At 44.1% G+C, this 1,153,433-nt stretch overlaps 7 protein-coding genes across 25 annotated transcripts in view; 2 read left to right on the forward strand and 5 right to left on the reverse strand.

Moving 5' to 3' along the window:
* Positions 1-25,273: 25,273 nt before the first annotated feature.
* On the reverse strand, positions 25,274-199,302 carry PTN (pleiotrophin). Its single transcript, XM_077469219.1, has 5 exons — positions 199,024-199,302; positions 122,788-122,885; positions 115,744-115,917; positions 113,469-113,633; positions 25,274-26,565 (listed from the first exon to the last, which is right to left on the reverse strand). Exons 2-5 carry the CDS (start codon positions 122,882-122,884, stop codon positions 26,513-26,515), a joined length of 489 nt encoding a protein of 162 aa, XP_077325345.1. The 5' UTR covers position 122,885; positions 199,024-199,302; the 3' UTR covers positions 25,274-26,512.
* Positions 199,303-224,156: 24,854 nt separating this feature from the next.
* DGKI (diacylglycerol kinase iota) lies at positions 224,157-766,806 on the reverse strand. Of its 14 annotated transcripts, XM_077469234.1 has the most exons (35): positions 630,014-630,208; positions 625,758-625,817; positions 536,057-536,165; positions 530,863-530,958; positions 517,911-517,985; positions 514,681-514,737; positions 508,101-508,199; positions 478,014-478,085; positions 474,207-474,323; positions 459,029-459,103; positions 455,406-455,501; positions 455,196-455,278; positions 454,067-454,127; positions 453,008-453,121; positions 451,286-451,423; positions 438,203-438,281; positions 432,382-432,437; positions 431,485-431,547; positions 428,565-428,638; positions 428,247-428,358; positions 408,320-408,519; positions 399,790-399,852; positions 396,553-396,653; positions 378,918-378,997; positions 377,033-377,071; positions 375,240-375,306; positions 365,842-365,882; positions 364,025-364,152; positions 361,902-362,030; positions 332,011-332,036; positions 315,398-315,435; positions 252,252-252,372; positions 232,142-232,178; positions 228,967-229,066; positions 224,157-224,923 (listed from the first exon to the last, which is right to left on the reverse strand). In XM_077469234.1, exons 1-35 carry the CDS (start codon positions 630,112-630,114, stop codon positions 224,807-224,809), a joined length of 3,024 nt encoding a protein of 1,007 aa, XP_077325360.1. In that variant the 5' UTR covers positions 630,115-630,208; the 3' UTR covers positions 224,157-224,806. The 14 variants fall into 14 exon arrangements, with proteins under 14 accessions (XP_077325360.1, XP_077325359.1, XP_077325362.1 ...); XM_077469233.1 differs by lacking the exons at positions 625,758-625,817; positions 630,014-630,208 and adding an exon at positions 766,541-766,806; XM_077469236.1 differs by lacking the exons at positions 625,758-625,817; positions 630,014-630,208 and adding an exon at positions 694,071-694,190.
* On the forward strand, positions 271,010-294,370 carry LOC143960534 (uncharacterized). Of its 2 annotated transcripts, XM_077469222.1 has the most exons (4): positions 271,041-271,113; positions 272,998-273,145; positions 277,028-277,976; positions 294,100-294,370. In XM_077469222.1, exon 3 carries the CDS (start codon positions 277,060-277,062, stop codon positions 277,963-277,965), a length of 906 nt encoding a protein of 301 aa, XP_077325348.1. In that variant the 5' UTR covers positions 271,041-271,113; positions 272,998-273,145; positions 277,028-277,059; the 3' UTR covers positions 277,966-277,976; positions 294,100-294,370. The 2 variants fall into 2 exon arrangements, with proteins under 2 accessions (XP_077325347.1, XP_077325348.1); XM_077469221.1 differs by lacking the exon at positions 272,998-273,145 and having other exon boundaries at positions 271,010-271,113.
* A 126,212-nt stretch (positions 766,807-893,018) lies between the features above and the next one.
* Positions 893,019-993,536, reverse strand: CREB3L2 (cAMP responsive element binding protein 3 like 2). Of its 2 annotated transcripts, none has more exons than XM_077469239.1 (12): positions 993,112-993,536; positions 933,687-933,903; positions 924,418-924,593; positions 923,447-923,534; positions 920,439-920,623; positions 916,476-916,622; positions 907,159-907,217; positions 905,910-905,978; positions 904,124-904,223; positions 896,991-897,120; positions 896,171-896,381; positions 893,019-895,488 (listed from the first exon to the last, which is right to left on the reverse strand). In XM_077469239.1, exons 1-12 carry the CDS (start codon positions 993,205-993,207, stop codon positions 895,416-895,418), a joined length of 1,551 nt encoding a protein of 516 aa, XP_077325365.1. In that variant the 5' UTR covers positions 993,208-993,536; the 3' UTR covers positions 893,019-895,415. The 2 variants fall into 2 exon arrangements, with proteins under 2 accessions (XP_077325365.1, XP_077325364.1); XM_077469238.1 differs by having other exon boundaries at positions 920,439-920,626.
* A 45,573-nt stretch (positions 993,537-1,039,109) lies between these two features.
* LOC143960537 (single-stranded DNA-binding protein 1-A, mitochondrial-like) lies at positions 1,039,110-1,086,369 on the reverse strand. Of its 2 annotated transcripts, none has more exons than XM_077469240.1 (7): positions 1,086,224-1,086,369; positions 1,072,294-1,072,359; positions 1,071,898-1,071,952; positions 1,069,047-1,069,187; positions 1,068,283-1,068,376; positions 1,067,277-1,067,365; positions 1,039,110-1,039,269 (listed from the first exon to the last, which is right to left on the reverse strand). In XM_077469240.1, exons 2-7 carry the CDS (start codon positions 1,072,315-1,072,317, stop codon positions 1,039,229-1,039,231), a joined length of 444 nt encoding a protein of 147 aa, XP_077325366.1. In that variant the 5' UTR covers positions 1,072,318-1,072,359; positions 1,086,224-1,086,369; the 3' UTR covers positions 1,039,110-1,039,228. The 2 variants fall into 2 exon arrangements, with proteins under 2 accessions (XP_077325366.1, XP_077325367.1); XM_077469241.1 differs by having other exon boundaries at positions 1,086,214-1,086,280.
* A 9,356-nt stretch (positions 1,086,370-1,095,725) lies between these two features.
* LOC143960539 (wee1-like protein kinase 2) lies at positions 1,095,726-1,121,041 on the reverse strand. Of its 3 annotated transcripts, none has more exons than XM_077469244.1 (12): positions 1,120,979-1,121,041; positions 1,119,586-1,119,929; positions 1,118,963-1,119,150; positions 1,113,837-1,113,894; positions 1,113,571-1,113,743; positions 1,112,130-1,112,251; positions 1,110,789-1,110,935; positions 1,110,181-1,110,276; positions 1,109,821-1,109,906; positions 1,097,878-1,098,048; positions 1,096,765-1,096,907; positions 1,095,726-1,096,270 (listed from the first exon to the last, which is right to left on the reverse strand). In XM_077469244.1, the coding sequence occupies exons 2-12, from the start codon at positions 1,119,922-1,119,924 to the stop codon at positions 1,096,120-1,096,122; spliced, it is 1,674 nt and encodes a 557-aa protein (XP_077325370.1). In that variant the 5' UTR covers positions 1,119,925-1,119,929; positions 1,120,979-1,121,041; the 3' UTR covers positions 1,095,726-1,096,119. The 3 variants fall into 3 exon arrangements, with proteins under 3 accessions (XP_077325370.1, XP_077325369.1, XP_077325368.1); XM_077469243.1 differs by lacking the exon at positions 1,120,979-1,121,041 and adding an exon at positions 1,120,809-1,120,942 and having other exon boundaries at positions 1,119,586-1,119,926; XM_077469242.1 differs by lacking the exon at positions 1,120,979-1,121,041 and adding an exon at positions 1,120,809-1,120,942.
* A 16,720-nt stretch (positions 1,121,042-1,137,761) lies between these two features.
* The window catches only part of LOC143963409 (DENN domain-containing protein 11-like), a 21,346-nt gene continuing 5,674 nt past the window's right edge, over positions 1,137,762-1,153,433 (forward strand). Inside the window, exon 1 of the mRNA XM_077473038.1 lies at positions 1,137,762-1,138,056. Within this exon, the coding sequence (XP_077329164.1) occupies positions 1,137,846-1,138,056 (211 nt within the window). The 5' untranslated portion in view covers positions 1,137,762-1,137,845. The remainder of the gene's footprint in view (positions 1,138,057-1,153,433) is intronic.

The raw sequence follows: 1,153,433 nt of genomic DNA on the forward strand, positions 1-1,153,433 counted from the left end.
GATTGAAAGCAGCTGAGCATATCTTGAATTCCTGGATCTCTGAACGATCTGCCCATAGAAGATGAGAATTCGACAAACTTGGCCCATCATTACCCTATTTATGTAAGCCGAGGTATTTTATTATTTTTGCCCATTATATTAGTTTGTATAACGCTATTTAGGGTAGTATATGCTCCTTGACCTATTATAGCGCTTTTTGCTCGGGCCACTCCTCCCCCCTTAGTGTTTTATTGTTAGGATCCCCATTCATCTATAGCTTGATGAAGGAGCGTGGCTGCCACGTCATTGCAGCCCGTACGCTCGTGAAATGCGTCGCTTGCCAGCGACATAATCTCTCCTCGCCGATCTCCATCACGCTCCAGGCCTCATTTTGAGATTCTCTCCACCGGCGTTACCATCCAGCGGTGTCCATAATACATGGCCAAGCACTCAACGAACAGGAAGGACGGCTTGATGGACCTGATTACCCTTATGATGGATGTTTTTATATTACATGCCCTTTGACGACCGCTATTAAATGTGAGTTGCCTGTATACGTTATGTACAAATAAACTGTTTGTTATGTCTACACCCAAAGGCACCCCTCTCTTTGTGTTTTTCTTAGAATCTCTTTGGAACCTGGTTTCAGTTCCCTCCTTGAGGCAGCCCTGTTTGTGGACCCCTGTTTATCGCTCCCCATCCCTGTTTTTAACTTCGGACTTCATAGATTTATCATTATGGACCCTATCTTGGCTTTTTACATATTTTTTATGTATACATATTGTTTTCTCTAGGTGGTTTTTCTAATATATTCTCCAGATTTTTGCTCCTTTACTTGTATACCACTTAAGGGCCCCCTTAATTAGTGGAGAAACAAGGGCGAAGTTAAAACCTTCGACAAATTCCTCTCCTTCCAACTCGCTGTCTGAAGACCCAGGAGAAGCATCATAAGGCTGGATTGTGCCTGGATCCTCCTGTTCCTCATCAGCCAGGTAGCCAGATAGAGTGGTGGACTGACTCTGCATTTGGGTTGTACCCCATTCCTTGAGGGATTGCTGCACCGCAGGTTTGACTAATGACTCCATCTACTGGCTTTCAGCCTCCATTTCCCCAACCGCATTGGCAAGGGTCACATAAGGACTTGCCCTCCGGGACTTGTGTCCCACATCCCCAGCAGGCTCTACGATCAGAGCAGCTGTCATGACGGTGGGTGCAGTATCTAGAGGAGGAATGGGAACATCTCCTCTGGTGATGGGTCCTAGACAGAGAGTCACTTCTGGACCTGGATGAGGAAGGTTGACGTTGCAGCCTGACAAGGTCCCTGTCATCTTGGATGGTAAACTGTAGATCCGACCTGGATGTGCTAAAAAGGAGAAGGGTGGAAAGCATGACATTAGAGCATATGTCCATTCAAAAGTGGACCTGCCCCCCCTCACACCCCACATACCTAGAGCGTGAGGGCTGGCCACACGGAGGCGGTGACCTGTTCATGGCACCCTGGCAGACGAATAGGTGATGATCCTGCAGCCTTGTAGAAACACCCATATGTCCTAGGAGAAAAAAAGGGGAGTACAAATTGCAGTTCAGCTTCCCCTTTAAAAGCCATCTCCACCCCCTACACTATAGCCCCAGGCCAGAGCGTACCTTGACCTGACAGCCTGGTGGAGCTGCCGCAAACTGCCCACCGTAATCCCCAATGTGACAGGGACTCACAGGGATTTAAATATCCCCGCTGTAATGATGTTACCGCTGTGTCCACTCTGCACCTGCACAGTGGTGACCCGCCGTAGAGCACCTGCACAGCCGCTAGGTCCCCGACCACACCAAGCATGCGCGAAACCAAGCCACGGATTGTGCATGAGCGGAAGCACACCGAGGAGCAGGAGCGTTCCAGGCACCATGAAGGAACAAAAAACAAAAAAGGGAACAAGGCGCATGAAGGGAAAACAGGAAGAGGAACAAATACACAAACTGCTGCCATGGAGGAGTCTTCAGACCTTGCCAGCCGATCTTCCGCGCCTGGACATACAAAGGCTGTCCCCACCACTGGACACAGAGGCCCGGAGCCATGCACCAGCCCCGGCTGGGCCCTTGAAACCGCTAAGAACGTATGCGCGGCACCAACCTTAATTGATTGGACATCTGTTAATGTAAGTGCATTGCTTGTAGGTCAAAGGAGGAGGACTCTAGCGAAAAGCAGTCTCTAGCGATGAGCTCAAATTTAGTGGAGTGGGGTCCTATAGCATTGGAGAGGAGGCAGGGTTAACCCAGAAGTAGATTGCCATAGAGTCTGTCAGGAAATAACTGTTTTCTAAAAAAGGGTTTTTAGGGAGAAATACTGGGGGAGGAGACTTGATGAGTTTGGAATCTACCTTTAAGATAACTTTAAAGTGCATGTAAACCCTCACATATACCCAGTGAAGTGAACAGCCTCAGATGATACACCGAGACTAAACAAATCTCCCTACATAAGTTCTACATGTATATCTACTGTTTTCAGCTTTATATATTCTTTAGAAAGTGCACATCATGTTAGAGATTTTCTCTTCCTGTTCAGCAGTGGGAGGGGATTCTTTGCATACAGCCAAGTCAGCTGATTGGAGGAAAGGCACACACTCCCACTCCACATAGGCAGAGACTTGCACAGCTATGCTGTGACAAGTCAAGCTTTCCGCTAATCTATTTATAGCACCCACCCCGGACACAAATTTCAGGTTGGTTTTATCTTGACAGAGAACTTGTCAGAAGTTATCATGCTGATAACATACTGTAGCAAGGAAACAGCAAAAATTTGGAAATAGATAAGAAAACACTACAGGTATATGTGCTTAGGTCAGATTTCATGATTCAGGTTTACATCCACTTTAATTGAAATTCAGTTATATTGGTAAATTATGGATTTGCACAAATTCAACTTTATGTAATGATGATCCAAGTACAGTGAGGGGAAAAAAGTATTACATCCCCTGCTGATTTTGCCCACTGACAAATGATCAGTCAATAATTTTAATGGTAGGTTTATTTTAACAGTGAGAGACAGAATAACAACAAAAATATCCAGAAAAACACATTTCAAAAAAGTTATAAATTGTTTTGCATTTTATTGAGGGAAATAAGTATTTGACCCCTTATTTGACCCAATACAGTGCACCCATAGTTGTTATTGCACTTCTGGTGGTGTACACAATACCCTGCACCCAGGTTAAGGAAGGGAGTAACATGAGCCTAGAGGGGGTGCCAAAGAAGGATATGAAACTGGCCTTTTTTGACACTCTTGAAGCAAATTGCCCCATTGCTGTTTGCAACATATGTCTGAAGCATATCAAGCAGGGCCAAAACAGCAGCTGCTTGGGCACCACATACTTAAACAGACATACGACGACCTCCCATGCAGTCCGTTGTCAACAGCACTTAAAAGACCCACATCAAAGAACAAGGCGGACCTCTCCTTGCTCCTCATCAGCTGGGATCTCCAACCCCACTATACCTCCAGTCCTCTCAGAAATCTGCACTGAGAGGAATGAAGGTATAGAAATAGGTGTCCCAAGTACTTGGGGCCAATCTGCTAGCGGTACACTAACATCCGATTTTAGCAGGCAAATTTCCCTACCCCAGTTGCTAAACCACCAAAAGAAATTCAGTCCCAGCCATCCACGTGCTCAGCTTCTGAATGCTAGCTTGGCCAAATTGCTAGCACTGCAACTTCTTCTTTTTCAGGTGGTTGACTCCACCCTTTTTGTGGAATGTGCGGTACCTCAGTGGCAGGTTCCCAAACGCTATTTCTTTTCTCGGAAGGCCATTCTGGCACCCTACCATCATGTGGAAGGCAATGTCTTGGCCTTGTTGGACAGGGAGGTCAGCAGTAAGGTGCATATTACCGCTGACTCATGGTCCAGAAGGCATGGACAGGGTCGTTACCTTTCTTTCACGGCGCACTGGGTAATTTCAGTATCGTTGAAGCTTGTTCTACCACCACACCTTTAAAATGCTAGTGGTGATTCTGCCACAGCTCTCTCCTCCACCCCCTCTTCTTCTTCCTCTATGGTCTCTTCCTCTGTAGATTTGTCCTCTTAACCATTGGTGCTCCGTAGGTGTTCAAGGGGCTAGGTAAGCACTCAGGTAAAAAGATGCCATGCGGTGCTTGAGTTGAGCTACACTGGGGCAGATATTCTGTCAGCTTTGCAGGGGCAGGCTGAGAGGTGGTTGACGCCATGCCAGCTTAAGCCAGGAATGGTGGTTTGGGACAATGGCACCAACCTCCTCTCTGCCCTCCGACAGGGACAACTGGCCCATGTGCCCAGTGTGGCTCACGTCCTTAACTTGGTGGTGCAGTGGTTCTTGGGCAGGTACCCGGGCTTACAGGATGTCCTGAGGCAGGCCAGAAAAGTCTGTGTGCATTTCCGTCGGTCATATAATGCTAGTGCTCGGATGGCTGAGCAAAAGGAATTGAACCTGCCCAAGAACAGCCTAATCTGTGACATTCCCACCAGGTGGAACTCAACATTGGCCATGCTGCAGCGGCTGCACACGAAGCAGAGGGCCATCAATGAGTACCTGTGCGACTACGGCACCATGCCAGTGGGCCATGATCAGGGATGCATGCACTGTCCTGTCACCATTTGAGGAGGCCACGAGGATGGTAAGCAGTGACAGTGCATGCATCAGTGACACTGTACCTCTTGTCCACCTGTTGGATCACACGTTACGTGGAATAATGAACAGGGCACTTGAGGCAGAACAGAGGCAGGAAGGGGAGGACTTCCTTGCCTCTCAAGGCCCCCTTTATCCAAGTCGAGGAGGAGGATTGTGTCTGCGTGGAGGTGGAGCGTGGCACTCAGCATCAGCAGCAGTCTTTTAAGGATGATGTACAGTCCCAAGAAACCTGTGGACTTGTACGTGACTGGGAGGAGGTGGCTGTGGATCATGTTGTCCTTAGTGACCCAGAGGACTCCGGAACTAATGCCTCAGCTAACCTATGCTGCATGGGCTCCCTGATCCTGCAAAGCCTGCGGAAGGATCCTTGTATTCAGCGGATCAAGAAGAGGGATCATTACTGCTGGCAACTCTCCTTGATCCACAGTACAAGGGTAAGCTTGCGGACCTTATCTTGCCATCGCAGAGGGAGCAGAGGATAAGACATCTTCAGGAGGCCTTGCAGAAAGGTCTGTGCAACGCATTCCCAGAGACTGAGAGGTTACAAACTCCTGGTCCTGGACAACGTGTCGCTGAGGCTTCGGTCAGTCACAGAAGGAGCGGTGGAGAAGGTGGCCATCTGACCGAAGCGTTCAGACAATTTTTTAGTCTGCAGCCCCAAGGTATGATCGGGTCCAGCAACCATCGCCAGCGTCTGATTTACATGGTGCAGGAATACCTAGGGGCAAGGTCAAACTTGGACACCTTTCCCACCGAAAATCCTCTGGGTTACTGGGTCTTGAGGATGGATCACTAGCCAGAGCTTTCACAGTATGCAATTGAGTTACTGGCCTGTCCTGCATCCAGCGTTCTTTTGGAACGCACATTCAGTGCTGCTGGAGGCTTTGTAACCGATCACAGGGTGCACCTGTCCACCGACTCGGTTGATCGACAGACCTTAATAAAGACGAATCCGTCTTGGATCACCACTAGCTACCAGCACTTGAAGCTGATGTAACCAAATTTTTTTTTGAAATGTCACATCCCTTCAAGACTGCCTATGCTGATGCTGAGTGACTATCCTGTTATGTTGACTGACTATCCTCTTCCTCCTCAATGATCCTGCTGATAGCTTGGAAGAACATTTTTGGTTCTGTGCACCGCCACCAGTGGCTAAGGCCCAATTTTTCTGCCCCTGTTTAACAGGAGCATGTAATTACAATAGATGCAATGCTTTGCAGCAGGGCTCATTGCTGCACTCCAACTAGAGTATCTGGGAGAGGTTGCAGTGTCGTGGCACCAGCACCAGTGCCTAAGGCCCAATTTTTCAGCTCCTGTTTAACAGGGACGTGTAATTACAATTTTTGATGCAATACTTCGCAGCAGGGCTCATTCATGCTCTCCAACTAGAGTTTCTGTGAGGTGTTGCAGTGTTGTGGCACCAGTGCCTAAGGCCCAATTTTTCAGCCCCTGTTTAACAGGTGCATGTAGTTACAATTCTTGATATAATATTTCACAGCAGGGCCCGTTGCAGCGCACACCGAGAGTAACTGTGAGGACTTACAGTGTTGTGGCACCAGCACCACCACCACCACAACCACCAAAGGCCCAATTTTTCTACCACTTTTCAACAATGGCATGTAATTACAATTCTTGATATAATAGTTCACAGCAGGGCACTCCAGCGCCCACCAAGAGTCACTTTGAGGGCTTACAGTTTTAACTTGTGGTAACACCAACACCTTAGGGCCAAATTTTGGCAGAGCATGTAGGACAGGCCCCTACTTTCAAACATCCAACTTACAAACGTCTCCTACATGCAAACGTAAGGAGACAACAGGAAGTGAGATGAAAAAAACAACGGATGGCAAAAAAATAATTATACAGGGGTGATAACCCTTCCCTATGTTTTCCAAAAAGCTTAAAAATTTATTTTTTGACTGGAGTTACACTTTAAAAATGTACCACTTCAAAATTGCAAACAGATTCTACTTAACACAACAAACCTACATAGTCCGTGTCTTGTTTGCACTGCCTGTATACTGCTGTTCTGAGTATATAGGGCCTGGGGGCTCCACGCCTTTCCTTTTTTTATTTGGGTATGGGGTTCCCCTTAATATCCGTACAAGACCCAAAGGGGCTGGTAATGGGCAGGGGGCCTACCCATGCCATTTTTCTCACTGATTTTCATCCATATTGCCAGAACCAGACATTACATTAAAACCGCAAGCAGTTTTAAATTACTTTTTTTCTGTTTAATGTCATTTTGTGCAGGGACTGTTCTAAACACGGGAAACACATGCCAGTCCACAGGCATACTATAGACACACCCCAGGCATGATATTTAAAGGAATATTTCACATTTTTTTCACTTTAAGCGTCATTAAAATCAGAGTTCCCAAAAACAACGGCAGTTTAAAAAAAAAAAATATTGCATTGATACATGTCCCCTGAGGCAGTAGCCGGGTCCCAAACCCTTTTTAGGACAATAACTTGCATTTTAGCCTTTAAAATTAGCACTTTTGATTTCGAACGTTCGAGTCCCATAGACTTTAATGGGATTCTAAAGTTCGTACGAATTTTCGGTCCGTTCGAAGGTTCTGGTGCGAACCGAACAAGGGGGTGTTCGGCTCATCCCTAATCCTGACACCACAACAACCATGATTGAAGCGCTAACACCAGGTGTTTGGAGTATCTTTATCTGCTGATTTGCTAAACTCTGGAATACACATTTCTATTGTGGTGTAGGATCTGGGCCTGCTGTTCCTCCCTCCCTTTCCTTCCTTCTCTCTCCTTCCCTCCTTCTTACCTTCTTTCTCTCTCCCTCCCTCTTTTCCCCCTTATTTATCCATCTCTCATTCATCTCAGACTCTAACCACACCCCCATCTGAACCAAGCCCACATATGCCACGCCCGCCATTTCACGTAAACCACGCCCATTTTTCGTCGAGACGCACCACATTTTTATTTTTTGCTATGTCACACCTAGAAACACATGCCCCACCCTAATTATAAGACTCCTCCTACAGCCAAAAAAGTGTCCCTATAATTTTATTTACAATGTTGGCAACTATGCATATTTGACAAGTAAAGAATCACAGTATATATAAAATAATATGCAAAGTGGTTGGAGGCAAGCTTCAGAATGGCAAAGATGTTTTTATTACAAATTATATGAGCAGACTGCAGTTCCTCTTTAAGGGGGTAAATCCTTCTGGTCTTTAAGTGGTTAGACTCACCTCTAAAATCAGCAGTGTCAGCAAGACTCTTATTCAGTGGCGGCCCATCCAAACAAATGAAAAAAAAAAAAAATATTGAAAAAAAAGGTTTTTAAAACTTCCCCTTTAAGAAAAAAAAAGTCCTTTAACTAAGTACACTGTGTTCGAACGCCAGACACAGTGCACTATGGGAAGTGCCACGTCAATGCAATCACGAGATTGCAGACGTGGAGCTTCATTTGCGGGAGTTTAGCCTGCCTTGGGGCGCTTTCTGAAGCCTGAGTGGCGACGAGCCCAGCGCTTGTAGTATGTATTTCTACGGCCAGGCGGTTTGATTGACAGGAGAGGAGAGGACAACAACACAACACAGTCATCAAGGTAAGTGCCGCTGCTGTGCTCCCACAGAGAAGGGGGGGGGGGAGTATCTCTGTAACATTTTTTAAACCTCCTGGATTTTTGGTGGTTTTCTTTCTCTCTGAGCGATTGAGCCCGCCCCTGCCTGTGTTGCAAAACATCAGGAAAGAACACATAGAGAGCTCTGCTGTTCTGATCTGCAGCTTTCTTGAGCAGCTGCAACTTTGCTCTCCCTCCGGCACTAACTTTGGGCATAACAGCAAGTAGAAGAGCTGTGCCAGTGAGTACATTTGATATCACATGGCTCCAGCCTGTCCCTGACAAAACTCTAGCCCTGCAGCCGCAAAACAGATGCCTCTGATCCTTCCCTTGCGCTCCCCCCTCCTCTCCCTGTGCTTGATAATGGAGGTGAAGTCCTCTCCAGCTATGTCATTTCAACTACTGCACGGTGCCTCTCGATCCTCCCCCGTGCTCTCCCCCTCCTCTACTTGGGCTTGATAACAGAGGTCACTGCTTTCTCTGCATGCCTGGTTGCTGTGAATCTGCCTGAGATCCCTCAAACACCACAGTAGAAGAGGGGCACATTTAGGGCCAGTTCACACTGCTGCAATGTCAGACATTATTATTATTTATTATTATTACCGTATATACTCGAGTATAGGCCGACCCGAATATAAGCCGAGGCCCCCAATTTACCCCCAAAAAAACTGGCAAACTTATTGACTCGTGTATAAGCCGAGGGTAAGACATGCCTGTCCATCCCTGTGTGTGTGTCCGTCCATCCCTGTGTGTCCGTCCATCCCTGTGTGTCCGTCCATCCCTGTGTGTCCGTCCATCCATCCCTGTGTGTGTGTGTGTGTCCATCCATCCATCCATCCCTGTGTGTGTGTGTCTCCATCCATCCATCCATCCATCCCTGTGTGTGTGTGTCTCCATCCATCCATCCATCCCTGTGTGTGTGTGTATCCATCCGTGTGTGTGTGTGTGTGTGTGTGTGTGTGTGTGTGTGTGTGTGTGTGTGTGTGTGTGTGTGTGTCCAGCCTACCTGTGTCCTGAGCCTTTGTCCCGAGCCTCCGTCCCGTGCCGAGCCTCCTTGCCTCCGTGCCTCGCCGCCGTGCCTTGCCTCCGTCCCGTCCCGTCCCGTCCCGTGCCGTGCCGTGCCTTGCCTTGCCTCCGTCCCGTGCCCTCTTCGTTCGTCGGCGCCTCGGCGGCCATTGTAAAATTCAAAAGCTGCGCCGCCGCCTTCGCCTGTGATAGGCGGAACACTGAATTTCCCAGCAGCCTGTGTTCCGCCTATCACGTACATCGTATCATCCTCGTCCGTAGTACGAGGATGATACGAAGTCCGTGATAGGCGGAACACAGGCTGCTGGGAAATTCAGTGTTCCGCCTATCACAGGCAAAGGCGGAGCCGGAGGCGCGGCTTTTGAACTATAGAATGGCCGCTGTCTGTCTGCTCGACACGCTGATCGAGCGGGCAGACAGCGATGACTCGAGTATAAGCCGAGGGGGGCACTTTCAGCCTCAAAAAAGAGGCTGAAAATCTCGGCTTATACTCGAGTATATACGGTATACAGGATTTATATAGCGCCGACAGTTTACGCAGCGCTTTACAACATTGGGGTAGACATTACAATACAATACAAGACAGGGGGAATCAAAGAGCCCTGCTCGTTAGAGCTTACAATCTAGGAGGGAGGGTCAAGTTATACAAAAGGGTAATAGCTGTGGGGGATGAGCTAATGGAGACAATAGTGCAGTTGTTAGATGGAGGCAGGATAGGCTTCTCTGAAGAGGAAAGTTTTCAGGGATCTCCTAAAAGTGGATAAATTTGGAGACAGTCTGACAGATTGGGGTAATGGGTTCCAGAGGATGGACGAGGCTCGGGAGAAGTCCTGTAGGTGGATATGGGAGGAGATGATGAGGGAGCTAGAGAGCAGGAGGTCTTGGGAGGAACGAAGTGGGCGATTAGGTTGGTATTTTGAGACTAGGCTAGTGATGTAGCTGGGGGCAGAGTTGTGGATGGCTTTGTAAGTAAGTGTTAGTATTTTGAATTTAATTTGTTGGGCAAGTGCCAGCCAATGGAGGGATTGGAAGAGAGGGGTAGCAGACACTGTGCGGTTTGTAAGGTGTATGAGTCTGGCAGCAGCATTCATGATGGACTGAAGGGGGGATAGTCTATTTAAAGGTGAACCAATGAGGAGGGAGTTGCAGTAGTCAAGGCGAGAGATAACCAGGTAGTGAATCAGGAGCTTTGTGGTTTCATTGGTTAGAAAGGGACGTAGTTTAGAGATGTTGCGGAGGTTGAGATGGCAAGCTTTGGAAAGTGATTGGATGTGGGGCTGAAGGGAGAGTTCAGAGTCCAGGATAACACCTAGCACCCTGACCCTGTGGGGATGAGTGGATGGCTGTGCCATTACTCTTGACAGAGAAGTCAGGGGAAGAGGCGCGTGGGGGAGGAAATATTATAAGTTCGGTTTTGGACAAGTTGGGTTTAAGGAAGTGTTGTGACATCCATACAGATATGTCTGTTAGTAAGTTAGTGATGCATGAGGAGACTGATTGAGTGAGTTGAGGGGTGGAGAGATAGATTTGTGTGTCGTCAGCGTAGAAATGATATTGAAAGCCATTAGAGGCTATCAGCTGACCCAGGGAAGAGGTGTAGATTGAAAATAAAAGTGGTCCAAGAACAGAACCTTGGGGGACTCCGACAGAGAAGGGAAGAGGAGTGGAGGAAGCAGAATTGTGACACTGAAGGTGCGTTGGGATAGATAGGATGAGAGCCACTGAAGAGCACAGTCACGGAGACCAAGGGAGTAAAGTTTTTTGAGGAGGAGAGGGTGGTCAACCATGTCAAAGGCAGCTGAAAGGTCCAGAAGTAGGAGTACAGAATAGTGTCCACTGGTTTTTGCAGTTAGTAGGTCATTTGTGAGTTTTAAAAGAGCAGTTTCTGTTGAGTGTTGAGGGCGAAATCCAGATTAAAGGGGATCAAGAAGGTTGTTTTTAATGAGGTAGTCACTCAGTTGGTTGTAAACCAGGCGCTCAAGGAGTTTAGAGGAAAATGGGAGCAAGGTGCGTAGGTTGTTAGGATTGGTAGGGTCCAAGGATGGCTTTTTAAGTATGGGGGTGACCAGTGCATGTTTTAGAGCATTGGGGAAAATGCCAGAGGTGAGGGAGAGATTGAAGATGTGGGTTATGCCCCGTACACACGAGAGGGATTAAGTCTGACAGACCTCCAAAGGAGTTCCGCCGGAGTTCCGACGGAGTTCTGGCGGACTTTTCGACCGAACGGACTTGACCACACACCATCACACCAAACTCCGACGGAGTCGAACGTGATGACGTACGACTGGATTCGACGTAGGAAGTTCATAGACAGTAGCCAATAGCTGCCCTAGCGTCGGTTTTAGTCCATCGGAGTAGCACACACACGAGCGAATTATTCGAAGGGGACCGGGTCCGGCGGAGTTCCGTCGGGAAAATTTGAAGCATGCTTCATTTCTAAAGTCCGTCAGACTTTAGCGAAGCTAAAGTCCGTTGCAGCCCACACACGATCGGATAGTCTGACGGACTCAGTCCGTCGGAGTTTGGATGTCGAAAAGTCCGCTCGTGTGTACGGGGCATTAGAGAGTGTAGTATAGAGTCAGATGGCACCGTAGTGTTTGAGAGGGAATAGGAGATCCAAGGGGCAGGTGGTTAGGTGGGTGTTAGAAAGGAGTTTAGCAACTTCGTCTGTAGTAGCAGTTTTGAATAAGGGGAGTGTTGAGAGTACTTGTTGTAGTGGGGTCTTAACTGGGGGAGATACCTGTAGAGTGGAGATTTCATCACGGATTGTATCAATCTTGTTTTTGAAGTGATTAGCAATCTCCTGGGCAGTGAGTGAGTCAGTGGGTGGAGGCGGTGGAGGACGGAGTAGAGAGTTGAAGGTAGAGAAAAGATTATGGGGACTGGAGTTCACATTGCTGCAATGTCAGAAATCACATGTGATTTGCACCGCACTGCTGTGCAAATCTCATGTGATGTCTGTGTGATGCAAATGGCTGAAATTGCATTCAGACCAAACTCACACAGGACCCATTTTTTGGTCTGCACCAGAATCGGATCACATGAGTGTTCACACCCATGTGATCCGATTCCTGTCCGAATTCACAGTTCGCACTGCGATATGCAAACTTTACTGAAGGTGTCATTAACATTGTATTGACACCAGGGGCGAACTGACCATTGGGCCACTCGGGCACTGCCCGAGGGCCCCATGCCACTAGGGGGCCCCATCAGGGTTGCCAGCCTCAGTAAAACCAGGGACAGTATGTAAAAATCTGTGTCTTTTTTACATCCGTCTCTGAAATGTCCCTTACCGACATCCTTTTGGTCTAAAAATCCAGAGATTATAGCTACCCCACCTCTCCAGTTCTTTCTCAGCCAATAGAAACATGTCTGTGTATACTGTGTGATTGTATACTGTGTGTGTGTGTTTGTGTATACTGTGTGGCCCCATAATGTCTGATTGCCTGGAGGCCCCATAATCTCCTCTTGCGTGGGGGCCCCATGAGTTGTCAGTCCGCCCCTGATTGACACCCCCAGCATTTCGCAAAGGGCAGTGTGAACTGCCTGCAAGTTGTATGCGATGCAGGAACCCATACTGGATTTGCAGGGTTTCACATCGCTGCAGTGTGAACCGAGCCTAAGAGTACCTCTCTTGCTGACAGTAGCCTGGCCTGTCATCACAAATTCTGGCCCTGCTACCAGAACTACCTGCAATTTCTGCGGGGAAGGAAACAGCGAGTACTTCTGGCTCCCTTGCCAGCCTAGCCAACCACAACTCACAAATGGCTGTCAGTAAAACACTTTGGGAAAAAAATGTCTGTGATTCTGAACTGCGCATGCGCAGTTTGAAGCCAGCCGTTTAGAGAACTGCTGGGCTCAGACTGGATGGATCCCTGGAGTCCTGGGGAGAGACGCACAGTGGAAACTAGATCTTTGCAGTGATCCTATGGGGAGGGTTATCTGCCATTTTAACCCCTAATTTGGTTTGAGGCTAGTTCTGGCAGTGGTGGCTGCACAGCAGTGAACCTGGAGTTGAATCTTATTGCACTAGTCCATCTAATAAGTTATTAACTTTCTGGGACTCTAGGAGTTTATTTATATTTAATGGCACAGGAGCACTTTCTTGGAATCTGTTCATTACACTTTAGTGTGGATTTCTCACAGTATCTGTTCAATTTATGTTTTATGAAGCCAGTTGGAATATATTTATTTATTTGGAATACACAAGAGTACTTTATTTTTTTGTTTAATAGTGTTTTAATGTGAAACAATTTGCACTGTAGCACTTTGATAATTTGATCATTTATATATGAATTTTGAAGTTATTGCACTAGAGCACTTTTATTGAGTGCAGTATGCAGCTTTTTGGTGTATAATTCAGCCTTGTGTCCAACAGCATTTGCCTGTAATAGAAGACATATTTGTAGCAACTTTCAAGCAATGAAATGTCTATTAATATCTCAAAGGTAGGGATGAGCTTCGTGTTCGAGTCGAACGTACGTTCGACTCGAACATTGGGCGTTCGGCGAATTCCGAACGTTTTGGCCGTTCGCGTCAAAATTCGAGTGACGCGCGCGCGGACCACAATGCACTGCGTTGGCGCAGTGCATTGCTGCCCGATGATTGGCCAAGCATGCACTGTGACCCCGCATGCTTGGCCAATCGCAGCGCCGGCAGCGAGGAGAGCCATGATTGGCCACAGGCATCCTGCCTGTGGCCAATCATAGCTCAGGCTGTGTAGTGCACGCCCCACACTATATAAGGCCGCCTTTAAGGCGGCCTCCTGTAGTGTGTTACTTTGCATCTGAAGCAGTGGGTGTTCTGTGTACCTTCAACACAGTACACACCAATCGTTTTTGGCTGATTTCCTATCTTGCTGCTGTGTAGTGGTTGTTGTCTGTGCCCTGACTGCAGTATACACCACTATATTCACCTCACCTATATAGCTAGTGATCTAGCTTTAACCACTTAACAACTGCCCATTGCCGATTAACGGCTTCAGGGCGGTTGTTTAACTCAGAGAGGCCGTTAATTAACGGCCTCCCAGAATTCTGCTCTCGCGTGCCCCGAGGTGTGCGCACTCGAGAGCATCCGTGACCGCCGGGTCCATAGGACCCGGCGCATCACGGTAAACGGCCGCTCATAGCGGCCGTTTACCACGTGATTGCTCCGTCAAATGACGGAGTGATCACTTGGAAACAAACCGGCGTCATGTTATGACGCCTGTTCCTCCCTCCCCTTTCTGTACCGATCGGTACAGCGGAGGGGAAAGAAATCGGTGTCAGCAGCGATGTGGGCTGCATCTGCAGTGCCCACATCGCTGCTCACCGAATTTAACCCCTCAATTCCCTGCCAATACTCTGCAATACCAGTGCATACTCTGCAGTACCCTGCCATTACTCTGCAGTACCCCGCCATTACTCTGCAGTACCCCGCCATTACTCTGCAGTGCAGTACCCCGCCATTACTCTGCAGTGCAGTACCCTGCCATTACTCTGCAGTGCAGTACCCTGCCATTACTCTGTAGTACCCCGCCATTACTCTGCAGTGCAGTACCCCGCCATTACTCTGCAGTGCAGTACCCCGCCATTACTCTGCAGTGCAGTACCCTGCCATTACTCTGCAGTGCAGTACCCCGCCATTACTCTGCAGTGCCCCGCCATTACTCTGCAGTGCAGTACCCCGCCATTACTCTGCAGTGCAGTACCCCGCCATTACTCTGCAGTGCAGTACCCTGCCATTACTCTGCAGTGCAGTACCCCGCCATTACTCTGCAGTGCAGTACCCCGCCATTACTCTGCAGTGCAGTACCCTGCCATTACTCTGCAGTGCAGTACCCCGCCATTACTCTGCAGTGCAGTACCCTGCCATTACTCTGCAGTGCAGTACCCCGCCATTACTCTGCAGTACCCCGCCATTACTCTGCAGTGCAGTACCCCGCCATTACTCTGCAGTGCAGTACCCCGCCATTACTCTGCAGTGCAGTACCCTGCCATTACTCTGCAGTGCAGTACCCCGCCATTATTCTGCAGTACCCCGCCATTACTCTGTAGTGCAGTACCCTGCCATTACTCTGCAGTGCAGTACCCCGCCATTACTCTGCAGTGCAGTACCCTGCCATTACTCTGCAGTGCAGTACCCTGCTATTACTCTGTAGTACCCCGCCAATACTCTGTAATACCCTGCCATAAATTGCCATACCCAGCCATACTCAGAGATACCCAGCCATACTCGATGATACCCTGAAATACCCAGCCATAGACGCCCCCCACCCCTCACCGCCCTCCGGTGCTTCTACCAACTCGCCAGTACGATCAAAGCCAGAATCTTTTTTTTATTTTTTATTTCAGGCTTCCCAGCCTAGAGGTGAGATGTGGGGTCATATTGACCCCCCAGATTTCACTGTAAAGAGGACCTGTCACCCCATATTCCTATTACAAGGGATGTTTACATTTCTTGTAATAGGAATAAAAGTGATCAAAAATATATTTTTGGGAAAAAAAATGTCAAACTAAAATAAATAAAGTAAAATGAACAATAAAAAAATAAAATAAAAATTAAAGCGCCCATGTCCCCATGTGCTCGCATGTGCCACACATGTGAGGTATCGCCGAGAATGTTAGAGCGAGAGCAATAATTCTAGTCCTAGACCTCCTCTGCAACTCAAAACATGTAACCAGTAAAAAAATATTTAAAGCGTCGCCTATGGGGATTTTTTAAGTAGCGACGTTTGGCGCCATTCAACGGGCATGTGCAATTTTGAAGAGTGACATGTTTGATATCTATTTACTCAGCATAACTTCATCTTTCACTTTATGCAAACATTGGGCTAACAAGTGGTTAATAATAGAGCTTGCAGTCAGTAGTGTTAGGAGATAGTGCGTGCTGTCTGCGTGCTCTGTACCCAGTACATACCGCTATAATATAGGGCAGGCCCCTACTTTCAAACATCCAACTTACAAACATCTCCTACTTGCAAACGCAAGGAGACAGCAGCAAGTGAGATGAAAAAAGATGGACGACAAAACAAATTATACAGGGGTGATAACCCTTCCCTATGTTTTCCAAAAAGCTTAAAGATAGTTTTTTTGACTGGAGCTACACTTTAAAAATGTACCGGTTGAAAATGACAAACAGATTCAACTTAACACAACAAACCTACACAGTCCCTGTCTTGTTTGCACCGCCTGTATACTGCTGTTCTGAGTATATAGGGCCTGGGGGCCACACGCATTTCCTTTTTTTAATATGGGTATGGGGTTCCCCTTAATATGCGTACAAGACCAAAATAGGCTGGTAATGGGCAGGGAGGGCTACCCATGCCATGTTTCTCAATGATTTTCAACCATATTGCAGGAACCAGATATAACATTAAAACCGCAAGCAGTTTTAAATGGTGTTATTTCCGTTTAATGTCATTTTGTGCAGGGACTGTTCTAAACACGGGAAACACGTGGCACTTCACAGGCATACTACAGACACCCCGCAGGCACCATATTTAAAGGAATATTTCACTTTTTTTTTTCCACTTTAATCGTCATTAAAATCAGTGCTCCCGCCAAAACGGTAGTTTTTAAAACTTTTTTTTGCAGTGACCCATGTCCCCTGAGGCAGGAGGCAGGTCGCCAAACCCTTTTTAGGACACTATCTTGCATATTAGCCGTTAAAATGAGCACTTTCCAATTCGAACGTTCGAGTCCCATAGACTTCAATGGGGTTCTAACGTTCGTACCGAACGCGGGGGTCGTTCGCAAGTTCTGGTGCGAACCGAACCGGGGGGTGTTCGGCTCATCCCTACTCAAAGGTAAAGCTGCACTATTATAACAGTTTAGTTATTGAGGTTTGGATTACTACAGATGCCCTTTGGTGACAATGACAGGTTTAATTAATAACCACTTGGTAGGTTGTATTGCATGTAGCTATATCTAGAACTCTGTATTTTCCTTATCTATGGTTCTGTTGTAATTTTATTTCTATCTTGTTCAATAAAATTTCTATTGAAAAAATAAATAAATAAATAACCACTTGGAAAAACTTGGTAAAATTGATGGTGTAATTGACAATGTAATAATAGAAATAATGCGCTTCAATCATCCTGACACCACAACAACCATGGTGCCGGGATGATTGAAGTGCTAACACTAGGTGTTTGTAGTATCTTTATCTGCTCATTGTTAAACTTTCTAGAATACACATTTCTATTGTTGTGTAGGATCTGGGCCTGCTGTCCCTCCCTCTCTCCCTCCCTCTGAGACGCTAACCACACCACCTTAGAGCCACACCCACTATTTTGTTGAAACCACACCCATTTTCACCAAGAGGGAGGAATCAAAAAGGAAGGACGGGGTCTAGCGCCCCCCCCCCCACCCTAAAACTTCACCAGCCGCCACTGCTCTTATTGTATACTCTTGTTTATCTGTGTAACATTGAAAATAATTTTCTACAAACTGAATCACCATCTCAGACAACCAGCCTGTTAACACACAGCTACTTAGCTGCAGATTGCAAGCCCCAAAACAAGCAAGTGTCTATGTATATTAATTGATAGGTGTGTGGAGAGCTCCCCCTTGTGTGAGAGAAGTCAAATTACCTCACTGACTAATGAGCCACATCTTTTGTTACTAATGAGCTTAAAGAGGAAGTAAACTCTCCCACTCTGATGCTTCTTTTCATTTAGTCCATTATAATAAGTCATTATCAGACTATAGCCACTGTAATCCAGTCCAAATCGCATATTACTAACTGTTTAAAGAAACTTTAAAAAACTTGTTTCCAGGGGTTAGGCAGCTCCATCTTAAGTTTTCTGAGTCCACAGTGGAGTGTATTTGCGCCCTTACATTGAGCACTTCCTGTACTGTTAACCAAGCCTCCTTCTCAATCCAACGTTTCTATGGCAACCCTGCTTCCCTGTTCATAGCTTACTTGTTTATTTCATAGTATGTACTTTTGCCGATGTCTAATGTTTCCCTTTGTCAGACTTATCAGCTTCAGCTGATAAGACTGCAGTAATGGCCACGTTTAGACTGTATGTGAGGTCACATGGTGTGTAGAAGGAAGCTCTGAGTGATTAGCAGAGTTCAGTGTTGTGCCGTAGGAAGTCCTGATAAGACAAAGAGAGTGTGCCTTAAATCAGGGGAGATCTGGGCATGCTCAGTGACTTCATTCTACAGAACAACAAGGATTACAACAATACTAAGCAAGTAAGGAGATATCTACAAGCAGTGTTCATTAGGGTGTTTTATGCTGATTTACATGGGACAACATTGTGGGGGGGGGGGGGTTTATAACCACTTTAAGTGCCAGTTCATCCAGGGGCGACCTGTCAGGCGACTCTGCCGTCTGACATGGTGCACTCCATGTTTTGCTAGGGAACTGTTCTAATAGGAGCGACTCAAGTCGTTCCAACTTAGAAAAAGGTTCCTGCATAGCTCCCAACTGTCCCTCATTTCGAGGGACTGTCCCTGATCTGGAACAAAGTCCCTCTGTCCCTCTTTCCTCCTCCTTTGTCCCTAATTTTGATCTGATCTATACAGTTGTATATAAAATTCACATTTTATCTTTCAAAACGCGTTTCCAAGAGCTAAAACTTTCATCCAATTTCTAAATGGCTGCATTTGTAAATTTTGAAAGCTAATACAAAGGAAATGTAGTGGTAAAGTGGGTATAACAATTTTTTTTTGTATAATTCTCCTTTAAGGGGGCGTGGCAAGGGGTGTGCCCTATGTCTTCATAGTTTTGCTAATAGGTGTCCCTCGTTCCCATCTCAAAAATTTGGGAGGTATGTTCCTGTACTACTTTGGGGTCACTTCGGAGCAGCTTGCATTGACTTCTATACAGAAGTTGTTTTGCAAGCCGAGCTGAGGTCACGATGTATGGGACAACTTTGAAGCTGCCCCTGTGTGAACCGGCACTAAGGCAAAGACTGCAGTTTTAAGGCCATACTTTGAAAATAGTAGTAAATACAGTGCCATTGATCCCAGGGATCTTTGTGCATTTACTACTTTGCTCTGCAGAGCATTGCATTCACTATCAGCGTGTCATAGGTGCAATGCACATGCTCTTGCATTGAATTCCCCTAGCCTCTGGTATATACAGAGGTAAGGACCTGAATGGAGAAACTGTGGCTTGAGAAGGAAGAATGATATGGAGCACACCCTGCATAGTCCTTCTGCAGCTTACACAATCCTGGGCCTAGGTGACGTGGCTGTACAAGTGGAGCCATGCATGAAAGAAGTCCCCTGAAGACTTGCAGTTTGGGGATATTAGATGCAACCATGTGTCATGTTACATTCTTAATATGGGGGTAAATTGAAACATGGGGGTTGATTTACTAAAGGCAAATCCACTCTGCACTGAAAGTGCACTTGTAATTGCAGTTGCTGTAAATCTGAAGGAAAGATCTGAAATGAGGGGAAGCTCTGCTGATTTTATCATCCAATCACGTAGAAGCAAAAATGTATGTGTAGTGATGACACTTTGGACAAAGTGTCTGTTATGTCGTTTTTGCCTCAGAACAGTAAAGGGGTTCTGAGGGTTAATTGTGTAGGTTTAACTTTGACATCAGTTTGGCTGGGCTGTGTTAGAGTTCTGCCTGGTCATGTGTACAGTTAGGTGCATATGACAGGCTCAGAACCAGGCCTGGTTGGACGTTTTGGGTATCAGCTTCCCCGGAGCCAATCAGTGGGTGCGCCGGCCCCGCTGCGGAGTCTGGGGAAGGGTACTTAAGATGTCGAAGTCACGTGTTAGAGGTTTGTTCGTGAGGCCTTAGCGGTCTGTTTCTGATTCTGGCCCGGGGTAGCCCTGCGAGGGGTTCAGGTCACAGGAGCGTTCGTCGCTCCGCAACGTGCTTCGGTTGGCTAACCCCAATAGACCCACCTGGTCTGGGGTAGGGATCCGTCTGTTCCCGAGTCTCGGAACTGGCTGGTCCGAGGCGCAGTAACTGAGGGAGGATTCAAGGCGAGAGGTGTGCTCTCGGTTTGGAGGGGCACCGCAGCTCGTGTAAGTGACTGGGGGAGGACTCTTCGGAGGAGGGCCAACAAGCTGGCATCCTGAGAAGTGCCTGGTTGCTGAGTTGTGAAGGACACTGACAAATTCACGCTTTTTCCAGTACTGTCAGGGAGACAGAACGTTCCAGGTACTGAGGAAAAAGGTTCCTGTTCACTTCTTTTATCAGTTACTCAAGGTCAAAGATTTCACCAGTTCTGGATCAAAGTGCTGACTGCCATAATCTCTGGCTAGAGATTTGTTCAGCCTTGAAGTGCCCAGCTGCGAGTGGCTGCTCTCTGGGTGATATTAGAGACTTTTCGATATTAGCAGTTCAAGGTGCCTGAGCTTCTTCACCCTTGCCCTCTGTTCCCATACGAGACTGTGTTGTTGGATGTTACTCCTGCAAATAAAAACCTTTTCTAAAGGACTTTTATGGTGTCAGCGTCCAAAGTTGTTGGGCACTAACTCTGGGAACCCCTAGACGTGGAAGAACCAGTCAAGCGAGGGTAACCGGTAAGCCCAAAAGTCAAGGCCGCCCTGCCAAGGGTTATGGCTGCTACATATGTTTTTTATTTTCCTTGCATGTCCCCCTCAGATCTACAGCAACTGAATTTCCAAGTGCACTTGCAGTGCAAAGTGGATATGCCTTTAGTAAATAAACCCCATGGTCTAAAATTTGTAACTAAATTGTAAAAAAAAAAAAAAAAAAATCTGCACATAAAAGCAGGCATCATGCATACATTTTAATATGCCTCTTGAATTTGCTTGGTAAGCAGTGACTTCATCATTGTAAAGAGCTCCAAACTTTTGGGAATCAAATTTCTCTGTCCTTCTATCCTATATTTGTCAATTTTTTCATCAGATATATGAACCTTTAGAAATAAATGTGCTATTGGCTGTCCCAGTGGTGTCAGCGGGGGGGGGGGGTTCACCGTGGCTGAACCCCCGAGTGGGTTCCCAAAAAGCCTTGTGTCTCGAGTGGGCACCGCTCTATCAATAGCCCCGAGCACCGCCGAGCGGGGACCGATCTTACCCCGAGTGCCGCCGAGTCACATAGCAGGTCCCGCCTTCTGGAGCCTGCAGCGCTGATGGATGTCCCACTGGTCCAATGGTGGGACTGTGCTTGGCTCTCCTCCGGCTGCCTGCTGTGATGATGGGCACGCACCGCACACCACGACTGAGCTGCTTGCCTTGGACAGAAGCCCCTGATCTTTTTGCCACCTAGCAACTCCCCTGGCAAGGAACAATATTCTACAGGGCCTTAAAGTGGATCTAAACCCAAGAACAAATATGTGATATATTTCAGTTTACCAGCCCTTAGATGTGGTGGCTGCATTTGTATTTGTTTGTTTTTTTCATAGCTTTCTTTTGCCCTTTATGTTCACCTAGTGCTTCCTGTAAAACACTTTAGTTTCTAGAATGGCAATGCTCAACAAAATCTGTGGAGGAGCAGGGCTGTAACCTTAGAACAGAAAGTGTGTGAAGACTATACAAAACATCACCCTCTCTTCCTCTCCTCTTTAGTCCATATAGGTGACGTGGGCAGTGCTGATAACAATACTTGAAGTGGAACTAATCTGTATCTGAGCTTCACAAACCAAAAATGCTATTTAATTCATTTTCACCCATCTATCCATGTCTCCATGTTTTATTTTGTTAAGAAATCACCCTCCCCCCCCCCACCCATTATTTCTAGCCATAGTCATCTTGTGCCAGGGCAAATTAATTATGCAGCATTTGCTTCCTAGAGTCCATCTGCCCCTAGCTCAGGCATGCAGACCGGAGGGTGTGCTTAGCTGAGAAAGCCCCTCTGCCAGATGAAGAAGAAAAATGCCATGAAGATTCCTGGGATATATGACATCATTTTTGCCTAGGCCAAATACCGGGAAGCAACTGAAGAAATGTAAAAAAAAAGTTTAAACTGTGTAAATATAATAAATCTTCCTATCGATTAACTAATGCTAGCATAAGGATTAAAAATTGTTAATAGTAATTGGGAGAGTTTAGTTCCACTTTAAGATTGCAGTGTTACAGAGGCAGAGTACAAGAAGTTAGGAGCTTGGTGGATTTGTGGTAGGATCAGTCAGTATTGTTTGTACTTATCGAACAGATATAACAAAACACTTTTACTGGTATATTAACAGACCAAACGTTAACAGACCAAACACTGATGGGAGACACCAGATGTAAGGGTGCCCTCTGATGAAGAAACCCGATATAAGAGGGCACTCTGACCGCAATACCTGATGTAAGGGGGCACTCTGACGGGAATACCTGATGTAAGGGGGCACTTTGACGGGAATACCTGATGTAAGGGGGCACTCTGACGGGAATACCTCATGTAAGGGGCACTCTGATGGGGACACCTGATATAAGAGAGTACTCTGACAGTGGCAACTGATTTATGGGTTTAGTATGATGGGGGCACCCAATGTAATGAATTACTATGGTAGGGGTGCCTGATGTAGGTGGGAACACTATTGGGGACATTTACATTTACAGAGTATTAGTAGAGTGTGTGGAGGAAGCAGTAAGAAAAGTGCCAGAGAGCATGGCTTGCACAAAAAAAGGAAAGTAGACACTTACAATCTTTCATGGCACAGAGTTGTGATTCGGACCTTGGACAAATTTTTTTTTGAGTTACGGGACCTCCTTGAATTTTAATTCACTACCCCTGCTCTAGGATGTTTAAATGCAGAGATAGGCGTTGAACTTTACTTGTTACATTTGTGATATGTGGCGTTACATAATGTTCCTTGTTTTTCTTCTTTTAATTTTAGATTTCAGGTTGTATCTCCTTGTGTTATATTTTTACACCCAGTTTACTTTTAAAATCACCTTTTAGCAAAAGATTGCAATTAAATAAAATATCAGACTCACTGGTGGAAAGGTCTGTGTTGCCCCATCAACCTCAAGGAGTGTCCCATTATCAGCCCTAAAAACAAGAATACACCAAAATCTGGATTTTAAGGACCGCACCGGCCATGTTTTTCAGTTACAAAGTGTTATATGAGCTGTGTTGCATAGCTTCGGGTGTAACCTAATAAATTGTATATAAGATGTATATAAGATTTAAAGAGACCCAATCAGTCAGCTTTTTCAGGGCAAATTGACAGGATCTGTTTAAAGCCCAATCCGCAACCACCTTATACTCACATTAACAGAGCTTGTCCCAATGCTTATTCTTCCATGGCTGCTATTGCCAAATACACTGTGATTTCAGGTATGTGGGGATTATGTGATCTCCCATCTGATGCGTTTGGGCCTAGCCATTGTCCATAACTTGACGGTGATGAAGAGGGTGACATCAACACTTTCTCCAAACCAGCTGACACTGGGCATTTTGTAATGGTAGCCACAGAAGGAGCAGACCAATAACCCTGGGAAGGTTAAAATAATGTGGCTGGGATGGGCTTTAAAGGTCACTTTGTGTAAAGTGCGCAAAGTGACAGGTCCTCTTTAAAGCCTAACGCCAACCAAAATGTTTTGGATAGACTTGGGAAGGGTAAATGTTTCTCCTATCCTTGAGAGAGCAGGGCAACATGAGAGGGAGCTGTTGCCACAGGGATAAGGAGAGGCAGAAAGTCTTATAACCTACCTGAGGTTCTAACCTATCCAGAGGCTGCTATCCCTTCCCATAACTGGCAATGGGAAATAGCTAGATGAGGATTTTCAAAACATGAACCCCTGCTCCCAAACAGATTGGCTTTCTTTGTGCTCATACTAGTGAATTGGACCTTAGTAATCATAAGGGTTGCTTTGGCCTGGTTCACACCTATGAATTTTTTAGTGCGTTTTCAGTTTTGCAGAAACACACTATAGCCCATTTAAAAAATGTTGTGGGTCATGTTCACATCTGTGCATTTTATGGAAAGGACTGGGGACTTTTTCTGGTTTGTGGTTCCATAGACTTCAATGGATCAAAAATGTGTATTGAAAAACGCGAAATGCACCTGGAATAGGCAAACTGCATAGATGTGAATTGTACAGCGCAACAATCTGTGTGAGCCAATAGAACTAATATAAAAGAAATGCTACCGTAACAATCAGGACAAGTCATTTCCTCCAGCAGAGACGTGATACTGTGTAAATGCTTCTACAGTCAATAGAAAAAATGTTTTCTTTTAGTATTAGGCTAAGTGGGTGTTATAGCAGCCAATTCATTATAAGTCGGTTGCCAATGCACCACACCACAATGGCTTAAAAAAGATTTATGACCGTTTCCAAAGAACATCGGCTGTGCTCTACTTCATAATGCATTGGGAAACTGTGCACAATGAATAGTACCACCAACACACTGCACATAAAGCAGATGCATTGCCATGAATTGTGACAATGCCAATGGGCCTTCCGAGAACTGGTGCTTTGCTGATCTCATGAAGAGAATCATCCTAGCCCCTGAGTGTGTTCAAAAGTATCAAGCAGCATTGTCCTAGCTCACATCCCTCATAACTACTGTACTGTATGGTTTCCATTACTTGTTGCTGTTTGCACCCTTAGAAGCTGGCAGACAGCATGTCAGGTCAGACAGGGCAGTAATCTACATTCAACTGGGCTTGTTCTGTAATGATGAAGATTTTTTCTTATTGCTAAGCCAAGCAACTTTATCAGTGACAAGAGTGCTGTATTACTTACTCCCATAGGCGTGCGCACATGCGGTGCAGATTCCCCCTGCTGACACCAGCTTGCTCTACTGACACCATCCATGTTTTAATACATTTAAAAAAAAATGTTATTTATTCATACAAAATATTATCTATAAGAGTGTGCGTGCCTGTGTGCATATCTATATAAACATACACACACGCATGTGTGTTTGAGAATTGGGGTGCACACTGTAATGCAACTGACTGTACACACCTATGCTTACCCCATATATTCCCATGAACAATCTTCCAATAGGCAGGAAGGAGCTGGGTCTATAGTGAATTCCATATGGCTACAAGAATGGCCTATAAAGTGGAGAATGGCAGGGACTGGCTGATGATACCCTCACCAGGGTCAGGGGAAGCAATACTTAAGAGCTCTGAAAATCTACCATAAAGTCAAGAAAAATATTTTGTGTGGAGTTACACTTTAATCCCATTATCTTCCATGCAGTACAGCAAAGACCTTAGTAGCAGAGTATCATGCTAATCATCAAGAGAAACATAAAAATGCAAAGTTAATACAATTAGTGAGCAAACAGAATATATAATCTTTTCATAGGAGCCCAACCAGTCTTTCTTTAGATTTGGATAGACTTGAGGAAAGTTTGAGATCCCTGCTGGGTCATTGGGTCATTTTCTGTCCCAATGACCCAACAGGAAGTGATAACATCTTGTTAATGGAGACCCAGTTAGCAGCAAAAAACAGCAGTACTATCACTGTCTATGTCCCCAGTGGAAAGATTATTCTAACTTCCTGTCACAGTGACAGGACAGGAAATGAGGGGAAAACATACTAAAGAGACAGAAATAACAAAGGCCCTTTGTAGACAGGCTTTTGTTCACTTCAAATGGGTTTTGCATCCCTGTACAAGTCTATGGAAATTCAAAACCCACTTGGAGCAGATCATCGCAGGCCCGAAGGAATTCAACTGCAGGTCAAATGCATCTGTCAATAAATTCTGAATAATCTCAGAAGCATCTTAAATAAAACTGACAAAGGTTCTAGACCTTCTCTGCTCTATTTAGGGCTAAAAGCAACTCCTGAACTCTACTTTTTCCTCTAAACATTTTTAAATGAATTATTTTCTATTGGTTACACCTATACAAGTCAGGTAAATGCACAATCAACTGTCATTTTATTTTCTATTTTGGCTTTTTTGCTTTTATTACTCAGTATTAAATAATCATTTTATTAGATGACGCAATGGTTAAATCCTTGTAGAATATCCCAAGAGAGGCAACTTGTGGCTGTCTAGCTGCTGAGAATATACAAATCCCAATATGGTCTATAGATATGCTGGGATGTGTAGTTCCATAGCCACTAGAAGGTCCCTGCTTGCTTGTCTGGGATGTAGTATTAATAGAAATAATACGGTATAATATATACCCCAAACCCACCTACAAAACAAGAAAAAAAATTCTAAGCCCCTTTCCTCTATATACACACATCTAATAACATCCCCTAACAATGTGTTATGGTTTAAAATAAAAATTCTCCCACCACCGAGTAATAGCCTAAATTGTACAGAGTATGTTCCCCTCTTCCCTTCCTCTACTATAGGTAGACAGTTTGTTAAGCCACTTTGCAGTGGGCTCAGGTGCGCCCCTCAGAGGTCGTGTGTCCTTTTCTGGGCTTCTTCTTGGTGATCAGTCTACCATCTTGTCTTGTTTCTTCCCCTCCTTTTTCTTCTTTTTCGATTCTATGAACAAGAAATAAGAAAATTTAAAGAATTTAAGAAACTTTAAGTTTAAATGCCGTAATGCCACAGATGCCACTAATCTATTTGCTTCTAAATGTTTTATGTGCTTTTAAAATTTAACATTGTGCCCTGTAATCCAACCCAGTGGACTGGGCAGCAAAGTAGCTTAGTGGCTTTGTTTCAGCAATGAGTTCCTTGGTTTGATTCCTGGCCAGAACACTATCTACATGGAGTTTGTACATCATTCCTGTGCATGTGTCGGTTTCTTCCCCCACTCCAAACAAATACTAGAAGGTTAGTTGTCTCCTGTCTAAACTGGCCTTAGGCCCCTTTCACAGGCCCCTTTTCTCCTGTCAGTTTTTCATGTGGACCTGATTGGACCCTCCAGCCTCTTCTATGGAGCGGGCGCATGTCTGCTGACATCCGCCACTATCTGATCCAATCCTGTCTGCCAAAACAGATGGATGGTGGTCCTGTTCCCCATCCATTATATCAGATTGCATCGGATGAAAACGGACAGGCAGTCTGTTTCCATCCGATTGCCCCATAGAGGAGAGCAGGACTGTGTCTGTTATGCATAGTGGAGCAGACACAGACCTTTCATCCCCCTGCTCAGTGGGCATCATCGGACAGATCCACCACTGGGCAAGCAGATTCCCGCTTAGCAGAGGCACCCGTGTGAAAGGGGCCTAGGTTTTGGTCCTAGTATGTGTGCATAAATTGGCTATGCACATGTGTTGTCACATTCTGCATGCCGTACCTACAACCTTGTAAATAAAAATAAAAAAAACCAAGAACAGTCCAGGGAAAAAAAACTCTCAAGACTATTGGTCATGATGCCCAGAGAGCTGGCCCAAAAAAACACCAAGAGTTGGGTACAAATATATACTGTATATGAGAATAAATTTGCAACGCGAAAGCAAATTTTGTAGGCACCATAACTACAAATTTAAAAATATACTGTAGCACCCTAGATTCTAGAAGAATGGGATGGAGGTTAGGAGCTGCCTGCAGTATTCATGAGGGCCTTGACCAATCCCTAACAGATGGGTTGGCAGGGGGCAGGCCCCCTCAAATACTCAGGGTCAGCCCAGATGGGGCAGCAGAGTTCTGATATAAGATGGAGATAGAGTGTTAGGAGTCTGTCGGAGAACCTTGGGGGTAGCCCCCTATTCCGGTGTGATCAAAGGTCTGGGAGCTCTTCATATTCTGGATGCACCCTCTGCAAACTGGTACACCCTTCCAAACAAACTATGCAATGAAAAAACAGGGATATTTAGTTTGCATATATTGCAATACATGTTTAAGCTGACCAACTGTGTCAACGTAATCCCTCTTCTGGCCACTCCTGCACTGTCTTGCCACTGAAAATGCTAAGGTGGACACCATGCCAACATGGGGCATAAAGACCCAAGGTAGGGGGAGCTACTAGTTTCCGATCTGGTCACTGCCTGCATTACAACAGAGAAAAGATGCTCAAATCCCAATAGCTTGTACATGTGTAGCGCTGACATTCTTGTTTATTGATGTAATTATACATTCTTTAATGTGAGGTATATGGACATTACTGTGATTTCGTACTAGCGCCATCTAGTGACCAAATATGGGTAACGCACCCGTTTATCATTACCTCAGAACAACCTAAAGACTTGTATAGGAAGTGACTGTTTGTTTGGATTCAGAATGTTGACCTTGTTACCCAGGAGTCCGTGTGACTCTCTTACGCAGTGCATGCTGGGTAAGGAATAAAAGGGACAGGAGCAGCCATTTTAGGTCTCTTGGGACCACATTACCTGCCTGTGCGGATCTATGGAGGGGTGTCCCGAGAGACAGCTATCGCAGAGCGCCAGCCTGTTTGTTCTTGTGAGGTGACCTGACGGAGCCTGAAAGACGGTGGCCAGATTGAGAAGGTCCAAAGACACTCAGCGGAGAATCAGAGAACTGGATCGATTCAGCGGAGCGGTACAGAGCATCTGGCCCAGCTGACAGAAAGACAAGTTACAGTCACCATACCAAAGTGATCACGCTGAACTCTGATTCTGTTGGTGAGTGGGTTACGGCCCACCGTTTGTTAATTTTTGCATGCAGTTAGACTCACTTACAGGCCTCACTGGAATCTGCAGTTCCATGGAGGCGTAGCAGAGCCACTGACACTGAGCAGGCTTAAGGCCTAGTTAATTGGCGCCTCAGCGCATGTAAATAAGTTACTGGAATTGCACCAGGAGCATTTCAGCTTAATCCTCCACATTACTTTGGATTACAAATACAAAGAAGTGACTTTAGCTAGTGAAGAAAAGAAAACCCCAGATTAAAGTACTTTAAGTGAGGCCTCATGTATAGCCTTTAAAGCAGTGGGAGCTCCCAGGTTCATATAAATATATTTTCATACATATGTTATATTCTGTTATATTGAAATATATTGTGCTGTCATCCTATGTTGGGATGACAGCACAATTACTGTAACCACCTGTCTAAATCTTTTACAGTAAACTATATTTCTGGTTAAGTATCCAGTTGTGTGGCGTATGGTTTTTCCCCACCAGGTGGAGCCAGCGGATCCTGAGAGTACAATTGCACCACAGCTGTGCCAAGGGGATTGAGTCAAGTTAGTGGGGTTTCTAGGTAGAGTACAGGCCCAATCAAAATCGGCAGCTCCTTCGGGGGTAAGTGCTACACATCTATTTGAACTATCAGGTGCTAAAGGGGTGTGACCATATTTTAACACTACAAATTCTGGATGGACGCTCTGCACACTGCATGACACACAGTGGTGTCCTGACCAGTGGCACGGGAGCAGGTGTGAGGACAGCAGAAGGAGAACACTGCCAGGCAAATCTCCAGGGAAGAAGACAGCCAGGTGGGCTGGTGAGTAGCCAGTAGTCAGTGTTTTTCCAGTGTAGCACCCTCTACCTTAGGAAGGTAGGTGCTATTGTTAGTTTTTTTTTGTTTTAGCCAGTGCAGGTAAATATAGGCAGGCCTAGCCGAAAGCTAGGAATGTTTGTTTTTAATTTGTGGGGCTGGGAGTGGTTTAGAGCAGCAGCAGGTGACTGACATGTGGCTTTATCTCTCCGGCGCCTCCCTCTGGTTTCTGGAAAAGAGGTGGGGAGAGAGGATTGGAGTGGTATGAAGTGCATCTGGGAGCCCTGACCAATCCCCAACTAGGACTGCTAGAGGAGGAGTTGGTGGGTGGAAGAACTGAGTGATGGAGTGTTAGGCTGTCAGGGCCTTTGAGGGAGCCTCCTTTCTGGGCGGGGGGGTGACCTTGGGCTGGGGCTTGGCAGCTGCATGGGAACCCCTCATACAAACCACATCAGGGGTGTCCTGAACAGGAGGAGGAAAGGACAGCGGGGAACACTGCCAGGCAAATCGTCATGAGGCATCCATCTGTGGTTCGGTGAGTGAAAGGCACAGTCAGAAGATCTGGATCATGCCAGGAATGGATGTAGAGCCAGAGGGAGAGACTGTGATGTTACTGGCAGGGAAGTCGGGCTGCTGCAGGAGGGTTGGCAGAATTCGCACAGGACTGACCGGGACCAGGAGTCGACCAAAGTACAGCACACACAAAAGATTTTTTTCAATGCTATTGGTTGCTACACCAAAGGGGTCTGCAGGCCCTTGCCAGAAAATAGCTAATCCTGAACCATTAAGCCTTATTCAGGGTGGGGCCTAACCATGTGCTAGCTGTGCCAGGAACTGAGCATCGCACAGTAGAGGAAGTAACAGGTCATTAACCGGTTCCCGACCAGCGCACGCCGATGTACGTTGGCAGAATGGCACGGGCAGGCATATTGGCGTACAGGTACGTCCAATCTTCAATGCCATCGCGTGCTGGTCCCCGTGAGTCCGGTCGCGGGTCCCGCGGACTCGATCGCCGCGGCATACCCACGATCGTCTCGCGGGACGGCTGAATGGAGAAATGCCGTTTTAAACAGCATTTCTCCATTCTGCCTAGCAACTAGTGACGCTGATCTCTGCTCCATGTGATTGGAGCAGAGATCAGTGTTCACTAAATGAAAGCCCAACCCCCCACAGTTAGTAACACACCCCTAGGAACACTTAACCCCTACACTGCCACCCACTGGTTAACCCCTTCACTGCCAGTGTCATTTACACAGGAATCACTGCATTTATATAGCAGTGATTGCTGTATAACTGACAATGGTCCCAAAAATGTGTCAAAAATATCCGATGTGTCCTCCATAATGTCACAGTCACAATAAAAATCGCTGATCGCCGTCATTACTAGTAAAAAAAAAATAATAAAAAATTATAAATAAAAATGCCATAAAACTACCCCTCTTTTGTAAACGCTATAACTTTTGGGCAAACCAATTAATAATCACTTATTGCGATTTTTTTTACCAAAAATATGTAGAAGAATACGTATCAGCCTAAATTGAGGGAAAAAAAAAATTTATATATATTTTTGGGGGATATTTATTATGATAAAAAGTTTGTTTATAGCGAAAAAAATAAAAACCGCAGGGGTGATCAAATACCACCAAAAGAAAGCTCTATTTGTGGGAAAAAAAGGACGTCAATTTTGTTTGGTAACTACGTCGCACGACCGCGCAATTGTCATTTAAAACGACGCAGTGCTGAGAAGTGTTGTCCTGGAGAAGTCTGAGGCTTTAGAGACTGTGGATCCAACCAATTCATTATCTATTTTTGCTATTAATCCCATCTCATGTTCCCCTTTTCCCATTCCCCTTTTCCCATCCAAGTTAAATCCCTCCAGTAAAACAACAAAAATAAGCTGATGGACTGTTCATTGTTCAGTGAGGAGTAACTGCCAGTGAATTCCGGGCTGCGCAGGGTGACAGGTGGAACTACAACATTTAGCGACCCCACGGGGGCACTGCTACACCTGCCTAGGTGTTTACTCAGACCTGATCAGAGTGCAACCATAAGGAGTATGTTCTTTGAATGTGGCTCTCCATCATGGGACATATTAATCCATAGCTCCCAACTGTCCCTGATTTGGAGGGACTGTCCCTGATTTGAAGCAATGTCCCTCTGTCTCTCTTCCCTCCATATCTGTCCTTCATTTTGATCTGATCTATATAGTTGTATATAAAATGCACTTTCTGTCTTTCAAAAAGTGTTTCCCAGTGCTAAACCATTCATCTAAAATCTAAATTGCTGCATTTGTAAATTTCAAAAGCCAATATAAAGGAATAGTAGTGGAAAAAAAAATCCCTTTTCGGTTTAACTAATCTTTTTTTTAGGTTAATTCTCCTTTAAGGGGGCATGGTATGGGGTGTGTCCTAAGCCTACATGCTTTTTCTAGTAGGTGACCCTCATTCCCATCTCAAAAAGTTGGGAGGTATGTTAATCTATAGCAGTTGGATCAGTGGGAGATGACTTATCTCATATAGGCAACTGCACATTGCTCCCCATCCCTAACAAACTCCATGCATGGTGCATTACAGAACAGCATGTCTGAAATCATGGGAAAATGGAAGGATGGGCAAACTTAGCTAAACTCATGCAGGGGCTGCCTGTTTCTAGCAATTTGCAAACTCTTCTGAACACATGAGTGCAGTGCGGCCTCAAAGCATCCTTTCTGGCTCTAAGCAGAGAAGACACTAAATTAAAGCAGCAGATGTCCTGTGTTCAGTCCTTGTCTGCAGTCAGGTAAAGACTTAGAAAAGCAGACTATAAAGTGAGAATATTTACAATGTTTTGGCCCAGGGATAACTCTCAAAGCACAGGGAAAGAAAATGTAGGGATATAGCAGTTTTATATGCAAAGCTATGTGCTATCCCAAGGTAACAAGTGTCTAAGAAAAGCATTATTTCTTAAATTTAAACCAGTGTTATTTTTTTTTCTTCCGAACACTGCATACGAACACAAAAGAAATTCTGGGTAAACAGCATATCGCTTTATACATTTATGAATGATTTTTCTCCCTGCCTGCGGTTCTGCATTAAAGGCCAGCTCCGCTCTCTACAAAATTCAACATTTTACAGCTGAGCAGAATCCCTTCTGCAGCCACATAGCTCATATAAAGCTCTCAAGGGCGCGGGCAGCGGCCTAAACCGAGAAGAAAGAAAGCCAATAAAATAAATATGTATTATCTCGCCTTGCTATATTGCCCGCATAGCATTAGATGACAGGTAGGCACTGGAGGGGACTCCATTAATTCTGTCTGGTTTCAGCAATTCACAGACTGTGACGGAGAGAAGTGTACGAGGGCCCAGGGAGAGTGGGGGAGTTACGCCACAGAACAATCGGCGGACTTCAACAACACGGAGCCACTTTGAATTCAGGACGTTGTGTCAGTCATCATTGCCATGCTATGCAAGGAAGGGGAACAGCAGGCGGCCACTGGAGAAAACAGGTCACGGCTCAGAAAAGAGGCACGGTTTTGTTCAGACTTTGGTTTTGTCTTTCGGCGTTCCCTTCTGTTTGCTGATGTTCTGTTTTTTGGCTGCTTAATGTTTTGCTCTCTCAGATCCCAATCATCCTTTGATGTAGGTAGGAGGAATAAAGAATTGGTCTTCCCGAAACTAATATCGCCCAGCAAGTCAGGGATGCCAGCTTTAAGATGCCTCATAGACATATATCACCATTGTACAGCAGACCAATTTACACCCAATGACAAGGCGCCGGAGCAACTGGTGGATGGCGCCACAGCAATCAGAAAAAAAAAATGCTGCCAGCACACCTTAATCTTCTGTGAAAGGAACCATCTTTATTAACACCATAGATGCTGGAACCTGAATGGACAGGTTTTCTTAATGTGACAATAAACCATACTCTTATTCTCCAAAAATAACTCATACACTTCCACTACTTAATGACCCTGTTATATATTTATCAAGTGTTTGTTACCCCAACAATTCATGTTCCTGCTATGTGCCTGCTGTACCATGTACTTGTATGAGAAAGTATCCTGTTCTCTTTGTATTGCTTCCTTTATGTGAAATTCCCGGTGTTCCTGTCAGTTCCCCTTGCTTTCCTATTAAAAACTGACCACACTAAGCAGGAGATCACAATGTGGTCAGTTCCCTAGCTATGCTGGAAACTCAGTGTGCTCTCCTCCAATGATTAGACTTATCCTGACACGCCCCAGCTGCACAGCTATTTACTGCGAAGCTCAGTGTACTGCTGCCTCTTCTCCCCCCAGCTCCTATGCAGCTGAGAACAAAGGGAAAGTGATGACTTATGTAGCACTGACTCCTGAAGGAGGAGCTGGTTTTAATGGGCTTACCGTTACCTTCCTTCGCTCGCTCCTCGTGTCTAGGGCTTTCCCATGGTAGATGGCCCAGAAACTTTAGAGACTGACGACAGATCCGCTTAAAGGGATTTTTATTTGCTAAAACGTAGTTAACAACAGTCTCCAGTATAGGATCAGAGGGTTAGGTGAAAAGTCCAGGTACTCTTAGTTTCAAAGTCAATAATAAAGTACTTTCTTATTTTGAATAAATCCAGAGAATAGCCATTCACAGCTGGATGTTCACTCTAGTTGGATAGTGCCTCTCTCACAAGGCCTAGCAGCCAACAGGGTGTTTGAGTCAAGAACAAGTCCCTGCTACGGACGTTGCTGTAGAACATGAACAAGGAAACTAGAAAACTTTTAGAACACTCGCATGGTACCAGTATCTTGCAGTCGGTCCGGCGATACTGCACGAGATTGGATTCACTTAGGTTCTTCAGCTTTACCAGGTTCTTGCTAAGAAGCCAACCCTTACGTGGCCTTTTTATGACGAGTCCTCCCCTGGATAACTACGAAGTTGCTGGGCCTCTCCACAACTTGAGATGGCACCGGACCACTTCCAAGTCCCTTCCTTAGTTTTCTCGCCTCAGGCTAGCCAGGCCCAAGACGTAAAGTCGGGTGGATCTGCACCCCAGGCCATAGACCTCCTGGGGGCTGGTCAGGAGAACCAGGACCATGGAGTCAGAACATACTTCTGAACCGGAAACCCCGAACCACGTGACATCCGCATCTTAAGTACCCTCTCCCAGAAAGCACAGCAAGAGTGACACTCCCACTGGGCTGGCTCCGAGAGAAAGTAACCTTAAAGCACCCAACCAGACTGTTTCCATGCCTGCCAGAAGAGACAGTGCCCCCTATGGCCAGGCCGAACACCCTATAGTCCAGTCAGACTGATGCTGAGGTCAAAATTTAGGAGCCGGCACTACACTTATAAAACAGGGAAGAAACATATTTATGATTTTTTTTTTTATATCTATACAAAAATGTTTTGCATTCCATTTCTATTTTTAAACTGAATGGGTTGTTTTACAAGGTGATTGTTTACAATTACTTTAAATCATATCTTACTGTGTTTTTTTGCCTCCTTGTAATGTCCTCCATGAGCTCCCAAATCTCTTATTTTCCCCTCACTTACATTTGTTTGGAAAAAGCAGCACATATTAGTTTGTGGTCTGCACTATGCAGACCACAAATCCCATACAGGCAGTCCCCGGGTTACGAGCGGGTTAGGGACTGTTCTTAAGTCAAAAATATTCGTAAGTGAGTCGCACATACACAGAATGGCAGAGATGTCGTTTTTGAAGTTCTGTCAAGTAGCCGCGCATGTGCAGACGTCGTTTTCCGATGTCGAAAAGTGGCCGCGCAGAACGGCAGAGACGTCCCGATCGCAAGTTGGACGTTTGTAACTCGGGGACTGCCTGTAGTTCCTAGTCCATATGGGGAAGGAGGGAGAGGGTGGCTATGTCTCTACATACAGTGGGGACCATGGAGAAAGAACATCGCCACCTTTTAACAGGAAGTCAGATCAGCAGCAGCAAAAAAAATTAAAAATAAATTGGAGATTTGGGGGAAGCTGAAAAATATAAAAGGTACTTTTTGGGGTTAAAGTGTTACTAAACATAGGACCCTGCATTCACTATATCTGGTCTCCCACAGTACATAGAACATGAAAATGCAATTATTTTAATACAAGGGGTCCCTACTTACAAACATCCGACTTACAAACGACTCCTACTTAAAAATGGAGGGAGATAACAGGAATGAGAGGAAATCTACCTCTAGGAAGGGAAATTCTCTCCTGTAAGCCCTTGTACACACGGTCGGACATTCCGACGGAAAATGTCCGATCGGACCGTGTTGTCGGATAATCCGACTGTGTGTGGGCTCCATCGGACTGTTTCCATCGGAATACCCGACAGACAAAGTTTTAGAGCTGGGCTATTAAACTTTCCGAAAACATGATCCGATCGGACTTAGTCCGATTGTGTGTAGAGAATTCCGATCGGACAAAGTGCCACAAATGCTCAGATCAAATTCCTAGACCAAAGCTATTGACTACTAGCCTGAACGTAGTCCCGTCGTAACGAAATAACATCATCACATTACGTACAATCGGATTTTCCGACAACTTTGTCCGACCGTGTGTATGCAAGACCAGTTTCGGACAAAATCCGACGGATTTTGTTGTCGGAATGTCCGACCGTGTGTACAAGGGCTAGGAGTTATTATGGGAAAAAGGTGTCTCCATTGATGCTTTATCACCAATCCTTGTTTCCCTAAGGCCGCGTACACACGCGCGGACTGTTTGCCCAACCTTGTTCGTCAAACAGTTTGGGCAAACAGTCCGCTCAAAATTTGCATGAGCGGACTTGCCCACACACGAGCGGACTGTTTGACGAACAAGGTTGGGCAAACAGTTCGCTCAACTTTTGAAATGAACGGACTCGCCCACGTAAGGCGGAGGCAAGCCCGCCCATTTCGAGCGCGTGTACAGGTAGGCGGGGCCCGCGAAGGAGACGTCGCGGGCTCCGCCGCCTGGAATGGGCTTAAAGGGGAACCCCAACGCCGAAAAAAATCGGCGTGGGGGTTCCCCCCAAGTCCACACCAGACCCTTGTCCGAGCACGCTACCCGGCCGGCCAGGAAAGGGGGGCGAGCGAGCGCGCCCCCCTCCTGAGCCGTACCAGGCCGCGTGCCCTCAACATGGGGGGTGCCTTGGGGAAGGGGGGGCCGCGCGGCCCCCCCCACCCCAAAGCACCTTGTCCCCATGTTGATGAGGACAAGGGCCTCTTCCCGACAACCCTGGCCGTTGGTTGTCGGGGTCTGCGGGCGGGGGGCTTATCGGAATCCGGGAGCCCCCTTTAAGAAGGGGGCCCCCGGATACCGGCCCCCCCACCCTATGTGAATGAGTATGGGGTACAATGTACCCCTACCCATTCACCTGTGAAATAAAGTACAAATAAAAACACAACACAGGGGGAAAAAATATTTTATTGCACAGCCGGGGGTCTTCCGTCTTCGGGGGTCTTCTCGCCGGACTCCTCCGCTATGTGTGTGTAGCTCTTTTGCCAGCGGAGGAGTCCGGCTTTCTTCCTCCCCGCCGCCGGCCTCTTCTCCCGACTTCGGGGGTCTTGTCCCCCTCTTCGATTCTTCTGCCGGGCCACCGCGCCTGGTCCGGTGGCCCGGTCTTCTGTCGCCGTCTTCCGTTCTTCGGTCGCCGCCTTCGGTTCTTCTGCCGGGCCACCGCGCCTTCTTGTAGCTCTTTTACAGGCGGTGGCCCGGTCTTCTGTCGCCGTCGCCGCCTTCCGTTCGTGTTCTTCTTCTTGTTCTTCTTGTTCTTCTCCAGGCGATGTTGACACGTCGCTCCCTCCGGCCGGAATGCCAGAGCCGCCCTGTGCTGTGACTTATATAGTGACAATGGGGCGGGGTCACATGGTATATGTCACATGGGTTGGTCACATGGTGACCCCGCCCCCTTACGATGTCATAGTCCCCATGTGACATCAACCCATGTGACCAACCCATGTGACATATACCATGTGACCCCGCCCCATTGTCACTATATAAGTCACAGCACAGGGCGGCTCTGGCATTCCGGCCGGAGGGAGCGACGTGTCAACATCGCCTGGAGAAGAACAAGAAGAACAAGAAGAAGAACACGAACGGAAGGCGGCGACGGCGACAGAAGACCGGGCCACCGCCTGTAAAAGAGCTACAAGAAGGCGCGGTGGCCCGGCAGAAGAACCGAAGGCGGCGACCGAAGAACGGAAGACGGCGACAGAAGACCGGGCCACCGGACCAGGCGCGGTGGCCCGGCAGAAGAATCGAAGAGGGGGACAAGACCCCCGAAGTCGGGAGAAGAGGCCGGCGGCGGGGAGGAAGAAAGCCGGACTCCTCCGCTGGCAAAAGAGCTACACACACATAGCGGAGGAGTCCGGCGAGAAGACCCCCGAAGACGGAAGACCCCCGGCTGTGCAATAAAATATTTTTTCCCCCTGTGTTGTGTTTTTATTTGTACTTTATTTCACAGGTGAATGGGTAGGGGTACATTGTACCCCATACTCATTCACATAGGGTGGGGGGCCGGTATCCGGGGGCCCCCTTCTTAAAGGGGGCTCCCGGATTCCGATAAGCCCCCCGCCCGCAGACCCCGACAACCAACGGCCAGGGTTGTCGGGAAGAGGCCCTTGTCCTCATCAACATGGGGACAAGGTGCTTTGGGGTGGGGGGGGCCGCGCGGCCCCCCCCTTCCCCAAGGCACCCCCCATGTTGAGGGCACGCGGCCTGGTACGGCTCAGGAGGGGGGGCGCGCTCGCTCGCCCCCCTTTCCTGGCCGGCCGGGTAGCGTGCTCGGACAAGGGTCTGGTGTGGACTTGGGGGGAACCCCCACGCCGATTTTTTTCGGCGTTGGGGTTCCCCTTTAAGCCCATTCCAGGCGGCGGAGCCCGCGACGTCTCCTTCGCGGGCCCCGCCTACCTGTACACGCGCTCGAAATGGGCGGGCTTTCCGAGCGGGAACAGTCCGCTCATTTCGAAAGTACAGCGGACAGGCCCACACACGGGCGGACTGTTCGCTCAAACACAGTTTCAGCGGACAGTTTTTCGGAATTTCCGAAAGACCTTGTCCGTCCAACTGTCCGCTGAAACTGTCCGCTGAAAGCCCACACACGAGCGGACTGTCCGCCCAAACACTGTTCAGCGGACAAGGTTGGGCGAACAGTCCGCCCGTGTGTACGCGGCCTAACAGACAAAAATTTTCTAAATCCAAGTATCATTGGGACAGAAAGTGAGGTGAAATCTTCTGTACAGGGGCACAGACAGCTAAACAAATGTTACAGGGCTGATAACCCTTCTCTATGTTATCCAAAAAGCTTAAAAATAGATTTTTTTGGCTGGAGCTACACTTAAAAAATTTACCTGTTCCGACTTACAAACAGATTCAACTTAAGAACAAACCTACAGTCCCTATCTTGTTTGTAACCGGGGACCCCCTGTAAATATAAACTGCTAAATACCTTTTCTCATGAGTAGTATATAGCAGTGTTTTGATGTCTATCAGTGTCTGGTTAAAGCTTGTAGGTGGAGTTTTCATTCTCCTCTGAGTGTGCATGACCCCTGACCCTCTGTCTGGACAGTGCTGATTGGCCTGTGCTGATCACATGGACTCTCCCAAAAAGAAAAAGAAATCTAGCAATTCACACCAAACTGAGCATATGCAGAGTGCTTCCAAGGCTCTGTACTATCAGCAGATGGATTAGGGATAGTAGAAGAAGGGGAAGATCAGAGAAGACAGGATAAGCCTTTTTACACAATGCAGAGGATTAACCCCTTAGGTTCCACGGTGAGTATAACAAGCATGCTTTACTGCATATACAGACGGATTATACTGTTGTGGGTTTAATAATACATACTTGATTTTTTTATTTTATTTTTCAAACCAGGTTTAGTGTCTCATTTTAACAACAATTAAAAAAAAAAAAAAAAAACATAGCAAGCTGATTTCAATGAGCAAAACCATCTTTAATTTTCCCATATATATATATATATATACACACACACACACACACACACACACACACACACACACACACACACACACACACACACACACACACACACACACACACACACACATACATACACACACACATACACACACACACAGTATCTCACAAAAGTGAGTACACCCCTCACATTTTTGTAAATATTTTATTATATCTTTTCATGTGACAACACTGAAGAAATTACACTGCTACATTGTAAAGTAGTGAGTGTGCAGCTTGTACAACAGTCTAAATTTGCCGCCCCCTCAAAATAACTCAACACACAGACATTAATGTCTAAACTGCTGGCAACAAAGGCGAGTTCACCCCTAAGTGAAAATTTCCAAATTGGCCTCAATTAGCCATTTTCCCTCCCCAGTGTCATGTGACTCGTTAGTGTTACATTCGCGCAAATCAATTAATTTACACCCTTTTTATCAATGACATGTAGTAGAAAACACGTTGTCCAAAATGTATGAAGAAATTTGATTTTTGTTTTTGAATATGTTTTATAGCAGTAAGTAAAAAATATTGTTTTTAAAATCTTAGGTTTTTTCGTTTATATAATAATAAATAAAAAAAACAGTGGTGATCAAATACCACCAAAAGAAAGCTCTATTTGTATGAAAAAAATGATCTAAATTTCATTTGGGTACAGTGTTGCATGACTGTGCAATTGCCAGTTAAATTAGAGCAGTGCATAATAGCAAAAAATGCCCTGGTCATGAAGGGGGTAAAACCTTTTGGAGTTTAAAGTGGTAGTAAACTCAGTTTTACCACTTGTACCTACAGGTAAGCCTACCTGTAGGTACTGTGAATATCTCCTAAACTTGCACTGTTAGGAGATATTCACCCTGCATGCAATCGGTGACGTCACCGCTACAGGTACCAGACCTTCAGAGCCTGTGCCATAAACGGTGGATCCTGCACGCTTGTGCGGGACAGACATCATCACAGCTCTGGCCACTCATGTAGCCAGAGGCCGCAAACCCAGAAGGAAGACTGGATGAATATGGAAGCTCTGTCAGTGATGACAGCACATCGCTGGAGGGCTTCGTTTTAAAGGAAGTCTCTCATAATATGCTAGTATGTGATGCATACTAGCACATTATGACATTGCCTTGCAGGGGACATTTTTTTAGCTGCGGTTTAATACCGCTATACATACATAGATAGATAGTTGACACATGTATAGATCGATTATTTTTTTTACTTAGAAGTACAGCCTTACTGTTTTGTCTTACAATCAATTTCCTAAAATGTTATACTTAAAGTATGCATGAAATGCTCAGCTGCCGTTGTCAGGTACATGAGTGTAAAGCAGGGTTTTCTCCCAGCTGTAAAGCAGCAAAGAGCAGCTGCCAAACTCGATTCACTGACTTCTCCATCTTCTATTTGATAGGCCGTACAATGAAGCATTGTTTTATCCCCAGAGAGATTACAGGACATCAACACAAACCTAATTTTCTCTCTCCTCGAAGTACCATGGCACGGATAAAGCAAGTCATTTCTCTCTTACATTAAGGCTACTTTAACACTGAATGTATTTTTCAGGCGTTTTAGCTCTAAAAATATCGACTGTAAAGCACCTCCCATGCTACCCCAGTGCTTTCACACTGGGGCGGTGCACTTGCGAGCAGCAGCATCTTTAGGGCAGTTTGGGAGCGCTGTATACAGCGCTCCTAAACTACCCCTGCCCATTGGAATGCATGGGCAGCGCTTTGGAAGCTCCGCAACACGGGAGGTTTTAACCATTTCTTCGGCCGCTACTGAGGGTTAAAAGCGCCCCGCTGGCAGCCGAAAAGCTCCGCTAAAACTACAGTAGAGCAGCGCTAAAACGAACGCCGCTTTACCGCTGACACGGCACAGCCCAAGTGTGAAAGTAGCCTAAAATGCACCAGTGGAGGGTCCACAGCGCCTTGGATCTCCCCGCTTTAGCCAATAGCAAAACACCAAACTGCTCTTGGGTCAATGAAATTATATAACAGGCGGGGCAAGAGGGCGAGTATGGCACAAATACAATTTAGAACAAACTATATCAATAAAAGGATTTACAAACTAAAGTGTATCTAGTCCCAAACAAAAAAATATAGTACTAGTCCATTGATGTGATGGCTGCATCATTTTTTTTTTTCTTTATTTTCACCATGTCATCTTTTGCAAGTGACACACTTCTTGTGCCAGTGTCCCTAAGTGGCTATGTTTACTCCCTAACTATATCTATGGAGGAAGCCATGGTTTCACCCACGGCTGGTCTTCAAACATGTCTGCATTTGAAGACCTGCTGAGGAGATTAGCATAAGGAAGATAACATTGTTTTATGCTTCCAGGTCCACTCACAGGAAGTGACAAGGCCATTGCATTTCTGACAAGGTCAATGGGTATTTTCTGAAAAACAATTTTTGTACCCACTGTAAAATCCTTTTCTCTGAAGTTCATTGACGGATACAGCTCCTTTAATTCTTGACCTTAGGGTTATGCCACCTTCAGGAGAGGACTAGGCAGAACATGTAAAAACAGCAAGACTGCACAACATCGCCCAGGGGGTGGTCCCTCTGGCTATAAGCCCTCACCCTGCAACTCAATTTGTCAAAAAGCAGTACAAACATAAATAGGAGGGGTGGGTGCAGTGTCCATCAATGAACTTCAGAGAAAAGGATTTTACGGTGAGTACAAAAATCCCATTTTCTCTTTTGTTCATTGACGGACACAGCTCCTTTAATTGTTGACCTTAAGGACATCCCCAAGCAGTGTCAAAAAACAAGGGGCGGAAACAGCAAAACATAACTTCACCCACAACAGAAGGAACACCTCAACAGAGGAGTTGCCATCTTAAAAGGACCACGTTCAGGGAATGTAAGGCAACCTCTTTCAGGTGTGTTGGCTTAGGACATAGGGATGGTAACACGATGTCCTCATTTAGATGGAATGCCGAAACCACCTTTGGAAGTAAAGAGGGCTGCGGACGTAGCACCGCCTTATCTTTTTGGATGACGAAGTAGAGAGACTTGCATAACAAGGGCGCCAACTCAGAAACCCTCCTGGCAGATGTAATAGCCGCTAGAAAGACTACTTTCTGAGAAAGAGTTAACAAGGGAATCTCCCTAATGTTTTCAAACAACGGTTTCTGTAGTGCCAATAGCACCAGATTCAGATCCCACAGAGGTAGTGGTGGTCGAACCAGAGGGACTACGTGTCGAACCCCTCGCACAAAAGTACCCACCAATGAGTGAATCACCAAGGGACATTGGAAAAAGACAGCTAAAGCTGATATCTGCCCCTTGATGGTGCGTAAGGCAATTTTCTGATCCACTCCTCGCTGCAAAAACAGCCACCCCATCTCCTCACACATGAAGATATAAGCCTTCCACATACGATGGTAAATCTTTCAAGATGACGACTTCCATGCCCTCAGCATAGTGGAAATTACAGAGTCTGACAGACCTCGGTCTCTTAGTACCTGGTTTTCAACAGCCATGCCATTAAAACCAGCGACGGTAAAGCAGGATGAAGTATCGGTCCCTGCGATAGAAGGTCCTCTCAGATCGGCAATCGCCAAGGAATCCCCTCTGCCTCCACTATGTGCAGTAGACGTGGTAGAAGTTTGAGGGGGAGGGCATAAATCAGCCAATAATGCCCCCATGGAGCCACCATGCGTCTGGCGTGTCCGCCTATGGGTCTCCTGTCCTGGACACAAACCTCTGCACCTTCCGATTGAGCAGAGAGGCCAGGAGGTCCACATCTGGCGTGCCCCACCTTAGGCAAAGGAGCCGGAATACATACTGATGCAACGACCATTCCCCTGGGTCCAGCATCTGACAACATAGGTAGTCTGCCTGCCAGTTTTCTATGCCCGGAATGTATATGGCCGGCAGGGCCGGCACGTGCCATTCTCTGCCCGCTGGAGGATGTGAGCGACCTCCTGTACCGCAGCCGAGCTCCTTGTTTCCACTTGATGGTTGACATATGCAACCGCCATGGCATTGTCTGACTGGATCCTGACTGGGTGCCGCTGTAGCCTCCTGGGCCATGTGGAGAGGCACCGTCTGATCACCCGAAGCTCGAGCACATTGATCGTCAGTTGGGATTCTTCCTGCAACCAGAGGCCCTGGGCTGACTGTATGCCCAAAACTCCCCCCCCCAACCGGTCAGGCTGGCGTCCGTTGTGATCACCATCCAATGGAGAGGAAGAAACGATCTCCCGGACTGAAGGGTCGGAGACCTCAGCCAGCAGAGAAGGGAATCCCTGACTAACTGGCTCACCCGAATTTGACAATCCAGGGATAATGGAGATTTGTTCCATTTTGACAAAATCTCCTTTTGCGGGACTCGAGTGTGAAATTGAGCGTACGGTACCGTTTCAAAAGTGGCTACCATGAGGCCCAGAACTTGCATGCAGTAGTGCAGCGACAACCACCTGTCATCGCAGATTGAAGAGTCTGCAGCTTGTCTGAAGGGAGAAAAACTCTTGCTTCTGAGGAGTCCAACAGTAAGCCCAGGTACTCCAGGCATTGGGTCGGCACTAACACCGACTTCTTTAGGTTCAGCACCCAACCAAACTCCCGGAGAGTCTGCATGGTGATCGCTACATCCTCCCTTAATTCTGGGGTGGAAGCTGCTCTCAGAAAGAGGTCGTCTAGGTAACCCACGATTGCAATCCCATGTTGCCTTAACAGCGCCAGAATTGGAGCTAACACTTTGGTAAAGACTTGGGGTGCTAACGCCAGGCCAAAAGGGAGAACCCCAAACTGGTAGTGATCTTCCCTGACTGCAAATCGCAGAAACTTCTGATGCCTGAGGCATATGGGTACATGCAAGTATGCGTCCTGGATATCCAAGGACGCCAGGAAGTCCCCCTGATGGAGTGCAGCGAACTGACTCCATCCTGAACCTTTGTACTTTCACAAAGCTGTTGAGGGCCTACAAGTCCAGGATTGGAAGTATCCCTTCCTTTTTGGGGACTGCAAACAGATTGGAGTAGAATCCCTGAAACCTTTCCAGCTTCCGTACAGGTACTATCACCCTGCGCAGCAGCAGGTCCTGTAATGTCCCGAACTGGGCTTCCCGACGAGCCAGAAGTAGAGGTAGCTTGGAGGGAAAAAAATCAGTTTGGTGGACAAGAAATAAACTATCTTGTATCCCGATGAAACCAGTAGGGAGCTCCACCGAGCTGCAAACTTCCAAAGGTGACCCCCCACCCGAGAGCTGGGCGGGGGCAAACCTTCACGCGGTAACATTTTTGCTTGCAGACTTGTTTGGCTTGCGAAACCAGGGACGCTTTTGTCCTTCAGCAGGTGCCTTGTTGGACTGGGAACGCTTACCTGCCGACCCAGGCGGGTGAAAAAGCCGCTATTGAACGGAAAAAAGAGGGTCCTTGCCTACGGAGTGGCTCCTTACCCTTCCTGGACTGTGGGAGCAACGTGCTCTTCCCACCGGTAACATTTTTAATAATGTCATCCAGTGAAGCTCCAAATAGCCTCTCACCTTGGAAGTGATTCTGGGACTGTGACATCATAAGGGGTGGGGTCACCATGTGACATCACCCGGTGACCCAGCCCCTTATGCCTATATAAGTCACCGTGCAATGTGTCCCTGTCATTACTGTCGGAGAGATCAGCGTGTCAACATCGGAAGAAGAGAAGAAGGGAAGAAGAGAAGAAGAAGAAGAAGGTGGCGACAGCGACAAGACCAGGCCAACGCTAGTAAAAGAGCTGGAAGAAGATAGCGGAGGCCCGGCAGAAGAAATGAAGAGCGGGACAAGACCCCCGAAGTCGGAAGAAGACCCCCGGATGGCAGCGACGACGAAGGAGAAAGCCGGGCTTTTCCGCTAGTAAAAGAGCGGTAAAAGAGCAGAAGATAGCGGAGGAGCCTGGCGAGAAGACCCCCGAAGTCGGAAGAAGACCCCCCGGAGCTGACTAATAAACTACTTTAAAAACCTGTGTTGTGTGTTTTTTATGTACATTTTTTTCCCCCAGGTGAATGGGTAGGGGTACATCGTACCCCATACTCATTCACATAGGGTAGGGGGCCGGAATCTGGGGGCCCCCTTATTAAAGGGGGCTCCTGGATTCTGATAAGCACCACGCCCGCAGACCCTGACAACCAACGGCCAGGTTTTTTGGGAAGAGGCCCTTGTTCTCATCAACATGGGGACAGGGTGCTTTGGGGTGGGGGGGCTGGAGGGCAAAGTACCCCCCCCATGTTGAGGACACGCGGCCTGGTACGGTTCAGGAGGGGGGGGCGCTCGCTCGTCCCCACCCCCTTTCCTGACCGGCCGGGCTGTGTGCTCAGATAAGAGTCTGGTATGGACTTTGGGGGGACCCCCACGCGTTTTTTTCTGCGTAGGGGTTCCCCTTTAAATCCATACCAGGCGGCTGGACTCGCGAGGTGTCAATCTCGCCAAAGGAGGCGGCAACATTGACTTCCTTCGCTAGTCCTGTCTACCTGGAGTCACGTTCAAAATGAATGGACTTTACTCTGTGTGGGCAAGTTTGTTCATTTGAAAAGTCCGGTGGACTAGCACACAACCGGGCGGATTGTCCACCGGATTGCTGTGCGACAACTTTGCCCATTCAGTAAACGTCTGTGACACCATGGACTGGGCCACTGCCTCAGCCCCCCTGTCGGCAGGGTCCTTGAAGGCAGGAGTCCCTACTGGAATTTGTGCCCACACTGTGGACCGACATGGGTTACACACTACTGAAGAAAAGTTTAAAGCCCTTACCCATACCCCTACTCCCCAGAATGTCACACAGCTCGGGTCCTACCTTGGCCTCCTAAATTACTACCACCGTTTCTTGCCCAGCCTAGCACACCAGCTGTACCCGTTACAATGCTTACTGGATGCAAGAGCTAAATGGATATGGACAGACAAATGTAAAGAAGCTTTTCAGCTTTCTAAAGAGCTCATTCTGTCCTCTCAGGTTCTGGTCCACTACGATTTAAAGAAACACGTCACCTTGGCTTGGGACGCCTCACCTTATGGACTGGGTGCCGTGCTTTCCCATGTCATGCCAGATGGCACAGAGCGCCCCATTTCTTTTTCCTCCAGGTCTTTAACCTCAGCAGAACAAAACTACTCCCAGATAGACAAGGAAGCTTTGCCCATTGTATGGGCCACAAAAACATTTAACACGTACATCCATGGACGGAAGTTCACACTTATCACTAACCACTAGGGATGAGCTTCGTGTTCGAGTCGAACATACGTTCGACTCGAACATCGGCTGTTCGCCCGTTCGGCGAATTCCGAACGTTATGGGCCGTTCGCACCAAATTCGTGTGGCGCTCACGGCCCACAATGCACTGTGATGGCGCAGTGCATTGCTGGCTCATGATTGGCCAAGCATGCACTGTGACCCCACATGCTTGGCCAATCACAGCGCCGGCAGCGAGGAGAGCCATGATTGGCAACAGGCAGGATGCCTGTGGCCAATCATAGCTCAGGCTGTGTAGTACACGCCCCACACTATATAAGGCCGCCAGCGCGGCGGCCTTGTGTAGTGTATTGGCATCTGTAGCAGTTAGTGGGTGTTCTGTGTACCTTCAACACAGTATACACCGATCGTTATCGGACGATTTTTCGTTCTTGCTCTTCTGTAGTGGTTGTTGTCTGCGTGCCCTGACCGCAGTATACACCGCTATATTCACCTATATATCTAGCGATATATCTATCTTTTATAATAGAGCTGTCAGTCAGTGTTAGGAGATTGTGCGTGCTGTCTGCGTGCTCTGAACGCAGTATACACCGCTATATCCACCTATATAGCTAAATATCTTGCTCGTTTTAAATAGAGCTTTCATTCAGTGTTAGGAGATTGTGCGTGCTGTCTGCGTGCTCTGAAAGCAGTATACACCGCTATATCCACCTATATAGCTAAATATCTTGCTCGTTTTAAATAGAGCTTTCAGTCAGTGTTAGGAGATTGTGCATGCTGTCTGCGTGCTCTGAACGCAGTATACACCGCTATATCCACTTATATAGCTAAATATCTTGCTCGTTTTAAATAGAGCTTGCAGTCAGCGGTAGGAGATTGTGCGTGCTGTCTGCATGCTCTGAAAAAGACAGACGGAAAAACAAATTATACAGGGGTGATAACCCTTCCCTATGTTTTCCAAAAAGCTTAAAAAAAATTTTTTTGACTGGAGCTACACTTTAAAAATGTACCGGTTGAAAATTACAAACAGATTCAACTTAACACAACAAACCTACACAGTCCCTGTCTTGTTTGCACCGCCTGTATACTGCTGTTCTGAGTATATAGGCCCTGGGGGCCACACGTATTTCCTTTTTTTAATATGGGTACGGGGTTCCCCTTAATATGCGTACAAGACCCAAAGGGGCTGGTAATGGGCAGGGAGGGCTACCCATGCCATTTTTCTCAATGATTTTCAACCATATTGCAGGAACCAGATATAACATTAAAACCGCAAGCAGCTTTAAATGACGTTATTTCCGTTAAATGTCATTTTGTGCAGGGACTGTTCTAAACACGGGAAGCACGTGGCACTTCACAGGCATACTACAGACACCCCCCAGGCACGATATTTAAAGGAATATTTCACTTTTTTTTTTTCACTTTAATCGTCATTAAAATCAGTGCTCCCGCCAAAACGGCCGTTTTTAAAAGTTTTTTTTGCATTGACCCATGTCCCCTGGGGCAGGAGCCAGGTCCCCAAACCCATTTTAGGACAGTATCTTGCATATTAGCCGTTAAAATGAACACTTTTAATTTCGAACGTTCGAGTCCCATAGACTTCAATGGGGTTCTAACGTTCGTACGAATTTGGGGTCCGTTCGAAAGTTCTGGTGCGAACCGAACTGGGGGGTGTTCGGCTCATCCCTACTAACCACAAACCTCGGTTGTCCATACTGAATCCTCAGAAAGGAGTTTCTACAACAACCACATCTCGCTTACAAAGGTACGCTTTATTCTTGGGAGCTTATACTTATTCTATCAGATACTGCTTCCACGAGGCCCATGGCAATGCAGATGCATTTTCCAGACTACCAATTGGAGACCACCCACCTAGAGACATACATGTAGTGGAAGTACACAGGCCATGGACCTGCATGTCCACCTCCGTAATTGCCAGACATACAGCCACAGATCCCTTCCTGTCTCAGATATTCTTGTATGTTCAGGCTGGATGGCCAGAGAAAGTCCCAGGTGAATTTCGTCCGTACTTTACCAGAAAATGTGAGCTTGTGACTAATGCTGGTTGCCTACAGTGGGGCAATACAGTGATTATACCTCAGTATTTGCAACCAACCTTGCTAAGGATACTGCATCAGGGCCATCCTGGCATGGTGCGCATGAAGCAGCAAGCCCAGAGCTATGTTTGGTGGCCACAAATGGATAAAGCAATTGAAGATTATGTGGCTCAATGTCCTGGGTGCTGTCAAGCTCAGCGACCCCAAAAGAAAGGAACCCTTGGCCGTGGTCAAGACTCCATCTTGATTTTGCTGGCCCAATCCCGGGTAAAATGTATTTGATCGTGGTAGATGCACTTTCAAAATGGACGGAGGTATTTCAAATGCCTTCTACTACCTCAGCTGCTACTATTCTAGTCTTAAGGAAGCTCTTTTCTCAGTATGGCTTGCCAACAGCCATAGTCTCGGACAATGGAACTCAATTTACATCACATGAATTTCAATCCTTCCTCAGTGGCTTGAGCATCCACCACTAAAAAACAGCTCCTTATCACCCAGCCTCGAATGGGCTGGCAGAACGGTTTGTGCAGACGTTTAAGAAGCATTTACTGTCCACTCTGGACCAGATGGGACTGTCAGAGGAGAAGCTGCTGGACTTCTTGACCATGTACCGAAACACCAAATTGGATTTAGTCCGTCCACAGGAATAGTCACCAACACCTGCTCCACCAGGCTGTCCTGGATTCCGTGCCGGTGATCTTGTATGGTTTTGGAATTACAGAGTTTTGCCTCATTGGCTTCCTGGCAAAATAGATGGACCTCTTGGAAGAAGAATGAACCTTGTTCGCCTGGAGAATGGTGTTTATGTTCGACGACACCTTTCGCAATTGAGGAAGCACATTTGCCGACCACTAGAGACAAACCTGACCCCTCTTTCTAACCAGTCTACTCAGGGCTCTACTGGTGACATATGCCATGGTGTCTGGCATGATCCCACAAAGTTTACAACCAACCCCTGAAGAGGTTGGTGACCATATTCCTGAGGAGTCTGGACATGTGCCTGGAGTCGCAGAGACTGATTGGTCTGTTGGACACCCACTGACATCTCAAGAACCCTTGACTGACTCTATCCCTTCCAGTGCTGGGCTACTTCGTAAGTCTGCCCGCCAAAGACATCAAACTCCTCTTTGGCAAAGCACTGAAATCTTACGGGACAGGAAATGGAGAAAAAGGGCTCCTGAAGTGCTGTGGGAGCCACAGAACTGAGTTGGAGATACTACTTTCTGAACTAATCCTGTTTGCCTTATTCTTTATGTGTTGAGTATTTTATGTGTTGTGTATTTGTTCTCTTGTTTTATATATATATATATATATATTTTTTTTTTTGTTTTGTTTTATTTTTTCTTCGAGAAAAAGAGGAGGCGTATTGTTTATACAGAATCACTGTGACCCTTAACCCCTTTCTCCTGATGCATGCTGGGGGAGGAACTGTACCCGGAAATCAGTCACAGCGTGTGTGGGACTGGAAGCAGCAGCATGATACTTAGGGGGAGATCTCTTGTATATGACTCCTCCATGTAAGAATGTACATCGCTTTCTGAGTGAGTAATAAACCCTTCCCTGGTTAAGAAGTGCATCCAGCCTGTGTGTAACTTGCTGAACAAACACTGGCAGCATTGCTAGCAACACACTGAGACACATTCCACCACAGACCCATCACCCGAGCAGTACGGGGTTGCTGTTGGCCATGGCACACTGTGACATGGACAGCAGTAGCCCGGTCATATGAGTGCCCCAGAGCATATAGCTCACTGGCTGCCCCAGGAGCAGAAAGGTGCATGTCATGGCCAATCCAGTGTGTAGTTAGGGTCTGCTCACGCTTGATGGCCAGGCTGGGGAGACTACAAGGATCTACATTATCCAGCCTGTTTTGTTTTATTTTTTCTTTGAGAAAAAGAGGAGGTGTATTGTTTATGCAGAATCACTGTGACCCTTAACCCCTTTCTCCTGATGCATGCTGGGGGAGGAACTGTACCAGGAAATCAGTCACAGCGTGTGTGGGACTGGAAGCAGCAGCATGATACTTAGGGGGAGATCTCTTGTATATGACTCCTCCATGTAAGAATGTGCATCGCTTTCTGAGTGAGTAATAAACCCTTCCCTGGTTAAGAAGTGCATCCAGCCTGTGTGTAACTTGCTGAACAAACGCTGGCAGCATTGCTAGCAACACACTGAGACACATTCCACCACAGACCCATCACCCGAGCAGTACGGGGTTGCTGTTGGCCACGGCACACTGTGACACGGACAGCAGTAGCCCGGTCATATGAGTGCCCCAGAGCATATAGCTCACCGGCTGCCCCAGGAGCAGAAAGGTGCATGTCATGGCCAATCCAGTGTGTAGTTAGGGTCTGCTCACGCTTGATGGCCAGGCTGGGGAGACTACAAGGATCTACATTATCCAGCCTGTTTTGTTTTATTTTTTCTTCGAGAAAAAGAGGAGGTGTATTGTTTATGCAGAATCACTGTGACCCTTAACCCCTTTCTCCTGATGCATGCTGGGGGAGGAACTGTACCAGGAAATCAGTCACAGCGTGTGTGGGACTGGAAGCAGCAGCATGATACTTAGGGGGAGATCTCTTGTATATGACTCCTCCATGTAAGAATGTACATCGCTTTCTGAGTGAGTAATAAACCCTTCCCTGGTTAAGAAGTGCATCCAGCCTGTGTGTAACTTGCTGAACAAACACTGGCAGCATTGCTAGCAACACACTGAGACACATTCCACCACAGACCCATCACCCGAGCAGTACGGGGTTGCTGTTGGCCACGGCACACTGTGACACGGACAGCAGTAGCCCGGTCATATGAGTGCCCCAGAGCATATAGCTCACCGGCTGCCCCAGGAGCAGAAAGGTGCATGTCATGGCCAATCCAGTGTGTAGTTAGGGTCTGCTCACGCTTGATGGCCAGGCTGGGGAGACTACAAGGATCTACATTATCCAGCCTGTCACCCAGCCCGGCTGTTGATTGTAGATCACAGGATCAAAATTGCAGAAAAAAGGAAAAAATTACCAGGACCAATGGTCCCCTCAGAGAGCCAGGTCCTTCTCCTACACAAACAGAAAAAAACGAAGCTTCAGGAAGCAGGGTGAGGGGTTATAGCCATAGGGACAGCCCCCTGGGCGGTGCTGTGCATTCTTGCTGTTTTTACGTGTTTTACATGTTCTGCCAAGTCCTCTCCTGAAGGTGGCCTGATAACCCTAAGGTCAAGAATTAAAGGAGCTGTGTCCATCAATGAACGAAAGAGAAATGTATTTAGCTTGAAAAATAAACAAATGCAGTCAGCTGTCACCATATCTAAGGACTGGTAAACTACAATAACTATCTATATATATATATTATATATTTTGTTCTTGGGGTTACTCATCCTTTAAAGAGGTTGTAAACCTAAGAAAAAAATCGTCCACTGGAGCTACTTCTGGGTTCATTGCTACGGCTGTAATTGGCTGGAGCCGCAATGAAATCACTCCCACGCATGCACGCGAGCCTCCGGTCATGACACAACACCTGAAGAATCGGCACAGCAGCCCGTTTCTTCAGTGTGCATGCGCCGATGACGTCGGCAGCAGCACATATACTGAATATCTCCTAAACTGTACAAAACCAAATATATAATTTGATATAATTTCAACACTATCAGTATGATACAATTGTTACAGAAAGGTTAGCAATAAATTGCCTGGTCCCTGCCAGCATAATGTCCAGGCATCATACAGGATGAGGGCATGTAGGTGTACCAGTGTATAAGGCTAAATTTGATACAAAGTAAATTATGATATAGAAGAAAAGCCTACAAAAACAGATGGTTTGGTTAGATTACAGATGTGTTAACCACAATTATGCTAAAATCCACTTGGAAAACATCTGCTTAATGGTATCTTTCTCAGTTTTAAAGGAATCCGCAAACAACAGAACATAATGAGATAATGGAAAGGAGCCAAGAAACTTCCCTTAAACACCAGACTAGTGATGGAAGCCCCACCTGGTATCAGGACACGAAAGCTGTCTTTCTGCATGGAAATTTTAACGATGTGGCCTCTGGCCAAAAATCAGGTCATGCACCATTTATAGAGGGCTTCATATCCGACTCATATTAGTGAAAATGTCTGAGACATCAAGGCAACAAGCCTTTTAAACTGGTTGTAAACCCTTACAACCAACTTTGACATACAGGTAAGCCTAGATTAAGGCTTACCTGTGGGTCCAAGAAATATCTCCTAAACCTATACGGTTTAGGAGATATTTACCCGAAGACAGCCCCCGCTGTATACGGCGCAGGCGCACCGGGAAGGCCGCAGATCGCGGCGATATGCCGCGAGTGACGGCTCCCGTGCGCATGCGCAGGAGTGACGTCATCGCGGCTCCGGCGAATCATAGCGCCGGAGCAGTGAGACCCGGAAGTCCCTCTGGCATACATGGCACCAGCGAAGAGGAAGACGGAGGACCACTTCGGGGGCTTCATTCTCAGGTAAGTTATTCATAATGAGCTAGTATGCTATGCATACTAGCTCATTATGCCTTTGCCTTACAGGGTGTGTTATTTTCTAATTTATTTTTTTTGCCTTTACTTCCTCTTTAAGAAGCAGGTCAGTAATGGTGGCCTCCATGTTTCTCACAATACAGGTCATACCGAAGAAGACAGGATAACTTGTAAAGGTTTATAGTTCTAACATACCATTTTTAGTTTTCACGTTTACTTCCTTCTTCATCGGTTGTAGCTTTTCTTTTTGACTAAAATTATATTTGGGTATGTTCGTTAAGTTATATAATCTTTCCATGTATGAATATTGGGTCTCAAAATTCTTTCATCTGGCCTGACAGACCATGTTTGGGGAATAAAGAAAGCCACGGTGGCTGATATCTAAAACATTATGGAAATGCTGTGTACTTGGCTCCCTTGGGCCTACATGTACAGCCATTATGTAGATCAAGACGGAGAAGAGACAGGACAGTCCCCATAGAAAAGGTTCCATTTTATCTCCTCTCCCATTCAAAGTTTGCTTCCTGGCCATTCAATGATGAAGCTTTGAGACCTGAAGATACAGACACAACTTCCTTTCCAGAACACGGGGAACTTTTGCATAGTTTTAATGTAAACATGACCATATCGCTCATAAGCTATCAGGGTTTTTTAAAGTGTATCTATAGGCAAAAATGTAAATCCTCTGACATGACTAGGGTAGCCAGATAACTTACTTCCCCAACAATACATGTAAACTTTAACTGTTACCTTAAAATAAATACCCGGACACCTGCTTGGATGAAAATGGCCTCAACGGCCTTTATTTAAATAACAATAAAAACTAAACTTTATTTTAAATATTTTAATAATACAAAACTTGTAACAACTTCCAGTTACCCAAAAGACCCTAAGTGCTTTTTTGGCTGGTCCCTGACGACCCCTTATTATTTTTGAGCCTGTGATCCCCTCTTCGTCAGCATCTGTCCCCAGCCGCCAAACTTGCCTCGAGGACTCACTAACTGATCACAGACCCCCAACATATGTTAGCCATTAATCTGGACTGACACCAGCCCAAACACAATGACTCCATCTCTGGCATGGGTCCCAACCTTTTTCAAATGACCCATGCATTTCTACATATATATTTTCATATATATATATAGCAATCGCCAAGGACCCAACGCCACCCCCATAACGACAACCCTACTAACCCCAACCACTATCCATTATTAGGGCGGGCGGGCGGGAACGTCTCTCCTCGCTTGCTGACCCCCAACTGCTGACTTGCTCCACCCTGGCACATGGACGAGGGACCCACACTCCTCCCCCCCTTGTGACCATCCACCAATGGGGTAAGTACGCCTGCATCCTAAACCACCCCCACGCTGCTCTTTCTTTAGCCCAGTAATTCCCTTGCACCCTGTCATGTATGTCCTGCGCTTCCTTTTTAATACAGCTCCGTACATGTCTTGACTAGGGTAGCCAGATAACTTACTTCCCCAACAATACATGTAAACTTTAACTGTTACCTTAAAATAAATACCCGGACACCTGCTTGGATGAAAATGGCCTCAACGGCCTTTATTTAAATAACAATAAAAACTAAACTTTATTTTAAATATTTTAATAATACAAAACTTGTAACAACTTCCAGTTACCCAAAAGACCCTAAGTGCTTTTTTGGCTGGTCCCTGACGACCCCTTATTATTTTTGAGCCTGTGATCCCCTCTTCGTCAGCATCTGTCCCCAGCCACCAAACTTGCCTCGAGGACTCACTAACTGACCACAGACCCCCAACATATGTTAGCCATTAATCTGGACTGACACCAGCCCAAACACAATGACTCCATCTCTGGCATGGGTCCCAACCTTTTTCAAATGACCCATGCATTTCTACATATATATTTGCATATATATATATATAGCAATCGCCAAGGACCCAACGCCACCGCGGAACAAGTGTGAAACCTTACACTTGTGACCGCCGCCACGCCAACAAAGCCCGGTGTACTCCATCTTCCAGCCCTAAGGCCCACAGATCAATGCCCACAGGGTTCAAATGAACCCCGTTGCCCCTCAAATACCTCCAGGTGTCCACCTCCAGCTCCCAATGACGAATGACCACCCCTCCATTCCGGGCCACAAACCTTCCCACCTCCTTGTTGACCTTAATCCTGGTTTTGTTCAGTTTTTCCCAGGATCGAGCCCCTCTCCACGACATGCGGGCCACTATATCCGACCACACCACCGTCATGTCCGGGAAAGCGGTACGGAGCCTCAAGAAATCCCACTGGATATCTTTGATCACTTGTCGCATAGGTCGGACCCCCAGATCATTGCCCCCAACATGGAGCACCAAAATATCCGGGGACCGATCCAAAGCAGCAAAACGATGTACCTCGGGGACCACTTTATGCCACATCATCCCCGGGATCCCAATCCACCTGACCGTGCCTTCCTCCCCGGCCACCCTGAGTTGTCTACCTTCAGGCCTGACATCCGCCCTCCTGGCCCCCCAAAAAACAAAAGAATGTCCCATTATCCAAACGAGACATCTTGGGGGATCTGAAAAGAAAGGAAAACATTCAAACCCATCAACAACAGTAATATACAAAATCAACAAAAAACAAATCAGCACAACAGTTGCAGCCTAACATATAACCGGTACCTATCCGATTCCCATCGACCAATCCTCTTAATGACTTCCGACGGAAGTCCCCATCTAGCTGCTTCAGTAGCCGCCCCATCCTAAACGAGTGGGAAGCATACTCACCCGAAGGAAGACCAGCCGCCTCCAGACACTTCCGAAAAACCGCAGAAAATTGGAACCTGGACAGGCAGGATCCATCCTGATGTACCAGCAATGCTCCCTCCCCCAGCGGGCGGAGTGCCAAAAACCGCTGCAGAGCCATAACTGGACAAAGCTGTTCCTCCACCCCTGGAAACAACTCCACCCAGGCCCCCCTGCCTTCCTGATCCATCTTCAACTTCCTAATCCAGATCCTCACCTTGCCTCCCGAGCATTGGACATCACTCCATCGCAGTCCACCGGCCACCCTCCTGGACAGCGAGACTAGCTCCCCAATCCGAAAAGCCCCAAAGAACGCCAGCACAAACGCCGCCCTAAACAGCACTACCTCGTAACCCGTGGAACATACCTCCCCCAACACTGACAGAACTGACCCCAGCACCGCAAAAGAAACAGGGCGCCTGGAGTCGCGTTTGTGGGAACCCCTTCTGTAACCCCGCAGAGCCCTGCGGACCAAAAATGTCTTTGTGACATCCACCCTACCTTCCATCTGAAACCAGAAGGCCAACGCAGCCATCTTCCGTCCGATGGCTGCCCCGGACACACCCCTGGCGTGATTAGCACATACAAAGATCAACACCAGCATCTCCATCCCTTCCGGGCCCCCCATATCTCCTACCTCATTCACCAGGACCAACCATTCCTGCCAAACTGTCTGATAAGCCTTCCACGTTCCCGCGCTGAGAGACTGTCTGATCAATCCTGCGGCGACTCCAATGCAACCGTCCACAGCTCCTGCGGGCACAGTTCCCCTTCCTGATGTGCCTCCGGTGCCAATTTGCGAAACGTGTCCCACTGGAAACGAGACAAAGCATCCGCTAAACCATTGTCGACCCCAGGGATATGCACAGCATATATAAACGCATTTATGCGCAAACAGCAAAGCACCAAGCGTCGCAACAACCTTATCACCGGGGGAGAAGAGGCCGAGATGTTATTAATGGCCATAACCACCCCCATGTTGTCGCAATTGAATCGCACCTTCCTGTTCTCAAAGACCTCCCCCCACAACTCCACAGCTAAAATGATGGGGAACAACTCCAGCAAGACTAAGTTTTTGAGAAAACCCGCTTCCCTCCAACTCTCCGGCCACGGGCCCGCACTCCATCTACCCTGACAGTAAGCGCCATAGCCCCCCGAACCGGCCGCGTCCGTGAACAGGACCAGATCAGCATTGCCGACCGGTCCAACCTGCCAAATTGCCCGCCCATTGAATTCTGCCAGAAAGGAATCCCAAATCTTCAAGTCCTCCTGTAACTCCCTCGTCAACCGCACAAAATGATTCGGCATGCGCACCCCCGCAGTAGCAGCCGCCAATCCTCTACAGAAAATACGCCCCATAGGGATAATCCTGCAAGCAAAATTCAATTTGCCAAGCAAGGACTGCACTTCCTTCAAGCGAAGCTTACGCTTGCCGCTGGCCCCACACACCTCCTGCCGCAACGCCACCAATTTGTCCTCTGGCAATCTACACTCCATGGCCATCGAATCAATCGTGATGCCCAGGAAAACCAAGTCCGATTTCGGGCCCTCGGTCTTATCCGCCGCCAGGGGTATCCCAAATCTGTTCGCTAAATGTTGAACCGTCCCGAGTAAAATGCCGCAACAACGAGAATCCGGGGGGCCTATGCATAAAAAATCATCCAAATAGTGGATAATCGAACTCACCCCCGCAACCTCCCTAACTGCCCATTCAAAAAATGAGCTGAACTGTTCAAAATATGCGCAAGATATGGAACACCCCATCGGGAGACACCTGTCCACGAAGTACTCCCCCTGCCAGCAACAACCCAACAAACCCATGCTCTCGGGGTGTACCGGCAACAACCGAAAAGCCGATTCCACATCGGTTTTCACCATAAGAGATCCCTTACCATATCTTCTAACCCACGCTACTGCCACATCAAATGATGTATAGGTAACCGCACATGCCTGCGGGTCAATACCATCATTAACCGAGCCGCCCTTAGGGTAGGACAGATGATGAATCATCCTGTACTGACCCGATTCCTTTTTTGGAACAACACCCAATGGGGAAACAACTAAACCTGGCAGCGGAGGATCCACGAACGGGCCCGCCATCCTCCCCAACGCCACCTCCTTGGCCAATTTGGCCGACACCACCTCCTGATGGAGACGGGCCGACCTCAAGTTATCCGAGATCGGTGGCACTTCCCGCACCCTACTCGGAATCCTAAACCCCTCCCTAAAGCCAACCTCCAAAAACTGCGCCGCCGCCCTGTCCGGATACCTACTTAGAAAAGGAAGCATCCTTACCAGACTCACCGGCGTCATCCCTTTTTCCAGCGTTGTCCCCTGGCCGACCCTTGCCCTGCTTAAAGCAACGCAGGAAGGGGTGGCTCCCGATGCAGCCTGAGCACTCGTGCTTGTATCTGCACTCTGAGCCGAAACGGCAAGTTCCTTCATTGAACTGCCAGCAGACCCCTTTCTTTTTAGGGGCCGGCGATCCCGCGGAGGAAGCGCCGCCGGCCCCCCCTGGAAAAAACTGCCCCGACCCCCTCGAAGATGTCATCAGCTTCATCCAAAGACTAATGTCTTTGTGATCCCATCTGATGGAGGGGCGAACAGCCTTCCGCTGACGAAACTGTTCGTCATACCGAAGCCATGCCAAACCCCCATAAACCCTATGAGCCTCACTGATCGCCTCCAGATAGCAAAACAGTGCGGAGCAATTTTCCGGGGCCTTTTCCCCGATCACACTTGCAAAAATCGCAAGCGCCTGCAACCAGTTTGCAAATGTGGGCGGGATTAACCTATACCTCCTCTTCTCCTCTTCATCCTTTTTACTCTCATCCGGCTTCACCCGATCTAAATTAAATTTTTCCAAGGGGAGCAGGGAAAAAATCTCCACAAACTCGTCCTTCCAAATCTTTTCCCGCACCTGCTTCTTCAAGTGGGCCCCTAACGGGCCCTCAAAACACACGTATACCTCACAGCGCGCTGCATCCGCTAAACGCACCTTGTCCAAATCCTTGTCCCCCGCCTCTGATCCAGGCTTAGTACCCCCGGCGTCCTTGTCCGTCTGCGTCTCCGTCGTCACCGACACCTTCTGCGCTGCCCCCCCCCACCACCGCAGGCGGAATAACCCACGGCGTCACCGGAGTCGGGGGCCTCACCTCCCCCCCATCCAATCGCCGTAGCAGCTCCCTGAGGGACTCCCACAACCCCTGCGACCCCTCCCCCACCCCCTGCCCGGCCTGAGCACTGCCCTCCCCCATCCCCCTCCCCCCACAACTGCCACGCTCCCCCCCCTGAGGCCCCCCGCCCCCCAACCCGCCCCCACTCCCCCCCGACAACCCTCCCCCACCCCACAAGACAATGCAGAGTGTGAGCACTCACCAGGCTGTCCCAGGCGATTAGAACCTCCAGCCGCCCCACCGGATACTCCTGCAGCCTCCTGGGGATCTTCAGACAGCTCTCCCTCCTCACTGCTGCTGCCAGCCCGGTCCACCGATAGCTGATACTGCTGATGTCCTTCAGGTCCTCCTCCTCCCCTGGGCACTGCAGCGCTGGGCAGAGGAGAAAAACTGGAATTCCTCAGAGTGCTCTGTTCAGGATTTAAATTTGGCGCCGAACCGGTGACGTCATCAAGCCGCGCCGCACTCCCGTCCACCGCACAGGCATTCCCCTGGCCAGCCCTCCCAGGACCCACACTGAGCCTGGAGGCGGGGCCTCCCGACCGACGTGAGGCACTGGCGCGATCCTGCACACTGCCAGCAGCCAAGATGGAGACTCCACGAGGTAAGCCCCCAGCTGCCTCAACTCCCGCACTGGTGCCCGCTCGTCTGTGTCTCCCACGGCGGACTGCCCCCCTGACCGGAACATCGCCGGAGGCAGCAGCCGAACGAATCCGAGCCACGGAGGTGGCAGGAGGGGGTGGGGGCCCGCCGGCCCCCCGAACTTCCCCCCCCTGGGACTTTGCCGTGGACGGGGATTCCTTCCAGGCCCCCCGCTGGCTGGCCGGAGTGTCCGCTCGGCGGGGGGGGCCTGAAGGGTCCCAGCTGGGGCTCCCATAACGGCGTCGAGTCCTGGGGGTGTTGTCTGGGCTCAGGCGCTCCGGGGGTCTAGACCTCCGAGCACGCAGCTGGACAGGCTCGGCTGTGGAAGGACCCTGTCCTACCCCCTGCAGCGTGGCAGCAATCTGGCCCTGAAGCCACTCCGTGCCATGCACCTCCGCTGCTTCCCTAAGCTGCGCCCAAAGCTCTTGCAACCCACTCATCCTAACTAACCTCTCTCTATCTGCTTGCAGGACACAACGTCTCTCCTCGCTTGCTGACCCCCAACTGCTGACTTGCACCACCCTGGCACATGGACGAGGGACCCACACTCCTCCCCCCCTTGTGACCATCCACCAATGGGGTAAGTACGCCTGCATCCTAAACCACCCCCACGCTGCTCTTTCTTTAGCCCAGTAATTCCCTTGCACCCTGTCATGTATGTCCTGCGCTTCCTTTTTAATACAGCTCCGTACATGTCTCTCTGGGTTCTGACATAATTCAAAGAGAGAGTGCAAATGCAAAAGACACCAAAGAAATAATAGAGATTGCAAATGGGTATTTTACTAGATATTCTTGAGTTAACAAGAGAAAGAAGAATGTAAAATGCTGGTATTCCCCAAACTGCAAACTTTAGCATTAAACAGAATTACAGAGATATACATTGAAAGGGCAGAAACAGTGATCCTGGCAGTAAAGACCAACAGGCCTTAAGAAAACTTATGACCCCAGGTACAGGCTCCCTCTAAACCCTGATGCGACAGGTGAAAATTGATAACAAAACACAATATGTGAAACCTGAGTGAGAATTCCCCCTTAAGTTAAACAGGTGCTGTAAGCTGATTCCTTTGGGTGGAGACGTCCCTGAAGTAAGGTGTCCATGATCTTCAGCTAGCTATGAAGGGGCCCAATATGTTGCTGTGCAATGGCAACCAGCAAAAGCGCATAGAATAAGCAAGGTGTCACCCAGCAAAAGACCTCTGAAGTAAGAAGAGGAGGGGGGGTAAAGGTGTCGGCATGCAGTATAGGGCTGCAACTAACGATTATTTTCAAAATCGATTAGTTGGCCGATTATGGTTTCTATTAATCAGATAATAACCCCAACAAAAGTGTGGCGTATAATTTAGTTAATGTGTAAAGTTTAAAATAAAGGGCATTTTTTTCTTAAATATCTCTATGCAGTGGTAAAAATAAATAAGCAACTACAGGTATACGATTAGGGAGAAAAATCTATAATCCACGCTGAGAATAAGACAGAAGAGATATACTGTATATAGTATTAGAAGTTGAATCTGGTAAATATCATCAGAGGTCACGTTTTTTATTTAAAGAAAAAAAAAAATGAAAGACTCTTTTGCAGATTTTCAGAACGAACTGTAATATATTATGTAAGACAGTCTCCCTTGTCATAGGCAGGTGGCTTGATAAAAGCTTCCTGCGGCTCCTGTCACTTATGCTGGCCATACAAAAACCATGTCTTCCTTCAAAAAAAAAGTAATTTCAAGTACGTTCGTTCGATTTTCTAATCGTTAGTTGGGTCAAATCGACGTTCGTTTTCGACCACGGTGACGGGAAAATTCAAAGGAGCAGAATAGAAAATTTCTTGCTCAAAGGAATTTTCAGACAGTGTATGTAGTTTTTACATTGATTACATTTATTTTAAAACTGAATGCGATATGTCCACAGTCTCTGACCATCTTTTGCAGTATGTAAGTAATCTCCAACAGTCTTCTGTAGCATTACATACTCATAATATTTTGTGCAGCCCTTTGTTGCAGATGTCAGAGACTTCCTGTATTTGGTAAGTGTGCCTCTACTGCTTTAACACCACAAGTTGGTATGTTATGGTGCTTTGAGGCCTACAGTGGCAATGAGCGTGATGTTGGATTATAAAGTTATTATCTTGTAGTCTGTTCCTGCTGAATGTTATTATTGTACATAACAGCACTGTATTACCTTGGAGATTGTTTTCTTAATGAATTTTGCTCAATCAATAGACTTGCAATAGGCCGCTACATGAGGATGAAAATGTATGAACTTTTCAGCTTACAATATTTTTTCACTGCTGATAGACTCCGTATCTTAAAGCATATCTATTGCTATTATTAGTTTTGGAGCATTTTCTTTTTATTGCTAGAAGAGTAACCATTTTTATATATATTATCATTGGTGTGCACCCCCAAAGCTCATACACATATGTGCGTGTATATATTTATATATATACACACACACACACACACACAGTAAATTGTAAGAACTAGCATCAAAATGTGGAGCTTTAATTTACCCCCTTCCTGACCAGAGCACTTTTTGCGATTCGGCACTGCGTCACTTTAACTGACAGCTGCGCGGTCATGCACATGGCTACCAAACAAAATCGATGTCCTTTTTTTTCCACAAATAGAGCTTTCTTTTGGTGGTATTTGATCACCCCTGCGGTTTTTATTTTTTGCACTATAAACAAAAAAAAGAATGAAAATTTTGAAAAAAAAAACACATTATTTTTTACATTTTGCTATAATAAATATCCCCCAAAAATATATAAAAAACACTGTCACTAGTCAGAACTTCCTTTCCACTCAGTGAGACGATCGTGGGTATCCCCGCGGCCTGTGACCCGACTCACAGGGCTTGCCGTGGGCATCTGCACAACACTTAAAAGGCAACGTACAGGTACGTTAGTTTGCCTGTACGAGCCCTTCTGCCGATGCATATCAGCGTGAGGCGGCGGCAAGTGGTTAAAAGTCAAAACTCACCTGTCCCACAATCCAGTGACGTGGCCACCCAAATCCTCCATTCTCTCCCCTGCCTGTCCACGGTGCTGGCAATACTACTGTGGGCATCAGGCTGTGATAGCTTGCAGCTTCACAGCCGGGTGCGCATGTCTCACTGCGCTGTCCTGCACATCCGGGCAATCTTCTGGGACCTGTGATGTGTCCCAGATGATTGCAGGGAGGAAGGGCCACCTAGGAGGCTCAAGCGGAGGTGGGAGCGCGTCAGTAATCATGATTCATCACAGAGCCTAATCTAATCGAATCGTTGACCAGATAATTGTAATCGAATCGTGAGACCAGTGAAGATGCGTGCCTTTAAACTCCAGCTCCATGGGAGGCTCCCGCTGACTGCATTCTCTTCGCAATGACAGCTGTTATATAGCTGAGGGTGGAGTCACCGGTTTATGTCACAGTGTGGCCCTCTCCTCAGCTATATAACAGCTGTCATCGCAAAGAGGATTCAGTTGGCAGGAGCCTTTCATGGAGGTGGAGTCGACCGTCGTCAGACGCAGTTTTTTTTCTTAATAAAGGACTTGTCCCAAATTGTTTACTGTCTACATTTTTACCATTTTGACACTTTTTTGGTGAACGTGTAGGGTACAATGTACCCGATACCCATTCACATAGGAGGGGGGCTGGGATCAGGGGGTCCCCTTGTTAAAGGGGGCTTCCAGATTCCGATATGCCCCCTCACACGGCGACCCCTACAACCACCGGACAAGGGTTGTGGGGATGAGGCTTGGTACGGTTCAGAAGGGGGAAGGACAATTTCTTGCCAGGTTGCATGCTTACATGAGGCTCTAGTACGGATTTTGGGGGGGACCCCTACGCCATTTTTTACATTTTGGTGCAGGGTTCCCCTTAAAATCCAAACCAGACCTGAAGGGCCTGGTAATGGACTGGGGGGGAGCCCATGCCATTTTTTTCTGTGATTTTTATCACAAAAGTGAGTACACTCCCTTACATCTTTGTAAATATTTTATTATACCTTTTCATGTGACAACACTGAAGAAATTATACTTTGCTACAATGCAAAATAGTGAATATTCCAGACTGTATTACAGTGTAAACTTGCTGTTCCCTCAAAATAACTCAACACAGCTATAAATGTGTGGCAACAAAAGTGAGTACACCCCAAGTGAAAATGTCCAAATTGGGCCCAAAGTGTCAATATTTTGTGTGGCCACCATTATTTTCCAGCATTTTCTTGGGCATGGAGTTCACCAGAGCTGTCACTGGAGTCCTCTTCCACTTCTCTATGATGACACCACAGAGCTGGGGGATGTTAGAGATCTTGCGCTCCTCCACCTCCTGTTTGAGGATGCAGTTTTAAATTACTTTTTTTTCTTTAGAAAAGTCATTTTGCTGTGCTACTTTACAGGCATACTAAGGTTGTTTATCTCTGCTTTAAAGTCTTTGCTGTAATACTTGAGAATGAGTTGGTTCACAGTGCAGCTAGAGAGATCAGAGGTGACTTGTTAAAGCCCTTTTACTGCTTTTTGAGAACATGTGAATACAGTGATACCTCGGTTTGCGATTAACACGGTATACGAGCGTTTCGCAAGATGAGCTATGTGTTTTTTTAAATCCTGGCGTGATTTGCAAGCGCTGTCTCGCAAGACAAGCAGGACTCAAGCCACTGGTGTATATATTACCGTATGTGGCCAGGAGGTTCGGGGATGCTGGTGGCCGGCGCTTCCTGGAGAACTCGGAGACACTTCCAGCTGGGTGGGGCAGGCGTAACGTGCCTCGGAGCACCCAAAAGTGTCAACAGTTCCCAAGTGTCTCAGAGTGTCTCCGAGCATCACCAGCACCCCCGCACGTCTGGCCACATACAGTACTGCACACACCAGCGCCCCACTGCTCTGGCCACATACAGTACTGCATAAACCAGCAGTGGTTATGGAACGAATCATCTGAGTTTCCATTGTTTCTTATAGGGAAACTCACTTTGATATACGAGTGCTTTGGATTACAAGCATGCTTCTGGAACCAATTATGCTTGTAATCCAAGGTATTACTGTACTTTATTATATATAGCAATGTAGCCTGGGCACAGGTGCACTTTAAAACTGACCCCTTCGGGTTGGCGCACATTCCACGTTATGGGTAGGATAGGGACAGATCTCCTACAGGCTATACAGGCCACTAGGGACAGTAAAATTTGCATATGGTCAGGTTCCAGTGGAGGAGGGACAGAGTAGGGACTGTTGCTGTGTATCAAGCAGTAGCCTTCCTGTTTAATCACTTCAATTACCTCCTTCCTGCCCAGGCCAATTTTCTGCCTTCAGTACTGTAATGCCCCGTACACACGAGAGGGATTAAGTCTGACAGACCTCCAAAGGAGTTCCGACGGAGTTCTGGCGGACTTTTCGACCGAACTGACTTGACCACACACCATCACACCAAACTCCGACGGAGTCGAACGTGATGACGTACGACTGGATTCGACGTAGGAAGTTCATAGACAGTAGCCAATAGCTGCCCTAGCGTCGGTTTTAGTCCGTCGGAGTAGCACACACACGAGCGAATTTTTCGAAGGGGACCGGGTCCGGCGGAGTTCCGTCGGGAAAATTTGAAGCATGCTTCATTTCTAAAGTCCGTCAGACTTTAGCGAAGCTAAAGTCCGTTGCAGCCCACACACGATCGGATAGTCTGACGGACTCAGTCCGTCGGAGTTTGGATGTCAAAAAGTCCGCTCGTGTGTACGGGGCATTACACTTTTAATTACAATTGCGCGGTCATGCAATACTGTACCCATATGAAATTTGTATCATTTTTTTAACACAAATAGAGCTTTCTTTTGGTGGTATTTAATCACCACTGTTTGTTTTATTTTTTGCAAAACAAATGAAAAAAGACCGAAAATTTGGGAAAAAAAAATTTCTTTGTTTCTGTCATAACATTTTGCAAACAAATAATCTTTCTTCATAAATTTAGGCCAAAATGTATACTTATACATTTCTTTGTTGAAAATAACCAAATCCGTGTATAATATTTAGTTTGTAGGAAAGTTATAGAGGTCACAAACTATGGTACATGTAGCAGCGGGCTCCTGAAGAGCACGCGGTATGTGTTTTTCAAAATTAAACTTTACCTAAACTGCAGTTAGGTTTGGGTATTATTTGTCTAAATTTGACTTCTGTATCAGTCTAACTGGACTGTGAGATGTTCAGCCTGGCCACAGGGGGCACTGTCTCGGGTGGCAGGCGTGGAACTATGGTCTGGTCAGGCGCTTAAGTTACTCTCTTTCGGAGCCAGGTCAGTGGGAGTGGCCCTCTCGCTGTGCCCTCTGGGAGAGGGTATTTAAGATGCAGACGTCACGTGGTTCGGGTCGTTCCGGTCCAGTCTGATGTGCTGATTACACCAGCTCCTGACCAGCCCCCAGGAAGGCTATGGCCTGGGGTATGGATCCACCTGACTTTGATGCCTCTGGGCTTGCTAGCCCAGGGCCAGGAAATTAAAGGAGGATTCTGAGGTGGTTGGGTGCCGTCTCTGGTTCAGGAGAGACCCATTGTACTTTGAGCATTCCATGGGAGGACTCTAGAAGAACACCACGCACGGGTTGGTTTTCTTAACAAGAGCCTGGAAGGGCTGAAGTTACCGAAAAATCTGGTCTTGTGGATATCGCCAAGCAGGCTGAAAGATCCAGGTATCCTACAAGTGTTCTACAGCTTAGTTTCCCTACATGTTCTGCAACAATGTCTGTGACAAAGACTGTTACTGAGTAACCACCTTGTTGGCTGCTAGGTCTTGTGAGAGAGGGACTGTCCAACCTGAGTGTTCATCCAACTGCGAATGGCTATTCTGTGGATGCAGTCAAAGTAAGCAAGTTCTTTAACGTTTTTGGACTTTGACATTGAGAGTACCTTTTGCAACCCTCTGATCCCAAGTTGAAAGACTGTTCAATGGTTTGAGTTTTTGCAAATAAAATTCATTCAAGTGGATCTATTGTCAGTCTCAAGTTACTGGGTCATCTACCACGGGACATCCCCTAGACGTGTCACAAGGAGAACGGAAGGTAATGGTAAGCCCATAAATAACCAGTAGCTCCTTCGGGGGATAGTGCTACATACATATATCTGAAAATTGATCAATCCTGATGTACTGACAGCCTAACTAATTTCTTGAGGCACGAAAATGCAATAACAGTAAAAATATTCCCCAAATTACTTTTTGGAAAAAGGCAGTCCACGGTATTTAGTAAGAGGCATGGCAAGTTTTTCTAAAGTTGTCAAAATTTTTTGGGAAGATGAAGAAATTAAAAACAAATGATTTCTTAAAATTGGTATTTAAACATAAAATTTTAAAAAGTAATAATTAATTTTCAGTTTTTTCAATATTTTTATTACCTTTTTTCTTCTTTTTTTTTTTTTACATAATAACACTGTACTACTCTGGGAAAGAGATCAGTTTTAAAAAAAAATTCTCTCGCACTATGGTTACTTATAACTGAATTTTACAGTCAGGCTGGGTTCACGCATGTCTGTCATTCAAGTGCAAATTTTTGCCTCAATTTGCACCTGAACTGGGCCCAAAAACGCGTAGGACACTTTTTAAAACCAAACCTGGACATGTGTGAACTGGCTCCATTGAGAGCCGGTCCCATTCACATTTTATGTGAATTGGATGCAGTTACAAATGCATCCAATTTGCATATACAGTATGTAAACCTAGCCTTATAAGCAACCATTTTCTGAATGAAAACTACTCTTTAAGTGTTTACTATTGTGATTAGCTGTGATTGGCCACATTTACTATCTGTAACCATGTAATGACTGTGACAAATCACAGAGCTAAAGGCATTTATCAAAATCAATGTCATGTGATCTGCTGTGACTATAGCCACATGGTAGCGGCAGTGGGCTGGCACAGTGATCTGTCATCGGCCATGTCCAGTGGGTGACAGATTGTGCTTGAGTGTGGCCCGTGGCACGCACAAGGCACGATCCTGGGAGGATGACATCGTTCTAGAACAACTGTGCTCCCGTACGGCCGATTGTACAATTACGACCGGGCGGAGACACTGGTGTTAAGGGCCCAGTTGCCGGTCAACCCCCACCCCTGCCAGATGCTGTCAGGTGTGTACAGTGTGCACTGTCACTCCTTGCCTGGTTCCTTCTAAGTGTTCCTGTCCAGTGAGCAGTGTCGGGACAAGGTCACATAGAGCCCAGAACTAACATGCCAAACTGTGCCCCCCCCCCCCAACATGTATGCACATTATGCGTCAGCAAAAATCCTCCCCATCTAAAACAAAATTGGCCACTAATCTGCATTACAACCTAATCATGAATTCCCCCTCCTCCCAGTATAAATCTACCCCCTGCTGAAATCTCCCCTCCCAGCACAAGTCCCACCCCCCCAAAAAACCGACCACTCCTAGCACAAATCCTCCACCCCTCAAATTTCCCCTCCAAGTACACATTGCCACTCCAAATCCCCCTCCTAATACAAATACCCTCCACCACCATCCCCCCTTAACAAAGACATCCCCCGGTCACATTTCTACTAGCACAAATCTACACCCCCAAAAAAATTCTCCTCCTGGCACAAATCGCCTCACATGATACTACAGTGCCCAGGGCAGCCTCCCCTCCTGACCACCCCTTATCCCGGCCCTGCCCCTGTGGCTGCGGTTGCAGAGTTACTCTATTCTCTCAACATTACTAAATGAATACACTTTGCTGCATCAACCATTCTTTGTGCAAGTTCTCTTCCCCCTGCGAGTAGTAAGCAGGACCACACCTACAAGCTTAAAGCAGCATCATGCATGATGTGATGGTTCAGGGAGCTTTACTCCTCACTGCACATTAGGCATCACACCACTGAGCCAATATCATTTATTGTGTGGCTGGAACTGTATTGTAATACGGTGTATTCATGCGCTGTCTCACAGTACAGTGTGGAATGTAATCTGATTAAGTATTTGTTTATTATGTATTTTAATATGCATAAAGTATATTTTTTCAAGAAAAAAAAGAAAAGGCCTTTGGCAGGAATGCACAAAAAAAATACAGACTTTCTTTAACAGTATTTACAGAACTGCAAATTTTACAGATCGGTGGAATTTATGTCAGATTCCATTTATTATGGGACATTGCGCCAAGCCCCGATTCAGGTCATAGTACAAAAACACAGAGACGTCCTCACTAAACTCCACAATAAGCCTCCTGAGGCCCCTCACCACTGCAGATAACAATTCAGCAACTCACACTGCTTTAGGAGAGATGTTGATCTTTAGCAGTGGGTGAATCACCACAAACTGCAGAACTAGCTACTGTATATGTACTCCCAAATCACAAGTCAAATTCGGGAATGACATAAAAGGTCAGGCTGACACAAGTTTTTCTAAAACCCAACGTAAGAGATAAGTAGCCGAGTTGGCAGGTCAAGGCAACCAAACATTATTCAGTACTTTGTTCCCGAGGACTCGTCCTTTGGTTTTAAATTCCTAGATAGAAACACCAGTTATGTTGGAGTGATTGGGTCACTGGGTAATCCAAGTAATTAGGAACGTGTGACCTGGTTATGAAGAGTTTACTAAAAGTGAACTCCTTCTAAAATGTATTTGTCCAAGTTCTTGTAGAGTCAGGAAGGCTCCATCTTCTGCTAGGTCCTTGCAGCTGTCTAGAAGGAGGTCTACCTTGAGGGATCGCAATGCTCCAAGCGTACCTTCTGAGGCTAAGAGATTAAAGCAGTATTAAACCCAAAACCAAAAATTGTACACAGAACACAGAATCCAAGTTGCATGACGTCTAGTGTGAACTTTCCACAGTCAGTGATGACTTGGGGAGCCATCATCTGCTAGTGTTGGCCACTGTGTTTTATCAAGTCGAACGTCTGAGCAGCCCTCTACCAGGAAATTATAGAGCACTTCATGCTTCCCTCTGTTGACAAGCTTTATGGAGATGCTGATTACATTTTCCAGCAGCACTTGGCACCTGCTCACACTGCCAAAACTATCAATACCTGGTAGAATGATCATGGTATAACTGCGCTTGATTGGCCAGCAAATTCTCCTGACATAAACCTCATAGAGAATCTATGGGGCATTGTCAAGAGGAAAATGAGACACCAGACTCAACAATGCAGACAAGCTGAAGACTGCTATCAAAGCAACCTGGGCTTCCATAACACCTCAGCAGTGCCACAGGCTGATCTCCTCCATGCCACACCGCATCAATGCAGTAATTCATGCAAAAGGAGCCCCAACCAAGTATTGGGTGCATACTATACTGTACATGGACACCATTTTCAGTAAGCCAACATTTCTATTTTAATATTTTTTTATTAGTCTTATGTAATATTAACATTTTCTGAGACACTGAATATTGGGTTTTCATTATCTGTAAGCCATAATCATCAAAATTAAAAGAAAGAAATGCTTGAAATATATCACTCTGTGTGTAATGAATCTATATAATATAGGAGTTTCACTTTTTTAACTGAATTACTGAAATAAATAAACTTTTTGATGATATTGCAATTTTTTTTAGATGCACCTGTAAATGGCAGTTTACCAATCATTAAATGTCATGGCTGAATTTGTTTTCCTTTTTAGACTTTCGTTCTTTTCTTTTTACCTTGTGATCTGGCCAGTACATCTGTTTAGCTGCAATATAATAAATCTTTGCTTTTGAGTTTAATACCACTTTAACCACTTACGGACCGCCCACTGCATATATACTGCCGCAGGGCGGCTCTATTGTGTGAGACATCGTACCTGTACGTTGTTTCATGCAATAGATCAGGGATCCTCAAACTATGGCCCTCCAGCTGTTGCAAAACTACACATCCCATGAGGCATTGTGCAGCTCTGACATTCACAGACATGACTAGGCATGATGGGAATTGTAGTTCCTGAACAACTGGAGGGCCGTAGTTTGAAGACCCATGCAATAGATAGTGTGGACACAAGGAGACGATGCACGTGTCTGGCGAACCTGCAATCACTTCACGGAGAGGCAGAACGGGGATCTTCCTATGTAAACAAGGCAGTAATCATCTGTTCCTAGTAATTATGTCCCCGCTAAAAAGCACTGTTCGCCACCAGTAAAAACAATAAAAAAAATGTAAAAGTCCTTAAATCTATCCCGTAGATTATAGATGCTATAACTTTTGCGGAAACCAATCAACATTAGCTTATTGGGATTTTTTTTACCAAAAACATGTAGCAAAATACATATTGGCCTAAATTGATGAAGACATTTGTTTTTTTGGATAAGTATTATAGCAGCAAGTAAAAATTGTTTTTTATTTTATTTTTTCAAAATTGATGCTCTTCTTTTGTTTATAGTGCAAAAAATAAAAACTGCAGATGTGATCAAATACCACCAAAAGAAAGTTCTATTTGTGGGGAAAAAAGGACATCAATTTTATTTGGGTACAGCGTCACACGACCGCGCAATTGTCAGTTAAATTACTGCAGTGCTGTATCACAAAAAATGGCCTGGTCATCAAGAGGGTAAATCCTTCCGGGGCAGAAGTAGTTAATGCCTGTATCATCAGCTCCATCTAGTGGCCAGAATGCGATATAGTTTTCTTATTTAGGGAATTTTAGAAAATTATACTGCATTTTGGCCACTAGGTAGAGCTCACGATACAGGCATTCATCACGATTACGGTGACATTTCGATCGGTTTGCACAAATGCTTCAGACATTCATGTAATTTATGCTTTATAAATAGGCCCATAGGAGTTTTTACATCACTGAAATTTTGGCAAAAAAACATTTCATTAGGGAAGGAAAACTTAAAGAGGAACAAATATATAAGTCAGCAGCTACAAATACTGTAGCTGCTGACTTTTAAGTAACAGACATTTACCAGTACAGGACTCCAGCGCCATCTTCACCTGGGCCGGTCTTTGGATCCCCAGCACTCCCATCTTGGCTAAGGGAACCGGCTGTGGCTTCTTGCTGTTTCACAGCCAGTTCCCCACTGCACATGCACAGATCACACTGCACTGTCAGATTAACCCCGCAGCTTCCTGGGACGTGTGACATGACCCAGGAGGTTGCAGGTGGGCGTAGGTGGTCAGAAAAAACATTCTTCCCTATGGAAGAGGTGGGAGAGGTGGATATGCAGTACTTTCACTTTTAAGTGGCCCTTAAGGTGGTCTTTAAGAGTGTAATGGCCTTTAAGGTATTACTTATCTCCAGTGCCCCAGTTTAAAAAAAAAAAAAACACGGCACTAACACACTCCTCCACCACCACCCGCTGTCCTTACCATGGATGCGGGAGGTGAGAAAAGGGGCGGGCTCAGGGAAAGCTGCTACGATGTCCTCTCCTGAAGCAGCTTCTGCTCTGTCTCCTCTCTTCTCCTCCTGGTTCTAGGCACCCAATAGGATCGCCAGACATTTTGGCCAATCAGGTTTCATACCTGCTTCCCAATTGGCCAGGAGGAGGATCAATGTGGCAACAGCAAATTTTCATTCGCTGTTGCAATACACCTTGGTGGGCTCCAATGCTTTGCGTCCCGAGTCAACCCTATTTTGAAGCCTATTAGAGTTCTGGCTCTAATCAATGCTTCAAAAAAAAAAAACCCGCCCACTGTAATTCATATGCCCGGTGACCCGAAAGGGGCCGGATACATGAATAGGCGGCGGCTGCAGATAGACCATTAATATCTAAACCGCTGGCAACAAAAGTGAGTACACCCCTAAGTGAAAATGTCCATATTGGGCACAATGTGTCAATATTTTGTGTGGCCACAATTATTTTCCAGCACTGCCTTAACCCTCTTGGGCATGAAGTTCACCAGAGCTTCACAGGTTGCCACTATAGTCCTCTTCAACTCCTCCATGATGACATGGAGCTGGTGAATGTCATGCCGTGTACACACGGTCGAACTGTTTGACGTACTTAGTCCGTTGAAACACATTTCAGCGGACAATCCGCTCGTGTGTGGACTTCAGCGGACTTTTTCAGCGTGCAGTCCGGAGTACTAAGAATTTCGGTTTTTCCAAAAATCTGTCCGTCGTACTTTGGTTTCAGCGGACAATACGGTCGTCAGTATGCTAGTTCGACGGACTAAGAATGGCGCATGCCCAGAAAGGATTTACACGGCGGAAGGGTGCTTTGCTGTGTCTTGGACTTCCTATTTCTAGTCCCGTCGTACGTGCTGTACACGTCATCGCGCAAGCTTTCGACGGACTGTTTGTGTATCCGTGTGTGGTCATGTCCGTTCAGTGGAAACTACGACGGATTGTCCGTCGGATTGTATGACAGACTAAGTACGCCATACAATCCGCTCGTGTGTACGCGGCATTAGAGACCTTGCACTCCTCCACCTTCCATTTGAGGATGCCCCACAGATGCTCAATAGGGTTTAGGTCTGGAGACATGCTTGACCAGTTCATCACCTTTACCCTCAGCTTCTTTAGGAAGGCAGTGGTCGTCTTGGAGCTGTGTTTGGGGTCGTTATGTTGGAATACTGCTCTGTGGCCCAGTCTCCGAAGGGGGGATTATGCCCTGCTTCAGTATGTCACAGTACATGTTGGCATTCATGGTTCCCTTAATGAACTGTAGCTCCCCAGTGCTGGTGTTGTAAAAAAAACACCTTGACTCATGCAGAAACTTGTCCGCATCACTTCCAGTGAGGCTACGTCACAAAACAGCAGATCGCGGAGCTCCACTGCTCAATGCGTGGCTTCACGGCAGCTATACCGCGCATGCGCAGATGATCATTTCAGTTGAGGAAAATTATAGACTAGAGCGGGTGGGTGGAGGCGGTGCGAGTTGCTTAATTACATCATCGGCAGCACCGCTTCCAGCCCTGCCCCTAGCATGCCCGTAGCCTGCTCTGGAGAAGGGGGTGTGCCCCCTAGCAACACAGCACTGTGTATATCAATGGGACCGAGGTTGAGAGAAAATATAGAGCTGCACCACCTCCAGCCCCGTTCCCGCCCCTAGACTGCTCTGCTGAAGGGGGGCGGGCCCCGTGCATAGCACTGTGTATATCAATGGCAGGTCCAGGAAAAATATAGAGCTCATAGTTGCCAACTGTCCCGAATTTCCAGGGACATTCCCGGGATTAGGACATTTGTCCCAAATTAATTTTGTCCCTGGAAATGTCCCGGGAAATTCGGTTTGTCCCTTGAAATTCAAATTTCCCGTTTTTCACCGCCGGCCGCTAGAGGTCCGCGGCCGGCGGAGACATCCGCCATTCTTAAGAAGACTAGAAGCTGGTCTTCAATAGAGATCATTGCTGTGGCGCCGCCCACCCACGCTGCCAGTGTGTGTGTGAAGTGCAGGGGGCGTAGCCACAGTTGGTTCAAAGTCTCCGTGCGGGATGACAAGGGATGACGAGGGCCAGTGAGTCTGTGGATCATGTCGGGGGCCAGTCTGTTAGCCAGGGGCCAGTCTGTTTGCCGGGGGCCAGTCTGTTAGCCGTGGGCCAGTCTGTTAGCCGGGGGCCAGTCTGTTAGCCGGGGCCAGTCTGTGGATGTCGGGGGCCAGGCTGTGGATGTCGTGGGGCCAGGCTGTGGATGTCAGGGGGCCAGGCTGTGGATGTCGGGGGCCAGTCTGTGGATGTCAGAGGGGCGCAGTCAGAGTCTGGATGTCAGAGGGGCGCAGTCAGAGTCTGGATGTCAGAGAGGCGCAGTCAGAGTCTGGATGTCAGAGGGGCGCAGTCAGAGTCTGGATGTCAGAGGGGCGCAGTCAGAGTCTGGATGTCAGAGGGGCGCAGTCAGAGTCTGGATGTCAGAGAGGCGCAGTCAGACTCTGGATGTCAGAGGGGCGCAGTCAGAGTCTGGATGTCAGAGGGGCGCAGTCAGAGTCTGGATGTCAGAGGGGCGTAGTCAGAGTCTGGATGTCAGAGGGGCACTAGATGTGAGGAAGGCTGCTCTGATGGACACCAGATGTGAGGAAGGCTGCTCTTATGGGGCACCAGATGTGAGGAGGGACTCTGCTGGGAGCACCTGATGGCATCTGGTGGCAGGCAACATGGCTAGTGATGCGCTCATGGCTCCCACTGATTCTGCATTATGGTGAGTTGAATGATTTAATTTCATATTACAATGTAATAATAGAAATAATGCTCTTCAATCATCCTAACACCATAACAATCATGGCGCCGGGATGATCGAAGCGCTAACACCAGGTATTTGGAGTATCTTTATCTGCTGATTGTCAAACTCTGGAAAACACATTGCTATTGTGGTGTAGGATCGGGGGCTGCTTTCCCTCCATCCCTCCACCCTCTCCCATCCCCCCTTTCCCTCTCCATCCCGCATTCATCTCAGACGATAACCACACCCATTTGAGCCACGCCCAATGTAAGCCACGCCCGCTATTTTACATAAACCACACCCGTATTTTGCCACATTTTCTCCTTTTCCTAGGCCACACCTATAACCGCATGCCCCGCCCCCTAATTATAACACAACTCTGCCTACTGCCAAAAAAGTGTCCCAAATTTTTTTTTTTACAATGTTGGCAACTATGAGAGCTGTGCCTGTTGGAGGGGCTAAGCCTTTGCATAGAAGACATTCCTCATCAATATGAGCATTCACACTGCCTGATGTACATAATGTGAAGGGCTGTGCAATCTGTTCCGGAACGAAAACAGCATCCTGACACACGGAGCCAAATCTGTCTGTGCCCAGCCCTGGAAAATACATATACGGGAGGTCAAGGAAAATTATACAGCAGTGTCTGTGACAGTGGCTGCTGGTGCTCAAAAATTTTGGGGGGGGGTGCAAACAAACGAAAAAATACTAAAACTACACCATTCCACCCCAAATTAATTGCAGCCTCACTGTCCCCATCAAATGCAGCCATTTGTGCACACCATATGCAGCCACTGTGCCCATCATATGCAGCCACTTGTGCCCGTCATATGCAGCCACTTACCAAGTGATGGGGCTTCCTCCTCCTCTTCTGTAGCGGCGGCTGTGGCTCCTGTGTCCGTTCAGCTCCTCAAGCTTCCTCTGCCATGTCTCCTCTTCCGTCAAAGTGTTAGGCATCCAATAGGATCACCTAATTCTTTGGGTAATCAGGGGACAGGTCTCACTGACCTGCCTGCTGATTGGCAGGGAGAAATGTTAGTGTGAAAATAGCAAAAATTAATTTGCTATGCCACACAACAGGGTGGGATCGGGACACAGTGCTTCAGAATCTCCCCCCCCCCGCCATAGTAATTCATGTGTCCGGCATCCTGAAAGGGGCCGAGAACATGAATAGGGAGGGTGGCAGAGATGACGGGGCGGAGCCCGTGCGCACACAATGCATGGGCAGCCACTGGTCTTTGATCCCTGTCAAGTGCTGGGGGCTGGATTACCTCCGCTGGTTTTCCTCCAATCAGGGGCCAAAGAAGCTGAGTGTGAGTTTACCTGTAGTCCTCACACTGAAGACTTGGCGTCCCAGGATGGTGGGTACTGGGTCCCCCCAAGGGCAGAGCGCATGTGTGACCCACTTTGGGGTCACTGGTGGCTTAGGGGGAAGGAGAGGGCCCCTGGGTAGACGTGGGAGAAGGAGATTGCTCCTGGGTGGACATGGGAGAAGGAGAGGGCTCCTGGGTGGACATGGGAGAAGGAGAGAGCTCCAGGGTGGAAGTGGGAGAAGGAGAGGGCTCCTGGATGGACGTGGGAGAAGGAGAGAGCTTCTGGGTGACCGGTGGAGAAGGAGAGGGCCCCTGGGTGGTCAGTGGAGAAGGAGAGAGCACCTGGGTGTTGGGAGGAGGAGAGGGCCCCTGGGTGGCCATTTAGTCAACAAGAGGGCCCCTGAGTGGCCGTGGGAGAAGGAGCGGGCACCTGGGTTTTTGGAGGCGGAGAGGGCCCCTGGGTGGCCATGGGAGAAGGAGAGGGCACCTGGGTGTTTGGAGATGGAGAAGGCCCCTGGGTGGCCATTTAGTGAAGAAGAGGGCTCCTGGGTGGCCGGGGGAGAAGGAGAGGGCTCCTGGGTGGCCGGGGGAGAAGGAGAGGGCTCCTGGGTGGACATGGGTGAAGGAGAGGGCTCCTGGATGGACAAGGGAGAAGGAGAGGGCTCCTGGATGGATAAGGGAGAAGGAGAGGGCTCCTGGGTGGCCGGGGGAGAAGGAGAGAGCCCCTGAGTGGCCGGTGGAGAAGGAGAGAGCCCCTGGGTGGCCGGTGGAGAAGGAGACGGCCCCAGGGTGGCCAGTGGAGAAGGAGAGAGCACCTGGGTATTTGGAGGAGGAGAGGGCAGACACCGGACCCTGCCGGAAAGAAATCTCCCGCGCGCATGTGTGGGAGTGACGAGATCGCTGCTCCGGCCACTCACAGCACTGCGATATCCAGAAGACACACAGAGGGAACATGTCAGCTCCCTCAGCGTGTATCAGGTGAGATGTCGGGGCCTCGTTCTAAGGTAAGTATTTCATAATGCCCTAGTATGCGGTGCATACTAGCTCGTTATGCCTTTTCATTTACAGGTCTGAAAGAAAATGTCAGCGGGTTTGCTCCCGCTTTAAGGAGTCCCACTTCCTACAGGTACACGGGGTAGCAATGGCCACTTGCTGTGCACCTGCCTATGCCAACCTGTACCATGGGGGGTGGGAACAAGCTCTTTTTTCTGACGATTCCCTGTCATCCCTTACCACCCTGGCGTTATGCTGGTTGCGTTATATCTATGACGCGTTTGTTATCTGGATGGGTACTCCTGCTCTATTGGCCACTTTCATTGATGCTTTAAACTAGAACCAGTTTAATTTGAAATTTACAGTTGCTAGCGATCCTCAGCAAATTACTTTTCTAGATCTCACTATCTTTAAAGACCAAGATAATTGCCTAGCCTCTACACTCTTTAGAAAAGACACAGCGGCAATACATTGTTACACGCTGATAGTGCCCATCCTATGGCACTTATTCATAGCATCCCTTATGCCCAGTAGTCTGGCCTTACACTCCAGGTCCTTGTCTGTCTCCTACATACTGTTCACTGACCAACTTGGTACACAGCTAGAAGCCTCTTGCTGCACTGGTTCCCATGTGGAGCCCTCCAGACTCCTGGACCAGACCTCCTGTCTGCCGGGGTGGAGCCATCTTGACTCCTGGGCCAGACCTCCTGTCTGCCAAGGCAGAGCTCAGAACCATGGTCAGGCTATTACTAAAAGCCCAGCACACACCTGACCAATCAGTACACTGGCCATTCTGAATACCTGGATCTGGGATTGGATATTTCATCCCACCCAGACCACTCTGAAATCTACAGGCTTGAGGTCCCAAAACGAACTTAAGAAATTACTGAGAAAACAGAAAACCCTGTTTCTTCTTAATGTCACAAGCTCCCTGGAGCCCCTCAACCCAAATTGAGTATTTTGAGTCACAACATCTTTCTAGACCCTGGCAGGGCAACGCTCTGCCACAATATTTACAATTACAATATTACAATTACAATTACAATACTTACACACGTATAGACACATATACACACACTCACACACTCTTAAAAATAGATGTAAACAAACATTTTAAAATGTATAAAAACAGATGCTGTCAGGAGAGCAGTGGACACTGTCAGTAAAGCAGAGATTGGTGTCAGTAGGGAAGTAGACAGTGTCAGTAGAGCAGTGGACGGTGTAAGTAGGGCAGAGATTGGCTTCAGTAGGGTAGTAGACAGTGTCAGGAGAGCATTGGACAGTGTCATTAGGGCAGCAGACAGTGTCTTTAGGACAAGGACTGGTGTCAGTAAAGCAATGGATGGGATCAGTAGGGCAGAGATTGGCATTGCTAAGGTAGTAGAAGATGTCAGTAGAGCAGTACACGTTGTAGGTAGGGCAGAGTTTGGCGTCAGTAGGGTAGTAGACGGTGTCAGTAGAGCATTGGACAGTGTCATTAGGGCAGCAGGCGGTGTCTTTAGGACAGAGACTGGTGTCAGTAGAGCAGTGGACAGGGTCAGTAGGGCAGAGATTGGCATCGGTAGGGTAGTAGAAGATGTCAGTAGAGCAGTGGACATTGTAAGTAGGGTAGAGATTGGTGTCAGTAAGGTAGTAGACGGTTTCAGTAGAGCAGTGGACAGTGTCATTAGGGCAGTAGACGGCGTCATCAGGACAGAGACTGGTGTCAGTAGGGCAGTTGACAGTGTCAGTAATTTTTTTTCTTAATAATTTTTTTAATTGCTTCTAAAGAGACCCCTGATGCCTCACTTTGAGACAGATAAAGGCACTGAGGACAGAGATTCCCCAGTCCCTTTCTCTGCAGACTTGCCTGCACTGGACAGTAAATTAATGGGAAGTGCTCTGTGCTGAGTGGCTTACTGCTCATTCACATACCGAATCATAGTAACAGTTTACCATGCTTCAATTGGGCAGCAGGGGGAATCTGCACTGCACAAGGTGATTAGGGTGTGCCCAGACACACCCATCAGACCCTGTGTGCATACCTATGTGAATTATTAACATGATTGTAAAGCTTTAGTTTTATGTTTTAATAAAAATGTCATACATGCCTATTCTGTGCAATGGTTTTGCACAGAGCAGCCCCAATCCAACTGTTCTGGAGTCCCACACTGGCGTTGGTATAAGTCAGTGTAAGCTGTGTTGATGGTGTGCAAGATGCCATGTCACATGGCAACCAGATTGCTGTTTACTGCGCTCGCGTCAACCACTTTTCTCAGTCCTTGGTCCAAAAAAAGCATGTGTTCAGTGAAGTCAGGGTTAGTGATTAGGGATGAGTCGAAAAAACACCACGCGGTTTGGTTCGCACCAGAACCTGCAAACGGACCAAAAGTTTGCACAAACTTTAGAACCAGTGGCAGCTGGTGAAGTTTTAGGGTGGGGGAGGGCGCCAGACCCCGCCCTTCCTTTTTGACCCCTTCCACTTAGTGAAAATGGGTGTGGTTTCAGCGAAATAGTGGGTGTGTCTCTAAGGTGGTGTGGTTAGCGTCTCAGAGGGAGGGACAGCAGGCCCAGATCCTACACAACAATAGAAATGTGTGTATTCTAGAAAGTTTAACAAATCAGCAGATAAAGATACTCCAAACACCTAGTGTTAGCACTTCAATCATCCCGGCACCATGGTTGTTGTGGTGTCAGGATGATTGAAGCGCATTATTTCTATTATTACATTGTCAATTACACCATCAATTTTACCAAGTGGTTATTAATTAAACCTGTCATTGTCACCAAAGGGCATCCGTAGTAATCCAAACCTCAATACCTAAATTGTTATAATAGTGCAGCTTTACCTTTGAGATATTAATAGACATTTCATTGCTTGAAAGTTGCTACAAATATGTCTTCTATTACAGGCAAATGCTGTTGGACACAAGGCTGAATTATACACCAAAAAGCTGCATACTGCACTCAATAAAAGTGCTCTAGTGCAATAACTTCAAAATTCATATATAAATGATCAAATTATCAAAGTGCTACAGTGCAAATTTTTTCACATTAAAACACTATTAAACAAAAAAATAAAGTACTCTTGTGTATTCCAAATAAATAAATATATTCCAACTGGCTTCATGAAACATAAATTGAACAGATACTGTGAGAAATCCACACTAAAGTGTAATAAACAGATTCCAAGAAAGTGCTCCTGTGCCATTAAATATAAATAAACTGAGTCCCAGAAAGTGAATAACTTATTAGATGAACAAGTGCAATAAGAATCAACTCCAGGTTCACTGCTGTGCAGCCACCACTGCCAGAACTAGCCTCTAAACAAATTAGGGGTTAAAATGACAGATAACCCTCCCCATAGGATCACTGCAAAGATCTAGTTTCCACTGTGCGTCTCTCTCCAGGACTCCAGGGATCCATCTAGTCTGATTTTAATTTTTTTATTTTTTTTTACAATTTAATTTTTTTTTTATATTTAATGTTCAATTCATTTTAACATTATGCGCAGTCTGGAGCCAGCCGATTAGTAACTGCTGGGCTCGGTCTCTACTTGTGTGGTGGGGTGTGTGAATTTAAACCACTTCCCACTGCCTAATCTGAGGCTGCGCCCAGCAGTTCTCTGGCTGGCTTCAGACTGCACATGCACAGTTCAGAATCACAGACATTTTTTTTTCCCAAAGTGTTTTACTGACAGCTATTTGTGAGTTGTAGTTGGCTAGCCTGGCAAGGGAGCCAGAAGCATTCGCTGTTTGCTTCCCCGCAGAAATTGCAGGTAGTGTGGGTAGCAGGGCCAGAATTTGTGATGACAGAATTTGGGATGACAGGCCAGGCTACTGCTGAGCAAGAGAGGTACTCTTAGGCTCGGTTCACACTGCAGCGATGCTGAACCCTGGAAATCCAGTATGGGTTCCTGCATCGTATACAACTCGCAGACAGTTCACACTGCCCTTTGCGAACTGCTGGGGGTGTCAATACAATGTTAATGACACCTCCAGTAAAGTTTGCATATCGCAGTGCGAACTGTGAATTCGGACAGGAATCGGATCGCATGGGTGTGAACATTTATGTGATCCGATTCTGGTGCAGACCAAAAAATGGGTCCTGTGTGAGTTTGGTCCGAATGCAATTTCAGCCATTTGCATCACACAGACATCACATGAGATTTGCACAACAGTTGGTTGATGTAGCTGCTGGCTCGGTAAAGGCTTGATTTACGGATTGAATGTGTAGGCGATAGTGTGTCACAATAAAGTGACTCAACCTCTATGCATTTTGGCCTATCAGATCCTTCCGTAACGCATGTGAACTGTACTTCGCCCTGCAACCTCAAACTTTCTCCCTTGAAGCCAGCAAAGTAGGATTCATCATATCACTGCTACAGGGGAGCCCCAGTCCTGGGCTCATCGGATGTTGGAGAAGAATGAGGTCTTGTTACAGTCCATGTCCGCCTTTTTCAGCACGATGGCCGAATTATACGACGACCTGCAACGAACCACCACAGCAGAGGCTGCCCTTTATGCACTCCAGCAAGGCCGCAGAACGGCCGAAGATTATGTCACAGACTTTAGATGCTGGAGTGCAGACACACAGTGGAATGACGCAGCCCTGCGACACGAGTTCCAATTGGGGTTATCAGAAGGTCTGAAAGACGAATTGGCACGTGACGGAGTCCCAAATACCCTGGAGGCCCTTATCACACTGACCATTCAAATTGACTTTCGGCTCCGTGAGTGACGATCCGAAAGATCAGCCCAGCAGCCACGTCCGGTCTGGATGATGCCCCGGATCCCAGCTCCTACTCACTCTGCACCTGTTAGTTTCACTCCCGTTCAGCCAGCCCCTGTTACGTTACTATTGCCACCGAAGCACCGGAGCCTATGCAAGTTGGCCTAATACGCCCCTCTCTGTCTCCGGAGGAACGCCTGCACCGACGACAGAACACCCTCACCCGAAGGCATCAAGATGGACTCTGAAAAAGTCTCTGCTATCTTAGACTGGCCTGCACCTACCAACAAGAAGGGTGTGCAGCGCTTCGTAGGATTTGCCAACTTTTACAGGAGGTTCATTAGGGGCTTCTCCGCTATCATAACCCCTATCACACAGCTGACTAAACAGAACCTCCGCTTCCATTGGACACCCGAGGCACAAGCCGTATTTGATACCTTGAAGGGACTGTTTACTTCAGCACCTGTTCTTGGTCACCCAGACCCATCTCTGTCGTATACACTAGAAGTAGATGCATCTGAAGTCACTATTGGAGCAGTCATCTCCCAACGCCAAGGCCCTAAGGATCTGATGCATCCAGTAGCCTTTTTCTCCTGCAGGCTGTCTCCAGCAGAGAGACCGAGAATAACTGGCCATAAAGGTGGCTTTAGAAGAGTGGAGGTACCTCCTGGAGGGAGCAGCGCATCCCATATTGATCTATACTGACCACAAAAATCTTGAGTACCTGAGGATTGCTAAACGCCTAAAGCCACGTCAAGCACGTGGGCCCAGTTCTTTTCCCAATTTGTTTTCCACATTACCTACCGGCCGGGTTCGAAAAATGTCAAACCAGATGCACCGTCTCGTATGTTTGATGACCCCAAGGAACCACCAGTGGCAGATACCATCTTGTCCGAAAATAACTTCTTACTTTTACAGGGCAACCTTCTCAACCGAATGAAGCAGGCTTTGACAGATTTTCCTAGCCCTCCAGGGGTCACGCTGATACTCCAGGAAGGATTGCTGTTTAACGGAAGCAAGGTATTTGTGCCTGAATGCCTATGTATAACCATTTGGGTCTGTGTCATGATCATCCCCTAGCAGGTCATTTCAGGGTTCACAAGACGCTTTATCTCCTAAAATGCACATTCTGGTGGCCAGACCTGGAAGAAACCTGTAAGAGATACCTGAATTCCTGTGCAATCTGCAACCGGAGCAAGGGTACAAAGAACTGAGCCTGGGGTCTACTTCGGCCACTGCCAGTTCCCGACAGACCATGGAGAATGATAGCCATGGATTTCATTATGGAACTTCCCCCATCGGAAGGATGCACAGCCATCTTCGTGGTAGTGGACCGATTGTCCAAAATGGCCCATTTCTTGCCTCTGCAAAGTACTCCCTCGGCCATGGAGACAGCTAAAGTGTTTATCAGAGAGATTGTTAGGCTTCATGGAGTCCCTATGAACATTGTCTCTGATAGGGGCGTTCAGTTCACTCCCCGATTCTGAAAAACTCTGTTTGAAGCCCTTAAAATTGAAAGATCCTTGTCCTCCGCCTACCATCCCAAAACCAATGGACAGACAGAGAGGACCAATCAGACGTTGGAGCAGTATATCCGATGCTTCACCACTTTGTCCAAGATGACTGGGTATTGCTGCTACCACTGGCGGAGTTCGCCTACAATAATGCCACTCACTCAGCCATAGGTCAGTCACCCTTATTTGCAAATTATGTTTTTCACCCATCCTTCTTGCCTGACTTTATTCAGAGACCACAGTTCCTGCTGTCCAAGACACAGTGGATTTCCTCAACCGCAACAATAAGTTGCTTCAAGAAGTGGTTACCAAGGCACAAGCAGCAAGCAAGATGGCTTTTGACAAGAAAAGAAGGGGTGAACTGATTCTCCACCTGGGAGACCAAGTACGGCTGTCTACTATGAATCTCAGGTTGGCATGTCCCTCAAAGAAACTGGCACCTAAATTTGTGGGACCATTCCCAGTCAAGAAGAAACTTAACGAGGTTGCTTATGAATTATCTTTACCTGATTCACTTAAGATACAACCTGTCTTCCATGTTTCTCTCTTGAAACCCGCAGTCCCTGACTCTTTTCCAGATAGAGTATCCAGGCCACCAGAACCTGTGACCATCAATAGCGAAGAGGAGTACGAGGTAGATGCCACCATAGACTGTAGGAAAAGAAGGAATCAGGTACAGTAACTAGTTAAGTGGAAAGGTTATGACCCAGAGGATAACTCTTGAGAGGCTGAACAGGATGTGCACGCCAGAAACTTGGTTAATGCCTTTTTTCGCAGTCATCCACAGAAGAGAGACCTGTTGGGCACCCGGAGGTTAGAAGAGGGGGGCAATGTCATGGATCTGCCACCTAGGGGTTAAAATAGTGCAGACTAATTTCAGTGATTGGCAACAGGCTGCCTTATTTAAACACCTCAGCAGCACTGTGTCTTTGCTGACTGATCTGCAGCTCATACCTGTTCCCGTGACTTCCTGTTCCTGTGATCCGATCTGTTTCCTGCGTTTGACCCGGCTTGTTTGACTACGATTGATCTCTGTTATCCTGACCCTGGCCTGCCTTGTAACCATACTCAGCTCTACACTGCTTGATATCCTGTTGCCAAACTTTGCCTGTATCCTGACCATTCTCTTCCTGTCGTCTATATCTACATCTGATCATCTGTGACTCATATTCAGTGTCTCCCCAGCTTACCAGTCTGCTTCTTGTTTCCTGCTGCACCAGCTGAACTGACAAGACCAAAGACGAACCAGGCACCCATACGCCGCCAGGCTCTTGCGGCCACTGTTGCAACCCCGTTGGCCCTTGAGCCGGGGGTTGTACGAGACAGCCTTCCCACTGCACATCAGGCTCATCTGGCAGGTACGTAACACAGCAGCACTGAATGTGCGTTCCGAAAGAACGCTGGATGCAGGACAGGCCACTAGCTCAATTGCATACTGTGCAAGCTCTGGCCAGTGATCCATCCTCAAGACCCAGTAACCCAGAGGATTTTCAGTGGGAAAGGTGTCCAAGTCTGATCTTGCCCCTAGGTATTTCTGTACCATGGCAATGGTTGCTGGAAGCAATCATACCTTGGGGCTGCGGACTAAAAATTTGTCTGAACGCATCGGTCAGATGGCCACCTTCTCCACCGCTCCTTCTTTGACAGACCGAAGCCTCAGCAACACGTTGTCCAGGAACAGGGATTTGTAACCTCCCAGTCTCTGGGAACGTGTTGCACAGACCTTTCTGCAAGACCTCCCAGACTTGTCTCATCCTCTGCTCCCTCTGCGACGGCAAGATAAGGTCCACAACCTTACCTTTGTAACGTGGATCAAGGACTTACCAGCCAGTAATGATCCCTCTCCTGGCTTAAGCTGGTGTGATGTCAACCACCTCTCCGCCTGCCCCTGCAGAGCTGACAGAATCTCTGCCACAGTGTGGCTCCTGTCCCCCATGCACACCAGCTCAAGCACCGCATGCCATCTTTTTGCCTGTGTACTTGCATAGCCCCTTGAACGCCTATGGAGCACCGCTGGTTCCGAGGACAAAGCACAGGAAGAGGCCATGGAGGAGGAAGAAGAGGAGGGGATGGAGGAGAGAGAGGAGAGAGGTGTGTCATAATCACCAGTAGTAGCATTTTGGAGTCGTAGTGGCGAAACAACCTTCAACACTACTACACCTTGTCCTGCATCCTTCCCAGCTGCCAGCAGAGTCACCCAATGTGCCGTGAAAGATAGGTAAAGTCCCTGTCCATGCCCTCTGGACCATGAGTCAGCGGTAATATGCACATTACCACTGACCGCCCTGTCCAGTGAGGCCAAGACATTGCCTTCCACATGCCGATAGAGAGCCAGAATCGCCTTCCATGAGAAAAAGTGGCGTTTGGGAACCTGCCACTGAGGAACCGCACATTCCACAAACTCACGAAAGGGGCAGAGTCTACCAACTGAAAAGGCAGCAGTTGAAGAGCTAGCAATTTAGCCAAGCTAGCATTCAACCGCTGGGCATGTGGATGGCTGAGAGCGAACTTCTTTCGGCGGTGCAGCAGCTGGGGCAGGGAAATTTGCCTGGTACAATCTGACGTCCGTGTACCGATAGCAGATTGCCAACAAGTACTTGGCTGTGACACGTCTAATTCTACACCTTCATTCCTCTCAGTGCAGGTTTCAGAGAGGACTGAAGGTATAGTGGGGTTGGAGATCCCAGCTGGTGAGGAGCAAGGAGAGGTCAGCTTTGTTCTTTGGTGTGGGTCTTTTAGGTACGCTTGCTAACGAACTGTATGGCAGGTCGATATATGTCTGGTCAAGCATGTGGTGCCCAAGCAAGTGATGTTTTGGCCACGCGAGATACGATTAAGACATATGTTGCAAATAGCAGAGGTGCGATCCGATGCACTTGTCTCTAGAAAGTCCCACACCAAATAACTTTTGGATTAACGCGCAGAGACAGCAGCGGCCTGCACATGCGGAGCTCTCTGGTGTGATGCAGTCGTGTGCTGCCCTTAAGTTGGCCCCTGGAGGGCATCCTGCCTTGTTGGAGATGTGCCTCCTCCTCCTCCTCTCTCCTATCAGCCACCCACGTTGAGTCAGTGAGCTCATCATCCCCTCCCTCCTCATCACTGGAGCAAACCTGGCAGTATGCTGCAGCTGGGGGAACACGACTGCCAGATTGCTATCCTTCTTGGGCACCCCTCTCTCTGGGCTCACATTACTGCCTTCCTCTAGCTGGGTACCATCATCAGAGCCTTCAAAACGCTGTGCATCCTCCTCCTGATCCATCCCCCCAACACTGTGGTCAAACAGTTCGGGGGACTCCTCAGGAGGACATGGTGGGGCTAGGGAAGGAGTGACTGATGCCATTGAGCTGAGTGAAGAGGCATTGGCAGCTGCTTTGCCCGACCCTGGGTAAGAGAAGGTGAGGACAGCTTGGTCATCCACTCTACCAAGTCTTCAGGATGTTGCGGCTCAATGCGGCCAGCTGCCAAAAAAAAAGAACAAGCGTGTCCCACAGCTACGCGCTGATGAGGATGCACCGTGTCCACGACCAACACTGTTGCCTCTAGACACAGAGCCTGCTTGCCCTCTTTTATTGGCTCGTGACTGTCTGCCTCTCCTTGTTATCCTTCCAAACATACTAATACACTTTCTTTGTGAAATGGTAGGGGTACTTTTGTAACCCCTTACCATTTTAAACGGGGGGGCCGGATCTAGGGGTCCCCTTGTTAAAGAATTCTGATAAGCCCCCCACCTGCAGACCCCCACAACCACTGGCCAGAGTTGTGGGGATGAGGCCCTTGTCCCCATCAACATGGGGACATGGTGCTTTGAGGGGGTCACAATGTTGAGGGCATGTGGCCTGGTACGGTTCAGGAGGGGGGGCGCTCTTGTCCCCCCTCTTTTCCTGCGGCCTGCCAGGTTGCGTGCTTGGATAAAGGGTCTGGTATGGATCTTTGGGGGGAACTCCACGTCATTTTTTTAAAGATTTGATGCGGGGTTCCCCTTAATATCCATACCAAACCTGAAGGGCCTGGTAATTGAATTTGGGGGGAACCCCACGCTTTTTTTTTTTTATCAATGACTGTTCTCTGTATTACGGGGAGCCGACAATTCATTAAAGCCGCGAGTGCTTTTAAATGACTTTTTTTTCCTGCAGAAATGACACTTTGTTCTAAGCACAGGAAACATGCGCCCCATTTACAGGCATACTATACACACCCCCCCAGGTACGAAATCGAAAGGAATATTACACTTTTATTGTTTCACTTTAAGCATTATTAAAATCACTGCTCCTGAAAAAACTGACATTTTTAAAACTTTTTTCTGCATTGATACATATCCCCTGGGGCAGGACCCAGGTCCCCAAACGCTTTTTAGGACAATAACTTGCATATAAGCCTTTAAAATTAGCACTTTTGATTTTGAACGTTCGCGTCCCATAGACTTTAATAGGGTTCTAAAGTTCACACGAAGTTTAGGTCTGTTCGCAGGTTCTGGTGAAAACCGAACCGGAGAGTGTCCTTATTGGCCAAAGCCACCCTGGCTTTTGCCAATAATCGCTCTCTGTTGTATCCGCGCTGTGATCGGCCAAAGCATGCGGGTCATAGTGCATGCTTAGCCAATCATCAGCCAGCAATGCACTGCAATGCCGCAGTGAATTATGGGCCATGACGCGCCACTGGAATTTGGAGCGAACGCCCCATAATGTTCGAAATTCGGCGAATGGCCGAACAGACGATGTTCGAGTCGAACATGGGCTCGTCTCGAACTCGAAGTTCATCCCTATTAGTGATACAGCAGTCATACTTTTACCCCTCAGGATCCCTCCAATTATACCAGTCCAGTATACCTTCCTTAAAAAATATGTTACCCCAACATTTCATATTCCTGATATGTGCCTGCTGTACCATGTACTTGTATGAGAAAGGATCTTGTTCTCTTTGTATTGCTTACTTTGTGAGAAATTCCCTGGTGTTCCTGCCAGTCCCTCTGCTTTCCTATTAAAGACTGAGCACACTAGGCAGGAGAATACACCATGGTCAGTTCTCTAGCTGTGCTCCTCCAATAATCATATTTGTGCTGACATGCCTCCCCCCCCCCCTTTCCCTGCACAGCCATTCACTCGAAAGATTAGTCTACTGATATTTCTCCCCCTCTCTCTGAGCTCATTATGCAGCTGAGTATGTTATCACTTATAAAAAAAGGGGGGAAAAGTTATTTATAAAGTTTATATATAATAAAAATATATATATATATATATATATATATATATATATATATATATATATATATATATATATATATATATATATATATACACACCATATTTTTTGGACCATAAGACGCACTGTTTCCCCCAAAAATATGGGAGAAAATTTCTCTGCATCCTATAGTTCGAATATACAACAGGCACCTCCCCCCACCGGCACCGCCACTGTCACCGCCCCGTCGCAATGCTAGTCCTGGAAGACATCCCAGGCACCCACGAGTGCCGGGCGATCTCCCAGCCCATTTATGGCAATAGTCAGGCTGCATTTATGGCAATAGTCAAGCTGCATTAATGGAAATGGTAAGGCTGCTTTAATGGCAATGGTCAGGCTGCATTAATGGCAATGGTCAGGCTGCATTTCTTTGACACAGGTCAGGCTGCATTTCATGGGCACTGGTAAATATTTTAGTACAATATTTGGTTCAGAATATTTTTTTTCAGAATATATATATATATATATATATATATATATATATATATATATATACATATACATACACACACACACACACAATTGTTTTGCCTTTTATTTTAACCACTTGCCTATTGGCTATTTTCAGCTTTCAGTGCTGTCAGATTTTGAATGACAATTGCGTGGTCATGCTACATTTGACCCATATGAAATTTGTATAATTTTTTTTGCACAAATAGAGCTTTCTTTTGGTGGTATTTAATCAACATTGGGTTGGCACTGGTGGGCAGACATTGGCAACACTGGTGGGCACTGTTGGCACTGCACTGATAATCAGTGCCCTGATTATCAGTGTAGATGTCCCTTTCACACAAGCCAGTTATCGGCTCTCCTCACCTCACGGTGTCAGCGTGAGGAAAAGAATGCCGAAAACCAGCTTGTATTTACATCATGATCAGCTGTGATTGGACACAGCTGATCACATGGTAAAGAGGATGGCAGTGGAGGGGGCAGGGGGACAAAGGAGGCTTAGAGGAATTATTATTATTACAGGATGGGCAGTCCTTTTGAGATGTACTTCTGTTGGCTATCGTTGAGGCCCTTTAAAAGCGTCAGTGCACTTAAAAGCAGTTACAGTTAACCTGCATGAAGCATAGGTACAGTATAGTCTTGGCACAGGTGCAAGGTGGATGTGGTTCAGATGCTGTAAAGGTTTGGTATAAGGCGGTATGAGGTTGGTACAGGTGCAGTCTAGGTTTGGAATAAGTGCAGTACATAGTGCAGTATGGATTGGGTATACTGTCCTGCTGTTAGTGGCTCGCTCCCTGCTAGCAGTATCATCAATTGGCGAATAGCCCTTTCACCAGTTTCCTGCATACTGTGATGACCTCTCACTGTGGGGGGGGGGGGGTGCTCTCGGTCTTCCCACGAAAGCCTCCAGTAATCACAATGGGAAGCAGAGGGGGAGTGGTTCTGTGATGTGGGTAGTGCTACGCTGCCCCTGGGTGTCCTCACTCCCAGTCTCAGGCTCGGATCTCCGCTGGTATAGTCTCCTGCTGGCAGGTCAGTGCCTAGAGGAAGAACTTTCCGGCGCAGTTTAACAAAAAGCCTCTCTCCACTCCTCCTACTGCACAGTGAATATTGGGATCATTATAGTATAGTCATTACATGGCTGCCATCTCAAACCACAACTCCCAGGACTCGCAGTGCTCTACATAGATGTCTATAGGCTTGCTTGGCTTTAGCTCTCCCCCTGATGGCTGGAGAAGGTTGGTGCAGCATAACATCTGAATCTTAGTGGAAGTAGAAGACAGCAGCACAAGGCACATATGGCATCGATCGTAAGCAATGTCCCTTGAGCTGACTTTTTTTTTTTTTTTAGCAAACTTACCTCTAAACTAATGTCCTGTAAAGGTTTTTAAAGCATTGCCTATAGACAATTTTGGGTATTATAATTTTGGCTATTACACAGGTGCACACAATTTTAAGGCTTGATATGTTTGCCATTAATTTATCAATTTATTTAGGACGTGTATTAATGGCAAGATTAGCAGGTTAAAATATAAGTGTGAAAAAACAATGCAACCACCACATCCAAGGACAGATAAGCTATATTAATTTATATTTTTTGGTTTAGAAACACTTTATAATTAATATTTCCTAAACATGTACCGTTTAGAAGATATTCTACCTGCATACAGCCAGTGACATCACTAGCGCATGTGCTCTGAAGGTCCGGCATACCTTGCCAGAACTTCAGAGCTTCGTGCCAGAACCAAGGGCTCCCACGCACATGTCCAGCCATCTACAGCGCCGGAGCTCGCAAACCTGGAATAAAGATGAGGAACATGTCAGCCGCCTCAGCGGTCACTTTACAGCTCTGGAAGGCTTTGTTCCAAGGTGAGCATTTCATAATGTGCTAGTATGCGAAGCAACTTGTACTTACTACTGACCTCTATGCTTAGCATTACTTCCTACTGACCTCTGAACTCTGTTACTTACTACCGACCCTAACTGACCACTGACTACACTAAGCATTACTTACTACTGACCTGTGTTACTTACTGCTTACCCCTGCACTCTGCATTCTGACCTCTGAACCCTACTTTACTTCCTACTGAACTCTACATTATTTACCACTGCCCCCTGCACTCTGTGTTGCTTTCTCCTGACCTCTGAACTATGTGTTACTTACTACTGACCTCTACACTTAGCATTACTTACTAATGACCCTTGCACTCTGCATTACATATTATTGGCCTCTGAACTCTGTGTTACTCCTCACCCCGAACACTTAAAACCCTCCTTCCTGATAATATTTAATCCCTTCTGTGTTGTTTGGGTAGATCTCTGCCTCTCTAGGGTTGCCTACCTCTTCTTTAGTAGGGCGCCAACAAGGCCAGCCTGAGATCGGCATTAGTGGCTCCAGTGCTCTGGTTATCTCAAGATCTCAAGAGACTGGCAGTAATGAGATGCTAACATGGCTGAAGAAACTATAAACAGTATATATACAGTGCCTTGCGAAAGTATTCGGCCCCCTTGAACTTTTCAACCTTTTGCCACATTTCAGGCTTCAAACATAAAGATATAAAATTTTAATTTTTTGTGAAGAATCACCAACAAGTGGGACACAATTGTGAAGTGGAATGAAATCTATTGGATAATTTAAACTTTTTTAGCAAATAAAAAACTGAAAAGTGGTGCATGCAAAATTATTCGGCCCCTTTACTTTCAGTGCAGCAAACTCACTCCAGAAGTTCAGCGAGGATCTCTGAATGATCCAATGTTGTCCTAAATGACTGATGGTGATAAATAGAATCCACCTGTGTGTAATCAAGTCTCTGTATAAATGCACCTGCTCTGTGATAGTCTCAGGGTTGTGTTGAAAGCTCAGAGAGCATCATGAAGACCAAGGAACACACCAGGCAGGTCCGTAATACTGTTGTGGAGAAGTTTAAAGCCGGATTTGGATACAAAAAGATTTCCCAAGCTTTAAACATCCCAAGGAGCACTGTGCAAGTGATCATTTTGAAATGGAAGGAGTATCAGACCACTGCAAATCTACCAAGACCTGGCCGTCCCTCTAAACTTTCAGCTCAGACAAGGAGAAGACTGATCAGAGATGCAGCCAAGAGGCCCATGATCACTCTGGATGAACTGCAGAGAACTACAGCTGAGGTGGGAGAGTCTGTCCATAGGACAACAATCAGTCGTACACTGCACAAATCGGGCCTTTATGGAAGAGTGGCAAGAAGAAAGCCATTTCTCAAAGATATCCATAAAAAGTCTCTTCTAAAGTTTGCCACAAGCCACCTGGGAGGCACACCAAACATGTGGAAGAAGGTACTCTGGTCAGATGAAACCAAAATCGAACTTTTTGCCCACAATGCAAAACGATATGTTTGGCGTAAAAGCAACACAGCTCATCACCCTCAACACACCATCCCCACTGTCAAACATGGTGGTGGCAGCATCATGGTTTGTGCCTGCTTTTCTTCAGCAGGGACAGGGAAGATGGTTAAAATTGAGGGGAAGATGGATGCAGCCAAATACAGGACCATTTTGGATGAAAACCTGTTGGAGTCTGCAAAAGACCTGAAACTGGGACAGAGATTTATCTTCCAACAAGACAATGATCCCAAACATACAGCAAAATCTACAAAGGAATGGTTCACAAATAAACTTATCCAGGTGTTAGAATGGCCAAGTCAAAGTCCAGACCTGAATCCAATCGAGAATCTGTGGAAAGAGCTGAAAACTGCTGTTCACAAACGCTCTCCATCCAACCTCACTGAGCTCGAGCTGTTTTGCAAGGAAGAATGGGCAAGAATTTCAGTCTCTCGATGTGCAAAACTGATAGAGACATACCCCAAGCGACTTGCAGCTGTAATCGCAGCAAAAGGTGGCTCTACAAAGTATTAATGCAAGGGGGCCGAATAATTTTGCACGCCCCACTTTTCATTTTTTTATTAGTTAAAAAAGTTTCAAAAATCCAATAGATTTCGTTCCACTTCACAATTGTGCCCCACTTGTTGGTGATTCTTCACAAAAAAGAAAAATTTTATATCTTTATGTTTGAAGCCTGAAATGTGGCAAAAGGTTGAAAAGTTCAAGGGGGCCGAATACTTTCGCAAGGCACTGTATATATATATATATATATATATATATATATATATTTTTTTTTTTTTTTTTTAAAGGCAATTGTTAATGATATACAGTTATTTAACCAAATTACACATCCAGTTAGGGTTTCGATCTAATCTAACTCTTTCTGCTATACAGCGCTGAGGTCTTTTCTCTCATGAATAGTTTGCTTTCAGATTGTTTTTATGTGTGAAGTTTCCCAACTTCTTTAAGCTGTGAGGCTGATGACCCACCAAAGCAGTCCATTATTCTCAAGCAGGGATGTAGTTGACCCTAGTGCCGAGCAAGAGATTTGGTAAACGTGCTTCATATAGCATGAGTGAACGGTTAACACCGCGCTTCCCCCCTCCTTTCAGCTCTGTATCAAAGATAAGCCTGTCCAGGCCTGTGGGACGCACTCGGCAGAAGCTCGGAGGAGTTCATTACACATTGAAGTCAGATCGATGGCAAAGAAAATGAGTTTGTCTGCTCGGTGACGTGGGGAGCCGAGAGGGGTCACAGGACCACAGTCAGGCCTGTCGGGTGTTCGGCAGAGCGTGCCGAGAAGACCACCACCTCCGCTAAGATCATAACAACATCCATACGGGTGTATAAATATGAATTCTGCAATATTCCGTGGCTCCCATGTTTTACAATTCACATACCATCATAAAAATTTAAAGGGAAAATCCATGCAACAAGTAAAATCAATCCATAAAGGGGTAATGCTATAAAAAGACAGACGTCACTTCGTTTAATGTGATCTTAGCTTTATATAATAAAGTACAACCAGATATCGCAGGATTTTCGCAATGTCTCTGCAGGTTCTAATCACGAGAATCAGGGCAGCCTTCCTCCAGAGGATGGTTCTTAGAATATGGTCACTTCTCAACATCACCCAGCACAGAGGCCAATCTGTCACTGATAGCTCCTGGTCTGGGATTAAAGTGGAGTTCCACCCAAAAGTGGAACTTCTGCTTTAAGGACGCCTAACCCCCTGACTTAGGCGACTCCTACTCTCCCCCTCCCTCCCTGCAATCTTCTGGGACACGTCACAGGTCCCAGAAGGTTGCTTGTCCGCAGAGCGCATCTCAAATTGCGGCTTCATAGCCCAGTGCCCACACTAGTGGTGTCAGCGCCAGGGAGAGATGGGGGACAGAACCGAGGCTTTGGGCAGCTGCATCGCTGGACCATGGGACAGGTGAGTGTGTGTTTATTAAAAAAGTCAACAGCCACACTTTTTTGTAGCTGCTGACTTTTAATAAACAGAAAAACGAGTAGAACTCTGCCTTAACGATTGGGAGTAGGAAGGACTGGCTCCCAGTCACACGATCACTGTGATAGCATGTGATTGGCTACCACAGTTATCACTAACTTTTGAACCCTCCGCATCTCTTTTACCTCTGACTCTGTGAGAAGAAATAGATATATTGTTTTTTTTTCTTTTCCGTTGATGAAAAGTTTAAAAAAAGAGAATAAATAAAGATAAAATAACTCACTGTCTATTGTCAGTGCATTTTAGGTAGATAAAAAAAAAGAAGCATACTATTGTTTCTGGGCCCTACTACGGGTACTGACAACATACAACTAACTATATGGTATCTCCATGCATGTCATGAGTAGGAGAGTTTATTTTCATTTCTTTTTTGTGTGTGGTGAATCATGATAATGGCAAGAAATATACAACTATTTTTTTTTTTTTTAGTACTATTTTTGGGCCAGTTTTCAGTAATAAAAAAGGAAATACTCATTATCATTAACCACAAAAGACCCAGTTTGAAAAAAAGGTATCATTTAGCTGAATATGCTATTAGTTGCAAAGATATGCACAGTTTGATCACCACTGGGTTATTTATCATCAGGGATGAGCTTTATGTTAGAGTCAAACTCATGTTTGACTCGAACATTGGCTGTTCGCCAGTTTGCCGAACAGCAAACAATTGTGGGTGTACGCGTCAAATTCAAAAGCCGCGGAACACCCTTTAAAAGTCTATGGGAGAAATCAAAAGTGCTAATTTTAAAGGCTTATATGCATCGCATTGTCATAAAAAGTGTTTGGGAACCTGGGTCCTGCCCCAGGGATCATGTATCAATGCAAAAAAAAGTTTTAAAAACAGAAGTTTTTTTCAGGAGCAGTGATTTCAATAATGCTTAAAGTGAAACAATAAAATTGTAATATTCCTTTAAATTTCGTACCTGGGGGGTGTCTATAGTATGCCTGTAAATGGGCGCATGTTTCCCGTGTTTGGAACAGTCTGACATCAAAATTACATTTCTAAAGGAAAAAAAAGAAATTTCAAACTACTCGAGGCTACAACCAATTGTCGGTCCGCAATACACATAAAAGTTCATTGATAAAAACGGCATTGGGGATTTCCCCACAGGGGAACCCCGAACCAAAATTAAAAAAAAAATGTGTGAGGGTCTCCCTAAATTCCTTTCCAGGCCCTTGAGGTCTGGTATAGATATTAAGGGAAACCCTGTGTCAAAATTTTAAACAAAAATGATGTGGGGGTCCCCCTCAAAATCCATACTAGACCCTTCAGGTCTGGTATGGATTTTAATGGGAACCCCGCACCAAATTTTTTTTTAAAAATGGCGTGGGGTCTTAAAAATCCATACCAGACCCTTATCCGAGCATGCAACCTGGCAGGCCGCAGGAAAAGAGGGGGGGACGAGAGAGCGCCCCCCTCCTGAACCATATCAGGCCACATGCCCTCAACATTGGGAGGGTGCTTTGGGGTAGCCTCATCCCCACAACCCTTGCCCGGTGGTTTTGGAGGTCTGCGGGCGGGGGGGCTTATCGGATTCTGGTAGCCCCCTTTAACAAGGTGACCCCCAGATCCCAGCTGCCCCATGTGAATTGGTATTGGGGTACAAATGTACCCCTACCATTTCACAAAAAAAGTGACAAAAAGGTTAAAAAAAACACAAGAGACGGTTTTTGACAAGCCCTTTATTAATTTCTTCTTCTTTCCGCTTCTTTCATCTTCTTTCTTCTGGTCTTCCTTCGGTGTTCTTCTTGTTCCTCCAACTTCTTCTTCTCCATCTTCTTCTTCATCTTCTTCTTCCTCCGCTCTTCTCGTCCCGCATCTTGCTCTGGCTTCTTCTCCGCTCCGTCTGCACGATCCGCCTCAGTGGGAGCCTGCGTGACGCTTCGATTCTTCTGACACTTCTTAAACGTCACACTTCATGAACGTCACAAGGCCGACTGAACAGAATTACAAATCTCTTGGCAAACATAACAATGAATAAAAAAATTTATGAACAGTTTATTTAGCTATTTGCCTGAAACTCACATATTAAAAAAAAAAATAATAAAAGTCTACTTTATCAGTGCAGGTTATCATCTTCAAAATGACAGGTTCTCTTTATAAAGTGATTTACAATGCTGATTCCCCTGGCTGATTTGGATCAAATCAAGAAACAAGTCTGACTCTGAGAACCCTTGGCGGCAGGAAGTGCGCCTTAGCGTGCTTTAATACGACTCCGATTACACCTTCGGTGCTCGGTTTTTCCTCCATGACTGATTAATCAAGATCATAGTTGGAGCAATATGACTAAGTGGATAATTATTTCCCTTAACGTAATTACAGATTCGATGATGCATCACCTGGCAGGAGTCGCTTTGTTGTCACACAGGTACAAAAAGATGTCACGTCAATTCGTTCTGCCGCACTGACGAAAAATTGCTTGTTAGGGATATTTTGAGTCATTTGCCCAGTGATGACTAATGAACTCTAACCAGGATCATGTGATGCAGCAAAGAGCAATGTGCAGTCACCGAACAAAATTAATTCTGATTGGTTGTTGAATTATATTTTAAAGTGGACTTTTTTATGATTTGTCTGCATATAGATTAATGTCCCAATATACAGAAAAAGTTAATTTTTTTAGAAAAGTTCCACCTTGTTTTATTAAAAAGCCATCCTTCAGCATAAAGGGGAGCTCCACCGAAAAGGGGAAGCTCCGCTTGTCTGCCTTCAACCCCCCTCCACTGCCACATTTAGTACCTTTTTGGGAGGAGTGGGTACCTGGTTTTGACAGGTATTTGCTCCCACTTCTGGCTCAGTTCGACATGAGGAAGTGAGCCTGGAGTTCGGCCCCCTCCTTCCCCCTGCAGCTGGCCCATTCACAGAGAACAGCAAGATTTAAGCATGTGCAGTAGGAAACCGGCTGTGAAGTTGCAAGGTTTCACTGCCAGTTTCCCTTAGCCGAGATGGCGGTGCCAGCACCCAAGAGCCGATTTAAGAATCAGCTCGGGTGAGGACACAATTGGATGCCTGGACAGGTAAGTATCTAATAGTAAAAGTCAGCAGCTACAGTATTTGCAGCTGCTGACTTTTAATTTTTGGAAGGGGGTGGGACTCCTATTTAAGTCCAAGGACTTTGCTTAGGCTGAGATGATGTCTTTAGTCTGCTGCAGGCAGAATTTCCTGCTTTTTCTCCCCCAGTAATTAGACTACAGATATGTACCCTGGTTTTTACCCTGCATTCTACGAGATGAGTTAGCATGGGGGCAACCACATAACCAGTGATGAGGATTGGCTTCAGGAGACTGATTGTTCAGCACAGGAGGGAGTCTAAGGGACCATGGAGTAATGTAAATACTGCACTCTGTTTTATACTAAACAAGCAGTAGGTGAGGGTAAAGGGAATACCAATATATATATATTTTTTACCCTCACTTTAAATATGTGAATGTGACCAGTTTAACCAGGTTATTACCACAGTAGGTGTTTAAATGGTGAAGTGGTGGACACTTTCTTCTACAGTGCTGTTTATAAATGGCATGGCAGAAATCACCCTTGGGTGGGCAATGTGCCCCTTAATGGTTGTGATGTGAGCTATCCCTGGATGGCTCAATTCAGACACATTGTACAGAGCCAATCCAAAAGCCAATCGCAGTGATCATAGATGTAAAAAGTGTAGTGTTTACATTTGAACAGCCTGAACCTTCCTCCTTCAAAAGGAGAAAGGAGGAACTAACGAATGAATTATTCATTCATTCATTAGTTCCAGATCACAGGCAACAGCAGATATTTTAGCTGAACCTGAGCATATAGATTTCAAGCGGAACGTTACGTGATTTTGCTGCAATTTTGTACAGGTCAAAGGGTCACCAATGTAAAAATGCCTGTAATCTGCCCAAAAAGAAGTTTGTGTATGTAGCGCTGGCTCCTAAAGAGCATGTGCTATGTGTTTTTTTCTATTTAAAACTCCTAAAGCCAAAGTTGGGTTTTAGGGTCAATTATACCAAATTATGGTTTCAGTACCAGTCTAGCGGGATTGCACTAGGTTCTGCTTGGCCGCAGGTGTCGCTGTCACCACTGGCAAGTGTAAGAATGGAACCAGCCCAGTGGGAGTGTCATCTTGCTGTGCATTCTGTGAGAGGGTACTTAAGGTACTGACATCACGTGCTTCTGGGTTGCGGTCCAGAAGATCTTTCTGTCTGCTTGGTCCTGGTCCTCCTGACCAGCCCCCATGGCCCTCATGGCCTGGGGTGCGTATCCATACAATTCCAAGTCTCGGGGCTGGCCAGCCCGAGGCAAAGTAACTGGGAGGAGGATTCAAAGGTGGTCCGGTGCCGTCTCATCTGTGGAGAGGCCCAGCAACTGGAGAAGCAACCAGGGGAGGACTCTTCGGGAGAAGGCCACGCATAAGGCTGGCATCTCAGAAGGAGCCTGGAGGCTTAGTTGAAAGAAAACCAAGTGAATCTACACTCAAAGCCCTTGTACACACTGTCAGAGATTCCGACGGAATGTGTCCTTTCGGACCATTTTGTCGGATATTCCGACTGTGTGTGGTATGCATCGGACTGTTTCCGTCGGAATATGCGACGGACCAAGTTTTCCAACTTGCCGGTAAAATTTTCCGACAAAATGCTCCTATCGGACATACTCCAATCATGTGTAGCCTACTCCGACGGACAAAGTGCCACGCATGCTCAGATCAAATTCCTAGACCAAAGCTATTGGCTACTAGCCTGAACGTAGGCCCGTCGTAACGAAATAACGTCTTCACGTTATGTACAATCGGATTTTCCGACAATTTAGTCCGACCGTGTGTATGCAACATCACTTCCGGACCTCTTCCGGAATTAATCCATCGGAATTACTCTGACGGATTTGGTTGTCGGAATCTCCGACCGTGTGTACAAGGGCATACAGTATCGCCGGACCAGCTGCGAGATACCTGGTACCGTATGTTAACTCTCTAAATTTACCTACGCCACTCAGTTACATTCAAGTCTGTGGCAGAGACTTTGTTCAAGTGTTCTACATTCAAGTCTGTGGCAGAGACTTTGCTTTATTTAAACACTCAGGCCTAGTGAGAGGAGGTCTATCCGGTAGCTGTGAGAATCCAGTTGTGAGTGCTAATTCTCTGGATTTCTATAGTGAGAGACTTCCTATCTTTTGCAGTTCCAAGAGTACCTGAACTTCCTACCCAACCCTCTACCCTGCATTGAGAGACTGTTTTGTCTACTTGTTGTCAAATAAATATCCCAAAAGTGGATCCAGTGTCAGTTTCTGCAGTTCTTTGGGCCATCTACCTCGGGAAACCACTAGACGTACACCAGGTTAAGAAGGTAACGGTAAGTCCAATTAAACCAGCCGCTCCTTCGGGGGTCAGGTCTACACATACTTTTTTTGAGCTTCAGGGATTTTGCTTCAGGCAACAGAATGCTCAGATGTGAACCAGGGCCATTTAAATTAATGGTATTTTGCTTGCTGGGCATTTTTAACTTTTGAGATGAGTGTTTTATGAGCTGATAATACTCAGTTGTGAATGCAGTCTTAATGTATGTAGTCTACAGATCCGTGATGGGCCCCACTGTACCAAGTTCTAGTCATGTGTGGGTGCAAAGAGCCAAGCATACAGTAACCTCCCAGTCTCTCTACATAAAAAACAGGCAGAAAGTGTGTTTTTAGATTTATCGCATGAAGAAATTGGGTAAGGGTGAGACTTAGAATACTCCAAATTTAGTGCAGAATGTAATGCAGGGCACTCTCTGACTATCAGGGTGCAACACCTCTTGTTGCTGGTGATGAACTACAGCTCAGGGGACTTCAATGCAAGAGCAAACCTGAGCCAGCAAATCTGGAGCATTCTCGCCAAGAGTTAACCAGGACAGTGCCAAGGATCTCTTTCAGGCTTGTACTCATGGTGCCCTGAGTACTTGAATGCTATCCTGCAGTTCCAGACCGATTCTGTAAGGTGAGTCTCCAGGCCAGATCCTCTGTGGACTTCAAACTGCTCCCCATGACTTTAGACATGGATCCCTCAGCTTTCCCAAGGCTGGGACCCTAATGGCCATCTTCAAACTTCAGCTAAGTGACTCAGAGGGCCACAGTCATCAGTCTGGGTCTTGTCCACCAGGACAAGAGCCCTGCTATTCTATGCCCCAATCTATTTATTTACACCCCAGCCCTCTATTGGTCAGTCTTCCTACTAGGGATTGGCTGAGGCTTTATAAATATGCAAGTTGAGGGTCTGCCTCTTTTAACCCACTAAATTCTGGAACTTATCAGAAACCAGAGGGAAGCAGCCAATCCTGCAACCAGCAGAACCCAGAACAGACAAAATCAATCAAACTTCCCTCCACTGACTAGAGAGGAGCCAAAAACGAAATTTGCCTCCAAACTATTAGAAACCTGACTAGAAGGGTGCTACATGTATATATTGATTTTGGGGTTGGTTTTTCACCCCCCTGTATATTTAATCTCCATGTTGTCTCTATATTATCCCCTTTACCTAATTTATCCTGCACATTTACATGCACTGTAAGGGGTGGTGAGCTGGCAGCCACTATTGCACATGATGAGCAGAATCACCTCTAGAGTTGGTGGCACAGGAAGGAGTCAGGCAGCAATCTGCCGATCACTTTCTCCTGCATTAGCTACCAGAAGTAAACATGGTAATCACAAGAATGCTGCCTACTTCTGGCGCTGTGGGAATTGGACTCCTGGTGGCCATCTTGGGAGAGCCTGTGGCTCATTAAACACAGAATGAATTCTTCTAAAATTTAGGCAGCAATATTGGACCCAGAGAAGCTATATATAGCCCCTGTTGGGTAATTTTGGTATGCCCTGCAGTATGAGGAGTGAAAAGGTGTCCGTTGCCAGCCAGCATCGCTTCCTCTGACAAACTGGCTGCTTTTCCTTCTTCTTATTCTCTCCTCCATAACCTCAAGGCTTAACTCTCTTGTACATTCATTACTGTATTGCCAGCAGAGTTAATCCTGGCTGTTACTCACTATTCCCCAGTTCTTTGGATATTCTATGAATACGCTTATTGTTAACACACTTGATTCCCCTTTTCAAGTAATTGAGACCAGGCAACTTCTTCTTTAACAAGAACTGTTTTTACTTGATAAAAATAATAGTTACATGCTAAGGTAATATAGTTAGATGACAAAGTATTTTCAAATACACACATAGTGCAACATATTACAACATGGCTGTGCTGTGCAGTGGGCTGTGCTATCTAGCTGTCTAGTGTCGTCCGTACCTGATATTAGGAAAAGTCTTTCTCTGGCAATTACGCTCAAAGTCCATCCTTGCAGGAGCCTTCGACCAGGCCCATTAAAGGGTGACACTACTGCCAAACAGATCTATTAATGCAGTTGGTGCTTACGATACTACTCCCATACCCGGACTGCACCACAAAGACAAATTTAAAGTGGTTGTAAACCCTTACAATCCACATTTTACTACAAGTAAGCCTATAATAAGGCTTACCTGTAGCTAACCTGGATATCTCCTTAACCTGCAGGGTTTACCAGATATCCCCTGTATGAGCATGTGCTGGCATCACCAAAACATGCGTACTAAAGTAACGGCACGGCTTCAGTTGACGTGCCGTTACTGGCAGCTCCCGAATGCATCGCAGCTCTGGCAAATCAGTGTCGGACTCCGTGATACCCATAAATGACACAGGGAGCAATGTCAATGGCCGGAGCAGTGTGCAGGAACCACAGTGGGGGCTTCGATGTAAGGTGAGTATTTAATAATGAGCTAGTATGCTATGCCTTTGTCTTGCAGGTTTTTTAAAATGTATTTATAGAACTTTATGTAGGCTCCTGTTTGCACATACAGTATATGGGGGCACCCGGCTTTAAGGCAAACTACCCTGCTGGCTCATATGTGCATTATGCAGGAGGGTGGAAGTTAGATTTTTCATTTGTAATCCTATACCTACTGTATGTGAATTACAAGAGCAGTATTTTCTAATCACATTTAATAATTTTTATTTTTTGGTTGAACAGGTTAGACTTGTGTCGTTTTTCAACCAGAAGTTACTATGTAACTGTAGCATCCTCTATCTTAGGTAGGTGCTAGAGTTTGATTTTTGGCCAGTGCAGATAAATTTAGGCAGGCTGGTAGGCCTCTTTGTTTTTGATCTGTGGGGGTGGGAGTGGTTTAGAGTAGGCTGGTGACTCAGACAGTGTCACTTCTTGGTTACCTCCCTCTGGCTCTCAGAAGAGTCTGGAAGCAGAGGAGGGGAAGAGAGGTGGAGCTGTCTGGGGTGTGGTAAGGAGCCCTGACCAATTCCCAACCAGGATTGGCAGGGGGAAAGCCTCCTTAAATACTTTGGGTCAGCTCAGCTGGGGAGGAGTTGTTTGGGTGGAACAACTGAGAGATGGAGCGTTAGGCTGTCGGGGCCTTGGAGGGAACCCCCTTGTCTGGAGGTGACCTTTGGCCAGGGGCTTGGAGCTGTGAAGGAACCCCACACAACCCAAGGGGTGTCTTGAACAGGAGCATGAGAGGGCAATGGGGAACACTGCCAGGCAAGTCTTCAGGAGGGTTCCACCAGAAGTCGGTGAGTGACAGGCACAGTCGAGAGAGCTGCGAGAGGCATGCCAGGAGTGCATGTAGAGCCAACGGGAGAGACCGTGATATTACTGGCATGAAAGTCAGGCTGCTGCAGCCGGGATGGCTGGCAAAGTCTGTACAGGACTTATTGGGACCAGTAGTCCACCTTGATACAGCTAGCACTAAAGACTTTGTTTTCTACTGCTATCGGTTGCTACACCAAAGGGGCCCGCAGTCCCTGCCAGCAAATGGCAAATCCCTGAAGTTGGGCTTAATTCAGAGTTGAGCCTAGCCATGTGCTAGCTGTGCTAGAAACCAAGTATTGCACAGGAGAGAAAGTAACAGTCTACAAATAAGCATTGTGCTGGAGAAGTCTGGAGCTTTAGAGGATGTGAATAGAGGTTCCGATCAATCATCTCATCGGTTAATACTATTGATTCTGGATATCCCATAATCCCTTTACTTTACCCATCCAAGTTTAATCCCTCAATAAAACAACAAAGACAAAGCTGATGTTCGTTGTCTGGAGAGTGACTGGAAGTGAATGTCAGGCTGGGCAGGGTGACAGACCCCATGGGGTACTGCTACATAACTATGCAAGTTTTGCTTCCTACTCAGTAGTGCTGCCCAATGACTGTGCCTCAGTGCTCCCCTCTAGCAAGTTCCAAACGGACTGAAAACACAGTACTCTCTGCACACCTTAGTCAGCTTATCTCAAAAGTCAAGCAGATAAATATAGAGTCACATGAATTTTTTTGTTCAAAGGAATAGTACAATAACGACTCAGGAGGATGCATACTCTATATTTTCCCAGTAAGGTTGTGCAGGGTGTAGCTCTACTGTTTCTATTGCTTTCCATGTGTGGTCACCACATGAGGTCTACTGGGACAATTCTCACACATTTGCCTCTGACATATTATATTCTCACAATGGCCCCTTTCTCGACTGATGAATTCCACACTTTGCTAAATGGCGAGAAACACAATCTCTCTGTTTGGAATCTTGGGGCATCTAAGATCCTTCTGCATTTCTGCACAGGAGACCAATCATAAACTTTTTTAAAAGAAGCAATAACTGTTTTTATTTTATTTTTGTAGTTTTTAAACTGTTTTATATCTATTTTTCACAATATAGAAAGGTAATTTGATAACAGTAAACATTAAGAGTAAAATAATATGCAATCTCTCTTTTTTACATAAACATTTTACTATATAGCACACGATCCCTAGCACACCATAGGGAATCTACAGAAACAGAAACAGCACAGCAGTAGTTGTCTCCTTTCAGGCACTCTGTCTGTGATTGAAAAATTGGATACAGCAGTAAGGAGCAAGGGGTACGAATTACTGTTCTGACTGATTCACTTTTGTGTGTAAATTTGAGCTTGAGCTATTGGGCTCTTTTCTTCAACAGATAAGAGCAGGGGTGGACTGACCATTCATGAGAGGCTCCTGGTAGCATTCACAGGTGTGCACACAATGTGTGCCAGATGTGCCAGGGCACACTCTAATCACCCCGTGTGCATTAGTATTATCAGCAATAATCTAGGCAGACAAGGGGGAACCCTGGAGGAGGCTGACCAGGAACCCAGGATAAGGGAGGAGACTAGAGAGGAGGAGCTGGTGAAGTTGTAATCTTCTCTCTCTCACCCCCCTCTCTTTCACCCCCTCTCTCTCATACCCCCCTCTTTCTCTCTCTCTCTTTCTCTAGGAAATTTTCAGTTTTTGTTCTTGGGTTTAGATTGTTTTAACGCTCCTGGGTACATAAGACGATGAGCCGTTATTACAGCAACATGCCTCCAGATCAGTGGTTTCCAAACTGTGGCCCAGGGGCCAGATGCTTGCTTTTATCTTGCATCAAATGATGGGTAATTGTAGGTACTTAAAGGAGATGTATGGAATATATAAAAAACAAACCTTCAGCCTTACGTCCATGCTGCAGGATGAGTGTTGAGGTGCAACTGACCCATGTTGGCTCTAAGATATGACCGCTGATTGCCCGGTTCTCAATCTGCTCTGAACAGAGTAGTGACTATCACCGCTGTTCTGCTCCTCCAGCGCTCGCTGGAGCAGCGTGCTGTGGAGGGGGTGGCAGCAGCTGGCTCCAGCTGTCAGCTGACCATTGAAAGGTGAAGCTAGCTATCAATCAGGCACCAGAGTGGATCCTGATAATATTGTGAATATCCTTCCAGAACCTGGCGTGGCTGTGCCCCCTCAGCTGATAGCCCACAATCAGCTGACTCTAAGTCTTATGCCGCGTACACACGACCGGACTTTCCGGCAAACTACGTCCGAGGGTCAGTCCGTCGGACAATCCAATCGTGTGTGGGCTAGTCCGACTGTTATTTATAAAAAAAAATCTGACTGACCTAGAAATAGAACCTGTTTCAAATCTATCTGACGGACTCAAGTCCGACAGACTAAAAATCTGGAAAACCGTTCATCTGTGTGCTAGTCCGACGAACCAAATACGACGCTAGGGCAGCTATTGGCTACTGGCTATTGAACTTCCTTGTTTAGTCCCCTTTATGTGATCACATTCAAAACGAATGGACTTAGTCCGCTTGTGTGTGGCCAAGTCCGTTCTTTCAAAAAGTCCGTTGGACTTCCACCGAAAGTCCGTCGGGAAGACCGTCGGACTTAGTCTGTCGAAAAAGTCCGGTCGTGTGTACACGGCATTAGGGGAACAAAAGCTTTGTCCATACTTCTCTTTTAAACTGCTTGCATTAAAAAAAAAATACTTTCTAGGCTTGTTCCCAGCACACGTTATTGCACACATAACAAAAGTGCACTGTTGTGCAGTAAAAACGTGCTGTAGTTTATTATTCAATTGCACTACGGTGTTTTCTTTTTTTTCCAATATCTATGTAATTCTATTCACTGAAGCACATTGTAATGCATGATAGTGCACTGGAACTTGCTGCACAAAAAAGCAATATGTACCCTGTTACAGGGGAATGTCCAAAGGGTGGTGAGAAACAGTTTATGTTCTGAATGGTCCGGAGTTGTGAGTGGGGTGCCCCAGGGCTCTTTCCTGGGACAATTCTATTTAACTTGTTCATAAACGATATACAGGTTGGTATAAATAGTTTCATCTCAGTATTTGCTGATGGTACAAAGCTAAGCAGGGTAATAACTGCACATGAAATTAAAACTTTACAAGAAGACCTAAAAAAAATTAGACGGGTGGGCAACTACATGGCACATGAGGTTTAATATTGCTAAATGTAAAGTATTGCACTTGGGGGCTAAAAATATGAATGCAAACTACACACTAGGGGAAGAACCCCTGGGAACATCAGGTTTGGAAAAGGATCTGGTGGTCCTAGTGGATGATCAGCAGATAATTAGTATGCATTAAAAAAGGGGATTTACTCAATAAAATTATAACCCACTTTACAAAATTCTGATCCAGCCGCATCTTGAGTATGCGGTCCAGTTCTGGTCACCAGTTCACAGGAAGGATGTGCTCAAGAGTCAAGGGAAGGGCAACAAAGCTAATAAGGGAGCTGGAGGACCCCAGTTATGAGGAAAGGCTAGACACAATTAAGTTTATTTTCCCTGGAGAAAAGACACTTAAAAGGCAATATGATAGCACTATACAGTATAAATATCTAAATAGTGATTCTAGCATAGGGAAAAAACTCTTCAGTCTCAAGTCGCTCAAGAGGACAAGTGGCCACTCAAAGAAGTTGGACAAGAAGTGGTTTAACTTTAACCACTTGCTGACCACCTCATGCAGATATACTGCGGCAGAATGGCAAGGGCAGAGTAACGTATATGGGCATGTTACTCCCCTCCCACGGGTGCCCGAGGCGGTCGGCATTGTCGCAGGAGCTATCCGTCCTCCTGAGGGGAAGGCCAATGATTCATGGCCTCTCCCTCACGATCACTCCTGACGAAAGGGAAGCTTCCTCTGCTTCTGAAATGTAAACAGAAGCAGAGGAAGTGATGTCATCTCTCCTTGTGGAGCCTGTTCGTTCCGGATTCGGAGGAGAGAAAACATCAATGTGAGTTTGCACCAACACTACACTAACACCAGTACACATAGGCACACAAATCACCCCCGATCAGCCCCCGCGCCCCCTGTCACAGTGACACCAATAGCAGATTTTATTTTTTTACTGATCACTGCATTGGTGTCATTTTGTGACTGTTATAACTATTAGGTTAATTAGTGGTAGGCCCCTTTAGGTCTAGGGTACCCCCCTAACCCCCCTAATAAAGGTTTAACCCCTTGATCGCCCCCAGTTAACCCTTTCACCCCCTGTCGCCAGTGTCATTAATCAATCATTTTTCTGATTACCGTATTGGTATCACGGGTGACGCAAGTTAGCTTGTAAGTTATTTAGGTTCACCGTCAGCTTTTTATAGGGTCAAGTACCTCCATATACTACCTAATAACCCCCCCCGATTGCCCCCTAGTTAACCCTTTCACCAGTGATCACATATAAATACTACGGGTGACGCTGGTTAGTTTGTTTTTTATACCCGCCATTTATTACCCAATAAAAATTGAACCCCCTGATCGCCCGGCGGGTGATATCAGTTAGGTTTTAGGGTCAGTTAGGTCAGCATCAGATTAGTGCCAGTACCGCTAACACCCATGCATGCAGCATACACCTCCCTTAGTGGTATAGTGTCTGAATGGATTGATATCTGATTAGATCTATACTAGTGTCCCAAAAATGCAGTGTTAGCGGGATCAGCCCAGATACCTGCTAGCACCTGTGTTTTGCCCCTCCAAACAGCCCAGCCCACCCAAGTGCATGCCGCTGCTAACGGCGATATGGCGTTAGTGGCAGCTCCCGTGCACCGGAGTGACCCCATCGCTGCTCCGGTGCTGTGAGTGGCCAGAGCAGTGATACCCGGAAGAAGATGGACGCTCCGGACTACAGGGGACAGCGGTGACATCGCTGGCTCCTATGTCAGGTAAATGACACATAATGGGCTACTATGCAATGCATAATAGTCCATTATGCTTTACCTTTGCAGGGAAACAAAGAAGAAGTAAACCCATCAGGGTTTACTTCCTCTTTAATGGTATGCTAAATACCAATGTTAATTAGGGTCATGTTTATGTTTATACTTTTATTTTTATTTTATTTATTTTTTTATTTCTATATACTCCAGCCTGGTGCCAATTTCCCACTCACATGGGGGTGGGTCAGGAATGGACACTAATATATTTTTTCATGTAAACAAAAAGTGTCAGAAAGGGCTTTGTCTTCAAGTGGTTAGAAGAGTGGGTGATGTGTGACATAAGCTTCTAAATGTTGCACATAAAATGCCAGGACAGTTCAAAACCCCCCCCAAATGACCCCATTTTGGAAAGTAGATACCCCAAGCTATTTGCTGAGAGGCATGTCGAGTCCATGGAATATTTTATGTTTTGACACAAGTTTTTTTTTTTTTTGCACAAAGGTGTCACTTAATGATATATTGCTTAAACATGGCATGGACATATGTGAAATGACACCCCAAAATACATTCTGTTGCTTCTTCTGGGTAGGGGGATACCACATGTGTGACACTTTTTGGGAGCCTAGCCGCGTACGGGACCCCGAAATCCAAACACCTCCTTCAGGCTGTCTAAGGGTATACATTTTTGATTTCACTCCTCACTGCCCATCACAGTTTCAGAGGCCTTGGAATGCCCAGATGGCACAAACCCCCCCAAATGACCCCGTTTTGGAAAGTATAGGCCCCAAGCTATTTGCTATTAAATGGGCTCAACCTGACTCTCAGCAATTTCCTTGGGGTGTCTACTTTCCAGGTCATACCCCTGCTAAAGAAAGCTAATGTGGAGTGCACCGTGTTGAGCAACAATCACCCTATTTTTTTGGGCAAAGATCATGGAGCGAGCTGTGCTATGGCAATTTCAACCTCACCTGGAGTCTTAATAACATTTTTGATGACTTCCAGTCAGGATTCCGACCTGAGAGATGGCTCAGTAACAGCCCTGGTAAAAGTGCAGAACGATCTACTCGGATTAGAATGAAGCTTCAGCCGTGGTACTTTGGATTTGTCGGCAGCTTTTGACACCATCTACCACTCTATACTTGTGGATAGGTTGAAGATGGTGGTGGGAATGGATGGCATAGCTCTGGCATGGGTTGCCTCGTTGCTGCGAGACAGGGTTCAGAGGGTAAACCCGGGACCATTTTATTCCTCTGATAGTTCCCTGTCTTGCGGGGTTCCACAAGGATCGGCTTTCTCTCCTATCCTTTTTAACATCCATATGAGGCTGCTGCTGTACATCATTCGCCGTCACAACCTCCCGTTCCATGTCTATGCTGATGACACCCAGATCTACTTCAAATTATTCAAGAAAGGGGAGGATCAGGTCATGCTGGCCTCCTACTTGAAAGGAAATCCAATCCTGGATGGGTGCTAATTATCTAAAACTAAATGGCACCAAATTTGAATGCATCATCTTCAGTAACCAGGTGTATTGCAACTTGTTTCCAATAAGCCTAGGCTTATGACATCATGCATAGGTCTCTCTCTCACTTTTGTGAGAGTTTGCCAGGAAGGGAGGGGGGGGATGAGCCATAAGAGGGCCAATGGAAGCTGCAGAGCTGGAGGTGTACCTCTGTGTAAATCCAAGAAGTGAATGGGCAGCAGCTTCAGCTGCCCACAGTTAAAATGGCTGCAGCCAGACTCAGTGGAGGGAGATTTCTGCAGCATATTTAGCAAGTACAAAATCGCAGTATATATAAAATAATATTCAAAGTGGTTGGAGGGAAGCTTCAGAATGGCAAAGATGTTTTTATTATAAAATTATGTGCGCAGACTGCAGTTCCTCTTTAAGCACAGGAGTGTGAAATGCGTTTGCTGAACTATTGTGTATTGTATGGTCATGCTGCATTTATTATGGGCATAAAATAAAGAAGTTGTTTTTATCGCTGGAAGTGCCGCCCCTCTTTTCCTCTTTACATGAAACGCAACCTTCATATCTGCTTGTTTCCTTCTGAAATACCTAAGGCCCTTTCTCTATTTTTTAGTGGATGAGGATTGGTATGTCAATGGATTTTGGACTGGCTAAAAACGAAATGAAAGGAAGAACTTAGTATTCTGAACAGTTCTTTTGAGTATTATATTATTTTGTATATTCTCTGTTGGACAGGTCATCTGTTTCTAGGGTTCTATAAACACTAAGCTCTGGAGAAGAACATAAGGTTGTTTGCTTTGGATATGTGGACTGAATGTTATTTTAAGTTACTCGTCCAGTTACATTATTGATTTACAACACCAGCAAGATCTATAAAATACATCTGAGGGAAAAAAAGCAAAAAGGAATGGATAGCACAGAAAATGTACGAAACTATATAACTACTAGAAGTCAGTCTTAAAGTGTTACTAAACCCACAACAGTAAAACCAGTCTGGGGAGTGGAGGAGGAAAGCTGAATATATATATATATATATATTTTTTTTTTTTGGGGGGGGGGGGGGGATTCCGACAGATGTGCTGCCAGTCGCTGTCAAAGCACCTGACCAAGGCTGGCAGCTGGTAAATGGAAAACCGGATTAAGCACTAACCAACAACTGAGACAGTTATCATTTCATATTCCTGATATGTACCTGCTGCACCATTTACTTGTATGAGAAACTATCTTGTTCTCTTTGTATTGCTTCCTTTGTGTGAAATCCCTGGTGATCTTGCCAGCCCCTCTGCTTTCCTGACACTTGTCCTGACATGCCCCCCCTGCACAGCCATTCACTGGGAAGATCAGTATGCTGCTGTTTCTCCTCCCTGAGCTCCTTATGCAACTGAAAACATAGATTATGTGGTGATCAATTATAAAAAAAGGTGGGGGGAAAGGTATTTATAATTTTTATATAGATAGATTTTATTTATATATATATATATATATATATATATATATATATATATATATATATATATATTTATAAAATCTATCTCTAGATAGATAGATAGATATCTCTATCTACATATAGATAGAGATATAGATCTATATCTATATCTATATCTACAGTGGTGTGAAAAAGTGTTTGCCCCCTTCCTCATTTCCTGTTCCTTTGCATGTTTGTCACACTTAAGTGTTTCGGAACATCAAACCAATTTAAACAATAGTCAAGGACAACACAAGTAAACACAAAATGCAATTTGTAAATGAAGGTGTTTATTATTAAAGGTGAAAAAAAATCCAAACCATCATGGCCCTGTGTGAAAAAGTGATTGCCCCCTAAACCTAATAACTGGTTGGGCCATCCTTAGCAGCAACAACTGCAACCAAGCGTTTGCGATAACGTGCAATGAGGCTTTTACAGCGTCCTGGAGGAATTTTGGCCCACTCATCTTTGCAGAATTGTCCTAATTCAGTTACATTAGAAGGTTTTCGAGCATGAACGGCCTTTTTAAGGTCATACCACAACATCTCAATAGGATTCAGGTCAGGACTTTGGCTAGGCCACTCCAAAGTCTTCATTTTGTTTTTCTTCAGCCATTCGGTGGTGGACTTGCTGGTGTGTTTAGGATCATTGTCCTGCTGCAGAACCCAAGTTCGTTTCAGCTTGAGTACACGAACAGATGGTCGGACATTCTCCTTCAGGATCTCTTGGTAGACAGCAGAATTCATAGTTACTTTTATCACGGCAAGTCTTCCAGGTCCTGAAGCAGCAAAACAGCCCCAGACCATCACACTACCACCACCATATTTTACTGTTGGTATAATGTTCTTTTTATGAAATGCAGTGTTCCTTCTACGCCAGATATACTTGGACACACACCTTCCAAAGAGTTCCACTTTTGTCTCATCGGTCCACAGAATGTTGTCCCAAAAGTCTTGGGGATCATCAAGATGTGTTGTAGAGAAATTTAGACGAGCTTTGATGTTCTTTTTGCTCAGCAGTGGTTTTCTCCTTGGAACTCTGCCATGCAGGCCATTTTTGCCCAGTCTTTTCCTGATGGTGGAGGCATGAACGCTGACCTTAACTGAGGCAAGTGAGGCCTGCAGTTCCTTGGACGTTGTTGTGGGGTCTTTTGTGACCTCTTGGATGAGTCGTCGCTGCGCTCTTGGGGTAATTTTGGGCGGCCTGCCACTCCTGGGAAGGTTCACCACTGTTCCATGTCTTCGCCATTTGTGGATAATGGCTCTCACTGTGGTTCGCTGGATTCCCAAAGCTTTGGAAATGGCTTTATAACCCTTACCAGACTGATAGATCTCAATTACTTTCTTTCTCAATTGTTCCTGAATTTCTTTGGGTCTCGGCATGATGTGTAGCTTTTAAGGATCTTCTGGTGGACCTTACTGTGTCAAGCAGCTCCTATTTAAGTGATGCCTTGATTGTGAACAGGTGTGGCAATAATCAGGCCTGGGTGTGGCTAGAGAAATTTAACTCAGGTGTGGACAACCACAGTTATAGTATGTTTTAACAAGGGGGCAATCACTTTTTCACACAGGGCCATGATGGTTTGGATTTTTTTTCACCTTTAATAATAAACACCTTCATTTACAAATTGCATTTTGTGTTTTCTTGTGTTGTCCTTGACTATTGTTTAAATTGGTTTGATGTTCCGAAACACTTAAGTGTGACAAACATGCAAAGGAACAGGAAATGAGGAAGGGGGCAAACACTTTTTCACACCACTGTATATCTATATATATATATATATATATATATATATATTATATAGAGAGAGAGAGAGAGAGAGAGAGAGAGAGAGAGAGAGAGAGAGAGAGAGAGAGAGAGAGAGAGAGAGAGAGAGAGAGATCTATATATATATATATATATATATATATACCTCATTTATCGGCGTATAACACGCACCCCAAGTTTAGGAGGGAATTTTAAGGAAAAAACTTTTAGGAGAGAAGTTTAAGGAAAAAAACTTACATTTAAATGCCCATCAATGCAGCCTTATCAGTGTCCATCTGAAGCCTTGTCAGTGTCATTTGCAGCCTTGTCATGCAGCATGTCCATCATTGCAGCCTGTCTATCATTGCAGCTTTGTAATGTAGCCTTGTAATGTAGCCTTGTAATGCAGCCTTGTCCATCGTTGTCCCCTTGTCAGTGTTATTTTCAGGTTCTATTTTTAAAAATGGCGCCGCCGAGTTGTCCTGTGTATCTCGGGGGCGCCCGGTAGTTCTCGGCCGCCTTCGGGCCTTCTCGGCGGCTTTCAGCTGCTCTCGGCGGTTTTCGGCCACATACAGTATATACACAACTGTTTGGCCAACAGTTTCCGCCTGCCTCCTTCAATTTCCCTCTGTTCTTAGTTGCGTAAGAGCTGGTGGTAAGAGAAGCAGCAGCATACTGAGCTTCCCAGTGAATGGCTGTGCAGGGTGGGCATGTCAGGTCATGTCTTATCATTGTAGAAGAGCACGCTGAGTTCCCAGCATAGCTAAAGAAGTGACCATGATGTGTTCTCCTGCTTAGTGTGGTCAGTTTTTAATAAGCAAGCAGAGGGTCTGACAGGAACACTGGGGATTTCACACAAAGGAAGCAATACAAAGAGAAGAGGATACTTTCTCATGCCTGTACATGGTATAGTAGGCACATATCAGGAATATGAAGTGATGGGGTAACAAACTCAGAAATTATAAGACACAGTTGAGCCAGGTTTATCAGTACACAGTTATCAAAAATCACCATAACTGGCAAAGATCCAGGAGGATAAGGACAGAGACGGAACCATTTAGTCCTGCTTTCTGTTTTATGACTTTTCAGTTTTTCGTGTCAGACATTCATTGAGTTTCCTTACCTTGAGATTTTGGTGGTTTGGTGATCTTTCCACATGGCTTGGAGAAGGTGACATTTTGCTGGCAGTCCGCATTGTGAACGACTCTCTTCAGACTTCCGTTCCGTGTCTTTATCCCAGTCTCTGTGTTACACTCTCCCCACTTCTGGAACTGGTACTTACACTCCGCTACAGGATGAAAAAGGAAACAAAAACAGTAAGTATGCTTAGCTTCTATTGTAGGTACAATTTAGTAGCTTTGGCAAAATTTACAATTTGTCGTAACTTCTGATGACTTTGTACACAGATTTTTAAAGTGGAATTTTCAGCAAATATACAAGTCTGCATGGATACATTTCTGACAGGTCATAATATAAAGCCACAATATAATTTTTTAAGAAAAGTTCTGCATTTTTTTATTGGAAAAAAAGCAGTCCGGGCTGACATTATAACATCAGTCTGCTGCAGGCAGAGAGGAGCATTTCCTCAGTCTCCTCTCCACCGCCCCCCCCCCCCCCCCCGGTGATCAGACTGCAACATTATAATCTTGTAGCAATCACAAGGTGACACGACTGTAACAGTGGCTAAACTGTGGAGTAGTTGAGCAAAGACCTAAGCAGTGATTGTTTTTTTTTTTTTGTTTTTTTTTTATTTCTTAAAGCAGAGCTCCACCCAAAGGAGAAGTTCTGCTTTAAAGCCTCCTCCCCTGCTCCTGGTGAAGAAATGGCACTTTGGGGGAGCGGGTACCTGCGTTTGCCATTGCCTAGGCGATTGGAAGCATACATTCTCCTCCCTCTTCCCTTCCCACAGTTTTCTGGGACCATTCACAAAGCGCAGCACCGCTCGCGCATGCGCAGTGAAGCCGCAAGCTGTCACAGCTGGGTACTCACAGTTAACGTGCTGGTGTCGGGTACAAGAGGAGAGAACGGTTGGGGTGAGACCGTCACTGGATCCTGGGACAGGTGAGTGGCAGTTTTTATAGCTGCTGACTTTTACATTTTACATGGGAGACTGGAGCGCCTCTTCAAGGAAGCCTGTGGGTGAGACGTCTCCATGTGAGTGGACTCCAGTCACCCTTATCTCGGGGGAGCATGGCACCACTGACCAGGGCCATTGGAAATTACGGGGGCCCCATACAACCTACCTAACATAGGGGCTGTGGCCTGTACAGTGTGAATCAATATATATTTTTTTATATATAAATATGGCTATTGCTGTGTGCAGCCAGCCTATGGTACACTATGGGAATTCAGCAGCTGTATGGCCCCAAACACAGACAGTGCGTTTTAGGGCCATTCACCCACACCTGTACACTTATCAAATAATAACCTGCGGCTGTGTTCATACAGCCACTACAGCCTCATAGAATAACAGCTGGCTCCAGGCGCACACAAACAAACCACTCATTCATGCTGTATGGGTCAGAGAACCCGTGTGAATGAGCCTTCATTTTTTTTTTTTTTGAAATTTGTAGAAATTTATTTTCTACATTTTTTAATTACTTTTTAATTTTTTTTACAATGCTGTTGGAGGAAGGGGGGTTTGGGTCAGATATCAGGGGTCTAAACAGACCCCTGACATCTCTCCTTTGAGGAAACAGATTCTTCAATTGTTTTCTCTGTAGCTGAGGCTACACTGAATAAACAGGAGACAGTAATCTCAGTTTGCTCTGCTTAAGTTTTGAATGAACACAGTGAGTTATCGGTACTAATCGCTCACTGTGTCCAATTCAAAAATGGAAGGGGCTGTTAAATTATATATTTTCCATCCCCTTCCCCCACTCTCCATCTCCTGTGTATGATCAGCAGCTGACTGGAGAGGGAAGCCGGCAGCGCTGCTGAGGGGATGAAAGGAGCACACGGGGGGGAATCAGATGTGGCAGCACACGGAGGGGGATTGATGCGGTGGGACGAGAGGACAATTACAGAATGATGCACTGTGTCTGTGTCTCTTCCTCCAGCAGCTGAAAGCCGGTGGCAGGCAGAAGGGGAGACACTGGCTTTCAGCTGCTGGAGGGAGAGACACAGACACAGTGCATTGTTCTGTACTTGTCCTCCTGCCCTGCCCATCGATGGCCCTGCCCCTGATCATGGACCTCATTGGCAGCCTAGAGTTTGTTCCCACAACAAGGGAAGACAATCTAGTCCTCTGTGTGGAGTAAGAAGGCTAAAGAAAAAATGATCCTGTTGCCACGCCTATTGATGTCACGCTGTTGTCTAAATGATAAACTTAAAGTGCCAGCTGTCTGTACTGTTGACCTGTCCACGACCACCATGATTTATATATCCTATCAGTTCACCTCCAAATTGCTTCTTCCAGTTGCACGGGATTTTACACTTCTGGGTTTTCGTGTTTTGTTTACATTCTTTTCCTGACCGCGTGCCCTCCCGCATCCCGACACCGCAGTCACTGCTGGAGGGGACACAGACACTCCACTGCCAATCTCCGCAGTCCGACTTCTTGCCCTTCTTCTCTGTAAAATGGAAAATGTTTTAATTCCAATTAATAAAATATGTTTAATTAAGCAATTAAATAAAAAAAATGATAATTCTCTAATCCACTCTGGTAGGAGGACAGCTAAAGTGTGGTTGTTATGAAAAAGGATTTGACTTTCCTTTGCATATAAAAATAAAAAATTTAACATTGAATAAAATGTTTTCTAGGATTAAAATTCAACTCCAGGCAGGTATTAAGAATCAACAATCAATGCAGTTATGTGTTTATTTAGGTAATTTAATGCAGCTATTGTAGGTAGCAGAATTTCACTTGGTATTAGACATGTGCATTCGTTTTCGTCCGAATGCATTTTCGTCCGAATTTCAGCTATTTTCGTTTTCGTTTTGACAAACGATAAGGAAAGCACAAAATCCGAAAAACGAAAGATCCGACATAAATAAATGCTTTATTTTCGTTTTCATTGTTACAACAGTTCGATATAGAATAGGAGATTCGACATGACTCTGACAACAATCTGTGTCTATAGAACCTGTGGTCGAATGTGCTTAACCTTACCTCTATTAGTCAAAGATTATATAGAGAAAATATTCGACAGAGAAAAAAGATTTGACAGAGAGAAAAGATTCTGCAAGTTACTGTCCTAAAAAGTGTTTGGGGACCCGGGTCCTGCCCCAGGGGACATGTATCAATGCAAAAAAAAGTTTTAAAAACGGCCGTTTTTTCGGGAGCAGTTATTTTAATAATGATTAAAGTGAAACAATAAAAGTGTAATATTCCTTTAAATTTCGTAGGGGGGGGTTGTCTATAGTATGCCTGTGAAGGGGCGCATGTTTCCCATGCTTAGAATTGTCCCTGCACAAAGTGTCATTTATGCAGGAAAAAAAGTCCTTTAAAATCACTCGCAGCTATTATGAATTGTCGGCTCCCGTAATACAGAGAACACTCATTGAAAGTCATTGATAAAAAAAAAAATAAATAAATAAATAAAAAAGCGTGGGGGTCCCCCAAATTCAATTACTAGGCCCTTCAGGTCTGGTATGGATATTAAGGGGAACCCTGCCTCAAATTTAAGAAAAAATTTGACGTGGGGTTCCCCCTAAATATCCATAACCAGACCCTTCAGGTCTGGTATGGATATTAAGGGGAACCCCGCATCAAATTTAAAAAAAATTTGACGTGGGGTTCCCCCTAAAAATCCATACCAGACCCTTTATCCGAGCACGCAACCTGGCAGGCCGCAGGAAAAGAGGGGGGGACGAGAGAGCGGCCCCCCCTCCCTCCTGAACCGTACCAGGCCACATGCCCTCAACATTGGGAGGATGCTTTGGGGGTCCGTGACCCCTCAAAGCACCTTGTCCCCATGTTGATGAGGACAAGGGCCTCATCCCCACAACCCTGGCCGGTGGTTGTGGAGGTCTGCGGGCGGGGGGCTTATCAGAATCTGGAAGCCCCCTTTAACAAGGGGACCCCCAGATCCCGGCCCCCCCCCTGTTTGAAATGGTAAGGGGGTACAAAAGTACCCCTACCATTTCACAAAGAAAGTGTAAAAAATGGTTAAATAAAACAAACACACTTTTGAAAAATTCCTTTATTAAAAATAAAAAAATAAAAAAAAGATTCCAGCGGCGGTAATCCACTCTTGCTATCCAGCGACGGACGATCATCTCTCCAGCGATGTCTCATGTCATCCAGCGCAGCGAATCCTCCGTCCTTCTGTCTCCGTGGAGGAGACACTGCAAGGATTCCGGCGGATGACGTTTCTTATATACGGAGGGCGGGGCCACCCGTCACCTGACCCCGCCCCCCTCTGACGCAAGGGGAAACCCAGGGTTCCCTGTGACGTAGGGGTGACCCGCACCCCTCTGATGTAACACAGGCAGGTTTCCGTTACATCAGAGGGGGGCGGGGTCACCCATACGTCACGGGGAACCCCGGGTTTCACCTTGCGTCAGAGGGGGCGGGGTCAGGTGACGGGTGGCCCCGCCCTCCGTATATAAGAAACGTCATCCGCCGGAATGCCTGCAGTGTCTCCGTGGAGGAGACAGAAGAAGGATGCTGCGCTGCGCTGGATGACATTAGACATCGCTGGAGAGATGACCGTCCGTCGCTGGATAGCAAGAGTGGATTACCGCCGCTGGAATCTTTTTTTTATTTTTAATAAAGGAATTTTTAAAAAGTGTGTTTGTTTTATTTAAACATTTTTTACACTTTCTTTGTGAAATGGTAGGGGTACTTTTGTACCCCCTTACCATTTCAAACAGGGGGGGGGGCGGGATCTGGGGGTCCCCTTGTTAAAGGGGGCTTCCAGATTCTGATAAGCCCCCCGCCCGCAGACCTCCACAACCACCGGCCAGGGTTGCGGGGATGAGGCCCTTGTCCTCATCAACATGGGGACAAGGTGCTTTGAGGGGTCACGGACCCCCAAAGCATCCTCCCAATGTTGAGGGCATGTGGCCTGGTACGGTTCAGGAGGGAGGGAGGGCCGCTCTCTCGTCCCCCCCTCTTTTCCTGCGGCCTGCCAGGTTGCGTGCTCGGATAAAGGGTCTGGTATGGATTTTTAGGGGGAACCCCACGTCAATTTTTTTTTAAATTTGACGCGGGGTTCCCCTTAATATCCATACCAGACCTGAAGGGTCTGGTTATGGATATTTAGGGGGAACCCCACGTCAAATTTTTTATTAAATTTGAGGCAGGGTTCTCCTTAATATCCATACCAGACCTGAAGGGCCTGGTAATTGAATTTGGGGGACCCCCACGCTTTTTTATTTATTTATTTATTTATTTATCAATGACTTTCAATGAGTGTTCTCTGTATTACGGGAGCCGACAATTCATTATAGCTGCGAGTGATTTTAAAGGACTTTTTTTCCTGCATAAATGACACTTTGTGCCGGGACAATTCTAAGCACGGGAAACATGCGCCGCTTCACAGGCATACTATAGACAACCCCCCCCCCCTACGAAATTTAAAGGAATATTACACTTTTATTGTTTCACTTTAATCATTATTAAAATCACTGCTCCCGAAAAAACGGCCGTTTTTAAAACTTTTTTTTGCATTGATACATGTCCCCTGGGGCAGGACCCGGGTCCCCAAACACTTTTTAGGACAGTAACTTGCAAATTAGCCTTTAAAATTAGCACTTTAGATTTTGAACGTTGGAGTCCCATAGACTTTAATAGAGTTCTAAAGTATGCTATATACTAGCTCCGTCGAATCTTCTTTATACATTCGACAGACACCATAAGCCTTCCAAGACAGATTCGACCGTAATTCATGTGGATTTTCGGACGAATGCAATTTTTGAACGAAAAACGAAATAAATAAAAACGAATTTCGGGAGTAACTAAATAAATTAAGTTTTCAGACGAAAACGAAATTCCGAAACAAAATATTTTACTCTGCACATGTCTACTTGGTATCAGCCTATTATCACACAGCAGCACTCAGACTGAAAGAGGGAGGGGCAGAAAAGGGGACTGGTTAGGCTCTATTAAACACACAATGAACATGCTTACATTATGAGAGGGCAGACTGATGCGTCAAGGATGATGTTTGGGTTTGCCACTACTATGGATTTTGCGTCAAATTCCCAAGTTTAGCAAAGTTTGTAAATTGCCAATTTTTGTCCAAAAACTTTGCAGGTTCACCACCAGAAATAAGGAACAACTTATAAGGCAGTGAATAGCCTTTGCCCCTGAGTCACAATAGCCAATAATTTGAAGTAATGGTTATTTCCACCCACTTTGTACACTACGGTGAGCCATATTGTCATTGTGTGCTGGGGCTATTAGGGTGACACCTCTGTGTAGAGAGAAATACTGTTTTTTGTTTTTTTTTGTGTGTTTTCTTTTGTGGCCTTGGTACATGTCCCCATGGCAATGCCCAGCTTCTCATACCTTTTGACTCCTACAAGTTGCTTATTAACCCTAGAGATGACCAAAAGTTTCACACCCCCAACCTACCTCCATAGAATTCATAGTGTCACCATGAAGTGCATGAACTTTGATTAAGATTTGCAAACACTGCTTGTGTACCAAAGCCAGGGCAGATAAGCTCAACTCCTAGTCATCAGTTTGCTGTTTCCTTTTCACTGTCCAATCCCAGGCTGGGGGCAGGGAGGCGATCAATCAATAGTTGAGAAAAGTCAGGTCACTAATGTGGCTGTGCTCTGTAAAGCTGGCCATACAGTGATCAAAATTGGCCTGCTTTTAGGAAGGCGCAGGTTGACCTCCCTACATGGGTGGCGCTGTTGCATCTGTCTTGCAGGTAGAGTGGCGGACAGGAGGAATGTGTATTCCTCTTAGAGTGATGCACAGTCATCAGGTGGGCTGCTGTAAAATTAGATGCTGCCACCAGGGTGACCCTGCAGCCATCTTTGGTAAAGGCCGAGCTTACAAAAAGCCCTGGCCCACTGCAGCTGGCACACATTCTGCATGTGGTGAGGTTAGGGACAGAAACCTGCTTTACAGGGAGAGTGAACCTAGTGCAGGGATAGGTTCTAAAAAAGGAGGGACCGTATAGGGATTGGCACAGACTACTTGAGAAACCTTTCTGCTATTGAGTTTACTGCATATGCCAGACTGCCGCCTCTGTGTCAGTTGGCACCGCCTTGGTCTTCCACTCTCCTGCTGTGAGTTCTGTCTCCTGTGTAAGTGCTGCTGCTCAGTTATAACTGTTGAATAGACTCAATTGTTGTGACTGGAACTGTTAACAATATATTCAGCATTCTCACCCACCCCTTTGGGTGTCTACCCTCTGGGTCTTTCCCAAGCTTCTCCCCCCCTTCCCATCCATACCAAGCCCTTCGGGTCTGGTATAGATTTTAAGGGGAACTCGGTGTCAAAATGTATAAAAGAAACATTGTGGGCCCCCCTCCCCAAATCCATACGAGACCCTTATCCAAGCATGCAGCCAGGAAAGGGGGTGGGAATAAGCAAGCGCACTCTCCCCTCCTGAACCATACCAGGGCACATGCCCTCAACTTGTGAGGGGACCCCAAAGCACTTTGTCGCCATGTTGATGAGGACAAGGGCCTCTTGCCAAAAACCTTGGGCTGTGGTTGTGGGTGGGGGAGCTTATCAGAATCTAGAAGCACCCTTTAATAAGGGGCCCCCAAATCTTGCCCCCCCCATGAGTACCCCTATCCATTCACCAACAAAATGTGTCAAAAATAAATAAAAACACAGACAGTTTTTGACAATTCCTTTTTTTTTTAAATAAAAAAAAAATGTCCCCCGATGTAGATCCAACATCAATCATGATGACAATGCCACCACTGACTCAAAAAACAAAACAAGAAAAATGCTCCACCATCAACAAAACTGCCTCCTCCGCTGTTTGACAGTTCTTATATAATGTAGGTAAGGGATGGAGCCACCTGGCGACATCACCTGGAGGTACCGCCTTCTTGTGGCATCACTGACTGGTGCATGCTGGGTCGGTGACGTCGCCAGGTGGCCCCACCCTTACCTATATAAGAACTGTCAAATGGCAAGCCAGGCATTCAGCAGGTCGCCTTAGTAGACAGCATAGCATTTTTTTTTTTTTTTCAGGTCCGGCGGTGGCAGAGTTGTGAGTGACAATGGATTTACATTGGGGGACACTGCTTTTTTATTTTTAACAAAGGATTTGTCAAAAACTGCCTCCTGTTTTTATTTATTTTTTGGGTGAATGGGTAGGGGTATATTTAAAGGAATTTTTCATTTTTATTGTTTCACTTTACGCATCATTAAAATCACTGCTCCTGAAAAAACGATCTTTTGTAAAAAAAAACATTTTTGCATTAATATATGACCCCCAGGGCAGTACCCGGACCCCCATACACTTTTTTTGGCCAATCACTTCTGGCCAATATTTCTGAAAAGGAAGAAACTTCAAGTACCATCACTGCGGCAGATGGACTTATAGTTTCAATGATCTTTGGGGGGGCACTAATGAGGGCTCTCGTAGTCCACTGACATGTCCTCTGGCTTTCAAAGAGAACTTGTCTGCAGGAGCCCACTTTGCACCTGTGATCTACTGATCGCGGGTGTACTGCTTTGCAGCAAGAAAAAATAATAAGTACACTTTTTTTTCTGCAAGAATATGTGCATTCATTTTTATTTATTTTTTTCTGTAAAGGTGAACTTATCCTTTAGACCCCTTTCAAACTGGGGCATTTTGCAGGCACTATAGTGTTAAAAATAGCCCCTGCAAACCGCCCTAAAACAGCTACTCCATTCACTGCAGTGTGAAAGCCCGAGGGCTTTCACACTGGAGCATTGCGCTGGCAGGGCGTCAGAAAAAGTCCTGCCAGCAGCTTCTTTCACCGCTCCTTCCCATTGAAATCAATGGGGGCAGCGCTGTCATACCGCCGGCAAAACACCGCCGCGGCTGCATTTTGTGGGCGGATTTAACCCCGGCCACTAGCGGGGGTTAAACCCGTTCCGCTAGTAGCCGAATAGCGCCGCTAAAACGACGGTAAATGGGCGCTAAAAATATCGCCGCTTTACCGCTGACGCAGGTGGCGGCACTGCGTGAAAGGTGTCTTAAGGAAAGCAGAAACTTTTGCCATTCCAGGTGCAAATTAAATTTAAGTTATTTAATTTAAGTTATGTATGCAGCCTTATGGGCCCTTTTGTATCTTACATACTCAATGAGATCTTACTGCCATAATGGCCAGCATTGTATCTATCCATCTAGGAGATTTTGGATATTTCCACCCACATTTGTTTGTTCCAGCTCCTCCTGTTACATTCACCATATTACAAAATATATAATCTAACAGGGTTATATATATATAATCTAACAGAGTAAACAATTTCAGTACAGGACAGGAGCCCGTACAATCATGCAAGATTGATTGGTAGGCTGGAGTTCAGCTTCAAGACAAAATTAGTTTACCTTGTTTGTCTTTCTTTACGGTTTCTGTTCCCAGGACTGTGAGCACCAATAGGAAGGCCAGGAGGGCGAGCATGAATATTCCGTGGTGGTGATGCATTCTGCAAGGCAGAGAAGGTAATACATGTAAGCTTGTAAAATACCATTAACACATTCTACCTATACAGACCAAAAACAACCCCATACTTCCCAACGTTTTGGGATGGGAATGAGGGACACCTACTAACAAACATATGTAGGCATAGGACACGCTCCCTGTCATACCCCCTTAAAGAAGAATTAAATCCACAAGGACTTTTTTTTTACCACTACAATTCCTTTATATTGGCTTTTAACATTTACAAATGCACCAATTTAGAAATTGAATGAAAAGTTTAGCACTGGGAAACACTTTTTGAAAGATAAAAGTTCATTGGATCAGACCAAAATGAGGGACAAATGAGGGGGAAAGAGGGACAAAGGGACATTGCTCCAAATCAGGGACAGTCCCTCGAAATCAAGGACAGTCCCTCGAAATCAGGGACAGTTGGGCGTTATGCAACCCCCCCTGACATGCTCAGCCTAATTATGTATCTCATATGGCAGTAAAAAAAAAATTGGGCATGAATCAGATGCAGCATGCACTATTGGTAAAAATGAAAAACAGGTACATTTTCAAGGACCAACGAAAATTCCAGAGCTTATGCTGTAAAACCTACAATGGTCATGAAAATTTAGGTCCATTTCACATGGGCTTTCCGATCAGGTTCACCTGTCAGTTTTTCAGGAGGACCTGATCGGACACTCTATTCACTCCTATGGAGTGGCAGATGTCAGCGGTGATGTCACCCGCTGCTAGCCGATCCAATCCTGTCCGTGAAATCCAGATGGATGGTGATCCTATTTTCCATCCGTCTGGCGGATGGGATGGGGTGGGATCAGATTAAAACGGACAGGCGATCCGTTTTCATCTCATCTCTCCATAGAGGAGATTGGGACTTTGACAGGATCTGTCATCCACCTGTTAGGGGCACCTCTGTAATCAATAATAAATAATTTAAATGTATTGTTTTAAATGCAATCAGTCTAAGTACCTGAATGTGACCTGGTAACCGCCAGTTGTGGCCTGTACAGTAGGGCTAGAGTGTAAAGGGAACAAGGAGCCACTGTGCTGCTTTTCCTTTCACTGTGCACTCACAGGCTCAGAGGAAGTGGGTTAAATTATGCTGGCCAGCAAATTGAGGACATCTAGTGGCAGAAACAAAGTACTGTGGGGGAAATCTCTAGAGTAGACTAAAGATGAATTTTGCAGCAAAAGCTGATTTTGTTATTTTATCTTTGGGCATTTATATCTTATTTTTGGCTGGAGTCCTGCTTTAACAAAAGCTGCTGATTTAAGGCTGAATTCCAGGTATGCATATGTAGCAGCCATAACCCGTTGCAGGGCAGCCTTGACTGAATGGGCTTACCGGTTACCTTCTCCTGGCCTGCTCCTCCGTGTCTATGGGTTCCCAGGGTTGGTACCCAATGACTTGTACACTGACACAGATAAAGTCCTTTTTCAAAGGTTTATTTTGCAGTAGAACTTTCACAAAACACAGTCTCTTCGGGTACAGAGGGCACGGGTAAAGAACTCAGGTACTTCCACCCAGAGAGTAGCCACTCGCAGCTGGGTACTTCAAGGCTGAACAGATCTCTAGCCAGAGATCATGGCAGTCAGCACGTTGACTCAAACTTGAACAATCAACTGAAGATGAACAGGAACCTTTTTCCAACCATACCTGGAACGTTTTCCGCTTCCTTTGTGGTACTGGAAAAGTGTGAACTCGTCAATGTCCTTCCCAACTCAGTAACCAGGCACTTCTCAGGATGCCACTTGTTGGCCCTCCTCCGAAGAGTCCTCCCCTGGTCACTTCCACGAGCTGTGGTGTCCCTCCATGCCGAGAGCACACCCGGACACTTTGAATCCCTCAGTTACAGCGCCTCGGACCAGCAAGTTCTGAGACTCAGGAAAGGACGGATCCCTACCCCAGACCAGACAGGTCTATCAGGGGCCACTGACAGGAACATGCTGCGGGATGTTCGACACCCCGTGACTGGGACCCCTCACGGGGCTACCCGGTCCTGGAACCAGAACAGACCACACGGGTCTCACGAACAACTCCGGAACCCCGAACACGTGACCTACACCTGCTTAAGTACCCTCTCCCAGACTCCTCAGCAGACCCAGCACTCCCGCTGATTGGCCTCGAGAGGGCCATACCCAAACATCCAACTAGGCCTGGTTCTAGCCTGTCATGTGCACCTCACCGCTCACATGACCAGGCAGAACATCAAACATGGCCTGGCCAGACTGGTGTCAAGGCTTACCTAAACAATTAACCCTCAGTACCGTAGGGTCCTGAGGCAAAAACTAAATTTACAATGCGTGTGACATTTGATCCCAAATGTCATCCCCTACACATATAAGCATAGTTATATACAGTTTGTCACACCTGGTCAATCCCTGTGGAAGAGGCCACTCGCTTGACACTATTGATATTGATAGTCAGAGAACACTTTTTTTTCCACTGAATGCAAAATGATCTCTGACAATATATCATAGACAATGTGGAAAGACGGGGTGGTGATGTCACAATCTCCAACTCGTCCAATTGGAAAACATTTTGCATTCATTGAGGACATGCAAAGTGTTCTCTGAATGGCCTGTTCACACTACAGTGCTGTGTTGACCTGCATTGTGTTGCATTAAGATGGAACATGTATGCTTTTTAACACAGCACAGGTTAATGCAGCACTGTAGTGTGAACAGGACACAAAAAACAATGCATGTGTTTATGCATTGACCTGCATTTTACTACTGCGCTTACATGCAGATCAATGCAAGTCAATGCTTGTTAAAACACGCATAAAATGGATGCCTTCCCTGCATTTTACTGTAAATCAATGTGAATTTAACCTCAAAGCACCCTTCATCTCTCGTTTGGAAATAAGAAAGGAGTTTTTGGGACTTTGAGTGAGGCACAAGACACGTGGTAGGAGATATTATAAAATAGTTTAACCACTTAACCCCCGAATCATTTTGCAGCTAAAGGACCAAGCCCCTTTTTGCAATTCGGCACTGTGTCACTTTAACTGACGATTGCGTTGACACGCATTGTGGCTCCCAAAAAAAATTGTCATTCTTTTTTTTCCCCACAAATAGAGCTTTCTTTTGGTGATATTTGATCACCTCTGCGATTTTTATTTTTTGTGCTATAAACAAAAATAGAGCGACAATTTTGAAAAAAATGCAATATTATTTACTTTTTGCTATAATAAATATCCCCAAAAAATATATAAAAAACATTTTTTTCCACAGTTTAGGCCGATACGTATTCTTCTACATATTTTTGGTAAAAAAAATTGCAATAAGCATTTATTGATTGGTTTGCACAAAAAGTATAGTGTCTACAAAATAGGGGATAGTTTTATGGCATTTTTATTAATTTTTTTTTTTTTTATTAGCAGTGGCGGTGATCAGCGATTTTTATTGTGACTGCGACATCATGGTGGACACAACGGACAATTTTGACACATTTTCGGGACCATTGGCATTAATACAACGATCAGTGCGATTAAAAATGAATTGATTACTGTACAAATGTCACTGGCAGTGAAGGGGTTAACACAAGGCGCACTGAAGGGGTTAGGTGTGACCTAATGTGTGTTTCTTACTGTATGGGGTGTGGCTTAGTGTGTGACGTCACTGTTCCTCATTCCCTATGATAGGGTACAGACGATCAGTGACAGGCTCACTAGGAAGCATGGGGAGAGGTTTGTTTACACTTACCTTCCCCCTGTTCTTCAGCTCTGTGACCAGATCGTGGGACACAGACAGCGATCAGGTCCGCCGGCCCCGCGGGCGTGGTCACAGAGCTCAGGACCGGGTCGTGTGCAACCCATGGCTGGGCTATTAAAGGGCAACATACCTGTACATGCTTGTGCCCAGCCATGCCATTCTGCTGATGTATATTGGCGTGAGGCGGTCCTTAAGTGGTTAGTTGGCATATCATCAAAGCATTGAACATGAATATTTATATCTATATACACAAGACAATGGCATACAAAAAAGAATAATTCATGTATGTACATGCACGCATCTGAAATCGCATAGTGTCCCATGGAAGTAACTAGTACAAAAAGCCAGTGCTTATTGACTAATGGATACAAATGGGTTATAGGATGCAAATAAATCACAGTTGATGTCAAACTATGTGTTGGGAAAATGATGATATTGATAGGCTCGTCAGGATCTGCAAAGCGAGTCTATCCCGGGAACTGAGGGAATGAACCCAAGGAGGAAGCGAGCGCACCGACACACCCCAGGAGCACCTTCCAAACCTAATAGGCAAAGGTGAAAAAAATCAGATATGTCTGCAGAGTATGCTGTGTTTCACACCGTGGGGGGGAGCAGGTTTCCTGATGTGCATCGGGGCCACGCCCCGCGCTGTGTGTCCTGGCAGACGTCATGACGCCAGTGCGTTAATCATCTAGCTGGTATGCGAGGGGACTGGTTGGCACCATCAGCGGATAGTGTTGCCGCTGTGGCGAGGCCATCTCTCCTCGATCTTCCATGCTTAGCGTGATGCTGGGAGGAGCTTGGTGAGTGTCAGGCATTACTTATATATCACCTTGGGAGTCTTGTTCACACGCTGGCTTTTCTCCTCACACATGCACATGGTGTCTCAGAGCATGTCTCTGTGCAATGTCTTGTAAAAAATATACTGCGCTATCTGTAAAGGTAACTAGCTGCGGCTCAAAACAAACAAGAATAAAAAAAAGGAGCTGCTCTAAATAACTGACGACACTAATCAAACCAAAAATGGTAAAGTGCTGCTAAAAAAATATGATAATAGGTAGAATATCAATAAATTAAATAAGTGTATATAGAGACTTCCGCGCTCTATGGGAAAAAGTAGGAGAGGGCGAGAATAGCAAATGAAAAAAAAAGCAGCAATCACTAAATGAGTTGTCTCTCACTGGTAAAGGTAATTGAATAAAGATGTGATGCGCTAATTACAAAACATTCAAATAGCCACAACAAAACTAAAATTGTGCAATTATAGAGCTATATAAAGTGCAACCATGCATAAATCAATCAGAGAATATCCATATACATATATATCAATGAATTAAAAAACCATGCCGGTGATTAACTGGTGCAAAAAATTCTAAAAAACATAAATTTTAACGTATAAAATAAGATATATGCACGTGTTCAACGTGTAAAAAATGAAACTAAAAATATATATGTGCAAAGAAAAATAGATGAATATTAAATCCAAATAACAATAGTGATTTGTGTACAATGTCCCATACACAATCAAATCAAAACCGTGCAATTCGGTAAGCACACTCAATTAAACGTGCAATGTGCTGAGTAATATGGACTTATTACTCAGCACATTGCACGTTTAATTGAGTGTGCTTACCGAATTGCACGGTTTTGATTTGATTGTGTATGGGACATTCTACACAAATCACTATTGTTATTTGGATTTAATATTCATCTATTTTTCTTTGCACATATATATTTTTAGTTTCATTTTTTACACGTTGAACACGTGCATATATCTTATTTTATACGTTAAAATTTATGTTTTTTTGAATTTTTTGCACCAGTTAATCACCGGCATGGTTTTTTAATTCATTGATATATATGTATATGGATATTCTCTGATTGATTTATGCATGGTTGCACTTTATATAGCTCTATAATTGCACAATTTTAGTTTTGTTGTGGCTATTTGAATGTTTTGTAATTAGCGCATCACATCTTTATTCAATAAATTAAATAACTTATCAATACTAAGTAGACATGTACAATTCGTTTAGTTCCGAATTCGTTTTTTAACGAATTTTGACAAATTTGTTAATTCTGAACTTCCGAATTTTTCTATTTCTGAAATTTCCGAATTTCAAAATTTGCGGAATTATGAATTTCTGAAATTTCGAATTTCAAAATTTCCTATTTACGAATTTCTGAATTTTGGATTTTTGGAATTCCGAATTTTTGGAAATTCGGAAATTTCGGAAATTCCTAATTTTGCAAATTTTGACATTTTGAAAATGTAATAGTTATTAATTAAACTGATTTTCTTTCTTTTTTTCAGATATTCAAATTTTTGGACTTTTAAATCTTTGAATTCCCGAATTCCGAAAATCAGAAAATTCTGAAATTCAGAGTTCCGAAAATTCGTAATTCCGAAAATTCGTAATTCCAAAAATCGGAAATTCGGAAATCTGGAAATTTGTTAATCCAAAAATTTGAAATTTGGAAATCCGAAAATCCGAAATGTGAAAATTCCCGTAATTTGGGGAAATCTCCCGCGTGCTTGACATTACGGGTTTAACCCTTTGGAGCTGAGAAATTCTATTGATACCAGTCAGTGATAAATCGTGGTGTTTCAACTGTGGATTATTCTATTGAGTTGAAGAATCTTTTTGGGTGCCATAACCATCCCTGGCTTAGGCTATAGCCATTCACGCAGTGTGACCCCCTGTAATAAGGGACCACCTAGTTCCGGCAAGCGGCAGTGTGTTTATACGTGGTAGAGGTGTTTCACAAGTTTTCCTTTAACCATTAATGTTAAAGAATCACTGAACTTTATAAGGATTATCCATTATCAATTTATCACATCAATTGACCAGATTATTTTTATATGCGGATTCTTTTTGTTGTTGTCACGTGTTTACATTTACATTTAGTTTATGCTATGTACTTTTAGCACGACACTTTTCGGTATCACTATGACGTGTGGATTTTTTTCAATCATGTGTTCACATCAATTTTAATTATTTATCACTATATTTTTTTTTTACTTAGTATTGATAAGTTATTTAATTTATTGATATTCTACCTATTATCATATTTTTTTAGCAGTACTTTACCATTTTTGGTTTGATTAGAGTGTCGTCACTTATTTAGCGCAGCTCCTTTTTTTTTTGTTTGTTTATTCTCTGTGCAATGTCACCAATGTCACCAGATAATTATCCCTGTGATTTCCTCTCCATCACCCAGACTGCACACCTCTTTGTTTTTCAACCTTTCCCCTTTGGAGTACTGCATGATTTTCATGCGATTTTTCACTATTTCTTTTCTTTTCCTTTTTTTCTTTTTCTTTTATATATGATTCCCTTCACTTTGTATCTACTACGCTCTTCATATTTTCAGGCAATTATGGGTGTTAGTCTATAGTTCATGAATACTATATGTATATACTGATACTATTCACACATATTGGACTAATATCATCTACTCTACAGACATATCAGAATTTTTTCACCTTTACCTATTGCATTTGGAGGGTGCTCCTGGGGGTGTGTCGGTGCGCTCACTTCCTCCTTGGGTTCATTCCATCAGCCCTCAGATAGACTCGCTTCGCAGATCCTGACTTGCAACACTGCTTATTTAGCTCTATTTATATGTAAGTATTCCAGGGAGATACACATCTTGTTTCCTCTTGCCCCTACCTTCTTTCTCACTATCTGGGCAAAACATTAGACCCTATATGGTACATTTTTTCAGATACGCTATGCTCCTAATGAGTGGCAGCTGGCCACGAAACACGTCAAGCCTATCAATGTCATCATGTTCCCAACACATAGCTTGACCTCAGCTGTGATTTATTTGCATCCTATAATCCATTTGTATCCATTAGTCAATAAGCTCTGGCTTTTTATACTAGTTACTTCCATGGGACACTATGCGATTTCAGATGGGTGCATGTACATAAATGAATTATTCTTTTTTTGCCATCTTCTTGTGTATATAGATATAAATACTTATGTTCAACGCTTTGTTGATATGCCAATTAAAACATTTTAGAATTTCTCCTACCACATCATGGTACTCATTACAGCTTCTGGAGGTACTAAAGAGCATACAGGGAGTAGGAGTAGCATCCAACAACCATGTCGGCCTACGACATCACATCCTATTTTGAGAGATAAAACAAAAACGAAGAGAAAAAGAAGAAGAACGGGGAAAAGAAATAAGGGAGAGAGAGAGAACTGATTGAGGGAGAGGGAAGGGGGGAAAGAGGGAGGCACCGTGGGGGGGCGGGGGTGTGTGAGGAGGGGGTGGGATCACCACCAGCTACCCTCCTCAGTAAACCCCCAGTGTTTTGAGAGGTATAGCAATCTTTAAAGTGCCTTTCAAGGGTTATTCCGGGATAAATCCAGAAAGCACTGCGAGTTTCGGTATTCAAGCCATGTTGCAGAGAATTAAGCTATTCTGTCTTGGGCAGTGCAAATGGAGAGGTGAAGGAGGTACTGTGCTGGTGCGAACACCAATATGGCTGGATCAGTGGGCATGTCCACCAAATATGGGGGAGTGTGCCTAGACCCCATTCACACCTCCAGCACTGGTCTGACACCGCCGGGAAGAATTTGTGGATTATTTGTGGTGTTCTATACCACCTCGTTTTGATTTTGTACCCATTCTCCTGAGTATGAGCATTCAAGGAGCCCTTGTGCATATACAGATGAACTTGATCCCAGGCGTTGTCATCGATCACTGTACCCAGCTCAGTCTCCCAGTAGGCATGTTCGGATCTCAAGGAGGCATAGGGCTCCCCAAACATTGTGGCATAAAGCTCTGAGATCAGGTGATTCTGGGGAGAGGGGCCTGAGCACAGCGATTCCAAGACCATAGGAGTTTTCGTAAAGCGTTCTCTATTCGATGGACTGTCCAGGAAATGTTTCAGTTGAATGTAGGCCCAGAAAGGGAAAGAATTTGTATTTGACAATGACGCAAGCTTACTTTGTCGGAGAAATTGTTGCGCTGTAATGTTTTGTTTTGTGCCTCACTCAAAGTCCCAAAAAACACTTTCTTATTTCTGATTTAGGGATGGATGTGCATGGTATCATTTCATCATTTACAGTCCCACAACCCCTTGTTTTATTGTTTGGAAATGTTATACACAGATCCTAATAGGAGTCCTTAAGGCTGGGTTCACACTATTGCAAATTGGATGTGGGTTTCCCCGCATCCAATTCACATGTCAGGAGATTGTGACTGTCTCTCAATGGAGCCAGTTCACACATCTCCAGGGCGGCTGCGGAGCGACTTGCACAGGAGTCCTGTGCATCTTCTGCTCTATCTCAGGTCTGAATTCAGCCAAAAATTGGACTGAAATCGGACCTGAAACAATGATTAGGGACACACCGGTCCCCTGCTGTGAGCCGCTCTGTGTGGCAGTGTGAACCCAGCCTTAAACAAGTAATGCCGCGTACATATGACTGGACTTTTTGACCGGACTAGGTCCGACGGTCTTCCAGACAGACTTTTGTGGAGTTCTGACGGACTTTCCGAATGAACGGACTTGTCTACACACACTCACACCAAAGTCCAATGGATTCGACCATGATGATGTACGAGCGGACTAGAATAAGGAAGTTCATAGCCAGTAGCCAATAGCTGCCCTAGCGTCAGTTTTTGTCCATCGGACTAGCATACACGCGAGCTGATTTCTCGATAGGAACTTAAAAAGCTTGCCGTTCCTAAATAAGCTGAAGCCTGTCTGAATCTAGCCAAAGATAGAAGGAAATCCGAGCACACTGGATAGTGTAGATAAAACACATTTTAATCAATAAAATAAAAGATAAATAGCAAATCTCTTCTTTTTTGGTGGTACTTTTGCCCAGGTTGCAATCTTGGTTCCCATTCAGTGTGTATCATTCTGAATGTTTCACCCCTGATTTGCTCATTGTTCTTTGCATCCTTTTCCACCACTGCATGCTTTTCTTTGCTTTTTCTGGCTTTCCAGAAGTCATAGTCTTTGCATCCCTACTGTGACCTGACATCCCATTGGAGTTAATCTACTCGGTTATATCCTGTGATCAAGTGGCTACTTTGTAAGTGCAATTGATCTTTATTTTATTGACTAAAGGGTGTTTTATCTGCAAAATCCGCTGCGTTCTGTTTTGTTTCACTTTCATTCCTCGTTTCGATTTCCTTTTGGATATGCATGGAGGAGCCTCCACAGATGAGCAGAAATTTTAGACACTAGAGGGGTGTTGCATCTGAAGATTATCTTAAAACTTTCAATCTGGCTCTGGTCATATAAAAGTCACTGACGCTCGGAGTTTGACCCACAGCCACTTCCATCCTCCATCTTGCACATATAGTTTGTAATAATTACTCAAGAGTGGCTAATGGTCCTCCCAGCCCTGAGATAACCATAAATCCAATAGTTCTTGATGTGGCTATTGATCAGGTAAATTAAATAGCGGGCAACGCAAGCGGAATGTACAATTAGGAAAAGTGTTTGAGATGGATTTTTAGAAAGAAATAAGGCTCTCTTTTGCCTTGATTGTAATCAGTACAATGAGGATTAACACAGATGTGGATGCGGTAATCCATTCTCGATAATAGTCAAATCGATTTATTTGAAGGGGTCTATATTAGGCAGCACAGTTAGCTAGGAATTGGTTCCACTGATGGAGGCAACAGCACAGTAGTTTTAGTAGTAGAGGATGGACAAAGTGCAGATAAAGGTTTTACACTTTGGTTAAAGAGGACCTGTCATGAACGGAGATATGATTTTAAAAAAGTTTCTATAATAGCATATTTAAAGCCAAAACATTTTTCTTTGTTTTGGATGGGGTAGGTGATGGTTAAAATTCCATCAGGTTTTTTTTTTCTTCTGTGTTTGTGTCCCTTCGGGGATCCCTTCCTTCACATTCTGTCTTGAAACACAAGACCTGAATAAAATAATGGGGTGGGCAACTACATGGCAAATAAGGTTTAATATTGAAAAATTTAAAGTAATGCATTTGGGGGCTAAAAACATTAATGCAAATTACTCACTAGGGGAAGAACCTCTGGGGGAATCCAGGATGAAGAAAGACCTGGGGGTCCTAGTAGAAGACAGACTAAGCAATAGCAGGCAAAGTCAAGCCGCAGCAAGCAAAGAAAGCTGACTATTAACATGCATTAAAAAAGGAATTTACTCCAGAGATAAAACTATAATCCTGTCACTTTATAAAATTCTGGTTCGGCCACATATGGAGTATTCAGTCAAGTTTTGGTCACCAATCCTCAGGAAGGATGTGCTGGAACTGGAGAGAGTCCAGAGAAGGGTAACAAAATTATTAAGGGGACTGGAGAAGCTCAAATATGAGGAACAACTACAAGCGCTAAACTACAAGAGACACTTGAGAGGAGATGTGATGTACAAATATCTCAACGGTGATCCCATCGTAGGAAGAAAACTTTTCAGTCTCAAGGAGTGTAAGAGGACATAATGAGTTTGGAGAAGGGATTTAATTTGAAGCAGTGTAGGGGTTTTTCATTGTCAGGACGATAAAGATGTGGAACTGTCTTCCACAATCAGTGGTGTCAACAGGAAGTATTGATAGTTTTAAAAGACCCTTGGACATGCATTTTAGTGAACACAATATACAGAGGTATGGGAAAAGATTATCGACATGAACACACATATTAAGCTGGATGGACTAGTGTCTTTATTTGACCTTACTAACTATGAAACTATAATGTAAATGACAGTTGTCATTGGAACAGATGCCCCCATTTAAAGATTTTCCAACGTTTCCTGATTCACTACAAAATTTTGCATTTTTCTTCACTTTCAGTATTGTAATAGTGGTCATCTGGAAAAACAGAGAGCATAACTTACACCAGCAGAGATGTAGACAGCAAAAAAACCCTGACAGGAGTTCTAACCCATCTCTATAATAAATAATGCCTTTAGATACACTTTAAATAAATACATGAAAATAGCACACTCTGTCAAGAAATCTGTAAAAAATAAGAGGTTGTAAATCAAATCCAGTTTTCATCTTTGATTGGTCCCTTAGTGTATAATAATGAATAATACACCCTTTCATGACTTTTTCTACCACTAGATGTCCTCAGTCTGATGGCCAGGATCATTTACCTTTTTAGCAAAACCCAGGTCATCCTGGACTAGGATTGCCACTTGAATTTTCATGTTACTTACTCCTGATCCCTGCTTATTTTCATTAGTTATTTCTGACCTCTGCACTTGGGGTGTTATGCACGCCTGACCCTTGCAATCTGTGTCTTCTCCTGGCCTCTGCTCTTTGTGTGTTTTGCACTCATGAACCCTGCACTTTGTGCATAACTTACCCCTGACCGCTGCACACTTACTCTTGACCAGTGAATTTTATGCATTACTTACGCCTGACCCATGAAATGTGTGTGTAATGCACTCCTGACCCTTGCATTACATGTGTTATGTATTCATAAGCCCTGTACATTGTGCATTACTCCTGTTTTCTGCACTCTGTGCTTTACTTACCCCTAACCCCTGAACTTTGTGCATAACTTACTCCTGACTCTTGCACACTAACTCTTTGCTCCCGAACTTTGTGCATTACTTACTCCTGACTCCTGTAATTTGTGTGTTAAGCACACCTGACCCTTACACTATGTGTATTATGTATCCACAACCCCTGCACTTTGTGCATTACTTACCCCTGAGCCCTGCACACTGCACATTACTTACTCCTGACCCCTGCACTTTGTTAGATATGTAAAGAGAAGTTTGGGAATCTACAAAAAAAACAGTCAGGCTCACCTAGATGGTTGCAGCACCAGTCCCAGCTGCAGCTGTTCCCCACTGCCTTTAGACCGAGAACTGAGCGATTAAAGACACCTGATCGCGCTGTTCTCAGTCTTCACTGAGCAGAGAGCCATTGACTGTCAATCACTGAGTCTCTGCTCTGACCCTTCAGTACTCACTGGAGCACCAGGCTGTGGAGGGAAGTGGTTTCCCAGCGGCTCACTGAGAGGCTGAGCCAGCTGTCAATCCAGGCATCTGGGAGATTACTGAAAATACTGTTATGTATATACTTTACCTGTGGAATCCCTCTAGAAGCTGAAAATTACAGAAATAGACACTGCTACTACAGTAATCTCCACTTATTTCCAGGTCTCATGCCAAGTGGCAGCCCTGATGCATTCTGAACACAGGGGGTTGGCAGCTGGGTAAAGGCACCATTCACACAATGTCTTGCAAAGCACTTTCTAAATGGATGAGGACAGGCAGGAGCTAACATCACACTCTCCACCTCATCAAATCAGAGAATGCTTTGCATTCATTAGTTAACTGCAAAGCATTCTCTGAATGACGCCTGGGCCCAGCAGCTGACCTCCTGTGTTCACAATGCATCAGATCAGGCATTCGGCACAGGATCTGTGAAGTAAATATAGTGCCGGCTCCTGAAGAGCACGCGCTATGTGTTTTTCTCATTTAACATTCCTGAAACCGCAGTTTGGTTTTGGGTTCAATTATACCAAATTGTCGTCTCAGTACCAGTCTAGCTGGATTGCACTGTGTTCTGCTTGGCTATAGGTGTCGCTGTCATCTATGGCAGGTGTGAGAACGCAGTTCAGCTGGGTGCATTGAGTACTATCTTTCTCGGAATCAACTCAGTGGGCGGGTCGTCCTGCTGTGCATTCTGGGAGGGGGTAATTAAGGTACTGACATCCCTTGCTTCGGGGTTCCGGCCCAGAAGTGCTTTCTGTCTGTCTGGTCCTGGTCTTCCTGACCAGCCCTCAGGGCTCTCATGGCCTGGGGTGCGGATCCATCCAATTCTGAGTCTCGGGGTTGGCTAGCCTGAGGCAAAGTAACTGGAAGGAGGGATTCGGAGGTGGTCCAGTGCCATCTCATCTGTGGAGAGGCCCAGCAATTGAAAGAGCAACCAGGGGAGGACTCTTCAGGAGGTCACGCGGAAGGCTGGCTTCTCAGAAAGAGCCTGGAGGCTTCGTTGAAAGACCCCAAGTGAATCTACACTCGTATGGTATCGCCGGACCAGCTGCAAGATACTGGTACCATATGAGGGTTCTCTAAGTTGTCTACATCCTTCAATTATTTAAGTGTTCTACAAAAAATCTGTGGCAGAGACTTTGCTTTATCTGAGCGCTCTATCAGCTGCTAGGCCTAGTGAGAGGAGGTCTATCTGATACGGGTGAGGATCCAGTTGTGAATGGCTATTCTCTGGATTTCTAAAACCCTCTAGCCCTCATTGAGAGATTGTGTTTTGTCTACTCCTTTTTGCAAATAAAAATTCCTTAAGCGGATCTGGCATCAGTCTCTACAGTTCTTGTGCCATCAACCTCGGGAAACCCCTAGACATACACAAGGTTTAAGAGGATAACGGTAAGCCCAAATCAAATCAGCAGCTCCTTCGGGGGTCAGTGCTACATAAAGATCATTGAAGTAGCAGGGGTCCATGGACTCCTAAGTGGTCCATGGATCGGTTTCACATTACGGCCCCACCTCCTTGTCCCAAACAATGATTTTCCATTGAAAGAAATTAAAGAACATGCATCCTGCTGCCACTGTTTATAGCCAGGACCACTAAGCGTCTCTTGACTCCTTGTTGGCCCAAGTTTATGATTTACATTTGCATCTTTGTTTTCTGCACAACCACCAAGTGCTAATTCTCATTTTATAGTAGTAGATGATTTGAACAGAATTAATTGATTGCAAGATGATTGTATTTCATTTTTGTAATGAGTTGCCATTACGTTTTGCATAAAAAGGAGTAATTTTTTTTTTGTGTTAAAGTGTAACTAAAGGCAAGTGTAGTACCCCCTAGCGTTGCTAGAGTTAGGATATTTTTTGTGCTTGAGTAGGTAAATTGTCAGGCTTGGCTGGCAGCCAAACCTGTGTGTTTTTCTGGGTCAGGGTTGGGTCACCCAGGGAGGTTGGGTGACTTAGCAGCAGCATCTCTGGTGACTCCACCTGCTTGCTGGAAACTAACAGGAGATTCCAGAAGCAGTTGGGAGGAGTCTAGGAGGATGAGCAGTCTGGAGTATTCTGAGTGCCCTGATCAATGCCCAACAGATGGTTTGGCAAGGGGCAGGTCCCCTCAAATACTCAGGGTCAGCCCAGCTGGGGGCAGTGGAGTTTGAGTGGAAGATGGAGATGAAGTGTTAGGCTGTCAGGCCTTTGAGAGTAGCCCCCTAGCCTGGTGTGTGAACTCAGGCCTGTGATCAGGTGCAGAACGGACCCCTTCTCATGACATATGGAGGGATCCTGACCAGGAGGCACAGGAGCAAGAAGAGGACAACAGGAGAACACTGCCAGGCAAATCTCCAGGGAGGAAGACAGCCAAGAGGGCTGGTGAGTGTTGCAGTCAGAGGACTGAGAGGCATGCCTGAAGGGACTGGGTGCAAGCAGTCTGGATGGATGCAGAGTCAGTCTGGGAGGACTGTGAAGAAGTAGCCAGGAGAGCCAGTGAAAGAACAGCCAGGTGGGTTAGCAGTGCCTGAAGAGGTGGTATTGAGATCAGTAGCCACATGAATAGGACAGCTAAGCACTAAAGACCTCTTTTTCTGCTACACTACCAAAGGAGTCCGTGGTCCCAGCCTGCAAAGTGCATTTGCTCTGAATCTCACTGAATCTGTGTTGGATTAACTTGTCAGTGCTAGCTTATCCTGGGAGATGTAGTTCTACCAGAAAGTTTGTGCAGGAGTTAGAAGAAGACAAATGTGTATATATACTGGATGTATATACAGTAGTTGTGTCCCTAAAGAGTTCTCTGCTGATCAAGTGGGCATGCCATAATAACCCTTACCCCATCCAAGTTCAATTGCCCTAAAAAAATAAAAAAAATATTCACCAGCAGCTCCGATGGGGGTAGCGCTACACACAATTTGTTTTTTAGTTTTGGATAGAGTGGAGAGGGATTAGATCATCTGTCAGATTTTATTGCTGTCTGTGCCGCTGTTAGGCCGACCATACACGGTTCGAATCTCATCTGGTTCAGCAGGAACCAGCCAAGATTCGAACCTTTAAAGGGCAAGCTGAATGTACCAAATTAATCAATCGAACCTGATAAATTATTTTGTGCCTATCGCTATTATCGCTGCTAACAATAATCACTGTCTTCTCCCACCCTGCCCCTGCCAGGAGAAGACCATTTCTGATTGCCCTGTCAACACTGCCAACCCGTGGTTGCAGCAAAGAAATCTGCACCGTGTATGGCCTGCATTAGGGAGATTCACCCTCTTTATTTGTCCTGTTTACTGTTATTAGCAAAAGAAAAAGTAAAAAAAAATCCAAAATTTGGAGTTGTCAACAGAACAGTAATAGAGGAGAAATCTTACAATGGGGACACTAATTCTGGTGACCCTCACTTTGGAGAGATGTCCTCCTACTGGTTATGGGAAGGAAGTGGAAGGAAATCTCCCCAATGGGACATACATGGCATAAAACTGACAAGGGTTATAAAACTCCCTTAAGCTACACTTTCAGATTGATAACATTATTCAATTTTGTGTATGTCTTATACAGTATTTACTGTATGAGGCAATCAAATTTCAATAAAAAAATGTAAAAACATATAAAAAAAAAAACATATTCACTACATGCAAATTTGTGTTTTTGTGAATGTTTCTGGGGAAAGGTCTGTTAAGAACCACTGATCTAGAGGGATCCCGCAGGTATAGTAAATTTATAGTTGCATTGGTCTAAGCTGGACTAATGTAACAATGTAGAAACATCCATTCTTTAAATTCAAAGTGCCATAGAAAAAGTAAATGGTATAAAAAGCTATACCTTCTGAATATGTCCTATATTTAGAGAAAAGAGAGAAGGAATAAGATTGAGGAATAATCATCCTGCCCTATGTAGACCATTCCTCCTAGAACCCTCTACACTGCCACTGTCTGACATCCAGAAAACGAAAATAGTGATATCTGGCCATCTGGCCGCAGATGTATTACCCCTCATGCTGGACATTTATTCAAGTTCTGTTAAGACAAACGCCCATTCCTCCGTGGGCAAGCAGCAGAACAGAAACAGAAAGAGAGTGTGGGAGTGTGAGCTTGGAGAGAGATAAAGTGGCCGTTTCTGCATCTGACAAGTCGAATTAAATCAATGGAGTGTTTCATTTCATTATTGATTGAGCTTGGTGAAGGAGAAAACGTTTAGGAATAAATGCAGCAATTGTATATGTCAATGGAGCGTGTCCACACATGGGTCAAAGACTAGGCGGCTTTGCGGGCCTCTGTATGACCCTTAGATATTCTCTGTGATTACCTGCTTAATGGAAGAATGATCACCTTACGGTATATCGTCTACGTCCTGGCAAATGGCTAACCATAGCAGTGACCTTTTATAACTTTGTAACTTGTTTTCATCAACTATGAATGAGAGGAGGGGCTGTTCAGTAATTTACACCCTTCAGCTCATGAACGTATTTGTGAAAAAGCCAACAGTTGTCTGAAGTGCTTATCCAAAACTGGTACTGCCAAAGGCACTGATTCCGTTTGTATGTATGGCAGCTCATCCTCCTAAAAAAAATTTGCAGGGCTCCCTGCAGGTTGATGTCATAACCTACATATACTAGCACAGTGGTCTCCAAACCGAAGCTCGTACCTTTATCCTGCCTTCAGGACACCATTCCTTCCACTGACACCAACAGTGGGGAATCATTTCTCTTATGCCGCGTACACACGAGCGGACTTTTCAACATCCAAAGTCTGACGGAATGATTCCGGCAGACTATTCGATCGTGTGTGGGCTGCAACGGACTTTTGATTCGCAAAAGTCTGACAGAACTCTGCCGGACCCAGTTCCTACCGAAAAATTTGCTCGTGTGTATGCTATTCCGACGGACTAAAACCGACGCTAGGGCAGCTATTGGCTACTGGCTATGAACTTCCTTATTCGAGTCCAGTCGTACGTCATCACGTTCGAATCCGTCGGAGTTTGGTGTGATTGTGTGTGGCCAAGTCCGCTCATTCGGAAAGTCCATCAGAACTCTGTCAGAACTCCGGCAGAACTCCTTCGAAAGTCTGTCGGACATAAGTCTGGTCGTGTGTACGCGGCATTACTTACATCAAGGATGGGGCATTTTTCCTTCCACTGACAGCAAGGATGTTACACTATTTTTTCTACAGACACCAAGGATGGGACACTATTCCTCCCACTGACACCAAGGATGGGACACTATTCCTCCCACTGACACCAAGGATGGGGCACTATTCCTCCCACTGGCTCCAAGGATGGGACACTATTCCTCCCATTGGCTCCAAGGATGGGACACTATTCCTCCCACTGGCTCCAAGGATGGGACACTATTCCTCCAACTGGCTCCAAGGATGTGACACTATTTCTCCTACTGACACCAAGGATGGGACACTATTCCTCACACTGACACCAAGGATGGGACACTATTCCTCCCACTGACACCAAGGATGGGACACTATTCCTCCCGCTGGCTCCAAGGGTCAGATGCTATTCCACCCATTGACACCAAGGATGGGACACTATTCCTTACACTGACACCAAGGATGGGACACTATTCCTCCCGCCGGCTCCAAGGATGGGACACTATTCCTCCCACTGACACCAAGGATGGGACACCATTCCTCCCACTGGCACCAAGGATGGGACACCATTCCTCCCACTGGCACCAAGGATGGGACACCATTCCTCCCACTGGCACCAAGGATGGGACACCATTCCTCCCACTGGCACCAAGGATGGGACACCATTCCTCCCACTGGCACCAAGGATGGGACACCATTCCTCCCAATGGCAGCAAGGATTGGACATTATTCCTCCCACTGGCACCAAGGATGGGACACTATTCCTTCCACCGACACCAGCAAGGGGGCATAATTCTTCCCACTGATATAAAATATTAGGCAGTATTCCTCCCTCTAATACTAATGATGGGGCACTACTTCTCCTTCTACTGACTACAGGCGCTATGTAATTTTTTACTCCCACTAACACTTGGGCATTTTTCTACTTCCACTGGCCAGTCCGGCCCCCCTAAAGTCTGAAGGACAGTAAACCGGCCCTTTGTTTAGAAAGATTGGAGACCCCTGTACTAGCACATAATGACAGACTTACCTGTGAAATGGAGCCCTCCATTGTCCCTGCTGCAGGAGCTATCTTCTCACGGCCTTTCTTCCAGGTCTGCGCTCTCTGGCTGTTTGAATTGCCAAGCCACAATGACATGACTCACATGGGAGTCTTGATCGCAGCATGTCGCTCTCTATCGACAATACACTCAATATGCCTTGAATGCAAGGCGCACTGCGTATGTAAACTGCTTGAGCCAATATGAATATCCTATAAATGGTGCATGTTTAAGAGATATTCACTGTACCTACAGGTAAGACTTATCGTAAGCTACTACTGCTTTGAGCTAGCCGTACACTGTATAAATTTTGGTAAGTTCTTGATGAACAGTTGGTGGTGCTGTCAGACCTTCCTGCTTGACATCCTTCGAAACTGAAGGTGCCAGACAGAAAATTGTCAGCCAAACAGCAGCTGCATCCAGTCAGATTCAGCCACTGTTCAGGTATTCTGCAGAAGGAGTTTTGTGTATTAATACTGTACAGCATGGATGGAGGAATCTGTTACATTTTTTTTGTTCAGCCTGGAGAGTGAACAGAAAAAATCTATATGTCTATGGCTAGCTTTACTAGCAGCCTGTAAAAGCAGAGCTTCTTTCAGATAATGGTTTAACCACTTGCTGACCAATCACAGCTGATCACAGCGTGAACCAAGAAGTGCCGGTAAACGGCTTTCCTTGGTTCACGCTGACAGGGAGAGCCGGTCGGCGACTCTCCCCGTCAGGGGGGGGGTCTGTGCTGATAATTAAGAACATTGATTTCCAGCACAGCCCCCATCAAAAGGTGCCAATCAATGCCCAATACTTGCCAGCCTGTCCCCATAATAAATGTCTGTCAGTGATCACAAAAGTGCTGATCAGTGCCCACAACAGTGCCAATCAGTGCCCTATCAGTAATGACTGTCAGTGCCCCATCAAAGTGCCAATCAGTGCCACTCAGTAATGCCTGTCAGTAGCTCCTCATCAGTGCTGCCTATTCAGTGCCGCCTATCAGTGCCCATCGTTTTTTTTTTTGTTTTTTTTTACGGTCTTTTTTAGTTTTTAGTGCAAAAATTAAAAACCGCAGAGGTGATTAAATACCACCAAACGAAAGCTCTATTTGTGGGAAGAAAATGATAAAAATTTTGCTTGGGTACAGTGTTGCATGACTGCGCAATTGTCATTCAAAGTGCAACAGCACTGAAAGCTAAAAATTGTCCTGGGCAGGAAGTGGGGAAAGTGCCTGGTATGGAGGTAATTAAGCATCACAGAGCACTTGGTACCTTCCCTATAAGTTAATGGGCTGATGCCCATAGATCATTAGGCATTTTAGTAACTGGAATGTGATTAACTCTTTCCTGGAGAACTTGAATTGGGAAACCTTCCAGGACTGCAAGGAGCGAGACATTATCATTCATCAGACGGTTAATTATAAGAATTCTCAGATCGCAATTAGCAGGTATTTCAGTGAAAGATCGCCGTGCGCCAGTCGTCTTTGACGTGACAACCCTCTGAAGTGAGGAATTACACGAACACGCGAGGAGAAAATTTGGTATAAACCTATTAACAGAGACAGGCACGATGTGAGGCTGATGTGCAGAGATTCAATTTAGCCCCATTCCGCTCGTTTCTACGCCATTATAATTGCTCATTAGGTGTCATTAAATTCTGAAGATATATTCAGCTCTGTGCTTTTGTCTATTGGAATTAAGTGTACAGTATGTTGTTTAAACTACTTTTTTTTTTTTTTACTTTTCATCTTTGTTTACTTGGTATATTACTGTACAAAATATTTTAACAAATTGTGCCAGGGAATACAAACTTCATGGCAAACAACAGTCATTTATGAAATTTGAATCTGAACTCCAGCTAAATACACCTTTTTTTTTATCCACCAAAGGATGCGTATTTTTGTCCATCCAGTCCTGAGATTTAAACAGCTCTTTCACACAGCATGCAGTCCTGTCTGGAAGGGCAGGAGACCTGATTTTTCTCTGCTGCAGTCCAATAACACTTAAAGTAGTATTAAAGACTTGGCTTTTAAAATAAATTATATTTACCTGCTCTGTGTAGTGGTTTTGCACAGAGCAGCCCTGATCCTCCTCTTCTCAGGTCCCCCACCGGCGCTCCTGGCTCCTCCCCCTTGACCAATGCCCTGCCCTATGTGTCCATAATACACATAGAGCTGTGGCTCAGCCCCGCCCCAACTCTCACCTCATTGGCCTACTCGCTGTGATTGACAGCAGGACCAATGAGGAGAGGGAGTCCCGGGACAGCCGAGGCTCTCATGCACATCACTGGATCAAGATGCTGCTCAGGTAGGTATTGGGGGGGGGGGGGGCTGTGGCAGGTAGTAGTAAGAAGAAGCAGCAGACTGATAAGCTCATCTCTCTGTCACTCTGCTCTCTTCCTATCGGCATGTTTCTTGTTAACTGCTTCTCCTAGTCTGTGCTCTGCTGCACAAGAGCAAATTCAGATACTTACATAAAACAATTATAATAATAATATATTAATACATTAAGAACTGTGTGCCTTTTAGAACTGCCTGGAGTTCAGCTTTCTTTATAACTGAACTAAGTCACCAGAACCTGCGCTTTGGATGCACTGCTCAATACAAAGGAACTGCCCCATATCAGATTTCTTCGTATGACATCCCACAGTGCTGATCATGTGCATGTCACTTCATTTTTGTGTGCAGTCTCACATGCACTTATGGACTTGTATCTGTGTTCTGTTTATTGATGTACATTTTTACCAGCATTAATGTATTTTTGCATTACAGTTAACCCTTTCCCGCCGAGCGTACGCAAATCTGCGTACTCGGCTTCCGGGGGGTATACCGGGATGATGCCCGCACCTGCAGGCATCATCCCGGTACCGTTTTCTTCAGCAGGCGATTGGCTTTCCAGCCATAACAACCAATGCGGCTAAAAGCCGCTCGGCTGTTATGCCGGAGGAGCGGGAGGGGACGTCCCCCCCTCCCGCCGCCTCCCGCCGCTGTTACCGGTGCTCCCGTTCGATCGGGAGCACCGATTCAAGTTGCACTGCCTCCGGCCACTGGGGAAGAACTGGAACGAAGCCGTAATCGGCTTCGTTCCAGTCTCCTCATAGTAAACACGGAAGCGACGTCATGACGTCACTTCCCGTTTACTCGGCTGCCAATGGCGCCGGTTTTAAAAAAATATACGGTATTCAGAATCGCCGTTTTCGGCAATCTGAATACATTGAAGTGTAAAGGAGGGGTGGGGGGTCCCTCCATAAAGAGTACCTGTCACCACCTATTACTGTCACAAGGGATGTTTACATTCCTTGTGACAGCAATAAAAGTGATCAAAAATTTTTATTTTTTTAAAAAAATAATTTAGTCATTTTAAAATAAATAAAATAAATAAAAAAATAAAAATTATTTTTTTAAAGCGCCCGCCGTCCCCGCGAGCTCGCGAAGTAAAGAAAACGCATATGGAAGTTGCGCCCGCGTATGTAAACAGTGTTCAAATCACACGCGATCGTCAGAGTGAGAGCAATAATTCTAGCACTAGACCTCCTCTGTAACGCTAACCTGGTAACCGTAAACATTTTTTCAAGCGTCGCCTATTGAGATTTTTAGGTACCGTACTTTGTCGTCAATCCACAAGTGTGTGCGATTATAAAGTGTGACATGTTTGGTATCTATTTACTCGGCGTAACATTATCTTTCACATTATGCAAAAAAAATTGGGCTAATTTTACTGTTTTTTTTTTGTTTTTTTAATTCATGAGTGTCCTTTTTCCCAAAAAGTTGCGTTTAAATCACCGCTGCGCAAATACCGTGTGACATAAAATATTGCAACAATCGCCGTTTTATTCTCTAGAGTCTCTGCTAAAAAAATATATATAATGTTTGGGGGTTCCAAGTAATTTTCTAGCAAAAAATATGGATTTTAACTTGTAAACACCAAATGCCGAAAATAGGCTTAGTCATGAAAGGGTTAAAGGATATGTATGACCACTCACTAAAATCCCAGCAGAGAAATTGGCATGACCTGAATTAAAAGATTTTTGGTTTTAAATAAATTTAATATTGGTAAAATAAAGGATATAGACCTATTTTTGAAAATCTGTAAGAATTAAAAATAAAATAAAATTGACCCAAAAAAAAAAATTAAAAAGATCCAAAATCAGTAAATAAAATCCCATATAAACTCTAATGTAATCTTAAAAGTGATATTACTCAATGGGCAGGATTTAAGAGTGTGCAAAATCTGGTGGATGCATCGTAACCAATGAGCTTCTGGGTTTTACTGTCAAAGCTTAATTGAACAAGCTGCAGTTAGAAGCTGATTGGCCACCATGCAGAGCTGCACCAGATGCTGAGTGCACCAGTTTTAGTAAATCTTCCTCAATGTTTCACCCCAACCTAGGTAGGGTGTGGGACACAAATGGGACTTCTTATGTATATGCAGTAAGAACTGGATCCTGAGGAAGTGAATTATTTTCGAAACGCTATGATCCCTGATGCCTTCTATGGGACAGTAGATTGAGTTATAAAGAGGGATGATGTCCACAGAGTAATGTGAATGTTTAAGACAACCCCACTTTCTGGTTTTCTTGGTATTTAACCACTTCAGCCCCAGAAGGTTTTACCCACTTTCTGACCAGGCCCTTTTTTGCGATATGGGGCTGTGTTGCTTTAACTGATAATTGCACGGTCGTGCTGCGATTAACCCGAATAAAATGTATGTCCTTTTTTTCCCACAAATAGAGCTTTCCTTTGGTGGTATTTGATCACCTCTGTGGATTTTATTTTTTGTGTTATAAACAAAAAAAGACTGACAATTTTCAAAAATAAAAAAACATTTTTTTTTACTTTCTGCTATAATACATATCCCAAAAAAATATAAAGAAAATAAAAATCTTCAATTTAGGCCAATATGTATTCTGCTATATATTTTTGATCAAAAAAATCCCAATAAGCGTATATTGATTGGTCTGCGCAAAAGTTATAGCGTCTACGAAAACAGGATAGAGTTATGGACTTTATTTTACTATTATTTTTTACCTGTAATGGCAGCGATCTGTGATTTTTAGCGGGACTGCAACATTGCGGCGGACAATGCTGACCCTAAGTGACACTTTTTGGGGACCAGTGACACCAATACAGTGATCAAAAAAAAATGCACTTATCCCTGTTCGAATGACACTGGCAGGGAATGGGTTAATACTAGGGGGTGATCAAGGGGTTAAATGTGTTCCCTGGGAGGTGTTTCTAACTGTAGGGGGAAGTGTTATACTGAAGGAAAAGAGAGATCTTGATTTAGCTTAGCTGAAACAGGATCTCTCTCTTTTTCTCCCTGACAGAGCAGCGAGAGAAAAAAGATGGGACACAGGACTATTTTTGCCACCGAAAGCAGCTTCTGGCTCCAAGAATGGCTCCAAGAATATGGCTGCCGCCCCGAGATCTCTTTCTCCATGTGTCCAGTAGAGAGGGGAGAGGCCTCCGATCCGTGAAGCCAATTCAGTGTACAAGTAGACAGTTTTGTTGTACGCTGAAGCCCGTTAGCTGCATGGATCAGAGGCCTCTCCCTTCTCCACTGAACACAGGGGGGGAAAGAGACCTTCAAATGGAGCTGCTGCCAACCCCCCCCCCCCCCCCCGCCCCGTGGCTTGCTACCGACAAGAGGCAGAGCCAAGGGACGCTACTGTGGACACCTAAAGTAAGGAGGGACTCCACTGCCTGGATTCCACTGCCTGGGGTCACCCGATTTAAGGAGGGATTCCGCTGCCACTGGGTACACCTGATGTAAGGAGGGACTCCACTGCCTGGGGACACCCGATTTAAGAAGGGATTCTGCTGCCTGGGGACACCTGATGTAAGGAGGGACTCCCCTGCCTGGGGAACATCTAATGTAAGGAGGGACTCCGCTGGGGACACTTGATGTAAGGAGGGACTCCACTGCCTGGGGACAGCTGATGTGAGGTGGGACTCCACTGGGGTACCTGATGTAAGGAGGGAATCCGCTGGGGGCATATAATGTAAGAAGGGACTCTGCTGGGGGTACCTGATGTAATGAGGGACTCTGCTGGGGGCACCTGATGTAAGGAGAGACTCTGCTGGGAATGCTTGGTGTAAGGAGGGACTCGGCCAGGGGCACCTGGTGGCATCTGGTGGCAGGCGACGGTGGCAAGAGACATACTCAGGGCTTCCACTGATTCTACATTATGTGAGTTGAACCATTTCATTTTATATTACAATGTGATAATAGAAATAATGTGCTTCAATAATCCCAACACCATAACACTTTTATTTTTACAATGTTGGCAACTATGCAGGTGTCACCTGAAGCTAATACTTCACTTGGGTTGAATAGAAGAGGAGTGCAGGCAGTGAAGCCAGGACTTCAGAAGAAGTAGGATATGGAAGCATACATATTATCTTCAATAAAAGTTTCCTAAGGCTGGCAGCACATTTTAATGCATTGCAGGCACCACCACTACTCTTATATAGTGTGTACTGTGATCCAGCAGGGTGCACAACGAGGTACATAGACTGTAACCTAATACACCAATAGAGGCCACTAAATCCAGTATCTCACAAAAGGGAGTACACCCCTCACATCAGTGGTGGCACAGGGGCCGCCACTGATGTGATGGGACACGGGCTGCATTTTATGTGACACAGGCTGCATTTAAATGGGACACAGGCTGCATTTTATGTGACACTGGCTGCATTTTATTTGACATAGGCTGCGTTTGAGGTGACACAGGCTGCATTTGATGGGACACAGGCTGCATGTAAGGGGGCTCCGCTGGGGGCACCTGATCTAAGGACGGACTCTGCTGGGGACACCTGATGGCATCTGATGGCAGGCGACGTGGCTAGTGACACGCTCAGGGCTCCCACTGATTTGGCATTATGGTGAGTTGAATGAGTTGAATGATTTCCTTTTATATTACAATTTAATAATAGAAATAATGCACTTCAATCATCCTGACACCATAACAACCATGGTGACAGGATGATTGAAGTGCTAACAGCAGGTGTTCGGAGTATCTTTATCTGCTGATTGTTAAACTTTATAGAATACACATATTTCTATTGTTGTGTAGGATCTGGACCTACTGTCCATCCATCCCTCTCCCTCCATCCCTCATTCATCTCAGACGCCAACCACACCACCTTAGAGCCATGCACACTATTGTTCTGAATCCGCGCCCATTTAACCAAGTGGGAGGGGTCAAAAAGGAAGGGCAGGGTCTGGTGCCCCCCACCCTACAAATTCACCAGCCGCGACTGCCTCACATTTTTGTAAATATTTTATTATATCTTTTCATTTGACAACACTGAAGAAATGACACTTTGCTACAATGTAAAGTAGTGAATGTACAGCTTGTATAACAGTGTAGATTTGCTGCCCCCCCCCAAAATAACTCAACACGCAGCCTTTAATGTCTAAACCACTGGCTGTGATGTGGTGTGATCATGTGTACGCTAGACACCTTCAGGCCGCGTACACACGGGCGGACTGTTCGCCCAACCTTGTCCGCTGAACAGTGTTTGGGCGGACAGTCCGCTCGTGTGTGGGCTTTCAGCGGACAGTTTCAGCGGACAGTTGGACGGACAAAGTCTTTCGGAAATTCCGAAAAACTGTCCGCTGAAACTGTGTTTGAGCGAACAGTCCGCCCGTGTGTGGGCCTGTCCGCTGTACTTTCGAAATGAGCGGACTGTTCCCGCTCGGAAAGTCCGCCCATTTCGAGCGCGTGTACAGGTAGGCGGGGCCCGCGAAGGAGACGTCGCGGGCTCCGCCGCCTGGAATGGGCTTAAAGGGGAACCCCAACGCCGGAAAAAATCGGCGTGGGGGTTCCCCCAAAGTCCACACCAGACCCTTGTCCGAGCACGCTACCCGGCCGGCCAGGAAAGGGGGGCGAGCGAGCGCGCCCTCCCCTCCTGAGCCGTACCAGGCCGCGTGCCCTCAACATGGGGGGGTGCCTTGGGGAAGGGGGGGCCGCGCGGCCCCCCCACCCCAAAGCACCTTGTCCCCATGTTGATGAGGACAAGGGCCTCTTCCCGACAACCCTGGCCGTTGGTTGTCGGGGTCTGCGGGCGGGGGGCTTATCGGAATCCGGGAGCCCCCTTTAAGAAGGGGGCACCCGGATACCGGCCCCCCACCCTATGTGAATGAGTATGGGGTACAATGTACCCCTACCCATTCACCTGTGAAATAAAGTACAAAAAAAAACACAACACAGGGAAAAAATATTTTATTGCACAGCTCCGGGGGTCTTCCGTCTTCGGGGGTCTTCTCGCCGGACTCCTCCGCTATCTGTGTGTAGCTCTTTTACTAGCGGAGGAGTCCGGCTTTCTTCCTCCCCGCCGCCGGCCTCTTCTCCCGACTTCGGGGGTCTTGTCCCCCTCTTCGGTTCTTCTGCCGGGCCACCGCGCCTTCTTGTAGCTCTTTTGCAGGCGGTGGCCCGGTCTTCTGTCGCCGCTGCCTTCCGTTCTTCTGTCGCCGCCTTCGGTTCTTCTGCCGGGCCACCGCGCCTTCTTGTAGCTCTTTTACAGGCGGTGGCCCGGTCTTCTGTCGCCGCTGTCGTCGCCGCCTTCCGTTCTTGTTCTTCTTCTTGTTCTTCTTCTTCTCCTGGAGATGTTGACTCGACGAGCTCTCCGGCCGGAATGCCAAAGCCGCGCTGTGCGGTCACTTATATAGTGACAATGGGGCGGTGTCACATGGTATATGTCACATGGGTTGGTCACATGGGTTGATGTCACATGGGGACTATGACATCGTAAGGGGCGGGGTCACCATGTGACCAACCCATGTGACATATACCATGTGACACCGCCCCATTGTCACTATATAAGTGACCGCACAGCGCGGCTCTGGCATTCCGGCCGGAGAGCTCGTCGAGTCAACATCTCCAGGAGAAGAAGAAGAAGAACAAGAAGAAGAACAAGAACGGAAGGCGGCGACGACAGCGGCGACAGAAGACCGGGCCACCGCCTGTAAAAGAGCTACAAGAAGGCGCGGTGGCCCGGCAGAAGAACCGAAGGCGGCGACAGAAGAACGGAAGGCAGCGGCGACAGAAGACCGGGCCACCGCCTGCAAAAGAGCTACAAGAAGGCGCGGTGGCCCGGCAGAAGAACCGAAGAGGGGGACAAGACCCCCGAAGTCGGGAGAAGAGGCCGGCGGCGGGGAGGAAGAAAGCCGGACTCCTCCGCTAGTAAAAGAGCTACACACAGATAGCGGAGGAGTCCGGCGAGAAGACCCCCGAAGACGGAAGACCCCCGGAGCTGTGCAATAAAATATTTTTTCCCTGTGTTGTGTTTTTTTTTGTACTTTATTTCACAGGTGAATGGGTAGGGGTACATTGTACCCCATACTCATTCACATAGGGTGGGGGGCCGGTATCCGGGGGCCCCCTTCTTAAAGGGGGCTCCCGGATTCCGATAAGCCCCCCGCCCGCAGACCCCGACAACCAACGGCCAGGGTTGTCGGGAAGAGGCCCTTGTCCTCATCAACATGGGGACAAGGTGCTTTGGGGTGGGGGGGCCGCGCGGCCCCCCCTTCCCCAAGGCACCCCCCCATGTTGAGGGCACGCGGCCTGGTACGGCTCAGGAGGGGGGGGCGCGCTCGCTCGCCCCCCTTTCCTGGGCCGGCCGGGTAGCGTGCTCGGACAAGGGTCTGGTGTGGACTTTGGGGGTTCCCCTTTAAGCCCATTCCAGGCGGCGGAGCCCGCGACGTCTCCTTCGCGGGCCCCGCCTACCTGTACACGCGCTCGAAATGGGCGGATTTGCCTCCTCCTTACGTGGGCGAGTCCGTTCATTTCAAAAGTTGAGCGAACTGTTTGGCAAACAGTTTGCTGAAACAGTCCGCTCGTGTGTGGGCAAGTCCGCTCATGCAAATTTTGAGCGGACTGTTTGCCGAAACTGTTTGACGAACAAGGTTGGGCAAACAGTCCGCGCGTGTGTACGCGGCCTCAGAGTTTATTCCGATGGGAAAACTGGTCGTATGTACGTGGCATAAGACCTCTATTACCAGTTGATTCTGTCAGTAGGTTCAATATTTTTCTACTATCGGTAACAGGAAAACAGCGCTGTTCCTTCTGTGATCAATTTGTACAGTAGCGTTATCAGTCTCTAGACAGTATAATCTTAGATAGACATGTAGTTAAAAATAGCCTTTAAGGCTAAAAATAAGCTAAAAATTAATAGCCCATTAAAAGATAAAATAACCAAAACCAGATTTTGGTGTTATGTCTATAATTCTAGAGGGTTTCCTTGCAGTACTTTCTATGCGTCACTAGATGTCCTCATTCTGATGGCAAGTATCATTCAACTTACTCCTTCTGAAATAGGGACATCCTGGGGTGGGCCCCCCAGCCTTCAGTTGGACAGTGAAATGAGCAGCTGAGCTAGCTTTTTAAACAGCTACAGCAATATCTATATTTTGGAAAGAAAAAAATGTAAACTATATGAAAAAGCTGGCCATTGTAAGCTGTGGTGTTATACTTGTAACTGTCACTTTTGCTGGACAATTTGATCTGGTTAAATAATAGGTCTAAAGAGTCCTACACCTACACAAGAAGGACAATGCACTAAAAAACAAATAGTGCTATCAATTATGTTAAAAGGGTTAGATTAAAGATTAAAGGCCTGTGTATCTTGTCTTGAGAGTGGCTCGTTATAAATTAGCCTGGAAATAGCGAGAGTTAATAACCACGCTCTTAATTCACCATAAAGTTGAGTTTGCTACTTAAATCAAATAAATAAATAAAAACGAATGAAAAATAATAAAAATGATTATATAAAAATATGTGCTACTAAACATAAGCTCTTGCACCAAATATTGTGACTGTGCCAATTCTATCACCCGGGACAAGTCACTTTCGCCATCTGTAATGGTGGAGCGCAAATCGGAGTTTCCACTCTGATTTTAATGCTGAAACTGCTCTACCTTGGTGTAAGTGCATTTTTACTTTGTTCTCAATAAATGTTATACATACTACACTATGGGAGGTCCCTCTTCTCTCCTCCTCTTTATGTGAGCGACAGTATATGTTGAGTGTGTAAAGGCAGAGGAGCGCCGTATTGCTGGTTTGGTTCCGGATGCCCTCCTGTACATCTGAATTTCTGTCCGGATCCGAGTGGATAGAATTTGAGTGTTCTGAATCTAGAACTTGCCAACTAGAGATTACCAAATACTGTTTTTTGATTACCTGTAATTGGGATCAAGAGGTTCTGGTGACTGAGCTGTCGGTGTACTGTAGAGGAAGCACAATCATTCACTTTGGTGTTGAAGTATCATGTCTTTGTCTGGATTCACTTTGGACTTTTCTTGTTGAAAATAGTGGACGTTATTTAGTATTCATGTTGGATGGTGATAGAATTGGCACAGTCACATTATCTGGTGCAAGTACATCTTATATGTTTAGTGGCACATATTTTTATATAATCATTTTTATTATTTTTCATACTTTTTTATGTTATTTATTTGATTTGAGTAACAAACGCAACTTTATGGTGAATTGAGACCGCAATTATTAACTGTCTTCATCTTGCTAGCTTGATCTGGTGCAGGAAATAGAAGTAGAAGTGGATAAATAACAGCTCTATCAGCAGGATCAACAGGTGCTAAAACTATGTTACAGGGGGAACTCCAAAAAACATATACTGCTGTGTTAATGTTAGTGACAGGCTGCGTACGTGTAACTTTGATTCTGTCTATAATTTCAATTTAACTGTGAAACGCATCTTCTCGTCATCATCAAACAGCACTAAGCTAACGACGTGTGCAGCATCCTTCTAATGAGCATAGCTATGACGGCAGAGTCCTCAGGCAGACCCTGCTGAGGATGGCAGGGGGTAGCATCAGTGCTTTTCCTTGGCCTTCTTCCTACACTACCCCTGAGGCCCATTCTGTGCCAGGCTCGCGTGGTAGTTCCAGTTCCCCCAGGATACGCATCTCTTTAGCTCTGTGGAAACACGGGCGCCTATTTTTAGACTCCTTTAATGAGCCCGCCAGCACCTCCTCTCCGCCCGGGGTCACATCTGCTTGTTAATGAGCCCCAAACAAATTAACGATTCAACAACAAGTCCTAGATAAAGACAAACGCGCACCCAGAGGGATCCAGAAAGGAGGGCAGGCTTACCCTGAGAGATGGCAGACTGAAATCTCAATGTTCTAATAACTCGGCTCTTCCCACCACAGAGTGTAAGAATTCATATGGACTAATTGTGCCGCTGTGCTTTGTTTCAGAGTAATCTCGTCAATGAAAACTGGAGGGAGGCAAAGCTCTGGTATTACCTGTGGAAACTAATCAAAGACTCCTTGCTGAGGTCCGACTCAGGAGCAATGACTGGGGCTACCTTACAATAGTGGAGTCTAAACTTATACTCTCCTTATAAAGCATGACTGCAATTGTTGAGATCTCCTGAACATGCTAGTTTAGAATGGTTGTCATGCTGACCCTCTAATAAAAAAAAAATTATGATTTTGGCGAGAGCTCCACTTTAAGTAGCCAACCTAGCATATATGAGTATGTAACCTATTAAAAGATGATAGAACAAAACCAGCTTCAAGCTTCATATGCTTCCAAAACAATAATTTTCAAATAAATTTATTACCCTTTACTAAAACCACAGCACATCTCCAGCAATACCGGATATAGCAGCCAATCATACTCTTCCTTTCATTTTGTTCCCTGTCCAGGAGGAATATCAATATGAATCTGATTGGTTGTTCTGGACGACTTTTTTGTATGATGTCAGGCGTTTTCCCATCACCCATCCAATAAAGCCTGGGTCACACCTATGCAGGTTGCAGTTTGCATTTTTCATTACACATTTTTGATCCATTGAAGTCTATGGAACTAAAAACTAGAAAGAAAATCCCTGGCCCTTTCCATAAAATGCACAGATGTGAACATGGTCCATAGGAAACCGTGTTAAATGGACTGTAGTGTGGTTCTGCAAAACAGAAAATGCATAGGTGTGAACCAGGCCTAAAAGTCCAATGTTTTCCCACCATCTTGCTTTCGAAATACACCATACAGAAGTTGCCAGGTCTTCCCATGTCAACCAATGTTATTCTTCAATATCAGCAAGCTGCACAGTACTTCTTTTAAACATTAGTAGACCCCAGGCTTGGGGCTTTCTGCCTCTCGACGTCCCATGTCTCCTTAATGAAGAGGACCTGTCAGGAAACGTCTGACAGATAAAGGGACTCTTGATGAACATACTCCATTGTGCCACTTCCTTCTCCAAATACACATTGTGGGGAGAGCAAACAGCCGGCTGCTCCAGGGCCTTTGCAAAGGATGACAAATCTGATTTTCATTTCAAGCGATACAAAGGAAGAGGATTCTGGAAAAGCTTTTTTTTTTGATACAAGAAAAGTTCTAAACTAATGTTTTTTTTTGTGTTTTTTTTATCATTCCTAATGGCTGAGCGGTTTAGATCTCCAGAGATAACATGTTAACTATATTATCTTAAGGGCTGTAGCAGGGAAAGCCGCTAATATAGTAATATGATAATTAGCCCATCTCCTAATGCATGCACCTGGAACTGTTTACAGTTTCTACCTAATATGCTTTAAGGGAACTGGCAAAGATAGAATCATGCGGTCTGCCATTGCTGATTTGCTTTTAAAAGTACAGGTTCCATGGCTGTTTTCTTGAATATGCATTTAAATCAGTGACCCAGAACAAGTGACTGTATATGCTTGCATAAAATTGGTGAGTCAGTAACAAAGCATAGCTTAAGGTGACACCCCTGGAAACTGCACCACACGAAACAAGTCGACAGTGATTTCTTTCAAAGTGAAACTGTTTTTACCAAAGTCTTAGTAAATTGATGTACATCAGTGGTGGTCAACTTGGTTAATATAAAAGGCCTCAAGTGTAGCCCCCAACATATCCAGAGGACCAAATAATAGCCACGTGTTCCATTTCGGGCCATTCACCCCAAAACACAGTTCCACTCATATGGTTTTGTCCAGTGATGTGAATTTAAGCATGGTACATTTGGTAGGCCATTCAAACTAAATGAGCAGTAACATAGCTCAACACACAAAAATAGGTGCAGTCTGATTTTTTTTTTTAACAAACAGTAAATGTGCACTGTGCTGTATTCTGGTGCATTGCAAAGTACATCATACTTCCCAACTTTCTGAGATGGGAAAGAGCGACACCTATTAACAAATGTGTGTACTGTAGGTATAGGACACACCCCTGCCACTCCTCCTGTACAAAAAATAATAATTGGTTAAACCCACAAGTGCTTTTTGATCACTACTACTCCTTTATATTGGCTGTTGGAATTTACAAATTCAGCAGTGCAAAACACTTTTTAATAGATAAGTAGTGCACTTTATACACAATTATATAGATCAGACCAAAATGAGGGACAGATGAGGTGGAAAGAGGGACAGAGGGACTTTGTTCCAAATCGGAGACAGTGGGAGCTTTGGCGTACATGCATTTTGGGGGTGCACTGGTGTTACATTCGCAATAAATGGCAACACAGCACATTAATTCATATAATGTGCATTAAGATCATCATATTACAACGTCATGGGCCCTTCTTGTGGTGGAGCTTGTTAGGTGGCCCGTTTAAAACAAACGGGCTGTGACGCACCTCAGTGCCCAGAAATCCTGCTGCATTTATTTTAGAAGCCCACTGAAATGAACATTGTACATTGCGCATTGCTGTGGGGTGCCATTCAAAATGTGTTGCGGTAATGCATGGTTATCGCACTATACTGCAATTCTAGTTGTGCAAATGGGCTAGGTTCACACTATTGTGAATTGGATGTGGATTTTCTCCACATCCAATTTGCATTACAGGAGATTGTGACCGGCTCTCTATGGAGCCAGTTCACACATCTTCGAGGCGGTGCCAGAGTGGCTTTCACAGGAGTCCTGTGTGTCTTTGGCTCCGTTTCAGGGCCAAATTCAGGCAAAAATTAGGCCCTGATTCATCCCTGAAACGGAGAACAGGGGCACACCGGACCCCTGCTGAGAGCCACATCTGGCATGAGTGTGCACCCAGCCTGATTGTTTTCTTTTTGTCTTCAGCATTCCCTCTGCAGGAATAGGGAAACACTCTTTGCAAAGAAATAGGCTCCCAATGCACTGGTTATATCTCTGGGCCAGCTGATTCTGGTACAGAAAGATCACAGCAGCATCTAATGTGCACATCACTGTGCTGGAGAAGTTATGGCAAAGAAATGTGGTGCAACATCAGAAACTTCTGTGATGTTTTTGTAACTAACTTGGTGATATAACCGACAGCAGCCTTTCCCTAGTGTCAGCCATCTTCACACTGTGAGACAGTGGGCCACATGTGGCCCGAGGGCTGTATGTTGAGCACAAAGGTTATACACTATATGGCCAAAGGTGTATAGACACCCTTCCAAAAAACTGAGTTCAGGTATCACCAGTGAAGGGTACTGTTAATAGTACAGCATACAAAAACATCTTACAGTATCTCACAAAAATGAGTACACCCCTCACATTTTTGTAAATATTTTATTATATCTTTTACTGAAGAAATTATAGCTTGCTACAATGTAAAGTAGTGAATGTACAGCTTGTATAACAATGCAAATTTGCTGTCCCCTCCAAATAACTCAACACACAGCTATTAATGCCTAAAGTGAGTACACCCCTAAGTGAAAATGTTAAAATTGGGCCCAAAGTGTCAATATTTTGTGTGGCCACCATTATTCTCCAGCACTACCTTAACCCTCTTGGAGTTCACCAGAGCTTCACAGGTTGCCACTGGAGTCCTTTTCCACTCCTCCATGAGGATATCACAAAGCTGGTAGATGTTAGAGACCTTGCATTACTCCACCTTCTGTTTGAGGGTGGCCCACAGATGCTCAATAGGGTTTAGGTTTGGAGACATGCTTGGCCGGTCCATCACCTTTACCCTTTGCTTCTTTAGCAAGGCAGTGGCCATCTTGGAGGTGTGTTTGGGGTCATTATCATGTTGGAATACTGCCCTGCGGCTAAGTCTCCAAAGGGAGGGGATCATGCTCTGCTTCAGTATGTCACAGTACATGTTGGCATTCATGGTTCCCTCAATGAACTGTAGCTCCCCAGTGCTGGCAGCACTCATGCAGCCCCAGACCTTGACACTCCCACCACCATGCTTGACTGTAGGAAAGACACATTTGTCTTTGTACTCCTCACCTGGTTGCCGCCATACATGCCTGACACCATCTGTACCAAATAAATGTATCTTGGTCTCATCAGACCGCAGGACATGGTTTCCAGTAGTCCATGTCCTTAGTCTGCAGCAAACTGTTTGCAGGCATTCTTGTGCATCATCTTTATTAGAGGCTTCCCTCTGGGACAACAGCCATGCAGATCAATTTGATGCAGTGTGCGGCGTATGGTCTTAGCACTGACAGGCTTACCCCCTACCCTTTCAACCACTGCAGCAATGCTGGCAGCACTCATAGACCTATTTTCCAAAGACAACCTCTGGATATGATGCTGATTACATGCACTCAAATTTCTTGGTCGACCATGGCGAGGCCTGTTCTGAATGCGCCGATTTGTTTTCTCTTATATTCTTGTTTACACAATTTTTCTTAAATCTAGCAGCAATAATGGAAGTTTTTCAGTATATAGAAAAATGGGAAATTAAAATTAGTGAGTTTTTTTCCCAGGAATTCATCCAATGAACCCATTAATGATATGTCTTTCAAAGAATTGGGTCATATTTTTGATAAAAAGATAAAAACTTGGTGAGACATAACGTCTTTCGAGCAATATCTATCAGCTAAACTAAGACATCTAAGATGGGATTTACCACCCAATGACGGTCTTTTGGATGAGGACTCCATGATCGAATGGAGCGTTTTTTTTTCATTAAGAAAGGTTTTGAGTATACATAACGTCAGTTATTTATATATAACTTCTTTCGAGCAATATCTATCAGCTAAACCAAGACGTCTAAGATGGGATTTACCTCCCAATGATGGTCTTTTGGGTGGGGACTCCATGAATGGAGCGATTTTTTTTTCATTAAGAAAGGTTTTGAGTTACTTGAATTTCTTTTAATACGCAAACAAAGGAAAATGGAGACTCTTGACTCTCAAATTAGGGATAATACAAATGGTTTGGAGTCCCTTAAAGATAGTGAAGAGTGTCTGAAATTATCAGGTGAACTGAAGAATAAGCTCACCAAATGGGATTTAGAGATCCAGAATAAGAATAAGAAAAAATTCTTTAGAGATCTGGGTGACTTTGGCGGAGGGAATATATTCAAATGGCAAAATATCCCTAATTTTACTAATAATGTTAGCATCAAGGTTCCTCCCAATAGAACTGTTAATTATATACCAATAAAAACACCTAGAAGGGGTCCAGTTCATGAATATGATCTTCCTCAACAAGTAAGATATTTTTCTCCTCAGAGAGATAACCTCCACAGAGGGAATAATAAAAGGGGAAAGAATAAAAGGGGAAGAGGTGAGAATCATCTACAACCTACCTTTGGAGATGGTTATCAATCCTCTTCTCTTTATTACCAGAATTTGTCCTATAATTGGAGAGATAACGGACAATATGGGGACAGTGGGGATCACTTTAACAGAGGGAGACCCCCCTTTCCCCATGATAGACCCATTCCCACTCATAATAGGTTTGCGACCCTATCAGATCTAACCTCCTATGGTGGAGGGGATTTTTTAGGGTCGCACAGGGGACAGGGGCAAGGTCCACCATTATACAAACCCAACCCAGGAGAGTGGTGGAGGCAGCCACCACAACATATACCACCCAGTGTCGGCCCCCTAAGAAAATGAAAAGAAAGAGAGGAAGCAGAGGGGGTAGGCGATTACAAAAGGTCCAAACCCCAATAGGAATGGGAATATATAATCTAAGCAGTGTTTCACTTAATGATGATGAAATCAGAGTGCTGGATAGAGGCCTAAAGTTTGCTCTTACCAAAAACTTAAATAAGTTTCAAACATATGTGAGCGTACAGAAGTACATCAGAACTCTTAATATGAGAAAAAAAATTTTTATCCAACCCATGTAAAAGTTTAGCATCCACAAGAGGCGATCATTTGACTTTACGGAATAAGTCGATTTTCAATCCTCTTAATGTGGAAAATAAATGTATGGAGGTGTTTAAATATATGGTCTTGAAAGATCTGGAGGAACTTAAAGTTAGGAAAATACTAGATCCCCAATATATCAAGCGGGGTATGGAATCTCTTGAAAAGCGTAAAGAGATTGTCAGCTGATAAAAGGGGGAAATTTGGTTGTTTTGAGTAAAGAATGTTACCAATCGGAAATGAGCCGCTTATTGATCGATGGTGAAACCTATAATATTTTGAATACAGACCCTATGCTACCATTTAAGGACAAATTACATTCAATCATAGAGGATGGAAAGGATCAAGGAATTTTAACAAAGCAGGAGGCAGCGTATCTAGATCCCCTTTTTTGCAGAACACCTATTATATATTTTCTCCCGAAAATTCATAAAGACAGTGTCAACCCTCCCGGGGAGGCCAGTTGTCAACGGGATTGATTCAGTTTCTGCTAGATTAGGTCAATATATAGATTCTTTTCTCCAGCCATTGGTGTTCAAAACGCCAGCCTTTTTAAAAGACACAAAACATATTATACAGATATTGGAAACACTTGGATGCCCCTCATCTGGTGTATTAGTCACGGCGGACGTGAGTTCGCTATATACTATTATAGGACACCATGACGCCATGACTTCAGTTGAATGGGCTCTTTCTTCATCTACTTTGTCGGGTAGACATCAGGAATTTCTATTGAGTAGCCTTAATTTTTGTCTATCTAAGAATTATTTTTGGTACAATAAGGAATATTACCTGCAGACCAAATTTACACTGTTATACAAGCTGTACACTCACTACTTTACATTGTAGCAAAGTGTCATTTCTTCAATGTTGTCACATTAAAGGATGGAATAAAATATTTACAAAAATGTGAGGGGTGTACTCACTTTTGTGAGATACTGTACATAATTGTGTTATTCTAACCTAGTGGTAACAATTTGGGGAAGGCTCTTCTCTGTTCCAGCATGGCTGTGCCCCTGTGTAAAAAGCCAGTTTCACAGGAGGAACTTGAGTGGCCTGTACAGAACCCTGACCTCAACCCAACTGAACACGTTTGGAATAAATTGAACTGCCAGTTGTGAGCCAGGTCTTCTGATCCAACACCAGTATCTGACCTCACAAAAGGACACAAATTCCCCACAGACACTCTCTTGTGGAGAGTGGAGGCTTTTAAAATGTAAAGACAGGTTCAATTCCATATAAGTGTCCATGGTTTTGGAATGTGATGTCCAAAAACCTCCTACAGATGTGATGGTCAGCTGTCTACAAACTATTGGCCATATAGTGGATATCTTAATAGGATTTTCTCCTGGGTGGACCACAAGAACACTCAAACACAGCTATGCTCTGGATGCAAACAGAACCTTGAGCCTGCTCTGGACTTCAGACCATCCTGACACTGAGGCCGCGTACACACGCGGGGACTGTTCGCTCAACTTTGTCCGCTGAACAGTGTTTCAGCGGACAGTCCGCTCGTGTGTGGGCTTCAGCGGACAGTTTCAGCGGACAGTTTGACGAACAAAGTTTTTCGGAAATCCCGAAAAACTGTCCGCTGAAACTTGGTTTGAGCGGACAGTCCACTCGTGTGTAGGCTTGTTCGTCAAACTAAGTTCCGCGCATGCTCAGAAAGAATTTATACGCCGAAGGTTGCATTGCAGTGTATAGGACGTCGTTTTCTAGTCCCGTCGTACGTGCCGTTCACGTCATCGCGCACGGTTTCAGCGGACTGTTCGTTCGTCGTGTGTGGCCAAGTCCGTCCATGCTAATTTTGAGCGGACTGTCCGCTGAAACTGTTTGACGAACAAAGTTGAGCGAACAGTCCCCGCGTGTGTACGCGGCCTGACAGTGCTCGTTTTACCGAGTTTCAGGTGTTTATGGCTTTTTGCTGCCCATAGTAAAATACATATTTTGTGATTGGCCTAATGATGAGTGACAGATGGTTGGGGAATCTATTCCCATAATGCACCAGGGCTTCTATCATAAGAAAAGAAAAAACACACCAGTTGTATGTAGCGCCCACCACCTTTAGGTGGGTGCTAGTAGGTAAAGATAGGTTAAATTAACAGTGCCTTACTGTTCTTTCTGTACAGGCCTGGAGCTTTGGTTTGGGTTAGGGCGGAGTTGTAGGTTAAAGGGGGTGTGACCACCTGTTCATCACCCTGGAAAACTCTCCCTTGCTTCTCCAAAGGAATGTTCTGGAAAGGAGGCGGGTGCAGGGATTGAAGGACAGGCAGTATGTATGGCCCTCGTCCAATCATTAATTTGTTTGGGCAGGGGCGGGTTCATACATATACATTGGGGTCACATGTTCCCTGGGGGATATGGGACAAGATTCAATCCAGAAAGGCTGCAAGATGTGACCCACAGAAGCAGGGCCGGAAGGCCTGGGGGTGCCTAGACCCCAGTGTTGGAAAGCCACTGAACTTTGCCGGAAAGCCTGGAGGTTCAGAGACTCCAGAGCTGGAAGGTTCACCATTCAAGAAGCAAGAAGTATCTACTAACAGGACTGAGTAGACCAGGGTTGCCTTGACTTTCCTGAGCTGGCCTGGGAAGAAATGTCAGGAGGTGAGAAGGCAGGTGCGGCCTGGGACTCCAGCATTTCAGCAGTATCACATGTCATTCAGGGGAACATGAGCCAGTTCATTAAAGGAAAGGGTTCTTTCTACATGTATTATCTACTACTATCTTTATAGAGATAAAGAAATACAGAGCCCAGATCACATCACATCCTTTTTTATTATAGAAATGTGCTACATTGGTGACCTGATAAGGAGTCCAAAGAACATTCTGACTTACCTGTCTGGGGAATTTATAAGTAACATATGCCTATTTGGGGCACGGTGACAAATCAGCTTAAAAACATTTTCCATCCACCTGTTGATACCTTCAACATGCTCCATTATTCATCTCTGGGAGCCATTGGAAATACCCAGCATTTCAAGTATAGGCAAGTATCTGACCGTCACCCTTCCTCCCAGGATACTGTGTTCAGGTCTTAGTAGCCAATCACTGGACCTGAACACTGTCAAATGGGGAAGAGAAGGAAGTCAATAACTACTGCATGAGCTCTACCACTGACCAATTTAGAATTTTTATAGGAAATAGACTCAGGACTGCAGCAAACAGGGGTAAGGGGTAGGTGGGTGGTACCTCCTCAATGTGGCTCTCCTAGTTTGGGTGCGCAGTTTGGGTCACATAGGAGACCTACCCCAGGGTGGGTTCTTTGGGCTACGCCAGGCGATAAATGGGGTCATTTATCCTAACATCTTGCCTGAAGGCATCACCAATGTCCGGGAATCACCAATGCCCGGGACCAAGCAGAATCTGCGGACATGTGAAAAATCAAATATTAAGGCAAGCCCTCAACTCAGTTATGAGGCACTTGTGTGTAGTGTTGTATGTGGAGTTCCTCCAGAGGATGTTGTCCCTTGTCGTACACACTTGTACAGGTGTATGTGTTGCATTAGGAGGTACATGCAGAGCCTATGCCCAGACCATCAGTCAGCGTACTTCTGTTACATTACTCCCAGAAATGGAACGGGGTGCTGCCGAGCACACAACACAGACCTCATGCATGCTCTTGCTGAACTCTTGCCTTCCCGTAACAAGTGATCAGGCCATAGATCTTCGGAGCGCTAATCTGCTCCCAGTGACTGGTGGAGACGGACAACTAGGGAGGGAGCCAGACTCTGAACTCCCTCACTACTGGAAGACCTGTCACCTAACCAAGAACCATGCCAACAATGGTTGCTGTCCTTTCTTTCCGGTTACCCATAGTAACTTCTCTTCAGATCAGGCCTTGAGCAGTAGAAACAACTTTACTGATCTTTTGGCAGAACATGCGTTAACGTCCTTTCCCTAGCTAAACCTAACTGCGGCTGCTCCAGGTTACCTTCACAGGTAAAGTCTTTTAGAGTATAGTCCAAACTTGGCAGTGCTCTAACAGAGACGTCCATATCAAGGTTTCTTCCAGCAAAACGGCATTTCCGAGCAGACCATAGGTCCCAGGAAGTCTTCAGCAAAGGTTCCCCATTGTGCTTTTATAGTACACAGGAAGGAGGCTGGATGCCAGCAAGCACGCTGGCAACTGACTGGCTGCCACACCACCAGGGTCTGGCATTTAACATGCCACAGATTCGAATGGTGAATGGTGAATATTTTATGATGTAACACTAATAAACAAAACTATTTTTATTATTGCCAAGTGCTAACTGCATGCACACAATAGGCAAGTATCATTGTGTGAGGATGGCCTATCAAGAGAACCTCTCATTTTACCCTAAATAGGCAAAGTGACAGATTTACTTTAGGGAAAAAACTGTCATCTCCTTGGCTGTGCTTTGCAGGGGGTCCAGCTATAGCAAAATTCCTTAAAATCATACAATATTCACCACTTGAATCTGTGGCATATTAAAAACAATATTTTTTTTACAGACAGTGACAGAGGGTCTGCCTTACAAGGGTATAGTTGACAGATAGTGGTACGACCAGTTATCCGCTAACTGTGATGTCACCTCCACGGTGTGCTTCAACTGGAACTATCCAACGCTTTTCAAACACAAATTTAAATGTTTAAATGTTCTTCATCAGAGCAGTACCACACTACTAAGTAATGATAATATAATTAATTTGGTATTCAACTGTTATCAATAATTTTAATAAATACACATACTGTACTGGCTTACATCATATTTGACTATTAAGCCACTTATGATCCTCAGAGGCATCCGGCAGAAGAATGTGATAAGGAGGAAAAGAGACAAGTCCACATGTAGCGAAGCCAGGTAGAGACACAGGTGGCATCAAATCTAAAGGGAGCACGTATTGCCTTGTTCTAAACCAAGAAGGGTCTATCATAAATGATAACTGTATGGTAAATTTGTGGGATTAACTTGCTTAGCCACTAGGGTAGATTGCTCAGGGTCCCTATCCTTACTGTACTTCTAATCACCATTTTAACCCACATAATACCATAACCATTTGTCTCCTTGCTCTTCCCATTTCTACACAGTTACCCACATCCAAATTTGGCCAACCTCAAAAGAAATACTGTTTTTTAATATGCCACAGATTCAAGTGGTGAATATTTTTATGATGTAACATGTAATATAGAAAACGATTTTTGCACTTTTTAAGGAAGTGTTTATATTTCTATATCCATGGTTGCAGACAAAATCCCAATATTGCCAGGTGCTAACTGAATACACACAATAGGCAACCTGCCCACAAGTATCATTGGGTGAGGATGGCCTATCAAGACAACCTCTCATTTTACCCTTAATATGCAAACTGACAGATTTACTTTAGGGAGAAAAAATGTCATCCCCTTGGCTGTAGCAAAATTCCTTTATTTTTTGGGGGTTTTTTGTTTTCGTTTGCATTAAAAATGAAAAGAAGGCATCGTTTTTTTTCCACGTCACTCTTCCTGACTTTGCACTTTGTAGAAAATTCGCTACAATGCCTTTAATATTGCGGTTTTACAAATAATGCTATAAACTGCAATGAAAGTACATTTGCCTGATTTTTCATGATCTTTATGAACCAGTCCCCAAGCAGTATGCGGGTCTGCAGGTCTGAGATGATATTTGAGAAGAGGACCTGTACATGTCACAGGTCCATCTGTGAAGAATGTAAAATGGATTGGAAATGGTGAGCCAGGCTAGACTGTTGGTCTAGTGAGTGAAGTATAACATAACAATGCTGTAGATTCATTTGTGTCTCTATATCCAGAACAGCTGTCACCTCCTGTATAGGAGGTGCACCTCCCAGTTCGGTTCGCAGCAGAACATGCGACCAGGCAAAAAATTTGTTTGAACAAGTGAACACCGTTAAAGTCTAGGGGACACAAACATGAATAATCAAAAGTTGTAATTTGAATGGCTTATATGCAAGTTATTGTCATAAAAAGGGTTTGGGGACCTGGGTTCTGTCCCAGGGGACATGTATCAATGCAAAAAAAAAAAGTTTTAAAAATTGCCTTTTTTTCAGGAGCAGTGATTTTAATAATGCTTAAAGTGAAACAATAAAAGTGAAATATTCGATGGCATTTCTAAAGGAAAAAAAGTATTTTAAAAGTACTTGCGATGGGGACAAGGGCCTCATCCCCACAACCCTTGCCCGGTGGTTGTGGGTGTCTGCGGGCGGGGGGCTTATCGGAATCTGGAAGCCCCCTTTAACACGAGGACCCCCAGATCCCAGCCTCCCCCCTGTGTGAAATGGTAACGGGGTACAAATGTACCCCTACCATTTTACAAGTAAATGGTAGAAATGACATGACACGGCTTGGGACAAGTCCTTTATTAAAAAATAAAAATGTTCCACAAAATCTTCTTCTTCTCTTGCTCCACCAACGGACCAAAAAATAAATAAATAAACGCGACCGACCCGCCTCCATGGGAGGCACCCACCATATCACGCATCTTCACTTTGACAGTTCATTTATAACTGAGGGCGGGACCACGCCGTGACGTTCCCGGGTGACCCCGCCCCCTCTGACGCATGGGGACTTCCCTATGACTTCCCCGTAGTAAGAGGGGGGCCATTTTTTTTGGACGCACTGTATACACCACTCCTCCAACGCCCCAAAGATGCTGCTTGCAGGACTTTTTCTAATGTTCCAACTTTTTCTAATGCCCTGAAAGCGCACCGTCCCAGTGTGAAAGCACTCGGGCTTTCACATTCGGGCAGTATGAGAGGCAGTTTTCAGGCGCTTTACATGCGCTAATTCTAGAGCTAAAATGCCTGAAAACTGCCTCAGATGTGAAAGTGGTCTTATGGTAAAATGTGTCAGAAATATTGGTGACTTCAGAATTCATACATTCCCCTCAGTTTCACAGGTATATCCAGCTATCAGCCTTGTGCACTCCTGGTCTGGACTCTGGCTCCCAAGACGTGCGGTTCGTTTTGTTCCAAATTGAAATTTGGACAAATTTTTCATTATTTGGATGCATCCAAATCTCAATTACAATAGTAACAAATTTAAACAAATCTGAACGGATCAACATTTCAGACGAAATTCGATTATAAAAAGTTTACGAATCGAAACAGAATAGTTTTTTAATTGAATTTGAATAGTTTTCGAGACAAATTCAAATTTCTGAAGAGAATAAAATAGAAAATAAAGGAATAGAATAAAATAGCTAAAACATAACAAAATAAAAGAACAGAACAAAACAGAGTAGAAAATAAAAGAACAGAATAAAATAGAATAGAAAATAAAGGAATAGAATAAAGAATAGAATAGAAGAAAATAGAATATAAAAATCTTCTGAAATTAAAATTTCAAATAGAAAAAATCCAAATTTGAATATAATAGAATATAAAATAAAATAATAGAATAGAATAACCAATAGAAAATAATAGAATAGAATAGACAGAATATAACCAATTTCCGAATTTCGAATAAAATAAATTTGAATAGAACAGAAAAGAACAGAATAGAATAGAAAAAACAATAGAATAGAATGGAATAGAAAGAATATAACCATCTTCCAAAATTAGACTTTTGAAAACAGGATAAACTCGATTTCGAACGGAATTCGATTTGAATGCAATTCGAATGGAATTCCAATCAAATTTGAATCGATTTGAATTCAAATAAACAAAACTAATTCCGAAAACAAATATAACTAAACAAATTAATGCAAATAACAAATCAAAACAAAACCTTATTTTTTTTCCATTCTGCACATGTATATTGCTCCCTGCTGCACTGAGATCTTCACCATCATCATAGAGCCAACTTTGTTCATGAGCATACTTTTAACTAACTGTCCACATGTGAGTCGCCAATTGTCTTTTTATTCCACAATCAAAGTGGTTCTAAACCAATTACAACCACTTTAACCTACAGGTAAGCCTAGATTAAGGATTACCTGTAGGTGCAAGAAATATCTCCCAAACCTAAGAGGTTTAGGAGATATTTGCAGAAATAGCAGCACCAATGCGGCGTAGACATTGGGCGCAGGCGCACTGTGCGTGCCATTTCTAACGACAATCATGCCATTAGTGGCGGCACCAGCGCGCATGCGTGGGAGTGACATCATCGCTGCTCCGGCCAGTCACAGCGCCGGAGCAGCGATACCCGGAAGACACGCCGAGTCAACATGTCATCGACGGAGGAGGTGAACGAGGGTTCGCTTCGGGGGCTTCGATCTCAGGTAAGTAATTCATAATGAGCTAGTATGCCGTGCATACTAGCTCATTATATCTTTGTCCTGCAGAATGTTTTTTTTTTTTAAATAGAGGGTTTATTTCCTCTTTAAAGTGTAAATGAACTACACTCCGATTGTGCCTTCTTCTGTCCCTTTCAGCCATTGCTGTGCCCTCTCACCCTGTGACTTGCTACAACTCACTGGGGGAGAGGAGAGTGAGGAAATGCTTCCTCTTCACTGGCAGCAGACTGCATCCACTGTTGGCAGATTCACTGGTCTGGGATTTGATAGCTTTTTAATGATAAAAGGTGAGGTTTTTCAGAAAAATTATACTTTTGCTGTGTATGTGGGGGATTTAATTCATGCAGACTTGTAAAGCTACTGAAAGCTCCACTTTAAGGAATTAATACCAGAGTCTACAATATGCAGAATTGTTAATTTTGTATTATCACAAGGTAACGCTGTGGAAATTTCAGATAAAAATAGCTGCACATTGTCAGCGTCCCCGTGGGGACTTTGTAGCCTCCCACAAGCTTAGGATCCCCCCCTCACACAATGGCAATCCAGCCTCATTATCTGGGATTTGTATCACCTCTTAGCGGTGTCTGTTACAGGCCCAGGCTGAAGCGCCGGCTTTCCAGAGCTCGCCATCTGTTCCCGCAGACTCTCCTGGCTTATGATTCTCTTTATACCTCCGATAACCTGCTCCGTCTGTCCTGTTATCTGCCTGCCAGCTTCCACCAGTACACTGCACACAATGCCGAGACCCTGCATTACCTGCACAATGGGGGGCTTGTCACCGGCTGCTGGGAACACGGACGCACTGTCTCCCGTAGAATTCCCACCACCGCTTAGCGAAATGGATACTGGCTGAACATGGAAGGGCTGCAAACTACACAGAAACCAGACAAAAAAACTTTTTTACAGTCCCTAATGGCAGAGCTGTCTAGGTCATTAAATATGAACCATTAAACGTTCCCTCTCTCAGTTTCCAAAACTTGAGAGCACTGCTGAAATGTAAACAAGATAATCTCCTAAACCAGACACCCAGAATGGTTTGTTGTCTGTGTTTTGCCCTACAGTAAGGTGTATCTATGAGCAAAACTGTATTTTTCAACCATTAGATAGAGAAGAGAAGGCTTAGAACCCCTGTCAGCTTTTTATTGCTCAACCGTATAATAAGCAGTCAGGGAGCTGCATCAATGGTCAGAGAGTCCAAGAATAGCTATGTGTAAGGCAATCGTTAGAACAAGAAATTCAACGTGTTTCAGTGGTTCAAAAACTCCCCCTTCATCAGGACTTATGCATTATGTTACATCATATCTGGCTGGACTCAACAGGATAATGATGTAGCGCCGGCTCCTGTAGAGCACGCGCTATGCTTTTTGAAAGTTAAGGTTACACCTGAACTGCAGTTTGGTTTGGGTTCAATTGTTCTAAATTTGGACCTCAGCATCAGTCTGACTGGACTATAGGATGTTCAGCCTGGCCACAAGGGGCACTGTCTCTTCTGGCAGGCATAGAACCACAGTCTAGTTGGGTGCTTTAAGTTTACTCTCTCTCGGAGCCCGCCCAGTGGGAGTGTCACTCTTGCTGTGCTTTCTGGGAGAGGGTACTTAAGATGCGAATGCCACGTGGTTCGGGTTCCGGTCCAGAAGGATGTTCTGACTCCATGGTCCTGGACCTCCTGACCAGCCCCCAGGAATGGCCTGGGGTGCGGATCCACCCGACTTATTGTCTCGGGGCTGGCTAGCCTGAGGCAAGGAAACTAAAGCAGGATTCCGAGGTGGTCGGGTGCCGTCTCCGGTAGTTGGAGCGGCCCAGTAACTTCATAGCTATCCAGGGGAGGACTCTTCAGAAGAAGGCCACGTACGGGTTGGTTTCTTACCAAGAGCCTGGAGGGGCTGAAGTACCTAAGTGAATCCTGTCTCGTGGGTATCGCCAAGCTGGCTGAAAGATCCAGGTATCACACGAGTGTTCCATAAGTGTTAGTTTCCTGAAGTCTACAACACCGTCTGTGGCAGAGACGTATTCCTGTATGTTCTACAACAACGTTTGTGGCAGAGACTTGTTCCTGAGTAAGCACCTTGTTGGCTGCTAGGCCTTGTGAGAGGGACTATCCAACTTGAGTGATCATCCAGTTGCGAATGGCTATTCTCTGGATTTAGTCAAAGTAAGCAAGTTCTTCATTATGGACTTTGACACTAAGAGTACCTGAACTTCCTTCCTAACCCTCTGATCCTATTTTAAGAGACTGTTCGTTGTCTATGTTTTGCAAATAAAAATCCCTTTATGAGGTTCTGTCGTCAGTCTCTGAGTTTACTGGGCCATCTACCATGGGAACCCCTAGACACAGATCGAGGAGGAGAAGGTAATGGTAAGCCCAATCAAATCAGCAGCTCCTTCAGGGGTCAGTGCTACAATGATAATAGTTATAAATCAACAGTACTATACAAAAATTTTAGGTAGATGTGAAAGAATGCTGCGATGTAAGAATGCTTTCAAAGATATATCAAGATGTGCTGTTCAAGCTCTTTTGAAAAAGCACAAAGAAATGGGCAACGTAGAGGCAATGGCCAGCCAAGGAAACTTAATGCAGCAGATGAAAGACCCATCATGCTTACTTCCCTTCCACATCGGAAGATGTCTAGCAGTGCCATCAGTACAGAACTGGCAGGAACCAGTGGGACCCAGGAACACCCATCTACTGTCTGGAGAAGTCTGGCCAGAGGTGGTCTTTATGGAAGAATTGCGACCAAAAAGCCATACCTCCGACGTGGAAACATGGCTAAGCAACTCAACTATGCATGAAAACGTAGCAACTGAGGTGCAGAAAAATGGCAGAAGGTACTCTGGACTGATGAATCAAAATGTGAAATATTGGCCAGTTTTGAACCCCCCTGGCAGTACTGAAGACGAAAGGTTCTTTAGATTATACGATGTATTTATTTTACTCTTTCTGTATGTATTTGTTTATGTGTATATATATGTATGTATATGTATATGTATATGTATATATATATATATATATATTTTTTTTTTCTTCTCTATTTTCCTTTTCCCCTTCCCCCGCAAACATGGATTGGTCTCATTGACGGTTTCCTGGAAGGCCTTATTTACGTGCTGTCAATCCATTTATATGTAACATAGACATGTTTTTGTTCAGGCATATACGAAGCATACTGTTGGTGTATCTTGTTACTGCTTGTGTTGTTTACCTTCTCTTTCTCACCCTTTTTTCTGAATAAAATAAGATTGAATTAAAATGTGAAATATTTGGCTGTAGCAGGAGGAAGTTTGTTCACAAAGGACAGAAGAGCAATTCAATAATTAGTGTCTGCAGGCAACAGTGAAGCATGGTGGAGGTTTCTTGCAAGTTTGAGACTGCATTTATGCAAAAGAGTTGAAGACTTAGTCAGGATCAATGCTAAGAAATACAGGCAGATACTTATCAATTATGCCATACCATCAGGGAGGCATGTGATTGGCCCTAATGTATTCTGTAGCAGGACAACGACCTCAAACATATAGCCAATGCCATTAAGAACTATCTTCAGGGTAAAGAAGAATAAGAAGTCCTGGAAGGGATGGTTTGGCCCCCACAGAGACCTGCTCTCAACATCATGGAATCTGTCTGGGATTACATGAAGAGACAGAAAGATTTGAGGCAGGCAGTCTACATCAACAGAAGATCTGAGGTTAGTTCTCCAAAAATTTTGGAACAACTTAGCTGTCGAGTTCATAAAAATGTTTTTTTTTTTTTAAAACTGCGTGCAAGTGTACCTAGAAGAATTGATGCTGTTTTGAAGGCAAAGGGTAGTCACACCAAACACTGATTTGATTTCTCTTCTGTTCATTTAATTCCCATTTTGTTCATTGATAAAAAAAATTAACTATTAACACTTCTATTTCTCAAAGCATTTGTTCACCCTCCTATTTTCAGATGCTAGGATATAAATAGTTAGACTAGTGTAATTTGCTCTTCCGCCTAACGGTGGGGCTAGAGACAAATCTATCTTTAGCAGATCTGCTTAACAGAATTTTGCAATTTATTATTTAGGGCTGCTCCTGTGTTCTGGTGCTGGTGAGTTTGCTTGGGCTCCTCCCACCTTCTAGAAACTAGTAGAGCTTTCTAGAACATGGATGGGTTGTTAGGCAAATAGGCAGCATGAGTATGTAGCAGTTCCAGCCAATTACAGGGGAGGTGCCCTTGAGCATGCTGGGATTGACCTATATATTCAGAAAGCATGTCCTTCCCTGCTCAGATGGTGGAGTGCACTACCTAGGGGTGAGGCAGGCTTGACACCCCTGGCACCTGCTGCCATGCGGCCTCAGGTGGTTGACCTGAGGGCATGAAGCTAAAGTAAAGGGGTGACCAGGCATGTACTGGCCATCGGGACTACCGGGAGATTCCCGGTGGGCCAATGGCTCAGTGGGCCAGTCTGGTGCAGTCCTGGAGCCGCTCCTCTCTGACTGTGAGCGATCGCGATTCCCTGCCTGTCAGGAGGAGAAGCTTCCGTCATATGCTGGAGAGAGCATTAGGCGTTATGCTCCCTTCAGCCTGCAGGGGGAGATAGACAGCCGACCGACTTTCTTTCCTCTCTCCCCTATCACTTGTTATCACATGACTGGAGAGAGGAAGATGAGAAGCTGCCTTCAGAACTGTAAGTACATGTGGGGGGAGGACACTGATGTAAGGGGGCTGCTGATGGGACACTCTGATGTAAGGGGACTGTTGATGGGACACTCTGATGTAAGGGGGATGCTGATGGGACAATCTGTTGTAATGGGGCTGCTGATGGGACACTCTGGTGTAAGGGGGTGCTGATGGGACACTCTGATGTAAGGGGGCTGCTGATGGGACACTCTGATGTAAGGGGGCTGCTGATGGGACACTCTGATGTAAGGGGGCTGCTGATGGGACACTCTGATGTAAGGGGGCTGCTGATGGGACACTCTGGTGTAAGGGGGCTGCTGATGGGACACTCTGGTGTAAGGGGGCTGCTGATGGGACAATCTGTTGTAAGGGGGCTGCTGATGGGACACTCTGGTGTAAGGGGGCTGCTGATGGGACACTGATGTAAGGGGACTGGTGGTGGGACACTCTGATGTAAGGGGGATGCTGATGGGACAATCTGTTGTAAGGGGGCTGGCGGTGGGACACTCTGATGTAAGGGGGCTGCTGATGGGTCATTCTGATGTAAGGGGGATGCTGATGGGACACTCTGGTGTAAGGGGGCTGCTGATGGGACACTCTGGTGTAAGGGGGCTGCTGATGGGACACTCTGGTGTAAGGGGGCTGCTGATGGGACACTCTGGTGTAAGGGGGCTGCTGATGGGACACTCTGATGTAAGGGGGCTGCTGATGGGACACTCTGATGTAAGGGGGCTGCTGATGGGACACTCTGATGTAAGGGGGCTGCTGATGGGACACTCTGATGTAAGGGGCCTTCTGATGGGACACTCTGATGTAAGGGGGCTGCTGATGGGACACTCTGATGTAAGGGGGCTGCTGATGGGACACTCTGGTGTAAGGGGGCTGCTGATGGGACACTCTGGTGTAAGGGGGCTGCTGATGGGACACTCTGGTGTAAGGGGGCTGCTGATGGGACACTCTGGTGTAAGGGGGCTGCTGATGGGACACGCTGATGTAAGGGGGCTGCTGATGGGACACGCTGATGTAAGGGGGCTGCTGATGGGACACTCTGATGTAAGGGGGCTGCTGATGGGACACTCTGATGTAAGGGGGGGCGGTCTGGATGAAGTCCAGGGCCACATTTCTGTCCCAGTCCAGCCCTGGGGGTGACCCTGGTGCTTCTGAAGAGCTGACTGAAAGGGAGCCACACCTGTGAGTACAGACCAATGATCTTGGGACCTGTTCTTTTTGGCTACCCCTCTGGTTAGTGCACTCAGTCCAGGGTTCCACAAAAAGGGATCACTGGCTAGTGATCTGAAGAGCTTGCCCAATTGTGATTACTGCATGGGGCTTTGCTCAGTTTTACTACTCTTGGCCTGAAGAGCTCTGCCTGCCTGTCCTGCTTTACAAGAGACTTTGGGCATGTTAATGATTTCTTCATTGCTACACAGAAGTCTTTCATCCGCTTCCAGCAAGGGACGTCACCCACTACTCAATTCTAGATCAGCTAGAGTCCTCAAGTTTATATAGTTTTATTCCGGAGTATCCTACTATAAATCCCCTACCTTGTCCAAGTTCTCCAAATAAAACTACAAAAGCAACATCCCCCTAGACTGGTCATTGGCTACATCAAGTCTACGTGTATGTGTGCCTGGCTATAGAAAATACCTTGCACCTGGCTGCCAGTGAAGACTGTTAGTGTAATACTCAAGCGCCTCCTACAGGGGAGTGCTACAAATTCTTAATTTACAGCATTTTTCACACCTTACGAAAACTTTTGCACAGTAGTTATACTAACAGCAGGTTGTGAAATGCTTTGTATTATCTTTACACATATTAAAGCAGTATTAAACCCAAAAATGTATTATACTCAAACTTACCAATCATTAGATGGGGTGGCTGCATCCGTTTTCTTTTCTTTTTCCCCTTCTGGTGATCTGGCCAGTAACACACCTCCTGTATTAGCGAGACAACACTCTGGAGGGCTGAGATTAGGGGCACAGCAGGCATTGTCCGTTTGGGGGGAGGGTAGTGACAAGGCGCTGCATTTATGGAAAAATAAACAAGTATTTTCTGTAATTTCTTCAAATGTTCTTAAATCGATATCTGCTAGTGTACAGGGATATGCAATTAGTGGACCTCCAGCTTTTGCAGAACTACATGTCCCATGAGCCACAGCAAGACTCTGACAGCCACAAGCATGACACCCAGAGGGAGAAGCGTGATGGGACTTTTTGTTTAGCAACAGCTGGAGGTCCACTAATTGCATATACCTGTGCTAGTCCATCTAACGCCACACTCTCCACAAGCTGACAATGCTTCTGTCTAAGGGTAGCTACACTGCTCCTCCATAGATACAGTGGAGGAGTGAGCATAGCAACCTTAAGACAGAGAATGTGTTACTGGCCGATCACCATGTGAAAATATGAGGGTAAAAAAAAAAGAAAAAACCTTAGTGCAGTTGCCATCATTATTTTTTTTTTTTTTGGAGGGGGGTTTTATATAAGTCAGGGACATGCGGTAAGATCAGTGGCTGGTGAGGCACTGGTTAGTATCAGAGCCAGATACCCACAGGTTATCTATTCACAAGTAACGTATTTCATTCTCATTATGTACGCGATTGCAGTTCTGCTAGGTATGCTCGTTTAACAAAAATATTTACAAACTCTGTCCCTTTAAGATATTTTTCAGTCGCCCCACAAGTGTGCGCAATTATAAAGCATGAAATGTTAGGTTTCTATTTACTCCGCATAACATCATCTTTTACATTATACAAAAAAAAATTGGGCTAACTTTAGTTTTTTTTTTAATTCAGGAAACTGTTTTTTTCCAAAATTGCTGCACAAATACTATGTGATTATGTCATAAAAAAGTTGCAACGGCCACCATTTTATTCCCTAGAAAAAAAAAAAAAAAAAAAAAAAAAAAAAAAATAATAATAATAATAATAATAATAATAATAATAATAATAATAATAATAATAATAATAATAATAATATATATATATATATATATATATATATATATATATATATATATATAATGTGTGGGGGTTCTGAGTAATGTTCTAGCAAAAAAATTATGATTACATGTAGGAGAGAAGTGTCAGAATTGGCCTGGGTGACAAGGGGTTAATTACCATAAATAAGTAATATACAAATAATTATTATTTATTGTTTTTAAGGTAATTTATTATATTTTCAAAAACTGTACTCAAGCAGGTGGCTTAAAATTACTGAAGTTTGAAATTATAACTTCCAACCAGTAATTTCACAGTAAATAGATAAATAATAAATTATTATGTTATTACATATAGCATAATAATATATGATTTAGCTTGATTAAAAAAATACCATTCAGCAGCAGCAGACTCCCCCTCTTAACTGTGTGAGAAAAACATGGGAATATGGGTAAACCTTATACTCATAAACTTATGTTTTTTCCTTCTAGTTATTAGGGTTGGGCTGGAAGGGAGCATTTGTCTTTTAGACACATGCCCCCTTCTATGACACTGCAGTGAGAGGCATGCCTCCACTGCAACATTTTTTTGGACAGCTTGGACCAATGGGGCTTTACCATTGATCCAAGACTCCAAGCTGTCCATTTAGCTCATTGCCTCTGACAAGAAGTGAGGAAAAGCACTCTGAGCTCATCCTTTCAGTCTGCTGCAAACAGCATGTGCCTGCTTGTATTTAAACTGGCTGCTCTGTATGCAGCTTCTGACAGGTTGCACAAGAAGGCCCATAGGTATAAGGAGCTCCAAATTTTGACCAGTGGTGGGGTATGACTTTGGCTACCTTAACCCCCCCAAATCTGAAGTCTTTGTGACCTCAGGTCGCCGAGCTACAACTCTCGAAGCTTGATTTTTTTTATGTTTTTTTTATGTTCATGGCAGGTGAGGCTCTGCCTGGTTTTGGTGACAACCTAAAATTTGTGATTTTTCTTTCACTCTTGGTGATAACAGTAAACAATAGAAATAGAGAGAGTGCATCTCCTTAACAGAGACACAGAAAGCAATAAAACCTGACAGGTGTTGTAATCCCTCTCTACTCTTTTCAGATATAAAAAAATGCTTTGTCTTACGTTGGACTTGAATAACTGATAATGAGATCTGCCAGCACTGTGCAGACATGGCTTCCCATCTCCCTTCTTAACATTACATGAAAGGGGAAAGCTAAGTAGGTAGTATTTTAAAGCAAATAAAATGTAAGCAGCATTATTTTACATTACGCTATGTGAATGGGATCACGTAACAAACTTAAAATAGGTGTTATCCAAATCTGGCTGAAAAAGTGGAAATACACTTTAATGGTTGCATTGTATGGAGTCACCCTTTAATGCTTTGTTCCAGTTTTATCTTCAAGGCCATAGAGCAACAACATGAAAACTAATTTTGCTTCCTTCCCTCTTGTCTCCATGGACACATGCTGCAAAGCCTTAAAAATGGGGGCAGGCTAAGTGGGAAGCTCTTGGCTGGCCCCCAGCTGAGGCACTGAATGAGCCTCATTCATCACTGAGTGAGAAGAAAAGAGCCTGCAACGACCCAACATTCAGGACTCCGCCACATACAGCGAGGCGGCTGCTTTACTGATACCGGACTGGGGATCTATATGTCTCACGGCAAACACAACGTCCTGAAATCTGAGCAATGTGATTGTCAAGAAACAGAAGAAAAAGAAGAATACAATTCTTTCATTTACACAGCCTAAAGACTTTCAGGCATTAAAGGGGAAGTCTGGTCTAAACACAAGTTGTGGTCTGATTATATTGCCCATTTAGATCCATGCATGGGTCTAGAGGTCCATTTTTGTAGTGTAAAGGCCCGTACACACGGTCGGACTTTTTGACAACAAACATGCAAATTAGCTGTTTTGGAGCAACATCCGACTGTGTGTACGCTCCATCGGACAAACTTTTTCTGTTTTCATCGGACTTTTGTTGGCTGTGCGAACGGACAAACTTTCTGGCAACAAAAGTCCGATGGAGCAAAGTCCGACCGTGTGTACGCAAAAGCATCGGACTTTTGTACAAGGTACAAACACGCATGCTCAGAACCAATGCAAAAGATCAGACTACAATACAGAAGTTCACCAAAGGTGGCGCTGGAGTTATTGAACGTCCTCTTTTGAAGCGGCGTCAGTACGTTGTGACGTCATTACGTTCGTGTTTGTTGTCAAAAAGTCTGACCGTGTGTATGCAATACAAACTTGTGGACCACGCCCTTTGTACAAAAGTCCACGGAAAAGTTTGTACAAAGTCCGACCGTGTGTATGAGGCTTTAGGCAGGTGGGCTGTCATGTGTTAGTATGTACTTTCTTAGTGCATTGACATGAGTTTTGACTATTTTCAATGCATTTTCTATTTTAAAATAAAGACCAGGTTAACAGCCATTGACCAAGAATTGTCAATACCTGTTGTCAATGCAGCTAAACGCATCAAAATACACATTATATGCATTTTGATGTGTTGCCATTGACTTCTATGAGCCTCTCAGTACACTAAAACACAGAAAACATGGACATAGGAATGCTTTCGATAGAACTCATGATGTGTTTTTAATTCCAAGCTACACTATATTACCAAAAGTATTGGGACTCCTGACTTTACATGCACATGAACTTTAATGGTATCTTGGTCTTAGTCCGTAGGGTTCAATATTGAGTTGGCCCACCCTTTGCAACTTCAACTCTTCTGAGAAGGCTGTCCACAAGGTTTAGGAGTGGGTCTATGGGAATGTTTGACCATTCTTCCAGAAGCGTCTTTATGAGGTCAGGCACTGATTTTGGACGAGAAGGCCTGGCTCACAGTCTCCACTCTACTTCATCCCAAAGGCATTCTATCAGGTTGAGGTCAGGATTCTGTAGGCCAGTCAATTTTCTCCACCCCAAACTCATTCATCCATGTCTTTATGGACCTTGCTTTGTGCACTGGTGCTCAGTCATGTTGGAACAGGAAGGGGCCACCCTAAAACTTTTCCCACAATGTTAGGAGCATGAAAGTGTCCAAAAGGTCTTGGTATGCTGGTACCTTAGGAGTTCCCTTCACTGGAACTAAGGAGCCAAGCCCAACCCCTGAAAAACAATCCCACACCATAATCCCCCCTCCACCAAATGATTTGGATCAGTGCACAAAGCAAGGTCCATAAAGAAATGGATAAGCAAGTTTGGGGTGGAGGAACTTGACTGGCCTGCACAGAGTCCTGACCTCAACCCGAAAGAACACCTTTGGGATGAATTAGAGCGGAGACTGCAAACCAGGCCTTCTCGCTCCACATCAGTGCCTGACCTCAGAAATGCACTTCTGAAAGAATGGTCATTGGTCAAACATTCCCATAGACACTCTCCTAAACCTTGTGGACAGCCTTCCCAGAAGAGTTGAAGCTGTTATAGCTGCAAAGGGAATATTATACTCTACAATATTGAACCCTACAGACTAAGACTGGGATTCCATTAAAGATCATGTGCATGTAAAGGCAGAGGTCCCAATACTTATAGTGTAATAAAAGTAGTTTGGGGTCTATTTATAAGGGTCCATGTAGATCTATCTGCTTAGAAGTTCTTTTTTGTCGAGTTATACAGGTGTGTTGTCATGCGTCAACATGTGTTTCCTTGCATTGACATGCATTTTTCTTTTCCTTCTTTTCCACACCTATACAACATTGTATGGGATGCACATTGTTGAGTAGATAAAATTACATACACTTAGCAAAAACACAGTGGATGTAGGTGTAATAATATTTCTTCATCACCAACCAATGGCCCGTACTCAACTAGACAGAATGTTCATGGGTTTGCATCCTAATCCAAAAATTCCTCAAAGGATAAGAAGGAAAGGACGAAGGTAGGGGGTAGGTGGGGTTATGCGGGGAGAGGGGAGGGGGAATTCCCAGAGGATCTGGTATAGAAGAAATAAAAGCCCAGCACATAGAAAAACATATCGGTTACATTGTGGTTAAAGGAGTGTAGAGTCAAATCCTGGGGGAAAGGAAATGTGAATTACATTTTAAATGCTTTTTTGAATTTAGAATTTGGAGTGAATGGGATTAACAGCCAATGACCAAGGCTTGTTAATACCTGCTGCCAACAAATGCCAATGTAATATGCATTATGGTGCATTGCCAATGACTTGTTTGAACCTCCCAACACACTACAGTTCTGAAAAAACAGACATGTAATATTGTTCCTGCAGTGCTGACATGGAAACAGACACTATTATTATTATGACAAACTATGACAAGTGTTTTAGCACATCAGAATGTGTATTGATAGGCACTAAATCTTTTCACTCAAGATTCACACATTACTCAAATTGGATTGAATTCAATTGTGTGCCGAAGGCCCATAGAAGTCAATGGCAGCAGATGAAATGGCAACGTGCTTTCAAGCCTTGTTGACAATTATGAACAAACCTTGGTCAATAACTGAGAACACAATCTACTACAAATTTTAAATTCAAAAACCCAAGGAAACTGCACATCAATGTGTGTCAAAACACATGTCAATGCACAAAGGAAAAGCACCACCTAAGCCCCTGTACACACAGACGGAGATTTCGACAACCAAATCCGTCGGATTTTGTCCGTCGGATCTTGTCCGAAACTGTTGCATACACACAGTCGGAATAAGTTGTCGAAAAATCCGATCATTTAGAACATGATGACGTAATTTCGTTACGATGGGACTACGTTCAGGCTAGTAGCCAATAGCTTTGATGTAGGAATTTGATCTGAGCATGCGTGGCACTTGGTCCGATCAAAATTCTCTACACACGATCGGAGTATGTCCGATCGAACCAGTTGGTCGGAAAATATTTCCAACAAGTTGGAAAATTGGGTCCGACGGATATTCCGACGGAATCAGTCCGATGCATACCACACACAGTCGGATTATCCGACAACACGGTCCGATAGGACACATTCCGACGGATTCTCCGACTGTGTGTACAAGGGCTTACGCTACAAGGAACGCACCTCTACGCACACGTTTAGATCTAAATGGACCCTTACAGCTTCGTATTGAGGACCCATTGATTGATATGGCCTACTTTAATTCCTGAAATTAACAACGCTGCTAAACCAGGCACCCAAACCATCATCTTTGTCCCAGTCCCTGGAAGACTGTCACTGTTATCCTTGGTCCCATTTCCTGGGTGGTTCCCAATAAAAGGAGGAGCCACACAGAGCTACTATTTTTTGTCGTACAACATTCTGTCCCTGTCTCCCAATTGTGCTCCCGTGTTGCCACACTGTCATGCGAGCACCCAAAGGAGACTACAAGTGGCTGTTTTAACATGCATTATGCAGGCATGACCCGTTGTTGTCCCCATTAGAAAAACTGCACTGAGAAAGAACATGTGGCCATCACAGGCAGTTCATGTAGACAGGGAGTTTCTGCAAAGAGGCTTCAAGAGATCAGCAGCACAAAAGATGAAAACAGAGTGAAAAGTGTGTTTTTCAAAACTTAAGCCCCATACACGCTATCAGATTTTCTGCTGATTTTTTCCTTCAGATTTACCAAAACCATATAATATGAGGTCAAACCTTAGGAGTTTTAATTCATATGCAATCAGGCAGGCCCTTGCACTACATGGTTTTGGTAAATCTGAAGACAAAAATCAGCAGAAACTCTGATAGTGTGTATGGGGCTTAAATGTAGTTCAGATTAAGCTTACGTCTACTTTTCAGTGTAATGATTGGTTAAGCCATAGACCGGTGATGGCGAACCTTGGCACCCCAGATGTTTTGGAACTACATTTCCCATGATGCTCATGGATGCTGCAGTATAGTTCAGCATCATGGGTAATGTAGTTCTAAAACATTGGGGTGCCAAGGTTCACCATCACTGCCATAGACCATTTGCTTGAGAATATATAACAGTTGAGTCCCACTCCCACATATGGGAGTTGTATTGCTCATAGGCATCCCCATTTATAATCTAAACCTGATACAGACAGTGCTCCAAAATTATTGCATTTCCATAGAATTGGCCACATGGGCTGGTAAAGCAAAATTAAACTTATATGGGCTCCCAAGAGTTTTTGCTATATTAGTCATTCACATATTTCATATTCTTCCCTTGTAAATTGCCCCTTCCAGCGCTGCAAGTCCACCATCTCCTTCCTTGCTCTATTACTTCCGTAGCTTCCACTTCCTCCCTGGCTTCTTCCAGCATCAGGAGCCACCTTGATTGGGGGGTCAGGATAACGTAACTTTTGCACATGTGCATGGGGTTCACCCATCTCAGCACCTAGTATTTACAGATGATGTGACTACACTGTGCTATGCATGGGCAACTGTCACTATACAAATAGTTAAAAACTGCTACCAAGCAGGGAAAAGAGTTTATGGCAGAATAGATATACATTGTACAATTCATAGGGGTTTATTTACTAAAGCTGGAGAGTGCAAAATCAGGCTCACTTCTGCATAGAAACCAATCAGCTTCCAGGTTTTATTGCCAAACCCTAAAGCCCCATACACACTATCAGATTGTCTGCTGATTTTTTCATTCAGGTTTACCAAAACCATGTAATACAAGGGCCTGCCTGATTGCATACACATTGAAACCCCTAAGGTTTGACCTCATATTATATGGTTTTGGTAAATCTGATGGAAAAAATCAGCAGACAATCTGATAGTGTGTATGGGGCTTAAGAGTTCCTTCATACAGAGGCAACACAACTTCCAGCGCAACTTTTGGAGGCAACTTGGACACGACTTGAGTATGAATAACAGCGCGACTTGGAGCAACTTCAACACAACTTGGGGAGACTTACAACATGACTTTAAGTCGCCCCAGGCCAGGCGACTTTGGCCGTGGCCAATCAGAGAATAATCAGCTCTCGAGGGGGAACTCCACGCCAAATTTTAAATAAAAAACCGGCATGGCTTCACGGTGTTGGGGTCCCCCCAAAATACATACCAGACCCTTATCCGAGCACGCAGCCCGGCCAGTCAGGAAACCATACCAGGCTGCATTCCCTCAACATGGGGGGTGGGTGCTTTGGGGAAGGGGGGGCGCCCTGCGGCCCCCCCCACCCCAAAGCACCTTGTCCCCATGTTGATGAGGACAAGGGCCTCTTCTCGACAACCCTGGCCATTGGTTGTCGGGGTCTGTGGCGGGGGACTTATCGGAATCCAGGAGCACCCTTTAATAAGGGGGCCCCCAGATCCCGGCCCCCCTCCCTTTAACCTGGGGAAAAAAGTGTCAATAAAAAAAACACACTACAGGTTTTTAAAGTAATTTATTAATCAGCTCTGGGGGTCTTCTTTCGACTTCTCCGCTATGTTCGGCCTCTTCTCCCGGTGTCCGGCCTCCTCTCTTGCTCTCCGGCATCGTCTCCCGCTCTCCGGTTCTTCGGCGGGCTCCTCCGCTATCTTCTTCCAGCTCTTTTACTAGCGGAGGAGCCCGGTCTTTCTTCTCCTTCTCTCTTCCCTCTTCCGATGTTGACACAATGCTCTCTTCCGCTGTAATAGCTTGTGCAACATCTTATATAGATATGGGGCGTGGTCACCGGGTGATATCACTGAACCAGCTGAGGTTAGAAGCTGATTGGCTACCATGCACAGCTGGACCAGATTCTGAGTGCTCTGGCTTTAATAAATCTACCCCTTTGATATACATTAGAACTCTTTCTCGTGGTAGTGTAACAAAGAGTCGAAAAACAGACAGATTCATGTACAGTATATATTGGTAAAGAGTATATGAACCTGTTGCAAGCATCTTTCTGTGAAGCGGCGGGGTTTTACAGGCAGAGAAGTTTTTTTTTTTACCATCTTTGTCCTATTGGGGAAATTTCCTTTCACTTCCTGTCCCATAGCCAGATCTGGTGCTACCGCTAGGTGAACTGGTCAATATTCCTATTGCACACTTTCCTGGAAAATCTGGCTCATAAAATAGTGGGTGTTGCAACGATTACCAGTTGGGTCCTGGAAACATCAAGTAAGTGTTCATATTCGCCAGCACACCATGGATCGTCGACTTCCATCCAAAGATTTTTAATGAAAGAGATCACATCACAGGGATAAGTGCAATGTTTTGGAGCATCACATGCCTGTTGAAGGGGCCCTGCGCAGGCCAACTAGACAGCCCCCTAGGGTGCACTGCTGTCTAGGGAGCAGCCATGGATGCTGGTTTCCCCAACATCTTTTATCATTTTCCGCTGAGCCACGACAACTGGGTGAGGGGTTTTGGCTTTAGTTATACTTTAAAGAAAAATTTATTGCAGAATTGTCCAAAAGATGTGAAACAATCAACAATTTACTCCAACACGGAGGAGGTCCGATTTACCTCCACTCACCTTATTAGAGATATAAGTGTATTTCTTTATGAATTTGTTGTAACAATAGCATCACGCAGTAAAAGTGTCACAAAAAAGAACTACTTGAATTTGCTGAACACATCTGTACTAACAATGAAAATATTGCAGGATTTTCATGAATTGGATGCAGAGACTGGAAGTTTATTGTTAAAGCTGAACTCCAGGTACAATCATTTTCATTTCATTTAATTCTTCATTAGACACAAAGATATTAAAGTGGTTGTAAAGGCAGAAGGTCCATTACCTTACTGCATGCTGCGCAGTAAGGTAAACAATCTTATGCATGCAGCTCCCCCCAGGACCCCCCTACATACATACCTGAGACCAATCTCCATCCAGTGATGTGCACAAGAGCCGGTTCTTTCCCTTCTCATTGGCTACTGCTGCTGTTAATCACAGTCAGTGAGGAGGAGGGGGGAGGCCAAAGCCATGCTCTGTGTGTCTTATGGACATACAGAGTGGGGCTCGGTTGGGAGCACACACAAGTGCCCCTATAGCAAGGGGGAGGAGCCATGATCCCCGGTGGGAAAGTCTAGAAGAGAAGGATTGGGACTGCTCTGTGCAAAAACATTACACAGGGCAGGTAAGTATAACATGTTTGTTATTAATCAGAGGTAGAAAATTAAAGCCAAATGTACCATAGTACTTTATCTTTCTCAAAGGTATCATTATCTAACGCCAACATTTCCTCCATACGCATAATATCGTTCACTGTAGAGTAAGGGTAAGCCCCATTTCTGAGAAACTACTGATCCCGGGAGCATGGAAAGAAGCGCTATCTCTGGAAATGGGGTCAAGGACTCATAATAAATCTTGTTGTAAACCGCAAAAACTTGAGACCAAAAGGGCCGGATCTTACCATATTTCCACCACCAGATATGTATATAGTTAACCTTCCACCAAGCCACACCTCCAAGAGTAACAGGAATAGATGGGAACATTTTATGTAATGAGACCGGGTCCCTGTACCACCACAACGGGAACGTAAAGTTATTTTCTTGCGCATAATAAGAGATTGTGGATTTGTGGGTAAAATTGAAAGAAGTCTGCCAATCAGCAGTCAAAAGTTCCTTCCCCACATCCGTAGACCACTTCCTTGTGTAAGGTGGGAGATCATCATGCAATAGTGCCTGAAGCAGCTTATAAAGCGAAGAGAGTAGATTCCTGGGGTTCTCATGGAGAGAGCATAACCGTTCATACTTGGTTAGTGATCGATGGATGTGTGCAGAGGCATATAATTGCCTACAGAAAGAGGATAAATGTAGGGAGGTAAGCCAATCCCTGGGCCATCCAGAAAGGACAGGTGCTCCAGACTGGGAGTGAAAAAGGGAATGTGCCACTGACCAATTGGCACGGGAGGTATACGTTTGTACAACACTTCTGCCAGAGATGGTAAGTGTTCATCTAGACTGGCATTTCCGTGTGTTCAACTCCATTAGCTGCTGATAGCCATCATAAGGATAATGATCACCATGACAAACAGAGGTTGAATCTTCGTAAAAGGGACACAGATAGCAATAAAAACCTGGAAAAATTTGGAAGATAAAAAGGAACCACTGGTTCCGAATTGGCTTTGTTTGTTTTCAGTGAGATGATCCAACACATTTCAGGGGCTACAGGGATCCCCTTCATCAGGGCTGGAGTAATAGAGGAGTACATTTTGGATTGGATGAGGGTTCAGTGAAACAAATATTTTCTAAGGAGGATTATATACATCATCTGTTAGGGCTGCCGGACTCAAGCTGGAACAACTGATCTATACTCACTAGCCACTTTATTAGGTACACCTGTTCAATTGCTTGGTAACACAAATTTCTAATCAACCAATCACATGGCAGCAACTCAATGCCTTTAGGCATCTAGATGTGGTAAAGACAACTTGCTGAAGTTCAAACCGAGCATCAGAATGGGGAAGAAAGGGAATTTATGTGACTTTAAACGTGGCATGGTTGTTGGTGCCAGACGAGCTGGTCTGATTATTTAAAAAACAGTTGATCTACTGGGGTTTTCATGCAGAACGATCTTTAGAGAATGGTCCTGAAAAAGAAAATATCCAGTGATCGGCAGTTGTTTGGGCGAAAATGCCTTGTTGATGTCAGAGGCTAGAGGAGAATGGGCAGACTGGTTCAAGATAATAGAAAGGCAACAGTAACTCAAATAACTGCTTGTTATAACCAGGTTATGCAGAATACCATCTCTGAATGCACAACACATCAAACCTTGAAGCAGAACACCACACCGGGTGCCACCACTGTCAGCTAAGAACCGGAAACTGAGGCTAAAATTTGCATAGGCTCACCAAACTTGGACAATAGAAGATTGGAAAAACATTGCCTGGTCTGGTGAGTCTCAGCTGCGACATTCAGATGGTAGGGTCAGCATTTGGCCTAAACAGCATGAAAGCATGGATCCATCTTGCCTTGTATCAATGGTTCAGGCTGGTGGTGGTGTAATGGTGTGGGGGATATTTTCTTGGCACAGTTTGGGCCCCTTAGTACTAATTGAGCATTGTTTAAATGTCACAGCCTACCTGAGTATTGTTGCTGACCATGTCCATCCTTTTATGACTACAGTGTACCCATGTTCTGATGCCAACTTCCAGAAGGATAATGCACCATGTTCCAAAGATCAAATCATCTCACCACTGGTTTCTTGAACATGACAATGAGGTCCCTGTACTCCAATGGTCTCCACAGTCACCAGATCTCAATCCAAAATCTCTGAGAAATGTTTCCAACACTTTGTTGAATCTATGCCAAGAAGAATGAAGGCAGTTCTGAAGGCTAAAGGGGGTCCAACCCAGGACTAGCAAGGTGTACCTAATAAAGTGACCACAGTTCTTAGCAGCTATTGATTTTAATGATCCCCCAGGCCAAGCCTCTTTTTTTCCAGCCTTGATGAAGGGGGGTCCCTATAGCCCCAAAACATGTTGGAACCTTTTGCTGAATGCAAATAAAGTCCTAATGACTGTTAATTGAAGGCTCTTTCCCTGCTGTCGCGTAGCCCTATGCAGCCCTTCCCATTCAATATGAGCATGACATGGAGTTGCCATAGCACAGGATCATGTAACAGGAGGCTGCACACTCACCAGAAACACTGAAAAGCTTGCTGCATCTGGATTACATAAAACTCTCATTAAACCAAGCAGACATTGTGACTTTGGCATCATTGCAGCATTTTCTGTATTGTATTTACAGTCCCCTGGCTGAGTTTACTTGTTGTCCATGATAAGTCAGTCAGCAGGGAGATCTGTGGAGCCGTGGGGAAGTGAGATTGTCATAGGCCATTGTGTGCACACCATGGTTCAGTGAAAAGAAGGAGATGGGAAACATCTGCTCTGGAGCTTGCGCCACATGGCCGCACTGCGGTGGGGGTCATTGGCTCTAAGCCCGCACGCCCAGCTGGTGTGAGGAACACAGGTAAAAGCCCATCTATTAATATCAGCACAATCCTATTAGAGTGTACACTGGCTGACCGCTGTGCTCGCTTTGCGGCTTTCCTTATCATCACAAGCCCAAGAAATACCCTGCTAACTGGCTAAGCTCCTTCCGACTCTGCAATTGTTCAGGGACGGTTTGTGCTTGTGTGTTCCCTCATCTCGTCTGAGGAATAAGAACACCTTATTAACAGTATACTGGGAAAAGTAAAGGGAAAAGTCACATTCTTAACATCTCTTAATTCTACAATGTATATACTGTATATACCATGCCTTACTCTTTTAGCCCTTGAGCATCCTACATGTACATATGTCAACACCCCTCCATTAAAGAAGTACCCCAGTCAAAAGTAACACAATAAAGCCCATTAAAAGATACAGCTAAAAAGCAGCTTTGGTTGCAATATTTATTCACAGTCCAAAGCTCTCCCTTGCAGTACTGCTTTTCCAACACAAGATGTCCTCAGTCTGATGGCCAGCATCATTCAACTCACTTCCTCAGACTATGACCGGACAGAAAGGCTCTGTTTCCACTGCTGCAAGTTGCTAAGTGACTTGACACATGTGAAGTTGCATGACAAGTCAAAATCCATGTATTTCAATGGTCCCCGTTCTAATTGGTGAGACTCAAGTTGCAGCGAATCCAAAAAAGGTTTTTGTACTACTTTGTTCTGACTTCGGTGCAACTTGTTCCTCCATGGTTCTCACCAGTCGCATCAAAATTCACATTACAAAGTTGCACTGTAAATCGCGTGTTAGGTGTGACCCAAAGAGAGCCACGTTATATGGTTTATATAGTTGGACCCAATCGTACAACCCTTCGTATTCAGTGAGAGACACGGAGACAGCCTCAGTATTTCTGCTCTGATGGGCTGTGCAGCAGCTCAAAAAAGCTCTTTATTTAAGGGATATTTATACAGGGAGTTTGGGTGGCTTAAAACAGTTTGGGGTTAATTGTAACAGTACACAGTTATGCATAGTCATCTTTAGCTGTCCATATTTGGTGACGTGGTTTAGGCGTTGTTCAGCAGATAAGGATGACCCACCAGCAGATAAGGATGACCCACTGGGTGTACGTGACTTCTCCCATGATTAGCATCTTTGCACGACATGTTCTGCAGAAGCATACAACAAAAACAAATTTAAGCATAACTCTAACTCAGGATATTATACAAAAATGGCTACTGACACGAGTGCCTTCATTCTACACCTCTCACGCGCAACTATGGGCTCACAATAGAGGAAAACTAGCCTAAAAGAAGAAGCAGCACAGTGATGAGCCTGTTGCGCTCTACTCCAATCAGTATGATCCGATTGGTTCCTCCTGCTGCTTCTTCCCCTCATACTGCTGAAAATGGACTGTAAGAGGCTGATACCAGGTCAAATTCTGGTACGTACTGTACATTGCTTTCATTTAGAAAAGTACAATTAATGATGCGTTATCTCAGTTATATCTGCCTAGAATCCAGCAATCCATATGAACAAAATATATCCCTCTACAGTGTGTACTCATCTTAATTAAGAGCACTAAGTGTAATTTCTGTCTGCTGCCTCGTTTCCCTGCTATCTGCATGAGTCGTGTCTGACAAGTTTTCCTGACACCAAGAGAAAAAGGTGACAGGGGAAGGAACTCCAGCTGATTGACACACTCAGCTCTGTTTTTGTGTGCTGTGTGAAGGGGTGTGTGTCCTTTTGCTCCAATCAGCTCTCCACACTGAGCTCTGCTGTGTGTCATTTCAGCTCTCTGCCCATTTTTTTCTGACACTCAGACAAGCTTTATAAACTCTGGACATTGAATGAATGTAGAGAAGAGATGGCTGCAGATAAACAGGTACAGCTTATGTAGGAGGATTTGTTTTGTCTCTGTGTATCACAGGCCAGTCACTTTGCTGGGTATATGTGAAGTTTTACAACTACTTTAAGGTAAAAATGTATTGTCTTTAGAGCCACTTTATTGGTACTGGCTCATTTGATGGGTGATGGCTGCTGATTTTCTGCCTCTTTAGTCACCTGTTCTCCTACCAGCCTGTTGGTTGGACAATGAAGAAGCTATAGTACACTGATAAAGTCATCCCTCTGCTGTCCCCTCCTGTAAGCATTTTTACATTGTTAGACTGACAGCAATCAGCCTGATTGTTTAGAGTGTTACCGCTTCCCATTCTTAGTTTGGCTTTGATTGTACAGAAGAAGCTAATCTAAAGATAGGTTCTGTCATTGATGCCTGCAACCTAAATCTTAAATCGTATCTAAAACTTTCCACCCCCTCTTTTTTTTCCCCTGTTTACCTTGTGGTGTGTTCTCCACAGTTTGGATACTCACTTACCCAGCAGATCCAGCGGAGCCCTGCCCAAAATCCTCTTTTCAGCAACCACTGCTCAGGACTGGTGCTACCATGTTTGTTTGTGACATTTGTGACAGCGGAAATCCCGCCGGTTCTTCCAGGTTCAGCTGGCGGACCTCCTGATGACAGGCCTCTAGACCCACCCTCTTCACCTCTGTGAATGAAACATGAAGGCCTACTGGAAAATGTGATGTACATATCCCAGGAGGTACAGCAGACACAGTACATGTCATTTTCCTTGGAGGCGGGATCAAACCCTTTCTTTGAAGAAAAAAAGCAAAAAAAAAAAACGCTTTCCAGGTGGTGGAGTGGAGAAGGGGTGGACAGAAGGGACTTTCAATTCATGGGTGAAGATACATTTTAACATAGGTTCTCCTGTTGTTAATGCCATTAATGCAGCGTACACACGATCGGACTTCGCAGCGGAGGTCCGCCAGACTTTCCGAACAAGCGGACCTGCCCACACACGACCGGACTTTTCCGGCTGACTCTGTAAAACAGACAAACCACCGGACTATGGCGGGAGTCCGCCAGACTTTTGCATTCCACTGGTGTGTGGGCTCTGGCTGACTTTTTCTTTCAAAAAGTCTGGCGGACTTAGAAAGAAGTTTTGACTCAAAATTGTCTGCCGGACTCGGCAGTACCAGGTGCCATTCAGTACATATCCAAGAGTCATCCCTTTTCAATGGACAGAGAGGTAGGAGCGAAGGACCAGAACAAGGCCCATGTACTCTATACTTCCATCACAGATCTGCATCCTCAAAGGAAAATGCAATCTGCTGTACATCCATCAGAACCAATTCTCACTTTTACCAGTCCAGTGCTAGTAGAAAAACACACCAGCCCTAATGAATGGGATCAATGTAGACATTGAAAAGCATTGGTATATCTTGTTGAACAAAGCCTCTTCTGGGCTTATACCAGTGGTTGGAGACCTTTATCTTTCAATTCCTCAGCCCATATCCACAAGAACTGCTTTAAATGGTCATTGGGACTAAACAAGCTGTCTGCCTACCAGTCATCATGTAACACTCCTCACATTTTCCATTATAGAACAAATTAAGATCTGATTGGGGTTCTACCTCTTTTACTCTCCATCCAAAGCTAAAAAGAAAACTTTTGGCTATAACTTTACTTTAAAGCATTAGCCCTTAATAGGTAGGATTTTTCAAATATTTTATATCTTTTGCTGGAGTCAGTAAAGTGAAACCTGGTCCCAGGGAGCTATTGACTGAAAACATGGGAGTGAATTCAGATATTCCATGTTACTGTGCATCAAATATATAAGTTAACAGAGACTAGAACTAAAGTACCATAATCATCAGTGATACTTGTGCCGTTTAATGCATATTTAAATCCAATCTATAAAAAAACTATATTTACATATTTATAAACATGTTAAAGTAATATTAAAGTAAACTTTTCATATTTTTAAATGGGCAGCTTCCATTAAAATAATTGTAGATGATTCCGCCATATAGACAATTCCTGTTATGGGGTGACAACACTCTGTCCCTGCATTCCAATTGTTCTCCTGGGTTGTCACCCTATCACACAGACTTCCAATGTTATTTCAAAACACATTACGCAGGCATGGTGCACTGTCACCAACCGGAAAGCTGCCCTGAGAAAAGCCACGCAGCCATAATTGAAGTGCATGTAGATAGTACGTGGCTGCATAGAGGCTGCAAAAGATCAATAGCACTGAGATGCAGCAAACAACAAAAAAGGTAAAAAGAAGTATTTAAAATGGTAATTGTGTATTATAAACAGTGCCTAAGCAAACTAAATGACATCTAGTTAGGATTTAGATCTACTTTAACCACTTGCTGACCCACCACAGTAATTATACTACGGCGGGGCGAGACACGCAGGCATGTACGTGACTGTGCCTGTACCGGGTTAGGAGCACCCAGTGCTCCCTTCCTGACATGGACACAGCTGATTACAGTTACCAGTAATCGGGTACTGAGTCATCATGTGATCGCTATGATTGGTCATAGCTAGGGTTGCACCAATATCACTTTTTTTTAGGATCGAGTATAAGTACCGATACTTTTTTTCAAGCACTCGCCGATACAGATTACCGATACAGTTTTTTAATGTCATGTGACAATGGCACATGTGTCAGTCGTTTTTTTATTTTTATTTTATTTATGCTTTACATTTTTTTTTTTGCCATTTTTCTTTATTATTTTTATAAATTTTATATATTTTTTTCTAATGCTTTCTTTGGGGGGCTGGGGGGGTTTAGCATTAAAATATTTATTACAATTTTTTTTTTTTACCCCTGACATCTCCCCTTTGAGATGGGGAAAGGGACTGAGGATAGAGATTCCTCAGTCCCTTTCCCTGCAGCTGCACTGAAGATGAATGGAGAGCAGACAGAGGCTCCTGTTCATTCATAAACTGAAGCATCATAAACACAGGTTACGATGTTTCAGTTACGAATGGACAAGGACGGTGATCACTGACTATGTGCATTCAGAAAAGGAAGGAGCCGGTAAATGACAGATTTACCGACTCCTTCCTCTGATCTCCATCCTGAAAGCTCCAGGACAGGGGGGACCGGAGGAAGACACAGAAAGCCAGGGAAGATACAGGGGCACAGGGAGGAGGACACAGAGGGGGACAGCCAGGGGTAATTGGTGCAGCGGCGGGGCGGGTTGTTACACGCACCGATTTCCCTGGGAGCGAGAGGAGGAGAAGCGGCTGTCAGAAAAGCTCTACAGGGAGATCAGTGCTTGTAATTCCCCCACACCACCGCAACAATCATCTCTTAGGTTGTCCAAGTATCGAGTCAAACATCAGAGTATTTGCACGAGTACAAGTACTGAAAATGCAAATGCCCGGTATCGGCACCGATACTAGTATCTGTGCAACCCTAGTCATAGCAATCACATGATAACAATGTAAGCAACCTGAATGAGGCTATTGCCCTTTCCCTCAATGACTGAGGTAGTCATATTTATATTGGTATATTTTACTATTCAATTATATAATTCTCTGATCTTTATATAGTATCTTCTCCACATCAGTGCTTTATCTCATAATGTTTTTAATACCTGGCTTTAATTTTTCTGACACATTGTCCTTATCCATTCTTGTAGCCCTGATTTACCCCCGTCTATGCCTTCCTTGTTGCTGGCAGCCATTGGTGATGTCAGGGTGATGCACCTTTTTTACATCTATTGATCGGTTTCCAGCATGTGGGTGCTCAGACAGTAGATGCTAAGCGCCATTATGATAGATCTCACACTTGCAGGGCCTTTTCTATTATTGTTTTTTCTTTTTTTCATTTGCTAATTAGCCATTAATAATTGAAATTGTTTATATACAATAACGCATGTAATTTCTGTTTTTCTGTATATTAATTATTATTAATTTGTTGCTAGTTGGCACTTCCCCTGATGAAGCTAACGCGAAACATGTTGGGATAAAGTGCCGTCTACCTTTCTACTTCCACCTCTGGGATCCCTCTTAATTAGTAAACGTTTGTGCAGAGTTCTCTGTGTTATTGCATATTATGTATGCTGTTTTAATTGTATCAATAAATTTATATAATTTTTTATCCATTTTCTTGGTACTTCCTGGCATATAAGCACCGTAAAAAAATCCCCCTTTTTCTTTTCCTGTTTATTTCATAACTTTTAGGGTGCCTATTTTCTGGGTGTCAATGGGTAGACTGGACCAGACCCTTATTTATAATGTAAGCAACCTGTCATGAATGGCTTCCCATTCATGAACAGCTTGCTTATTGTTGTGATCTGGGATTGGCCCAAAGCAATCACATGGTGCCTGGCTAACTGTACCATGTGATTAGCTTAGTCAATCACAGATCACAACAATAAACAACCCATTCATGACAGCTAAAACTATTGCTTATACAGTGATCATCACTGTATAAGCAATATCAGTGTAAAAAAAATCTCTAAACCCCCTCTCAAAGCAGTAGTTTCACTATGGTGACACTGAGCTACTCTGGTGATAGGATGTAAAACAAACTTTAAAAAAAAGAAAAGAAATGTTAATTTTTTTTTTATAAAAAATGATTTTAAACAATTGTATTTTTATTTTATTTTTTTACATACAGTACTGTCACCAGTCAGTATACCTGATCACACCAGACATATAATGACGATATACTACACTGGTGACAGTATGTAAAAAAAAAAAATAGTGAAAAACAAAAAACGAATTGTATTTAATTTCTTTATTTTCCCCCCAAAAATACAACTTCTTAAAACGTGCAATGTCTCTTAATAAATGCCTCAGGCTGTCAACTTTCCAAAAAGGGGTCATTTGGGGGGTATTTTTACTGTCCTGGCATTTTGTGGCTTCAAGAATTGAGATAGGCCGTCGATACACCAGAATTGATCAATATTCAAATATATATACCATAGTAGACTCTATAACTCACAAAAAACACTTCCTGGGTTTTTTTTAAAATAAACTAGTAGCTCAAATAGAAAGAATAACTTGACACAAATTTGCGGCAGTGTTGCATTGTAAGCTTGTTAACTTGCTGCTAATTCACTGGCAAGTTGCACACTTGCAGAGAGCACTTGAAGCACAAGTTCTAGTTGACACTTTTCCAATTTTTAGCATTCGCATAAGTCTCAAGCAAGAGCAAAGTTGCATTGGTGAGTCTACAGCAAGAGCTCTGCAAGTCTACAGCTTGAAAATTTAGCCACAGTGACCCCTGTGGTGGGATGAATATTGCACAACATAACTGACCCAGAACTTGCAGCAGACTTGCATGATCTTTGCAAAGAAACTTGATCTGGAGTCATGCAATGCGGACTATTGTGCAACAAAAATTGTGAAGCCTGGCAAGTCTAGCAAGAGCTTAGCAAGTCATTTTCAAACCTGCAGCATAATTGCTTGCTACCTGGGGGGAATACATTTTGGCCTAAATGTTTTAACAATGTAAGGTTTTTTTTATTAAAATCTGCAGGATATACCAGATTTTGGCCTAAATTTATGAAGAAATGTGTTTTCAACAGAGAGTAGAAAATGTTTGTTTTTGACATTTGTAGCATTTTAATGAAATAAAAAAAAAAAACAGGAGTGATCAAATGCCACCAAAAGAAAGCTCTATGTGTGTGAAAAAAATTATATAACTTTCTTTTGGGTACAGTGTGGCCTTAACAGTTAAAGTAGCACAGTGTTGAATAGCAAAGAAAAGGTGGTCATGAAAGGGGTCAAATCTTCCAGAGCTCAAGTGGTTCATTTGTTGCAAGCTATTTTTCATTTCCGTGCAATCACTTTAAATTAAATAGGGTTATTGGTTTCATAAATACATATGTCTGGATGTAGAGTATATGAACACTGCATCATAAAGACATCCAGGACAGGGGAGAGGAGCAGCTGTTATGTAGGTTAATCCGCTTCCACAACACACAAAGCCTTAAAGACAAACTCCCAGGGCACAGCGTGTCATCAGTCAATTCAACTGTCATCAGTGCAAGTGAATTTTAGCGCTTTACAGCAACTTTTGGGATCATATTAACGATTGTACGTCACCGCGGATTACAGCTGATCTTGAACAGAAAGCTGTTAATTCGCAGTACAGCCGCATTGATCATTGCCTTAAAACTTTGCCGAAGTTTATAGTCTCAGCGGCACCTCCATGGATCAATTGAGTTTTTTTTATTATGTGCAAAGATTCACTCTTATCCTGAGTGTTTTTAGGCTTTTCAAGAGTTTTTTTTCCAGGCTTTTTTTTTACATTTTTTTTTTTTTTTTAGCAGTATTGCAAATATTATTAGTGTTTTTTCAGGCCTTTTTGATTTAGGTGTTTTTGCTGTGGCCAATAGAAACCTGTGTAAGGTGTGGAGTGATGCTAGAAAGGGAAGGGGAGCTGCTGTTTGAGTTGAAAACATCTAAAATAATTATTGAAAAAAAAATGCAAATTTCTCACTGTTCAGGTGCTTTCCATTGAAGTCTATGGGTTAAAAAAAAAAAAAAACTAAAATCTGTCTGAAACTAGCTCATTTACTCTTTGAGCGACAGGCATTTTGCTACAGGCCACCAAATGCTCAAATGTGAACAGGGGTCACTGAAATGAATAGGATTTTGCTTGTTGAATGTTTCTGAGCGTTGAGCTGCGAGCTGAAAAACACTCAAGTGTGAACGAGGTCTAAATGTGAATTCACTTTTTCAGACAGTTTCGCTTCGTTAGGACACTTGATAAACGTTGTTTTAAAAATTCTGTCTTTCCATCTCTTACTTATAGCGTATTATTATTGACACGCAGACCTATTTTAAAAAATATGTTTACTTTAAGAAGAAGAATTTCCTTCCATTAAACTTTGAAAGGAAATTACAGAACTCAGATGCAGACATGGGACTCTTCAAGAGTGGGGAAGACGTTATGTCTGCATACAGCCATACTGACGTGGTGAGCCGAGCCAAAGAATATCATGGGCACCATCTCAATCCTAACCTAGGTGCATATGCCTGGAGTTATTATTATTCTCTATGGTCCGACCTGGTGGAGTGGCTTAGTAACTGGCCCTGGGAAGTCCAACCTTTCAGCATCCTACAATGTTGTGCCCATTATGTGGGGTTCCCACCATCCCTGCCCTTAATTGCCAGGTCTGTACACCTTTTGTTCCCATTATGAGGGGCCTCCATATATCCTCCCAATACTATCTTTCAGTGACTCTATTATAGAGATAGAGTTTCCTGCACTGAGTTCCCATGTCTGCACATGGGCTGTGCCCATCATATGAGGTTCTTACCAGTCCTGTCCTGAGTTGCCAGATCTGTACACCTGCTTTTCCCATTATTAGTGCTACCACCATCGCTGTGCCATGTTCCTTGGTCTGTGTTCATTATGAGGGACCCCCACTATCAATGAGTTGAATTCTGGGGTCTGCACACCTTCTGTGCCCATTATAAGGGATTCCTACTATCCCTGCACCAAGTTCCCAAGCCTGCACACATGCTGTGCCCATTATGAGGGAATTCCCACCTTTCCTGTGAGGAGTTCCCAGGTTCTGCACATCTGCTGTTTTGATTATAAGGGCTTCCCACCTTTCCTATGAGGAGTTCTCAGGTCTGCACACCTGCTGGATCCATTATGAGGGGTTCCCACCTTCCCTCCAAAGTTCCTGGGTCTGCACACCTTCTGTTTCCATTATGAAGGGTTCTCACTATCACTGTATTGAGTTGCTGGGTCTGCACACCTGCTGTGCCCATTATGAGGGGCTCCCACCATCCCCGCTAGAGTTTATTATTTTATATTTTGCAGAATGCAACAGGAGAAGCTGGGAACAGACAAAGGGGATGGGAACACACAAAACTCCTAGAAGTGAGTCAGGAATTGTGGTGGAGAGATCTCACTGCTGGAATATCCAAAACAAATAAAAAGCCAGGGCTGACCTACTGATTACGATTACTTTTCAGTGGACTGATCCTTTGAAGAAAATGACCCAATGTGACATGCTCATAGCGCAGCAATCAGTTGGCAGATTTTTTAAAGGTTTTTACTTCTCTGAAATGATGAAAGTGGAAATATGATTGGAGACTTATGCAAAATTGTTATGATTGTTACCCTTTCTTTTTATTGAAAGAGGTACGTGACAATGACGGTTATCAAATGTGCTCAACATGAGCGAATAAAACAATTCGGTACATCATACAGTACACAGCATTTCTCAGCATATTGATCCCAATATCTTTACCCTTTCTCATTTAAGAAGCCATGCTACCATCAGCATTATTACTAGGACACATGGTTTTCTTCTTTAGTCATGTTTTCGAAAGTTTGCACTTCAAAATATTGTTGGTTGGTTAATAAACAGTATTGACTACATACCGTATTTACTTTTCAATGGCTAGCCTTTCTTTACCAAAGTTCCTTGGAGCCCTTGGGCTCCTCCAGAGGTTATTAGGCGTTCCCAAAGAAATAAGTACTTTCTGAATGTCAGATAAGTAATCCCTGACTCCAGTGGTCTTTTTAGCAATCTTTAAAAAGGGGGATTGTTCCCATTGACCACCAATGTAAAAGACATACTTCCCACTGTCTAATAAAGTAAAGAGTATTTATGCCACTAACCACCATTGAAGAAACATTCTTCCTACTGACCAGTGTGACCAATAATGTAAGATAAATTCTTCCTACTGGCCACGAATGTGAGCGGCATCCTTTTCACTGACCACCAATGTAAATAATTTTCTTCCTACTGACCACCAATGTAAAGAGTTTTCTTCCCACTGACCACCAAGGTAAAGAGTGTTCTTCCCACTGACCACCAAAGTAAGAGACATTCTTCCCACTGACCACCTATGTAAAAGACATTCTTCCCGCTGACCACCAATGTAAGAGACACCACTTACCACCAATGGAAATAGTGTTCTTCCTACTGACCACCAATGTAAAGAGTGTTCTTCCCACTGACCACCAAGGTAGAGAGTGCTCTTCCGACTGACCACCAATGTAAGAGACATTCTTCCCACTGACCACCAATGTAAGAGACATTCTTCCCACTGACCACCAATGTAAGAGACCTTCCCACTGACCACCAATGTAAGAAGCATTCTTCCATTCAGCCACCAAAGTAAGAAACATTCTTCCCACTGGTCACCAATGTAAAGCACATTCATACCACTGACTTCCAGCATAGCAGGGCCCTTCTTCTTTGACCAGCAATATAATGTGGCACTACATAGTTACATAGTAGGTGAGGTCAAAAAAAGACACAAGTCCATCAAGTCAAGTGCAACCTATGTGTTAGTCCATCAAGTCCAACCTAGGTGTGATTTAACTTAAAGTCCAACCTAGGTGTGTTTGGACTGCAAGTCCAACCTATGTGTGTTTGGACTGCAAGTCCAACCTATGTGTGGTTGGACTTGTGGTCACTACATTGATAACTAATTAAAAGGACCACTTCACTGACCATCATAGTAAGTGAATATTTCTCCAGTGACCACCAATGTTAGTAAACACAGTTTTCACTCTCTGTATTTATTTTCTGGTGATTATTTGTATTATTTGATTCATGTTATTATTTGTACTGTAAATTATTTTGTTGTATAGCACAGCCCTGTGTGTCAAATACGTAAAGCATATCACATTCCTTATTCTTTAACATTTTGGTAATATTTATTTTTTATAAACTCAGTGTTCACACTAATATAATATAAGTAGTAGATATAGTAATTATTAGCAGGGGTTTCCTGAGACCTGAAAGTAATTTCAAGGGTTCATCCATGTTAAAAGGGCTGAGAAAGGCTGTCTATTCACCACTAACATAGCACAACCCTTTACTGTAGTGCAGCCAGAACAATACTAATAAGAGCACCGGTAATGATGAGAATGATGGGTGTGATTGGTGACTGAGCCTTGTCTTTGGTGCTGAAGAAGTTAATGACAATCGCGTCTCACTTACTTTAATGCCTCGGTCACCCCGGCACCGATCCTACGGGCTTTCTCTCTTCTCTCTCCCGGTTTCCTATAAATCCCAAGTTTGGGTGGGAGTCCTCCACACAGTCCCAGTGCCTGCCCGGTGCTCTTCTGTTCAGTAGGACTCTAGTGGTCCACTGTGAGGATGGATGAGAGATGTGTGCTCCTCTCTCCGATGCTAACTTCTTCTTCTTGTGTGATGGAGCCTCTGTCTCCGTCTCTCTCTCCCTGCTGGTGTGTGTGTGTGTTTACTGGTGTGTGCACACAGCGGACTCTATAGAACAAGCAAAGACAGGGGACGAGTGTGACATGCAGACTGCATGATGAGCAATACAACTCAATGTCCTTTACAAAGCTGCCAGCATTTAAAATCATATACGAATTTAAAAAAAATTGACTTTAAACCTGCATTAAAAAAATAGCAACATTTTTATCGTACAAAAGTTCAAAAAGTAAAAAAAAAATAAAAAAAAAAGTAAAGAAGCTGTGTGTTTTATATTTGACACGCCAACCATCAACCTTCATTTTTAATTAGTTCTGATTGTATTCCAAATGGATGTAAAAGCTGAAGTTTAATCTGCTTATATTTTGCCTTCCCTGGTTCCTTCCTCATCGATTTGCTAATGACGTTTTTTCAATAAAATCTTTAGTCTAACATACCTGATGTTAGACCCAGTAATGTTATCCCTAGGGCTCTGTGCTTGTCTAAGCAATGCAGGCAGATCACGGCTGGTGGGAGGGGCTGATAGGGTGCCGTAGATAAGTTCCTAAAAACATCAGATCATCCTGCCTCAGTACTTCTCTTAAGAGCCCTCAGCCCTGACGCCAGCAGTGGGCTGGCTCTTGATGCATAGCTCCCAACTGTCCCTGATTTCGAGGGACTGTCCCTGATTTGGAGCAATGTCCCTCTGTCCTTCTTTCCTCCTCATTTGTCCCTAATTTTGGTCTGATCCATATAGTTGTATATAAAATGCACTTTTATCCTTCAAAAAGTGTTTCCCAGCACTAAACCTTTCATCCAATTTATAAATTGGTGCATTTGTACATTTTAAAAGCTAATATAAAGGAATAGTAGTGGTAAAAAAAGGACTTGTGGATTTAAATAACCTTTTTTTTGGTTAATTCTCCTTTAAGGGGTGTGACAGGGGGCGTGTCCTATGCCTACATACATTTGCTAGTAGGTATCCCTCATTCCCATCTTTAAATGTTGGGAGGTATGTATGATGGATCTATGTCTCTATTTTCATGACTTAATGAATGAAAGGGGCAGGCCAAGGGCAATCAGGCTGGGCAAGAAAGATGTAGATGATGCTGGATGTACTCCAGACAGGAGATGAGCTGGGCTCTATCTGACTTGCTGCAGCTTCTACTCAGGGCTGGTGCAAGGATTTTTGACACCCTAGGCGAAACCTAATTTTGCCGCAACCTGGCTCCACCCTTGGCTCCACCCCCTTTTCCCTGCCCACGTAAATCCCACTTTTTTAAGGAAGCGCCTATCAAATGCAACCTCATCAGCGCCCATCAAATGCAGCCTCACCAGCACCTATCAATGCAGCCTCACCAGTGCCCATCAAATGCAGCCTCACCAGTACCCTTCAAATTCAGCCTCACCAGTGCCCATCAATGAATGTTTGCTTGCTTCCATTCATTCGGGAGTATGGACACAGTCCTCTGCCGCCGCTGAGCCTCTGACACTATGTGTGAAAGGAACGACAGCTGCCTGCTGATGCTGATACTTAGTTTCTTGCTGCAGAGAGAAGAGAGTAGGAACACCGGTGGCTGGGTACCCTAGGCGGCTGCCTAGTTTGCCTAGTGGTAGCAATGGCCCTGCTTATACTGCACATTGTGAGAAGCTCACAGTGTGTAGTGAAATCAGAGTAAGCAATTTCAGTACAGGAGAGGAGTCTGTACAACTGTGCAAGACTAAAGTCCATTTATTCACTGACAGTGCATTGGACATTGATTTATAGATACCAATATAATTGCTAGAGTCGCTGGCGATTTGTTACTAACGTGATTTGTTGCTGCTACAATCTAAACTATTGCTTGATTGAGTTGTGTTTTTACCACTCCTCTTAAGCTGCAAAGGCAGTGGATACGGTGTACACGTGCCATGGCACCCCCTGAGTGAGGCTACATTGCAACTACCCCAGATGATGCAGGCTTTTAGTGGTTAAAACAGGCAGTGAGAGGCGACATAGCACCTCCTCACTGCCTTTCAGAACCAGACACGCCCCCAATTTGATCAGAGGGCAATGAAGGAGCAGCAGCACACTGATGAGACATCCGCCTGCTCATTCTGCTCTCCCCTCCTATCAGCATGCTCCAGATCAGCACTGCAGCAGAACCCGATTAGCTTCTATGACTGCTCTTCTAGTCTGTGTGCTAATTTATAGTGGACAGTGGGTGTGTGACATCAAGAAAATATCATGAGCTTACAGGGTCATATATCTTTTTTTGAACTTTGTATAGTAAATATGACCCAAGTCTCCAAAGTTTAAAACTTAAATCCGCTTTTTGTGCACCAATTATCTTTTCAAATATTACTTTGTGAATCCAGTGAGAAGCCACGAGGATGGTGGCGTAACACGTAGAGCTAGAGCCTGGCGGTGATATACGTGAGATTAGAGACTTGTTGGAATCTTAAATGCTAAATGTGAGTTTGATGCTTGACGCTGGGGTGGTGAGGTTTATTCCACTTAACACTTGGTACTGCACTATTGGAAGCACTTTATATTTTCTTGTCAGATTGGAGTTGCTGGTGAACTGCACAGAGGCATTCTTAAAGGAGAAGTAAACAGAGTATATGGAGTGTGTTTGACCCCTGCAGGGTCTTTATAGGAGCCATTGGAGATCGATGTGGAGCCATCTGCTGATGTGATTAATTTTGAGCTTTGAGCGTGTTTTAACCCTATCAGGGTCAATAAAGGAGATGAGCGTCCATTGCATCTGGTGAAGGGAGAACTTATCACATCCATGTCATTTGATTTATGAAGCACGTTTCTTCACAGTGAAGCTTGAACTGCACTTTCTTTGTATAAGAAGACTTTTTATATTTTATTTATTTTTTTATATATATTTTTATATTTATTTTTATTTTAATTATTACACTTATCACACTTTATATACCATACCTATTGCAGTTTTTTGAGAACTTTCAGGTGATAGCAGCATCTTTATTAATTTCATTCACACATTGTGTTTTTATTCACATACCACTAGGTGGCAGCGCACAACAATCACATTATAACATCACTGTTGTATAGATATAGCCTGTGCAGAGAGCAGAGCTGTGGGAGGGGCCCATCAGGCTCCACCCACCACAGTCTGCCTGCAGAAAACTGCAGGAGGGGGCGGAGACAAGACCAGTCACCCTGCATAAGGAGAGAGAGCAGCAGTGACCGGTCTTTATTACAGGAAGCTCCCGCACAGAAGTAACATCTCACGCAGAATTACTGCACAGATCTGAAAGAAATACACAAAACACACCAATATTCAAGGAGGAATACACATGCTTCTTGTAGTTAGATAGTATTTGCTTATTCTGGAGTTTATTCTGCTTAAAATCTGTTTTGCCTACATTAGTAATCTGTGTTCATCGGGATGATTTTCTGCACTGGGAGACTACAACAAATTATCGTTGTTCTGCCTAGAATAGAGGAGGATCAGAAACTCTGTCAGGTTTTTACTGCTGTCTGTCATCCCATTGAGGAGATTTCCTCTCCTTCCAGAAAGCCTGTCACATCCTGACAGCCTGACACTGTGACAGGGAGTAGGTTTTGTCTAGAGTTAGACTTTATTCTGTAATGAGATACTTCCACCGAGTGCAGTCCTCTCCTGGGATGCCGGGGGTTCAATATTTCCTACAGTTTAATGGCTTGTCTAAAAGCCTGCAATTATACCCTCGGATTTCTCAGAGCATCATGGGAATAAATCAGATATGTCTGCCAATTTGGCTGGCACAGGTTTGAAAGTGTAGTCAATATGCAGCCTGGGAAAAGGTTCTGGGAGCAGCGTGCCACGGCGCGGCGGAAGGAAATGCCTCCTCCACTTTATATACAAAATAAATTCTCTTATTCAGCTGCTTTCTACCAAATTGTCCTATTTCTGTCATAGGGGACCTCATTGCGCTCTGTAGCTCTATACTGTATTCTATTGTTATCACAAAATATGCTCATAAAGAGCTCATTTACTCTATTACCTTACAGTCAAGTGCGCAACGTGCAACAACATACAATTCTATCTATTCTGAATGGCACCCCAGTGCACCTTGCCGACAGTTGTGCGTCATATTGCAACACAAAGTTGTGCTGATAAAAATGTTAATAACACCTTTTTTGGTGCGTTAATTAGAGACTTTTTAAATGAATGGGCTGCATTAAAGCGGATCTTCAGCCTTCCATAGCACTCTCTTCTTCTCTATTTCCCCACCCCATCCGCAGCACAGACATCAGTCTTTTTTTTTTTAAGGTCTCAGCCCACCCTCTATCCTCCAACATTTGCCTAGACAAATGACACTGGTGCCTCCGGGGACACATGACATGCATATCCCAGGAGGCATCGGGGGTACTATACTAGATTCATTCAGTAAAGGAGGAGAGCGGCTGGCTGCCTGCACCTAGAACTACTGACAGCTGTCAGAATGCAACATGGTGGTGAGGGACCTGTGCAGTGGCTACAGAGAGGAGGATCCCAGCAGGACAATGCTGGATCTGCAGGCTAGGTGAGTATCCTTACCAGTGGAAACTGGCGAGTCCTTATTTTGGGGGGGGGTCAGCAAACAAACATCACCTCCCCAGCAGCATGGCACTGAAACAGCATCCCCAAACCCACCCGCCACCCGCTCATGTTCTTTCTGCCACTTACCCATCGTGTGGTGGGGCTGTGGTGTCCTTTCCTGCTCTCCTGGAATGCGGGAAGCAGCAGCAACAGCTCCTGTGTCCACTCCTCCAGCTTCCTCCGCCGTGTCTCCTCTTCCGCCAAAGCACTAGGCATCCAATAGGATTGCCTGACGTTTTGGCCAAACAGGAAACAGGTCACAGACCTGCCTCCTGATTGGCAGAGAGGAACTTTAGTGTGATAATAATGAAAATTTATTTTCCATGGTCACACTACTGGGTGGCCTTGGAGCACAATGCTCTGCGATTCGAGCTCACCCTTTTTTGAAGCCTAGTAGAGCCTCTGGCTCTAATCAGGTGCTTCAGAAAACACCCCGCCGCATTGGAATCCATGGTCCGGCACCACTGATATATGTAGATCAGAAGGCTGGACGCATGGATAGGGGAGGCAGGGTGTGTCCTCTATGGATGGGTGGCCACTGATCCTTACAGAACAGGCAAGAAGAGAAAAATATATATTAGGCGGGAAAGGAACGGCTAAAGTTCCGTCTATGATCAGTGTGTTCTAAATCTCCCCGCTGTCAAAACACAGCTTAGCAGGAATGATTCCCCCATCCACCTTGAAAGACCTCTGATGTCTCAGTAAGAATAGCTGCCCAATCACTTCCACCTTGAATGTGTGGATGGGGGAATCGGGTCAGTTCTTTTTTTTCCAACGTGCTTATTCTCGTATAAACTCAAAAAACAACTGTGTGCACAATCACACCTCTAATCCTGTTTCACACTTACTAGTACATACAAATCTGAAAAAAAGTGTGGCGATATAGTAAGAACTGTGTATATGTGCAATCCTTAATATAAAAAAAAATTGATAAAGTGAATTATCAATATATCCTGTGTAAAATCATGTGAAAAGGGGTATGCATTTAAGGTGCATGTAAGACATAAATCAACAACAACAAAAAAAACAGTATTAAAGTGGTGTTCCACACAAAAAAAATTATTTTTTTTAAATTTGGATTTTTTTTTACTTACCTCTAAATGCCTGTTGCTAGGGGGTCCCTCGTAGTCTGCCTCCTTCAGTGCCTGGGCTGGTGACATCACTTCCCCTTGGCGCAGGAAGGGCTCAGCTCTGGCCCCTCCCTCCTGTCAGTCATCTAGGACTGCGCAGCCAATCACGGCACGCAGCACCTCTCGCACATGCGCAGTGGGTGCCCGGCTGTGAAGCCACAGCTGGGTGCCCACCGTTGCAATGCCGGCGCCAAGCGGAGGGGTAGACGAGCGGGGCTTCGATCCCCAGCATTGCTGGACCCTGGGACAGGTAAGTGTCCGATTATTAAAAGTCAGCAGCTGCAGTATTTGTAGCTGCTGACTTTTTTTTTTTTTTTCAAATGGAAAATCTTTAATATATACAACATATCTTATTTAAAAACAAATATTCTATAGGATCTAATGAATGTCCAAGATGTGCAAAATAAACTATGTGCACCAACAGTGAAAAAAAAATTATTGCAATCAGAAAGTCCACCAAGTGATCTTTTTCACAGCAAATCCATTGCCACCTCAAGGTGTCTCCTCCACCTTGCGCAAGACAAAATGCTCACCTTGGAATTAGACCTCAAGACTATAGGGTTCAACCTTTTCAACACAGAGGAACCCTTGAAATAACTTTATGGTCTCAAGGAACCTCTGCTACAATTACTATATCCACAAGTCATGATGCATTAGTGTTATGGTCAGTGGGAAGAATGCTCCTTACGCTTGTGGTCATTGGGAAGAATTACCCCCTTACAGAAAGCTAAAAAGATCAATGGTTTCAGTGGTAACATATCTGAGAGGCAAAAATTGCTCAAGGAACCCCTAGAAAACTCTGGAGGAATCCAAGGGTTCCATTGAATCCTGGTTGAAAAACACTGCTATAGGAAGTCCAGAAGGGCCTTATATATGAAAGGGTTAACAATCTTCTACAGCAGGATTCAGAAGTATATAAAATACGATGGCAGCAAAATGTGAAAAAAAGGAGACCACAAACCATAGTGCTCACCACTATAATATTTAAAGCGTTAGTAAACATAGCTTAGTGACTTGTATTCATCAGTAAGCTTATAATAAGGCTTACCTGTAGGTACAATGAATATCTGCTAAACATGCACTGTTTAAGAGATATTCACTATTTTGCAGCCAGTGACATCTCAGCATTATGCTCTTAACTTGCAGGGAGAATGATTTTTTTCTTTCAACTTTACTACCACTTTAATATATTATTATACCGCCATAAAGTCCACATATTAATATTGACAAACTGCAGTTTATAATCCAGGTACAGCATCCACCGAAGTAAAAGATCAATGCAATACTCAACCAGCCTCTATGTAAAAAATTCACTGCACTCTGAGATCACCAAGAAAGCGTACCAGCAAGCGTGAAGATGTCAGCAGACTCCGCCTTTACACATTATGCCCATCAGGGTTTCTCCAGAAGGTACTTCTCAAATGGGAAGGGGGGAGTAGTAAGATGACACACGCACATACATACATTCATACATATACATGCACACACGCACACACACACACGCACACACCTCCACCCCTTTCTGAACCATATCCAGCTGCTGAAGAAGCTAATGGAGCACAATCTCTGCTTTATTAGGTTCCATGGAGCACAAGGAAAACATTGGGGGTCTAATAGACCTCTGATGTCTCAGTAAGAAGAACAGCTGCCCAATCACTTCCACAACCCCCAGAAGAGGCACCCCCTGCATGACCCCCTTCCCTGCCATGTCATGTTGCCAACTGCAAAAGCCTGGGACTGACATGATGGGCAGAGTGGGTGGAGACTAGCGAACATCTTTTTGCTGATCTGCCCTAGTTAGTAAGTACCCAGCAGTGACGAGGATTTCTTTACGTCCAGTTTCAGCCATCAATTTCCCTGGCTGCTGTGGCCCGAGAAGAAGCTTATGGGGCTTGATCTGTGTTCCACTATATTTGGTAGATTGCAGGGGCAACGTCAGGGGTCTCTCTCATTGAAGAAAACCTGTTGCAGCAAAATGCCATAACATCCTTATGCTGCAAGCATTAGGAAATAGATAGAAATGTCTATCATATTTACTTATTTTAAACTTTATTTTTTTACATTTCTTCCTGGTTTCCAGCCTAAGCAAATGATGTAATACATCCCAGGAGTCTTCAGGGAGGAAGGAGGGGCTTTGACAGCTAAGCACACCCTCCTGCCTGCGTCCCTGTTTCCCTGAGCTAAGGGCAGATGGCTTCCAGGAAGTCAAAGCTACATGCTTTAATTGTTAAAAATGAACTAACCACTTACCGTCCTGCCAATTGTCAGTTGATAGCTGGGTGGAACATTCGTCATTCCTGTTGGATGTCATATGGCATCCACCTGGACCATTGTATAGGCCCGTTGCTTGTTCCATGTGATCACTGTAACCAGTCACGGCAGATCACATGACAATTGTACACAATGGATGGATTCCTTTCATGCCATCCATTGTATACAATTATGCTGCTAGCTGTGATTGGTCACAGTGATCACATGGTACAGACAGGGCCAGTCACAGCCCATATGTACCATGCGTGGCCAATCACAGATAATCACAACAAAACACACTGAATGAATCAGTTTCATTCACTAAAGTGGTTGCTTATACATATGAAATTCACTGGTATAAGCAATCATAATGTGTAAAAAAAAAAATCCTGATCACTTCCCCAGAGTAGTACAATGTTACTGTGTTGAAAAAAAAACAGAAAAAAGTAATACACAAAGAAAGAAAAAATTGAAAAAAATTAAATTTTTTTTCTTTTTTACACACTGTCACCAGTCAGTGTCCCTAAACTCCTCCACATCTGTGAATATGATAATACTGTACTGCACTGGTGACAGTATTTAACCGGTTCCCGACCAGCGCACGCCAATGTACTTCGGCAGAATGGCATGGCTGGGCAAATGGGCGTACCTGTTCGTCCCTTTAAATTTGCCACCGTTCCATCGCGTGCACGCCACCGCTGGCCTGCGCGCATGCCGGCCGGGACCTTCGTGAGTCGGGTCGCGGGTCCCGCCAACTCGATCGCCGCGGGGATACCCGCAATCGTCTCACAAAAGGACGTCAATTTTGTTTGGGAGCTACGTCGCACGGCCACGCAGTTATCAGTTAAAACTACCCAAATGACCCCAATCAAAAGTTTACATACCCTGGTGATTTTGGCCTAATAACATGTACACAAGATGACACAAAGGGGTTTGAATGGCTATTAAAGTTAACCATACTCACCTGTGATCTGTTTGTTCGTAATTAGTGTGTATGTATAAAAGGTCAGTGAGTTTCTGGACTCCTGACAGACCCTTGCATCTTTCATCCAGTGCTGCACTGACATTTCAGGATTCTGAGTCATGGGTAAGGAAAAATAATTGTCAAAGGATCTGCAGGAAAAGGTAGTTGAACTGTATAAAACAGGGAAGGGATATAAAAAGATATCCAAGGAATTGAGAATGCCAATCAGCCGTGTTCAAACTCTAATCAAGAAGTGGAAAATGAGGGGTTCTGTTGAAACCAAACCACGGTCAGGTAGACCAATTAAAATTTCAGCCACAACTGCCAGGAAAATTGTTCGAGATGCAAAGAAAAACCCACAAATAACTTCAGGTGAAATACAGGACTCTCTGAAAACAAGTGGTGTGGCTGTTTCAAGATGCACAATTAGAAAGATGGGCTGCATGGTCGAGTTGCCAGAAGAAAGCCATTACTATGCAAATGCCACAAAGTATTCCGCTTACAATACGCCAAACAGCACAGAGACAAGCCTCAAACCTTCTGGCACAAAGACATTTGGAGTGATGAGACCAAAATTGAGCTTTTTGGCCACAACCATAAACACTACATTTGGAGAGGAGTCAACAAGGCCTATGATGAAAGGCTATGCAACTCTACGCTACGCTATGCTGTGCTATTCCTACTGTGAAACACGGAAGTGGATCGCTGATGGTTTGGAGATGTGTGAGCTACAAAGGCACAGGAAATTTGGTCAAAATTGATGGCAAGATGAATGCAATATGTTATCAAAAAATACTGGAGGAACATTTTCATTCATCAGACAGGAAGCTGCGCATGGGACGTTCCAACATGACAATGATCCAAAACACAAGGCCAAGTCGACCTGTTATTGGCTGCAGCAGAATAAAGTGAAGGTTCTGGAGTGGCCATCTCAGTCTCCTGACCTCAATATCATTGAGCCACTCTGTGGAGATCTCAATTGTGCAGTTCTTGCAAGACAGCCCAAGAATTTACAGGAACTGGAGGCTTTTTGCCAAGAGGAATGGGCAGCTTTACCATCTGAGAAGATAAAGAGCCTCATCCACAAATACCACAAAAGACTTCAAGTTGTCATTGATGGTAAAGGGGGCAATACATGGTATTAAGAACTTGGGTATGTAAACTTTTGATCAGGGTAATTTGGATAGTTTCTGTTGTGATTATGATTTAAAAAGAGTAAACACAGTTTTTGATAATAAATTACTTCAGCTAAACACTAACCATGAGCAAAAGAAAAGTTTTTATGTTATCATTCATATTCTTTGAAAAATGGCCAATAAATCATAACTTCTGCCAGGGTATGTAAACTTATGAGCACAACTGTATACCATAGTTTGTGGACTCTATAACTTTCCTACAGTCTAAATAATATACACTGATTTGGGTTATTTTCAACAAAGAAATGTAGCAGAAAACATTTTTGGCCTAAATGTATGAAGAAAGATTATTTATTTGCAAAATTTCATAACAGAAACAAAGAAAGTGCATTTTCTTTCAAAGTTTTCGGTCTTTTTTCATTTATTTAGCAAAAAAATCAAAACCCAGGGATCCCTAGACTAAGTCGTGATGACGAAACACGTCGGAACCTGGCTGTACAGCAACCGGAAATGACGCAGCACGAGAAACCGGAAGTGACATTCTGAGACACTGGTACTTGGTATTGTGTCCATCGTGACCGCAAATGCGATGTGGATATGTTTTTACTGATACATGCCTGTTTTAACATGTATCATCCACAGGACAACTATTAGTCGTGCACTCCACAAATCTAGCCTTTATGGAAGAGTGGCAAGAAGAAAGCCATTGTTGAAAGAAAGCCATTAGAAGTCCCGTTTGCAGTTTGCGAGAAGCCATGTGGGGACACAGCATGTGTGGAAGAAGGTCTTCTGGTCAGATAACACCAAAATTTGACTTTTTGACCTAAACGCAAAATGCTATGTGTGGTGGAAAACTAACACTGCACATCACTCTGAACACACCATTCCCACTGTGAAACATGGTGGAGACAGCTTATGTTGTGAGGATGCTTTTCTTCAGCAGAGACAGGGAAGCTGGTCAGAGTTGATGGGAAGATGAATGGAGCCAAATACAGGGCAATCTTAGAAGAAAACCTGTAAAGCCCTGTACACACGATCGGAAATTCCGACGATGTGTATGCTCCATTGGACTTTTGCTGGCAGAATTTCTTCCAGAAAAAGATTGAGAGAATGTTCTCTATTTTTCTGACGGAAAAAGTTCTGAAATTCCGATCATCTGTAGCAATTCCGATGCGCAAAATTCCTATGCCTGCTCGGAAACAATTCACTGCATGCGCGGAAGCATTGAATTTCACTTTCTCGACTCGTCGTAGTGTAGTACGTCACCGCGTTCTTGACGGTTGAAAGTTCAGAGAACTTTTGTGTGACCCTGTGTATACAAGCCAAGCTTGAGTGGAATTCCGTCGGAAAAACCATCCAAGTTTTTCCGAAGGAAAATCCGATCGCACGCACGCAGCATTAGAGTCTGCAAAAGACTTGAGACTGGGGCGGAGGTTCACCTTCCAGCATGACCCAGTCAAATTCCAGACCTAAATCCAATTGAGAATCTGTGGCAAGACTTGAAAATTGTTGTTCACAGACGCTCTCCATCCAATCTAACCAAGCTTGAGCTATTTTGCAAAGAAGAATGGGCAAAAATGTCACTCTCTAGATGTGCAAAGCTGGTAGAGACATTCCCAAAAAAGACTTGCAGCTGTAATTGCAGTGAAAGGTGGTTCTACAAAGTATTGACTCGGGGGGTGAATATGAATGCATTCCAGACTTTTCACATATTTGTAAAAAAAAAAAATGGAAAACCATTTATCATTTTCCTTCCAATTATGTGCCACTTTATGTTGGTGTATCACATAAAATCCCAATTAAAGCGGGAGTCTACCGTTTTTTTTTTTTAAAAGCCAGCAGCTACAAATACTGCAGCTGCTGACTTTTAAAATAGTGACACTTACCCGCCCAGCGCGCCCGCGATGTCGGCACCCGAAGCCGATCTCTCGATCGTCTCTCGGGTGCTGCCGCCGCCATCTTGGGTATGGGAATCAGGAAGTGGAGCCTTTCGGCTTCATTTCCCGGTTCCCTACTGCACATGCGCGAGTCGCGCTGCGCAATAAGGATGGTCCCCGCTGCCTCTGGGATCCGTGTGTTTCCCAGCAGGCAGCGGGGGACTTTCAGAAAGGGGCGTAGATTCTGCGGAAAGGGGCGTACCTTCTGCAGAATCTACGCCGGAAGTGGGTGCAGATACCTGTACTGTACAGGTACCTGCACCCCCCTCCCCCCTGAAAGGTGCCAATTGTGGCGCCAGAGGGGGGGAGGGTTCCAATGAGCGAAAGGTCCACTTTAGGGTGGACCTCCGCTTTAAATACATTTACATTTTTGGTTGTAACATGAGAGAATGTGGAAAATTTCAATACTTTTCAAGGCACCATATATACTACTGATAAGAAAAGGTATTTAGCAGTTTATATTTACTAAAATAATTGCATTTCCATGATATGTGTACAGCGGGAGACCAGATATAGTGAATGCAGAGTCCTGGTTTAAGTGACACTTTAAGTCATGAAGGTTCAGCATCACATGTTGGCATTATTTAGTGTGGTCTGCATGCAAATACAGCCAGCCTAGGAATGCCCACTCCTCCAGACACAGCCAGCCTAGGAATGCCCACTCTTCCAGACACAGCCAGCCTAGGAATGGCCACTCCTCCAGACACTGGCTGCACCAAGGGGAGCATGTACAGCATCTTGCCAGTCCCACCCACCAGCCATTATCTGCCTGCATTGTATAGAGAAGGACAGAGTAATTTCCTGGATGGAGGACGTCTAGCATAATCTTTCCCTTTCCTTCCCAGCCTGACTGTCCGTAGATCGACACTTTCATTCATTGGATTACAGTTCTCTCAATCATGTAGACCCTGCCTGCATTGCATAGAGAAGTACAGAGACCCATTGCTGATATCATTGGTTCTAAAATAAGGTTTGTAATGAAAAATATATTTTAATAAAAAAAAAAAAAAGTCATTAACATGTTGATGAGGGGGTAGGGGGGTGCCAAAGAAGGAAAAATATAAGCAGAATAAACTTTATAAAAAGTATCAGGGCTGCAGAAACAAGTAGAATAACTAAATATTATGCTGCACTTTACACCTACAGTAGTACATTCCTCACAGCCGCAGCCCGCACCTCCTCCTTCTCTTGCCTCTTTCCTAATCTTATTGCATCCCCAGATGTCACCGCATGTCCTGCCCATGTTCTGCTTTGTCCCCTTTGTTTGGGAGGAATGGGAGCTCTGAGGGGAGCTCAGGGAGGTCCCCTAAGGTAGATCATGTCACCCCTGGCTGTTCTGTCAGCTGGACCGACAACTGTCTGTGACATCTAATCCATTCCCGGCCATGCATTATACATCAGCTGGAGACTTATCGCCATTCTCCAGCACTCTGCTGCATGAAATATAAAAGGCTCCTCCGGGACCAGCCTGCTGCAATCCTAGACTGAATATTTCCATGTTGCATGTCAGGCCCAGTGCAGGGGAACACAAGACTCCCCGGAGCCCTTGGGTCACATGATTATTTATTCTTACAGCGTGGAGCAACCTGGCAACCTGGCGATGAAATAACCCTTTCCTGACACAAGCGCGGGCAGAGAGGGATTAAGAGAGAGACAAAGCAACACTCAAGGAAAATGCTATATATATTTACAGTATATATGTAGGTGAACCTGATTTAAAGTAGATGTAAACCCTACCTACCTCAATGACATTTAGTTTGCTAATGCACTATGGGGTCAATTCACTAAAGATTACCACATGCAATAACGCGGTCACGTGACTGATTTGCATAAATTATCACATGTGGTTAAAAAAATGGCCAATTCACTAAATGAAAATAACATGTATGCAGTATTTAAATGAAAAATGTGTCAGTAAATATTGCAAAAAAAAAAAACACGTTTTAAGCATCCAATTAACAAATGGAACAGAAAGTAAAAAAAGATTTGATACTTATCACCAGAATTTTTCTGGTGGTATCACATGTGGAATTGCTCAAATGCAAGATGCTTCCCCAATAGCTGGTTGTTAAGGAGCAGACTGGGAGGCCAACCGACACGTCCTTAGCCACTAGCTGACCAGCCGCAGTTACACTGCAGCAGGTTGGCACGTCACTCCTTTAAGATGCCACACCAGGTGTGCGCGTGTGCCCGTCTCGTGTCCCCGGAGCCAATGCACGTGCCAGACAGATGCGATGACAGCCGGGCCCCCGCGATCGCTCGCGAGAGAGCAAGAACAGGGATCTGTGTGTGTAAACACGCAAATCCCGGTTCTACTAAGTATGAACACTGATCTCTCTCCTCCCCTAGTCAGTCCTATCCCCCCTACAGTTAGAACACACACTAGGAAACACAGTTAACCCCTTGATCACTCCCTAGTGTTAACCCCTTCCCTTCCAGTGACATTTATACAGTAATCAATGGCTATTTTTAGCTCTAATCGCTGTATACATGTCAATGGTCCCAAAATAGTGTCAAAGTGTCCGATCTGTCCGCTGCAATGTCACAGTCCTGATAAAAATCGCAGATCGCCACCATTACTAGTAAAAATAAATAAGTAATAAAAATGACATAAATCTATCCCCTATTTTGTAGAAACTATAACTTTTGCGCAAACCAATCAATATACGCTTATTGAATTTTTTTTACCAAAAATATGTAGAAGAATACATATGTATACATATATACATATATATATATATATATATATATATATATATATATGTATATATATGTATATATATGTATATATATACATATATGTATATATATATGTATATATATATATATATATATATATATATATATATATATATATATATATATATATATATATATATATATATATATGTATATATATATATATATATATATATATGTATATGTATATATATATATATATATATATATATATATATATATATATATATATATATATACACACATATGAATACATATATAAGAATATATATCGGCCTAAACTGAGGAAATTGTTTTTTTTTTTTTTTTTGGGATAATTAATATAGCGAAAACTACAAAATGTTGATTTTTTTTCAAAATTGTCGCTCTTTTTTTGTTTATAGCGCAAAAAATAAAAACCGTGATCAAATACCACCAAAAGAAAGCTCTTTGTGGGAAAAAAAGGATATAAATTTAGTTTGGGTACAATGTTGCGCGACCGTACAATTGTCAGTTAAAGCAACGATGTGCCATATCGCAAAAAATGGCTTGGCCAGGAAGCGGGCAAATCCTTCCGGGGCTGAACTGGTTAAAGCAGAGTTATGGCTGAAATATGACTTTTAAGATAAAAATACCCCTAGAATACTCATACCTCGTGCAATGTAACAAAGGTATGCTGTAAACCATGCCTTGTTTTCTATCTGTGCAGCATTGTTTTCTTACTTTGTGACGTTTCTGCACAGCGTGGCCATCTCCAGTGTGAGCATCTGAAGCCACAGTGTCCTTCTTCCTGGATTCTGTGCATGCTGGCTACCCATGATACCTGCCGATCTTGCGCATGTGCAGTGCCGTGCAATTTTGGTCATGCCAAGCTGGCCAAGAATTTCCATAGACGTCAAAGGTAAATGTTACTGGAGCTGTGCAATGCCAAGCTGGCCAAGAATTTGCATAGACGCCAATGTTAAATGTTACTGGAGCTGTGCGTTGCCAAGCTGGCCAAGAATTTCCATAGATGCCAATGTTCAATGTTATTGTAACCGTGCAATGCCAAGCTGGCCAAGAATTTCCATAGACGCCAAGCTGACCAAGATCTCCCAGGAGCCAATGCAAAACCGGAAATGATGCCCGGCGCCATGGCCCCTTAGAGGAGGAAGTAAAAGTAGATATAGGCATTAATCAGGTAAGTGAACAGATAAAAAAAAGCCAATTCATTTTATGGATGCACATTAGTGCTGCATAGGGAGGAGTGAAAAATGTGGGTGGAACTCCTCTTTAACAACGTATGACTCAGTTTCAGGTTTGCTAAGGATTTTAAGGGGAATCCCACACCAAAACGTTTAAAAAACAACGTGGGGTCCCCCACCCAAATCCATACCACACCATTATCTGAGTATGCAGCCTGGCAGGCCAGGAAAGGGGAGGGGATGAGCGAGTGCCCCCCCTTCTCAACCATACCAGGCCACATGCCATCAACATAGGGGGTGCTTTATTGATGGGGACAAGGGCTTCTTCCCCACAAGGCTGGCCGGTGGTTGTGGGGGTCTGCGGGCAGGGGGCTTATAGGAATCTGAAAGCCACCTTTAACAACGGGGCCACCAGATCCTAGCCTACCCTCCTTCAAGTGAATGAATATACTTATTCACCAAAAAAGTGTGGAAAATAAATAAAAACACAACACAAGTTTTAGACAATTATTTTATAAAAAATATATATATATATATATATAGATCCAGACGACCACAACCGGCGACCCGAAAAAAAGATTTAAAAATAAAATTCAGTCTTAACAAAGGCTCCTGCTGTCTGACAACTCTTAAATAAGAGGCCCTTGTCCCCATCAACATAGGGGCAAGGTGCTTTGGGGGGCCCCTACCCCGAAGCACCCCCTATGTTGAAGGCATGAGGCCTAGTATGGTTCACAAGTGGGGGGCACTTGCTCATCCCCCCATTTCCTGGCCTGCCAGCCTGCATGCTCAGATAAGGGTCTGGTATGGATTTTGCCCCCCCCCCCCCCCGACATTTTGTTTTTACATTTTGGTGTGATATTCTCCTTAAAATCCATACCAGACCTGGAGGGCCTAGTATGGATCAAGGGGGGCCCCCACACTGTTTTTTTTAATAATTTTTGATTGCTTTTGTTTACATTCAGCTGTCAGCGGTAAACACACTGAGAACTGATGAGTTGAGTCATCGGTTGTTAAAGGGGTTGTAAAGGTTTGTTTTTTATTTTCTAAATAGGTTCCTAGTGCATTGTTGGTTCACTTAATTTTCCTTCTTCCTTCGATTTCCCTTCAAAATGTTTTTTTTTCTTTGTTTTCTTTGTCTGAATTTCTCACTTCCCGTTCCTCCTCAGTAAGATGTTCAGTAAGCTGTTCTGGCTGACTAAACACCGCTTGGATGATGGTGTGAAGTTTACAGAGGAGAAACAGGAAGTGAGAAATTCAGACAAAGAAAAAAAAACATTTAGAAGGGAAATTGAAGGAAAAGGTAAGTGAACCAACAATGCACTAGCTTAAAAGAACTTATTTAGAAAATAAAAAATGAAGCTTTACAACCCCTTTAAGGATGTGGCAGCCGGTTTCCTGGCCCGTTCCTTAACAACCAGCTACCGTGCGATGAATTACTGCATGAAATTAATGTATTCCCATTATTTCACTGCATGAGCTATTTACCACCTATTTTCTTTGTGGCCCCTTCCTGTCTACATGCACTGCAGCTGCATGGCATTTTTCTGATTTTCAAATTGGGGACAACAGAGGGCCATGCCTGTGTAATGTGTGTTAGCACAGCCATTTGTAGTCTTATTTGGAAGCCTGGGTGACATGTTGACAAGGAAGAATGATATTTAGCTTGCTAAAGCGCGATATATCATCATATCATTGTCCTGGGCTGGCTTCCTGGTGGTGACAATGGTGGACCATGCCTGAGCAATGTGTGTCAGCAAGACCCCTTGTAGTCTCCATCAGGGGCACATGTGGCAGGGTGACAACGCTGGAACATTATTAGGAGACAGTTTTCACCCTTTAACAGGAAGTGTCTGATCAGGGGCTGTTGTGGCAGAATCACCATATTCTATTAGTGATAATGATATTAACATAGTGCTAATATAAGATTTTAATGATTGGGTACCTGATTTCAATGTGTATGGAAGTATAGTACATGTATATACATAAAACATGACTATAATTATTTTTATTATAGCTTGTATAGATGCCTAAATCTGCCTGTATATTAGCTTCTGTAATCCTTTTACAGCCTGGCTCAATGAGGGGGAGGGAGGGCCAGCAGTTTGACAATCAAATACTGGGAGCTTACTGACAGGAGGAGAGAGCACATTAAGTAGAAAACTGGCCAATGTTGTGATTCTTCTGAATTGTGAATATTCATATATTCATCAATATTATTGTGAAATATTATTGTGGGATAGAATGGCTTCCCCTGTGTTCATCCACGTTGTGTGTTTGCTGCAGGTGAATCTGCAATCTTGAACATGCTCCCATGTTGTGTTTGCATAGCACCCAACTGTCCCTGATTTTTATATATATATATATATATATATATATATACCGGTATATATATATATATATATATATATATATATATATATATATATATATATTATTATATATTATTATATATATTATTATATATATTATAATTTATGATTTTGTATTTCAAATTTTATCATACCCGGGATGTTTATTAGACTCCTGTTTGGATGGATTTAAGTGAATTATATCTCAGCCCTTGTACACACGGTCAGAGAATCCGTCGGAATGTGTCCTATCGGACCGTGTTGTCGGATAATCCGACTGTGTGTGGTCTGCATCGGACTGTTTCCGTCGGAATATCCGTCGGACCAAATTTTCCAACTTGCTGAAAATATTTTCCGACAAACTGGTCCGATAGGACATACTCCGATCATGTGTAGAGAATTCCGATCGGACAAAGTGCCACGCATGCTCAGATCAAATTCCTACATAAAAGCTATTGGCTACTAGCCTGAACGTAGTCCCGTCGTAACGAAATAACGTCATCACGTTCTGAAAGATCGGATTTTTCGACAACTTTGTCCGACCGTGTGTATGCAACAGTTTCGGACAAGATCCGACGGACAAAATTTGGTTGTCGAAATGTCCGACCGTGTGTACAAGGGCTAAGAATTACAGGCCTACAATATAAAATGTCAAATTTCCATGCAAAATAATGGTACCGCTTTCAGCAACTAAAATCTGAAATAATCATACCGCCAGGGGAGGTTAAATACAATGGATACTTTAGGCCCTATTCACACTTTGTAATTTGGAATCACGGGCAGAATCTGAATTCTAATCTGAAATCTTTGCCTTAAATACAATGGATACTTTAGGTCCTGGTCACACTTTGTGATTTGGAATCGTGGACAGAATGTGAATACTGAGAATTGCTCTTTAAAAATCGCTAAGTGCAGTGTGAATGAGGCCTCCTGGATAATTAAAGCATATCTAACAAAGAAATTCTCTTATTTGCCCACTTTTGCTCTGGTAAGTATGCTGCCATTGAAAGTGTTTCGTTTTTACCCAGAGCTGTTGTAAGGCTTTTTGTCTACTTAGGCAAAAGTGCTTTTTGCCCCCCTCCCTCCATCCAATACCCACTTCCCACACCATCCTCCCACCACACCCACTGTTGTGACAAGAGGGCAGTGTGACAGGAGAAGGGTATCTGGGCAGTGTGAAAGGAGGGGGACAGTGGGACAATAAGGGGGCTATGTGACAGGAGGGGGGCTGTGGGACAAGAGGGGGCAGTGGGACATGAGGGGCAGTAGGGCAGGAGGGGGGCAGTGTCACAGAAAGGAGGCAGCAGGACAGGAAGGGGGCAGTGGGGCAGGTGGGAGTCAGCGAGACAGAAAAGGGGCACCAGTCCTCCCAGATCTCACCTGTCCTGCAGTGGCTCCTCCAGATTTTGTCAGTGCATGCAGAAGATCTCTGGCAGCGCCTGACCCCTCCGCACAGCCAGGTGCACTCCGCCATTCCTCATTGGAGCCTGCATGACAGCAGGCCCCAACTGCCCCACCCGCCTCAAGACTGCCCGCCTGCCTACTTCTCTTTTCTCGCTCTGCCAGCAGCTACCAGGCGCAACATGGAAAATTTTGTTTGCCTGCTGCTGGGCACAGAAGGCAGCGACACCCCCAACTGATATGCACTCTAGGCTGATGTGTTGCCCATAGGTAGCACCAGCCCTGTTTTACCTGTTTGTAAATAGCAAACAATACCTGTTGATTTTGCAAAAACTCTTGTGAGATAATATCTTGCTTTGCACTCACTTGTGCTGTACACATTTTGGTTACATTTTTCTCGGAAGACTACAGAACCCCTCCCATCCATGTTATAGGGGATAGGGGAGGGGCTCCATTGTCCCATCTTATTCTTGTTGACTTGATTTAGAAAAGCAAATGAGCATTGTCATCCTAGAACAGGAAGTGTTAATGCCAGAATCTCCCAGTGAAAATATGCACATTAGTTACATTGGTGAACACTGCTCTATGCACACTACACATCCCATAGTCCAGGGGTACTCAACATGAGAGCCCTCAAGGAAGTGCATGACCATGTTTTGGGATGGCGAGTTGGCAAGCCCAGATTGCGATGAACAGGTTGCTGACCCGCCATGTCAGAGTCTCACAGACCCCTACATCAACATAAGTGGTCTTGATGCAGGGATCTCCCCCACTTTTCTATTGACCGTTCGACAGACATGGTTGTTAGACCAGATTCTGTTGAACAGACAGCACTACACACATACCAAAATTCCTGCTGAACCGGACAATTTTTTGGTGCATATATATCCCAGCTTTAGTCTGTGATGGTGAAAAGTGACTAACATCCTGGTTTCTAATATTTCTCTGATGACAAGCTGAACTCAGGAATAAACAAATATTGTCTAAATACAAGGGTCACGTGTATTCTTACTTAACCACTTACGGACCGCCCCGTCGCAGTTTTATGGCGGCTGTTTGAAGGAGGATATCCTTGTTATGGCAGCAGCTAACTGCCATAACAAAATAACCAAAATCTCAAAACGAGGCTGGTCCTTAAGTAGTTAAATGTGTGCACTGTGTATTTCTTCCAGATTCCTTCTTCTCTGTGCGGGAACTTCCTGTAATAAAGACCGGTCACTGCTGCGCTCTCTCTTAGTGCTGGGTGACTGGTCTTGTCTCCGCCCTCTGCTTTCAGAACAGGCACAGTGGACAACACAGTGATGATGTCACTGCAACATTTACATGATAATATCTAGGCTTTCAATTTCATTGGGTGCACAGGAAGTGGATTTATATCCTTTGTAGCTATTGAAGAAAATATAGCAATGAAAGTTTTTGTGCCAGGAGTTTGGCTTTCACTGGTGCAGCTACAATGTCAGTATTCATATTTGATAAATGTAAGGATTTACTAATGAAAGGTATATATAAAATGAAGGGGAAAATATACATTGCTCATCAATGAATATATCCCATATACTTTATTTAGTATTACTTAAAGCGGAGGTCCACCCTAAAATGGACCTCCGCTCATCGGAATCCCCCCCCCCTCCGGCGCCACAATCGGCACCTTTCAGGGGGGAGGGGGGTGCAGTTACCTGGATAATCCAGGTAACTGCACCCACTTCCGGGCTAGCTCTCTGCGGAACGGGGCGTACGTTACGCCCCTTTCCGCAAGCGCCCGCCCCCTTCAGCAAGTGCCCCGCTGCCTGCTGGGAAACACACAGCTCCCAGAGGCAGCGGGGACCGTCCGGATTGCGCCGCGCGGCTCGCGCATGCGCAGTAGGGAACCGGGAAATGAAGCCGAAAGGCTCCATTTCCTGATTCCCATACCCAAGATGGCGGCGGGACCCGGCAGCCGAGCGAGCGATCGGCTTCGGGTGCCGACATCGCGGGCGCGCTGGACAGATAAGTGTCACTATTTAAAAGTCAGCAGCTGCAGTATTTGTAGCTGCTGGCTTTTAAAAAAAAAAAAAAAAACGCGGAGTCCCGGTGGACTCCCGCTTTAAAGAAAAGGTAAAGCCCAACTGGATAACATTTAGTTTGGAAGTTTTCACCTCTTGTTTCCATTTCCTGTCTGCATGCACTGGCTCCAATGATCACTGTAAGGCATCGCTCATGGTGGGCTTCCTGATGGTGACAAGTACAGACCATGCCACTGTGTTGAAATGTCCCTTGTGACAGGGTAGACAACCCTGTAGAGCAATTGTGAGCCAGGAACAGAGTGTTGTCACCCCATATCCAAAGACATGTTGGTAGGTTAATTGTCTTCTGTCTAAATTGGTCCCTGTATATGAATGTGAATTAGGGGACCATAGATTGTAAGCTCCTTGAGGGTAGGGACTGATGTAAATGTACAATGTATATGTAAAGCCCTGCGTAAATTGACAGGATCACCAGATATTATGCTAACGAAAGCTACAAATTGAAACAGATTTGAAATGTCATTAGCACACCAAGGGCCAGTGCACACCATAGAAACGCAGTCCAGATGCTTTTCTGCATGTGTGTTTTTAAAGCGTTTTTTGATGCATTCCTGTGCATCCCCCCCCCCCCCCCCTCTTTTTTTCTTCACCTTTAATAAGGACATGTGTAGTACAGTGCTTTTTTTATGCATTTTACCGCAATACAGTACAGTTTAGTGCAGAAAAAATGCAGGATGTTCTACTTTTCTATCTGGAACTGGAACGCACTGGAACTGACCACACTAGAGTGAATGATGCCATTGAAAACCATATAACCTACCATACACGTGTTTTTGATGCAGAAAACAACGCGATGGACTGCATGTGGTGTGAAGTGGCTGTAAAGCTTATAGGAAATTGTGAAATTGGGTCTTCTTTTTTTTTTTAAATGAATGAGGGTAACACTGCAGCTAAGAGCTGACAGACCCACCCAAGGTCTGACAATTGTGACCCTTGATAGCAGCCTGACCTCATGCTAACACAAGCTGTTACACAGCTCTTGATTGTGCATAACAGTATCACTTAACAGAGACATGTTTTTAAAGTAAGGGTAGGTAAAAAGGACCACTCAGTATCCAATCAGAAGTAAAATGAAGGTGAATAGTCGTTTTTATTGGAAATATTAGAGCATGATAAAAACCAACGTGTTTCGGGGGAAAACACCGACTCCCCCTTCTTTTGGGCTGCTGCTCTGTGCTATGATGGATGGGAATGTGCCCAAGATGGTGTGTCTGTGACACTGGGATTGGGACAGTTGCTCTATTCTCCGGCGGTAGTAGCTTGGAACATGCTGCCAGTGCCGGAGAATACCGCAACCATCCCAATCCCAGTGTCACAGACACACCATCTTGGGCACATTCCCATCCATTATAGCATGTAGCAGAAGCCCTGAAGAAGGGGGAGTCTGTGTTCCCCGAAATGCGTTGGTTTTGTCACGCTTTACCATTTCCAGTAAAAACCACTATTCACCTTTATTTTACTTCTGTTTGGATTACCTACCTTCACAAGTTTATGTGGAAACTACGTTGAGGCCGTACCCAGAGGTAGCAGCCCAAGCCCCTAAAAGGGGCCCACTGCCACCTTTCTGCTAAGTTGGGCCGTATTCACTCGGAGTGAACTTTCCCAGCAAGTCCCCACCACCACTCACTCACAGACCCTCAACTGAGCAAGTCAGGTGTTCTTTAAGGTGATTTCTCAACAAAATAAAGCACAGAGACATGGATGGATGGGTGAGTTTGAATTGAATATTTAAAATGAATTAAAATGCATTTTCAATGTTTGATGCTCAGATACAGTTTACTTTAAAGCTAAACTGCAGCCAGATAAAAAAAAAAAAACACAGATTATTGCAGAACAGTAATCATTACTGCATCACTAAATGTATTTTTTAAATGCAGGCAATGTAAGTACTTGATTTTGACCTGGTATAAGTCTTTGTGGTACTTACTGTTTACAGCAGGGCTGAAATGTAAAAGTAAGAGGCAACACAAGTAGCCAATAAGTTCATGTGCTGATACGACACATATTGATAGAGGAAGAGAGCAGAGTGACTGGGTCCAGGACAATCTAGGCTCAGAGGAATGCCCCTTACACACGATCAGATTTTCCGACAACAAATGTTGGATGTGAGCTTGTTGGCTGAAAGTCCGACCGTGTGTATGCTTCATCGAACAATTGTTGTGGGACTTTCCGCCAACAAATATTGGCTAGCAGGTTCTCAAATTTTCCACCAACAAAACTTTGTTGTCGGAATTTCCGATAGTGTGTAGACCATTCCGACGCACAAAAGTTCACGCATGCTTGGAATCAAGCAGAAGGAGCCGCACTGGCTATTGAACTTCCTTTTTCTCGGCACGTCGTACGTCTTGTACGTCACCACGTTCTCATGTTCGGAATTGTTGGCCAACATTTGTGTGACTGTGTGTATGCAAGACAGGTTGGAGCCAACACCCTTCGATCGAGTGTATGGGGCATTAGTGTGGGTGTAATAATGCTGGCCATCTGACTGAGCACATCTAGTGGCAGAAAAAAATACTTTGGGGGAAATCTGTAACTAAACATGAATTTTGCAGCAAAAGCTGGTTCTGATATTTTATCTTTTAATGGGCCATTAATATTCATCTTGTTATTTTTGGCTGGAGCTCTGCTTTAAAAGCAATGCAAAGATCCACAGTGTTCTGTTATTTAGATACTGCTATGCACATTCAGCCACTAGGAGACAGTATAAAGTCAGGCAGTTGACAGAGCAGCAAAGGTCAAGTCTAGGGGTGGCCTTTCAGTTGCCCGATTATTGTCAGATGTAACGCTAAATATAAGAACATAAATATATATTTTTTCATGAGTAAACTCTGCATATTTAAATAATCCGTCTCTCTCAAACTCAGTGCAATAAATATATGGTGCCCATGATGCAGTGGCGGCCCATCCATTAGGGGCACAGGGGCGCCGCCTCCCCATCAATTTGACTGGCACCCTAATCTACACATAGGATGCCAGATGTATTGATTACAATGGGGTTTTTTTTTTTGAAGCACGTGATTAGAACCAGAGGCTCTAATAGGCTTCAAAAAAGGGTGGGCTGAGTACAGGGAGGTTGGGGGGTCCGTGGTCAGGCCACCATCCCCCGCGACCAATGGAGCACCAGCCGCCACTGCCATGATGTCTGTTGTGGAAGAGTAATAATTTAGATTAATCTCAACAAGAAAAGAAAAACTAAAAGACACATGAGACGTCACAGGTTATGTCATGTTGATGGTACATTTACATACACAATTGTGAATGTTACAGCGGGTCTCCTCATATTCGATATTGAAATTTTAGATTTGGTGGTCCTTGGAGGAAAAAAAAAAAAAAAAAAAAAAAGCTTTTTTCACACGATGTTATGTGAACAACAAAGAAAATTGTCTTCCCCCAAATTTTAAGCTTGCAGATTCAAAGTAGAATTCAGTCTCTCTTTTTTAATGAATCGGCACTGCAGATACTAAAAACATATGTGAGGTTTATAACACTGTGCAGGCCTCCGACTGGGCTGGGTGGGTTCGGACCGACGTGAGGAGAAAGACAATGGACAGGGTCATGCGTCTTGTTGAAGAACAGAAACAGGGGATCCACACGGGGCGAGGGGGGTCAGCCCCAACCTCTGTCGTCCTTCACCCCCCACCTCCGCCTCCCTTCAGCTCGTCGTTTTGGGCAGCAGTTCCGTGGCAAGTCCTGTTAGCCCTTAGAAACTGGACAGTACACCTTCTGCCGCTTATCTCGCTTCAAGAAGGGGTGACTCTTCCATCAAGTTTCCTTCTCCCGGGGTGGACCTTCTCCAGGAACTTTCCCATTCACGTTTCTGCTCTTTCCGAGTTGTTTCTGCCACCTGCTGCGGACTTCAGACTGCTGTCTCCAGGTCATCGTTGGGCAGGAGTTGCTTATCTTGACAAGACTCCAAGTGGGATGCCAGATCTGCATCCCCTGCCTCCTGGGCCTTGTCAGAAGGAGTAAATCCCTGTGGAAATTGGAAAGGAGAGCTAATGAAAGATACATTTCACTGAATGTGTCCAAAGACTAAAGGCAGAGCAGAGTATTAGTAAAACATACAGGGTAAAGCATATTCTATTCCTTTTGTATCAAACGGAACAATATGAAATCGTGCCCATTTGTAAGGCCAAGCTTAAAGCTCACATACAGGATAAGCAACTTCTGTCTAAATACAAGATGTATGTGTATTCTCATGCCGCGTACACACGATCAGACTATCCGGTGGACTTGGTCCGACAATCCGCCCGTGTGTGGGCTCCGGCGGACTTTTTCTTTACAAAAGCCCAGCGGACTTAGAAAGAAGTTTTGACTCAAAATTGGACAATGCAGCCATCTGTGTGCTAGTCCACCAGACTTTGTAAATGAACGGACTTGTCCACACGGAGAAAAGTCAGTTCGTTCTTCCAGCTCTAGTCCGCCAGAAAAGTCCGGTCGTGTGTGGGCAGGTCCGCTCGTTTGGAAAGTCCGGCGGACCTCCGCTGTAAAGTCCGGCGGTTTGTCCGCCGGACTAAATCCACCGGATAGTCTGATCGCGTGTACGCGTCATCACTGGAATCTTGGTTTGCTTTTTTTACTCCTAAAGATCTGTGCAGTAATCCAGTGTGAAATTTTCCCTGCGCAGGAGCTTCCTGTTATAAAGACCGTTCATTGCTGCTCTCTCCTTGTGCAGGGTGACTGGTCTTGTAGTTTTCTGCAGGCCGCCTGTAGTGGGTGGAGCTGCTGGGCCCCTCCCACAGCTCAGCTCTCAGAACAGTCTATGTACTGCACAGTGATGATGTTACTGCTACATTTACAAGGTAATATTTGAGTTTGCAAATGCATTTGCTGCACACAGAGTAGATTTATATTCTTTGTTGTTATTGAGGAATATTTTTCAATGAAAGTTTTTGTGCCCGTTGTTCAAGTTTAAGCAAAATTATATTCAGTAACATGTAGATACTGGTGGACCAATCTCTTCAAGGATAAGTTCACTTTAAAACAAAAAAAATAAGCAAATTTGTTTGCATGTAAAAAAATTTGCATTTAGAATTTTCTTTTCTTGGAGCCTGTAAAACATTGCACCAGAGATCAGCAGATCCCCTAAAGAGTGCTGAAAGCTAATGTGTTTTGCAAAGAGTTGTACAGGGTTAGAACCTTCGCGAGTTGTTTACTGATGTCTGTGTTTCCACTAGGGAGATTTACCCTGTTTATTTGTCATTAGTACGTTAGTACTAGAAATCTGCTATTGGTCAGATAGGTCACTTGTGTGTCTGAGATAGCGCCAGAATCGGATGCAAGCACGGTGTTAGGGAAGAAATGTCACTCTGCCTGAGCATTTGCCATGATTACCCTCACTGACAGCAATGGCAGAAACCAGGTATATACTCCTGCGGGGATATTCATGGAGTAGGGTTCAGAAAAGGGATAAGCATATTCGTAAAAGAATACACATCGACCCAGGTTTCAACCTTCCTGTAAAAAGTCCTTGTGACAACAGAGTGGTGGGAAGTGCCTGAATACCTAAGAGCTCTGGGTGGAAATTGGTGGTAATGGTGGTGTGATATAACACCTGGTCATCCCCCTGAGACTAAAGCCTAGTATACAGGGGCCGAATCTCAGGCGACATAGGCTAGTTCAATAAAGAACGTCCGACATTCGGCCCTTGTGTATGGTAGTCGGTTCAGACGACCAGCTCCTGATCAGCCATTGGCTGAGAGCGCAGACCGCAGTGTTATGGCGGGGGGGGGGGGTGTCCTGTCAGAACACCACAGCTCTAGCAGGGGAGATCGATGTACTAACATCGGATTGTTGAGCAAAAAAAAAATTCAATGTGTGCACTAGGCTTAAGCTCTGAATGGTGGAACTTTTACTGCCATGTTTAAAAGTTGAAACACTCAAGAAGAGAATAAGTCAAACACAAATTCCTGGTTTCCTGTGAATTTAATAGTTTAACAAATATTATCTACACAACTTTCAGTAAACCAATTAGTGTCTCTGGAATAGTAAGTCTTAAACTTGCTATAAGGCAACAGTAAAAGTCCAAAAAAAGGATAAACCTGTCTTACCCTTCCACATTGCTGTCAGTGTCTGGGAACCATAGGACCAGACCATGACCCTGTACCTGTATAGCATCCTGCAGCTAACTACACGCATTGCACTAAGTGCCATGGTTGGTGTCCAAACAAGATCCAGGGCCCAAAGCAACATTATACAGCGTGGGTCTCGGTATGAGTCCCAAGGTTTTACCAAGGTTGCACCAATCTGGATGCACTATTGTTGTACTAGAAGGCAGTGAAGAGGTTGGTTTAAGACAGGGGTCTCCAAACTGTGGGTCGAGGGCCACATATGGCCCTTTAATAGCCTTTATCCAGCTCTTGGGGCACTGCTTCTCCCACTGACATCACCAAGGGGGCACTATTTATTCCACTGATACCAATGATATAATGCTATTCCTCCTTCTAATAGGGGCACTAATCCTCCTCCTACTGACCACCGACCTTGAGGCAATATTTATTCTCACTAATGCTGGGCCCAGGACATTTTCTGCCCTTGCTGGCCACAATACAGCCCTCCTTAAGTCTTAAGGATAATAAACTGGTCCTTTGTTTGAAAAGTTTGGAGACCCCTGGCTTAAGAGTTGAATAAAGAATTTGAAGTAAATAAGAACTAGTTAGGCATTGAAACTTCTCCACAAGTGACAAAAAGGTCCATCACCTAAAGGACACTAGCAAAAATATAGGTCTCACAAAGTGGGGTCGGGTTACAGGGGAGTCCAAAAGCTTTGCCAATATCCCTTCACCCTTCGCCTTTAACTTGGGGTTTATGGATATTCAGCCTGTGTCCTATACTCTACAATTAAGATATATTTTTTTAAATAGCAAAAGGGAAACTACTTGTCAGCAATGAAATGTGCCCTGCAGTGGTGATCTTCTGTGACAAAGGACTGAGTACTTCTAATGTATATGGCAGCCACCAGCACACAGGTCTCAATTCATTGCTGTAGCTGTTGTGGAAAATTTAATGAAGATGTATTAGATGTATTTTAATGTATTGCCATAAGTCTCCCTGTGTTTGTTCTCCCTCAGCCCGCTGTAAAGAGCTGACTGGGGCAGACTGATGCTGGTTGAGACCTGCTAGGTAGTGGTAAACTTCCTGCTGTTTGGAGAGAGGTGTTTGCAGAGTGGGGGTATGTCCGCCAGTGAAGGGCCCCTGTGCATTGCACAGACGATCGTCTGAGGGGATATGCTTTCCCTGCAATGATCGGTTGTGGGTGGTTGTACGCTCATTGTCTCTGCTGTGTCTGATCAGCACATGTCGGGATTCGCAGCCTGCATCTGCAGATAACCTTCCATCCACAAGGAAGTGTAGAATAATCCAGGTATACATTGTTCTCTAGAACAATGTATATTAAGGATTTCTATCAGCGGAATTGTAGTCATCATTCATTTGTTATTGTATAAATTATTTTATTCTGTGTCATGTCTTTATTTGGCCATGTCCTTATATGGTCATTCACATCCTGTGTTCATTTTCCTGTGAGGTCACAAACTGTGTAGGAGGGGTTTAGCTGTTGGAGGCAAACCCTCCAGGGTGTGGCTTCCTGTTGATATGTAAATAAAAGCAGATGCATGGGTCAGAGAACTCAGACATGCTGACCAATTTGAGAACGTAAGAATGCTGGTGATGTCTCATCTCAGCCTGGCTGCTTCTCAGACAGACCAGAGGGGCCTGGCTGAGAAGCAGCCAGGCTGAGATGAGGATGTAGAAATGCTGGTGATATCTGAATACTTGGATGAGTGGGTTGATAGCTAAGGTAAAGTATTATATCATTTAGACTAAATGTTATTATTATGAGAAACAGGAAATTTGACTGTGTGCATATCATACATCCAAGTCTCCATGACATAGCATCCCTAGTTTTGTTTTTAAAAAAATCACTAAACTCCAGTTTTAACCCTTTTCCAATCTATCCAACATTAAAATGGTATCTTTAGATATATCACTGATAAGTAATGTATTAAAATATATCACCTTGGCATCTTTCTTTATTAAACAGGCTCCGGCATCCACAAGAATCTGGCAAACCTGTCGGTGTCTATGGAATGCAGCTTTGTGCAGTGCTGTCTCCCCTCTAGAAGACACAAAACAACAAATAGGTGTGTGGGAAGAGGAAGCAAGTTAAACATATGAAAAAGCTAAACTCCAGGCAAATAGAAAAATACACATATTGGAGCTATTTTACCTGTCAAATTATTTGTTTTACTGTCCATCCAGTCCAGAGGTTTACAAAACTCTAACACACAGTACAACCAGGTTGGTGCCCTTGTTTTCTTAATTGCAGTATGCAATACAGGAAGATCACCTCCCAGCCTGCATTATGTGAATGGGCAGTTAAGCAGCAGCAGCAGCAGAAGACTAATGAGCTCATTCCTCATCAGTCCAGCAACAGGACTGTAATGGTGAAAGGGGGTGCGGAATTGCTGATAGGAGTCACAAAGCCCTTATTAGGTCAGTAAAATCGAAACTGAAACTGGCAGTAAAGCCTCTTTACATGCAGATTAATGTCATAATGTGCTAGTATGCATTGCATATTGGCATATTATGATAGACTTATCTGTAAAGCGGATCCCTCCAGTGGCACTCTGTCACCACTGACAGGGATTCTATCTTCACCCGGTCTTCCTTCCAGGTTTAAACGCTCTGACCATTTGAATGGCTGAGCTGCAATTACGTCACTCCCATGCATGCACTCAGGAGTCACAATCGTGGCACATCGCTTTCAATAGATGGTACACTCAAGAGTGCCACCCGCTCAGAGCACAGTGCACATGTGCTGGGGGCATCACTGGTCACTACAAATGTGAACGTTTAGGTGATATTCACTGTTACCTACAGGTAAGCATGATTATAGGATTCCCTGTAGGTACAAGTGAAAAAGGGGACTTTACTACCACTTTAAAGCAGTATTAAACCCATGACCAAACATGCAATATATTACAGCTTACCAATCATTAGATGTAGTGGTTATATTTGTTAGTTTTTTGGCTTGTTTGCCATCTGTTCTCATCTGGGGATCTGGCCAGTAACGCACCTCCTGTATTATACAGACACCACTCTCATAGCTCCCAACTGTCCCAGAATGGACGGGACCTTCCTGAGATCCGTGAGGTGCCGGAACCAGTTCTGGTACTAGGCTCCACTAAACCCCACTAAGCTCCATTAAACCCCCCTTCTTCGATCTGGCCCTGATGTCCCTGCAGTGCAGCCAGCTGCACAGGGCAACTGGTTCCAGATGTGCCATCCCTCCCCCTTCCTGGTTCCCATCCCCACTTTACTTCCTGACCCCCCCACAGCTCTGATCCCCCTGTGTCCCCCTGTGCCCCCCCCCCACCTCCCCGCAGTGCTGTTGGCACTCCTTTTTCTCCTCTCACAGGCTGCAACTGGTGCGGGGCACAGGACAATCGGGTTCAGGATGGGGAGTATGTCATATTTACCGGCTCTCTTGCTTTCCTGAATGAACGCAGTGAGTGATTACCAATTGCTCATGTGTTTATTCATAACGAAAGCACAGTAAACTTTATTTACTATGCTTCAGATTGTGAATGAACAGGAACCCACTCTGTACAGAGCACTTCCTGTTCATTTACTGTCCAGTGCAGGGACTGAGGAATATGTGTCCTCAGTCTCTTTCTCAGAATTGAGACATCAGGGGGAGCCCTCGATATTTCACCAACACCAACACCCCCACCTCCCCCTCCAACAGAACTGTTAAAAATGTAAAATAAATAAATAAAATTCTAAAAACTGTAAAAAAAAAAAGTAAAAATAATTTTAAAAATAATTAGGGTTTGTTTACGCATGCTTTGGTCTCTGAGGAGCGATCGGCATTTGGAGCACTCCTCAAAGAGCAATGGACAGGAGATAAAGAGGTATCGCCATTATATGGCCTGCTCGCTGCCTGCTTTAATTTTTTTTAACCCCATATTAGAATGCCACAACTGTGTGTATTGCACGCAGTTGCAGGGCACTTGAAGAGCAGCACCATTCACTTGAATGGGTCTCGTTTGACAAGGGGTACAATTCATGCCCCAAGCAAGTTACATGCTGCCTAACCACACCCACTTTTTGCTGTGGCGCAAGTAGTGCAGCTGCAAGTCACTGTTACCCTTAAGTGTCCCTCATTCGCAACTTCAAAAATTAGGAAGTATGCACTCTTGAAGAATGAGCACAAGGGGCAGATTTGGACAGCAGCACTGCAGCACTGTCAGTCTGGGGGGAGCGGAGCGTAAGAAGTACTAGCAGATTTAAATAATTAACAAATCAAAGCTGAATTCCAGCAAATATCAGTTACAGCAAATAGTTTTTTCTTTTTGGGATAAAGGTTTTACATAAATAAATAAAAGCTGATCTGCCAGCATTAAATGGTCTGTCTCATCCCTGTAACTGCAACAGAGCTTTTCAGTAAAAAAAAACAAAAAAACTTACTAAAGCAAGTCTAAAAAAAAAAATAGTAAAGCCATCACATCTAAGAATAGGTAAGCTGCAATATGATAAATGTTTGCTTTTGGGTTTAATACTGCTTTATTTACATATCACATAATAAAGTCTTGAAACTGCATGTTATTAAAGTGGTTCTAAAGGGTTCAGCTCCCCCCAGCCCTCCCCTTATACTTACCTGAGGCCCATCTCGATCCAGGGATGTGCATGAGAGCAGCGGCTCTCCCGAATATTTCTCTCCTCATTGGCTCACACAGCAGCTGGAGCCATTGGACCCTGCTACTGTCAATCACAGACAGTGAGCCAATGAGGAGAGAGCAGGGGCCTGGCCTGAGAGAGCAGGAGGCTGGCAAGAGGCATGCTCTGTGTGTGAATGGACAATGCCCATTCATCTATTCACAGGAGTGCGACTCAGGAGCAAGCCTGCTCAACTGGCCCCATAGCAAGAGGTTTGTTATTGGGGGGCAGTTGGCAGGGGGGAGCCAGGATAGCAAGCGGGGGACCCGAAAAGGATAGTGGCTGCTCTGTGCAAAACCATTGCACAGAGCAGGTAAATATAACATGTTTGTTATTTAAAAAATAATAATTCAGAACCTTTGCCTGTGGAAAGTACTGCTGAGGCTGTGAAGTGAAGGGAACCTGGCCTAGGCAGTACAGTCATATACAACACTCTCTGTAGTGTCTTAATCAGGTCAATGAGAGCACTTACGTAATTCTGTCGGCCATTTCCAGTAGATCTTCCGGTCCTGCCAAAACAAAGAACAAATTTAGCTTTGCAACCCTTCTTAGCATATTTAAAGAAAGCACAGGTTTACTGTTTAATATTTACATTTTTATTATAAAAGGAACCTTTAATGAGAGGAGACAGGAAGTGAAGGAAAATCTAATCAAAAGGAACATGAATATCAATACAAACTTTACAGAATCTGTAGCCCATTCCCTCTCTATCCATTATAACAAAATAGTACGTTTTTGCTTGTATAGAGCTGTGGATGACTTACCACATTATACTAGGAAACAAAAAATAATAACTGCTGGCAGGTAGGCTACGTGCCATGAGTGCACCCCAGGGCTTCTTTTTCAAATCTTATACTTTAAGACTACTTAAAAAAATTTGAAGCAGAAGTTCTTGGAGAAACGCTGCAAGACAGACTTAGTGAGGGGGTAATGAAGGGCCTCTAGACTTATTATGATCTGTGCGACATAAATAAATAATGGTTGGAATTCTAGAAGAAGCGAGTCGTGTTGTTCTTTTATGATGTAAATTGGAAGAAAAAATGCACAACAAAGGAACCCCTCAGTTCCTGGTGAGGTGCCCTCTGTAATTGCTGACATTGATCTACCCCGGGGAATGCCACCAAGTTTTAAGGCATTGAAAATTGCACAGAGGCGACAGCGAGAACCCAGCGTGGCCGGTAGTGACTTTGCAGGAGGGGGGCTTCAGCTCGGTTCTTTGTGAATGACTTTTCCTACCAAGAGAGCAGGCCTTCTTGTCTTCTAACTCTGCAGTGCAATGGAGTTATCAAACCACACTTTTATCTGCTGGAGTCTAAAAGATATAATTTAAATATTGATGTCAAACCTGGAAAGTTATTCTCGAAATAAAGTATTCTGCGGAGAAAAGGGGGCTGGTTATCTTGAGTTTGGTTTCCTTTGGTGGTTGGAAAGTGCTCTATCTTAATACATGTCAAAATAAACCATGACAACATCTCTGCACTAAGCCTTTCATCTAGTGCATTAGGGTTTCTGCCAGGTTTGATCAGGATAATAGGAGGCAAACATCTGTTTGGAGATCACCTCCACTGCACCTTGTAGGAATCTTCTGAGGTTGTGTATATTAAATGCATATTTAAGGAAAAAGGTACCATAAAATGCTGAACGCTACTTATGTTGACTTATGTGTTGTGGTTGTGGTGTTTGCTGACACATTACGCAGGTTTCTCGGGAAAGACTCCATTTACCGAGAACCTGCGTGTTCCATATCCTAGGATTCTATCCAGTTCTGAGAGTGCCACTGCCCCAAATGTTCCATTTCAAGGACATAGTGCACATGGATTTGCCTGCCATGTTGGTGGGTGAAATTTGTTACCTTATGAGTTTTATGAGTCTTATGCCGCATACACATGACCAGACTTTCCGGGAGAAAAGGTCAGACGGAATCATTTCATCAGATATTCCGATCGTGTGTGGGCTTCATCTGACTTTTTTTCTCAAAAATTCTGACGGACCTAGACATAGAACATGTATTAAATCTTTCCGACAGAATCAATTCCTATCAGGAAACTGTTCGTCTATATGCTATTCCGACGGACCAAAAATGACACAAGGGCAGCTATTGGCTACTGGCTATTGAACTTCCTTTATCTAGTCCCATCGTGCGTCATCACGTTCTAAACAAACAGACTTTGGTGTGATCGCGTATAGGCAAATCCGTTTCAGCGGAACTCCATTGGAAAGACCGTCAGAGTTTATTCGGATGGAAAAACCAGTCACGTGTACTCGGCATTAGAAAAAAATAGGCGTATAAGCTTCATCAAAATTGTATCAAGTTGTCAATGGACTGAGCCCCGTAGATGCAAGCTGCGTGCGGGTGATGATAATCAACTTAGTAGGGGCACAGAATGTGTTTCACACAGAGAACAACAGTTTGCTATCTTGTTTGGATCCTCTTTGAATTTTTCTGTTTTTACAACTTTTTGCAAAAACATAATAGCGATAGGTGACAATACAGGGCCTAAAGCCCCAATCATTTCAACCCGTGTTTCTGTAAACCTTAAAATGTGCCATTAGAGGGCAATCAGGACCTTAGCCAGGAAACGTAACATGATGTCATCTCTATACAGGAATGAACCCAAGTCATTCATTTCCCTTCAGATTTCCTCTATGTGAATAGAAAAGCATTCTAATAATTTGGCTCTGGACCAAGTACAGAGCCGTTACCCACATCGTAGGCCCCGTCGCCCGGGCATCAGCACTCATCCGTCCCAAATCTCCATCCACAGCAAACACAAAAAAATGAAGAAGCTTTAGAGGAGATGCCATTACCAGACTGTCACTCAGTGCCCAGCGGGTGCCCGGAGAAGCGAGGAGAGATGTGGGGGAAGAGAAGAGGGAGAAAAGGAGACAAATAAAACAGCCAGGAATGAATGGAAGAATGAGGGGGAGGAAGCAGCAGGGTGGCGCGGGATACAAAGGCATTGCGCAGAGAGACGGCAGGGAAAATCTAGACCAGAAAAGGAGAGACTGTTGTGAAGTCTGTGAAAAGATGGCAGCGCTGGGACAGTGATCTGAGGTCATGTCCAGGCTTCAGTTTAACCAAATCATTGCCATGAACAGAGAATTCACAAGTCAATAACAAATATTTCCACCAGATTTGCATTTTTATTTTTTTTTGTTCATTTTTTTAGGGACAATTATATTTAGTCCAATGACTGCTACATAATAAAGAAATATATATATATATATATATATATATATATATATATATATTAGTGCAAGTGAGAGAGATAGATAAAGAGAGAGAGAGAGAATTAAAATTTTTAGAGTTGACCCATCATTGCTTCAGCTGAATTAGCAGGATACATATCAGAAGTAGCAAGTCACTGATTTTGAGTTAAAGTAAGATCGGGACTCAAGGTGTTCTGAAAAAGGATTGGCTGGGACTTATTATTGCCAGTCCTCTAATCACTGGTTTGTAAAGAATTTTTCTAATGGACATTCAAAGTCAACATTTTTCAGATTACCTTCAATCCTAATTTTGCTTTCACACACAGCTGTAGAACTCTGATGAAGCTTGGCCTCCAAAACCTGTTGGGTCATTGTAACCAAAATCAGTGGATCACGGATGCAATGCACAGGATCCTGCAATAAGTGTCAATGGACTACGAGTCCTTTAAAGTGGATGTAAACCCTCTCCTATACCCAGTGAAGTGAACAGTCTCAGGTGATACGGAGAGATGAAACAAATCTCCCTACATACATTTTAAATGTATATCTGCTGTCTTCATCTTTCTAGACTCTTTAGAAAAGTGAACATCGTGTTAGAAATATTTCTTCCTCATTCAGCAGTGGGAGGGGAGTCTGAGCATACACTGTGTGTGAGCTGATTGGAGGAAAGGCACACAACCCCCCCTCCAAATAGGCAGAGGAATGAAGAAACTTGCAGAGCTGTACTGTAAATAGACAAGCTATCTGTTTATCTGTCTCTAAGTTACCTCCCCGACACAAATTTCCAGCTTCTTTTAGCTCCTGTGTCAGAGAGCTTGTCAGTTACCATGCTGATAACAGCGGAATGGAGCAGCAGAAGGGCAGTTCAGATTTCATGAATGGGGTTTACATCCACTTTAATCAACACAGTTGTGTTCCATTAATTAGTATGTCTGGGGGATATTTTCACTGAAATATTTTTGATGTCAATGTGTGTTGTTTGTAGGTTGTTAGTTTCCCTTTGATTTAATTGTCTGTGCTGCATTATTTTGCAAAATCTTCCTCAAGATGTTGTGACTAAAATGTTTAAATCCTTAAGAGACTATCCGTTTGTGGGTGCGGTCCTTTTAACTCCTCTTCATTTCCCCTGCAAAATGGTCAGACCTCAAAACCAATTTCTGTTAGTGTCTCAAATGAACATACATGTGTCTTTTTGCTTTTCTTGCTCTTTTCCAAGTCCTGTTTTGTTGAGCAATAATATTTGTAGCAAATTTTTATGTTTTATGTGTTTTTTTAATAATTTGTTTTGCAGATGCATGCTCAGTCCAAGTAATGCATCCTCCCCCCCCCCCCCAAACATTTTTCATGCAACAGATTTCCCTGCTGCAGCTTAACTAGGCTGGCAAAACAAAAAAAGGTGTTATTTGTCTAAAAGCTACTTTCCTAGTGCCTTCATGGTAGCATATGCATGGATTGTGTGTATGCTGCCATGGATAGGCACCAGGAAAAGAAAATTACAGAGAGGTAAGTATTACATTTTAGCGCAGTGGTTCTTAGCCTCAGTCCTCAAGTATCCCCGACAGGACATGTTTTGGGAATTTAGCTTAGCTAAAATAGCTGCCCAAAATATCAAGCCATTGACTGTGATCTAAAGTACCTGTGCAAGATGAAGGAAAATCTGCAGACATGGCCTGTTGGGGGTACTTGAGGACAGAGCTGAGAACCACTGATTTAGAGCACTGAGCTAAAATCTAGCTCAAGACATTCCTATTCTAATTGTGGGAATTTGAGGGAAACCAAGTGTCATGGTTATGCAGTGATCTTCCTCTAGTTGCTTACCTCCCCTCATGTGTTCTGACTAAGAGGCCAGCCACTTCCACCTGGTGGTTTTTATAACCTCTCCTCTAAGCATGGCTCCACCCCAGGTCCTATTAGGGAACCCTATATTAACCTGTGCACTGCAAGCCAACAGTGCTGATCAACCATTGTGTATTCATTGTGTGTTTGGCTTCCTAGTTCCTGCTTGCCTTGTGCTCTATGTTTGACTCTGTTACCGACCTTGGCGTGTTCTCACCGATTCCTGTCTGCTTGTGACCTTTTGCATGTCCCTGACCATCCCTGTCTGCCTGTGACCCTAAACCTTTGGCGTGTACTCTGTTGTTCCTGTCTGCTAGTTACCCTGACCTCTACCCTATCCCCTTATTATCCTTGCCGTTCTAGCCTGCTGCTTCCTTCTCCGGTAGTCTACTCTGAGCGTGAGCTGTGAGACCCTAGGGGCTGCGACCTGGAGCCAGACTGCAGCGAAGTCCATCCTCACCACTGGAGGCTCTGGCGAACACCCGTTGGCTCTTAGACTCCGCGCCCTGGGGAATCTATGTTCCAGCTCCCATTGGGATCTGTGTTAGTGATCCTGTAGACCTGTGTCCTGAATCTCCCTGGGTATAATCCGCAGCAGTCAGTCCTAAGGTCCACTACCTAGCGGTGCACTTCCGACTCCTACGGAGTGCATCTGTCACCTGGTCTCAGGTGACCTGACACCAAGTGAGTGTTAGAACCCCTGCTTGTCTTTTGCAGGTTGGGCTTTGTGTCCCTTTTTTGAAAATTGATTTCTTCCCATCACATAGCCAAACGGGAAGTAAGGGTAAAACCCGGCCAATGTCTTTCCTTGGGGACACACAGGTCAATCTACCTAGCGTTCCCATTAGGCAAATTGCACTCTAGCACTTTGTTGTGTACACCCCAAATTATTAGGTATTTTGGGGTTTATTAAAGGCAAATCCACTCTGCAATACAAGTGTACTCGCTGTAAATCTGAGGGGAAGCACTGGTAATTTTATCATCCAATCATGTAGAAGCAAAGATGCTGTTTTTTATTTTCCTTGCATGTCCCCCTCGGATCTCCAGCAACTGCACTTGTAATGCAAAGTAGATTTGCCTTTAGAAAATAAACCCCAAAGTCCAAGATACCTAATAATTTGGGTGTACAGAGCAAAACACTAGAGTGCAATTTAACTAATGGGGAAACTATTTAGATTGACCTGTGTGTCCCCAAGGAAAGACACTGGTAGGGTTTTACCCTAAATTCCTGCTTGGCTATGTGACAGGAAGTGAATAAATTTGAAGGAGAAACTGGCAAAATGTGGCAGGTGTCTTCACCCTACAGGGGTCTAGACATGCCCAAAAACCAGACTTCTAATCCCTCTGCACTCTATCCCCAAGCAAAAATAAGAAAGGATTTCATTTAGCTTAAATTTGCAAAGACACATTCCTAAGTTCAACTGTGATGCATGTCAATGGCCCATTTAGACCTTGTTTAACCGCTTCCTGACCGCTGCACAATGATATAAGTCAGCAGAATGGCATGGTTGGGCAAAAGGGTAACAACAGGTACTTTCCCTTTAAGAAGCGGCACTGCAGGCCCGTCACGCTAACCGTGACCACGGGTCCCGCGGACTCGATGTCCACCAGGTGCCCGCTATCGTATCATGGAGAGGTACAACAGGGAGATGCCTTTGTAAACAAAGCATTTCCCCGTTCTGTCTAGTGTCATGACAAAGATCACTGTGCCATGTCATTGGGAGCAGTGATCACTGTCATGTCCGTTGAAGCCCCCCCCCCCCCCCCACAGTTAGAATCACTCCCTAGGGAACACACTTAACCCCTTCATCGCCCCCTAGTGGTTAACTCCTTCACTGCCAGTGTCATTTACACAGTAATTAGTGCATTTTTATAGCACTGATCACTGTATAAATAAATGACAATGGTCCCAAAATAGTGTCAAAAGTGTCCGACGTAATGTCGCAGTCGCGATAAAAATCACAGATCGCCGCCATTACTAATAAGAAAAAAAAATTATAATAAAAATGCCATAAGACTATCCCCTATTTTGTAGACGCTATCAATTTTGCGCAAACCAATCAATACATGCTTATTGCCATTTTTTTACCAAAAATATGTAGAAGAATACATATCAGCCAAAACTGAGGAAAAAAATAGTTTTTTATGTTTTTGTGAAATATTTATTATAGCAAAAAGTAATAAATATATTGCACTTTTTAAAAAAATTGGCGCTTTTTTGTTTATAGCGCAAAAAATAAAAACCGCAGAGGCGATCAAATACCACCAAAAGAAAGCTCTTTTGGGAAAAAAAGGACGTCAAAACACACACCTACTTCCGGTGTACAGATTCACTTTCAGGCCAATGTATATTGCTTCCTGCTTCAGTGTGTGTGTGTGTGTGTGTGTATATATAGATATAGATATATGTGAACGTCAGAGTTTTACAATGCCTTAATGGGATGTGTAGTTCTGCAATGGCTGGAGATCCATAGTTTGAAGATTCCTGATCACTCTAGCATGTCTTGAAAAAAGGTGTTTTTTTATGTGCCTTGTATAATGCCCAATAAATATCGTTAGGAAAATACAAATGGGTCATGGCACATCTACATTCCAAATTTGGCACTTAAGATGGTCATGCACTATGCGATTTGATTGGCCAATCTCTGTACAACTCAATATTTAGGCAAAATAGGTAATGGGAAGACGCACTTGAACAATTAAAGCGGTTCTTCACCCTAAAGGGGAAGTTCCGCTAATCTGATCCCTCTGCCCCTCCGGTGCCACAATCGGCACCTTTCAGGGGGGAGGGGGGTGCAGTTACCTGGATAATCCAGGTAACTGCACACACTTCCGGCCAGACCGCCGCAGACCCCCGCAGATGCCCCGCCCCCCGTTGTGTTCTGGGAAACACGCAGTTCCCAGAGATACAGCGGGGGACCATAAGAGACGCGCAGCGCGACTCGCGCATGCGCAGTAGGGAACCGGGCAGTGAAGCCGTCATGCTTTACTTCCTGATTCCCTGACAGAGGATGGCACCTGGGACAGGTAAGTGTGATTTTATTAAAAGTCAGCAGCTGCAATATTAGTAGCTGCTGGCTTTTAATATTTTTTTTTAGGTGCAGCTCCTCTTTAATTAAAATCAAACAGGCTCTTGCACTAAATCAAGATCTAACTGATTGCAGTGTATGGTCACCTTTAAAGATCAAGATCGGAAAAAAATAAATTTATTGGGTTTAGAAACATTTCTCTGTTCTTTGTAATGTATTGAAAGGTTTGGGTAAAAAAAAAAAGAAAAAAACACATTTCAAAGATATATTAGAATTGATAGGAATGAGATTAGCATCAAAAGGGTTAATTAACTGAGAACACCAACTAACTGCCTAACAAGCAGAGGCGTACTAAGTAGGGGGCGGGGGGTGCGGGCCGCCCCGGGTGCCGCACACTTGGGGGGTGTCAGGCCGGCACCCCCCTCCGCCATTATAGGGGTGGCAGCGCTACGGGCATGGCCGCTGATCGCCCATCCAGGCACAGTGCGTGCGGTCACGGCCAGCCAGTCACAGTGCGTGCGTCCTCTGTAGTGCCGCCCCCCCGGCGCCGCGGAGTGATTCCTTCCTGTCTCTCCGCGTGTAGGAGCAGTAAGGCGGCGATTCAATTTCAGTCACTCAGCTACTCAGGCTCACTGACTCAGCATCGGCAGCATCTGGTATCTCCTGCACAGTGCACACAGTGAGTAAGTTGAGGGACTGCAATACTAAACACATGATCCAGAAATGTTCTTTACACTGTAAAATGGCTGTAAAGTACAGGCTAATTTTTAATTATTTAATCAGCCATTTCCATATGCTCAAACTGTTTGTCCCTAAAGACCAATACTGGCAATGGCTGCTCAGTATTCACAGTAGGGAGAATTTTATGAGAAAAGTGTCTTTGGAGGGACAGTCCCTCCAAAGACACTTTTCTCATAAAATTCTCCCTGCTGTGAATACTGAGCAGCCATTGCCAGTCTAGTCTTAAAGTCAAATTGCACTAGGCTGGCTCGAATGAAAATATAAATCACGCACAATGCATTGCTAAAAATATGTTTTATTGCAAGAGGTATACGTATAACGTACACGTATAAGTGTCATCTGTCATCAGTGCCCCGTATTAGTGTCACGTGTCATCAGTGCCCTGTATTAGTGCCATCTGTCATCAGTGCCCTGTATTAGTGCCATCTGTCATCAGTGTCACGTGTCATCAGTGCCACATATTAGTGCCATCTTTCATCAGTGCCACGTATCAGTGTCACGTGCCATCTGTTATCAGTGCCACGTGTCATCAATGCCACGTATCAGTGCCATCTGTCATTAGTGTCACGTGTCATCGGTACCACATATTAGTGCCATCTGTCATCAGTGGCGCGTATTAGTGACATCTGTCATCAGTGCCATATCAGTGTCACGTGTCATCAGTGCCCCATATTAGTGCCGTCTGTCATCAGTGCCATATCAGCGTCACGTGTCATCAGTGCCACGTATCAGTGCCATTTGTCATCAATGCCACCTGTCAGTGTCACGTGCCATCTGTTATCAGTGCCACGTGTCATCAATGCCACGTATCAGTGCCATCTGTCATCAGTGTCACGTGTCATCGGTACCACATATTAGTGCCATCTGTCATCAGTGCCACGTATTAGTGACATCTGTCATCAGTGCCATATCAGTGTCACGTGTCATCAGTGCCCCATATTAGTGCCATCGGTCATCAGTTCCATATCAGTGTCACATGTCATCAGTGCCACGTATCAGTGCCATTTGTCATCAATGCCACCTGTCAGTGTCAAGTGCCATCTGTTATCAGTGTCACGTATCATCAATGCCACGTATCAGTGCCATCTGTCATCAGTGTCACGTGTCATCAGTGCCACGTATTAATGCCATCTGTCATCGGTGCCACGTATTAGTGCCACGTGTCATCAGTGCCAAGTATAAGTGCCATCTGTCATCAGTGCCCCATATTAGTGGCATCTGTCATCAGTGCCACGTATCAGTGCCACATCGTTGTCCCGTGTCATTGTCCTGGTGCTCCAGGGCTTTCAAAAGTGTAATAGTTAGTCAACAATTTAGATGTGTAATTTATGCTCCTAGAACTCGTGACAGTGCTCCCTGCATGTTGGGCCTCTCTATGTGGCCAGGCTGTGAAAAAGTCCCACACATGTGGTATTGTAATTCTCAGGAGGTGTAGCAGAATTTATTTTGGGGTGTCATTTGTAGTATACACATGCCATGTGAGAGTAATGACCAATTACAATGACAATTTTGTGGGGAAAAAATCTTTATCCGGCTCTTGGGACACTATTCCTCTCACTGACGCCAACGAGTCACCATTCCTTCCTTTGACACCAACAATAGGGCATGATTCCTCCCATTGACAAATTTGTGCAATAAATATTCTCGAGAAAATGAAAAAAAGTTGTGGGTGTTTTTTCATTTAAAAGTTGGGGGGGGTGCCAGGTGTAGGATCCGCCCCGGGTGCCAAACGCTCTAGGTACGCCCCTGCTAACAAGACACATCAAATGAAATGGACCAATTGTATTGGGTGTGCGCTATTATCAGTGAGAAAACAGCAGTTACCCTAGTGACATTTGCAGTTTACATATGCGGGTATTTGTTATCATTATTTGCACTTTAATATGCTCTGGTTCCCACGTTCAATTAATGACTTTTCTGGAACTGGTGCAGTGCCTTCTTCTTAGTTAATCACCCGCCATGTCTTTAGAGAGTTGGCTTTGTACAGGGGCACAACCATGCGGAAACAGAAAAGGGTCTTCCTCAAAGTGTTACTACAACATTGGAAGAGCATAATTTTCTAAAATGTCCCTTCAAACCCTTCATTGCAAACAGCAGAGAGCAATCATTTTTAAAGGGTCCACATATTATTGGCCATATAACGTAGTTCAGATAGAGATCTTTGTCATGATGGCTTAGTGTTTTTCAAAGCTCCACAGATACTATGTGGGCTCCAGGGCTCGAGTCCTGCGGGAACGCGTGGGAACGGCGTCCCCGCACTTTTTTCACAGCAGGAACGCCGTTCCCTTTGCAGGACCAGAGCCGCCCGAGGCTCTAGCACAGTGTGCTAGCTGTGTTGTCTTCACAGAGCTGACATCGGAAGAGCAGCACAGTGATGCACGGAGGGCAGGGGCTGGCTCAGTTAACTGATTGGTTAATAGAACTGCTCTGCATTCTATCAACCAATCAGTTAACTGGGGCAGGTCCCGCCCTCTGTCCATCCCTTTGCTGCACTTCCGATGTCATTTGCTGTGTCCTGTGTAAGGTAAGACAGGGAAGAGGGGGCTGTTATGAAGGAGGGAGGGGGAAAGTATCAGAAACTGAAAGGAATGAGGAGAGGTGATATAAAAGGGAGGCAGGGCAGGAATGTGAAGGGGGGTTCTACAAAGGGGGTGAGGACAGGAATGTAAAGGAGGTGCCATAAAGGGGCTGAGGACAGGTTTAAATTTTAAAACTAGCTACTTGGTCATCTTCCGTACTATGTCGCATTCGCAGTCTGATCATCTCCTGTAGTATGTCGCATTCACAGTCTGGTCATCTCCTGTAGTATGTCGCATTCGCAGTCTGATCATCTCCTGTAGTCGCATTCGCAGTCTGATCATCTCCTGTAGTCGCATTCGCAGTCTGATCATCTCCTGTAGTATGTCGCATTCGCAGTCGGATCATCTCCTGTAGTATGTCGCATTCACAGTCTGGTCATCTCCTGTAGTCGCATTCGCAGTCTGGTCATCTCCTGTAGTCGCATTCGCAGTCTGGTCATCTCCTGTAGTCGCATTCGCAGTCTGATCATCTCCTGTAGTCGCATTCGCAGTCTGATCATCTCCTGTAGTCGCATTCGCAGTCTGGTCATCTCCTGTAGTCGCATTCGCAGTCTGATCATCTCCTGTAGTCGCATTCGCAGTCTGGTCATCTCTTGTAGTCTCATTCCCGGTCTGGTCATCTCCTGTACTATGTCGCATTCACAGTCTGGTCATCTCCTGTAGTCGCATTCGCAGTCTGGTCATCTCTTGTAGTCTCATTCCCGGTCTGGTCATCTCCTGTACTATGTCGCATTCACAGTCTGGTTGTAGGGGTCAGCCCCTAGGATTACTGAACTATATTGCACTGTGTTCCATCTATAATATATACAGCCTGCTATTTCCAGTTTAGCCACAAGATGTCACTGTTGCTGCCGACCCTTCAGAGGAGAGGAAACAGGAAGTGGCAGTGAGAGAGAACTGTGAGGAGTGTGTGGGCAGCTGAGGAATTCCTGTGCGGAGCTGAGGAAAAGTCAAGTCTGCCCTGAGGAGAGGGAGACTTTGTGTGGATAAAGAGTCGCAGTATCCAGCTAAAGATCGGGCACCTCGGGCAGAGAGAGAGAGCTGTGGTGATTTTGGGCCGCATCTGTGTTCATCCATCCGTCCCAGACGGGCAAGCTGCAGCACTAGGAACTGGACTTCACCTGCCTCATGAAGGAGGCCAAGACAAGGGACCCTCCAGCTGTCTAACAAACTGTGAGTGAGCACCGGTGCTGGATTGTGATAGGGAATAGTACAGTCCCTACTGAGATAGTACGTTGTAGAAACGTGTCCCGATAAGCGGGAATCAGGCAGGACATATTAGAAGAGGGTAGCCTGTATCACTGTGCATGTGTTGGCGGGAAAGCCATTTTGTGTACCACATTCCAGTTAGCCTTACTGTAAACTACTGTGAATTGTTAATACTGTTATCCTCCTCCTCCGGCCATTATATCTTACTGTTTAATAAAGCTGGTTTTTGTTTCAGCCTCCTTGTCTGCTGTCCCGTACTTGAAACCTGCATTGCGGTCTCCTATACCTCTGACCGCTACAAGTGGCGTAGTCGGCAGGATCTGAACCTGCGCGGGGAAACCGGAGATTACCGGAGATTGAATGCGTGCACAGTGCGGGACTCATATCCTCTGCCTCGCATCGAAGAGTCCCTAACAGCCCTAGGGCGGGCTAAATACTTCTCCACCTTGGATTTAGCAAGTGGATACTGGCAGGTACCGGTGGCTGAACAAGACAAGGAAAAGACAGCATTCATACTTCCCATGGGTCAACCTGCGCGGGGACTCTTCGATGCGAGGCAGAGGATATGAGTCCCGCACTGTGCACGCATTCAATCTCCGGTAATCCACACAAAATCGAATGGTGCCATCCTTCTTCTTGACAAGCACCACTGGGGCTGCCCAGGGACTTTGACTACCCCGAACCACTCCTGAATCGATCATCTGTTTCAGCAATGTCTTCACCTCTTGATACAACTTGGGTGGAATCTGTCGATATCTCTCTCGGCTTGGGGGAGTGTCCCCCGTCGGTATCTCATGTGTGATAGCATCTGTGCAACCAAAGTCATTGGCATTGCGGGCAAACGCAGCTTGATTCTCCCACAGCATGGTTTCAACTGCTCGTAAATGATCCGGACTTAGAGCTTTCACATCTATCTCCATTTGTTCCAAGATGACTGTCCCATTCCATTCTGGGGTCGGTGCCTCTGCAGGCTTTGCAGTAACTGCCAAGGTCCAAGCAGAATTGCCTATCGGAGCTAGAGTCACTTCTCCCTGACTCAGCACTTCTCCCCGATGTAGGTACACGCGAGCCAGTTCCACTCCTGGCACCAGAGAGACTTCCCGTTGTCCAACGTTTACAGCTCTTATGGGTACTCGTCCATTTTGGACTACTGCCAGTGTCCGGGCCACTAGGACATCCTGACCTAACTCTCCCAGGCCTGCAGGCTCAATGATCACCTCCATACCTTCAAGGTTGCGGGAGGTTCCCACGGGCAAAGTCAGTATAGTCTCCCGATCAGGAGGGAGGGTAAGGGTAGCCCTTCCCGGCACTCGAATATTTCCTACAGACTGATGTACTGGGACACTCTTCTGTGTCCCACAAAACCGGATTAACCGTTGAAATGCCTTTTGCGTTGGTTTGTGTGGAGTGGCATTCTTCCAATAGCCCGGCCCCCTTTTAGTGAACATAATTTGATCCAACTCTCGCAGGATATTCATGCCCATTATCACCGGTACATCTTCTTTGAAGGTTTCAGGGACCAGCAGGATACCTTTTTTTCCAACTTCCTGTCCACACAGACGTACATTCATCCATACGACACCTGTGACAGGGATTTGTTGCTGGTTAGCTGCTGTGACCCGGATCAATGTCCCCTGTTCTGGCTTGGCCAGTGCTTGAAAGTAACGGTTGAAATATGACTCAGGCATGGTCGTTACCTGTGATCCGGTGTCCACTAAACAGTTGACTGGAATGCCTTCAAACTCGGCTCTTATGGTGGGACATCCTGCAACCAGGTGTTCGGAGCTGTGCTGAGTGGCCTGACACTCTACTTCCCCCGCAGTGTGCCTCATTACTGCGGGGGCCTGAAGTTTAACGCCGGCTCTGGGCGTCTAGGCAGGTCCCTCCGGCATTCTCTAGCGAAGTGTCCTTTTTCTCCACACCGCCAGCACTGAGCAGAGGGCACCCATACAGCCCATACAGACCAAGGAACCGCTGGAGGTATTGCTGATAGATTATCTCCTCGTGGGACAGTCAGCCAGAGGCCCACAATACTGCCTGGTCATGATTGACCACTTCTCCAAGTTTGCAGTGGTCACTCCAACTCGGGACCAGACGGCTGAGTCTGCAGCTCGGGCCATCTGTCAAGATTTCATCCGGGTCTATGGATGCCCGAAACGGATTCACTCAGATCAAGGAGCATGCTTTCAAGGGAAAGTGATGGAGGAGTTACACCGACTGTATGGCATTGGAAAATCCAGGACAACTCCATATCATCCCCAAGGGAATGGGGCCTGTGAGCGCTTTAATCGGACTCTGCTTCAGATGCTGAGGACCTTAGAGGAGGACAAAAAGACACACTGGCCAGACTATCTGCCTGAATTAGTCTGGGCCTACAATAATCGTGTCCACACTACCACCGGCTATACCCCATACATGCTACTGTTCGGTAGAGCCGGACGAGAAATTGTCGAATTGAATTTGGAACAGCCAGAAGATGTGATAGAGCGATCAACCACCTCATGGGTGAAAGAACACCGCAAGCGACTCCAGACCATCTGCCGGTTAGTAGGCCAGAGATTGCAAGAAAAGACTTATACTGACCGTCCTCCCATCCAAGAGATTCCGTTGCAACCTGGAGACCGGGTGCTGGTTCGAGAGAAACGGCCCAGAGGCAAGTTGAGTGAGCGTTGGGAGGTACAGCCGTACAAAGTGATCAAGAGAGTGTATCCCAATGGTCCAGTTTACGAAGTTCGTGTTGAGAATGGGGAGTCGGCTTCAAGGGTTCTACATAGGAATATGCTACGGCCATGTCGGTCAGAAGATCGGATACCTGCACAGAGGACACCACTCCCTGCCCCTTCCTCAGAATTTGTCATTTCCGATGGGAATAATATTGAAGACTGGTGGATTGTTCCTGACTCTGCACGTGATGAAGCCCCTGTTATAGAACCAGTACCAGCTCCAAGGGAGGAAGGACAAGTCCTAACAGAAAGACAAGACCTTCGGAGATCTAGTAGGTCTACTGCAGGGGTTCCACCAAACAGGTACAATGCTGATCAGTTTATTTGGTCTAACTGTATGTATTATGAACAATGTTGTGCTGCCGTTAAAGATTGATTTAACCCTTTTCTTCCCCATGGACTATATAGCAAGGCCGAGGACGGCCACCTTTAAGCGGGGAGGCATGTAGGGGTCAGCCCCTAGGATTACTGAACTATATTGCACTGTGTTCCATCTATAATATATACAGCCTGCTATTTCCAGTTTAGCCACAAGATGTCACTGTTGCTGCCGACCCTTCAGAGGAGAGGAAACAGGAAGTGGCAGTGAGAGAGAACTGTGAGGAGTGTGTGGGCAGCTGAGGAATTCCTGTGCGGAGCTGAGGAAAAGTCAAGTCTGCCCTGAGGAGAGGGAGACTTTGTGTGGATAAAGAGTCGCAGTATCCAGCTAAAGATCGGGCACCTCGGGCAGAGAGAGAGAGCTGTGGTGATTTTGGGCCGCATCTGTGTTCATCCATCCGTCCCAGACGGGCAAGCTGCAGCACTAGGAACTGGACTTCACCTGCCTCATGAAGGAGGCCAAGACAAGGGACCCTCCAGCTGTCTAACAAACTGTGAGTGAGCACCGGTGCTGGATTGTGATAGGGAATAGTACAGTCCCTACTGAGATAGTACGTTGTAGAAACGTGTCCCGATAAGCGGGAATCAGGCAGGACATATTAGAAGAGGGTAGCCTGTATCACTGTGCATGTGTTGGCGGGAAAGCCATTTTGTGTACCACATTCCAGTTAGCCTTACTGTAAACTACTGTGAATTGTTAATACTGTTATCCTCCTCCTCCGGCCATTATATCTTACTGTTTAATAAAGCTGGTTTTTGTTTCAGCCTCCTTGTCTGCTGTCCCGTACTTGAAACCTGCATTGCGGTCTCCTATACCTCTGACCGCTACATGGTCATCTCCTGTAGTCGCATTCGCAGTCTGGTCATCTCCTGTAGTCGCATTCGCAGTCTGGTCATCTCCTGTAGTCTCATTCCCGGTCTGGTCATCTCCTGTAGTCGCATTCGCAGTCTGATCATCTCCTGTAGTCGCATTCGCAGTCTGGTCATCTCCTGTAGTCTCATTCCCGGTCTGGTCATCTCCTGTACTATGTCGCATTCACAGTCTGGTCATCTCCTGTAGTCGCATTCGCAGTCTGATCATCTCCTGTAGTCTCATTCCCGGTCTGGTCATCTCCTGTAGTCGCATTCGCAGTCTGATCATCTCCTGTAGTCGCATTCGCAGTCTGATCATCTCCTGTAGTCGCATTCGCAGTCTGGTCATCTCCTGTAGTCGCATTCGCAGTCTGATCATCTCCTGTAGTCGCATTCGCAGTCTGATCATCTCCTGTAGTCGCATTCGCAGTCTGGTCATCTCCTGTAGTCGCATTCGCAGTCTGGTCATCTCCTGTAGTCGCATTCGCAGTCTGGTCATCTCCTGTAGTCGCATTCGCAGTCTGGTCATCTCCTGTAGTCGCATTCGCACTCTGGTCATCTCCTGTAGTCGCATTCGCAGTCTGATCATCTCCTGTAGTCGCATTCGCAGTCTGATCATCTCCTGTAGTCGCATTCGCAGTCTGGTCATCTCCTGTAGTCGCATTCGCAGTCTGATCATCTCCTGTAGTCGCATTCGCAGTCTGATCATCTCCTGTAGTCGCATTCGCAGTCTGGTCATCTCCTGTAGTCGCATTCGCAGTCTGGTCATCTCCTGTAGTCGCATTCGCAGTCTGGTCATCTCCTGTAGTCGCATTCGCAGTCTGGTCATCTCCTGTAGTCGCATTCGCACTCTGGTCATCTCCTGTAGTCGCATTCGCAGTCTGATCATCTCCTGTAGTCGCATTCGCGGTCTGGTCATCTCCTGTAGTCTCATTCCCGGTCTGGTCATCTCCTGTACTATGTCGCATTCGCAGTCTGGTCATCTCCTGTAGTCTCATTCCCGGTCTGGTCATCTCCTGTAGTCGCATTCACAGTCTGGTCATCTCCTGTAGTCACATTCGCAGTCTGGTCATCTCCTGTAGTCTCATTCCCGGTCTGGTCATCTCCTGTAGTCGCATTCGCAGTCTGGTCATCTCCTGTAGTCGCATTCGCAGTCTGGTCATCTCCTGTAGTCGCATTCGCAGTCTGATCATCTCCTGTAGTCGCATTCGCAGTCTGGTCATCTCCTGTAGTCGCATTCGCAGTCTGGTCATCTCCTATAGTCTCATTCCCGGTCTGGTCATCTCCTGTAGTCGCATTCGCAGTCTGGTCATCTCTTGTAGCATGTCGCATTTGCAGTCACTGTATTTTATGTGAAATATATATATATATATGCATATGAGCGTATCTTTTTTTTTGGTGGGGGAGTGGATCTTGGGTGGGAGTTCCCACACTTTTTTCCCCAGGACTTGACCCCTGGTGGGCTCTAAAGTGTTTTACTAAAAACAAGGTTCAGTTCTTTCAGCAGCTGAGGTCTGTCTATTTTTATAACCTGTGGTTTGGAAACATATCATTTAAACTGAAAGTTGAAACCAGATGATTGCAATAAAAATAATCAGCAGATTTGCTTGCAAACACTGACTGTAAGGCCAAAATGCCACTGTAAAGCTATGGGTACATCGAAAAACAGAACTGAGGGGGAGGGTGCAGGGTTAGTAAAGAGGAGTCACAGGACTTTCTGTGGCTCAGATGGCAGACCGGTTCTAGTTATTCGGCAAGATCCTGACTTGCGAATGGCACTAAAAACAGACCGACAAACTATCTTTGTAGGAAAGAGACTATTTGATTCCAAATTACCATTTTGTATGTATGTTACTGTTTTATATGTGTATGTATTAAAGTGGTTTTAAAGGCAAATCATTTTTTACCTTAATGCTTTTTATGCATTAAGGTAAAAAATGTGCCATTACTTGTATCCCTTATCCCATACTTACCTGAGCCCTCTCTGGATTCAGCACTGTGCCCAAATGCAGCAGCCCTGCTCTCTCTTCCTGGTCTCACAGGAAAGATTGGGAGCAGCCGGAGTCATTACAGAAGGCATATAGAAGGCATAGTTGGCTCTGCTCATGGAACTTACAATCTAAAGGGAGGGGAACATGGCGCAAAGGTAATAACTGCAGGGGATGATCTGGTGGAGGTGACACAAGTATGGGTTTTTAGCTGGAGGTGGGGTAGGCTTCCCTGAATAAATGCAATTTCAAGGATCGCCTAAAGGCGGACAGAGTAGGAGCAGACATATTGGGGTAGGGAGTTCCAGAGAATGGGAGAGGTTCTGGAAAAGTTCTGGAAGCAGGTAACAAGGGAGCTAGAGAGCAAGATGTGGTTGGGGATATAGTTGGGGGCGATGTTGTACTTTGTACGTTGTGGTTAGAATTTAGAATTTTATACCTTGAACTAGTGGTAGGCAGTAAGGGCTTGGCAGACAGGGCAGCAGTCACGGATCTGTTAGTAAGGTGTATTAGTCAGGCAGCAGCGTTCATAATAGACTGAGGGGCGGGGGGGAGATAACCTGTGTATAGGCAGGTCAGTGAGGAGGGAGTTGTAGGGAGTTGTAGTAGTCAAGGCGGGATATAACCTAGGAGTGAATAAGTTGTTTTGTGGTGCCATTATTCATGAAAGGGCGAATTCTGGAAGTGTTGCAGAAGTTGAGGCAGCAAGATTTAGACAGTGATTGGATGTGGGGGCTGAAGGTGGGGAGGGGATCAGGTAGGAGGAAATATTACAAGCTCTGTTTTAGAAAGACTGAGTTTGAGGAAGTGGTGTGACATCCATACTGATATGTCACTCAGTAAATTTGTGATGTATGAGGAGAATGATTGTGTGAGCTGGGGAGTAGAGAGATAGGTCTGGGTGTCATCGGCATAGAGGTGGTATTGGAAGTCATAGGAGGTTATCAACTGGCCCATGGAAGAGGTGTAGAGAGAGAATAGGTGGAGGAGGAGATGGTGTTGTATGTGACACTGAAAGTGCACTGAGATAGGCAACAAAGGAGTGGCTCAATAAGAAACACATTAAGGTCCTTGAGCAGCCTAGCCTGTCTCCAGACCTTAATCCCATAGAAAATGTGTGGAAAAATGTGTGGAAGGATCTGAAGGTTCGAGTTACCAAACGTCAGCCTCAAAACCTTAATGACCTGGTCAGGATCTGCAAAGAGGAGTGGGACAAAATCCCTCTTGAGATGTGTGCCAACCTGGTGGCCCACTACAAGAAACGTCTGACCTCTGATTTTATTTATTATTTATATTTTATTTATATTTATTTCACTCATTAAAAGCAAATCAATTAATAACTTTTTTGAAATGCGTTTTTCTGGATATTTTTGTTTTTATTCTGTCTCTCACTGTTAAAATAAACCTACCATTAAAATTATAGACTGATCATTTCTTTGTCAGTGGGCAAATGCACAAAATCAGCAGGGGATCAAATACCTTTTTCCCTCACTATAGGTACTGTAAATATCTCCTATTATATCTCCTAATATTTACTATATATGTAGCGATGATGTCATTAGCATATGCATGAGAGTGACATCTTTGCGGCTCCAGCCACTGCCATAGCCGGAGTACGCAGAACCCGAATGAAGATAGAAAGCGAGGTCCAGGTGATGACAGGGCATTGCTGAAATGTTTCATTTTCAGGCAAGTTCCACATAATGTTCTAGCATGCAATGCACATTTGCACATTATGGCTTTACCTTGCAGGTAAAAAAAAAAAAAAAGGCACCCAGCGGTTTACAACCGATTTAAATAAAGATCTTACGAGTGGTGTTCGTTCCAATGTGCACACACCACCACTGATAATTGGAAAGTAACTCACCCTCCCGCCTTGCCTTCTTAATATAAGAAAGGCACACAGTGCTTTAGATTCAGTGTGATTGCACATTGGGACACTTCTGGAATGTGTAACCTTTACTTGTATTCAAGCTCCAGCACTTAGACATACAAGCCCTGCTTATGGCCTCTCCAGTGTGATCCAATAATACTCACCATTATCCAGGATATATGTGACTATCTCAGTATGTCCGTCTCTTGCAGCCAGGTGGAGTAGAGAGCACTGCTCTGGGCCCTGTATTCTTAGGCTTGCTCCGTTCTTGCAGAATTCAGTCACCTGAAGACAGAAAAGAAAGGGCATTTTAAACTTCAACTTCAAATCCAACTGAAACTTTTTCTTTTTAATTTTGGGTAGTATGGGGTAAAGTTATAATTTCGGTCAATTTGGAGGGGATAGGGGTCAGAGACAGGATGTCCCAGACAACAATAACAATTTTGCAGAGGTTTTACAGAATATTTGTTGCTATTTTTGTGCTTTTTGGGAAGATTTTTCATTACTTTCTGTCCCTCCAACCTCTGATCACCAAAACTGGAGGTGAAGGGAAATCGTATGAGACACGGCGGTAAAAACCCAACAGATGTTCTATCCAGAACCCACTAATGTTCTTTAAGCTAAACCCAGCTTTACCTTAAGTTGTACTCAGTTATACAGATTCCTCTTCTGTACTGAAATGTCTTACTCTATTTCAATACACACTGTGAGCTTTTCACAGTGTGCATTAGAAGCTGCAGCAAGTCAGATCCTGCTTCATTTCATGGCTGAAGGACTTCCATCATTATATAGCCAAGGCATAACGCTTTCTTTTATTGGATGTCAGTTCTCCAAAGACTCAGCCCTCTGCCTGCAACACAGGGTGCTGTGATGTTTTGGGATAGTTATGTACAGACCCTCCCACCAGCCATAATGACATCCTGGGTCCAAAATAAGGTATACATTGAAAATGGAAAGGTGTATTTTATTTTAAAATGTCAGTATTATGTTGAGGGGGAAGGGGCAGGGATGGCAACATAAGCAGATTCAACTTTAAAGCATTAAAGTATAACTAAAGGCAAAACTTTTTTGGAGGATCTGGAGAGAGTGCAGATGGACCTGCCAGTTTCACCCTCTCTATTTTTCCTGTGTACCATTATCATTTAAAGTGAAAGAAAAAAAATCCCAAATTTTGGGTAGTCCCCAGGAAAGTAATAGAGGGGAAATCTTCCAATGGGGACACTAGCTTTGCTAACCGGGTGGGGGCCCCAAGAGGTTCATTTCCTTTGCAGCGATTTCCTCTCACTTCTTGTTTTGGCTATGGGACAGGACGCAAAGGTAAATCTCCCGAATGGGACAAAGATGGCAAAATTAAACCATAACGGGGGTTATAACCCTCCCTTACTCTATCCAAAATGGATTAAAAGAAGTTTGCCTATAGATCTACTTTAAGAGTGACTTAAAAATGGACTGCAGCACTAAATAGGTAACACAGTTTTACTTCAACTTTGCTGTAACAAAGTCTTTTTTATTTATGAATGTACCTGAACACAAGCATTCTCTTAAATGAAAAGAATGACTTTAGTTCTAGTACATTGCCATTACAGCTGTCCTCAGGGCTGGACTTACCATTGGGCTTGACTGGGCTCAAGCCCATGGGCCCTGCCCAATAGGGGGCCCCGCCGAGATACATAGCCGAGTGTACTCGCTCGGCTCAGCTCACAGTCACACCCAGTCCCGCCCTATGATGGACATAACACAGGAACTGGGCGTGACTGTGAGCCGAGCCAAGTGACTCGGCTACTCTCGGCTCCGCTCGGGACTGTGAGAGGACCCGAGAGGTGCTGAGAGGACCTGAGAGCCGCCAAGATACACAGGACTCTATATCTCGGCGGCGCCATTTTTAAACTTCAAGACTTCAATGACAAGGCTGCAAATGACAAGGCTACACTGACAGGGCTGCAAATGACACTGACAAGGCTGCAATGACAATGGACAAGGCTGCTGATGGATGGGTAAGGCTGCACATGGACACTGATAAGGCTGCATTGATGGGCATTTAAATGTAGGTTTTTCCCTTAAAATTCCCTCCTAAACTTGGGGTGTGTGTCATACGCCGGTGCGTGTTATACGCCGATAAATACGGTAATGTATAGAAGGTAGGGCCCGAAAGTGACTCAAGCCCAGGGGCCCCCTCCGCCCTAAGTCCTGCCCTGGCTGTCCTTATAGTAAACCTCCCAGCCCACCTGGTAAAATACTTACCTTTTTCCCTACTTTCACAATTTTCACTGTGTGGTCATGTCCAGTGCTGCACAGCAATTGCAGGGGCAAGATTGTGGCCAGCTTCTATTGCCTCTATGCATGTGGCCTCAATTATTGCTATAGGAGAGCCATACACATGCAATCCTCCAGGAACCCAGCGGAGTATGACCCACCCATAGGAATGAATAGGGCTGAGGTAGAGTGCAATGTGTTGCACAACTAGGAGCTAGCCAGAATGCAAAGGAAGGAAGCTGCACTCTCAGCCTTGTCCTCTGTCAGTAACAATTATTATAAACATAAGCCAGTACTCTAGTCAAAATGATCCTTGGTATCCGTTATTATATCAAATCGCTACAAAACAGCTCGACGGGTATGCTGACACATTTCAGCTACTCCAGACTTTACGCCCGAGTAGGGCAACGCGTCAGCCTGAAATGCGTCAATGTACCTGTCGAGCCAATTTGTAGCCATTTAATGTAATAAAGGATGAAAGAATCTTTATTGGAGTGCTTGCTTGTTATTATAATAGGAGCTGGCCAGAACCTAGAGAGAAATTTGTAGGCTGCCATTGCAAATTTTTTGAAAACACTAGTTACCTGGCTAACTTTTGGTCTGTACTATCTTAGTCATGCAACCAGTTATAGTGAAGTTCCAGGTCAGTGATTTACAAAGTATTGAAGCTATTGGACAGCTAAGTAACTAGCATTTTCAAAAGGAGAAGTCAGCCATGGCAATTTCTACACTTATATCTGCTTGTGTTCATTTTTAGAGATAATCGGGAATAACCTTCATTGAATAGCTTAAAAAATGTATCTGTTGCTGATTAGATGACATTTTAGCAGTCAAGGCCGCTTAGTTGCAGAAAAACTGTGCACGTACACCTGTGCTATTATAGGCCAAGTACGGCGCTTGCTCTGGTTTGTAACAGAGGAATCTGACAGCAGACAGACAGAAGGCCCATTGTACGCTCTTTGACAAGTCCCTGAGCTGTAAGCTCTGAATGGATAATGATCCGGCGTACAGGAAGGACTAAGAGGCAAAGAATTGATGTTCATCAATCAGGGAATATTAAGAAAGAGGAGCAGACAAGTACAAAGGATGTGGAAGCCTCAAACGGACGTGATAATAGTTGGAATTACAATGGTGATAATGGTTAAGTATGAAATTGACAGAGCCGTCTGAATGGAAGTCGCAATTATAGAAGCCAGATCCTGTCTGTAAAGAAACGCCATTTAGCAAAATGCATAGCTAGAAAAATGGGTATACAGTTCAACAGGTTTCCAATTAAAGGGGTTTTCTACTGTAAATGCCAGACAGTCAAATCACCTTACAATGACCCATAGATTTATTCAGCTTATTCTCCTTAAAAGTTGGCCTACCCAAAGAAGAAAGGTTATAAAGCTTACCTCCCTACTTTCTGAGATGAGAAAATGGGACACCATTAAGGCAACAGGTATGCAAGCAAATCACACACCTCTACAGTTAACCCAAAATGAAACCTGAATACTGTATGCTAAAATGGTTGGTTACATCAAGTGTTTTTTTGCTTTTTTGACCATATTTTTTTCCATTTTTTTTTTCATGGAGCAACAAATGCAATTATGATGGATGTTGGATGAATGGTTTAGGTTGATTTTACACTGGTGATCCTGATTTATGAAAATAGTCAAACTTTTATAGATGGGACCCTGGGAAACATTGAAGCGTCAGCAATTATCATGTGACACTTTGTTTTCACAATAAGGGCTTTTAGCACATGGGTGTAATAAAATACACAGGTTTGCATGTATAGTCCCTAAAGTATTTCAGTTTATGCACACTAAAGTGGGGTACACACTATGAGAAAATCGGAATAAAAATTCTGTACGAGGAATGATCATTCGATTTTTGGATAGTGTGTACACAACTTTCGACAACTGATTCAGGCAGAGGGAGATTAGGGAAGTAAACATGCGGCTGAGGAGCTATTGTAGAGAACTGGGGCTACTTCTCAGTCGGTTACCAGCTCTATAGAGGGGATGTGCTGCACCTAAACTGGGGAAGGAGCAGATCTGCTGGGAGTGAAGATGGACGAAAAGTTAGAGGGGCTTTTACACTAGGTGATGGGGCGGAGGGTCCAGAGGTAGAGATAGTCAGCACGGAACATATTCCAGAGGGTAGTATTGGGGGCATTAGTGGTAGGTTAACTAAAGCACCTAAACCCGAGGTAAGTATATTAACAAGTCCTATTTGCAACCCCAGAGCACCCAATAAGGAGATAGTATGCAACCGGTCTAAACTATGTGGCATGTTCACCAATGCCAGAAGTCTGGCAGACAAGATGGTAGAACTAGAGCTACTGTTGTAAGAGGAGGATTTAGATTTTGTAGGTATTACAGAGACTTGGTTCAACAGTTCTCATGATTGGCTGGCAACCATTCAAGGGTATTCCCTATATCGCAGGGATAGAGATGGTAAAAAAGGGGGAGGGGTGTATCTGGATTTGGCAAAAGCATTTAATACATTTCCCCATAAAGGTTTACTGTATAAAGTAAGGTCCATTGGATTGAAAACTGGCTACAGGGGTGAGTTCAGAGGGTAGTGATAAATGTGGAGTACTCAGAATGGTCCGGGGTGGAAAGTGGGGTGCCCCAGGGTTCTGCCCTCAGACCAATCCTATTTAATGTATTCATAAACAATCTGGAGCATGGGATAAACAACTCAATCTCTGTATTTGCAGACGATACTGAGCTAAGCAGGGCAATAACCGCTGGATGTGGAAACCTTGCAAGAAGATCTGAACAATTTAATGGGGTGGGCAACTACATGGCAAATGAGGCTTAATGTAGAAAAATGTAAAATAATGCATTTGGGTGGCAAAAATATAAATGCAATCTACTCACTAGGGGGAGAACCTCTGATGAGGCCGCATCTGGAGTATCTTGTCCAGTTCTAGGCACCAGTCCTCAGGAAGGATGTGCTGGAACTGGAGAGAGTCCAGAGAAGGGCAACAAAACTAATAAAGGGACTGGAGGACATTAGTTATGAGGAAAGGTTACAAGCACTGAACTTGACGCTAGAGAGGGGATATGATTTCAATGTACAAATACTGTACTGGTGACCCCACAATAGGGATAAAACTGTTCAGTGAAAGGGAATTTTATAAGACACGGGGCCATTCACTAAAATTAGAAGAAAAGAGGTTTAACCTTAAAGGGCTTAGAGGGTTCATTACTGTAAGAGCGGTTAGGATGTGGAAATCTTTTCCACAGGCAGTGGTTTCAGCGAGGAGCATCGATAATTTCAAAAAACTACTATTAGGCACCTGAAAGACCACAACATACAGGGATATACAATGTAATACTGACATAAAATCACACACATAGGTTGGACTTGATGGACTTGTCTTTTTTCAACCTCATCTACTATGTGACTATGATTCAGACTTTCCAAACAAAAATTTCCAAAGGGACAAATTACCAAGTTTTTTCTGGTATGCAAACAGAACTATTAAACGTGTACTGTTTTTGTTCAGTTTTCATTAAAAAAGATAAAAAAAATAAAAGATATAAAAGACTGCGCATGATTTGAAACAATAAACAAAAAAAACCTTTGTTGTAAGAGAATTTTCGTACATTAGTTCCATTCTTGGTTTCGAATTGCTGTGAAACATCCAGTGAAACTGGACGATCGTTCGCCCAATTTTCTTATAGTGTGTACCTACCTTTAGATGTTTAAATATCCATAACATGTTCACATCCATAAAATGTATGTTCCATTCATCTAGCTCAGTTTTCAATGCCAGCATGTACACTATGTGTTTACATGCTTAAAGTACACAAATACTGACCACAAAAGCTGAATTTTCTACTTTGATTTTATGCAGCTGAATGTAGTGCAAGGTTACTGAGCACAACACTACTATGTGTATGGAGTCACCATACTGTACACATTACTACTGTGGACAGATGCATACAAAATTATACTCTGTATGGATCTAATAGCATTTTGTACACCAGTGTGTGCATGAACTAAGAGTGAAACAAAGGTTTTGGGGTGCTGTTAACTGTTTGTATCTTCCTACATTGAATCAAGGGCACCATCTGTTTAGTCATTAGAATTAGAAGCACCCACAACTTTGACAGGCCCCATGCCCTCCAGAGTGCAGCTTTCACATAGACTAAAACCTGGTACACACAGACCGAAAATTTGGCCAACATTCAGTCTGTATGTACTGCTGTCTGCTTAAAAGATGCCAGTCTAATAACCAGTTCAGGGCTGCTGTTAGAAATCATGGGGCCTGTACAGCCTTCCTGACGGGTCCCACCAACACCCCCTTCCCCAGAGGTGCAGCGGAACAGCGCCCCTGACTTGCCCTGAAAATAAAGAAAAAAGTCCCTCCTCTGCTCCCACCCCCTGGCCTCTTTGTTGACGTGCTGCGACCAGGGGAAATGTAACTTAAGCACTGGTAAATAAGTAGGAGTGGAGTGTGTTCTAGTAAAATCAACTTATTCCCCATGTTTAGCCTGGGCCCTGTACAATAGGACTAGTTGTACTGCCTTATCAAGGGCCTGCCACTCAGCGAGATCCCTGCATCAATATTGCTTGTGCTGATGATTTGTAACTGTGTGTGTGTGTGTGTGTGTGTGTGTGTGTACCCAGCTTTAGTTACACAAGCAGTCATGTCACTAATGTCAACCTTCAGAATTCAGGACCTTCAAGGAAGTGAAGAAAACATCTTCTGTAGGATTCTGCTACTGATGATGGTAAAGTTTCACCAGCAGTAGAATTGCCTGAATAATGTGACCCTGGAGGCTCATTCACACATGGGCATTGCCACGATGCATGCCAATGCACCTGCCCTGTGTGGTGCATTGCAGTGACTTTTCTTTGTGAATGTCACCTTAACTTACAGTAGATTGCAACGCACATGCCTGTATTTTGAAAAAAAGGTCTTGCATTTTTTTTTGTCCATTGTGTTGCAATGGCAACCCATGCATAATGAATAGGCTTCTTTAACAAAGAGCAGCAATTGGTGTGTGTAAAAATGTGCATCAACCACTTGCTGACCAGTCGCCGTCATTATACGGTGGCAGGTCGGCTCCTTCTCGCGAATCGCCGTAGCTATACATCGGCTCCTTTAAGAGCCATAGCAATCCCGCTGCACTGCGAGGGACCCAATGAGCATTGCCGGCGGCTGCGATGTCCGCCGGCCTCCCGCGAAGAAGGGATCTGTCAATTTAAACAGACAGATCCCCATTCTGACAAAGGTGGAGAGACAGATCTGCTGTTCCTAGTAATTAGGAACAGCAATCTTCCTCCAGTCAGTCCCATTCCGCCACAGTTAGAAACACCTCCCAGGGAACACATTTAACCCCTTGATCGCCCCCTAGTGTTAACCCCTTCCCTGCCAGTGACATTTACGCAGTAATCAGTGCATTTTTATAGCACTGATCACTGTATAAATGTCAATGGTCCCAAAAAAGTGTCAAAAGTGTCCGATCTGTCCGCTGAAATGTTGCAATCTCGCTAAAAATCGTAGATTGCGCCATTACTAAAAAAAAATCTATCCCTTATTTTGTAGACGCTATAACGTTTGTGCAAGCCAATCTATAGACGCTCATTGTGATTTTTTTTTACCAAAAATATCTAGAAGAATACATATTGGCCTAAACTCATGAAGAAATTCCTTTTTTTACATTTTTTGGAGGATATTTATTATAGCAAAAAGTAAAAAATATTGTTTTTCTTTCTTCAAAATCGTCGCTCTTTTTTTGTTTATAGCACAAAAAATTAAAACCGCAGAGATCAAATACCCCCAAAATAAAGCTCTATTTGTGGGGAAAAAAAGGACATCAATTTTGTTTAGGTACAGCTTCGCACGACTGCGCAATTGTCATTTAAAGTGATGCAGTGCGATATCACAAAAAATGGCCTGGTCATTAATGTGGAAGATATTCCGGTCTGTAAGTGGTTAATGTACATGCATTGGCATATTGCAACAATCGCTTTAGTGTAATGCAGTGGGCCCTAAAACTTTTGGTAGCTAGATAGGTGGGACTTACCACCTTTTGGTGGATAAATAGCAGCAAAATATATTTAGACGCCTGAGGAAAATGGTTGTTGTATATGTTTATACACAATTTCTTTACATGAATTAGCATTGGTATGTATATTGGACATGTTTGAATGTAGTGATGCTGGTTCCGCCTTGAAAAATGTTCCTGTTTAAAATGTCTTTAACTTTTTTTCAGACTATACATTTTCTCCTAAGCCACACCTCTGAAGAAAGGAAGTTTTCCTGAAACATGTCAGGCTAATTTGTATAACCATGTATTCATATTTGAATCTGTAAAGAATGTATTATGCATCTTTGTATTGATGCTTTGTATAGATCATTATCATGTTTTTATACATGTCTTTTTAAAGATTTTTCAAATAAATAATATTTTTATGATATAGAATTTGTCTGTTCGCCTTATAAGTCCCTAAGTCCCACTGTACCGGGGGGGTACTGTTATCCCTTTTCTAGGGATTTTTTTCTATAACCAATTTTGGGATGTTGGTAACATTTTTTGAGAACTCAATGTTTCTTATTTGTGGATCACCATTATATAGGAAATGAAGAGATTTTCTCTTTCTTCCTGCTCTGTCTGATGAAGAAACTAGAACTTGTGGAAAATCCCCCAAAACAGGAACACAGTCAGCACAGTCACAATAAAAGTGCTGACTGGGGTTGAAACCTTTCCCCACTCAATCCAAAGCTAAATAATGTAATATGTTAATAGTGTCTAAATACTAGAGACATAAGTATTTTTATTAAGTAATTTTGGCCTTGTGTATTTCATCCAGATCTATACAGTTGCCCAGTGTGAAACTTTCCCTCTGTGCAGGAGCTTCCTGTAATAAAGACCGCTCACTGCTGCTTTCTCTCCTTGTGCAGGGTGACTGGTCTTGTCTCCGCCCCTCCTGTAGTTTTCTGCAGGCAGCCTGTAGTTAGTGCCGGGCCCCTCCCACAGAACAGTAATGATGTTCCCCCTAATTTTACAAGGTAGTGTCTAGGTTTGCAAAGGCATTTGGTGCACACAAAGTGAATTTATACCCTTTGTGAATATTGAGGAATATATTTAAACAAATGGATTTGTATAGTGTCAGCTAAGGATATGGGGAGTAAGGCACCATGCCCCTATGAAATGGAAACTACATAGGAAGAGTTAAACAAATGTTTGTGTGCCCGGTGCCAGCTTTAACTGTTAAGCTTCCACAAGATGTCTATCATTCAAAAGAAGTAGCCGTTACCAGTGCAGATGAAATACTGCTTTAGAGGACAAATCAGCGATAAGAAACAAAGGCTTTTAATGGTTAAATAACGGTTATTGTGTGGGGGGGGGGGGGGGGGGGAGAGAAAAACAATGTCACCAAACCACTGCAATAATTATATTTGAGAGTTGTGTGTTGTACTGCTAGGATGTGCCTGCAGCTGCAGAGAACCAGCGTGGTGTAACGTTGTAATACCACTGGAACGTTTTCTCAGAAAACTCTGTACAAATTAAATTACACTTGTTTTGATACTTTTTATTGCCTTGAATATCTTTTTTTTTCTGTGTGCAAAACATTCACATAACAGACCTCCCATGTCTGCAGTGACCCTCAGATCCCCCATCTGCAGCCTCCCTGGTGCTCATCCGCTCCCCCCATCCATGGCCTTGAATTCCAAACTCTGCGGGCCCCAGACAAGTCACCAGCAGACACAATATCGGGAAGTTATGTGAAAACAGATTGGATTAACTCTTTCATTGGCATGGAAGACCACACTCTATTTTGGATGCCAACTAAAGCAGAACTTTACCCATAACTAGATAAAAAAGAATGTTCTTTAGCAAGGAACAAACATTCCACATTAATAATTATACTACCAAAATTAGTGTGTGTTGTAAATTGCCTCCAGCATTGCTCCTGTTTCTTCTTGCTGTAGGCTGCCATTTTGTTGAAGCCCAAAATCCTTGAACAGCAGTAAATCATAAAGTGCGACTAAACCCATTGATTTCAAAAAACTGTTTTATTCCTGGAATGACGGGATTGCTAACTGTCACATTTGCTCGTGTCCTCAACCAAACTGTCAAGTCATCAAATGGCTGGTGTGATAACTGATTACATTTGTAGCACCATGGCAGTTGTGGATTAAAAAGAAGCCGCTTCCTTGGCTGTAAACGACAGGAGGGGTTAACCACTTGCCCTCCTGGAAGATTTACCCCCCTTCAGGACCAGGCCATTTTTTGCGATACAACACTGTGCTATTTTAACTGACCATTGTGCAGTCGTGTGATGATGTACCCAAATACGTGGCTATAAACAAAAAAAGGCACAATTTTGGAGAAAAAAAACTATATTTTTTACTTTCTGCTATAAAAACACATCCAATAAAAAAAAATTTGCTTATGCGGTACCCGCCACTGGGCTGGTCGCCGGCAGTCAGATTATGTACTAGGTATGTGATCTGCCACAGAACGGTCGCCCTGCCACAGTACATGTACAGTGGACCGGCCGCAAGTGGTTAATTCCGCTTTAAGGCTCCATTCACACCTATACTATGCGTTTTATAATGCTTTTTGCAGAAACGCACTAAAGTCCATTTAACATGGTTTCTTATGGGAAATGAGCACATCTATGCTTTTTTCAGCCGCTGCATATTTGGATAGGGTCAGGGAATTTTTTAAAAGAAAAACGGTGCATTTTTGGTTCAATAGACTTCAATAAAGAAGCTACAGAAAAGCATGTAGTGTGATTTGCACTTTTTAATCCACCCAACAACAAATTGGCCAAAAATTTTTAAAAATCATAAAAAATGCATCAATAACGGAAAATGCACTGCAAAAGCATCACAGAAATGCATAAAAAGCAAGCTGCAAAAGAGGGCCTGCATGTGGACCTAGGATTATAGATGTATTTTTTAAAGAGGAAGTCATCTCTCCCACTCTGTCTGATGCTTCTTTTTATTTAGTCCATTATAATAGGTAATTATCAAAGTATAGCCACTGTAATCCAGCCCAAATCGCATATTACTTACTGTTTAAAGAAACTTTAAAAAACGTGTTTCCAGGGGTAAGGCAGTGCCATCTTAAGTATTTTTTTCTGAGTCCACAGTGGAGTGTATTTCCGCCCTTACATTGAGCACTTCCTGTACTGTTAACCAAGCCTCCTTCTCAATCCAACGATTCTATAGCAACCCTGCTTCCCTGCTCATAGCTGACTTGTTTTATTTCATAGTATTTACTTGTGCCGATTATCTATTGTTTGACTTTGTCAGTCTTATCAGCTTCAGCTGATAAGACTGCAGTAATGCTGTCCATGCCCTGGTTTACACTGCATGTGATGTCACATGGTGTGTAGGAGGAAGCTCTGACTGATTCTGCAGTCTCCTGGGATTTCAGTGTTGGTTGCCGTGGGAAGTCCTGATAATAGACAGACAAGTACACAGAGTGTGCCATAAATCAGGGGAGATTTGGGCATTTTCAGTGACATCATTCTAAAGAACAAAAAGGATTACAACAGTACTAAGCAAGTAAGGAGATATCTACAAGCAGTGTTCATTAGGGTTTTTTTATGCTGATTTACATGGGACAAAGTTGTGGGGAAGAGTTTACAACCACTTTAAGGTTAAGTGATGTGTTAGTATAAGACCCCTTTCACACTGGGGCGTTTTGCAGGCGCTATAGTGCTAAAAATAGCACCGCTTTACCGCTGACGCCAGTGGTGACAATGCCCTTTATCTGATTTTTTTTTTTTCAGATACGGTGTTGCAGGTTAATCAACTGTTCCTGTCATTTAGAGAACTGGCCATCTTGAATTTTTGACAAGCAGCCCAACTTGAGAAAGGACTTGAGAAAGCTGGCAACTGCCCCTACCCATCTCCTACCCTTTTGGTAGTCACACACTATTGTCTATTACTATCTCATAGTAATACCTAAAATAAAATTGTGGGTAGAAAACCACTTTAAAAAACCTGATTGAGTCCTTAGATTTAATTTCTGAATTTGTTTCTTCCCATCAATTGCAATATATTATTAAAAAAAAGGATGTTATCAACTGCAACAGCATATGGAACAGTCCACAACTTGTTTCTGTATGGGCTAAAAATTATGTGCTTATTCATGCCAGGCTTGGTGCGCAAACACACACAAAATCAAGCGTTTTCACGCATTACATAAAAATGTGCTTCCTCTTGCACAAGTGCGCGGGTGCCATTAAGAGGAATGGAAACCCCACACATCTAGCAAACATCATGCCCACCAAAACACGTGGTGTTGTAGTATTTTAAAAATCTAGTTGGCCCCTTTTTGCACTTTTCAAATGCATAGGGCAACCTGAAAATAATGAAACACTCACAAACCTGCAAAAAAACATGTGTGTGCACTTTATGGTTTGAATGAGCCATAAAGCTGAACTCCAGGACAAGAGATATATAAACAGATGAACCATGGGATATGGGATCTATTTTACCTCCCAAAGGATCTGTAATTCAGTCCTGATATGTACATGTAGCAACCCCTTGTGTGAGTTGGTCAGTGTAGGCAAATTTAGTTGAGCTTCGCTATAGACTGTGGGGTCAATGTAAAGTTAACTGGCGGGCTCGGAGGGCTGGGTCTCAGCCACCTCCCCCTGGCTTCTGGAAGTTTCTAGGAAATTCCAGAACTTAGTGAGTGGAGGGAAGAAGACAGCAGCCTGAATATGCATGGGGACTCAATCCCTGGGGGAAGAAATGCCCAATAGGTGGAGAGTGGCCCATAAGTATTAAGGAGCCTGGCCATGTGGAGAGCAGAATCCAGGATCTAGAGGCCTGGTGGGGATCTCTGTACTGGGGGCTCTGCCCCCAGGCAAAAGTGTGCTGCTGAGAGGGAGAAGAGAAAAAGACAGAGACTTCCTCACCCCCTGCAATCTCAGTCAGGTTTGGCTGTGACTCCCTGCTAGCAAGAAGGACCTGTACAGCAAAAGGCCGGAGCAGGAGTCACCATCTTTGCCCCAGAAATCATCAGGGAGTGAGTGATCCCTATTTTGTTCATTCTCCCGTCCCCAAACCTACAAGGGAGAAAGCAGCCAGCTGCAAGACCTAGCTTGTTTTCAAGAGGGACAGTGCTTAGCCTACATTCATCCCTGCTGGACACATTTCATGTACTGAGCTGCCTGCATTATATTTCTTCTTGTGGAAAAGATCAGGATCCCTACAGTCAGTCTGAAGTTGCATTCCTCTAATAAAATTATCAAAACTAAGCTCATGGACTGGATTGACTGTGGAGTGTTTGCTGAAAATGCGTGTTGCCTGGTTGTGCAGGTGAAGGTGGATACAAAATCCAGCGACCCTTTAGGGGGCAGCGCTACATACATACCTCTGCCTCAGCAGGCACAGAAGAGGCATGATTTTTCCCTGCTGCAGTCAAATAAAACATACAGGCTTTATTACTCCCCCAGCCAGTGATTGGACAATGGATGGAGAAGCAGTAGACTGATGAGCTCATCTCTCTGTCACTCCTCCTATTAGCATGTTCTTCTCAGCAAATGAGCAGTCAAACACATCTGACCAACACCTTGTGCCACTTCTTCCCTCCCCAATTTCCCTCAGCCCTCCCCTATGTTTATCTGAGCTTGATGACGATCCAGTGCTGTGCCCCAGAGCTGTTTCATAATGCACATGTATATATTTTATTTGATTTTGCTTTCCTTTTGTTCCTTTTGATCCCCACTCATTTTATGTCATAAGTTTTACAGTGTGAGAGGCACCAACACAAGAAGGACAGTGGCAGTTATACATTTTTAGCAGATCCCACAGATATTTTTGCAAATGTTATTGTGTATCGCTGTTTATTCATTTATATGTGTGGGCACCAACCCGCACAGTACATTCGTGGTTTTTCCTGTACAGTTCCCACTGATAAGCAGTGGGGTTGCTGGACAACAATGATGACACTACTGAATTCTGGATTTACTTAACCCCCCTGCATGGCATTTTGGGGTTTGAAGATACCCTTTTCACTTGTTTGGTTGTGTTAAGATGAATTGAGGTATTAACATGTAGCAAGATGGAGTCACAAGGAAGCTATATTGAAGTGAATGAAATGTGAACTACAAGTAAACTATGTTCTACATCTTGTTTTCTGAGTTCTTTCTTCTTATTTTAGTTCTGTCTAGAGTAGACAATGTAGGAATGAAAGTATTGAGTGTTGAGAATGTCTGTAAATGTAGGCTCATGAGTGTAACTATTGTTCTAGATGTGTGGGATAGTGGTTGGACATAGATGAATAGGAAAGGACATTCGACCTTGTACCTTTCGGTTATGCTTTTTTCTTTTATATTATAGATTTTCTTTCATGTTATTTTTAATGGCCTTTTGGCTGATATACGAGACTTTAACCACTTGCCACCCAGGTCAGTCCTGACATTTGTCTGCTACATGTAAAAATATTTTTTTCTTTTTTGATAGAAAATTACTTAGTACAGCCAAACAATATATAGCTTTCTTTTTTTTATTTATTTTTTGCCAAAGGCCCTAGAGCAGTGATGGCGAACCTTGGCACCCAAGATGTTTTGGAACTACATTTCCTATGATGCTCATGCATTGTAAAAAAGTACAGTTACACGCAAGTGCAGAAAAACCCTCCCCAAAAAATGTAGCCCCCCCCCCCCCCCCATCCCCACATATACACACGTTCAAATGTAAACGCACGTGACACCTTAAAACATCAATTGCGATACACGTTACATATCGCCATGCAAACCGGAATGAGAGCAATAATTCTAGCAGCAGACCCGCTTCGTAAGGCCGCGTACACACGGGCGGATTGTCTGCCCAACTTAGTCCGCTGAACCGTGTTTCAGCGGACAATCCGCTCGTGTGTGGGCTTCAGCGGACTTTTTCAGCGGACAGTCTGACGGACTTAGTCTTTCAGAATTTCCGTAATTTTGTCCGTCCAAACTTGGTTTTGTCCGTCCAAACTTGGTTTCAGCGGACAGTCCGCTCGTGTGTAGGCAAGTTGGACGGACTAAGTATGGCGCATGCTCAGAAAGGATTTACACGGCCGAAGGTTGCATTGCAGTGTATTGGACGTCGTTTTTCTAGTCCCGTCGTACGTGCTGTACACGTCATCGCGCAAGTTTTCAGCGGACTGTCTGCTCATCGTGTGTGGTCAAGTCCGTTCATTCAAAAGTTGGACGGACTGTCTGTCGGATTGTCTGACGAACTTAGTTGGGCAGACAATCCGCCCGTGTGTACGCGGCCTAAGGATAAACGAATAACCTATATAATAGATAAAATATAGGGTACTGATGTTTTTCGCCATTTTATGGGTACACGCAAATTTAGGGTTTGACATGTTGGGTATCTATTTACTTGGTGCAACCTCGGCTTTTACATTTTACCAAAAAAAATAAAAAATGAAATGAAATTTGAGTTTTCTAAACCTTTTGCGGTAATATTGTGTGACATAAAAAATTGGAAATACCACTATTTTATTCTCTAGGGTGTCTGCTTTCAGAAAATATATAATGATTTTTTAAACACGCAAAAAAATGCAAAAACGGCTCACCTTTGGGAACAAATGACATGGTCCACCCGTAAGCTTTGTTAGTTAAAAAAAAACATGGGCTCCTGACTTTTTTAGCTGGCTGCTAGATTCAAAGCAAATTTGTCAAGCCCTCTTTACAGATTACTAGTTTAGAGTTACAAAGGAGGTATGCCACTAAAATGATTGCTCTCACACTGACATTCGCAGCGATACCACACATATGTGGTGCGATCACCGTTTACATATGCATTTTTACTTTTATGCTTTATTGTTATCACAAGTTGTTGTTTATACAATATCCCCTGTGATAGCATGGGCCCTGACAGGTCCACTCTATGGAGAGATCGGAGGTCTATTAAACCCCAGATCTCTCCTCTGACCTCCAAAGCATCTCAGTTTGATGAAATGCTTTCACAAGCCGGTAACGGCTTGTTTATATTAGACAGAAAATGGAAGTTATGAAATCCTCATTGAGTCTGGTTTCTGATCTAACAGAGAGTTAGTAAAAAATGTCAGTTTCTCTCTCTCTGTTCAGTGCACCAGATCTTGCCGGTCAGAGTAATCCCAGGCCACCTGATGAGACAGAAGAGCCCAGGAAAAGTGGTGCCAGTGGCAGGAGGGGGGGAACTGGTATAGCCACTTGTATCATAGGTGTGCGCAGCCTATTACATTTGGGTGTGCACCCCAAAGCTCAAACACACATGCCTTTCTCTGCAGCCTCAGCTGCACGGGGGAGTGAATGAATGGGTGAAGTGCTCTGTGCTGGACGGCTCCCTTATCATTCACAAACTGAAGCATAGTAAACACGGTTTACTATGCTTCAGTTATGAATGAACACAGTAAGTGTGTTCACTGTGTTCATTTAGAAAAGGAAGGGGCTGGTAAAAGACATATTTACTAGCCCCTGCCACTGATCTCCATTCTGAAACATCACCCGCAGCAGCCGGGCGGAGAGGTGAAAAGGGAAGCCAGCAGCACTGTGGGGGGATGCGCAACACGGGAGGGGGGGGGCCTGGCTGGGAGGGGGAATCAGCGCTGCACATAGTGATTAGGGTGTGCCCAGGCACACCTGGCACACCCCCTGCACCTATACTTACAATGTTATCTCAGATAATCAGAGCTTCCCCCTTCCCACTGGATATGTGCCTGAGATATAGAATAGTGTAATGTAATAGATACCACATTATTCGTGGAACCTGTCACTCTGCCATTGATGCTTTGTGATCCACAATACACTGCTTTTGCTCACTAAACCATACACAGACTGAAGACACTGTATACCTAAGTGGATTTCTTCATTGATGGGCTAATTGTTACATTTGTTTAGATGCATTATTTCTCTGTATATCATTTCTTTTTTTGACTGTAGCATTGTATCGTTTTTTCATGTGGGCCGTGTTATGTCACTATGACATCCCTCAGGGTGGGTATTTGTTTCTGCATGTTGACTTATTTATATGTACATGTTTTATTGTATGTGAGTTATCACTATATTGTTGAGGAAGGGACCTTGTGCAGCCCGAAACATTTGATTATTTGACTAAACTGACATTGTACTAATACATGAGTGCATATGGTGCTGGTGTTGTTTCATCGTTTACAGCAGGGGTCTCTTTTCAAACAAAGGGCCACTTTATTGTCCTTCGGTCTTAAGAAGGGCCAGATTGTGGCCAGCAGAGGCAGAAAATGTGAGAGTAAATATGGCCTTGGGGTTGGTGGTCAATAGGAGGAGGAGTATCCCCTCTATTGGTAGGAAAAATAGTATCCTATCATTGGTATTGGAGGAAGATATTGTGCCTAATATCAGTGGGAGGAAAGGGCCAGATAAAGGCTAGCAAAGGTTCACATTTGACCCTTGGGTCGCAATTTGGAGACCTCTGGTTTACAGAAATTCAGAGCCGTCCTGTGTCCAGTGCTCACTTCCTGTGTTATCTCATGGAGAGTAAAGCTGACCAAGCATTATACAGTCTTATTGTGCAAGTTCCTTTGGATTTACCGAAAAATAATATAATATGAGGTCTAACCTAAACAACACTTTTCATTTGTATCCAGTCAGGCAAGCCCTTGCTCTGAATAGTTGTGGGTAAACTTAAAGGAGTTTGTTCAGAGCCCGCTCAGTCCTTATCTTGGGACATCAGAATTATTATGCCCTGTACACACGGTCGGACTTTCCGACGGAAAATGTGCGATAAGATTGTGTTGTTGGAAAATCCGATCGTGTGTGGGCTCCATCTGACTTTTTCCGTCACAATTTCCGACACACAATGTTTGAGAGCCGATCTAAAATTTTTCGACAACAAAATCCGATTGTTTAGATTCCGAACGTGTGTATACAATTCCGACGGACAAAGTGCCACGTATGCTCAGATTAAATTACGAGATGAAAGCTACTGGCTACTGCCCTCTTTATAGTCCTGTAGTACTTGGTTTACGTCACCTCGTTCTGAAGGATTTTCCGACAACTTTGTGCGACTTTGTGTTGGCAAGACAAGTTTGGGCCAAAATCCGTCGGAAAAAATCTGACGGATTTTGACGTCGGAATGTCTGACCGTGTGTACAGGGCATAAGTCTTTATGTAGTGAACATGGGAAAGTGTGTGTGTCTGAGTAGTTTAGCAAGAAAAAACTGGACAGGGCTCAGGGCCATGCTGTCCACAAGGCCAATTGAGGCAGCACTCATGGAGGCTCTGAGGTTGGGGTGTCTATATAGGATACTCCGTCCACAATGTATATTCAGCTCTTTGTATGTTCAGCCCCCTGACCATACAGAGTCATCGGTTGTTATGGTGCAAGCAGCAGCCCGGGCACAAAAACAGCTAACATAGGCAGCATCCGCCCGAACACGATACTGTCGGGGCTGACGGCACACAGTCTGCAAACATGCTGTGTGTTGTCAGCCCACAGAAAGTAATTTTTTTTTTACTTGCAGGGTCTCTAAAAGGTAAAAACATGAAGAAATATGTGTTTTTGCAGCAATGTACTGCAATCTTTTTGCCCTGACATACACTTTAAATGTAAAATGTTTTTATTTAATTCAGTTACACAGGTAATGCTTAGAGCTTACAAAGATAAGGCTTCCTGCACAGGCTTTAGTTTTTAGACCTGAACTTGTGGGAGGGCTGCACAAAAACTGTGAAAAGGGGAGGTATAAAGAAGATAAATTTATATCTCTTTGTATGTGCCCGGAGAAATCCACTTCCTGTCGTGTGCAGAGGTGCACAGAAAGCAAGCTCTGAGTCACTAGTTTGGAGGTAAGAACTGTTTTCTATCGTATTCAGGTTTACTTTTTGTTTCTTTTCCACCAAAATAAAAGGAAATAAGAAGAAATACATTAACGGTGTAAAAAAGGATAACCGCTGTTACAAAACTTCAGCCTAAAATTTGTACTTTGTAAAATGACTGTTCAAAGAGGGAAATTCCCCCATATGGGGTTTTCTAGGCAGCAAATAATTAAAAAAAAAATGAAGAAAAAAAAACGCTACGAAGGAATAAGAATAAACTTCAATTTTATTAGACAAAATATTTAAAAAATTTGTTTTTTAAATAGTGAATGTGGGAGGATAATTGGTTAAAATAAGAGCTGTGGTACAGGAGATATAAACATTAAAGCACCAGGTTAAAGTGACTGTTCAGCTCAATTCACTTAATTGGCAACAGTGTACGACTCCCTATTTGCACTGTATGGTTAGGATTAAATTCTTTTTTTTAATTTTCTTTTTTTATTTCCCTTGTACATGAGTAGATACTCAAACTAAACACAACTTTATTGAATAGGATGAGTGAACAATCTCTATGACTTTAGTAAATCAACCCTGATAGCGTTATCAAACAACAAGATGTCAAATGATTTGACGGTATTTTTGGTGTGTAAAGTCTTGTACACATGATAAGATTATCGGACGAATGATCGTCCATTTTTTTTTTTTTTGCATGCTAGTCTCCATATGGAAAGCGAATAGTTTAAACACTAAAGTACGAAAATTCTTGTAGGACAGAATAAAACTTCATAACTTATGTAATGTATTTGTATTGTATTTTCAGACAAAAACTGTACTGATTAACCACTTTAGCTCCAGAAGGTTTACCCCCTTTATGACCAGGTTATTTTTTTGGGATACAGCACTGCGTTACCTTATTATAATTGTGCGGTCGTGCGACACTGTACCCACATAAAATGTTTGTCCTTTATTTTCCCACAAATAGAGCTTTATTTTGGTGGTATTAATTTTGAAAAAAAAATAAAAACAATATTTTTTAATTTCTGAGATATCCATTAAAAAAAATCTAATTTCTTCATGAATTTAGGCCAATATGTATTCTGCTACATATTTTTGGTAAAAAAAAAAAAATCCCATTAAAACGTATATTAACTAGTTCCCGACCAGCGCACGACGATGTACGTCGACAGAATGGCACGGGCAGGCATATTGGCGTACAGGTACGTCCAATCTTCAATGCCGCCCTGCCATCGGGAGCGCGCCGCCGGCACCAAACTTGAGTACCGAAGTTTGGCGCCATCCCACGAGTATGACATGTTGGGTATCTATTTACTCGCCATAACATCATCTTTCACATGAAAAAAAATACAATTGGGTTAACTTTAGTGTTTGTTTTTTTGAAATTCATGAATCAGTTTTTTCCCCCCAAAAAAAACACGTTTGAAAAATTGCTGCGCAAATACAACCTCCATTTTATTCCCTAGAGACTCTGCTATAAAAAAAAAAAAAAATATATATATATATATATATATATATATATATATATATATATATATATATATATATATATAAAATGTTTGGGGGTTCTGAGTAATTTCCTACCAAAAAAAATCATGATTTTTACATGTATGAGCGAAGTGCCAAAGTAAGCCCAGATGGGAAGTGGTTAAAAGGTGAACTTAGCCTTTAATGCAGCCAAACAAATGGTTAGGGTGATAGGTGGCACAGCCCAAGGGCCTGGGGCCAGCAGGGGGCCCCATGAGCTGGAACAGTCACACTCTCTAGGAAGGTGTCCCACACTACAGCTCAATCCCGGGGTTTGTCAGCAGCAGTGCCACTGCTTCTAAATACATATAGTGCCCAGTGGTGTGTTTATGTATTTAAAAGCTCTGAGTCTTCTTTGTGTCTCCCCCTCAGTGGTCTCCTGCACTCTGTTCCCCTCAGTCAGATCCCCCCTTCATTGGTGTGTGATGGGAGAACCCGGAAGAGGAGACTAGCTACTTCCGGTTACTGCACACTACACATGCAGGGAGAGGTGAGCCGAATGAGCAAAGTTTTCTTGGAGGTAAGCTGCACACAATCCCTGGCAAAGTTTCATGTCGGGACTGAAAAACGTTTTTTGTGGGAACATGTGAGGAGTTAGTGAAGGTGACAAGCAGGGTTGAAATAGCCAGTAGTGTGTGTTGGCATCTCTCTACATAAACATCCCCCATCTCTCTGTGTCCCAGATAATGGGAAGTTCATTTCTGACCTTTCCTTTTAACCCTGTGTTATGCACCATGAAATGTGTTCTCACCACATCATAAGCTATACATACACTCTATATACAAAACAACATTCCTCATTAAACATATCATAGCACAATGTTCATGGCTATTTGCACAACTGTATGAACACTGATCATTTAGAGAATCATTTATGTTTATGAAGGATTTTTTTTTTTTTTTATGTGCTAAGTTAGGCTTGGTTCACACCTGCAGGTGCAACCAAACATGGGCATGTTTTTCACATATCACATGCCCATTCATTTCAATGGGCTGCCCTACACGCATGCAACATGGGAAAATTCATGTAAAAATCCAGTTTGGTGCGCACATTTGCATGGGGTGCCATTAACAATTAATAAAACTGTTGTGCATCTGCAGTTCATTTCTGTGCATGTTGGGAAAGCATACACTTTTGCATGTATTCCCCACATGCGAAGATGTGAACTTGTTGTATCTGCCTGAGCCATTTGGGGTCAGGAGCGAGCTGTAACTGCTTTGGGGAGTGCACCTAATGCCCCGTACACACGAGCGGAATTCCAAAAAATCTTGGATGGTTTTTCCGACGGAATTCCGCTCAAGCTTGGCTTGCATGCACACGGTCACACAAAAGTTCTCGGAACGTTTGACCATCAAGAACGTGGTGATGTACAACACTACGACAAGCCGAGAAAATTAAGTTCAATGCTTCCGAGCATGTGCCAAATTGTTTCCGAGCATGCGTGATTTTTTTGCGTGTCCGAATTGCATACAGATGATACACACGTTTTCACATAGAAACTTATCCCGACCAAAAAATAGAGAACCTGCTCTCAATTTTTCGCTGGCTGGAATTCCACCAGCAAAAGACCGATGGAGCATCCGCACGTGTTTGCGGCATTAGAGCACTTTTGATCCTTTGTGAGATCAGTGGTTCTGGTAGGCAGCTTGTCTGTACATATGAGCACAAAGGTGGAAGTGCAGTGAATAGCGATGGGCTCGCACGTGTTCAGATCGAGCCTGCCAGGAAGCCGTGATTGCACACCGTCAATCATAGGCAGTGAGGCATTTCCCAATTGACAGCTGCATATACACACTGCCTATAATTGGCTGTGTGCCATTCCGGCTTCCTGGCAGGCTCGATCTGAACATCCCCGGGCCCGTCGCTACCTCTTTCAACAGTCACTACCATGTTCAGCACAGAGCCCTTTTTTCTTTTTTTACACTTACCTGTCCAGGGAGCCCGTGATGTCGGCACCCAAAGCTGACCTGTCCCTCGGCTCTGGGTGCAGGCGCCGGCATCCTTACTGAGGGAAACATTGCATGCACGAGTTGTGCTGCACTTGCTGAATGGTCCCTGCTGTCTTCTGGGACCTGTGTGTCTCCCAGAAGGCAGGAGGAGGGGCCATACATTCCATAGTTCGCCGCACAGATTGCGGCGATCTTTGCCGAAAGTGGGAGCAGATACCTGGATTTGTCGCCCCCCCCCCCCCCCCCGAAAGGTGCCAAATGTGACACTGGAGGGGGGGGGGGAGGAATCCTATCTGCGGAAGTTCCATTTCTGGGTGGAACTCCACTTTAATAACATAAATCATATTATTGATATTGTAGTAGATGAATGATTATTGATTGTTATGTTTTGCATGAATTCTGTATATCATAGGGTAATCTATTATGGGACAGTGCACTTATTTTCTATATGGTACTGGTTTAGTAGCGAATTCACTACTTTAGGTGCAGCAGTCTATATATTATCAGCTAAGCCCGAACCCACCTTCCCAAATTCATAGATGCGAACTTAGCTATAGAGTGTTTAGTTTATGTGTTGAGTTTAGACTTTTGATTTGTAAAGAGTTTGGATAACACAGGGTTAACTGGAATAGTCATAAAATAAGATCACATTATCTGGACATATATAGAGTGATTGGTTGTTCTCTTTGCTGGCTTCTCTCCTTTCCTCTCCCACCAGTTGCAGGCATACAGGGGAATCTGTCAGGATGGAGAGTGGGGAACGGCCGGGAAATATGTAATTTACTGGCACCTTCCTTTTCTAAGTGAACACAGTGAGTGATACTGATCACTCACTGTATTCATTCATTACTGAGCATAGTAAACTGTTTACTATGATTCAGTTTATGAATGGGCAGGAGCCTCTATCTCCTGTTCATTCATCTTTAGTGCTACCTAGGTTACATGCAAACTGGCTTAAAAATTGCTGCTTCTACAGGAGTTTTGTGTTCTGCCAGTAGAAGTAGCTCAATGTTATCCTATATGTCCATACACATTAGAATGATTACAGGCATATTTAGAGTCAGAAAAAAAAAACTTCTGGTTTGCGTTTCTGATTGGTGATTACTAGCAGAAAAAAATGTAAAATTCTCCTAAACTCATCTAAACTTTGTACAAAAAATGCTCTATATTAGCATTTTTCACTGCCAAGAGAAGAGACGTTTGTTTTTAAGCCCAGTGTGCATGGAGCTTGAGGTTGCAGAGAAAAGGACTGTGGAATCTCTGTCGTCAGTCCCTGTGTCAAAAGTGAGACTTCAGGGGATCTGTTTAGACCCCTGACATCTCACCAAACACCCCCCCCCCCCCCCCCACAACAAAGTTGTGAAAAAAGTGTAAAAACAATATTAAATAAAAAATTTTAATAAAAAAAAACAAACAGACTTAAGTTTCTAATCAGACTAAAAAGCCACGCCCAATATGTGGCATTATTTAGCCACACCCACCTTCTCCCTGGTAGGGGCCCTAGTGCATTACTTAGCCCAGGGGCCCATGATGCTGTTGAGGTGGCACTGCCTACGAGAGGATCCTGATACCTTTACTGGGTCGCCGGCTTTACGTCACTTGTCACTCTGAATGTTGCCAAGCTAGGTGCCCCTCCATGAGGCCCTGCCGCATTAATGTTGCATCAGAAAGATGGCTTCCATGTGGTGGCCATCTTTAAACCTGGGGGCCCCATGAGTTGTCAGTCTACCCCTGGTCTGATGCATCTAATAACAGACATATGGAAAGGTCTCATGAAAACTATACATGGGGGGGAAACAATGATCGGTTTGTTCTCAATACAGTAAGTCACCTACATACAAATGCTTAAACTGCAAACTTTCAAAGATGCAAACATGTTTGCATGTTTTTTTTTTTTTCGTTCAACCCAGCGGGCTCAATGGGGGAAAAAAACAGATTGATGCACCAACATTGCTTGTGTTGGTACAACAATCTCCCCTCCTGTGCTATTGTGTTCTTACAGGGGGACTCCTTCTGCCAGAATCAGTGCTCACAGCTTTTGTCGGCAAGCACTGACCTTTGTTGGACTTATAAATGAGCTGGATTGGAACACGTTCATAAGTAGGGAACATACTGTAGCCTTTCTCTCTGAAGAGCGATCTGCATTTAGATTTGCTCTCTGAAGAGTGCATTTGACAGGCAGTAAGGAGGTGTTATATTACCTCCTCATTGCCTGCTGTAACCCCTTGAACCCTGCACTGGAGTGCCACAGACCTGTGCTTTGCACGCTGTTGAGGGGCACTTTCAGCATGGCCCTATTAATGAATCCCCACCAAAACAGGTATACAGAGTATAATTTCTGCCATGGCATGTGTACACCCCCTGCTACTGCCTCTGCAGAAAAAGAGGGAGCAGTTGGGAGGGTGCTAAAAATGCAACTCAACTGTGTTAACTAGTTCTGTTTCCTCTTCTAGAACAGCAATCCATCTGCAGTTTGCTTAAAAATATGGAGTCACTAAGACGCTTGATATATGGAAAGAAGGATAACCCTTGGAAAACAGTAAATGACAACTGGGATGAATTGTTACAAACTTCTTATATTTCAACTTCAGCAGTCAACAAAGACTGGAACCCTTGGAAAGCATGGTGTAGATCCTGGAAAATGTATGAGCAATCCTATTCAAAAACACCCAAGTCAGGCAAGGAGAGGGCAGCTGTGTGGCGAGAGCTATACTACCTTGCAAAATTCACTGAAGATAGGTTAGATGAGGCAACAGCCATGCGCCAACAATTGGCAAAGCAAACGGTTGAATTCACAAACCTTCAAAATGAGAACTTGCTTTTGAAAACAACATGCGAGTCACTTCAAAAACAGTTTGATTACGAGGCAACCGCCATGCGCCAACAATTGGCAAAGCAAACGGTTGACTTCACAAACCTTCAAAAGGAAAACTTGCTTTTGAAAACAAAATGCAAGTCACTTCAAGAACAGTTGCATAACGAACAGTGTAAAAATGGTGTGGATGACCACCGCCTTAGAAAAGAACTAGAGGATGAAGTGTATCAAAGACAGCTGGCTCAAAATGAAAACAAGGCAATTTTAAGACAACGTGATGAACTGGAAAGGCAATTGGTGCAAGTAAAGGAAGTTATAAAAGTCTACAACTATAACCAATATCTCAAGAATGTTACTATTGTGAATTGCCAAACCTCCTTAGAAGGAGAAGAAAGCTGGCATGAGCAGGCAAAGAGAGCAGGAGTGGGGTGCCCATCACGTTCCAAGATATTGGCGAGGCTAGAACGGTATGAAGATCTTAGTTGGGCAACCCTCAACGCTACTTATTGGCAACTTGTAATCCGCCTTAGTAGACGTGAAGATCTTGGAAAAAAGAGAAGCCATATGAGCTTCTAAGGTATCTCAAGGTAAAAAAAAAATACTATTGCACATTTTTATATATATATACACACACACTTTTTTTTTTTTACAATTTTGGGGTATTTGGTTTGCTTGGCGATATTTCACCATGTATGGGGGTCAAAGAATACATCATTGCAAAAACCATTCAGTTCATCTGTACTGTATATGCACATTTTCCCCATGTTTTCTTTTTAAATATGTTACAAGTTCAGAAAAAAACAGTTAGCTACTTACTGTGAGAACACATTGCCTCATATGTTCGGGAAACTCTAAGCAGTCCTGTCAGCCCTGCCTAAGTTCTACCCTGATAGGCTATAGGACACCTCCCCCTTTCCTTGTCTAAATAATATAAGGAGAAGGTGTTTTGTAGTACAGCAGGGAAGAACACAGGCAGAGCTGACAAGACAGTTTGCAATTTTAGTACAGAAAAGGCACTGCGTTGCCTGTTTGAGCAGGAAGTTAGGAGCTCATTGGATTCTGGCAGAAGGAAAGGTATTTTCTGTACTTACAGAATTTTTAAGCAATAAAACAAAGAGAAATGTGTATGTATCGCAGAGATGTACTGAATGTGTTTTTTTTTTTTTTTTTTTCTTTTGCCATGTGATTGACTGATTAGCAATTTGTGTTATCAAGCAACTGAACTAATAAAGTGGTCGGTATGTATGTATGTATGTATGTATATGTGTGTGTGTGTATATATGTACATATATTATAATGTGTATGTGAAACATACATACAATATATTTATACACTGCATATTTCTTTTGTTGACATTTATTGCCTGGATTTCTTATTGGTTATTTCATTTTTGTGTCCACCTGATTTGGGATCTAACTCAATAATCATGCTAATTTACATGTTTTATAATCTCATGCATTTGCTGTAACTGGCTCAGAATTACCGTACCCTTTTTAACAAAGTTGTTGCATCTGGTGAATGTAGAAGGTTCAGCAGTTCAACCATGTCACTGTTTAAAGAGGGATTCCACCAAAAAAAAAAAAATATTAAAAGCCAGCAGCTATAAATACTACAGCTGCTGACTTTTAAAAAATGGATACTCCCCTGTCCCGGGTTCCAGCGATGCCGAGATCGCTCGGCTCTCGGCTGCTGCCGTCACCATTCTAGGTGAGGGAATCAGGAAGTGAAGCGAATCGGCTTCACTTCCCGGTTCCCTACTGCGCATGCGCGAGTCGCGCAGCGCAATAGGAATTGTCTGCGCGGTCACTGGGACCCGTGTGTGTCCCAGCAGACAGCGCGGCAGGACAGGAAATGACATAGACTCCCATGGGAGTCTATGCCCGGAAGTGGGTGTAAATACCTGTCTTTGACAGGTATCTCCACCCCCCCTCCCCCCTGTAAGGTGCCAATTGTGACACCGGAGGGGGGGAGGGTTCCGATCAGTGAAAGTTCCACTTTAGGGTGGAACCCCGCTTTAATTATTAGTGCATAGGGCAACATGAAAGAACACATGGACGCACCATTTGTATTGACCGGTTTCACCTCATTTTCCAATAAAAAAAAAATGTTCTGTGAACTCAAAACACATGGCAAAATATGTCCATTAATTAAAGCTTAAATCCACCACATATAAGAAACACCATTAAACCATAAGTACAGCAGACCTCAGACTAGGCCTGTGAGTCTCGTGCTGAACAAACTTACAAAAGGAGAGCAGAGGGATGACCTCCATCAGGGTGCTAATATACTTTCTTTATGCCCATTCACAGGCCTCGGGAGTTGTGTCCTAAAGTAGGCTGTATTGTGTAGCCTGCAAAAAGGTCCAGGACCCTGAAGAGCTCTATGGTAATTCTTGTTCATCATGTTCAATGCAATTGATCTGTGTGTTTGCAAGGACTGTGATGACAGAATTATACCAGAGGGACGTGGATCATTTGAGATAAACAATGTTACCTTTTAGATAATCAGGAATTCCCCTGATCTTTGGATATGTGCCCAAGCCAGGGGTTGACAAATTTGCTTGGAATCTAGGAGCCAGCTTAAAAAGTTAGGAGCCAGGTCCGTGACGACGATCCGGACCTGTCCCTGGCCTGACATGGAGACGAGTGAGGGGAAGATAGCAGCGCCGTCGCAAACCCCCCCCCCCCCCCCCCCCCCCCGTCATTGCCCATAGCTCTTAGAGGGACATTTTATTTATTTTTTTTCAAATGACAATTTTTTTTTCAATTGCATTTTAGTGTAAATATGAGATCCGAGGTCTCTCTGACCCCAGATCTCATATTTAAGAGGACCTGTCATGCTTTTTCTATTACAAGGGATTTTTACATTCCTTGTAATAAGAATAAAAGTGACACAACATTTTTTTTAAAAGAACAGTGGAAAAAAAAAAAGTTAAAATAAAGCACAAAAAATAATAATTTTTAAACGCGCCCTGTCCTGCCCGCATATAAAATCGGTGTTCGAACCACACATAGGAGGTAGCGCCGTGATCGGTAGAGCGAGAGCAATAATTCTACCCCAGACCTCCTCTGTAACTCAAAACGTGCAACCTGTAGAATTTTTTTAAACGTCGCCTATGCAGATTTTAAAGGGTAAAAGTTTGTTGCCATTCCATGAGCGGGTGCAATTTTGAAGCGTGACATGTTGGGTATCAATTTACTCGGCGTAACATTATCTTTCACAATATAAAAAATAATTGGGCTAACTTTACTGTTGTCTTATTTTTTTATTAACTAAATTATTTTTCCCAACAAAAGTGCGCTTGTAAGTCCGCTGCACAAATACAGTGTGACAGACAGTATTGCAACAACCACCATTTTATTCTCTAGGGTGTTAGAATAAAAAATATATATAATGTTTAGGGGTTCTAAATAAAGGCAAGAAGAGGCAGGTAATATAATACAGGCAGAGGAATCTTCATTAACATTGCTGGTTTGTCATACCAACGGCGACCACAAGAGGGCGCCAGATTCCATAAGGAATCATAGGACCGCAGAAGGCCTCAAAGCCGCGGCCTAAATTTTCGGCCGCCGGCGGAACGGCCCGACGCGATCACGCTGGGGGGGTCCACAGACACAGGATACCCCCAGCTGTGCTGCCCCAGGCGCGAGGTCGCTATTTCTAGTCGCCAATGCGACCTGGCGACCGGGTTTTGTCGAGCCCTGGCCCAAGCAATGATTCATAGCCAAGGATTTCTGTTACTAAATGTAATTGCTTATTGTCCTAATCTGATATACAACGTACTCTGTTGTGAACAAAGGCTTTGATATATTCTCAGTAAATCATACAGTATATAGACAACTTCTGCCAAGGGTGCTTGGATCACAAGACTAACTGAACAGTTTTTCCTGGTTTGTCTGACATTCAGCTTTAAGTTGAATCTGTGCTCTACCAAGCAGAGACAATGTGATGCTGCGTACACACGAGCGGAATTTCTGACAGTCCGACTGTGTGTATGCCCCATCTGACTTTTTTTGTCGAAAATTCAGACAGACTTTAGATAAGAGGACATGTTGTATATTTTTCTGACGGAACAAATTACTAGCGGAAAGAACGCTTGTTTTATATGCTGTTCCGGCGCACCAAAAACACATGCTCTGAAGCAAGTACGAGATGGAAGCTATTGGCTACTGGCTATTGAACTTCCCTTTTCTAGTCCCGTCATATGTGTTGTGCGTTCAGGATGGTCAGAATTTGGTGTGACCATGTGTATGCAAGACAGCTTGAGCGGAATTCCATCGGAACAACCTTCAGAGTTTATTCCGTCTGCAAAACTGCTAATTTGTACAGGGCATAACTGGTTTATTTTAACCCACCCATCCCCAGAAGCCTTTCCTTCACTACCCTGAACAGAAGCTGACCTATGTTGGCTACAGACCACTTTTGTAGCGTACAGAGCGCTATGGATTCCACTCATGTGATAGTTCTGGTGCATGGTAATTGGCCCATCCCTGTCACATGGATCAAATCACATGCTCCTTTATACCCAAGTACTGGGTATTTTCTTTTCTTCCAGAAGCTAAAAAGTCATGGGGTTGTGGAGCTTATGGAGGTTTGTGCTGGTAAGGGGGTTCATGAGGGTTAAAGTGAAGTCTCTAGTCTACAGGGTTGGATAATAGTCAATGTCATTCAACTAGGGCTGAAACGATTAATCAATATTATCGATAATAATCGATAATGAAAATTGTTGACAACGATTTTCATTATCGATTAGTTGGTCCGCGCCATGTGATCCGCGGAGCGGGCCGTGGCCTTAGGAAAGACCGCGGCTTCGGCCTAGCTTCGGAGCTGGCGGCCATCTTGGTACACCCGGCGGCGGCGACGAGCTGCGCGCTGACGTCACCCCCAGCGCGGCGTTCAGCCTGTGTCAGCCCAAGTGAATGAATTCTGGAGGAGTCACGGAGTTCTTCTGTCCCCGCACATCCCCCGTGGTGGGACTACCAGTCGGTTCTCCCTGCTGTCTGTCAGTGTTATTGTACGGTGCAGGATGAGTTCCTCAGTCCTCACATTGCTGGGGTCTGTGTATGAGGGGAGGGGGATTACTCTAACATTAACCCTTTCCATACAGCCTGCCTTGTCAAGTAGCAGATTGAATGAAGTTCAGCCCTCAGACACTTCACATCTTCCCTCCAACTTTCCTAAAAAGTCCTGACTTCTTCTGTCCTCGCACATCCCCCGTCCTCTTCTTCTGTCCCCGCACATCCCCCGTCCCCTTCCTCTGTCCCCGCACATCCCCCGTCCCCTTCCTCTGTCCTCGCACATCCCCCGTCCCCTTCCTCTGTCCTCGCACATCCCCCGTCCCCTTCCTCTGTCCTCGCACATCCCCCGTCCTCTTCCTCTGTCCCCGCACATCCCCCGTCCTCTTCCTCTGTCCCCGCACATCCCCCGTCCTCTTCTTCTTTCCCCGCACATCCCCCGCTTTCCAGCGCTGCCGTGATTGGAGGTTGTGCTCTGCACATGCGTGCATCCATCTCCCGGCTTCGGGGTGCCCTTCGCTCCATTTGGAGGAGTCGGCTGAGTCGCGTGTGGTGGGTCCGGACTGAGACTCCGCCCCACACCACCCCAGCACACAGAGGAGGAGCCGCTGTCACCATGAAGGGGTGAGAAAACCCGAGACACCGGAGGGGGGGGAGGGGAGCACTGAGAGGAGGTGGGGCAGTGACACCATGTGAGAGGGGAGGAATGTGTCATCTATACTGGGGGGGACGTGTGTGTGCATATATATATATAATTTCTCCCCCCCCCCCCTTTTTTTTATTTTTATTCGATTAATCGAAAAAATAATCGGCCGATTAATTGATTATGAAAATAATCGTTAGTTGCAGCCCTACATTCAACCCCCTTACTCTGAGCCCAGGTTGTCATGGTCACACCACTTTGCTGTACTACTACACTGATTATGTTAGCACCAATCAGGAGTAAGAGCCACCTGTGAAAGAATCTTTGTTGATTTTCTGTAGCTGAGGAGTAATTCAATCTACTTATTACTGAAATATTAGTTTGAGTGGAACAACCATCCCCCAGCTTTTGACATGTTGGTCACAAGTTGTCAGCAAGAATGCACAGGCATAAAGGCAATTATAAACCGGCACACAGGTACTTGTAGAAATATTATTTAGATATATTTTAATTCTAACGATACATTGAACTTTATAGCACCGAACAAAAGAGCATGCTTTAACCACTTGCCGACCGCCGCACGACGATATACGTCGGCAGAATGGCACGGGCAGGCATATGGGCGTATATATAAGTCCCTGCCTGCCCGCGGGTGGGGGGCCCGATCGGGCCCCCCCCCGGTGCCTGCGGCGGTCGGCATTCCTTCGAGAGCGATCCGGGATGAGGGGGCGGCCATTCATTCATGGCCACCCCCTCGCGATCGCTCTCGACGAATGGAAATCCCCGGTGACATCACTTCCTCTCCTGTAATGTAAACACAGGAGAGGAAGTGATGTATTCTCTCCTCCGTGTCGGTATTTTTCGTTCCGACACGGAGGAGAGCGGATCGGTGAGTTGCACCAACACTCTACACACACAGTAGAACATGCCAGGCACACTCACACCCCCCCTTTACCCCCCGATCACCCCCCCAATTACCCCTGCCCCCCAGTCACAGTGACACCAATGTCATTTTTTTTTTTTTTTTTTTTTTTTTTTTTTTTGCATTGGTGTCATTTGTGACTGTAATAACTGTTAGGGCAGTTAGAGTTAGCCCCCTTTAGTTCTAATGTGCCCCCCTAACCCCCCCCAATAAAGGTTTAACCCCGTGATCACCCCCCGTCGCCAGTGTCACTAAGGCTGGGTTCACATTGCAGCGGTTTATGAGAACGAATGTGATTCGCACCGCACTGCAGTGCAAATCACATCCGATCTCTGTGCGATTCGAGTTCAGCCATTCGCCGCACCCGCCGCACCCGCCACACCCGCCGCAAATTCGCACGGGACCCTTTTTTTGGTCCGCAGCAGAATCGGATCGCATGGGTGTTCACACCATGCGATCCGAGTTTGCAGATCGCACTGCGATATGCGAACTGATCTGGGGGTGTCAGTAACATTTCACTGACACTCCCAGCAGTTCGCATAGGGCAGTGTGAACTGCCGCCGGGAGGCATGCGATGCGGGAACCCGCCGCGGATTCGCAGCGTTTCCGCATCGCTCCAGTGTGAACCCAGCCTAATAAGCGATCATTTTTCTGATCGCCGTATTAGTGTCACAGGTGACGCTAGTTAGGCAGGTAGGTATTTAGGTTCGCCGCAGCTTTTTATAGCGCCAGGGACCCCCATATACTACCGCATAAAGCCCCCTGATTGCCCCCTAGTTAACCCTTTCACCTGTGATCACCATATAACTGTTACAGGTGACGCTGGTTGGTTAGTTATTTTTTTATAGTTTCAGGGCACCCGCCATTTATTACCTAATAAAGGTTTAACCCCCTGATCACCCGGCGGGTGTCATTTGTGACTAATAACTGTTAGGGCAGTTAGGGTTAGCCCCCTTTAGTTCTAAGGTACCCCCCTAACCCCCCCAATAAAGGTTTAACCCCGTGATCACCCCCCGTCGCCAGTGTCACTAAGGCTGGGTTCACATTGCAGCGGTTTGAGAACGGATGTGATTCGCACCGCACTGCAGTGCAAATCACATCCGATCTCTGTGCGATTCGAGTTCAGCCATTCGCCGCACCCGCCGCAAATTCGCACGGGACCCTTTTTTTGGCCCGCAGCAGAATCGGATCGCATGGGTGTTCACACCATGCGATCCGAGTTTGCAGATCGCACTGCGATATGCGAACTGATCTGGGGGTGTCAGTAACCTGACACTCCCAGCAGTTCGCATAGGGCAGTGTGAACTGCCGCCGGGAGGCATGCGATGCGGGAACCCGCCGCGCATTCGTGGCGTTCCCGCATCGCTCCAGTGTGAACCCAGCCTAATAAGCAATCGTTTTTCTGATCGCTGTATTAGTGTCACAGGTGACGCTAGTTAGGCAGGTAGGTATTTAGGTTCGCCGCAGCTTTTTATAGCGCCAGGGACCCCCATATACTACCGCATAAAGCCCCCTGATTGCCCCCTAGTTAACCCTTTCACCAGTGATCACCATATAACTGTTACAGGTGACACTGGTTGGTTAGTTATTTTTTTATAGTTTCAGGGCACCCGCCATTTATTACCTAGTCTCACTAGTGTACCCCTAAATTTAGGGGTGTCTACTTTCCAAAATGGGGTCATTTGGGGGGGGTTTGTGCCATCTTGGCATTTTATGGCCTTCAAAACTGTAACGCCCTTAGAAAGCCTGAAGGCGGTGCTTGGTTTTCGGGGCCCCGTACGCGGCTAGGCTCCCAAAAAGTCCCACATATGTGGTATCCCCGTACTCAGGAGAAGCAGCAGAATTTATTTTGGGGTGTCATTTCACATATGCCCATGGCATGCGTGAGCAATATATCATTTAGTGACAACTTTGTGAAAAAAAAAAAGTTTGTAATTTTCCCGCAACTTGTGGCAAAATATAAAATATTCCATGGACTCAACATGCCTCTCAGCAAATAGCTTGGGGTGTCTACTTTCTAAAATGGGGTCATTTGTGGGTGTTTTGTGCCATCTTGGCATTTTATGGCCTTCAAAACTGTAATAGGTAGTGAGAAGTGAACTCAAAAATTTACGCCCTTAGAAAGCCTGAAGGCGGTGCTTGGTTTTCGGGGCCCCGTACGCGGCTAGGCTCCCAAAAAGTCCCACATATGTGGTATCCCCGTACTCAGGAGAAGCAGCAGAATTTATTTTGGGGTGTCATTTCACATATGCCCATGGCATGCGTGAGCAATATATCATTTAGTGACAACTTTGTGAAAAAAAAAAAGTTTGTAATTTTCCCGCAACTTGTGGCAAAATATAAAATATTCCATGGACTCAACATGCCTCTCAGCAAATAGCTTGGGGTGTCTACTTTCTAAAATGGGGTCATTTGTGGGTGTTTTGTGCCATCTTGGCATTTTATGGCCTTCAAAACTGTAATAGGTAGTGAGAAGTGAACTCAAAAATTTACGCCCTTAGAAAGCCTGAAGGCGGTGCTTGGTTTTCGGGGCCCCGTACGCGGCTAGGCTCCCAAAAAGTCCCACATATGTGGTATCCCCGTACTCAGGAGAAGCAGCAGAATTTATTTTGGGGTGTCATTTCACATATGCCCATGGCATGCGTGAGCAATATATCATTTAGTGACAACTTTGTGAAAAAAAAAAAGTTTGTAATTTTCCCGCAACTTGTGGCAAAATATAAAATATTCCATGGACTCAACATGCCTCTCAGCAAATAGCTTGGGGTGTCTACTTTCTAAAATGGGGTCATTTGTGGGTGTTTTGTGCCATCTTGGCATTTTATGGCCTTCAAAACTGTAATAGGTAGTGAGAAGTGAACTCAAAAATTTACGCCCTTAGAAAGCCTGAAGGCGGTGCTTGGTTTTCGGGGCCCCGTACGCGGCTAGGCTCCCAAAAAGTCCCACATATGTGGTATCCCCGTACTCAGGAGAAGCAGCAGAATTTATTTTGGGGTGTCATTTCACATACGCCCATGGCATGTGTGAGCAATATATCATTTAGTGACAACTTTGTGTAAAAAAAAAAAAAAAAATTTTTTTTTGTCATTATTCAATCGCTTGAGGCAAAAAAATAAAATATTCAATGGGCTCAACATGCCTCTTATCAATTTCCTTAGGGGGTCTACTTTCCAAAATGGGGTCATTTGGGGGGGTTTTGTACTGCCCTGCCATTTTAGCACCTCAAGAAATGAGATAGGCAGTCGTAAACTAAAAGCTGCGTAAATTCCAGAAAACGTACCTTAGTTTGTAGATGTGACAACTTTTGCGCAAACCAATAAATATACAATTATTGACTTTTTTTTTACCAAAGACATGTGGCTGAATACATTTTGGCCTAAATGTATGACTAAAATTGAGTTTATTGGATTTTTCTAATAACAAAAAGTAGAAAATATCTTTTTTTTTCAAAATTTGCGGTCTTTTTACGTTTATATCGCAAAAAATAAAAATCGCAGAGGCAATCAAATACCATCAAAAGAAAGCTCTATTTGTGGGAAGAAAAGGACGCAAATTTTGTTTGGGTACAACATTGCATGACCGCGCAATTACCAGTTAAAGCAGCGCAGTGCCAAATTGTAAAAAGACCTCTGGTCATTTACCAGCAAAATGGTCCGGTCTGAAAGTGGTTAAAGTGGGGTACCCCCTAAAAAAAAAAAATTAAAAGTCAGCAGCTACAAATACTGCAGCTGCTGGCTTTTAATAATCGGACACTTACCTGTCCCGGGTTCCAGCGATGCGGGGGAACGAAGCCCCCCCCTCGCTCCCCGCTCCGCTCGCGGCGCCGTCATGCATACTGTGGGCACCCGGCTGTGGCTTCACAGCCGGGCACCCACTGCGCATGCGCGAGCGGCGCAGGGCGCCGTGATACGCCGTACAGTCACCTGGGACACGTGACAGGTCCCAGGTGAATGTGCGGCGCGAGGGGAAGTGATGTCACCAGCCCGGGCAATGAAGAAGGCAGACTACGAGGGACCCCCTAGCAACCGGTATTTAGAGGTGAGTAAAAATTTTTTTTTTTGCCAATTATTTTTTTTTGATTTTTTTTAAGATTTTTAAGTAGTTTTATTTTTTGGGGGGCAACTCCACTTTAAAGTGGTTGTAAACCCTTACAGACCACTTTGACCTACAGGTAAGCCTAGATTAAGGCTATTATAGTGTTCCATACACCAGAATTAAAAAAATAAAAGTTTTATATACAGCATTTCACAAAAGTGAGTACACCCCTTACATTTTTGTAAATGTTATATCTTTTCATGTGACAACACTGAAGAAATTACACTTTGCTACAATGTAGTGATTGTACAGCTTGTATAACAGTGTAAATTTGCTGTCCTCTTAAAATGACTCGCACAGTCATTAATGTCTAAACCACTGGCAACAAAAGCGAGTACACCCCCCCTAAGTGAAAATGTCCAAATTGGGTCCAATTAGCCGTTTTTCCCCTCCCTGGTGTCATGTGACTCATTAGTGTTACAAAGTCTCAGGTGTGTTAAACTCTCTCTCTCTCTCTCTCTCTCTCTCTCTCTTTCTCTCTCTCTCTCTCTCTCTCTCTCTCTCTCTCTCTCTCTCTCTCTCTCTCTCTCTCTTTCTCTCTTTCTCTCTTTCTCTCTTTCTCTCTTTCTCTCTTTCTCTCTTTCTCTCTTTCTCTCTCTCTCTCTCTCTCTCTCTCTCTCTCTCTCTCTCTCTTTCTCTTTCTCTCTTTTTCTCTTTTTCTCTTTCTCTCTCTTTCTCTCTCTTTCTCTTTCTCTCTCTCTCTCTCTCTCGTCACTGGATGTTCAACATGTCACCTCATGGCAAAGGACTCTGAGGATCTAAAAGAAGTGTTGCTCTACATAAAGATAGCCTAGGCTATAAGAAGATTGCCAAGACCCTGAAACTGAGCTGCAGCACGGTGGCCAAGACCATACAGCAGTTTAACAGGACAGGTTCCACTCAGAACAGTCCTTGCCATGGCCGACCAAAGAAGTTGAATACACGTGCTCAGCGTCTTATCCAGAGGTTGTCTTTGGGAAATAGACGTATGAGTGCTGCCGGCATTACTGCAGAGGTTGAAGGTGTGGGGGATTAGCCTGTCAGTGGTCAGACCATATGCCTCACCAAACTGGTCTGCATGGCTGTCGTCCCAGAAGGAAGCCTCTTCTAAAGATGATGCACAAGAAAGCCCGCAACCAGTTTGCTGAAGACAAGCAGACTAAGGACATGGATTACTGGAACCATGTCCTGTGGTTTGATGAGACCAAGATAAACTTATTTGGTTCAGATGGTGTCAAGCGTGTGTGGTGGCAACCAGGTGAGGAGTACAAAGACAAGTGTGTCTTGCCTCCAGTCAAGCATGGTGGTGGGAGAGTCGTGGGCTGGGGCTGCATGAGTGCTGCCGGCACTGGGGAGCTACAGTTCATTGAGGGAACCATGAATGCCAACATGTGCTGTGACATACTGAAGAAAACCATGATCCCCCTCCCTTTGAAGACTGGGCCACAGGGCAGTATTCCAACATAATGACCTCAAACACACCTCCAAGATGACCACTGCCTTGCTAAAGAAGCTGAGGGTAAAGGCGATGGACTGGCCAAGCATGTCTCCAGACCTAAACCCTATTGAGCATCTGTGGGGCGTTCTCTAACGGAAGTTGGAGCGCGAGGTCTCTAACATTCACCAGCTCCGTGATATCATCATGGAGTGGAAGAGGACTCCAGTGGCAACCTGTGAAGCTCTGGTGAACTCCATGCCCAAGAGGGTTCAGCCAGTGCTGGAAAATGGTGGCCACGCAAAATATTGACACTTTGGGCCCAATTTGGACATTTTCACTTAGGGGTGTACTCACGTTTGTTGCCAGCGGTTTAGACATTAATGGCTGTGTGAGTCATTTTAAGAGGACAGCAAATTTACACTGTTATACAAGCTGTACAATCACTACTTTACATTGTAGCAAAGTAATTTCTTCAGTGTTATCACATGAAAAGATATAACATATTTACAAAAATGTGAGGGGTGTACTCACTTTTGTGAGATACTGTGTGTGTCAAATTTTGGAGACCTTATTGGTGACTGGATGCTCATTACTCCCGTCTGAACACTCATGAAGAGGAGTTTTTCAAACTTTCACGAACTTTATATCTGAGAACTGTATCACTATATCAGTATATTAATTAGTTTATCTGCACTTGGATTCTGCTTTACATGGGTGTCATATAATTGATTACATAGCATGTTGTTATCGCAACATGATTTATATTACATTTGTTTTGATGTTTTTGATATACACACTTCTGTAGCGCAGCTCTTTTTTGACATTAGTTCTGGTCTGTGAAAAAAAATATCTCACAGCAGAGCCGCTTTTTTCCGTTATTTTTTTTTTTGCACTATTTTCTATCAAAGTGATTTGTAGTTATTTCCAAGTTCAGTTTTTGAGTATATATAGATTAGAACCCTCTAGCCCAAGTCTAGTCTGTTCAAAGCACAATCGCTTTAGCTCTGCTCAATGCAATTCATCACGTGTGATATCACCAGGGGCTTCCTCTTTCTTTGCTTGCACATATGCTGCTTCAGTTTTTTTAATACAGTTATGTCCAAGCTTTTTTTTTTTTTTTTTTTTTTTTTTTTTTTTTATGTTTACGTTTACATACATTGGCAACTGACCCTCAAAGGTAAGTTACAAATACAGTGAGCTTAGAGAGCACAACTGTACCTGGTCACATGAATTTAGAGGGCCCATGCAAAACTGCCCCCTTGTGATATAGAGTAATACAGCTAATGTGTATGTAAAGGCAACATTTTAGAGTAGATAAGAGTTAGACCCTTTGTTAGGGTTTTTATTGCAGTCTGTATCCCGGTTCACTGGATTCAATGGGTCAAGGGAAATCTTCTGGACACGTTATAATGACAACTGTCTAAAGCTGACCATGCATGGCTCCGTTTTTTTTTTTTTTTTTTTTTTTTTTTTTCGTTCAGCCAGGTGGCTGAACAAAAAAAACTGAACTGATTCCCCCCTTCACACATTCAAGGTGAATGCATGAATCCTCCCTGCTATGTCATTGTATTCGGACAGCCAACTCCCCCGTCGTGCAAATACACTGATTAGTGCTGCAGCCAATTGGTTGCAAGCGCTGAATGAATGGAAAAGTTTTCCAGCAGGACCGTTCATGAGAAGTCAGTCGACAGATCAACTTCTCGTAAACAGGAACAGCCATAGATGGATCGAAATTTGTCCGGAACCTGCTGAACCGGCTAATTTCGATCCATGTATGGCCTACTTAGTCTCACTAAATCCACATCATAAAAAGCTATCAAATGGTGTATCACATGCTGTTCATACCCACTCAGTTACTATGAGATTCGTTTTCTGTATTCTGCAAAAACAATGTAGCTAGGGACTTTGCACCTGTAGTAGCAACTCTGCACATGCTCAGTTTTGAGTGAGTCTCTATGCAGAGAATTTCCTCCCTATCACATCTGACCAGCCCATGTGAATATAGAGTCACACGTGAGCGTATACACAGTGGTAAATGACAGTCCACTCCCTCCCTCCTTCCCTCCTCCTCCATGCTCACTAACCAGCTAAACACAATAGGGGTGGGATATGTAGATTAATGGAGGCCTCACCTCTGTCTTATTCTAAGACACAGGCTGGAGGGGCCTGACAGCCTGTGACTGGCAAAAATCTACCTACAACATGTTATTGCCAAAAAATATAGATTTAATTTAACCACTTAAGGACCGCCTCCTGCACATATACGTTGGCAAAATGGCACGGCTGGGCACAATCACGTACCTGTATGTGGTTCTTTAAGTTTCCGACCCGGTCCTGAGTTCTGTGGCCACGGGACAGAGCTGAAGAACGAGGAGAGGTCTCTGTATACAAACCTCTCCCCGTGCTACCTACTGTGGCTGTCACCGATCGTTCCCTGATATAGGGAAAGACGATCACTGATGTCACATGCCAGGCCACACCCCCTGCAATAAAAAAAACACATAACGTCATACATAACCCCTACGCTGCCCCCTAGTGGTTAACTCCTTCACTGCCAGTGTCATTTACACAGGAATCGGTGCATTTAAATAGCACTGATTGCTGTATAAATGACAATAGTCCCAAAAATATCCGATGTGTCTGCCATAATGTCGCAGTCACAATAAAAATCGCCGATCGCCGCCATTACTAGTAAAAATATTAATAAAATTGCTATAAAATGATCCCCTATTTTGTAAACGCTATAACTTTTGCGCAAACCAGTCAATAATCGCTAATTGCGATTTATTTTTATTTTTTTATTTATTTTTTTTTAACCAAAAATATGTAGAAGAATACGTATAGGCCTAAACTGGTAAAAACGTTTTTTTTTTTTTTTTTATATATTTTTTGGGGATATTTATTATAGCAAAAAGTAAAAAATATTGCATTTTTTTTCGAAATTGTCGCTCTATTTTTGTTTATAGCGTAAAAAATAAAAACCGCAGAGGTGATAAAATACCACCAAAAGAAAGCTCTATTTATGGGGAAAAAAGGACGCCAATTTTGTTAGGGAGCCATGTTGCACGACCACGCAATTGTCAGTTAAAGCGACGCGGTGCCGAATCGCAAAAAGGGGCTTGGTCCTTTGGCTGCAAATTGGTCCGGGGCTTAAGTGGTTAAAAAAAATTTCTGAAATGCATTTTATTGGATATTTTTTTTGTTCTGTCTCTCACTGTTAAAATAAACCTACCATTAAAATTATAGACTGATCATTTCTTTGCCAGTAGGCAAACGTACAAAATTAGCAGGGATGCAAATACTTTTTTCCATCAATGTGAGACACTACGATTTTCATTGTCTCCTTTTATTCTCTGGTCATTATTAATACTTAAAACATGTAAACAGTGCTGCTCAAAAAATATATTAAATGTCCATAATCTATGGGAGACAATCCAAAAAGTTGCAAGTGAATAGTTGTAGATCAATAGGTCTGGTATTCAGTGATCCCTTCACCACATAAAAGGATGGCCTCTCACCTCCAAACTTCGACCTAAAAGGTCACTATGCAGCAAATGATCGGTAGGACCCACAAATCTTGCAACCGTCTGTCTATTGCCAGTCACTATACAGTGAAGCCAACAGGTCCTCGTATCATAGTAATATCGGGATCCGAAGTTTCAAAAGGCCATGTGTAAAAAAGAGAACATATGATCTAATGCTCTCTATTGCATCTTTAATAGTATAAAACGAACGAAATTGCACTTACAAAATGTCGCACTCAAAGCTAAGTGCTAGGCATCCAGATTACAATGTGTATCGATCTGATGTGATGGCTGCGGGTAACGTCGTGCGTGACACCTGACCCCTCATACGCGTTACGTCCGTAGGCGGGACTTCCTCAGCGCAGGGTGACACCTGGCCTTTTGAAACTTCGGATCCCGATATTACTATGATACGAGGACCTGTTGGCTTCACCGTTTGTTCACTGTATAGTGATTGGCAATAGACAGATGGTTGCAAGATTTGTGGGTCCTACCGATTTTTGCATAGTGACCTTTTAGGTCGAAGGTTGGAGGTGAGAGGCCAGACCTATTGATCTACATCTATCCACTTGCACCTTTTTGGATTGTCTCCCATAGATTATGAACATTTAAAATATTTTTTGCGCAGCACTGTTTACATTTTTTTTTTTTTTTTTTTAGCTATTTGAGGGATTGATTGAATTTACCTTGAGTGTCTGCCTGCATTAGCCTTTAGTGTGTATATGTATATATATATATATATATTTACACACACACACACACACACACACACACACACACACGTGTGTGTATAGGCGCTGAATATTTTATTTATATTTTCATTATTAATACTTGTTTCATGTATTACTTTACCATATAAAGGATGCTGATATTAAAAGATTTTCTGTTTTAGGTTGTCAAAAACTCGAGATGCCATATTTTTTGTTTTCTTATCCCTACAACATATTGATTTTACTAATAAACTGTAAGCTGTAGATTAATTCGTTTTTACCAGTGGTCCTCTGAGACCTGATTGTCAGGGCTGGGCACAGCCCTTCCTTCTCAGAGCTGGCCACTCATCTGTTAGCTAAATGCCATCTCCTATCTCTCCACAGTTACTCAGCTGTTGATGATATACTGCACGTCTGTCCAGCCTACTTAAGCCGTCCAGCCCAAAGGAGCTCTGCCTTGGTCAACGTCACAGAGCCTAGCTCCTGCATTCCTGTTTAAAGGCTTGCTTTGCTGACATCCCTTATGGCTCCAGATCCTGCTTGCTGTTCCACTACATTTTATCCTTGACTTCTGGCTTGGCTGACTATCCGTTCCGGTTACTGAACTTTGGCTATGTTTGTTCTTTTATTATTAAACAAGTGTGATTTAACTGTACTTCTGTCTCGGTCTTATTTCATGGTTTCTGACACTATTATTTCATGGGTTTCTCTTGGGTAAAAAGGTTTAGAAAGGCTGGTCTAAGGCTACATGTACACTAGCCTACCTTGACTGCAGCACTACAGGTGAAAAACGCAACCCGTGTTTCTACCGCGATTTACGTTTTCCCGTGGCTGGCGGTCAAAAAGTTCCTATCCTGAATGTGATTGTTCCGTATTCAGGAGAGGAAAGTTTAACCTTGCCTAAATGCAGCATCTCCTGTACGCTGCTTAAAACCTATGTGTACAAACTGTCTCTTGTCATTTTTAACACTTGTCACTTTTTTGGTGAAATGGTAGGGGTAAAGTAGCCCCTTACCATTTCACACAGGGGGGAGGCCGGGAATGGGGCTCTCCTTGTTAAAGGGGGCTTCCAGATTACGATAAGCCCCCCCACCCGCAGACCCCCACAACCACCGGCCAGAGTTGTGGGGATGAGGTACCCCAAAGCACCCTTCCAATGTTGAGGGCATGTGGCTTGGTATGGTTCAGGAGGGGGGGCTGCTCTCGTCCCCCCCCCCTCTTTTCCTGCGGCCTGCCAGATTGCATTCTTGGATAAGGGTCTGATATGGATTTTGAGGGGGGCCCCCAAGCCATTTTTTTTTGCCACGGGGTTCCCCTTAAAATCCATGCTAGGCCTGAAGGGCCTGGTATGGATTTTGAGGGGGACCCCACGCCATTTTTTTTTTTGGCGCGGGGTTCCCCTTAATATCCATACCAGACCTGAAGGGCCTGGTATGAAATTTCGGGGGACCCCATGCTTTTTTTTTTTTTTTTCTTAAATTATTTTTTTTTTTTTCTTAATGCTGACATGACCTGTGTACAAATAGCCTTAAAAAAACCCCCATAAAAGTGAACCAGCGCAAAAAAAAGTCAATTTGAGAGGTGCGCCTGTTCAAATTATGCAAATGCATCAACGTGGCTTGACATTTACTAAGATTTTGCCGGCGCAGTGAAGCAAGGAACTTGAATGCAAATGCCGCTTGCGCATGCGCAGCTCATAAATTGACCTCACGCAGTTCCAAGTGTATTTGCAGGCGCAGCAAGCTTGCTCAGAGAAAGTGATATATGACACAAAAAAAAAGTTTACAAAAAGTTGTCACTAAATGATATATTTCTCACACATGCCATAGTTATATGTGGAATTGCACCCCAAAATATATTCTGCTGCTTCTCCTGAGTACGGGGATACCACATATGTGGAGTCTAGCCGTGTACGGCACCCCGAAAACCAATCACTGCCTTCAGGATTTCTAAGGGTACAAATTTTTGTTTTCACTCCTCACTACCTATCACAGTTTCGAAGGCCATAAAATGCCAAAATAGCACAAAAGCCCCCAAAATGACCCCATTTTGGAAAGTAGACACCCCAAGCTATTTACTGAGAGGCATGTTGAGTCCATGAAATATTTTATATTTTGCCACAAGTTGCAGGAATATTACAATTTTTTTTTTTTTTTTTTTTTTGCACAAAGTTGTCACTAAATGATATATTGCTCACACATGCTATGGGCATAAGTGAAATTACACCCCGAAATAAATTCTGTTGCTTCTCCCGAGTACGAGGATACCACATGTGGGGGACTTTTTGGGAGCCTAGCCACGTACAGGACCCCGAAAACCAAGCACTGCCTTCAGGATTTAAATATAAAACGCTACCAAAAAAAACTGTTAGCGATCGCAGGGATCAGGCCTGACTCTGCGAACGCTGCAGTTTTGTGTTTAGTGTTTTGTAAGTGACAGTGATCGATCGATACTTCACTTGGGTGGGCTGGGCGGAGGGGCAAAACGCAGGTGCTAGCAGGTATCTGGGCTGATCCCGCTAACAATGCGTTTTTTTTGGAACCCTAAACTGCTGGGGACGCTAGTATAGATCTGATCAGATATTGATCTGTTCAGATACTATACCACTACGGGAGGTGTATGCTTTGCGCGTGGGTGTTAGCGGTACTGGCACTAACCTAGCACTGCCTGGGGAGATGCAGACCCTGACCCTAAAACCTAATTGATATCACCCGCCGGGTGATCAGGGGGTTAAACCTTTATTGGGTAATAAATGGTAATAAATGGTGGGTGTCCTGATGCTATAAAAAGCAAACTAACCAGAGTCACCCGTAACACTTATACGGTGATCACTGGTGAAAGGGTTAACTAGGGGCAATCGGGGGGTTTAAATCTTTATTAGGTAGTATATGGGGGGTCCCTGACGCTATATAAAAACCTGACGGGGAACCTAAATAACTAACTGGCTAACCAGCGTCACCAGTGACACTTATACGGTGATCGCTGGTGAAAGGGTTAACTCTAAGGGCAATCAGGGGGTTAAAATCTTTATTGGGTAGTATATGGGGGTGCCTAACCCTATAAAAACCTGGCGGTGAACATAAAAAATAACTAGCTACCTAGCGGCACCAGTGACACTAATGCAGCGATCAGAAAAACGATCGCTTAGCGACACTGGCAAAAGGGGGTGAAAGGGTTACCTGGGGGCAATCAGGGGGTTAAAACCTTTATTAGGTAATATATGGGGGTCCCGGGCGCTATATAAAAACCTGACGGGGAATCTAAATAACTAACTGGCTATCCAGCGTCACCAGTGTCACTTATACGGTGATCGCTGGTGAAAGGGTTAACTCTAGGGGCAATCAGGGGGTTAAAACCTTTATTGGGTAATATATGGGGGTACCTAGCGCTATTAAAAACCTGGCGGTGAACCTAAAAAAAAATAACTTGCTACCTAACGGCACCAGTGACACTAATGTAGCGATCAGAAAAACTATTGCTTAGTGACACTGGCAAAAGGGGGTGAAAGGGTTAACTCTAGGGGCAATCAAGGGGTTAAACCTTTATTGGGGGGGTAGGGGGCTACCCTGGACCTAACACTAAATGTCCTGACAGTTTTTACTGTCACAACTGACACTAAATGCAGTGATCAGTAAATAAATGATCACTGCAATCGTGACACTGTGACTGGGAGGGGCGGGGGGGGGGGATCGGGGGGTAATTTGTGTGCCTATGTGTACCTACATGTCAGTGTAGTGTTGGTGCACTTACTATTGTGTTCTTGCAGTCCGGTCAAAAAGACCGCCCCGAGGAGAATGACATCACTTCCTCCCTGCCTATGTTTACACTACACAGGCGGGGGAAGCTTCTCATTCGCCAGGAGCGTTCGAGAGGGGATGGCCAGAAACCAACGGCCATCCCCTCATCCCGGATCGCTCCTGAAGCGAAACGGATCGTCGCACCCAGCGGGAGGTGGTCCGATCGGACCCCCCACCCACTGGAAGGCAAGCACGTACATGTACGTGCTTGTGCCTGTCGGTGCCATTGTGCCGACGTACATATCCATGCGGCGGTCCTTAAGTGGTTAAATCGTTCAGGAGAGGTGTTAAAAACGTCCCGTGTACATTAATCTAAGCAGTGTAGAAGGAATTTTTATCAAGCATCTCTCACAGAAGTGGTGGCTGAAAATAGGCTCTTTGCTTTAGCAGGGTTTAGGTGTGCATGGAGAAAATAGACAGAATCAGAATTTATAAGTCCAGATTCAAAATTATTCAGACTCCTATGTTATATAGTGTAATTTGTTTCAGGGGTTCAAGGGGCCCCCCTTCATCAGGGCTTGGTACTGAAATAGATATTTTATACATAGGCAACTCCTATCCTCATATTGATTAGTGGTTCCAAATTAATAACTACTGCAGTAGGGAACAGACAAAAGATATGCTCAGCATCTTCCCAAATGACTGTTCTCCTTTATTATGACACATTTGAAGGTTTTTATACACATGATTACGTAGGTATCACATTAATATTACAACTGTACATTTATGGTAACAAAGGGAGTTACATAGGCAGGCTAATTCTAATCAGGACTCGAAAGAATGCAAAATATGTACTGAAAACGTTATTAGTGCCATGTGCACAGTGAGGGCATTGTGCAATAAATATAAAATAGAATACAATTATATACAGAATTACAAATTTCCATTACAGTGCTATAGAACAAAGTGTATACCTAACTGATAAAATTGGAGGGATCTGTCAGGGAAGGCCTGTCCATAGGGCAGATTGAGTTTCTCTGCGTATTCATATGTGCATGCGCAGACTGGCAACTGTCCAGACAAATGTGCATAGTTGTGGGCATAGGCCCTCACCTGTCACTAATGCTGGGGCCAAACTGACTATTTAAAAAGGCTTCAGTGTAGGCGCATTGCTAATTGGTCTGCAGCTTCTATGTGTTGTTCACTGATTCCTGTGTTTGATTGCTGATCCTGACCCGGCTTACTTTTGACCTGCATTTGTCTGCTACTTTCCCCAACCTCAACTTGTCTCTGGATTCTGCTTCTGCCCCCTGTTTCTGCTTAATCTACCTCCCATTGCAGACTTGGCTTGTGACCTGACTATTCTGCTGTCTGCCGTCTATGCCTGATCTGATCGTTACTGATCTGGCTCGTCTGACCTTGCATCTTGCTCATCCAGCTTGCTACAGCTCTTGCTTCAGCCCAGCAAGCTCTCATCTGGCTCCTTCTTACAGCTGCCTACCATAGTCTGCTGCCAGTCAAGCTCCGTGCCAGCTCATATGCCACCAGCCTGTTCTGCTGCCACATCTACCTGCTGCCAGGCAGACTACTGGACTGATCATAGGCACTCATACCTCGCCGTGCTCCTGTGGCTGCTGTCTCACTACCAGTAGCCCACTAGCCCGAGCTGTACGAGAGGCCTTCAGCTGCACGTTAGGCTCACTGACCAGGTACATGACAGGATCCTCAGGGGTAAATTATAGTATGATTGCTCCTCACGCTTAACTGACATCTGGAGTAATCATACTAATTACCCCTCAGGATCCCTCCAAATGTATCAGTTCAGTATATGCCTTGTTCGATAGTACCAAGCTCAGATGAAGGGGGACCCTTTAAACCACCAAAATGCATTGGCTTCTTTTTTCTACAATGAAGTCTGAATAAAAATTGAATCTAGATCTTATGTGTTCTGCTTTTTGTGCTCTTTTCCTTGCACACACGGTCTTTTGAGAATTTCCGCATTGAAGAGACTCGGGGGGGGGGGGGGGGTCTTAGCAGGTGTTAGACACGCCCACTGCTGGATGCCACATTTCAACACCCTTTTTTTCAGGCCCTTATTAAACATAACAGCTCTGCAGAAAACATATATTCTGAATCAAAAATCTCTTTATAGACTCCAGTAGGTTCTATTACTGTCAGTTTTACTTATGGCATCGGGAACATATATTGTCCAGACAGATTTCCTTTAAACATGACAAAGTTGGGCCTACAAATGGCACGCCCTTGTACCGAGCAATTTATGGCATTTGTCCGTGATAATGACAGACCCTGGGAACATGAAAAGAGGCAGATAAAGAGATAAATGAATATATTACTCCAAAACCATCAGGCACTTTGTCCTTCTGATCCTCCCTGTGTAATCTTTTCTTCTTCGCAATAATTGTTACAAGGATTCCTGCTTCTCTAATAAATCTTACAAAATCTTATCATCTTTCTTCACATTCCTGGCTGGGCTCCCAGAATCAATCTGTTCCCGGCTGTCTGCTCGCCGGCCGTACAATAAGCTTTTTATTTTGCTCTTTTAGCTAAAATTTTCTTCATACCGCCACATCCGTCTCTGCAGAGTAGAATGAAGGACGTGGAAGGCTTACATTCAAAGACCTATTTTTCTTGTAATAGCTGGGATGATCCTTGTGTTTTAGGACATATTACAAAAAGAATTAGTTTTATAGCTGAAAGCAATAAGGTTTTATTTGCCCGCTTTGTTCCGGTGAGCTGCACACTGTTAGGAAGACTTACTATGGGGGGGCATTTTAGGTTCTATGCACACAGGAGGGAGCCATTTTGTAATAAACAAGTTGCATACATTTTATGGATTGACCTGGCAGATCTACACATAGGCTGGAGGTAGATGTTTTATGACAAACACAATACAAACTCATTTTGGTGTGCTTATATATAGTGGAGGAAGCCAACTGATGTAAACCCCAACTGGAATATTTTTTGTTCTAAGGCCCCATTCACACATGTTCAACTTTGGACCCCAAAGTCGCATGACAAGTCGCACCCTATGTTTCCTAATGAGCACCTTTTATATCTGTGCGGCTTAAAGTTGCAGCAACTTTAAAGTAGTTCCTGCACTACTTTGGTTCAACTTTCACATAAACCCTTGCATGAAAGTTGCACCTGCATGATATAAATGCGAATTGTGTGCAACTTTTAGACATGTGCAATTCCTTTTGGTTTCATTTGCTTTATTCGTTTACTAATGAATTCCAAATTTTCAGAATGATTGGAATTCGAATCAGTCCAAAATGTATTAACCGATACAGAATTCTCTGAGATGAATAGCTGGTTAAGGAGCGGGCCAGGAAGCTGGCCGACACGGCTTTGACTACCGATGATTCATCAGTAGGGATGAGCTTGGTGTTCGAGTCAAACGCATGTTCAACTTGAACACCAGCTGTTCGCCCGTTTGGCGAATCCAGAACTTTGTGGGCCATTCGTGCTATTTTCGTCTGGCGCTCATGGCCCACAATGCACTGCGCCATCGCATTGCTGGCTGATGATTGGCCAAGCATGCACCGTGACCCGCATGCTTGGCCAATCACAGCGCTGGCAGCGAGGACAGCCTGCCTGTGGCCAATTAAAGCTCAGGGGGTTTAGTACACGCCCCACACTATATAAGGCCGCCAGCGTGGCGGCCTTGTGTAGTGTGTTGCAGCGTTCAGGGAGAGAGCAAGATAGGCAGGGACAGTGTCTTCTTTTCTTGTAAACCAAGCGCAGTTACAGTGGGTGTATTGTGCGTCCTGCACAGTATACACCTAAAGCTACCCCTAATTGGTGGTGTTGTTCTGTTTCTATACCACAGGCAGCTGCAGCAATTACAGTGGGTGTATTTTGTCTCCTGCACAGTATACACCTGAAGCTACCCCCAATTGCTGGCATTGTTCTGTTTCTATACCACAGGCATCTACAGCAGTTATAGTTGGTGTATTGTGCCTCCTGCACAGTATACACCTGAAGCTACCTCCAGTTGCTAGTGTTGTTCTGTTCCTATACCACAGGCAGCTGCAGCAGTTACAGTGGGTGTATTGGGCCTCCTGCACCGTATACACCTGAAGCTACCCCCAATTGCTGGTGTTGTTCTGTTCCTATACCACAGGCAGACAGCTGCAGTAATTACAGTCCGTGTACTATGTCATCTGCTCAGTGTGCACCTAAAGCAATTGCTGGTTGTCTCATCTCCCTGCAGGCCATTAGTATGTCTGGAAGGCCAACATAGAGAGGCAGACAGTCACGAGCCAATAAAAAGGGGCAAGCAGGCTCTGTGTCTAGAGGCAACAGTGCTGGTCGTGAACTGTGCAGGGCGCTGCCTCTGTGCATTATTCCAAAAGTTCTTTTGTGTGGGCCTTTTTTGAGATGAGTGCATCAGATCGCACCGCTGCTATTTGCAACATATGTCTCAAGCGTATCTCGTGTGGCCAAAACATCAGCCACTTGGGCACCACATGCTTGACCAGACATATGTTGACCTGCCATGCAGCTCGTTTGCAAGCATACCTTAAAGACCCACACCAAAGAACAAAGGGGACTTCTCCTTGCTCCTCATCAGCTGGGATCTCCAACCTTCAGTCCTCTCTGAAACTTGCACTGAGAGGAATGAAGGTGTAGAATTAGGTGTGTCACAGCCAAGCACTTGCAGGCACTCTGCTCGCAGTACACCAACGTCCGATTGTACCAGGGAAATTACCCTGCCCCAGCTGCTGGACCGTTGAAGGAAGTTCACTCCCAGCTATCCACATGCCCAGCGGTTGAATGCTAGCTTGGCTAAATTGCTAGCACTTCAACTGCTGCCTTTTCAGTTGGTAGACTCGGCCCCCTTCCGTGAGTTTGTGCAATGTGCGGTTCCTCAGTGGCAGGTTCCCAAACGCCACTTTTTCTCACGGAAGGCGAATTCCAGCTCACTACCGGGATGTGGAAGGCAATGTCCATGCCTCGCTGGACAGGGCGGTCAACGGTAAGGTGCATATTAACGCTGACTCGTGGTCCAGCAGGCATGGACAGGGACGTTGCCTATCTTTCACGGCACATTGGGTCACTCTTCTGGCAGCTGGGAAGGATGCAGGAAAAAGTGCAGTAGTGTTGGAGGTTGTTCCGCCACCACGCCTCCAAAAAGCTACAACTGGTTGTGACACACCTCTCTCCTCCACCCCCTCCTCTTCTTCTTCCTCCATGGCCTCTTCCTGTGCTTTGTCCTCGGAACTAGTGGTGCTCCATAGGTGTTCAAGGGGCTACGCAAGTACGCAGGCAAAAAGATGCCATGCCGTGCTTGTGCTGGTGTGTTTGGGGGACAGGAGCCACACTGGGGCAGATATTTTGTCAGCTCTGCAGGGGCAGGCCGAGAGGTGGTTGACGCCACACCAGCTTAAGCCAGGAATCGTGGTTTGCGACAATGGCACCAACCTCCTCTCCGCCCTCCGACAGGGACAACTGACCCATGTGCCCTGTGTGGCTCACATCCATAACCTGGTGGTGCAGCGGTTCTTGGGCAGGTACCCGGGCTTACAGGATGTCCTGAGGCAGGCCAGGAAAGTCTGTGTGCATTTCAGCCGATCATATAATGCCAGTGCTCAGCTGGCTGAGCTCCAAAAGGAGTTGAACCTGCCCAAGAACTGCCAACTCAACGTTGGCCATGCTGCAGCGGCTGCACATGCAGCAGAGGGCCATCAATGAGTACCTGTGCGACTATGGCACCAGGACAGGATCAGGGGAGCTCAGGTTTTTTTCACCACGCCAGTGGGGCATGATCAGGGATGCATGCACTGTCCTGTCACCATTTGAGGAGGCCATGAGGATGGTGAGCAGTGACAGTGCATGCATCAGTGACACTGTACCTCTTGTCCACCTGTTGGAGCACATACTGCAAGGAATAACGGACAGGGCACTTGAGGCAGAACAGAGGCACGAAGAGGAGGAACATTGTGTCAGCATGGAGGTGGAGCCTGGCACTCGGCATCAGCAGCAGTCTTTTAGGGATGATTTACAGTCCCAAGAAACCCGTGGACTTGTACGTGGCTGGGAGGAGGTGGCTGCGGATCATGTCGTCCTTAGTCACCCAGAGGACTCCGGACCGAATGCCTCAGCTAACCTACGCTGCATGGCCTCCCTGATCCTGCAAAGCCTGCGGAAGTATCCTCGTATGCTTCGGATCAAGAAGAGGGATCATTACTGGCTGGCAACTCTCCTTGATCCATGGTACAAGGGTAAGGTTGCGGACCTTATCTTGCCGGAACAGAGGATGAGACATCTCCGGGAGGCATTGCAGAAAGGTCTGGTTGAGCTTCTGGCCTGTCCTGCATCCAGCGTTCTTTCGGAAGGCACATTCAGTGCTGCTGGAGGCTTTGTAACCGATCACAGGGTGCGCCTGTCCATCGACTCGGTTGATCGATTGACCTTCATAAAGATGAATCAGTCTTGGATCACCACCAGCTACCAAGCACCTGAAGCTGATGTAACCGAATAATTTTTTTTGAAATGTCACATCCCTTCAAGACTGCCTATGCCGATGCTGAGTGACTATCCTGTTATGTTTACTGACTATCCTCTTCCTTCTCACTGATCCTGCTGATAGCTTGGAAGAACACTTTTGGTTCTGGGCGCCGCCACCAGTGCCTAAGGCCCAATTTTTTAGCCCCTGTTTAATGGGCATGTAATTACAATTTTTGATGCAATGCTTTGCAGCAGGGCTCATTCCTGCACTCCAACTAGAGTATTTGGGAGAGGTTTCAGTGTCGTGGCACCAGTGCCTAAGGACCAATTTTTCAGTCCTTGTTTATCAGGGGCATGTAATTACAATTTTTGATGCAATGCTTTGCAGCAGGGCTCATTCCTGTTCTCCAGCTAGCGTTTCTGTGAGGTGTTGCAGTGTTGTGGCACCAGTGCCTAAGGCCCAATTTTTCAGTCCCTGGTTTAACAGGTGCATGTAATTACAATTCTTGATATAATATTTCACAGCAGGGCCCTTTCCTGTGCCCACCGAGAGTAACTGTGAGGACTTAGTGTTGTGGCACCACCACAACCACCAAAGGCCCAGTTTTTCTACCACTATTCAACAATGGCATGTAATTACAATTCTTGATATAATAGTTCACAGCAGGGTGCTCCAGTGCCTACCAAGAGTCACTTTGAGGGCTTACAGTAACACCAACACCTTGTTCTGCCATTTCTGCAGAGCATATAGGGCAGGCCCCTACTTTCAAACATCCAACTTACAAACGTCTCCTACTTGCAAATGGAAGGAGACAACAGGAAGTGAGATGAAAAAAGACGGACGGCCAAAAAAATTATACAGGGGTGATAACCCTTCCCTATGTTTTCCAAAAAGTTTAAAAGATTTTTTGACTGGAGCTAAACTTTAAAAATGTACCACTTCAAAATTACAAACAGATTCTACTTAACACAACAAACCTACACAGTCCCTGTCTTGTTTGTACCGCTTGTATACTGCTGTTCGGAGCATATAGGGCCTGGGGGCCCCACGCCTTTCCTTTTTTTAATTTCGGTACGGGGTTCCCTTTAATATCCGTACAAGACCCAAGGGGGCTGGTAATGGGCAGGGGGGCTACCCATGTCATTTTTTCTTAGATTTTCATCCATATTGCCGGAACCAGACATTACATTAAAACTGCAAGCAGTTTTAAATGACTATTTTTCCGTTAAATGTTATTTTGTGCAGGGACTGTTCTAACTACAGGAAACACGTGCCACTTCACAAGCATACTATAGACATCCCCCCCAAGCACGATATTCAAAGGAATATTTCACTTTTTTTTTTCACTTTAAGTGTCATTAAAATCAGTGCTCCTGAAAAAACAGACGTTTAAAAAAAAAAAAAAAAATTGCATTGATCCATGTCCCCTGGGGCAGGAGCCGGGTCCCCAAACCCTTTTTAGGACAATAACTTGCATATTAGCCTTTAAAATTAGCACTTTTCAAACGTTGGAGTCCCATAGACTTTAATGGGGTTCTAAAGTTTGTACGAATTTTCGGTCTGTTCAAAGGTTCTGGTGCAAATCGAACCGGGGGGTGTTCAGCTCATCCCTACTCATCAGCTGTCAGCCGGTTTTCCCACTAACATCTGAATGAAACAAAAGATTGACGGTAATGAAAAATAAAGGAAAAACCTGTATGGGGGTCCCCCCATCCATACCAGGCCCTAAGGAGAACCCCATGCCAAAATAAAAAAAATAGCACGGAGTCGCCCCCAAAATCTATACCAGACCCTTATCCAAGCATGCAGCCCGGAAGGTCAGGAAAGGGGGGGCGAGCACCCCTCCATGTTTAGGGCATATTAACTGGTACAGTTCAGTAGGGGGGGTGCTCACTCGCCCCCCCCCTTTCCCAGACCTGCCAGGCTGCATGCTTGGATAAGGGTCTGGTATGGATATTGGGGGGGGGGGGGCGACGCCATTTCTTTCTCTGCCTCCCAAAACGATTTGTCCCCATGTTGTTGGGGACAAGGGCCTTTTCCCCACAACCCTGGCTGGTGGTTGTGCGGGGTCTGCGGGCGAGGGGCACGGAATCTGGAACCTCCAGATCCCACCCCCCCATGTGAATGAGTAGGGGGAGCATAGTACATTCTCAAAAAAAAAAGTGTAGTGTAAAAAATGACAGTAGGCAATTTTGGACAATTCCTTATATACATATATATATATATATATATATATATGTCCCCCCGGTGTAGATCCATCATCAGTCACGACGTCTGCCACCACAGCCCACCTGAAAAAAGAAAAAACGCTCTGGGCCTGACAAAGGCTACTGCTGCCTGACAGCTAAATAAGTTAGGGGCCGCCCGGTAAAGTCACTGGATGGCCCCACCCCCTTGTGATGTCACCAACCCAGCATACCCTCTGTCGATGATGTCACAAGCCCCGCCCTTTTGTGATGTTGTGATTGATGATGGATCCTTATTGGAACTTTTTTTTTTTTTTTAATAAAAGACTTGTCAAAAACTTGTGTTGTGTTTTTATTTAATCCTTATGCTTTTTTGGTGAATGAGTAGGGGTAATATGTACCCGATATGCATTCACATTCGGGGGTAGGGATCTGGAGGCCCCCCATGTTAAAAGGGCTTCCAGATTCCAATAAGCCTGGACCCCCACAAGTTGCACTGTAAAGTCGCAAGTTCCATGATTATTAAGCTGCACAATTGTGAATGGAGCCTAAAGCACTTTTAATATAAACAATTGCCATTTTTAAATAAAATACAGTTTGCTTCCTTAATTCTTCCTTTGTTAAATCCCAGTGCTGCTGATCTCCTGCAGCCTCAGTGCAGCTACTTCTTGTTTACACTTCATGGTTGCATGTCATTGCTCAGGGCTGGCTTTCCGATGATAACAGCTACTTGTAATCTCCTCTGGAAGTGCATGTTACATGGTAAAAATGCAATAGCACAGTTGGAAGACAGGGGCAGAGTGCTGTCACCCAATATAAGAAAGTGTCTGAACACGGACCTCTAAACAGGAACTACTACTTTTTTAAAGGAGATGTATGGACAAAGCTTTACTTCTCCTGTGGATCACAGAAGTGCAGTTAGTTCTGCACTCTTGTGCCCCATTTTCACCCGACAGCCCGCTGTAGCCTGTTGTCGGCTGACGTCACAGACCCGGTCCAGGCTCTGAAAAGATCCCAACCATATAGTCGGAATCTGCCCAAAAGCCTGGACCGGTAGCTGGCTCAGCCTCTCAGCGAGCCACTAAGAGCCTGAGCCAGCTGCTCTAGTCCCCTCCACAGCTCAGTAGTCCAGTGAGTGCTGGAGGGGCAGAGCAGAAACCTGGAGACTGACAGTCACTGGCTGTCTGCAGGCTGAAGACCGAGAGCTGAGCGATCAGCGGTGTTTGATCGCTCAGTTCCCGGTCTTAGTGATGGTGTGGACAGCTGCACCTGGGACCAGTGCTCCAGCAATCTGGGTTAATAAAGAAATTAATCTGATTAAAAAATAAACCATAACGTAGGCCTGGATTCACTCATGAACTCTTCAAGAGGTGGCTAAAACAGGAAACTTGGAAAGTTTTATGATTTGACCATATGGCAACATATATTATATATATATATACAGTATATATATATATTCTGTACCTTGTTTGTTGCTTATAGTGTGACATACCATACTTGGCAATCTACAGGCGGTCCTCTACTTACAAACATCCGACTTACAAACGACACCTACTTACAAGCGGAGGGAGACAACAAGAAGTGAGAGGAAATCTACCACCAGGAAGGGAAATTCACTCCTGTAAGAGTTAATATGGGAAAAAGGTGTCTCCACTGATGATTTATCTCCAGTCCATGTTTACCTAACAACCCAAAGTATTCAAAATCCAATTGTCATTGTGACAACAAGTGAAGTGAAATCTTCTGTACAGGGGCACAGACAGCAAAACAAATGTTACAGGGGTGATAACCCTTCTCTATGTTATCCAAAAAGCTTAAAAATTGATTTTTGGGCTGAAGCTACACTTAAAAAATTTACCGTACCTGTTCTGACTTACAAACAGATTCAACTTAAGAACAAACCTACAGACCCTGCCTTGTTTGTAACCCAGGGACTGCCTGTAGCCTAAATCCCAAATGCTGACAAGACTGCAAATATCTGTAAACAATGTTGAACCATGTATGTGCCTTCTACACAGTATAAATGCCCCTGTAAAAGAGCAACTCAGGGCCAGTTCTCTGGAGAACTGGTCCATGCACAAACTTCTATTTGTTCATCGTAAGAATGAGTGGTCTGACTGAATTCCACAACAAGGTAAGTATGATTTTTTTTTTTTTTAAATGAAAGCTGCAGATTTACAAAGATATACTTTTTGAACTTATAGGGGATCCCCTAGTTACAAACATCTGACTTACAAATGACTCCTACTTACAAACAGAGGGAGACAACAGGAAGTGAGAGGAAAGCTACCCCCAGGAAGGTAAATTCACTCTTGTAATGCCGCGTATACACGACGGGACTTTCCAGCAGACTAGGTCTGATGGAATCAGTCCGTCGGACAATCCGATTGTGTGTGGGCTAATCCGATAATTTTTCATTTAAAAAATCTGATGGACCTAGAAATAGAACAGGTTTCAAATCTGTCCGATGGATTCAATTCCTATCAGGAAAACCGTTCGTCTGTATGCTGGTCCGACGGACCAAATACAACGCAAGGGAAGCTATTGGCTACTGGCTATTGAACTACATTTTTTAGTCTCGTCTTATGTCATCACGTTCAAATCGAACAGACTTTCGAACGGACTTAGTCCGTTAGTTTGGAAATCCGTTGGAAATCCGCTGAAAAGGGAAGACCGTCGGACCTAGTCTGCCAGAAAGTCCGGTCATGTGTACGCGGCATAAGTGTTATTATGGGAAAAAGGTGTCTCCAGTGATGCTTTATCACCAAGGCTTGTTTCCACAACAACCCAAAATTCTTAAAATCCAATTGTCATGGGGACAGAAAGTTAGGTGAAATCTTCTCAACAGGGGCACAGATAGTAAAACAAACATTACAGTGGTGTTAACCCTTCCCTATGCTAGCCAAAAAGCTTAACAATCATTTTTTTGGCTGGAGCCACACTTAACCTCCCTGGCAGGATGATTATTTAAGATTTTTGGTGCTGAAAGCGGTACAATTATTTTGCATGGAAATTTGGCGTTTTATATCGTAGGCCTGTAATTCTAAGGCCGCGTACACACGCGGGGACTGTTCGCTCAACTTTGTCCGCTGAACAGTGTTTCAGCGGACAGTCCGCTCGTGTGTGGGCTTCAGCGGACAGTTTCAGCGGACAGTCTGACTAACAAAGTTTTTCAGAAATTCCGTAAAACTGTCCGCTGAAACTTGGTTTGAGCGGACAGTCCGCCCGTGTGTAGGCTTGTTCGTCAAACTAAGTTCCGCGCATGCTCAGAAAGGATTTACACGGCGAAGTTTGCATTGCAGTGTATAGGACGTCGTATTTCTAGTCCCGTCGTACGTGCCGTTCACGTCATCGCGCAAGTTTCAGCGGACTGTTCGTTCGTCGTGTGTGGCCAAGTCCGTCCATGCTAATTTTGAGCGGACTGTCCGCTCAAACTGTTTGACGAACAAAGTTGGGCGAACAGTCCCCGCGTGTGTACGCAGCCTTAGGAATAACTCACTTAAATCTGTCTAAACCAGAGTCTAGTAGACATCCCGGGTATGATAACGTTTGAAAAATGAATCATAAATTATAATATAATAAATAATTATAAATAATTATAACAAATAATAATATAATAATAATAAAAATTATTCAATAATGTCATCAAATCAAAAACACCGATATTTGCTCAGTTGCAGAATTGTCGCTGTCATTAGATTTAGTGTTTGATGACAAATTTCCCCACAAATCATTATCGCTCTATTCTGCAAGTGATTATAATTTATTATCGCTGTTTTCTAGCTGGTCTAAAACCACTTTTGACATAAAGGGACACTTTTTGGTTGCTATGGACAATCTCCAAATTCCAGTCAGAAAAAAAATAATTTATAATATAAAAGTGCATGCAGCGCACTGGACAGACCACTAGGGACAAAGGGTATGTGCAACTTTTTTTATACAGTGTACTGTATATGTACTGTGTTTTTACTTTTTTGAATTTGGTGCCGTTCTCCGTCACCGTGAGCATTGCAACGCTCGCAGGGAATGGAGCCTGGCGGAACTCGGCACTGTGTGAATCGAGCACACACAGCGGGGAGACATCGCAGGATCCAGGGGACAAGGTAAGTAACTTTCCCTGTATCCTGCAATGCAGCCTGAGTCTGGCTCGGGGTTACCGCTAATGTTACTGGAATTCCACCCCGAGCCAGACTCGGGAATACCGCCAGGGAGGTTAAAAAATGTACCTGTTCTGACTTACAAGTAGATTCAACTTAAGAAAAAACCTACAGACCCTGCCTTGTTTGTAACCCTGGGACCACCTGTATAATTACATGTTTAAGATTAAATAAGACTTTAGTGATTGGATATAAATATACCTTAACCCCTTCCCGCCGAGCGTACGCAGATGTGCGTACTTGGCTTTCGGGGGGTATACCGGGATGATGCCCGCACCTGCAGGCATCATCATTGGCTATCCAGGCATAACAACCGATGCGGCTAAAAGCCGCTCGGCTGTTATGCCGGAGGAGCAGGAGGGGACGCCCCCCCTCCTGCCGCCTCCCGCCGCTGTTACCGGTGCTTCCGCTCGATCGGGAGCACCGATTCACGTTCTGCTGCCTCCGGCTGCTGGGGAGGAACTGGAACGAAGCCGTAATCGGCTTCCTTCCAGTCTCCTCATCGTAAACACGGAAGCGACGTCATGACGTCACTTCCCGTTTACTCGGCTGCCAATGGCGCCGGTTTTAAAAAGATATACGGTATTCAGAATCGCCGTTTTCAGCGATCTGAATAAATTGAAGTGTAAAGGAGGGGTGGGGGGTCTTTTAGACCCCCGGTCCCTCCATAAAGGGTACCTGTCACCACCTATTACTGTCACAAGGGATGTTTACATTCCTTGTGACAGCAATAAAAGTGATAAAAAAAAAAAAAAATTTCTAAAAACAATTTAGTAATTTTTAAATAAATAAAAAAATAAAAAAAAAATTTTTTAAAGCGCCCGCCGTCCCCGCGGGCTTGCGAAGCAAAGAAAACGCATACGGAAGTCGCGCCCGCGTATGTAAACGGTGTTCAAATCACATGTGTGAGGTATCGCCGCGATCGTCAGAGCGAGAGCAATAATTCTAGCACTAGACCTCCTCTGTAACACTAACCTGGTAACCGTAAAAAAAAATTAAAGCGTCGCCTATTGAGATTTTTAGGTACCGTACTTTGTCGTCAATCCACAAGTGCGTGCAATTATAAAGTGTGACATGTTTGGTATTTATTTACTCGGCGTAACATTGTCTTTCACATTATGCAAAATAATTGGGCTAATTTTACTGTTTTTTTTTTTTTTTATTCATGAAAGTGTCCCTTTTCCCAAAAAGTTGCGTTTAAAACACCGCTGCGCAAATACCGTGTGACATAAAATATTGCAACAATCGCCGTTTTATTCTCTAGAGTCTCTGCTAAAAAAATATATATAATGTTTGGGAGTTCCAAGTAATTTTCTAGCAAAAAATATGGATTTTAACCTGTAAACACCAAATGCCAAAAATAGGCTTAGTCATGAAAGGGTTAAAGAGGAGCTCCAGGCTCCTGCAGAAAGAAAATACTGTAGCTACTGACTTTTAATATTAGGACACTTACCTGTCCAGGAATCCAATAGTGTCCTCAATCGGCTCTCGGATGCTGCCGCCACCATCTCCACTAGGGGAAACCGGCAGTGACGCCACTAGGCTTCACAGCCGGCTCCCTACTGCGCATTTGTGAAGCATGACGCACTCTGTAATTGGGCCGGCTGTGGGGGAAGGGGGGCTGAACTTCCACTGTGAACTCAACCGGAAGTGGGAGCAGGTACCTGTCAAAACCAGGTACCCCCCCCCCCCAAAGGGTGCCAAATGTGGCAGCGGAGGGGAGGAGGGGACAGTTAGGTGGAGCTTCCCCTTTTGGATGGAGCTCCACTTTAAGGAGTGCACAAAGAATATGTAAACATTTTTTTGCTTACCTCAAAGTGGATGTAAACCCTCACATATACCCAGTGAAGTGAACAGCCTCAGATGATACACAGGGATGAAACAAATCCTCCTACATAAGTTTTACATGTATATCTGCTGTCTTCCCCTCTCTATACACTTTTCAAAAGTGCAGATCATGTTAAAAATCTTTCTATATCTGACCGCAGCACAGAGCAGGAGGCGAGGAGACTACAGTTACAGTGTGTGAGAGCTGATTGGAGAAAAGGCACACACCCCCCTTCACACAGTAGAAAAACTGTTCTGAATAGACAAGCACTGTTCTGAGCTCTTCCTCCACCCCACAAATTCATCTCATGTATCAAACTTTTCTGATAACAGAGGAACGAAGCACCAGAAAGAAACAACAGTTAGAGCTTTGGAGAGAGATAAATCAACATTACGGATATATGTGCTTTGCTCGAATTCCATGACTAAGGTTTACAACCATTTTAAGGCTAGGTTCACACATGTCCGGCTGCGGTTTGCAGTCTTGAACGGTTTTGTTCACCGTTCCAGGTGTGAATTTTTAATTGAATTCGCACCTGAACTGGACCCAAGATTGCACAGCACTCTTCAAAAAGGGACCACGGCTGCCCCGGACCTGTGTGAACCGAGTCCATTGAAAGCCGGTCAGATTCACATGTTATGAGAATACGGGGTAAAAACAAATCCGATTTGCATATATGTGAATTGAGCCTTAAAGTAGAACTAAAGGCAACATTTTTTATTTCATTTTGGATAGAGTAAGGGAGGGTTATAACCCCTGTCAGATTTTCTTTTTTTTTTTTTTGCTATCTGTATCCCATTGCAGAGATTTCCCTTCAATTCCAGTCCCACACTCAAACAGGAAGTGAGAAAATATTCCTGCAAATTAAAGGAATCTATCCAAAACTAAGAAAAAAGGTATTGCCTTTAGTAATACTTTAACCTCCGTGGTGGTATTACCAAGTGTGGCTCGGGGTGAATTTTTATTACCAAAAGTGGTAACCCCGAGCCACACTCAGATTTCATGGCAGGATCCAGGCAAAGTTACTTACCTTGTCACCACTCCCCAGGATCCTGCAATGTCTCCATGCTGTGTGTGCAAGCTGTCTCCTCCGGTTGATCTATCACAGTGCTGGGCTCTGTTCTCTGCAAGTGCTGCGACGCACGGGGACAGAGTCCGATGCCAAATTCAAAAAGTGAAAAAAGCATAATACATACAGTACACTGTAATCTTACAGATTACATTACTGTATCAAATTATTTCACATCCCTTTTGTCCCCAATGCTTTGTCCAATGTCCTGCATGCAGTTTTATATTATGTATACTGTTCTTTCTGCCTGGAAACATGAGAATGTCCATAGCAACCAAAAAATGTCCCTATACATCAAGAGCAGTTTTAGACCAGCTAGAAAACAGCGATAGTAAAGTAGAATACTTGCAGATTTGAGCGATAGTGATTTGTGGGGAAATTTGTCATCAAACACTGAAAGTAATGATAGCTATAATTCTGCAACTGAGCAAATTTTAGTGATTTTAATTTGATTACATTATTGAATACATTTTATTATTATTTCTTATAGTTATTTCTTATATTATAATTTATGATTTCGTGTTTCAAACGTTATCATACCCGGGATGTCTACTAGACTTTTGTTTGGAGAGATTTAAGTGAGTTATTCCTAAGAAATACAGACCTACAATATAAAACGCCAATTTTCTATGCAAAACAATGTACCGCTTTCAGCATCAAAAATCTGACATAATCATACCGCCAGGTAGGTTAAGTAACTATTTGAGTTCTGTGTGTACCAGGCAGGTAGTAAAACCACAAAGCTTATATACTGTATGTGAACCGTTTTACCTACAAAGGGATTGGTAATTTGGAGCTGTACAGCTGGGTGAAAAAAAATAAAAAATCATCAGCCTGCTGATTGGGCAGAGAAGGAGCAGCAACATACTGTGAGACCTTAGGCTGGATTCACACCTATGCAGTTTTAGGCTTGATTCACACTAACAAATTTTTTGATGCATTTTGCAGAAATGCAAGGAAATTTTTTTAACATGGGTTCCTATGGAACATGTTCACATCAATGCATTTTGTGCCTTTGTGTTTTTGGAAAAGATCTGGGACTTTTTTTCATGCAAAATGCAACGTTTTGCATGGAATAGAAGTCAATGGACCTGCATCTGTGTTCTTTACCGCGGTTTTGCCGCGATTTGCATTTTGCGTATTTTTTTTCCCATTTTTTTCACTGTATATAGCTGGTTGCTAAGCAACCACAGTGTAAAAAATACCCAGCAAAACGCGGCAAAATCGCGTGTCCAAAAATGCGACAAGCACAGCAAAAACGCTCAAAAGCGACATGCATAGATGTGAATCGAGCCTTAGGGCCAGTTCACACCAGATGCAGTTCCATGCAGTTCAGTTTTTTCTGCACAAATACAGTCAGTTCTGGTCAGTTTCTGGTGCAGAAACTGACCAGAAACTGACTGCATGGTGTGAACTAGAGCCATTGGAATACATGAAAAATACTGTGCATGCATTTTTAGTGCAGAAAAAAGAGCACAGACTGAACGGAACTGCGTCTGGTGTGAACTACCACTTACAGTGTATTTCTAAACACACATAAATGCGTATAACGTTTTTTTTTTTTTTATCTCAAAAGAAAAAGTTCATTAAGATCATACAACAAAATACAAACAAATGTCTGTTCCATAGATGTTACAATTCGCATGGCTATGCCACAAACCGATATTCAGTATTTGTCACATCATCACAAAAGTTGTTTTGTTTTCGATTTATTTTTCCAGAAATACTTCTATCAATCAGAACACCAGTTATCTCACAAAAGTCTGTCCAGGATTAAATCTACTTGTGATAGGCGTGGCGCGTCCAACCAAGGAGGCCAAACCGCCTGGTACTTTCCCGGGCAGCCTCAATGTTGGTAAATATATTTTTCCAGATGTAATGTCGATGGACCCTCCCTCCTGGACACAGTGGGTTACCCATTTGGGCTACCCACTCTGTCCAGGAGGGAGGGTCTACCGGCTTCCAGTGTCTAAGAATCAGAATACGGGCCTGAAATAAAGCCCTTTCGTAACTTCCTCTACTTGAAGATCATCCACTATGCCCAACAGACAAAGTTTGGGATGAGTATGAAGCAGGAAATTACAAGAGGCTAATATAAAAAAAAGTCAGATACTTATACTAGGTGCATTAAAAATATATATATTTTTGATTAAATGCATAAGTGTACAATTTACTGTTTTGTTGAGAGTTTAGCTTTAAAACTTCTTGTGCTATTTACTACAAGATATCTTACCTTGTCGAGGTCACCATCAAGAACAGCTTCAAGGAGAGCTAAAATACAAGAAATGAAGGGCTATTTACTTTCCACTTATACACATATTTAGCACATACTACAAAGACAGGTGGATGTGAAATCCTTATTATGCTATATGCATATGCATGTCCAGTGGTTTCAGATTTAAATTTAAATTCAACCAAAACATCTGCATGGAGTTTGAAGGTTTTGTTAATGTTTGTTGGGTGTTTTGGTTTCCTCTACAATCCAAAAACATACTGGGCCTTATTCACTGAGGCGGCATTTACACCTGAGCGTTTTTAAAGTCGCGATTTTACCATGATTTTGCTGCAATTTTGCTCAGGTCACCAATGTAAAAGGCAGAAAAACGCCTGTAATCTGCCCCAAAGAAGCTTATGGTTTTTTTTTTTAGCTCAAGGCATTTTTCAGGCGTTTTGCTTTAGGTGACAAATGCTCAGATGTGAACAGGTTCCATTGAGATTAATAGGATTTTGCTTGTTGGGCGTTTTTCAGGCGTTTTTGTCGGGCGTTTTACGCGCTGAAAACTCTCAGGTGTGAATGCAGCCTCAAGAAAAACTGTGTTTGCTGCCCATTAGAGTATTAGAGTATAGTTAGAACATACTGCATGTTCTTTTACCTTTTCCTGTAGTAAAAAAAACAACTTTTATAATTTCTGTGATGTCATCCCCAGGATTGTAAAAATCTCACAGAAACAGCTGCTGAGGGTTCAGTTCCTGTTGACTTAGGCACAGCCCCAGAACTACATCTCTCAAGAACTCTTTCCTTACATGTAGTGTGTGGGCATTCTCTTGGGAGTCAAGGCAGCAGCACTATTTTGCTATGAAAGGAATAATTGCATGCATGTGGAAAAGGGACAAGGAGAGGTGGGCATACATTATGTAGTCCTGCTGCCATGGCTAACAACCCTCCTTGGGATTTAAATGCAGGAAAGTCACTGTGTTGTTTGGTCAATAAATTAAAGTGGCTGTAAACCCTCCCCTATACCCAGTGAAGTGAATAGCCTCAGATGAGATGAAACAAATCATCCTGCATACGTTTGACTTGTATATCGGCTGTCTTTTCCTTTCTACACTCTTGTGAAAATGCAGATTGTGTTAGAAATCTCTCTTCCTCTTTCAGCAGTGGGAAGGAAGTCTGGGCATACACTGTGTGACAGCTGATTGGAGGAAAGGCACACCCCCCCCCCCCCACATAGGCAGAGGAACGAAGGAACATGCAGAGCTGTAGTCTGAATAGACAAGCTCTCTGCTTATTTACCTCTAAACTCCCTCCCCGACACAAATTTTCAGCTGCTGTTATCTATATGTGTCCGAGAGTTTGTCAGAAGTTATCATGATGATAACATTAGGGCATTAGTGGTAGGTTGACTAAAGCACATAAACCCAAGTAAGTATGTAAGTATAGTAACAAGTGCTAGTTGCAATCTCGGAATACCCTATAAGAGGATAGTATGCGACCTGTCTAAACTACGTGGCATGTTCACCAATGCCAGGAGCCTGGCAGGCAAGATGTTTGAACTAGAGATACTGTTGTACAAGGAGGATTTGAATTTTGTGGGAATTTCAGAGACCTGGTTCAACAGCTCTCATGATAGGCTGGCAACCATTCAAAGGTATATCCTTTATCGCAGAGATAGAGAGGGTAAAAATGGGGGAGTGGTATGCCAATATATCAAGAATAATGTGCAAGTGAATGTGAGAGATGACATCATGATATTGTACAAGTGAATGTGAGAGATGACATCACTAAGGGAGTTAGGGAGGAGGTAAAATCCTTATGGGTAGAGATCTAAAGGGATGAAGCTAAGGGGAAAATATTACTGGGAGTATGATATAGGCCCCCTAACCTGAGGGAGGAGGGGGAGATGGATCTCCTATCACAAGTTGGATTAGCAGTAAAGATGGGAAGTGTTATCATAATGGGGGATTTTAAGTATCCAGACATAGACTGGGCGGAGGGAACCACGCATTCGTCTAAGGCTCGCCAGTTCCTAAATGTCTTGCAGGACAATTTCATGGTTCAGATGGTAGACGCATCAACTAGAAATAAAGTGTTACTGGACCTACTGATTACAATACAGACCTGATCACGGATGTGAAAGTACAGGGCAATTTAGGAAACAGAGATCACAGGTCAATTGGCTTCTGTATAAATCACACAAATGGGAAACTTAAGGGGAATACAAAGAGTGAATTTCAAAAGAGCCAACTTCCCTAAACTACAAACCTTGTTAAAAGGCATGAATTGGAATAAAATCTTAGGAACAAAGAACACAGAGGAGAGATGGGTTTCCTTTAAGAGCATATTAAATAAGGGCATTAGCCAATGCATCCCATTGGGTAAAAATTTAAAAGAGCGAACAAAAGTCCTGGATGGCTTAACTCCAATTTGAAAATGCATATAAAAGCAAAGGCGAAGGCCTTCAAAAAATACCAGGTTGAGGGATCATCATCAGCATTCAGACTTTATAAAGAATGCAACAAAAAATGTAAGGCTGCAATTAGGGCGGCCAAGATAGAACACGAAAGACACATAGCGGAGGAGAGCAAAAAAAAAATCCCAAGAAATTCTTTAAGTACTGTATGTAAACAGTAAAAAAGGGAGGACAGACCATATTGGCCCCATAAAGAATGAGGAAGGACATCTGGTTACAAAGGGTGGGGAGATGACGAAGGTATTGAATTTATTCTTCTCCTCAGTGTTTATCCTCCTGACACATCACAGGAAGCACCTCTGTGGTTAACAGAGGACAGAATTTAAATTAGACTTGGGAAACATAAGATTAATGAATCACCGGGACCAGATGGCTTACATCCGAGGGTACTTAGGGAACTCAGTGAAGTAATTGCCAGATCATTGTTCCTAATTTTTACTGGCAGTCTACTAACTGGAAGTGTACCAGGTGATTGGAGAAAAGCCAATGTAGCACCAATATTTAAAAAGGGCCCAAAATACATCCCTGGGAATTACAGACCAGTTATGCCATGTACACATGACCGGACTTTCCGGCAGACTTGGTCCGATGGTTTTCCCGACTGACTTTTCAGCGGAGTTCCGACGGACTTCCGAATGAACAGACTTGGCCACATATGAACGGACTAAGTCCGCTCAAAAGTCAGTTTGTTTTGAACGTGATGACATAAGACAGGACTAAAAAAGGAAGTTCAATAGCTAGTAGCCAATAGCTTCCCTTGTGTCGTATTTGGTCCGTCGGACCAGCATACAGACGAACGGTTTTCCTGATAGGAATTGAGTCAGTCAGACAGATTTGAAACATGTTCTATTTCTATGTCCGTCTGATTTTTATAACGAAAAACGATCAGATTAGCCCTACACACGATCGAATTGTCAGACAGACTGATCCTGTCAGACTTAGTCTGCCAGAAAGTCCGGTTGTGTGTACGTGGCATGAGCCTAACATCAATAGTATGCAAGCTCTAGGAGGGGATGATAAGGGACAAGATTTTAGTAATGAGAATGGTATCATTAGCAGTAATCAGCATAGATTCACAAAAAAATTATTCTTGCCAAACCAATTTATTAACCTTCTACGAGGAGGTGAGATGCCATCTAGATAAAGGAAGGCCCGTAGACGTGGTTACCTGGATTTTGCAAAAGCATTTGACACAGTTCCCCATAAACGTTTACTGTACAAAATAAGGTCCGTTGGCATGGACCATAGGGTGAGTACATGGATTGAAAACTGGCTACAAGGGCGAATTCAGAGGGTGGTGATTAATGGGGAGTACTCGGAATAGTCAGAGGTGGGTAGTGGGGGACCAATCCTATGTAATTTGTCATAAACGACCTGGAGGATGGGGTAAACAGTTCAATCTCTGTATTTGCAGACCATAAGCTAAGCAGGGCAATAACTTCTCTGCAGGATGTGAAAACCTTGCAAAAACATCTGAACAAATTAATGGGGTGGGTAACTACATGGCAAATGAGGTTTAATGTAGAAAAATTTAAAATAATAAATTTGGGTGTCAAAAATATGAATGAAATATATACACTGGTGGGAGAACCTCTGGGGGAATCTAGGATGGAAAAGGACCTGGGGGTCCTAGTAGATGATAGGCTCAGCAATGGCATGCAATGCCAAGCTGCTGCTAACAAAGCAAGCAGAATATTAATGTTCCCGCTCTACAAGACTCTGGTCCAGCCGCACCTAGAGTATGCTGTCCAGTGCAGGGCACCAGTCCAAAGAAGGGCAACTAAACTAATAAAGGGTCTGGAGGATATTAGTTATGAGGAAAGGTTGCGAGCACTGAACCTATTCTTTCTGGAGAAGAGACGCTTGAGAGGGGATATAATTTCAATTTATAAATACTGTACTGGTGACAACAAGACACGTGGCCCCTAATTAGAATTATAACTTTTTTGCAAGTTGTGCCCAACAACTTTCTGCATATATTTTAGTTCTGCACTTTTTTCTACACATTTATTTTATATCTTATATCTGGGTTATAGTGTTCAGCTGCTGCATGCTGTTTTTTACCAAGTGCGGATATTACCTTCCTTTTTAATTTCTTTTTTAATGAAAATTAGAAGAAAAGAGGTTTAAACTTAAACTACGTAGAGGGTTCTTTACTGTAAGAGCGGTAAGGATGCGGAATTCCCTTCCACAGGCAGCATTGATCGTTTCAAAAAACAATTAGATAAGCAGCTAAACGACCGCAACATACAGGGATATACAATGTAATACTAACATATAATCACATACATAGGCATATATATTCACACACATGATGGACTTGGTGTCTTTTTCAACCTCACCTACTATGTAACTATGTAACAGAGGAACAGGGAAGAAGAAAGACATGGCACTTAGAGCTTTGGAGAGAGATAAGTAAACACTACAGGAAACCATGCATAGAATAAATGTCATACTCAGACTTTTTTTTTTTCTAATTCTGACAGACCTAGAAATAGAACATGTTCTAAATATTTGCTATTGGCTACTGAACTTCCTTTTTCTAGTCCCGTCGTACGCGCTGTACGTCACCGCATTCTTGACGATCGAACTTTGGTTAGATCGTCAAGAACAGTGCAAGACAGTTTCAGAGGAACTCTGTTGGAAAAACCTTCAGAGTTTATTCTGACGGGAAAAACGGTCGTGTGTACACAGCATAAGATGTTTTTTGTGTTAAGAAGTACAAAAGAGTTAACTTCTGCTAAATTGCTAAAGGAAGTGTCTAGCTTGTGACGTAATTGCCACTGTATAATGTATACACCGAAAAATCTCATATGAGACACTTGACTTCCCGACATTGAGTTGGAGTTAAGTGCGATGACGGCGTGGAATAAATAAAAGTCTGTTTTCCTGAAAAGTCAGTTGTCTGGCCTGTTCCTGGTTTTCCGAAAAAGGGTATTTTTCCTGCTTCAATATAGCTTTTATAGCCATATTCACAACCTAAATTTAAAGCTGAATTCAGACTTTTGCATGTACCATAACACACATTACAACCCACTTTTAACCCACCCCACTGCAGCTTACTGTATATAGGCTAGGCATAACTGCCTTGCGATTTATTTTGAACTCTCATATACAGTATTAGCTAATGCACTTCAATGCACCTCAACACATGTAGGTTAATGCTCTTTGCACTGTGCACCATGTTGCTGAAAAGAAGTGCAGGCACTGTGGGGTTGATTTACTTAACGCAAATAGGCTGTGCAAAGTTGCTCCAGGGCTTAGTAAATGGACAGAAGTTCTATTGACTTCAATCATCCAATCACGTGCAAGCAAAAATGCTATCTATTATAATTTTCCTTGCACGTGATTGGGTATTCTTTGCAAAGTGAAGCTTTGCCTCATTTACTAAGCTTTGGAGCAACTGCACTTGCAGAGTGCAACTGTAGTTTGCAAAGTGCAACATTCTATTTGCCTTTAGTAAATCACCCCCAGTTTGTCTTGTACACAAGAAAAGGTGTAAATAGAGCCTTATGGTTACTGTCTTAGGATAGTGACTGTGGGCAAATAATAGGTCCTCTGTTCTCATTTTTATAGTCCAGTGTCAGATTATGATGCTTTTAATAATCCACAGAAACATCCTAGAGCCAATCATTTATTTTTACGTATTTGTCAGAGTGTATTCAACCCCTCTCGCTGCAATGCAGAACGCCAGCCTCTCACTTGCCGCCAGTAGTAAACAATCTCAATGCCAAGATTTCTACTGCAGTCTGTGATATTGATGGCTCCTACTTGAAAGGAATTTATGTGCAGATGCAATTATGCCAACGCAAAAGGGACACATTGAGTTATGCAGGAGTTGCATTTATCGGTTAAGTTACTGTGCAGCACTAAATAATTTGTTTCATAGCTGGGAAAAAGCTTAGAAAATTCTAATCCCTGCTTAGTTAACTCACTCTAAAATGGACTTTGCTAATTCAGCACCGAAGAAGAAAGCAATTTATCTACTTTTTCCTGGCTTTAATTTATTTACTTCTGTGCTGGTGGGAGGTCTGGAGCAGAAAATAACAGTTTTGTATATCTCATGGGGAGTAGGACGTGCATTTCTTGAGAAATTGCCTTCACTGCATAATGTATGGCAAGTCTTGTGAATATCGATGCATTCTGCAATGCTAGAGCAAATGCGTTAATGCGTGGGGTTTTACTGCCTCTTGTGGTCATCAGGTGATTAACGTTTTTACTGCTGCTGTGCCACAACTATGTTCTGGTAGAAGCAACAAAGAGAGACTGAGTTATTAAAAGGCCAGTTGGCACACAGGGTCATTTTTTTAATTTCCACAATACAAAATGTGTAGATTGTGGCAACAGACTGAAATTGGTAATCAGTCAGCCTGCCTTACATATCTTCCTGGGTACAGAGGCTAGGTGGAGATTAATTAAATCTTGATTTAAAGATACAAGTGGCAGATCCTTGGGTGTTGCACATGATAGGACAAATGTTAAAAAGTGAACAGCATAAATGGGTACAAGCAGACAGTAGTACTCAAAGTCTGCTGTACTGGATAAAAATAGGTGCCAACGTGTTTTGGGGGTCAGAACAATGCCTCCTTCTTCAGGGCTAAAAATAAAAACAACCATCCCAAAGTTTGTAGAACGCAAAAAGCAAAATGCAGCATCTGTAATATACAAATTTTGGCAAAAAAAGTGTATGTAAACTTAAAACTTTCAATTAAAAAATAGTTCCTTGGGGGCGTGGCCAGCGGCGGACATGTAAGCAGCAAGCTTACGGAGCTCCTCCGGCACCGATTCATCCTGAACAGCATCCGGTATCCCTATCTAGACACCGACCTCGTAGCCACCACCGCAATACCCACTACCTTCACGGGCACCCGCTGGAATGGGTCGGAACGGTCCTGCGAGCCAGAAATCCGCCGCGGACCGGGCGGCCACGCTGACGGGCAGCAAGGCCAAAGATGGCGCCGGCGCGTCCTCCGCCACGGGGAAATCTTCTAAAGGCAAGGCACAGGCGAAGGCTGACTCCGGTCCCTCGGCGAACTCACAAGTGCCCTCCGGTGCTCCGGGTAAGCCAAAACCACCGACAACTATCAGGGAACACTTTGCGGACTCTCCGCATGGACAGCATACCCCCCCCCCCAGCGTCCCCGAGAGCAGAGCAGGCCGTAGACCCCTGGGAGGAGGGTGAGGCCTGGGAGAGAGACAGCGATCCGGGGTATCCTACTCCACAGGTGGACAGGGGGTCGGAGGGGGAGAGAACGGCAGAGGGTGAGGAGGAACTTACTTTGAAGCATGTTATGGACGCTATCCATCAATGCCAAACCACTCTGACCACACAGATTGAAACAGTTAGGCTGGATCTCTCTATTGTTAAGCATGACATGCAAAAGATTCGCTCTAGGATTTCCACTGCGGAGCAAAGAATCAGTGAGGTGGAGGACAATATGCAACCTATGTCTGCTACTCTCCGCACACATCAACAAGAGATTACTGACCATGCTGCTAAATTGGGAGACCTTGAGGACCGAATGCGCAGGAATAATTTACGCTTTGTGGGATTCCCTGAGGGAGCGGAGGGCAAGGACGCGGAGCAATTCCTGGAGCAATGGCTGAGCACTCTGTTGGGACGGGAGGCACTGTCGCCTCTGTTCGCAATCGAACGGGCTCATAGGGTGCCCATGCGCCCTATGCCCCCTGGAGCCCCTCCGCGACCCATTTTAGCCAAGATCCTTTATTTTCGGGATAAAGAATGCATTATGCGTACCGCGCGGAACATACAAGATATACAGTACAACGGAAAAAAGATCTCCATTTTCCCGGATTTCTCTGCTACTACTCAAAAGCAAAGAGCGGCCTTCCTCCACGTTAAGAAACGCCTCAGAGAGAAAAATCTTCCATATAGTATGATGTACCCGGCCAAATTACGAGTTGTTAATGACGGCAAGGTACAATTTTTCCTTTCACCAAATGAAGCCTCGGATTGGTTGGATGGGCTGTAATATTCCGGTCCCTGACTGCTTTCTCATGATCGTCACGTTGTGGGCCTTCTCTACAGTTTATGATGGAATTCTATACACATGGCGGAGGACGACCATTCTATGCGGTACTTTCTGGGTGATTTTATTCTGTTCTTGCTCCTTTTTGCAGTTTTTCTACCCGAAGCACCGGCATTGACTCTGAACTGCCATTTTGCCCTGCTGGCGGACCCGGACCTGGTGTCTACAATTACTTTGGGATGCGCATATCTTTCTTTGGCTACTGTACCAGGTGCCTTATTTGTGATATGTGTTGCCGGAGGAGGCACAAGCTTCCTCTTTTTTTGAGCTGACATAGTTTTCTTTTTCCCCTTTTTTTACTAAACTGACACTGGGAGCAACGCCTGGTCACTCCCTGGACTAAACAGTTTTTCTGTTTTTCTTCCCTTTGGTTTTTCTTTTAGGGCTAAAGCTCGTTATGGTTGGGGGTAATGAGCAGGGAGGGGGGAGGGGGGAATGGGGAAGGTTAGTCTGGAGATGTTTGCTCCTGTTTTTTTTCCTTGGTATACCTGATGCATGCACGCAACGACACCGAAAATATTGGTGGGAGTTTCAACTTTTTCATTTTAGGTTTACTGTCTATAATGTGTCGGGGGGGAGGGGAGGGGAGTGGGACCCTTTTGATGTCCTGCCCTCTCTCCTCTCCCCCCTCCATGTGACTACTGCGTTATACGAATGAGCTTTAACTGTCTTACTTGGAATGTCAGGGGGCTGAACTCGAAGATTAAGAGATCACTGGTCTTCGACTATTTGAAACGCACTAAGGCGCAAATAATTATGCTTCAGGAAACTCACCTGATGGGTTCAAAGGTTATGGCCCTGAAAAAGAGGCATGTTGCTCATGCTTTCCATGCCACTTACTCAACTTATTCTAGAGGGGTATCTATACTCATATTACGGTCCCTACCTGTCCAGATAATAGAGGTTAGGACTGACCCGCAGGGGTGCTATGTTGTGGTCATACTGCAATACCTGGGTGTGTTATATACTTTGGTAAACCTTTACATGCCCCCTCCATTTGATTTACAAAGATTGGGAGCCTGCATGGCGGTGGTTCTTCCCATGTTGCGTGGCCACCTTATTATGGGAGGGGATTTTAACCAGGTCATGAATGCTGATCAGGATAGGCTACGCTGCACTAGACCATCATCTACGGTGTTAAGTGACTGGGCGGCGTCCTATGACCTCAAGGAGGTCTGGCGATGGAAGCACCCGAATACCCGAGAATTCTCTTGTGCATCGGCATCCTATAGATCGCTTTCTAGATTGGACATGTTTTTCCTTCCTGGGGCTGCATTGCCAGAGGTGGAGGCTATCTCCTATCTACCCAGGGCTATATCGGATCACTCACCTCTACAACTGACTATGAGAGCGGGTATTGTCCTGGGTGAGCGTGTGTGGAGGATGAGCCCATATTGGTTGCAGGAGACCATGGTAGCATCAATTTGTAAGGACGCAGTGACACACTTTTGGAAGGAAAACAGGGAAGAGGTCCCCGACCTAATTACCTGGGATGCTTTCAAAGCGGTCTCTAGGGGGGCGTATATGCAGGGAGTATCGGACTTCAAGAGAGCGACTGGGGATGGTTTGAGAACTCTGGCCAATCAGTTACAGGGGGCAGAAGACTCTTACGTTAGAGATCCCTCTCCTCAACATTATCAAACTCTGCAAAGTGTTAGTAGGGAGTATGAACTCGCACTACTCTCGAAAACACAAAAGAAAAATCTATACCAACGCCAACGGATTTTTGAGATGGGGGACAGAAGCGGGAAATTGCTGGCGTTTTTGGCCGCTCCGCTCCCGGACCCTATTTTCATCCCCTGTGTTTATGATACTTCAAACACTCTCAGAGATACTCAGGAGGAGATCGTAGACACTTTTTACAAATTTTACACGGAATTGTACCGCTCACAAGCCCATTATACCATCCCGGAATTATATGAATATGTGGATAGAATTGACTTCCCGGTACTACCCTTAGAACAAAAGCTGTCTCTAGAAGCACCTATCTCCGCCGAGGAGATACTGCTTACCATTAAAAGTTTTGCTAAACACAAAACTCCAGGCCCAGATGGCTTCCCTATAGAATGGTATTTAGAATATCAAGATGTTCTAATCCCTAGACTAAGAAAGCTCTACTCGACTATTTTTGAACAAGGCTGCCTACCAGCATCTATGAAGGAGGCCCTAATTGTATTAATTCCCAAGCCCAATAAAGACCCACAATACTGTGAATCCTACAGACCCATCTCGTTAATTAATACGGACTTAAAAATTTTATCTAAGATTTTGGCCACCCGCCTAAATACCATCATTACTGCTCTTATTAATCCAGACCAAACTGGTTTTATCCCTGGTAGGTCCACTTATAGTAATATTCGCAGATTATACACTAATTTACAAGCCCCCAATAAACTGTCTGTCCCCCGAGCTATTGTATCTTTAGATGCCCACAAGGCATTTGATTCCGTGGAATGGCCGTATCTTATATATATTATGGAAAAATTCGGTTTTGGACAGAATGTTATCACCTGGATTAGGATATTGTATGATCAACCTATTGCCCGTCTTAGGCTTAATGGGATTATCTCTAGACCCTTCAGAATCCACAGGGGCACCAGACAGGGTTGTCCTCTGTCACCCCTGTTGTATGCCCTGGCAGTGGAACCTCTAGCGAGGTTGTTGAGGAGTTCTCCGGAACTTCAGGGCATGTGGATTGGCTCCTTGGAAGAACGTATCTCGCTATATGCTGATGATATGTTGCTCTACTTGTCAAACCCTAAATACACGATTCCCAAAATGCTGAGGTTGATCACTGATTTTGGCGTATATTCAGGCCTGAAGATTAACTGGACTAAGTCCACTGTATTTTCGTTAGACTCAGAGTCCCCTGCCCACTTGCCACAACATTGTCCGCTTCAATTCACAACATCGTTTAAATACTTGGGGGTGGTGGTTAGGCTACCGATTTCGGCATACATCCAGGATAACCTTCTTCCTTGTATAGCTTCGCTTAAGGCTAAACTCAATAACTGGGTGGGTTTACCTCTTACATTGATGGGGAGGGCTAATTTATTTAAAATGGTGTTTTTCCCTAAGTTGCTGTATGTCTTGGCGAACTGCCCAGTGTACGTACCAAAGAAGATCTTTCAAGAGATTGACTCTTTGATATCTACATTTTTATGGTCTCCCAAGAATCCACGGATTGCACTGACTACTTTACAATTGCCTATACACAAAGGGGGACTAGCAATACCGAACCTGCGATTATACTACTATGCATCACAGTTGGTATATGTTCATTGGTGGCTATTTCCACAGTTGAACAATGCTGCTACTGCAACAGAGGCAGCGCTGCTCTCCTCCTATGAAGCATTATCAAATGTGATTTTCAGAGGAGTGATTTCTGAAAGGAGGGGTACAGATATGATCGCAAACTCTCTCAAAATCTTTAAGATCTGTAAGACACTGGTGCCTGAACCCCACCCCACGATTTCTCCTAATCAACCCATATGGAATAATCCGGTGTTCCCACATTTTAGAGATCTCCCTTTCGCTGGCAATTGGGCTGAAAGGGGTTTGAAATATGTCCACCAATTGTACGAGGAGGGTAGATTTAAAACCTTCCCGGCGTTCCGACAAGAGTTGGGTATACCTGAATCCTGGAGGTTTAGATATTTACAGTTGCAGCATGCGGCCGAGTCACAACTTGGGCTCCGGGCTGTTACCTTTCAGAATTCTACTTTGGAAGGGGCGCTTGCCCAACCAGAACATACTAAACTGGTCTCCAATTATTACAAATTATTGAATGAGCCTAAAATTTCTAGACTGCAAATCCTGAGACAACAATGGACGAGGGATGTACCCGACCTGTCGGACGATAATTGGGAGGAACTTTTAGATACCTATTTTAGCACTGCTATTTCCGCCAGAGATAAAATGATTCAGATACGTATTTTTCATAGGATATACTATACTCCTCTACGCCTTTTCCGTATGCGGAAACTGCCTTCTCCTCTGTGTCATAAATGTGGTAGGGAAGAAGGTAACCTACTACATATGTTGTGGGACTGTGAGCGGATAAGACCATTTTGGTCTCAGGTGACCCACTTTGTGGCGACTACCTTTGACCTCCCCAATATTTGTAGCCCTAAATGGTGCCTCCTCTCAGTTTTTGAGGAGGTTGGCATTAGTAACCATCAGAAACAATTTTTGCGTTTTCTCCTCTATTATGCTAGGAAGACGATCCTATTACATTGGACGCGCACATCATTGGTCTCCCTGAACAAATGGAAAGCTTTGATTAACCAAGACTTGCCAATATATAAAATAACGTATGAAACAAGGGGTAAGCCAGGGAAATTCCGCAAAATATGGGGAGACTGGGTGGATGGGATAGATACATGTAATTCTGCCCCTCTATAAGTTGTTATACGGTAATTAACGCTGTCATAGGATTTCTAGGCCCTTGACAAGATGATTTGAGGTCCTAGACCTCATACCCACCTAATTGGTATCCTTATGAGTGCATCTGTTCTTTGTTGGGTTGTTTGTTGTTGTTGGGAGGGTGGGGGGAGAGGGTGGAAATAAAAAATGCAAGTGGAATAGGATTTTGCTATAACTGAGGTACAGGGCAATTATTGTTGTACGGTTTGTCATTGTTTATCAAGTTTTGTTTATATCCCACAAAGATGTATACAGTCTGCTTATTATATATGTCTGTGCCAAATATTATTAATAAAAAACGGAGTTTCAAAAAAAAAAAAAAAATAGTTCCTTATAATGCATTAATCAACTCCTTTTCAATTCCTTACCATCAATCACTTAGGGGTTGATTTACTTAAGGCAAATAGATGGTGCACTTGCAAAGTGCAGTTGCACTCTGCAAAAGCAGTTGCTCCAGAGCTTAGTAAATTAGGTAATGCTTCACCTTGCAAAGAATACCCAATCACGTGTAAGGAAAAAAAAAAATGCATTTTTGCATGCACATGATAGGATGATGGAAGTCAGCAGAGCTTATGCTCATTTACTAAGCTCTGGAGCAACTGCTCTTGCAAAATGCACAGTCTATTTGCCTTTAGTAAATCACCCCCTATGAGTTGATCCTGCTAGTAGTGGGCCATTCTACACTTCCTTTCAGGGGGAAACAAGCACCCAGAGGCGCTTGCTCTCATGGTGTACCAGAAGCTTACAGGTACCAGCATATACAGCTAAATAGCCAGCACTGAATCAATACTTTCCACATAATGCTGACAGTGGTTCCTGTGTGTTATTATAGCTGTATACCTAGCATTGCATAACTCAGGATAACCTGGCAATGCCTACAGCATGGGTGCACAAACCCAGAAGTAGCTGGCAGGACAGGCATGATGATCAGATCCAAACATGAAAAAAGCGAGTTTGGAATATATATTTTTTTTAATAATTCAGCAACTAGTGGACATAAAGTGCACAAATATGTGTTTGAGGGATTTGTTCTATTTTTACTGTTTTTATTTTTAGCTGTAAAAAAGAGGTGCTCTTCTGACCCCCTCAAATGTGTTGGCACCTGGCAACAAATAAAGTAGACTTTAAATTCTACAATATACTTCATCTCCACGTGTGTCACTCTTCACAACCTTGACCTTTGTGCTGGATGCTGAAGGTTTGAACCCCTAAATGGTTTTGCTACATCTCTTGGAAACTGTGGTAGAAAGATCTCTCTGCTTGAGTTCCCAGGCTTAGTGGTTAGTCAACATGTCAAACTCAAACTCTTCTACAACCTGCTACTAGGTGGCAGCAATTTAAAGGGGGCTAGTAGGGTTTTCACAAACCCATGGAGTTAGACCCCTTTCACACTGGGGATTTTAGCGCTAAAAATAGCGCCTTTAAAGCGCACGAAAAGTCCTCTCATGCCACCCCAGTGTGAAAGTCTGAGTGCTTTCACATTGGGGCGGGGTCCTGCAAGCAGCATCTATACACCACTCCTGCCCATTGAAATGAATGGGCAGTGCTGCCAAAGTGCCTGCAAAGGCACTTCGGCAGTGCCACAACACGGGAGCTATTAACCCTTTCCTCGGCTGCTAGCGGCCATTAAAAGTGTCCCACTAGTTGCCTGAATAGCGCTTCTATAAAAGCTGTAAAGCGCCGCCAAAACCAAAGTCGCTTTACTGCTAACGATCACACCGCCCCAGTGTGAAAGGGGTCTAAAAGAGGAAATGAACTCTGGAAACTGGGCCCAAAAAAAAAGCCAGGCATTAGGCAAAGGACCAGCATTGCTTGTGATCTCCCTGCAGGAGACCTTTACTGATTAATCATACTTTGTTTTGCATTGTGTCTCTGAATGGAGGCAACCATCTTGATAGAGGCAGGGATTTATTTCCTCATATCAGAGCTTTCAGCAAGGAGAACAGTAATAAGCACAGTGGTAACATCACCAAACCTCACTCCAAATCTACTGAAAATAGTTTTCAGTGCCTTAGATCTCATGCTGCAGATATAGAGGCTCCAGGCTCCAGAGTGCGGAGTCAGGAATTTGACAAGCAACAACCATTTCTGGCACTACAGCTAAAGCATATTAACCACTCCAGCCCCGGACCATTTTGCTGGTCAAAGACCAGACCACTTTTTGCTATTCGGCACTGCGTCGCTTTAACTGACAATTGCGCGGTCATGCGATGTGGCTATCGAACAAAACTGGCGTCCTTTTTTCCCCACAAATAGAGCTTTCTTTTGGTGGTATTTGATCACCCCTGCGGTTTTTATTTTTTGCGCTATAAACAAAAATAGAGCGACAATTTTGAAAAAAAAACGCATTCTTTTTTACTTTTTGTTATAATAAATATCCCCCAAAAATATATAAAAAAACATTTTTTTCCCTCAGTTTAGGCCGATGCGTATTCTTCTACATATTTTTGGTAAAAAAAAATCGCAATAAGCGATTATTGATTGGTTTGCGCAAAAGTTATAGCGTTTACAAAATAGGGGATAGTTTTATGGCATTTTTATTAATAATTTTTTTTTACTAGTAATGGCGGCGATCAGCGATTTTTATTGTGACTGTGACATTGTGGCGGACACATCAGACATTTTTGACACATTTTTGGGACCAGTGACATTTATACAGCAATCACTATATAAATGCAGTGATTCCTGTGTAATTGACACTGCCAGCGAAGGGGTTAACTAGTGGGTGGCAGTGTAGGGGTTAAGTGTTCCTAGGGGTGTGTTACTAACTGTGGGGGGCTGGGCATTCATTTAGTGAACACTGATCTCTGCTCCAATCACATGGAGCAGAGATCAGCGTCACTAGTTGCTAGGCAGAATGGGGAAATGCTGTTTACAATGGCATTTCTCCGTTCAGCCGCCCCGTGAGACCGGACCGGACTCACTGGGGTCCTGAACGGTGTCCTATCATATACTGTCCCCCATCAGATAGTGTCCGCTGTGTTCTGTGCATGCGCAGTACACAGCACACACAGATTCCAAAAATACCAGAAGATGAATGGCGCCTGCGCCGTGAGTCCAGGTTCTATCCCCACCATCCAAGTGGACATAGAGTTGGAATATAAAAGAGCCGAGCGCAGTGAGGCCAAGCCCGAAGCGTGGTGAGCGAAGCGAGCCTGCGAGGGGCCCTCTAATTTTCACAACCCTATGTCCGCTTGCATGGTGGGGCTACTACCTCCACTCACGGCGCAGGCGCCGTTCATCTTTGGAGATTTTCCAAAGCTTCGTCTGCTCCGTACTGCACACTATTTGATGGCAGGACACTATCTGCTAGAACACCGACGCAGGGCAGCATTAAAGATTGGACTTACCAGTACGCCAATATGCCTGCCTGTGCCATTCTGCCGACGTACATCGGCATACGCTGGTTGGGAACCGGTTAAAGCTAAGTAGGTTAAGGAAATACAATAAATCCTTGTCTGCATAGCCTGCATAGTTATACTAATACTGAATATTCAGATTGACATTTGTGACAGGGACTCTTTAAACTTTCAAGGGAAAAAAAGTGCTATCTTTTTTAAAAATTACAAAAGGGTACAAATGTGTCACTTCACTATATGGATATCCTATAGTTATCAAAAGAAGTCAAAAGACATTAGCTATTTCCAGCCCAAAAGCAACCATTCAATATGGCATCTCACCTTGTTCCTCTGCAGTGACAGGGGACCTGAAACAGAAAAGGAGAATTCAGTCAGTGAAAATGATAACCTACATATTCCTCAATTGATTGGATCCTACGGTAGTTTGGAATTTACGAGTGAAGCTGCCCCATCTTATGAGAGAAAGGCAGTCACCTAAGATCAAGGGCCCACATGCAATAACTCAACATGATTTTATGCATCAAAACAGCTTATTCATTTTGCAGGGGCAGACCTTAACGTATGATATGACCTTTTTTTCTTTTATAACACAGCACACCACAAAGCACATCATTGGGGTGTGCTGTTGTCAGGTAAATTGGCCATTACAGTAGTTGTATATAAGTTGCCTTCTAAAATGAATGATGACACAATATACTGCCCTGCTGAATGTGCTTATGTAAGTGGCCTACACCGGGGGTACAGCCATAGTTCAGGTGCCTCTAAGTTTTATTATCAAAGCTTAATTGAACAAGACTAGAAGCTTCTTGGTTACTACGCACCAGATTCTGTGTGCACCAGTTTTAGTAAATACCCCCCATTGACACATTACCCATAGCCCTGCACACCTTACACTGTCATCAATCGGATACAGAAGTGGCACAGAACTGCAAAAAACTCTGTGTGTTTTGGCTTTGATATACCATATTGCACAGCCAAGGTAAACATTAGAAGGAATTTCTGGACATAATGGAGTTGATTTTCTAAAGGCAAATAGACTGTGCACTTTTTTTCTTGCATGTGATATGGAAACTCTTTACAAAGTGAAGCTTTACCTAATTTACTAAGCTCTGAAACAACAGCACTTTGCAAAGTGCAGAGCCTATTTGCCTATAGTCAAATCCATTATGTCACAATTGTCTGTTATCATCAAATCATCCAAATTGTGCTTATATTTCACATTTGCTTGCTGCCCTATATAGTTACAATTGAACCCTATAGTCACAATTGCCCATTTGTTGCCGGTGTTTTTTTGTCAGATTAGGCGACCCGTCAGAATTTGTAATGGAAATGACGTTCCGTTGTGGCCATCTTGGTACACCCAACACTCAGCCGCAGTAAGGATACAGTGAGAAAGCAGCAAGCAGACATATTTGTACACCCACCGGAGTTTTGCATTTCACAATTATTTTTTACCAGTAAACTGAGTACTGTATATATAGTGAAATACAGAACCTAACAATGCATCTGACTGTTCTGATACTTAATTGTAAAAGCAGCGGTGTTCTGTTATGCCGCTTACACACGATCGGAATTCTGGCCAGAAAAAGACCGATGAGAGCTTTTTATCGGAAAATGCGACCGTGTGTATGCTCCATGGGAATTTAGCTGTCCGAATTTCCGCCAGCCAAAAATTGATAGCATGTTCTCAATTTTCCCAACGGAAAAACTTTCTATCGGTAATTACGATCGTGTGTATGCAATTCCAACACGCCAAAAATCACGCATGCTCAGATTCAACTACGAGACAGAAGCTATTGGCTACTGGCTAATAAACTTCCTTTTTCTAGTCACTCTGTACGCGTTGTACGTCACCGCGTTATAAATGATCAGAATTTGATGTGACCGTGTGTAGGCAAGACAGCTTGAGCCGAATTCCGCCGGAATTCCGTTGGGAAAACCATCAGAGCTTTTTCCGACGAGAATTCCGATCGTGTGTACGCAGCATAAGACTAGTAAACCTGTGAGATCAGCAGGCTTGTCGCTGCTTTTACAATTCAACATCAAAACAGTCAGACAGATTTCTAAATATTACATTTCTCTATATAAGCTCAGTTTACTCTCTTTACTGGTAAAAATAATTGTGAAATGCAAGACAAATATGTCCGCTTGCCGCCTTCTCACTGTATCTTTACTGCGGCTAAGTACGGGGCACACCAAGATGGCCGTGACGTAACGTCACTTCCATTACAAAATCTGACGGGTCACCTAATCTGACAAAAGACCGGTATTTTGTCACCTAAGTTATTTGCACGTTGTCACAATTGGCTTTTTTTTGCCCATGCATTTGAATGCTTGTTACCTACACATTGCCCATTTGGGGTCCATGTATTGTTAGGATAACCATTGTATTGTGAAGTCACTGCTGGTTAGGGGATCATATTGCTATAAGATTAGTCCTCTGCCACCGCTATTAAATCTTTGGATTGTATTTTAATTGGGCACACAAATCATTTCTTCCGTTTATTTATTCATTTATTTTTTTGCTGTGGCGATGTGCACTGCTATTAAACATGATTTCAATTTCTTTTTTTACCAACATAATTATACATAAAGCATTTAGATAAAGAAAATATTCACTGTTTCCATTTTCTGCCCATTACTAGTGTTCATTTAATTTCAAAATTTCTACTGCAAATAATTTTGATGTATAGAGGACACTGGGGTGTGTTAACAAAATAATCTGCCCAAGGAGTCAACTATGCTGGGTATGCCACTGACTATTAGTAAACTCTACCTTAAAGCAGTTGTAAACCTCAGACATGAAATGTGAACAAAGCACATTCTTCTATACTGTGTACTTGCCTCTATCCAATGCACTTAGTGTGATTTCACTCTGCTGCCTCATTCCTCTGTTATCTGCATGGGTCACTTCTGTCCAATTTTGTTTCACCACCTGTGTCTCATTGCTAAGATTTCCTCTCACTTCGTGTTTGGCTTGCCCCATAGCCAAAAAGGAAGTGAGAGGAAATCCATGCAAATTAAGGGAATTCCTTGGGGACCCATTGGAATATTTCCCCTCTATTACCTTTCTGGGGACAACCCAAAATTTGGGATTTTCTTTTACTTTTACTTTCAATGATAATGGTAAGTAGGACAAATAGAGAGAGTGTATCTCTTTAATGGGGGCACAGACCCCCATAAAAACTGACAGGGCTTCTAATCCCTCTCCGCTCTATCCGAAGCTAAAAAAAAAAAAAGTTTGCCTTTAGTTATACTTTAAAGCTGTCCTCACTGAGATCTGAACTGTAAGAATTAAGATCCCCGCCCCCTGCTTTTCAGAGCTGAGAAATCCTGTCTAAATTCTGCATCTGAACTGATGTAGAGAAGAGAGGGCTGCAGATAAACCAGTACAACTTATGGAGGAGGATTTGTTTCATTTTTGTGTATCATCCGATGGTACTCATTTTACTGGGTATAAGTGAGCGTTTTTTTAAAGTGGTAATAATGTCAGTTATTATAAAAATCGCTGACAGGCATGGTTTTTATAACAGAAGAAACCCTAGAACTCTCTTCTGTTAAAAATCTCCCTGCCTGTCAGCGAGTAATGTGATCCGAGCCACACATGCGCAGCTCAGATTACATTTATGGCTTGCTCTGTTCGCCACTGTGATGTGACTCTTGTGTGCATGCACGGAACTGATGTCGCCCTGACACAGCCAATCAAGCGGCCAAAGATTTGCAAACCCGAAAGAAAGACCGGGGCAAAGATGGAAGCTGCCATGGAAAAGGGAGAGTGATGAGAGCGCAGTGCTGGAGGGCTGCGTTTGTAGGTAAGTCTGTCATAATGTTCTAGTATGCAGTGCATACTAGTACATTATGGCTTAGCCTAGGTTTACACTGTAGTGGTGCGGGAACCAGCACGATTCCAGTGGCAGTTCCTGTATCACATCTCTCCCGCAGGCAGTTCACACTGCCCTCTGTGAACCGCTGCGGGTGGCAATACAATGTTAATGACACCCCCAGATCAGTTCACAGATCGCAGTGCGAACTGTGGATTTGGACAGGAATCAGATCACATGGGTGAAAACTAGGATTGCCACCTTTTCTTCAAGCCAAACCCGAACACTTCAGCGGGGCTTAGCATTTTTTTTTGTAGCATAGACTATGAGATTGTAAAATACCTAGGACACCTCTGTGTGTCCTAGGGAAGTAGTAACGCAAGCGCAGCGTTGACTTGTGGGTGTAGCCAATTGCAAATAGTGCAGGTGTGTGTAATGTACAATATAGTGTATATGTAGTGTGTAATGTACAATATAGTGTATATGTAGTGTGTAATGTTTGGTGGGGAGCCTCCCAGTGTAATTTTCCTGCAAGGCATTGGCTGTGCATGATACATGAGCCTAAGTATGTATGCGTATTGTATGGGGGGGAGTGACTGGTCACCATAGAGCACCTTCTGCAGAGTGAATGCAATAAGGTAAGGTGGGGGGGGGGTTACTGATATAAGGGGTAACCTCTATATCAGTGCCCCTTTACCTTACTGTATTCACTGCCCCCCTACATCAGTGACCCCCCTCAGACAGGCCTTGCTACGCTGTCACTGACCACCACTCAGGTCCACCATGCAGGGCTCAGTCAGATGGTCCTCTCTGAGCTCCAGCTTGGTGGCTCTCGTTTCAGTCTATATTAGACTAGGAGATTGCGCTGCCATAATACAAGAGATGATCAGAGGCTACAGACATAATACAGGAGATCATCAGAGACTGCAAACATGCTACAGGAGATTGTAAGAAACTGCATACATGATACAAGAGATAGCGAGTGTGCGGATATGGTACAAAAGATGGTCAGAGAGTGTGTGGACATGGTACGGGAGATGGTAAGAAACTGCAGACATACTGCAGAAGATGTTAAGAAAATGCATACAATAATACAGGAGATGGTCAGAGAGTGTGCGGACATGGTACAAAAGATGGTCAGAGACTGCATACATGATACAGGAGATGGTCAGAGACTGCATACATGATACAGGAGATGGTCAGAGACTGCAGACATGATACAGGAGATGGTCAGAGTGTCTGAGCACATGGTACAGGGGATGGTCAGAGACTGCAGATATAGTACAGTAGATGTTAAGAAACTGCATACATGATACAGTAGATGGTTAGAGAGTGTGCGGACCTGGTACAGGAGATGGTCAGAGACTGCAGACATAGTACAGGGAATGGTCAGAGACTGCAGACATAGTACAGGGAATGGTCAGAGACCGCAGACATAATACAGGAGATAGTCAGAGTGTCTGAGCACATGGTACAGGGGATGGTCAGAGACTGCAGATATAGTACAGTAGATGTTAAGAAACTGCATACATGATACAGTAGATGGTCAGAGAGTGTGCGGACCTGGTACAGGAGATGGTCAGAGAATGCAGACATAGTACAGGGAATGGTCAGAGACTGCAGACATAGTACAGGGAATGGTCAGAGACTGCAGACATAGTACAGGAGATGGTCAGAGACTGCAAACATGATACAGAAAATGGTCAAAGACTGCAGACATAGTACAGGAGATGGTCAGAGACTGCATACATGATACAGGAGATGGTCAGAGACTGCATACATGATACAGGAGATGGTCAGAGACTGCATACATGATACAGGAGATGGTCAGAGACTGCATACATGATACAGGAGATGGTCAGAGACTGCATACATGATACAGGAGATGGTCAGAGACTGCATACATGATACGGGAAATGATCAGAGACTGCATACATGATACGGGAAATGATCAGAGACTGCATACATGATACGGGAAATGATCAGAGACTGCAGACATGATACAGAAGATGGTCAGAGACTGCAGACATGGTACAGGAGGTGGTCAGAGACTGCAGACATGGTACAGGAGGTGGTCAGAGACTGCAGACATGGTACAGGAGGTGGTCAGAGACTGCAAACATAGTAAAGGAGATGGTCAGTGTCTGAGCACATGGTACAGGGAATGGTCAGAGACTGCAGATATAGTACAGTAGATGTTAAGAAACTGCATACATGATACAGTAGATGGTGAGAGAGTGTGCTGACCTGGTACAGGAGATGGTCAGAGACTGCAGACATAGTACAGGGAATGGTCAGAGACTGCAGACATAGTACAGGGAATGGTCAGAGACTGCAGACATAGTACAGGGAATGGTCAGAGACTGCAGACATAGTACAGGGAATGGTCAGAGACTGCAAACATGATACAGAAAATGGTCAGAGAGTGTGCGGACGTGGTACAAAAGATGGTCAGAGAGTGTGCGGACGTGGTACAAAAGATGGTCAGAGACTGCAGACATAGTACAGGAGATGGTCAGAGACTGCAGACATAGTACAGGAGATGGTCAGAGACTGCATACATGATACAGGAGATGGTCAGAGACTGCATATATGATACAGGAGATGGTCAGAGACTGCATACATGATACAGGAGATGGTCAGAGACTGCATACATGATACAGGAGATGGTCAGAGACTGCATACATGATACAGGAGATGGTCAGAGACTGCATACATGATACAGGAGATGGTCAGAGACTGCATACATGATACAGGAGATGGTCAGAGACTGCATACATGATACAGGAGATGGTCAGAGACTGCATACATGATACAGGAGATGGTCAGAGACTGCATACATGATACAGGAGATGGTCAGAGACTGCATACATGATACGGGAAATGATCAGATACTGCATACATGATACGGGAAATGATCAGAGACTGCATACATGATACTGGAAATGATCAGAGACTGCAGACATAGTACAGGGAATGGTCAGTGACTGCAGACATGATACAGAAGATGGTCAGAGACTGCAGACATGGTACAGGAGGTGGTCAGAGACTGCAGACATGGTACAGGAGGTGGTCAGAGACTGCAGACATGGTACAGGAGGTGGTCAGAGACTGCAGACATGGTACAGGAGGTGGTCAGAGACTGCAGACATAGTAAAGGAGATGGTCAGTGTCTGAGCACATGATACAGGGGATGGTCAGAGACTGCAGATATAGTACAGTAGATGTTAAGAAACTGCATACATGATACAGTAGATGGTGAGAGAGTGTGCTGACCTGGTACAGGAGATGGTCAGAGACTGCAGACATAGTACAGGGAATGGTCAGAGACTGCAGACATAGTACAGGAGATGGTCAGAGACTGCAGACATAGTACAGGGAATGGTCAGAGACTGCAGACATAATACAGGAGATAGTCAGAGTGTCTGAGCACATGGTACAGGGGATGGTCAGAGACTGCAGATATAGTACAGTAGATGTTAAGAAACTGCATACATGATACAGTAGATGGTCAGAGAGTGTGCGGACCTGGTACAGGAGATGGTCAGAGACTGCAGACATAGTACAGGGAATGGTCAGAGACGGCAGACATAGTACAGGGAATGGTCAGAGACTGCAGACATAGTACAGGAGATGGTCAGAGACTGCAAACATGATACAGAAAATGGTCAAAGACTGCAGACATGATACAGGAGATGGTCAGAGAGTGTGCGGACGTGGTACAAAAGATGGTCAGTGACTGCAGACATAGTACAGGAGATGGTCAGAGACTGCAGACATAGTACAGGAGATGGTCAGAGACTGCAGACATAGTACAGGAGATGGTCAGAGACTGCATACATGATACAGGAGATGGTCAGAGACTGCATACATGATACAGGAGATGGTCAGAGACTGCATACATGATACAGGAGATGGTCAGAGACTGCATACATGATACAGGAGATGGTCAGAGACTGCAAACATGATACAGGAGATGGTCAGAGACTGCATACATGATACGGGAAATGATCAGAGACTGCAGACATGATACGGGAAATGATCAGAGACTGCAGACATAGTACAGGGAATGGTCAGTGACTGCAGACATGATACAGAAGATGGTCAGAGACTGCAGACATGGTACAGGAGGTGAGAGACTGCAGACATGGTACAGGAGGTGGTCAGAGACTGCAGACATGGTACAGGAGGTGGTCAGAGACTGCAGACATGGTACAGGAGGTGGTCAGAGACTGCAGACATGGTACAGGAGGTGGTCAGAGACTGCAGACATGGTACAGGAGGTGGTCAGAGACTGCAGACATAGTAAAGGAGATGGTCAGTGTCTGAGCACATGGTACAGGGGATGGTCAGAGACTGCAGATATAGTACAGTAGATGTTAAGAAACTGCATACATGATACAGTAGATGGTGAGAGAGTGTGCTGACCTGGTACAGGAGATGGTCAGAGACTGCAGACATAGTACAGGGAATGGTCAGAGACTGCAGACATAATACTAGGGATGAGCTCAGGTGTGTTCGCATGGAACATGTGCAGAGCCCGCCAGGAAGTCGGTGCAGCACTGCGCTAATCACAGGCAGTGAGAGGTTGCCAGATCACTGCAGCCGCACATCGGGACAATGTCTCACTGCCTGTGATTAGCGCAGCGCTGCACCGACTTCCTGGTGGGCTCTGCACATGTTCCATGCGACCACACCTGAGCTCATCCCTACATACTACAGGAGACGGTCAGAGACTGCATATATAATTGGGCTGAAATTGCACTCGGGTATCATGTTAATCACACATTGCGTTCCTGTGTTTTCATGGTATGAACCTGCCCTGTGAGCTGGAACCCACACTTTGCTCCACTAACTTGCCTGGGGGGGCACTAGTATGGGCACCTGGAGCAATTTTCCACATCTCTTGTGGGGTGCCAAGGGCCACCCCCTTTCTGGCAGGAATCATCTCTTTAATATTGGGAGGGGGATATGTGCTAAGGGGGGTGGATTTCATATCCAAGCCCCCTTGTAGCACAGTTACTTAAGTGCCCCCATCACACAAAGTGAACTGCAGGCTAGTTCCCCCCAACCCTCTTGAACATGCCCCCCACCTTTGGAAGACTCACTGTGTGGATTCGTTGACAGATGAACTCAGTCAGCAGCGTTGTCGGCAGGTGGTGAGCCTTCTCCCCCCTCCTCCTCCTCTGTGTACACAGGAAAACAAAATATCAGGAGGAGGAGGGGCGGGTTCAGTTCTCTCCACAGCACTCTCTCTGCACTAGTCCGTGGAGCTGGGGACAGCAGGGAGACATGTCGGCAGACATGTCGAGCCCTGTCATGAAAAGTGGAGGCAATGGACCTCAGTGGCGGCGTGCGGGAACCAAGATCACCCGCACAAGCTGCAGCAGGCATTCCATTAATATGAATTACCGGGGAAGTTAATTAGCGGGCCGCCTGTCACTGTGTAGACAAGGCACGCTGCACAGGGAGCCACCAGCGGGTCTGAATAATGTGCCCGGGTCATAGGCAGGCAGAGACCCGGACACATGTTTCAAAACCCGTACTGTCCGGGTGAATCCCGGACAGGTGGCAACCCTAGTGAAAACACCCATGCGATCCAATTCCAGTGCGGGAAAAAAAAGTCCCTGCACTTTTTTTTATGCAAATCCAATGCGAGTTCAGCCATACAAACGTATGGCTGAACTCGCACTGCACAGATATTGCATGTGATCATCACCGCAGTCAGGGCCGGATTAACATAGGGGCTATTGGAGCTGCAGCTCCAGGCCCCTTTCTAAAGATAGGCCCATTTGCCCAAAAAAACAAGATTGACTTCGAGGATTATAGCTCAGCGATCAGGAGTCACAGAGACCCAACATTTGGGGGTATGTAGCTGAAGACCCACTACAGGACTGGTTAAAATATGGGGCTGCTATCATCTATGGTTCCGGAGATACAGGGCTGCTTGTGCAGCCTGTCAGAAGCTTCATACAGAGCGGCAGTATAAATACACCCTATGGAATAAAATGGTGGTCTTTGCAACTTTTTATGTTACACGATATTTGTGCAGCAATTTTTCAAACTTTTTTTTGGAAAGAAACTGTTTCATTCATAAAAAAACACTAAAGTTAGCACGATTTTTTTGTTGTGTACTAAGCGATGCTTTACATTTTTTTTACAGGTTACATGTTTAGAGTTACAGTGCTAGAATTATTGCTCTCGCTCTAACGATCGTGGCGTATGTAACCTGTGTGTGTATCTGGCTCTGATACTAACCAGTGCCTACCAAGGGACTGACTAGTATCTCTCCCCAGCCTGTCCCCACACACCCTCTCACCTGCTGACCTGTGAATGGGGCAATCATTCCCGCAGTGTTATTGTGTTCTGCCAGTGAATACAATGATTAGTGTTGCTAACTATAGCTGGCAGCACTGATTGTTTTAGGGAAAACCTGACAGGCTGGTTGTACTCAAGTTGGTTAATAGGTTGACTTGTGTAAAACCAGCTAGCCCATACATAGATAGACTATGGCTGGTCTCTGCTTAATTGGTGTAATTTCAATCCATGTATGGCCCGCTTAACCACTACGCAGTCCCTAAACATCCTTCCACAAACCTTTACATTTTTCCTTCCCAGATTACTTCATCCTCCTCTCCTATACATAGTGCCCACTGTCATACCCTCCACACTTCTCTCCTATACATAACGCCCGCTGTCATATCCTACACACTCCTCTCCTGTACATAGTGCCCGCTGTCCTACACTTCTCTCCTGTACATAGTACCCACTGTCGTACCCTCCACACTCCTCTCCTATACATAGTGCCCACTGTCATACCCTCCACACTCCTCTCCTGTACATACTACTCACTGTCATACCCTCCACACTCCTCTCCTATACATAGTGCCTACTGTCATACCTCCAACACTTCTCTCCTATACATAGTGCCCACTGTCATACCCTCCACACTCCTCTCCTGTACATACTACTCACTGTCATACCCTCCATACTTCTCTCCTATACATAGTGCCCACCGTCATACCCTCCCTCCATACTCCTCTCCTGTAATTACTGCTTACTGTCCTACTCTCCACACTTCTCTCCTGTACATAATGCCCACTGTCATACCCTCCACACTCCTGTACATATTGCTCACTGTCATACCCTCCACACTCTTCTCTTATACATAGTGCCCAATGTCATACCCTCTACACTCCTCTGCTGTGCATACTGCCCACTGTCATACTCAACACACTTCTCTCCTGTACATACTACTCACTGTCATAACTTCCACATTTCTCTCCTATACAGAGCGCCCGCTGTCATACACTTCTCTCCTGTACATAGTGCCCACTGTCGTACCCTCCACACTCCTCTCCTATACATAGTGCCCACTGTCATACCCGCCACACTCCTCTCCTGTACATACTACTCACTGTCATACCCTCCATCCTCCTCTCCTATACATAGTGCCCACCGCCATACCCTCCCTCCATACTCCTCTCCTGTAATTACTGCTTACTGTCCTACTCTCCACACTTCTCTCCTGTACATAATGCCCACTGTCATACCCTCCACACTCCTGTACATATTGCTCACTGTCATACCCTCCACACTCTTCTCTTATACATAGTGCCCAATGTCATACCATCTACACTCCTCTGCTGTGCATACTGCCCACTGTCATACCCTTTACACTCCTCTCATGTACATAGTGCCCACTGTTAGACCCTCCACATTCCTCTCCCCCACCTGCACATACTTCCCACTTTTATACCATCCATACTCCTCCCCTATGCCTCTTACCCACAAAAACTGTTCTTTAAAATTATACTGAATATCCTCAATGTTACCAGCTCTAGAATGGGCACTTTTGTCAGTTCAACTAAAGGAAATCTCACAGTCCTCATATTTGTTCTGCCCCATTATTAATACTTATTTAATTTTGTAATTACTATTGTGATGTATAAAGGAACACGGGGGATGTCAGCTACTCTACATATAGCACTTGTAAAAAAAAAGCATCCCTGAAAATATTTTTTAAATGTTGACAACTATGCACTTAGGCACTGCCCAAGGGACACAGAGTCAGTAGGGGGCCCCATGAGAGGCTCCTGTGATATTAAAGCGGTAGTAAACTTTTCTAACATTACTACTTTTTAGAGGCGCTGGGGTAGGTTATGCCATAATGTACAAGTATGCCCAGCATATTAGCACATTAGGGTACACTTAAATTGTCAGACTGAGCCCTCCAGTGCTGTGCTGTGATCAGTCCGGCGGGGTCTGGGCACTTCCATCTTCAACTGGTCTTCCTTCTGGGTTTGTTGGCTGCGTTGATGTCATTCCCACACATCCTCATGTGCATCCTCTCTCTCCCATCCCCCCCTTTCTCATCCTCCCTCCCTTACCCCTCACACCTCTTTCATCCCCTTTCTCTCTATCTCATCCTCCCTCCCTTACCCCTCACACTTCTTTCATCCCCTTTCTCTCTCTCTCTCTCTCTCTCTCTCTCTCTCTTTCTCTCTCTCATCCTCCCTCTCTCTCTTTAATTTAATTTGTTATAACAAAAAATAGTTTGCATTTTTATTTATTTATTGTTTATAAAAGGCCCCACCAAAATCCTCAGCACCAGGCCCATGATGTTCTTAACCTGGCCCTGACCGCAGTGCGGGTGCGAATTACATACAATGTCTGACATCGCACTGGTGTGAACCTGGGCTTAAAGCGGTTCTTCACCCTAAAGGGGAAGTTCCGCTAGTATTATCCCTCCCCCCCTCCGGTGCCACAATCGGCACCTTTTGGGGGGGAGGGGGGTGCAGTTACCTGGATAATCCAGGTAACTGCACCCACTTCCGGCCAGACCGCTGCATGGCTCCGCCCACCGCCGCATGGCTCCGCCCCCCCCGTTGTGTTCTGGGAAACACACAGTTCCCAGAGACACAGCGGGGAACCAGCGCAGCGCGACTCGCGCATGCGCAGCAGGGAACCGGGCAGTGAAGCCCTCTTGCTTTACTTCCCGATTCCCTGACAGAGGATGGCGGCGGTGGCTGCAGCGAGACGAGCGATCGCTCGTCATCTGCCGCCGACATCGCTGGAACCTGGGACAGGTAAGTGTGATATTATTAAAAGTCAGCAGCTGCAATATTAGTAGCTGCTGGCTTTTAATATTTTTTTTTTGTGTGCAGCTCCTCTTTAAGGCTGCCAGGGGACTTGTTTAAAAAAAAAACAAGAACAAATGTGGACTTTACAACCGCTTTAACGTAATGTGTCAGTGTAAATTACCCTCATACTATCATCAGTTACAAAAGAAGGATTTAAATTGCAATTAACAAAAGTCCACTAAAAATTTTGATCTAGAGTTGTGCCTCTGTGTGTCTGTGTAAATCCAGGAAGTGAACAGGCCGCAGCTTCAGCTGCCCACAGTTAAAATGTTTGCAGCCAGACATGGTGGAGGGAGATTTCTGCAGCATATTTGGCAAGTACAGAATCACAGTCTATATAAAATAATATGCAAAGTGGTAGGCGGGAAGCTTCAGAATGGCAAAGATGTTTTTATTACAAATTATGTGAGCAGACTGCAGTTCCTCTTTAAAATGGTTGCTACTAGAAGTGTGAGTAGTCCTGCATTTTGGCAAACAACAGGTCCACTTTATTTCTGCTTGCTGATCATCCAGAATGTTACCTTCAGCACATTATTGTCCTTGACTTTGAAAAAAAAGCATTCATTCATTATTTCTGCAGAGCTCGAAATTTTATCTTGACGGCTGAAAAATAGTTTAATGGTCTCTTTTTTATCTCCTCATCTTGCGTAGAGCATAAACCCAGGAGAGAACGAGGGGCATGCTGTGACTGAGAGATGTTAATGGTTTGTTAATGAGTTGATAATGCGGCCTGGGTGGGTACCAAAAATTGTAACTGTTTCTAAGATAGAGAGATGTGGATGACACAGATTCAGTTCATTTTCTGACCACACATTCCAGACTGGTAGTAGAGCACAGATACTCAGCTGTCTTTATCAGAGTTACTGAATGTTATTGATGGACTGAGGCAGGGCGATACTTAAAATGTTTCCTGTTTAATGTTTGTTGTCAAAAATGTCAAAATCATTAAGGACATTCCTCTATGGGTCAGGGCTGTTTTGTTGTCAAAAAGGGGAACCATCTTGTAGCTGGGGTGCAGCAAAGTGGCGGTGACAGCGCAAATAACACAATCAGTCCCAGTGCAATGAAAGAACTTATATTGAACTTGAAATAATGCAGAAACAGTTCTCACATAACCTGGTGGGAAGGCAGGCCAACCGGGAACACTCACAACATGTAGCTTGTAGAAAAAAGAATGTAGCTAAGCTGTCAGTCTGCTGAGTGAGGAAGAATGTGGCCTGGCTGTCTCTTGCCCAACAGGCAGGTGTCCAGAGAAGTTGCAAGCTCTACATTTTCCCTCATGAACCTTTCCCTGACGCTAGTATTGTCCCTTTACCAACTCACAAATGTGTGCCAAATCTGGGAGGGCCTTAAATAGGCTCTGCCTGACCCAAAATGGTCACCAGAGTCACATGGTGTAGCAGCATTCCCTTGGATGCTTCCCCAGTGACCCAGGAAACCATAGAGGAACTGTCGCTTCCTTTTTTAACTGCAGTGCTTCAGTGGAAGAGAGCCACCTGTTGTGGAGAAAGTAGACTGCACTTGCCTACTCAATATTAGGTGGGTCATCATAATATTAAGGCTGGTCAGTGTATGTCTAGAAGGCATGATAGAAGAAAAAGAAGGCCTCTAATAGCTCCAAAGGCAGGGATAAATAAATATCAACAGGTGAGATATTTCTCTTAAATACTGTAGATACAAAGGTAAGTTCAGAAAACATTGATAATAAAATGAAAACATGCATAATGATTGCTATTGGATGTTTTTATGGCCCACAAAGAGTTTATAAATGTTATTTTCTGAACAAAGATTTAGCAGTATATAACCTTTTGTCATGTCTGGAGGACAAAATCCCAGGAAAAAGGTGTCCACTGTAAGATTTACTGTACCCATTATAAGATCTCCCCTTGGCTCTATTGTAAGATCTTGGCTCCCTTGCATAGCTAAGGCCTCAAGTAGAAACCTCACATCTAACACACCTCCAGGTGTGTTGGATACCTGAGAAGTGCCCCCCACATACTGTTTTTCTATCTACTGGCCCCTGTGATTTAGGGGCTGGCGGATAAAACCACATTGCGTGGTGTAGTACACTGGAATCCAACACATGTTGAATATGAAGATTATGTCACGGGATATAGCACTGCAAGACAATAAAGATTGGAGGTCAAAAGAACAATGATATTAAAAACCAGACAACATTCAGGTTAGGTTCACACTGCTGCGATGTCCGAGATCAGATGTGATTCGCACCGCACTGCAAATCACATGCGATCTCTGTGCGATGCAATTTCAGCCATACAGATAGTATGGCTTAATTTGCATCGCATCCGGCCCAAACTCGTACAGGATCCTTTTTTTGGTCCGCAGCAGAATTGTTCACACCATGCGATCCGATTCCTGTCCGAGTTTACAGATCGTACTGTGATATGCGAACTGATCTGGAGGTGTCATTAACTTTTAACTGACACTCCCAGCAGTTCTCATAGGGCAGTGTGAACTGCCACCTGGAGACATACGATGTGGGAACCCGCAGTGGATTCGCAACGTTCCCGCATCGCAGCAGTGTGAACCCAGCCTTACAGTAGAATAGTTACCACTCACTCTGCCTTTTTTGAGATTTGCTCCTAGGCTCTCCCAGATGGTGGATGCCACCTGGAAATAGCTACAAATAGGAACAAGAAGCTGCAGTTTGTGAGGCGGACTAATACAATACCCTGTTTTTGATGCAACACAAATCAAATGCTTTACTAGTGGATCTAGCTAAAAACCTCATATATCGTTGTTATAGTGATGGCAAGTGGACCCCATGTCCAAAGGTCTTGCTGTTGAAGCTCCTAATGGACATCCGGTAGGTGATTAAGCCCCAAACCAAAATATCTTCTTTCGGTGGCCTGATCCTTTAAGGGTTTGACCAAGGGCCTTTGAATTTGATGCTTTGTACTAAATGTGTGCATGGCATCATTCACAAAATCAGGAAAAAATGATGTATAATGCTGTTATTTTTTGTTTGTTTTTGCCAAACGCAAATTCAAGCTATTTTCTTGTTGAATTTATGGAGAAAAATAATGACAAAGGCAGCTGCCATTCTCTAGTGTGGTCACAGTGCCACCTAGTGGTCAATGCTGCACAACCTTTGTTAAGAGGGAAAAATGTGATTATCTAGAATAGTGTTTCTCAACATTTTTTCAGTCAACACACCCTTTAAAATGCAGCACAATCCTAAGGCACTCCATTATAACAATGTAAAAAAATGAATAAACAGTTTTACATAAAGCAGCAACATCCACACATGTAGGACACCCAACATTAGAGGTGATTTATTCTTCCAAAGCAAATACACCTTTGCACACTGGTACTGACAAGTGTTCCAGTGTTTTCCCTCAGTTGCTCTCCCTCACTCAATCACCAAACCAGTGACAAAAAAAGAATACAGCAATTTACATATATACTGTATGTTATAGTACTTTAAACACTGGTTTATCAAATATATGATTTTACATAATGAAACACTTTGGGAGGATTTACTAAAACTGGAACAGACAGAATCTCAAGCAGCTGTACATAGTAACCAATCAGATTCTATCTTCAGCTTGGTTGCCATACACAACTGCTCCAGCCTTAAAGCGGAGCTCCACCCTAAAGTGGAACTTCCGCTCATTGGAACCCTCCCCCCTCCAGTGCCACAATTGGCACCTTTCAGGGGGGAGGGGGTGCAGATACCTGTATAGTACAGGTATTTGCACCCACTTCTGGCATAGATAGCCGCAGATTCTGCGGGCATTTACGCCACTTCCTGCGGGTCCCCCGCTGTCTGCTGGGAAACACACGGATCGCAGAGACAGCGGGGACCATCCTTATTGCGCAGCACGACTCGCGCATGCGCAGTAGGGAACCGGGAAGTGAAGCCGCAAGGCTTCACTTCCTGATTCCCATACCGAAGATGGCGGCGGCAGCACCCGAGAGCCGGTCCTTATTTTAAAAATCAGCATCTGCAGTATTTGTAGCTGCTGACTTTTAAAAACAAAAAACGGCGGAACTCCCGCTTTAAGCCGGCCACAGATGGATGGAATCTCAGCCAGTTCAGCAGGGACTGGCCAAGATTGGATCCATCTATGGGCAAGCTGGTTGTACTGACGTTGATCCATCAATCGACTTCAGTACAACCAGCCTGTCTGACCTTTTGCATGCGATCACTTCCGACTGCAGCTTCCATCTGTAGTGGAAGGAAAGAAAATTGTATAATCTATGGCTTGCTTTAGTAAATTGCATATTAGATCATTTGACTTTGAGGGCCATGTCATATCAGCTACTTTGTAGTAGTTTACTCCCTGCTTGTTTACTCTGGCAAGTTGTAGCTGAATACAAAGCTGCTGCTGTGACTACAAATCAGTATGGAGCTACAAATCATTGGGGTGACATGGCCACCATGGCTATCATAATGAGTCGCTCCTGAAGCTGGCAATTCTGTAGCTCGAAAAACTGCAAAAAGTAGACCGCTCGGCAACAGATCTACAAATATACATTGGAATTTATGCAACGCAGACCTTTCCTTCTACTGCCGTTCTTTTTTTTCCTAGCCACAAAAATGCCAGCAAGAGCATTCCTGTAGCAAGCCTTTCAGTCCCTCAAGAACTACAGATAGCAGTGGGGTAGCTGCCGAGGGGAAGACATCTAACCACATAATGGGGCTTCATAAAGGGGCCTTAATCAAAATATATTCTGTATTGGAGCTGAAAGACTAAAGTGCAGGGCCCATTATTATGTCTAACATGGAATTTGTCCCTCTATGTCTTTGGTACTTACATTTAATTCCCGTGAGTTTTAGAGGATCATTTAATGTTGGGTTAGGTTTAGGGGGAAGAAATATTTTTTGGGTCAGGTTATGTTGGTTTTAAAATTAAAAGCCTTTTTAAATTAGCAGCTTTCGTTAAAATAATACCTAGTGACCCTGCCACAAAGGTCCTTATTCAGGAAATTTAATACAATTGTCTCCCAGTTGTGCTCCTGTGTTATCACTGTTAACCCTACAGTGCCATACACACGGCCTGCAGGTTCTCTGTGTCTGGCCCAACGCTGTATTTTGGCCTAGGCCGACAAGGCTCAGGCCTAGGGTGGCACTTTGCAGGGGGCGGCAAAAAATCTGCCCCACCCCCCCGCACGAAAAAAAGCCTCTTCCCGCGGCCTGCTGAAGAGCAAGTATTATGGGGCTTACTTGGCAGCGACTGGCCACACTGCAGACCGGCCACACTTCATGCAACAGGCACAGGTGGAGCCTAATGCTCCACCTACCATCCTCTGCGGTATCCTAACTTCCTCCCATCTCATGTGTAGTAGGAGAGAGGAGGACGGGGGGAACCCCCAGGCCTGAAACTTCCCATCAAACAGTCAGCAATTGTCATTGTGCAGCCAGTGTGTTTTTCTCCTCCTGGGTCTCTATGATGTCTGGAGCGCAGAGCGATGCTAAGGGTGAGTGCCAAGTATAGTCACTTTGCATCCTCAGCAAAAGCAAATTCTTTATGTCTCAGCCAGTGGGTTTATTGGAGAGTTGCATGTAAGAGATCCAAAAAGCGTTTTTTTGTCTGCTTTTATAAAAAGTGAATAATCTGTATAATGTAATGACTTTTACGAAGTTGCGCCGTTTTTTTCCCTACTAATCATATAGGCTTCCATGCATTTAGTTCGTTATGAAAAAGTGAATGAGCTCATAAGATGGCAAATACCCAAAAAACATTTTTATTTGACAAAAGTTAAGGACTGCAAGTGCCAGCATGAACCCCTCAGAGCTGAGGACGTGACACCCCCCTAACTAGTGAAGGACTTTAAGTTCAAGTATGAACTCCTGAGATCTAAGGATGTGACCCCCCCTTAGATCTTAGGGCCCAGGGTTCATTCATGCTTGGACTGCATAGCCACCAGGGACCCCACACAGCTGTCAGGGACCCCGCATAGCCACCAGAGACCCTGAACAGCCACCAGAGACCCCACACAGCCGCCAGGTACCCCGCATAGAAACCAGAGACCCCGCACAGCCACCAGAGACCCCACACAGCCGCCCGGGACCCCACACAGCCGCCATGGACCCCGCATAGAAACCAGAGACCCCGCACAGCCACCAGGGACCCCGCACAGCCACCAGAGACCCAACCCAGCCACCAGAGACCCTGCACAGCCACCAGGGACCCTGCATAGCTACCAAAGACACCACACAGCCCCCAGAGACCTCACACAGCCCCCAGAGACCCTACACAGCCCCCAGAGACCCCACACAGCCCCCAGAGAGCCCCCAGAGACCCCACACAGCCTCCAGGGACCCCACACAGCCACCAGATACCCCACTCAGCCGTCAGGGACCCCAAATAGCCACCAGAGACCCCACACAGCCACCAGAGACGCCAAACAGCCACCAGAGGCCCTGCACAGCTGCTTGAGAAGGAAGGGGTGGAACAGGTCGAGTACACAAACACTCTCTGTGTTCAAGCACCTGGAATGAAAGCAAATATGTACTATGGGGCAGGGTTCTCTCCACCCATAGTACAAGTAAAGTTCTGGCCTCAGATAGACAGAACGTCACTACCAACCCACCAATATGGGGTGCATGGGAGAGAAGGGGTGATGGGGAAGTAGGATTAACTTTCACTGCCATGACTATGAATGCAGGGAAGATGGGGGGTATGGAAAGGTTAACATTTACTGCCATGACCACCAATGCCGAGAAGGGGGAAGTTAACTTTCCCTGCTACTGACTTTCCCTGCTACAGACCACCAATATAAGGGGGGTAAATTTCACTGTTGCTGACCACCAATAAATCAACAATTGCCACGCTGTGTGGGTGATGATAGATGCATACAAATATAAGTGACAATGGTCAGTCTGTAAAATTGTCCATATAAAGATAAATATGATGAAATCGTTGCAATTGTATCCAAAGATGGACGACCATACACCCAAGTGCACCTTCCACCATGACAGTACAAGATGTGCCCTTACCGGATATTTAGACTCCACATTATAGGAGCCTAGTCTGACATGGATTCACACATCATGAAAGATCCATCCACTGGGTATGAAGGAGGATAATGTCACTGCCAACAGTGCTGGTTTTTCACTCTCAATTGTCGGGTTGACTTGAGGTGTCATATGACCTGATCTGTTCCTTGTTTCTGGGCTTATCACAAGCCTTTGTGATGGCTTGCTGGGAGGAGAAGTGAAGGGTGCAGGGTTGTGTGCACAGGTGAGCCTCAGGTGTGAAATCCAGGAAGTAAACAGGCAGCAGCTTCAGATGCCCACAGTTAAAATGGTTGCAGCCAGACTCCGTGGAGGGAGATTTCTACAGAATATTTGGCAAGTACAGAATCACAGTATATATAAAATAAAATGCAAAGTGGTTGGAGGGAGGCTTCAGAATGGCAAAGATGTTTTTATTACAAATTATGTGAGCAGACTGCATTTCCTCTTTAACGCCTTGATCCTACCATTGCACAAAAAAAGAAACTACCATGTGCCTTGGCCTCCGTAGTCATTGCTAACACTGTAGGGAGGCTGGGGGTGTGTTTTCTTCAGAAAATTCTATGGCTATAGCGAGTTGTGGAAATACACCTTGCACCTATATACCAGAAAAGGGCTTTTAACTTACATTCTATGCATCTTTTCACCTATGTATATCGTCTAGACATATTTCTGCACTTTGAAAACAATCAGCTTGTTGCTCAGCTCACCCACAAACCGCATCAACCTCTTAGCCTCAGTGACAAAGCTTCTGCGTCTTCCACAGAATTGTTTCATCAACCGTCGGCTTGGCAGGTAAGGAATCTATTGAGGTCTATAGTGGCAAATGGGACTGGGTGAACCCAGGAATACAAGATTAGCTCTCCTTTATGAGGAATATCTCTCCATCTCAGATGCACGAGGCTGGTAATCTCAGCCCTGTCAACAAAGATCTAATCTCTGAGTGGAAAAATCGAGGAGTCCACCAAAATAACCTCCTCATTGGTTATCTGATACTGCCTTCAAAAACACTGCCTTTTGTGAGGCTGAGTTGAGAAATGCTTTGGGGCTTCTCCTCTAAAGGAGAACTTAACTTTAATTTAATAAGGCAGTACATGGTGAAGAGCGTTTTTTATACCTCTGAATAGCTAGAGAAAGCAGACCTGTACTTAAAGATAGTTCAGACTCCAAACCTCTCCACAGGATTGAATGAGAGTGTAAAGCACACCAGTGGGCTTGGTCGGACCAAAGGTTTTAAAAATCATCACTGGGGCAATGATAAGATCACACAGTAGATATCTTGTTGGATAGGGGACAGGTGAGTGACTTTGCCCATTTCACCCTGCTAAAGCCCCCACCCATTGATACTTACTTTCAATGCACCATCCATCCCCCACCTTTTTGTTCATCTGTTGGAGCCCAGGCTCTAATGCAATTCTAGTTTTAATTACAGAAGGTACTTTTTACATTTTTTCCTGCTTCGCTTTACCTGTTGGTGGAAGTATGTGTGCTGCACTCTGTCTTTGGCTAACTTATAGTGCTCTGAGAATCCTATGTCATACAGCAAATATCAAATGTTTATTTGCAAAATAAACATTATATGCAAAACATACATTTTTGTAAATATTTTATTATATCTTTTCATGTGACAACATTGAGGAAATTATACTTAGCTACAATGTAAAGTAGTGTGTGTACAGCTTGTATAACAGTGTAAATTTGCTGCCCCTCAAAACAACTCAACACACAGCCATTAATGTCTAAACAGCTGGCAACAAAAGTGAGTACACCCCTAAGAGAAAATGTCCAAATTGGGCCCAAAGTGTCAATGTTTTGTGTGGCCACCATTATTTTCCAGCACTGCCTAAGCCCTCCTGGGCATGGAGTTCACCAGAGATTCGCAGGTTGCCACTGGTGTCCTCTTCCACTCCTCCATAACGACACCACAGAGCTAGTGGATTTTAGAGACCTTGCGCTTCTCCACCTTCCGTTTGAGGATGCCCCACAGATGCTCAATAGGGTTTAGGTCTGGAGACATGCTTGGCCAGTCCATCACCTTTACCCTCAGCTTCTTTAGGAAGGCAGTGGTCATCGTGGAGGTGTGTTTGGGGTCGTTATCATGTTGGAATACTGCCCTGCAGCCCAGTCTCTGAAGGGATGGGATCATTCTCTGCTTCAGTGTGTCACAGTACATGTTGGCATTCATGGTTCCCTTAATGAACTGTAGCTCCCCAGTGCCAGCAGCACTCATGAAGCCCCAGACCATGACACTCCCACCACTGTGCTTGACTGTAGGCAAGACACACTTGCCTTTGTACTCCGTACCTGGTTGCCGCCATACACGATTGACACTATCTGAACCAAATAAGTTTATCTTGGTCTCATCAGACCACAGGACATGGTTCCAGTAATCCATGTCCTTAGTCTGCTTGTCTTCAGCAAACTGTTTGTGGGCTTTCTTGTGCATCATATTTAGAAGAGGTTTCCTTCTGGAACGACAGCCATGCAGACCAATTTGATGCAGTGTGCGACTGTCCTTTTATGCCACTGTATGATCTTGGCCACTTTGCTGCAGCTCAGTTCCGGTGTCTTGGCAATCTTCTTATAGCCTAGGCCATCTTTATGTAGAGCAACAATTATTTGTTGAACTCAGAGAGTTCCCATGTTGAACTTCCAGTGACCAGCATGAGCGTGAGAGCAATAACACCAAATTTAACACACCTGTTCCCCATTCAAACCTGAGACCTTGTAACACTAACGAGTCACATGACACCAGGGAAGAAAAATGGCTAATTGGGCCCAATTTGGACATTTTCACTTAGGGGTGTACTCACTTTTGTTGCCAGACATTAATGGCTGTGTGTTTAGTTATTTTGAGGGGACAGCAAATTTACACTGTTATACAAACTATAGACTCACTACATTACATTGTAGCAAAGTGTCATTTCTTCAGTGTTGTCACATTAAAAGATACAATAAAATATTTACAAAAATTAGAGGGCGGTACTCACTTACTGTATGTACCCAGGTCAAATTTAATTAATTGGGTTTACATCCACTTTAGTGATCACACACCCTCTGTGCTCAGCTGCATAGGGAGATCAGAGATTTGGGGGAGAACAGACAGCAGCACACTGAACTTCCCAGTGAATGGCTGTGCAGGGGCGTGGGCGTGTCGGACCAAGTCTAATCACTGGAACATAGCACAGCTATTGAACTGACAACACTAGGCTCTCATGCTAGTGTGGTCAGTTTAAAAAAAGGGAAAGCAGGGGAACTGGCAGGAACGCCAGGGATTTCACAGAAAGAAGCAAGAACAAAGGATGCTTTTTCATACAGGTACATGGTACAGTAGGCACATAACAGGAATATGAAATGTTGGGTTTAAATACTCTTTAAACATTTGTATTGAGAAAAAGACCAATGTACACAAGGAATAATCTCTCAATAAATTATCATTATAAAGCAAACATGTCCACATTATAATGAAACAACAAGAAATGTGCCTGCAGGGCCATAATCATCTTGGAACAGCCAGAAACATGTCTGCAAAGCAACAATTAGTATTATAGTGAGAAAAAACAGAAACATGTCCTTAGAGACCTAATCAATATCACAGCAAGTCATCCAGAAATATGTCCTTGGAACCACAATCAGTAATGTCTGCAGAGCCACATTCACTTTAATAGTAAGAAACCTGAAACACATCTGCAGAGCCACAATCATAAAAAGACCACCAGAAATGTTTGTGGGGCCATAAACAGTATTATAGAGAGAAAACCAGAAACGTCCACAAAGTCACAATCAATATCATACTGAAATAACCAGAACCATGTCCACAGAGCCACAATGAGTATCATAGTGAGACAACCAGAAATATGTCAGCAGAGCCACAATCAATATCACAGTGAGACGGTAGGAACTGGGTCCGGCAGAGTTCTGGTGGAAAAATTTCAAGCATGTTCCATTTCTAAAGTCTGTCAGACTTTTGCGAATCAAAAGTCCGTTGCAGCCCACACACGATCGAATAGTCTGCCGGAATCATTCCGTCAGACTTTGGATGTTGAAAAGTCCGCTCGTGTGTACGGGGCTTAACAGTATATACTGTATATTCAGTGTAACAAATTTCACTGAATATACAGTATATATAAAACGTTACAATTTTTTTAGGTACGGTAAATATATTTCTAAAGGTGCTATTCACATGAAATTTTGATTGCATGTCGGTAACAGCCCATGCAATCCATACATACAAAGAAACCAAAACAAATATGTTTAGAAATTAAATTATTGTGTAATAAAATGGAATGACACAGAGAAAAAGTATTCAACACATGAAGAAAGAGAGGAGTACAAAAAGGCATTGAAAGACAAGACACCAGCTGAAATCTACCAGTAATTAGAAAGCAATCCTGTCCCTTGTCAGTGCAAATTATTATCATCTGGTTCAGTCTTAACTGGTGGCCTATAAAGAGGTGTCTCATTAGGAAAGTGTCACACAAAAAAAGATCTCTTGATGGGTAAAAGCAAAGAGCTCTCTCAAGACCTTCACAACCCTATTGATGCAAACAAAACATACTAATGGCATTGGTTACAGAAGGATTTCTAAACTTCTGAATGTTCCAGTGAGCACTGCTGGTGCCATAATCTGGAAGTGAAAAGAACATAATTTCACCATAAACCGGCCATGACCAGGTGCTGCTCACAAAATTTTCTATAGAGATGTGAAAAAAATGATCAGAACAGTTGTCCAAGAGCCAATGACCACTTTTGGAGAGCTTCAGAAAGACCTGGAATTAGCAGGTACAATTGTTTCAAAGAAAACAATAAGTAATGTACTCAACCACCATGGCCTGTATGCACGCTCCCCATGCAAGACTCTATGGCTGAAGAAAAAGCATGTTGAAACTTGTTTAAACTTTGCTGCACAACATTTAGACAAGACTGTGAAATACTGGGAGAATATAGTCTGGTCAGATGAGACCAAAATTGAACTCTTAAGCCCCATACACACTATCAGTTTTTCTGCTGAGTTTTTTCTTCAGGTTTACCAAAACCATGTAGTGCAAGGGCCTGCCTGATTGCATACACATTGAAACTCCTAAGGTTTGACCTCATATTATATGGTTTTGGTAAATCTGAAGGAAAAACTCAACAGAAAAACTGATAGTGTGTATGGGGCTTTAGAAGGCCATAATACACACCATGTTTGGAGGTTAAATGTCACTCCAAAAACACCACACCACCAGTGAAGTTTGGAATTGGGAACAGCATGGTGTGGGGCTGTTTTTCAGCATGCGGTACTGGCAAACTTCCCTATCATTGACGGAAGGATGCTGACATCTACCAGGATGATTAAGATGAAAAGAAGGTAAGCATTTTAGCAAGACAATGATCCCAAGCACAAAGCCAAGGAAACTCTCAATTGGTTTCAAAGAAAGAAAATAAAGCTGCTAGAATGGCCCAGCCAATCACCTGACTTGAATCCAATAGTAAATCTATGGAAAGAACTTAAGATCAGAGTTTACAGAAGAGGCCCCCGGAACCTTCAAGATTTGAAGTTTGTGTGGAAGAACAAAATCACATCTGAGCAACGCATGTGACTCCTTTCTCCATACAGGAGGCGTTTTGAAGTCATTACCAACAAAGGATTTTGTACAAAGTATTAAATAAATCTCAGTTAACATGGTCAATACTGTGGACATCCTAGGAGGCAGCGGGAAGGATTCCTATGTCATCCTCACCTATGCAAGAAATCGGAAATGGAGAGTCACAGAAAACAAAAAGGTATCGCATTTTTCCTAAAATGTTTAAACGAGGCATCGGCAACCACGATCTACCTGTCGATCATGGGTAGGTGACAGGTAACCCGCACTCTTTCCTTGCCAATCCCAGAACTTGGACAAGAGGGACGACATTGTGGCATTTACTGGTACTGTTCCCCTTTCCTCCTCCAGCCACTGAAAGTTACCGCTCCTTCTCTCCCTCCCACCGGAAAGGGGATCTCCTGCTGTCCCTCCTGTCCCTGTTCCTCCTTTTGCAGCTGCCTACAGTGCCCCTTGTGCTCCCTGTGCCCCCTACCCGCTGGGGGATTTTCAGGATGGAGAGCAAGGGAAGAAGCCGGTTAACCTCCCTGGCGGTACCATTATTTCGGATTTTAGGTGCTAAAAGCGGTACCATTATTTTGCATGAAAATTTGGCGTTTTATATTGTAGTCCTGCAATTCTTAGGAATAACTCTCTTAAATCTGTCCAAACCAGAGTCTAGCAGACATCCCGGGTATGATAAAGTTTGAAAAATTAAATCATAAATTATAATATAAGAAATAATTATAAATAATTGTACCAAATAATAATATAACAATAATAAAAATTATTCAATAATGTAATCACATCAAAAACACTGAAATTTGCTCAGTTGCAGAATTGTCACTGTCATTACTTTTCAGTATTTGATGACGAATCTCCCCACAAATCGCTATCGCTCAATTCTGCGAGTGATTCTAATTTATTATCGCTGTTTTCTAGCTGCTCTAAAATCATTTTTGATGTACAGTGACAGTTTTGGTTGCTATGGACAATCTCCAGTTTCCAGGTATAAAGAACAGCTTTTATTATATAAAACTGCATGCAGGACACTGTGCAGACCACTAGGGACAACGGGGATGTGAAATGTTTACATACAGCAATGTAATCTGTAAGATTACATTATACTGTATGTTTACTGTGTGTTTCACTTTTTGAATTTGGCGCCGATCTCCGTGCCCGTGCGTCGCAACGCTCGCAGGGCACGGAGATCGGCGATGTGATAGATCGAGCGAGACATGGCTCGCTCGTACAGCGGGGAGACGACGCTGGATCCGAGGGAGAAGGTGAGTATTCCTCCTCCTGGATCCAGCGATGCAGTCCCGAGTCTGACTCGGGGATACCGCTAATGGTATAAAAAATCCACCCCGAGTCAGACTCGGGAAAACCGTCAGGGGGGTTAATATGTAATTTATCAGTCTCTTGTTTTTCTGAATTAACATAGTGAGTGATCACTCACTGTGTCCATTTTTAACTGAAGCATAGTAAACTGTGTTTGCCATGTTTCCGTTTATGAATAGACAGGAAGCCTCTCAGTACAGAGCACTTCCCATTCATTCACTGTCCAGTGCAACTGCAGAGAAAGGGACTGGGGAATCTCTGTCCTCGGTTCCTTTCTGTCTCAAAAATGAGACATCAGGGGGTCTGTTTAGACCCCTGATATTTCACTATAGCCCCCCCAATGGGACTCCTAAATGACATTGTAAAAAAAAAATATTGTGAAAAATAATAAAAAATAAAATAATACAAATAAAAAACTACTGCCACTGTTCACTGCCCTACAGACACCGTCCACTGCTCTACAGACACCGTCCACTGCTCTACTAACACCACCCACTGCCCTTCCGATACTTTCCAGACACCGTCCACTGCCCTACTAACATCGTTCGCTGCTCTACAGATACATCCAGTGCTCTACAGACACTGCCCAGACACCGTTCACTGACCTGCTGATACTGTCCACTGCTCTACTGACTGACACTGTCTACTCTCAAGGTTGTGTAAGTTTATATTTTTACAGTTACTTTTTTTATTATATTCTTCTAAGTTTTCCTTACTATTTAGTTAAAGCAGACATTCAGTAATTTTTTTTACTTTCCATCTATTAAATCCTCTGCCCTTGTTGTTTTAACTTTGGATAGTAAAACATTTGTTTCAGCCAGTAAATACCTTATACAGTCCACTTCCTGTTTCTTGTCTGGTCATTAGCTTAGGCTTATGACATCATGCACAACTTTCTCTCTCTCATTCTTGTGAGAGTTTGCCAGGAAGGGAGGCGGAAGGGTTATAAGAGGGCCAAGGAAAGCTGCAGGGCTGCAGAGCTGGAGGTGTGCCTCTGTGTCTGCGTAAATCCAGGAAGTGAAAAGGCAGCAGCTTCAACTGCCCACAGTTAAAATGGCTGCAGCCAGACTCAGTGAAGGGAGATTTCTGCAGCTCCTACTTAGAGCAGGTGTTGAATTCTCCTTGGCACAGCAGACTAGTGGCTAAGGATAGAATGTTGGATTGTGTCAGTTTGACTAGCAGGTTGTGAACCATATACTATATGCAAAAGTGGCCTGTTTTACCTGGTCTGGGTGACTATGTACTTCCCCTGGTGTCAACAGTGCCCTAGGTTATGACCTAGGTGGCCTAGGCAAAAATCAAGCCGCAGCTTTATCAAAAATTATAAAACCTCTGTCTGAAGTTGTGTTTTAACATCTCCAGGTGTGCTTATGTAAAGGGGTTTTTCTCTCTCTCTCTCTCACTACCCCCACCTTCTCCTATCCACATCATCGACATGACTAATCAGATCCCACCTGAAATAAAACAGAATTAACGCAGTGCTTGCTTGATTAAAAAGCAGAACGTATAATTAATTTTCTGCTGCATGCCGGCAATTACAATCTCATTTTCTTGGTGCCCTGAGGACGTATCTGATAGCGGTTCACTGCCAAAAATTTCCAGGGACCCTTTCAGCACCAGAAGGCTCACACCTCTTCTGTATTAAAAGGAGTGGCAGTCCCATTTTTCACCAGTTATACCAGATTGTTTCATAGAGCTACTCTATTTTCTCATGGTCACAAGGAATTGGCAAAAAAATGCTGACAATGTCATAGAAAACAAAATCTTTGCCAGCCTATTCTCTGGGGAAGAAGGTTGGGCTGTGAAATTGACCTGGACTCCTCTCTTCACCCGAAATTGCTTATACTTATTTCCCTGAAATCAGAGACCTGCCTCTAAGGCCCCTTTCACACTGACGTCCCGTTCAGGCCCGCCTGTCAGTTTTTCAGGCGGACCTGAACGGGTGCTCCATAGAGCTCTATGGAGCGTCGGATGTCAGCGGTGACATCCGACCCGCTCCCATCCGAAAAAGTGTAACGGAGGAAAAAGCTATTTTTCCATCCGTCTGCGGATTGGATCGGGTGACGACGGGCACTGTGGTCCGTCGTCATCCGATCTCCCATAGGGGAGAGCGGCGCTGTGACAGGTCCGTCCCTGCGCAGTGTGCAGAGACGGACCTGTCATCTCCCTGCTCAGCGGGGATCGACGGAGTGATCCCCGCTGAGCAAACGGATATCCCCGGGGCGGATCAGAACTGATCCGCCCCGTGTGAAAGGACCCTAATAGTGTTGCTGTACAGGATCAAGGCCTACACCTCTGTTTCGATCAGCAAGGGGCTTGCTATGGAAACTTCTTTTGCTTTGGTTGGGTTTTGGAAGAATGGACGAATGTAGCTTAGGTATTTTGATATTTTAGAATAAAGGTAGTTCTTAATAAGCTGATATGCTTTACACTCATAAAAGAGGGTAAACACGCAACGGTGCTGACTATGAATGATGACCTGAACTCAAAAAGTGAAGATTTGTTTTGATACAAGGAACATCTAGAATTGTTGATTATATCTAAGCAGGGTCCTAAACAATGTTCTTTTGTCCTCAATTCTTTCTAAAAAATAACAGTGCATTTCCTGGTATGTAATGGTACCTAGGACTGTGCCTACAGCCTCATAGTTGTATATCTGCAGTATGCGATGTAAGGCAGTGCTGTCTCTGACTGCTAGTCTCACCAGATTTGAAGGGGGATTTAGCGAGGTCTCTACTCTCTGTCCTTGCTGGAGAAGAACCTGTACTGCATGCACGCACCTGCTTCTGCTTCATCCATTCTGTGGATGTGTGCTTTCTTTTTCTTAATTACCCCCCACCAGTCCAGTCAACAGATCACCAGCTATAATGTAGGCAAATCTTTTTTTTTCATTTTGGATAGAGTATGGAAGAGTTATAACCCCTGTCAATTTTTTTTCCACCATCTGTGTCCCATTGCTGAGATACCACTCACTTCCTTTCCCAAAGCCAAACAGGAAGTGAAAGGAAATTCCTGCAAATTAAGGGAATTCCTTGGGGACCCCCCCCCCAGGTCACCAGGACTAGTGTCCCTTGGAAGATGTACCTGTTATTTTTGGGGACAACCCAAAATTTGGGATTTTCATTTACTTTAACTTTCAATGATAATAGTAAACATGAAAACTAGAGAGGGTGAATCTCCTTGACAGAGGCACGGACAGCAATAAAAACTGACAAGCATTCTAACCCTCTCCACTCTATCCAAAACTAAATGAAGTTTTGCGTTAAGTTATACTTTTAATAAAGCATTGAGCCTTACTCAGCTATTGATCTACTTACACCAATGTGACAATGAATAATAAATTACATAAAAGTCTTACGGCAAGACGCTGGAGGGGGAGGAGTCATGTGCTCTGTCGGACAACTCATTGTGTAAAGACAACTTTCCTGGAACGCAGCTGTCGCTCACTATACGTTTTCGACATGTTGGCGTCCACCACTCTGTCAACCTGTGATTGGGCAAGATGAGACAGGAGATGAGGAGAAAACCGAACAGGCTTCTTTTTTTTTTTTTTTTACAAGCATGGTTTCTACAGCTGTGTTACACAGAACGCCCTGACCAAAAAAGATTTAACACTGCTGATTTCCTGTGAAATCACTTGTAACAAGCATTTCTAGGTAATTTGTGAATGTTGCCACAGATTATTATATGTGAAGTTAAATATTACTTCCTATTGAATTTGCATTTTGCAATGTCTCTTTTGTACACTTGAACAAGGCCTATCAAAAAACTTTTTTTTTTTTTTTGCCATGTCCAAACCATTTGCAGAAAGCAGAAAACTGCCTTAAAGTGCTTGTGGCACAAAACTATAAAGGGAGAAACCTTTCTGTAGGGTTGAAGAGAAAAGGGGATGTTAAAACACAATAGCGAAATTTCCCTTTACTTGTATCAAAGTGACAACAGGATGCAGGAGGAAATCTCTCCAAAGTGTAAGGAAATCCCCTCCTAGGCCGCAGACTGTTGTACATTGAGTATGTTTTAGTAAAGCAGTCCACTAATTTTGAATGAGCAGCCAACACAGATTTAAATGGACCTGCAACATTTTGCGCATGTAGCGCACCAAGATGAACAGAGGGTTCACATCTGTGTGTTGCTGTGCCCTATAACACACATGCATTGTTTCGCTTTGGCTAGGTGACTTGAGGTGCCAATCAAAGTGAATGGTGCAACAATGCACTGCAATTAAATGCAGGAAGATGTGCAGAAAAAACCCACGATACCACAACACAAGTATGTGTTGGCTCCTAGATAGGTCTCCTTATTGGAAGACTTCCCCTGTAAGTTGTGTTCCAAGATAACAACTGGATTTGATTTTATGTCGCTTTCTGTTCAGGTGGCAACGGTCACATGGACAAATACACGGTGAATGTCCCTGGTCTGGGCACTGTCAACTGTAAAGCATCAATAGGGATATTAACCACCCCTTAAATCTAAATTGAAAAAACGTTAGAATACTTTAAGGAGCAGCGTTATTTCATTGATGAATATATTTTCGACTAAATTAACAGTATTTTAGTCAACAAAAATGAAAACAATTCAGATGACTAAAATACAACTAAAATTAAATTAATGTCAAAATTAACACTGCACTACAACATAAGAATCAATAGGGGGCATCTACTAAGCTGCCGAAGAAAAAAAAAAAGAAAAATGAAGAAAAAGGCTTTTCTTATTTCTTTTCTTAATCTTAATGTCAGTACTATATTCAGGTAATAATATATATATTTTAAAGTTGCACTTTTGTTTGTCAAAAAGCAATATTTTTGTTTATGAAACCTGGTTTTATTTATAAAGGAGTTAATTATCACAATGGTTAAATCTCTGTTTGTAGCGCATGTTCAAACCTTAATACTATCAATAATAATATTAGTTATTCGATTTTTACTCCAGGAGTATATAATGAGTTTGGCAATTCTAGAGAAATGCTTAAAAAATGCATTACAATTTTACTCAACCCATTCGATTTTAGTCAACTAAAGCGTACTGGAGATTTTAGTAGACTAAAATATGACTAAAACTAAAGCAATTCAGATGAATAATGTATGAATAAAACTAAAGTGGCATTCTAGTTGAAAGACTATGACTAAAACTAAATCAAAATTAAGACCCCACAGACCTGCTATATAAATTCCCAAGAAGTCTTTTTTTTTTTTTTTTATTTCTCAGGGCTCTCCCTGCTTTTACTTGATGTTTCATGTTTGACTTCAGTGTGACTTTAGTAAATAATCTTTTTAAAGACTTTTTCTTTAATCAGATATAATTACTACCCAACGTCACAGTAACGGTGCTCAGCATAGAGGCTGATTACAGTCACTAGGGGGCAGTATTCTAATTATGTCATGCCAGCGTCGTTCCCATGCAAGTTAATTTTTCCTCTTTGCCATCCTGTACATCCTATCCTCTGAAGAATTAACACATTGATTCCACATATAATAAACTAACCCGGAGGGCTGCTCTACCACCAGGTCTGGCATCCCTGTTCCAGTACTGCCTTGCGCCGTCCCAGCCTCCTCGGGGTCCAGAATAAAGATTTCATCCTGGGAAATCTCAGTGACAAAATGTAGATGTTCCTGTGGAGACGGACAAATAACAATTACAGCGTAAACCAGTTCTAGCCGCTGTCTGGTCACACACTTCATTACCTTTTGCCATTTGGAATGTAAAAAAAAAAACAATAGCATTTGCCTTGGTAGAAAGAGAATGGACCACTGTGAGCTTTGTCTGCTTTCCCCAAAGAGAGTAAACAAAACAGAAAGTCACTGAGTTCTTAAGGACAAGTTTGTCACTGTGTCTTAAAAAAATTACAAAAAAATAAATAAAAGCTACATACATGCTTAAAGAGATCCTCCTGTCAGATATTCTAATGCTAAAGTTAAATCTAATATGAATTGTTGTCTTCTATGGTCCCCCCCCCCCCCAAAAAAAAATAAAAAATAAAACAACAGCCATGCTTAAGAGATATTTAAATAAAAACTGTCTGTTTTCATTACGTAGCATATTTTAGATCCAATACAATAAATATAAAAAAGTGTAGCGCTATGTTACAAGGATTGCCACAATGTGGATATAACCCCCTGTGGATATTATATATAGTGATATAAACGTGAACCTCTATAACAGATTATATAAAGCTTGTGTAAATGATCTGAAAAAATAAAAAAATAAAACATGTATAAAATATGTATAAAATAGCAAAACAGAGTGAATACCAAAATCATCTGGGGTCAGATGATGATGACTATGTGAGACGAAACGTGTTGGATGGCCCTACCAATAGACATCGCTTTACTACCAATTTATATGCTGTTTACACTTATGGAAATGTGACTAATCTACTTTTTTATATTAAAATAATTTTAAACGGGGTTACGCTATTTGAGTTTTTCCATTTTTATGAATTATACGTGAAACTCCAAAACGTTTACTCCCCATTTGACATCCGGAAAATGTATCATGCTAGCTTTTGAAGATTTTGGGATATGAATATATCTGACAGATTCATCTAATTGATAAAGTCTGCTTGACTTGTATGTCTCATACCTTGTATGCCTTGTATGCCTAGGTTCAAACTATCTGGTAAGCTTCCTCCCTATCACGGTGACGGTGGTGCTGTTTTCTTGCTTTAGAGAATCACATTATATTATATTTTATATATATGTAGTATCTGCAACTGCCAAGGGACCCATGTAGTTTATAAAATCCTGAGATGCTCTATACCGGGCTGAAGCTCTCACCAGCTGAACAGAGACATGGCCTGCCGTATAACTCACTGGATTTTAGTTCCTTCGGTCATGGAGGCTGAGCATCACATGTATACATTATCAGGGGTAGTCTACAAGCAAATGCAGCCTGCCTAGGAACATCCACTCCTCCAGAATGACATCCACACATCAAGCATTGATATGTGCATAAATCCTCCTAAGAGCTAGCCCACTGCGTGATTCAGAACTGAGGGCTGTTGAGAGGAGTACTGGGGCACAGAGCTGTGATGTTCTCAGCAAGCCATGTATAGCACCATGCCAGCCTCTCCCACCAGCATTGCACTGAGAAGAACAGGGACTCATTGATGTTGTCACTGAGTTTAAAATAAGGTATGTAATGAAAAGGTTTTATTTTAAATTATAAGTAGCATGTCGATGAAGGGTGAAAGGAGAAACCAGGGAATGGAACATACAGAGTGATTAAACCTCACATTTAAAGAAAGATCATTTTGTGCATGGTTACTTCTGATACAAATCAAAATAAATGAGGTTACTTACCTGAGATCTATCTATACGGTAGAACTGGTCAGCAGAGGTAGCTGTGTGAGAGAGGAGTAAACACATTGGATAAAAAGGATATTGTCAGAAAGGTCTACTTTAACACAGTGCAAGGTGACTGAATGTGCAAAAATATCAATATTTGTTCTGTGCCCAATTATGCAGATATGTTGTCCATGTTACAAAATAATCTATCCTGTTTTAAAGAACCTGTATTCATATTTTTATATTTTTTTTTTTTATGTGGATGGTCAGATGCAGGCAGATATGCAAGTGACGAAAATACAGTAAAGCTCTCTCTCATTATGTGTAATTAACTAAACTGCCAGAAAAGGCCTGCACCACATTACCAGTGCAACCTGCTTCAGGTCAATCTGTGCCCGTTTCTAATTCAGAGTGAAAGAGAAACTAGCACAGGCCAGCACCTAATTAACAGAGGGGCTACAGCAGTTTTCTATATAGAAAACGACTACAGATTCCCTCTCTCTGCTCATGCGATGACCACACAACACAAGCAGAGCTATAGGGTTGACAACCCTCCTCCTCTCCTGCTCTGAGCTGAGTGGGGGGAGGGGCAGGGATGGCAGAGAGATCAGAGCATGCAAGTCCAGGTCTAATGTTCTCTGTGCTGTGTTCTGTCATGGTCACAGAACAAAGAATTGGTTTCTCTGGCTTGCACCCCTTTTGTTAATTGTGTTTAGTATGTTCTTAATTTAGAGGTGTATTGCAGTTGGGACCCCTGGACTGCATAGGCTATTTTCTGGAAAAGGTGAACTTAGTCTTTAAGTAAATACGAAAGGATCAGTTCACGTAACAACTTACACACCAGGATAGGGATAGATATTAAATAAGTCACAGTTTTTTTCAGCTGAAGGCAGGACATGGTCATTTCTAACTGGAGTTTTTCAGCCAAGCTTAGGGGAGCCCAAATGGTCTACTACAAGTATAACAAAAAAATTAATTAACATTTCCCAAAGTGGCAAAAAAAACAACAACTCTGTTTTAAACCTGCCATTGGGCGAGTATGGGCTTCTGATGTGTTGCTGTACCTTTCAAGAGGCTGGAGCTATGTAGATGCCATGCTTGCTCTCAGGAGTTGCAGTTATACTTTAACTGAGTCAACACACACCCAGCATTATTCTAATGCCTTCTTCCAGTTAAAGATAAACTCTGGGATTTAAAAAAAATACTCATTAAGTCTAGAAGAGAAATAAGTTGCAATACTTCTCTTATTTCTCACTCCGAGCAGGCTCTGGCACTGTCCTCTTGTCTCTAGCGCTCTGGGCGCGGGTACATGATGAGGATGGCAGACCCGCACATACAAAGCAGAACGAATGGCACCAGAGCACTGAGGAGAAGACACTTTTAGGATTGATGGCATAACATGGTGGAATCCTGCCAGAGCTAGGAGTAAGGCAAGTATTACATTTTATTCCTCTATCCTCTAAACTTAACCATTTAACCCATGCAGTGTAGACGCCACTGCAAGGGTACTTTTTTCTGATGCTTTAAGTGGGGTTTTAACACAAAAATTGAGTCTCAGCTGCCAGTTAAATGATAGAGGGTCCTCTTAGCTTCAAAAGAGTTAAGACATAGGGGTGGATTTACTAAAGACAAATAGACTGTGCACTTTACAAAGGGCATTTGCGCTCTGCAAGTGCGGTTGTTCCAGAGCTTAGTAAATGAGAAAAAGTTTCACTTTGCAAAGAATACCCAATCACGTGCAAGGAAAATAAAAAAAAATGCATTTTTGCTTGCACATGATTGGATGATAGAGGTCAGCGGAGCTTCTGCTCATTTATAGGGATGAACCGAACATTCCCCTGTTCGGTTCGCACCAGAACATGTGAACAGGCAAAAAGTTCTAGCGAACATGCAAACCCTTTTAAAGTCTATGGGACACGAACATGAAATATATGCAAGTTATTGCCATACAAAGTGTAAGCCCTTGTACCAGGGGTGTACCTAGAGCATTTGGCACCCGGGGTGGATCCTATATCTGGCACCCCCCCCCCCCCCCACCATAAAATGTAAAAACAGTGTCCCCTGCATACCTCTGCATCCTTCAATATCTTTTTGTCACTACTGTGTACCCCCCCCCTCTGCACAACTGCACCTCTGGACCCCTTTAAATTACACAGCACCCTGCACCTCTGGACCCCTTTACATTACACAGCACCCTGCACCTCTGGACCCCTTTACATTACACAGGACCTTGCACCTAAGGACCTCTTTACATTACACAGCAGCCTGCACCTCTGGACCCCTTTACATTACACAGCAGCCTGCACCTCTGGACCCCTTTACATTACACAGCTCTTGTACCTCTGGACCCCTTTACATAACATAGCACCCTGAACCTCCTGACCCCTTTAAATTACACAGCGCCCTGCACCTCTGGACCCTTTTACATTACACAGGACCTTGCGCCTAAGGACCTCTTTACATTACACAGAACCCTGCACCTCTGGACCCCTTTACATTACACAGGACCATGCACCTAAGGACCCCTTTACATTACACAGCAGCCTGCACCTCTGGACCCCTTTACATTACACAGCAGCCTGCACCTCTGGACCCCTTTACATTACACAGCTCTTGTACCTCTGGACCCCTTTACATAACATAGCACCCTGAACCTCTTGACCACTTTACATTACACAGCCCTTGTACCTATGGATCCCTTTACATTACACAGCACCCTGAACCTCTGGACCCCTTTACATTACAAAGCCCTTGTACCTCTGGACCCCTTTACATTACACAGCACCCTGCACCTCTGCACCCCTTTACATTACACAGCCCCTCACAGCTCTGGACCCTCTGCATGTTACACAGACCCCCTACAGTGCAGACCCCCCTCCCTACCATACAGACCCCCATCTACAGTGTAGACCCCCCTACAGTACATAATCCTCCCCTACAGTGCAGACCCTCCTACAGTACAGACCCCTCCACCCTATAGCGCAGACCCCCCCCTACAGTGCAGACCCTCCTACAGTACAGACCCCCTCCCCCTACAGCGCAGACCCCCCTACAGTACAGACTCCCCTACAGTACAGAATCCTCACCTACAGTACAGACCCCCCTACAGTGCCGAATCTTCCCCTACAGTACAGACCCCCCCCTACAGTGCAGGACCCCTTCTACAGTGCAGGACCCCCCTACAGTGCAGACCCCCTACAGTGCAGGACCCCTTCTACAGTGCAGGACCCCCTACAGTGCAGGACCCTCCTACAGCACAGACCCCCTCCCCCTACAGCGCAGACCCCCCTACAGTACAGACTCCCCTACAGTACAGAATCCTCACCTACAGTACAGACCCCCCTACAGTGCCGAATCTTCCCCTACAGTACAGACCCCCCCATACAGTGCAGGACCCCTTCTACAGTGCAGGACCCCCTACAGTGCAGGGCCCCCCCTACAGTGCAGACCCCCTACAGTGCAGGACCCCTACAGTGCAGGACCCCTTCTACAGTGCAGGACCCCTTCTACAGTGCAAGACCCCCCCCTACAGTGCAGGACCCCCCCTACAGTGCAGACCCCCTACAGTGCAGGACCCCCCCTACAGTGCAGACCCCCTACAGTGGAGGACCCCCCCTACAGTGCAGGACCCACCACAGTAAAGAACCCCCCTACAGTGGCATTGCTCAGACACAGTTCTGTAAGGAAGGACTACATTGTAACCTGCAATCACATTTTGAGTTGTTGTTGCTGATATTTACAGATTGCAAGCAGTAACAGAGTTAAGGGCACACATATACTGTCCAGGGCAGCATGCAGCTGTTCAGTCTGTGTAGGGGGTCTGCCAGTTTTCCTAATCCCTCCACAGTCTTACCAAACCTCTTGGCTCAGTGAAATTGTCTACACAGTGCTGTGCATGCAGGAGGGGGAGGCGGCTTCACTCTGCTCGGCTGTGAGTGACAGCCGCTGCCCGAGACTGATCAGAACGGCAGCGTGACACGACCACAGAGAGAAGGGGATTATTGCGCCGGGTCCTGGATCACTGAGCCGGCAGATGTCACTCCACTCGAGTGCTGCTCGCACCCCCCCCCCTGCAATGCCGCCCACTGCCAGTGCCTCGGGCTCTCTCTGTGTGGGCTGCGAACCCGAGGCACGGCGCTGTCTCCTCTTTAGTTGCGGAGGGGGGGGGCGCTGGCCTGACACCCCCCCCAGTGTGTGGCAACCGGGGCGGCTCGCCCCCCCCGCCCCCCCCCCCACTTAGTACGCCACTGCCTTGTACACACGGTCGGAGAATCTGTCGGAATGAGTGTTATCGGACCGTGTCGTCAGATAATCCGACTATGTGTGGTATGCATCGGACTGATTCCGTCCGAATCTCCGTCCGACCCAATTTTCCAACATGTTGGAAATATTTCCCGACCAACTGGGCCGGAAGGACCTAATCCGATCATGTGTAGAGCATTTTCATCGGACCAAGTGCCACGCATGCTCAGATCAAATTCCTACATCAAAGCTATTGGCTACTAGCCTGAATGTAGTCCCATCGTAACGAAATTACGTCATCAGGTTCTGAAAGATCAGATTTTTCGCCAACTTGGCCCGACCGTGTGTATGCAACAGTTTCGGACACAATCCGTCGGACTAAATCCGACGGGCAAAATCTGACGGATTTGGTGAGCAAAATCTCCGGCCATGTGTACGTGGGCTAAGGGAACCAAGGGACATGAATCAATGCAAAGAAAAGTTTTTAAAACAACTGTTTTTTCAGGAGCAGTGATTTTAATGATGCTTAACCTCCCTGGTGGTATGATTATGTCTGATTTTTGATGCTGAAAGCGGTACATTGTTTTGCATAGAAATTTGGCATTTTATATTGTATGCCTGTAATTCTTAGTAATAACACAATTAAATCTGTCCAAACAAGAGTATAGTAGACATCCCGGGTATGATAAAGTTTGAAACACAAAATCATGAATCATATAATATAATAAATAACCATGAATAATTATAACAAATAATAATATTATAATTATAGAATTTATTCAATAATGTAATCAAATCAAAAACACTTTTTATTCGGCAGTTTTTTTTTGCCCATACAAAGCTACTTATAGCTTTTCTTAAATCTATCATGATTTTCCTAGTTGGAACAATAGGTAATGTTTGGAATATGTATAATATCTTTGGCAGTATCTCCATTTTTACTATATTTATTCTACCCAACCATGAATATGTTATTTTTTCGTATTTTTGCATTTGTTTTATTATTTTACGTATGATCATATTATGATTTAATTCTTGTATTTGTTTCAAATCCTTTGGAATCATAACTCCCAAATACTTGATTGCCTCTTTTTGCCATCTAAACGGAAAATCCTCCTGCAAGAGTATCTGTAATTCTTCATTTATTGTGATGTTCATCATTTCTGATTTCTCATAATTTACCTTAAAATTGCTTAGTTCCCCAAATCGATCTAATTCTTTTATTATATTAGGAATTGTTATGATTGGATTTGTTATATATAATAATAGATCGTCCGCGTATACGGCCAATTTATAATCTTTATCCTTAATTTTAATCCCTTGTATATTTTTATTTTTCCGAATTGCATTGATTAGATGTTCCATCACTATTATATATAATAAAGGGGATAAGGGGCAACCTTGGCGGGTACCATTCGATATCTTTATGTAGTCTGATAGTATTCCGTTTATTCTTACCTTGGCTCTTGAATTGGCATATAATGCCATAATCCAGCCTAACATTTTTGGGCCTAGTCCTAACTGTATTAGTGCCTCCTCTAAGAACCGCCATCCCACCCTATCGAAAGCTTTCTCAGCGTCTATGGTTAATAAGCAGGCCGGGATGGCGGCTCTCTGGGCATATTCCAACAGAGTACAGGTCTTCATTATATTATCCCTAGTTTCCCGTCCCTTTGTAAAACCCGTTTGGTCCAGCTTTATATATTCTGGCAAAATAGGGGTTAATCTATTAGAAATAATTTTTGAGTATAGTCTAATATCTATGTTTGTTAATGAAATAGGGCGGTAATTTTTACTTAATGTATGATCTTTTTCTGGTTTGGGGATTAATACAATGTGAGCTTCTGTACTCTGTGGTACAAAGGTCTGTATTTTCGTTATAGAGTTATATGTTTTTTTAAGTATGGGTATGATTAGTTCTTGAAACCGTTTATAGAACCTTGTTGTATAACCGTCTGGTCCTGGGCTCTTTCCCAGGGCCAGTTCGGCAATTGCCTGTTGGATCTCTTCTGTTGTAATTTCTTCTTCCATTTTCTCAGTTATTTTTTTAGGAAATCTTGGTAACGCTGTTTCGTTAATATATTTTCTAATTTTTTCTGCCCTTTCCTCTTTTTTATTTTCCTGTTGTATTTCTATATTATATAGTTTATCATAGTATTCTTGAAAACACTAACCAGAACAAAAGAAGACGGAGGGCTCGCACTGCCCGATTTTGTAAAATATATGCAAGCTGCATCATTGGTTAGAATTATAAATTGGCAACATGATAAAGAAAAAAAACAATGGGTAACGTTGGAAGAGACAATTACGGGAATACAACTTAGATTTTTACCTTGGATAAAACCTGAATTAAGAACAAACAAAAAGGAAATGCCAATTTTCGTGAGAGCTACTCTAAAAATTTGGGACGCAATGCTAAAGAAGGGAAAGCTATCCTCCAGAACTGGACCACTGACTCCATTGATGTCCAACCCAGAATTTAAGCCAGCTTTGGAAGGGGCAAGATATTTAATTTGGAATAAGATAGAGAATGTAAGACTAGTACAGATTCTGGTGGATGGAAAAATGCCAAGTTTAATTGATCTTGGATTGGAAATTAAAAATGATTGGTTGCAACATTATCAATTAGAAAAATTTATGGAGCTAAATAAAAATTTAATAATTAGACCATTAACTAAATTTGAACAAATAATATTAAAGGACCAAAACCATAAGAACAAACTATCTAAAATATATGAACTATTGCTACCCATGGGGGACATTAAAGACCTAATAGAAATTAGAAAATGGGAGGAAGAATTGGGAGAGACAATTACAGAAAAAGAATGGAAATTTTTTTTAGGGATAATACATAAAACCTCAACGGCATTAAAACATCAAGAAAGAAATTATAAAGTGGCATTGAGATGGTATTGGAGCCCAGTTGCACTAAAAATAGTAAATAAAGGAAATACAGATAAGTGCTGGAGGTGTGGGATAGAAAAAGGAACATTGGAACATATCTGGTATAGATGTACGAAAGTGAGAAATTTTTGGTTAAAAATGTTTGAGATATATCAAAAAGTGACGGGAAAAGAATTAATCCCAGACGTAAAGGTAGCATTGTTTTCTCTTACGATAGATACACTGGATAGTATGAAAAATGGATTAATTCAACATATGACAACAGCAGCCAGAACAATAATAGCACGTAAATGGAAAGAAACAACTAGTCCAACAATATCTGAATGGATATGCGAAATGAACGAGATATGTTTTATGGAAAAACAAACAAGAGAAGAAGGCTATGTAAAAAACCAGATACCAATAGTGTGGAAGAAATGGGAAGAATTTCGGTCCTCAAAAGGAATGGTAGAATATTTATAATTAAAAGAAAAGGGGAAGGAGGGAGAGGAGGGGGGAGGGGAAGGAGAAAGGGTGGATCATTGTTTTCTTGTTTTTCTTTTTTTTTTTTGTTGTTGTTTTTTCTGATAAATGATGAGTAAAGTGTCTTGTGTTTTGGGAATAATGTTGTATGATGTTGTTGTAAATGGATATGTTTGGTTAATGTTTATTATAAAAATAATAAAGAATGGATTTGAAACAAATCAAAAACACTGAAATTTGCTCAATTGCAGAATTGTCGCTGTCATTACTTTCAATATTTGATGACTAATATCCCCACAAATCACTATCGCTCAATTCTGTAAGTGATTCTAATTTATTATCGCTGTTTTCTAGCTGGTCTAAAACCACTTTTGATGTAAAGGGACACTTTTTGGTTGCTATGGACATTCTCAAGTTTCCAGGCAGAAAGAACAGTATTTATAATATAAAGCTGCATGCAGGACATTGGACAAAGCATTAGGGACAAAAGAGATGTGAAATGATTTGATACAGTAATCTAATCTGTAAGATCACAGTGTACTGTATATGTTTTCCACTTTTTGAATTTGGCGCCGGGCTCCGTCCCCATGCATCGCAATGCTTGTAGGGAATGGAGTCTGGCACTGTGATGAATTGAGCGGAGGACACAGCTCGCACACACAGCAGGAGAACATCGCAGGATCATGGGGACAAGGTAAGTAACTTTGCCTGGATCCTGAGATGCAATCCCGACTTTGGCTCGGGGCTACCACTTTTGGTAGTGAAGATTCACCCTGAGCCACATTCGGGAATACCGCCAGGGAGGTTAAATATGCCTGGGGGTCCCCCTAGTTTGCATGTAAAGTGGCGCATCTGTGCAACATGTACGTCATTTAAAACGTCATTTAAACTTGCTCACAGCTGTAATGTATTGCTGGCTCATGGCAATATAGATAAAAAAATCAAGGAAAAAATTGGCGTGAGCCCCCCCCCCCCCCCCCAGTCTATACCAGCCCCTTCAAGTCTGGTATGAATTTTAAGGAGAACTCCTCACCAAAAAGTAAATAAAATTGGCGTGTGGTCCTCCCAAAATCCATACCAGACCCTTATCCGGGTATGCAGCCTGAAGGACAGGATGGGGGAGGGCGAGCACCCCCCTCCCCTGCACCATACCAGGCCATATGCCCTCAACATGGGGAGGGTGCTTTGTGGTGCCAGAGCCTGTTCCCGACAACCCTTGCCATTGGTTGTCGGGGTCTGCGGGTGGGGAGCTTATCGGAATCTGGAAGCCCCCTTTAACAAGGGTGCCCCCAAATCCCGGCCCCCCTATGTGAATGCATATCAGGTACATTGTACCCCTACCCATTCACTAAAAAAGTGGCAAAAAGTAAAAACCACATTCCTTTTTTTTTTAATCCATCTTCAATCAAGCCGCCCGTTTGACCAGAAAAATAGAAAAGAAAATGAAAAAATTCCACCCCCCATGGAAGAACGACTGCTGTCTTTTCCCTTTGACCGCTGTTATATAGGACGGGGCCACCCACTGACGTAACTGGATGACCCCGTCCCCTCTGATGTCACATGATGTCAGAAGAGGACGGGGTCACTTGGTTACATCAGCGGGTGGCCCCGCACTTGCCTATATAACAGCTGTCACAGCCAAGAGACAGCAGTCGCCAGGAGTGCACAGTCTATTTGCCTTTAGTAAATCAACCCTTTATCTCCAAGTCAGGCAGATGACCAGGACCTTTGTGTTGTGCCCACCCAGTATTGTTAGGTTAACACACATGTCACTGACAGGATTTTACACACGCATATCAACTTACCGTCTAGGAAGCACCATCGGGGGTTAAGTCTCTGGGCAGACAATAACCTTGGGAATGAACTCTCGTCCTGCAGAATATCAAAAGGATGTTACTACTACAGAATCAGCATGTCCTTACTAAAAATAACTGCACAGCTAGCAGTCTTTGATGTAATGTATGCATATGGACAGCCTTTTTGTTCATTTGTCTCTTCCTGCCTGTTTTTACATGTCAAGGCCAATTTGCGGAGATTGTTTGTATGCACCAGTCTTTCTTATACAATGCTTGGTCTAATGCCACCATGTTTTGATATGACTTCATCGAGAGGCTGCCAACTGTTCCGGGTTTATCCAGCATGTCTCTCGATGACACCCCACTAGGCCCGCCCCCTCCTCTTTCACTGAATGAAAAGTTGTGCCTACTGGGATATGTGATGTTCAAATCCCAGGAGGCAAAGGGGGAACAGTGCACATCATTCACCTAGGCACATGACGGGGGGTGGAGCGTTGGATGATTTCATTAAAAAAAGTAAATAAACAAGAATTTTGAAAAAAATTAGGATTTCTTAAAGTGGTTGTAAACTCAATTTTTTTACTTTTACCTACAGGAAAGCCTATAATAAGGCTTACCTGTAGGTAAAAAAATATCTCCTAAACCTGTATGGTTTAGGAGATATTCCCCAGTCAGCGGCGCATGCACACAAGGGGATTCTCGGCCTTAAAATCCGGCAGTGGCCGACCGGCCGGAATGAAATCTCCCGCGCGCATGCGCGGGAGTGACGAGATCGCGGCTCCGGCCACTCACAGCGCCGGAGCCGCGATACCCGGAAGAAATGCAGAGGGAGCATGTCACCTCCCTCGGCGTGGATCGGGCCAGATGTCGGGGCCTCGTTCGAAGGTAAGTATTTCATAATGAGCTAGTATGCGGTGTATACTAGCTCATTATGCCTTTTGCTTTGCAGGTTTAAAAAAAAAAAATTTGCGGGTTTACTACCGCTTTAAAAGGGATCGGATGGAGAGGATGGATGATGACATGGAGGTTGAATATCTGAGTATTTAATAATATTGAAAACAACTTATAAAAGTAAAGCTTACATAAGATATTAGAAACTGGGTTTAGATTGACTTTAAATGCTAAATAACATTGAGATTGTGGGGTTGATTTACTAAAATCTGGTGCAGCTCTGCATAGAAACCAATCAGCTTCCCAAGCTAAAGTTAGAAACTGATTGGCTACAATCCACAGCTGCACCAGATTTTGCACTCTCCAGTTTTAGTAAATCAACCTCAATATGTCTTATATACTGACTGAAACATGATCACATTCAGACATTTTGAAGAAAACTATTGTTTGCAGAACAAAATGCTAATATTAATGCATTCTCTCATTGTTGGTATGCTTTCGAAAAACTCTGTCAACTCTCTAAGTGTCTCTATAATGGTACAATCAAACAACGTTTCTTCCCAGATAATGTAAAAAGTGTGACAGTAAAACAATTTGAAACTGTCTTTGTTTCCAACTAATGAAGCCTTTTAAATATTTTGTGAAACAAATAAGTAGAAAACAATACAGCAGTCATTTTGTGGGCTGAATTCACATTCATTAGGATCTATTAAGCCTAATTGACAGGAAGCAGTGACAAGGCCAATATAATGGCTGAATTTAGGAAATACACCACCAAAGGACAACAACCATTTGTAGTGTACTTCAATGAGACCACAAAATGGCCAAATAAACACATAAAGAGGCAGAAATTTCATAATGTTCCATGATTTTGCATTTATAAAAAAATCCAAATAGTCAAATGCACATACCTGGCAGTGATCTCTGTAAGATGTTACTGAACGAAGATCCTTATTAGGAACAAATAAAAGTTGTAGATTAAAGTAGGCACAAACGCTAACTGAATGATATTTAGTTTTTTAATGCAATGCATATCATTAACAATTCCTTATTTTCATTTTAGAAAATACTTGTTTTCACTTTTTTTTTCATCATTTGTGTCATCTCAGTGTTTCTGACCTGCCACGGTCCCTTCTTGTCTCCATGTAGTCCAACAATAGCTGCATGGAGGGCGCTTTCCCAATGGTACAACAGTGGACTATGCCTGCCCCATGTGTGCTGAAACAACCACTTGTAGTCTACATAGAAAACCCATGTGACAGGGTGATAACACAGGAACTCAATTGGGAGACAGGAACAGAGTGTTGTCACCCTATAGTGCCCGGACAAGGACCTTCATGGCACAATCATCATATATTATTTCAACAAAAGCTGCAGATTTAAAAAGATTGAAAATTACATTAAAGATGATTTTTAAAGCCCTTATAGCCCCACAAAAAAAACTTTGAGTGAGCCCTACTGTGCTTACAGGATGCTCAGGATGTTGGTACATGTTTTATGCATTTACTTTACTACATGTTAGAGTGCCTCCACAGCCCTTTTGGAGAACACTGACCTTAGTCCATGCTCCCAAGGAGCTTATCATCCAAAGCTCTCCCTGTAGTCACACACTTAGGCCAATGTTAGAGAACACTGACCTTAGTCCATGCCACCCAAGGAGCTTATCATCCAAAGCTCTTCCTGAAGTCACACGCTTAGGCCAATGTTAGAGAACACTGACCTTAGTCCATGCCCCCAAGGAACTTATCATCCAAAGCTCTCCATGTAGTCACACACTTAGGCCAATGTTAGAGAACACTGACCTTATTCCATGCCACCCAAAGAGCTTATCAACCAAAGCTCTTCCTGAAGTCACACAATTAGGCCAATGTTAGAGAACACTGACCTTATTCCATGCCCCCAAGGAGCTTATCATCCAAAGCTCTCCCTGTAGTCACACACTTAGGCCAATGTTAGAGAACACTGACCTTATTCCATGCCACCCAAAGAGCTTATCAACCAAAGCTCTTCCTGAAGTCACAAAATTAGGAAATGTTAGAGAACACTGACCTTATTCCATGCACCCAAGGAGCTTATCATCCAAAGCTCTCTCTGTAGTCAAACACTTAGGCCAATATTGTGAAGGATTCTGTGAACCTACCAGCATGCTACTGAATTTAATTTATATGATATGGAAGCCACCACTGAAGGGCATTTTCACTTAGAAGAAATTATTTGTTTGGTAAGGCAAATAGAAGTGAAAAAGTAACAATGAGGGGGAATTAAATAAAGTAGCTGTTGCGCATTTCTGGCATGAATCCCTCTTGTTAATGTGTTGCATCAAACTCATGAAGCATTTGTGACACTATTGCTTCTGATGTAGACTTGTACACCAAAATTCAGGTAGCTCTAAAATGTGTCTTTTTTTACATTTTGGCGTATTTTCCTTGTGCCAAATTAAAAATAGAATATCAACAGTGTGTATCTTACAAAAGTGGAGCAAAAGACAAAATCTCTTTTGGTATACACAGAGAAACCCTGGCGCTGACAGATTTTCTGAAAGTGTCTCAAGTGCATTATAAAAGTGGTGCAGCATGTGCCAAATTCAAGTATGAGTTCTAGACAGGTACATGAATTTGGTGCATGCTGTACCACTTTTAGAACGCAAGCAAGATTCTTTTGCAAAATCTGTCTCCGCCAGTGAATTGCAGGGTATGTGTTTAAGTGTATCTCTAGTGAATCACTAGTTGCAAGTAACACTAAGTAAAGTAACAGGACTGGCGGCATGATGTTACGGGGAGCTAAGACCAAACTCACCTCTTGTAGGCGATCAACATACATGCGGCAAGTCTCCAAGTCACAGTCTCCTCGTACTACAATAATTCCTAGAGGGATGGCTGGTAGAGAGAAAAAAAAGTTACTGGCTATCATGTACAGAGAAGGGCAATAATACAGGATCCTTTATAAAACAGCACATAATCATTTACATTTCATTTGCATGTAGGATAGTGGGCAAAGTTATGCAAATAATTCCCTTATGCTCATGTGGCCAAATGCACAACTCCAATTCCAATAAACTTGGGACTCTGTGTAAAATCTACACAAAAAATGTAATGATTTGCAGATTTCATAAACCCATATAGTAAATAAGTGGTACTAACAAGGAAGAGCTGGAAGAACATTTTGCAACTAATTAGGTTCAAGGGCAACACATCAGTAACATGAGTGGGTTTAAAAAGAGCACCTTAGAGAGTCTGAATGTCTCAGAATTAAAGATGGTCACCAATCTGTGAAAAGCTGTGTCTTTTCTCACAATTTTAGAATAATGTTCTGCAATGTAAAATTGCAAATACTTTAACCACTAGGCGTCCGCGCTATGGCCGAAAGACGGCTACAGTGCGGCGCCCAATTGCCGGGAGGGTGTCCCTGGATGTCCTCCTGTTTACTTCCCCGATGCGCGCCACCGCTGATGTGCATCAGGGAAATTCTGTGTTGGCCGTGTCCCTTGGACACAGCTAATCACAGATCGTGCTAAATGGCAAATCACAGCGGCCATTTAGCACTCAATCTGAGTGTCCAATGAGAGATAATCTCATATGTAAACATATGAAATCATCTCTCATCGCCGGCTCTCCCTTCTCACACAGAGACAGCATGTGAGGAGGAAGAACGACCTCCTGCAGCGCCAGTGTAAAAAATAAAAATACAGTGCCCACAGTACCTGTCAGTGCCATCTGTCCCCAGTGCCACCTATCAGTGCCAACTGTCCCCAGTGCCATGTATAAGTGCCATCTGTCATCAGTGCCACATCAGTGTCACATGTCATCAGTGCCACGTTTTAGTGCCATCTGTCATCAGTGCCACGTATTAGTGCCATCTGTCATCAGTGCCACATCAGTATCACGTGTCATCAGTGCCACATATTAGTGCCATCTGTCATCAGTGTCACGTGTCATCAGAGCCACGTATCAGTGCCATCTGTCATCAGTGCCACCTGTCAGTGTCATGTGCCATCTATTATCAGTGTCACGTGTCATCAGTGCCACATATTAGTGCCATCTGTCATCAGTACCACGTATTAGTGCCATCTGTCATCAGTGCCACGTATTAGTGTCACCTGTCATCAGTGCCACGTGTCATCAGTGCCACATATTAGTGCCATCTGTCATCAGTGTCACGTGCCATCAGTGCCACATATGATCGCGTTAATGGAATAGCCATTTATTTGTCAAACATTTAGTTATGATTATCAAAACATGTATTTTTATTAAGCAGATATACTTGTTGCAAAGGCCCAGGATGTATTTAGAAGCTGTTTGTGTTTGTGGTTCAATGCCATTCACACCTCCAGCTGTGAAAAGGCATTTTCCCAGAGAACTCTGGAAGTGATGTATAGGTGCTAAATGACCATCTGTTTATCAATGTAAATAACCAACAAATGGATTAGGACTTTAAAAGAGTCCAGGTGCCAAGTTGCCAAGGTGCCACCCCCTTCAGAATGTATAAATTGTATCATAGGGTTCTCTGTCATTTCAGAACAATTATATTGAATGTCACCATGTACTTACTGTATTGTTTTCCCTGCTTGTGGCTAGCTACAAGCTTGAAATATTAACCACTTAAGGACCGCCGCATGGCAATGTACGTTGGCAGAATGGCACCGACAGGCACAAGCACGTACATGTACATGCTTGCCTTCCAGCGGGTGGGGGGTGCGATCGGACCCCCTCCCGCTGGATGCGGCGGTCCGTTTCGCTTCAGGAGCGATGCGGGATGAGGGGATGGCCGTTGGTTTCTGGCCATCCCCTCTCGATCACTCCTGGCGAATGAGAAGCTTCCCCCGCTTGTGTAGTGTAAACACAGGCAGGGAGGAAGTGATGTAATTCTCCTCGGGGCGGTCTTTTTGACCGGACTGCAAGGAGAACAGAGAAAGTAAGTGCACCAACACTACACTGACATGTAGGTACCCATAGGCACACAAATCCCCCCCCCGATCACCCCCCCGATCGCCCCCCGATCTCCCCCCTCCCAGTCACAGTGTCACTGATTGCAGTGATCATTTATTTACTGATCACTGCATTTAGCGTCAGTTGTGACAGTAAAAACTGTCAGGGCAGTTAGTGTTAGGTCCAGGGTAGCCCCCTACCCCCCCATAAAGGTTTAACCCCCTGATTGCCCCTAGAGTTGACCCTTTCACCCCCTTTTGCCAGTGTCACTAAGCGATCGTTTTTCTGATCGCTGCATTAGTGTCACTGGTGCCGCTAGGTAGCTAGTTATTTTTTTAGGTTCACCGCCAGGTTTTTATAGCGCTAGGTACCCCCATATACTACCCAATACCGTTTTTAACCCCCTGATTGCCCCTAGTTAACCCTTTCACCCCCTTTTGCCAGTGTCAATAAGCAATCGTTTTTCTGATCGCTGCATTAGTGTCACTGGTGCTGCTAGGTAGCTAGTTATTTTTTTAGGTTCACCGCCAGGTTTTTATAGCGCTAGGTACCCCCATATACTACCCAATAATGGTTTTAACCTCCCGATTGCCCCTAGTTAACCCTTTCACCCCCTTTTGCCAGTGTCACTAAGCGATCGTTTTTCTGATCGCTGCATTAGTATCACTGGTGCCGCTAGGTAGCTAGTTATTTTTTTAGGTTCACCTCCAGGTTTTTATAGCGCTAGGTACCCCCATATACTACCCAATAATGGTTTTAACCCTCTGATTGCCCCTAGTTAACCCTTTCACCAGCGATCACCGTATAAGTGCCACTGGTGACGCTGGTTAGCCAGTTAGTTATTTAGGTTCCCCGTCAGGTTTTTATATAGCGTCAGGGACCCCCATATACTACCTAATAAAGATTTTAACACCCTGATTGCCCCTAGTTAACCCTTTCACCAGTGATCACGTATAAGTGTTACAGGTGACTCTGGTTAGTTAAATTGCTTTTTATAGCATCAGGGCACCCACCATTTATTACCCAATAAGGGTTTAACCCCCTGATCACCCGGCGGGTGATATCAATTAGGTTTTAGGGTCTGCGTCGCCCCAGGCAGCGCTAGGTTAGTGCCAGTACCGCTAACACCCACACGCAAAGCATACACCTCCCGTAGTGGTATAGTATCTGAACAGATCAATATCTGATCTGATGAGATCTATAGTAGTGTCTCCAGCAGTTTAGGGTTCCAAAAAAACGCATTGTTAGTGGGATCAGCCCAGATACCTGCTAGCACCTGCGTTTTGCCCCTCCGCCCAGCCCACCCAAGTGCAGTATCGATCGATCACTGTCACTTACAAAAAACTAAACACATAACTGCAGCGTTCGCAGAGTCAGGCCTGATCCCTGCGATCGTTAACAGTTTTTTTTGGTAGCGTTTTAGATTTAAATCCTGAAGGCAGTGCTTGGTTTTCGGGGTCCCGTACACGGCTAGGCTCCCAAAAAGTCCCCCACGTGTGGTATCCCCATACTCGGGAGAAGCAGCAGAATTTATTTTGGGGTGTAATTTCACTTATGCCCATAGCATGTGTGAGCAATATATCATTTAGTGACAACTTTGTGAAAAAAAGAAAAGTTTGTAATATTCCCGCAACTTGTGGCAAAATATAAATTATTTCATGGACTCAACATGCCTCTCAGTAAATAGCTTGGGGTGTCTACTTTCCAAAATGGGGTCATTTGGGGGGGTTTTGTGTTATTTTGGCATTTTATGGCCTTCGAAACTGTGATAGGTAGTGAGGAGTGAAATCAAAAATTTGCACCCTTAGAAATCCTGAAGGCAGTGATTGGATTTCGGGGTGCCGTACATGGCTAGATTTCCAAAAAGTCCACATATGTGGTTTCCCCCGTACTCAGGAGAAGCAGCAGAATATATTTTGGGGTGCAATTCCACATACAACTATGGCATGTGTGAGCAATATATCATTTAGTGACAACTTTTTGTAAACTTTTTTTTTTTTTTTGTCATTATTCAATCACTTGGGACAAAAAATAAATATTCAATGGGCTCAACATGCCTCTCAGCAATTTCCTTGGGGTATCTACTTTCCAAAATGGGGTCATTTGGGGGGGGGGGGGGGGGTTGTACTGCCCTGCCATTTTAGCACCTCAAGAAATGAGATAGGCAGTCATAAATTAAAAGCTGTGTAAATTCCAGAAAATGTACTCTATCTTGTAGACGCTATAACTTTTGCGCAAACCAACAAATATACGCTTATTGACATTTTTTTTACTAAAGACATGTGGCTGAATAAATTTTGGCCTAAATGTATGACTAAAATTTAGTTCATTTGATTTTTCTTATAACAAAAAGTAGAAAATATCTTTTTTTTTTTAATTTTCAGTCTTTTTTCCTTTTATATCGTAAAAAATAAATATCACAGAGGCAATCAAATACCATCAAAAGAAAGCTCTATTTGTGGGAAGAAAAGGACGCAAATTTCATTTGGGTACAACATTGCATGACCGCGCAATTACCAGTTAAAGCAGTGCAGTGCGAAATTGTAAAAAGACCTCTGGTCCTTAGGCTGACAATTGGTCCGGGGCTGCAGTGGTTAAATACATCTTGTTGAACGTGGTTCAGCAGTCAAAATTTGAATGGAAACCCCTAAGTTCTGGGATTTCCCTATCACGTATCAGTGCCACATCAGTGTCACATGTCATTGTCCTGGTGCTCCAGGGCCTTCAAAAGTGTAATAGGTAGTCAACAAGTTAGATGTGTAATTTATGCTCCTAGAACACGTGATGGTGCTCCCTGCATTTTGGGCCTCTCTATGTGGCCAGGCTGTGAAAAATTCCCACACATGTGATATCGTAATACTCAGGAGGAGTAGCAGGGTGTCATTTGTGGTATACACATGCCATGTGAGAGAAATAACCTATTACAATGACAATTTTGTGGGGGAAAAAAATCTTAATTTTGCAAAGAATTGTGGGGAAAAAATGACAACATCAAAAACCTCACCATGCATCTTACTAAATACCTTGGAATGTCTACTTTCAAAAAAAGGGGTCATTTGGGGGTTATTTGTACTTTCCTGACTTGTTCGGGTCGCAAGAAATGAGATAGGCCACCAGTACTTTAGGTGTGATCAATTTTATATGATTTGCATCACAGCTTGTTGACTCTCTAACTTTTACAAAGATCAAATAATATCCATTAATTTGGGTTATTTTACCAAAGATATGTAGCAGTATAAATTGTGGCCAAAATTTATGAAGAAAAATTAATAATTTGCAAAATTTTATCACAGAAACTAAGAAAAAAAAGTTTTTTTCAAAATTTTCGGTCTTTTTTCATTTATAGTACAAAAAATAAAAAACCCAGCGTTGATCAAATACCACCAAAAGAAAGCTCAATTTGTATGAAAAAAGGACAAAAAAATAATTTGGGTACAGTATTACATGACTGAGTAATTGTCATTCAAAGTGTGAGAGCACTGAAAGCTGAAAATTGGTCTAGTCACGAGGGGGGTTTAAGTGCCCAGTAGGCAAGTGGTTAAATATATCATAATCTACAGTATATAATATTATCAAAAGATTCTGAGAATCTGGAGAAACCTCTGTGCATAGGGGACAAAGCCAAAGTGCAGTATTGGATGTGCACAATCTTCAGGCCCCCAGGCGGCACTACACAGGCATGATTCAGTGCATGGGCTCGGGAATAGTTCCAAAAATCACTGTCTGTAAACACAAGGGTTGATTTACTAAAGGAAAATATACTGTGCACTTTGCAAAAGCAGTTGCTCCAGAGCTTAGTAAATGAGCAAAAGCTCTACTGACTTCCATCATCCAATCCAAATGCTGTTTTTTTATTCTCCGTGCATGTGATTGGGTGTTCTTTTCAAAGTGAAGCTTTCCTCATTTACTAAGTCACGGAGCAACTACAACAGTTTATTTGCCTTTAGTACATTAACCCCACAGTTTGCCGTGCTATCCAAAAATGCAAGGTAAAGCTCTATCATGCAAAGAAGAAGCCATATCTGAATATGATCCATAAATGCTGCTGTCTTCTCTCTGCTAAAGCTCAATCAAAATGGTCTGTTGCAAAGTGATAAACTATTCAGTGGTCAGACAAGTCAAATTGACGAAAGATGAGAGGGGCCTTCTGGCTTGTTATCAAATCTCAGTTCAAAAGCCTGCATCTCTGATGCTATGAGGGTGCATTAGTGCATATGTGCGTATGGAATGGGCACACATCTGGAATGGGCTTGCACATCTGGAAAGGCAACATCAATGCTGAAAGATATATCCAGATTTTACAGCTGCAAATGCTCCCATCCAGATGACATCTTTTTCAGGGATGGCCTTGCATATTTCAGCAGGACAATGCTAAACTGCACAATGGGGTTTATTTACTAAAGCTGGAAAGTGCAAAATCAGGCTCACTTCTGCATAAAAAACAATCAGCTTCTAACCCCAGCTTGTTCAATTAAGCTTTGATAATATAAATAAACCCCATTGAGTACTTAAAAGTGGGATATGCCTGTACTGTATTTATGGCAAAAGCATGACTTTGTTCAGGTGCTTATCTGGCCTGCCTGCAGTCCAGACTTTTCACCACTTTTTTGAGACGTGTTGCTGCCATCAATTTCAAAATGACCTAATTCTTTTCTTAAAATGGTACATTTTCTTAGTTTAAGCATTTGATATGTTCTCTCTTTTCTATTGTAAACAAAATGTGTCTCAAATCTCAGACTTTGGCGGCAGAACAGGGTGAGGCCAAACAGGTTTTTTAAAGGTGTATTTCAGATCTGCACATAACTTCAACTGCCTTTATCTGGATTTACTGATCATTGTGTCATGCATTTTTTTTTTTACTGACAGTTACCCTTGCTTATGGATTTAATTTTATTATACAAGCAGTTTAAATTGCCCAGGATTATAACAGGTTTACTAAAGAAAGAAGGCTTAAAAAAATAATGATATCTGTGCAAAGGATTAAAAGCAAAGTAACCTTAGTGTTTATTCCAGGGTTTATGGCTGAATTCAGCTTTCCTGGGCCATAACCCCTTCAGCTCTTAGACTCCAGAACCAGTGCCACATCCTACTATGCAGGAGAAAAAGGCCCCAACCGAGTGTTGCTATCCTACTGCCACGCCAATATTACTCATCCTTCTTGACGGAATTTTAATCTTGTCCTCAGCGTATGGTCCAGTGATCTCACAGCTCCGGTTTAATCAGCCTCACGCCTGCCATCTCCTCCTCATTGTTATCAGCGAGCCTGGAGATGAAGGCCCTAATTGCTTTTAATTATGACTGAAATTCACAGGCCAGGAAGTAAAGAACCTGAGATGCACCCTGAGTTCAGATGAAGAGGTTTTATTCTGATGAAGAGGAGAGCTACAGAACTAACCCATATGAGGCATTTAAAGCTCACATTTAAAGCTGAACCCCAACATAATTAAATATTGTCTAAATGCAAGAAGCAGAAGCAAGTGTATTCTTACTTGAATCTTGGTGTGCTTTGCGTAGGATGGCTTATCAGGCGACTTTGCCGCCTGATAAGTCACGCTCCACACTGTACAATGGAACCATTCTAAAAGAAACGTCTCAAGTCGCTTCAACTTAGAAAAAGATTCCTGTACTACTTTGGGGCGACTTTAGAGTGGCTTGCATTGACTTGTATGTAGAAGTCATTTTGCAAGCTGTGCTGAAGTCGTTCTATGTGGCGGCCTCAGGTCTTAAATAGTTTTTGTGCCAGGGAAAAAATGTGAAACCAAAAAAAAAAAAAAACAGTTTCATCAAAAATTACTTAATGCTCATTAAGTAATTTTTGATGAAACAGTTTTTTTTTTTTTTTGGTTTCACATTTTTACATTCTTGCTATTCCATATTTACAGGACATCAATTTGTTTACAGATTAGTAGGTGCTCCTTCTACAGACCAGATTTGTGTCTTTCCCCAAAAAATGATTGAGGTTTTAAAGAAATTAGTACAGCTGGCATGTAAATAACAATTTAAAGAAAGAAAAAACATGGTAACAATAAGCAAGAGAATTGTAAATCGCAATATTGCAACTTTGCTTGCACTTTCAAAAAGTAAAGTATGATGCTTTCTGCAAACTGGTCTCAGATAGCAAAACGGTTCCAAGGAGGGTGGAAGGTAAAGTAAGCATGGTGTGTTACAGGGATTTCGAGATTAACAAAGGAAGAACTCTACACCCCCGCTTCAGGTAGGATGTAGAGTTGGTGTTAGCAAACATCCCATAAGGAGGCCAAATACCATATAAAGAATTTTAGAATGTTGAGTCCAGAGTTCCGATAATGCCAATTTGAAAGAAGGAGGGTAAAAGAGAATAAAGGCGAGAGTAATTGTGAGAAACCTGAGGAAAGAAGAAATCGGAAGGGGAGAGGTAGTGAGGGTCTAGCCAGGTGCCATTACTCTGTAATCCCGTAAAGGAGCATACAGTCAAGGTTAAGGTGTCACTTATGCTCCAGCCTGGGGGAACCACATTTTGAGAAATTTCTCATATCTAGAGACGTGAGCTTTTCATGGATCATGATGACCATGATATGCTGTTTTACTTCCATAAAATTCAGGGTTGCTGTTATCACACTTTGGCAATAGTTAGACAGGTGGCAAGAAAAATAAAGAAAAAAGAATTCCGCTTGATTGTGTTGAAGTCAATGTAAGGTCTATAAAGCAACACTTCCCAGCGATTTCTAGATATGTTTTTGTTGAATATGGAATGAATCTAGTTATACACCCTTATCCACAGTCTCTGGACCTTGGGGCATTGCCACCAAATGTGATGCGTAGTTCCCAGGGATCTATACCCACAGAATCATTAAGGCAAGGCTAGCAGCATGAATTTGGCTATTGTGTAGGAGATTGTGTATGTACCATGTGCCAGCAGTGGACCACCAGGTAAAGACTAACAAATTTTCCCATGATGGAGTCCTAGAGTTTCAGCAAGCATTGTAATGCTTGGTCAGTAACAGGAAGCCTATGATTTGTGGGGCTCCATATTATATTGTATATCGGGGTGGGGAGCAATACATAATGTTTAATATAAGATGAGACCAGGGAGTGTCGCTAGTGGTGCTATTTGTGCAACTATGTAATACTAGGATAGATTAGGAACACTAAGGCCTCCTAGGGTTTACAAAAATATACGAGCCACCCCAGATAAATTTTAGTATCGTCCATTCTTCAGTTATGAGAATGTGAGCTGGGGTTGGGATCGGGAGGGCGCTGAAAAAATAGAGCATTTTGGGCAGGTAAGACATCTTGATTGCACATATCCTACCAAACCAGTAAATCAGATATGCATGGAAAATGGTCAACAGGTGTGATAAGGGTGGATGATTTGATTTATAGGTTGAATCAATGGAGTGGGAGATGCGGACGTGAAGGCAGACCAGCTGTATATAAGGCAGTTCAGTCGGCTTCTCTGCTGACAACTGTTGGGAATATACAGAGTATATTACATATAATATGTGTTTATTTTTTTTTCAGTCAGTCTGAGACGAGACCAGAAAGAGCAGTTAAGGATAAGGCTAAGCACTGCACAGTATTGCTAGGCAGGAAGCACAGTATGTAAATATAAATGGCACAAATACATATACTGCACTTTGAGGCTTAAGACCCCTTATATTTCTGAAGCGCAACAGCTAGTCAGCTCAGTCCTACAGCATCTAAAAGCTTTGATTTGAACCAGAATGCTCTCTCCCACCAGCAGTAACAGTGTGAATGCACATGCAACTAGAAAACACACTCTAGCTGAGAAGAATGTTAAATTGGACCTAGTATTAGATATGTTTTTTCTGTTAAGTAAATGCATGCTAAGTACCTTGTTACTGTACCATTTCCAGGTATTATTATCTCCTACAGAGATCACAATACTCCCCCATGCAATGCATAAGAATTGTTTCTCCCTGAGGAGATGTAAGTAATACATACTATACTATATTTTTCATGCTCAGTATATGTATGCTAACAAAGTGTAAAACTTCCAGGTATGTATCCCCTCTCACAGAGATTACAGTATTCCTCCTTTAACCAATTCAGCCCCAGAAGAATTTACCCACTTCCTGACCAGGCCATTTTTTGCGATACGGCACTGCCTCTCTTTAACTGACAATTGCCGCGGTCTTGCGACGCTGTACCCAAACAAAATTGATGTCTTTTTTTTCCCACAAGTAGAGTTTTCTTTTGGCAGCATTTGATCACCTCTGTGGGTTTTAGTTTTTGCGCTATAAACAAAAAAAGAGCGACAATTTTGAAAAAAAAACCACAATATTTTTTACTCTATCCCAAATAATAATAAAAAAATAATAATAATTTTTTCCTCAGTTTAGGCCGATATGTATTCTTCTACATATTTTTGGTAAAAAAAAAATCACAATAGGCGTATATTGATTGGTTTGCACAAAAGTTAAAGTGCCTACAAAATAGGTTATTGATTTATGGCATTTTTATTATTATTTTTTTTTCTTGTAATGGCAGCGATCTGTGATTTTTATTGGGACTGTGACATTGTGGTGGACAGTTTTGACACATTTTTGAAACCATTGACATTTATACAGCGATTAGTGCTATAAATAGCCACTGATTACTGTATAATTGTCAATGACAGGGAAGGGGTTAACACTAGGGGGTGTTAAATGTGTTCCCTCACTGTGTGTTCTAACTGTAGGGGGATGGGACTGACTGGGGGAGGAGAACAATCAGTGTTCCTATATACTAGGAACACACGATCTGTCTCCTTTCCCCTGACAGATCTATGTTCCTGCTCTGTCAGGAGCGATCGTGGGTGCACAGCGGACATCGCGGCCGCCAGACACGCGCATCGGATCCTCAGTGACGTGCCCTATACCCCTTAAAGTGGCCATCATACAGCTACGGCGATTTGCGCAGGGGAGCCATTCTACCACTGTCAAACAACTATGGGTGGTCGGCAAGTAGTTAAAACGCCCTCATCTGCTTTTTTTTATTTAGAAGGAAGGTATCATCTTTGTTCAGGCATTATCCAGGGTCACCATCAAAAACATTTGACAAAGAACAGCCCCTGGTGCAGCCCCTCACATTGTGACTTGCTACAAAGCTACACTGTTTCAATTTCATCATCAGGGGGAAGGGAGACTGAGGAAATGCTTCCTCCTGCCTGCAGCAAACTGATGATAAAAGGTAGAAATCTAATATATAACAATTAGAATGGTCAACAAAGATTTTTGGCCCGCGAGTACAAATTTATTTGGAATCCAAATAAATAGTACAGTAATCTGTAAATGTAAAAAATGGCAAGCCAAGGAACACATCAGCACTTTTTTATTGTTAATCAAAAGGTACAGGAAAGCCCGGCATCTGTATGACACAGAATCTGTTACATGGGTCCCATGTAATTGCACAAGAGTTCCGCAGCCTCACCTCTGCTGAAGAAAAAAATATATATATAAATATAAAAAAAAACAGCCATGCTGGTAGCTCTCAACTCGCTATGAATAATGAGTACAGGAGATGAACACGACTCTATTAAACTGTTATCAGCCGTGTTGATTAATGACTTGCACCGTCACCCATAGTGGGACTTCATTATGTGACAAAAACTGGCAGCCTGCGGAGAAACCAGTGCCCCAGCTGAGTTTGGTACATGCTACAAAGCAATTAAGTTTCGTATGGCTGTGGGGAGGGAGAGGGAGAGTAATGGAACTTTCCTGAGGGTTTAAATCTCTATTATGTGTTCAGTCTCTCCGCAGCAGTACCTGTTCAGGAAAGTGTGACCATTGTTCTGTGCTCGCTTAGTGCTGACTGAGCCTGCAATGCTCTGCATTTATTACCGCTGCCTGGATTGGGGCCCTATACATTTCATGCATGATACATGAGAAGAGATGGCCCTGTGATTTATGGGTGACAGATTTCACTAAACTTTACGCATACGTATTACAACTGACACACGCAAGGGAGCCTGCTGGGCGGATGATTTAAATAAAGTGTTCCAGCGGCGAGCACTGCATGGCATTTTGGCCTAAAAAATTATAAGCAGAGGATCACAACAAGTCTCTTTTCTTGTTACTGTATATTCGAATTATTATGTATGCATTGCTTTAGCGTCAGGTTGGCGGAGTTATACATTGGATTGCTTTTTAGAATATGAAATTGTGTAAATTTGTAAGAAAAATTATTTTTGATTTTGAGTTACTATTATTATTGTGGAGGTATGCTTATTTTACCTCTTAGGGCTACTTCACTCAATAATTTGATATTAGGTGGGATGCTGCCAGCAGTAAACCTGTGTAAAAAGTTTTCCATATGGTATATGTATGTTTCTATAGCGTTTACATACATACAGTATAAGACGTGAATGGACCTTATTGACCGCTCAAGGCCGACATGTGTAGCTGATTACACTCTATCCACATTTACGTCTCCCATTGAGTCATTCATACAGCAGCAACGTATGCACAGAATGACCTCGGCCTTCAGTCTATCAGAATGTTAAGTAATAAAACTAATTTTTGGATATTATTCGCTCATTGCACAGGCTGCCACACACTCATGATTTTATTACATTAGATTATCCTTTAAGTGTCAAGTTGCATTATCAAGAAATGCATTTAGCATCTTTGATGAAAGACTGCAGCAAGAAAATAATTATCAGGATAAGAAAACGTGGTTGAAGCATGCAGTGTCATCCTATGTCTATGGTTATCCACACGTGCACAGAGGTAAGAGGAGCAGAAAGACCTGTCACCGTGTAGCTCTAATGACACTAAGCAAACCTGGAATATTTAATTAAATGTTGCTTCCCCCGTGTACATACAGATTGTAATGAAGCAGAACAGAAACTAGGTTTGTACACATATTGATAAAACTATATACACTATATGGCCAAAAGTTTGTGGAAGCCCCTCCAGATAATTGAGTTTAGGTGTTTCCAGTGAAGGATATTGTTAATCCTACATCATACAAAGACATTTTTTGTACATCTGGCCTTGTGGTAACAGTTTGAGGAAATTATTTGTTTCAGCATGACTGTGCCCCATGTGCAGGGGCGGACTGACCATTGGGCCACTCGGGCACTGCCCGAGGGCCCCATGCCACTAGGGGGCCCCATCAGGGTTGCCAGCCTCAGTAAAACCAGGAACAGTATGTAAAAATGTGTGTTTTTTTTTACATCTGTCTCTGAAATGTCCCTTACCGACATCCTTTTGGTCTAAAAATCCTGAGATTATAGCTGCCCCACCTCTCCAGTACCTTCTCAGCCAATAAAAACATGTCTGTGTATACTGTGTGATTGTATATTGTGTGTGTGTGTGTTTGTGTCTATTGTGTGGCCCCATAATCTCTGATTGCCTGGGGGCCCCATAATCTCCTATTGCCCGGGGGGCCCCATGAGTTTGCCCCTGCCCATGTGTACAAAGCTGGCTACACAAAGCTATGGTATGACCAGTTTGGTGTGGAGGAACTCAAGTGGCCAGTCTACTTGTACATATAAGAACCCCCCAACCTGCACACACACAGGCTAAGCACACTGGCAGGTGGTCTTCCTTCCTTTGCTGTCTGATGTCATGGCTCAGATAAAGAGCTGAACTGGAGCAGAACAGAGTACAAAAGAACAGACACCCCCTTGTCCCAGCCGTGTTCACAGATGTCACCTCTTATATGGTGTCTCCCAGGCTTCCACTCAAGACAAAATATTTTTTAAAAGTCCTTAATTACATATACTCTCTGTCTGAGCCTAGAGGTGTCTTAGGAATCAGGAGTCCGGCTAATAGCATACCTCCCAACTTTACAACTTGAGAAAAAGGGACACTTCGGGCAGGTAGTCACCTGCAGCACGCCGTGGCAAAAAAACACTTGCTGACCAACGGCCGTCATTATACTGCAACAGGTCGCCACGATCCCAAGAATCTCCATAGATGTACGCCGCAACCTATAACGGCGATTGCAGGCTCGCGCCAGAGGCAAGGGACCCGATGCGTGTGGCCGGCAGCCGCAATGTCCACCGGACACCCATGATCGCTGGCACGGGAGCCAGAACGGGGATGTGTGTATGTAAACACACAAATCCCTGACAGGAGAGGAGAGACAGATCTGCTGTTCCTAGTAATCAGGAACAGCGATCTGTCTCCTCCTACAGTACCCCTTGATCGCCCCCTAATGTTAACCCATCCCCTACCAGTGACATTTACACAGTAATCAGTGTATTTTTATAGCACTGATTGCTGTATAAATGTCAATAGTCCCGAAAAAGTGTCAAAAGTGTCTGCCGCAATTTCGCAGTCCCGCTAAAAAGCAAGAATTTACCCCTTTCCTGACCAGAGCACTTTTTGCAATATGGTACTGCGTCGCTTTAACTGACAATTGCGCGGTCGTGTGACGTTGCACCCAAACAACATTTTTTCCCCACAAATAGAGCTTTCTTTTGGTGGTATTTGATCACCTCTGAGGTTTTTATTTTTTGCGCTATAAACGAAAAAAAGAGAGACAATTTTGAAAGAAAAGCAATATTTTTTTTACTTTTTGCTATAATAAATATCGCCCAAAAATATATAAAAAAAACTAATTTTTATCTCAGTTTAGACCGATATGTATTCTTCTACATATTTTTGGTAAAAAAATCGCAATAAGCGTATATTGATTGATTTGCACAAAAGTAAATGCGTATACAAAATAGGGGATAGCTTTATGGCATTTTTATCATAATTTTTTTTTATTAGTAAAGGCGGCGTTCTGCGATTTTTATCGTGCGTGCGACATTGAGGCGGACACTTCTGACACTATTTTGGAACCAGTGACATTTATATAATGATCAGTGCTATAAAAATGCACTTATTACTGTGTAAATGACACTGGCAGGGAAGGGATTAAACACTAGGGGGATCAAGGGGTTAAGTGTATCCTAGGGAGGTGTTCTAACTGTGGGGGGGGGGGGGGGGCTCAGTACAACATGACAGAAATCACTGCTCCCGATGACAGGGAGCAGTAGATCCCTGTTAGGTTGCTAGGCAGAACAGGGAAATGCCTTGTTTACATAGGCATCTCCCCGTTCTGCTGCTCCGTGTCACGATCGCAGGCCCCCCGGCTGACATCGAGCAGGAGAACGTGGCGGGCATGTGCACACCCACAATGCTACGTGTTAAAGGGGATGTACAGGCATGCCCATTTGCGCAGCCGTGCCATTGTGCCGACATACATCGTCGCAAGCTGGTTGGCAGGCGTTTAACCAGTTATACCAAGCAGGTGCTAATGATCATCAGTTTCCTATGTAGGTTGAAACACAGTCATTAACTGGAACAGAAAAATCTGTGTAGGATGCATAAAAACTGGATGAGGAACAGCCAAACTCTGCTACCAAGGTGAGGTTGTGGAAGACAGTTTCATGTCACAGGTAATACACCATGGCAAGGCTGAGCACAGCAATAAGATACAAGGTAGTTATACTGCATCAAAATAAACAAAATTCTGCCAGGCTAAAAATATTACAAACCACATTATTAACAGATAAACGTATGTGAAAAAATATATATAAACAAGTCAGTTTAAAATGTGCATAAATGAAACCACAGTCCTAATAAAAAAGTGACATTAACTTATATAAAGTCCTTTGCTGAGTTTTTTGGTGCTTTTATCATAGATGATACACTGCAATAAACGATATTGTCTTGGGACTATTGCACTGTAATTCTTGCACATTGCAATTGTTCATTTAGTGCATTGGTATGTAGTGTATCTGCACACATTGTCTTTTTGCACATAGTTTTTTTGCACATCCTCTTGTTTGCACATTGTTTTTTTTTTTGCACATTCTCTTGCTTTTTTGCACTTTGCTCATTTTCACATATTTTTTCAGGAGCAGAACATGTTGTGTTTGTAGCAGTACATTGCATTTATTGGTCAAGGATAACTGTATAATTAATTAAGGTTGGTAAGAGCTATTGTTTACAAAATTATTCTTTACATTTATCACTTATTTTCTGAAAGTGTTAGCACTTATATTGGTTGCAGCTTTATCATTTAGGTATCTTTTTTAATTTTCAGGAATTTGAATCATATCAGCTCTTCAGTAATTTATCTATTTATTTATGTTTGCACTTATTAATTCATCAAGTTTATATTATATATTATCTATTTAGTAGCGCAGCACTGAAGAAGTGAGCCTGATTTTGCACTTCCAGCTTTAGTAAATAAACCCCATTGTGTACTTAAAAGTGGGGTATGCCTGTTTATGAGTATATGGGAACAGATGACAGTGTGTGTGTTTTTTCACTTACAAAGCTACTACATATAGTGGGTTCAATAATTGTTACCTATATGAAAAGCGGAATTGTCCACATAAGGCCCCTTTCACACGGGATGGATCAGTAATGATCCACCCCGTGATGATCCGCTTGCTCAGCGGGGATCGCTCCCTTGTCCCTGCTGAGCCGGCGGATAACAGGGCGGTCCCTGCACACTGTGCAGGGACTGCCCTGTCAGCTCTCCGCTCTCCTCTATAGGGGATCATCTGTCCATGTTCATCCGATCCGCTCTGCAGACGGATAGAAAAATAGGATTTTCCTCCGTCTGCAGAATCGGACAATTGCGGAGGCGGACGCTATCGGGTGTCTGCGGATGTTCATCCGCAGACACCCGCTATCCCATAGGAATGCATGTATGTCCGTATTTCATCCGCAAACGGATGGATGAAATATGAACATAATGTCTGCATGTGTGAAAGGGGCCTTTGGCGTGAAATAAAAGCTTAAAGCTGAAGTTTAGGTATGGCTATTTTTGCATAGCTGCAATGGTCCTTCTTGGACCAACGTAAGTATGCATGTGTGATACCTATGGGATCCCCGTAGAAGCTGGAAGTCACTGTAGTACAGTCAAATGCCTCTGAAAAGCAATCCACCGCAGATAACTTTTCAGTGGCACTGGCTTCCACACATGGAAGGAAGGCTAGGAAAGTGTAGGACTTACAAGGACTGCTATCATTCATTTTGCTTGGATACCTGACTCTGGCAACCCCCCTATAAAGCATGGATGGGTTCCATGACTCAGATCCCCACTCACCTACATTCTCTGTAACCTCAAGGATGTCTCTTCTGCAATAAAATAAACCTACCTGCCTGCACGCAGTCTTCCTTAGAAAGTACACTGAGCTGTGCATGCACAATGCAATACAGCTTGGTCAGAGACCCACCCCCATTCTGATACTTGGACAGGGAAAGAGCACTGACGTGGTTACTGCTTTGTTCTCCCCTCCTGTCAGCAAACTCCTGATGTTAAACTGACAGCACCATTCAAGACAGTACAGCTAATATAACAGTCAGACGCTTAATGCTATCTGTATTTAAATATACATTTAATTATTTATTATTTATGTATTTCTTTGCTGAATGCATATCTGGATTAAATGATGATCTTTTATTATTTGCCTGGTGTTTGTCTTTATTTCTCTGCATAGCTACACATACATTCCAGTGTTGCTTGAAGCATTTTCATTGAAAGTCAAAAAGGAGATTTACTTATTAACTTACAGGCTTCTCTGAGCTTGTCCTTGTCGTAATTCAGTCCCTCATACTCGTGCAGGCGGATTCGATTCACTCGGATACGCAGCCGATCGGGCACTGAATGTGGACTGCGAGGAAAATAAATCACAAGAGCGCCATAAGTCTTTCAGAAATATGTCAGACAAAAGATAATCTCCGTGACTGGAAACCGGTGATAAGACAAATATGGCAACATCACCTTGAGGAGTTATTACAAAAAGTAATACTCTAAGAAAGATAAACTAAATTATAAATGGCAGTCATAGACAAAATATGACCACAATTGCAATTAGGTTTAAGTTGGAGAACCAAAAAGTTTTCAGAAAAGTGATAAAAAATTGAAAGGGAAGTATGTGTGTTTCACATACAAAACAATCAGTGTACAGATTGATTGCTACAGAGGAGAAATCTATTTCTCCTGGATTGTATAATTAATTCCAGTAAAACATCACCAATGTCTTAAACTTTATACTACCAAACAGAAAGAAACTCTGTAGCTTGTAACATCTCATTGTTACTCTCTGTCCACCAAAGACTAACACTGTAATTTTATTTGGTACAGTTTGTAAGTATCATGTAGACAGTGCAATATGCATTGTAAATCAATGTATTTGTTCTAATATGGTTTTTTCTTACATTGATCTAATATGCAGTATGGTATTTATTTTACATGGGCATAAAGACTACTACTGCTTGGAAACTATTCTCTTTCTTTGTCTTGAAGAAGTGGGCCTGTTCCAGGAAACCTGTTGACCTTGAATCCTTAAATTATACTGTATGTATTGATAGGAAAGCAATCTTGCTTGCATGTTAAAGTGGTCTATGTTTTATGCCATAGGTGGTCAATGAAATATATTGCCTATTTATTGTACCAAAATAGCTCTTTTATGGACATTGTGCATTTGTTTGAATGCATTTTAACAGATTTTTAATACTAATAAATTTATATGATGCGCTTTTTGATGTTTGGTAGTCACCAACTTTAAAGAAACTGTAGAGCTTGTAATGTCTGAGGCCAGAGGTGCAAGTTGTCCAGATCAGGGGTGAAGCCACAGTACATTCTGGTGTTTGTCTCTGCCCTCCAGTGACTAACAATCAGGCATGTACTGGCCATCATGACTACCGGGAGTTTCCCGATGGGCCCATGGCTCAGTGGGCCGGTTTCAGTGACAGTCTGTCCACTGTTGTGTCTTAGCCCAGGGAGCTTTGCTTTTGTCCCTGTCCGGTCCATAATTTTTGATGGACGGGAACAAGGCAAGCTCCTATGTCGATCCAGCCTCTGTCATTCACCCTCCTGTGTCGATCCACTCACTCTCCCTCCTCTCCCCAGGACGATTGAAGGGCATGGCTTAGCTCTACTCGTGGGGGGGGGGGGGGGCGTGCTCGGCTCAGCTTGGCTATGGTGGTGAGGCAGTCTACTAAAGATCTCGGCTCGGCTCAGCATGGCTTGGGGGGAGCGGGCAGTCCGCTGACCCGATGCACGTAAAAGCACCTTTTCCACAAATTTAAAACAATCTGAAAGGAGGGGGAGTGGGAGGAGCTGAGGATCCATTCCTGCCTTCAGTGCCCTGGACTGCACCAGAAACGTTAGGTCAGTGCACCATATGACAGCTCCATGCCACAGACAGACTACCTTGCTAATGCCATCTGCTGAAAAGAATCTGCAGTGGACACTGATGTAAGAGGGGTGTAGGGACTCTAAGATAAGGGAAACACTGATATAAAGTTCCCCCTTATATTAGTGTCCTCGCTCCCCTCTTACATCTGTCTCCCCCCCCCCCCCGGGCCACATTAGAGTTTCCCTTTACACCACAGTCCACAGAGTTCCCCTTTAAATTTGAATCTGCAGAACTCCCCCTTGCCCTGCCCTTACACTGTGAACTCTGATGTTGCAGACTGTGATGTAAGGGGACTCTGATGATCAGAGACCACCTTACATCAGAGTTCCCCTTTACACCAGCCTATCCATATAATACCCTAGCCTGTCTATATACTACCCTAGCCTGTCTGTATACGACCCTAGCCTGTCTGTATACTACCCAAGCCTGTCTGTATACTACCCAAGCCTGTCTGTATACTGCCCTAGCCTGTCTGTATACTGCCCTAGCCTGTCTGTATACTGCCCTAGTCTCTCTGTATACTGCCCTAGCCTCTCTGTATAGTACCCTACCCTTTTTTTTTGTGCAATTGTGTATCGTTTATATACTCTTTTTGTGTGTGTTTGCAAAATTAAAGTGGGCTGGTCTGGATGAACTCCAGGGCCAAATTTTTGTCCCAGTCCAGCCCCGCTAACGACACAATTTTATTTAATACAATTTGTATGTATAATGTAAATACTTTAATGTGTGTTGTAAATCATTATTCTTGTTATAGTATGGTTATATTTTGATTTCATATATCTTTTCTATTATGTTGTGTGCTATTTAGTTTAAATGAGCATTAAGATCATTGACAGCTAACTACTTGGAAACTGTTCTGCATCTTGGCTCTGAAGAAACTGAGCTATTCCATGAAAAGTGTTGGATCATACTATTATAAGTGTGAAAAAAGGCAAACTTGTATGTCAAAGTGGTTTACCTATTATTCTTTGGGTGGTCAATTAATTAGATTGCCTATTGTATTTAATAAAACAAATATTTTATAAAGCATAGACAATTATCCAAATTCATTTTAACAGACTGTTATTGACAAATGTATATGATGCTCTTATATACATTTTGGTTGTGTTTTGAGTGCTGCCAAGAAAGTCCCATAATCTTCATTGTTTTCAGAAAAGGATGTCAGCACCTTAACTATAATTAACTGCTATAATTACAGCACCAATTGTCATCAATATCAAACAAGTACCTTGTGGAGCTTACAACCAAACAGGACTTACATTAAAAATATTAAAACGTAGTTGACAGGTACTCTTTATGCACAATACTTCTAGCACCTACACACCATTGTTTTATTCACATACCTTATTTTCTACCTAAGAGGAATAACTTTTATACAAACTGATTTGTCAAAGGGCCCTTTAATAAACATATTGTCAAATCATGCAGGCAACATGAGAAGATAACAGTGGAAGGACAGAAGGCCCTTTGTGGGGACACTGTGATAATGAGTCTATATGGTGTAAGCAAGAAAACAAGTGAGTCACAGCAAGGAGTGGGCAGTGCTCTGGAAGTGGGGGAGCGCGAGGCACCCATCGATAATGACAAAGCAGAGTGACATACTTACACAGTGAAGGAGTCTGGGGGAGCGGAGACACGTCGGTGGTCGGCGGTGGGCACTTTATGGATGCTGTGCAAGACAGCACAAAGCCAGCACAAACAGACAAGGGGAAAGCCAGCGGTGAGGGCGCATGATAGAGAGAGAGGGAGAGACAGACATACAATAGTTTAACAGGGACAAAAGGAGTGTGTTACACAACTGATGAAGTGATCAGCATGCACAGTTATACAGGACAGAGCCCAGCAGGAAAAGGCATGTAGTTAAGGTCTATGTTATGACTAACTGTTATCAGCGGAGACTATTAGGGTTTACCTGTCTTGCTACACTTTGCAAAGGAAGTCAATTTATTTAAAGCTAAACTCCAGACAGATATAAAATACACATATTAATGCAGATCTGTATTCATTAATACATTGTTTAATATGTGTTTTTATGCAAGCAGAGTAAGCACCTAAATTTGACCTGGTATCAGCCTCTTGCGGACTACTGTATAGCAGAGCTCAGACTGAGTGGGAGAAGCAGCACTGGGAGCGAATTAGCTATGCTGTGCCAACAAGTAACATGTGGTGGGAAAAAGCAAAGTAATACAGAGATGAGTTCATTAATGTGCTGCTTCTCCTTTAACATGATGGGGCAGGGGGACAAGACCTAAAGAGGTTATTAATTGTAGAAGACAGAAATCGAGTCTTATGCCCTGCCAGACAGGGCTCTTCTGTGTGGCAGGGCTTTGTGAACTTAACAAGAGAAAAACAAATCCGTTGAAAGGTATTTCATCTGTTCATTTAGCTGTTGGCCTGAAGTTTAGCTTTAAAATCCAGCCTCCTGGAGAAATGCAACAGATGGTGCGCAATCCAGCTACTGAATATCTTACATAATGTAAACTAGGGATATATCAATATCAGTTTTTTTAAGACCGAGTATGAGTACTGATACTTTTTGTCAAGTACTCGCCGATACCAATTACCAATACCTCTTTTTAGTGTCATTTGACAGGTTTTTTAGGACTCGTTCACACCATACATACATGAAAACTGATGGGAAAACCGCACAGATTTCATTTGCAGAGACATCATTTTCACATTAGTTTTCATGAGCATTTCAGTGAGTTTTTACAGCCTGTCCACATATTTGCAAGCCGGCCCACACATTTGTGAAGTGAAGGTATTGGTTTCAGCATCAAGGCTTTTGCATGAGTACAAGTACGCATGCAAATGCTTAGTACCGGCACCGATACCAATACCGGTATCGGTGTAACACTAATGTAAACTATATAAAACAATAACTAACATTGTATAAGTCTCTAAACTTGCAAAATTATTCCACCAGACAGTAAGTAAATTATATTATGTTTTTTTATGTTGTGATTGAAAAAAATACCCTTTGCTTTTTTTTTTAAAGAAAATAAACACATTTTGTAGAAAGTCTTTAGCAGCCCTTTATATTAAAACCCATAATATGAAATCTTATAACTGTATGACTGAGGTTCTCTAGCAATCTGCAGTCTCTCAGCTTTATTAAATGGGGTGCATTGACTTTTTGGAGAAGGAAAGTTGCAATAACATGTTAATTATTCTCAATGCCTCATAAATCTTTCTGCCAAATGAAAGCAAATTAGAAAATAGAAGATCTCATTACCAACTTCATTATATTTGCAGAATAAATTGTTAAGGAAAATTCGGGCCTAAATAGAAACCCATCAAGGGGTTCAGACAACTGGTACCCAGATGGTAAATTGCGACATCAAGGTACAATCCTTGTAAAAAAACGGAATCTGTGCCATATTGTATCGTAATTGTATGTCTATCTGAATGTTGTAAAACGTTGCACAAACTATTGGGGCTATATAAATCCTGTATAATAATATAATAATAATGATATATGTAAACAATTTAGATGTCAATGTGAATAGTATAGGAGTACTTGAAAAATTGAACAATTGGCCAGAATGCTACCTTACTTAGATATACCAGTTGTAGATCTAATACTGCACAGCATTAAAGTTGTATAATAATATAATCATTTTTTACTTTAAAGTGTAACTCTGGTTTATTTGAACATTATTTGAACATTATTTGAACATTGATTTGACATGTTTTAAGTTAAAGCTAAAAAAAAATAATCCACAGGTATAGTCATATTATTTACCTGTAATGCCACGTACACACGAGCGGATTGTATGGCGTACTTAGTCCGTCGAAACACATTTCAGCGGACAATCCGCTCGTGTGTGGGCTTCAGCGGACTTTTTCAGCGTGCAGTCCGGAGTACTAAGAATTTCGTTTTTTTTCGAAATTCTGTCCGTCGTACTTTGGTTTCAGCGGACAATACAGTCGTCAGTATGCTAGTTCGACGGACTAAGATCGGCACATGCCCAGAAAGGATTTACATGGCGGAAGGGTGCTTTGCTGTGTCTTGGACTTCCTATTTCTAGTCCCGTCGTACGTGCTGTACACGTCATCGTGCAAGCTTTCGACGGACTGTTTGTGTATCCGTGTGTGGTCAAGTTCGTTCAGTGGAAACTACGACGGATTGTCCGTCGGATTGTATGACGGACTAAGTACGCCATACAATCCGCTCGTGTGTACGCGGCATAATAAAATATGTCATGCATGCAGTTGGATCCTGGAGAAATATTTTTTAGGGATGGCTGTCCTCTTCCTGTCTTTGACTTTGGATAACAGCTTTGGGTCTTCAGGCAGTACAGATCATCCAATTGGGACATGCCCCCCCCCTGCCCTCTCCTCCATTGATAAAAGTTCTTTCACTGATTACACTGCTTATAACAAGATTTGTGAATTTGGGGAGAGAATCATGTGGCTGATCAGACTCTCCCCAACTCACAGATCATGTTAGAGGTAAAATATATTTTCTTTCATTGAAGTGCTGGAAGTCCAGAGACAGGAAGAGGACAGGCAGTGAAGATTGATGATTACTGCACTGGGAGTTTACTCAATGATTGGATGTCTATATTGCATATTCATATTTTCTATTTTTCTTTTGAATGAGCAGTTGAAGCTTTTGGCTTCTTTTCATATGTTTATCTGTCTGCCATTATTTAATGCTTTTCATTGTTGATGCCTAGATGCCCAGGCCAAATTTTTCAGGGTTCGAATGTGTCAGTTAACTTAAAAACTGACACTAGACACTAGAGCTAATTTGCACACCTAAATAATTATATAATTATTGTATATATTATATATATATACACACATATACACAGTATCTCACAAAAGTGAGTACACGCCTCACATTTTTGTAAATATTTTATTATATCTTTTCATGTGACAACACTGAAGAAATAACACTTTTCTACAATGTAAAGTAGTGAGTGTACAGCTTGTATAACAGTGTCAATTTGCTGTCCCCTCGAAATAACTCAGCACATAGCCATTAATGTTTAAACTGCTGGCAACAAAAGTGAGTACACCTCTAAGTGAAAATGTCCAAATTGGGCCCAATTAGCCATTTTCCCTCCCCAGTGTCATGTGACTCATTAGTGTTACAAGCTCTGAGGTGTGAATGGGGAGCAGGTGTGTTAAATTTTGTGTTATCGCTCTCATACTGGTCACTGGAAGTTCAACATGGCACCTCATGGAAAAGAACTCTCTGAGAATCTAAAAAAAAAGAATTGCTGCTCTACATAAAGATGGCCTAGGCTATAAGAAGATTGCCAAGACCCTGAAACTGAGCTGCAGCATGGTGGCCAAGACCATACAGCAGTTTAACAGGACAGGTTCCACTCAGAACAAGCCTCGCCATGGTCGACCAAAGAAGTTGAGTGCACGTGCTCAGCATCATATCCAGAGGTTGTCTTTGCGAAATAGATGTATGAGTGCTGCCAGAATTGCTGCAGAGGTTGAAGGGGTGGGGGGTCAGCCTGTCGGTGCTCAGACCATACGCTGCACAATGCATCAAATTGGTCTGCATGGCTGTCGTCCCAGAAGGAAGCCTCTTCTAAAGATGATGCACAAGAAAGCCCGCAAACAGTTTGCTGAAGACAAGCAGACTAAGTACATGGATTACTGGAACCATGTCCTGTGGTCTGATGAGACCAAGATAATATTTGGTTCAGATGGTGTCAAGCATGTGTGGCAGCAACCAGGTGACAAGTATGTCTTGCCTACAGTCAAGCATGGTGTTGGGAGTGTCATGGCCTGGGGTTGTATGAGTGCTGCCGGCCCTGGGGAGCTACAGTTCATTGAGGGAACCATGAACAGCAACATGCACAGTGACATACTGAAGAAGAGCAGGATCCCCTCCTTTCGGAGACTGGGCCGCAGGGCAGTATTGCACATGATAACGACCCTAAGATGACCACTGCCTTGCTAAAGAAGCTGAAGGTAAAGGTGATGGACTGGCTAAGCATGTCTCCAGACCTAAACCCTATTGACCATCTGTGGGGTATCCTCAAACAGAATGTGGAGGAGTGCAATGTCTCTAACATCCACCAACTCTGTGATGTCGCCATGGAGGAGTGGAAGAGGACTTCATTGGCAACCTGTGAAGCTCTGGAGAATTGCATGCCCAAGAGAGTTAAGGTAGTGCTATAAATAATGGGGGCCACAAAAAATATTGAGACTTTGGGCCCAATTTGGACATTTTCACATAGGGGTGTACTCACTTTTGTTGGCAGCGATTTAGACATTGAGCTATTTTGAGGGGGCAGCAAATTTACACTGTTTATACAAGCTGCACACTCACTACTTTACATTGTAAAAAAGTTCATTTCTTCAGTGTTGTCACATGAAAAGATATAATAAAATATTTACAAAAATGTGAGGGGGGTACTCACTTTTGTCAGACACTGTGTGTATATATATATATATATATATATATATATTTTATATATATATATATATATATATATACACACATACACACACACACACAAATAAGGTTTTTATGTGGTACATTGCTTTATCTTTGAACTGTTTTATTAGTATTTATAGTAATACTTGAGGTGATTGTAGCTATATTAGTGCAATTGTGACAGAGACAATTGAGTACTGTCCCTGATACTTTTTTTATTTGCACTAACATACAATTTTTCAGGACAAGCTTTCAGGGTATGTCCCCTTCTTCAAGGTCCAAGCAGTACTGATTCACAAAAGTTTTAGCAGAATGTTAAAATGTTAAAACAGAATCACAAAATAAAAAATCTCTGAGGGAAAGGAAAAAAAGAAAGAAAAACAAACACATACAAATCAATGTATATGGCAATGGTAATAAAGGTGATATAGATAGAAATGGTAATAAAGATAGCAGCAGTTAGTGAGATAAGAGGGAGAGCTATAGACTGGAGAGGAATTGTAAAACTGTAGTATAATGGGTAAGGAAACCAATATCTAAATTCGGGTCGTTATTTTTTGTATCAAAAAGTATCATTCTTAGTTCAAATGTTTTCCTTTCCTGGATAGGTCTGAAATTCCCTTTAAGAACTAAAACATTGAAGTCTTCTATAGTGTGGTCCAGTTGTGAGAAATGATGTCCCACAGGTGTGCAGAAACTGTCTTCTTTATGTTCCTTGATGGTATGTCTGTGCAAATTCATCCTCGCTTGCAACTTCTCCCCTTTTTTTACAAACATAAGATCCTTTGCTATACCGTTTGCATTGGATGAGGTACACAACATTACTGGAGGTCCAGCTGTATGATCCAATGATATTGAAGGTCCCATTTGTGTGTGTGACACTTTTGGATAGATTGATCTGGTTGCATAATTTGCATTGTTTTTTATTGCAGGGTTTGCTTCCATTATTTGTGACTTCATAATCAGAGTGACGTTTCCTGTTGATCAGTTTATGTCTGAGGTTGGGTGGTTGTCTGAAAGCCAATATTGGGGGTTGTTTGAATATTTCTTTCAGAGTGTCATCCTTTGCTATAATGGGTTGTGAATCTTTGATTATCTTTTTGATCCCTTCTATGTGGTGAATAGAGGTACTGTGTATTGGAGGAGATTTTCTCTTCGGGTTTTCAAGGCTTTGTTTATGCTGTTGTTGATGGTTTTGTCTTTGTAACCATTCTTATTGAAGGAGCCTGCCAGTGTTCTTAGATGTTTATCTCTGTCTTCTGGGTCTGAACATATGCGGTGGTATCTGATCGCCTGGCTGTGTATGATGGCCCGTTTAGTGTGTTGAGGACTTGGGGGTGAAAACTGGAACTATAGACATAGCTTCATCGGTCAGTTGGTTTTCTGTATATCGATGTGTGAAGCTTGTCATCCCTGATGTATACTGTAGTGTCTAGGAAGCTGACATGTGTGTTCGAATAATCCATTTTTAGTTTGATAGATGGGTGAAAAGTGTTGATGAATGAGAAAAATTGTTTGAGATTTTCTTCACCTTCAGTCTATATCATGAAGATATCATCAATATATTGATAATATCTGTATGGCTTTTGTTGTATACTGTTCAGGAATTTGTCCTCCAAGTCAGCCATAAATAAATTTGCATATTGGGGTGCCATTTTACTTCCCATAGCAATACCCATACACTGGAGATAGATGTATTTGTTGAAAGTGAAGTAGTCATGTGTAAGAATAAATTTGATGAGCTGTGTAACATCCTCAGCAGTGTATTTGTGGTTTGATGAGGATGATAAGAATCTGTGACATGCCGCCAACCCATCCTTGTGAGGGATGTTACTGTACAGAGATTCTACATCCATAGTGAGTAGAAGTCTATTTGTGATTATTGTTGTATACTGTTAAGCTTGTTCAGAAAATCAGTGGTGTCTTGCAGGAAACTATCAGTGTTCATGCCTAACGGTTTTAACATGTTTTCTACAAGGCCTGAGATATGATCGGTAAGTGTATTCATACCTGTTATAATGGGTCTGCCTGGATTTCCTGGCTTGTAAATTTTGGTCAGCATGTAGAAGCCTCTAATTTCTGGATTATCTGGAATCACCTTGATAAGTTCTGAATGTAGCTGGCTTGGTATTGTTGTAATGAGAACTTATAATTGCTTAGTAAAATCCTGGGTTGGATCATAATCCAGTTTTTTGTAGTAAGTAGTATTTGCGAGCTTCCTCTGGCCCTCTTGTATATATTAGCCTGTATCCATCACAACGACTGCTTCCCCTTTATCTGCTGGTTTGATGGTTATAGCCTGATTATTTCACAACTCTGCTGCCAGCTTTATTACCATTGCCATATACATTGATTTGTATGTGTTTGTTTTTCTTTCTTTTTTCCTTTCCCTCAGAGATTGTTTTTTTTTATTTTTTTTTGTTTCTGTTTTAATATCTTAACTGCTAAAACTTTTCTGAATCAGTACTGCTTGGACCTTGAAGAAGGAGACATTCCCCTGAAAGCTTGTCCTGAAAAATTGTATGTTAGTGCAAATAAAAAAAGTATCAAGGACGGTACTCAATTGTCTCTATTTGTAGTACTGAAAGTGTATTAAATAGAATGCAATGCAGATGAACACTGCAGCATGAAGGTGACAGTGGTTATCTGCAGGCTGAAGGCTTTCATTTTTGTCAATTATGTCTTCAGCCTGGATATGATCACTATATGAACTATAAGAACTGACATAGAGACCGTGTGATTTGAAACCATTCTGACTGGTTTCCAATTCTCAGGAGGGACCCCACATTTTGTTTACAGTGCTCAGTACCTCAAGATAAAATGTATAAATCAGCCAGAGTGGTAATCTGAGTAGTCCTGTGTTGTCTCTGGTCTCTTTAGCTAATCAAAAGCACCCTGGGATCTTCTGTAATATATAAATATATGTGGGACACATGCCTTTACATGCACATGAACTTTAATGGCATCCCAGTCTTAGTCCGTACGGTTCAAAATTGAGTTGGCCCATCCTTTGCAGCTATAACAGCTTCAACACCTCTGGGAAGACTGTCCACAAGGTTTAAGAGTGTGTCTATGGGAATGTTTGACCATTCTTCTAGGAGGACAATTATGAGGTCAGGCACTGATGTGAATGAGAAGACCTTAAGAGTTCCCTTCACTGAAACGAATGGACCAAGCCCAACCCTTGAAAAACAACCCAACACCATAATCCCCCTCCACCAAATGATTTGGACCAGTGCACAAAGCAAGGTCCATAAAGACATGGATGAGCGAGTTTGGGGTGGAGGAACTTGATTGGCCTGCACAGAGTCCTGATATCAACCCCGACAGAACACCTTGGGATGAATTATATCGGAGACTGCAAGCTAGGCCTTCTTGTCCAACATCAGTGCCTGACCTTACAAATGCGCTTCTGGAAGAATGGTCAAACATTCTCAGACACACACCTAAACCTTGTGGACAGCCTTCCCAGATGAGTTGAAGCTGTTATAGCTGCAAAGGATGGGCCAACTCAATATTGAACCCTACGGATGATGACTGGGATGCCATTAAAGTTCATGTGTCTCAATACTTTTGACAAATATATATATATATATATATATATATATATATATATATATATATATATATATATATATATATATATATATATATATAAAATATAATTACATAACCAACAACCACAATGTCATTCTAAAGAGCTACCAGAGGCAGCGCTGTGACTCACTCATTAAGTAGGGGCATTGACGTCCTTCTCTTACTCTTCTGTACCATGTTTGCTTGGTTCCTTAGGGATATTCGGATGAGGGAGGGGGCGAGACGGCATGGTTCTCCATCAACCTGCATGGGGATGGCCTTGTACGTCAGCAAAGTCACTTCCCTGCACTGGTGAAGCCTCTCCCCATGGCCACCTACCTGGAGAGCAGCCTGAAATAATAAAAAAAAAGAGAATGAGAATCAGTTGCAGCGATCTGTCTGAATCTGTAAATGCTGTAAATGTTTGCACTTCCTGCCCCTGGTTGTTGGCTTTGAAACCTCAGGAAGGTTCTGTCCATGCTGCTAAATCCTGGATCAGAAGAGACTGTTATGCAAGTATTCTTATGATTTAATAGATTAACTGCAGATGCTGAATGTATATCTAAATCTTTTTTTGACAGAGTATCTCTGACCTCTCTTTGTTACTATATTACATGCCCTACTAAGGAGGGACTAAAGTGCAGAGTAGATGGGCTGATTCTGAGTTCCAGTGCCACACCACAGTTCCTGCCGGTGAGAAAATCCATTCCAGGCTAGTCAGACAACAGTTGGAGGATACCCTTGTGACCACTGGTCTTGTCTTCAGGTCTCTGACAAAAAGACAGATACCACATCATCATCAGGGGCCCCTGCAACTAGACTTTGCTGCAACATTATTCTGGAGATATCTCTAATAGCAACTGTATACCTGGGTATACGTGCGCAATTTCAACAGGATTCCCATCGGGCCCTTTGCTGATAATACTTGATTGTACATTGGATGTATGAACTTTTATTAATCTCTTTTTTACAATGTTTATAAAGTTTATATTAATTATATATTGTTGTACATCCATATGATAATGGTATATTCAGGTTGCAGTAGTTCTTTTGCTCCCAATTACTTTGTTTAGATTACTGATTCATTTTCCAGAAAGGGAATCCTCTGTTCAGAGGCCTTGTCCTAGGTGGAATCACTGTCAACTTTTTTTTTATCAAACCTATTTTTCCACTTAGTAAAGGTTCTGGTTGTCTTATTTATCTACTGGTTTAGCATAAAATCCTGTTTGGGAAGGACCATTTCTCTTAGGCCCCTCTCCCCCAAAATAGAGCTACACAGTCATGTGATACTTTCAGCCTATATAAGGCCTACATGCCATATACATGCCTCCCACTTATGGACAGAATGTTCTTTGAAGTATGGAGTTGTTTTTTTAAATAAAGTTGGATGTAGTCTGAAACCTCCATAGTAAGCTATAAGCCAGGGGTTGGCAACTCCCATCATGTGTGCCAGAGAAGGCACATGCTGCCTTTTTCAGTGATGCACACTGGCTTCCTGGACAGTTCCACTGACCTAATGCTGCACCTGTTTTTTTTTCTCTTTATTTCTGCAGCAAACATCCAGCTCTTGCCCCTAGAGCGCACAGCCACATGAACTCCCGCCAGGAAGAGCTGTAAGTGACAGCAGAGAAAACAGTGTCGGGAAAAAAGAAGAGGCGGTAAGAAAGGAGGTGCACTGGTGGTCCTCATGTGTTTAGGGGTACAGTGATTGGAGATGTGGAGGTGTAGGAATTGGGGTTGATCTGAGGTATAAAGGTGCAGGAATTGCAGTGATCTAGGGTGTGAAGGGGCAGGAATTGGGGTGATCTGAGGTGTAAAAGTACAGGTATTAGGGTGATCTGAAGTGTAAAGGTGGAGGAACTGGGACTAATCTGAGGTGTGAAGGTGCAGAAATTGCAGTAATCTGAGGTATGAAGGTGTGGGAATTAGGGTGGCCCAAGATGTCAAGGTGCAGGAATCACAGGGATCTGAGATATCAAGGTGCAGTAATTGGGGTGATCCGAGGTGTGAAGGTGCAGAAATTGCAATAATCTGAGGTGTAAAGGTGCAGGAATTTGGCTGATCCGAGGTGTGAAGGTGCAGAAACTGCAATAATCTGAGGTGTAAAGGTGCAGGAATTTGGCTGATCCGAGGTGTGAAGGTTTCAAAAATGCAATAATCTGAGGTGTGAAGGTGCAGTAATTGGGGCTGCTCTGGGGTGTGAAGGTACAGGAATTGAGGCTGGTCTGAGGTGTGAAGGTGCAGGAACTGGGTTGATCTGAGGTGCGGAGGTGCAGAAATTCCAGTGATCTGAGGTATAAAGGTGCAGGAGTTGAGGTGATCTGAAGTTTGAACGTGTAGGAATTGGGGTGATCTAAGGTGTAAAGGTACAGGAATTGGGGTGATCTGGAGTGTGAAGGTGCAGGAATTGGGTTGATCTGAGGTGTGATGGTACAGGAATTGGTGTGATCTGAGGTGTGAAGGTGCAGGAATTAGGGTGCACTGAGGTGTGAAAGTGCAGGAGCTGGGCCTAATCTGAGAGAACTTTAGTAGGATCACCGCTATTACCTCACTTTATTTCCAGCTGTATATTTCGAAGAAGTCCTCAGCTGGCATATTCATTTCAGCCTTACCCTGCATACCTTGCAGCACATGTGTTCTAGAACAAGGGTAAGTTACCCTTTACTTTACCACTTGCCATTGATCTTTGAAAGCTTAATGTTCATTTCTTACCATTATTCTAGCTTTTTACAGCATTTACTTTATAAAAATTCCATAAAACTGCCACTCTTAATTTCTTTGAAAATATTTTTCGGCATGCTATAAAGGTTGCCTACCCCTGCCAACCACCATTCAGATTCTCATCAAGTTTGTGTAGTTCCTTCTGGATGCTCTTGTCTACTCCTACTAAAAATGTATTGGCCATTTCGTCAGAATGCACCAAAAACTACCTTGCATGAGTGTCTGTGGTGGAGACACTCTCAAAAATACTGCATAATTTGTTTGTGTGAAAACTAATTAAATACATCTCATTTATCAAACTAGTTGCTTTTCTACCTTAATAAATGACTAAATTTTTTGTTAAATGTCTTTATCAATATATGATAATATCCAGGCAAATGCATGCACTGTGTTTGTAACTTGCCAGCTCTAAAATGTATTCAGAAAAGCCAGGAAAGGATACAGCTATGAAAATAACCCTAAATTGGTTCTAAATGCCATTCTATTCATTAAGGTAAAAAAACCTTCAGGATTTTGAAAGGCCTTTTGAAATTCTGTGATGAGGGGGCAGGAGCGGGGTCGAACCATGCTGTCTGTGAGAGGGCAGTTTAGGATCGAGCTTGCACAAGTTCCCACAGCAGCTTTGAAGTGGGCAAAATAGTGACCACAACAGATGTGTCTGAAACCACAGCTTCAGGTAATAGATGAATGTCTGCATATTTATAATACATGGTGTTTTTTTTATTTTAGGTGATGTGGATTTGTGGAAGAAGCATCTAATTTCACAAGTGCAAGTGCACATGTCCTCATCTGGGAGGTCATGGTGTGCAATCGTGATTTACAGAAGATCAAGGAAGAGATCAATGATGTGGAAAAAAGACTCAAAAACATCATTGATGTTTTAGGCAGAATATAAAACACCCAAAAATTCTTCTAGCTTGTTTGTATTTTTATTATTTTCACACATTTTAAATATTTTTTTAGAAAGCCAAATTTGGAAGATGCACACAGTGTGTCAACATGTGCTATCTGCCATCATGGGATATCAAGGTACTTGTTTTGGGGGGGAGGGGGCGTGACCGGATGGTGATGGCGGCGGCGTGCGAGGAGTGAGAGAGGTGAGAGTGGTGTGTGCTCTCACCGCAACGCTGACAGCTGATGCCTGTGCCCGGTTAACAGCGCTTTGAGCTGTGATGCCCACAAGAGGAGAGGAGAGAGGAGGACGGATGTTAGTATACACTTCCTTAGTCAACTTGCTCCCATAAGCTGTTCTCACAGACTGGCTGGTACCTGGTGTCTTGTCCGTGGGGATCCTCCTTGTATACTGGAGCGGAGGAGCTGTTGGTCGATCCGGGGCTGTGGAGGCGCTGCAGAGGGGACTGCCTGTGTGGTCTAGCGAAATCCCGGTGAGGGCTCGGGAGACGAGGCGACAGCTCGATAAACACAACGAAGCCAGTCTCGGCATACCATATACCAGGTAAAAAAATCCTAAACCAAACAGCTAAGCAGTGGAATAAGCAGTGAAGAGAGACCTCTGGTGGCCACCTGCAATATTGTCTGGCATCTCCTGTATGTATCAGAGGTTATATATCAGTATGTGGAAAGTACTTGAGAGATATTTCTCTTTACCTAGTATAATATGCCTGCCAGCTACCTATAGTGCTCCAAAGGGAAAAATAGAAAGTGTGGAGGAGTGGAACTTATATTGTCTGAACTTTCATGAATTAACCTGCTAACAAATGTGTAAGATCTGACCAGGCTTTGAAAGGAAGGAAAAAAAAAAAAAATGTGCCGCACCTGTTTTTGTTGCTCTTGTTATTAAGAGAGGGGGATCCTAGCTGGACAGTGGGAATTGTCGGAGCTTTTGGAGGCTATATAACTAAAGTGGATCCCCACGGCATTGCGGAGGCTGCGTTGTGAGTACCCCCCTCCCCTCCCTCCCTCTTTCCCTGGAGGAGAAGAGAGCAATCCCCCCTTTTTATTTTTTAATTTTTTTGTGTTCTTTGGTTATATACCGAATCAATTATGGCAGCAAGGAGGAGAGGGGAAGAGCTGGCAGGTCAAGAGAATGTTGGAACGCAATCTTTAAGGTCAGCTAAGGATAAAGACAAGGAAAAGAGCTCCCAGGCCATGGCAACAGGGACATCAGCAGCAGCAAAACTAGAAAAATATGCGCATACTTCTGAACATACGCCAACTAAGGGAGCTCAAGTAAAAATCTCAACAGATAGAAAGAGCCACGGGCAATCAGGACTGGTAGGGGGAAAGAACGCAGTTAAACAAACGGTGGGTACTGTCGGGAGATCCGAAACAGTGCCTATGCAGGACCATTTGATTAATAGAGAAGGAGAACCCACATTAAAGGAGGTGCTGGGGGCGGTCAATGTGTGTAAACAATCTCTAGTAGAGCTATGTGAACAAACAAGAGGCATTAAGGAGGAGCTAGCTTCGATGCGGCAAGATCTTCAAAACACGGCTGATAGGATAACAGCAGCAGAGGGGAGAATATCTCAGATTGAAGATGAGGTATACCCATTGAATCAAGAGGTCAAAGACCTAAAAATACAGATGGGGAAATTCGCAGGGAAATTGGATGAAATGGAGAACAGGCTCCGGAGGGACAATGTGAGGCTGGTAGGACTCCCGGAAAAATGTGAAGGCCCTGATCCAATTATATTTCTGTAAAATTGGCTTGTTGAAACCTTTGGAAGAGAGACTTTTTCCCAACAGTTCACAATCGAAAGGGCGCATAGAGTCCCGGCTAGAATCCTGAACCGAGGGGGCCAACCCAGATCCATCTTACTGAAATTCTTGAATTATAAAGATAAAGCGGCTGTGCTCCGAAAGGCCAGAGAAATGGGTAGTATCACTTATAAAGGGGCCAAAGTTTCATTTTATTCTGATTTTTCCCCGGACTTACAGAAGCGCAGAGCAGAGTTCGCTGAAACCAAGCGCAGACTTCAGAAATTAGATGTTACATATGCTCTGCTGTACCCAGCCCGGTTACGAGTTGCAGCCTTGGGAGAGACTTTATTTTTTGATTCTCCTGCTGGTGTGTCAGCTTGGGTGGAGGAAAAGGGGGATCGGTTGATAAGGAGGTGAAGGGTTAGGGGGGAGGAAGGAAAGCCTCTTCCCCCCCTTCCTCCTTTTCTCTGTTTTTTCTTTTTTTTTTTTTTTCTCTCTCCCCTTTTTTTTTTTGTCTAGTCTGCTTTTTTTTTTTTTTTTTTTGGTTTGTCCATCCCTTTACTCTCCTTGCTCCCTCCTGCTCTCTCTTCCCCTCACCCCTGACTGATATCGTTGGGGGGGGGGGGGGGTGGGTTCGGACGGGGAGATATAGTGGGTACAATGCACCTGAATTACGGGCACAATGTATATACACATGCAACGGTGGGAGGTGGGACACCCACAGTATAAAGGATTACATGAATGAAATTAGGAAGGGTAAAAAAAAATGAGGCACAGGTTGGGTTTAAGGGAAGTTGGGTTAGGGAGGGGGGGAGGGGGGATAAGGTAGTATGTGAATGGGTGGGGAAGAGAAGGGAGTTTGAAGGTATGGGTGAGGTTGTAACGGTCACAGGAAAAGCCCCTAGGGGTAACCCAGAAGGGTATGGGGAGGGGTGGGGAGTAGGAACAAGGAATAAAAAGGGAAATATTGGACAGGAAAAGGGCAAAGATTGCACAGTAATAGAGGATAAATTAAAAATAACGTTGGGAATATATGAAAAGTTTATCTTTTCTCTTTCACTAAAGGGAAGTTTGGGACAGAATGGTATCACAATATTCAAAAGGATACACAAGGTTATTAGGAATTTTAGTTTGAGTAGGCTTTTTTTCTCTCCTTTTGTTCCCTCACATCTCACAACTTTTTTTCAGAGGGGGCATAGAGAACATCCCTATGAGATCAATTATAATATTGAGACAATCCCTTTTTCCTGTCATTTTTTACTGTTTTCTGGAAAGGTATGCAGGATAGAGTTATGAATATTGGCTCCTGGAACGTTAGAGGGATAGGTACATCAGTTAAAAAAGCAGCGGTGTTTGATGCCCTCGAAAAATGTGATATCGGGTTGGTCTGCTTACAGGAAACGCATCTAACTGAGGACTCCAAGTTGGAGAACTACAGCAGGAAATTTCCCACTCAGTTTCACTCAGTCCACACCTCTTATTCAAGAGGGGTGGCTGTGTTGATAAGAAAAGAAGTAGCGTTTAACTGTCGGCAGACCAGCATCGATAAAGAAGGGAGATATGTATTTTTGCATTGTGTAATTGAAAATCGGGAGTATGTCATTGCAAATATTTATATTCCACCCCCGTTTAAACTGGATGTTTTATATAATCTAATGGAATTTATAGTAGGTAAATCTGGGATCCCAGTAGTAGCAGTGGGAGATTTCAACGAGGTTATAAATAAAAATCAGGATAGGTTCCCATCAGGGACAAATTTTCAGAGAGAGGGTGAGAGTCGGTTATCCAGGTTTATGCAAGAAGGGGGACTATTTGATTTGTGGAGAGTTCGGAATCCGGACCTCCTTCAATATTCGTGTTTTTCAAGTTCTTACTCTTCACTCTCAAGAATAGATTTAGTGTTGGGGAACGAAGAAGCTAACCAAGTGGTAAGGGAAATAGTATACCAACCCAGGGGGGTGTCGGATCACTCATTGGTGACGGTATCGGTTAACTTAGAGGGGAGAAGTCCCCTGAAAGTATGGAAACTGAACCCAGTATGGCTTGAGATTATTGGGGATGCAAGCAAAGTACTATCCCAGCTAGAAGAGTTCATAGAGCTCAATAAGGATACCGCTGCAAGTGGAGTAATATGGGACGCATTAAAGGCCTACCTCAGAGGTATCCTTATTCAACAGGTGGCAAAAATTAAGAAAATATCTAGAGAATGGGAGAATACCGTTAAAAGTGAGTTAGTAGGAGCAGAAAGAGAATATATAGTAAATCCCTCCCCAGAGAAACGAAAGGTATGGTTAGATACACAGCAGAAGTATAAAGCAATGATTATCAGGAAGCTGAGAACAAAAGACTATTCCAGAAACAAGTGGCGTTTGGGGAGGGGGAAAGTGTCGGGAAGATGCTGGCACACCTAGTGAAGACCAACTCCTCGCCATCCATCGTCACCGCGATCAGAACAGAGAAGGGAGAAATCTCAACTCAGAATTCAGTGATTATAGATACTTTTAGATCATACTATGCAAAACTGTACAGATCGCAGGGGATGAGGGGAGACGAGGAGATGGAAAAGTTTTTTGGAAATATTAAAGTCCCTTCCCTTACCGAGGAGGAGAGAGAGACAATGGAAGCCCCATTAACATTAGAAGAAATTCAATCTGCAGTGACAGCAATGGCTAACCAGAAGTCTCCAGGACCAGACGGTCTTCCATTGGAAACCTATAAATACTATGGGAAAGTACTGCTTCCAGAGTTTCTCAGAGTGTTAAATAGGGTAAAGGAGGAAGGGAGATTGCCTACCTCGATGACGGAGGCAACGATAATCGTTCTGCACAAGGAGGGGAAGGATCCGTTGGAAACTAAATCTTACCGACCTATCTCACTTTTGTGCACGGACGCAAAAATACTAGCTAAGGTACTGGCGGCCAGACTGAATAAAATTATTTCTAGATTAATACATCCTGATCAGACAGGATTTATCCCCGGTAGATCAACCAGCATGAATATTAGAAGACTATACCTTAATTTACAGATACCAACGGAAAACATAGGGAAAAGGGCAATTATGGCTTTGGATGTAGTCAAATCCTTTGATAGTCTTGAATGGAGATACATCTGGCGAGTTCTGAGAGAATTTGGCTTTGGCTCCTCATTCATTGAATGGATAAAAATCTTATACAATGGTCCTAGTGCTAGAATTAGGGTTAACAATGAGTATTCAGATAAGATATTATTAGAAAGAGGTACAAGACAGGGGTGCCCTTTGTCACACCTGATCTTTGCCCTTGCAATGGAACCATTAGCCATTGCAATAAGATCTAATGCTGATATGGAAGGCTTTAAAAGAAAAGCGAGGGAAGAAAAGATCGCGCTATACGCCGATGATATTCTCCTCTATCTGGGGGACGTGGAGAAGTCAACCAGGCAGGGGATGAAAGTCCTCGGGGATTTTAGCAGCTTCTCGGGATTAACAATAAATTGGGAAAAATCATCTCTGATGCCTGTAGATACACTGGAGAGTCAAACTATATTGACAATCCCGCAGTTAGAAGTAGTGGAGAAAATAAAATATTTAGGAATATACATACAAAGTGATGCAAAAAGGTATATAAGTGATAATATCGCCCCCTTACTAGTTAAATTTAAAAATAAAATCGAAATCTGGAAGAAACTCCCTCTTTCGGTTGCAGGGAGATGCAATCTTATCAAAATGCTATGGATGCCACAGTTATTGTATCTGTTGCATAATGTGGATAATGGATAGATATAAAGTGGTTTAAAAAAATAGAAACACTATTTAGAGAACTCATATGGAGCGGAGGTACCTCAAGAATAGGCCTACAAATTCTGCAATTACCGACAAGGAAAGGAGGAATGGCAGTACCTCACCCAAGAAGCTACTTTTTAGCTGCACAATTGCAACATCTGGGGACGAGCAATGAGCTTAGTGGAGATATAAATAGGAAGTTAATGATTACTGGGACACCTCATAAAACCATAGTAGAGGCCTTGGAGGCAAACTCATTTCCCTATAGAACGCCCACAATAAAACTCGCTCTAAAAGTATGGAAGGCAGTAAAAGCGATAAAGGGTCTAGAAGGGATGACCAAAGAAACCCCATTATGGAATAATCTGAACCTACAGGAAATGGGAATGATAGAGAGGCACAAAGATTGGGAAAGTAGGGGGATTGACAGACTGGCCCAGTTGTATGAAGGAAGTATAATAAAAACATTTAATACACTGAGAATGGAATATGATCTACCAAAACACTCATTTTATAAATATTTACAAATCAGACACGCATTATCGAAACAATTTGGTGCACCGGGGCCAGTGTGGAGCAAATCCCCCATCTATAATAGATTAAAATCTGAAGATAGTGCAAAAGGGTTTATAGCAGAAATGTATCCATATATTTGTGAAGGGAGCATAGAAACTCCAGATAAACTTAAAAGTAAAATAAAATGGGAGGAGGAAGTAGGAACATTCTCAGATGAGCAGTGGATGAGGATACTGGAGGGAGGACACTTGATATCTGTCTCACCAGCCCAGAGGGTGTCACATCTAATGCTGCTACATAGAGCCTATTATACACCGAAGAGGCTATACAGGTTTAGGCGAAGGGAAGATGATGGCTGCCCGAGATGTCAGGCGACAGGGGATCTGATGCACATGTTCTGGAGGTGCCCTAAACTGTTCCGTTACTGGTCAGAAGTTATTGCTGACTTGAATGAAACATTTGGAGTGTCGGTTGATGGGAACCCCAGAATGTGTCTATTGGGCCTGAATGAAGGAATAGGAGGGCCGGCCTGTATAAATAAAGCAGTAATGAGATGTATGTTCCAGGCAAGGAAGCTAAAAGCGCAAAGGTGGCAGGCAAAAAACTCCCCATCGGTAGCGGAGTGGAGACAACTAATAACAGAGACGATCTGGAAGGAAAAAGTAGCATATGTAAGGAGAGGGAATTTTAGGGAATTTAATAAAATGTGGAAACCATGGTTAGACAAGTTGGGTTACACAGTATAAAGAACTGGAGAGAATGACGTTTGGAGGGAAGAAGGAGAGAGAGAATATGTGGTATAGGTGATAAGAAGTTAGTGGTATAGAGAGTAACACGGTCATAGTTTGGGTATGAGGGGCCCACTGCTTCTTCCTGTTATGTACGTGAGGGGGGGGGGGGAGAGGGGGAGGGAAATGTTAATGTGGAAAACGGAGTGTTTAACTGTATAAAGTCTATGAATGGAAAAATTATTATGGAAAATAAATAAAGATTATATAAATTAAAAAAAAAAAGGTACTTGTTTTGGGGGTGCAACCCCTTCCTCGCAACTAAAACAGATGAGAAGAAGTGGTTGCACCTCAGAAACATGTCCATTGATCACCCATGATGGGAGATAGCACATGTTGACATTAGGCATTGGATCAGGAGGGAAATCCCCATTTTGACTCTCAATTTATGTGCATCTTCAAAATTTGGCTTTTACATGGGTGACATCACTCCATCTGATGAAGGCAATATCAGCACAGTTTGGACATACTAATGTCTGATATTGCCTTCACTTTGTCAAAGTTGAACTTTGAGCCATGAGGCTGGTTCAGGAGGACCACCGGAACCGAACAGACAGAAAATAATCTCCGGAACCCCGAAGCATGTGATGTCGGTACCTTAAAATACCACCTCCCAGAATGCACAGCAGGAGAACACTCCCACTGGGCTGGTTACAAAGGAACAGCGGCATTCAATACGCTCAGCTAAACTGTGTTCTTACTCTTGCCGGCGGTGACAGTGACACCTGCGGTCAAGGAGAACCCAGTGCAACTCAGCTGGACTGCTACTGAAACCAGAAATTTTGAAAATTAGCCCCAAAACCCAACTGTGGTTTCAGGAAAATTAACTTTGAAAAAAAAACATAGCACTTGCTCTTCAGGAGCCAGCGCTACATAATCATAAACAAAAGAGGCCGGCAGCGCTGGAGAAACTGCTGGAGTTGTTGAAGCCGCAGATACCACCGGCAACCCTATTTGAAGGCAAAAAATTGGTGGGCTAAGGATTACCTATTATAGGGAGCACAATAAGGTCCAGTATTCCATGAGATCAGGAGCTGCAGCAGATGCCATTTATGTCCCCAGGCTGTGGTACTATGAGAGACTGTGTTTACTGTCAGACTAGACTGAAGTCAGGCAATCACCATCAACCCTTCCTTCCACTCTTCCTTCCATGCTTCGCTCCACCCCAGCTGAGGCTTCCGACATCCAACCTGGGCCTTCCAGCCAGGAAGAAGTGGAGGAGCCCAGCTTGAGCCAGGTATAACATTGTTCTACATATTTCTCATCATAAAATTAATGATGATAACTTAATGTTATTATCGATCACTAATTGCTGATTTAATAAAGTGTTTTACATATCAATAGACAGTAGTGGCCAAAAATTTTTGGGACAGGAATGAAAAATGCTGGGGTCAGAATGATAGTCTTTTCTATTTGTTAACATTCAATTTGCAACAGTCCTGAGCTGAAAATTGTGTGTGATTGATGAATAAAAAAATATAACTATGTCCCTTTTCCATACACAGGAAAGGCTCAGCCAGGAGGAGGGCATGGAATGTGGCAGCCAGGAGGTGGCGGAGGAAAGTGGAAGCCAGGAGGTGGCGGGGGTAAGTGGCAGCCAGGAGGTAGCCTGACCCAGGAAGGGGAGTAACGTGGAGGAGGCAGTGCTTGGGCTGATTCGGGAGGCTAATGCTGAACTCAGAACCACCCCCACACTCTTCAAGAGGTCTTTGCCTCCATGGCTGCATACAAAATGCAGGAAATGGAAGAGGGCCAATGCTTCATCTGTGAGGAAATTATGTATCTGTCCCTAAATAAGGGGTTGAGAGGCCAACTCACAACCAAAACCCACCTATGTGAGTTCGACCATCCTCCTCCTCCACCTCCTGCCACAACTCCAAAAACACAGCCTAGAAGCAAGCCTGGAAGGAAGACAAGAGTGTGATGGCCTGGGTTCAGTCTGGTCTGACAAAAGATGCAGGCTGTAGTATGACCACAGCCTGAGGACATATATGTCATCTGCTGCTGTTCCTGATCTCTTATAGTCCAGGACCGGATTGTGCTCACTATTTATTATATTGACTCCTCATGCTACCAATTTTGGCTGTAAAATAGTTGATGTGTGCCCTGGGGTACAAAGGCTTTACCAGTTTCTTCAGCGTTACCTTCCTCTTTATTTTTTTATGACCCATAATAAATGGCTATTTTGTATTCACAAATACTTGCCTATGTGTTTTACTTTAAAAAGGGCAGTTTGTTTGTGAGTAGGCAGGTACATTTCCTAAATACGTCAAGATAATAATGGTGTTGTGGTAACGCTATAAGGAAAAAGAAAAGGGGGGATAAACACACCAGTTCTCATCCATATTTATCCGGATTCAAGCCATATTCCAAGCACCGGTGCGGCTGACCCCCGCCTCCCACATACATCCACATTCCCCCTTCAAGAATTAATTAGAAGGATGTGGGGCTCCCACTTCCCCACCCTGCAACCCCACCCGTTAGCCCGTCCATGCCATCCATACCCTGGAGAATTTTTGGGGACAGTGTCTGTTCATGTAGGTGAGTTTATATAACGGGAGCACCGCATTAATTGACTTCTCCCACATACCAACCGTAGGGGGGGAGGGGGTGTGCCATCGCAATATAATTTCCCTTTTGGCATAGAACAGAAGGTAAGTCAGCAGCAGTTTGGTATATCTGGGCCTTTGGTCATCGTCCTGAATCCCCAGCAAAGCCAGCTCCGGTGACAGGGGGAGCTCCAGCTGGAGACGGCCATTAATAGAATCAATTACCTGGGCCCAGTACTCAGCGACTTTGGGACAGCCCCAGAACATATGCAGGTAAGTGCCCACAGACTGTTTGCATCTGGGGCAGTCCCGTGATCGCTGGGGATACATTTTATGAAGCCTTTGGGGGGTGTAGTAGACCCTGTGCAGGAATTTAACCTGAATCAACCTTTCCCTGGAGGATATCAGGATAGCAGCGCTATCTGCCAGACAGTCCTCCCAGTCCGATCTATCCAGGCCAGGTAAGTCCGCCTTCCACAAGTCCCACAATTTGTTCACCTTAGCAGAGTCAGTCCGCAGTAGGCCAAGGTACAGAGCCGATAGGGGCCTATCCATCCTCTCCTGCACCAGCATCTCCTCAATAGGGTCCATCCGCAGTCTAATCGGGGATGGGAATTGGGCCCCGACAGCATGGCGCAGCTGGAAGTATCGGAATACCATCCAACCCGGTAAGTAGTGCTTATTTTGGAGAGTTGAGTAGGAGAGCAAGACTCCATTAACGTATATGTTCCCTAACGTCCTGACCCCATACCTAACCCAAATCTGTGGATCCGGTACCCTCTGCACATGGCAAAGACTAGGGTTACCCCCAGAGAGGACAATGAGGGGACCAGTCCTGTGGGCCAACAAGCCCCCGCCTGGCCACCATCCATGCCCTGAGGGTAGTTTTTGTAGGCGACAGGAGCTCGCTGTGTGCCCGCCTCCCCTTATATACCAGGTCGCCCAGCTCAGTAAATTACCCCACGACCTCCGCTTCCAAGCACACGGCGGCATTCCCTCTAGGGAGGGTGAGCCACCACCGAACCGATACCAACACCGCCGCCCAAAAGTACGCCCGATAATCCGGTAACGCCAACCCCCCACAGCGGGCAGGGAGCGTCAGGGTGGACCTAGCCAGCAGGGGGGTCCCCCCCTTCAAATAAAGGAGCCCACGCATTTGTCAACCTCCGCAAAAAAGGAATTGGGTACCCAGGTAGGACTTTGGCGAAAGACATACAAGAACTTGGGATGGAAAATCATCTTCAGCAAATTTATGCGGCCCATAAGGTTCAGAGGGAGGGTAGCCCACGCGGCACACCTAGTCCGAAGCTGGGACAGGACCGGCTGCAGATTAAGCTTCCCAAAACTTGACAGCTCCCTCCCAACCTGGATACCCAAGTACCGGAATTGGTCAAGAGGCATGTCTATACTAAGGTCCTGGGCTTGCGGGTCAAGTAAGTGGAAATATGTTGGATTTGGACCAATTGATGCGGATACCCGAAAATCTACCGAAGGTGTTAAAAATCTCGAGAGCCGCTGACAGGGAGTCATCCGCATCCTGGAGATAAAGAAGGGCATCGTCCGCATATAACTAAATTTTTTCTTCCAGCGACCCCACCCGCAACCCCCGCACCCTCTCCGAGGCCCTAATCATAACCGCCAGAGGCTCAATCGCCAGTGCAAATAGGGCCGGGGAGAGGGGGCAACCCTGCCTCGTGCCCCGTTGTAATGGGAAGGATGCCGAGAGTCTATCGTCTATCGTTGGTCCGGACACGGGCCCGAGGCTCCCGATATAGTATCCACATCCATCGGAGAAATCTAGGCCCAAACCCAAAGCGACCCAAGATTTCCCATAAAAAGACCCATTCCACCGAGTCAAACGCCTTTTCGGCATCCAGGGAGGCGATGACCCGCTTCCCACTATTACTGTGCGCTATGGACATATTAATAAAAAGGCGTCGAAGATTGATGTCGGTGCCCTTTCCGGGCACAAACCTGGTTTGATCTGAGGGGACCACCTCCTCTAATACCGTAGACAACCTGTTAGCCAGGATTTTCGACAACACCTTGACATCCACATTCAAGAGTGATATCGGTCGGTAAGAGGAGCAGTCCTCGGGATCTTTACCCGGTTTGGGCACCAACACCACCACAGCCTCATACATAGATGCCGGTAGTGCCTCCAATCAGAAGCACTGAGCATACAGGGACACCAGCCGTAGGGCCAGTAGGTCTGGATACTGTGAGTAGAATTCCTTAGGCAGGCCATCCGCCCCAGGGGTCTTCCCCGCCTGTAATTGCAACAGGGCAGCCTGGACTTCCTCCAAAGTAATATCCCTCTCCAGTACCGAGCATGCCTGAACACTAAGGGTCGGGAGGGGAATGCCTTCCAGGTACCCGGACAGCTCCTGAGAGCTGTAGTCCACCCTGGTCGAGTAGAGGTGCTGATAGTACTGGAAATCTTAGATTCACTTCATCTGGGGATCGCAGCAGCGTCCCATCCAAAGCCCGCACCCCAGTGATGTGGTTTACTGCAAACTGTCCCTTAGCCAGCCATGCCATCAGGCGTCCACTCTTGTCCCCGTACTCAAAAAATGTTTGGGCTGTAGCTAGTAGTGACTTCTGCATCCCCTCCACCCGATATAGGGACAACTGGCGTAATGCAAATTGCCATTCCCCATATGCCAGCTGATCAGGACTGGCCACATACCCTTCCTCCTTCTCTTTGGCCACCCGTTCTAGTTCATCCAAGGATCGGGAGGCCTGCCTACGAGCGGCCGAAATCTGAGCAATATACTCCCCCCTAGTCCAAGCCTTAAAGGCATCCCACGTAACCAAGGGGAACAAGCCAGCCTCATTCTCCAGCCAAAAGTGACACATCCCTTCCTGTATTGCCTCCTGCACCCCCTCATCCTCCACCCAGTATCTGGACAACCTCCAAAACCGTTCCCCCGGTTGCCCATACGTCAACCTAAGGAGCAACGGAGTATGGTCCGATATCCCCCTGGGCAGGATATCCACCTCCAACACCCGCCGAAGCATGGAGCTGGAGGCGTACACCATATCAATACGGGACAGGGTACGGTATGTATTGGAGTAGCACGTGAACCGCTTGGAATCAGGATTAAACCAGCGCCAGACATCGGTCAGGGCGAAGCTATCAGCCCAGGCAGCCAAACCGGGCGTCCACCTAGACGCCAATCCCAGTCTATCCATATCAGGGGTTAGAGTCAAATTGAAGTCCCCCATTATCAAAACATCCTCCACCCCATAGGAAATCACTCGCTGCATCAGCTCATGTAAAGTAAGGCCACATCCGCCGGGGGGGGGGGAGATATAACCCCACTAAAACACAGGGGCTATTAGCCAGCAAAGCATGAAGGACCACATATCTTCCCACAGGATCAGTTTTGATATATTTAAGAGCTGGAAGGGCAGCTGCTTGTGTATCAGGATGCTGACCCCCCTAGAGTAAGTAGAGTGCGTGGAATGGTAGTGCGAACCCACCCAGGCCCTTTTCAACCCCAGAATCCGGGAGCCCAACAGATGAGTCTCCTGTAACATACAGACCTGCAGGGAGTATTTTTTAAGGTAGTTAAAGACCAGTGTCCTCTTTTTGGCAGAGTTCAACCCCCGTACATTCCAGGAGATCATCGAAACCTTGGTCATTGTGCTAGTGGAATAGAATGAGGCGTACAGGACTGGACAGGAGCAGCGCCAAATAGTGCCAGTGCCCCCCCCCCCCAATAGAGTAACACTGAACCACCCCCACCGCCCCCACCCCGTCCCGCAATCAACCATGTTGAATATTAGAGCTTGCCTTAAAGGAACATAAAAACAAAACAGAAGAAAATAAATCTGAACATAACAAACTAACGCCCCCAGAGTAAGCAAACCCCAGTCGGCAATGGCCAACCCCCCCCCCCCCACCCCGCAGAGCCCATCCAAGGTAAGTCTGCATGTTCCCCTAGAAACCGGCCCGAAGGCAACCAATAGTCGGGAGGGGTGCGTGTACCCAAGAGTCAGCAATGTGCATTGCCTATTCTGCAGCAACAGTCAGAGTCTCTCAAACGTTGCTGCCCCCATGTCTGTGTAAAGCAGCATTAGGTCCAAGAGATGCTGCCTGAAAAAGGTAACCGTTTCAAGAAAATCGCCTGGACTATGCCAGGGGTGCAAACTTAAAGTACCTTGTTCTTTGCAGGGATGTACCGGAGGACCATCTCTGGCATGGGAAGCAACATCCACAAACGGACTGAAAGTGTAGGGGGGGGGGCAGAGGAAACATCCCCCAGCTTCTCCTCCGACACAGTCACATTGCTCAGCCATTCAGGAGCACAGGGTGATAAGCTAGGGGTTAACAGCGTCAGCAATGGAGCTAGTGCAAGTCTCACAATTCCCCTCTCCCCCGTTCTATGCATCCAAAGCAAGTACTAATGGAGCATCCACAGAAGCAGCCCCCCCCCTCCCAACAAGACCAGGAGTACACATCCACACCGCAAATTAGAACAGTCCATCCAGTACTCACAGTCCATCAGCCAAAGGAACAAGGTAACTTGGTTCAGGTGTTCGGTGAATCCTCATCCCCGGGGGGGGGGGGGGGGGGTCGATCGTTTCCAACCATGCGGCCGCCTCCTTGGGGGACATAAAGAATCTGGTAGTCTCCCCATCAATCACTTGGCAGGGAAGAGTACGCTGTACTTGATGCCTTTTGCCCGTAGAGCCGCCTTCACAGCATCGAAGGAGCGGCGGAGCTTCTGCGTCTCAAGGGAGAAATCAGGGAACAGCATCAGGCGGTTATTCCCGTAAGTCAGCTCCCCCGCCGCCCGAAGCAGCTCATCTCGGTCCCGGAAATTTAGAAGGCGTAGGATGAACGTACGGGGAGGGGACCCCTGCGGACTGGGCTGCGGTGGCAGCCTGTGGGCCCTCTCCACCGTAAATTAGGGAGACAAGCGCGCCGCAGGGAGCAGGGAACGGAGCATCTCCTCCGCAAAGACAGCAGGATTTGGGCCCTCCGCGCCCTCCGCCAGACCCACGATGCACACATTGTTCCGGCGGCATCTGTTCTCGGAATCCTCGGCTGTGTGCTCCAGTAGTTTGGCCTGCAGGGAACGGATTGTGACCATATTCTGCCCCGCCGCATCTTGCACCAGTCCCACTCTATGCTCGGCCTCCGACACCCAGGAGCGGACTTTATCCAGGTCCTGCCGGAGGAGGCCCACGTCCATCTGCACCTCCTCAATCTTATTAGTCAGGGCCGCCTGGCAGGACGTAATGGCCGTCTGACATGCAGCTATCGCAGCCATGACTTCGGGGATGCCCGGGGCTGATGCAGCAGATTCCTCCCGTGCGTCCGTTTGAGACGCCATGTTACAGCGGGGCAGCCGGTCTCTAGGCCCAGAGGGAACCGGGCTGGTCTCCGGAGGGATATCGGGGGAAAATTTCAGCTTCTTACCCCCTTTACCGCACCCTGGGAGTCTGGAAGGCATTCACCGACCCCAACCACAAAAATGACGGCAAGCCAAACGGTTTAGCAGGTAGCAGGATAAAAAAAGGGCAGCAGAGCTCTCTGGCACACGTCCTCTCACTCCGCCATCTTGGACACGCCCAGGTGCAATCAGTTTAACTGCATTTAGAGAAGTTCTATTTGTTCATAATCTGATTAGGAACTCTAAATGCATGTGAATGTGTATAAACACATCTAAATGTCTTTAAAAGAGAACATCAAAACAGAGGGAAAAGTGATCTGGGAAGCTTTAAAGTGGTTTCATTCTCCTAGAGAACTTCTCCTGCGTTTAAAAAAATGCAGGAGTGCCAGTGAGGCCTTAAAGCGTAGCTCCACACAAAAGGGGGAAGCTCAGCTTGTTCGCCCCCTCCACTGCCACATTTGAAACTTTTTGGGGGGAGCAGGTATCCTATTTTGACAGGTACCCACTCCCACTTCCTGATAAGATTGCAGCAAGGTCATTTACATCATGTCCGGTAATGGACGCATTGGCTTGGGGTGCTGACATTGCGGGATCCCTGGACAGGTAAGTGTCCTTATATTAAAAGTTAGCAGCTACAGTATTTGTAGCTGCTAAAAAAAATCTTGTCAGGCTGGAACGCTTTAAAGAAACATTTATCTTTCAATAAAACAATGTATGTGTATCTACTAGTATACAATAATAAGAAAGATCATCTTATCTAAAAATAATGTTTTTTAAAACCTAATGTTTCACAGAAGGTTTCCATTCTTCAAGTACAAGTCCCCTATTCCATGAAAAAATACTGAATGGATGAATTTGCATTGTGCTGAATACTTGGGGTCTATTTGTAAAGCAGGGAATGTGACTTTCACCACACATTTTCTTGTGGCAAATCAGTATAATTTAAAACACATGCACTTGGGCGATGCATCTGCAGTAAATGTTTAATGAACGCCAGATTCACTGCTTTATAAATATGCCCCTTGTTGTCAAGAGGTCATAGTTGTTAAATTATATACGGCATACAACCTGGCTACATAAAGTCTGAATGATAGCCCAATTGTATGGGACTCTATGTCTTCTCCCTCCTCCTCCTTGGCGAACAATAGAATCAATTCTCCTCTCAGCCAATCAGGTGACAGGTCTCAGGACCCGCTTCCAGATTAGCCCAGGAGGAGAATCAGGAAGACAATAGGGAATATTAATTCGCTATTGTCACACAACTGGGTGTTCTCAGGGAGCAATGCTCTGTGCCCCAAGCCCACCCTTTTTTTTTATGCCCATGCTTCTAAAAATCACATGCTTCTAAAGAACAAAACAAAACAAAAAAAACCCCTTGGAATCCATGTGACTGTATATGTCAGACAACAGACACCGTGCACATCTTGTTTTTCACCAATTTCAGGCTTTGCAGTGCCACCCACAGGCATAAATGAGTAGTTGCATGCTGGAAAAAAGTCAACCTGTTTTGTTTGGAATAATTTTCTGAACTGCAAATGAATGCTCTCTTCATGCAAGGAAAGAAGGCTGTATTCGCTAATTCAGTAATCGCTAATTCCGGTATTCGGTAATCGCTAATTCCAACAGTGATTTTAAAACAACATTTCTCCTTTGGACCAAAGTCCACTTTTCTTACCAAAGATGCCATAGTGAAGCCAATGACTTCGATGTAGCCATCGTCATGGCGTTGAGGTTCAAAGTCTCTATGGTCACCAGGATTTCCCCAGGGCATTGTGCCAGCACAATACCTGCAAAATGGGAGAGAAGTGTAAGAAAAGAGAACTTGAGTTACAATGTACTTTGTATAAATATATCTTTGTTACTGTAACTGAATATGTAATCCCTGCAATACAGAGCAAGGAGAGTGATGTGAAAATAAAGAAAAGAGAAGAAAAGAAAGACGGGGGCCAAGGATTTTTTTTTTTTTTTACAGCTTTAGAGTCTTACAGCTCACCTGGGAATATTTAAGAAGACAATACACTGAAACTTCAGCTCTTGGATCTTAGGTGTGAGGTCCGTCCCATCACACTGCAATACGGAGACAAAAAAGAAAACGTATCAGTAAGTATTTAATGAGCTTTTAAATATCTGACTCTTTTCATTTATTTTTGATGTGAGTAGTATTACAAATATGTCGAGTACATAATTTTAATGGTAAACTCACAGAGAAAATACAAATATTGAATAAAATTGTTTTAAAAAAAAGCTACCTCCAGCATGTGTGGATGACAGGTCTGCTTCACTGCCAGCAGTAACACTATTCTAGGTAAGGTATGCACATAATTGTTCAGTTTCATTATATTCTATTTGTAGATCCTGCACCGCTGATCAGCATTTTTCTACTTTGTCTGCAAATTCAATATTTTTCATCATGTTCTTTGCAGAACTTGATTAACTTGTGTTAGGCTTTAGATTGTTTTTTGGGGAAACAGCTTTGTGGTGACCAGTGGAGCAGAGAAAATTAGAATATAAAGAGAAAATTGGCATATGCTCTCTCCTTTGAGGATTGCAAACTTTTTCAAACCAAAACAAAGAGGTTGTAATACAGGGTGCTTCAAACTATATTATTCACAGGGTCTGAGAAGCATCCTCAGCAGGTTAGAGATTGTTGCTGTATTTTTAGGAAAGCATTGCATGTCAATAACTAAATATGAGCAAGTATCCATATAAGGATCTGACGTTGATAGCATCCCACCCCTTTGTTTATGTTATTACGGACTGACAACTCAGGGGGTCCCCAGGCAATCAGAGATTATGGGGCCACACAGTGTACACAAACACACATTCACAGTATACAATCACACAGTATACACAGACATGTTTCTATTGGCTGAGAAGGTTTTGGAGAGGTGGGGTAGCTATAATCTCTGGATTTTTTAGACCAAAAGGATGTTGGTAAGGGACATTTCAGAGACAGATGTAAAGAAAAAAAACACAAATTTTTAAATACTGTCCCTGGTTTTACTGAGGCTGGCAACCCTGATGGGGCCCCCTAGTGGCATGGGGCCCTGGGGCAGTGCCAGCTAGCCAGTTAACTAAAGACTTATATTTTTAGTTTAGTAGTGCATGTACTGTAAGTAAACCCTAACAAAGATCTTCTCCAATTTGAAGCCTTTTGGTCTGTTAAGTATATCAATGAAAGTGTTTGGTTATATCTGTTTAAAAATACATGTTGATCCTGCTAGAAATATTATGAAATCGTTTCCAGCTATCTCTGCTATCTACAATATTTCTGCCTATCTTAAAGTGGTTGTAAACCCTTACAAACCACTTTGACCTACAGGTAAGCCTAGATTAAGGCTTACCTGTAGGTCCAAGAAATATCTCCTAAACCTATATGGTTTAGGAGATATTTGCCCGAAAACAGGCACCGCTGTCTACGGCGCATGCTCCGTAGACAGCGGCGCGCAGGCGCACTGAGCGCGGCATTCTCAGCGACAGAGCTGCCGCGCGTGTCGGCTCCCGTGCGCATGCGCGGGAGTGACGTCATCGCGGCTTCGCCAAATGACAGCGGCGGAGCTGCGAGACCCCACCAAGAAGATGGATGCGGCGGACTACAGGGGACAGCGCGACTTCGCTGGCTCCTGTGTCAGGTAAGTGACACATAATGGGCTACTATGCGATGCATAGTAGTCTATTATGCTTTGCCTTTGCAGGGAATGAAAGAGGAAGTAAACTCATCAGGGTTTACTTCCTCTTTAAAGCAAATCCTCACCCTAAACAGGATGTTCCACTTTTAAGGATCCCAACCTCCTCTAACAATATTGATTGTAGGTTTATTTTTTGTGGGAGGGAGCGGGTACCTAGATTTTGCAGGTACCCGCTCCCACTTCTGCTGGAATCTCCTCTTTAAGGAGATGAAGGGAGGGGGGGGGGGAGTTCTTATATAGTCCTAATACACTTCCTGTCCTGGTGACAGGGTGACTATGAATGTTGACACCAGTGACAGCCCGTCCATACGGGGCACAGAGGCACTGCCCCCCAATACAGGCGCCTGGCCCCTAATCTATTTGCAGGGTTCCAGACACATGGAATCCAATGGGTTTTTCCCTTTTTTTAATATCCTGAGGATCTAATTGGCTTCAAAATAAGAGAGGGCTCGGGTCTCAGAGCACTGAAAAAAATACTTTAAAAAATAATTTAAAAATGTTAGGCGGAGTTCAGCTTTAATTTGTTATCCAAGTCCATCTAAATCTGCTAGTGCATCTAACAATGCTGTCTCCCAGATTGACAATGTTGCTGTTCAAAGGTGTCTCCGTTGCTCCTCCAGTGGAGTGGAGACATCCTAAAACAGGAAGTGTATTACTGGCCAGATTCCCAGGTAAAATAAAATAAAAATGCATAAAAAAAACCCACACATACAGCCACCACATTTAAGAAATGGTAAGCTGTAAAATATTAAATTCTTGTTTTTGGGTTTTAGCCCTGGTTCACACTGGTGCGATTTGACATGCGATTTGACATATCAAATCGCTTGTCATATCGATGGCAGTTGCCGGCAATAGCACTGTCCTAATTGGTGCACCACCGCATTTGTGGTGCCGCACTGATTTCAAAAAGTTGTTTCTGTACGACCTTTTGCGATTTCCATCCACATCTGTGCAGAAACTCGCACAGATGTCTGTGAAATCGCCGGTGAAATTGAGTCTAACATGCAGGAGTGAAATCATTTTCAGCTGAATTCGCATGGCTTCATTCCTGCAGCACAGTGTGAACCTGGGCTAATGCTGCTTTAAATCTAGGTGAGAATATACATTTAATCGAAATAGTCAATCAGCTAATAGTCAATCAGAAAACACAAGCAAACATCCCCACAGAACGTATGTTTTAGAAGAGTAATATAGTGTTAATTAAGAGTTTGAATGCATACTCACCACAACTTTAACATGTTTGGCTAAATCTCTAGAGCTCCTCTGTAGGAAGTCTGAGAAAGCTGCCTGTAGAAAAACAGAACAGGGAAAGAGCTTGGTTGTTGACGAAGACAAAAGATGCATGGATTGTCTGGATCAGATCATTTCAGTATGTTTATGTGTATGGATATATATATATATATATATATATATATATATATATATATATCCATACATACACATACAGGTGTTGATTGACAAAAAGACCTGGAAGCCAACTGGAGCTGCACCAGATTTTGCACTCTGTTTTAGTAAACGTTTAATTGAAGAAGCTGATGTTAGAAACTGATTGGCTACCATGCACAGCTGCACCAGATTTTGTACTCTCCAGCTTTAGTAAGTCAGCCCTACAGTATATATTGTATTATACTTTATGTTTTCAAGAAGGGCCCTCCAGTGTTCCTACGAGCGTAAATGAACAGTAGATTTGTCTTCCTTACAAGCATTCCTCTTGGTCCAAAAAATTGGTTTTGTACATTTTGAAGCAAATTTTATAGACTGATCACTGGTTGTCTCCAATGGCGCCAATCTCCGCTCTTTTAGTCAGTAGACTTTTTTCCCACCTCAATGATCATGACACATCAAAGTGTCTGTGTTTCCCATGGGTCCCTTCTGGATTTTTCCTTTTATTTTGTGCAATTTGCATTTGGCTGCTTTAGAAAACATTAGTACTTTCTCTTCAAATATGTGATGCAACAGGCCTAGTATGACTTAAAAACCTAAATGCAGGTTAAAAAAAAATTACTAATATTTTTGTTCAAATAGTAAAGAACAATTTTTGTTTTTTTTCTAAAATATCAAAAATGATGGCGCTGTTGGCCTATCACACAAATTCAAGATTGGTGTACATTGTACACTTACCCCTGCATAGAACATCTTGTTACGAAAACGACTGTTGAATTTTTCGGGATTTGCTTCTGCAAGAAGAAAAGGAGGAAGAGGTCACATAGGCATTACCACTAATGGTAACGCAAATCCTACTTGTCACAAGGCCAAGCTATAGTAAAGGGTGATCATAGGGGGTCTTCAGCTATTTCATTGTAACCAGACAAGAGCAAATTTGTCAGTTTTGCAGTAAATATACTTAAATGCTGATAACTTTTTAACCACTTTGTGTTCTATTAACAAAACCATTGCACTATTTTTCTGAGGACCAAATTTATAGTATTTTGCTTGCATACATTAAAAAAATAACATTTAGATGTAAATGTATTATCCAGGGCAATGTCTCTTTGTCTTAAAATAATCAGCCACAATTACATTTTTACATTTTATAGCAATTATAGCATTATTAATTCTGCAAATTGCACACCATTTACAACAGCAGACACTCAAATACATTAACATATGAAAGCAGAGGTTTAAATTTAGAGTGATACCATTTTTTGGATAAATAGAAAGGTTGTAGAGCACCTTCCACTCACCCAACGAATAAAATTACTAACAATATTTTACAAAGCCATCCATAGTTCTGCCCCCAGCTACATCACTATCCTAGTGCCAAAATACCCACCAAGCTGTTCTCTTCAGTCATCCCAAGACCTCCTGCTCTCTAGCTTCCTTGTCACCTCCTCCTATGCTCGCCTCCAGGATTTCTCCAGAACTTCTCCCATCCTTTGGAACTCCCTACCTTTAGACAAACCCTGAAAACCCTTATCCTTAAAGAAGCCTATCCTGCTTCTAACTAACACTGTTTTACTTCCTCCATCAGCTCATCCCCCACAGCTATTACCTATTGTATCAATTGACCCTTCCTTTTTAGATTGTAAACTCTAATGAGCAGGGCCCTCTGATTCCTCGTGTACCAAATTGTAATGTAACTGTAATGTCTGCCTTTATTTTGTTAAGCACTGCGCAAACTGTTGGCGCTATATAAAACCTGCATAATAATAATAATCTAGTAAGGCCCACTATAGATTAGATATTGGTTTCAGGGGAAGTTAAACCGTAGCATGAATTCTAGCTCCATATTGAAGCCCTGCAGTGCCAAAATACAAGAAACATCACTTAAATGACCCTATGTAGAAAAGAAGACCACTTGAGCTATACTATATGGCAAAATTATTGAGTTAAGATGTTTCCAGCGGGCCTGCACAAGTGCCCCCATTTGAATAGAAAGAGAGGTAGAGCATGAGCCACTACACATGATCTGCCAGGCTGAAATTCAGAGCCATACAGCATGCATGTCAATGACATTATTAATGTTTGATTTGTTTTTGTCATGTTAATGGTATATTAAACAACAGTGTCAGTGAGAAGAGAGACAAATTATTATTTGCAAGGCAATGTAGACAGGAGCCTGAGGCTAAGTGGATGTCCAGGGGTCTTAGTTGCAACCTTATCATCCTTCCAAAAAAACAGGGAAATAGCGAAATTGGTTAAAGTTTATAACTGCTTGTTACTTCACAATGGAGGATACACTTTTTAGGAATTTGGTTTCTGATGAGGTGGATCATGCCACTGCAGACAATGTTAGTGGGGCAGTTAGTGCACCTGTGGCAACATTTTTTAGTGTCGATTGATTGGATGGAGGGGGGTAGCTGCTGCCTTGCCTATGGCCCTATTCTGCTTTCTCTGGGTGAGAAGCCAAAACATATGTCACACAACATCACAGTGATGGGGAAGTCACAGAGAACTTGTCTCACAGGCGTCACAAAAAAAAAAAACCCTATAAAACAGTCTATGTGTGATAAGTAGATAAGCTACTTCGGATATATCCTTTAAGATGGGGGGAACCGGCCTTCGTCATTGTGGGTAATGAGGCGAGCATCCAACGTTTTCTATATTACGCACTTAAAAAGCTCAAGTTTCACTCCATTGCACACAAATGTAACACATTTCCTCTGCTTCTAATAAAGACAACAAAGCGATAAACTGGATTGGAAAGTGAACACATGATTTGAGTAATGAACACAGAAAATAAAGATAAGGTATACAGGGGTTGATATACTAGAGGCAAATTGATTGTGCGCTTTGCAAAGTGCAGTTGCTCTCTGCAAGAGCCGTTGCTCCAGAGCTTCGTAAATGAGCAGAAGCTCTGCTGACTTCTACCATCCAATCATGTGCAAGCAAAAATGCAGTTTTTTTTTTCTTTGCATGTGATTGGTTATTCTTTGCAAAGTGAAGCTTTACCTCATTTACTAAGCTCTGGAGCAATTGGGTCTGCAGAGGGCAACTGCACTTTACAAAGTGCATAGTCTAGTTGCCTTTAGTAAATCAACCCCACAATGTCTCATGTACACATACAGTACATCTCATTTATTTAGGTGCACATAACAAAGTATATACCTCATTCACCCAGGTATATATAACCAGTATATTTTATATCATATTCATTCATATACCCCTGATGAATGTTTTATCTATCCATTCATATACACATAAAACATCATCAGGCTTATTGAATAAAGCACTCTTAATTTTTACGAATCAGCACTGGCTCTTCTGACGTCAGATCAGTACAAGACAGATTACAACTGATTGCACATACAAATTAGCATTTAAAGCAGGGGTTCTAAACAGGGGTGTAGCCACACACTTTATCAGTAGGAGAAACAAATGTCAGGTATGAACTAGAGCTCTGAATAATGAAAAAAAAAACATGTTGACAGATAAGATCTAACTAATAAACTAAGCATTAGAATTATTAACTATCACTTGCACTGATTGAGACAGTGTTACCTAATTAACGTTAAGAAGAATTAACAGACATTTTCCCACTTCCCAGTATTGTCAGTTGATATGCTCGCATAGTCACAGTTAGAAGGTTCTTTCCTTGTGTTGATGTGTTAGATGACATGCGAATAATTATTTAATTGTGTAATTGTAATTGTGATTTGCAAGTGTTTTATAGCTATTTTAATTTTAATTCTATTACAATTTTCTTGAAGCTGTTTTAGCCTTTAGCCTTTGCCTCAGAGCTTAGCAGATAAAAAAAGCATCCAGTGTTTGTTGAGGTACATTCAGCCTAAATACATTACAGTAAAAATAGCTTTCAAATTGTTATTTTGCTCCAGGCTGGCATTCAGATTAAAGGCTTGTTCGCACCAGATGCATTGAGGCTATTCCATAGAACCAGGGCTTTTGAGGTGGAACCTCAGGCAATGGCCCTTGCCTGACACTCTCGTCCTAGAACAATGTCAAATAGACATTTGAGAGTATGACAACTTATACCTGGAATCACAAACAATTACAAATTGTTCCCCTGATACTTCATGTCATGGAAAAATTACACTGCGTTCTAGAGCTGTACGAGTAATCTTTCAAGAACCGAGATTGCGATTCTACTCCCCTTGCGATCTTAACACAGCATTTTCCCGATTCTGTGCAGAGAGTTCTCTGCTCAAGCCGACAGCTGTCAAAAAAAGAAAACAGGCAGCCTGCCAAGTTTATCATGTCCATAGATGAGGTCAGTTTAACTACTTAAAGACTAAACCTTTTTCTGACACTTGGTGCTTACAAAGTAAAAATCTGTATTTTTTGCTGGAAAATTACTTAGAAACCCCAAACATTATATATATATATATATATATATATATATATATATATATATATTAGCAGAGACCCTAGAGAATAAAATGGCAGTTGTTGCAATATTTTATGTCACACTGTATTTGCACAGCGGTCCTTCAAACGCAATATTTTTTGAAAAAATACACTTTATTGAATTAAAAAAAAAAACTAAAAAGTAATGTTAGCCAAATGTTTTTGTATAATGAGAAAGATGATGTCACGCCGCGAGAATCGTGAGAGAATTGTGATCTTTATTCTAAGCAAAAAAAATCGTGATTCTCATTTTAGCCAGAATCGTGCAGCTCTACTGTGTTCTAATATACACTACTGAGCACAGCTGGAGAGAGGACGGCATACTGTGCACAAGTAGTTTAAACAGCCTGGAGCTCCTGCTAGGGGGTACATTACTGTAATGCTCAGCCCGTCCTGCAAATAGTAGGATGGAGGGGGATGAGAGGCCAGTGGTTTTTGTGGAGAGACCCCAAACCAACAGCTGCATCTGTAATAGGACATGCAGCATTTACAACAGGAGGACTGTGAGTGTATACAATTCAAAGGATATGGAAATTCATAGTGGGAATTTTGGAAAATCTTCCTGAATGTGAAACCTACACTTTAATGTCACAACTAAAAATTGGTACATGCAGATTGTTAATTCTATACTGGACACACATAGACTTTGTTTGAAATTTGAATGGTCAAAGCAATTCAAAATCACCAGATTCACTGCATATGGTTAGAAAAGATTGTGTAGATAGGTCAGTGATGGCGAACCTTGGCACCCCAGATCTTTTGGAACTACATTTCCCATGATGCTCATGCACTCTGCAGTGTAGTTGAGCATCATGGGAAATGTAGTTCTAAAACATCTGGGGTGCCAAGGTTCGCCATCACTGAGATAGGTTGTCACACTACATGCAGTTGATGTCAAATTTAGTTGATTTAATAGATGAAATCTGAACTATAATCTGATATTGTGTGGCAATCTTAAACCACAGCAGAGAAAGAAATAACAGAAGTAATCTAAGGACAAAAGCTGAATGCAGGGATCAGGACAGAGTGACATCTTTTGTGAAGGGAAAATGTCCTTCCTTCCACTGATTAGACTTGTTGTCAGAGTAATTACAAGCATCTCACAGAGCAAGCTAGAGTGTCCATCAAGGAGAGGATTCTGGAATCTCTGGAGAAATAACTCTAAAAGAATCATTTACTGGCCTGCTCATCAGCAACTTGTAAAAGAACTGGCCTAAAAACAGCTGTCAGTAGATTCAACTTTAAATGTAATTTTCCAATAAAAAGAGGAGGAAATGCCACATCTTCTTAAAAGGATCCACAATTGTTTTGGACATACTGAACTATGGATTTTAGAAAACTAGTTTCCAAAGCACCACAAGAACCTCCAAACATGGCCATAAACTGGAATTGTTATCTAAACTAAAGAACAGAAATGCAATATATTGCAGCTTACCAGTCTTTGTGGAAGGCTGCATCAGTGTTCTTCTACTTGTAATAGTTTTTCTTTTTCACCTGGTGATCCTGCCAGCAACAGGATTGTGTTCTAGAGCAGCAGTCCCCAACCTTTTTAGCACCAGGGACCGATTTCACGACAGCCCTGGGGACCCCTGTTCTACAGTGGCAACTGCCACTGTATCATTGGATGAGTAGTGCTGTCACACTAAGACAGAAGGTGTGTATCTCCTTCACTATGCTAAAAAAGAGATTGTGATGAAATGGCCATTCTCATAGCTACCTGAAGTGTCCTCGTGGGAGGCTATGGTGAATGCGGCTCTTCCTCTATATAAAATAATGTATATGAATAGGGGATGCCCCTGGATGTTTGACAAGGTATGGTCCCCTTGACCCTGATCTGAGGCGGTCCACCTATGTTCTCCTGGTTGAGTGTAGGGACTTGTACTAGATGGGTGTGTCCTTTCTGTTGGCCGTTTCCCCTCCCCTCCCTGGCTGTTTCTTTGTATTTGACTCCTGCCCCCTCCCTCCCCTTTATCCCTCTTTTCCTCCCACCCTCCAACGCCCCCTGCCCCCCACCCACCATAATATTCTCTGGGGTACAAGACACCTCTCGTTCCTTTGAAGGGGTCTTCTTTTCTGCTACTTCTGTTACAGTTCATTCTACATAAAGGTACTGTATAAAAATTAAAGTTCCACTCACCTCTGGACTCGTGAAACTCCAAGGTCACATGTGCATCAAACCCCAGACTGAAGTAATTATTAAATACATTTAGTGGTAGCTGAAAAGAAGAACAGAAAACACCATGAGACAGCTTAAAGTAGTAACAAAAAGAAAGAAAAATAGAACTGTAAGCGTGTATTATGGGGATCGGTTGTTTAGGCGAGAAGATCACGCATGTAGCATAAGGCTGGGTTCACGTGAATGGGCTCATTAATTCACTAAAGCACACAAAAAGGTGCATGTGCCATTTTTTGAAAGGCAGATTCCAAAATGCACAGTGCATTGTGGTGCACTGAAATGCAAATGTGTTGCCAAGGTGCATTGGGTTGCCATTAAGAATGAATAGCACTACAGCACCCCAACGTGAAACACGTGCTTTGTCACAGATTGCATTAACAAACATTTTATCCTTACTTGTATAGAGTGTGGAAGGATTAGAACCCCTGTCAGGTTTTTTCTGCTAGCCAAAGTTCCACTAGAGGGATTTCCCCTTACTCCTGTCCTGCTGAGTGCATTTTACCAGACAGAAAGCGAATGGAATCTCCAACTCCAACAGCAACACAGGCAGAAACAAAAATGATTTTCTTTAGTGTCTGTGTCATTATTGCAGATTTTCCTGGTCCTGCCTTCTTAAATTGTAGTCATCAGGACAGAAAGTAAAGGAACATCTCTCTAATAGAGAACCAGATAGCTGTAAAATCTCAACAACGGTTCTGATTCTTCTGAAAACTAAGAAAAAAAGACTTTGGATTAATATACATTTTAATTGAAATTGCAATTATACAAATGGCTTGCTAGAAAATATAATCCTGTTTCCAGAGATACCACACAGTCCACTTGTTGATCCCACAACGTGACCAGAACCAAAGCTCCTTTTACCTTCAACTACTGCCTTATACGAGAGAATTGCTACATAAAAAAGACTGAAACTTAGGGACATCGCAATAGACTATTAAAGGATATTTGATACATGTGACTCAGTGGGGAGGATTTACTAAAACCGGAGAGAGCAAAATCCAGTGCAGCTCTATGAAGAACCCAATCACTGATTGCCTACAATGCACAGCTGTACCAGGTTCTGAGTGCTCCAATTTGAGTAAATCTTCCCTAGTGTGTGCCTAGACAGAGTTTGGTAAAGGATGTAGAAGTGAACTGTGAGCTCCTCTGTGGCAGAGACTGGTGTGAATAGATGTGTACACACAGTTATATGGTCTCTACCAAAATCTGAAGCTAGACATTCACTCTGTACCAGGCTTTCTCAAGCATGGCTCCATGGAACCCTAGAGTTGTTCTAGAAGTTGCTAATGGTGTTTTTAGCTGTCTGTAAGGTAGGCATTCTTCCCACTGATCACCATACTAATGTAATAGGAGGGCAGACTTTTTTGGGGTTGCCTCTGCCTTCCCCCCAGGTGTTAGCTGATTGGATGGTCAGATTATTCAGGTAATCAAGGGACGTTTGGCCCTTCCTGCTCACCTGGGGCAGGTAGGAATGCGCCAATGAGAGTGGATTGAACTCTCTGGAAGCAGTGGGGCTCATTACATAAAGGGCCCACTGTCTCAGGAGTTTTGCTGACAGGCTGAAGGTCTGGTAAAATGGGATTTTTATATACAGCTTACCTGTAAAATCTTTTTCTTGAGAGTACATCACGGGACACAGGAGCTTTATTACATAGTGGGTTATATAGACACCTCTGGTGATTGGACACTGGTTAACCCCAATTAAGGAGAATTCCTCCCCTATATAACCCCTCCCATATGGGAGGCACCTCAGTTTTGTAGCAAAGCAATAAGAAACCACATAAAACCCAAGAGGTGTCCCGTGATGTACTCTCAAGAAAAGGATTTTACAGGTAAGCTGTATATAAAAATCCAATTTTCTTGATCATACATCACGGGACACAGGAGCTTCATTACATAGTGGGATGTCCCAAAGCAATGCTCAGATTGAGGGGAGGGAGACACAGATCATAATTATAGACCACCAGGGACCTAAACTGCAGCCTGCAGTACACTGCGCCCGAAGGCGATATCCTCTTGCCCTCTGACATCCACCTGATAGAATCTGGTGAATGTGTGGACTGATGACAAAGTTGCAGCCTTACAGATCTGAGCCAGGGAGGCCTGGTGATGCACTGCCCAAGAAGCACTTACAGCCCTAGTAGAGTGCGCTTTCACTTGAAAAGGAGGAATCTTCCCCTTTACACTATAGGCCTGAGAAATAACCTGTCTAATCCACCTTTAGAGAGTGGATTTTGACGCCACCTGGCCCGGCTGAGCAGTTGCCCGAAGATATATACTGATTGCTCTAACCACATCCAAAGTGTGCAAGGATTTTTCTTCTGCGGACTATGGGTCTGGAAAAAAGGATGGTAGGATTACGTCTTGATTCAAATGGAATCCCGAAACCACCTTAGGAAGAAAGGACCTGTTGGGATGCATGACCACCCGGTCCTTATGAATAATTAGATACGGCTCCTTGCTGGAAAGAGCTGCTAGCTCTGATACTCTTCTAGCCGTAGATATGGCTACCAAGAAGACCAATTTTTTAGTCAGGAGAACGAATGAAGCCAGATGCAAAGGTTCAAATGGTTGCCCCTGCAAAGCCGAGAGAATCAAATTCAGATCCCATGGGCATACCAGAGGTTTGACTGGCGGTCTCATCCGCATGGCCCCCTGGATGAAAGCCCATACCAGGGAATGCAAAGCAAGTGGCTTCTGAAAAAATACTGACAGGGCCGAAATTTGCACCTTGATAGTGCTTATGGCCAAATTCATTTCCAGGCCTGACTGGAGAAAGGCCAAGATCCTGCTAATGACACACTTTCTAGGATGCCATTTCCTGAGTTCACACCAGGAAACATATGCCCTCCAGATTTTGTAATAAATAAGCCTGGAGGCCGGCTTTCTGGCATTGACCAGAGTAGAAAGGACTGGCTACGGTCTCTCAGAATGTGGGTCTCAGCAGCCGAACCGTCAAATTCAGACTGCGTAAAGCAGGATGGTAAATTGGACCCTGTGAGAGCAGATCTGGCCGGAGAGGGAGGATCCATGCCTACTGCCAACTTCATGATCTCTGCGTACCACGGTCGCCTGGGCCAAGCCGGGGCTACCAAAAGGAACGATTTTGTCTCCTTCTTGACTCTTCCCAGGAATTGCGACAGAAGCGGGCTCGGGGGGAAGGCATAGATCAGATTTTACTGATCCCAGGGAACTGTCAGAGCATCTGACCCCTGAGCAAGTGTATCTCTTGTCCTTGACACAAAATTGTCCAGTTTCCTGTTGAACCTGGATGCAAACAGATCTACGTCTGGAGTACCCCACCTGTGACATATGTTTTCCGAAACACGTCGGGGTGCAGAGCCCATTCTCCTGGGCACAACTGCTGGCGGCTCAGAAAATCTGCCTGCCAATTTTCCACTCCTGGAATGAAGACTGCAGAAAGACATGGAACATGCTTTTCTGCCCAGACAAGTATGCGATTCACCTCTTTTTGGGCCACCGGACTCCTGGTACCGCCCTGGTGATTGATATAGGCCACTGCTGTGGCATTGTCGGACTGAACCCGAACAGGGAGACCTCGTAGTCTGTAAGACCACTTTATGAGAGCCATATAAATTGCCCGCAGACCATTTCCCCTGCGAGCACGTCTCCTCCAACACTGCTCCCCAGCCTGTCAGGCTGGCATCTGTCGTGATAATCTTCCATGGAAGAGGAAGAAAAGTTTTGCCCTTCAGCAAATTCTTGGTTTGTAACCACCAGATGAGACTCCTGCGTGTCCCTGGGGATAGACGCATAGGAAGATCCAAGGATTGGGGCTTCCTGTTCCAAGCCGCAAGGATGCATCTTTGCAGAGGCCTTGAGTGGAACTGGGCGAATGGAATGGCCTCGAAGGAGGCAACAATTTTCCCTAACAGTCTCATGCACAACCGTATGGGGGAAGATCTTCTGCCCAGAATTAGGTGCACCAGATCTCCAATGGCCAAGGCCTTTGGTCTTGGAAGAAACACCTTGCCCTGAGCGGTGTCGATGATCATACCCAGGTATTCCAACCTGGTGGCATGCTGTAGGGACGACTTTTCTAGGTTTATGATCCAACCTAGGCGTTCCAGGTGTTCTAGCGTTCTGGTGACGCTGTGGTTCAGGAACGCTACTGTTTTCTCCATGAGAAGCAAATCGTCTAGATAAGCCATGACGGCTATACCCTGAGCTCTTAGGTTTGCCAAGAGAGGGACCAGAATCTTTGTGAAGACTCGAGGGGCCGTAGCAAGCCCGAACGGCAAGGCCACAAATTGAAAATGGCGCCGCTCTACCGCAAACCTTAGAAATTTCTGGTGTGCGGGAAAAATTGGCACATGGAGATATGCATCCTTGATATCTATTGATGCCATAAACTCTCCCCCTTGCAGGGAGGAGATCACAGTGCGGATTGACTGCATTCGGAAGGACCGGATGCGTAAAAACCGGTTCAGATCTAGGATAGGTCTGACACTCCCATTTGGCTTTGGAACGGTGAAGAGATTTGAGTAAAACCCTGAACCCTGTTCTTTTGGGTCCACTTCTACTATCACCCCCTGGGATAGTAAGTGATCTAAGGCCAGAAATAGCGGTTTTTGCTTTACTGGATCCCTGGGGATCCTTGACCTTAGAAAGCGAGAAGGTGGAATCTCCTGAAACTCTAGCCTGTAGCCCAGAGATACCAAAGAGATCACCCACTTGTCCCGGATCTCTTCCCGCCAGGCTCCTGCAAACTGCAGGAGCCTTCCCCCCACTCGGCCGAGCGGGGGCGCCCCTTCACAAGGAAGCTTTTGGGCTCTGCTTGGCAGGCTTTCGCCCCCAAGTCTTTTTCTGTCCCTGGGCCCAGCCCTGAGCCTTTCCTGTAGAGGAAGGTTGAGAAGGCCGTCGCCACTGCTTAGAGCTTGATGCTCCGGGAGAGAGAGCACGCCTGAATGAAGGACGCTTGCTCCTTTTGACTGGAAGGAGAGTAGATTTACCCCCTGAAATTTTTTGGACGAATTTATCCAATTCTTCTCCAAACAAACGTTCCCCTTTAAACGGGAACCCAATCAAATGCTTTTTGCATGACAGCTCAGCTGCCCAATTCTTTAGCCATAGGGCCCTTCGCATGTGTACCAACATGAGGGACAAACGTGATGCTTGTTGGACAGAATCCAAAATCGCATCAATCATGGAACACAGAATATGAGGCATCTCTGCATACTTCTCTACTTCCTCGCTGGGAAGGAGCCCAAGCATCTGCTTAACCTGTTCCTTGAGGAACTGGCACAACCCCACAGCTGCGACTGTAGATTGCACTACAGCGCTAGCCATGGAAAAGGAGGCTTTTAATAAGGTTTCCAGCTTCTTATAAGTTGGATCTTTAAATACCTGCGCATTATCCAAAGGACAAGTCAGGTTTTTATTCACGCAAGAAACAGCCGCATCAACAGATGGGACCCCCCACTTCTTGGTGAAACTTTCCTCCAGAGGATAATGCATAGAAAACCTTTTAGGAGGAGCAAACAGTTTATCGGGATGTCCCCAATCCTCATACAACAATTCATCCATTAAGGGATGAATTGGAAAGGAATAGGCAGTCTGTGGGACTTTCCTGACTCCCAGGGAAGAAACAGAGGACGTAGCGACTTCAGCAGCGGGCATTCTGAATGTGGTACGCACCAATTCAGTATAATACTGCACCTGTTTTCTGAGTGCCTGGGAGGAGGGGACTCTCTCCTCTTCCTCTGAATCATCCGACTGCTCCTGATCCCTGTCCCAAGACAGTGATCTCTCCTCATTTTCAGAAGAATCATCTGAGAGAGGAATTTCAGCAGAGGGAGGGGATCTACCCCTTTTCCTGCTATCTTTCAGGGAAGCAGAAATAAAATTCATTATTCTCCATTCAAAACTCTCCAATGTAGCCCTAAGGGAGTCCTTAGTGACATAAACCGGGGCTGGGACATTAGGAGAGGCTGCAAAACCTGACAGGGACACTGACTCGTCTTGAGAGGCTGGCTCCAGTCTTGCAGGGGGGGATGGTAACTTACAGGCACTTTTAAAACCCCTGGACCTAGGCAGTGATTTACCAGTGCCTTTGCTACCTCCCCCTGAGACCCTCTTTCGAGGAGACATAGTCCTAAGCTACAAAGCAGAGGTACTAAAACAAGTGCAATCACTGTTGTGCTTAAAGTCTCACAATAAATATATATGCTTAAACTGCACAACCTGATGCTGAGTAGGTGTCTAAGGTTTGCCTGCATCCAATCCCCTCGGATGCTTACTGCCCACAGCTCCTGTGTCTCTCACTTACAGTCCCCTGACGCTCTGGGCTTTTTAAATCTGCCGCCTGGCGCCTGCGCAGTACAGCGCCGTGCACGTCACAACCACACTCCCCCCTCCTCCATTAGGCCGGGAACGCGCCCGGCGCGCGTGCACGCGCGCGCATGCACGAGGACCGCGGGATCCAGGGGGGAAAGGAGAACCTCACCGGAGCTGCGTGGGACCCCCAGACTACGTGGGACCCCTGTTTTACCTTGATGTGGCAGGGACTGCAGTGGAGACGTGAGACAGCTGGAGAACCAGGCTTCACTGAGCGTGTGTACTGAAAGGCATGTAAGTATGCATCAGGCTTCTCTTACTCCCTCTAGTGGTGGAAACCAGGTAAGACATACAACTACTCAAAATGAAGAAATCCATCATATAATTATATATATAGGATTAACTTCCCTTACCTGTCCTCGTCGCAGGAATTGCTGAAACAGACAAATTCCAGCCTTCACCCATCACGGTGGGCAGTGTTAGCCAACCTTCAGGTTTATCTGGGGCTCTTTCTCGGAAGAGCCTCCTACCTGGACCATGTAAAAGACTCTGCGAGAAACTTTCGTGCGCACTGTATAAACAGTACACCAAGTCTGGTTTTCCCAGAGCCCAGTCTTCCAATAGGAGAGGACTTACAGGCCAAACCTCATTTCTTCGGCTGACGAGGCCCGGGTACCATACCATCTTGGGAGTCAAATATTGGCCCGAGGTATGGATCCGGTTTGTTGTAGCCCTTAGGCCCCCGCAGGGACCTGCACAGAGCTAAAGTTTTACATGACCAACCACCATAGACACTGGCGAAAAAACTGAGGTGCCTCCCATATGGGAGGGGTTATATAGGGGAGGAATTCTCCTTAATTGGGGTTAACCAGTGTCCAATCACCAGAGGTGCCTATATAAACCACTATGTAATGAAGCTCCTGTGTCCCGTGATGTATGATCAAGAAAGAAGAGATCCCTTTGTCCTTCTTTCTTCCTTAGTTGTCTCTCCCTTTGGTCTGATGCATAAACCTCCTAAAAATGTATTATTTACCTACCAAAAATGTTAAACTACATTAAATTGTTAATTTAACCTTTAACCCATTCCCGCCGAGCGTAAGCAGATGTGCGTAGTCGGCTTTCGGGGGTTATACCAGGATGATGCCCACAGCTGCAGGCATCATCCCGGTACCGTTGTTTAGAGCGGGCGATCGGCTTTCTGAGGATAACAACCGAAAAGCCGCTGGGTTGTTATCCCGGAGGGGCCGTTCCCCCCTCCCGCCGCCTCCCGCTGCTCTTCCCGGGCCTCCGGGTGGCACGGGAGAGCCGATCAACAATCCGGCTCTTCCGGCGGCTAGCGACAGTGGAACGAAGCCGTTAAAGGCTTCATTCCAGTCTCCTTGATGTAAACACAGAAGCGACATCACTTTCGGTTTACTCGGCTGCCAATGGCACCTGATTTTAAAAAATATACAGTATTCAGGTACACTGTTTTCAGTGATCTGAATACTTTGAAGTGCAAACGAGGGATTGGGGGTCTTTTAGACCCCCAATCCCTCCATAAAGAGTACCTGTCCCCACCTGTTACTGTCACAAGGGATGTTTACATTCCTTGTGACAGCAATAAAAGTGATCACATAATTTTTTTTTTTAATAACACAATTTAATAATGTAAAAATAAATAAAATAGATAAGAATTTTTTTTTTTAAAACCGCTCCCGTCACCACGTGCTCGTTCAGCAAAGAAAGCGCATACGGAAGTCACGCCTGCATATGTAAACGGTGTTCAAATCACATCGCCACGATCGTCGGAGCGAGAGCAATAATTCTAGCACTAGACCTCCTCTGTAACTCTAACCTGGTAACCGTAAAAAAAAATGAAAGCATCGCCTATGGAGATTTTTAGGTACCAAAGTTTGTCGCCATTCCACGAGTGCGTGTAATTATAAAGCCTGACATGTTTGGTATCTATTTACTCGGCGTAACATCATCTTTCACACTATACAAAAAAATTGGGATAACTATACTGTTTTTTTTTTTTTTCAATTCATGAAAGTTTCCCTTGTCCCATTTAAAACAACACTGCACAAATACAGTGTGACATAAATTATTGCAACAATCACCATTTTATTCTGTAGACTCTCTGCTAAATATATATAATATATATATAATATAATGTTTGGGGGTTCTAAGTAATTTTCTAGCAAAAAATAGGGATTTTAACTTGTAAACACCAAATGTCAGAAATAGGCTTAGTCATGAAAGGGTTAAACTATTGCATCTGTCATTCTGAAAAGCCCAGCATAAAGGAAATGTAGTGGCAGGGGTTCCCTAAGATTTTAAAGTTATGCCAAGGGTTCCTTTGTTAAAAAGGTTGAGAAAGGCTCCTCTACATTTTGTAGAAATACACATTTTTTGTTGAGCAATGTTGGCCATTTCTTTGTCTATAATGCCATCTAGTGTACAAAATGCAAACTGCAATAATTACAAAGAATTTAAGCTTCTTGTAAGTCAACCATGCTAATACAGATTGCTCCAAGGTTTCTGAATTGGGGTTGTGTTAGTTATTTGCTGCATCAGAGAGTACCACCAATTACTTTATGCTGAACTTCAGGCAAATATAAAAACACCATTTAATTGAGTGTGTGTTCCTAAATAATTAAGGCCTCTTGCACATGGGTGGCTGAGCTCAGGGCCGTATTTAATATTGATTGGACTCTGGGCAAAACTTTTCTTGCCCCCCCCCCCCCCCCCATGCAGTTTTGCTCTCTACCTGCTCTGAGACATACAATAAATAGCAGCTAGACTCAAAATCTGTTTACTGAATCAGATCAGGCAGCTATTGCCATTGGCTGCCAGAGGTTACAGTATCATTACCGCTCACTGACTGGTTTCTAGAAGTTACAGCACACATTATGGCTCACTGATTAGTTGTTAGAGGTTACAGCACATGATTTCTGCTTGTTGATTGGTTGCTAGAGATTATTGTGGATATGAGCTCAGGGGGGCATGATATACATATGAATGCTGCCAGCCACGCCGCTATTTACATATGAATGCCTGTTATTTACATGTAAACACAGGGTCTGCAGGTGAGTCATCTGTACACAACAATAGGGCAGAGCTGGGCAGCATTAGTAGCAGAACTTCACACAGATCTTGGGACACAGCACAGGACTAAAACCTCGAGGGACGAAGGAATTTACACCAGGATAGTTGGCAAGCATGAGACAGCTTCTTTGGGCCCCACAACAATGACAGGGCCCAGGGCAGCTGCCTCTTTTGCACTGCCTTAAAGACGGCCCTGGCTGAGCTCATTCTCTGTAAATACCAGCATCTTTTCTCTGCCAAGGAAGCCCAGGTGCAGTGTATACCCTTCAGTATACCTGAATAGCTGTGTGCTGCTGTACTCAGGCTTATGCTATCATAAAGACAAGTATAGCTTATAGGCGCATGAAAAAAATTGAATATTGAACTTTGTACAAGCTCAGCTTTTAACATACAGCTTAATTAAGTACCTCAAATCTGTCTTAATATCTTATTATCCCACACACAATGCACTCAGAGAGGGTAAAGAAATGTCAGAACTAGGGTATAATCAGGGCTGCTTTTATGCTTGACTGCATGATGACGTATTAGTGTGTTGCTACTGTATTCCTAAACTTAAAGGGCTCATTCACAACAGCCCCATTGGTCTGCATTGGGCAGCCTTGCTCAACAAAATCTCAATGCATAGGCAAGGAAATTTGCCTCATGTCCTATTGCTTCAGTTCACATTAACACACTGGGTGAGATACTAAAATTGAAGCATGCAGAATCTGGTACAGCTCAATCAGCTTCCAGATTTTATTGTCAAAACATAATTGAACAAGCTGAAGTTAGAAGCAGATTGCTAGCATACACAGCTGCACCAGATTTGGAGTGCTCCAGTTTTAGTAAATCTTCCCCACTGCATTTTGTGTTCCAATGTGCTATAATGCATTGCATTGCAATGACATGCAGTGAGTTAAATGAAGTCTAAGTTAAATTAAGTTCAGAAAGAGATCATAAGCAAGCACTGCAATGTCTTTTAACAATGGATCACAGCATGCGGCGGAACGTACTCCAGGGCTTGCATTTTGCGCACCTTAACGCACACTCTCTGGTTTGTATGGGCCCTAACTGAGAAAATGGTGTGTTGTCTGGCAGGGATGTATAAATAACAAAAGTCACCAGAAAGAAATACAAATCGTTTGGCAGAGAAGATGATTTACAAATATCATGTATTTGGAAGTTTGCCTGGAGTTTGGCTTCTATGTAACCCAGAGTTCCTTTTAATATTGTGTTGGTCTCTTGTCAATTGGTATAAACAAGATCACTGCAGCATTTTATCATAGTTACATATATATGTATTACAGAAGCAAAAGTTAATCTGTTAAAAGTGAAAGAAATATCTCCTTTATTATCCCCATAATTCTCTCTCTCAAAGTCGTATGTAAAAAAAAAAAGGGATAAAGATTAAAAATGCAGTGTAATCAAATACTACAGCACTTGAATGTGATCACAACCCCATCTAAAGCACATCTGGGTGGAGTGGGGAAAGAGCTGCTCCTTTGTCACATAAAGTTGCATAATACATGGATCTTTGCCCCTTTTTTCAGTGAAAAGTATAGTATGTGTGGGAAGCAAAGGTGTACATCCACCTTCAGCTATACTGGATATCCTTTTAAATAACTAACAAAAAGCGTACAGTTTAACCTAGCAAACAGAAGCAATCATTCCTCTATACAGTGCCTGGAAAAAGTATTCATGCCCCTTGAAATTGTCCACATTTTGTCATATTACAACCAAAAACATAAATATATTTTATTGGGATTTTATGTGATCCACACAAAGTGGCAAATAATTGTGACGTGGAAGGAAAATTATAAATGATTTTCAACATTTATTACAAATAAATACCTGAAAAGTGTGGCGTGCATTTGTATTCACCCCCTGAGTCAATACTTTGTAGAATCACCTTTCGCTGCAATTGCAGCTGCAAGTCTTTCTGGGGATGTCTCTACCAGCTCAAGCTCTGTCAGATTGGATGGGGAACATCTGTGAACAGCAATTTTCAAGTCTTGCCACAGATTCTGAATTGGATTTAGGTCTGGACTTTGACTGGGCCATTCTAACATATGAATATGCTTTGATCTAAACCATTCCATTGTATCTCTGACTGTTTAGGGTTGTTGTCCTGTTGGAAGGCGAACCTCCGCCCCAGCCTCAAGTCTTTTGCAGACTCTAACAGGTTTTCTTCTAAGATTGCCCTGTATTTGGCTCCATCCATCTTCCCATCAACTCTGACCAGCTTCCCTGTCCCTGCTGAAGAAAAGCATCCCCACAACATGATGTTGCCACCATCAGGTTTCACGGTGGCGATGGTGTGTTCAGGGTGATGTGCAATATTTGTTTTTCGCCACACATAACATTTTGCTTTTAGGTCAAAAAGTTAAATTTTGGTCACATCTGACCAGAGCACCCTCTTACACATGTTTCCTTTGTCCCTCACATGGCTTCTCGCAAACTGCAAATAGGTCTTCTTATTTGTGGAGTGCGCGGTTGATGCCGCGTACACACAACCATACTTTTCGATGGACTAAGTCAGACGGAATGAATCCGTCGGATATTACGATCATGTATGGGCTCCAGCAGACTTTTTTTCCTAAAAGTCAGACGAACCTAGAAATAAAATATGTTTCAAATCTTTCCGACGGACTCGAGTCTGGTCTAAAAATCTGTTCATATGTATGCTAGTCCGATGGACGAAAACCGACACTAGGGCATCTATTGGCTATTAGCTATGAACTTCCTTATTCTAGTCCGGTATTATGTCATCACGTTCAAATCTGTCAGACTTTGGTGTGCATGTGTGTGGCCAAGTCTGTTCATTCAGAAAGTCCATCGGGAAGACCGTCGGACCTAGTCTGTAGAAAAGTCCGGTCGTGTGTATGCGGCATAATAGTTGTTCTTTGGACAGACTCTCCCACCAGAGCTGTGGATCTCTGCAGCTCCTCTAGAGTTACTATGGGCCTCTTGGCTTGCTCTCTGATTAATGCTCTCTTTGCCCGGCCTGTCAGTTTAGGTGGACGGCCATGTCTTGGTAGGTTTGTAGTTGTGCCATACTCTTTCCATTTTCAGATGATGGATTGAACAATGCTCCATGAGATGTTCAAGCTTGGGATATTTTTTTATAACCTAATCCTGCTTTAAACTTCTCCACAACTTTATACCTGACCTGTCTGGTGTGTTGTTTGGCCTTCAATATGTTGTTTGTTCACTAAGGTGCTCTGATAGGTCTCTGAGGGCTTCACAGAACAGCTGTATTTATACTGAAATTAAATTACACACATGTGGACTCTATTTACTAATTAGGCGATTTCTGAAGGCAATTGGTTCCACTAGATTTTAGTTAGGAGTATCAGAGTAAAAGGCGCTGAATACAAATGCATGCCACACTTTTCAGATCTTTTATTTGTAAAAAATGTTGAAAAACATTCATCATTTTCCTTCCACTTCACAATTATGTGCCACTTTGTGTTGGTCTATCACATAAAATCTCAATAAAATACATTTACGTTTTTGGTTGTAACATGACAAAATGTGGGAAATTTCAAGGGGTATGAATACTTTTTCAAGGTACTGTAGATGTATAGCTTAATGATAAGACATCTTTCATATTTTCTGTTTTGAGACTGTAAAACCTTACAACCCCCAGATCCCAGGGCACAGCCTCTGACCTCTGACCTTATGAGTCCCATCATCTAGCTCCTCGTGAAGAAGATCCGGATTCCTCTCTACATGTAAGTTCCAGCGATCCAGCTGTACTATGGAGCCATCTTCCACATGGCAGAGGATTTTGGATACAGGTTCATCTGTGTAACCCTAATCAGGAAGAAGATAAAGAGTGTGAAGGATTGCCAAACCTAAAGCCTTAGATACTGTACACACCAACACAGTATAAAAACAGACACATATGTACATTTTTAAAACATTTTTACATCATTCATTTATTTGCTTTTCACTTAACTTGTAGGAGTCAAGAGGAAGCAAGCAAAGCAGTTAGGCCAGATATCTTAGCTTAGCCCAGACTCCAGTTTCTTTCGCAAGATAATAAAGTGTTATCAAGGACAACAAAAGCAATTTTCCTGGTATTTTTAAGGTAACTCAATATTGATCATGTTGTAATTAGGATCAACATTTTATTCAAAACACATACAAAAATTTGTTTTATATAAAATAGGCTGACATTCACTTAAACCAGCACCTTACTATAAGCACCTCTGCATAACCCCATATTCCCAATATTGTATAACAGAGATCTTGGTGTAGCTTGATGGCAGGGTTGGCTTGCCATGTATCGTAAATACTTCTCCAGGAACCTAGAAGGGTGCTTAATTTAGGTTATAATAGAGTTAGAGCCAGCCAAAATGAAAACCTTTTTGGTCAGTTGACTTTTGTGCACATGTGCTGAAGTCACATAGCCACAAGGGACTCAGAGATACGCCACTGCCTCCATTGTATCTGTCCCTCAATATATTTACTGATGTAAAGGGAGGGATTTCGATATGCTCTCTGAATATAATTGGTTACCCATGTATGGATGCTTTCTACTTCAATCCTCTGTCCTAAAAGTATAATCCCAGACATGAATCCCAGATCCCAAAATGTAAAGCTGTGGGCATAGCCCTTATTTAGAAGTTTTTTCCTCTCAGACATTGGAGCTGTGTCCGATGTTTTCCACTGGGATCTAAAATGCTACCTTCAAGCAATCAATCTTTACTGGATACTGCCCACGCATAATTTTCTGGCTCTAATTACACACAACGCAAGAAAGTGTGAAATGTCACCATTTTTGCAGGAATTTCAGGAAAGCAAAAACTAAGCCTTATTTCTTATAATTTTTCTATGAGTAAGACCGCGTACACACGACCGGAATTTCCGTCAGAAAAGGTCAGACGGAATCATTTCATCAGATATTCCGATCGTGTGTGGGCTTCATCAGACTTTTTTTTTCAAAAATTCTGACAGACCTAATAATAGAACATGTTTTAAATCTTTCCAACGGAATCAATTCCTACCGGGAAAACCGTTCGTCTGTATGCTATTCCGACGGCCCAAAAACGACGCAAGGGCAGCTATAGGCTACTGGCTATTGAACTTCCTTTATCTAGTCCCGTTGTACGTCATTGCGTTCTAAATAAACAGACTTTGATGTGATCGCGTGTAGGCAAGTCCGTTTCAGCAGAACTCCGTCGGAAAGACCTTCAGAGTTTATTCTCACGGAAAAAACGGTCCTGTGTATGTGGCATTAGACTAGAAATCCTGAGAAGAAAGTTAATTTCTGCTGCTTGCACCCACAATATCATACTAGCCGGCAAAGGACCAATTCTACTATGGGTGACAATTTTTCTTCCAGTGTGTTGCTTTTTTTTGCTAATTTTCCTTCATGACCAATCACGTACTTACCCCTCCCCAGTTAAGTGTTCGAGCAAGGTCATTGCCAGTACCAAGAGGCAAAACAGCAACTGGAGGTTGAGGGTTCATCTGTAGTTCATCCAAGACAGAAAGGATCCAGCCTACCTGTTACAGAAGGAAAATTGTATTATTATCAGACCTAGACAGGTGTCAGACACATCACAATGGACTGTTTGTCCAATTCTAAAATGAGAAAAGTAAAAAAAATAAAAAAAATTAGGAGCTTTTTTATATTGCTAAATATTCTGATTAAAATGATCATAAAGCCTGGTGAGTGTAAGAAAGGTGAAGATAGAGATCATTGGGGGAGAATTACTAAAACCGGACCACTCAGAATCTGGTGCAGCTGCTGTGCATGGTAGCTTCTAACTTCAGTTTGTTAAATTAAGCTTTGACAATCAAACCTGGAAGCTGATTGTTTTCTATATCATAAAAAATGATAAATGTGGTGCCAACAAAAACCTTAATCAACATATATAGCATGAAATAATTTTAAAAAAATGGCAAAATAAAAAATGCAGCTGCCCCTTTAAGTGGTAAGACCACTCTAAAAACTGTGAAATTAGCAAAAGTAGAGATCTTGTGGTAGAGGGTTCCCCAACCATGTCTCTCCAGATACCTCTCTCTCATAAAGTATCACAGAAAACACCCAGAGAAAGTGATAAAAAGTAGTGTTTTAATGTAAATTTACCAGTACAAAAAAGTGACAAAATGTGAACTTACATTTAATGGTGCTAAAGTCAACACCAATATCAACAGGCTTCAGAAATTTACTGATGACGTATTGAGGCTCCGCCATCATTGACGTCACTTCCAGTTTGTACTCCGCTCAACTTCCAGCCATTGGAACGCAAGCCAGCTCATAGCGAGCGGCTGGGAATACACTGAATTCTGTTTATGTTGGTGCTGATTATAGCACCGTTAAATGTGCATTTTGTCACTTTTCTCAGCTCTGATTATTCTTGAGCCTAAAGTAGCTATCTGTGCCCATGCATCCGGGTGCAGTGTTATAGTGAATTTTATAAATTGCTACAGATATTGAATGCTTACCGTCCCATCACCACCACAGGCAAGAATACGTATATTTGGCACTTTTCTATACAATTCTAGCCTGAAACATCAAAATTGAAAATAAGGTGTTTTTTTAGTATGTCAAATGAAAAGACAGGATGCTTAAAATGAAACGGCCATATAAAATGCTAGAGATTTAGGCAACATCTGTAAAGTGTGCTAACATAGTGAAGAAATCATAGTATGTCCCAGACTCCTCCTCGCAGTCTCTCCAGCTCCTGCTAGGAGTGGGGAGAGGATGAGTAAAATACAGCAATTATCTGGCTGATATAGCCTAAGGACACCACAGGTCAACCTGTTTTCAACAAGCAAGTTTACAGTACACATGGTCAGAAATTCCGACATAAAAGGTCTGATCATGATTATGGATTACGGATTATGTTGTCTGAAAATGTGATCGTGTGTGGGCTCTATCTGACTTTTTCCTTTGGAATTTCCGACAGAAAAAGTTTGAGAGCCGGATCTAAAATTTTCCGACAACAAAATCGAATCTGACTTTTTCCGATCGTGTGTAGAGAATTCCGACGGACAAAGTGCCACTCATGATCAGAATAAATTACGAGACAAAAGCTATTGGCTGCTGGCCTCTTTATAGTCCCATTGTACGTGATTTACGTCACTTCGTTCTGAACGATAGGATTTTCCGACAACTTGCAACACAAGTTTTGGCCAAAATCTGTCTAGAAAAATCTGACCGATTTTGTGGTTGAAATGCCCGACCGTGTGTACAGGGCATTATGCTCTACACACTTGATTTTTATATTGCCAACATTGTTTCCATAATTTTCATAAATTTTATTTTTGAATAATATATAGACTTTTTTTTTTTACATACTGTATGTTTAATTATTAATACATATACATATATATATATATATATATATATATATATATATATATATATACACGTTTTTAATATTGTGTAACTGTATTATTTAATGAACCCTTCAGGGATTGCAAAATTAAAATTTTGTTGTATGTTTTATATAATGACAGTAAAGTCTTAATTTTATTACTAAATTATGACAAATAATAATTTAAAGAAGTGATAAAGCCCTGCTCAGCACAAGTTTACAATAACATATGATGGAGCCAAAGGGGTACTTACGCTTCTCTAGGCCCCTCCTGAGAGAGGTCAAAGACTTGCCGTGGATTTAAATACCACATGAACATCTGCATCACTTTTGTACCCTAGAGAAACATACAACGATGGTACAGCCAGCAAGGCAGAGAACCAAGGACAGAAATCAAATTAATAGTAACTATATCTAGTAAAGAATAAAAAGAGTTAAACATGTTTCATATGAGCCATCTTTACCTGGTTTCCTCCACTTTTTGGGTTAACGAAGACCAGCAATGGTTTCATGAGGGGCGAAGAGATGGGTTTTATAACAAAGGCCCGGCCTTTAATATCCTGTATAGCAGAGGAGAGAGTTTAGGTTTACTAACAACTAACAACTAGTTATAAGTTAACCCTCACCTTCTAAAAATCCATATAATTTAAAATAGAAATAAAAGGGAAAACATTTGTGTATAGATATTAAAAAAAATTCTAAAACTTTTTTCCCTTTTTTATAAGTGATCACATTCCCTCTGTTGTCAGCTGAATAACAGCTGGGGGAGGAGAAACAGCAGTACACTAAGCTTCTCAGTGAAAGGCCGTGCAGGACAAGTCTGATCAGTGGAGCAGAGCAGGCTGAGTTCCCAGCACAGCTAAAGAACTAACCATGGTGTGTTGTCCTGCCTAGTGTGGTCAGTTTTTATTAGGAAAGCCGAATGACTGGCAAAAAAAACATGGATTTCACACAAAAGAAGCAATACAAAGAGAACAGGATCCTTTTTCATACAGGGTTAGTTTACCTAAATGATTTTAAGTCTTCATATAAAAGGGTTTCTTATTTCCTACTGAGGACCATGGGAGTTAGATTTCTGTGTCTGAGAATCCAGGTCAGGAGGGAGATGGATGTTCTCTTTTGGGTTTTTATTTTGTTTATCAACATAAGAAAAATCCCAGCATGGCCGGTGACACCTAAGACTTTACAGTGTACACAAACACAATGACAGGGAATGTTCACAGTGGAAATCACTAAGAGATATAACTTTTTGGTGAACTATCCATTCTCTTCAATTAATGACTAGCTGGTAAGGCACTAACTGAATCCAGTTAGCTCTGTATAACTTAAATTGTTATGCAGTTTTTTGATAGAGTAGATGTCATGGCTGGCTTAGCCCTTCCTTCTCTGAGCTGGCCGCTCAGCTGTCAGCTAATTGCCAGCTCTCTTCTCTCTCCACAGTTACCAGCTGTTCCTGATCATGCTCGTCTGACCTGCCTACTTAAAGCCTTCCAGCTCACTTCACCTCTGCCTTCGCTTTGGTCACATCACTAGAAACCATCTCCTGTGGTTTGTTTAAAGACTGGCTTGAAGACATCTGTTCTGGCTCCTTATCCTGCTTGCTGTTGCTCTTCTTGGATCCCTGACTTCTGGCCTGGCTGATTACCCGATCTGGTTACTGGACTCTGACTATGCTTGACTACGCTTTTTCTATTTACCTTTTTATGTTTATTAATAAACAAGTGTGATTTAATTGTACTTCTGTCTCAATCTGATTCATGGTTTTATGACAGTAGAGAAGGGTTATACCTTTTTAGTTTTTTTTTCTGTGGTCTGTGCCCATATTGGAGAAATTTGCCTCTCTATTTGCCCAAGTGACTATTGGCACCGAGACAATAAGTAAGGGGAAATCCAAATATTCTGAGTTGTCATCACAGCGTCATAGCAATAGCTGAAGGAAAATTATCTAATGGGAGCCTATTGCAACTCTCCAAGATAGTAATTCTGTTCACTTTGGAGAGATATCCTCTCATTTCCTGTTGTATCTCCAAGACAGGACATGAAGGGAAATCTCCCCAGCTGGGCACATAACTTGATATAAAAAAAAACTTGATAGTGGCATAGACCCTTTAGTAATCAATCGAAAATAAAATAAAACGGTATACACTTTAATCATGCTACTACTGCCATCTAGTAAAAAAAAAAAAAAAAACAGACAGTAAATTTGCAGCACAATTTATGGCCCGTGATGCAGAAAACAGGCATGGGCAGCCAGTGCGCCTTTTGTAGGTCTAGAATTAAATGGTTATTAGAAACTGCAGATCACAAGCAAAATGCAGACAGCCAGAGTGGATGTTTGCTTTGTGATCCCGGCCACAGCTATATTTTCCTGTAAATGTTCCTGTATTTACATTTGCGAGCCTTCCTCTTCCCTTCACAATGGAGAAGATGAAGCACAATGGGATTGGAGAGATTTTAAAATTCCACTGACCAATGATTTGGGGATCTTTTTAAAGGGTGTGTGCGTGTGTGATTAAAGTGCAATTGATTACCAATGAAAGGGGGATGGGTTAAGATACCACTGATGACCACTATTGGTGGGAAGGAAGGATTTTGTTGGTGGGAAGGAAGGATTTTGTTGTTACTACTTGGTTTCAGTGAGTGACTTTTGACCACCCTAATACCATCATTTTTCTTCATTACCAAAAAATGATGGCAAAAATTAGACATCTTAAAGTGTCTACTTTGTAAAATGGGTCATTTTGTGGGTGTTTGCTCTATCCTGGCATTTGTATTTGATATTTTATAACAGAAAGTAAGGAATACATGGTTCTTTTAATGTTTTGGTCTTTCTTCCTTTATATAGAAGGTAAAAAAAAAAAAAAATTCTAAATGTATTATATAGTAAGTGATATTTTTCAACTTCTTTTAACAGACCATGCTGTCCATAGAAAGTGGTAGTTAGGAGATTGGGACTAACCATTTAACACTGAGATGGGTGCTTTGCATGATCAGCTTTTATAAGCCCTATCCCAAAAGGAAAAAAACAAAAACTGTTGCTCTACTGTAACTGCTTAAAAGCGCTAGCTGGAGTTCGGCTTTAATTTTCTGTTAGTCAAGTCTATCTACATCTGCTAATATATCTAGCACTACCCTCTACCTAAGCTGAGAATGCTGCTACCCAATGGTGTCTCCATTGCTCCTCCATCCATCCAGAATAGTCATCCTAAGATGGTCAGATCACCAGGTGAAAATAAAGGTGATCCCCCTATAGGAAAATAAGCCATTAAAAAAAAAACTAAATGCAGTGGACCACACTTCAGTATTGGTTTAGGCAAAATGAAAATTAAACCTCCTGCTTTGGACCCCTCTGTGCAGTGAAAAGGGTGTCCAACTTGCATCTCCCCTCTTGTATTAGGAATGCTATATTAATGTTTAAAGCCAAACTGAACATTTAGTTTCATTCAGCTGAATAAATTGTGTAACAGAAATCTGCAGAGAAACTACTCCTTTCACATCCTTCTCTGTTGGCCAGCTTGATGGCCAAGAGATCTTGGCCAAGTTGGACGAAGCGAGATGGCCAAGAGACAGAGATTAGGTTGTCAGCTTGTTGACATTGAACAGGCTTTTCTATTCAGGCTGTGGTCTCTTTACAAAACAAACTATAATGCTGCGTACACACGACGGACTTTCCCGCAGAATAGATCCGACAGAATCATTCCATCGGATAATCCGATCGTGTGTGGGATAGTTCGATCATTTTTCTTTAAAAAAATTCAGACAGACCTAGAAATAGAACAGGTTTCAAATCTGTCCGACGGACTCAATCCCCATCTGTATGCTGGTCCGACGGACCAAATACGACGCAAGGGCAGCTATTGGCTTTTGATGCAACTAGAATACCTTTAGTTGATTTAAACTGAAAGCTTATGTAGTGCTACATTTAGTTGAGGTTTGTGTTACTTGGTAGACAAATGAGAACCAATATAGTATTGTAAAATTCAGATTTGTCTATGCATTGATGCATAAACAAATAACAAGCATAAAAATTTAAAATAACTTAATTGCAAGTCTAAAAAAATGTATTTATGTATTTATTTGTTTTTACCTCAAAGCCTTTTTTGCTGGCTTTCCTCTTAAATGACGTCCTTTTCTTCCGCCTACTGGAGTTTTTGGAGTTGACCTGCAAAATTAGACATGAAACATGGATATCATACAATCAACCTGACATTATTGTTGAATTCTTACCTCTGTCCTCTTATGTACAGCTTTTAAAACTTTTTTAAGTGTACAAATATACTGTATGAGGTGTATAGACACATACCAACCCGGAGGCACAGTGAGTCTAATTAGATGCAGGGACTTTGGCTGACATACTGTGTTGTGCTTTCCAGTTCTTCAATCACTGAAGAGACATTGGTAGCACAAGACTACCCTGCAACGTGTAAAAACAGAGATTGAAGTGCACCTGTAATTATTTACTCAATGACTATAAAGGCTATGAAGGGCTTTCAGCTCCTGTGGCTTCATAATACTTTTTTTCTTTAGGTTTGGGTTATTACCCCCAAGTCCAACCAAATCTAACAAGGAGGCCTCATTATTGTTCCCCCATGATAATTTGGCCACATGAGCCCTTTTACTACATCAAAAAATCATTACCTTTGGGGGCTCCTGCTCCTGCCCTTACCTGTCACAGCACCATGATTATTGGTATAGTACAGGTGTTTTAATATAAGTAATTAGGTCCCATAAACACTTGGGCTGCTAACAATTAGGTGCAGGAGACCCAGTGGGAGTTCCAGGTGATAAACGGTGGGCAGAAGCCCCCTGAAAGCAATGAGAGGCGAACAGCTCCTGCAGCTATTCACAGCTGCTTGCAACGATCGAGCAACGATTACCTGGGAATGATCGGCCCGAGAGGCAAAATCTCTGTCCAGAGCCAATCATTTACAGGTAACCGCTGCTTTGGCCATTATATGTCAGTGGCCACGAATAGCTATGGCAGCTGTCAGCCTCCCATTGCTTTCAATGGGACTTTTGCCCACAGGTAATCGCTGGAAACCCCTGCTAGGTCTCCCAAATCTAATCCCAATCTAACAGCCCAATTAGCAAGTGTGAATGAGGCCTAGGAGAGCTTTTACAAAAACTAGTGCATAGGAAAAATAAGGCTGTTGCATACTAAACGATCCTGCTGTCCTAAATCTGCAAGTTTAATTGGTTGCCTTCCTGAAGTTTTGTAAGTCAGACTATGCTTACACAAAGTTTATATGAAAATAAATGGCAATACAAAACACATAAGATAGCCTTTTCCTGTGCTAAACTGATTGATGAAGGAAAATATATGGAGACAAATTATTTTCTTGTGCTTCGTAGAGCTCCCCTTTTTTTTTTGCAAGCATGTAAGTAACAATGTAATAATATTGGTTCTCAGTACACACAATTACTGCCTTTTCTGTGTGTGACAGGTACACTTTAACTTGATATTTCAACATAAGGTCCACTAAACTGGAAATGCAAATGAGCTGATCCAATGATGGAAAATGTAACCTCCCTGAGAAGTTTGAACAAAAAAACATATGGCTACAGCAAAATTTGGATTTGTTCATTGATTACATTTGTTTTTGGAGTAAAGTCAAAACTTCTACTGTGCACCCATAGGTCTCCACTTCTGAGCAGTCAGTGCAACTACTTAAAGCTGAAGTTTAATCTGCTCATATTTTGCCTTCCCTGGTTTCTCCCTCCACCATCATCAGCACGCTGAAAGGAAATTAAATAAGCAGCTTTTGTTGAACCTATGATCTTATATCTCCTCTGTTACATTTTTTGTGTTGTTTGTTTACAAGTTTGTGATTGTTGGAACTCGGGAGTAGTTCTGTTCTATAAAATGTCACATGAAAATAAAATTCAACTTCTTAAACTCTTGTAATTTTTTTCCAGGCTTTGTGCTGCTGTTCTTTTTCCACTAGGTGGCGCTGCACTACAACTAATAAGAAGCAGCATGTTTTATGTGCAGCATGTAGCATGTATGAGTTAGGTGACTATAAGCAGCTAATGTTATTTGGAAAGCACTAGAAATTACCAAATATATGAAGGTTCATCAGTTTTACCTTAATCTGAGTTCTCGGTAACTCACTGCTGTATAACAAGAGGGCACCTCACATGGTCACTATAACAAGAGGCCAGAGGGCACCTCATATGGTCACTATAACAAGAGGCCAGAGGGCACCTCATATGGTCACTAGCTGTGCACTTCTTTAAACCTGAGAATTTTGACCTCTGCATTTCTGCACTCTCAGCCAATCAGCTTCTGAGGGCTTTATTTCCTATTCTGCAGATCATTGTTGGAACTTTGAAAAATGTATAATAGAGTAACTGTAAAGAAAACCACATTCCAAAATTCCCGGAGCATGTCAATTTATCAAGTCTTCCTTATTAAAGTCTCTTAAATCAATCCCCCAATTCCTATAAATGGCATGTTTGCTTACAGGTCATTCTTTTGACTTAAAAAAAAATGTGGCATTTTGTCAGCAGGCTTTTTATAGTTGCATTTTGCTGCTTATTCTCAAACGCAAGTCTATGGGTGGATTATTAAAGAAGCAGTATAAAACCCCAAAAATGTAATATATTGCAGTTTACCAATCCTTAGATGTGGTGGCTGCACTCGTTTTCCTTTTTGAGGTTTTGTTCCCTCCTTTTTCACCTGGTGATCTGGCCAGTAACATGTCTCCTGTATTAGAGTGCTCCCACTCTGAATGAAGGAGCACAGGGGGCACCTTTGGATAACAGCATTATCAGTCTGGTTGGGTTAGCTGTACTGGCAGATTTTAAAGAGAAGTTTGGCATTAAAAACAAAAAAAATCATACTCACCTAGATGGATGCAGCTAACCCAGCTGTCCCTCTCCACCTCTAAGACCAGGAAAGGAGTGATCAAAGACCACAGATCACTCACTTAGCGGTCTTCAGCCTGCAGGGATCCGGCAACTCTCAGGAATGTCACTGAAGTGCTGGTCGGCGTCTTTAGCCTGCTGTCGGATGAAATGCACTCCTGTGATTCATAGGAGAAGTAGGGCCAAAATAGCTTTGGCTATAATTCTCCTTTAAATACTCTAAAAAAATGAAAATGAACTCTGGCTAATACTTGATAATCAGTTACAGCAACAGTTGTTTTCCCTTTTGTAATAAAGGCTTTAAATAACTAAATAAAAGTTTATTTTAAACACCTCTGCTATTGTTAATGGATTGTCTCATCTCTGTAATGGCAACAAAGTTTGTTCTGTTCAAAAACAACAGACTTACTGGCCAGATTATCAGATGGCAATAGAAGAAAGAAAGCCTAAAAAGAAAAACAAATGCAGCTATCACATCTAATGCCGCGTACACATGACCGGACTTTTCGACGGACTAGGTCCAACGGTCTTACCGACTGACTTTCCGAACTAACGGACTTGGCCACACACAAGCACACCAAAGTGCGAAGGATTTGAACGCGATGACGTACGACCGGACTAGAATAAGGAAGTTCATAGCCTGTAGCCAATAGCTTTCCTAGCGTCGGTTTTCGTCCGTCGGACTAGCATACAGACGAATGGATTTTTCGACCGGACTCGAGTTCTAAATCTAAAGTCCGTCTGATTTTTAGACAGCAAAAGTCCGATGAAGCCCACACACGATCGATTTGTCCGGCGGATTTGTTCCGTCGCACCTTTGCTGTCGAAAAGTTTGGTCGTGTGTTTACGGCATAAGAATTGGTGAACTGCAATATATTAAATGTTTGCTTTTGGGTTTAATACTGCTTTTACATAGATTATTAACATGTTCACTTTACATACCCAATCACTTGAAGGGGAATCTTTTCCCCCGACAATATATCAAGCAAGGAGAATGGACAAAGTGTAATTAGACTAAGTGGTTATTGTCTTAGGTGACAAAATGGTCACCTCCACATTAAGGGAGACCAGGGAAGACTAAAGAAGGAATTCTCCACACGATGTTACCATTTCCATCTAGATTAGCTACAAGGGATATAACACTAATTAGAAGACGTCACATTGCATCAGCCAGTATTCTGGGTTCAGCATTCCTTCAGTGTCGGTAACCAAGAAGTATCATACAGAATTACAAAACCACCACATGCACACAGCCCATATACAAGAATATTCAGTGACACAGACATGCAGGATTAATAAACTCCAACCATCACACGCACATCCAAGTACTGCTCTAGAAGGCACCATGCCATACTGTATTTGTCACTTTAAAGTGTAGGTATCTCTTTATGTTTGGCATCATTCCTCACTGTTTGAAACTCCTGGAATGTTTCTGGGCAGTAACATCACTTCCCGACAATGCCAAGCCACTACCTAGAAATTTGCTGCAATGCTGCCAGCCTGTCATTTGCATTCCTCCAGCTGGCTGTTAGACTTCCTGTTAGGTCTATCGGATAGGCAGCCCAACCACCACCTAAGACAAAAGCAAATCAATGACAAAGGCAAATCTTTAAAGCTGAGCTTTGCCTATAAGCTATAAGAGCCTATAAGAACCTATAAGAGCCTATAAGGGCCCTCCTGTCCCTTCTGTATTGAACTGTACTGTAATTGTGCTGTCCCCTCTCTACGTTGTAAAGCGCTGCGTAAACTGTTGGCGCTATATAATTTGTGTATAATAATAATAAGCTCATCTGCCTTTACATATCTAGATCTATTCATTGCGTGGAGCTGTTTGGTTTACTACAGATTTAATTTAAGGGGGCCGTAGAACACAACTACGTAGAAGTATATCTTATATACACTAATCACTACGCTTAGGGGGTTATTTACGAAAGGCAAATCCACTTTTCACTGCAAGTGCACTTGGAAGTGCAGTCGCTCTAAATCTGAGGGGTAGATCTGAAATGAGTGGAAGCTCTGCTGATTTTATCATCCAATAATGTGCAAGCTAAAATGCTGTTTTTTATTTTCCTTGCATGTCCTCCTCGGATCTACAGTGACTTTACTTTCAAGTGCACTTGCAGTGCAAAGTGGATTTTCCCTTAGTAAATAACCCCCTTAGTTTAGAACAGATGTAGAGGCTAAGGGGGTTATTTACTAAAGGAAAATCCACTTTGCATTGCAAGTGCACTTGGAAGTAAAGTTGCTGTAGTTCCAAGGGGGACATGCAAGGAAAATAAAAAACAGCATTTTAGCTTGCACATGATTGGATGATAAAATCAGCAGAGCTTCCACTCATTTCAGATCTACACCTTAGATTTAGAGCGACTGCAATTCCAAGTGCACTTTCAGTGCAAAGTGGATTTGCCTTTTGTAAATAACCCCTTAATTGTTAGCTGTCATAGGAATTAAAGGGAATTTACTAAAAGGGTTCAAAGGAAAGACAGTCAATGTAAAACAAGAGGTTTTGTAGTGAGTACAACAATGAGTCTTGAACCTTCGCCACCTGGTGGTCGGTAAATGTAGCTCAGGCCACACTTTCATCGGGAGTGCTTAAATGGATTGTCAGCACATTGAGCCTGTGCCTGAACTAATGCTAGCCCATACACTAAACATAAAATCGTTCTAATGAACTTTTGCAAAACAGAAAAGAGCTCATGTCTACCCTCATGTAGTGATGAACTTTCCAAAGATAAATCGTTCAATGGACAGAAATGAATCGGTTTATCGTTTGGGTTGTTCACATAGATGGGACGTGACAAAATATATTTGACCTTTCCACTTCCCTTCTCGTGTATTCCTGCTGGGTGGAGGAACAAGCATTAGCTAAGGATAGATCCTCTTTTGCTTCTTCGTTACTATATGCCCTGCTAGATCAATGTCGTTTTTATTTTTTTGGTGTGTAGAGGAAAGGTCATTGAGTCAGAATTGTTTGTTTTAATGAAGTATTTTACTTCCAGCTTACTGTTTTCTTGCACATGCACATTCAAAAATCGAACAATTTTTACTGCTCGTGATACACACAAACTCGTCATTCAATTTTTCAGCTTGGAAAATATGAAAACGATTATCATTTTTCACCCACTAATTATTCAAAAATAGAACAAATGTAATAATTGATAGAATTTCGTACGATTTAGTGTATGGCTAGCATTAGGCTCTGTCTGGTCAGTTTATATGTGGCAGTGCCAATGTAACAGAGGTTCTAACCCTCTACCCTTCTTTCAAATCCTACAGAACTGTTTTGGCTCTGTGAGGATCAAGGTATAAGAAACCAAGATGGTTGACAGTATGTTTCACTAAATGCTTATCTCGTCTGTTTTATTCTCAGTATCTTAAAGACACATCATCCTTAAGCCCGGATGGGTGCAGTCACGTACACATAAGAGGAAACCATGTCTTAAGGGTCATCTGCCACATCAACTCTAAAAGCAGAAGACACTTAGAAATTGCCTTTTATGGAAATTGTTGTTTTGTTTCAACATTTCTAACGCCTGTCTTTTGAGTGTATAAAAGAGCTGTGTTAATAAAGAACCTCAGAGTTGGGTGCGACCTTCTGAGCAGATATACTGAGAACTTCTTTCCGTGTCTCCTTGCTTAGATAAGAACTCTAATAACAATTGGGAAACGGTAACATAACTTGATGAATAGGTGACTTGCAGTAGTCACACCTAACATTTTGGCGCCCGAACAGGGACATCGCTAAAGAAACTACAAGAGGCGAACGAACATAAGGACGGAACGAAGAGGTCGGGCACATCAGGAACCACAGACAAAACCTGCGCAGGTAAGAAAAGCTTTATTTTCTTATAAACTCTGTGCTTCTTAGATTTGTGCCCACCCGATCTGTCTGTATTGTTCTTCAGGTAATACCAACCTCTGTAGTAAGCGAGTCTTGAATTTAATATTTGACTTATGTTACCGTTGTTTCTTGTCTGTCTCCTTGTCATCTGTCTGTTGTGACTGAGATAAGCCCTGTTTGTATGGTGTGAATTGAAACATATATCATCCCAATGAGTAACGGAATGCGCCCTTAACTCGTAAGAGTACTTTGGGGGTCCGACACTTAAGTTTGATATACGCTTTTTGATTCATGAGCCTAAAAACGGGTTGAAAGTATAAGTCCTGACTGCCTCAATAAAGCAGGAATAAGAAACGATTGCTGAGAAATTCCATGTTAAAGGGAAGGGAATAAGGTCTCCACAAAGTCCCGGAGATCTAGTCATATGTGTTTGGCCACCTACAAGTGATGATTGTGATTATTGTTTCTGTTGTATTAGTAGTCGCATTTATTATCTGGTTGGGGTGTAAAAGTAGTTCGGTTTCAGAATAAGTACCCCAGACAAAGTTTTAGTATTTTGGCACCCTAGGAGGAGAAGGCAACGAGACACTTAGTAAGTGATCCAAACGCCACCTAGGCAGGACTGTCAAAATGGGCCAGACACATGGTAAACCCCAGGAGGAATCTCAGAAATGTTATGCTGTTAAAGACATAATTACTATGTTGTATGGGAAGGACAAGGCACAGGGCACGAATAGGGTTCTCAAGAAATTTGGAATGGATGGAGAAAATGGGCTAAGTGTAGAAGGTTGGGAGAATATAAAGAGAGACAGACAGGGAGAGGTCCTGCAGAACAGATGGGTATCACAAATACAATGTTTAATTAAGGTTTCCAACAGGGCTAAAGAGGAGGGATGGAAGTATTGTCATGAACAGGGTTGATGGGACATGAAGGTCCGACGCAAGAGTCTCCCTTCTGCTCCCGAGGATGGAGTAAAAACGGAAGGTACTCCACCTCCTTATACCACTACCACACCGGGTAACGAAAGACCAAAACTTTATCCTTCCTTAAGAGGAAGAGGATGGGTATGCCGAGTATGCGGTACCCAGAATACAGACTGGGCACAGGAATGTGTACATTGCGGAGCTCAAAGACCAGAGCCCGTAGCTCCAGTCCACAGTCGGACTAGGGTAATACAAGTAAATAATCCAAATGCGGGTCAAGCAGGACAGCCACCTACAGTGACTCAACAAGTCGTTCTGAGGACATGGACACCTTGGTCGGCTGACACTCTTATGGCATTAATACAGAATGCTCCTGATCCCGTAGCAAAACCTGCCGCATTCTGTAGATTCGTGACACAATTACTAGACACACATGAAGCAGCTTGGCAAGATGGGGAAGATTTGTGTAGACATAAAATGACACTGACGATGTTTAATCAATTTATGAATGAAATTGCTCCACATAGACCACAAGGGGATCCAGCGGCAAATCCACCAGGAATCCACCCCCGTCATATAGACTCTAGACCCCTGTTTATTAATCAGTTACGAGAATTTTGCCAAGGGAAACAGCAGGAAAGGGGTTCGACAGCGCCCATAAAACAGGCCCCAGGTCAGACTGTTACAGAATTTTACCTCAACATGGAAAGCATGATGGCTGACGAAGGTCTAGATTTAGCCTTACCCGTCACCATTAGGGCTTTCAATCGACAGTTTATGGAAGGACTAGTACCCCAAATAGGTGACAAACTGAAGGCATGTACTCCCGAATGGAGAGCCATACGGGACAGAGGAACATTGTTGCAGAAGGCACAAGGCATAGAGGCTGATTTAGCAGAAACTAAACCCAGAAGGACACCGGGAGTTAACACTGTTGCCCGGGTCAATGAAGGAGGGAATTCCTCCCGTAAACCTCTTACCTGTTATTACAGCAACAAGGTGGGACATATAAAAAGAAACTGTAGGAAAAGAATAAAAGACGAACAGGAAGGAAACACGGACAGAGACACGAGGGACAACAGACAGAGGCGTACCAACGATAGGGACGATCCGACCGCATGACTTGCCCCAGTCCTAGCTGAATCAGAGAATAAAATGCTCCACATGTTGATGAAGGTGGAAGGTAAACATATTCCTTGTTTAGTTGACACGGGAGCATCACGCAGCTTATTATCTGATTCAGTAGTCCCTCCACACATGACATCCCGTGACACCATACCCATAAGTGGTTATGACGGTCTTTTGTCCGATGCCCCACTGACTAAACCTTTAAAAGTAAAAATAGGGAATCACATGTTTTTGTCACGCTTTTTGATTTCCAGAGGAGCCCCTACTAATTTATTAGGAGCAGATATTCTTCAGAAAATAGGAGCAAACATTACTTATCATCCAGATGGTATGGTCACCCTAGCAATAGGAGATGACCCAGAGGGTATAGAAATCTGTAATAAAATACAATGTTTGGAAGAAGAGCCAGAACCGTCCAATACACCCTCGCCGGAAATAGATCAAATTCTGTCTAGCCTTCCGGAAGGGCTATGGGAAACACATCCAGCAGACGTTGGGCTTCTGCCCATACCCCCGGTTACTCTACAGCTGATTCCAGGAGCAGTTCTCCCACAGCAGAAACAGTACCCACTCAGTGCGCCCCAGGAAGCAGCTATAGAACTACAAGTGGAGGCTCTACTCAAAAGTGGAGCATTAAAAGAAATACAGTCACCAGCCAATACCCCATTGTATCCAGTCAAGAAAAAGACATTGGGGGATGGCCCAGTAAAGTATAGAATGGTACAAGACCTAAGGGCGGTAAACAAAATATTGGCCCCAATAACGCCACTAGTACCAAACCCGCATACTTTACTTTCAGAAGTACCATCAGATAGCTCCTCATTTACTGTTATAGACTTGGCTAATGCTTTCTTTTCTGTACCCCTGGCGGAGGAATGTCAACCGTGGTTTGCGTTCCGTCTCAAAAACCGCCAGTTGACCTGGACACGCCTACCGCAAGGGATGGCGCATTCGCCGACTCTATACTCGCAAGCCCTACAGACAGTGTTGGGGGAATGGCAACCACCTGACACTTGTGTATTGTTGCAATATGTAGATGACCTATTGTTATGTTGTCCGGATAACGATACTTGTTTAAAAGCCACTCTATCATTGTTACAATTCCTGGCTGAAAAAGGGTGCAAAGTGAATAGAACTAAGTTACAGGTATGCCAGAAAAAGGTTGTCTTTTTAGGCCACTGTATATCCCAGGGTATTCGACACCTCACTGAAGAACGAGTCCAGGCCATAAGACAAATGAATGTCCCACGTAACTTTAAGCAACTTCGTATGTTTCTGGGAATAGTGTCATATTGTAGACAATGGATACCACATGCCAGTTCTCTGATGCAGCCATTATATGATTGCTTGAAAATAGTACCCTATGTACTCACAGAAGCAGGTCATAAGTCTTTTAGCACCTTAAGAAAGTTACTAATTTCGGCACCTGCAATCGGGATCCCTGACTATACCAAAACATTTCATTTGCACATTGCTGAAATCACGGGACACGCAACAGGGGTGTTGACACAACAACACATCAAACAAAGGCCGGTAGCATACTTCTCAGCGGCTCTCGATCCTATCTCTAGAGGATCACCGTCCTGTGTACGAGCAGTCGCAGCAGTGTCAATTATCATTGACAAATCCTCAGAAATTGTCTTAGACAATCCTGTAGTGGTACATACCACACATGACATACACGCCATCTTGTCACAAGTTCAGCCAAAACACATATCAATGGCGAGGCAGCTGCGTCTGCAATGCACCTTGCTCCTACCTCCCAATGTTACCTTCCAGCGATGCACTTCCTTTAACTTAGCACAACTTTTACCCTTACAGACAGATTTGACAGGGGGGAGTAATGGTGAAGGCACAGCACAAGAAACTCAGGATTCTGACACACTTTCATTTCATGACATAACATCTGATGAACACGATTGTTTTCAACTTATGGAACAAGAGACCACGGGGTTCCCACATGTCACAGACACACCCATTGCAAATGCAGAACACACACTGTACATAGATGGTAGTAGATTTGCCGATGACAAAGGTAAATATCACACAGGTTATGCTGTGGTAACGGACACACAGGTAATTGAGGCAAAGTCACTACCAGCACACATGTCTGCACAAGAAGCGGAACTAACAGCTTTAGAAAAAGCCTTAGAACACTTAGAGGGACAAGAAGGGAACGTTTACACTGATTCTGCATACGCCTACGGTGTGGCACATGATTATGGCCACATATGGAAAGCTAGAGGTTACCTTACAGCAGCAGGCACACCTGTTAAACATGGTGAAGGAATCAAAAGAGTCCTGAACAATCTTCAAAAAGTTAGAAGAGTAGCCATTATGAAGATAGCGGCACACACGAGCGCAAAAACAACTGAGGCAAAAGGAAACGCATTTGCAGATTTAGCTGCAAAGAAGGCAGCTCTAGGGGAAGTAAGCCCTGAGACCTTAGCCACGGTACAGGTGAGTATGCCCGAAACCACATGGCAGCAGCTGATCGAACTACAGGAACAAGCAGGGACTACTGAGAAGGACCGTTGGGTTAAGGAGGGAGCTGCACCAGGCCTTGACAATGTATGGAGAGAGGGAGACAAAATATGTCTACCCGCCTCTCTATACCCCGCAATGGCAGCGGCTGTCCACTTGCCCACTCATGTCAGCTCCAATTCTATGTATAGGATTGTAAGCCAAGGATGGCTAGCCCCTGGATTCAGTAGTACTGCAAGGAACTACTGTGCTGCATGCCAAATCTGTCTGTTAAATAACCCAGGACAGAGAGTGAAAACCCCACGTAAACATCAGGTCCGGGCCCAGTATCCCTTTCAGAGACTGCAAATTGACTATATCCAAATGCCTAAGAGCGGCCCATTTGAATTTTGTCTCGTGTGCATCGACTTATTTTCAGGCTGGCCCGAAAGTTATCCAGTGAAATCAGCTACAGCAAAAGCCACAGCCAAGAAACTGATCACTGAGTTAATACCTAGGTTTGGTCTTCCTGAAACCATAGAATCAGATAGGGGAACACACTTTACAGGAGAAATCATGCAGAATGTAATGGCTATGTTAGGGGTTCAACAAAGTTTCCACACCCCTTACCACCCACAGAGTTCAGGATCAGTAGAAAGAGTAAATGGGACAATAAAGTTAAAAATACAAAAAGCTATGCAGGAGTTAAATAAACCATGGCCTGAATGCCTACCCTTAGCTTTGTTCTCTATAAGGTACACTCCAACAGGGAAGACAGGCTTGTCTCCATATGAAATACTTTTTGGAAGTGTACCCAGATTAGGTTTATATTTTCCTCAAAGTATGCAATTGCAATGTGATAGTTTAACTACATATGTGATACAATTGCAACAGCGTCTAACTAAAATCCACAAGAGTGTGTATTCTTCTCTTCCAGACCCTAATTCTGTCACAGGTACACACGACTTACAACCGGGAGACTATGTGTATGTAAAGAAACATACCAGGAAGACACTGGAACCGAGGTTCGAGGGTCCTTTCCAGGTGCTATTGACTACAGCAACCTCAGTGAAATTGGAAGGGAAATCTACCTGGATCCACGCTTCACACTGTAAAAAGGAGCCAGTTGGCAAATGACAACATGTATCTTTTTATTCTTTTTGTTTCAGTAATCCTGACCAATAGTTTGGTTACCTCACAGAATGAAATTCACAAGGACGAAGGATTTTCTAAAAAAATGTTATTACTGAAGTTTAAATATGCTTATGCTCGGAAGTCAGGATATGAGAAATGTTGGATTTGCAGTAAATTACACCCCAGTACAGCAAAAATACCACTGATGGCAGTTCCTATAAATTATACTGATCTTGCTAACAGTAGCATTAACATAACTGGAACAAATACCAGCAAGACAGTAATGTTTAAATCAAATGGTCTCGCCTTTCCCCCTGCCTGGTGTTTCAACTTAGGGAACACAACGGGAGGAAATAGAGAATGCTAAGACAGCAAGTTTAATTTGTCCATTGTCGTATTAAATGGAAGCTTCTACCCCAGTAATACCAGCACACACCAGACATTATCTGACTTCCTCACTAACATTGTGGATAATAATGTTAGGTGGTTAGTATCCAACTTATCCCTCTATGGATACACCTCTCGTTATAGAAATAATATCAGTTCAAGATCAGTAGCTCTAGGAAACAATATATACATCTGTTGTGGGGATAAGTGTTATACCTGGATACCTAGAAGGGCTCAGGGATGGTGCTACCTCGCAAGTTTGGTACCAGTAATGGGAGTAGTGGGTGATGAACGAGGTGATCACCTACTAGAAGCTAGTATGCACCCCAGATATCCCCTCAGACATCGTAGCAAGAGAGAAATATTCTTAGAGCAGGACATGGCATGGGCTTGGTTCCCGTCCTGGACAGGATGGGGTATAGACTTAATGAAGCGACTAAATAACTATACTGGAATAATTAATGATATTTTGGAGAAAAACTCTGATGACATTACTAAGTTAAATCTAGAGACCAGAGCCATCACAAAACAAATAGAATTGCATGAGTTAGCGATTGAAAGTATGAGTGCAGCATTAACAGGACTCTGTGAGGCTACAGAAGACTATGAATGTTGTACTTGGATACATAACACCAGCATCGAGATACCCGACTATTATGACATCATTGCACGACACCGCACGGAAGTAAAGGATCTACAGGAGAAGGCCCGTAATATTGGCCGTGACTGGGATCCGTTTGGTGGAACTTTTAGCTTCTCAGGGTTATTCTCTTGGCTTAAGAAGGCAGCGATGACAATTATAGTGGTGCTTTTATTTGTATTTCTTCTTTATGCGTGCTTTAAACTGCTCATGTGCTTTTGCAAGAAAGCCAAGGTAAATGCTGTAGAAAAGATGGAACTTTTGTAAGTTGGATGGATTTGGTTCCTTGACATCACCCATCTTTCAGAAAAGCCACTCTTCCTGAATTTTAGATGTTGGTACTATCCAGGGGGATGGGTGTATACCCCTCTGACAACTCGCAGTCAGGGAGAGTACTTTGGACATAGGCCAACTAGAACTTGTTCAGGTGGACCCAGGGTAAGAGGGAAGGGTGATGTCAAAGGGGGAAATTGTGAGGATCAAGGTATAAGAAACCAAGATGGTTGACAGTATGTTTCACTAAATGCTTATCTCGTCTGTTTTATTCTCAGTATCTTAAAGACACATCATCCTTAAGCCCGGATGGGTGCAGTCACGTACACATAAGAGGAAACCATGTCTTAAGGGTCATCTGCCACATCAACTCTAAAAGCAGAAGACACTTAGAAATTGCCTTTTATGGAAATTGTTGTTTTGTTTCAACATTTCTAACGCCTGTCTTTTGAGTGTATAAAAGAGCTGTGTTAATAAAGAACCTCAGAGTTGGGTGCGACCTTCTGAGCAGATATACTGAGAACTTCTTTCCGTGTCTCCTTGCTTAGATAAGAACTCTAATAACAATTGGGAAACGGTAACATAACTTGATGAATAGGTGACTTGCAGTAGTCACACCTAACAGCTCTATTTGGGGTTTTATGATGTAGGAAAAACCACAAAACCTTTGACAGCACCCTAGACTCTGACAATTCGCCACATTCTGGTTTTACTGTACTATCATCCAGCAAGAAACGCCAGCGCCTCTGAAAGAATAATAGTGATCAGAATTAGGCACTATGGCCCGAGTGATCAGCACTGAGACTGACAGAGGAACATGACAATTAGCAGCAGGAGAGCTCTTGTCATTAATCTCATGTAATAAAACATTCCCTGGACAGTGCCATTAAGCACTTATAATTGCCAGTCACTGTAGTGCCAGGGGGTGGAAATGTGTTTCCCTTGTGTCAGGTGCCCACACACGCTCCAATCTGATTTTAAGATTTTGTTTTGATCTATTTTTTTTAAGCTATCCCTTCAAAAAGAATCTTTTGGACATAGTTGTTTTTTTTTTTTATTTAACTAGAAGATGAAGATGTATGGTACCAGAAAAAAAATTGAGTGATGGAGGCAGTAAATCAACAGCACTTGAATAAACACACAACAAAGGCCTACAGCCATGGCACTGGATCTTCTCCCACTTCTATTCAAGTATTCAAGCAAAAGCGTGACACAATGCACAGCAAGTAGGCCATGTGACAGTGGATGACCCCATTGGCCTGAGTGATAACGGTCCAAACAGTATATAAATGCCTGCATGCAGTCATTATTTCCAAACTCACAAAGGACGTGGAGCGGCCAGGAGGAGGGAGCCACACAATCTTCCACTGTACTTACTACATCCAAACAAGCCAGGGATGTTAAGGAAAAGGGAGTACCCACAATGCAACAGTGACAAGGCCACATCACCGGGAAAGAGAAGGTGCTGCTGGGTTAGTCCCTAGAGGGATCATGCGACTGCTGTGACACTCAGATCATACATACGGGTGCTGTCCTGGGCATTGTCAGGGCAGATGGGCCGACAGTAGGTAGAGAGACCCTCACAGACAAAGAGTGACATGCAGTTACCTGAGGTTTCTTCACCTTAATGATCCAGCTAGGAGGGATGATGACAGCAGCATGGGCGCCCAAAGAGCATGGTTCTTCTATGTGATGGAGCAGAAAACACGTCACCTTGTTGTGAAACTAAAGGAGAAAAACAGGAGTAAGTACAACAATCAATACAAATTGGCTTTCAAATTAACTACCTCCAGCTTCACTGTAATACTGCTTATATTACTTTATTACACATGGCAAATTGTACTCAGTGGGGTTGATTTACTAAAACTGGAGAGTGCAAAATCTGGTGCAGTTGTGTATGGTAGCCAATCAGCTTCTAATTGCAGCTTGTTCAATGAAAGGGTTGTAAACTCTAGTTTTTTGTGTTTTTAAAATAACAAACATGTCATACTTACCTCCACTGTGCAGTTCCTTTTGCACAGAGTGGCCCCGAACATCCTCTACTGAGGTCCTTCAGCGGTGATGGTAGCTTCTCCCTGCATCAAGTGTCCACGTTGGAGAAGGCTCTCCTACAGTGGACACCCGTGCGGGCGCACACTCCCGAGTACTGCATCTGTGTCCATTCACACAGAATGCAGGACTCGGCCCCGCCCCCGACGCCGCATCATTGGATTTGACTGACAGCAGCAAGAACCAATGGCTGCAATGCTTTTAATCTATCCAATCAGGACACAAGACACCAGCTAGAGCTGGTGTGCTCGTTCCTGGACGAAAGATGGCAGCTTTCAGGTAAGTAAAACGGGGGAACTTGGGTGCTGCAGCACTACAAAAGGTTTTTCACCTTAATGCATGGAATACATTAAGGTAAAAAAACATGAGGGTTTACAATCCCTTTAAGCTTTGATTAAAAAAAAGATGAAAGCTGATGGGTTTCTTTGCAGATATACACCAGATTTTGCACTCCAGCTTTAGTAAATCAATCCCACTGTGTCCCCATTTGAAACATTTCCCACTACGTCCTGTCCCTAGGATCACACAGGAAGTGAGAGCAAATGTCATAAAGTGCCCGTTGATTGGCAATTTAGGTCTGAACACTGCATTCTGGAAGGATGTGTTTTTCTGCACCCTATCTGAAAGCAGCTAGTATTTACAGAGGCTCCATCTGAATAACTTAGTGGCAGAGAAACATGGGAAAGGTGAGTATAGGGAAGTGGGGAGTTGGGCTGCTATGAGACTCCCTCACTTTGCCTTGAAAAAGTAAAGTGACAGATTCTTTTTGAAGCTGAATTTTAGGCAGATGCAAACAGATTAAATACCCAAATCAGCCTCTTGCACGGCCCTGTAAAGCAGAGCTCAGACTGGGCGAGGGAGAAGCAGTACAGGAAGGAAGCCAGTTAATGTGCTACCAAGGGGGGCACATAGATAAGAGGAGATGCAAGGGGACAGAAATATAAGCTCATCAATCTGCTGCTTCTTCTTTTAATGTCCAGTCACAGGCTGGGGAGATTTAAGACCTGAAAAATCAGGCCTCCTGCACTGCCAAACAGGACTGTGTTGTGTGGCAAAGCTGTGTAAATCTTGGAACTGGATGGACAGAAATGCAAATCTATTGGCAGGTAAACCAGCTCCCCTCTAAGTATTTCATCTGTGTGTTCAGCTTTAAACAAAAACAGGGCAAAATCTTTTCACAGAAGCCACATAAGCCAGCAGGAATAAAGTGTTGGCATAATGAGGAGGAACATCTTTGTACATATTTGTACAGAAAGTGGCAGCCCTCGTATTCTATATATAGAGGGAGGAGGTGCACTGTGACTTTGCACAATGTTTTTTCTCAGTAATTACAACACACAAGGGCTGTGTGGGTATTCAGTGGGTTTTCTATGAGTAATAGCTGACTGGGGAACAGAGTGAGACTATCATTACACGGCATGGCCCATGTTAATTCCAGGTTACAGTTATCGCTCCCTCTGAGCAGCGTCTGGAAGACAGATGCTTTAAGTGCGTTCTTTTCTTGTACAGACACAATACTAATAATTCCGGCGGAAGTGTTTTTATACCTTTCCTAGGCTAACTCCAACTACTTCTGTTGTTTATAGGATAAAGCGGAACTCCGGGATAAGCCAAGATTGTCTAAATACAAAAGGCATGTGTATTCCTATTCTAATCTCAGTGTGCTTTGTGTATTTATTCCAGACCTATACAGTAATGCAGTGTGAAAGTTTCCCTCTGTGCAGGAACTTCCTGTAATAAAGACCAGTCACTGCTGCTCTCTCTCCTTGTGCAGGGTGACTGGTCTTGTCCCTGCCCATCCTCTAGTTAGCCTGCAGTGGGTGGGGCCTGTTGAGTCCCTCCCACAGCTCTGCTCTCTGCACAGGCTATGACTCAGGGATATGCAATTAGCGGACCTCCAGCTGTTGCAGAACTACAATTCCCATGAGGCATAGCAAGACTCTGACAGCCACAAGCATGACACCCAGAGGCAGAGGCATGATGGGACTTGTAGTTTTGCAACAGCTGGAGGTCCACTAATTGCATATCCCTGCTTGGTACAGCACAGTGATGATGCCACTACTACTTTTACAAGGTAATATCTGGTTTTGCAAAGTTATTTTGGTGCACATAAAAAAGATGTATAACTTTTGTGGCTTTTGAGGAATACATTTAAAATTTGTATGCCTGTAGTTTACTATTATATTGGAACTTTAGGCAAACAGAATAAAAATCCTTTAGTCCAGATGTGTATTCATTTAGACATCATTGTATGTATTTTTAAATACTGCTATCACAACTGTCTGGGATATTATTTGAGATATACCTTTATCTCACCTTCCCACAACCCCAATACAGCAGCAATCATTCAGAATGCGAAGATTAACTATGTAATATAATGAGGATCTAATGCATGGTGCAAAGCTGCCAATTATACAGTGGGAGCTAGTGGGTTTATTTGGGGGGTGGCAAACAATCCACTCGCTGTAGAGTCAGTGATCTGTACCAATCAGGGATTCTGTTCATTTATATCTATGTTTACTATGCTTCGGTTTATAAATGGACAGGACTCTCTGTACTCCTTCTTCTATCTCTAATGCCGCGTACACACGACAGGACTTTCCGGCAGAAAAGGTGCGACGGACTTTCAACGGACTTCCGTACGAATGTACTTGCCCACACACAAACGAACTAAAGTCCGTTCGAAAGTCCGTTCATTTTGAACGTGATGACGTACGCCAGGACTAGAAAGGGAAGTTCAATAGCCAGTAGCCAATAGCTGCCCTTGCGTCGTATTTGGTCCATCGGACCAGCATACAGACAAACTGTTTTCCCGATAGGGATTGAGACAGATTTGAAACATGTTCTATTTCTAAGTCCGTCTGAATTTTTTAAAGAAAAACGATCAGACTATCCCACACGCGATTGGACTATCAGATGGAATGATTCCCTCGGACCTATTCTGATTGGAAAGTCCAGTCGGGTGTATGCGACATAAAGCATCCCCTAGTATTTCACCAAGCCATCCAACGGGGCTCCTAAAAAATGAAAAACATATTAAAAAATAAAATGGTAAAAAAAAAGAAATGAAATAAAATGGTAAAAAAAAAAGAAAAAAACTACTGACACCAGTGGCAGAACTACCAGGGTGGCAAAAGTCGCACATGCAACCAGGCCCTGGCATTCCACCACCATGGGGGGGGGAGGGGGGCACTGGCCAAGGGTCAGGGGGGCCCTTTATGGTTTTTTGCACAGGGGCCCTGAAGGTTCTAATTATGCCTCTGTCCTCCGCCCTGTACTGTACAATAAAGATTTAAAAAAATGAAGTCCTTTTGTGTGGGGATGACATGTGAACTTAGAATAAACACTGTTAAGGCCATAACTTACCGCCAGCTTACACCATGAACAGCTGATAGCCACAATTTCTTTACTGTGGAATGAGAACTTCTGTTGAAAACCCTGTAATACAGGAAACAGAGACAAGCTTTAATAGATGCCGGACACAGGAAAGGAGTTTGTGGTTGTGGCCACAGTCTGTTACAAGTAAGCTGTCTGAACAAGACATTTCATTAAATCCACCTTTCTTGAGCTAAACTGCCCGTCACATTCTCCAGTGTTCAATAATTCAAGAAGACATCAATCAATAAAATCAATCAATTAGAGATCAATGTCTTATTAGTGCCAAGCCCTCCTTTAGCGTTTATAGCCTGTTCTGATGAAAAACCTCTTTAGCACTGGTCGATCCCCATTGACTTGAGTAGAGCAATATATTGAGACTGCTTTGAAACTTCTTGGTCCACCTGCCTGCTTAATAGACTATAAATGGGCATCATTATGCTGTTAAAGTCGTTTTCACTTCCTGCTGCTAATATAAAAAATGCTGGAGGTATAAATTGCAGGTACTACAACCCAGCAGCAAGGTCCATAACCTTGTCATTACAGCTAAAACCTAGCTTGTTCCTGTTAGTGCCAAAGCCTTGCCCGACCCTTCATTTCTCCTACACATTCCTAGTGGCCAGTGGCCCAACCCCATCATAGTAATGGGCCAGTAAGAATGTGTGTGTTGGGGAAGGAAGGGAAGGGGGTAGTGGCATGCTCTGACACTATCCAGTGGTGCTAGAGCTTTGCCTGTCGGAACAGCCAAGCGTCTAGCCATACCAGGAACATTTGGAAGGCTGCTTAAGGTATATGAACCCAGGGACGGACTGACTATTTGGCCACTCGGGCAATGCCCGAGGGCCCCGGGCCACTAGGGGGCCCCATCAGGGTTGACAGCCTCAGTAAAACCAGGGACAGTATGTAAAAATCTGTGTTTTTTTTACATCTGTTTGTGAAATGTCCCTTACCGACATCCTTTTGGTCTAAAAATCCTGAGATTATAGCTTCCCCACCTCTCCAGTACCTTCTCAGCCAATAGAAACATGTCTGTGTCTACTGTGTGTACATGTATGTGTATACTGTCTGATTGTATACTGTGTGTGTTTGTATTCTTTGTGGCCCCATAATCTCTGATTGCTTGGGGGGCCCATAATCTCCTTTTGCCCGGGGGCCCCATGAGTTGTCAGTCCGCCCCTGTATGAACCTCTGGGTGCCCTCACCTTTAGAAGCTTACTTTTTTCTGATAAAGTCTCTGTTACTGCCTAAGCAACTCTCCTCAAGATCACAGTGACTGAAACATAATGGGGGTTATTTACTAAAGGAAAATTCACTTTGTACTGCAAGTGCACTTTCAAGTGCAGTCGCTGTAGATCTGAGGGGGACATGCAAGGAAAATAAAAAACAGCATTTTATCTTTAACATGATTGGATGATAAAATCAGCAGAGCTTCCACTCATTTCAGATCTACCCCTTAGATTTAGAGTGACTGCACATTTGAAAGTGCACTTTCGTAAATAACCCCCATTATGTTGGCAGAACTGCACAATGCAATTGTGACCTATAGTATATATGTATTGCACATATTTATATATCGCCAACAATTTATGTAGCGCTTTACATATATATATATATATATATATATATATATATATATATATTGTACACTCACATCAGTATCTGCCCCCAAGAAGCTTACAATCTAAGGTCCCTAACTCACATTCATAAATACACATACTAGGATCAATTTAGACAAAAGCTATTTAACCTACCAGCATGTCTTTGGAGTGTGGGAGGAAACCAGAGTACCCGGAGGAAATTCATGCATGCACAGGGAGAACATACAAACCCCGTGCAGGTAGTACCATGGTTGGGATACAAACCAACTACTTTAGTGCTAACCAGGCAGAAGTGATAACCACTTATATAGAATAGTGTCTATATAGAATAGTATAGAACATTCTACTCTTATGCCCTGTACACACGGTCGGACTTTCCGATGGAAAATGTGCGATCAGACTGTGTTGTCGGAAATTCTGATCGTGTGTGGGCTCCACTGGACTTTTTCTGTCGGCATTTCCAACACACGAAGGATCTGGATCTAGATCTAAAATTTTCCGACAACAAAATCTGATCGTTTAAATTCTGATCGTGTGTAGACAATTCCCACGCACAAAGTGCCACGCATGCTCAGAATAAATTATGAGATGAAAGCTATTGGCTACTGGCCTCTTTATAGTCCCGTTGTATGTGGTTTACATCACCTCCTTCTGAACGATTGAATTTTCCGACAACTTTGTACGACCGTGTGTGCGCAAAACAAGTTTGGGCCACAATCTGTCGTAAAAAATCCAACGGATTTTGTCGTCAGAATGTCCGACCGTGTATACAGGGCATTAGACTCATTTTTTTGTGCAGAAGGTTATGGATGATGATATAAAGATAGTTCTCAGATTATTGTACTGGTTTATAGTTTATTCCGACGAGTTTATTCCGACGAGAAAACCGTTCGTGTGTACGCGGCATTAACTCCACTTTTCTGTTACCACTGTTATACAAAGTCTGTATGACTGTACAGTACAATAGACAACAGACGTAGATCTAGTGCCCTCAGTAATCAGCACTCAGTTAACAGACCCGGTGGGCAGCCACCCCCGTCTTCCTCTACATTACAAATTTATAAGAGGATAATTGGGCTGAAAGATGTGGTTGTTATTGTTACTCAGCACTGCCAGCACAGAGCACTGGAGTGGGAGAGAAAGAACAAAGCTGTATTTACTTTCAGAGAAAAGGGTATTTCTCTACCAAAATCAGCCATACGGTTAAAGTTTAGTTTAAAGAATGTCTTTTCATGTGTATTCTCCATTGAACATTTGTTGTCTGACTTTCCGCCAACAAATGTTGGCTACAGGGGCAGACTGACAACTCATGGGGCCCCCGGGCTATGGGAGATTATGGGGCCCCCAGACAATCAGAGATTATGGGGTCACACAAATTTTTACATACTGTCCCTGGTTTTACTGAGGCTGGCGACCCTGATGGGGCCCCCTAGTGGCATGGGGCCCTCGGGCAGTGCCCGAGTGCCCCAATGGTCAGTCCGCCCCTGGTTGGCTAGCAGGTTCTCAAATTTTCCGCCAACAAAACTTTGTTGTCGGAATTTCCGATCGTGTGTACACAAGTCCGACGCACAAAAGTTCACGCATGCTCGGAATCAAGCAGAAGGAGCCGCACTGGCTATTGAACTTCCTTATTCTCGGCTCGTTGTACGTCTTGTGCGTCACCACGTTCTCACGTTCGTAATTATTGGCCAACATCTGTGTGACCGTGTGTATGCAAGACAAGTTTGAGCCAACAACCTTCGAACAAAAATCCATGGTTTTGTTGACGGAAAGTCCGATCATATGTACGGGGCATTAGTACTTCCAAAAAAGGTAAGTTATAAAGTAAAAAAAAAATTTTTTAATATCCAAAAATGAGGGGTGGAGAGGTGGTCTTTCGTTTAAGACCACCTCTCAAAAAATTGTGTGGAACTCCGCTTTAATAGTGAAAGTTTGTTAATGGATCCCTCTGCCCCTCCTAACTCTCATACATATTCCTTTTATTTATGTCACTCTCATCGTTGGCAGCAATTACCTGGTCATTCTGCTATTTACTTCAGTTTTCTTAAACTTTCTGACTATGCTAAGAACGGGAGCAGATCCATGTTAAGAGTGGTCAGTTTTCATCCCTTAGTTTGCATCCCACATCTCCTAATCAGAAATACAGGACCCTGTACTCGGGCACTGATGAAAAAGTTTCTTGCTGCGTTTTTCTGCTTCCTTATAATGGTGTCTGTGGGTTCCTGAACTGCTCCTTTCCTACTTCACTTCTATCTGTTTGGAACGAGCAGTGCATGTTAGTTGTGGTCATGTGCATTGGTCTATGCACACTACAAATCCCATAGTCCATACAGTAGTTCATCTCAGGGGCAAGCAGTAGAGGGTGGCTACATACCTACATAAGGTGGAACCATAGAGAATGGATATAGACACCCTCGGCAGGAAAGGAGGTCCCAGCAGCAAAAAAAAATAAAACATTTTTTTTGAGATTTGAGAGGAGGCTGAGAGCAATAGAAAGTATTATTTAGGCCCCATTCACACCTGAACGTAGAGTTTTCAGGCAGAAAATCGTGCGATTTTACAGCGATTTTGCAGCGTTTTACCACGATTTTGCATCGTTTTTTACCACGTTTTGTCGTGATTTTGTGCAGGGCAAGGTCACCAATGTAAAAAGAAGAAAAACGCCCAAATCTGCCCGATTCGAGCGACAAAAAAGGGTAAAGAACTTGTTTGAGCTTCAGGCGTTCGGCTTCAGGCGACTTGGAGTGGAGATGTGAACCATCTCCATTGAGAATAATAGATTTTTTCCCCTCCAGCGTTTTGTAGCTTCAGGCTTCAAGCTACAAAATGCTCAGGTGTGAATGGGGCCTTAAAGTTAGGAATATTTGAATATAATTTTTCCTTTTTAAATCAAAGTTTAATGTCACTTTAAAGCACTATTAAATCCAAAACCAAAAATGTTAATATACCGCAGGTTATGCCGCGTACACACGATCAAACAAGTGGGTGGAAAAGTCCGGCAAACTCAAGTCCGCCAAACAATCCCCCCTTGTGTAGCCTCCGGCATACTTTTTTGACCCGAAAGTACGGCGGACTTAGAATGTAGTTTTACACTCCAATCTTCCCGCCGGAAGTACGGCAGACTGGCATACACACGGCCGGATTGTCTGCCGAAATGCGAGTCCGCCTGTAAAAGAGCTATAAGAAGGCGCGGTGGCCTGGCAGAAGAACCGAAGAGGGGGACAAGACCCCCGAAGTCGGAAGAAGAGGCCGCGGCGACGAAGAATAATGCCGTGCTCCTTCGCTAGTAAAAGAGCTACAAGAAGATAGCGGAGGAGTCCGGCGAGAAGACCCCCGAAGACGGAAGACCCCCGGAGCTGCGCAATAAATTATTTTATCTTGTGTGTTGTGTTTTTTTTGTACTTTATTTTACAGGTGAATGGGTAGGGGTACATTGTACCCCATACTCATTCACATAGGGTGGGGGGCCGGTATCCGGGGGCCCCCTTATTAAAGGGGGCTCCCGGACTCCGATAAGCCCCCCGCCCGCAGACCCCGACAACCAACGGCCAGGGTTGTCGGGAAGAGGCCCTTGTCCTCATCAACATGGGGACAAGGTGCTTTGGGGTGGGGGAGCCGCGTGGCCCCCCCTTCCCCAAGGCACCCCCCATGTTGAGGGCACGCATCCTGGTACGGCTCAGGAGGGGGGGGGGCGCTCGCTCGCCCCTCCTTTCCTGGCTGGCCGGGTAGCGTGCTCGGACAAGGGTCTGTTGTGGACTTTGGGGGGACCCCCACGCCGATTTTTTCGGCGTTGGGGTTCCCCTTTAAGTCCATACCAGGCGGCGGGGCCAGCGACGTATCCTTCGCGGGGCCCGCCTACCTGGAGACGCGCTCGAAATGAGCGGACTTTCCTCCGCGTGTGTGGGAGAGTCCATTCATTTCAAAAGTATGGCGGATAGTACGATGGACTTAGTACGCCGTATTAGTCCGCTGAAAAAGTGCCGTGTGTGGGCAAGTAGCCTGTTCGGAAAGTCCGACGGACAGTCTGGTGGGAAGTCCGCCAGACTAAGTACGTCGGACAGACGGCTACGTGTGTACGTGGCTTTACCAATCCTTAGATGTATTGGCGCTGCATTCATCTTCATTTTTTAGGCTTTTTCGCTGTTTTTATCTGGTGATCTGGCCAGTTACACACTTCCTATCTTGGGGTGCCTACACTCTGGATTGGTGTTACTCAAATGGGGTTCCCGCGAGGGGTCCTCAGGGGTTCCACCACTATCTGTTGTTCGTCACAAGTAGATGAACAGTGGATCGCCTCCCCACATGGCTGACAGGCTGTAGAGCACAGAGGAAACAACTGACATCGCTGTCTTGCGCCAATCCCAGCTGGCTCTCCCCTCCATCCAAAGTGCCTGCGTGTGACTGTTTATGACATCACTTGGGAGGGACAAGAGAGGAGAGCGGGCGGGAATCAGCTCAAGAGATAATACCACTACAGGACCCAGTATTGTGCATTTCAGTTTCCAGCTGCCACTGGGACTAAGCCTACCCTGCATAATGTGTGTTGAAATGGCCACTTGTCCCCCCGGAAGCCCATGTGACAGGGTGACAATGCAGGAACACAACTGGGAGACAGTGGCAGAGTATTGTCATACTACAACAGGAAGTGCCTGCACAAGGACCTTCATGACAGGATTACCATGGATCCATTTAACCGCTTGCCAACCCGCCGCGGTACATTTACAGTTCAGCTCGTACAGGCAAAATCACGTACGCGTGCACGGCTTTCTTTTGGGCGCACTCGCACATGTGCATGCAGACCCAGAAGGCTGTGTTGCCATTCACTGCAGCACAAGCCGATCAATAGGCCGGAGCCCACTGATCATCTCAGAGAATGACAGAAGAGTGCCTGGTATTGATAAACAACACAGGGCTCTCTCCGTACAGCAGCGATGTGCTGTTTTTTTCTCCCTGCAAAGAAAGAAGTAAAAACTGGCCCATTGCTCAGTAAAACATCACACAGTAAACACATTAATCATTGTTAGACACACATTCAACCTCTTGATCACCCTAGATTTTAGCCCCTTCAAAGCCAGTGTCATTAGTATACTGACAGTGTATATTTTTAGCACTGATCATTGTATTAGTGTAAGTGACAGTTAGTCTGTTTCCCCCCATCTTCAGTTAGTGTCAGATTGTCTGCCACACTATCACAGTCCCACTATTAAGCCCCATACAAACAATCAGTAATTCTGCCAGCAAAAGTCAGATGTAAGCTTTTGGTCAGAAATTCCAACTGTGTGTATGCTCCATCGGACTTTTGCAGGCAGAATTCCAGCCAGCAAAAGATTGAGAGCAGGTTCTCTATTTTTGGGTCGGAAAAAGTTCCGATCGAAAATTCCGATCAGCTGTACAAATTCTGACATGCAAAATTCCTAAACATGCTCGGAAACAATTTGACGCATGCTCGGAAGCATTGAACTTAATTTTCTCGGCTCGTCGTAGTGTTGTATGTCACCGCATTCTTGACGGTCAAAAGTTCAGAGAACTTTTGTGTGACCGTGTGTATGCAAGCCAAGCTTGCGTGGAATTCCATCGGAAAAACCATCCAAGTTTTTTCCGACGAAAAATCCGCCTGTGTGTGTACGGGGCATAAGTCACTGATCACCCCCATTAGTAGTATAAAAATAAATAAATAAAAATTCCCGTGTCTATACCATCGTTTTTAGGCTCTATAACTTTTATGTAAACCAATCAATATACCAATCAACAAAAAATCTGTATACACTGAGATTTCGTTTTACCAAAGACATGTAGCAGAATACATTTTGGCCAAAAGTTATGAAGAGATTAGATTTTTCTATTGGATATGTTTTATAGCAGAAAGCAGAAAATATTGGGTTTTTAAATTTTCAAAATATTGCAAAAAATAAAAAACTTGGTGATTAAATACCACCAACAGAAAGGTTTATTTGTGTGAAAAAGATTTAATAAGATTTGTTGCGTACAGCATTGCATATGTGCAGTGCTGAACTGCAAAAAATGGCCTGGGCATGACGGGGGTAAAATCTTCCGGAGCTGAAGTGATTAAAGAAAGCTGCGAATTTAAATATATTGAAAATAACTTAGAAAATTGCATTAACATGATAAAGGTTACAGTCTTTTGAGGCAAGATTCACGCAACTTTCACCCATTAATTCACACATTTTACTAATTGAATTTAAAGTGTGACAATGTGTGAAAGTCGTGTGAAAACATTTATAGACCCTTTAAGGTCTCATGAACAATAAATTACGTTACTTGAAAAATGACTTAACATTATGAAATGTAACTCAAACAAACAATGTTCTAAAAACAGATTATTTCTTCAACAAAAATCATGTTTTTCAGGAAATTACAAATCTAATTAATGTTACCGCTCTGCTCGCTGCAGATATAACGATATTATAAGGCCAAGCGGTGCACTCAGAGTGATGACTCAATGCTCAGTGTCTGCCTTAATAAAAGATAGAAATTTTAAATATATTTTTTTACATTGTGGCAAATTAAAAAGTTCCAATGGAGTGGTGCCAAAAATGACAGTGTTTTTGTACTGCATGGCATGTCACCATTTAGTTAAAGGGGTTTCCTGCTTTAATCAGAAGCAGTCGGCTTCCAGTTCCTACCCAGCTGTAAAATATAGCACTGAGCCCAATATATACTTCAACAAAAATTATACTGTTGTTAGGGTCACCCTGTGCTTGGGAGGGGCACTGGTAACTTGTTAAATCAGTCACTAAAATCTCATATAAACTTTGAAAAAGAAATTCAGTATTTTTAAACTAAAATCAAGAGACAAAAACCTGTGATTAAATATAGTATCTCACAAAAGTGAATACACCCTTCACATTTTTGTAAATAGTTTATTATATCTTTTCATGCGACAACACTGAAGAAATTACATTTTGCTACAATGTAAAGTTGTGAGTTTAAGGCTTGTATAATAGTATAAATTTGCTGTCCCCTCAAAATAACTCAACACACGGCCATTAATGTGTAAACTGCTGGCAACAAAAGTGAGTACACCCCTAAGTGAAAATGTCCAAATTGGGCTCAAAGTGTCAATATTTTGTGTGGTCACCACTATTTTCCAGCACTGCCTTAACCCTCTTGGGCATGGAGTTCACCAGAGCTTTACAGGTTGCCACTGGAGTCCTCTTCCACTCCTCCATGACGACATCACGGAGCTGGTGGGTGTTAGAGACCCTTCGCTTCTCCGCCTTCTGTTTGAGGATGCCCCATAGATGCTCAATAGGGTTTAGGTCTGGAGACATGCTTGGCCAGTCCATCACCTTTGCCCTCAGCTTCTTTAGCAAGGCAGTGGTTGTCTTGGAGGTGTGTTTGGAGTCGTTATCATGTTAGAAAACTGCCCTGGGCCCAGTCTCTGCAGAGAGGGGATGATGCTGTGCTTCAGTATGTCACAGTACATGTTGGCATTCATGGTTCCCTCAATGAACTGTAGCTCCCCAGTGCCGGCAGCACTCATGCAGTCCCAGACCATGACACTCCCACCACCATGCTTGACTGTAGGCAAGACACACTTGTCTTTGTATTCCTCGCCTGGTTGCCGCCACACACGCTTGACAGCATCTGAACCAAATACATTTATCTTGTTCTCATCAGACCACAGGACATGGTTTTTCGTCCATGTTCTTAGTCTGCTTGTCTTCAGCAAACTGTTTGCGGGCTTTCTTGTGCATCATCTTTAGAAGAAGCTTCCTTCTGGGATGACAGGCATGCAGACCGATTTGATGCAGTGTGCGTCTGAGCACTGACAGGCTGACTCCCCACCCCTTCAACCTCTGCAGCAATGCTGGCAGCACTCATACATCTATTTCCCAAAGACAACCTCTGGATATGACGCTGAGCATGTGCACTCAACTTCTTTGGTGGACCATGGCGAGGCCTGTTCTGAGTGGAGCCTGTCCTGTTTAACCGCTGTATGGTCTTGGCCACCTTGCTGCAGCTCAGTTTCAGGGTCTTGGCAATCTTCTTATGGCCTGGGGCATCTTCATGTAGAGCAACAATTCTTTTTTACTTATCCTCAGAGAGTTCTTTGCCATGATGCGTCATGTTGAACTTCCAGTGACCAGTATGAGAGAGTGAGAGCGATAACACCAAATTTAACACACCTGCTCCCCATTCACACCTGACACCTTGTAACACTAACAAGTCACATAACAACGGGGAAAATGGCTACTTGGGCTCCAATTTGGACATTTTCAGTTAGGGGGGTACTCAATTTTGTTGCCAGCAGTTTAGACATTAATGGTTGTATGTTGAGTTATTTTGAGGGGACAGCAAATTTACACTGTAATGCCTCATACACATGATCGGAAATTACTCCAGCAAAAGTCCAATGAGAGCTTTAGGTCGAAAAATGTGATTGTGTGTATGCTCCATCGGACTTTTGCTGGTGGAATTTCGGCCAGCAAAAGATTGAGAGCATGTTCTCAATTTTTTGGTATTAAAAAAAAGTTCAGATCGTCTGGACTAATTCCTACGTATGCTTGGAAACAATTCAACGCATGCTCGGAAGCATTGAACTTTATTTTCTCGGCTCATCATAGTGTTGTACGTCATCGCGTTCTTGACGGTCGAAAGTTCAGAGAACATTTGTGTGACTGTGTGTATGAAAGACAGCTTGAGCGGAATCCCTTCGGAATTCCATCGGAAGAAACCATAAGAGCTTTTTCCGACCAAAATTCCGATCGTGTATACACGGCATTATGCAAGCTGTACACTCATTACTTTACATTGTAGCAAAGTGTCATTTCTTCAGTGTTATTACATAAAAAAAATATAATAAAATATTTACAAAAATGTGAGCGGTGTACTTACTTTAATGAGATACTGTATATTCATCAGTAGCCACAAAGGCAGAGGCATACCTACAACCTTTAGGGCCCTGGTGCAAGAAACCCAGAACCCTGCCTGCCCCCAAAGCTAATCACAGATCACGGTAAAGGGCAAATAACAGCAGGCCTCTACCATGTGATCAGCTGATCACATGTAAACAGACTTGTCAGTTATCAGCAGTCCTTTCCACCCACACTTAGTCTGTAAGAGACAAGGAGAGCCATTGAATGGCAAGACTATCAGTATATTGTTTACACTGATAATCAGGGTACTGATCATCATAGTTACATAGTAGTTGAGATTGAAAAGAGACACAAGTCCAAACTATGTGTGTGATTAAATGTCAGTATTACATTGTATATCCCTGTATGTTGTGGTCGTTAAAGTGATTATCTAATAGTTTTTTGAAGCCACTGATGCTCCCCGCTGAATCCACCACCCGTGGAAGTGAATTCCACATTCTTGCCATTCTTACAGTAAAGAACCCTCTACACAGTTCAGGGTTAAACCTCTTTTCTTCTCATTTTAATGAGTGGCCATGCATCTTATTAAACTCCCTTCTACTGAAAAGTTTTATCCCTATTGTGGGGTCACCAGTATGGTATTTGTACATTGAAATCATATCCCCTCTCAAGCGTTTCTTCTCCAGAGTGAATAAGTTCAGTGCTCGCAACCTTTCCTCATAACTAATATCCTCCAGACCCTTAATTAGCTATGTTGCCCTTCTTTATACTCGCTCCATTTCCAGTACATCCTTCCTGAGGACTGGTGCCCAGAGTATTGTAGAGTGGGAGAATTATCGTTTTATCTCTAGAATTAATCCCCTTTTTAATGAATGCCAATATTCTGTTTGCTTTGTTGGCAACAGCTTGGCATTGCATGCCATTGTTGAGCCTATCATCTGCTAGGACCCCCAGGTCCTTTTCCATCCTAGATTCCCCCAGAGGTTCTCCCCCCAGTGTATAGATTGCATTCATATTTTTGCCACCCAAATGCATTATTTTAAATTTTTCTACATTAAACCTCATTTGCCATGTAGTTGCCCACCCCATTAATTTGTTCAAATCTTTTTGCACAGTGGTTTGGTATGTGGTATGTGGTTTCCATATCCTGTGGTGAAGTTATTGCCCTGCTTCCCTTAGTATCGTCCGCAAATACAGAAATGAACTGTTTACCCCATCCTCCAGGTTGTTTATGAACAAAATAAATAGGACTGGTCCCAGCACAGAACCCTGGGGGAACCCAGTACCCACCTTTGACCATTCCGAGTACTTCCCATTTATCACCACCCTCTGATCTCGCCATTGTAGCCAGTTTTCAATCCATGTACTTACCCTATGGTCCATGCCAACGGACCTTATTTTGTACAGTAAACGTTTATGAGGAACTGCGTCCAATGCTTTTGCAAAATCCAGATACACCACGTCTGCAGGCCTTCCTTTATCTAGATGGCAACTCACCTCCTCATAAAAGGTTAATAGACTGGTTTGGCAAGAATTATTCTTCATGAATCCTTGCTGATTACTGCTAATGATACCGTTCTCATTACTAAAATCTTGTATATAGTCCCTTATCATCCCCTCCAAGAGCTTGCATACCATTGATGTTAGGCTAACTGGTCTGTAATTCCCAGGCATGTATTTTGGGCTCTTTTTAAATATTGATGCTACATTGGCTTTTCTCCAATCACCTGCTACCATTCCAGTCAGTAGACTGTCAGTAAAAATTAGGAACAATGGTCTGGCAATTACTTGACTGAGTTCCCTAGGTACCCTCGGTTGCAAGCCATCTGGTCCCGGTGATTTATTAATGTTAAGTTTCCCAAGTCTAATTTTAATTCTGTCCTCTGTTAACCATGGAGGTGTTTCCTGTGATGTATCATAAGAATAAACACTGCAGTTTTGGTTGCTGAAGTCCCCCGATTCCCTCGCGAAGACTGAGGAGAAGAATAAATTCAATACCTTCACCATCTCCCCATCCTTTGTAACCAGATGTCCTTCCTCATTCTTTATGGGGCCAATAAGGTCTGTCCTTCCTTTCTTACTGTTTACATATTTAAAGAATTTCTTGGGATTTTTTTTGCTCTCCTCCACTATGTGTCTTTCGTGTTCTATCTTAGCCACCCCAATTGCAACCTTGTATTTCTTGTTGCATTCTTTATAAAGTTTCAATGCTGATGATCCCTCAACCTTGGTTTTTTGATGGCCTTCTCCTTTGCTTTTATATGCATTTTTACACTGGAGTTAAGCCATCCCGGACTTTTGTTCACCATTTTAAATGTATTACCCAATGGGATGCATTGGCTAATGCCCTTATTTAATAGCAAACTCATCTCTCCTCCGTGTTCTTTGTTCCTAAGATTTTATCTCAATTCATGCCTTCTAACAAGGTTCATAGTTTAGGGAAGTTGGCTCTTTTGAAATTCAGTGCCTTTGTATTCCCCATATGTTTCCTATTTGTGTGATTTATACTGAAGCCAATTGACCTGTGATCGCTGTTTCCTAAATTGCCCCATATTTCCACATCCGTGATCAGGTGTGTATTTTTTGTAATCAGTAGATCCAGTAACGCTTTATTTCTAGTTGGTGCGTCTACCATCTGAACCATGAAATTGTCCTGCAAGACATTTAGGAACTGGCGAGCCTTAGATGAATGCGTGGTTCCCTCCGGCCAGTCTATGTCTAGATAGTTAAAATCCCCCATTATGATAACACTTCTCATCCTTGATGCTAATCCAACGTGTGATAGGAGATCCATCTCCCACTCCTCCCTCAGGTTAGGGGGCTTATAGCATACTTCCAGTAATATTTTCCCCTTAGCTTCATCCCTTTGGAGCTCAACCCATAAGGATTCCACCTCCTCCCTAGCTCCCTTAGTGATGTCATCTCTCACATTCACTTGTGCATTATTATTGATATATAGGCATACCCCTCCCCCTTTTTTTATCCTCTCTATCCCTGCAAAAAAGTTATACCCTTGAATGGTTGCCAGCCAATCATGAGAGCTGTGGAACCAGGTCTCCAAAATTCCCACAAAATCCAAATCCTCCTTGTACAGTTCACCCATCTTGTCTGCCAGGCACCTGACATTGGTGAACATGCCACGTAGTTTAGACTGATCGCATACTATCCTCTTATTGGGGGTTCCGAGATTGCAACTAGGATTTATTACTATACTTATATTGGGTTTATGTGCTTTAGTCAACCTACCACTAATGCCACCAATACTACCCTCTGCAATATGTTCCGCACTGACTATCTCTACCCCTGGGCCTTCCCCCCATCGCCTAGTTTAAAAACCTCTCTAACTTTTTGGCCATCTTTACTCCCAGCTGATCTGCGCCCTACTCATTTAGGTGCAGTCCGTCCCTTCTATAGTACTGGTGATCGACTGAGAAGTTGGCCCAGGAACCCAAACCTTTCTTTACTACCCCAGCTCTTCAGCCACTTGTTTACTTCCCAAATCTCCCTCTGCTTTCTGGTGTGGCTTGATGTACCGGTAGTATTCCTCAGAATACTGAGAATACTATCTTGGAGGTCCTTTTCCTCAATTTAGCTACTAAGTCCATAAAATCGTTCTTTAGGACAATTTGGCGCTTCAGGTCTTTGTTACAGATTGCCGTCTCTGTCCTTCTAAGAATTGAGTCCCCTACCAATAGAATTTATCTTTCCTTTCGCTCCCCCCCCCCCCACTCTGACTGGAGGAGTTCTTCCCCCAGCAGCTAGGAGAGTCACTCAACTCCAGAAGTGCTGGTCCCTGAATGGTTTCACCAATGTCACTCAATGGAGCATACTTATTGGGATGCTCCAGCCCTGGATCGGCCTCCCTGGCACTTCTCCCTTTACCCTTGCTGACTGTCACCCATTTACTCTTTCCTAGTGCCTGCACCTCTTTGTCTCCACCCGCCTCTGTGCTGGCCCTTGCCGACACCTGCCGTGTACATTCCTGTCTCTCCAGAAGCATAACTAGAACCTTCAGGGCCCTGGTGCAAGAAATCATGAATGGCCCCCGACCTCCGACCTGGGCCATTCCCTCCGAGCCCAAAGCAGTGGACATGATCAGTAGGGCAGTGGACGTGGTCATTAGGGCAGTGGACATGGTCAGTAGGGCAATGGATGTGGGCAGTAGGGCAGTGGACATGGTCAGTAGAGCTGTGGGCGTGGTCAGTAGTGCAGTGGATGTGGTCAGTAGGACAGTGGACATGGTCAGTAGGGTAGTGGATGTGGTCAGTAGGGCAATGGATGTGGTCAGTAGGGCAGTGGATGTGGTCAGTAGGGTAGTGGGCGGGGTCAGTAGAGCAGTGGATGTGGTCAGGAGGGCAATGGATGTGATCAGTAGGGTAGTGGATGTGGTCAGTAGGGTAGTGGACAGGGTCAGAAGGGCAGTGGACATGGTCAGTAGAGAAGTGGACAGGGTCAGTAGGGCAGTGGATGTAGTCAGTAGGGCAGTGGACGTGGTCATTAGGGCAGTGAATGGGGTCAGTAGGGCAGTGGATGAGGTCAGTAGGGCAGTGGACGTGGTCAGTAGGGCAGTGGATGGGGTCAGTCATTTTTGTTTAATTTTTAATTATTTATTTACCATTTTATTTTATCGTTTTTTTTATAGTTTTTTTTTTTTTTTTTTTACAATTTTTGATAGGAGGGAGGCAGTGGAGGGCAATATGGAGAGACAGCATGATGGGAGGGGGGGGGGGGGGGTAGTGGAGAGCAGTCTGGGGGGACAGTATGATGGGAGGGGGTAGTGAAGCGCAATATGGGGGGACAAAATGATGGAATTGGGGGGATAGTGGAGGTGGTGAGTAAAGCAGAGGACGTAGTGACTAGGGCAGTGGACGTGGTCAGTAGGGCAGTGGGCGTGGTCAGTAGGTCAGTGGACATGGTGGGTCTGCAGATGGGCACTGACCCTTATTTTGCTTTACAGTTCTTTAATTAAAATGCAAAAGCCCCGTACACACGAGAGGGATTAAGTCTGACAGACCTCCAAAGGAGTTCCGACGGAGTTCCGACGGAGTTCTGGCGGACTTTTCGACCGAACGGACTTGACCACACACCATCACACCAAACTCCGACGGAGTCGAACGTGATGACGTACGACTGGATTCGACGTAGGAAGTTCATAGACAGTAGCCAATAGCTGCCCTAGCGTCGGTTTTAGTCCGTCGGAGTAGCACACACACGAGCGAATTTTTCGAAGGGGACCGGGTCCGGCGGAGTTCCGTCGGGAAAATTTGAAGCATGCTTCATTTCTAAAGTCCGTCAGACTTTTGCGAAGCTAAAGTCCGTTGCAGCCCACACACGATCGGATAGTCTGACGGACTCGGTCTGACGGACTTTGGATGTTGAAAAGTCCGCTCGTGTGCACGGGGCTTAAGTTTTTTTTCCCTGAAACTTCCCTCTTAAAGTGAAGGTGTGTGCTACGCCAATAAATACGGTATATCCAAATAATACACCTGAGTTCATCTCTTCACCACACACAGCCACAAAGGCAAGATAATTCTTGTTGGGCAGTGTATTAGTGCTCGAACGAACACACTTAGACCAAATTTTAATGGTTCAAAGAATGTCAGGCAAAATGGTCAGCCCTCGCACATGTTCACTTCATCAAATCTGGCCCTCTTTGAAAAAAGTTTGGACACCCCTGCACTAAGATCTTTAGTGACTGCACTTCCAAGTGTACTTGCAGTGCACTTGTAATGCAGAGTGGATTTGCCTTAATTAAATAACTTAGTAAATAACCTTCAATATCTTTTACTTTTTGCTATAATAAATATCCATTTAAAAAAAAAAAAAAAATGTTTTCCTCAGTTTAGGCCGATATGTATTGTTCCACATATTTATGGTAAAAAAATCGCAATATTGATTGGTTTGCACAAAAGTTATAGCGTCTACAAAATAGGGGATAGATTTATGGCATTTTTATTATTTTTATTTTTTTTACTAGTAATGGAGGCGTTCTGCGTTTTTTTTATCAGGACTGTGATGTTGCAGCGGACAAATTGGACACATTTATGGGACCATTGACAATTATACAGCGATCAGTGCTATAAAAATGCACTGATTACTGTATAAATGTCACTGGGTGTGTGTCCTTAACTGTAGGGGGGATGAGACTGACCAGGGGAACAGAGAGATTTGTGTTTATACTTAATATCCTTCAGTCTGTTGCTGCTCCATCACTACCCAATAACAGGCTGGGAACAGGGCTTTGTTGCTTAAAGCGGTTGTATACTGTTTTTTTTTTTACTTTTACCTACAGGTAAGCCTATAATAAGGCTTACCTGTAGGTAAAAAAAATATCTCCTAAACCTGTATGGTTTAGGAGATATTCCCCTTGCAATGCACCACTGACTGCAGCGGCGCATGCGCAGAGGGGATTTTTGGCTGAAAGACGCCGGACTTTGCCGGAAAGAAATCTCCCGCGCATGCGCGGGAGTGACGATATCACGGCTCCGGCCACTCACAGCGCTGGAGCCGCAATACCCAGAAGACACTCCGAGGGAACATGTCAGCTCCCTTGGCATGGATCGTCGGAGATATCGGGGCCTCATTCCAAGGTAAGTATTTCATAATGAGCTAGTATGCGGTGCATACTAGCTCATTATGCCTTTTCCCTTGCAGATCAGAAAAAATAATAATTTCAGCAGGTTTACTCCCGCTTTAAAGAGATTGTTAAGCTGATTTGTTTTTTAAATAACAAACATACTTACCTGTTCTGTGCAATAGATTTGCACAGAGTGGCTCCAATCCTCCTCTTCTGGGGTCCCCCACTAGCACTCTTGGCTCCTTCTCTACTCCGTGCACAACCATTGGAAGCTGTTTCCTATGGGTGCACACCTGTGGGCTCGATCCCAAGCCGGGCTGTGTGCATCTATAGACTTACACAGCCTTGCCTGGCCCCCTGCTCTCTATTCACATTATTTTTTTGACAGCAACAGGACTGATTGGACAGAATCTAAAATCCTTTGGCAGGTATAACACTTCTCATACATATGTTTTTTATAACTTAATTTTGCTGTTTGTCTGCAGTTCAGCTTTAAAACATTCACACAAGAATAGGATGACTTAAATCAATTTGATCACATTCACAGACATACTGTATCACTAAAAAAACATGTCAAATACTGTACTTTAGTTTCCCTTTATTTCAGTCTGCTGGAAATGACTGATAGCAAAAGGTTTTTTAGACTAATGGTTTTATCAAAATAGTTCTTCAGAAGAGACGTGGGTAACAAAGCCTGATATGAAGAGAACAACTCAACATCATGAAAATATGGAACAGCAAGTGGGCAAAAGTGTGTCACATGAAAAGCAAACTGTTCAATAATAACTCAAAACTCATATACATTTTATACTCATATAAAAAAAAAAAAATCATAGCTTCTTTTGAAACCTTTGTGACTACAGGAAATCCTTCAAGGATAGTCTTGAGTAGTCTTGCCAGGGGAATGTTAGGATCCGCAATGGGGAATATGACACTAATGTGCCGACCGCAGTCAAAAAAAAACAATATGGTTAAAGATGAGAATGTTTATCACTGCTACTCGGCTCTGCTTCCTATCTTTAATCCCTTCTTCCAAGTTAAATATATCCCGCAGATCCCGGAGGATTTGCTGACAGAATAAGCACAGGATATGACAAGTGCTACACAAAGATTGTAGACATTTATTATGTTTTATGAAAATGTTTCTTAGACTTGGGACGGTGACGGTTTTAAAATATTCACATTTTGTCCCATTATCTCGGTTTCAAATTTGAGTGTAGCATAAAAACTGAGAATTTACAGGAGAATTCTGACAAAGTGAAAAGTCTACTTTTGGATAAACTGTGTCGAAGTAAGAACTGGATGTCTCTTGACTAGGGATGAGCTCGGTGTTCGACTCGAACATTGGCCGTTCGTCTGGCGAATTCAGAACGTTGTGGACCGTTCCCACCAAATTCATGTGGCATGAATGGCCCACAATGCACTACGCCGTCGCAGTGCATTGCTGGCTCATGATTGACCAAGCATGCACTGTTACCCCACATGCTTGGCCAATCACAGCGCCGGCAGCGAGGAGAGCCATATGCCTGTGGCCAATTATAGCTCAGGGGGTTTAGTACACGCCCCACACTATATAAGGCCGCCAGCGTGGCGCCCTTCTGTAGTGTGTTGACGTGCAGGGAAAGAGCTAGATAGGCAGGGACAGTTTGTTCTTTTCTTACCCATCTGCAGGAGTTAGTGGGTGTTGTGTGCCTCCAGCGCAGTATACACCTGTAGCTACCCTTTATTGCTGTTGCTCTCTAATACAGCCATCTGCAGGAGTTAGTGGGTGTTGTGTGCCTCCAGCGCAGTATACACCTGTATCAACCCTTTATTGCTGTTGTTCTCTAATACAGCCATCTGCAGGAGTTAGTTGGTGTTGTGTTCCTCCAGCGCAGTGTACACCTGTATCTACCCTTTATTGCTGGTGTTCTCTAATACAGGCATCTGCAGGAGTTAAAGTGGGTGTTGCGTGCCTCCAGCACATTATACACCTGAAGATACCCCTTATTGCTGGTGTTGTCTGTTGCATAGCTTGCATATTAGCCTTTAAAATTAGCACTTTTGATTTTGAAAGTTCGAGTCCCATAGACTTTAATAGGGTTCTAAAGTTCGTACGAATTTTCAGTCTGTTCGAATGTTCTGGTGCGAACCGAACCGGGGGGGTGTTCGGCTCATTCCTACTCTTGACATAGAGGTAATCTATTGGGATAGTGTGGGAATAGTACTTTAGCTTTTTGTTCCAGGAGTCATAGTTGTCAGAACAAGACTTTCAGCACCAAAATCAAAGAAACAAATGTACTCTCTTTCCTGACCAGCACAGACAATACTTACACACTCTCAAAAGAGGAGAGAGTTATGAGGAGCAAGGATGGAGGGGGCTGTGCTAGAGAATTTACTCCCCTGGAGTAGTCAAATTCCTCATAAAGTTCAAAGCCACATTACAAATGAATAAAAAGTTGTTTAGAAAAAGGAAAACACTACAAGTAAGCATTTAAAATACTTGATTTGTATGCATTCTACCAGCACTTTTTTAATATGGTGACAAGGTGTCTTTAATGTACATCCTGTTAGTGACAGCAGTGTTTGTACAAAGTAGGTCGACATGGCTTTTTGCAGTTTCCACCACAGGCACATATACTATGTTGCGAACACCCCAGATGATGTCTGACTGAGACGAAACGCGTCAGTCTACTGTCCTATCTATGCCATTACAACTTGACTTTCTATGCCTTTGATGTTTTACTGAAATGTAAGTGATTTACTTTTTCAAAAAAAATACATTTTATGTAGGGTTTTACACTATGTTAAGTCTCCTATCTTTTCTCCTTGGATTCATGTCTTAACAGAGTATTGATGAGAGGACTCCACACTCTGAGAGGTTCTATACCATTGGCTACAGTGGCTGCTGGCATTTGGCAATGATTACAGTGAAGATTACCTATTCAGGTGTTGAGACACCAAAGCCCGTTTGACCCATTTGGTATATGCTAAATAGGGTCCCACTGTTCCCGGTAAGCCTCCTTATACTATATCTGGTGGCAGAAGGTTTTCACTGCAATGATTTCTTTCACTTGAGTGATTGAACATTAATATTTGAAACACAAATATACAGACTCTTTTTTTGAAACATGAACTGTTTATGAGCTTATGAGCTTTACTACATATTTACTTGTATAACCATTTTTTCATTTTATGATTCATATCAATTCATATTGGTATGATTTACGTTTTTTATGGTTGCACTGTTTATACCTATTTTTTGCACAAGCTGTCTCTTGTAGTGCTGGCTGCTTTATATTTTTGAACACTAAGCATGGTTTAACACTATACCACATGTAATATGTTGACTACGCTGGAGCACAATTTGGAGACAGTTGTCACCCCATTACGGCCTCAACAAACACCTTCATGGTACGATCATCAGGTTTTTAATGTGCTGGGGGTAATCTGTACTGAGGAGTCTGTGTTGAGGGGGTTTGTTCTTAGATGTCAGTGATGGGGAAAGGGCGGCTTTGAACCCTACAGTCTCTGCCTTATCCGCTCCTGACCCCTGTGCTCTCTGTGTTACCCACCCTTGACCCCTGCATTACACACTCCTGGCCCCTGCACTTTGTGCAGTTTGCCATTCTTATCCCTCCACTCTATGCATTAATCACTTCTGAATCCTGTACTCTGCGTGATATGCACTACTGAGCACTGCACACTCTATTATATGCACTCCTAAGCACTGAACTCTTTGCATTATGCACTCTTGGCCCCTGTGCTCTTTTAGATACACTCTTCTGAGCCATGCTCTCTGTGCCATGCACATTCCTGACCCCTGCACTCTCTGTGTTATCCACCCCTGCAGTCTGTGTGTTACACACTCTAGGTCATTCTGTGCTTTATGCACTCCTGAGCTATGTACTCTGCATTACACACTTCTGCACTCTCTGCGTTTACAATCCAGACCCCTGAATTCTCTGTGTTATGTGCTCCTGACTCCTGTGCTCTGTGCATTACACACTACTGACCCCTGCACTGTCAGCATTATGCACTCTTGACCCCTGCACTTTCTCTGTTACCCACTCCTAACCCCAGCACTCTTTGTGTTATGCACTACCGGACCCTACACTCTGTGCAGTATGCATTGCTGAGCCCTGAACTCTCTGCATTATGCACCACTGAGCACTGCATAACCTGTGCTATGGACCCCTGAACTCTGCACTCTCTGAATTATGTACTCCTGGCCCCTGCACTCTGTATGATACACACTTCTAAACCCTGCACTCTGTGCGATATGTACACATGACCCCTGCATTCTGTGCGATATGCACTTCTGTCCCATGCACTCTCTGTGTTATTCACTCCTGACGCCTTTACTCTGTGCACTATGCACTCCTGAGTACTACACTCTCTGCCCTACTCACTCCTGACTGCTTCACTCTGTGCCTTATACATTCCTGAATCTTGCAATATAGACACTATGTTGTGCACTTCATATTCCTGACTACTGAACTCTGTGTGCTTGGTTGTATATGACATATTCCAGACCACTGCAATCTGTATGCTGGGCTTTTATAACATACTCGTGACCGCTGCACATAAAATAATCCTGAATTTTTTCTTTAAAGCGGACCTTCAGTCATGTTTACAGCTTTCCATCCATTAAATCTTCTACCCTTGTTGTTTTAACTTTGGATAGTAAAACATTTTTTTCTGCCAGTAAATACCTTATACAGCCCACTTCCTGTTTCTTGTCTGGTAATTAGCCTAGGCTTATGACATCATGCACATGTCTCTCTCTCTATCTCTCTCTCCAGGAAGGGAGAGGGATGAGTCATAAGAGGACCAATGAGAGCTGCAGGACTGCAGAGCTGGAGGCGTGCCTCTATGTAAATCCAGGAAGTGAACAGGCAGCAGTTTCAGCTGCCCACAGTTAAAATCGCTGCAGCCAGACTCAGTGGATGGAGATTTCTGCAGCATGTTTGGTACGTATAGAATCACAGTATGTATAAAATAATATGCAAAGTGGTTGGAGGGAAACTTCAGGATGAAAAAGATGTTTTTATTTTTATTTAATAATAATTTATTATTTTATTTATTTGAGCAGACTGCTGTTCCTCTTTAAGGTAGGCTAAGTGTAGAAAAGCATATCCAAGAAAAGAGTTTCATTGATTGTGTTGATGGTTTATACTTGTCTGTTACACTCTCTGTAATTAAAGCATATTCTGTGGGTACATGGACTGTGGCATATGTGTGCTGTGTATAGGCAGAGTAGGCTTAGATGTTATTTAACCATCCCCCTTTCGGTTGATTCCAAGTTGCATCAAGCTGCTTTTTTTGCATCCCTGTTAACATGTTGATATAAGCAGTTCTGACAAAAATGTACATAAGCCTTAATTTACTCTCTTAACTCATGACCCTAACATTAGCATCACCTAACCTTGAACCTTATCCCTAGCTCTAAAAAATCCCCTGCAGCATATTTATCTTATTAGGCATTTGCTGCATCAGCTCCTTGCCAGTCTTCTGCCAAGATACTGAAAACTACAGACCCTAGCTGAAAGAGGGGTCTATATCTGCCACATTGTAACTAGGGCTCATGATTATGTCATGAAAGGGTTATGTGTTATAAACCCTGTCTCATTCTCCCCTGCAGGATTACAAAATATCTCCAAAATGAGGGAGGAGTTTTATAATCCAAGGGGGGAGAACTCAGGCAGGAGCTGACAGCACTGTTTGGGATTGCAGTACAGCAAAAGGACTGTGTGGTCAGCAGTTTTCGGTACTTACAACAATTTTAAAGAGACAAAACATGGTGAAATAGGTATATAATGCTGGTATATAATGCATACAATTTTTTTTTTTAATTGTGCCCAATCACACAATTGATGTTTAATATGATATTATATGAGGGCTTGTAGCTATATCTATTGGTGCTGATAAGGAATATATGATAGTCTTCACTTACACTCTGTGGGAGCCAACCACAAGAAGTGGGATATTTGCAGTATGTGCAGCTGTCTTGGTAAGTGTCAGGAATCATATTAACAAAGTATAATGTTAAAAAGCTGGGACCAAGGCCACACATGAACAGGTGAACAACCTAGAAAAGAGGGAGGTTACTGGATCCAGTAGCCCATAGCCCCCAATTGTCCTTGATTTCGAGGAACTGTCCCTCTTTCCTCCTCATTTGTCCCTCATTTCGGTCTGATCTATATAGATGTATATAAAATGCACTTTTAATCTTCCAAAAAGTGTTTCCCAGCGCTAAACCTTTCATCCAATTTCTAAATGGCTGCATTTGTAAATTTCAAAAGGCAGTGTAAGAATTAGTAGTGGTAAAAAAGGCACTTGTGGGTTTAACTAATCTATTTTTTTTTTTTTTGTAGAATTCTCCTTTAAGGGGGCATGGCAGGGTGTGTGTCCTATACCTACATATTTTTATTAATAAGTGTCCCTCGTTCCTATTTCCAAAAGGAGGGAGGTACAAGAAAACATTTACTATTATTACTAACCTTAATGTTAGGGAGCCCAGATATAAAAACTGGTGTAAAGCAATAATCTGGTCGCTGTCCATGGTAACTACATTCTAGCTGCCATTTTTCTAAACCAGATTAAAAAACAAAAGCCAACATGGCTGAAATATTAAATACATAAAAAGCAGCACTCCTGCAACAGAATGTGAATATGTGAATGTGAATATATTCCTGTCCTGTAGACCGTGAGTTCAAACATCTTCAAATGCTACAAAAGTCTTCAGCCAACACTTCCAAGAATGTTGAATCTATGCATCCCCTGGAAAGTACCGTGGTTCTTCTGACTGACCCCTATATTACTACAAGACATGGTAGTGATTCAGGAGGTGGTGGGAGAAACCATTGAGCACTGCCAGCATGCAGGCAAACCATGTCTTAAAGAGGAAGTAAATCCTAATAGGTTTACTTCCTCTTTGTTTCCTTGCAAAGGTAAAGCATAATGCATAGTAGCCCATTATGTGTCACTTACCTGACACAGGAGCCTGCAATGTCATCGATGTCCCCTCTTCCACAAAGCATCCATCTTCCTTCCGGGTATCGCTGCTCCGGCGCTGTGAGTTCCCGGAGCAGCAATGATGTCACTCCAGTGCATACGCGGCATGTTAGCTTTCACTAACGGCATGTTCAGTGCCCATGCACCGTAGACATTGGTGCCCAGTTTTTGTAAAATATCTCCTTTACCGTGTAGGTTAAGGAGATATTTATTGCACCTACAGGTAAGACTTAATCTAGGCTTACCTGTAGGTTAAAGTGGTCCCAGAGGGTTTACAACCACTTTAATGTAGCTGGCTTTGTGAACAAGAGCACAGTCATATTAAAACAGGGCATTCACCAAGCTGTCGCCACAAAGTTGGGAGCAAACAATTAAAGACAAATGTCTTTGTATGCTGTAGCGTTATTAGTACCCTTCACTGGAAACACCTGACTTCAGTAATTTAGAGTGACCACATTCATTTGGCTATACAGTGTATTAAAATCACACAGACCTGACTCTCCATAGACCCTCGTTTTGGGCTTGGAGACTCAGCCCTCTCTGGATCTCCACGCTGCAAATACTCGAGTCCATTCCAACTGACATTGCCAATTACTGTCCTCTAACTCTGACTCTGCAGCCGGGGGCCCTGTCTGGGATGCCTTTAAGGCGGTGGTTAGGGGTTCCTATATCTCACGTATTAAACACTAAAGATCAGTCGGACGGGCCACACAGGAGGCTCTCCAAAAATTACTGGACGAGGCATGCTCCCGTCATACGGGTAACCCATCCTCTGAAACTCGTGGTATGCTGACAGACACCCATCGGGCACTGTAGCTTCATATAGTGGATTTGACTAGGAAGAAACAATTGTACCTCTCTGCTCATATTCAAGAGCATGGAGGAAAAAACGGTAGGCTTCTTGCGTTTCTCACTCCCACGGACCTTCAGGACAGTTTAAGTTCTGAAATTCAACTCCCAGATGGATCAACTACCTCTGACGCATTCACTATCAACCAAACATTTTCAGAATTCTATAGCAGGTTATATGAGGATACGGCTGTACATCCCAAGCAAGTCTTTATTTGTTTCTTTGAATCACTTGACTTCCCAACACTTAGTACTCCCAGCAACTCCTCTTAGATAAACGTATCACGTTAGAGGAAGTAACTACGGCCATATGTTTATTGCCAACGAATAAAAGTCCAGTTCTAGATGGCCTCCCCTCCGAATGGTACCAGGTAAAAATAGAGGATTTGGCCCCTAGGCTTTTTCAGACATTCCAGGACTCTTCTTGAGCAGGGGGAACTTCCTGACTCTATGAATTAAGCACTCATTTTAGTCATACCCAAACCTGACAAGGATAGGCTGCAATGTGGGTCCTATCGTCCTATATCTCTCCTGAACAATGATGTAAAAATACTAGCAAAGATTCTCACTATCAGACGTAAGACGGTTATTCTATCTCTCATACTGCCAGACCAATCCGGCTTTATGCCTGGCAGGAGCACCTTTGACAATATTTGTAGGCTATTCCTACGTATCAATGATGCATCACTTACGAAATGTAGTGGGTTGGTTCTCTCTTTAGATGTGTTAAAGCCTTTGACACGGTGTGATGGTCTTTCTAGTGGAAAATTATGGCACGGATAGGTTTTAGTTCACACTTTGTCCAGTGGATTTGGCTATTATATGATGATCCGTGTGCCAGAGTCCGCACCAACAAAGATATTTCCGGGTCATTTCTCTTGCAGAGGGGTACTCTCTCCACATCTGTTCATGCTGGCCATTGAGCCCTTAGCCCTGGCGGTGCGGCAGATGTCAAAGATAGGGGGCATCTGCTCTGGTCCAACAGAGGAGAAGATCTGTCAGGGCTGGGCTCAGCCCTTCCTTCTCTGAGCTGGCCACTCAGCTGCCGGCTAATTGCCAGCTCCTATCTCTCCACAGTGACTCACCTGTTGATGATATCCTGCTCGTCAGTCCTGCCTACTTAAGCCATCCAGACCAGATGATCTCTGCCTTCCCCTTAGTCACATCTCTAGAGACGCTCTCCTGTGTTCCTGTTAAAGACTTACTTGGCTGACATTCCTTCTGGCTCCAGATCCTGCTTGCTATTCTACTACGCTCATCTCTGGCTCCCTGACGTTTTGGCTTGTCTGACTATCCGTTACGGTTCCTGAACTCTGGCATATGTTTTGACTACGTTTACTTTGTTTTATTATTATTAAACAAGTGAGATTTAACTGTACTTCTGTCTCAGTATGATTCATGGTTTCTGACAAGATCTCTCTCCTCTATGCGGATGATGCCCTTATATACTTGGACGGTAGAGAGAGCTCATTTACTAAGCTGCTGCATGTGGTGGAGGAGTTTGGTGCAGCTTCAGGGCTTCAGGTGGGTTGGGAAAAAATCTCTGGCATTCCCCATGAGCCCTTCTATCCCCACTGAATACCTGCAGAGGTCCTGTCTGCAATTAATTTCATCCTTTAAATACCTAGGGATTCAAATACATGGTGATCTCTCCAAATACGAAGAACTCAATATTACTCCTATAGTCAAACAGATGACGGACAGACCTTATACCTGGACATCATTGCCCCTCAATTTAATTGGCTGCATCAAATATCTTCAAAATGATTTTCCTACCAAAATGTGTATATTGTTTTCATGCTGCCCCAGTTTTTCTCCCCAAATTTTTTTTTGCACAAGTGGACATAACCCTTTCTTTCTTTTTCTGAAATGGTTGCCAGCCAAGTATAGCCAAGTCCTCATTGCAGGCGGCTAAGGCCGTGGGAGGCCTGGCATGCCCAAACCTAAGGAATCAATTTGTTGTTTCCCAACTCACCTACGTCAATGTTTGGTTACACTGTGAGCCCCAGACTCACTCCACAGTGCTTTTGTTGGCCTTCTTTGGACCCTCCACCTCTGTCAGGGACGAGCTATATAGGTCAAGGATATCCGGTGGCTCCAGATTTTTTCCGCTGTTGATGTTAGTTTTGTGGCTTGGAGGGAGGGGAGAAAATTCTGACACAGGCCTCTCTGGGTATGTCACCACAGACCCCCTTGTGGAAGAATCCTAATCTCCCTGAGCTCTTTGGTCACCTAAACTCACCCTGGTGGGGTAGATTTGGAGTTACTCGTCTCTCTCATATAGCTGAGGACAATACCTTGGCACCCTTTGACACACTTAGACATAAATATGGCCTTGAAAATAAGTTTGTCTTTAACCACCTCAATACAGGGCACTTACACCCCCTTCCTGCCCAGGCCATTTTTCAGCTTTCAGCACTGTCCTACTTTGAATGACAAGTGCGCGGTCTGTAACCATGTTAAAATGTTATCATTTTCTTGACACAAATAGGGCTTTCTTTTGTTGGTATTTAATCACTCCTGTGTTTTTTATTTTTTTTTCTAAACAAAAAAGAAGACCAAAAATTTGGGGGAAAAAAGGGTTTCTTAGTTTCTGTAAGTAAATTTTGTGAAAAAGTCATTTTTCTTTTTCACTGATGGGCACTGATAAGGTGGCACTGATGGACACTGAAGAGGTGGTATTTATGGGCACTGATGAGGCACTTTTCAGCTGGTGGTCCTGTTTACAATAATGGTGGTCTCTGCAGCAGATTCGCCACAGGGTCACTGTTATCGGCAGTGCGAGAGGGGCCACCCCCCCTTCCTGCCGCTCTCCCATGCCCCACGCCGCTTACCGGAGCCATGCGTCGGAGGCGATTGGGACCTGTCTGTGGCTGGGTATGGAGACAAGTGAGGCTAAGATGGCCCCCACCAGTCTCCATACCATAGCAGGGCGGAAGCAACATCAAAACATAACTTCCGCCCATACATCTTAAAGGCACATTTTTTTGTTGTCATTTTTTTCAAATGACAAATTTTTTTTTTCTTTTATTGCATTTAAGACCCCACATCTCATATTTAAGACGACCTGTCATGCTTTTTTTTTATTACAAGGGATGTTTACGTTCCTTGTAATAGGAATAAAAGTGACCCAAATGTATTTAAAATAAATAAGAAAAAAACATTTTTTTTTAAAGCACCCAGTCCCAACGAGCTCACGCACTGAAGCGAACGCATACGTGAGTAGCACCCGCATATGAAAACGGTAGTCAAATCACACATGTGAGGTATCGCCACGATCGTTAGAGCAAGAGCAATAATTCTAGCCCTAGAGCTTCTCCGTAACTCAAAACATGCAACCTGTAGAATTTTTTAATGTCGCCTATGGAGATTTTTAAGGGTAAATGTTTGACGCCATTCCACGGAAAACTCAGAGACAGCACATTGCCAAACGACATTATTCTCACAAAACTTCTGAAAGAATGTACCTACATCCTGGCACCTATCATAACATACCTGATAAACCAGTAATTTAAAGAAGGAATTGTCCCGACCTCCCTCAAGCAAGACACAATCAAACCCTTCCTAAAGAAGCCTAACCTCGATCCCAAAGACCCAAATGACTGCAGACCTGTCACAAGCCTCAACACCTTCTCCAAAATTATCCAGAAAACAGTAGTACAACAGCTACAACTCCATCTGGACACTCATAAACTCTCAGACCCACTACAATCTGGTTCCCACCCTTCCTAGAGAACCGATCTCAGAAAGTGAAACTAGGAACGTTCACTTCGGAAGCACAAAAAATTACATGCGGAGTCCCTCAAGGATCACCCCTGTCGCCTGTGCTCTTTAACATCTATCTCTGACCACTCCTCAAAATCATCAGCGACCAGGATCTACTTTATCACTCCTATGCGGATGACATCAAACTTTACCTACGAATCACCAGCAAAAAAGACCAATACCAGGCACTGGAAAACTGTCTCCCATTGATCGATGATTGGATGACGGAGAGCTCCCTTAAACTCAACGGATCCAAAACAGAACTCCTCTCCCTCCATGCAAAAATGTCCCCACCACTAACCATCCTCGCACAACCCATCACCCCCAGCACTAAAACCAAAAGCCTCTGAGTCATCTTTGACTCAAACATGACGATAGATGCACAAATAGGAACAGTAGTCAGCAGATCACACTACCTTCTTCGCCTACTGCGTAGACTCATCCCCTTCATCCCGGAAGGAGATACAGCAGCATTAGTTGGAACAATCATCAATTCCCGACTCGACTACGTAAATTCCCTTTACCTAAGACTTCCAAACTACCAAATTTTACGTCTACAAACCGTCCAGAACACAGCAGCCAGACTGGTAACTGGAAACAAACCATGGGAATCAATCAACCCGTCTCTGAGGACCCTCCATTGGCTAGCCTTGAAGGATCGAGTTACATTCAAGACCCTCTGTCTCACTCACAAATGTACACAAACACACCTCTGACAAAATAATCCTCTACCCGTGGACATCCACTCCTAAGAAAACTATCTGGCCTTCAGGAAGAAGCTCAAGACTCATCTCTTCTGAAAACCCAAATGGACAATGGTGGCAAAAGTGCCCTAAAGGTGATTTAGCTTGCATATGTAGCGCTATACAAGTTTTTCATTAATTCATTCATGAGCGGGCGCTCACTTTGACAGCTCATTCCCCACAGTTACAACCTTTGTACCACCTGCCCCCCCCCCCCCCCCCCCATTAGATTGTAGGCTCTGCTGAGCAGGGCCCTCTTAATCCTCTTGTATTATGACTGTATTGTCTCCCTTTTTATAATGTAAAGCGCTGCGTAAACTGTTGGCGCTATATAAATCCTGAATAATAATAATGATCTCTAGCAGCCTCATGTAACATGTCTACAGTCTGTAACTGAATATCTGTTGTGGCATTTCTGCAGTCTCTGACAGCTTTCTGCAGTATTACATTCACTAAACATACTTGTCTTCTTATCTGACTTGCTGCAGCCTCTAATGCACACTATGAGAAGCTTACAGCTTGCAGAGAAATCAGAGTAAACAATTTCAGAACAGGAGAGGATCCTATACAAGGGTGAAAGACTGAAGGTAAGGTTGGAGTTCAGCTTTCCAGTTAGGCACTCAGTTCTGCAACCTGTAACATTTCAACATTGCTTCAACATTGCTTCAAGACAAAGAAGCACAAACATACATGATGAGAGGTTCTCTTACCTTCCCGCAGTGTCTGCACTTCCCTTCTTGCCGCCGTCGATGCACCCAATGATGCCTCACCAGATTCTGCTGGTTAGAACAACAAGAAAAATGTCTGACCTGAGGAAAAACCATTAGAGCTTGGGTCAGGCTTTAATCCAGGGTGGGCACGGACAGCAACACACAGGGGTGGACTAAGGACTGTGGGAGACAAGCCTATATCTGGGTGGTAGATGAACCATACCAGCTTGGGTCCATGAACAGCCAGTCGTTAAAATCAAGAAGAGAGCAACTGCTTTTTATAATCAGGTTTATTTACTGAGCATATTTCTTCTTTTACTGGTAAGATTTTATTTATATTGTTTAAAAAAAAAATTCTAAAAGGAAAAAAATAATTCACAGCTGTATCTGTTTAAAAAATATTAGCAAGGGATTGGTCTCAATATATTTGTCTTTAAATGAAATCCTAATTAAGTCCATTTAATCCTACATGTCTATCTGAAAAAAGGTGACAATGCTGCTTTGCAGCCCTGAGAGCATGTTATAGCTTCAACTTTAGGTGCTCTTTTTTAATATTTTTTTGATAGTTTAAAGTAAACCCGACACAAACTTGGGTAACATGAGCTCATGTTAATTTAAGTTTCTGGTTAATTGGTAGGGTAATATGATCAGGAAGGGGGGGAACCTCCTGAATTGTATATAAGATTGTATTCTTGTTCCAATAAAGGATTCCATGTTCAAGCTGTGTAACTGAGCTAGTCTTGCCTGGTCCTTAGTTACAATATATGGGCTGTAATATCTGATATCTGAAGCTCAAGCTCTGCTGGATTGGATGGAGAGTGTCTGTAAACAGCAATTTTCAAGTCTTGCCACATATTCTTAATTGGACTTAGGTCTGGACTTTGACTGGGCCCTTCTAACACATGTATATGCTTTGATCTAAACCATTCCATTGTAGCTTGGGCTGTATGTACAGGGTCATTGTCCTGCTGGCAGGTGAACCTCCGTACCAGTCTCAAGTCTTTTGCAGACTGCAGGTTTTCTTCTAAGATTGCCCTGTATTTGGCAGCATCCATCTTTCCATCAACTCTTCTTTCCAATCTTCCATAAAGGCCAGATTTGTGGAGTGCACAACTAATAGTTGTCCTGTGGACAGATTCTCCCACCTGAGCTGTGGATTTCTGCAGCCCCTCAAGAGTTACCATGGCCCTTTTTGCTGCTTCTCTGATTAATGCTCTCTTTGCCTGGCCTGTCAGTTTAGGTGGATGGACATGTCTTGGTAGGTTTGCAGCTGTGCCATACTCTTTCCATTTTCGGATGATGGATTGAACAATGCTCCATGAGATGTTCAAAGCTTGGGATACATTTTATAACCTAACCCTGCTTTAAACTTCTCCGTAACTTTATCTCTGACCTGTCTATTGTGTTCCTTGGCCTTCATGAAGCTGTATGTTCACTGGGGTTCTCTAACAAACATCTAAGGGCTTCACAGAACTACTGTATTTATACTGAGATCAAATTACACACAGGTGAACTCTATTTACTAATTAGGTGACTTCTGAAGGCAGTTAGTTAAATTAGATTTTAGTTAGGGGTTCAGAGTAAAGGGGGCCGAATACAAATGCATGCCACACTTTCCAGATTTTTTTTGTAAAAAAATTTGAAAACCATTTATCATTTTCCTTCCACTTCACAATTATGTGCCACTTTGTGTTGGTCTATCACATACAATCTTAATAAAATACAATTATCTTTGTGTTTTCTAGTATGACAAAATGTGGAAAATTTCAAGGGGGGTATGAATACTTTTTCAAGGCACTGTATATAGGAAGGAAACTGTTGTTATATGCAAATCTTGTCTTTTCTTAAGAGTTAATATTATCCCCTCCCAGTTCCTCAGGTTTCCTCCTCCCCTCCTACACTGATGCAAACCCCTCCTCCCACCACCATCACTACTGCAACAATCAGACGTTTTTTTATTAAATTTTTTTAGCATCAATTTTACATGCAGAGACAGCTTCCTATAATGCATGTTGTCAGCTGTAAAACATATTTTCTCCAAATGGAGATTGTGAAATGTTTTTAGGCCAACATCATTACAAGGACTATTGTAATAATGAGAGAATAACGGAAATCCGATTGTGTATGTGACAACACTTGTCTGTCCTGGTCTGAATTCCATTTCAGGCTGCAGCAGTGACATTGAAACGAAAGACTAAATTGTGATTTTTCCGGGGGTCATTGTGCTAATGGCTGTTACTGTTGGTGAGGGACAAAAAAAGGAACTAGAAACATTATATTGGGATTAACATGTATAGATAGCCAGCATATTTGTCAATTTTGAGAGTGGGAAGTTAGCACCTCTATCAGATACTCAGATTGAAGTGCCACAGCACAATTTAGTACAATCGTTTATACACAAATATATTCCAATGTAAAATCAAGTGGAAGACTATCAAATAAAGTCAATGATGCACTTTGGGGGGCTAAATCCTGCCCCCTTCATCATTAATTAAAAATGGGAAGCCTTGTTTGCCATCCTTAACCACTTTACCTCTGGAAGATTTACCCCCCTTCATGAACAGACCATTTTTTTTTGCTATACGGCACTGCATTCCACTACAAAAAAAATGGTGTCACCCACAAATAGACATTTAATCAACACTGGGCTTTTTTATTTTTTGCACTATAAACAAAGAAAAGACTAACAATTTTGTAAAAAACAAAAAACAAATCAAATGTCGTCATAGTGGGGACTGACCTGGGCGGATATTAATCAAAGGAACATCCCAAGGAATCAAAGGTAAAGATCGCTATTGTCAGTCCCAGTGTTCCCAATCTATACAGCCACAGTCATATCATCGTCAAAGGTCTGTGGTCCATAAGGTGTATGAAAAAATTGATTCTATGTATCTTAGCTTTTATATTTTGTAATAAATTCTATATGTAAATACTTTTATGTGTGTGATTTAAACACCGGTGGGCGACCCTAGAACATCCTTTTTTCATTTTTTTTTATTTTTTTGTCTTTTTGGGTTGGTGACCCCTTGATATATAGAGCTGTTTAGCAATTTACTAACGGCCTCCACTGCTGGTTTGACAACCCCACATTATCTATTACTATTAAACTTTCTTGTATAGTCTTCCACCTGATTTTATATTGGAATAAAATTGTTTATGGACTATTAGTTCGTAATGTGACACTCTAATCTCAGATCCATTTATTAGCATAACAAACCAAGGAAACTGTGGGAATCATTTGGAGTGTATACGTTGCAAGCCCAGAATCCAGACACCCGGTATAAACAGCACTGCAACACCACTGGATGGTAATACCAATGGGAGTCCAAGGTTCCGGCACTACCTATCCAGTCTTGCAGGTTTAAACTGCTATTTGCATCCTCACTTGGGAAATTAGACCTCTCTATATCTTTTGGTGACCATGGGCATTGATGGGAAATCCCAAATTTTACAATTCCAGAGCTTGAATTAAAGGGAACTCTTCCAATGTACCTGTTCCAGGTACAACTTAGCCCTTGTACACGCGGTCGGAGAATCCGTCGGAATGTGTCCTATCGGATCGTGTTGTCGGATAATCCGACTGTGTTGGAAACATGTTGGAAATATTTCCAGACCAACTGGTTCGATCGGACATACTCCGATCATGTGTAGAGAATTTTGATCGGACCAAGTGCCACGCATGCTCAGATCAAATTCCTACATCAAAGCTATTGGCTACTAGCCTAAACGTAGTCCCATCGTAACGAAATTACGTCATCACGTTCTGAATGATCGGATTTTTCGACAACTTAGTCCGACCGTGTGTATGCAACAGTTTTGGACGAGATCCGATGGACAAAATCCGACGAATTTGGTTGTCCAAATCTCCGACCGTGTGTACAGGGGCTAAGAGGGTGTTTTTCCTCATGCTGGAGAGATGTTTTTCCTACTTCCTGATCAACAGGATAGGAAGAAAGGGAATTCGCCAAGCTAGACAGAGAAAGCCAAAAAAACTATTCCCTACTTTAAAACGAAAAAAAAAAAAAAAAGTTTTACCATCACATACACATCTGTGAAAACATTTTTTTTTCACTCTCTGCCTGGAGTTCTACTTTAATGACATAAGATATTTAAAGTGGTCGTAAACCCCATGTTCCATGAATATGAAAGACTACCATGTGTACATAGATAGTACCATCATTTATTGGATAGCATCATTTTTACCTTGGTATATCACTCTAATTTTCTACATCTGCCTACAGAAGCTGTCCCTTTCTGCGAGCGTGTCAGCAGGCGGGAGCTCTGGAGGCGGAGGCATTACATCAACTGATGTACCTCCCAGCTCTATACACCCCAACAAATCTATGCACGGTGTGTTTGCACATCACCTGACTACCTCCTCTTCTAAAATGCTGAGGTACAGAACAGCCAATCAAGAGGCAGCAGGGGGAGTTATGGGGAATATCTGTGGATGTGGTGAAGGAGAGGCACTTCTTATGTGCGCGCACGAGCATAATTATATAGACTGTCAATTACAGGAGAGGGGGCGTGGCAACACTTTTTTTTTCTTTGTGACGGATTTTTTACTGAGGGAAACCGAGGAATATAGCAGAAGCATGCCTGCTCCTTTCCCGGTCAGAATGGGGTCAGATTACTTGTCGTGCTTTGTAGATAAAGGTAATGGGCGGATTTATTAAGGGAAAATATACTGTGCACTTTGCAAAATGCACCGGAGTGTTACTTATTTGATAAACTTTTTAATTTAGTTACTCTGTGTTTCGTGGTCAGGACCTCTGATCATTTTGGAGAATGCATCCTTGATTTTTTACATTTATTTTACATTGTTTAAGTGTCTGCATATTATTTAACATTTTCAATAAAGACTATTAGAAAAGAAAAATGCTGTTTTTCATTTTCCTTGCATGTGATTGGTTATTCTTTGCAAAGTGAAAGTGATTCTAAAGGTTCATGTTTTTTTTAAATTACAAACATGTTATGCTGCATACACATGACCAGACTTTTCGGCAGAAAAGGTCTGATGGAATCACTCTGGTCTTTTTTCTTCAAAAATTCAGACGGACCTAGAAATAGAACATGTTTCAAATCTGTCCAACGGAATCAATTTCTATCGGGAAAACGTTCGTCTGTATGCTGGTCCGACGGACCAAATACGACATAAGGGCAGCTATTGGCTACTGGCTATTGAACTTCCTTTTCTAGTCCCGTTGTACGTCATCACGTTCAAAACAAACACACTTTGGTCCGTTCGTGTGTTGGCAAGTACGTTCGGTCAGAAGTCCGTCGGAACTCCATTGGGAAGGCCGTCTGACCTTTTCTGCCGGAAAGTCCAGTTGTGTGTACGTGGCATTATACTTACCTGCTCTGTGCAAGGGTTTTACACAGAGCGGCCCTGGTCCTCCTTTTCTGGGGTGCCCCGGTGGTGCTCCTGGCCCCTCCTCTTCATTGGGTGTGCTCACAAAGAGCTGCTTTCCATGGGCGAACTCGTGCGGGTGCACTCCCGGTCATGCTGCTGCATGCATTGACACAGACAGCAGGACTTGGCACCACCCCTGGCCAATGCCTCCTGCTGCTATCAATCTATCCAAAGAGGACCCGAGACAGTGGCTGGAGCTTCTGGGCTTGTGCTTGTTGCTGGATTGATCGGGTTCAGGTAAGAAAAAGGGGGGGCTCTGGAGGGCAGCTGCAGCACAGAATGTTTTTCACCTCAGTGCATAGAATGCATTGAGGTGAAAAACCTTGAGGATTTACAACTCCTTGAAGCTTTACCACATTTAGTAAGCTCTGAGTAACTGCACTTGCAGAGTGCACAGTCTATTTGCATTTAGTAAATCAACCCCAATGTGTTTCTTGTGATTTAGATTTTTTGGGGGTTTACAACCACTGTAAGGATCAGTCCATTCCATACAGTCCCTGTTGAATATTTTTTACTTCACTTATACTATGGAATATACAGCAAAGGTGGTGAAACTCAAAGGCTAGGATTGGGTGGCGGGGCTACAGCCAGGAAATCTAAGCAAATCAAATTGGTAGTGTCTATCAAGAGGTGAAACACCATTTTCAATGAACAAAAGGACAATAAACAGACGGCTCACACATAAAATATTGTGAATGGGTATCCCAATTTTACTATCCATTTATGTCATTCAAATTAGAGCAACAACAAAGGCTCATAGGTTCTAAAAAGCACTTCTATGAAAAGGTTTTATATAAAAACAATATGTTTTTACGAGTATTAGTCTTTTTTGTTGATGGTATGATTTCCGTAAAGCTTTTTCAAGCTCCAAAAATCTACAGGTAACCATTTTCTTATTCTACTCCTATACCCTATACATAACTTTTACAACATGTTTTGGAAATCAAAATATGTTACTGACATTGAATAGAACTTAAAGGCTCCTTGAATCTCAGATTTTGACTCTTAAACTCCTAGCAGGAGCCCCAAAATGACAATGACTTGATGGCTTCATTTAAATAAATGTTTGGATTTATAGCCATTTCCTTTTTTCATTTTATCCAAGGGGCTTCTGGGCTTAGTGTAAAGTTTCTAACCTTTAGTTTTGTGGTCCTCTCACACACTTACCTCCCTCAGAGCCCGTGAGGTCGCATCACGAAAAGTTGGCTTGCATCTAAAATTAATCTGGAGTTTTTACAAAAAGAGGAAAATTAGGTCATCTATTAAAAGCATACCATTGCAAATGCGTTTTTAATAGCTTTGATATTTTAAAATAGCACTCCTTTCTATTTTTAATTATTTTAATTATTTCAAAAGTAGAATCCTTACCTAACACAATGTATCTTTGTTTTGCATTATTTTGTTATTTAATGTAATGCATGCAAATTTCTGTAAACTATATACTATACTATATATTGCCAGATAAAAAAATTATAGTCAAAACTTTAACTACCAGAATAAAATGCTTGGCCCTGACTTCAACCATTCATTTGACCACAGACCTGGAACAAGTATGCAGCCAGCAACTGCAGAACTGAAATGCATTTTCTTTCTAGCCAGAGGGTCTTCATGATGGCCAGCAACTAGCATTTTCAGGAAATCAGTGGCGTACTAAGTGGGGGGGCGGGGGGCGTGCCGCCCCGGGTGCCACACACTGGGGGGGGGGGGGTCAGGCCAGCGTGGAGTGACATCATCTGTCGGCTCACTGATCCGGGACCCGGCGCAATAATCCCCTTCTCTCTGTGGTCGCATGACTCACGTCGCGCCGTTCTGATCAGTCTCGGGCAGCGGCTGTCACTCACAGCCGAGCAGAGTGAAGCCGCCTCCCCCTCCTGCATGCACAGCACTGTGTAGATATAAAGGAGGAGGGGGAGGCGGCTTCACTCTGCTCGGCTGTGAGTGACAGCCGCTGCCGAGACTGATCAGAACGGCGCGACGTGAGTCACGCGACCACAGAGAGAAGGGGATTATTGCGCCGGGTCCCGGATCACTGAGCCGACAGATGATGTCACTCCACTCGGGTGCTGCTCGTACCTCCCCCCTGCAATGCCGCTGCCTTGGGATCGAGGTACATTATGGGTCCTTAGGGGAGTCTGTGCACTGTAGGGGGGTTCTTTACTGTGGGGGGTCTGTGCACTGTAGGGGGGTTCTTTACTGTGGGGGGTCTGCACTGTGGGGGGTCCTGCACTGTAAGGGGGTCTGCACTGTAGGGGGGTCCTGCACTGTAGAGGGGTCCTGCACTGTAAGGGGGTCCTGCACTGTAAGGGGGTCCTGCACTGTAGGGGGGTCTTGCACTGTAGAAGGGGTCCTGCACTGTAGGGGGGGTCCTGCACTGTAGAAGGGGTCCTGCACTGTAGAAGGGGTCCTGCACTGTAGGGGGGTTTAGCACTGTAGAAGGGGTCCTGCACTGTAGGGGGGGTCCTGCACTGTAGAAGGGGTCCTGCACTGTAGGGGGTCCTGCACTGTAGGGGGGTCCTGCACTGTAGAAGGGGTCCTGCACTGTAGGGGGAGGGTCTGTACTGTAGGGGAAGATTCGGCACTGTAGGGGGGTCTGTACTGTAGGTGAGGATTCTGCACTGTAGGGGAGTCTGTACCATAGGGGGGTCTGCACTGTAGGGTGGAGGGGCCTGTACTGTAGGAGGGTCTGCACTGTAGGGGAGGATTCTGTACTGTAGGGGGTCTACACTGTAGATGGGGGTCTGTATGGTAGGGAAGGGGGTCTGCACTGTAGGGGGTCTGTGTAACATGCAGGAGGTCCAGAGCTGTGAGGGGCTGTGTAATGTAAAGGGGTCCAGAGGTGCAGGCTGCTGTGTAATGTAAAGGGGTCCAGAGGTGCAGGCTGCTGTGTAATGTAAAGAGGTCCTTAGGCGCAAGGTCCTGTGTAATGTAAAGGGGTCCAGAGGTGCAGGGCGCTGTGTAATGTAAAGGGGTCCAGAGGTGCAGGGTGCTGTGTAATTTAAAGGGGTCCAGAGGAGCAGTTGTGGAGAGGGGGTACACAGTAGTGACAAAAAGATATTGAAGGATGCAGAGGTATGCAGGGGACACAGTGGGTGTTTTTACATTTTATGGTGGGGGGGGGGGGGGTTCCAGATATAGGATCCGCCCCGGGTGCCAAATGCTCTAGGTACGCCCCTGCAGGAAATCAATAATTCTACACATATTTTATTCCGCATGGCGGGCTCCCTTTCTCTGTGTTACCTTGCTGCTTCAGTCCTCTGACAGTACCGTGTGCCTAGTCCCTGTGCAAGCTCTGTGTCAGACACTGTTGGAGCTTACATAGGGTTATTGAGTATCCTATCCACTCCTACCTGATATTGTTTGGACCTGGCAATTGGCCACTCATTCTGGGAGCAGCAGCAGACTATAGTGAAGGTGTCAGTGGAGAAGCTTATTGTTAATTAATTTACCTTTTGATCTTGATATCCCATATTTATACAGCAAACAATTAGACCTTGGTAATTGTGCCACCCTTGAGTCCTTACATCTATTCTTCATACATAAAGTGTTACTAAACCCAGAACCTGCGTTCACTATATCTGATCTCCCACAGTACACAGAACATGGAAATGCAATTATTTTAGTAAATATAAACTGCAAAATACCTTTTCTCAGCAGTTTCTCCCCTTTAGCAGTATATAGCAGTCTTGTGACTTTTATCAGTGTCTGCTTAAAACTTGTAGGAGGAGTTTTCATACTGCACTGGCTGTCCTCTCAGGATGCAGGACCCCTGACCCTCTGTCTGGACAGTGCTGATTGGCCCTGTGCTGTTTGCATGCACTCTCCCAAGAAAAAAAAAACTCTCTAGCAATACACACCAAACTGAGCAGCCTGACTCCACTAACTATGTCTTATCCAGACATATTTTAGAGACAGTGCAAGAAGGGGAGAATCAGTGCATACAGGATCAAACAGTCTTTTACATAATGTGGAAGATTTACCCCTTAGGTTCCAGAGAGTATAACAAGCATACTTTACTGCATATACACACTGATTTTACTGTTGTGGGTTTAATAACACTTTAAGTCCTAAAAAACGAAAGAACTTTACACTTCATAATGTGTTGAATCTTCAAATTTGGACCCCCTGTTTTGGGTCACCATGCTTTTGTTAAAATCAGCCTCACCAAAGATGCTGCTCTTTATCCTATATGATGTATCTACTGTTAATATAATTACAGTGCCCAATTTCTATATGCCCTTAACAAAAAAATGTTTTGCGTTGTGCTGAAAAGGCAAAGTGAATGATTCCCTTTAAGCATGCTATATGTTAGAAAACTAGAGGTGTTCTACAAGGCTGACTACTTTAGAGGGAAAGAAAAAAACTTTCCAGGTTATGACCAGTAGATGGGGTCCTAATACCTTTTCTAGCTGATCCATGCAGGCAACGTGGACTACGATTTTACAAGCTGCGCATTTTCTCCGCACCGCTGACTTCTGGTGGAAAAGGAAACATAAACACAGTGTTAACGTGATCAGCAGTGAGTTTATACCAGAGATGTAAGAGTGTCTAGCATACAGAAAACTGGGAAAGCTTTTAAAAGGCTAAATATGCCACTGCTTTCCAAATAGATCAGGCATGGGGTAAGTAAGGAACCTTCTATGTCCTATTCAATCATCAGTCTGATACAAGATAAGATAGCTCATATTGACAAAAGTGGCTTTTTTTCAGAGCTACCTCTTTCTGTAGGAACCGGTAGGTCCAGCCCTTAAATGAAGGTCAGGCCAATGAGCAATTGCTAGCATCCCCACTCCTCTTCTTCATTCACACTTGTACAATACAAAGTTGCGCAGACTTTGGAGTGCAACTATGATGCAACTTTGACACAAATTTGGATGGGTGCAACTTGGATATGACTTTGGCTTTGACCAGTGATAATGGACAACAGTTGCGCACAAGTTGCATTGTATAACTTTCAGGTATGACTTTCATGCAACTTCTGAGGGTTAAAGTGGAAGTAAACCCATTGATTTAAACAGTTAAAAAAAAAGGCATGCCGGGAATGCTAACTGCACATTGGTTGTACTCTCAGCCAAACTATCAAACCATCCAATGGTTGGTGTCATAACGAATCACATGTGCAGCACCATAGCAGTTGAAGATTAAACAGAGGCAAAGATGGCAGCTTCCTTGGCTGAAAATGATAGGGGAGTTTACTTCCACTTTAACATTGAAGTCCATGGCCCTCAAGTTGCATGAAAGTCCAACCAAAGTAGTGCATGAACTACTTTGAAGTTGCTGCAACTTTAAGTTGCACAGATATGAATGGTTATCATTGGAAAACATGGGGAAAGACTTGTCATACAACTTTGATGTCCAAAGTTGCTTGACAAGTCGCACAAGTGTGAATGAAGCCTAAAGATGCCCATAGACGTTAGATGAGAATCTCCTATATTCAACCATCGGGCAAACATATAATGTCTATGGGGTACCAACAGACAGGCCTGCGCAATTGCTCTTGGAAGATTAATTGTTGGGACTGGTTAGAAAGTTCTGTGTGACCACTACTGCTACCACCAAGGTCATCTATTTCCACAGTGTCTGCTCCTTCACTCCCCCTAAACAGTAAGGCTCATTGGAACCAAGCATACACATTCAACTGTTCCCTGATCTCTATGGGCAGTTTAAAGAAAGTCTGTATTTTACCCACACAGAGCAAAAAAACATGTCCCTTCAAAACCTACTGTAGTATACACTCCCCTTATTCTGCTCTCTCTCTCTTTCTCATTGCTCCGTTCAGCTGCCAGGAGTAACAAAAATTACTGGACACTTCTGGGTATGAATGAGCATGTGACCCACTCCATGTTACACTGGTGTTTAGTGATTGGTCCAGAGGTGTCACAGTCTGCCCTGTGTAAGCTCTGACTGGAAAGCTGACTACAGCCTAGATATTGCTATCTTTACATACTTTTGGGTATTGAATTAGATTAAACAAATTAGAAGAATTAGATGAATGCAAAGCATAGGTCCATTTAAATCAGAGCAAGACTAATCTGGCCACATATTTTTTACATTCAGCATAAAAAGTTTTGTGCAAAAACAAAAATACCTTAAAAGCAAAATGCACAAATAACAAACAGAAGAGATTGTTGGGTGGGGGGGCCACCTTTGTAGTTTGCTGAAGTCTGATGAAAAAGTTTGTGAGAGAAAGTTTGAAGCAGCACGTAACAAAAATACACGGTGTCCCAAAAGTCTGGATGCATGGGCAAAATGCATTTAAAAGTTTTATTACAGTACAGATGACAGTCATTGACTTTGTAATTTATACACTTGCGTATAACCTGAATACAATGTTAGACATTTCTTAGTGTATCAGAAGTGATGTTGCTACGTGCAGAGATGATTTCAGTTGACTGGACCTTGCTTACCAATCCAGCTCTGGAAAATGTTGAATTAAGAAGTTTCCCACAGAAATAGTGGTGCACTCTCTCTCACTTCAACTCTTTAACACCTCAACCCCTCAACTCTCTTCTTGTTGGCCCACCTCTACACAGACTACCCCCTCTTCAGCCTATCTTGAATGACACAAATCCACCTTTCCAACTGCTCAACATCTGCCACCACTCTGACAATCCTTCCACTGGCTTTCACTTGCACAATTATTCATATGTAAAAACATATAACATATAGAGGTTGATTTACTAAAACTGGAGAGTGCAAAATCTGGTGCAGCTCTGCATAGAAACCAATCAGCTTTCAGGTATTTTGTCAGAGCTTAATTGAACAAGCTGAATTTAGAAGCTGATTGGCTACCATGCACATCTGCACCAGATTTTGCACTCTCCAGTTTAGTAAATCCTCCCCATAAAGTCATCCACAATTCTGCCCTGAGCTACATCATCAACTTCTCAAAATACCACCAACACTGTCCTCTTCCGTCCTCCTAAGACCTCCTGCTCTCTAGCTCCCTTGCCACCTCCTCCTGTGCTTGCCTCCAGGTCTTCTCTAGAGCCTCTTCTTCTCTCTGGAACTCCATACCCCAATTTGTCCGACTATCTCTTACTCTGTCCACTTAGTCGATCTCTGAAAATTCATCTCTTTAGGAAAGCCTATCCCGCCTCCACCTAACAATTGAACTAACCTGCTCCATCAATTCATCCTCACACAGTTAATACCTTTATTATCACTTGCCCCTCCCTTATAGCTTGTAAGTTCTCATGAGCAGGGTCCTTCTAATGCTTTTGTCTTGTATTGTAACTTTACTATCTCCCTTTATATTTTAAAATGCTGTGCAAAGTGTTGGTGCTTTATATCTCCTGTATAATAATAATAATTTTATGTTGTTCCAGCAAAGGAAAGCCATCTACATTGTAAAAGATAAAAAGTGTAACATACAGAGGTAAGTTTCCCTGTTACATTACTGTAAAAATATGTCCCAATTATTCTGTCACTAAATATCCCTTACCTTGCCATAATTCATGGAACAGTGTGAAAATGTCCTTCATCCATCAGGTTTTGACTGTATGCAACTGGTTGAGACCAGGGGATTGATCAACTTAAACTGGAGGGTGCAAAATCTGGTGCAGCTCTTCATGGTAGCCAATCAGCTTCCAGTTTTATTTTTTGTCAATGCTTAAAGGGTTACTAAACCCTATTTTTTTTTATTAACATATGTCATACTTACCTCTTCTGTGCAGTTGGTTTTGCACAGAGGGGCCCTTGTCCTCCTCTTCTGGGGTCCCTCAGCGGCGCTCGTGGCTCCTCCTTTTCTCGAGTGTCCCATCGGAGAAGCGATCTCCTTCGGGACACCCATGCGGGTGCACTCCCGTGTCCTGCTGCTGTGTCTATTGACACAGACAGCAGGACTCGGCCCCACCCCCGGGCCCGCATCATTGGATTTGATTGACAGCCGCGGGAGCGCTGCTATCAATCTATCCAATCGTGACATGAGACTTCAGCTAGAACTGGTGTGCTCATCCCCGGGCGAGAAAGAATGGGTTCAGGTAAGTAAAACTGTGCATGTGACTTGAGGAGCTTAATTCCTTTTTTACATAATAATCACCATATGTGCCACCACCTCAATTAGAATAATACTCACAATATAGCATGATCTCCAAATCATAGGCAGGTCAGATAACGCATTTGAAGATATCTAATACTCCATATGCCTGCCTGTGTCATCACCATGCAGTTCCTGGACTATCTGCACTTTAAAGGGATGGAAATGATCATTTCTAATAATTTGATGCCTATGGATCCAGACTTTTAGGGCATTCTTTATGCATAAGAAATTTCTCTTACTTCTATGGTTAATTTAAGGGTCCATGCACACTGGACTGGAGTTTTGCCTCTAGAAGCAGCTTAAAGAGGAACTGCAGTCCACTTACATAATTTGTAATAAAAACATCTTTGCCATTCTGAAGTTTCCTTCCAACCACTTTGCATATTATTTTATATATACTGTGAATCTGTACTTGCCAAATATGCTGCAGAAATCTCCCTCCACTGCATCTGGATGCAACTTTTTTAACTGTGGGCAGCTGAAGCTGCTGCCTGTTCACTTCCTGGATTTACACAGTCACACCTCCAGTTCTGCAGCTCTGCAGCTCAATGACTCCTTCTTATGACTCATCCCCCCATTCCCTTCCTGGTGTGACGGACCGGGGTTTATATGGTTGCATAAAAGACAAAACTGACACCCCAAAGTACATATTCATTTTTATTTATTTATTTCTAAGCAAAGAAATACCATCCTGCTATTCTATCAACAACCAGTAGATAGCAGAGAAGGTACACGAGCAGAGTCTATATAAGACCACACAACACGTGATTGAAGTGAAACTACTTCAAGCCATAAAGATGAGTGGTCACATCTGATACTTTGTGTAATTATTTTCAGTCCGCGCCGAGCTGATCACATTACCTCATCGTGTCTACAATCATCGGCTCTCTTAATTTATATTTTGAGACTGGTAACACTGGCAAACGCTCACAAGAGCGAGAGAGCTGTGCATGTTGTCATAAGCCTAGGCAAGTGATGGCGAACCTTGGCACTCCAGATGTTTTGGAACTACAATTCCCAGGATACTCATCTACACTGCAGAGTGCATGAGCATCATGGGAAATGTAGTTCCAAAACATCTGGGGTGCCAAGGTTAGCCATCACTGGCCTAGGCTAATGACCAGACAAGAAACAGGAAGTGGGCTGTATAAGGTATTTACTGGCAGAAAAAAGAAATGTTTTACTATCCAAAGTTACAACAAGGGCAGAAGATTTATTAAATGGAAAGATGACAAAATGACTGAAGGTCAGCTTTAATGATATCCTATGTGTCCATGCACATTAGGATGATTTGAGGCATATTGCAAGCTCATAGTTTAGAGGCAGAAAGAAAAAACTGTCTTGTCTTTTTGAGAGGAGTTTTTTGTCAGAATAAAACGCGAAATAAAACGCGAAATGCTCCTAAACACTCCTAAACACTTTAAACACCTATACAAAAACGCTCTATATGACCATTTTTTCTGTCAGAAGAACTGCCATTTTTTTAAGCTCAGTGAGCGTGGACTAATATCCACAGACATTATGGTTTCCTGTGAAACGACACTATAAAAACTTTCCTAGGTATATTACAAAACTGCTCAGAATCATCCTTTGGTGTCTGCTGTTGCCATGACAACACATCTTTCTTAATCCTAAGTGACCATTTTGTACATTTAAAGGTTTTTGTATTTTTTTTTTACTATTAAAAATCCACATCACATTTTACTAAAATCGATTTAATTAGGATGCGTGTTTCCTTGTCAGTTAATGGGAATTACATTTTTTTTAATTCATTGGACATTATATTAATTGTCATTTTACTAAAGTAAGATTTAAATACAGTGCATGTTTTTTTTAATTTATTTTTTTCTCTAAAAAAAAGAAACATTCTCTTCCCTAAACTAAATTTACTGATTTACATAAAGAAACATACTTAATCCTTGTTAACGCAATGCTTCTGGGGGGCTCCCAGGGGCCCGACGATCAAGCAGGACATTTTGAATTCTAACCTTCCCTCTCCCTCATCGCTGTCCACAGACACAGTAACACAGGATGGCAGGACCATCCCTGGGGGGAGAGGACCAAACTCATACACATTAATTCTTCTCCATGGCAACCCACGTTACCATGGCAACTGCCTAAAAATCCGCAGGTCGATTTTGGGGGGTAATTGCTCGGCACATCCACTGTAGGGGATGAGCGGAGATGAAGGGTTATAAACTTTGATAAAACTGATGTGGTTTTACTGCTGGTGCAAAATCAAGAAAGTGGTTTGTCTCCAGGGGCGAATGTGCCAGATACGCTCTGACTGCTGTTGTAAATGCTAAGTTATTTTATGTTTTTACAATTTAAAGTGAAATTGCAGCCAAACAGCTAGATACATAAAATTGCTGTTTTTACTTGCAAAAGTATTTCAAATTGCATTCATCCAATCTTGATTTGGTGGCAAGATGACACCACTATTCAGAATTGCAGCTTTCCATGTCACCTGCCTAATTGTTGGATTATGAATGAGCGCCATCCCACAGCTGAGTAGAGATGAGTGATAGTGAAAGTTTTCATTTCTACAATATTTTAGTGAAAATCAGATTTCGCCTAGGTTCACCTTGGAGCGATTTGTCATGCGATTTGAGAGATCAAATCGCATGACAAGTCGCAGCCTATTGGATGACACTGTTCCAATTGGTGCGACAAGGATTTTGTGGCTTCGCATCGATTTGCAAAAGTAGTTCCTGCATTACTTTTTGCCGATTTCAAGCGCGACTTCATTAGACATCTGTGCACGAAGCCACACATATGTCTATCAAGTAGCACCTGAAATGGCTCTGACCTTGCTACTTTGCTACGTGCTACGTCAAGTGAAGTGGGCGCGATTTCAAAGTAGCATCAATGTGAACCAGGGCTCCGTAACATTTCATTATTTTTGAGAAATGCATTGAAGTCAATAGGAAAGGCAGAATTACGTTTTTAAGTGGCTCCTGAGGTCAAAGCTCACTATGTTATAATGTGACTGTATATACTTTGTACAACTTCCTTTAGACCCCTTTCACACCACACCGCCCATAGTCGGCGGTAAAATGCCGCTATTTCAGCGGTGTTTTACCGCCGGATTTGCGGCGCATTTCGGCATTTCGGGGGCGCTTTTATCCCCCTTTTAGTGGCCGAGAAAGGGTTAAAACCGCCAGCCATACGCCGCAATAGCGGCGTTTTGACGGCGGTATTACAGCACTGCCCCATTGATTTCAATTGGGGAGCAGCAGTGGAGGAGCGGTAAACACACCACTCCTTCACCGCTCCAAAGAGGCTGCTGGCAGGACTTTTCCCTGACATCCTGCCAGCGCACCGCTGTAGTGTGAAAGCCCTCGGGCTTTCACAATACAGACAATGGTGCAGCAGTTTTAGGGCGGATTGCAGGCGCTATTTCTAACGCTATAGCGCCTGCAAAATGCCCTGGTGTGAAAGGGGTCTTACATTTACAAACACTGTGCAAAATGTGAACATACCCTAAGTTATCCCCTTAATCCTTGGTGCCCAAACCTGTGGCCTGGGATGCGCCTATTGCCAAACCAATAAAAGAAAAACATTCTTTAGACTGGATCATTGACTTACTTTTTTCTGTCCTGTTTATTCCCTTTTTACAAATGTGAATTTTTTTTCCATGTAAACAGATCTTGATGAGAGAAATATCAAATTTGGTCATTTTTAAAGGCACAATGAGAAAACAAATGTGGAACCCCTGACTTATAATAGGGCAGTCTCATGTCATGTGTCTCCAGTCTATGACTATCTCCTGAAGCATATCCCCAGTTTCCAAAAACTCTAGTAGCATAGGCACAGTCTCTGACCATCTGCCATGCATGTCTATAGTCTCTATGGGGGGAGGTTTTCTACCCACAGAATATGATGCAGCTGTACATGGTAGCCAAAGCTTCTAACTTCTTATTCAATTAAGCTTTGACACTCAGCCCACGTTCACATCGGCCCATTTTGACATGAGATTTGACATGTCAAATTTCATGTCAAATCGCTGGCTATTGCTGGCAACACCATCATCCGAATCTGTGTGACGCTGTTTGCAATTCCTAAAAGTAGTTCCTGCACTAGTTCAGCTGAACTCGCACAAATTCAAACCCGTCCTCAATGTGAACCTGGGCTTAAACCTAGAAGCTGTTTGGTTACTATGCACAGCTGCAGCGGATTCTGTGTGCACCAGTTTTAGTAAGGCCCCTTTTACACATGCGGAACCGTTCGTTTCATCAAAGAAAAAAACAGATGAAGTTTACATCAGTTTGTCATCTGTTTTTTTACATCTGCCTGCTAGAGTCCTTAACCACTTGAGTCCCGGAGCCAATTTGTCTTGCAAAAACTGACCATTTGTCCGTTTACATCTGTTTTCAGCCAATCCGTTTTCTTAACAGAAGGAAAATTGGGATTTGATCGGTAACTAAAAACAGATGTTGACGGAAGTGGATGTAAACGGATAATCATCCATTTACATCCATTTTTCCATAGAGAAGATGCCTCGATGTTCGCTTTTCATCCGTCAACGGTCAAACGGTCCCGGTACACAAAATTAGATTATTGGACGAATGATGGTCCATATTTTTTTTTTTTACATACTAGTCTCATTTTGAAAATAAAGAGTTTACTAAAGTTACAAAAAATCCCATATGACAGAATAAAAATTCAGAAGCGATGTAATGTGTTGTAGTGTATTTGTATTGTATTTTCGAACGATAACTGTACTAATCAAACAAAAATGGTACGAGAAACATTTTCGTGCTTGTCCCATTGGTTAATTTAGCATGAATTGTCCTGATCAGCTCTCGAAAGCTGTGTACGAACGGTCAGTTTATCGCACAATCGCTTCTGATCGTGTGTATGGGCCACTTGTCTCCACCTATGTCCTGTAGCATACCTGTAGTCTCTGACCATCACATTTTGCACGTCTGTAGTCTTTGATGGATTTCTGCAATCTTACATCTACTGAATATTGCATTTAGTGATGTCAGGGGTGGCACTTCAGGCCACCCCGTTTCAAATAAATTAACCACCACTGCCCTAAGCTATCCAATCAATTTGCCTCTAATTAGGTAAATTCTTGTCTTGCACTGCATAGTTGTTAGAAGATCCAAAGGAGATTATACAGTCAGATGATAGCATGTGCGATAATAACCTTTGCAAGAAGCCCCTTTCAACTATCCTGGACCTGTTCTTCTGCAAAAAAATAGGCTGTCATTAGCCTCATTATTTTACATTTTTTTCACAGACAACAAAAAAAGGTAAAGAGAATTTGACAGTACACAAATGAAAAAAAAAAACACAATGAACACTGCTACAAACAAAATAACCTTCAATATACTCTCTCTAAAAGAAAAACGCCATTTAAATAAAGAAATAAATTGTGAAACAGAGTTTCTGTGGCAAATTAATTTCACCAAAATCACTCCACTTTGCTGTGCTCCCTTGCTGTAAACTGGCTAAAGTCTTCTTGCTCATCTCCCGATGCCCAAAGCATGTCAGGATGACAGGACACAATAAAGGCAAAATGCAACTCCAGATGGTAAAAGATCACAAAGAGTAAATAAGCACCTGTAGTTCAGGTAATTAATTACTTTAATATGTAAAAATTAGATGATTTTTGAATGAACGCATAACTAAATCTTAGATTTGTTTACTTTTTCCAACTGTAGAAGTACAGTACTATATAGACATCCTTTAAAATAACTTTTATTGTAAAAAAAACGTCATACAAAAAAAGCCAAGGATTGTTATGTTTATGGAGTGAAAATATGGAAGTGTCACATAAATGGTAGGTTTTTAAAGAATTATAGAGTCCTGCCTTAATAAAAGAACCCTCTACCGCTGTCATAACTAGCCATATAATCCATACAATAATGGTGGTGGAGCACTGTACTCCATGCTCAGTGGAGTTTGTGAATGTATCAGATCAGCCTTTCTCATCCTTTTCCACACAGAGGAACCCTTGAAATAGTTCTCCGGTCTCGGGGAACACTTGCTAAAAATTAGAGATCTACAACTCATGATACATCAGTGTGATGGTCAGTGGGAAGAATGGTCCTTATACTTGTGATCATTGGGAAGAATTACCTCCTTACAGATAGCTAAAAAGATCAATGGTGTCAGTGGGAACTTATCTGAGAGGCAGAAATTGCCCAATGCTGAAGGAACCCTTAGCAACCTTTGGAGGAACCCTGGTTGAGAATCACTGTATCAGATGAATGCTAATGCATTGCAGCTCTCTTATGCCCAGTGGGACTCCAACAGGATCCTAAGGAGGATCAGTTGCACGGTATGACAGGATGGGCATGCCAAGGCATAGGAATTGGTCCAGATTTCATTTTTATTTTTCACAAAAAAAGGTCTATCAAAAGTTGACAGAAAACGTGTTTCAGGGGTTAACATTTCATCAGGTCTTAGGTGTATTGTGCTGAAGAAACCTCTATGAGGGAATAGTCTTTGGCATAGTCACTTTTTGCCTTGATTATATAATCTATGACCTCTGTGACCACAAGCTCTGGTGAGCGGGGCGAAACATGCCAGGGGAACATGGCTGGAGCAACGCTGGCTGGAGCAACATTCATCTATATACTAATAAACAGGGTTGGTGAGCGGCACCCTTTCTTCTTTTTGATAATGCTCCTATTGCTTTGAACGGTGCACTGATGCCAGCACCCCTCACTGCAACCGGCAGAGATCTCTGTCTTAGAGCAGCACTGCAAGTTTCATTTGATCACTGATAACAATCTTTGTGTTTAATTCTTAGTAGCCTGCATTTAAAGAGCCCCCTACTAAGAATTTACCCAAGGACTAACCACTGGTCCAGATTCCTCCTGCACAATAAAGTTCAGCTGATTATCTACCTTCAAAAGGTATCGGCCCGTGTCTACTTTTCATGTATAAATAATTTATCAAATATAATGCTATTTATGTGTATGTGTATTTCTGTATATTTACATGCCAGCTCTTTTGCATATGGTTTTATTTTGAGCTAAGAACATATTATGTATCTCCAGACTATGGAATGTTCAAATGTATTTGATTAATAAAATTACACTGTATATATATTTTATGCATTATCTGTTTGCAGTGTTTGCAGTGGGATTCTACAATGCTAACCAAATACAACAGCACTGCACAGTGAAAGCAATCCAATGTGTTTTCAGGGACTTGGAGCTACAGAAAGAAGGTGCTTAGGCAGGAGAAGAGCACAGAGAGGACTGCAGGGCTGGGGAAATGCTCTTTCATAGCCCAATGAGCAGACAATGACACAGGAAGATGCAGTAGTGAATAATGGTGTCAACATCCTGACAGTGCTGTCTGGTAGGTGTATCTGAATTACAAGACTAGTGGAACAAATCATACATATTTCAACTGTTTATTTAGTTCTTCAGCTGCTTTAAGTTGTTACTGAACTCAGGATCCTGCATTCTCCCACAGTACACAGAATATGGAAATGCAATAGTTTTAGTAAATATAAGTTGCTAAATATCTTTTTTCATCAGCAGTTAGAGCGGTCTTGTGACTTTTATCAGTATCTGGTTAAAGCTTGTAGGAGGAGTTTTCATTCTGCTCTGATTGCAGGACCCCTGGCCCTCTGTCTGGACAGTGCTGATTGGCCCTGTGCTAATCACATGCACTCTCCCAAAAAAATCTCTAGCAATACACACCAAACTAAGCATGTGCAGCCTGTCTCCTAGCCTTTATTATATCAGCAGATAGAGTGGGGACTGTGGAAGAATGGGAGGATCAGAGAGGACCGATTCAAACAGCATTTTTACACAATGAAGAGGATTAAAGTGGTTGTAAACTCTCCCACACAACTTTGTCCCATGTAAATCAGCATAAAAATTTGTTCTTTAGAATGACATCACTGAGCATGCCCAGATCTCCCCTGATTTACGGCACACTCTCTATGTGCGTATCTATCTGTTATCAGGACTTCCTATGGGCACGCCACTGATATCCCAGGAGGCTTCAGAATCATTCAGAGCTTCCTCCTACACACCATGTGGCCATGTGTCATCACATGCAGTGTAAACCTGGCCATTACTGCAGTCTTATCAGCTGAAGCTGATAAGAGTGACAAAGGCAAAGATTAGACAATCGGCACAATTAAATACTATGAAATAAAACAAGTCAGCTATGAACAAGGAAGCAGGGTTGCCATAGAAACATTGGATTGAGAAGGAGGCTTGGTTAACAGTACAGGAAGTGCTCAATGCAAGGGCAGAAATACACTCCACTGTGGACTCAGAAAACAATACTTAAAGTGGCTGTAAACCCTCCCCCACAACTTTGTCCCATGTAAATTAGCATAAAAAACCCTAATGAACACTGCTTGTAGATATCTCCTTACTTGCTTAGTATTGTTGTAATCCTTGTTGTTCTGTAGAATGAAGTCACTGAGCATGCCCAGATCTCCCCTGATTTAAGGCACACTCTCTATGTCTTATCTATCTGTTATCAGGACTTCCTAGTGGACAATACTGAACTCTGCTAATCACTCAGAGCTTCCTCCTACACACCATGTGATCATGTGACCTCACATACAGTCTAAACTTGGCCATTACTGCAGTCTTATCAGCTGAAACTGATAAGTCTGACAAAGGGAAACATTAGACATTGGCACAAGTAAATACTATGAAATAAACAAGTAAGCTATGAACAGGGAAGCAAGGATGCCATAGAAACGTTGGATTGAGAAGGAGGCTTGGTTAACAGTACAGGAAGTGCTCAATGTAAGGGCAGAAATACACTCCACTGTGGACTCAGAAAACAATACTTAAGATGGCACTGCCTAACCCCTGGAAACAAGTTTTTTAAAGTTTCTTTAAACAGTAAGTAATATGCGATTTGGGCCGGATTACAGTGGCTATAGTCTGATAATTACTTATTATAATGGACTAAATCAGGGGTCTCAAACTGGCGGCCCTCCAGCTGTTGGAAAACTACAAGTCCCATCATGTCTGGGGGAGTCATGCTTGTAACTGTCAGCCTTGCAATGCCTCATGGGACTTGTAGTTTTGCAACAGCTGGAGGGCCACCAGTTTGAGACCCCTGGACTAAATGAAAAGAAGCATCAGAGTGGGAGAGTTTACTTCCTCTTTAAGATGGCGCTGTCTAACCCCTGGAAACAAGTTTTTAAAGTTTCTTTAAACAGTAAGTAATATGCGATTTGGGCCTAAATATCATCATTCTTCTACCAATCATATCACTCTGGGAGGTAGAAAATCTGGTTTGCATGGTTATTACAACATTGCTCAGAGCTAATACAGTGATTCTGAATTAAAGTACAAGATTGTACTCACTGAAAACTTGACTTGGCAGTTATCTTCCCCCAGGTAACACAGGTCCCCTGATACATTGGTCTCTTGCCACAGGTGCTCCCCATTTACTGCGTTCTCCTGCAAAGTAAATATGCAGTCATTCATTCTGACCAAATGCCATACATAAACCGCATGCCACACCGACAAGTAACTCAGCATCACCCAGACGTAAGACTGTGACATTACAATTTCTATTGATATAACAGCACCTCAATATATGACAGAATTTAGGGGCACAGTGCCTCTCTTTTCATTTAGTCTTTATAATCTGTTCTACAGATAACATTATACAAAGACAATATTTTAATATGGAACTATACTCTCTCAATCAACATTAACAATTGTAATCCTTATGCTGCTAGCATTAGTAAATCGATAGGAAGGTATCTTATATTTACTTGTTTTAATTTTCTTTTTACATTTCTTAAGCTGCTTCCTGGTTTCTGGTCTTGGCAAAAAGTCTTCATGGGAATTTTTTTCTTTCATCTGAAGGAGGGGAGGAGTGGCTTTCTCTGCTAAGCACACCCTCCTTCCTGCACGCCTGAGCTAAGGGCAGATTTATTCCAGGACATAATGGTTACATGAATCATATGCTCTTATTCAAGATGGCTATAGCTAGATATGCTAGGGGGTGTTTTTCACAGTACTTTCTCAACAAAATAAAGCATGGAGACATGGATGGATGGGTGTTTTCTCTGATTATTAAAAAAGAATTAAAGTGGAGCTCCACCCAAAAGGAGAAGCTCCAATTGTTCACACCCTCCCCCCCTCCACTGCCACATTTGGCACTTTTTGGAGGGGAGCGGGTACCTGGTTTTGACAGGACCCGTTCCCAATTCCTAGTAAGATTGCCACACAACGATCTGTGTCATTTTCGGCCCCTCCTCCTTCCCCCTGCTGCCTTCTGGGACACACAGAGGTCCCAGACAGCGGGAGCCTTCGGAAAGTGCAGCGCAACTCGCACCTGAAGTGAATTGACATATTGGCTAGGGGTGCTGACATTGCAGGATCCCTGGAAAGGTAAGTGTCTTTATATTAAAAGACAACAGCTACAGTCAGTGCCAGGACAAGGTCATCCTGTGCCCAGGGCGAAGATGGCAAACTGCCCCCCCCCCCCCCCCGGGTCTACGGTGCTGAGCTGTTGTGTTTGCCCTCCCCTGCCAGAACACTCCGATCAGCGCTCTATGCCATACAGTGATCAGTGCTAATCAGTGCACTGTCACTGTATCAGTGCACTGTCACTGTACTAATGGCACTGGCTGGGAAGGGGTTAACATCTAAGGGCAAACAAGGGGTTCATTGGGTGCCTAACAATGTGTAATTTGTGCTGCTTTTTACTACAGATCGATTTGTTTACTACAGATCGATTTGTTTATTTTCCCTGCTTTGCAAGGAAAATAAAAAAAATCGATCATTCCCTCTGTAAAGAGCCCTGTATTGATTGTAAACATAGGGCTCTGGGCTGCGATTGGTCAGCAGGTCCCAGCCATGAATCATTGGCTGGGATCTGATGATAGTCTCCTGCTGTGTCAAATCACAGGGGAATAAGTAGAGAGGGGCATGCACCCGAAACCCTGAAACATGCAGCGACGTATGCCTGTAGCTGCCACCCTGTCACAGTATATGTACTGTGAAGGGTCAGCAAGTGGTTAATTACCAATGGTATTTGTAATATGCAGCATGAAGGGGTTAATGTACTGCCACTGGTCACTAATGCATTAGTGACCAGTGGCAGTTAATTAACCTCTTTGTGCTGCATTAGTGGCACCAGTGTCAATGTTAACACTGACACTGGTGCCACTAATGCAGCACAAAGGGGATAATTAACTGCCACTGGTCACTAATGCATCAGTGACCAGTGGCAGTACAATAACCCCCCCCCCCATGCTGTATATTACAAATACCATTGGTAATTAACCCCCCATCCCAATCCAAAGAGTTAACTCCATATGGATGTGCTTGGATCCTTATTGCCTCAGTGGCTCCTCTGTGACCCCTTTCACACTGGGGCGGGAGCGTCATCGTTTTAGTGGTGATTTACCGCCAATTTTGCAGCGCTATTCGTCCACTAGTGGGGCGCTTTTACCCCGACTAGCGCCCGAGAAAGGGTTAAAACTACCGCTATGCCGGCGGTATAGCCGCGCTGCCCCATTGATTTCAATGGGCAAGAGCGGTGAAGGAGCAGTGTATACACCGTTCCTTCACCGCTACAAAGATGCTGCTAGCAGGACTTTTTTTACCGTCCTGCCATCGCACCGCTCCAGTGTGAAAGCCCTAAGGGCTTTCACACTGGAGATACAGCAGCGGCTCTTTCAGGGCACTATGCAGGCGCTATTTTTAGCACTGTAGCGCTTGCAAAGCACCCCAGTGTGAAGGTATCTATGTCACAGCTCCAGCAGCAGCACGCTATGCTCCTCTCCTCTGGGTCTTCTCCAATCCCGCCTCCCGCCCGCGGCTGGCCTCTCAGTGACATCACACTGGGCTGAGACTACGAAGCGTCTGTCAGGTGGGGTATCACTGGTGACAGGGACGTGAAGGGCTGGGCTATGCTAGTGTTGTGCCGGGTGCAGGAGCTCACTTGGCACATCGTTACTATTGCTGGCTGGCCACCCGGTGTGTAAGTCACACACACAGATTTTAGAAGCACTTCACCTGCGCTTCGCCCCCCTTCCTTGAGTAAATTGTACCACCCAGGGCATCCGCTCCTTCCACCCCCCTTGTACTGGCCCTGGCTGCAGTATTTGTAGCTGCTGACTTACTTTTTTTTTTTTACAGACTGGAACTTCGCTTTAAATTTTTTTGGCATTGTGGTGCTCAGATTTAGTTTAGCTCTACTTTATTATGTAGTTATAATTTTATATTATTCTTATAGGGGCAACAATGTTTGCCCTACTCCAACATGTACAGTAAGTAATGCCCTATTTCTATTAGTGAAGCAGCTAAGTCAGACTCTGTTCCACAGGAATGAAGATAGGCATCCAAGAAGTTATTTTTTGGCAGTCTGATGACAAGTAAAACTCAAAGCGGAGGTTCACACAAAAATTGAACCTCTGCTTTTCGGAATCCTCCCCCCCTCCGGTGTCACATTTGACACCTTTCAGGGGGGAGGGGGTCTAAGATAGGTATTTGCACCCACTTCTGGGAATAGACTCCCACGGGAGTCTATGCCTCTTTCTGTCCCGCCGCGCTGTTTGCTGGCACACACACGAGTCCCAGAGACAGCGCGGACCACTCTCTTTGCTCTGCGCAACTCGCGCATGCGCAGTAGGGAACCGGGAAGTGAAGCCGCAATGCTTCACTTCCTGATTCCCTCACCGAGAATGGCACCAGCAGCAGCCGAGAGCCGAGCGATTGCTCGGCTTCGGCTGCCGACATCGCTGGATTCCAGGAAAGGTAAGTGTCTATTTATTAAAAGTCAGCAGCTGCAGTATTTGTAGCTGCTGGCTTTTAATACATTTTTTTTAGGTGGACTCCCTCATTTAGTCACATGGCTAAATTAAAGCACCTGATACTTTTGTTAAAGCTTTATAAAAGAAGCCTAATGCCCCTTACACACGTTCCGAATTTCCTCCAGCAAAAGATTGAGAGCAGGTTCTCAATTTTTCGGTCAGAAAAAGTTCTGATCGGAAATTCCAATCGTCTGTACCAATTCCGACGTACAAAATTCCTACGCATGCTCGGAAGCAATTCGACACATGTTCTGAAGCATTGAACTTCATTTTCTCGGCATAGTCATAGTGTTGTACGTCACCGCATTCTTGACGGTGGAAAGCTCAGAGAACTTTTGTGTGATCGTGTGTATGCAAGCCAAGCCAAGCTTGAGTGGAATTCAATCAGAAAAACCATCCAAGATTTTTCCGACGGAAAATCCGATCATGTGTAGGCGGCATAAGACCTCATGCATGTGGGTGTCTGAGACCATATGAAGTAAAATTTGGCCACATTTCCAGAAGCCACAGATGCAGTGTACAGACACGAATCAAATGGCTGTACACGGGTATATGACGGTGCTTGTGTGCTTATGTGTATGCGCATGGATATACGCCCCTGAACGCAAACCGCAGTTTGTATCCAGGGCCCAGGGGCACATATCAGTACACATGAGCATGTTTACACAAGTACCAGTTTATACCCCATGTACTCTTACTGATTTCAATGGGGGGCTGTGTGCAGCACCTGTTGCAAATAGCCACTGCGATTATTAGCTTTAAGCTGCATCTTCCCATGACTCATTTTTGGTTATGAGGCAATCAATTAAAATGGGAAGAGACAAGCCACAGGAACTGGTCTCTGTTTTCTCACCATTATGCCCTGTGTTTATGAGGTCAAGAGACATTAAAGCTAAACTCTTAATCCTTGCGGTGGTAGAAGCATCACTTCAAGGGTAGTTTTGAATTTTCCCTCAGGGTTTAGCTTTAAAGCGGAAACATCGCCCAAAAGGGGAAGTTTCCGCCTCCTCCCCTTCTCCTCTATCACTTATGGATACATTTATTTTTTGGGAGAGCAGGTACCTGGCTGGTACTCTAGTAGGAAATTGTTAAAAAAAGCCCTGTCTGTTTTTTTGCCATCTGTGACCCATTGGGGATTTCCCTTTACTTATGGTCTTGTAGAGAGGAAATATCTTAAAAATGTACAGTAATCCCCTTTTAAACAGTTGTCATCAGAAGAAGCATCCGCTTTGGAGGACTTTCCTTATTTTGCGGTTCTGCTAATAATTCAAAATATTGGATTTTCTTTTACATTAATTCTCAGTGACACATAGGGATTGATTTACTAAAGGCAAAGAGACTGCACTCTGCAAGTGCAGTTGCTACAGAGTTTAGTAAATAAGGGGAAGCTCTGCTCATCCAATCATGTGCAAGCAAAAATGTTGTTTTGATTATTTTCCTTGGATGTAACTGGATATCCCTTGTAAAGTGAAGATTTATCCCATTTACTAAGCTCTGAAGCGCCGCACTTGCAAAGTGCACAGTCTATTTGCCTTTAGTAAATCAACCCTTGTGAGTGAGTAAAACAGAAAACAACAAAAAAACCTGACAGGGACTCTAACCTCTTAACACTCCATTAAAAAGATTGCACCAGGTTTGGTGTAATATTTTTGTTACTGCTACACAAAGCCATTATGGCTTTACATCACACATACAAAGACACACTAAATCAAGAAGATCAACCCTACAGTCCAGTCCAGGGATGTCCGTGGCTCCTTCAGTGGTCCATTGGAGACAGTGAGGGTGGGGCAGTGCACAGGGACCAGGTGCTGTAGTCCGGAGCGGGAAATCGCTTTCCTGTAGGGAACATAAAGAAACACAGATCAACAACAAAAACAAGACATAACACAGAATAAATATTTTTGTGCTTATCTATTTTGTATAGGAATGAAACACAAACAATAGGACAAAGAACGATTGAGCAAAAAATGGGGCAGCTGCCCACAGATATTAATCAGGTTTAATCTTCCAGATAAAGAATCAGATTACTTGTTGTGAGTTAATACAGATTAACTTTTCCTAAATCATACACATATTAAAATACCAATAGAACATTGACTGCAAAGTTCCTAACACTGTAGCTGTGTAATGCTACATTCCTGTTCTAGTCCTGCCCACAAACAGGGAGATTTTGGTGTGTGTGTTAGAGCTGGAATTATTGGTAGTTTGAACCCAAAGATGAGGAGTTCAGATGGTATATGTATATGTGTGTACATATATATAGATACATATATATATATATATATATATATATATATATATATATATAGATAGATAGAGAGATAGATAGATAGATAGATATGGCATTGGCTGCTCAATTCCCAGTGGGGCCAGTCAAGGTGCCTATTCTTCTGCAAAGTAATATCGGTGAGTGCATTGCTTGAAGTACCAGTATTTACCCCAGCAACTATGTTTCAACCCCTTTTTTTTCCCAAATACCCCAGAAAATATTTCTCTAAAAGCATCTTATCTCATGATTAGATCTTCCATAGATTACAATCCCTGATTCAGATACATGCCCCTTTACAGCTCAAAGGGTAATTGAAGCTTAACTCTGCAAAAACAAAATTACATCCTCACTGCATGGGTTAACTGCTCATTTATGCCTAGGGGGCCTGGTAAGGCAGTTTCATGTACCCGATCCTCCACTCCTGCCAGGGGAGCAATGTTTGCCAGGGAAGAGATGATTGGCTAAGTGTGTTTTTCACATCCCCTCCAGTAACCAAGCAGTTAAGCCCTGAAGTGAAGGTACAGCTCCACTGCAAAAGAGGGCCTTTGAGTTTTCCAGAGATCAGCTTTAAAGGGAACTTGCATTAAGGGAACTATATAGATTGCCATTGCTGAGCTCTTCCCCATGTCAGGTAGTCAGGTAGGCTGCTCTCTGTCTAAAGAGGGCTGTCACAGCTGACCCTGCACACAAGCAAGGAACTACAGGCACTTGATGGCTAAGTTGAGGAAACTCAGAGGATCTGGATATCCAGCTTGTCACCCAGTCAGCAGTTGACTGAGGATAACCTGCAAAAGAACGTGGAGAAAAAATCCATCTGAAAAATGGAAAAGAAGGGAACTAAGATTCCCATTAGAAAGCTCATGACCTTACCCCTGGACACTAGACAAAAAACTGAGCTGCCACCAGCAGGGGCCCACCTGTAGGTTGCGCTTTTGTTTTTGTGCCTCCTACTCTTGTAGGTAGCAATACAACCCAACAGTGAAAATCTTCTTGATCTTTGATATGACCTTCAAAGAACGAAAGAGAAATGCTTTTTTCTTGGAAGTCACTGGCTCCAATACATTGAGCCACTGACCTGAATAACCCTGCAGGCCAGATCTGTGCATGCACCACAAAGTCATGGATCAGTAAGACAGCCGGGTAGCCAGTATTTGTGAAACTAGAAGCCAGCCTATGGCAATCTCCATACAGGCTCAGTATAAACCTCTTTCAAACATAAATCAGAGAAAAAGTGAAAGCCACATATACAGATGTGCAACCTAATAGATCTTGCACCATCTTCCATTTTCATAGCTTTACGTCCACCTCACCGCTTACGCTGTTATAAATATGACTGTATAGTCCAAAAGGGGCCAGAGTTAGGTTGGCCATGAAAATTCTGATCGGTACATTTGATGACTTGATTAATGCAATTTGAAAGTACTTCAAAATTGTGTCTACTTGCGAAATGAATGGACCTGCCTGAACAAAAACCACATTCATTGTTAGAAGCATTTTCTTTCATGCTCCTTCGAATTTTCTAGTCAAGGCAGTTGAGAACAAATGCCTCACTAACAAAATTAATTTTTGAATTAAGTTCTACGAGTGTAAGGCCAGCTTTAGATCCAGAGCACTCATAACAGTCCTGTTTGACATCGCTTCCCTCCCCTTCTCTTCTATACATGTCTCTATGAAGACACTCTGAGGGAAATTTACTAAAACTGGAGCACACAGAATTTGATGCAGCTGTGCACAGGAACCAATAAACTTTTAACTTCAGCTTGTTCAATTAACCACTTCAATACCAGGCACTTAAACACCTTCCTGACCAATTTTGAGCTTTCAGTGCTGTCGCACTTTGAATGACAATTTCACGGTCATGCTACACTGTACCCAAATGAAATTTTTATAATTTTTTTTCCCACAAATAGAGCTTTCTTTTGGTGGTATTTGATCACCTCTGCAGTTTTTATTTTTTGCTAAACAAATAAAAAAAATCAGAAAATTTTGAAAAAAAAATGTTTTTTTTTTTTGTTTCAGTTTCAAAACTTTGCAAATAAGTAAGTTTTCTCCTTCACTGATGGGCACTGATGGGGTTACACTGATGGGCAATGATAAGGTGGCACTGATGGGCACCAATGAAGTGGCACTGATGAGGTGGATGCCAATCAGTGCCAATCAATAATGCATGCCAATCAGTGATGCCCATTGTGGGCACTGATTGGCATCCATTATGGGCACTGATTGGCATCAATTGTGGCACTGACTGGAATCCCTGGTGGTCTAGGGTGGCATACCTTGTCCTGGGCATCCCTGGTGGTCTGGTGGCGTCCCTGGTGGTCCAGTGTGGGCATCCTCGGGGGGGCTGTGCTGATAATCGATCAGCACAGACCCCCCCTGTCAGAGGAGCAGCCGATCGGCTCTCCTCTACTCGCGTCTGACAGACGCGAGTGAGGAAAAGCCGATCCCCGGCTTTTCCTATTTACACTGTGATCAGCCGTGATTGGACACGGCTGATCACGTGGTAAAGAGTCTCCGTTGGAGACTCTTTACCGAGATCGTAGTTGCCGGGTGTTAGACTGACACCCCGCAACAACGATCGCCGCAATGCGCGCCCCCGGGGGCGCGCAGCGGCTCATAATCCTGATCACGTCATATGACGTCCGGTCAGGATTATGCAACCACTTTGCCACCGTCTATTTGTTATAGGGCGGGCGGCAAGTGGTTAAGCTTTGCCAAAAAAAAAATCTAGAAGCTGATTGGTTACTATGCACAGCAGCACCAGATTCTGTGTGCACCTGTTTTAGTAAATCTCTCCCTTTGTGATGAGTTGTATGGCTGTTAAACAGCAGTTTTACTGAGAGAAAAATATATTTTAAGCATCTCCGGGAAAAAATCCATAACAAATCATAACAGGTGACATACAGACCATTAAATAGATAGAAAGGTATGATACTTCAACTGAGCTTTAATTATTGTTATGCGACTTCTGGAATACATCTTCTTTACCTTTGTTTGGACGCATTAATACGTATAATTATTGGTAAATGTCTTCTACCCATCTGTATACTCTACTCTGCTGAACTATCTGACATTGCTGTATCATTTTTAGTAAATGTCTTCTGCTGCCATATCTTTAAACTTTTATATTTAATGTTAGCTCTATAAAAAACACACTGCAATAGCAACCTTACTGGTGATTGATTCTCAACCCCATTTGGCTTGAGTGATCAAGAGAGGTAATTATCTTTAGCCTGTGTCTGTGTCTGGTCTGGTACTGTGGCCAGCTCCTCTCCCATATTCAGGTGTCTCAAATCAGACCCTATAATGACCAATTGAGAAATGCATGTCTGCTTACTCTCCCTATAAATTTAAAGCAGCCTATGGGGTGGCGCAGACAGGGGCAAGGCGCAGACAACATGGCTCTTTCCTGAGTGGCTCTGTCATGAATGATGCGCAGTTTCACCGCCGCAGTTTAACGAAAGCAGGATAATTAAGGTGGATGAAGATACAAGAACTCTGCTCCACCCTGAAAGACGACAAGCAAACCAGCATTTGACATTTATTATACTGTATATGAAGTGATATTGCCATTCTCTATCCACTAACATGCTCCTTCTTCTCTTCCTTCTCACATCTGTGTCTTCTATCCTCAAATTATCCTTACTCTACCCCTCCTCTCTACCCTGCAGCATGCAGATATCTCCCTCACTCCTACCCTCTCCCTACTACTGTACTCATCATCTCCTGCATTTGCTGAACTCACATGCTGACATAAACTCCAGGCCCATTAGACATGTGCGCTCATGCACATCCCACTCCCATCTTACCTTCCTCACTCTCCTCCTAGTCTCAGGTGACATTTCTCCTAATCCTGGTCCACCATTTTCCATCTGCAAGCCACATATCCAATACCCCTTCTCCTCTGACAACCACTGCAATCCACTCTTTAATTTCTATCCCCCTGCTTGCTCAAAGCAGCCCACCAATCTTATGCTCCCTTTCGAACGCTCGCTCCATCTGTAACAAGCTAACATCTGTACACAACCTCTTCATCTCTCATGGTTTTAACACTCGGCATAACAGAAACCTGGCTTCAAAATGTTGACTCAGCTTCTCCTTCTGCCCTGTCCCATGGTGGTCTCCATTGGACTCACTCCCCCAGACCCAATAGACAGAAAGGAGGTGGCGTTGGCTTCCTTCTATCTCCACAAAGCACCTTCCAAGTCCTTCCTATACCTCCCTCTCTATCCCTTTCTTCTTTCGAGATGCACTGTATTTGTCTGTTTTCTCCCATTTCTCTGAGGATTGCAGCAATTTATCGGCCTCCTTGACCGGTATTGCGCTTTCTTGATGACTTTGTTGCCTGGCTACCCTACTTTCTCTCTTCTGAAATACACAAGATCCTTCTTGGTAACTTCAACATTCCTGCCAATGTTAACAGCCTAGCTATAGCTCAACTTCTCAACTTAACCTCATCTTTTGACCTAACCCAATGGACACATACTTCCACTCACTCCAATGGTAATACCCTTGACCTTGTATTCTGCCATCTGTGCAATCCTGACAACCTCACCAACACCCCCTTTCCTCTCTCTGATCACAATCTCATCAGTTTCACTGTATCCTTGCCTCCAGCCACCCATCCCTCCAAGCAGCAAACAATTACCCGTAGAAACCTTTGCTACTTTAACCCTCCTCTTCTCTATTCTGCTACTGACCACCTATATGACATAAGCTCTCCCCTGTCCTGTCCTAACCTGGCCACTTCTGTCTACAACAGTTCACTCATCACTAGATGCACTTGCTCCTCTAACCACACGCAGAATCAGACCCTGTACAGACTGATAGCCTGAATTTCTTCTTTTGTACCCTTTCTTCCTTCCTTAGGCCTTTCTCTCTTTCTCTTTCTTTTTTTGATTATACTTTCCTCTCTTCTCTTTCTTTAATCATACACCTTATCTGTTTGATGATTTTATCACATAATGCAAATATCAGTGAAACGGATGCCTTCTTTCCCTACAATGTGTCACCTGTTTACTTGGACTCCATTATCATTGTTCACTAAAACTGTTATATTGTTACTTTTGATGGAAAAGTATAGTAAAAATATATATTTACCTCAAATTATTATTATGTGGAATTAGAGGTGAAAAAGTGTGCAATACCAGTAATAATGTTAACATGTAAATAATAATGACCATATCAGTATATTATTAATGCATGAGTACCTCCTGCTCCCAGTCCTCCCTATTGGTCAGTGATGCCACCCTTTCAGATTACACAACCGATTGCGTGCAGTAAAGAGTAGGAGAAAGTAGGAGCCTAAACTTTTTTGGTAAAGTTGGTATTTGCATAAAAGGTCTATATATGTCTGTCTCTGAATCTGTTGTTCCCACTGCAGATAACCTCTGCTTGATTTATGTCATTTCACCATGTTCAGTTTAAATTGCCCGGGTTTGTCCCGCATTTATTTTAAGATTCAGCACTCTATTAAACCAATAATTTATAATATAATAATAACCACCCAGCCCTAAAACATGTCAGCATACAGTGACACTTAATAAAAGATGTGCATTTTGTTGAGTTGCAGAATCTGTCTAGAAAATATATTTCTCAGTAGAGTAAATTGCAGTGTAACTGGTTACCCGCAGCTGTTACTGTCACTGTATCATTCTCTGAATCATCTCAGTTCTTTCTTTTCATCATTTTCCCCATATACTGTATCTCCTCACAGATATGACCAACATTTCCTGTATTCACCATAAATACAATGGGCCTAAGGGAGGATATATTAAAACTGGAGAGTGCGCAATCTCCGGTTCAGCACTGCATAGTAACCAATCAGCTTCCAGGCTTTATTGTCAAAGCTTAATTGAACAAGTTGACATTAGAATGTGCCCATCAAATGCTGTCACTGTGCCTATCAAATTCTGCCACTATGCCTATCAAATGCAGCCACTGTGCCCATTAAATGCAGCAACTGTGCCATCAAATGCAGCCACTGTGCCCATCAAATGCCACCACTGTGCCCATTAAATGCCACCACTGTGCCATCAAATGCTGTCACCGTGCCCATCAAATGTATTTGTGGATCTCTCTTACCTTCAGGATCCTGCCCATCCCTGCCAATCCTCCTTGGTGCAGCCTCACAGCGGATCTTCCACTCACACCATCCGAGCAGCAGAGGCTGCCTCGCTCACTTCCCGGCCAGCCAGCTAGCCACCTCCCTAGTCACACATCTTCTCCGCCCGATCTGCTGCCAGTCCATCCCTCGATGTCACCCACAGACCCCTCAGGGTACGGCAAGGGGGCGGAGCACTGACAGAACAGCACCGCACCGAGCCTCAGTCTAATCATCCTCCCCTTCCTCGGTACCGACACCGACCTCCGCTACCCAGTGGGGAGTGTTCAGGGTGCATCGCTTGTGCCCAACTACTCCCTAAAAAAGGACAAATCGGCTGCCCAGCCTGCAATCAGCTGATTGGAGGCTGTGAAGCTTCCCATAGACTGCCGGACAAATCGGCTGCCCAGCCTGCAATCAGCTGATTGGAGGCTGTGAAGCTTCCCATAGACTGCCGCATGTCCGGGGCCTGGTCACTCTTAAAGTGACCATTCTTTTTTTTGGGGGGGGGGGCAGCGCCCGAGTGGCCCCTATGGACGGGCCCCCACTAGTTAGAAGCTGATTGGCTATCATGCACAGCTGCACCAGATTCTGAGTGCTCCAGTTTTAGTAAATCTCCCCAGTGTGTTGCACATGGCAACTGATTGAAGAAATTTGGTGAAAAACTGATGAAAGCATGGAACACTAACCAAGCTACACCTCACTCATCTCCTCTCTACCAGATTGTGTTTTGTTTTTTGTTTTTAAACACTGTATACATAAATAAAGTGGTCCATATAGTGAACTTGGTGTTGAGTTATTCACTTTAAAGAGGAAGTAAACCCTGATGAGTTTACTTCCTCTTTGATTCCCTGCAAAGGTAAAGCATAATGGACTACTATGCATCGCATTGTAGTCCATTATGTGTCACTTACCTGACACAGGAGCCAGCAAAGTCACTGCTGTCCCCTGTAGTCCGGCGCCTCCATCTTCTCGGTGGGTCTTGCTGCTCCGCCGCTGTCACTCCCGCGCATGCGCACGGGAGCCGCCACTCGTTGACAGCGGCACACACTCAGTGCGCCTGCGCGCCGCTGACAGCTGTGCCTGCCTTTCAGCAAATATTTCTTGGACTTACAGGTAAGCCTTAATCTAGGCTTACCTGTAGGTCAAAGTGGTTTGTAAGGGTTTACAACCACTTTAAGGTCATCACTGAGGACAAGGGGGCACTCTTTATGCCTAGAGGAAAAAAGATTTCATCTCCAAATATGGAAAGGTTTCTTCACAATAAGAGCTGTGAAAATGTGGAATAGACTCCCTCCAGAGGTGGTTCTGGCCAACTCAGTAGATTGCTTTAAAAAAGGCCGGGATTATTTTCTTAATATACATAATATAACTGGATACTAACATTTATAGGTAAAGTTGATCCAGGGAAAATCGGATTGCCTCTCGGGGGATCAGGAAGGAGTTTTTTTCACCTGCTGTAGCAACAGTATTATTTTTAAAAACGTATTTTCATCATTAAAGAAGCCACCCCAGAGCTCTAGTCAGGTACCCTAGGCTAAAATAATCCTATCAGATTGCTGCAGGCAGGAGGAGGCTCTTCCCCAGTCTCCTCTCCACCAATATTTGTACTGCAAAATGGTAATTTTGTAGCAATTCATAAGGTGGGAGGTAGCCAAGAAATGCAGAGGTGCCAGGATCTACATGAGCGCGTCATCTATGAGCCAACATCTCAGCCCAGGAAGTAGATGGTGACCCTGGAATATATCTGAACAAAGATGGCTCTATCCTTCTGGAATAAAAAGAAGAAGTAGTGTGATCCATGTGACAGGTAATAAACACCTTGAAATGTTACAGTATGAGATTATTTATCATGAGGCACTTAATAATGAAGAATATACCCAAGGCTAGTTCTGCTGTAATCAGGTGCAGGGGATTGGAGATGCTGACCTTGAAGACTGTCAGCCATCAGAGAAGTTCCCCGTCCCCTCTAGGCTTCTATTCATTGTGACAGACTTATTGGCAGTTTGTACCTCGCCATCAGTTAGCACTTATTTACTTATTTATTTCCTATAGTGGATTTTGGTGCAGACAGATTGAGTTTTTTTTTTTTTGTCCACAGGAACTAGTATTCACTGATAAAAATCAAAGATTCATTAACCGAAAACAGCAAATGTTTAAAAGCAAACAGCAAAGAAAAGCATTGTTCTTTTCACATATAAATAAGAAAGATATTACTGAGACCTGGGTATCCTATTGAGCACACATTGGCTAAAGTAGAGCTGTTCTATTCTGGGAAAAATGAGAATCACAATTTTTTTGCTTAGACTAAAGATCACAATTCTCGCAGAGTAACATCATCTTTCACGTTCTAAAAAAAAAAATTGGGCTAACTTTACTGTTTCGTTTTTTTAAATAAATGAAAGTGTATTTTTTTCCAAAAAAATTGCATTCGAAAGACCGCTACGCAAATACAGTGTGACATAAAATATTGCGACAACCACCATTTTATTCTCTGGGAGTCTCTGTTAAAAAAATATATATAATGTTTTGGGCTTCTAAGTAATTTTCTAGCACAAAATGATTTTAACTTGAAACCAACAAGTGTCAGAAAAAGGTTTAGTCTTTAAGTGGTTAAACTTCCCTCATTTAGGCCTCTTTCACACGGGATGGATCCGTGCTGATCCGCCCGGTGAACATCCGCTTGCTCAGCGGGGATCGATCCGTCGTTCTCCGCTGAGCAGGAAGATGACAGGTCCGTCTCTGTACACTGCACAGGGAAGGACCTATCAGAGTGGCACTCTCCCCTATGGAAGATCGGATGAAGAGAGTCCGTCGTCACCCGATCCAATCCGCAGACGGATGGAAAAGTAGGTTTTTCCTCCGTCGCACTTTTTCGGGTTCAGAGTGGGTCGGATGTCAGCGGACATGTCACCGCTGACATCCGACGCTCCATAGAGCATCCGTTCAGGTCCGCCTAAAAAACTGACAGGCAGACCTGAACGGATCGTTTGTGTGAAAGACGCCTTAGGCTCCATGCACACAGGACGTTCAAAAAAGTCTTTCTGGACATAAGATTGCTGGCAGGAAAACGCTGCTAAAAGTGAGCTTTTAACAGCGTTTTTTAAAACGCGTTTATGTGTGTTTTTGAGTGTTTTTCAGCATCAGCATTTTTGCCAAGTTTTTTAAATTACACCCAGTTTACATTCAGCTCTGCAATATAAAAAACGCTGAACGCTGATAAAAGCGCATTTAAGAGTGTTTATGCACATTTTTCACTGTTCAGCGTTTTTTGTGGTCAGAAGAACTGCTCTTGAACGTGACTTTAGGGCGTACAGACAACAGCCTATAAACCCCCCTGCTGATAAAGTTCAACAAACGTCCAAGTGTGCATGGACACATAGCATAGAGGGGAGTTTAAGGGCTGTAAAAAAAAAAAAACGCCTCAAACTCCCAAAAACAGTTTATCAGCTTTAGTGTGCATAAGGCCTTACAGACTGAAGTTCATTCCTTTGAGCTAAAGAACCAAAGGTTACAATTGGTTTATACTTAGCTCAGCGGCTGAGGAATGTTGTGAAACTGTTGTGCCTGTTTTTTGACAGTTGTCGGCTTGAGCAGAGAACTCTGCAGAAACCTCTGCATAGAATCTGGAAAATGCTTTGTTAAGATTGTGAGGGGGAAAGAATCGCAATCTCGATTCTTAACAATTAATCGTGCAGCTTTAGGCTAAAGCCATCCGTACATGGATCAAAATTCATCTGGTTCAGCAGGCAGACTGATTGTACCCAACTTAATCCATCGATTTACAGCCTGTCGGATTTTTTACATTTGATTAATGACAGCGGCCATAGCCGCTACCAGTAATCATTGTGTTCTGCTGGCCAGAAAGGCTCCTTTGCGCCTCCGTGGTGGAAGGAAAGAAAATAAAGTCATCTATGGGCTGATTTAATGGTGGTGAAGGAAACTTGGTCAGGTGAGAATATATGAGAATATATGGGAAATATGCAATACAAATGTGACACAAATTCAAGCCAGCATAACTAAGCCCCAGGGAGCATTTTCATCACAAACACTCATTCACTGCATTGTGTTCACATAAATAACACAAAAGATTATCACACCACAACCTACTGCTACCTTCTAGCTGGCAATACTATGAGGTTCTATTAGGTGTTTATTTGAGAAAGAAATAGCGTTATTTAGTGCCAATAAAATGACCTGTGAGAAATGGTCTAATAAATATTGCATAGGACAATATTATGATTCCACATATACAGTAAATGATTGTAAAATGATTACCTTTATGAGGAAATTCTCCTGAGATAATACAAGTGTGGTTGATATCACCTATGCCATTTAGCGCACTGATGCTTAGTAATGTTTATATGGAAACTTCTTGCAGTCTGCAGCGGAGCTTAGGTTTAACTACCATATTAAAAATGTATTTCAGTTAAGCCAAAAACCTGACACAATGCTAAATCCACAGCTCAAGCACATACACAGTTTACCTGCCAATGGATTTGTAATTTAGTCCAATCATTTGTGAGATTTAGGGGTTGATTTACTAAAGGCAAATAGACTTTTCACTTTGCAAAGTGCAGCTCTGCTGACTTCCATCAGCCAATCATGTGCAAGCAAAAATGCTGTTTTTTTTTTTTCATTTCCCTTGCATGCGATTGGGTATTCTTTACAAAGTGAAGCTTTACCTCATTTGACAAGGTCTGTAGCAACTGCACGTTGCAAAGTGCCCAGTCTATTTGCCTTTAGTAAATCAACCCCTTAGAGTCCTGTCTGGCAATGCAGGTGGGTGACCTGGCTTTTCTACGCTGAATTTGAGAAGTACAGCTTGGTCACTCTGCCACCCCTAGCTAGTGAATGGACAGTGAAGGAGTAGACTGTCAGGAACATTGGGGTGGATTTACTAAAGGCAAATAGACTACAGTGGGTGCTGCCGATATTGTGTCAATCTCGCCGCTGTTAGCGGCGAGATTGACACCCGCAGGCCCCGTCGCGGGAGCCAGCGCCGAGCTGTCGCTCCTCCTGCTCGCCGCCCCCAATACCTTCCTATGGATGAGCGGCATCTCATGCAGGTGGCAAGCACGATCCCATCACGCTGGAAACACAATATCGGCGGCACCTACTGTATGCACTTTGTAAAGTGCAGTTGCACTCTGCAAGAGCAGTTGCGCCAGAACTTAGTGAATGATCAGAAGCTCTGCTGACTTCCATCATCCAATCATGTCTTAGCAAAATTGCATTTTTTTTGCTTTCCTTGAAAGCTATTGGGTACTCTTTGCAAACTGAAGCTTTGCCTCATTTACTAAGCTCTGTAAATTCCATGAGCAGGGCCATCCTATTCCTTCTGTATTGAACTGTAATCGTACTGCCTCCCTTTGTATTGTAAAGTGCTGCACAAACTGTTGGCTCTATATAAATCCTCTATAAAAATAATAATAAATTGCCGACCCCTGCAACTTCGATTTTGCTCAAAGTGGTTGTAAGGCCTCATGTACACTGCCGCTGGTAAACAGACGTTTAGGAGGAATTGGGCATTTTTTTCAGCTGCTCCTGAACTCTCCTCTATGTTGTCTTATCAGTACATCTACACAGGGTCGTTTATAGTAATTTCTAGGCAGTTGTGTTTAGAGGCTTTTTTTGGAACCCAAAAAAATGCGTTCAGAAGCTGTGTTTAGAGGCATTTCAAACGTCAAACGCGGCTAAACATGGTAACTTGTGTTTAGCCACGTTTCATTTACAGGCATTTTTCATTTTTGGCTATTTTGAAAAAAAAATATATATATATATTTTTTTCAAACGCTTCTAAACGCAAATGTGGCTAAACGCAGCAAAATTGACATTTTAAATGTGGGTTACTATCTGTCAAGTTAAATCGTTTAGGAGAGGTTGTACAAACGTCCCGTGTACATTAAGCCTACAGGTTCAAGGTTTTTTACATTCATGTATTCTATGCATGAAGTTAAAAAACCTTCTGTGTGCGGCAGCCCCCCTAATACTTATCTGAGCCTGATCTTGATTCAGCGATGTGCACGAGAGCAGCAGCTCTCCAGGGTCTCTGCAGGACCACAGTGGAAGCCATTGGCTGCCGCTCCTGTCAATCACAGACAATGGGTCACTGGGGAGAGAGCGGGGCCGGGACCGTGTCACGCTTCATGTGTGAATGGACAGACAGAGCAGCAGCTTGGGAACTCGGCAGGAGGGAGGGGCCAGGAGCACCAGTGGGGGGACCCGAGAAGAGGAGGATCTGGACTGCCCTGTACAAAACTATTGCACAGAGCAGGTAGGTATGACATGTTTGTTATTTATAAATAAATAAAAAAATTTATAACAACAACGATTGTTATTTATAACGATTTATAAAAAAACAAAAACAAAAAACTCATATCTGAACTTAGTGCATCCTCAGTGCCCTCCTACACATTTGACACCAGTGCTACCAAGTACCGGTCAGCAGTTCCCGCACCTAGGCACTTGTGTTTATCAATTGCTTTCAGGGGTACTCAGATGAGTATTGTGCAGGAGGCCACCCTCATTATCTCTGGCTCTTCACACAGGTAAGTGCCACAGACTGATAAGATAATTTCTTTCCTCTCTCCTCAAAGCAGCAAGTTCCTTGTCAGCATGCAGTAAAATCGAATTGGCTGCCCCTTCGACTTGTGGTCTGAGTTCTGCTGTAGAAGGGATTGGAAGACATGCAACAGGAAGTGACAAGATTTGGTTCTTTCACATTGTCATTATGGGTTATTGTTTGTAAAATTTTGAGGAAAATAACGAATTGAATCCATTTTGGAATAAAGCTGTAACATAACAAAATGTGCAAAAAGTGAAGTGATGTGAATACTTTCCGGATGCACTGTAGAGGTTAGGAAATTTAATCGTTAAGCAGTATAAATAGTGAGTATTGAACATGTTTTGTTATCTGCTGTGTAGATATAAACATCAATGCTGTCCACATGAGTGGAAAATCAGAACGTAAGGGCCATTTGGTGTTTATCGGTCAGATAAATAGATGATGTGAACCAGACAGAAATATGACCTAAGGCTTTAAGGCCTGATCAGAAATATAATTTGCTCCTTTACCACTGCACAGCTTTTCTCTATATGTACACATGGGTGCAATACACTTCTCTCTACCGCTCTTCTGGAATTGTTGCCAGTTAGGTTGTTGCTGTTGAAAACTAGACCATGTCATTTGTACCTGATATGTTAAAACTCAACAGCTACAGTAGTTGTAACCGCTGACTTTAAAAAAAAATTCAAAAATTCACACAGGCTAAGTAATACTTCCAAGTATTTATCCATAGCTCCCAACTATCCCTGATTTTGAGGGACTGTCCCTGATTTGGAGCAATTTCCCCCTGTCCCTCTTCCTTCCTCATTTGTTTCTCATTTTGGTCTGATCTATATAGTTGTATATAAAATGCACTTCTTATCTTTTAACCGCTTGAGATCCGCGCTATAGCCAAATGACGGCTACAGCGTGGACCTCCTTTGCCGGGACTACGTCTATTGACGCCGTCCCGTGCACGAGCAGCCTGCGCGCCCCCGGGGGGGGCGCGCGGCGCGCTCTGTGAACGGCGAGTCTATGAGACTCGCCTGATCACGGATCCGAGCAAGGGGTCGATTCCGACCCCTTACCACGTGATCAGCTGTCAGCCAATGACAGCTGATCATGTGATACAACGGAGCCGGTAATCAGCTATTATTCCTCCTCGCGCTAACAGCGCGAGGAGAAAAAAAAAGAGCCGATCACCGGCGGCCGTGATCGGGACATCAGTCCCGATCACGGCCAGCTTACCAGTGCCCACCTGCCCCCCTCAGGAATAAATAAGTGCCCCCCGTAAGTGCCACCCAGCAGTGCCCACAGTGCCACACATCAGTGCCCACAGTGCCACCCACAATCTGCCTCAACAACGGTGCTGCACCCCAGTGCCACATATCCGTGCCCATCAGTGTCATCTACCAGTGCCCATCAGTGCCCATCAGTGCCGCCCATCAGTGCCCAGCAGTGCCACCTATCAGAGCCACCTATCAGTGCCACCTATCAGTGCCCATCAGTCCCATCTATCAGTGGTACCTATCAGTGCCCCTTAGTGCCACCCATGCGTGCCACCCATCCGTGCCATCTTATCTGTGCCCATCTTTGCCCATCAGTGCCGCCTTATCTGTGCCCATCAGTACTGCCTTATCTGTGCCTATCGGTGCCACCTTATCTGTGCCTATTAGTGCCGCCTTAACTATGCCTATCAGTGCCCACCAGTGCAGCCTATCAGTGCCCACCAGTGCAGCCTATCAGTGCGCCTCATCAGCGCACTTCAATGAAGGAGAAAAATGACCTGTTTGCAAAATTTTATAACAAACTATTAAACATGATTTTTTTTTTCCATCTTTTTTGGTTTGTTTAGCAAAAAATAAAACTCCCAGCTGTAATTAAATACCACCAAAAGAAAGCTCTATTTGTGGGAAAAAAATGATAAAAATTTCATTTGGGTACAGTGTTGTATGGCCGCGCAATTGTCATTCAAAGTGCATCAGCGCTGAAAGCTGAAAATTGGTCTGGGCAGGAGGGGGGTTTAAGTGCCCAGTAAGCAAGTGGTTAAAAAGTGTATCTTTCAAAACCACTGCACAGAGCAGGTAAGTATGACATATTTTTTATTTTTCTAAAAAAAAAAACAAGCTTTTAATATCACTTTAACCACTTCAGCCCCGGAAGGATTTACCCACTTACCCTCATTAGGCCATTTTTTACCATACGGCACTGCATCACTTTAACTGACAATTGCGTGGTCATGCGGCATTGTACACAAACAAAATTTATGTCCTTTTTTTACCACAAATAGAGCATTCATTTGGTGGTATTTGATCACGTCTGCAGTTTTTATTTTTTTGCGCGATAAACAAAAAAAAAGACCGTCAATTTAAAAAAAAACAAAAAAAACAACAATATTTTTTACTTTTTACTATAGTAAATATCCAAATAAAACAAATTACTTCATCAGTTTAGGCCAATATGTATTCTTCTACATATTTTTGGTAAAAATGTAGTAAGTGTATATTGATTGTTATCAACGTTATATATTTATGGCATTTTTATTATAAATTTTTATTTTACTAGTAATGGCGGTGATCAGTGATTTTTAGCTTCACTGTAACATTGCGGCAAACAGATTGTACACTTTTTTGGGACCACTGACACTTATACAGCGATCAGTGCTATAAAAATGCACCGATCCCTGTCTAAATGTCACTGGCAGGGAAGGGGGCGATCAAGGGGTTAAATGTGTTGCCTGGGAGGTGTTTCTAACTGTGGGGAGATGGGACTGATGAGAGGAGGAGAGAGATCCTGGTCCTGATCACTAGGAACAGCAGATCTCTCTCTCCTCCCCTGTCAGAATGGGAATCTGTCTGTTTACATTGACAGATCCTTATTCTGGCTCTCTGTGGAGCGATCGCGGATGGCCGGCGACATCGCGTCCGCCGGCCTCACGCAGTGGCTCCGGCGTCACGCCATGGCAGTGCGCGCGCCTCCCACAGCTCTTAAAGCTCCCGACATACACCTACGGCGGTTGGCACAGCTGTGCCAACCTGCCACCGTATAACAATAATGGCTGGTCAGCAACAGGTTAACGTATAACTAAAGTCAGAACTGAAGCATTAGAACACCTACAGGTTTTTATTGGTGTCTGTACCCCTGTTAAAGAGATTCCCTCTCTCTATTTGTCCTGTTTATCATTATCATTGAAAGTGGAAGTTAAAGAAAACCCCAAATTTTGAGTTGTCCCCAGAAAAGTAATAGATGGGAAATCTTCCTATGGGGACACTGGTTGTGGTGACCTGGGGTCCCCAATGAATTCCCTTAATTTGCAGGAATTTTCTTCCACTTTGTGTTTGGCTATGGGACAGGAAGTGAAGGGAAATCTCCGCAATAGGACCCTCCCTTGCTTTATCCAGAATGAAATATAGTTCTACTTTAACCACAGCACAAAATACTTGGGTCACCAACCAGGCTGTGCTGTGTGGCAGAACTGTGTAAATCTTAGGACTATGGACAGATAACGGATATACAAATCCTTAGGCAGGGAAAATACTCCCATATATGCATTTTTGTATCAATGTTTATTAAACATTTCATTCACAGCTCTTTGATTGATACCTTTCTCTGAGTAAATATGGGTACAATAAGATCGCAAGAAGACAAAATCCAAACCTGTTCTTTACGTTTACTAATATGCACCCATCTCTCTGCCTCCATAATGCTCTCTACTTCTCTTTGCCAGTCTTTCAGGGGGGACGTCGACTTTGTTTCCAGTATTTGTCAACATTCTGGAGATGTGTGGTGACACTACGTTTATATGATTTCATAGAGGGGGCATGAAATAGATAATGTAAAGGGGTAAACTCAATGGGTTTGTGTGTACAGGCATACCCCACTTTAAGTACACAATGGGGTTTTATTTACTAAAGCTGGAAAGTGCAAAATCAGGCTCACATCTGCATAGAAACCAATGAGCTTCTAACCCCAGTTTGGTAATAAAACCTGGAAGCTCATTGGTTTCTATACAGAAGTGAGCCTGATTTTGCACTTTCCAGCTTTAGTAAATAAACCCCATTGCATACTTAAAAGTGGGGCATGCCTATAGTTTTTTTTAATTCATATTGAAATCTCCTTCCAAAATTTTTGTATTTTTAACTCTACCATAAGTGTAAATATGTGCCCTCCTGAGAACAACCTATCCAGCACCTAGAATCTGCACTTGGGAAAATTTTTGCCAAGCGTTGGGGCACTTTATACCATTGGAACAGAAACTTATAGCAGGATTCTTGGGTTTTAGTATCTGTGGAAGAGGCATATGAGCGTTTGATTATTTTTGTAATTGAGACATTGGAAAACTGAGCCCTACGTCTGCTTCCCATTCAGGTATAAAATATGAAGTGGCTTGTGACTGAACACCCAGCAAGTGTTTATACATTTGCGATAGTGCTGTTTAGTGTCTTACTTATGATCATATCATTTCAAATTCAGTTAGGGAGTCAGAGGCGTAGAGTTTGGGGCTCAATTTGTTAAAAAAAAGTCCTATAGTTGTCTATGATATCAAGTGTCTAAAGGGAATCCTCCATACGCCTGTCTCTGTTATTCTACTGGAAAAAGGTGTCCCGTTGGGGCTAGTTTTAGGCCTCTAGTGTCTACGGTGTTGCCCCACATTATAAAGAAAAAGGCAATCTCACCTTGTACAAACCAGAGGAAGCCTCCCAAAAGTGCCATAGGAGAGGTTGGGGTGGGTCTCCATTTCTGTTGACCCAGTCCCATATTGTTAATGTGAATAAAAGGGCATCCTTATTTTGACTGCTGATGTAGATACTGCTGGCCAGGAATCCTAATCCAGCAATCAGCTTACCTGCACAGATTGCAACCAGAAAACCTTACTTTGAGTCCACTCCAGGTTCTGATTTTTAACTGAAGCCCCGATTTGCTTTTGACCCTGAAATGCATTGGTTGTCTTTTACCACAACATCAATAAATTAATCTGGATCATTTGGTCTGCCGCTCCTTCCATACATGCCCATATTTATTTATTTATTCAAATTTTCTATTTATTCAAAAACGACAAGATGAGGATACAGAAGCATATTACAATCTGAGAATGCAGATGGTGATACATATCACAACAGTTTGTAATAATACAGAAGTGGTGTGTTCATTGATTAGATGCATCCCTAGGATTATTTAGCAGGACAAAACAGTCTAGGTGGATAGATGCTCTAGGTATAGTCTAAATCCCAGATATGTTAATATTTCTGCATACGTGATAGTAAAATAAAGTATTATTACATAATTCTCATCTCTTATGCCACGTAGACACGATAAAAATTCTCATCAGAAAAAGCTCTGATGGTTTTCCTGACGGAATTCCGCTCAAGCTGTCTTGCCTACACACCAAATTCCGATCATTTATAACGCGGTGACGTACAACACGTACGACGAGACTAGAGAAAGGAAGTTCAGTAGCAAGTAGCCAATAGCTTCTGTCTCGTAGTTGAATCTGAGCATGCGTGATTTTTGGCGTGTCGGAATTGCATACACATGATCAGAATTTCCAATAGAAAGTTTTTCCATCTAGAAAATTGAGAACATGCTATCAATTTTTGCCTGGCGGAAATTCGGACAGCTAAATTCCGATGGAGCATACACAGGGTCGCATTTTCCGATGAAAAGCTCCCATCGGTCTTTTTCTGGACGGAATTCCGATCGTATGTACACGGCATTACAGTTTTCTTGTTACTAAAAAACAGTGAAAGCAGGTAGCTAGAAGGCAAGCAAAATGAGACAGGAAGAGGGAGAGAAAATGAGTAGTAGGGGGGAAGAAAAGTAAGACGAGTAAAGGGTGCTAGACCAGAATGGACAAGGCAGAGACTGGATGAGACCCTGGTTGATTCAGAAAGGGCATAGCGTGCGGACTTGCAGACATGTCTTTCAGGAGGGCCAGAAGGGCAGCACCCTCTTGGGAGAGAATGAACTGATTCCATAGCGCTCACGTCTTGGAGTACTTTTCCTGTTGGTGGCGTGCGGTGAGAGCCAGATCTTCCAGCTTGTTAATATCTTCCACCTTCCGGAATGCCCATATTTTTTATGTGGCCAAAGTAAATGTGGACGTGCAAATAGATAAGCCCCTTGCTGTAGTTGAGATCCATGGCACCCCTGTTAGATTACGATCAGCCAGGGTCTTTTGGAGGAGGACCCAGAATTTGTCGGAAGAGTTGCGGTGTCAATTGAGAATATGCAATAGGGCCCTTGCTTTGTAATATAGATTTACGACAGGAAACCCAAGGCCCCCATCTTCTTTATGTCTACTCAAGATCAAATGGGCCAATCTAGGGTGTTTACCTTGCCAGACAAATGTCCCATTTGCCTAGAGCTCAGTTGAAACATGCGAGTTTGTTGCAATTTTCTAACTTTTCTGTGTTTATCTTATAAATTCACAGCTGCTTCACCTGTCAGGTGTCCACATGCTTAGTTAGACATAAGCAGAATGTGATAAAGGGGCAAAACTAGACAGGATGTTTACAGGCAAATCGGAACAAGTAGAGGAATTTCAAAGACAGAGAATTCAGTTGTGGCTGATACGCTGCAGAGAAAGCCTGGGCACCTCTGAATCGTGTGGACTGTCCAACCACATATATGGGTTGTTTTTTTGAGGCTGTAGAATTGGCCTCCACATCAGAAATCAAGGCACAGTTTGCAGCACTGCCTCTGGCTGATGAACTGGTATTAACCTCGATGAGTCATCGCAGTATCCAGGTTTTCTCCAGTGGGATCGCTGTCAATAAGGAGGAGGCAGATGAGCCCATCCAACCGAGAACGGTAGACAGGAAAAAAAAAATGTAAGGGAAATAAATAAAATAAAACACTAGATGTACAAGGATTAAAAGGGACACTGTTCCGATTGTGATTCCTATTTTTTTCTTTTTGTGCTGGTGTTTATTGATATATAAAATAAAGTGTTATGTTTATTTGTATTTATTTTCCTCATGTGCAATTGCTTTCTCTCTAGAACCCTTAATGTTGGTGTTATCAGTTCAGTCCAGGAACAGATTTGCATTTTTTTCCATTATCAGAATAAATAGTTAATCGTTATACAGTTATGAACACATTAGCGGAATCTTCTAAGGCACATCAGGGTGCCAAAGGCTGTGTGCCTACAGACTCCAGGGATGACATTCCAGCACTGCTTCATCACCTTAATTATGGACATTATGGTTTTACATTTTTATTTTTTTAAATAACAAACATGTTATATTTACCTCCACTGTGCAGCTTGTTTTGCACAGAGTGGCCCCAAACCTGCTCTTCTGGGGTCCCTCGGCGGCTGTCTCCGCTCCCCTCCGCAAGTAGTTCTCACATTCATGCGAGCTCCTTCGCATGGTGAGAAGCACTTGCGAGCACGCTCCCGTAATACAGCCGGCGGCTATAGCCGCTCACTGTATCACTCGGCCTTGCTCCCCGGCGCGCTGCGTCATTGGATGTGATTGACAGCAGTGCAAGCCAATAGCTGCGCTGCTTTCAATCCATCCACTCCAGCCAATCAATGGCCAGGCTGAGCGGTGAAGAGGACGTCGGGGGCAAGCGCAGGACTTTCGAGGGGTCAGGTAAGTAAAACAGGGGGCTGGGGGGGGGGGGGGGGCTGGCACTGTCAGATGTTTTTTCACCTTAATGCATAGAATGCATTAAGGTGAAAAAAACTTTTACCTTTACAACCCCTTTAAGTATTTTGTGTGCCTCGGTAAAGTGTTAATAAAACTTTTTATTGTATAAAAAAAACATAGCCACACTTACACATACCTCCCAACTTTTTGAGATGGGAATGAGGGACACCTATTGGCAAAAGCATGCAGGCATAGGACCCTTGCCACGCCCCCTTAACCACTTTCAGACCGGACCAATTTGCTGGTCAAAGACCAGACCACTTTTTGCGATTCGGCACTGCGTCGCTTTAACTGACAATTGCGCGGTCGTGCGACGTGGCTCCCAAACAAAATTAACGTCCTTTTTTTCCCACAAATAGAGCTTTCTTTTGGTGGTATTTGATCACCCCTGCGGTTTTTATTTTTTGCGCTATAAACAAAAATAGAGCGATAATTTTGAAAAAAACGCATTATTTTTTACTTTTTGTAATAATAAATATCCCCCAAAAATATATAAAAAAACATTTTTTTCCCTCAGTTTAGGCCGATACGTATTCTTCTACATATTTTTGGTAAATAAAAATATCAATAAGCGATTATTGATTGGTTTGCGCAAAAGTTATAGCGTTTACAAAATAGGGATAGTTTTATAGCATTTTTATTAATAATTTTTTATTATTATTTTTTTTACTAGTAATGGCGGCGATCTGCGATTTTTATTGTGACTGCGACATTGTGGGGGACCCATCGGACATTTTTGACACATTTTTGGGACCATTGTCATTTATACAGTAATCACTGCTATATAAATGCAGTGATTCCTGTGTAAATTACACTGGCAGTGAAAGGGTTAACCAGTGGGTGGCAGTGTAGGGGTTAAGTGTTCCTAGGGGTGTGTTACTAACTGTGGGGGGGTTGGGCTTTCATTTAGTGTACACTGATCTCTGCTCCAATCACATGGAGCAGAGATCAGCGTCACTAGTTGCTAGGCAGAATGGAAAAATGTTGTTTATACAGCATTTCCTCCATTCGGCCGCTCCGTGAGACGATCGCGGGGATGCCCGCGGCGATCGAGTCCGCGGGTCCCGCGACCGGACTCACGGGGGTCCCGACCAGCGCGGGAGCGCGCCGCCGCCGGCGCGCTCCCGATGGCACGGCGGCAACGAATATTGGACGTACATGTACGCCAATATGCCTGCCCGTGCCATTCTGTCGACGTACATCGTCGTGCGCTGGTCGGGAAGTGGTTAAAGAAGAATTGTACAAAAAAAAAAACAAGATTGGTTAAACCCACAAGTGCTTTTTTTACCACGACTATTCCTTTATATTGGCTTTTGGAATTTACAAATGTAGCCACTTAGAAATCAGATGAAAGGTTTAGCACTGGAAAACACTTTTTGATAGATAAAAAGTGCATTTTATATACATCTATATAGATCAGACCAAAATGAGGGACAAATGAGGAGGAATAAGAGACAGAGGGACATTGCTCCAAATCAGGGACAGTTGGGAGGTATGGATTTACCCCCCCTTACTTTAACTGACAATTGTGCGGTCATGCGAAGCTGTACCCAAATAAGACATAAGTCCCCCACAAGCGGAGCTTTCTTTTCGTGGTATTTAATCACCTCTAAGTTTTTTCTTTTTTACGCTATAAACAAAAAAAGACAGAGAATTTTGAAAAAAAATAACAATATTTTTTAATTTTTGCTATAAAACCTATCCAATAAAAAAATATAATTTTTTCAGAAATTTAGGTCAATATGTATTCTGCTACATATTTTTGGAAAAAAAATCCCAATAAGTGTATATTGATTGGTTTGTGCAAAAGTTATAGCGTCTACAAACTATCAGATATTTTTTATTTACTTTTATTTGTTTATTTTTTCACTAGTAATGGCAGCAATCAGCGACTTATAGCAGGACTACAATATTATGGCAGACATTCGGACACTGTCACTTTTGACACTTTTTGGGGACCAGTGAAACTAATTTAGTGATTAGTGCTAAAAAAATATGCATTGTAACTGTACTAATGACACTGGCTGGGAAGGCGTTAAACACCAGGGGCAATCAAAGGGTTAACTGCGTGCCTAGCCTGTGTTTAGAGGTGCTTTTACTATTGGAAGACATGGATCCAATTCCCTGCTTTGCAGAGACACAGTTTCCATGCTTCCCCTCCTGTCAGAACAGCAATCTGCCTTGTTTATTTAGGCAGACTGGCGTTCTCCCTCTTTGCTGGATGATTGGTAGGTGTCGGCAGACATCGAGTCCGTGGTACCCGCTGCTGGGCTCCTGTTGTATGTGTCCATGCATGCCCCCTACCAGGAAGAGCCGCATCAGGTATATATATGTGATCTGGTGAAGAGGTGCCGCCCTGTACCAGTAAAACTGCTATAGGGAAGCCCTTAAGTGGTTAACGTAAATCTGACAAAAAGAAAAAGAAAACTCTTCTCTGATTCTGTTTTTTTACCACTGCTCGGCCGCTACTATCTTTGCTACTCTTTAAATATCGTGATACTTCCAGATACAGGGAACAATGTCAGACATCACTTGTCCCTCTACAATGCAAATCTAGAGACTTGTGCTGCCAACCAGCAGGCCTCAGCATGACTTTTTTTCCCCAAAAGTCTGATGGACCTAGAAATAAAATATGTTTCAAATCTTTCCGTCGGACTTGAGTCGAAAAATCCGTTCGTCTGTATGCTAGTCTGAAGGGTAAAAACCGGCGCAAGGGCAGCTATTGGCTATGAACTTCCTTATTCTAGTCCGGTCGTACGTCATCAGATTCGAATCCGTCGGACTTTGGTGTGCTTGTATGTGGCCAAGTCCGTTCGTTCGGAAAGTACGTCGGAACTCTGCCGAAAGTCAGTTGGGAAGACCATCGGACTTAGTCCATCAAAAAGTCTGGTCATGTGTACGCAGCATTAGGCTCGCAGCTAGGATGACCCCTACCAGCTGGTGTAGCTCTGCAAGATAGTGAAGGTACGAGCAATGGAATATTTAAGTATTATTCAAATATTTTTATGGGATGCAACCTACAAAATGCAAATTAACATATGCAATGACCAAACTTGTTACATTGCTTGAACTATTGACCTGTGGATGGAGGGACCTCCCTTTTCTATTAATGGCTTTCCATATGGGCACTTTGTGTTTTCAACAGATCTCAAAAAAGCCATTGTGCCTTTTAAGATTCTGTCCACCTTTTTCCTAAAAAGTGATATATGCAACGACAAAGATCTTATGATCAAGATGCATTATTTTCTTTTTGGATTGAAGCCTGCAGAACATTGCACCCACACTTAGTTTGTCGTGGGTTCAATGCTGATGCTCTCCAAGTGTTTACTCCCAGCTCCAAGTCAATATAGAGGTACAGACCTTCTGTTAATGGGTTGGAGGCATTGTAGCTGGACTACAACTCCTGTGATGTCACCTCCCTGCCGTCATTGTCAGTGGTGGCAGATGGAACTTTTAGTAACTTCCATTCCTGGACCTAGATGATGTATCTGTATAGGCGGATGTAAAATAAAAAATAAAAATTACAGGATTCCTGCAGGATGCACCCTGAAATTGAGAAAAGGAAGGGGGGATCCACAAGGCCTAAAAAGTGGACTTAATCTGGCCATACATAGAGCGAACTGTGGCTGGTTCAGCAAGGACTGCCCGAATTTCGATCCACGCATGAGCAGGCTGGTTGCAAATAAGCTTATAAAACTTAGATGAATATGTAAAATGTTCAATTGATCACAATCTGGTGACACTCGTAGCAGAAGTCTTATCTCCAGGAACAAGATAATAGTAAAACGTGTACAGCATTACCCAAAGTTACAAAGATAAACTTGTTATCTTGCAGGCTTCCACAAAATTAAATATAGAACGGCCTACGTCTTTTTGGTTTGTTAAATATACCATTGAAAGCACTTTGTTATATTTGTTTGAACAGTGCACAAAAATACAGCAGAGTTAGCCCTGTGCAGCTCTCCTCTGTGAACTATAGAACACCTCCCCCTGTGTCATGGGGATGAAGAGAGCTTCATGAGTTCTTTAGTCCTAACACACTTTTCTGGGTAACAATACTGCTTCCTCATAGATACTGTTATTTGAGTTTATAAACTGAGTGATTTGTTAGCCTGATGAAGGAGCCCGCATGCTCTGAATATGCGCACCTCCCTGCTCTCTCTCCAACCGGAAGTGACGTACGCTGCTGGTTGTGAGCCGTCCTGCGTGTCTGGAAGCACTGGGAACCACCGGTGTCCCTGGACCCATTGGCTGCCTCTTCACCAGTGAAAAGGTCGTCTTTCCCACGAGCGGATGAACCACATTATTAATCCCACATGCGCTGACATCTCATACATCTTTTGAGTTACCAATTGTCTTTTATGGAATAAAATGTCTTAATAATGCTTCACTTAGATGGTGCTGCTCTCCTTCTGTCTTTGCCTTCCACAGAATTACTTCTAGCCTGTCACTAGCTGGCAGCCGTCCACAGTCAGCTTATCTACAAACACTTCTTCTGTCCTTGTGCCACAAATGTACCCCTCCACATGAACTTAATGTGAAAGAGAGTTCTAATTACCCACTCTCGCACATGATCAAATGTATATTCTCTTGCAATTGAGTGATCATTGCCACCCTAGGACAGGAAATGCATTGGTGGCAGGATCACCAGGTAAAAATAAAGAGAAAAGTGCAGCCCCCTGTAAAATTGGAATGCAGGACTTCAGACAAACAGTTAAATACACAAATACATATATGGGAGATGTGTTACCTGCCAAAGTATGTGTATTTCTGTCCATCCAGTCCTAAAGAGGCCAGTTGGCTGATAAACAGATTCCTCGATCTACAGGGATGGAGGAATTCCCCCACTGCTGGACATTGTATTCAGAGAGTGGGACTCTGTGCCGTCAGAATACAGCGATCAGCAGCTGCCTGATGATGGCCCATTGATTGGCTGAAACACGTCAAGGCATTATCGCATCACCGCCACACACTTCTGCCCACACTATCCCTAGGGATTTGAGCCAGACCACGGACAGCGGTACACAACACTTTGTGGGCTGATTCCCCAAACAATCACATGCAATACATGCCGGGTGCCAGGATGTTAGGCACCATTGCATGTGAATGTAATTTTTAACTGTTTTTTACTCAATACATTTTTCAACGGCATTGCGCAATGAGGATTCTTTTATATTATTCCCATTCACTTATATGAGGCAAGCTACTACAAGAGGAGCCAGCACAGATCTCTCCAGGGTCTCCCTACAGGCTTGGACGACCATACTAGGAATAGTTGGTCAACTCCTAGGGGTGAGTGTACATCTATATGGGGCACCCAGTCTGAGCACTTGGACACAGATTTATTGTTGAGTACGAGCACTTTCAATATCACTACATTGGGACTGTCTAAGATTTATATTTATTGTTCATACCCAGAGCGGTGGATTGTTTCTCTTTTTTCATCTGTATTTGCTAATTAGCAAGTTTTTACTGCAGCTGGTGGAATTTAATTTGTGTAATTTATTACATCAGTATTCATTCGCACTAAGTATTTACTTATTTAGCTACAGCTGACTGGCTGCAGCAGCTGATCGAGAAACATTTTCCAACATTCCCATTCGACAGAATTGTATATAACGTTTGACTTCTGGCCAACAGGGGCAGTCACACAGAATCTAGCTCATAAAACTTGTGAAAAATGTGCAAAGCAGACAGGAAGCTGGCATGGCCCTCGCAAATGTACAGCCACAAAAGGTAGAATATGAAATGTAAATAATTTACACACCTTTGCATAGTGCAACATTATTATATAGGATTTATATAGCACCAACAGTGCAGCGCTTTACAACATGGGGGCAGACAGTACAGTTACAATACAGGTCAATACTGGAGGGATCAGAGGTCCCTGCTAATTAGAGCTTACAATCTACAAGGGAGGGTCAAGTGGAAAATGAAAATACAGTTGTTATGTGGGGGTAGGATAGGCTACTCTGAAGAGGAGGGTTTTCAGGGATCGTCTAAAAGCTAATAGAGTAGGAGATAATTGGACACATTAGGGTAAGGAGTTCCACAGGATAGGAGAGGCTCTGGAAAAGTCCTGGATGCGAGCATGGGAGGAGGTAATGAGGGAGCTAGAGAGCAGGAGGTCTTGAGAAGAACGAAGAGAAAGATTATGATGGTATTTTGAGACTAGATCAGTGATGTAGCTGGGAGCAGAGTTGCGGACGGCTTTGTAAGATGTTGTTAGTATTTTGAATTTGATTAGTTGGGTGAGCTGAAGGCAGTGGAGGACGTGACAGAGAGGAGTAGCAGATACAAAGTGATTGGTGAGGTGGATGAGTCTGGCAGCAGCATTCATGATGGATTGAAGGGGGAATAGCCTATGTAGAGGTAAGTCAATGAGGTGGGAGTTAGAGTAGTCGAGGCGAGAGATGACCAGGGAGTGAATTAGGAGCTTTGTTGTGTCATTGTTTAGAAAGGGGCGTATTTTTGAGATGTTGCGGAGGTTGAGGCGGCAAGATTTGGGAAGTGATTGGACTGGGGCTTAAAGGAGAGTTCAGAGTCCAGGACTACATCTAGGACCTTGGTGTGCGGGGATGAGCTTATAGTTGTGCCATTGATTTTGACAAGGAGATCGGAGGAAGTGGCACGTGAGGGAGGAAAAATTATAAGTTCGGTTTTGGATAGATTAAGTTTGATGAAGTGGTGTGACATGCAGACTGATATATCTGATAGTAAATTAGTGATACGTTAGGCGATTGAAAGAGTGAGCTTAGGGGTAGAGAAATAGATTTGGGTGTCATCAATGAAGAGATGGTATTGGAGACCATGGGAGGCTATCAACTGACCCAGGGAGGGGTGTAGATTGAAAATAGAAGAGGTCCAAGAACAGAACCTTGCGGGACCCCAACAGAGAAAGGAAGAGGAGAGAAGGAAATTTGGAAATAAGAGAGGAGAGGAGGAAATTTGGAAATAGAGCACAACCACATTCATAAATGTCCCTCACTGTGTCCATAACAAGTAAAAAAAAACAATGTTGTCATATTAAAATTATAGTTAATCGAAAAAGAGAAAATTGGGCTATGGACTTTTTAGGCACAGTACAAAGACTCAATTATTAAAAAATATAAATTTTATTTACAAAAATATTTTTTTTTAAAAAAGATCACAAAGTCAATACACACAATTCATACATGATCAGAACATTATCCCCATAGATATAACCGCATTCATATAATAGTGCTAGAATGATCAAAACCATCAATGAGTACTCTCAACCGTAAAATATTAAATGATCCATAATGGTGGAACATCAGAAGGAATTGGAAAATGATGTTATGCTCGACATGTTTCGCGTGTCCTCACACTTCTTCCGGAGCTAATTCTGTTCGATGAATATAAAAAAGAAAAATGTATGTGCCGAGGCTAGATCCACGATAACGGAAAGGAAATTCCAATGTGTAGAAGCACCAAATATAATACACAATGTGCTTACATCAATGGTATGTAGTCTAAAACTATGCCAATAAACACTAGGATAGTGTTTATCCCGTCGACCTGTTCATATCAGACGCTGCTGCCAAGTCTGGCTCCAGGCGAATCTACTATTGGATGGTATTGTGTCCCTTTGAATATTTTTCCATTGTATGAAACAAATTCACCTGTTGTTTGATCTTCATTGCGGTTGTACCCAGCCTCTTTTTCACGCTAATATCTTGATTACTTGCTGTGTTTTTTCCTTTTGGATCAGCGTAGATTTAGGTATTATATTTGGTGCTTCTACACATTGGAATTTCCTTTCCGTTATCGTGGATCTAGCCTCGGCACATACATTTTTATTTTTATATTCATCGATCAGAATTAGCTCCGGAAGAAGTGCGAGGACACGCGAAACATGTCGAGCATAACATCATTTTCCAATCCCTTTTGATGTTCCACCATTATGGATCATTTAATATTTTACGGTTGAGAGTACTCATTGATGGTTTTGATCATTCTAGCACTATTATATGAATGCGGTTATATCTATGGGGATAATGTTCTGATCATGTATGAATTCTGTGTATTGACTTCGTGATCTTATTTTTTAAATATTTTTGTAAATAAAATTTATATTTTTTAATTAATTGAGTCTTTGTACTGTGCCTAAAAAGTCCATAGCCCAATTTTCTCTTTTTTCGACAAACTTTATATTTTGGACATGGCACGTTTCTACTTGTAAGTTGTATCCACCGTACCACATGGTGTTTATGACACATCAGAGTTTTTCAAAAATATAGTTAAGAAACAGAGATAGAAAATGTGGGCTAAAGCACAGAAGGATACCAACGTTTCAAAGAATTTACAGTAACAACCCAAGGTAGATGTAAAAAGGCAATACATTTAACAAAGTAAATCTAACCAAAACACATAACATTAACCCCCCTGGTGGTATTCCCGAGTCCGGCTCAGGGTGAAAATTCACTAACATTAGCGGTAACCCCAAGCCAGACTCGGGATAACATCGCTGGATCCAGGATAAGTATACTTACCTTATCCCCTGGATCCAGCGATGTCCCCCCGCTGTGCAAGCGGCTTGTCCTCTTCTCGATCTATCACATCGCCGAGCTCCGTTCCCTGCGATTGTTGCGAATCACGGGGACGGAGAACTGCGCCAAATTAAAAAAATGAAACACACACAATACATACAGTATAATGTAACCTTACAGATTACATTGTTGTATGTACCGTATTTTTCGGACTATAAGACGCACTTTTCCCCCCCAGAAATATGGGGGAAAATGTGCCTGCATCTTATGGTGCGAATATACGATTGGCACCGCCCCCTGCCACGATCCAGATCGCTCCGCAGTCTCGGCCTTAGGAAAGGCCGCGGCTTCAGCCTAGCTCCGGAGCGGTAGCCATCTTGGTGCACCTGCCGTTTGCAATGTGATTGCTCCGTCAAATGACAGAGCGATCACTTGCAAACAAACCGATGCCGGTTCCTCTTACCCCTCTGTGTATAGATCTGTACAGTGGAGGGGAGAGATCGGATGGCAGCAGCGCTGTGGGCTGTATCTGTAGTGCCCACAGCGCTGCTTTGTGACAAGTGCAGTCACAGACATCCCTCCATACTCTGCCAATACTCTGCAATACCCTACCAATATTCTGCAATACCCTGCCAATACTCTGCAATACCCTGACAATACGCTGCCATACCATGCAATACTCTGCAATACCCTGCCAATACTCTGCCATACCCTGCCAATACTCTGCATACTCTTCCAATACTCTGCCATACCCAGCCAATACTCTGCCATACCCAGCCAATACTTTCTATGGTAATGGTCACTCTGCATTTTCTATGGTAATGGTCACTCTGCATTTCATGGGCACTGGAAAATATTTTAGTACACCATTTGGTTCAGAATATTTTTTTTTCGTGTTTTCAACCTCTAAAACCTAGGTGCGTCTTATGGTCAGGTGCGTCTTATGGAGCGAAAAATACAGTAATTTTTTCACATCCCTTTTGTCCCTAGTGATCTGCCCAGTGTCCTGCATGTAGTTTTATATTATAAAAACTGTTCTTTCTGCCTGGAAACTGGAGATTGTCCATAGCAACCAAAACTGTCCCTTTACATCAAAAGTGGTTTTAGACCAGCTAGAAAACAGCGATAATAAATTAGAATCGCTCACAGAATTGAGCGAGCATCAAATACTGAAAAGTAATGACAGTGACAAGACTGCAACTGAGCAAATTTCAGTGTTTTTGATTTGATTACATTATTTAATATTTTTTTTTATTATTATATTATTATTTGGTATAATTATTTATAGTTATTTAGTTGTTGGAATGTCCGACCATGTGTACGGGGCCTTTGAAAATGTCCAATAAAGACTTTTGTTGTAAAATAAATCTTTGTCACAAAATGTGCGATCCAATAGTGTTGTCGGAAAATCTGATCATGTGTGGGCTCCATCAGACTTTTTCCATCGGAATTTACGACACACAAAGTTTGAGAGCTGGATCTAAAATTTTCCAACAACAAAATCCGATTGTTTAAATTCCGATCGTGTGTAGACAATTTCGACGGACAAAGTGCCACACATGCTCAGAATAAATGACGAGACGAAAGCTATTGGCTACTGTTCTACGTCACCGTGTTCTTGAAGAACGGAAATTCGGACAACTTTGTGCAACTGTGTGTATGCAAGACAAGTTTGAGCCAACATCCGTCGGAAAAAATATGATGGCTTTTGTTGTCGGAATGTCCCATCGTGTGTACGGGGCAATAGGCTTCATGTACACGGGACATTTTTACAACCTCTCCCAAACGATTTAACTTGACAGATAAGTAGTAACACATGTTTAACCGCTTTGCCGCGTTTACATGCTGAATCTAGCGGCGTTTTTCCACATTTGCATTTAGAAGCTTTTTTTTTAAATGGCCAAAAACTAAAAATGCCTATAAACGAAACGCGGGTTACTACATTTAGCCGCATTTAGCCGCGCTTAGATGCGTTTGGCGTCTGAAACTTCAGAAACTTCGGCATCTGAACAAATTTTTTTGCTTTCAAAAAAAGGCCTATAAACGCAACTACCTAAAATCGACAGTAAACGAACCTGTGTACATGTACACATAAAATAACATTGAATAAGTTCAGGGGCAGTTGAAAAAAGTGTCCAACTGCCTCTGAATGTCCATTTAGCAGCAGCAGCGTACATGGGGCCTTAGCATTTTTTGAGCTTCAGCATCTAGGAGCAGAAAAAAATATTTTTTGAAGTTTCTGGGAGCGTTTTTCCAGCAGAAACACTAGTAACTGCTGCTAAACACTCCTAAACACCACTAATAGCATTTTTGGGCCTTTTTTTCCCTCTTTTATGGCAAAAATGACAATAAAATGCTAATGCTCCTTAATGATCCTAAACGCTCCTAAAATGCTACTACAAAAAGCTATTACCAGCGTATTTTATCCAGTGATTTTTCCAGCTTTTTATTTCGCTTAAAAAAAAAATGCTAGCGTGCATGGAGGCTTAAATTAGCACAGCTGAGTGTACAGTTCCAGCATCTTACAGTAAGTACCATGAGCCAGGACGAAAAAACTCCAGCACGCATGCATAGGTGAGTAAGTGATCCTGTCTCAGCCAAAACTGTCAAAAACTCCAGGCCTTCTCTATCACCTGGACTTCAAGGTCCATGTTTCGTTACTCCACGTAATTTATCTTTTGGGTTGAAGGCGAATCAGTCATAACAACCCCATAGCCATGCTGGAGTGTCTCTTTATTCTCTTTATTTCTAATCTTTCCTTGTACTGCTTTCCTTCCCTCCCTCTCTGACTTCGGTATCCCCTTTGTACCTTTTGTTCCAGTTAAGGAGAAGTCCAGCCTGAGCTAGTTTGGCTGGGCTTCTCCTATGGATCACAGGTGTGCAATTCGTTTTGCACTCCTGTGACTCGTTTTCAGCAGAGAGCAGTATGAAGTCCGCTCTCTGCTGACATCACAAAAATCAGTCCAGACTCCGCATCATCCCGACATTGGAAGTCTAGATCCACCAGGTTCCTGGACTGACACCTGTCTCAGCCTCTCAGCGAGCCGCTAAGAGCCTGAGATGGCCACTCCCCGCCCCTCCACAGCTCAGCGATCCAGTGAGTGAGGAGGAGCAGAGCGGAGAGCTGCTGATTGACAGTCAGCAGCTCTCTGCATGGGGAGCTGTGAGAACCGAGCCATTGGCGATGTTCGATCGCTGGATTCTCAGTGCAGAGGCGCCAGGGGACAGATGCAGCATCGGGAGGATGCTGCATCCCCCGAGGTAAGTAGGAAACTGAAAAAACAAAACAAACAAAAAAAATACTTCTCTTTTAAGGCAGTAAGTGATTCCTTAACACTATTAAAGGTCTGTGAATATGCAAAAACATTTTTCAGGGTGGAACTTCGCTTTAAGAATTACCTTTCTTGTTTCCCATATATGTAGTATAGACTCTTTGGGGGATTTACTAAAACTGGAGAGTGCAAAATCTGGCTTCCAGGTTTTATTGTCAAAGCTTCATTGAACAAGCCGAAGTTAGAAGCTAACTGGCTACCATGCAGAGCTGCACCAGATTTTGCATGTTCCAGTTTTAGTAAATCAACCCCACTGTCTTTGGCTATATCCTGTTGGATTTTAAACCCATACATTGCCCAAACCAGGCAGAAAAGTTCACTTTACAGGAAGGCCTTAACCACTTGCTTACTGGGCACCTAAAACCCCCTCCTGCCAAGGCCAATTTTCAGCTTTTTAGCGCTGTCACTCTTTGAACGACAATTGCACGGTCATGCAATACTGTATCCAAATAGAATTTATCATTTATCATTTTGTTCCCACAAATAGAGCTTTCTTTTGACCATCTCCGGGTTTTTTATTTTTGGTTAAAAAATGTAAAAATACAAAACTGTTTTACATTTTGTTAATACATTTTGCAAACAGGTAATTTTTCTCCTTCATTGATGTACGCTGATAGGGCTACACTGATAGGCTGCACTGATGGGCACCAATAGGCTACATTTATGGGCACTGATAAGGTGGCGCTGATGGGCACTAATAGGCAGCACTGGTGGGCACTGATGAGGTGGCACTGATAGGTGGCATTGGTGGGCACTGAAGGGCACTAATAGGTGGGGGGGGGTAGAACCAGGCAGGATCAGCCAGGTATTTCAGGTGATACTAGGGGCCAAATGACACAGCACAAGCACTGTGCTGTATAAAATGCTTTAAAGGAGCAGGATCCTTTTCTTTTCTTTTTTTAGGGTAAAAAAACGATAAAGGCATTATGAACCTTCCTACTTACACTTTGTGTTTCACCTGCATTAGATGTGCATTGATCATATGGTTTTACTGTGCTGTCTGTTAATCGGTATGCACAGCCTATAGTAGAGTAAATTTTCATATACAGGTGTCAGAAGTTTCAGTTTGTGATTCAAACATGTGGCATGTCACTGCACAGGGTAATGCATGACCTCTGTCTGTAGTTTGAGAACTGACACTTCCTGTGAAGAAACTATATATCCCACAATCCTTGGGTCTCTCAGTCTAGTGCCGTTGCAGGTGAGAGCTAAACAGTAATTTTATCTGACATAACTACATGCAGGCACAGCATTCACAGACACATGCAGAGCTTACTATTCACCTGAAAGATGTTTTTTTTGTTGCAACACAGAGTGGATAACCATGAATGCAATGGACACTATGGAGTTGATTTACTAAAACAGGAGAGTGCAAAATCTGGTGCAACTGTGCTTGGTAGCCAATCATCTTCTAAACTCAGCTTGTTCAATTAAGCTTTGAAAAAAAAAAACTGGAGGGTGATTGGTTTCTATATAGAGCTGCACCACATTTTGCACTCTCCATTTTTAGTAAATCAACCCCTATGTGACCAGGAACAGGAACCTGTCTGGTCCCTTTGGCGAATAAGGACAGGAAATATGACTACACCAATACCTAGTTAAAGCGGGAGTCCACCGGGACTCCGCGTTTTTTTTTTTTTTTAAAGCCAGCAGCTACAAATACTGCAGCTGCTGACTTTTAAATAGTGACACTTACCTGTCCAGCGCGCCCGCGATGTCGGCACCCGAAGCCGATCGCTCGCTCGTGCCGCCGCCATCTTGGTTATGGGAATCAGGAAATGGAGCCTTTCGGCTTCATTTCCCGGTTCCCTACTGCGCATGCGCGAGCCGCGCGGCGCAATCCGGACGGTCCCCGCTGCCTCTGGGAGTTGTGTGTTTCCCAGCAGGCAGCGGGGCACTTGCTGAAGGGGGCGGGCGCTTGCGGAAAGGGGCGTAACGTACGCCCCTTTCCGCAGAGAGCTAGCCCGGAAGTGGGTGCAGTTACCTGGATTATCCAGGTAACTGCACCCCCCTCCCCCCTGAAAGGTGCCGATTGTGGCGCCGGAGGGGGGGGGGATTCCGATGAGCGGAGGTCCATTTTAGGGTGGACCTCCGCTTTAAAACAACAAAACATTTGAGAGTGAATGTTTGGGCAAAAAAAAAAGCAGTACATCTCAGCAATATGTGCAGATTTTATTTTTCTCTTTAAAAATGCTGCAAGTGCAGAAAAATATTTGTTGATCCTTCCAGAAAGCTTCCAACTTCCTGCTGCACTGAAATTCCAAGCAGTGGTGTCAGTGCTGCTTGAGCTTACTCCTTCTGGGCTGCAGAACTTTGCCTGTCTCTGCCCTTTTTGTACCTCTCTAGATGTATACACTACAGTATATGAAAGCATATCTAAATACAAAGTCTATTTTTAGTTTCCGGTAGAATGGAAACACCTGCCAGGTTTTCATTGTTGTCTGGGAATTACCCCATTTACGGTAATTCATCCTTTCTATTTGTCCCGTTTACTGTTATCACAAAGAGTGAAAGCTAAAGAAAATCCCACATTTTGGGCTGTCACCAGAGCAGCAGTAGAGGTGAAATCTTCCACTGGGGACACTATGGTGACCCTGGTGACAACCAGGGATTCACTCACTTTAGAGGTTTTTCATGTCACTTTATGTTTTGGCAATGGGACAGGACATGAAGGGAAATCTCCCCAATAGGACACATATGTAAAAAAAAAAACATCACGGCGCTGCTGTCTTAACTCCCAAGAACCTGCCCCATACACCATGGAAAGGACTCTTGGGAGATGTTCTTCTGGGGGACATACCTGTGTTAATAGGAAATTACCTAGGGGTACTGATCTATGTCTCCAGCAGGTGCATCTACAATAGTTTTGCAAGCCTGGTAATGAGGACACAAGGAGTAATAAACACTGTTTTCAGTACAAGAACAATATAACAGAAACAGTTAATGCTGGGACGAAGATTTATTCAAATATTTGAAACAGGCTTCCCCGTCGCCTAGATCAACTACAAGACTGACTTAGATTCCTGTGTAAATTTTTACTTGCTAAACAAGCTGAAATGTAGACAGTTCTACATATGTTCCCCCACCTAACAATGCCTGGGCCTGACAATTAGCTGCACTTTGAGAAGAGAGAAATGACGTGTTCCCCCACACCTGAAGTTTTGGGTATTTCTTGAGCAGCTTTACCAGCATCTGCAGTGTTCATACTAATACCTCCCTCTAACTTTACCAGTCTATACACATTGTTCAACGGTGCCCTGAGGAAGGAGGACCATTTTTTACGATATAAAAGTCTGAATAACATTCAATCTGGACTTGATGTTCAGTTTTTGTCACTTTCCTCCTTGTACACCCAATGGTGACAAACACGTGGCAATGGAAGAGTGCAAGGAAGAAAAGCACCGACTCCTTGTGGTCGCCCTTGTAAAATGAACAAATAACAATGCCTTGTGTGCAAAGTATAGGTTCAGTTTAACAATGCAGACCAGCAATTGCAAGCTGTGTCAGAGGTGCAGAGATATCATCTTCGACTCACCACTATTCCAAAATGTATAAAAGAACAGTGGTTGGACAGTGTTGGCAGACACACAAAACATTTGGAGAAGTCTACACACCTTGATTCATGTGAGGTTCCCGTTTCACTCTCTGAGCTCTCGCTTTCAGATGTATAATAGTCTCCACCATCATTCTGTTCCGTGGACTGTTGATTAGCACTGAGTAACTTACAATCCATCCATATCTCCCAAAGCAAGTCTTCTAAATTCTGAACTTTTGCTGTTTTTAACGTATACTTTTTAATGATTTTCACAGAAAAACGTGGGTTGACTCTAACAGGTGCTGTGCTAGATTTCCGCCGACTTTCACCCTTCCTCTTGTTGGGGAAGGCCTGTACAGAAGCCTTTCTCTGTGTGAGCAGTTCTAAAGATGGTCCACCAACTCCTGACTTGCGTCTGACTTTAGAAGCCGCCAAACTCATTCTCCGTTCTGGTTCAGGTTGGTGAGATTTACAAAAATGTCGATGAAAAAAGTTCTCCATAGTCAAAAACCAGTATGATGTGTTAGGAAACTCAAAAACTTTCTGGTCCAAAATTTGTTAAAACAGATGAATAAACCGAAAGACTACTCCTGCTGTCGTCAGTTAGGTAGTTGACCGAAGTGGATTCATAAATGTGCGTTCAAGACCTTTTTTCACTTTAAGGCGTCGGAAAAATGTAGGCACCCTCCTGGCGTAAAAAAAACTCCCTTCACCTTTGCCTCACTAGACAAAATTCTCATTACAAATTCTCCGCTGTGTAATCAGAACAATACACAACTTGTAGTCCTAAAATACTGAACGTGGAGAAAACGCAACTGCGTCAGTTTAAATAAACAAAATATCAAGCTGTAGAAAACCAACGATTACACAAGACTCTTTCTGTCAAGTGCACAAGGGGGATTAGATCCTAGCCTTGTAAATGAAAAAAAAAAAAAAAAAGTAATTGCTCTAAGTTATACTTCCAGCCCCAACGCAGTTTACAAAAATCCTCAAGTGACCCGTGTTTTTCTTTACACAGGAAGGAATCAGACTGACCTTTTTGGTTCGTCTCTCTCTAGGGCTTTAAATGCTATGAATTAGGCAGGTTGTTTCCAAATTTAATCCCAGCTGCACAGTTACTACGCACGCCTTGCAATCTGGAAGATAGGCTCGCTGTGAAAAACTGCTAAGAAAGAGGAAGGTGCAGCTAGGACTGTGTTGTAACAATGAGTTTGCTTATAACCTCTCGAAAGATTTTGATTATTGGTGGCAGAGGTTAACAGATTCTGTGAAAAAAGCCTCTCTATCATGCACTAATGCGTAGACTCAGTGCCATAAACAAGATTCTAAACCTGAATACCTACTTTTTGCTTTCCCTTCTCTTGCTCAGCTGAACTCTGGGCTGATATATAAGGCACAAATGAATGCAGATCGGTATTCATTCATACAGTAAATGTATTTTATAAATACAAGTGGAGTAAGTACCTGCATTTGGTATCAGCCAGTTTTAATCCCTGTACAGCAGAGCTCAAATAGGGAGAAAGAAATACAGCACAAGGGATCAATAAGTTCTGCTGCAGCGCTCATGTGTTAACAAGGGGCTTGCTGATAGGAAGAGAGAACATAGTAATAAAATGATGAGCTCATGGGTCTTCTGCTTCCTCTTTCACTGTAATTGTTATTTCCCTGAAGCAGATAAAAATCAGTTCTCCTGCCCTGCCAGTCAAGCCTGTGTTAGAGCTGTGCAAAAATTTTAACTGGATGGACAGAAATAAAGTAAGAAAAAGTAAAACTGGTCCCTCATATGTATTCTATATGTGTATTTAGCAGTCTTCCTGGACTTTAGCTTTAATGTTTATCAGGTCTGCCAGCTATAGTTCCAGTCACTATTTTTTCTCTCAGTTTACCTAATGTTTATCTAGGCTGAGATCATGATCGGTATGCCACCCAGATATGCAATATAGACACGTTCTGTAGAAAAGAACCATGACATAATCGTATGTATTCATGTTTTATGCCTTCATTTCCTTGGTTTGTAAATATTTCTAACAATTGCTGTTTTGTTGGGCTTGGCCAGATATCTAGGCTAGAGTTGCCAGGTACGAGGGAATGGACCTTGGAAGTCCAGTTACCTGAATTCATGTGTTTTGTCAAAGTGCCAAGAGTGGCATTAACTGAAAATAGAGCAGTGATAAGTTAAGAGTAGCTATAATAAAACTGAATTTCCATCAGTAGAACAAAGAGTACGTAAATGCTGACAAATTCACGGCTACGTGGTCAATTAGCCAAGCCACATTTACGTTGAACTTTCTACCTTCAGGTTAGAAGCATGCAAAGCTACAATTGGTAAATTAACCTTAGCTTTACTTGATAATTAAATCATTTAAATCTGAGTTTAGAATGAAAAGTGGCCATGTCCTACTGCAGCTTCCATCTTCTCTACCTATAACAAAGCCTGTTGATTAACACATTTATTAACACCACGAACACGAATCAAACTTGTATTGGATCACAAGACTCCCAGGCTAAGATCCACATAAGGACCTGCCAACCTAAAACGCAGAAAAATATCCCAGAATGCACTTTGATTTGCCTGTATCAAACGGTGAGCACGCACCTGCTTAAGCTAGGCAAAACAATTCCAATTTAAAATGAAGCCTAGCCCAAGCAGTTGTTTCCTTCATACGGGGTGGAAGAACCAAATATAGATGTTTAATGTATTTCTTGTCGAAGGGAGACCTTCAAGCTGCTTATAAAATCCCATACAACAAAATACTAAACCAATGCTAGTTGTCAGGATAGAAATGGAAGATTAGTGGTTGCGGGAGAGTTTTTGACAGCCAGGCATGCTTTGAACTGAAACAAGTATCCGATACTTCTGATTCCACCTAGGCTTCACGTTGGGCTGGTTCATGTTTCTTTGGAATGAAATTCCATTTGCCATGTGCTGGAATAAAAACCAAATAAAGGCCCTTTTCCCGGCATTAGTACACGCGCGGCGTGCTTCTCAGCAGGTAGCAAAAAGCTGGACTTGTCAAAGGTGAAATGTTCATTTTCTGGAGATCTCAGTGCCCCTTTGCTGCAAATAACTTCATCTCGTCAGACACAAAGCCAGGGATGGTGGAAAAGTAAGAACAATCACAGGTTACTGTATTTGTCTGCTCAGCGATTCTTCGTCCGCAGGAGTTTTTGAAAGAGAAAAAGATTTTTTTAGCTGAGGATTGACGTCAGAGTTCATATTAAGCTCTAGACGTATTTTGAAAGGTGGGGGGAAGGCTGTGTACAAGCAGCTGGAAGGATTTCAAGAATGCAAAGTCCAGTGAGGACCTTACTTCCACAATGAGCCGGCATGGGAACGTCAAAGCTCCTGTGGGTTTAGGACAAACAGCATCTTGTAAGTCCCAATGCACACTTTGCTCTCAGCAAGACCTTGCGTAACTTTTCTCAGGCTTTCTACCCCGATCTCCTCTCTGAACTTCCTCTGCTAAACACATTACTTTGAAAACCGAACAGATAGTAAATGTCAACTTCCTGCCTCTTAAAGACAAACTAACTTGAAAGAGTTTAATAGGCACGTTTAACCACTTACAGACTGGAAAATTTGACTGCTTAATGACCAGGCCATTGTTTTGCGAAGCGTCGCTGCGTCCCTTTAAACTGACAATTGCACAGTTGTGCGACGCTGTACCCAAACAAAATTGACGTCCTTTTTTTCCCAAAAATAGAGCTTTCTTTTGGTGGTATTTGATCACCTCTGTGTTTTTTATTTTTTTTTGCTATAAACAAAAAAAGAGCGTCAATTTTGAAAAAAAAAACAATATTTTTAACTTTTTTGCTATAATAAATATCCCCAAAAATTTTTTAAAATACTAATTTCTTCCTCAGTTTAGGCCAATATATATTCTTCTATATATTTTTGGTTAAAAAAAATCGCAATAGGCATATATTGATTGGTTTGCGCAAAAGTTATAGCATCTACAAACTACGGAAAAAGATTTATGCCATTTTTTTTTTTTTTTTTTTTTTACTAGTAATAGCAGTGATCTGCGATTTTTAGCGGTACTGCAACATTGCGGCGGACAGTTCGGACACTTTTGACATATTTTTGGGACCATTGACATTTATACAGCGATTAGTGTTATAAAAATGCAATGTTTACTGTGTAAATATCACTGGCAGGGAAGGGGTTAACACTAGGGGGCGATCAAGGGGTTAAATGTTTGTTCCCTGGGTGTGTTCTAACTGTGAGGGGACACGCATCGGATTCCCCGCCGTGCAGCAGCACCTTAAAGGTACAGACGTACCCATACGGCAATTTGCAGGAACAAAAACCCTTTGCAGATGTATATTGGCGTGAGCTGGTCGGCAGGTGGTAAAAGAATTCCAAGGAAGGTGCACAATTCACTAAGGCAGCGTTTCTCAACCTTTTTAACACAGAGGAACCCTATAATGTTTATGTCTAATTGAACCCCTGCTAATAATTAGTATATATACAGCACAGGGTGAATTGACATGAACCATAAATTACAGTGATTGTAGAGGCATTTTTTTAATTTAAAAGATGATACACTTACGACTGTACCTGCTCTGTGCAATGGCATTGCATGGAGCAGTCCCATAACCCCTCTTCTGAAGTACCTGCTGATGCTGTCTGGTACTTCTTTCCTGCAGGTGCATCGATGCAAGTTTCCTTGCATTAGTGGTTAATGGTAAAATGCCCCCATTACATTAGTGGTCAGTGAAATAGCTGCCCTCATTTGAAATCAGTATGGAAGGTAACTCTTAGATCAATAGTCATTGGCAGAAGGTCCCCTTTACACCAGTGGTCAATGAGAGGAATGTTCCCTCCATTGCAAGAAATGCTTTGTACATTGGTGGACAGTGGGAAGAATAACCCCCTTAGAGGATAGTTGGAATCATCACCGGGATTAACGATCACTTATCTGAGAAGCACAAACTGTTTACTGCTCAAAGAACCCTTTGTTGTTAATGACTGCTCTAACAAATTAAAGCTAAACTCCATACAGTTATAAAATACACAAATTAATATAGCTCTGTATTCATTTTGTATTCTGTATTCTGTATTCCTTAAATGCAAGTAGTGTACATATTTGAATTTGACTGGGTATTAACCTTTTGCAATCCACTGTACAGCACAGTTCAGACTGGGAAAGGCAGACGCTGCACAAGTATCCAATCAGTTGTGCTGCAGTGATCATGTGCTAAGAAGGGATATGCTAATAGGAGAAAGCAGAGTAACAGGCATCTAGTCTGCTGCTTCTCTTTTTCCATCCACAGGTTGAGGGAGGGACACGTAAGCAGAGAGATAGCACAAAGATCCTGTGTATTATAGGCATCCCAGCAACAGAGTATGCTACTCAGGTATGGTGTGCCGCAGGTGCCTCTATTCAAGCTGTGGTCTGTTAAGCCGTTGGTCACAGATAATGGTCTTCTTCTGCGAGGACCTTAAAGAGGAAATAAACTCTCCCACTCTGATGCTTCTTTTCATTTAGTCCATTATAATAATTATCAAACTATAGCCACTGTAATCCAGCCCAAATTGCATATTACTTACTGTTTAAAGAAACTTTAAAAAACTTGTTTCCAGGGGTTAGGCAGCGCCATCTTAAGTATTGTTTTCTGAGTCCACAGTGGAGTGTATTTCTGCCCACATTGAGCACTTCCTGTACTGTTAACCAAGCCTCCTTTTCAATCCAACGTTTCTATGGCAACCCTGCTTCCTTGTTCATAGCTGACTTGTTTTATTTCATAGTATTTACTTGTGCCGATTGTCTAATGTTTGCCTTTGTCAGTCTTATCGGCTTCAACTGATAAGACTGCAGTAATGGCCAGGTTTACACTGCATGTGATGTCACATGGTCACATGGTTTGTAGGAGGAAGCTCTGAATGATTCTGCAGCCTTCTGGGATATCAGTGGCGTGCCTAGGAAGTCCTGATAACAGATAGACAAGCACATAGAGAGTGTGCTGTAAATCAGGGGATATGTGGGCATGCTCAGTGACGTCATTCTAAAGAACAAAAAGGATTACAGCAATACTAAGCAAGTAAGGAGATATCTACAAGCAGAGTTCATTGGGGGTTTTTTATGCTGATTTACATGGGACAAAGTTGTGGGGGAAAGTTTACAACCACTTTAAGGCTGATTTTAAAGCGCTATTGTGTTATAATACACAAGGTCTTTGCACCCTCACTCTGCTAATTTGTTACTACAATTTTGGATAGTTCTCTGCCATTAGGAGCAGTAAGTCCACATACACCTGTCTGAATGTGTATTTTACTTGTATTAAAGATCATTTCACGTAAAATGGCCCTTGTATGAACATTTGGGCTTCGCAGTATTGTGAGCTTTAAATAACTTTTCTTTACATGTTGAAGGAAGGACATGACCTACATGTGTTACTGAAAAATCTGATTTCCTGCCCTGCTATCAAGACGTAATGGATGGAAATACAAATGATTTAGCAGATAAAATAGCTTTTATATATATATATATATGTGTGTGTATATGTGTGTGTTTAAAGAAAAAAACTGCAACAGTATGCCTAAAATAAGAAAAAAGCTGTAACTCGAAAGTGAAATACACACCAAAAACTAATAAAGTATCACTTACTCATTCATCATTTTGTATTATAATTTCTATACTTATTCAATAAGTCGCATGTATGTGTTTTTTTCACTGGATCACATTCACTTGAATTATTTTGTTTGCAGGTTAAGGTGTAATCATCATATTATCTATATTTGACTGATTATTACCTGTTCACTATATTGTGTGATATTTTTATCATTTATATATTTTTTTTCTCATTATTAGCACAGCTCCTTTTTTTCCTTTATATATCTATATCTATATCTATATATATATATCTATATATATATATATATATATATATATATATATATATATATATATATAAAATGTGTGTATTAAGTCATTTGTCTGGAGTTCAACTTTAAGTTCTAGGAAAAGACACTGTATCCACATATTGTTTTTTTGGAAGTGGTATTTATAAAGAGATTTTAATGATTCAAATATGATTTCAGTTTGGTATTAACCTAAAAGCTTTCTTGTACAATAAACATTGTTTTAATCAGCAGTAGAAAGGCTCCATAAAGACGCCAGCTATAATTTATAAGAATATTGCCTGCCGAGCTCCTGGGAGTCCTCTAGTTAAGATTATATAACCACTCAGTGACATATTAAAAGTACATTGAGGAAATGCTGCCAGGGCAAGCTGCAGCTTTTAGTTCCTCTGTAGCTGGACAGCAATCCAATACCAAAAGCGTGTAATAAAAACATCACATGACTGCTGAGAAGCGTATGCGCGTTTTAACCAGTTGTTACGAAACCTTTACCTTGCCCCCCAAAAAGACACCAGAATGATTTAAGTTGGAAATAGGGCAAGGCCATAGCTTTATTGGACTTATCAACTGTAACAATATTCAAAATACCACATAACAAGGGACCTTCATTCACACTGAACATGTCACTGTAAAAGCCTAAAACGTGATAAAATGCTTCTGCTTTTGTCACCAAAAGATCTTGACAAAAAAAAAATGACAAAAATATTGTAACTGTACATTTTCTAGAACAGTCCTCAAATTGCCTACTTGCATTTTGCGATTGGAAAATGATGGCTGGCGAGCGTGGGCTGCCTCGGAGGAGGGGGAGCGAGCACCGCCGGCAGGCGGGGATGAATGGGAGCCTTTCTCCCAGCCATGGGAAGAGAGGAGGGGAAGAGTCGAGCTAGCCGATCATCAGAGAGCGGGGATTGCCCGCTGTAACAGCTTTCGTTTGAATTGCTGGGTTCCTGGCATCACTCACCGATACATACAGCCCCACCTCCTCGTCCAGCACCGCTCCCATTACGCAGTCCCGCCTCCTCGCCCGGTCGCATTTGATAGAACACCGGTCCAATGCCAGGAGTCGCCGGGCGAGGAGGCGGGACTGTGTCATGTGAGCAGCGCCGGGCGAGGAGGCGGGACTGTGTGATGTTGAGCGACGACGGGAACCCAGCAATTCAAATAAAAGTTGTTACAGTGGGCAATCCCCGCTTTCTGATGATCGGCCAGGTCAACTTTTCCTTTACACAGGTGATGCTGTGTTGATGGGCACAGGCAAGATTGTACTGATGGGCACAGGTGAGGCTGTATTGATGGGCACATGTGAGACTGTACTGATGGGCACAGAGGAAGCTGTATTGATGGGCACAGGTGAGACTGTACTGATGGGCACAGGTGAGACTATACTGTCGGGCACAGGTGAGACTGTATTGATGGGCACACGTGAGGCAGTGCTGAGGGGTACTGATAAAGCTGTTGTTAATATTTATTTTTGTAACTTAAAGTGATTGTAAAGGCTCATTTTTTTTTTTTTTTTAAATAACAAACATATCATACTCACCTCCACTGTGCAGCTCGTTTTGCACAGAGTGGCCCCGATCGTCCATTTTTGGGGTCCCCCTGCGGCTCTCGTGGCTCCTCCCCACATCTGTTAACCCCCTAGAAGAAGCGCTCTCCCGGGGATGTTACCTTGCGGCGCGCTCCCGAATCCAGCATTTGCATCCATAGACACGCATGCCAGACTCGGCACCACCCCAGGCGCCCGCCTCATTGGATTTGATTGACAGCAGCAGGAGCCAATGGCTGCGCTGCTATCAATCTATCCAATCAAAAGCAGGGACCTCGTGGAGAGAGGAACAGCACATTCCCGCCAAGGGAAATACGGGGTTGAGTTAAGTAAAACAGGGAGGCTGGGGGGGGGGGGGGGCGGTCATTGGCGGGTGTTTTTTCACCTTAATGCATAGAATACAACCCCTTTAACTCTGCATAAAACATTTAAGTGTAATTTCATGAGATAATTTATGAGGACATGCTTAGGGGTGGGATTAGGGGCGGGGAATTGATGGGGTTGGGTGGGGCAACTGGTGGCGAGTAACCCTTAATGCCTGGCTAGTACCTCAGGACTTTTGGGCCCCGTCTTAGAACATTCAGAAAATGTTGTTGCAAACAGCAAGCAAATGTTCTATTAAAGGAAACTTAATTAACCCTGATCTGACATACTATGTAATGACTGCACAAGACATTTTGTGAATTTGAGTAATTAAAAATTACTTTTCTATTTCAATCTGTAGCCATCTGATTTCCTAAAACTGCCAACATTTTTTTTCAAATGTTGCTTCCCTGTATCCATAGAAACCGCAATATCAGTGGCACATTTCCATACACACCCTAGAAATGCCTTCTCCTGCTTCATGTTATGATTGGCTCTGCTTGTACCAAAAGTTTTCCTCTATTATAACCCCAGGACTGGTCATGTGAGTACAGCAGGTAGACCCATCCACATGCAAGAACTGTGAGGTGCATGGAGTGTAGATGTCAGTTTTGACGGAACAGCTACCAGTACAATTCTGCAGTTGAACTAGCAGAAATCTTTGCATTGCATATAACCAGTGTTGGTCATCTTACTTTAAAAAAAGTAATTAGTTAAGTTACAAATTACTTCTCCCAAAAAATAATTGCGTTTGGTTACTACATTGGAAAAGTAATTAGTTACTCAGCAAAGTAACTGTGACAGGGGTGGCAGCGGTGGTACTTGGGGGGTTGGCAGTGGTGGTGGTGTACTTGGGGGGGTGGCAGTGGTGGTGGTGTACAGTACTTGGGGGGTGGCAGTGGTGGTACTTGGGGGGTGGCAACGGTGGTACTTGGGGGGGTGGCAGCGGTGGTCGTGCCATCTTCTCCCACCACCACCTCTGCCTCTTACTGATCCCATCCTCCACCACCACTGATCTCATCCCTACCATATCCCCCCCCATCACCTCTGTTGTAGAAGTGATGGTGGGTGGGTAGGGATGGGATCAGTAAGAAGCAGAGGTGGTGGAGGACTTGGGATGGATCGATTGCACTGCAATTCGAATTGTCAGTCACTTACTTTGCCTCCAGGGATGCCTTTCCTCATGGGGAGAGAGACCCTCCCCTTCACTCGATTAGTGCTAGCTGATCAGCTGACTTCATTTTTCAGTGTCCGCCCCGCCTCCCTACATTCTCTCTCTCTTGATAGGCGGGGCGGAATGGGGCGGTCCAGACAGTCTCTCTGAGTCTCAGCCTCTTCTCAGCTCAGCGGGTGAACGTCCCCCCTCGCTGCGGCAGAACGAACGGCCAGGCAGCGTTTGGCCTCCTGGGCGGTAAATGTAATTGTGGTAACTACGGCCCAAGTAATGGGAACTGTTTATTTTAACTGAGTTACTTACATCACTGCATATAACTATATCTATGATCACAAGGTCATTTTTTTTTTCTAAACAGAATTGGAGATACACTTCAAGGCTCCATTCACATCTAGGTGTTTTTGGGCGTTTTTCAGCTCTAAAAACGCCCAACAAGACCCATTCATTTTAATGGTTCCTGTTCACTGAGTGTTCTGTCACCTAAAGCCAAACGCCCGTCGCTCAAAAAAGTACATGAGCTTATTTTTTGGCAGATTACAGGCATTTTAATTCTTTTAAAATGATGACCTTTTCAACTTCAAAACGCCTGTACAAAAACTCTGCAAAAAACTCTGCAAAAACGCCTGAAAAACAGCAATGACTAGATGTGAATGGAGCCCTAAAGGATAGCCCCCTGTAATGATGCATTTTGCTGTTTATTCTTTTTCTAACTTTATTAAAATATCACAATATGCCATTTTTTCACCACACACTACAGCACAGTGTAAACTGTCCTCTCACTAATCTTCCCTCCGCTAAATGACAAGTAATCAACGTGTATTACATCTCTTCTGGGTTCAGCTGTCACTTTGATCACATGTGCTCCATTAGCTTCAGTGACAGGCAGGGGAAACATCAGGGGTCTAACAGACCCTAATGCCCCAGTAAAAAGAAACCTATATACAGCACGGCCCTCTGTTTCCTCTTGTATTGAATTGTATTATAACTTCTTCATTAATTTTGTAAATCGCTGCGCAAACTATTGGAGCTACAGTGGGGAAAATAATTGTTTGATCCCCTGCAGATTTTGTAAGTTTGCCCACATACAAAGAAATGAAGGGTCTATCATTTTTATCATAGGTGTATTTTAATTGATAGAGACAGAATATCAACCACAAATCCAGAAAAAAACACATGATACAAATGTTATAAACTGAGTTGCAGTTCAGTGAGTAAAATAAGTATTTGATCCCCTACCAACTAACAATAATTCTCACCTGCCTCACCTGCCATGGACATAAAAAATAACAAAAAACAAACAACCACTGGTCAAAATTTGGGGCTCCTGCGGCCAAAAGCCGACGAGAACGGGCAAAAGCTGCCGAAAGCGGCTGAAAGCCGAAGGCCGCCAAGAACGGCCGAAAGCCGCTGAGAGCGGGCGAAAGCCGCCGAGAACTACGCTGCAAATAAAACAGACAAGGCTGCAAATGATGGACAAGGCTGTAATTGACACTGACAAGGGTATAACGATGGACAAGGCTGCATGACAAAGCTGCATATGACACTGACAAGGCTGCATGACAAAACTGCATGACAAAGCTGCAAATGACACTGACAAGGGTGCAATGATGGACAAGGCTGCAGATGGACACTGATAAGGCTGCATTGATTGGCATTTAAATGTAAGTTTTTTTTCCTTAAACTTCCCTCCTAAAAGTTTTTTTCCTTAAAATTCCCTCCTAAACGGCGCGTGTTATATATGCCGATAAATACAGTACACATTTTTTTGGTTAAATTTGATGCAGTAGGCAGTCCACTGAAATGAATGGGCTGCCTTAAAGTGGTTCTAAGGCCTAAAGGTTTTTTTACCTCCATGCATTCTATTGATTAACCCCTTCCCGCCGAGCGTACGCAGATCTGCGTACTCGGCTTCCGGGGGGTATACCGGGATGATGCCCGCACCTGCAGGCATCCTCCCGGTACCGTTTTCTTCAGCAGGCGATTGGCTTTCCAGCCATAACAACCGATGTGGCTAAAAGCCGCTCGGCTGTTATGTCGGAGGAGCGGGAGGGGACGTCCCCCCCTCCCGCCACCTCCCGCCGCTGTTACCGGTGCTCCTGTTCGATCGAGAGCACCGATTCAAGTTGCGCTGCCTCCAGCCGCTGGGGAGGAACTGTAACAAAGCCGTAATCGGCTTCGTTCCAGTCTCCTCATAGTAAACACGGAAGCGACGTCATGACGTTACTTCCCGTTTACTCGGCTGCCAATGGCGCCGGTTTTAAAAAAATATACGGTATTCAGAATCGCCGTTTTCGGCGATCTGAATACATTGAAGTGTAAAGGAGGGGTGGGGGGTCACCACCTATTACTGTCACAAGGGATGTTTACATTCCTTGTGACAGCAATAAAAGTGATCAAATTTTTATTTTTTTTAAAAAACAATTTAGTCATTTTAAAATAAAAAAAAAAAAAATGTTTCAAGCGCCCGCTGTCCCCGCGAGCTCGCGAAGCAAAGAAAACGCATACGGAAGTCGTGCCCGCGTATGTAAACGGTGTTCAAATCACACATGTGAAGTATCGCCGCGATCGTCAGAGCGAGAGCAATAATTCTAGCACTAGACCTCCTCTGTGACGCTAACCTGGTAACCGTAAAAAAAATTTAAAGCGTCGCCTATTGAGATTTTTAGGTACCGTACTTTGTTGTCAATCCACAAGTGTGTGCAATTATAAAGTGTGACATGTTTGGTATCTATTTACTCGGCGTAACATTATCTTTCACATTATGCAAAAAAATTGGGCTAATTTTACAGTTTTTTTTTTTAATTCATGAAAGTGTCCCTTTTCCCAAAAAGTTGCGTTTAAAACACCGCTGCGCAAATACCGTGTGACATAAAATATTGCAACAATCGCCGTTTTATTCTCTAGAGTCTCTGCTAAAAAAATATATATAATGTTTGGGGTTTCCAAGTAATTTTCTAGCAAAAAATATGGATTTTAACTTGTAAACACCAAATGCCAAAAATAGGCTTAGTCATGAAAGGGTTAAGGTAAAAAAAAAAATCTGTGTCACAGGATCCCCCCACCCCAATCCCCCTATGCTTCCCTGAGCCCGATCTCGATCCAGTGCTGTGCACAAAAGAAGTGGCTCTCTCCCACCTTATAGGGCCGACTGATAGCAGAAGAAACCAGATAGGACGGCTCAGGAGCGAGCCCGCACAAGTGCCCCCATAGAAAGTAGCTTTCTATGGCACACTCGCCAAAGAGGAGGAGCCAGCAGTGCTGGAAGGGGACCTGAGATAAGGAGGATCAGGGCTGCTCTGTGCAAAACCATTACAAAGAGCAGGTAAGGTTGACGTTTATTATTTAATTAAAAAAATTCAAAGCTTTAACAGCACTTTAACGTAGCATATTAATGTGCATGTGTTATATACAGCTTTATAAACCTAGCCTTAATGATAGCTGCAGATTTAAATATGTTGAAAAATACTCTCAAAATGACATATTAAAGTTTATAAGAGATTTTAGTGAATGGGTTTTACTGTAAATTGTAAATAACAACTGCTATGTGTATGGTCAGCATTACAAACAAACATTCAAGCAAGGTCTACATTTACTGTGATATATGCCCGGCTGATGCCGTGCCTGGGAGGGCACGCTGATTTGTGCCTCAATTTATCTTGGCCTGGTTAAGCAATCGGGCTGGGCTCTGCACCTCTCATATGGAGCAGCTGGTACAGCTTGTGTCTGTCGTATCAGATGTCTGACAGTTCCTTTGTTTATTTCCAAAATTAGCTTGCTTCTTCCAAGTGGTTAAACAATTGAGGCTCCTTGCACAGGTGTTTAATGCCACTGTCAGCTAGGGAAGGTGTTATGCAATTAGCTCACGGCCAATTAGATGTCACGGTGCTTAATGCACTCTGCTTATGACTGAGCATTTGCCATACTGTGGCCCTCTGCCTTCTGGAAAACCTTTGCCTGTTTTAAAGCAGAACTCTAGCCCAACATATAATTGCACTTAGGTCTAGGAAAGAGAAAAATCCGACTGCACTCCTGGAAAGTTTATTTTAGTCTATGGCAACATTGTTGTTCCGGACAAACAAGCAAAGAGGACTATTTCCTCTACGATTAAGCCCAGCTTTGTGGGAGAAACGCGTCAGTATGGAGGTCCAAGGCGGAGTTCTTTGCTTCTTTCTTTCTCAATAAAGTTTCCAGTGGTTGAATTTTCCTGGAATGCAGGTGGCATTTTCTCCTTCCTAGACCTAATTTGTAGGGCACAGGATGACCCCCCCAAGGGCATTTAACACCCAGATCTTTGGGAGACTGACCGGATCTAAGGTTTGGGATCATAAAGCTAAGCCACAAGATCTATAAATTATATATACACTATATTGTCAAAAATATTGGTACACCTGCCTTTACACACACATGAACATTAATGGCATCCCAGTCTTGGTCCGTAGGGTTCAATATGGAGTTGGCCCACCCGTTGCAGCTATAACAGCTTCAACTCTTCTGGGAAGGCTGCCCATAAGGTTTAGGAGTGTGTCTATGGGAATGTTTGACCATTCTTCCAGAAGCGCATTTGTGAGGTCAGGAACTGATGTTGGATGAGAAGCCCTGGCTCAAAGTTTCTATCGGGTAGAGGTCAGGACTCAGTGCAGGCCAGTCAAGTTCCTCCACCCTAAACTCGCTCATCCATGACTTTATGGACCTTGCTTTGTGCACTGGTCCAATCATTTGGTGGAGGGGGATTATGATGTGGGATTGTTTTTCAGGGGTTGGGCTTGGCTCCTTAGTTCCAGTGAAGGGAATTCCTACGGCGTCTGCATACCAAGACATTTTGGACAATTTCATGCTCCCAACTTTGTGGGAACAGTTTGGGGATGTCCCCTTCCTGTTCCTACATGACTGCGCACCAGTGCACAAAGCAAGGTCCATAAAGACATGGATGAGTGAGTTTGGGATGGAGGAGCTTGACTGGCCTGCACAGAGTCCTGACCTCAACCCCCACAGAACAACTTTGGGATGAATTAGAGCAGAGACTGTGAGCCAGACCTTAGTCTTATATATATACAGTATGTGTATATTCTGATTCACAGTGTTATATCCAGTATATACCAGGGAAGGAAACACACATTTCATTTTTGGAAGCTCAGTTCTTCTTTTTTAACTGTATCAAGATCTGCATCCTGCCGTATCAATAATTTAAAACAACTCTCTCCATCTTAGAATTACATTTCAGGCTGAGTCTCTATGCAGACGACTTTTATCCCACACACAGAATGTGAGAATGTGAGAATGTATTCCACTTTAAGTGTCTTTCTGAGACATTAAATAATACAACAATGCAGACTCTCCTAATGACACATTTCTTCAACTTTCACACCTATTACTTCAACTGCATATATAATTCATGTAAACAGCGCTAATAGTGAAAATCGTGTCTTTACCCGCCGGAGGCAGAGACAGGAACAAGGCTCTATTACGATTCCCCGTAGTCCAGCCATTGATGTATGATCCATATTTAGTACACATACGGCCTAACACTAATGCCCCGTACACACGGTCGGAAATTCCGACGGAAAAAGTCAGATTGGATTATGTTGTCGGAAAATCCGATCGTGTGTGGGCTCTACCGGACTTTTTCCGTCTGAATTTCCGACAGAAAAAGTTTGAGAGCTGGATCTAAAATTTCCCTACAACAAAATCCGATCTGACTTTTTCCGATCACGTGTAGACAATTCCGACGCACAAAACGAGACGAAATCTATTGGCTACTGGCCTCTTAATAGTCCCGTCGTACGTCACCGCGTTCTGAACGATCGGAATTCCCCACAACTTTGGGCGACCGTGTGTATGCCAGACAAGTTTCAGCCAAAATCCGTCAGAACAAATCCAACCGATTTGGTGATCGGAATGTCCAACCGTGTGTATGGGGCATAAAACCTGAAAGAATCTGAATATGTGATCTTACAATAAACGTAAATTCAATCACTAGAATCTCACATAACCTTTAACGTGTTATTGTCATTTTAGAAATCATTAAAAAAAAAATGTAAAACCTGCAGCTGTTTTTTTTTTTTAAATAATCCCCGGTGATCCTGCCATGAAGGTCCTTGTTCAGGCAGTTACTGTTATGCGGTGACAACACTTTGTCCCTGTATTCCAATTGTGCTCCTGCATTGTCACCTTGTCACACAGGTTTCCGACAGAGACAGAGTTTCAACAAACAATGGAGCAGGAAACTCACCCTGAGAAAAGCAGGCGAATCTGGGGTGTATGAAATGTATTCGGTGGCTGCAAAGAGGTTGCAGGAGATTAGCAGCACTGAGATGCAAGAAAGGTGAAAACGGTGTTTTATTTTTTTTAACGTTAGGGCTTGCATCTACTTTAAGTATAAATGCATACCAGTTTCCCTTTAACTGACTAGGGAAGGCACAAGGTAAAGAGGGTTTAGCAAGCAATTTGACAGCAGCTTATCTGGTATAAATCAAATCAAATCAAATCACATCAAGCATCTCTTTTAGCTAAGGAGTTGAAACGGTTTTGCTTGTGTTTGCAACCCAAGTGTCTGCAGTGCCAGTCAGTTGACTGCATCAATTTTGCAAATGACTGAAGAAAATAAAGCTGAAGTTTAGTTTAATCAGCTTATATTTGTCTTCCTTGGTTCGCTATCCTACCCCCCCCCCTCCCCCTCCCCCCATCAACATGCTAGTGGAACTCTTAATTAAAAACTGTTTTTATAACAGACCCAGTGATGTCATTACTGGGTCTCTGGGCTTCTATATGCAATGGCGGCAGATCAGAACCATTGGGAGGGAATAGCAGGGTGCATAACTTCCCAAAAACAGGAAGCTGTGGTAATGCCCATGTGTGCTGTTAAACCTCCGTGATCAAAAGAAGTCAAATCAAATTAATAAAAGTTAGGGTGGTGCCAATACCAAGTACTCATATTTGTCAAAATACGCCGATACCCCAAACTGATACCTTTGTGGTGAGATTTGAGCCCATGCAAAATGAATGGGCTCAAATCGCACTCTAAAGAATTGCATGCGATTTGAACAGGACTGTGGGCGGTGGTTAGCACTTTTGCCCAGCAGCAAAAGGGTCGCGGGTTCGAATCCCAACCATGACACTACCTGCCTGGAGTTTGCATGTTCTCCCTGTGCCTGTGTGGGTTTCCTCTGGGTCCTCTGGTTTTCTCCCACACTCTAAAGACATGCTGGTAGGTTAATTAGCTCCTGTCCAGGGCTGGTGCAAGGATTTTTGACACCCTAGGTCAGGGATATGTGATTAGCGGACCTCCAGCTGTTGCAGAACTACAACTCCCATGAGGCATAGCAAGACTCTGACAGCCACAAGCATGACACCCAGAGGCAGACGCATGATGGGAATTGTAGTTTTGCAACAGCTGGAGGTCCGCTAATTGCATATCCCTGCCCTAGGTGAAACCTCATTTTGCCGCCCCCATTGGCTCCACCTTTGACCCCACCCTCTTTGCCCTGCCCATGTGACAGAAGGCGGCCCTATACAGAAAGTATCGGCTCTGCTTCCTCTAGCGCTGGCTCCAGTGCTGCGCCTCTAATTACGCTACCTGTCGGACGGAGCAGCTGCCGGAGACTGAGTTAGTTACATGCTGAAGCCTGCTGAGCATGCAGACGCTGAGGGAAACCAGTCGGCCGGGCGCTCTTAGACAGCAGTGCACCCTAGGCGGCTGCCTAGTTTGCCTAGTGGTAGCAATGGCCCTGCTCTTGTCTAAACTGATCCTAGTATGTGTATGTATTACTGTGAGTTAGGGAGCTTAGATTGTAATCTGCATGAGGGCAGGGACTGATGTGAATGTACAACACACGTAAAGCACTGTGTAAATTGATGGCGCTTTATAAGTACCTGAAATAAATAAAAAATAAATAAACATGAATGCGGTGCGATTACTGTCAGAATCGCATGCAGTTTCCCGCACCGCTCCTGTGTGAACCCAGGCTTGTTATAGTGATTCCAGCCTGGGTTTACACAGGAGCGGTGCGGGAAACCGCATGCGATTGGGACAGGAATCACATCACACTCCTGTTAAAATCGCATGCGATTCTTTGCAGTGCGATTTGAGCCCATGCATTTTGTATGAGCTCAAATCACAACGCAACGGTATCGGTACTCGGCAACGGCAAGTACTTGACTGAAAGTATCTACATCACTAGCCTATTCTCAAAATACCAACCTAATCGTTCTCTTTGTTCCTCTCAAGACAACCTGCTTTCTGGCTCCTTCGTTACCTGCTCCTTTGCTCGCCTCCAGGACTTCTTCAGAGCCTCTCCATTTCTATGGAACTCCTTACCCCAATCTGTCTGACTATCTCCTATTCTATTAGCTTTTAGACGATCCCTGACAAACCCTCCTCTTCAGAGAAGCCTATCCTACCCCCACCTAACAACTGGATTTTCATTTTCTCCATTAGTTCATCCCCCACAGCTATTACCTTTTGTTTCACTTGACCCCCCCTCTAGATTGTAAACTCTAAAGAGCAGGGCCCTCTGATCCCTCCTGGATTGACCTGTATTGTAACTGTACTGTCTGCCCTCATGTTGTAAAGCGCTGGGCAAACTGTTGGTGCTATATAAATCCTATGTACTAATAATAATAATAATAATAATACGTGTTCTCGCTGGTGAGGAAAGGTGATGCTGGTTGTCTTCCAGCCAGGAAATGAGGTGGGCTCTATCTCACTTGCTGCAACTTCTAAAGCACATTGTGAGTAGCTCACAGTGTGCATAGTTGCCAACTGTCCTGAATTTCCCGGGATTTAGACCCTTTTCCCAATTTAATAGTTTCCCAGGAAATTAGTTTTTTCCCGATTTTCTCCACTGAGGTCCGCGCCGCTGGCCACTAGATGTTCGCAGCCGGCAGAGCCAATGTCTCCGCTGGCTTCCATTTTTAAGAAGACCGCAAAGTAGGCTGGCCGGATAGCTACAATAGAAATTGAGCTGCGGCGCCGCAAACTCCCCGCCCCACTGCCAGTCTGGATGTTACAGGGGGGGCAGTCTTGATATCATGGGGGGCCAGTCTGGATGTCACGGGGGGGGACTAGTCTGGATGTCACAGGGGGGACTAGTCTGTATGTCACGGGGGGGCAGTCTGGATGTCACGGGGGGGCCAGTCTGGATGTCAAGGGGGGGCAGTCTGGATGTCATGGGGGGGCAGTCTGGATGTCACGGGGGGGGCAGTCTGGATGTCACGGGGGGAAGGCCAGTCTGGATGTCACGGGGGGGCAGTCTGGATGTCATGGGGGGGCCAGTCTTGATGTCACTGGGGGCCCAGTTTTTGCCATGGCGTGCTTTGCACGCCACATTTTAAATTTTCCCTATGCCACATCTATAAACGCATGCCCTCCCCTAATTATAATACAACTCCGCCTACAGCCAAAATGTGTCCCGAATTTTTTTTTTACAATGTTGGCAACTATGTGTGAGTAGTGAAATCAGAGGGAGCAATTTCCGTACAGTAGAGGAAACTGTACAACTGTGCAAGACTGAAGGGAAGGCTGGAAGGCAGTCTAACATTTTAGGCGCACCTGTCATCAGAGAAGTATGTAGGCTTCCACTGCCTCCCTCCCTCTCTGCTTACTCTGTGCCTGACTGTGTCTACATTCAATAAAGACCCTTTCACACCGAGGGCGTTTTGCAGGAGCTATAGCGTTAGAAATAGCGCCTGCAATCCGCCCTCAAACTGCTGCTCCCGAGGGCTTTCACACTGGAGCGTTGCGCTGGCAGGACGTCAGGAAAAGTCCTGCCAGCAGCTTCTTTGGAGCGGAGTGTTTACCGCTCCTCCCCATTGAAATCAATGGGGCAGCGCGGCTATACCGCCGGCAAAACGCCGCTATTGCGGCGTATTGTGGGCAGTTTTAACCCTTTCTCGGCCGCTAGCGGTGGGGGGGCAAAAGCGATCTGCTAGCGGCCAAAATGCGCCGCAAATCCGACAGTAAAACGCCGCTAAAAATAGCGGCGTTTTACCGCTGACAATATTAGTGCGGCAGTGTGAAAGCCATCTAACTCTCAGCAACAGCCCTGGAACAAGCAACGTTGATAAATCTCCCCCACGCTTTTCTTTTCCTCTCACTTTTATAATGCATTATGATTTGTCAACAAAAAAGAAACATAATGAACAACTGCTAAAAATGTATTGCTGCAAAATTCAATTTAGATTTAGAGTGAATATTTTCCCAGCTGAACTAAAGCGTACAAACAAAAGCCCAACAAAAGGTCATCTATACCTAGTGTACCCACCGTGCTGTAATCCACATGTTCATGTACCCGTGTTTGTTCCAGCTGCTGCTACAAACAATGCAGCCGATTGCCTCTGTTATATGTACTATTGCTTATTTTGACTTCTGGCAAGGCAATGTTGAATGTATCTACAAACCTTTGCATTAGGACTACAACTGTACAGTAAAAACAGAACTAAATTCTGCTACGTGTGGGTGAGCTCATAATGTGTATGTACGCACAACATCTAGCTATAAGCATATATTCCTTCTATGACACAGTATATGTACTATCAGCAAGCTTCCTGCAACACAATGATCGGTATTTTGTGCTTCTTCTCCCCCTCCCAGTATGAGCTCTGCTGTACAGGAACTGTTAGTGGCTTATTGCAAGTCAACATCAGGTATACACATTTAATAACGTATTAATGGGTACAGTGCTGCATTCATTTGTGTCTATTATATCTGCCTGGAGTTCAGCTTAAAAAAGACCCAATTTGATCATTTAAAGCTGAACGTCAGGTAGATATAAAAGATACAAATTTAACACAGTTCTGTAATCATTATTATATTGTTAAATACTTTTTTTTTGTAAAGTCAAGCAATGTAATTACCTGAAGCTGAACTGGTATGAGCTTCTTCAAATCCCTGTACAGCAGGGCTGGAAGGTGAGAAGAAGTAGCAGCTCAAGGAGCCAATCAGTTCATGTGCTGACAAGAAGAATGTGGTTATGAGGAGAGAGCAGAGTGACAGAGACATCAGCACTATATGTATGTTATGGCAAGGGGATCTGGGTTGTGCTGGAGGGTCTAGTGTAGCTGGCTGCTGGGGTGATCTACTATTGCGGGAGGTTCTTTCGTTGCTGGGAGGGATCTACTGTTGAAGGAGGGGGTCTATTATTGCTGGTTGCTGGAGGCTCTATTGTTTCTAGTTGTGGTCTATGTTGCTGCTGGGGGTCAACTGTTGCTGACCAGATCTATTGTTGCTGCGGGGTTGTCTGTTGCTAGCTGCAGGGGATCTGCAGTGGATCTATATTAAAATTGTGTGCCCAGTTCTAGTTGTGACAAGTTGGGGTTCCAACGCCGCTGCCATCTTCCCAGCTACATGCACACGAGAGTTACGTCCTCAGAACTATTTTTGTCACACTGAGAATGGTCTGAGATGTACACCATATGGTATATGTGCCGTACATCGTACACTGGAAAAGAAAAATGTCAAGGGGTGTAGGGGACAAAGGGTTTTTGGCAAGAGAAACTTTGCATGCCAATTGTAATCTTTTACAGCGGCCCTTTAGTTCCTCTTTACTGCTTCTTTTTAACTTGGAAACCTCCATTACTCCACTCCTAGTCATTTTAAAAACAAGATAATGTCCTGCTACAGTTTATCATTTATTTATATATTTTACTTCAACTTCAACTACCACGTGAAAGTTTGTGGAAGCTCACTAGGGTCTTTACTTAGAGCCCATTCACACCAGTGAGTGTGCATTATGGTGTATATAACGTGTGAATGTTTCTGATGCAATCACATTGTTTTTTGGAGATTTTAGTAAGTGGGTTTACACAAACCTTAAAAGGGAATGAGGTGGTATATATTGTTGTAGATATTATCTTTGCACATAGAAAAAACATATTTTTTTTATTTTTCTTGTTAGGAAAATATAAAAGACTGCTTATTATTATTATTTTTTATATTCTTCTTTTGAGCCTGCAGGTAGAGCTGTAGGCTCCTGCTCCAGTTTCCTATTGAAGTGACTGGCCTCAAATGATACACAGATATGACCCAAATCCTCCTACAGGTTATACCTGTTTATCCGCAGCCCTCTCTCCTCCACAGCCTTCTAAAACACACATATCAAAGGCTTTTTCTCAGCTTCTGCAGTAGGGGTGGTGATCTAACATCATACACTCCACTGATATAAAGTAGGGAGCTGAGTGTAATCTGAGACCTGAGTGGATGGAAAGGACACACCCCCATCTACACAGTCGCATAGGGAAACATGCACAGATGAGGCTGTCAATCATATTTTGTGTGCTGGAGAGGGGCAGAGCCATCTCCTAAGATTCTGTCTGTGAGGAAAACCTGTCAGAGGTGACTAATGCAGATAGCAGAGAGATAGATTGGATTGAAGCAAACACACACTATAGTGGGACATGATCTGTTAATTGGTTTACAACCACTCTAAAGTGGTTGTAAAGGCAGGCCTTCTTTCCCCCACAGCCCCCCCCCCCCCAAAAAACAAAAATACATACCTAGTGATGTGCACGGCTCTCTTGCTCCTCACTGGCTCAGATATAGCAGCTGGAGGCATTGGCTGCTGCTGATGTCAATCAAAGCCAGTGAGGAGGGGGCAGTGCCATGCCCTGCTCTGTGTGTCTTATGGACACACAAAACAGGGCTCAGGAGTAAGCATGCACAAGTGCCCCCATAGCATGTGTCATGCTATGGGGGCACTCGGGGGGGGGGGGGTCAGGAGGGCCACCGAGGAACCTGGGAAGAGGAGGATCAGGACTGCTCTGTGCAAAATCATTGCACAGGCAGGTAGGTATAACATGTTTGTTTATTTTATTTAAAAAAGAAGGTTTACAATCACTTTAACTCCTGCTGAAAAAAAGCTTATTGTTACAGAGTTTAGTTACTGAATCTGAAATTTATGCAGAGGAGTTTGAGTCTGGACAGTGATTCCTAGAAGTGACTCGTCCCTTATGAGACAGCTTTGACTGAGTTTTTCAAAAGCCAGTCTGCCTAAAAGAAGGTGACTACTGATCTGCACTCTCTTGTTAGGTAACCTATAGTGCTCTGGGAATCTGTGTCACATGTTAAATGTTTATTTGTAAAACAACAAAATTCAAACAAAGATAATTGTACTTGTAAATGATGCTCGAAATATGAAAACTTTTTCAAAGCTTTTTCTCTTTCTAATCTTGTCCTTGGAGAACTGTCATAAATGGTTCTTCTAGTTCAGATTTCCTTCTGCTTTCTTTATGATATCCACAGAAAACTCCCTAGGCTCTAGACTCTGGTCATGCAGTATTACATCAAAGAGGCATCCCAGAAATCCCATCATCTGTGCCTGTCTGACTGGGTGGCAGTGGTCAGCAGACCTAAAAACAGCTAAAGATGCTGGGAATGTATTTCTTTCTTCTGCCATTTCCTTTGACTGTAGATGGCACTATACTATATCACTTAAAGGGGTAACAGAGACTCTTAGCAGTGACTTGTCCATTAAAGCAGTATTAAACCACCCCAAAATGTACTTTATTGCAGCTTAAATCAGTCAAAGATGTGTACTTGCCAAAAATGCAAATTTGACAATTTTAAGTATTTTCCTTTTCTTATCTTATCATTTGAAAACTGTCACCCAGTTCAAATTTCCTTCTGCTTTCTGTATATCTACAAACAAATCCATAGGGTCTGGGCTCTGATGAGAGTGAGTTGATTATCAATTCTGTGCTACATATAATCCAAAATAATAAATAAAGGTGGCTACAAACAATAAATTGTGTTCCTACAACCTGTATAAATAGATATACAGTATTTCACAAAAGTGAGTACACCCCTCACATTTTTGTAAATATTTTATTATATCTTTTCATGTGACAACACAGAGGAAATTACACTTTGCTACAATGTAAAGTATTGAGTGTACAGCTTGTATAACAGTGTCAATTTTCTGTCACCTCAAAATAACTCACCACACAGCCATTAATGTCCAAAAAAAAGAATTGTTGCTCTACATAAAGATGGACTAGGCTATAAGAAGTTTGCCATGTTCCACTTAGAACAGGCCTCGCCATGGTTGACCAAAGAAGTTGAGTGCACATGCTCAGCGTCATATCCAGAAGTGTACTGCCAGCATTGCTGCAGAGGTCGAAGGGGGGGGGGGGGGGGGGTCAGCCTGTCAGTGCTCAGACCATACGCTGCACACTGCATGAAATCGGTCTGCATGGCTGTCATCCCGAAAGGAAGCTACTTCTAAAGATGATGCACAAAAAAGCCTGCAAACAGTTTGCTGAAGACAAGCTGACTAAGTACATGGATTACTGGAACCATGTCCCGTGGTCTGATAACACCAGGATAAACTTATTTGGTTCAGATGGTGTTAAGCGTGTGTGGTAGCAACCAGGTGAGGAGTACAAAGACAAGTGTGTCTTGCCTACAGTGAAGCATGGTGGTGGGAGTGTCATGGTCTGGAACTGCATGAGTGCTGCCAGCACTGGGAAGCTACAGTTCATTGAGGGAACCATGAATGTCAACATGTACTGTGATATACTGAAGCAGAACATGATCCCCCTCCCTTCGGAGACTGGGCCACAGGGTAGTAGTCCAACATGATAACGACCCCAAACACACCCCTAGGATGACCACTGCCTTGCTAAAGGAGCTGAGGGTAAAGGTGATGGACTGGACAAGCATGTCTCCAGACCTAAACCCTATTGAACATCTGTGGGGCATCCTCAAACGGAAGGTGGAGGAGAGCAATGTCTTTAACATCCACCAGCTCTGCGATGTCATCATGGAGGAGTGGAAGAGGACTCCATTGGCAACCTGTGAAGCTCTGGTGAACTCCATGCCCAACAGCATTAAGGCAATGCTGGAAAATAATGGTGGCCACACAAAATATTGACACTTTGGGCCCAAATTGGACATTTTCACTTAGGGATGTACTCACTTAAGTTGCCAGCGGTTTAGACATTAATGGATTCATGTGAATGTATATTTTTAAGTTTATAATTGCAGTGGATTATTACCTCAGTTAAGATTCAACCCTGTGTGGAACTTAAAGTGGAGGCCCACCCTAAAGTGGAGCTTCCGCTTATTGGAACCCTCCGGTGCCACAATTGGCAACTTTCAGGGGGGAGGGGGGGTGCAGGTACCTGTACAGTACAGGTATCTGCACCCACTTCCGGCGTAGATTCTGCAGAAGGTACGCCCCTTTCCGCAGAATCTACGCCCCTTTCCGAAGGTCCCCCGCTGCCTGCTGGGAAACACACGGATCCCAGAGACAGCGGGGACCATCCTTATTGCGCAGCGCGACTCGCGCATGCGCAGTAGGGAACCGGGAAATGAAGCCGCAAGGCTCCACTTCCTGATTCCCATACCCAAGATGGCGGCGGCAGCACCCGAGAGACGATCGAGAGATCGGCTTCGGGTGCCGACATCGCGGGCGCGCTGGGCGGGTAAGAGTCATTATTTTAAAAGTCAGCAGCTGCAGTATTTGTAGCTGCTGGCTTTTAAAAAAAAAAAAACGGCGGACTCCCGCTTTAACATATATTTGCAATATATCATCTAAATCCTTTCTTTTTAACCTTCCATACTGATTTGGTACAATACTAATGCTATTATAATGTAGCTTTTAGGTATTGTCCTATGATATTTTTATTATACAAATCAGAGCGACATTCAGCCAATGATGTGTGGTTACGGGCTCTTCTAGCTGATTCATAGCGAGGCGTGGTGTGCAGACGTCCATGTCTTCAGGTTTGCTGATTCGGCGCTGTTCAGTCCTATACTCGTGACTCAGTGTGGGTGGACCAATTACCATCACCGCTGAGTTATCAGGAGGACGTCAGGCGTCTGATAGTGACGCTTGGTGCGCACACTACACATCTATAAGGCGAAAGCCTGATGACCTCTTTAGTCCATATGTCGATTCGCTATTTCGTGTTCCCCAAATTTTAAATACATTTTCTTGTTATGCGGATTCACACTATGTGGAATTTTTATTTAATTTATGGTTAAAACATGTGAGCCCATGAAAAGGATTTAATCTGCCTGAGTGTTCCTCCTGGTTGTGTGTTCCCTGAAGGACACTGTGAACATCATCTTCCTGTGACAACATCCCCAAACGCGGATGTCACTGTTTATTGATGCGTTGTCACCACAAGTCTTGAGGTATTGGGCATATGCCTTGCTGAGTCCATTAGCTCTGGTAAGCCTCTCAAATAATGTCTCCAAATACAATATGTACCAATATGTACAACATGTACCACCAATATGTGAACCTAAAATTATAATCCAACTCTATATCATGGACAATAAATTAAAAGCATAATATACCGTGAAAATAGTGTCAATACAAAATGTCACAATGAAAATTAAATGGACCATAAATATTGTGTCAATATACAAATAATTTACACTTGCACCAATACAAATCTGTGTATAAATGTCCCCTTGTGTAGTATATCACAGTCTATTAATAAAAAATATTAAATAAATTATTTGTAATGATTCTTTTTATAGTTCACCTCTTGTGTTGTATTAATTGTATACACAGTGATTCCCACTTATGCGCTCACCTCAAATGGTGGACCTCCTCCTATTGCCACTTTCAGTGAAATATAGCAATTCCACATATATGAGTGCATAGGCCTTTAAAAGATCGCAAATACTTCCCTAACTGGTGGACCTGCCAAGTGTGAGGTCAAATAACGCTTTCCCACCTTGGGGATGCTTTTTGGTTCCACTTGGTTAAGGCCTCACTTGAATTGCCTCCTTGTATTGCCACTTTCGATCATGGGTGTATGGTCCTTTAAAAGATCGCAAATTCTTTCAAAGATCCACTCAAAAGAAAATTCCACCAGTATAACAGTGTTTCCACAAGAAAATAATCCCAGCCATGGGGTTATCACCTATGACGCAAGAGTTCCCATGCATGCCACGCCACACCATTGTGACATTTTGCATATGACACTATTTTCATGGTATATTATGTTTTTAATTTATTGTCTATGATATAGAGTTGGATTACACACTGAATGATTATAGTTTTAGGTTCACATATTGGTGGTATATATTGTATTTGGAGGCATTAGTTGCTAATTAGGTAGGCACAGCAGTATCCTAATGATTATATATATATATATATATATATATATATATATATATATATATATATATATATATATATATATATATGTGTGTGTGTGTGTGATTATGCAGTGTTATATCAAAGAAGGCATCCTAGGAATCCCATCATCTGTGCCTGTCTCACTGGATGGCAGGGGTCAGCTGACATTGGAACAGCTAAAGATGCCGGGGATGCATTCTTTCTGCAGGCTCTTTCCAACTGTTTCTTCTGCCATTTCCTTTACTATACATGGTACTGTATTATATTACATTTCTTAGGGGTAACAGAGATTCTTAGCAGTGACTCATTCCTTATGAGATGGCTTCAACCAAGAATTCCGAGATAAAAAAAATGCACACATACTGTATTTAAGGGTGTATTTAAGGATAAAGAGCTGTCTTTTATGTATACTTGGACTAACTTTAGGTACCATTACAAAATGTTCACCCACTTTCAGGGCTGGACTGGGACAGAAATTTGGCCCTGGACTTCATCCAGACTGGCCCACTTACATTTTGAGTGTCCCATCACCAGCCACTTACAACAAAGTGTCCCATCAGCACCACCTTACATGAGAGTGTCCCATTACCAACCCCCTTACATCAGTGTCCCATGAGCAGCCCCTTTACATCAGAGTGTCCCATCAGCAGCCCCCTTACATCAGAGTGTCCCATCAGCAGCCCCCTTACATCAGAGTGTCCCATCAGCAGCCCCCTTACATCAGAGTGTCCAATCAGCAGCCCCTTACATCAGAGTGTCCCATCAGCAGCCCCTTACATCAGAGTGTCCCCTCAGCACCCCCTTACATCAGAGTGTCCCCTCAGCACCCCCTTACATCAGAGTATCCCCTCAGCACCCCCTTACATCAGAGTGTCCCATCAGAACCCCCTTACATCAGAGTGTCCCATCAGCACCCCCTTACATCAGAGTGTCTCATCAGCAGCCCCCATACATCAGAGTGTCTCATCAGCAGCCCCCATACATCAGAGTGTCCCATCAGCAGCCCCCTTACATCAGAGTGTCCCATCAGCACCACCTTACATGAGAGTGTCCCATTACCAGCCCCCTTACATCAGTGTCCCATGAGCAGCCCCTTTACATCAGAGTGTCCCATCAGCAGCCCCCTTACATCAGAGTGTCCCATCAGCAGCCCCCTTACATCAGAGTGTCCCATCAGCAGCCCCCTTACATCAGAGTGTCCCATCAGCAGCCCCCTTACATCAGAGTGTCCCATGAGCAGCCCCTTTACATCAGAGTGTCCCATCAGCAGCCCCTTACATCAGAGTGTCCCATCAGCAGCCCCTTACATCAGAGTGTCCCATCAGCAGCCCCCTTACATCACAGTGTTCCCTCAGCACCCCCTTACATCAGAGTGTCCCCTCAGCACCCCCTTACATCAGAGTGTCCCATCAGCACCCCCTTACATCAGAGTGTCCCATCAGCACCCCCTTACATCAGAGTGTCTCATCAGCAGCCCCCATACATCAGAGTGTCCCATCAGCAGCCCCCTTACATCAGAGTGTCCCATCAGCAGCCCCCTTACATCAGAGTGTCCCATGAGCAGCCCCCTTACATCAGAGTGTCCCATCAGCAGCCCCTTACATCAGAGTGTCCCATGAGCAGCCGCCTTACATCAGAGTGTCCCATCAGCAGCCCCCTTACATCAGAGTGTCCCATCAGCAGCCCCCTTACATCAGAGTGTCCCATCAGCAGCCCCCTTACATCAGAGTGTCCCATCAGCAGCCCCCTTACATCAGAGTGTCCCATCAGCAGCCCCTTACATCAGAGTGTCCCATGAGCAGCCCCCTTACATCAGAGTGTCCCATCAGCAGCCCCCTTACATCAGAGTGTCCCATCAGCAGCCCCCTTACATCAGAGTGTCCCATCAGCATCCCCCTTACATCAGAGTGTCCCATCAGCAGCCCCCTTACATCAGAGTGTCCCATCAGCAGCCCCTTACATCAGAGTGTCCCATCAGCAGCCCCCTTACATCAGAGTGTCCCATCAGCAGCCCCCTTACATCAGAGTGTCCCATCACCAGCCCTTTTTACATCAGAGTGGCCCACTGAGCCATCGGCCCACCGGGAAACTCCAGGTAGTCCCTATGGCCAGTACATGCCTGCCCACTTTCTCCTACCAATAACCCTATTAAGAACAGAGTTTTCCACAATGGAGAGCTGTAGAGACAAAACCCATGAGCTGGTTCAGATAAGCATTTTGCACAGTACATTTGTTCTTGTACCGTATAGTGCAAACAGTGTGCAAGAATGGTTCAGCAAACATGTTGCTTTTAATATACGTTCTACTGCACTTCAAACAGACACCATTGCATGCAGTTTTCATCCAATGCTTTGCCAGGAAATACTTTTTAAGTGGAAATGAAACCATAACAACTTGAGAAAAAATAATGATCTTTAGCAAGAAACATGCACTCCACATTATTAATTTTGCTACCGCAATTAGTGCGTGCTGTAAATTACCTCCAGCATTGCTCTTGTTTCTTCTTGCCGGAGGATGCCATTTTGCTGAAACCCAGAGTCCCTAAATAGCCTTAAGCCACGATCGGATTTTCCCACGGGATATGCGTGATGACGGGCTGTTGTTGGAAAATCCCACCGTTTGTACTCTCCATTGGACAATTATTGTTCGCAGACAAATGTTGGATGGCAGGCTTTAAAATTTTCAGCAGACAACAGTCTGACGTTGGATTTTACGATCGCGTGTACACAAGTCCGTTGGACAAAAGTCCAAAGTACAAAGACGCTGCTCGGAAGCAAGGACGAGCCAGAAGCGGTCGGTCTTGTAAACTAGCTTTCGTAATGGAAAATTAACATTTGTGACGCAGCAAATTATGAAATCTCCAAATGCAGCGCACAATTCTCTTCTTCTTTAGTGGGATAATAATGAAGCTGCTTTGCTGGTGATACAGATGGAGTTCTTAACGTATTTTAAATGGATTTTATTTTCTAATGATATCAAGAATAATATTATCATGCTTTTTTTTTATTGAATTTTTGGTCAAGTTACCACAACACCATTATCCCATAGTTTGTAAGATCAAAGATACAACTATGTTGGTGTCTCTTGTCAGTTTTACATTGTATTTTTTAAATATAACTGCCTACTTCCAAACTGTCATTTGAAGTAAAACACATAGCCAAGTATTATTCTCCACAATTTATTTTTATTGTGCGTTAAAAAAAAAAGAAAACAAATACAATTAGACATGCTATCTGCCAATAGAGCTTAACCAAAAAGTGTATTCTATGCATCCAGAAATCTGGAAAATATACCAAAATCAAATCATTATTCAACAAAAAAATTAAATAAAAGCCTCATGCATGTGTCCTGCTTCTTAATATAGGGGGTCAACAATGCCAAGATTTGGTGAAAGCAGGGGTCCGTCATCCGGAGATAATTCCATCTGGATTATTCTCCTGGAGCTCCCGCAGCAAAGGCATATTACACGATTGGTCACGATTAATAAAGCAACCAATTTTTGGTCCAAGAAATCCTCCTCCTGTTCCTGGACTGGACTTTGGTCAAAGCAATAACTCCAAGGTCAATAATAAATAACACGTTATCTCCTCCAATTCCGTAACATGTCTGGTTGACGAACAGAAATTCAGAAACAAACTGAAAACCGCGAAATCAAAGGCGCAAACTGAAAAGCGCAAAATGAATAGTGAGAATCATCACTCACCGAACTTCTGCTAACACGAAATTAGCACGAAATTAGCATAAGGAGCCCAAAGGGTGGCGCATGACAACTTTCTCTTCATCGGCTCGTAGTACGTCTAGTACGTCACTACGTTCATGTTTGTTGGCCGACAATTCCTTGCCGTTTGTATGCTAGACACGTTCCTGGCCAATGCCATTCGGACAAAAGTCTGAGGTTTTGTCTGCAGAAAAGCTGATCGTGTGTATGAGGCTTTACATCTTTAAACTGTCAGCAGCTCGGCCTTTACAAATTCAGCACAGTTCTTAAAAATAGAGAGCAACTGAGCATGTGCAGAGCAGGGTGAGACCGTGTATAACTGGATTTTAAACAGTATAAGCACTTATTTTTCATGTTTTACATAGCTTTATCTGCAAAAGAATAGAGCATGAAGTGATCTAGCAGGACTTATATTTCTGACTAAGAACATTCAAATGCTCAAAAATATTCTATAACACTTTTAAACACACTTTGGTGTTTTATTCTTCTTTATTTAGCATGCTTCTGCTTGCTGGAAAAACCACGCTTCTGTAAACCAGCCTGGCCACTTCCTTAGGACCTAGATATCTATAACAAAATAAACTATTTCAATACTTACGGTACCCTGTGAATGGAAAATATAGTTGTTTCTTCAGTGAGAACACATTTTATATTATTCTCAAAATGTTAACTTGAAAATAAATTTGTACCTACGCGGTTCTATATTTTAATTATTGTATTTCATATTTTAATTTGAAGATTCTCTTTCTAGTGACTATCCGTATATCACGGAGTATGGTGAGCACCATTGGCATGTTCAGGGGGTGTGCTTGGGCACACCCAAATCACTTTGTGCAGTGCCAATTTCCCCTTCTGCCTGGGCTTCCCTGTGTTGCCCCTTCCGCCACCCCGCATTTCTGCTGGCTTCCCTCCTCTCCTCTTCCCCCCCCCCCCCCCTCCAGGACCAGGATGGAGAGTGGAGGAAGGGCTAGTAAATATGTAATTTACCAGGACCTTCCTTTTCTAAATGAACACAGTGAACACACTCGCTCACTGTGTTTATTAATAATGGAAGCATAGTGAACTGTGTTTACTATGCTTCAGTAAGTAAATGAACAGGAAGCCCTTCAGCATAAAGCACTTCACATTCATTCATTCACTGTTCCATGCAGCCGAGGCTGCAGAGAAAGGCATGTGTGTTTGAGCTTTGGAATGCACACCCTAATGCAATAGGCTGTGCACAGCTATTGTGAGCACCCATCCTATAAGACTGCTGCCCACAGAAGCAGTCTTCAGTCAAGCCTTGGAACATGCGCAGTGCTTCTTCTCTTCCTTCCCAGTGACCAGAAGTGTGCCTCGATCGATTGCTCAGCTCTCGGCTGCTGCCGCCGCCATTCTCGGTGAGGGAATCAGGAAGTGAAGCATTGCGGCTTCACTCCCTGGTTCCCTACTGCGCATGCGCGAGTCGCGCAGCGCAATGGGAATGGTCCGCGCTGTCTCTGGGACCCGTGTGTGTTCCAGCAGACAGCGTGCCAGGACAGGAAACAGCATAGACTCCCATGTCTATGCCCGGAAGTGGGTGCAAATACCTGTCTTAGACAGGTATCTGCAACCCCCTCCCCCCTGAAAGGTGCCAATTGTGACACCGGAGGGGGGGAGGGTTCTGATCAGCGGAAGTTCCACTTTAGGGTGGAACCCCGCTTTAAGGGTCAATTTACACTATATGCAGTTACAGGCATTTTACCGCATGGTTAAATGTATGTCACTGCAGGGACACACAGGAAACAATTGTTTCCTGTGTGTCCCATTCACACTGCAAAGCAGACTCCTGATACCCCCTTGCTTGCACTCTAGTAAGCAGCATCAGGACCCACTTTGGACATACTGGCACGCGATAGTTTGGGGTTTTACTGACCACAGACCAATATTGCATCTAACCTGCGAAAAAATGACTTTTAGCTATGTTAGGATTGTCTGATGGATCTGTTGGCTCTTCCTCAAAGAGAAAGGATACAGACTGCTCATTAGACAGACATTAATATTGAATGACATAGAATGAGGGTGAGTCAGGCTATTAAGCACAAGACATGATCACTGTAATGGCATACTAAAGTTTTCCAACAGGTATGTAACTTTCCTGAAGAGTGCCTGTGAGTATTTGAGTCTAACTACAATGACTTGTTAGTGAATCATTTTCAGACGATAATTTACAACAAAGGTCTTAGCTTTTCTAAAACAGCTCTTCAGTTAGAGAGATTACATTCTATAGTTAAAATGGTTGTAAACCTCATACATGAAATATGAACAAAGCATATCCCTCTATAGTGAATAATTGTCTCAATTAAGAGCACTTAGGGGGTTATTTACTAAAGGCAAATCTACTGTACTTTGCACTACAAGTGCACTGTCAATGCACTTGAAAGTGCAGTCGCTGTAGATCCGAGGGGGACATTCAAGGAAAAAAAAAACAGGATTTTAGCTTGCACATGATTGGATGCTAAAATCAGCAGAGCTTCCCCTCATTTCAGATCTTCCCTTCAGATCTACAGCGACTGCGCTTCCAGTGCAGTCGCTTTAGATCACTGCAGTGCACTTGTAGTGCAAAGTGGCTTTGCCTTTAGTAAATCAACACCTAAGTCTGCTGCTTTATTCTTCTGCTATCAACATGAATCACTTCTGCCAAGTTTTCCTGACACCAAGAGAAAAAGGGTGACAGGGGAGGGATTTTCAGCTGATTGACAGACTCAGTTCTGTTCCTGTGTAGAGGGGGGGTCTTTTCCCTCCAATCAGCTCTCAGAGCTCTCCTCAATAAGCTCTGCAAAGTATAACTTCAGCTTTCCGCCATCCATTTTTTGGATGCTCAGACAATCTTTATAAATTCTGGACTTTGAATGGATGTAGAGAAAAGAAGACTGCAGATAAACAGGTGCAACCTACGTAGGAGGATGTGTTTAATGTCTGTGTATCACCTGAGGCCAGTCACTTAAGTGGGTACATGGAAGAATTTACAACCACTTTAAGCCCTTGAGATGCTCCTTTGCAATTGATTTAACCACTAGGCATTTTCTGGCACTTTTTGTTTTCATGTGGAAATCTGTATTTTTTTTTGCTAGAAAGTTAGTTAGAACCCCCAAACATTATATCTTTTTTTTGTAAAGCAGAGACCCTAGAGAATAAATTGGTTGGTTTTGCAATTTTTTATTTCACACGGTATTTGCACAGTGGTTTTTCAAATGCAGTTTTTTGGGAAAAAATTTTAAATGCAAAAAAAACAAAATTACTTTTTTGTTAAATATGTCACACTGAGTAAATAGATACCAAACAATACATGCTTTTAAAATTGCGCACGCCTGCACAACGGCGACAAACAACGTAAATCTTACTAGCCATAGGTGACACTTTAAATCAGACATTCATGGTGATACCTCACATGTGTGGGACGATCGCAATTTGCATGCGTGCGGGACTGACACACGCGCTCGCCTTTGTGTACTAGCACGGGGGGGATGGGGGAACTTTAAAATAGTTATTTAAAAAAAAAAGATATATATATATATATATATATATATATATATATATATATATAATGTATTTATTCTTTAATTTTTACACTATTTGATTTTAATTTTTTCTTGATCAATTTTATTGCTTTCAGAAGGAATGTAAACATCCTTGTGACAGCAATAGGCATGTCACATGCCTATTGCTGTCACAAGGATGTTTACATTCCTTCTGAAAGCAATAAAATTATAAAATTGATCAAGAAAAAATTAAAATCAAATAGTGTAAAAATTAAAGAATAAATACATTTATATATATATATATATATATATATATATATATATATATATATATTTTTTTTTATATATATATATATTTTATATATATATATATATTTTATATATTTTATATATATTTTTTATATATATTATATATGCCAATATCAGCATTTTTGAATACTTTCGATTTTCAAAAAATTATGCCATTAATTTTTTGAAAATCGAAAGTATTCAAAAATGCTGATATTGGCGTTTTGAATGCTTTCAAGTGCAGAGTGGCTATCCGATCTAAGCCAATTCCAGCTTTCTTCGGTTCTCTGACTAGCTGGCAGATGTGCCGGATAGTAGCTCGGTCTCCTGTCCCACCAGGAGAGCCCGAACGAGCTGCTAGAGTTGTCAGGGGGGGGGGGGGGGGATGCCCCATTGCAATGTAGTTGTTATTACAGAGAGCTGACTGTCGACATGTCGACTGACTGGTATCACCCTGGTACAACCACTTGAAGTCAAATGATGTACCAGGTACGTGATTTGGCGTCAAGTGGTTAAAGGGAACTTAAACTGTGGAAGCAGTACCCACAAAAGGCACATAGAGGATAAAGGACTACTTACCAGTATTGCCTAGGGGCTCCCTGCAGCTGATACTGTCCCCAATACTAACTTGCTATGCCCAGTTCTCTGCTATGCCTCTGTGTGGAGACAGTCAAGCAGAGGCAAGCTTTGGTTGCTCATATCAGAGCTGTTCCCTGATAACTGGTGATTTAATGGCTGGTGGAATAGTGATAAAGAAGCAGCAAAAGAGGTGGAAGAAGCAGAGATCCATGGAATGGAAGAAGCAGAAGCAAGGAGATCCTTGCACTGCAGGTCCCCAGGTACATCTTCCTCTCCAGCAGAGAGAACAGTGATCAGCAAAGAAGTGATATTACCAAATCTCACTCCAGATGTGGTGAAACTAGTAGTCAGAAGCACCAGTGCCTTAGAAGACCTTACACTGCAAATATACTGCTATGATGATGTGGGCACAGAAAGTGCACTGAAGGGTGGTACTGCTTAGGCACTATTAACATTTATAGATGTTCATATAAGAGATCAAAAATGTTCACTTTTTGAATTCAGGAACACTTTAAAAGACAAACAGCAACTATGCCTCAATCCTTAAAATAAAAAGGCAATAGGTTTTCATTCCATTTGGTGTGACGCCAAAGAAATGTAAGCAATCTGGATAAGTAATGAGTGTTTGTTGAGGCATTTGTACCTATCTTCCACATCTGGCTTCAAAGACTGAACTAAGAAGGTAGATTTCCTAGTGTTAGGGCAGGAGGACCAGTATGAGAACCTCTTCCTTGATCAAATATAGAACTTACACACTTAAATTCACTCAGCATCTATTCTAGTATCCATCCTTTGCAGATGGCTGCCCTGCTAAATCCCAGTCACCAGTATTCTTATTTCCTGCACTGCCTTTAGTTTAAATTTGCGGAAAAAAACAAACCATATTGAGCTTGCCCTGATCTCACGTTTCTCTGAGATTGAGGCTGCACATCACAGAATTTTACCAGAAGCTAAAATGCCAAGCAGAAGCATTGTGGAAAGTGTGCTGAATCTGGCAGAAATGGATTGTATAAAACATGAATAAGGCTGGCATACGTGACTATACAATGTTCTTATAAAATTTTCCTATGGATTTACCATAACCAAATAATATTAATGAGGTCAAACTTAAACACTTGCAATTTGTATGCAATCAGGCAGGCCTTTGCACTACATAGTTGAAGGTAAATCTAAAAGAAATTGAACAAGAAAATTGTACAATGTATGGCCAGCTTAAAACTAAGTGACTGATCTGAAGCTGAGTAACCCCGAAAATAATTTAATGTACAATTTATAAATGCAGTATACTTACATTATTATTATTATTATACCGGACTTTTATAGTGCCGACAGTTTGTGCAGCGCTTTACAACAGTAGGGCAGACAGACAGTACAATTACAATACATAGGGGGTTATTTACTAAAGGAAAATCCACTTTGCACTGCAAGTGCACTTGGAAGTAAAGTCGTTGTAGATCCGAGAGGGACATGCAAGGAAAATAAAAAACAGCATTATAGCTTGCACATGATTGGATGATAAAATCAGCAGAGCTTCCACATATTTCAGATCTACCCCTTAGATTTAGAACGACTGCACTTCCAAGTGCACTTGCAGTGCAAAGTGGATTTGTATTTTGTAAATAACCCCCATAGTTACATAGTTAGTAAGGTTGAATAAAGACACCAGTCCATCCAGTTCAACCTGACTGAGTGTGGGTGCCTGTCTACAATTGTCCCTATCCCTGTACACTGTGTCTCATTAAGATGCTCATCTATTATATTATTTATTTAAGGTACCCATATGACGCCGTCAATTTACGCTCCACACATACATTGCACACTCACATCAGTCCCTACCCTCAAGGGACCCACAATCCAAGGTCCCCAACTCACATTCATATACTAGAGCCAATTTTGGACAGAAGCCAAATAACCTACCAATATAAATGCAATTCAATACAGAACGAATCAGAGAGCCTTGCTCGTTAGAGCTTACAATCCAGGAGGTAGGGTCAAGTGATATGAAAGGGTACTAAATGTAGGGGATGAGCTGATGAAGAAAATAAAAGAACCGTTGTTAGGCGGAGGCAGGACTGTGAACAGCAGTTAAAAAAAAAAAAAAGTTTTTTTTAAATTTCATTCAGACAATACTGTAATCCAGGCACACCTGCCATAGGCTATTTGGTGACCCAACTTTTACCCCCTGATGTTATGATTGGTCACTCAACTGCTCCCATGTTGAAGTCACCACTTTGCTCTATTCTCCACTCTGCAAGCTCACAGAATGACGGAATTCATCAATGCAACTTGATTGGCTAAAAGTGCTACCCCTCCCTCTCTCTGTCTGAGCCCTGATTTACCAGGGAATACAAAAAAGCTAACACAAAGACAGCTTCAGTTATTTATACTAATTGTATTTAACAATAAATTATTTTGTTCAACATTAAACACAGCTGCAATGCTTTCAAGGTGGTACTTGCAGTTCACTGTTATTGCCTAAAGACTCTCCTATCAAACAGCCATGGTTTACTGGCTCCAGCCTACTGGGTATGACCCCTTTAATAATGGCACTGCTGTATATCATTTCATGGGAGCCTAGTGCATGTCTGCTGTCTATGTATGTCGCAAAGTCAGGCAGGCTAGTGAGGCTACAATGTGACGTGCCCTGGAGGTCAGGCAGCCTGACTAGAACAATGTGACTTCATTTCATCTGCAGGAAGCCTTTGCTTTATCTGGGGCTAATTTAACCACAGAAGCCATGCTCTGTCTTCTGGCTCTCGTAGCTTAAATATATCTCCTTTTTTTTTTATTAACAAATGCTCCAAGCTACCTCTGAGATTCTGTTACCGCCCAGAGTCCCGTACTGTCATCCATGACGAGTTTAAAAAAAGAACAGGCTATGGGGCACGGCAACAATCTTATCCAATATCCCTTTTCAGAACTTTAAATACACCGTTTATTTGTATGCATTTTCATTAACCCATAGCACCCACTTGTCTTCCTTCTGTACCCAAATCCTTCCCTTACTAATCCTACATTATAGACCTGTATAAATAAATATATTCTTTAAGACCCCTTTCACAATGAGCCGCCACCGGTATCAGCGGTAAAGTGGCGCTATTTGTAGCACCATTTTACCTTCCTTTTAGTGGCGCTATTCGGCCACTAGTGGGGCAGTTTTAACCCCCCACTAGCGACCGAAAAGGGCTTAAATCCACCCGCAAAACGCCGCCAGAGCAGCGTTTTGCTGGCAGTAACGCAGCGCTGCCCCATTGATTTCACCGCTCCAAAGAAGCTGCTGGCAGGACTTTTTTTGATGCCCTGCCAGCGAACCGCTCCAGTGTGAAAGGCTTCTGGCTTTCACATTGGAGTGAATGGAGCAGCTGTTTCAGGGTGTTTTTCAGGCCCTATTTTTAAAGCTATAGCACCTGCAAAACGCTCCAGTTTTAGACCCCTTTCACACCACACCGCCCATTGCGTCGGCGGTAAAACGCCGCTATTTTTACCACCGGATTTGCGGCGCATTTCGGGCGCTAGCGGGGCGCTTTTACCCCCCGCTAGCGGCCGCGAAAGGGTTAAAACCGCCGGCAATACGCGCAATAGCGGCGTTTTGCCAGCGGTATTACAGCGCTGCCCCATTGATTTCAATGGGGAGCAGCGGTGGAGGAGCGGTAAACACACCGCTCCAAAGAAGCTGCTGGCAGGACTTTTTTCTGACGTCCTGCCAGCGCACCGCTGTAGTGTGAAAGCCCTCAGGCTTTCACACTACATACAATGGTGCAGCTTCTTTAGAGCGGATTGCAGGCGCTATTTCTAACGCTATAGTGCCTGCAAAACGCCCCTGTGTGAAAGGGGTCTTAAAGGTGTCAAACTGAAAGAAATGTTAAAGGCAAATTAAAATGAATAAATGCACCAATGATGAATGAATATGTGCATTTACAACATTTTTGCAATGAAGCACCATAAATTCACAATAAAGCACTGCAGAGCAAAATGAAGTACAAAATGGACAATTGTAGTGTTGTAGACCCCCCAAGAGTGTTGAATGCTAAAGGTACAAAGAAGAAGTATGAGACAGTGGCCACCATAATTGTGAGTATAATACCCCTTTAAAGTGTTACTAAACCCAGGACCCTGCATTCACTATATCTGATCCCCCACAGTACACATATCATGAAAATGCAATCATTTCAGTAAATATAAACTGCTAAATACCTTTTCTCATCAACAGTATATAGCAGTCTTGTGACTTCTATCAGTGTCTGGTTAAAGCTTGTAGGAGGAGTTTTCATTCTGCTTTGAGTGTCCTATGAGGCTGCATGACCCCTGACCCTCTGTCTGGAGAGTGCTGATTGGTCCTGTGCTTATTCCATGCACCCTCCCCCAAAAAACGCTCTAGCAATACACCCCAGAACTGAGCATGTGGAGCGTGCCTCCAAAGCTCTGTACTGTACTATCAGGAGATAGATTGGGCATGCTGCACAACTTTTTGAGATGGGAATGAGGGACACCTATTAGCAAAAGTATTTAGGCATATGACACATTCCTTGCCACACCCTCTTAAAGGAGAATTATACAATTATTCTACTGTTCCTTTATAGTGACTTTTGAAATTTACAAATGCAACGATTTAGAAATTAGATGAAATGTTTAGCACCGTAAGACCCTTTTTGAAAGATAAATAGTGTATTTCATATACACCTATATAGATCAGACCAAAAAGAGGGACAAATGAGGAGGAAAAACAGCTGGGAGCTATGGGATTGGGCACAGTAAAATAAGAAGGGGAGGATCAGAGAAGACAGGATCAAACAGCCTTTTTTACACAATGCGCAGGATTAACCCCTAAGATTCAGCAGTGAGTAGAACAGGCTGCATATACAGACTGATTTTACTATTGTGGGTTTATTGTTTTATGTATATATTTTTCTAATTTTACTTCACCAACTTAGACTATTGTGTTCTGATCCATCACATATAATTCAGATTAAAAAAAAACATTGAACTAAAGGCTGTAATGTAACAAAATAGGTAAAAATTCAAGGGGTATGAATACTTTTGCAAGGCACTGTACATTCCACACTCCTCTCCTGCACATAGTACCCACCTCCGCACACTCTGCATATACTATACTATCCACTGCCATACACTCCACACCCCTCTCCCTGCACATACTACCCACCACCATACACTCCATAATCCTCTTTTGCACATAATACCCACCAACATACACTCCATACCCTCTTCTGCCCATACACTCCACACCCCTCTCCTGCACATATTACCCACCACGGTACTCTTCGCAGCGTATATTCCCTTTTTAACATTACTGCATTCTGCACTGAATGTAAGTCACCGGAGACTCTATTAAACCACACCCCCTTTAGCCACTTGACCACTGGGCACTTAAACCCCCTTAATAACCAGACCAATTTGAAGCTTTTGGTGCTCTCATAATTTGAATGACAATTACTCAGTCATGCAACACTGTACCTATATGAATTTTGTGTCCTTTTTTTCACACAAATAGAGCTTTCTTTTGGTGGTATTTAATCACTGCTGGGTTTTTTACTTTTTGTGCTATAAAAGAAAAAGACCGAAAATTCTGTAAAAAAATTAATTTTTCTTTGTTTCTGTTATAAAATTTAGCAGATTAGTAATTTTTCTTCATACATTTTGGCCAAAATTTATACTACTACATATCTGGTAAAAATAAGTACAAATTGGTGGATATTATTTGGTCTTTGTGAAAGTTATAGAGTCCACAAGCTGTGGTGCCAATCTCTGAAAATTGATCACACCTGAAGTACTGACGACCTATCTAATTTCTTGAGACCCCAACATGCCACAAAAGTACAAATACCCCCTAAACGACCCCTTTTTGGAAAGAAGACATTCCAAGGTATTTAGTAAGAGGCATTATGAGTTTTTTGAAGTTGTTATTTTTTCCCACATTTCTTTGCAAAATCAAGATTTTTTTTTACTTTATTTTTTTTCCACAAAATTGTCATATTATCAGGTTACTTCTTACACACAGCATATGCCTACCACAAATTACACCCCAAAACACATTCTGCTATTACTCCCAAGTACGGCGATATGACATGTGTGAGACTTTTACACAGCGTGGCCACATACAGAGGCCCAATATGCAGGGAGCACCTTCAGGCATTCTGAGCACCCAGGCCAATACTGACATTTCTCTCCTACATGTAAAAATCATAATTTATTTGCTCGAAAATTACATAAAAAAACATATATAATGTTTTGGGGTTCTAACAAAGACACTAGAGAAGACAATGGTGGTTGTAGTAACTTTTTATCTCGCACAGTATTTGCGCAGCAATTTTTTGAACGCGTTAAAAACAAAACAAAAAAAAAACAGTAAAGTTAGCCCAATGTTTTTGCATAATGTGAAAGATGAAGTTACGCCGAGTAAATAGATACCTAACATGTCACCCTTCAAAATTGCACACATTCGTGGAATGGTGCCAAACGTCGCTACTTAAAAATCCCCATAGGTGATGCTTTCAAAAAATTTACCGGTTAAGTGTTTTGAGATACAGGAGGTCTAGGGCTAAAATTATTGCTCTCGCTCTAACGTTCGCAGTGATACCTCACATGTGTGGTTTGAACACCGTTTCCATATGTGGGCGGGACTTACGTATATGTGTTCGCTTCTGCATGCGAGCACATGGGGACAGGGGCGCTTTCAAATTTTTAATTTTTTTTATGGTTCATTTTACATCATTCAGATATCCCCGCACAAAGTCAAGGACGTCATATGATGGCCGGTGGGCGGGAAGTGGTTAAAATGCATTTTTTTAACACAAAGTTGTCCATTTATACAATATTTCTAACACATAGCATGTACATAGCAAAAATGACACACCAAAATAGATTCTTCTACTTCTCCTGAGTACGGCGATACCACATGTGTGAGATTTTCACAGCCTGGCCACATACAGAGGCCGAGTACAGCCGAGAATGGCTGAGCATGGCCGAGCATGGCTGGGTATGGCTGGGTATGGCTGAGCATGGCCGAGCATGGCCGAGCATGGCTGGGTATCACCAATTATCACTAATTATTGCAGGGTATCACCGAGTATGGCTGAGCATGGATGAGTACGGCTGGGTATTGCAGAGTATGGCTGGGTATTGCAGAGTATCACTGGGTATGGCTGGGTATTGCAGGGTATCACTGAGTATGGCTGGGTATTGCAGAGCATGGCTGGGTATTGCGGGGTATCACCAAGTATGGCTGGGTATTGCTGGGTATGGCAGGGTATTGCTGGGTATGGCAGTTTATGGCAGAGTATTGGCAGAGTATTGCAGGCTATTTCAGAATATTGGTGGGTATTGCAGATTATTGTTGGGCATTGCAGAGTATTGGCAGGGCATTGCAGAGTATTGGAAGGGCATTGCAGAGTATTGGAAGGGCATTGAAGAGTATTGGCAGGGCATTGCAGAGTATTGGCAGGGCATTGCAGAGTATTGGTAGGGTATTGCAGAGTATTGGCAGGGTATTGCTGGGTATTGCAGAGTATTGGCAGGGCATTGCTGGGTGTTGCAGGGTATTGGCAGGGTATTGCAGAGTATTGGCAGGGAATTGTGAATATTGGCAGGGTATTGCAGAGTATTGGCAGGGCATTGCTGGGTATTGCAGAGTATTGGCAGGGTATTGCAGAGTATTGGCAGGATATTGCAGAGTATTGGCCGGGCATTGCAGAGTATTGGCAGGGTATTGCAGAGTATTGGCAGGGCATTGCTGGGTACTGCAGAGTATTGGCAGGGCATTGCAAAGTATTGGCAGGGCATTGTAGAGTATTGCAGAGTATTGGCAAGGTATTGCAGAGTATTGGCAGGGAATTGCGGGGTTAATTGACGTGAGCAGCGCTGTGGGCACTACAGATCTAGCCCATAGCGCTGCTGTTACCAATCTCTCCCCTAGCACTGTACAGATCGGTACAGAGAGGGGAGGGAGGAACCGGCATCATGACATGACACCGGTTTGTTTACAAGCGATCGCTCCGTCATTTCACGATTGGTGTTATAATAAGAATATTTTCCTCCTGACCCCTAACTAGGTACCAGACCTCCCCCATGTCTTGCCCTCTCCTTGTCTTCATGTTTATTGTTCACAAGTATTTTTACCTGTGATGTTTTAATACATTTTGTATATCCAAAAATACTTTTGGTTGTATTTATGTATAACAATAATAATAATAATTAATTGTGGGGAAAAAAATAGAGATGTGTGGTAGTTGGATGTACAGATGCAAAAAAAATAAAATAAAACGGAATTAATGAAATTGCATTAACTCACAACTGCTTAATTCATTATAATCTATAACAGTGAAGGGCAATCACTATATAGTGCAATGTCATTGTAGCCTGCATTTTACAACTCGTACATAAAATGCAGGCTGAAGTGTGGTGTCACACCGGAATTCTCTCTGCTTAACGCTGTAGAGAGAACTCCATGATAGAATGAGAGGCCAGTCACATGACTTTGATAGGTTCACTTAAAGTGGACCTTTATGGAAAAAAATACAACATTGTGAACAGGGAGTATTTTTACACACCATGGGTGTTATTTACGAAAGTCAAATCCACTTTGCACTGCAAGTGCACTGAAATGAGTGGAAGCTCTGCTGATTTTATCATCCAATCATGTGCAAGCTAAAATACTGTTTTATATTTTCCTTGCATGACCCCCTTGGATTTACAGCGACTTTACTTCCAAGTGCACTTGCAGTGCAAAGTGGATTTTCCTTTAGTAAATAACCCCCCATGTCTCTTCTGTATTAAAGATCTCTTAGCTGCCTGTCCACAGTGTACACTGAGCGGCACGTGTAGAATCTTATTGCCTAGTGACTGAACTCACACGTGGGAGTGAAATCATCTCAGGCCAACCAATTAAAATTGTTGGGAATCAATACCCAGAAGGCGCCGGACCAAAGATGTAAGTGGCCTGCAGGGAGCTACAGGGGATCACAGTGCTGGAGAACAGGCAAGTATAGGTCAGCTTTAGCCCTGGTTCACACTATTGCGATACGGGAACCAGCGGGATTCCAGTGCCGGTTTCCGCTTCGCATCTCCCTCGCAGCCAGTTCACTCTGCCCTCTGTAAACCGCTGCGGGTGTCAATACAAAGTTAATTATACCCCCACATGGGTTCGCAGAGAGCAGTGCAAACTGTGAACTTGGACAGGAATCAGATCGCATGGATTTGAACACCCATGCGATCTGATCAAGTATGAGAAAAAAAAGGTTCCTGCAGCATTTTCGTGCGAATCCAAAGCGAGTTCAGCCATATAAACTGTATGGCTGAATTTGCATTGCACAGACACTGAATGTGATCTGCACAGCAATGGGGTGCGAATCACATGGGTTGTCTGTGTTCGCAATTGTCTGAACCCAGGCTAAAAGTGGAACTAAACTCAACAATTTACCAGTTTTCTAAAATAGTTACATTCGAGGCATGCTGTAATGAAAACTATCACAGATGAACTGTCATGCCATCCAATGGCTGGAGTCATAACTGATCATATGTGTAGCACCACAGAAACCGCAGGTTAAGTAGAGTCCAAAAAGGCAGCTTCTTTGGCTGTAAAGGACAGGAGGGTTTAGTTTCGCTTTAATAAAACTGTGTTTTAGCTTTGGGATTCTGAAGCCAGTAGAGTGATAAGCACATCTGTGACGCTATCCACTCTGTTCTATAATTGCACATCATCCTTTTTTTTTTAGCCCCAGTATGGCGATGCCACTGCTATATAAATGGACCTTTTAGTCTCATTATGCCCTGGTGTACAGTACACATCACCATAGAGTTAAATTGATGGGTTTCGTTCCACTTTAAATCCCAGGATAGTTGTCAGGTATGGTAAACAGGTGCAGATTTTGCATGCAGAGCCTAAATAAGCAGCTGATTACTTATCTGGTGCACGTAGCATTAGAGGGAAATGTGCCTTCCTGAGTTATTTTTAGGAATCATTGTGCTGTGGTGAATGTCAGTGCTATATATGAATGTATAATAAAGTTATGTGGCAAAAGAGAAAAAAAATAAACACAGGGCTTCCTTCACTTTTTTCCAACCAGGCCCACTTCCCAGTGTAACCGTGGCAACAGGGCCTAGATCTTTGAACGTGGATGACATTAATGATGGGCTTTCCAAACCCGTACAAAGAAGGGCTGTATAAGAAATTACACGCTATCCTGTATGTGTGTGTCAGCAGAGGACAAGCCCTCTCTGAATCTCAAGCATGGGAGAGAGAAAAAAAAAGCGTCTTTATCCGCAATATACATTGATATGAACACATTGGGCTTCATGTATTACAAAATGGAAGAAAGTGTCTGTATGGCTCAGAGCAACCAATCATAGACCTGCTTTCATGTTTAAACCTGCACAAGAGAAAATATATCTGGAATGATCCCATATTGTGCACAATAATATTGCTCCCAACTGTCCCTGATTTGGAGGGACTGTCCCTGATTTGGAGCAATGTCCCTCTGTCTCTCTTTCTTCCTCATGTGTCCCTCATTTTGGTCTAATTTATATAGTTGTATATAAAATGCACTATTTAGCTATCAAAAACAGTGCTAAACCTTTCATCCAATTTCTAAATTGCTGCATTTGTATATGTCAAAAGCCACTATAAAGAAATAAGAGCGGTAAAAAAAAAAGTACTCTTTTTTTTTGTATAATTCTCCTTTAATAGGGCTTGGCAGGAGGTGTGTCCTATGCCAACATACAACTCAAAACGTTAGGAGGTATGTGAATGACCCTCTTTTCATCCAAAGGGAAACTATGCAGATTTGGCTATAAAGGGGAACTCTGCGGATTCTGATCTAAAGGGGAACTCTGCAGATTCTGATCTAAAGGGGAACTCTGCAGATTCTAATCTAAAGGGGAACTCTGTGGATCCAGATGTAAAGGGAAAATGCAGATTCTCATGTAAAGAGGAACAAACTCTGCAGATTCAGATCTAAAGAGGAACTCCTTTGACTTTGACTTAATGGGGGACTCTTGTGATTAATATAAAAACTGGTAAAATGTTCGGGTTTGGCTTGAAGAAAAGGTGGCAACCCTAATTGGAGCTCCTAACTCCTAATAAAAGTACTCCTGCTCCACTTTAAGAAGGCATGGCCTGGGGCACTTTGCCTCCAGGCAAAACCAAACCCACAGACAAGAAGAGTTGCCCTCTGTATATAGGTCTAGGTTTCATCTTCAAATCTGGCTGGATGATGAGTTTATTTCAATTGTGCAGAAAATCGAATCAACTGCAGTACCTCTTGAGAGGCATATATGTTCTATGCAGTAACCAAGATACATTCCTCAGTACTACACATGGCGGAGAGCTCCATCTTCTGAGAGCCACACACTTTGCACAGCTACAGTCTATATGGAGAGAGTGGAATAGCTGCTTATGTTGTGTTGTGTCTCTGATCAATACTGTTAGGCCGCGTACACACGGGCGGACTGTTCGCCCAACCTTGTTCGGCAAACAGTTTCATCAAACAGTCCGCTCAAAATTTGCATGAGCGGACTTGCCCACACACGAGCGGACTGTTTGACGAACAAGGTTGGGCAAACAGTTCGCTCAACTTTTGAAATGAACGGACTCGCCCACGTAAGGCGGAGGCAAATCCGCCCATTTCGAGCGCGTGTACAGGTAGGCGGGGCCCGCGAAGGAGACGTCGCGGGCTCCGCCGCCTGGAATGGGCTTAAAGGGGAACCCCAACGCCGAAAAAAATCGGCGTGGGGGTTCCCCCCAAGTCCACACCAGACCCTTGTCCGAGCACGCTACCCGGCCGGCCAGGAAAGGGGGGCGAGCGAGCGCGCCCCCCCTCCTGAGCCGTACCAGGCCGCGTGCCCTCAACATGGGGGGTGCCTTGGGGAAGGGGGGGCCGCGCGGCCCCCCCACCCCAAAGCACCTTGTCCCCATGTTGATGAGGACAAGGGCCTCTTCCCGACAACCCTGGCCGTTGGTTGTCGGGGTCTGCGGGCGGGGGGCTTATCGGAATCCGGGAGCCCCCTTTAAGAAGGGGGCCCCCGGATACCGGCCCCCCACCCTATGTGAATGAGTATGGGGTACAATGTACCCCTACCCATTCACCTGTGAACTAAAGTACAATAAAAAACACAACACAGAGAAAAAATATTTTATTGCACAGCTCCGGGGGTCTTCCGTCTTCGGGGGTCTTCTCGCCGGACTCCTCCGCTATGTGTGTGTAGCTCTTTTGCTAGCGGAGGAGTCCGGCTTTCTTCCTCCCCGCCGCCGGCCTCTTCTCCCGACTTCGGGGGTCTTGTCCCCCTCTTCGGTTCTTCTGCCGGGCCACCGCGCCTGGTCCGGTGGCCCGGTCTTCTGTCGCCGTCTTCCGTTCTTCTGTCGCCGCCTTCGGTTCTTCTGCCGGGCCACCGCGCCTTCTTGTAGCTCTTTTACAGGCGGTGGCCCGGTCTTCTGTCGCCGCCGCCGCCTTCCGTTCTTGTTCTTCTTCTTGTTCTTCTTCTTCTCCTGGAGATGTTGACTCGACGAGCTCTCCGGCCGGAATGCCAGAGCCGCGCTGTGCGGTCACTTATATAGTGACAATGGGGCGGTGTCACATGGTATATGTCACATGGGTTGGTCACATGGGTTGATGTCACATGGGGACTATGACATCGTAAGGGGGCGGGGACACCATGTGACCAACCCATGTGACATATACCATGTGACACCGCCCCATTGTCACTATATAAGTGACCGCACAGCGCGGCTCTGGCATTCCGGCCGGAGAGCTCGTCGAGTCAACATCTCCAGGAGAAGAAGAAGAACAAGAAGAAGAACAAGAACGGAAGGCGGCGGCGGCGACAGAAGACCGGGCCACCGCCTGTAAAAGAGCTACAAGAAGGCGCGGTGGCCCGGCAGAAGAACCGAAGGCGGCGACAGAAGAACGGAAGACGGCGACAGAAGACCGGGCCACCGGACCAGGCGCGGTGGCCCGGCAGAAGAACCGAAGAGGGGGACAAGACCCCCGAAGTCGGGAGAAGAGGCCGGCGGCGGGGAGGAAGAAAGCCGGACTCCTCCGCTAGCAAAAGAGCTACACACACATAGCGGAGGAGTCCGGCGAGAAGACCCCCGAAGACGGAAGACCCCCGGAGCTGTGCAATAAAATATTTTTTCTCTGTGTTGTGTTTTTTATTGTACTTTAGTTCACAGGTGAATGGGTAGGGGTACATTGTACCCCATACTCATTCACATAGGGTGGGGGGCCGGTATCCGGGGGCCCCCTTCTTAAAGGGGGCTCCCGGATTCCGATAAGCCCCCCGCCCGCAGACCCCGACAACCAACGGCCAGGGTTGTCGGGAAGAGGCCCTTGTCCTCATCAACATGGGGACAAGGTGCTTTGGGGTGGGGGGGCCGCGCGGCCCCCCCTTCCCCAAGGCACCCCCCATGTTGAGGGCACGCGGCCTGGTACGGCTCAGGAGGGGGGGCGCGCTCGCTCGCCCCCCTTTCCTGGCCGGCCGGGTAGCGTGCTCGGACAAGGGTCTGGTGTGGACTTGGGGGGAACCCCCACGCCGATTTTTTTCGGCGTTGGGGTTCCCCTTTAAGCCCATTCCAGGCGGCGGAGCCCGCGACGTCTCCTTCGCGGGCCCCGCCTACCTGTACACGCGCTCGAAATGGGCGGACTTTCCGAGCGGGAACAGTCCGCTCATTTCGAAAGTACAGCGGACAAGCCCACACATGAGCGGACTGTTCGCTCAAACACAGTTTCAGCGGACAGTTTTTCGGAATTTCCGAAAGACTGTCCGTCCAACTGTCCGCTGAAACTGTCCGCTGAAAGCCCACACACGAGCGGACTGTCCGCCCAAACACTGTTCAGAGGACAAGGTTGGGCGAACAGTCCGCCCGTGTGTACGCGGCCTTACTGTTGCTTCATGGGCTGAAAAGTCCACCGCAAGTCACATGAGTGCCTTTTGATGTAAAGAATCCCTCTGTGGCAACTCAAGCAGGAAAGATTCAACTCACTTGCTACATGCTAATTAATTCTGCTCTATGTCTAGTCTGCATTTAGAATTCAGATACGCTTGGAGTTCCAATGCAGAAGGCAAGAAGACTTTTTTTTTACATACAATGTCGCAAAACAGATCTATAGAATCGCAGTCAAAGGTCAAATCCATGCAAAACTTTAATTTTGAACAGGATAGAAAGCTGGATTCCACCCAGCTGCTGCATCTTCTACAAAGTCAAAGATGGTTCCACGCTCCCCTGTGGTTTCTCCCTAATGTACAATAACCAATTAACTAAGAAATCCATTTGCCGGAGAGTGACGCATTCATTATGGGAGGCATAAACTACAGCAAGGTTATCTTGTGAATGGAAACCAAAGAAATACAAAAAAACAAATAGACAATTTAAATCACCATGTCTTCAAAAAACAATATCAGTATTGGAATGGGGCGACCCTTTAATTGTCCAAAGGCACTAGAACAGGGGGATCTCCAAACTTTCTAAACAAAGGGCCAGTTTACTGTTCTTCAGACTTTAGAAGGGCCCAACTGTGGCCAATGGGAGTAGAAAAGGTCCCGACATCAGTGGGAAAAAATAATGCCCCATTGTTTGTTTCAGTGAGAGTAATTACGCCTCATTTTTGGTGTAATAGGTAGGAATTGTGCCCCATCATTGATGTAATTGGGCCCCATTGTTGGTGTCATTGGGAGGAATTTTGCCCCATCATTGATGTAATTGGGCCCCATTGTTGGTATCATTAGAAGGAATTGTGCCCCATCATTGATGTCATTGGTCCCCATTGTTGGTGTAATTGGGAGGAATTGTGCCCCAGGGTTGGTGTCAGTGGGATGAATTGTGCCCCATTGTTGGTATCATTGGGAGGAATTGTACCCCCTTCATTGGTGTTAGTGGGTGGAATTTTCCCCATTGTTGGTTTCATTGAATGAAAAAGTGCCACAAGTGCTAGATAAAAGCAACCAAAGAGCCGCATCTGGCCCAGTGAGGCCTCAGTTTGGAGACCACTGCACTAGAACATCCTTTCTCAACATTTTACCATTGAGTAACCCTAGAGATAATTTTCAGGTCTCAGGAAAACCTATTGAAAATGATTAAATCTACAACTCACAGTACATTCGCCATGCCACAATGATAGTTCATAGGAAACTTCACCCAAAAGGGGAAGTTCTGTTCTTTTTCCTCATACCACCCTTCTCTGCCACATTTGGGTGGCATTTTTTGGAGAGAGCAGTTGCCTAATTTTGAAAGGTACCAGCTTCCATTTCCACTGATGTTGCCTAGGTGATCCGAGTGGAAGTTCTCCCCCTGCTCACAGCCTTTTGGGACACATCCTCAGGTCCTAGAACACTGCAGAACCATGCAGAAAGCAAAGCGAGGCTCGCACGTGTACAGTAAGCAGTTGGCTGTGAAACTGCATGAAGTCACATCCGGCTGCCCACAGTTAACATGCATAAGACCGGTAAAGAATCCAGCTCTGGATGGACTTTTTCAATCATAAGGGCATCTTTCTATGGCACTATATATGAACTTTTGTTTGTATTAATTAATACTTTTCAAGCGCTACACCGAACCTTCTGAATATTTTTTATTGTATCCAACAATATTGTGTTAGCAGCTACTATCTATATTTCCAGCTCTATAGCGCAACACGTTTTTTTCTTTTAAAATTTCAGACCTGATTGACATCTGAATCGGTGAGCCCGGCCTCAATTTAGAGAGGGGCCATCTTTCACTGGTAAGAACTATCTTAACATTGGTGGTCAGTTGGAGGAAGCCCCCCACAGACAGCTAACACGATCATTGGTATTAGTGAGTACGGTACTTACATGAGAAAGGAGAGAATAAGCTCCACTGGTCCCATGCAACTGACTCTTCCAAGTGGCATTGGTGTCAGAACTATGCGGGCACTGTTAGACCCCTTTCACATGGACGATCCGTTCAGGTCCACCTGTCAGTTTTTCAGGCGGTCCTGAACGGATGCTCCATTGAGCTCCATTGAGGATGTCCGCTGACATCCGAGTTGCTCCGATCCGAAAAAGTGTGATGGAGGAAAAAGCTATTTTTCCATCCGTCATCAGATCGGGTGATGACGAACACTGCGGTCTGTCGTCACCTGATCTCCCATAGGGGAGAGCCGCTCTGTGACAGGTCCATCCCTGCACAGGGTGCAGAGACGGACCTGTCATCTACCTGCTCAGCGGAGATCGCTCTGGTGATCCCCGCTGAGCAAGCGGATATCCACGGGGCGGATCAGCACTGATCTGCCCGGTGTGAAAGGACCCTTAGGCAGGAAATTAATCCACTACCCACTGCCCAAGGAACCCCTAACAACCTTTGGAGGGACCCAGAGGTTACACAGGACTCTGGTTGAGAAAGCCTGTGCTAAAATATATCTAAATGTAACATAGGATATAAATAGCATACAATTATTTGTATTAGGATAATTACATGTACTGTATATATAAAATTTTTTAAAATAAACAAATTCCCTTTAAAAACAAACCAGCAGAGATCCGTTCTGAAGCACATGGCTGTATTTATATAAATATGAATGTGTTTGCAAACATTTTCACTCCAGGTGACACCACAGATAAAATATACTAGACCAGTCAAGTGTGTAAACAAGGTAATCTTGGGCGACACTATATTTTTCCACTGTCCCTGCCAAGTGATCAGTGCGGGGGTGGGGGGAGTGATGTTCCCAGTCTGGGTAGCGATTCTGATGCTGCAAATGAAGTGACACTTTCCGCTTCTATCTGGGGATCTTGCCCCTGTCCGCAGAGGATCCCAGCTTTTCTGTAAAATGCTCCCTTGTCTGCTCTCCGGCCGGATCTGATTACTCACTGACAAGCTGTGCTTAGGTTTAGTCATCCTGGCTTCTGCAAAAGCAATATGATGGAAGTGTTACAGCAAACAAAACTTAACCCCTTGCGCTTGGCTTTGGGAATCACGCACAAATAAAATAGCAACATAATAAGGAAATTACTCCTTAATTGTGTTTTTATTCTCCGCCACACTGAGCACAGTGGTACAATACCGTCATGGAAGTTGGAGAACAGAGTAAGATCACATAATAACAACATCTGAATGTTATGTAAACACTGCTACATGGATATAAGAACACAAAGGGACCACACTGTTTGGGTTTAGTACATATACGCTGTTGTGCAGGGGGAGCTGAGTCCCCATTGGCAGAGATAAGCAGGAAGAGCTAAGCATGTTTAGTCACTGATTGGGGAGGAGAAGAGCTGGCTTAATGAGCCATTGCTGGGAGGGGGAGCAGAGGAAGCTGAGTTGGTGAGTTGTTGTTGATAGGAGAGGAAGGTGGGTTGAGCTTGTGAGTCACTGCTGGTAGAGGGAGCAGGGGGAGTTAGGCTACTGAGTCACTGCTGGGAGAGGAAGCAGGAAGAGCTGAGCTTCTGAGTCACTGCTGGGAGGATGAGCAGGGAAAGCTGAGCTGCTGAGTAACTGCTGAGAGGGAAGGGAGGGCAGGGGGGGCATGAGCTGCGGGGGAGGGGGTCAAGGTGAGCTGAGCTGCTGAGTAACTGCAGACGGGGATATCAGGGTGAGGTAAGTTGCTTAGTCATTGCAGGAAGATGGGAGCAAGGTGAGCTGAGCTGCTGGCCATTGGCAATCGGGAGGCGGTCAGCTGCTGGTTTTCTAGCATGCTCGTCCAATAGAAGCAGGCTAAACAGCCAGCTTTTGTCGGACAGACTGACCTACACATGGGCTGAATGTCAGACGTTTTTTTATTGAACCAGCCGATGTCTCCTGACAGCCTGTGTGTATGGGACTAGTCACTGCTGAGAGGTGAGAGAGGAGCAGGAAGAGCTCAGATGCTTAGTCACTGTTGGGAGGGGGAGCTGAGCTGCTGAGTTACTTTTGAAATGGAGGAGCAAGGTTTAGCTGCTGAATCACTGCTAGAAGGAAGCGCTAAGCTGCTGAGAGAACCATTAGGAAAGTGTTTGCACTTTTGCTGTGTGTTACTCCACAGTACAATAAGCTACAGAGATCACATGAGTTTTTTTAATTTTTGTTACATAAATGGAAATACTTGAATGTCCATACTCAGACCATAAGGTCAATAGGAGGTGCAAGAATGTAGTGGTGGTTTACCTCTACAGAGATAGCAAAGTGGAATGACGGGTGGCTAAATAGATGGGTTTATACCCAATCTGATACCTCTTACCATCCACCAAAATACTTCCCTAATTTATTACATCATAGTAGCCCTTATGGACACTGAATGACATCACAGGGATCATACTGATCAGCTCAGTGTACAGTACCCCAAGATACACTGCTGACATGGGACAAAAAGAAATAACGGAAGACACGCCCTTAAAGTTCTTGATTTTGCCCATTACCTTTCAGGTTTTGGAACCCTAGGTGGATACGCTGTGCCTGGGCCTGAATTTGTATAAGCCCTGAAGGGAAGAAAAAAGGAATTATCCAGTGACACCAGGTATGAGAGTTATGTTTGACTGCTACACACTGTTACAATATTCACTCAGCCACTGTGTCTATTAAATATTATGTCTGCTTGCACCAACAGCCAGCAATCCCATTCCTGTTGCAAATGTTGCAGTGCAAACTGCAAAGTGAAAGTAGATATGTGATTGGTTACTATGGGCATCACAGACATGTTTCCTCTATTCAATAACAAATATTAGTATCTGGAGAGGAAGAGCTTATATGGTAAGAAACAGTGTCTACTTCCATGTCATGCATATACTGTAAATGACCAATGACCCAATGGCGGAAATGTTGCTCTTAGGGTTTGTTCTCAGTCATTTTTAGTACATCTCAAAAAGCCAAAGTAAAGTCTATATCAAAACGTAGGTTAATCTGAAACTCTGTCACTATCTAAAAAAAAAGAAAAAAGCTGACTGCAAAACAAGACTCTTAATTCGTACCTCTCTAGTGGGTAACATTTACAGTATCTAGTCTACTTTTTTCAAGAGCTACAGCCTCTGGTATAATCTGCAGCACCCGACACTTCCAGGTGTGTCAGATTCCTGTGTCCCCTGTAATGTGCCATTGTTCCTGCCACTGAAGTCTATGTCACTATGCTAGTGGAGGGAACTACTGTGTGCAGCATTGGTCTAATCATACAACACACCCAAAAGTTTGACACATGCTGAAGATTCCACCAGGGGTTTTGGTTGATTGGCCTTTAATTCTGTTTGTGCTGGATGCTTAGGATACTTAGCTCTTGAAGAAGGATCAGACTTCGCACCCATCAGAGGAGTTAGAATTAAAGTCTACTTTTAGCAGAGAACATGTTTTTCATTTTTGGGTGGGTGATAATAAAGTAAATTTAAAGCAAATCTTAGCTTTTCCAATACTACACACAACCGGACTTTCTGGCAGACTAGGTGCGACGGAATCAGTCCATTGGAAAATCCAGTCTCCGATCATGTGTGGGCTAATCTGATCATTTTTCATTAAAAAAAAACGGACCTAGAAATAGAACATGTTTCAAAATTGTCCAGCGGACTCAATTAGGAAAAACCGTTCGTCTGTATGCTGGTCCGACGGACCAAATACGATGCAAGGGAAGCTATTGGCTACTGAACTTCCTTCTTTAGTTCCGTCTTACATCATCACATTCAAAACGAACAGACTTTAGAACAGACAGTACAGTCCGTTCGTGTGTGGCCAAGTCCATTAGTTAGGAAGTCCGTTGGGAAGACCGTTGGACCTAGTCTGCCGGAAAGTCCGGTCGTGTGTACGCGGCATAAGAGGCACCAGAGGAAAGCTTTACCTCCACCTCTGACAAATGCCTCTGCCTTCCAGTATTGTGGCTTGACCCTTGCCCTCCCCATAATGTAGTAAATCACTGCAGTCACATAGGAGTGGGAAAGTAGTTAGATGCTCTGGTGGCAGATGGAGCAGAGAAGGACAAAGGGAAGGAGAGGACACATACCCACCTATACCTAATATGGTGAATGATTGATATAACATTAAAGTGTATGTATAGCCAAAACATTTTTTCTTAGTATCATTAGGTTAGAATCTCTGCTAGTTCTCTATTGCTGTCTGTGTCCCCACTGGAGAGATTCACCCTCCAAAAACCAATAAGAAGAACAAAATTGTACAGTTGTCACCTCAACAGGATATTAGGTTTCATTTACCTCTTTATACTGCATTAATGCACATTATGATGCACATTAATGTGCATTGCATTGAGGAAGCCAATTTAAAATAGACGAACTGTTAACTCACCCTGATGAGATTCAAAAAGCACAAAGCCCTTATTGTTCTAGTACAATGCACCGTAACACACTACCGTGAGTTGCAATGCGCTACAATGCAGGGGTGTTGCCTTGGTGTGATCGGCTACCATTCAAAATGAATGGCACTGCAATACAGCAACCCATGTTACATGTATTGCCATGTGTTGTGGTAAGGCATGTAGTATGACAATCCAGTGAGGATGGGTCTGTCATGCTGATCCAATGGTCTCAAAATCTTCCATGTCACTGACCCAGAACATATTAGCAGCCAGTGACTTAAGAACTGGACTACAAAATGACTCAAATCATTGACTAATGCTGGTAGTGGTGTCAGAATACAATAGCCCTCAGGGGAGATTCCTCCATCCACACTGTTTGGCATTCTGGGCTGAAATGTTAACTTGTATGGTTGGCTGGATTGACAGGACAACCGGACAACTACAATTTTCAGCTAAAACGGCAATCACAGCACCCATACCTCCCTTTCCAGATACGTTTATCTTAATAATGATTGTATATAATGGTGAATCTATAATCCTAATATTGAGAAATCTGTCCCGGCTGTCATGTCCGATTTAAAACACATCCACCTTTTGTATGGGGTTACAATAAGATCTGTGTCCTGTCCTTCCCAACACATAAAGACACTTCTAAGAGAGGGATGAAAAGTTTCCTGCAATGCAGTGACACCACACAACACTGGGATCAGCTGTCACTGCCCTTTGCCCGCTTCCGGCAGCTGTGACATTCCAAGCATTCCCGGAAAGCGGAGTGACAGCTGCTGGATCAGGGCCGTTACATGATTCCTATGAATAAGACATATGTATCTCCACAGTGTCTGGAGGACTTAATAAATCAGACTGCCTAGAACAATGTTAAGGCATTTAGCAATATGTTCTATATATGAGTGCTGTTTTTCAAACCCAGAAGAGAACTCCAGCCAAAACGTAGTTAAAGATAGATTGCGGAAGGATCAGGATGTCTGCTGGGTTTTTAATTGCTGTCTCTGTGTTGGAACGATATCCCACCATTTCCTGCCCGGGAGGTACAGCAGGAAGTAAGGAAATTTCCCTTCCAGGGGCACAGCAACAAAAACCTAATAGTAATTCTAACCATTACTCACAAAATGAATACTAAAGAAAAATATTTTAAATGGACTATACCGCGTATTGCAAATTTTCTCTCTAATTTCCAGTCTGGGGAAACCTTTGTCACCACCACAGTGAGTGAAAAATCTAAAATCTCTTTTTTCCAGTGAAAAATCTAACAGACTCCTGCATAGCCAGAAAAACCCGACGGGGGGGGGGGGGGGGGGGGGGGGGGGGTGGGGGTGGGGGGTGGGGGGGGGGGTTTAATCTTTCCTCGTTCTACCATAACTGTAGAAAAAAAAAGATTTGACTGAATATGCACTATAAAGTGGAATTAAGCTCTTATTTTAAAAACATTGCTGCAGATAGGATTTTATTACAGAGGAGACATTGGGTTGATTTACTAAGGCAAATAGAGCATTAGCTTTGCAAGTGCAGTTGCACTCTGCAAGGGAATTTTCTCCAGATCTTAATAAATGATGGGAGCGCTGCTGATTTCCATCATCCAATCAAGTGCAAGCAAGAATGCTGTTTTTTCAAATTTTCTTGCATGTGATTGGGTATTCTTTGCAAGGCGAAGTTTCGCCTGTTTTACTAAGCTCTGGAGCAAATTCCCTTACAGAGTGCAACTACACTTGCAAAGTGAACATTCTATTTGCCTTTAGTATATCAACCCCATTGCATGTCTTATGTGCCTGTCAGAAATATATTTTTTAAATGTACACTGAGCTGCATATGCAAGGAAAAGACATCAACCTAACCGGTCAATCAAGATGGGCAAAGATGACGAACTTGGAAGAAGAGTAAGCGAAGATGTCAGAGATGGTGACAGAGCACAGAGGGACATTGTGGTCATCGCAGTGTTGGAAGGGTCCCTTTGGCAGGGAAGTCTTCCATAATGCGTAAATATGCCATGTACTATGTGTGAAAGCCCTAAGCTCTGGTACAGGAATTTAGTTCCGCTTAATACTAATATCCTAATAGACTAATATCTTAACAATCACCCCAACAAACTCCTGTAGTAGTTCTAGACAGATATATTTGCAATAGGCAGATTTTTTTTATAAATAAATAAGATTAAAAATGGCCCATGTGGCCCCTAAAATAACAATGATGGTGTTTATTCAGTCCGTGAGAATTATTAAACCCTGGCCTAATGGTTATGTCATTCAGCCAAACAATGGAAATTTCCTGAAAGTCTGAAGAACGTCAGAGATGCTACAGCTTCATTCTACAGCTCCATGGCAAGCCACTTTGTGAGGACCACTAGAGAAAAACGATGTGAAATCAACTTACCAGTCATCCCAAGAGGAGCTGCTGCCAGAAAAACTTTGAGTAAGCTTTAACGGGGAATTCCAGCATTTTTTTCTATAAACATTTTCCATGTTTTTATCCATTAATTCCCATGTGAATGAGAAGAGGAGAGTGCACTCCTAAATCACAAGAGAGTGAGTTTGTTTCCTTGTCTAGCTGAAGCCAGCGTGTCAAAATCCTCTCACCCTGACACAAAGCACAGCCGCACTATAAGACCTGAAATCAGATCCTCCACAGTTGATGACACTGAGAGGCATGCAGGCTGGGGCACAACGAGCCAAGGATCCCTGGCATGAACTCTTCTTTTTCTCCAGTTAGGATGAATTACATTTTATTTGATTTTATAAGTAAGTAATATTTCAATGGTCCTGAATGTAATAGACTTATTTCACTGTGATAAAGGAGTTAAAGGTCAACTCCTAACAAAAAATGTATTTTGTTTTACACAGAGCAGGAAAAGGTTTAATTTCTGACAAACTGAGTGACAATAAACTCTGGTATACAAAAAAATTATATTCAAGTACCGTATTTATCTGCGTATAACACGTGCCGGCATATAACACGCATCCCAAGTTTAGGAGGGAATTTAAAAAAAAAAAACTTTTAGGAGGGAAGTTTAAGGAAAAAAACTTAGATTTAAATGCCCATCAATGCAGCCTTGTCAGTGTCATTTGCAGCCTTGCATTGCAGCCTTCCATTGCAGCCTTGTCAGTCGTTTGCAGGCTTGTCAGTGTCATTTTAAAAATGGCGCCACCGAGATACAGAGCGGATGTCTCGGTGATGCTCGTTCTCGGCCGTTCTCGACGGCTTTCGGGTATTTTTGGCCGCACTCGGGTGTTCTCAGCTATTTTCGGCCCTTCTCGCCTATTTTCGGCCGCACTAGGCGGCTTTCGGCTTTCCGAAAGCTGCAGAGAACGGCCAAATGCGGCCGAAAATAGCAGAGAACGGCCGAAAATACCTGAAAGACGCCGAGAGCGGCACAGAAGGTTAGGAAAGGAGGGGGGGTCGGCGTATAACACGCACCCCCGATTTCCCCGATTTTAGGGGGAAAAAGTGCGTGTTATACGCCAATAAATACAGTATGTATTATTAACTCATAAAGTGCCTTCTTTTGCTCTAAACCAAATCTCAAAATTCCTTTTCTTTTTTTTTCTTTTTTTTATATATCCTGTTAGAGGGTGGCCAATTTTGTTCCCCATAGTCCCACAGCTGTATACAGGAACGCAGTCACCATCTCTGCTTCTATCTCAAGATGGTCTAGGGCAGTGATGGCGAGCCTTGGCACCCCAAATATTTTGGAACTACATTTCCCATGATGCCCAACTACACTGCAGAGTGTATGAGCATCATGGGAAATGAAGTTAAAAACATCTGGGGTGCCAAGGTTCGCCATCACTGCTCTAGGGACTAAAGACTTGTCCACACGGGCCAAAAATTGGCTGAAATTGGTCAGTTCGGCAGGAACCGCCCCCCTATCAGGATACAATAGCTCAGTGGGGGGAGATCACCCCCTGGGTTGAATGAAAAAAAACTTCTAATGTGTACCCAGCTTAAAATGATTGTAAAGGAATTTTTGTTATAAAAGAAAACATCTCTATACTTGCCTGCTCTGTGCAATAGAATTGCACAGAGATGCGTTGAACCTCCTCTTGTTGGGTCCCCTGCCAGAGCTCCTGCCTCCTCCTATCTGTCCAGTGCCTGCTTCCCATGGGGGTGGACAGATAGGAGGAGACAGGAGTTCCAGCAGGGAAACCGAAAAGAGGAGGTTCGGTGCAGCTCTATGCAATTAACACAGACAGCGGGGCTTGCCCCCAGCTGCCTCATCACTGGAGTTGATTGACAGGAGCGGGAGCTGCTATCAGTCTGCCCAATGAGGAGGAAGACAGCGGCAAGAGCCAATGCTCTTGTGCACGTCACTGGTTCAGATCGGGCTCAGGTAAGAATAAGGGGGGGGGGGGGACTAGGGGGATACTGCAGCAGAGGAGGCTTTTTTACATTCATGCATAGAATGCATGAAGGTAAAAACCTTGAGGCTTTAGAATCACTTTAAGGAATTTGTAGTGTGCATAGAGCAGTGCACATGACCCCAACTAATGTGCACTGCTCATTCCAAACAAACAGAAGTGAGGGAGGGAAACAAGAGATTTGGGAGCTCGGGGACTTTACAAGGAGGCAGGAATACACAGTAGGAAACCATTTAATGAAATATAGATTACAGTAATGAATATATATGTTAATTATGGAGAATCGGGATATAGTTTAGTGACACTTATGACTACTTGAGATTATTGGTATGTTCACTGTACAGCTCTTTTAACTGGTTCAGACAACTATTAAAGCAGAATTAAAAAAAAAATGAGCCCCCGAGGAACTTTTAGCCATGTGTGATCATGCACAGCATATTAGCACATTAGGCAGACTTACCTTAGAAGTAAATCCCCTCCAGCACTGTAGTATCAGTGCTCTCAATAGTCATGCGCACTTCCATCCTCTCCCTGTCTGCTTTTTGAGTTTGGATTCTTTGGCTGTTTTCATGGCTGGCTGGGGTGATGTGACTCCTGTGCATGTGCAGGGGGAGGCACATCATCTCTACACAGATCCATGCCATAAATGTACCCTGAGCTGTGCATGTGCAAGTCAGTGCACACAAACACTGACAGGCAGGGAAAAACAGTTATGACAGAAGAGAACAATAGGGTTTCGCCTCTCATACAAATCCTACCTGTGACCACTTTTACATTTTGTAGTTTAATTCCACTTTAAGTCTAAACTCCAGCCTTTCCTTCAGTCTTAGAATGTGTCCTATCGGACCAGTTTGTCGGATAATCCGACTGTGTGTGGTATGCATCGGAATGTTTCCGTTGGAATATCCGTCGGACCCAATTTTCCAACTTGTTGGAAATATTTTCCGACCAACTGGTTCGATCGGACATATTCCGATCATGTGTAGAGAATTTTGATCGGACCAAGTGCCACGCATGCTCAGATCAAATTCCTACATCAAAGCTATTGGCTACTAGCCTGAACGTAGTCCCATCGTAACGAAATTACGTTATCACCTTCTGAAAGATCGGATTTTTCGACAACTTAGTCCGACCGTGTGTATGCAACAGTTTTGGACAAGATCCGACGGACAAAATCCGACGGATTTGGTTGTCGAAATCTCCGACCGTGTGTACAGGGGCTAACACAGTTGTTCAGTCTCCTCTGCCGTACTGAAATTGCTTTCTCTGACGTCTCTGATTTCACTGCACATTGTAAGCATCTTACAGTGTGCATTACAAGCTGTAGCAAGTCAGATAGAATCTTCCTTATTTTCTGGCTGGAGGATATCCAGCATAATCTAGCCCTTTCCTCCTCAGCCTGACTGTCATTAGTCTGCCCCTTTCATTCAGTGGGTTTCAGTTGCTTTAACCACTTTCAGACCGGACCATTTTGCTGGTAAATGACCAGAGGTCTTTTTACACTTTGGCACTGCGCTGCTTTAACTGGTAATTGCGCGGTCATGCAATGTTGTACCCAAACAAAATTTACGTCCTTTTCTTCCCACAAATAGAGCTTTCTTTTGATGGTATTTGATTGCCTCTGCGATTTTTATTTTTTGCGATATAAACGTAAAAAGACCGCAAATTTTGAAAAAAAATGATATTTTCTACTTTTTGTTATTAGAAAAATCCAATAAACTCAATTTTAGTCATACATTTAGGCCAAAATGTATTCAGCCACATGTCTTTGGTAAAAAAAAAGTCAATAATTGTATATTTATTGGTTTGCGCAAAAGTTGTCACATCTACAAACTAAGGTACGTTTTCTGGAATTTACGCAGCTTTTAGTTTACGACTGCCTATCTCATTTCTTGAGGTGCTAAAATGGCAGGGCAGTACAAAACCCCCCCAAATGACCCCATTTTGGAAAGTAGACCCCCTAAGGAAATTGATAAGAGGCATGTTGAGCCCATTGAATATTTTATTTTTTTGCCTCAAGCGATTGAATAATGACAAAAAAATAAATTTTTTTTTTTTTTTACACAAAGTTGTCACTAAATGATATATTGCTCACACATGCTATGGGCGTATGTGAAATGACACCCCAAAATAAATTCTGCTGCTTCTCCTGAGTACGGGGATACCACATATGTGGGACTTTTTGGGAGCCTAGCCGCGTACGGGGCCCCGAAAACCAAGCACCGCCTTCAGGCTTTCTAAGGGCGTAAATTTTTGAGTTCACTTCTCACTACCTATTACAGTTTTGAAGGCCATAAAATGCCAAGATGGCACAAAACCCCCACAAATGACCCCATTTTAGAAAGTAGACACCCCAAGCTATTTGCTGAGAGGCATGTTGAGTTCATGGAATATTTTATATTTTGCCACAAGTTGCGGGAAAATTACAAACTTTTTTTTTTTTTTTTTTTTTTTCACAAAGTTGTCACTAAATGATATATTGCTCATGCATGCCATGGGCATATGTGAAATGACACCCCAAAATAAATTCTGCTGCTTCTCCTGAGTACGGGGATACCACATATGTGGGACTTTTTGGGAGCCTAGCCGCGTACGGGGCCCCGAAAACCAAGCACCGCCTTCAGGCTTTCTAAGGGCGTAAATTTTTGAGTTCACTTCTCACTACCTATTACAGTTTTGAAGGCCATAAAATGCCAAGATGGCACAAAACCCCCACAAATGACCCCATTTTAGAAAGTAGACACCCCAAGCTATTTGCTGAGAGGCATGTTGAGTCCATGGAATATTTTATATTTTGCCACAAGTTGCGGGAAAATTACAAACTTTTTTTTTTTTTTTTTTTCACAAAGTTGTCACTAAATGATATATTGCTCACGCATGCCATGGGCATATGTGAAATGACACCCCAAAATAAATTCTGCTGCTTCTCCTGAGTACGGGGATACCACATATGTGGGACTTTTTGGGAGCCTAGCCGCGTACGGGGCCCCGAAAACCAAGCACCGCCTTCAGGCTTTCTAAGGGCGTTACAGTTTTGAAGGCCATAAAATGCCAAGATGGCACAAACCCCCCCCAAATGACCCCATTTTGGAAAGTAGACACCCCTAAATTTAGGGGTACACTAGTGAGACTAGGTAATAAATGGCGGGTGCCCTGAAACTATAAAAAAATAACTAACCAACCAGCGTCACCTGTAACAGTTATATGGTGATCACTGGTGAAAGGGTTAACTAGGGGGCAATCAGGGGGCTTTATGCGGTAGTATATGGGGGTCCCTGGCGCTATAAAAAGCTGCGGCGAACCTAAATACCTACCTGCCTAACTAGCGTCACCTGTGACACTAATACGGCGATCAGAAAAATGATCGCTTATTAGGCTGGGTTCACACTGGAGCGATGCGGAAACGCCGCAAATCCGCGGCGGGTTCCCGCATCGCATGCCTCCCGGCGGCAGTTCACACTGCCCTATGCGAACTGCTGGGAGTGTCAGTGAAATGTTACTGACAACCCCAGATCAGTTCGCATATCGCAGTGCGATCTGCAAACTCGGATCGCATGGTGTGAACACCCATGCGATCCGATTCTGCTGCGGGCCAAAAAAAGGGTCCCGTGCGAATTTGCGGCGGGTGCGGCGGGTGCGGCGAATGGCTGAACTCGAATCGCACAGAGATCGGATGTGATTTGCACTGCAGTGCGGTGCGAATCACATCCGTTCTCATAAACCGCTGCAATGTGAACCAAGCCTTAGTGACACTGGCGACGGGGGGTGATTACGGGGTTAAACCTTTATTGGGGGGGTTAGGGGGGTACCTTAGAACTAAAGGGGGCTAACCCTAACTGCCCTAACAGTTATTAGTCACAAATGACACCCGCCGGGTGATCAGGGGGTTAAACCTTTATTAGGTAATAAATGGCGGGTGCCCTGAAACTATAAAAAATAACTAACCAACCAGCGTCACCTGTAACAGTTATATGGTGATCACTGGTGAAAGGGTTAACTAGGGGGCAATCAGGAGCTTTATGCGGTAGTATATGGGGGTCCCTGGCGCTATAAAAAGCTGCGGCGAACCTAAATACCTACCTGCCTAACTAGCGTCACCTGTGACACTAATACGGCGATCAGAAAAATGATCGCTTATTAGGCTGGGTTCACACTGGAGCGATGCGGAAACGCCGCAAATCCGCGGCGGGTTCCCGCATCGCATGCCTCCCGGCGGCAGTTCACACTGCCCTATGCGAACTGCTGGGAGTGTCAGTGAAATGTTACTGACAACCCCAGATCAGTTCGCATATCGCAGTGCGATCTGCAAACTCGGATCGCATGGTGTGAACACCCATGCGATCCGATTCTGCTGCGGGCCAAAAAAAGGGTCCCGTGCGAATTTGCGGCGGGTGCGGCGGGTGCGGCGAATGGCTGAACTCGAATCGCACAGAGATCGGATGTGATTTGCACTGCAGTGCGGTGCGAATCACATCCGTTCTCATAAACCGCTGCAATGTGAACCAAGCCTTAGTGACACTGGCGACGGGGGGTGATTACGGGGTTAAACCTTTATTGGGGGGGTTAGGGGGGTACCTTAGAACTAAAGGGGGCTAACCCTAACTGCCCTAACAGTTATTAGTCACAAATGACACCCGCCGGGTGATCAGGGGGTTAAACCTTTATTAGGTAATAAATGGCGGGTGCCCTGAAACTATAAAAAATAACTAACCAACCAGCGTCACCTGTAACAGTTATATGGTGATCACTGGTGAAAGGGTTAACTAGGGGGCAATCAGGAGCTTTATGCGGTAGTATATGGGGGTCCCTGGCGCTATAAAAAGCTGCGGCGAACCTAAATACCTACCTGCCTAACTAGCGTCACCTGTGACACTAATACGGCGATCAGAAAAATGATCGCTTATTAGGCTGGGTTCACACTGGAGCGATGCGGAAACGCCGCAAATCCGCGGCGGGTTCCCGCATCGCATGCCTCCCGGCGGCAGTTCACACTGCCCTATGCGAACTGCTGGGAGTGTCAGTGAAATGTTACTGACAACCCCAGATCAGTTCGCATATCGCAGTGCGATCTGCAAACTCGGATCGCATGGTGTGAACACCCATGCGATCCGATTCTGCTGCGGGCCAAAAAAAGGGTCCCGTGCGAATTTGCGGCGGGTGCGGCGGGTGTGGCGGGTGCGGCGAATGGCTGAACTCGAATCGCACAGAGATCGGATGTGATTTGCACTGCAGTGCGGTGCGAATCACATTCGTTCTCATAAACCGCTGCAATGTGAACCCAGCCTTAGTGACACTTGCGACGGGGGGTGATCACGGGGTTAAACCTTTATTGGGGGGGTTAGGGGGGTACATTAGAACTAAAGGGGGCTAACTCTAACTGCCCTAACAGTTATTACAGTCACAAATGATGTGACTGGTGTCACTGTGACTGGGGGGCAGGGGTAATTGGGGGGGTGATCGGGGGGTAAAGGGGGGGTGTGAGTGTGCCTGGCATGTTCTACTGTGTGTGTAGAGTGTTGGTGCAACTCACCGATCCGCTCTCCTCCGTGTCGGAACGAAAAATACCGACACGGAGGAGAGAATACATCACTTCCTCTCCTGTGTTTACATTACAGGAGAGGAAGTGATGTCACGGGGGATTCCTATTCGTCGGGAGCGATCGCGAGGGGGTGGCCATGAATGAATGGCCGCCCCCTCGTCCCGGATCGCTCCCGGACGAAAACCGACCGCCGCAGGCACCGGGCGGGGGCCCGATCGGGCCCCCGACCCGCGGGAGGCAAGGGACGTACATGTACGCCAATATGCCTGCCCGTGCCATGCTGTCGACGTACATCGCCGTGCGGCGGTCGGCAACTGGTTAATCCAAGAATTCATGCTAAATATATTTAACAATACATTTGATTATTTTAAAATAAAAGTACAGACATTTCCCAAATTTACCCCCAAAGCTCCCCCTCTAGAGAAGGATTGTCAAACCCATTATTACTGCCGCATCAGCAGTATGGTTGTCCTCATAGGACCAGGGTGCGCTACACACAGAGTGCGGGGTTCAGGAGTGCGTTACATACAGTGTACAGAGTTCAGGATTATGCTATGTATCGAGAGCCAGCGTTAATGTTGACATCAAATTTTAATTTAGTTTTAGTCATAGCCTATTGACTAAAATGCCATTTTAGTTTTAGTTGTATTTTAGTCAACTAAAATAATGTTAATTTTGGCGACAAAAATATTTTTATCGCCAAAATTAACACTGCCAAGGGCAGGGTTTAGGAGTGCATTACATACAGAGCACAGAGTTCAAGGGTGCCCTATGTATAGAGTTCAGGGTCTAGGGGCGCGCTATCTACAGAGTGGTGGGTTTGGGGGTCCGCTAAGTGCAGAGTGCAGGGTTCAGTAGTGCGGTATGTACAGAGTTCAGAGGTGTGCTGTGTAAAGAGTGTAGGGATCACAGTGTGCAACCCCCCCCCCCCCCCGCCTCAAAGCTTACTCACATCTCTCTCTCCTACCTGGCCTGGCTCTAGTACCATCCTGTGAAGGCGGCTCTGCCTCGCCTTGCAGGGAGATTGTTCCCATCTTTTACATTCTGGAGATCTGACCCCACCGTGTTCCACCTTATGTGTGTGCAGGGATTTGTTAGTTCAGGGAGCCACTGTAAGCAAAGCTGTCCCTTGTAAACACTGAAGGCTTCTGTGTTTACAAGTGACAGAAGGAAGCGTGAAAAATGTCTGAGAGTCAGAGGTGGTGTAATAGAGTTCCGCCACGTTCCAATTGCAAAACTGAGTGTGAGGGCCACATCACAAGGCCTTGCGGGCCAGATCCGGATCACAGGCATTGTGTTTGACATATGTGTCTTAAAGTTGGGAACATGTCACAGCATTATATTTTCTTTTATCCTGTTCCTGTAGGGAGAGACCTCTTTTTTTACACCTTGTAATATTATCACTAAGTGTGTAAAATTCCTGCAGGGGCAGCTCCAGAAAATGTAGTTCCTAGTGATACTGACAAGTCCCCTGAACTGCATCTCCCAAGAGCCCCTTTCCTGCTTAGAGCGTGTAGGCAGGCTCTTGGGATGGTACGGTGATGGACGGGCATAGGCATAGATCTGTAGTCCAGTTGAAGGGACCAAAAATACTACCTAAAATGTCATTGCGGCAGAAGTGCTAGGTTGTCAGCCCCAAACAGGGGGTTAGCACACTCGATTATCGGCAGATCAACAGGTATTTTTCTATACTTGCAGAATTTTAAAAGGGATAAAACATTGCAAAATTTGCAAAGATTGCATTTTTTTTTTTTTGCCCTGACACATACTTTAAATTAAAATACAACTGAATTAAAAAGTGTTTTTTAACTTGCCCAGAGTTATGCATTCATGTGTTAATTGGTTGATTTACCAGTTTCAGTATCATATTTTATACCAAAACATTGTTTTTTTAAGCTCACTGTATTTCATCTTTAAATCACAGTTCTGTGGCTTATACACATTTATATAAAAAGAGAAATTAAACCCCATTGCACAGCTGTTTCCCGGTCATGGGACTGCAAAATAAGATTGCTCCCGCCAGAATTAAGGAACAAATGCATATATAATCATCATACACAACTGGCAAACATAATTTAGACAGTCATCGAGGGATTCAGCCTTGGGAATTTAATCTAGGCCAGTAACCATGTCGGTACCGCAGCCACGATAAACCGGAGCAGAGGAAATGCAAGCAGGTAATGTATAAACAGGAACATGGGAGATTTCACATAGTACATGCAAATGAGTGTACAGAGGATACCCAAAACAGTTTGGAGGATGCAAATGTGACCCCCTCCTCTCCCTCCTTGTACAGGAAGTGTACCAGGGAACAGATATAGAGGATCACTGAGCGCTAACCACGTTTTTTTTTTTTGTCAAAGCTTAATTTGCCAAGCTGACGTTAGAAGCTGATTGGCTACCATGCACAGGTGCACCAGATTTTGCACTCTCTAGTTTTAGTAAATGAACCTCATTGTGTGATATCAGAAACCAGTTTTAAAAATAACTACAAACATTCCAAACTTGTCTGCCGTAACAAAATAAAACCCTTCTTGTTTTATTCTGAAGGTAGCTGAACTCCAGAATAAACAAATATTAACCTAAATACAGGAAGCATTTGTATTCTTACTTGAAATAAGCGTGCTTTGTGTATTTTTTCCAGATCTGTAGTCATCCAGTATGAAATTTTGCTTCTCTGCAGGAGCTTCCTGTAATAAAGACCGGTCATCTCTGCTCTCGCTCCTTATACAGGGTGACAGGTCTTGTCTCCGCCTTCTCCTGTAGTTACTGCAGGCAGCCTGTAGTCGGTGGTCCATATGTCGGCCTACAGATTTGGGCTTTTTTATCCCTGTGAGAGGTAACATCATCACTGTGGTGGCCATTACCATACAGCTGTTGTTGGGCTTGGGGCTAATGTTGAATTCCCTTCTCCCAGGCCCCCCGAAAAAAAAGGAGATTCCACCCACCACCCAGAGAGGAGGAATGCCAATATAGGTATTGGCGGTCATAATAGCTATAACAGTAATTTTTGGAGCTACATTTTTTAATACAAAGATTTCTTGCTACAAAAGGCTATTGCTTTTACATGCTTGGTGATGTTTTAGTTGCTATACTTGGATTCTACTTTAAGCTCCTTCTATGTCACATCCCTATCCGAGTAAATTGTCCCTTTCCTGAGAAGCCCCACCCTCTCTATTCACAGGTGTCACCACCTTCTGCTGCACAATTTTTTTTGTAAGATTTTGGATTCATTCAAATATTTTTTTTTTTACCACAATCTGTTTGTAGAGCAGGCGTTGGTTAATTTTAACCATACCATTTCTTTAAAATTAGAAAGTCGAGACAAATCATTTGAAGTTCCCATGGCAACTTCAATTTTCTTATCAATCACATCAGAGAGAAGGAGAAAAAAATAGATGGTTGATAGCAGAAAGAAACCTACTGCTTACTACAGACTGGCAGGTAACATCGGGCCTTATAGTTCCATAGCTGCCATGAACACACACATGTGAAACCACATATAGACCAAGAGGACATGTCACTGCCAATCTGTACAGAAGCTAGACAAGGTAAGCTGACAGCAGCTAACGTGCAAACTGTATGGACCAAACTCCTGTTTTTTGGGTAGGAACTTTCCATACATCAATATAGGGTGCAAGGACCCTAAAAGGCAACACCACAGATGTAATGGGATTGGTTTACTAAAACTGGAGAATGCAAAATCCGGTGTAGCTGTGCATTGCAGCCATTTGGCTTCTAGCTTTAGCTTGTTCAATTAAGCTTTGACCTGAATGCTGATTGGTTTCAATGCAGAGGTGCACCAGATTTTGCACTATCCAGTTTTAGTAAATCAACCCCATTGTGTTATCTGTAACGCCGCGTACACACAACCAGACTTTTCAATGGACTAGGTCCGACGTTCTTCCCAACGGACTTTCGGCGGAGTTCCGACAGACTTTCTGAACGAACGGACTTGGCCACACACAAGCACACCAAAGTCCAATGGATTAGAACGTGATAACATACGACAGGACTAGAATAAGGAAGTTCATAGCCAGTAGCCAATAGCTGCCTTAGCGTTGGTTTTTGTCTGTCGGACTAGCATACAGACGAACTGATTTTTTGACTGGACTCAAGTCCATTGGAAAGATTTTAAAAAATCATGTTTTATTTCTCGGTCCATCAGACTTTTGGGGGAAAAAAAGTCCGCTGGAGCCCACACACGATCGTAATATCTGATGGATTCATTCCGTCGGACCTAGTCCGTCGAAAAAGTCAGATCGTGTGTACGCGGCATTAGGGCTCCCTGGGAGCTCAGAACCCAGAAACGCACTATTATGCCAATTTTGACCGTGGGAATGAAAGTCGATCTAAGGTCCTCCACCTTTCCACCACTTGCTGAGGTCACAGTTTATTACCAGGATTAGGATCAAATCTGGAGGGGAGAAGCTGAGGGAGGACAGGCCAAAGAAGCATCCCAGACACAGAAAGTTTTGTAAGTTTCAGATGTACCGGGTGTCTGTTTTTCCATTCCCAGTATGCGGGGAAGTATGAAAAGATAAACACAGAAAGACAAAATGGAACTGATGGGGATGGGGGGGGGGGGGGTAATTAAAGCGTTAGACCTGTTTCAAGGGGCATTCATTCACGTCAGAACTGCTTCTATCCCTATATAAGTCAATAGGAATGCATATGCAGCTTGAAACAGTTTGATTACAAGGCAGAGCTGGGACAAGATCCTTTAGCACCCATGCAAAAAAGGTCAAAGTGCACCCTCCCCATAAGCTGTGAGCTACCTTGGCAGCATAGGTTGCAGGTCATATCCTTTTGTCACCCCGTTTAACTTCCTGCTTTAAAGTGGAATTAAAGCTGAAGTTTAGGTATGAATTTTATTAGAGGGATACGATTTACAATGGCTGCACTTCTGCATAGTAACTAAAGGGGGGGGGGGTAATTGCTCGCTCAGCGTTGATGCCATTCATAGGACACCTTATGTTTTTTCAATTAACAGAAGGCATTCTCTGATTGAAGGGGGTAGAGAGAATGTCACAGTCTCCACCTCGTCTGATCGGAGAATGATTTATATTTATTTATTTTAAAAAAATGCAAGGCATTCTGTGAATGGCAGCAGTGCAGAGCAATGCCCTACCTGTTCTATGTTTTTGGCCCAGTTATGTGCTGCTGCCTGTGTTAATATTGTAAAAACTAAAGAAAACTTGACTATATTTTTCATAATGTTTCTTAAAATTTTGTATTTATTTTTCATCTTCCTATCCAAGTTTAACTTGCTGTAATGGTGTATATATACAGTGGGCACTTCAAAAAGTCATTTCTAGCTGGAGCAATTGTCATGGTTGACATACTCCATTGTTGCACTTTTTTAAACAACATATACTTCATACCTTTTTTTATTTAAATATATATATATATATATATATCTGTGTGTGTGTGTGTGTGTGTGTGTGTATTTGTGTGTGTGTGTATTTGTGATGAATAGTGCCACACTTTTGTGTGTCCACTGCTGGTGTCAACCTTCTGTGAGTCCTCTGTGGGTGGACAATTTTTTTTTTCTTTATTTTTATTTTTTTATGAATTGGACTTTATTTACAGCATTAAATAATTTAAGCAAATAAGTAACATGATACATTTACTGCATGCAGTAAAGCTTAGTGAATTGACCCCAAAGATGCCTTTGGATTTAGCATTAACAGGGGGTAAGCAGACTACACCCAAAAATACACTTTGAATCATAATTATGCTGGATTAAGTGTTCAGTCAGCAAAGGTTTATATTTTTGAAGTTATGAAGTTCTGTGTTTTGATGGGGTGTGGATCCTATGTTTACTTTAAGTGGTCCTGGCAGCCACTTTGCTTCCACTTACACCTATGCCCAGCTCTGTTAGAAGGAGATCAAATACAGATGGGAAGGAGGTCTAAGTGTGCCATAGGCAGATACAGTATCTCACAAAAGTGAGAACACCCCTCACATTTTTGTAAATATTTTATTCTATCTTTTCATGTGACAACACTAAAGAAATTACATTTTGCTACAATGTAAAGTAGTGAGTGTACAGCTTGTATAACAATGTAAATTTGCTGTCCCCCTCAAAATAACTCAACACACAGCCATTAATGTCTAAACCGCTGGCAACAAAAGCGAGTACACCCCTAAGTGAAAAATGTACAAATTGGGCCCAATTAGCCATTTTCCCTCCCCAGTGTCATGTGACTCGTTAGTGTTACAAGGTCTCAGGTGTGAATGGGGAGCAGGTTTGTTAAATTTGGTGTTATCACTCTCACTCTCTCATACTTGTCACTGGAAGTTCAACATAACAAAAGAACTGAGGATCTGAAAAAAAGAATTGTTGCTCTACATAAAGATGGCCTAGGCTAAAAGAAGATTACCAAGTTCCTGAAACTGAGCTGCAGCATAGTGGCCAAGACCATACAGCGGTTTAACGGGACAGGTTCCACTCAGAACAGGCTCGCCATGGTCGACAAAAGAAGTTGAGTGCACATGCTCAGCGTATATCCAGAGGTTATCTTTGGGCAATAGAAGTATGAGTGCTTCCAGCATTGCTGCAGAGGTTGAAGGGGTGGGGGGTCAGCTTGCCAGTGCTCAGACTATACGCCACTCACTGCATCAAATTGGTCTGCATGGCTGTTGTCCCAGAAGGAAGCCTCTTCTAAAGATGATGCACAAGAAAGCCTGCAAACAGTTTGCTGAAGACAAGCAGACTAAGGCCGCGTACACACGCGGGGACTGTTCGCTCAACTTTGTCCGCTGAACAGTGTTTCGGCGGACAGTCCGCTCGTGTGTGGGCTTTCAGCGGACAGTTTCAGCGGACAGTCTGCTGAACAACGTTTTTCGGAAATTCCGAAAAACTGTCCGCTGAAACTCTGTTTCAGCGAACAGTCCCCTCGTGTGTAGGCTTGTTCGTCAAACTAAGTTCCGCGCATGCTCAGAAAGGATTTACACGCCGAAGTTTGCATTGCAGTGTATAGGACGTCGTATTTTTCGTCCCGTCGTACGTGCCATTCACGTCATCGCGCACGGTTTCAGCGGACTGTTCGTTCGTCGTGTGTGGGCAAGTCCGTCCATGCTAATTTTGAGCGGACTGTCCGCTGAAACTGTTTGACGGACAAAGTTGAGCGAACAGTCCCCGCGTGTGTACGCGGCCTAAGGACATGGATTACTGGAACCATGTCCTGTGGTTTGATGAGACCAAGATAAACGTATTCGGTTCAGATGGTGTCAAGCGTGTGTGGCAGCAACCCGGTGATTAGCACAAAGACAGCTGTGTCAAAATAATTGTGGCCACACACAATGTAGACCCTTTGGGCCCAATTTGAAAATTTTCACTTAGGGGTGTACTCACTTTTGTTGTCAGCGGTTTAGACATTAATGGCTGTGTGCTGAGTTTTTTTTTTTTTTTTTTGAGGGGACAGCAAATTTACACTGTTAGGGCCGGTTCACACAGGGGGCGATGCGAGACGACACGACTTGCCGCGCCGCGACCTGCCGCGACCTCAGCGGCGACTTGCAAATGACTTCTGTATAGAAGTCAATGCAAGTCGCCCCGAGGTCGCCCAAAAGTAGTACAGGAACCTTTTTTCTAAGTCGGAGCGACTCGAGTCGCTCCTCTTAGAACGGTTCCGTAGTGCAGAACGGGGGCGACTTGTCAGGTCGCGGCACGGCAAGTCGTGTCACCTCGTGTCGCCCCCTGTGTGAACCGGCCCTTATACAAGCTGTACACTCACTATTTACATTATAGCAAAGTGTCATTTCTTCAGTGTTGTCACATGAAAAGATATAATAAAATATTTACAAAAATGTGAGGGGTGTACTCACTTTTGTGAGATACTGTAAATCCATACATCTAATACAATTTGTAAAACAATTACAAACATTCATGGCTGTGTGTAAGTCCTTCTATGCTTGTCAAGAAGTTGCTATGCAATTTATTTTGTAACATTTTACCATCAGTTACATTTGTACCTTATGCTCCATACTTCTCTTTAGGTGCTGCACATAAATTAAGCTGTGTGTTGCAGTTCTGTTAACTGACTTAAGTATAATTTTAACAAAGAATTGCCCCTTCAGCAAACTGTTGACGGATACGTGTCTTGTTTTAATATGTAGATTTGGGCCAAAGAAGTCAGGGCAGTTTAGCTTTCTGGCCAGAGGGGGGAGTAATGAGTTATTAAATGTTATCGGTCACATTGACACAAGAATTTAAAGCAGTTCTCTATGCAGCCAATATCAACCAGTCAGCTCCTTGATTTTAAACTCTACCGTGAAAAAATATTTGATATTTTTGGAGGCTTTAATTCTGCAGACCTGTATCTCTGTCCTGCCCCATTTTTGTCTCCTCAAGATCGTCATGATGCCTGAGATGCCCGCCCTGAATTATCTGGCTTCACCCACCTAAGTAGCTTTCTATCCAGTTCTTCAGATTAGTTATCACTGCAAGCCTAATTTCATCTTTCAGCTAGCATGCAGCATCATAAAAAATAAACATTTGATTTCAAGTAAAGAATTAATAAAAAAAATAAAAAAAATCATGACTAGGGTGCTATTGAACAGCTTGACAAATATATTGTTTTATTTGTTTTTTGAACTCACTCACCATAATAAAAGATATATAAAAATGTCTACCTTTAAAAGGAAACGGTTCATACGCACTGTTCCAGTGGGCAGCGCTTAACTTTTTGCTCATTTTCAGCACTGCTGTTATCCAACACTTTTAGTTGTGTCACTTAGCATGCCCCCTGCTGGAACTGTGGTACCTCCCACCAGCCACTTCGCCACTTCTGTTTTCTGTAGTGGCGCAGCTGCTTGTGGGAGGAACCACAGCACCCAGCAGGGGACATGCATTCAAAACCCTCCGACCTGTTGGACAACAGCAGCAACAGATTTTCAAGTGAGCAAAGATGTGTATTTAACTCTATGTATTCTGTGAAGGGGTGGGGCTGCAGCTGTCATGTCCAGAGCAGGCTGGAAGTACAGTGGGAGCTGTGCCATCTGGCATAAATAAAAGTAAGAGTTTTTTAGCGAGCTACCGTGGCATACATGTCAGCAGTCAAGAGGTATCATTTGTTTATACACCAGAAGATACAAAAACTATCTTTGGAGCGTAAAATACCAGGGTCGTGACAAGCTATGGGAAAGTCATAGGAAGTCACTTTGTCTCCTGCTGTGACACAACTGTTGAGGATTTATATTTGAACACTCTTGCCAAACCTGGCAGACATTCCCTTGTTGTGTTTTTTTGAAAATTACTAATGATTGGGTTGGCTTTTTCTCAGCTGATTATTATAGTCTTACCAGATAAGCTATTACCTGAGTGATCCCTGCCTCCTCCATAGGCCAAACATGAACATTTGTGCAGTGCATGTTTGTAGAACAGGCATTTATACCTATGCATGAGTATGTGGAATTTACTGTTTCTGATTTAGAAAGGGAGGTTGCAGAAGGTTCATTAATGAACTCCAACACAGCAAAAAAAACTTTCAATTAAATATATTCCTCAGAAACCACAAAGAACAGGCAGCAAAGGGAACCTGGGTGCAGGCCCACATGACTAGGGGGTCCCTGGGTAGGTTGCACCAGTCAGTTCCTGCTAATGTGCAAGTTAAGGGGTGGGGGTGGCTTTCACTGGGCAATGGTAGGGTTAGGAGGTGCAGCCTGGGTACTGATAATTAGTTTCATTAGGGGGTCAGCAAGAGAAGAGGTAACATCACAGAAAGTTTTTCTTTCCCTCCCTCCTTATCTTATAAGCTGTGTGGTTTGTTTAATGGTATGTTTTTATTGTCTAGGTTGCTGGATGCAGGGGTCTCAGGTTCGTGAAGGTCGGAATGGTGGAAGGTATACAGTATATGGTGTGGAATGGGTTGTGCCTATCTCAGTATGGGTACCTTACCTATCATGGAAATAATGGGCTATTGGGCTGCATTGGGTAATAAGTTGGCAATAGTTTGTCCCCGAACTGGTGGGATTGTGGCTAGGCGCCAGGATGCCAAGGTGGTGGTGCTACAGTTTCTTTAGGTATTTATGGGTAAAATTATTAGGGTGGGGCTAGCAAGTGGTGCAGATGGCACATCAGACATACAACAGTCAAGGATATATATCCACTTTGTGTGCACAAAATGCCTTTACAAACCCAGATATTATGCAAAAATAGCAGCGACACCATCACTGTGCTGTACACATGTGCTGTGACGCTCGACTTGGAACAGTGCATGCGCAGTTCTGGTCCAGAGCCCGTCGAGACCAACCCAAGTGCCTGCTACAGTGTGTTTGGGTGTTGCTGGAGGGGGGGGCGGGTCTGGCAGAGGCGGTACCTGAGCGTGTCGTGTGATGTCATGTACAAGAGGGACCAGCGGAGTGGGTGAAGCCTCGTGTGCGTACCTGCGGAACAGGAGCAAGGCAAGCCAGGAGCGGGACTGTCAGTGCTGTTTGGAATACAGTGGACTAAAGGGACCACCTGGCGTGGAGAGAAACTGTCACTGTGACTCAGAAGGGGACGTGTCATGTTAATAAGGTGACATCATCATCTGTGCTGCTGCACACTGCTGTCAATGTCACTGTGAAAGTCAATTTCATGTGTGTGGGTCTGCCCATTCCCATTTCTTCTACACATTAGCACTTTAAATGAATTCATTGTTACATATATTTTGATACAATTTTTTCGTCTCAATTTATTTATGGTACACATTAGCACTTTCATACATAGTGCTTGCTTGAGTCATATTGCACAAGGTATTTTTAAGCACTGTAATTTATTAAGAGCGGCACTTTTCTGTCCCATTCTAATTTCTTGCCCTCCTGAGTCCTGTAACTGAATGATTTTTTTACTATATCGAAAATAAAATAAGAAAATATGTTTTTTTGCCTTAAAGTGGTTCTAAAGCCTTAAAGTGGCTGTTACGCCACTACAATAAAAACATACAATCCCCTCTGTAAAATAACATTATGTGCCCCAGTGTCTGTGTTATATAAAAAAGCTGGAGATCTGTAGCTTATATCAGAGTGTTTTCCAGCACTCACATGACTCCTCGGCGCTCTCCTCTTCCTGGCTGAAAGCTATAGCGGGTGGGGCAGAGAACTCCCGCTGACATCAGGGAGGAGAGAGTAGAGGGAGCCGATGAGTCACATGAGCTCCAGGAGATGCTCTTATTTTGGATGTTTTTATTGTAGTTATGATAGCAGAAGGAGGGGAGAGCTGGGGAGTGGACAGAGCTGACAGGCAGGAAGGGGAGGGGGGAGAGGATAGCTGCGGATGATGGAGGCATGTAAACTGACCACGGTGTCAGGCTTTAGCAGCCATGATAAAACGGGGTCAGTTTACAGGGGAGGGCATAGCCAGGCAGGATCAGCCAGGTTTTTTAGGTGATAGAAGGGGCCAAATTACAAAGCACAAGCTTTTACTTTAGGGGAACAGGATCAGTTTTTTTTTTTTTTAATTTAGGGTAACAAGCATTATGCGCATTAAGGTGAAAAACCTTCTGTGCTGCAGCTGCCACCCAGACCCCCCACTTTTTATTATCTGAGCCCAACCAATCCAGTGATATGTATGCGCGTAGCAACTTCCAACACTGTCTCTCACCTCTTTAGACAGATTGATAGCAGCAGGAGCAATTGGCTCCCACTGCTGTCAATCAAATCCGGTGACATGAAAGTGGGGAATGGTGCTCAGTCTCGCTGTCTGTGTCAATTGATGCAGCAGTGGGACTCGGGAGCGAGTATGCACGGGTGCCCCCAGGGAAAGCAGCTTTGCCTGGTCGAACCCAATAAAAAGGAAGGGCCTGCTGCACCGGCAGGGGATTCCAGAAGAAGAGGATTGGGGCTGCTCTGTGAAAAACCATTGCTCATACAGAGCAGGTAAGTATACGCATGTTTGTTATCTTTATCTAAAAACAAAAAAAGCAAAGCTTTATAACCACTTTAATATCTACCTTAAATCACATTGCTAACTGCATATTATACTTGTTTGTAGCCTAAAAACTGAAAGTAAAAACGTGACTTTGCCAGTAAATTTTGGGTGCTGTGTCAGTAAATTTCAGTCTGCTTGGTTAGTAACACTGCACTGGATAAATGCACACATCTGGAAGAAATATACAACGTAAGATTCAAGAAGGATACACTTTTCTTATACAGCATATTTAGACAATATTTTCTTATCCTTAACCACTTCCCACCCGGCCAATGCACATATACGGCCGGGTGGGAGCCGTCTACTTCTGATCGTCCTTCAGAAGGAGCGGGATCGCGCGCGCGCGTGCCCGCGCGTGCCCGCGCAGCGGTGCGATCCCGATGTGCTCGTGTCACCCGGACACGGCACATCCCAGATCAGCAGGAGGGCTCTGTGATTGGCCCTCCTGATCACATGACGGCTGTGTCCAATCACGGCCGTCATGTGATGTAAACAAACAGCCGGTTGCTAGGCAATCGGCTCTCCTCTCCTCACACAGAAGTCATCGCTGAGGAGAGGAGAGCAGAACGCTGCAGCCGGCTGATGATCAGTGAGTATGAGCTGTTTTTTACAGCTTTTTACTCACTGATCATCAGTCTAGTGTAAACACACAACACACCACACAGTATAAACACAATGTCCCCACATATGTCCCCAAAACACACATGTCCCCAAATAATAAAAACACATGTCCTTAATAATAAAAACATGTCCCCCACATATGTCCCACTAAAATCACATGTCCCAATGATTATCTGCACACATATGTACGTGATCTAGGGTTGCCACCTTTTCTTCACGTTAAACCCGAACACTTTAGCGGCGCACAGCAATCTTTTTTTTATAGTATAAACTATACATCTATTTTGCTACTAAATAACATTTCTAATCATATGAAGTTAATAACAAGAGTTCCCCTTTACATCAGAATCCACAGAGTTCCCCCTTTACATCTGAACTTGCAGAGTTCCCTTTCACTGTAAGGGGGACTCTCCAGACTCTGATGTAAGGGAGAACTCTGGGGACTCTAACATAAGGGATGCTGTGGGAACCCTGATGTAAGGGGGAACACTGAGAACTCTGATGTACAGAGAGGACTCTGATGTAAGGGGAAAGACTGTGGCCTCTGGTGTAAAGGGGAACTCTCATATAAGGGGTGCTCTAAGAACCTTGATTTGCCTTAGTGTACTTACTCAGAGGCAAGACAGTGAAGAGGGGAGACTTCAGTCACAAATGGATAGATGTTGAGCTCACTCACCTCTTGACAGTCAGCACCTCTCATCCAGTTGGATCTGAGGCTGCTAGACTTCAAATTTCTGGCCCAAATTTCCCTTTTCTGAGGCACAGTGCCAGGGATTGGAGTGTGGGCAGACAGAGAGGGGTAGGGGTGGGGGGGAAGAGCCCTCTCTCCTCTTCCGTCTGTATGTGTTTGGGGGGGGGGGGGATTTGTTAGTGTTGGCTTTGGGGAGTGTGAAAGAGAGTAACAGACACTCTCAGCTTAGACAACTGCAGCCAGCAACCCTGCTGGGAAGCCATAGGCCAGTCCAAATAATGTGTCCGGGTTGCAGACAGTCTGAAACCCGGACACATGATTCCAAACCCGAACTGTCCGGGTGAATCCTGGACAGGTGGCAACCCTAACGTGATCACCTGCACACATATGTACATGATCATTTGCGTACATATGTCCGTGATCACACAAACCAATTATTATACACTTAACGGAATTTTTTTTACCAAAAACATGTAGCAGAATACATTTTGGCTTAAATTTATGACAAAATTAGATTTTATTGGATTTCTTTTAAAATAGAAAAAAGAAAATATTGTTTTTTTTCCAAATTTCCGCTTTTTTTGCGATTATATCGCAAAAAATTAAAAACGGAGTCGTGAATAAATAACACCAAAATAAAGCTCTATTTGTGCGAACAAAATGATAAAAATTTAATTTGGGTACAGTGTAGCATGACCGCGCAATTGTCACTGAAAGCGCTAGAGCGATGAAAGCTGAAAATTGGGCTGGGAAGGAAGGGGGCGAAAGTGCCCTGTATTGAAGTGGTTAAAGAGGGATTCCACTGGAAAAAATGTATTAAAAGCCAGCAGCTATAAATACTACAGCTGCTGACTTTTAATAAATGGACACTCACCTGTCCCAGGGTCCAGCGATGTCAGTAGCCGAGGCCGATCGATCGCTCGGCTCTTGGCTGCTGCCGCCACCATTCTCGGTGAGGGAATCAGAAATTGAAGCGTTGCAGCTTCACTTCCCGGTTCCCTACTGCACATGCGCGAGTCTCACAGCTCAATTGGAATGTCTTAGATAGGTATCTGCACCCCCCTCCACCCTGAAATGTGCCAACTGTGACACCAGAGGGGGGGGGGGGGTTCCGATGAGCGGAAGTTCCACTTTAGGGTGGAACCCCGCTTTAAGTTCAGCTTTAAAGGCATATGTCAGGTTATTCTTGCTTTTTAGGTCTCTAGGCCTGTGCTTGGGGACATGCACCTGCACCTACATAGATGTTAGATTGGGAGCACTGCTGTCTTTCTGCAGCCACAGCATCCCAATAGACATGAGACTGCCTGTGCACAGATGCATGGAACACCTGTGCATCTTGTACAGGCAAACGTGGCCCTTCGCACAGATGTTCAGTTTAGTATGCTCACGTGATCCTTTCATTGCCTGCCAAGATCACAGGGGGGTGTGTTCCATTTAGGGAGATTTCTCTTTATTTCCTGCCAAAATGACTGGTGTAACTGGGACAGGAAGTCAGGACAAGGCTCTTTAATGGGAGTCACAAACAGTAACAAAAACCTGATAGAAATATTAACCTTTTGCCAATTTATTCAACAAAAAATAAAAAATAAAATTGGACAGCAGGTGGGCTTAGAGTCTGCAAGTGAATGAAGTCATTTATAAAACGAGTTGTCATAGTTCCAGATGGCTTCACGCATTCCCAGCATGCACCTCTCGCTCTCCAAATCCAGCTCCTGTTTCATCAGCATTACCATCATGGATAATTGATAGCGAGTGGAAGCAGCCGCTAAGAAAAGAATTACAAGGTGCTGTGACACACACAAACAGCTATAAATAGTTTCTGCCACACAGTCTGTGTTTGCCAATGTTCGATGAGGCAAAGAAGAAAAGCAATTATGTCCAGGGCCTTTCCATCACCTTCCTTCCCCCACACGGTGTCACAGCTCCTCCCTGTCAAAAAATGGTGCCTGGCTCAGAGCTGGTCCCTTACTGTAACTCAGGCGGCTAGTTATAATAAAATTGCTTTGTAAATGTCTCAGCATTCGCACAAAAGTCACGAAAAATACTTGTAATGTTTTAATATGTGAAAAAATGGCAGTGTCTGTCAGTTGTCATTTGCAGGGAGACTTTAACATTCCTTAATGCGGAGTTCCACCCAAAAGTGGAACTTCCGCTGGTTTTTTTCCTTCCTCCCTCCAGTGCCACATTTGGCACCCTTTGGGGGGGGGGAGCGGATACCTGTCTTTGACAGGTATCCTGTTGCCACTTCCGGGAGTCTCAGCCACGGCCACCGCTCGGCTCCCCCCTCCTCCTTCCCCCGCCGCTGGGCCAGTAAGAGAGAGGAGCGGAGTCTCGTGCATGCGCAGTAGGGTTCCTGGCATGAAGCCGTAAGGCAGTGGCAGCACCCGACAGCTGATGGAAACATCAACTGCGGTGCCGACATCGCTGGACTCCAGGACAGGTAAGTGTCCTATTTTTAAAAGTCAGTAGCTGCAGTATGTGTAGCTGCTGGCTTCTAATTTTTGCAGCGGTGGGCGGGCCTCCGCTTTAAATAAGAACTTCAGTCCCCTCACTCATGGCTCCTCCTCCTCCACCAGCATTTTTGATTGTCCAACGCATGTGCACATGTGCAAAAGGGCTCTGCCCAGAGCCCTGCAGCACATCTACGCATTTGTGCTGAAATTTACGGGCATGCGCAGCATTCTGGGCTTCAGTGACCGCACTGTCCTTGCATGTGCATCTGCTGAAGGTCTCTTTTGGGTCCCAAAGCCGGGCAGAGTCCTACAGCACATCTTCGAGAATTTGCTAACCCTGCCTTTGGTGCAAAAAGGAAGAATTGCGGCCCTGCAGCACAAAAAATAAAAAAAGCACTTAAAAAAAATATCCAATTGTGGGAAAAGAAGGGGGTTGATGCCAAGGGCACACACATTATATTTTGGGTGAAGATCCGTATACAAGTCTCTTTATATTGGGCCGCCCACAGAGATATCACCGGTTCGAGGGACAAAAACTTAACAGCCAGGAATGTCAAGAAACTGACATCTATTCTGTTCAGCTCCAATTTTAAACAGGTCTGTGTGAAAGAGTCCTAAGGGATAAACCGAGCCCAACTGGGTTTGGTTGGAGGTAGGTTCAGTAAACATTACAGAAGTTCAAGTGCCAAATCAGAACCCTATTGAAGTTAATGGGAGCAGAATGTTCTGGTCATTATCTAGGCTAATAGGCAAGGAATTGTAGGAGACATGTTCCGAAGCAGCAAAATTGTTTTTAAATTCAGATTTGGCGGGCAGCAACAATTTTAATAATGCTTAAAGTTAAACATATGCAAAAGTCAAGAAAAAAAGGGTTGCTCCCCCCCCCCCAAAAAAAATCACACCTTATTTAAGCATACAGTCTGGCAAACTAGGAAAGTGGAAGTTGAGTGTGCGACCCCCCTCTTTCTGCTGAACTATACCAAAGCACATGTTCTCAACATGAGGCGTACCTACTCCTACTCTTTCACACACAAAAAAGTAAGTAGTAAATAAAAACACACTTACATTTTTAAGCCTAAATCAACAGTGTTCAGATGCAAGATAAAGAGATACAAAGTAACACTGCTGTTCTTTTTTTTTTAATCTACTCTGTTTCATTTATCTGCAGATCTAAGGTAATAAATGTCCCAGTAGTTGTATTGCCCCCTCACTTCCCTAAATACTTACCTGAGGGCGTGGGGGGTGGGCCCGAGCTGGTCTGTGTGTGTGTCTGTGCACAAACACAGCTGGGCTCGGGAGTGAGCCAGCGGGCGTGCCATCATAAGACGCTTCCTATGGTGGCGCACAGAGAAGTGGAGGAGCTGAGAGTGCCTACAGGGGGCTCCAGAAGAGGAGGCTCAGGGCTGCTCTATGCAATACCCCATGCACAGGTAATAATAACATGTTTTTAAATCTGCAGATTTCATTAAAATAATCTGTGATCCTTCATTGAAAGTCCCTTTTCTGTTACAGGTTGACAATGTTCTGTTCCTGTGACCCAGTTGCACTCCTGTGTTGTCATCCATTCACCTGGGCTTTCAATGGGGACTGCATGTGAACATTTTAAAACATTATGCAGACATGATCCATTGTTATCTCAATGAAGAAACCCACCCTGGGAAATGCTATGCAGCCCCCTTAAGCTGGCCACACATTATACAATTTTTTTGCTCAATTCTCTTTAGCTTTACCTTTAACCATGTAGTGCAAGCAGGGTCAGTGCTACCACTAGGCAAACTAGGCAACCGCCTAGGGCACACTGCTGCCTAGGAGCACCTGGCCACTGGTTTCCCTCCGCATGTATGCTCTGCAGGCTGCAGCATGTAACTAACTCAGTCTCGGGCAGTTGCTCCGTTCGACCGGTAGTGTAATTTAAGGTGCAATGCAACACTGGAGCCAGCTCTAGAGGAAGCAGAGCCGATGCTTCCTGTATAATGACCTCCTGTCACATGGGCAGGGCAAAGGGGGTAGTGTCAGGGGTGGAGCCAATGTGGGCGGCAAAATGAGGTGTCACCTAGGGTGTCAAAAATGCTTGCACCAGCCCTGAGTGCAAGGGCCTACCTGATTGCATGCAAATTTAAAGTGTTTAGGTTTGACCTCATATTATATGGTTTTGGTAAATCTAAAGGAAAATTGAACCAGAAAATCGTATAATGTATGGCGAGCCTTAGAGTCCATGTTTACAGGAAGAGGCTGCAAAGAGCCTGCAAGTGATCAGCAGATCTGGGATGCAAAAAGAAAAAAAAAGTTGAAAAAAATATTTTCTTTTAAAAATTGCTTATGGCAATACAGTGCTGTAGCAGTTAGAGTTTACATCTACTTTAACCGGTTCCCGACCAGCGCACGACGATGTACGTCGACAGAATGGCACGGGCAGGCATATTGGCGTACATGTACGTCCAATCTTCAATGCCGCCCTGCCATCGGGAGCGCGCCGCCGGCGGCGCGCTCCCGCGCTGGTCGGGAACCCCCGTGAGTCCGGTCGCGGGACCCGCGGACTCGATCCCCGCGGGCATACCCGCGATCGTCTCATGGGACGGCTGAATGGAGGAAATGCCGTGTAAATAGCATTTCTCCATTCTGCCTAGCAACTAGTGACGCTGATCTCTGTTCCATGTGATTGGAGCAGAGATCAGTGTTCACTAAATGAAAGCCAAACCCCCCCACAGTTAGTAACACACCCCTAGGAACACTTAACCCCTACACTGCCACCCACTGGTTAACCCCTTCACTGCCAGTGTCATTTACACAGGAATCACTGCATTTATATAGCAGTGATTGCTGTATAAATGACAATGGTCACAAAAATGTGTCAAAAATGTCCGATGGATCCCCACAATGTCGCAGTCACAATAAAAATCACTGATCGCCGCCATTACTAGTAAAAAAAAAAAAAAATTATTAATAAAAATGCTATAAAACTATCCCTATTTTGTAAATGCTATAACTTTTGCGCAAACCAATCAATAATCGCTTATTGTGATTTTCTTTACCAAAAATATGTAGAAGAATACGTATCGGCCTAAACTGAGGGAAAAAAAAAGTTTTTTTATATATTTTTGGGGGATATTTATTATAACAAAATGTAAAAAATAATGCGTTTTTTTCAAAATTGTCGCTCTATTTTTGTTTATAGCGCAAAAAAGAAAAACCGCAGGGGTGATCAAATACCACCAAAAGAAAGCTCTATTTGTGGGAAAAAAAGGACGTCAATTTTGTTTGGGAGCCACGTCGTACGACCGCGCAATTGTCAGTTAAAGCGACGCAGTGCCGAATCGCAAAAAGTGGTCTGGTCTTTGACCAGCAAAATGGTCCGGTCTGTAAGTGGTTGAAGTGGAAGTCCAGGCCAAAACTAAAATCCTATAGCCACCAACATTCTAACACTAACCTCTCTAGCCCTGAAAAGAAAAAAAATCTGTATACATACCTTTTCTGCAGGCGATCCGACCCGATCTCCAGTAGCGGAAGCTCTTCAGAGGACACGGTCGGCAACGGCTGTGAAATGAATGGGAAGTGACGTCAGCCATAGAGAGGCTTCAGTTGACTGATGTGTCTTCTGCACCTGTCTACACAGCGAAGCCATGGCTGACAGCTCAGAGTGGGATCAGAGCTTCCGCCGCTGGAAATCAAGCCGGATTACCTACAAAAATGGTATGTACTGTATACAGATTTTTTTCTTTTTTTGGGGACTAGAAAGGTTAGTGTGAAATGAATGGGAAGTGACGTCAGCCATAGAGTTACTATGGGGCTTCCGTTGACTGACGTGTCCTCTGCACCCACCTACACAGCGAAGCCACAGCTGACAGCTCAGCATGGGGTCAGAGCTTCCGCCGGTGGAAATCGGGTTGGATCGCCTGCAGAAATGGTATGTACTGTATACAGATTTTTTCTCTTTTTTTGGGGGCTAGAAAAGTTAGTGTGAAATGAATGGGAAGTGACGTCAGCCATAGAGTTACTATGGGACTTCCGTTGACTGAAGTGTCCTCTGCACCCGCCTACACAGCAAACCCACAGCTGACAGCACAGAGTGAGATCAGAGCTTCCGCCGCTGGAAATCAAGCCGGGTCGCCTACAAAAATGGTATGTACTGTATACAGATTTTTTTCTTTTTTTGGGGACTATAAAGGTTAGTGTGAAATGAATGGGAAGTGACGTCAGGCATAGAGTTACTATGGGGCTTCCGTTGACTGACGTGTCCTCTGCATCCGCCTACACAGCAAACCCACGGCTGACAGCTCAGCATGGGATCAGAGCTTCCGCCGCTGGAAATCGGGTCGGATCGCCTGCAGAAATAGTATTTACTGTATACAGATTTTTTTTCTTTTTTTGGGGGCTAGAAAAGTTAGTGTGAAATGAATGGGAAGTGACATCAGCCATAGAGTTACTATGGGGCTTCCGTTGACTGACGTGTCCTCAGCAGCCACCTACACAGTGAAGCCATGGCTGACAGCTCAGCATGGGATCAGAGCTTCCGCCGCTGGAAATCGGGTCGGATCGCCTGCAGAAATGGTATGTACTGTATACAGATTTTTTTCTTTTTTTGGGGGGGATATAAAGATAAACATTACAATAACCACTTTCAAATATCCTGAAAATACTCTGCTCCCGGGGAGTGTGAGTATTGGCTGCTGTCTGCAATCAAACTTGGTCTCAGCAAATGTACAAATTATTTTCCTTGCAGACTAGGTCATCTCCTTGGCTCCTAATTGCCAGTCTCAAGACTGTAACTCTGTGAAATCTCATTGACTTGATGGCTCTTGTAACAGGCCAATTTGGAAGGCAAAGAGAAAGGGAAAATGACATTTCCTCTTTGCTATGTTTTTTTATGTTACAAGCTAGTTTCTGCACCTTGCAAAGCCTCTTAGCATTGAGGGGTTTAGTGGGCAATTTTCCCAGCTATGCTTAAATGACACAAAGAAGCCTGTAAAAGCCTAAGCTGAGAAAGGGAGGGAGAGAGTGATTTTTGGGTTACTAGTTCTAGCAAACTTTTTTTTCTTTTTTTAAATACACTGCTTATAGGTTTCTTTTTTTTTTTTTCTTTGTCGTAAAAGCAGCTTGTAGAAAGAATAAGGAGCAATGATATCAGTTGCATCCAGCCTTCTCTGCCTTGCAGCCTTGCAGCGGAAATCCAATTAAGGCCTTCATTAGACTGGGCACGCTCTTGGCTGCCGTCTCTTTCTCCCCCCCGCCCGCCCTGCAGGGCCAGCAAGAAAGCATCAAAAGAACAACAGACATTAGGACATGGTGAGTGAGGAACAGATTGGGAAGCCCTGTCGAACATGAAGACAGCTGGTCCAATGGAGCAAAAGGAAAGTGTTTTTCTAGACCCGACCACCAGGAAATCGGGGCTCCTACACACAAGTGTGTTCTCTAAAGAGAATCTGTCCTTGGGAAAGGAGCACCTGGACATGAGTTCTCTAATGTAAGAAAAAATATTTCTACCAAGTCTGCTATCCTACAAATCATGGAACATGTTGATATCAGTAGATGCAGCCACACTTATAGTGGAACTAAAACTCTCTCAATCAACATTTACTATTCTTGATTCTTATGCTGCAAGCGTTAGTAAACAGATAGGCAAGGTGTATTATATTTACATATTATAAACTTTTTTTTTTTACATTTCTTCAGTTGCTTACTGGTTTCTAGCCTCGGCCAAAATGATGCCATACATTCCAGGAGTCTTCACTGGCATTTTTTTTTCCCCTTTCATCTGGAGGAGGAAAGGAGGGGCTTTCTCAGCTAAGCACATCCTCCTGCCTGCATGTATGAGCCAAGGGCAGATGGTAGTGGTGCCACGGATCGTCACCGATCCATGATCCGAACAGGGTCGACCTGTTCGGATTGGCACAACACCCGAACCGCGGCGCGGTCCACTGCCTCAGCCTTAGGAAAGGCCGCAGCTTTGGCCTAGCTCCGGAGCGGTGGCCATCTTGGTACACCTGGCGGCGGCGGTGAGCTGCGCGCTGACTTCATCAACCCTCAACTGCTGATGGATCTGATCTGGCCGGTGTAGCGACATATTCGGTGACCCATCACAGTTTGCTACGGAAGTGAGGTTCCGTCTCCGACATCTTGCTACACCCCACACTCATCCACAGTAAGGATACACTAAGAAGGGGTAAAGGAGACATGTTGTTACACCCGCCGGAGTTTTGCATTTTACACGTATTTATAACAGTAAAGTGTGCTTATATAGTGAAATACAGGACTTAGAACTCCATCTGACTACTTAGATCTTGAATTTGCTGCTCATCTCACAGGTTTGCAAATCTGACAGAAGTTCGCTGCTTTTAAAATTCAACATCTAAGTAGTCAGATGGAGTTGTAAGTCCTGTATTTCACTATATAAACTAACTTTACTGTTATAAATACGTCTAAAATGCAAAACTCTGGTGGGTGTAACAACATGTCCGCTTTACCCCTACTTAGTATATCCTTAATGTGGACGAGTGTGGGGTGTAGCAAGATGGCGGTAACGGAACGTCACTTCCGTAGCAAACTGCGATGGGTCGCCGAATATGTCGTTACACCAGCTTATATTCTGGTAAGGTAAGACTAAACACTAGTCTTACTATACTGTATACAGTGAGGAGGGAGATGTCTGTGGATATTAGGGTGATGGAGATGTCTGTGGGTATACAGTGCGGGTGATGTCTGTGGATATTACAGTGAGTGGGGAGATGTCTATTACAGTGGGGGAGATGTCCATTACAGTGGGGGAGATTGTGGCTATTACAGTGGGGGATATGTCTATTACAGTGGGGGAGATGTCTATTACAGTGGGGGAGATGTCCATTACAGTGGGGGAGATGATGTGGATATTACAGTGGAGGAGATGACGTGGATATTACAGTGGGGGAGATGACGTGGATATTACAGTGGGGGAGATGTCCATTACAGTGGGGGAGATGACGTGGATATTACAGTGGAGGAGATGACGTGGATATTACAGTGGGGGAGATGTCCATTACAGTGGGGGAGATGACGTGGATATTACAGTGGAGGAGATGACGTGGATATTACAGTGGGGGAGATGACGTGGATATTACAGTGGAGGAGATGATGTGGATATTACAGTGGGGGAGATGATGTGGATATTACAGTGGGGGAGATGATGTGGATATTACAGTGGAGGAGATGACGTGGATATTACAGTGGGGGAACGTAATTTAAAAGTGTTAATAAACAAAAAGACAAAACTTATGTTTATTTGTCTTGTCTTTTTTTTTATTTGCTGATCCAAAAAATGATCCGATCCGTGACTCTGATCCGAGGAACGATCCGAACCGTGAGTGTTTTCATTTATCCGTATGCATAGAATGCATTAAGATACAAAAAAAAACACTTCTGCCTTTACAACCACTTGAATGCATTCTCTGCCTTAACTAGATGCCAACCGCCGGCTGTCAATTGACGGCCAGGCGGCGCACCTATTGTGGCGGGAGGCCGTCATATGACGGCCTCCCGTTTAAACAGGGAATGCGCGCGATCGTGCGCGCGCATCCCTGTTTCTTCGGTGGCGGCGTGTCACGGAGACACCGCTCGCCACCGAAGGGGGTGAACAGCCATTCGTTATGGCTGTTTACCACGTGATCGGCCGTGATGAAGTCACGGCCGATCACAGATGGTCACACCCCGAACGTGCACGGCGCATGCGCGCGATCGCGAGCGCGCTGCGCGTGCACGTCGGTGGCGGCGTGTTCCCCGGGAACACTGCTCGTCACCGACGCTGGTAAACAGCCATTGGCCGGCTGTTTACCCACGTGATCGGCTGTGATCCTTTCACAGCCGATCACTAAAATGTAAACAAACCGCGGTAACGGGATGTTACCGGGTTCTCCTCCTCACACACCGATCGTGTGTGAGGAGGAGATTGCGGTAAAATCTCGTTACCGCATACAGTGTACACCAATCATACTGATTGCCCCCCCCCCCCAATAAAGAGGACCTGTCACCACCCCTCATAGTACCTGTCAATCACAGTCCTTCAGAGTACCTGTCACAGTCCATCAGAGTACCCGTCCCAGCCCATCAGAGTACCCGAGTACCTGTCCCAGCCCATCAGAGTACCCGAGTACCTGTCCCAGCCCATCAGAGTACCCGAGTACCTGTCCCAGCCCATCAGAGTACCCGAGTACCTGTCCCAGCCCATCTGAGTACCCGAGTACCTGTCACAGTTCATCTGAGTACCCGAGTACCTGTCCCAGCCCATCAGAGTACCCGAGTACCTGTCACGGCACATCAGAGTACCCGAGTACCTGTCACGGCACATCAGAGTACCCGAGTACCTGTCGCGGCACATCAGAGTACCCGAGTACCTGTCACGGCCCATCAGGGTACCCAAGTACCTGTCACGGCCCATCAGGGTACCCGAGTACCTGTCACGGCCCATCAGGGTACCCGAGTACCTGTCACGGCCCATCAGGGTACCCGAGTACCTGTCACAGTCCATTAGAGTACCGAGTACCTGTCACAGTCCATTAGAGTACCCGAGTACCTGTCACAGCCCATCTGAGTACCCGAGTACCTGTCACAGTCCATCAGGGTACCCGAGTACCTGTCACAGTCCATTAGAGTACCGAGTACCTGTCACAATCCATCAGGGTACCCGAGTACCTGTCACAGCCCATCTGAGTACCCGAGTACCTGTTCCAGTCCATCTGAGTACCCGAGTACCTGTTCCAGTCCATCTGAGTACCCGAGTACCTGTCACAGTCCATCTGAGTACCCGAGTACCTGTCACAGTTCATCTGAGTATTCGAGTACCTGTCACAGTCCATATGAGTACCTGTCACCGCCCTTCAGAGTACCCAAATACCAGTCACCAAACCATCAGAGTACCTGTCACCAGGCCATCAGAGTACCTGAGTACTTGTCACCAGGCCATCAGAGTACCGGAGTACTTGTCACCAGGCCATCAGAGTACCCGAGTACCTGTCACCAGGCCATCAGAGTACCCGAGTACCTGTCACCAGGCCATCAGAGTACCCGAGTACCTGTCACCAGGCCATCAGAGTATCTGAGTACCTGTCACCAGGCCATCAGAGTACCCGAGTACCTGTCACCAGGCCATCAGAGTACCCGAGTACCTGTCACCAGGCCATCAGAGTACCCGAGTACCTGTCACCAGGCCATCAGAGTACCCGAGTACCTGTCACCAGGCCATCAGAGTACCCGAGTAACTGTCACCAGGCCATCAGAGTACCTGAGTACCTATCTCCAGCCCATCAGAGTACCGAGTACCTATTTGCAGCCCATGTCTCATAGAATATACGTTGGGGTGTTTGCTTTCCAAAATGGGGTCATTTTGTGGGTAATTTCACTGTCCTGGTGCTCCAGGACCTTCAAAAATGTGATGGGTAGGAATGAAATGAGATGTGTTATTTATGCTCCTAGAACGCCTGAACGTACTACTTCAATGTTCGGCCTCTCTATGTGGCCAGGCTGTGTAAAAGTCCTACACATGTGGTATTGCCATACTCGGGAGGAGTAGCAGAAAGTATTTTGGGGTGTAATTTTTGCTATATACATGCTATGTATTAGAAATATCTTATAAATTGACAATTTTGTGTAAAAAAAAAATGCGTTTTAATTTTTTTCCACATATTCCAAAAACTTCTGGAAAAAAATGAACCGTTCAAAAGACTCATTATGCCTCACAGATTATACGTTGGGGTGTTTGCTTTCCAAAATTGGGTCATTTTTTGGGAAATTCCATTGTCCTGGTACTCCAGGGCCTTCAAAAGTGTAATAGGTGGTTGAGAAATGAGATGCGTAATTTTTGCTCGTAGAACGTCTGAAGGTACTACATCAATGTTAGTGCTCGGTATGTGGCCAGGCTGTGTAAAAGTCTCACACACGTGGTATCGCCGTACTCGGGAAGAGTAGCAGAATGTATTTTGGGGTGTCATTTTTGCTATATACATGCTATGTCTTAGAAATATCTTATAAATTGACAATTTTGTGTAAAAAAAAAAATGCGTTTAAATTTTTTTCCACATATTCCAAAAACTTCTGGAAAAAAATTAACCATTCAAAAGACTCATTATGCCTCACAGATTATACGTTGGGGTGTTTGCTTTTCAAAATGGGGTCATTTTATGGGAAATTCCATTGTCCTGGTACTCCAGGGACTTCAAAAGTGTAATAGGTGGTTGAGAAATGAGATGCGTCATTTTTGCTCGTAGAACGTCTGAAGGTACTACATCAATGTTGGTGCTCTGTATGTGGCCAGGCTGTGTAAAAGTCTCACACGTGTGGTATCGCCGTACTCGGGAAGAGTAGCAGAATGTATTTTGGGGTGTAATTTGTTGTATGCATATGCTGTGTGTGAGAAATAACCTGATAATATGACAATTTAGTAAAAAAAAAAAAAAATCTTCATTTTGCAAAGAATTGTGGGAAAAAATGACAACTTAAAAAAACTCACCATGCTACTTACTAAATACCTTGGGATGTCTACTTTGTAAAAAGGGGTAATTTGGGGGGTATTTGTACTTTCCTGACTTGTTAGTGTCTCAAGAAATGAGATACACCTGATGTACTGAAGGCCTGATCAGAAGTGATCAATTTTCAGTGATTGGCACCATAGTTTGCAGACTTTATAACTTTCACAAAGACCAAATAATATATACTAATGTGGGTTATTTTTACCAAAGATATGTAGCAGTATAAATTTTGGCCAAAATTTATGAAGAAAAATTACTAATTAGCAAAAAGTTATGACAGAAACGAAGAAAAAGGCATTTTTTTCACAAAATTTACGTTTTATTTTATTTATAGCACAAAAAATAAAAAACCCACTAGTGATTAAATACCACTAAAAGAAAGCTCTATTTGTGTGGAAAAAAGGACGCAAGTTTCATATGGATACAGTGTTGGATGACTGAGTAATTGCCATTCAAACTGTGAGAGCGCTGAAAGCTGAAAATTGGTCTGGTCAGGAAGGGGGTGTAACTGCACTGTACTGAGGTGGTTAAAGAAGAGCTCCAGACTACCTCCTAAAAAATAAGTCCTTACCCAAGGTTGTTCTTCATTGGGCTTCAGGTCTCTATCACCGGCATCTTAACTAAGGAAAACCCTTCCCATTGTGCATTCGCGAACTACGCTGCACTTTGTGAATGGCCCCACAGCCTTCTGGGACCTGTGATGTGTCCCAGAATGCTGCGGGTGAAGGGGGATGAACTTTCACTCGGATCGCCTAGGTAATCTGTGTAAAAGTGGGAGCAGGTACCTGTCAAAACCAGTGCAAAATGCTAAGGGGGGGATGACAAACAAGCAGAACTTGCTGAAGTTCCATTTCAAGGTAAAAAACCTTCTCTGCGGAGCTCCGCCTCCCCATACTTAACTGAGGCCAATCTTGATCCAGCGCCGAGAGCAGCGTCTCTCTCTCTCCTAAAATAGGGGTCTAGACAGCAGCAGGTGGCAGAGTCAGTGAACACACACAGCACAATTTAGGGGCAAACCCTAGTCCCCCATAGCAAGCCGATTGCTATGGGGGCACTCAGAGGGGGGAGGAGCCAGAAGCGCAGTGGGGGACCCCAGAAGAGGAGTATCTGTGCTGCTCTGCGCAAAACCATTACACAGAGCAGATAAGTATGAAGTTTATTTTTTATTTTATTTTTTTCCTTAGAAGCACTTTCTGTGCAACACAGGCAGAGAAGTTGAGAGTCCGCAAGATTTCTGTCAGAATCACCAGGAAATTTCTGTGCAACAAATTCACCAATTTTCTCTTCAGTCTTGCGCAGTTGTACAGGCTGCTCTCCTGTAGTGACATTGCAATTGTGTTGTCACCCAGTGAATTGTGTCTCTGGTGAAGGCTATGAGAAGTCATGCTGACACACATTGCACAGACATAATCCACTTTCGTCACTATCAGGAAGCTGGCTGAGAATAATGACATGTAGCTGAAGGTGGTGCATGAAGCCAGAATTGGCTGAAAGAGACAGGAGGAGATCAGCGCTGGAACTGGAGTCCAGAGAAGGGTAACAAAGCTGATAAAGGGTCTGGAGGATCTTAGTTATGAGGAAAGGTTGTGAGCACTGAACTTGTTCTCTCTGGAGAAGAGACGCTTGAGAGAGGATATGATTTCAATGTACAAATACCGTACTGGTGACCCCAAAATAGGCATAAAACTTTTCCACAAAAAGGACTTTAATAAGGCACACGGCCATTCACAAAAATTTTAAGAAAAATAGTTTAACCTTAACCACTTAAGCCCTGGACCATTTGGCTGGCAAAATGACCAGAGCACGTTTTGCGATTCGGCACTGCGACGTTTTAACTGACAATTGCGTGGTCGTTTGACGTGGCTCCCAAACAAAATTTATGTTCTTTTTTTTCCCACAAATAGAGCTTTCTTTTGGTGGTATTTGATCATCTCTGTGGTTTTTATTTTTTGTGCTATAAACAAACAATTTTGAAAAAAACACATTATTTTTTACTTTTTGCTATAATAAATATCCCCAAAAAATATATAAAAAAAACATATTTTTCTTCAGTTTAGGCTGATACGTATTCTTCTACATATTTTCGGTAAAAAAATTGCAATAAGCGTTTATTGATTGGTTTGCGTAAAAGTTATAGCGTCTCCAAAATAGGGGATAGTTTTATGGAATTTTTATTAATATTTTTTTTACTAGTAATGGCAGCGATTTTTATCGTGACTGCGACATTATGGCGGACACATCGGATACTTTTGGCGCTATTTTGGGACCATTCACATTTATACAGCGATCAGTGCGATTAAAAATGTGACTGGCAGTGAAGGGGTTAACCACTAGGCGGCGCTGTAGGGGTTAGGTGTGTGTCCTAGGGAGTGATTCTAACTGTGGTGGGGAAGGGCTGTGTGTGACACAACACTGATCACCGCTCCCGATTACAGGGAGCTGTGATCAGTGTCAGTGTCACTAGGCAGAATGGGGGAAATGCTTTTTTACATCAGCATTTCCCCGTTCTTCCTCTCCGCGAGACGATCGTGGGTATTCCCGCGGACAGTGAGCCGGCGGGACCCGTGATCACACTCACGGAGCTCGCTGCGGGCGCTCACACACCCTGGCGCTAATCCCGAGTCTGGCTCGGGTTGGGATTTTACTAACAGGAGCAGTAACCTCGAGCCAGACTCGAGATCGCATCGCTTGATGCAGGGAGGACACAGGGAGAGTTATGCCGCGTACACACGATCAAACAAGTGGGTGGAAAAGTCCGGCAAAATCCCCCCGTGTGTAGCCTCCGGCATACTTTTTTGACCTGAAAGTACGGCGGACTTAGAATGCCGTGTTTCACTCCAATCTTCCCGCCGGACTCGCATTTCGGCGGACAATCTGGCCGTGTGTATGCCAGTCCGCCATAGTTTTGAAATGAGCGGACTTTTCCCACCCGAAGAAAAAAATCGGCGTGGGGGGTCCCCCCCAAGTCCACAACAGACCCTTGTCCGAGCACGCTACCCAGCCAGCCAGGAAAGGGGGGGCGAGCGAGCGCCCCCCCTCCTGAGCCGTACCAGGCCGCGTGCCCTCAACATGGGGGGTGCCTTGGGGAAGGGGGGGCCGCGCGGCCCCCCCACCCCAAAGCACCTTGTCCCCATGTTGATGAGGAGAAGGGCCTCTTCCCGACAACCCTGGCCGTTGGTTGTCGGGGTCTGCGGGCAGGGGGCTTATCGGAATCTGGGAGCCCCCTTTAATAAGGGGGCCCCCGGATACCGGCCCCCCACCCTATGTGAATGAGTATGGGGTACAATGTACCCCTACCCATTCACCTGTAAAATAAAAGTACAAAAAAAACACAACACACGAGATAAAATACTTTATTGCACAGCTCCGGGGGTCTTCCGTCTTCGGGGGTCTTCTTGCCGGACTCCTCCGCTATCTTCTTGTAGCTCTTTTACTAGCGGAGGAGCCCGGCTTTCTTCCTCAACGCCGGCCTCTTCTTCCGACTTCGGGGGTCTTGTCCCCCTCTTCGGTTCTTCTGCCGGGCCACCGCGCCTTCTTATAGCTCTTTTACAGGCGGTGGCCCGGTCTTCTGTCGTCGCCGCCGCCGCCGCCTTCCGTTCTTCTTCTTCTCCAGGAGATGTTGACTCGACGATCTCTCCGGCCGCAATGCCAGGGACGCGCTGCGCTGCCACTTATATAGGGACAAGGGGCGGTGTCACATGGGTTTATGTCACATGGGTTGGTGTCACATGGTGACCCCGCCCCCTTACGATGTCACAGTCCCGGAGGATGCTGGGACTGTCGCCATGTGACATCAACCCATGTGACCAACCCATGTGACATAAACCCATGTGACACCGCCCCTTGTCCCTATATAAGTGGCAGCGCAGCGCGTCCCTGGCATTGCGGCCGGAGAGATCATCGAGTCAACATCTCCTGGAGAAGAAGAAGAAGAACGGAAGGCGGCGGCGGCGGCGACAGAAGACCGGGCCACCGCCTGTAAAAGAGCTATAAGAAGGCGCGGTGGCCCGGCAGAAGAACCGAAGAGGGGGACAAGACCCCCGAAGTCGGGAGAAGAGGCCGGCGGCGAGGAAGAAAGCCGGGCTCCTCTGCTAGTAAAAGAGCTACAAGAAGATAGCGGAGGAGTCCGGCGAGAAGACCCCCGAAGACGGAAGACCCCCGGAGCTGTGCAATAAAGTATTTTATCTCGTGTGTTGTGTTTTTTTTGTACTTTTATTTTACAGGTGAATGGGTAGGGGTACATTGTACCCCTACTCATTCACATAGGGTGGGGGGCCGGTATCCGGGGGCCCCCTTATTAAAGGGGGCTCCCGGATTCCGATAAGCCCCCCGCCCGCAGACCCCGACAACCAACGGCCAGGGTTGTCGGGAAGAGGCCCTTGTCCTCATCAACATGGGGACAAGGTACTTTGGGGTGGGGGGGCCGCGCGGCCCCCCCTTCCCCAAGGCACCCCCCATGTTGAGGGCACGCGGCCTGGTACGGCTCAGGGGGGGGGGGGCGCTCGCTCGCCCCCCCTTTCCTGGCCGGCCGGGGTAGCGTGCTCGGACAAGGGTCTGTTGTGGACTTGGGGGGACCCCCACGCCGATTTTTTTCGGTGTTGGGGGTTCCCTTTAAGTCCATACCAGGCGGCGGGGCCAGCGATGTCTCCTTCGCGGGCCCTGCCTACCTGGAGACGCGCTCGAAATGAGCGGACTTTCCTCCGCGTGTGTGGGCGAGTCCGTTCATTTCAAAAGTAGGGCGGATAGTACAGCGGACTTAGTACGCCGTATTAGTCCGCTGAAAAAGTGCCGTGTGTGGGCAAGTAGCCTGTTCGGAAAGTCCGACGGACAGTCTGGCGGGAAGTCCGCCAGACTAAGTACGTCGGACAGACGGCTACGTGTGTACGCGGCTTAACTTACCTTGTCCCCTGGATCCAGCAATGTCCTCCACGCTGTGTGAGCGAGCTGTCCTCCGCTTATTCACAGTGCCGAATGCCGCTGAGCTCCATTCCCTGCGGCGTTACGGCGCACGGGAGCGGAGAACGGCAGCAAATTCAAAAAAGTAAAAAGACACAAAACACACACAGTACTGTAATCTTACAGATTACAGTGCTGTATTAAAAAATACACACCCCCTTTGTCCCTAGTGGTCTGTGCAGTGCCCTGCATGCACTTTTATATTATAAATACTGTTTTTTTCTGCCTGAAATTTGGAGATTGTCCATAGCAACCAAAAAGTGTCCCTTTTCAGCAGTGGCGGCCCGCCCATAGGGGGCGCCCGGGCGCCGCCCCCCCCCCCCCCCCTCTCCCTAGGTGTAAAAAAAAAAAAAAGTTAAAAAGTAAAAAAAAAAAAAAAAAACGGGCCCTTTAAGACATAAAAAAAAAAAAAAATGTCATTTAACAATTTGACATAGTGTACTGTGGCGCCGGTCACAGTGCACTATGAGAAGCGCCACGTCGATGCAATCACAAGATTGCATCCATGGCGCTTCATTTGCGGGTTAAAAACCCGCCTTGCGGCGCACTGCAGAACGCCGACTAGCTTCCGCCCGTAAAATCACTGTGATTCTACGGGCGGGAGCATTGTCATTCTTAGACAGGCAGTCACTTCCGGCTTTCGGCTGCTTCACAAAACCCGGAAGTGACGTCGGCAGCTCCGTTCCTTAGCCCGAGCGGAGCTGCCAGACAGTGAGACAGGTGAGTCACCGCATAAAGGCTTTCTAGTTTCTACTTTGTTGAGAATGTTCATGCATTTAGCTGAATGAATGCAAAAAGCTTTCACAGCCAGAAAGGTTTCCCCAGGCCAGGCTACTTTTGCCGTGGCCAATCAGAGAATGAGCTCTGAAGGGGGAACTCCACGCCAAATTTCTGAAAAAAAATTTGACGTGGGTTCCCCCTCCGAGAGCATACCAGGCCCTTAGGTCTGGTATGGATTCCAAGGGGAACCCCCTACGCCGAAAAAACGGCGTGGGGGTCCCCCCCAGACCCTTATCCGAGCACGCTACCCGGCCGGCCAGGAAAGGGGGTGGGGACGAGCGGGCGGCCCCCCCACCCCAAAGCACCTTGTCCCCATGTTGATGAGGACAAGGGCCTCTTCCCGACAACCCTGGCCGTTGGTTGTCGGGGTCTGCGGGCGGGGGGCTTATCGGAATCCGGGAGCCCCTTTTAATAAGGGGGCCCCGGATACCAGCCCCCCCACCCTATGTGAATGAGTATGGGGTACAATGTACCCCTACCCATTCACCTGTGAAAAAAAGTACAAAAAAAAACACAACACAGGGTTAAAATATTTTATTGCACAGCTCCGGGGGTCTTCCGTCTTCGGGGGTCTTCTCGCCGGACTCCTCCGCTATCTTCTTGTAGCTCTTTTGCTAGCGGAGGAGCCCGGCTTTCTTCCTCGCCGCCGGCCTCTTCTTCCGACTTCGGGGGTCTTGTCCCCCTCTTCGGTTCTTCTGCCGGGCCACCGCGCCTTCTTATAGCTCTTTTACAGGCGGTGGCCCGGTCTTCTATCGCTGCCACCGCCGCCACCCGTTCTTCTTCTTCTTCTCCTTCTTCTCCAGGAGATGTTGCCTCGACGATCTCCCTGGCCGGAATGCCAGGGACGCGCTGCGCTGCCACTTATATAGGGACAATGGGGCGGTGTCACATGGGTTGATGTCACATGGGTTGGTCACATGGGTTGATGTTACAGTCGCCATGTGACATCAACCCATGTGACCAACCCATGTGACATCAACCCATGTGACACCGCCCCATTGTCCCTATATAAGTGGCAGCGCAGCGCGTCCCTGGCATTCCGGCCAGGGAGATCGTCGAGGCAACATCTCCTGTAGAAGAAGGAGAAGAAGAAGAAGAAGAACGGGCGGCGGCGGCGGCGGCGGCGACAGAAGACCGGGCCACCGCCTGTAAAAGAGCTATAAGAAGGCGCGGTGGCCCGGCAGAAGAACCGAAGAGGGGGACAAGTCCCCCGAAGTCGGGAGAAGAGGCCAGCGGCGAGGAAGAAAGCCGGGCTCCTCCGCTAGCAAAAGAGCTACAAGAAGATAGCGGAGGAGTCCGGCGAGAAGACCCCCGAAGACGGAAGACCCCCGGAGCTGTGCAATAAAATATTTTAACCCTGTGTTGTGCATTTTTTGTACTTTTTTTTCACAGGTGAATGGGTAGGGGTACATTGTACCCCATACTCATTCACATAGGGTGGGGGGCCGGTATCCGGGGCCCCCTTATTAAAGGGGGCTCCCGGATTCCGATAAGCCCCCCGCCCGCAGACCCCGACAACCAACGGCCAGGGTTGTCGGGAAGAGGCCCTTGTCCTCATCAACATGGGGACAAGGTGCTTTGGGGTGGGGGGGCCGCACACCCCCCTCCCCCAAGGCACCCCCCCATGTTGAGGGCACGCGGCCTGGTACGGCTCAGGAAGGGGGGGCGCCCGCTCGTCCCCACCCCCTTTCCTGGCCGGCCGGGTAGCGTGCTCGGATAAGGGTCTGGTGTGGATCTGGGGGGACCCCCACGCCGTTTTTTCGGCGTAGGGGGTTCCCCTTGGAATCCATACCAGACCTAAGGGCCTGGTATGCCCTCGGAGGGGGGAACCCACGCCCAATTTTTTTTCAGATTACATAAGGGGCGTGTTTTATGAGAAGTGGGAGGGGCCAAAATGATGGGCGGGATCATGATGGGTGGGGTCTGGCGCCCCCCCATCCAAAAACTTCACCAGCCGCCACTGCTTTTCAGTGTTTTAGGATTTGATTACATTATTGAATAATTTTTATTATTATTTATTATATTATAAACTTTATCATACCCGGGATGTCTACTAGACTCTGGTTTGAACAGATTTAAGAGAGTTATTCCTAAGAATTACAGGACTACAAAATAAAACGCCAAATTTCCATGCAAAATAATTGTACCGCTTTCAGCACCTAAAACCAAACTGAATCATACCGCCAGGGAGGTTAATATGCCTGTACGTGCCCTTCTGCCGACGTATATCAGCGTGAGCCGGTCGGCAAGCGGTTAAACTGCGTAGAGGGTTCTTTACTGTAAGATCTGTTAGGATGTGAAATTCTCTTCCACAGGTGGTGGTCTCAGTGGGGAGCATCGATAGTTTCAAAAAACGATTAGATAAGCACCTGAACGACCGCAACATACAGGGAAATACAATGTAATACATATAATCACACACATAGGTTGGACTTGATGGTCTTTTTTCAACCTCACCTACTATGTAATATGTAATATGTAAAAAAGTTGATCACAGTATTATATTAAAAATAATAAAAAGCCATTGTTATTGTTTATGCTTGGGCACAGTGCTTTATGAAACTAAATGTCACCCATTTAGGATTTAGATCTGTCTTATGAACAGGGCAGTGCAGAAAAACTTAAAAGGGTTGTAAATCCTAGTATTTTTTCACCTTAATGCATCCCAGTCACCGGCCCCCCAGCCCCTTGTTTTACTTACCTGATCCTCTTCATCTCTTTGACGGGGATGTGCTGTCCCTCTCTACACGGGGTCCCGGCTCTTGATTGGATAGATTGATAGCAGCGCAGCCATTGGCTCCCGCTGCTGTTAATCAAATCCAATGACGCAGGGCCGAGTCCGACATTTGTGTCTATGGATGCAAAGGCTGGACTCAGAACCGTTCCCATAAATTAACCCCCTCGGGAGAGCGCTTCTCCTAGGGGGTTATCTAATGCGAGGAGGAGCCGCCGGGGGGACCCCAGAAGAGGATGTTCAGGGGCACTTTGTGCAAAACGAGCTGCACAGTGGAGGTAAGTATGACATGTTTGTTATTTTAAAAAAAATAAAAAAGGATCCTTTACAATTACTTTAAATAAAAGGGAAAAAAGGCCTCTTATAACTGACTGAAATTCAAACTTTTTGAAATGAAAGAAGGCGGTGATGAAACCACTGATACAGAGTACACAATGACTGTCCCCTCCATGCAAACATATTGTATCTTTGGCTTAGCGGTCACAGAGGATTCTGGGAGTACTTACAGGCACTTAAAGCACACTAAGTACAAACAGGCAATCACACAAAATGAAATTAACATGATTCAGAGAGTGGCTGCAGCTTATTCTGTATGAGTGGAGATTATATCCGGCCACGCAGAGCGAACTAAAGCAGCTGAACCCTTAATAAACAGAAATGAGATTATCCTGACAATAAATATAATGATGCAATGGAGGTCTGTTCCTCGGCTCAGATGTTCATCTAAATATAAGCTTCTCTATAAATAGAACTAAATGGATATAAATGGCTGGCATATTTAAAGGCCGAGACAAATCTGCACGGGTCATATTATGTTGAAAGGTAGACAGAAAAATCAATACATAATCAAATATAAAAAAAATCTATATTAATAAAAGATAAATGTACATCTAATTGGACTTCCTTCCCACTCTGCCCACAAGCTGGCAGTAGCCAATCAGGAATCAGCTGCAGGAAAATATGGTTGGACTACTGCACACCTGGGCAAATTGTGGCCCCAGGGCCACCTCTGCCCCTTTAGCTGTCCCTATTCGGCTCTCGATGCCTCCACTGTTAGCGTGCCTCTCTAAACCTTCGCACCGAGGAAGCTGGCGAGCTCGGAAAGGCACGCTGACAGATGTCCGTGCGGAGAGCTGCAAGAACTGGAAGGAGAGAGCCTGAGGAGCTGATTCAGTTCAGCTTTATTATTTTTTCAATTCTTTAATTTGGCCACACCTGCTTTTAAAACATTATGACCCCTTTTCAGACTGTCCCGCCATCGGCGTCAGCAGTAAAGCAGCACTATTTTTAGCGCCACTTTGCCGTAGTCTTAGCGACGCTATTCGGCCGCTAGCGGGGCGGTTTTAACCCCTGCTAGCGTCCGAAAAGGGGTTAAATCAGCCCACAAAACGCTGCCACATGAGTGAATGGAGCAGCTGTTTTAGGGCAAAATGCCCTCAGTGTGAAAGGGGTCAAAGCCAACCATATCTTCCTACAGTTTATTCCTGATTGGCTACTGCCAACTCGTGTGCAGGGTGGGAAGTATGTGACCACACTCAGGGGTTGAAAAAAAAATGTACACAAATTTTTTTTATGCAGGCTATGCAGCATAGGTGGGCGAAGGGGCGGGAGGAGGCAATGTGATAAGGAATAATTACACTTAGTCTTTACTACTACCACTTTAAAGTTGATGTAAACCCTCACATATACCCAGTGAAGTTAACAGCCTTAGATGATACAAAGAGATTAAATAAAATCTCCCTACAGACATGGTTCCAGTAATCCCTGTCCTTAGTTTGTTTGTCTTCAACAAAATGTTTGCGGGCTTTTTTTCTCCCAAGGCATGCTGGGACTGTGACATCATAAGTGGTGGGGGTCACCGGGTGAAATCACCCAGTGACCACGCCCCATGCCTATATAAGTCATTGCGGAACTCGCACACGCAACTCGCACACGGCATTACAGCAGGAGAGAGAGTAGTGTCAACATCGGAGGAAGAGAAAAGGGAAGAAGACCAGGCCACTGCTAGCAAAAGAGCTGTAAGAAGATAACCGAGGAGCCGGCAGAAGAACTGGAGAGTGGAAGAAGAGGCCGGAGAGCGGGAGAAGAGGCTGGACACCGGTAGAAGAACCGGACACCGGGAGAAGAGGCCGAAAAAGAGTGGAGAAGTCGGAAGAGACCCCCGAAGTCGGAAGAAGACCCCCGGAGCTGCCTAATAAATTACTTTAAACCCCTGTGTAGTGTGTTTTTTTATTGACACTTTTTTCCCTCAGGTGAATGGGAAGGGGTACGATGTACCCCACACTCATTCACATAGGGTGGTGGGCTGGGATCTGGGGACACCCTTATTAAAGGGGGCTCCCGGATTTCAATAAGCCCCCTGCCCACAGACCCCCACAAACAACGGCCAGGGTTGTCGGGAAGAGGCCCTTGTCCTCATCAAAATGGGGACAGGATGCTTTGGGGTGGGGGGCCGCAGGGCGCCCCCCTTCCCCAAAGCACCCACCCCCCTATGTTGAGGGCATGCGGCCTGGTACGGTTCAGGAGGGGGGGGGCGCTCTCGCTCGTCCCCACCCCCTTTCCTGACCGGCCGGGACCCTGCTCGAATAAGGGTCTGGTATGGATCTTGGGGGGACCCCCACGCCGTTTTTTCGGCGTAGGGGGTTCCCCTTAAAATCCATACGAGACCTAAGGGCCTCGTATGCTCTTGGAAGGGAACCCATGCCGGTTTTTTATTTAAAATTCGGCATGGAGTTCCCCCTCGAGAGCTGATTATTCTGTGACTGGCCACAGACAAAGTTGCCTGGCCTGGGGGTGACCTGAAGTCATGTTGTAAGTTGCCCCAATTCGCGCTGTGATTCATACTCTTGTTGATTCATACTGTTGTTGCAGATTAGGTTGCCAAAGTGCACTAAACACAATAGGGTTTATTTACTAAAGGCAAATAGACTGTGCACTTTGCAAAGTGAAAACGCTCTCTACAAGAACAGCTGCTCTAGAGCTTAGTAAATTAGATGAAGCTCTGCTGACTTCCATCATCCAATCATGTGCAAGCAAAAATTCTTTTTTTTTCATTTGTTTATGATAGTTTCAGTTGATTATGGTGGCTCCTGATGGATAAAACCCTGATTGTGGTATGTTACACCCACATCTATGCTTAGACCCTGTGGGAGGGTCAAACGCGTTAGAAGGCATGGCCTGGGAGGAGACAGGCCAAAGCCGTTCCTTTAAACTTAGACTGGGCCATCTTCCCTTCTCTTACAGATTACAGTACTGTATTAACAAATTACACACCCCCTTTGTCCCTAGTGGTCTGTGCAGTGCCCTGCATGCACTTTTATATTACAAATACAGTTTTTTCTGCCTGAAATTTGGAGATTGTCCATAGCAACCAGAAAGTGTCCCTTTTTCAGTGTTTTAGGATTTGATTACATTATTGAATAATTTTTATTATTCTTTATTATAATATAAACTTTATCATACTCGGGATGTCTGCTAGACTCTGGTTTGAACAGATTTAAGTGAGTTATTCCTAAGAATTACAGGACTACAATATAAAACGCCAAATTTCCAAGCAAAATAATTGTACCGCTTTCAGCACCTAAAACCAGAATGAATCATACCGCCAGGGAGGTTAATCTAGGCTTACCTGTAGGTCAAAGTGGTTTGTTAGGGTTTACAACCACTTTAACAAATGTAACCTACAATCATTTTAGTTTGTTTATTCTTTAGTGACAGAGTGTAAAACACCTGATCATTTATCGAAAAAATCGAATAAAAATAAGGCAATTGTGCTGCAGTGTCATACGCAGAGAAAATGGTCGGAACTGAAAATAGCGTTGGAACCGAAAGACAATTGCAGTGCAGTGCATTATTTGCGTTATGTCAAGAATTCTCATGTTCATAGTGGACGGGGCCTATTTTCTGACTACATTTGAAAAAGAAAGGTAGCGGAGAGCATTATGAATGACAAACGCTTGGCACACACACCTGCGAACGTGTCTCCCTCACCTCACATGACACACGGGAATCACATCCTTTCGCATAGGAAACCTGCTCACTATTCAGCTCTTGCCAGAAACGGTTACCATGGAGACGTTAATCTTTATCCTCTTTGCCTGCTAAGCATTCCAGCACGTGGGTCACTGTACCCCCCCCCCCCCCCCCAAGCTATGCTTATGATAGGAGGTGCGGTGGGGGGTGCACTGGAGGGTGCATGGTCAAGGGGTGACGCCTAGCTTGGGGGTCCTCTTAGGAGATGAGGTGACAGAGCTGTGATGGACGGACCAGCTAGGCTCAGGGAAAGGAGGGAGGCAGCCGATAATGGTTACTACAGACTGGGATTTACTGGGTTTTACTCTCAGCGGTGGTTAAGATTTGCATAGCAATTCCACTAAGCCTCTTTGTACGAGAATTGGCTGGCTTGGGGATTTTTGCCACCTAGATTTCTCAATCCTCTCTCTTTCCTTCAATCCTTCCCTCTGCTCATCCCTGGCACAATCCTGTGTGCTTTTATCAAGGCAACTCTCATCTTCCTGTTCCTCCAGCACCTCTGCCGGACTTATTTAACCCCTCCAGCTTATAATGGATCTATGCCCTGGTGAGGTGAGCCTTAATAGATCTAGTCTGGTTATTTTTGGCTCCCTGTAGTGTACCATCCCACGTAAAACGTACCCACAGAAGCAAGAAAACTGTCAGCTAATTTAAAGTGATAATAAACCCCTTTTTTTTCTAATTAAAAAAAGATGTTATGTGTACCTGCTCTGTGCAATATTATCATAAGCAGTATATAGCAGTCTTGTGACTTCTATCAGTGTCTGGTTAAAGCTTGTAGGAGGAGTTTTCATTCTACTCTGACTGTCTTATGAGGCTGCAGGACCCCTGACCCTCTGTCTGGACAGTGCTGATTGGCCCTGTGCTGATCACATGCACCCTCCCAAGAACAACAAAAACTCCCTAGCAATATACATCAAGCTGAGCATGTACAGAGTGACTTCAAAGGCACTGTAGTATGAGGACAGGGATTGGGGACAGGGGATGAAGGGGAGGATCAGAGAAGACAGGTTTAAACAGCCTTTTGACACAATGCGAATGATTAACCCCCTTAGGTTCCACAGTGAGTATAACAAGCATGCTTTACTGCATATACAGACTGATTTTACTGTTGTGGGTTTAGGAACACTTTAATATCGATTTAAGACTGTCAGAAGATCGGCCTCTGAAAATTGGGCAGCGCCTAAAATAAGAGAGCAACTGAGCATGTGCAGAGCAGGGTAAGACAGTATATTACTGGATTTTACACAGTACAGACACTTATTTTTTATGTTTTTGTTGCTATACCTGCAAAAGAAACCAGCCTGAAGTCATCTAGCAGGACTTAGTTTTCTGACTAAACTTCCACTTTAAGTGAGTCTCTTACCTGAAAATAAAATAAAAGCTGTACCGTCAATGACATCCATGTTGCTGGACCGCACCCCCCCCCCCCCCCACCTCTGCGAGTGTAAGCTCTAGTTTACACTTGCTTCAAAACAAGACTTTGGACAGGCTTTGTTAAAGCTCTCTTAACGCCAGTCAAAGTCCCCGTCACTAAATAAAATGGTTAGCTTACAGTCTTGTTTACACCTTGCTTTTTTTTGGTGCTCCGAGGAGGCGCTTCGGTGAGGCTTCGGTGGGGCTTCAAGCAAGCTTTGCCATAGACATCTGTGGAGGCTTTGAAGACGCTTTGAAGCACCACTAAAAGCTACATGGGGTATAATTTTTGAAGCAAAGCCAATGCAAAGCAAAGCAAAAGCAAGAGGTAAACAGGATTTAAGCTAACCATTTTATTTAGTGACAGGAGCTCTGAGTAGTTTTCAGAACGCTTTAACAAAGCCTGTACGAAGCCTTGTTTTTAAGTGTGTGTAAACTAGCCGTTAACCACATGCCGACCAGCGCATGACGATATACATCGGCACAAAGGCATGGCTGGGCAAATGGTCATACAGGTATGTCCCCTTTAAGACGCGGCATTGTGGGCGCACGCGACTGTGACCGCAGGTCCCACGGACTCAATGTCCACCAGGTGCCCGCGATCATGTCATGGAGTGGAAGAAGAGGGAGATGGGGAAAGGCATTTCCCCATTCTGCCTAGTGACATGACAAGGATCTACTGCTCCCTGTCATCGGAAGCAGTGATCGCCATCATGTGAGTAGCGGCCCATCTCCCCCACAGTTAGAATCACTCCCTAGGACACACTTAACCCCTTGATCGCCCCCTAGTGTTTAACCTGTTCCCTGCCAGTGTCATTTGCGCAGTAATCGTGCATTTTTATAGCACTGATCGCAGTATAAATGACAAAGGTCCCAAAATAGTGTCAAAAGTGTCCGATGTGTCCGCCATAATGTCGCAGTCATGATAAAAGTCACAGATCGCCGCCATTACTAATAAAAAAAATAATAATAAAAATGCCATAAACTATCCCCTATTTTTTAGACGCTATAACTTTTGCGCAAACCAGTCAATGTACGCTTATTGCAATTTTTTTACCAAAAATATGTAGAAGAATACATATCGTCCTAAACTGAGGAAAAAATTAGTTTTTTTCATATATTTTTGGGGGATATTTATTATAGCAAAAAGTAAACAATATTGCATTTTTTCTAAATTGTCTCTCTTATTTTGTTTATAGCGCAAAAAATAAAAACCGCAGAAGTGATCAAATACCACCAAAAAAAGCTCTATTTGTGGGGAAAAAAGGACGTAAATTTTGTTTGGGTGCAATGTCGCACGACTGTGCAATTTTCAGTTAAAACGACACAGTGCTGAATCGCAAAAAGTGCTCTGGTTAGGAAGGGGGTAAATCCTTCCAGGGCTGAAATGGTTAAAGAGGAACTGCGGTCTTCTCACATAATTTGTAATAAAAACATCTTTGCCATTCTAAAGCTTCCCTCCAACCACTTTGCATATTGTTTTATATATACTGTGATTCTGTACTTGCCAAATATTCTGCAGAAATCTGCCTCCACTGAATCTGTCTGCATCCATTTTAACTGTGGGCAGCTGAAGCTGCTGCCTGTTCACTTCCTGGATTTACGCAGAGGCACACCTCCAGCTCTGCAGCTCTCATTGGCCTCTTATGACTCATCCCCCCTCCCTCCCTGTACATACGGTCGGACATTCCGACCACAAAATCCGTCGGACGGATTTTGTTGAAACTTGTGTTGCATACGGTTGCACAAAGTTGTCGGAAAATCCGATCGTTCTGTACGAGGTGACGTCAAACACGTACGTCGGGACTATAAACGGGCCAGTAGCCAATAGCTTTCGTCTCTTAGTTTATTCTGAGCATGCGTGGCACTTTGTCCGTCGGAATTGTCTACACACGATCGGTATTTATGCCATCGGATTTTCTAGTTGTCAGAAAATTTTAGATCCTGCTCTCAAACTTTGTGCGTCAGAAAATCAGACGGAAAAAGTCCGATGGAGCCCACACACAGTCGGATTTTCCGACAACATGATCCGATCGCACATTTTCCGTCGGAAAACTGGCCGTGTGTGCAGGGCATTAAGTTTGACCCCCAAAGGAAAACATAAAAGGATAAGTACAGAAATATACAAGAGTCATGATTCATTCACTGATAGAAGGTGACAGAAAACAAATGGGCGATAATGCCAGTATCCCATTACCTCTATCCTCTTACCCAAATCCATATCCTCTTACATGTATACTGAGCACATCCTATTATGAATATTCACATCCAATTAGAAAAAAAGCTCTGTCAGCTACAGATATCAATCTACATCTAATGGAGAATATGATCCATTCAACCCACCACCTATAAAGAAAACTGAGATAAGAGTAATTGCGAGAGTTATTGGCACATTTCAGAAAGTGGCATGAATGTGCAGTACTGCCGAGGAGATGTACTCCACATTAGTAGATAAGTGATCGGCCTCTCCACCATTGTTTTGCAGAAGCTGAAAGACGTAGAGAAGTCTGTAAGACATATGCATGAATACATTCCTGACACGACACAATATACAACACCATTAACCAAAAACACAAATCCACTATTTATTATTTAAATGTGTCCCTAAACTAGTCCAGTGACTTTGCCCAGGCTGAGAAGATGCCATCAGTCTGCTACAGGTAGGAAGAAGTACTTACTCAGCTCCTCTCTCCCAATGGTCAGACTGGAACTATATCTGATGCCAAGTTCACTTTAGGCTACAAACATCCTGACATTTACATAAATGTAATGAAGTTTATGGAATGGACTGGTATTCACTGACATGTTGTAAGATTTTATTTTTTGAATATATTTAAGCTATTTATATAGTGCCATAGAATTTGCACTGCACTTTACATATATATTGTACATTTACATAAGTCTCTGCCCTCAAGGAGTTTACAATCTAAGGTCCCTAACTCATATACCTCTATACTACACATATATTTTTTTATTTCTAGATAACATATAGTACTGATTCAGTTGGGGGGCTTTTTGGTTGCTTTGGTTAATTACCAACATTCTTTATGGTTCTGCTGTCTCGTTGGGTCCCAAGCCTTACTCCACAGAAGCCATGGTTTACATACACTGCTGATGGCCAAACAGCCTGAAACAGCTATATGTAGTTTGGAATGAATGACTCTAAGCCATGGTTTCCAGCAGTGTGACTTTGAAATTGCGCTACTTCAATGTGATTTCAAAGTGATCAGTGCGATTTGGACCTCCGATTTCATTGCGGCTTGTGACTTCATTTTTCGGAACTCCATGAAATCGCAAAAAAGGTAGCGCAAGAACCTTTTGCAAAGTCGCTGAAACTTCGCTGCGGGCTAACTTGGTGGATTTCCAGCCCAGCCGTGACAGTGGGGAATTCTTTCCTTTCTTATTACTGGAAAGTTATAACAACAGATGCCAGTCTTTCAGGTTGGAGAGGAGTATTCCAGTCCCTCATGGTCCAGGAAACACGGTCACTTGTGGCAACCAAGCTCCACACCAACATTCTGAAGCTTAGAGTAATACTGGACCTCCTTTCTGTAAGGACATCCAATCAAGGTGCAGTTAGACAATGTGATGGCTGTGGCCGACATCAACAATCAAGGGGGCACCATATGTCCTGCGGCTTTGAAGACTTCTCATGGAAGAAATTCACTTTCCAGCGATCTCTGTAGTCCACATTCCAGGAACAGACAACTGGAATGCCTACTACCTCAGCTGCCACTAGTAGGATCAAGGGGAAAAAGCCCTTCATCCAGACATCCTTAAACTGATATATAAGCAATATTGGACTCCACATGTGGACATCCTAGCCTCCAGATTGAAAAAGTTACCTGTATTTGTGACCAAGATCGAGGATCTTCTAGCACTGGCTTTGGATACCCTTATTGTTCCCTGGTCTCGAGCTAATCTGTGTTTTTTCCCAATGCAAATTCTGCTTCTTCTGCTCGAAAACATACAGTAAGAGAGGAAGACTGTGATTCCCATCACACCAAACTGGTCCAGAAGAAACTGGTACACAGACATACTCAGACTTCCAGCAGACAACTTTAGGCCTCTCCCCAACTGGCCAGATCTTCGGTGTCAGTGCCCTCTGTTCCATCCAGCTTCCAGTCTTTGGCTTTAAAGTGGTTGTTAAAGGATATCTAAAGGCTTGTTTAAAAAAAAAAAAAGACATGTATTTACCTCCTCTATGCAGTTGGTTTTGCACAGAGTGCACCCGATCCTCCTCTTCTGGGGTCTCTTAGCAGCGCTCCTGGCTCCTCCTTTTCTCGAGAGCCCCGTTGGAGAGCCGCTCTCCCTCGGACTCACGCAGGCCTACTCCCGAGACGACTCCTACTCGGCCCCGCCCCCCCCGGCTCACACGTCATTGGATTTGATTGACAGCAGTGCGAGCCAATGGCTGTGTTGCCATCGATCTATCTAATCAGGACCCGAGACACCAGCTGGAGTGCTCGTCCCTGTTGCTGGAAAGACTGGATTCAGGTAAGTAAAAGGGGGCTCTGGGGGGCAGCTGCATTATAGGAGGTTTTTCACCTTAAAGTGGGGTACCCCCTAAAAAAAAAAATTAAAAGTCAGCAGCTACAAATACTGCAGCTGCTGGCTTTTAATAATCGGACACTTACCTGTCCCGGGTTCCAGCGATGCGGGGGAACGAAGCCCCCCCCTCGCTCCCCGCTCCGCTCGCGGCGCCGTCATGCATACTGTGGGCACCCGGCTGTGGCTTCACAGCCGGGCACCCACTGCGCATGCGCGAGCGGCGCAGGGCGCCGTGATACGCCGTACAGTCACCTGGGACACGTGACAGGTCCCAGGTGAATGTGCGGCGCGAGGGGAAGTGATGTCACCAGCCCGGGCAATGAAGAAGGCAGACTACGAGGGACCCCCTAGCAACCGGTATTTAGAGGTGAGTAAAAAATTTTTTTTTTGCCAATTATTTTTTTTTGATTTTTTTAAAGAATTTTAAGTAGTTTTATTTTTTGGGGGGCAACTCCACTTTAATGCATAGAATGCATTAAGGCGAAAAACCCTCAGGGTTTACAACCCCCTTAAGCCACTCTAACCTCATCATACTATCTGCTCTGTGTCCTAATGCTGTTTCATTTCATTTCAGATCGCCTCTCGGCTCTCACATGACCGGTCACCTCTCTCCTCTCCCTGTCTACCAGCTGCAGCGGGCGGGGCCGAGATTCCCTCGCTTATGTCATTCGGGATGAGAGGAGGAGAGAGCTGGCCAGTCATGTGAGCTGCGCTCTGAAATGATTTATTTTTTTAGAAATCACACACACAGGGGGAGCATTAGGAGGCAGAGGGGATAATATGAGAATGTAGGTGTTATTTCAGCAGCAGGAGGGGAGGGGGAAGAGCAGACAGCATAAAGTGGATCACACATAAACTTACCACGATGTCAGGGCTCAGCAGCCATGATGAACAGCGTTCAGTTTACAGAGGGGAGGGTAGAAACTGGTAGGATAAGCCAGGTATTTCTGGTGATAGAGAGGGCCAAATTATACAGCACTGTGCTGTATAACATGCCTTAAAGGACAGGATTCTTTTTTTTTTTAGGGTAACAACAAATGCTTTTACAGCATGGCTAAGTATTTTAAATGTTTGCTTGTACTGTTTTTCCGTTTTATAATCATGTCTTTATGTACTTGCAATGTGCCTTTAAACATGCTAGATAATGTCACTGTTACAGGGGAGTCAATTACCTAGCAGACTCCCACTCCCTCCTTGCACTCTATAGCTCTTTCCTCTCCTTGGAGAGTCTAATCACAGTTTGTGCTGGCCCAGTTCCTCTGCCCTACCCCTTAGCTCGCTACATAAACTTTTATGTAGCTGCCAGCGGAAGAGTGGAGGGGAATACTATAGAGCAGCCATCACTAAATGACAGACTGCGGTCCATTCACGGATGGAGTGACAGTCCTATCTGGACCATGGCTCTGCCATTTTGCAGCCTAGGTGTCCTCTCCCGGGTGGTATCCTCCTTCCCCTGCAACTGGTGCAGCACTTTTTAGTTAAGACTGAATTGGTGCTAGGATGCGGGACCATCCTAACAACCAATCACATGACTGTTAGCATGAAAAGTTGGGCAGCTCCTGCTCTCTGCCCGGACATGCCATGCCTTCTGCCTTCAATCTGATAGAATGGATGAGTGCTGTGCAGGGTAAGATTGGAAAGGAGAGGTGATTGAATTGTGATTGACAGGGGAAAATTGATGTAAAGGAAGGGAAATTCACATAAAGGGAGCTTGGGTGCAAGTAAGGGGGGTTGGGCTGTGAAGGGGACATGGGTGCAAGTAAGGGGGAATGTGAAGGGGACTGGGGTGCAAGAAAGGGGGCTGTGAAGGGGTCTGGTGTGCAGGTAAGGGGGTGCTGTGAAGGGGACTGGGATACGAAGGGGGGGTTGTAAAGGGGTCTCGGGTGAAAGGAAGGGGGCTGTGAGGGGGACTGGGATTTAAGTAAGGAGGCTGTGAAGGGGACTGGGGTGCAAGGAAGGGTGGCTGTGATGTGAAGGGTGAAGGGGACTGTGATGTGAGGGGGGGTTAAGGACACTGATGTAAAAGGGGGTGGTCTTTGATATAAGGAGGGGGGCTTCGATGCAAAGGGGAGACAGAGAACATTGAAGTAAAGGAGAGGCTTTAATGTAAAGGAGGGCTATATTGTACAGGGGTTGCTGTGATGTAAAGAGGATGATGTAATGTAAAGGGGGGCTATATTGTAAAAGGGGGGCTGTGAAGTAAAGAGAGGGTTCTGCAATGTAAAAGGTGGTGCTGTGGTGTAAAAGGGGGACTGTGATGTAAAGAAGGCTGTGATGTAAAGGGGAGGACTGATGACACCGATGTAAAGGGGAAACTGTAATGTAAGGGAGTAGGGCTGTGATATGAAGGATCCGAGTCATAGCACGAACATGACACTCAGACCTCTGCTGGATGAAAATGTTAATGACCCGGACCTCTATGAATTTAAATTCAATACCCCTGCTATAAAGTGTCACTTCAGTGACAGATCTGAGTCTGCTGGGGCTGCTGACATCACATCCAAGATGGCAGCTCCTGGCAGCAGTTTTCAGACTCAAGGGAGACTTGTACATGTAAGCAACGTGCATAAAATACATTATATGCACATATCTTATGGCAAGATTTTGTATGTTCTGGAGACAGTGTCTTTTTTTAACCACTGTAGGTCCACTTAAATTTTTTTTTTTTTTTTTTTGGAAAGCTTCATTTTTTGCACATACACTCACATAGATCAATTTATGTACAAAGACTTCCAGCTTGGGGACAGAGAATTAGGATTCATAGTTACAGCTAAAGCAGTCAGTATTCTGCTTGGTGGTGAACTGGTTAAAGACAATATTCGGCATGGTGCACACACACCAAGCTGCTCTGCAGCCACGTTTGATGGTAACATGTAATCTCCCCCCGCTCATTATCTCCTCACTGCCATATTACGCTTTCACCAAATCAACGTGCTATGACCGTCAATTTGAAAGTAAAATATACAGTCTGTTCTGAATATATACACACATGCACCCATAGAGCACACAGTGATCTGCTGCAGACAGGCCTGTAATTACTCCTCCATGCTGAGGGGTCATAATAGGTCTATCTCTCCAGCTGCTCCATTGCAGCTCCCAGCATGCCTTGCCAGACATCCGTTTCCTCCTAGCCCAGCAACCTGGAACTATTTTATTTAAAGCTGAAGTAAAAAAATGCAAATAATGCAGCACTGTATGCACTGATACATAATTAAATGCATTTTTTCAATATAAGCCATCTCGGTGCCTTAGTTTGACTTAGTATTAGCCTTTTGCAGTCCTTAACCAGCAGAGCTCAGACTGGGAGAAGAAAAAGCACCAAACAGAGCCAATTAGCTGTGCTGTAGTGCAAGAAGCATGCTATCAGAAGGATGAAGCAGAGTAACGGAGGGATGAGCTCATCAGTGTGCCGCTTTGCCTCACGTCCAATCACAGGTGGGGGGGGGGGAGACAAGACCGGTAAGAGTTAATTCATTGAAGCAAAAAAAATAAATGAAGCCCCCCCATCCGTGCTGTGTGCCAGAGCTGTGTAAATCTCAGGACAGCTCTCTCATATGAATTTAATCTGTGTAGCAGTTTGCCTGGTGTTCAGTTTTAGAAAAGAACTATGGTCTCATTTATTTGTCCTGAATTATAAATACTGTAATCGCCTACAGCCAGATTCTAGGCTTGTCACGTGTGCTTATAGGAAGGTCATAAGGTTATTATTATAATGCCAACATCTTTATGGAAAAGACATGCCCTTCCCAGGAACGCACATTAAAGCAAACCTTATGTTTGCCCATTTAAGTCAAAGCACCAGGTTAGTTTTAGTCCCCCAGCAGCAAGGATTATCTGATGTCAGCACCTGCCTCTAAACTTCATCCAATCAGAGAACACCTTGTATTCATTGAGAAAAATGCAAAGCAATCTGTGCCACGCAGGCGACCCCATGTGGTTACTATGCAGCAGGGCAGCCACTGGGCACAGGACCCAGAAGTCAGCGGCTATCACTGGAATAGAAACAACTGCTACAATGATTTGCGGCTTCCACAGGGATCCCAAAGGTATGGAGTATGCCATACTTATGTTGGTCTAAGCCAGGCCAATGTAACTATAAATACACAGAATTCAAGTGTAGCTAAAGTCAAAACTTTTTTTCTAGGCTGTATTCTCACTATGTGCTGTGATTGACATTTTACTGCATTGTAAAACATCGGTCACCACAAGGACACTCAAAAAACAGAATTGTCAAATTCACACTGTAAAGCAGCCCACTGTGATAAAATACAGGCATGCTCCATTTTATAGCAGTGCACTGTACAGGACTGCATTTCACTGTAGAGCACTGCGCTGCTGTATTTAAGTGACATCAATGAAGTGTAGTTTTGTACAATTCAAATAAAGTTGAGTGAGGGGGAAAAAAAAGGAGCAGTGTGTGCGCTGAATTGCACATATCGCCCCCTACCGCAGCAAGAAGGGCCAGCTGCTGTAGAGGAAACAGCTGCGATTTGCCTCTCTGGCAGTTGTATGTTGTGTGAACCGGCCCTAGGCATGGAGAACTTTTTTTCAGGGGGTGGGCATCATTTTAGGGTCACCCATGCGCTGCCTCTTTTCGACAATGTCATTATCACATTGTCATTGTCAGAGACAGCAGGTGTAGTACAGTCCCTAGGATAAGTAATGTATAATGGCCGATGGGGCCTCTTACCAGACTTAGCAAAACTACAGAAGTTATCCCTCCGGTTGGACGATCGCTCACTCTGGGTTCCCCGGGGCCGATTCTGGTCAGTAGTGTAGCATGTCTGTACCCTGGTAGTGGCTCAGTCTTTCTCTCTCTGGTGGCGCTGGGCAGAGTGGCTCTGTCTGGTGGCGCTGGGTAGCATGGCTCTCTCTCTGGCACTGGTTAGCATGTCTCTCTGTCTGGCGCTGGGTAGCGTGGCTCTTTCTGGTGGCGCTGGGTAGTGTGGCTCTCTCTCTGGTGCTGGTTAGCGTGGCTCTCTCTCTCGTGGCGCTGGCTCTCTCTCTGGCACTGGGAAACGTGGCTCTCTCTCTGGTGGCGCTGGGTAGTGGGGCTCTCTCAGGTGACACTGGACAGCATGGCTCTCTCTCCCGTGACACTGGGCAGCGTGGCTCTCTCTGGCTTCCACCCAGCACACGCCTCTTTCTTTGTCCTGTAGCACTCACTCCCTCAGCTTTTTTCCAGGCTGCAGTCTCTCAATCTCTTTCTTGATCAAGCTGTAGCCTCCTTCCTGTGGAAAATGGGGCCGCCAATCTTCGGGACTACATGTCCTATGATGCTCTCCTCTCCTAGCCTCCTTTGATTGGCCCTCAGTTATGGCCAATGGGGAAGGAACGGAGCAGGCAGGAAGCTGGGCAGGGAACCTGACAGGAGAAAGGGGGGGCGAGCGGGGGAAACCTCTGACATCCCGCAACTCACTTTTCTCCTGACACAACACCGCCGAGTTCTCTGCTGGACTAAGCAGGGAAAAGAGCTTGCAGTCACACTACACTGATAGGGGGGGCTGACAGCACCTTGATGGTGTCACCCCGCTGGCTGCCCGCACCCCCATAGTGATGCCACTGTGCTGAATGTGCCGATCCGATCCATGATTCCAGGGAGGGCACTTGACCCCCCTTGCCCCTACCTGCGGATGACTATGGCCCTAGGTCTTGGATAGAGTGGAGAGGGAATGTATCTGTGTCCTCATTAGGAAGATTCATCCTCCCTATTTGTCTTGTTTACCGTTATAAATTTTCCATTGGGGACACTAGTTCCGGTGACACCCTGGGATTCTCTCACTTTGAAGAGATTTCCTCTGACATCCTGTTTTGGCAATGGGACTGGAAGTGAAGGGAAATCTCCCAATGGGACACTGATGGCAAAAAAATAAATGGCATGGGTTATAAACCTCCCTTAAGCTGGGTTCACACTATTGCAAATTGAATGCGGGTTTCTCCACGTCCAATTCCCATGTCAGGAGCCTGTGACCGGCTCTCAATGGAGCCAGTTCACACAGCTTCGGGGTGGCTGCGGAGCGAATTGCACAGGAGTCCTGTGCGTCTTCTGGTCCATTTCAGGTCTGAATTCGGCTGAAAATCCGGACCGAAAATTGGACCTGAAACTCGGAACAGGGATGCACCAAACCCCTGCTGTGAGCCGCTCCGCACGGCAGTGTGAACCCAGCCTAACTCAATCCAAAATGGAAAAAATGGTGCACTTAGTTATACTTTAATGTCATTTAAAGTATTGTTCAGTATTTTTAAACCTAATATTCTCATTTAAATAAAACCTGTGGATCCTGCCAAGACGTTTCTATGATAAGGTACTCTGTCCCAAGACTGTACTGCTGCATTGTCACCCTGTCACATGGGTTTCTGATGAAAACAGCAAGTGGCCACTTCAACACACATTATGCAGACATGGTCCACTGTTGTCACCATCAGAAAGCCATGCAGCCGTTGCTTGGGTGCATGTAGACTGGAAGTGGCTGCAAAGAAGCTGCAGGAAATCAGCATCAATGAGATACAAAAGAGGATGAAAAATGTTAAAAACAGTAATTTATTTTTGAAAAATACTCATTGTTTATAATAAGAGGTTTAGAAAACGAATGCCGCGTACACACGACCGGACTTTTTGACGGAATAGGTCCCACGGTCTTCTTGACTGACTTTCTGAACGAACAGACTTGGCCACACACGACCGGACTAAAGTTCGTTCGAAAGTCCGTTCATTTTGAACGTGATGGCGTAAATGGGACTAAACAAGGAAGTTCAATAGTCAGTAGCCAATATCTGCCCTTGTGTCGTGTTTGGTCCTCTAGACCAGCACACAGACGAACGGTTTGCACGCTAGAAAGCCGAGTTCGTTGGACAGATTTGAAACATTTTTTAAAAAGGAAGGAGCAGCAAGCGGGACTTTGTATGAGGCACACGGGAGCAGAAGCATAAAATTTGATAAAAAAACATATTTGAATAAGTACAGGTAGTCATATATTTACATATTAATACACATAGCCATATATTAGTATTTTCTATTTCATCAGATTATACATTCCAACAAGGACTTAGTAGTAAACACATGAAGAGCCAAATATTAAATAATCACAAATTATGTGTAGATACATGACACATTGAAGCGTCATTTAGGAGAAAAGAATTATAAAGAAACAAAGGTCGCGAAGGAACGTTCATGCTTTGTTGAGGACTGTATACACAAAACGCAGTTGAAGGCTCTACGCGTTTCGTCACCTTATAGATTTGAAACATATTTTATTTCTAGGTCCATCAGACTTTTGGGGGAAAAAAGTCAGCTGGAGCCCACACACGATCGAATTGTCTGATGGATTCCAGTCCGCCGGACCTAGTCTGCTGGAAAGTACGATCGTGTGTATGCGGCATTAATGTCATCAAGTTAGGGTTTACGAGTACTCTAAATCATTTTTGTCTTTGAATAAACTGAAATATCAGTTGGTAAAACTTTTGTTTTCTTGTTTATAGCTCTGGTGTCTGCCATGCATCTTCTAGAGTAAGAAAATGGAAACAAACATTTGATCGGCTGCCGTAGGCAATATCAAGTTTTGTTCCTTTATATTAAATTAGGAAAGGCATTGATACCACAATCCCAGATAAGTCATTTCCCTGAATCACAGACAGGACATAAAGTAAGAGGAGACATTCGGCCATCAAATTATAGGCACACCCAGCACAACTCCTACCTAAGTTCACATCCTCGGGGGCTCCACATTGTGCAGGTCAAAACTTGCTTCTGTCACGCTCACTACAATACTGCATACCACTGCGTTATTATACATGGCTTAAAGAGCGACTCCAAGGAACATTTACAGAGATAATAAAGGTTTTTTTTTAGAGCTGGTTCACACCTGAATCACACGGGAATGCAGTTTTAGGTTTAGGAGTTTAGGAATGCATTCCTGTGCCATTCCTTTGTGACTCTGTGCCATGCAATTTTAAGCCTATTCATTTGAATGGGTTGAAATAGCACTGGATAGCACTAAAAGTAGTACATGTTCTACATTTATAAAAACGCACTGCATGGTTACTGAGACCCAGTGCAGCGATCTGCCTTTGGTGTGTTGTTAGGATTTATTTGACATCCGCAGCAGATGGCACATCCAGTGCATTTTAAACACGGTGTAGGAAACACGCATGGAGCGCAGGTTTTCCCGAATGTTCCAGTGTGAGCGAGCCCTTAGGCAAGTTCGAGTGCTGATTAAAAGACATACTTGTTATTTCTCCTCTTCCTGTATCCAACCTTCATTTTCCTCCAGTTCTACACTGTCCTGTCCCTCCCATCACTGGTCCTGCTTTCCAATTCCAGGGTGACGCCTTTCCCTCACAGGGTCCTATGGTGTCACCCTTACCTGCTATATGCTGCCTCGCCATTTGTCCTTAACCTTCATTCACATTGAAAGCGGCTTTTGAAATCATGCGACTTTATCTGAAATTGCACGATTTCAATGCCACATGTCAGTGCAACTTGGAAAATATCTGTGTGGCTTCATGCACAGATGTCTATGCAAGTCACACCTGAAATCTCTAAAAGTAGTGGAGTAGTGGATCGATTTTTCAAATTGATGAGGCACCGCAGAGTCAGCATCACACGAGATTGAACAGTGCCATTGCCAACAATAGAGTGCGAATTGTGGTCAAATCGCATGACAAGTCGTTGTGGTGTGAACAGGTGCCCATCCAATTAATGGACAGTTGCTGACACCTTCTTGTCCTTTGATACCTGGTACTCAGTAAAGGTTGTCCCTGACAGGACGTTCAGGAGAAGACGCACTTACCATAGATGGGGTGAAATTTGGCTAGTTCAGCAGGAACCAGACAAATTTAGATCCCTATGTGGCCGCGCCAACTCCACAGAAGTTGATCTAATGATGGATTTCTGTTAAACAGGAATACTGGAAAATGTTTCTTGATCAGTGGCTGCAGCCTCTGATCAGTAAATTCTGATAGTGGAGAGTTCTGCTGTCAGAATACAATGTCTCAGTGGGGAGGATTCCTCTATCTACCTCACTTGTGGTGGCTTAACTAAAAAACAAAAAAACAATCCATCTATGGCCAGATATAGAAATGTATGCACCAGGGAACATTAACTAGACTGCTTAGAATGCATTCTTTGTAAAAAATAAATGGGAGCATTTGATAATACTTGAAAATCATTCAATCTCCCTTTAGTGCTATACTGGAATAAATGCAACTATGCTGATATCAGAAGGTCCATTCAATTTACCTGAGATTTATATAAGCTTCTGCAATTACATGCTCAGTAGGATTGCAGACTCTTGTCACTTGATTCTGCACTGAGATACATACTGATACAAGAACTAGAGAGAGTGCTGCTTGGAACCTGGGAACACATTGGTGTCTATTTCTGCAGGTTCAGAATTAGGGTCATGCAGAAAACCATCATGAGGAGGTGACATATACATTTAGGTTTTTCCATTACAACTCTGAAATCTAGGAAAATATATAAAATAATAAATTTTTTTAGCAAGTGACGTCACAAAAAATCATTAAAACTAAACTCCAGGCAGATATAGAAAATACAAAGTAATGCAGGTAGATATTCAACCAACATGAGCACATGGCAATAATTCAATCTGTTGTTAAAAGATAAAAACAAGTTTTGCTGCATTATTCACCATCCATCTGGAGCAGATCTGGGCAAATTGTGGCCCTAGGGCCACATTCCGCCCTTTGGCTGTCCCTATCCGGCCCTCGATGCCTCCACTGTCAGAATGCCATGTTGAGCCTGCCAGGTTCCTCACTTGGAGTCTAAAGACCCGTACACACGATATGAAAATCGGATGGAAAAATGAGTACGACGAGTTGTCTGGCGATTTTCGGATCGTTAGAACGGTGATTTCGACAGCAGATTCCACTTTTTCGTCAGAAAAAAGCTAGATGTGCAGACTATAACATTTTTTGTTGAATATGAACTCAACGTCCGATTTTCATGTCATTAGTATGGTTTTTGTATGAAAAAAATGAGGCAAGACTACGCATGCTCAGAAATAAAAGAATACATACAAAACTATTCAACACATTGGAGGTTATTTACTAAAGGCAAATCCACTTTGCACTACAAGTGCAAAGTGCACTTGAAACTGCACTGAAAGTGCACTTGGAAGTGCAGTCGCTGTAGATCCAAGGGGGACATCCAAGGAAAATAAAAAACAGCATTTTAGCTTGCACATGATTGGATAATAAAATCAGCAGAGCTTCCCCTCATTTCAGATCTACCCCTTAGATTTACAGCGACTCCACTTCCAAGTGCACTTTCAGTGTAATTTAAAGTGCACTTTGCACTTGTAGTTTGTACTTGTAGTGCAAAGTGGATTTGCCTTTCGTAAATAACCCCCATTATGTCATGTCTGACGTTGTATTGTGTCGTACGAAAATTTTCATATGGTGAGTAACCTCTTCACTTTCGACATAAGACTAGCATGCCACAAAAAACGGACGTTCGGTCGTGCGAAAATCTAAGTGTGTGTACGAGGCTTTAGAGAGACATGCTGACAGATATCCATATGGAGAGCTGCATGAACTGGAAGGAGAGAGCCTGAGGAGCTGATCGGTAGAGCAGGAAGGCTCAGATCTGGTGGGAGAGTATTGCCTAGGATATGCCCTGAGGCTCTCCTGCCACTCTGCCATCTGGCCAAGTTCTTCCTGTGTTAGCGCCCTCACGCTGCAAACTCCAGGAGCTGTGCACCTGGCTGTCTCCTTCCAGTCACAGTGCTTTTCAGAGGGCATTTGACAGGCAATGAGGAGGTGTTATATTGCCTTCTCTCCGCCTGATCTAACCCTATAATTCTGCACTATCGTGCTGCAATCACACGCACTGAAAGCGGGTGCAGCTCTATGGAACTCAATGGTAGACTTTGACAAGAAGCAGTGTTTATCTAACTCTGCAGCCTGAGCTAAAAATGCTGCAGCTGCAGCAATGTGAACAGCCCTGGCTGGCTGTTATTTTACAGTTCGGGTGGGTGGCTGTGGCGTGATAAAAGAAATGCTTAGTCACCCATTTTTACCACCCTCTGACCGCCCATTGTGAAGAGACCTGTTTCATGAGCAATTGTGTCTATTATTACTAGCATCAGGTGTTTGTTTTTCTATATGTTTACATACTTACAGACCATTTTGGGTCCAAAACTATTTTACTGAGAAGAATTAAGTTTGGCCCTCCACAACAGTCCCAGTTTCTCATGTGGCTCCTTGGGAAAATGAATTGCCCACCCCTGATCTAAAGATTTTCTCCAAAATACCTTTTTGCTCCTCAATCTGACGGCCATTCCTTTTTCATCCCACTTCCTCTGAGCCTAGGTGGTCCTGGACCCCCCTCCAACCTGTGACTGGACAGTAAAAGGAGAAATAGCATAGTCGTGAGCTCAGCTCCCTGTGACTTGGCTCCCTCCTCCAATCAGCATGCTTCTTGTGAGCACATAATATAATTGGCTTCTTCTCTCTTCTGCCTCTCTGTACATCAGCTCTTCTGTATAGGGACTACAAGAAGCTGATTACAGGTCGAATTCGGGTGATTACAGGTCGAATTCAGGCGATTACACTGCCGATATTTAAAAAATACACTTACATATTGATTTTATTACAGACTGCAGTGCATTGATATGTCTTTTATACTGTATCTGCCTAGGGTATAACTCCCTGAAAATCATGGAAACATGACAAATACCCATAGTGTTATCAAGTTGCTATGGAACCTGGCTGGGCGTACTGGGACTTACAGTTTTTGAACAACTACACAATTACTGTCAAGCCAGCCCATCTGCCAACTATCACCGAAACAAATACCCATATCCAGGACCCAAATATACAGCAAGCAATTAGTCTCACAGTCTTAACAATGACATTGTCAGCATTGGCACCCACCTTCTTACTAGACAGTGATGTTTTATCTTCCATCGTCCCCACATCTGCTTCAAGGGAGTGATGTAACATAGGCTGTGACAATCCAGCCACACACACACACACACACACACACACACACACACACACTTCCCTTCCCTCCCTCCTGACTATAGTTCTGGATGCCAGAGATGTCCTTGCTCACAGATTGTTTGTGGATTCTGACCCCATATCTGTCCATATCTGTCCTTAGAGCTATGATACAACGGAAATCATGCATTGCATTATACTTCCCTTAATGCTGCACATATTTAGCAACAAGTCCTAAAATTAGAGACAGCGTAAAAAAAAAAGAATAACTCAACTGAAATAACAGAAAAAATATTCAATCTGTTCTCCTTAGTTTACATTATTAAAAAAAGAAAACATCTGTTTCATCGCTCTGTATATTTATGTATATTTAGAACTGATTTTAAGGCTACATAAAAACAGTCACATTCTTTTTTTTTAAGTTCTGCATTTACACACCAGCAGTAAGAATGAAAACATCCTCATACCATAGCTGACGTTCTATGTTGTTGTTGTTTTTTTTTTTTTCCTTGAGTGGCAACTGCAAAAAATAAAAAATCAAGCAAGAAAATAGAGTATTGCTGTTGGTCCTTTGGATAGCCACTGTCACCAATAGTGAGGAGAAGTAAGGTAAGTAGGAGTAAGCTAGCCCTTGACTTTCCTACCTGAAGTCATTATTTGAATATTAGATTGCTAGCTGTTGGGTTCCCGAGACACTCAAGAAAATATTGAAAGGCGCATGCTATGTGCCGTTTTAATTATAAGATTAAGATGTAATTTTACCTACATTGCAACCTTGTACGGCATAAAAATGTATAAATAACAATATAGTGCACCATAAAAGAAGACCAAGCCATAACATATTTCCATGTTAAGTTAAGCGATTGGGTCCATGCACACTGGCTTAAAGAGGAAGTAAACTACCCTGATTTGTTTGACATTTGGCCTGTGTGTGTGTTGGTCTGTCCGACAGAGGCCGGTTGTTCAGGCCAAAAGCAGAGAGCGCTGATCGGGGTGTTCTGGCAGGGGGACCGTCCCCCTATCAAAACACTTAATGGGGGAGATCACTGAACTAACCTTGCACGGTTAGTACAGAGGCTCCGACCGGAACTGTAGTGTGTACCCGGCTTTAGTGTTGATGGGGGAATTCTTCTTCTTCCCTATTGTCTATATAGGGGTCTCAGGGAGCCTTCCTGGCCAACAATACAATTACTGCTAGCAGCTATAGCTGGTGGCAATAATCACATGCAGAAAAATCTGACAGGCTCGTTGTACCCAAAGCGATTGATGGATCAACTTGGGTACAATCAGCCTGCCCTTACATGGATCAAAATCCGGCTGGTCCCTGCTGAACTGGCCAAATTTCGATCCATGTATAGCCAGCTTTACATGTGTTTATTATCACTTGAAGAAATCACAGTATCCTTTTCCCAGGCAATGCCTTCATCTTCCTTTCTCCCTCAGAGAATCTGGCCATCTTTGTTCAGGCATTATCTATGGTCAGCATCTACCTACTGTACCTTGTCAAATTATACAAATACATTACTGTACATTTGCTGACCAGTTGACCCCAGCAGCATACTACTTTACCTTCACTCCCATATCACACATATACCCAGGGTATGGCATATCATTTATTACATGTGGCTATGCTGGTCCACTGGGAATCTACAGCTCTACGTATGCTGCGTCTTAGAAGTAGGCACCCAAGCATATCTCAAGCTTAACTGATCTTACAGTGAAAAGTTTTCAGCTGGCCATACAATCTTAGGCCTCTTCCACACAAACGATCCATTCAGGTCCGCCTGTTTTTTAGGCAGACCTGAATGGATGCTCCAGAGACCTCTATGTAATGTCGGATGTCAGCGGTGACACGTCCGCTGACATCTTACCTGCCCCATCCGAAATAGTGTGACGGATCAAAAACCTACTTTTCCATCTGTCTAAGAATTGGATCGGGTGAAGACGGACTCTGTAGTCGGTCCTCATCTGATCCGCCCCATGAACATCCGCTTGCTCAGCGGAGATCGCTCCGTCGATCCCCGCTGAGCAGGAAGATGGCAGGTCTGTCTCTGCACACTGCGCAGGGGCGGACCTGTCAGAGCGCTGCTCTCCCCTATGGGAGATCGGAGGAGGACGCACCACAGAGTCCGTTGTCCCCCGATCCGATCCGCAGACCGATGGAAAACTAGTTCTTTCCTCCGTCACACTTTTCGGATCGGAGCGGGTCGGATGTCAGCGGACGTGTCACCGCTGACATCCGACACTTCATAGAGGTCTATGGCGCATTCGTTCAGGTCCGCCTAAAAAACTGACAGGTGGACCTGAACGGATTGCTGGCGTGAAAGGGGCCTAAAACACTTTTTTTGTTCATTCTCTGGGCTAAATAAAAAAAAAAATCCAACAGATTTTTCCAACCACGCTATAAAGCACGGATGGACGAATCTCCTGCTGCTCTTAATGTATTTTATTTGCCACGACTGAAAAATTTTCATCTGGCTACTTCGATTTTTCAATTAAAAGATGTTGGGTGGCAACAGGACCACACATGAAGTAAAATTTCAGCTGGTTCTTCAGGAAATGGGTGGAATTTGCATATTGTATGGCAAACACTGGACTTAGAATGATGTTCAAATATTCAGGCTATAGTAATAGAGACCCTAGCAGAACCACAGACCTGTAGGTCACTGATGGTTAAAAATGAGCCTTGTCTTCTGACTATTTTACAGAAGATTCCTATTGTGTCATTGTTTACTAATACTGCTTCCTCTCTCAAGCTTACAAAACAAAACTCAGGCTTTCTGCATTGTAACTGTATGCCCGTTTGCCCAGTCAGTATACTTTAATAAATAAGTATAACTAAAGGCAATTTTTATTTCATTTTTAGATCGAATGGATAGAGATTAGGACACCTGTCAGTTCCTGTCATCTCCTCAATGGGACACAGATGTAAAAAAAAAAAAAAATGACAGGGGTTATAACCCTCCCTCAAAATGAAAAAGAAATTTGGTCTCTAATTCTACGGTAAGGCCCTTTTCACACCGGTGGAGTCCGCCAAACGATCCGCCTGCTCAGCAGGGGATCTCCCCACTGATCAGGTGGTCTGTGTCTGCTCCGCTGATGCAAAGAAAACACGGACACATCCTGCTATCCTTTATGGGCTGTTGGATCAAAACAGAGCTCCTGTCTGTGTCCATCAGACCGTCATCCGATCTGATCTGCAGGCGGATGGGGAACAGATCCCCATGCATCTGTTTTTAGTGGACAGGATCGAATCGGATGTCGGCAGGTGTCACATGTCCGTTGACATTCGCCACTCCATAAAGAGCAACGGATGGATGGTCCATTCGGGTCCGCCTGAAAAATTGACAGATGGACCCGATCTGTGTGAAAGGGGCCTCATTCTCTAATTCTAACAGCCATTTGATTGTTAAAAGGGATGGGTACTGCGGTTGGGCCCTGCTCAAATACACTCATTTGCTTACTTAGATAAAACATGACCTGTAATTCTCCTTTTATTCTACATCCACTTCTGTGAACTGCTGTCAGCTGTCTGCATTGTAACTATGTAACAGGCCACCTCCTGAATGTATGGAAACATGCCAGCCAGACACTGGAAGAATACAATGTAAATAAAGTATAATGCTGGGCCTCTATTTTTAGCCTGATACTGTAACACAAGCCAAAGGCAAAGCTGGCTGCATGACACTTACTCATCTACCACATGTCACTGCATGATAAGACAGCCAGGGGGACAATGGAAGATAGATAGATAGATAGATAGATAGATAGATAGATAGATAGATAGATAGACAGATAGATAGATAATAGAGAGATAGATAGATAGATAGATAGATAGATAGATAGATAGATAGATAGATAGATAGATAGATAGATAATAGAGAGATAGATAGATAGATAGATAGATAGATAGATAGATAGATAATATAGGGATAGATAGATAGATAGATAGATAGATAGATAGATAGATAGATAGATAGATAGATAAATAGATAGATAGATAGATAGATAGATAGATAGATAGATAGATAGATAGATAGATAGAGGGATATACAGATAATTAGAAGGATATCGAAGGTGTATAGAAATGCAGATACCGAGATCAGAGAAGTATGGAAGGGGAGAAGAAAGGATAGAAGGTAGGTTAATAGATACAATTTAAGAAGGGAAGGAATAAATCAGAAAAGTATAGATACTAGTATAGAATATTTCCTTTTCCGGTGTTCTGGCAGATAGTGTCCTGCCATCATATAGTGTCCACTGTGTACTGCGCATGCGCAGTACGGAGCAGAAGAAGCTTTGGAAAATCTCAGAAGATGAACGGCACCTGCACCGTGAGTGGAGGTGGTAGCCCCACCATCCAAGCAGACATAGGGCTGGCAAATTTAGAGGGCCCCTCGCGGGCTAGCTTCACTCGCCGCGCTTCGGGCTCGGCCTCGCTGCGCTCGGCTCTTTTATATTCCTACTCTATGTCCACTTGGATGGTGGGGCTAGAACCTGGACTCACGGCGCAGGCGCCGTTCATGTTCGGGAATTTTCGGAATCTGTGTGTGCTGTGTACTGCGCAAGCGCAGTACACAGTGGACACTATCCAATGGGGGACAGTATATGATAGGACACCGGCTTTACAGTACTAAGTGCTGAGAAAGAACAGAGCAAAAGAATACTGCACATCTCTCTCGTCTCTCTCTCTCCCAGAATGTACATATTAAACATATATATATATACTATATATTAGGGCTGTGGAAATGAACGATTAACTCCTCGATTAATCGTTAATTTTTTTGATTGATCAAAATTCTTTTGATCGGTACTCACCTCTCCGCCGGCTTCCGGGTCTTCAGGGAGTTCCATCAGAGATCCGGTGACGTCACGGACATCGACGTCACCGGACTCCTCCCCCCTTCCCCAAGTGCCTCCATCTACTAACGAAGGGAAGGGGAAGGGGTCTGGTGACGTTGATGTCCGTGATGTCACCGGACAGTGATGGTAAATATGGATGTGGTTAACTGGGATAATTCAGTGTGGATCAGCACCGGTGGAATAACTTGTGGATCTGGTTGTTTATTGTCTCTCTGGACTGCTATTTCATCTCTTTAATTGCCTTCAGATTTATTATTATTTGTTCTGTTGTTATTATTTATTTTATTTATTGTTTTTGCGCTGCACTTATATCATATTTACCATTGCTATTTGAATTCTGTGAAAATTCTTTAGTGTCCAGCTTGCATAAGGGGGGGGGGGGGGGGGTGTATTTTAACAGTTGGATCTGTATGTGCGTTATAATTAATCAAAATTAGTAGATTAATCGATTAAAAAAATCGCTTAATCGAACATGAAAATTTTAATCAGTAACAGCCCAAATATATATATATATATATATTATTCTTCTGTAAGCAGCTGACGCCTCAGCCATCCTCGCCCGGCTCTGGTCTTCACACCCCCCCTCTACCCTCTCTGTCACCTTACAGTCTGTACAGTTGGGGGAGGGGGTGATGGATCAGTTAAGGGCGACTACAAGAAAATGTACAGCACTTGTTTTCCTATGGGTAATGGCAAGAAATGTGTGAGAAGGTTTTAAGCCGTTCCCTTGTGGAAGCACAACGTGTAAAAGAAAAAATACAGAACAGCAGCCTGCACCAATATGTAATAATTAACCTATATCTAACTAACAGCTGATCTTGCTCTGCTACAATACAACACACCCATTTATTTTTGACAGGTGAGCAGTAGTACCTGTGAATTCTCAAGCTGCCCACAAACATGAATTCCTAGGAGACCGCCATATGCAATAAACAATAGCCAAAAGCAGTGGCTGCCCATCGATATGGAGTGCAGGGCCCCCCCAATCCATGTGCCCGGCCCCTAATCTACATGCAGGGTGTCCGTGTCCTGCCGAAAAAGGTCCCCCCTGTACTGCTCCGGCGCAGCGCTTGCGCAGTATGAACCAAAAGGGAGCCGCCGAAAATAGCCGAAGATGAACAGCTGTGAGTCAGCTGTACACCGCGCCTGCGTAATGACCACAACATTGTGCCAGATGTTGCCGCACGCTCCTGATGCTCGTGCTACTCTGCAAGGGGTGGGTGTATTACTTTTATATCGTGTAAGGCACGGATGGCTACAGAAGAGGCCGAAACCCTGATGGGTTTACTTCCTCTTTGTTTCCCTGCAAAGGCAAAGCATAATCGGCTACTATGCATCTACTATGCAGCTACTATGCTACTATGCATCGCATAGTAGCCCATTATGTGTCACTTACCTGACACAGGAGCCAGCGATGTCCCCGATTTCCTCGCCGGCTCGAAGCGTCCATCTTCCTTCCGGGGTTACGGACTCCGGCTCTGTGACTGGCCGGAGTCGCGTGACGTCACTCCCCCGCGTGCACACGGGAGCCGACAGTCACGGCATGTCGTTTAATGAAAATGGCACGACGTGACCCTTCTAAAGTGCGCATGCGGCGATGTACTCGTCGTGCCATTTTCATTAAACGACATGCCGTGACTGTCGGCTCCCGTGTGCACGCAGGAGAAATCCATGTACAGGGAATTGTAAATATCTCCTAAACCATGTAGGTTTAGGAGATATTTGCAGCACCTACAGGTAAGCCTTAATCTAGGCTTACCTGTAGGTTAAAGTGTGTTGTAAGGGTTTACAACCACTTTAAATTGATGGGCAGAGCTGAGAACTTAGGGGTGGTTTTAAGAATAATACACGCTCCGCAAAGACCTGTAGTTTATTGATAAAACCACCCCCAACTTATCAGCTCTTCCCATCAATTTAAAATTAGCCCTCTTCTGTAGCCATCCGCCCCTTACGCAAGATAACAGTAATAAACCCGCCCCCTGCAGAGTTGCATGAGCATCAGGAGCGTATGGCAGCGTCTGGCACAATGTCGTGGTCATTGTTCATCTTCGGCTATTTTCAGGCGGCTCCGTTGTGGTTCGTACTGCGCGAGCACTGCGCCTGCGCAGTACAGGGGGGTCATTATCCGCCGGGGGGACCTTTCTCAGCAGAACACCGGGCGCATTGACTTCAATTTTTTTTGTTTTGTTTTTAAGCACATGATTAGAGTCAGAGGTTCTAATTGGCTTAAAAAAAGGGTGGGCTTGGGGGGGGGCAGTGACAGGGTGACCTGTAAATGAAAGGGAAACAGCTGTGGTTGCGTGTTGGACTGAGCGGCATGCCTTGTTTCATGTAGCATGGCTTCCGATTATGGACTATTTGTGAAGGTGCTTACCATTTCTAGATCTTTCTCTGCAGCTGTTTCACTTTCATGTACAGGTCACCCTGTGAATGGAGAAAGGAGAGTCAGCACACTGTTCAGCTCATCTGTCACTCTGCACTCTCCTCCTACCAGCCCTTCTTACAGCAATACACCTTATTGGCTACTTTTGCTGCTTTCCCCACCCCTACTCTAATGTAAATAGACTGCAAAAGGCTGATTCAGGTCAAATTGTAGAAAGACTGTGCAATCAGATTGGATTTGGATTGCGAACTCCAGTGTTACTTTCACCCAGGGTCACACAAGGATTAGAGTGGAATTCCTTTCAGCGAAGTATAAATCTTTTATCCTCGTTTCAATGAGAGTTCTTGTTTATTTACATCAGGTAGTGGTAGGATCACTTAACATGATGACAATGACACAAAAAGACAGTCGTCTGTGGTTGCTCTCCGCCCTTTGTATCTTCTCTTATGCCGTGTTGTCATCAAGGCCGTTTGTTACAGAGAATCCATCTCTGAGAAGAGCTAAGCCATTTTTCTTCAGCAACTCCTAATACATTTACTGTCAGACAAGCTAGCAAAGCCCCACGGTAGAAATGTCTGTAAAAGAGATTACAGTCACATGAGGGAACATCAACAAACACATATAATGTGCTTTTCTCCCATAGGACTCAAAGTACAGAGAGATTGTGTTTATGATATTGGCTGAGATGTGTTATCAGGGACCCTGGAAATCGGCCGACCGAACTTAGAGTGGACCTAGATATATTTTTCATGGTTATTCCATGCAAGTAGGTAATGTGTACGTATATTTTATTTTACTTTTCATTTCCATTTTTTTGTTATTTATAAATATTTTTAAATAAAAAATATTTTTTTAACATTACCTACAAGCATGCTAAGTTAGGAATGCTAAATATAATGTAAATGTACGGGCTTGTTTAAATTTGCGGTTGCGGGGTGATAAAAAAAAACATGGTAATGCTGCATTTTTTGCTCTCCACCAACCGCTCCTCCTTAAAGTGGTTGTGAACCCGCTGATTTTTTTTTCCCACCTGCAAAGGAAAAGGCATAATGAGCTAGTATGTACCGCATACTAGCTCATTATGAAATACTTACCTTAGAACGAGGCCCCGACATCTGGCCTGATCCACGCCGAGGGAGCTGACATGTTCCCTCAGCGTTTCTTCCGGGTATCCCGGCTCTGGCGCTGTGAGTGGCCGGAGCCGTGATATCGTCACTCCCGCGCATGCGTGCGGGAGATTTCTTCCCGGCAGTTTCTGGCGTCTGCCGGGCTTTCAGCCGAGAATCCCCTGTGCGCATGCGCCGCTGCAGTCAATGGCACATTGCGAGGGGAATATTTTTTTTTACCTAAAGGTAAGTCTTATTATAGGCTTTTCTGTAGGTAAAAGTCCCAAAAATGACTATACAACCGCTTTAAACTGTAAAGGCAGTGGATGGGGCAGTATATTGCATCAAGAATTAAACCCCCTGTTGCATTTGACAGGCATTACCACTTGCTAAACGCGATGCATTTAAAGTGTTACTAGACCCACAACAGTAAAATCAATCTGTATATGCAGTAAAGCATGCTTGTTATACTCACTGTGCAACCTAAGGGGTTAATCCTCGCCATTGTGTAAAAAGGCTATTTGATCCTGTATGCTCAGATCCTAGAATCAGGCTGCACATGCTCGGTCTGGTGTGTATTGCTAGAGAGTTTTATTTTTCTTGGGAGGGTGCATAAGATCAGCACAAGGCCAATCAGCACTGTCCGGACAGAGGGCCAAGGGTCCTGGATCCTGAAAGAACAGCTAGTACGGTGTAAAAAACTCCTCCTACAAGCTTTAACCAAACACTGATAGAAGTCATAAGACTGCTATATTCTGCTGATGAGAAAAGGTATTTAGAAGTTTATATTTACTAAAATTATTGTATTTCCATGATTTATGTACTGTGGGAGACCAGATATAGTGAATGCAGGGTCCTGGGTTTAGTAGTACTAAGTGCATGGGATAGTCCTGCAACCATCCCACAACCACGTACAATGCACAAGATTGCAGCATGGTGGCGCAACATTTACAGGGTTAAAAAAGGCTTATCAAATACCTCTAAAAAACAAATCCGATTGCGGAACACTTTTCAGAGACACAGTAAACATAACCTAACACTTCCAGATATTTAACCACTTCCCACCCGGCCAATGCGTATATACGGCCGGGTGGGAGCCGCCTGCTCCTGATAGGACGTTTGGGAACGTCATTCAGGAGCAGCGGGATCGCGCGCGCGCGCGCCCGCGCAGCGGCGCGATCCCGATGTGCTCGTGTCACCCGGACACGGCACATCTCAGATCGGCAGGAGGGCTCTGTGATTGGCCCTCCTGATCACATGACGGCCGTGTCCAATCACGGCCGTCATGTGATGTAAACAAACAGCCGGTTGCTAGGCAATCGGCTCTCCTCTCCTCACACGGAAGTCACCGCTGAGGAGAAGAGAGCAGATCGCTGCAGCCGGCTGATGATCAGTGAGTATGGGCTGCTTTTTACAGCTTTTTACTCACTGATCATCAGTGTAGTGTACACACACAACACACCACACAGTACAAACACAGTCCCCACATATGTCCCCAAAACACACATGTCCCCAAAACACACATGTCCCCAAAACATACATGTCCCCAAATAATAAAAACACATGTCCCTAATAATAAAAACATGTCCCCCACATATGTCCCACTAAAATCACATGTCCCAATGATTATCTGCACACATATGTACGTGATCACCTGCACACATATGTACATGATCATTTGCGTACATATGTCCGTGATCACACAAACCAATTATTATACACTTAACGGAATTTTTTTTACCAAAAACATGTAGCAGAATACATTTTGGCTTAAATTTATGACAAAATTTGATTTTATTGGATTTCTTTTCAAATAGAAAAAAGAAAATATAGTTTTTTTTCCAAATTTCCGCTATTTTTGCGCTTATATCGCAAAAAAAAAAAAACGGAGTCGTGAATAAATAACACCAAAATAAAGCTCTATTTGTGCGAAAAAAATGATAACAATTTCATTTGGGTACAGTGTAGCATGACCACGCAATTGTCACTGAAAGAGCGAGAGCGCTGAAAGCTGAAAATTGGGCTGGGAAGGAAGGGGGTGAAAGTGCCCTGTATTGTAGTGGTTAAAAAAGACTATATAGTGAAAATACCCCTGTGCTGCCCTCCTTCACCTAATTTTCTTATGATATTTTATAGTAGCTGGCTCACACTATGTGTCCCCATACCAACAAGTTAAAAAATATACACCAAGTGCAGCGCTTCCAATATTTTACAGCAATATATATCATCCCGATGTGTTAAGCATTCCTAATCGGCAATTAAAAAATCGCCAATAATAATTTGTGGTGGATTTGAAAGAAGCACACAGAGATTGATGGACATCATTTCTTTATGTTTATTTTGTTATTGCCAATTAGGAATGATTAATACACGAGGATGATTGTTGGTGTAAAATATTGGTAGTGCTGCACTATTTGTATATATTTAAACATCCAGGTATGTATTACCTCTCACAGAGATGACAGAGCTCCCCTGATGATGCCTTCATCGGCTTTTCTCTCTCACCATCATTGTTTAGCTATCCTGTTCTACACAGATCTTACCTCCTTTAGGCTTCATGTACACGGAACATTTTTACAACCTCTCCTGAACGATTTAACTGGACAGATAGTAACCCACATTTAAAACGTCAGTTTTGCCACATTTACATGCTGTGTTTGCATTTAGAAGCGTTTGAAAATATGTATATGTATATGTATATATATATATATATATATATATATATATATATATATATATATTTGTTTATTTTTTTTTTCAAAATTGCCAAAAATTGAAAAAAAAACGCCTGTAAACAAAACGCAGCTAAACACGGGTTTTTGGCATCTGAAACTTTCGGAAACTTGGGCGTCTGAACTAATTTTTTTGCCTTCAAAGAAAAGACTATAAAACTGCCTAAAAACGACATTAAATGAACCTGTGTACATGTACACATAAGATAACATTGGATGAGTTCAGGGGCAGTCGAAGAAAGTGTCCAACTGCCTCTAAATGTCCATTTAACAGCAGCAGTATATATGAGGTCTTAGCTGTACTCAGCTGCATTAGGTAGGTTAAGGAAAATCTGGTGTACTGAGGTGCTGAAAGACAGCTAGAACCTATGACAGACACCTCCAGAAGCTAGCAATGTCATTGTACAGGCACAGAGGTACATGTCATTGCAGCAGACCATTATGTTTAATTTCCAAAATATACTTAAAAGCTCAGTTTACTTTTGAGACCATGTTTCATGTTACATCCATATTTAGGGCGTCATTTAAAACACAGTAATATTTCCCCACCAGGGTTGTCAACAGTCCATAAATTTACAGACAGTTTGTAAAAATTGTGCAATTTTTACACTGTCAGTAAATTTCCGTTACGAACAGCGCCTGCCCATAAAAAAAATATGGCCACGGGCCAACTTCGGAACCGCGCATGCCCCAACCTCCCTTCCTTCCCTCATGAGCACAGGCGCAGCCGGCTCTGAGTGACCTGCCGCACACTGCCCGTCGTCCCCTCAACACTGCCCAGAGATGAAAAAGAGAGCCGAGCCTGGGGCCCAGGAACATGGCAGCTTCAGTGCCGCCTGAAGGTGTCTGACTGTGACACCCCAAGGGGATATTGACAGGGTTCGGCAGGTAAGGGGGAGCTGTAGATTGGGGAGAGGGCTGGGATATGTACAGAGAGCACCTCTGTGTACTGCATAAACTAGACACAACTGACACTGACTGCATTGCCTGACCCTGATATAAGTGGGAACTCCGATGTAAAGGGTAAATACTGCGGAACACAATGTAAGGAAGAATGCTGCAGACTTTCATGCAAGGGGGGCTCTGGTGACCATAGAAAACCTTTCTTTAGAGTTCCCCTTACAGCAGCCTTCCCCCTTATATCATAGTCTGCAACGCTCCCCCTTACACCAGAGTTCCCCTTACAGCAGCCTTCCCCCTTATATCATGGTCTGCAATGCCCCCCCTTACACCAGAGTTCCCCTTTACATTAGGGTCAGGGTCACTGTACACTGTAAGGGGGAACCCTGCAGACTCTGATGTAAAGGGGAACTATGATGTAAGGGAGAACTTTCCAGACTATGACATAAAGGAGCTTTGTGGACTCTGATGTAAGGGGGCACCTTTGGACTGTGATGTAAGGGGGAGCGCTGCAGACTCTGTAAGAGGGAACATTGTGTTAGGTTATATTAACCTGGCCTTCGTGAAAAAGGAGAAATATGTTTTTTGCCTTTTGTTATACCTTACACACGTTGCAAATCATACTAGCTACATGTCTGTAGTGTAAATATTGACATTTGCACTGAAAATTGTCATTTTATGTAATTTTTTTAAGCGTCAGTAAAAAAATGGATAGGTCAGTAAATTGTATGTGTTGTCTCAGTAAAATAAATTGTTGTCAGTAATTTTTGCGTTGTGTCAGTAAATTTCACTTTGGGATGTTGGCATCACTGTCCGCAACCCTCAAGCTGCCCTCATCCCCACCCCCACCCTCACCCAAATTGCAAGATGGTTCTCCTTGAAGCTTTATATTGGCTGTGAGTGGCTTTGTCTGCACAGCCATGTTATCCATTCATGGGGATCTGTGTACAGAAAGATTACAAGCCCCTTTGACCACCACAGAGGGATTTGCAGATCTCAATGGAGCACAAGTGCAGTGAAGTCACCACACTTATAGTCCACTGGTTACTTTCTACAGACCTATAAGAGTGGGTTCACACATCTAAAACAGACCTGAGGCTTGGATTAAGGCAACATTCACACAGGGGACTAACACCACTTTAATGACAGGTCTCTGCATTCCGCAGCTATCTGTGGCTGCAGGTAATTGCTGGTAATCGCAGGTAATCGCAGGCCGTTTGGACAGCAATTACCTGCGATGCTTGCTGCTGGACGCACACAAAAATGCAGAAGCCTGTGCAATGCACCTGTGATGCACTAATTTTCGATCCAAGGATCTGCAGAATTCAATTCAAAAATGTAATAAATGCACATTTTTTCTTTTATTAATGTGAGTGCTTTTATACATTTTTTTTTTGCAAAAGGTGGACTATACTGTCTGCTTCTTTACAGCTTTATGTTTGTTATTACACATACCCTTCTAGCACATCTGCACTGTGTACCTGAATTGCATGAGCAGTTTACTGATTGACACTGCTTGCTGCCTGAAGCTGCACATTAAAGAAAATACTATCCCAAATATAAATTATAATGTAGGTTTCATTTGTTATAATGCAATAAGTCATTTGGATAAAACCAATACTTACTTAAGAACGCTGCTACACCCACCCCATTTTTCCAAACGAATGCTCAACTGACACAAACATGAGTGGCTAAATGGCCCTTAAGCCACTTACATTGATGATATTGGAAAAAAATACCAAGCTGGATTCTTTAAATTGAAAGGTGGATTGATGCAGATAATTTAAAACAGGTGAAATTGAATGGGCTTCAGATACAGCTAGACCCGTTTGTCCATCACCGCTAAGGCTGGATTCACACCTATGTATTTTTTGTGCTTTTTTCATTTTGCAGATTTGCATTACAGAACATGTTCCATAGAAAACCATGTTAAATGGACTGTAGTGCAAATCTGCAAAATGCAAAAAGCACTAAAAATGCATAGGTGTGAATCAGGCCTAATAGATAATGAATAACGAATATAACATTTATATTGGAAAACGGGGTAAGCTTAAAGTGTATCTCTGGCTAAAATAGTTTCCGTTTAGGTTTTAGATATGAAAGGGTCAGGTTCTAACCTCTGCCAACTTGTATTGCTGACCTGTTCTGTCTTAGCCCTTGTACACATGGTCGGAGATTCCGACGGAATGTGTCCTATCGGACCGTTTTGTCGGATAATCCGACTGTGTGTGGTCTCCATCGGACTGTTTCCGTCGGAGTATCCAACGGACCAAGTTTTCCAACTTGTCCGTAAAATGTTCCGACAAAATGCTCCGATCGGACATACTCCGATCATGTGTAGCCTACTCCGACGGACAAAGTGCCACGCATGCTCAGATCAAATTCCTAGACCAAAGCTATTGGCTACTAGCCTGAACGTAGTCCCGTCGTAACGAAATAACGTCATCACATTATGTACAATCGAATTTTCCGACAACTTTGTCCGACTGTGTGTATGCAACAGTTTCGGACAAAATCCATCGGACAAAATCCAACGGATTTGGTTGTCAGAATGTCCGACCGTGTGTACAAGGGCTTAGGCTGGATTCACACCTATGCATTTTTAGTGCTTTTTGCATTTTGCAGATTTGCACTACAAAACGGGTCCCATAGTAAACCATGTTAAATCAACTGTAGTACAAATCTGAAAAATGCAAAAAGCACCAAAAATGCATAGGTGTGAATCCAGTCTTAGGCATTGTTCATACCAATTCCAGCTTATATAAGAGGAGTATTGCACAGCAAGCTTTTACAAAACACTGGCAAAGCTAGGCAGCTTTTTCAATGTATTTAAGGAGCCTTTCGGTGCCGGTTGGGGGTCCAACAGGAAGAAACCAGGCAGCTCTCACATTAAAGTAGAAGCTTAAAGTGGTTGTAAACTCTTACAAACCACTTTGACCTACAGGTAAGCCTAGATTAAGGCTTACCTGTAGGTCCAAGAAATAGCTCCTAAACCTATACGGTTTAGGGGATATTTACCTGAAGACAGCCACCGCTGTCTACGGAGCATGCGGCGTAGACAGCGGCGCGCAGGCGCACTGGGTAAGCCGCAGATCGCAGCGATATGCCGCGAGTGTCAGCTCCCGTGCACATGCGTGGGAGTGACGTCATCGCTGCTCCGCCGAATCACAGCGACAGAGCAGCGAGACCCACGGAGACCCACCAAGAAGATGGACGCTCGGAACTACAGGGGACAGCGGTGACTTCGCTGGCTCCTGTGTCAGGTAAGTGACACATAATGGACTACTATGCGATGCATAGTAGTCCATTATGCTTTACCTTTGCAGGGAATCAAAGAGGAAGTAAACTCATCAGGGTTTACTTCCTCTTTAAAGATGAGAAGACTGCCACACAGCGGAGGCACCCACATCTAATTGCATTAGACAGGTCCGCTACAATGGATCCAGCCAGTGCAAACCCTGCTGTGTGCCACCAAAACTGAGCAAACATACTACCAATACCTCATACCAGTGTTTGTGCTGATGGTTGTTGTGCCAGTGAAAGGGTTACAAGCTCCAAGGCACAAAATGTTGTCTATTTAATGCCATGGCTCATTGCATCAGCTCTCTGTTTGCTCTTCTGTCCTTAAGGCACCGAACGGTCACATGGCGCCGGCAGCCTGCAGGACAGCCTCAATCCATGACCTGTTTTAAGACGCTGGTTATAGAAGCACTGCTGATTTAATAGGGAAGGGGGGTTGCCCACTTGAGACTATCTTTAGGTTGACTTATGTCTTTTAGGACTATACTCTATCACTCAATTGGTGACATTATCCCAGATTCAGATTTTCATTTAATTCTCACCTCCGCATCTCTTGAGTTCAGATGAAATTTCCCACTGGTAGTAATGTCGCAGACTACTTCAACAAAGCGCTTTCTATTCAGTCTCTTTCCCTTAAACCGTCCCTAAATAATTAACTTTAATGAACCGCCAGTCTTGCAGGTCTTAGCACAATATTATAGCTTAACAAGTGTGAATTCGTAAAAAAAAGGAAGAAAATTATTTCTTTATAACTATTTTTAAATTTCCCTTAACAGGCAGGAAAATGATGATCACAATAAAATATATTCTAATCAGCCATGTGCTAATATACGGGGGCAAAATAAAATGCATTTGTTTAATTCCTTTTTTAACAGTTTAAACTCTGGAGCCGCTATCCTGATCCCGCCTTAGCTATATAGGAATAAGCATCCATTGATCCAAAAGTCTAAATAGTGTGAACTCCTAACATACTTGTTTCAGATCAGAATCAACAACCAGAAAGACTGACAGCCCTACAGCCTGCAGTGTTAAAAACAATGCACAAGCTCCGTATATAAAGTACTTGTCCCCACAAGTTCCCTTTAAATTCAGGACATGTCACCAGTGGCGACCCATCCATAGAGGGCGCATGGTCGCCACGTCCTCTATCCATGCGTCCAGCCCCCTGATCTACATATCAGTGGCACCAGGCCATGGATTTCAATGCGGTGGGGTGTTTTTTTGAAGTACCTGAGGCTCTAATAGGCTTCAAAAAAGGGTCGGCTCAGAGAATTGTGCTCCGAGCTCACCCAGTTGTGCGACGATAAGCAAATGGATTTTTGCTATTATCACACTAAAGTTTCTCCCCGCCAATCAGGAGGCAGGTCTGTGAGACCTGTTTCCCGATTGGCCAAAGCGTCAGGCAATCCTATTGGATGCCTAGTGCTTTGGCAGAAGAGGAGGCACACGGCGGAGGAAGCTGGAGGAGTAGACACCAGAGCGCCGTGGCAAGTGCCGGACCGCCCATGGGGGGGGGTTCTGTTTCATTGCCACTGTACCACCGGGATGGGGGGAGTGTTTGTTTGCCCCCCCCCCCCCCCCCCCGCAAAGAGGAACCTACCAGCTGCCACTGCATGTCAAAATGAATAGCAACAGTATTATTTTTTTAAAGCCATACCTTTAACTTTATTATTATTTTATTTTAGAAGTACAGTCATCCTTTATGGTGATTATAGACCACAGATGTTGGTCCCAATACAATCGCAATGTGGCTAAGTGGTTAGCACTTACAATGTAAGCTCCTTGAGGGTAGAGACTGATATGAATGTACAATATACATGTCATAAATTGTCAGCATTATATAAGTGTAATAAATAAATAAAAAGTCTTTCTGATCTGTCAGAAGAGGACTTTCTGTCCAGCCCGCCTATGTTTGGGCTATCTTAATGTTACACATTTGAAGGGAGAAAAAAGAGCAGGGAGGATTCACCTTGGGCTGAACAATGGTAATCAGACCGGGTCTAGATTAGTCTGATCAATTTCCCAATGGGGTCTGATACTGCCACAGATGTGAGCTTAGGAGCAGTGGTAATTTCAGCAATGAAAATATTTTCATCTATTAAATTAACACTATTTTAGTCAACTAAAATACAACTAAAACAAAAACAATTCAGATGACTAAAATAAGACTAAGTCTAAAATGGCATTTTAGTCAAAAGACTATGACTAAAACAAAATCAAAATTTGATGTAAAAATTAACACTGCACTACCATATAAGAATAATTAGCTGCTGAAAAAAAAAAAAGAAGAAAAAGGCTTTTCTTATTTTTTTCTTAATATTTAATATTGGTAATATATTCAGGTGATATGTGCAATGGCATTACAGACAATAGAGTTTACAGCTTTTTTTTTTTATATATATATTTTAAATTTGCACTTCTGTGTAAAAGCAATATTTTTGTTTGTTTATGAAACTTGGTTTTATTTATAAATACATTATATATCACAATGCCTAAATCTGTGATTGTATTGCATGTTCTAACCCTTATATTATTATTAGATTTTTTTTACTACAGGAGTATATCATTCTAAAGAATTCTAGATAAATGCTTAAATGATGCATTACAATTTAACTAAACCCATTAGATTTTGGTCGACTAAAAATGTACTGGAGAATTTAGTCAATTAAAATACAACTAAAACTAAAACAATTCAACAAATCTGATTAAAACTAAAATGGCATTTTAGTTAAAAAAAAAAAAGACTATGACTAAAACTAAAATGAAATTTGAGTTCAAAATTGTAAATATGTTTTTTGTGCCGCACTGTAAACTGTTATCCACACTAATAACTAAAACGTATTTGTGACATAACAAAATGATGTGAATATAAAATAATACATATAACAAAAATCCCATTATGAACATTCCCATCTATCAAATGAAGACATGAAATACCGCATAAATGTATTTTACACAAAAAAAATTAACAAAATATAGTGTGTAGAGTGCTACTTGCCTACTTAATTTTACCAGTTGCTCGCAAGATATTTATTTGAAGTCAACACTGCTCAGGAGACCATCATCTCATGTGATGACCAGCTTCATGAAGACCTTTCAGCCATAGCAATTTTGTACCGTCTTTCCTGACAAAAATAAGCTCTTTTCTTTCATTTATCCCCAGATGAGTCATATTCCAGTCAACCTCATTCTACTTCTACAAGGATATTTTAGGAGACAGCACAGAGATGGTCATCTACCCACACTTGACCTGGGTACAAAGTAGGTCATCAGGTGCCACTGTCCCCCTTGGATCGAAGATCTGAGAGGATTAGCCGCCCACGTCTGCAAAATGATGGCACAAAAATTATTATCGCTACACAAATGGGAAAAAAGAAGTAAGGTCACATAACCACAGACAATGTGGGTCACCATCTGTTCAATTTTCACCTGTGGAAGCCAGATTTAAGGAAGGGTGCCAGATAAAACACACAATCCAGATTGTATCTAGAGTAGCCACATTATATGACCCTGGTGAAGAAATACTGCAATGAGGAAAAAAATATCATAGCATCCTTGTAAATACAAGAGTAACATAAAAGTATATTGAAGATATCCAAAGTGGATAGTGCTACTCATATGTGTAATTACGGTAAACAAGTTAGTAAATTCGTTTTCTGAAACGAGGGGTACAAAGGGATCCACCTCAGTAAAAATGTGTTCCTCAGGAATTTTCTATTGATGACAATGCTGCTGAATAGGATACACAGAAGCTAAATGTAACTATTTAGACTGTAAAATCTAGGGCTGAATGAAGGAAAATGAACAATCCTAAAAGGTATAGTACAGATAAAATTAGGAAGTAAGCTTAGCTGAGCCTCTCCTCATAAGTTTGCTTAAAAAAACAGAGGCTGTGCATCCTATTCAACAGCATTACCACCTAAAGAAGATTCCCGAGGAGCACACCTATTTTTTTTTTTCATGAGCCTGTGGTGCACAAAACAAAACACTTAAGTGAACCAATAAAGTGTATGTAAAGGCACGCAAAAAAAGGGCACATAGGTGTGTCATATGGCCCCTCCCAAAGGTGGAAGGACCATACCCTGACCCAAACCCCCCCCCAAGGGTGCAAGACTCCAGATGGGGGCAAGGCACTCTTAGGTCCACCTAGCAAAAAGCCCCTGCGGACCTCGCTCCTCATAGTCAGCTGAATCTGACAAACAAGTACTAAGGAGGAAGGACCATACCCTGACCTAAACCTCCCACCCCCCAAGGGTGCAAGACTCCAGATGGGGGCAAGGCACTCTTAGGTCCACCTAGCAAAAAGGCCCTGCGGACCTCGCTCCTCATAGTCAGCTGAATCTGACAAACAAGTACTAAGGAGGAAGGACCATACCCTGACCTAAACCTCCCACCCCCCAAGGGTACAAGACTCCAGATGGGGGCAAGGCACTCTTAGGTCCACCTAGCAAAAAGGCCCTGCGGACCTCGCTCCTCATAGTCAACTGAATCTGACAAACAAGTACTAAGGAGGAAGGACCATACCCTGACCTAAACCTCCCACCCCCCAAGGGTACAAGACTCCAGATGGGGGCAAGGCACTCTTAGGTCCACCTAGCAAAAAGGCCCTGCGGACCTCGCTCCTCATAGTCAGCTGAATCTGACAAACAAGTACTAAGGAGGAAGGACCATACCCTGACCTAAACCTCCCACCCCCCAAGGGTACAATACTCCAGATGGGGGCAAGGCACTCTTAGGTCCACCTAGCAAAAAGGCCCTGCGGACCTCGCTCCTCATAGTCAGCTGAATCTGACAAACAAGTACTTGATGAAGGGCTCTCCCAAAGAATGACCTCCCAAGGCAGGGGAGGATAGAACCTGAGGGCCAAATAATTGGTCCCCCTAGACTACAGGGTAGGCCCAAAGACTCACATCCTACAATCCAAATTAAAAAAAACACATATAAATGCAAAGTGACATACATGTGAATAAAAAATAAATAAGAGAAAATAAAAAAATGGTGTCTGTGCGGGTGCAGGTAACAAAAATTGCCCCAGTCTTGGCCAAAAGCCCTAGCCCATGAGGCATAGTGCAGAAAAAAACGTTAGTGTTATGACAGTTTCACACAGTGGGGTCCCAAACCCATAGTGCTCCTCCACCACCCCAGGGACAACTGACACCATGGGCCCTCTGCCTTCCCAGCCCTCAGATAAACAAGATAGCACAGTTCAATTAAGGAGGCACTGGGCCCCTTGGGATCCTCCACTAGGGAGTTACTCCTGACCCCCACATTACCTGGAGGGCACTTCGGTTTCTGTACCCACAGGGAAGATCCCTGAGGATCCAATCATACCAGTATGGACACTATATAGCCAGTAAACCCAGCCACAAGATCAAGGAGTCTGGAACATTCTGACTACAAATTAAAGCAGAGGTTTAACCCCCCTGGCGGTATTCCCGTGTCTGGTTTGGGGTGAATATTCAGTACCATTAGCGGTAACCCTGAGCCAGACACGGGATCGCATCACTGGATCCAGGATGAGCTTACTTACCTTATCCCCGTTGCAACGCACGGGGACGGAGAACGGTGCCAAATTCAAAAAGTGAAACACACACATTACATACAGTATAATGTAATCTTACAGATTACATTGCTGTATGTAATTATTTCACATCCCCTTTGTCCCTAGTGGTCTGCCCAGTGTCCTGCATGTAGTTTTATATTATAAAAACTGTTCTTTCTGCCTGGAAACTGGAGATTGTCCATAGCAACCAAAACTGTCCTTTTACATCGAAAGTGGTTTTAGACCAGTTAGAAAACAGCGATAATAAATTGGAATCACTCTCAGAATTTAGAGATAGTGATTTGTGGGGAGATCCGTCATCAAATACTGAAAAGTAATGACAGTGACAATTCTGCAACTGCACAAATTTTTGTGTTTTTGATTTGATTACATTATTGAATCATGTTTATTATTAATATATTATTATTTGGTATAATTCTTATTTATTATATTTTAATTTATGATTTTGTTTTTCAAATTTTATCATACCCGGGCTGTCTACTAGACTCTGGTTTGGACAGATTTAAGTGAGCTATTCCTAAGAATGACAGGCCTACAATATAAAATGCCAAATTTCCATGCAAAATAATTGTACCGCTTTCAGCACCAAAAATCTGAAATAATCATCCCACCAGGGAGGTTAAGCTGCTTATAGTTTGCCCTTTGGCTCAGACTCAGTGATGTCATCGCTGACTCCCTTTGCTTTACTTGTGCAATTCAAGCAGATTATAGCTGGTGGAAGGGGCCAGCAGGATGACACACAGCATTTTGGGCTCCAGAGCTGTGCAGCAGGAGGTGGGGTTGTGCATTTTCTCACTTTACACCGCTCCCTTTTCATTTACTTTTTTTTTATGAACTTTATTTGAAGTGTAAAATGTGAAACTTTATTCATATGACTGTTGCATTTCTCCATGAAGACTTCACACAGTCTAAGGCCTCTTTCACACGGGCAGATCAGTGATGATCCGCCCCATGGATATCCGCTTGCTCAGCGGGGATCGCTCCGTCGATCCCCGCTGAACAGGAAGATGACAGGTCTGTCTCTGCACACTGTATAAGAACGGACCTGTCAAAGCGCCACTCTCCCCTATGGGAGATCGGATGAAGACGGACCGCAGTGTCCGTTGTCATCGGATCCGATGACGGATGGAAAAGTAGGTTTTCTCCTCCGTCACACTTTTTTCGAATCGGAGCGGGTCAGATGTCATCGCTGACATCCGACGCGACATAGAGGTCTGTGGAGCATCTGTTCATGTCCGCCTGAAAAACTGACAAGCGAACCTGAATGGATCGGCCACGTGAAAGAGGCCTAAATAGTCCCTTAGGAACCCTCAGTAAGCAGTGGGCTGGCTCTTGGGAGGAGTTATTCAAACATCAAAATGCCTTGATGGGTGGATGCCAGTCTGGAGGAGTGGGTGTTCTTTAGCAGGCTGTGCTTTCATGCAGACTGCCCTAGGTAATACCCACATATGATGCTAAAACTTCATTAATGAAAGAACCAAAATCCAATGAATGAACGTGGCAGGCCAGGAACAGCCAGGTTTGGGAAGAAAGAGCTAAATGATGATGGATGTCCTGTAGCCAGATTATGAGACAGCTCTGCCTGACTTGCTGCAGCTTCTTATGCACATTATGAGAATCTCACGGTGTGCAGTGAAATCAGAGAAAGCAATTTCAGTCCGGGAGAGGAGCCTGTAACTGTGCAAGACTGACAGCAAGGATGGAGTTCAGCTTTAAAGACTGTTGCCATGGTAGCAAGGAAGTAAAAATGTCCTTATTTTCTGGGAAACCATAACTGTGTGCTGACGGAAAAAGAAAGGTACTGTACATCTTAATAGCATTAGAGCGGCCCAGCCTTGAAACTAAAAATGGCCACAAATGCTGTAACCGTAAAGAAGCAAGTGAAAACTTTCCTCGTCTGCCGCCAGCATCACCCAATGTCAATGATCCAGAGAAAACCTGACTGTGGGGCAACTGATCTATAAAAATGAAAGAAAATGAAAATATCATTAAAAAATGAAAGCTAGAGCTTGCTTTTAACCAGTGAAAATGAAAATCTCTCTGTACGTTCTACCTGTGGAGAAATAAAAACCAGGAATGTGCGTTTACATTTAGTTTTCCTGGTAATACGGATCATGTGACTACCGCAGGCAGACCCGGCCACTGAGCACTCAGAAAGGAGGAAGTGATTAAATGGCATGCGTCATTATCTACAGAGAGGAAAGTGATAAGAATCCACAATGAAGTTAGCTAGAATCCTTCTATATAATATTAGAACTGACCACGAAAAGATAGATTTATTTCTCAACTGCGTTTTAAAGCTTGCTGAGAGTACAGCCAGAGGAAGGAGAAGCTGAGAGCCCCAGAAGAGGAGGAGAGGGATCGCTCTGTGCAATATCACTGCACAGAGCAGGTAAGTATAACATCTTTTTTATTTAAAATATATTGCATTTAGTATCACTTTAAGTGATTGACAGTGTAGCTTTAGTCCGGGTTCACACTAATGCGAATTGGATGTGGCTTTTCTCAGCATCCAATTTGTATGACAGGAGAATGAGACCGGCTCCCTCCTCTGCAGCCGGTTCACATATCTCCGTTGCGGCTCCGGAGCGACTTGCACAAGGGTGCTGTGCACCTTTGGCTCCTTTCAGGGCCAAATTCAGGCAAAAATTCAGCCCTGATTCGTCCCTGAAATGGAGAGCAGGAACGCACCGCACCCCTGCTGTGAGCCCTATCCGTCAGCGGTGTGAACCCAGCCTTAAAGTGGTTGTAAACCTCTGACATGAAAAATTAACAAAGCATATCCTTTTATAGCAGGCATGTCCAAAGTCCGGCCCGTGGGCCTTTTGCCAAAGTCCGGCCCGCGGGCCATTTGCGGCCCGCGTTCTGGTTTGATGTGGCCCCCCACTTGGAATTTACATATATATCCATCTGTGGCCCCCAAGCTCGAGCGTGTTATGTTTTTTTTTCCTGTGAATATATCTATATCCCTGAGTGCCGCAATCATTGTTAGGATGAGCCGGGGCATGTGGCTGGGCATGTTGCTGGGGCGTGTTCAGAAGTCGATGTGCCAGAGCCGCTATGAAGCTGACAGCGTGCAGAGCCAATCACAGGCACTGTGACTATTCCCGATCTCTGCATCTGCGGACTGAGCTCATTGTTACCCTGAGCGGAGAAGATATATATATTCTATATCATGATATATTGTCATCAATGTTACAAAATGAATAGTATTCCGTTTGCAATAAACTTTGCATAAAATATTTAATTTGCATTTAATTTTAATAGTTCAAAAAAAGTCAGGCAAAATGGTCGGTCCTCACACATATTCACTTCATGGAATCTGGCCCTCTTTGAAAAAAGTTTGGACACCCCCGTTTTATAGTGTGTACTTGTCTCAGGTCAAAGCACTAAATGTGATTTCTATCAGCTGTCTTGTTCCTCCACTATCTGCATAGGTCGCTTCTGGCAGGTTGTGCCCACTCCAAGCAATCAGGGGTGATGAGGGAGGGGGCCTCCAGCACACAGCCTGTGGTTGACAGCCTCAGCTGTTTGTTTTTTTTGCCTTTGAGATTGTGTAGGGTGTCCAATCCCTCCGCTCTCAGATTACACTCAGCTCTCCTCTCTGAGCTTTGCAGTATGTAACATCAGATCCCCGCCCTATACCACTGGAAGCTCAGAAATGCTGCACAAATTCAGCACTTTAAACTGATATAGAATAGATATTGCTGCAGATAAACAGGTACAACTTATGTAGGAGGATTGTTTTCATCTTTGTGTATCACCCGAGGCCAGTCACTTCACTGGGCACATGACATAACTGTGTTAAAGCCTATTGAATTGTATTAAATTGTATCACCTGGCTCACCAGGTGAAAATAAATGAAAAAAAAAACAGAAAACAAATGTAGCCACCACATCTAGCGACTGCAATATATCAAATTTTTGTTCTTGTGTTTAGAGGTACATGTTCCGCTGACTTTTCTTTCAGGTGACACACCGGAATGGCATTATCCGCCATGATTAGGATTCTAGGCTAATGACCTGTACACACGATTCGAAAATCGGATGAGGAATACCGCTTTTGACGCGATCATACGATAATCGGACTGTTAATACAGAGCTTTCAAGAGCTGATCATGACAATTCATCTGATATTATTCGATCAGACAAGCACAAATTTTTTTGTTTAGTCAGTACAGTTGCCATCCGAAAATACAATACAAGTACATTACAACACATGACATCACTTACGATTTTTTTTTCTCGGACGTACGAGAATTTTCATGACTTTAGTAACCTATTCAATTTCTACTTGCGACTATTAACCACTTGGGTACCGCGCTATTGCAAAATGACGGCAATAGCGCGGACCCACATTTCCGGGACTACGTCTATTGACGTAGTCCTGGTTACGAGCGGCCTGCGCGCCCCCTGAGGGGCGCGCGCGGCGCGCTCTGTGATCGGCGAGTCCGTGAGACTCGCCTGATCACCGATCCGTGTAAGGGGTCGATCCCGACCCCTTATCACGTGATCAGCTGTCAGCCAATGACAGCTGATCATGTGATAAAACGGAGCCGGTAATCGGCTAGTATTCCTCCTCGCGCTGACAGCGCGAGGAGAAAAAAAAAAAGCCGATCGCCGGCGGCCGTGTTCGGGACATCAGTCCCGATCACGGCCAGCATATCCAGCGGACACCTGCCCCCTGCCAGTGCCCACCTGCCACCCGCAGTGCCATCCTGAAATAAAGTAAGTGCCCCCCTGTCAGTGCCACCCAGCAGTGCCCATAGTGCCCACAGTGCCACCCAGCAGTGCCCACAGTGCCACCCAGCAGTGCCCACAGTGCCACCCGCAGTGCCACCCGCAGTGCCACCCACAGTGCCACCCAAAATCTGCCTCAAAGGTGCTGCACCCCAGTGCCGCCCATCAGTGCCCAGCAGTGCCGCCCATCAGTGCCCAGCAGTGCCGCCCATCAGTGCCCAGCAGTGCCACCTATCAGAGCCACCTATCAGTGCCACCTATCAGTGCCCATCAGTCCCATCTATCTGTGGTACCTATCAGTGCCCATCCGTGCCACCCATCCGTGCCACTTATCCGTGCCACCCATCCGTGCCATCTTATCTGTGCCCATCTTTGCCCATCAGTGCCGCCTTATCTGTGCCCATCGGTGCCGCCTTATCTGTGCCTATTAGTGCCGCCTTAACTATGCCTATCAGTGCCCACCAGTGCAGCCTATCAGTGCCCACCAATGCAGCCCATCAGTGCCCACCAATGCAGCCCATCAGTGCCCACCAATGCAGCCTATCAGTGCCGCCTAATCAGCGCACTTCAATGAAGGAGAAAAATGACCCGTTTGCAAAATTTTATAACAAACTATTAAAACATGATTTTTTTTTTTTTTTTTTTTGCATCTTTTTTTGTTTGTTTAGCAAAAAATAAAACTCCGAGCTGTAACTAAATACCACCAAAAGAAAGCTCTATTTGTGGGAAAAAAATGATAAAAATTTCATTTGGGTACATTGTTGTATGCCCGCGCAATTGTCATTCAAAGTGCATCAGCGCTGAAAGCTGAAAATTGGTCTGGGACTGAGGGGGGTTTAAGTGCCCAGTAAGCAAGTGGTTAAAGAGGAAGTAAACCCTGATGGGTTTACTTCCTCTTTGTCTCCGTGCAAAGGTAAAGAATAATGGACTACTATGCATCGCATAGTAGCCCATTATGTGTCACTTATCTGACACAGGAGCCAGTGATGTCACCGCTGTCCCCTGTATTACGGAGCGTCCATCTTCTTCCGGGTATCGCTGCTCCGGCCGCTCACAGCGCCGGAGCAGCGATGATGTCACTCCCACGCATGCACACGGGAACCGCCACTAACGGCATATCGCTCTTAGCAGCGGCATGCCGCTAACAGCGATAGTGCGCCTGCGTGCCACTGTCTACAGCGCATACGCCGTAGACAGCGGTGACTGTCTTTCAGTAAATATCTCCTAAACCATGTAGGCTTAGGAGATATTTCTTGGATCTACAGGTAAGCCTTAATCTAGGCTTACCTGTAGGTCAAAGTGGTTTTTAAGTGTTTACAACCACTTTAAGTTGAAAAAGTCATACGATCTGTCGTACGATATTCGGATCGTGCGTACGGGCCTTTAGTCTCGGCCTGGCAAAACCTGGCGGTGGATGTTATATCTGGCTAAACATATTTACAAGTAAAACAAGTTGTATGCTTCAATAGGAATATGTACATCTACCTACATCAACAGATTGTGGTGCTCCCACCTCTCCGCTAAAAAATAACACTGCGGATCGGGCTGCACAGGAAGAATACAGAGCAGACACAGGAGGAAATCACCATTGTAGCTATGAATACTTAATGGAGAGGGAGAATTATCATGAATTGGCAGCATACCTAATAGCCGCTAAGGCGTGCACATTGTTTATGAGCAATCATAGGTAATTAGTTAAAGCAAACTCCAAGCAAACATAACCTCCCCAATAACATTATTAAACACATATTAAAGTAGATATAAACCCAATCACTAAAATCTCATATAATCTTAACATGTTAATGACATTTCAAATGTTTAATCATTTTAAATTGGCAGTTTTGCATTAAAACAATACCATGTGATCATTCCATGAAGATCCTCATTTAGGCAGGAATACTCACCTTCCAGCAATGCGGCGGTTACATCCCTCGCCTTGCTGTCATCTTCTTCCTGGGTTCCCGGGTTTTTGGCCTCTTGTTTGCTCGATGGTAGATGAAGTAATCCCGTGCATGCAGAGGTGCGCATGCATAGCTCAGCGTGCAATTGGTAGAGAAATGCTACGCTTAGGTAGTGGCTCTCTTCTCTCCTTCTTTTTAAACTTAATACATGGTTTGCTGGCGGGAGCATGCCCAGATCCTGCTTGGAAGAGAGATGCTGCCATAATGTGCACTTCATGCCACAGTGACTTTTATGGACTTTTCCCAAGGACTAAAAAGACTCTCATTCCTTGACCAATTTTTGAACTTTTTTTTCTCAATTGCACCAGTGCCCCGCTTTTCCTTTTTTTTTTTTGTGCCTGGGTATGTTTAGGTTGTTAATGTCCTTTATACATCTCTTTTAAATTTATGTACATGCCTATGTAGAAGTGCACAATGAATGCAGGGATTGCAACGTAAACGAGGTAGGAAACATATTTGTTGTTTAGGCCCCTTACACATAGGTGTGTCTAGCTGCTTTGTGTGCCTCCCAGTAGTTTAGTGTGCCCAGGAGGCTCCCTGCTTGCAGCCTAACAAAGTACTGTATTTATTGGCGTGGGTGCGTGTTATACGCCGATCCCCCGCCGATTGTGAGCCTGTGGGTGGCTTTTGGGTGCTTTCGGGCGTTCTCGGCAGCTTTCAGCCGTTCTCGACGGCTCTCGGCTGCTCTCACCCATTCTAGGTGGCCGAAAGCCGCCAAGAACAGCCAAGAGTGGCCGAAAGCCGCCGAGAACGGCCGAAGGCATCCAAAAGCAGGACATCCGGCTCTGTATCTCGGTGGCACCATTTTAAATGGTGCAAAGCTGAAAAAGGGACTGACAAGGCTGCATGACAAGGCTGCAAATGACACTGACAAGGCTGCAAATGGATACTGATAAGGCTGCATTGATGGCCATTTAAATGTAAGTTTTTTTTTCTTAAACTTCCCTCCTAAAAGTTGTTTTTATTAAAATTCCCTCCTAAACTTGGGGTGCGTGTTATACGCCGGTGCGTGTTATATGCCCATAAATACGGTATATGTCAGTCTATGGCTGTGCGGGGCTTAACACTGTACTGACAGACTGCGGTTAACGGGCCAGATGCTGCCCTTATGTCTTCTGTGCACACTAAAATGTCGGGAGGGATGCACAGTAGCTAGATGCCCCCATGTGCAAGGAGCTATGCACTTTTGTCCATCTATGACTTTTTTTTAAATGATAAAATAAAATAAAAAGTGACGAATGGAAGTACATATACTGATGTAAACTGAACTTAAGACGTATGTACAAACTGATGTAAAAGGATTGAGTTTTAAAGCGGTTGTATACTCGCTGACACTTTTTTTTTTTGTATACCCCTGTAAGGCAAAAGGCATAATGAGCTAGTATGCACCGCATACTAGCTCATTATGAAATCCTTACCTTAGAACGAGGCCCCGACATCTCTCCCATTCCACGCCGAGGGAGCTGACATGTTCCCTCAGCGTGTCTTCGGGTATCCTATCCGGCGATGTCGTCAATCCTACGCATGCGCACGGGAGATTTCTTTCCAGCAAGGTCCGGCGTCTGCCGGGCTTTCAGCCGAGAATCCCCTGTGCACATGCGCCACTGCAGTCAGCGGCTCATTGCGAGGGCAATATCTCTTAAACCATGCAGGTTTAGGGGATTTTTTTTACCTACAATTTGACATTTGTAAATGCACTTGTGGTTATTTTATTATGCCTAATGCAATGTGCTGACTGAAACAGCTGTATAAAGCCCCATACACACTATTAGATTTTCTGCTGATTTTTGTCTTTAGATTTACCAAAACCATGGAGTACAAGGGCCTGCCTGATTGCATACACATTGAAACTCCTAAGGGTTGACCTCATATTATATGGTTTTGGTAAATCTGAAGACAAAAATCAACAAAAAATCTGATAGTGTGTATGGGGCTTAAGACTATCACTGTAGCTCGGTTCCCAAATGTTGATCTGCCTTATATTCACCTAGACGATTCCACAGCAAGCCCCTCTGGCACTGAATAAATGAAAATGTAAAAAAAAAAAAAAATTATTTGTGATTTTTTTTTTTCTTTCAGATATGGTATTTTTCATAAAATGCCAAATCTATTTACTTTTATGTCTGAATATGCTGCAGTCTCAGTGCTCTCACCAACAGACGATGGGAACTTCAAAGGGACGGATAGGCTCAACAGGCCTACCGTGAAAATCAGCAGAAGATAGCGGCGATGCTGCGAGCAGCTGATACCTCCCAGAGGGGGAATACAAAAAACTGGGATAATCCCTGGAAGAGAACACATCTCATATCAGCTGAGATATGAGGTAAGATGGGTCAGACACAAACCCTCGCTGTTTAGTCAATAGTGAAGACATAGAGGGTGAAATATCGGAGACTTGTGGGCTACATAGCTACACTGTATGGATGGCAAAATTGTTATAGATATCTGGTTTGTGCTCCCTTGTTTCCTATTAAAACAGCACCAGGGATCATTTCTAGATGGCCAGGAGAATTCTCCACTTTTGAATAAAGGCCCATTTATCACAAACATTATTGTTCTCTGCTAGATAGTGGTAAAAGATTTCCTAATCCCAAGAACAAAAATGGAATCGCAAAATTGCATATTATCAGTAGTTCCAATAGCTTAAAGCGTTTGTTTTTTGTTTTTTTAATAAGAAACCTATTATACTTACCTGCCCTGTGCAGTGGATTTGCACAGAGCAGCCTTGATCCTCCTCTTCTCGATCCTTCCCCCTGTCGCTGCTCCAGGCCCCTCCCCACTGTTGAGTGCCCCCAGAGCAAGCTGCTTGCTCTGGGGGCACTCGTGCATGCTCGCTCCCGAGCTGCCTCTGTGTGTCTATAAGACAGCAATGTGCACAAGAGAAGAAGCTCCACTGGGTCTCTCCCTCCTCATTGGCTCTTGCTGCTGTCAGTCACAGCCAGTGGAGAGGGAGTGGGGGTGGCATGGAGTGGCACTATGGGGGTTATTTACTAAAGGAAAAGCCACTTTGCACTGCAAGTGCACTTGTAAGTAAAGTCGCTGTAGATCCAAGGGGGACATGCAAGGAAAATAAAAAACAGTATTTTAGCTTGCACATGATTGGAAGATAAAATCAGCAGAGCTTCCCCTCATTTCAGATCTACCCCTTACATTTAGAGCGACTGCATTTCCAACTTGCAGGGCAAAGTGGATTTGCCTTTCGTAAATATCCCCCATAGTGCCACTTCGTGCCACCCCCACTCCCTCTCCACTGGCTGTGATTGACAGCAGCAAGAGCCAATGAGGAGAGAGGGACCCGGTGGAGCTTCTGCTCTTGTGCACATTGCTGGATCAGGATTGGCCTCAGAATGAATAGAATGCATGAAAGTAAAAAAAAAACATTCAGCCTTTACAACCACTTTCATTTTATTCCTTTACTTTTATTTGGTGATTCTACCAGTACACACTTCACAATTACTCACTGTACTGTATCTATGAAGGAGCAATGTTGTCACCTTTGGATAACAATTGTGCTAGGACTACAGAACACCTCCCCCTCTCCATAACATGAGGGAGGGTTTATGTACTCCTCAGAGCTAACTGGGAACAGTGTAACTAATAAGATGTCATAACAGGAAGATGACAAGGTTTCTGGCATCATTATTTTTGCACTTCTCAAAAAGATAAAACAGAGATAAAAAGGTATATTTTACAGACAAACAGTGACCAAATAGGAGAAGCTTACTGTCATTGTATATGTGAACCCTCACCTTAACATAGAAATGAAAGGCAAACAAATTGTGTATAGCTATAAAAAAAATTATTCTAAAGACCTTTTTTCCCTTTTATATCAGTGATCACATCCCCTCTGTTCTCAGCTGCAAAGGGGGAAAAAAACATCAACACACTGAGCTTCTCAGTGAATGGCTGTGCGGGGGGGCAGGCTGAGTTCCCAGCACAGCTAGAGAACTGACTATTGTGTGCTCTCATGCCCAGTGTAGTCAGTTTTACTAAGAAAGCAGAGGGACTGGCAGGAGCACCATGGAATTCACACAAAGGAAGCAATACAAAGAGAACATAAGACTGTTTCATACGAGTATATGGTGCAGCAGGCACATGTCAGGTATATTAAATCTTGGGTTTACATTTTTACATTGGGTTTACATTTTCTTTAAATATCCCCTGGGATAGTTTCCCTGTCCTAGTAAACATAGAAGAAGCAAAAAAAAATGGAACCTAAAAGAATACACACAACAGTATAAAGCTGCCAGAGGTCCTAATCATTCACTGCTGTATACAAAACCAAGGAAAAGCATTTTGGCTGGCGTTCCACTGAAGTTCTGGCTTCAGAAAAGGCTGAACCTTCATGGCAGTATACTGAGGCTGTGCTATGGAACTATTTTAGGCACAAACAACACTTAGCAGAGCTTTTCAGAAGTTTATTAGTGGTCATGGGATCCTACTAAATATTTATATTGAAATGTTGTGGTGCCAGTTTCATTCTCGGGTTCCTGCCAAGAACCCGAGAAAAGTTTTTATCTGATTGTTGTTGATGTTCAATGCGATAGATAAGCTGCATAATGAAAACTGCCACTGAGGAGGAAGAGGTGTGTGTCAGCTAACCGAACTGTCAACATATTACTCAATGTAACCACTTCCAAACCACTTCTTATCAGATGCCTCATGCAAACAGACAACAGCCCAAAGGTATAAGGCAATTTATTTTTTTTGATGGGGAAAAAGTTAGCATGGTTGTAAACACTAAAGGTCTTTTTACCTTTGCATTCTCCGCCCTCAAATGGCTTGCTGTGGGGTGTTTTGTCAGATTAGATGACCCGTCAGAATGTGACGTTCTGTCGCCCGCCATGTTGCTACACCGCTCATTCACCCACAGTAAGGATAGAGTGGGAAGGGGGTAGGCGGACATCTTGTCACACCCACCATAGTTTTGCATTTTCACTTATTTTTAACAGTAAACTGAGTTTATATAGTGAAATACAGTACTTATGTAGCTGCGGCTCCTGAAGAGCACGCGCTATGCTTTCTCAAAATTAAACTTTACCTAAACTGCAGTTTGGGTTGGGTATATTTGTCTACATTGGACCTTGGCATCAGTCTGACTGGACTGTGAGATGTTCAGCCTAGCCACAGGGGGCCCTGTTTCTTGTGGCAGGCGTGGAACTATGGTCTGGTTAGGTCCTTAGGTTACACTCTTTCGGAGCCAGGTCAGTGAGAGTGGCCCCCTCGCTGTGCCCTCTGGGAGAGGGTATTTAAGATGTGGACATCACATGGTTCGGGGTTCCGGTCCAATATGAAGTGCTGATTACATGGTCCTGGTCCTCTTGACCAGCCCCCAGGAAGGCTATGGCCTGGGGTGCAGATCTACCTGACTTTAATGTCTTGGAGCTGGCTAGCCCAAGGCAAGGAAACTAAAGGAGGATTCTGAGGTGGTTGGGTGCTGTCTCCGGTTCGGGAGAGACCCAGTGTACTTCAAGCATTCCAGGGGAGGACTCTTTAGAAGAACACCATGTACGGGTTGGTTTTCTTAGCAAGAGCCTGGAAGGGCTGAAGTAACCGAGAAAATCCGGTCTTGTGGATATCGCCAAGCAGGCTGAAAGATCCAGGTATCCTACAAGTGTTCTACAGCTTAATTTCCCTACATGTACTGCAACAACATTTGTGACAAAAACTTTGTTCCTGAGTAAGCACCTTGTTGGCTGCTAGGCCTTGTGAGTGAGGGACTGTCCAACCTGAGTGTTCATCCAGCTGTGAATGGCTATTCTCTGGATGCAGTCAAAGTAAGCAAGTTCTTTAACGTTTTTGGACTTTGACATTAACCCCCCTGACGGTATTCCCGAGTCTGACTCGGGGTGGATTTTTTATACCAAGAGCGGTATCCCCGAGTCAGACTCGGGACTGCATCGCTGGATCCAGGAGGAGGTTTACTTACCTTCTCCCTCGGATCCAGCGTTGTCTCCCCGCTGTACGAGCGAGCCGTGTCTCGCTCGATGCATTACATCGCCGATCTCCGTGCCCTGCGAGCGTTGCGACGCACGGGGACGGAGATCGGCGCCAAATTCAAAAAGTGAAACAAACAGTAAACATACAGTATAATGTAATCTTACAGATTACATTGCTATATGTAAATATTTCACATCCCCGTTGTCCCTAGTGGTCTGCCCAGTGTCCTGCATGCAGTTTTATATAATAAAAACTGTTCTTTATGCCTGGAAACTGGAGATTGCCCATAGCAACCAAAATTGTCACTGTACATCAAAAATGATTTTAGACCAGCTAGAAAACAGCGATAATAAATTAGAATCACTCGCAGAATTGAGCGATAGCGATTTGTGGGGAGATCCGTCATCAAATACTGAAAAGTAATGACAGTGACAATTCTGCAACTGAGCAAATTTCAGTGTTTTTGATTTGATTACATTATTGAATAATTTTTATTATTGTTATATTATTATTTGGTACAATTATTTATAATTATTTATTATATTATAATTTATGATTTAATTTTTCAAACTTTATCATACCCGGGATGTCTGCTAGACTCTGGTTTGGACAGATTTAAGAGAGTTATTCCTAAGAATTGCAGGACTACAATATAAAACGCAAAATTTTCATGCAAAATAATGGTACCGCTTTTAGCACCTAAAATCCGAAATAATCGTACCGCCAGGGAGGTTAAGAGTACCCGAACTTCCTTTTCCAACGCTCTGATTCCAAATTGAAAGACTGTTCAATTGTCTGAGTTTGCAAATAAAATCCATTCAAGTGGATCTATTGTCGGTCTCAAGTTACTGGGCCATCTACCACGGGACATCCCCTAGACGTGCAACAAGGAGAACGGAGGGTGACGGTAAGCCCAAAAATAACCAGCAGCTCCTTCGGGGATTAGTGCTACACTTAGAACTCTGCAAACCTGCTGATCTCACAGGTTTGATAATCTGACAGAACACCACTGCTTTTACAATTCAATATCTAAACATTCAGATGGAGTTCTAAGTACTGTATTTCACTATATAATCTCAGTTTACTGTTAAAACTAAGTGTAAAATGCAAAACTCCATTGGGTGTATCAATATGTCTGCTTGCCCCCTTCTCTCTGTATCCTTACTATGGAGGAGTGCGGGGTGTAGCAAGATGGCAGCACCGAAACATCACTTCTGTTACACATTCTGACGGGTTGCCTAATTTGAGGAAATGGGCAGACACAGAAAAGAAGGAGCCCAGATTGCCAGCAGGGGACTCCAGAAGATTAGGTTCCGGCCGCTTTGTGCAATACCAGGCCACTATTTTTCAAGCATGGAGAAGCTCAACCATCATGTCTGAAAAGGCATCTGTTTGGTATCTTGAAACGTTATAATTTCTAATTTAGGATTTTTCACATGCTGCGTATATACTTTGTATGTCAATAAATCCCTGTACAGACTGAGAATTATGGTTTATAACTCCTCAGGGCAGATAACTTTTGCTCTATATACCAAACTATCTACAATGTTTCTATCATCTTATGTCATGCTTGGCACAAGGTGGGCAAATTATGTGAATAATTTTACATATATGTAAATCCCAAACGTTGTTTACAGTTTTGGCTAACTTAGTGAAGGGTAAAAAAAAATCCCTGTCACTTCAATTTTTACTGTCTGTGTCCCATTAGGGAGATTTACCTTTACTTCCTGTTCCAGAGACACAACAGGAAGTGAGGGGAAATATTTGCAAAGTGAGGGATGACGTCACCAAAACAAGTGTCCCCAATGGAGAATTTTTCCTCACCTTCCCTTCTGGAGACAAGTGTAAAATTTTGGATTATTTTCTGCTATGATGATATTGACCACTATAGACAAATGGAGAGCATGTACAGTATTTCTCTAGCGAGGACAAAGGAGGCGCTAACAACCTGATGCATACAAATGTATATTTTAGGCCTGCCATATTCACACTTGAGCTGCGAACCTTTGGTGGATTTTTTTGGAGTGTTTGCACAGGGATTTTTAGCCTGAAAAATGTATTTTTATTTTCAGCTAGTGGAAAGTTACTAGACAAGAAAATGTCCAAAACATCATGAATTACATGCATTTCCACCTTTTCAGGTGCTCCCACTAAAGTCTATTGGGGTCAAAACACACAAATCAGAAGGAGCTTATGTACATTTTCCAAGCGACTTTTTTCAATTAATTATGCTCATTTGTGAAAGGGCACTATTAAACATAATGGAAATCCTAGTGTCAAGCATTGAAGCGCTTTTGGTGAGGCTTCAAATCACTCAGCTGTGAATGAGCCCTTACAATCCAGAAGGGAGCAAATAAGGAAATCTAATTTTTTAAAGTTTATATAGACTTTAAAAGAGAAGTTTGGGATTTTTTTTTTTTTTAAATCATACTTGCATCTGTCCCTAAAGCTGAGAACTGAGAGATCAAACCCAGCTGATCGCTCAGTTCTCCCTCTCCGCTCTGAGCAGAGAGCTGTGACTGTTCGTCTCCATGTGTCTGCTCTGACCCCTCCAGCGCTCACTGGAGCGCTGGGCTGTGGAGGGGGCAGGAGTAGCTGGCTCAGACTCTCAGAGGCTCGTTGAGAAGCTGTGCCAAGTGCCAGTCCAGACTCCTGGGTGAATCCCGACCATATGGTCGCAATCTTTCCCCAGCCTGGGCCAGCTCTGAGATGTTAGCTTTAGCGTGCTGTTGGTTGAAAACAGGTCACAGGAGTGCGGGGCGAAAAACACTATTGTGATCCACAGGAGAAGTACAGCCACATGAGCTTTGGCTGTACTTCTCCTTTAAGCCCTTCTCTTCCTTACTTGACCTTCATGGTCAAGGTCAAGAAACACATCACAGAAAATTTTATAGGGGTTTGTACATAGCCAATCACTTAGGGGTATCTTGGTGTGCGGTGTCCTTATATTATGGTAACCTTTGCATTGTAGTCAGTGGAAATAATGGTGTACTGGCTCCATAGAAAGTGCCTTCTCCTGGTTTCTAGAATTGACTGACCATTTCTCCATTTCTCCATTAATTTGCCCACTTCTGTCCTTCTACAGCAACAAATGAGCCAACACTCATTGTATTCTAAGCCACTAGTTTAAGAGTTTAGAGTGAAGCAGAGGGATTGCAGGTCTCCCAGGGTTTTCAATAGGTCTCTCTCTGTAATTGCCATTTGACATAATCACATGAATGATGAAGCACTTTACTGAGATGCTGTGAACAGTACTTTGGAGAGCTCCCTCTCTTGGTACAATTATATTGAGTACACTGATTAGGCCATTAATATGGCAGTCTGTCGTTTTAGAGGAAACTTTATTACACCATTGTGGCAGCAAGTGGAAAGATTTAAAGTGACCCTAGTATTTAAAGTTTCCTCCAATAAAAGAATACTTACCTCTCCAGCAGCCCATGTCTCTTACCTTTCCGTCACTGAACCCCTGAATCCACCGACAAAAGCAGCAGGCCAGATAGAGCCCTCCTCATTTCTTGTTTCTTACTTAGAATTGGAAGTTCATTGATAGACTTCCTTTGTTTTCTGGAATTGCACTCTATAAAACAGGGGTAGACAACCCCCCAAATGTGTGCCACAAGTGGCACGCAAAGCCCCTTTTGCCGGCACTTAGCTCCCTCCCCATCAGCAGAGCAGCGCAGAAATGCATTCCAATTTCAGAATTCCCCACACCGCACTGAGGGGGGGGCACCGTGCCCCCCACACATTGTAAAAGATGGGAAACATTGTTTGGCCTCTAACTTTGCTGTAGCTGTGATCGTCAGCTTTTGTGATGGGGAAGAGATTGGGTGCAGTTCTGCTAGGGGGGCGATCCCTGTTTCCAGGAGGAGGAAGACTGCCATTGGCCACTGCTAAAGCCATTCACAGTCCTGCTAGCCCCGTCCACCATCTGGAGGAAGGTGACTCACTTGGTTGCCACTACCAATCTCATAAATAATGGATTTTACTGTGATTGAGAAAACCACAATGAGGTGACAGTTTGTGGAATTACTGTGGAGCATCTGGGAACTTTGTTGAAATTATTCCTTTGTGTCACTTACTACTGAACCCCTCTGCACTCTGTGTCCCTTTAAGCCACATCCAGTATTCAGTGCAATGAAAGTTACACCCACTGTTTTCAGAAAATGCCCCTGACCTGAGCTCATCATTGCACATCCATTCTAGATGCTTGTATGTGACATCACATACATCCAAAACATCACAAACATCACATACGAGGACATGGGCTGGATGAGGTGGATCAGCAGGATGAGTGTGTCAGGCCAGGTTAATGTGTCTCATCTCTCCTTCCTTTCACCACTCTGCATATCACACATATCATAGATGAGAAGAGGGTGTGGGACAGAAAAGCAGGGAAGTACAGTGATGGGCAGATGAGCAGGGGGTTCAGTGGTGAGACACAAGAGCATGGGGATATGGCAGTGGAGCAAATGTGCAGGGAGGCACAGTGGTAGGGAAGATGAAAAAAGGGGTACAGAAGAGAGGGGGTGCAGTTGTGAGGCAGATGTGCAGGAGGTACAGTAGTGGGAGGGATGAGAAGGGGGTTCAGCGGTGGGACAGAAAATCAGGGGGGTACAGTGATGGAGCAGATAAGTAGGGGGTCACAGTGGTGGGACAGATGAGCGGGGGTTTGTGTTGGGCCAGATGAGAAGGCTGGTACAGTGGTGGGAAAGATGAGCGGGGGGGGTTCAGTATTGGGGCAGATGAGATGGGGGTTCAGCAGAGGGACAGAAGAGCAGGGGGTACAGCAGTGGGGCAAGTGTGAAAGGAGGTGCATTGGTGAGACAGATGAGCAGGGCAGTTACAGTGGTTGGGCAGAAGAGCAGGGGGTACAGAGGTGGGGCGGATGTACAGGGAGGACAGTGGCAGGACAGAGGAGAAAAGAGGTACATTGGTGGGACATATTAGCAGGGGGTTACAGCAGAGGAGCAGGAGGGTACAGAGGTGGGGCAGATGTGCAGAGGGGTGCACAGGAGAAAGAAGGTACATTGGTGGGACTGATGAGCAGGGGGTTACAGTGCTGGGGAAGAGGAGCAAGCAAGGGGGTACAGAGGTGGGACAGATGTGCAGAGGAGAAAGGAGGTACATCAGTGAAACACATGAGCAGGGAGTTACAGTAGTGGGGCAGAAAAGCAGGTGGAACAGAGGTGGGACAGATGTGCAGGAGGTACAGTGGTAGGATAGATGAGAAGATGGTTCAGTGGTGAGACAGACGTGCATGGGGGTACGGCGGTGGCGCAGATGTGCAGGGAGGTGAGTTGGTGGGGCAGATGAGAAAGGGGGAACAGTGGTAGGGCAGATGAGCAGGGGGTTACAGTGGTGGAACAGAAGAGCAGGGCGTTACAGTGGTGGGGTAGATGTGCAGGAGGTTACAGTGGTGGGGCAAATGAGAAAGGGGGTACATTGGTGGGGCAGATGAGAAAGGGGGCTACAGTGGTGGGACAAAAGAGCAGGGTGGTACAGTGGTGAAACAGATTTACAGGGGGACGGTGATCTGAGGTGTGAAGGTGCATGAATTGCAGGATGTTAATTTCTCAATGCTACTAAAGTAGTTTACAGCTTTTACTTTATAAAAAAATCCTTTTCGCGATTGAGAGTGTGAAGTTGAAATTTTTTTGTTATAAAATCGGCACGCTCAATTTCTTTGAAAATATTTTTTTTACACACTGTGCTCAAAAGGTTGCCTACCCCTGCTATAAAAGTACATCTGTCAGTAATTTGAAGTTTATATACTGAACTTTTTTACTAGAGAGAAGGTACTAACTACAAACTAGCATGCAGAATAATGCATTTTGCTTTTGTTTGAGAACAGTAGACATTTCAGCACCATGTGTTTCAGAATAGTAGACATTTCAGCACCATGGACAGCTTGTCTGCAGCTTACTGTGGACAGGATTTGTATGATCTTATCAGGTTTAATGAATGACACTATTGCCAGCTTTGTTGCAGGACAAGGTGACAAAACTTTCCTTTTGGCTGATAATTAATGCACCGTTTTTTAAGCCTTGTGTGCATGAGCCCTACTCTCTAAAACACAGCTCTTCAGCTACTTAGCGTGCTTGCATATAAATATATATATATATATATATATATATATATATATATATATGTGTGTGTGTGTGTGTGTGTGTGTGTATATAAAAAAAATATATTTAATGGTGTACTGAAATAGTGTTAAACCCAAGGCTGGCCATATATGGATCGAAATTTGGCCAGTTCACCAGGTGCCATCTCCCCACTGTCAGAATGCAATAGCTCAGCGGGAAGGATTCCACCCCCCCCATCCCCATTGAATGTATGGATTGGGGAATCAAGTTCGTTTTTTTTTCATTCAACCCGCTGGCTGAATGAAATAAACTGACTCATGTATCGGCTGCCTTAGAGGGTTGAGATAATTCATTTAACACTGACAGGGGTACAAGGGGCAGCTTTTATTCATTTATGTAAAACCTTTATCTCCCCCCAAAAATCCTGTTGCTTTAACTCTTTAAAAAGTGTTAGCCGCAATTTCATTTAATTGGTTAATTAAGTCCATTTCAATCTGCTAGCGCATTTAATACTACCCTCTCCCCCAAAATCATAATGCTGCTTGCTGTTCAAGGGTGTCTTCTTTGCTCCTCCATCCAGAGTGGAGACACCTTAAAGCCTCGTACACACGAACGGATTTTCCATAGATGAAACTTCGGACAAGGGATTGTCGGCCAACAAACACAAAAGTAGTGAAATACTATGTGGTTTTTCAGCTCTTTAGCGCCACCCTTTGGGCTTCTTCTGCTAATTTCATGTTAGTAGAATTTTGGTGGGTGTTGATTTGCGCTTTTCATTTAGTGCTTTTCAGTTTGCGCTTTTCATTTCGTGATTTTCAGTTAGTTTCTGAAAGGCCGTTCGTCAACCAGACATGTTGCGGAATGGGAGGAGATAACTTATTATTGGCCTTGGAGTTTTTGCTTTGAACAAAGCCCGGTCCAGCTTCATTTATTATCCCATTAAAGAAGAAGAGAATGTGCGCTGCATTTCGAGATTTCATAATTTGCCACGTCACAAATGTTAATTCTCCATTACAAACGCTAATTTACAAGACCGAACGCTTCTGGCTCGTCCTTGCTTCCGAGCATGCGTGTTTGTACTTTGGACTTTTGTCCGACGGACTTGTGTACACACGCTCGGAAAATCCGACAACAGGCATTTGTCTGTGGAAAATGTTAAATCCTGCCATCCAACATTTGTCCACATATTTCCGCCAACAGCCTATCATCACACAATTCCCGTTGGAAAATCTGATCATGTGTATGTGGCTTTAGACAGGAACTGTGTTATGGGCAGGGTTACCAGGTAAAAATAAAGGAAAGCAGTCTAAAAAAAAAAAAAGAAAACTAACCACAACATTTAAGGTTTAATATCCTTTAATGAAAACAGAGCTGCATTAATTGTACCCTTTTCTCTCTACTTGGTGTTCAGCCTTAATGCTGCTTTCATTCTTTGAAATTCAATCCCAAATCCCAAGGTTGTGATTGCAGTGTATCATTTAAATGATCAGTCAGTCAGTTGATCAATCAGTCAACCAGCAATAAATTATTCAGTCAATCAATCAAGCAATCAATTACTGACGTGCTAGAGCAGAAGTAATTCTTCCAGAGTTACAGCAGTAATGTTGAAGTATAAAGTTAACATATAGGTACTCTTACCTAACATATAGGTTCCACTATAAGCACAGTTTTTCTCACACTCTAATGTCATACTGATATGTAGTAGTATGTGTGTGCGCAAAGGGCTTGATTTACTAACAGCAAAAAGACTGTGTATTCTGCAAGTGCAGTTGCTCCAAAGCTTAGTAAATGAGCAGAAGCTCTGCTGACTTCCATCATCCAAACATGTGCAAGCAAAAATGCATTTTTTTTCCCTTGCAGGTGATTGGGTACTATTTGCAAAGTGAAGCTTTACCCGATTTACTAAGCTCAAAAACAACTGCACTTGAAAAGTGCACAGTCTATTTGCCTTTAGTAAATCAACTCCAAAGTGTCTATGCACATGAGTGTCAAAGTCCCAGGGCAAGAAATTGGGTCGGGTTGAGTAAAGACTGGGAAACCTACCTTTTAAAAGATTTGTCAAGAATTCTATGGACAATCTATGGACAATGGCGTTTAAGCGTATCAGTCATGGTATCCATCATGGTGTCCAGCGAGCATACCAAAAGAATCGCTCAGTCAGATATGACTAAACATATATATATATATATATATATAGAGAGAGAGAGAGAGAGAGAGAGAGAGAGGCAGACAGACAGAGAAAGACAGAAGAAATGACACTTTGCTACAAGTAAAGTAGTGTGTGTACAGCTTGTATAACAGTGTAAATTTGCTGTCCCCTCAAAATAACTCAACACACAGCCATTAATGTCTAAATCGCTGGCAACAAAATTGAGTACACCTCTAAGTGAAAATGTCCAAAATGGGCCCATTTAGCCATTTCCCCCTCCCCGGTGTCATGTGACTCATTAGTGTTACAAGGTCTCAGGTGTGAATGGGGAGCAGGTGTGTTAAATTTGGTGTAATTGCTCTCGCTCTCTCATACTGGTCACTGGAAGTTCAACATGGCACCTCATGGCAAAGAACTCTCTGAGGATCTGAAAAAAAGAATCATTGCTCTACATAAAGATGGGCTAGGCTATAAGAAGATTGCCAAGACCCTGAAACTGAGCTGCAGCATGGTGACCAAGACCATACAGCGGTTTAACAGGACAGATTCCACTCAGAACAGACCTTGTCATGGTCGAACCAAAGGAGTTGGGTGCACGTGCTCAGTGTCACATACAGAGGTTGTCTTTTGGAAATAGACATATGGGTGCTGCCAGTATTGCTGCAGAGGTTGAAGGGGTGGGGGGTCAGCCTGTCAGTGCTCATACCATACGCCACACACTGCATCAAATTGGTCTGCATGTCTGTCATCCCAGAAGGAAGCCTCTTATAAAACTGATGCACAAGAAAGCCCGCAAACAGCTTACTGAAGACAAGCAGACTAAGGACATGGATTACTGGAACCATGTCCTGTGGTCTGATGAGACCAAGATAAACTTATTTGGTTCAGATGGCGTCAAGTGTGTGTGGCGGCAACCAGGAGAGGAGTACAAAGACAAGTGTGTCTTGCCTACAGTCAAGCATGGTGGTGGGAGTGTCATGGTCTGGGGCTACATGAGTGCTGCCGGAACTGGGGAGCTACAGTTCATTGAGGGAACCATGAATGCCAACATGTACTGTGACATACTGAAGCAGAGCATGATCCCCTCCTTTCAGAGACTGTGCTGCATGGCAGTATTCCAACATGATAATGACCTCAAACACACTTCCAAGACGACCACTGCCTTGCTAAAGAAGCTGAGGGTGAAGGTGATGGACTGGCCAAGCATGTATCCAGACCTAAACCCTATTGAGCATCTGTGGGCCATCTTAAAATGGAAGGTGGAAGAGTGCAAGGTCTCTAACATCCACCAGCTCAGTGATGTCATCATGGAGGAGTGGGAGAGGACACCAGTGGCAGCCTGTGAAGCTCTGGTGAACTCCATGCCCAAGAGGGTTAAGGCAGTGCTGGAAAATAATGGTGGCCACACAAAATATTGACACTTTGCGCCCAATTTGGACATTTTCACTTAGGGGTGTACTCACTTTTGTTGCCAGCAGTTTGGACATTAATGACTGTATGTTGAGTTATTTTGAGGGGACAGCAAATGTACCCTGTTATACAAGCTGTACACTCACTACTTTACATTGTAGCAAAGTGTCATTTCTTCAGTGTTGTCACGTGAAAAGATATAATAAAATATTTTTACATTACTGGATTAGGGTGTATCATTTTATCTACACCATCACCCAGGTAAACCTTGTTAAGTCTCATAGACAAGCACTGTTGGGTGCTGAGATAGAACCAGCCTCGAAATCCCGGAGACGTCTCATAGCATGTGTACTTACAGCAGCACAAATTATAATAACAAAATCATGGAAATTGGCGGTGGTGCCGTTCGATCAGCTCAAATATAAACTCTCCTGGATTATGCTTAATGAACGAATGACTGCAATCTTGGCCGATAAATTGCAACAGTTCGAAAAGATTTGGAGCCCTTGGGTCAAGTACTTAGCACGGGACCCCAGAGCCATATCGGCGTAGAAGGTCCGGTGGGGGGGGGGGGATCGGGGTGCGAGGTCACTTTCTAAATTTCTAACTCTTTACTCCTTTACTTCTCTCTCAACTCATCATTCTTTATGTTTAACCGTCTCTTCTCTTTAAATCTAACTAAACTCTGACACATTAACCTCCCTGGCAGTATGATTATTTCGGATTTTAGGTGCTAAAAGCGGTACAATTATTTTGCATGAAAATTTGGCATTTTTTTATTGTAGTCCTGTAATTCTTAGGAATAACTCTCTTAAATCTGTCCAAACCAGAGTCTAGCAGACATCCCGGGTATGATAAAGTTTGAAAAATGAAATAATAAATTATAATATAATAAATAACTATAAATAAATAATTATACCAAATAATAATATAACTATAATAAAAATTATTCAATAATGTAATCAAATCAAAAACACTGAAATTTGCTCAGTTGCAGAATTGTCACTGTCATTACTTTTCAATATTTGATGACGGATCTCCCCACAAATCACTATCGCTCAATTCTGCGAGTGATTATAATTTATTCTCGCTGTTTTCTAGCTGGTCTAAAATCACTTTTGATGTAAAGGGACAGTTTTGGTTGCTATGGACAATCTCCAGGTTCCAGGCATAAAGAACAGTTTTTATAATATAAAACTGCATGCAGGACACTGGGCAGACCACTAGGGACAAAGGGGATGTGAAATATTTACATACAGCAATGTAATCTGTAAGATTACTTTATACTGTATGTATACTGTGTTCTTCACTTTTTGAATTTGGCGCCGATCTCCGTCCCCGTGCGTCGCAACGCTCGCAGGGAACGGAGATCGGCTCCGTGATGAATCAAGTGGAGGACGAGCCGCTTGTACAGCGTGGGGACATTGCTGGATCCAAGGGAGAAGGTAAGTAAACCTCCTCCTGGATTCAGCGATGCAGTCCTGAGTCTGGCTCGGGGTTACCGCTTTTGGTGTAAAACTTCCACTCCGAGCCAGACTCGGGAATACCGCCAAAGGGGGTTAATGAGGGTCATATTGCAGAGATATAAAAACATCAAACTTGTCTCAGCTGTTTCTCAGGTGGCAAATGTTAGTACCATCTTATAGAAAAGTTTGCCACACTTTTAAGTACATAATGGGGTTTATTTACTAAAGCTAGAAAGTGCAAAATCAGTCTCACTTCTGCATAGAAACCAATGAGCTTCCAGGTTTTATTACCAAAGCTTAATTGAGCAAGCTGGGGTTAGAAGCTCATTGGTTTCTATGCAGAAGTGAGCCTGAATTTGCACTTTCCAGCTTTAGTAAATAAACCCCATTGTGTACTTAAAAGTGGGGTATGCCTGTATATTATAATGTGTGATGCTGAAAATATCACCATGAAACTGTTTACTTACATTGTATTTTTATTAAGTATGGAAATTGTGAAAAAATTTAATAAAAACCACCGAAACCAAAATATTAAAAAAACTGTGAGGGGTGTACTCACTTTTGTGAGATACTGTGTGTGTATATATGTATATATATATATATATATATATATATATATATATATATATATATATATATATATATACATATATACATACATACATACATACATACATATACACACATGTTTTTATGTATACTTTACATTTACACATTACACATTATACATCACCCTTCAACAGATAGGAAGCTAACATAATTTGATGAACAGCTTTGCAGGAATATTATATAAAACTCCCAGTCCAAGCACAATGATCCAATTGTTTCGTAAACCCCACAGACTACAAAGATGATTGCTTCAGTTATTACAATGTGCTGACACCAAAAGCATTTGGCTGTATTCACATAAACTTTTTATTGCGTAATGTGCATTGCATTAATGCGCCAACACACCACAATGCACCTGAAAACAAACAACCATTTTTTCCCATTAAAGCACTACAATGCATAAATAGTGTCCAACGGTGCAGCTGCATTGCTTGCTACTCTACCGTGTGTTGGAGTGTGATTTACAATATATGCCAAAATGTCACACCATTAGAGGTTTTAACCACTTCCCGACCGTCGGCAGAATGGCACGGGCAGGCATATTGGCGTACAGGTACGTCCAGTTTTAAATGCCGCCCTGCAATCACGAGCGCGCTGCCGGCGGCGCACTCACGTGCCAGTCGGCACCCCCGTAAGTCCAGTCGCGGGTCCCGCGGACTCGATCACCACAGGCATACCCACGATTGTCTCACGGGGCGGCTGAACGAGGAGATGCCGTTGTAAACAGCATCTCCCGGTTCTGCCTAGTAACAAGTAACGCTGATCTCTGCTCCATGTGATTGGAGCAGAGATCAGTGTTCACTAAAACAAAGCCCAACCCCCCACAGTTAGTAACACGCCCCTAGGAACACTTAACCCCTACACTGCCACCCCCTGGTTAACCCCTTCACTGCCAGTGTCATTTACACAGGAATCACTGCATTTGTATAGCACTGATTGCTGTATAAATGACAATGGTCCCAAAAATGTGTCAAAAATGTCTGATGTGTTCGCCATAATGTCGCAGTCACAATAAAAAAATCGCTGATCGCCGCCATTACTAGTTAAAAAAAAATTATTAATAAAAATGCCATAAAACTATCCCCTATTTTGTAAACGCTATAAATTTTGCGCAAACCAATCAATAATCGCTTATTGCAATTTTTTTACCAAAAATATGTAGAAGAATACGTATCGGCCTAAACTGAGGGAAAAACTTTATTTTATATATTTTTGGGGCTATTTATTATAACAAAAAGTAAAAAATAATGCGTTTTTTTCAAAATTGTCGCTCTATTTTTGTTTATAGCGCAAAAAATAAAAATGCAGAGGTGATTAAATACCACCAAAAGAAAGCTCTATTTGTGGGAAAAAAGGACGTCAATTTTGTTTGGGAGCCACGTCGCACGACCACGCAATTGTCAGTTAAAGCGACGCAGTGCCGAATCGCAAAAAGTGGTCTGGTCTTAAGCCAGCAAAATGGCCCGATCTGAAAGTGGTTAAAGCACATTACCACAACACAGTAGTCTGATGGGTGGGAATGGGTCTTTTGGGTAAAAATAATGTATTCATCAAGGATGCAGTGCAGGTAAGTATAAACTTTACATTACACTTATCTTTCATTTTAATTTACCTTTACGGCTGTACTTCTTTAAGGCTCACAATACACATTACAGCCTGACCATACAATCTGTACAATCAGCTTTAGATTTACTAAAATAATGTAATATGAGGACCCACCTAAGCTATTTAGGAAGTTTTTATGTAATCTAACAAGCCCTTGGACTGCAAATGTGTTGGTTGATCTGTACAATCAGATTTGTAATATGTATGGTGAGCCTAAAGCTGAACTCCAGACAGATATAAAAGACACAAATTATTTCAGCTCATGTATTCATGGGCACATTTAAAGTGGTAGTAAACTGCAGGCCATTACAAAAAAAAATCTATGCAAAGCAATGTCATAATGTGCTAGTATGCATCACATACTAGCACATTATAATAGACTTACAAACTATGATAGACTTGATAGACTTACCTTAGAACGAAGCCCTCCAGTGCCGCAATGTCACCGCTGAGATGGCTGACATCTTCCCTTATCTTCCTTCTGGGTTCGAAGCCTCTGGCTACATGAGTAGCCGGGGGCGCAATGACGTCACTCCCGCACATGCGCGCTGGCTCTGAAGGCCCGGCACTGTAAGCTGGACCTTCAGTGGGCATGCGCCGGTGATGTTATCGGCTGCACGCACTCTGAATATCTCCTAAACTGTTAGGAAATTTACAGTACCTACAGGTAAGCCTTATTATAGGCTTGCCGGTAGGTACAAGTGGTGTAACAGAGTTTACTACCACTTTAAATGTATGTTTTAAATACAAGCAGCGTAAGTCCATGACTAAAGGTAGACATAGATAGAACTTCGAAGGAAAAGGCTTCGGAAAAGTCTTGCAAAAATTCTCATAACATCCTCAGAACATTTGAATGCTGTTCAAAAGATTTTGTTTGCTTTTAATATTTGATTTTGGACTGAATGAAAACCACATACACTGTTAGAAATTTGTTTATGCGAGAAACATTTTCATCCTTTAAATTTTCTTGTCACTATGGTCGAAAATGTACGTGGATTTGACCCACTAATGATTAGAAAAAAAGAACAAAACGTTCTTAGAAGCTTCTTTTCCTAAGAATTTTCATTTGAAATTCTACACATCTATCGCCAGCTTATCAGTCTCTTGCAATCCCTGTAAAGGAGAGCTCACAATGGGAGAAGGAGAAGCAGCACAGGAGGAGCCAGTGCAGTGTTCACAACAACAGACACACTGACAGAAGAGAGTGTTCTGCTGCTTCTCCTTTCACTGGCCAGTCAGAGGCTGGGGGGAGGGAAATTACCTGTTAGGACTCTATATACAGCCCTGCTGCTGACAGCCTGTCACAATCTATGAGGCCGGGCGGTGCACCTAGCGGTATGAACATTTAGGGCCGAATGGAATGCAAGCAGGGGCGGACTGACCATTTGGCTACTGGGGCACTGCCCAAGGGCCCCCGGGCCACTAGGGGGCCCCATCAGGGTTGCCAGCCTCACCAGGGACAGTATGTTAAAGTCTGTCTCTGAAATGTTCCTTACCGACATCCTTTTGGTCTAAAAATCCTGAGATTATAGCTGCCCCACCTCTCCAGTACCTTCTCAGCCAATAGACACATGTCTGTGTATACTGTGTGTACATGTATGTGTATACTGTGTGATTGTATACTGTGTGGCCCCATAATCTCTGATTGCCTGGGGGCCCCATAATCTCCTATGGCCCGGGGGCCCGATGAGTCGTCAGTCCGCCCCTGAATGCAAGAGATCTGTGTTACAGGCATTCATCCCTGGCTGTCTACTGCCCTGAATGCCAGAGCCACATCCATGTCCTGGGGCTAAAAACACAGTGTGTGCATGGGGCCTAAATGTTACTGAACTGCAGCTGAGAAACGTTAGCTCTCCTGCCAAACAGGACTGTGAAGTCTGACGATGCTGTGAAAATCTCGGTACTGGATGGACAAAAATGGATATATTTTATGTGTATTTAGCTGTTAAAATGGTGTTAAGCTTTAGTTAGATCAGCTTTCTTCTTTAAACAAAGTACATTTGACTGCAGTAAATAGTTAAAGGTTAATACGCAGCAAAGATCCCATTTTAAATCCTACATGAAATAAAAACATAAAATAACTATTTGGTAAATTAGAGTACATTAGTGCACACGTCCAGATTACAGCAACAATTAAGGAAGCCTCCGGGGTGTGAGGAAATGAAATAGAATTCCCCAGTGTCTTCAGAGAGCCTGAGTGTTTTGCCAAGGTAAGAAAATGAGAGCGTCCTCTAGGGTGAGTAGAATCACTCATACATGGGTAATTAGGGTATTCTCTCAGGTATTCGCGTTTATACTCCGCACAGAGTACATGAACATCATCACAACACATTGCTACAGATCACTGACTTCATTCCTACAACATAATACCAAAAGCAACATCAAACGTCACCCTGCCAAATTCTGCTGTCAGTTTTTATACAAAATAAAACTCACATCACATATCCTAATGCCGCGTACACACGACCGGACTTTTCGACGGACTAGGTCCGGCGGTCTTCCCGACGGACTTTCAGCGGAGGTCCGGCGGACTTTCTGAACGAAACGGACTTGGCCACACATGACCGGACTAAGTCCGTTCGTTTTGAACGTGATGACGTAAACGGGACTAAACAATGAAGTTCAATAGCCAGTAGCCAATAGCTGCCCTTGCGTCGTATCTGCTCCGTCGGTCTAGCACACAGACGAACGGTTTTCCCGATTTTTAGTCCGTCGGATAGATTTTAAACATGTTTTATTTCTAGGTCTGTCAGACTTTTGGGGAAAAAAAGTCCGCTGGAGCCCACACACGATCGAATTGTCTGATGGATTCCGGTCCGCCGGACCAAGTCTGCCGGAAAGTCCGATCGTGTGTACGCACCATTACAAAGCCCATCATACAATGCTACAAAGGTGTATATCTCTTTGGTTATTTTCAGATACCACCCCACTAAATCTTCTGTCCTGCTAAAGACCCACAGCTCTCAGACTCCTCATTACTATTACCATACTTTTCCTGTGGAAATCATTACCCTGGACAAAAGGTCCATCCTCTGATCCTGTAGATATCATTTGTTGCTAGGACAGTCCCTCATCTAGGTGCTCTGTCCCAATGATGCTGTGTCCTAGGATCACAGCATCACCCTTATTTGAGTTATGGAGCATTTGCATTAACTTAAAAATTAGAACTGAATGAGGTGGTTGTGGCCACCCTGCATTGTTAGCGCCAAGGCTGCTTTTAGAGTGGGTGTGGTCTGGGTGGGACCGCACAGAAGATAGCCACGTGAAAGTGGTTGTAAACCTCAGACATGAAAAATGAACAAAACATATCTCTCTATAGTGTGTATTTGTCTCAATCCAAAGCACTTGAGGTCCCTTTCACACAGGCTTTCCAATCAGGTCCGCCTGTTAGTTTTTCACTCTCCACTATGAAGCAGCACATGTCAGCGGTGACATGTCCACTGACACCCACTTTTATCCAATCAGATCCTGTCTGGTAAATCCATATGGATGATGACCCTATTTTCCACCCAGTGGATCAGATGGGATCGGATGAAAACGGACAGGCAGATCTGTTTTCATCCGATCATCCCATAGAGGAGAGCGGGACTCTGACAGGTCTGTCTCTGCACAATGAGTGGAGACGGACCTGTCATCCGCCTGCTGAGCGGGGATCAACGGCGCGATCCCTCGCTGAACAAAGCAGAGTCAGCCAGTCAGACCGCCCATGTGAAAGGAACCTTAGCCCAGGTTCACACTGAGCTGCGGGAATGAAGCTGTGCAAGTTCAGGTGAACTCGCACGATTTCACTCCCGCATGTCAGTCCCGATTTCTGCCACGATTTCAGAGACATTTATCATATCACCCCCAACAGGGCTGCCCCAAATGAAGCATTGCACCGATTAGGATGCTGCCATTGCCAGCAATTGCCAATTTGACATGTCAAATCGTACCAATGTGAACCAGGGCTTAGTGTGATTTATGTCGGCTGCCTGCTATGCTAAGTATGGTTGGGGGTGACTGTGCCCCAGGGACTGGGACAAAAATGTTGGCAGGTATGTAGACCTAGTTTGAAAGAATTTAAAACACGTGTTTTTAAAGCTAAACTGCAAGCAGAAATAAAAAAGCATGATTTATTTATGGATTAGCAATAATTAAAATGTGTTTTTAACAACAATTAATAAAAACAAAGGCAGATATAAAGACACACATAAATGCAGTTTTTTATTCCTTAATAAATCATTAAATATTTTAAAAATCAACTAGTGTCAGTCTCTCATAATCCCTGTACAGCAGCAGTCAGCTTGGGGTGGGGGTGGGGTTCAGGAATGAGAGGCAATTAGCTGTGCTGCATGCAAGGAGTAGAGAGTAAGCAGACAGCTAACCTCATCAGTCTGCCGCTGCTTCTTCACTGTCCAGTAATACGGCTGTGGGGCTGATTTACTAAGGCCAGGTTCACATATGTGCGGCTTCGGTTTCCAGCCTGGGGTCCAGTGCATTTCTGTTCTTTGGTTTAGGTGCAATATAGGTCTGAATTTTTGCCTGAATTCGCACCTGAATTAGACCCAAAAACGCACAGGACCCTTTTGGAAACTGCACTGCAGCCACCCAGGACATGTGTGAACCGGCTCCATTGAGGGTCAGGCACACTCACATATCATGTGAATTAGATGCGGTGAAAACTCTGGTGCAGCTGTACATGGTAGCCAATCAGCTCCAAACTTCAGCTTGCTCAATTAAGCTTTGACAAAAAAAAATGGAAGCTGATTGGTTCCTATGCAGAGCTGCATTGGATTTTGCACTCTCCAGTTTTCGTAAATGAGCCCTTTCTCCCCTTTCAGTTAAGTGAGGCACAAATGACATAACCATGGCCTCACAGATGCATCTTGGGAAGCTACTGTCACGTGTTCCAAGAGGCAGACCCAGAGTTCCAGGAAGTAAAGAGAGACGGACTGATCTGCCCTTAGTAAAAATGGCAACCGTGAGAAGAATGAAGAAGAAAAGAAAAAAAGGTATGCAAAGAAAGAAACCTGCAACTATCTATAAGTAGCCGTTTATAGAATGTGATTAATAAACATTTGTGAAGGTGACTTTGTTGTCATTTCATTATTAATGTTTCTATGCTCAATTGCTTTATGGTCTTTTAAATATATGGTACCACCAAAAGTATTTTGTCATTTCTGTATGGCAGATATCTTGTGAGCTGATACCTTCCTATGCTCTCTGCCTGTGCTGACCATTATTGGTTAAAGAGGAAGTAAACCCTGATGAGTTTCCTTCCTCTTTGATTCCCTGCAAAGGTAAAGCATAATGGACTACTATGCATCGCATAGTAGCCCATTATGTGTCACTTACCTGACACGGGAGCCAGCAAAGTCACCGCTGTCCCCTTGTGTACGGAACCTCCATCTTCTTGGTGGGTCTTGCTGCTCCGGTGCTGTCATTTGACAGAGAAGCGATGACGTCACTCCCACGCATGCGCACGGGAGCCGCCACTAGCGGCATATCACCGTTAACAGCGGCGCGCTCAGTGCGCCTGCACGCCGTAGACAGCGGTGCCTGTCTTTTGGCAAATATCTTCTAAAACGTATAGGTTTAGGAGATATTTCTTGGACCTACAGGTAAGCCTTAATCTAGGCTTACCTGTAGGTCAAAGTGGCTTGTAAGGGTTTACAACCACTTTAACATTGTTCCCAACTATCTCTGTGGACTACAGAATACCTCCCCTCAATGTTAAAGAGAAGAAGGGAGTTGGTGGTGTTCGTAGCCCTGTTGTGGGGTGACAATGCTGCTCCTCCATAGATACAGCACAGTAAATGAGCGATTGTCACCCTTTGACAGGACTTGTGACACTGGATCACCAAGTGAAAATACTGGAAAGTCAAAAAAAAAAACTGTTAGACTGCAGAAACATTCCACTTTAGTCCTTAGGTTTAGAAACACTGTAATACTGCTTCATATATAATGCAGTGTCCTAATAAAATGCTAACCTCAAAATGTGCTAAAACCAACAATGTGCTGCACTTACATTGTGTTAAAATACAAGAATGTGCTAATTTCAAAAGTGTTGCCGGTCTTACACACTGTAAATATTTAATCGTTTCCATATTATTTCTTCTTGAATCCAAATATTATATCCTCTATTCTTTAAACAACAATCTGCTCACTTCGCCGAATTCCTATATATACAGTACACACACACCAGTCCTTTCGGTTTTAGCACAGTTTGAGGTAAGCATTTTAATGGGGCGCTGCATTATAGATGAAAAAATATGCTTTAAAAAGGAGCAAAATAATAAATGATACAACAGCCAGGCAAAAACCAGTGCCAAGATTGCCAAGCAATGTTTTATTTTCTTGGCCACCTTGCACTAAAAATCAACCAACCAGATGCTTGCAAATGTGAGAACAGAATGGAGAATGAAGAGAGTAAAATCTAAGTCAAGCTGTATTTACTGAGATTATCAGATGTTTCTATAAGATAACTGGGGCTAAATATAGAAAGCCTGTGTGCTATTTATAGAAGCATCTCCTTTTATGGAATAAAACGGCATCCCACGTATTTTGTAGCTTCAGATTCTCGGCACGCTGGCAGAGATGGGGGGGCTGCGATGTGCATCTCTGGGGAGGCTGAGAGGCCGATGTGCGTAAAGCTGACCTAGCCTATGACCGCTGCAAAGTCCTTTCAGACGTGAATTACATGTGTAGAGCACCAGTAATAGCAGGGTGTGTGTGTCAAGGCTCCAGCAATGCGGCAGGCACAGAGGGAATGGGTAAAACTCACACTTTTATAATAACAAAGTGTGTGTTATTTTTACTGATCCAGAACACAGCTGCTTCCCTTCCCTTGATGCTAACCTCATCACAAGAGAGTGAACATAGCAATTAAATGTTCCCACAGCAGTATACAATTTCCCACTGAGAAACTAAGGGTTAAAGCAGAACTCCAGGCACTTTGGACCCCCCACTCCTGATGCCCCCCCCCCCCCCCGCCCCAGTTGTTAATGTAAAAAAAATTAAAAATAAACTGTACATTCTTTTTTCCCATATTATTGATGGAGGTCCAGTGATGTCATAGGGGGGTCCTCCCTTTGTGGGGGGGCAGTCTTCAAGGACTAAGCTGTGCTCATGTAATGACGTGTGAGCACCACTCAGTTCTGAAGTACCATGAGAGCAGCCTGCATGATGATGCGCCCCCTGGGGGCAGGCTGGGCTCACAGGAAATGGGCAGAATTACACTTTTTTTTACTAAAACTGGAGAGTGCAAAATCTGGTGCAGTTCTGCTTAGAAACCAATCAGCTTCCACGTTTTATTGCCAAAGCTTAAGGCCCCTTTTACATATACTGACCGTTCATCCGTTTTTCATCCATCCATTGACGGATGAAAAACAGACATCAATGCATTCCTGTGGAAAAATGGACGACAACGGATGTTCATCTATTTTGATGCGTATTCATCCGCTTTCGCCAACACCCGTTTTTTTTTTAACGCATGAAAGCCTTATTTTTCATCCATCTAAAAAATGGATCGGACAAAAAAACGGATGTAGTCTGACAAATGGTCAGTCTTTCATCCGTTTTTGCATTGGTAGTGGATGTAAAAAAATATCTGATGAAAAACTGAACTGATAAAAAAACGGATGAACGGAACTGATGAAATGAACGGTCCTTATGTGTGAAAGGACCCTTAGGCCTCATTCACACGAGGCGGATCCGCTTTAGCGGAGTCCGCCAGCTCAGCAGCAGATCTCTCTGCTGATCTCTGCGGATCCGACCCGCCAAGATGGATGGGGAACATATCACCCTAAGTCTGATTTTAGTGGATCGGATGGCAGTCAGGTCTCAGCAGACACATCTCCACTGACACCCGCCTGTGCATAGGAGTCAATGGATGGCCAGGTGGATCTGAGCGGGCCTAAGGCCCCTTTCACACATGCTGTCCGTTGGTCCGTTTTTCGTCCATCTGTTGATGGACGAAAAACGGACATCAATGCATCTCTATTGAAAAACTAATGTAAATGGATGATAATCCATTTACATCAGTTTACAACCGCATCCATCATCATACATTTTTTTTTAAACTGATCAAAGTTCTATTTTTCTTCTGTAAGGTCCCTTTCACACGGGACGGATTCGTGATGATCTGCCCCGTGAACATCCGCTTGCTCAGCAGGGATTGCTCTGTTGATCCCCGCTGAGCCGGCAGATGACAGGGCGGTCCCTGCACACTGTGCAGGAACCACCCTGTCAGATCTCCGCTCTCCTCTATGGGGGATCGGATGAACACGGGCCGTCTGTCCGCGTTCATCCGATCCGCTCTGCAGACGGATAGAAAAATAGGATTTTCATACCTCTGCAGGTTCAGACCATAGCGGAGACAGATGATAGCGGGTGTCATCTGTTGACACCCGCTATCCCATAGGGATGCACGTATGTCCGTATTTCATCCGAAAACGGATGGATGAAATACGGACATACGGTCCGCATGTGTGAAAGGGGCCTTAAAAAAATGTATCGGATGAAAAACAGATGTAAACTGACAAATGGTCCGTTTTTCATCCGTTTTTGCATTGGTAGTGGATGTAAAAAAAACTGATGAATAACGGATGAGCACTGATGAAAAACTGATGAATACTTCCTCCATTTTGACGTGACTGAACTGATGAAATGAACGGTCCGCAGGTGTGAAAGGGGCCTAATTGAACAAGCTGAAGATAGAAGCTGATTGGCTACCATGCACAGCTGCACCAGATTCTGAGGGCACCAGTTTTAGTAAATCTCCCCCATAGTGTTGTTCCACCCTGAAGGGGACCTCAGGCGCTGGACCGAAAAAGAATGTCGGGGGCCTGGAGAGAATGAAGCTTGGCATTACTTTTTTATGGGGGGTGGAGGGCTTAGAAGTTAAAAAAGAACCTGGAGATCCACTTTAAAACTGAATATAAATAAGTATATAAATACAGTGAAACCAATATATAATACCGTCGTATTTTGGTGCCCAGGAAACACAGGTGTTGCGTACAGCCACCTCTACAAATGAGTTACGGGATACAGCTGTACGTAGCTGTTTGCGGGTCTACACAGACCTGAACATACACATATGTACACCACTAGACACTGGCTGCCTCCTGGGCGCTAGAATACCTAACATTATATGCCCCAATATGTTGATGAGCCCTACAATGCATGTCCAGTCACAACTTTTTTCAGTTTTGGATAAAGTGGAGAAAGGATTAGAATCATGGTCAGGCAAAGCATGAAAAATAGAAAAATGGGGTTCCCTCGCGCTATCAAAGTGAAAAATATCTGAATGTGGTATGTTAGTTAGATTGCTGCTAGACCTAAAAAAAAAAAAAAAAGAAAAAGGTGATCAGCACAAACTATATACCAAATATTACTACAAAGATGGAAAATCCTTGTTTGATATGTATTCTAATTCATAGATAAAGTGTAATAAATCAATAATTATATCAATACTATTGGTGAATCCTAATTGCATTAGGATTCACCAATAGTATTGATATAATTATTGATTTATTGCACTTTATCTATGAATTAGAATACATATCAAACAAGGATTTTCCATCTTAGTGATATTTGGTATATAGTTTGCGCTGATCACCTTTTTTATTTAAAGCACGAAAAATGCTGAAAACATTTTATTTAAAAAAAAAACCCAATTGATTTATTTATAATACTTTTTAAATGTCATCCTGTTAGTGCTGGTTCACACAGGGGCAACCTGACTTACCGCGTGACTTTGCAAGGTGATTTGAAGGCGACTTCATTGCGAATTCGGCTTAACTTTACACATCTTAAAACGCGACCTAAAGTTACCGCCAGGACAGGAGAATAACACCAAATAATCATCTCTGTGGGAGGGAGGGGGTTGTCTGGGTAAACATGGGAAGTACCTGGCTAAATTATTTTCTTATTCCTGTAAAGTCGCTTCAATATAGATGGAGATCTGACTTGGAGGCAACTTCCATTGAAATCTATGGGTACAAGTTGCCTAGAAGTCACCTTGAAGTAGTACAGGAACCTTTTCTGAAGTCCGAGCAACTTCATTAGTGTATATTAAGATGGCTCTCATTTACTTCTATGGCATTTCTTATGTCCAGCAACTTGGGGCGACTTGAGGACTTACAAGTCGGACCCCAAGTCACTGTAGTGTGAACCGGCACTTAGAGTTTACATTTACTTTAAATCACAGTTTTAGTAAGGATACAAGCAGGGATGCAAGTGGCGTGATTACTGACCAGAGCATGATGACATCATCATCCTGCACCCCACAACCCTGCCCTGAGAACAATGGCTATCTGTGAGTGAGAAGGTTTCTGATGACCTCCAATCAGGAACAGAGGTCTACATAGGTTTACTTACAGTATCAGACAGTTGAATCATTTCACTCATTTTAGTATGGTGCCCAAATGGAATTTGATGTAAATTAGAAAAAAGTGCAGACTACACTCAATTAAGCTGATGTGACATCAAAGGTGCAATAGAACTCACGTATGGCTATGCTTGATGCACTACTAGAGGTTAAGGAGATCCCCCCAATCAAGCACCAAGCATCCTTACATACCTGAGGGGTGTACACACCACCAACCCTGGTAAAGCCGCTATAGAGCTAGAGCAGCAATATAATAAATGAAATACAACTCAATGTAATACAGAAAAAAAAAAAGATTTGTTGCTAATCCAGGAATCCAGAAAATGTTGTGCATATACACATTTGAGATCAAAGTGCTTCAGTAAAAATGGATGCATATGGGGTGATATTAAGCCCTGTTTAAAATGAAAGACACCATAAAACAAGACAGTCAATAATCCCACAATTCATCATCACTTTCAGAACATGAGTCCTGGGGGAATGAGAATGGTCAAACTAGACTTCCTCTTTATGGACATTTAACCCAGCTAGGTTCTTTTGGACAACCAAATGGCTTCCTCCTCCTAGTTCAGTGATGGCGAACCTTGGCACCCCAGATGTTTTGGAACTACATTTCCCAAGATGCTCTTGCACTCTGCAGTGTAGTGGAGCATCATGGGAAATGTAGTTCCAAAACATCTGGGGTGCCAAGGTTTGCCATCACGGTCCTAGTTGGACCTAGATAATATATCCTTGTACAATTCACAAAACACCAAACGCGATACTTCATTTTACTAGAGGGGACAGTGATTGTACACCTAGGTGCTACCTAAGAGTCACATTCCTCACTCTGTGATGGGAAGCAAGCTCCCAAACCTGAGCGGAAACTCTACTTCCATCACTTTCATTTTGTGACTTTGTGCTTTTGGTCACTACGTCCAAACACACAACTGCAAAACCAGCGAACAGTAATAATAAAGTGCAGCAAGGAAAATAAGGATGGAAAGGAAAGTTTATTGCAAGACACCAGTGTAGTTTCTTCCTGTTGATAGAAATTTGCCCAACAGTTCCGTTTTGACTAGATAACCTGTTAATAATACCTACTACACATAGGGATTGATTTACTAAAACTGGAGAGTGAAAAATCTGGTGCAGCTGCGCATGGTAGCCAATCAGCTTCTAACTTGAGCTTGTTCAATTAACCACTTCCGGACCGCCCGCCGTCGTTATAAGTCGGTAATTTGAAGGAGGATATCGTTGTTATGGCAGGTTACCATAACCTCGGTATGCTCTTCTTCAGTGAGCGGTCCGGTTCAAGATAAAAGTGGTCTCTGTAGCGGATTCGCTGCGAGGTCACTTTTATCAGCGGTGGTAGAGTGCCGCCCCCGCTGCGATCCGGTGCCTTACGCAGCTTACCGGAGCCGTCGGCAGCAGCGTAGGTGATCATGTCTGTCCCCTTGCTGGGTATGGAGACAAGTGAGGGGAAGATGGCCCCCACCCGTCTCCATATCACTGCAGGGCGGAAGTGACGCCAAAACGTCGCTTCCGCCCATAGCTCTTAAAGGGCCATTTTTTTTTTTTTATCTAAATTACAACTTTTTTTTTTAATGCATTTTAATGTAAATATGAGATCTGAGGTCTTTTTAACCACAGATCTCATATTTAAATCATGTCATGCTTTTTTCTATTACAAGGGATGTTTACATTCATTGTAATAGGGATAAAAGTGACACTTTTTTTTTTTTAAACAGGATAAAAATGAAAAAAAAAAGGTCAAATAAATAAGAAAAAAAAAATGTAAACGCGCCCCATCCTGACGATCTTGCGCGCAGAAGCGAACACATACGTGACTAGCACTTGCATATGAAAATGGTGTTCAAACTACACATGTGAGGTATAGCCACAATCGCTAGAGCGAGAGCAATAATTCTAGACCTACTCTGTAACGTAAAACATGCAAGCTGTAGAATTTTTTAAACGTCGCCTATAGAGATTTTTAAGGGTAAAAGTTTGTCGTCATTCCACGGACGGGCGCAATGTTGAAGCGTGACGTGTTGGGTATCAATTTACTCGGCTTAACATTATCTTTTACAACATAAAAAAAATTGGGCTAACTTTACTGTTTAATTCAAAAAAGTGTATTTTTTCCAAAAAAAGTGCGCTTGTAAGACCGCTGCACAAATACGGTGTGACAGAAAGTATTGCAACAACCGCCATTTTATTCTCTAGGGTGTTAGAAAAAATATATATAATGTTTGGGGGTTCTAAGTAATTTCTAGCAAAAAAAAATGTTTTTAACTAGTAAACAAAAAATCTCGGAAAGAGGCTCGGTCCTTAAGCGGTTAAGCGTTGTTTAAAAATCCTGGAAGCTGATTGGTTTCTATGCAGAGCTGCACCAGATTTTGCACTCTCCAGTTTTAGTAAATCAACCCCAATGTTACACTGCACACAACTAAATCCCCTCCACCATATTTAGTACAGGCTCATTATAGGATATAACACAAGAGAGAAAACTGAGGCTGTACTCTACAAAGCTGCAGTAACATCACAAGCCAACCAAAAATATGTGAAGATCAATCTACAAACTGACAAGCCAGTTATTCTATTGGTCACTCTGTCTGCCAGAGAAACAATTCCCATTCCATGCATATTATTCAGATCAAAGAAAACATCAACTTTGAAATACATTACCATCAGACCGGACTTTACTTGTTTATACCAAACGTCATGTTCTTTGAACTTTGCCTTTGCCAGTCACAAACAGAAAAGCAACCTGCTAATGGTAGCTGACCTTCAAATAGAGCTGTACTGCATGTGGTAGACAACGTCCCATAAATGAATTTATAAAGCATCCAGAAACAAACTTTAAAGCCTAGTGCACAGGGGCTGAATGTCAGGCGGCTTCTGTCCAAGGAGCATGACCAAAAAACGCACCGACCCCCTATCACAGCCTCTCAGCCAATCACTGAGAGCTGACAGCACTAACCAGATTGTTCTGGTGGGGGGGGGGCACCCCCTTGTCAAAACACAATAGAACAGCAGGGGAGATTGTTGTACTAACATCACACAGTTAGTACAGTCGATCCTCCTGGGCTATCAGTTTTTTTTTTTGTTCAGTCCTGCTGGGTTGAGCGGAAAAAACTACTTGTGTGTATGGGCTTTTAGGCTGATCACCAGAATAAGCAAATACTGTCTAAATACAAGAGGCGTGTGTGTTCTTACTGGATCTTGGTGTGCTTTGCTTATTTCTTCCAGACCTGTGCAGTATTCCAGTGTGAAACTTTCCCTCTGTGCAGGAGCTTCCTGTAATAAAGACCGGTCACTGCTGCTCTCTCTCTCCTTGTGCAGGGGGACTGGTCTTGTCTCCGCCCCCTCCTGCAGTTTTCTACAGGCAGCCTGTAGTGGGTGGAGCCTGCTGCGTCCCTCCCACAGCTCTGCTCTCTGCAGGGGATATGTACAGCACAGTGATAGTGTTACTGTGGGGTACACACTATAGTTGTTTTTCCGTTTAACCCAAAGGGCTGAATGAAGAAAAGCTTACAGATTGCTGTACTAATAAGAGCAATGTTAGTGCGCCGATCTCTCCACTGTGCTATTGTGTTCTGACAGGGGGGCTGCCCCCCACCAGAACACACTGAACAGTTGATCAGATACTGGTTTTCCAGCATGCTGTATACTGGTTTTCCAGCATGCTGTATAGTGGTCTTCCAGCATGCTGTATAGTGGTCTTCCAGCATGCTGTATACTGGTCTTCCAGCATGCTGTATACTGGTCTTCCAGCATGCTGTATACTGGTCTTCCAGCATGCTGTATACTGGTCTTCCAGGGAGCTGTACACACGGGTCGAAAGTCAGCTGGTTCCTTCAGAACTGACCTTTTTCAGACTATTTTTTAGCCCGTGTGTAGCCAGCCTTACTTTTACAAAGGTATTTGATGCACACAAAGTGGATTTAAAACCTTGATGACTTTTGACCGACATGTAAATGAAAGTTTCATACCCAGAATTCAGCTTTAAACGGTATAAAATGTTAATTAAAAACATTTTTTTTTTCTGAGAAGAGTAGGTAAAGGTAAGCGCTCCAGTGTTAATTTTTTCTCTTCCTTCACAACAGGAAGCGAGAGAAAATTCCCCTTTTAGACAGCTGTCACCAGAACTGGTATCTCGACTTTACTTCCTGTTCTGGTGACATCCCTAAAGCCTTTTATTTCCCTGCACCTTTTTGTGAAAAGGGTCACCAGTGAATCTCCCCAACAGGGACATAGACAGCAATAAAAACTTCAGATGGTCTAAGCCCTTGTACACACGGTCGGAGATTCCGACGTAATGTGTTCGATCGGACCGTTTTGTCGGATATTCCGACTCTGTGTGGTCTACATTGTACTGTTTCCGTTGGAGTATCCGACGGACCAAGTTTTCCAACTTGTTGGTAAAATTTTACGACAAAATGCTCCAATCGGACATACTCCGATCATGTATAGAGAATTCCGATCGGACAAAGTGCCACGCATGCTCAGAACAAATTCCTACACCAAAGCTATTGGCTACTAGCCTGAACATAGTCCCGTCGTAACGAAATAATGTCATCACGTCGGATTTTCCGACCGTGTGTATGCAACAGTTTCGGACAAAATCCGTCAGACAAAATCTGACGGACAAAATCCGACGGATTTGGTTGTCAGAATCTCTGACCGTGTGTACAGGGGCTAAGACTTATCCACTCTATCTAAAGCGAAAAAAAAAGTTTTAGCCTTTTACAATTAATTTTTTTCTAAAAGTGTCAGCTTTACTGCAATTTACATACCACGTACCCAGCATCCATTTTTTGCTTTTCAGCATACATTTGCATACCAAATTTGAATACCGTATATTTTCATAAAGGTACGCCCAAAAACAGATATCTCGTTATTTTTGGCAAACGAATCTCCTGTTGTCTTGTGTCTCTCTGAGATTTTAGTGGCCAGATTTCCCCATAGGAGACTGTGTCCCTGACCTCTCACACAGGACCTCAGCAAAGTTGTGCACCCCGATTATTTGTTGACCCCACATTACAGATAATCCTCTGGGTGATACCTTCATTTGCTTTTGTAATGGTTCCCACAGTACACAGGGGTACTGAACAGATGTAAAAAGCAGGTCTGTCACACAATCTGCCAGCAACCAAACTGAAATAATCTTATTGGACCACTTCACCCACAAAAGCCGGGAACGAAATGACGCAGTTCAGTATAAGGCGAATATTGCAGTTATTGCGTGACAAAATAATGTGAGTGCACATTCATAATATAATCGTACGAACCAAATCCTCTACCAACATACCAAAAAAAAAAAAAATATGTGTGTATATATATATATATATATATATATATATATATATATATATATAGCTCTTTCTCTCTCTCTTTCTCTCTCTCTCTCTCTCTCTCTCTATATATATATATATAGAGAGAGAGAGAGAGAGAGAGATGGCGATAGATAGATAGATAGATAGATGGATGGATGGATAGATAGATAGAGCTATATATTATGTATATATATATATATATATATATATATATATATATATTTTTTTTTTTTTTTGCAATTTAAACCAAGAACCCCAAAAAATCCTTAAAGCTGAATTTGCTTAAATATACAGATGAAATACATGTATGTTTGCTGTTATAGCTGCCAAAAGATTTGTATTTTGCCCATCCAATCCTGAGCTTTTTTACAGGCAGGACAGGAAACCTTTTTTTTTCCAGTTTTTTCTGTGTCTGTTGTCTCTTAATGTACACGGGACGTTTTACAACCTCTCCTGAACGATTTAACTTGACAGATAGTAACCGACTTTTAAAAATGTCCGTTTTGTCACGCATTTGCATTTAGAAGCGTGTTTTTTCAAATAGTAATTTTTTGCATTTAAGTGCTTTTTTTTTTTTGTTTTGTTTTTTAAACGAAATGCAGCTAAACATGAGTTACCACATTAAGGCCTCATGTACACTGCTGCTGGTAAACGGACATTTAGGATGTTATCTTATCAGGACATGTACACAGGGTTGTTTATAGTCGTTTAGAGGCAGTTGCGTTTAGAGGCTTTTTTTTTTTGGAACCCAAAACCCAAAAAAATGCGTTCAGAATCTGAGTTTAGAGGCATTTCAAATGCCAAATGTGGCTAAACGCAGCAACTCGTGTTTTGCTGTGTTTCGTTTACAGGTGTTTTTCATTTTTGGCTATTTTGAAGAAAAAACAAAACTTTTTTTTTCAAATGCTTCTAGAGGATAACGCGGCTAAACGCAACTAAATGCAGTTAAACAGCCGCTTTTAGACACCGGCTCTCTCCCCCTGTCAGCATGATCCTTGTTAGCACATGCAGCATAACTGACTGGCTCCTTCTGCTGTTTTCTACCTCTCACAGTCGAAGCTCTGTTGTAGAGGATATTTTAAAAGGCTGATATAAATTCAGGAACTTACACTGCTTTCTTAAAAAAAAAAAAGAAAAAAAAATACATTTAGGGAATATTGATTACAGAGCTGCCTTCATTTGTGTTTAATATCTGCCTAGAATTCTGCTATAGCAAATAATAAGTAATATAACTCATTACAGAAAAAAAAAATGAAAAATATAAATTGCTAATGTCCTGACCAGCATTCCCTGAGTAGGAAGCATTTTACAGATGAAAAACAAAACATCCTGATTTTCTGTAACCCAATCACACCGATAGAAGTAGCTTCAGCAACAAAAACACATTAGGCTAATGACATCACAGAGCTGGAAGAGTTTTGGCTCCAAATTATCTATAATATTGCAAAGGTTCAAAGGTTAACCAAGCTTTTTATGTGGAGTGATGGGGAAATATAAAAATCCTATGAATATGTGCAACATTCCTGTCCAGCTTATTAGTAGTAAGTGCTAGATCATCCGGTGTCATAAAGAAGAGACAACCATAAAAAGGAGCGGTTGCTTCAAGTTAGTGACAAAGTTAAAGAGGACTGTCAGTTATTTTTTCATCTTTCCATCTATTAATTCTTCTGCCCTTGTTGTTTTAACGTTAGATAGTAAAACATTTTCTTTTCTGCCAGTAAATACCTTATACAACCCACTTCTTGTTTGGTAATGAGCCTAGGCTTCATGCACAGCTCTCTCTCTCAATATCTGAGAGTTTGCCAGGAAAGGGGAGGGGGGAGTCATAAGAAGGCCAATGAGAGCTGCAGAGCTGGAGGTGATCCTCTGTGTAAATCCAGGAAGTGAACAGGCAGCAGCTTCAGCTGCCCACAGTTAAAATGTTTGCAGCCAGACACAGTGGAAGTAGATTCCTGCAGCATATTTGGCAAGTACAGAATCACAGTATATATATAAAATAATATGCAAAGTGGTTGGGGGGAAATCTTCAGAATGGCAAAGATGTTTTTATTACAAATTATGTGAGCAGACTGCAGTTCCTCTTTAGCAAAACACAAAACAACATTTATTGCAACACTTTCCAGAGAATCTCAAAAACTGACATCTTCTATGGCAGCAATTCTTAACCTTTTAACATGAAAAACTATTCTAGGGGACCCCTGGTAATAATTACTAAACCTACCACTCGAGGTATATTTGTGTGAACAGTAGCTTGATACATGAGAATAAATAATAGAATAAGGATGGAAATTAAACAAATAACAACAATAATAGTGTTCAGAAAACAAGAGGCACCTTTTCATTGGTGGTCAGAGGGAGAAGGACCCCCTACATTGGTGGTCAGTGGGAGAAGGACCCCCCTACATTGGTGGTCAGTGGGAGAAGGACCCCCCTACATTGGTGGTCAGTGGGAGAAGGACCCCCCTACATTGGTGGTCAGTGGGAGAAGGACCCCCCCTACATTGGTGGTCAGTGGGAGAAGATTCCCCTACATTGGTGGTCAGTAAGGAAGACCTTCTTACATTGGTGATCAATGGAAGAAGAGCTCCCTTACACTGATGGTCAGTGGAAGAAGGACCCTCTTACATTGGTGGTCAGTGGGGGAATGACCCTCTCTTGGTGGTCATTGGGACAAGTATCCCCTTACCCTTTTTAAAAAAGTATAAATAAATAAAAAAGTATGTTGCATGGACTTGGATTACTTTGATCAAGTGATTGATGTTTTCAATATTTTGCACTACTTATTACCTGACATATATTGATTTTCTTTTGATTATGTCATATGCTTTTTGATTTACTTTGATGCACAGCAGTACTTTACTGTTATTTGTTTCATATCCTTTACATTGGTGGTCACTAGGAAAAGGACCCCCTTATATTGGCACTTATGGAAAGAACACTCCTCACATTGGTGGTCTGTGGGTAAATGTACTTTCCATTGGTAGTCGGGGGAGAAAGGCCTTTACCATTGGTGGACACTGGGAAAAGGACCCCCTTTTATTGATGGTCAGTGGAATAAAAAAACTCCTCACATTGGTGGTAAATGGGTAATTGTATCTTACGTTGGTGTCTAATTGGAAGAACTTTATCGGACAGACAGAAATTCGTAATTGCTTAAAGTGTACGTAACCCCCCTATCGTTTTCATCCAAGGAAGCTGCCATCTTTGCTTCTGTTTAACCACTTCAGCTGTGGAAGAATTTACCCCCTTCCTGACCAGAGCACTTTTTGCGATTCGGCACTGCGTCGCTTTAACTGACAATTGTGCTGTCGTGCGACATTGTATCCAAACAAAATTGACGTCCATTTTTTCCCACAAATAGGGCTTTCTTTTGGTGGTATTTGATCGCCTCTGCGGTTTTTATTTTGATAAAAACGCAATATTTTTTACTTTTTACTATAATAAATATCCCCCAAAAATATATAAAAAAAGTTTGTTTTCCTCAGTTTAGGCCGATACGTATTCTTCTACATATTTTTGGTAAAAAAAAAAATCGCAATATGCATATATTGATTGGTTTGCGCAAAAGTTATGGCGTCTACAAAATAGGGGATAGATTTATAGCATTTTTATATTATTATTTTTTTACTAGTAATGGCAGTGATCTGGGATTTTTATAGTGACTGCGACATTATGGCAGACACATCGGACAATTTTGACACATTTTTGGAACCATTGGCATTAATACAGTGGTCGGTGCGATTAAAAATGCATTGATTACTGTAAAAATGTCCCTGGCAGTGAAGGGGTTAATGCTAGGGGGCGGTGAAGGGGTTAACTGTGTTCCCTGGGAGGTGAATCTAACTGAAGGGGGAGGGACTAACTACAGGATGTGACAGATCGTGGTTCCTAGCTAATAGGAACACACGATCTGTCACTCCTGTCAGAACAGAATGGGGAAGTGTGGGTTTATCGACCGGCACCTTCCCTTGTGATGTGATCTTTTCCATTAAAACTTTTTGGATGAAAAAATTGCCGATCCATGGTTGCTGGCGAATATGTACGCTTGTTTATCAACTGTCAGCCATGAGCATCGGCACCCCCGCTATGCATCGGGCGTGCGAGCGTGCCTACTATCCGGACCCTGCGAGATCATGTACAGTAATGTAATTTCGCGCAGGGGAGCACATTGATTATCAGCACAGCCCCCATCAAAATGTGCCAATTAATGCCCAACACTTGCCAGCCTGTCCCCATAATAAATGCCTGTCAGTGCCTACAACAGTGCCGATCAGTGCCCACAACAGTGCCAATCAGTAAAACTGCGGCAGCTGGTCCAGAAGCGGTTAATCTACAACTGCAATGATGCTGCACATGTGAACAGTTATGACACCAGCCATTGGATGGTTTGACAGTTTGGTTGAGAGCGCAACCAATGGGAGTGTTAGATTTCCGGCACGTGCCGGTGTTCTGCCAAAAACTGTCCCCCATCGGATAGTGTCTGCCTTGTACTGCACAGGCGCAACGCTTGCGCAGTACAGAGGACAAGGAGACTCCGAAAGTCTCTGAAGATGAACGGTGCCTGCGCACTTGCTAGTACCTTCTGCCCTGAGTCCAGGTTCAAGTCCCACCATGCAAGTGGACATACGGTAGCACTTATGCTGCGTACACACGATCAAATTGTCCGGCGTACTTAGTCCGCCGAAATGCATTACACCGGACAATTAGATCGTGTGTGGGCTTCAGCGGACTTTTCCAGCGGACAATACATTCGTCAGTATGCTAGTCCGGCGGACTAAGAATGACGCATGCTAAGAAGCAAGTACGAAAAGGAAGCTATTGGCTACTGGCTATTGAACTTCCTTTTTCTAGTCCCGTCGTATGTGCTGTACGTCATCACGCTAGCAAACGCCAGACTTTCTGTGTGTCCGTGTGTGGCCAAGTCCGTTCGGTAGAAAGTCCGCCGGACTATCCACCGGATTGTTTGCCGGACTAAGTACGCCGGACAATTCGCTTGTGTGTACGCGGCATTAGTAACAGGGCCCCTTGCGGGCTCGGTTCGCTTTGCCGCGCTTCGGGCACGGCCTCGCTCTGCAATTTTTTATTCTAAAGCCGCATACACACGGGCGGACTGTCTGTCCAACTTAGTCTGCCGAAACACATTTCAGCGGACAGTCCGCTCGTGTGTGGGCTTCAGCGGACTTTTTCAGCGTGCAGTCTGGCGGACTAAGTATTTCGGAATTTCCGTAATATTGTCCGTCCAACTTTGGTTTCAGCGGACAGTCCGCTCGTGAGTAGGCTAGTTGGACGGACTAAGTATGGCGCATGCTCAGAAAGGATTTACACGGCATCGCGCAAGCTTTCAACGGACTGTTTGTTCATCGTGTGTGGTCAAGTCCGTTCATTCGAAAGTAGGACGGACTGTCCGTCGGATTGTCTGATGGACTTAGTTGGCCAGACAGTCCGCCCGTGTGTACGCGGCTTAACTCTATCTGCACTTGGATGGTGGGGCTTGAACCTGGACGTTCATCTTTGGAGACCTTCGGTGTCTCCTTGTCCGCCCTACTGCGCAAGCGCAGTACAGGGCGGACACTATCCGACGGGGGACAGTATTCGACACAACACCGGAAATAAAACTGTTTTATGGATGGGTTTACTTGCGCTTTAAGAAACCCCTGAAAACGTCTGGAGGAATCCTGAATGGCTGTTTGATGGCACGAGAGAAAACGAGAAAAAGAGCCATCACATAGGATCTATGAATATATATAACATATTATTAATATTGCATTTTCATTAAACATAATGAAAACTGAAAGAAAGACTACGAAGGCACCCGCTGAATGGAAAATGTACTAAATACAAAAATTCAGTAACTATGCATGGTGAGTGATTTCTATTTCATCTCCGGCGTCTGAGAATTGAACATCTGGCATCAACCAAAGGTCCAGAACAAGTAAGGTATGCCATTGCCGCTCATTGCAAGGAACGCGGTTCCCAAAAAAGGCTATATGAAAATAAAAACAGAAATCCCAACGAGACACCAAGCCCGGAAAACGCACAAATATACGTTACTTTAATAAACTGCACCACAAGAGAACCTCAGCTACACATTTCATTCCAATGATCTCAGTGACAACAACCCCCACCGTCTTGGTATATTCTGCGCATCTCACCTATACAGCTTCTCCCCCACACTATCCTCTGTGGCGTGTAGCTGGATTTAAAGCGTAGTAACAATATACCTGTGTGATTCACTGGATATACTCAGTGGTAGATCTGTACGTGGCGGTGACACTATTGCTGTATTAACCCTTTACCTCCACCCTCCATCATTAAATATAGGAGGACATTAAAATGATTCTTCCTGTATGGAATGTGAGGATTTGCTTTCTCTCCTTTCTCCCTAGACATTATTCGGCAGCGCTGTGAAGCATCTCCGGGCTTCTCGGCGTTTGCAAGAAGCATCATTTGTGTCAGCTGTCCTAATTTACCAACAGCGCCGCTTACTAAACAGGAGAACACCATGGCAAGAGACTTTGAGTCCTTCAATAGCAAAGTTGCAGAGCCACCTATATGATGTCACAACACAGACGTCTGACAGCTACTAAAAAAGAAATGACAGAAATAAATAAAAAAAGAATAAAAATGAAATCAATTAAATGATAAAAAAAAAGTATTAAAATAACTGTCACTTATTCACAATAGAAGCAGCTATTGTGTGCATGGAGCCATGTATTTATTTTTGGAGAACTCCTTAGAAACGTCCTATTGCTGGAGCACGAGCTCCTCTGTGCCTCGAGCCTCAGCTCGTTGTTTCTAATGAATTGATAAGATGATTGCAGCCGGAGCGGACAAAATGTCTGCCTCGGACGTAGAGAAGTTAGTAAAAGCGGCGGAGCCGTGCTGGAAATCCGGAACACATTCTCTCTCTCTATCTCTCCTGTCCGGACCAGTTGGATAAATGGAGTCCAGTCGGCTGGAGCCTTCTAGATGTCAAACTTTAAATAAGGATGTAAAAGGAAAAAAAATTGGATGTTGTACAGAACAGGATCAGCACAAAGACGGTAAATAAATAATAAGGCCGGTTATCCTGGGATCCCTTGTCCTCGGAGATCACTATTATTATTATTATCACTATTATGTACATTCTGTGTCCTCACACCAGCTGTGAGTTGTACATGTGACAAGGACACGCAATCTTTGCCCTATCCCTGCCATTCATCTGTTGGCATAAAAACATAAAAACAATATAACAAAATCCACTTTCTCTTCACTATACTAGAAAAGTAAATGTAGCAAAGTCAATAATATCACATTACTGTGCCGCCTATAAATGCCCACATGGCTCACCCTGGGGTCATGGGGTACAATGTCACCTCTTGGGACATCTCCAGAGACATGTACACATTGTAGCAGAGATTGGATGTGTCTCTGTAGGACCTGTATGCTTCTGTCACTGCTCCGCTACCTTGTATACGGCAAGTGCCAGTCTTACAGCCACCATAGAAACCATGTGACAATGACCATCCATGTGTGCCCAACACCCTACAGGTGACACTATTGTGCAGGCTATGTGATGGGGAAACCAACCTGTCATCAGTGCAGATGTCATATTGTGTCAGGACCTCCATGAGCTCTTCTGTCCATGTCACAGTATCCCTCTGATGTGTGTGTCCGAGGTGACAGCACCCCCTATACACAGAGTCTCATCATCTGCATGGTCCAAATGTCTCCTCCGTGTCACTGCCTGTCTCTGTGTAACACTGTGCTCCTCACATACATGACACCGTGTCCCATCACATGTATGACACCGCACCCCCCTCATCTGCATGACACCAGGTCCCCTCATCTGTATGACACCATGTCCCATCACCTGTATGACACCGCACCCCCATCTGCATGACACCGTGTCCCCTCATCTGTATGACACCGTGTCCCATCACCTGTATGACACCGCACCCCCATCTGCATGACACTGGGTCCCCTCATCTGTATGACACCGTGTCCCATCACCTGTATGACACCGCACCCCCCTCATCTGCATGACACCGGGTCCCCTCATCTGTATGACACCGTGTCCCATCACCTATATGACACCACACCCCCCTCATCTGTATGACACCACACCCCCCTCATCTGTATGACACCACACCCCCCTCATCTGTATGACACTGTGTCCCCTCATCTGTATGACACCACACCCCCCTCATCTGTATGACACCACACCCCCCTCATCTGTATGACACCATGTCCCTTCATCTGTATGAAACCGTGTCCCATCACCTGTATGACACCGCACCCCCCTCATCTGTATGACACCGTGTCCCCGCTCATCTGTATGACACCGTGTCCCCGCTCATCTGTATGACACCGCGCCCCCTTATCTGTATGACACCGTGTCCCCTCATCTGTATGATACTGTGTCCCCTCATCTGTATGACACCATGTCCCCTCATCTGTATGACACCACACCCCCCTCATCTGTATGACACCATGTCCCCTCATCTGTATGACACTGTGTCCCGTCACCTGTATGACACCACACCCCCCTCATTTGTATGACACCGTGTCCCCGCTCATCTGTATGACACTGCGCCCCCTCATCTGTATGACACTGTGCCCCCCTCATCTGTATGACACTGTGCCCCCCTCATCTGCATGACACTGTGCCCCCCTCATCTGCATGACACTGTGCCCCCCTCATCTGCATGACACTGTGCCCCCCTCATCTGCATGACACTGTGCCCCCCTCATCTGCATGACACTGTGCCCCCCTCATCTGTATGACACCGTGTCCCCTCATCTGTATGACACCGTGTCCCCTCATCTGTATGACACCGTGTCCCCTCATCTGTATGACACCGTGTCCCCTCATCTGTATGACACCGTGTCCCCTCATCTGTATGACACCGTGTCCCCTTATCTGTATGACACTGTGTCCTCTCATCTGAATAACATTATGTCCCCTCCTCTGTATGACACCGCGTCCCCCTCACCTGTATGACACCGTGTCCCCCTCACCTGTATAATATTATGTCCCCTCATATGAATGTCACTGTGTCCCCTCATCTCTATAACACCATGTTCCCTCACCCGTCTGTCACCATTTCCCCTCACCTGTGTGTCACCATGTCCCCTCACTTGTTTGTCACCGTGTCCCCTCGTGTCTATGTCACAATGTCCCCTCACCTGTATGACATTATGTCCCCTCATCTGTATGTCACTGTGTCCCCTCACTTCTACAACACCATGTTCCCTCACCATGTGTCACCATTTTCCATCACCTGCATGTTACTGTGTCCCCTTGCCTGTGTGTCACTGTGTCCACTCACCTGTTTGTCACAGCGTCCCCTCACCTCTATGTCACAGCGTCCCCTCACCTCTATGTCACAGTGTCCCCTCACCTGTTTGCCACCGTGTCCCCTCACCTCTATGTGTCGGTCTCTCCTCACTAGCAGACCACATGTCTATTGACTTGTATATGACACTGTCCTCATCTGTATGACACCGCGTCCCCCATCACTATGTCAGGTTGTCCCCTCACCTGTGTGTCACATAGCCCCCTCCCTCCCAGGGGTGTGACAGTACAGAGGTGATAGCCCCCCCCCCCCCCGTGTGTCCCCACCCCCCCGGGGTGTCACAGTACAGAGGTGACAGCCCCCCCCCCCCCCCCCCCACCTGTGTCACCCTGTCCCTGATGCTTTATATCCCTCTAACATACCACATGACCCCTCACCTGTGTGTGACATGAAATAGGTCACCAAGTCCCCCCACCTGTGTGTCCCCATCTCTATGTCACACTGTCCCCTCACCTGTGTGTGACATGGCACGTTCCTCAGCCCCCCTCACCTGTGTGTGACATGGCACGGTCCTCAGCCCCCCTCACCTGCGTGTCACAGTGTCCCCTCACCTGTCCCCCTCACCTGTAGGACACCTGTTTGCGGAAGGTCAGGTTCCGGAGCTTCTCCTCCACAGACTCCTCCCTGTCCCGGGTGTGCCCGGTGTCCGGGGCTGGGGGCTCTCCTCCTCCTCCGGTGTCCTGTCCTCCCTCTGCTCCCCGGCAGCCGTTCTGAGCTCCGTCCAGCGGCGGGTTCATGTCTGTGCCGGGGCTGAGCGGGGGGTCCCGGGCACCGTCACCGCTCCGCTCCCACCAGCCGCTGCTAATGGAGGAGGCGCTGCGGCAGCATCCATGGAGGAGGGGGGAGAGCGGGGCATTGTGGGAAACTCCTCCCCGGCCAATCACAGAGCAGAACCTCTCCCCCGCCCCACCGCGCCCCGCCCATCCTCATTATAATTATCATCCTCACCCTCAGCATCACATCCATCACACCATGAGAGGAGCAACACCTTCCACCAACGTACTACACACATCATACTACTACCCCCCTCTACACACATCATACTACTACACCCCCTTCTACACACATCATACTATTACACCCCCTTCTACACACATCATACTACTACACCCCCCCCCACTACACACATCATACTACTACCCCCTCACTACATACATCATACTACTACCCCCCCCTTCTACACACATCATACTACTACACCCCCCCCCACACACACACACATCATACTACTACACCCCCCCCCCACTACACACATCATACTACTACCCCCCTCACTACATACATCATACTACTACCCCCCTTCTACACACATCATACTACTACACCCCCCACTACACACATCATACTACTACCCCCTCACTACATACATCATACTACTACCCCCCTTCTACACACATCATACTACTACACCCCCCCCCACACACACATCATACTACTACCCCCCCTCTACACACATCATACTACTACCCCCCTCACTACATACATCATACTACTACCCCCCTTCTACACACATCATACTACTTCCCCCCTTCTACACACATCATACTACTACGCCCCCCCCTTCTACACACATCATACTACTACTACCCTCACTACATACATCATACTACTACCCCCCTTCTACACACATCATACTACTACCTCCCCTTCTACACACATCATACTACTACCCCCCTTCTACACACATCATACTACTACCCCCCTCTACACACATCATACTACTACCCCCTTCTACACACATCATACTACTACCCCCCTTCTACACACATCATACTACTACCCCCCTTCTACACACATCATACTACTACCCCCCTTCTACACACATCATACTACTGCCCCCCTCACTACATATATCATACTACTACCCCCCCACTACACACCTTCCACCAACGTACTACACACATCATACTACTACACCCCCCCCCCCCCCCCACACACACACATCATACTACTACCCCCCTCTACACACATCATACTACTACCCCCCTTCTACACACCTCATACTACTACCCCCTTCTACACACATCATACTACTGCCCCCCCTCATTACATATATCATACTACTACCCCCCACTACACACCTTCCACCAACGTACTACACACATCATACTACTACACCCCCACACACACACACACACACACACATCATACACTACCCCCCTTCTACACACATCATACTACAACCCCCCTCACTACATATATCATACTACTACCCCCCCCACTACACACCTTCCACCAACGTACTACACACACCATACTACTACACCCTCCCCACACACATATCATACTACTACTGCCCCTACCCCCACTACACACCTTCCACCCCCATACTACACACATCATACTACTACCCCCCTCACTACACACACCATACTAATACCCCCTTCTACACACATCATACTACTACCCCCCACACTACACACATCATACTACTACCCCCCCACACACAACACACATCATACTACTACCCCCACACACTACACATCATACTACTACCCCCACACACTACACACATCATACCACTACCCCCCCCCCACACTACACATATTATACTACTACCCCCACTACACACATCATACTACTACCCCCCTTCTACACACATCATACTACTACCCCCTCACTACACACATCATACCAATACCCCCCTTCTACACACATCATACTACTACCCCCCCCCCCCTTCTACACACATCACACTACTACCCCCCTCACTACATACATCATACTACTACCCCCCTTCTACACACATCATACTACCCCCCTTCTACACACATCATACTACTACCCCCTTCTACACACATCATACTACTACACCCCTTCTACACACATCATACTACTACACCCCTTCTACACACATCATACTACTACTCCCTCACTACATACATCATACTACTACCCCCCCACTACACACCTTCCACCAACGTACTACACACATCATACTACTACGCCCCCCCCCCCCACACACACACATCATACTACTACCCCCTTCTACACACATCATACTACTACCCCCCTTCTACACACATCATACTACTACCCCTCACTACATATATCATACTACTACCCCCCCACTACACACCTTCCACCAATGTACTACACACATCATACTACTACAGCCCCCCCCCACACACACACATCATACTACTACCCCCCTTCTACACACATCATACTACTACCCCCCTTCTACACACATCATAATACTACCCCCCCTTCTACACACTTCATACTACTACCCCCTCACTACATATATCATACTACTACCCCCTCACTACACACCTTCCACCAACGTACTACACACATCATACTACTACACCCTCCCCACACACACACATATCATACTACTACCCCCCCTTCTACACACATCATACTACTACCCACCCCACACTACACACATCCTACTACTACCCCCCTCCCCCCCACTACACACCTTCCACCCCCGTACTACACACATCATACTACTACCCCCTCACTACACACATCATACTACTACCCCCCACACACACACTACACACATCATACTACTACCCCCCCCCACACTACACACATCATACTACTACCCCCCACACACTACACACATCATACTACTACCCCCCACACACTACACACATCAAACTACTACCCCCCTCACTACACACATCATACTAATACCCCCTTCTACACACATCATACTACTACCCCCTTCACACTACACACATCATACTATTACACCCCCCCACACACTACACACATCATATTACTACCCCCCCTTCTAGACACATCATACTACTACCCCCCTCACTACATACATCATACTACCCCCCATACACACCTTCCACCCTGTACTACACACATCATACTACTACCCCCCCACTACACACATCATACTAATACCCCTTCTACACACATCATACTACTACCCCCCCCCCCACACTACACACATCATACTACTACCCCCCATTACACACCTTCCACCCCCATACTACACACATCATACTACTACACCCCCCACACTACACACACATACTACTACCCCCCACATACTACACACATCATACTACTACCCCCACACACTACACACATCATACTACTACCCCCCACACACTACACACATCGTACTACTACCCCCACACTACACACATAAACTACTACCCCCCACACTACACACATCATACTACTACCTCCCCACACTACACACATCATACTACTACCCCCACACTACACACATCATACTACTACACCCCCCCACTATGCACATTATACTACTATACTCCCCCACTACACACATCATACTACTACCCCCCCACATTACACACATCATACTACTACACCCCCACTACACACATCATACTACTACACCCCCCCAACTACACACATCATACTGCTACACCCTCCACCACATCATACCACTACCCCCCGCACACATCATACAACTACTAACCCCCCACTACACACATAATACTATCCCCCCACACTACACACATCATACCACTACCTCCCCCCACACTACACACATCATACCACTACCCCCCCCCCCCACACACACTACACACATCATACTACTACCCCCCCCCACACACACTACACACATCATACTACTACCCCCCCCCACACTACATACATCAAACCACTACCCCCCCCCACACTACACACATCATACCACTACCCCCCACACTACACACATCATACTACTACCCCCCACTACACCCATAATACTATCCCCCCACACTGCACACATCATACCACTAAACCCCCCCACACTACACACATCATACTACTACCCCCCACAATACACAAATCATACCACTAAACCCCCACACACACACTACACACATCATGCTACTACCCCCCCCCCCACACTACACACATCATACAACTAACCCCCACACACTACACATATCATACTACTACCCCCCACACTACACACATTATACTACTACCCCCCACACTACACACATCCATACTACTACCCCCCACTACACACATCATACTACTAACCCCCACACACATCATACTACTAACCCCCACACACTACACACATCATACCACTACCCCCCACACACATCATACTACTAACCCCCCCACACTACACACATCATACTACTACCCCCCACACTACACACATACTACTACCCCACTACACACATCATACTACTACCCCCCCACACACACACACACATCATACTACTACCCCCCAAAACACATCATACTACTACACCCCCACTACACACATCATACCACTACCCCCCCCACACTACACATATCATACTACTACCCCTCACACTACACACATCATACTACTACCCCCCCACACACACACACATCATACTACTACCCCCCCGCCACTACACACATCATACTACTACCCCAAACACATCATACTACTACCCCCCACTACACACATCATACTACTACCCCCACTACACAAATCATACTACTACCCCCACACTACACACATCATACTACTGCCCCCGACACTATACACATCCTACTACTACCCCCACTACACACATCATGCTACTACCCCCAATACACACATCATACTACAACCCCCCACTACACACATCATACTACTACCCCCACTACACACATCATACTACAACCCCCACTACACACATCATACTACTACCCCCCACTACACACATCATACTACTACCCCCCACTACACACCTTCCACCCCCATACTACACACATCATACTACTACACTACTACACCCCCCACTACACACCTTTTACCCCCAACTACACACACCATACTACGGCCCCCCACTACACACATCATACTACTACCCCCCACTACACACCTTCCACCCCCCACTACACACATCATACTACTACCGGCCCACACTACACACATACTACTACCCCCACACACACACACACACACACACACATCATACTACTACCCCCCGCCACTACACACATCATACTACTACCCCCAAACACATACTACTACCCCCACTACACACATTATACTACTACCCCCACTACACAAATCATACTACTACCCCCCACACTACACACATCATACTACTGCCCCCCGACACTATACACATCATACTACTACCCCCCCACTACACACATCATGCTACTACCCCCAATACACACATCATACTACAACCCCCCCACTACCCACATCATACTACTACCCCCACTACACACATCAAACTACTACCCCCACTACACACATCATACTACTACCCCCACTACACACCTTCCACCCCCATACTACACACATCATACTACTACCCCTACTACACACATCATACTACTCCCCCCCACTACACACATCATACTACTACACCACTACACACCTTCCACCCCCATACTACACATATCATACTACTACCCCCACTACACACCTTCTACCCGCATACTACACATATCCTACTACTACCCCCACTACACACATCATACTACTACCCCCCACTAAGCACATTCCACCCCATACTACACACATCATACTACTATCCCCCACTGCACACCTTCCACCCCCATACTACACACATCATACTACTACCCCCCACTACACACCTTCCACCCCATACTATACCCATCATACTACTACCCCCCACTACACACCTTCCACCCCATACTATACACATCATACTACTACACCCCCCACTACACACCTTCTACCCCCAACTACACACACCATACTATGGCCCCCCACTACACACATCATACTACTACCCCCCACTGCACACCTTCCACCCCCATACTACACACATCATACTACTAGCCCCCACTACACACCTTCCACCCCATACTACACACATCATACTACTACCCCCCACTACACACCTTCTACCCCATACTACACACATCATACTACTACACCCCCACTACACACATTATACTACTACCCCCCACTACACACCTTCCACCCCCATACTACACACATCATACTACTACCCCCCACTACACACATCATACTACTACCCCCCACTACACACATTCCACTCCATACTACACACATCATACTACTACCATCCACTACACACCTTCCACCCCCATATTACACACATCATATTACTACCCCCCACTACACACCCTCCACCCCCATACTACACACATCATACTACTACCCCCACTACACACCTCCCACCCCCATACTACACACATCATACTACTACCCCCCACTGCACACCTTCCACCCCAATACTACACACATCATACTACTACCTCCCACTACACACATTCCACCCCATACTACACACATCACACTAATACCCCCATTACACACCTTCCACCCCCATACTACACACATCATACTACTACACCCCATTACACACCTTCCACCCCCATACTACACACATCATACTACTACCCCCATTACACACATCATACTACTACCCCACTACACACCTTCCACCCCCATACTACACATATCATACTACTACCCCCACTACACACCTTCTACCCGCATACTACACATATCCTACTACTACCCCCACTACACACATCATACTACTACCCCCCACTATGCACATTCCACCCCATACTACACACATCATACTACTACCCCCCACTGCACACCTTCCACCCCCATACTACACACATCATACTACTACCCCCCACTACACACCTTCCACCCCATACTACACACATCATACTACTACACCCCCCCACTACACACCTTCTACCCCCAACTACACACACCATACTACGGCCCCCCACTACACACATCATACTACTACCCCCCACTACACACCTTCCACCCCCATACTACACACATCATACTACTACCCCCCACTACACACCTTCCACCCCCATACTACACACATCATACTACTACCCCCCACTACACACCTTCTACCTCATACTATACACATCATACTACTACCCCCCACTACACACATCATACTACTACCCCCCCACTACACACATTCCACCCCCATACTACACACATCATACTACTACCCCCCACTACTCACCTTCTACCCCATACTACACACCTCATACTACTACCCCCACTACACACATCGTACTACTACTACCCCTACACTCTTTCCACTCCCATACTACACACATCATACTGCTACCCTCCACCTCTATACTACATATCATACTACTCCTCCCCCCCAATAATACCCTCTACCTCTATACTACACATCATACTACTACTCCCACCAATAAAATCCTCCACCTCTATACTACACATCATACTACTACTCCCCCCCCCATCATACCTTCCACCTCCATACTACACATCATACTACTCCCCCCAATAATACTCTACACCACTATAGTAATACCCCCCAATAATACCCTCCACCTCTATACTACACATCATACTACTATCCCCTCCCCCCAACCATACCCTCCACCTCCATAGCATACATCATACTACTACCCTCCACCTTCATACTGTACATCATATTACTACATCGCTTCATTACTACTATCCCCCCCCCATACATACCGTCCACCTCTATACTACATCATGATCGGTTCCACCTCTCTCAAGTGGGATTGGCTGTGGGGAGGTAGCTCTGAGTCAGACTTTTATAGAGCTAAACAGGTCCTGTGGGTGGATATGGGGGCGGAGCTATATCATAGGTATGTTGCAATGTTGGCGTCAGGAAAGCTACTACTATTATTATTACTGCCCCGCCAGTAATACCTTCCACCTCCATAATACATCATACTACTATCCCCGTCAATAATACCCTTCACCTCCATAATACATCATACTACTACCCCCCCCCCCCCCATAATACCCTCCACCTCCATACTACACATAATATTACTACATCACTTCATTACTACTACCCCCCCCCCCCCCCCAATACATACCTTCCACCTCCATACTACATCACTTCATTACTACAATTATTATTACTAGCCCCAATACATACAGTGGTGTGAAAAAGTGTTTGCCCCCTTCCTCATTTCCTGTTCCTTTGCATGTTTGTCACACTTAAGTGTTTCGGAACATCAAACCAATTTAAACAATAGTCAAGGACAACACAAGTAAACACAAAATGCAATTTGTAAATGAAGGTGTTTATTATTAAAAAGGTGAAAAAAATCCAAACCATCATGGCCCTGTGTGAAAAAGTGATTGCCCCCTAAACCTAATAACTGGTTGGGCCACCCTTAGCAGCAACAACTGCAACCAAGCGTCTGCGATAACGTGCAATGAGGCTTTTACAGCGTCCTGGAGGAATTTTGGCCCACTCATCTTTGCAGAATTGTCCTAATTCAGTTACATTAGAGGGTTTTCGAGCATGAACGGCCTTTTTAAGGTCCTACCACAACATCTCATTAGGATTCAGGTCAGGACTTTGGCTAGGCCACTCCAAAGTCTTCATTTTGTTTTTCTTCAGCCATTCGGTGGTGGACTTGCTGGTGTGTTTAGGATCATTGTCCTGCTGCAGAACCCAAGTTCGTTTCAGCTTGAGTACACGAACAGATGGTCGGACATTCTCCTTCAGGATCTCTTGGTAGACAGCAGAATTCATAGTTCCTTTTATCATGGCAAGTCTTCCAGGTCCTGAAGCAGCAAAACAGCCCCAGACCATCACACTACCACCACCATATTTTACTGTTGGTATAATGTTCTTTTTATGAAATGCCGTGCTCCTTCTACGCCAGATATACTTGGACACACACCTTCCAAAGAGTTCCACTTTTGTCTCATCGGTCCACAGAATGTTGTCCCAAAAGTCTTGGGGATCATCAAGATGTGTTGTGGAGAAATTGAGACGAGCTTTGATGTTCTTTTTGCTCAGCAGTGGTTTTCTCCTTGGAACTCTGCCATGCAGGCCATTTTTGCCCAGTCTTTTCCTGATGGTGGAGGCATGAACGCTGACCTTAACTGAGGCAAGTGAGGCCTGCAGTTCCTTGGACGTTGTTGTGGGGTCTTTTGTGACCTCTTGGATGAGTCGTCGCTGCGCTCTTGGGGTAATTTTGGGCGGCCGGCCACTCCTGGGAAGGTTCACCACTGTTCCATGTCTTCGCCATTTGTGGATAATGGCTCTCACTGTGGTTCGCTGGATTCCCAAAGCTTTGGAAATGGCTTTATAACCCTTTCCAGACTGATAGATCTCAATTACTTTCTTTCTCAATTGTTCCTGAATTTCTTTGGGTCTCGGCATGATGTGTAGCTTTTAAGGATCTTCTGGTGGACCTTACTGTTTCAAGCAGCTCCTATTTAAGTGATGCCTTGATTGTGAACAGGTGTGGCAATAATCAGGCCTGGGTGTGGCTAGAGAAATTGAACTCAGGTGTGGACAACCACAGTTATAGTATGTTTTAACAAGGGGGGCAATCACTTTTTCACACAGGGCCATGATGGTTTGGATTTTTTTTCACCTTTAATAATAAACACCTTCATTTACAAATTGCATTTTGTGTTTACTTGTGTTGTCCTTGACTATTGTTTAAATTGGTTTGATGTTCCGAAACACTTAAGTGTGACAAACATGCAAAGGAACAGGAAATGAGGAAGGGGGCAAACACTTTTTCACACCACTGTACCTTCCTCGTACACACTACACATCGTACTACCCTCCTCCCCAATATATACCTTCCACCCCTCCACACTACACATCATACTACTACCACCCCTTCCCCCATACACACTGTACCTTCCACCTCAATACTATATTATACTACTATACCTCTTCATTACTACTACCACCCCATACATGCCTTCCACCTCCATACTACCCCCCCCTACATATCTTCCACCTCCATACTATATCATACTACTACATCACATCATTACATTACATCTACCCCCCACCCATACATACCTTCCACCTCCATACTACCCTCCCCCCTGAATATCTTCCATCTCCATACTATATCATACTATTACATCACTTCATTACTACTACCCCCCCCCCCCATACATATTTTCCACCTCCACAATACACATCATACTGCCCCACCCCCCAATACATACCTTCCACCTCCACACTACACATCATACTACTTCTACCTCCTCTTCCCCCCTTCCACCACCATACTATATCATACAACTACATCACTTCATTGCTACTCCCTCCACCATACATACACTACCCCCCAATAATACCTTCCACCCGCATACTACCCCCATACAAACCTTCCACCTCCATACTACATTTCATACTACTACTTCATACTACCCCCCAAATACATACCTTCCACCTCCATACTACCCCCCATACATACCTTTCACCTCCATACTACACATCTTACTACTACTTTATACTACCCCCCAATACATACCTTCCACCTCCATACTACCCCGTCCATACATACCTTCCACTTCCATACTACCCTCCATACATACCTTCCACCTCCATACTACACATCATACTACTACTTCATACTACCCCCAATACATACCTTCCACCTCCATACTACCCCCCACCAATACATACCTTCCACGTTCACACCACACATCATACTACTATCCCCCCAATACATACCTTCCACCTCCACACTACACATTTACTACTATAACCCCCCCCCCCCCCCATACATACCTTCCGCCTCCATACTATATCATACTACTACATCACTTCATTACTACTACCCCCCCATCCCCAATATATACCTTCTGCCTCCATACTATATCATACTGCTACATCATTTCATTACTACTACACCCCCAATACATACCTCCCACCTCCAAACTACGTATCATACTACTTCATACTACACTTACTACACATCATATTACTACCACCCCCCATACATACCTTCCACCTCCATGCTATATCATACTGCTACATCACTTCATTACTACTACCCCCCCCCATACATACCTTCCACCTCCATGCTACACATCATACTATCCCCCCAATACATACCTTCCACCCCCATACTACACATCATAATACTACTTCAAACTACACATACTACACATCATACTACTACACCCCATACATACCTTCTACCTCCTACATATAATACTACTACCCCCCCATACATACCTTGCACATCCATACTACCCCCCCATACATATCTTTCACTTCCATACTACCCCCTATACATACCTTCCACCTCCATACTACACTTCATACTACTACTTCATACTACCCCCAATACATACCTTTCACCGCCATACTACCCCCCAATACATACCTTCCACCTTCAAACCACACATCATGCTACTATCCCCAATACATACCTTCCACCTCCATACTACACATCATACTACTACCACCCCCCCCCATACATACCTTCCGCCTACTATATCATACTACTACATCACTTCATTACTACTACACCCCCCATACATACCTTCCACCTCCATGCTACACATCATACTACCCCCCCCCAATACACACCTTCCACCCCCATACTACACATCATAATACTACTTCAAACTACACATACTATACATCATACTACTACACCCCCCTAAACATACCTTCCACCTCCTACACATAATACTACTACCACCCCCCATACATACCTTGCACCTCCATACTACACATCATACTACTATCCCCCCCCCATATATACCTTCCACCTCCATACTATATCATACTACTACATCACTTCATTACTACTATCCCCCCCACCCCCCATATATACCTTCCACCTCCATACTCGACACCATACTACTACTTCATACTACACATCATACTACCACCCCCCCCCCCCTACATGTCTTCCACCTCCATACTACACATCATACTACTACCACCCCCCATACATACCTTACCCCTCCATACTACACATTATACTACTACTTCATACAGCCCCCAATGCATACCTTCCACCTCCATACTACCCCCCAATACATGAATTCCACCTCCATAATATCCCCCCCAAAACATACAATCTACCTCAATACTACACATCATACTACCCCCCTTCAATACATATCTTCCACCTCCATTTAGACATGTGCAAAAGGAAAAAATTCGTTTAGTTTCGTTTCGTTTTAATTCGTTAATTCATTAATTTCGTTTAGTTATATTCGTTAACTTCCTTAAATTTGTTTTCGGATTTAGTTTAGTTTTCTACCGAATTCGAAAAATCGGCCACATTCGAAAATTTTTCAACGAAATTAGAAAATATTTCTACTGCATTCGAAATTATTTCAACATGATTCAACATTATTTCAACCGCATTCGTAAATATTTTGTGACCCGACTTTAGGGCCATGTATCTCGGGGTCACTTGGTGCTAGACACTTCAAATTTGGATATGTTGTAGTGCTAGTACCATTGTGTTTGCATACCAAATTTCTAGCACCAAGTAACCCCGAGATACATGGCCCTAAAGTCGGGTCACAAAATATTTTCGAATGTGGTTGAAATAATGTCGAATCATGTTGAAATAATTTCGAATGTGGTTGAAATAATTTCGAATTCATTCGTTATATTTCTTTTGTATTCGTTGTAATTTGTTATTTTTTTATTTGGACATTCGGATGCATCCGAATGTCCGAAAGATGCAAAATTCGGCCGAATTTCGATTCGTTACGAAACGAATTGCACAAGCCTACCTCCATTATACACATCATACTACTACTTCATACTGCCCCCAATACATACCTTCCACCTCCATACTACTATCCCCCAATACATACCTTCCAGCTCCATACTACACATCATACTACTACTTCATACTACCCCCCAATACATACCTTCCACCTCCATACTACCCCCCACCAATACATACCTTCCACGTTCACACCACACATCATACTACTATCCCCCAATACATACCTTCCAGCTCCATACTACACATCATACTACTACTTCATACTACCCCCCAATACATACCTTCCACCTCCATACTACCCCCCCCCATATATACCTTCCACCTCTATGCTATGCTGCACATCATACTAATAACCCCCCCCCCCCCATACATACCTTCCACAGCCATACTATACACAGCATACTACTACTTCATACTACACATACAGGTTATACTGGAAAAATTGGAATATTGTGCAGAAGTTCATTTATTTCACTAATGCAACTTAAAAGGTGAAACGAATATATGAAATAGACTCATTACATGCAAAGCAAGATAGTTCAAGTCGTGATTTTTCATAATTGTGATGATTATGGATTACAGTTCATGAAAACCCCAAATCCACAATCTCAGAAAATTAGAACATTGTGAAAAGGTGCAATATTCTAGGCTCAAAGTGTCCCATTCTAACCAGCTAATTAAGTCATAACACCTGCAAAGGGTTCCTGAGCCTTTAAATGGTCTCTCAGTCTGGTTCAGTAGGAATCCACAGTCATGGGATAGACTGCTGACCTGACAGTTGTGCAGAAAACCATCACTGGCACCCTTCATAAGGAGGGAAAGCCTCAAAAGGTGATTGCTAAAGAAGTTGCATGTCCCCAAAGTGCTGTATCAAAAGCACATTAATAGAAAGTTATGTGGAAGGGAAAGTGTTGGAAGAAAAAGGTGCACAAGAAGCAGGGATGACCGCAGCCTGGAGAGGATTGTCAGGAAAAGACCATTCTAAAATGTTGGGGACTTTCACAAGAAGTGGACTGAGGCTGGAGTCAGGGCATCAAGAGCCACACACAGACGGATCTTGGACATGGGCTTCAAATGTCGTACTCCTCTTGTCAAGCCACTCCTGGACAACAATGTCAGAAGCATCTTACCTGGGCTAAAGAAGAACAGACCTTGGTCTGTTGCTCAGTGGTCCAAAATCTTCTTTTCTGATGAGAGCAAATTTTGCATCTCATTTGGAAACCAAGGACCCAGAGTATGGAGGAAGAATGGAGAGGCACACACTGCAAGATGCTTGAAGTCCAGCGTGAAGTTTCCACAGTCTGTGTTGATTTGGGGAGCCAGATCATCTGCTGGTGTTGGTACACTGTACTTTATTAAGTCCAGGGTCAACGCAGCCGTCTAACAGGAGATTTTGGAGCACTTCATGCTTCCTTCCACAGACAAGCTCTATGGGGATGTCAAATTCATTTTCCAGCAGGACATGGCACCTGCCCACACTGCCAAAAGCAACAAAACCTGGTTCAATGACCATGGGGGTCCCACGCTTGATTGGCCAGCAAACTCGCCTGACCAGGACCCCATAGACTGAGAATCTATGGGGTATTGTCAAGAGAAAGATGAGAGACATGAGATGAACATGAACATGAACCATGCAGAAGAGCTGAAGTCCGCTATCGAAGCAATCTGGGCTTCCATAACACCTCAGCAGTGCCACAGGCTGATCTCCTCCATGCCACGTCGCATTGAGGTAGTAATTGCAAAAGGGGCCCAAACCAAGTACTGAGTAAATATGCATGCTTATACTTTTCAGATGTTCGATATTGTTCTATGTACAATCCTTGTTTTATTGATTGCATGTAATATTGTAATATTTTAATTTTCTGAGATTGTGGATTTGGGGTTTTCATGAGCTATAAAGCCCCGTACACACGAGAGGACTTATGTCCGACAGACTCCCGAAGGAGTTCTGCCGGAGTTCCGACAGAGTTCTGACGGACTTTTCGACTGAGCGGGACTTGGCCACACACAATCACACTAAACTCCAACGGATTTGAACGTGATGACGTACGACTCGACTCGAATAAGGAAGTTCATAGCCAGTAGCCAATAGCTGCCCTAGCGTCGGTTTTAGTCCGTCGGAATAGCATACACACGAGCAAATTTTTCGAAAGGACCGGGTCCGGTGGAGTTCCGTCGGAAAAATTTGAAGCATGTTCCATATTCTAAAGTCCGTCAGACTTTGGCGAATCAAAAGTCCGTTGCAGCCCACACACGATCGAATAGTCTGACGGAATCAGTCCATCGGACTTTGGATGTTGAAAAGTCCGTCGTGTGTACGCGGCATAAGCCATAAGCATCACAATTATGACAAATCATGACTTGAACTATCTTGGCTTTGCATGTAATGAGCCTATCACATATATTAGTTTCACCTTTTAAGTTGCATTAGTAAAATAAATTAACTTTTGCACTATATTCTAATTTTTCAAGTATCACCTGCACTACACATCATACTGCTACCACCCCACATACATACCCTTCACCTCCACACTACACATCATACTACTACCACCCCACCCCACATATATACCCTCCACACTACACATCATACCACCCCACCCCCAATACATATCTTCCACCGCCACACTACACATCATACTACTACCACCCCCCCATACATACCTTCCACCACCTCCATACTATACTACCCATACTACTACATAACTTCATTACTAATACCCCCCTCCCCCCAAATCCAAACCTTCCACCTCCATACGACACATCATACTACTACTTCAGAGGTGGGGCAGCTATCATCTTTGGATTTTTAGACCAAAAGGATGTCGGTAAGGTACATTTCAGAGACATATGTAAATAAAACACATATTTCTACATACTGTCCCTGGTTTTACTGAGACTGGCAACCCTGATGGGGCCCCCGAGTGGCCGAATTGGTCAGTGCGCCCCTGCATGGTACCTACCACTTCCCCAATACATACTACATCATACCGCTACCCAACCCCCACCCAATAATACAAACCCTCCATCTCCATATTACATCCATCATACTACTACCCCCCAATACATACCTTACATCTCCATACTACATCATACTATTATCCCCCCCAATACATACCTTCCACCTTCATAGTCCCCAACATACTACCACTTCATTCTACCCCCCAATACATACCTCCAACCTTCATAGTACCCCCCCCCCAATGCATACCTTCCACCTTCATAGTCCCCAACATACTACCACTTCATACTACCCCCCAATACATACCTCCAACCTTCATAGTACCCCCCCCAATGCATACCTTCCACCTTTATGCTACACATCATACTACCCCCCCCCCCCCCCCAATACATACCTTCCACCTCCATACTACACAGCATGCTACTACTTCATACTACACATCATACTACTACCACCCCACCCCACATACATACCTTCCACCTCCATACTACACATCATACTACTACTTCATACTACACATACCACTCTCATACTACTAGCACCACCCCTAAATACATACCTTCCACCCCCATACTACACATCATGCTACCCACCACCCTCCCCATACATACCTTCATCATACTACTACCACCCCGCCCCCCCCCATACATACCTTACACCTCCATTCTACACATCATACTACCCCCCCCCCCCCCAATACATACCTTCCACCTCCACACTACACATCATACTACTACCAACCAACCCCCCATACATATCTTCCATTTCCACCTCCATACTATATCACTACTACATCACTTCATTACTACTACTCCATACAACACATCATACTACTACTTCATACTACACATACTACACATCATACTACTACCATCCCCCCATACATGCCTTCCACCTCCATAATACACATCATACTACTACCACCCCCCTCATACATACCTTTCACCTTCATACTACACAGCATACTACTACTTCATACTACCCCCCAATACATATCTTCCACTTCCATACTACCACCCCAATACATACCTTCCAACTCTATACCACACATCATACTACCCCCCAATACATACCTTCCACCTCCATACTACATATCATACTACTACTTCATACTACCCCCCGATACATACCTTCCACCTCCATACTACACATCATACTACCCCCGTCCCCCAAATACATATCTTCCACCTCCATACTATATCATATTACTACCTCCTCTCAATACATACCTTTCACCTCCATACTACATATACTGCATTCCCCCATATACATACCTTTCACCTCCATAGTACACCATAATACTACTTCATACATAATACTACCCCCCCCACAATACATTACCTCCAACCTCCATACTACATATTACAATGCCCCCCCCCATACATACCTTCTACCTCCACTATAGGTCATACTACTACCCCTCCCCCCGAATACATACCTCCAGCCTCAATGCAACATCATCCTACTAACCCCCCCCCATACATACCTTCCACCTTCATACTATTACCCCGCCCCCCAAATACAGACCTTCAGACCTTCAACCTCCATGCTGCATCATACTAATACCCCCCCCCCCCAGATACATACCTCCCACCTCCACACTACATCACTTCATTACTACTATATTATTCATTACTAAACCACCCCCTTAAATATATACCTTCCACCTCAATACTACATCATATTACAACCCCCCCCCCCAATACATAATACTACTACCCCCCAATACATACCTCCCACCTCCATACTACATCATACTGCAACCCCCCAGTACATAACTCCCACCTCCACAATACATCATATTCCAATGCCCCCCAATACATAACTTCCACCTCCACAATGCATTATACTACTACCCCCCCCCCCCCAATACATACCTTCCAGCGTGATACTACAATCTCCCCCAGTAATACCTTCCACCTCCACAATACATCACACTACTATGCCACCCCCCCATACATACCTCCCATCTCCATACTACATCAAATCATACTACTACCCCGCCCCCCAAATACAGATCTTCAACCTCCATACTGCATCATACTAATACTCCCCCTCCCCCGATTCCATACCTATTCCATACCTTCCACCTCCAAACTACATTGCTTAATTACTACTACATTATTCATTACTACGCCCCCCCCCCAAATACATACCTTCCACCACCACCACACTACATCATTCATTATCAACACATAAATTATTACTGCTTCCCCATATACCTTCTATCACACTTCATTACTCTATTATTACTACCGCCGTACAGCCCTTCCTTCATACTTCATTATTACTTCCCCATACATACCTTGAACCATGCTTCAATATTCCATTAATACCTCATGCATACCCTGTACAATACATTATTCCTTCATTGCTAAATTTTTTTGCCTCCATATATATCCCTTAGAATCCATCAATATTTCATAATTCCTTTATTAGAACCCTATATATGCCCTATAAAGTCCATAATTACTTAACTATTGCTCCATTATTAATACATCATATGTACCTTAGACAATACTTCATTATTGTATTATTACATTTTTACTGCCCCTTACACACTCTTTACAAACCAAAAATCATATAATACGAATACTACCCCAAACCTACCTTGTACAATACATCACCATCTCATTATTCCAATGTTAGCACCTTATACATAATGTGTACAATCCAAAATGACTTCATTACTCAAAACTTCATAATATCCATGCAATACAGCATTACTTAATTAGTACTGCCACATAGCTAACTCCAAACAATAAAAATGTGTCACATTTTTACCATTTCGGTATCCACAGTGCCCCCCTGTGTTGATACAAAAATCTATTTAGTTTTTAACCTAATTCCAAACAATAACTCATTACTCGCTTAATGGTACCCCATAAAATATCTCATTACTCTGCCACACATACCTTGTACAAAACATCATTACTTCAGTATTATGAGCACATACAGATCCTGTACAAATCATCATTACTGCATTATTTCTACCACCCAATGCATACACTCTACAATACATAATTACGTAATTAATATTACCTCATACATACTCTATATCACCACTCATTGCTCCATTACTCTATTTTTAGTTCCCCATACATACCTTATATAATACGTCAATACTATATTGCTCAATTATTTTGACTTTGCCTTAATACCTTGTAAAATTCCTCATTACTTCATTATTCTATGATTACTATCCCCAAGCAGAACCTGTAAATTACCACATTACTCAATTACTAAAACCCCCAATCATACCCTCAACAATACATCATTAGTTCATTACTCCCATTATTGATCACCCATACAGACCTTGTAAATACATCATTATCTTTAGATACTCCAAAAAATCTGGATGGCTGCACTCTGTAGAATGTATCCACCTTTATTGGCATAATTCACCACTCAAATACCTTTGGAGGATAGTCGCTGCGGATACACCTGGAGCAGCGGCATATTGCTCACAACATCATTATCTTGTTACTCCATTATTATGATCCCATACATATCCTTACAATATATCATTACTTTGTTACTTCAATATTAGTACTCCATGTACACCCAATACAGTGTTTCCCCTATATTACTACCCATACATACACTGTACAAAATGTAATTATTCCATTTTATCATTTTTGCTATCCAATACAATCCATCAATACTTCATTATCACTACTAGGGATGAGCCGAACACCCCCCGGTTCGGTTCGCACCAGAACTTTTGAACGGACCCCAAATTCGTACGAACATTAGAACCCCATTGAAGTCTATGGGACTCGAACGTTCGAAATTAAAAGTGCTAATTTTAACTGCTAATATGCAAGATACTGTCCTAAAAAGGGTTTGGGGACCTGGCTCCTGCCCCAGGGGACATGGGTCAATGCCTAAAATGTTTTTAAAAATGGCTGTTTTGGCGGGAGCACTGATTGTAATGACGATTAACCACTTTCAGACCGGACCATTTTGCTGGTAAATGACCAGAGGTCTTTTTACACTTTGGCACTGCGCTGCTTTAACTGGTAATTGCGCGGTCATGCAATGTTGTACCCAAACAAAATTTGCGTCCTTTTCTTCCCACAAATAGAGCTTTCTTTTGATGGTATTTGATTGCCTCTGCGATTTTTATTTTTTGCGATATAAACGTAAAAAGACCGCAAATTTTGAAAAAAAATGATATTTTCTACTTTTTGTTATTAGAAAAATCCAATAAACTCAATTTTAGTCATACATTTAGGCCAAAATGTATTCAGCCACATGTCTTTGGTAAAAAAAAAGTCAATAATTGTATATTTATTGGTTTGCGCAAAAGTTGTCACATCTACAAACTAAGGTACGTTTTCTGGAATTTACGCAGCTTTTAGTTTACGACTGCCTATCTCATTTCTTGAGGTGCTAAAATGACAGGGCAGTACAAAACCCCCCCAAATGACCCCATTTTGGAAAGTAGACCCCCTAAGGAAATTGATAAGAGGCATGTTGAGCCCATTGAATATTTTATTTTTTTGCCTCAAGCGATTGAATAATGACAAAAAAAAAATTTTTTTTTTTTTTTTACACAAAGTTGTCACTAAATGATATATTGCTCACACATGCTATGGGCGTATGTGAAATGACACCCCAAAATAAATTCTGCTGCTTCTCCTGAGTACGGGGATACCACATATGTGGGACTTTTTGGGAGCCTAGCCGCGTACAGGGCCCCGAAAACCAAGCACCGCCTTCAGGCTTTCTAAGGGCGTAAATTTTTGATTTCACGCCTCACTACCTATTACAGTTTTGAAGGCCATAAAATGCCAAGATGGCACAAAACCCCCACAAATGACCCCATTTTAGAAAGTAGACACCCCAAGCTATTTGCTGAGAGGCATGTTGAGTCCATGGAATATTTTATATTTTGCCACAAGTTGCGGGAAAATTACAAACTTTTTTTTTTTTTTTTTTTTTTTCACAAAGTTGTCACTAAATGATATATTGCTCATGCATGCCATGGGCATATGTGAAATGACACCCCAAAATAAATTCTGCTGCTTCTCCTGAGTACGGGGATACCACATATGTGGGACTTTTTGGGAGCCTAGCCGCGTACGGGGCCCCGAAAACCAAGCACCGCCTTCAGGCTTTCTAAGGGCGTAATTTTTTGAGTTCACTTCTCACTACCTATTACAGTTTTGAAGGCCATAAAATGCCAAGATGGCACAAAACCCCCACAAATGACCTCATTTTAGAAAGTAGACACCCCAAGCTATTTGCTGAGAGGCATGTTGAGTCCATGGAATATTTTATATTTTGCCACAAGTTGCGGGAAAATTACAAACTTTTTTTTTTTTTCACAAAGTTGTCACTAAATGATATATTGCTCACGCATGCCATGGGCATATGTGAAATGACACCCCAAAATAAATTCTGCTGCTTCTCCTGAGTACGGGGATACCACATATGTGGGACTTTTTGGGAGCCTAGCCGCGTACGGGGCCCCAAAAACCAAGCACCGCCTTCAGGCTTTCTAAGGGCGTTACAGTTTTGAAGGCCATAAAATGCCAAGATGGCACAAACCCCCCCCCCCAAATGACCCCATTTTAGAAAGTAGACACCCCTAAATTTAGGGGTACACTAGTGAGACTAGGTAATAAATGGCGGGTGCCCTGAAACTATAAAAAAATAACTAACCAACCAGCGTCACCTGTAACAGTTATATGGTGATCACTGGTGAAAGGGTTAACTAGGGGGCAATCAGGGGGCTTTATGCGGTAGTATATGGGGGTCCCTGGCGCTATAAAAAGCTGCGGCGAACCTAAATACCTACCTGCCTAACTAGCGTCACCTGTGACACTAATACAGCGATCAGAAAAACGATCGCTTATTAGGCTGGGTTCACACTGGAGCGATGCGGGAACGCCACGAATGCGCGGCGGGTTCCCGCATCGCATGCCTCCCGGCGGCAGTTCACACTGCCCTATGCGAACTGCTGGGAGTGTCAGTGAAATGTTAATGACACCCCCAGATCAGTTCGCATATCGCAGTGCGATCTGCAAACTTGGATCGCATGGTGTGAACACCCATGCGATCCGATTCTGCTGCGGACCAAAAAAAGGGTCCCGTGCGAGTTTGCGGCGGGTGCGGCGGGTGCGACACGAATTCAGCCATACTATCTGTATAGCTGAACTCGAATCGCACAGAGATCGGATGTGATTTGCACTGCAGTGCGGTGCGAATCACATCCGTTCTCATAAACCGCTGCAATGTGAACCCAGCCTTAGTGACACTGGCGACGGGGGGTGATCACGGGGTTAAACCTTTATTGGGGGGGTTAGGGGGGTACCTTAGAACTAAAGGGGGCTAACCCTAACTGCCCTAACAGTTATTAGTCACAAATGACACCTGCCGGGTGATCAGGGGGTTAAACCTTTATTAGGTAATAAATGGCGGGTGCCCTGAAACTATAAAAAAATAACTAACCAACCAGCGTCACCTGTAACAGTTATATGGTGATCACTGGTGAAAGGGTTAACTAGGGGGCAATCAGGGGGCTTTATGCGGTAGTATATGGGGGTCCCTAGCGCTATAAAAAGCTGCGGCGAACCTAAATACCTACCTGCCTAACTAGCGTCACCTGTGACACTAATACGGCGATCAGAAAAATGATCGCTTATTAGGCTGGGTTCACACTGGAGCGATGCGGAAACGCCGCGAATCCGCGGCGGGTTCCCGCATCGCATGCCTCCCGGCGGCAGTTCACACTGCCCTATGCGAACTGCTGGGAGTGTCAGTGAAATGTTACTGACACCCCCAGATCAGTTCGCATATCGCAGTGCGATCTGCAAACTCGGATCGCATGGTGTGAACACCCATGCGATCCGATTCTGCTGCGGGCCAAAAAAAGGGTCCCGTGCGAATTTGCGGCGGGTGCGGCGGGTGTGGCGGGTGCGGCGAATGGCTGAACTCGAATCGCACAGAGATCGGATGTGATTTGCACTGCAGTGCGGTGCGAATCACATTCGTTCTCATAAACCGCTGCAATGTGAACCCAGCCTTAGTGACACTGGCGACGGGGGGTGATCACGGGGTTAAACCTTTATTGGGGGGGTTAGGGGGGTACATTAGAACTAAAGGGGGCTAACCCTAACTGCCCTAACAGTTATTACAGTCACAAATGACACCAATGCAAAAAAAAAAAAAAAAAAAAAAAAATGACATTGGTGTCACTGTGACTGGGGGGGCAGGGGTAATTGGGGGGGTGATCGGGGGGTAAAGGGGGGGTGTGAGTGTGCCTGGCATGTTCTACTGTGTGTGGGATGTGTTGGTGCAACTCACTGATCCGCTCTCCTCCGTGTCGGAACGAAAAATACCGACACGGAGGAGAGAATACATCACTTCCTCTCCTGTGTTTACATTACAGGAGAGGAAGTGATGTCACCGGGGATTTCCATTCGTCGGGAGCGATCGCGAGGGGGTGGCCATGAATGAATGGCCGTCCCCTCGTCCGGGATCGCTCCCGAACGAAAACCGACCGCCGCAGGCACCGGGCGGGGGCCCGATCGGGCCCCCGACCCGCGGGAGGCAAATCACGTACATGTACGTGCTTATGCCTGCCCGTGCCATTCTGCCGACGTACATCGGCGTGAGGCGGTCGGCAAGTGGTTAAAGTGAAAAAACAAAAGTGAAATATTCCTTTAAATATCGTGCCTGGGGGGTGTCCATAGTATGCCTGTGAAGTGCCACGTGTTTCCCGTGTTTAGAACAGTCCCTGCACAAAATGACATTTAACGGAAATAACGTCATTGAAAAAATACTTGCGGTTTTAATGTTATATCTGGTTCCTGCAATATGGTTGAAAATCATTGAGAAAAATGGCATAGGTAGCCCTCCCTGCCCATTACCAGCCCCTTTGGGTCCTGTACGGATATTAATTGGAACCCTGTACCTATATTAAAAAAAGGAAATACGTGTGGCCCCCAGGCCCTATATACTCAGAACAGCAGTATACAGGCGGTGCAAACAAGACAGGGACTGTGTAGGTTTGTTGTGTTAAGTAGAATCTGTTTGTAATTTTCAACTGGTACATTTTTAAAGTGTAGCTCCAGTCAAGAAATAGATTTTTAAGCTTTTTGGAAAACATAGGGAAGGGTTATCACCCCTGTATAATTTGTTTTGCCGTCCATCTTTTTTCATCTCACTTGCTGTTGTCTCCTTCCGTTTGCAAGTAGGAGATGTTTGTAAGTTAGATGTTTGAAAGTAGGGGCCTGCCCTATATGCTCTGCAGAAATGGCTGAACAAGGTGTTGGTTTTGCCACAACATTGTAAGCCCTCAAAGTGACTCTTGGTGGGCGCTGGAGCGCCCTGCTGTGAACGATTATATCAAGAAATGTAATTACATGCCATTGTTGAACAGTGGTAGAAAAATTGACCTTTGGTGGTTGTGGTGCTGGTGCCACAACACTATAAGTCCTCACAGTTACTCTGGGTGGGCACAGGAACGGGCCCTCCTGTGAAATATTATATCAAGAATTGTAATTACATGCACCTGTTAAACAGCGGCTGAAAAATTGGGCTGCTGGCACTGGTGCTGGTGCCACGACACTGCAACCTCTCCCATATACTCTAGTTGTAGTGCAGGAATGAGCCCTGCTGCAAAGCATTGCATCAAAAATTGTAATTAAACGCCCCTGTTAAACAGGGGCAGAAAAATTGGGTTGGTGGCATCACCCAGAACCAAAAATGTTCTTCCAACATATCAGCGGAGGAGGTAGAGGATAGACAATCAACATAACAGGACAGTCACTCAGCATCAGCATAGGCAGTCTTGAAGGCATGTGATATTTCTAAAAAAATTATTCGGTTACATCAGCTTCAGGTGATTGGTAGCTGTGGGTGATCCAAGACTGATTCATCTTGATGAAGGTCAGTCGATCAACTGAGTCGGTGGACAGGCACACCCTGTGATCGGTAACAAAGCCACCAGCAGCACTGAAGGTGCGTTCCGAAAGAACGCTGGATGCAGGACAGGCCAGTAGCTCAATTGCATACTGTGCAAGCTCTGGCTAGTGATCCATCCTCAAGACCCAGTAAGCCAGAGGATTTTCGGTGGGAAAAGTGTCCAAGTCTGACCTTGCCCCTAGGTATTCCTGCACCATGTAAATCAGACGCTGGCGATGGTTGCTGGAACCGATCATACCTTGGGGCTGCGGACTAAAAAATTGTCTGAAAGCATCGGTCAGATGGCCACCTTCTCCACCGCTTCTTCTGACCGATGCCTCAGCAACACGTTGTCCAGGACCAGGAGTTTGTAACCTCCCAGTCTCTGGGAACGCGTTGCACAGACCTTTCTGCAAGGCCTCCCGGAGATGTCTCATCCTCTGCTCCCTTGCATGCACTGTCACTGCTCACCATCCTTGTGGCCTCCTCAAACGGTGACAGGACAGTGCATGCATCCCTGATCATGCCCCACTGGCGTGGTGAGAAAAAACCAAGCTCCCCTGACCCTGTCCTGGTGCCGTAGTCGCACAGGTACTCATTGTTGGCCCTCTGCTGCGTGTGCAGCCGCTGCAGCATGGCCAATGTTGAGTTCCACCTGGTGGGCATGTCACATATAAGGCGGTTCTTGGGCAGGTTCAACTCCTTTTGGAGCTCAGCCAGCCGAGCACAGGCATTAAATGATCGGCGGAAATGCACACAGACTTTCCTGGCCTGCTTCAGGACATCCTGTAAGCCTGGGTACCTGCCCAAGAACCGCTGCACCACCAGGTTAAGGACGTGAGCCACACAGGGCACATGGGTCAGTTGACCCTGTCGGAGGGCGGAGAGGAGGTTGGTGCCATTGTCGCAAACCACCATTCCTGGCTTAAGCTGGCGTGGCATCAACCCCCTCTCGATCTGCCCCTGCAGAGCTGACAAAACATCTGCCCCAGTGTGGCTCCTGTCCCCCAAACAAACCAGCGCAAGCACGGCATGGCATCGTTTTGCCTGTGTACTTGCGTAGCCCCTGGAACGCCTACGGAGCACCGCTGGTTCTGAGGACAGAGCACTGGAAGAGGCCATGGAGGAAGAAAAAGAGGAGGGGGTGGAGGAGAGAGGTGTGTCACAACCAATAGTAGCATTTTGGAGGCGTAGTGGCGAAACAACCTCCAACACTACTGCACCTTGTCCTGCATCCTTCCCAGCTGCCAGAAGAGTCACCCAATGGGCCGTGAAAGACAGGTAACGTCCCTGTCCATGCCTGTTGGACCATGAGTCAGCAGTAATATGCACCTTACCGCTGACCTCCCTGTCCAGCGAGGCAAGGACATTGCCTTCCACTTGCCGGTAGAGAGCCAGAATCGCCTTCCGTGAGAAAAAGTGGCGTTTGGGGACCTGCCACTGAGGAACCGCACATTGTACAAACTCACGGAAGGGGGGCGAGTCTACCAACTGAAAAGGCACCAGTTGAAGTGCTAGCAATTTAGCCAAGCTAGCATTCAACCGCTGGGCATGTGGATGGCTGGGAGTGAACTTCTTTCACCGGTCCAGCAGCTGGGGCAGGGACATTTGCCTGCTATAATCGGACGTGGGTGTACTGCTAGCAGAGTGCCCGGAAGCACTTGGCTGTAACACACCTAATTCTACACCTTCATTCCTCTCAGAGCAGGTTTCAGAGAGGACTGAAGGTCTAGTGGGGTTGGAGATCCCAGCTGATGAGGAGCAAGGAGAGGTCCGCTTTGTTCTTTGGTGTGGGTCTTTGAGGTACGCTTGCCAACGAGCTGCATGGCAGGTCAGCATATGTCTGGTCAAGCATGTGGTGCCCAAGCGGCTGATGTTTTGGCCACGCGAGATACGCTTAAGACATATGTTGCAAATAGCAGCAGTGCGATCTGATGCACTCGTCTCAAAAAAAGGCCCACACCAAAGAACTTTTAGAACAACGCGCAGAGGCAGCACCCTGCACAGGCGGAGCTCTGCGGTGTGATTCAGTCGGTGTGCTGCCCCAAAGCTGGCCCCCGGAGGGCATCCTGCCTCGTTGGACATGTGCCTCCTCCTCCTCCTCTCTCCTACCAGGCACCCACGTGGAGTCAGTGCCCTCATCATCCCCTCCCTCTTCATCGCTGGAGCAAACCTGGCAGTATGCTGCAGCTTGTGGAACATGACTGCCAGATTGCTGTCCTTCTTGAGCATCCCCTCTCTCTGCATTCACGCTACTGCCTTCCTCTAGCTGAGTATCATCATCAGAGCCTACAAAACACTGGGCATCCTCCTGGAGCATGTACCCAACACTGTGCTCAAAGAGTTCAGGAGACTCCTCAGGAGGATGTGGTGGGTCTAGGGAAGGAGTCACTGATGATGACATTGAGAGGAGGGAAGACGATGCGTTGGCAGCTGCTTTGCTAGTACCCTGAGCCTGGGTGAGAGAGGATGAGGAGGATGAAGAGGGCTTGGTCATCCACTCTACCAAGTCGTTGGCATGTTGCGGCTCAACATGTCCAGCTGCCGAAAAGAAGGACAAGCGTGTCCCATGGCCACGTGCTGATGATGATGATGCACCGCGTCCACGACCAGCACTGTTGTCTCTAGACACAGAGCCTGCTTGCCCTCTCTTATCGGCTCGCGCCTGTCTGCCTCTCCTTGCTGGCCTTCCAGACATGGTAATGGCCTGAAGGGAGATGGGAAAACCAGCAATTGGGTAGTGTATATTGTGCTGGAGGCACACACAACATCCACTAACTCCTGCAGATGGCAGATGGCTCAATTAGAGAAGAGCTATGTAGGTGGATATAACGGTGTATACTGGGTTCAGGGCACGCAGACAGCACGCACAATCTCCTACCACTGACTGCAAGCTCTATTTAAAAAAGAGCAAGATAGCTAGCTATATAGGTGGATATAGTGGTGTATACTGGGTTCAGGGCACGCAGACAGCAGGCACAATCTCCTACAACTGACTGCAAGCTCTATTTAAAAGGAGCAAGATAGCTAGCTATATAGGTGGATATAGTGGTGTATACTGGGTTCAGGGCACGCAGACAGCAGGCACAATCTCCTACAACTGACTGCAAGCTCTATTAAAAAAGAGCAAGATAGTTAGCTATATAGGTGGATATAGCGGTGTATACTGGGTTCAGGGCACGCAGACAGCACGCACAATCTCCTACAACTGACTGCAAGCTCTATTAAAAAAGAGAAATATAGCTAGCTATATAGGTGGATATAGCGGTGTATACTGCGGTCAGGGCATGCAGACAACAACCACTACAGAAGAGCAAGAACGCAAAATCGGCCGATAACGATTGGTGTATACTGTGTTGAAGGTACACAGAACACCCACTAACTCCTAGAGACGCCAACACACTACACAAGGCTGCCGCGCTGGCGGCCTTATATAGTGTGGGGCGTGTACTACACAGCCTGAGCTATGGTTGGCCACAGGCATCCTGCCTGTGGCCAATCATGGCTCTCCTCGCTGCCGGCACTGTGATTGGCCAAGCATGCGGGGTCACAGTGCATGCTTGGCCAATCATGAGCCAGCAATGCACTGCGATGGCGCAGTGCATCGTGGGCCGTGAATGCCACACGATCTTGGCGCGAACGGCCCATAACGTTTGGAATTCGCTGATCGGGCGAACAGCCGATGTTTGACTCGAACACGAAGCTCATCCCTAATCACTACTTAATACATATCCTCATTCATTTTTTTTCTCCATTATTACTATTCCCTGCATACCCTTTAAAAAACACCATCACTGATATTAGAGCTCATTCTGGATATTTCTATGCCACTTGTACCCTGTACAATGCATCATTACTTAATTACTCCAAAATCAGTACCCCATACATAACCTGCACAACACACCATTACTTTATTATTCCATTATTGCTGTCCCACTTTTTACCCTGTGCAATGAATCATTACTGCATTATTACTACCCCATAGATACCCTGCATATTTATCATTATTTTTCATACTACTGCATGCAAACCCTGTGCACTTACTAATTTCTTCATCTGTCTTTTATTACTACCCCATACATACCTTGAACAATCATTACTTCATTGCTCCATTATTATTACCCTATAAAGTATATACCCTGTAAAATTCATCATTACTAATATTGCTATCCCCACTCGTACCCTGTACCCTTCACTATTTCTTTGTTTCTACACCATCCATGACCTGTAGAATACATTAATACTTAATTACTCATTGTTGTCACTACCATACATACTTTGTGCAAGCCATTCTAACTTTATTACTCTAACATTAGCAACCCAAAAAAAACCCTGCACAAAACTATTATTACTTCATTATTCCAATATTACTACTCCATACACATCCTGTACAATATACCATTACTTCACTATTGCTACCCCATACATTGCTTGTACAAAAACATAATTCGTTTGTTACTCAGTTTTTACACCCCATACATGTCTTTCACACTAAATTATTACTTCATAACTCCATTTTTACTACCACATACATACCTTGCACAGTAATCCATGACTTAATTATTACTACAGGCTCCATTTCTTCTTCACCCTTACTACAGAAGTAGAGAGTCAGCCACAGGATAAACTTTGGTCTTTCCTCAAACAAAAAGGATCAAATAATAAACTATGTTTTTTTTTTTTTTTCTGCCATTACGTTTCATGATTTTCTATTTTATGTCTGTGATGTGAACTCTGCAAAATGTCTTAATTTTTCCCCAAAATTCTGGCATTGCAGAAACTCTCAATATGCCCATCCCCACTCAATACACATAGGGTACATACTAACCATACAGTATGTATATTTTCATAATGTGTCAGAAGCGGCAACCACAACCTTCTGTCTATAGTGTAACAACACACTTGAAGGATTGCCCAAGTTTTACTACTACTGCTGCCATAGTAAATATAGTATATATGTATACTGTATGTACTACTACTGCTACAAAATTCCAGACCAGTAGTTGCAGCTTCTATTCATTATTCAGTCTGCAGAGGATGCTGTCTCAAAAATGTTTCTGTTACATTGTATTCTCTGTGGACTGAATAAAGAACAGAAGCTGGATCTACTTGTCTGGACCTTTTGATATATATATATATATTCAATGCATACCCTTTAAAAAACACCATCACTGATATTAGATCTCATACTGGATATTTCTATTCCACTTGAACCCTGTACAATGCATCCTTACTTAACCACTTCAATACCAGGCACTTAAACACCTTCCTGCCCAGACCAATTTTGAGCTTTCAGCACTGTCGCACTTTGAATGACAATTGCGCGGTCGGGCTACACTGTACCCAAATGAAATTTTTATCATTTTTTTCCCACAAATAGAGCTTTCTTTTGGTGGTATTTGATCACCTCTATGGTTTTTATTTTTTGCGCTACAAATAAAAAAATACAGAAAATTTTGAAAAAAAAAATGTTTTTTTTTGTTTCAGTTTCAAAACTTTGTAAATAAGTACGTTTTCTCCTTCACTGATGGGCACTGATGGGGCTACACTGATGGGCACTGATAAGGCGGCACTGATGGGCACCAATGATGTGGCACCAATGAAGTGGCACTGATGAGGTGGCATTGATGGACACTGATAGGCGGCACTGATGGGCGGCACTGATGGGCGACACGGATGGGCGACACGGATGGACACTGATAGGTGGCACAAATTGGCACTGATAGCTGGCACGGATTGGCATTGATGGGCGGCACAGATGGGCATTGATGGGCGGCACAGATGGGCATGGATAGGCGGCACAGATGGGCATGGATAGGCGGCACAGATGGGCATGGGTGGGCACTCATAGGCGGCACAGGTGGGCACTCAGGCGGCACAAGTGGGCACTCATAGGCGGCACAGGTGGGCACTCATAGGCGGCACAGGTGGGCACTCATAGGCAGCATTGGTGTTATACTGTACTAATGGATGCCAATCAGTGCCAAACAATAATGCATGCCAATCAGTGATGCCCATTGTGGGCACTGATTGGCATCCATTATGGGCACTGATTGGCATCCATTGTGCTGACTGGCATCCCTGGTGGTCTAGGGAGGATTACCTTTTCCCTGGTGGTCTGGTGGCGTCCCTGGTGGTCCAGTGTGGGCATCCTCGGGGGGGCTGTGCTGATAATCGATCAGCACAGACCCCCCTGTCAGAGGAGCAGCCGATCGGCTCTCCTCTACTCGCGTCTGACAGACGCGAGTGAGGAAAAGCCGATCACCGGCTCTTTCCATTTACACTGTGATCAGCCGTGATTGGACACGGCTGATCAAGTGGTAAAGAGTCTCCGTCAGAGACTCTTTACCGAGATCGTAGTTGCCGGGTGTCAGACTGACACTCCGCAACAACGATCGCCGCAATGCGCGCCCCCGGGGGCGCGCAGCGGCTCATAATCCTAATCACGTCATATGACGTCCGATCAGGATTATGAAACCACTTTGCAGCCGTCAATTGCCTATAGGGCGGGCGGCAAGTGGTTAAAGAGGAGAGCCAGCTTTAAAAAAAAAAAAAGTAAAAGTCAGCAGCTGCAAACACTGTAGCTGCTGACTTTTGATAAGCAGACTTACCTGTCAAGGGTGCCCGCGATGTCGGCCACCCGAGGCCGACCCGACCCTCGGCTCTCGGGACCCGGCACCACCATTTCAACTAAGGGAAACAGGCAGTGGAGCCTTGCGGCTTCACTGCCCGTTTCCTACTGCGCATGCGCGAGTCGCGCATCGCTTTGTGAATGGGGCACGCTGTGTTCTGGGGGACACAGTTCCCAGAACACATCGCGACCCATTACCCAGAAGATGTCTCCCAGAGGAGATAAGACAGAACATCACAGCAGAGGAGGAAAAGGCAGATTAGGACGATATGCCTAGCAACAGGCATTTCTGGTAAGTTTAAAAAAAAATGTTTTTCATTTTTTTTTTCTAATTTTTTTCTAATTTTTAATGTACTTTTGTTTTTCAGGGTGGTCCTCCACTTTAATTACTTAGTTAATATTGAGTAATGATGAATTTTACAGGGTATATACTTTATAGGGTAATAATAATGGAACAATGAAGTAATGATTGTTTAAGGTATGTAGGGGGTAGTAATAAAAGAGCGATGAAGAAATTAGTAATTGTACAGGGTTTGCATGCAGTAGTATGAAAAATAATGATTAATATGCAGGGTATCTATGGGGTAGTAATAATGCAGTAATGATTCATTGCACAGGGTAAAAATAGTACTAGTAATAGTAATAATGGAATAATAAATGGAATAATAATAATAATAATAATAAATGGAATAATAAAGTAATGGTGTATTGTGCAAGTTATGTATGGGGTACTGATAAAGGAGTAATTAATTGATGATGCATTGTACAGGGTACAAGTGGCATAGAAATATAAATATCCAGTATGAGAGCTCATATCAGTGATGGTGTTTTTAAAGGGGTATACAGGATATATATATATATATATATATATATATATATATATATATATATATATATATATCTGAAAAGGTCCAGACAAGTATATCCAGCTTCTGTTCTTTATTCAGTCCATGCACGCGTCTTCTGCTTTATATAAACTGAGCATGCGTTAAACTCTGCCCGCCCCAGATCCTTCTTTATAGTATATTCCCCGCCCCTTCTCTTTAGGCACAGTGGGAGAGCACATGGCGGAAAAAGAACAAGTGCATGAAGACAAAAGCAGCAACAACAAAAGCCCGGAGCCACAAATGTCCCGATCCGTGAGGAGATTTAAGGCCTCTAATATGTCCTTTGTAGAGATGGTGGAGATGGTGGACATCTTGAAGAGGGCTGACTATGATGGGAAGCATGAACCTTACCCAACCCCAAATGTGAGAAAGGCCAAGATTATAACTAAATTTGTGAAAAGTCTGCACAGGAATTTTGGGGTAAAGCAATCCAAGGATCAACAGAGGAAACAATGGTCAGACCTGAAATTGAGGGAGCAGGATCAGTACAGAAGAATCAAGAGAGTGCTGCAAAAATAAGTATTTTTCCGTGTGTTCCTATTATTATTATTACGTTCGTGCTGCTCCATGTGCTTTTCTTTACTGTTTTACTATTTAAAATGGCAAGTTTCAGGTTATTCACATAGGGGAGAAAAGACTCAGGACATCAGAGGACACCAGGCACCCACAACCTCCTAAAGAAGGGGAAATCCCAAAACCACAACCTAAGGATGTGGAGGAAGGAGAGGTTTGGGCGAAATAGTGACCACAACAGGTGAGTGTCTGAGACCATAGCTTCAGGTAATAGATGCATGCCTACATATTTATAATACATGGTGTGTTTTTTTTATTTTAGGTGATGTGGATGTTGTGGAAGAAGAAACACATTTCACAAGTGCAAGTGCACAAGTCCTCATCGGGGAGATCATGGTGTGCAATCGGGATAAACAGAAGATCAAGGAAGACATCAATGATCTGGAAAAAAGACTCAAAAACATCATTGATGTTTTAGGCAGAATCTAAAACACACCAACATTTTTGTAATTGTTTTTTTTTTCTAACTTTTCTAAAACAATTTGAAAGCCAAATTTTGAAGATGCACACAGTGTGTCAACATGTGATATCTGCCATCACGGGATATGGATGTACACGTTTTGTGGGTGCAACCCCTTCCTCGCAACTAAAGTAGCTGAGAGGAAGGGGTTGTACCCACGAAACACGTCCATTGATCCCCCATGATGGTAGCTAGCACATGTTGACCTTAGGCATGGGATCAGGAGGGAAATCCCCATTTTGACTCCCAATTTGTGTGCATCTTCAAAATTTGGCTTTCACAGGGGTGACATCACCCCATCTGATGAAGGCAATATCAACAAAGTTTGGACATACTAATATCTGATATTGCCTTCAATTTATCAAAGTTGAACTTTGTAAGTTCCTGAGTTGTGTATTGTTTTATGGTTTTAAAAACATGCCTGTTTACCACAAAAAAAGGATATTTCTACTGTTCAAAAAAAAATAAAAAATGTATTCCAGAAATATGCTGGTTTGTTCAAAAAACATTTTCTAAACACACATGTGAATGTGCACAGAGTAAAACATTTTCTACTCAACAATGTGTGGCTTTTTTCTTTCAATGCTCAATAGCAGTTTTTTGCTTAAGTTGGTGTTTACAGTGACAATGGGGGTTATTTACTAAAGTCAAATCCACTTTGCACTACAAGTGCACTTCAGTGCACTTTCAAGTGCACTTTTGCAATGCACTTGTAGCGCAAAGTGGATTTTCCTTTATTAAATAACACCCACAGTCAGGGCAGGACTTAGGGTGATAAGGGCCCTCGGGCTTGAGTCGCTTTTTCGGGCCCTATCTTCTATACATTATACATGCACACCAAGTTTAGGAGGGAAGTTTAAGGAAAAAAACTTACATTTAAATGCCCATCAATGCAGCCTTATCAGTGTCCATCTGCAGCCTTGTCCAGTGTCATTGCAGCCTTGTCAGTGTCATTTTTAGCCTCGTCAGTGTAGCCTTGTCATTTGCAGCCTTGCCCCGGTGTCATTTGCAGCTTTGACATTGCAATCTTGAAGTTTAAAAATGGCGCTATGTATCTAGTCCTCTCGGTGGCTCTCGGGTCCTCGCGAGTCTTCTCGCAGTCCCGAGCCGAGCCGAGAGTAGCCGAGTGTACTCGACTTGGCTCACAGTCATGCCCAGTCCCTGTGTTATGTCCATCATAGGGCGGGACTGGGCGTGACTGTGAACCGAGCCGAGCACACTCAGCTATTTATCTCGGTAGGACCTGCGGGGCCCCCTATTGGGCGGGGCCCATGGGCTTGAGCTCAGTCAAGCCCAATGGTAGGTCCGGCCCTGCCCACGGTGCTTTATAATTTGCATCAATCAGGCCATTTCAGTCACTACAAAAAATGAATTCATGGTGCTGAAAATTATGAATATTTTTATCATTAATGCATTACATACATTAACAGCAAAAACAAGGTGTGTGTTTGTAGCAGACCCACAACATAATAGTTAGCTGAAGAAGAGATTGTCACCTCATGTATTGAAGAAAATGGGCAAAAAAAAGCCCATTGGATAACCTAGGAGACAGCTAAAAGAAACATAAGCAGTGAATCAAAGGAAATCGTTTTAAGTTTAAAATACAAATTTGTTTAAAAAATTAATTTATTTAAATACATATAATGTGATGTTAAAGGAGAAATCTTACCTTAATATAGTCCTTCTGCAGGACCTGAATGATGGCAGAACAGGTCTCTGGAATAGGGATGAGCCGAACACCCCCCGGTTCGGTTCGCACCAGAACCTGCGAACGGACCAAAAATAGCCCCCCCTGCCCATTACCAGCCCCTTTGGGTCTTGTACGCATATTAAGGGGAACCCCGTACCCAAATTAAAAAAAGGAAAGGCATGGGGCCCCCAGGCCCTATATACTCAGAACAGCATTATACAGGCGGTGCAAACAAGACAGGGAATGTGTAGGTTTGTTGTTAAGTAGAATCTGTTTGTAATTTTGAACTGGTACATTTTTAAAGTGTAGCTCCAGTCAAGAAATAGATTTTTAAGCTTTTTGGAAAACATAGGGAAGGGTTATCACCCCTGTAAAAAAAAAAATTCCCATCTGTGCACCTCTTCAGTAGATTTCACCTCACTTTCTGTCCCAATGACCAGTGTTTTTTGAAAATGTGGTGTTTTTAGTAAAACAAGGATTGGGATAAAGCATCAGTGGAGAGAGGAGACACGTTTTTTCCCATATCAACTGTTACAGGAGAGAATTTCCCTTCCTAGGGGTAGATTTCATCTCACTTCCTGTTGTCTCCTTCCGTTTGCAAGTAGGAGACCTTTGTAAGTTGGATGTTTGAAAGTAGGGGCCTGCCCTATATGCGCTGCAGAAATTTGGGCCTGAGGTGTTGGTGTTGCCACTAGTTAACACTGTAAGCCCTCAAACTGACTCTTGGTGGGTGCTGGAGCACCCTGCTGTGAACTATTATATCAAGAATTGTAATTGCATGCCATTGTTGAACAGTGGTAGAAAAATTGGGCCTTGGGTAGTGGTGGTGATGGTGGTGCCACAACACTGTAAGTCCTCAAAGTTACTCTCAGTGGGCACTGGAACGTGCCCTGCTGTGAAATATTATATCAAGAATTGTAATTACATGCACCTGTTAAACAGGGGCTGAAAAATTGGGCCTTAGGCACTGGTGCCACAACACTGCAACACCTCACAGAAACTCTAGTTGGAGAGCAGGAATGAGCCCTGCTGCAATGTATTGCATCAAAAATTGTAATTAGACGCCCCTGTTAAACAGGGGCAGAAAAATTGGGCCTTAGCCACTGGTGCTGGCACCCAGAACCAAAAATGTTCTTCCAAGCTATCAGCAGGATCATTGAGGAGGAAGATGATAGTCAGTCAGCATAACAGGATAGTCATGCAGCATCAGCATAGGCAGTCTTGAAGGCATGTGACATTTCAAAAAAATATTCGGTTACATCAGCTTCAGGTGCTTGGTAGCTGGTGGTGATCCAAGACTGATTCATCTTTATGAAGGCCAGTCGATCAAAGGTGTCCAAGTCTGATCTTGCCCATAGGTATTCCTGCACCATGTAAATCAGACGCTGCCGATGGTTGCTGGAACTGATCATACCTTGGGGCTGCAGACCAAAAAATTGTCTGAACGCATCAGTCAGATGGCCACCTTCTCCACTGCTCCTTCTGTGACTGACCGAAGCCTCAGCAACACGTTGTCCAGGTCCAGGAATTTGTAACCACCCAGTTTCTGGGAACGCATTTCACAGACCTTTCTGCAAGGCCTACCGAAGATGTCTCATCCTCTGCTCCCCCTGCGACGGCAAGATAAGGTGTACCATGGATCAAGGAGAGTTGCCAGCCAGTAATGATCTCTCTCCTTGATCCACTGAATACAAGGATCCTTCCGCAGGCTTTGCAGGTTCAGGGAGGCCATGCAGCGTAGGTTAGCTGAGGCATCCGGTCCGGAGTCCTCTGGGTCACTAAGGATGACATGATCCGCAGCCACCTCCTCCCAGCCACGTAGAAGTCCACGGGTTTCTTGGGACTGTAAGTCATCCCTAAAAGACTGCTGCTGATGCTGAGTGCCATGCTCCACCTCCATGCTGACACAATCTTCCTCCTCCTCCTCCTCCTCATCCTCTTCCTGTGTGATCGGCGGGCCAGCAGGAACACTGTCTGGATAAAGGGGGCCTTGAGAGGCAAGGAAGTCCTCCTCTTCCTGCCTCTATTCTGCCTCAAGTGCCCTGTCCCTTATTACATGCAGCGTGTGCTCCAACAGGTGGACAAGAGGTACAGTGTCACTGATGCATGCACTGTCACTGCTCACCATCCTCGTGGCCTCCTCAAATGGTGACAGGACAGTGCATGCATCCCTGATCATGGCCCACTGGCGTTGGGAAAAAAAATGAGCTCCCCTGACCCTGTCCTGGTGCCATAGTCACATAGATACTCATTGATGGCCCTCTGCTGCATGTGCAGCTGCTGCAGCATGGCCAACGTTTAGTTCCACCTGGTGGGCATGTCACAGATTAGGCGGTTCTTGGGCAGGTTCAATTCCTTTTGGAGCTCAGCCAGCCGAGCACTGGCATTATATGACTGGCAGAAATGCACACAGACTTTCCTGGCCTACCTCAAGACATCTTGTAAGCCCAGGTACCTGCCCAAGAACCGTTGCACCACCAGGTTAAGGACATTGGCCACACAGGGCACATGGGTCAGTTGTCCCTGTCGGAGAGGAGGTTGGTGTCATTGTCGCAAACCACCATTCCTGGCTTAAGCTGGCGTGGCAGCAACCACCTCTCAGCTTGCCCCTGCAGAGCTGACAGAATATCTGCCCCAGTGTGGCTCCTGTCCCCCAAGCACACCAGCGCAAGCACAGCATGGCATCTTTTTGCGTAGCCCCTTGACCTTCACCGCTGGTTCCGAGGACAAAGCAAAGCAAGATGCCATGGAGAAAGAAGAAGAGGAGAGGGTGGAGGAGAGAGGTGTGTCACAACCAGTAGTAGCATTTTGGAGGCGTGGTGGCGGAACAACCTCCAACACTACTGCACCTTGTCCTGCATCCTTCCCAGCTGCCAGAAGAGTCACCCAATGCGCTGTGAAAGATAGGTAACATCCCTGTCCATGCCTGCTGGACCAAGAGTCAGCGGTAATATGCAACTTACCGCCCTGTCCAGCGAGGCATGGACATTGCCTTCCACATGCTGGTAGAGAGCCAGAATTGCCTTCCGTTAGAAAAAGAGGTGTTTGGGAACCTGCCACTGAGGAACCGCACATTGCACAAACTCAAGGAAGGGGGCCAAGTCTACCAACTGAAAAGGCAGCAGTTGAAGTGCTAGCAATTTAGCCAAGCTAGTATTCAACTGCTGGGCATGTGGATAGCTGGGAGTGAATTTATTTAGATGGTCCAGCAACTGGGGCAGGGAAATTTACCTGCTACAATCGGATGTGTGTGTACCGATAGCAGATTGCCTGCAAGTACTTGGCTGTGACACACCTAATTTTACACCTTCATTCCTCTCAGTGCAGGTTTCAGAGAGGACTGAAGGTATAGTGGGGTTGGAGATCCCAGCTGATGAGGAGCAAGAAGAGGTCCATTTTGTTCTTTGGTGTGGGTCTTTAACCACTTTCAGACCGGACCATTTCGCTGGTAAATGACCAGAGGTCTTTTTACACTTTGGCACTGCGCTGCTTTAACTGGTAATTGCGCGGTCATGCAATGTTGTACCCAAACAAAATTTGCGTCCTTTTCTTCCCACAAATAGAGCTTTCTTTTGATGGTATTTGATTGCCTCTGCGATTTTTATTTTTTGCGATATAAACGTAAAAAGACCGCAAATTTTGAAAAAAAATGATATTTTCTACTTTTTGTTATTAGAAAAATCCAATAAACTCAATTTTAGTCATACATTTAGGCCAAAATGTATTCAGCCACATGTCTTTGGTAAAAAAAAAGTCAATAATTGTATATTTATTGGTTTGCGCAAAAGTTGTCACATCTACAAACTAAGGTACGTTTTCTGGAATTTACGCAGCTTTTAGTTTACGACTGCCTATCTCATTTCTTGAGGTGCTAAAATGGCAGGGCAGTACAAAACCCCCCCAAATGACCCCATTTTGGAAAGTAGACCCCCTAAGGAAATTGATAAGAGGCATGTTGAGCCCATTGAATATTTTATTTTTTTGCCTCAAGCGATTGAATAATGACAAAAAAAAAATTTTTTTTTTTTTTTTACACAAAGTTGTCACTAAATGATATATTGCTCACACATGCTATGGGCGTATGTGAAATGACACCCCAAAATAAATTCTGCTGCTTCTCCTGAGTATGGGGATACCACATATGTGGGACTTTTTGGGAGCCTAGCCGCGTACGGGGCCCCGAAAACCAAGCACCGCCTTCAGGCTTTCTAAGGGCGTTACAGTTTTGAAGGCCATAAAATGCCAAGATGGCACAAACCCCCCCCAAATGACCCCATTTTGGAAAGTAGACACCCCTAGGTACACTAGTGAGACTAGGTAATAAATGGCGGGTGCCCTGAAACTATAAAAAAATAACTAACCAACCAGCGTCACCTGTAACAGTTATATGGTGATCACTGGTGAAAGGGTTAACTAGGGGGCAATTAGGGGGCTTTATGCGGTAGTATATGGGGGTCCCTGGCGCTATAAAAAGCTGCAGCGAACCTAAATACCTACCTGCCTAACTAGCGTCACCTGTGACACTAATACAGCGATCAGAAAAACGATCGCTTATTAGGCTGGGTTCACACTGGAGCGATGCGGGAACGCCACGAATGCGCGGCGGGTTCCCGCATCGCATGCCTCCCGGCGGCAGTTCACACTGCCCTATGCGAACTGCTGGGAGTGTCAGTGAAATGTTACTGACACCCCCAGATCAGTTCGCATATCGCAGTGCGATCTGCAAACTCGGATCGCATGGTGTGAACACCCATGCGATCCGTTTCTGCTGCGGGCCAAAAAAAGGGTCCCGTGCGAATTTGCGGCGGGTGCGGCGGGTGTGGCGGGTGCGGCGAATGGCTGAACTCGAATCGCACAGAGATCGGATGTGATTTGCACTGCAGTGCGGTGCGAATCACATTCGTTCTCATAAACCGCTGCAATGTGAACCCAGCCTTAGTGACACTGGCGACGGGGGGTGATCACGGGGTTAAACCTTTATTGGGGGGGTTAGGGGGGTACATTAGAACTAAAGGGGGCTAACTCTAACTGCCCTAACAGTTATTACAGTCACAAATGACACCAATGCAAAAAAAAAAAAAAAAAAAAAAAAAAAATGACATTGGTGTCACTGTGACTGGGGGGCAGGGGTAATTCGGGGGGTGATCGGGGGGTAAAGGGGGGGTGTGAGTGTGCCTGGCATGTTCTACTGTGTGTGTAGAGTGTTGGTGCAACTTACTGATCCGCTCTCCTCCGTGTCGGAACGAAAAATACCGACACGGAGGAGAGAATACATCACTTCCTCTCCTGTGTTTACATTACAGGAGAGGAAGTGATGTCACCGGGGATTTCTATTCGTCGGGAGCGATCGCGAGGGGGTGGCCATGAATGAATGGCCGTCCCCTCGTCCGGGATCGCTCCCGTACGAATACCGACCGCCGCAGGCACCGGGCGGGGGCCCGATCGGGCCCCCGACCCGCGGGAGGCAAGGGACGTACATGTATGTCCTTATGCCTGCCCGTGCCATTGTACCGACGTACATCGGCGTGCGGCGGTCGGCAACTGGTTAAGGTATGCTTGCCAATGAACTGCATGGCAGGTCAACATATGTCTGGTCAAGCATGTGGTGCCCAAGCGGCTGATGTTTTGGCCACGCGTGATACGCTTGAGACTGGGTGAGAGAGGATGAGGAGGATGAGAAGGGCTTGGTCATCCACTCTACCAAGTCTTCGGCATGTTGCGGCTCAACATGTCCAGCTGCCGAAAATAAGGACAAGTGTGTCCCAGGGCCACGTGCTGATGAGGATGCACCGTGTCAATGACCAGCACTGTTGCCTCTAGAAACAGAGCCTGCTTGCCCTCTTTTATTGGCTTGTGACTGTCTGCCTCTCCTTGTTGGCCTTCCAGACATACTAATGGCCTGCAGGGAGATGAGAACACCAGCAATTGGGGTAGCTTTAGGTGCACACTGAGCAGATGACACAGTACACCAACTGTAATTACTGCAGCTGCCTGCCTGTGGTATAGGATCAGCAGAACACCAGCAATTGGGGTAGCTTTAGGTGCACACTGTGCAGATGACACAATACACCAACTGTAATTACTGGAGCTGCCTGCGGCATAGGATCAGCAGAACACCAGCAATTGGGGTAGCTTTAGGTGCACACTGTGCAGATGACACAGTACACCGACTGTAATTAGCGCAGCTGCCTGCCTGTCGTATAGGATCTGAAGAACACCAGCAATTGGAGTAGCTTTAGGTGCACACTGTGCAGGTGGCACAATACACTGACTGTAACTGCTGCAGCTGCCTGTGGTATAGGACCAGAACAACACCAGCAATTGGGGTAGCTTCAGGTGTACACTGTGCAGGTGGCACAATACACTGACTGTAACTGCTGCAGCTGCCTGTGGTATAGGACCACAATAACACCAGCAATTGGGGTAGCTTCAGGTGTACACTGTGCAGGTGGCACAATACACCAACTGTAACTGCTGCAGCTGCCTGTGGTATAGGACCAGAACAACACCACCAATTGAGCTAGCTTCAGGTGTACACTGTGCAGGTGGCACAATACACCAACTGTAACTGCTGCAGCTGCCTGTCGTATAGGACCAGAACAACACGAGCAATTGGGGTAGCTTCAGGTGTACACTGTGCAGGTGGCACAATACACTGACTGTAACTGCTGTAGCTGCCTATGGTATAGGACCACAACCACACCAGCAATTGGGGTAGCTTCAGGTGTACACTGTGCAGGGGGCACAATACACCGACTGTAACTGCTGCAGCTGCCTGTGGTATAGGACCAGAACAACACAAGCAATTGGGGTAGCTTCAGGTGTACACTGTGCAGGTGGTGCAATACACCGACTGTAACTGCTGCAGCTGCCTGTGGTATAGGACCAGAACAACACCAGCAATTGGGGTAGCTTCAGGTGTACAATGTGCAGGTAGCACAATACACCGACTGTAACTTCTGGAGCTGCCTGTGGTATAGGACCAGAACACCACAAGCAATTGGGGTAGCTTCAGGTGTACATTGTGCAGGTGGCACAATGCACCAACTGTTACTGCTGCAGCGGCCTGTGGTATAGGACCAGAACAACACCAGAAATTGAGGTAGCTTCAGGTGTACACTGTGCAAGTGGCACAATATACAGACTGTAACTGCTCAACACCAGCAATTGGGGAAGCTTCAGGTGTACACTGTGCAGGGGGCACAATACACCAACTGTAATTGCAATAGCTTCAAAGGAAATTAAGACACTATCTCTCTGTCTATCTCTCTCTATGAGCTACAACATACTACGCAAGGCCGCCGTGCAGGCAGCCTTATATAGTGTGGGGCGTGAACTAAACCCCCTGAGCCCTAATTGCAATTATGGTTCTCTTCACTGACGGTGCTGTGATTGGCCAAACATGTGGGTCATAGTGCATGCTTGGCCAATCATCAGCCAGCAATGCACTGCGATGCCGCAGTGCATTATGGCCCGTGAGTGCCACTCAAATTGTGCGCAAACGGCCCATAATGTTCTGGTTTTGTAGAACGGGCAAACAGCCGGTGTTCGAGTCAAACATGCGTTCGACTCGAACACCCAGCTCATCCCTACTCTGGAATAATGATTCCCAGAGCCAGGGGGGAGATGCCTGTTGAGAACTTGATGTCCTGCAGACTTCTCCCAAGTATGCCAAGTACGGCAAGGTGGTGAAGAGCCTCTGCTCGGGAGTGATGGCTTGCCGCATGCAGGTGTCCTGCTTCGTAATATAAGGGGACAGCAAAGCCAACAGATGGTGAAAAAATGGGGTCTGTCATCCAGAGATAATTCCTGAAATCATCAGGATTATTCTCACGGATCTCCCGCAACAAAGGCATATGAGAGAATTGATCAGCCTGAAGCAAACAATTCTTCATCCATGAACTCCTCCCTGCCCTGTTCATGGACTGGGATTGGGTCAAAGTAAGAACCCCAACACCAAGCCCCTGCACAACACGAACTCTACGATGAGTATGTGCCCACTACATGGCTTTAATACAGGCGGCTGGTCAGAACGAACTAAAAGAACGCACTGAAAATCAGAAAGGCCTGAGAAGAGCAGGCTGAAATACAGAAATGAGCGGACAAGAACGCACTGAAAATCAAATACGTAATATAAAAATACACACTGAAAACCAGATACGAACCCACAAGCACAAACTGAAGAGCAGTAATGATCTGAAAAGCACAAGGCTGAAAAACGCGAATCGTCTCTCACCAATTTTCTACTAACACCAGATAAACACGAGATTAGCAGAAGGAGCCCAAAGGCTATTGAACTTCCTCTTTATAGTGTTGTCGTACATCTTGGTGATGGAATTTCCGACAACATTTGTGCGAACGCGTGTATGTAAGACAAGTTTGAGCCAACATCTGGAATGTCCGATCATGTGTACGCAGCATAGTAGTTGTCCTGTGGACAGATTCTCCCACCTCAGCTGTGGATCTCTGTAGCTCCTCCAGAGCCTCTTGGCTGCTTCTCTGATTAATGCTCTCCATGCCCACCCTGTCAGTTTAGGCGGATGGCCATGTCTTCGTAGGTTTGCAGTTTTGCCATAATCTTGCTGATGAATTGAACAGTGAGGCCGCGTACACACGCGCGGACTGTTCGCCCAACTTTGTCCGCTGAACAGTGTTTGGGCGGACAGTCTGCTCGTGTGTGGGCTTTGAGCGGACAGTTTCAGCGGACAGTTGGACGGACAAGGTTTTTCGGAAATTCCGAAAAACTGTCCGCTGAAACCTTGTTTCAGCGAACAGCCCGCTCGTGTGTAGGCTTGTTCGTCAAACAAAGTTGCGCGCATGCTCAGAAAGGATTTTCACGCCGAAAGCTATAATGCAGTGTATAGGACGTCGTATTTTTCGTCCCGTCGTACGTGCTGTTCACGTCATCGCGCACGGTTTCAGCAAACTGTTCGTTCGTCGTGTGTGGGCATGTCCGTCCATGCTAATTTTGAGCGGACTGTTTGCTGAAACTGTTGGACGGACAAAGTTGGGCGAACAGTCCGCGCGTGTGTACGCGGCCTGAGATGTCTAAAGCTTGGGATATTTTTATATAACCTAACCCTGCTTTAAACTTTTCCACAACTTTATCCCTGACCTGTCTGGTGTGTTCCTTGGTCTTCATGATGCTGTTTGTTTACTAAGGTTCTCTACCAAACCTCTGAGGGCTTCACAGAACAGCTGTATTTATGCTGAGATTAAATTACACACAGGTGGACTTTATTTACTAATTAGGTGATTTCTGAAGGCAATTGGTTCCACTAGAGTTTAGTTAGGGGTATCAGAATAAAAGGGGGCTGAATACAAATGCACGCCACACTTTTCAAATATTTATTTGTAAACAATTTTGAAAACCATTTATCATTTTCCTTCCATGTCACAATTATGTGCCAATTTGTGTTGGTCTATCACATAAAATCCCAATAAAATACATTCATGTTTTTGGTTGTAATATGACAAAATGTGGACAATTTCAAGGCACTGTATGTATATATATATATATATAATATATACATATATATATATGTATATAATATAAGAAGGCCAGTATGGTGGGCAGAATTTTTTGTGAGGAGTCCGGGGGGTATTTATGCAGCCCACTCATCTGTGGTGTTTGTCGGTTCCGGTGCATGATTTGTTACATTACTAGGCTGACTCTTCCAACTCACTCGGTGTTTATGAGCTGCGTGTCCCAACTTCCAGAAGGTTTCGGCTCTCTGTTCGTGATTTTTTCGTGGATCGAGTCTTTCTCAAATGGTCACAGTAGGATTCGTATAGCTTTATTTCACGCATCGTTGTTTGCCAGGTACCTCGTATCACCGAAACCCCGTTATGGAACTTACGAGTCATTCGATAAGTTTCCATATGCAGCCTTTTTAGCCTCATGCAAAACTACAAACTCGTGGCTCAGTTTGTGAGCACAAACACCAAGCTGTTTTTCATCGGTTTCATTTGTACATTCTAATACTTTGTTGTTTCACGCCACATAGTCAGCCCATTTCACTTAAAAAACGATGTCTATAATTTCAATTATTTTAGTTCGCATTACCCTACACTCCGGTCCGTATCAGGTCACATAAGCGACTCACCAATTTGTCCCGACTAGTTTTGTCATGTCATCTCATGCCATGCTCCACAATCCGGTTCGCTGTCAGTCGCAATCGCGGCACACCGAATTGGGTCTCTGTCATGGCATCCATTGTTATTTCGCATTTCCTTCACTTTGATTCGAATCCAGTCGCATCTGCGACGCACCGAATCACGTCAGCTCGTTCTAGTCATTCCTTCTCATTCCATTCCATGCTCCACAGTCCTGTTCATTGTCAGCTGCAATTGCGACACACCAATCGTATTTCTGTCATGGCAATCATTCCATTCGCCTCATATACCCGTCACTCCGATTCAAATCCAGTCGCATCTGCGACACACCAATTCGTGACGACTCATTCTTGTCATTCCGTCTCGTGCATTCCATGCTCCACAGTCTGCTTCATTATTAGTCGCAAATTTCGGCACACCGATTCATGCCTCTGTCATGGCAAATCATTTCATTTTTTACATTTGCATACCCTTCACCCGATTTGAATCCAGTTGCTTCTGCAATGCACCGATCTGGGTCGGCTCGTTCTAGTCATTCCGTCTCATACAGTTTCACGCTCCACAGTCTGGTTCGTTGTCAGTCGCAAATTGCGGCACACCGATTTGTGCCTCTGTCATGGCAAATCATTTCATTTGTTACATTTCGCATACCCTTCACTCCAATTTAAACCAATCGCATCTGCGACGCACCTATTTATGTCGGCTCCTTCTAGTCATTCTATCTCATTCCATTCCATGCTCCACAGTCCAGTTCGTTATCAGTCACAAATTGTGGCACACCGATTCGTGCCACTGTCATGGCAAACATTTCATTCATTACATTTCGCATACTTTTCACTCCGATTCGAATTCAGTCGCGTCTGATGCACTAATTCACGTCGTCTCGTGTCAGCCATTGTTATTACTTATTCCACAGACAGGTTCACTATCAGTCACTATTGCGACATACCGAGTCGCGCCTCTGTCATGGCAATCATTTCGGGCATTTCATTTCATATACCCCACACGCCGATCTGAGTCCAGTCACTTTAGCAACACTATGATTCGTGTCGGCTTCATTTTGGTCATTTAATTTCGTCCTCATTTCATCCCATATTCCATACTTCAGTTCACTGTCAGTCACAGTTACGGCACCCAGATTTGTGTCACCATCACTTCAACCTTTCAGTGGTATTATTTTGTATGTTGTCTATCTGTTCTCCTGAGGTTTGGCAATCACTTCGTGTCGGGACGTTCGTGCATTTTTCGTCTTTTATCCCGTCATATGCTCTACTGTTGTTTGATATCAATCTCCTCAACGATGCAACCGTTCACTTTTAAATTTAAATCACTGTTTGATTTGTCACGTCATTGACGGACACCCCTAAGTACGGCTCACCTACAGTCCCATTTGAATCCAGTCGCAACAAGGCACATCGGTCCACATAGCTTCAGACTAACTATTCTCAAAGCCGCTTTCCTTCAAATTCTATTCATAATTTCAAATTTGTTTGTTTATCCATCGTTCACCTTCCGACAAGGTTTCCCTTGCAGTCTCTATAAACGCATCTCAAAGTCGCACGACCCGGCCACTCATTCACCTCCTAATGGCATGTAATTAAGCCACTCACTGCTGTCCGTCTGTCATTTCTCCACTAGGTCAGTCGAGTTCAGGTAGTTCCATCCCCCACCAGGTTGGACGTTATTCCCCCAGGTTCCAGTCGACTGAGCTTTCGATCTCAAAAAGCAACTAGGGCACAAGTCAGCCAGGGCCATGTCAAAGGCCGGCAGCAAAGACCTCACATCTGCCCTGCTGTCACCCTCTCCGGTTTGAGAGAGCGGCAGAGTGCAGTTCCTCAGGGGATGGACCATCCCCAAGTTAAAAGCAGAACTAAGGCACAGGGGCGTGCCCTTCCCCGCTACAGCCAGGAAAGCCGAGCTCTTCAGCCTCCTCTTCCCATCACCAGTGACAGACGAGCACAGCATCCAGCAGGCGTCTCTTCAGTCTGTGATCTCGGCCATTTCTCAGCTTCACATAAAATTTGTTTGGTGTACAACCTGTCTTTGCCTCATTCTTCCCACATCCCAAGTTTGAATTCCTTAATTCCTTCAGAGGAATTCTCCCTGAAATATGCTTCAGTCGACATGGCGATCCAGACCATTATCAAAATAGGCACAAGCGTCTGGCTCTCTAAAGCCGACATATCAGACGCATTTAAGCTTCTACTTATTCAATCGTCCCTCTGGTGTTGGCACAGCATTAAATGGAAAGAGTCATATTACTTCGACCACTAAACTGACCTTTGGTTCTAAAAGCAGCCTGTGGCTCTTTGACACCTTCGCACAGTCCTTCACTTGGATCCTGACGCACCAAGCCCAGTGCCAGATGGTCATTCATTATCTGGATGACTTCCTGCTAATCAAACAGCCCAGCGTACCCCAGGTAGACCGAGATAGGTTAAGAGTGGTGTTTGGGTATCCTAATTTGCCCCTAACAGAACACAAAGTGGAAGGCCCAGCACACTCTATCACCTTCCTCGGGGTCAACCTTGACACTTGCTCCATGCAGGCCATCCTACCCCCCGACAAACCGACCGTATAAGGTCGGTTCTTCGTGACTTTACCCGTGCACAGGGATGTACTAAGAAATAGCTTCAATACCTCTTAGGAATGCTCAACTTCACAATGAGAATTATTCCCCAGGGACGATCTTTTATTTTGCGCCTCTTGGTCTTCCTCTCTCAGACACAGGACCCCGATCAAATCCTTAGACTAGACACAGCAGCAGTAGCGGATTTGTTCTTTGTGGGATGAGTTCCTTACTAGTTAGGATGGCATATCCATGTTCATACCGTCAGTATCGCCTCTATCACCGCAGGTAGTAATCAATGCTGCAGCCTCCAGGGGCTTTGCTGCAGTTTTTGGCCATCATTGGTTTGCAGGACCGTTGCCTCCAGAGATACTCCTAATCCCCGGGTTCATCCAGTCTTCCTCATTGCTCGAGCTATACCCGATCGTGGCAGCCGCTTAAGTCTGTGGCAATACCTGGACTGGACAAGCGGTGGCATTCACCACCGACAACCAAGGTCCAAGTCACTCTCTATTATGTCCTTCCTTACAGCTGACATTGGATTAAAGTAGCACCTTCACAGCGCGACCCAGCTTATCAATCAATCCTTATCCCTCAACACACTTAAGGCCTACCACACAGCTTGGAACGCCTTCTGCAAGTTTCTGGCATCCTACCCCGCGGCTATATCAACAGACACTAAACACATACTAGCTTTCATTTAATTGCCATACTCAATTGGCTCTATCACACAACACTATCAGACTATACTTAGCCGACATCCAATACTTTCTGGCCTTACAGGGTCTCGTAAAGCCTTCCTAGTTCGCAACCTATGCGATCCGAGCCATTTCCACACGGCATTCAGAAGCAGCAGCCCATAGCCAAGTCGAACCGCTTTCCCATCACGAGTACCATCTTCAGAGACATGTTGTCCATCCCCTCTTGTTCCCCATTTGGCATTCTTCCCAGCTTGGTCATTCAAGCAGCCATTTACCTGGTCTACTATGGCTTTTTGCGGCCTAAGCGAGTTTACCTGTAATAACCCTGCCGGCCAGGAACTGTATAGAGGTTACCTGGCTCACTTCCAAGATCATTCCATTCTCCACCTCGCAGTATCCAAAAACCCAGCAATCTGACCCCAGGGTCGACATCCATCTTTTCAAGACAAACAACATCTGGTGTCCAGTAGCGATACTCGACTGCCTACTGTCGCTCCTACCCAGCCATTCGAACTCTAGTCCCCTAGTACCTTTCCCAACTAACCCCTTGAGTTGCTGCCAGTTCATCAAGCATGGCAGGATCCTCCTGCGCAACCTAGGCCTCGACCCCAATCGGTACTCTCGACACTCCTTCCAAATTGGAGCAGCCTTGGTCGCATCCAAACACGGGGTTCCAGACCATATCATCAAGAGACTAGGCAGGTGGAAGTCTGCCTGCTTTGCCTGGTACATCCCGAATCCTCAGGTAGAAATGTCACAAGCATTTACCAAACTTGCTCAGCAAATAACACTAAACCAATAAAGAGCTTTCACCCCTACCTGAATGTTTTTGTCCCCTTTTTTGGTATAATGGCCAGCAAACCAGGGCACACTTCAAGTCAATTTGATGATGTAAGACTTGTGGCGTGTTTATGTGGTTCACATCCCTCTCGGTTGAAGGGCTTTGACCATAAATAAGGAAGGCCAGTATGGTGGCCTAAATTTATGGGAGGAGTCTGGGGGATATTTAAGCAGCCTACTCATCTGTAGTCTTTGTTGGTTCCGGTGCGCGATACCCTCTTTCCCATTTATGTTTTCAGGGCATTTCTCAAATTCATTTCTCTCCACAAACATCTATTACTTATCTTGGGTATGCCCCCTTTTTGGTATACCGACCTGCAGACCAGGGCACACTGTCCATTTCATGATGTAAGTCTTGTGGCGTGTTTATGTGGTTCACATCCATCCCGGTTGAAGGGCTTCAAGTGTGTGTGTGTGTGTGTGTGTGTGTGTGTGTATATATATATATATATATATATATATATTGTTGGAGATTTGCTCGTGGGGGTCACTTTTTTTTCTTGGAAGGAAGGTCAGCAGTTTTCTTAAAATCGGGCGTGTTGCTGATGCTAAACTAAACAGTAGACTGCTCTCTGTACAGTGCGGGGCTGGTTCCCATCACCCACAAAACAGGAGGTAAAGCAAACCTTTTTTCAATCCAAACAAACAGAGCTCCTCTCTCTCAGATTCCCTTCTGAGACTCAGGCCAGAGCCCTGCTGTGCTCTCTTCCTTGTCATTTAAAGTCCATCTGAGTGTGGACTCAAGTGGACCAGAACATCCGGACAGGGACCTAGCCTGCCACAATGGCTGGAAAAACCCGGGCCGGATTCTTGTTCAGTCTCTTACAATAGAACGAATGCAAGGTGAAATATAGCAATTATCCACTACCTCACCTCGCATATCGTCACAATCAGGGGAGGGCTGGCAGGCTTAGGCCAGGGGGGCAAGTCCAGTCAAGTGGCCCATTGAACCACCGAATCAGCTCACTGAGGGCTTCATTCAAAGCAGAAAAACCAAAATGCAATGCAGGCCCATTAGGGGCACCAGGGCGCCGCCCCCTCTCTCCTCTCCACCCCCTATATGTATCGTGCTGCAATTCACCTGCTGCCTGACCCACCACTAAGATGGGGTAAGTGGCAGGCATGCAGAGGGCGGGTGTCCTCCCAGATCAGTCCGCACCACTGACCGGAGAGTCTAGGAGGTGGCTGTGAGTGTCTGTGCTGCTGGCCGTGCGTGCCGGAGGGGGGGGATTGGTTGGGCTAGTCCACTGGTGAGGGTGTTAGATAAGTCCGCTGGTGGGGGGGAGGGTGTTAGATAAGTCCGCTGGTGGGGGGGAGGGTGTTAGATAAGTCCGCTGGAGGGGGGGAGGGTGTTAGATAAGTCCGCTGGAGGGGGGGAGGGTGTTAGATAAGTCCGCTGGAGGGGGGGAGGGTGTTAGATAAGTCCGCTGGTGGGGGGGAGGGTGTTAGATAAGTCCGCTGGAGGGGGGGAGGGTGTTAGATAAGTCCGCTGGTGGGGGGGAGGGTGTTAGATAAGTCCGCTGGTGGGGGGATGGTGTTAGATAAGTCCGCTGGAGGGGGGGAGGGTGTTAGATAAGTCCGCTGGAGGGGGGAGGGTGTTAGATAAGTCCGCTGGTGGGGGGGAGGGTGTTAGATAAGTCCGATGGTGAGGGAGAGGGTGCTAGAAAAAAACCAAAAGCAGCCACTGCCAAAATTTTAAATTGTCATGATGGCTATGCTATTAGAGGTGCGCATCTTCACTGGTCTCACGATTCGATTTGATTACGATTATCATGTCAACGATTCGATTCCGCGATGCATCATGGTTACTGTGCGCGGTTTTCTTAAAAAAAAATTCAAGCAGTCAGGAGAACTTAATTTTCTTATTTTATATGTTCTTAAAAAAAATAAAACAACACTCCATGCATGCAGCAAAGTCTAATCACAGCAGACAACTTAGTTCCAGTTCCAACCCCCCCCCCCCCCCACCAAAAAAAAAAATATATACTACAGGAGTTGATCAGAGACTGCAGACATACTACAGGAGATGATCAGAGACTGCAGACATAGTACAGGAGATGATCAGAGACTGCAGACATAGTACAGGAGATGATCAGAGACTGCAGATGTAGTACAGAAGATGATCAGAGACTGCAGACACAGTACAGGAGATGATCAGAGACTGCAGACGTAGTACAGGAGGTGATCAGAGACTGCAGACATAGTACAGGAGATGATCAGAGACTGCAGACATAGTACAGGAGATGATCAGACTGCAGACATAATACAGGAGATGATCAGAGACTGCAGACATACTACAGGAGATGATCAGAGACTGCAGACGTAGTATAGGAGATGATCAGAGACTGCAGACATACTACAGGAGATGGTCAGAGACTGCAGACATGCTACAGGAGATGGTCAGAGACTGCAGACATAGTACAGGAGATGACCAGAGACTGCAGACATAGTACAGGAGATGATCAGAGACTGCAGACATAGTACAGGAGATGATCAGAGACTGCAGACGTAGTACAGGAGGTGATCAGAGACTGCAGACATAGTACAGGAGATGATCAGACTGCAGACATAGTACAGGAGATGATCAGAGACTGCAGACATACTACAGGAGATGATCAGAGACTGCAGACGTACTACAGGAGATGATCAGAGACTGCAGACATAGTACAGGAGATTATCAGAGACTGCAGACGTAGTACGGGAGATGATCAGAGACTGCAGACGTAGTACAGGAGATGATCAGAGACTGCAGACGTAGTACAGGAGATGATCAGAGACTGCAGACATAGTACAGGAGATGATCAGAGACTGCAGACATACTACAGGAGATGGTCAGAGACTGCAGACATACTACAGGAGATGGTCAGAGACTGCAGACATACTACAGGAGATGATCAGAGACTTCAGACATAGTACAGAAGATGATTAGAGACTGCAGACATAGTACAGGAGGTGATCAGAGACTGCAGACGTAGTACAGGAGGTGATCAGAGACTGCAGACATACTACAGGAGATGATCAGAGACTGCAGACATACTACAGGAGATGATCAGAGACTGCAGACGTAGTACAAGAGATGATCAGAGACAGCAGACATAGTACAAGAGATGATCAGAGACTGCAGACGTAGTACAGGAGATGATCAGAGACTGCAGACGTAGTACAGGAGATGATCAGAGACTGCAGACGTAGTACAGGAGATGATCAGAGACTGCAGACATACTACAGGAGATGATCAGAGACTGCAGAAATACTACAGGAGATGATCAGAGACTGCAGACATAGTACAGGAGGTGATCAGAGACTGCAGACATAGTACAGGAGATGATCAGAGACTGCAGACGTAGTACAGGAGATGATCAGAGACTGCAGACGTAGTACAGGAGATGATCAGAGACTGCAGACATACTACAGGAGATGATCAGAGACTGCAGACATACTACAGGAGATGATCAGAGACTGCAGACATAGTACAGGAGGTGATCAGAGACTGCAGACATAGTACAGGAGATGATCAGAGACTGCAGACATAGTACAGGAGATGATCAGAGACTGCAGACGTAGTACAGGAGGTGATCAGAGACTGCAGACATAGTACAAGAGATGATCAGAGACTGCAGACATAGTACAGGAGATGATCAGACTGCAGACATAGTACAGGAGATGATCAGAGACTGCAGACATAGTACAAGAGATGATCAGAGACTGCAGACATAGTACAGGAGATGATCAGACTGCAGACATAGTACAGGAGGTGATCAGAGACTGCAGACATAGTACAGGAGATGATCAGAGACTGCAGACGTAGTACAGGAGATGATCAGAGACTGCAGACGTAGTACAGGAGATGATCAGAGACTGCAGACGTAGTACAGGAGATGATCAGAGACTGCAGACATAGTACAGGAGATGATCAGACTGCAGACATAGTACAGGAGATGATCAGAGACTGCAGACATAGTACAGGAGATGATCAGAGACTGCAGACATAGTACAGGAGATGATCAGAGACTGCAGACGTAGTACAGGAGATGATCAGAGACTGCAGACATACTACAGGAGATGATCAGAGACTGCAGACATACTACAGGAGATGATCAGAGACTGCAGACGTAGTACAGGAGGTGATCAGAGACAGCAGACATAGTACAAGAGATGATCAGACTGCAGACATAATGCGCCAAGTAGCCAGTGCTAGGTCCTAATGCGCTGTTGCCATGGAGACAGAGACCAGTGCTATCAAATTTCGGTGCCGGGAAAGCACCCCTGGTTGTTCGCCCCACTGGTCCGCTGTCGGAGGATTCCCCCATCCACCTGGAATGTGTAGATGGGGGAATTGGATCATATTTTTTTTCCAGTGTAATGACAAAAAAAAGCGATCAATATATGGGCTGCATAAGTGGCTTAGTGGTAAGTGGATGTTGGAAGAACAGAGCGGGGGAGGGAGACAGACAGAGGAGAGAAAGGGACAGTTCAGTTATCAATGTGTAATGAAAAATGCAGAGCTCACTTATTCAGGGAGGAGGCTGGAAGTTCTCACAGCTTGGAATGTGTAGCTGCTGCTGTTCATATCTCCCGCGCACCCTCCTCTCTCCTCTCTTCCCCCTCTCTCCTCTTCACAGCTGTACATCGGGATAGGAGAGTGGGCGGGCCAGGCAGACACAGGGAGAGAGAGGAGGAGGGGCTGTAGCTGTATGCAGTACATTCATTGGTCCGTTGCTAGGAGGGGGGGAGTGAACTTGGCTGGGCTGTGTGTGAGACACACCGCTCAGCTGCAGCCACCAGCCCCTAAATGTACAGACTGATCATTCTATCCTATGGACGGAACAAATCAGTCTGTTTTTAATCTAACTGTCACAAGGATAATGGGAGGCTGGAAACACTGCATTGTCCCTCCCACAGTGCTGGATCAGACAGACAGCTACATAAGCCCAGCAGGTCACGTGCAACGTGACGTTCTTGACGCCGGGCGTCCCCTCCCCTGACGTGCCACACACCTGGCCTGCCTCTGAGACTCCCGGGAGGTGGGAGTTGTAGTTTGCTGCGCTCACACTTCCAGGAGCTTTAGTGCAGCCGGACTACAACTCCCACAATGCAGCAGCGCGTCACAGCCTGAAAAAAAAAAATGAACAGCCAGCCAGCGCAGCGGCCGTTTTAAAGATAATGTAGGCACCGGCCTGGGGGGAAATTTCCACCCTGCCCCCCGGCCCAGCCCGCCCCTGGTCACAATATATATATATATATATATATATATATATATATATATATATATATATATATATATATATATATAGGGATGGCCGAACGGTTCGCCCGGCGGTTGTTTCGCGGTGAATTTTGGCTGTTCGCCGCCCGCCTGATCGGCGGACTATTGCCGCCGTTCGCCCGGCGGACTTCCGTGTTTACTGTGTAAAAGAACTTTGACCTATGATGACACATCCATCATGGGGTACAGGACAGCCAATTGAGACATTACAGCATATGGACACTTGGACATTCCCCCTAACTTATAAATAGACCCGATCCGGCGGCCATTTTACATTCTTTCTTCTGTCACTATAGGGAGAGGTTGCTGTGTGGAGCAGGGAGAGACTTCAGTGACCCAAATCGCTATCTATTAGGTCCACAAAAGTTCTTTTAAGGACTGGTATCATGGTATAGGTGTTAGGTGTAGTTCAGGATATAGGTTTGAGGCACTGCTATTCAAGTCATTGTTGCAGCAGCCTGAGTGTCTTTTGTCAGTGTAGAGAAAAGGACAGGACGCTGTGTGCTGCAGGGACAGTCAGTTTAATCATTAGCTGTTACTATTAGGTCCACAAAAGTGCTATTCAAGTTATTGTTCCAGCAGCCTCTGTTTTGTCAGTTTAAATAGGGACAGGCAGGAAGCTGTGGGTGAGGCAGTGAGGGACAGTCAGTTTAATCAGTAGCTGTTACTATTAGGTCCGCAAAGATTCTTTTCAGGACTGGTATGATAATAGGCTTGTACACGTATAATATTCTTTCTTCCAAATATAGAAAGAATATTATACTTGACTGCTGCCCTTCTGCCTTAGTAGTCCTTTATCAGTATAGGGACTGAGGTACAGTCTGCTAATCATTCACAACCTACTTGTTCCACAAATGTCCTTATAAGGACTGGTAAGGTATAGGGTACTACAGTACATAGGGTTGAGTGAGGTACAGTCTGCTATTCCTTAAGGACTGGTATAGGTCCACAATACATAGGGTTGAGGTGTACTACTGCTGACTTCTGCCCTACTGCTGCAGTAGTCCTTTATCAGTATAGGGACTGAGGTACAGTCTGCTAATCATTCACAACCTACTTGTTCCACAAAGGTCCTTATAAGGACTGGTAAGGTCTAGGGTACTACAGTACATAGGGTTGAGTGAGGTTCAGTCTGCTATTCCTTAAGGACTGGTATAGGTCCACAATACATAGGGTTGAGGTGCACTACTGCTGACTGCTGCCCTACTGCTGCAGTAGTCCTTTATCAGTATAGGGACTGAGAGTTTTGTCACAGGGTAATTTAAAAAATGACAGGCAGAGGAAGAGGCAGGCCCTTCCGCAGGGGTGGTAGGGGTAGGGCAGGAGCAACAGGCTTGAGCCAAAGTGGGAAGTTGCAGAAGGTGTGTTCAATTACTTTAAAGGACGCACCAGACTTGGTTGAGTAGCTCACTCAGCCTTACTCTTCTGCACCCCCCTCATCCTCTCGATCTGCACCCTCTTCTTCACTCTCTGCTATGTGCACCCCCAAAGACACTACCACCAACACCACCACCACCACATACCTTCCGCTTGAGTCACAGGAATTATTTTCCGATCCATATCAAGACATTTCTGATGCGCAGCCACTCTTGGTATTGGATCAGGAAGAGGAGGTAGCAACAACCGCCACTCAGCAGTCTGACGACAGTACCCAGATTAGCCCAAGGAGGAGGTTGGTCCCCGGTGTTGCTGCCTACTCCGAGATCTCTAGAACAAGAGAGAAAGAGGAGGGGAGTTCAGAGGGAGATATGGACCAGCAGATAGGGAGGAGAAGCAGGAATAACTTACATTGCACAGGAGGGACAAAGCAGACTGCAAATGTATCAGGAGCGAGTCATCGACCATGTACGGTCACATCTGGCGCTCCCAGGACACCGGCACATGGCTCCGCAGTGTGGGCTTTTTTTAACGTGTCCGCTGCTGACAATAGCGTTGCCATCTGCAATCTTTGCAGTCAACGCATTCGTCGCGGTAAGCCCAACACTCACCTAGGGACGACCGCCTTAAGAAGGCACATGAGCAGCCATCACAGAGCCCAGTGGGAGCAACGGAACACACAAAGCCACACTCCAGGCTCTCACCGTCCAGCCTCGTCTTCTACTTCTCCTTCTCCTCTCTCCTCACAATTGTCCTCCACTCCACCTTCCATCACGCCAAGCTCACGTTTTTCTGCAAAAAGGCAGGCTTCCGTGGGCCTAACGTTCGAGCGTAAAAAAATGATGACGCCGGATAACCCTCTTGCCCAACGGTTGACGGCTGGCTTGTCAGAACTGATAGCCCGCCAACTACTGCCATATAAACTGGTGGACTTTGAGGCCTTTTGAAAATTTGTGGCCATTGGAACACCACAATGGAAGGTCCCAGGAAGGAAGTATTTCTCAGAGAAGGGCATCCCAGAGCTATATGGCCATGTTCAGCGGCAAGTGAATGTATCTCTGGCACACAGTGTCGGTGCCAAGATACATCTGACCACAGACACGTGGTCTAGCAAACACGGGCAGGGAAGGTATATCACTTTTACTGCCCACTGGGTGAACCTTCTGACGGCCATCAAGCATGTAGATTTGGTTTTACCGCCACGGATTGCATGCAGGCCTGGCTCTTCTTCTCCTCCTCCTCCTCCTACTCCATCCTCCTCCCTCTCTTCCTCGGCTGACTCCTCCTTTTCCGCTGCTAGCGTCTCTTCCGCTGCGCCGCCCAAGCTCCCCAGAACCTATTCGACATGCCAGGTGAGACGTTGCCATGCCGTGCTGCGTCTGTTGTGCCTGGAAGCCAAGAGCCACACTGGCCCGGTACTCCTTTCAGCTTTGCGTTCACAGGCAGATCAGTGGCTAACACCGCTCAATTTGACAGTTGGTAAAGTGGTGTGTGACAACGGTGCCAATCTGCTTAGCGCATTGAAACAGGGCAAAATCACGCACGTGCCATGCATGGCACACGTCTTAAAATTGGTCGTGCAGCGATTCGTTGTCAAATACCCTGGGGTCCAGGACATCTTGCGGCAGGCAAGGAAAATCTCGGCCCATTTCAGAAGATCTTACACATCCATACAAGGTGAGGGATTCCTGTTGGAAAGGAGTAAACTTACTTGCAGTTCATCTAAGATTGCTAAGTCTTTATTTGGCACCTGAAATTTGGAGGCTCAGAAGGATTTTGGGCAGGAAAGAGCTTCCAAACCCTGATTACTGGGACTTTGGTCCTGAAGGAGTTAACCCACCTGTAAGAGAGGCTTCAAAGGTGACAGGAAGGAGTCAGCACCTGTCAGGGAGGTGGAGCATGAGGCAGATCAGAACAGTGGGAAAGGGTGGTCTGTTTGCCGAAACTTCCCTGAAAAAGATGGGAACCCTAAAACCCTGGTGTGGGATTGGTGTACTGGCGGTTAGCTAACATTTATGCTCATCATACCAGAATCATAGACATATTTTCATTTGTTTTGCTAAAAAAAGCTATTTATGTTTGATTGTTTTTGAGTACACAATAAAGACTGTTTACCTCAATAACTACCTCTATGATTAAGCCCAGGGGGCAAGGTGAAATGTGTAAGGGGGCATGGCCTAGGTGGAGCCAGGCTGAAAATGCTTCCACTTACTCTTTCTACACACCAGGGCTGTTTTCCAATAGTGCAGTGTTCTTTTTCCTGTCTTCATATGCGTGTGCATCGAATCAGTGTAAGTCACTGGAGCATTGGGAGGGTGAGCACTTGGAGCAGCGCCCAACATTTGTCTGGTTTATGAGACAACTGATGGCCATGCAAAAATATTATTTTATGATGTTCTAGAATTTTTGGTTTATACTTATATGCATGCATATTTAGATATAATTTTTAATCATATTGCCTTTTTCTATGTTCTTGTAGCCCTGATGAAGGAAGAGTTGCCCCCAAAACACGTTGGCTGTTTTTAATGACTTATTTGCCAACAATTAAAGCAGATTTCCCCTTACAGACAATGGCAGCGGTAGCACCTGAGAGTTGATGGAAACATCGGCTGGGGTGCTGACATTGCTGGATTCCAGGTCAGGCAAGTGTCCTAATATTAAAAATCAGAAGCTACAGTATGTGAACCTGCTGACTCTTAAAAGGGTTGTAAAGGTAAATTTTTTATTTTCTACATAGGTTCCTTTAAGCTAGTGCATTGTTGGTTCACTTATCTATTCCTTCGATTTCCCTTCTAAATGTTTTTTTTTCTTTGTTTTCTTTGTCTGAATTTCTCACTTCCTGTTCCTCCTCAGTAAGCTGTTCGGTAAGCTGTTCTGGCTGACTAACCACCAGCTCGGATGATGGTGAGAAGTTTACTGAGGAGAAACAGGAAGTGAGATATTCAGACAAAGAAAAAAAACGTTTAGAAGGGAAATCAAAGGAAAAGGTAAGTGAACCAACAATGCGCTAGCTTAAAGGAAACTATGTAGAAAATAAAAAAATTACCTTTACAACCCCTTTAATTCTTTGCTGTTATTAGTTTTTGTATCACTTGACCCCCCCCCCTCTGAGATTGTAAGCTCTAACGAGCACTGTGCATGTGTGGTGGGGGGGATCTTGTTTCAAGATGGCACCAGGTGAGAAGACTGCCCTATGGAGGACTTCCACTACCAAAAAACAAAATTTTACTTCATTTGACTAGTGATTGTGTTTTTTTTTTTTTTTTTTTTTTTTTCATACAGGGGCAAATAGAAAGTTCTAGAAACTGAATTTTAGGCAGACAAGGTGAAGATCCTCTTTAAAGAAGAAGTATGTTTTTTTTTTTTTTCCCCCCATTATACTTACCTAGGTGGACGGAGCATCAGACCGATGCTGAGAACCGAGCCACCAAACACTGCTGATGGCACTGCTGATCGGTTCTCTCAGCTCCCCAAGCAGAGAGCTGCTGCCTGTCAATCAGCAGCTCTCCTGCTCTGCTCCTCCATGCTCATTGCAACACTGAGCTGTAGAGGGACTGGGGGCAGCCATCTCAGCGGCTCGCTGAGAGCCTGAGACTGCTATCAGTTCAGGCACCTGGAGGATCCAGACTTCCAGAGTCGGGGTGACGCGGTGCCTAGACTGATCTGTGTGACATCAGCAGAGAGTGGATTTCAGACCACTCTCTGCTGAAAAAGGAGAAGCCCAACTGAATGAGCTCAGGCTGGACTTCTCCTTTAAGACTCTTGCACAATAGCAATATAAATGCAGCTCATTGTTTTCAATGAGCCTGTACACACAGGCAACCTTGCGCTGCGTATAATTCAGTAAAAACACAACCCAATAAAGCTAGAAGAATTTTTATTCGTGTGTACACGAACATGCACATTTATTTTACAGTCCATTCCTTGCGTTTTTTACACAGGAATTTTCTGCCAGGAGCCTGATGTTCCTGCATCAGTATTGTGTACAGGTAGAGATCCTCTGCAAGTGAAAAATGTATATATTTCCATTACTTTCTCATACTTCCTCAACTTCTCTAAACAGCTGTAAAATGCAACAATTGCGCAGGAGAAATGCTTGTGACAGTTCTGACAGTTGGGACACATTCATATCACTTTACTAACATATACAGGAATCTGATGCAAGTTCAGCCATATGTCACATAACTGCAAAACAAGTTTCTAAAGACTATCAATGACACTGTAAATTTCAAGGATTGCTCCTTACTGTGTATGTTTCCCGTTTGATAACATTAAAGCAGAACTACACTGCATCTGAGCCCCACAAACTAAAAAACAGGATTTTTATAACAGTTTACCTGTAAAATCCTTTTCTTTTATGTACATCAGGGGACACAGAGCCATAGTAATTACTATGTGGGTTATATCGGACTGACAGGTGATGGATACTGGCATGCCCCTAAGGCGTCTACTCCCCTATATAACCCCTTCCATTACTGGGAGTCCTCAGTTTTGTAGCCAAGCAATACAAGTGTATACCAAAGAAGGGAGGGACCTCTGTGTCCCCTGATGTACATAAAAGAAAAGGATTTTACAGGTAAGCTGTTAGAAAAATCCTATTTTTTTTTTTCTTACATCGGGGGACACAGAGCCATAGTAGTTACTATGTGGGATGTCCCATAGCAATGGCAACTGAAGGGGGGGAGACACAACAAAAATAGGAGGCCAGATGACAAATACTGCGCCCAAAGGCAATATCCTCAGGGCCGGATTAACATAGGGGCTATTGGAGCTGCAGCTCCAGGCCCCTTACCTTAAGATAGGCCCATTAAAAAAACAAAAAAAAAAACAAAAAAAACACACAAACCCCCCAAAAAACTCTGATGATCGTGGCTCAGTGACCTGGGGTCACATAGAGCCCAAATTGGGGGATTGGGGGGGGGGGGTAGGTAGCTGAAGATCTACCCAACCACTGGTCAAAATTTGGGGCTCCTATCATCTATGGTTCTGGAGATACGGAGCTCCTTGTGCAGCCTGTCAGAAGCTACATACAGAACGGACAGTTTAAATACAAGCTGGCACACTCTGTTCGCAGCAGACTGAGAGGATGAGCTCACAGTGCCTCTCCTCACTTCTTGTCAGAAGCACTGAACTCAATGGACAACTTGAAGCCTGCAGAGTATGACAGGCAGCACCGCCTGTCAAACTCGCCTAATAAATTCCATGGGGCCACTCTGCAACTGCAAGGCAAACTCGCTCGCAGTAGCAGCATAGTCCAACAATGTAAAACTACCTTTCAGTAATGTAAAAAAAAAAAACAAGGAGGCAGCAGTAGCACCTCATGAATGCCTGTCGGCTGCTGCTATACCATTAGTTCAAAAGCAATCCACCACAGATCACTTTTAAGAGGGCAGTAAGCATTACCACAAATGTGAAAGAAACGTGAAACACATCATCCATTTCACACTCATCACCAACCAGGGCACTCCCCAGCCACTTCCCACTGATTGATATCCCTTCATGACCACCTCACAACCCCCTGCTGACAGACCTCTCTCCCCAGCCTGTCCCTACACACCCTCTCACCTACTGACCCGTGGATGGGGGAATCACTCCCGCAGTGTAAGGCCTTGTACACACAGTCGGAGATTCCGTCGGAATGTGTCCTATTGGACAGTTTTGTTGGATATTCCGACTGTGTGTGGTCTGCATCGGACTGTATCCATCAGAAAATCCGACGGACCAACTTTTCCAACTTGCCGGTAAAATTTTCCAACCAAATGCTCCGATCGGACATACTCCGATCATGTGTAGCCTACTCTGCTCAGATTAAATTCCTAGACCAAAGCTATTGGCTACTAGCCTGAACGTAGTCCCATCGTAACAAAATAACGTCATCACGTTATGTACAATCGGATTTTCTAAAAACTTAGTCCGACCGCGTGTATGCAACATCACTTCCGGACCTCTTACGGAATTAATCCGTCGGAATTACTCCGACGGATTTGGTTGTCGGAATCTCCGACTGTGTGTACAAGGGCTTATTGTGTTCTGTCAGTGGATGAGCCTTCCCAACCCACAGAATACAATGATCAGTGTTGCTAACTATAGCTGTCAGCACTGATTGTTTTAGGAAAAACCTGGCAGGCTGATTGTACTCAAGTTGATTAATAGATTGACTTGTGTACAACCAGCTAGCCCATACATAGATCGACTATGGCTGGTCTCTGCTTAATTGGCTTAATTTCAATCTATGTATGGCCGCTTAACCACTACGCAGTCCGTAAACATCCTTCCACAAACCTTTACATTTTTCTTTCCCAGATTCCTTCATCCTCCTCTCCTGTATAGTGTTGTCATTTTGTGCAGGGACTGTTCTAAACACGGGAAACACGTGCCACTTCACAGGCATACTATAGACACCCCCCCAGGCACGATATTTAAAGGAATATTTCACTTTTTTTTTCACTTTAACCGTCAATAAAATCAGTGCTCCCGAAAAAATGTCCGTTTAAAAAAAGAATTTAGGCATTGACCCATGTCCCCTGCGGCAGGAGCCGGGTCCCCAAACCCTTTTTAGGACAATATCTTGCATATTAGCCATTAAAATGAGCACTTTTTATTTCGAACGTTCGAGTCCCATAGACTTCAATGGGGTTCTAAAGTTCGCACAAATTTTCGGTCCACTCGAAAGTTCTGGTGTGAACCGAACCAGGGGGTGTTCGGCTCATCCCTACTCCTGTAGATACTGCCCACTGTCATACCCTCCACACTCCTATCCTGTACATACTGCCCACTGTCATACCCTCCAGACTCCTCTCCCGTACGTACTGCCCCATAATACCCTCCACACTCCTCTCCTGTACATACTGTCAACTGTCATGCCCTCCACACTCCTCTCCTGTACATACTGCCAACTATCTTTCTCTCCACACTCCTCTCATGTACATACTGCCCCCATCATACCCTCCACACTCCTCTCCTGTACTAACTGCCCACTGGCATATCCTCCACACTCCTCTGCTGTGCATACTGCCCACTGTCATACCCTCCACACTCCTCTCCTGTACATAGTGTCCACTGTTATACCCTCCACATTCCTCTCCCTCACCTGCACATACTCCCCCCTTTTATACCATCCATACGCCTCCCCTATGCCTCTTACCCACAAAAAAACAGTTGTTTACCAGCTCTAGAATTGGCACACTTTTGTTAGTTCAACTAAAGGAAATATTCCCAGTCCTCATATTTTTTCTGTCCATTATTAGTACTCATTTAATTTTGTGATTACTACTGTGATGTATAGAGGAATATAGGGGATGTAAGCTACTCTAAATATACCACTGGTATACTAGGTGTCCCTGAAAATATTTTTTAACCACTTCAGATCCGCGCTATTGCCAAATGACGGCATTAGCGCGGACCTACATTTTCAGGACTACGTCTATTGACGTCGTCCTGGTTACGAGCGGCCTGCGCGCCCCCTGAGGGGCGCGCGCGGCGCGCTCTGTGATCGGCGAGTCCGTGAGACTCGCCTGATCACCGATCCGTGTAAGGGGTCGATCCCGACCCCTTATCACGTGATCAGCTGTCAGCCAATGACAGCTGATCATGTGATAGAACGGAGCCGGTAATCGGCTATTATTCCTCCTCGCGCTGACAGCGCGAGGAGAGAAAAAAAAAGCCGATCACCGGCGGCCGTGATCGGGACATCAGTCCCGATCACGGCCATCAATACAAGGGACCACCTGCCACCTGCCTGTGCCCACCTGCCTCCCGCAGTGCCATCCTGAAGTAAAATAAAAGAAAAAGTAAGTGCCCCCCGTCAGTGCCCCCTGTCAGTGCCCATAGTGCCCACAGTGCCACCCACAGTGCCACCCACAGTGCCACCCACAGTGCCACCCACAGTGCCACCCCACAGTGCCACCCACAGTGCCACCCAATCTGCCTCAAAGGTGCTGCACCCCAGTGCCGCCCATCAGTGCCCAGCAGTGCCGCCCATCAGTGCCCAGCAGTGCCGCCCATCAGTGCCCAGCAGTGCCACCTATCAGAGCCACCTATCAGTGCCACCTATCAGTGCCCATCAGTCCCATCTATCTGTGGTACCTATCAGTGCCCATTCGTGCCACCCATCCGTGCCACTTATCCGTGCCACCCATCCGTGCCATCTTATCTGTGCCCATCTTTGCCCATCAGTGCCGCCTTATCTGTGCCCATCGGTGCCGCCTTATCTGTGCCTATTAGTGCCGCCTTAACTATGCCTATCAGTGCCCACCAGTGCAGCCCATCAGTGCCCACCAATGCAGCCCATCAGTGCCCACCAATGCAGCCCATCAGTGCCCACCAATGCAGCCTATCAGTGCCGCCTAATCAGCGCACTTCAATGAAGGAGAAAAATGACCCGTTTGCAAAATTTTATAACAAACTATTAAAACATGATTTTTTTTTTTTTTTTTTTTGCATCTTTTTTTGTTTGTTTAGCAAAAAATAAAACTCCGAGCTGTAACTAAATACCACCAAAAGAAAGCTCTATTTGTGGGAAAAAAATGATAAAAATTTCATTTGGGTACAGTGTTGTATGCCCGCGCAATTGTCACTCAAAGTGCATCAGCGCTGAAAGCTGAAAATTGGTCTGGGACTGAGGGGGGTTTAAGTGCCCAGTAAGCAAGTGGTTAAATATTGGCAACTATGCACTTGGGCACTGCCCAAGGGCCACCGGGTCAGTAGGCGGCTGATATTATGATATTAAAGTGGTAGTAAATTTCGCTAACATTACTACTTTTTAGAGGCCCTGAGGTAGGTTATGATATAATGCAGGGCTCGACAAAACCCGGGCGCCAGGTCGCATTTGCGACTAGAATTAGCGACCTGGCGCCTGGGGCAGCACAGCTGGGGGTATCCTGTCTCCGCGGACCCCCCCGGCGTGATCGCGTCGGGCCGCGCTGCCGGCGGCCGGTAATTGAGCCCCCGGCTTTGAGGCCTTCTACGATCCTATGGTTCCTTCTGGAATCTGGTGCCCTCTTGTGGTGGCCGTAGGAATTACAACCAGCAATGCTAATGGTGCTTCCCCTGCCTGCCAGCATATCTCCTTCCCTTTACTCAGAACCCCTAAACATTATATATATATTTTATTCTAACACCCTAGAGAATAAAATGGTGGTCTTTGCAATACTGTCTGTCACACCGTATTTGCACAGCGGACTTACAAGCGCACTTTTTTGGGGAAAATGTATTTAATAAAAAAAAAATAAATAAGACAACAGTAAAGTTAGCCTAATTTTTTTTTATATCGTGAAAGATAATGTTACGTCGAGTAAATCGATACCCAACATGTCATGCTTCAAAATTGTGCCCGCTCATGGAATGGCGACAAACTTTTACCCTTTAAAATCTCCATAGGCAACGTTTAAAAAATTCTACAGGTTGCACGTTTTAAGTTACAGAGGAGGTCTAGGGGTAGAATTATTGCTCTCACTCTACTGATCGCAGCGATACCTCACATGTGTGGTTTGAACACCGCTTTCATATATGCGTTCGCTTCTGCACGCAAGCTTGGCGGGACAGGGCGCGTTTAAAAATTTTTTTTTTTTTCTTATTTTAACTTTTATTTTTATTTTTTTCACTGTTCTTTTTTAAAAAAAATGTTTGTCACTTTTATTCCTATTACAAGGAATGTAAAAATCCCTTGTAATAGAAAAAAGCATGACAGGTCCTCTTGTATATGAGATCTGGGGTCAGAGAGACCTCACATCTCATATTTACACTAAAATGCAATTTAAAAAAAAAATTGTCATTTGAAAAAAATAAAAAAAATAAAATGTCCCTCTAAGAGGTATGGGCAATGACTTGGAGACAAATGGGGGGCTGGGGGCTATCTTCCCCTCACTCGTCTCCATGTCAGGCCAGGGACAGGTCCAGATCGCCGTCACGGACCTGGCTCCTAACTTTTTTAGCTGGCTCCTAGATTCCAAGCAAATTTGTCAACCCCTGATATAATGTACTAGTATGCACAGCATATTACCACATTAGGGTACACTTATGCCGCGTACACACGATCAAACAATCCGGTGTAAAAGTCCGGCGGACTCGAGTCCACCGGACAATCCGCCCATGTCTGGGCTCCGGCTGACTTTTTTTACCCAAAAGTTTTTACCCAGAAAGTAGTTTTGCACCAAAATTTGTCCGCCGGACTGCGAGTCCGGCGGACAATACAGCCGTGTGTGTGCTAGTCCGCCGTACTTTTGAAATGAACGGACTTTCCCACGCACAGAGAAAAGTCCGTTCATTTTGAGCGCGGCTCCAGGTAGCCGGGACTAGTGAAGGAAGCGTCGCTGGCACCGTCACCTGATATGGACTAAAAGGGGAAGCCCTACGCCGAAGAAACAGTGTGGGGGTCCCTCCCAAGGTCCATATCAGACCCTTATCCCCGGATACTGGCCCCCCACCCTATGTGAATGAGTATGGGGTACAATGTACCCCTACCCATTCACCTGTGAAAAAAATGTAAATAAAACACAACACACAAGGGTTAAAAATTGTTTATTGCACAGTTACGGGGGTCTTCTTTCGTCTTGGGGGGTCTTGTCCCCCTCTTCGGCGGTCTTGTCCCCCTCTTTGGTTCTTCTTGCTGGGCCTCCGCACCTTCTTCTAGCTCTTTTACAAGCGGTGGCCTGATCTTCTATCGTCCCAGTCACCGCTGTCTTCCCCGCCTTCTGTTCTTCTCTTCTTGAGCTGTTGACTCGTCGCTGTCTCTGGCCACAATGACACGGACTCGGCGTGCAGCAACTTATATAGGGACATTGCCTGTGGAAACTGTGACATCATAATGGGCGGGGACATCACCCGGCGATGTCTCTATATAAGTCGCCGCAAGCCGCGTCCGTGTCATTGTGGCCAGAGACAGAGACGAGTCAACAGCTCAAGCAGAGAAGAAGAGAAGAACAGAAGGTGGGGAAGACAGCGGTGACAGCGGCGATAGAAGACCGGGCCACCGCTTGTAAAAGAGCTAGAAAAAGGCGCGGAGGCCCGGCAAGAAGAACCAAAGAGGAGGACAAGACCCCCTGAAGAGGGGGACAAGACCCCCAAAGTTGGAAGTAAACCCCCGGACGGTGGCGAAGAAGAAAGCTGGGCTCCTCCGCTAGTAAAAGAGCTAGCAAAAGAGCAGAAGATAGCAGAGGAGTTCGGCGAGAAGACCCCCCCCAAGACAGAAGAAGACCCCCGTAGCTGTGCAATAAACAATTTTTAACCCTTGTGTGTTGTGTTTTATTTACATTTTTTTCACAGGTGAAGGGGTAGGGGTACATTGTACCCCATACTCAATCACATAGGGTGGGGGGCCGGTATCTGGGGGCCCCCTTATTAAAGGGGGCTCCCGGATTCTGATAAGCCCCCCTCCCGCAGACCCCGACAACCAACGGCCAGGGTTGTCGGGAAGAGGCCCTTGTCCTCATCAACATGGGGACAAGGTGCTTTGGGGTGGGGGGCCGCGCGCTCGCTCGTCCCCATCCCATTTCCTGACTGGCCGGGTAGCATGTTCCGATAAGGGTCTGATATGGACCTGGGGGGGGACCCCCACGCTGTTTTTCCAGCTTAGGGCTTCCCCTTTAAGTCCATACCAGGTGACGGATCCAGTGATGCTTCCTTCGCTAGTCCTGGCTACCTGGAGCCGCGCACAAAATGAACGGACTTTGCTCCATGTGTGTGTGGGCAAGTCCGTTCATTTCAAAAGTACGGCAGATAGTCCGGTGGACTATGTCCCCCGGAAAAGTCCCGTGTGTGGGCAGGTTCGCTCGTTCGGACAGTTCGGCAGACTTTACGGCGCTTTGTTCATCAGACTAAGTCCACCGGATAGTCTGATCGTGTATACGCGGCATTACCTGTCAGACTGAGCCCTCCAGTGCTGCAATGTGATCAATCCGCTGGGTCCCAGGCGCTTCCATCTTCACCCGGTCTTCCTTCTGGGTTCTGTGCCTTTGTTCACTTGCCTTGGCTGGGCTGTGTTTCTGTCACTTCCACGCATGCTCATGCACATCCTCTCTCTCTCTCATCCGCCCTCCCTTACCCCTCTCTCATCCCCTTCTCTCTCTCTCTCTCATCCTCCCTCTCTCTATTTAATTTAATTTAGCTATAACAAAAAAAAATTGCATTTTTAATTATTTTTTATTTTTTATAAAAAGCCCCACCATAATCCTCAGCACCAGGCCCATGATGTTCTTAATCCAGCCCTGAATATCCTCATGACCTTTTCTACCGATTTGAAAAAATCTGCTAAACGTATGAACTGACTACCAAGTCGCGGCGTTACAAATCTGAGCCATAGAGGCCTGATGATGCACTAATCGCCCTGGATCAGTGTGCTCTAACATGAGAAGGAAGAATTTTCTTCTTTAAGCTGAAGCTTGAACAATCACTTGACAAATCCATTTTGAAAAAAGTGGACTTTGACGCTGCCTGTCCACATTTTGGACCTTCTGGATGTACAAACAAAACATGTGTTTTGCGAACCTGAGCGGTCGCCTTTAAATAGACTCTGATTGGTCTTACTACATCAAGAGAATGTAGTGCCTTCTCTTCCCTAGATTAAGGCTCTGGGGAGAAAGAAGGAAGAATAATATCTTGGTTTAAATGAAAACCTGTTAACACTTTTGGTAGGAATTCAGTATGAGGACATAAAACCACCTCATCCTTATGCATGATGAAATATGGCTCTTTACAAGACAGAGCCGCAAGTTCCGATACTCTTCTAGCAGAAGAAATAGCAACCAGAAAGATTATCTTTCTTGTCAAAAAACCAAGGAAATTTCTCGTAAAGGTTCAAGCGGCTGATTCAGCAAAGCCGATAAGACCAAATTTAAATCCCAAGGACTTAGAGGTGCCTTGATAGGGGGAATAATCCGTGTTACCCCCTAAATAAGCTACGCCCTAAGATTGGGAAGCCAGAGGCCATTGAAAACACTACGAGGCCCGGATCTGGCTTTTGATAGAAGTCAAGACCAGCTTCATTTCAGATCCCATATGCAGGAAATCAGGGATCCTGGCTATGACATACTTCCTGGGGTGCCAACCCCTGGATCCACACCAAGAAACATATGCCTTCCAGAATCTGTAGTAAGTGATTCTGGAAGCCGGATTCCAATCCTGGCATTAATCAAAGTAGACACTATCGAAGGAGATCACATCAAGTCAAGACCAGCTTCATTTCAGATCCCATATGCAGGAAATCAGGGATCCTGCCTATGACATACTTCCTGGGGTGCCAACCCCTGGATCCACACCAAGAAACATATGCCTTCCAGACTCTGTAGTAAGTGATTCTGGAAGCCGGCTTCCAATCCTGGCATTAATCAAAGTAGACACTATCGAAGGAGATCACCCACAATCATTTATAGAGTGGGATTCAACAGTCAAACCTGTTAAATTTTTCGTCTGTAAGGTAGGATGAAATACCGGACCTTGTGTGAGAAGGTCTGGCTATAATGGCAGAGTCCGAAGGACTCCTACTGCCATCTTTATGGTCTCCGTAAATTAAGATCTTCTGGGACCTGCCGCCAGACTCACCTCCTTTTGTTCCTGCTTATTCCCGCGGAGAAGGCACGGAAGTAGTAGAACTGGAGGAAATGCATAGATCAGTGTAAACTGATCCCATTGGAAAACGAATGCGTCTGTTCTGCCTGCTAGCGGACCCTTGTTCTCAACACAAAGTTGTTGACCTTGTTGATAAATCTGGACGCGAAAAGGGCCTTGTCCAGAATGCACCATCTCTGACATATCGCTAGGAATATGTCGGAGTCTTTTTACACGGTGCTTCGGCTGATCAATATTTCAGCCACAGAACTCTGCGAGAATGCACTAGTCCAAGGATAAGCCATAAGGCTTAAACGATAGTCTTTCATAGCATCTATTGTGAGACATAGTGCGTCAGATACACTAGCCCATTGCTGGGCCTGCTGATCAGGCAGAATTTCAGGTATCTCCACAAACTGTTCCTTAACCCTTTGAAGTCCACATTTTTCAATGAGTTAGTGTGACTCAAAATGTGTTCCACCAAAATGGTGGAGCAGAACGTTAAAGGGTTAATGGACTGAGATACACCAATTGCAGCAAGAATCGGCTGCGCTACTGAACTGTTAAAGACATCTTGTCTTTAAAAAGGAAGTTCCAACTTTAATTTGCTGGATCCTTTAACATCAGTGCATTATACATCAGACATGTGAGACTCTGCTCACTGAGGTGATTGCAGCATCAATTGCTGGAACCCCCCATTTTCTTCATAGAAATCCTCTTTCATAGATAAAGTGTGTAGAATTTCTTGGGAGGATAATATTGTTTATCCGGATGTTCCCATTCAGATTACATAAGATTTTTTTTTGTTTGTTTGTTTTTTTAGCTATGCATGAATAGGAAAAAAGCATCCCCGGGTGGGGGAGGTTCTAATGAACCCAATTAGAGGTAGGTACCTCAAGAGCCTGTGCTGCAGGCAGCAAAAGGTTTGAGTAATGGAGTACACAAGCAACTTGACTTGTGATGCTGCTCCTTCCATATTAGGATCCGCCGAAGAGGATAAATAAGTATCTTCCAATATTTGGGAAGATCTACCTGATCCCCAGCCTTCTGTACCTCAACAAAAGGGTCCTGAGGACTAGATGGGAATCTGCTATGTTTAGTCCTACTATGGAGAGACATCAAAGCATTAATCTTCTTTTCAATTTACAAATGGTAGAAGAAAAAAAAACATTTGTATGATATATACAGGGACTGAAGTGTTCTACCCCTGATGGCTCAATCTGATTAGCCATATCCCTCTCAGAGGAGGATGACATTCTTTTGGAAATGGATTTAGTTTACAGTGAAAAACGAATGACCCTTAGAGAAGTTCCTGGTCCCATTACCATTCATAGCCTGAAGCATAAAACAGAGGCACGATGCAAAAGAATATACATTGCTAGACTATAGTTCAGCTCCATTAGCTGCTATTAACCCTAGCTTCAGTAAAGTATAATGTGCGAAAGGAATAAGCCTATGTTCACTAACCTGACCAAGCCATCCACCTGCTCTGTCCCACCACAGCCAGCAGCAGCTTTCACATACACAGCGCTAAAACCAGCTGCCTCCATGTGTGGCCAGCATCTGACGCCGTTAGCCACGCCCCCCACAAATTACGCCCCCCTCCTTTCAGCGGCGTCCTGTGGACATGCAGGCATGGTGGGGTGGGGGTAAATCCTCTGCTGATGAGGTCGCAGTCTGTACCTTTTTTTTTTTTTAAAAGGCAACTGCTTTGCATCCTGTCCCCTGAAGGGGAAAAAACTAATATTTGGGGGCACAGGAAGAGACCAGACCCCCCCTTATTAAGGGAGGATCTGTTGCGGCTGGAGGAGAGGAGAGTGAAGGCTTCCTTGCTGTTTCCAGTGTCAGGACGGTGAGTGCTCAATACAGCCCCCAGTGGTGACACATAGGCATGACAACATTATACATAGCAGGAAAAATTCCTGAGAAAATCTCCCTTACCTTATCTTCGCAGCAGGGTTTTATCAGCGATAAAGACCCAATCTTCACCCTTCACGGTGGGCTCCGAGACCTTTTAGGAAACCTTCAGGAACCAGGGAACCTCAGGTTACCCACAATCCTGGACCTGGAGCCCAGCACAGCACATCTTTACTCATTACCAACACCTTAGACACTGGCAAAAAAACGGAGGACTCCCAGTAAAGGGGGAGTACACGCCTTAGGGGCGTGCCAGTGTCCATCAGCTGTCGGTCCAATATAACCCACATAGTAACTACTATGGCTCTGTGTCCCCTGATGTAAGAAAAGAAACACTATTTAATTCATTTTTAAAGCAGAACTTGAAAGGGCAAGTTCCACATTAAGTCTCTCCCACCCTGGGCATTTTTTTTCGGTGGGGGTGGGGTTTGTGGTACCTAGTTTTAGTAGGTACCTGCTCCCACTTCTGGTCAGATTGGCTAGGCCAGTGATGGAGAACCTTGGCACCCCAGATGTTTTGGAACTACATTTCCCATGATGCTCATGCACTCTGCAGTATAGTGGAGCATCATGGGAAATGTAGTTCCAAAAAATCTGGGGTGCCAAGGTTCTCCATCACTGGCCTAGGCAATTCCACTGGAAGTTCTTGCCCCCCCTGCCCACAACACATCACAGGTCCCATGAGACTGCAGGACCATTCACACAGCACAGCACAGCTCATGCATGCGCAGTGGAAAGCAGGCTGCGAAGCTGCAAGGACTCAGAGCCGGCATCGCACATTAAACATAACGGCGCCATGAAGACAGGTGAAGAACCAGCGTCGGTGAGGACAGAGCTGGATCGTTGGACAGATAGGGGTCCTTTTACTAAAAGTCAGCAGCTACAGTATTTGTCCCTTTCAAAAACGTGACCCCTGCATTTCTGAAATGCCATCTTGAGTAAGGGCAGATGATTCATATAGCATTTTCTTCATGGACTCCGTCTACCCTTAGCTTAGGCACGCAGGCAGAAGAGTGTATGTAGGTGAGAAAACCCCTCCTCCCCTGCTGAAGATGCCTGGGATGAGCATGAAACCAGGAAGTAACTGAAGAGATATAAAAAAAAGTTTAAAACAAGTAAATATGATATACTTTCCTTTATTCTTTTCTATTTACTACTAATGCTAGCAGCATAAGGATTAAAAATAGTCAATGTTGACGGAGAGAGTGAAGTTCAGCTTTAATAATGATCTCCTTCACTGGGGGGGGGCAAGCAGCATGAGTTGTTCTTGTAGGTTTATAGAAATATTGGTTACTCCTGGCCGCCCACTCTCTAACTTTCCTTGTACCTCTCTCATTAGTGGCACCCACACAGAAAGGAATTGTCATCGCCAAGTATTCACCCTCATGTCACCCTGTCCTCTGCAGTATCCTCAGCGCAGTATTAATAAGCGAGCCTACTTGCGCCCACTCTTATCAGAAGCACCTCTATAGTTTGTTTCCTTTCTGTTTTCCAATTATCGTGGTGAGCTAATCGCTGACCTTGCCGTCCTGCGTCAACGTTAATCACACCCACCTCTTTGTCAACTTCTCCGTTGACCAAGTGACTGCTAGGGTTATACTGTGCAATGCTCCAGCCATGTGCAACGTCATCAGTGCCTGTGAATGTTTGAAGTAGAACTCCATGTTTTCGTTACATTTCTCACCTTATCCTTGGCACTGCCCCCCCTCCCTTTCCTTAGACTTAAAGTAGAACTACAGGTGGTACCCGGATTACAAACGGTAGATTTCCTCTCACTTCCTGTTGTCTTCCTCCGTTTGTAAGTAGGAGTCGTTTGTAAGTCGGATGTTTGTAACTAGGGGACCAACTCATACCTCCCAACACTTTGAGATGGGAATAAGGGACACCTACTAGCAAATGTATGTAGGTATAGGACACTCCCCCTGCCACACCCCCTTAAAGGAAAATGAACCAAAAAAATGTTCATCGAATCGACGAGGGACTTTTTTTTACCACTACTGTTCCTTTATATTGGCTTTTAAAACTTACATATGCAGCAATTTATAATTTGGATGAAAGGTTTAGCGCTGGGAAACAGTTTTTGAAAGATAAAAAGTGCATTTTATATACTATATAGATCAGACCAAAATGAGGGACACATGAGGGGGAAAGAGGGACATTGCCCCAAATCAGGGACAGTTGGGAGCTATGCCACCTGTATAGGCAAAACCTTATTTCATTTTGAATAAAGCGAGGGAGGTTTATAACCCCTGTAAAAAAAAAAATTCCATCTGTCTCCCACTAGGGAGATTTCCCTTTATGTCCTGTCTTCCACAACCAGAAGCGAAAGGAAATCCCTCCAAAGTTAGGGAATCCTAGTTGTCTATAGAACTAACATGAAACAATAACCAGGAAGAATTGGCTGCTCAATGACCAGCCCATTTTTTGCAAAACGGCACTATGTCGCTTTAACTGGCAATTGTGTGGTTGTGCGATGCTATACCCAAATAAAATTGACGTCCTTTTTTTTCCCACAAATAGAGCTTTCTTTTGGTGGTATTTGATCATCTTTGAAAAAAACACAATATTTTGTACTTTTTGCTGCAAGAAATAGCCGCAATTTTTTTTTTTTTAAAAAGCACATTTTTTCCTCAGCTTAAGCTGATATACAGTATATTCTTCTACATATTTTTGGTAATAAAAATCGCAAAAAGCGTATATTGATTGGTTTGTGCAAAAGTTATAGCGTCTAGAAAATAGGGGATAGATTTATGGCATTTTTATTTATTTATTTTTACTAGTAATAGCTGTGATCTGTGTTTTTTATCGAACCTGCGAGATTTTGGCAGGCACATTGGACACTTTTGACACATTTTTGGGTAGATTGACAATTATACAGGGATCGGTGCTATAAAAATGCACTGATTACTGTATAAATGTCACTGGCAGGGAAGGAGTTAACACTAGTGGGCGCTCAAGGGGTTAACTGTGTTCCCTATGTGTGTGTTCTAACTGTGGGGGATGGGAGTGACTACAGGAGATGACAGATTGTGGTTCCCAGCTCAAAGGAACTCATGATCTCTCTCTCCTCTCCTCACAGAACAGGGATTTGTGTGTTTACACACACTGTTCTGCCTCTCGTGCCTGCGATCGCTCCTGGCCAGAAGTCATCACGTCTGCTGGTCATAAGCATCAACACCCCCACTGTGCAGTGGGCGCGCGCCACCAGATAGCGCCTGCTATCCCACTTAAAGGGACTGACGCATAGCTACGACGGTTCTTGGGATCGTGCCGACCTTTATACTGTGGCTGGTTGGCAAGTGATTAAATATTAAACATTAGAAAATCGCCATCCTTTTATATTCTGCTGATAACCTAATATTTAAAGTGGAGTTCTACCCTTTTTTTCCAAGTTCCTACATTCTCAATACCCCCCTGGTGTACAGTACAGTTGGGCAAAAGGTTCCGCCCAACCATGAGTTCTGAGTTCGGACTGAACATTGGCTGTCTGCCCGTTCGAAGAAACACTCAAATTATTGGGGGTTCGACCATTTGTTTGGCCTGCCGAATGACTACAATGCAGTGTGCTACCGCACACTGCATTGGAAGCCCTGATTGGCTGAAACAATGAAAGCTTTGCCCAATCAGGACACAGAGCATTCTCGGAGCCATGATTAGAGAGAGTAATGATGACTTTATGGCTCATTACTCTTAGTCCCTCCCCACACTATAAAAATATTCTCCCCAGAGCGGCCATTTGCAGCGTGATATTGGCGTGGAGAGAGATAGCACAGGGCTCTGTTCAGTGTGCTAGCGAGTTAGTGTGCTATAGTATGCTATTGAGCTTCTATTGTCAGTGTAGAATATCAGTTTAGTGTGGATATAGTGATAGTTCAGTGTGTTGTTGAATGTAGTGTGACCATTAATTTTTACTTTAGTGTCAGTTTTGTGAGTGTAGTGTGACCATTAATTTTTACTTTAGTGTCAGTTTAATTTATTAGGGCAGGTTTCCTGCAGTATATATTAGTGCATTACTGCACGTTTAACGCAGTATATACCTGTGCGTTACTGTAGGTTTAATACAGTATATGTCAGTGCGTTATTGCATGTTTTTTTTTTTTTTTTATATTTTTATTGAGTTTAAGACATACAAACAGACAATTAACAGTTAACAGTAAACATGCCACAGCATTGGGACTAGACCCACACAGGGGTCAGTGGGCTGCTTTCATCATTATTGATATACAGCTGTAGCACTTCCACGAGAACAAACAAACAAACAACTTAGTGCTGGATTGGCTCCCGCTCAATTGAGATATCTGAGGACCAAATCCTTCAGTCGAGTCCCAAGGGACTACAATAGAAATTAAATAAACCCATATCAGAGGCCACAATACCAAAAAAAAAGGAGAATAATAAAAAAATAAAAAATAAAGAAATACTAATCACCCAATGCAGCAAAATCACATCCACCCGTAGAGCAGTATTATGTACATGCTCAGTTTGTGGATGCCGTGGAGGCCTCTGCCAGCCACTTGGCCCACACTCTCTCCTATTTTTTGGGGCATCCTCTATTTTGGTAGGTTTCCTTATAGAGTGGTAGTACTTTATTGACATGTGTTTTCCACAACAATATTGATGGCGGGGTCCGCTTTTTCCAGCAGAGAGTGATCATTTTCCTGGCATAGAAAATCAGGAGTCCTATTAGATTTCTCTCCGCTATCCTGGGGGCTAATTCTTCTACTAAGCCTAGAAGGCATATCCGTGGGGTTGGGTCTATGTCTATTCCCACCACTTCTTGTATTACAGATAGAACCTGTGACCAGTAGTTTTTAATTGCTGGGCCGGACCAGAAGATGTGTATGAAGTCGCCCGGATCCCCAGTACACCTCCAACATTCCAAGGACAGGAAGGTTCTCATTTTATGCAATCTATACGGGGTAATATATGCCCGGTGTAGTATTTTGTATTGTATGAGATGGTCTCGAAGTGAGACCAGGATTTTGAAGGGGAAGTCCCACATGTCCTCCCAGTCCATACCCGGGATGTCATGTGTCCATTTTTGACGGAGATTTGACAGATCTGGAGAGGAGACCCTAAGGAGGTGTGCATAGAGGACCGAAGTCGGCTTCCTGGTGCATTCATACCTTGTGACCCTCTCCAGATCGGATTGCGATAGCGGACTATTTATGTGTCGTTGGGTAATATTTGGGCTTTAAATGCATGAGACAGCTGCATATATCGGAATACATGCGAGGGGGGTACATTATTGTGGGATACCAGGTGACTGAAGGGGTGTATAGCCGTGCTGGTCGTGAGGTCAGATATGAGTTTAATACCACACTTGGCCCATATTTTGGGGTCTGGTAGTGAGTAGAGATGGGTTAAGGTAGGGTTGTTCCATAGGGGGGCGTGTGGGGAGATTGCATTCCGTGGGAACCCCTCAAGTCCCAGTCCCGCCCTCCAGGCCCTTAGAGTCATGTGCATGGAGGGTATCAAATCGTATGGAGCTTTGGGACCCTGAAGGGGTAAATGTGTTAGGGCCTCCACAGAACAGACCACTACCGCCTCCAGAACTGCCGCAGGGTTGGACATGTCCGGCACCAGCCACCAAACTGCCGTGACCAGCTGAGCTGCCAGAAAGTATTTCTGGCAATCCGGAAACGCCAACCCCCCCCTGCGACACCGGACGCACCAGAGCGGACAGTTTAAATCTAGGGGGGTTGGAGCCCCAGAGGAAGGAGGAGAAAATGCAGTTCAGTTTAGTAAAAAAAGAGGAAGGTATCCCTTGTGGGGAATTACGGAATAGGTATGTAAATTTAGGTATGATTTTCATTTTAATTAGGTTAATGCGGTCTAATAAGGATAGAGGAAGGTTTTCCCAGGCTTTTAGTTTGGCCTTGACTCCTTGGACCACCGGTTCTAGGTTAAGGGGGATAAAGCTGGATGTGTCTCTCGAGACCCTCACCCCCAGGTACACCATTTCTTCTACCCATTGCAGTTGAATATCTGGCGGGGCTAGTCTTTTTGCCTCAGGGTCAATAGCTAATAACTGGGATTTCGTCCAGTTCACCCATAATCCTGTTATTTTTCAGAAGTCAGTCAATACTTGCAGCGCTCCTCTAAGGGAGGAGTCTGCGTCATTCATAAAGAGTAGGAGGTCATCTGTGTACAGAGCTACCCTCTCCTCCAGCCACGCTATTTTTAGTCCTTTTATGTGGGGCGAGATCCGCAAAGCCTGTGCCACCGGTACCATAGCTATTGCGAATAGTGCTGGAGAGAGAGGGCAGCCCTGCCTGGTACCCCTGGACAGCGGGAAGGGAGCAGAGACGTCACCCGCCAATCTGATGGCCGCCTTTGGGGATTTGTATAAGGTTTGCAGCCACCCAATAAAAACCAACGGAAATCCCATCCTCCGCAGAGTTTCCCAGAGATATGGCCATTCGATCTAATCGAATACCTTTTCGATATCAAAGTAGGCAACCGTTCTAGTGCCCACATTGTCATGTATGGCATGCAGATTGGTGAATAGTCTGCGGAGGTTGATATCTGTTGATTTCTGGGCCATGAACCCAGTCTGGTCTGTGTCTATAATGGAGGGCAGAAGTGGGTTGAGTCTAATGGTAAATAATAAAATTTTGAAATCAGTGTTGAGAAGTGCTATGGGCCTGTATGAGGCGCACTGTTTGGGGTCTTTATTGAGCTTAAGGATTACAATAATGTGTGCGTCTGCTATGGAGGGTGGGAGCGCTCCCCCCTCCAGACACTGGGTATACAGGTCTGCCAACAGGGGGGCCAGAAGATCCGCGTGAGACCGGTGGAACTCGACGCGTGGACCGTCCGGGCCCGGGGCCTTCCCAGTTGCCAATGAGTTAATAATAGCATGTACTTCCTCTGCAGTGATAGGCCTGACCAGATGGGACCTTCACTGCTTTAATTGCTGACATATAGTGTCCTCTAGTGAACGCCTTGAAGGCGTCCCAGACTGTGAGAGGAGAGGATGACCCCGTGTTATGTTCCCAATATTCACGCAATGTTTGTGGAGTCTGCCCCGCTATCTCGTCATGGGAGATCCAGTGGACCCCGAGGCGCCACATGGAGCCACTGCGCTTTCCTCGTGTCCGCATAGTGATCTTGAGGGGGGAATGATCGGACAACCCACTAGGCAGGTATGTTGCCTCCACTATGTCAGTTAACATAAGTTGATTTGCAAACGCATAATCAATTCTAGAGGAGGTTTTATATGATGTAGAGAAACATGAGTAAGTCTTCGTCTGTGGATGTAACCATCTCTACACCTCCGTAACCCCTGCCGAGTGTGTCCACCCCAGCAGGTCCCCCCTAGAGGACTGTGATAGCGTGGACCTATCAAGATCAGGGGAGAGGGTGTTGTTGAAGTCTCCTAGGATTAGCAATTTAGCTGGACTGTACGGGGTAATCCTCTCCAAAATAGTGTACAACACTTCCGGTTTGAAAGGTGGTGGGATATAAACACCTGCTATAATATACCTTTGTTGCCAGGCCGTCAATACCACAATTACAAATCTGCCATGAGGGTCTGTGTGGACTGCCAACTGTACACAGATAGGATTTGTTTATCAGTATTGAGACGCCCCTGGCATATGAGGAATACGTGGCATGAAAAGTTTTCTGAATCCAGTGCTTTTTCAAAGCCATCAGTTTGCCACCCATCAGGTGGGTCTCCTGTAGGATCAGTATTTGTGGGTTCTGACATACTGGAACATCAGTGCCCTTTTAAACTTGAAGTTGAGGCCCCTGACATTCCAGGATATCACTTACATTGTTCCCTGATGCCATGATTCCAGGGCAGAATTGCTAACTTCAGGGTGATTGAGTCCCACCCGATGAGTATTTTTAGAGCAAGAGCCAACCGCATATAACATATAATAACCATAGAAAACAATACAACTTCCCAAGCACTTGGTGCTTTTCCTACCGGTACCCGGTACCCCCAAAAAACACTGGGGGTGGACCGGGAACAGGTCTAAACCCAAAACTGAACACAACATTGTGGAGTGGTAACCTAAGAACTAGGCCACACTACAGTCCTCCGCAGAACTGCGCACTCAACCATTTTTTTTACTCGGCAACAGTTCACTGTTGTGCATGAGAACTTATGGAACTTATGGAAGCTCTCTGGAGGGCAAGCAGGTGCACGTTAGTAACAACCCTCCTCGATATACCGAATTTCCCTGAGGTGAGATTGGGGGGACTTGTATCCTCTCACGGCAAGAGGGTCTGGTGATATTTCCTCTAGGTAGATGGAGAGCACTCGGTTTCTGACTTCTTGTGAATGAACCCAATCATGGGGGTTCAATGTGGATCACTTGTCTAGATACTTTTGAGGTGGCTCCGACACTTACAGGAAGTTTTGATGAAACAGTCAAGGATAGGGGAAATCTGTGCATCAGATATCTTTATGGGGATAGGCAATCAATGCAAGGTGGTCAGCCAGTCGTCAGCATCCGCTGGGTTGTCAAAGAACCGGATTGCTCCAGCATGTTGGACACGCAGGCGGCTGGGGTAAAGCATGCTATATTTTATGTTCTTGTCCCTGAGTCATCTACGAACATCGTTGAAGGTTTTTTTCTTCCGCTGCAAATCAGCCGAAAAGTCAGGGGAAAGATGAACGGAGGTGTTACCATAGTTGAGAATGGGATGTTTGCGGGCTTCAGAGAGAATCTTGTCCCTGTCCCGATAATTAAGGAAGTGGACCAGAAAAGGCCTGGGGAGATTCCCCGGGATGGCGCTGCCGGAGGGCACCCGATGGGCCCTTTCAACCACGTAGGTAGGAGGGACATCTGTAAGACCCAAGAGATTTTTAAATAATTCCTCCGTGAATTCAGCCAGGTGGTCCCCTTCTTCTTTCTCAGGAAGCCCCAGGACTCTGTCATTGTTGCGTCTGAGTCGGTTTTTGGCGTCATCTGATTTTGCAACACGGGACTGTACCATGCTCTGCAACTCAGCAAGGGAGGAGGCATGCGTGGCGGTAAGATCTTCGGTGGCGGATACTCTGGTCTCAGTTTCAGTCATTCTCCCTCTTATTTTGTCGAGGTCACTCCTCAGCAAGATGGTCGATGCGCACAAGCAGTGAGGTCCTACTCCGCTCGATCGCAGCGAGGATCGTGACTGTGCTATCTTGCGACAGTGGGGCCCACCCCTCTGCCACTGGAGCCTCCCCAGGACCCATCTCCAATTCATATAATAAGGCCCGGAGTCTCCCAATCAGTATGGGGTCTGGCTGACTGGGGTCTGAAGAGAGTTGTGGTTGCTGGGGTGATGAGCCAGTCCCTGCGGCCCTGGAGTTCTTCTTCCCCTTTTTGGAAGGGGGGGACATCTGATGAGTCACTAAAGGGGGGACCCCAACAGAGGAGCTACCATGTCCAGGAGGCAGCTATGATCAGCCCAGGGGAGCAGCGGGTACCCCGCCAGGGAGAGCACAGTCCAGGCGGGCAGATAGCGATCACTCAAAGCCCCCCCAGAGCAATCATCTGATCAGAGGCAGTTCCATAAGGATGGATAGCTGGGAGAGTGATCAGGGAAGGCCAAAAGCAGGGGGGGACCAGGCAGAATGATGGTAGAGACACCAGGCCCCTGTGCACCTATACCGGCCCACACAGCAGTCTCCACTGGTCAGCACACTAGGCCACTGCAGGGAGAAGGATGGATGAAGAGGCAGGTAGAGGCCGATAGATCCCCGCTCTTGTTTTGGGGCCGGGCGCGACACACTTCTGCGGGGCAGCCGCTCAGGAAACAGCGGTGTCTGGCATACTCCACTAGGCCAGCGGCCCAGGAGGTTAGCAGACCACGTCAGGCAGGTGGAGGGGCAAGCAGGAGGGAGGATGGAGTACAATCCCCTGGAAGGATGACAGTCTCTTACCCCAGGCTGGGATCAGCTCGTTCCGGCCGGGCACGGGTCCACAAGATGGCGGCGGCTGCAGGCCCGAATGATGTACGGCTTCCCTCAGCAGAATCTCCGCTCAATATCCCCTCAGGGCTCTGGAGGGGACAGAGAGGAGCAGAATGGTAGGTTGGCTGTGTTTTTTTAGGCTGACAGATACTTGGATGGCAAAGGATTGAGTGCAGGATACCCGGAGCTCCTCTCAGACACTTCTGCTGCCACTCACATCCGGACACGCCCCCCGCATTATTGCATGTTTAACGCAGTATATTTCAGTGTGTTACTGCACATTTACCGCAGTATATATAAGCCGTTACTGCATGTTTAACACAGTATATTTCAGGGCGTTACTGCATGTTTAACTCAGTATATATATATTAGTGGGTTACTGCACATTTAACACAGTATATTTGAATGTGTTACTGTACGTTTAATGCAGTATATTTCAGTGCATTAGTGCATGTTTACCACAGTATATTGCAGTGCGTCAGTGTGGTTTCACTGCAGTATATTGTAGTATGTCAGTGGAGTGTGTCTGTATAGTGCAGGGCATCATTCCCTCTGTTTTGTGATGTTGCCCATGTCATTCAGCCACAGCATGCAGAGAAGGTGGTGGACTGGCTTACTAAACCATCATCATCCACCTCATCCTCCATCACCCAAGCAAAGACTAGTGCAAAGTCCACTGCAGCTGCCAGAGTGGCTTATTCCGCTTCCTTGTCCACAGCTACTGCTGCCATAGCCCCAGCATCAGGCATGGAGGAGTCAGCTGAGTTATTTGAACACAGCATCAGCCACTTTCTCCTTCCTCCAGATCCTCCTTGAGGAAGGTAGGAACATGAGCCTACAGAGAGGGGAGAGCACTGGTAAACAACAAATTAGTCATGTTCCCCCAGCCGCAGCATATTACCAAGTTGACTCCAGTGATAATGAGAATGGAGGGGATGATGATGATGTTGAGGTAACTGACGCAACTTGGGTGCCAGATAGAGCAGAGGAGGAAAGTGAGGGTGAGGCACAACCTCAGAGAGGTAGCCATCGTGGAAGAGTAGAGAGCAGCCACCCTATTCCACCAGACTGTGCAGCTGTTGTCTCCCAACCCACTCCCCACAGCTCATCTGTTTGGGCTTTTTTTTTTAGTACATGTGCAGCCAATAGCACTGTTGTCATTTGCAAACTTTGCCTCAAGCACATCAAGCATGACAAAAACACCAGCCATTTGGATACCACAGGCTTGACAAGGCATTTCACCTCCCCCCACTCAGCCCGTTGGCAAGGACACTTGAAAGCCACACAAAAGGGATGCAATTCTGCCCCTCACCTCACTCCTCACCTTTCCAGTCTACCTCTACTATACCTCATGATCGCTGACAAGGATGATGGTATAGCACAGAGTGTCCCAGGTCTTTGCAGCACGTCTGCCAGTAGCACACCACCAGCTGTAGACTACAGCAGGCAAATTTCCCTGCCCCATCTGCTGCAGTGAAAAAAAAATACAGTCACTGCCACCCTCATGCCCAGTGTCTAAATTCAAGCTTGTCAAAGCTACTGACTTTACACCTCCTGCCTTTCGGTCTAGTGAATTCTGCCCCTTCTGTGAATTTGCAGAATGTGCTGTAGCACAATGGCAGATTCCTAGTCACTTTGTCTTTTCACTTAAAGTGGTTGTTAACCCGTTTAAAAAAATCCTAGAAAAAAACCTGTAAGCATACTACCTCATTATGAATTACTTACCTGAGATCGAAGCCCCCGCATCGGTCCTCGTTCACCGATCAAGCAGCCAAAATCTTCCCGGGTGGTTACTTCCGGGTATCACGACTCCGGCGCTGTGATTAGCAAGAGCTGCAATGACGTCACTCCCGTGCGCGTGCAGCCTCAGTAACGGCACAGTACAACTGAAGCAACGGAACGTACGTGCCATTGCTTCAGTTTGCTTAAGTGCGCATGTGCCAATGATGTCAGCACATGCAAATACAGGGGATATCTCCTAAACCATGCAGGTTTGAGAGATATCCAGTGTAGCTACAGGTAAGCCTAATTATAGGCTTGCCTGTAGTATAAACCACTTTGAGGCTATTCCAGCTCTCTACATCACATGGAAGGCAATGTTGGGTTATCGTTGGACAAGGCAGTCAGCCGCAAGGTCCACGTTACTGCTGATACGTGGTCCAGCAAGCATGGTCAGATATATTTCATTCAGAGCACACTAGGACTAGGTAACTCAGAAGAAAGCAGAACCGCATGCTTGCAACTCAGAAGGGTGCAGGACAGGGCTCATTGCTGCAGCTTGTTGTCCCATTATGTCTCAATGCAGCATTATTTAAATATGTACCCAGGGTTGGAAGATCTGCGGAAGCAGGCAAGAAGAGTCTGTAGCAATTTCAGGTGGTCATACACAGCCAGTGCTCGGTTGGCTGAAATTCAGTGGGAATTCCACCTGCCCATAAACCGCCTAATTTGGGACATGCCAACCAGGTGGAACTCGACTTTGGCAATGCTGCAGCGGCTGCACATGCAGCAGAGGGCCGTCAATGAGTACCTGTGTGAGTATGGCACAATGACAGGCTCAGGCCAGCTCTGCTTTTTTTTCCCACACCAGTGGCTGCTGATAAAGGTTGCATGCACTGTACTGTCACTATTTGAGGAGGACACAAGGATGGTTCCAGATACTTTAATCCTCAGTGACGCAGAGGAGTCTGCTTCTCATGCCTCCGTAAACTTGTGGTGCATGGGCTCCCTCATTCTTTAAAGCCTGAGAAAGGACACGAGAATACGTGGCATCAGGGAGAAGGATCACTATTGGTTGGCAACCCTCCTTGATCACCATTACAATTGGAACTCATCCCGTCCCCCACAGAGGGAGCCAAAGTTGAAATCTCTTGAGGAAACCTTAAAGAATAGTTTATGTAATGCCTTTCCTGACTCTGGTAGGCTACAGTCTGGTGGAAAACATTGTTTTGATGCTGCTGTTGGTCAAGAGAGGAGCAGTGGATGCCTTTCAAATTTTAGTCCTTGGCGCCCAGGGCTGTCAGCTTCCACATCTCATCGGCATCATCTTCATCATATGGTGGGAGCGAAAACAGATATGATATGGAGAGCTTTCCAATTGACGACACACTCGGTTACTGGGTCATAAGAATAGACCACTGGCCAGAACTTGCCCAGTGTGCAATAAAGCTGCTGGACTGCCCTGCATCCAGCGTGCTTTCCGAACGGGCATTCAGTGCTGCCAGAGATTTAGTGACAGATCAGAGAGCATGTCTGTCCACAGACACTGTGGACCGGCTGACATTTATCAAAATGAATCAGTCTTGGATTAGTAGGACCCAAACAGGCATTTAGTGCTGCCAAAGTTTTTTTGACAGATAAGAGAGCGTGTCTATCCAAAGTCTCCGTGGACCGGCTGAAATTTATCAAAATGAATCAGTCCTGGATTAGCAAGTCCCCAATGTCGATGTCACTGATTAAGTGCTTTCTACATCTTGAACCCCTGAAAGACTGTCTAGGCTGCCTAGCTTTGTGGGTGTTGATTTCATCTGGAAGAAATGTTTTGGTGTAGGTTTCATGGGCATATTTAACACCCAAGGACCAATTTTAATTGGGCTTTAGAAAACTGTCACTCACTTAGGGTTTATTTACATTACAACCCCTGAAATCACTGTGCATTTACGTGCATTTGCAATGTATTTTTAGTGTGTTTAAATGCTCTAGCAATTTGTTTATTTATTTATTTTGGTTGTAAACCTCAGATATGAAATATGAACAAAGCATATTCCTCTTTAGAGTGTGCTTTTCTCTATTAAGAGCCCTATGTGTCATTTATGTCTGCTTCTTTCTTCCTCTGCTATCAGCATGAATCACTTCTCACAAGTTTTTCTGACACCAAGAAAAAAAATGGTGACAGGGAAGGGATCTTTAGCTGATTGACAGCCTCAGCTCTGTTCCCGTTTGCTCTGTGAAGGGGGATATGTCCCTTCCTTTCAATCAGCTCTCAGAGCTCTCCTCACTGAACTTTACAGTGTGTAAATTCAGCTCTCCGCCCCCTTTTTTCTGAACTCTCAGACAAGCATTTTAAATTCAGCACTTTGAACAAATGTACAGAAGACTGCAGATTAACAGATACAACTTGTGAAGGAGGATTTGTTTCATGTTAGTGTATCACCTGAGGCCAGTCACTTCCCTGGGTAAGGGTTTACAACCACTTTAATTTATTTACATGCACGTATGTTTGTTTGTGTGCGTTTGCAGTGCCTTTACATGTGTTATCATGCATTTGCAATACATTTATCTGTGTTTGCAGTACATTACAGTGCATAATAATGCAGCATGCACTGCAATGGAGTAAACTAAGCTTATTGAAATACATCCATTTGTTTTGGGGTTTTTTTTGCATATGATTTTGTACTGCGTTAATACTGCATTTAAAAATGAATCTGCATCTGGGGTAAACAAGCCCTTAAGGTTTATATATTCTTCCACACTTTATTCAAAACTAAAACCCCAAATTTTGACCAGTGGTTGAGTAGGTCTTTTTTTTGGGGGGGGGGGGGGGGGGTGGTTTGTGTTTTTTTTTGTTTTTTTAATGGGCCTATCTTAAGGTAAGGGGTCTGGAGCTGCAGCTCCAATAGCCCCTATGTTAATCCGGCCCTGGGTGCCCTCATTGAATTAAATGTGACAGCTGGAATCATTTTGGACACACTGCGATATAAAGCAGAGGCATATGTATGTGCTCCCCCTCTGCTGTCTTTGCAGCATAAGAGAGAGCAGTTGGGGGCAGTAAAAATACAGCTAAGCCCACAACCTGTGGAAGACCTCTTCAGCGCAGAACATTTCCTGTTAAAGTACAAATTGGCTGCCATGACAGACAAAGCTATTTAGACAGGAGAACAAAATCCTGCTCTGTAGCCATTACAAGCTAGCAGCATGTTACCATGTCTCCAATCATATCATGACATAGGGAGGACAGCGACAGACAAAGGACAGACAGTTCACAAGTGTAAGCGGAGAACAAGAGTCTTGATTATGGTGATGTGTAACCCAACCTGTCAGGTACCTGTGTGCAATGGAAAGCCAAGAAGTGTGCCCTTATAAATAACTCATGGGCTTTGTGAGATAGACACTTCTCTGGCTGTCCTCACCTGCCCCTCGCTGCATAACTGCACATGGAGACATGCACGAGTACAGGTGAGAAATAGGTTCAAGAGAAGATGGAGTTTTTTTTATCTCTCGTCTTCACTTTTTCCTACATTCCGGCAAAAACAAATGAAATGGGTGCGTAGCTGACAATTTTTTTTTAAGGAAATCTGACATTTAAAGATGAACTCCAAACAAACAATTAAATACACAAGTGAAATACACTATATTACCAAAAGTATTGGGACACCTGCCTTTACACGCACATGAACTTTAATGGCATCGTAGTCTTAGTCCGTAGGGTTTAATGTTGAGTTGGCCCACCTTTTGCAGCTATACCAGCTTCAACTCTTCTGGGAAGGCTGTCCACAAGGTTTAGGAGTGTGTCTTTGGGAAGGTTTGACCATTTTTCCAGAAGCGCTTTTGTAAGGTCAGACACTGATGTTGGACAAGAAGGCCTGGCTCCCAGTCTCCACTCAAATTCATCCCAAAGGTGTTCTTTCAGGTTGAGGTAAGGACTCTGTGAAGGCCAGTCAAGTTCCTCCACCCCAAACTCGCTCAACAGTGTCTTTATGGATCTTGATTTGTGCACTGGTGCGCAGTCATGTTGGAACAGGAAGGGGCCATCCCCAAACTGTTCCCACAAAGCTTTGAGCATCAAATTGTCCCACCTGATGCTGACAACTTAAGAGTTCCCTTCACTGATACTAAGGGGCAGGCCCAACCCTTAAAAAACAACCCCACAACATAATCCCCCCTCCACCAAATGATTTGGACCAGTGCACAAAGCAAGGTCCATAATGACATGGATCAGCGAGTTTGGGGTGGAGGATCTTGACTGGCCTACACAGAGTCCTGACCTCAACCCTATAGAACACATTTGGGATGAATTTGAGTGCAAACTGTGAGCCAGGCCTTCTCGTCCAACATCAGTGCCTGACCTCACAAATGCGCTTCTGGAAGAATGGTCAAACATTCCCATAAACCCACTCCTAACCCTTGTGGACAGCCTTCCCAGAAGAGCTGATATAGCTGCAAAGGGTGACCCAACTCAATATTGAACCCTACAGACTAAGACTGGGATGCCATTAAAGTTCATGTGCGTGTAAAGGCAGGTGTCCCAATACTTTTGGTAATATAGTGTATTAATGAGGGCTGTCTCACTTGCCAAAGGTTTTGTGTTCCCATCCTCAATTCTGAGATTTACACTGCTCTGCCACACCTCACAGCCATGTCTGCCAGGACAGGGGGACCTGATATTTCTATGTAGTAGTTCAGTAACAATTACAGGTTAAGTCTCTCCCCCGGTCTGTGAAGGGATAAGCAGCAGACTGATGGGTAGATCTCTCCGACACTTTGCTTTCTTATCCTATCAGAATGCACTTTGAGGAGCTGAGATTCCTTTTGCTGCTTATCCCAGATTCTGCTGTACACAGGACCGGTGATAGACTATTTTGCGCCCTATGCAAGACCAGCTACTGGCACAACCAACACCCCCCCCCAAAAAAAAACAAAAAAAAATAAAACTTCAACATTTTTAAATATAGTAGAAAAATATTAAAAAAACAAGACGTGAAACTGCTTAATTTCTCCAGCTAACATCATCCAATCCTGCAGCACACAGCAGTATCGGTGGCAGTGGGGAACAGGCCCAGACTGGGAGAAAAAAATAGGCCTGGCCATTTTAGACTGAGGCTGAGATTTAAACAAATAAACATCTACCGTTTTCTTGATGTATTTATCGGCGTGTAACACAAACTTTCCCCCCCTGAAAATCAGGGGGAAATTGTGTGTGCGTGTTATACGCCGATCCCTGCTACTCAGAGTGGAAGGAGGGGACGAGCGCCGCTGGATGACACAGAGTCACGATCTCCTGTGTATTCGCTACCCCCCTGGCCCAGCATTGAACCACTGCTCTGTCCATCATATGAGCCGGGCAGGACTGTGAGTGACTGAGCGCCGGATACACAGGAGATCGCGGATCTGTGTCATCCAGCACTGGCGCAGCTGCAATCATCTGCAATGGCGATGTATAATAAACAGGCTGCAATCATGGGCATGCTAGAAGCTGCAGATGGGCATGTTAGAGGCTGTCCTGAAAAGAGGCTAATATATAGCATTTAAAGTGGAGGGCCACCCTGAAAAAAGAAGATACATTAAAAATTAGAAAAAAATCATTAAAAAAAAATGAAAAATATATTTTTTTTTTACTTACCAGAAATGCCTGTTGCTAGGCACATCATCCTAATCTGCCTCTTCCTCCTCCGCGGAGATCTTCTTTCTTCTCTCCTCCGTGCGGCGTCTTCTGGGTAATGGGTCGCGCTGTGTTCTGGGAACTGTGTCCCAGAACACAGCCTGTCCCATTCACAAATCGCTGCGCGACTCGCGCATGCGCAGTAGGAAACGGGCAGTGAAGCCGCAAGGCTGCACTGCCTGTTTCCCTTACCCAAAATGGCGGCGCTGGGACCCGAGACCGAGGGACGGGTCAGCCTCGGGCGGCCGACATCACCCTGGACAGGTAAGTCTACTTATTAAAAGTCAGCCACTACAGTGTTTGCAGCTGCTGACTTTTTTTTTTTTTTTTCAAAACCGGCCCTCCTCTTTAAGTCTGATTTAATGGGAGGGGAACCATTATCTGTGAATAGTCATTGGAAGTCTTGAAGTGAATCCATGCAGCCCATGTGGTTGTGAATTTGTGAGGGGAGTCATGTCAAATCGCGATGAGTTCCTCCATCTCAGCTGTTTGGTTTATGCGTGTGTACCAGTCTGACATGGAGGGGATTTTGGTGGTGCCTCAGAGTTTAGGTATACACATTTTAGCTGCATTGATTAGGATCATTGCTAGGGATTTGTAGTATGGAACGTTATTAGAGACATGATGGTGCAGTAAGAACTGTGCAGGTGTATAGTCAGGAGAGTATGTGGTTATTTTGTTTGTTTGCGTGTGAACCTTTTTCCAGAAAACTTGAATGAGTGGGCATTCCCACCATATGTGCAGGAGATCACCAGTTGCTGGTTGGCATCTCCAACATTGATCAGATTTGGAGGAATCATACTTGTTTAGGAAAGATGGGGTGCGGTACCATTTGGGAGATTATGTTGTAGTTATTCTTTTAGACTGAAACATTGATAGAGCCTTTGTGTATGTTACAATATATTTTCTCCCAATTGGTGTTTACAGGCACTCCCTTCCTCTGCTTGAGTGTTTTCCCATAACATGTTGTGAAAAGTCGAAATGATATGGCGTTGTGATGTTTGCTTTAAACATATTTTCTCAAAGGAGGTCAGAGGTTTGCAAAAGGTCTGATGAGCACTGGATAGAGTTTACATAGTGTCCAATTTGCAAATATTCCAAAGTATTTAACTATGGGATGACCCAACGTGTGTTTCGGTTGTCATGTGATTGTAGTTTACCATTTAGAGGGAGATGGTGTATTTGTATGCCAATATTTGGTTGCTTGCTTGAGAGTGGGTGAGGGGCCAACCCAGGAGGGAATTCTGGGTTCATTAGCAATGGCGATAGGGGACCTGGAGTTGAGGAAAGTTTGGTGTTATGGCAGATTTCTTTGAAACATAGTAGGGAGAATTCTATGATGGGATGTTCTGTTAAATCTTTTGGTAAGAGGTTGTGTGAGCAGTTTAAGGGGTGCTTTGAAAAGGCATTTTCTAGGCTTACTCAGTCCTTTATCTGATGGTGGATATGCCAATCAATAATGCGTTGTAGGTGACAGGCCCAGTAGTAGTATTGAATGTTGGGCAAGCCTATCCCACCCTGGTTTTAGGTTTTGTTAACTGGGCATAACTAAGTCTGGAGTGTTTTTGATTCCATAGAAAACTTCTACAGGTTCTTTTGAAGGATTGTAGGAAATTGGTCGGTAAACAAATGGGTATCGTTTGGAGGAGGTATGGTATTTGTGGTAAGATGTTCATTTTCAAGATTGCCACTCCACCAAACCATGAGAAATGTTACTTGTTCCATTTTTGGAGGTCTTCCGTTATGGTTTTGAGAAGTGGGTGGTAATTTTTTGAGTATAGGTTAGCAAGGTTTGCAGGCAGCTGGATTCCTAGGTAAGTTATAGATTCTGTTTGGCATGTAAATAGGAAGTTTTGTTTACATTTTTGAACTTGCGATTCTGGTAATGTTATGTTCAAAGCATGTGACTTTGTAAAGTGTACAATGAATTGAAATAAGAAAAAATCATTGAGGAGGTTGGGTAGAGTTGTATGAGGCTCTGAGAGAAAAAGTAGAATGTCTTCCGCAAATGCGGCTATCTTGTATTGTTTATTGCCCACTGTTATTCCTTGGATGTTTGCGTTGTCTCTTAGCCAACGTAGGAAGGGTTCAAGGGTAAGGATGAATAGCAGGGGGGACAGGGGCATCCCTGACGGGTTACATTTTTGATGGAGAAGGCTTTGACAGGAGGCCATTTACTCGGACTTTAGCTGTAGGGTTGATGTACAGTGACATTATGAAGGGAATGAGCCGAATTCCAAGACCTAATGCCTGTCATACAGATTTGAGGTAGTCCCAAGCCAACCTGTCAAATGCCTTCTCAGCATCTAATGAAAGGAAAACTCCAGAGTGTTTAGATTTTGTGAGCCATTGGTGGATGTTAAGTGCTTTTAGGGTATTGTCCCTAGCCTCCCTGCCTAGGATGAATCCTACTTGGTCTTTTCCTATTAGCTTAGTGATCAGGGGGAGTAGGTGGTTAGCGAGGATCTTCGCAAAAATTTTTAGATTTGCCTTTAAAAGAGATATAGGGCGGTAAATAGCGGTCAATTTGTGATCTTTTCCAGGTTTTGGGATGACTGATATATGTGCTTCTAAGAGGTTATTGGGAGGAATGTTCGGTTTTGGCTTTGATAGTAGATTGAATGCTCTTAGGAATGGGTCGGTTATTAAGGCTGAAAAGGTTTTGTAGTAAGTCATGGAGTAACCATCAGGGCCTGGGCTTTTGCCTAATTTAATTTCTTTGAAAGCAGCTTTGAATTGTTCTGTGTTTAATGGGACATCTATTTTTAGGGCTACTTCCTTGAGGCTGTATTGTGTGAGAAAATCTTTGATGATAGATTTACATGATCTAATATCTTTAGGGGGGTTCTGTTTGGGAGTTAGGTTATACAGTTTTGCCTAGTAGAACTGTGCAAAATGATTTGCAATATCATTGTTTTTGGTTGCAATTGCCCGGTTGAAGCGCGTATGGAGTGGATTATGGTGGTAGCTTTTTTTGGATTGCAGGGCTCTAGCTAGAGGTTTTCTGCTCTTGTTGCTATGCTCGTAAAAGATTTTATGTGCTAGGGCATAATTCCTTCTGACTTTCTTCCCTAGTTCCTCCCTAAGACTTGTGTGTGCTAATTCTAATTCCGCTTGTGTATGTGTAGCTCTGGTTAGCTTGTGTGCCTTTTCAAGATTTTGTATTTTTTCAGGAGTCTGTTAGTAGCTTCCTGTTTGATCCGTTTACGGGTAGCTGCCATTTTCAGTAGTAGACCTCTAATTACACATTCGTGTGATTCCCATTGGGTCATGTGGTTTGTATCTGGGGTGTTGTTGGTTTCAAAAAAGTCATTGATGTTTTTGTTATTTGTGATGTGAAAAGGGTCAGTGAGTAATGAAGCATCTAGTTTACAGGATTTGGTGAATTGAAACTGTTCTGGAAACAATATAGTTGCAGTGAGTGGATGGTGGTCAATTATGAACATTGGGTCGATTGTAGCTTTAGAAAGTAATGGAAGATCTTTTTGTGTGATGAATAGGTAATTGATTCTCGAGTAGCGATTATGGGGTGGGGAAAAGAAGATGTAGTGTTTTACTCCTGAGTGTAGGGTACGCCAAGAATCGTGCAAGAGTAGGTCTTGTAATTGTATCTTAATTGGACGAAGGGCTCTAAAATGAAGTGACGAGGTACACGAAGATGTATTTTCCAGTTTTGGGTTTAAGGCAACGTTAAAGTCCCCCGAGTATAAGGATACCGAATTGGGATGATGTTAGGGCAATTGAAATGTCACGCAAAAAATGAACTTGAGCAGAGTTAGGGCTGTAAATATTTGGGACCGCGATTGGTCTCCCCCAGTTGGAACCTTTGAGGAATATGTAGCACCCTTCTTTGTCTATTAGAGAGTCTAAAAAAGAGGGGAAAGGGGTTTGGTACTTGAATGAAGCACATAGGTATAAAGAATTCAGTTTATTGTATAAATTAACGTACAAACGCATAATCATGAGTAAGTGTATAGCCAATACAATTATAATAACTGGTACAATTCATAAAAATGTATATGGGTTGCCACATGATTATAAGAAGATTAATAGCAAAAACTATACATATTGACAGATATCAATTGAATCAAAGGCCGCGTACACACGGGCGGACTGTATGGTGTACTTAGTCCGTCGAAACACATTTCAGCGGACAGTCCGCTCGTGTGTGGGCTTCAGCGGACTTTTTCAGCGTGCAGTCTGGCGTACTAAGTATTTCGGATTTTTCGAAATTCTGTCCGTCGTACTTTGGTTTCAGCGGACAATCCGCTCGTCAGTAGGCTAGTTCGACAGATTAAGAATGGCGCATGCTCAGAAAGGATTTACACGGCGGAAGGGTGCTTTGCTGTGTATTGGACTTCCTATTTCTAGTCCCGTCGTACGTGCTGTACACGTCATCGCACAAGCTTTCGACGGACTGTTTGTGCATCCGTGTGTGGTCAAGTCCGTTCAGTCGAAAGTATGACGGACTGTCCGTCGGATTGTATGATGGACTAAGTACGCCATACAGTCCGCTCGTGTGTACGCGGCAATAGGGACATGGCATATAATAGCTCTATGCATTTCGTAGATTGATCCACTCTTCAGGAGCATGAGCATGAGTTCAATAAAATATAATAGAAGGAGTTGCTGTATGGTCTGATCCTACCCAAGGAAAAAGGAAAAATCATAAAGAATAAAATAATTCATACATTTGCTATGGCGCTGTCCCAAGCGTCACCGGTTCTGGACAGGGGTCGTGTGCACGATAAATAACACCTTCCAGGTCACAGTACCGTTGGATCCAAAGCCCTGCTTACTAGGGATTATGAATGACATTCCCACTGGAGAGGATCAGAAGCAGGCCATTGCTAGAGCCTTGTTTCAGGCCCGTAAATTGGCTGTTGAACCCCCAGTGCTGAAGGAGTGGCTGGCACAGATGGGGGACACACTCCGGCTGGAGAAATATATATATATCAGCATAGGGGGTGCCCACACAAATTTTACAAACTTTGGTTACCCTGGCTAGATACCCCGGCATCTCCCCTATAGACCTTGTAATGGATAGGCTGTTGCTTTAACTTGCTCAGACGACATTGAAATAAATAGAGGAAGGGGGGTGAATGATGTGATTCTTCAGGTGAAAGAGGCAGGCCTCATGAGATTTGATATATACAGGAGAAGCCTGGGTAAAATGGTAGCTTGCAACCTATCCTTACTGAACATTGCAAGTCATGGGCATGCATAGGTGTATGGGATCCACGTCAGTTGGTGTATTATTCATGCAATTTATGTAATGACTGCTGCTGGTATATGTTTTTGTACTGTATGTTTTTCTTTATTTGTGTTATAATAAAAACTTTTTTTGAGGAAAAAAAAATTAAAATAAAATAAAACCAAGTATAAAAACCCACTCTCTACCATACTTACAAGGCTGACTATTAAATAAGTGTAAGGTGCTGTAGATCGGGGACCCCCAAAGGGGGGCATCTCCAACGGGAGCTGAGGTGGTGTGAGTGGCCTGCTGTCCAGCAAGAAAATCATCCAGGAGAGACAGAGTGACCATAAGTGCTGAGACCATCAATGAAAGACTTCTGTAAAAATATATATGTATATATATATTTTATATAGTTATAGTATGACACGTGCAAGGTGTCCTGTGCTCGGTAAAGAACAGGGGGAATGAAGCACTAAAAAACACTTTTTAGTGTTTAGTGTTTTGGTTGTATCGCACATGCAGCACTGCTTGTGTGTTGGTCAGTGGGATCTTCTTATCCATTAGCACAGGTAGACGGTAGTAGGGTGTTTTGACTAAGTACCTTCTGAGTAATAAGGATTCTTAGAGCTGGTTTGTTGCACTGTGAAGTTAAGTTCAGTTTAATTCCAGACAAGCCGCTGACATAGTTCCAGGGTTGTCGGTAAAGCTATACTAATTCACTAAGTGATTAGAGACCCTTGTTTATCAAAGTGTGTTAGTTCTCATTCCTGCACTGAGGCCGATTGAGTGTTATTTTGGGGGTTTTTTTTGTTTGTTTTTTATACATCCCCCCCCCCATCACCCGAATAGGTTAATCTTTTCTGGCTTTCCTATGTGCTGGTGATGCCGGGGTGCTGCCGGCGGTTTGCAGGTGGTGATTAGGAGCGAGTAGATAGATGGCGTCTTCTCTGGGGGAGGGGGTCATTGCGGTGGTGGACTTCCATCAGTTTCTCTGGATGCTGTGCCGCAGGGCGTGGATCACGGGTCCAGTCTTCTATCTCAACTAGGGAAATTCTATGCCTTTCGCAGAATATTTGTGTGTCTTCTGGGTTTCTTAGATGTGTGGTTCTTCCTGCTGACCCTGCAGTTAGACAGCAGGAGAATTTTCATCTGTATGGTATTTCTCTGTCCCTGAGAATGTCTAGGAGAGGCCGCAGGTTTTTACGCATTTGTTGAGTAATGTGTGAGAGATCATGGTATCATTTGATCTCATTGCCACTGAAGAGGATGCGCCCTCTGTTCCTGGCTTTTCTTAGAACCTCTTCTTTTAGTTTAAAGTTGACAATGCATCCTATGACGTCTCTCGGTGTATCAGCATCTCTGCCTCTAGGGCAAATTGCCCGATGCAGATGCTCCATTTAAATTGGTGTCTCTGGGGGTTTTCCCAATAAATCATTGAACATGGCTAAAGTGGCCTGTGAGAGCGGTCCTGGTTCAACTATTTCAGGTAAGCCTCTGAGTCTTATATTATGTCGGCGACCTCTATTATCTAGGTCCTCTAGATGTCTGTGGAGGTCTCTTAGTTGTATGGATTGTGTTTCCAGAGTTTGCTGTGCCACGTGTATAGCAAGGTCATGGCATTCTGTGATCTCCTCTATTTCCTCTACTCGGGAGGCTACTGCCTGAATATCTAGCCAGAGATCTGATATAGCTGCAGCTAGCGTGTCTTTTATATCATAGGCTACTGCCTTTAGGTCATCTAGCCAGATATATTTGGCTGCGGGGGTGTGTGAGTCAGAGGGCTGTGTTCCCAAAACTCTCCTGGGGCTTTTACTTGCTCACCTGCCTGGTCTTGCGGCCTGTGAGGAGGAAGCTGTATCGTGGGACCAGGACTAGAATATCCCTGGGTTGTTGCAGGTGAGTTGTGTGTCATTTTCCCGTGAAGAACGGTAGTGGGTGGCAGATTGATCGTGCTCGGGTTTCCCCATATTAGATGAGATTTTCTCCCTCTTGAGCTCTTTAGTGGACCGCCATCAGAACTAAAAGGCTAAACTGCCATCTTCTTCAGCGTCCAGGCCTTGCCCCCCTTTCTCCTTTCTATGCACTACAGGCTCTCCATATATTTTATAGTCAGTTGCAATATTTAGGTCCCCTGAAAGCCTGTGGGTGCTCTTTGGATTGTGGGCCCCTCTATGCTTCTAGGGTGCGAAAAAGTCTCACAAAGGTATCCTCATTCTTGGGGGGGAGCAGCAAAATGCCTTTTGTGATGTAATTGTAAATATGCCCATGCTGAGTGTGGGAAGTAACTTGTCAAAATGACAAAATGGGTAATTTTGGGTGTGTTTGTACTGCCCTGGAATTTTAGGACCTCAAAAAATCAGATCAGTACATCAGGGTTTTTCATTTGTAGCCTGCTTAAACTTTTAAAACATTCCCAGAGTCAGTTTAAAAGTATATTTAAAGCCCAAAGTTTCTTTTCATTTGGATAAAATATAGAACATTTAAAACACCTGTAAGGCTTTTTTTTTCATCTGTGTGCAATCTTTCCAAAGTTAGGAAAATCCACAAATTTTTCATTGCAACAAGTCTACCCATTCCCGTCCCAGTGGCAAATAGGTTGCATCTCCCCAGGAGGACATTTTTAAAGTAGAACTCCAGCCAAAAATAACAGAATAAAAATGAATGTCCAATTAAAAGTTAAAATAACAAGGCTAGATGCTCCCAATCTGATAGCAAGCATCACTTAACCCATTCCTCTGAAGTTATCCGGGCACCCCCCTGCCTATGACTGGGCAGTGAAAGGAGAAGCAGCAACATTATGACCTCATCTCTCTTTTACTCCGAATGTCACTCTGCTTTGTCATCCAATCAGCACTACAGCATAGCTGACAGGCTCCTAGTGCTGTTTCTTCCAGTCTGAGCTCTGAGCAAGGACTTCAAGAGGCTAATTCCAGATAAAATTGAGGACTTTGTGGATTTTTTGAACAACTGAATCTTAGGAAATAATATTTTTTTTGTATGATTTATGGTGTATATGTATGAATTGTATAATTGTAGCTGACAACTCTGGGGATCTGCATATATAAAATTAAGGTACTTGCACAATTTATATTTAAAAAAAAATGCATCTATTGATATATTAAGGATTACAGAGCAGAATCAATTTGTGTCTTTGTGTCTATATCTGCCCGGAGTTCTTCTTTAAAACTGTCAAAACTGGTGTTTGTGACACACAGACTACAAATAGACAATAGACTGCAAACAAACTCACTGAAGCTCTTTTCATTTCAGCAGGCAGCAAAGGCACTACTCTCTGAAAGCTTGATCTTTCATCTCCTTTAATATGAAGAAAAATTAGAAGTAATTATACAAAAAGCATAGATGGCAAAGTTTATTGCAGTATGGACTAAATGGATACGTTTACCTTTGCCTGCGGTGTGCTTTCACAGTGCTTTTGTTTTTGTAAATTGGGTGCACTTTGATCACTATAATTTGATGATGAGGAACATAACAACCATCTCTATTATGACAGGCTGTCTGTACTAGTGTACCTTTGTTACAATGCCTTTCATTTAAAAAATTGTGGGGAGTTTGGGACTTTAAATGAAGCACGTATGTGCCTCCATCCCTGGTTCAAGTAGACAAAAAAAAGGTAATTGAGACTTTGAATGAGGCTATTGATTGGTTAAGGTAAAAATGTGTTTTGAACATGTTTTAATGACATGAAAATAATATAAGTACATTACAATGGTACATATCAGGTATGGAGTAATAACACATAATATAGATGCACACATTGCAAGACTGTCATAAATACATGAATATATAACAAAGTAAATGACAGTGCATCAAATAATTAAACTGTATTAATTTTATATATATATATATATATATATATATATATATATACACACACACACACATATGTTGGCTTGGCAGCACTAAAAAATATTTTGGAATAAAAATTATTATAATATTGTAAGAATAAATAGATGTTGTATCTACATGAAAACCTATTAAGGCATATAGCTACATTCCGAATTTTCGACGCATTTCATGTGTGAACACTTCCTCAGGGACAGATGCTATAGAGTATCTACAAAGAACAATATATAATTAGATCTAATGTTAAACTGGGCACAGCAGGAAAGAACGAGTTTGTCAGTCCTGGGTAGTTACATACAACAGAGTGGAATGGTATGTAGTATGAGTAAGACCAGGGCCAGAGAGGTAGTCCAACTCCCCACAATTTTCATATATGCTCAGGGATGGAGGTGGTTGATTATTAGATAGGCAGTGTTCCCCTGTCACCTAGGTGTAAGGTTTGTCCGTTTTGTTTGTGGACCCTTCTAGGTCCACACACACACAGGACTTTTTAACATTATGTTTACAAGACAGCATATTCAGGCAGCATATTCTGACACCAACAATCCTGTTGGAAAGTTGTGGGTAACTTGACATCAGGGCCCTTTGCCGTTTTATACCCGGGAGCTGGGGTGTGCTTTGGGCGTCCTCACCCTCCCCCTCCTTCCGCCCTGTTTGGGGGCACAGGAATCATGAGGGTTTGGGCGGCCACCCACAGTGCATCGGCGCCACCCGCTGTGCTCCATGTGTGACATCATTCATAAGCGCCTCCGTGGGATCACAAGGTTTTTCCATGATAGCCGACTCAGCTGGGTATGTAGTATATTTTATTCCAAAATATTTTATATACATATATATATATATATGAATTCATACAGCTCAATTATTTTGTATATTCATGTATTTATTATGTGTTATTACTCCATACATGATATGTACCATTGTAATGTACTTATATTATTTTCATGTCATTAAATCATGTTCAAAACACAAAACACATTTTTACCTTAACCAATCACTAGTCTCAAGGTCCCAATTCCCTTCTTTTTGTCCGTTTGTTTGCCTTTCATTTAAAGCTGACTGGTGCTGCCATCTAGTGTTGGAGGTTTCAACTTTGATTTGCAAAGCTAGCAGTAGAGTAATGTACCATGTTAGCCATCAATTCAGGGTGCATTTACACTTGCAAATTCACCTTGCATGCATTCAGCTGCGTGAACCCCAGCTCTCGGGGATGCTCCCGACTCTCACAAACCCACATGTAATCGCTCCAGCAGCGATCACATGGAAGTGATCGAACCTGGATACAGACTGCCTGCATCCAGAACCAATCACCCACATGTGATCGCCGCTTGAGTAATTATATGCATGTGGGTGTGATTAGCTGTGAGAGCCAGCAGCCTCCCATCACTTTCAACGAGGCTGCCTACTCGCAGCTAATCACGGGAACCACCGGTTAGGACTCTCGCAGCTGATCGCACACAGGGTTCATTTCCAAGTGTCAATGCATGCTAATGCAGAAAATTTGGAGTTTAAGGCTGGGTTCACACTGCCGAACAAGCGGCTCATAGCAGGGGTCCGGCGCGTCCCTGTTCACTGCTTCAGGTCTGATTTTTAGTCCGAATTTTTGGCTGAATTCAGACCTGAAATGGAGTAGAATACACAAAAGACTCTTGTGCAATTTGCACTGGTGCCGCTCTGGAGATGTGTGAACCGGCTCCATAGAGAGATGGTCATGATCTCATAAAATCTGTACCCAATTTGCAATAGTGTGAACCCAGGCTAAAGGATAAGGTCACCCTTTGGGAAAAAAATTATAAATACATATATTTTTGTAATTTATTATTTTTTCGCTAACGAGCCTAGAAAGCATTGCACCTCCGATACGGGAAGACTGTTTACAAGCTGCAGGGCTTGTGAATGAACTACGAGGTCGCTCATCAGCAACCTCGTAGCCCACTAAGAACTACAATCCATTAGCAGCCATGGCTGATGGTAGTTGTAGTTCATGCTGTAGCCCCCCTGTTCCTAAAATTGGGGCTATAGTGTAAATTTAGTTTTTGGCTGAGCTTTAAACAGTTCAGATTGATTGTATATTTAGTTCTGTTCTAAACTTGACTGAATTGTGCATTTCTCACTGTTGCCAGTAGGTGTCACTGGTACCACAGGACAGTGTGAGAATTAGAACTAGGTTGAGCTGTAATTAATATTATTTTTCCGGAAACAGCCCAGTAGGAGGTTCCTGGCCGCTGTGCATTCTGGAAAGGGGTATTTATTGCTCAGATGTCATGTGCTCTTAGTTATTCCTTACCTTGGGGCCCTCCTGGCCTGAGGATGTGCTGCTGCATATTCTGCGAGTAGGCCCAGGAGCCTGTCTGGGGCATACTAATCCTGAGGTGGTCCTTAGTGTGTCTTGCCTGTGTGGAAGAAGCAGAGCCAAGCTGAGGAGATCCAGGGGAGGACCCTTGCTGGAGAGAGCCAGGATGAAGGCCGGTCTCTCAGGAGGGCCTGGTGACTCGTTTGGAGGACACACCTATATCTAAAGTACCCTTACAGTATCTTCAGGTTGGCTTAAAGGTTCTGGTACTGTGAAGCTGTTCTATAATCTAAACAAGGTAACTATCTCCTGGCTGCTAAGTCTGTGAGAGGGACTTATCCAAGAGTTTTACTGGCTGCTAAATCTGTGAGATAGACTTATCAATGAGTTCTGCTGGCTGCTAAGTCTGTGAGAGAGGCTTGTCCAGACATTCTACCGGTTGCTAGGTCTGTGTGAGAGACCTACCCAGGTATTCAAGATCTGATAAAAGAAAGCTATTTTGTCCTTTGGATTCCATCAGTCTGTAAGTGATCTGTTAAAAAGGGTATATGAAAAACCTCCCCTAAACCTCTTTCCTACAAACTTTCTCAAGTTCTCATTAAAGCATTGAAAAATACCTAAAGTGACTGGTACCTAAATTCTGTTTTAACTCCCCATTATAGTCATGGATGCAGCCCTGGGGTGAATGTAAGCTCACTCCCTGCCTCTGGAGGTACCTTTCTGCTCCCAGTAGACCCAGGGGGCACTACAACGCATTCACCGGAAACTGTGAATGAATGATGCAGTCCCACACTGCCGCATTATTTTCAAATAGTGACAGCAGACATGGGGAGAAGATCCAATGCTAGCTGTCACAGAGAGGGAGAGGCTGCAGCTGCTGGGACTGGGGTGGAACATGTAACATCTTTCAAAAGGTGAACTGATAGGGATAACTATTACTGACTAACTTAAAGTTGAGTCCCACACAAAAATGCAACTTCCTTTTCTGGTTCCTCCCCCCCTCCGGTGTCACACTTTCGGGGGGGAGCAGATACCTGTCTAATACAGGTATTTTGCTCCCACTTCCCGGCATAGATACCCGAGTCACCCGCGGGTATCTATGCCACTTCCCTCCCCCCCCCCGCTGTATTCTGGGAGACACACGGGTCCCAGAAAACAGCAGGGCCAGTGGGATAGCGCACATGCACAGTAGGATCATGAACTTGACTGGCTTGCACAGAGACCTGACCTCAACCTGATAGAACACCTTGGACGATGTCTCGTCCAACATCAGTGCCTGACCTCACAAATGCGCTTCTATAAGAATGGTCAAACATTCCCAAAGACACACTCCTAACCCTTGTGGACAGCTTCCCAGAAGAGTTGAAGCTGTTATAGCTGTAAAGGGTGGGCCAACTCAATAATAAACCTTATAGACCAGGGGTGCCCAACCTTTTGAAGAGTGGGGGCCAATTAAGCGACTTGGTAACTGGTCGTGGGTCATAATGAGTGAAGCAGAAGGATGACAGTTCCATGTCCACTGTGCATATGCAGAGCGGATGCGGATACAACCCACTCTACTCTATGGGCCCTTGGATCCCATCTGCAGAGATAGAAGGGAACAAATCGGATTGGAGGTTGGTGGGGTGTAAATGGCCACAAGTACGTTTACATCTGCGGCTCGATAGAGGTGAACGGAGGGTCAGACCGATAGTGTCAATGGGGCCTAAGGCTGTTTTCACACTGACGCGCTGTGGTTTACCCACACAGAGGGTGCAGACAAGTGCACCTGAGGCTTTCCTGTGGGTTAGCTGTACTTTGCCATAGACTTCTATTATATCCTGCAGGTGTGGCACACTTTCTAAAAGCGCACTAAACTTGCAGGTAATAACAGAAGTCTATGTGTCAGTGCAGGTAACCCGCAGGTGTTCTGCGCTGCACCTGCGGATCAGTTTGAAAGCAGCCCAGTAACCACGCAGAACAGATATGCCCATATATACACTGTGATTTAAGTAATAAACTTACCTTTAATAACAGTTTTCCATTCAGGTATCACCGGCTGTTGTCCCAGGCAGATCACATTTGGTATCACTTCACCACTATCACTTCATTCAACAAAATCTCTGCCCATTGGCTGAGATACCTCATATACCCATAATGTGACCTTGAGTTGTCCTTCACAGTCTGATACCTCCAAGTGCCTGGCCACCTGGTGGTAGAAGAGGAAAGTACAACCAGGCCAAACTTAGGGAGAAATCAATATTAGAAAAAGGTGAAAAAGGGACTTTAGAAGAGGCGTGTTGCTGAGTGAAAACTTTAATTAAAATGATTTATTTATTAAGTACACACCATATCATAAAAAGCGTCAATCTAAGGTATAGGACACAATTTACTGTGGTACACTTCTTTGAATACATTTGTTTGAATATACAATTATTTTACAGAGTACAATAAAACATCATTGACAATACAGATGCATAGACATACTCATCCATTCATAAAACCAATAAACATAAGCAAATGCTCATAGTAAGCCGAAATGATCTGGGCTTCGGGTGGATATATACTCGACCCACGTTTCATGACTCTTGCCAATCATCAGGAGTAAAGATGCTCTGAAATTAAATCAAGAATATCTGTAAATATGGGATAACCTTTAAGCGGAGAACCATCTCTCAAGAAAAGGGAGAGCTATACCTCACTGTCTGGCCCAAAGGTGATACCAAACATCTGTCCAGGGGATACAGAGGGCAGGAATAGCGATCTCCCCCGGGGCTGAGGTGAGGAATCGCACCCAAAACGAGGATAGCAGCCCTGTAAAGCACAGGTGACCATGTCACAGTCATAGTGTATGATGTATATTTACCAGGCCATACTATTCTGCAGGAATATAGAGATAAAACCTTATGAAATTATTGGCTATTAATGGGACAAATCCATACTTGTAGGTAAGTAAATTGAATGAATAATATGCACTTAATGTGATAATTTAAAATGTAATAATTAAACTACAGTAGGAAAAAATATGCAATATGTACCCACTGTAGGTAACAATAAATCAGACCCACCATATAAAGGTGAGCTGAAGAATGTGTTAGGTGTGACTACTACAAGTCACCTATTCATAAGTTATGTTACCGTTTCCCAATTATTATTAGAGTCTTATCTCAGCAAGGAGACACGGAAAAAGTTCTCAGTATGTCTGCTCAGACGGTCGCACTCACTCACTCTGAGTCTCTTTATTATCACACAGGTCTTATATACACAAAGGAAAGACAGGCGTTAAAAAATGTTGAAACAAAACAACTTCTATAAAAGGCAATTTCTAAGTGTCTTCTGCTCTTAGAGCTGATGCAGCAGTTGACCCTTATGACATGGCTTCCTCTTTGTGTGTACGTGACTGCACCCATCCGGCCTTTAAGAATGATGTCTTTAAAACAACTGAAAACAGACGAGATAAGCATTTAAAGAAATATACTGTCAACCATTTTTATTCTTATACCTTGATCCTCACAACTTCCCCCTTTGACATCACCCCTCCCTCTTACCCTGGGTCCACCTGAACAAGTTCTAGTCGGCCTATGTCCAAAGTACTCTCCCTGACCGCGAGTTGTCAGAGGGGTATACACCCATCCCCCTGGATAGTACCAACATCTAAAATTCAGGAAGAGTGGCCTTTCTGAAAGATGGGTGATGTCAAGAAACTAAATCCACCTATCTTATCCAACTTATCAACTTACAAAAGTTCCATCTTTTCTACAGCATTTACCTTGGCTTTCTTGCAAAAGCACATGAACAACTTAAAACACAAATAAATGAGAAATATGAATATAAGCACTACTATAATCGTCATTGCTGCCTTCTTGAACCAAGAAAATAACCCTGAGAAACTAAAAGTTCCACCAAAAGGATCCCAGTCACGGCCAATATTACGGGCCTTCTCCTGTAGATCCTTTACTTCCGTGCGGTGTCGTGCAATGATGTCATAATAGTCGGGTATCTCGATGCTGGTGTTATGTATCCAAGTACAACATTCATAGTCTTCTGTAGCCTCACAGAGTCCTGTTAATGCTGCACTCATACTTTCAATCGCTAACTCATGTAATTCTATTTGTTTTGTGATGGCTCTGGTCTCTAGATTTAACTTAGTAATGTCATCAGAGTTTTTCTCCAAAATATCATTAATTATTCCAGTATAGTTATTTAGTCGCTTCATTAAGTCTATACCCCATCCTGTCCAGGACGGGAACCAAGCCCATGCCATGTCCTGCTCTAAGAATATTTCTCTCTTGCTACGATATCTGAGGGGATATCTGGGGTGTATACTAGCTTCTAGTAGGTGATCACCTCGTTCATCACCCACTACTCCCATTACTGGTACCAAACTTGCGAGGTAGCACCATCCCTGAGCCCTTCTAGGTATCCAGGTATAACACTTATCCCCACAACAGATGTATATATTGTTTCCTAGAGCTACTGATCTTGAACTGATATCATTTCTATAACGAGAGGTGTATCCATAGAGGGATAAGTTGGATACTAACCACCTAACATTATTATCCACAATGTTAGTGAGGAAGTCAGATAATGTCTGGTGTGTGCTGGAATTACTGGGGTAGAAGCTTCCATTTAATACGACAATGGACAAATTAAACTTGCTGTCTTGGCATTCTCTATTTCCTCCCGTTGTGTTCCCTAAGTTGAAACACCAATCAGGGGGAAAGGCGAGACCATTTGATTTAAACATTACTGTCTTGCTGGTATTTGTTCCAGTTATGTTAATGCTACTGTTAGCAAGGTCAGTATAATTTATAGGAACTGCCATCAGTGGTATGTTTGCTGTACTGGGGTGTAATTTACTGCAAATCCAACATTTCTCATATCCTGACTTCCGAGCATAAGCATATTTAAACTTCAGTAATAACATTTTTTTAGAAAATCCTTCATCCTTGTGAATTTCATTCTGTGAGGTAACCAAACTATTGGTCAGGATTACTGAAACAAAAAGAATAAAAAGATACATGTTGTCATTTGCCAACTGGCTCCTTTTTACAGTGTGAAGCGTGGATCCAGGCTGCTTTACCCTCCAACTTGACCGATGTGGGAGTGGTCAGCAGTACTTGATATGGTCCTTCAAACCGTGGCTCTAAAGCTTTTCTGGTATGTTTCTTTACATAGACCCAATCTCCGGGGCTCAGCGAATGAGTACCTGCTATTGAGTTAGGGTCTGGAAGAGAAGAATACACACTTTTGTGGATCTTAGTTAGATGCTGTTGTAATTGTATCACATATGCAGTCAAACTATCACATTGCAATTGCATACTCTGTGGAAAGTATAAACCTAGTCTGGGTGCATTCCCAAAAAGTATTTCATATGGGGATAACCCTGTTTTTCCCGTTGGAGTATACCTTATGGAGAACAAAGCTAAAGGCAGACATTCTGGCCAAGGTTTATTTAACTCTTGCATAGCTTTTTGTATTTTTAACTTTATTGTCCCATTTACTCTTTCTACTGATCCTGAACTCTGTGGGTGGTAAGGGGTGTGGAAACTTTGTTGAACCCCTAACATAGCCATTACATTCTGCATGATTTCTCCTGTAAAGTGTGTTCCCCTATCTGATTCTATGGTTTCAGGAAGACCAAACCTAGGTATTAACTCTGTGATCAGTTTCTTCGCTGTGGCTTTCGCTGTAGCTGATTTCACTGGATAACTTTCTGGCCAGCCTGAAAATAAGCAGATGCACACGAGACAAAATTCAAATGGGCCGCTCTTAGGCATTTGGATATAGTCAATTTGCAGTCTCTGAAAGGGATACTGGGCCCGAACCTGATGTTTACGTGGGGTTTTCACTCTCTGTCCTGGGTTATTTAACAGACAGATTTGGCATGCAGCACAGTAGTTCCTTGCAGTACTACTGAATCCAGGGGCTAGCCATCCTTGGCTTACAATCCTATACATAGAATTGGAGCTGACATGAGTGGGCAAGTGGACAGCCGCTGCCATTGCTGGGTATAGAGAGGCAGGTAGGCATATTCTGCCTCCTTCCCTCCATATATTGTCAAGGCCTGGTGCTGCTCCCATTTTTACCCATCTATCTTTCTCGCTCTCTCCTGCTTGCTCCTGTAGTTTACTCATCTGCTGCCATGTCGGTTCTGGGATGCTCACCTTTACCGTAGCTAAGGTCTCAGGGCTTACTTCCCCTAGAGCTGCTTGTTTTGCAGTTAAATCTGCAAATGCATTTCCTTTTGCCTCAATTGTTTTTGCGCTCGTGTGTGCCGCTATCTTCATAATGGCTACTCTTCTAACTTTTTGAAGATTGTTCAGGACTCTTTTGATTCCTTCACCATGTTTAACAGGTGTGCCTGCTGCTGTAAGGTAACCTCTAGCTTTCCATATGTGGCCATAATCATGTGCAACACCATAAGCATAGGCAGAGTCAGTGTAAATGTTCCCTTCTTGTCCCTCTAAGTGTTCTAAGGCTTTTTCTAAGGCCGTTAGTTCCGCTTCTTGTGCCGACATGTGTGCTGGTAATGACTTTGCCTCAATTACCTGTGTGTCCGTTACCACAGCATAACCTGTGTGATATTTACCTTTGTCATCGGCAAATCTACTACCATCTATGTACAGTGTGTGTTCTGCATTTGCAATGGGTGTGTCTGTGACATGTGGGAACCCCGTGATCTCTTGTTCCATAAGTTGAAAACAATCGTGTTCATCAGATGTTATGTCATGAAATGAAAGTGTGTCAGAATCCTGAGTTTCTTGTGCTGTGCCTTCACCATCAAATCTGTCTGTAAGGGTAGAAGTTGTGCTAAGTTAAAGGAAGTGCATCGCTGGAAGGTAACATTGGGAGGTAGGAGCAAGGTGCATTGCAGACGCAGCTGCCTCGCCATTGATATGTGCTTTGGCTGAACTTGTGACAAGATGGCGTGTATGTCATGTGTGGTATGTACCACTACAGGATTGTCTAAGACAATTTCTGAGGATTTGTCAATGATAATTGACACTGCTGCGACTGCTCGTACACAGGACGGTGATCCTCTAGAGACAGGATCGAGAGCCGCTGAGAAATATGCTACCGGCCTTTGTTTGATGTGTTGTTGTGTCAACACCCCTGTTGCGTGTCCCGTGATTTCAGCAATGTACAAATGAAATGTTTTGGTATAGTCAGGGATCCCGATCGCAGGTGCCAAAATTAGTAACTTTCTTAAGGTGCTAAAAGACTTATGACCTGCTTCTGTGAGTACATAGGGTACTATTTTCAAGCAATCATATAATGGCTGCATCAGAGAACTGGCATGTGGTATCCATTGTCTACAATATGATACCATTCCCAGAAACATACGAAGTTGCTTAAAGTTGCGTGGGACATTCATTTGTCTTATGGCCTGGACTCGTTCTTCAGTGAGGTGTCGAGTACCCTGGGATATACAGTGGCCCAAAAAGACAACCTTTTTCTGGCATACCTGTAACTTAGTTCTATTCACTTTGCACCCTTTTTCAGCCAGGAATTGTAACAATGATAGAGTGGCTTTTAAACAAGTATCGTTATCCGGACAACATAACAATAGGTCATCTACATATTGCAACAATACACAAGTGTCAGGTGGTTGCCATTCCCTATTTTTACTTTTAAAGGTTTAGTCAGTGGGGCATCGGACAAAAGACCGTCATAACCACTTATGGGTATGGTGTCCCGGGATGTCATGTGTGGAGGGACTACTGAATCAGATAATAAGCTGCGTGATGCTCCTGTGTCAACTAAACAAGGAATATGTTTACCTTCCACCTTCATCAACATGTGGAGCATTTTATTCTCTGATTCAGCTAGGACTGGGGCAAGTCATGCGGTCGGATCGTCCCTATTGTTGGTACGCCTCTGTCTGTAGTCCCTCGTGCCTCTGTCCGTGTTTCCTTCCTGTTCGTCTTTTATTCTTTTCCTACAGTCTCTTTTTATATGTCCCACCTTGTTGCAGTAATAACAGGTAAGAGGTTTACGGGAGGAATTCCCTCCTTCATTGACCCGGGCAACAGTGTTAACTCCCGGTGTCCTTCTGGGTTTAGCTTCTGCTAAATCAGCCTCTATGCCTTGTGCTTTCTGCAACAATGTTCCTCTGTCCCGTATGGCTCTCCATTCGGGAGTACATGCCTTCAGTTTGTCACCTATTTGGGGTACTAGTCCTTCCATAAACTGTCGATTGAAAGCCCTAATGGTGACGGGTAAGGCTAAATCTAGACCTTCGTCAGCCATCATGCTTTCCATGTTGAGGTAAAATTCTGTAACAGTCTGACCTGGGGCCTGTTTTATGGGCGCTGTCGAACCCCTTTCCTGCTGTTTCCCTTGGCAAAATTCTCGTAACTGATTAATAAACAGGGGTCTAGAGTCTATATGACGGGGGTGTATTCCTGGTGGATCTGCCGCTGGATCCCCTTGTGGTCTATGTGGAGCAATTTCATTCATAAATTGATTAAACATCGTCAGTGTCATTTTATGTCTACACAAATCTTCCCCATCTTGCCAAGCTGCTTCATGTGTGTCTAGTAATTGTGTCACGAATCTACAGAATGCGGCAGGTTTTGCTACGGGATCAGGAGCATTCTGTATTAATGCCATAAGAGTGTCAGCCGACCAAGGTGTCCATGTCCTCAGAACGACTTGTCGAGTCACTGTAGGTGGCTGTCCTGCTTGACCCGCATTTGGATTATTTACTTGTATTACCCTAGTCCGACTGTGGACTGGAGCTACGGACTCTGGTCTTTGAGCTCCGCAATGTACACATTCCTGTGCCCAGTCTGTATTCTGGGTACCGCATACTCGGCATACCCATCCTCTTCCTCTTAAGGAAGGATAAAGTTTTGGTCTTTCGCTACCTGGTGTGGTAGTGGTATAAGGAGGTGGAGTACCTTCCGTTTTTACTCCATCCTCGGGAGCAGAAGGGAGACTCTTGCGTCGGACCTTCATGTCCCATCCACCCTGTTCATGACAATACTTCCATCCCTCCTCTTTAGCCCTGTTGGAAACCTTAATTAAACATTGTATTTGTGATACCCATCTGTTCTGCAGGACCTCCCCCTGTCTGTCTCTCTTTATATTCTCCCAACCTTCTACACTTAGCCCATTTTCTCCATCCATTCCAAATTTCTTGAGAACCCTATTCGTGCCCTGTGCCTTGTCCTTCCCATACAACATTGTAATTATGTCTTTAACAGCATAACATTTCTGAGATTCCTCCTGGGGTTTACCATGTGTCTGGCCCATTTTGACAGTCCTGCCTAGGTGGCGTTTGGATCACTTACTAAGTGTCTCGTTGCCTTCTCCTCCTAGGGTGCCAAAATACTAAAAACCTCTCCTGGATGAGATTTCTGAAATCGAATTACTTTATGTGCTAGCCAACTGACAAATATTATGACCAGACTGACGGCTACAACATATACAAGCATTCCTTTTGGTGGCCAAACACATATGACTAGATCTCCGGGCTTTGTGGAGACCTTATTCCCTTCCCATTACCATGGAATCTCTCAGCAATCGTTTCTTATTCCTGCTTTATTGAGGCAGTCAGGACTTATACTTTCAACCCGTTTTTAGGCTCATGAATCAAAAAGCGTATATCAAACTTAAGTGTCGGACCCCCAAGTACTCTTACGAGTTAAGGGCCATTCCGTTACCCATTGGGATGATATATGTTTCAATTCACACCATACAAACAGGGCTTATCTCAGTCACAACAGACAGATGACAAGGAGACAGACAAGAAACAACGGTAACATAAGTCAAATATTAAATTCAAGACTCGCTTACTACAGAGGTTGGTTTTACCTGAAGAATCTCAGTTACCTTGTGTATAATTCTATTGCTGCAGATATGCCTGGAGTCAATGGATCCCTACTAATTAAATACAGTAGCTACTCCTGACAAGGAATTTGGTGAGGAGCTCCCTGACTAAACCCCAGAGCGCTACACAAGTTTGTGGGATACTCCGTGTAACTTTTTTACAGATATTTTTGTAGGGGCGTATGTCCGAAGCCAATGGGGACAAGGCTTGTTTTTGGTAGGGGGTTCCCTCCTAGGAAGGTGCTAGAAGAGAGAATCGTTTTTGGTCTTTTTGCTTACCAGGAAGATGGTCATGTAAAACTTGGCGTGCTCTCTGCCTACCAGGGAGCAGGATCTGTTGGTTAGGTCTGCTCATCATACTTAGGTGCAGCTCAGCTTGTTCTGACTGTCTCCCACTGGTCCAATAGGAAGGCATTTTGGACAGTGGCAAGTGGGTGCACAGGCTTTGTCACAGCCCTGGCAATTGGCAGAGGGAAAGTGCTGGATTGTATTGTGGGATACTGTATAAAAGGCCAGAGTTCATGTGCTCAGAGTTAGTTCAGTCAGGGAACAGAGCCTAGGAGGGAGAGGGGAGGCTGCCCTGGGGGGGGTCGACCCAGGGGCCTAGAGAAAGAAGCTGAACCCAGAGGTCCTGCAAAGCTGACTGGAAGGGAGACACCAGGAAGGTGTCTGAGGGACGTTCCTGAACAACCACTCAGATGGAAGAAGCGTCCACCTGGCCGTATATGTGCAGTGGCCGGGTGGGAAGTGGTGAACAAAACCTGGACATGGGGTTGGAGATTTCTTCCATCCCAAGGCACTTCAAAATCTCCAAACTATGGAGCCCAATATATTCCGGACTCCCACACTCTGGGGATGTGCGAACCCTGTGTCCTTTTTCCAATGATTTTTCCAGTGGCAAGGCCTTGCACTGTCACTATATATATATATATATATATATATATATATATATTGTGGCAGCAGGCAGGTAAAGTCACCTGGTTGTATCCAGGATGGGAAATATGTGTGCCCTAGATTCAGGCTTTATGCAGACTTGTACAACTAGAGGGGAAGAGTTAATGAGCCCAGCTGAAGTAAATGGGCTCATTAAGACCTCTACAAAAAACCCCAGCATGCTTAGGGAGATGCTCCATCCTGGAACCAGTTTTGTGTTGTATAGACTGGGGAGTGTGATATCTGTTCTGTGCGGTGAGTTAACGCCTGTGTGGCAAACCTTTACAACAGAGGCAGGGACTGGTACAGCACAAGGCTGCACCCAGTTGTTAGACAGGGAATCTAAGTGTGTAGTTAGAGGTCAAGCTGACCAGGATTTATTTTCATGTTTTATTTTTGTTTGGCTGTTATATGTATCACTGCATGTAGCATAAATAAACCAGATCTTTTGTTTTTTGCACCTACAACGCTGTCTGCTGTGCCTGATTTTGTGTTGTGAACCCACCCAGGGGGTCACACACACCCGCTGCCGAGCTAACCCCTCACAGTTGGTGGAGAATTTTGGCAGTTTTTTTTTTTTTTTTTTTTTTTTAAGGCCAGCATGGAGGAGATACTGAGACAGCTGGCTCTAGCAAATGCAAATCAGCAGCAAACAAATGCGGGTTTACAAAGGAGCCTTGCACCTCAACAGCAGAGTCTGGAAGCTCAGCAGAAGGCTCACCAGCAGAGTCTGGAAGCTCAGCAGAAAGCTCACCAGCAGAGTCTGGAAGCTCAGCAACAAGCCCAGCAGCAGACAAATGCAAATCAGCAGCAGACAAATGCAACTTTGCAGCAGAGTTTGGAAGCTCAGCAACAAGCCCAGCAGCGATCTGAAGCCCGCTTCATAGACCTGTTGCAGAAGCAAGAGCAGAGTTTTCAACAGCAAATAGAGACATTGATACAGCAACGTCCGCAGACCAATGAAGCAAGTGGTTACAATAATACCGCATCCTTTGGTGTGAGCCGTTTACTGACAAAAATGACTGGAGAGGATGATCCGGAGGTGTTTTTGACCACATTTGAAAGGACTGCTGAAAGGGAAAAGTGGCCTAAGGAGCAATGGGCTGGACTGGTGGCCCCTCTGTTAACTGGGGAATCGCAGAAAGCTTATTATGACCTAGAGCCTGACCAAGCAAAAGACTATGTGGTACTAAAAACAGAAATATTGGCAAGGCTGGGTGTCACCCTGGCCGTCCGGGCTCAGCGTGTGCATAATTGGACTTTTCAGGTTGGAAAACCCCCCAGATCTTAAATGTATGATCTCATTCACCTGAGCAGGAAGTGGCTGCAGCCAGAGATTTTGACCGCACCAAACATTGTGGAACGTGTGGTTATGGATCGTTTCCTGAGAGCTCTTCCTACTGCCATCCAAAAATGGGTAAGCCATGGAGACCCAGAAAATGCAGATAAACTTGTGGATCTGGTTGAGAGGTACTTGGCTACAGAGAACTTGACCACCTCTTCCAGGGACTCACGGACTTTCCATCCTAAGACCAGATCATCCCCAGTGGCGGGTAAGATGACTCCAAGGGGTGAGGGTGGAGAGAGTGAGAGGGTGGGAGTTCTACCTAAGGTCTGGCGGGAGCAGCCCAGGAAGCCCATGCTGCAAGAGACAGCGAAAAAGATTATTTGCTACCGTTGCCGGCAAGAGGGACATATTGCAGCCAATTGCCCCGTTGTGGATGAGCCTATGCAATGTGACTTTATAAGGGAGAGACGTCAGTCGCTGTTTGTGACAGTTGCATGCACTGCCATTCGGGGACCTGAGAAACATTTATGTAAAATGTGTATTAATGGTAGAAATGTTGATGTGTTGCTGGATTCAGGTAGCCTGGTAACATTGATAAAAGCTGAATTAGTTACTACAGAGGTCTCTGGGAAGAACAGGGTGGCTGTTATTTGTGTGCATGGGGACACCCGAGAGTATCCTGTAACTTCAGTGTTTTTTGAGACCCCCAAAGATAACCTCTCTCATCAAGTGGGGTTAGTGTCTCACTTACCACATGATGCTATTGTGGGAAGGGATTTTCCAAAATTCTGGGAACTCTGGGATTGTCCTGAGCCCCCCACTGGTGCCCCTATAGACCAGGAAGATGACCAGAATTCCTCTGGGAGTGGTGAGGACTCTCCTGAATTTCCCTTGTCGGTATTGGCGGGGGAAACTCGAGAAACTGGGGAGGAGCCAACATCTTCAGATGAAAACATGCCGTCTGTGGAGTTTTCAGATCTTGAGGTTCACAGGGAAAATTTTGCCACAGAACAGTTAAAAGATCCCACCCTAATAAAGGCACGGGAAAATGTGGTGAAAATAGATGGCGAGTTAGTGAACCCAGATAAGACTTGCCCTTATCCTTACTTCACTATGGAAAGGGACCTGCTGTATCGAGTGGCTCAAAGGGCAGAAGAAACCATTGAGCAACTTGTAGTGCCCAAACCTTACAGAAAGTTGGTGTTAGAATTGGCCCATGGGCACATTCTGGGAGGTCATCTGGGGGCCGAGAAAACCAGAGAGAGGGTACTGCAGAGATTCTATTGGCCTGGGGTCATGAAGGAAACAGAAAATTATTGTTCCTCCTGCCCTGTGTGTCAGAAGTCGGCACCTATGCCACATTTCCGTAACCCGCTGGTACCTCTTCCTATCATTGAGGTCCCCTTTGAGAGGATCGCAATGGATTTGGTAGGTCCGATAATGAAGTCTGCTAGGGGGCATCAGTACATTTTGGTTATATTGGACTATGCCACCCGTTATCCGGAAGCAATTCCTCTTCGAAATACCTCGGCCAAAACCATAGCCAAAGAGCTATCTCTTGTTTTTAGCCGCGTGGGTATTTGTAAGGAACTGCTTACGGACCAAGGTACACCCTTTATGTCCCGGGTTATGAAAGAACTATGCAAGTTGTACAAAGTGAAGCAATTGCGTACATCTGTGTATCACCCCCAAACAGATGGGTTGGTTGAAAGATTCAACAAAACGCTTAAACAAATGTTAAAGAAGGTGGTGGATAGAGATGGAAAGAATTGGGACTGTCTAATACCCTATCTAATGTTTGCCATTAGGGAGGTACCCCAATCCTCTACGGGTTTCTCACCCTTCGAGTTGCTCTATGGGAGACACCCCAGAGGGCTGCTGGATATCGCCAAGGAAACTTGGGAAAATGAGAGTTCTCCTCACAGGAGCGTGATTGAGCATGTCGCCCTGATGCAAGATAGAATTGCACAGGTAATGCCAATCGTAAAGGAACATTTGACCCAAGCGCAGTTAGCACAGCAGAGAGTGTACAACCGTGGGGCCAAGACCCGTACTTTTTCCCCGGGGGATAGGGTCTTGGTGCTAGTCCCTACGGTTGAAAGCAAATTTCTGGCCAAATGGCAGGGTCCATACGAAGTAATTGAAAAAATTAGTGAGGTGAACTACAGGGTTAGACAGCCAGGAAGGCGAAAGCCGGAGCAGATCTATCACGTCAATCTGCTGAAAGCCTGGAGGGATAGGGAATCCCTAGTCGCAGAGACTTTGTCACAAGCACAGCCTGATTGCTTAGTTCCTGAGGTTGGAATAGCAGACACCTTATCGAAAGCCCAACAACAGGAGGTTAAAGAGTTTGTACTTCGCAACAAAGAGATTTTCTCTGAGCTGCCGGGACAAACATCTGGCGTAGAGCATGACATTATCACCCCGCCAGGAGAAAGGGTAAAACTAAAACCTTATAGAATACCAGAGGCCCGACGGGAGGCAATACGTGGGGAGGTTCAAAGGATGCTGGAATTGGGTGTGATAGAGGAGTCCCAGAGTGACTGGTCCAGTCCTATCGTACTAGTGCCCAAACCTGATGGGAGCTGGCGGTTTTGTAACGATTTTCGACAATTGAATAAAGTTACAAAATTTGACACCTACCCCATGCCGCGTATAGATGAGTTGATTGACCGGCTGGGAACAGCCCGATATATGACAACTCTTGATCTCACCAAAGGGTATTGGCAAATTCCCCTGGCCAAGTCGGCCAAGGAGAAAACTGCGTTTGTAACCCCAGATGGGGCATTCCAATATAAGAGAATGCCGTTTGGGTTACAGAATGCACTGGCAACATTCCAACGGAAAATGGATAAGATTCTGAGGCCCCATCAGAAATATGCTGCAGCTTACCTGGATGATGTGATTATCCATAGCACAGACTGGGTCTCACATTTGCCAAAAGTACAAGCAGTCCTAGACTCTATCCGGGAAGCTGGGTTTACGGCCAATCCAAAGAAGTGTACCATTGGACAGGAGGAGGCCAAATATCTTGGGTACACTATTGGGAGGGGGGTGATAAAACCCCAAGTCAATAAAGTCGAGGCCATACAGAGTTGGCCACGTCCCAACAGCAAGAAACAGGTACGAGCCTTTCTGGGAATCGCTGGCTATTATCGACGATTCATTCCCCATTTTGCTTCTCAGGCTGTGCCCCTCACCAACCTGACAAAAGGGAAAGAGTCGGTCATGGTTAAATGGTCCCCAGAGGCTGAAGAAGCATTTCAGTCCTTAAAAACAGCCTTATGTAGCCAGCCAGTGTTGTACTCACCAGACTTCTCTAAGGACTTTGTGGTACAAACTGATGCATCAGACGTTGGGTTAGGAGCAGTGTTATCCCAGGTCTGGAACGGGGAAGAGCACCCAGTCATTTACCTCAGCAGGAAGTTGAAGTCCCATGAGGTAAATTACTCCACGATTGAGAAGGAATGTTTAGCAGTGAAGTGGGCTCTAGATTCCCTTCGGTACTATCTGCTAGGTAGGCACTTTGACCTGGTGACTGATCACGCTCCTTTAAAGTGGATGGCTCAGAACAAGGAGACCAATAGAAGGGTAAATAGGTGGTTCCTGGCCCTACAAGAATTTAACTTTACAGTTAAGCATCGCCCTGGTGTTAAAATGGGGAATGTGGATGCTTTGTCTCGGATACATGCGTGTCTGACTGCTTGTGTTACAACCCCAAGGTTGAAACAAGAGGGGGGGGTATGTGGCAGCAGGCAGGTAAAGTCACCTGGTTGTATCCAGGATGGGAAATATGTGTGCCCTAGATTCAGGCTTTATGCAGACTTGTACAACTAGAGGGGAAGAGTTAATGAGCCCAGCTGAAGTAAATGGGCTCATTAAGACCTCTACAAAAAACCCCAGCATGCTTAGGGAGATGCTCCATCCTGGAACCAGTTTTGTGTTGTATAGACTGGGGAGTGTGATATCTGTTCTGTGCGGTGAGTTAACGCCTGTGTGGCAAACCTTTACAACAGAGGCAGGGACTGGTACAGCACAAGGCTGCACCCAGTTGTTAGACAGGGAATCTAAGTGTGTAGTTAGAGGTCAAGCTGACCAGGATTTATTTTCATGTTTTATTTTTGTTTGGCTGTTATATGTATCACTGCATGTAGCATAAATAAACCGGATCTTTTGTTTTTTGCACCTACAACGCTGTCTGCTGTGCCTGATTTTGTGTTGTGAACCCACCCAGGGGGTCACACACACCCGCTGCCGAGCTAACCCCTCACAATATATATATATATATATATATATATATATATATATATATATATATATATATATATATGTGTGTACAGTATCTCACAAAAGTGAGTACACCCCTCCCATTTTTGTAAATATTTTATTATATCTTTTCATGTGACAACACCGAAGAAATTACACTTTGCTACAATGTAAAGTACTGAGTGTACAGCTTGTATAACAGTGTAAATTTTCTGTCCCCTCAAAATAACTCAACACACAACCATTAATGTCTAAATCACTGGCAACAAAAGTGAGTACATCCCTAAGTGAAAATGTCCAAATTGGGCCCAAAGTGTCAATATTTTGTGTGACCACCATTATTTTCCAGCACTGCCTTAACCCTCTTGGGCATGGAGTTCACCAGAGCTTCACAGAGCTTCACAGGTTGCCACTGGAGTCCTCTTCCAATCCTCCATGATGACATCATAGAGCTGGTGGATGCTAGAGACCTTGAGCTCCTCCACTTTCCATTTGAGGATGCCCCACAGATGCTCAATGGGGTTTAGGTCCGGAGACATGCTTGGCCAGTCCACCTCCTTTACCCTCACCTTCTTTAGCAAGGCAGTGGTCGTCTTGGAAGTGTGTTTGGGGTCATTATCATGTTGGAATACTGCCCTGTGGCCCAGTCTCCGAAGAGAGGGGATCATGCTCTGCTTCATTATGTCACAGTACATGTTGGCATTCATGGTTCCCTCAATGAATTGTAGCTCCCCAGTGGTAGCAGCACTCATGCAGCCCCAGACCATGACACTCCCACCACCATGCTTGACTGTAGGCAAGACACACTTGTCTTGGTACTCCTCACCTGGTTTCTGGCACACACGCTTGACGCCATCTGAACCAAATAGGTTTATCTTGGTCTCAAGACATGGTTCCAGCAATCCATGTCTTTAGTCTGCTTGTCTTCAGCAAACTGTTTGTGGGCTTTCTTGAGCATCATCTTTAGAAGAGGCTTCCTTCTGAGATGACAGCCATGCAGACTAAATTGAGGCAGTGTGTGGTGTATGGTCTGAGCACTGACAGGCTGGCCATTCAGCCTCTGCAGAAATGCTGGCAGCACTCATACTTCTATTTCCCAAAGACAACCTCTGGATATGATGCTGAGCACGTGCACTCAACTTCTTTGGTCGACCATGGCGAGGCCTGTTCTGAGTCAAACCTGTCCTGTTAAACTGATGTATGGTCTTGGCCACTGTGCTGCAGCTCAGTTTCAGGGTCTTGGCAATCTTCTTATAGCCTAGGCCACCTTTATGTAGAGCAATAATTATTTTTTTCAGATCCTCAGAGAGTTCTTTGCCATGAGGTGCCATGTTGAACTTCCAGTGACCAGTTTGAAAGAATGAGAGCGATAACACCACATTTAACACACCTGCTCCCCATTCACACCTGAGACCTTGTAACACTAACGAGTCACATGACACTGGGGAGGAAAAATGGCTAATTGGGCCAAATTTGTACATTTTCACTTAGAGGTGTACTCACTTTTGTTGCCAGCGGTTTAAACATTAATGGCTGTGTGTTGAGTTATTTTGAGGGGACAGCAAATTTACACTGTTATACAAGCTGTACACTCACTACTTTACATTGTAGCAAAGTGTAATTTCTTCAGTCTTGTCACATGAAAAGGTATAATAAAATATTTACAAAAATGTGGGGGGTGTACTCATTTTGTGAGATACTGTATATATATATATATCTTGTGACGGACTAGTGCTCTGTCACTGTGGAAAGATGCAGTTTGTAACTGGTTCAACTTCATCAGTGAAATGTTGCCTAAATAGGTGTATGATTGATGAGAAAATGTATGTTGAGCAGGAAGCGGCAGGAGTGTGTGCGGACAGACATGCAGGGAGCATGTGTCCAAGCCTGAGACACAGGTGCCTTAAACAGTTTGAAGAGAAGTGGGTCACTGATGTCTACTGTGAGAGACGATGCTTACACAGGCAGGAAGCCTCTACCGTCCAAATCAGGAAAATCATGAGCCAGGAGTTATAGCCTGTGCAGAATAAAATAGCCAGAAGGCTGAAAACATTGCTCTGTGTTGTATTTTGTGTGCTGGTGAGAGCCCCTGCAAGGGAAAACAAGAACTTTTATTGTAAAAAAAGCCCCCAAAATAATACAAATTGGCAAATGGACTGAGACCTTAAACCCTCTTCCATTAGTATGTATCTACATATATATACTATATTACCAAAAGTATTGTGACATCTGCCTTTACACGCACATGAACTTTAATGGCATCCCAAGTCTTAGTCTGTAGGGTTCAATATTAAAGAGGGATTCCACCAAAAAAAAAAAATATTAAAAGCCAGCAGCTATAAATACTACAGCTGCTGACTTTTAATAAATGGACATTCACCTGTCCCGGGTTCCAGCGATGCCGGCAGCCGAGGCTGATCGATCGCTCGGCTCTCGGCTGCTGTCGCCACCATTCTAGGTGAGGGAATCAGGAAGTGAAGCGAATCGACTTCACTTCCCGGTTCCCTACTGCGCATGCGCGAGTCGCGCCGCACAATAGGAAATCTCCGCGCTGTCACTGGGACCCGTGTGTGTCCCAGCAGACAGCGCGGCAGGGCAGGAAATGGCGTAGATTCCCACGGGAGTCTACGCCCGGAAGTGGGTGAAAATACCTGTCTTTGATAGGTATCTCCACCCCCCTCCCCCCTGAAAGGTGTCAATTGTGACACCGGAGGGGGGGAGGGATCCGATCAGCGAAGGTTCCACTTTAGGGTTGAATCCTGCTTTAAGTTGACCCACCCTTTGCAGCTATAACAGCTTCAACTCTTCTGGGAAGGCTGTCCACAAGGTTTAGGAGTGTGTCTATGGGAATGTTTGACCATTCTTCCAGAAGTGCATTTGTGAGGTCAGGTAATGATGTTGGACGAGAAGGCTTGGCTTGCATTCTCTGCAGTAATTCATCCCAAAGGTGTTCTATCAGGTTGAGGTCAGGACTCTGTGCAGGCCAGTCAAGTTCCTCCACCCCAAACTTGCTCATCTATGTCTTTTTGGACTTTGCTTTGTGCACTGATCCAAATCATTTGGTGGAAGGGGCATCATGATGTGGGGTTGTTTTTCAGGGGTTGGGCTTGACCCTTAGTTCCAGTGAAGGGAACTTTTAAGGCCAAGATATTTTGGACAATTTAATGTTCCCACCTTTGTGGGAACAAGCTGTTATAGCTGCAAAGGGGTGGGCCAACTTAGTATTGAATCCTATGGACTAAGACTGGGATGCCATAAAAGTTCATGCATATGTAAAGGCAGGCGTCCCAATAATTTTGGCAATATATATACAATTGTGCTCATAAGTTTACATACCCTGGCAGAATTTATGATTTCTTGGCCATTTTTCAGAGAATGTGAATGATAACAAAAACTTTCCTTTCACTCATGGTTAGTATTTGGCTGAAGCCATTTATTATCAATCAACTGTGTTCACTCTTTTTAAATCATAATGGCAACAGAAACTACCCAAATAACCCTGATCAAAAGTTTACATACCCCAGTTCTTAATACCGTGTCTTTAACATCAATGACAGCTTGAAGTCTTTTGTGGTATTTGTGGATGAGGCTCTTTATCTTCTCAGATGGTAAAGCTGCCCATTCCACTTGGCAAAAAGCCTCCAGTTCCTGTAAATTCTTGGGCTGTCTTGCATGAACTGCACATTTTGAGATCTCCCCAGAGTGGCTCAATGATATTGAGGTCAGGAGATTGAGATGGTCACTTCAGAACCTTCAGTTTATTCTGTAGCCAATGACGGGTCGACTTGGCCTTGTGTTTTGGATCATTATCATGTTGGAATGTCTCATGCGCAGCTTCCTGGCTGATGAATGCAAATGTTCCTCTGGTATTTTTTGATAATATACTGCATTCATCTTGCCATAAATTTTGACCAAATTTCCTGTGCCTTTGTAGCTCACACATCCCCAAAACATCAGCGATCCACCTCAGTGTGTCATATTAGCAATAGTGTACCTTTCATCATAGGCCTCTTTGACTCCTCTCCAGGCCCGGATTGGGACAAAAATAGGCCCGGGCATTTTAGAATAAGCGGGCAATTTTTCCAGGGACCCGGGGGGGGGGCAAGTGGGTCGGTCCTCCACTCTTTAATGTGCAGGGACACTGTGCGATTAATATGAAGGTGACTGCACTGTAAAGGGGCACTGTAATGATTGAAGTGTGACTTTACTCTCTGCTCACTGTGCAGATCTCCAGCTCCTTCTGCCCCCTGCTTCCTTATATCAGAGTCCACACAGACCCTCCTATTACATCAGAGTCTGCAAAGACACCCCTTACATCTGGTCCGCACAGACTCCCCTATTACATCAGTTTGCAAAGTCCCTCCTTACATCTGAGTCCACACAGGCCCCCCTTACATCAGAGTCCACACAGACCCCCTCCTTACATCAGAGTCCGCACAGACCCCCCTTACATTAAAGTGGAGGGCCAGTTATAAAAAAAAAAAAAAAGTCAGCAGCTGCAGTGTTTGTTAATCAACACACTCACCTGTCCAGGGCGCCCGCGATGTCGGCCGCCCGAGGCCGACCCGTCCCTCGGCTCTCGGGTCCCGGCGCCGCCATCCCTTGTAAGGGAAACAGGCAGCGGAGCCTTATGGCTTCACTGCCCGTTTCCTACTGCGCATGCGCGAGTCCCGCAGCTACTGCGCATGCGCGAGTCCCGCAGCGCTTTCTGAATGGGACACACTGTGTTCTGGAACACACAGTTCCCAGAACACAGCGCGACTCATTACCCAGAAGACGCCGCGACGAAGACAGAAGACAGAAGATCTCCGCGGAGGAGGAAGAGGAAGATTAGGAGAAAGTGCCTAGCAACAGGCATTTCTGGTAAGTAAAAAAAAAAAATTTTTTTCATTTTTTTTTTTTTTTAGATTTTTTGTAATTTTTAACATTTTTTTGTTTTTCAGGGTGGCCCTCCCCTTTAAAGTCTGCACAGACCTCCCTTACATCAGAGTTCACACAGACCCCCCTATTACATCAGAATCCACAAAGACCGCCCTTACATCAGAGTCTGCACAGACCCCCCCCCCCTATTACATCAGAGTCCGCACAGGCCCCCCTTACATCAGAGTCTGCACAGACCCCCCCCCATTACATCAGAGTCCGCACAGGCCCCCCTTACATCAGAGTCCACACAGACCCCCCTATTACATCAAACTCAGCAAATACCCCTTTACATCAGAATCTGCACAGGCCCCTCCTTACAGAGTCCGCACAGACCCCCCTTACATTAGAGTCCGCACAGGCCCCCCTTACATCAGAGTCCACACAGACCCCCTTACATCAGAGTCCGCACACAGACCCCCCTTACAACACAGTCTGCACCGGCCCCCCTTACATCAGAGTCCGCACAGACCCCCCTTACATTAAAGTCTGCACAGACCTCCCTTACATCAGAGTTCACACAGACCCCCCTATTACATCAGAGTCCGCACAGGCCCCCCTTACATCAGAGTCTGCACAGACCCCCCCCCCCCTATTACATCAGAGTCCGCACAGGCCCCCCTTACATCAGAGTCTGCACAGACCCCCCCTTATTACATCAGAGTCCGCACAGGCCCCCCTTACATCAGAGTCCACACAGACCCCCCTATTACATCAGACTCAGCAAATACCCCTTTACATCAGAATCTGCACAGGCCCATCCTTACAGTCCGCAAAGACCCCCTTTACATCAGAGTCCGCACAGGCCCCCCTTACATCAGAGCCTGCACAGGCCCCCCTTACATCAGAGTCCACACAGACCCCCTCCTTACATCAGAGTCCGCACAGACCCCCCTTACATTAAAGTCTGCACAGACCTCCCTTACATCAGAGTTCACACAGACCCCCCTATTACATCAGAATCCACAAAGACCGCCCTTACATCAGAGTCTGCACAGACCCCCCCCCCCCCCTCTATTACATCAGAGTCCGCACAGGCCCCCCTTACATCAGAGTCTGCACAGACCCCCCCCATTACATCAGAGTCCGCACAGGCCCCCCTTACATCAGAGTCCACACAGACCCCCCTATTACATCAAACTCAGCAAATACCCCTTTACATCAGAATCTGCACAGGCCCCTCCTTACAGAGTCCGCACAGACCCCCCTTACATTAGAGTCCGCACAGGCCCCCCTTACATCAGAGTCCACACAGACCCCCCTATTACATCAAACTCAGCGGCACAGTGGTGTAGTGGTTAGCACTCTCACCTAGCAGTAAAAAGGGTCGCTGGTTCGAATCCCAACCACGACACTACCTGCCTGGAGTTTGCATGTTCTCCCTGTGTCTGCGTGGGTTTCCTCTGGGTACTCTGGTTTCCTCCCACACTCCAAAGACATGCAGGTAGGTTAATTGGCTTGTGTCCAAAATTGTCCATAGTATATGAATGGGGACCTTGGATTGTGGCTCCTTGAGGGTAGGGACCAATGTGAGTGTGCAATGTACTGTACAGGGATAGGGATAATTGTAGACACTCACTCAGGTTGAACTGGATGGACTAGTGTCTTTATTCAACCTTACTAACTATGAAACTAACTATGAAATACCCCTTTACATCAGAATCTGCACAGGCCCCTCCTTACAGAGTCCGCACAGGCCCCCCTTACATCAGAGTCCACACAGACCCCCTTACATCAGAGTCCACACAGACCCCCTTACATCAGAGTCCGCACACAGACCCCCCTTACAACACAGTCTGCACCGGCCCCCCTTACATCAGAGTCCGCACAGACCCCACTTACATTAAAGTCTGCACAGACCTCCCTTACATCAGAGTTCACACAGACCCCCCTATTACATCAGAGTCCGCACAGGCCCCCCTTACATCAGAGTCTGCACAGACCCCCCCCCCTATTACATCAGAGTCCGCACAGGCCCCCCTTACATCAGAGTCCACACAGACCCCCCTATTACATCAGACTCAGCAAATACCCCTTTACATCAGAATCTGCACAGGCCCCTCCTTACAGAGTCCGCAAAGACCCCCTTTACATCAGAGTCCGCACAGGCCCCCCTTACATCAGAGCCTGCACAGGCCCCCTTAGAGTATGTAGAATTTCCACTTACTGTAAGGGTGAGTTCTGTGGACTCTAATGTAAAGGGGAATCCTGATTTAATTTTCCTGGAATTTGTGGCTTCCTTCTGGGATGACAGCCATGCAGACCAATTTGATGCAGTGTGCAGCGTATGGTCTGAGCACTGACAGGCTGACCCCCCACCCCTTCAACCTCTGCAGCAATGCTGGCAGCACTCATACGTCTATTTCCCAAAGACAACCTTTGGCTATGACACTGAGCACGTGCACCCAACTTCTTTGGTCGATCATGGTGAGGCCTGTTCTGAGTGAAACCTGTCCTGTTAAACTGCTGTATGGTCTTGACCACCATGCTGCAGCTCAGTTTTCGGAGCCAGACCCGGGTGCCTGGGATCCCGCTTTCTGCTTGGCATTATCTACATTTATCTGGAGAGAGCTTGGCATTATTTATATTTATCTGGAGAGAGACCTTCAATAGGTTTGGGGACGTGATGCCAGAAACGTCATTTATCTGCTGACATTATAAAGCGCGTGTGATCCATAGAATGTACGTTCCTTTGGGTCTGAACCCTCTGGTAAGCCCACATCTGTAGAGGTGGTGGTATCGTCATGTGGGTGGTTGCACGTTACATCCTTAGATTTGGTGGTCTATTCATCATCCAGCATCTGACTCAGCACTTGGGATCCTTTTTTTCTTTGCACTGAAAGGACTTTTTGCACAGTTTTATTTTTTATTATTACTTTATTTCTTTTGTTTTTTTGTGTGGTGTTAATTTGTTTGAGCACATACAAATGCAGTATATACGGGTTTAATGTTTTACTATATTGGCCACGTTATTACTAATTAAGCACAATATATATTTGATATTATATTATTATATATTCATTTGTATAATCCTTTACACACATATGTTGTTTTTGATATTGATTTAGTTAGGCCACTCATTTTGATTTTTAGCGCTACACTTTATGTAATCCTTTCACTTTTTGAAATAAAATTAGCTGTTTTGTTGTGTTAGCTGCTATTGGATTGTCTGACAGCACAGTGTTTTTGACTTTATCTTTGCATCTTTATGTAGAGCAACAATTCTTTTTTTCAGATCCTCAGAGTTCTTTGCCATGAGGTGCCATGTTAAGTGAGAGTGAGAGCGATAACACCAAATTTAGCACATCTGCTTCCTATTCACACCTGTGACCTTGTAACACTAACGAGTCACGTGACACTGGGGAGGGAAAATGGCTAACTGGGCCCAGTTTGGACATTGTCACTTAAGGGTGTACTCACTTTTGTTGCTAACGTTTTAAACATTAATGACTGTGTGTTGAGTTATTTTGAGGGGACAGCAAATTTACACTGTTATACAAGCTGTACACTCACTACTTTACATTGTAGCAAAGTGTTATGCCCTGTACACACGGTCGGACATTCTGACCACAAAATCCGTCTGATTTTTTCCAACAGATTTTGGCCGAAACTTGTGTTGCATACACATGGTCGCACAAAGTTGTCGGAAAAACGATCGTTCTGAACAAGGTGACGTCAAACACGTAAGTCAGGACTATAAATGGGCCAGCAGCCAATAGCTTTTGTCTCTTCGTTATTCTGAGCATGCGTGGCACTTTTTCCATTGGAATTGTCTACACACGATCGGAATTTATAAGATTGGATTTTGTTGTTGGAAAATTTTAGATCCTGCTCTCAAACTTTGTGCGTCGGAAAATCTGACTGTGTGTACAGGGCATTATTTCTTCAGTGTTGTCACATGAAAAGATATAATAAAATATTTACAAAAATGTGAGGGGTGTACGCACTTTTGTGAGATACTGTATATTATAGTAAAGTTCTCCTTTAGAGCTCACACTATGCATTGCTATAACACAATAGGTCAATATGCGTTAAGGCAGGCTAAGTGACAATCGGTTTGCGCATTGCCAAGCATTGGGGTAATGCATAGTAAAAATGTGTATCCCTAATGCTCCCTAACATTTTTATAATTAATTATCACTGCTGTCCCTATTTTAGGTGTTCCAACTTTAAATTTGAAGGGCAGGGGGATAAGAAAAAACATAATTTAATGCAGTTCTGTATTCATAACAATACTGCCAGTATAAGCACCTGAATTTGTCTTCATATCAGCTTTCTGTTATTCAGTACAGAGCAGCCCTCATATTACCAGTTTAACACAGTAGACAAGATTACAGTAACGGCCAAGCACAAGGAAGACCTTGGCATTGAGGGGATACTTACTTTTTCAGCAAGCAGTATGACAGGTAGCTGAATCCAGTGCGTTCTTTATCAGAGAAAGTGGTGTCACAATCTTGGTTGTGCCAGTAACAGACTTCCTGTTCTAGGGTGACAACATTCACTCCCTGTACTGCATCTGTGTGTCACCACTAGAACAGGAAGTGTGTTAAAACTACATAACACCTCTCTCTCTCCTCATCTCTATAACATGGGATGGGAGTAATGATCTAATGTCCTCAGAATTAATAGGGTAAAACTAATACTGTAACTACATTTCTGGCAGAATCACTAGGTTTCTTGCTGGACTTGCAGCATTTCTTTTTTTTTTTTTAAATAAGGGGGATGTAAATGTATTTCAGAGATGTACTTTAAGAGGATCAAAAAATTAAAAGTAAGCAGTTAAAAATACTGTAGCTGCTGACTTTTAATAAAGGACACTTACCCATCAAAGGATCCAGCACCATCCTCACCCTAGCAGGTTCTTCAAGGGTCTTCTGCATTTTTGTGCAGGAAGCTGGTTGTGACTTTTTGCAGCTTTTTGCTGTGCTCTGCGAATGGTCCTGCAGCCTTCTGGGACCTGTGACGTGTCCCAAAAGCCTTTGGACAAAGGTAGTGGGGTCAAACTTCTGCTAGCATTGCCTAGGAGGTAGGGAGTGGGTACCTGGTTTTGACAAGTACCCACTCCCCTCCAAAATAAATTTAGGTTTTCAAATGTGATAGAGGGAGGGGGTGGAAAAGCAGAACTTCCACATTTGGGTAAAGATCCTCTTTAATATATATTTTTAAACTTTGCCCAGGCATGTGCAAAAATGGGAATGCTTTTGCTCATAATGGATAGATTTGGAGAGAGTTGAAACACTCATTGAATGTAAACATAGCGCCTTTGCCAAATGAACCACAACAATAACCACTTACGATCATGTATGCAGCTATTTTTTTATTTAGGTTTTTCCATTTTATGTTTTATAAAAAATATTATACCAAAACAGAGAAGCAAAAAAACAAAAACAAAACAGACAAAGAACAACAATGTAACCCCTTTACAGCGCCAGATACAAGATGTATAGTCCATTGTATTAAAGTAGTAAAATTGCACAGAAGTTTAAATTGCCAAATGCCGACATGGAAACTGAAAAAAGGTGAGGAATCTTAATAAATGAATTATCTATGAAATAAAGTAGTGCCAAGGGCAACGATGTGTAGAAATAAATAGTAACCAATTATATTCCAGTAAGAATGAATGGATCACAAAGTGGATTGAGCCTCCCAACCCACCCATAAATATGATTAATTTATCCATGCGCACAGTGTAGGATGTTCCTACACAGTTTCCATAAGGCTGCAGTAATGACACCAACCAGAAGTCATTGTCACATACTTTTAGGTGGCATCTTGGCCTTACAACATGGCAAATGGAGAACTTCCAGCACCATTGGGACTTGAAGCAACTTTTGATTTGGTTGCTGTGGGTTCTTGCACTTCACATGTTGCCTTATTACATAAGTGTAATGTTTTCTAGCTGTAATAGATCATAAATTACAAAATTCTCAGCAAGTCACTGGCCAGCCACTAGCTTGCAAAGTGTCATGGAATTTTGACCAAAACTAGGCAACTGCATCTCCTTTTTTAGATGGATCGGAAAGATTAACGTGCTGATATTCTGACGCTGAGCTAGTTAAAAGGTGCCTGTTATAGCAAGATAGCAGGACCTATAATTCTCACAGGGGCTTTATGATTAAGGGAAAATAGCAAATATAACTAATAAATACTATTTACAACAGCAGGAGGGACATTTAATTGGCTGCGTGGAGAGGAACGGGACTTTAGGGGCATGACTGTTTAAAACAAATAGTATGAATTGTTTAAGGACTAGAGCATCCAAAATTGATACTTTTCATCCAAAACTGGGCTTTTTGCAAAAAGAGTCTCAGTACTCCTATTGCTTCTTTGTGTAAACAATAAATGTAAAATTATACACAAATAGTAATCCACCCTTATAATGGGCATGACATGAGGGTGGAGCTGGGACCCCACATGCAGAGATGTCACCAGCGAAAGGTTAATAAGACTCAACCCACTGAAAAATCAATTCTGTTTCCATAGAAGTGTATTAACAGCAGGGCTATTAATGTCTACAAAGGGTAAGAAGACAATTAAAACAATAGCCAGGGATGTTCAGAAGGATCAGGATTTAAGGCACTGAGAGACACAGGGCAAGACTATGTTGACGTGGGACCTGAGACACATTGGAGTAATGGCTATGGAACTACTATTCCCCATATCGCATTGTATTGTCTGCAAGGACATATAGTTCCATATCAGCTGGAAAGGCACTGCTTCCATACAACTAGATTATTACAATCTATAAACACTGGATTTTAACGTCTTCCTGTTTTGGGCTGTATATTTAAAGGGCAAATCCCGTCATATAAAATACTCATCAACGTGCATAATATCAGGTGTAATGAACTTGCCATTCCTCTTTTTGAATTCTGAGCTGCAGAAGCAGTCCCCTATTGCACACAATTTAAAATTTATCTCTCCTAAGCTGAAACAAAAGTTTTTACTTTTAAAAAGGGAGAAGGATTGCCCGTTGGCTGGCATTGTATTATGTGTAAAGGATGTTATGCTGTCTGAAAACTTGTCTGAGACAGGCTATTATAGTTCCTCCTGTAGTCCCATAATTTCCAATTTTCCTTTTATGTCCTCCAGTCAATGCATTAAAATAAAAAATAAACTATTCGCCTTGCATATTTGGATTCAATTTTGCATTCAGCTTGGAGTTTTCCCTATACATTTTAGAAATTCTGTTCTTTTGTTTCATCTATTCCCTTCTATATTCCTTTTGTGATCGTTTCCCGGTCTTTATATAAGGCAACATCATTATATAAAATATATATCTTATTTCATAGGCTTATCTTATAGTTAACTATCTGGCTTTGAAATATCCAGGTTGCCTCGGCTTGTCTTTATTCCATTTTTGGTGGGGTAAACTGAACAGGCATGGGATATATAATTTATTAACATATAAATGTTTTTGTCCCGAGTCCTTTAAAAAAAAAAGGACCACTGAAATGATTCCACTTTGAGGATTTTGCTGGAGGCATACGGAAGGTCCAGAGGTACCTTGCAAAGTCTTGCTTGCTACGATCGTAGATTTCCTGCCAATGTCAGGTCTTGGGTCCCGACCTATGTCACCCGTCAAGCGGGGTTTAGTCCAAAAAGGCCAGGTCTGTGTGGGAACTTGTTGGGTGACTGCAAGTGTTTGGGAAGAGGGGTTTGTGGAAAGAGAAGGTGGATAAAGGATCATCCATTAGGAAGTAGCATTCACTCGCCTGTCGAGTTCTATTACTTTCGTTTCATTCTTTCCAAAATCCGAAGTATACCTGAAAGAAAGAAAGAAAAGGAGGATCAAACACTGAACCTTTTAAACAGAATCCTTCTGTTGGACTGAGTTTTCATTCTGCATATTCCAATTACCCGGTATGGAGAAAAGTTCAAACAGACAAAAATCCAAATTGATGTGCTGGCTAATATTAATGACCAAAATCTATTGAGCTTTTTTGTAAAACCTTCTACATCACCTTTACTATTCCTAATGCCACCCATGTGCAAGGGGCTAAGGGGCGACTGCGCTGGACTGACTCACTCAGTTGAGGGTCTGTGAGTGGGTGACAGTAGGGGAAAACTGGGAGAGTTCACTCCCCATGATTAACAGAGGGGTGGTGGTGAGGGGCTTGGGCTGCTACCTCTGGGTATGGCCTTAAGGCCGTTTCTGCATATACTTGTAGGGGTAGGTAAAAGGAGCACCCTATATCCATTTAGAAGCAAAATGAAGGTAAATATATAGTCGTTTTATTGAAAGTAGCAAAAAAATATTTTCAGAAAAAGGTAATCAATGACAGCCCTCATTTAGTAGCAGGTGGCAGGTCCACCCCAGCTGTGGTAAATGCAGTCAATTCCAGTGGGGCTTGGAAGAGGTCTATGTCCCCTAAAACCTCTGCATAAAATGAAGGCCATCCATACAGCTAGTATAAAGAGTTTGACGGTGTTCCCCGCTATTCTCACCTGTGCCGTACTATTCCATCTCGACTGTCATTGGACAGGGTGTACGATTTCTCCTGGGATCGGTTGATCTCCTCTATTGCTGCTTTGTGATGCTGAGAGATGATCTCTGCACCCCTGTCCCAGGCATCATGTGAATCAACGGTCACTGCAGAGCTGTGCAGCTCTTCCCAGCCATGATGCTCCTCGAAGATCAAGAGACTCCTAGAACGCACTAAGACAACAAGAAGTCCATAAATAACCTGTACTGAAAGTATCTTGCCATGTTCCTACACATTAACCATTTCGTGACCACCAATTCCTAGATGCCTAGACCAAAGTTTAGCAGCTTTGGTTAACTTGACTATAAGGCCTTGTGTCAGTGGGAGATAGCCTGTTAGACTAATGGTATATTTGGATTTTATTTTGTACATTGTTTTAATAAATTCTCTCTTATTTTTAAATTTAAGCTGCTGTTAGTTAAAAATGTTCTTTCAAATGCAATTTACACTAAACAGCTTATAATAATTTAATAAAGTTTTCAAATACATTTTTATAGTGGGTACACCAGTTTAACAGCTGCAGCCTGCTGTCTGCTGCTGCTGCCAATGTGCCTCTTTCTTTCTATGCAGGGCACAATGACAGCTGAGCTGGAGGGTTTATTTTGTAAGCAAATCCATGTGATTTTCATTGGGAACCAGTGGTAGAGTGCTTCCTAGTGGTACAAAAGCAGAGCTGTCAGTTACAACACATTATGGGTAAGGAGCAGCTCACTTGGAACACCTTGCAAGGGAATGTTAATGTAGTGTTTGCAGGTGGAAAGAGGTTATTAGGTCCGACATACCTATTGATGCTGCATATGATTCCGGTGCTGAATGTCTGCTTGGTTCCTGCACTGTCTTGGTGGCCGATGGGTAGGGGTCAAAGGTCTGTGTGAAGCTTCCAAACATGATTGCAAAGCACAAAACCACCACCTGAGGGAACACAGGAGAAAGACTTAAAGCAAGTTGTATACAGTTTTCGTCACACTCAGCATAATGCAGCCCCTTAACCATTCCTAAGTGACATCACTAAAGCAGCCACTTTAAGAACCAACCTTCCAATACTCTGGTGGCATCCCTAAAGTAGCTCTTTTGAGACCTGGACCATTATTATCATACGTTAAGCCTATCAATCCATTAGTGTATGTCTGGGCAAAATAAAAAATCACAACATCTCTGTAATACATACACATTCTCCATGCTTTACGTCTCCTTAAGAGCACTGCAAGTACAGAAAAATACCTGTTGATTCTTTCAGAAATCCAGTGAGCTCTCAATTTCTTGTCTGAAGTGGCAAAGATGCCTTTGCTGCACTAAAATACCAAGCAGTGTTGTCAGCGGTTGCCAGTTCTCCTCTGCTGGACAACACAACACCTTCCCTTTCCTAATTTCTATTAAATATGGGGGACGTTCTGCAGTCCATCGGGAGAGGGTTGACAACACTGCTTACGATTTCAGTGCAGCAGAGGCATTTGTCAGTCACTACAGGAGGTTAGGGGCACACTGGATTTCTGGCAGAACAACAGGTGTTTTTATATACTAACAGAGACAAAACAAGGGGAAATGTGCAGTAGACATGAACCAAGTATACATTTCTAATTTTGCCCTGACATATACTTTAAGTGACCCCTTCCTTTGCCCATGAAGGGCAAAGTAAAAGGATCACTTAACACACCCATCTCCCTCGTCTTTTCGCCTTTCCTCACTCCTATGCTGCTGTGTTCTCACACTGGGCCTAGAGAAACTCTTGTGTAACCTCCAAACTTTTTTGTCGAAGCTCACTCAATTAGGCAGAATTAAATGCTTTCACATGGGAGAAGGTGAGTGAATCACATGCTAACCTTTAGGCCTTGTTTAGAAGGAACCAGTCTTTACCATACCCTATGAAAAGCAATCCACAATAGATAAGGGATGGTCAGGTGATACAAAAGGTAATAATTGTGGGGGGATGAGCTGATGGACAAAATAAAAGTACAGCTGCTGAGTGGGGGCAGATAAGGCTTCTCTAAAGAGAGGGATTTTCAGGGATCACCTAAAGTGTAGGAGACCGTAGGACAAATGAAGGTAGAGAGTTCCAGAGGATAGGAGAGGCTCTGGGGAAGTCATGGAGGCGAGACTTTAAGGAGGCGATGAGGGAGCTAGAGCAGGAGGTTGTGGGAGAAACAAAGAGAGCAATATGGTTGATATTTTGAGACGAGTTTAGTGTAGCTGGGTGCAGAGTTGTAGATGGCTTTGTAAGTTGTTGTTTGTGTTTTTAATTTTAGTCGATGGGTGAGCAGAAACCAATGAAGGGATTGGCAGGGAAAGGTAGCAGACACTGAACGACATGTGTAAGACCCCCCTCTGACTGCATGTTATCTATTAGATGGGTGATTGGGAAGGGGTAAAACTGTAGTTCGACTGCCGTTTTTACCACCCCCTTGCTGTCCATGTAAATGAGGCCTTACTGGGAAGTTCTAGGCATTTCACGTTGGCTTAAAGTGGTTGTAAACCCTCACATATATCTAGTGAAGTGAATAGCCTCAGATGATACACAGAGATGAAACAAATCCTCCTACATAAGTTTTACTTGTATATCGACAGCCTTCCCCTTTCTACACCCTTTCAAAAGTGTAGCTCATGTCAAAAATATTTCTTCATCTTTCGTCAGTACATAGGGAAGGGTGGAGAGACTGCATTTACACTGTGTGAGAGCTGATTGGAGGAAGGGGACACCCCCATCCACATAGGCAGAGGAACGAAGGAACATGCAGAGCTGTAGTCTGAATAGACAAGCTTCAGTGCTTATCTACCTCTAAGCTCACTCCTCGACACAAGTTTTCAGCTACTGTTATCTCATGTGTCAGAGAACTTGTCAGAAGTAGCTTATGCCGATAACAGAGGAATGAAGCACCAGAGAGAAATTACACTTAAAGCTTTGGAGAGAGACAACTAAACACTACAGGTATACGTGCTTAGTTCAAATTTCATGAATGGGGTTTACAACCACTTTAAACGAGCAGAGGAACAGCAAGGGAAAAGTGGTCTCCTACTGGGAAGGGCTAGTTGACTATTTTACTTTTTTTTGGGTAAACAAAAGGAGCACTTAAAGTAACAACTTCAAGGGATAAATAGCCTGCAAACGTTTCATGTTCCAGACGCTGTGATACAAAATGGTCACCGCCGCTTTGTGTTTACGAGAGGAGGACTTCACCAAGGACGTGTTCTAATTATGGTGTGACCAAGCACAATGAAACCATGACCTGGGAAGATCTAGTTTCGTTATATTTAGAAAGGTTTAGATTAATGGATAAACTGTGTAATAGATGCCACAGGGAGAAAAAGGAACGTAAATAGATCCTTTAAACAAAGCAAAGGTTAAAATGGCTCAGTTGTTCCATTCAGGCTATTCTAGGTACTCTCAAGAAGCTGAAACATACCCACAAATGTGAGCCAATCTGTCTGAAACACAACTATGGACAATTTAAAAAACCACATGAACGAAAAGAGCGTGGCTCAAAAGTAACCAATGAGATTCCACTTAGAAAAACAGACAGCTGGAGTCTGCTTCCTTTCGCCAGCACAGATACTTTCATCTAGTTTACAAAGATTAGCTCCTACACTGTACAACCTGTAATCCAGGATATCCAAAGGAACCCAAAAAAAATTGAATCCATTTCACTTCACCAGTCTTTAGATTTTGTGCTGCAATAGTAACTGGTTATCTTGCCAGAATTCCTTGTGACTTCCTGTGAGCTAAACGAATACATCAATCTTTCCCCAGCTTCCTTCTGTGAGCTACAAGAGAAGACCTTCCTATGTAATGGACATGCAGTGTGGAAGAGAGGCTAGTAGTCCGAGTCAAGCGAGCAATCTAGAGACTGGTCTCCCTTCACAGGTACAGTGCAGTGAGTAAGCGTTGTCACCCTAGGACAGGAAGAGCTAGGCACAGCAGGATTACCAGATGGATATGGTACAACAGAACATAAACGTCACATGTAATGACTTATCTTTGCTCACTGCAGCTTTTGGGAAGAGAGACAATATTAAGTGCACGGGGGATGAGAATTTGTGAAGTACCAGGAAGTATAATACTCCTGGTCACAATGGTGAAAACGTACGAGGACAAGTACGAGTCATGAAATGCTGGGTTATAGCATGGTCCAAGTTTCATGAGAAAACCTTTTTTTTTAAATTCATGTGAAGCTGGATGTGTTTAATTATGAAGACCTATGAGAAATACAATATCTCACAAAAGTGAGTACAACCCTCACATTTTTGTTTTTTATTTTATTATACCTTTTCATGTGACAACACTGAAGAAATGACACTTTGCTATAATGTAAAGTAGTGAGTGTGCATCTTGTAGAACAGTGTAAATTTGCTGTCCCCTCAAAATAACTCAACACACAGCCATTAATGTCTAAACTGGTGGCAACAAAAGCGAGTACAGCCGTAAGTGAAAATGTCCAAGTTGGGCCCAAAGTGTCAATATTTTGTGTGACCACCATTATTTTCCTGCACTGCCTTAACCCTCTTGGGCATGAAGTTCACCAGAGCTTCACAGGTTGCCACTGGAGTCCTCTTCCACTCCTCCATGACAACATCACGGAGCTGGTGAATGTTAGAGACCTTGCGCTCCTCCACCTTCCGTTTGAGAATGCCCCACAGATGCTCAATAGGGTTTAGGTCTGGAGACATGCTTATCCAGTCCATCACCTTTACCCTCAGCTTCTTTAGCAAGGCAGTGGTCGTCTTGGAGGTGTGTTTGGGGTCGATATGATGTTGGAATACTGCCCTGTGGCCCAGTCTCCGAAGGGAAGGGATCATACTCTACTTCAGTATGTCACAGTACATGTTGGCATTCATGGTTCCCTCAATGAACTGTAGCTCCCCAGTGGTGGCAGCACTCATGCAGCCCCAGACCATGACACTCCCACCACCATACTTGATTGTAGGCAAGACACACTTGTCTTTGTACTCCTCACCTGGTTGCCGCCACACACGCTTGACACCATCTGATCCAAATAAGGTTATCTTGGTCTCATCAGAGCAGAGGACATGGTTCCAGTAATCCATGTCCTTAATCTGCTTAAATTTAGCAAACTGTTTGAGGGCTTAATTGAACATCATCTTTACAAGAGGCATCCTTTTGGGATGACAGGCATGCAGACCAATTTGATTCAGTGTGCGGCATATGATCTAAGCACTGACTGGCTGACCCCCCCCCACACACACACACACACACACCCCTTCAACCTCTGCAGCAATGCTGGCAGCACTCATACTTCTATTTCCCAAAGAGAACCTCTGGATATGCTGCTGAGCACGTGCACACTTCTTTGGTTGACCATGACAAGGCCTGTTCTGAGTGGAACCTGTCCTGTTAAACCAATGGATGGTCTTGGCCATCATGCTACAGCTCAGTTTCAGGGTCTTGGAAATCTTCTTATAGCCTAGGCCATCTCTATGTAGAGCAACAATTAATTTTTTTCAGATCCTCAGAGAGTTCTTTGCCATGAGGTGCCATGTTGAACTTCCAGTGACCAGTATGAGAGAGTGAGAGCAATAACACCAAATTTAACACACCTGCTCCCCCATTCACACCTGAGACCTTGTAACACTAAGGAGTCACATGACACCGGGGAGGGAAAACGGTTAATTGGGCCCAATTCAGACATTTTCACTTAGAGGTGTACTCACTTTTGTTGCCAGCGATTTAGACATTAATGGCTGTGTGTTGAGTTATTTTCAGGGGACAGCAAATTTACACTGTTATACAAGCTGTACACTCACTACTTTACATTGTAGCAAAGTGTAATTTCTTCAGTGTTGTCACATGAAAAGATATGTGACATGTGCTTATGTGTGGTTTGCAATTTTGTCACTTTGATCCTTCACCCACAAAATTGTTATAGCTGTGTTTCGTTTTTGTTTTTTTTACTTTTTAATTGTTATGATCTGTGTGCCCACTAGATGGCAGAATCATACTTTACTATATATTTCAATACGGCAGTGTTGTCACATGAAAAGATAGAATAAAATATTTACAAAAATGTGAGGGGTGTAGTCACTTTTGTGAAATACTGTACATTAGCCTGGAAAATGTTAAAGGCATTGACCTCATTTATATTGAATTTAAAATAAAAAAAATGGGCTTTGAGTGCACCATCTCTCTTCTATTTCTGTATAGCATAGGGGTGCAAATTAAATGCATCTAAACCCTAGAACAATATATTGAAGCTTACCAGTCCTTATATGTAGTGGCAGTATTCGTTTTTATTTTTTAGGCTAGGTTCACACTAGAACATGGTGCGGGAAACCCACAATGCGTGCACATTTCCCGCACTGCATTCAAAGCGCACTTACAGTTAGGGAAAAAAGTATTTGATCCCCTGCTGATTTTGTACATTTGCCCACTGACAAAGAAAGGATCAGTCTATAATTTTAATGGTAGGTTTATTTTAACAGTGAGAGACAGAATAACAAACGCATTTCAAAAAAGTTAAAAATTGATTTGCATGTTAATGAGTGAAATAAGTATTTGACCCCTTCGCAAAACATGACTTGGTACTTGGTAGCAAAACCCTTGTTGGCAATCATAGGGGTCAGATGTTTCTTGTAGTTGGCCACCAGGTTTGTACACATCTCAGGAGGGATTTTGTCCCACTCCTCTTTGCAGATCCTCTCCAAGTCATTAAGGTTTCGAGGCTGACGTTTGGTAACTCGAACCTTCAGCTCTCTCCATATATTTTCTATGGGATTAAGGTCTGGAGACTGGCTAGGCCACTAAATGAACTTAATAAGCTTATTCTTGAGCCACTTCTTTGTTGCCTTGGCCGTGTTTTTTGGGTCATTGTCATGCTGGAATACCCATCCACGACCCATTTTCAATGCCCTGGCTGAGGGAAGAAGGCTCTCACTCAAGATTTGACGGTACATGGCCCCGTCCATCGTCCCTTTGATGTGGTGAAGTTTTCTTGTCCCCCTAGCAGAAAAACACCCCCAAAGCATAATGTTTCCACCTCTATGTTTGACGGTGGGGATGGTGTTCTTGGGGTCATAGGCAGCATTCCTCCTCCAAACATGGTGAGTTCAGTTGATGCCAAAGAGCTTGATTTTGGTCTCATCTGACCACAACATTTTCACCCAGTTCTCCTCTGAATCATTCAGATGTTCATTAGCAAACATCAGATAGATGGATGGGCAGTCGCTGCATGATTTCAGTCCTTCGCGGTGTAGTGTGTTACCAATTGTTTTCTTGGTGACTATGATCCTAGCTCCATTGAGATCATTGACAAGATTCTCCTGTGTAGTTCTGAGCCGATTCCTCACTGTTCTCATAATCATTGAAACTCCACGAGATGAGATCTCGCATGGAGCCCCAGACCAAGGGAGATCGACAGTCATTTTGTGTTTCTTCCATTTGCGAATAATTTCACCAACTGTTGTCACCCTCTCACCAAGCTGCTTGGTGGTGGTCTTTTAGCCCATTCCAGCCTTGTGTAGGTCCACAATCTTGTCCCTGACATCCTTGGACAGCTCTTTGGTCTTGGCCATGATGGAGAGATTGGAATCTGATTGATTGTTTCTGTGGACAGGTGTATAGAAGACACCTGGGAGCCAGAAATCTTGTGGATTGATAGGGAATAAAATACTTATTTCACTCATTAAAATGCAAATCAATTTATACATTTTTTTTTAAATGCGTTTTTCTGGATATTTTTGTTCTTATTCTGTCTCTCACTGTTAAAACAAACCTACTATTAAAATTGTAGCATGATCATTTCTTTGTCAGTGGGCAAACGTACAAAATCAGCAGAGGATCAAATACTTTTTTGCCTTCACTAGGTTGAAAAAAAATTGGCAACATCACAAACACTTAAGGCATCATGGAAAGGAGGCAGAGTAAATTTAGACTGCAATTCATACAGTGGATATCAGGACTGGTACTCACCATCAGACAGGTGCCAGTTTGGGTGCTCGCTGCTTTGTATGAGCGGTTAACTTTTCCGGCTACCATGGTCTGGAGACGCTGCAGCTGCTGCAAGAGGGTCCTGAGGAAGAAAGATAACATGGAGGAGAATTAAAAGGCATGTCAGGTATGAAAACAAGCTTTAGTTACCGAGGGGCATATTGCTAAACTCAGCAAAACTACTTATTTTCATATCATTGCAGTCCTTAATAATTAGCTGCTATATTTCACTTGTCTTTTTCCAATTTCTAAAACCTTCATCACTATTAGGGTACTTGTGCACAATACTGATGTTTGAACATCAGTATTCATGGCCAAAATGTATTGTATTTATTTTACGTGCATTTGCACATACGCACGTACACAAAATAAACTCATGCTCTCAGAATGGAATTTTAAGCTCCTCAGATGAACAACTGACAGACGTAGTTGTGTATTTGCTCATATATGCTCATATGCAGATAAAATATGATTCAGCACAGATTTCTGTATTTTTTTTCTACTTATCTATGCATAGCACATATTTATGCAATTGTTAAAAACAACATGCTGCATTTAGATCAGTTAAAGAAAAAACATGTTAGCATAAAAGCGCTGCATTTTTAGGCAGCAGTTTGCAAAAGGGCTTATACACAATTTAAATATCGTCCAACAGTTAGTGCAGTACATTACAAAATAAAGGGAGACAATACAGTGACAATTCAGGAGGGTTAGGTGCACCTTGCTTGTGAAAATTCACAATGCAGTTCTGATACTGAAGTGTCCAAAGATGGCGGATAGCAGGCAGACAGAGGAGAACAATGGTGCAACATGTCCAAACTATGCCCAATAAAGCAGTGGTGTCACAAGCATATAAAAGTTAGGCAGCCGAGGCGCCAAGACGAAATTGGTTGTTGCTGTTGCGACCTGGGGTTTGTTGAGCCCTGGTACTGTGTTAACATGCGCTGCATTAGGGTAGCCCTTCTAATCAATTTGCTGCCAACACACCTAAACGCCCGCTGTGTGATTCAGCTCACTGCAATAGGTTGTCTTAGTGTATTGTGGTGCTATTCAAAATGAATGGAACTTCAGCACATGTAACATGAGTTTCTGAATGTTACTACAACCCATACATGTAATGGGTCTGAAGGGCCTGTATACAGTATGGCTCTCCACTGAACTTTTCAGCCAACTGGCAGGAGACAGCTTAGCTTTAGACCAAATAATCTACAGCTTTGGGGTTGCCTCTCTTTAGCTTTTCCAAGCAAAATGCTGCCTATGCAGATACTCTGAGCTAAATGCTCTTCTAAACCAATGTAATCTTAACAGGCTCTAAAAGTAAATTCCAAAAACTATAGCACAATATCTTCAGAATACCAAGAACTACAGTTTAGACACTAGGGGGCACCATTGCACTATCATAAAAACATCAGCTGTGCATAATGTATAGACAGGGACCTATTTTTTTCCAAAATACTTTTAACTGTTAACTTTAATAAAGGCATAAAGCTGGCCATACACTATACAATTTTCTTTATAAATACTTTCAACTATGAAGTGCAAGGGCATGCCTGATTGTTTACAAATTGAAAGTGCTTAGATTGGACCTCATATATGGTTTTGATTAATCTAAAAGGAAAAATGTACAAGAAAATTGTATAATTTATGGCCATCCTTACTCATGTTACACATTATACCACCCAATCCGAAATTGGTTGGTAGTGCAGCAATAGGGACACAGAATTCTACCCTCATGATAATTATTAGAGAAAAGGAAGCATTATCTTACCTGTTAGCAGTTTCTAGAACTTCCACTTTCTTACGCAAATCGCTGTTTTCTGAAGAACAATTCTCCACCCTAAGGACACAGCATAGAGATCTGGTTAGTGAGTTGAGCTGGTAATTTTCTCTGGTTTTGTCTTTCATGCGTGTGCCCTTCCATGTGTTCCTGGCTGTGAAGGCCAAGTATAGGTGGGGCCAGGGGCCATTTCTTTGCTACTGGTATCAATTTAGTCAGGGGACACACTGGGCACCTTTTCTACCATTGTGCTATGTGACCAGTGTACCCCCTGTGCATTTAAGGACTGGGCTAGCTCCAGGCCCATCTTCCCCTAATCCCTCCATTAAAATGCATGTGCTCCCACTGTGGAGACGCTTATAAATTCAGTAGTATTAGGAATGCAAGCAATACACAGGGTGCCATGAAGAGGCCTTGCAGCTTAGGCATGTGCTTGCAAATATGTGCTAAGTAAACCCGTTTTTAACGCAGACTGTTGGACAGGTTAATTTGGTTGGTAAGCAGACTGGTTGGTGATTTGAGATGGGAATTTTCTCTGGTTTTGTCTTTCATGCATTTGCCCTTCCATGTTCTCCTTTTTGTGAAGGCCAGTTATAGGTGGGGGCAGGCGGCCATCTCTTTGTTAATAGCGATCAGTCAGACCAAACCCAGGGGGAGATACATAACAGTCCCTGGGTCCTAATGATGTCATAAATGCTTAAAGTAGAAGACTTGCTGCAGCAGCTGATCAAATTAAGTGTTTCAACAGTCTCATTCGAAAGAAGTCGATCTACCAATCAGCTCCTGCTTAACAAAGAGGGCAACACACACAGATCGAAATTTAGATGGTCACGGCTGAATTTCAATCTGTGTGTACTCAGAATAACGGTAGAGAGATAACAACACTGCCTCTGCTGCAATGAAATCCAAAGCAGTGCTGTCAACCCTGCTTAAGTTCTTCCTGCTGTACTAAAAAACACCCCCTTTATGTTATGGAGGTGAGGAGAGGGGAAGAGATGTTCTGTAGTTCAGCATGGGCTAACAATGTTGCATGGGAGGTGTTATTAGCTGCCTATAGGGGGTTAGTAGCTCACTGAATTTTAACAGGTATTTTTCTTTACTTGCCTCATTTTATAATGAAACAAAACATGCTGAAATGTGCAGGTATTAGAGTATTGTACTAAATTGTGTTTTTATTTTTTTTATTTTGCATGTAAACTTTCTAAACTTGATATAGTAAAAATCACTGCGATCCAATTACCTCTTCTCCAAGCTGTCCATATACTCTTTTTTCTTTCTTCGACTTTCCTGGGCTGAGATCTGCAGAGATAAACATATGTTAGGGTATTTGACTAGCAGTAATATTACATGGAGACTTTGACTTCCATTAAATACAAAATGACTTTCTTGATACCTTCAAACAACATCTCTAATAAACCCAAAAACCTGTGAATGGAATTGAGAGGTTTAATTTCTGATACTTCAACATAAACTGGTGGCATAACTCAGTTTGAAACCCAATGAGCTTTCCAAATGCCACGTTCAGCTAATAACTCAGATTTTCAGCCACTACACAAACCATAGCTAGAGCTTGGCTGTAGGATTTGCTCTCCCTCGTGGAAGTACAATCCAAGATCCATTGGATGCTCATCAACGACAAATTTACTGATACAATGCATAGCTTTCATAATGCCTGGGGCACGTGGATTTCACACTTTAGGCCACCGGAATATGACCACCGCTTACTCGACTTATGAGTAATGGACCCAACCACCCATCACTGAGTCATGGTCCCCATACCCCCTGGGATGCTCCTCCTCAGAATCCCACCACTCCACCCCCCCCCCCCCCCCCACTTTGTTCCTCTTCTTCACTTCCATTCACTACTTCAGTATATCCTCTATGACCCTCAATTGAAGCCCCGTTAGAGCCCGAGATGCCACATTACTTTCTTTCCAGTATGCTGAACATTCGTAAGCACTTTGTATGGCTGACTTGCATGCCAGGCTAGTGTCATTGTTATCTTCTTATGGTTCTGTATTTACTGCTTTTAAAATCAATAAATACAGTTTTTTATTTATTTTTATATATAAAAAAAAAAAAAAAAAAAAAAAAGACTAAGAATTTTTTTTTTATTTATATGGAGTTTTCTTTAAAAATGTATGCAGGGAGTGTCCAAGCATTGGATAGGTAAGAATTAACAGCAGATTTGTGTTGCCTTTCCACATACTTTAAGATTACAATGGGGTTTAAAACGTATCCAAGTAAAAAAAATAAAAAATTGATATATTGCAGGTTACCAGTAAGGTAAAAAATGTAAAGTGATAATATATAAATAAGGCACACACAAAAAAAGCAGCGAATAAAATAAACCACACGAAATACAGCTCCTCTGTTGCAAAAAGCAAAATTTGATGATTTTCCAGACGCACATTACTTAATAGTAGACGTCAGGGCTAATAAGATTAAATCTGCTCCCATCCAATTCTAAGCCCTATACTAATTATCCTGTTATGGAAAGATGTCTATACTTACCCAATTCTAAGGGAGGTCTGGTCACCTGATCAGCTCCCACTGCCGACTTCAGAGGAGAAGAGGGACAGCAGACAACGGATGCCCCACAGTAAGTCTCTGGGTCCCGCCAAGGCACTGCAGTCATTGTCGCTGCTCTCTCCAGCAGCTGGCAGAGGATAGATCACGTGACCGGACCAGAGCGCCCTTAGATAAGGTAAGTATACATATACATATTATTAAGGGGGAATATACATATACATACATACATACATACATATATATATACACATATATATATATATATATACACACACATACACACACACACACATATATATATATATATGTTGGAATCAGACAGGAATTATTATTATACATCTACACCGCTGTTTGTACAGCCGAACGCAGCCATGTTGATGTTTGCATGACACATGTTTAGAATGTATAGAGGAATGTGGCAGAATCTGCATATCAAAGGAGTTACCTTCAGCCCAAATGGTGCACACAAGCTTCAAAGAGATTGATGACAAAGACGGCCCAGGGCACATCAGATGGGACTGGCCACAAAGCCAAATATGGCAGAACAGTCAGTAATATTAGGAGGGCTGTCATGTGAACACTGATTGGTCCAAACCAAATGGGACTGGCAGTAGGGTGTGGTATGGCTGAGGTATGTTTGACAAAAAGTGTTGTGACCTGAGATCTCTCTCTCTGTCCCTCTGTATTCCATCAGGAGACCCAGTCATGAGGTGTGGCTGCGAAGGTCGGATAAGTATGGCTTAGATTGCACTGTGATTGTATGCTATGTATTATTGTAACTTTTATTGATACTTGATGCACATTTTCCTTATTTCCTTGGGAAATAAATAAGATTTAATTGACCTTAAACGTGTATTGATTTCATAGCCAAGGGTGATAGCATTGTGATAGTAACAATAACATGTGCTTAGCATATTGAGTGATAGCTAAACTATAGGGACTGAACAAAGGAATACGTAACTGATAATAAGAATAGAGTGTATTGATCAGTTACTTCATTTGGCACCCCAGAAGGCGTGTAAAACGTATTTTTACACAGAATCCACAAAAATCTAAGGTATTTTTGTTTGAGTCCCTGTAAGCACAGATGCTCAAAGCCACCCAGAACTGGAAGTCATCTTTAGTGTGGACAAGATTAGCGCTGGCTCGCGAATTCTGAAACCACGCTTGGATGAGCAGGAGGATTCTGGGAGATATTCCACTGGTAGAACGGACGCGTAAAACCTGGTGAGAATTGTGACTGATATATATATATATATATATGTACATTATTGTTGTGTTTGCTGCAGAAACTGTAACCAGAGGGCAAATTGGCGCACTGGCGAGATAAGGGACTGATCATCCCTGGTTATGTGATATAACCGCAGATTGACAGGATAAATCATACAATTTTGAGGGAAAAGTGGAAATATCCACGTGATTGTGAAAAAGCGGTCTGTCCCAATAGAAATTCCCTATGACCTGCTATCGGGTAGAAGAGCATTGAATAAGAGTGTGTTCTCCTACAGAAATTCGTGGGTAAACGGATTTGTATTTGTTGTTGTTGTTTTTTTTTTTTTTTTGGGTGGGACTACAGGTCAAAGCTAGCTTCTAAACAGCTTCCTCTATGTCGTTGTGTGCTTGGTATCTGATTGTTTAGTGTATTGCTAATGCACAGTGTTGGTTAGAGAGTGGCAGGAATTACCATACATCTTTGAGGAAAAAGTGGGAGAAGTATAGGTTTTTATTTCTACACACGTGAGAGTGAAATAGCTCTGGTCCAATAGAAGACCAAGGCATTGATTAAGAGTGTGCCTTGTGTCTTGTATGCTGTAGAACCACAAGTCACTGGAAATTTAAACGGTTCGTATTTTTTTTTTTTTTGTTGTCCATTTGTTATCTGTTTTCTTTTGTCTAAGCAAGTTTGCTCAACCAGTTGGTGTGGATAGGCTAATTAGCATATCAATGGAAGCCATTGAAGGTTTCGTTAGCAAGCATGGTGGGATTAGATTTCAAATTACTCACAAAGGTAAATTAACATATCAGTTTAATGAACTTTTAAAACAATGTGATGCACATAACAGTCGCATATTTAATACATCAAAAAAAGGCAGGAAACAGAGAATGGCCAATGCCTTATGCATGTTAATGAGAATGAAAGAAATTGCGGAACAAAAAGAATTAGAATGGTTTGCTGATAGAGAAAAAGTGATGGAACAGGTAAATGATATATCAATCAGGATTGAAAAGGCTGATGCGGATGCTTGTAATCGGATTAAACAATTAGTGGCTGAGAAATGTGTATTGCAACAGAGATTAGATGAATTAGAACAAACGTGTAAATTGAGAGAAAGTTGCATTGCCTCTTTGAATCAAAGGGAGGCTGAGAATTTGCAGGTTATCACAAGGCTTAAGGCACAAGCAGCCATAATGGAATTATCCTCCAAGTGTGCAATAGTGGAGGTACCCTCCACACATGCTCAGGGTAGAGAAAAGCCAGAAGTGAAATATGAAGAAAACCCGTATGCTATTATCACTGCAAATGATAGTACTGTGATGGGAATCGATGTGGAAGAAGCAAATAAAGGTGGGATAACTGCACTTGAAATTGACTCAGGAGTTGACACTTCGGATGACTCCTCAGACAACGAAAGTGTAAAGTCTGTGCATTCCAATCGCAGTAATATTATCCAGCAATGTGGGTTTCCAGCGCCATATGCTAAAAAAATGGCCTATGCAGGGAAACCAGAACTAAAATGTTTTTTGTGTAAAAGGGGGGGTCACATTTCAAAATATTGTCGGGCGGCGAATAATGATATCGAAAGGAAATTATACCCGAAAACGACCCCAAGGCTTCAGGTGTGTTATTCAGCCAGGTGGGGTAGCCATCCACAGCATGGAACCCATAGTAATCAAACCCATTTCCCGTTTAAAACGCAAATGCGGGGTCTAGAAACTAAAAAGCAATATGTAGGACAGTTGTGTAGAGTCAAAATGGAGATAGACGCATGGTTACTCAAATATAGCACTGGGGGAAACAATGTTAGCAGAACTTAGTGAGCTGCAAGCATGGTAAGAATATTCTGGTCAATGTTTCCCGGCTATGAAAAAGGTTTGATGTAAGTTTCAAGTTCAGAATATGATAGAGGACCTGGATATATACGGTATATACATTTTTTTTTTGTTTTGTACTTTTAGGGATAAACCCCTGAATTGGTATTGTGGTTTTTCTTTTGTGTGGTTAAAAGATGTTTCTGTTATGAGTTTTTTAATCTTGTGTTTCTTTACTCTTCTCTTATTTGTCAGTCTTTGTAAACTTTTCCTGAGTATCCAATACTGCTGATTAACATAAGAATTGTGTGTAATCACTTGTGTGTTCCTTTTTCCAGAGACCAGGAAGGAGTTAAACTGGTTCGTATACAGACATTTGCATTTGTTTGCAGGTCTCTCAAAGTGAGAACAATGGGAAAATATAGCAGAACATGGGTTAGGTTATTGTAAATGCATAATCGATTATCACATGGTACCATGAGCTCATTAGTTAGTAATTGTTTGCAAACAATGAAAAATAAATAGTACTAAAAAGAGTTACAAATGAAGCTAAAATGTTGTGATGATACATATGCTTTGTTTTTGTTTTCCCCATTAACTAATTGTATTTCAGATTGGAATAAGCACTCTTTGCAGGAGAAAAGTCCATGGATGGTGTTAACTAAAAGTTGAGTGTTTGTCATTGTTTTATGATGGTTGTCTTGTCATGTTGTTTGTGTGATCATGGCCAGATTTTTATTGTTTTTTTTTTAATTTATTTTTATTTTCATTTTTGTTATTTTTTTTTTTTTTTTTTTTTTTTTTTTCTTCTAAAAAAAATTTTTGTTGATATTGGTTTAGTCCTCTATGTTAGTTATATTTTTATTCAGGTGGAAAAGTAGTAGGTCTAATCCACCTGAAAGGGGGGGAATGGACAATGCCCTCAGTTAGAACCAGTCACCTGAAAGGGGGTAGTGCATACATCGTAAAGATACAGATAGATGCATTGTTTTTTTTAGTTTGTAAAATTTGAAGTTTTTGAGAAGCAACACTGACGTTCAGTTTTAAACGGTTTTTGATCATACCATGGGGATCCATTTTACAGCGGGTGTAGCCTAAAGAGGTCATGGTTGTTTGGATAGTTTGGTCAGAGTTGCAGAAGCCAGGAATACTGAGGTCCTGGGCTCCAAGGAGGGAACTATAAGTAAACATGGTAAGCGATCAGATATTGTGGATAAGAATTTGATACTGCTCTTGTTTTCACTTCCAGAATCCAAGTGGAGCGAGAATTGGAGAGGCTTCTGGAAGATGGATGACAGATGATCATCTGGTTGGCAGTTTGTCTGTGCCACACCATACCACAAATTTGTTCTGATAAACATCAGGAGAGGAAAAAAGGAAAAACTTGAAAGATTCAGAATATACTTGTTTTTTTGGTATGGACAATTTGGTGCTAATGCTGAATCTGAAAGACTGTGCCTAGCAAGAGAACTTGTGAAATATTTTGCTAAAGTCTCTCCTGATGAATGCAAACATGTTATTTATACATGTGCAATGGGTTGGAGGTTGGGGAAGAGTTATGACACATCCAATCCGTCAAAACATGAAAATGTAAAATATGTGGTTTTTTGTTGGAAGGAGGAATTGAAAGAAGAAAGGTTTTAATGTATTACATGTATTGGTGTAAGGGAGTTAATATGGTGCAGGTACCCAGGAGGCATACTGGCGCTTATGCATAATAAGGTAGCTGTGGATCAGACTAAAGGGTGCCAGGTGACACATCAATGGGGGAAAACTTCCTCGTAGGGGTGGTGTCTCAATCCTAGCGGTCCTAGAGAGAAGCTTTCGGTTACAGGACATGCGGGACACCAGAACTAGAGACGAGGAAGATACGCCCGGTTGGTGTCTCACCTGAGAGGTTGAAACCCTGCACAGATAATGCCAGTGAATACACACAGGAGCATGCTCCGTTAAAATAAAGGGAACAAACGCTGGCTACCAGGGTACCGTAGGACTTCACCACATGGTGCTGCAACATCTCATGGTGGTTGACAAAACCTATCACCCTATATGTGCTGAGTATACACTGAATCAGGTGCGGTTATTGTACCAGTGACTTACTCCCAGAGATGAGAATGAGGTCCATGCAGGATGCTTATTTCTGAGGAGTAACCCGAAAGAGAAGGGATGTATTCAGCACTATATTGGGGGGGAACAATAGCTGGGATGGGTGTTGTTAATGGAGGGGACATCAGCCTCCTGAGGAACAAACTCACAGCCATAGCTTCAGAGAAGGAGCGTGACTTTGTTACCCCGGGAGATTGGTGGTATCCTTGATAACATTCAATGAAATCACAGAAACACTCAGGTTAGAGTGGCTCCGGATTTTGTCAACCATGTTGAGAGGTTGGTAGGGAAGACAGAAACCTGTCATTGGCTCTGGCGCGCACTCTGTGGCAGGTGGAAATATCAGCCAACATCAAGCTGAGTATACCGTCTCTGTATGAGGGGCAGTGGCCTGATGAGTTAGCGTCACCGCTCAGTAAGATTTTGCCAAAACACGTTGCTTACACTAATCCAAAATAGTGGTCGAATGCCTGTATGGGTGGTACTAAGTTGGATTGTGAAAGGAGTTATGCTGTATGTTCTCATATACAGAAGTGCAGACTTGGTCTGTATATTTGGTGGCAGCAATGGGCTTACTGACTGGGGACTCTATCTTGTTGCATTTGAGGCTATATCACACATGTGATCAGAGAAGATGAACGCTGGAGGCAGGTTGATATTTCCCTTTGTCGGAAGCATGACCATGATGTCCTTGGTAGGCCAGGTCAATACATGGGGATGAACGAATAATGTTGGGAAGTTATTTCTCTCTGTATTCTGGATGGAGAGGTCATTGCTGGGAAGAAGGCACCCAGGTATTATTTAGGACATAGGCGAGTTTTTGTTTCTTTGTCCTAAAGAATACCGGTGTAGTGTTAGTCATGGGACTCGAGGGTTCCTTGAACCTAACCGTAGGTAGAGGTGCATGGTACACAATGGGCGTGATCTCTGAAATCCAGGTACAGGGGTGGAATTGTGTGGGTTTGGTAATTGTTGTAAACTTATATGTGTAGTTAAGCGATATTTATCTAGAAGGGTCTCCCAGTTGTCTATGCAAGTTGAGGGACGATTTGACAGTGAGCTCTCTGTGTACAAATTGGAGACGTTGCTGCCAAGTCAGAGCCCTGCAACGCCGCTGCGAGCAAGCCTGCCTAATCCCGACCCGTATTTACAGTAAAAGGTTATAGGAGGTTGGGAGCGGGGTGCGTAATACATATATAAGTATATATTATGGTAATAAGTTGATTTATGTTTGTGGTAGAGTATGACCTATGGGTATTGTAGGCTAGTAATATGGGCAAGAAGGCCCTCCTCAAGACTCTGGGTCTGAAAGCTGGGTGATATGTTGCTCTGAATGGGTGCTGGTGAATGGTGAATGAATGGGCACCCCTTGCCTGTACTGCCGTCCTGAAGATACCCAAGATACAGAATGGTGACATGGAAGCTGTCGCTGAAGAATGGTGGAGATGTGTCACTCAGTGGCAAAGCGGCACGTGTTGGGAAACATTACGTGGTAAAACAATTATGGACTGCTCCATAGGACCTGTTTCTGCACACGTTGAAAACACAACGTGGTAAGACACTTGTGTACTGTTCCATAAGAGATGTCTCTGGAGCGCTCGTTGGAAACAACCACGCGTTACACAAGCTAAGGACTGTGCCACAGGTGCTGGTTCGGAAGCACATGTTGGGGAACCACACACGTTAAGACAGTTATGGACTGTTCAAAAGGAGCCGTGTCTGAAGAAGGGTGGTATGCGCCTTTTAGGCGCAAAGCGGCATATGTTGGAATCAGACAGGAATTATTATTATACATCTACACCGCTGTTTGTACAGCCGAACGCAGCCATGTTGATGTTTGCATGACACATGTTTAGAATGTATAGAGGAATGTGGCAGAATCTGCATATCAAAGGAGTTACCTTCAGCCCAAATGGTGCACACAAGCTTCAAAGAGATTGATGACAAAGACGGCCCAGGGCACATCAGATGGGACTGGCCACAAAGCCAAATATGGCAGAACAGTCAGTAATATTAGGAGGGCTGTCATGTGAACACTGATTGGTCCAAACCAAATGGGACTGGCAGTAGGGTGTGGTATGGCTGAGGTATGTTTGACAAAAAGTGTTGTGACCTGAGATCTCTCTCTCTGTCCCTCTGTATTCCATCAGGAGACCCAGTCATGAGGTGTGGCTGCGAAGGTCGGATAAGTATGGCTTAGATTGCACTGTGATTGTATGCTATGTATTATTGTAACTTTTATTGATACTTGATGCACATTTTCCTTATTTCCTTGGGAAATAAATAAGATTTAATTGACCTTAAACGTGTATTGATTTCATAGCCAAGGGTGATAGCATTGTGATAGTAACAATAACATGTGCTTAGCATATTGAGTGATAGCTAAACTATAGGGACTGAACAAAGGAATACGTAACTGATAATAAGAATAGAGTGTATTGATCAGTTACTTCAATATATATATATATATATATATATATATATATACACACACACACACACACATATATATATATATATATATATATATATATATACACACATATATACATATATATATATATATATATATAAAAATAAAAAAAGGGAGGAACACAAAACGTTAATGGACAAATGGAAAGCTCACATAGCCATAAGCAGTATAGCATACAGATGAATTATCGGGGTGGTAACATAGTTGACAACAAAGCAGTTATGTAGCAAAACAACTGAAGCCATGAGACCAAAAAAGAAAAACAAATCCCATTGACTATCACAAATGAGCAGATACTGCTAAAACACACAGGCATACATGGTATTCGCCTGGAATTCTACATTATCAGCCTGCTCAGGCAAAAGAAAACACATTCGCTAATAAATGCTATTTACACAGTTTGTGACCTCACTGACCTTATTCTTAATCTTCCGGCGGATTTTCTTCAGCGCTTTTTCTTCAGCCTTGGTGAGGGGCAATTTGGTAGGGATGGGGTATCCCTCTGCTATAAGGGTCCTCTTCTCTTCCTCAGTGAGCATTAGGGGCCCTGTTCCTTGAAGCTTCTGCAGAGAGTTAGAATAAAATGTATTAGAAGGAAATGAATATAAAATTATTGCAGAGTTCTGTATATATAGATGAATTCTATTGCAATGAATGAGGTTTGTGAAAGACCCATGAGAGAGATCCCTCAAGAAATTTCTTAACGTATTAGGCCGCGTACACACGGGCGGACTGTCTGACGGACTTGGTCCGCTGAAACGTGTTTCAGCGGACAATCCGCTCGTGTGTGGGCTTCAGCTGACTTTTTCAGCGGACAGTCTGGCGGACTAAGTCTTTCGGAATTTCCGTAATATTGTCCGTCCAAACTTGGTTTCAGCGGACAGTCCGCTCGTGAGTAGGCTAGTTCGACGGACTAAGTATGGCGCATGCTCAGAAAGGATTTACACGGCGAAAGGTTGCATTGCAGTGTATTGGATGTCGTATTTCTAGTCCCGTCGTACGTGCTGTACACGTCATTGCGCAAGCTTTCGGCGGACTATCTGTTCATCGTGTGTGGTCAAGTCCGTTCATTCGAAAGTAGGACGGACTGTCTGTCGGATTGTCTGACGGACTTAGTTGGGCAGACAGTCCGCCCGTGTGTACGCGGCCTTAAGAGAAAATGGATCGCAGTATGGGCTAGGAAAATGTGTTTATGGACACCACCATTATAAAAGGCAATTCAATGCAATGCACAATACATAGTATTATTTTTTAGGTTTGGATAGAGTATAGAGGAGTTAAAACCCCTACTAAATTATTTTTGTGGTCTGTGTCCTGCTGAGGAGATTTTTCCTTCACTTCCTGTCCCAGAGATGCAACAGAAAATAAGAAGAAATCTCCAAAACTGAATTCCTGACTGGATTGCTGGATTTTTTCTTGCCTCTTGCTCTAATGGCAACTTAAAAATGTTTGGATTTCATCCCACCTCTGTCTATGAGGAAATGATGACCAGAACAAATAGAGAAGGTGAATCTTCCCCCAGCGGACACGCAATAAAAACTTGATATAGGGTACAAGCCTTCTTCACTCTATCCAAAACCAGCTACGAGCAGATGTTTAGGTCAGCCCTGTCATTGTGGCTGTTAGTAAGCAGCTGCATATTCATGTGCCCACTTCTGCACATTTTTCTGCAGGCACTGGAGCATTCACTGTATACATTATAAAATGCATAAATGGGCGGCACAAATGTATGCCCTGGCATGGGTATGTGCTACACGAGGGCATTGATTTATACACCTTGGTCATTAATGGGTTAAAGTGAGGTGATTTATGCAATATATAGGGCAACTCTGGGAAGACAGCTCTGTGGCAGGCTCTGCTGGGCCTTGTTGTTCCTCCACAACTAGAGGCATATTTGGTAATGTCTGGTTTATGATGGCTGAAGCTCTGCAGGGAGAAAATGCTAACATGCCCAGCCGCTCATGTAAGTGTGAGTCACTGATGAATAGGACAATTGTGTTCTCAGAATCAGTATGGGGGAGAATACGCTGTACATTGAGTCATCAAATGACCATTAGCTTCCTACTGCCAGTTTTCCACTGCAAGCTTTTTTTTCCCCCCAGAGCTCTGTATAACACAGTCTAGTGTTGACTGAAATCTCCATCATGGGCATTCTCTCTCAAGGATCTCTGCAACCCGATATTAGCTTGGATAAATCCACTATTATTATTTGTCTCCATCGTGCCAACATATTCCGTGCTGCTTTGAAGAGAATGACAATGAAGTATATGCTACAGGAGGCCATACAATTTACACAGGGTTGGTTTACTAAATGATTACAGACTGTTCACTTAGCATAGTGAATGTTCATTAAGCTTATTCAATAAGATGAAGCCGTGTTCATTTCAATCATCTGATCACTTTTTCATTTCCCTTGCAGAAGATTGGGCTTTCAAAGTGAACACAGCTTCACCTTATTTACTAAACTAGGCGAACATTCACTTTACTAAAGCCCCATACACACTGTCAGTTTTTCTTCTGAGTTTTTCCTTCAGATTTACCAAAACCATGTAGTAGAAGGGCCTGCCTGATTGCATACAAATTGAAACTCCTAAGGTTTAACCTCATATTATATGGTTTTGGTAAATCTGAAGGAAAAACTCAGCAGAAAAACTGATAGTGTGTATGGGGCTTAAGTGAACATTCTGGGTCTCATTTTTATCATGCAAATGTCTTCCTTTAGTCCGGCAAATTTGTCTGGACTGAGATGATGTCATCAATCTGCTGCAGGCCGGAGAAAGCATTTTCTCAGTCTGCTCTTCCCCAAAGATCAGTCTGCAATGTTGTAAGAGGTTGAAGCATGGGCTAATCCATGTCAGACATTTGTGAACACAGCCAAGGACTGCACAATCACCAGGATTTATAAGACTATAAGATGGGGGGGGGGGGGGAGTTACTAAAACTTGTGCACACCAAATCTGGTGTAACTGTGCCCGGTAACCAATCAGCTTCTAATTTCAACTTGTTCAATTAAGCTTTACAAATAAAACCTGAAAGCTGATTGGTTACCAGTGTTAATTTTGACAGCACATTTCGATTTAGTTTTAGTCTAAAGCCGCGTACACACGAGCGAAATGTCCGACAGAAAAAAAGTCAGACGGGAGCTTCTCATCATATATTCCGATTGTGTGTATGCCCAATCGGACTTTTTACATCGAAAATTCTGATGGACCTAGAAATAGAACATGTTCTAAATATTTCCGACGGAACCAATTCCTATCGGGAAAACCGCTCGTCTGTATGCTGTTCCGACGGACCAAAAACTATGAATGCTCTGAAGCAAGTACGAGACGGAAGCTATTGGCTACTGGCCTTTGAACTTCTGTTTTTTTTGTCCCGTTGTACGTGTTGTATGTCACCGTGTTCTTGACGGTCGGACTTTGGTGTGATCGTGTGAATGCAAGACAGCTTGAGCAAAATTCCATTGGAAAAACCTTCTGAGTTTATTCCGACGGGAAAACCGGTCATGTGTACAGGGCATTAGTCTTAGGACTAAAATGGCATTTTAGTTTTAGTCCCATTTTAGTCGACTAAATCTCCAGTACATTTTAGTAGACATTATATACTTCTGGAGTGAAAAAATCGAATGTTATTTATTATGGCATTGAGGTATGAACATGCACTACAGACCATTGTTAATTTTGCAGTCAAATTTCAATTTAGTTTTAATCTTAATCTTTTGACTAAAATGGCATTTTAGTTTTAGTTGTATCTTAGTCATCTCAGTCATTTTAGTTTTAGTCGTATTTTAGTCGACTAAATTTATATTATTTTAGACTAAAATATTTTAGTCTTTTAGTCGACAAAATTAACACTGTTGGTTATTAGACACAGCTGCACCAGATTCTGTGTGCAACAGTTTTAGTAAATCCCCCCCATGTCATATATGAGCTGGCATCTCAGTCCAAGAAGTAGATGATAACCTTGGATGATGCCTGAAAAAAGATGGTTCTGCCCTTCTGGACAAAAAGCCAATGTTACTGTGATTTCTGTGAAAGGGAATAAACACCTGGAAGTGTAACTCTTACATAGGAATCATGAAAATGATATCTGATTGAACACCACATTGCAGGCTCAGCAGTGCAGGGCATACAGTACTATCTTTTGGAAAACAATACCCATGATTATCTACAGTTTTGCTGCACATAATACACATGTTAAGGACAGCAAATTACACTTGCATAACCTATTTCCATCATCCTGATACTAAAGGAACCATAAAAAACATGCTCCTAACATCAGCCTTGTTTACAGCACTGTGATACTTAACTGGCCCATACAACCTGCTGAAGATCTTTGTGTACTATACACTGCAAAGTAAATAAATGTTAAGTACTTACATGTGGAGCAGTCAGAAGGGGGGAATTTGAAAGTGCAGAGGGGCTGCGAGCTGTCACTTTGTTCCCAGACTGTGATTGGACAGGACTGGAAGGTGGGAGGGACCGGCTGGGGCTCTGGCCTCCTTCAGAATCACTGCCATGGCTGCTGGGAGGAGTAGGGGGCAGCTGCAATGTGTCTGATGATGCTGCTAAAAGAAAGCAAAATATTTTTTAATGGCAAGAGTTAAACTGTAGTGGCATAACAATTTACACAATAGCCCTTGTGGCTGCTATGTGGCCTGGACTAATAAAGGGCCCCATTATGGAGATGTTATGGAAAATTTACCGGAAAGCTTGTTATAAAATAGTTGTTGCCAAACCTTAATGCCCCGTACACATGATCGAAAATTCCACCAGCAAAAGTCCGATTAGAGCAATTGGTCGGAAAATGCGATGCTGTGTATGCTCCATCTGACTTTTGCTGGCGGAATTTCAGCCAGCAAAAGATTGAGAGCATGTTCTAATTTTTTCGGTCGGAAAAAGTTCAGATCGGAAATTCCGATCATCTGTACAAATTCCTACGCGCAAAATTCCTACGCATGCCCGGAAACAATTCAACGCATGCTCGGAAGCATTGAACTTAATTTTCTCGGCTCGTCGTACTGTTGTACGTCACCGTTCAGTACTAATCTTTTAGTTTTACTTGTCCCTGCAGCCTGCTTAAAAAGTAAACTGCAAGTGATACCGAATTTGCTGATAAACACGAGTTTTAGACACCCTTCCAGCCTTGAAGCCATTTCTTTATACCGTATTCTACTGCAGCAGCAGCTCCTGGCCACCATTGGAGGGAACACCTCCTTGCAATTTAGGATGTATAATCAAGTACGAATAAAGAATTAAAAATAAGTGATGATAGTGCAGTTATTACCTTAAAGCGGGATTCCACCCTAAAGTGGAACCTCCGCTGATCGGATCCCTCCCCCCCTCCGGTGTCACAATTGACACCTTTCAGGGGGGAGGGGGGGTGGAGATACCTGTCAAAGACAGGTATTTTCACCCACTTCCGGGCATAGACTCCCGTGGGAGTCTACGCCATTTCCTGCCCTGCCGCGCTGTCTGCTGGGACACACACGGGTCCCAGTGACAGCGCGGAGATTTCCTATTGCGCGGCGCGGCTCGCGCATGCGCAGTAGGGAACCGGGAAGTGAAGCCGATTCGCTTCACTTCCTGATTCCCTCACCTAGAATGGTGACTGCAGCAGCCGAGAGCCGAGCGATCGATCGGCCTTGATGGAACCTGGGACAGGTGAGTGTCCATTTATTAAAAGTCAGCAGCTGTAGTATTTATAGCTGCTGGCTTTTAATATTTTTTTTTTTGGTGGAATCCCTCTTTAATAATACCAATGGATGCTTGTGTATTGGAGAGCTCTAGCTTGGTCTCTGTCAGCTCTACAGAGAGACCACTGCTTCCACACAGAAAGCAAGGGTCCTTCTCTACAGAATGCTGGTGTGGACAGGCTTTTCTACTTGGTTGTGACTGTTTTCTAAAGAAATCAAACTGTATAGTGTCCTTTTTTTTTATGTTTTGTTTTGTATTTTTATATGCATCTTCTGATTGTGGGGGAACACAGCTTTGTATGTAATATGTCGCATTTTGCTAAGTTTGTAAATCTCAATAAAAACTATTGGAAAAAAAAAAAAAACAGACTGTGTGACTTTTGTCATGATACACCCGTAATGCATTTATCTGGCTTATGTGTAATCTGTTTTTAGGGCATTTAGGGCTTTTCATACAGACATTTTCCAGAAAGAAAAATAACATTGTACAATATATCACAAGATCAAAAGATACTGTATATATATATCAAGCCCTACATAACTTAAAATGGATGTAAACCCCAAAAATGTTTTTTTTTTTATTAAGACTTATATCTGTTACAGCATAGGATGTCATGGCATCTGTGCCCAGTCATGTCACGAAGAGTTAATCCAGCTCTGCACAATCCTCTTATCTTTCTTCAGCAAGATAAAAAACAGACACACAGAGAAATAGGTGTCAGTTCTTCCCCCTTGCTGTGAGTGACAGTGTGAGAGACATTCTGTGTACTTCACATTCCCCTCTCCTTTCTTCTCCAGCTCTCCCAGGATTGGCTGTTCCACAATTCAGCATGATTGGGCATGCTGAAGTCATGTGGTGACTTTCCTGGGTTTTGACTGGATGTTAGTGATCATGGGGCATAATCCACTAGACCAGCAGAAGTTCAGTGTAAGAAATATTGATGCCTGGCCAAGGAGAGTGTAGAGGTGGGCAGGGAGTCTACTGACATCACGACTCGCCCTGGACAACAGACATACCCACAGAATCCATAGTTTTGCAGGCCTCCCAACAGCTAAAGGGGAGATATGACAAGTAAAGATATATGCAAGAGGCGTGTATATCCTTATAGTTCAGCACTATGGAAGTAATTTACAAATTATGAGAGTTGGTTTACATCCATTTTAAAGACCATGTAAATGATTTTATGCTAAAGCAAACTTGTGATCATTTATGTGATTTAAGCTGAAAATTTTGTTGGGCTTTAGGGTTTATGACCCTTAAAAAAAATGGAAATTCTGAGACTTAGGGGTTTATTTACTAAAGGCAAATAGACCACAGTTGCCCTCTGCAAGTGCAGTTGCTCCAGTAAATTAGGTAAGGCTTCACTTTGCAAAGAATACCCAATCACGTGCAAGGAAAATAAAATAACAGCATTTTTGCTTGCACATGATTGGCTGATGGAGGTCAGCAGGGCTTCTGCTCATTTAGTAAGCTCTGGCGCAACTGCAAAACACACACTCTTTTGGCCTTTAGCAAAAAAAAACAAAAAAACCTAAGAATCCCATAAGATACAAAAACCCACGTCATTCAATTGATTATGTTTTCTAACCCGCAATTAAAAATGCTACAATCTGTTGCTTGTGGTCACTATGTTGCTTTATGTTTTGTTGTTCTTGGCATAATCCCCTGTTACAAATTCGGGGGACACTCACGCTCTTTGGGGCAGAGGTTGAGGAATTGGTCCACTTCGTGCGGCTCCAGCTTGATTTGGGGCAGAGATTTGGGGCTCAGTGGCTTCATCTGCAAGCAAACAACAGAACAGGTGTCACCACTTCCTGGAACCTCTGCAGGAGAGAAGTTAATTTCATAAATTGATCTCATGCTTATTACATATCTGTCTTGTTGAATCCTGGTTATCCAAGACTATGCTATTACAAGTGTCATAATCTGACCATTCACATATAGTTATACTCATATAGGGTCATTCAATAAGTCAATGGCAAGAGCAATAATGGTGTGCATGACTCAGCAGACCATCCAATCAGGCTTCAGCTTAGTGAAATTAAATACCGTATTTAGCAGCGTATAACACGCACAGGTGTATAACAGGCACATTCATTTTAAGAGGGAAGTTTCAGGAAACAAGTTAAAGCGGAAGTAAACCCTGATGAGTTTACTTCCTCTTTCATTTCCTGCAAAGGCAAAGCATAATGGACTACTATGCATCGCATAGTAGCCCATTATGTGTCACTTACCTGACAAAGGAGCCAGCAAAGTCGCCGCTGTCCCCTGTAGTCCGCCGCATCCATCTTGTTGGTGGGGTCTCGCAGCTCCGCCGCTGTCATTCGGCGAAGCCGCGATGAAGTCACTCCTTGACGGGAGCCGAGACGCGAAGTCGCCGCTGTCTATGGCGCCTGTTTTCGGGCAAATATCTCCTAAACCATATAGGTTTAGGAGATATTGCTTGGACCTACAGGTAAGCCTTTATCTAGGCTTACCTGTAGGTCAAAGTGGTTTGTAAGGGTTTACAACCACTTTACATTTTTGTATTGGCATATAACACGCACGCGCTATTTGCACGTGATTTTCATGGTGAAAAAGTGAGTGTTATACGCCAATAAATACAGTAAGTGAAGCAGAGGAGACTAACCCATCACTGATCACACACACACAGAGTTCTTACCTGATCTGGCTCAGGCAGCTGTGGCAATACATCCACTTCAATAGGCGCTGTCATTGTGTTAGCCATCAAGGTGACCGAAGGGGCGAGACCTGGGCTTTCCTGCACTGGAACCTCCATCTTTATTTTGTTGGAAGTGAGCTGTCCTCCGAAACACCAATCCTCCCCAGCAAGATCACCTGTAAAGAACAAAACACAAGATTCATATGAAGAAAATTAGCAAATACATGAATACCAGTCAATGTGTATTTTAGAAGACCATTCTGGACCCACTGAGTACAATGCGACAGGTTCAAAAGATCAACCCTGCCACCCACTGCTTCATTGCTCCATCACAGCTCCTGGAAAGTTCATGGTCCAGTTACTGGGGAACATGTGACCTACTATCCTACCTCCCAGAATGCAACACTCAAGTCCAAGCAGCAGATCACCAGTCCCATATACTGTCACATGAGGGAGGATAAGAAGTCAAAAATTCCATGTAAGTACAAATAGGAAGTTACACAAGGCATTGGGCTTACATCTCCAGTGGAGGAACATGGTGGGGTGGCTCTTTCAAGAGTGGCTTTGTATCCTGCCACCCTACAATGACTCTAAATGCAGGTAAACTGCATTGGAGGACATACAACGAAGACCAAGAAATAAAAACTAGAGGATCCATTGTAACACATTACTACAATGCATGGTAACGCAATGCAGATGTTTCTTGCAATGCAATGAAAGGTTAAGCGGGCCAGAGATTGATCAAAAGTTGGCTGATTCAGCAAGAACTGGTCGAATTTTGATCCACCTATGGCCATTGCAGTTTTGTAAGAAGTCGATCTAGTGATCAACTTCTCATGAACGGGCTTGTCGGAAAGTATTTGTTCAATCAGCACTGCAGGCGATCACTGTATTCTAACAGAGAAGGAGTCGCTACTGTCAGAATACAATAGCATAGCAGGGAGGAATCCTCAATCCACCTCACTTGTCTGGATGCGGGAATTCCTAGAGTTTTTTTGATCAGCCCACAGGCTGATCGAAAAAAGAAAATCTGATCACTGTGTGGCCAGCTTTATTTGCACCCAGACGCACATCTACAATGTCAGGCAATAAAAAAAAACAAAAAAAAAAAACAAAACGCACAAACATATACTCTATGCATTGTGTGGTTAGGCCTATTTTTACATTATTTGTGATGCGTTGATAGCCCACTCATTTGCACTTCATCACACAACGGTGTCAGTAAACCACTTGTGACGATCAGTGGCAAACAGTTCTGAGCAACTAAGGGATGAAAACCACATATACAATGTACCGTATTTCATTTCTAAAGAATGACATTACACATCCCATAAGCAATGCAAAGTAAGCAGATTATTGTGCAATATGAATAGAGGCTGCACTTTGCCTCCTGCCCACATGCTTTCACTTCTGGGTTGTGCAGAATGACAAACAAGTGTTATCTGGTCAGGCAGCTATCCAGGGAAGGACTGAACTGTCAGCCAGCAGGGAAAGTGACGTCTGTGCAGAAATCCAACACCTTATGGCTTCCAGGTGTTTTCTATTTAGAAAAGGTAGATAACCCCAGCATTGACTTCTACCGCTTACACTGTATAGTAAACTCTACTTGGATGACCTTAAAGCGGACCTTCAGTCATTTTTTTCAACTTTCCATCTATTAAATCTTCTGCCCTTTTTGTTTTAACTTTGGATAGTAAACCTTTTTTTTTTTCATTCAGCAAATACCTTATACAGCCCACTTCTTGATTCTTGTCTGGTCATTACCCTAGGCTTATGACATTGTGCACAGCTCTCTCTCTCACTTTGCTGAGAGTTTGCCAGGAGGGAGGGGGGGAGAGTCATTAGAGGGCCAATGAGAGCTGGAGGTGTGCCTATTTGTGTCTGTGAACAGGCAGCAGTTTTAGCTGCCCACAGTTAAAATGGCTGCAGGGAGGGGGATTTCTGCAGTATTTTTGGCAAGTACAGAATCACAGTATATATCAAATAATATGCAAAGTGGTTGGAGGGAAGCTTCAGAACGGCAAAGAGCAGACTGCAGTTCCTCTTTAAAAGGTTCTGCTTGATATCAATTGCATTTAGCATACACTCAGTACAGTTCCAGAAATAAAAGTTTCAGAAATAAAACAGCCCTTATGCACAGAAAGAATTTGTAAACCTCTGAAATGAAAAACTAAAAAAAAAACATATCATCTGACGCCATACCCCCTCCTCTAGCACATAGCAGGCAATTGACAGCCTTAGATGTGCATGTTTCCCTATGAAACTGTGTATGGGGGGGAGGGTATCTTTTCCCTCCACTCAGATCCCATATTACACTCAGCTCTGTGTTGTACAGTGTGACCTCAGATACCAACCCCTGCCTCCTTGGAAGCTGTTAAAGTGATTGTATAGTCTTTTTTTATAACTTTTACCTACAGGTAAGCCTATAATAAATGCGCATATCAATATACTACTTTTTTTTTTTTTCACTCTTTAGTCACAGGGTGGGTTGGGAAGGGGACCTGTAAAAGATATACTGCAGCAAAGAAAGCTCAAGTCCACTCCCCTCACAAACAGGACTAAGCTCTGTGACAGAGCTGTGTAAATCTCAAGGCTGGATGGATAGAAATACAAAACCTTTGCCAGGTAAAACAGCCCTCATATTAGAATCACGATACACGGTTCGAATTAAGTTATTTTATTTTATTTTTATTTTTTAAGGACACCGTGCTGGTCCTGAGGAGCTGCGGGCAGGAGTTTTTAGGCAAGGCCGTGGCTTTAGCCTAGTCCGCAGTGTCCAGCCTTGTGGACTAGGCCGAAGCCACGGCTTCACCTAAAAACTCCTGCCCACAGCTCCTCAGGACCGGCGTGGTGTCAGCACCGGTCCTGGGGAGCTGCGGCAGGAGTTTTTAGGCGAGGCCTCGGCCTAGTCCGCTGCATCCAGCCTTGTGGACTAGGCCGAAGCTGCGGTCTGGCCTAAAAACTCTTGCCCGCAGCACCTCAGGACCGGCGCGGTGTCAGTGTCAGTCCTGGTGAAATTTTTTTTTTTATAAAAATCTAAAAATAATGATTTGCTGAAATTTTGAATCGATTTGACCTCTCAACTCGATTCAAGATTTAAATCGATTTTTTTCCCCAGCCCTACCTCGTATATGTATTTAATTGGTGTATTTAGCAGTTTGCCTGCAATTCAGCATTCATCAAGCTCAGGCTACAAATTTAGAGAATATGTGTTGCTGTACGGGTTATTGTGCTTTGCTTGTTGTGTTTTTCAAAATGACAGGTGCTCTTGTATTCTAAAGAATCGCAGTAAATTCATCATCCACCTTCCTGCACCTTGACACTCAAGGAAGTCTTACCCTTTTTTATCTATAGCATCGCATATTGTTTCACCAGGAACAATAAAAGCTGCCACACCTGTCATTTCTTTCAGCTCTTTCCTTGTTTTCTGTGTAATATACACAATGGGAAGTGAACACGAGTCGTTCCAAGCGATAAAAGCCCATAGAACAGCGATGTGCATGGGTGCCAAGGTTCGCTATCACTGACCTAGATGATGATGGATGTCCTCCAACTAGGAAATGAGATAGATGGTCTATCTGATTTGCTGCAGCTTCTAATGCACATTGTGAGAAGCTCACAGTGTGCAGTGAAATCAGAGTGAGACATTTCAGTATAGGAGAGGAGCCTGTACAACTATGCAAGACAAAAAGTTAAGCCTGGAATTCAGGGTTAAAGTGTCACTAAACCCACAATAGTCAAATCAGTGTGTACATACTTGTTCTACTCACTGTGGAACCTAAAGGGTTAATCCTCTGCATTGTGTAAGGCGGCTTTTTTTTTTATCCTGTCTTCTCTGATCCTCCCCCTCTTCCGCTGTCCCCAACCCATCTTATGATAGAGCAGAGCCTTGGGGGCACTGTGCGCCTGCTCAGTTTGGTGTGTATTGCTAGAGATGTATTTTTCTTGGAAAAGTGCATGTGATCAGCATAGGGCCAATCAGTACTGTCCAGACAGAGGGTTAGGGGTCCTGCAGCCTCATAGGACAGTCAGAGGAGAATAAAAACTCATCCTACAAGCTTTAACCAGACACTGATAGAAGTCACAAGTGCTGCTGAGAAAAAGTATTTATCAGTTTATATTTACTAAAACAATTGATTTTCCATGTTCTGTGGGAGACCAAATATAGTGAATGCAGGGTCCTGGGTTTAGTAACACTTTAAATGGGTTGTAGGCAGCAGTTTTCTTATCTTAATGCATTCTATGCAGCAGCCCCCCCATCACCCCCTAATACCTGAGCCCCATCTCTGTCCAGGGGTGTCTTCAAGTGTCTCGGCCGCTCGAGACCCTCCCTACTGATTGGCTGAGACACAGCAGCAGCACCACTGATCGCCCGCTGCTGTCAATCAGTCAAGTCAGTCAGCCAACCAGGAAAAAGAGGGGACCAGGCCACAGCTTCATGTCTGAATGGACACAGGGAACGGTGACTGAGCTTGGGTGCCCCTATAGCAAGCTGTTTGCTGTGGGGGCACTCGACAGAAGGGAGGATCGGGGCTGCTCTGTGCAAATCCACTGCAACAGAGCAGGTAAGTATACACGTTTGTTATTTTTATTGAAAAAAAATAAAAAACTGACTTTACAATCACTTTAAGGGTCCATTCACACTAGGAACTGCTCTGCAGTTCCTTTGTGATTCCCATGCAGTTCTGTGCAACCATACCATACATAGTAGTGTATGCACTACTTTCTGAAATGCACAGCAAGTGGATGGCATGGTACTTTTGGTACTTTTGTACCATGCGATCGAGTGTGGGCAAATAAATTAATAAATTACTTTTCTATCAGAACTCTAAATCGACTTTGTGTTTAATATGCAAACTACAGTATCTGGTAATCCAGAATAAAGTGTTGTAGTGCCTGCCCTGTATTAACATTACCCTGTGCTTTATACACACCGGGCAAAGCGACAGATTTACTTTCATTAAACCCTCGCCAACAACATATACAGTATGTACCTTTCGTTTGCTCCCCATCGCTCTGTTCTGTTGCCAGCAGCAAAGGAAAGCTCTGGGTAAATAAGAGTTGATGGAGTCACAGCTTACGCAGGGCTATGAGCTCTCCATGTGACAGTACAGATTTGCCCAGAGCTATCACATGGAGGGAGTCCCATGCTCTGACATATTTCCTCCAGCCCCTGGCACCAAAGAGTAATGAGGAGTCTGGAAGGAAAGGTAAGTAGGTGTTGGGGGTACATGGGGGGATTAAAGCAAACCTGTGCATTCCCTGTAAAGATAATTGAAAGGCATGCTGTCCCTATAGCCACCTCTACCACCAAAAGCTATGACATACTGAGGAGTGGCCATGCAAACCTCCACATTTTATAAAAAATATTTTCCCATGTATAAGGTGTAATTTGCACCTAGCATTTTCTAAGCGCACCCTTTTTTGTGCACGTTTTCATGTGACACATATAGGGCAGCCCATTCATCTCAACAGTCTACCCTACGTGTGAAAAATCATGTAAAGTAGCTCCTGTAGATTTTCGCCATGTTGGGCCTTGCACATTTTAACATAATACAACGCCAGGGCCTTACGCATTTTAACATAATACAACGCCAGGGCCTTACGCATTTTAACATAATACAATGCCCATGAAAATTGAGCAAAAACGGCATCTCTTACTGAGGAACCAACTTATATCTCTAATGCCTCGTTTCCACTGAGCGGAACGGTTCGGGTCGGTAGAGTTTGGAAGGGTTAGAATGGTCCGGCCTATTCAAGTGAGCGTTTCCACTGCAAGTCGGACTGAACGGAGACGTGGTGTTTGTTTTGCGCTTTCCTTTGACGTGAACATTGATTTTTTTCTGTCAGCCAATCAGTGGAATGTATCATGTGATGCCAGTAGCTCCGCTCTAACCTGTACTGTACCATTTTCTATGGCCCAACATCTGAAGCAGGACCATGAATGGTGCGGTATGGTTCGGTTGTAAGGGGCGCTTTCATAATGGAAACACTCAAAATAGCGTACCGTACCAAACCAACCCAAACCGATCCGCTCAATGGAAACGAGGCATAAGGCTCCAATCATATCTGAGCGTTTGGTAGATGTGCGCAAAATGTGCACGTTTTTGCATGTGTTTACGAAACACTAACAGGTGAATTGTTTGACCGCACACTCTGCTAAAACGTAGTATCTTTATTAATCCTTCTCTCAAGCATGTATAAAAATACATAGCACACAGGAGTGCAAAAAGAAGAAATGTTAACGCGTTTCATGCCTCATGGTGCTTATTCATAATACACAAAACACGTTAAAAATGCATGCAATTGCGGCGCCCTTTATTAGTAATGGCTCCCCAAACAAGGCAAACAGACAAATGTTTTGTCATGCAGAAAAACACATGTCTGCTTGCAGTGTTTGGGGTGCTATTTATAATGAATAGCAACATAAACGCGACAAGCAACTTCAACTTGTTTCTTACATGCATGCAAAAAGGCGCAATTTTGCACGTTGCCAAATGTTCAGATGTGAATAGAGCTTTAGAGATATAAGTTTGTTACTCGGTAAGAGAAATCGTTTTTCTCAATTTGCATTGAAGTTACATTATGTATATACAAATGACATACAGTATCTAATGTTACCAAATGACACACAGTATCTAATGTTACGAATTGACACACAGTATCTAATGTTACCTATGTATATGCAAATTGTGTTAAAGCATATCTAAACCCAAGAACAAAAACGTAATATTTTGCAGCTTGCCAGTCCGTAGGTGTGATGGCTGCTTTTATTTTTATATTTTCAATTTTTTTTCTGTTATATGCACTTGCTGATCCTGCCAATAACACAATTCCTGTTCTAGGGCAACACTACTCACTGTACTGTATGTATGGAGGAACAGTGTTGTCATTCTAGAACAGGATTATAATTAATAGATTACCTCTCCCTCTCCTGGAAACAATGTAACTGATAAGAGAACAGCTCAGGCAAAGAGCGCAGGAAGTTACCAGGTCACTTTTTTTTTAGGGTTTGCATAATTGAGAGTGGTTGTAAAGGCGCAAGGCTTTTTACCTTCATGCATTCTATTCTATTCTTTGTGCAGCAGCCCCCCCCCCCCCCCCCCGCCCAAAAAAAAATTACCATCTCGATCCAGCGAGGTCTACAAGAGCCTTGGCTCACCGGGGACTCACACTCCTGTTTGGCTTTTTTGCAACAGAGGGAGCCATTGGCTCACGTCTCTGTCAATCACAGCCAGTAAGCCAACCAGGAGACTGACTGGCGGGGCCGAGCCACAGCTCCGTGTGTGAATTGACACACAGCCGCAGCTCGGGAGCGCGCGTGCTTGGGTGCCCCCACAGCAAGCTGCTTGCTTTTTGGGGCACACAGCTGGAGGGAGGGGCCAGGAGCGCCAGCAGGGGGACCCAAGAGGAGGATCTGGGCTGTCCTGTGCAAAACTATTGCGCAGAGCAGGTAAGTAGAATATGTCTGCTATTTTAGGAAAGACAAAAACAAAGCTCTAGTATTAATTTAACTGTTTCAACAGAAAATATTAGTTTCCTAACAGAAAGAATTTCAAACAAAATCGTTATAGGAGGAGCAATATTCAACAACACACAGCTGACTTCCTGTCCAGCCGTCCCATAGAAGAACACTACGAATGTTCTTTTTGGGTCTCACTGCTGGAAAAAACAAAAACAACCAGTCAAAGCAAAGCACAGCAATGACACATAAATGTCAGATATTTCAGTTTCTGTGCCGTGCAGACTTTACATACACAGGTGTGGATTTTTTCAGTGTCATTAGTACCTGTTTCATTGTTATTTTTAGGCAGCAGGTGCACCAAACAAGGGCTACTACAGTCAACACAACAACATAGACGAGTTTAAGCGAGCCAGGTTTTATGTACAACATAAATCGGACCACAAATATAAAACTAAAGCGTTGTGTTCTTTAATCAGATTTTAATCTCCTGACAATGAAACACTGCTAATGTGTTGACAAGCAGCATGTTAAACCCCTTTCACGCTAAAAAAGCACCTAAAATCTCACAAAAAACGTTTTCAAATCAAATCAATGAATTCACACTGGGACAGTGCGCTGGCAAGGTGGTGAAAAAAAAATTCCCAACTCCATTGAAATGGATGGAAAGCTCTTCAAAAGCGCTCAGTGTTTTACTAGCAGTTTAGAAGCGCCTCAATGTGAAAGTGGCCTTAATTGGGAAAAAAAAAGCAAACAGGTAGATGAGCTCATCACTGTACTGCCTTTTCCTATACTATCCAATCACAGGCTAGGAAGGGGTTCTAGGAAGACCTGGGCTCAGGGGAAGTGTGTTAAATGATGCTGACCATCAGACTAAGGACATCCAGTGGTCAAAAAAAATTAACTGTTGGGGGAATCTCTGAATTGATATTGAATACTGCCGGCAATTTTGCTGTTGTACATTTTAATAGGCTGTTCAATATTATCTTGCTTTTTTTTGACTGGGGTACTACTTTAATTGTTGCCAGTGTCTTTAGTGGTGTGATTTCCCTTCACCTACCATCCTGATAACATCTGTTAGGCCCTTTCCGCCTGTATAGCGCCTGAAAAATCTGGCCCCTTTCACTCCAGGGTGAAAGCCGGAGTCCTTTCACACTGGAGTGGTGCGCTAGCAGGACGGTGAAAAAAGTCCTGCTAGCCGCATCTTTGGAGCGGTGAAGGAGCGGTGTATTCATTGTATTCATTGAAATCAATGGGGCAGCGCGGCTATACGGGCGGGCGGTTTTAAACCTTTTTCGGCTGCTAGCGGGGGTTAAAACTGCCCCGCTAGCGGCTGCATAACGCAGCTGAAATGACGGTGAAGCGGCGCTAAAAATAGCGCCACTTTGCCGCTGATGCTGCTCCCGCCCCAGTGTGAAAGGGGCCTTAAAGGGACACCTATCCTGGAGATAAGTGTCACAGCTGAGATATATCTTACCCAGAAAAACAATGCTGCTGCTGCCTGGACTGCCGAAAGTGTCCGCATACTGTGTATAGAGAAAGGAGTCTTGGGAGATGTAGTTCTGTGGGTGTGCCTATGTCAGTGGGAACTGAGCTCCCAGTAGATGTCCCTGTATGAATTTTACAAGCCTGGCGATGAGGTCACAAGGAGTAATAAAAGCTGTATATCATTACAGAAATAAGGTAAAAGAAAAATGAATGCCGAGACATGATCTAGAGGAGGAGGAGGGAGGTTTGCAGGTAATTTGGGTAATACGCGACATACAATTTAACCTCCCGGCCCATGCCTAGGGCTTGCTGATCTTACCATCACTGAAGTTGTCATCAGAGGAGCCATGAGTGAAGGGAGACTGAGGGCGAGAATCTCCACACAGGGAGTAGCTATGTTCTGCTTTGATCATAGGAGAAGGTGAGTTTGGGTTGTCCACTTCCATCATTTCATATTTATCAGTCAGGAACGGGTCACAGATTAGCTGTCCCAGTGCATCCAGCAGGGCGGTGTCATCCAGGAGCTCCGAGAAAGGCTACAAAGGAAATAGGAGTTCTGCAGTTAGTAAAAGAACACAGAATGAACAAGACACATTACCAAAAGACCTTACACTAAATCAGACCATGGGGCCACATAAAAAGACACAAATATGTTCATTTCAATTATCTCTGAATTTTTTTTTTTTTTGTGACTGGTTTGTCGTCAAGATTGTATTACATCACTCTAAACTAGAAATTCTCAACCAGGGTTCCATGGAAACCTAGGGTTCCTCCAAAACTTCCTAAGGGTTCCATGAGCTGTGGCTGACTTACCTCACATCTGACGGTACTTGCATAGGTCTGAGTTCAATGCCATTTGGCAAAACCAGCAGTATGACACCAATGTTTTTTTTAAAAGTTTGCAACCAGACATTTTCCCAATGAACTCCAAAATAAATTTGTTTTAACAGTGGTTCCTTGAGACCTGAAAATTTTTTTAAGTGTTCTTCTGGAGTAAAAAGATTGAGAAAGGCTGCTGGGCCGGTAACGGATGCGACCCTTTGCTTGCCTTTATCTGGCCCATGAAACACTATTCATTCCACTAATACGAGACACTATTCTGCTCACTGATATCAGAATTCTTGCCACTGACACCAACAACGGAGCACCATTTCTCCAACCGACACCGATGGGCCACTATTCCTTTCCCAAATACCAAAGATGGGGCATGGTTTACTCCCACTGGCCACAGTTTGGTCCCCCAAAAGGACAATAAACTGGCCCTTGTTTAGAACGTTTGGAGATAATCAATTCCCAACTTATCTTGTAACAAATAAAAGAACAAACTGTACCCAGATTAAGAGTAGAAGTTTGTGTGGCATATAAGGAACCAATACTTCAAGTTCAAATAAAAACCTCAGGATGGCACATAAAAGTTTGCGTTATAATGGCTTTATGCTTTTTCATTTTTATTTTTTTCAGATAATGGTTATAGAAAGTTTACGGTTTTACAGAAAGTAATTTTCCTATATTGTATTGAGGTTTTTTTTTGTCTATTCTGGACTCATACAATGTTTATGGTGTTCTTTCCAATGGAATACGTCTACACTGGGAGGCGATTAACAAAAATACAGAAACTTCTTAGAGTAACCAATTTGGCTTCATCTCTCTGGTATGAGCAAATAGTCTAGGTTTCCACTAGTATTTGTTAATCAGCCCCCTAAATCCTTTTCTCAGGACTCATAAGGAATTGTCATTAGCATTTTTTTAAGGCTTGACAGTAAGCACGATAAAGTTTGTCTTGGAACCTTTCAGGTAAACAATGAAAAAAAGCCTCCAGGACAGAGTGACCTGGACAAACATCACATCCGCCTACAGATGGTGAGAAGAACTAACATGGAGAATAGTTTAAGGTTTGTGTAGAAAGGGAAAGGGAGGTCTATGTAAACAGACCACCAGAGAATGTGCAGACCTCCTGCTAGGACCACAGCAAAAGTCTCTCCAGCCAAGACACAAAGTACACAGCACCATCTCCATCTGAGTAATGTTATAAAGCATCATGGTTTAAAGTTAAAGTAATGAATTGCAGCTTAGATGTGGTGGCTGCATCAGTTTTCTTTTTTCACAATTTTTTCTTCTGTATTTTTATCTGCTGATCCTGCCAGTAACAAACTTCCGGTCCTAGGGTGACAACACTCACTGTACTGCAACTTTTCTTAACCAGGGTTCTGTAGAACTTATCCTGAGGTAGCTAGGGGTTTCTTTAACAATTTCTGACTCTCATATAAACAACCATGGGCACCAATGATCTTTTAAGCTATGGGCTCTGTAAGGGGGATATTCATCCTACGAAACACCAATATAATTATTATATATTCTATATTCTTCCACTGATAACCAATTTACTAAGCATTCTGCCCACTGACCACCAATGTAAGGAGCATTCTTCCCACTGACCACCAACGTGAAGAACATTCTTCTCACTGACTCCCAGTTTGAGGAGCATTCTTCCCACTGACCACCAACGTGAAGAACATTCTTCTCACTGACTCCCAGTTTGAGGAGCATTCTTCCCACTGACCACCGATATAAGGAGTATGCTTTCCTCTGACCACCAACGTAAGGAGCATTCTTCCCACTGACCATCAATGTAAAGAACATTCTTCTCACTGATCCCCAGTGTGAGGAGCATTCTTCCCACTGACCACCAATGTAAGCAGCATTCTTCCCATTAACCACCAATTTAAGGAGTCGGTCTTTCATCTGACTACCAATGTAAAGAGCATTCTTCCCATTGATCACCAATTCACGAAGCATACTTCCCACTGAGCAGCCAATCGGATCGCCTCTCCTTTTGACCAATCTGGTAATGGGTCTCATGACCTGCTTCCTAATTAGCCAGGAGTAGAATCAGTGTGACAATAGTAAATATCCATTCACTATTGTCACACAAATGGGTGTGCTCTGTGCCCCAAGCCCGCTCTTTTTTGAAGCCTATCAGAGCCTCTGGCTCTAATCACGTGGTTAAAAAAAAAAAAAAAAAAAAACACCTCACTGGAATCAATGCGTCCGACGTCCCCATGTAGATTAGGGGGCAGGACACATGGATGGGGGGGCAGCGCCCCTGCGCCCCATATGGACAGGTCGTCACTGCTTCCCACTGATTATTAAAGTGATTGAAAAGTCTTGTTTAAAAAAAAATAAAAAAATAACAAACATGTTAGAATTACATCCTCTGTGCAGTGGTTTTGCACAGAGCAGCCCAGTGCCTCCTTTTCTCGGGTCCCTCTTTGCTGCTCCTGACCCCTCCCTCCTGTCGAGTGCCCCCAGAGCAAGCAGTTTGCTATGGGGGCACCCAAGCCAACACGGAGCCCTGACCAGGCCCCGTCCCCTCCTCTCCCCTTATTGGCTAACTGACTTTGATTGACAGTCACAGGAGCCAATGGTGCCGTTGCTGTGTTTCAGCCAGGAGTAGGAGAGTCCTGGACAGTTAAGACACTTGTGAACATCGCTGGATCGAGATGGGCTCAGGTAAGTATTATTGAGGCTGCTACACCCAGAAGGTTTTTTATCTTAGTGCATAAAAAAACTTCTGCCTTTACAACTCCTTTAATGTATGAAGCATTCTTCTCCTGACCACCAATGTAAAAAACATTCTTTACACAGACCACCAATGTAAGGGAATTTTTTTTACACTGACCACCAATGTAAGGTACATTCTTTTATCTAACTAATGTAGGGAGGATACCATATTGTTTTATTTATTCTCAAGTCTCAACATACTGTCCAAGTGAATGTACTATGAGCTGTAGATTGATGAGCTGTAATTATTGGTAGAGGTTCCTTGAGACCTGAAGGTTATTGCAAGGGTTCATCTATGGTAAAAAGGTTCAGAAAGGCTACTGTACTGTTACCACAGAGAAGTAGTGCAGGTCCCGTAGTTACTCGGGGACAGAAATTGTGTTCTTTTCCATAATGTCCACATGCCAGACTCTAAAGATCTTACTCAGCTTGTTGTAGATTTTCTCTGTAGATAGTTGGTACATGTGCAGGCTGCTGCCAAATTTCAAATCAGATAGCATTTAGGCTGAATGGAATATTTGATATTTCAAGGGAGGCAATCACGTGTATATGGATCTCAAACATTTTACTTTCCTACCCACAATACAGGCAGACGTCACCCTCCAGAACCTGCAAAATCTGCTGACCTGCCAGTCTCCATGGAGAGACAAATTGGTTGCCAATTGAGTCCTATTGCCAAGAAGAAGAAGAAGAATTGGGCAGCCAGATCTGAAGGTGTATGGGAGGATATAGAGTCTCCATATACAAGGCATCATTGTGTTTACAATCCATGCAGTGCGGGCGGACTGAACTCAGCATGAACCCACCGCCCAGCAGTAAGAAAGGTCTCTTCAAACACACATGCAGCAATGGAATCCACAGGCCTCCGCACAGCCCCCTCCTCCCCGTCTGCCTCTGGGCTGTTAAAAGACCATTTCTCTTTCAGGTACTGAATGTGTCAATTCATATCTAGGCTACTTCCAGAAAGTTTCTTCTGATGATACAAAAAATTAAAATACGGGCTCCAAAAAAAAAAAAACCTACCTTAGGTACAGTAAATATCTCCTAAACGTGCATTTACTTATTTATTTACTTTAGATGCAGCCAGTGATGTCACTGGCACATGCGCTCTAAAGCAATGGAATACCCATGCAGTTTCTTCAGAGGCATGCAGTAAACAGCGACTGCCGCGTGCACGCGGGAGTGACGCCATCGCCGGCTCGGCCATTCATATCGCCAAAGCATGTGAACCCGGAAAGGAGAACGAGTGAAGATGAAAGCACTATCAGCGGTGACCGCGCGCTGCTGGAGGGCTTCATTTTTAGCCAAGTCTATTATAGTATCCTAGATTGTAAGCTCTAACGAGCAGGGCCCTCTGATTCCTCCTGTATTGCAACTGTACTGTCTGCCCCCATGCTCCAAAAACAGTTGGCGCTATATAAATCCTGTATAATAATAATAATAATAATAATGTGCTAGTATGCAATGCATACTAGCTCATTATGACTTAAACTGCCTGGTGCCCATTTTTTATTTTTTTTGTGGTTTAATATCCAAGATAAACAAATATTATACAGGTACAAGTCATGTGTTTTTGTTTGAATCTTGGTGTCCTTTTTTCTAGATCTGTGCAGTAATCCAGTGTGAGTACAGGAACTTCCTGTAATAAAGACTGTTCACTGCTGCTCTCTCTTCTTGTGCAGGGTGACTGGTCTTGTCTCCGCCTCCTCCAGTAGTTTCCTGCAGGCAGCCAGTAGTGGGTGGGGCCTGTTGGGTCCCTCCCACAGCTCTACTCTCTGCACAGGCTATGTACAGCACAATGATGATGTCACCATTACTTTTACAAGGGTAATACCATGATTTGTAAACACCTTTCAAGCTCACAAAGTGGAATTTATATTCCTTTTGGCTATTGAGGGATATATTTAAATGAGCGATTTGTGGCTGGAGTTCAGCTTTAATTAATCTTCTGAAAAATTCAAATGAACTACATTCCCTTATATGCCATCTAACCTATGTTGTAAGGCCTGTCCATGCCTGTTTGCAAACACAGGCCGATACAAAGGCTGGATGCTTATGGTGCTTATCATCCATCCCGACACAGCGCCAGCCTCCTTGTCTGCAAACTTGTGTCTAGAACATGAGATGATGTAAAGAGATGTCTAGAAGATGAGTGTCAGGATGTAAACAAAAGAAAGAAAAGCATAAAAGCTGGGTCATATCAAAATCAGTTAAACAGAATGCATTAAAATTAACAATTTGAAGTCAGTATCTTTTTTCAATGTTGCACTTATACTTTAAAAGGTAGGCTTCCTAAATGCTTTAATCCGAGAACCCAAAAAAAGAATAATGTTACCATCCTGAAACCCAAGAGGAGACTCCTTACCAAAATGTCAGCAAAGCTAAAGACGACCATACGCGTTACAATCTGACTGTACAATCTTTGTATAATCAACCTTGGATTTTCCAAAACTATGTTTACCTAAACTTTCCAATTAATCTTTATCCAATCAGGTAGGCCGTTACAATATAAATGTTGGTAGATGTGATCTGGACCTGTATCTCATTTGAATATTTTAATTGTTCTTCAATTGCAACTTTGTGTGCTTAGTTTGTACTACTTGTAGCGCTGTATCCCGTGTTTGTTTTTTCTTTTATACAAATTTTAATCAAAACGTTAATTAAAACAGAAAAAAATGTTGGTAGATCTAATCAGGGCTTCTTTTCTCAGGAAATAGGTGCAGGCAATTGCTCCTTACGAATCATCCCTTGTCTCCGCTCCCTACCCACCTTCGAGAACCGTCCCTTGATTCCACCCCTACCCACCTTCCAATACCATCCCTTTTAGAGAATACATAACTAGATAATTTGTATGGAAATTGATACTGATCATAAGAAAAGCAATAAAATAGATCCCCCGCAGACAACAATAGGACACCCCCCATCAGTAATAGGCCCGCCCAGCAAAAATAGATACCCCCGGCAACAAAAGGGCCACCACAAAAAAATACCCCCACGCCCCAGCAACAATAGATCTCCCAGCAGCCAGCAACAATAGACCCTTTCCACAACAGTAGCCCCCCAGGCAACAATGTATCCTCCACCAGCAACAATAAACCTCCCCAGCAACACTAGACCACCCACAACAATAGATCCCCCCCCCCAGCGACCATAGGTCCCCCTAGCAGCCAGCATCAATAGACCCTCCAGCACACTCTATTACCCCTTGCCATTACATACATTTTGTGCTGGAGGTGCTGAAACTGCTTTCCCCTGCGTTCAAACTGAAAAAAAGTCCTGTATCTAATGAAGATTGTACAGAAAAATTGTAAAGTGTGGGGTGAGCCCAAAGCTGGCCATAGATTGAACGAAATTCAGCTGGTTCAATAGAAATAACAGAGTACCCACTGTCAGAATACAATAGCGTGGTGGGGAGGATTCGTTCATCTCCATCACTTGTGTGGATGGGGTGAGCCGTTCAGTTTTGTTTCGATCAGCCCACTGGCCGATCACAAAAAAACGGAGTCATCTGTGGCCAGCTTTGAAGAAATAATCAGTTTGATCTTCACTCCCATCCTTGTCAGTAGGATTCCCTTTGTCCCCCACCTTGCACACGCTCTTGTCCCCCATATGTTTCAGTGCTGTCAATCATCTGGAGAGGGGCGGTGCTGTTGTGACATATTTATTACAGTTTCATCCCACAAAAACAAACGCCATCTGTGATAAATTAATCACGTCTCAGATTGCAATAGTATACAATCTGAAACATAGATATAGGGGGAGGCTTACGCAGCTGGGCATGATAGCCAATCAGCTTCTAATTTCAGCTTGTTCAATTAAGCTTTGACTAAAAACCTGGAAGCTGATTGGTTTCTATGCAGAGCTGCACCAGATTTTGCACCATGCATTTTTTAGTAAATAACCCCTAAAGTGTGCTATAACCAGCCGCCACTTATTTCACGCTTGAAAAGATCCAGGTGCAGGCAACCCTGGCACTCCAGCTGTGGTGAAACTACAAATGCCATCATTCCCCTACCGGAAGTCACACCTGTGGCTGTCAGTCTTGCAGTCCCATCATGAGACTTGTAGTTCCACAACAACTAGAGTGCTGAGCTTCCCTATGGCTTGTGTGCCTTTAAAGCCAGGATATCCTCCTCCATTGCGGGGAGAAGACAAGGAAATATTTGGCAAGACCTTGTGATTATGGTTTAACGTGGAGCCTGTTAACCCCTACAGAGTCAGATAGGGCCCAGCGTATCTCTGCTCGGAAACCTTCCTCAGGTCTTTCTGGCAGTGTAGGGGTTAACAGGGCGCTTCTGATCTTAGAACTGTGAAAAAAAGAAAACTAAATCCAGACAGTTACGTAGGGGAGCCGCAAACCCAGACAAACACCCCGAGTCTGCAACCTGATCACTTTTCCATGAGTCACTGGGACATTATCCGAGCCAAAATACAGAAACCTAGAGGTGGAAAAGCCGGTCTTAAAGGGGGCTTATCATCCTGGAAACAGCTGGGGCTGAGATATCCTTTCTTATCGATGGGGGCTGCCTGATTATTATTTGACATATCTATAGTTTCCTTGCGGTTTATATTACTGCTGCCCAACTCGATAGCCTACGTTTTAGCCTGCCCACATACACAACATTGCAGCAATCATTCTGTACCATACACTGTGCAGATACCCTGGCGCCAGTCTTATCGAAAGAGACATACAGCGAGGGAAAAAAAGTATTTGATCTCCTGCTGATTTTGTACATTTTCCCACTGAAAAAGAAATTATCAGTTTATAATTTTAATGGTAGGTGTATTTTAACAGTTAGAGACAGAACAACAAAAAAATATCCAGGAAAAACGCATTTCAAAAAAGTTATCATTTTAAATGTGTGAAATAAGTATTTGATCCCCCTATCAATTCGCAAGATTTCTGGCTCCCAGGTGTCTTCTATACAGGTAACAAGCTGACATTAGGAGCACTCCCTTAAAGGGAGTGCTCCTAATCTCAGCTTGTTACCTGTATAAAAAAAAACTACACCTGTCCACAGAAGCAATGAATCAATCTGATTCCAATCTCTCCACCATGGCCAAGACCAAAGAGCCGTCCAAGGATGTCAGGGACAAGATTGTAGATCTACACAAGGTTGGAATGGGCTACGAGGCCATCGCCAAGCAGCTTGGTGAGAGGGTGACAACAGTTGGCCCGATTATTTGCAAATATAAAAAACACAAAATAACTGTCAATTTCCCTTGGTCCGGGGGGCTCCATGCAAGATCTCAGCTTGTGGAGTTTCAATGGTCATGAGAACGGTGAGGAATCAGCCCAGAACTACTAGATCTCAAGGCAGCTGGGACCATAGTCATCAAGAAAACAATTGGTAACCCAATTGGTGCTAATGAACATCTGAATGATGTGAAAGTGTTGTGGTCAGTTGAGACCAAAATCAAGCTCTTTGGCATCAACTCAACACCCCAATAACACCACCCCCAATGTCAAACATAGACTTGGAAACATTATGTTTGGGGTGTTTTTCTGCTAAGGGGACAGGACAACTTCACTGCATCAAAAGGGACGATGGGCAGGGCCATGTACTGTCAAATCTTGGATGAGAACCTCCTTCCCTCAGCCAGGGCATTAACAATGGGTCATGGATGGGTATTCAAGCATGACAAAGACCCAAAACACACGGCCAAGACAACAAAGGAATGGGTCAAAAAGAAGCAAATTAAGGTCCTGGAGTTTCCTAGCCAGTCTCCAGACCTTAATCCCGTAGAAAATATGTGGAGGGAGCTGAAGGTTCCAGTTACCAAGTGTCAGCTTCAAAGCCTTAATGATTTGGAGAGGATCTGCAAAGAGGAGTGGGACAAAATCCCTCCGGAGATGTGTGCAAACCTCTGACCTCTACGATTGCCAACAAGGCTACTTGAGAACATTCCCTTGTTAATATTTGTTTCTTCGAAGATTGTCTATGTTATCTTTGTTTGTTCTTATTTTATGGACTTATGTCTCTGATAGAATGACAACCCAAGAATGGGCTATCTTTTAAATGGTATATTTCTTATAGCCAGATCTTTTTCATTGTCAAAAATATTTTATTTTGTACAATAAAATATACAATATACGATATAGATATATTATATAACGTATAATGCCAAATACAATGTTGTTCGGGGTTAAGAAATTTGTTAAGAGTACAAACAATAAATAGACAGTTATATATATGACCAGATGTATTATTATTAACCTGTTAGAATGTGGTCATTAAAAATGTGAAAATTTCCTGAACAAACTAGAGTCGGTGGGGTGTCTATAGGTTCCAAAGCTATCATTTGTATTTTGAGGAGCCTCAAAAACATAAGAGATATAGAGACAGAATAAAAAAAAGAGGAGAGTGAAGAGAGTTACGGAGGGGTCCATTGCCAGATCTTTTTCAATAAAAATATTGAAATATAAAGCTATCCAAACAGGTTTAAAAAAAAAAAAAAAAAAAAAAAAAAAAAAAAAAAAAAAAAAAAGGTACAAACAGGGGCGGACTGACCATTGGGCCACTCTGGCACTGCCCGAGGGCCCCATGCCACTAGGGGGCCCCATCAGGGTTGCCAGCCTCAGTAAAACCAGGGACAGTATGTAAAAATCTGTGTTTTTTTTTTTTACATCTGTCTCTGAAATGTCCCTTACTGACATCCTTTTGGTCTAAAAATCCTGAGATTACAGCTGCCCCACCTCTCCAGTACCTTCTCAGCCAATAGAAACATGCCTGTGTATACTGTGTGATTGTATACTGTGTGTGTGTGTGTTTGTGTATACTGTGTGGCCCCATAATCTCCTATTGCCTGGGGGCCCCATAATCTCCTATTGCCTGGGGGCCCCATAATCTCCTATTGCCCGGGGGCCCTATGAGTTGTCAGTCCACCCTTGGGTACAAATGAATGCAGCTCTGTATTCATTAATATATCCCAACATTTATTTTGAAAATTTTAAGGTTGTCTAGCTGTGATCACCACAGGTAATCGCGGGCTGTGCGGACAGCCATGAAAAACTGCGGCCCCGGTCGACCTGTCATTGTAGTGAACAGGGCCAGCGGCCACACCTAGCCGCTAATGCCGCGTACACACGACCGCACTTTCCGGCAGACTAGGCCCGACGGACTTTCAGTGGAATTCCGATGGACTTTCTGAACGAATGGACTTGGCCACACACAATCACACCAAAGTCTGACGGATTTGAATGTGATGCCGTACGACCAGACTAGAATAAGGAAGTCCATAGCCTGTAGCCAATAGCTGCCCTAGCGCCGGTTTTCGTGCGTCGGACTAGCATACAGACGAGCAAATTTCTCCATAGGAACTTGGTCTGGTGGAAAAATGTGAAACATGTTCTATTTCTAAAGTCCATCAGATTTTTGGACAGCCCACACACAATCTAATTGTCCGACGGATTTGTTCCGTTGGACCTTTGCTGTCGAAAAGTCCGGTCGTGTGTACGCGGCATTAGAGTCGCAGCAGGAATCTCTGATTTCATTTTTATTCCCCCCCCCCCAATGCAACAAAGAGATAACATATATTCCCTTATGCTTTTTATTTCCAGACTTTTCTCCATAAAAAGGGCATTTATTTTTGGTACCATGAGATACCACTCAGCAATGCTTTTCATTTTTATTTTTACTGTATGTAGACAGCAGCTTTGAGCCATATTCCAGTGCTGCAAAATGCAACATCTGCTGGAAATAAAGACGTGACAAAAAAGTACAGAAGCAAGTTAGGAAAAGTTGCAGAACTTTTGCAAGGCTACAAAAGTCTTCTGCGGATGGGACGCCCCCTTTAAGGGACTGGGAGGGTTAGACTGGCAGGAAGGAGAGGGGATGTGCGCCAGATGTGAGCTCCTGCGTCCTGCATACACTTTCCACAGATGGTGTTGCAGTGAGTCAGGGGTGCGTTGCATCATCCCAGCGCTGTGCCTTATAGCAAGCAAGACTCATACTTTTCGGATTCATCTTCCAGCCCTGCACTAACCAGGGACCCTCTTCACATCTGCGCTCCCCTACACCTCCCTCATTTGTGGAGATTGCTTATCCTTCCTGGATGTGGACCAAAGGGATCCCCAGGCTCAGTGTGATGTGCGGCCCCTCTTTCCCTGTAAACAGACCCATCCGGGGAATCAGTCATTAAAGATACACTGCTAGTTTTTTTTTTTTTTTCATTCCGCCAGAGGCCTGGATGGAAAAAGAAATAATATGTTCCTCTATTTACACAAGTGAAGTGGATAGAGCATAATCACCCCACCACTGAGACATTGTATTCTGATAGCAGCCCCTTCCTCTTGTCAGAATACACTGATTAAGAAAAAGTTCACAGCATGTCCTGAAATTCCAATTATTGTATAACCAGCTGAAGGCTGGTTCTACGCAAAAAAAAAAAAAAATCTTGCTGCTTAGCTACTACGCTAGTACATGTAGACTGGTTGTATAATATGGCGATGTATACCTTGTAATGGTGCAGTTTTATTTTATAATGAGGATATAATAATAATAATAATAATATCAAAGGATGGTACTACACATACTAGTAAAGAGACTTAAAATGCAAAGTCTGTCCCGCTACCCCATCTTAAGGCCCATTTAAGGCCACAAGGAGCGAACAAGAAGGAAGTTAAAGCGGCGTTCCATTAAAAAATTGAACTTGCGCTTTTCCATTTCCTACTCTCCTCCGGTGTCACAATTGGCCCCTTTCAGGGGGAGAGGGGAGCAGATACCTGTCTAATACAGGTATTTTGCTCACACTTCCGGGCATAGATACCCGAGCCACCCGTGGGGTACCTATGACACTTCCCCCCGCTGTCTTCTGGGAGACACACGGGTCCCAGAAAACAGGGACCAGTGGGATAGCGCAGTGCGTGTCGAGCAGGCGCAGTAGGGAACCAGGAAGCGAAGACGCAAGGCTTCACTTCCTGATTCCCTTACCGAGGATGGCAATGGCGGAGGTGGCAGCAACCGTCAGTTGAGGGATAGATCGGCTTCGGGTGCCGACATCACGGGCACCCTAGACAGGTAATGCTGTGTACACACGACCGGACTGTGATCTGCCTTAGCATCAGTTTTCGCCCGTCGGACTAGCATACAAACAAATGGATTTTTCAACCGGACTAGAGTCCGTTGGAAAAATATGAAACATGTTCTAAATCTAAAGTCCGTCTGATATTTCGACAGTAAAGGTCCGGTGAAGCCCACACACGGTATAATTGTCCGACGGATTCGTTCCGTCGGACCTTTGCTGACGAAAAGTCCGGCCGTGTGTACACGGCATAAGTGTCCTTATTTTAAAAGTCAGTCCGCTTTAAAGTGTTACTAAACCCAGGACCCTGCATTCATTATATCTGGTCTCTGGGGTGCAACGGATCGTCACCGATCCGTGATCCGAACGTGTCACCCCGTTCGGATCGGCACAAGCCGCGATCCGCGGAGCGATTCCGCCGCTTTGGCCTTAGGAAAGGCCGCTGCTTCAGCCTAGTTCCGAAGTGGCGGCCATCTTAGTGCACCCGTCGGGGTTTACAATGTGATCGCTCCGTCCAATGACACATGATGACGCCAGTTCCTCTCTCCCCTCTGTGTACAGATCTGTACAGTGGAGGGGAGAGATCAGATGGAAGCAGCGATGTGGGTTGCTCTGTGACAAGTGCAGTCACAGCCATCCCTCAATACCCTGCCAATACTCTGCAATGCAATAACCTGCCAATACTCTGCAATGCAATGCCCTGCCAATACTCTGCAATGCAATGCCCTGCCAATACTCTGCAATGCAATGCCCTGCCAATACTCTGCCAATACTCTGCAATGCAATACCCTGCCAATACTGTGCCAATACTCTGCAATGCAATACTCTGCCAATACTCTGCAATGCAATACTCTGCCAATACTCTGCAATGCAATACCCAGCAATACCCTGCCAATACCCTGCAATACTCGGTAATACCCAGCCATACTCAGCAATAGCCAGCCGTACCCAGCCATCATGCTCAGCCAATATTACAGTGCGGGAGATGATGTGGATATTACAGTGGGGAGATTGTGGATATTACAGTATGGGACTATATGGTGGTGGAATTTTCACAGGTTTTTGCAAATTCAATTATTTGCTGATCCGAAAAATGATCCGATCCGAGTTTTTTGATCCGTTGCACCCCTACTGGTCTCCCACAGTACACAGAACATGGAAATGCAATTATTTTAGTAAATATAAACCGCTAAATACCTTTTATCATCAGCAGTATATAACAGTCTTGTGACTTATCAGTGTCAGGTTAAAGCTTGTAGGAGTTTTCATTCTCCTCTGACTGTCCTATGAGGCTGCATGACCCCTCACCCTCTGTCTGGACAGTGCTGATTGGCCCTGTACCGATCACATGCACGCCCCCCACCCTCCCCCCAAAAAGAAAGAAAAACGCTCCAGAAAAACACCAAACTAAGCATGTGCAGAGTGCCCCCCAACTCTGTACCATCAGGAGATGGATTGGGGAAAGTAGAAGAAGGGGAAGATCTGAGAAGACAGGATCAAACAGCCTTTTTACACAATGCGCAGGATTAACCCCCTAGGTTCCACAGCGAGTATAAAAAGCATGCTTTACCGCATATATAGACTGATTTTACTGGGTTTCGTAACACTTTAATGCTGGCTTAATGCAAGGACACTGAGAAAACAAATGTTGCAAGGTGTCACTTTGCATTTTCTTAAATGAAGTGTTTTTTTTTTTTATTAACTTGAAGAGCTCTTACACACAGGCAGGCTAAGCCCATTCAGCATAATTAATGAGCAGGGCCCTCTGATCCCTCCTGTATTGATTTGTATTGAAAGTATACTGTCTGCCCTAATTTTGTAAAGCGCTGCGCAAACTGTTGGCGCTATATAAATCCTGTATAATAATAATAATAATTGCCAGCGTATTTTCTCCTCCCAAGTGTGGTGTACAGCCTGTCACTGACATGACATATGCCCGTACGCTGTACTTGTGTTTACAATAGCACTGCTGTATACACAAGTACAGCTTACAGATGTATAAAAAAATAAAAAAAATTGCAAATGCCGCACACTGTACTCATGTTTACGATATCACCGCCATATACACAAGTACAGCAGTGCATGGCCATTCATAACAATGACAGGCTGTATGATGCACCTGGGCTGAAGGAACTTGCCAGCATTAAGGCCCCTTTCACACCAGCGGACCGATCGGGTCCGCCTGTCCGTTTTTCAGACAGACCTGATCAGACCACCTATTGTTCTCTATGGGGGGGCAGATGTCAGCAGACACGTGTCCGCTGACACCCGCTCGGATGAAATCTGCTACAAACAGCCATGGCGATACGTTCATCATCCATCCTTGCACTACATAGTTTTGGTAAGACAAAATCAGCAGAAAAATCAGCAGGTTTGGTAAGGCAAAGACAAAAATCAGCAGAAAATCTGATAGTGTGTATGGGGCTTTACACTAAACAGGCTGTGTGCAAGGGCCCTAAAGTAAAAAAAAAAAAAGAAGTAAACACTGTGCTGTGATGCAACAATACATCACAGCATGCATTTGTGTGAAGCACACCCCAACCTATGCCCGCTGGTGTCCCTTAGAAAAATAATAAAAAGGGGTTTGAGCAAAATAAAATGAAAAGCGACACAGTGCCAAATTGCAAAAAGTGCTCTGGTCTTTGGCCAGCAAAATGGTCCGGGGGGCTTAAGTGGTTAACAGGGTGACAACACTGCTCATTCTGCAAGGAAATTACATAGCAGTGTTGTCACCCTGTGGACAGGATAGTCTTTGATGGACATACAGTTTTGGTTGGAGATTAATAAAGCAACAAACAAATGAAAGCCTATCTGCAGCAAACGCTTTTTAGGAGCGGAATTCCAACCATTGCAGTTTGGACTCTCCAATTCCCGGGTTCAGGTACACAGGGGGTTAACAGAGCTGGGTGTCATTGAGTCCCAGTTATGTACTGTGCAGCCGGCAGGCAGGTAGATGTACTCAGACAAGTCCCAGCTCTGTCCAGACACCTCACTCTCTCCGAAATGCAAGTCCAGGTGTTACCTGGCAGGATACAAAGACTCCTTTTATATGGCAGGAATCCATCGCCCCGCCGAGAATGGAGGAGACATTCCTGGGGAAAGCAGGCTTAGCCAGAGGCTACACTTTATTCCGAGAATGTTCCTGTACCGCAAATATCTTCACATCCTAACAGATCCTGCGCCGAGCAATGCCGATCATCTCAAGATGAATAAAGATCATTGGACTTCACCCATGAAACTGTGGGGAAAATGTGTGTGTTCTTCACAGCAACCAATCAAAATTAGCATGTCATTTTGTTTTTTTTATGCAAAAAGCTGCACCCAAAACTGAAACGGAAAACCTGTCTTCTCTGTATGGTAGGTGTGCCAGGACTGCAAGACTGACCAAACAGAATCACAAATTCTTCAGTGTGCAGATATTTCAAATAAAAATGCTAAATACAGGTGATCGGGGGGAGAGGGGAAGTAAGTGGTGAAGTCGGTGGTTCAGCCACAGTTTTAACCCCCCCCCCCCCCCCCCCACCAAGTTGCAACAGATGGGGTTGTACACATGCTACAGCCATGACACATTTTTTACCCCTTGTCAAGTGATTGGTTCTGTGCTGCAGCCAAAAGCCAAATGCTAGACTTGTGGCTGCGGCGCAACATTCCCATTCAAAATCCTATTTTTGCTGCATAAAAAAAAAAAAAAACCCATGCCATCTGTATGGTGGCAGTATCAAAAGCATGGTAGTCGTTTCTGTAACACTCTATAAAAAGCAATCCACCACAGATTGCTTTTTAGGGAGGCTGCCGCCTGTATGGTTGAGCCCAAAGTGAAGTGCTAGCTGAACTGTTCATGTCATAAGAAAGCCTGCTATAAGACGAAGCTGGAGAAGGGGTGGAGGAGAGATCTTGGCACACAGCGGGAGGGAATTGGCCTCCTGGGTACTCAGACAGCCAAGTCCAGTCTGTGCTCACATCTGGCTCCCATCACGAATGGGCCCCTCCCTGACCAGGAACCGCTTGGCTGCCCAGCTTTGGGGGAGGCGACTTCCATCTAAAACAGCTTACAGATTGCAGGCCTGCAAAATCCCTTCTCCTTACACGTGACTGAAAATAAATAATAAAAAAAGAGAAAAAAAAAAAAGTTGCAGTTTTCTGCTGTCACCGCAATAAAGAATTTTCCATTTTTTTTGTTTAGCGATACACTTCTTAAAAATTGAAAAACAAAAAATATACTAACTGTGAGGCCTCATGCACACTGGAAGTTTTTACAGCAGCTGTTTTTGGCTGTAGGCGTTTTTTTTTTCTACAGTCATTAAACTCTCCATCATGTTATCCTATGTGTCTATGCACATATTGGCTGTTATCAACAGTTTTGGGCAGTGGCGTTTTTGAGCAGTAAAAAAAAAAAAAAAAAAAAAAAAAAAAAAGCTAGTGGGTTCCGAGAAACGGTTTTCAGCTGTAAAAACGCTCTAACGCTGATAAACGCGTTGATAAACGCTCAAGGACATCTTATTAAAGGGAGGCTCACAGAATAAAGATAAGCTCTAAGGAGCAGGGCCCTCTGATTACCCCTGTCTTGAATTGTATTGTATTGTAATGTCTACCCTAATGTTGTAAAATGCTGCGTAAACTGTCGGCGCTATATAAATCCTGAATAATAATAATAATAATAATAATAAGGGTGTTCAAAGCAGGCTTGATTTGAAAGGTGCAGGCTTTAGGGCTGCCATCGTCATCATTCCTTCAACATATAACAAGCTATTAATCCGGGAAAAATATCCGGGATGGGAGCTGTGTTTTTGGTGACCACATGCTCAAGATCATCATCACGCTATGTAGTGAATAGCAGACAATGGTCCTGAACATAAAAAAATGCCAGAAGCTTGTTGCTGCAGCAGTTCAGGGCTGGGCTGTGTGGCAGAGCTGTGTAAGGGCCGGTTCACACTATTGCGATGGCAGACATTGCATGTAAAGCGCAGCGCACTGCTGTTCACATTACATGCAATGTCTGTGCGGGTGCGATGTCTGCCATACAGATAGTATGGCTGATATCGCACCGCATTCGGTGCAAACACGCACAGGACCCTTTTTTCTGTTCGGACCAGAATCGTATCACATGTGTGTTCACACATATGCGATCCGATTCATGTCCAAACTGTCAGTTTGCAGCGCGATCTGCGAACTGATATGAGGGTGTCGTTAACACTCCCCAGCAGTTTGCATATGGCAGTGTGAACTGCTGTGCGTGCTGGGTGCAATGCGGGAACCCGCAGTTGATTCGCAGGGTTTTCGCATCGCAATAGTGTGAACCGGGCCTTAATGTCAGAACTGGATGGACAGAATACAAATTCTTTGGCAAATAAAAGCGCTCCTATATACATTTCATCTGTGTACCAGAAATTCAGCTTTAATGGTTGTATTTTAACATACATGCTACTTTGTTAAATATTACCATATGTCTGAAAATGACTTAAAGTGAAACAAAACTATATCCCTATGCTTCAGAAAAAAAATTCATCCACATCCACTACTTAACAGCTCTGTAATCTTTTTTCCATGAAATTGTTCCTTACTGTTTTTCTGCCTCCTTGGACTCCTCTCTTGAACCTCTCCTTTCCCTCCTCACTTCTGTTTGACATGAGTAGTGTACATTCATTGCGGTCATGTGCATTGTCCATCTCAGGGGCGAGCAAAAGAGGGTGGCTACATACCTACATACAGTGGTACAATGGAGAACGGACATAGCCACCATCTAACAGGAAGAGGGATCGCTTGGGATCAAGTGATCACAGTAGAAAAAAATGGAATTAGGCTGAGAGCAATAAGAAGGTATGTTTTTGAGCTAAGAATACATAATTGAATAGTTTCTTTTTATGTTTTTAAAGAAACGGTTTAGTGTCACCAACTGTATGCAAAATGTAATTAGGAACACTGATGTCGTTTTAAAGGCAAAGAGACCAAATGTTGATTCTATTTCTACCTGTTGATAAAACTATAAAAACTATTAACTGCATTATCTTTGCAAGCATCCTTACTTTATAGATTGTTTTCAGAAGTGTCTAAAACTTTCGCACAGTACTGTGTGTATGCATTTGTCTATATAGTATAATATATATATAAATAAATATATATATATATATATATATATATATATATATATATATATATATATATATATATATATATATATATATATATATATATACACACACATACACACACACACACACACACACACACATAAACACCGTATATATATATATATATATATATATATATATATATATATATATATATATATATATACACACACACACACCTATATACATAAACATACAGTATATCGTATGTGCGGGTGTAGTAATCTTCATGAAATGCATCTATTATATTCTTCCACCCCACTAATCTCGCAGATAATTGGCTCATTATAGGCCTCAGCCAGTGACAAGGCCGCTCTGTGTGGGTCTATGCTGGGGGTTGAATTATTCATTCTCCCTGGAATTAACGCAGGACCAAATGAAAATTGTTTTCCAAGAACCTAAGCCGTAAGCAGGGTATCGTCTTGCAAATTTCCTCATAGGTTAACATCATTTGCAATGCCATGTTTTACACCCACGCTGGGGGCCCAGGCTATATAACTAACAACTTCCTTTTAAGGACCAGGTTACTGATCATGAATTGGCCATGGTGATTACTAACAGGGACAAAAAACAAGTTAATTCAGTGCAGGAGAGGTGAATAAACTTAAGATTGGAGCAAAATGAAATTTATGGGCCCACGAGGCCTACTGATTTAATAGAAGCCATACACAAGCACTACTATATGAATGTATTGCTCCCTTCAAAACGTATTGTTGAACTGGCCAGTTCTGGGCCCTCTTGTGGTTTTGGGCCCCACAGCAGTTGTATTGTCTGCTATTAGTGTAGCTATGTCCTCGATTTAGTAAAATGTGCATGCTGAAGAAGCCTGGGAGAAGAGGTCATGTTTACTTCTTGATGGCTAGATGTTCGACTGATTCGTTGTTCAGGCCAACATCCCTCTCCTGCGGATCGCTCAGAAAAATCTTAAGTGGCCCCTTCACCAGACCATTCGTTTCAACAACCCCTCATGAGATTACATGAGCATTTAGTATATTTTATGAATGTTGTTGTCAGAACTAACAATCCCCCCCCCCCCACGCACACACACACACACACACACACACACACACACACACGGGATTGGATAGAGGGCTCTATCTGCACCTTTTCCTCTCGCCCCTACCCCTCTGTGTCTGCCAATTCACACTCCAATCCCCAGAGCTGTGCCTCAGAAAAGTAAAGTAGGGGCTGGAAATTTGAAGTCCAGCAGCCTCAGATACATCTGGGTGAGAGGTGCTAACTGCCAAGGGGTGAGTGAGCTCACCATCCATCCCTGTCTGTAACTGTAGTCTCCTCCCTTCTCTCTCCTGCCTTTGAGTACACCAAAGTAAATCAGGGTTCTCAGAGCACCCCATACAGTTCTCCTTTACACCAGAGGCCACAGTGTTTCCCCTTACATCAGAGTCTTCTCTGTATATCAGAGTTCTCGGTATTCCCCTTTAAATCAGGGTTCCCAGAACATCCCTTTTGTTAGAGTCCCCAGAGTTCTCCCTTACAGCAGAGTCTGCAGACTCCCCCCTTACAGTGAAAGGGAACTGGTTATTAAATTCATACGATTAGAAATGTTATTTATTAGCAAAATATATGTATAAAAACAAAAATTGCTGTGCATCGCTAAAGTTTTGACTTGAAGAAAAGGTGGCAATCCTAGTTCCCCCTAAACCTGGAGATTATTTCAAGGAGGTCAAAAAAGGTTGAGAAAAGCTGCTTCATAGTATTTTATTTCACTCCTCCAATAGCATCTACATAAAATTTTAGGTAAGGAGGTGAAGGAAGGAGTGAAGGAGCTGGGCCATCACAGACAGCAATTAGGTGCTCCCAGAAGGGAGGACAATGACGTCCAAGGAAGGAAGGGACTGTTCTAGGGAACTGACTCTTCCTGAAGAAGTCAAATTTGTAGCAAGTTCAAAGGCACATTGCAAGTGAATAAGAAATAGTTTATGAAAAGAAAAGTTTTTTTTAGTTGAAGGTCAATTGGATGGCTCCTTTACAAACATTGATTTTCCAACGAGCTGACCACTACTGGCTGGTGAGTCAATATCACTGCATACCAAAATGGCTGGACAGGAAGTAGCTGGACGTCAGAGTCAGAGTCTATGTATGTAAATGGCATTCCCGGGCTCAGGAAGCATTCTAGGAACTCAGATAATTTACAGCAAGGTGAAAGGCCCCTGCGGCAACTTTTGTTTAGTTGGTCTCTATCCATTCACAGATCTCAGGTAACAAAATGGCTCCCCACTCTGTGAGGAGGCTGAAATATATACAGCTTCACGCTCTCCGATTGCTAGCTAGTACTAGTAGGGAGATAAGATTTGAGGTCCCTGCCCCGGGGTTGGTGTGACCGGTCATACTGATACGAACTACATTCCAAGTAGCTGCCAAACCACACACAATGGAAGTGTTAATAAAGAAAAACGTCATGGCAGTATCCTGTGGGCATGGGAAGGTGCTTCAGGCTGGTCTGCCCTGGATGGGGAAGGATAATGTCATATGTATGTTACAAGAAGGCTCCTGGAAGACTTCTGCAAACCCCAAACCACTTGGTCTCATGTGCATTTCCACATGGCATTGCATCAAACTGTGCCAACTCAGACATTGTATACAGCAATTTACTCAAAATACACTAAACCCTCATTATATTTATTTAGATGCATTTATCTGCCTTCAGGTGCATTCAAGCTAGCAATAGGATCTGTGCGTCCTACGGCACATTAGAAAAACGGATGTGAACACATGTACATCTAAACACCGGAGAATTTGATCTGGGAAGTATAACATTAATTTATACTTCCCTGATCAATTTCTATTGCATTAGTCTGTAAGGCAGGGTTCACTTCTATGCGTTTTTTTCGTGGGGTTTTTTGTGTTTGTTTGCAGATCTGCAAACACATTACAATCCATTTAATGTAATTTCCTGTTCACACCTTTGCCGTTTCCTGCAACACCTTTTTTTGAAAGGTGTGGAGACTTTTTTTACATGCAAAACGGTGCATTTTTGGCTTCATAGACTTCAGAACTCAAAAAACAGATGTGCATGCATTTTTAGTAGGGCTTTGTGTTCAACCACTCTCCTTCTGCAACTCAAAAAAAAAAAAAAAAAAAAAAGAAAACACACTAAAAACCATGTGAAAAATGTACTGTGAAAACGCATCAATCACACGTGCATAGTAGTGAACCTAGCCTAACCTAGGCCATCTTTTAGGTTTCAGTGCTGTGACCATTTGACTGACAATTACTCAGTCACACTGCAACACTGTAACCAAATACAATTTTTTTTTTTTTTTTACGACAGATAGAGCTTTCTGTTGGCGGTACTTACTAAAAATGATTTTTTTTTCTTTTTTGCTATAAAACAAAAAAAAAATTAAAAATGTAATTTGTTACCATTTATCTTAATTTCTTTACTTTTAATAAATGATACTATCGTTATTGATGGTCATGGACACCTCCTATCTGCCAATCCTCCTTCCCATTGTGTTTACAAAACATCCAGCCCATTCACAAAAAGTATACACCATGCAAATGCACTGTGGCTCTGATCGCTTGGTTCACAGCAATCGCAAAGTATAGAACCACTCTGATCTGCTCTGTACTTTGATCTGAGCAGTCAGTCATATCACTTACATTCATAGGCGCACTGGACGCCTGCATGTGTTTTCTGAAGCTCTGTTGATAAAGGCACTGCAAAAATACACATCCACCCCCTTGCTCTTCTTTTTTAATGCAACAGTACAGAGGTGGTTAAAAAAAATAAAACAAATCCAGGAAGGTCATGTAAATATTCAATTCTCAACTTTATTCTCAGAAAAAATAAAGCAACTGTTTATACACAAACATACTATGCCTAAATTCAAGGTCAAAGTGTATAAACAATGGATACCAAAAAAATTAAGTAGATATTACTGGTTGTAGAAGAGTCATTTATTGTCTATGAGTAACATGCCAAAACAATTACAGTCCATGGTGACCCCAGTCCCTATACCAGAGTCCGCTGCAGAGGTGGAGGTTTGAGCAATATCCCGATACTGGGAACTAGGTGTCCTCTGGACGGTCAGAGCAAAAACATGTCATGAAGAGTTTTTAAAGAAACCAACTTTTCTTCTGCAGAATGTGAACGTCACACCCTTGAATGCATCCAATGCTGTTTAAATAAGGGAGCCCCAATGGGGTGCCAGGCGATTAGCTGTGGGAAGCAGCCCCACCAAAAGCAATACGAGGGGCTGCCGGCTCCCACCATCAATCACTGCCACTCGCTCATGCATCCATCACTGCATAAGTGATTGGCACTGGATGAAGGCTGCCTACATCCAGGACCGAGCACTTGCTTGTGATCACTGCATGAGTGATAATATATAAGTGGTGGCGATTAGCTGCGAGAGTTGGCAGCCTTCTATTGCTTTTTAATGGGGCTGCACCCACAGCTAATCACCGGGACCCCCTGCTGGGGTTCTCGCATGTAATTGGTGTCCTGATGACTTGGGTGGTGTCAGCACAAATTCTCAGCTGAATCAGCAAGAAATCTCCAAAATTTGAGCCATCCAGCCTCAGGTTTCTTCCTGCTATATTCATGAGTGAAAGATAAATTCTGATTGGCCACTAAAGGTTAACATACCATGCACACTGGTCTCTTGGCTGAAGTAACATTTCATAAAAAAATCTCTTGACAAACCGGGTGTAATTTACAGTTTTTAAGCCAGAATTAGGAGTATGACAGGCCGGACCATCATCTCGGGATGTGCCTGAAAGGAGTCGCCCTCATAAACACAAACTCTTGTAATTAGGAAAATATAAAAGCACAATCATTTACAGTGACATTGCTGAGTCTTCCTGCAGAAGGGACAAAGCCTCAGTCTGTTGAGGATTCAGACAAAGGCGTTTTCTGTGGCACCATCGTCACTTCTTGGCCACAATCTAGCTCAGGGTTGTCCAATGCAATCCGCAGAGGCCTGGAAACTGGCAAACTTCAAGCAACCCTGAATAAATGGCACTCATGTCAAAGCTGGCCTGCCTATCGCTGAGAGCTGTGATGAGATACATATGAATTTTCCAGGAAGCCAAAGGCCTCATGAGACAGGCTGGATGAACAGAACAAGATGGAGCTGTTTCCTGCACCGTGGAGCAAGGACTGAACTTAACTATTCAACTCCAGGATGATATTTATGAAAAAAATTCAAATGACTAAAGTTATGAATCATAGTTATATAGTAGGTGAGGTTGAAAAAAGACACAAGTCCATCAAATCCAACCTATGTGTTATGTCAGTATTACTATCCATTGCAAAAGAAATAAATGAATTACAGTAGATCATCTAAATTCAAACTGGTAAATATTTGGGGCTTATGCACATGGGTGCTTTGCCTGTGTTGCATAAAAACCAGGAGCATTCGGGCACCCGGGATGACCTGTCAAAAAGGTTGAAATACGGAGCTCCTGTATGCGGTTCTGAGCGGCACTCGCATTTAAGGCCATATGCTATACATGACCTGAATGTCTGTGTTGGGGTCATATATCCATGAATACATACACTATATTACTAGGGCTGTGGAAATTAAAGATTAATGTCTCGAATAATCAATTCATTTTTTTGATCGATCAAAATTCTTTTGATCGGTACTCACCTCTCCGCCAGCTTCCAGGTGTTCAGGGGAGTTCCATCGGAGATCCGGTCATCGACGTCACTGGTCTCCTCCCCCCTTCCCCAAGTACCTCTGTCTGCTAACGAAGGGAAGGGGGAGGAGTCTGGTGACATTGAAGTTCTGATTGAACGTTAACGCATACGGGGAGGAGCTACGCATGACATCACCCGCTGCTGCTCTATGGAACGAACACGATTGACGGCTTTACATGCTGTGTTTTTATCGTCTTTATGTAAGTAGTTTGTGTTTGAACACAAAAATTAAATCTTATACTTAAGCGGTGAGCACTTAGATCTTTTCTTTCTACCCATGACCTGGCGTTCTTGCTGAGATCTAAGGAGACGTGAGAGAAGATTATGGTCCGTGTTAACCCTTTTAATACCCGCTTGCATGACCACCTGTTTGCACAGGGGTCCATGCCATAAGGTGAGAGTGATTAGTTAGACCGGAGGTGGAAGGATTGTCACGCTACTGTGGGGAAAAAAAAATTACTTATGTCAGTGCTACAGTTTGAATTTAAAACGTATTTGTGTGAACTGTGAAGTTAAGTCATGGATTGTGGAAACAAACTAGTGTCGGGTGATTGTATATAGTGTATACCACATTTATCACTGACTAATGCAGAGTTGCAATGCAAGGAGATTAGATAAAAGTAGTTTGATCTGTATGTGCGTTATAATTCATCAAAATTAGTCGATTAATCGATAAAAAAAAAAAAAAAAAAAAAAAGATTACTCAAACACGAAAATTGTAATCAGTAACAGCCCTATATATTACCAAAAGTATTGGGATGTCTGTCTTTACACATACATGAACTTTAATGGTATCCCAGTCTTAGTCTGTAGGGTTCAATATTGAGTTGGCCCACCCTTTGCAGCTATAACAGCTTCAACTCTTCTAGAAAGGCTGTCCACCAGTTTAGGAGTGTGTCTATGGGAATGTTTGACCATTCTTCCAGAAGCGCATTTGTGAGATCAGATATTAACCACTTGCCGCCCGCCCTATTACAAATTGACGGCGGCAAAGTGGTTTCATTATCCTAACCGGACGTCATATGACGTGATTAGAATAATAAGCCGCTGCGCGCCCCCGGGGGCGCGCATCGCGGCGATCGTTGTTGCGGGGTGTCAGTCTGACACCCGGCAACTACGATCTCGGTAAAGAGTCTCCGACGGAGACTCTTTACCATGTGATCAGCCGTGTCCAATCACGGCTGATCACAGTGTAAATGGGAAGAGCCGGTGATCGGCTTTCCCTCCCTTGCGTCTGTCAGACGCGAGTAGAGGAGAGCCGATCGGCTGCTCCTCTGACAGGGGGGGTCTGTGCTGATCGATTATCAGCACAGCCCCCCCGAGGATGCCCACACTGGACCACCAGGGACACCACTAGACCACCAGGGAAAAGGTAATAACAATCCATAATCCTCCCTAGACCACCAGGGTGCCAGTCAGCACAATGGGTGCCAATCAGTGCCCATAATGGATGCCAATCAGTGGCCACAATGGGCATCACTGATTGGCATGCATTATTGTTTGGCACTGATTGGCATCCATTACTATAACACTGATGCCGCCTATGAGTGCCCACCTGTGCCGCCTATGAGTGCCCACCTGTGCCGCCTGAGTGCCCACCTGTGCCGCCTATGAGTGCCCACCTGTGCCGCCTATGAGTGCCCACCTGTGCCGCCTATGAGTGCCCACCTGTGCCGCCTATGAGTGCCCACCTGTGCCGCCTATCTATGCCCACCTGTGCCGCCTATCTATGCCCACCTGTGCCGCCTATCCATGCCCACCTGTGCCGCCTATCCTTGCCCATCCGTGCCGCCCATCCGTGCCAGCTATCAGTGCCAATTTGTGCCACCTATCAGTGTCCGTCCGTGACGCCCATCCGTGTCGCCCATCCGTGTCGCTCATCAGTGCCGCCTATCAGTGCCACTTCATTGGTGCCACATTGGTGCCCATCAGTGCCACCTTATCAGTGCCCATCAGTGTAGCCCATCAGTGCCCATCAGTGAAGGAGAAAACATACTTATTTACAAAGTTTTGAAACTGAAACAAAAAAAACTTTTTTTTTTCAAAATTTTCGGTACTTTTTTATTTGTAGCGCAAAAAATAAAAACCGTAGAGGTGATCAAATACCACCAAAAGAAAGCTCTATTTGTGGGAAAAAAATGATAAAAATTTCATTTGGGTACAGTGTTGTATGACCGCGCAATTGTCATTCAAAGTGCGACAGCGCTGAAAGCTCAAAATTGGTCTGGGCAGGAAGGTGTTTAAGTGCCCTGTATTGAAGTGGTTAATGGTGGACGAGAAGGCCTGGCTCGCAGTATCTGCTCAAATTCATCCCAAAGATGTTGTTGGGATGAGGTCAGGACTCTGCAGGCCAAATCATTTGGTCCAAATCATTTGGTGCAGGAGGGATTATGGTGTGCCAATGTAGTGGAGATTTCAAACTTGGCTATGCTGTCTGGCAGGAGCGCTGAGATCAGATCTGGCTGAACAGAATCACACATCCTTTAGCAGGTAAAACAAGTTCAATATATGTATTGTATGTAAGGCGCATGTCAGTTAACCCTAGGTTTACATTTCTTTGTTTTTCACAATGATCTATTTGTTACACTATCTCCATTTCCATTTAGACCCCTTTCACATTGTGCCGCCCCGGGCGTTAGCAGTAGTGGCGCTATTTTTAGCGCCGCTTTACCGTCATTTTAGTGGCGCTATTCGGCCACTAGTGGGGTGGCTTTAACCCCTGCTAGCGGCCGAAAAGGGGTTCAATTTGCCCGCGGTATGACAGCGCTGCCCCACTGATTTCAATGGGAAGGAGGAGCGGAAGTTGCTGGCAGGACTTTTTCTGATGCCCTGTCAATGCAACGCTCCAGTGTGAATGGAGCAGCTGTTTCAGGGCAATTTGCAGGCGCTATTTTTAACGCCATCGTGCCTGCAAAACGCCCCAGTGTGAAAGGGGTCTGAAAGTGGTTGTAAACCTCGGACATAAAATATGAACAAAGCATATTCCTCTATAGAGTGTGCTTGTCTCAATTAGGAGGACTAAGTATCACCTTTGTCTGCTTCTTCATTCCTCTGCTACCTATAGGAGTCACTTTTGACAAGTTTTTCCTGACACCAAGAGAAAAAAGGGTGACATGGGAGGGAGCTCTAGCTGGTTGACAGCCTCAGCTATGTCCCTGTGTGCTGTGTAAAGGGGGGTTCCCTTCTCTCCAATCAGCTGTCAGAGCTCTCCTCACTGAGCTCTGCAGAGTGTACCTTCAGCTCTCCGCCCCCTTTTTTCTGAACTCCCAAACGAGATTTATAATTTAGCACTTTGAATGTAGAGAAGAGAAGACTGCAGATAGACACTTACAATTTATGTAGGTGGATTTTTTGCATCTCTATGCAACATCTTGGGGCAGTCACACCACAGAGTATATGGAAGGGCTTACACTTACAACCACTTTAATATATTTTCTTTCCTGCTTTTTATTCTTCTCCACTCGATGGGTCCTACAAACGCCTACTTTTTCAGAACAGGGATCTCACCATTAGAGATGGAATAAACTGTCAGTGTTCAGTGGACTAACCCTGTAATTAATCACAATCAATTGTCAAGCAAACAATTTTTTGGCCTTTGAACTATTGTGGTGTCAGACCATGAGTTCATCTGCACTTAGGGTGACAGCAGGTTAACAAAGTTCATTTGAACCTTGGAGTGTTCTGCTTACAATGAAACCTGCTGCAGTTTGATATCACAGTTTGTTAGTTGCAAAGTTCACAAAGTGTTGTGATTAGAATGCATGCTATCAGCCATGTTTGTGAAAGTTTCTGGATGACAGAAGCTGCCAGTGCCATTTGTAGCACCTAATCAAATTTATTGCATCCATGAATTCTGCCTCAACTCAGATCAACGCAGCTCCTTTAACACGTCTCCCTCCATCACTATTACATTGGGGGGAGGGGGAGAGTAAGAGTTTACAGAAGGAAGATGACATTGTTATACGCTTCCAGTTTAGCTAACAGAAAGGATATTGCACTTCTGGTACAATTATCAGGTACTTGTTGGAAATGTTAGCCTGAAAAATTAAAACCAATGCAGCCGCCATACCTTAGGACTGGTAGATTGCAATATATTACAATATACTGATCCTGGGTTTTGATATCCTAAAGTGTTACTAAACCCAGGACCGTGCATTCACTATATCTGATCTGCCATTGTACACAGAACATGGAAATGCAATAGTTTTAGTAAATATAAATGGCTAAATACCTTTTTTTCATCAGCAGTCTTGTGACTTCTATCAGTCTCTGGTTAAAGCTTGTAGGAGGAGTATTCATTCTGCACTTACTGTCCTATGAGGATGCAGGACCCTCTGCCTGGACAGTGCCGATTGGCCCTGCGCTGATCACATGCACTATCCCAAGATAAAAAAAAAACTCTCCGGCCTTTCACTTGGAAGTTCAGTGTCATGTGTTTTTTTTCTCCCCCAGCTCTTATGTAGGTGAGATTAGAGGGGATATGATCACTTATAAAAAAAAGGGGGGGGGGGGAGTGCATTTATAATGTTTTTTTTTTATAGCTATACAAAATAGTTTGCCTTTCATTTCTATTTTAAACTGAATGGGTTGTTTTACAAGGTGATTGGTGACAATCAGATTATCATTTCTTTAGGTCAGAGCCTGCAAAAACTCTAAAGCCCCACGATCGTAAATCCCGCCAGCAAAAGTCCGATGAGAGCTTTTGGCCGAAAATTTCGACAGTGTGTATCCTCCATCGGACTTTTGCTGGTGGAATTTCAGCCAGCAAAAGATTGAGAGCAGGTTCTCTATTTTTCCGCCGGAAAAAGTTCAGATTGGAAAGACTGTACAAATTCCGACACGCAAAATTCCTACGCATGCTCAGAAACAATTCGACAGATGCTCGGAAGCATTGAACTTCATTTTCTCGGCTCGTCGTAGAGTTGCACGTCACTGCGTTCTTGACGGTCGAACATTCAGAGAACTTTTGTGTGACCATGTGTATGCAAGCCAAGCTTGAGCGGAATTCAAAAAAAAAAAAGGAAAAAAGAAAATCTGTTCGTGTGTACGGGGCATTAGGCTTGAAAAAGAGGGAACCCCTTGAAACACAATGCCTGGTCCCACTCCTTGCTTCTACTTGCACCCTGTGCCCCTGGAATTATCGCCTTGTCATTTTAGATCTTTGGAGTTGGTCCTGGCAGCTGCATATGTACCATCTCAGCCTCACTGCTGCCGGTCTTGGGCCGCTTCCGATGTTGTACATTGTTACAAGCTGGGAAGTTACAAATTACCACTTTGTATTGCGACTTTATTTTATTGTATGAGATCTGCACACTCTGGTTGTTTTACTATTCCCACAGCAACTGGTGTAAAAGTGAAAAGAAATTCTAATTACAAAAAGGCAAAAAAAATAAAAATAAGAAGAATTATATATTTTATATATTCCGTTTTTCAATTCTAACAGGAAAAGGCTGAAGACGGCAGATTTAGCTCATATAAGAGGAGGATTTAAGGCAGACGGCCACATTCCTCCGGGTGGGTAGAGGGCAGCATTCCACAGAGTCGTACACACCTCATCCATTGTACAGCACAAAGCTGGCTTCATACCACCTCCATATCTGACTGGCTCCTCATCCCAAATGCCTTTTTTCTCTACTTAGAAGCAACGTGTGGAAATTCGATGACCATACGTACCATAAACGCCATTAAAGCAAACCGGTACTGAAAATGCTGCCAATGCTGAGTTCAGGAAAAAAAATACTAGTTTCTTGTCAAACTCTAGCCTCCAAACTCTCTAAGTCCCTGCCCCTTACAAAGCATGGAGCAAGAAAAATATAGATCAAAGTAAGAACTCCAGGCTTGTATACTAATTTTAGGTCTTAAAAAGGCCATGAAAGCCAGACATGCAGCATTTTCAAAATCAGGGCAACAGTGGGAACTTCCATACTTTTCTAAGCAATAAGCCTTGCCGTACATGGATCCCTTTTTTGGCTGATCAAAAAAAAAAAAAAAATGGAATGGATTCCCCCCATCCACACAAGCGAGGTGGGTGGAGTAATTCCCCCTGCTGTGTTATTGAATTTTGACAGCAGAGACTCCTCCACTGTCAGAATACATTGATGAGCGCTGCAGCTTATTGGCTGGGCAATGGGCATGCTGTCATAAAGAAAAGGTATATACACACACACACACACACGGTTGGATGACTTTTGTTGGTCTATGATGTCCCAGCCCAAAATATCTACCATATCTACTGAACAGCTGCCATTGAAAGGGTTAATGTGATACAAGACATCCACAATGCACCTCTCCAACAAGTTCGAATTTTATGATCTTATAAAAACGTAAAACGAGTGAGTCAAATGCCCCATGGGCATCTTATTTCTTCCGCATCCTATTTTCTCCTTCTCGCCTTCTAAGTTGAGAGCAACTGTGTCATCTCTCAAAATAACCGGTTTCCTCTTTAAATCTCAGCCTCTTGTAAAATATTGGAATGAGAAGTCTACGTAGCATCGCTCATTCATCTTTTGGACATACAGATAAAGATGAAAAAAAATAAGTCAAAATATGTACTATACAAACTAATAAATGAAAACTGCAATCTGATTGGATGATATACTTAAACGCACTCCATTACCTCATGAATACCCGAAATCAGAGGTCTGCAAACTGCGGCTCGAGGGCCAGATGTGGCCCTTTGCTAGCCTTTATCCGGCCCTTGAGGCACTATTCCTCCCACTGATATGGGGCGCTATACCTCCTACTGACACCAATGATGGGGCACCATTTCTTCTACTGATACCAATGACGGGATACCTTTCCTTCTACTAATAGTGGCACTTCTCCTTCTCCTATTGACCACCAACCCTGAGGCCATATTTATTCTCCCTGATGCCGGGTTCGGGAGATTTTTTGCCCGCACTGGCTACAATCCGGCCCTCCTGGAGCCTGAAGGACATTAAAATGGCCCTTTGAAAAGTCTGGAGACTCCTGCCCTAAATGCACCGGCTGCTGTTGCTACTGCACACCACTAAACATTGGGCCTCCATTGAGGTAGGACTTTTATTAAGCGTTTCATCTTCTTGTTTCATACTAACATTGAGAGTCCAGCCAGTGATTGTCCCCCTAGGCCCTGTCCTATGACCCCTTCTATTCTATACCTAAACCCCTTCCCTGGGTCACCCAATAACTTACCGTGGCTCAAATCTCTCTTTCTACGCCTCAGCTCAACCCTTACGTTTCTTACCATATCACCCATTTGCTAACTGTTAGCCAATCAGGATGTCGCACCATTTCCAAAAACAAAATATTTTAAAAAATGAAATCCCCCCATGCCCAACTTTTCTATCAAGATCAACACCACAACTATCAGTCTCTCCCCTCATGCCAGGCTGCTATGTATAATCCTGAACTCTGTCCTGTCCTTCCAGCCCCAAATCCAATCACTGTCCAAATTTTTCTTGCATAACATTTCCCAAATATGCCCCTCCTTAACCAATGACACCACCAACTAAGCTACTAATTCACTATTTTCTTTAACTTTTACAAGTTCTTCCTCACTGACATAACCCTACATAGGCTTTCTCCTCTTCAGTCTGTCATGAATGCTGCTGCCACACTCATCCACCTCATCAAGCATTCAATATCCACCACCCCCCCCCCCCCCCCCGCCAATCCCTCCACTGGCTTCTACTATTCCAACAAATAAAATTCAAATCCCTAACAGACAAAGCCATCCACAACTCTCTCCCAAGCTACATCACCAATCTTATCTCAAAATATCACCAAAATTGTCCCCTTAGTTCCTGCCAGGATCTCCTGTTATCTAGCTCCCTCTGTACTTCCTCCCATGCTCACCTCCAGAGGTTCTCCCATCCTATGGAGCTCTTTACCCCAATATGTTTGGCCTTCTTCTACTCTATCCACCTTTCAACAATCCCTGAAAACTCATCACTTTAGGGAAGCCAATCCCTCCTCCACCTAAAAACTGTACATCTATTTTCTTCATCAATTCATCGCTCACATTTATTAGCTTTTGTACCATTAGTCCCTCACTTTTCAATTGTAAAATGAATCTTAATCTTTGCCGACAACAATCAAATTCCCAATTTAGTTCTCATATAAAACATGGAGCAAGGAAATGCAGACTGCTTAGCTGAGGTAATTGTGACTGTCAGACTCATAGTTTCTACTGGAAATTCCAATTTCACACATCCTACAACAAGGAGGACACCATTTGCTGATTCTGGGAAACCATCATGGTTCTGGCTAACTGGATGGTTGAGGGAAGATAGCGCTGGACCCATAGGGTTACCTTACTGGTATCTAAAAAGTATTAATGTTGGTATAAATTATCTGGTTCCTGGGCAGGCGGCTTCTGTATCCCAGAGGATCTCCACAGTCACATTAGCTTGTAATGTAATGTACCGATAATTGAAATTCTACTGCCAAACCACTGCTTAGCGGGGCTGGCTACAACTTTATTGCATTAAGTCAGGAGTACAATCCCAAAAAAGTATTGAACACGTTTCTGAGGTCCAAGCGCACCCTTCATCAGGGCTTGACTGGCAACAATATGAACAAGCCAGAAGTGAACTGGACCTACCATGGAATATTTTCCAGTAAGAATTACAAGCACAGGCCTCATCAACAGCTTGTTTAGTCACCAAACTTGGACCCCTAAAAAATTAGCTACTTTTGGATTGTACCTGACTTTTAATGGAATAAAGTTCTGGACCTCCTAGCAGCGGTGTGGTGCTTCAATTTCAAAACTGGCTAACCGGACAGACACCTTTGATCTATGCCAAACTGGAAATACAAGGTGAATTTTTCCCTACGGCAGACAGAAAAGTCCTATACAGTCTGGGACCTTAGCAGGGGTCTGACTGGAATCTACATTTCTCAAGCTCATACACTAATTATAGTGTATCATTGAAAAGTATGCAGTTTCAGCAAAAATAAAAGAACAACTGTTAGTTAAGGTTTGTGGTGACAAATATTACATCGGCATTTGGAAATCCAGTAAACTGTAAAAATAATAATCTGGGAATTACAGCAGGTAGATCTCACTGTTAAGCCCTTACACACGGAATGAATGCCAGGTGGCATCAGACAATTCAACAGAAATCGGCCGACATTTGGCCCGTGTGTACTGCAGCTGGTCCGAAAGAGCATGACCGAAAAAGGTCTGCCAACCGGCTCCTACGAGAGCGCTGACCAGAGTGTTCTGGTGGGGAGGGGGTGGCGTCCCCCTGTCAGAACACTAGAATAGCAGGGGAGATCGTTGTACTAACATCGGATTGTTAGTTCGGCGGCTCTGACCTGAGCTATCAAGCCCGCTGGGTTGAACGAAAGAAAAAAAAACTAGCAGTGTGTATTAGGTTTTAGAATAACCAAGACATACACAAGTAGCCAGGGGCTGGTTCCGCCCATACCTACAAATAGAACTCTTTTATGTGGGCTGGCCTGTTAAAAGAATTTTTAAACTTCAGACGATTTTGGCCTGCTGGCTTTTCCCTACAGTGCACTTACCGAATAGGTTTGCTTCCTTTAATGTTTTAGCAGCAATATTCTTCATTCATGGTCATTTATTCCTATTGTCTTAGAAACTCAGATTTACTTTGTGCTCTTAGCAGTATTTTAATTCAACCATACAGCACCTTTGTATCATGCCCTTCAATAATGCAAATAAAACGCATTACCTGATGATATAAATATATTATTTTTTCCAAGTGTCAATAAGAAAAAGAGAAGAAGTTGTACAACCTCAACCTGATAAACTAGTAATAGGTTAAGTGAAAGTGGACAATCCCTTTAGGAAAGTACAAAAAGTGGGTCACCATTTAAAAATCTGGTGTAGTGCCAGTCTGATTAGCAACCACACAACATAATAATAAAACCGCATCTGGCAACCATTAATGACCCCTCCCCCTCAACAAATAACGTTTTAACATCTGTGTTTAGTTTGGCCAGTTTTCAGCTCTATTCCCTTCCTCCACCACTGACAGAAGAGCTGGATGGGATTCGAAGAAAAATTACAGATGTCTACAGTAAACCGTCCATTAGGGGTCAGCTGAAGAAAATGAGTAAATATTTGATTTTGAAAAGACGCCTTGGAGCAGGAGCAATGCTAATGACGCCTCTGCCTAAACTTCATCTATTGTTGCTGAAACGCAGATGTTTAGTCCTCTTTAGCAAGTAAAACAAAGAAGCATTAAAGCTAGCCATCAATGGATCAGAATTCGGCTGGTTCAGCAGGAACCGGACAAGTTTCCATCCACATATGGCAGTTCCCATTCTAGCGACGTTGATCTATTGACCAACTTCTCATGAACAAACTTGTTGAAAAATTTTGCTTTGATCAGCATCTGCAGTCAAACGGCTGCAGCGCAGATCATTGTATTCTGACGGCGGGGATTTTCACGGTCAGAAAACAATGACACAATGGGGAGAATTCCCGCATCTATCTCAAATGTGTAGCTGGGGAAATCCGTACCGTTTCCGAACAAGGAACATGAATTTGGTCCATGGATCTGCCAATTTGGTCCATTTTTACATTCCAGAAGAATCCCTAAAACAAAATAAAGTGTCCTTCCTAGAGAAATAAAGAAGGACCCATTTTGAACCAGCTATTAGAGTAGAACTACAGGGAATCCCCCCCACCCCCAAATTTGGATAGAGTAAGGGAGGATTATAACCCCTGTCAGATTGTTTTTCAACATCTGTGTCCCATTGCAGAGATCGGCCTTCACTTCCTTTTTCCATAGTCAAACAGGAAGTGAGAAGGAATCCCTGAACATTAAAGGAATTCCTTGGGGACCTCCAGGTCCCCATTGGAAGATTTCCCATCTATTCCTGTTCTAAGGAACACCCAACATTTGGGATTTTCTTTTACTATCTCTTTAAAGGATAATGGTAAACAGGAAAAATAAAGAGAGTGAATCTTCCTAATGGGGATTCAGACAGCAATAAAAACTGAAAGGGGTTCTAATTCCTCTCCATCTATCCAAAAAAAAAAAAAAAAAAGTTTTGCCTTTAGTTATACTTTAAGGACTGGAGAGGGAGAAGAAGCACAAGGGGCCAATCAGTTGTGTTGTAGTATGCCGATAGGAGTACAGAGTGACAGAGAGATGAGCTCATCAGTCTGCTGCTTCTCCTTTCAGTGTCCAGTCACAGGCTGGGAGAGGGACAAGACCTTTTAATGTAAACTTGTAGCGCCCCTTACATTGGTAAACAGTAAAAAAAAAGCATCTTCTTATATTGTTAATCGGTGTAGTGGTCCCATGCTTTGGTGGAAAATGGCAGAAGCACCTTATATTAAAGGTCAGTAAGATAAGGACACTCTTACATTGTTGACCAGTGGGAAAACGTACACATAGCTTAAAAGATCGCGGATAACAGTGGTTACTGGGAGGTAGAAACTCTTCATTGCTCAAGGAACCTCTAGCTGGTTCTACAGGACCCTGGCTGAGAAACCCTCATCTACGTGTACAGCACAGCAATGATGATACTGTTACTTTTACAATTGAATATCTGGGTTTGCTATTGAGTTTGCTGTGCACAAACTGAAGTTATATCCTCTGTGGCTATTGAGGAATATATTTTACTGAAAGTTCTTGTGGCCGGGATGAAGGTTTAAACACTTGCATGCCAATGCTTATTGGTTTAAAAATAAGAGGCAGATCGTTAAAAACAAACATCTGAGTTCACAGCTAGAATGCCGAAAGCAAAAATAAACTTTATAGCAGCGGAGGCATAGCAATTCAAATTAAGTGATTCTATTTATTCAAGATAACAGAGATTTCCCAGAATATTGTACGCATAATGTGTACATAATGAACTGCTGAGATAAAACTGAAAAAACTAGAGTAGTGAAAGCTGAACAGAAAACGGACTCTAATCTTAGAAATGTTGCTGGCTTGTCTTTTTTCACTTACTATCGGCCCATGCGTCGCAGCTCAGAGAGTAGGCTTTACCTACTTTGGTCTTATTTTACTGAGTGCCCCGGAGCCTTAGAACTGAAGGGGCGCTTGCTATGTAAATGCTGACATACCACCTTAGAGTCAGAGCCCCGACACACCAACCTAACCATGCGCGTGTCTCTATTAGTTGGTGAGAGATACTGCGCTGCATAGACACGAAAGGGCTGAAGGAGGGCAGCAGATTTGGCTGTTGATTGCCAAGGTTGGGCGCTCTTACCAACATCATGATGATATGGTCTGTGCAAGCAACTATTGGACACAAGCCTTTGGCCGCCTATACATTAATCATAAAATTATCTGATTCCCCCATCCACACATTTGAAGTGGATGGGAGAATCCCTCCCACTGAGTTATTGTGCTCTGTCGGCGGGGATACTTCCCTGCCGTGAGAATACAGTGATCGATGTTGCTGGCTATAGCTGGCAGCACTGATCATTCAAGAAAAACCCAACAGGCTGGTTGTACATGAATCCCAAAAGGTGTTTGAGTTGAGGTCAGGACTCTGTGCAGGCCAGTCAAGTTCCTCCATCCTAAACTCACTTATCCATGTCTTTATGACCTTGCTTTGTGCGCTGGTGCACAGTCATGTTGGAACAGGAAGGGGCAATCCCCAAACTGTTCTCACAAAGTTGGGAGCATAAAATAGTCCAAAATGTCTTGGTATGCTGACACCTTAAAGTATTTGTTAATCCACAATTTTAAATCACTGCCAGCCCCTCCATTATAGTCAGCTATAGCACACTGTATATTAGTTATATTAAAACGAGGCATGTAAATACCTTTTTAGAGTTATCTTCAGGCCAGTCATGTGACTCGCTACCACTTTACATCTCTGATACAGGGCTACTGCAGGAGGGGTCAAGATCTCCCTCTGACGTCAGCCGACAAAGGTATTTACATGCCTCGTTTTAATATAACACGTATACAGTGTGCTATGCCTGGCTATAATAGAGGAGCTGGAGAGTGACAATCTCTAATACTTTATTTGTACTAAAAGCTGGAGTGGGGGGCGGAGACAGACACACAGACATGGAGCTGACAAGAAGGGGGGGGGGAGGAAAGCTGCAAATGACGGACGGACGTACGCTGACCACTGTGGGCTGGAGAGTGACAATCTCTAATATTTTATTTGTACTAAAAGTTGGGGTGGGGGGCGGACACAGACACACAGACATGGAGCTGACAGGAAGGAGGGGGGGGGGGGGCAGAGGAGGCAAGCTGCAAATGACGGACGGACGATGACCACTGTGGTCAGGGCTCAGCAGCCCTGATTGTCATGGTCAGCACAGAGAGGGGACACAGGAAGTGGCAGGATCAGGCAGGATTTTTACACTTTACAGAGGGGCAGGTTACACGGCACAAGCACTGTGCCGTTTAATATGCTTTAAGGGAACAGGATCTCAGCCACCCATTCCGAGTGAATTAGAAGATGTGACTCTACGAGGTTATAATAAGTGTTATTACAAGCTTAGAGGGTCCCAGGTGGACCTTGTCCACGATCACTGGGTATGTACATACAGTATTCATGCTGCACATATGCAAGTTGTATTAACAAAAACCCGACCGATGTTCTAACCCTTCCCTATTTTTGCCTTTAGATACATTTTAAATACAGGCTGAATTGCTGGAAGTGTTAAAAACATTTCTAAAAGTAAAAACAAAAAAACAGCCAATGAGATTTAAATGTGAGATGAAAAAACATATCACAGCTGGTACATCTCTGGTGTAAAGTAAATGTGCTGAAACCATGTTAACGCATTCCAGGGAAATTTAGGAGGAACCAAACAAACTCAGATTCTGAGGTTCCCACCATGGGAAACGTGAAGAATGTCCAGCCCACCCGAGTCAGATGGAAGAATTCCCGTAGTGCTAGGTCACAGTTATCCGTGAAAGGAATGAATGCAGAAAAAAAAAGACTTATCAGTTTAAAATGAACACGTAAAGTAATTTTACTGAGAATTGTGATTTCAGCCTAAAGAAGGCTTCCAAAAGAGTGCATGAAATGTCCCTCTGAAAAAGCAAAGTCCTCTGTATACAACAGCATCTCTATCTACACTAACAAAGTAAGCTTAAAGTGGAATTTTACTCTTTCAATCAACATCGACTATTTGAAATCCTTATGCTGGACCCTTCCCTACCAGCAGAATACATTGATCAGTGTTGCTGGCTATAGCTGGCGGCACTGATCGTTTGGAATAAACCAACAAGCTGGTTTACGAAAGTCGATTGATAGATCAACTTGTGTACAACCAGCTAACCTATACATAGATCAAAATTTGGCTGGTCCCTTGCTTTAGAGCAGTAGTCTCCAAACTGCGGCCCAGGGGCCAGATGTGGCCCTTTGCTTGCCTTTATCAGGCCCTTGGGACACAATTCCTCCCATACAAGGCACTATTCCTTCTACCCCCAACATCATGGCATAATTCCTGTCACTGACACCAACAATGGGGCACTATTCTTCCCACTGACATCAATAATGGGACACCATTTCTCCCACTGACACTAATGATGGGGCACTATTCTTCATACTGACATCAATGATGGGGCACTATTTCTTCTCCTGATACCAACAATGGGGAACTATTCCTACCAATGATGGGGCACCATTTCTCCCACAACACCAATAATGGACTATTTCTTCTCCTAATACCAACAATGGAGCAATATTCCTCTCACTAGTACCAATGATGGGACATTCTTCACTCCCATTGCATTGACGCCAGGTGATTCTCTACTCCCACCGACATCCCCCCTTCAAAGTCTGAAGGACAATAAACTGGCCCTTTGTTCAGAAAGTTTGGAGATCCCTTCTTTAGAGCAATTATTTCAAGTATTTATATACCACTAAGAATTTTTTACAGAATTACATATATTGTGTATAAACCTCAGTCCCTGTCCTCAAGGAGCTTACAATCCAAGGTCAATACGTAACATGCATTCACACACATACTAGTGCCAATTAACCTACCAGCATGTCTTTGGAGTGTGGGAGGAAAATGAAACACTAGGAGGAAACCCATGCAAGCACAGAGAGAACATACAAATTCCATACAAATAGTATCCCGGTTGGCATTCGATCCAAGGACCCTCATGATACAAGGCAGAAGTACTAATCACTAAGCCACTAACATGAGAGGACTCGGCCTTTGTCCCAGCTCTTGAAGCTGACCAGGTGTGATGGGCATGTAAGGACAAAGCTAGTGCTCTGTAAGGCACTAAACTCATCAACTAGTATAAGAATCCTAGCTGGAGGGGACCCTCCAAACCTCTTCACTGGATGAGACGGAGCAGAAAACCAACACACATACAGAGTGGAATTATCCCCCCTCTCGTGGATACAAAACTCCTACTGGTACGCAGCTGGAAAGTCATTTAAGGTGAAAGTCGGACAAAAGGAATTTGTAGAATAGTTTCTAGAATGTCTGCTTCAACGACGGAAAGTTTTTTAAGAGGATTTGCGTTCTCACCAATATTTCGGAGGGCTTCAGAGGCCACAAATGTTTTGATGTATAAAAGGCTAACCCTATCCTCAGCTAATAAAGAGCTAAAGAGTTTCCTGATATAGCTCAGTGGTAGAGGTGTGAGAGATGTGATCCCAAACACTGGGCAATAGAGCCAAACAGGAGGCCGATAATAAACACTTAGAAGAGTGCAGTGCATCCGAAAAGTGTTCACAGCACTTCACTTTTTCCACATCTTGTTATGTTACAGCCTTATTCCAAAATGGATTAAATTCATTATTTTCCTTAAAATTCTACAAACAATACCCCATAATGACAATGTGAAAGAAGTTTGTTTGAAGTCTTTGCAAATTTATGAAAAATTAAAAAAAATCTATTCACAGCCTTTGCCATGACACTCAAAATTGAGCTCAAGTGCACCCGGTTTCTTCTGATCATCCTTGATTGGACTTCATCTGTGGTAAATTCAGTTGAGTGGACATGTTTTGGAAAGGCACACATCTGTCTATATAAGGTCCCACAGTTAACAGTGCATGTCAGAGCACAACTTAGCCATGAAGTCCAAGAAATTGTCTGTTGCCTCCAAGACAGGATTGTATCAGGGCACAGATCTGGGGAGGAGTACGGAAAAAATTCTGCAGCAGGTCCTAATGAGCATAGTGGCCTCCATCTGTAAATGGAAGACGTTTGGAACCATCAGGACTCTTCCTAGAGTGGGCTGCTTGGCCAAACTGAGCAATCGGAAGAGAAGGGCCTTAGTCAGGGAGGTGACCAAGAACCCGATGGTCACACTGACAGAGCTCCAGCGTTTCTCTGTGGAGAGAGTAGAACCTTCCAGAAGAACAACTATCTCTGTAGCACTCCAACAATCAGGCCTATATGGTAGAGTGGCCAGACAAAAGCCACTCCTCAGTAAAAGGCATGACAGACCACCTGGAGTTTGTTGAAAGGCACCTGAAGGACTCTCAGACCAGAAGAAACAAAATAGATTAAACAAACCAGGTCTGAAGGAAACTAGGCACCGCTCATCACCTGGTCAATACTATCCTTACAGTGACATATGGAGGTGGCAGCATCATGTTGTGTGGATGTTTTTCAGTAGAAGGAACTGGGAGATTGGTCAGGATTGGGGGAAAGATGAATGCCGCAATGTACAGACATCCTTGATGAAAACCTGCTCCAGTGCACTCTGGACCTCAGCCTGGGGCGCAGGTTCATCTTCCAACAGGACAATGGCCCTAAGCACAAAGCCAATATAGCAAAGGAGTGGCTACGGGAAAACTCTGTGAATAACTTTAAGTAGCCCAGCCAGAGCCCAGACTTGAACCCAAATGAACATCTCTGGAGAGATCAGAAAATGGCTGTGCACCGATGCTCCCCATCCAACCTGATGGAGCTTGAGAGGTCCTGCAAAGAACAATGGGAGAAACTGCCCAAAAATAGGTGTGCCAAGCTTGTAGCATCATACTCAAAAATACTTGAGGCTGTCATTATGGGTTATTGTTTGTAGAATTATGAGGAAAATAATGAACTTAATCCATTTTGGAAAAAGGCTGTAACATAACAAAATGTGGAAAAAGTGAGGTGTTTTGAGTACTTTCTGGATGCACTGTATAAACCAGCGAATCATCTAACAATCGCTGCAGCTGGATCAATGTCATTGATAAACACAATATATTTGAAATATTTGTATGCAGTAAACGTATATATAATGTCAGATGCACTGCTTTATAAAGCTGTAAAGCATATCTAAATGCAAAAATGCAGCTTAGCAGTCCATACATACAATGTACTTTTCCCTTATTTTCACCTGGTAACCCTGCCAGTAACATACTGCCTGTCCTAGAGAGTGACAATGCTCACTTAACATACAGAGCAAGTGTGTTAGGACTACAGAACTCCTTCCCTTTTCTGCATAACATAAGGGGAGGTGTTCTGTAGTTTACCGATAAGCTAGGAACAATGTAAACACTCAGCACAGGCAGAGAGAGTAAAATTCTCTGCTGATTTCTTATTGAGCAAATTTAACAAATGACTTTTTACATTATATTTTACAGACCAGAAGGAAGCAAATAGGAGAAAGTTCATTCTCAGGGTAAAACAGATGGCCATTGCCAAACTCTCCTCTTGAAAACACAATTTTCAAGCTTATGTTGATCTAAGGCGTCAGCATGGCGTAGGTGGATCGTTAGATGGACTTCCGACAAAGTCGGCTGAACCAGCTGAATTTAAATCCATTTATAGCAAGCTTAACTATGCAGATCTGTTCTGGCTTCTGTCAGACTTCACTAGCTGCATGCTTGTTCCAGATCAGGGACTCAGAAAGTATTGAAATCAGAGGCACCCATGCAAATAGCACTTCAAAAGGGGGTCAGCAATGACAACCTACTCCCCCACCTCAACTACTCCTGCAACAGGTACGTGCAGGATGTTGAATGGCCAGCTTTTCCAGGATGCCGTGGTAAGGCAAGTGAAGTTATCTGCACCTCCTGGAAACATTGTGAGCCAGGCACGAGGCCATTTTTTTAAAGCTTTTTTATTTATTTATTTATTTTTTTATTGGAATTGTAAAGCTGTTGGTACTTGTGGGCCTTTCAGTAAAATTTTCATACAAGGTCCGCTATAATTTAGAACAGGCTTTCAGCTGCTGACAATGCACTTGCTAATTTGATTATCCAATTTGGTGAGAACAGGAATACTGAGGACTACCCTAAGGGTAGTGGGGGGATAAAGAGTTGCGATTTCCCTAAATAGCTGTCATAATGAGAGAATGGAAAGTTACTAAATTAATTGTGTATATTCCACATCAGCCAATAGTGACAGGTACTGGCATGTTAAAGACCAACAGATACCTTAAACGGAAAGAATCTAGAACTTCTGACCATCTTCTGTGTGGACGGCAAAGATCTTCTAGCATGGCGAGAAATCTCTTCAATCAACGTTCAAACTATTTTCTTCCCAGGAAAGCAAACAAATGACTCATGAATCCATGGGGAGACAGTCATATTTGGACTATTAATCCAAGGAGAGACAATCGTATCTGGACTATTAGGCTGGGTTCGTGCCTATGTGAATTGGATGCGGGTTTCCCCGCATCCAATCCACATGGTAAGAGATTGTGATCGGCTCTCTATGGAGCCGGATTACATATCTCCGCTGTGGCTCTGGTGCGAATTTGCACAGGTGCCCTGTGCGTCTTTTGGTCCGTTTCAGGTCCGAATTCAGCCCAAAAATTCGGGCTGGAATCGGACCTGAAACGGGGGATGCACAAAAACCCTGCTGTGAGCCGCATGCGGAAATAGTGTGAACCCAGCTTGAATCCAAGAGGAGACAGTAGTACCTGGACCATTAATCCAAGAGGAGACAGTCGTACCTGGACCATTAATCCAAGAGGAGACAGTCGTACCTGGACCATTAATCCAAGAGGAGACAGTCGTACCTGGACCATTAATCCAAGGGGAGACAGTCGTACCTGGACCATTAATCCAAGAGGAGACAGTCGTACCTGGACCATTAATCCAAGAGGAGACAGTCGTACCTGGACCATTAATCCAAGAGGAGACAGTCGTACCTGGACCATTAATCCAAGGGGAGACAGTCGTACCTGGACCATTAATCCAAGGGGAGACAGTCGTACCTGGACTATTAAATCATGGGGAGACAAGCGTATCTGGACTATTTATCCATGGGGAGACAATCGTATCTGGATTATTAATCCATGGGGGATACAATATTATCTAGACTATTAATCCATTGGGTTACAATAGTATCTGGACTAGCATCTGGACTTACCATATGGAGAGGTAATGGTGCTGCACACCCCGAATAATATTCCCATACAATATTTCCCTGATAGTTAATAATATGAGCTCTAGAAAGGGCCTATCCAAAAGTGCAAATGTTGCAAACACAGAAATGTACATAGCATTACAAGACAAACATGTCTAATATATGACAAATTCGGATGTGTTTTGACCCATTTCATTGGGGTCTTCTTCAGAGGATAGATTTGCTACAAAGAAACTGCATTTAGCATATCAGATTGGAAAATGCATGACTGGCTGTATGTACACATAATTGGCAATCTAACATAGTTACCAAAGTACATACGGTGGGGATCTCCCAATCAAGATTTCCGTAAAAGCTGTCAGATAATCCTGCATGATTCAAGGTCAGACAATGCCCCAAGAGGAGACGACACCTCGATGAGTGAGGCTTACAAGGAGTCACACGTTTATATACCCCCCGGGGCCCACCAGATTGGGTGGGCTCAACACCTGCAGCAAAGTTCCAGAGCATAAATTCATAGAATATGTAGAATATAATACCTACATTTAATCTTTATTATTAGTCCAGATATTAGTATCTGGACTATTAATCCATGGGAATACAATAGTATCTGGACTATTAATCCAAGGGGAGATATTTGTATCTGGAGTATTAATCCAAGGGGAGCCAATAGTATCTGGACTAATAATCAATGGGAATATAATTGTATCTGGACTATGAAACCAAGGGCAGACATTCATATTTGGACTATTAATCCAAGGGGAGACAACAGTATCTGGGCTATTAATCCAAGGGAATAAAATAGTATCTGGACTAATAATCCATGGGAATAGAATACTATCTGGACTATTAATCCAAGGGGATACAATCGTATTTGGACTATTAATCCATAGGGAGACAATTGTATCTGGACTATTAATCAATGGGGATACGATCATATCTGGACTATTAATAATCTGATGTGTGGTTCTTCAATCTATGATTTTCTGTTCTTGCACCACAAAACAAGGAAATTGCGGGTACACTCTGGATATGCTGCCACCCCGCTAACCAGATAATCTGTACCAACACCATTATAATACCATTGATAGCACTACAATCAGGACAACCCCAGGGTCCAGTGCTGCCTGTCCACATTTTCAGTCTCTTTAAAATCCAGTAAGTATTTATACTTGGGCAGACACTTTTAAAGCAATCTTCCCCTTGTTACTGTTCGTGCATGTAGCCTTTAAATGGCACTTATCACATTACAGTAACAAAGGATTGTGTATATATTATACAGAGTTAGACTCCCCCACAGCTGGTCTGAGAGCTCCTTTGTGTAACGTCCCCCCAAACCCCCTCTGCACTCACTTTGTGGATTTAGGCCTCATTGAGATATGTATTTAGCAGTGTTATTATATGTTTCTGAATCTGCCTGGCACCAACCAGCCAGACTCCGCTAGAACTACACTACTGTTTGCGGTTTTGCTGCAAGAAAGCTGCTTTTTAAAGTTGGAAACAATTTCATATTTTTTCAGTCACAAAAAGCTCAATTTATTAAAGTATATCTAATCCAAAACATTTCCTTTATAGTTTATCAATCCTTAGATGTAATGGTAACTGGATTGCTTTTTCCTTCCCATCAGTCTTGCACAATTGTACAGCCTCATCTCCTGTTCTGAAATTCCTTATGCCCTGTACACGGTCGGAAATTACGAAAAGGTCCGATCAGATTATATTGTCTGAAAATCCGATAGTGTGTGGGCTTTGTCGGAAACTCCAACGGAAAAAATTTGAGAGCAGGATCTAAAATTTTGCGCCAAAAAAAAAAAAAATCAGATCAGACTTTTTCCCATCGTTTGTAGAGAATTCCGACGGACAAAGTGCCACGCATGCTCAAATCAAATTACGAGACCAAAGCTATTGGCTACTAGCCTCTAGGTCAGTGATGGCGAACCTTGGCACCCCAGATGTTTTGGAACTACATTTCCCATGATGCTCAACTACAATGCAGAGTGCATTAGCATCATGGGAAATGTAGTTCCAAAACATCTGGGGTGCCAAGGTTCGCCATCACTGCTCTAGGTAGTCCCGTCGTATGCAACGAACGTCACCACATTTCCAACTTTCCGACAACTTTGTCCGACCGTGTGTATGCAACACCAGTTTCGGACAAAATCCGTCTGAAAAAATCCAACGGAACATTCCGACCGTGTGTACAGGCCATTACTCTGATTTCACTGCACACTGTGAGCTTCTTATTGTATGCATGAAGAGCTGCTGCAAGTGATAAAGAGCCTGCCTCATTTCCTGGCTAGTGGACGTCCAGCATCATTTAGCTTTTTCCTCCCCAGCCTAACCGTCCCCTTCCCGCTCCAATCATTCATTGGATTTAATTTCTTCAAGTCATGGATGTTCAAAATTCTATATAGGTATTTCCTACGGCAGTATGCATGTAAATGCACTTTGCCTACTGCTTGCGTCAGGGCTGAGGGCTCTTGTGATGATTACTGAGGCAGGGTGCTGTGATATTTACAGGAAGTTCAGCACCCTTTCACCCTCAGAAGACTCACCATATTTAAAAATCGCATTTGCCCTCGTTCAACCACCAGATAGGCAGCTCATCCTCCACCGCAGATTCAGCGCGTCTAGACAAACATTGTCATCTACATGTACCTGGAGGTGACCCTGTAAATGAATAATGAATGTCAGGGATGATTGGATTCAGCTTTTTTTTTTTTTTTTTTTGTTGTGTGTCCTTATGTGTAGCAAAAAATGAGAAAAAAAATGCCTACTATGAGTGTTGCAGTTTGTCGTGTCAAAAAATATTTGAAGCATGGAACTTTGATAAGTTTTACACCACCCAGCCAGGCACCATATACAGCAGTCAAACGCAGAGCTGACAGTCCATTGCAGACAGAAGCCGGATCAGCTCCAATTTCAAAGGCTTTTCCAGGTTAAGCCAGCCCTTATGTACATCCAGATGTGGTGACACAGATCTGAGACTCTATTATTAGTGGGAGCGTGGCTGAAACCAGCGGCTAAGCAGCCAGTGGCAAAAAAATGACAGGCCTTTGTTCTCGGATACTGTTTAAAATATCCAGGAAATAGTAACTCAACCCCACGGATAGTACATAGAATTGTGTGCGGTCACCATCTTCAAAAGGGTTTTTTTCCCCAGGAATAGAGCACTTGGATATGCCGCAAAAACGGCGTTAAAGAGATCAGTAAACCTGGTTTTTACTTTGCTTCAGCAACACCGTGGCCTTGCTTCAATTGGAACAGATTAGTGTTAAATGATATATACTGTAGGAACTGCACTTTGAAATCACATTCGTTCATTTAACCACTGCTCCCTGGGTGGACGTCACATCCTCGGATTGAAGTGGTTACACCGGGATGATGCCTAAAGCTGCAGGCATCATCCTACTATCAGCAGCCATATTATATCGTTTTTGTGTGTACTAAAATAATTAAAGTGTAAAAAAAACACACAAGACAAAAGCCCGACCTTACAGTGCAGACTGCAGACAAGCTGAATGTAAACACAGTGCGGTTGATCAGTTAAAACTACAGTGCAAAATCTGGTGCAGCTGTGCATAGAAACTTTTTTTTTGTGAAAGCTTAATGGGGTTGTAAAAGCTCAAGGTTTTTCACCTCAATGCATTCTATGAAAAAGTGCAAAGTGCATCATCAGGGGCATGCTTGCCCCTGATGATGCACTTTGAGTGATGAAACGTTGGGCAGAGCCTGGCTTAACGTGGGACCTGGACAGACTGCACTACAGTGACTATCACTGAAGCGCTGGACGCTTCAGTTGTTTTGCCTATTTGAATCAACTTAAATGTGTGTGGAATTGTTTTTTCTTAATAAATTGGGCATTGTTTTTTAAGATATCTGCGCAATGAGCCTTGTTATTTTTCTCTATCCACATGACTGCTGAACTGCATGGGAATCTTGTTCACGATTGGAGAGATTTCTGGTTCCAGTGTACTGCTTGTGAGGAGTAGTGGAACAAAGTGGCTTTTCTATTTGTGCATTATCGTCGCACTGATGGTAAGGGTCTGTCGTGTTGGGTGATGGTGCTGGGACCCCTACTATCCTTATCTCTGCTGAATGAGGTGGAGGGAGATCTGTTGTGGATTCACTGAACTTTCAGTACCTGTTTTGGACTTTTACACATGAATGTGTTACTTTAAATGCATTTATATATTTTTTGCTTTGTGCGCCGTATTTTCTTTGTTTATATTGTGCATATTGTTCCCTGCAATATAGTGCGAGCTGCCATTTTATTTATTTTATTTTTTATTTATATTTTTTTGAGTCAGCGCAACAATATTTATCTGCATCTTTATGTAAAGCAACAATTCTTTTTTCAGATCCTCAGAGAGTCCTTTGCCATGAGGTGGCATGTTGAACTTCCAGTGACCAGTATGAGAGTGAGAGTGATAACAACAAATTTAACACACCTGCTCCCCATTCACACCTGAGACCCTGTAATACTAACACGTCACATGACACCAGGAAGGAAATGGCTAATTGGGCCCAATATGGACATTTTCACTTAGTGGTGTACTCACTTTTGTTGCCAGTGGTTTAGACATTAATGGCTGTGTTGAGTTATTTTGAGGTGACAGAAAATTGACACTGTTATACAAGCTGTACACTCACTACTTTATATTATAGCAAAGTGTCATTTCTTCAGTGTTGTCACGTGAAAAGATCTACTAAAATATTTACAAAAATGTGAGGGGTGTACTCGCTTTTGTGAGATACCGTAAAAAACAGATCTGATTGTAGAAAGGTTCACATAACTGATCAGACTAAACAAGCAAACAAACCTACAATTACAGTGAAATAATAAGTATGATATGAACTTTTTAAGTGCAGCCTGTTACAGACATATAAAGGAAGATTTCTGTGGAAACATCATAAAAAAGGGAGGGAGAGAGAGAGAGAAAGAGAACGACTACACCTACAGCAAGGGCATTATTCAACTTAGTTTGTTTTTATCTATAGAATCCCTTAGTTTGCAGATTTCTTATCACTTCCTGTTTTGGCTATGGGTCAGGAAGTGAAGGTAAATCTCCCCAATTATCCAAAATGGGGGGGGGGGGGATAAGTTTTGCTTCTACAGACAGACCACTGCTTCCACACAAAAAATGTCCCTCTATGCAACTGCTGGCAACTAACAGGTTTTTCTACTCAGCCTTTGACTGCTTTCTAAAGAAAAAGGACTGTAAGACTTTTACACAACTGATGTTGTTTTACAGCACATGGAATGCATTTGGTTGTGTTAAACTGAAAGTTTTTTTTGGGCTTTAAAGGTTTTCCATTTGCTCTCTGACATAAACATCCTCTATAAAAGGCCAAACCCTTTTCTGTCAGTCCTGTACAGTGTGGAGGGGTTTCCCTCATTTCCTGTGACAATGCTATTGCTGGAACAGGAAGTAAAGAGACACCAATAAAAAAATAGAGACAGTAGCGTTCTAATAATACACTAAAAACACGATTTATTTTTGTTGTGTCTCCAATAGAAATATTTCTCCCAGATAACACAGACAACTGAACAGGCTAACACTCTCAAGCTCTGTTCAAAAGTAATAACAAAAAAAAAAGGTAAAACAAAAAGTAGGATTATAGGAAAAACTTTTTTTTTTTTTCATTTTGGATAGAGCAAGGGAGGGTTATAACCCCTGTTAGATTTTATTTCGCCATCTGTGACCCATTGCGGAGATTTCCCTTTACTTCCTGTCCCATAGCCAAACAGGAAGTGAGAGAAAATCCCTGTAAATTAAAGGAATTTCTTGGGGATCCTCGAGTCATTGGGAAATAGTGTCCATATTGGAAGATTTCCCCTTTTCTGGGGACAACTCAAAATTTGGGATTTTCTTTTACTTTCAATGATAATGGTAAACAGGACAAATAAAGAGGGTGCATCTCCTTAACGGGGACACAGACAGCAATACAAACTATCAAGCAAGGATGAGTTCCGGCGTGTTCGCACAGCCCACGTGCAGAGCCTGCCAGGAAGTCGGCACTGCGTTAATCACAGGCAGTGAGACATTGTCCCGATGCACGGCTCCAGATATTGGGAAAGGTCTCACTGCCTGCGATTAGCACAGCGCAGTGCCGACTTCCTGGTGCTCTGCACGTGGGCTGTGCGAACACGCCGGAGCTCATCCCTACTATCAAGTGTTCTAATCCCTGTCCACTCGATCTACAACTAAATAAAAAAAGTTTAGCCTTTAGTTATACTTATACTATATTAAAGAGTTGTACACGATTCTCTACTGTACTGAAATTGCTTACTCTGATTTCACTGCACACTGTGAGCTTCTCACAATGTGCATTAGAACCTGCAGCAAGTCCCAGCCCTCATTGTATCCTGGCTAGAGCATGCCCCAGCAACATCTAGCTCTTTCTTCCCCAGCAGTAAAAAACAGAGAGGGGTTCTAACCCTCCACTATTTGATTCAAAACTAAGAAAAGTTTCTTACTTTGACATACATTTGAAAAGTACAGTTGAACTTGACTGGTTTCCCTGCCCATCCACTCTCTTAGGAGGTGTATAGAGACAAGGATGTGCTTGTCATGATATTAGCCATTCATGGGGGTGACGCTGGAGATGATGGTTCAGAGGAATACAAACAGGACTGGTGCAAAACAACCAGCCAAGGAGAAGAACACACAAATGTCCTCTATAAACAATAGGGATTTGTTGGAAAGGTCAGCGTTTCATCTCAATGGCGATGGATTGAACTTTCCAGCAGATCCTGTCTGTTGGGCAAACACGCATCTTCCCGTGGCTCTGTTTACACATCTGTTTAATGCATAGAAATTGGGATTTAAATGCAAAAACAACAGGCACACGTTATATGGCCTCGCCTGACCCGACAACAACTCAGATAATGGGAAACAGGAGTGTAACCACACACGGCCCTAAATACTACAAAACTGGGGGGGGATTTACTAAAACTAGAAAGTAAAAAATCTGGTGCAGCTGTGCATGGTAGCCAATCAGCTTCTGACTTGTTCAATTAAGCTTTGACAAAAAAAAAAAAAAAAATAGAAGCCAATAGCTGCACCAATTTTTGCACTCTCCAGCTTTAGCAAATCAACCCCTAATTGTCTATATAAACCCCTGCAACAATAGAAATCATTCCTTTATGCCCCATCAGCCAGATGCACTTCCAGAACTGCTGGAGTATAGTGCAAATCTATCCTATTATTATTAGTGATGGACGAACGTTTCGCCCGGCGGTCGTTTCGCGGCGAATTTCCGACTTTCGCCGTCCGCGGGTTCGAACGCCTTTTTCCGTCGTTCGCCCCGGCGGACTTACGTGTTTAATGTATACAAGAACTTTAACCTTTCGTGACACGTTTATCATGTGTTACAGGACAACCAATTGAGACATGACAGCTCATGGACACTTGGACATTCCCCCTAACCTATAAATACACCCGATCCGGTGGCCATTTTACATTCTTTCTTCTGTCACTGTAGGGAAAGGATCCTGTGTGGAGTAGGGACAGAGAAAACGCTAGCTATTTGGTACACAAAAGTTCTTTTCAGGACTGGTATAGGTGTTAGGTCAGCAGCCTGAGTTTCTTTTGTCAGTTTAGATAAAGGGACAGAGCGCTGTATGCTGCTATTTTAGGGACAGCTCAGCCAGATTAGTCTTTCTTCATCATCATCATCATCATCATCATTAGCTGTTACTATCAGGTCCACAAAAGAGCTATTCCAGCTAATCGTTCCAGCCTACTCTTTTTTGCCAATTTGTATAGGGACAGGCAGGAAGCAGTGTGTCAGGCAGTGAGGATAATTTTAAAGACTTGCTGTTACTATTAGTTCCACAAAGGTTCTTTTCAGGACTGGTATCAGTGGTACGGTAATAGGCTTGTACACGTATAATATTCTTTCTTCCAAATATAGAAAGAATATTATACTTGACTGCTGCCCTTCTGCTGCAGTCTGCTAATCATTCACAACTCACTTGTTCCACAAAGCTCTTTATCAGGACTGGTAACTTGGTCTGTCTAGGGTGCTACGGTACATAGGCTTGGGTGCGGTACAGTCTGCTGTTCTGTAAGGACCGCTATCGGTCCACAATACATAGGGTTGCCGTGCACTACTGCTGACCGCTGCCCTATACTGCAGCAGTCCTTCAGCGGTATAGGGACTGACGCACAGTCTGCTAAACACTAATACACAACCTGCTTGGTCCACAAAAGTTCTTATAAGGACTGGTAACTTGGTATAGGGTGCTACGGTACATAGGCCTGAGTGCGTTACAGTCTGCTGTTCTGTAAGGACCGCTATCGGTCCACAATACATAGGGTTGACGTGCACTACTGCTGACCGCTGCCCTATACTGCAGCAGTCCTTCAGCGGTATAGGGACTGACGCACAGTCTGCTAAACACTAACACACAACCTGCTTGGTCCACAAAAGTTTTTATAAGGACTGGTAACTTGGTATAGGGTGCTACGGTACATAGGCCTGAGTGCAGTACAGTCTGCTGTTCTGTAAGGACTGCTATCGGTCCACAATACATAGGGTTGCCGTGCACTACTGCTGACCGCTGCCCTATACTGCAGCAGTCCTTCAGCGGTATAGGGACTGACGCACAGTCTGCTAAACACTAATACACAACCTGCTTGGTCCACAAAAGTTCTTATAAGGACTGGTAACTTGGTATAGGGTGCTACGGTACATAGGCCTGAGTGCAGTACAGTCTGCTGTTCTGTAAGGACCGCTATCGGTCCACAATACATAGGGTTGCCGTGCACTACTGCTGACCGCTGCCCTATACTGCAGCAGTCCTTCATTGGTATAGGGACTGACGTACAGTCTGCTAATCACTAACACACAACCTGCTTGGTCCACAAAAGTTCTTATAAGGACTGGTAACTTGGTATAGGGTGCTACGGTACATAGGCCTGAGTGCGTTACAGTCTGCTGTTCTGTAAGGACCGCTATCGGTCCACAATACATAGGGTTGCCGTGCACTACTGCTGACCGCTGCCCTATACTGCAGCAGTCCTTCAGCGGTATAGGGACTGACGCACAGTCTGCTAAACACTAACACACAACCTGCTTGGTCCACAAAAGTTCTTATAAGGACTGGTAACTTGGTATAGGGTGCTACGGTACATAGGCCTGAGTGCAGTACAGTCTGCTGTTCTGTAAGGACCGCTATCGGTCCACAATACATAGGGTTGCCGTGCACTACTGCTGACCGCTGCCCTATACTGCAGCAGTCCTTCATTGGTATAGGGACTGACGTACAGTCTGCTAATCACTAACACACAACCTGCTTGGTCCACAAAAGTTCTTATAAGGACTGGTAACTTGGTATAGGGTGCTACGGTACATAGGCCTGAGTGCGTTACAGTCTGCTGTTCTGTAAGGACCGCTATCGGTCCACAATACATAGGGTTGCCGTGCACTACTGCTGACCGCTGCCCTATACTGCAGCAGTCCTTCAGCGGTATAGGGACTGACGCACAGTCTGCTAAACACTAACACACAACCTGCTTGGTCCACAAAAGTTTTTATAAGGACTGGTAACTTGGTATAGGGTGCTACGGTACATAGGCCTGAGTGCAGTACAGTCTGCTGTTCTGTAAGGACCGCTATCGGTCCACAATACATAGGGTTGCCGTGCACTACTGCTGACCGCTGCCCTATACTGCAGCAGTCCTTCATTGGTATAGGGACTGACGTACAGTCTGCTAATCACTAACACACAACCTGCTTGGTCCACAAAAGTTCTTATAAGGACTGGTAACTTGGTATAGGGTGCTACGGTACATAGGCCTGAGTGCGTTACAGTCTGCTGTTCTGTAAGGACCGCTATCGGTCCACAATACATAGGGTTGCCGTGCACTACTGCTGACCGCTGCCCTATACTGCAGCAGTCCTTCAGCGGTATAGGGACTGACGCACAGTCTGCTAAACACTAACACACAACCTGCTTGGTCCACAAAAGTTCTTATAAGGACTGGTAACTTGGTATAGGGTGCTACGGTACATAGGCCTGAGTGCAGTACAGTCTGCTGTTCTGTAAGGACCGCTATCGGTCCACAATACATAGGGTTGCCGTGCACTACTGCTGACCGCTGCCCTATACTGCAGCAGTCCTTCATTGGTATAGGGACTGACGTACAGTCTGCTAATCACTAACACACAACCTGCTTGGTCCACAAAAGTTCTTATAAGGACTGGTAACTTGGTATAGGGTGCTACGGTACATAGGCCTGAGTGCGTTACAGTCTGCTGTTCTGTAAGGACCGCTATCGGTCCACAATACATAGGGTTGCCGTGCACTACTGCTGACCGCTGCCCTATACTGCAGCAGTCCTTCAGCGGTATAGGGACTGACGCACAGTCTGCTAAACACTAACACACAACCTGCTTGGTCCACAAAAGTTTTTATAAGGACTGGTAACTTGGTATAGGGTGCTACGGTACATAGGCCTGAGTGCAGTACAGTCTGCTGTTCTGTAAGGACCGCTATCGGTCCACAATACATAGGGTTGCCGTGCACTACTGCTGACCGCTGCCCTATACTGCAGCAGTCCTTCATTGGTATAGGGACTGACGTACAGTCTGCTAATCACTAACACACAACCTGCTTGGTCCACAAAAGTTCTTATAAGGACTGGTAACTTGGTATAGGGTGCTACGGTACATAGGCCTGAGTGCGTTACAGTCTGCTGTTCTGTAAGGACCGCTATCGGTCCACAATACATAGGGTTGACGTGCACTACTGCTGACCGCTGCCCTATACTGCAGCAGTCCTTCAGCGGTATAGGGACTAAGAGTTTTGTCACAGGGTGATTTAAAAAATGACAGGCAGAGGAAGAGGCAGGCCCTTCCGCAGGGGTGGTAGGGGTAGGGCAGGAGCAACAGCCTTGAGCCAAAGTGGGAAGTTGCAGAAGGTGCGTTCAATTACTTTAAAGGACGCACCAGACTTGGTTGAGTGGCTCACTCAGCCTTATTCTTCTGCACCCTCCTCATCCTCTCGATCTGCACCCTCTTCTTCACTCTCTGCTATGTGCACCCCCAAAGACACTACCACCAACAACACCACCACCACCACATACCTTCCGCTTGAGTGCAAATGGGGGCCTTCATGCTCCAGTGTTTTAATAGGGACCCCCGTATAAAAAGCATGAGGGTCAAGGACCAGTACTGGGTGGCAACGTACTTAGATCCCCGGTACAAACACAAAATGGCGGAAATGTTACCGCCGTCGCAGAGGGCTGTCAGAATGCAGCACTTCCAGGCCTTGCTTCGAGAAATGCTGCATTCTGCTTTTGCGTGCGCTGGCAGAGGAGCAATTCCCACTCCCAGAGAAGGATTTGCGGGTACCAATCCAACAGCGCCTGCAAGAAGAGGCCGGTTTGAAGATGTGTTGGTGACTTCGGATATGAGGTCATTCTTTCAGCCGACCCATCGACAGGTGTCATCCGGATCCAGCATCAGGGAACGCCTAGACCGTCAGGTGTCCGACTACATTGGGTTAACGGCCGATGTGGACGCTCTGAGGAGTGATGAACCCCTAGACTACTGGGTGGGCAGGCTTGACCTCTGGCCAGAGCTTGCCCAATTTGCAATCGAACTGTTGGCTTGCCCCTCATCCAGTGTCCTGTCCGAAAGGACGTTCAGCGCAGCAGGGGGGATTGTGACCGATAAGCGTACTCGCCTAGCTCACGACAGTGTTAACTACCTCACATTTCTAAAAATGAATGAGGCATGGATCTCGGAGGAATTCAACACATGTGATCAGTAGACCATGTATATGTCTATAAACAATTTTTGGAATCAAGCACACAGACCTTCTTAATTCATTTGGCTCACTTCCCTGACCCAAAAAAGCACACCGTACTATATGCCCCTACCCTCCTCTTTGAAGAGGTTGAGCGGTGTCATATTTCTACTGGGGCTGCTTATTATGAGGGGTTCCCACCATCCCTGTGCTGTGCTGACTTCCTCCTGGGTGTTCTTATTATGAGGGGCTCCCACCATCCCTGTGCTGTGCTGACTTCCTCCTGGGGGTTCTTATTATGAGGGGATCACACCATCCCTGTGCTGTGCTGACTTCCTCCTGGGGCTGCTTACGGTGCTGCTGTCAGCGCTGTATGTCACGGAGCTGCTGTCAGCGCTGTATGTCACGGAGCTGCTGTCAGCGCTGTATGTCACGGTGCTGCTGTCAGCGCTGTATGTCACGGAGCTGCTGTCAGCGCTGTATGTCACGGAGCTGCTGTCAGTGCTGTATGTCACGGAGCTGCTGTCAGCGCTGTATGTCACGGAGCTGCTGTCAGCGCTGTATGTCACGGAGCTGCTGTCAGCGCTGTATGTCACGGTGCTGCTGTCAGCGCTGTATGTCACGGAGCTGCTGTCAGCGCTGTATGTCACGGAGCTGCTGTCAGCGCTGTATGTCACGGAGCTGCTGTCAGCGCTGTATGTCACGGAGCTGCTGTCAGCGCTGTATGTCACGGAGCTGCTGTCAGCGCTGTATGTCACGGTGCTGATGTCAGTGCTCTGTATTACGGTGCTGCTGTCAGTGCTCTGTATCTCCTGCACCCTCTTGTTTGCCTACCCTGGTCCCTGACCTTCCCTCTCCTCCATTGCCTTCATTAGCTCCATAGTCTGAATTGTCAGAACAATTTCCCAAATAAAAAAAAAATGCTTGTAGTTATCGATCCCAAATTCACCTCATACATGTATTATGCTATTGTCCAGGTGGTGGGACTACGTGCTACCCCCTAATAATTACCCCGTGGCCGCAAATTCGACCTAAAGGTTTGCGAAATTCGCCTCCCATTGAAGTCAATGGAGCCCGCGGCGAACGGTCGTTTTCGCGAACGTTTGTGTCCGTTCGCGTTTCGCGTTCGCGAAACGTCCCGTCGGAAGTTCGTCCATCACTAATTATTATCATGGAGCTATTTATTCCAAACTACATACAGCTTTTTGGCCATCATCAGTGCAGTATATGGCACCGATGGCCTCTATGGCATAAAGGTAAGCTTAGGCCTGGTTCACACCTATGCAGGTTGCAGTTTGCATGTTCCAGATGCAGTTTTCAATAAACAATTTTGATCTATTGACATTTATGGAACCAAAAACGAATCCCTGACCCTTTCCATAAAATGCATAGGTGTACACCAGGCCTAAAGGTACACTATAACCATACATGTTATGGTGAGAAGGGATTAACCCCTTTCCACCCAGCCGTGTCATCCTTTTAACTGGGCAATTAGTCCAAGGAGTGGGAAGGTCTGCCTGATGGAGTGATAATTGTGATTGGCTGTCATGGTGGTCACATGAGCGGAAGCCAGTCCTGGCAGCTGCCCGATCATGTGACCCTCTGTTCTAGGAAGATTTTATTGTGCTACACACTGACTTGCTTTAAGGGCTTTTCCTGGTGCCTACCCATGGCAGCATACCTATGGTTGGTTGCTCCACCACCAACCATAGGTATGCTGCCATGGGTAGGCACCAGGATAGGAAAATTACAGAAAGGTAAGAATTCAATTTACTGTTTTCCTGGTGCCTCTGTGGCAGCATACCTATGGTTGGGGGTGGAGCAACCAACCATAGGTGTGCTGCCCTAGGTCCGTTCAATTTTGAGTTCTTTAGTCCCTTGTTACCATAACCTGTATAGGAATATCCCCCCCCCCCCCCCCCCCCCATTATAAAACACTTTGGTTAGGCTCAAGCCATTGCCTTTCTGCTTTCATGTGTTTGTAAATGCATGTTGATGAGTATTTTGCATGCACGCACTGACATGCACATTTAATGCGTTTTTAATGTTGGCCAATAGGAAACTATTTGGGCTTGATACCAAGACCTAAAAATGAATGCAAAATGCATCATATGTACAATTCCATGCTTCATTACTCCTTTAGGCCTCAAAGTGCATGAAAGGGAACAACAAAAAAAAAATGACCTGTGCAATTTTCAAAAATGTGCTGCCGCACATAGACGGGAACAAGCCCTAGCATTGCCTTTGATGACAAACCCGTCTTTGAAATGCGAGTGTGCAAAGAAGACAGCAGTCAGCTTAGCTTTACACTATTCTAAGGTGCGTGAAAATTCCCTTGCAAAATGAACATACTTTAAGGCTGGGGTCTCAAACTGGAGGCCCTCCAGCTGTTGCAAAACTACAAGTCCCATGAGGCACTCCAAGGCTGACAGTTACAAGCATGACTCCCACAGGCTGAGGCATGTTGGGACTTGTAGTTTCGCAACTGCTGGAGGGCCACCAGCTTGAGACCCCTGCAATTTAGCCATGAAGAAAAACTAAATTAAAGGTCCATTTACATTTGTGTGGTGCTTTAATGCATGTGCAATAAAGCGTGTTGCATCACGTGTTAACGAGCGTTGCATTTAGGCAGCCTACTGAAATCAACGGGCTTCTGAAGGACCAAAATGTCCCAAAAAAGCCAGACATGTCACAAAACGTGTGCCACAATCATTGTGCTGCCATGCAATGGAGTGCAATTAAATACGAATGGCATCACGGTGCATCAATGCATGCAACATGCGTAGCTTTATTGCACAGATGTAAATCTGCCCGTGGGCTTTACATCTCCTAATTATGAAAGAATTACATACTATCCAGGTTTTAAACGGAAGGAACTTCATAAGAAGGTGATGAAAAAACTCCCTTGTAGGTCCCACTCTCCCAATCACAAGTATCTGTGACTTCCTAGCAAAGGGAACTCAGCCAAAGTTTCTATAAATGCTGTCAGTGTCAAAATATCCCAAGACGCTGTACAAATGCCATATACTGTGGTAAGCCCATTCACTGCCACCAACCAGCATTACTGCAATCTGATGAGTTTTAACTGTTTGCTGTCCTCTTTTCAAAACCCACATTTTTATGTAACATTTGGAGTTTAAAATGCGACGCTTCAAAAAGTTCTACTTTTCAGATCCTGTAAGACCCCCCCCCCCCCCCCCCAATCCCAGCTGGTGACAATGGTTGACTTTCTTCCAGATGCAACATCTGTAAACTCTGAGTGGGGGCCCCCTTTAAGGATGAGATCAAGTAGAAGATGAGGTGACTAAGACTGGAAAATCCTGGAATGTAATTGGCTCCTTTTATACCCTTACTAGGAACGCCAGTGGTTTGTTACAGTTATAGCTCCTCCCACTTCTGTTATTCCAGATGTAACAATGGAATTTATAGTTAGCAAAAAAGCACAAAAGCAAATGCAACGGTACAAAAGGAAACCCCACAACTGGAACAGCTGTCAATCTTCTCGCTTCGAAGCACAGTACAATTCATAATAATCCTATGCACAGTGTCATAATAATAAATTATGAACTCTTTATTATTATTTTGCTATATATATATATATATATATATATATATATATAATATTCCGGGTGTGATCAAAGGAAATCTATATAAAGGAAGGACATTACATATTATATAAAATAAAATGTAACCAGAAGAGTAGCGGGCACTTAGACAGAACTACCAAAAGATGTGGTGCACAAATAACAAAAACTGAAATTAAACGCACCTGGGTTACAAACGGGATAAGCGCAGATCTAGATGAGAACAGTAGACCTGCATATAGTGTTAGAGTGGGCGCAAGCGGGGGGGGGGGGGTGATTTTTTTGGTAGTGTGATCCTTGTACTAAAAATACCCATAAACTGATCAATCTTGCCTAACCATTGATTACTACACATAGGGACCATAGAGGGTAGTATTGATTAATCGCTAATGATCGAATGATGGTCCAGATTTGTGCGATCAACTGTAAATACCAGCAGCGCGATTGATCACAGGTGACCGTGGGTGAATTTTAGTAGTGTGATCGTGCTACTAAAACTGCCTGCGATCAATCGATAGCAGATAGCGACACAGAAAACAATTAAGTGCTGCTGTGATTATTCGCTAACAATTGCACGATGCTCCAAAATTTCGCAAGTATGCAATTTTTGGTAGCAAGATCATGCCAATAAAACCACCCGCTAGCGATCGTCCAGTCTTAAAATTGACGTTCTGCAGCACTTTCGTCGCTCCTTGCGTCAATGGAAGTTAGCACATTTTCTGTCGCCGTTGCGTTGGCGGCAGACTACGCTTGACGTTGGTGTGTAATACATATAAATGATGGTTTTATCATATTCTGATCATCTCACCGTATTGTACAGCGAGTCGCTCTCGGCCACCTCGGACAGCTCGCTCAGCTTGCGATCCCATTGGATGACAGGGTCTCCGCTTTCCAATATCTCCATTTTCAGTCCGTTATTCAAAAGCAGCGAAAAAAACAACTTTGGATTTCTGGGCAGAAGGTGAAATTAGTTTAACATTAAAATCCAGCAGAACCCCCCAAAAGCAAAGTAATCAGCTGATCACAAAAGTTTAAAGGGAATCAATGTGAAGTCAACAAGTTGCAGGATGTGTGTGTGCAGAGAGGGTAGCACTGCTAGGAGGATCAGTGCGATGTGAGTGGCGTCTCTCCCGATCACAAGTCTATGAGGTCCTGTGGGAGGTCAGGGTAATAATAGTGAGCGCACAACCCAAATATCCTCCGTCTCTACTGTCCACGATCAGACTGACAGTCTAACCCAGCCCCCGCCCCCTCCTGCTCTCCAAACACGCCCCCTCTTCTCCCTTCACCAATCGTCGTTTTCTTTGCGCCAGGCTTCGTGCGTCTCAGCCAATCAGCGCGTCTCTAATGCCCCCGGGGATAACGCAGCTGAGAAGTTCAGGAATGCGGGCGGAGCTCGGTTTGTTTGATAACTCCAGGAACCAATGGTGAGGCGAGCGGAGGCGTGAACCCCGTTTCACGGTGGATGACTGATGTTATCAAGGGCCAATAAAGGTGCAGGATAAGATGGCGCGACCAATCAGATAAGGACAAGAATATCTGAGCGACCAACACAAAGGAAACCCCGCCCACAGGCAGTACCTGGAAGTGCAGTGCTTATTCAAAGGATGAGCCGTATTTATTATAATACTGGGGCCAGACTATAGACCAATCAATGAATTGTATACTCTTCTATTATTATAGAATATTATTAATGCGTTATTAGTGTGAATGTAATGATAACTAACATTTATTTATTATTACAGATATGTATGTAGTCTACCCCAGATACTATAAAATGATGAGCTAAAACATCATACATGGTAATAACAATATATATTATTAAAATGATACCATGCACCTAAAACAGAACATAACATAACATAATTAACATGTCATTGAACTTAACATTAAAAGAGTTTATATACAATAGTGTCAAACAATTTACTGTCCAGAGAAAAATATGATTGGAAGATCGAAAAGATTGTTTCATGCTCCATATCATTCTATCTACTTTTCTATGATCTGATTTTTCCGCCCAGATCACAATCATTTTAATGCAATTGATCGGTTGTGTTCAAAATCAATGACACAGCACTCACATACTTACCAACTGTCCCGAATTTCCCGGGACAGTCCCGGGATTTAGACTCTTCCGGATTTTTATTTTTTCCTGGGAAATGTCCAGAGAAATCTATTTTTTTTTTTCGATTTTGCGCCCCTGCCGCCACCAGAGGTCCACGGCCGGAGGAGACCATTTCTAAGAAGACCAGGAACAATGTTGGCAACTATGTACTCATACTGTACACTTCTGTAAAATAGACTTGCTTGATCAGATCCTTGTTTGCATAGCCAACATTATGGTGTGTGCCATGCCCAGAAATGTGTACACCCCCATACCTCTCAACTTTTTGAGATGGGAATAAGGGACACCTATCAGCAAAAGTATGCAGGCATAGGACACACCCCTTGCCACGCCCTCTTAACCACTTAACAAGGGATGTTTACATTCCTTGTAATAGGAATAAAAGTGATCAAAAAATTAATTTTTGGGGAAAAAAATGTCAAACTAAAATAAATAAAGTAAAATGAACAATAATTTTTTTTTTTTTTTTAAAGCGCCCCATGTGCTCGCATGCAGAAGCGAACGCATACTTAAGTCCCGCCCACATATGAAAACGGTGTTCGAACCACACATGTGAGGTATCGCTGCGAACGTTAGAGCGAGAGCAATAATTCTAGCCCTAGACCTCCTCTGTAACTCAAAACATATAACCAGTAAAAGTAAAAAAAATTTAAATCATCGCCTATGGGGATTTTTAAGTAGCGACGTTTGGCGCCATTCCACGAGCGTGTACAATTTTGAAGAGTGACATATTAGGTATCTATTTACTCAGCGTAACTTCATCTTTCACATTATGCAAAAATTGGGCTAACTTTACTGTGTTTTTTTTTTTAAGCACAAAACTGTTTTTTTCCAAAAAAAAAGCATTCGAAAAATTGCTGCGCAAATACCGTGCGAGATAAAAAGTTGCAACGACCACCATTGTATTCTCTAGGGTGTTTGCTAAAAAAACATATATAATGTTTTGGGATTCTATGTAATTTGCTAGCAAATAAATGATGATTTTTACATGTAGGAGAGAAATGTCAGAATTGTCCTGGGTGCTCCAGAATGCCTGATGGCGCTCCCTGCATGTTGGGCCTCTGTATGTGGCCACGCTGTGTAAAAGTCTCACACATGTGGTATCGCCGTACTCGGGAGTAATAGCAGAATGTGTTTTGGGGTGTAATTTGTGGTATGCATATGCTGTGTGTGAGAAATAACCTGATAATATGACAATTTTGTGAAAAAAAAAAAAAAGTAAAAAAAATCTTGATTTTGCAAAGAATTGTGGGAAAAAATGACAACTCATCATGCCTCTTACTAAATACCTTGGAATGTCTTCTTTCCAAAAAGGGGTCATTTGGGGGGTATTTGTACTTTTCTGGCATGTTAAAGTCTCAAGAATTGAAATAGGCCGTCAGTGCTTCAGATGTGATACATTTTCAGATATTGGCACCACAGCTTGTGGACTCTATAACTTTCACAAAGACCAAATAATATCCACCAATTTGTACTTATTTTTACCAAAGATATGTAGTAGTATAAATTTTGGCCAAAATTTATGAAGAAAAAATTACTAATCTGCTAAATTTTATAACAGAAACAAAGAAATATTCATTTTTTTACAGAATTCTCTGTATTTTTCTTTTATAGCACAAAAAATAAAAAACCGAGCGGTGATTAAATACCACCAAAAGAAAGCTCTATTTGTGTGAAAAAAAGGACAAAAATTTCATATAGGTCCATTTTGCATGACTGAGTAATTGTCATTCAAAATGTGAGAGCACCGAAAGCTGAAAATTGGTCTGGTTATTAAGGGTGTTTAAGTGCCCAGTGGTCAAGTGGTTAAAGGAGAATTGTATAAAAAAAAAAAACAAGATTAAACATTAAAGTGCTTTTTTTACCACTACTATTCCTTTATACTGGATTTTGGAATTTACAAATGCAGACATTTAGAAATCAGATGAAAGGTTTAGCACTGGAAAACACTTTTTGATAGATAAAACGTGCATTTTATATATACCTACATGGATCAGACCAAAATGATGGACAACTGAGGAGAAATGAGGGACATTGCTCCAAATCAGGGACAGTTAGGAGCTATGGTACATACAGTATATCCACTTCAGCTCCAGAAGATCTACCCCCCTTCATGACGAGGCCTTTATTTGTGATATGGCACTGTGCTGATTTAACTGACAATTGCATGGTCATGCGACGCTGTACCCAAATAAACTTTATGTCTTTTTTTCCAACAAATAAAGCTTTCTTTCGGTGGTATTTGATCACCTCTGCGGTTTTTAAATGAAAAAACTACTGACAAAATTGAAAAAAACTATTTTTTTTAACTTTCTGCTCTAAAACACATCCAATTAAAAAAAACTGTAAAAAAATCAAATTTCTTCATCAGTTTAGGCCAATATGTATTCTGCTACGTTTTTGGTTAAAAAAATCTCAATAAGCGTATATTGATTGGTTTGCGCAAAAAATTATAGCGTCTACAAACTATGAAATATATTTATGGAATTTTTATTTATTTATTTTTTACTAGTAATGGCGGCGATCAGCGACTTATAGCAGGACTGCGATACTGGGATGGATAAATATGACCCAAACTGACACTTTTTGGGAACCGGGGATGCTAATACAGTGATAAAAAGATGCACTGTCACTGTACTAATGGCTGGGAAGGGGTTAACATCAGGGGCGATCAAAGGATTAACTGTGTGCCTAGCTGGTATTTCAGTGGGAGAGGTGCTTTTTTTTTCCTAGGGTAAAGCATGGATGGATTGGTGTTCCTGCTTTACAGAAACACAGGATCCATGCTCCCGCTGTGTAGATTCATAGCTGAAGCGAGCCGGTGATGCACGCTTGCGCCCAACACCCAGAAGTGCAGGATCACGTATATATATGTGATCCAACATAGCATGGACACCCTGTAGCAGTAAATTTGCAATAGGGTGGACGGCAAGTGGATATACAGTATTCAGTGCCCCCCTGCAGCCTCACCATTGCCTTCAATGCAGCCTGATCAATGCCCATCTGCAGCCTCACCATTGCCATCAATGCAGCCTGATCAATGCCTATCTGCAGCTTCACAAGTGCCATCAATGCAGCCTCATTAGTCCACATCAATGCAGCAGCCTCGCCATTGCCTCCAATGCAGCAGCCTCGCCATTGCCATCAATGCAGCAGCCTCGCCATTTCCATCCATTGACTTCCTATTACAGAGGACGCCAAGTAAACAGGAGATTCTCACTGTATGTAATCTGATGGCGCCGTCCCGCCGCCCCTCCCTGTCCCCCCCGAGGCAGCTAAAATTGAAGTATAACGCGCACGCGCTATTTTCACCCGATTTTCATGGTGAAAAAAAGTGAGTGTTATATGCCAATAAATACAGTAGGGATATGCAATTAGCAGACCTCCAGCTGTTGCAGAACTACAAGTCCCATGAGGCATAGCAAGACTCTGACAGCCACAAGCATGACACCCAGAGGCAGAGGCATGATGGGACTTTTAGTTTTGCAACAGCTAATTGCATATCCCTGAAATACAGCAATCTGCAAACCTCTAAAAAGACACACAGATCTAATGTCTTATATGCCTATAACGGTGATTTTGCAGTGAGTTTTAGGCTGGCCATAGGCCAATTGAAATTTGGCCAGTTCAACAGGGACCAGCCAAATTTCAATCCATCTATAGGCAGGCTGGTTGTACTGAGTCACTCTACTGATAGACTTTTTTTTTTAGTTCAATTACTGCTGGCAGCTTTAACTCCCGAGAGTGATCATTGTATTCTGATGGCTGAGAAACCTCCCACTGTCAGAATACAATAGTGCAGAGTGAGGGTTTTCCCCTATTAATGGGGAATCAAGCAATATACTTTCTTTCAACCTGCGGTGCAACAATTGATAACACCGTATTATATGTAGATCCACAGAATGTCTTAATGACATACATGGTCCCATTACAGTGGCTCAGTAATTGCACTGATACTGTGAGCTCTTATCTATTATTAGACAAGACTTTCATTTTAATGATCAGACATCTCATTTTAATAATCTGACAACTTTCTGAGCAACACCCCAGAATACAGAACAAACAGAACCTGTGCTCCAAGTCGAGCCAGAACAGTCGGGTTTTTTTCAGAGCCTCAGATATCTGTGCGCTGGATTACTCAAGAATTTGACCTAGAATCTGCTGAGTAGTGTCACGTTCATCAAAAAATAAAAACATATGCGACTTGGCATCATAATGGGGCCAGTTTTAACCAGGTATGAATACTGCCAGAATTCTGTCCCAGTTAAATCCATATGATTTAAAGGAAAACACTGGGGTTGATTTACTAAAGCTGGAGAGTGCAAAATCTGGTGGAGCTCTGCAGAGAAGCCAATCAGCTTCCAGATTTTATTGTCAAAGCTTAAGACCCCTTTCACACCAAACCGCCCATAGCGTCGGCGGTAAAATGCTGCAACTTTTAGTGGTGTTATACCACTGGATTTGCGGCGCTTTTACCCCCGCTAGCGGCCGAGAAAGGGTTAAAACCGCCAGCAATACGCCGCAATAGCGGTGTTTTGCCGGCGGTATTACAGCGCTGCCCCATTGATTTCAATGGGGAGCAGCAGTGGAGGAGCGGTAAACACACCGCTCCAAAGAAGCTGCTGGCAGGACTTTTCCCTGACGTCCTGCCAGCGCACCGCTGCAGTGTGAAAGCCCTCGGGCTTTCACACTACAGACAATGGTGCAGCTTTTTTAGGGCGGATTGCAGGCGCCATTTCTAACGCTATAGCGCCTGGAAAACACCCTGGTGTGAAAGGGGTCTTACTGAACAAACTGTTAGAAGCTGATTGGCTACCATGCACAGCTGCACCACTTTTTGTTTTAGTAAATCAACCCCACTGTGACACCAGGAATACGTGTAAGCCCACCATATTGTCTAATAATTGCTTCATCTTTGTGCCTCCATCCCTTAACAAGACCTTTGGAGGGACAGTTTTTAGCACAATATATATTATTTATGCAAAGGACATACCCTGGCCAAACCCCCATATATGTGGACCACGAGGACCAACCCTTCTTTTCCTTTATACTTGCTTTACAAATTAGTAAACATAATACTTTAGAGGTTGGATGAAAGGTCTAGTACAATAAAACACTTCTGAAAGTTGAATTGTATATTGTCTATAGACTAAAAAGCGGGACAAATGAGGAGGAAAGCGGGACATTGTAAAACAAGACCCATTTAAGTAAATAGCGCTGCTCTGCAAGTACCCCACAACCTGCACTTGTGCAGGGCTAAAGCAGGCTGTGAGAAGGCAATATGCTGCCTCCTCACCACCTGTCAAATGCTCTCTCAAGACCAATCCAAATGATGAATGCTTTTCAAAATTTATTTTTTTAACTACCCTGTTGGGGGTTTTTGGTGCAATATCAGGGGTCTAAACAGAACCATGATGTCTCACTTTTGAGACAGAGAAAGGGAATGAGGACATAAATTCATCGGTCCCTTTCTCTGCAGCCTCTGCTGGATTGGACAGTGAATGAATGAGAAGTGCTCTGAAGCTTCCCATTCATTTACAAACTGAAGCATAGTAAAGAATATTTACTATGCTTCCGCAATGAATGGACACAGTGAGTGATCAGTATCAGGAAGGGAAGGGGCAGGTAAATATGACATATTTATTGGTCCTCTGCTCTCCATCCTGAAGCAATCTCTCTTTGTGCCCTCAGCAGCTGCTGGCGGGAGGGAGAGGAGGGAAGCCTACAGCGCTGTGGCCGAGAGGGGCCCAACAGCAGGTGGAAGGGGGCACAAATAATAAAACCAATCTCCCTGCAGCGCAGTTGGTGGGAGGGAGAGGAGGAGAAGGCGGCACAGCTGCTGGTGGATCCACAAGAGTCATGAGTGTCAGCAATGAGGCAGTACAACTGGCCAGCCTGCTTAGCAGGTGCCTGGGACCCCCTTTTGAAGTGATGGGGGCTGAGACCAGTACGAGAGGGCTGGCTGTACTATCTTATCAGCAGCCCTGAAGACACAAATTAATAAAGTTATGAAATTATTAAAAATTTGTTAAATATACAGTATGTTTACATAACCTTCTGTAATCCTCCGTGCTCACAATGGGAGAAGGAGGGGCAGTACTGTAAGTCAATCAGGCTTACTGAGAGGCAAAGAGAATGGTAGATTCATGAGTGCGCTTCTGACCTTTCAAAGTAAAATTTCTATCTGGGGCAGGTAGATCAGGCTTTACGAGTCATTTGCAGCGTAGTCTGAAGGGAGTTTTAGCACCAGTTTATACCTGAGTGTTTTGTTGTGTGATTCCCAAAGCAAGACAATGCTCAAGATGAAGAATCCCATTATTCCTAATGGGCCCCTTCACAAGTGAGCATATGTCACTTCTGAAGCTCAAAAAAGTACAAGACAAGCTTCTTTTTGGGCACAATCATACATTTTTGGACCATAGACTTTATTTGAAGCTCTTGAAAAAAATGCATGCTTATGCCTGTTTTTCAGCTGCTCCTGTACTACAGGTCACTTGTGAAAATGAGTAAAAAATGCAGATACAAAAAAACCTCTAAATTGCTTGGCTACAATCACTCTCAAGTGTGAATGAGGGGTCAGGAAGGTTCAGCACCTGGGTAGGATGTTGATGTCTGGTAGGGATTCACGAGAAGCTTTGTATTTTTTTTTTTTTTTACATGAACAAATGGCTTCCTCTGGCTGCGGTGGAGAGACAGCAGATCACATCATGATCTCTGCCTCATCCAATCAGAGGAAGCTTTGTATTATTTCAGTAAATACAAAGCTTCCTCTGAATGGTTGAGCAGCACTCAGCCCACCTTGATTTTGTTCTGGAAGCAGAACAGTAAGTCTTCATACCACTGCTGGAATACAGCACTGTATACTGAATGTATCTGAGGCTACATATAGTTCATACAGCACTGGCAGACACTGCATGTGTTAGTGAAGGAAATAGTTAATTTGGACCAGCTTGGTCCAAATAATTATTATTATTTTTTTTTTTTAACAAGTAGAAAACAAACTATTTAAAATTCCCTAAAACATGGAGTTAGACTTTAAGGCTAGGTTTCCACTATTGCGACCCCAAAGTCGTGTGATTTACATTGCGACTTTGCAATGCAATTTTTAATGCAATGTGATGCATCCGGTGAGAACCAAGTCGCACCAAAGTCGCAACTCAGTAGTGCAAAAACCTTTTTTGGAGTAGCTGTGACATTGAAATACATGGGTTTTGACTTGTCATGTGACTTTACATTTGTCAAGTCGCACAACAACTTGCAGTAGTGGAAACAGAGCCTAAGGCAGTGCACTGATTTTGAATAAACAATAATGGACCAAAAATGGCAGTGTGCATCAGCGTTCCATTGCCTTAGTGCATTGAGGTGTCATTCTAAATTAATGGAATTACAACAGGCTAATGCAAACAACCTGCACTAACAATAAGAGTACCCAATCGCAAAGGTGTGCTTCAGCCCTAAAGTCCTGATGTTGCTTTATTTGCAATATACAGGTTCTCTTTAAAGGACTCTTCCGCTCCAGTAACAATTTTTTAGACTGGTTTATATGAAAGAAGCATGGAATGGGGGAAGGGTTGGGACTTTGAGTGAGGCCTAGGACAATTACATCAAAATAGCCTCCATCCCTATCAGCACAATAAATAGAGAAGTGTTTGGGACTTTAGAATAAGCATGCAAATTTGGAAGCAAAAAAGAGCAAATAGAGGTCAGATAATATAAATGTATTAGGTGTTGACCTAGTACATTACATGGGGCGCAGTGGTGCACATTCCATAATCCAAAATCCATCATAATTGGTAAGTACATATATTAAAATATTGCACATCAAGATCAATCCTACAGCTCATACATCAAAATAATTGAATTCATGTATAAACATATTGCACATAACAAAGATTAATACAATTGATTTGTTTAGAACATTACAGAGTATATTAAAACTGTATGATTGAATGTGACTGTAGCATCTAAATCTCGACACGTTTCGTGGCTATCTTGCCACTCATCAGGAGCTGATGTATGATGAATATCTATAGGATGAGAAATGGTGTGCGAAAAAATTGCTCAGGTGGACATATTCAATGAAAGAAGGGAAAGAAAGGGATGTGTCGAAACCAAACGCCCATACTTACGGGTCAGGTGATGACATGAGGCGTGGCAGTGGGTATGGGGGTGGCCGGGAGCTGAGGCAGACAGAGCATGCGGTAATGCAGTGAAGCGTGGTGCCATAGATGTGAACCAAAAAATGATCCTCACCCTAGGATCAATAATTGTTAATGTTCACTTAAAACATCTAGCATAAATATAAATACAGTGTAAGGTGAACTGAAAAAAATACTAGCGGGTATGAATGCATTAAAAATAGAATGTAAAAGTCTCAAAATAAGATGGAGATATTGTGACACAGTCAAAGTGATATACATAACATCTTAATGTCAGAATTAGTCCCTTTTCCTGCAATATTGCAGGTTAAAGTGGTTGTAAACCCTTACAAACCACTTTGACCTACAGGTAAGCCTAGATTAAGGCTTACCTGTAGGTCCAAGAAATATCTCCTAAACCTACACGGTTTAGGAGGTATTTACTAAAAGACAAGCACTGCGCGCATGCACCGTAGAGAGCGGCGCGCAGGCGCAAATGCTAACGGCGATATGCTGTTCGTGGCGGCTCCCGTGCGCATGCACGGGAGTGACTTCATCGCTGCTCCGGCGCTGTGAGTGGCTGGAGCAGTGACACCCGGAAGAAGATGGATGCTCCAGACTACAGGGGATAGCGGCGCCATCACTGGCTCCTGTGTCAGGTAAATGATATATAATGGGCTACTATGCGCTGCCCCCTCCTATTTAGTTGCCAGCGTGACGTTGGCGGCATCATGTGGCTGCAGTGAAGCACACACTATTTTTTGACACATACGTTAAACAAGCACTATCAGCACGGCGATTGCCGTTTCTGGCAGCACAGCGCACTCAGATGGAATGAACATATAGTTCAATACATACATGTATTGTGTCACGGTGCATTTATTTTGTGTTTTTTGTTTTATATAAACATTTATTTTTTGGTTTTTAATTAGTGTTCCACTTATTTATTCATACACAACAGTGCCCACTACTGTTGGAGCATCCATATTGCTCACAACATGGTCTCACTATCTTATATCACCACGAACAGCATATCGCCGTTAGCAGCGACATGCTGCTAACGGCGATAGTGCGCCTGCGCGCCGCTCTCTACGGTGCATGCGCGCAGTGCTTGTCTTTTAGTAAATATCTCCTAAACCGTGTAGGTTTAGGAGATATTTCTTGGACCTACAGGTAAGCCTTAATCTAGGCTTACCTGTAGGTCAAAGTGGTTTGTAAGGGTTTACAACCACTTTAACCTGCAATATTGCAGGAAAAGGGACTAATTCTGACATTAAGATGTTATGTATATCACTTTGACTGTTTCACAATATCTCCATCTTATTTTGAGATTTTACATTCTATTTTTAACACATTCACACCCTCTAGTATTTTTATTCAGTTCACCTTACACTGTATTTATATTTATGCTAGATGTTTCAAGTGAACATTAACAATTATTGATCCTAGGGTGAGGATCATTTTTTTGGTTCACATCTATGGCACCACGCTTCGCTGCATTACCGCAGGCTCTGTCTGCCTCAGCTCCCTTACCAGATGATGCTCCCGGCCACCTCCATACCCACTGCCTCATGTCATCATCTGACCCGTAAGTATGGGCGTTTTGGTTTTGACACACCTTTCTTTCCCTTCTTTGAATATGTCCACCTGACCAATTTTTTCGCACACCATTTCTCATCCTATAGATATTCATCATACATCAGCTCCTGATGAGTGGCAAGATAGCCACAAAACGCATCAAGCTTTAGATGCTACAGTTACATTCAATCATGCAGTTTTAATATACTCTGTAACGTTTTAAACAAATCAGTTATATTAATCTTCGTTATGTGCAATATGTTTATACATGAATTTAATTATTTTGAATTATGAGCTGTAGGATTGATATTTTAATATATGTACTTACCAATTATGATGGATTATGGAATGTGCACCACTGCACCCCATGTAATGTACTAGGTCAACACCTAATAAATTTATTTGACCTCTATTTGCTCTTTTTTGCTTCCAATTTTGCATGCTTCTTCTAAAGTCACAAACTCTTTTCTATTTAATATGAAAGAAGCATTTACTAATATTCACAGATAGACAAAATTTCAGGAAGCCAGAATAACAGAAAGTGGATAGAATGTTGTGGGGGATTTCCAACATAGTGATTTCCTGTCCAGTAATTCCAGAGAAAAATTGGTACTTAATTTTGCAGCATAACAACAAGGCGCCAGGAGATCGGAAAAACTCCTGGCTGGCAACACAGGTGTGCATTCCCTACTATGTCCCTCCTACACTGGAACCTTTCCTTATGCTAAGCACATCTCCCTAGACAGCGAGTTCCTGTCCTTCACCTAGCTACGTCGCAAATGCGTGCCACCTACAGTACTATTTATTAGCACTGCCCACACTATAGATGGTCACCAAGGTCATCCAGGACTGCAGTGTCCAATCAGACAGCTGCTCCCCTAATGACACTTGCAGAGGCCTCCTGTCCTGCACCTTCTCAGCATAGCAGCGGCCGACACAGCGGCACCTGTGCAGGGAGGCCGTACTACATAAACCTACAAGTGGGCCACTAATCCTTCCACTGACAGCAACAATGGGGCACTTGTTTATAGTTTCTATTATATAGAAACCACAAAAAAGATATAAGGGTACAAAACATTCTACAGCCAGAAAAATAAAGGAACGCTAAAACCTAGTATTGACCCATAATATAAAGCTGATTACAGAGCATAATACCAAACCTTTTAAATTTTAGTTGTATCAGTGCTCATCTACTCAAGAACATTCATGGCATACCGTAACTCCAGTCCAAGGGTATGTATTGAGTAAAGATCTAATGCCAATGGAGCAGACACCACCCTTCAAGCCCTGTTGAAAGGAGGAGCGATCAGACGCGTTGGAAAACTTTACCGGATCAATAATGTTTTCCCCTGATAAGCCCATAGTCCCCAACTGTCCCTCTTTTCCCTGGCCTTATTACATTGCTGCCCAACTGCAACACCCGATTGGCTCTATGTCCCCCCACCTAACTGGTTCAGCGGCTTGCCTTAAGCTTATAGACACTGGTTTGGGCACCATTCCAAATGGCCTGGAGGCTCAGCTATACCAGAAACCAAATAAACAGATGCCCACTTATGCACTTTTTCAAAAGATATGAAACAAAAGCAAACAATTACAACAAGTACCATATAGTCCCATATGGTGTAACAACACTTATGTTGAGCTTGCTAGATAGAACAGTGGCCTCAGTGGCGCTCCTTTGGGGTGACCCATCTCTTCCATATATTTCAACATGGGAAATTGCTATCATTCCCCAACTCACAATCCAGCTATGCTTTACCCTTACCTACAGTTGCAACATGCAGTTAGAGCCCAGAGAGATACAGGGGAATGAGTGGAATCATCGACCCCTGTTTTCCACCTCCTCCAATGTGTTACTGGTACTAGGGCTGGGTTCACACTGGTACGACATTACAGTCATACCACTTTGGATCCGACTTTGCCTTGCGAATTGAAGTTCGACATGTGTCCGACTTCAATGAACAGGGATCCGACTTTGATCCCCCACAATATCAGGCACTGTGTCTGGTATGAATCTTTAGGGGGAACTCCACGCAAAATGTTAAGAGAAAAAAACGGCGTGGGGGAACATTCAAAATACATACCAGACCCTTATCCGAGCACACAGCCCAGCAGGTCAGGAAAGGGGGTGGGGACGAGCGAGCGCCCCCTCCCCTCCTGAACCATACCAGGCCACATGCCCTCAACCTGAGGGGGTGGGTGCTTTGGAGCAGGTGGGCCCCTGCACCCCCCACCCCAAAGCACCTTGTCCCTATCTTGTTGAGGACAAGGGCCTCTTCCAGACAACCTTGGCCATTGGCAGAAGACAGCAGAGAAGACCCAGCAAAAGAGCGAGAAGACAGCGGAGAAGACCTTGAAGGTGCAGAAGACAGCGGAGAGGGAGAAGAACTTGAAAAGGCTAGAAGACAACAGCAGAGAGCGGATAAGACCCAAAGAGGGGAGAAGAACCGGCAGAAGACCTCAGCAGAGGAGGCAGAAGTGAATGAGAGGGGAGAAGAGATCTGAAGAGATGCTGGAGCTGTCTTAATAAATTACTTTAAAAGCCTGTGTATTCTGTTTTATTTTTGACATTTTTTTAGGTGAATGAGGGCTTCCAGATTCTGATAAGCCCCCCACCCGCAAACCCGGGCAACCAACGGCTAGGGTTGTCAGGAAGAGGCCCCTGTCCTCATCAACATGTTGACAAGGTACTTTGGGGTGGGGGGGCGCATCCGAGCACATGTCACATACCAAAGTCGGATCAGTTAGGACAGTGACCTGACTTTGATCCAACTTCAGTGATATGCAATGGGCTGATGTAGGATCAAAGTCGGACTAAAGAAGTGCAGGGAGCATTTTCAAAGTTGGACGGACTTGTGTCGGACCAGTTAAGAGGGCTCTCATAGCGAAACATTGATTTTCACACATCATGCGACATGAGCTCCCAATGTCAGAACGTTTGTCATACCAGTGTGAACCCAGCCTAAAGGATTTATTTACCAGTGCTACCATATGTGATTAATGGAATACTTAAAAGCATACCCTACGAAAGTCATGTCCTAATGGAGGGAGGACTTGGAATCATTGACAGGGGACTAATGGGAATAATCTTTTCAGTTAGTAACCACTTGCTCTCTAAACAGTTTCCAAAAACTGTCCAAACTGTATATTTTACTTAGAGTACACTATACCCCTTTAAAACTTTATAGGATAGTAAAACTGATAGATCCCTTGTGTAATAAATGTAGACAGGTGCCTGGAGATCTTATTCATCTCCCCTAGCGCTGCCCAAAGCTCCAAGGTTACTGGGGTGAAGTCCTCTTGACACTCATTCAAGTCTTTCAGAGGGCCCTACCTCTTGATCCTATTTGCTGTTTATTGGGTGTTTTGAAGGAAGTGATTCCAGAGGAGATGACCAGAACAGCCTTTTCTCGAGCTTTAATCCAGGGCAGAAAGGTTATTCTAATAGGGTGGAAATCTTCAATGCCACCAAGCATGGCCACTTGGGTGACCCGTATGGGTAATACTCTCCTTATGGAACGTTACATATATAAACAAAGGGGCAAGTTCGAAAGGCTCTGAGCCCCCTGGCTTGACATACCTGGGCTAAGTCTTAGGGAACCTGTAATGATGAGACTGTTACAATGTTCTACAAGATAAAGTTATAATATGGTTTGTAGACTGTTTTCTTTTATGTTTTGATCACCAATATCCCTTTTTTTGAATATCCCTTTTATTATATGCTTGGTGTATAGTACTTTTGGCCCACTAGGGCATGGATATGTTTGGAAGTAACACAATGTCTATTGTGGCATGCAAACCTTTTTATGTTTTGTAGCATTAATACAATGGATGTTAGTATATTTTTAATAAAACCTTTCCTGATTTAAAAAAAAAACTGTCCCTCTTTTACAACCAAGCAGATTAAAATGGTTGCATCATCAACACACCAAGGTTATACAAAAGACAGGGGCAGGGACATTTATTGGCAAAAATGTGTGATGCCAGTGCCACATTCATTGCCACAAATTTTAGGCAATAAATATCCCTGTGTTTAGCATAACCTTTGTGTGCTGGTGATGCTACCACTTTATTCTGCTTGTTTCAGCGGTGCCAACCATAGTTATGTCCCCACAGCACTCATTTCTGAAGGCTGTAAGGATTGCATTGGATTATATCCAATGCAAATCCCAAATCCCTCTGTCTCCTTTTCTTCTTCAGATGTCTCTCTTTTGGTCTGATGTATCAAACTATTTAAAATATTCTCGTGGTGGTGAAATAAGCATATCTCCATAGGCTAAACAAGAACAGTTGCACACTGCGAATGTTTCATATTTAGGGACCCAGCAGCCAGATAATGTCTGAGGGCAGTCGAATCGTGTCTACAAATCAGGCTAACCATAGGTGTGTGCATTAGGTTGTGCTCCCCAAAGCTCAAAGGGGTCTGTAAATTACATACACAATTAAATTACAATGAAATCCTTGCAGCAATAGTCGGCAGGAGAAGAGAGGAGGGAAGGCCGGAGCGCTAAGGGGGAAGTAGGAGAAAACCCTGGGCGCACGCCTATGAGGCTATCCTATATTGTCTGTGTCCATAAAGTAGGACACCATCAAAAAGTTTTTCACAAAGGACTATTTTAACTATATTCTTCTACCTGCCCATTGGGAAGATTTCCCTTCACCTTCTGTATTGAAGACACGACAGGAAATAAAAAAAGGAAAGTTCTTCAAAGTGGGAGACAATCACACCTTTACAAATTGTCACCAGAATAGGTGTATACGTTGGTAGCTTTCTCCTCAATGCTTATTCCAGTGGCAACTGCAAAATTTTGGATTTCCCAATAGTTTCTGTTCTTGTGAGGACAGAGTTACAGACACACAATTTCTAACTCTTCCCTACGCTGCCTAAAAAGACAAAAAAAAAGCTTAAGCTGGAGTTCCATGTTCGCCCTGTTTAGGCACGTCGTAATATAAGCAGGGCCTCCATTCCTGATAGTCCTGCACACATTATCCAAAGGTCATGGACCTGCCCTTAAGCCTTTAACATGTCCACACCCAGCCCTCTATTACACTGTTATGTAATGCTATCCCTGTGAGTATTCATATGTGTACTAATGGAGGCAGGCAGAAAACTCCTTAGGCCCATGCAATTAGGCAGGCCATACACAGTGGGGGAGGGGGGGAGCAATCCCCGCCGGAAGAACACAGTGATTATCACTAGCGGCTGTAGCAGCCGTAAGTGATAATCGCAAGAAAGAGAATATGGCAGGCTGGTTATACCCAGGTTGATCGATCGATCTACTTGGTACATTCAGCCTGCCCATTCTCAATTCAAATCTTGGCCGGTTCCTGCTAAACCAGCTGAAGTTCGAGCCAAGTATGGCCAGTGTTTCGTCAGATTTGGCGACCTGTCAGAATGTGTAATGGAATTGACATTTCGTCGCTGCCACCTTGCTATACCCCACATCTAACCAGTCAGACGGAGTTTTAAGTACTGTATTTCACTATATAACCTCAGTTTACCAGTTAAAAATAAGTGCAAAATGCAAAAATCTGGTGGGTGTAACAAGATGTTCGCTTTCCCCCTTCTCAATGTATCCTTACTGTGGAGGAGTGCGGGGTGTAGCAAGATGGCGGTGACGGAACATCACTTCCATTACACATTCTGACGGGTCACCTAATCTGACGAAACACCGGCCTTGCACATTATGTTTTTACTTTTCACTGTCTAAGTACAGTATCCCACAGCAACCAATCAAATCTATGTTCGCCAAAGTCCGAACAGATATGGAGAGCGATGCTTGTTACGGTACTCTGTCATTGCACTTTGTCCTCGTCTATTGGACAATAAAGTTTAACTAGTCTAAGAGAAATTGGTAGGCGGTTGAGTTTTTATAGAATAAAATGGTTTTTTTACTAATAAGATTAGTTTCTTTTGGGAATTTTTTATTTTTTTTGTAAATTCTTTCTATAGACTAGGAAACTCACATTGCAAAAATTTTGCATGCATTCTCCATGTTTCTGACATAGATACAAGTAAGGATGAGCTCGGCGTGTTCACACACTCCACGTGCAGAACCCGCCAGGAAGTCGGCACGGCGCTGAGCTAATCATAGGCAGCGAGACATTTCCCGACGTGCGGCTGCAGAGATCGGGAAATGTCTCACTGCCTGCGATTAGCTCAGCGCCGTGCCGACTTCCTGGCGGGCTCTGCACATGGAGTGTGCGAACACATCAGAATTCATCCATAGATACAAGTAGCAGTACCCCCCACAGAGTGTCCTGGTCTGTCTGTCACCCTGCCCAGCCAGGCATGCCCTTTTTCAAGCATCCAGAGACCAGAAAGCAGTCCTTGCACTTATTTTTTTTTGTATTTTATTGAGGGGAATTTAACTTGGATGGGGGATAAGAACTTATGAGATGCCCAGGTAATTGACAATCAAAGTAAGTTTGGGACCAACTATATACACCATGGTATATACAATCTCCTCTTCTCCTCCTGCACTTCCTCGCTTGCAGACTATCACTCCTCCAGCGCATCAGTTGCTTGCACTTCCTGGATCAGCTAGCACTGTTGGCCTGACACTGGCTCAGCCAGGCTCAAAGCAGATGTCCTTTGCAGGCAGGGACCGTGGGCCCCTATGGTGTAGCAAAAATAGAAAGTTCCAGTGTGGAACTCTTGGAGAATTGCCCGATAGTGTTCTTCTCCTGTGCCTCCTGGTTAGGACACCTCTGTGGGTTGTAAGAGGGTCCAATCCTCATCCCAGCCCAGGCTCAAGATCACCTCCCCCAGACTGGGGATCTCCCTCAAAGGCTTCCTCTTCCACCCGATCAACTCCTCCCCAGCTGGCTGACCCTGGGTATTTAAGGAAACCTGCCCCCTGCCAATTCAGATTGGGGATTGGTCAGGGCTCCTCAAAATACCCCAGGCAGCTCCACCTCCCCTCTCCACCTCTCTTTCCAGAAAACACCAGAACATTCTGGAAACAAGTGGGAGCTCTACTCTGAGTCACTCCCTTCTCAGATCAAAACAACTAATTTACCTACTCTAAAAAAAAAACACTATCACTCCTAGCACACTAGAGGGTGCTACATATAGATGAATAAAGACCAAAATCAACATGTGTAGGTGATAATAGATAGTGACAGTATTCAGCAGTGGTGTCGGAAGGGGGGCTGAAGGGGGTTGGAGCCCAGAGATTACCCCCAAAAAGGCCCGGTTCTCGATATTCCTAAATGCATTATTAGCCCTGAGCCGTTTATACAGGCAACAGGGAACGATCTCCCACTTAGCGCGGCCAGAGTGACGTACAAAAAGTCCCGCCTCTGGGACCCGGTTCCTATGATGGGCCTCACACTGGTCCAGTGCCGGGGACTATGGGACATGTGACGTTCCATCTTAGGCGCTGCTGAGACCAGGAGAAGGCAGGAATTACACTGCGGCCGCGCTGGGCACTGGAAGATCCCTGTTCGCTCTGTGTAAATGGGCTGACGGCTCTTCTATACTGGCTCTGGAAGCCTGGTGCCTGCAGGGCTGTCTGAGTGGTGGTGAATGCCAGGATGAGTGTACTCGCACACTACAGGTAAGGCTGGGCAGCAACAATCTGGACTCAAATTTCTAAATTGTGCAGGGATATGAAAATTTTGTTTCAGTGATTGAATGGTACCAGAGGGGGGGAGGCAGATAAGCGGAGCTTCCACTTTTGGGTGGAACTCTGCTTTAATATGAAAACATATGACTCCACATTCATTGTACATAGTTTATAAAAAGCAGCTCTTCTATGTAATGGAAAGTCCTAATTTTAAGTTTAATGTCCCCCCCCTCTGCAGTGGCGATTTGGTAAAGATTAAAGCCCACGTACTAAATTCTGTCCTGAGGAAACCTAAACCTTTGTATGATTTAAATACCGCACATTAGGGGGACATAAAGAGTGTTTGAGTTTGCAGGTAATGAGCAGACACAGGACCCATTGTAACAGCCCAGGCAATAATATCCCTGTGCGGGAGCTGCACAGGGAGCCTCTGTCAGACAGCTCGCTCCCCCTGCGTTGTGTGCACAAGGATTAGGGTCAGTTAGGTCTCCCACCTGAGGAAGGTTCGAGGTGGGGTGTTAACAGGAAGACAGGAGAAGGAGGGGGGAGAGAAGAAAGCTCTTTAGTTGTAAGAGGCATTCACAATTATGTAAGACGGCTTAGCAGCACAGTGTCCTATTTATACAGGTTTGCTGGCTCACACAGAGGCCTGTGATACTCGAAATTAAGTCAAATAATATGACATGGCCTGCTCACAAGGACGCAGTGTCAAGAAGAAGAGCTGGCTAAATATAACTGGTTGTGCATTGTGGGTATTGCGGCAGGGAGTGCAAAGAATAAGGAACGCTTGAGCCAGTTTTCACTGATCAGCGACTCTTCAGGTCCAACAAAATGAAATATGAAATAAAAAGGTATATTGAACCCGAAATGTTAACCCTTTTAATAAAAAAAAACAAACCCAAACAACTAACAAAGTAGTTACATAGGGACAAAAAAGACTCATATCCATCAAGTTCAACCTAAGTCCACTGTGTCCCTTTACCCAACAGGTAACTGTGCACTCCCATTCACTGTCCCACAGGCCCTCTCTTTTTATTCTCTAGATATTACCGGTGGTTCACTCATTGTTCTACCCATATTTTCACAGTCACTCTGGTATTTTCTCAGTTTGGCTTGGTGATCCCTCACTTTTGCACTTCCCATTTCTCTTTACATGGAGGTTCTTTATTCATCCTCCTCTATCCTTTGACTCCATGCATACCCTTGTGACCTCCTTTATCGTCTTTAATTTTCCAACGTTTTCACAGGAGTGCCCCGTGGTATTTCTATGCCTATCCACAGCTCTTGGTTGGAGGTGCATACGGATGGCTTGTAACACCCACCTACCATACCATCAATACACTTATCTGAGTAAGTGTAAGAATGCACTAGGTGTGGGTTTTCTGTTTACCCCTCCCCTGTTCATGCTTTTCATTATTCTGATTTATTTTATTTTTGATTATCATACATCTCTTCTATTATAGATATATCACATGCTCCTGACGAGTGGTACAAAAGCCATGAAACGCGTAGAGCTATCAAATGCTGTGCTTCCATCAAATATACTCAGATTTTAAAGTTACTATGTATTACCTAAAGCGGTGTAAGAAGGCCTCGTCCTGCAGGTAATATGTTGCATATGCAACCATGCTGCGGTGAACTCTGGAGTTTTATTGTGATACTTTGTGATATTCATGTTATTACCATGTTTTACTATTACTACCATTATCATGTATTGTTATCATCTTGTTTATCATTGCAACCTCCATTTTCTGTAAGTCCTACTGAAACGATCAATAAAATTCCTATCAGTTCACCATTTATTCTTTTGCTACCACGTACTTCATGTAAAGTCCGAATGTCCCCCCCCCTCCCTTCCCCCGTGCTTCCCTTTTTTGAAGTTCATCCTAAAGACAAAATTAATTAAAGTGGATCTGGTTAGCACTTCTGCATAGGGACGTCAGTTTCAATCCCAACCATGTCACTATCTGCATGGAGTTTGCATGTTCTCCCTGTGCCTGTGTGAGTTTCCTCTGGGTATTCTGGTTTTCTCCTACACTCTAAAGACATGCTAGTAGGTTAATTGGCTTCTGTCTAAATTGACCTTAGTATTAATATGAGTAAAGCTGGCTAAGATGGATAATATTCATCTTTGGGGAGGTGCGATGATTGTTTGGTATTTGACAGAGGTAGCACTATAGTGGAACCTATGATCCTTTCCAGGAAGATGACCCTGGACCTGCCGCATGGTATTGGGTGGGTATTTCCCTAGTGTGATGTGCTTTTATCATGTTCAGTGATCCCTTGGATTCTTCTGTACATTCTCTGATCCCTTGAAGAAAAAAGTTTGAAAATATCCGTTGGGATATGAAAATACTATACCCAAACCGATTGCTTACTTTAACACTGGTCTGTCATTTTTAATTGAGGTGATATAATATGTGAGCAGGCTGAGGTGGATGAAGTAATCCTCCTCGCTGTGTTATTGTATTCTAACAGACTCCTCTGCTGTCAGAATGCATTGAACCGCTCTGCAGCCCATTGGCTAAAGGCACTGATCGATTTAAGATTTTCTATCATTCCCATTCGACAGAAGCCGATCATTAGATCGACTTTTCTCAAGTGGGAATGGCCCTAGATTGTTAAAAATTCAGCTGAACCAGTCAAATTTCAATTCATCTATGGACAGTTTTTTTGTAAGCTCTATGAGGGCAGGGACTGATGTGATTGTACAATATACTGTATAGATGTAAAGCACTAAATATATTGTCAGCATTTTATAAATGCCTGTAATAAATGAATAAAAAAAGTTCACCTGGAAAAAAAGGAAAATATACTTACCTCAGTGCTGACTCTGATGTTTCCGGGGGGGATGGGTGACGTCACTGTGACTCCCTGCTAGGGATGAGCTAGTATACAAACATGTGTTACTGAAGACGGAGGGGCGAAACATGCTGTGCGGAGTTAATCGTGATGTCACATACGACCAGTGGAGTGCATGCTGCAGCGGCACTTCCATGTTCGACGCTTCTCAGTACATGCACCAAGTGTTATTCAACGTGTGTGTCTGTACAATACAGTGGAGTTACGCTATGGACTGGAGGGCCTCCTCTTTGTTTGTCCTTTTACATGGCGAGAGTCACATTTTTTTTAAGAGTGGTATTGAGCATAATACATTGCACCAGAGGAGAGGGGAGAGATGGAAAGGAACCCAAACTGACAGTATATCATACTTTTAAAGCCTGCAGAGAACAAGTGCTTATGACTCTTAAAGCTTTAGCACAGAGTCCACAAGCTCTGGTGAGTGTGGGACCACTTGAGGGGGGCATGGTGCCAAGTTTGGTGCATGCGGAGGAGTGACGTGGTATGCACAGCAGTACATAGTATTTGGAAGATTGCACAAGACTCTAATTTGAGCACCAGCACTTTACAAAGAGTCAATAAGGGCACTTAGCACTTTTTTTTGGATCATGAGCACTTTATTGTATTTTATGATGATTATTTAATATTTATTTAAATATAGCACTTACAGATTGGATGTACAGGATAACATTGAGTTTCTATACATATAGGATTCAAACATGCCTGAGCTCATCTCTACTCGTTGTCGACTTGGAAGCTTGAAATTCCACAAGAAGCATTGGAGGTCAGGGATGAGGTCATTTTTGGGGGGAGTGGTTTGCTCAAAAATGGCTTTTTAAAGTAATTTGTGTTTTGGGGGTAGGGGGCTGGCAAAAAAAGTGGACCTTTCCTTTGCCATGTACTGTATGTATGTAAACCCTAACAATGAACTTCTATTCACTCCCTTTGTTCCATTAAATGTAGAATTGCAAGGGCCCTTGTACATGGGCCAGCTAAGCCCATTCAGTGTAACTGCAGCCATATTTCCTCCACCCAGGTAGCCCGGGTACTGTAGCTTGCTATGAACAGGAATGGCTATGTGCCATTGTACTTGTATATGTGGCGGTGCTATCATAAATACCATTATAGCATACAAGCATTTGCAAAAAGTATAAGAAAAGGTTCCTGTGCTGCATTGTTATCAGCTCTGTTGTTCTCACTTATATGTGAGGACTACAGATCCCCTCCCATCTATGTTATGGAGAAGAAGAGAGGGATAGGTGCGCCATCTATTAAAAAATTCTGTGTTGCAATTGCGGGAGAGACATCATCGATCAGCCAATGAACCCAGAAGAAAGACCGGGTGGTAATAGAATTCCCGTTAGCAGTGCCACTGGAGGGATCCGTTTTACAGGTATGTCTTTCATAATGTGCTAGTATGCATACTAGCACATGATTCCATTAACTTGCAGGGGTCCTTTTTTTAATTAAATTTTTTGGTTGAGGTTTACTACAGCTTCAAGAAAATGAATGCAGCCACCACATATAAGGTAGGTAAGCTGCAATATATTACATTTTTTGTTTTTGTGTTTAAAGAGGGAGTCCACTGGAAAAAAATTATTAAAAGCCAGCAGCTATAAATACTACACCTGCTGACTTACTTACCTGATCCTCCGCTTTTGCAGTGCTGTAAGGCCAGCACTGTAGCTTCTTCTTCCCTATAATTTGGTGTTTACAGGTCTTCTGATGTCATCAAGACCTATGCAGGTTCCATAGCCCTCCATTAAATGTGAGGACATAGAGGGACTGTCCACCACTGGAGCATAGGGTAGTAGAGGAGGGCATTGTATGTAGATTAAGCATTGGGATTGAATAAGTAAAACTGCTTTTTTCCATCCTGTAAGTGAGCATTTACCACATGCAAGGGAGGATTTTTACTTTCATGTAGTTGGGCTTTTTATTTCTTTACACAAAATTCACACAACTTTGACTGAAATCACAAAATAATATTTTAATTTTTTTCATATTTTGTTGCAGTGCTGCTGATATCCCACAGCAGTGGCAGCTGGTGCTCAAACTTTTTTTTGGGGGGTCACAAACAAATTAAAAAAAAACATCAATTGCAACCTCACTGTGCCCCATAAACTGCAGCCACTGTGCACATCATATGTAGCCTGTGCCCATCATATGCAGCCTTTGTGCCCATCATATGCAGCCACTGTAACCCCCCCCCCCCCACCCCCGCGCTCGCTGTCTGCACTTATCCCATCCTGGTTACGGGTAAGCCAAGTCCACCATTTTTTGAAGCCTATTAGAGCCTATGGCTCTAATCAGGTGCTTAAAAAAACACCTCTGCCGCTGGAATTCAGGTGCTACGCATGAATCTATCCATTCTACACAGAGAGGATAGCACCTGTGTGCTTTTAATGGATGCACCGCCACTGTCCCACAGATCTCACCTTCTGTCTACATGCAATCCAGCGATGGCTGCATGGCTTTTCTCAGGCAGGTTTCCTGCTGGTGACATCAGTTGATCATGCCTGTGTAAAATGTGTTAAAACAGCCCCTTATAGTCTCCCTCGGGAAGCCCATGTGACAGGGTGACAACAGGGAAGCACAAATAAGAGACAGGGACAGAGCATTGCCACCATAATTAGACGCGTCTGAACAAAGACCTTCATGGCAGCAGCACTAGATATTTTTAACCAGTTCCCGACCGGCGCACGCCGATGTACGCCGGCAGAATGGCACGGGCAGGTACGTCCATTTTTAAATGCCGCCCTGCCATCGCGTGCACGCCGGTCTAAACCCCCGTGAGTCCGGTCACGGGTCCAGTGGACTCGTTCGCCGCAGGGATACCCGTGATAGTCTCACAGGGCGGCTGAATGGGGAGATGCCGTTGTGAACAGCATCTCCCCGTTCTGCCTAGCAACAAGTGACGCTGATCTCTGCTCCATGTGATTGGAGCAGAGATCAGTGTTCACTAACACAAAGCCCAGCCCCCCACAGTTAGTAACATGCCCCTAGGAACACTTAACCCCTATACTGCCACCCCCTTGGTTAACCCCATCACTGCCCGTGTAATTTACACAGGAATCAATGCATTTGTATAGCATTGATTGCTGTATAAATGACAATGGTCCCAAAAATGTGTCAAAAATGTCCGATGTGTCCGCCACAATGTCGCAGTCACAATAAAAATCGCTGATCGCCGCCATTACTAGTAAAAAAAAATTATTAATATAAATGCCATAAAACTATCCCCTATTTTGTAAACGCTATAATTTTTGCGCAAACCAATCAATAATCGCTTATTGCGATTTTTTTTTTACCAAAAATATGTAGAATATGTATCAGCCTAAAATGAGGGAAATTTTTTTTTTATATATATTTTTGGGGGATATTTATTATAACAAAAAGTAAAAATTGTCGCTCTATTTTTGTTTATAGCGCAAAAAATAAAAACCGCAGGGGTGATCAAATACCACCAAAAAGCTCTGTGTGTGGGAAAAAAAGGACGTTGATTTTGTTTGAGAGCCACGTCGCATGACCACGCAATTGTCAGTTAAAGTGACGCAGTGCCGAATCGCAAAAAGTGGTCTGGTCTTAAGCCAGCAGAATGGTCCGGTCTGAAAGTGGTCATGACAGTTTCACATTTACAAATATTGAAAATATTTTAAAACATTAAGTTCTTGCCACCCAAATAAGGCTCATGTACAGTGACAGAGGGTGGGCTTTAACGCCCACATGCTGTACATATGCGTTCACGGGCTGCAGAGGTTTTTGTGTTGAGAGCGGGCTCACGGCACACTTCCAGCACAGTGATCAAGGTGTCAAAGACAGCTCCTGGTCTTTAGTAATGATCGAAAGCTGGCAGATCCAGGTTCCAATCATGCAACAGCCAATCACAGAGGTGTGATCAGCCAGACCATCCCAACCCTCCAGGTTTAAAAACCCAGTTAAAAGGATGATGAGGCTGGGCAGGAAGGGGCCAACATGGTAACACCCATAGAAGATGTTAATGATTGGATTTACATTTACTTTGAGATAGTAGAACAAAAGACAACCTTGTTAGCAGGCGTGTTCCTGGAGTTGGTTTATATGCAAAGGTTTCTTGTTTCCCCCGTTTTGTGCTTTTAATGGCCTTTAACCGCTTCCCATCTGGTCCAATTCTGGCACTTCGCTCTTCTAGAAAATTACTCAGAACCCCCAAACATTATATATGTTTTTTTAGCAGAGACCAGAGGGAAAAATGGCAGTTGTTGCAACTTTTTATGTCATACAATATTTGTGCAGCAATTTTTCAAACGCATTTTTTTTGAAAAAAAAACAGTTTCACAAATTAAACGATGTTACGCCGAGTAAATATATATCGAACATATCCCACTTTAACTGCTTGCGGACCAACTGCCACAGTTTTACTGTGGCAGGGTGGCTCCGCTGCGCAAAATTATGTTATATTACGTGATCTCGCGAGGCTTGCATAGCAGGCGCACGTGCCCACCACGAGCTCCATGAGTCCGACCGCGGATCCTGCGGACTAATATAAACAAGCATGTCCCCGTTCTGCCTAGTGACACTGTCAATGATCACAGCTCCCTGTAATCGGGAGAGGTGATCAGTGATGTGTCACAGCTAGCCAATCCCCCTTACAGTTAGAATCACTCCCTAGGACACACTTAACCCCTACAGCACCACCTCTTGGTTAACCCCTTCACTGCCAGTGACATTTTTACAGTAATCAATGCAATTTTATAGCATCGATCTCTGGATTAATGCCAATAGTCCAAAAAATTTGTCAAAAGTGTTCGATATGTCCGCCGTAACGTCACAGTCACGATACAAAACGCTGATCACCGCCATTACTAGTAAAAAAAATAAAAATAAAAATAAGATTAATAAAAATGCCATAAACTATGCCCTATTTTGTAGACGCCATAACTTTTGCGCAAACCAATCAATAAATGCTTATTGCGATCTTTTTACCAAAAACATGTAGAAGAATACGTATCGACCTAAACTGAGGGAAAAAAAAATTTTTATATATATTTTTATAGCAAAAAGTAAAAAATATTGCCTTTTTTTCAAAATTGAAGCTCTTTTTTTGTTTATAGCGCAAAAAAGAAAAACCGCAGAGGTGATAAAATACCACCAAAAGAAAGCTCTATTTGTGGGAAAAAAAGGACATCAATTTTGTTTGGGAGCCATGCCGCACGACCGCGCAATTGTCAGTTAAAATGACGCAGTCCAAATCGCAAAAAAGTGCTCTGGTCTTTGGCCAGCCAAACCCTCCGAGGCTGAAGTGGTTAAAATTGTGCACGCTCGTGGAATGGCACGAAAACTTTGGTACTTAAAAATCTCCATAGGCGATACTTTAAAATTTCTTACAGGTTACCAGTTTAGAGTTACAGAGGAGGTCTTGGCCTAAAAGAGTGTTACTCTTGCTGTAACGCATGCGGCGATGCCTCACATGTGTGATTTGAACACTGTTTATTCATATGTGGGTGCAACTTATGTATGGGTTCGCTTCTGTGTGCGAGTATGCGGTCACAGGGGCGCTTTAAAAAAAAAAATGTTATTCTTTATTTTACTTTTTTTTTACACTTTCACTTTAATCTTTGGATCACTTTTATTCCTATTACAAGGAATGTAAACATTCCTTGTAATAGGAATAGTGCGTGACAGGTCCTATTTATGGAGAGATAAAAAAAAAATAAACTGTCTCGGCCTTTTCAGCCGCGTCCCCTGCATTACTTACTTCCAGCGGCGTGGACATGATGTCATAACGTCACGCCTGGGCCTCCGAGGATCATCTGGTCACAAGAAATCTCTACGCTCAACTTTTGGCTCGCCGATCGCAGGAGGGGGGGGGGGGTGTCCACTCCTGCCACCTGTAAGAACAATCAAGTGGCTGAACTGCCACTATGATTGTTATGGTGCACAGAATCTCTGGCTGAAAAATATGATATCTAGATGATGCCTGTAGCTGCAGGCATCATTCAGATATCCACACTCAAAGTCCAGGATGTCATATGACGTACATTGGGCGGGAAGTGGTTTTAAAGTAGAAGGAAAAGCTAAAATAACCCACATTTAAAATGTCTCCTGCCCATTGCTCTTCTACATGCTGCATGTGGTTTGTAAGAAATCTCAGTGTACATACCTTTATTTCTTTCAAATTAGTTATTAGGAAGGATATGAACAATAAGGTATACTATTACTTCGTCTGCATTCAATACAGGCACAAAAAAGTGCCAAGCATGTGCTGTGCATATAATTCTGTAGATCAGGCATCCTTAAATGGTGGAGCATGGTCCTGAGGGAGTAACAGTTCTTTCTAAACTGCCAGAGGGCTAGTTTTCCCCTTTCTCTACAGTGACTGGTTGTTTGAACCGCCAGCGTCCTAACAACCAATGGTGTCACATGTTTGCCCTGTCTACAGCATCAAAAGAGGATGTAAATTGAACTTATTCTGTCCAGACCTACAGACTACTCTGCCTAGCGGTACCCTGATGGACCCACCCGATGTAAGAGGGCACTCTGATAGGGGAACATTGATTGTGACATCTGATGTAAGGGGACCCTCTGATGGGGACACCTGATGTAGGGGACATTCTGGTGAGGGTTTCTGATGCAAGAAGTCACTCTAATGGTGACACCTGATGTAGGGGGCATTCTGGTGGGGGCTCCTGATGTAAGGGGACACACTAAAAATTACACTTGATGTAAGGGTGCACTTTGATAGAGACACGTTGTAATGGGGGCACTCTGATAGGGATACCTGATGTAAATGTAGCATCCTCTACCAATAGGTAGGTGCTAGTAAGGTTTATTTTACTAGGTTATGCAGCACAGGCAAATTTAGGCAGGCTTATGCTGCAAGCTAGGACGGTCTGTTTTTATCTGGGGGCTGGGAGTGGTCAGAGTAGCAGTGGGTGTGACCACCTGCACTTCAGTTTTGAGGCGCCTCCCCTGCTTCTGAGGAGAATATTCTGGAAGAGGGGCTGGGCCTAGAACTGGAGTGGCCGGCAGCTTGTGTCTGAGCCCTGACCAATCCCCAATCAGTATTGGCAGGGGGTGGGCCTCATATATAAGCCGAGGTGATATGCCACTGGAGGGAGAAGTCAGCTGAGTGAAGTGAGGAATGGCATGTTAGGCAGAAGCAGGAGGCCATTCCCATAGGGGTGCGCCGATCACAGGAGGAGGCCCAAGGAAAACTGTAAGGGAACACTGCCTCTACAAGGCCATTGGCAATGTCTCTGCTACCACAAGGTTGGATGGCAAGGAACACCTGGAGCAGAAGGGCAGGTGAAGCTATCAGTACGCATGGTCCAGTCAAAGTTCCTCATCAAAGACTGTGGAAGGTCGTGAGTGTTACCACAGTGGAGGGCTGGAAGTGCCAAGGAGTCTGTGAGGGAACTCTGCTATCACGCGGTCGTTAGCAGAGTCTTCGTCAAACACACGGTAGATGATGGGGAGTCCTGAATCAGAAAAGAGACTGTGGGGATCTGTGTCAAGTCAATGTAGCCTGCGGGCTCATGATTTGCAAGATGGGCTAGCTGGGAACAGTAGTCCATTTTCCTAGAAGACACGCTTTTAAACCCACTAGACCTCCGGGGAGAGGTTCTGCAGGCCTCAGGCTTAGTGGTAGCGAGCAACCAAAGCCAGTATAGAGGCTTATTCAGAGTGGGCCCCTACTACCTGATAGAAGAGGATGTGTAATACTTCAGTTAGTAACTACAAGTCTGTGCAGGAGGAAACAAGTTTTGGGCAGGAGGTAAAAGAGATCTAAGAACATTGCTTTTACACGGTCATTAGTGATGTCTCTGTCCTTCACACGGTGATGGTAAAAGAACTCTTAGCCCTTGTACACACGGTCGGAGAATCCGTCGGACTGTGTCCTATCGGACCGTGTTGTCGGATAATCCGACTGTGTGTGGTATGCATCAGACGGAATATCCGTCGGACCCAATTTTCCAACTTGTTGGAAATATTTTCTGACAAACTGGTCTGATCGGACATACTCCGATCATGTGTAGAGAATTCCGATCGGACGAAGTGCCACGCATGCTCAGATCAAATTCCTACACCAAAGCTATTGGCTACTAGCCTGAACGTAGTCCCGTCATAACGAAATAACGTCATCACGTTCTGAATGATTGGATTTTCCGACAACTTGGTCCGACCTTGTGTATGCAACAGTTTCAGACACAATCCGTCGTACAAAATCCAACGGATTTGGTTGGCAGAATGTCCGACTGTGTGTACAGGGGCTTAGATGGAATAGTTTGCTGAGATTGAGCAGAGGAGGAGTAACAGTCTGCATGGGGATCCAGGAGGAGATTCATACTTAATTCAATATGCACATTACATTCTTCTGGCTCTAACTTGATCAGAATGTATTCAAATCCTAAAAATATGATGACAATAACTTATCCTATGGACATCCCATATTCCTATCCAAGTTGTGCCCCCCAATAAAACAACAAAAACAAAACTCACAAAAGACTGTTCATTGTCTCTGAAAGTGATGTATGAAGTCTCGCAGTGGGGTGATATGTCGGATTGTTTGTTACTAGCTGCAACCCCATGGCTGCGTAAGGGGTCATTCTGATAGAGACACCTGATGTAAGGGGACACTCTAATGGGGAAACCTGATTTAAGGGGCACTTGATGTAAGGGGGCACTGAGATGGGGTCACCTATTGTAAGCCGGGACTCTGGTGGGGTCACCTGATGTAAGGGGCACTCTGATAGGGACACCTTATGTAAGGAGGCACTTTGATAGGGACACCTGATGCAAGGGGGTATTCCGATAGGGACGCCTGATGTAAGGGGGTATTCTGACAGGGACACCTGTTGTAAGGGGGCATTCTGATGGGAAAACCTCATTGAAGGGGTTACTCTGATGGGAAACCTGATGTAAGGAGGTACTTGGTTGGGGACTCCTGATTTACGGGGCACACTGAAAATTACACTTGATGTAAGGGGCCACTGTAATAGAGACACCTGATGTAGGGAAGCACACTGAAAAATTAACAATATATACTATTAAAACGGCAAATTGTACATTGCTAATTTTTTTGATAGACATAAAATTTCTCTATACAGTATATATGGAGTCACAGCACAAACATGAGGTCTCTCACTGACAGACCTTCTTAAATTTGAATTCAATACCTTTGCTGTAGATGGTGTGAAAAACTCATATATGGTATAAAACTTATGTCATGTGCACTTAAATTAAAACTATTTATAATAAAGTGATTATCCCAAAGCTTTGCTGTAATGTGACCATTCGGAAGATTTACAAAAGCAATTACAAGATTTCCCTCCTAATTCTATCTACCAATGCTGAAAAGAAATGTAATAGGGAACGGATGATGCGCTGGATAACTGCCATTTACTTTCAACCGTCTGTACATGTCAAAGTAAATTGCCATCTCTCTCCATTCCTGATTATGAATTGGACATGACAGAACCTTTCTTCCATAGGATTGGAAACCATCTGGACATAATAGGACCGTGTTTAGGGACACCCTTTCCTCTGAAAGTCACAGCATATGCCGTTGACCTTTTTTTCTTATGAATCCACGTATCTCCCTACCAAATCTCCTATCTGAACTAAACTCTTATGGGGCCCAATGTATCAATAATCACAAATACGAAGCCTTGAACATTTCTCTGCTTTCCTCCATGGCCAATCACCCAAGGTTACCTTCCCCTTTAAGTGGGCAACATTCCATCTTAGATACTTGGACACTTACCTCCCAAGCCACATAGAGGAAGTTTTTGAGCTAATGTTTCCACACATTTTCTTAGTGTGGCAGATATAATATAATCAAGATCAATATTATGCCTCATCGGCTATATTTCTTAAAGGATCTACCAGGACACATTTCGTATTCTTTCTTGAAGGCTGTCATACAGTTCACTGACTTATCGCCTACTTATTTCTCCTCCCGAGGAGTTCAAATTTCCTTACATCTCTAAATGGCAAACTGATCATGGGCATTACCATCAACAACAAACAGATTGAGAGGATCCTGCTTTTTACCTATAAGCCCTTGTACACACTGTCGGACATTCCGACGGAAAATGTCCGATCAGACCGTGTTGTCGGATAATCCGACCGCGTGTGGGCTTCATCTGACTTTTTCCGTTGGAATGACCGACCAACAAAGTTTGAGAGCTGGATATAAAAATTTTCCGACAACATGATCCGATTGGACTTTGTCCGATCGTTTGTAGAGAATTCCGATCGGACAAAGTGCCATGCATGCTCAGATCAAATTCCTAGACCAAAGCTATTGGCTACTAGCCTGAACGTAGTCCCGTCGTAACTAAATAACGTCATCACGGTCCGAACGATCAGATTTTCCGACAACTTTGTCCGACCGTGTGTATGCAACACCAGTTTCGGACAAAATCCGACAAATTTTGTCGGAATGTCCGACCGTGTGTACAAGGGCTAAGACATCCATTTGCTCTAGGTATCAATAGTCAGGCTTTAAACTCTTGAAGCAATGGTACTATACACAGAATTGGTTCACAGGATGTTCCCCATTGCACAGTAACATGGAGGTGCGGAGAGGAGACCAGCATTTTGCTGGTCATGTCATAAACTTCACTTTTGGACAAAGTCCTGGTGTATAATCCAGAAATGTATGGACTACAAGATCCCTTGGGATCTGGCCTTCTTTCTGCTTCATCACGACGGCATCTGTGAGATCTATAGACCAATAGACACTCCATTGTACTATTGTTGATGCAGCGAAAAGTTGCATCCCAATCTCCTGGAAACAACAACAAGCACCAATGGTCACTGTGTGCTGATGAGTATTATGGAAATCAACAAGATGGAGGCCTTGATCCAATAGAGTGGGGCACGTAAAAAAACTATTGAAATAAATGGTGCTGCTGGCATGACTATGTATACTCAGATGCTTATGCATCCCTGGTAAATTCAACTCTTTGTGAAACTGATTGTTGAGCGTGCTCGGCTTCTTGAGGTTTGAAGTTTAACCACTTGCCGACCGCCGCACGACGATGTACGTCGACAGAATGGCACGGGCAGGCATAAGGGCTTACATGTACGTCCTTGCCTGCACGCGGGTCGGGGGCCCGATCGGGCCCCCGCCCGGTGCCTGCGGCGTTCGGTATTCGTTCGGGAGCGATCCCGGACGAGGGGACGGCCATTCATTCATGGCCACCCCCTCGCGATCGCTCCCGACGAATGAAAATGTCCCGTGACATCACTTCCTCTCCTGTAATGTAAACACAGGAGAGGAAGTGATGTATTCTCTCCTCCGTGTCGGTATTTTTCGTTCCGGCACCGAGGAGAGAGCATCGGTGAGTTGCACAAGCACTACACTACACAGTAGAACATGCCAGGCACACTCACACCCCCCCCTTTACCCCCCGATCACCCCCCAATTACCCCTGCCCCCCCAGTCACAGTGACACCAATTGCTTTTTTTTTTTTTTGCATTGGTGTCATTTGTGACTGTAATAACTGTTAGGGCAGTTAGGGTTAGCCCCCTTTAGTTCTAATGTGCCCCCCTAACCCCCCCAATAAAGGTTTAACCCCGTGATCACCCCCCCTCGCCAGTGTCACTAAGGCTGGGTTCACATTGCAGCGGTTTATGAGAACGAATGTGATTCGCACCGCACTGCAGTGCAAATCACATCCGATCTCTGTGCGATTCGAGTTCAGCCATACAGATAGTATGGCTGAATTCGTGTCGCACCCGCCGCACCCGCCGCAAATTCGCACGGGACCCTTTTTTTGGCCCGCAGCAGAATCGGATCGCATGGGTGTTCACACCATGCGATCCGAGTTTGCAGATCGCACTGCGATATGCGAACTGATCTGGGGGTGTCATTAACATTTCACTGACACTCCCAGCAGTTCGCATAGGGCAGTGTGAACTGCCGCCGGGAGGCATGCGATGCGGGAACCCGCCGCGGATTCATGGCGTTCCTGCATCGCTCCAGTGTGAACCCAGCCTAATAAGCGATCATTTTTCTGATCGCTGTATTAGTGTCACAGGTGACGCTAGTTAGGCAGGTAGGTATTTAGGTTCACCGCAGCTTTTTATAGCGCCAGGGACCCCCATATACTACCGCATAAAGCCCCCTGATTTCCCCCTAGTTAACCCTTTCACCAGTGATCACCATATAACTGTTACAGGTGACGCTGGTTGGTTAGTTATTTTTTTATAGTTTCAGGGCACCCGCCATTTATTACCTAATAAAGGTTTAACCCCCTGATCACCCGGCGGGTGTCATTTGTGACTGTAATAACTGTTAGGGCAGTTAGGGTTAGCCCCCTTTAGTTCTAAGGTACCCCCCTAACCCCCCCAATAAAGGTTTAACCCCGTGATCACCCCCCGTCGCCAGTGTCACTAAGGCTGGGTTCACATTGCAGCGGTTTATGAGAACGGATGTGATTCGCACCGCACTGCAGTGCAAATCACATCCGATCTCTGTGCGATTCGAGTTCAGCCATACAGATAGTATACAGATAGTATGGCTGAATTCGTGTCGCACCCGCCGCACCCGCCGCAAACTCGCACGGGACCCTTTTTTTGGTCCGCAGCAGAATCGGATCGCATGGGTGTTCACACCATGCGATCCGAGTTTTCAGATCGCACTGCGATATGCGAACTGATCTGGGGGTGTCATTAACATTTCACTGACACTCCCAGCAGTTCGCATAGGGCAGTGTGAACTGCCGCCGGGAGGCATGTGATGCGGGAACCCGCCGCGCATTCGTGGCGTTCCCACATCGCTCCAGTGTGAACCCAGCCTAATAAGCGATCGTTTTTCTGATCACTGTATTAGTGTCACAGGTGACGCTAGTTAGGCACGTAGGTATTTAGGTTCGCCGCAGCTTTTTATAGCGCCAGGGACCCCCATATACTACCGCATAAAGCCCCCTGATTGCCCCCTAGTTAACCCTTTCACCAGTGATCACCATATAACTGTTACAGGTGACGCTGGTTGGTTAGTTATTTTTTTTTATAGTTTCAGGGCACCCGCCATTTATTACCTAGTCTCACTAGTGTACCCCTAAATTTAGGGGTGTCTACTTTCCAAAATGGGGTCATTTGGGGGGGGGTTTGTGCCATCTTGGCATTTTATGGCCTTCAAAACTGTAACGCCCTTAGAAAGCCTGAAGGCGGTGCTTGGTTTTCGGGGCCCCGTACGCGGCTAGGCTCCCAAAAAGTCCCACATATGTGGTATCCCCGTACTCAGGAGAAGCAGCAGAATTTATTTTGGGGTGTCATTTCACATATGCCCATAGCATGTGTGAGCAATATATCATTTAGTGACAACTTTGTGTAAAAAAAAAAAAAAATTTTTTTTTTGTCATTCAATCGCTTGAGGCAAAAAAATAAAATATTCAATGGGCTCAACATGCCACTTATCAATTTCCTTAGGGTGTCTACTTTCCAAAATGGGGTCATTTGGGGGGGTTTTGTACTGCCCTGCCATTTTAGCACCTCAAGAAATGAGATAGGCAGTCGTAAACTAAAAGCTGCGTAAATTCCAGAAAACGTACCTTAGTTTGTAGATGTGACAACTTTTGCGCAAACCAATAAATATACAATTTTTGACTTGTTTTTTACCAAAGACATGTGGCTGAATACATTTTGGCCTAAATGTATGACTAAAATTGAGTTTATTGGATTTTTCTAATAACAAAAAGTAGAAAATATCATTTTTTTTCAAAATTTGCGGTCTTTTTACGTTTATATCGCAAAAAATAAAAATCGCAGATGCAATCAAATACCATCAAAAGAAAGCTCTATTTGTGGGAAGAAAAGGACGCAAATTTTGTTTGGGTACAACATTGCATGACCGCGCAATTACCAGTTAAAGCAGCGCAGTGCCAAATTGTAAAAAGACCTCTGGTCATTTACCAGCAAAATGGTCCGGTCTGAAGGTGGTTAAAGTGCTGGGGGACAGATGGCAGCAGAGGCTACCATGTGCCCTGGTGTACAGGGTGACAGGCTCTACAAGTTTTTCAGTGAGTTTTGGTGCACGATTGCTATAACTTCTTTGATTGTGCTTTATGATCATAGATACAACCTGTGTTATTGTATGGTGTATCCTCAACTTGATCATATGGTTGAAGATGTCATGAGTGACCTCTGTACTGCACTTTTGGAAATAAAGGAGTGAGGAAAAAAAAAAAAAGGTATTTATACTGAAAATTCTTACAAACCATATGCAGCATGTAAAAAAAGCAGTGGGGAGGCAATTTTTTAAACAGATTATTTTAGCCTGCCCTGCTACTTTAAAGTATTTTTGTTGTAATACAATGTAGCTATTCTAGAACATCAGGAGGCTCCAGGTTGGTTAGGGCTTTGTGTTGGCATTCAGGAAACATTTCACTGACAGCTGGAAGAGGCCCAACTTCTATGTAAAGCTTCTCACGTAATAGTAAAACTCAGATACTCCCCGTGATGGATAACGCCGCTCCTCCCAGCAAAGTTTGCTCAGATTTGACGTATGAAGACTTCCTTGGCAAACACTGTGAACAAGGAACAAAGGTAACTCCTTTGAATACAATCCAGAGTACATCTCCTTATGATGACATCTGCGACAGGGAGCTTAAGTCATTATCGATGTGTTATAGGGCAAGACTGTAAGATCATTTAAAGCAGAACTCCAGCATAAACAAATAATGTCTAAATACATTAGTCATGTATATTCTTACTTGAATCTTGGTGCGATTTGTGCATTTCTTCCAGATCTGTGCAGTAATCCAGTGTGAAACTTTACCTCTGTGCAAGAGAGAGCTTCCTGTAGTAAAGACCGGTCACTGCAGCTCTCTCTCCTTGTGTAGGGTGACTGGTCTTGTCTCCACCCCCTCCTGTAGGAAAGATTCTGGCATCCCCCTCAGTCCCGTAGGCTCCCATGTCAACACTTATAAAGCACATGTGAGCATCCACCAATCACAAGAGTACTATAGAAAAGTATTTCTTATAAATGAGATAGCAGGAACCGGACTTGAACGTGTTTTCTGTCCAGGGGGCCTATGTAATTCAGTCTTTTCCCAAAATTGATCATCTACTTCTTCCCATAACAATATGTAAATCCTCCCACAGCACCAAGCAGGTTTCCCTGGTCAAGTTTGTCACAGTGCTCACACCCATCAGAATGGTGCAGGATAAAAAATTATCATCAACAAAACGGACCATATAAAAAAAATTTACCATATAGAAAAAAGAAAAAGGAAAACAAATATAAAAAAAGGGCTAAAAAAAAAAAAGCATTTAAAATGTTATGCAAAAACAATTCCCATAAGGTTTAGGAGTGTGTCTATGAGAATGTTTAACCATTCTTCCACAAGTGCATTTGTGAGGTCAGGCATTGATGTGGACGAGAAGGCCTTGTTCGCAGAGTTGGTCCACCCTTTGCAGCTATTACAGCTTCAAGTCTTCTGGGATGGCTGCCCATAAGATTTAGGATTGTGTCTATCGGAATGTTTGACCATTCTTCCAGAAGCTCATTTGTGAGGTCAGGCACTGATGGGGATGGGAAGGCCTGGCTCACAGTCTCCTCTCTAATTTATCCCAAAGGTGTTCTATCGGGTTGAAGTAAGGGCTCTGTGCAGGCCAGTCAAGTTCCTCCACTCCGAACTCACTCATCCATGTCTTTATGGACCTTGCTTTGTGCACTGGTCCAAATCATTTGGTGGAGGGGGGGAAACAGTTTGGGGATGGTCCCTTCCTGTTCCAACATGACTGTGCACCAATGCACAAAGCAAGGTCCATAAAGACATGGATGAGCGAGTTTGGAGTGGAGGAACTTGACTGCCTGCACAGAGCCCTTACCCCAACCCAATAGAACACCTTTGGGATGAATTAGAGAGGAGACTGTGAGCCAAGCCTTCTCATCCCCATCAGTGCCTGACCTCACAAATGTGCTTCTGGAAGAATGGTCAAACATTCCCATAGACACACTCCTAAACCTTATGGACAGCCTTCCCAGAAGAGTTGAAGCTGTTATAGCTGCAAAGGGTGGGCCAACTTAATATTGAACCCTGGGGACTAAGACTAAGACACCATTAAAGTTCATGTGCGTGTAAAGGCAGGCGTAGCAATGCTTTTGGTAATATAGTGTATTTGTGGGCTTGGATTTATCGGTGTTCCTTTGATATGTTTGTATTTTGTTGACTTACAATTTGTTACTGTGTCTTCTTATACCTATAAACTCATTAAGAGAGATTAAACAAAGTAAAAAAACAAGTGTTATCAGCAGGTGTTTCTCAGGTGACACGCTCATTCTCATCCAGGCACGACTTCAGAAGATCGTCTAAGGTGCCTACAGACATCTTTGGAAAGTTGAAGAACTTGTTGGGATAATTGCATAGCTGAATATAAAAGTTAGCAAAGTATCCCAAAGATGTGTGCCGAGACATCAACGGACGAGTCCAGTAACGGCAAACTTTGGTCCTCTCATGCAATTCTCTCTGTCTTCTGATCATCTGCAACATCGTCAGGAGTATTTCCTCAATCTTCTTGTTCATCACTGGATTAATTTTGAATGCAGCCAGGAAAGACAGTTCCCCGCTTAACACAGTGCTTTCTTTATTCTCAAAAAAAGACTCGCAAAATTAATAATGAACTATTTTTATGCATTGTGGGTATTTCGGAGTGTGAAGGCGGTTATTTTCCAAAAATCACTAGTAAATGCAGACGCACTTAAGTGCACATAAACACGTTTTTTCAGCCATGTTTTCCTGCCAGCAGTTCTGATGCTCAGAGAAAGCTCTGTGTGTATGAAGTTTAAAGGTGTAGAAGGGGTTTGGTTTGTTTTTGCCTTTTATAAATTCTTCAGAAGCTTCCCTGGAGGGAACTGTAAACCTGTCAAGTACTGGACAACATGACTTCAGTCGATTATTCAGCAGTCTAGTCCCAATCTGAAACCAGGAAATCCTCACATGTCAGTGTCAATAGTCCTGTGATAGCAGCATGGTGTTCCAGTACTGACCTCTGCCACCATAGTCACTATTTAGGTGTACTGTAGGGCTTTACCCAAAGCGGTTTAAGTTCATGAAATACACTGCAGTGTGCAAGTGTAAGATATGTATTACCGGTCACAAGGATCACAGTACTCTCCCTGGCAATGCCTTCATCTCCCTTTTCTCCCCAGAAGGATGTTACTATCTTTGTTCGGGCATCATTTAGGGATCACCATCTACTTCCTGGACTGAGATGTCAGCTCAGATCTGCAGCCTCTCAACTTGTGACTTGCTGCGAAGTTAAAGTGGAGGACCACCGATTAAAAAAAAAAAAAAAAGCATTAATAATCTTAAAAAAAAAAAAAAAAAAAAAAAAAAATAATTTCACTTACCTGAAACCACTGTTGCTAGGCAGTCTTCCTAATCTGCCTCTTCCTATTCCGCAGCTCTTCCTCCTCTTCATTGAGCAGCCCCGTTGCCTTCTGGGATATGTATGTGTCCTAGAAAACAAAGCGGCCATTCACAAAGTGCCACGTGACTCACGCATGCGCAGTAGGAAACGGGCAGTGAAGCCGCAAGGCTCCACTGCCGGTTTCCCTTCGTTAAGATGGAGGCACTGGCAGCCAATCCGATGGACGGATTGGCCTCGGGGCAGCCGACATTGTGGGATCGCTGGACAGGCAAGTGTCCTTATTAAAAGTCAGCAGCTACCCAAAAAATGTATTGGCTGGAATGCCCCTTTAAGCTGGCCATACCTTCAACTATATAGTGCAAGGGTCTGCCCAATTGCATACAAATTGAAAGAGTTAAGGTTTGACCTCAGCAAACTGATGACATTATCTCAGACTAGGTAATACCATTGGATTGGAGTTTAGGGCTTTTTAACAATAAAAAGGTGAACGTTTTTGAAAAATTATATTGTTGCTGTATATTGTGATATGTCACAAATGTATTCATGCCAAATTGCAAATTTAGTGAAAAATCTGCTTTAATTATGGCAATAAATGATCAAAGTAATCAGTGATTACTTAATCCACAGTGTCTGCATGTTTTATTTATGGGTAATGAGTCATCCAGAACAACATAACATTTCTCATCAATCATCATCCATGCCAAACCGGCTGACTTTCATAAATGGAGAGTGATTTAGAGAATCATAGTTTGATAAAGAGGTAGAAATAGTTGTTTAATGTTGTCATTTATTTTTATTTTTTTTACTTATCTAAACCTCAATTAGATATTTGACTAATGTGTAACTAAACCTGTACATTTACAAAAAATATATATGACTGAAATTACCTTCTCTGTGTACAAATAGTGTGTGTGTGTGTGTGTGTGTGTGTGTGTGTGTGTTTCTATATAAATTATTCTACATAAAGTGTGTCCCTACAACACTTATTTATACTGGTGGCTACACTAGCCCTACAAGGACTCCCTATAGGGCTAGCATAGCCACCCTCCTCAAAACATTCTTGAAGTACACTGTGAGAGTATGTGCCAATGCATAAATGAAACGACCTCCAATACCTATCAGCAAGCTGCTTAGCTGATAGCGCCATCCACAGCATAACTGACGGACGGCAGCATGCACATGCATTGCACAACATGAGAGCAGGGTATAATGGGATATGTAGGCCCCATTCACACAGATTACTGATCAGTACACCTATGTACAGGGGCCCTGTTTGCAGGTCCAGGAGGCACAGGTTGTCCATACAGGCACAGACAGCTTGTTCAAATCAACGACAGGCAGACAACTGCATGGATCTTCACATGCATGGTCAGTGCACATTGCCACGATGTTATGTGCACTGCTCCAGCCACATAGCCCGTACACACGATCTAAAAATCAGATGAAAAATACCGCTTTTGAAGCGATGGTACGATAATCAGAATGTTAGTACAGAGTTTGAGAGTCGATCACGACAGTTCATCCGATATTAGATCGGACAAACACAAACATTTTTTCTCGTACAATACCAGCACGTACGATTTTCATTTAATCAGTACAGTTGTCATCCGAAAATACTATAGAAATACACTACAACATGTGACATCACTTCTGTTTTTTTATTCCGTCGTATGAGAATGTTCGTCACTTAAGTAACCTCTCCATTTCGATCAGTCGTTCGATTTTCAAATTGCGTGTACAGGGCATTAGAGTACAAGCTGAAAATGGTGCTTCAAAGAATTGCAGGGTGGAGCAAATAAACTGCCAGATAAAAGAACATTTCTGTTTCAAAAAAGAAAAAGAAAAATCATACTCACACACAAGATGAACATAATTTGTTAGTCAACACTATTGCATGTGGACTCCCTGCAGTTGAGCTTTTGCTTCCGTCAGCAGTGTCCCTGGCCCAGGACTCAGGTCTAGCGATGACTGTGCCCACGATATAGAGAATTTCAAGGGACCTTTTCCAGTTTATCTAGTCCAGGCCTGCGAAGATCAAAATGCAACTCCACTTCCAGCTGTATTTTGCTCTCACTTTTCATCTGTTTTTTAAACCTGAACTCCACCCTTCCCTTCAATATAGCATAGCTGTACAGGCTTTTCCTCTGTACTGAAAACGGTCACTCTGATTCAGTGAACACTGTGAGCTTCTCACAAGCTGCAGCAAGTCAGATAGAGCCCATCTCATTTCCTGGCTGGAGGACCAGCATCATCTAACCCAGCTTAACATTCCCTGACTCATCCCTTTTTATCCATTGGATTTCAGGTATTTTAAAGTGATTGTTATTTTTATGGAATGTGCAATGGTTTTTCACAGGGCAGCCCAGATCCTTCTCTTCTCAGGTCCCTTTTCTGTGCTCCTGGCCCCTGCCTCCTGTTGAGTGCCCCCACAGCAAGCAGCTTGCTATGGGGGCACCCGAGCCGAGTCACAGCTCCATATGTCTATTCAAACACAGAGCCTTGATCTGGCCTCACCCCATCTATCTCCTGATTGGCTTACTGACTTTGATTGACAGCAGCAGGAACAAATGGTGCTGCTATTGTGTCTCAGACAATCAGGAGGGAGAGTCTCAGATGCCCGAGACACTCGTGGACATTGCTGGACAGAGATGTGGCTCAGGTAAGTATTAGGGGGGCTACTGCACACAGAAGGCTTTTCATCAAGGCTCAGGATAACATGTGGGCATTATCTAGGGTGGTCTGCTAGCTCAGGAAGCCATCTGTCCCTCCCACCAGTCATATTCTGCTTACATTGCATAGAGAAGCATACAGACATCATGGGGTCTAAAATAAAGGTCTATAACGAAAACAGAAAGGTTTTAATTAAAAATTACATTAGCATGTTGATGAACCAATGAAGGCAAGATATGACCAGATGAATTTTCAGCTTAATTGCAATTTTAAAAAAAGATCAGAAAGTCCATTATTCAGGTCTGTACTGCAGCCCGAGCGCTGTACCATAAACCCGAGCCACTGACATTTTAACCGCTGTGACCGTAATTCATTTCCAGCAAACATGCTGCACAAACATCCTGTCTCTCCGCACCCAGACAATTATGGTTTATTAAACACCCTTATTTGAATTTCTGCAGAACCTCGACACAAAAATGTTTAATAGACAGACTGGATACCCGCAGCATAGAGGAACTCTCAACACATAACAAATGTTACAGCTGCGTGCGGAATTTAATGAACATCACTCTGCAATATCTTGGTCAAGAAAGGTCACAGAACCCCATTATTCTTTAGGAAAATACAAAATGTTTTCTGTGTATGTCTATGTCCACTGGGGGTTTATCAGGTGCCTGTGTAGAGCTTTTTTACTCTTCTAGCTCTGGTTTATTACTTCTGAGGCTCTATTAGAAAGATATGCCTTCACTTCTTGTCCTGCTGAAAATGGTTCACCAGACAGGAAGTAAGGGAAAATCTGCAATGGGAACACAGATGGAAAAAAAATCTGACCGGGGTTCTAGTTCTTCTCCAGAAAAAAAAGTAGTTATTTCTGTCCTCTTTGCTGTTGGAGAGTTGCGCTCACTCTCTAGAGAAATGTTATATCCTGGACAGGAAGTGGGCGAGAGGAATGGAGCCCCGCACATAGCGGTATAAACCGAGCAGGGGTTGTAAACCTCCCCCAACTCTATTTAAAACTAAGAAAAAAGGCTTTGTATCGACAAATATTTTAATTAACAAAATGGTGCCGTATTTGCAGAGTCTAAACCCACAAACAAAACTGTAATTTATTGCAGTTTACCATATATTTTCTTTTGCAGGCTCTTTTCCCTTTATTTTCAAACCTGGTGACCCCAAGAATAACACTTCTTGTTCTAGGATGACAACACTCACTTCACTGTATTACTAATCTAAATGTGTCTTAGTTATACGTAACCCAATACAAAGGATCATAACATTATAAAAATAAATGTGATGTGTACCGACATCATAAATCCAATTACAATTGAAAAAAAAAAAGAAAATTCTGAGGGTGACACCGCTATTCCAAAGTGACACAAAAATACCAATGAATACATCAATAAACATAGATCCAAGATGAGAATCCACCACCTACATGCAAATGTCCAAATTAAACAACTAGTTATGTGTAGGAGGGTTCCACCACAATTGCAAACCTTGTCATATGTTTCCACTTGTGAATGATAATAAGCAGCGTTGTGAATTCAACACCACCGTAAACTGCAACCTCTTACCAAGCGATAAGACCCCATAGGATAGGTGGTCTTATAATAGCATGCCATCAGTAATCATCCATCCACAGCCTTGGAAGCAGTGGTGGCTGGTGCTCCATCGGTCGGGGTGGGTGGCAGACAGACCTGACCACAGCCTTCCCCCCGTTGCTCCAGCACGCCACCCCACACTAACCCTCCCCCCCATGCTCAAGCTCGCCACCGCTCACCATACCCAGACCCCCCACCCATCCCTGGCTTGCCCTCTGGCCCACCAGGTCTCCCCTTCAGCCCTTCACTTACCCCATGCATGTCACATCTGCGGCTTCCCCCCTCAGTATCCTCCGTGTCTCAGACGTCGCTTCTCCTCCTGGCCAATCAGGTGTTTGGACTCCAGGCCATTGGGGGCCCGCTTCCTGATTGGCCCGGAAGGAGAAACAGGAAGACATTAGCAAAGATTAATTCGCTAATGTCACACAACAGGGTGGGCTAAAGGCACAGTGCTCTGCACCCCAAGCCCATCCTTTTTGAAGCCAATTAGAGCCTCCTAATCATGTGCTTAAAAACAAAACAAAAAAAACAACAATTGGAATCCATGCGTCCAGCACCCTGCATGTAGGTTAGGGGCCAGGTGCATGGATTGGGGGGGGTCGGTGCCAATGCTCCCCTAATGAGCAGCAGCCATTGCTTGGAACCATATGGCATATCACAGCAACAGGTTGTTTATTGGCACTTCAGGAACTCGAGGGTACATCAGCAGGGATTCACTGTTTGTACCTCCACTCCATTATGTGCAATAAGCCATGTAAGAGATAAGCAAGCATTCTATACTACAACCCGCAGATTTATTGTCATAAGTATTTGTGCAGCTACTTACAGTGCATCTGGAAAGTATTCACAGCACTTCACTTTTTCCACATTTTGTTATGTTACAGCCTTATTCCAAAATTTATTAAATTCATTATTTTTCTCAAAATTCTACAAACAATACCCCATAATGACAACGTGAAAGACGTTTATTTGAAATCTTTGCAAATTTATTATAAATAAAAAAACAAAAAATATCCCATGTACATAAGTATTACAGTCTTTGCTCAATAATTTGTTGAAGCAGCTTTGGCACCAATTACAGCCTCAAGTCTTTTTGAGTATGATGTTACAAGCTTGGCACGCCTATTTTTGGGCAATTTCTCCTATTCTTCTTTGCAGGACCACTCAAGCTCCATCAGGTTGGATGGGGAGCATTGGTGCACAGCCATTTTCTGATCTCTCCAGAGATGTTCAAGTCTGGGCTCTGACTAGGACAATTATGGACACCTCACTCAGGTTGAACTGGATCGGAATGTTTTTTTCTCAACAAAAGTGGAGTTACACTTTAATAAATTTGCAAAGATTAAAAAAAAAAAAAAAATACTTCTTTCACGTTATGATGTATTGTTTGTAGAACTTAATGAATTTAATCCTTCTTGAAATAAGGCTATAAAAATACAAACTGTGGAAGACGTGAAGCATTATGAATACTTTTCGGATCCACTGTACATAGGTACAAGGATAAATCGATTTAGCCTTGTACCAATGTAAGTAAATGCACAATATACAAATCCGAGCAGAAGTTTGGCGCTCTCCTCCTTCCCCCCGCAGGCATTTGGGACACACCACCGGTCCCAGAAAGCTGCAGGACCATTCACAAAGTGCAGCGTGGCTTGCACATGTGCAGTGGGAAGCTGGCTGTGAAGCTGCAAGCAGTCACAGCCAGCTTCCCAAACCAAATATGCCCACGTCTGGACCTGAAGACCAGTGAAAACCTGGCTCAGGTGAGGACCATAATGGAAACCTGGACAGGTAAGTGTCCCATTACTAAAAGTCAGCAGCTACACTATTTGTAGCTGCTGACTTAATTTTTTTGTTTCCAGCTGAAGAACACCTATTGTATATTGTCAAAAAAGAGACCCCTCAGAGGTTTTTTTTTTATTTTTATTTTTTTATATGTCACATGATAATTGTGCTATTGCTTATCGCATCAACATTCTCAGAAAAGATATACCTAAATAATATTAGCGTGCGCAAACACAATATATCACTTCATGCTTTAGTAAAATATAAATGAGGTTGTGTTGAGTAATTCGATACTAAATATGTAAAACCTCAAAATGAAAAACAAAAAACAATTACAGTACCTATAATTGTCCTAGGGCAGTGATGGCGAACTTTGGCACCTCAGTTGTTTTTGAACTACATTTCCCATGATGTGCCACTACACTGCAGAGATCATCATGGGAAATGTAGTTCCAAAACATCTGGGGTGCCAAGGTTCGCCATCACTATCCTAGAGCAACACTTTAACCAGCATAGCCTCATGTAGGGCCCTGTTTACCCACATAGGGACAGGTGTTCCATGCATCCCTGTTCAGGCAGTCCCATTGCTGTCAATTTGAAGGCAGCAGCTGCATGGACACAGCCACTGCTCCTAATCTGACATCCTTGCGAGTGTACAACCCTGAATGCACCCAGGGAGCAGAAGCAAAAGGATTAAAGCTTATTTACGGTTTGAAATTTTTTTTAATATTTGCGTGTCCCTAGCCTTCCCAGAGTTCTAATTTAAAATAGAATTGTATCCACCATCCTCCAGCAACGACTGATCAAAGATGTCCCTCATCAGGTTATGCTGGTGCTGCCATCTTCTCTGTGTCTTTTTGGTCCTGTATCACTCATTTCCTCCCAATGGGTAGATGCTTCTGAAGTAACTAATGTCCCTGTCACCAGTGCCATTCACAATATTTTACAAAGCAGTGTATAACATGTTACATTGTATAAATAATAAAACCCTGTCCTGACCCCCAGAGTCCCTGACAAGTAGAAGGTGGTGCAGCTATGGTACTGTCCAGTGAGTAAGAGCCCGTTTATATATCTCCCCGATATAAATGTAGACATGTCTCACTGTACAAACCCTAACACAGACACAGCATTTCTTAGCAAATAAGATTTTATTCTCCTGAAGAAAGTACAAAGATAACGTTAAATTAAAATACACATTGCCAAGACCAGAGCTCAACATACAAGGGAGGACAGAGGGCCAAAGGTACATCATGGCTTCTCTCGCGTATCACTCAGAAATATGATGTTATCTGTAAAAGGAAGCAGAGTGTAACAGGTAATCAGAAAAGGAGTTCAGAAGATAACCTTTCCCCTACTCAGAGCAGAATAAAAAAATACATTACAAATCACCTTGTCACAAAAAAAGCACACACAAAAACATAGAAGAATGAGGCAGAAAAAGAATACATGATCGATCAATTCTGCCCCTGCCCCATTTTTTCCCCAATGTGCGTATGTGTATATATATATATATATATATATATATATATATATATATATATATATATATATATATACATATATATATATATATACATACACACACACACACACACACACACATATACACGTCCATATATATTTGGACACAAGCACAATTTTTTTTTTCCCCAATTCAAGCTATAGTTATATACTAGATATGGGCTGAAAGTGCACATCCTCAGGTTTAATTTGAGGGTATGTACATCCAAATCAGAGGAGGGGTTTGGGAATTACAGCTCTTAAGAAAAGCCACCCCCCCCCCCCCCCCCTTAGCAAGGAACCAAAAGTAACTGGACACTTGAATCAAAAGTGGTTTCATGACCAGGTGTGGGCTACTCCTTTGTTATTTCTTCGTCAATCAAGCAGGTAAAAGGTCTGGAGTTGATGCTAATGCTGGCCATACACTATACGGAAATCGGCCAAAATTCAGTCATTAGAGCATTCGTTCGTTTTTTTTCGGCCAGTTAATGGGCACAAAATCGATAATCGTTTGGACGTTTTTGAGCCGAAAAAAAAAAGGACAAGTTTGGAAATTTCCTGCCGAAAGATAAATTGAAAAGGTTAATATGTTTCCGGTCCGACCTGCCTGCACTAGGTATAAGTAAAACATAAAAAATTTATTTATGCCCACTGAACGATTTATCGGTTATTACATGATGGCACCATCGTTTGCGCTCGCGGCCGTACGTTCATTTTTCGAAATTGGGTTCGCCCGATTTTTCATATTGTATATGACCAGCATAAGTGTATTTGCAGTCGGAATCTACTGCTGTGAACCTACATTGTGTGTTTAAATGATCTGTCCACGAGTGAAACAGGATAGCGCAATAACGAAACATATCCATCAGAGAGATAGTAGCAACATTAGGAGTGGCCAAATCAACAGTTTGGTACATTCTGAGGAAAGAAGAATGCACAGGTGTGCTCAGGAACATTTTTTTATGGATGTCCACGGAAGACAATAGTGGTGGATGATCGCAGATCCTCTCTATGGTAAAGAAAAAAAAAACACATTTGCAACATCCAGACAAGTGAAGGACACTCTCCAGGAGGTGGGCGTATCATTGTCAAAGTCCACAATCAAAAGAAGACTTCATGAGAGCAAATATAGAGGGTTCACCACAAGGTACAAACCATTCATAAGCCTGAAAAAATAGAAAAGCCAGATTAGACTTTTCCAAAAAAGTCAGACCAGTTTTGGAAAAGCATTCGTTGGACGGATGAAACTAAGATTAATCTGTATCAGAATGATGGGAAGAAAGAAAAAAAAAAAAAAAAAGCGTAGAGAAGGCTTGATCCAAAGCACACAACCTCATCTGTAAAACATGGTGGAGGCAGTGTGATGGCATGGCTTCCAGTGGCACCCGGTGATTGGTGTTTATTGAGGACGTTGCAAAAAACAGAAGCAGCTGGATGAATTCTGCAGTGTTTAGAGGGATACTGTCAGCCCAGATTCAGCCGAATGCAGCAAAAAAATGTATTGGACAGTGCTTGACAGTACAGGTGGACAATGATCCAAAACACACTGCAAAAGCAACCAAGGAGCTTTTGAAGGAAAAAAAGTGGAATATTCTGCATTGGCCGAGTCAATTACCTGATCTCAACCCAATTAAGCATGCATTTCACTTGCTGAAGGCAAAACTAAAAGGCAGAAAGACCCACAAACAAAGAACAAATGAAGACAGCTGCAGTTAGAGCCTGGCAAAGCACCAGAAAGGAGGAACCCCAGTCTCTGGTAATGTCCATGGGTTCCAGACTTAAGGCAGTCATTGGCGGTAAAGTATTCTCAAAATATTAAAAATAAACATTTATGATTATATTCATTTGTCCAGTTACATGAGCATTAATTTGGATTGTTTTGTTTTAATATTATTCTGGTGACATACAGAGCCAAAAGAATTACAATTGTGCCTGTGTCCAAATATATATGGACCGGAGTGTGTGCGCGCGCACGCACACACACATTTATATATATATATATATATATATATATTTTTTTTTTTTTGGTCTGAATATAGATCTATGTTTATTACGAGCATGATTCAATCCAATTACTGTTGACTAACTCACTACCTGTGCTGGAAGTGTACTCAAAGCATTAAACACTCTCTCATGTAAAATATAATACTTTCTTCCTGTTAGTTTGAAGTCATATTCCCATGTTCTTGATCTTAGCTTTGTATTAAAAATACTTTCCTCCTGAAACTTAATTACCCCTTCTTGTATTAAAGGTTTTCATTGTCTCCCCATTTCCTTAAGGCTGTACATTAGGTTTCTGAAGTCCCTCCCGATATCTTTCACTATTTTTTTTCTGCCTCTGGACTCATTCTATCATATTAATATCTTTTTTTAAGTGAGGTCTCCAGAACTGGACTCCGTATTATCAGTGGGGTCCAACTAAATATCTAAATCGAGGGGGCGTGGTCGGATGTGGGAGTGAGTGAGTGAGAGAGTGTGAACGCTGGACGCCCGCTCCTAGCCTCCCCTTGCTCTCCCTCCATGCAAGTGAATCTCCCCGCTGGTGGAGGTGGCGTTTAGCCTGGGTTCCTACCTGGATTCTGTGCGTGACGTGGCGGCCCCGGTCGCCTTGCTCCGGAGCTCGTCGTGCACTGCCGGGCGGTGCTTGGCGTGGGTCTCGCGGGAGCTCGTGCCGGCGTGGCTCCAGCGTCATCAGAGGCGTGTCATCGGGAGCGAGCCGAGCCGAGGGAGCCTGCGGGAGCCCGAAGGAACTCTTCCAGCTGACCCGGGACGCGCTGAGAGCAGTGACAGTAGCCTGCATTAAGAAGACCCAGGCGGCGGCCCGCAGCAATCCACGAAGAAGAAGCCTATGGCATCTACCTAGGCTAACAGTAAAGCGGTAGCGAGCGGTGGGGTGAGAGGCAAGCAAGGAGGAGGGTGCAGTATCTGGGAATGCCCATACGAACATTCAAATACATTTGCCTAGTTTTACTACACACTAAGCCTGCTTGCTGGATGATATAGGCTCCCAAGCTCTTGGAGCCTCCGGGACTTACTGAAACGGCTGTCTCCCCTTCCCTTTTTTTTTTTTTTTTGGTATTGCTGTTTCTATAGCGTGATGAACCCTGTTAAACTATCTATGCAAATTCAATATAGCACTTAGAGGCAGGCAAACTGCTGGGGGAATAGTCTCTTGAGTCCATGCCCAGCCTGCACGGTTACCTTGCTGCCCCCTTGGCTTGGGGCCACCGCACCACTTCTTTTGCTCCACCGTATGGACTTGTATCACGCTGCTAAAACTAAGTTTCTTGGGGGGCGACTTTATCGTAATTTCTCAACACCACTATTATTGGCCGCTTTTCTACCATGCTTAGTAAGCGGGCCAACGAGGATGGGATGATTGGTGAGGGGAACCAAAAAACCCGGGCTGCTAAAGAGAAAGCAAATCAGGCATCGGCTACTGCGGTAGCAAAACTGGAACGCTTTGCCCATGCAACTTCCCCTACCAGAAAAGGGCCCCCTCAGCCAGCAGGGCAAACAAAGACACAGGGGGGTACTACGGAAAGGAGAAGTAACACTCAACTAGCATCTAATCCAGGTCGATCCCCTAGTGGCAGCAAGATGCATGATGCAGTTACAGCAGCAAGCAAGATAGCACACAATATAGTAGCTCCGGTGGAATCCCCTCCATTAGAGGGTGATGAACCCACACTGCGCGATATATTGAAGGCAGTTAATGAATGCAAAGCGTCTATAGGCGGCCTCGATAACCAGCTAGCCAGTATTAAAACTGAACTGCACTCTATGGGCCAACTACTGAGCAACACAGTAGCAAGAACTACGATCCTGGAAGGGAGATTAAGCACGATCGAGGATGATTTTTCTCCACTACAGCAAAAAATAAATGTGCTATTGAAACAATCAGCCATACAGTCAGCAAAACTAGATGCCCTGGAAAATAGCAACCGTAGGAATAATATTCGCCTGATTGGCCTCCCAGAGGGAAGCGAGGGGTCTAACCCCATAGATTTTCTGGCAAATTGGTTCAGGGAACTTATGGGTAACACCCCCTTTACCACTCTCTTTGCTATTGAAAGGGCCCATAGAGTCCCCGCAGGCCCGCATCTATCAGAAGGCCGCACCAGGCCTCTGATATTGAGACTCGTGAATTATAATGATCGCACCATTTTGCTACGCAGGACCAGGGAGCTGAACGATGTTTTTTACAAAGGATCCAGGGTCTCATTCTACCCAGACTTCTCGCCAGACCTACAGAAACGGAGAGCTGAGTTTATCCCCATCAAGCGAACCCTCCGTCAATATAAGTTAAATTATGCACTGTTGTATCCTGCCCGGTTACGAATAACCGCTTTGGGCTCAACTTCTTTCTTTGACACCTCAGGAGAAGTGGAAAGGTGGCTGGAGGAACATAAAAGTGATTTTTAGCCATTCTGCAACCACTAGGACTGGCTAACAGGGCTGGCTCCCTGGGAGCCTTTTTTTTTTTTTTTTTTTTTTTTTCCTCTTCCTCCTTTTTTTTTTTTTTTCTTTTTTCTTTTGGTATAAAACCTGCACGAGCAACAATTCTAGAGATGTAGAATACTTATTATGTTAGCTAGATTTAGTTTGAGGTATGGGATTATAATGTCTTTTAGCACTAATTCGCACTTTTTAGAAAGGAGGGGTGAGTAAGGGTGTTAGCATAAATGTTGGTATAAATCGCACAATACAATGCAAATATCACTATATACTTCACATAAGTCTTGGAGGGGACGTCATTGAACACCCCCCCCCCTGTTTTTTTGGGATGCAAGAGCGCACTGTTTAATTCTATATAATATCTGCACTTGAAATAACTTTGTTGAGCAGTATGGGGGAATTTTTATCATGATAGTATGTGGTATGTTCTATAAGATCACTGATTAGCATGGGGGGGTGAGAAAGGGAGAAAGGGAGAAAGGGAGATGGCAGGTATGTTGCAATATAGTGTAAACACTATTAGTAACGCTTAATGGTTAAGCATCGAGGATGTTTCATCGAACGTGCCCTGCCGCTTCCCCTTCCCCCCCCCCCCTTTTTTTTTTTCCCATTTCCTTTTCTTTTCTTTTTTTTTTTTTTTTTGCTAGCTTGAGCCTAGGTTGCATTGGTAGCGGGGTACTGAGTGGGGTCGAGGTGAGACACTCCGGGGAGCCTAGGGCTCCCTGGGTTATTTGGGAGAGCGGGGGGAACGGAGTCGGGTGTCCAGGGTCCTGGGGAGTATAGAAAGTCGAGCCACAATAGCGTCCCCCAGGGGATACCCTGATGGGTGGGTGGGTGGGAGGAGGAGGGGGGGGGGAGGGGTTGCTCAGGAAGTTGGGGGGGGGTGGGGGGATGGGAGGGGGGGAGAATGGGTGGGTAGTAGGGTTAAGGGGAACACCTCGAGCGCGTATAGCCGATACAACGGAATTGGGGGGGGGGGGAGGGACAGTGGGCCCGTCGTGGGAGGGCGGGCCCCCTCCTCTCCCTCCCCCCTGTCCCGTCCGGTTTGAGTACTAACAGCATATATGGGTAGTGTACACATCTTATCATGGAATGTGAGGGGGCTGGGAGACCCAAAAAAGAGGGCAGCAGTTTTTCTGGAAACAGGAAGGGGAGGTCCCGGCTTGCTTTTCCTTCAAGAGACACATCTAACCCCCAGTACAGCCCCATTGTTAAGGAACCGGAGGTTTTCGGCATACTACCACTCTTTTCATACAACATATTCAAGAGGGGTGAGTGTTCTTGTTAAAAGAGGCACGGACTTTCTGTGCAAAGAGTCCTCTATCGACAAAGAGGGAAGATTTGTTTTTTTGTTTGGTCTCCTGTCCGGGCGCCAATGCATCTTAGCCAATATCTATATACCCCCTCCCTTTAAACTGGAAGTAATGGTTAAATTGACGACGTTCTGTCTAGATAAACCAGATGTCCCATGTATAGTAGTAGGCGACTTCAACGAAACGCTGGACCCGCATATGGATAGATTTCCTGCTCCATTGGTGACCAAAATGGGGCGCTTGCAGGGCTTCATCTCCGAAATAGGTTTAAATGACTTATGGCGAACACGTCACCCTCAAGTAAGACAGTATTCTTGCTTCTCCAGCACTTATTGCACACTATCAAGAATTGATATGGTACTGGGCAATAAAGCAGCCGCGGAGGTGGTCCAGGAGATAGAATACGGAGTAAGGGGGGTGTCTGACCACTCCCCCCTGTCCATGATACTGTCTCTAGGTATTAGACCAGGTCCAAGAGAGTGGAGGATTAACCCGGGCTGGCTGGTATTAATGGGTCCCCCAAGCTCCCACCAGGATAACTTAGGGGAATTTCTTCAAATAAATAGGGGCTCTGCCCCTCCGGGTACGGTCTGGGACTCCTTAAAAGCCTACATTAGGGGCACATTAATACAACAAGTGGCAACTATTAAGAGGAAAGCTCGAGACCAGGACTTAGCAATGAGAAATAAGGTCGCCCAGGCAGAACAAGCATACATAGCAGCACCATCGACCGCAAGCCGGCGGGAATGGCTGGACAGCCAACAAGTCTATAAAATAGCCCTCCTAAAAAAAGCAGAGAACAGGCGGATTTTTCAGCGCCAGCATTACTTTGGCGAAGGAGAGAGAGTAGGTAGAACCCTTTCTCTCCTGGTTCAAACTAACAGTGCGCCAACAGTAGCCCAGGTAATCAAGTCTCCTACAGGCGTTCTTGTCTCCAGCCCTTCCGCAATTATGAGGGTATTCCATGACTACTATAGAACTTTATATAAATCTGTCATCCAGGGACAAGGTAATTCGGCGACTGATTTTTTACTTCGGACAGCAATACCAACTTTATCAACGGATGATAAATTATCCCTTGAGCTACCACTTACGCTGGAAGAATTAAGGAATGCAGTAGCCGCAATGCCTAACGATAAATCCCCAGGGCCAGATGGCCTTCCAGTAGAAATCTATAAACGCTATGGGGAGGTCCTATTGCCGGAACTCCTCGTGATATTGAATCACGCATTGGAGACAGGGGAACTCCCCGACTCGATGCGTGAGGCTAATATTACTCTAATCTTGAAGGAGGGAAAGGACTCCCAGGAAGTTTCATCATATCGGCCGATATCCCTGCTATGTACGGATATTAAAATACTAGCCAAAGTACTAGCAATTCGGTTAAACACATACATTCACAAACTCATACACCCAGATCAGTCGGGTTTTATCCCGGGTAGGGCGACCAGCACTAATATTAGAAGAGTCTTCCTTAATGTCCAATTACCTAGAGATAATGAGGGGGTGGGGGCCATCCTAGCACTCGATGCCACTAAGGCCTTCGACAGCTTGGAATGGGGCTATCTGTGGAGGGTCCTAGAGAGGTTTGGATTTGGCCCCTTATTTACCCAGTGGATAAAATTAATGTATAACAAACCTAGGGCCAAAATCAAGTTGGGTACTGAAACCTCTGAATCATTCCAACTGGAAAGAGGTACAAGGCAGGGGTGCCCGCTCTCCCCCCTCCTCTTTGTATTGGCCATGGAGCCCCTTGCGGCCCTGGTAAGATCTTGCCCGGACATACAGGGTTTTCGGCGGGGTAGTTCCGAGGAAAAAATTGCCTTGTTCGCGGATGACCTCCTATTTTTTATCGGCGATGTGGATTCTACCCTGAATAGAGTGATCCATCTGATGGGCGAGTTCGGTCAACAATCGGGCTTAGAGATCAATTGGGGCAAATCAGCTCTTTTACCACTGCTCCGGCATGGGGAACACGGGGCCCCCTCAACGATAACAGGCCTGGAGTTGGTGACTAAGCTGAAGTACCTGGGCATCTGGATATCAGGGGACGTAAGTCAATATGCCAACGAGAATCTGGCACCATTATTGACGAAAATGAAGACGAAACTTAATAGTTGGTGTGGCCTCCCTCTCTCGGTGGCGGGCCGCTGCAGCCTAGTAAAAATGATTTGGCAACCCCAAATACTTTACATTCTACACAACTCTCCAATTTGGATCAACCAGAAATGGTTCCAAATCATGGACTCGCTCATTCGGCAATTAATTTGGAAAAAGGGGCATGCTCGGATAGGCTTGCATACGCTGCAGCTGCCCGTCGCGGAGGGAGGGTTGGCCATACCACACTTGGGTGCATACTTCCTGGCCGCCCAACTCCAGCACTTAACAGGGGCAGGACTTCAAGAGGGGGGGTCTATAGGTCATAAGTTGATGATGATGGGAGCACCCCATAAACTGGTCCCCGAAGCCCTGGAGGCTAATGCCCTTTTTTATAGCTGCCCCACTAATACTCTAATGAGGAAGGTATGGCAGCAAGCAAAGCGCAAGCTAGGATATGCGGGAATAACTACCTATACTCCTCTATGGTGTAATCGTCATCTGTCTGAACTAAATAAGGTCGACAAAGCTCCGGAATGGGATAGCCAGGGGATTAATAGAATAGTACATCTTTATGAGGGGAACGTAATGAAATCTTTTGAAACTATCAGCCAGGAATTAAATGTCCCTAATAGGTCATTTTACAAATATCTGCAACTGAGACATGCAATCCAGGCCCAATATGGGTCACTCACTATCGAGCGAACTGAAATACCCCTGCTCCAGGCCCTTATAGATCATGGGCACGCAAAAGGCCAGATTTCGTGCCTATATATGAAGCTTAGAGGCAGTTTCCTGAAAGGTGAAGGCCCAGCCAAGAGTAGACAGGGTTGGATAGGGGATCTCGGCCCGATATCTCGGGAACAGTGGGCTAAAACGCTTGAACAGGGGCATTTGGCCTCTATATCTCCATCGCAGCGCGTGTCCCATCTGTTCCTCATATATCGGGCATATTACACCCCCCAGAAGTTATGGAAAATGGGGAGGAAACCTAGGGATGAATGTCCTAGATGTGGGGCACCGGGGGATCTCCTCCACATGGTGTGGAAATGCCCAAAGCTATATAGTTATTGGTTAGAAATAGTCATTAAAATAAATAGAGCCTTTAAGACCACCCTGAAACCTGAGGCCAGGGCCTGTTTACTGGGGATATTTGATGGGGTTAATATTCCTCTGCCAATCAAGCCATCTGTCCTGAAGTGCCTATATCAAGCTAGGCGACTGATAGCAATTAATTGGCAAGCTAGGAACCCCCCGGATACTGGACAATGGGTCAACGCAATTAACTCTCTAATATGGTGCGAGAGAGTAATGCTTATAAAGCTAAATAATTTAAGAAAATTCGAGATATTATGGCATCCTTGGCTGACTGATATGGGATTCCCCCTGGAGTGAGGTCAATATATGGATGGCCTAGTACCCGCCCGGCGGATGGCAGGGAGGATTCTCCTCCCCTCCTCCTTATGCGGAGCCCCCTCCTTTTTTCTTTTTCTTTTTTTTTTTCTTCTGGCCCGTACGGAGGTGGCTGTCTGGCTGTGACTGGGACGGTTGTTGCCGGCATTGCGCGCTCGAGGTGGGGTGGGTGGTAGGGAGGTTTGGGGGGGTGGGGGGGGAAAGTGCATCAAGGGGTGGCATCGATGAGTAGGCGCTACATAACAGTTTCAGCGCACTAACCTGCCTGGTACGTTATTGGTATCTTCTTTTTCCTTCTCTATACAGTATAATATGGTTAGTTACGTATGGAAAATTTTCAATAAAACAGCAAATTGATCGCAGCAGGGTAAGAAAGGGGGATAGAGAAGGAGGGGGTAGGTTGGCGCTGGGCGGGGGGAGGGAGGCCTCGCCCCCCACCCCATAACACTACTCCTGGATGGAGTGTCTGGGTGTGGGGACGACGCCCCCTCCCCCCCCTTTTTCTTTCTTTGTCAACAATATATCTAACATTTAGGTTTAAGTGTGAATTATGCTATGTCAATGCCATTACTCAATCATATTTTGTCTTATGTCTTGGAATGTATTAGGCTACGCCACCCCGGTCTTGTAAATTATTTTTTTTGTATTGGTGAAAATATTAATAAAAATTAAATAAATTAAAAAAAAATATCTAAATCGAGGAATCAGGACCTCCTTCCTCCACCTGGTGATCCCTTTTGTGATAACTAAAGATCTATATTGAGGAATCAGAACCCGCTTCCTCCTGCTGGAGATCCATCTAGTCATAACTGAAGATCTATACAGGGGAATCAGGACCTCCTTCCTCCTGCTGGTGACCCCTCAAGTGATACGTCCTAGAAATGGTTGCTCATTTTGCATCTGAAATAATCTTCCACAAATATTTTTCCTCTATAGTTCTGGCCAGCACTGTATCCCTAACATTATGTTTTAAGAAGGGATTCTTTTACCCTAGGTACATTATTTTACATTTAGAAATATTGAACTGCAGTTTCCACTGCATTGACCAATCTTCCACCAATGCCTAATCATGGCCCAAGTTACAGACATCGCCAGGAGTATCAACCCTATTACACACCTTTGCGTCATCAGCAAAAAGACATACCCTTAACCAGCAAACCTTTAGTTATATCACTTACATATAGATTAAATAAAAGAAGACCTATTACAGAGCCTTGGGGTGCACCACTAGTGACTGGTCGATTTTCTGAATGAACCCCATTTACCATCACACTCTATCTATCCTTTAGCCAACTGCATATTCACTGAGCCACGCAAGTGTTAAAATGTACAGCTTTTTAATAAGATCATGTGGAACTGACATGTCCCTCGGCTCTCGGGTCCCAGCGCTGCCATTCAAACTAAGGGAAACAGGCAGTGGAGCCTTGCGGCTTCACTGCCCATTTCCTACAGCGCATGTGCGAGTCGCACGGCGCTTTGTGAATGGGAATGCGCTGTTAGGGAACACACAGTTCCCAGAACACAGCGCGCCTCATTACCCAGAAGACAGCGCGGAGGAAGAGAAGACCGAAGATCACCGAGGAGTAGGAAGAAGGCAGATTAGGAAGACTGCCTAGCAACAGGGATTTCTGGACAGGTAAAAAAATATTTTTTTCTTCAAATATTTTTTGAAGAATATTAATGCTTTTTTTTTTTTTTTTTTTAGGGTGGCCCTCCACTTTAAGAGTGATTTCATTAATTTGACTACAACCTTAAACTCATTGGCCTTTCTTTGACAGCTTCTACCATGCTACTTTTCCTGTGGATAGGTACACTAGCTGTCTGCTAGTCTTGGGAAACTTCTTGTGTTAAAAGAGCCTGCTGACCTCTATCACAAAGTTCAGTACTGTCTGATATGCAATATTGCCCCTTCACCTCCCTATATAATTACCCAGGTACCATCTTGAGCCAACGCTGTGCCCATCTTCAGCAGTGCTGCTGGTCTATGTTCCTCTACTCACAGGAGACAGTGGCAGTAGCAGGAGCAGGCAGTGGGGCCAAGCTGTGCTGTGTGTGTGTCTACTGGCGCACACAGCCTGGATTGGGAATGAGCCTGAACATCTGTCCCCACAGAAAGCAGCTTGCTATGGGGGCGGACACAGAAGAGGGGATTGAAGAGCACTTGCAGGGGACTCCAGCAGTTTGGGGCCGTTCTGAGCACAAAGCAGGCAAGTACAACATGATTGTTATAGAAAAAAATAAAAAGCTTTACAACCACTTTAAAGTTTACTTACATTACCGACCTTCCCTCCTAAAATGGCTAGCTGCCTGGCTATCTTATGTTTGAGTCGTTGGCAAGTATGCAAAGCATAAGCTCTGATCAGCAACTTAGAAAGTATTGGAGCCACAGGCCTATTAAATACCAAAAGATAAAAACTAACATTTTATATAAAAACTTCATTTTCAAAATTCTACTCCTGAAAATGTCCATTACCTCTGGCAAAGTTGTTTTAATTTTCTAGGTATGCCATGCTGTACAGTTTTAAATTCATAAAGGCCCAGAGCACAGCTGTCATTTAAGGAAACTCCTAAGAATACTTAACCACATATGAAAAGAGCCCCGGGCACCTGCTGTACCTTCATGTGGCCTCAAATTATAGATAAAAAAGCATCAGCTAGATTTGAAATTCAACCTGCAAATTCGTGACATACTTTGGTAAGCAGGGAAGTCAGTCGTGTGTAATAAATATATATATTTTTTAAATGGCTGGAATGGTTTTGCACCTGTAAAATCCAACAAGATAAATGCAAGAAAGGTGTAGAAATGAACGTAGCTCTGTATTCACTGATTTATCACTAATGTATTTTTAAATGTAAGCAGTGTAACTACCCGAATAGGACCTGGTCCTGCAGTCACTGTACAGAAGAGCCTAGACTGGCAGAAAGAGAAGCAGGACAAGGAGCCAATCCCCTGTGCTACAATGCAAGCACCATGCTAATAGGAGTGCAAAGTGACCTAGGGGTGAGCTCAATCTGCTGCTTCTTCTTTCACGGTCAAATCACAGGCCAGACTCCAGAACATACTCAAGAGGCGCTAGGAAATTTTAGGTTTGCATGTGTAGTCAGACTAGGAAAATTTCAAACTAGCTCAATAACTCTGACAAGGCAACTCCCACACAGCATGGCTTTCTTCGATGGGCACGCAACAGTAGCCCCAACCACAGAAGTACAGAAAGGAGTGTCAAACCAAAAACCAGATTCATTGTTGGTTAACCACTTCCCGACCAGCGCATGACGATGTACGTCGACAGAATGGCACGGGCAGACATATTGGCGTACATGTACGTCCAATATTCGTTGCCGCCGTGCCATCGGGAGCGCGCCGCCGGCGGCGCGCTCCCGCGCTGGTCGGGACCCCCGTGAGTCCGGTCGCGGGACCTGCGGACTCGATCGCCGCGGGCATCCCCGCGATCGTCTCACGGAGCGGCCGAATGGAGGAAATGCTGTATAAACAAAATTTTTCCATTCTGCCTAGCAACTAGTGACGCTGATCTCTGCTCCATGTGATTGGAGCAGAGATCAGTGTACACTAAATGAAAGCCCAACCCCCCCACAGTTAGTAACACACCCCTAGGAACACTTAACCCCTACACTGCCACCCACTGGTTAACCCTTTCACTGCCAGTGTCATTTACACAGGAATCACTGCATTTATATAGCAGTGATTACTGTATAAATGACAATGGTCCCAAAAATGTGTCAAAAATGTCCGATGGGTCCCCCACAATGTCGCAGTCACAATAAAAATCGCAGATCGCCGCCATTACTAGTAAAAAAAAAAATAAAAAAATTATTAATAAAAATGCTATAAAACTATCCCTATTTTGTAAACGCTATAACTTTTGCGCAAACCAATCAATAATCGCTTATTGCGATTTTTTTTACCAAAAATATGTAGAAGAATACGCATCGGCCTAAACTGAGGGAAAAAAATATGTTTTTTTATATATTTTTGGGGGATATTTATTATTACAAAAAGTAAAAAATAATGCGTTTTTTCAAAATTATCGCTCTATTTTTGTTAATAGCGCAAAAAATAAAAACCGCAGGGGTGATCAAATACCACCAAAAGAAAGCTCTATTTGTGGGAAAAAAAGGACGTTAATTTTGTTTGGGAGCCACGTCGCACGACCGCGCAATTGTCAGTTAAAGCGACGCAGTGCCGAATCGCAAAAAGTGGTCTGGTCTTTGACCAGCAAATTGGTCCGGTCTGAAAGTGGTTAAAAAGGCATAAAAAACAGCAAACGTGTTTTGCAGGGGCAGTGCACAATACTGCAATAGAGAAAAATCAGGTCTCCGGCCCTGCCAGACAGGACTTCATGGCAGCGTTGTGAAAATTTCAGGACTGGATGGAGAGAAAATTAAATCCTTTAGCAGACATCTGCCATATAGGTCTTTCATCTGTTTAACTGTCTGTATGGAGTTTAGCTTTAATCACTTTAACTCTGGAAGGTTTTAACCCCTTTATGACCAGGCCATTTTTTTTGCTATTCAGCACTGCTCTACAACTGCTGATTATGTGAGCATGCATGCATGCTGTACCCAAAAAAAATTATATAATTTTTTTAAACACAAATAGAGCTTTCTTTTGGTGGTATTTGATCCCCACTGGGTTTTATTTTTATTACGATATAAATGAAAAAAAGTCCAAGAATTTTGAATATATAATTTTTTTAATTTTTTTTACTTTTGGCTATAAACCATATCAACTAAAAAATGTAATTCCTTCATAAAATTTTTGCCAAAACCTATTCTGCTGCATGTTTTTGATTTAAAAAAAATCCAATAAGTGTATATTGATTAGTTTGGGTGAAAGTTATAGCACCTATGTAATATATACTGGAATTTTTATTTACCAAATTTCTTAATGACTTATAATGGGACTAGGATAGTGCTGTGGAAAATCTGACACTAAGTGAGGCATGGGGGAACTAACTGCTACTGACATCACCAGTAACATTAATACAGTAATCAGCGATAATACTACACACGGTAATTGTACTAATGACACTGGCTGGAAAGTGGTTAACATTTAGGGAGATCAAGGGGTTAATGTATGTGTGTAAAGCGTGCTGCTTTTACTAAATGTCTAAGTTTCTCATCCCCGCTTTGCAGGGGTGAGAAACACAGATTGTTAACTGTGTACAGCATTCTGTGTTGAATGTCAACACAGAGCTCTGGGTTGTGAATATATGCAGGTGATTGACCGGTCCCAGCTGTGGATCATTAGCCAGATTTGCTGACAGGCTTGTGCTGCACGACCAAAACGCAGAAGTAGGCAGCGACATACAGTTAAACCGCTTTGCCTACAGTGGCTGCTTGCCTGCGGTACCTTTGCTGAGTGGTTAAAGAGTGGTGAAGGCACATGTGTGAAATATGACTTAAAGCAGTCAATTTTTTTTCTGGAAATAACATGTTCTTATCTGCTCTGTGCAATGGTATTGTAATGAATGTCCCTGAACCTCCATTTCTGGGATCCCCCGCCGGCACTCTAGGCTCATCCTCTTCTCTGTGCACCCCATAGGAAGAGTGACAAGGTCTCTTGTAGAAATGCAAGTCTATTTTAAGCCCAAAAAGAAAAAAAAAATGTATATATAATTTTGGATGGAGTGTGGAAGGGTTAGATCCTCTGAGGTTTTCAATGCTGTCTGCATCTCCACTCAGAGATTCACCTTCTCTCTTTGTCCTGGTGATCCATTGGCATTGGAACTGAAAGTGACAGCTGTCACCAGAAGAAAGGAAACATTTCTGATGCGACAGCTGTATAAAAGCAGGCCATACACTATACATTGCGATTGTAAAATCTCTTAGGTCCACTGACTACTATATACTTTGGGGCCTGCACAGCATACTTGCATATTATGACACTCTCACCTCTGGGTGTGCTCTCCTCCAGCGATGTGAGGTCCAAGCTCAACGCACCCGCTGCCTCTCTGCTGGTACCATATTATTTTTCCTCTTCTGCCGCAATCTTCTTGCTTTGCCCTGATCATGTGTGGAATTACATTTTCTCGGCAACTGGCTCCATTCCTAACATTTTTAATACGCTGGGACTGTACACTTGTCTTTCCTAAGTTTCATAGTAAGTGTAGATTAACCCAAAAAAAAAAAAAAAAACAACAACACCTCCTCTACAAAAAGTCCCTACCTGCCTGCATATTTTAGTTCTTAGGGTTTACCATCCCATACACGGGCACGGGTCTCCAAACAAAGGACTGGTTTATTGTCCTTCAGACTTTGGGGGCCATACCGTGGCCAGTATGAGTAGAAAAAGTCCTGGAAGTAAACAGTGCCCCATCTTTGGTATTAAAGGGGGGGGGGGGGAATAGTGCCCCATTGTTGGTATCATGGTAAGCAAAAGTGCCCTATAATTGGCATCAGTGAGAGGAATAGTGCTCCATTGCTGGCATCAGTGGCAGGAATAGTGCCTCAAGGGCCAATAAAGGCAAAGGGGCACATATGGCCCCTGGACCAATGCTCTAGGGCTTTAAGCATCCCATACTCTATCCAAACTACAAGAAAAATAGCTTCAAATATTATTTTGCCCCATTTGTCCATGTGATCATTGTCAGCAAGACAGAAAGCGATGGGAAATCCAAAATGTTTGTTTGTCATTGGAACAGGAATAGGGGAGGAAATTTCCAATGTGGATACCTGTGCCGGGTATGTAATTTATGAAATATATGGGAAGCACTGAGGCAACTTCAGGGACTGCAACTTGTATGTTTGGTAATGATATGTGACAAATCTGTAACATACACTTCACACATGAACAGCAGTAACATAATTTACACTGGCACTCTCTATGGCAGTTCTATTTAATTTACCAGATTAGCTGTTGACGTTGCCTACATGACGAACACAAAATACATTTTAATTAAATGAACTCCAGGACATCTTATATTTATTTGTGCAGAACATGCTGAGATGAAATGTCTACATGATATCAGACTGTAATTTCGTTGTTCCAGAATTACAAATGTTTTCCTTTCCAGGGTTACTTTAAATTAAAATGTTCTGCAGCCAAACTAAACAAGTCAGTGCGGCACACAACTGTCTAGACAGGATCACGTTGGTCTGCTATGCTATGGGACATCCGCTCATTTGTATTTTCAGGCAAGTGCTAGAATCTTTTAATATACCAGTATCTCACAAAAGTGAGTACACCCCTCACATTTTGTTAAGCCCCATACACACTATCAGTTTTTCTGATGAGTTTTTCCTTCAGGTTTACCAAAAACATGTAGTGCAAGGACCTGCCTGATTGCATACACATTGAAACTCCTAAGGTTTGACCTCATATTATATGGTTTTGGTAAATCTGAAGGAAAAAAAACTCAGCAGAAAAACTGGTAGTGTGTATGGAGCTTTAGTGTTTTATTATATCTTTTCATGTGACAACACTGAGGAAATGACACTTTGCTACAATGTAAAGTGAATGCACAGCTTGTATAACAGTGTAAATTTGCTGTCCCTTCAAAATAACTCAACACACAGCCATTAATGTCTAAACCGCTGGCAACTAAAATGAGTACACCCCTAAGGGGAAATGTGCAAATTGGGCCCAAAGTATCAATATTTTGCTTGGCCACTATTATTTTCCAGCACTGCCTTAACTCTTTTGGACATGGAGTTCACCAGAGCTTCACAGGTTGCCACTGGAGTCCTCTTCCATTCCTCCATGAGGACATCACAGAGCTGGTGGATGTTAGAGACCTTGCGCTCTTCCACCTTCCGTTTAGGATTCCCCACAGATGCTTATTAGGGTTTAGATCTGGAGACATGCTTGGCCAGTCCATCACCCTTATCCTAAGCTTCTTTAGCAAGGCAGTATCATCTTGGAGGTGTGTTTGGGGTCGTTATGTTGGACCAGTCTCTGACGGGGGGGGATCATGATCTGCTTCAGTAGGTCACAGTACATGTTGGCATTCATGGTTCCCTCAATGAACTGTAGCTCCCCAGTGTCGGCAGCACTCATGCAAGCCCAAACCATGACACTTCCAACACCGTGCTTGACTGTAGGCAAGACACACTTGCCTTTGTACTCCTCACCTGGTTGCCACCACACAGGCTTGACACCATCTGAACCAAATAAGTTTATCTTGGTCTCATCAGACCACAGGTCATGGTTCCAGTAATCCATGTCCTTAGTCTGCTTATGGGCTTTCTTGTACATCATCTTTAGTAGAGGCTTTCTTCTGGGATGATAGCCATGCAGACCTAATTGATGCAGTGCGTGGTGTATGGTCTGAGCACTGCCAGGCTGTCCCCCCACCCCTTCAACATCTGCAGCAATGCTGGCAGCACGCATACGTCTATTTCCCAAAGACAACCTCTGGATACGATGCTGAGCATGTGCACTCAACTTCTTTGGTCGACCATGGCGAAGCCTGCCCTGAGCGAAACTTGTCCTGTTAAACTGCTGTATGGTCTTGGCCACCATGCTGCAGCTCAGTTTCAGGGTCTTGGCAATCTTCTTACAGCCTAGGCCATCTTTATGTAGAGCAACAATTCTTTTTTTCAGATCCTCAGAGTTCTTTGCCATGAGGTGCCATGTTGAACTTCAAGTGACCAGTATAAGAGCGTGAGAGCGATAACACCAAATTTAACACACCTGCTCCCCATTCAAACCTGAGCCCTTGTAACACCAACGAGTCACAGGACACCAGGGAGGGAAAATGGCTAATTAGGCCCAATTTGGACATTTTCACTAAGGGGTTACTAACTTCTGTTGTCAGCGGTTTAGGCATTAATGGCTTTGTGTTGAGTTATTTTGAGGGGACAGCAAATTGACATTGTTATACAAGCTGTACACTCACTACTTTACATTGTAGCAAAGTGTCATTTCTTCAGTGTTGTCACATGAAAAGATAATAAAATATTTACAAAAATCTGAGGGGTGTACTCACTTATGTGAGATACTGTATCTATTAATACAGTCTCAGTGAGATTAAAGAGGACCTACCACATAAAATTTAAAATGTTCCCACTAATCTTACAGCCTGAATAACAAATGATTTGTAGTTTTTAGTTGACACGTTGACAAGTGTAAAGATTTTTTTTCTTGCCGTTGTAACAGAATGAAAAAAAGAACTTGGGGAACTTTAAAAGAGGTCCAATAAACACAAGCATGAAAAACACAAAAACAAAAAAAAACAGGATTTACCAAATTTTACATTCACCGTTATTGGCATCTGCTAGAGAAATGCAAAGTAGAAGGAAAAGCCACACAATGATCCACATGGTAAAAGGTTACTGCTTAAATACATTTTCTAATCATGCTCTGTCTAAATAGCTAGTCTGTCTAACCCCTTCCCGCCGAGCGTATGCAGATGTGCGTACTCGGCTTCCAGGGGGTATACCGGGATGATGCCCGCACCTGCAGGCATCATCCTGATACCGTTTTTTACAGCGGGCGATTGGCTATTCAGCCATAACAACCGAAGCGGCTAAAAGCCGCTTGGCTGTTATGACGGAGGAGCGGGAGGGGCCATCCCTCCCTCCCGCCGCTGTTACCGATGCTCCCGTTCAATCGGGAGCACCGATCGCACATCCGATGCCTCCGGCTGCTGGGGAGGAACTGGAACGAAGCCGTAATCGGCTTCGTTCCAGTCTCCTAATAGTAAACACGGAAGCGACGTCATGACGTCACTTCCCGTTTACTCGGCTGCCAATGGTGCCGGTTTTAAAAAAAATATACAGTATTCAGAATCGCCGTTTTCGGCGATCTGAATACTTTGAAGTGTAAAGGAGGGATCGGGGGTCTTTTAGACCCCCGATCCCTCCATAAAGACTACTTGTTACCACCTATTACTGTCACAAGGGATGTTTACATTCCTTGGGACAGCAATAAAAGTGATCAAATTTTTATTTTATTTTAACAATTTATTCATAAAAAAATAAAAATACATTTTTTTTTTTAAAAGCGCCCGCCATCCCCGCGAGCTCGCGAAGCAAAGAAAACGCATACGGAAGTTGCTCCCGCATATGTAAACGGTGTTCAAATCACACATGTGAGGTATCGCTGCGATCGCCAGAGCGAGAGCAATAATTCTAGCACTAGACCTCCTCTGTAACGCTAACCTGGTAACTGTAAAAAAATTTTTTAAAGTGCTGCCTATTGAGATTTTTAGGTACCTTACTTTGTCGTCATTCCACGAGTGCGTGCAATTATAAAGTGTGACATGTTTGTTATCTATTTACTCGGCGTAACATTATCTTTCACATTATGCAAAAAAATTGGGCTAATTTTACAGTTTTTTTTTTTTTTAATTCATGAAAGTGTCCCTTTTCCCAAAAAGTTGAGTTTAAAACACCACTGCGCAAATACCGTGTGACATAAAACATTGTAACAATCGCTGTTTTATTCTCTAGAGTCTCCGCTAAAAAAATATATATAATGTTTGGGGGTTCCAAGTAATTTTCTAGGAAAAAATATGGATTTTAACTTGTAAACACCAAATGCCAAAAATAGGCTTAGTCATGAAAGGGCTAAATACCTAGTCCGGCTAGTCTGTGTGTCCTGTCAACGCTGATGAATGTCATATAGCAGTGCCCTCATTCTCCCTGCATTCATAACCCCAAGGCATTTGGCGGAGAATTAAGGACCACCAGCCGCAAACAAAAGGGATTTGCGGTCATATGTACGCATGGAATAATGTAAAAAAACAAAAAAAAAAAAAAACCTTAGACTTACCGGTAACGGTATTTCTACGAGTCTTTCAGGACAGCACCTGGAGAGAGCATAGCTCCACCCACTTTCCCAGGAAACACTGCAGTCAGTTTTCTTTATAGACCGGACACTTCCACCATGGCCTCAGTTGTTTTAGAGTACCTCCAGCCATGCTGAAATTAGATAAGCAGAACATAGCAATAACACCACATTTTATAATACTTTAGGGTGGGTCATCGGTGCTGTCCTGAAAGACTTGTAGAAATACCGTTACTGGTAAGTATAATTAAGGTTTTCTCACCTCGTCTTTCAGGACAGCACCTGGAGATGATAGAGTACATACTCTAGGGTGGGACCACCGCCTGTAGGACTTTTTTTTACCAAGGGACTGCTCTGAAGCAGAGAGCAAGTCCAATCTGTAATGGTGGGTGAAAGTGGAGAAGCTTGTCCACATAGCCGCCCTGAAAATACGCCCCGGAGAAGCCCCTGCCCGTGTTGCCCAGGATGTGGCTACTGCCCTGACTGAATGGGCCCTTTACTCCTGCGGGAGGATCTACCCCTGAAGTTTTGTAGGCTACACAGATGGCCATTCGCAGCCACCTACTTATGGTGTTTTTGGAAGCCCTGTATCCCTTTCGTGGGCAAGAGAATAGTAATTTGATTTTCTAAATTCACTTGTGATCTTTAGATAGTGTAGTATGCTAGCCTAGCTCTGATCAGTGCCTAAAAAAATCTAATAAAGGGGGTCCTGGGATAATTGTCTCTCCAGGAACACCGAGAGGGCGGCTACTTGCACCTTTAGGGTGCTAAATCGCCAACCCTTTTTTCATACCTTCGTGTAGGAACTCTAACACGGAAACAACTTCCCTTGGTGAGAAAACTTTACTTACGCACCAGGAGCGAAAACATTTCCATGTCTTAAAATAAATTGATCTAATGACCTTCTTTCGGCTGTCTAGTATTGTTGAAACTAACTTATTAGACAGGCCTTTATTTCTTAGGATCTGCTCCTCAGTAACCAGGCAGCTAAACTTAGGTGCCCGATATTGGGATGTTGAAGGGGCCCCGGAGTTAGAAGGACTTTCTGTAAAGGAAGACCCCAATGGGGTCCCACCGCCACTTTTGTATAGTTGAAAACCATGTCCTTTTGGGCCAAAATGGGGCTACTAGGATCATGGTCGTGGATTCCCTCTGCAGCTTTTTTAGCACTAATGGAATCTTTTGGAAGGGGGGAAAGGCGTAGCACAAGTGGAAGGTCCATGGTTGCGCTAGCGCGTCTAGTCTTTCCGCTTGGTCTCGTCTGTTTAGGGAGAAGTAAGTCTCTACCTTTGTATTGGAGTGGGATGCGAGCAGGTCTATTTGGGGAGTACCCCATGTTTCTGTTATCCGTCAGGGATGCAAGGTAAGATTCTGCCCAGGACATAATCTGAAGGGCTGAGGTAAGCAACACGTTGCTTCTTGTGCCCCCGTCTTGTTACATAGGCCACTGCTGTGGCATTGTCTGACAACACCTGAATGTGGTGACCCGGAACTTGGTCTCTGAAAGCCCATAGTCCCAGGAGAATGGCTCTCAGCTCCCTCCAGTTGGAGGATCTCCTGGCCTCCCTGGTTGTCCATGCTCCCTGGATCATCTGCCCATCCAGATGGGCACCCCAACTCCAGAAGCTTGCAACTGTTGTCAGTCTTTGTTCTATGGGAAAAGTCCAAAGTAGACCCCTGTCCAAATTTGACCGATTCCGCCACCACCATAGTTTCCTCTGAACTTGAGGGGGGATCCTGATCAATTTCTCTAGAGGTTCTCCGTAGGACCAATTCCTGAGAATTGTCTGCTAGAGGTCCCTTGCATGGGAACGTGCCCATTATGCTGCTGGAATCGAGGACGTGAGGAGGCCTAGAACTGACATGGCTGCCCTGATTGAGATTGGTAGATTTGTCTGAGTCCCTTTTACTGCCTTTTGTACCTTTTCTCTCTTTTCCTCTGGGAAAAAAAATTCTTTCCCGAATAGAACTGATGGTATACCCCAGAAATGTTATTGTCTGGGACAGGATCATATTTTATTTTTCTTTGTTGATGATCCATCCAAGATTCTCCAGATGTGACCTTGTCACTTCCAGATCTTTCTCCAGTAGCTCCCTTGTTCTGGCAAAAAGCAAGAGGTCATCCAGGTATGGAACTATGGATATCCACCTTAATCTGAGGGGTGCGAGGGCCTCTGCTATAATTTTTGTAAATATCCTTGGTGAGGATGACAGGCCGAAAGGGAGGGCTCTGAATTGTAGATGCGTAATCGACTCTCCCATCTTTACCCGTAATCTAAGGTATTTCTGTGATGTCGGGCTATGGGTACATGCAGGTACGCATCCCTCAGGTCTATTAAGGCCAAAAAAAACAGCCTGGGGTCAAAAGGTTTTTTACTGAAAGAAAATTGTGTCCATCCTGAACCTTTTGTAACTGATTGATTTGTTCAGAATTTTCAGGTTTAGAATTAAACGAAACTTCCCTGATGGCTTCCTTACTAGGAAGATGTGAGAATAGCACCCCTTCCCTTCCTCTCCCTCTGCGACTTGGAGGGGATTGGGAAAACTCCAGTCTGTAGCCCTCTGCAATTATTTTGAGGACGAATGGACTGGAGGTCGCCATCTTCAACTGTGGAAAAAGGTCTGTAGCCTTCCTCCCACCGCCGGATGAGTCACTGGTTCTTCGCGGTTTGGCCAGGAGATCGGAATACTCCTCCTGACCTCCCCCTTGCTCTTTGGGACCTCCAGGGTCTTTTATATCCTGTCTCCTTTTCCTCGTCCTGTTGAAAAGAATGAAAATATTTCTTGGTCTGTGGCATAACCACCTTTTTTAGTGGAAATGCCTTTTTCTTGTCTGCCATTCTGTCGAGCACGGCTTCCAAGTCAGGGTCAAAAACTAAGTTCCTTTCAAAAGGTAACCCACATAATTTAGCTTTTGAAGCCATATCCCCTGCCCATGTCTTGACCCATAAGGCTCTGCGGGCTGAGTTCACCAGGGCCGCAGACCTTGCCGACATTTTAATAGATTTGGCAGAGGCATCTGCCATGTACCCTACGCCTTTCTACAGCACAGGCAGTGTGTCTAACAGGTCCTTGCGAGACGTGCCTGCTTCAATGTGCGTTTTTAATTGCTCAAGCCAATGTTCCAGATTCCTAGCCACCACAGTTGATGCCATTGCTGGTTTTAAATTGGCTAGAGTAGAATCCCATGCCTTTTTAATAGGGAGTCTGCTCTTTTGTCCATGGGGTCTTTTCATGACACCCATGTCCTCGAAGGCTAAGTCCGTATTGCTGGACACCTGTGAAAAAGCCGCATCAAGCTTTGGCTTCTTATTCCAGACCTGGACTGGGAATACCCAGTGTTTTACTTCCCCCATGCCCTGATACATCCTATCATTCAAGGACAGTTGAGCCTTGTCCTCCTTGATGCTTAAGGTTGTATGTATTGTCTTTAACAGATCATCTACATCTTCCAAAGACAGCTTATAGCGAGAAGAAACTGCTCTTTTTTCTTCCTCCTCAGAACCTGGGGGAAGCACCTTTCTCCTCGTCCTCTGAATCACTTCTCGGTGCAGACACATGGACGAGAACAGGATGGTCTAACTAGGTCTGCTATAGATGTCTTGCATAATGCTTTAGCCCATGACTCTAAGCGTATTTTTGCAAGACGGGTATTTCCTCTTAGGGGAAGGGGAGGAAAGTTTGATCTTTTCCTTGACTTTAGCCTGAAATAAACCAACACAAACCCCTATTAAATCATCACTTAATAAAATGATTAACAGCATTACCTAAGAGAAAAACAATAAATCAGCTGCCAAGGAAAAATGGCTAACCCTTTAGCCCCCATGCTTGTTGCTGCAGCTTAACCTCTGTGACTTTTCCCCATAAGCCACCTATAAGCATATAATACACACTCTCCTTAGAACATTTTAAAACCAAGGAAGAGTGGCGCAGGCTCCATTGCTTCCCCCAGGGGGAACAAGGGAGGGAGAAAACAAGACCCTTAGATAAGTTACAGGGACCGCTGCCCCTGCTTACCTGAGTCTGGCTGGTGTTAGTGGCTCCTGCCACCGCCATCTGTTCCTCCATAGTGCCGAGGCTGTAGTGGCGTCCGGCTGCTTTTATTTTGAATTTCCCGGTCGTTTTGCCACTGCGAGGACCGGAAATTGAACACCAGCGTGAGGCCGCCTTCTCCCCCTGCGTTCCAGCGGCCGGAACCGAAAGCTGCGTCGCACCGCTGGAAGTCCCGCCCCCAGCCAGAGTGACGCACTCGCCGCCCGGGACCCGGAAGAAGCATGGAGGCCGATACACAGAGAAGGCGCTGCCTACACCGCTGTGCATCACGCCATCCTCTACCAGCCCCCAGCGCCAGTCTGATGAGAGCGGGATGCCCTGCAGCCCGATATGAAGGGGAGCAGGCACAGAGAATCCCCCACATGTAAAGGGAAGATGCTGGGCTGGCCTGAAGACACAAACAAACAAAAAAAGACAACAGGTATGCCCCATACTATCTCCACCTGGAGAGAGCGTAGCACACCCCTGGTTCCCTGCAGCGTGTCCACCATGGTCGGAGGAAACACTACAACTGAGGCCATGGTGGAAGTGTCCGGTCTATAAAGAAAACTGACTGCAGTGTTTCCTGGGAAAGTGGGTGGAGCTACGCTCTCTCCAGGTGCTGTCCCGAAAGACGAGGTGAGAAAATAATTATATATATGACAGTGAAGGGTCTTTTTAATGCTACAGCGTGCAAAGCCATTTTGGACATTGTACAAATCCAATCCTATGGTAAAAGCGGAGGAAGTTTCTTTTCTGTTCCAGCATGTGTACAAAGCCAACTTAAAATTGTTACTAAATCCAGGACCCTCCATTCACTATATCTGCTCTCCCACAGTACATAGAACATGAAAATGCAATTATTTTAGTAAATATAAACTGCTAAATACCTTTTTTCATCAGCAGTTAGGGCAGTCTTGTGACCAGGGTTAATTTTGGCAGCAAAAATTGCATTTTAGTTTTAGTCCCATTTTAGTCTTCTGCAATTGTTTTAGTTTTATTTGTATTTAGTCAACTAAATCTCCAGTAAATTTTAGTAGACTAAAATCTCCAGTACATTTTAGTAGACTAAAACTAATTTTAGTTGTCTCTAAATCGAATGGGTGTAATTCAATTGTAATGTATTAGTTAACATTTCTCTACAATTTACAAACTTATTATATACCGCTGGAGTGAAAAATCTCATATGTTATTATTATTTAAGGTACTGAGATATGAACATGCACTAAAGGCCAGTGTTAATTTTGAAGTCAAATTTCAATTTAGTTTTAATCTTATCTTTTGACTAAAATGCATTTTAGTTTTAGTCGTATTTTAGTCAACTAAATGTTTTAGTCATTTTTGTCTACAAAATTAACAAAGGAGGTAAGGAGACAGATGAAAACATGTGAAAAAATATGTAATGCCACTATACATAACCTTTAACTTTTTCATGGCCTCTGTTGTAATTTATTATATATACTGTTATTTTCTATGGGAGAGTTTCATTATTACTTCTTGATTTAGGGACAACCATTGGGTCCCCATGGGGAGATATGCGATGTCCTTCTATTCTGATAACCTTTGGATTTCCTCCCTCACTTTCAATCCTGATGTTACAGGGATAAGAAGTCTTAGGCCGCGTACACACGCGCGGACTGTTCGCCCAACTTTGTCCGTCCAACAGTTTCGGCAAACAGTCCGCTCAAACTTAGCATGGACGGACATGGCCACACACGACGGACGAACAGTTTGCTGAAACCGTGCGCGATGACGTTTCGGCACGCACGACGGATCGAAAATTTCGACGTCCAATACACTGCAATGCAACCTTCCGACGTGGAAATCCTTTCTGAGCATGCGCGAGACTTAGTTGGCCGAACAAGCCTACACACGAGCGAACAGTCCGCTGAAACCTTGTTTCAGCGGACAGTTTTTCGGAATTTCCGTAAGACCTTGTTCGTCCAACTGTCCGCTGAAACTGTCCGCTGAAGCCCCACACACGAGCGGACTGTCCGCCCAAACACTGTTCAGCGGACAAGGTTGGGCGAACAGTCCGCCCGTGTGTACGCGGCCTCACCCAACAGGCAGCAAGAATAATCCAACAGATGTTGTTACCCTTTCCCACTCTGTCAAAAAAATGTTGTCTGTGGTTTTCTTTAAAGCCAAAACCAATACTGCTCATAACCTTACCCATACAGTGGGGTCCATCCTCTCTCTCACAGTGCATAAGGCTAAAAGTTCATTTGGCTAGGGGGGAAAAAATACGTACAAATACTTACCTTATTCTTCACTCCGGCAGGCTCTCTCTTCTCCATGTGGCTGGTCACTTGAAGCTGCTCCACTTCACTGCCTGGCCAGTCACAGCTATCTCTCATTACACAATGCAGGACCGGCAGTCCTGCAATCTATGGAGAGATGCGGAGGGCCCACCCACAGTAAAACCCACAGACATCATTGGAGAGTTCTGGGGAGCAAAGAATAAGGTAAGTAACTGTACTTCTTCCCATCTTAGCCTAATGAGAATTTTGCAGGTGGGGTGGGGGGGGGAGGGGTTTCTGCAAGTGCGCACTACATGGGTAAGTTTAAAAAGTTTAACAGCAGCCTGGAGTTGGGCTTTAACGTAAACCGAATTGACTGTCACTTTAACATAGCTGCAATACTACCTGCAATATAACCTGGATTAAAATTTTTTGCATTTCCTTCGCTCCATTAAAAAAAAAAAAAAAATAGAGTATATATTGCCAAAATGTTTAGTTTTAGTTTTTGACAAAGTAGGGAAGGGCTAAAATCTGTCTGTTAATTTCTTTGATGTCTGAGTCCTTCCAAATGCACCATATTATTTTAGCAAACTATTCATGATTATTTTCCCCAGCAGCTTCGCACAATAGCTGAAACCATACCGTGACAGGTGAGAATAATGAATATATTTTTGTGTTATTTTGCTCCCTGCTGGCAGTGCAATATCTGAAGACGCTAACAAACAATAGTCACACTGACACAGACATATATACACTTTGTTTCTTCGCACCAAAACTCAGACTGAAGCCACAACAAATTTGTAACTATTTGAACCTTCAATCTGATCCAACATAATGGTTTCCATGGTATGGACATATATGGTCACCGGTTTGCAAACGCCTGATCATCACACATAACTTGTTGGACATTCCAGTCTAAAACCATGCAGTTAGCCCTCTTTCACAGTTATAACAGCCGTCCTCTAAAAAGGCTTTTTGTGCGTTTTTGGAGTGCGTCTGTAGGCATTTGTGCCAAAAGAGCACTTGTTAGGTTAGGTACTGATGTTGAATGAGAAGATCTGGCTCACAACTGGTATCCCATTTCATCACAAAGGTGTTCAGTAGAGTTGTACAGGCCACTCAAGTTCCTCCACATCAACCAGTGGGGTTGATTTACTAAAACCAGGGAGTACAAAATCAAGTGCATCTCTGCATAGAAACAAATCTGCTTCCAGGTTTTTTTTTTTTTTTCCAAAGCTTAATTGAACAAGCTGAAGTTAGAAGCAGATTGGCTACCATGCACAGCTGCACCAGATGTTGCACTCTCCAGTTTTAGTAAAACTGGAGAGTGCAGTTTTTTACCTGCTGCTCCACATTCTAAATATCCAGCTGGTAACTGATCTGTACAAGTGTCTGCCTGTCATGGTGTCCATGAACTTTCCTCACCTTGTACACAGGATTTGTTATGAAAACCAGAAGTTTTCAACCCTAGTGATTTCCCAGGATCTCCTTACCTGCTATGATGGTGGTGGCCTGTCTGCGCACATTGTTCTTGTCTGTGTATTCTCCATAATCGAGCTTGCCTTCCACGAACACCCGAGCACTTATAGGAGGGAACAAGGAATTAAACCAAAAGTAATTCATTTTTCTCACATTATTAACATCCCAGGGCTGACAGGATGATCAAATGTTTTCTGTAAACAACTTTGATTGACTTTTGCTGGCGTTTTATTTACAGGAGAAAAAAAAAAAAAAAAAGTTAAAAGTATATCTAAGCAAAGGACAAAAATGTAATATATTGCAACGCAGCAGTCCTTAGATGTGGTGGCTGAACTATATTTATTTTTTACAAGCTTTAGTTTCACCTGGTGATCCTTCCAGTAGCACACTTGTCTTAGAATGGATAGAGCTCAGGTGGTCGTTTGCCCAAAAACTTTTGCCTATAAAGTGTAGCTTAGGCATCAGCCAAAATTAAATTGGGGAGGCAAAAATGGAAAAACTCTGACTTGCCCTGGCATAAAAAACAAAAGATAATACGGCACACTCTGAATATGACTAGTAAACTCATATAGTGTTGAATGGGAATGAACAGAGTATAAATAGTATTAATGACCACAATGGGCTGTTACAGTCAGTAATGTCCATAAAGTATAAGGTAAAATAGTTAAAATAATTAAAAAGAAACGGTCCATAGGGAGCTGCCAGTTCCGAGTAGAAATGTAAAAAGTGCTCTGAAAAAGACAAATGGAAGAGGAACGGCGCCTTCTAAGTGCAGTAAAATGGTACATTTTAATAAAATTTTAAAAATCAATACACTCGCAAAAGTGGTTCATAGAATTTTTTTTTTTTGGTAAAAATGCCCATCTATGAACCACTTTTGTGAGTGTATTGATTTTTAAAATTTTATTAAAATGTACCGTTTTACTGCACTTAGAAAGTGCCGTTCCTCTTCCATTTGCCCTGGCATAAACCACTCTACAGTCCAAAAGTCAAATAGCCAATTCCAACACACAAGCTTACCCTTTCTTGAGGTACTGATAGGCTACATCCCGAAGGCCAGGCCGAAAGACAGATATCCTGTGCCAAGTTGTCTTCTGGTTGATGTCTCCTCCACCTGTAGAGAAGGATGCAAGTTTCACCTCATCGACAAATATGTGCCCTAGCAGCACTAAGCATATGAAATATGCATTAAAGAGAGCTTCAAGCCTTTAGGAAACTTATCTGGTTTTAAGCAGAAAGTTGCCCCTTGACAACTATGTTCACAAATTCACATAGGGAACTCCATGTTCTCTCTGGTTTGTGACTGGCTGCATGGAAAACTACTCACAAAAAAAAAAAAAAAAATTGAGGCAAACCACCAGCTGCACCATTAAAACTGTTGTAAAGATGTGACTTAAACCTGTTTTATGACGCAATCAACTTATAGAAGGTATTCTGAAAATGGTTGAGTAAATTCTTTGTTATCGGTTGTTACAGCATGAACAGCAAAAAGAGTCAACGGATTCCCAAAAAAATAAATAAAAAAAGTGAGCACTGCGCTGCCAGGGTGGTCACCTCCCCGATGAAATATGAAGAAGACAATTCATATGTTGTCCTTATGTGTATACATGAGGCTGGGAGTTTACAGCCCCTGGTAGGCAAAAGGACACCAGAACAAAAGCCAGACTGAGAATGTAGTGCCCTTTGTTGTGTTCTTTACGAGTATTTATAATCTGATTGGTCCTCTGTAAAGCAAAGAATGCATTTAGAATCAATCTGCATTATTCAAACAGGAGCGTACTCACCTGTATTGTACAACTCTGCTTCACCTGTCCGCCACATCTCATTAGTAGCCACAGAGAATATGGTAACGGGGTTCTTGCTATCCGACTGCCTCATTACTGGGTCCTGGCCGACACGGCCCAGAACCTGCACCTTGTTCAAGGCTGAAAAATAATAATGAAAGAGAACCATTAAAAAAAAAAAAAAAAAGACAGCTACTTGGGACACAGCCAGACAACAGCCAAAGGTGGCGAGCAGAGGTGTGGATTATAAATCTTCAAAGACCTCTGCTTCCCAGTCCAACCTATCCAAGCCAGCCAGGTCCACTGTGCCTGGGGTAGAATGTAAGCTGGATAATGTGGGATTGCAAAATCAATGTTCTTTCTGCCAGGCCTAGGGAAACACAAAGAACAGAAGTGGGGAGTCTGAGTTTGCTCTTTTACGGTCTGTAAGCCTTGTGTCTCCAATTTTAGACGGAACCACACTCTCATGTGCAGTCCTGGAAGATGATTTAGGAAAAACAGAATAACATATCCATTGGGGGGTTAGGTGGACTGATCACTTGCTAGAGAGGGAGCACAGAGTTGGGCTATAACAATTACTTCTACCCCCCCCCCCCCCGACTCTGTTCCTGTCAGGTGCAGCTCTGTCCTCACTTTTTTCACGAGTGGACAAACTAGTTAGCTATAGCCTTGTCAATTGTATTCTGGTGAACAGACAGTCACTGTACACGGCAGAGGAGAGATAACAGAAGGTGCTCTGAATTTGAATCCTATGAATAAATATGGAAAACCAGGCCACTGTCCGAAACCAGGATGGCAGTGGCACCTATTGTTATATGTTTTTATAATTAATTTTATTTTTCCTTTTAAAATACAAATCCAATAAATACTACACTATGGAGACTTCATCTGGCTCCCGGTGAGATTTAATATAGCTACATCTGGATGGTGCGAGTTGCTGAACAGCCTCCTCAACAACAGATGGCAGATCTACACTGTTTGCTGCTGTACCGACAGCCAGCTTTTCCAGTGAGTGTCCATTTCACAGGGGTGCGGTGAATGATTCTGGAGCATTGTACAGGATCACCTTTTCACTTTTCAAGTCACCGCCAATTTTTTGTGCACATCTTTTCATTGAACCTTGTGCTTTCACCAATAAGTTTATATTGCTGATCCTATCATGGGACTGTGCATTTAAATCTATATTTTTCACTATATCATTTTTTTTTATTGTTGATTTTCATTTAAGATTGGATTTATATTTTTGTCACTTAAGCACTTTTTTGTACTTCATACTTGATGTGCTGTCCATTTATAACACAGTATTCACATTTCATTGCTGGTCATTTACTTTTGGGGCTACACATTTTTTCTTGTGATTATTTATAAGTTTGGTATATTATTTCTCTGTGTCACCACAGCGCAGAGATGCACCTTTATTATTATGGCGATTTACACGCCCCGTCACACTGAATAGCCACAGAATTCACTTTTTTTAAATAATTTTTTTTTTTGTTTTTTATTTAACAATAAACAAATCCAAAGTATAGATTCAATAACAAGAAGAATGATTCACAGCGTGTATCGGTCAATGAGCATACTTCTTAGGCAGGGACATTTGGTCTTATGCCGCGTACACACAATCGTAATTTTGGCCAGCAAAAGACCGATGAGAGCTTTTCATCTGAAAATGCGACCGTGTATATGCTCCATTAGAATTTAACTATCCGAATTCCCGCCAGCAAAAATTTGAGAGCATTTTCTCAATTTTCCTGCTGAAAAAAACTTCCGATCGTGTATATACATATACAATTCTGAAGTGCAAGAACTCACGCATGCTCAGATTCAACTACGAGATGGAAGCCATTGGCCACTGGGTATTGAACTTCCCTTTTCTAGTCCCGTCGTATGTGTTGTACGTCACCGCGCTCTTGGCGGTCGGAATTTGGTGTGACCGTGTGTATGCAAAACAGCTTGAGCAAAATCCCGTCGGAATGCCATCGGGAAAACCATGAGAGCTTTTTCCGACCGTGTGTATGCGGCATTTGTTTCTGCATACTAGCATTGCAAAGAAGCGGAGGGGTGTTGCGGAAGTTGCGTTATTTACATTAATACACAGAGTGAGCAATTTACAACAGTATGGAAACTGTACAGGAGATAGCAGACAGTAGGATGTATTAAAGGGGAGTTGGAGGAGCCTCACATTTCCAAGGAATTAAAATTAAAATTTTACGTTTGGCCTAGAAAAACTAACTGGAAACTGCCTTTCTAGTATGATCTTGCAGAATCACCTTATCTAGTCTACGTAGAATAAATTGCTCAACCTGTGGCCCTCCAGCTATTGTGGAGCTACAAGTCCCATGAGGCATTGCAAAGCGGGTAGTTACAAGTATCACTCCCAAAGACAAAGGAATGATGGGAATTGTAGTTCGGCAACAGCTGGAGGGCCAAAGGTTGAGCATCCATGGTTGGGGTCTAGTTTGACATCTGCATATAAAGCTCCATTCAAGCAACTGATTTGGGAAATAAATGAGTCATCTGACTGGCCACTGCAGGCATAGCAGACACTCTGGAACACCAACATTGTATTAGGAAAAAGACAGCAGCGCCCATGACCAACAGATCCGACATGATCAAACCCTGAAGAACGAACAAATTTGTAGAAATGCATTGGATAGGTTTATTGTCATGCAATATTAAAGCGATCATTATTTTTCAAGCACTCTGTAACACAAACATTAGGAAAAAGACAGTAGTGGCAGCACTGCATAAGTCCACAATGTGCTGCTATATACAGTATATGCGTACAACTGCTCGTAAGTAGTTACTAGATGCAAATTCATAAGTAAATTCCTGGATTTAAAATACTTACACCTCTCCAAGACACCCGCATCAGTGGATTGAAATCTTGCAGACTGTCGTAACACCTGACAACAAAAACCAGACACAGAAGCAACGTGAAAGGAGAATTCAATATTCTGTGTCCAATTTCCTAATTATATGCTACAAATTGACAGCACAAGAGAAAAAGCTTGCATAGCATTCTGGGAACAGACTACTTTTCCATTGCTGTTTAGGCATTTGGTCATAGGATCTCTGTAGGACAGTAGGACTGGAGTTTAGATTGGCTGATCCTTCCCTCCGGCAAGTATCACCTGACCAAAAGCCTAAGCTTTGAGTCACGGGACAGGACATCCTTTTTTATCCATCAGTCTGGGTGCACTGGGTCATTTTGTGTTTAGCAGGAGCACATAAAAGGTGGTCTTACCTGCACTGCCGCTTTGCGAAACATCTGTGCTGACCGACGCTAACCACACCAAAGAAATGTCAAGACCTAGAAATAGAAAGGGGTTTTGTCAGAATTAGTTATTAAAGGAGAAGTGGGTAGCCCTCTACCAAGAAACTCTAGAGCACTTCATGCTTCCCTCTGTTGACCAGCTTTATGGAGATGCTGATAATGTTTTCCAGCAGGACTTAGCTCCTGCCCACACGCTGCCAAAACTACCAATACCTGGTATAATGATCATGGTATCACTGCGCTTGATTGGCCAGTAAATTTACCTGACCTAAACCCCATAAAGAATCTGTGGGGTATTGTCAAGTGGAAGATGAGACACCAGACTCAACAATTGCTATCAAAGAAACCTGGGCTTCTAGAACACCTCAGCAGTGCCACAGGCTGATCGCCTCCATGCCACATTGATGCGGTAATTCATGCAAAAGGAGCCCCAGTATTGAGTGCATACTACACTGTACATGGACATACTTTTCAGTAAGCCAACATTTCTATATTAAAAATCTTTTATTTTTTTATTGGTCTTATGTAATATTCTAATTTTCTGAGATAATGAATTTCAGATTTTCATTAGAACCTATAATCAAAATGAAAAAAAAATAAAATAAATAAATGCTTGAAATATATCACTTTGTGTGTAACGTATCTATACAAGATATATAGGTTGCACCAATACTAGTATCGGTACTCGTGCAAATGCTCCAATACCTGAAAACTATACTTTCAGGCTTGAACCGTCAGTGGGGATGAACAAATGTTCCTCTGTTTAACCCCTTATTAACCCTTATTTTACTCTAATCAGCCTTAATTAACTCCCTATTCTCCTCCATTTAATTATTATTTTCCTGCTTTCTTTTTTTTTTGTTCATGTCTATTTTATGAACGATAAAAAATTAAAACCTTTTTGTTTGCTTTGTTAGTGAATACATACATATTAACATATATTTACACATCTCACATTAACCAGTTGCCGACCGCCGCACGCCGATGTACGTCGGCAGAATGGCACGGGCAGGCATAAGGGCTTACATGTACGTCCCTTGCCTCCCGCGGGTCGGGGGCCCGATCGGGCCCCCGCCCGGTGCCTGCGGCGGTCGGTATTCGTTCGGGAGCGATCCCGGACGAGAGGACGGCCATTCATTCATGGCCACCCCCTCGCGATCGCTCCCGACGAATAGAAATCCCCCGTGACATCACTTCCTCTCCTGTAATGTAAACACAGGAGAGGAAGTGATGTATTCTCTCCTCCGTGTCGATATTTTTCGTTCCGACACGGAGGAGAGCGGATCGGTGAGTTGCACCAACACTCTACACACACAGTAGAACATGCCAGGCACACTCACACCCCCCCTTTACCCCCCAATTACCCCTGCCCCCCAGTCACAGTGACACCAATGTCATTTTTTTTTTTTTTGCATTGGTGTCATTTGTGACTGTAATAAATGTTAGGGCAGTTAGGGTTAGCCCCCTTTAGTTCTAATGTACCCCCCTAACCCCCCCAATAAAGGTTTAACCCCGTGATCACCCCCCGTCGCCAGTGTCACTAAGGCTGGGTTCACATTGCAGCGGTTTATGAGAACGAATGTGATTCGCACCGCACTGCAGTGCAAATCACATCCGATCTCTGTGCGATTCGAGTTCAGCCATTCGCCGCACCCGCCACACCCGCCGCAAATTCGCACGGGACCCTTTTTTTGGCCCGCAGCAGAATCGGATCGCATGGGTGTTCACACCATGCGATCCGAGTTTGCAGATCGCACTGCGATATGCGAACTGATCTGGGAGTGTCAGTAACATTTCACTGACACTCCCAGCAGTTCGCATAGGGCAGTGTGAACTGCCGCCGGGAGGCATGCGATGCGGGAACCCGCCGCGGATTCATGGCGTTCCCGCATCGCTCCATTGTGAACCCAGCCTAATAAGCGATCATTTTTCTGATCGCCGTATTAGTGTCACAGGTGACGCTAGTTAGGCAGGTAGGTATTTAGGTTCGCCGCAGCTTTTTATAGCGCCAGGGACCCCCATATACTACCGCATAAAGCCCCCTGATTGCCCCCTAGTTAACCCTTTCACCAGTGATCACCATATAACTGTTACAGGTGACGCTGGTTGGTTAGTTATTTTTTTATAGTTTCAGGGCACCCGCCATTTATTACCTAATAAAGGTTTAACCCCCTGATCAGCCGGCGGGTGTCATTTGTGACTAATACCGTATATACTCGAGTATAGGCCGACCCGAATATAAGCCGAGGCCCCCAATTTACCCCCAAAAAAACTGGCAAACTTATTGACTCGTGTATAAGCCGAGGGTGAGACATGCCTGTCCATCCCTGTGTGTGTGTCCGTCCATCCCTGTGTGTCCGTCCATCCCTGTGTGTCCGTCCATCCATCCCTGTGTGTGTGTGTGTGTGTGTGTCCGTCCATCCATCCCTGTGTGTGTGTGTGTGTGTCCATCCATCCATCCATCCCTGTGTGTGTGTGTCTCCATCCATCCATCCCTGTGTGTGTGTGTCTCCATCCATCCATCCATCCCTGTGTGTGTGTGTATCCATCCATCCCTGTGTGTGTGTGTGTCTCCATCCATCCCTGTGTGTGTGTGTGTGTCTCCATCCATCCCTGTGTGTGTGTGTGTCTCCATCCATCCCTGTGTGTGTGTGTGTCTCCATCCATCCGTGTGTGTGTGTGTGTCTCCATCCATCCGTGTGTGTGTGTGTGTCTCCATCCATCCGTGTGTGTGTGTGTGTGTGTGTGTGTGTGTGTGTGTGTGTGTGTGTGTGTGTGTGTGTGTGTGTGTGTGTGTGTGTGTGTGTGTGTGTGTGTCCAGCCTACCTGTGTCCCGAGCCTCCGTCCCGTGCCTTGCCTCCGTCCCGTGCCTTGCCTCCGTCCCGTGCCGTGCCTTGCCTTGCCTCCGTCCCGTGCCTTGCCTTGCCTCCGTCCCGTGCCGTGCCTTGCCTTGCCTCCGTCCCGTGCCCTCTTCGTCGGCGCCTCGGCGGCCATTGTAAAATTCAAAAGCCGCGCCTCCGCCTTCGCCTGTGATAGGCGGAACACTGAATTTCCCAGCAGCCTGTGTTCCGCCTATCACGGACATCGTATCATCCTCGTCCGTAGTACGAGGATGATACGATGTCCGTGATAGGCGGAACACAGGCTGCTGGGAAATTCAGTGTTCCGCCTATCACAGGCGAAGGCGGAGCCGGAGGCGCGGCTTTTGAATTATAGAATGGCCGCTGTCTGTCTGCTCGACACGCTGATCGAGCGGGCAGACAGCGATGACTCGAGTATAAGCCGAGGGGGGCACTTTCAGCCTCAAAAAAAGAGGCTGAAAATCTCGGCTTATACTCGAGTATATACGGTAACTGTTAGGGCAGTTAGGGTTAGCCCCCTTTAGTTCTAAGGTACCCCCCTAACCCCCCCAATAAAGGTTTAACCCCGTGATCACCCCCCGTCGCCAGTGTCACTAAGGCTGGGTTCACATTGCAGCGGTTTATGAGAACGGATGTGATTCGCACCGCACTGCAGTGCAAATCACATCCGATCTCTGTGCGATTCGAGTTCAGCTATACAGATAGTATGGCTGAATTCGTGTCGCACCCGCCGCAAACTCGCACGGGACCCTTTTTTTGGTCCGCAGCAGAATCGGATCGCATGGGTGTTCACACCATGCGATCCAAGTTTGCAGATCGCACTGCGATATGCGAACTGATCTGGGGGTGTCATTAACATTTCACTGACACTCCCAGCAGTTCGCATAGGGCAGTGTGAACTGCCGCCGGGAGGCATGCGATGCGGGAACCCGCCGCGCATTCGTGGCGTTCCCGCATCGCTCCAGTGTGAACCCAGCCTAATAAGCGATCGTTTTTCTGATCGCTGTATTAGTGTCACAGGTGACGCTAGTTAGGCAGGTAGGTATTTAGGTTCGCCGCAGCTTTTTATAGCGCCAGGGACCCCCATATACTACCGCATAAAGCCCCCTGATTGCCCCTAGTTAACCCTTTCACCAGTGATCACCATATAACTGTTACAGGTGACGCTGGTTGGTTAGTTATTTTTTTATAGTTTCAGGGCACCCGCCATTTATTACCTAGTCTCACTAGTGTACCCCTAAATTTAGGGGTGTCTACTTTCCAAAATGGGGTCATTTGGGGGGGGTTTGTGCCATCTTGGCATTTTATGGCCTTCAAAACTGTAACGCCCTTAGAAAGCCTGAAGGCGGTGCTTGGTTTTCGGGGCCCCGTACGCGGCTAGGCTCCCAAAAAGTCCCACATATGTGGTATCCCCGTACTCAGGAGAAGCAGCAGAATTTATTTTGGGGTGTCATTTCACATATGCCCATGGCATGCATGAGCAATATATCATTTAGTGACAACTTTGTGAAAAAAAAAAAAAAAAAAAAAAAGTTTGTAATTTTCCCGCAACTTGTGGCAAAATATAAAATATTCCATGGACTCAACATGCCTCTCAGCAAATAGCTTGGGGTGTCTACTTTCTAAAATGGGGTCATTTGTGGGGGTTTTGTGCCATCTTGGCATTTTATGGCCTTCAAAACTGTAATAGGTAGTGAGAAGTGAACTCAAAAATTTACGCCCTTAGAAAGCCTGAAGGCGGTGCTTGGTTTTCGGGGCCCCGTACGCGGCTAGGCTCCCAAAAAGTCCCACATATGTGGTATCCCCGTACTCAGGAGAAGCAGCAGAATTTATTTTGGGGTTTCATTTCACATACGCCCATAGCATGTGTGAGCAATATATCATTTAGTGACAACTTTGTGTAAAAAAAAAAAAAATTTTTTTTTTTTGTCATTCAATCGCTTGAGGCAAAAAAATAAAATATTCAATGGGCTCAACATGCCTCTTATCAATTTCCTTAGGGGGTCTACTTTCCAAAATGGGGTCATTTGGGGGGGTTTTGTACTGCCCTGCCATTTTAGCACCTCAAGAAATAAGATAGGCAGTCGTAAACTAAAAGCTGCGTAAATTCCAGAAAACGTACCTTAGTTTGTAGATGTGACAACTTTTGCGCAAACCAATAAATATACAATTATTGACTTTTTTTTAACCAGACATGTGGCTGAATACATTTTGGCCTAAATGTATGACTAAAATTGAGTTTATTGGATTTTTCTAATAACAAAAAGTAGAAAATATCATTTTTTTTCAAAATTTGCGGTCTTTTTACGTTTATATCGCAAAAAATAAAAATCGCAGAGGCAATCAAATACCATCAAAAGAAAGCTCTATTTGTGGGAAGAAAAGGACGCAAATTTTGTTTGGGTACAACATTGCATGACCGCGCAATTACCAGTTAAAGCAGCGCAGTGCCAAAGTGTAAAAAGACCTCTGGTCATTTACCAGCAAAATGGTCCGGTCTGAAAGTGGTTAAAAAAGCGCAAAATTAAAAAACAATCAATATATTTCATTTCTAAATGACTTTTCAATGCTTTGTACTATTACTGACAGCTGAAGTATAAACAAAACAGTTGCAGTAGGTATCGGTATCAGCGAGTACTTTAAAAAAAAAAAAAAAAAAAAGCATCCCTAATATATATATATATTTTTTTTTTTTGCAGTGTGATACATGTGCTCTATATAATAATTTATAAAGTACAATACATATTTTCTCTAGTTTTGGTTGAAGTAGGGAATGCTTAAAGCAGTAGTAAACCCAAAACCAAAAATGTCATATTGCAGCTTACCAATTATTAGATGTGGTGGCTGCATTAGTTTTGTTTTTCTAAGCTTTTTTACCTGGTGATCTAGCCAGTAAACACACTTCCTGCATTAGAGTGCCCCCTATTCTGGATGAAGGAGCACAGGGGGCACCATTGGACAGCAGCATTGTCAGTCTGGGAGAGGAGAGTGTTCAATGTACTAGCAAATTTAGATACACTAACAAATTGAAGCCAAACTCCAGCTCATACTTTATAATCAGTTACAGCAACCATTTCTTTCCCTTTAGGATAAAGGTTTTACATAAATAAAAGCTGGTCATTTTAAGTGTAGCGGCCATAACCCGTTGCAGGGCGGCCTTGACCGAATGGGCTTACCGATTACCTTCCCCTGGCCTGCTCCTCCACATCTAGGGGTTCCAAGGGTTGATACCCAGCGATTTGTACACCGACACAGAGGAAGTCCTTTTTCAAAGGTTTATTTTGCAGTAGAACTTTCACAAACACAGTCTCTTTAGGGAACAGAGGGCACGGGTGAAGAACTCAGGTACCTTGAACTGCAGGTTTAACACAGTCTCTATTTCCACCCAGAGAGTAGCCACTCGCAGCTGGGCACTTTAAAGCTGAACAGATATCTAGCCAGAGATCATGGCAGTCAGCACGTTGACTCAAAACTTGAACAATCAACTTTGAGTATACAGGAACCTTTTTCCAACCGGGGCCACTGACAGGAACATGTTACGGGATGTCGAACACCCTGTGACCCGGACCGGGGCTACCCCGGTCCTGGAACCAGAACAGACCACAGGGGTCTCACGGACAACTCCGGAACCCCGAACACGTGACCCACACCCTCTTAAGTACCTCCTCCCAGACTCCTCAGTGGGCCCCGGCGCTCCCGTTGATTGGCTCAGAGAGGGCCGATACCAAAACATCCAACACGACTTGGTTCTAGCCTCTCATCTGCACCTCACCGCTCACATGACCAGGCAGAACTTCTAAACACAGCCTGGCTAGACTGGTGTTAGGCCTACCTACCTATAATAATTAACCCTCAGAACCTTTATTGTCCTGAAGTCAAAAACTAAAATTTACAAAAGCATGTGACATTTGATCTTAAATGTCATCCGCTACACATCCCCCCAGCCATTTAGATGATGTCCCCATCATCTGGGTAACGGCCGGAGTAAAAATCCTATTCAGTAACAAAACTAACAGCACCTGAGTTCTTGTTTTGGGTGTTGGGGAAGGGAAAGAAAAGGAAACATGTTCAAACATTTAACACTTATCACAATGTCATATCAATGCTGTATACACACCACCCAACTAGCTATCTATTCCACCCGGACTCCTCTGATGATCCTGATAGCTGATCTCAATGTATCCTGGAAAAGAAAACATAATGCAAAAGGGCAACACTGTACACCCTATAGTTTGAAGGGCAAGATTCTGACATGTATACAACGGAATTTCCTCCTTCAACAGCATATGAAATGTCTTCTCTAACACATTCTAATCATTAACCACTTAATAACCGCCCTATAGCCGAATGACGGCTTTAGGGCGGTTTCTTAACTGTGGGAGGCCGTCATATGACGTCCTCCCAGAATTCTGCTCTCGCGCGCACTCGAGAGCATCCGTGACCGCCGGGTCCACAGGACCCGGCGCATCACGGATCACGGTAAACGGCCGCTCGTCGCGGCCATTTTCGCGGCCATTTTCCACGTGATCGCTCCGTCAAATGACGGAGTGATCACTTGTAAACAAACCATAACATAACATGACGCCGGTTCCTCCCTCCCCCTCTCTGTACCGATCGGAACAGCGGAGGGGGAGGAGATCGGTGTCAGCAGCGATGTGGGCTGCATCTGCAGTGCCCACATCGCTGCTCACCGAAAAGTAACCCCTCAATTCCCTGCAAATACTCTGCAATACCCTGCCATTACCCTGCAATACCCTGCCATTACCCTGCAATACCCTGCCATTACACTGCAATAGTCTGCCATTACACTGCAATAGTCTGCCATTACACTGCAATAGTCTGCCATTACACTGCAATAGTCTGCCATTACACTGCAATAGTCTGCCATTACACTGCAATAGTCTGCCATTACACTGCAATAGTCTGCCATTACACTGCAATAGTCTGCCATTACTCTGCAATAGTCTGCCATTACTCTGCAATGCCCTGCCATTACTCTGCAATGCCCTGCCATTACTCTGCAATGCCCTGCCATTACTCTGCAATGCCCTGCCATTACTCTGCAATGCCCTGCCATTACTCTGCAATGCCCTGCCATTACTCTGCAATGCCCTGCCATTACTCTGCAATGCCCTGCCATTACTCTGCAATGCCCTGCCATTACTCTGCAATGCCCTGCCATTACTCTGCAATGCCCTGCCATTACTCTGCAATGCCCTGCCATTACTCTGCAATGCCCTGCCATTACTCTGCAATGCCCTGCCATTACTCTGCAATGCCCTGCAACACTCTGCAATGCCCTGCAACACTCTGCAATGCCCTGCAACACTCTGCAATGCCCTGCAACACTCTGCAATGCCCTGCAACACTCTGCAATGCCCTGCAACACTCTGCAATGCCCTGCAACACTCTGCAATGCCCTGCAACACTCTGCAATGCCCTGCAACACTCTGCAATGCCCTGCAACACTCTGCAATGCCCTGCAACACCCACCAATGCCCTGCAACACCCACCAATGCCCTGCAACACCCACCAATGCCCTGCAACACCCACCAATACCCTGCAACACTCTGCAATACCCGCCAATACCGTGCAACACTCTGCAATGCTCTGCAACACCCGCCAATATCCTGCAATGCTCTGCAACGCTCTGCAACACCCGCCAATACCCTGCAACACTCTGCAATGCTCTGCAACACCCACCAATACCCTGCAACACTCTGCAATGCTCTGCAACACCCACCAATACCCTGCAATGCTCTGCAACACCCGCCAATACCGTGCAACGCTCTGCAATGCTCTGCAACACCTGCCAATACCGTGCAACACTCTGCAATGCTCTGCAACACCCTCCAATATCCTGCAATGCTCTGCAACGCAATACTCTGCAACGCCATACTCTGAGATACCCAGCCATACTCTGATATACCCAGCCATAGTCGGTGATACCCTGCAATACCCAGCCATAGACACCCCCCCCCCCCCCTCCCGCCGCCCTCCGGTGCTTCTGCCGACTCGCCAATACTATCAAATCCAGAATCTTTTTTTTTTTTTTTTTTTTCAGGCTTCCCAGCTTAGAGGTGAGATGCGGGGTCTTATTGACCCCACATCTCACTGTAAAGAGGACCTGTCATGCCATATTCCTATTACAAGGGATGTTTACATTCCTTGTAATAGGAATAAAAGTGATCAAAAAATTTATTTTTGGGGAAAAAAATGTCAAACTAAAATAAATAAAGTAAAATGAACAATAAAAATTTTTTTTTTTTTTTTTAAAGCGCCCCTGTCCCCATGTGCTCGCATGCAGAAGCGAACGCATACGTAAGTCCCGCCCACATATAAAAACGGTGTTCAAACCACACATGTGAGGTATCGCTGCGTACGTTGGAGCGAGAGCAATAATTCTAGCCCTAGACCTCCTCTGTAACTCAAAACATATAACCAGTAAAAAAAAAAATTAAATCGTCGCCTATGGGGATTTTTAAGTAGCGAAGTTTGGCGCCATTCCACGAGCCTGTGCAATTTTGAAGAGTGACATGTTAGGTATCGATTTACTCGGTGTAACTTCATCTTTCACATTATGCAAAAATTGGGCTAACTTTACTGTGTTTTTTTTTTTTTAAGCACAAAACAGTTTTTTTTCCAAAAAAAAGCATTCGAAAAATTGCTGCGCAAATACCGTGCGAGATAAAAAGTTGCAACGACCACCATTGTATTCTCCAGGGTGTTTGCTAAAAAAACATATATAATGTTTTGGGATTCAATGTAATTTTCTAGCAAATAAATGATGATTTTTACATGTAGGAGAGAAATGTCAGAATTGTCCTGGGTGCTCCAGAACGCCTGATGGCGCTCCCTGCATGTTGGGCCTCTGTATGTGGCCGCACTGTGTAAAAAAGTCTCACACATGTGGTATCGCCGTACACGGGAGTAATAGCAGAATGTGTTTTGGGGTGTAATTTGTGGTATGCATATGCTGTGTGAGAAATAAACTGATAATATGACAATTTTGTGAAAAAAAAAAAAAAAAAAGTAAAAAAAAAAAATCTTGATTTTGCAAAGAATTGCGGGAAAAAATGACAACTTGAAAAAACTCATCATGCCTCTTACTAAATACCTTGGAATGTCTTCTTTCCAAAAAGGGGTCATTTGGGGGGTATTTGTACTTTTCTGGCATGTTAGGGTCTCAAGAATTGAAATAGGCCGTCAGTACTTCAGGTGTGATCAATTTTCAGATATTGGCGCCATAGCTTGTGGACTCTATGACTTTCACAAAGACCAAATAATATCCACCAATTTGTACTTATTTTTACCAAAGATATGTAGTGGTATAAATTTTGGCCAAAATTTATGAAGAAAAATTACTAATCTGCTAAATTTTATAACAGAAATGAAGAAAAATTCATTTTTTTACAGAATTTTCTGTATTTTTTCTTTTATAGCACAAAAAATAAAAAACCCAGCGGTGATTAAATACCACCAAAAGAAAGCTCCATTTGTGTGAAAAAAAGGACAAAAATTTCATATAGGTCCAGTGTTGCATGACTGAGTAATTGTCATTCAAAATGTGAGAGCACCGAAAGCTGAAAATTGGTCTGGTTATTAAGGGTGTTTAAGTGCCCAGTGGTCAAGTGGTTAATGGAAGAAAAAAAGTCTCTGCGCACTATTACTATTTTTCCTGCCAACTCACGCCACCTAGTGGTCAGAGCTGTTGCAACTGCAAGTCCTTTAACAAATTAACACGTTGGGCCAAAAAGGCTGAAGAACTTGACATGCATTCCTGTTGTGTATTGCAGAAACACTTAGGAAACAGTTAAAGACACAAGGAAATTCTTCTCCTTTTCTTTCTGCAAACTTTCTCAAACTTTACTCCAGAAACAGTTCACCAATAGAACCTTGGGTCAGGTAGAGTCAGGTCTTTACCTTCAGCATCCACAGTAGTAATGAAGTAGATGGCTCTTTCCTTTTCCAGGCGGCAGATTATAATTTTGTCACTGTAGATGTGCCGACCATAGCTCCAGTGTAGTAAACACTCTTGAAACCTTTCATAAAGCTCCTGTGAAAAGGCCCTCTTCCATTTAGCATTTCTCATATGGCAACATCTCTTAGGGGAACTCTGAAACCTTCAAGCGGTCCTGACATTTTCCTTATGTCTCCTTTGCAAAGTCCATGACTTCACCCAACTCAGGAGAAATCAAGTACATACTCTGTTGCCGCCCGCTTAATCAAAATTCTCAGGGGCCTCGCGGCTCCATCATTCTGGGCAGTGTCATACACCGGCAAACAGTCCATTTAGGATTTAAAAGTCTAAAACTATTTACTCACGGGAGTTTCGGCTCAAATTACCAATCATCTCCCTCGTCAGAGCCAGTTTCCGCTGGTGAGCTAGGCGAAGACTCCCTAACAGGTAAGTAGTTTTCCATACTGACTCTGGTGGTGCCCCGAGGCTTGCACTTAAAAACTTTTTTCCAAATGTCCGGCCTCGGAGTGCAGGCCTGCCTCTACAATGGTGGGACGTCTTGATCCTTTCCTCCGCCTGTACGGTCCACGTGGCAACGGCAATCTTCTTCTGCGGAGCCTCCTCCAGAACCTCAGCAAAGGTCTTAGGTTTCAGGAGGGGTAAAGTCACTCATGGTAGCCTGACCCTCGAAAGACGGCAACGGTGCCGCATTAACAGTTTCTTCGGTGGCGACACACGTGGCCCAATTGTAGCGAAAGGCCCGGGGTGGGACAACAGGCTGCTCCACCTGGAACACATAGTTCCCGCACTTGGGGCATCCTGAGAACAGTCTGGGATTCATGACCAGACCGTCAAACCTTCCACATAATGTCCCAAGTGCCTCAACCTCTCCTACATTGCACAGGGCGAACCGGATGCCAGTATCCATAACCTCCATCCCCGATGTCTGCACACTCGCCAGACCCTTCTCCGAAGGCATCCTAGGTAAAGGTGCTGACTGTGCATGCAAAGGTCGAAACATCTTCAGGATCTTTCTCCAAGCTCTGAGAAACAACCTCACCGCTTCCTTCCGCAACATGCACTCACACAGTGCCCCTTGCGGAGAAAAGATCAGCTCAGACTCCTCCCACTGGGCGCTGGCTCCTGTAGATTTTTGCGGGCTTTCGATACAGGCTCCTCCCATGCTTACGCACCTCAGTGAAAGTCTTTCCAAAATGGCGCAGTTCGAAAAACAGGTAACAGTAAATCCCAGACTACGAGCCCCCACATGCAGCGGCCATAACCCGTTGCAGGGCGGCCTTGACTGAATGGGCTTACCGATTACCTTCCCCTGGCCTGCTCCTCTGCGTCTATGGGGTTCCCAGGGTTGATACCCAACGACTTGTACACTGACACAGAGGAAGTCCTTTTTCAAAGGTTTACTTTGCAGTAGAACTTTCACAAACACAGTCTCTTTAGGGAACAAAGGGCACGGGTGAAGAACTCAGGTACCTTGAACTGCAGGTTTAACACAGTCTCTATTTCCACCCAGAGAGTAGCCACTCGCAGCTGGGTACTTCAAGGCTGAACAGATCTCTAGCCAGAGATCATGGCAGTCAGCACGTTGACTCAAAACTTGAACAATCAACTGAGAGTATACAGGAATCTTTTTCCAACTGTACCTGGAACGTTTCCCGCTTCCTTTATGGTACTGGAAAAGTGTGAACTCATCAATGTACTTCTCAACTCAGTAACCAGGCACTTCTCAGGGTGCCACTTTACGGCCCTCCTCCAAAGAGTCCTCCCCCTGTCACTTCCACAAGCTGTGGTGTCCCTCCAAGCTGAGAGCACACCCGGACACTTTGAATCCTCCCTCAGTTACAGCGCCTCGGACCAGCCGGCTCCGAGACTCGAGAACGGACGGATCCCCAACCCAGACCAGACGGGTCTACCAGGGGCCACTGACATGAACATGTTGCGGGATGTCGAACACCCATGACCCCTCACGGGCTACCCCGGTCCTGGAACCAGAACAGACCACAGGGGTCTCACAAACAACTCCGGAACCCCGAACACGTGACCAATACCCACTTAAGTACCCCCTCCCAGACTCCTCAGCGGGCCCCGGCACTCCCGCCGATTGGCTCAGAGAGGGCCGATACCAAAACATCCAACCAGACTTGGTTCTAGCCTGTCATCTGCACCTCACCGCTCACATGACCAGGCAGAACTTCTAAACACAGCCTGGCTAGACTGGTGTTAGGCCTACCTATAATAATTAACCCTCAGAACCTTTATTGTCCTGAAGTCAAAAACTAAATTTACAAAGCGTGTGATCCCAAATGTCATCCGCTACATAAGCATCCCCGTCCATGGTGAATGGTTTGTCTCACCACCCTAACTGCTAAATTTGCAGGATAGCTTGCTCTGTTGAAAAACAACAGACTTACTGCCAGGATCAGCAGGTGAAAATAAAAGAAAGAAAGCCTAATAAAAGCAAACAAACGCAGCCATCACATCTAAGAATTGGTAAGCTGCAATATAATAAATGTTTGCCTTTGGGTTTAATACCGCTTTAGGTTTGGACGAAGTGAAAAAAATAATAAACATTTTGTCAGGTGATCCACATTGGTGAGGTTTCTCCTCACTTCCTGCTCTTGTGACACCACAAGAAATAGGGAGCTGGTGTCACTGGGAAAGGAAGTCACAGCCAAAAGTAAAAACATTTTCAGCCGATGTAACCCTCCCCTTGCTCTGCTAACAGTGGGTTTTTGTCTGTGAGGTCCTGTCAACACAGGGAGCCTCAGTCTAGTCCCTTACAAAAGTGCCATGTTTACAAACTGATCATGGACTGCATGTACAGAGGGAGGGAGGATGGGTGTGACATAAATATATTTGATCTAAACGTGCTCTCTCTTTCCAATCTCAGGAATTTGGAGGCAAAAGCTGTAGGTCACAATGTACTGGGAAATACAAGCCCCAGCATGCCTTCTTCATAGTTGCATGTTACCCACCCCCATCCTATATATCATCTGTATTTATGTAAAAGATAGCTATTACATCGAGGGAAGTAAACCTGACATCAACAACCTTCTCATACCTTGCCGGGGTCAATCTCTTCTACACACGTGATCACCAACAGGGGGACCGCTGAATCTGTCACACTTGCTGCCTCACTTCCGTCCGGATCAGGCCACTTCCGTCCTACTTACTAGATCCTTACCTGCCCCACTTCCTGGATCCTTACCTGCCCCACTTCCTGGATCCTTAATTGCCCCACTTCCTGGATCCTTACCTACCCCTCTTCCTGAACCTCCTCCTTCTGCTACTAACTTTCTTACCCTGTAACTTGATTATTGCATGAGTTCGTCCGTCCGCTAGGTGGCGCACGTAGCACGTCCCTGCTGTTTCTTATGAAAACCAAGAGGACGTTCTGGTCGGCTGCAATCTGAAGAATGGACACTAGACGGCGTTGTGAGATTAATGCTGAGAATGCAAACCTATCATTATTATTATTATAGGTTTGTATTTAACCACTTCAGCCCCAGAAGGTTTTACCCCCTTCATGACCAGGCCATTTTTTAGGATACAGCACTGTGTTACTTTAACTTACAATTGCACGATCTTGCAACACTGTACCCAAATAAAATTGATGTCCCTTTTTCCCACAAATAGAGCTTTATTTTGGTGGTATTTGATCACCTCTGCGGTTTTTATTTTTTGCGCTATAAACAAAAAAAGGACAATTTTGAAAAAAATAAATATATTTTTTAGTTTCTGTTGTAAGTGATATTCGATAAAAAAATATAAAAAATACAATTTCTTCATCAATATAGGCCAATATGCATTCTGCTACATATTGTTGGTAAAAAAAAATCCCAATACGCATATATTGATTGGTTTGCACAAAAGTTATAGCGTCTACTAACTATGGGATAGATTTATTGAATATTTATTTCAATATGTTTACTAGTAATGGCGGCAAGCAGCGATTTTTAGAGAGATTTTGGCAGCAGACAAATCTGACGCTAAGACCCCTTTCACACTGAGCTGCGGGCAGCGTTCGCGGTAAAGCACTGCTAGTTTTAGCAGTGCTTTACAGCTGTTTTAGTGGCGCTATTTGGCCGCTAGCAAATTTTAACCCCTGCTAGCGGCCAAAGAAAGTGTTAAATGTGCCCGTGTAGCACCGCTGCCGAAGCACTTTGGCAGCGGTGCCCATTCATTTCAATGGACAGGAGCGGTGGAGGAGCAGTGCATACACCGCTCCTCCACCGCCCCAAAGATGCTGCTTGCTGGACTTTTCTTAATGTCCTGCCAGTGCAGCACCCCAGTGTAAAAGCACTCGACTTTCGCATTAGGGTGGCGGGGAGGCGTTTTTCAGGCGCTTTGCAGGTACTATTTTTAGTCCTTTAGCTCCTGAAAAAATGGGTCTAAGTTACACTTATTAGGGACCAGTGACACCAATACAGTGATTAGTGCTAAACAAATAAAGCACTATCACTGTACTAATGACACTGCAGGGAAGGGGTTAACATCAGGAGTGATCAAAGGGTTAAAAGTGGTGCTCCTAGAGAGTGCTTTATAACAGTGGGGGGGGGGGGATGTTTTGACTGGGGGAAGACAGAGATCTGTGTTACTGTTTAGCAGGAACACAAGAGCTCCATCTTTCCCTTTCACAGAATTTCGGTCTGCCTTGTTTACATAGTCAGACCACCATACTGCATCTTCAGAGAACGATCAGCGTGTCCAAGCAGACATCGCGTCCGCCGGACAAGCGGATTGGCTCCCACTGTGTCCAATCACAGCTGGATCGTGTCGCCACCGGCGCGCCCCAGACCCAGAGCACAAAATCACACACATGTACGTGATTTAACGCAGGAGGGTCGCCCTTCCGCAGTATCTCTGTGTGGGGCGGTCCATAAGATGTTAAAGAGAACCTCCACTTTTGTTGGCAAAAAAAAAGCTGTTTGTTCTCCTATGTTTGTTTGATACTTCTTTGACTTCTTTGCATTGTGTGAGTCCAGCTGCTTTTAGCAAAGTCTTCTAACTAAATGCAGCTAAACTCTGAAATTTAGACATCTGTGTCAATGTAGACTGAGTCTGAATGGGAGTTTTTTTTACTGATCAGCTGAACACTAGCTGTGTTCTAATGGAGAAAGTTTCAAGGCCTGCATACTTTTATAAATGATTAAACCTTTAGGAGCAACTTGCCAAAAATGATACCTAAAATCTTATTTGAGCCAGTCACAAAAGCAGGAAATTACATTTCTGGGGAAGTTCTGTACACCGTCAGGTTGCTATATTGCATTGCATTTTACATGAAATTACAGTGCTGTAGATAGAAAAGGAAAAGTTTTTTTTTTTTCAAATATAAATGTTATTGTTTTCAGAAAAAGGAAAAGTCAGAGAAAGTAAAGTACAATGCCAACTTTAACAGAACATGTTTCATAGATAAGTACATTTGAAATAAGCCGGTAATCTGTCTTGCATTTGTAGCATAAAACATTGATAACAATAAGATTTATGGTAATATATTCAGCCTCCGTAGCTAACATTTAGACCCCTTTCACACCAGGGCGTTTTGCAGGCGCTATAGCGTTAGAAATAGCGCCTGCAATCCGCCCGAAAGAAGCTGCACCATTGTTTGTAGTGTGAAAGCCCGAGGGCTTTCACACTACAGCGGTGCGCTGGCAGGACGTCAGGGAAAAGTCCTGCCAGCAGCTTCTTTGGAGCAGTGAAGGAGCAGTGTGTTTACCGCTCCTCCACCGCTGCTCCCCATTGAAATCAATGGGGCAGCGCTGTAATACCACCGGCAAAACGCTGCTATTGCGGCATATTGCCGGTGGTTTTAACCCTTTTCTCGGCTGCTAGCGCCGCAAATCCGGCGGTAAAACGCCACCAAAAATTACGGCGTTTTACCGCTCACGCTATGGGCGGTGTGGTGTGAAAGGGGTCTTATCATTAACATCTGGGGTTATTTCGATAAGAAATATCACCTTGTCTCTGTAATCAGAGATCTAGTTGCGCTGTCCAATCCCTGAGTACAGGTGAATCAGAAAAGACAGGAAGACTAAGAAGGGGGACATAGAGGTTCCTGAGAGAATGGAAAGAAGGGAGAGAGAGTCACCAGGGAGAGGGGTAGGAAAGAAGGGGGGGGGGTGTTGACCGGGGAGTGATGGGCATGTTATCCTCAGGCCTGCTGCGTTTTAATATTCAAGTGGTAAGCAAGGACACTCCTTCATCAGATAGAATAAATATATTCCAGAACCTCCATGCCTCAGAGTATTTCTCTTGTTTGTTTTGTGCTGTGAGGACTAATGCCGCGTACACACGACCGGACATTTTCGACGGACTTGGTCCGGCGGACTGAATTCGATGGACAATTCGATCGTGTGTGGGCTCCAGGGGACTTCTTCTTCCACAAAGTCCGGTGGACCTAGAAATAAAACTTGCTTCAATTTTGTCCGCCGGACTCGGACTAAAACTGACACTAGGGCAGCTATTGGCTACTGGCTATGAACTTCCTTATTCTATGTCATCACGTTCAAATCCGCCGCAGTTTTGAAGTGATCGTGTGTGGCCAAGGCCATTCTTTTGAAAGTCCGGCGGACCTCAGCTGCAAAGTCCGTCGGATTGTCCGCCGGACCAAGTTGGTCGAAAAGTCTAGTTGTGTGTACGCGGCATAAGTCCTCCAATCTCCTGATCTCCTCCACTCTGCATAGCCACAACCCAACAGACAGGGGTGAGTTTTTCTTCCACATAAGGGGAATGCAGGATTGAGCGGCATTCAGCAAATGTCTAACTATCGATTTTTTTAGAGCTCCATGCCAGAATTGTAGTGGCATGGAGCAGGATAAAAGCTGGATCGTTACTTATCGTGTAGTCTGTAAATTTTTGAGTGACCATCCGGACTGTCATCCAGAAATGTTGCAGCAGAGGGCAAGACCAGAAGATATGAAGAAGCGTCCCTTTATCCATCTGACATCTCCAGCATTTGTCTGCAGTGGCTGGGAAGTACTTGTGCAGCAACTGAGGTGTGCAATACAACCTGGTCAAGAGCTTATAATTAAGTTCCTGTATTTTTGCGCAAATGGATGTTTTTAAAGGAGAATCTGATTATAGTTTGTTTTTGGGCATCAGTAAACAAGAGCTGTAGGTCAGTCTACCATTTCTGTATGAAGGTCAGGTCGGGGTGTTCCGAAGGAGAGTTGAGCATATCATAAGTTTTAGATAGTACTTCAGATAAAACCCCCTCGTCCCTGTGGTATGAATGAATGAATGACTTGTATAGCGCTACCTATATGAACTGAATCGCCTCAGGGCGCTTTTCTTGCCACTGGTGTCCATCTGCAGCTATTTATGCAGTCCTTTAACCTGTAGAGTCCCGACACACTTACAACATTGACATACACATACACATATTATGGCCAATTTTTTGGGACAGGGTCTAATTAACCTACCAGCATGTCTTTGGAGTGTGGAAGGAAACCGGAGTACCCGGAGGAAACCCACGCAAGCACAGGGAGAACATGCAAACTCCAGGCAGATAGTGTCGTGGTTGGGATTTGAACCAGCAACCCTATTGCTGCTAGGTGAAAGTGCTAACCACTACACCACTGTGGTAGTCCTCAAAGGTCATCAAATTGCGATTGAATTGTGCTGGGTTGGCTATGGAGTGTAGGAAATGGTGTAAACGCATTGCTTTCCAGAACGGCAGTTGAAAGTGACCATTCTCATAAATCAGGGATTGAACGGAAGGCCAATGATTGTCTTCTAAAAAATGTAAGCCACGGTCTCTACCAGTCGATGTGAGTGTCTCATACTCATTCCAGTCCAGGGGGAAAGCAGGATTACCCAATATGGGGTAGAGGGGAGAGTCTCTGGTGGAGATGAAGGTTGTATGTATGGTAGATGCGCCTATACAGAGGATCGTGCCTATAACAGTGTGTGATGTCAGTGTCAAGGGTAACTGGTCAAAGCACCAAGCCGCACCCTCCCTTCAATGGTACCTTTGTCTGGGCTTGTTCTAAGTGGGTCCAAAGTTTTGTCTTGCTGTGTCAATACCAGTCTATGATTCTACCAAGGTGAACTGCCAAATAATCATTTTTTTTAAATCTGGGAGGGCGAATCCTCCATAATATTTATAACGCCAGCGTAACTTAAATTAATTTGGGCAGGCCCAAAACCTAACAAAGAGGGAGTGTACTTGAAATATTGGGGTGTGATCTTGACAGGTAGTGCTTGAAATAAGTACAAAGTCTTTGGGAGTATAGACATTTTACACCTGCCGAACCAGGAATGAAGTCCTCTATTCCACTCCTCCAGCAGTAATCGAGTCTTAGGGGTGGGAAGTTTAGGTTAAAGGTGCGCTTCAAATCTCTTGGGATCAAAGTTCCCAGATATTGGAGTCATCCGACCATTTAAATTTTAACTGGAATTTTAGAGAGCTCAGTCTATCTGGTGGTATATTAATCCCCATTTCCACCGTTTTATCAAAATAGATTTTTAGGTTGAAGAGATTCCCGTACCTATCAAATTCTCTGAGATTTGATAATGACACCACCGGATTGTTTAGCAAAAACATAAGGTCCTCTGCGTAAGCCGAGATCTTGTATTGGGCATTACCTATGGTTACTCACGAGATGTCTGAGTGTGAATGTATAGTGCATAAGAAGGGTTCTAGGGCCAGGGCAAAGCGGAGGGGTGAGAGTGAGCATCCCTGTCTGGTACCATTTGTTATAGGGAATGAATCTGAGAGGATTCCGTTAACTTTGACCTGAGCCGTTGGTGTGGAGTAGATACTGAAAATCCATTGTAGCATTTTATGTTCCAGGCCAATCTGTTTACGGACGGAGGGCATAAATACCCAAATAAACATGATCAAATGCCTTCTCCTCGTCTGTGCTAAGGAAGACACATGGGGTTTTAGTCGCAGTAGCCACGTGTATAAGATACTTTGGTGGTGTTATCCCTCGCCTCTCGGGCAGGAATAAAACTTACCTGATCTAAGTGGACTAAGTCTGGCATAAATTGGGTTAATCTATTGGCCAGTATCTTCGTGAAAAGCTTAAGGCCTGCAGCTGCTGCATGCCACTGGGTCTTTACTTTTTTTTTTTTTTTTTACTGGGATAAGGGAGATATGTGCCCTCAGGGTATCTCTAGGAAAAAGAACCCCTTCACCAAGGACATTAAACATCCTCACTATATGACGGCCTAGAAGCGGCAGCGGGTATGGTTAGTACTATAAGGTAAACCCATCAGGGCCCAGTGCTTTTGCAAGTTTCATCCCGCCTACCGCTCGTTGCAGCTCCTCCAGGGTGATGGGGTCCATCCAATTCCACCCCTATTTCTGCAGTTAGTTGGGGAATGAGTGATGCTGCAAGGTAGTCTTTTATTGTTGTTTCATTAGGGGACCATACTGGTAGGTTATATAGTGACGTGTAGTAGTCCTTGTGCTATCTGGGTTGGCGTGGTCCTCTTTTATCCTTAGGGAGCAATGATTTGGGGAATATATACGTTACATTATCTCACAAAAGTGAGTAACCCCCCTTCCCCTCGCATTTTTCTAAATTTATTATATCTTTTCATGTGACAACACTAAAGAAATAACATTTTGATACAATGTAAAGTAGTGAGTGTTCAGCTGGTACAAGTGTGTAAATTTGCTGTCCCCTCAAAATAACACACACAGCCATTAATGTCTAAACCGCTAGCAACAAAAGTGAGTACACCCCCAAGTGAAAATTTCCAAATTGGGCCCAATTAGCTATTTTCCCACGCTGGTGTCTTGTTAGCGGGTCTAAAGTGTGAAAGCGTGTTAAATTTGGTGTTATCGCTCTCTCATACTGGTCATTGGAAGTTCAACATTGCACCTCATGGCAAAGAACTCTGAGGATCTGAAAAAAAAAAAAAAAATTGTTGCTCTACATAAAGAATAAATATTTTAACATCTTTTCATGTGACAGCTTGTATAACACAGTCAATTTGCAATCCCCTCAAAAGAACTCACACAGCCACTAATGTTTAAACCACTGGGAACAAAAGTGGGTACGCCCCATGGAGGAGGGAAAGAGTAGGCTGTCATTTACCACTGTGTATACACCCACATGAGTGATTCTGTAGTCACACGCTGCTCAAGTGTGATAGGAATGAAATGATCAGCATAGAAACTCACTGAAAACTGAGCATGTGCAGAGTTGCCACCGCACTTGCAAAATCCCTAGCTGAATTGAGACATGGACAAAAAAGGTAGAGATAGAAAGCAGCAGGATCAACCAGGTTTTTGCAGAATACACAAAATTAACCTTAAAGTTGTATTAAACCCAAAACAAAGCATTTATTATAGTGCAGCTTAACAATTCTTAGATGCAAGTCTGCAGTGGGTTTCTTTTTTGCCTTAATTTTCATCTGGTGATCCAGACAGTAAAGTTTCTTTCCTCCCGATTGCCTGAGGGTAACCCCACATCCTTTACCCACTGTTCCCTTGAAAAGGGTGTGTGGGGGAGGGGGATCTAGCACGCTTCATCATTTACGATGGAGGATGCGACTAAAGCAGGACAGAGGAAAATGCATCTTCAGTCACATACAGGGGCTGAGACGTGAGAAGCAGCTGCACCACCAATTGGTTCCAATGACTCACCCTGTGCTACATCTGGTATTTGCAGGAGATGACAGTGTGGAGGCAAGACTGGAGTTCCCAGCACCTGAGGGTGACATTTTTGATACCTTCTTTGTCATGTTTTTGGGAGCCATAGTGCCAAGCACAAAAGCAGAGGCACCAAGTAAATGCACTATTGACTGAGCAAAAAGCTAAAACTAGTAATAGTCTGCACACGCACGGCATTACGGTCTGCCAGCACAGACCCAGTGGAAGGGAGGGCTGGGGAGCCAGGAACCTTAAAACTTGATGTTTTGGCTTCTGTGGGGGTTATATTACCATAAGGAAACTGCCATCTCACCCACGGGGGGGGGGGGGGGGGGGTACAAACTACTGTTGTATCGCCAAGCCCCTTGGCTCCCCCAGGGGGGAAAACATGCTTGTTGAAAAACTGTTCTAGATGAAGAATCCCCCCCTGGCTGCTGAGACCACACACATGCTGTTTAGCTGGGACACTGAGATGACCAAGAAGCAAAGTACCAAGGCATGTGCATTTACTCCCTCTAGTGGGAGATTAAGGCATGACATTTTACTCATGGAAGGAAAAAAAAACTCAAGGACCAGGTCCCTTTTTAATCGGGGTTCCACTCCATTGGACCTGTATTAGCACCCTGCCAGGAAAAAACTTTAGGTAATGTAGGTATGACCAAAAAGCCCTGGGTCCCGCCCTGTAAGGAGAGGAGTTAGTCAAAACCTTGTGCTTTGTGTAAGAGGCCTGGGTACCATCCCCCTTGGCCTCAGTGGCACTTTGGATGAATCTGGTCTATGGACAGAGCTCTTCAGCGCACATCTTCACTCGTGACGAGCAGTGTTGGTCATCTTACTTTAAAAAAGTAATTGTGTTAGTAACTCGGTTACTACATTGGAAAATTAGTTAGTTACTCAGCAAAGTAACTGACAGGGGTGGCAGGCAGCGGTGGTGGTGGTGCCATCCTCTCCCACACCACCTCTGCCTCTTACCGATCTCATCCCTACCATACCCCCCCACCTCTGTTGTAGAAGTGATGGTGGGTTGGTAGGGATGGGATCAGTAAGAAGCAGAGGTGGTGAAGGACTTTGGATGGATCGATTGCACTGCAATTCAAATGGTCACTTACTTGAAAGCCTCCAGGGATGCCTTTCTTCAGGAGTAGAGCCTCGATTGGTGTCAGCTGGTCATTTTTCAGTGTCCGCCTCGCTACATTCTCTTTGGATAGGCAGGGTGGGATGGAACAGTCTGAGTCTCAGCTCAGTGGGTGAAAGCCAGCGGAACTAACAGCCAGGCAGTGCAGCCACGGCAGGCCTCCCGGGTGGTAGAAGTCATTGCAGCAATGCCGCCCAAGTAATGGGAACAGAGTTACCATGAGGGAAAAAGTAATCAGATTACTCGTTACCCTCTAAAGTAACTGCGTTAAGCAACTCCATTTATTTTAACAGAGTTATACATCACTGGCGACGAGCACCTTAGACACTGGCGAAAAACTGAGGTGCGCCCCCCCGCCCCACTGGGGGAAGGGTTATATAGGAAGTCAACTTCCTGTTTAGGGTGTGCCAGTGTCTATCATCTGAAGGTGGCCTATATGTCCCATGATGTATGCTAAAGAAATTAAATTTGTTGCAGGGGACACCTGATGTTTAATTTGTATCTAGTGCAGACTTGTGTGATTGGCTGACTGATTGTCCCAGGAAATTGCATATCTGGGGGGCGTTCTGTATGCATAAGACCCACAGGTAGCAATATTGCATTTCACAGAAAATTACAGAACTGTACATAGAAACGGAAAAGTAATATTTAAATATTCAATTACAAGTGAACTTGTGTTGCAATTGTATGTGCCCTTTTATTTATTTTTCCCCACAAAAGTGGAGTTGGCCTTGAAAGCAGATTTCCATTTTATTTAAACAAAAACTGCTCAAGGGCAGAATTTAAGAATTTATATATCTTCAATACAAAGACCATTAAGACTTCAGACTTAAAATTTTATTTAAAATATAACTTAAAAAAGTGCATTGAAGTAAATTATTACATAAAAAATAAAGTCAAATCCTTAAAGTGAATTGTGTAGCCCAGAAGCCAACTTATACAGTGTATATAGGACAAAGCAACAAACACAAGCTGATCAGAAAAACCACGGACAGGAAAAAGGGTAGATAGCAAAAGGCTAGATAGCAAAAGGCTGTTAGATCTTTGTGTAAGAAGTTTGGGCTATCAGAAGCCATCTTTAAATATTTGGACCGAGATCACATTAGCTCTTGGATACAAAAGTTTTGCAGCAGTGGTCCCCTAGTCACTGAAAAACGATAAGCTTGAAGATGTAGGCATTGTTCGGCAGCTGGACGATAGTCAATGTGAATTGCTACTAATAACCACCACAGGTAAAACTTAAGGAACGAGTGTTTTTACCCCCTACCAAGCGTTTTCTACCCCGGCAGAAGATATCAGATTGAGAGGGTAGATCTGTGCATTCATCCTTCCCAGAATTCTGGGCAAGTTTTGCAGCTTTCAGTTCCCTGAAGAAAGAAAAAACAGGTTACATATTTAAAAACAGGGTATGTAAACCTATATTTTACATTGTTTGGAATCATGTTTTCTTTACCTGGAGATGCTGCCAGTAATCACTGATAGTCTGACTCAGAATTAGCAGCAGTGTGGTTAGCCTGCTGTGTGAGCTCCATTCTTTTAAAGAACAATGGGATAGCCCCTAGGAGGTCACACATCTAGGATGTCCTGGAGTGATCAAGCTCAGAGGGCAGAGTGAAACGCATTTGGGATGTGGCCTGGTTTGAGTCCAGGCTGAGGTTCCCAGCCTAGGCATCACTCCAGGACATCTAGGATGTGCAACTTCAACAGGCTACCCCCATTGTTCTTCAAAGCTCTACAGGACGTTTCCCATACATTGGTGGCCAAGAACCCGAGCAAGTTTGTTTTCACTGAAAATGCATTTGGATACTGGGTTACACATTTTTCAAACCAAAATTAACTCCAAAATAGATCAACCACCAACCTCTCCAGCATGGCAGTCTTAAATTTCTCTACATTCAATTGTTTCTGGAGCTGTGCTGCCTTCCCAACCGATCGTCTCAGGACAGAGTGCTTCACCAAGGCAGCAGCAGATGGTCTTAACCCTGGGTTTGGATGAATCAGTTGCTGCAAGGTAGAATTAGATATTTTAAACTAGAACTTTCAAACTTGCCAAGTAAAAAAAAAAAAAAAAACACACATGAAAATATACTATTACAGACTCTTTTTGGAAGGTGTAATCTTCAGGCTGTTAACCTTTACCACCCAACAAGTCACTAACATTTAAGTCTGGTTATTACGTAGCTTCACTAGCTAATGCTTGTTTCAGATCAGCAACTCATTGGGCAATGAGGCAGTACTTTGCTACATCAAAACAAGTCAGCATCATCTTCCATACTCTGACCCAGACAGGTTCCCTATAAAGCAGACAGTTCTAAAGTTGGGTTTACTTGATGCAAACAGGAAGGTAAAAAAGGCAATAAAGTGAAAATAAACCCAAGCGATCAAACTTTAGACTTTCTAGTGACTAGGGATGAATGAAAGATTCCATTCACTGAAATTTACCAAAAATTTACATTTGCGAATTGCAGAGTCAAATTGGGGGGAGGGGGGGGGGGGCAATCATAAAGCCATTAAGGGTTCAGAAGGCTGTAAATGCTTAAGGGTTTCCAAAAAAAAAAAAATAAAAAAAAAAAAATTAAAAATGCTTTCTGGGTACACGTTATAAACAGTGGTAGGGGTCATTGATTGTTAACCAAGTCATGTGATCATGTCACTCAATGTTATCACATGGTCATGCTGGAACACCAAGTCACATTTTTCTACAAATTCCACCAAAGCAAAGAGGACATTTTGCATCATAATCATTGGGGCAATTATGGTGAAGTCACAAGTTCATCTGTTGGAGATATGACCTGCTGTAGCACTATATTGTGGATACTAGAGCATTCTTTTTACAAACCATTTGAAGATCACAGGGGCACCTCATCAGCAACACAAGGCATTCCCTGCAGCTTGGTGACCAGCAGTAATTTAGGCCGATTAATAAGCAGCCACAGATGCTGCCTAGTAAGTGAGCATTATTCAAGCTCTGTACCTTAAGCAAGTCATGGAAGGCAGGTGAGAGGGACTGGGGAATATCTGGCAAGTTGCCTTTTCTGATGTAATGCCAATTGTCGTCATTGCACGGAAGAGGGCCCACGCCAGCAGCTACGGTAATTGTGAGTCCAAGAGCAAAAAGGTCAGCCTTGGGGAGCTGGCTGTAATCCTGCAAGGAAGAAAGGAAGATTGTCAGCACTGACAGATCCATCTGAATAAGAAATAGAGCCAAATCTTGACCATGCAGAACAGCCCTCAATTTAATGTTAAAGCTGAACAGGCAAAATGCTAAATGCTCAGCTGAAATATTAAAAAATTACATAATATACATACACAGTTCGGGGTGAACATTTGCCTATTTGGTCATTCACCGAACACCCTGCAATGAAAAGCTTTGCCCAACCAGGGCTCAGTGTAAGCTGGTTAAGGAGCGGGGCCAGGAACCCAACCAATGAGTCATCAGCTGTCAATGGGTTTCCCTGCTGACAGCAGAAAAAAAAGATGGCTTGGGGATTGGATGTGCAAGCACCCCCCTGAACCATACCAGGCCACATGCCCCCCCACCCCAAAAGCACTCATGTTGATTGGGACAAGGGCCTCATCCCCACAACCATGGCTTGTCATTATGGGGGTCTGCAGGCAGGAGGCTTATTGGATTTTGGAAGCCCACTTTAATAAGGGCCCCCCCAGATACTGGCCCCCTTCTATGTGAATGAGTATCAGGCACCCCTACCAATTCACAAAAAACCCACACACTTAGGCGAGGGGTGGGGGCAGGGGCGTACCTAGAGCATTTGGCACCCGGGGCGGATCCTACATCTGGCACCCCCCCCCCCCCATTTAAAATGAAAAAGCACCCACGATTTATTTTCCATTTTCTCAAGAATATTTATTGTATACAGCACACGCCTGGATTCTGCACCCTGTATATAGGACATATCTGCATTCTACGCCCTGTATATAGGACATATCTGCATTCTGCGCCCTGTATATAGGGCATATCTGCATTCTGCGCCCTGTATATAGGACATATCTTCATTCTGCGCCCTGTATAGGACATATCTTCATTCTGCGCCCTGTATAGGACATATCTGCATTCTGCGCCCTGTATAGGATATATCTGCATTCTGCACCCTGTATATAGGACATATTTGCACCCTGTATATAGGACATATCTGCACCCTGTATATAGGACATATCTGCACCCTGCGCCCTGTATATAGGACATATCTGCACCCTGCGCCCTGTATATAGGACATATCTGCATTCTGCGCCCTGTATATAGGACATATCTGCATTCTGCGCCCTGTATAGGATATATCTGCATTCTGCACCCTGTATATAGGACATATTTGCACCCTGTATATAGGACATATCTGCATTCTGCACCCTGTATATAGGACATATTTGCACCCTGTATATAGGACATATCTGCACCCTGTATATAGGACATATCTGCATTTTGCACCCTGTATATAGGACATATCTGCATTTTGCACCCTGTATATAGGACATATCTGCATTTTGCACCCTGTATATAGGACATATCTGCACCCTGTATATAGGACATATCTGCACCCTGTATATAGGACATATCTGCACCCTGTATATAGGACATATCTGCACCCTGTATATAGGACATATCTGCATTCTGCGCCCTGTATATAGGACATATCTGCATTCTGCGCCCTGTATATAGGACATATCTGCATTCTGCACCCTGTATATAGGACATATCTGCACCCTGTATATAGGACATATCTGCATTCCGCACCCTGTATATAGGACATATCTGCATTCCGCGCCCTGTATATAGGACATATCTGCATTCCGCGCCCTGTATATAGGACATATCTGCATTCCGCGCCCTGTATATAGGACATATCTGCACCCTGTATATAGGACATATCTGCACCCTGTATATAGGACATATCTGCACCCTGTATATAGGACATATCTGCACCCTGTATATAGGACATATCTGCACCCTGTATATAGGACATATCTGCACCCTGTATATAGGACATATCTGCACCCTGTATATAGGACATATCTGCACCCTGTATATAGGACATATCTGCACCCTGTATATAGGACATATCTGCACCCTGTATATAGGACATATCTGCACCCTGTATATAGGACATATCTGCACCCTGTATATAGGACATATCTGCACCCTGTATATAGGACATATCTGCACCCTGTATATAGGACATATCTGCATTCTGCGCCCTGTATATAGGACATATCTGCATTCTGCACCCTGTATATAGGACATATCTGCATTCTGCGCCCTGTATAGGATATATCTGCATTCTGCACCCTGTATATAGGACATATTTGCACCCTGTATATAGGACATATCTTCATTCTGCGCCCTGTATAGGATATATCTGCATTCTGCACCCTGTATATAGGACATATCTGCACCCTGTATATAGGACATATCTGCATTTTGCACCCTGTATATAGGACATATCTGCACCCTGTATATAGGACATATCTGCACCCTGTATATAGGACATATCTGCATTCTGCGCCCTGTATATAGGACATATCTGCACCCTGTATATAGGACATATCTGCATTCTGCGCCCTGTATAGGATATATCTGCATTCTGCACCCTGTATATAGGACATATTTGCACCCTGTATATAGGACATATCTTCATTCTGCGCCCTGTATAGGATATATCTGCATTCTGCACCCTGTATATAGGACATATCTGCACCCTGTATATAGGACATATCTGCATTTTGCACCCTGTATATAGGACATATCTGCACCCTGTATATAGGACATATCTGCACCCTGTATATAGGACATATCTGCATTCTGCGCCCTGTATATAGGACATATCTGCATTCTGCGCCCTGTATATAGGACATATCTGCACCCTGTATATAGGACATATCTGCATTCTGCGCCCTGTATATAGGACATATCTGCATTCTGCGCCCTGTATATAGGACATATCTGCATTCTGCACCCTGTATATAGGACATATCTGCACCCTGTATATAGGACATATCTGCATTTTGCACCCTGTATATAGGACATATCTGCATTCTGCGCCCTGTATATAGGACATATCTGCATTCTGCACCCTGTATATAGGACATATCTGCACCCTGTATATAGGACATATCTGCATTCTGCACCCTGTATATAGGACATATCTGCATTCTGCACCCTGTATATAGGACATATCTGCATTCTGCACCCTGTATATAGGACATATCTGCATTCTGCACCCTGTATATAGGACATATCTGCATTCCGCGCCCTGTATATAGGACATATCTGCATTCCGCGCCCTGTATATAGGACATATCTGCATTCCGCGCCCTGTATATAGGACATATCTGCATTCCGCGCCCTGTATATAGGACATATCTGCATTCCGCGCCCTGTATATAGGACATATCTGCATTCCGCGCCCTGTATATAGGACATATCTGCATTCCGCGCCCTGTATATAGGACATATCTGCATTCCGCGCCCCTGTATATAGGACATATCTGCATTCCGCACCCTGTATATAGGACATATCTGCACCCTGTATATAGGACATATCTGCACCCTGTATATAGGACATATCTGCACCCTGTATATAGGACATATCTGCATTCTGCACCCTGTATATAGGACATATCTGCACCCTGTATATAGGACATATCTGCACCCTGTATATAGGACATATCTGCACCCTGTATATAGGACATATCTGCACCCTGTATATAGGACATATCTGCACCCTGTATATAGGACATATCTGCACCCTGTATATAGGACATATCTGCACCCTGTATATAGGACATATCTGCACCCTGTATATAGGACATATCTGCACCCTGTATATAGGACATATCTGCATTTTGCACCCTGTATATAGGACATATCTGCACCCTGTATATAGGACATATCTGCATTCTGAAATCCCCCCTCCCCCATCAGGTCAGCTACACTATACACATGCCAGGGGGAGGGGGTGATGGACACAGCAGTCACCCTGACTCCCCCCCCCCCCCCCTCAGATCAGCACAGGGTAGACACAATACTCCAGCCTCTTCTTACATCAACCCCCCCCCCCCCATCAGCTAGTACACTATACACATGGCAGGGGGAGGGGGACACAGCAATCACCCTGACCCCCCCCCCCCCCCCCCAGACCAGCACATGGCAGGGGTAGACAAACTCCTCCAGACCCTTCTTACATCAACCCCCCCCCCCAATCAGGTCAGACAGCTACACAATACACATGGCAGGGAGAGGGAGTGGTGGATATAGCAATCACAGTCACTGACCCCCTACCATAGACCAGCACAGGGGTAGACACAATTCTGCAGGCTGCAGCCTCTTCTTACATCAATACCCCCCTCCACTCACCACCTCAGGCTCTCAGTCAGCTAGGGAGGACTCTGTATTCACTGTGTGGAAGCAGCCACCCCAGCGGAGAGAGATGAGACAGACACACACAGGCAGCAGCAGTGGTGGGTGGAGGCGGAGCTATTAGGAGGGAATACAGTCACTCACTGAACAGTCTGGAACAGTCCATTGTGGTCATGGCACGGGGGTGTTCTAAAAAAACGAAAGTAAAAATGAGCAACCAGAGACAGCAGGGATGCCCTTGAGATGATCTGACGGTGTCACCCCGACTTGGGTGCGGAAATCACCCCCATATCAAAGTCACTTGGCCACTGACACCCCCCCAAAGTGTGGCACCCGGGGCGGACCGCACCACCCGCCCCCATATTGGTACGCCCCTGGGTGGGGGCCACCTAGCAATGTCACCGGGTGGCCTCGCACCCTTGTGACATCACAGGCCCAGCATGCACCAGTCTTTTGGTTTTGTCAAAAAAATTGTTTATTGCCTTTTGTACACTTTTGGTGAATGGCAGGGCCGTCTACTTTTTACTCGCTGGGGGGGGGTTTAGGTCTTACAATCTTAAAGGCATCATTTACACTTATGTTGGGAGAGGTACAGTAAAAACCATGCGACTTTGCAGTGCAGCAAATTACCCCCATTCAACTGGCTAGAATGCAACGCACTCAGTACAGTGAGCTCCTTCTAAGCTCCCCATTTTTCCTTCAGCCCATTGGGTTGGGGAAAAAATAAAAAAAAGACACAAACACAAAGACATTTGTGTGAACCAGACTTTAGATGTCATTCATATATTCTAAATGGCCAAGGAATGGCAAATATACCATGAATACCGACAGCCAGGATCCCAGATGTTTAACTTTTGGGATCTGCTCAGCCTGTTCATTTGAGTGATGGGCTGAAAAGAGCCACTGCTGCCAACATGTATCTGCACATCCAGTGGGCCCAATGTTTAAGCTCCAGGGGACAAAGCAAAACACATTGGGGTGTGGCCTGGTGGGAACCCAGGCTGAAGTAGTCTCTTCCATTACTACATAGGACTCCATGGCTCTGCGGTACCAGGGATTTTTGTCTCTTCCCTTCAGTGACTACAGGAGCTCCATCCCTTGCCGGCACTCCTGCAGAACATTCGGTATCATCTACATTACTCCCCACATTGATTAATGTGCAACACACTAACAAACCCTGGATCACAGTGGTCACCTGCTGTTAGAGACCCCGGATGCAGAGAGATTTTATCCAAGGGCAAAAACGTATCCCTACCTGCAGGTAACCACTGGATGTGCATTTACAGCAGCAGACAGCTTTGGCTCTTTTCAGCCCATCCCTCAGGTGTACAGGCTGAGCAGAGATTGGAACATCTGATCCCATGTGCAGGTATTTGCAGTATACACTTTTGACCCATTTTTAGCCCGCTGTCAGCTGACATCTCAGCAGATCCAGGCTATGGAAAGAATCTAACTTTAAAGTCAGCATTCACCCAGATGCCTGGACCAGCAGCTCATTCAGCCTCTCGGTGAGCCGCAGAGACCCTGAGCCAGCCGCTCCTGCCACCTCGACAGCCTGGCATTCCAGTGAGCTTGGGGGAGCAGGGGCAGAGCAAAGGACTGGCAGTCACCACTCTTTGCTTACTGAAGGCTGAGAACTGAGTAATCAGCGGACTAGGCAAGAAAAATAACCCTCTCCCTCCCAAGAATCACCAAAGCAAAAATCTCTCCCTCCGGCAATACCCTCTCACCCAAAGATTTCGAATTATGAACTAAGCAATTTTACTAAGCAACTAAAAGGTTTCATTGCGACAATACCAAGCCACCTACATTCAGAATTCATCAATGCGATTCTGGTTAATCCATAAATTGGAGACTTCTACATGCTGCTCAAGATTCACAAGGCAGGAAATCCAGGCAGACCCATTATAACCGGTATGAATACACTTACCGAACATCTCAGGCCTTGTATAAAACATGTTAAAACCTTTAGTCATGAACAATGCAAGTTTCCTGCAAAACGCTACTGATTTTCTGAACAAGCTTAACAATATACAATTACCACCAAATACACTTCTAGTCACTATGGATGTAGAATCTCTGCACAGCAACATCCCTCACAAGGATGGGTTGACAGCATGTCAGATTCTTATCCTCAAACCACAAATACACTGCTGAGGATGTGACACAGCTCATTGAATTCATTCTTACACACAACTACTTCACTTTCAATAATGACCTCCATCTCCAGTGTATGGGTATTGCTATGGGAAGCAAAATGGCACCCCAATATGCAAATTTATGGCTGACCTGGAAGACAAATTCCTGAACAGCATACAAAAGTCATAAAGAGTATCCCTATATTGATATGATATGGACTGAAGGTGAAGAAAATCTAAACCAATTCTTCTCATTGATCACTTTTCATCTACTGTATTTGCCGGTGTATAAGGCGACCCCCTAATCTTACATGACAAAAACACTTTTAAAACTGTACTTACCGTATAAGATGACCCGGCTTTCGAGGCTTCATATTTCTTCCTTCTTCCTGCATTTGCTGGAGCCAATCACGGCGAGCGATGTATTCTATGAATACAAAGCCTGCTTGGATTGGCAGAGGCTGTAACATCTTCAGCCCGCGCCTCTCTGACTCTCCAAGCCAATCCGAGCAGGCTACAGAGTAGCCTGCTCGGATTGGCAGAGGTCGTTCCTCCAATCCGAGCAGGCTTCATATTCATTTGAATACATCGCTCACCAGGATTGGCTCAGCGGTATATACTGTATGTAGCCGAAGCTACATACCGTATTACCGAACACCAAGCAGCCACCCGAGGGGCTGACCCGGCGTATAAGACGACCCCTGCTTTTTGGCCAATTTTTTTACATGGTAAAAGGTAGTCTTATACGCCGGAAAATAAGGTACCGTATTTGCCGGCGTATAAGACGACCCGGCATACAAGACGACCCCCTAAAAACCTGCACAGTTAAAATGTTTTGCCCGTACTCACCGTTTAAGACGACCCCCGATTCCGAGGCTTCCGACGCTTCATATCCCTCTTCTTCTTCGTTCTTGCTGGAGCCATTTCCTTCTTCCTTCTGGTGCTGGAGCCAATCACGGCGAGCAATGTATTCTATTAATGAATACAAAGCCTGCTGGGATTGGCGGAGGCTGTTACATCATCAGCCCGCGCCTCACTCTCAAAGCCAATCGGAGCAGGCTACTGTGTGTAGCCTGCTCGGATTGGCAGAGATTGCTGCTCCAATCCGAGCAGGCTCTGTATTCATTTGAATACATCGCTCACTGGGACTGGTTCAGTGGTATATACTGTATGTAGCCGAAGCTACATACAGTAATACCGGACAGCCAGAAGGCATCCCAGCAGCGGACCCGGCGTATAAGACGACCCCTCCTTTTTGCTCAGTTTTTTTAAGTGTAAAAGGTCGTCTTATACGCCGGCAAATACGGTAACTAAAAATGGATTATTCAAACACGTCAACTTCTTAGACACTACTGTATACATCAGGGATCACAAGCTTCACACGTCGATATACAGAAAACAGACTGACCGATGCAGCCATCTTCAGTTCCAGTTTTTGCCCCCAATACACTAAAAACAGGCCATCAGATACCACCAAATTTGTTTAGGCCCAGAAGACAGATAAAAATCTCAGAACACTGGCAGACTCCTTCCATAAGAAAGGTTACAAAGACAAAACCATCAACAGCATAAACACAGCAGCCTTGAAAACCTGAAGAGAAAATCTCCAATACACAGAGGAAAAAAAAAATATAAAAAAAATTCAAATAACCGAGTACCTCTAGTCACCACATACAACCCAGCACTAGAAGGGATCAAAAAGATTTGCAACCCATTATAACAGGGGATGAAACTGAAAGGAATATTTTAACAACCCCCATTATTGGCTTTCAGACACCACCCAACCTCAGACACAAGCTAATCAGCAGGAAACTTCACTCCGATTATGAAGTCACAAATAATCGAAGCAAACCCTGCAATAAAAAACGCTGCAAACTATGCAACCAAATCAACCTATCCAAAAAGTGTCACACAAACAAATGGGACCTTCAATATCATGGGATCTTACAACTGTACCTCCAGTAATGTGGTGTACCTCATCAAAAACAAAAAGGTGCAGTAAAGGACCTTAATGTTGGTGAAACAGGACAGAAGTTGCAAGTGAGGATGAATTTACACAGACATACCATCAAGGAACATAAAGACCGTTTATGCACACCTGTGGGACATCACTTCTCACAACCAGACCACCCATAGGAGACCTCAATGTTTTAGCTCTTAAAAGGGAATTTCACACCTATCCAGGAAAGGAAAACCTTTGAACTAAGAATGATAATGCTTTGACAAAAAATAATGGCCTGAATTTAGATATAGGTTTCCGTACCCATTATACTAAAGTTTTACGACCCCCTCCATTCTGTAGCTCTCCCTCTGACTTATTGCACTAACTCTGCTGCTATCTTTATTGCTATTGATTTGCATTTGTTTTTTGGCTTCTCTCTCTCCTTTCCCTCAGATGTGTTTACATTCTGCTTAAAAATTTGTAAAGCAGTACTGCTTGGATCTTGAAGAAGGGGACATACCCCAAAAGCTTGTCCTGTCTATGTTTATGCAGATAAAAAAAAAAAGAAGAAAAAAAAAAAAAAAAAAAGTGAATCACGGACAGTGCTCAATTTTCTCTTCCTAAGGCTGGGTTCACACCGGAGCGATGCGGGAACGCCGCGAATCCGCGGCATTTTCCCGCATCGCATGCCTCCCGCCGGCAGTTCACACTGCCCTATGTGGACTGCTGGGAGTGTCAGTGAAATGTTAATGACACCCCCAGATCAGTTCACATATCGCAGTGCGATCTGCAAACTCTGACAGGAAACGGATCGCATGGTGTGAACACCCATGCGATCCGATTCTGCTGCGGACCAAAAAAGGGTCCCGTGCGAGTTTGCGGCGGGTGCGATGCGAATTCAGCCATACTATCTGTATGGCTGAACTCGCATCGCACAGAGATCGGATGTGATTTGCACTGCAAATCACATCCGGTTCTCGCTGCCGCAGCGGTGTGAACCCAGCCTAAAATAGAAAATTGATGCCTCCCCACTTACCACACCTCAGACGTAGGAAAACTTCTGTATCCCCAGTCTCCCTTCGGCTGTGTCATGATACCGCAAGTCTAGGAGTCCCCTCAACTGTGCACTGTCAGTTGGCAGCATCTGAGACCGCAGTCATTTCATGCTTTTCAGGGGGACCCCTTATTAAACTGAAGGGGTGGGGCACAATAGAAGGGGGGGCTGGCTGTGGAACTCTGATTGCTTCTACTGAGCCGAGGCTAAACAGCACGGATACTGTCTGGGCATTTGCCAGGATGCTCGGGGAGGGGGGGGGGGGGTTGAACACCCGACCCCAATAGCTACGTCCCTGGTATGGCGAATAGGTGGAGTGTATCAGGTACCCAATACTCATTCACATGGGGGGGGGGGTCAGGATCTGGGGGCCTCCTTGCTAAAGTCCCTGGCCTGCAGACCCCCCCCACAACCACTGGCCATGGTTGTGGGAATGAGACCCTTTGGGGTGACCCCAGAGGACCAACCTCCCTCCCCCATGCTGAGGGCATGTGGCCTGGTATGCCCCCCCCCCCCCGCGCCTTAGTTACCTTCCAAGGCTGCATGCCTAAATAAGGGTCTGGTATGACCATTTTGGCTTGGGGCTAGTATCCAAATCCATACGAGTCATTTTAAAATGGGATTTGACTTTGCTGCAGCATGTTTTATGCATGCTACAGATGCTCCACATTAAAAAAAGGCAGGGGGTGGGGAGAAGAGGCAGAGGCACGTAAACTGACCATAGTATCATTGATAAGCAGCCATGGTCAGCAAACTAAGGGGGGTACTGGAAAAAGCAGGCTCAACCAGGTATTTTACAGCAGAGACGAGCAAATGACACTGCACAAGCACTATTCTGTATATCCTGCATTAAAGGAACTTTCTTTTCTTTACAGTTACCACTTTAATGTACATATGCTATAGTCCATTGCAGCCAGGTTCTGCAGGCTTGTTAAGTGTGGTTGATTGACTTAAACTGTTACACACAGAATTTGGTGCAACCAGTCAGCTTCTAGGCTCTTTTGACAAAGCTTAATTGAACACACCGATTGGTTACTATGCACAGTTGCACCAAATTCTGTGTGCACCAGTTTTAATAAATCTTCCCCCTTGTGTTCTAGCCTCAACGCATAATATGCAACTGGAGGGTAAATGCATTACCACAGCCACCCCTTTAAAATTAGTGTTCCACCAGTACTTGCTATTCCACAAAAGTTTATTATATATATATATATATATATATATATATATATATATATATATATATATATATATATATATATATATATATATATATATACATATATATATATATATATATATATACACACACATACATACATACATACATATATATACACACACACACATACATACACACACACAAATGATCCATGCATTAGCCGTTTACAAATTATAACTAAATTTAATCGATGACATTAGGCTTTCTAAACATGACAAACAATTTCCATGTTTTTTCCCATAATATCTCAGTGCTGCTGATACTTAGCCTTTCACACTTGTCTACGTGAGGTCCAGCAATGGCTGCATAACTTTTCTCAGGGTGGGTTTCCCCGATTGTGACATTGGACCATGCTGCTTGTTCACCTGGGATGCATTAAACTAGGTGACAGAGCATGGTTAGACCATTGCCAACCTAAAATAAGTGCCTGAACAAGTCGGTAGAATAAAAGCTGCATATTCATTTTACATTAAGGGCCAGTTCACACCAGACCATTCGTGTGCTTTTTTTCTGCACTAAAACTGCATGCACAGTGTTTTCATGCATTCCAATGGCTCTAGTTCACCCCATGCAGTCAGTTTCCGGTGCAGAAACCGGACCGGAACTTACTGTATTGGTGCAGAAAAAAAAAATAGAACTGCATCTGGTGTGAACTGGTCCTAAACAAATCAATTTAGGACTGGGCTCTAATCTTTAAGAGGCAGTTTTATACACTACCACTACATTGCTACCTGCGACTGAGTTGACGAAGCAGATATGGGTGTTGAAAAGACATGTCATCCAGACCTGCAAGAAGTACTCCTGCTGTGTACAAGGATTCTTGCCTGACAGGTGGGAGGTCCATTCCAGAAGAGTCTTATGTGCTAATGCAGTCAACCACCACATGAGCAGCCATGTACACTACCAGCTGTCCTAATTTCCCCTGAGGTCCATTCACCACTCTAAAGTGTGTTTTGTTGAGTTATTGTATGCAAATTGACATGTGGTATTCCACACATCAGTGTTCATTGCATTAAGCCATCCCATCGGTTTTGTATTGTCTGCCAATGCAAAAAAAAAAAAAAAAAAAAAAAAAAAGTCACTTCTCTCAGCTATGTGTGGCAGTGTGCTTTGAGTGCCAGGTTGGGGTGTTGCTTTACTGCAACGCACATTTATAGTCAGCCTCAATCTTTTTGCCATTCAAAGTTACCTCCTGTAGAATTTCATTTGCCAGGAATCTGATGTCCCCTTCTTCAACTTGTGGATTGGTGGTGGATGCCACATGACCAAGGTCACCTAGAAAAACAAATTCAGTTTTTACAAACTTTTCTGTAGACCAGTCATCTGAATGGCCTGGACTAGAAAACACTCTTTGTAGATGGAAAATGTGTTATCAGTTTGTATAAAAATGTTTTTCCAATGCTTTATGCAGATGGGTCCCTCAACCAGACTTTACTGCCAGTAGGTCAGAGATAACAGTTTAAAAATGGCTGCCCTGTTTTGTGGGAACTCACATGACTGACCACTTTACATAAATCTAAGAGCCTTGTGGATGCTACAAAAGTCTCACCTATTTTATACAGGACACTGGCAGAGGAATGTTCATCTTCTCCATCACTGTCTTCTTGTCCTGCCTCTGTCATCTTCCGACAGATGAAGATATTGCCTGACAGAAAACTGATAGATAAGTGCAGGTGCATGTCTTTGAAGGCATTATAACCTAAAATGTGATTAGCTATTCTTTTGGAATGAGGTCAGAACTGTACAAATTTGATGTTATGGGTTACTTTTACATATTACCCAACTTCAGTAAGTCTCCACTCAATTGCTCATTTCCCTGGCCCCTTATCTAGTTATATTTCGGCCATGAAAGCATAGTGGCAACACTAGAGAAGAGTTGCTTCAGGGTACTCAACATAACTTGTGAACTGGTATGAAAAAAAGCTTGCCATTACTGTGGATTAGGGCAAATATTTACTTTTTCAAGAGTATCCTACATGTGCTTGTGCAGTGGAATAGCCAAACATTTTTTGGGCAAGCCATATTGTCAACCAGCCAAGGTCCTAATGAGCATGAAACCTCCAGCACATAAGTGTAGCTGAACATTGGCAGCTTTCTGCTCTTTGTAGCTTTAAGAGGACATTTCTATAGAATTTATAGCATCTACTTGGTACCAACTTGGCTTGATGTCCATGTGCACCAGACCAGAGCTATGGATGTATTTCAACCCCATGGACACTTGTAGAAGAATCTCCTTCAGCTCCTGCTCTATCACCAGCTGGCCAGACTTTGCGTTCTCCACGATTTGGTCCTGAAGACTTCCACCTGACAGCAAACACTTCATGAAAAACACTAGCATGGCATCATTGCAAATGACCAAACATTTACCAATATAAAAAAAAAAAACAAAAAAAAAAAACAGTCATTTCAAATTGAATTACTGTATGTAGTTTGTTTTTTTAGAGTTCACAAGCTGCAGATTTGATTGCCCCTCCTTCCTTTCTGGATGTTTCCAGAACAAGGAATGGTGAGAGTCCTATAGGTAGCCTGAAGGTTTGAGCTTCAGCCAATGTCTAGCAGGTGGCTGGGGAAGACAACAATGTGGGCTCTGGGACAGCTGGGTCTTCCTGCTGTAGGGATGCCATCAGGCTGCCTCCAGCAAGCATTTTTACTGATTCAAGGGAGTCCCATATACTTTTAAAGCGTAACACTCCTTTTGCACAGTTTGAGATTGAACAGCTTTTCATCCAAATACATTGAATGATTGCATATCTTTAGAGCCCTTAGGTCAAATAGTTTCCTCCCAATGCTAGTTACCGGTCAAAGATTTGTATATTGCAGCAATACCGCCACTTAAGCGGTCTCTCCAGGGAGAAAAGAGACAGCAAGAGACAGCAAGAGACAGCAAGAGACAGCAAGAGACAGCAAGAGACAGCAAGAGACAGCAAGAGACAGCAAGAGACAGCAAGAGACAGCAAGAGACAGCAAGAGACAGCAAGAGACAGCAAGAGACAGCTTCCTCCCCTCCTGACACACACAATATGGATTTATTCATTTTTTTTTATTGCCATCTGTCTCCCCAGTTGGAAGATTAAACTTTATTTCTGGTCTACCTTGTGATGTAGACAGAACAGGGAACAGAAGTGAGCTTAAATCTTAAACTGGGCAGAGACCAGTTTCTTGCAAATAGCACTTCCACCTGTCAGCCTCCACCTGTCACCCCGTTAAGCCTCCAAGAAACACAAGCACCCCAATTGCTTGGCAGGTAAGCCTGAAATAATGCAACTCTTCTTGGCATCAACACCAAGCTTTAGCAAGGAGATCACAACCTGTCAAGAAAGCAGCACTTAGAAGTGGATCCTACTCCGCTCAGCAGGTTGGATTACTCACAATAAGACTTATCCAAAAGCTTAAGTGAAATTTCTCAGCTTCAGTCATGAAGCCTTTGATGTATCACCTTCCTACATCATACATGCAGCAAAGATACGCCACATAATAACTTGATTGAAGTTTTCTTACCATTGCAGTACTCATTTTGAATGATCATGTGGTCATCCTCAGCCCAGGCAGAGTAATAGCGAACTACATGTGGGTGGTGACCCAACACTGCATGGGCATAGACCTCCCGCATTGCCAGCTGTCTGTAGGGCCAGAAACATTTAGAGAAGTTAGTTGGCGTACAAGTACACTTATCTGTTAATACGGTTGAAAGGGTTTTGTTCTATATCTGTTAATGTAATAATTACCAGTTGATCATTTTGGAAATTTAGGGCTGTCCTGGCTTCTGCACAAACCCTGCATTTTCAAGGATGGTAAAGCTGGCTACACTACAACTTTCCTTTAGGATTTACCAATACATTAGGTCAAACATTTTCAAATGGTATGCCATCAAGCCGGCCCATGCACTACATAGTTGAAGGTAAAGCTAAAGGAAATTTAACAAGCTGTATGGTGTGCATCCAGCTTAAAAATTCTTGAGTAGCCAAGAACGCTACAATGTTTGCAGAAAGACCCTGGACATTCTGCTTTAAGCATAAGAAAAAAGTTCTAGACAAGTTTTGCCAACTGTGTCTTTTCTGAGATTATCCTCTTTTTGACCAGCGTCACTGAGCCCCACAGTGCCATCAGAACAAAAAGGTGAGAATAAATCTTCAATGCAACCACACATCCTGCATGTAGCTTAATTCTGGTCTACAAAGCAGCTAGATAGTTCAGCCATGGGCACTTGTCAATTGAATATGCAAGCTATACGTTTGTAACATTCGAGTTAACGATCACATATGCCAATTTTAAGGTTTAATCAAGGTATGCTATGGGGGACAGTTGTGCAGATTTTACCTCATTCTTTTGCTAGCAAGGATCCACAAACCTAATTGGTAGCTAGAGGGGGTGCGAACAGTCTTAACACCTTGAATTGATGAGGAACATTTACTTTTACAGCCACAACTGTTTGCTGTAGGCAGAGGACAAATGTTCCTTGCTTAGTTAGGATCAAAATTCTTCCTACAAAAAAAAGTTCAAGCATAAGCTTAATTTATAAGGCAGTTATGCTAGAACAGAAAAGATGCTCTCCCCAATCTTGCCACAAATGTGAAAAGGCGCAATTGTCTACAATGTCTTTATATATTGTAGCATTAACAGCACCCTTCATTGGAAAAGCTATTTGGGGAGTTATCTACATACTTTGTGTATGCAGAGTGGTCAGGTGTCCACAACCTCTTAGCCAATTCACGACACAAAACACTTATCCCACTGGGGGGGGGGGGGGGGGGGGGGGTTTAGTCTGTCCTGCTTACAGACTATTTTTTTTACCAAACTACATCCAAGAAATCCTGCTTGGCAACCTGTAACAGCACCACATTGGGCATAGTCTTAAGCTGTCGGAAAAGGCTGAACATAGACAGTTACATATCAGCACCATATATAAACAAGGTTGCTTCAAAAGGTTATCAATACTCACTCATCAGTGGAGCCAGCTAATGGCTTCTTGGAGCGCTTTATGGCGTAGACACAGCCATCCAAGCGCTTCACGCACTTGAAGACTGCTCCAAACTCACCCGATCCAATCCTCTCGATCTCCAAGAATTCTTTTTTGTACCTGGACACCATGTTTGTTTCACGCAAAACAAGCCTCTAAAATGACAAACGTTAACTACTTGTGAACAGTGTTGACAGAAAATGCATCATGATCATCAACTTCAGCAACTGCTGGTGACAAGTACAAACCTGAGAGAACACTGGAGCTGAATGCTCCTTCTCCCTGTGTTTTGGTGGTGGATCGTTGCTAAGAAAAAATAAATAAAATTAAGATAAAATTATACTTAGATGGCATTAAAACCGGTAAGACATTTCACAGGTTTTCTAAAAAAAAAAAAAAAAAAAAAAAAAAAAAAAAATTCACATCTGTTCTTGTTCTGATTGAACGTCACATCTAATGCGACCTGTGATAGGCATGTTTAAGGGACATGTAATGTAGTAGAATATTCTATTGTAGGAAGCTGTATAACACCTAGATAGCCAAAAAGAACAGGCACATTTCATCCATATTAGGTCCAAGACTGAGGCTGCATTTTGAAATAATGCAGCCAGAGGCAGCAATATGGACATCCTTATGGATAGGCTCTGCCCATTAGTTTCCATCTAAGAAAGCTAAAAGAAACTGGACATCCATTCATTTATACACCAAGTAATATTCAAATATACACTGAGTCTGAGAGGTGGACGAACATCAATTCCCAACTCAGTCAATTGGAGGAATCTTAGCCATTCATAGGAAGCTTTGTCAATGAATTCAGAGTACCACTTGGCCCAATGCAATTGTGTCACTCATGCGAAAAAAAAGGAAAAAAAAGGAAAAAAAAAAAAAAAAAAGAAAGAAGGGTGGGCTCAGAGTGCAGAGCACTGCACCTGAAATACACCCAGTTGTGTTACAATAGCGAATTAATATTTGATATTCTAACATGGATTCTCCTCCTGGCCAGGCAGGAAGCCCACCTAATTGGCCGAAAGGAGATGCTATCAGTTTATCCGCCAGGAGGAGATGCCGGGGAACCGAGACAGCAGCCACCTACTGCCCCAGAGAGAAGCTGCCACCCAGAGCACTGCCCTTGATTTGGGGTAAAGTGAGGGGCCCGACTGAAAACAAAAACACCAGCTGCCACTACACTCCTGTATGCCACGGCTACACAGTTTACACAGCATGCTCAGTGGGTGCACATGTTTGTGTAGGGAATAGTTTTGGCTAAATGAAAGTAAAGCTGGAGATGAGCTTTAATCGTAGCCATGATTGGTTTAACACATCAGCAGGGCTAGATTTAATGGATTATTTTTTACCCTTCTTACAATAAAGTCAAGTTACTGCAGTCCTTATTGAGTGCTGCCTTTATTACATACGTCTCCCACCATGCCTCCAATAAATTCATTCATCTGTCTCCAAGTACACAATTTGCATGCAGAGACATGACATTCTAGAGGGTCAGACACCATGCATTCCCCATTATGTCTCTTGGGTGCAGTGATCCATCAGCTGAATACAAGATAATAAAAATTGGCAACTAGATGCAATTTTTTTTAAATCATTGGACAAAGTCAGACTTCACTGTGTGCTTTTTTTTCTAGATCATGGAATCTTTGTGCAAAAAAGGTTGTATTTAGGATGGAGAAAGAAAAGATAACCCATGATAAAGCTTTCTCTCCCCCCCCCCCCCCCCTCTTCACTTTGTCCCATAGCCAAAACAGGAACCAAGAGAATTCCTTTTAAAGTGAGGGAATCCTGGGGCGTTGCCACCAGAACTAGTGTCCCCATTGAAACAATTCTCTACTGTTCTGTCGTCAACCCAAAATTTAGGATGATTTTCATTGACTTCACTTTTGAGGATAACAGAACAAAGAGGGTGAATCTCCCTCTAATGGGAGATTGACAATGGTCAGCAGGACACAGGGTTAAAGTGGCAGAAAATCAAAAATTTTAACCGATGCAAAGGAAAAAAAAAAAAAAAAAAAAAACACACACCCTGCTCAACTTAACGCATTCCCTTCCCTATTTTATCCAAAGTGACTATGCATCACATATACTTTAAATACAGTTGTGCTCTCAAGTTTACATACCCCGACAGGATTTATGATTTCTTGGCCATTTTTCAGAGAATATGAACAACAATGTTTTCACTCATGGTTAGTGTTTGGCTGAAGCCATTATCAACTGTTTACTCTTTAAAGTGGTTGTAAACCCTTACAAACCACTTTGACCTACAGGTAAGCCTAGATGAAGGCTTACCTGTAGGTCCAAGAAATATCTCCTAAACCGTATAGGTTTAGGAGATATTTACCCGAAGACAGGCACCGCTGTCTATGGCGCATGCACCGTAGACAGCGACATGCAGGCACACTGGGCAGGCCGCAGATCACGGCGATTTGCCGCGAGTGTCGGCTCCCGTGTGCATGCGAGGGAGTGACGTCACCGCGGCTCCAGCAAATCACAGCGCCCGAGCAGCAAGACCCGGAAGTCGAAGAGGAAGACTGAGGACCACTTCAGGGTCTTCGTTCTCAGGCAAGTTATTCATAATCAGCCAGTATGCTATGCATACTAGCTCATTATGCCTTTGCCTTACAGGGTGTGTTTTTTGTCTTTACCTTTAAATCATAATGGCAACAGAAACTACTCAAATGACCCTGATCAAACGTTTACATATCTCAGTTCTTAATACCCTGTATTGCCCCCTTTATCAAAAAGACAGCTTGAAGTCTAGTATTTGTGGATGAGGCTCTTTATCTTGGATAGTAAAGCTGCCCATTCCTCTTGGCAAAAAGCCTTCAGTTCCTGTAAATTCTTGGACTGTCTTGTATGAATTGCAATGAATCTCCCAGAGTGGCTCAATGATATTGAGGTCAGGAGACCGAGATGGCCACTCCAGAATCTTCACTCTGTTCTGCTGTAGCCAATGACAGGTCGAATTTAATTTGTGTTCTGGATCATTGTCATATTGGAATGTCCAAGTACATTCCATGCACAGCTTCCTGGCTGTTGAAAACAAATGTTCCTCCAGTATTTTATAACAGCATTTATCTTGCCATCAATTTTGACCAAATTTCCTGTGCCTTTGTAGCTCACATATCCCCAAATCATCATCAATCCACCTCTGTACCTTTCATCATAGGCCTCATCAGTGGCGGCTGGTGCGCAAAATTTTTGGGGGGCACAAAAACTGAAAAATTCAGAAAAACCCCCCATCAATTGCAGCCTCACTGTGCTATCAAACGCTGCCGCGTTCCCACCAAAAGCCGTCTGCCCGGCACTTGCCTTTTCTCTAGCATGAAGCAGGTGACGGTGGCAGGCGGCAAGTGGTGTCCTCCAAATCCAACCCCGATGTCTTCTCCCATGATTGGATGCCTGGTAGGTGTCCAATCACAGCGCCTGCGATTCCAGCCAATCAGGTGACAGGTAACAGACCCAGCAACCTGATTATTATTCGCCTCTCTAGCACAACACTGTAAACCGCAAACGCACAGCCATTTACCTTTTTGGAAGGCCTATTAGAGCCCACGGCTCTAATATGGATGCCTATTAGAGCTGACCACTCTAATCAGGCACTACCAAAGAAACCCCGCTGCTGTAATTCAGATTACTGGCACCAGACAAGAGGCCAGACACCTGAATAGGGGGAGGAAGCGGTGACAATAGATTTATGCATTGCATGAATTTATCTATTGGTGAGAGCGGTGCAGGAGAGAGAGGTGGCGGCGCTCCTGCGCCCTCTATGAATGCACCGCCACTGGGCCTTATTGACTACTCTCCAAAATGTAGCATTTATGGTGGTGACCAAAAAGCTCAGTTTTGGTCTCATCGCTCCAAATGACTGTTCTAGAAGGTTTGAGGCCCGTCTGTGCTGTTTGGAGCTTTGTAAGCAAGATACTTTGTGCCATTTGCATAGTAATTTCTTTCTTCAAGTGCCTCCTCATTGTGCATCTTCAAACAGCCATACCACATGTTTTCAGTGTCCTGTATTTCACCTAAAGTTACTTATGTGTTTCTTTGCATCCCAAACCATTTTCCTGGCAGTTGTGGCTGAAATTTTAGTTGGTCTACCTGATCGTGGTTTGGATTCAACAGAACCCCTCATTTTCCACTTCTTGATTCGAGTTTGGCATTCTCAATTCCTTGGATATATTTATACCCCTTTCATGTTTTATACAGTTCAACTACCTTTTCCCACAGATCCTTTGACAATTCCTTTGCTTTCCCCAATGACTCAGAATCCAGAAACAGTGCAGCAGTGGCTGAAAGACGCAAGGGTCTGTCAGGAGTCCAGAAACTCATTGCCATTTTATACACATTAATTACAAGCAAACAGGTCTCAGGTGAGAGTGGTTACCTTTAATAGCCATTCAAACCCCTTGGTCTCAACTTGTGTGCATGTTATCAGGCCAAAAGCACCAGGGTATGTAAACTTTTGATCAGGGTCATTTGGGTAGTTTCTGTTGTGATGAGTTAAAAAGAGTAAACAGTTGATTGAAAATAAATAGCTTCAGCCAAACACTATCCATGAGTGAAAAAAAAAAGTAATATGCTCCGAGAAATAGCCAAGAAATCAAATTCTGCCAGGGTATGCAAATTTAGGAGCACAACTGTATATCTTGGCAAATAGCATTTGCAGAAAAAGACAGCTCCTTCATTTCTCTCATGACAGATGTACTTAAATTACAACTTAAGTCAGAAAATTAAATCCTTCTAGATCACTTTACCCTGGCCCCTTTTTGCAGGTATAGCTATGTAAAACATTAAAAATAAGGGTCTATACTGTTTAAAATCCAGTAATATACTGCCTCACCCTGCTCATACTCAGTTGCTCTCCATTTTTTTTTTTAGGCACTGCTGACAGAAAGCCGAATTAAACCCTCCTTTACAGTCAAAGAATCTGCTTCTGTTTGATCTGCAACTGCCATGGTGATGCACATGCAGTCAGTTATAACATCAGCCATTTTATGGTTTGACTGTGTGGATGAGGATACAAGCAAATGCAAGCGTTGCCAATCCTGGGTTTCCACGAAAGTAACTTTAAACCATAGATGGGTTTAGTTCGGCTTTATGATTTACTGCTGTTCAGGGGCTCTGGGCTTCAGCAAAATGGCAGCCTACAGCAAGAAGAAACAGGAGCAATGCTGGAGGAAATTTACAGCACAAGCACAATTAACGTGGAAGGAGTTTACTAAAAAAACATGTTATGGGTAAAGTTCTGCTTTAAAAGTAAAACTCCCCATCTTAAAACAAGTGGTTTCCCTGATCTACTGTAAAATAAGTTTGATTTTAGATCTTTGTCTTAGTAAAGTCGACCATGTCAAACAGTTTATTTCACCTGCTGGATTCTGCCTTCCTCTTGCCATTGAGCTGCATTTGACGATAGGTTTCGGGGGTGAACGGATTAACATTGACAAGGGCAGGGTCATCCAGCTCTGCACTCGTTCCAGTCATGAACCTCATAATCCTCTGCCCCCGACAGGGCACCTTGTTGCTGGGTGAGGGTAGGTTATTGTATAGCAAGCTCTGGGGGAAGAAAAATAAAAATAAAAAATCACTTTATTAGCATCTTCTGTACCAAACTGGGGAGAACAGAAAATCATTGTTCACCTCTAACTTTAGTCCCTGCAAGGGTGGAAACTAAACATCTGTTATGTCCCATATTTAGGCAAGGAACAAAATACAAACTGCTTGCTTGTGTAATTCCCATTGAACATCACCATTTACCAATAGACAAGGGATGGGCATGTTACATCTTCAAGGAGCAACTGCATGCTTAGCAGATGCAATGTTTGATGGCACAATACATAGCAGTTGGTTGTCTAGCCACAGTTTTATCCCTGCCAATCTTCTCTGCATATCACAGCTGATGATGAAAGCTTTCGAAACATTTAGGAGGAATATACAACAGTTTTACTAAAACATCTTAATACACAATCCCCCATAAGAGGTTAGTTTTACCTTTGGGGTAAAAGGTGTGTCACAAAGCTTCAGCTTCTTCCATGTGTGGTAATGTAGGGGGGTGCCAGGACAATCTCCATCAGAGTCAATCTTGGCTAGGGGAGAGCCATCACTGCCGGGGCTTCCATCCATATAGGTACCTGAAGGAGACACTCCTCTCTCATTACGTTGGGGAGTAACTGGGAACTGATTGCCCCCTGTCCTCCATGCCATGGCATCACTAGGGCTTGCTATGCCAAGAGAACCCTGATCAGAGACTTTGCCATCACCCTCTTCATCACTGCTGGAAAAGTCCAGTTTCTGAATAATTCCACAATCATAAGTCATAGTGGACATCATCTCTGCTGGGAGAAAAAAATAAAATAAAATCTGCAGCAGAAACACACTATTCTTAGTTTCTAAAGGAGATGTTTGGGCTATATAAAATATTCATACTTGGCTCCCATTCTGCAGCATTAGTATTGGGCAATACACCCCCCCCCCCCCCATCAGCTGACTCTGGGGCATGTGAAAGCAAAAGTTAAGTGCACTCCTGTGACCCAGAAGAGCAGTGACAAAAAAATAAAGCTTTGGCCATACATCTCTTAAGGGTGAAAAGGCCAAAAAAAAAAAGCAATGGCAATGTATAGGAGAGGGGTGTATCAGCAGAGTTGGGGCTGATTCAATGGACCACTTTTTCCACAATTAACACATATAAAAATGTAGGGCCCCCATTTATAAGGCCTCATTCACACTGGCATTAAGTCTGCACACATGCAATGCCCATATATTCATTCACATTAATGGGATGCAGCAGCTGCTTGGATCCAGCCACTGTCCCCAATTTTATAGCATCCATACTTGCATGGCTGTCAGATTGGGAGTAGCAGCGATGTGCATGTAGCCACCACATCCCAATTGAAAAAAAATGTGGCTGCCTTTACAGGAATGCATGGAACATCTATGCTGCCCCACAAAGTCACAAACTTAAATTTGCCAGTGCAAGCAAGGCCTAAAAAAGTCAAACATTCTAGAAAAAAAAAATTAAAAAAAAGTCTGAACACTTGAGCAGATACAAAGTGAAAAGCATAACTGGAAAAAGAAGAAATGGAAAACCAGTTTTGAAAAGAAGCTTCAGGGTTTTGCTTAAAAAAAAAGGAATCCCTGCAAATTTGAGAATGCTGTAAGTCTATCCAGGTACTCGAAACCAAATGCCCATCGAATAGGCTATAGAATCCAGTTACCTTATAGTTGAACAGTCTTATATCCCCTATCTGCAGAGCAGTGCACACTTTTTCTTAACTTGCAACTTCACCCATCGCTAATCAGCAAAAGGGCCAGCCCCTCCAGACCCCTCAATGTATAGTCTGTTGCTATAGGGGCCCATGCACCTGACATTATCTGCCTTGCTCACCTGGATGTTTATCCAAAACTTGCAGAAAGGCTGCAATGCCTAGGGGTGGTTGTAATTAACAAAATTGCCTCCTGGAAGGACCTGGAGAACAGGTGCAAGTATGTAAGGCTTGATTGCCTTAAAAGGTCAGTTTGCCCAAACCAGATAGTTCAGGATTTTCTTAAAGTAGTTTTTAAAGCTGGCTACACATTATATAACTTTCTTGTTCAATTTCCTTTAGGCCCCTTTCACACTGGGATGGTGGGTGCGTCGGTGGTAAAGCGGCGCTATTTTTTAGCATCGTCTTACCGTCAATTTTGTGGCACTATTCGGCTTCTAGCGGGCCGCTTTTACCGCCACCAGCAGCCGAGAAAGGGTTAAAAAAACGCCGCAAAGCGCTGCTGCAGCAGTGCTATGCTGGCTGTATAGCTCTGCTGCCCTATTGATTTCAATGGGCAGGAGCGGTGTATACACCACTCCAAAGATGCTGCTTGCAGGCGTTGCAAGTGCACCTCTCCAGTGGGAAAGTACTCTGGCTTTCACACTGGAGAAGCAAGAGTGGTGCTTTACAGGCACTATTTTTAGCGATGTAGTGCTTGTAAAGCGCCTCAGTGTGAAAGGGGCCTTAGATTAACTTTCAACTTTGTAGTTCAAGGGCCTGCCTGATTGCATACAATTTAAAAGCGTTTAGGTTTGACCTCATATTATATGGTATTATTTATGGTAAATTTTAGGGCCTGTTCACACTGCTGCGATGCAGGAACCCTGCAAATCAACTGTGGGTTCCCACATCGTATGTCTCCCAGCGGCAGTTCACACTGCCCTATGCGAACTGCTGGTAGCGTCAGTTAAATGTTAATGATAACCCCAAATCAGTTCACATATCGCAGTGCGAATGACAAATTCGGACAGGAATCAAATTGCATGGGTGTGAACATCCATGCAATCCGATTCTGCTGCGGACCAAAAAAAAAGGGTCCTGTGCGAGTTTGGTCCGACTATCTGTATGGCTGAAATCGCATGGCACAGAGATCGCATGTGATTTGCACTGCAGTATGGTGCGAATCACATGCGATCTCGGACATCGCATCAGTGTGAATTGGTCCTAAAGGCAAATTGTACAAGAAAATTGTATAATGTGCAGCAAGCTTTCGGAATAAAACCACCTAAGGGCTTGTTCACATCCTGCCTGATGAGCTGTGCTGATCTGCACAGGCTCCACACAAAGGCACATAAAAAACAATTATGCTGATAAAAATGGAGCAATTTTACGCAGCACAACTTGCTACCCGCTTGTTGTAGCAAAGTGCTACAATGCCCAGAGTTGAATGAAGTGTCATTTTGTGATATTTCAATAAAGTTAAAATAACAAAAAAAAAAAGAATGTAAGCAGTGTGATGCATTGTAAATAAGGAAGAGCTCCAGTTTAGTCTGAATTTGGGCTTGGACTGAACCTGGAAGGAAACTGTTGTTCCCACCCCCTGCTACCCAATCAAGGGTGGCCAGTAAGGATGAGCTCCAGCATGTTCGCACACCCCACGTGCAGAGCCTGCCAGGAAGTCGGCGCTGCGCTAATCACAGGCAGTGAGACATTTTACGATCTCTGCAGCCACTTTAACTGACAATTGTGCGGTCGTGCGACGTGGCTCCCAAACAAAATTTATGTCCTTTTTTCCCCACAAATAGAGATTTATTTTCGTGGTATTTGATCACCTCTGCGGTTTTTATTCTTTGCGCTATAAACAAAAATAGAGCGACAATTTTGAAAAAAAAATGCAATTTTTTTTACTTTTTTTTACTTTTTATTAAAAAAATATCCCCAAAAATTATATAAAATATTTTTTTTCCTCAGTTTAGGCCGATACATATTCTTCTACATATTTTTGGTAAAAAAATCACAATTAGCGATTATTGATTGGTTTGCGCAAAAGTTATAGCGTTTACAAAATAGGGGATAGTTTTATAGCATTTTTATTAATATTTATTGTGGCTGCTACATTATGGCGGACACATCGGACATTTTTGACACATTTTTAGGATCATTGTCATTTATACAGCAATCAGTGCTATTTATGCCGCGTACACACGATCAAACAAGCGGGTGGAAAAGTCCGGCAAACTCAAGTCCGCCGGACAATCCCCCCGTGTGTAGCCTCCGGCATACTTTTTTGACCCGAAAGTACGGCGGACTTAGAAAGTAGTTTTGCACTCCAATCTTCCCACCGTACTCGCATTTCGGCGGACAATCCGGCCGTGTGTGTGCCAGTCCGCCGTACTTTTGAAATGAGCGGACTTTTCCCACCCGGAGAAAAGTCCGCTCATTTCGAGCGGGTCTCCAGATAGGCGGGGCCCGCGAAGGAGACGTCGCTGGCCCCGCCACCTGGTATGGACTTAAAGGGGAACCCCAATGCTGAAAAAAATCGGCATGGGGGTCCCCCCAGGTCCACATAAGACCCTTGTCCGAGCACGCTACCCGGCCGGCCAGGAAAGGGGGGACAAGCGAGCGCCCCCCCCTCCTGAGCCGTACCAGGCCGCGTGTCCTCAACATGGGGGGTGCCTTGGGGAAGGGGGGTCGCGCGGCCCCCCCATCCCAAAGCACCTTGTCCCCATGTTGATGAGGACAAGGGCCTCTTCCCGGCAACCCTGGCCGTTGGTTGTCGGGGTCTGCGGGCGAGGGGCTTATCGGAATCCGGGAGCCCCCTTTAATAAGGGGGCCCCCAGATACCGGCCCCCCACCCTATGTGAATGAGTATGGGGTACAATGTACCTCTACCCATTCACCTGTAAAATAAAGTACAAAAAAAACACAACACACAAGATAAAATAGTTTATTGCACAGCTCCGGGGGTCTCCCGTCATCAGGGGTCTTCCGTCTTCGGGGGTCTTCTCGCCGGACTCCTCCTCTATCTTCTTGTAGCTCTTTTGCTAGCGAAGGAGTCCGGCTTTCTTCCTCGCCGCGGCCTCTTCTTCCGACTTCGGGGGTCTTGTCCCCCCTCTTCGGTTCTTCTGACGGGCCACCGCGCCTTCTTATAGCTCTTTTACAGGCGGTGGCCCGTTCTTCTGTCGCCGCCGCCGCCTTTTGTTCTTCTCTTCTTCTTCTTCTTCTTCTTCTTCAGGTGTTGCCTCGTCGAGTCCTCCGCTCACAATGGCTCTGACCGGGCACGTGGCGACTTATATAGGGACATCCCGGATGATGTCCCCGCCCATTATGGTGTCACAGTCCCAGAGGATGCTGGGACTGTGACATCATAATAGGCGGGGACATCATCCGGTGATGTCCCTATATAAGTCACCGCGTGCCCGGTCAGAGCCATTGTGAGCGGAGGACTCGACGAGGCAACATCTGAAGAAGAAGAAGAGAGTCTCTCAGTTGGGAATAGAGGGTATGGGTAGTAAAGCTCAGGTACTTTTGGAACAGCTGACACTTGAAATGTCTCTCTCTAGATGATCCAGGGAATAGCCATTCGCAACTGGATATTTCAACTACCAGATAAATCGCTGTTTGTGGATTTAGCAGCCGACAAGTGATTTAACCTTAGCAAAATCTCTGCCACAGACTCGGTTGTAAAACTTTAAATGAGAACAGTCTCTGCCACAGACTTGATTGTAGAACTTTAAATTAGCACAGAAACTTAGGTGTAACTGAAGGATGTATTTATGAACTTTCTTACAGTACCAGTATCTTGCAGCCGGTCCGGCGATACCGTAAGAATTACTTGGTGTCCTTTCAGCTTAGCTTCCAGGCTCTTACCGAACAGCCAGCCTCGTGCGTGGCCCTCTTCTGAAGAGTCCTCCCCTGGTTGCGTTTTTAGTTGCTGGGCCTCTCCAAATCCGAGATGGCACCGGGCCACCTTGAAATCCTCCTTCCAGTTACTGTGCCTTGGATTAGCCAGTCCTGAGACTCGTAAAAGGATGGATCCGCACCCCAGGCCATGAGGGCCTCTGGGAGCTGGTCAGGATGACCAGGACCATGGAGTCAGAACGTACTTCTGGACCGGAACCCAGAACCACGTGACCTCAGCACCTTAAGTACCCTCTCCCAGAATACACAGCGAGACAACGCACCCACTGTTTGGCTCAGTGAGATTGGTACCCAATTTGTCCAACCAGACTGCGTTCCAATGCCTGTCAGAGATGATACCTACACCTATGACCAGGCAGAACATAGTACAGCCCAGCCAAACTGATGCCAAGACCAAAATTTACTGAAATTAACCCTAAACTAAATTTACAAAACATAGCGCGTGCCCTTCAGGAGTACTGGCGCTACACTTATATTGTGAAGTAAACTTGTTCAATACAAATCATAGTACAGCTGGGTTTGTGAACATATAAGCAAACTCTTTCTTTTTAGAAAGTTGTCATTTATTTACGGCGCTCTCCACTTTGAATGTCATTTATGTGCTAATAAATTCTGCATTGTGTATCATATGGGCAGTAGAGTTCTGATGCTCTGTAAACCAGGAGCTTGTGGTGCTGCAGTACTTCAAAATGCTAGAAGTGTGCCCCCTTTAAATTGCCTCGGTGGCCATAGTCACTAAGACAGAAAGTAATGGGAAATTCAAAATGTTATGGTTGTCACCAGAACAGGAAGCAAAAGTCATGCAATTGGGACACCTGTTCCACTGACAACACACTCAGGGTGGGTTCATACTATGGGGGTTATTTACTAAAGGGAAATCCACTTTGTACTAAAAGTTCCCTAAAAGTGCACTTGGAAGTAAAGTCGCTGTAGATCTGAGGGGGACATGCAAGGAAAATAAAAAACAGCATTTTATCTTGCTCATGATTTGATGATAAAACCAGCAGTGCTTTCCACATTTCAGCTCTCCCCCTCAAATCTACAGGGACTGCACTTCCAAGTACACTTGTATTGCAGAGTGGATTTGCCTTTATTAAATCAACCCCAATGTGTCGCGGGGCACTGCAGGGGGTCCAGTGCTTCCCGTTCAGCGTTTCAGGTCTGAATTAGGTCTGAATTTGTACCTGAAATGGAGCCAAAAACACACAGGACCCTTCTGCTGTGCATTCCGCGGTCACCCCGGAGATGTATGAACCAGTTCCATTGAGGGAAACACGCATCCAATTCGCATGTGTGAACCCAGCCTAAGTGGGGTTTTCCCCCTGCTTTTAGAGATTACACTTCACTGCCTGTTGAGTCTCTGCTGCAGGAAGTAAAGGAACACAGACAAAAATAAAACTGAACTCCAGGCAGATATAAATGACGCATATTAAAGTGGTTGTAAACCCTTACACATCACAGTTACAGGTAAGCCTATAATAAGGCTAGTACTGTGAATATCTCCTAAACTTGCACTGTTTAGGAGATATTCACTGTATCAGCATGCGCCGACGTCATCAGCACATGCGCACTGAAGAAACGGCTCACTCATGCCATTACCGGCGGCTCCTGCGCGTATGCGTGGAAGCGACGTTTTCGCGGCTCCGGAGACATGTCGCCAGCCAACGGTGTGCCAGGACCGCTGTAGGTCCTTGATCTAAGTTAAGTATTTCATAATGAGCTAGTATGCTCATTATGCCTTTGTCTTGCAGGTTTTTTTTTTTCCTGTGGATTTACAATCACTTTAATGCAGCGCTGTAATCATTCCTATAATTGCATCCTTATATGTATTTCCTTCATGCAAGCAGAGTAAATACAGAAATGTGACCTGGTATTAGCTTCTTGGGGTCCTTGTACAGTAGAACTCAAAGAGGTGGAGGTAGAAGAAGCACAAAGAACCAATCAAGTCTGTTTAAGTGCATGGAGAATGCTGATAGGATGAGTGAGCAGAGCTGCCAGTCTTGAGTGGAAACAAGTCCTTCATTAAATACCCATTTTTGATGTTTAGAAGATACTCCGGGACAACATTTTTTTTTATATATACATTGTTGATGTTATTACGTGAAAGACCCCTCTATCCCCCAGCTATTCTGTTCACAAGACTGGTGGCTGATATGCCCCGAGTCACTAATCTTGAACATTACTCACTGTAGTCCATTGTAAAGCAAAATACTGTGATTTAAGTACCGTACATTGCTGCTTGCTGCTGTAGATGGACCCAGAAGTATCTGCTAGTAGACTGCTCACTGTGCTGCATACTTATGCTGGCCAAAAATCGTTTTTAACTTTTTAAAGCTGAAAAATTTAAGGAACAGGTTGGAAAATTCTGCCGAGTGAATGATAAATTTAAAGGTGTTTCTCCCTCCAAACTGTTTGCACTAGGCATACGTGACAAAACAAACAAAAAACTGATCCATTTATGTCCATTGAACAATGTATCAATCAAAATTCATCATTACATAATGGCAAAAACGTTTGCTCTCACGGCCGAGTGTTCGTTATTCGATAACTAGTTTGAACGATTTTTTGTATAGTGTATGCCCAGCATTAGATTGTCGGGCAAGGAGACTCCTGGTCTATCCAACCTCTGATGACCTCACTAACAGAAAAGGAGTCTTTGTCTGTGCCTGCAGGTTTTAAATATCTCATCACATCCATAGTTCATACCCTATACTATGGGGATAATGTAGAGTGTAGTCACACCCCCAATATGTAAAAATTAGGAGAAGCGTGTGCAGCGATGTGTGTATGTGAGTCCTATGAGTAGAACTCTACTGATCTGCCACGCACACACCCATGATCCTGGCCACTCAAGGCTCTAAATCCCAGGACAGGATGGGATTTGTAGTTTCAGTGAGCAGTAACAAACACTTATGCCATGTTCACATGACCAGACTTTCCAGCAGAATATGTTCGAAGGGATTAGTCCGCCAGACAACCTGATCGTGTGTGGGCTAGTCCGATTGTTTATCGAAAAATAAATCTGACAGACCTAGAAATAGAACATGTTTCAAATCTATCCACAGACTCAATTCCGACAGACTAAAATTGGGAAAACCGTTTGTCTGTGTGCTGGTCCGACGGACCGAATACGACGCACAGGAAGCTATTGGCTACTGGCTATTGAACTTCCTTGTTTAGTCCTGTTTAAGTCATCACGTTCAAAACAAACGGACTTTTGAATGGACTTAGTCCGTTCGTGTGTGGCCAAGTCCGTTCGTTCAGAAAGTCTGTCGGAACTCCTCCGAAAGTCAGTCGGGAAGATCGTCAGACCTAGTCTGGCGGAAAGTCCAGTCGTGTGTGTACGCGGCATAACAGGAAGTGACGTTGCCACTTCTGAGATCCCACCTACTAGAGCCTGAGGATTGAAAAAGAAGCAAGCTGTACAAGAAATTACATCATCAATTTTTAAAACGAGTTTTATACAAAGTGTTCACTTTTAGGTTCACACCTAAACCAGCCTCGGATCGCACAGCAATGCTGCCCCTCCCTATTCTCCATTTCAGGGATGAATAAGGTCAGAATCTTTGCCTGAATTCGACCCTGAAACTGAGGCAAAGACGCACAGTGCAGTGCGCTCTGCAGGTGCCCTGGAGACATGTGAACCGGCTCCATAGAGAGCCGGTCACATTCTCCTGCTATGCGAATTGGATGTGGAGAAACCTGCATCCATTTCGCATAGGTGTGAACTCAGGCTTAATAAAAATCCCATTAGTGGTTTCGCTGAAGTATTCACAAAAGGCTATTGTACAGATTTTAACACTATCCCAGAGTTCTTCTTTAAGCCCAGTCCAGATATCAGTCTACTGTCCTTATCCAGACCAGACACTGGCTACATTTATTGATTAATTTTTTCATAACCCCAAAGAAGGGGGCCTTTGCAACCCCTAAACCGTGTTGGATTTTTCTTGTGAATACTGTGCCTTGAAAAGGTATTCATACCCCTTGACATTTTCCACATTTTGCCATGTTACATCCAACATCATAAATGTATTTTATTGGGATTTCATGTGATAGACTAACATAAAATGGCACATAATTGTGAAGTGGAAGGAAAATAATAAATGGTTTTCAAAATGTTTTACAAATAAATATGTGAAAAGTGTGGTGTGCATTTGTATTCCGCCCCCTTAAGTCAATAATTTGTAGAACCACCTTTCACTGCAATTACAGCTGCAGAGGCGGCTCTCTAATTAGGCAACTAAGGCGGCTGCCTAAGGCCTCGCACTCTCAGGGGCCTCGCGGCCGCCCAATATGCGAGTGGGAGTTGCAGGGAATGTCCCCTGGTCAGTGTCCCTGACTTGCTTCCGGGGCCGCGACTCGTTTTTCCCACCCAGGGGCGGACTGTCACTGACCACTTCCCAAGGTCAGAAGATCAGTGGGTGGAGCCATGTACTCCTCACCCCCGGCTCCTCCCTCCTGCCGTGCACCGCGGATCTCTGCCTCCGGCTATGTGCAGAGCTTGGATAATACTTGCAGTAGCTGAGCAGCTCCCCCGGCTCTGCGATCTCCTCTGCAGGGTGGACGATCTGAAATGGAGGAGGACCTGTTGTCAGAGCCCGGCGATCATCCAGGAGCCAGTCTGCAACTAACAACCTCAAAGGTACAGTCCTGCCCATGCCCGACACTGACACATCCCTACCCGTGACATCACCTCCTGACTGAGGGCCCCCCCCGGAGAATTATCGCTGCCTTCCGCCCCTGGGACCTCACACACACTGCTCTGAGTGATGATATGCATGCAGTCCGGCATATGATGCCACCTACTGACCACATGCTATTATCATTATCCTCCTCATCCCACGGTTCCTGGCATCCTACCTCCTGTAATACTTCCCACTGTCAGCTTCCTACCAATTTACCCTGTCTTCATCTCCATCCTTATCCTAATCCCCCTGTTCTAATCCCATCACCCTACCATCATCTCTGCTGTACCCCACTGCCAACTGACTACCACCTCACCCCCTGTCATCAACATCTCCTACCCCCCCTCTGACATCCTACCACCCTGCCTCCTGTCATTATCATCGCCATGTACCCCACCTCTAGCATCCACCACCCTGCCCCTGTTATCCTTATCTTCATCCCCCCTGTACCCCACTGTCAGCGGCCTACCACCCCACATCATCATCATCCCCTCCCTATACCCCACTGTCAGCTGCCTACACCCCATGTCATCATCATCCCCCTGTACCCCACTGTCAGCTGCCTACCACCCCACATCATCACCATCCCCTCCCTGTACCCCACTGTCGCCTGCCTACCACCCCACGTCATCATCATCATCCCCCCCTGTACCCCACTGTCAGCTGCCTACCACCCCACATCATCATCTCCCCCTGTACCCCACTGTCAGCTGCCTACCATCCCACATCATCATCACCCCTCTCCCCTGAACCCCACTGTCAGCTGCCTACCACCCCACATCATCATCATCCCCTCCCTGTACCCCACTGTCAGCTGCCTACCACCCCACATCAGCATCATCCCCCCTGAACCCCACTGTCAGCTGCCTATCACCCCACATCATCATCTCCCCCCTGTGCCCAATGTCAGCTGCCTACCACCCCACATCATCATATCCCCCCTGTACCCCACTGTCAGCTGCCTACCACCCCACATCATCACCCCCCTGTACCCCACTGTCAGCTGCCTACCACCCCACATCATCATCATCCCCCCTGTACCCCACTGCCGACATCCCACTCATCAACATCCCCATCATCCCTCTGTATTCCACCTCTGGCATGCCACCACCCCATCACCTGTCACATTCTTGTCTTAATCCCTCCTGGTACCCCACTGTCAGCTGCCTACCACCCCATGTAATCATCATCATACCCCCTGTACCCCACTGTAAGCTGCCTACCACTCCACGTCATCATCATCCCCCCCTGTACCCCACTGTCAGCTGCCTACCACCCCACATCATCATCATCCCCCCTGCACCCTTACTGTCAGCTGTCTACCACCCCACGTCATCATCACCCCTTCCCCCTGAACCCCACTGTCAGCTGCCTACCACCCCACATCATCATCTCCCCCCTGTACCCCACTGTCAGTTGCCCACAACCCCACATCATCACCCCCCCCTGTACCCCACTGCCGACATACCACTCATCAACATCCCCATCATCCCTCTGTATTCCACCTCTGGCATGCCCATACCCCATCACCTGTCATCATTCTCATCTTAATCCCTCCTGGTACCCCACTGTCAGCTGCCTACCACCCCACATAATCATCATCATCCCCCCCTGTACCCCACTGTAAGCTGCCTACCACCCCACATCATCATCATCCCCCCTGTACCCCACTGTCAGCTGCCTACCACCCCATGTCATCATCACCCCTCCCCCCTGAACACCACTGTCAGCTGCCTACCACCCCACATCATCATCATCTCCCCCCTGTACCCCACTGTCAGCTGCCTACCACCCCACGTCATCATCATCCCCTCCCTGTACCCAACTGTCAGCTGCCTACCACCCCACATCATCATCTCCCCCCTGTACCCCACTGTCAGCTGCCTACCACCCCATATCATCGTATCCCCCCTGTACCCCACTGTCAGCTGCCTACCACCCCACATCATCCTCATCACCCCCCTTTACCCCACTGTCAGCTGCCTACCATCCCACATCATCATCACCCCCCCCTGTACCCCACTGCCGACATCCCACTCATTAACATCACCACCATCCCTCTGTATTCCACCTCTGGCATGGCACCACCCCATCACCTGTCATCATTCTCATCATAATGCCTCCTGGTACCCCACTGTCAGCTGCCTACCACCCCACGTAATCATCATCATCCCTCCCTGTACCCCACTGTAAGCTGCCTACCACTCCACATCATCATCATCCCCCCTGTACCCCATTGTCAGCTGCCTACCACCCCACGTCATCATCACCACTCCCCCCCTGAACAACATTGTCAGCTGCCTACCACCCCACATCATCATCATCTCCCCCCTGTACCCCACTGTCAGCTGCCTACCACCCCACGTCATCATCATCCCCTCCCTGTACCCCATTGTCAGCTGCCTACCACCCCACGTCATCATCACCCCTCCCCCCTGAACACCACTGTCAGCTGCCTACCAACCCACATCATCATCATCTCCTCCCTGTACCCCACTGTAAGCTTCCTCCCACCCCACGTCATCATCATCCCCCCTGTACCCCACTGTAAGCTGCGTACCACCCCACGTCATCATCCTCCCTCCCTGTACCCCACTGTAAGCTGCCTACCACTCCACGTCATCATCATCCCCCCTGTACCCCATTGTCAGCTGCCTACCACCCCACGTCATCATCACCACTCCCCCCTGAACAACATTGTCAGCTGCCTACCACCCCACATCATCATCATCATCATCTCCCCCCTGTACCCCACTGTCAGCTGCCTACCACCCCACGTCATCATCATCCCCTCCCTGTACCCCATTATCAGCTGCCTACCACCCCACGTCATCATCACCCCCCCCCCTGAACACCACTGTCAGCTGCCTACCAACCCACATCATCATCATCTCCCCCCTGTACCCCACTGTAAGCTTCCTCCCACCCCACGTCATCATCATCATCCCCCCTGTACCCCACTGTAAGCTGCGTACCACCCCACGTCATCATCATCCCTCCCTGTACCCCACTGTTAGCTGCCTACCACCCCACATCATCATCCTCCCGTACCACACTGTCAGCTGCCTACCACCCCACCTCATCTTCTTCTCCCCCCTGTACCCCACTGTCAACTGCCTACCACCCCACATCATCATCATCACCCCCCTGTACCCCACTGTCAGCTGCCTACCACCCCACATCATCATCACCCCTCCGTACCCCACTGCCGACATCCCACTCATCAACATCCCCATCATCCCTCTGTATCCCACCTCTGGCATCCCACCAACCCATCACATGTCATCATTCTCATCTTAATCCCTCCTGGTACCCCACTGTCAGCTTCCTTCCACCCCACCCCCTGCCATCATCATCCCCCCATACCCCAGCCCTGACATCCTACCACCCTGCCTCCTGTCATCATCATCCCCATGTAACCCACCCCTAGCATCCATCACCCTACCCCTGTTATCATCATCATCTTCATCCCCTGTACCCCACTGTCAGCTGCCTACCACCCCACCTCATCATCATCCCCCCTGTACCCCACTGTTGACATCCTACCACCGCCTCATGTCATCAACATCCTCATCATCTCTGTACCCCACCTCTGGCATACTACCACCCTACCTCCTGTCATTATCATCTTCATTCCTCCTGTACCCCACCTCTGGCATCCTATCATTCTACCCCCTATCATGATAGGGGAGATATGATCTCAGCCTCTCCCCAATACTGCCATCATCACCCCAAACTACATCCTGTCATCCAACCAAATGTACTCCAACAGTTGCATCACACACCATAATACTGCCCTGCCACCCAGTGAGCAAACAGTGAGTGATAATAATAAGCAGTAACCCATAGCAACCAATCAGTAAGCAGTAATAATGTGCAGTAACCTCTAGCAATCCACCAGTAGGCGCCAATAATGTGCAGTAACATCTAGCAACCAATGATTAAGCGGTAATGACATGCAGTAACCTCTACCAACCAATGAGTAGGCTGTAATGATGTGCAGTAACCTCTAGCAACCCATCAGTGAGCGGTAGTAAAGGTGTAGTAACCTCTAGCAATCCATCAGTGAGCTGTAATAACCTGCAATACCTTCTAGCAACCAATCAGTAAGAAGAAAGGATATGCAGTGACCTCTAGCAACCAATCAGTGAACCTGGAGTAATCAGTGAGTGTGAACTAGATCGTTATGTTTACATTATTAAAGTTTTTTTTAGATAAGTCTATGTGCATTTGTTTTTTTGGGATGTTGGGATGGAAAGCGAAAATGCTAGGGGTGGGGGCCAGGAAAATGTTTGAATTATTTTTCCCATTATGGGCATGAGTGGGGCCTCATGTCTACGATTTGCCTAAGGCCTCACAAAGCCTAGAGCCGCCTCTGTACAGCTGCAAGTGTTTTTGGGTATGTCTCTACCAGTTTTGCACATCTAGAGAGAGAAACTGTCCACCTACTGCTCTGCCAATACATACAAACTGGCAGCACAGAACCTTTACACCTACTGTGGTGTTTTGCAGAAGTATTCTTAACTCATGCCGTGTACACACGATTGGAATTTCGGCCAGCAAAAGACCAATGAGAGCTTTTCATTGGAAAATTTGACCGTGTGTATGCTCCATCAGAATTTAGCTGGCCGAATTCTCGCCAGCAAAGATTAGAGATAATGTTCTCAATTTTTCAGATGGAAAAACTTTCTATCGGAAATTCCAATCGTGTGTATGCAATTGCGATGCGCAAAAACTCATGCATGCTCAGATTCAACTATGAGATGGAAGCTATTGGCTACTGGGTATTGAACTTCCTTTTTCTAGTTCCGTCATACGTGTTGTACATCACCACATTCTTGACAGTCGGAATTTGGTGTGACCGTGTGTATGCAAGACAGCTTGAGCAAAATCCCATCGGAAATCTGTCGGGAAAACCATCAAAGCTATTTCCGACCAAAATTCTGATGTGCACCCGGCATTAGTGTTATGTGACTACAACACTTTCACTCCTCCTAGAAGGCAAACTGGATCATATGACCTAACTTTTCACAAGTTGATTTTTTTAAATTTACAATTAAATTCCAGGCTAAGATCATTTCTCTCCCCCCCCCCCCCCCCCCCCACTCTCTAACCCATCCTTATAGTCAATACCCCCCTTACCCTGTGAAACCAGATATGCTCATCTAAGTCCCCATCCAGGTTCCTAGCTACTGCCAATTGCAGGTCACTGCAAATCCGGCAACGCCAATGGAGCCAGAGTTTACTGGTTACCTTTCAACCCTGTGATGCCTTTGTCCTCTTCTGGAACCTGAGAGGATCCCATCCACTGGATAACCATAGAAATAGGTGCCTGGGGTCACCTCAGAAGTGCCCCTTGAAAAAAGGAGAACATTTTGGACTATCCCGGTACCTCAAGGACATAGACAAGGATATGTATAGTTTTATATAAAAGAAATATAAGAATATATAGAATATAAAAACATTGTGTGACAAAAGCACGTTGACAAAATAGTTAGATACAAATTGATAATTACAGCCTTGTATGCTACTTCAAACGATTATACAAAGAATGAACTGAAGGTGACCCCCAATGTGGAAGTGAGGTATCAAATATGATGCGTCTTGGCGATTGTTCTTGCATCATATTTGATACCCCACTTCAACACTGGAGGTCACCTTCATTTCATTCTTTGTTTCAAGGCAATACCATGAAAAGAAAACCTTGTTTGTCCTTAACCTCTTGACACCGACGTCATGCAAATTTGTGGCCTCTCAGGGGGTGGGCATATTTGCGTACTGCATTGCACACACAGCTGTGCTGAGAGCACATGGCCTGTCTGCTCCTGAACAGTTGCAGTTGGCTAACAGAAGCTCCCAATCGCTGCTCTGCTGAGAGCCATTCCTACTGTGCATGCGTGAGTCGCACTGCGATTTATGAATGGTCCCACTGACTTCCGAGACCTGTGTGTCTCCCAGATGGCAGTGGGGGGGGGGGGGGGGGAAGAGGAGGAGGAGTAGCAAATTATATAGGTCGCCATGGCGCCCTTACATGGAAAAGGGAGCGGATACCTGTTTTTGACAGGTATCCGCTCACCCCACCAAAAAGGCCAAATGTGGCACCTGCGGGGGGGGGGGGGGGGGGAGCAGATAAGTGGAGCTTCTACATTTGAGTGGAACTCCATTTTAAGTATAGTTATGGGGACATCAGAACTTCTCTCTTATAGGCCCATATCCATATAAATACTGTAGCATTCACCTACACACACTGTGACAGTAGGAGATGCTGTCACTGCAAAATTGGTAATTTGGGTGACACGGGGTGTGCACATTTGCTTGGTGCAAGACTGCAGAGCATAAATGTGGACTGGAGAAGACTGCTTTCGCAGCTTTCTCCTGGTCTTGGTATTCTGGTATGGGGCTCCGTAGTTTGGAGATTCCATAGTGTCTTGGGTGGGACTGGATCTCCAACCCTGTGTCCAGATTTTGTAGATAACCAGCAGGATGTGTGCTCAGCCCTTATAATGAGTTTATGGGAATACCTCATGGCTCCCAGTTGGAGACTGTGCCACACTAAAGCCCCATACACACGATCGGACTTTGTACAAACTTTCCCGTAGACTTTTGTACAAAGGGTGTTGGCCGTAAGTTTGTATTGCATACACACGATCTGACTTTTTAGGCAACAAACATGAACGTAGTGACGTTTCAACATACTGAGGACACTTCAAAAGAGGAAGTTCAATTACTCCAGCGTCACCTTTGGTCAACTTTTATATTGTTGTCTGATCTTTTACATTGGTTCTGAGCATGCGTGTTTGTACTTTGTACAAAAGTCTGATGGTTTTGTGTACACACGATTGGACTTTGCTCCATCGGACTTATGTTGTCAAAAAGTTTGTCCGTTCGCACAGCCAACAAAAGTCCGATGAAAACGAAAAAGTTTGTCTGATGGAGCGTACATACGATCGGATGTTGCCTCAAAACAGCTAATTTGCATGTTTGTTGTCAAAAAGTCAGATCGTGTGTACAGGCCTTAAGAGACAGGAGGTCTCCAGGAGTCAGAGGGGCTGCAGGAGGCAGCCAGAACATGAGCAAGAGCCAGTGAAACGACCTCAAGACTAAGGCCAGAGCGGAGCTGTGAGCACCAAAGTAAAGCCATCCACAATGAAGAATCCTGTGGTCTGGGTGACCAGTATAAGGAGAAGAGGTGCTGCTAAAGAGAGCCAGGTGGGCTAGCATTTTCCATCATGCTGCTGGAGAATAACCCCTGCGTAGGAAACCTTTATTTTATGGACTTTTATTTGCCTTTTTAATAAAAATGGGCTATCATGCCCTAAAATATAGCTCCTGACTGGCTTGAATCACTGTCAAAAGCATCTAGGAGAGAAAATGGTCCCCTGTGTTACAACACATATATACATATATGTTTTTGTAATTTCTCTTGGTTTTGTGTACAAAGGGATAGAAGCAGGTCTCATCGAGCCTTAAGCCCCTTTCACACTTTTGGAACATTCAGGTCCGCCAGTCAGTTTTGTCGGCGGACCTGAACGGGCGCTCCATGTGACATGTCCGCTGACATCCGACCCGGTCCGATCCGCTAAAATCAGATGGATGGCCCTACGTTGGCATCCATCCCTATCAGATCGGGTGAGATCTGATGAAAACGGACATGCTGTCCGTTTTCATCCGATCTCTCCATTGCAAGCAGCGGCGCTCGACAAGCCCCTCTCCGCTCAGTGAGCAGAGAGGTACCTGTCATCCACCAGTTCAGCAGAGATCAACGGAGAGATTTCCCACTGAGCTGGCGGACTTAGTGGCAGCGGATCCGCCTGGTGTGAATGAGGCCTTACAACTGGGACTTATGGGGGCATTCCGGATTTATATTTCTGTAATGTACCGATGACAAATGGCCCCCTATCATACTCTTTTACATAGAAATAAGTTGATTTACATAGAAATCAGCCCATGGAGAACAGACATTTACAAGCAGCCCTATAAATAGCTGTCTATAAATATATTAATGCCTGCAGCCCTGTGTGCCAGGATCACAGGGAGCCAGTGTTGTGTTTATCACACTGTAATAGCTTTTCATCAATAATTCATCAGACATTCTGTGTCTGGCAAGAAGAAGGCAGGCCAGCTCCCAGGGGCCACACATGAGGGTCTCTTGGGGCCCAGTGGTTGTCTGCAGTTGGTACACAGGGGGGCACAATGGGCCCATTATCAGTCAGCAGACAGCTCCCTTTGTGTCTCTGGGTGACACATTCAGCATCTGGGCCGGAAGTGACGTACGAATGTGAAAGTGGTCTATCCCCGTCCGCCGCACAGCTGGAGATGGAGCGCTTGTACAGGTAGTAGCCCCGCCCCCTGGTTTCCGCCGCCCGGGCTGCTAGTGCTGTTGCTGACGGCTCTCAGCGGAATGGCCGGGCGGACGGACCGGGCTCCGCTGCTCGACTGGGCCGAGGGGCCTGGGGTGAGTCCTGCCCCAGAGCAAGAGCAGGTGGACAAGTGGCCTAAGAAGTATGGTGCCAGCTGGAGGAGACTGCCGCCCGGAGAGCTCTCCCCTCTGCCTCAGCTGGAGGACGACCATATCGTGGCTGTGTTTGTGGTCACATTCGATCCCAGGAGCGGTGAGTGGAGAGGGGGAGAGGGGAAGAAGGGGATCAATATGGGCCTGCAATGGATGGCTAAGGGGAGACATACATCATTTTCTATGTTTGTGTGTCTCTATATCTCTAATAAGTGTCTGTTATTTTATATGTGTGTATTACATTTATATAAATGAATATATTTTATTCACAAAGAATTAAAAAAAATTACTATATAGTGATGAGCCATAACTTTATGATCACCCACCTACTACTGAGTAGGTGCCCTTTTACTGCCAAAACATGCCTGAGCCGCCAACGCATGGACCCCACTAGACCTCTGAAGGTATGCCACCAGGCTGTCAGCAGATCCTTTAAGTTACAAGGTGAGGCCTCCATGGATTGGACTTGTTTTTCCATTACATCCCACAGATTCTTGATTGAATTGAGATCTGGAGAATTTGGAGGCCAAGTCAACACCTCAACCATATGTTCCCCAAACTTCTTGAACCATTTTTGCATTGTGGCAGGGTGCATTGTACTACTACAAGAGGCCACTGCTATCCATTTCAATAAAGGGATGTAGTTGGTCAGCAAGCATGTTGCAACACAGTACAACCCGCATCACCGGCTGGTGCTGTGAATAAAGATTAAAGGGGTTGTTAACCCTCTGCATTTTTCACCTTAATGCATTAAGGTAAAAAACCTTCTTTACTGCACCAGCGCCCCCTTATACTTACCTGAGCCTCCTAATTCCTGCAGAGGGAATGAACAGACCAGCCCCGGACAGTGTCTCGTGTCCTGATTGGATAGATTGATAGCAGCGCAGCCATTGGCTCCCGCTGCTGTCAGTCAAATCCAATGACGCAAGCGGAGAGATGCTGATTGACAGTCAGCCGATCTGTGATAACTGAGCCATTGGTGGTGTTTGATCGCTCGGTTCTCAGTGCAGAGGTGCTGCATCCATTTAGGTATGTATAATGGGGGGGGGGGACCCTTCTCTTTTAAGTCAGCAGCTGTCAACTTTTAATAAACAGACGCTCACCTGTTCCATAGTCCAGCGATGCAGCTGCTGAAACCTCAGTCCTTTCCCTCTCTGTGGCGCCGTCATTGCAAGTGTGGGCACCTGGCTGTGACAGCTTGTGGCTTCACAGCTGGATGCGTGAGTTGCGCTGCGTGTTCTCAGTGGCCAGGCAATCTTCTGGGACCTTTGATGTGTCCCAAGAGGAGTTCCTAGGTGGCAGACTATGAGCCTGTCAAAACTGGGCCCCTCCCCCCCCAAATGTGGCATGCAAGGGTAGTGAGGAGTGTGTAAAGCCAAAGTTCCACTTTTTGGGTGGGAACTCATCTTTAATGTGATGTCACCTTGTTGCATTTTTTCAAAGCAATTTTATCTTTGCATACAGAGGGACTAGAAAGCTATATACTTACCTGATCATCTGCTCCCCCCCACAATCCAATGGACTGTTCCAGATGTCTTCATGTCTAGAGCAGGTCTATGGGCATGGTGAGGTCAGAAACAGTGCACCGCACAAAACCACTATATCTGGGGGCAAGAGCCACAGGGACCAGTCTTGTGCTGGGAGGATTAGGTAAGTACCGTATTTACCGGCGTATAACACCCACCCTTTTCCCCTTAAAATCAGGGGAAAATCGTGGGTGCGTGTTATACGCCGCTCTCCCGCTGATTGTGGGGAAAGGATCGAGCAGAGCCGAGATACACAAAGCCGAAGTACACTCGGCTTTACTCGGCTCCTCTCGCTGTCCCGCCCACCTCCACTGATTGCGAGGAAAAAAAAAAGCAAAAGGATGGCTGGTTATTTGTAATGCATCATCACTGTTGCCTTAACGGCGCATCCAAAACTTTTTTTAAGTTTTGGATGGAGTGACGTATGGTTAGGTTTTTTTATTTTTTTATTTTAAGGCCTCTTTGACACTGGTGCATTTTGCTGTGCTTTGCCAGGGAGACAAACGTATATAAAAACTATTCCCCATAATATCTTGTGTAACTGCTCACACTGCACTTGTGCTGCTTTATGAAAAGTCCTGTGTGCTGCATCTTTGAAGTTTTTCAAAAGCGCACCAAAAAGGCATCTGTTTTATTGGACAATAGGAACGCATCAAAGGCGCATTAGTGTGAAAGGGCCCTAATGTTGATTGTATCAGAGATATTTCCTTTCCATTGTCACCAATAAAGGAAATGAGGGGAAATCCAAAACTTTAAATTTGTCCCCAAAACAGCAGGTGCGCTTTACGTGGTGTGCTGCTTTCTGGTGTATTTCAGAGGGAAAGGAGTTTGACCAACAGCTCTGATGAATAAGCATCTGGCTATAATACCTGAATGGCTCGAGGTCCAGTGTCCCTGCTAATGTACCTTGTCTCAGAGACATGCCGTTTCTTAGCAGGCTACAGCCTAGCGGAGATTGTACACAGACAGACAGAATGTTTGTTTGGTAATCTGCAGTACGTAAGTCATTATTTCCTCCCAGCTGTTAACGAGCGTAAGTGAAACTGTATACTGACCTCAAAAAGGAACTGGTGAGTCTATCTTCTCTGCAACCAAGGCTTCTCTTCATCCCTGCTTATTATGGGCTCAAGAACCCAGCTAAACGTTCTACCATTATTTTGGATCAGAGACCAGCAACTGTCTGAACTGGGCTGCTTTGGCCAATGACAAGTCTTTTGTGCTTGCACATGCTTATTCCCGCTATCCACTAAATATCATGCAGTTCAGGAGTCCCAATTTCCTGGACACAAGAATTATGCAATTCTCTGCAGACAGGCCAAATTTGCATGCACACGATCAGAAGATTTGCAGCAAATGGTTGGGTTTTCACAGTTTGCAGATCAGTGTCAGATTTACAAGTCCACCCTTTTAAAATAGATGGACACAGCCTAAGGCAGCCCTCATAGGGCACAGTGGGGGCAACACTAATTGTAAAACGTCCGTCCGTACCAGACCTTCTGTCCTCCATGCAGCTCAGCCTGGTTATCCACAGACTCGGCAATACTGTGCTTGTCACATAGGCAGGCACAGTGGCCAAGCCTTTAGGGCCAGTTCACATCACATGCAGTCCAGTGCAATTTTTTTTTTTCTGCATCAAAAAAAAACCACACTGGTATGCATTTGATGTGAACTGGCCCTAACCCTACGTTCACACCTATGCGTTTTTTGTGAGATTTGCAGAAACGCTCTACAGTAATTTAACATGGTTTACTAGTTCACATCTTTGCGTTGTGTCTGCTGCAATTTTGGAAAGGGTGGGGATTTTTTTTCCCCCTGATTTGCGGCTAATAGACTTAAATGGAGCTTTACCAGAAATGCACGTGGTGCATTTTTGATGGGTTTTGCGGTTCTTATTTTACCACTGTTCATAGCTGGGTGCTAGGCAGGGGTCGGGAAGCCAGCAGCAGTGTCCTTAAAAACTGATGAGTCATCAACTGTCAGCGGAGTTCCCACTGAAAGCTGAATGTAAAATAAAAAATTGCTGGCAAAAAATTCAGAAAACAGGGCATGGGATCCCCCTCCCTTCGGGTCTAGTATGGATTCGGAGGGGGCCACCACGCCAAAAAACCCAGCGTGGGGTCCCTCTAAAAATCTATACCAGACTCTTATCCGAGCATGCCACCCCGCATGCCCCCCGAACCATACCAGGCCAACGCCCTCAACATGGGTGCTTTGGGGCAGGGAGGGCTCTGTGCCCCCACCCCAAAGCACATTGCCCCCATGTTGAGGACAAGGGCCTCTTCCCGACAATCCTAGCCGTTTGTTGTCAGGGTCTATGGGCGGGGGGGGCAGGGCTTATCGTAATTTCGAAGCCCCCTTTAACAAGTGGACCCACAGATGCTGGCCCCGCACCTTATATGAATGGGTATCGAGTACATCTTACCCCTACCCATTCACCAAAAAAGCAGTAAAAAAAAAAATCTCTAGCATCTTCTTTCTCCCTTCCTTTTTTTTTTTTTTTTTTTCTTTCTCCCTTCCTTCACTGAGTGGACTGACTGAGTACAGAGAGATAGCTGTTCTTAATCACTAGGAACAGTCTCTCGTGCATGAAATGACGTAAAGGTAGGTCGTTTCGCGCAATAGGGCTGCCCTGTTGAGAGATCTATCTCTTCTACATACATACGCGGTGGGCGGTCCTTAAGTGGTTAAGATAAACTTTCTGTCTTTATAAAATGGGAAGTGCATATCTATGCTACAGCACAGTGAAGGGCTCAGTTTTGTCTATGTGACTGATGTGAGGCCATTTCTGAGAAAATGGGTCAGTCCATGCTGTGAAATATTCAACAAAGCTGTGAAATTTTACAGCACAAAGAAGTCAATGAGCTCCTCTTCTCTGGCTAACATTCCATTACAGCTGCTTAAAATGGAAAAACTGTTGAGAAACAAACTTCACTCAAATAGCATGATTGTTCGCATTATTAATTGTCATATTGGAGTACAGAAAGTTCCCCTTTCCATAAAAACAAAAAACTCCACCATAATACAGCCAAGGCAAAAATATGACATAATGTTGGGCTGCAAATAACATTGTGTTTGACATGTATTATAGACCGTAAAAAGACTTTTTTCATTCAGGCATTTCTTTTCTGTGACATAAAAGAATCAACAGAAAAGGAGCAAAGCTGGCTGTATAATTACAAAACATGTTCGGGTTTAAAATAAGAGTTCTACATTTATGCCATCTATATATGAAATACATTAAAATATATGCTGCAATACTTTTCTTGATTCAGACGAAGAACATTTTTGGAAAGTACAAAAAATACCTGATCCTGTCATAAATGCAGTGTCCTTGTAGCTTCCTATGAGCTGAAAAGACTGTGTACAACAACCTTATGGCTCCATGCACACTGAAGCTCAAAAAAGCTTTTTCTGGACGCCAGGATGCTGGCAGAAAACGCTGGTTGAAAAACCTGCAGTGCTTATAACAGCGTTTTGTACTAGCCTTTATGAGCATTAGCGTTAATGGGCGTTTTTAACAAAAATACACAGAGGACACTCCAAAAATCCCACAATGCATTGAAAAAATAGAACACCGAACACTAATGCGTGTTCATGAGCGTTTATCGGCGTTTGTAGTTTTTTGGCGGTGAAAAACATCACTTTGAACGCAAATTTCTGGCGTTCAGAAAAAAGCCCATAAACTCCTCTGCTCATAAAAGCTAAAAAACGTCCATGTGTGCATGGACACATAGGCTAACAGAGTGGAGTTTATGGGCTTTTAAAAAAAATGCCCAAACTCTAAAAAAAAAAAAAATGCAGTTTATGAGCTCCAGTGTGCATGGAGCCTATCAGTAATTGTAAATGACTAACCTCCCTCCCATGTAATGGCAAATTTGTTTTGTTAGGGATAGCTCTAGGTTTATTGTGTATCATAGTGCCCATTATCTGCTTGATCTAAAACTAATTTGGAGTTGGCTATTTCCAAACTTTAGCCTGACCCTTTAACAATGCTGTGCACCACAACGCATAGTACAATTTTTGTGGTGTGTTGGCTCTACTGTATAATGCATTGGGGTACTATTTACATGTTTTTAGTTGGACCCAAGTCGATCGATGGAGGTGCAAATGTAAACTGTGAAGAGACAGGTATGTTTTAGTGCAGAAGGAATGTAGCATGTCTCTCTTGCAATGAATGGTCTTCTTGCTTTCAGTTTTAAACCCCCCCCCCCCCTTTTTAGTTTTGCGTCAACGCCTGAAAGACCCCCATGGGTTCTTCATAGCTCCCCTTGAACACTTCTGATGTTTAGGCTGGCTCATAAAGTCCAGATTAATTTGCAGATGAACCCACATATAGGCAGGTGGAAAAGACACTTGGCACCTGTTCATACATAAACAGGCAATATAATGCTCGACAAATGGATGTGCATTGCCTTCCATTGGTGTGGAGATAGATAGATAGATAGATACATTTTTATTTTTTTGCATTGGTGGGCAGGGCCGAGCTGTGCTCCATGTGTGTGAATGGACACAGCAGTGGCTCGGGAGCTCCCATAGCAAGCTGCTTGCTATGTGGGCAGGAGAGAGGGGCCAGGAGCGCCAGCAGAGGACCCGTAGAGAAGAGGAACGGGGCTGATCTGCAAAATTGTTTATTTATAAAAAAATAAAATAAAACCTAGTTTTTGTTCGGTTCAGCGGGGACCTGCCAAGACTCGAAACATTTACGGTCAGGCTGAATATACCCAAGTCGATCCATTAATCTTCTTGGGTACAACCAGCATGTTGGATTTTTCAGCATGTGATTATTGCCAGCGGCTATAGCCACTAGCAATAATTGCAGTGTTCTTCCAGCCGGCACAGCTCAGCTCCCTGACCCCCCCCCCCCCCCCCCCCCTTGCTGGGAGAACAAAATAGCTCTGCACAAGGGATTCCCACCATCAACACTGACTGTGTTGGAGGAATTGAGTGATTTTTCTTTACTGCAACCGCTGGTTAAAGAAAATTGGCACATCTATGCCTTGCTTTACTGATAGGTACCTTGTTTAGGGAAGGAGCAGCAGAAAACTAAAAATGATGTGTTGGAACAGGTGTGTGTCTGCAGGAAAGGAAAGGGAGGTCGGGGGCAGGGCCTGGCTGAACAGAATTCCAGCCCAAACTGTTCAATCGGCATTTATCTACTTGCCTGGAGTCAAGTACAGGGGCAGATGATGTAAAACCCATTCAATGAACAGCCTTCTGTGTTATCTTGTTTATTTAACATGTCAGAATAAATCCTGTAATTGTCCCCCATAGTGTGGAGAGGTGCTGTGCCTCCCCATCTGTCAGGGTGTGTCATGGTACACGTGTTGCCTGTCTTGTGACTTGTTCTACCTGTCCTTATCCCTTATCTGGCAGCTGTTTCCTATGAATGCAGCCGACTGGCCAGGAGGAGGTGGCCATACCTGGATCAAAGATCATACAACTCTGTCTTGCTGACAGTGACAAATCAAAGGGAATTGATTTTAGTTCTTTGTGTACATGTTCTAATTGTCAACTGTCATATCGGTTTGTCCTGGTAACGTGTTAAACAGCCTAGTTTTTATTTATGATGTACATGAACAGTAACCATATTTGCTTATATTCAGGATATGCTTCCGGATGAGAAATGCTGTGCAGTGACTGTACTTGACTAATATTCATTCTCAGTGCAAGCTTATTAGTCTTGCCAGACTGGTTGTAAACATACTCTGTGGATCTTATCTCAGCAGGCAAGATTGCTGGCTGTGCTTTTTGACCTTTAAAAGCAAAGGTGCATCTGTATATAAAATGTACTGTCCTTTCCCACAACCTACAGATTAGTCTAATGTCGCACTGAGGCAGTTTTCAGGCGTTCTAGCTCTCATGCCTCCCCATTGTGAACGCCCGAGTGCTGCACACTGGGGCGGTGCGCTTGCAGGACGGGGGGAAAAAGTCCTGCAAGCAGCATCTTCGGGGGAGTTTGGGAGCGCTGTATACAAGACTCCTACACCGCACCTGCCCATTGCAATGAATAGGCAGTGCCTGAAAAGCACCTTGGAAGCTTTTAACCCCTTTGGTGAAAAGCAGTACTTGAACAGCACTAAAGCGCCGCTAACTAGGGGCCCTTTACCGCTAACGGACCCGCAGCCCCAGTGTGAAAACAGCCTTAGTAGTGTTCAGGATGTATTGTGGTCTAAACTTCTCCTTCCAAGCCATTAGCACAACATAAAGGCCTGCTTTATGGATTTTTCTAAACATAAAGGAGTAGTTGTATCCTTTAACCACTTCAGCCCTGATAGGTTTATGACCAGAGCACCTTTTACAATTTGCCACTGTGCTGATTTAACTGGTAGCTGTGTGGTCATGCAATACTGTACACAAACAAAATCCCCCCCCCCCAAAGAAGCTTTCTTTTTGGTGGTAATTTGATCACCTCTGGGATTTTTATTTTTTGAGATGTAAATTAGGGGGGGGAGAGAAACGCTTATTTAGAAGAAAACGGAATTATATACTCAATAAACTCAATTTTTAGTCATACATTTAGGCCAAAATGTATTCAGCCACATGTCTCGGGTAAGAAATAAGCGTATATTCGTTTGCGCAAAAGTTATAGCTTCTACAAACTATGGTAGTATAGTTTGTAGAAGTTTAGCTCCCCATTTTTTGGGGGCTAACTTTTTTTGTGCATTTTAAAATTGAAAAAAAAAAAACGCCATATTGCCCAAATGTTTGGTAAAATATAAAAGATGATCTTATGCCGAGTACATAGCTACCAAACACAACATGCTTTAAAATTATGCACAACCGTGCAGTGGCAACAAACTACATACATTTTTAAAAGCCTTTACAGGATACCACTTTAGATTTACAGAGGCGGTCTACTACTAGAATGACTGCCCTTGGTCTGACGTTCAAAGTGATACCTCGCATGCATGGTGCAATTGCTGCTTACAAACCACATGAGACTGATGCTTGTGTTCACCTTTGTAAACGCGAGCATGGGGGGACGGGGTGCTTTCATTTTTTTTTAACCACTTAAGGACCGCCGCATGGCAATGTACGTCGGTGCAATGGCACCGACAGGCACAAGCACGTACCTGTACGTGCTCGCCTTCCAGCGGGTGGAGGGTCCGATCGGACCCCCTCCCGCTGGATGCGGCGGTCCGTTTCGCTGCAGGAGCGATCCGGGATGAGGGGATGGCCGTTGGTTTCTGGCCATCCCCTCTCGATTCGCTTCTGGCAAATGAGAAGCTTCCCCTGCTGTGTATAGTAAACACAGGCAGGGAGGAAGTGATGTAATTTTCCTCGGGGCGTTCTTTTTGACCGGACTACGATGAGAACAGTGAAAGTAAGTGTGCACCAAACACTACACTGACATGTAGGCACACAACCCCCCCCCCCCTCCCAGTGTCACTGATTGCAGTGATCATTTATTTACTGATCACTGCATTTAGTGTCAGTTAGTTGTGACAGTAAAAACTGTCAGGGCAGTTAGTGTTGGGTCCAGGGTAGCCCCCTACCCCCCCCCCTTAAAGGTTTAACCCCCTGATTGCCCCTAGAGTTAACCCTTTCACCCCCTTTTGCCAGTGTCACTAAGCGATCGTTTTTCTGATCGCTGCATTAGTGTCACTGGTGCCGCTAAGTAGCTAGTTATTTTTTCAGGTTCACCGCCAGGTTTTTATAGCGCTAGGTACCCCGATATACTACCCAATAATGGTTTTAACCCCCTGATTACCCCTAGTTAACCCTTTCACCAGCGATCACTGTATAAGTGTCACTGGTGACGCTGGTTAGCCAGTTCGTTATTTAGGTTCCCCGTCAGGTTTTTATATAGCGCCATGGACCCCCATATACTACCTAATAAAAATTTGCACCCCCTGATTGCCCCTAGTTAACCCTTTCACCAGTGATCACCGTATAAGTGTTACGGGTGACTCTGGTTAGTTAGTTTGCTTTTTATAGCATCAGGACACCCGCCATTTATTACCCAATAAAGGTTTAACCCCCTGATCACCCGGCGGGTGATATTAGGTTTTAGGGTCAGGGTCTGCGTCGCCCCAGGCAGCGCTAGGTTAGTGCCAGTACCGCTAACACCCATGCACAAAGCATAAACCTCCCGTAGTGGTATAGAATCTGAACAGATCAATATCTGATCTGATCAGATCTATACTAGCGTCCCCAGCAGTTTAGGGTTCCAAAAAAACGCATTGTTAGCGGGATCAGCCCAGATACCTGCTAGCACCTGCGTTTTGCCCCTCCGTCCAGCCCACCCAAGTGCAGTATCGATCGATCACTGTCACATACAAAACACTAAACGCATAACTGCAGCGTTCGCAGAGTCAGGCCTGATCCCTGCGATCGCTAACAGGTTTTTTTTTAGCAGCGTTTTATATTTAAATCCGGAAGGCAGTGCTTGGTTTTCGGGGTCCTGTACGTGGCTAGGCTCCCAAAAAGTCCCCCACATGTGGTATCCCTGTACTCGGGAGAAGCAGCAGAATTTATTTTGGGGTGTTATTTCACTCACTTATGCCCATAGCATGTGAGCAATATATCATTTAGTGACAACTTTGTGCAAAAAAATTGTAATATTCCTGCAACTTGTGGCAAAATATAAAATATTTCATGGACTCAACATGCCTCTCAGTAAATAGCTTGGGGTGTCTATTTTCCAAAATGGGGTCATTGGAGGGGGGGGGGGGGGTTTGTGCTATTTTGGCATTTTATGGCCTTCGAAACTGTGATAGGTAGTGAGGAGTGAAATCAAAAATTTGCACCCTTAGAAATCCTGAAGGCAGTGATTGGTTTTCGGGGTGCCGTACCCGGCTAGACTCCCAAAAAGTCCCACATATGTGGTATCCCCGTACTCAGGAGAAGCAGCAGAATATATTTTGGGGTGCAATTTCACATATAACTATGGCATGTGTGAGCAATATATCATTTAGTGACAACTTTTTGTAAACTTTTTATTTTTTTGTCATTATTCAATCACTTGGGACAAAAAAAAATATTCAATGGGCTCAACATGCCCCTCAGCAATTTCCTTGGGGTGTCTACTTTCCAAAATGGGGTCATTTGGGGGGGTTTGTACTGCCCTGCCATTTTAGCACCTCAAGAAATGAGATGGGCAGTCATAAATTAAAAGCTGTGTAAATTCCAGAAAATGTACTCTAGTTTGTAGACGCTATAACTTTTGCGCAAACCAATAAATATACGCTTATTGACCTTTTTTTTTTTTTTACTAAAGCCATGTGGCTGAATACATTTTGCCCTAAATGTATGACTAAAATTTTAGTTTATTCGATTTTTCTTATAACAAAAAGTAGAAAATATTTTTTTTTTCTCAATTTTCGGTCTTTTTCCATTTATATCGCAAAAAATAAAAATCGCAGAGGCAATCCAATACCATCAAAAGAAAGCTCTATTTGTGGGAATAAAAGGACGCAAATTTCGTTTGGGTACAACATTGCATGACCGCGCAATTACCTGTTAAAACAGTGCAGTGCGAAATTGTAAAAAGACCTCTGGTCCTTAGGCTGACTATTGGTCCGGGGCTGAAGTGGTTAATTTTTAAAATTGTTTTGCCATTTTATGTTCTTCACACTGTTCCTTTTCATTTATCATTTTTGTTGTTGGTATGAGTAATGTAAATATCCCCCATGATACACTAAGATCGGTGTGATAAGATGCTTTCCCAATGGCACTGTTTATATTCGCGAAACCAAAGTCATGAAACGCTCCTAGCTTCCGGATTCTTAGGCCATAGAGATGATTGGAGCCATTCTGGTCTCCTATTAGCTCGATCATCAGCTGACAGAACCACCAGCTGCGTCCTCCGGTTCCCCCGGTGGGCCAGGATAGCCAGAGAAAACCATTGAAGTGGGTGGTACGTTCTTTCCCACTGCTTGTAAAAGCAGTCTAGCGGCTAATTAGCCACCCATCGGCTGAAAAAAATGATACCTAAACCTGCAGGCATAATTCTGGTTTAACCACTCAAAGTCCAGCAACATACCAGTACGTCGCTGATCCTTGTTGGGCATATATTGTAATGTTTTTTTCATGCAGCCTGTGGTTTAAATGAAAAAAGAGAACCTAACCGATTCCTCCAATACATTCAGCGGTGGTATGTCCACCATTAGAATACTGCCCCGCATCCACTAACTTGTTATGATGGGCATACATGCACCGCCTTTCGCCTTTCTTAGTTTTTTCCTTTTTTAGTTTTTTCTTTCTATGAAAATGGAAAAATAAAGAACCTAACCGATTCCTCCATTCACATCGATGGATGAGGATGAAGAAATCTCTCCCAAGAAAAGTTAATAAAAATATATGCTGAAGCATAGGGGCGATCCGCTCCTTATGTCCACCCCTGCCCCTATGCTTCGGCATATATGTTTTTTTGTTTTTTTTGTTTATTGGTGGTGAAATAATTTCCTGCAGCGCTGGAGTCACAGATTTATGTATCGTGAGAGCAAACTCCTTTGCTGTCTAAATAAATTTGTGCTGCAGCTGAATGGCGTATCCGCAAAGCAAATAATGGTTAACGATAAAACACAGGTAAGTTTCCAATGTCACTGAGCAGGCAGGCTCTTTAATGCAGGAACGACCACATCTTTTCTGCAATAAAATGCACCTACCTGCTTGTCCCTGCGTACTAAGATGACTGACTGCTGCGCATGCACAGGATTTATGTCATCCTATGCTGGCCAATGAAGACATTTGAAGACCGGTACCCAGCGGATGACACTTTAAATGAAAGATCACTTTTTGCTGGAGCATGTTACACCATAAATATGGGTGTAACATGCTTCAGCAGCCACCCCCCACCCCCATCTTCCCCCTGTGACAGAGGGCGGGGGGATCTTTTTTTGGTTTTCAGGTTGTAACATGTTAATGTTGCAGCAGCCCCCACTTTCTAGTGAGTGGGTTATCTTGTCCCCGCAGACGCTGTGACAACTTAAAAAGATTGCGGCTGTGTGGATCTCTGCCCACCTGGCCGCCTCATTCCTTCACAGAGCTCTGTGAATGTAAGAACTACAAGTTCTCAATGAACTACCAGGGCATTGTTGAGCTCTCTCTGTACAGGCATACCCCACTTTTAAGTACACAATGAGGTTTATTTACTAAAGCTGGAAAGTGCAAAATCAGGCTCACTTCTGTATAGAAACCAATGAGCTTCCAGGTTTTATTACCAAAGCTTAATTGAACAAGCTGGGGTTAGAAGTCCATTGGTTTCTATGCAGAAGTGAGCCTGATTTTGCGCTTTCCAGCTTTAATAAATAAACTCCATTGTGTACTTAAAAGTGGGGCATGCCTGTAGTTCATTGACGCTATGAAGTACGAGCAGACAGCTTACATTGACAGTCTGCATTGCTTTGCTTTCCAGGGTCCTAGTAAAAAAAAAAATGCATTTTTTTTTTTTACCTGCAAAAAGATGTACTTGTATTCTTCTTCCCTTCCCTTTTTGTCACAAAGGTGAACCTAACTTTAAAAATAGTGTAGCCGTGTCGGGGCTCTGCCCCCATGGCTGCATCATTCATTCACAGAAAGCTGAATGAACTACAATCATCTACCATTGTGGCAGACAGCTTGTAGTTCTCAATGAACTGCGAGAGCACTGATGAGCACGCATAGTTCATTGATCTTTCTGCTCTTCAGTAACTGTCTCCCCATATGCAGCAGACAGCTTTACTGAGAGTCTGTGGAAACCTGGCATTGTACCAGTGATTTACTAATCAAATGTGCAATGCTTTCCAGGCTCCTGTGGGAAAAAAATGCAATATTTTTTTTTTTTTGCAAAAGGTGAGCTTCTTTTAACAGCCAGGCAACTAGAATTTTCAAAAAGGATATCAGCCATGGTAGCCTCCCTTCTTCCTCTGTCTTGACAGGTTTTCTTTACAAAAGAAGCCAATCAGCCATCATCTATACTTGTTGCAATCATTTGGAAACTGTTTGCTCAGGGTTGTGTGTTTTGCGTTGACTGAATAGGTCTTGATTGCCATTGTGGATCTCTCCTGCAATGACATTTAAAGCCGTCAGTATTAATGTTTACTGAGAGTTACGGTGACCTGCTTGCAGCCGATTCCCGCTTCCTCCTCGGCCTGTGACTCACCATTCCGGGATGACTTTCTGAGAAAGGAAGTGGCTTTCTATGAAGTAGTATTGTAACACATTGTATCTGCCTTCTGTACTTATTACATGAGTAATGAGACAATACGTTTATAAACCTATAATTGTTTGTTTTACTTGCTGATACAGTAATAAGCATACTCTGGTAACCCACCCACCCTGTGCCCACGTGGTTACATAGAAAGCATAAGGATGGTGCCAATGCATTCCAAAACCTGCAACCATCAGGCTGCTGTGCTATCTCCTGCCTCTTCCTTGGAGTACAGGAATACATTGGTCACCTGTTTTCTGTCTTATACGTTCCTGTCCCGCCTATCTCCTTACAGAGGAAATGCTTTGCAGGCCAAGTTGTCTGTAGTCACTCTAAACCACTCTTCAGGGGTAAGTAGATGGATGCTCTTACTCTTTCCAGATCAGGTGCTGTACATGGAGGATGGTCAAGTAGATCAGGTGCAGGGTCCCCGATTCCCATCCACAAGCACTGTATGATCAAGGTAGATGTAGCCCAGAACAGCTCCTCGTACGCTCCAACGAAAAAAAACATATGGAAAAAGAGGAAGGGAATATCCGCTGTTTTTGGTGTCCACTTAAAGTGGGGTACCCCCTAATAAAAAAAAAATTAAAAGTCAGCAGCTACAAATACTGCAGCTGCTGGCTTTTAATAATCGGACACTTACCTGCCCCAGGGTCCAGCGATGCGGGGGAACGAAGCCCCCCCTCGCTCCCCGCTCCGCTCGCGGCGCCGTCATGCATACTGTGGGCACCCGGCTGTGGCTTCACAGCCGGGCACCCACTGCGCATGCGCGAGCGGCACAGGGCGCCGTGATACGCCGTACAGTCACCTGGGACACATGACAGGTCCCAGGTGAATGTGCGGCGCGAGGGGAAGTGATGTCACCAGCATGGGCAATGAGGAAGGCAGATTACGAGGGACCCCCTAGCAACCGGTATTTAGAGGTGAGTAAAAATTTTTTTTTTTTTGCCAATTATTTTTTTTTTTATTTTTTTTTAAGAATTTTAAGCACTTTTAATTTTTTGGTGGCAACACCACTTTAACAGGAAGAAGTTTACTTTCAGTTTTCTGTGGACTTTACTCTGCACTTTCCATTTGAAGTTTATAGTCACAATTTTTATTTACGCACCTATTGTGTTCACTACGCTATGCACCTCTACTTATGATTGTTTTCACATATTTGTTTTAAAACATATATTGTGTTTTTAAGTACACGTATTGATAATTTTATTGTTTATATTAGCGCTACGCTATTGTGCCACTATTCATTGTTATATGTATGTATATACTGCGCTATCCCAATGTTAGCAGCCAGCACAAAAAGGTGTAAATATAAAACATGTACATAGAAAGTGCAGCGCTAAATGAGTCGATAACAAGTTAAAAGGTGATCCAATAACTCAAAATAAATTATGAAAAAATAGTGACATATAATGGCATAAATCATAGAATCCAGTGTAAACCATCACAGAGAGAGGAATTTTCTAAACACGTGACAAAGAAAAGTCCAAATCAAGTAAATATAATTCCAAAAGTGTCCAAATAAATGTGACAACAAATTGATAGGTGACTATCAGACAAAATGGTGACTCCGTGAGTGTACAATCAAGTAAGTGACAAACGTGATCTACCACCAACAGCACTAATCACTTACCAAAGGACACGGACCCACACAGGTATATACCTGGTGAGTCTAGCAGGCTTAATATTGTGATTCCAAGGGTCCAAGATTCTTTTATGAAGATGAAACCTCCAGGTACTTGTTCTCATAAATATGAGGTATGCCAGGTTTAAATGGATCAACCCCACCAGGAAAGCAAAGGAGAAGGAAAAAAG

This window comes from Lithobates pipiens, unplaced genomic scaffold (genome assembly GCF_037356315.1).
Source record: "Lithobates pipiens isolate NorthernLeopardFrog02 unplaced genomic scaffold, aLitPip1_a1.2 Scaffold_8, whole genome shotgun sequence".
In the NCBI taxonomy this organism is placed as follows: Eukaryota; Metazoa; Chordata; class Amphibia; order Anura; family Ranidae; genus Lithobates; species Lithobates pipiens.

What these genes read in the sequence shown, in the direction of transcription:
- LOC143960539 (XM_077469244.1), bottom strand. Translation starts at nt 1,119,924, where the DNA reads ATGATGTCCACTATGACTTATGATTGTGGAATTATTCAGAAACTGGAC. An exon ending in ACACACCTTTTACCCCAAAG is followed by an intron (nt 1,119,151 to 1,119,585) that starts GTAAAACTAACC and finishes TTCTTCCCCCAG; the next exon opens with AGCTTGCTATACAATAACCT. An exon ending in CAAATGAAATTCTACAGGAG is followed by an intron (nt 1,098,049 to 1,109,820) that starts GTAACTTTGAAT and finishes TCTTCCTTGCAG; the next exon opens with GATTACAGCCAGCTCCCCAA.
- DGKI (XM_077469223.1), bottom strand. Translation starts at nt 572,778, where the DNA reads ATGGAGAACTTTTTTCATCGACATTTTTGTAAATCTCACCAACCTGAA. An exon ending in TCAATGCCCCTACTTAATGA is followed by an intron (nt 399,853 to 408,319) that starts GTGAGTCACAGC and finishes TGTCTTGCACAG; the next exon opens with CATCCATAAAGTGCCCACCG. An exon ending in TCCCCCTCCAGCGTCTTGCC is followed by an intron (nt 332,037 to 361,901) that starts GTAAGACTTTTA and finishes TTTCTGTTTCAG; the next exon opens with GTCCCCTGTCACTGCAGAGG.
- LOC143960537 (XM_077469240.1), bottom strand. Translation starts at nt 1,072,317, where the DNA reads ATGTTTCGCAAAGCGGCAGTGCAG. An exon ending in TGCGGGTGTCTTGGAGAGGT is followed by an intron (nt 1,069,188 to 1,071,897) that starts GTAAGTATTTTA and finishes ATTATTTTTCAG; the next exon opens with CCTTGAACAAGGTGCAGGTT. An exon ending in AGCAGAGTTGTACAATACAG is followed by an intron (nt 1,068,377 to 1,069,046) that starts GTGAGTACGCTC and finishes CCTTCTCTACAG; the next exon opens with GTGGAGGAGACATCAACCAG.
- LOC143960534 (XM_077469221.1), top strand. Translation starts at nt 277,060, where the DNA reads ATGGAGTCACTAAGACGCTTGATATATGGAAAGAAGGATAACCCTTGG.
- CREB3L2 (XM_077469238.1), bottom strand. Translation starts at nt 993,207, where the DNA reads ATGGAGATATTGGAAAGCGGAGACCCTGTCATCCAATGGGATCGCAAG. An exon ending in TGATGACAACTTCAGTGATG is followed by an intron (nt 924,594 to 933,686) that starts GTAAGATCAGCA and finishes TGTTCTTTACAG; the next exon opens with GTGATCTTGCTGGGGAGGAT. An exon ending in CAACCTCTGCCCCAAAGAGC is followed by an intron (nt 920,627 to 923,446) that starts GTGAGTGTCCCC and finishes GCTTTCTTTTAG; the next exon opens with CAGCATCATCAGACACATTG.
- PTN (XM_077469219.1), bottom strand. Translation starts at nt 122,884, where the DNA reads ATGCATCACCACCACGGAATATTCATGCTCGCCCTCCTGGCCTTCCTA. An exon ending in CTGGAAGAAGCAATTTGGAG is followed by an intron (nt 113,634 to 115,743) that starts GTGAACTGATAG and finishes TTCATCCTGTAG; the next exon opens with CGGAGTGTAAGTACCAGTTC. An exon ending in CAAACCACCAAAATCTCAAG is followed by an intron (nt 26,566 to 113,468) that starts GTAAGGAAACTC and finishes TCTTGTTCATAG; the next exon opens with AATCGAAAAAGAAGAAAAAG.